Source organism: Penicillium psychrofluorescens, assembly GCF_964197705.1.
Source record: "Penicillium psychrofluorescens genome assembly, chromosome: 5".
In the NCBI taxonomy this organism is placed as follows: domain Eukaryota; kingdom Fungi; phylum Ascomycota; class Eurotiomycetes; order Eurotiales; family Aspergillaceae; genus Penicillium; species Penicillium psychrofluorescens.
Genome location: NC_133443.1, coordinates 973,216 through 1,934,281, shown reverse-complemented (window position 1 = coordinate 1,934,281; position 961,066 = coordinate 973,216). Strand labels below are relative to the sequence as shown.

Sequence of the window (961,066 nt, the reverse complement as noted above, 5' to 3'; positions counted from 1 at the left end):
ACCTGGGATCTTGCGCACCAGCTCAAGTTTAGTACCTGAGCAAGAATTTCTATCTATAATCCACCGTAAATTTTACTGCGCGAAAAGTGAATTAAGTTGACGGAACAGCCAACCTTTTGCAACATTGATATCTCTAATGACATTCTTTCATTGAAAATATTACAGACGCACGTCAGTTTTCCTGTCTCTGGCTCACACGACACCATAGCGGACCTTGCTTTTCGCCAATGCCAACGGTCATAATATCTAGCCGCTCGTCTTTTTCCATTACTTCGAAATTGTAGCATCGAAGTAGAGTTGTAACAATCTTAACAATATTTATCGTCGCAATGTTGCGTCCAATGCACATCCTGTGACCCGCTCCAAAAGGCAATAGATATTGCAATTTGTCTGCGCTGTCAGGAGCTAGCCATCGATCGGGCCAAAATTTGTCATGGTCGGAGCCCCAAATGGCCTGATTGTGGTGCAATGAGTAGTTGGAAATGGACACATTGGCCTAACACACATTAGCAAGTTCCAGGAGATGGATTTTCAAAACAAATCACTTACTCCCTGAGGGATCCGTTCTCCGTCGATAAAAAGTCCAGCGCTATCCATCACAGTCCGTGTCAATGGCATAGTGAAGACTGGCGAGTGACGGAAGTTCTCGCGGATACATGCGGTCATAAACGGTAGCATTTTCTCCAGCCCAAGGAACGAGAACGCGCCCTGATCAATTAACGGTAGGTTTTGACAAATTTCATCTTCTAACCGGCGCCGAACATCGGGGTTGTGAAAAATATGGTAAAAAAACAGAGTCAAGGTGCCTGACGTAGTATGAGAACCAGCAACAAGAAATCCAAACGCTTCCGAGCTGATTTCGATATTTGACAGTTCCTTGCCTGTTTCTGGGTCTTTTGCCTTCTTCAGGTTCGTGAGGAGTGTCTTTCCCGAGGATTCACTCGTCTTCTCTTCCACGCATCGTGCCACTGTTCTGCGAATCTTTTGTCGGCTCTTGATCAACTCGCGTAACCAAGAAAATGGCATATAGTTGCTCAGTATCATCGACCAGGGCAAAATTCCAGGGAGAGAGCCATACAAGCATCCGAGAAGAATATGGTCATTTATAGGGGGAAGATTTTTGGAGTCGTCCTTTTCCTGAGAGTGGAAGTCGACGCTAAAGGCAAGCTCCCCCAGCACGTCATAGCCATAAAAGGCAATGAGATTTTTGAGATCAAATGTTTCCCCCGATGCCACGTATTTATCGAGTTTCTGGCGCAAGTTTTCAACGTGTCGATCAAAGGTCGACTCCATGTCAGTCAAAGAATTAGTAGAAAAACTGTGAGCCATCTGTCTCCGTCTCAAGGAGTGAATCTGGCTTCCATGTAAGAAAATCGCGTATAAAGCACTTGGATCGTCGAATTCTTACTTTTTCATCTCGGTTTCCAAACAAACTTGGGTTGAATGTTGTGAACCCATCAAAAAATTGACTTTTCATCACCGCTTTTCCCGACTTAAAGATTGGGGCGACGGCTTCGGCATTCCAGAAACTGAGCTCGTTTGGGGCGATGCGCACAATAGGTCCGTATTTCTGGTGCAAAGAAAGGATTTTCTCGTCGATACGCAGGGACCAGAATAGAGAGAATTTGTGGAAATCCGTGAAAATTGCTAGAAATGGCCCCGGGTATTTTGCTAATGGATGTAGAAATCGTTGATATATCAGATAGACGAGGAGGAGAAAGGTTCCCACAATCGAAAGGGCAACCGGGTCTGCCAGTAAGCGATGAATAGACATGATGTACTTATACTTGGACTGAGGGAATGGGGCCCGAGAGCAACAGAAGAGCGCAAAATCTTAGGAGGCGTTAAAACTAGGAAGAATGGCGTTTTTAAATACATACTGCATGGTTTGGTAACGAGGCTTTTAAATGTAGTAGTAATACTCCGTCTTCCTAATAAACAATAAGCCCGGAAGCGTTTGAAGTTTCCGTCCGCTACCACGTTCCGTGGCAAGTTCCGAGATTTGGTCAGCCAAATGGCAAGTAATGATTTGAGTTACGTATCGTATCGTTTGTAACATATATTTTTGCATCAAAATAATTTGAAATTTGCTGGAACTCTTGAGGTACACTAGATCCTGATAGAGAGTATACCTTGATAAAATGATATAATGCTATCGAAAATATAGTCTACGCAATCCTATGCAAGTTACAGTCTTAGTATGTTCATATAGTTTATCATCTATAAGAAACCTATGGACATCGCATAGATCCTCTTTTACAACTAGAATATAGGGACCTATGAAAACGACGCTGAAAATGATAGCCTCTAGCGCCAGAAACGGCCTCCTTTCTACCTATAACTCTAGAGAGCGAGCCGCCGCTTAACTGCTCGCTACTTGGTACCGCCCCCTATTCTATACCTAACTAGGACTATTAGTTAGTATCCCCTTGTCCTATTAACGCCGACTTAACAATTGTTTCCCCTATTTCTACTAGTAACTAAAACGACGCTAAAAATGGCTCCCCTCTATATCTAAACCTAGGCCCGCCTCCTTTTTTGTTATGGGGTGGTCCCTAGCGATGAATGAATTAGCTATATAAGTGGAATCGGCGAGATAACAGGCGGTCTGTTATTCTCGTGCAGACCTTTTGGTCTAATGGTCGTTGCGTCCGTTCCCGCATTATCCCTTCTAGGGACCATACCATAACATTTTTGCCTAGCCTAGTCATGCGGCTATAAGATGCTCCGTCCGCTCTCTCCCCTAGGGGTCTTTTAATACCCTTCTCCTTATCCTATACCTACTACCTTAATCGGCTACGATATACTTGATTCCTAGGTCTCCTATCATAGAATCTAAACCTTAGCCTTTATCTCTAAATTCTCCTTATAGCGCCTATATCTATACCTCTAGCTTAGGTTGATAAGTACTAGTTCTAGACTAATCCTATCCTTTGTAAGGAAACTTAAGCTAGACTAAAGTATTTCTATAGTCTTAGATAGCTCCCTCTAAACTTTAAACCTAGAATGCTAATAGGAATCGCTATAGTCGAATAGTACTAGCGGAAGTAGGTTAACCCTTAATAAAATAAAAACCTTATAGTTAGGTACTAATATAGAAATAGATATTATATCTAATCGAACTAGGACTACGTAGACTATCTTCTACTATAAGAGTAAGCGATTTATATAAACTTTTTCGACTAGATATTTAAGATATTATAGAAGAAAGTACTTTAATCGTATAACAAATACTAGCGCTACCTTTATTAATACTTTAAACTATTCGCCTACTATAGTATTAATAACGATATTTATAAGTAGATACGATATATATAGCTACTTCTTCTATTCTAAAGGGGATTAAGCTAACTAGAGTATAGTTTCTTAATAGTATATTCCTAGCTAAGTATAAAATTTCTAGACGAACGAAGGATAAGAATACTCTAGATATAGACGTCTTTTATATAATCTATTAGTATTACTAGGTCTATTTGTAGTTTTTTTATTATAGAAGTATGATTATCTAATTTACTACTATCTAACTCTAGTCTACTATTACCAGGACCTAACCTAGCGTCCTACTCCTATAGAATACCTCTCTACCTAGCGATTCCTCTATAAGTAGGTATAAATAAAAGCTTACTTTTTAGAGTAATCTTCTAAAGTATATTCCCCTAATAGACCTTCTAGACTTAGTCTACTATTAAGATATTAAACTCTTCTACCTATGTGACCCTTAGAGTAAAAGTAACGTTCTCTATACTATTATAGAGTTTTATAACCTAAAAGGTTGACTAGAAGGTACTAATAGGTAATATAACCTTAAATACTATAGTACTTATTCTACTACTAACCCTCCCTACTAGAACTAAATTTTTTATATATAGCGACTATTAATTAGTATATTATCTAATTACTTAGATTATTTCTTTCGCTTTTTAAGATAGAGCAATTATTAATACTACCCTTATACTAGAGCTTATTTAGCGGCTCTAGGTTCTAAATCGTAGTTCCTCCCTCCTACTCTATTAGAAGCCTAAGGTTCTTAATATACCCCTCCTTCGACGTTTTAAGCGTATGATATATAGCTATAAGCTTTATATATTATTACTAATAACTTATGAATTAAGTTAATAAGTACTTAAAGAGTTAGGTTAAGATACTTAATTTAAAGATAATATTAGATATTATAACTTTCGCTATTAGGCTATAAATAAAGTAAATCATAAGTTACTCCTATATATAGTCTCTAAAAATATTATTACTATATCTATAGAGGTATTATCTAACTAGGAGTAGGTAGGGAACTTTACTAGTTAGGAGTAGTAAAGGGTGCTTAGTTAGTTAGGTAACGCAGTATTTAAAAAGTACTACTAGTTATAGTTTATTAGATGTGATCTCTAATATATTATTCTTCTTTAACCGCTTTAGGAGGGTTTATTATATATAGCTAGTAGTATACTTAGGAAGAGAGACCTACTAGCTCCGTCTAAGCTTATTAATATATATAAGCGTGCTATTTACTAATATCTAGAAATCCTAGTACTAAAATAAGAGAAGAGAGAGCTTATAGCGGAGATACGATCTCTAGCTAGTACTATATAGTATACTTAAAAGCCCTTCCTATACCTTTATTAAAGGTATAAAGCTATTAGTAGAGAAATAACTAAACTTTATAAATCCTTAGCGACTAATATATAAGAGATAGCTAGAAAGGATTATTTCTATATTATACTTATACTTGAAATCGACTAATAAATTAAGTAGCTACTTAGCAAATATAAGTTTAAAACTTATTATACTAATAGCTCTAATAATAAAGACTACGAGTTACCTACCCTAAAATACGTTTTTCCTAAATAGGCTTACCTTATAGAGAACTTTTATAGGCCTAAAGTAGAGAATTATAAGGATAATAAGCTACTCGTACGTTATATCTAGGTTACTAAGGATATAGTTACGCTCCTAAGGCTCTATAAGCCTAGTAGGCGAGGTAATCGTATTAATTAGAAATTCGACGATAAGACTAATAAATTATTAGACTAGCTAAAGGAACTCTTACCTCCTATAGAAGATAATATATATCACCTGACCGCCATCTATTATGAAAACTGGCGTCCGATGTGGAATTTACACGTCTATTTTTGACGCTGATAATTTCCCCCTTCCCACCTTATAAACATGGCCAGGATAGCTAGTCTGAATAGCATCGAATTCATCATTCTCCAATGGGACTACTAGGTAGAATTACCAGTGAATACGCTTAAATAAAAAAAATTAAGTACGGAGTTTGAGATGATTTTGTGCAGAAAATCATCGCGGGACGTCGGGGCCACAATTCCATCTGTTGCTCGGATCGCTTGGAGGCAGCATTTAGTAAGTTTCTGTTCAATTGCTGTTCGGAACCGGTTAAGGTGAATTTTTTTCTTTTCGATTTTTTTTCCTTTCTTTGTCCCTATGAGGTTCATCCTGTATAGTAATCTCGCATTGGGTGTGGAGACAAGAACGCTCATGCAGAGGTGGCCTAGGAAATAGCCGACACACCATACCAGTAGTAGGTTGATTCGATCCAGATTCCTGATCTTCAAGGGATTCGATATCTGTTCTATTCTTTCTACATACTATTATTATAGTACTAGGTGTACGGCGAAATCGAGAAATCAGGAAAATCAAAAAGCACACCGCAGAAACCTGACGGGCATTCGTGAAATGGCTTACATGGGCACGTTAAAGCGCACCCTTATTCCCTAATGCTCCCCCCCCTCCTTCTCCCGGGCCTAACTCTTATCCTCTTGTACACAGTTTGATCTTGCCTAGGACCGTGCAGTAATCGCAGAGTCGGAGATAATCAAATCGGGTAAGGTAAATGCACAGGAGATGAATGGAAGGCCCACAGTTGATCAGGTGAACGAGGGCTTCACATGGGCCCTGGGCATACCTACGTACAGCCTAGGTACACAGGTGTGGCTTGAAGCTAAGCTCGAACAAAATCTAGTAGAAGTGGGGTCTGCTGGGTTAGCCTCAAAACCGAGACCTAGACTGCGTGCCCCGTGCGCTGCCGCCTTCGTAAGGTGGCTGCCTATCACCGCGACTAACGTAAACTATGGAAGGAGCTAGTCGCAGTGAGAGGAAGATAAAGAAACCAAAGATGCTGGGTGTTCGGTCGGTTCCCTTTCTCCCACAACAACGCAACCATGTTGAACTCGTCTTCAGCATGTTCGAATGACTACACTTTTGGTCCTGCAGTACTTGGCTGTCGAGATGACTTCGATTTTACTGTTACTTTTGAGCAGACAATACTTTCAATTGCTCCTTCCATCTGCTTCATTATCCTTGCATCTCTGAGAATTCTCCATCTGAGTCGGAAGCGGACTGTGCTGGCTGCACGTCAATTCCAATCATTGAAACTCGTGAGATATTCTTCCCGTTTTACCGGGGCCTCAAAACAGCTAATGGAATCAAGGGGGCAATCACGTTGTACGCAGGACTGCAAATTGCTCTGCTAGTTTTCGCTGCGCAAGCGCCCACCAGCACGCGACCAACCTCCGTTGCCTCTGCTACCCTTGCTGTCTTGGATTCAATTTTGTTTTTCGGCTTGTCCGCGCTCGAGCACGCGAGGTCGCCAAGAGCGTCGATTTTATTCAATAGTTATCTGCTATTGACGCTGCTTTTCAACACGGCCGAATGCCGAACCCTATGGCTTCAATCAACCCATTCGGTGGTCGCGTCGGTATTCACAGCTGGCTTAGGAGTCAAGATTACCATTCTGCTCCTAGAGGCCCAGGGAAAACAACGCTGGATCCCAGACAGCCAGCTCAGCCCCGAAGAAACGAGTGGTATTTTCAGTCTGAGCTTCTTCTACTGGCTGAACTCCCTGGTTGTGGGCGGATACCGCAAGATCCTATCCACTGCAGACCTGTACGTACTTGATGACAGCCTGACAGCAGAAGCGCACGAAAGACCTTTCCAGCAAATCTGGCTGCGACATTCTTCTCATCGCTATCCTCTGCTTCGATCACTCTTTGCTACGCTCAAATGGTCGTTTCTAGCCCCAGTTTTTCCCCGAATCGCTGCAGGTGCTTTTTTTTTTGCCAGCCTTTTTTCATCAACCGCATTGTCAGCTATCTCCAAGTCAATCGCGACGAGCGGTCGCATAACGTGGGATATGGCTTGATCGGGGCCGCTGCGCTCATCTATACGGGAATCACCGTTTCAAATGCACTCTACTGGTATTTGTACAAGCGAGCCTTGAGTATGCTCCGCGCCTGTCTTGTCACGGCGATCTACTCCAGCACAATCTCCCTCTCAGCATATGACCAGGACAACTCTGCTGCTGTGACACTAATGAACTCAGACGTCAATTACATTCAGATGGGATTTGAAAATGTACACGAGTGCTGGGCAAATCTCATTGAAGTTACTATCGCTTGCTGGCTCCTGGAGAGGCAGCTCGGCGTGGCATTTGTGGCTCCTCTTGCAGTTGTTGTTATATGTGCTGCGGCCTCATTTGGCATAGGGAAGTTTACTGGGAAACGCATGGGTTTGGTCATGGAGATGGCCCAACGGCGTGTTGGATTGACAGCAAACGTGATTTGTAACATGACTTCTCTGAAGTTAGCGGGTCTGGCGGACCCAGTTGAAAGTATTATTCAACGCTATCGTGAGGATGAAGTGAATGCCCAAAAGAGGTTTCGACTTCTGACATCCTTCTCTACGGTGATCGCCTTCGCACCACTTCTACTCTCGCCAGTGGTTGCATTCGGCGCTACCGGAGAAGCACTGACCGTTAGCCGAGTCTTCACTTCGCTTGCATACATTCAGTTACTTTGCAATCCTTTGACAAAGCTTTTCCAGATCATCCCTCACATTGTGGCATCAAGGGCCTGTCTGAAGCGCGTCGAAAAATTCTTGTTATCGAATTCGACCGGAGATCGACCGGGTTCCCTCAACCTCCAAGATGCATTCGAATGCGATGTCGATACCACGCGAGAAAAGACTACGCAGGTGACCGATTATTCCTCTGATGCTTCAACCTACAAATCTAAGCAGCTGGGCTGGGAAGCTGGGAAGACTGTGCTTAGAGACATCGAGCTTAACATCCCTCGCTCAAAACTGACAATGATTGTCGGCCCAGTTGCTTCTGGGAAAAGCACACTGTGCAAGGCTTTGCTGGGCGAAGTACCTTTCGCTGATAAATCAGTCAATATTACTCGAGACTCCAGTCGCATTTCCTATTGTGACCAGGATCCGTTCTTGATCGATGGCACGATTCGCCAGAACATCATCGGGTTTGGAGCTGCCAATGAAGCATGGTACCAGAAGATTCTACAGGCAACCGCTCTGGTTGAAGATATCGCAACATTTGCTGATGGGGATAAATCTATGGTTGGCACCAACGGTATCACATTGAGTGGTGGGCAGCGTCAACGGGTGGCACTAGCCAGGGCTCTTTTCTATCGCCCTGAGATTGCCATATTAGATGATATCCTCAAGGGTCTGGACCTGAAGACTGAGGAGCACGTCAGTCGTTGTGTGTTTGGGCCAGATGGACTATTGCAACAAATCGGAGCGACATTGATTCTCTGTACTCATTCTACGCGGCAGCTTCATCTTGCGGATCACATCATCGCCCTTGGTAATCGGACTGTTTTGGAGCAAGGCTCCTTTCAAGAACTGATAGCAAGAGATGGTTATGTGCAAAGCCTAGGGGCTGAAGAGACTCGAAAGCCGCCTACAAAGCCGCCCCAGGGTTCGAATGCAAGTACAAGCCATGCCTCCCCATCTCCAAAGGAGTCAAAAGAAGAAATGGAGAATCAAGCTCGGCAACTGGGGGAGTATGCAGTATACAAGTTCTATTTCTCCCATTTCAAGTCCAGCATTTTCTTGTTGTACGCTCTCTCTGGCTTAATATGTGCATTCCTCTTCAACTTCAACACCGTGTGGCTTGAATTTTGGTCAGTGTCTGTGGAAAATGGAGAACACCGATTCCCGTTTTATCTTGGCATCTACTTCTTGATTCAAGTCGCTTGTCTTATGCTCTTCTTTGTTTTCTTCGGCCTGGGAGGAATAGTGATGACACCCAGCGCAGAACTGCTTTTGCACCTTCGTGCATTGAAAACTCTCATGACAGCCCCGTTAGCATTCTTCACATCTGTGGATATCGGTGTCACCACGAACCATTTCTCACAGGATATCATGCTGGTCGACGAGGATCTGTCAAGATCGCTTTCGAGCACCATCGCCACAGGTTTTGTTGTCCTGGGACAAGCAGCTGTTATTGGGGCTTCGTCGCCGTATGTCGTGATTGGATATCCTGTTTTGGCTGGCCTGCTATACATCATTCAGAAGGTGTATCTACGCACTTCAAGGCAATTGCGATTTCTTGAGATAGAAGCAAAGGCTCCATTATAGTAAATCACCTCCAGTCTTACTCGAGCAGCGATTAAAACACTAACCTCTTACCTTCTACCAGCAAACATTTCCTCGAGACATTGAGTGGGGTAGTGACAATCCGCGCATTTGGCTGGGTGAAGGAGAACATCGCTCTGAACAACCGCCTATTGAATGATTCCCAAAGATCTGCGTACCTTCTTGCCATGATCCAGCAGTGGCTGACCACCGTTCTCAACATGGCAGTTGCAATAATAGCCATTATATTCTCCGCGTTAGCTACGCAGCTTGATATTAGTGGACCAGGTTTCACCGGTGTTGGTCTGGTCAGTATCATGTCTTTCGGATCCATGCTCGCCAACCTTGTCCGGATCTTTACACAGCTTGAACTTGCAACTGGTGCCTTGAGTCGGCTAAAGCATTTCAGCGAAGATGTTCCCAAAGAGAAGGGTGATGGATCAGCCCGCCCGATTCCTCTAGAGTGGCCGTCTCAAGGGAATATCGAGATCTGCAACGTCTCTGCTGCTTTTCAGTGAGTAACGGTCCTCAGTGCAGTGGTGTTAAGAGAGTGCGATGCTAACATAGAAGCTCAGAACTTCTGATAACGCATTGATCAAGGATTCTAGTGGATTAATCAAAGATTTCCAGGCACCCCAGAATCTGGCTTTACGAGGAATCTCATTGTCCATCACATCTGGCGAGAAAATCGCTATCTGCGGCAGGACCGGCAGGTACGTGTGGTGTCTATCCTGGAGAAGGGACATATTTGCGTTGACTAACATGTTTCATGTGGCTCTAATTTAGTGGCAAATCATCCATAGTCCTCTTAATTGGAAGACTCCTCAATCCAACTCCAGAATTAGGTGATATCCTCATCGACAACATCCCCCACACCCAAATCCCACATTCTCTCATCCGTGAACGCATCATCACCCTACCCCAAACACCCTTCTTCCTCGCAGATGGCAGCACGATCAAAGAAAACCTTGAACTCAACCTCCCCCCACCAGCCAGCGAAAGCCAAGAAAAAGAAGTAGAAGCACGCCGTGTCCTCGAAGCAGTAGGTTTGAAAGAGCTAATCGAGGAAAAAGGCGGATTAACCTCCGAGCTGAAAGCTAAATCCCTAAGCAATGGCCAGAAACAACTATTCTGTCTCGCGAGGACGGTTCTTCGCAAGCGCACTCGTGATAGATTACTGGCAGAGACTCACGCCAAGCTTGACCCCCAGTCGGAGGGAGTGGCCCCTGTGACGAACGGCGGTATTCTCATCTTGGATGAATTCAATGCTGGTGTTGATGACAAGACGGATGAGATGATGCAGGCTGTTATTTGTCGTGAGTTCGCGAGGTATACTGTGCTTTGTGTTGCGCATAAATTGGATACGATTATGGATTATGATCGGGTGGTTGTTATGGAGAAAGGAGAGATGATTGAGGTAGGCAACCCTAAGGAATTGTATGGGCAGATGGAGAGCAGGTTTCGTGGTCTTTGGCGTGAAGGTGAATGAACGATGGATGTTGAACCTTGAATTTGAAAATCGTTCCGGGTCGGTTTTGTTCATGGATTGCTGAGGTTTTGAACTGCATACATATTTTACAGGTTGGCTCCATGGTTAGATGTCTTTGAATAGTGGTCCTGTCAAGCTCCGCGGGCTCGCATCTGATCCTGTCCCTATCAAATTTCCCATTTGTATTCAATAAGAACTGCGCAGTTTGGTTGTTGATCTTGGGCTTGTACCAAAAAAAGCTGCTTTTCCACTAGCCATAATTTCCTTCCCCTTCCTCCCATTAACCTCGGTGTTTGTTTTATAATTTTTGCAAGAGGCTGGCATGTCTTCTCAAAACTCATTCAACATGACACTGGGTAACCTTGCGATTGCGCTTATTGGCGGGATTCTTGTCTGGCCTTGTCTTGCGTGGCTAGGTCGAAGGACTTTGTTCATATACGGCTTGAGCGTGGTTTTTGCTGTGCAAGTGGCTATCGGCTTTATTGCCATTCCTCACATGGATAATTCTACGGCATGGGCAACTGGAGTCGTGCTCCTGGTCTTCAACGCGGCTTACTCACTGAGCATTGGACCAGTTGCGTATACAATCGTCCCTGAGATGCCCTCGGCCCGTCTTCGCAGCAAAACGGTCTCGCTTGCACGCAATGCTTATAACGTCTTTAGTATTGTCAACAATATCATCACGAATTATCAAATCAACGAGACTGCGTGGAATTGGAAAGGTAGAACTGGGTTTTTCTGGGCTGGAAGTTGCATGTTATGTTGGCTCTGGGCATACTTTCGATTATCGGAAACAAAGGCACGAACCTTCGCTGAGCTCAACATCCTTTTCGAAGCCGGAGTACCGGCTAGGCAGTTCAAAAGGTCGCGGGTCGATTTAGCTTCTTTCTCAGTTGGCCAACTGAGAGAGAGGAGGTCGAGCAGGGGAGGGCCAAGTCTTTTATGTTGGGGCGACCGGGAGGGAAGGTTACAAGACGATGTATCGGGGCGCTAAACCGGGAACGGCAAAACTAACCACATCCAGTAAATCACAGGTCCCAATATTACAATCCACATCGGCAAGTTATGATTTTGCGGACTCTACCTATCCTACTCCATACACAAATCGCGCAACGAATAGCACGACATCCACGGATGGCGGAGCCGACCACCCGTCGAAGCAAATAATTTGAGGACTATGGACGACGGGAGTTCCAAGTTGAAGAAGGAAAGAAGAAAATAAAGAAGAATCAGGACTATCTACACGTGAGCGTTGGGAGATATTTTCTTCGCTTTCAGACAGGTCTGACAGCACTCCCGCATAGCAACTGTACGTAAATCAAGATACATCATTCGTATAAATGAATGGATGATTGATTGATCGAGGCGACACCCGCAAGCTGGGAAATTACTCATTTGGATCAGCTGAGGATACTAAATGTACTGATAAAGCCCGTATCAGTCTTAGTTTATCGCAGCTAACAGCTACTCAAGATGATTGCCATATTGAGTTTGTGGCGGTTGTGGGGCCGGCTTCAGCGGAGAATATAAATGCCTCGTACAACATCACAGACTTTGTAACCCCCCATTACTCTGTAAAAATCACAGGACGGCAACCAATCTTTTCTTTTCTAAATGTTATCCCTGTCCCTGTTTTAATCATCTTACTTGCAAGCAGTTGCTTTCAGCACGAATATCATGTGGGTTGTCGATAATGTTGGGTAAAGAAACTACTTAAATGCGAATCAAAAAGATCTCTTGGACGAGGCTAAGCAATCCCACCCTGGGGCCATGTCAGCCACTAAGAAGCAAATAGCAGCTGCGGTATTTTCTATATCCTATTGTGTTCAAACCTCTTATCTTCAACAAGACAACACGCTCTCCCAATTACACCTTTATTAGCAATAGAAAAAGAACTTGTCCAATTAGGATCACGGTCCTTGATAAGCAAGATACGAACGCATTCGACGAGATTTTAAGCCTTGCATGTACAAATATTCGATGTGGCCTGAATGTAGAAAATTTTGTCGATATTTTCAATAGAACACTGTTCATCATTACTCCCAAAATATTTCTTTGGCAATTTGTTTGATATTATGGACGCCGAACAGGAAGACGATATCGCCAAAGATGTCTATACGACCTCTACTGGCGGTGGAGTTTATTCGTCCCGCTTGACGCATGCTGTCAGATCTTCACAGCAGGCCCAAAACCCGCCTTCCAAGACAGCCGACATTGAGATGGCTTCTGTTTCTGAAGAGACGGAGGTAGATGAGAGAGATTTTCGCAAAAAGCAGGTGTTTAGTGGATGGACATTGGCATGGTATATATCTAGCATTCTCGGTCAAGGCAATCAGCGGCTCACACCACAAAATAACCATAGGCTTTCTTATCAATCTCTTGGTGTCATCTACGGTGATATTGGTACCAGCCCACTCTATGTGTTCTCCTCGACCTTCTCAGCCGAACCAGGTCGGGAGGACATTCTCGGCGCCGTTTCACTTATTATTTGGGCACTCACTATCATGGTGACCATCAAATACGTTTGCATCGTACTCAATGCTGATGACGAAGGCGAAGGAGGTACTTTTGCTGTATATTCTCTGCTTTCCAGATACGTACGTAGAGTTTACCTACACCCTCTCTCCCTTACGCCATTGAGTCAAATTTACTGACAGACCATAGGCCAGAATTGTCCGATTTGACCCCCGACACGCAAACTTGGTGCCAATGCGGAGGTTCAACACGAATGACCTCCAAAAGCCTAACAGACTGACACGCAATATCATGGAACGAAGCAGATTTCTGAAAGGGATGCTCAAGACAGTCGGAGCTTTTGGGGTATCGCTACTCCTTGCTGGTAAGTATCTTGCCCATAAGCATTTGGCATTAACTGACTTAGTAAGATGGCGTTCTCACTCCAGCCCAGTCAATTCTTGGGGCGATTCAAGGGTAAGTGAGGAGATAGCTCCGAGAATATTCTCCTTTCCTTACGATCAGCTCACAAAACACAGCATTACCGTTATCAATCCTGATATCTCCTCGTCGACGGTTGTTGGAGTTTCATGCGCAATCTTGATTGTAACTTTTCTTATTCAACCTTTTGGGACCAGTAAGATCGCGAGTGCCTTTGCCCCAATTGTGATCGTCTGGTTGCTTTTCAATTTGACATTTGGGATTTACGTATGTCCAAATAACTCGAATAATTTTTGAGTGCTGTTTCTCTGACTTCGTCACCTTCTTCACAGAATCTGGTCATGTACGACGCATTGATTTTGAAGGCTTTCTCTCCGTATTTTGCAGGTTCATTCTTGGTGCGGAATGGGAGAAACGGATGGTTAAGTCTCGGAGGTATCTTGCTTGCCTTCACAGGCGTTGAAACTCTCTTCGCAGATCTTGGAGCCTTCAGCCAGAGGTAGGCTTATTGAATGGCGGAAAGAAAATAGAGTACTTACCAGATTCACAGAGCAGTCCAGATCTCGTGGCTCTTTTTCGTCTACCCATGCCTTCTTATTTCTGTAAGACCATGAAACTTTGGCGGCTGAAAACCGCGATGCAAGGCTAATATGCGTCTTAAAATAGTATATTGGACAAGGGGCTCACATAAGCGTTGTGCCGAGTGCATATGCGAATCCATTCTTCTCCACTGTCCCTCCTGGCATGTTGTACCCCAGCCTTGTAGTGGCAGTTTTGGCATGTATTGTGGCAAGCCAAGCTGTGATCACTGGTTCATTCCAGGTATGAGGGTTTCCACCAGTTTCTTCTAAATATCACTGACCCAATTTTAGCTTCTGTCCCAACTTATGAAATTGTCTTATTTACCCCGGGTCAAAGTATACCATGTGTCCAAAAGATTTCACGGGCAAGTATATATCCCTCTCGCCAACTGGGTTATGATGATTGGAACCATCATTGTAACGGCTGTATACAATAATGTGCGTCTTTACTAAGCCCCAGTTGACATTGCTTTATGAATTAACCATCACATAGACAACTGCTCTTGGTGAAGCTTATGGAACATGTGTCATTCTTGTCTCTTTTCTTACCACGTGCATGGTAGCCGTGGTAGCTCTTATCGTCTGGAGACTCCCGGTATATTTGGTCCTTCCTGTTTTCGTCATATTTGCTCTCTGGGACGGCATGTTCCTCTCCGCCGCCCTGATCAAGGTTCCGCATGGTGCTTGGTTTACGCTTATGGTGGCTATTGCCCTCACCTGCATCTTCAATCTTTGGCGCTACGGGAAAGAAGAGCAGTGGACTGCAGAGGAATCGGACAACGTTCCTCTTTCGAAAACTACTATTTTGCAAAACCGTAACCTTTGCTTGCAGGATGCTTTCGGTGGGTCCACCATTGCTCCAGTCAAAGGTATGGGTATTTTCTTCGACAAGGCAGGCAGCTCAGTTCATACGCCAACGGTGTTCCTCCATTTCCTTCAAAAGTTTAGTGCCGCGCCTGAGTTCTCTGTGTTTCTTCATCTGCGACCTCTATCAATCCCCTCGGTCGCCCCAAATGAGAGATACACTGTGAGTCGCTGTTTCACCGGACCCGGGAAACAGGCGATTCCGAATTGTTTCCGATTGATAGTGAGGCACGGATACACTGATGAGATCATCACGGCAGATCTTGGAAACATGGTTTTTGATTTGATTCGCAGTTATCTGCAGGGTCAGGCCGGCTCTGATGTGGCAAGCGATGAGCCGGAAGAAATGGCCGCCTTATTTCATGCATGGAGAACTCAGATAATCTACATTACAGGCAAGGAGGAGCTGAAGATTTCGTCCACAGCCAACGTTTTTCGTCGAATCATTCTCTGGGTATTTTTGTGGATGCGAGACTCAAGCAGAACAAAGATCCAGCATCTGAATGTTGAGAGCGATCGACTAGTCGAGATTGGGTTTGTCAAGACCATGTGAAAGATAAAGCTCTCAAGAAAGGCAGTAATATGTATATAACTTGTCAGCTAAAGCAGCAATAGACCTTTTACATTCCTTGCCGACTTTTTGATTCAGCGCACTCAGCATTTGGGCCTTTGGGAGGACGAGGAGTAAATACTCTAATTATGTTTCAAGCCCTATAGGAGCGAAAGTTATCTTCTGTCTTGATTTCCTGATTTACGAGCGAGAATTCAGCGATAGGAGCTAAAACATGACCCGCGGTTCCTTTATTTTAATCGGAAGCCTCCTTTCCCTCCTGGCGTGGGGCAATGTTCTCGTCTCTCTTTGGAGCTCCCAGAAGACCTCGCATCAATGATTGACCCGTAGCGACACCAACAATCTCAAGTTCGACTGCAGCGGACATTCTGGCCCACGTTTCCATTGTCATTCGCACGAGAACTAAAGCGGAGGTATCAGTTTGATACGCTTCAATTATTTGGGCTCGAAAATTGGAGGGCAGGTTCTCCAGAAACTCCTTGAAATCCTTCGTAACGTCGGGGGCATTTCCATCGAGAGTGAGCTTCACAATGACGGTTCGTTCATTGGGAGTACCCTTCAATGAAGGCGTCGGATGGCTAGGAGCACTCGATCCTTTTGGCTTTATAGGAAAGGCGATGGTGCCCTTGTTGCCGAAATGAGTGAGCACAGGACTATGCGCCCCCCGAGACTGCTGATCATTTTGAATTGCACCGTAGATCTCGTCAACCGAGGTCATTTTCTTTCCTTTATCTCTCAAGGAAAGAACAGCTGTTCTGAATCTCTGGGAAAATGTGATCTTCTGGCCTCGAGGGTTGGCGGTGCCACTGGGGCCGCATGCCGATAAGACTTGCGATGTGCGTGGAAACTGGCCTCTGACAGCGCCCGAGTAACAGCAGTCGAGTAAACCGAATGCATGCACATGGTCCAAAGAGGGTCCTCTGAACAAAAGATCGTAGACAGACCTCCATCTGACTTTTTGAGCTCCTCCGGCGCCCGCAAACTCAAGTCCATAATCGGCATGGACCATTCCATGTCCGGCATACGCAAAAACGCAAAGTGAAGGACGCGTTGTCCCTGTGAGCTTAGGAGAAAACTTGTCGGCAAATTTGTAGATTTTTGCCTGCAACTCCCACTGAGCGAACTTTTCCTCGCGAGGCATCATGTAGATCTGCGACGGAATACCCATCACATCTTCGAAGGTGTTCCTGAGGATCTCCGCGTCTTTCTTGGCTCCGGTATCGTCACTTTCAAAGTAGAAGATAAAGGCATGTTTGTGTGGATAAGGCACGCCACGATCTGAGATGACTTTATCAAGGTCCCGCTTCAGCGTCGGCAGCTTCACTTTCACGTTTTGAGGAATGCCTGCCATGGTGGAGACTTGCAGAGAGTCAAAATGTTAGAAGTCTTTCTCACATTATCGTTTTGGGTCAAGGCAGATGGCACTAGTAGTTTTTGATAGACGCCTAGTTGGATGCCCCTTCCTATTTAGGAAAAGCACTGTTTGTGTAGTCATGTTAGATGATATAGCCAGGGTTAGCATTTATAAGGGTGTTTGAGTACCTGGTAGAGGAAAGAGGAGTAGAAAGGAAAGAAGAAGAGGAAGAAAAACCAGCAGAAGGCCAAATATATATCACAATAGTAGAGACAAACGACGCAAAAGGATGACGTCGGCAGCAAACCAACTCTCTTAGGCTCTACCGCATGTTTGTCTTCGCTTTCGATTCGTGATGCTACTCCTAGCTTTGGAACTGTCAATCAATCAATCAATCAATCAATACTCTATTAACCTAATGCAGCCTGACTAGTGGCGTAATGGCTATGTAGGCGCTTCCTCCCTCGGAAACAAGAGTAATCCAAACGCCAGCCTGCCCACAGTAGATGAAATACAAAGGAAAACGACGTTTTTCCATACAAAATCGACCCAGAAACCATGCCCGGACGCCCTCAGTAATCAATATTCTCACTGGTTTCCCTTCAGAACCTTCTTGGTTCAACCGCCAACGTCCCCTGCCTGTCCACCCCCGTTTTCTAGTCTGACGGCTCATGATCTCCTGCCTCGCTTCTCAATTGATGGCGGTCGTCAAGTGTTAGGTGTAGTTTTCCAAAGCCTCTCGGCCGGCTTGGGTGTTTCCGTTCCTCCTACCCAGCGTCTTCCCCACCTACTCCCTTGCCAGATCTTCCTGGCGTGTTGTTTCATCGTTTTCTGGGTCTTGTTCAACGTCGACCTGACGAAATTGGCCCAGTAGACCTGTCTGCAGCCTGCATACTTTTCGGCTTTGAATCGCGGAATGTAAAGCAGACCGACAGCCAGACAGGTGGACTAACCAGAAATCCCCAGCCAAGCGCCTATGGATTCTGACTAGACTAGATGTGAAGAAATGCATGGTATTCTATTACTCGCAAGAAAAAGACTTTTGATATGCATATACAAGGGAACTACCTATCGAACTATCCAAAAACGCACAAACGCCTCCCGTCAAACTTCGATATCCTCACATCTTCACTCCTTTGCACCCTTCTCGATCTTGCGCCTCTTCGACCGAAGCTTTGCGGCCTCGTCCGACTGCTTCTTGTTTGAGTACATCATCTTCTCCAACAGCTTGCGCTTCTTGCGGCTCATCATCATCTTCTGCCTCTCGAGCTCTTCCTCCTCCTGGCGCTTCTTAGCGGCCATCTTCTTCGACTGCGAGGACTTCTTCTTGGTTGCTTCGTCCGTGGCGCCGTTCGACGAGAACGGCAGACCCGCTGCTTCGGCTTCCAGCTCCCGCTGGTGCTGCGTCCGAGCGGCCTCATCGTCATCCTCGGATTCCGACGCGGCTTCGTTCTCCTCGAATCCACCGAAGTCTTCATCCTCTTCCTCTGCGTCGCTGGCACTCTCTTCCTCGTCGTCATCAGTGCCAGCAACATCCATACCACTATCGACAGAGTCCTCCTCGGACTCGTCGGCGGGGACCTTCTCCTCCACAGCAGCCTCATCCTCCATCTCTTCATCGCTATCGCCGTCCTCGGCAGCAATCTCTGCCTCACCTTCCTCTTCCTGCGCGGCCAGACTGGCGCGCGGGTCGTAGGCGCCGCGAGCGGCCTTCACCCAGGGGCTCAGGTGAGGCGGAAGTGTGGCGCCTGGAGCATATAGATCTGCGCGCAGAAGCTTGCCATCGTTAAGACAGTCCCACACCCATTGGGGCTGAACGTAGGTCCGGCCGGGGATCCAGGTGCCAGGCTTAACTTTCGGGGTAGCATCGTCTTCTGCGGCAGCAGGAACGGCAGGCAGTGAGCCCTCCGGGAGCTGGGGTCGGTCCACAATCTGGTGAGTGATGCGTGGGTCGGTCTCGTCGTGCGTGAAAGCCCCATCGCCCAGCACAGCGTCCCAGCCAATTCGCTTGCAGCCAAAAGCGCGCAACAGAAACTCGAGGGGCGCCTTGGGTGCCTCCCGGGAAATGTAGAATGTAAACGGTGCGAACATGGAGCCGGTCTCCCCACTGCTCAGATCGGGCTGGGGCAAGGTGTCGGCTTCGGGGGCCGCAGGCTCAAATCGGTCAATGGAATCACTCGTTTCCTCGGTCGATTCGACAGGCTGCTCGTCCTTGGTTTGGTCGAGGCCCGCATTTTTGATCACCTTGTCTACCTTGGCCTGAGTCTCGCGGGAAACTTCCTTGGTCGAATTGCCATTGCTCTGGGCCTTGGGTGCCTCGAGCGCTTTTGGTGTGGCGCCAACCGTCCGACCCTCCAGGGTAAATGCCGCCAACTCGGCTCCGTTCTCGTCGCTGCGAGTGTCGAATTTGGGAGGATACCGCAGGCCAATCGCGGAGTAGAGTCTGTAGTTGACAAAGCCCAGCAGCGTGGTGTAGAACTGTACGAAAGTCGCCATGATGCGATAATCGACGTCCGCATTCACGCGTTGCACAAATCGGTACGGCACCAGCCACATGACGTCCTGGCCCTGGATAGTAGCCTGATAATAAATACCTTTGATCGACAGGAATGATTTCCGCAGCGAATTGGTGGTGATCAGGTAGTGCTGGAACTCGTGACAGAGACGCTGGCACAGCGCAATGGTCTTTGGAGGAACGTGTGTGTCGGAGGGAAGAGTGGCGAACAGAAACAAAAGCGACAGCGCATCATCGAGGTCGCGGAGGGCGTCGACAAAGGTCGGGTAGCGTTCTTTGATGACATGGTCCAAGGTGAGCTTCGGCGCATGGTTCTTCTCCAAGCGCGCGGCATCGCTGACTTCTCCCCGTCCAAGGGAGCGGGCGATCTTTTTGGCGAGGGCCTTTTGGTCGCGGAACTTGTTGAGCAGCGGCTCATGCAACAGGTACTGGATGTCTTTGGTGTAGTAGAAAGTCGTGTTCGGGGTGGATGTCTTGGAGGCCTTCTTCTTACTCCGAGGCTCACGGGGGTAAATTCCTAAACCAATCGCAAAAACCCGTCAGCGCAGCCCATCTGAATAAGTCGTCGAGTGAACTTACCCTTGAAGATGCATAGTCGGCGGAAATCCGGCAGCGAGATCTGAAGTTTCCGCACGGCCTGGGTGCGGGTGATGTAGTTTTTGGCCTGGCCAGAGGTACCTGGAGGGAATTAGCGACCGTGAATTAAATGCTGGTAAATTCGAAACGCATACCCTTCTTCTTGATCTTGGCCATGGTGGAAGTGATTGTTGATAAGAAGAAGAAAAAATCCTCGGCCATCTTTTTTTTTTTGGTCGCAAAAGTGGGTCCGTGCACCAAGGCGGCGTGGAGTGTCAGTAAGTCAGGTGTTTGGTTTGGGACAGGTACAACACAGCCAGAACAACCACCATGTCCGTGGACCGGCGCAAGATCGCCGTGTTCAGCGCGGCCTTTGTGCTGCGTCTGGTTCTGATCTGCTTGTTTCCTTCGCTGCCTGATCTGTTGACGGGTCGAGTCGAGGTGTCCACCCCCGTCAACAGCTTCAAGAGACGTGGGTTCTTCCCGAACCCGCGGTAGTGACGAGCGATGCTAACAGACAATTAGTCCAAGAGGGCTTGTTTCTCTATACGCGAAATGTCTCGCCGTATGACGGTGGCGTTTTCCACCAGGTCAGTGCATTCCTGATGGACTTCCACCAAGCACTCACTCACACACTCGCCTAGGCCCCTCTCCTGTTGCCGCTCTTCGCCCTCCTACCAGAAGCACAGTTCCACCCTCTGCCCACTGCCATATTCTACATATTCGTCGATCTGGTCAATGCCCAAGCGTTGGCCACCATCTCGGAATCCGGCCAGTCCGTCAAGTCACGACTACATTCGGCAATTCGGAAGCATATTCGATGGGATGGAGTGTCGGTGGCAGCATGGTGCGTGCGAATCGGCTTCCAGGCAGAATAATGCATCGCTGACTCGAGTATATTAGGTTCCTGTTTAATCCCTTCACCATTGCAACCTGCCTAGCCCGGTCCACGAGCGTGTTCACCGCGTCGGGCATTTTGTTCGCCGTCTCCAATGCCGTTTCTGGGAATACGGTGAACTCAATGCTAGCTCTAGGGTTTGCATCCTACCTGTCTCTGTATCCGGCTTTGCTATTTGTCCCATTGGTCCTGCTCTGCTTTGATCAACGCGCACAGGGACAATCACAGGTTCCGAATGTCGCCTTGTTTGTGATCCAACACGGCGCTATGCTGGTGGGCAGCGTGTCAGCACTGCTTGGTCTCTCCTACTTGATCACCGGCAATTTCTGGGAATTCATGTCCGCCACCTATGGCTTCCACCTTTTAGTGCCAGACCTGACCCCCAACTCGGGTCTGTGGTGGTACTTTTTCATCGAGATGTTCGATTCCTTCCGCGAGTTCTTCCTCGGGGTCTTCTGGCTTCACCTCGCCAGCTATGTCGGTGGTCTCACCACGCGGCTTAGACGACAGCCTCTGTTTGTCATCACCTCGCTCCTTGGTGTCTTTGCCATCTTCAAGCCGTACCCGAGCATTTCAGATGCGTCCTTGTTCCTTGCTCTGCTACCTCTTTACCGACATTTATTCCCCCGTGAGTAACCTGTCCATGTTAGTCTATAGTGTGCAAACTGACCACCAGCAGTGATGCGGTATACCTTCTTCGCCATCTCCGCAATCCTATACTCGAGTCTCCTGGGCCCCGCCTTCTACCACCTGTGGATCTACGCAGGATCCGGCAACGCCAACTTTTTCTACGCCATCACCCTCGTGTGGAGTCTGGGGTTGTCTATTCTGCTCGCAGACGCGGTGTTTGCCGCGATTCGCGACGAGTGGGAGCAGGAGCATCCCGAATCGCAAGGCCAGGAGGTGAAACAAGTGTAATGTATATTATGTAGTAGTCCATCGCACCATTCACTGCATTAAAAGAGGTATGGAGGGATAAGAAATATCAACATTTGAAGCCATCACTCCTTCAATCTCTTGGACAGGATCAAATAGTCTGCCTCCTTGATCGTCCCGTTCCGCAACTTGCGCGGTTGAGGCGAGTACTCATCAACTTCGTATCCGAGCCGGTCATAAAACCGACAAGCCGTATCGTTCGACTTGAAAACCGTCAACATAGCCTTCTCTACCCCAACCGCGCGCCCGATCTGCTCCATGCGCTCCATCAGCTCCCTCCCGAGCCCACGTCCTCGCGCTGCGGGCGACAAGTGGATCTCGTAGCAGTAAACAACCTCTTTCCCGTCTTCGTACGTGACCATAAATGACAGGAATCCCAGTATCGGGGCGTCTTTGGAAGTTGCAGATGGTTGATCATTATCAAAATCGTTGTCATTGCTATTCGAGGATGCCGTTGTGTTTGTCCCGTTTCCTCTCACAATCATAAACTTCATATCGGGAAGCTGCATCTCCTGCCGCTTCTTGCTGCGGGACCAACCCATATTGGACGCGGCATAGTCCGCGCCGGAAGTCTGCTCGACCAGGTCGAGACACGCTTCTAGATTGCGTCTCGAGATGCTCGCGGCCGAGTACACCTCCGAGGGCGATGATGGACGCGTCCCATTTGATGCTGCCGCTGTGGTGGTGGATGGTTCGACGTAGTGCCTGATGAACTCCTCGATGGTGAGGGCGTTGGTGCGTTCAACTAGCGGCAGGCCTGAAAGGATTGTTGGTGGTATTCAAAAATGATATTCAAGATAAGGTTGACTTTAACTTACTCTTCTCCCTGCTCGGCCGGACGCGTCGCGAGGGCCGCTTGGCCGTGAGCTTGGTTACTTTGTCTGGTGTTGGGGACGGCATCTGTGTCTAGAGGGTCGATTGGAGAGGAAAGCGGAGTTTTCGAATGTTATTATTATGGCGGGCCGTCGTAAAGTGGCGTTGAAGTTCGTGGAAGTGGAATTCCACCCTTTTGGGTTGCCCTTGTCAGCCTCCCGCCCCCAGAAACATAGAAAGTATAGTTATCTATGTTACTCATCGCTCTCTGCTTAGAGCTGCATCCGCCACATTAGTTACGATTTTAGTTGGTAATTTAAGATTGAAAGAATGGAAGAAAGGAAATAAGACACTCACGACACCTAACGAACGGTCTATCGGAGAAAATATATACTTTCATGTCATGGCAAGAAGCATTTGTAATATCCGCGTCGAACTGGTGACAACTCATACAGGCTGCAAGAGAATATAAAGTACCTAAATATGTACCTAGGCAGTGGTCCAGTCGCACAGAAATGAATTGTAATAATGAAGACCACCGCCGTGTGCAAGAATATCTGTGATCCCTTGCCTGAGGTGTCGACCTTTGTTTAGTCCCTTGACCCTCTTCCCTTCTTCCACTTGGCACGAACTTCAGGAAGAAAATTCTACGCGAAGGACCATTGCTTCCGTCACAACACCATCCAGGGGATTTTTGATCCCACCGTCTGTTGTGAAGTAAGCTACCTGGCCAGTGTGTCCCTTTCCACGCCCCCATGATCCTGCAGTGGGACCGATTAAGTCCAAGTTCAGCGGATCTCCGGCCACATTGACTGTTGTGCCGGTAGATAAGGTGATGCTTTCAATTGTGTTCTGCCGGTGCGTTGTCACGTAGGCAATGCCGGCCTCCTCATCGATAATCAGATCATCTCCCCACATCCAACGCTTTGTCACATCCACAGGATCCCCAATTGGGCCCAAGGTAGCGCTATCCACACGAATGCGACCGAAAATTGCTTGTGCAGTTGTAGTAAAGTACACATGTCCGTCCTTGCTGTTAAATTTGAGTCCATTCACACCGGGAACGTCGTGCTTTTCAGGGTCTTGACTGTGTGCCAGCATGCCGTGCTTCAGCCACACGTGAGCGGAAGGGGCGGATCCGTCTTCTGGAATATCAACCCTCCAAATAAGATCTGCCCAGGAATCTGCGCAAAGGATGACAGAGGAAGAGAGGACACAGGCTCCATTCAGGATTTTGGCCTCGGGTGGAAATTTGAGCACAGCGATGGGCTTAGGCATAGAAGCTGTTGTGAAGGTGCTCATGTCAAGTCTCCAGAGGGCGTTGGTACTGTCTCCAGATCTTGTTATCGTGGAAATATAAAAGATATCGTGACCAAGTTCCACTATTCCCATTGGGCAGGCATCGAACGTATGCAGCAGCAGCGGCTTAGTGAAGCCGGAGTCAGGACATGGGAGATAGTAAAGATGCTTCTGGTTCATGACCGTGATGAGCATAGACCCATCATGACGAACTACGAGGTTCTCAAGGAAATAATTGGGTGGAAACTGTGCCACGGCTGTCACTTTGGCTTTAGCCATCATCACATATAGCAGTCTGTACACGGCAGATTTGGTAGTCAGATATAGTTATTTTCGAAGGAGCAGACCGAACGAGTTTTATACCAGATGCCTGGACTAGTCAGTTAACTAGTTACCCACTACGGACTACCAAATACTAAAATTCGACGTCATGGCTTATGTCTAGCAACAACTCGTGCGGTATTTATTTTCTTCCGCAATAACCGACCCACCACCTCTCTCACTACAGCGGCCCCGGCGGGAGGTGGAAGCTACATCATCGCACAGAGCGTCTTGTGGCAAAAAATTGGGTTCCATAGTTAGCACCTCGTAACGAAATCGATTCTAACGGGATACAAAGCAATTACGAATAGTTAGCAAGCGAGGCACAGATAGTTGTCAGATTAATGTTTTAATGTTTAACAACCGTTACTTATACAATAAGCCTAACACTCCGTGGATTTTCAAAGCCCCAATTTTAGTTTTCTGCCATCGCTTTTTTCTTTTCTTTTTTTTTGCCGGGGTTCTGTGTTGAATGGTCGCTTTAAATTGAATAGCTAACTAGACGTGAGATTAGTCTGACGACTGATAAGAAGAAGGACTCACCGAAACGCGGGATGGCGGTGGCCTAAGAGAGCTTCATTTTCCTCTGTAAGCCTATGATCCCTGTCTCCTCTCTCGCGCTTTGCGTTTTCCCACCGGCAATACATAATGCCACAAGACACAGTGACAATGCATAGTCCCAGAGCACCGATGCAGATGCAGTGGCCAAGTATGAACTTTGGCCTAAGAAGCCATTAATCCCATTTGAACATGGTATGAAGAATGGCACAACTTACGCATCCTGGGTTAGGTAGGCAAACGTAGCGATGAATACAGCAAAGTTGGCAATAGTAACTTGTATACCGATTCCTGTCGCGCGTACATAATGCGGAGCGAGGTTATTTGAAAGCCAACCTTGGACCCTACACATTGTCAGGTAAATATACGATTCAAGGGTGGGAAAACTGACATTGGAGTTCCAGGATAGACGCCGGTTGCAATGAAGAAGGCCCCACCGTACTTCACAGCAGGATTCTTAGCAGCTAGTAGCATGATGTAGCCAACGATAGCAACACTGCAGCCCACCAGCATGAAAGGCCCACGAGCCTTTATTTTGTCGGACCAAGCCGAAGTGATTAGAATAGCAACAAAGGCGCATATATTTGGAGGTACTGCTTATATGCGTTAACTATGTGTTCAGCAGTATACTTAGACGACATGCCTGTGAGCAATTGGGCCGTCGTTGACGAATAACCCAATTCATTAATAATAGTAGGGAGAAAGAGGGCAAAGCTCTATAAAGACTATCAGTACGCTCCAGACAAATACCGACGATGGCAAGACCAACATAGATTGGTATGAGCAAGAAGAACCATGCCAAAGAGCAAATGATGGTGTTGGGGCTCTTCGATGCTATCCGAACCCAATGCCAGTTAAAGTGTTCGTCCCCGGCATCATCCTCGGCTATAGCGCCGTGTGCGCCAAGCTTCATGCGGCGGCAGGCAATTGTTCGTTCAACTTGGCTTAGAAACTTTGCTTGACCAGGTGTGTGCGGAAGAAAGAACAATGATAGGACCCCCAAGCAGACTGTTATAGCTCCTTCGATGAAAAATATCCACGGCCAGCCTGTGATGACAGAGTTAATGATACCCTTGAAGACCGATCAAAAAAACCAATACCATTGTAACTGGCTTGCCTGATTTTGGAAAGCCCTGTAGCTAGCAATCCGCCGAATGCTACTGCGAGCGGTGCTGCACAGGCAAACATGCCAATTCGGTAAAGAAGTTGATGCCGTCTGTAGAACAAGGCTAGATACACCAGCATGCCCCCAACGAGGCCGCCTTCGCACATACCCAGGAACATGCGGCTGGCGATAAGGCCACCATAGGATTGGACAAAGCCGGTGAAAGTACATACCAAGCCCTATCAGAAGGTTAGCCCCGAATTAAAAGGAATGAAATATCAGGGACTCACCCAGCTAGTAATCAAGAAAGCAAGATAGTATCCAGCTTTGAAGTGTTTGATAACCCAATTTGATGGGATGTCGACCAGGATATATGGAATGTAAAATACGAGCAAAACGACGTTAAACCTGGTTCCATTTAATTCGAGGTCTGAAGCAAGACCAGCAATTTTCGCATTGCCGATATTTGCTCTATCAAGGGAACCAAAGAACCTCAGATAAATGTCAGACAGACTATACGCACAACCCTCCGGGGGTTTACGCATGGAGAATTGTTACCACATGAAGAATAACCAGGGAATAATGTGCAAGTCAAATTTCCTCGTGATGCGTTTCTCGTCGGTAGGATCGATTTCAGAATGGGTGTGGTTTGCGGCAGATGCTTCAATATGCTCTACTTGGTTGGTCTTGATGGAGGAATCGTCTGGTATCGACATCTCGTTCATGGTTTTTTGGCAAATGAATAATGCGTAATTAGAAACACAAGATTGATGACGGGATGAGAACTTGTTTATGTCCGCGTATTTTGAGGCCGGATTAAAAGACAAGGAGGAGTGAGGCCTAGGGAATTGACTCTTTTTCTTTTTTACAACCCAGTGTTTCCCCACGGGGTAGCTAGCTAGTGTCTTGATTCTCTATGCATGCTTCTAGAGTGGACTAGATCCGCAAACTGTGGGTATACAATGCGAATGTAGTCTGTGCGTTAACTGCACGCGATGCGCGCGGCCCGAGCGGGGAATAAAGCCGCCCGGGCCGCGCGGTACGCTTGAGTGTGGTAGTTACGCCATTCGAGATGTTATCGAGTTGCAGTGCACTTGGAGCTATAGAACGGAGTGTCTATGGATACAAATAACTGCATCTCACAGTTAGTGAGCAGTCTAGTAGATTCAAATTGCCAAATATGCCTTCGAAAGTAGCCCTCATCTCCGCTTCTTCGGCTGGACTTGGTGCCATCATCGTCAAAGCCCTTGCGAAGGACTATCGAGTTGTTGTCAATTATTTTTCCCATCCAGACAAGGCAGAGGCAGTCGTACGAGAATGTATGGCCGCGTTGCCGGAGACCTCGTCTTCGACAGAACCACGGTTCCATACCATACAAGCCGATGTTTCAAAAAGATCAGACGTCCAAAAGCTTGTCGAAGAAACCTTTCAAGTGATGGGAAGACTAGACGTTGTGATTAGCAACGCGGGCTGGACCAAAATCGTCAATTTCTACGATCTCGAGCAAAATATCGACGAAGCAGACTGAGACAAATGTTTCGCAGTCAATGTTAAGGCACACCTGTGGTTACTTCACGCATCCAAGCGTTACATGGACATGAATGAAGACGGAGGCACCTTCGTTTCGATCGCCAGTCTTGCAGGAGTTATTCCTTCCGGCAGTTCAATTCCTTACTCTGTGACGAAAGCTGCGCAAATTCATTTACTAAAGTGTCTGGCTGCTGTATGCGGACCAAAGATTCAATGCAATTCTGTCAGTCCGGGATTGATGATGACTGAATGGGGACAACAGTTTTCAGAGGCGACTGTGAATGCTGTAACTGAGAAAGGTGCTCTGAAAAGGTTGACCACCGCCGAGGACGTCGCAGATCTCATCAAAACCATGATTTTGAGCAAAAGCCTTACTGGGCAAAATATTGTCATAGACTGTGGAGTATCTCTGTAATTAATTATAAAGTATGCTCGAGTCCTAATCACGAACAATTTATTTTGCTTTTCTCTTTTTGAAAAAAAAAAAAAAAAAAAAAAAAAAAAAAAAAAACCAACAACAACAACAACATTCAGAGCCGCACGAAACAAACGGATTCAATAGAAGCAGGTTATGTTATTCCACCCACCTTAAGAGAGCCAAGTCGGAGCATACATGACGGTAATAAGCCACAAATTCTGAAAAACACCTCCATGAGATACTCTATTCGACGCTAGGCGCTTCCGGCACCTTGACATCAAATCCTCGCAAGATGATACTGACATAGCTATAAAACCCGACATAGTGAACGACAGCCGTGGCAGCGTCCTTGCCAATCAATCTGACTGCATTTTCCCACGTTTCCTGTGCCATTGGCCCAGAACCAGAGGCAAGCTCATATGCCACGTCAAAAACGGCCTTCCCATCCTCTGTTAACGTCTCTGGCTTCTTGCCATTCAAAATGTCCAGATACTCGTTCTCAGTCAATCCGTATTTCTGCCCCAGGTCTTTGTGAGCAACTAGTTCATATGCCGCATCAAATCTGGCTCCAACCACAATAGTTGCAATCTCGCGATTGAGATCACTTAGCCCAGGAAGCTGACGCAGAGCTTTGGCCATTCCTAAGAAATGATGACCAACTGCAGGGGTATGCAATTGGACAGCAAATGGACCCACAAAGCGACCATCGTCCAAGATGTACGGAGTTTTGCTAATCAAGTATTAGAAAAGTAGAACATGTGGGGGCAGTAACAGGGGTAGCCTACGGCTTGCCATAACGGCTGGTCGTGTAGTCAAGAAAGACATCGTACAAAGCTTTAGATTCGGATCCAAGCTCTGAAGGATGCAGGAGCCCTAGCCTGTTCATTTTGAATTAAATCGTGGGCTTTGACTTGTAAATCTGCTTAAAGTGTGATTGTGCTGAATAGAATGTGAGTGGTTCTTGGAGCGAGCATGAAAAAGGACAGCACTAGGAGGCTTATTATATATCTCTATAGAATCGCGACTTCAATTTTGCATCAAACCGAGTCAAGGGGGTGGCAATGCTCCCCAAACCAAACCTTACTATGTGAGCAATCAATTTTCCCCGGGAATTGCCGCGCGGCCCGCATCACCCGCTAATATTATGAGCCAGGTATCCTTTCATCAATGGGCTTAGATTTGTGGTGTCATCATGGCGGATCCTAACACTCTATTCTTTTTATTTTCATTCAAAGATTCTGTTGCCCCCTTTCTCATAGACCTAGCGGTGCTTCAACTGACATCCAATCAAGATCCTCCATGCCCCAACTAGTAATATCGAATGGGAGTTCCGGAAACGTGAGGTCCGTAGGGGACAGCGAAAAATCATCCTGCATGTTGACACATGCTTCTTCGGGCTCTTCGACGGCTGACAGATATGCTATCTGCGTTTGCTTTCTTTGCTTCGAAGCCGTAATTAAAGCCCTTAGAGTAGAAAGTGCTTGTGCTTTCTTCTCCCCAGGGTAGCGATCATGGATCAGGTTGATTGTTTTCATGGCATATCGCAGGTCGGCGAGACTGTCCAAAGAGTCCATTGAAATTAAAACGCAACAGAATTGGAAGAGCGTGCCGAGCATGTTCCACCACGGCCTCTCTTTATGTAAAAGCTGACTAGCAGCTCTTACGGCTGCTCTGCCTATCAGAACCACTTGCTGGCATTGCTCTTTTGTGATTCTGTGATTGCCGACATGAATCCGTCGATAAAGGCAAAAACACACATCTGCAGCGATCAGCTTTAGGAACGGGTGACCCCCTGCCGTTTTTGCTATGATATCTAGCGACTGCTTAGAGCGCTCCTGGTCTTCGTCGGAGACCTCTTTTACTGGTAACAGGCAACTGAGCCGACACAGGATCGCAGCCCCGCTTGTATCTGAGGATGAAAAGGGGAATTTTCTTGTGACCCCGTGCAGGACCACAGGACTTCGACCAAGCTCATGAGACACTAGGCGATTCCCAGAACAAATGATCCAAAACATGCACGATATAGCATCATTGTCCCATTGGTTGGCCGGGTCGTGATATTTTCCGACATTTGACTCATAGTCCTTGTGAAGTCCAAGTGATTCGGCCATGTGCATCGCAGTGCAATTCAAGAGCCAAGTGACATGAGGGGTAGTTGTAGCACGCAGATAGAGGCCACGCAAGACTATGGCCGCCAAAACTTCGACACGAGGTTCGGACAAGATTACCGGATCATTCAATATATTTTCTGCATGTTGAATGATGTCGGCTTCTTGCCGAATGTTAATGGCATTATCGAGCACAGAAGCTAGACCAATAACTCCACCGATCAATGCTTCAAATGGCAGGCCTTGGTCATGGCCAAGCCAATGTTTCTCACAGCGTGCGAGAAGGATATGTAGATCAAGAAACCCGCAAGCTGGGAAGTCACTGAGAAAAAAAGATCTCAGTTGCTTCTGCGTTGCTTCCAAAGTAATCAAGGAACAGATGGCCCCTTTAACTTTGCAGGGGGCCATTTCTCTGACCTCTAAGTTCCAAGCAAATGGTTGGAGTCGTGGAAGGACTTGGGCTTGAAATTGTAGACCCAGGAATCTTGGAAATGCTTCTGCGGAGTGGCGCCCCAGATATCTAGAGGATGATACCACCAGGAGTCCATTGTCACTCTCCGTGACTTGTTCCGCCTGGCCCAGACGTTCGGTGTCAGAGGACGTGGTCAGTCTCGTCGGCTGTCCACCAACACCAGGACTATCCATGCTTAGACCATGGGATAAGGGTGGATGTGGTTTCGGACGTTTTCTATTAGAATCCTGCCTGTATCTGCATTCATATCCATATCCTGTGCAGGCACTGCATGGGAGAGCTCCATCGCATTTTCGCTTACGCGTTGAGCAAGGTACGCATGCCCTCCGCGAGCGCACTCGCTTGGAGCCATTAGTTGATAGACTCATGTCAATCTCGGACAAGGTGAAAGTATGGTCCCTGATGATGTTGGAGGATGAAATGGAGATGGTGGTCGGTATGTCAGTGAGATAACGGCGAGAGAATACTTGACCAAATCAAGTGGATTCCATTGGACTCGGGTCCTTGCGGGGTGGGTGGGTCCAAAGGAATGCGGCCTTCCACTCAGACGGGTGAGTAGAACTACGCATAAATATTGGCCGGGATATTTACAAAGCGTTCAATATGCATACAAGGCAGCGATTTGAATAACAGGTTAGATCTACTGATAGAACAGGAAGTACCAGACACTGTAAAGATCCGGGTCATTATCATCCTGCGCAGTCTACTCACACCCGCTATCTTGAATTATGTTTAATATAGGGAACGCCTGCTCGAAACGCTTAATTCATTGCTGAACCAACGTAATTGACGGGTGTTATTTCAGTCGGCCTAACATTACTATGTTGTTGATGGAATAATATGTATAGCCTGCTTCAAGGACGACTGCGAAATAGTCTCCCCCCCCCGGACCATTTTAATCACTCTTCCTAAGCTTAACAGCATGCTCCTCAGCGCGTCTCTCAGCTTCAGCAGCTCCCAATTCACCAAAGAGGTCAACCCCCCAGCGGAAAGGGTAGTTGTAGCGTTCATTCCTGTCCAACTTGTTGATGGCCTCAAACTCAGCGTCGGGAATGACGAAATCTATAGCAGGCATTAGTACCGCAAAAACTGACACATTAATTTCACAAATACCTTGGAAGTTACTCTCAATGCGCGAAGACGTGACGCTCTTCGGCAGCACCGCCGAGCCTCGCTGGACGGCCCACGAGATCAGCACCTGCGCAGGGTCCTTGTTCAGCTTCTTGGCAATATCCACCACTAGTGGGTCGTCGACGACACTAAGCAGTATTGAACATCAGTGATCGATTCTTCGGTGAAGGGTGGCTATGACAGCTCACCGTGGTAGATTGTAAATGTTGTTTCCGAGCGGGCTATATGCCACGGGGAGGATGTTCTGCAAGATGATCCAGTCAGTAAGCAAAATCCAGCGATTTGACTGTAGATATGTACGTTTTTCTTGAGGAAGTCGACCAGTACGGGCTGAAGCAAGTACGGATGTGCCTCGATCTGGTTAACCGCAGGCGGGATCTTGGCGGTCTTGAGCAAATTCTGGGTCGCCTCGGCGGTGAAATTGCTGATTCCGATACTTCGAATCTTGCCAGCATGTACCAGCTTCTCAAAAATCGCCCAGGTGTCGGCGATATTGGTCTTGCCCAGGCGGAATCGCTGAGTAGCCGGGTCTATCGGGGTGAGGGTGTCGTTGGTGTGTTCAAAAGCCACCGGCCAGTGAATCTACACATGGCAAAGGTTAACCAAGTGGCATCAAATATTTAAAGGCGATCATACCAGATACAGATCCAAATAATCAGTCTGTAAATCCGTGAGGGTCTTGTTGAGGGCTTCCTCAACGTGGTCCGGGTGGTGGTGAGTGTTCCACAGCTTGCTGGTGATCTATATGTCCGAAGTTAGACCTGATATTTTTTTTAAGAGCTGTGCTTTCCCCACAAATATCTGATCGCGTGGCACCCCCGACTTCTTCCACCCATTCCCGACTTCGTTCTCATTGAGGTAACACGCAGCCGCGTCGATGTGACGGTACCCCAAGCGGAGGGCAGTCTCAACCGCATTCTCGACTTCGTGCGGCTTCGAGAGCTGTCATTGAAGAATAATAGTTGAGTTTTTCATTTCGCTACCCTAGGAAGAGAAGCTTACCCAGGTCCCGAGACCGACGGCGGGGATCTCGTGTCCGGAGTTAAGCTTAAAAGTGCGTCCGAGAGACATCGTCAATAGTATAGTGGTTTGATAAATTCACAAAATTACAAGGAGGGTATATGTTGGTAAAAGGAAATGTCAGTTGCTTTGTTGTTGTCTTCTACCCCTCCCCCTCCTTCTTGATGATCAGACCAGGGCCCTAGTAAGGTAATCTTGCGCCATACTCGAATCAGAAAAGTGAGTGATACTAGCCCCAAATTACACAATTGACAGACCCCCCAGCGGAGTATCCAGTTCTGCAGTTACGTATAAGAAGCATCACTTTCCTCCATATTACTGCGCATGATCAGATATTGATCAAATAGATATACACGGTTCTACGGCTGTTTCTAGTGTTGTGGTTTCTTCTTTTTTTTTTGGAAGGATGTCGTGCTCGTTCGAGTTGCCTTATCACAGCCCACAAAGACTCTCCCAACAAAATAACTGTCGTATGATCTCTAAATTTCAAAAAGTCTGAAAAGTGTCCGGTCGGATGAACAAAACTTATGATCGGCGACTTCTTTGGGCGATCACTTGGTAATCGTGCCGTCATGATCCACTATCCGCATCATCCGGCAACAAGGAAGTATATAATCCCCTCATCCCGCTCAGTGGATGTTGCCAAGATCTAGACCTTTCTGCTTCCAAAATGGCTCCCACAATGAAGCAATGGATTGTGCAAAACAAAGAGAACGGCTTTGATGGCCTCGCCTTTCAACAGAGTGCTCCTATCCCCAAAGTCGGGGACAATGAGGTGCTTGTCAAGTTGGAAGCCGCGTCGCTAAATTACCGCGACTTGATCATTCCGAAGGTATGCGACTCCCCGTAAATGGTATGACGCATCGCCCAGGACTGACGGCTCCGTCGCATAGGGCATGTATCCCTTCCCTATCGATTTACCTGTCGTCCCCGGTTCCGATGGCGCCGGCGTAGTGACCGAAGTCGGCTCCAAGGTTACCGAGTTCCAGAAAGGCGACAAGGTGGCCACGCTCTTCAACCAGGGCCACCAGTATGGTGATATTGATTCCCCAGCCACGAAAACCGGCCTCGGTGGTATGATCGACGGCACACTGCGCGAGTATGGAGTATTCAACGAACTGGGCCTTGTCAAGGCCCCTGCGAACCTCAATGCAATCGAAAACAGTACCCTTACCTGCGCGGCTTTGACCAGCTGGAATGCATTGTATGGTCTCAAGCCGCTGAAGCCGGGCCAGGTTGTGCTGGTGCAGGGGACTGGCGGTGTGAGCATGTTCGGTTTGCAAGTATGTCAAAAACTTTTTGACCGGACCGAATGATACTAACTGTCATTTTCAAAGTTCGCCAAAGCTGCCGGTGCGACCGTGATTGCCACCACTTCGTCCGCGCAAAAAGCCGAGAAGCTGAAGAAGCTCGGCGCCGACCATGTCATTAACTACAAGACCGATTCGAACTGGGGCGAGACGGCACGCAAACTGACCCCCGGCGGAGTTGGGGTGGACCACATTATCGAGGTTGGTGGCACCGGCACACTCCAGCAGAGTTTCAAGTGCATCAAGTACGAGGGTGTGATTAGTATCATCGGATTCCTCGGTGGTGTCGACCCCAAGGGCCAGCCCAGTATCCTAGACACCCTGAGTAACATTTGTACTGTTCGCGGTGTCTACGTGGGCAGCAAGGCTCTAATGAGAGATATGGTGCGGGCGATTGAGGCCAATGACATCCATCCGGTGGTGGATGAAAAGGTCTTCAGTCTGGACAAGGCCAAGGAGGCCTATGAGTACATGGTCAGTAAATCTTTGCCTCTTTGTGAAGCGTACTAACACAGCCGAACAGTGGGCTCAAAATCACATGGGCAAGTTGACGGTCAAGATCGCTTAATTGGACGTGCAGAAAAGACTTCCCCTTGGGGCACGGAGAGGCAACGGCTTCCTTGGTGTTTGGTCTAAGTAAACTGTAAACGTCAGATTGGTCAAAAGAAGGGGAAAGCGAAAATTAGAAGCAAATTTCGGGATTATGATTTTTGATTGAATTTCCTCGTGGAGAGTTGAGAGTTTTGTAGTAATAAACAAATCAACATCTTATCGTGGACGTAGACCGAGCGAGTTGTTCCCCGCCACCGAGATAAGTTCATCATGCATCATCCGGAGGCAAAACCAGCCACGCGAACACCGTCCAACGCCTGGCTAAATAATCGTGGCATGTTGTACATTTAGTCACATCAACTAGTTAATTACCCCTCATGCAGGTCAACACTAGAAATACCTCGACCCTGCCCATCCGGGCGCCTGGCCATCTCCAGAAACTACCCCAGGCGGTCTTTCCTCGCCCGGCCCAAATGAGTCTGTTTGCACGAGTGACCTGCTACCCACCGCTGGGGCAACTAACCTGCGTCCAGCGGGTGCAGAAGGCACTGCGATCTGAAGAGGATGATTCGGTGAGCTCATGTAGTTCTTCTGATGATAAGAGCAAGCTAACAACACCTGCACAGCTCCACTTCACAGTCGTTATTGAATCCAGCAACGCATTTCCGGCGCAGTCCTGGGAAGCACAGATTTGGCACAATATCACCAGTACCGAATGGACTGCTCTGCCGCTCAAAAAGCGCGATTCATCATCTGCGCCTCTGCTGACCGGCAATGAATCCGAATACAGCTACTATCGATATGTATTCTCCGACGAGTTCAGACTTCCCGCTACAGGAGGACATGGTCAATTCACTGTGCGGTTCCGGACCAGCCCTGACACAGAATGGCAGTGGGCCAATCAGCAGCACCCCGTGAGTGATGGGGAGGTGGTATTCACTCCTCGGAATCTGCAACCTGTACAGGGCCCCTCAACCAAGGTAGCCTCTACTGAGTCAACGACTAATCCGAATGCCAAAGAAGAACTTGGTAAGTATATCGACAATCTTTCGTCCGATGTGCAGGTCGAGTCCCGTGCCAGTGAAGCTCCCGGATCCACCCTCTGGGCTCTCTCTGGGGACGCGGATCCGGCCAGAGAAGGAACCTCGGGTGTCAAGCTGGTGCCTCTGGGAACTCCGTCGTCTCTCCTCAAGTATTTTGCCCTGGTGCGGGTATGGAGTCCGTGGTTGGGGCCCCGGCATGGTAAAGGTAAATTTCGACTTACTGAAGATGCACTACTGTGTTCGTTTCTCCGAAAAGATGGATTTCACCTGGTTCTGCTTGCAGTATCGGGTGTTAGCGATGTTCTGACTCTTCTCCAATCCACGGATGATGGCGGGATAATGATCAAAGCAAGAAGCGAGAATACAGGGGCTTCCAAATTTCAAGTCCTCGTTGCTGCTGCCGAGAACTTTGAGGTGGCCATGTCTGCCGTGATGTACGAAGCAAGAAAAATTGTGAAACCATTCACTGAAGCTGCAAATGATTCTCCTACAGCTGCCAAAGAGTCGTCTCCTATCTCAACCCCCGGAGACGATGATATGGTGCTTGTCGAAAAAGACCCGAAAATGCAGTGGCTCACTGAATGGTTTGATGGTCTGACTTATTGCACCTGGAATGGACTGGGACAAAAGTTGACCGAAGAAAAGATCTTGCAGGCCTTGGAAGATTTGAAAGCGCACGGGATCAAGGTCGTCAATCTAATCATTGACGATAACTGGCAGGCTGTGGACAACGAAGGAGAGTCACAGTTCAAGAGGCGCTGGCAACAGTTTGAAGCAAATCCGAAGGGCTTTCCTCGGGGAATGAAGGAGACTGTGGAGGCCATTCGCCGGAATAATCCAAGCATTGAACACGTTGCTGTTTGGCATTCTCTCCTAGGATACTGGGGAGGTATATCGCCAGACGGTGATCTCGCCCGGCGGTATAAAACTAAAGAGGTGAAGGTCAAAGATCCCGCCGCTGGGGGCCCCATTGCACAGAATATCAGTGACGGCAAGATCTTGGCCATTGATCCGGATGACGTTCAACAATTCTATGACGAGTTCTACACCTACCTCACCTCTGTGGGCGTCGACTCAGTCAAGACAGACTCGCAATTCTTCATTGATCTTCTCGAAGACCCCGAAGACCGCAAAAGGTTCATGACATCCTACCAGGATGCTTGGTCGATCTCAGCCCTAAAATATTTTGGCAACCGATCCATCTCATGCATGTCATTGATTCCCCAGATTATATTTCATTCTCAATTGCCCAACAACAGGCCAGCAATCCCACTACGAAACTCGGACGACTTCTTCCCAGAGGTCCCAGCATCCCATCCGTGGCATCTCTTTTGCAATGCACACAATGCTCTACTCACACGTTACTTGAATGCGTTGCCCGACTGGGACATGTTCCAGACCAGCCACCCGTACGCCTCGTTCCATGCTGCGGCACGATGCGTCTCCGGAGGACCAGTTTATATCACCGACGAGCCCGGCAAACACGACCTCGACATTCTCAACCAAATGACTGCGCCTACTGTCCAAGGAAACAGCGTGATTCTGCGACCCAGCGTTGTCGGCCGCACCATTGACATCTACCACGACTATAACGAAGGCCATGTACTGCGGGTCGGGTGCTACACCGGTTGGGCCAAAACCGGTAGCGGGATCCTAGGTCTCTTTAACATCCAGTCCGCGGAGGCGTCATGCATGGTTTCCCTCATGGATTTTCCGGGAATCCATGAGGATTCCGATGGGCATTATGTCGTGCGCGCACACAGCAGCGGCAAAATCACAGGGCGGATGCGACCCCTCGCCCGGGATTCTTTGGTTTCTGTCGTTCTATCGCAAAAGGGCTGGGAAATCCTGACTGCGTACCCGACTCGATCGTTTACAATGAGAGGAAGTCAGGGATGCAATGCCTCTGGTAGTAGTTTGACCCATGTGGCAGTTCTGGGGCTGTTAGGCAAGATGACCGGCGCCGCGGCCTTGGTGACTTCAGAAATTTCAGTGGTGGAGAATGGCCGGTTGCGATTTGATATCACCTTGAAGGCGCTGGGCACCCTTGGCATTTATTTCTCGGATCTGCAGGACCGGAGCATTGCGCGCAATTTTATGGTCATGATCTCCGGAAAGGCCGTTCCAAGGAAGACGGTGTGGAAGGAGGGTGGCGAGGATGCCAATGTGCTGGCCGTTGATGTGTTGGCTGCATGGAAGGCTCTGCGCCTGGACAGCGGATGGAGTAACGAGGTAGTTGTGCAAGCTTTTGTAGGTTGACAGTCAGATAGAAGAAAGGTAGTTCACTTTTCGTTTTCGCCTACAAGCTACTTTCTTTTCTTTGCCGTATTTGGAATGTATAGTTGATTCGCATTATCGATATTCCGGCCTCGGTCCTTATCGTCCCTGATTGTCGCGAAATGATATTTTGAATTCGGTTCAATCACTCAATCTTCACAACCCTCCTTCTCCTCCCTAATCCAATCCCCAGTCCAATGCGACCGCAGTCGGCGTCGCTCTCTCGAGCGGTTTGCTGCAATCCCCGACTTCTCCCACGGACAGCATGCGGCAGGCGCAGCGTGGCGGCGATCGCGACGACACTTCCGCTACGGAGTGAGCGTCGTCGACCAACATTATCTCGCCGGGCTTCTGGAACTCAGCAAAGATGGATGACACTGGGGTGGATCCAGCGCATGAAAGACGGAGAGGACGAATGGGCCGAGCATGCGCGGCAGATCAAGGCCGGCCAGAGGAAAAGCTTTGTGCAGCACTTGGAGGACCGGGGGTTGATTCATGATGTTGTTGGGTATGCACTTTATGTCCTTGATGAAATTTGTACCGAATTATTGCTGACCAGTGTGGGTTGATTGCAGAGAGCGCGACCTGTTACATCGCCTTTTTACGGAGAAAAGAGTCGGGATGTACGTGGGAATTGACCCAACTGCCCCCTCCATGCACGTCGGGCACATGCTACCTTTCATGGTGCTGGCATGGGGTTATGTCTGGGGTCTACCGGTGACATTTTTGGTACGTTTCTTTCTGGGAGTTATGCAGAGGAGTAGCTAATCCATCACAGCTCGGCGGCGCTACATCTCGGGTTGGCGATCCCACGGGCCGGCTAAAGGGACGCGATCAGGTCCATTCGTCAATCCGCAAGGCAAATATGGCCAGCATGCATATGCAGTTGAAAAAGCTCGGTGCAAGCATCGAGCAATATGGGAGGCGACACGGACACGAGCGGGAGATGATCTGGAGACGAGCGTTGGTGAATAATAATGTGTGGTGGAACAAAATGCCGTTTATTGAACTGCTTCGCGACCTGGGAGCTTATATGCGACTAGGCCCCATGCTAGGCAGAGATACGTGAGTCTTGGGCGGCTTTCCAGATACGAGTTCAAATTGCTAACAATGTGTCAACAGTGTCAAAACCCGCCTGAATTCTGGTGACGGCATGTCTTTTGCTGAGTTTTCGTACCCGTTGCTCCAGGCTTGGGACTGGTGGCATCTGTTCAAGAAGGGTGTTCAAGTGCAAGTGGGAGGATCGGATCAATACGGGAATATTCTGTTCGGCATGGACGCTGTCAAGTCGATCAGTCGGAACACGGCAGATGAGCAAAGCCGGCGGGAGCTGGAAGATGAGCTGGACAGGCCAATTGGATTTACGACGCCCTTGTTGACGGCGCCATCTGGCGAGAAGTTTGGCAAGTCGGCCGGTAATGCGATTTGGCTTGACAAGGACATGACCTCGACCTTTGAGCTCTACCAGGTATGGTTCCTTCGTGTTCACCTATGCCCTAGACTAACATCTTTCCAGTTCTTTGTGCGAACCCCCGACGACACTGTCGAGCATTATCTGAAGCTGTTTACTTTCATTCCATTGCCCGAGATTGCCTCGATTATGGAGGAGCAGAACAAGGATCCCTCCAAACGAGTTGCCCAGCACACGCTGGCCTCGGAGTTTGTCGAATTGATCCACGGCAAGGCCGAGGCCGACGCCGTGGCGATGCAACACCGCCAGCTGTTCCGTCCACGCTCTTCTACCGACACCCCGACACCTCTTACCCTGAACCAAAAGTCCAACGACGACAAGTCCCGGAAGCCCCCGCTCTTCCCGGACGATATCACTCCCCAGTCGGGCAATCGCTACGCGCCCCAGACGAACTTTGCCAACATGCCCGGCGGTAACAGGGTTGTCCTCCCCGAGTCCCTGGTATACAACACTACCTTCAACAAGGTGCTGTGGTCTGCGGGCCTTGTGTCATCCAAGGGTGAAGGCCACCGAGCTATCGCTAATAACGGAGCGTATGTTGGCAGTCTTCCCTGCAACACCGGCCCGATGAGAGATAACCTCACATTCGCTCCGATCAAACCCTGGTTCGCGGACCAGACCAAGGACTACGTCATTGAAGGTAATCTCTTGTTCCTGAAGTTGGGCAAATGGAAGTTCAAGATCGTGGAGGTGGTGAGTGACGAGGAGTTTCGGCGGCGCGACTTGACCTGTCCGGGTTGGGGGGAGGAAGGGCCGGAGAAGCAGGAGGAAAATGAACGGAAGGAATGAGTGATCATTTCTTCCGAATGCATCTCCTCTACTGTAAAAATATGTACTTCTAGATCTACCCAATATACCTCCACATTCTGTATACATTACCCGTCCCGTGACCACTAAACGCGAACGCGAGCGCGCTTTGCTTATCGCCCGCCTATCACTTCCTCATCCTGGTCTCGCTGCTGTTTCTCCCTTCTGTTCTCTTTCCCCCGTCAACCAACACTACCAAATCAATACCACCATGTTGTGATTTCCGTTTTATTTGTCAACTTCCATCCCAATTGAGCTCCATTCAATCTGCCCCCCATGGCGAAAGGACCCCCCGCCTCGTCTCCCACCGCGACGCCCCCAACAGGCCCACTCAAGAAAGCGACATCGAGCACCCAGAACATGAAGGCTCAAAAATCCATTCTGGGGTTCTTCCAGAAATCCTCTCCGGCGACGCCCTCAACCGATCGTCCGCGCGAACCCGCGTCTTCGCCTGCTCAGCGGGCTTCGGAGCAGCGTGGCACTGGTAGCGCGGTCAAGCGCACGCCGAAGGACCAGAAGAGGAGTTTCTCGAGTTTTGCAAAGGATTTGACGCCTGTGCCGAGTAGTGATTTGCCGATACCGGAGGAGGATGAGGGGAATGGCACGGTATGTTTTGTGTTTCTGTTTAGTTTTCGATGATGGCCACTCAAGCTCATACAATTGCTTGCGCGACAGACTGGTCTTGATGGAGTACAGAATGCCACAGTATCTCCTTCGCGTCGGGTATGCTCCCCACTCACCTGGTTTTGTCTCGGTCAATGAATACTCATGCCTTTCTTCCCCAGAACAAGAAGCAAGTCAGCTACAAGGAGTCCGATTCGGAGGGCGAAGATAACGACGAGGTGATCTTCCGCCCGAACAGAAACAACAGCGTTCGCGGCCGCGCTTCCAAGAGAAGAAAGACGTCTCCGGACAGTGAGGATGAGTTTCAGGAAGGCGCAGAGGAGGCAGGGTATTCTGATGACGGTATATGCATTACTGCCATCCGCTATGCTTTTCACTAACAGGATTTAGAAATGGACGATTTCATTGTTGCCGACGAGTCCGATGAAGACACTGCTCCAGCAAAGAAGCGCAAGCGACCCTCGGCTCCTCCCTCGTCGGCGCGTAAGCCATCTCAGAAGTCGTCATCTCTGCCACCACCCCCAGTTTTTGATGAAGACCTTGATCTCGATCTTCCTGAAGGTGCCTCTGCCACTGCCACGAAATGGGCATTTGACCCCGAGAACACCGAGCCTCGCAAAGAGAGAGTTGCTGCAACCCCAAAAACGCCTTCTAGTCAACGCAAGCAAAAGGCTCACGTTAAGGAGCCCGAAGACCGATACCCATGGCTCGCCAATATTAAAGACATCGATGGCAACCGCCCTGGGACTGCCGAGTACGACCCTCGGACCATCTATATCCCTCCACTGGCCTGGTCCAAGTTCTCGCCATTCGAAAAGCAGTACTGGGAGATCAAGCAGAAGTTTTGGGACACGGTGGTGTTCTTCAAAAAGGGCAAGTTTTATGAGCTCTACGAGAACGACGCTACCATTGGCCACCAGCTTTTCGACCTGAAGCTCACAGACAGGGTCAACATGCGCATGGTCGGTGTCCCTGAGATGAGCTTGGATCACTGGGCCAACCAGTTTGTTGCCAAGGGCTTCAAAATTGCCCGCGTGGACCAATCCGAGTCTGCATTGGGCAAGGAAATGCGCGAGCGAGACGGCAAGAAAGGAAAGGAGGACAAAATCATCAAGCGGGAGCTAGCGTGCGTCCTGACATCTGGCACTCTGGTTGAAGGGTCGATGCTCCAAGATGATATGTCGACATACTGTGTTGCGATCAAGGAGGCTATTGTGGATGACTGTCCTGCTTTTGGACTGGCCTTTGTCGATACGGCAACTGGCCAGTTCTTCCTGTCTGAATTTGTTGATGATGCGGACATGACCAAGTTTGAGACATTTGTCGCGCAGACTCGCCCGCAAGAATTGTTGCTTGAGAAGTCTTGTGTTTCTCATAAAGTGCTGCGCATTTTGAAGAACAATACCGGCCCGACGACCATCTGGAACTACTTAAAGCCCGGAAAAGAGTTTTGGGAGGGGGATATCACATTGAGGGAGCTCGATGCCAGCGAGTACTTTGTATCCCAGGACGACGACAATATCACTGCTTGGCCCGAAACTCTTCGCCAAGCTCGGGAAAAGGAGTTGCTCATGTCCGCCTTCGGCGCCCTCATTCAGTATCTGCGCGTCCTCAAGATTGAGCGTGATCTGATCACAATTGGCAATTTCACATGGTACAACCCTATCAAGAAGGCTTCTAGCCTGGTCCTTGATGGCCAGACCCTGATCAACATGGAAATCTTTGCAAATTCGTTTGATGGGAGTACTGAAGGCACTCTGTTCCAGCTGCTGAATCGCTGCATCACCCCGTTTGGAAAGCGCATGTTCAAGCAGTGGGTGTGCCACCCCTTGATGGATGCGAAGAGGATCAATGCTCGGTTGGATGCTGTTGATGCATTGAATGCCGACAGGAGTGTTCGAGACCAGTTTTCATCGCAGCTGACCAAGATGCCGGATCTGGAGCGGCTCATCTCGCGTATCCATGCCGGGCACTGCAAAGCACAAGACTTCGTGCGTGTGCTCGAGGGCTTTGAACAGATAGACTACACCATGGGTCTTCTCAAGGACAGCGGTGCTGGTGAAGGAATTATTGGAGAATTGACTGCCTCGATGCCAGACCTGTCATCGCCTCTGGGATACTGGAAGACTGCATTCGATCGCTCGAAGGCAAAGGAGAACGGAATCCTAGTTCCAGAGCCTGGAGTTGAGGAGGATTTCGACAACTCCCAGGAGCGCATTGAACAGCTGCACCGGGATCTGGACAATTTGCTCAAGAAAGCACGCCGTGACTTGGGCTCCAGTGCCATCTGCTACCGTGATAACGGCAAGGAGATTTATCAGTTGGAGGTACCCATCAAGGTGAAAAATATCCCCAAGGACTGGAACCAGATGTCGGCGACTAAGCAGGTGAAACGATACTACTTCCCCGAGCTCCGAAGCCTTATTCGCAAGTTGCAGGAGACCCAGGAGACTCACGGCCAGATCGTCAAGGAGGTCGCTGGGCGCTTCCATGCTCGCTTTGATGAGAACTATGGTATATGGCTTGCTGCTGTCAGAATCATCTCGCAGCTTGACTGCATGATCAGTCTAGCTAAGGCCTCGGCGTCCTTGGGCCAGCCCAGCTGCCGGCCTGTCTTTGTGGAGAATGAGCGTAGCGTGCTGGAGTTCGAGGAGCTGCGTCATCCATGTTTTCTGTCGTCCGGAGGAGACGACTTCATCCCCAATGATGTGCAACTTGGAGGCACCCGACCCAACATCGACTTGCTAACGGGAGCCAACGCTGCCGGAAAGTCTACCGTCCTTCGAATGGTCTGTTTTCCTTCTTTTGATAATATATGAGCCCTCACTAACTGCCACCCACAGACCTGTGTTGCCGTGATAATGGCCCAGATCGGCTGCTATCTCCCCTGCCAGTCCGCTCGCCTGACCCCAGTAGACAGAATCATGTCGCGCTTGGGTGCAAACGACAACATCTTCGCCGCGCAATCTACCTTCTTCGTCGAACTCTCTGAGACAAAGAAGATCCTCTCCGAAGCAACACCCCGCTCACTCGTCATCCTCGACGAGCTCGGACGCGGAACAAGCTCATACGACGGCATCGCCGTCGCTCAGGCCGTACTACATCACATCGCGACGCACATCGGTGCCCTGGGCTTCTTCGCAACTCACTACCACTCCCTCGCGGCAGAGTTCGAGGGACATCCCGAGATCGCGCCCAAACGCATGGCCATCTACGTCGACGAAGAAGAGCGCCGTGTTACGTTCCTCTACAAACTGGAGAACGGTGTTGCAGAGGGCAGTTTCGGTATGCACTGCGCGTCGATGTGTGGTATCCCCAACAAAGTCATTGAATGTGCGGAGACGGCTGCTAAGCAGTGGGAGCACACCAGCCGTCTTAAGGAGAGTCTGGAGCGCCGCAAGGGTGGTGGATATGTTGGTTTGGGGTGGTGGAGTGATGTTGCTTGGGCGTTGAGAGAGTCGGCTGCTGATGCTGATCCTAATGCTGGGCACGTCTCCGATCGTGGACTTGAGGTTCTATGCAGAGCTATTGAGGCGCTTTGAGCCGTGTTTTTCTTTTCGGACGTGTTTTCTTTCGGTTGTGATCTTGCGGTGTTGATGTCTCGGGCATCTATACTCGGCCTCTTGGGGTAATTCATCATTTGTTTCCTTTGTTTCTTTTTCATGCTCCAGTGGTGTATGGCGATCTAGCTGTACCATTGATCATTTCCTGTCCCAGCCATTCCATACCTAATCTCTTACAGAAAATCCTACAATATATATATATATATCCATATCTACCTGTACCACTCCGCCCTTGTTCAAGGACAGGAGAGAAGTGGCGCGTGCTACGAAATAGAAACATACCCTGCTAAAAAAAACCTGAACCTGAATGATCTACTAGATTGTAGAAAAAGCAAGATAATCGCAAGGTAGCTCACCCTACCACGACCATCGTAAACAAAAAGCCCCATTTGAAAGATCCCAATGGAAAAAACACCCCAGATGATCAGAGACATTCGATGAAAAAGATAACACCTATGACTCCCTCCACAAAATAAAGCCCTAGTATCCCAGATATCCACGAACGAACTCCCAATTTTCCAAGGAAAGCAGCAAAGGCTATGGCTGGAAGGGATGGCTAGGAAGAAGCCAGCTTAGATTTCGACTCCGCTAAACAGCTCCTCGTTGTCTGGGTAGTTGAAGACAGATTCGCCATACCCCGAAGTAGAACCCAGCTGAGTCAGGGCAGCTTCTGCGGCATCGATAAAGCTGCCAGTGGTGTGCTCGGCATTGATGCTGTCACCGACCTCCGACTCGGAAGACTTGACATTGGACTGAGCAGTCTTCACCTGCTTGCCTTTCTTGCCACGAGCGGCCTTTGCCACCGGTTCGTATTCGCTATCAAAGTCAACCTTGCGGCGACGGCCCTTGGGGGTAGGTTTCGAAGGAGTGGCCTCCTCGTCGTCGGTAGTAACCTCTTCTTCCTTCACAGAAGTCTTGGCCTTGCGACTGCCAGATGCCTTGGTCGCCGGCTTCGAAGGACTGGCGCCCTCATTGTCGGTAGTAACCTCGCCTTTCTTTGAAGGAGTGTTGGGTTTGCCCTTGCGAGGTTTGAGCAGATCAGCAGGAATTTCAATGCCGAGGCCATCGACGAACTCAGCAAACTTGTCTTCGAACTTGCGGCGGGCCAAGTTGTAGCACACGCGGGAACTGTTGGGGTTCTTGAAGCCACCGAGCTGATAAAGAAGCTCATGGTTGGGCTATCATATGTTCTATGTTAGTATGTAGATCTTGGGAACCAGAACTCTCAGTACGCGAATATTACATACCTTGCAATTGTCGGTGGCGCAGGCCATGCCGATCAGGAGGACTCTGGCCTCTGCACTGGTAAGGCCAAAGGGAAGATCAGGCTTCTTGGAAGTGGCATCTCCCTTGGCCGGAGTCGACAGCTTCACGGGAGTCGACATTTTTGTAAAGGATAAGAAAGGATGCGAGGCCTGAAGTGAGGGTAGTGATATGTCAGTACCCATATGCTGAGGTCAAGAGGCAAACTTACTGGTTATGAGTTTTGCGTACGACAGAAAGTGGGTGTGCTGGATGGAGTAGGAGGTCAGCTTCACTCGGCTCTTGGAAGTGATGAATCAAGCGTGAGGTGAAAGGATTGTTTACCAGTCAAATAAAAAAGTTGGTGTGATGGAAGGTGAAGGAAGGAGGTGTGAGAAGGAGGAAGTTGCTAGAACTACTCGAGACACCTGCTTGATACAAGAAAAGAGAATCGGGGTTTGCCGCAATACTCGCTCAGCAGGGCAAACTTGGAAATTGAAGACAGCGGGCAGCCTGCAGAACGAAGGGAATACATATGGAAGATATAAATAAATACAAAGGCAGAACTGCGAACACCACCTATATATATACAATGATAATATGATGACATTATTAGTTAGATTTTAGCTGACGGACGCGGACTGCTCATGATGCGCCGACGAATGTGCGGCCACAACTCAGGATAAAACACCGAAGACTGCCTCCCCGGCTGACTTTTCTCGGCAGCGAAGAACTGCGTGGGCGATCGCCCTGCCCACCATGGCCGTGGAGCCGGACAGAGGTTTCGAAAAGCAACAGGCCGGATCGGATCGTGGTCTGGGATGAGGTCCCCAACCCGGACTGATGTCTGTCGTGGAATGGTGTTGAATCTCATCGTGTTGATATACAAGATAGCCGTAGGCGGTAGGTCCTTAGCGTAGTGGATTGCTGTTTCCCGGGTCTTGCGTGCAAACGCAGGCAAAGCCAGGTGGATGAAGTTGACGTAGGGTGCTGAGGTGTACGCAACGAACAGCATGGGTAATGTACCGCCCACGATGACTGTGTATTCTTAGCATGCGTAGATCAATTGTCCATGGATGGATGGAAATATTACCTGCTGGCGTGGTATACCAGGGATAATCTGACTCCTGGCAAGCCGGGGCCACGATTAAACAGGCTGCTCCGAAGAGGAGGATCGTGGTGACGCGAAGCACTCCGAGGAACATGGCCCGGCCGGTCCCTCCATAGTAGACCAATAGTCTCTCGGGTTGTCCTGCGCAAAAAGAGTCAGCACGCCAATCTACCGTTAGAGAAATTGAGCATACCTTTTCTGACCGCTGCTGCTCTTGAAGGCGCAGATGATGGGCCGGAATCTTTGGACTTGAGAGACATCTGGTCAGGTCTCTGGGAAGCGCGAGTGTGAGTGGTCTTGAACCGGATCGCGAGCCGGCTGCACAGATTCCTCTGGGCACATCTTGGAATTGAGGCCCGCAACTGCGGATGGAGTAGGATCTGGAGTCGCATCACGGTTGTACAAGGAAGTTGTTGTCGGGATAAAGATTGCGCCGACAGAATGTGGTGACCGCCTTTCGCCCACATCACCGCTTTCCGTCCCTTTGTCTGACATAGCTGGCCCGTCTGCAACATCCATGTGTGTCGCAGTGTTTTGAGAGTGTCTCTTTCCTGGACGCTATGTCTGTGGCTTATCATGGCCTTTGCCGCCATTTATTCCTACTCGGCCTGAGCCTGTTGATGCTCCTGCTTCCCGGCGAGGCCTACGAGAGCATCTCCGACGAGACACTACGCAGCCTGCCCCGGCCGGGGAATGACTTCGACATCAACGATGGCGCCCTCCTGTCCCCAATTTTGATTCCTCGTGTTCCTGGCACCCCCGGTTCCACCGCAGTCCTCAATCACTTTGTCGATTTCTTTCAGACGACGTTGCCTGAATGGAAGATCGAGTTCCAGAACTCGACCTCGACGACACCCATGTCCAATGGAAAAAATGTGCCATTCGTCAACTTCATTGCCTCACGTGATCCACCAGGAGCTTCGCCTGGCGACGTGGAGTATGTAACATTTGTGGCGCACTACGACAGCAAGCTGGAGCCGGAGGGATTTATTGGCGCCATCGACAGCGCGGCGCCATGCGCGATTATCATGCACATGATGCGCAGCATCGATATAGCGCTAGGAAATAAGTGGGATGCGATGCAGAAAACGAAGACTTCGTCATTGGACCGGAAATGGGGCATCCAGGTAATCTTTCTTGATGGCGAGGAGGCCTTCGAGAGTTGGACCGCCGATGACTCCTTGTATGGCGCTCGCTCTCTGGCGGAGCAGTGGGAAACTCAGATGCACCCAGCCATGTCCGATTTCAGGACCCCGCTATCCGCCATCTCCCTTTTTGTGCTTCTGGACTTGCTAGGTTCGCAGGGCCCGTCGATCCTGTCCTACTACCAGACTACGCACTGGGCCTATAAGCACTTGGCCTCACTGGAGCAGCGCCTCTGCTCTCTAGACATGTTTAAGTCATCCCCTGGCGCGCCCTGGTTCCCTGATGCTGCTAAAGATGAGCATGAACTTAAGACGTTTGGCGGTATCCAGGATGATCACCTTCCTTTCCTGGCTCGAGGCGTGGAGATTCTTCATCTGATTGACTTTACACCCACGCGGAGAACAGGGTTCCAGCCGGTCTGGCATACGATTGATGATGATGGAGAACATCTGGATATAAACACTGTGGAGGACTGGAGCATGCTCATGACTGCCTTCGCCGCCGAGTGGATGGATCTTGAAGGGTATTTCGACACCATTGATGGACCAGCACGGAGAGACGAGGCTCTAGCCAACGCAGAGGCGACTCGCTTGGCCAAAAAGGATGAATTGTAAGCGCTCGCTTCCGTTTGTCATTCGTTCGCGTGATCCTTGACCTTTGGATGGTCATTTTGGAAGCTTTATACCCAATCATGTTTTATTTAGCATATATGGCATCTCAACTATTCATGTTCAAGTTATTTTGGATCATAGCCCTTGCTAATAAGCTCTCATGTACAGTCTATGAATGGATGGGATCCTCAGCGCGAAAGAACAAGCCGCCCAACAATATAATGTTTCGCCCAATACCTTGGGGTTGTTAGAACAGATTCCCTAGCATGTACCCGGTCATCGTCACCAAGCCCCAGGTCGGCTGAAGCACGGCTCGCAAAATTGCCGGACCGGGACACACTCCCCTCCAGCCCCAAACAAGGCCGAACGCTACCGCACCCGCCATGAATCGCCCATCAATATCACTCACTGTCGCGGTGGGAAGTCTCCATTGCTCCGCCAGGGTCGGTTTCGTCTGCAGCTTTCCTTTCTCTGGAGATTGACCAGGCTTCGCGCTCAAATACGTGATCAACGACGGCCCAATGCCAAACAGGATAATCAAAGCCAACGAAGGGTCAAAGCGAGACGGGTCAGTCAGGAAGGCAAAGAACCTGAGCACCTTGGCCGGATCTGCCATTCCGGAAATCAACAGGCCCGTGCCAAATTCCAATCCTGTCACAAAGGAGAAGATCGTCTTGGATTCTGGTGATCGATGGAGCATCCGCGGGACGATCGCAAAGTTTGTGATACTTGCCAACAGCACCGCGGCTGCCATGAGAACCAGCTCCGACGATGAGGGGTAAATCGGGGTGTAGCATGGCGTCGCACCGCATGAAGGGATATTCGCACCTCCCGAGGCGAAGTTGGCCGTGAACAAGGCCGCCGTGAAGAACACAGCCGTGGCGATCAGCGAGCGCGGGGACAGACGTGACAGTCCACAGAGCATGTGGCCCGACGTGCAACCTCGGCCATTCTATGATTTGGACATGTCAGTCCTGCAGTTAACGTGACGAGACGGGTAGCACTCGTTACCTTCGTTCCCCAGCCTAGGAGGAATCCCGCACCCAGGGTGGCTGCAGCCGAGGCCAACGACTGTGGCGCAGGAGGATAGCTAGGGATCAATGAGGGCGCTAAAAGGAATAACGGACCGATACTAGAGACCAGCCCCGCGATGATGGGAACATTGTCCCGACTGGGGTTGAAAACGCATCCCGACAGCAGGGAGGAGATGCCAAAAACGGCGCCGTTGTGCAGGAGCAGACCAGATGAGCCCTGAAAGAGCAGCAGGGCGCCAAGCGAGGTGTGAATTGGAGTGAACATTTCCCGGTCTCTTGGTTGTGCGCAATCGAGTTCTTCTCTGATGTCATGAATGCATCGTGGACGCTGTGTTCGTGGTGGTTTGTTTTAGGGTCGATGTTCAAGTGACCAATATCGGAAGAGACAATCTAGGATTTGATAGGCAAAGATAGGACCACATTAATTGAGGACATGGCAAACGTCAAAAAAGGAGTCTCGGCAGGATCTGTTTAAAGTTAGTTGGTTGCTTTCCGCATTCGGGGACCCCCAGGAAATGGTCCCCGAAACTCTCCCCGGCGAGTGGATTATCATTCCGCGATCGACCGTTTCTATAGTTCCAAGTTCTTTGCTCGGGGTCCCTGCATCGGCAGCCTTGTCCGTTGCCAAGAATGGCCAATGAGAGTAATGGCGAAGTATATAGTCATGGGCTGATCCCAGTATGAGGCTCAACCTGTCGTCACGCCAGGAAGTATACTATGCTGTCCACGTGCACCATGCATCCTCTCACTCTCTCTTCCCTCCCCATCCACCCCTCGGTCTTCCTGGACTTCTCTTCGTTCTATCCGAGCAAATCCCCTCGCTGCCCCCCGATTGAATCAGTATGGGGAATATCTCCAGTATCCCCGGCCACGACTGTCTCCTCCAGGCAGTCGGCCACAACGCAGACCTAGTAGCCTTTCGCGGCGATCCATTCTTCCAATTCCATGCTCTGCCACTCTACAACCTGAATCTGCCCGTGGCTCCTGCCGTGATCACATACCCGAAAACGACTGACCAGGTCGCTGGGATTGTGCAATGCGCAGCGGATCACAACTACGAGGTCCAAGCCTACAGCGGTGGTCACAGCTATGGTAACTATGGTACGATAATACAGTTCAAATACTCGTCTTGACTCTGATGCAATGTACTATTACAGGCCTGGGTGGATCCGACGGCGCGCTCGTAGTGGACCTGAAGCACTTCCAGCAGTTCTCCATCAACAACGATACCCACGTCGCGACAATTGGTGCCGGTACACTCCTGGGCGATGTCCAGACGCGTCTCCACGGCGCAGGAGGCCGTGCAATGGCCCATGGCGCTTGTCCCCAGGTAGGCTCCGGCGGTCACTTCACCATCGGCGGACTCGGCGCCATGTCTCGGGAATGGGGCACCGCCCTCGACCATGTCGTGGAGGCGGAAGTGGTGCTGGCCAACGCGAGCATTGTCTGGGCCTCGGACACGCAGCACCAAGATGTCTTTTTCGCTATCAAGGGTGCAGCCGCCAGTTTCGGGATCGTCACCCAATTCAAAGTTCGCACGCACCCCGAGCCCACCGAGGCCGTTCAGTATGCATTCACCTTCAGCCTAGGTACCACCGCTGCCAAGGCCAGTCTCTTCAAGGACTGGCAGAGTCTGATCTCGCAAGACAATCTAACCCGCAAGTTCTCGAGTGAGCTCGTCCTCTTCGAGGGAGGCGTCCTGGTGTCTGGCACGTTCTTCGGATCTCAAGACGAGTGGAACGCCTTCGAGCTGGAGAAGCACTTCCCCATCAGCAACTCGGGGAGTGTGGTGCATCTGACAAACTGGTTAGGTATGCTGAGCAGCAAGGCAGAGAAGCTCATCTTACAGATCGGAGGCGGCATTCCACAGTCGTTCTATGCCAAGTCGATGTCTTTCACACCGGACACGCTCATCCCTGACGACGGTGTGGATGCCATGTTCCACTACATAGACACGACCTCCAAGGGAACCATTGCGTGGTTCGTCATCTTCGATCTGGAGGGGGGTGCGACGAATGATGTCGCAGTGAATGCCACCGCGTACGCCCATCGAGAAACCATCATGTGGATGCAGTCCTATGCGATCAACTTTTACCAGCCCGTTCCAGAGACAACCAAAAGCTTTCTCAATGGCCTGAGCGACACCATCTCTTCTGCCCGCCCCGGAACTTTCTTCGGGGCGTATCCGGGGTATGTGGACCCATACATGGCAAACCCTCAGCGCGCTTACTGGGGCACGAATCTGGACCGACTGCAGCAGATCAAAACGGCCATTGACCCACACAATATTTTCCACAACCCGCAGAGTGTTCTGGCGATTTCGAAGTAGCGTCATGGCCCTATGCGTATTCATTGTTAACCGACACGGTCGTGCAGTGGAGAGATGTGCTATGAGTTTGTAAGATTAGGACTCCAGATGACGGGAGATGACCGGTGCAGTGATGGGTGTATTTCTGTTTCTTTGTTAGATATTGGATACCCAGTAGCATTTATGTGAGAATTCAACGTCAGCGGTTATTTACTCCATGTTCCCTCTGTTGTTGATGTCAATGACTAAGCTCTGCCTCGCTCGAGCTGTTTCTTCGACGCTCGACGTTCTCCTCTCCTTCCAGCTCAGGTTTGATCCCTTTTCTCTTTGACTGATAATTGCCCTAACCGAGTACTCCAGAATGAAGCGCAGCTGGAGCTCAGAAAGCAACGAAGCAAGCGGCGCAACAGAAACCGATCGACGTGAGCCTGTCCTTTCGAGTTTAAAAGTATCCGTATCTCCTCCACCAAGAAGATCTACAGTAAACCAGCACATTCATAAAGAGCCATCCCCAGACCCCAATGCTTCCAACACGCCCGCACCCAGTCTAGCTGCCATTGAAGCTGGTCAGTTCGAAACCAACAACCACCTAGCCATCATCTCCAACCAACTCAGCCAGTACACACGTCCACTGTCAAGTCTACCGACAACGCCCCGACTTCCGATCGACCAGTGGATCGATCTATACCGACGCAACGAAGACGCGCAGGGCCACCACTTCGTGATCCACCAGCACGACCACCCTATCGCGGGCCCCCATTATGATCTCCGTCTTCAATTCTCAGAGACCAGCTCTGTCAGCTGGTCCATTATGTACGGCCTGCCGGGGGACCCGAATAGCCAGCAGTTGAATCGGAATGCAACCGAGACTCGCGTTCATTGTCTATGGGTTGGTGGTGGATATTGTTATCTTGTGCTATCTTTATTGCTGACCATATTGCCGTCCCAGAACCATCTAATTGAAACGGCATCGTCGGCAACTGGCAGCATGATCATCTGGGACACGGGCGAATACGAGATTCTGCCCTACAACATGGATCAAGCCGAACCGGAAACCGACGACTCTCGGACCGACACTTCAGACGACCGCATCTCCGAACCGGTTCCCGAGAGTGTGAAGCTCCATGAAGCATTCCACAACGTGCGTATATATCTATAACCTATATGAGCAAAGCGGAGCAAGTCTGCTGACGCGGCCACCCCGCCGCTCTCTAGCGCAAAATCCGCCTCCGGTTACACGGGACGAGGCTACCGACTGGGTATACGATTGCTCTACGCATGGACAAAAGCACCGACTTCGTGAGACCGATTCGCGGTAGGCCGAAACGGCGTCGGCGCCCTTTAGTCCAAAAGCGACCCAGACGGGCGGCTCAGGGACAATCGACATCTAGCTCGGAATCCCCGCCGCCATCCGAGGACAAGCTTTCTTCGCTGTCGCCGAGCCTGCACGATGAGAGGGTCCACTCGGACAACAATAGCACCGATCTACAGATCCAGAGAAATAATGCGTACCCGGGGTCGTTTAATACAATTGGCTCGATTCACCAGCGGCGGTGGTATCTCAGTCTGGACCGATTCAATTCGGGGTTCGAACCACGCGTCCGGACCAAAGAGAAAAAATGGACGCGACGGCCATCGGATAACAATCAGGAAGGACCACGGCTGTTGGGGTTTGAACCGTTCTACGTGGGCGGGCCGGAGACTGAGCGGAGTCTGGTGACGGGACGCCTAGCAGCGGAAGTGCTCGAGGACGAGGCCGTCGAGGACTTTGTCCATCGGCGGGGGTGGAGGGCGGTCTTGAATTGAGGTGGATTGGTTAGTGGCTATCTCGTCGGAGGCTATGTCGCGCACGTCCCATCATGTGCCGGCAGCATCTACCTACTGCTATCTAGTCCAAGCGGGTTGCGCCGCCCGTGGCGTAGCTAGAGAGTGATCGGTTCGTGCAGGAGGCGTGAGCGTCTTGACTCCACTGCTTCCCGCCAGGATTTCTCTCGAAAAAAGAGTCTCCGCCAACCATGTCCCGTTCTCGGGCTGATAAGTGAGTCACCCGTATACCTTGACCGCTATGGAGTTTCCGTCCAGACCGACGGTGGCCGTAGATCTAGCGCCTGTTCCGCGTATTATGATCTAATCCTAATCCTATGAATAATTCTGACTCAGAAAACCCGTAGTTTTCGTTCACTAGGAGAATTATGGAGTCAAGCTTCCCCGCTTGGATGTCACCTTGACTGGAGGGTCGTGAGAATCTTTCAAAATCCGGTCCTTCTTTTTTTCCCTTCTTCTTCCACCCTTCCTCGCATGAACTACCATCCCCCCGTAGGGAGAGCTATGGAGAATGCTTGATCCGCAGGTGACGTCTTTCGCGACAAGCGGGCTGGCCGTGTTTCTGGCCGGTCTGATCTGCATTCCTGCTATCAAGAGTATCACCGGCCGAGTCGCGCGCAAAGCGGCCCGGGAAGATGAGCAGTCGTTGGCAAAGGTCGCCTATCGGGATGAAGACGGCGAAGCAACCGAGGAATCGCTGCGGGCCTTTTCCGATACGTGGCAGCGAATCTTGATCACCCTGGCCTCCATCTCCGGACTACTCGTCACTCTGGCGTTGGCCGTTCTGACGACGTTGAATTACAGTATTGATTATACGTCGCTCGTATGGCTACAATTCGGGGTCTGGGTATGTTTTCAGTTCAGTCCATTTGTCTCTTGGGAAACATAGGTCTCATCATAGTCTAGGTCTTTCTCTCAATTCAAACGGTCGTCTTTTTCACGGAGCCGCGGCCAACACGCCGATTTGACCATGCCGTCTACGCCCTTTGGGGCAGTTTCATCGCCGCCGCACTTCCCGGTGCGCAGATTGCCCTGGCTTCGTACGATGGCAAAGCCCTTCCTCAAGGCCGCGCCTGGGTGGTTCTGCTGATCGTACAAATTGCCTGCGCACTCTTCCGAGGCTTGTTCTGCGCGATGCTGCCGCGCCGACCAGACGTGTATTTTGAGGGCCAGGTAGTGGACCAGCAATTCACCGTGTCCATACTCAGCCGAATCTCATTTTCCTGGGCCGGTACTCTTCTCCAGTATGCGGTCAAACACCGGACCCTGGATATCGACAGTGTTCCGAAGCTGCCCTTACCAGTGCGTGCACACAGCCTGCGAGCCAACTTCGAGCGGGCCCTGGGATCGCGAAAGATTTGGAAAGCGATTATATTCGCTCACTCCAGGTCCCTTATTCTGCAGATGTTGTTGACTCTGGCCGCCTGCTTGCTGAGTTTCGGTCCCCAGGTCGCGTTGTATAAAATCTTGAACTCGATGGAAGCTCGCGGAACCGAGTCGTGGGTGGCCCTCCAAGCTTGGCTCTGGGTCATTGCCTTGGGAGGCCTGATGCTGGTTTCTTCCACCATTGACGCATGGATGTTCTGGGTGATTTGCCACCGGATTGGTCTTCCCATCTACGAGGAACTCTCCGCCACGATCTTTGCCAAAGCGATGCGAAGGAAAGACGCGAAGCATACGAAGAAAGCTAAAGATGCGGATAAGAAGCCTGATGCTTCATCCAAGGCACTTCTGGACGAGCAGGAAGACGAAGACGACGAAGAGGCCGTGAAGAAAAACAGACAGAGCGTCATCAACCTGGTTGCTGTGGACGCTAGGCGGATTGCGGACTTTGCGACCTTCAACTACCTCCTCCCGCTTGCAATCATCAAGGTGATTCTGGGTTGTGGTTTCTTGGTTAATATTCTCGGATGGCGCAGCACTATGGCCGGTCTGAGTGTCTCAGTTCTCGTCATGCCGTTGAACATCTATGCCGCCAAGAAGTTTACCAATGCCCAGGACCGACTGATGAAGGCCCGGGATCAAAAAATGGCCGTCGTGACAGAGGTACTTCAGGGGATCCGGCAGATCAAGTTCTCTGCTCTAGAGGAGCAGTGGCAGAGTCGCATTGGGGAAGTGCGTGAGACGGAGCTGGCGGCCTTGTGGACCTCCTTCCTCTATGATATTGGCCTGATCTCAATTTGGATCCTCGGGCCGGTTGGGTTGTCGGCGGTGTCTCTCACGGTGTATGCTCTGATCAATGGTGGCCTGGAGGCGTCAGTCGCCTTTACGGCCATGTCAATCTTTGGTTCCCTGGAGCTATCGTTGGCTATTATCCCAGAACTGACGGCAGATGGTCTGGAAGCCAAGGTCAGCGCAGATCGCATTGACAAATACATGAAGACGCCTGATAAAGTCGTCAACACGGTCCCCGCTGAGAACATCGCCTTCGAGAATGCCTCGGTGGCATGGCCCGCAGATCAAACAGAGGGCGAGGAAGTGGATGACGACCGGTTTGCACTTCGCAGTTTGGACGTGTCTTTCCCCATGAAGGGCCTCAGTGTCGTGTCGGGTCGAACCGGATCTGGAAAAAGCCTGCTACTTTCATGCCTTCTGGGGGAATGCGAAATTCTCGAAGGAACTGTCAAAGTCCCCGTTCCCCCTCCTATCAGTGACCGTTTCGATCACCTGGCAACCTCCGCCAACTGGATCATTGATTCCGCCATCGCCTACGTCGCCCAGATTCCGTGGATTGAAAATGCAACGATCAAAGATAATATCCTGTTCGGGCTGCCGTTCGATCCAGAGCGCTATCAGAAGGTGCTATTCGCATGTGCCCTGCAAAAAGATTTCGATATGCTTCCCGATGGCGAGCTGACGGATATCGGCGCCAATGGCGTCAACCTGAGCGGTGGCCAGCGGTGGCGCGTATCATTTGCCCGTGCATTGTATTCTCGCGCGGGCATTCTCATCATGGATGATATTTTCAGCGCCTTAGATGCCCACACGGGCCGTCATGTCTTTGAGCAGGCTCTTACTGGAGAACTTGGTCAGAACCGCACTCGAATTTTGGTCACGCACCATGTCGCTCTGTGTCTTCCTCGTACGGACTACTCGGTCCTTCTGGAGAACGGATGTGTGAAGTATGCGGGTACGATCGATGAGCTGACCAAGTCAAATCACCTGGAAGAAATCCTGCGAGAAGATAAGGTCGCGGAAGAGGGAGACCATGGTGCCGGTGAGGGCGATGAGATTCTCAATGACGAAGAAACCACGCTTCAAAAAGTCATCTCGAATACCTCTCGTCAGCATCCAAGTACGGTAACGAACGGTGCGACTGCTGCTGAGCCCACGAGCACTAAAATCCCCAAGAAATTCGTGGAAGAGGAGAAGCGGGAGATTGGCAGGGTCAAGATAGCCGTATACGCGGCTTATTTGTCCAATAGTGGCCATTGGAGTTACTGGCTACTGGCAACTGTGATCTATCTCTTCAATTCGGTACTCATGGTCGGACGAGTAAGTATAGAATGGCCCCACTGGAAAAAAACCTCATATCTAATTATTCATTCCAACAGGCGTGGTGGGTCAATGTCTGGACCAGTTCTTCATCCAGCACAAAGGCGCATCCGGAGCAGTTCTCTGCTCTCCTGCAGCACTCGATGAATGGAACGAGAACGACACGTGAAGATGACGATCTCGCCATGTATCTGAGCGTCTATGTCGGCATTTCAGTGCTTGCCTGTGTGCTTGGGACAGCAAGATACTATTTCATTCTCAACGCCGCTGTCAAGGGATCGAGGAACCTGTTCAATGGGCTGATCTTCGCCGTGCTTCGCGCTCCGCTCCGATGGCTGGATACCGTTCCCCTGGGACGAATTCTCAACCGATTCACTGCGGACTTCCACATGATCGACTCCCGTCTCGGATACGATATAGGATTCACGATTACCAAGGTCCTGGAGGTGCTCGGGGTTCTGGTTGCCGGCATGTTTGTCTCGCCCGTAGTGATCATCTTTGCCCTGGCTCTGCTTTTGGTCTCCCTCAAGCTGGCTCTGACCTATTTGGCGGGCGCTCGAGAGATAAAGCGTATCGAGTCAATCGCCAAGAGCCCCGTGTTTGAGCAATTCGGGTCCAGTCTGGCCGGCTTGGTGACCATCCGCGCCTTCAGCAAGAGTGATACCTACATTGGCATTATCTACACCAAAATCAATGGCCACGCCCGGGCCTGGTGGCACATGTGGCTGTTCAACCGCTGGCTTGGCTTCCGCATGAACGTCATCGGTGCCGTCTTCGCAACTTTCACCGCAGCCCTGGTCGTCTACGTGCCCGGTATCACAGCCTCTCTGGCAGGATTCGCTCTTAGCTTTGCCCTGCAGTACAACGCTGCCATCTCCATGGCGCTGCGCCAATATGCTAACACCGAACTGGATATGAACGCTACCGAGCGCGTTATCGAGTACTCCTCCATTGAGCTTGAGAACCAGGGCGGTGCCGACGCGCCCGCCGCCTGGCCTACGGAAGGACGGCTGGAGGTGACCGACTTGGTGGTTGGGTATGCGCCAGACCTGCCTCCCGTCCTGAATGGACTGTCTTTCACCGTCGAGCAGAACCAGCGAGTCGGTGTGGTCGGCCGGACAGGTGCGGGCAAGTCGTCATTGACTCTGGCCCTGTTCCGCTTCCTTGAAGCGCGCGGAGGCCAAATCCTGATTGATGGACTCGACGTGTCCAAGATCAAGCTTCATGATCTGCGCAGCCGGTTGGCCATCATCCCACAGGACCCGGTTCTGTTCTCTGGAACGGTGCGCTCGAACTTGGACCCCTTCGGCGAGTATAGCGACCAAGATCTGTTCGATGCATTGGCACGCGTGCACTTGATATCTTCTACCTCTGACGACGACCTAACTCTGACATCGCGCACTGCCACGCCACGACACCCAGGCAGCACCGGCGCAACGACCCCAGACACAGCGATCGCAACCGCCAACGCCAACGCCAACATCTTTACCTCTCTCGGCGCCACGATCTCCGAAGGCGGCCTCAATCTCTCGCAGGGACAGCGTCAGCTCCTGTGTCTGGCCCGGGCTATCGTCGCGCGCCCAAAGATCATGGTGCTGGACGAAGCCACCTCCGCCGTAGACATGGAAACCGACGCCCTGATCCAGACGTCTATCCGCGCGGAGTTCGGACGCAACGCCACCACGCTGCTGGTCATCGCGCACCGATTGAGCACGATTGCGGATTTCGATCGGATTCTTGTCCTGGATGCCGGCAAGGCGGTTGAGTTTGGCTCTCCGAAGGAATTGATGGAGATTCCAAGCGGCGTGTTTAAGAATCTGGTGGAAAACAGTGGGGAGAAGGATGTGTTGACAAATATGATTTTCGGTTGAAAAAGAAGAAAAGTCCAGGTTTGTTGGGTTTGATTATTTTGTTTATGTATAGAGTCAGATTTGCGTCCAGATTGAAGATTGAACATATCGATGGATAAAAAAATAAAGTCATTGTTGCATTTCCTGCAGAATAATTGCCTCCAAGGTTGCGTGTCATCAAAGCCCGTCGAATAGTCGGCGAGCCTCTCCACCACCCATTATTCCGACCATTATATAAATATTAAATAAACACCGCCAAGTCTCAATGGGGTCAGAGATGCCTTCATCGCGTCCGTTAAATTAACAAGGTGGTTGTGCCGAACGCCTCGATCACCCTCCCTCCATCTCGAGTCGGGCAGCCCTTGAGCTCTCCGAAGAAAGAGAGCCACCCGCCTCAGAGAGGAGAGATATCATATAGAACACACTAGGCTTTCATCATCTGAAGAATGGTCAGATGGGTCCACGAATGGCTGTTAGACCGGTGTTAGGGGGCTCACTTGTATAAAACTTGGAAGGATGAAGAAGAAAAGAAAAAAAACGAAACTAGCGGAGCAGACATAAGCTGGGCGCTAGTTTCCATTGGGCTGGCGGTGGAGGAGGGATTCTGCCGCTTTATTTGATATCGAGGAAAGCGTCTCTCTTCCTCGCAGCACACCATTGCAACACTGGATAATGCTCCTGCAAACTGTGTCAGCGCGCGCAGTGCGGCTGCGCTCGATTTATGTCGAGCTGTCCCATTTCGCCCAGCGCCACGCGGCGTGGTCAGCGCCGCGTCGTCTTGCGCCAATAGCTGCCCCGAGACAATTCCGCAGCCAGGCTTATCTGCGGGAGCGGGCTACTCCAGAACTGCCGGCGTTTTTGAAGACATACAAAGAAGCAGGTTGGTGTTTGCACGCTGGTCGTCTCAACGAGACCCCGCTGACCCAGATCTTATGTATAGTGGAATTCCCGCCGGCCACTTATGACTTCGAGACCTTCTTCGCAAACGCCGAGCCCAACACCCAAGTCGTGCTGCATGGCTACCTAGGCTCTCTGTCGGCAATTTCCAAGTCACTGTCGTTCGCGACGCTGGTCGATCCGACAATGGAACACCGTATCCAACTGGTAGCTCTTAAGAACGCGATCGAGAAACTCAAAGCAGTTAATAAACACAGCCCTGTGGCCGTGCGCGGCACGGTACAAAGGAAGAAAAGCAAGGCATCTGACTCGGTCCCGAAATCTTCTAAAGATATATGGGAGCTTGTGCTAGAGGATATTCATGTGTTGAACGACTTCCCGAAAGAAATCGTCATGAAACCTGAGACGGTATTCCCGCCCGAGCAGCGGTATCTGCAGCTGCGCTCGGATGCGGAATTACGTGAAGCGCTGATGTTTCGAGCAAAGGTGCATAATGTGTGCAAGGTGGAATTGGAGGGGCACTGTCGGCCGGCATTTGTCGAGATCGAGACTCCGCTGCTGTTCAAGTCAACGCCGGAGGGGGCACGGGAATTCCTCGTCCCGACGCGCAGACCAGGGCTAGCCTATGCCTTGCCCCAAAGTCCGCAGCAATACAAGCAGATTCTCATGGCGAGTGGCTTGCCGAGGTACTATCAGTTTGCGCGCTGCTTCCGCGATGAGGATCTGAGGGCTGATCGGCAGCCGGAGTTCACTCAGGTAAAACTAGCATAAAAGGGATTTCTGTATGCAACTTGCTGACTGGATATTGTCTAGCTTGATCTGGAAATGTCTTTTGCAACAGGCGACGATGTGATGCGCACCGTCGAGGGCATCATCCGCCGCCTCTGGTCGTCTCTAATGAAAGACCCAGCACCTGAGGGCCCATTCCGGCGCCTCTCCTACCATGATGCCATGGCTCGGTACGGCTCAGACAAGCCAGATACCAGGTACGGCATGGAGATCATCCGACTCGACCATCTACTACCAGTCGACCTGGTAAACAAAATCTCACCACTCCACGACCCCATCGTAGAAGCCTTCAAACTGGAAGCCAACGACAACGACCCCACCGAAACAAGCAAATTAATCTCCCAGTTCCTCGACTCCCCCGCCGGAGCACCCTTCAATGCCAACCCAGACGGCGCCCCAGGTGTATTCGTGTACAACGGCAAGGCACCGCTCTGCGGCCTGCAGCCATTTGGCTTCGAGGCCGCCGAGCAGGCCGAAGAACTCCTCGATCCAGATCACGGCGACCTAATTATTCTCCAAGCACGACCACGCGCCCCATTCACGGCGGGCTCGACTCCAATCGGCGACCTGCGCCGCGCGCTACACGCGTCCGCCGTGTCAACGGGCTTCAAGCCCGCCCCCACGGGATTCGACTTCCTCTGGGTCGTCGACTTCCCTCTCTTCTCGCCGTCCTCGGACTCGGAGCCCGGTCAGGGTGGCGCAGCGGGCATCACCTCCACGCATCACCCCTTCACAGCGCCCAAGACACCCATGGACGTCGACCTGCTCCTCACAAACCCCACGCAAGCTGTCGCAGACCACTACGACCTCGTCGTGAACGGCGTCGAGCTCGGCGGCGGTAGTCGGCGTATCCACGACGCTGCCGTGCAGGAGTTCATCCTGCGTGATATCCTCCAGATGAGGCCTGAGCGCCTCGAGGATTTTTCGCACCTGCTTGATGCCCTCCGCGCCGGCTGTCCGCCGCATGCTGGGTTGGCGCTAGGCTTTGACCGCCTTGTCGCTGTTATGCTGGGCAAGGAGTCTGTGAGAGATGTTATCGCCTTCCCGAAGACGGGGAAGGGTGGCGACGATGCCATGGTCCGCGCACCGAGTCCGATGACTGAGGAGGCGTTGGAGACGTATCATCTGCGGCTGAGAGAGTAGAGAATATCTCGACATATTTTTTGTACATATAGATCTGGATACCCAGTTTTTATCTCCCTTTCGACGAATGTATACTACTTCTGTATAGTGATGGTGAAATGAGTCGTAAGTCTACAATATTGAAAAGTAGAAAGTATAGATGCTCGATCTGTATGCGATTGCTGTTATACAAAGACGTAAAACGCCCTCCTGAACCCTGTATAAGACACCAAAGAAATGGAAACGTAAAGAGAGATGGGGGATGAAGCCAGTGCTATAGCCTGAGATGGGACCTATGGCGCAGACTGAATGTAAAGAAAATCAGAGATATCATACATCTGACTCGCACTTTCATGCCGTGGATAAGACACTAGTGCGGTTCGACGAGGTGGAAGAGCGGGGATTGGTGCGAGACGAAGCCGGAGTCTGCTGCGAGGAATCACCCTCCTCGTCATAGTACAGATACTCGTCCTCATCCTCATCGTCCGGCTGTCCGAAGATCTTCTGCCAGACGCCGTCCCACAAACCCTTCTTGGTGACTAGGCCACCGACCAGAAGAATAGGCAGCTGCCAGATACTCGCCCAGAATAAGCCACGGGCAGTGCCCTGTGCACCCTGGTGCTGCCAGAAGCGGTACGCTTCACGGACGAGCCAGCCGTTGGCGACACTGCTTCCAACCAAGAACCCGTGGCCGACGACGTTGAACCACCACAGCCCAATGGAAATTGGGAACATCAGAATGGAATAGCGGAGAGCAACCCGGGCGTTATGGGCGGGGTTCGTCCAGCACAACATCTTATACCCAGCAGCCTTGTATTCCTCACGGATGGTGTGCGAGAGAGCGTTGAAATGCGGAAATTGCCAGGCAAACAGAACACCGCCGAGGAGCCACCCGCCGATGCTTTCTTGGCTAAAGAGCATATCTCGCCAGTTATCGTGGCCCGTAGTCGCGGTCTGGCCCTCTGCAGCGAGCCATCCCATCATCGGCGGGATGGCACCGACAACGGCGCCGACCCAGGTGTTGATGACGTGGATGCGCTTCAGCGGCGTGTAAACGAACGCATACAGACAGATATTTGTTGCGGAGAGCGCGGTGACTGTCGGGTTTGTACCAATGTATAGGAATGAAAGGCCAGTGATCGCGGTGCCAATGGCAAAAAGCACGGCCGCGCGCCGCGAGACCAGCCCGCGGACCAAAGGGCGATTGCGAGTGCGCGACATCAGAGCGTCGTACTTGGGTTCAAGGATCATGTTCAGTGTGTTTGCACTGCATGAGGATAGGAATGTGCCCGCCGTAAGGTAGATGAAGGTCAGGGTCGAAGTCGAGAGAGTGGGCAGTGGGGTCATGGCCGGGTCGAGTGTGAGCAAGGAAGAGATTGGATACATTCCATATGCGGAGGTTGTAGTGAGGAGGATCAGAAAGGATAATCGAGGTTTTGTCAGGGCGAGAAAGGCCGCCAATTTGCGGCGGATGGAGGTGGTGGGCAGGGCAGACGAGAAAGCAGACAATTGCGCCGACGCATCGGGAGGGATCACGGGCTCTGCCTGACCCGTCTCTGGTATTTGTTCCTTCAGACGCTTTCTCCGTCGATGTGGCAGCTCGTTCTCGACGGATTCTGTAGCCATTGACCGCGCTGGGGCTGTCTCGGTCGAACTCGGGTCTGTCGAGTTCTGACTCGCGGCGGCGGTGGGGGTTTTTGTGGCATTGGTAGATGCTAATGAGGATAGCACACTGCTATTGCTCTCTGAGGAATCATGTAGGCGATTAGGTGAGAAATATGTCTTGTGGAGGGTCGAAGGGGGGTCATTGGCGATGCCTGTCCGCCGGTGCGAGGACGACCAGAACTGGCGCAGAGCAGAGTGCGGCATGGATCTGCGCACCAGACATTGCGAGCACAATATGGCCTCTCGAGGCAGCCCCTGCGTGAGGATGGGCGACCGCAGAAGCAGCATGGCGGCGGGGAGTTGGCGTGCTGGAAAAAGAAGAAAAGAACAAACAAGAGGAGGAAACAAAAAGCGAAGATCAAATTCCCCGGCGCGGATCGCAGACCAAAGCCGCAGTTTGGACCGTCAACAACAACGACTATTAACTCTCCCCTCTTTCAACCCACACCCCCTCAACAAGATCCAAGATGGACGTCCTCCAGAAAGTCATCGATCCGCTGCAGCCCTATCTGCGCCCCGTCGTGTCCTACATTCCCGAACCCGTGCACGATGCCGTCATCTCCTTGATCGGGTCGCCCTGCCACAGCGCGCTGCTGCTTGATCTGGATGTGACAAAGGACCCGGCCTGCACGTCGCTGGCGATCTCCAAGGCCCTTGGAATTGCTATTGTCGGCGCTAGCGCGATCGTCAAAGTCCCTCAAACCCTGAAGCTGATCAACTCGCGCTCGTCAGCCGGCGTGTCGTTCGTCTCGTACGCGCTGGAGACGGCCAGCCTGCTCATCACGCTGTCGTATGGCGTGCGCAACAACTTCCCCTTCAGCACCTATGGGGAATCGGCCTTCATCGCCATCCAAGATGTCGCCGTCGGGGTCCTGGTCTTGACATTTGCCGGCCGCTCCGCTGCGGCAGCCACCTTCGTTGCCGTGGTCGCGGCGAGCGTGTACGCGCTGCTGTTCGACCAGACCCTGGTCGACGCGCAGACTATGGCGTATCTGCAGGCCGGTGCGGGTGCGCTGGGTGTCGCGAGCAAAGCGCCTCAAATTCTTACCATCTGGCGCGAGGGAGGAACCGGACAGCTGAGCGCGTTCGCGGTACGTTGATTTGTTTCGCCCGATGGTTAGACGTGTCGCATCTAATTGCTTTTTGGTTAGGTCTTCAACTACCTCTTCGGGTCTCTTTCCCGCATCTTCACCACGATCCAGGAGGTTGACGACAAGCTCATCCTCTACGGATTCGTCGCCGGTTTTACTCTGAACGTCATTCTCGCCGGGCAGATGGTGTACTATTGGAACTCACCAGCGCCGAAGAAGAAGTCGGTCCGCAAGTCGGCAGACAGACAAACCATGGCCCAAAGCACCGGCGTGTCTCCTTCGCCCCAGGGCAAGGGGCCGACCACGCGACGACGGGGTTAGATTCTGTGCTGTTATTTCCTTTATACTGGAGATTTCCTTTTGGTTTTTGGTTTGCTTAGTTTGATAACGCTTTCTTTTAATATGCAATTAATCTTGAATTCTCATGAAATGTGCGTGTAGATGTCACATCAGTAGAATTGATGTCCCCTGTATACAATCCATTGACCATTGCCGGAAGATTATGGCATGCGTCCGGTCGTCATATACCTCAGGATCTCATCGAGTGGCACCACCGGCTCCAGCGCATGCGCATGATGTGTGGCGATATCAAATTCCAGGCCCCCAGAAGCCTTGCGATGAACACCCACAATGTCCATCTCCTCGTCCTCAGCCTCGGCCTCGTCTTCTTCTTCGTCTTCTTCCTCCTCCTCTTCCCCCTCGGAGCCTTCATCATCCTCCAATTGTCTCTTCAGCCCCGTAACAACATTCTGCACCCCGGCCTCGCGCTCTTCAAGCGTGAAATTCCCACCCCAATTCCTCCGGCGCGCTTCCTCATTCGCCTCCAGAGGCGCCCACTCCCACAGCTCCGCGAGTTGGGTCTCGCTAAGTGGTTTGGGTGCAGTCGAGTTCTGGTCTGCATGCAAAGCAGAGTCTGGATCGTGGGTACCTGCGACACGCCCGCGCGACAGCCAGTCCTCAACGCGTGGGTCGAGTTTTGTGCGCAGGAGCTGTTCGAGCGTGCTGGACTGTGTCCGGCCAGGGTACTCGGGCCCTGGGTAGGCGACTAGTGCGGAAAGGAGGTCGCCGTGCTCGGAGAGTTGTTCGGAGACGCCGAGGAGGTTGTTAGAGATAATACTAGCTTGGGACTGGAGGGAGGACCTGTTTTGGGGCGGGCGGTTGTTAGACTTGTCTTAAGGGTGGACGGTGGGCTATTCTCGAGTTCTTCTCGGTCTTGTGCAAGGCTTGTTCACTCACCACGGAGGAAGGGGATCACTTTGGTTCAGGCTGGCGATTAGGGATCCGAGGGAGCGTGTCAGCTGCACGAGGCGTTGGCGAGATTGCTCGAGGACTTTGATCTGGTCCTGGGTGAGGGCAGACATTGTGGAGGTGTGGAGGAATTGGAGGTTGCGCGGATGAGGTGTGGAGGTGAGAGAGATGGGCTGATAAGATATGTGGACTAGATCTATGACCGCACCGCTATCGGATTATTCCATTGCCCTTCGTCAACGCCCATGTCGCTGCACCTGTATCGTCAAGAATTCGCTCTGGTTTATGGAAATCTATTGATTTGACATCTATGATGAGTTGACCAGAAAGATGTACGTGATCTTCCTTGTCCCCGAGGTGGTATCCAAAGGTGTATTGATGGCAACCAGAAATGGTCCGATACAAACTACGTCCGGTTCAAATCACAGGCCATCTCTTAAGACGGATTGGTCCCTCGACAGCAATGGGTGGGAATTATGAGTAGGGGGAAATTGTAAGCTATCGTGAGTTCGGACAACAAGCTTAGATAACTTAACCGTCCAAGACAATGCAGTCAGTTCCCTTAGTATACCCATCAGGAGGTGAAATACAAATCTGAGGCTTATCTGCCCATCGCTCCGCTATGCTTCTAGAACCAATTTTCCTGCCACCGTTGGCATCGGCTGATACGGCAAATACGCTCGTCGCGAATACAAGCTCAGTACCAGCTTCCAGCCCATCGATCTTGTTGCGCTCCAAAACTGGAATCACAGTTCTGGGGTAAGACAAATTCGTGTTGGAATCTGCCTGAAGGGCGTTGGAACTTCCTTGTGGCAGCAACGTCGCAATTGTTAGCGAAGCAACCGATACGCCGCTGCAGCCAGCGGCCGAGAGTATCAGGGTGGAATCTTCGGATCTGAGAATACCTTCGGATGTTCCGAGCTCTACGTCAGTATCAAGATCATTGATAAAAGGAATCTTGGTGCCGTCTTTGGTGCAACGTGACGGCGATGCGAACCCGCCTTCGGTCGTATGTAGAGTCTGCAACGAAGACTTCACGCGGATACGGTGAACGCGAACATGCCAGTCTGGCCATCTATCCGTCGGCGGAACAAGAGTCGTCTCGATCTCGATCTGCCTATCTCCCCAGGGACACCAACGTACCCTTGCAACGGTAACTGAAGTCTGATCCAAATTGGCGTGTAGACTAGCTTGGGGAAATGTAGCTTGTGAGCATTTCCATTTCACTGCCCAGGTCTCAGCGCCATCACGACTCAAGGCCAGCATGCAGTCTGGAGCAATTTGCTGAATCAATGAGCCAGTAGGAACAGAAAAGGTGAATGCCGAAGAGTACTCGAACTTGGAATATTTGGCCTGCGTTGCCTTTATAGGCCAGCCGACAAACTGGGCTGGTGACAGAATGAAGTGATGATTACCCTCCGGGTGATTGCTGACAATTTGCCTAGGGGCAGGGACAAGGCTGGGCCTAAATAATGGCGGATAAGGCTGTTCTAGAGCAGTCCAGAATTCGTCGTCTTGACTCAAAGATAGAGCAATAAGTGTTTTCATGCACCAGTAAGGTGACTGTGGAGAGTTATAGTCCTCACACATAAACATATTTCTGTACAAAAGTCAGAAGGCGTTCGAAAGATAAAGATTCTCAGATAGATGTAGGCATACGGGTACTTCCAGCCTATGTTTAGGGTACCATCGGCATAGAAAATGTCATCCGAGTTCTTTGCCCACCAACGGAGGTGGCGCAATAAGAAACCCTTGATACTACCGGCATCTGCCAGCGGGAATGGCATGTCCGGAACCTTTGCCACAGCTAGGGCCGCAAAGAACCCGCCACAGGCGAATCGGTATGCAAGAGATCGACCGAACGGTATTGCCGAGCCTGAACTCACTCATGGTCAGTAAGGATAATTGGTCGTCTGTGGCTCTGATATATCCGTACCGTCTGCGTCAAAGTATTTCCAAATCGAAGCCCCAAATTCCCTCGCTTGCTGCTGATATTTGGCGACCCGCTGAGGATCAATATCACTGGCGAATTTGATATACAAAAGTTGACTGAATTGAATTGCAAAGCTTCCAGAGTAATAGTCCGCGGGACGTCCGGGGCCTATCGCATCTCTTCGGCCTGTCTTTTCGTACGCCGCGTCTTGCTGCATTTCTTGTTCGGTGCTCAGCCACCGACCATCACCAGACCAGCCATCCTCAAGATAAAACGAGTCCAAAATAGCAAAATCAGAGTCCATAGTGCTGGCAAGCTCTTGGGCTGGTACGCCACAAACACGGATGAGAGCAAGATTCGACATGATTCGAAACCACCGCCAGTTGTTATCGGGCATTGGTTTGTTGTTCATACCACGGAGCCAGGCCTCTATATTGCGCCTTGTCCGCTCCTCCTGGTTGTGGTAAAGGTGGTCCGGGGCAGATATCAAGGCAAAAGATATTATCTCGGCCTCTACCATGCGCTGACCTAGTTCGCTGATCTCGCCCCAGTAGTCTTCATGGTCTGGATCCGTACCTGTGCGCAAGCCTTCGATCCAAGGTTCGATTATTTCCCTGGAATGGGTCGATAAAGGTGTCCCCGAGAGAATGGCACCAATTGTCCAGAGCGGACGGGCAAACCCTTCCAATTGAGCAGCCAAGTCATCAAAATGTGCACCTGTCCCAACGGGGAGGCGAATTTTGGCATTACCAGGAGAGAAGTATGCTTGCAAGGGCTCGAGTATGGAAATAGCTGCCAACTCCAGGTCATTCCTTGTTTGTAGGGGATTATCAGAGAACCCTCTGAGTGGAGGCATTTCTCAATGATGTGTTCGTAGAGTTCGTAAATGAAACCGATTAACTTCGAGTCCCAGTTGCGAAGAAGAGATGATGATGAAGGCTTGCAATTCTATTTTTCAAAGGAGCGAAATTTCTTTCATCGAGGTGCATGTCTGGGTCTAGAAAATGCGATTACAGCCGCGTTTTGGTGGCCCCAATTCATCCGCCGCCCGAGAAAGAGCGCTCGGGCGGCGGGTGAATTGCCGGCCTTGCAGTCCGCGGGTTCGCTAGGAGATGAGACCACCCATTAAGCGACCGCCTATTAAGTTAAAGAACAGAATAAATTCGCCGGAGTATTAACAGTAGATATTTAATCTGACTAGCAATCTAAAGACACCTATGCTCATTCAATTACTAGGTTTCTATGGATGTGAATCTCCGCTGCATAGAGCAGCTTGCAGTAGGAAGCACCAGATGCGCTCATATCAGGATAAGAAAAAAGAAAGAAAAGAAAAGAAGATAATAAATATACTCGTAACCAGGGCATCAACAATTATCCTTGACACTCATCTCGTACAGCCCCGCTTCGCACGTGGCGGAGGTGTGCCATGTACAACATCCCAGATCCTTGTAGTATCAAGCCGAGTATAACAGTAGCTGGCAGAAACCAATTGTGATTAGAAGCCAGGTAAGGAGTTGGCTCTGTTATCAGCAAGTTCATTCCAGGCCACTTTTACTTTGCTTCGATCCAGGTAGTATCGCTCGACAGCATCTAAGCCTCCCACGCCGCGGAACGACAAGCCAACCCATGATATATTGCAGGAATGGTCTAGGTCCGCTTGCCAGAAATATGGAACACTGGACGGAAGATAGCATTGCACAATGGCATCATACGCATCAACCTCTTTGGCATTTCCATCGTTAGCATGGATTCGTTACAGGTTTATTTACTTCGGCTTACCCCACAATCCCCCTCCCCCCACACTTGGATTGCCATCAGGTGATCGCTTCGGGGCTCGGAAGAAAGAAGTAGGCCTTCGGTTAAATTGCACCGGTTGAATTTGCCCGGCCTATTTAGCCCGCTTGTTCGCCCACCCGAAGCAAGCTGCACCTTCAGAGGCATGCAACACTGCTTAGCCAACGAGATGGAGTCGGAACCTAATCCGGCCCACCTGGAGGACCGACCTGCCTGTGTAGCATGTCGCAAGCGCAAGCTCCGGTGCTCACGTAACGTTCCGCAATGCAGCCATTGCCGAAGAACCGGTATGCTTGGCTTGGATCTTCTGAGTAGGGCGTATCTGCTGACCGAAGGGCCTGGCCGGATTACGTCTAGGAACCACCTGCACCTATGACGGCGATCGTGAGAAGCCTGGCATCAAGACAGGTGCAGTCGAGGCTTTGAGGCGACGAGTTGGTGAGTTTTAGCCTTGTTCATTTACTAAACAGAAAGGGCGTTGAAGTGTTGATTCGAGGGAAAATAGAGACCCTTGAGGATGCTGTTTTCCTACAGGGTAAAGCGGGAACCAATGAAACTAGGTCTGGTACAGATGACCCAAATTCTTTGGCCTCTGCGCTATGTGAAGGGCTAGGATTACTTCTTGGAAAACTACAGTCCAGCACCCCACAGAAAAGATCGTGGACCGAAACAGTTGACGAACTCCTTGAGGAGGATGTGAATTACGAGGATGAACGATTATCGCAGCCCTTGCCTTTGTCTACATCATCGAAAAAACGCAGACGAGGAAATGAAAGAAGAGTCATCGAACCAGATGACCTTCCAGGTCCTTCGTCCACACTACCACCGCCAAAGGTCATGGAGGCTGTTGTTGATCTCTTCTTTGATCTAGTGCAGCCATGGGTTCCAATCTTCCACGAGAAGAGATTCAGAAGGCGACTGGAGAATTCAGACGATAGGCCTGCCTTAGAAATTGTTCTTCACGCAATGGTTGTTGCATTGCTCAAGCATGTATACCCGCAAGAGCTCATAGCGGATCTAGGTGACATAGAGAAGATCTGCGAGCGATCTCGGAAGATTGTTGTCTTGACCGCTATGGATAATTTATATGTTGAGAATTTGCAGGCACTTATTATTATTTGCTTTGAAGACGTGCGTGAGCCCGGCTCCGTTCCTGGGGGACCAGGAAGTTAACTTTGTATAGATCGGGTCCGGTAGGGTTTCACGTGCATGGCCCATTGTTGGTTCGTTAACCAGAACGGTTGAATATCTACAATTGAGTGTCGAATCAGAAGACTATGATAAAGGTCCGGTCCTGCAGCCTCGTCCGTCTCTCCCCCAAGCCAAAGGCTGGGTTGAGGAAGAAGAAAGGCGACGGGTGTTTTGGACCATTTTTAACCTAGACAGGTGAGCCTACATCCCCATGTATTACTTGTGTATAGAATATTAACAGACAACAGATTTTGTTCAGTCACGACTGGGTACGCTTCTTCTTTCAGAGCAGCCCTGCGCAAAAACTAACTGCCTTCGGTAGATGGAACACTAGCTTAACATCGAACGATGTCCACCGGCGCCTTCCCGCCGATGGAGGCTTATGGCATAACGAAGAAGCAGTCACCACGCCATTCTTTGGCATCTGGGACCGGTCGGCAGGAAAGATCGGAAGGCTCATTGCCTTTCTCCCCACAGACTACAATGCTCCCGAACCTTCGAACAACGGATTCTCTTCAACGCAAGGAAACAATCATATTCCAACGACATCCGACGAAAAGGTTGACATGTCAACAGTTGGTGCATTTGCTTACCGTGTTGAAGCCACGGAGTCGCTGAGTAGGGTAACGACTTTTTTTCTACAGCAAAAGATCAATTATCGCGACCGACAGGAAATGGGTAGCTGGCTCATGCGGTTCAAGGAGTTGGATTTACGCCTCGTTAGGTAGGTACACGAATCCCCTCATCCCGATATTGTTTCTCACAGAAAAAACAATAGTTGGAAAATGTTCTTGCCCCAAAAATGGAAAGAGGCAAACATATCTCGTCAGCCGGCTGTGGTGACGATGGATCCGAACCTGACGTTGGCACACATCACCCATAATACATCTATGATTCTCCTTCACCAGCGAATTGCCTATCCTCCCTTGGAATGGCTGGAAGTGGTGAAACTCCCAATCTTGTCCAGTGCAGAAACATGCGAAACAGCTGCCAGTGAGACGGCCAACATCACCCAGAAATTCCTGGACAACTCACACCCGCGGAGTATTGTGGATAATCAGTTCGCCTTTTGCGTTTTTGTCAGCGCAAGAGTTCTTCTAGGTTTGTTTATTCTTTTCCCGTTTCTGCCTTCCACTTGTAGAAGTGCACTAACATACCATTCTCATCTGCAGTGCACTGGCGTTACTACAAAACACAAGAGCTTCCTGCCGATTATGAAACGCTCATGAAATTCCTCGACATCATGTCAACTCGATGGTCAAGTCAGAATCGGGAGTCAACTACCAGCCGCAAAAACTCGGCAGCCAAATATTTCAGTCAACTTAATGACATATACGACAAATGTCAAAACGATATAACATTCAAACTGGATGTCTTGGGATATTCAAATGAAATTGAATGGACTGGGCCACCTCTGAGCCAACAGAGATATATAAACCAAACATCTGCGCCTCACATCGAGGCCCCAAATAGTGCATCCCATGATCCAGCAATACGTTTACCTTCTCCTGGACAAGGCATTCAGCATTCTGCAAACAAGACACCTTACGGTGGTGACGCTTCAACGGATGGCTTCTTTAACCACTCCCAATTCATTAGCGGCCGAAGACCAGATATACTGAATCCAGTAGACGTCGATCCTGGGCAGCATCATCAAATGGCATTAAACTCTGTTCCTGCCCAGTTGAGCTACAACACAGGGAGTCCAGACGAATTGACCGCGGTCACGTCAATTTTGCTAGATCAGCAGTACTCGGAGATGGACCGAATTATTAGTCTAAACAACGCATATTTTGCGTCTGATGTTGCTTATATTCAGTAAGCCTCATAAAAGATGATTTTTCTCTAATTTGACACAACTGATGTAGACCGTTCAATATTCTATCTAGACAGAATCTATGCTAGGCCCATTCTCAACAACTGATTCCCAAATTCCAAAAGATAATAGTCCGCGTATACTAGCCCGTGATCACTGTAATGATCATGACTCTGGGAATTGTGATTTGCCGTTGCATTCTTCAAAATGGAGTCAAACCGTTGTCCGTTCACCACGTCTTCGACGGTAATAATGTTTTCGTTTTGTGGATCCCCAGCCAACTGCGCTCGTTCCCTTGAAAGAGATAATTCTATTGTATCAGACACTATCCTCATCGCGGCCAGCTGATATTGCTCTGCTAGGGCCGTGTCCCCGAGCACCGCCAGTGACTGCGAAAGAAGCATCATACCGTTGGCGGCAATAACACCAGCAGAAGAATCTCGCAAAGGCATGCTTTCATCCTCAATTGGGGCATCAAAGTCCCACAAAGGTACGTACCGACCGATTTTCTTCTGGCAATCAAGCTCACCACCAACAGCGGGCTGCTCTACGCAGAGGGGTGCAGTCTCAAGTCTCCACAGGAAATAGTCTGCTAGACCACATGCTGCGGCAAGAAAGTCTTTATCCTTGGTCCAGTTGTACGTTTTGGCGTAGCCAAAAATTGCCCATGCCTGGCCGCGCGCCCAAGTCGAGTCGGCTCGATATCCCTGGGCTGTGCGGTGCTGCTTAATGCCCCCGGAGTGGGGATCGAAGTTGACAACATGGAAAGTGGAATATAATGGGTTCTTGTAGCTCCTATCGTTGCCCACAGGGGTAGGCTCTGGTCTCAGCAGTGATTTTAGGAGAGTACGCGCGTGTGTGGTGGCAATCTCTGCGAGGCTGGAGTCTGCGAGATGCTTGGATGCGTAATATAGCAAATCCAGATTCATCATGCTGTCGATAATAACCAGACAATCATCTGTCATGCTTGCAATTAAGACATCCGTTTGTCGCAGGATATTCCAGCTGCGGATGACCCCGACCTGAGGCACGTACCGACTAGCTAGGCTGCGAGCAGCAGTCAGAACAGCATGCAGGCTATCCTCATTGCTGGTCAACTCCCAATCTTTCTGGAGAGAGGGCTGGATGATGAACCCCATATCATGGGTATCTGTGCGCGACATCATGGCTTTAACTGGGCCAGTCCAGCTGCAGCAGAGCTCGGCTAGTTGGTGTCGCAGGGACGAGCTCGACACAGGTACTCTTGTACCCTCATGGCCGAGGTATGGGAAGACTTGAGGATATCTCACTGCCCGTTCCCTCAACAGGTACAGAATTCCCGGGAAGAAGCCGCATGTCCAAAAGTCAGCGTCCCGCAGGAAGTACTTTCCTGCACTGTCGCCATGCTGCGGCACAAATTCGGGATAGACTGTCGGTGGAACCTAAAATGGAAGGAAGATGTTAGAATTGAACCACATTGACTCCACAGCCATAGTCATGAGCATCCATACATTATTCTCTAGCGCCTCGACCGCCACCCTTAGCATTTTAGCTAGGATGTTTTCGGAGAACAGCTCGAGCAGTGTTCGCTGCATTTTCCGCCACTCATCTGCCGGGACCGATGCCAGGGGCATCATGTCTGAGGACTGGGAATCTGGGACAGTTATATCACTCTGAGGAGATTTGCACCCTCCCTCCTCTGATCCGGCTCGGGAAACTTCCGTGGTTGAGGAAGTATCGTTGGAAATCATGGGGGAGGAAGAACCAAGAGCCGGTCTATTTTCCGTTTTGTTTTTGGTACTTGTGCATCGATTGACTGTTAAATAAATAACTGCCACCACTGACAGAAATAGAGCTCTCCACTATCTCCCATTTATTCCTGATAGGGCGCCAAGCAGCCCTCCATTCCAGCGGACGGCGGGCGAGTGAGCGCGGAGCGAGATCGCCCGCCGGCCGACTTGGTGGCCGGTCTCGCACTATCCCGCCGAATTCTGGTCTGTGGCTGAATTTAACCGACATGGGGAAACAACCTCACGCTGGGATTCAATCGACCGTTCCCCGTCCGTGCGGGATGAGCGCCAGAAAATTTCGCGGTCTAAGAGTCGCTGCTAGACTGCATCGTATCAACCGTGAGAGGCGTGACAAGCCATTGGCATCCCCGGACTCGCAATATTCCGGGGTAGTCGCACTATAAGACCGACAGGCTGAACCTTACCTCTCTTGATCTGAACGTGGCTCCACGCGTGCTTCACTCTCTCATACGATTCTAGCTACAATGCTCACAGACTCTGAAAACTTCGAAGGGCTTGCGCTGAAAGATGTTGTTCCCAATGACCGCAAGCCCTTTTGGAAGGACGGCACCCTTCTCAAGCTGAACACTTTGCTGTTGTGTGCTCTACTCTCCCAGGTCGCCGCTGGCTACGACGGTAGCATGCTGAACGGCATGCAGTCGCTTCCTCAGTGGCAGAAATATTTCGGTGAACCGACGGGTACTCGCCTTGGAGCGATGACCTTTGGCCCGACTGGAGGAACGCTCATCTCGGTTCTGGTCTCCTCACAACTCTGTGAAAGGTTTGGCCGTCGCTATCCCATCTGCGGGGGAGCTACCACTGTTATCATCGGCTCCATTCTTCAAACAGCCGCTGTCAACTACGGTATGTTTGTCGCTTCTCGCTTCGTCATCGGCTTTGGACTGGGCATTGTAGCCACTGCGGCACCACCCCTGCTCTCCGAATGTGCTTACCCAACACATCGTGGTATTCTTGTCTCGTTCTATTTGTGCACATGGTCACTGGGTTCTTTGATTGCGGCCTGGGTTACCTATGGCACCTTCCAGATGACGGACTCGTCCTGGAGCTGGCGCATCCCCAGTATCCTGCAGTCTCTCTTCTCCTTCATCCAAGTCGTCCTGAGTCTGTTCGCCCCGGAGTCTCCGAGATGGCTCATCTACCAGGGACGCCGGCAGGAAGCGTTGGATGTCCTCACCAAATATCATGGGTACGGCGACCCGAATTCACGTCTTGTGCGGTTCGAAATGGCAGAGATCACAGCGACTTTGGAGGTCGAGAAGGCGCAGAAGCTCTCTCACTGGAAAGAGTGACTGGCCACGCCAGGCAACCGTCACCGTCTCTTCTTAGCTCTCTATATCCCAGCCATGCTCCAGTGGGCCGGCAACGGACTCACCTCTTACTATCTGTCCAAGGTGCTCGATACGATCAACGTCACCAACCCCAAGATCCAACTGGTCATCAACGCATGTTTATCCGTCTGGAGCTTTCTGTCAGCCACTGTTTTCGCGACTCTAGTGGATCGTGCTGGTCGACGACGCCTGTTCCTTGGGGGCATGGGAGGCATGGGAATTGCCTACATTCTGTGGACGATTTGCTCAGCAATCAACGAAGAACGAGACTTCAAGGATAGGGGCTTCGCTGCTGCAGTCCTCTTGATGATCTTCATCTTCAATGCGTGCTACCACATGTTCTCTCCCGTCTCGCCAACCTATATTATGGAAGTCGTCCAGTATTCGCTGCGCGCCAAGGCATCGATGTTGTACCAATTGTCTGGCGGTTTGGCCGGCCTTTATAACAGTTTTGCCAATCCCGTCGCCATGGATGCGATCTCATGGCGATACTACATTGTCTGGTGTTGTGTTATTGGTGTCCACTTAACTATAATATACTTCTTCTTCCCGGAGACTAAAGGGAAAGGTCTGGAGGAGGTGGCTGAAATCTTCGATGGGCCTGATGCGCTGGCTGGTGTCAATGCCATGAAGAGCATGGGTCTGGATGTCAACGCAGACAAGGCGGTTGCAATTGGTTTCGGGCAGGAGGCTGGGTTGGTTGCGGTGAAGACTGAAACAGCTCACGTTGAGCGTATCTAGAATCTACTAGATCGCGCTCGCGCCCCAACGCGTTAATTTTGTCATTTTAACTACCCACCATGCCTCTATTCGCAGAATTCTATTAGTCAGGATGACAATACCGAGCTCACAATAAATGACTACTAAAATAGCGAATTCTCCCTATTTGCGAAGCTACGCGCGTATTTGACACACCCAAGCAAGGTCCTCAGGACTACCCCAGATCAAGTGTAAGCATAGCCCGTGCGGGTGAATCTAATGTAAATGTTTCGGAAACCAGCCATACGTCAAAACGCTGCATATTGAAGTGGTTTTGAGGCTAAAAAGCGAGATCTCTTCGAGAATATGAGAAGCTTTGTTGGCGAGATTGGTCTGCTAAACCACCCGACACCACACAACTGTAGTCAGCAAGACTCACCAGCACGATACCCATTTTCATCCTCACCTCACTGCTTTATGATTCGCCGACCACTCATTGTCACTTCATCCCCCGCCTCCCGTGCTGATAGGCCATCTGTTGGTGGCTGAACCCCGCTGAAGCTCGCTCACACCAACCGTAGACCACACCGGTCATCAAGGGCCCCACCCCCGCGTTGGGTCCCGCTGGGGTTCTGGGGAAGCTTATGGACGCTCCTACCCGGATTGCTGGCTCTCGTCAACACCAGGGAGTCCCCAAGGCCTAAGCGTTTTCTCAGGGACCGCTGCCTGTCTCCACGCCTGGAAATTGTGCTGTTCTCGTCCCGGCACGGCCACCTTTTACCGCTCCACGCTTGCTAAACCCTGACAACAAAATCCCGCTGCAACCAGGCTCGAGAAAGCTCGCAAGCATGGCCTGCAAGGCCTGTCGTACGCGCAAGATCAAGTGCGATCGAACGCGGCCAGTCTGTCAGAATTGCCGACAGCGGTCGAGCAACTGCACCTACGCCGGCGAGCGGCGCACTCGGCGCTGGACCGAGGCCGGCATGCCCTCCACCGACTCACCGTCCACGGTCCGCCGTCGCCAGCCAGCAGAGACCCGGTCACTGTTGCGTGCGGACCAGCCGGCGACATTACCGCAGATGCAGATTCCCGGCCCCAACCCATCCTGCTGGCGGCCGATGGACCCGGACCCGATGGAGATAGAGCCGGTCAACATGGCAGGCGGCATTCTCTCGCCGAGGCTGTCGTACGAATCGGGACAGATGCTCGAGACGCCTACCAGCTCCGGAGCCAGCCAGCAGTACGACAACCTGCTCGAGAAGATCCTCGACGGCGACGACATGGAGTGCCTCAAGGACCGCAACCCGGCTCTTTGGGTGCGTGCCAGCGACGGCGAAGAGTACACAGGCCCGTCGTCGGGCATCTCCACCGTCTCCGATCTGGGCCTCAACTGGGTGCGCGACAACGTGGCCGAGTCCGATGTCCTCTGTGAGACCATCCAGGACATCCGCAACGGAATCCTCAGCCACATCCGCCAGCCCAAGTGTATCCCCCAGGACCTGCCCCTGGCACTGCTGACGCCGTCTAGCGTCAGCGCCAGCACTAGAGACATTGCCCAGGAACTCCCCGCCGCGCAGGCCATGGTTTATGTGGAAGCGTATTTCTCGACCGTCCAGGTCATATTCCCGGTCCTCGACCGCGATACCTTCCTCACCCAGCTGGCGGCAGTGCGAGCAGGTCAGTCTCCAGCCTCCACCTGTTCATGGAAAGCTTTATATAGTGCTGTGCTGGCATCCGGCTGCCGTGCCACGCTTTCCGAGGAGACCGCCGAGGCGTTCAAGACATCAGGGCGGGAGGCCTGGGGCTACTTTCAGAATGCCTTGTCGTTCGAGTCCCGCATCCTGCACGGCGCTACCGACCTCATGGCTATACAGGCCGTAGCCGTCATGACCATTTTCGCCCAAGGGCTGTCGAGCCCGCAGCGGCTCGAATACACGCTCTCTTCGATAGCCTCGCGGCTTGCGCAGAGCCTCGCCCTCAACCGCCATCCGCCACCCGAGTGGGATCTTACTGAGAGCGAGAAGCGCGAGAGAAACAGAGTATTTTGGGTCATATACTGCCTGGATAAGATGATTGGTCTGCGGTGCGGCCGGCCGTGCGTCATCTACGACGAGGAAGTGAGCGCCTGTTTCCCACGCGACGTCGGCATCATCCAACGGGGAATGGACACCCCTAGGGCACCGGCAGGAAGTCCCCCCTTTGATTTCTTCCTGTGTTTCACCAAGCTCTCGCGCATCGGTGGCAAAGTCTCGCGCATGCTGTACTCGGCAACGGCGCTGTACACGCCCTCCTCTCAGCTTGTCCTGAGTCTCAACGGCCTGCTGAGGGACCTGCAGGCTTGGGTGCATTCGATACCGGATGACATTCGGCCTGGCAAACACCTAAACCGGATGCCGGACGCGCATGGGCTGTCCCGAGACCAGATTGTCGTCCTACATGCATCGTACTACTACGTACTGTGCGCGATCTATCGACGCTTTACGCCCATATTCACCCAAGACCATAACAGCCTGGAGCACCTCATCGACTCAAAGTCGCACGTGTCGCATATAGAGGCCGCCAGGTGTATAGCGTTGCTCACAAAACACCTTGATTTTGAGAGTTTCAGTCCTGCATGGTATGTTTTCCACTCTTCGTCCACAATCTACACTCGGTCGAACCACACGTTGGCGTGTCAAACCTCTCTGACCTCCAGTATCCTATGCTGGTGCCAACTTACTTTGTGTATCGGAGCTTTTCGTTGACCCAAGTTGTCTTCCGCATGTATTTCTGATCCGCTCTAACTATATGTGCTTTGGTAGGCTCGTTTTCTACTATCCATTTACTGCCCTCACCACCATCTTCATCAACATTGTATCAAACCCACCAAGCAAGTCGACGCAGAGCGATATTGCCCTAATGGAGACTGTGGTTGGATTTTTTGGGCGTCTCGAATACATAACATCTGGAGAAACAGCTTTCACCAAGACGGCTGAGTTTGTTCGACAGGCACGGAGGGTAACAGACATGCAGAATAACGCTCGGAGCTGCGCTAGCCAGAGGCTCCCAAATCCACCCGCTTCTAATCATACCGCGACAACAGCATCCGCACCGCGGCAAGGCCACCCAGGTACAGGGAACGATACGCTAGAGACACCAGACGCGATCAACCGTGATGCCGTCGCCACCCACGAGCAGCCTATAGACCCCGTCAGCACCACGGTTGAAGGGCTTGGGACCCTGCCTCCACAGGCGGATGCAGAGACCCCAGTCGGGCTCCGTATGGGGCCGGCCAGTGTGGACTTCGACATTGGGGGTTCCCAGCAGGGCCAGGCTCTCTACGCAGATCTAGTTAGCCTCTTGGCGCCACCTTCTAATGACGAAGCATCACATATTAACTGGCTGGGAGATTGGGTTTCTGTGGGTTAGATGGACGCAACTATTGAACAAGCAAGCGGCTGACACGGGATTCATTTTCTGATCACAGAATTGTTGCAGAAGGAATTCAGGGCTTTGGTTTCAGGCGATGTATATTTTTTTTTATCGCGCGCAACGACATCGGAAAGGATTTCTGCCACAGCATAAGCTGTATATGTATATATCTTCTTCAACATATACTGCTATCATAGGCAGAATAAGAATGTGAAGGGGAAAACTGCGTGACCAACTACAGCCAGTAAATAGAGCGCGCGAAGAGGCTCTCAAAACCAATTCTCATATATATTTCTTCAATATTGCCCACCACTTCAAAACACACACACACACACACACGCCATACTTCGCTATAGATCCTGCTCTGATTTCATCACGTCTGCTCAGCCTGAGCCCACCGCCAAGGAGCCCGAACCCGGCCCAATGAGGAGGCGCGCTGAAGCCGAAGCCGAACCCGGGACCCAGCCAGCACTTCATGTAATCTGGACCAACTACGGGCTAATCAAATCAGTACACAAGTGTGGATACATAGCAGAAGTCATCCCGTAAAATGTTCCGCGCATGCGACGCTATTCATGTGCAGAATGCGGGGAAGAATAGGCTGGGCTTGACCATGGGTAAAGGCGTCATGCTACAAGCTCTGTTGGCCGTGGCAAGTTGCACCGACCAGAGGCGATATTTTGCTTAAAGGAGGGCAAATTAGAAAGCATGAGGAGAAGAAAACAAACAACAGTCGTGGCACAGCCATGTTGATTGGATCTTTACATGCTTGATAAATCCGGCAACGCTCGTGGCCCAATCTCGCGTCGCTTCTTCAGGACACGCTCGTCCTCGCCCCTGCTGATGGCCTGGATCAACTCCTCTGCGTCAAAGTCGGTGCCGATGGGATTCTCGGCAAACGCTTTACTCATCATGAAGGCATTTGCGTCGTCCACCGTGTCGAAATTGTCCACCTGCGTCTCGAGCATGTTGCCGTCCGGGTCCTTGTAGTAGATGCTGGTGGTAGGGCCGTGGTTGACGCACCAGACCGGGGCGATGTTACGAGCTTTCCGGTGGCGGTAGGACGCTAGCAGGTCGGATAGGGAGTTGAAGGTGAAGGCAATGTGCTCCAGGCCGCAGCTCGTAGGCTTCTTAGGCTCTGTGGAGGGTATCCCGATGAGAGCTATACGGTGGTGCTCGTCGTCATACCGAATGAACGAGATCACCTCATTGCCGTAGGTGACAGTACCGCCGAGAAAGGTGGTGTAGAAATCCACCATGCGCTCCAGGTTGGCGGTGCGTAGAACAACATGTGCCAGTGAAGCCGGGCTCAGCACCTTGGCACTGGGCTCGTCAAAGTCCGCAACGGCCGACGGAGACATGTTTGGACTCGCTGAGTAGATCGTATGTTTCTTGGGGGTTCAAAAGCTTGAATGGTATCTGTTTTCATGCGGACTTGTGTGCTCGATGGTGGTAGTCACTTAATATAGTCAGTCCACGCTTTCCTAGAGAAGCTGACGTGGTGACGCAACCTACGCGTTCCCCCCGAAGCCGACAGCCGACCCCGAGTATGAAGCGTCCCGGTTGGATCGCTCCAGGAATCAATAGGATTGTAGGCTGACTGATGACTCACGGCTTGCATTCCCCTTGGCAGGGCATGCTACAATCCTTTCCCCACACCGGCCGCTAATACATATCTCGGGCGCGCATGGCGATTATCTCAACTTACTGCTTTCACATACAGAACATACCCTCTTCCACTCTCCTGGAACCCGGTTACCAAAGCAAACATGAGTTACGTTACGGAGAACACGAAATGGATGTCCGATCAGATTACTGGTGACACCAAAGATCTTATCGCAAGGTTTTATGAGCTCGCAGACTCAAAGCAGTCAGACGTCGGCCAGATCATGGCGACTGAGATCTTTTCCGAAGACGCCCTACTATTCTCACCCAGTGGGACGTTCAAAGGCTCCACGGGTACCAAACGATTCCACTGTCATTCCCCCGGTTCATAATACGTAACTAATCGTTTACCGTAGAAATATCCAAGAGCCGAGAAAATTCTTGGGGTAAAGTGACAGCAAGGAAACACACTCTCTCCAAGGTTTTTGCAGGCCATGGAGACACTGAAGAGCTGGTCCTTTTCGGGTCTGTGCGAATGAATTTCTCCGAGGCAGAGAGCAAGGACGCTGCATTTGTGGCCCACGTGAAGCTCGGATCTTCTGGTTCCTCTGCGGCCCAGCCTCGCATAAGTAGCATGGAAGTGTATCCGGTGAGTTTGTCCTGCTGAGGCATGCCTCGTTAGGGTCACAAGTAGGCCACCGCTCACTGCCTCAACAACAGATTACGCGTCCTAGTTCTGCGTAGAGAATCGATTGTCCGTGCAAGCGAAGATGCCTCACTGGGGAGGATCTGATGTGTGCTATAGGGGCTTGTGAAGATGTGGAAAATCGAAGAAGCTAGATATGTTAGGTGATAAATCTATTACGTCTATATGCTTTTTCTATCATGTCGAGGGACGACACATACTCGCATTGTGTTCACCTCCCCGCCCAGGGTGCAGCTAAGTGTGGCCTTGAGCCGTTGGGCGATCCAACTGCATCTATATTGGGCGATGGATAGACAATCATGCTTTCTCTCAGCCACTCAAGGCTCCACAATAGGACCAGACAATAGCCCCAAAGCCTTCTGTTACAGCTTACTTGAAGGCTTTTCCAGCTTCTCGACCTGCGCGAATTGATGAAAGTAGTCGAGACTCTGAGGGTTCAGAAGCGTCCCGCTCGATCGAACAGGTTGGCCGGACACGATCTGTTTGACGGGTAGTTCGACCTTCTTTTGGTTTACCGTGATCTGTATTTGGTGTAAGCGAGTCCGAGTTTCCATATAACAAGTCTCTTGTCAAAGAATGCGGGACACTGTAAAGCCAGGGAAAAGCGCATTCAAAGCGGCACTTACTGGCAACTCGGGCACCTCAAAGATGTACTTGGGTACATGTCTTTTGCTGAGCTCTTTTGCTATCGCGGCTTTAATGTCATTCACCAGGTTTTTGTCCAAGATCTGGCCATTCCGCATGAGTACGAAAAGCATGACACTCTCGTCAAGGTCGGTAGGTCTTCTCTGTCCAACGCACAGGCTATCGGTGATTCGGTCCGAGAAATGTGCATCGATCACCGAATAGATTTCCGAGCTTCCGAACCGTACGCCAGATGGGTTGAGAACACCGTCCGCTCGGCCCATGAAGTGGATATTGCGAGTTTTTGGATAGACAATACAAAAGTCTCCCTGCGTCCAGACATGGTCGAACCGCGCGAAGTATGATGAGTGGTATCGAGATCCCGGGGGAGCGACACTGGCAGAACTGGAATCGGCCGAGTCGCCCCAGAAGAAGCACGGCATGTTAACGAATGCGGCTGTGGCAACAAGCTCACCAGGCGTTCCGAGGGGCACAGGTGCCCCTATGCCGCCGGAAATACTGGCGTCATATATGGCGATCGGCACCCCGAGTGACGGACCTTGAGTGCCGCCCACGAATACGGGGCTGAGCGGGTTGCCGGTCCCGAAGCACCCTGCCTGTATGACTTTGTCAGATGAATGGAAAACAAGAGACAGCAAAGGGGCGATGCAATCATTCACGCACAATATCAGTACCTCCCGACATGTTGATGAGCTGTACACGCGGGGGAAAGGCAACGTCGTAAACCCATTCGAACAAACGGTCTGCTAGCGGCATCCCTGTACTAGTGATAATCTGCAGACTATCGAGGTTGACAATGTCTCGCGGCGCGATGAGATTCGTGGCAAGCTCGCTAAACCAGCGCGGACTAGTTCCAAACTTGGTGACGCGCTGCTCGCCGAGTATCTCAACAAGCACCTTCAAATCGGGCCACATCGGAGATCCGTCGTACAAGACCAGCCGAGCACCCATGAGCAATCCAGCCACTTGAAGCACATACATTATCCAGCTGGTCGTGGTGAATTGCAGAGCAACAGTGTCAGCGGATGTGCGGTGGTTCAACCGCTCCTCCTTGGTGACGTTTAGGATCACGCCTCCGACGGTGTGTACAATTGCCTTTGGGATGCCTGTAGTCCCCGAGGAGTAGCATATCAGAAAAGGTGCGTGGAATGGAATGCGGGCAAAAGGTGGCGCTTTTTGCTCGTGGGCGGCGGCTGATGAGTCTACGATTGATGACCATGTGTCGACTCCAGCAATGCCGGACACATCCAAAGGCTGCTCAAACCGGGGGACAGCAATGAGCTTTGCAAAATTAGAGCACTGTTTCAGACCATCAACAGTGCCGGCCATTTTGTCTCGAAGGTCCCAGGTCCGGCCGTTATACACAGCTGCGTCGTCGAAGAAGACAAACTATGATCGGGAGGGTCAGCCTCTTCTCCACAGTCCAAAGTTGCAAGGGGGGCACACAAAGGGGAGCTTGCCTTGGGGTTGATCTGGACAGCTCTTTGTAAGATTCCGCTAAGTCCCATGTCGGTAGACGAGCTCGCAAAGACTGCACCAAGCCATGTTGTAGCCAAGAACACAAGCAAGGTGCTGTACGAGTTGGCGCCGATGACGACGATGCGGTCTCCCTCGTGCACACCACGCGCAGCGAGTGCTGCAGCTAAACAAGAGGAATCGCGACGCAGCTCACCCCACGACACGTTGCGTTTCTCTTTGTTTCCCTCTCGTATCGCTGTGATGGCAATCTTATCGTCCTCTTTACCGCTGACTCCGTCATGGTCCTGTGCATCAGAGGCGCCGCGAGAGTAGAGTATGTTCTCAGCCCAGTTCAGACGCACGCCTGAGAACCAACGAGGCACGCTATCGATCGGCGCGGCTTCATCGACCACGCTGGAGTAAAAGCCCGAGTGGATAATGTTGGCCCAGTCGAACAGCTGGGCGTAGAAGGCAGAGCGATTACGTGTGGAATACTCGTAGAACTCGGTGAAAGTCTGAAAATGCATTAGAGTGTACCATTCAGCCATAAGCCGGACGCCAAAATTGTAGCTTTACCTCTAGCTGGGTGCCATTTCGTGTATTGACAACCTGCATGAACTTGTACATTTCTGTACTCTGGATGTTTTCATGCTCCCAGAGCTTGCGGGGCATCACATGGTCTCCCATTTTCCGAACACTTGGTGAGACAGAAGGTACTCCCAGAGAATACTATATGATGTCCTGGGTGAACTATTGCTTGGCTTACAAGTGTTGCCGCCATTTTCGCGAGTGTCTCTGATCCTCGGGTAACTTGTCAAGATACCTAATTGGGTGGAAGGTAGCAGGGTAGCCGAGGAGGCTGAGGATGCAAAATCGAGCCCGAACCCGTCTGTTCGCAGCCCGAGACCGCATAAAACCCCCTAATTGAGGCCGGGTTCGGCTTGGAAATTTAACTCCAGAGAAGGGCGGGCCCTTTCCGAACTAGGTATAGCCGTGGATAGCCATCGATACCCCAGGATGCTAATTTGTTCTAGCTGCTTGGTGGGGTTACAGGCGTTAAAATTCTCCCTCGCATTGACACTTCCCCCCCACTCGTGTTGCCGAAACGCCTGTTAAAGGATGTAGTTGTTGTGGACGTAAGAGCTTAAAGGAGAGTAGAGTAGCTACACGCCCTAGTTGTAACGACCTATAAGTCTGACCGAGCGCGGACTGTGCCATCTATCAAGTCAGTCTCCCCTTCACTCAAAATCTAGCCAGATGCACATTGACCAGCTTTTCCGTCAAGTCACTTCAACGTTCAACGTACGACGACCCAAAACGGCACGATGATTAGTCTGTTGTTCACTTTGTTTCTTCTGCTAGCAGCATCTGTCTTGCTATTCCTTAAGCTAGCCAAGGTTGGCTCTAGGCCTGCTGGATACCCACCTGGCCCACCGACGGTGCCTCTGCTAGGCAACTTGCATCTTGTGCGCAGAAAATCAACGTTGAGGTGTCTGATTCTGATAGATTCACCTAGATGCCAGTCTCTAAACCGCACCTTCAATTGCAGCAGTGGGCTAAGGAATATGGGTAACACTCTCCTCTCTTCTCTGAACAGAACCATTTCTCACCATACTGGCAGACCCATCTATTCGCTAATTCTGGGCACGAAAACCATGGTCGTATTGTCCTCCGACACCACAGTTAAGGAGTTGTTGGACAAGAGGAGCGGCAACTACTCGGACCGTCCGGACATGTTCATTGGACAAAGAATTGCCAGTGGAAATCTCCGACTGGTCGTCATGGTTAGCTCTCTACTGGGCCCAAATTGAACGCAGGACGATTTTGACTTGAGGACAGAGATACGGCGATAGCTGGCGTATGATTCACCGCATGATTCATAACTTTCTCAACATCAAGGCTGCTGTAACCTATGTCCCTTACCAAGACCTAGAGAACAAGTTCCTCCTGGAAGGAATCTTGGATACCCCAGACGACTTGCTTCGCCACATCCGAAGATTTACATACTCTCTCTCCACCCAGATGATCTATGGTTATCGCTGCGTCAATAACAGAGACCCGAATCTCTTGCAGCTATTTGAGGTATGATGAGCTAAGGGCTACTCGTTAGGAGCTGCTCCTTCTGTAAGACTGCGACTGATTCTCTCCAGAGCTTTGAAAAGTGGGGTGAGCTAGCGGGGAGCTCCAGCGCTCAGCTGGCGGATCTCTATCCATTCATGCAAAAGCTGCCAGACTTCTTGGCCCCAAACGTGAGTTATGCCAAAAGACTATTCGCGATCGAGAAGAAGAACTATGTCGGCCAATGGATGAAGTCAAAACAAGCGTTGGATAGCGGCAAAGGCCTGGTACGTGCATGCTCGTGACGCTCAAGGAGTTAATCCAATACGAGGTAAAACTGACTGTAACCGCCAGCCTTGTTTTTGTAATGATATCTACCGAGCTCAAACAAAAGAAGGCTTCGATGACGACTTGGCAGGCTACATCAGCGGCTCATTGTTGGAGGCAGGATCAGATACGACAGCATCCACTTTGTATGGCTTCATCCAAGCGATCCTCCTTTGGCCCGAAGTGCAACGCAAGGCTCAGGAAGAGATCGATCGTGTGGTTGGTCCTGACAGATTTCCGACAATGGATGACTATGAAAACCTGCCGTACATCCGCTGCTGTATTAAGGAAAGTCTGCGATGGATGCCTACGGTTATTCTTGGCGTGCCGCATGCTGCACTTAAGGAAGACAACTACATGGGCTACACAATTCCCCAGGGAGCAACAGTGGTGAACAATGTCTGGTAGGTAATCTTCATTCTGATAAATTTGAAACCGAAAAGGTGCATCCAAAAGGTTTGGGTTTAACGTCAATTGCAAAAGGGCTATCCACATGGACACTGATCGATCCCACGAACCCCGAGTCTTCAAACCAGAACGTTTCACAGGCGATTATACTACCCTCTATCAATCTGCGGTTGGTGACACGAAGAAAAGGGACAACTTTGTTTTTGGAGCTGGCCGCCGCATGTGCCAGGGGATCCATATTGCCGAAAGATCTCTCTTTTTGGGCATTTCGCGCCTCATGTGGTCTTTTACTTTCTCCCCGGCCAAAGATGAGCAAAATCAGCCATTCAAATACGACGTGGAAGACCTCGTCGGGGGTATCACGGTACAGCCAAATGAGTATCCGGTCCATATCGAGCCTCGATCTACGGGTAAGGTAAAGATTATCAGAGAGAGCGTGGCAGAGTGTAAGAAGCTTCTGGATCCGCAAACACTTCAGTGGAAGAGTGTGCCCGATGGAATGGCGTTCAGCACTTGGATGCCAGAGAACATTGCGGCTTAGAGACTCCAGTGCTCTGATATTTTTCTCAACTGCCACAATGGTTCCGGAACTACTTTTCTTTTTTGGCCACGCAGCTTCATGGGCCACGCATGGACTAGTCAATGGAGCTACCTCCTAACTTTATGGGGATTCTCTGTGGTCACAAGAGAGCGCATTCGTTCCATGTCGCTGCTTCACCAGTGGAACTGACTAGTCGAAACTACAAACAAAATAGGTAAGGGTCAACAACATTGGAATGCGACAGATTCCGGGGTATAAGGTTACTCAAGACCAACAGAGGTCTAGTTATCTGTAGCTCTAAGTAGCCACAGCTGTGAAATATCATTGCAATTGTCTCTTTTTGTGCTGAATGAAGGTTTATAACCGAAGTTTTCAAATACATTAATGCCGCGCCTCTATTTCCTATCTACAAACAATAGAAGACTACGGAATAGAATACCACTCCGACCCCTGCGCCGGTGGGGGGGGAAGTCAACTGGAAAACTTTGGGTGATGAAGCTTAACGGCGGAGGTGATTAGCTAGCGGAGGGGGTTGAGGGGCTAGCCATCGTACAAGGAGCTTAGGGGAGGTCACAGAGATAACAGAAATCAGACGGAGAGGAAGTGAGAGAAGTGAGTTGGAAGGGATAAACGTCTCTGTGACGAGGCCTAACCACCGCAGTTGCTGCTTTTCATCTTCCAGCTCGCAGAGTAAGATGTGGACGGGGCACGCGCAATGCTAGACGACGGGCTATACGCGAAGATCCCCAAGCCGACATTGTGCTCCCGCAGAATGTCATGCGGATGGGGGCCGGAGACGTCACGGTGCGACCCTATCTCTTCAGCCTATAAATCAGCTCCTTTAGGATCCTTAGAGCAGAATCGCTTAGATAGAATATATGAGTGTAACCTAATCATAAAAGGCTTAGGTGATTCTAATGTTATTGAGGGACAAAGAATGTAGGACATCGCGATCTTGTACAGCACGTGGGTGGCTATCTCATACGCATCTGTGTGAACGAAATGGACAAAAGGGATGGACATCAAGCCGCGACTCATGCGATGACCCCGAGCTACTAGAGCTACTGGTATAATTAATTAAGTAAGGAGAAGTATAAACCCCAACTTATATAAGCCATCTATGTAAACACTAGTTATAAATAGTTAGCACTGGGAAAGGAATCTCTCCTCACCACCTACACCAAGGCATTTGTCTACATTATGGCAGACTACTTACGTGACGGGATAGCTTGTATCACAGGTGCCGCCTCCGGTAAGTTGACTTCACCTCACCCTACCTGTGTCTTTTATTTTGACGACGGTCCAGGTATCGGAAGAGCGACATCTCTAGCATTTGCTCGAGATGGATGTCGCAAGCTGGTCCTGGGAGACCTGTCCTCTGCCGGCCTTAAGGAAACACGGGATATGATACTGCGGAGTTATCCTGCGGCAGAAGTTGTGACCTCTGTGGTGGACGTGTCCAACGTAGAACAGGTTGAAAGTTTCCATGCGACGGCGGTGGGGAAATTTGGTCGAATCGACTTTACAGCTAATGTCGCTGGCTATGGACACCTCCCAGCCCCATCTGTCGAGCTGAAACTCAGTGAGATCAAGAAGTCTTTTGCTGTCAACCTGAAAGGAGTACGACTTAATCCCACTTATACGATTTGCGGGTCTCCACTGACTTGGGCATAGGTCTTTCATTGCGAACAAGCACAACTCCGTCAGATGCTCAAACAATCTCCATTGGAAGGATTCGAGAGTCGAGGCAGCATCGTGAATGTGGCCAGCCTTTGTGCCACGATTTCAATGCCGGGAATGGCAGGGTACTCTGCCACCAAGGGTGCCACACTGGGCCTGACCCGGGGCGATGCTCTCGACTACGGCCCGCACCAGATCAGGATCAACTGTGTTGCTCCAGGAAATATCATCACACCAATGCTATCAGGCGTCATGGGCGAGGAGCACATGACCAAGATGGCAGGTATCACCCCTCTGAGGCGCCTGGGGCGGCCGGATGACATCGCCAACGCAGTCGTTTGGCTCAGCTCGCCTATGGCTTGCTATCTCACAGGTGTAAACCTGCCTGTGGACGGTGGATTAGCACTGAGCACTGGTCCATTTTAATTACAGCATGCCCGGTATCGCGCATGTTATAATATATTTTCTTTAGCACCTACTGTAGGAACACAGTCCTTGAAGAATTCAACAGGCACATCTGCCATTGTTTGGGTTATCCAGGCAGCTACCATGCTCGCAGCTACCAAGGCCAACGCGCAATTATACTGGCAGATGTGTCCGATGCAGAGTGACTCGACCATGATGAGCCCACAAGCGTCAGTCCGCGACCAAACCCCAATATGCAAGTAGTTCCTGCGCCGGCACTAGCGTCAGGGTAGCCGAACAAGCGTTGCGGGGAATCTCCACCAATGACGTGGGCCCTCTAGACCGGGCTCGGGCTCGGGCTCGGCCTCGCTCCGGTTACTATCCGAACTTGTGGACCGACATCTCCACAACAATTCAAACCTCATACCCCATACCCCACATTGATTTTCTTCGGGATGCTCTGTAGCCCCCCAAAAAGGGCAGAATGGATTCATTTCCAAAGTAAGCTAGACCTAGACGATATGATACAGGAGCGCGCCCCCATCCACTGGTAAACTAATGCCGGTCACAGCCGTGGCGAGACTTCCAGAGAGAAAGATGACACCATTGGCCACTTCGGCAGGATCGATGAGCCTGTTCATGGGTGCATTGCGCGCCGCCCCCTGGACCCACTCATCTGGCATCTCACCTCTCAGCATGGGCGTATCCACAAAGCCTGGGCAGATGCTGTTGATTCTGACGCCTTGTTCAGCATACTGGCGAGCGTCGACGCGCGTCATGCTAATTATGCTGTGCTTAGTGGCAGTTTAGGCGGCAATACCAGGCATCACAGACAGACCAGCCATAGATGACGTGTTGACAATTGACCCCCGCGGAGCATGTTTCATGCCCGACAGAGATATTGGTTCTTGCTGCAGCATCACCTTGACCTCGTGCTTTTGGCATAGGAAAGTCTGCGCTTGTCGTTAGCAAAGTCTAGTATACAAGAGCTTTAAATTCTAGAACAGACGACGGGCCTGATGCTTGGAAGAACAAGGTAGCACAAGGGCGCAAGACACGGCCACTTACTCCTATTGCGTTGACATTGGTCATACGCTCAAATGCGTCGGCATCCATCTCATGCGTGAGGCAAGCTCCCGTAACCATGCCTGCATTGTTGCAGGCAAAGTCGATCCCTCCAAATCGGCGAACGCATTCATCAACCATGGCCATCACCGACTGTTCATGGGAAATATCGGACACGAAGGTCACAACTTCGGCGTCGCCAGCGGCCTCTTTGACCGCGGATTCCGTCTTGTTGAGACCAGTCGCAGAAATGTCCGCAAGGAAAAGCTTCTTGCAACCATTGCTTGCAAATTTGATTGCGATTTGCTGCCCGATGCCTAACGCCGGCAATTGTTAGCCCATCTTCAGTGAGATTGTCTAAAAGCTTGTACCTGATCCGCTGCCAGTGATCAGAGCCACTCCTTGCGCCAAAAGAGGGTCCATGATGCTGTGTTTGGTAAAGATTTGGGTTAGTGTTGCTGAGGGGGAAGAAAGGCTACCGGCTTCGCAACTAGTAGAATGGTTGACGGGTTCTGTAATTTACTTGTAATCACTGAAATATCCAAGATAAGCACGTGGAGCTTGAAGATATTGGAGGGTCTGAAACACCAGTCAGGCAAGTTTGTGTCTTTTTAAGGCGAATTGGTGGAAATCTCTGTTCCGTGGTGTTTGGCGTCTGCCACCCACCTGCTCTCCCTCGGGCGGCTGGGGAAGACGCAGACCCCCAGGTTCCAAACCCACAAATCCACGCAACTAATGGGAAAAGGATGATCGCCACACGGACGGCGCGACGTTCCCCACGGTTGGCGCATCACGTGTTTTATATTACGAAGTGGCTAAGTCTAAGCTTGTTGGCAGTTGGGTTGTGATGCCCGAGTTCAGGGTTGGAACTGCGCTCGGTTCGGCCTCGGAACATTTGAAGTCTTTTCTGGGGATGAAATGACTTGTACGGTCTGGAAATCAAGATACACATAAGAGGGACCACATGCACCAGGAAGTTTTCGAAATTCTCAATTTGACCTGCTGCTACCAAGCCCAACTCCTTGCTTATCCGCCATGGCCGCTCCCAAATTGACCCATGTTTTCAACGTATCTGTCATGTTACCCCTCCCATCAGACATGAAGCCTGGCAATGAACATGCTTCCCTGACAGTCCTTAATGGTGTGGTCTCATTTTCATATCAGAGGTAGAACTGGTTGATACTGATCAGTCCGCAGGAGAGAGTGGCTACGTCGAAACTGCCGATGGGTCTACCAGGCTCGAAATAACGTCCATCTCCGACTGGCTTGATTTGCCTGCGAACAAGAAGACCGCAACAGTCGATGCAAGAATGAGCTCCAAGGGTCCTGGAGATCTGAACCTAGATATGCACTATCTAGGCAAATTCACACTCTCGGATGGAACAAGCAAAGTATTTGGAGGAACTCCGGGAAGCAGCTTCGACTTCAATGAAGAGTACCTCTATGTCGCACCCAGGATCTGGAGCCGAAGCAGTCAGTTTGGATGGGTGAATGATGCAGTGTTCCTTTCAGTCGGGAAGGCAAAATGTCTCGAGACTGGCAATCACGCTGAACTCACCTATAAGATTTTCAAGGTCGGCTAGTCTGTGTAGATAGTGCAATTCGACTCTCATGAGCGTGATGGGACAGGCCCATACATTATGGGAATATTGAAACCATCGGTGGAAACGTTGCCCGAAGCAGGTGGATACTGCCATATCAACTACCATAAGTTATCTTTACTTGGGTATTAGGATATAGTTTTCTCGGCATATGAGATAACATATCTTGATTCCCAGTACCTTAGATGATTGTTTTATAACGCTGCTATCAAATGCATTATGATTTCATCATTTTACAGAAAAATATAAGTCTATCATCCTGAAGAAATTTTTTTTTTTTAAAAAAACACCGGTAGACTAGTAACGCTATCTAGACTATCAAATTTCAATATGCTATTTCAAATAGATATTATTGTTGTGATAAAGCGCGTTTCGCCAAGACCGGTTGATCAAGCGTGATGTTGGCCATTTACCCCAATGCCTGGCACAAACCGGAAGTCCAAGGTAATACGTAGAACCCAGGGAGCAACCCTTCCATCCGCGCCCGCCGCCCCACATACAACTGTACGCAGACCTCTCATCTCCTACTGCACTACTGTGGGGTAAGCTATCGGCCTCGGGCCCGGGTTTGTTGACTATTGAACCCGAGCACAGAACCGTCTTCCGCGCAAGCAGGGCCGCGGTACGCACTCCTGTTGTATCTTTTACTCTATGCCATACTGGATGGTGTGTTCATATCGTAGACCAATGAAAGTACCCGATATACCCGTCTGCAGGCAGACACCCCTCATTACAAGATGAGTGTGTTAGTAAGAAAGCGACAGGGTCTGTGTAGGACCCTGCTGGAGGGTATAATGACCTGATCACAGCCTTGTCAGACACAAAGCTCGGCCTGACAGCGTGTGAATGCATACGTATATCCATATGTGCTCCACGTCATTTTCCCAGGAAAATATTTTTATCAGCCGACTGCATTCCTCGATAGTCAACTCGCAAGCCAATTTGACGTTCCGTTTAAAATTTCTATCATGGGTGCCCAGGCAGAGACAATAAATGGCGTCGCGCAGGCACTGCCCAGCGGCACTGTCCTGATCACTGGCGGTGGGCCTGTCGGCCTGTTGCTTGCACGCATCCTGTCTTTCTATGGTGTCAAGTCAGTACTGTTTGAGCGCAATACGACAACGACTAAGTGGCCAAAGATGGATCTCACGAATGCGCGGTCCATGGAAATCTTCCGCAAAATAGGCCTGGCCGACAGCCTGCGAAAACAAGGCGTACCAGCTGACATTGACCAGAATGTACTCATCTCCACCGGCTTGTCAGCAGCTAAGGTACTCACTCAGTGGGAACTACCCGGCGTGGACAAGTTCCGGGAGCGAATTTTGAAGACCAACGATGGCACTCAGCCTCAAGAACCGTGGCAAAGAATCTCACAGGCAATCTTCGAGAGGTGGTTAAAGGCGATCTGTGACGAAGACCCCTTGATTGATCTACACTACGGCTTTAAAGTAGAGTCAGTGGAAGAAAACAGTGACTCCGTAAAGACGACTGTAACGAATGTCGCTACTGGCGCCCAGACGGTATGGAGCTCGGACTATGTGGCGGGCTGCGACGGCGCTTCTAGCAAAGTCCGCACTTCTCTGTCCATCCCTATAGATGGAGGCCCAATGTAAGACCTCTTGGGCTCTACCGAAACAGAGCTAATAGATCAATATAGTCCCTCATGTGCACTGCTCGTGCATTTCAAGTCCCGCGACCTCACTCGCCTACATAAACAGGGAAGATTTTGGCACATCTTCCTTCTCGGGGAATCCGGGGGATTTGAAGCTGCCATTATATCTCAAGACGAGGAGGATACCTGGACCACGCACCTATTTCTGCCTCTGGATGCAGAGCCCGAGAAAATTGACTCGTATGATGCCGTCTACAGGGTCCTCGGCGGCCTGTACGGGCCATATAACATCGAGATCGACGAGATACTTGTACGCTCAACCTGGAGGCCTAATATTGCCGTAGCTCGTACCTGGATCGGGCCCAAGGGGAGAGTGTTTCTCGCCGGCGACTCTGCACATCAAAACATCCCCACGGGGGGTTACGGAATGAACATGGGCATCGGAGACGCCTTCGATCTCGGCTGGAAACTCGCTTCGGTCATTAATTGCCAAGGCGGCACTGGTCTGCTGAAGTCGTACGAGTTGGAGCGCAGGCCCGTTGCGCTTCGAAACGTGGAGCACTCTGGCGTTCATTTCAACGTCCACGGCGGGCTCAAAGATCTGCTAAGCGGTGGTGACCCTCGCCGCGTCGACGGTGATGACGAGGACGCCCTTGCTCTCCGTAAGGAGATCCACGAATATTACCAGCTCCACGACGGAGAGAACAAAGACTTTGGTATTGAAATGGGCTATCGATACGGCTCGCCCATCGTCATTCGCCGAGAGGACGATGGCGTTGAGCCTGAGTTCAACCCCCACAAGTATACGCCCACGACGTGGCCGGGAAGTCGAGCACCGCACCTTTACCTGACCAACGGTACAAGCATCTTCGACATGTTTGGCAAATACTGGGCACTACTAGTTTTCACCAACCAGGAAGTGGGACAAACCCATTTCGTCACTGCTGCCAGAGCGCTAGGACTGGGTCTCCGCCAGGTCGATCTCTCAGGCGAGGAGGAGGCAAAGAGACTGTATGAACGGAACCTAGTTCTGGTAAGGCCAGATCACCATGTAGCTTGGAGAGCAATGGAAATGGCGTCGTTGGCGGTCGCGAAAGGTGTCTTAGAAGTCATCACAGGGCGCCTCGACTCGTCACTAGAACCGTCGACCAACCAGGCCAGCGAGACGGCAAAGCCAAAGGATGCGTTCACGTCTACTGTTGGAATCGATGCTCAGGTCAATAGTTTTGATTTGGAAAAAATGGCCGAGTTTCAACAATAGATTAGAGCAACATTGGCCTTTGTGTTTTTAGTAGCTTACAGTTGCCGACTTCAGGCGATCACCAATATATTGCCGAGAACGCCACTCTTTCTTATTTCCTAGTCTTTTTTTAGCTACAACAATTAGACATCAGGTGTCTATGCCTGTGATAGACGGGTTTCAAATGCTGCGGCAAGACTTGGGGCATGCCAAAGCTCGCTGTTATTAAGACACGAGACGGCAAAGAAAGGGTAAAGCATGCGATCATAGTATCTATGGTGATAATTCAAACGAGATCCTGTTTCTCGTCGATCCAATCTTGTCAATGCGCACCTGAACAACGTCTCCATCTTTCAACCACGCAGGAGGCTTCATAAAAGCCGCCACACCGCTGGGCGTCCCTGTCATGATAACGGTGCCTTTGCGAAGCGTGGTGCCGCGGCTCAAATGCTGGAGAATGGCGGGAATATCGAAGATGAGGTCATCAAGCTTTGTCGACTGCCTCTTCTCCCCATTGACGAAGCACTCCATTTGTAGCTTTGTCACGTCCGAGATGACGCTGGTTGATGTGATGACTGGGCCAATCGGTGCGAATTTGTCAAAAGACTTGGCACTGCCGTGCTGATTCCCCGATCGCTCCGGCATTTGCCAGTAGCGGGATGATACATCGTTCCCCGCCGTATAACCCAGTATGTAGCTAGCAAAATCCGCATCGGCCGTGATATTTTTGCAGTCTTTGCCGAGAACGAGGCATAGTTCAGCCTGGTTGGTTAAGTGTCAGCTCAAATGTACATCGTCGAGGATAGAAGGGGTCCGCTTGTGACAGGCGGCACTTGCCTCGTAGTCCATGGAGACGCAGGCAGGATTGATAGGTATGTCCTCAAATGGACCTGCAAGTGCGTCTTATAGAAATAACGTCAATAATATACCTTATCCATAATGGCGTTTGCATCTACCTGGAGGTTTCGTGAAGACGACTGGGTAGTCCCCATAGCTCATCTATTGGATTGGTCAGTATTTACTCTCCCCGAAAGTGGGCAAAGATACGCCCACATACATTTGCCTCCTCGGCATGCTGCTTGTAATTAAGACCAATGCACATGAAAATTGGCGTGCGCGGTAGTGGACAAAGAACCTGTCGCCCGAAGCCTCAGTCGCCGAAGGAAACAACGATTTAGTCCAGGGGGCCCGTCCGTAGTATCATACCTCTGCGACGTTGCGCTGCTCCTCTGTCAAGGCAAAGTCATCGTCCCAAGGATGCTCTCCTCTAAAGATTGGAACCACGCGGCCAGTAAGGCTTTCTATGGTGTGGTTGGAAGACTCGCCTGCTTCGCCGAAATAGACGCTTCCCTTCTCGTCACGGAAGCGAAAGATGCTTGAGAAGGGTGCCATGGCGGGATGACGTCGGGCGCCTACTCTTCCGAAGTTGCAATTATGCTAGCTCAGACTTCTCCTGCGTCAGATGGAATGAAAACAGCCTGGGAATCGAAAGGCTATAGACGTAGGGTAGTGTGAAGAAAATTCCGTGAAGGTGTGAGTTGGAGCGCTGAGACGCGGGGATGAATAGGCTACTTTGTGAACCAAGCACAAACACCATCTTTCACTAATTATTCTCATGACTTGCCTGCATCAGTTAGCTGTGAAAGAGCGCCCCGAGCGCCACCATGACACAACCCCACAGCTCTCTCGGGCTCGGGCCCGGGCTCGTCAAGCAACGGCGAAGAACTAACAAGGGCCGGGATCATCGTTTGGCAGCCAATGGAAGGGCCGAATTCAATCCCTGCTCTATCAACAGAGAGACAGCCTACGACAAGTGCGGTACTTCACGCAGACAAACCGCTTGAGCGTCGAGCTTAATCTATTCTTTCCTTCTTTTTTTTTTATTTTTTGCATAGTACATTGGCTATCAGCTTATCGAGAAACCACACCTATGGCGGTTTGGCTGGCGGAGTTTGGCGGACTTCGCGCCACAGTGGGGTGGCACTTGCGGAGTTGTTCCACTGGCATGCCAGAGCTAAACGCGAAGCTCCAGCTGGTTATTCTGCTGCACCAAACTAGCCACAACGATGGAGAGCCCCGGTATGTCGACATCGAAGCAGAAAAACTGTAACAACTGTGTTCAGGCGAAAAGACGATGCGACAGACGCATGCCAGTATGCTCGCTGTGCGCGAAGAAGAATATCCGTTGCACCTATGCCAAGACCAAAGTGGCTAGCCAACCGGACAGGCATGACTTTGGCGTATCATTCGGAAGCCCCTCCGGCTCTCTCTTCGGCTCCGACCTGTCGCTTCACGTAGGCTCCATGGGGAACCTGCCCACTGGTTCTATGCCGAACCCTGCGGTTGAATGCATATCCGAATCTATCCTGGATGCTCCTGGTGGCGGCGATATCCCCATGGGCGATCTTATAGGCTGGGTAGGCAATCGCAGCTCGTCCCACCCAGACCAGTGGCTTGTTCCGATGGATGAGAGTGTCTTCATCGAGCGCTCTAGCACCCCGGTGGATGAAGAAATTGTGAGGGGATACGAAAAGATGGCGTCCTTTTGTGTAAGTCGGATTTAGCTGCCCCTCCCAGATCAAGTTGCTCTAATCGTGCGATCAAGGCTAACACCTTCCAGAGCCATATTGAACCATGGCATCTGTATGATCCCAATACGCCCCTACACTACGTCACCAGCCGCTTCAAAGGCTTCACGACGGATATGGCAACCCAGAACGCCACCCCTTTCTTGCATCGGTATCTCTATCTAGATAACACGCCGCAGTGTATCGTGTCATGCTTCTCTACCAGCGTGCTCTACACGAATCGCACGCCGGCGAACACAGCCATGATGATGAGGACGCTTCAAGGAAACGTGCGCGAGCTCATCGACGCCGAGGCCCGTCGTATCATATCAACCCCCACCGAGAAGCTTGCGCGTGTGCAGGCACTGTTCTTGTATCAGATTATTCGTCTCTATGATGGGGACGTTGCTCTGCGCGCGCAGGGAGAGAAAGACTTGCCTCTTCTGCAGGCATGGCTTCGTGAGCTTTGCAACTTGCGAGAGAACTTGGGGGACTTGGCACAGTTGGAGTATAGCGGAGCAAGAAAGCATCCGCCCCAGGAATGGAAAGTGCGTACTTTCTCTCCACCCATTACGGCATAGATATTTGCTGATTAGCTTGGTGGCTACCAGAGATGGATATTCGCCGAGTCTTTGCGCAGGACTGTTGTCATGGCGTATTCGGTCATCACTCTGTACGAAGTAATGAAGGACCCGGAACGCAAAGGTTACAATATTCTGCTTGTATGCTTTTACTATGGGCTAACTGGATGTAGGGGACTTTGGACCTTGGGCTTACATTCATCGCTGGACACTTGCCCGTTCTCTATGGGAAGCCCAGTCTTCCTTCGAGTTTCATCGCAGGTGGAAGGAAAATCCGCAATTTATCATCGCCAACTACTCGTTCGAGTGTTTTCTTGAGCATGGAAGAGGCGATGATGTAGACGACTTTGCGGAGATCCTTTTGAGCGCGTTAGTTGGCTAAAAGCCCCCGCGTTGAGCAATGCTAAACGGCCACAACAGATACATGGGAGTAGATGCGACAAAGAATTTCATCTCCACACAGGCGACCCCAAACAAGGTTACACACTGAACTCCGCAAGTCGTAGGCGGACTATGACATGTCCGCGCAAGTAATTGTCCGCTGCAGATTGCGAGCGGCAAAACCTGCACCTATAAATCGCAGCATATGCAACCCTTGTTTTGCTATTAAAGAATTACCCAACAGCGGCGCTTTTTACAATTCACAACAATATAATCTCCGCACGAGATCCCACCAGAATGCAATCACGCCCCTCTGTGCTGCGGCCACTGGGCAAGAACGGGCCCATGGTGTCGCGAATTGGATATGGTACCATGGGAATAGGATTTCCCTGTTCTCGAACAACGGATCCCATCCCAGACCCGCAACGTCTTGCCATACTCGATCGCGCATACGAATTGGGATGCACTTTCTGGGACAGCAGCGACATATATGTAAGATCGGAATAGTGGCTGCTGAATACAAAACCATAAGACAAATTCGCTAACCAGAATCATCAATGGCAGGGCGACTCCGAGGTCATCATTGGCAAGTGGCTGGCCTTGAATCCCGAGAAGCGCAAAGACATATTCCTCGCTACTAAGTTCGGCGGAATCCAAAGGCCAGATGGGTTTGGGTTTCGTGGCGACGCGGCTTATGTGGCGATTGCCTGTGAACAGAGCCTCAAAAGACTTGGGGTAGAGACAATTGATCTCTGGTACCCCCACCGGCTCGATGGGTCGACTCCTGTCGAGCACATTGTGTCTGAGATGGTTAAATTGAAAGAGTGAGTCTTACTATTATCCCAAAAAAGTTTTCGACAATCGTTAGCGGACAGCAGTTGATACTCTTCTCCAGACAAGGCAAGATTCGCCACATAGGGCTATCTGAAGTCTCATCAGCAACTCTGCGGCGAGCCCATGCCATCCATCCTATTGCCTGTGTGCAGATGGAGTACAGCGCATTCAGCACCGAAATCGAGTCTTCAGAGCACAAGCTCTTGGCGACCTGCCGCGAACTCGGTGTAGCCATTGTCGCGTACTCCCCTCTGTCTCGTGGCTTGCTAGGTGGAGGTGTGCAAGGCCCTGACGACTTTGAGGATGGAGACGTGCGTAGGTTCTACCCGCGCTACTCGAGGGAGAACTTTCCCAAAAACATGGAATTGGTCAAGGCCATCACAGCACTTGCTACCAATAAAAACGTGACTGTGGGCCAGGTCGCACTAGCCTGGCTACTGGGCCAGGGAGATGACATCTTTCCGATTCCCGGGTGGGTGATGCTTTCCGCTTCTGTCTTTTACTGCACACTATTAACCGCGCGGACAGAACGATCACCCTCAATTACCTCGAGGATAATTTCAATGCCATACACATCGAACTTACCCCAGAGGAATCGCAGAATATCCGCGACTTGGTGGAGAAGGCTTCCGTGTTTGGAGAGAGATATCCGATGGAACACGCATTAGCCTTGTTTGCTGATACACCACTTCCTGAGGACTGGAAGGAAGTGGAGCAGGATTCGGCTATAGCGGGCCAGACGATCGGCCGGATAATCCTTGACCAGAAGTGATGTCCCCAAATTCGGCTCTATGGGCACTGAGGATCCAGTCTGGTAATTGCAACAGCTTCTGTTTATATTTCCAGTTTCTTCGTTCATTTCGCAGGCTACAAAGCTCCAATAGGTACACAGCTATATTTGCCTAATTTAAATAGTCCATTATTAACAGACCATATAGATACCTGATCTGGCACGTCCACTGGATGATCGTTGTTAGCATCGCAGTAAAGCCGAAATTTCCATTGTGTGAAGAAAATTAGGCTGCCGTTAGGTGCTAGGATAACACGGAGGCGTTTCCCTGCGCTTTTGTTGTTATAGAAGTTCTATATGTGACTCTCAGCATGGTTTCGAGAACATATCACAGTCTGATTAAGCGCGTGCTTGATCTGTAGTTGGGTTTTACACCCAACCCCTTTGGTTGTAAACCAGACGTTCAAAATGGCTCAAACGCTTCCTGACAAATCGCATGAAAATAGAGAAACCTCGAATTCTAACTAACTGACATGAATACAATTTATTAATGACCTCCTTCCACTGCTTTACTTCCTCTAGTGGCGCACTATTACTTTGACAGAATCCTCGAAAACGGCGGCAATACCCAACATCTTGCCATCATACCCACTTCCACCAAGAAAAGTAACTCCGAATGGCAGCTTTACTCCCTCCTCTTCGTTATCCACCCACCCAGCATTGACACTAACACCGCACAGATCAACAACGTTGCCTGCATGTGTGAACGTGCCAAGCTTGGAATTCAAAGCCAGTGGGTTATCCAACATGTCCTTGATTGTAGGATGGCATGGTACGCTTGGTACAACCAGAACATCAATTCCGCTTTCCAGGGTGTCGAAAGTCTTCCGTGCTTGCGCGGTATATTGGATTTGAGCGGCCTGATCCTGGAATACTTGCCAGGCTTTGAGCTCGGAAGAAAGCGTGGACTGAAAGATAGCCTTGGTGGTGGGATGCAGAGTATCGATATTCTTAACGAAGAACTCGTGGCCCATGGAGGCAAGACGTTCATGCACAAGGGATGCATCATAAAGCAGGTCGCCGGCTTTGGCGAATGGGGTGTAATCGATGTCGACTAATCTGCCACCACACGATTGTAACTGCTGAATACTCGCTTGGAAGAGGTCTTGGTATGCTTTGGAACAAGTTTCCAGGAGAGGACGCGGAGGAACACCGAATGTAAAGCCCCCTTCCTTTGGTCCCCGGAAATCTACCGTCCAAGTTGATAAGCTTTTTGGCGGTTTGGCATATGGGTCTAAGGGATCATGTTGGTCGATTATATACCAGACCTCTCGTGCCTCGGCTATAGAAGGTGCCAAGATGGTGATTGTATCAAGGCTTTTGCATGCAGGCACCAAGCCTCGAGCGGAGATGGTGCCTTTGGTCGGCTTGAAGCCGACGATGCCATTTAAGGCCGCAGGGACACGAGTACTTCCTGCCGTGTCGGTTCCAATAGCGAATGAGACTAGTCCCGCCGCGACAGCGACGCCTGATCCCGACGAGGAGCCACCGGAAATATGCTTTTTGCTGTAGACACTATGAGGGATGCCGTACGGTGACCGGCATCCGGATAGACCGGTTGCAAGCTGGTCCAAGTTAACTTTGCCAATGTACAACGCCCCAGCGTCAAGCAAATGTTGAATAGATGGCGCTGTGGAAGTGGCAGTGTACGCGAAGCTCTCGCATGCGACAGTTGTGACTATGCCTGTCACATTGATACTGTCTTTCACCGCAAATGGTATTCCAAAAAGAGGAGGGAGTGGCTTTCCGGCGAATTTTGCAGAGAGTGCTTTGGCTTCCGCGACGACGTCCTTCCGCGATTGTTTGGATATCCAAACGGCAGGATCGACCGTTTCGTACTTCTCGATCCGATCAAAAACAGACTGGACAACCATTACTGGATCCGCAAGGCCACATTTGTACTGCCGTTGTAGCTCAGCAATTGAGGGAAGGGCTGCGGCCGAAACCGAAGTGGCACTAGGTGGGTTTAGCTCGCAGATATCCTCCGCCTGGGCAATCAAGTCCGAGCTATGGCCAATGTATCCAAAGAGGCCATCTTGGCTGCAAATGATATCTAGGGACGTGGTCACCATCTGTTGGTCGAAACCACCAGTGCAGTCCGATAGGATACAGCATTCGTATCCCCTATCATTGCATTCTCGCAAAGTTGTCGTCACACAGCACCTTTTCCTCATTGTCAGTCAATTTGCACGACACATAACCATACTTCCTTTCCTAGGAATCTCACTCAGTTGTAACGCCTGCGAATATCAGATGCGTGATGCCCCTGGCCAAAAGAATTCGGTGAAATCCGGTGTTCCAAAAACTCCCTTTCCCGGGTTTGTCGATGATAGGCTCTCCAGGGTGCGGCTTCAGATCGTCAATTACATCGTGGCCCCACTCGTTCCTCACCAAAAGTCTTCCCATCGGGCCTTGATCGCCGATGCCCATCGTATGGTGGCCATGCGGTGCACTGATCTGTCTCAGCCTCTTTGCTGCAGGCAAATCTGAAAGATCTGGGCGATGGCCTTCTCTGGTATGTACAACCTGCATTCCAATGGAGCGGGCGACATCCAGCACTTTCTGAACGGTTGGTACAATCTTGCGGACAGAGGAGAAGATCTCAGGATTTCCGCATTGGATAGAGCCAAACCCATTTGGATCTAAAAAGTCCCGTTGCATGTCAATAATGACCAACGCAGTGGTTGCCAGGGGGAAGTTGAAGGAGTAGGGTCGAGCATGAGGGAGAGAAAGCTTGGTAGTTGGTGCCATTCTGGTTGCGTAGTTCCACAGGTGCTTATTCCTGGATGGTGGTAAGAAAGCAGAATAACCAACGACGGGGAAAATCACAGAACACCGCAAAGGATATACAATGAGAAAAGTGGCGCACCCCACAAAACGAGAAATCTCGCCACTATAGCCGCCTACCCGGTTGGATATATACTCACGGCATGTAAAGATAAGACAATCATTTGTCATTATCTTAAAACAAGCTTAATGGACAGCTTGATAGATGACATAAAATCTCTAAACCATTTACGTTTTTCTAATTTGGCTAGTACCTTAGTGACCTACTTGAAATAGCTAGAAGGGTGTAAAGATAAGGAACATCTACTACCGCGCAACGATTGTTACTATTTGTACAACATTGTAAAATGATGGCAATATATGTTTTGTTAACATCATCTCAAGAAAAATTGTCTAACTATGAGTTCTTATATCTCTAACTCTAGCATATATAAGCTCGCCAAGGGTAGATTGACTTCCAGAAGTTATGGTGAAGCTAATTTTAGGTGAAATTCTAAAAGTAGTATATATAGTAGATTTAGACTTGATAAGTTGAAAGGGAGATGATAGCAATAATACACAGATTAGAATTAACAGCGAAATGGAAGAACCATTAAAGAAATTTAGGTGGGAAGATGAAGCTTCGGATTAACGGTTTACTGATTGATAGTCTAACTGACAGTCAGTCAGCGCTTAAGATAGGTCATTTAGGTAACTAATCCTATGGACCTTACTAAAAGTCATGAGTCAATCTGGCTATTTGGTATAGAATGGCCCCAAATACCAAGCAAAGAGATAACATCTGTCTAAAGATAAGATAACGGCCGGCGATGTCTAGATAAGAACTTTTTCCGAATTTGGCAAGCATTTCCGATATCGGTCCAACCGTCTTGAAAGGCTATTTTGCTATTTGGTGGGTCCCATGGGGTTAATAGGGACCGGGAGGACAAGGCTAGTGGTGTTCAAAAGATGCAGCGGTAAAAACTTGGGCGGAATTAAACGTCAATTCTTATACGTAGGAGTCAAATCATGGTCTAATCATTTTTTTTGCAACATAGAAGAAAGAAAAAGAAACCATAGTGCATCCCAAACGAAAACTTTCTAAACAGAGCTAGTCTCTGCAGTTTCTTCCGAGATGGATTTCGTCCCAAACTTCTCGTCTTGCGGCGGTGCCAGCCCATTGTTGTAGACCAAGACGCCGTCCACAACTTGGACTTCGTCGTAGATAGTGGACTGCACGAGCGTCTCGGTCGCCGGCCAGAAATAGCTCAAAGTGCAATAGATGATAAATCCACTGCTAAATCCCCACATAAAGCTAATGTCATAGATGTGATCGATTGTGCCAACCGAAAGGCTTGGTGTCACGGCATGAACCATGCCAGGGAGGTTGGGGGCAATGGAAATAAGAAAGGCAACGGCTGCGCGCCAATTGCATCCGCCCTCATACCTATAGATGCCATGACGCCGATACAGGGATGGGATGTCAATGTGCCGCTTCTTGACAATCCAGAAATCGGCTCCGATAATGGCGCAGATCGGTGCCAGGAAGATGGCCAACGAGGACATAAATGTCAACAGGGAAGCAGCTGACGAGATGATCTTCCAGGGAACCATGACCCAGCCTCCGATGACAGTTGTGATGATGGCGCCACGGCGGATATTGATATATTTAGGGAAAAGGGTTGTCTGCGGAATTCAGATCAGCGGGAGATTACGTGCTAAAGTTGGAAGATTCGAATACTCACCATGTCATTGGAGCAAGAAATAACATTGGCCGAGATGTTCGTTCCAATCTGTGCCACGACCCAGCAGAGACCAACGAAAAAGGCGCCACAACGGCCACTTGGCCCATCCCATTGCGCAGATAATGCGACGGGATCCCAGATATAAGTACCATAGAGAACCTTGCCAGCGCTGGCCGTAATGATCCCAAATATACCAATCAAGGATGCGACGAAAGGCATAAAGAGCGCTTGCCAATACACTCCGTTGGATTTCTTCAGGTAACGAGTAAAATCGGGAATGTTGGTTCCCATTGTAATCCTGCCCAACAAAAGGTGTCAGCGCTCGGCGAACCAAACCTCAGGTGGGGGAAGTGAGAGATCGAGAAACGTACCATGATCCAGTAATGCTCGACATGGACGAGAGAATCAACCAGTTTTTGGTTGACCCTGTAACGGTAGCTTTCTGGTTCCAAATGTCACCGGCACCGCCAGCCTGAACACACAGGGCGATGACCACCGCGACCGAAGTAACCATAACGATGACCGCCTTGAATACGAAGAACCAGCGGAGCTTGTGTGGCGGGATAAGCAGACAGGGAAATTGGAGGCTCCAAAACAGAACGTGAGAGCACATTTGCTGCGACGTGATGCCCACTGACGCAGGAATCGTGTTCGGGATGTTCAGATAGGAGGGCCAGATAGCGCGAATGATTTGCGTCATAGCAGTTGATCCGGTGTATGTTTGGATAGCTAGGGGGAGTATAAGTCGAGTCTTCGGAGATGGAAAGTATACGACCAAACATCACGTACCATGCCAAAACAGCGCAGTGATCATTCGAATGACGACTGCTACTCGTGAGAGGTAGAACCCGAAGGAAGCACGCGAAGCCACAGCGAAATTAACGTGGAGATGGGCGCCAATCGCTCCGTTGAGCACAAGGGGAATGATGACCATGGAATAGCCAATGATGAGACAGTAGAGCGCTTCCCTCCTAAGACAACTATGAGCATCAAGAAAGGAAAACGAGGTAGAGGACATTCAGACTGACCATGTGAGCCCCACCGCGATAATAGAGGCAGCACCCTCCCAGCCCTGGGCGTTGAGGGCATCGCTGAACCAGAAACCCAGAACGGTCCATGTTGACCAGATGCGTCGGTCAATAGGAGTCACATCGGAGTCGACGTTAGACCAGGTGCCTTCGTCGGTAAAGGTTGTCGTCTGCTTTGGCAGCACCCAGCCAGAGGGGGACTTCTTCTGCTTGACATGTTCTTTGACTCGCTCAGCACGACGGTGCAGGTACGTTGTGACTGAAGCCGTTCCCGTAGTAAATGCCATGATGCCCTGACTTCAAACCAAAAAAATGTGGAGATAGGTAATAGAGTGTACCCCAGAAACGTGCCAGCCATGCAGGGGCCGGAGTTCGTTCTATAGATATGTCGGACATGATTCATGCCAGTAGAAGCCGCGATAACAAATAGGCAAAGATATTGACTCGTTGATAAACCATATCCTGCTGATAGCGGATGGCTGTCTTATCTCACTGCGATAATTCCGAGAGAAAGGATGCCCTAGTTTGGCTGCGAATTATGATAGGCTTCCGGCGAACTGGTTGGTCCAGAATGATAGGGTACCCACCCGCTTTGATGGGGCTTTTCGGGAACAAAAAAGCCGTCCTCTATCTACCCTATTTCTGACCTATTAAACGTAGCAGGAAACGATCGGAAAGGAGAAAAAAGTAAAGCCACTAAGAACACTAAAGTTAGTTCAACTTCCGCTTAAATGCTAAAATATGGCTTCACAACGGGGAAGCCGAGGCGTAGGTCTCAAATCGATCCCGAAGCAATGGCTGCTCGGCCGGCAAATTGTCATTCCCAGGGTGGAAAAACCTGCTCGTCATTTCGTGGGAGTCCAGCGAGCTAACTGTGTGAGAGCTGCACATAATAGACACTGACGCGACGGACTTAGGAGCGACGGATGTAGGAACAACGGTGGGGGTGACTACCTGGTTTCCAGTTTCCCAGTCTTGTCTACCCGTGGCACCATAATATACATCACCCAACTACAAAATGGCAACCAAGACCTGAACTGGATTTTAGACTCCAGTTTCTTTCCTCTCATATCCAGAAATAGCTTTCCCCAGATCTAGACAGCACAGTTCAGTGGACCTTTTAGTTTCTTGGCAGTGCGTACCGAAACGTCTATCAATGCCACAAACCGCCAATCATGGCTGTATACCAGACACGGAGTTGCTCTAGGATAAAAATAGAGCATATTGTCGGTGACTGATGCAGGCACACCGTTTCTGTTTCAATGTGGTGTTTGAGCGAGCGGGGGACGATAAATAGATGGGCTATCCCCAGCGCATGCTCTGTAGTTTGAGCGTTTACTTTATGCTGAGCCCTGTTATGTACTTCTTCGTTTATTCCTATCAAAGGAAGCCAAATTATCAACACTATTTTCATATAGCGCTCAAGTCCCAGAGCAGCAAACTCCACGAGATGAAGGACTTCATGAAAATGACAACGCCGTCGAGAAGCGGTGAGAAAACATGATTGCTCCCCTCCAGTGCATTAATACCCAATTTAAAGACGTCAGTACTCAAACACGTTGCACACACTCGATATCACTGATACCCGCCTTGGGGCTTTTCCGGCTGCACCCCGTACGGGGCGGTCTCCGGCTGAGCGTAAGCCCCAGGTGTCTCTGTGATCTCCTGCGAGAACCCTTTTTTCTGCTGCGGCTGCTGATAGTGCTCATAGTATTCTGAGTATCCGACAGCCTGAGCCTGACCATTGCTGTCGACAAACCCTAATCCGCTCGTTCCATAACCCGGGCCCTGGGCCTGCTGCTCGCCCCAGCCGCCCTGTGCATAAACGGGCGTGCTGATGCTGGTATCGTTCCAGCGGTCGTACAGGTGATTGGACATTCGCTTGCCTCTAACGCGCTTGCGGCGCCAACGGATGAAGCAGAAACAGCATCCGGCCAGGGAAGCTACGAGAACCAAGAATCCCACGATCGGAACGGCGATCACTAATGGTAGGTTCACACTCGAAGAGTTGGGAGTGGGGGTACTGAGAGACAGGCTGGAGGGGAGCAGGACCTTGGAAAAAATCCGAGTTGGTGCAATATTAAAGGCATTTCCTGAGACACTAGGGAAGTGGCAGTTGTACCGGGTGGCTTCGAGGACTATAAAGAGAGAGGTTCAGTGAGTGGACTTTTTGTCGGATATTAACATGGTTTGGAACCCTTACAGTTTGCCAGGTACTTCTGGTTCGTCGTCAGATTGTAGCATTGTTCACAGGTGTTGATGACATTGTCCGCGAATGCAGTCGAGCCGCACCAGGAGTTGAAGTTCAAGGGGCCTGGATTTTCAAGGCCGGTTTCCACTGCCGAGCTAATATCCTGGCACCCGACATAGCACGGCGACGAGACGTTGGAGATGCTCTCGGGGTAACCGAAGACGCATGACGTAAAAGCATAGCGTAGGTTATCTGGTACCAACCAAGAGGTATTAGAGATGTTCGTCTTGAGGTGTTTAATCACTTACAGAGTCCCCAGTTGACGTCCGACTCGCCAGCCTCCTGGTCGAAATAAGTGCTCTTCAGCTGGCAGTCGACACAGGCCTCGAAGGTTTCCCCAGTGGTCGAGTCACCGTACATGGAGTCCAAACACACGATCCCGGCGCCCGTTGTGTTGCTGGTGGTTTTATCGCAGATACTCGCGCAGGGCGAGCCACTGGTAGTTCTCAACCCATGCGCTGCAGGGAGCGGGTTGCTGAGCCAGATACCAGCCAGGGCGATGGCCAGCGCCCTGGTTGAAATTCCTGGCATAGTAAGACCGGAGCGAGCAGAACTGGAGAGAGGGAGCCGCTCTGCCTGCGACCGCTGAGGTAGATTAATTAATTCGAGAGCTGGAGCGCCGGCCAGAGGACGATCACCGGATGGGAGAAGCAGCGCAAGACAGAGATGGGGAGGAAAAGCTTCTTTTTTCAGTGCCCGCCAACTTTGCGGCAGATGTGACGAGCGAGCGGAGACGGAGCTCACCCATCACAGGAAAAGTCGGCATGGCTTGGGAACCTGCCCGCTGCGGGAGACTGCAGGCGAGGACACATCCTGGACGAATCACGGAGGACGTTGCAGCGTAGGCGTTGCCAATCGGCGCCTAAACTGAGTGGCACGGCGGAGGAGGGGTGATGAGGCGTGCAATTGGCAGATGGCGGTGGTGACTGGTGTGACAGACCTTGCAGCACTAGCGGTTCTGAACATGAACATCATTGCCGGCTATGGAAATACAGGTCTATTATGTAAGAGGGAGAGAGTATGAAGGAATAACGATGAAATTGAATAAAACAAAATAAAGTCTTGGTCTGGGGGAATAAGAAACAGTATAGACATAAGAAAGTATAGACAAATTAATGGTCGAGCCCTAATCCTACCCGTACAGCTCATCGTAAGACGGCACCATCCCCTGCTGCGCCACCGGCTCAGGCTCCCGTTGCCTTGGACGGGTGCTCTGCTTTCGATCCGGGCGCAAAGACTGTGCCGCAATGTATCCAAACCGAGGCGTCTGCGGCGGCATAGACGGCGCCGATACAGATGAAGCTGCGGTGTAGCTCGTATGCCTGGAACTAGCCGTGACCGATGCAACAGTAGACGGCTCGGTTTGGCAGCTCTGGAGGCTGCATCGCCGCATACGCGAGGTTACTGACAAAGGAGGGGACCTGGATAGATGGGACGCGTAGCTGTCGCGGTCTCCGCGAGCGGATGAATATTCGTGGTCTCTGATCGGTGAATCGAGGGTATCACGTTCCTCGTCCTCATCCTCTTCTCCGTCTTCTTCAGAACAGGACTCTTCATCGAAATCTGTATTCTCATGGGTAGAGCTCATTTCGTGTCCACTCAAGCCAAGACCCAGGCCGCGGAAGGGTGGCTTGTGGGCATCCCGAAGGCGCTGCCGCACTCTTTCATCGAAATGTCCCGTCGGTATGGCAGAGTCCCCATGGCGAGGAAACCCACTTGGCTCAGACGACGGCCCAGGTTCTGAAGCATGCCGCCGAGGGGCAGTGGTCTGGTTGTTGGAAGGAAGGTCATCTGGTGAAGAGTTGGCGGCGAAGCCAGCGGGCTGGTTCCACTCATTCCAGGATCCCCCGATAGGATAGCTAATAGCAACGTCACCCCATCGTGAATGTAATTCAGACGATAGTCTGCGCTTTCTTTTGATCTTTTTGAAGAAGGCTGCCATTTTATGGAACAGGTTGGTCATCGAAAGGGCTTGGACAGAATGGTAGACACGTCAAATAAATTTAGAGACAGTTTCTGTCCGCAGGCGGCGCTCATGACAATAGTATCACAAGTTTCTCCTTGGGTTGGACGGAGTCAATAAGCAGCGAGATTGAAAAAGGGATGCGAGAGATCGCCTGCACAGGCTGAAGTTATGTCAACAGGACAGATGGCCATCGACGCGCCAACTGACCAACCGCATATCTGTGGGAAGACCAAGAGGAGAGAAGATCCGAGGGAAATGCGGCTGCGCCAGGTTAGTGTTGGTATCCAACATTTGCCTGTCTAGAGGTGTGAGATTACCAAGACTCGGCAAGACGCCTGGTACGTTGGATCAACCCCTCTGGCGGAGACCTTAATTTTGAGGGGCCAAAAGAACTCACCACAGTCGCGACAAATGGACGAGTCAAGGAGCTGGGCGGACCGCCGGGCTTGGGAGGTGCAATGTTGGAGCGCATTTGCAAGCAAGAGGGGGAGAGCGAGTGGATGTGAAGGGCCCCTCAGATCAGACCCCTGTTCTTCTCGGAATACAGGAAAGATTGTTACGAAATGCGGCGCAGTCAAATTTTGCTTGACAGATCTGACGCGAGCCAGGGATTGTTGTACGCTGGTCGTACATCGGATGCACGGCGTCGTCCGTCGACTTGGCATGGCGCTTGTTTGGGCGATCGCTGCTCATCAATGGATGCGCCGGAGCTAAGCAGTGGTCTAGAGTCCGGTGACTCTTTCCAGGCAAGGTGGATGCAACAGCAGCTCAGATGAATGACAGGGTAGAGGGCCGGGGCCCAGTCTCGTGCTGAGAAGCTCCTTCAGAGGATCCGTCCTCTAACGAGAAGAAAGAGAAAAACTGACAAGGATGAAAAGAGGGGTTCGGTGGAGACTAGGAGATGCACAAAGAGACTGTCGCACCCATCCATGTCCGCCATCCCGATCCCTGCAGCGAGGGTGGGCAGACCCTCCGGGGGGAGCTCAGCGAGGGACATTGACCAGCTGAGCCCATAAGAGAACCACATAGCTTCATCCTGTCCGATCCTCTCTGTTTTGTGTCAATCGAAGCCTCGAGGGCAAAAAAGCTGAGATCTTGGAAACAACAAGGTTGATCGGCCCGCCCGTGGGGAGCGGCTGGACACGCCATTCATGAGCGCTGATAGGCGCCGGGGCGACCCGAAAAGGAAGCTCCAGCAGCCACCGACGGAAACAGCACAGACCATTAGGAGACGGCTCGGTGACGATGCAGGTCCGCACACTGTCACAATGTTCGCGTAGAGAGAATTCGAGATTTGAGCAAAAGGTTACAAGCTAGAGACGCATTTGGCCCTCATTCCAGATTCCACGGTGTGTTACGGGCAGGTTTACTAGTTGTTGATTCTGCATTAGCAGCGTGTTTCCGAATTGATGATAAGGCTTGAATATGACGATTTACTAGACGATCCAAGCAAAGTGGAAAACTCAGCTTCCACTTTGTATACAGTCGGATTTGAATGCCTCTCTCATTTAATTCAAGGGCAGTAATAACGCCAAATAATGCCGAAAATCCAAAACGCCGCGCAATGATCGCCTAAAAAAAACCCAAGCAAAACCCGAGAACAACACAAAAGAAATTATTCATAAAGATCATCCGCATCCGGGACCATCGCTGTAGTCACGGGCTTCAACAGAGAAAGCCTCTTCCGGTCCGTCGCAACCTGCGGCGAAGTTTTTCTCCTGATCGGCAGCACATGGCGCGGGCCGGTGGTACTGTCTGGGGAGTCACCAACAACACTTGAGCGTAGACTTCGGCGATCATCCTCGATATTCTTTTTATAGGTCGTCGTTGGAAGATCGCGGCCGCCTCCACGACCCTCGAGAGACTCCAAGGTTGAGTTCCGCCATAAACGAGAACTGCGAGAGGTATTCACAGACTGGCTGCAGGAAGTGGCAGGGGCGAGCTGCTCGAGATATCGTCCGTGGGTGGGAATGTATTTAAATCGGGTAGACTGTTGTTGCTGATCTTGCTGCTGGAACTGAGTCACATTCTCGATCGCCTCAGCTGTATAGTCCTGCTGGATCGGTTTATATGCAAATTCCGTTTTTTCCGGCTCCGTTGACTGAGATTGTCGCCCGATCTGTGAGTCCCTTCTCAGGTGTTTCGGCCGTGAGGCGAGACGGACAGACAGTCGACCTGGTCTCAAGGCCCCGAGGGCCAGCGAGGTGCGTCGAGATGAAGAAGTCGGATGGGTAGAGGATGCTATGGTTTGTGACCTCTTGCCATCTTGGTGGTCACTATTTATAATTTCTTGGTCATATAAACGATGATCGGGGACGAAGCCCGGTCCGTAGGACGGCGGTTCACGCAGATCTCGATTAGGGTTATCGTATTGATTCCATGATCCATCGGTAGGAACGGAGATATCCACATCACCCCATCGAGGATGCAGAGGTTTAGGGTCCTCAGACTTTCGAAGGAAGGGAAGAGGGGCGCTGACGATTCCGGCCATGTTTGAGGTAGATGGGTGGCTTTTGAGTGAAAGTGACTGACTGGCCTCCAGCGAGGAAAAGCAGACAAAATCCAAATGGTTGCTGAGGAAGTACGGGAAGAAAATAAGGCCGCCCAGATATATGTGGCTATGATGGCAGCACGGGTCGGCCAGCCTTCCGCTTGACCAGGATCAACAAGGCACCGTGGCTTCTAGACCGGCCGCAGATCATCCGATCCTCCCGTCGTCTAAGGATTCAGTGGGGCTTCTGCATGGAGAGGTCATCCAACATTCACACGGGACTCGGCGGTGGATTGGACACCGGCGCAGCCACAACGGACCGGGGTGTGCGGTGAAAGCGGGGGGATCCTTCAGCCAATGTCTTGAAGAGAAACCCGGCGAATAAAACGTGAAGGTAAAGATGCAGGCAGGCAGAAAAGACGAAACAGGAGAAAGAATGAATGAATCCTCCGCTAAACTACCAGTGAAGGAGTTGAAACAAGCGGTTCCTGTAGCGGGAGTATAGAAATGTCAAGCCAAACAAGAGGATCCAGCAGCGGGAAAGGATCGAAAGATATAGCCTCTGACCCCGCGACATGAAACAACTTCATTTGTAGAGCTGCGGATAATCTCAAGACGGGTGGTAGACGTTTGTAAGAGGGCGCTATGGATCTCCAATAGGATCGTGCATTGCCGCTGAGAGCGTGCGACAAGATCGGCACGGACCAGGGGTTTTGGCAGGGGACCAGTGACGTTTGTTCCTTAATTAGTAGCCAAGAGTAAAAATAGCAAGTAAATTAGCCCTTCACCTGCAGCCCTCACGCCCCTGCGTCATGCCGCCGCGGCTGCAGCTAGACCCGCCCGGGCGATATTGACAGCTAATTAGGTTTATTTATAGAACCTTAGGGCTGCGAAAGTAGAGGGGTTAGCTGAGACTGATGACAAGAATGTGTCTAAACAAGAAATGAAAGGACGTATTCCATATTCTAGGAAAGAATGAGTTTCAGTCTAGGTACAAGAACCAAGCAGCGAGTCTGCCGGCAGTGCAGGCCCGCTACGCCATTAAATGCCAAAGTCTAACAACCATACCCCACAGATCGTATAACGTACATAGTGGGAAACATCAAGGCGCAAGGTCCGATGCCATTTCTACCATGTGGCATATCCAACATCACCAACTACCTCGAACGGCAACTAGCGATTGGGAATACCACTCGTGAAGTGGGTTCAAACCGCTGTCCCTCATTTAGACGCGAGGAGGCTGAGGGAACCAGCTAGGAGCGGGTCCACTGGGGATGGGGAAAGGAGGAGGACCAGTAGGGGTTGCGCCAGAAGGGGTAGAGACCGAGCCAGTCGGAGTAGGGAGCTGGCGCTTGTCGAAACCACCGGACGGGATAGGGAAGCTACCAGTCGGAGCAGGGAACTGGCGCTTGTCGAAACCACCGGACGGGATAGCGAAGCTACTAGTGGGAGCAGGGAATTGGCGTTTGTCGAAACCACCGGACGAGATAGCGAAGCTACCAGTGGGAGCAGGGAACTGGCGCTTGTCAAAGCCGCCGAGAGTCGGCTGTCCAAGGGAGGTCTCGGGGAGCCAGCTGGGGACGGAAGAAGTAGGGGCCACCGAGGGCGCGGAGAATGAGGGAATAGGGCCCTGACGCTTGTTGAAGACTGCGGATGAAGTTGGGAGACCGGATGAGATGGAGAATCCACTAGAGGACTCGGAAAACTGGCGCTTATTGAAGGGTCCAGACGGCATGGGGAATCCGCCAGTAGGGGCCGGGAAACCACCCGTCGGGAAGGAGGGCAGGCCAGAAGGAATAGGGCCCTGGGGAGCAGGCAGGGCGAGGGCGCAGCCCATCAAGCCCATGAGAGTGAAGCTGGTGTACTTCATTGTTGGAAGGAGTAGCAGTGTAGTATATTTCGTGAAATGAAAAGAGTGAAAGTATTGGGTAGTATAGATGAGACCACGATCGAATGTTTGACGTATGGATTGGTCTGATTGATATGATACTCCGAGTCAAAAAGAGAGGACGAAGAGCGCGTCTTTATAGGACTGCCAGTCCACCCATCAAACAACCATTGCTGGGCGAATCTGGGTCTTCTGATGAGACTCCACCAGGTACCTACTCCGGGATCGGTCAATGACTTCAATGCATGCCCTTTCAGATTGGCCGTGGATATCGACAGGTCCATCGTGCAGGGACCATCCAGACCAAGGGATCATCGATCTCCACTACACCGCGAGCAAAAGCTGGGCAAGGACCTCATCCTCAGGGACACCGGCGACTTCAGCCTATGGTTGCGGTGTTTTCCGGCTTTCAGTCGAAGAGATTGAGACTGAAACAGGTAAAAAGTGGTTCTTGCTTTTTTACAATAGGTTGAATTAGGTAGGTATCGTCGTTCGCCTAGGGCGCGGGGACTGGTTATGGACTTAGGGTTACCAGAATCAATAGCCGCGACGATCATTGTTCCGTGTATACAAAAAGAGCCGAAGTGGCCTGAGGATCTTCACGATCAGTCAACTTTGCTCGTCGTGCATGCCCGATGTAGCTGAACCCCGGTGTTCTGAGCATTTTGCCTGCGCCAAGAGGAGAGGAGATGGAGATTGCGGCCAAGCCTGGAAATCCTGCATTCCTGGATCGGCCGGGTAAATTCAATAGTTGCACCTCAGCGATGAATAGTCTGCGATCTGAGAGATCTGGCTGAGCTTGTCCTCGTGAGGTCACCCTCTATGCATCATAATCAAATAAGCCCTGGATCGTCTTTCCCCGGGTTCGCCACCAACCAGCTCGAAGGCGTGCGAGCTGATACAGATCGTGTATCAGGGGTGGGCTGGAGTGTCCCACGGGTCCCCCCTGGGATCCTACAAGAGTGGACTCGTGCGGAAAGTCCGGTACGCGGTGGACAAAAGCCCACTGATTGATAAGAACGCGCCCAATAACCTCGTCCTGATCGGCGCCGGGGACCGCCACGGACTCCATTTTCTTCACGCCGTTCGCACGCGGTGAGCAAATTTTCCTTTTTCTGCTTCTCTCTTCTTCTTCTTCTTCTTCTTCTTCTTCTTCTTCTTCTTCTTCGCGCGGTATATGCCGGCGGGTCGTGCGAATTCTTCCATTTCGCTTGTACATATTCCTAAACGACGATATTGGCCATGGAAATGCCGGACGTGGCACTTGCTACTGGAACCCGCGGGCGTTTCACGAGCAGCTCCAGCCACTTGCCGAGAGCGGGTTCCACAGGGTCGTCGTCAGGGCGGCGGGCCCTTGCAGGTGTAGACTCGACCAAGCTGCTTTTTAGTTCCGTGGTTAGTGCTGGTGGTGGATCTCTGACATAATCGATGCGTCCTTCTCCTGGGAGTATTGCCCGATGCTTTTGCCGGCCTATGCCCTACGTAGGAAAGAGACCTGATAGCCAGCGGAGCTTGTGGAAAACTCGATTTAGGAGTGCATCGATATTGTATTTGTAGATGGATCAATCTAGCTGCAAATTTCATGGCATACAGCTTCTACCGGCGACATCGACTGGGTTGCGTCGCCACTGTATGCACACGCGGACGAGCTATATACAAATGATAGGCGAGGCCGCTACAGTTTGAGTAAACCGCAGCAGTCAAACACCAAGGATTTCTAGTACACGAGATTAAATGCAAAGACTCAAGTGGGTTGGGTGTAACGGGGTATCGACAGAAGGAAAAAAGCCCACACGGGTCGTTTCTGTCCGAGTGGCCTGCAATCTCCGTGTCGGAGAAACGATGGCCACATCCGTATCCCAATCGAGCGAGTGACGGAGCAGTTCTAAACAAAATTCTTGGCACAATGAAGTGAAGCCAATATTTCACTGGCGAGGTTTACGCATCGGCGACTCCGGGGAGCTTGGCAGAATCGTCGAGGTCATATTGAGCAAATGGCGGGAGGATGGTGGCATGGTCACAGAGTGGTCACGGATCAAAGACGCATGGCTTTGTTTGGGAGAGTGTCGAAGAACAGTCCCGGTGGTACTTTGGGACGACTGGGCCGAGGATGAAGATCGTCGGGACAGTACAGGACTGCGCGGGCCTTTGCCGTTTCCGAACGACGGCCCACCGTAGGCCGTTGAGTCCCATGTGGCTCGATGGGCCGGCTCGCCAGGTCGCACGGTGTAACGGGGCTCGAAATCGTCGTCCTCGCTGTCGGATCCGACGGCGAATATCCCGCCGCCCATCGACGCCGACGATCGACGGTGGAGGGCCTTCGGTAAGGCGGGCCAAAAGATTGGATCGTTCGGATGCCAGCGCGAAGGCTCTTCCAATGAAACTGTGCTACGGGCCTTTTTCAGCCCATCGGTAGGACGACTGCGTGACTGGCCTCTCGAGCGCCGTGTCCGCTCCAGTTCGTGACTGTACGATCCTCGGCGTCGGGCGCGGATGCGTCCTTGACCGGCACTGCTGTCCTGTGAACGGAGTGAACCTTGAATACGCAGGTCAATCTGACTGGGACTGAAAGCCACGCGGGCCCGCATCTGCTGAATGGCGCTGTCCAATGCAAGTTCAATGGCACAGTGATTCCGAATTCGACTCAGCCGAAGCCAAGTTGCACGTTCTCCACCGAGACAGGCTTGAAGCATGAACTCCGTTGTCGGATTCTCCAGAAGACGCGGGAAATTGGACGATATCAGTTCAGGGTAGATGTTGATGTCACCGATGTATTTCTGTTTCATAATCGATGAAAACTTGGTCAACGAGTTAGGGAAAACTCCGAGTTCTGAAAGGACGGTCATGCGGTGAAGCACTTCGTCCTTGGCAAGATGCGTCATCGTATTGACCCAGCGAGGAATGGCAGAGTGTGCCTCCTCTGCTGGATTCATAGGCCCACCCTCCTTGGGGAGAAATGGCACGATGTGTGGGTTGACTTGAGACACAATAAAATGGTTGACGTTGAACATCTCCGAAAGCCGGGTCATGGGCAAGTCTCCGTCCACGGACCCGTCAATGTACTGCTTGTGGAGGTCATTCCATGGGACCGGCTGGCCTGTCAAGGGATCCTTGGCCATCAATGTGTAAGGTCGAAACACCAACGGCACAGAGCATGACACGGCTCTGGATGAACGGTCAGCAAACATCAACACAGGATACATTAGCGAGACTTACACAGCGGACCAAATCAGCACGTTGGGTGCAGAAATGTAGTTTAGTAGCCTGGGCAGTTCGTATATGCCAGCACTCGACACGCAGATGTTGAGAATTCGACGCGTCCGGTTGTACGCCTCTTGGAAGGTCATGTCGCCCAGCCAGGCCCGCATCGTATTCGCCAGATGGGAGATATCCAAGAACGACCCGACTTTCAAGAATCGTGCCGTCTTCTGGAAGATGTTTTCCTCGCGCCCTTGCTCATTAAAAACTGCCATTTCCCCATGCGCGTAGGTCTCCAAAAGCGCTGGCAATTCGTCATCGGTCCGGGTACAAAAGACAGCGCACACGATACTGCCCGCTGAAGCACCGGAGATAATACGAGGGATCAGATTTGTCTCGTAGAGAGCCTTGAGAACGCCAATATGGTTCATCCCAAAGGTGGCACCCCCGGAAAAGAGGAGCGCACTCCGCCCGAAGGCCTGCCGAGCTGCCAACAGCTGATCCAAGATATACTTCAGCTCCAGCCCATCGCAGCGATTGTGCACCGACAAATCCACCAGGGTCGAGATCGTCTCCAAAGCGGCGGTGATGTAACGGTCGATCAAGTCCTTCGTCCCGATATGGCTATGCCGGTAGAGCGATGCATGACTCATGTTTCCCAAGTCTCGACTCAGCGCCGTGCGCACGAGAAACAGCATCCGGCTCACATCGCAGCTAATGCGAGCCTCCTCCAGCTGTCGCAGCCGTTCCTGGACTTGCCGAGGTTGGTATTCGGCGCACTCGAATGTCTGCTTCCAGGCGTTGTTGTCTTCCAGCACATCCAGTTCTTTGGCACACGAACTCCATTCCTCGTACGAAACGGCCTATAACCCAGAAAAACAAAAAAGGTTAGAAATGGGTGACGTTCCATACTCGACTCGGCCCGCCAGGCGCGAAACTCACATGCTTCATCTTCAGGTAGAGAACTTGTTTGCGATCCTCTACCTCGGCCTTGTGTTGCCGCTGCTCTCGGGAGAGGCCATCACGGTAAGTGTGCAGAGTGTCTCCGGCCCAGGACCATGAATCCCGCACGAGCGACGATACGGCGGGGATGGAGACGGCCTTGCGGAGCGATCGGCGCGGCGGCGCTGGCGGGGCGTCATGGTGCTGGCGCGAATGGATTATTGGAGAGTCGCCCAACACCGACATGACAGACGAGGGCATTGAGAGCGAGCCATGAGCCTGTATTGTAGCGGGTGTGGGATGTGGAAGTGGGAGTGGAAGGAAGGGGCAAAGAAGTGTCGGTCTGCGGGTAAAGACGTCACGAGGTCAACTACTTGATTTATTCATCATCCATCTTCACATGTCCATCAACCACTCTCGCAGCGCGTGTCGCGCTCGCATCTCGACTCCATCTTCTCGCCAGAAATGGCCCGCGCCACTGATCTGCCGGTATTGAAACTGGCTGTGCGCCACGTGTGCCAGCTCGTCTGACCACCGCTGCAGCTTGCGGGCTGACGTAAAGGTGTCCGAATCGCCAAACAGAGCTAGACTGCGGTGCGTGCTCAGCTGGTCGGCTGAACGGGGGCTGGCGATGTGTCTGCCCTGGGCTGATGTCCGGTTCAGCGACAGGGTCGAGAACACCGTCAGCAGCTGGCTGACGGGGGGCAGAAGAGGTGACACAAGGAGGTACGAGATCTGAGTGTTACCCGGGCTGAGGGCCGAGGCATCATCCAGACTGGAAGGGTTGCTGATGTGGAGGGTCTCGATCGAGCGTGTAGCAACCGTCTTTGCCGTTTTGCCAATATCGCCGCTGGGTGATGCTGTCCTTGTATCGGACTGGAATAGATCGATCATGGCATCCGCGGTCGGAACGTGCGAGACGACCAGTGAGCCGTAAGAGTAGCCTCCCAGAATGAGTCGGATACCGGGGGTTGCATCTTGGGGTGGTCTCTCCTTCGGAGCGAAAGCAGAGTGTAGCAGATGCAGATATTGCAACATGAATCCGTAGAAGGACAGATAATCGCGCAATTCGGGCCTGGCGGTCCAGCTGGTCCGCCCTTCGGAGCCACCGGCGCCGCTACACTCAGCGTGGTCAGTGGAAGGGTGATGGCCAGAAGAATAGATGTCCGTACCGGAAGTTGAAGGTGCCCACCACACAGCCCGCGTCCAACAGTTCGCCGCCCACAAAGCTCACAACTGGATCATCGTAGCAGCCTCCCAAAGGTCCGTACGGATGGGCGATGATGGCACCTGTGATGGATGTGGGCGGTTGTTCTATATGTTGCAGGGTGCGCGGGAGGTAGAGGCGGCATTCCAGCTTGCAGCCATCATGAATCGAGGGGATGGTGAAGGAGAAGGTTGGAGATGGCAGATCCATAGCTGTAGATGTCGTGTCTTGTCCCCTCTCTCTCTGTGCTGCTGGGTCAGTCTTTTCCATGCATGGCAAGAGGTGCTGTGGCAGTGGAAATGTGAGTGAGCGTCTTAGTTCCCGCACCAACAAACCTTGAACCAACTGGCCTCGAAAGACAACCATTCCACCAACGCTCGTTCTTTGACCGGTTTATTTCTGGATTGTTTGAGAGATTTATTTTGGTATAATTATTGACGACATGGAATTATGGAATGTCTAAATAGCACACATATCGGCCACTGACCGAGGGAAAGACGAGATATATATTTCGCGATCAACCCGACAAGCTACAAGGCACGAACACTAAACCCAAGGGTAGACATTAGCTTCATATTATCACTCATTCTTTCACTCGGTTTGCTCTTTGCAATTCTTGATTGAGGATCTAGCCAGAAATGCGACGCGCTGAGGGTATCTGTAGTTGTAGTGTTCCAAAAATATATATAATTACAGGCAGGATAACTCAAGATTCCGAGAGAAGCCACGACGGGTCAGGTTCGTCATCTTCAGACCGTGATTCGGTGTGATGAAGTTCTCCATCCTTGAGCAAATCAGCTGGAGGATCAGCTTCATCATCCTCGGACCTCGAATCCGTATGAGGCGGATCACGGTCCTTCAGTAAATCGTCCGGGGAGTCAGGATTGTCGACTCCAAGAGAATCAGGGGTCTCATCAAGTACGGAGTGGCCGTCCCGTTCTTGTCTTGGAGACTCAACTGGCGCATTTTCACGCAGAGGGAGGCCAAAGGCCTTGCGAAGCTTGCTCCGTGCCTGCTGCAGGGCCGTCAGCTCTGCCCCAACGCAGCAGATGACGAGATTCCAGCCTTTCTTCTCGGCAAGATTCATCACATGGTCGACAAATTGCGTGGTTTTAGCTAGATCCCCCAGGACACTGTCAATCAGCTCGTTCCTGGACTTGGCCTTTTCGGCTTCATCCAGTTCAGCGTACATATCTGTCCGCATATAACGACGCATGCTGGTCCGCAAACGTTTCTCAAACCCGGTCACCTCGGTCACGACCTCACTCCAGGCACTGCCCCCTTGCTGCAAGGCCATTATCTCCTTTTCAATATTCTGTGTTTTGGTTTCCAGGCCTGTCCATTCATTGCTGAAATATTCTTCCGCCATGGGGAGCGTGCGGCGTTTGGGTTGCAACGAGTAGAATGGGACGTTGTTCTCGAATCCATTCAATGGTTCGCTGGGAGGGTGGACGAGAAACTCTCGCATCTCTGCTTGGAGGAGCGACAATGACTCTGTGTAGGAAGACAGCTTAGCGTCAACCGAATTATTGATGCTCGAGATCTCGTTGACCATCTGCTTATGCTTGACTTTCATAGCGTACAATCTGGTCTCCAGTTCCTGAATGTCAGTCTCTAGGGTCTGGGCCTCCTCTTGCAGCCGTTTCGAGCGCTGGCTCTCTTCTTCGTCATGGATATCAGAGATGGCTTTTTCCAACCCGTCTTTCTTCTGGTTGAACTCATCAATGTCGTCGAGCGCCCGTTCCGTAGAGAACAGGTGCTGCCTCAGGATGCGCCGTTCGTCCTCTTCCAGCTCCAACAACTTGTCGATGTGGCGAACGATTCCATCCCGGGCAATCTCAAGTGTCGTCTTTGCATGTCCGCGCCGGGTGCCCGATATAGGAGCTGGAGGTATGGACGAGCTCGTTATAGAGGAAGCGGGTGTGAAGGTTCTTTCCTCGGTAGTTTCTGGGGTGGGAGAAGGGGAATCGGGATTAGTCGGATCGGGGGCGAGCAGAGCGCTGGATTGTGCATTAATCAGGCCCTGCAGTCGGCGATGGATGTCGCGCTGTTGGCGTTGGATGCGTTGCAGGGAATCCCCATGGTGTGATGCTTCGGGGTCTGTTATGAGACTTTCTCTTCCAAACAGGCGGGACATCGTGGGCAGGACGCAGAAGTGCAATGTCGAGGAACGTACTCCCTCCGGGCACTCAGACACGACTTAGTGAATGTTGTTGCCGGTGCAGCTGATGCAGGTCAGGCGTCATCGCACGTGACTCGGTGAATCAGTCAGCTGCGGTTGACGTTGTCGCGCGCGCCTGGAAGCTTCTGCTCTTCCAGCTCCTGCTCTCTCCACAACCCATCCATTCGGTCCCATTCCTTTGATCATTCGCTGTCTTTGGGCCATCCTTTTTCTACTACGGGATCTTAACCGCTCCCTGTTCACTTGATCCGTGCTTTGGGCCGACTCGCCGTTTTCCCCCGGAGCTCTCCCCGTTGACGTCGCTTCATCACCCCTGCACCACCGGAGCCGCTCTGTTCCAACCCAACCCAAGAGCTTGTCACACGGGACATCTCCTACAATAACCATGGTCGGAATTGCTTCAGCTGCCGGCCTGGTCGGCTTCCTGTCGGAGCCTGACCCAGAGCTGAAGGTCTTTGCGCTCAAGTCACTAGACGCTCAGGTCGACCTGCTCTGGACTGAAGTGGTGAACGCTGTTCCTGAGATGTAAGTTTGCCCTTCCTGACGGATATGTTGGCCTCGTCGCGTCCTTTGCGTCTGCTTGGATGAGATACCCCTGCTGCCGAGTCCAAGGGACCGTGCTGACGGCATCCATCTAGTGAGGCTCTCTACGAAGATGAATCATTCCCCGAACGTGAACTGGCCGCTCTAGTCGCCTCGAAGGTATATTATCATCTCCAGGAGTACAATGAGAGCATGGTCCTTGCCCTGGGCGCCGGAAAGCTGTTCAAGCTAGATCACGGTGGCGAGTACGAGGAGACGATCATTGGTAAGATGGGCCTCGTCACTTCTAATTGTTTCGGGCCTGTCCAGTCGCTAACTTGATGCAGCCAAATGTGTCGATACTTTTATCTCCCTTTCTGCGGCCCAGCGGCCGGCCGGCGGCGACCAGCCAGCCAACCTGAACACCGCGTTCCCGGCATCGGGTGAGGGCGCCACGAGCACATCAGCCAGCCTTACCTCTCCAATCACACCATTCTCGAAATCCGCCCTGCCCTCCAAGTCATTGTTGTCCCGCCAAGAGGTGCCCGGTATCGACGCTGCACACTCCGGAGGCGATGACGCCAGCGTCCAGCATACGGACACACCCCTTGTGTTGAAGCGTGGCGTCCAGGGCCAGCTGCAGGCAGTGATTGAGAGCCTGTTTGAGGAGTGCTTCCGCCAGAAGCGCTATCGCCAAGTGATTGGGATTGCGGTTGAGGCAAAGAGCTTGGATGTGTTGCGCATGGCCATCATCCGTGCTAGTGAGGACGAGAAGAAGCAGCAGGGTGAATCTCGGCGGAGTGAAGAGCTCTTGGAATATGTCTTGGATATCTGCATGGGTATTGTCCAGGAACGGGGTTTCCGGAATGAGGTTTGTTCACCTACACCCCCTTCTATTGGGGTAACTTGTCCTGACGACCTTCTTTGCAGATTTTGAAACTTATCTTGGAACTGCTGAACGAAATCCCTTCCCCTGACTACTTCTCGATCGCGAAATGTGTTGTCTACCTTAACGAGCACTCGATGGCCTCCGTTATCCTCCGTCAGCTGGTTGAGAAGGGTGATTCTCGGTCTCTGGCTGTCGCCTACCAGATTTCTTTCGACCTGTACGACAATAGCACCCAGGAGTTCCTCCAGAAGGTCCGTCAGGAGATTGCCGAGCTTGTGCCCGAGAACGAGAAGGAGAACAACGAGAATGATGGAGAGCCCACGGAATCCGATCCATTGCTTGAGGACCAAGGGCAATCGTCAAGGCCTTCGGGAGATGGCGACGAGAACCTTTTGGATGACTCGCTTTCTGCCTTTAAGAGTATTCTGGCGATTCTGGATGGCAAGAAATCTATTCAGCTCAACCTGGAGTTCTTGTATCGGAATAACAAGGCCGATATTGCGATTTTGAACAAGATTCGTGACAGCCTGGAGGCTCGCAACTCCATCTTCCACACGGCAGTCACCCTTTCGAATGCTTTCATGCACGCTGGCACCACCCACGATAAGTTCTTCCGCGATAACCTGGAGTGGCTTGGGAAAGCCGTGAACTGGTCCAAGTTCACAGCCACTGCTGCTCTGGGTGTGATCCACCGTGGAAACCTGAGCCAGGGCCAAAAGCTTCTACAGCCATACCTGCCCCGAGAGCACATTGCTGGTGTTGGAGGGTCAGGCTCGGTCTACAGCCAGGGCGGTTCCCTTTACGCGTTCGGTCTCATCTACGCTAACCACGGTGGCATGGCGGTTGATCTGATCCGTGACCACTTCAAGAAGGCCACTGAAGAGGTGGTTCAGCACGGCGGAGCTCTGGGGCTGGGTGTTGCAGGCATGGCAACTGGCGACGAGGGCATCTATGAAGATCTCCGGAACGTGCTCTACACCGATTCGGCTCTGAACGGTGAGGCTGTCGGTCTCGCCATGGGTCTGGTCATGCTGGGCACTGGCAACATGAAAGCGTTGGAGGATATGATCCAGTATGCGCACGAGACGCAGCACGAGAAGATTGTCCGTGGTCTGGCCATGGGTATGGCTTTGATCATGTACGGACGCCAGGAAGCGGCCGACGAACTGATCAATGGTCTGCTCGGTGATCCCGATCCTACCCTCCGCTACGGTGGTATCATGACCATCGCTCTGGCCTACTGCGGCAGTGGCAGCAACAAGGCTGTTCGCAAGCTTCTCCACGTCGCCGTCAGTGATGTCAACGATGATGTCCGCCGGGTTGCAGTGCTGAGCTTGGGCTTCATCCTGTTCCGCAAGTACCAAAGTGTTCCCCGCATGGTCGAGCTGCTCTCGGAGTCTTACAACCCTCACGTCCGGTACGGTGCTGCCATGGCGCTTGGTATCTCCTGCGCCGGAACTGGACTTGACGAGGCCATCGACCTGCTGGAGCCGATGCTGAAGGATTCGACCGACTTTGTCCGGCAAGGTGCCTTGATTTCGCTCGCCATGGTTCTTGTCCAGCAGAACGAGGCCATGAACCCCCGCGTCACCAGCCTCCGTAAGGCCATGATGAAGATGATCGGAGACCGCCACGAAGATGCCATGGCCAAGTTCGGCTGTGCTGTCGCCCTGGGCATTATCGATGCCGGTGGCCGCAACTGCACGATCAGCCTGCAAACACAGACGGGCAACCTCAACATGCCTGGTATTGTTGGCGCCGCCGTATTCGTGCAGTACTGGTACTGGTTCCCGCTCACGCACTTCCTGTCGCTCAGCTTTGCTCCCACCTCTGTGATCGGCGTGGACCAGAAACTCGAGGTCCCGCACTTCAAGTTCCACAGCAATACCCGGCCAAGTCTCTTTGACTATCCCCCTGAGCAACAAGTGAAGGCCGAGGAAGCACCGGAGAAGGTGAAGACCGCTGTTCTCTCGACCACTGCCCAGGCCAAACGCCGCGCGCAACGTCGGGAAAAGCAGGCACGTCGCGAGAGCATGGACATTGACCAGACCCCCACGACACCCAAGGTTTCCGACCAGCTTCCGGAGAAGATGGAGACCGACGAGGGTGCGGCCAAGGATGACGAGGGTAAGGACGAAGAGGGCAAGGATGAAGAGGGCAAGGACGACGAGGGCAAGGACGAAGAGGGCAAGGAGGCCGACAAGGCCGCTGCTGAGAGCCAGAAGAAGAAGGCCGAGCGGGAAAAGGTTGGCTACGAGCTAGACAACCTGTCCAGAGTTCTCCCGGCTCAGCTCAAGTACCTCACTTTCCCGGACCCGCGGTACGAACCGGTCAAGAGGGTATGTTATGTCCCACTCCATCTAGAAAGTTTTATACTAACGATCTCTACAGCCTACCGGTGGAGTTGTGGTTGTGCTGGACAAGCAGCCCGACGAGCCCCGCGAGACGGTCGAACTCAAGGCCAGCAAAGAAACCCGACAGCCCGCACCCCCGGCCGAAACCCTCCAGGACCGTCTGCAGGCCGCCATTGGCACCGCTTCATTGCAGACTCCTCAACGGGCCGCCGCTCGCGCCGCGGTGGCTGCCGAATCCACGCCGGCTGCTGGCGCGGCGGCTGCAGCGGGTGTGTTGACGGCAGTGGATGAGGATGAGGAAGGCGTGGAGGATGCGCCCGTCCCGGACGACTTCACCTACGAGTCGGACGAGGAGTAGAGGATTTTGGGCTGGGATGTATTACTAGATTAATCGGGCCGTTCATGTGTCGGGACTCCGACACGGTATACCGAGCCTTGTGATTGATATGGAACTGTTTCTGCATTACTGTGTCTCAATGTAGAATGTATTCCGACCCCCCTGTACTACTCTAGGTATCATCGCTCCCCCACGCTCTTCACTATCCTGTACACCCCGATGCCCCCCATCTCCAAATCTTCACATGTTTGTACTGACAATACCACTGTACTGTGGTTTCGACCATATCCGCTCGTGTAATATACGTATCCACCGGTAACCCCTCAGCCTCGGCACTTGCCAACGCGATGACGCAGTTGATCCAGCCAATCAATGGCGGTTCAATCAGCTCTGACCGAGGATTATCGCCGGTCCATGTGAAGACGGACATCACCAGCTTCGCCCAGAGTAGAACACACTCCGAAGGAAGTGGTCCCCCTATATCTATCTCTGCTGCCCCGTCTTCCCCGGTGATTTCTTTTCTTTCTCACCTCTCTCGTGACTGTTCTTTCTTATCTCTACCCTATTACCTTCTTTCCTTCCTTCTTAACCCTCCCCACATCCCAGCCATCATGTCGAAGACATTTACCAAAGACGACGTTGCGTCGCATAGCAAGGCGGCTGACGGCCTCTGGATTATCGTCGACGAGGACGTCTACGATGTAACCAAGTTCCAGGACGAACACCCTGGTAAGCACCAAGTTCTCGCCACGCTGCCCTGACGGCGCGTCGCACAATCCATTCCATTACCCGTAGGGGTTGCGCGAGACTCACATGTGCTGACTATGGGTGTGCCAACAGGTGGAAAGAAAAGTACGTCTTTTTGCGCGCGCGGCGCTACCTCCCCACGAAACCCTGTATTGATCTTGTGCACACAGTTCTCCAGCGCGTGGCCGGAAAGGACGCCTCAAAGCAGTTCTGGAAGTACCACAATGAGAGCATTCTGAAGAAGTACAAGGGCCAGCTGCAGATCGGCTCGTTGGACACCAAGAAGGCGGCTGCCCCGGCCCCGGCCGCGGCCCCCAAGAAGGCTGCGCCCAAGCCGGCAGCATCTTCATCTTCAGATGTTACTCCTGCCGCGACGGCGGCACCGCAGGATCCGTTTGGCGAGCTGATTCCCTTTTCCGATCCATCCTGGTATCAAGGTGTAAGTGAACCCGTGGGGGGAAAAACGCGGTTGGGTTGTGTCTGACGGAGACTAATGCGTGTGCGCGACTATTACAGTACGCTTCACCCTATTTCAACGAATCCCATGCCGCCCTCCGCGAAGAGGCCCGCTCATGGGTCGAGAGCGAGATCGAGCCGTATGTCACCGAGTGGGATGAGGCCAAGGAAGTCCCCGCCCACATCTACAAGCAGATGGGTGAACGGGGCTACTTGGCCGGTCTGATGGGCATGAAGTTCCCCCAGCAGCACACTCCGTACCGGGTTGAGTCTGTGGGGCCCGACCGCTGGGATCTGTTCCACGAGATGCTGCTGACCGACGAGCTGTCGCGCGCCGGCAGCGGTGGTCTGGTGTGGAATCTGTTGGGTGGCTTCGGCATTGGCTGCCCGCCGATGGCCAAGTTTGGCAAGAAGGAGCTCGTCGACCGCATCCTGCCTGGAATCCTGGCTGGCGACAAGCGCATCTGTCTTGCCATCACCGAGCCCGATGCCGGCAGTGATGTTGCCAACTTGACCTGTGAGGCCAAACTCAGCGAGGATGGCAAGCATTACATTGTCAACGGCGAGAAGAAGTGGATCACCAACGGTATCTGGGCCGACTACTTCACCACTGCCGTCCGCACTGGCGAGCCCGGCATGAACGGCGTTAGCGTTCTTCTCATCGAGCGTGAGGCTGGCGGCGTCAGCACCCGGCGCATGGACTGCCAGGGTGTCTGGAGCAGCGGCACAACCTATATCACATTTGAGGACGTCAAGGTCCCCGTGGAGAACCTGATCGGCAAGGAGAACCAGGGCTTCAAGGTGATCATGACGAACTTCAACCACGAGCGGATCGGGATCGTGATCCAGTGCGTGCGATTCGCTCGTGTTTGCTACGAAGAATCCGTCAAATACGCACACAAGCGCAAGACCTTCGGCAAGCGTCTGATCGACCACCCCGTCATCCGCATGAAGCTAGCCCACATGGCCCGCCAGATCGAAGCCACCTACAACTGGCTCGAGAACATCATCTTCCAGTGCCAGTGCATGGAGGACACCGAGGCCATGCTCAAGCTTGGCGGCGCCATCGCCGGCCTCAAGGCCCAGGCCACCACCACCTTTGAGTTCTGTGCCCGCGAGGCCTCCCAGATCTTCGGCGGTCTGTCCTACAGCCGCGGTGGCCAGGGCGGCAAGGTCGAGAGACTATACCGTGATGTCCGCGCCTATGCCATCCCCGGTGGCAGTGAGGAGATCATGCTGGATCTGAGCATGCGCCAGAGCTTGCGCGTCCACGGGATGTTTGGCATGAAGCTGTGAGCTGATCTCCCTTGGATGATTTCTGTTCGGTGCATCATATAGACCTTTGCTGGGGCTTCTTGCTTCTTTTCTTAAATTCTTTCGATGCATCCCCATACCTGGGGAGTTTGAGACATATTCTGGCTAGATATCCTGCCTTGTGACGGCATTTTCTTTTTTTTTCATTTGTCATGTACGATATTGTTTTTTGGTGACTTGGATAGAACAATTTGACTATGTTTGTTTAGCACTTTTTTTGGCTCTTGGAGTGGGTATGTATTTTGCAAGATAAAGTATTACCCTCTTCAGTAGACAAGCTTCTGTAGTGCATGGATGTTGAAGGACTTTGTAGGAAGTACATCTTACAAAGTGGACCAAGTTGTCTCGCATAGATAAAGGAACAAGCGGCCATCGTGCGGAATCAGTACGGCGGGTCACGCTGACCTACCACGCAGCCGGGCTCACTTCCACCTCGCGCATTTCACCTCTTCGTGCCGTGCAACTCATTCCCCTAACACACTTTCCTCAGTTGACACACCGCTCTCTCAAGGGTATAATAACCAACATTCCCCCTCGGGAAGTGTGTCCCGGTTTTCCCTATCTCTTTTCAACCCCCGATCTGCGAGACTGGGGCTGCGAGTTTCTCCGTTGGCAGTCGCGGCACTCGGACAGCCCGCAGGTCAGGTCTGCTTCCTGCCACTTCACCTGTCCCCTGGGTGTCTTCATTGCTCCATTCAGCTCGGCTGTCCCCAGCTTGCGCGTTGGACAGTCTACTGGCTAGACTTTGCCTCTCTGTCCACCCGACTTGGGAGAAGGATTCTTTGAGCGAGGTGCGTCGTCGCATCCAAGTCCCCTTCTTATTTGCCTACTTCTGGCCTGTCTTCGATTCTGTTGATGCTAATTTATCCGTCACATCTTAGTGAAGTCTACAGATCAATTGGGCACGCCCGACAATCTACTCTTTAATATCCACCCGAATTATCACCCGATACGATGTCCAATTTTCTCAATCAGGATTTCGGTTCCGAGGACGAGGACGATGATTTTAACCCCATTGCCCACGCCGACTCGGATGCCGAGGAGAAGGAGGCGAAGGTCAGTGATCGCTCCCTGATGGGGTTGGATGAATTGTGTACTGATAGCAGGGGGAGACACAGCCGGCGAAAGAGAAACCTAACGGTGCCGACGATGATGTGAAAGACGAGGGCGATGCGCCAGAGGATGAAGATGATGATGCAAAAGATGCCGCGGAAGATGAGGACGGCGACGATGATGATGACGAAGAGGGGGAAGAAGAGGAAGAAGAAGCCGTTTCGGTGAGTGACCCGTGTGGTACACATATCAAAAAGATTACACCATAGCTGATGGCTGCATTATTCTAGGGCCGACCTCGCAAGCGCAGACGCGGTGGCGTGCACTCGTTCTTCGAAGAAGAGGCCGGTGTGGATGAGGAGGAAGACGAAGCTGAGGAAGAGGAAGATGAACTCGCCGAGCTCGGTCATGAAATGCACCCGGACGACCTCGATGCCCTGCCCGTGGGCGCTGAAACAGACGACCGCCGCCACCGGGAGCTGGATCGCCAGCGTGAGATCGATGCGAGCATGGACGCAGAGAAGCAGGCGCAAATGCTCAAGGAACGCTACGGTCGGAATCGCGCAGCGGCGTCGGACGCTCTCGTGGTCCCTAAACGTTTGCTGCTCCCCAGTGTGGAGGATCCCAGCATCTGGGGTGCCCGCTGTAAACCAGGCAAGGAGCGTGAGGTCGTTTTCTCGATTCAGCGGAGAATTGAGGAGCGCCCCGCTGGCTCTCGGAACCCCATCCGCATTATTTCAGCCTTCGAGCGTGGAAATGTCATGCAAGGCTGGTTTTACTGTGAGGCGCGCCGGCAAGCCGATGTCGTCGAAGGCCTCGAAGCTATTGCCTTCTACTACCCATCTCAAAAGATGACTTTGGTTCCGGTGAAGGAAATGCCGGATCTTCTTCGTGTTCAGAAGTCGGAAGAACTTCTGCCTGGTGGTTGGGTCCGCATTAAGCGCGGCAGATACCAGGGTGATTTGGCACAGATCGAGGAGGTTGAGACGAATGGCCTGAATGTCACCGTGCGAGTCGTTCCCCGACTGGATTATGGCATGAATGAAGATGCCGCAGCGGCCCGCGGCGTCGATGCGAAGCGCAAACGTGGTGCCGCCAATATGGTTCGCCCCCCGCAGCGTCTGTTCAGCGAGGCGGAAGCAAAGAAGAAGCATGCGAAGTACCTATCAGCCACTTCTGGATTGGGTGGAAAGTCCTGGAACTACCTTAACGACAATTACGTTGATGGGTTTCTCATTAAAGATATGAGAGTCAACCATTTGAATTCCAAGAATGTCAACCCTCGGCTGGAGGAGGTGACCATGTTTGCTCGTGGCGGCGAGGATGGTACGGCGAACTTGGATCTGGCCTCGCTGGCCGAGACCTTGAAGAACTCTACCGCCGAAGACTCTTACCAACCAGGGGACCCCGTGGAGGTGTATCGAGGCGAACAGCAGGGCCTGGTTGGTCGCACGGTGTCGACTCGGGGCGATATCGTCTCATTGCAAGTCACCGAAGGTGAACTTACCGGTCAGACCATTGACGCGCCTGTTCGTACTCTCCGCAAACGCTTCCGGGAGGGTGATCACGTCAAGGTGATTGGGGGCAGCCGATACAACAATGAACTGGGCATGGTGGTGCAGGTCAAGGATGATACCGTCACCCTTCTCAGCGACATGAGCATGCAGGAGATCACGGTCTTCAGCAAAGACCTCCGCCTCTCTGCCGAAATGACTACTGATGGACAACTGGGCATATATGATGTTCAGGACTTGGTCCAACTTGAGTGAGTTTTTAGAGCCTGAATTGAGTTCCCCGAGAATTCGCTAATCTTATTACAGCGCCGCCACGGTTGCCTGTGTCATCAAAGTCGACCGCGAGTCTCTGCGAGTCGTGGATCAGAACGGTTCTGTTCGCAATGTCCTTCCCACCCAAATTGCCAACAAGATCGTTCCTCGCCGCGATGCAGTAGCAACTGACCGCAATGGCGCCGAGATCCGAAATGGCGATACCGTCCGCGAGGTTTACGGGGAGCAGAGAAGCGGCGTCATTCGCCATATCCACCGTTCATTCCTCTTCTTGCACAACAAGGCGCAGGCTGAAAATGCCGGTATCACTGTAGTGCGAACAACAAACGTCGTCACCGTGTCGGCGAGAGGCGGCCGGCCTGCCGGACCCGATCTCACAAAGCTGAATCCCGCCCTGAATCAGCAGGCTGGAAGAGGTGGTGGTGGTGGTGCAATGCCACCTCCTCAACGTGGCCGTGACAGGTTGGTCGGAAAGACCGTGACGATTCGGAAAGGTCGTTACAAGGGTCTCATTGGTACTGTGCGGGATGCAGACGACTCATCTGCTCAGGTTGAGCTCTACACATCCAACAAGCCCGTGATTTTAGCCCGGGATATCCTGACTCCCAAAGAGTACGTCAGAATTATTTTGATGTTCATACGTTCTTTTCACTGACCTTTGGCAGCCCCGTTTCCAAACAAACGCTTGATATGGGTCGTGGGAGAGGCTCCCGTGTACCATTCGGTGCATCTGGTGCTCCCCCGGCAAGAGATGGATGGCAGGGTGGTCGGACCCCCATCGCCGCCGCCGATTCTTCAAGAACTCCGGCGTGGGGAGGGTCATCTTCACGTAGTAGGTTGGGTCTGTTCCTATTCACAGATAGAGATGCTAATGAGATTGCAGCACCTGCTTGGGGTGGCATGAGCAGTGCCGCGGCCGGGGCCGGTGGCCGCACTCCGGCATGGAAGGCGGACGGATCACGCACTTCAAACCCCTACGATGGAAGTCGCACGGCCTATGGCGGGCTTGGAAACCGCACTCCCGCATGGAATTCTGGCTCCCGGACCCCATACGATGGAGGATCTGGCTTCGATGCCTTCGCTTCTGGGTCTCGCACTCCTGGCTGGGGTGGTGCTGGTGGTGCCAACGCTGGCAATCGCACCCCTGCTTGGGGCGGACTTTCCAACGGTCGAGACCAGCGAGATTTCGATGACGCTCCTACGCCCGGTGCTAGTTACAATGCACCTACTCCTGGGGGGTACGCACCAACGCCAGGCGCATCCGCCCCGACCCCTGGCGCATGGCCTGACAATGCCCCCACTCCCGGCGGAGCTTTCAGCGCGCCTACCCCCGGCGGTCCCTCCAAGCGAGGCTATGATGCGCCGACGCCTGCTGCATACCCCTTCGATGCACCGACACCGGCGATGGGTGGAGGAGGCATGGCTGCCACGCCTGGAGCAGGCTATGGTGGGGATGATGGTGGACCGCGGTACGATGAGGGCACCCCCAGCCCGTAATTCTCAAATACTTCTTTCCAACTCCTTCGAAGCATTAAAATGGCTGCCGACTACACTTTTTTTTTTGTCTTTATCATTGGCCGCAGGATGGATGGGACGGGATCAGCTTCTCATGTGTATTCTACTTTAAACATCGATGTACTTGACAGAACAGCAACAAATGACAACTTGATTTGGGCTGAAAACATCACCGGGACTCTTGAATTGCGCGATCAATGATCTCAGCTGCCCATAGGCACCGTTCGTCCTGGAAGCGCGGCGCGACGACTTGCACTGCGCAAGGTGCTCCATCTACTTCGTCTGGGTGATCTAGAGCGCAGTCAGAACGAGTCCTTTAGTCCACCAACAACTAGGCACACTTACAATCCGGCTGCACCTCATCTCCTGTTTTTATCTCCTCGGGGTCGAGCTCCTTCGACGCCTTGCCAAAGGGAATGATACAGGCCGGATACTAGATCTTCCGTGAGCAAAGAGGCAAGAACTTCACAGACGAACAACTTACATCAAGCAGGTTCCACAAAACCGTATACGGCGGCCATCCAAAGGTATCATATGCAACAGCCGTGTTCTGCGCCCCAGGTGCCAGAATCACATCCAGTTTCTGCTCAATCCATACTCGGCGCCATTCATCGCTCACTAGCTGTCTGGCCACGTGCAGCGCCTGGATCGTCTGGAACGGCTCCAGGCCTTGCTCAACAGGCCAAGGACCCGAGAACATCGGCGCCGCGAATTTGGCTACCGAGTTCACGAGGGGCTCCCCGCTGGCTCCGATGTGGTCTTCATGTGGACCGTAAGTGAAGTACTGAAATGCCAAACGTGAAGCATATGCAACGGACAGGTATTCGTTGCTAGGGTTTTCAAGGCGAACGATGCGGTGGCCTGCGCGTGCTAGACGCTCGATTGCAAGGTTGAGAGCTCGTTTGATGGGGGGATGGAGCGGGAAATGCTGATCCTCGGCCAATACCCCGATATTCAGACTTCCGTTTTGACCATTCTGGTGCAGATACTGCTTCCACGGCGCTCCGACAGCCGTGCAGTCAAACTCCCACGCGTTTCCGTCTCCGATCACGTTTTGCATCAGCAGCTGCAGATCAGCAATGCTGTGTGCCAATGGTCCTGCGGAAGGCTTGATGCCAGGCATTCCCTTCATTACACCAGATACCTGTCCGCCAAATGGGATGCGATCTACTGTTGGCTTGAACCCGTACACCCCGCAGCATAGAGCAGGGATACGGATTGAGCCCGCGACGTCAGTGCCCACGCCTAGGATCGAACCGCGGAATGCAACCAGTGCGCCCTCGCCACCGCTGGAACCTCCGGCTGTGAGTGAGGTGTTGTGCGGGTTCAAGGTACGACCGAAGATGTTGTTATCTGAGTCTCCCGTCTGGAGGGATTAGGAAAGATTATTGTTAGCCGTGCCGAAGCACGCGGAAGCAAGGACGGGGGTGATACCCGTACATACCATCATGGTCTGCGGGATATTAGTCTTGACATACAAGACGGCTCCCAGCTTGAGCAGCATGCTGACAAGCGCCGAGTCGGACATCGCAGGTACATGCTTCAAGAACGACACGTATCCCACCGTGGCTTGCGTGTCCTGAATACAGAAACTGTCTTTCAGACTAATGGGCAGGCCATGGAGAGGGCCAAGGGGCTGTCCCTCTCTGCGCAGATATTCATCTAAGAATTGAGCTCGTTCTAGAGCCTGCGGGAAGAAAGTCTCCGTCAAGCAGGATGTCTACATACGTACCGACATCAATCAGCATATCGATTCTTGTGCTAGAGCATTGCAGTTTCTACATACCACCTGCTGTGCAATAGCCGTCCGCTTACAAAACGCCGTAGTGACAGCTAGCGAACTAACCTGTCCAGACGCTAATTTCGGGAGCAGCTGGCTGGCGGTATACTTCTCTGTCAAATCCAGCTCGGTCTCAGATAGAAGCCCGCTGCGGCGCGGGAGGTCATACTCCAGTAGCCGGCGCGGAACCTGCGCTAGGAGCTTTTCATCGAGGATCCATTCACTTGGGATCTTCTCGCGGCATTCGCGCTGCTTATGCGCGACGAGATCTCGCCAGTTCATGTTGCTACTGGGTATTGGTGCGTTGGTATTTGCCATTGAGGTTCTGTGTATGAATAGAGGTCTGTTCTCGCGTCCACTTGTGGTCTATATAGGAGAATGAAAAATGGCCGAGGTCAGAATTTCACGATGCCGTATTCTCTATCCGTGTCTTAAGTCCTTCCCCGCACCGCTATCTCTAGCGGCGATGGTTGCGTCTACCTGCCGAATTAGGAAACTCGCTACAATGCCGGTCTCTGGCTTTTATCTAAATCGTATTTAGTGTTTTAGAGGAACATTGTTCTAAATGCCAGGTAGAGGTTGATCCCTCTATCAATTAATCACTTAATCAATCCTCCAATCTGGTTACAAGTCACGTCTAATCCACTAGAAAGCATAAGCCCTCATCTCGCTATTGCTCACCGCGCCACCACGTCTTCTGGCCGAACGCCCGGGAAATTGGTCAAATGGTACGCGTCAATCCAGATCTTCTCCCCCTCGCATGTCATTATTCCAAGGCACACCAACCCGTTCAGCCAGTTGTACGGCCCAGGTCCGGTCTCAATCCGTAAGTGCGAGAAGAATTCGACGTCGTCCTGCGATACTGTCGCCGGTGGAACCATTTCTGGGTTGGCTTCCACATGATTTGCGTACTCTGTGCCTGTACCGGGCCGGTAGAGCCCGTGTGCGCGAATGTAGAGGTAATGGTTGTCTGTTGTGCGGACGGTGTAACGGGCGTCTAGGGTCATGGACTGCGAAGATTAGTATAGGGGAAGCAGAGATAAAAGAGATAGAGAGCCAAGGAAAAGAAGCTCCAAAATAATCAGTGGAAAATAGAAAATTCTAACTGACATGTGTTCCTTTTACCACGGTTGCCCAATCTGCTCCACCTAGCGGAAGCACTTCGCCCTCGATGCCGCGTCCTTTCATGCTGCCGCGGACAATGTTGGCAATACTACGAATGATGCCTGCATTGTGGGGTGCACCGATATTAATCTCCTCTTTGGCAATGTCACATTCAAGCCGGTACAGGAACGAGAGCGAGGGCTGGCGCATGCGCGGACCCTGCGGAAAGAAGTCATTACCTGGAGACGGAGAGGCAGACATGATGACTATGATAATGATGAGATAAGGTAGGAAGATAGTTAAGATATGTGAGAGAATGAAAAACGTCTCTTTTGTATGCGCTCTGGGCGGACTCGAACGATGGATATCTATGAAGCCCGAAGTCTCCGCACTCCCAAACAAGTAGGTCGTCCCACCCCAAGTTTATCTGATCTCGGTATTATAGGCTTTCTGAAAATCAGAATCTGGCCAGGCATCAAACAGGGCAGGTACAAGAGGTAGTATCTGATTAGCGAGGCTGTTTACTTCTAGCAGGCAGAGGCCGGCTAATTTCAGCTTTACTCCAACTTTCTTCTTCCCACCATCATACTCTTTTTTCTCTCCATTTCCTCACCCACCATGCCGTTCGCTCAAGCTCTTCTCAGCGATGACACGATTTCTGTCACAGCTCGCCAGCAAGCTCTGGACCGCATTTTTTCTGACCCAGGTATTCCAGGCTCAACCACAACCTCCTCCTTCTGGCTCCAAGAGCCGCATCCGCGCTTCACCCAGCAGACCCCGACTACGACTACATTGCCCAGCGAAAGCGATATCGTAATCATCGGCTCTGGAATTACGGGCGTCTCTATTGCACGTACGCTACTACAATGCCGTGCTCGGGATTCTTCCACGTCGACACACCCAGCCGTCGTCATGCTCGAGGCTCGCGGCATTTGTAGCGGTGCCACAGGCCGTAATGGCGGCCACATACTCGAAACCGCAGATGAATATGCTGAGCTTGCCAAAGTCTTTGGCGAGGACGCTGCGCGCAAGACATTACGGTTCCGTCTGTCGCACCTGAAAGAGATGCTTCGGGTTGCGGATGAGTTTGGTTTAACGGAGGAGGCGCAGGCTCGCAAGGTGCAATTCCTCAGTGTGTTTTTCGAAGATGACTCGTTCAAAGGGGCACTGGATAGACTGCAAAAGTTTCAAGAAGGTCTCCCTGAAGAGTCAGCGGAGTGGACTGCCTATGAGGCCGATGCTATTCCGAAGGTGAGTCCCGCTCCTATACGATTATCAGCTCATTCTCACCCCACCTCAGGAGTTCGGGCTTTCTCGCTCGCGAGGCGTCATTACTGGTCCAGCTGGCGCTCTGTGGCCATACAAGTTTGTGACAGGCATGTTGTCCCGTCTGCTGGAAGAGCATCCGCAGGATTTCCGCGTCGAAGAACACACAGCCGTGACCGCTATCCACAACACATCTTCAACCAAGGAGCCGCGCTACAAGGTCGAGACTAGCCGGGGCACCATATTTGCCCATCACGTCATTCATTGCACCAACGCACATGTTGGCCACTTGGTCCCAGGCCTGCGTGGACGCATCTTCCCCGTGCGTGGACAGATGTCGGCGCAGACACCCGGTGACCGGTTCCCATGCCAGGCAAAAGAACATTCCTGGCTTTTCAATTACGAGCGTGGCTTCGACTACCTTACCCAGCTTCCAGGTGGCCAGATGATGCTTGGCGGCGGATTCGCGCAGGGTGAGGGCGGCGGGATTGCCGATCTGGGCATCGCAACAGACTCAACCCTAAGCCTGTACATTGACATCCACCTCTCGGGCGCTTTGAGCGCCATCTTCGGCCGCCAGGCCTGGGGCCGTGTGAACGGCGATCCCGTTCAGGCAATGTGGACGGGCAACATGGCTTTCAGCTCAGACGGGTTCCCCTGGGTGGGACGGTTGCCTGCTTCGATGACACGTCGTGGCAGTGGCGGTAGTGACTCCTCCTCTCCCTCTCACAGTAACGGTGCCGAATGGGTGTGTGCAGCTTTTGGTGGCGATGGTATGGTGCAGGCCTGGCTGTGCGGCAAGGCCCTGGCCACCATGCTCCTCGTGCAGGACCGCCGACTTGCCCCAACTGCTGACGTCGATATCTCGTGGTTTCCAGACCAGATGCTTGTTTCTGAAGAAAGAATTGCTGCCGCGGAGTTGCCAGATACTGTGGCTGACAATCGTCGCCAGGCGAATCTGTAGAACGAGGAGGGTTGCGATAGGGTTTCGGCCTGGTCACGCTGTGTAATTTGCTTATTTTCTCTTTGATTATTTTCTTTTGTCTGCCTAACAATAGCGATCCACGTTTTATTAGAGCTCAGACAGAAAGCTGGTACGTTGGCTTGCGTTCCTGTTCTCTTCGTATCTAGCGTATCATGAGATCTAAGACTTCATATCAGGACCTACTATGCATACATTATGATTCTAAATGAATGGAAAAAGACTGAGAACCTTCCGCATATGGCCGTTTTATCTAATTATTTCACCAAAAAAAAAGCAAAACGACGGCATGCAATTATACGTCACGGCTATGTCCAGAGCTGATCAAGAAAAAAAGAAAGGAAAGGAAAAAACAGAACTAAAATCGCACAAGAAAATATCCCTAGGCCAGGCAACTATATTTCTTCCCCCTCGCACAAAGACATCAGAGAAATTCCAGAAGCCAACAAAACGACCCAAGACGTCGGACACGGGTGCAACAACGTCAGTGTCCCAGCGCATGTCCCTGCTCCTCGACCATGCGGTAATACCGCGCCGCCATGGCACGGCGTGCATCCTTGCCGAATATTATCATGGGGATAATAGACATGGTAACGCCCAGACATATGAAGCCACAGGCAATAAACATGTTCTGCAGACCATCATGTTTCATCCACGGGGAGATGGCGAAAGGGATGCCGATACTGGCCGCATTGCGGACGAAGGCCACCCCTGTAAAGGCATCACCGGTGATCTATAGTAGACAATTTTATTAGCAAGGGAGCCCGGCACACACATGGGGTGGTGTATATACATACATCACGATAACTATCAATCACGAGAGTCAACGCGGCATCGCTGATGCTGCCAAGGCCGAAGCCGAACAGTGCGCCACCGACACTGGGATAGATCCAGTGCATACCCTGTAACAAGACCGAGAAGTTAGCGGGGTCGGAGATGTCCGGGCGAAACAAAAATTCCAAAAAAAAATATGCTAGATGCAAATGCAGGTGGTGCTGCGCGCAGTGTAACCTTACCCGAGAAATGGTGGCACCGAACATAATCAAACCGCCTGCCATGGCCACTGCCGGTAGGTGCAGGATGTACAGACGCATTTCCGGCTCATAAAATCCCTTGTTTCGGCGGGAGAAGTACAGAATCGACCAATCTCCCAGGACACCGCCGTAGACGGCGCCGATAAGGTTGCCAATAAATGGACCTAGGCTCATGAATCCGATCTGCTCGGGTGTGAAATGATAGGGTGCCAGCGGGAATACGAGAGACAGGACATTCGCCGTGATGGTCAGCCATATGACACCGGCAGCGTACTGAAGGGCGGCGAACATGACCGGCGGGAAACAGATGAGCACATAGAAGGGGCGATAGTAGTGCGGCCAGATGGGCTCTGGAGTAGCCGTTACCAGGGCGAGGCGCTTGCGCCATGAATTATGAGGAATAGTCAGATCTAGCTCGCGGTGCAGATTATTGGGCTCGACAGGGATGGAGGTCTTAGTATCTGCTTGGGCCTTGGTCCTGAAAGCCTGCTGGTCGAGATCTTTAGCGGTGTCCGACAAATCGTCATCGCTTGATCCGGAGTGCACCTGGCCTGTGAGGACAGGCACGTACTTGGTTTCCTCGTAGGCAACCAGAAATATGACCATGAGAATAGCATTGAAGATCCCCATGGTACGGTACGACCAGCGCCAGCCCTGGGCGGTAGCCTGGACACCCGCCGCCATGGGAGTCAGGAAGCTCTGTTGTGGAATTATCAGCATAAGCACCCAATCTCGGACATGGATACATACACCAATCATAACCATGGTCATGTACAGGCCATTCATGGTGCCTCGGTGGTGGACGAAGAACAGATCGGCAATCTGTGTAACGTTAGCCGGCTGGTATAACCATCAAATCAGGGCTCAGTTACGGTAATCTCCGCGATAGCTTCATTCGTTGCACCGCCCAGGCCTTGTAGGAGATTGGTGACGTACAGCTCTGTTAGGCTGTGCATGTTGGCGGTCCAAAAGGTAGTGACCAGCATCAGCGCCGTCGACACAATGTACACGGGGCGCCGGCCGTATTTTTTCGCGAGAGGAATGAAGAACACGCATCCCATTGCAAGACCGACATAATTCACCGACATGGCTTGGTTGAGTTGAGTATAAGAGACATGGAGGTTGACGACCATCTGCTGCCAGAAAATGGACTGGATGGAGAGCCTGCGAGGGCTGGGGGTTACTAACGAGTCCAAATAGTCTGATATTTAACCTACGCTGTGAAAATGATGGCTGTCATAGCCAGCACAATGGTGAAGTTAACTGTTTTTCGAAGCGTGCTCCAATTCTGTGGCCTAGTATCAGACCTGAACAAGCAGAAACCCACGATGCAACATACTAGGGGTTCATTAGGGTCGCTCGACGGGATTGGGTCGAGCATCACGGTTCGCTGACCATGGAGATCAATTCCATCTTCTAAAGAGACATCAGCCTTCCGTAGTGTCAATCAGGAAGAAAAGAAATACCTCGAATCAACCGAAAAGTGCCCGGGGGCAGATTGGCATCGCCAGCCTCTTCAAAGTTTCGGGCCATGTCTCGCTCGGGGAGAAGAAGATCGTTCTCGCTGGGATTTGCCCGAGATCCTGCCATGCATGCGATGGTGCAACAGTCGATATATAGAATTTTTCCTGTGTCTGGGTTGTAGACACGACCGGCCACATGATAGACGAACGGACTATCTTGCACGCCACCGTACTGGGTACGAAGCGAGATACGCAGATACCGCTCTATCTCGAGGCCAGTGGCGTAGACCTAGACATGCGGAGATAGCCCCTCGCGGATCTGGGGATGACTATCGCTGTCTCCACATGGTGAGCTTTTAGGGCTGGAGTGTGTCGACCTTCCTGAATAGGAATGGAGCGCCGCGACTAGGGGCTTGGGGAGGTCGGGTATGTTGAAGTGTAATGCTCGCCATGGCTCTGCGTTGGTCTTTCGTGTCGAATATACTGTGATTGGAAGGTGGACGCAAAATGGCCATCGCTTGATAACGCCGCAAGTCGAACCCAGTCAGACGGAGCTACGATGCAGATCGACGCTCGGACTGTCGCTCTAGGTGAGCTCGATAGTATCCGCCGCGATACTTGATTGTCCATCTACAACTTCTCCGGAGCAATGAAATGGGCTACTTCTGCTCACGACACTCGAAGGCTATCCGGAGATATGACCAGCAAGCGTGTAGTCAAACTGGATCTCTTTTCTTTGCAGAAAGGTTCTTGAAAGATCCCATTTCACCAACATTCAGCGAAACTAATAATCATTCATTCTACAGACTGTGATATTCCCTCAGTCGCGCGAACAGTAAGCCTGGCATTCTCGTCTGATCCATTGATTCGATGGCTACGCCCCAACGCGCCGCCGTGGAGCCAGCTGGACGGCGAGTCATGGAAATGGCAATATCGTCGGGTTCAGCGAGTGATACTCGAGGGCCAAGTGCTTCGCTCCGCTGGAGCATTCCAAATGGCACGCACGTTTCCACACAAGATCCAGAACGCTCCTTTCCCAGCAGCTGATGGTGCCTCGGCCATAACACCTGAGAAAGTTGTACAGGTCTCTACGTCGGAAGAGCCAGATCCCAGCTTCAGCAATGCAGATGCAGGAGCTGTTGTTTTCCTTTTTCCTCCCAAGGATAGGGTGTCGTGGTCCCTGTCCCTGATATTGCTCTCGTGCAAGCTGTGGCTGCTTGATATGCTGTATCCGGCTCGAGATAGTGGAGCAGACGACAAGGTAGGCCGACCTCTTCCCCTATCGCATCATCCCATACCCTTACCGACTTCTATCCAGCGTCTTGCCAAGCTCCTTGGCGCTCATGAAACCAGCTTGCTCTCTTTGCAAACAAAATACCCACGCCGGCGACTGTGGTACCTCGAGGTCGTCGCTGTGCATCCGGCGCTGCAATCACGCGGCGTTGGCGGGGGCGTGATCAAATGGATTCTCGAGCATATCGAGCACGATTCGGTGTATCTGGAGTGCACGCGGCAGGAGAATATCAAGTTCTATGAGAGTTTCGGGTTTCGGGTAGTGGAAGAGGTGGAGCTGGCGGATGACGAGGCAAAAGTGAAATACTGGGTGATGATTCGCTCGGAGGAAAGGGACGAAGCTCGATAGTAGTAAAAGAGAAAGAGAAGGCCTTCGCACCAAGGATAGTGGCGACGTTGTGCAAAGAGTGAAACATAGACAGCCGAATCGGGTCACAGCAGCCCCATTTCAATTCCCCTTTCTTGGGCTACCTGGTCTACACTAAAATTTGGGTCGTCTCGCCGCCACATCTCCTCCAGTAAACTTAGAATCAACTCATCCTGACGTGTGAGAAGAAGAAAGCTCCGGATTTTCTTCTGCCAGTCAGGTCGGGGACGCAGAACGGTGATTTCTAGCCCGGCAACAAACAGAGGATAATTCTTCGCATTCTGGATGAAGGTGTCCTCTTCCGGACGCTCAGCACATGCCAAACGCAAAGCGTCAAGATTGGCCAGAATCCGCCCTACAAGAATCGTTGCATCCGCAGGACATGCGCCGGGCTGACGCCACGCTGAGACACTCGAGGACTGCTGCTTTCCAGGTAGGCGAGCTTGCTGTCGCAGTGTGAGGATACCTGCCAGTCGGTGTGCTTCCCACAGATAGCATTGCAAGAAGTCTCCAGGATTTCCAGGCCAGTCCCAAAAGCTCTGCTCAGTTGTTTCGATGCCAATGCCCGCGAACAGATCCAGAAGGGAGCGAGGCAGGCCACTCACAGGCTCAACGCCTTCTTTGGGTTCTGCGCGCTGGCAATAGCTCCTCCAAATCCCAATACAGGGAGTCTGGCGCCCGATCACAAAGATCGGAAAGTCCATCACCCCCATGACCTCCAGAAGATGCGTGCGGAACTTGGACCGGGCGGATGGGCGATGCAGGTTCTCAAGCAGGATGTTGTGCATACCTTCCAGATGCATCGTCCATGGAAACCCATGCATCAGCTGGACAATAGAGAGTTTTCTGTCAGAAGCTTATGTTGCTTTTTATCTCCGGAGTACCTGAAACATGGAGTTCGGGGCAAAGGGAGACGGGTGACGTACGCCGACGCTACACAACAGCAGGCCAGCGGCCAGCGTTCCATCCAACAGGGTGGTGCTGCATGCCAGCTCTGACCGAAATGTTCGAAGCGCGGCATCGAAGTACTCGAAGAACCGCGGGGTCAGACTGGGTGCAAGTGAGAGCTGGAAGGCCAGGCAGGTCGTGTATAGTGCGCTGGATTCCCGGCAGAGCTCCGGGAGACGCGGTTGGAGCATGCTCTCCTTTGCAGTTGTTGAGTGAAGAACATTGATGCCCGAGTGCAAGACTGCGCCTGATCAGTCTTCGAATGACCTGAGTTTCCAGGAGTCAGTCACTCACATTCTTTGAACAGGGCCTCATCGCTGCTGCTTGTGTCTTGCCCGGGTGAACTCCCCTGCTCATCGCTGGCGGTCATCACATCTACATATTCTGCCTGTCAATATCAGACGGCAGAGAAAATGAAAACATATAGGAAGGCAACCGACTATCCGAATCCAACTGCCGCGCCCCTGCGGCCCTCCTCCGTTCTCTACTCAGATCTCTCTGTCTACCCTTTTGCCTCTGCGGCACACTCTCCTTAACGGGCTTATCAGCGCCCATAAAATTACCGCGCGAGGCAATCCCCGAGCCCCATCGCAGCCGAACCTCATAGCCCTCGCAGGCGACGCCGCGCTGCTCGCAGTTCCGACACGTCGGACGGGCGTTATCGCAGCGCCGTCGACGGGTCTTGCATGTCCAGCAGCCTTGATGTGAGCGGGTCGACATGCCTGATTGAAGTGAATCCTTGCACGAAGACCGTTGGCAACGCTGCGCGGGAAGTAGAAATGCGGGGAGAGAAGGCAGGTGTGGATCAGCGCTTGGGCAGTGCGCGATAACGGGTCTGACTGCCTGATCGGGGCTGGATGGGAATGATCTTGGACTATAACGCGGCAGGACATGGCATCTGGGATGAGTTGGAGAGATATATTGCATTCCGGACGTCTTATTCGAAAGCTCTTCATTGGATATATTGAAAAAAAAATGTCGTTCCAAAGCCCTAGTTCAACCTGCTGCACCTCCATCCCCGGCCTGGGCACATTGGACGGATTACAATATGAAACCGGTGTGCAGCAATTTTGTGGCATTCCATATGCTCACCTATCAAAGCGTTGGACACGATCAATATTAAAGACGGCATGGAAAGGGGGACATCATGATGGGACTCGATTAGGGTATAGCAGACCTACCCAAGCGAAAAAAATATATCTCTCATTAACAGGACCACAGAAATGACTGCCCAAGCCCTAAAATCGACGGCGACGACAGCGACGACCTAGTCCCTGTCCCACCAGCAGCGCATTTTCCCAATCCACCTTATGTAGATGAACTATCCGCTCTGGTGATGAACATCGTCATTCCCTGCGCCATCAACCCAAATACCACCAACAAAGCACCATTTCCCGTCCTGGTGTATGTCCACGGCGGATCCCTGCTCTATGGCGGCGCCAACCTCCCAATTTTCGATGCAGTCAACCTTGTTTCCCACAGCGTCGCCATCAGCCAACCCATCATAGTCGTCAACTTCAACTACCGCGTCGGCATTGGCGGATTCCTCGCCGGCGACGCTATTGCGCGCGAGCTGGCGCGCGATGGGTTTGCCGGTAGTGGGAACTTCGGATTCACAGATCAGCAGGTTGCGTTCGAGTGGGTGCAGCGGTATATCCCGTTCCTGGGCGGAGACGCCCACAATGTCACGGCGGTGGGCGAGTCCGCTGGTGGTATATCCATCAGTAACCAGCTCCTAGCAGCGAAGCCACCGATCTTCAATCGCGCAGTGTGTATGTCTGGATTATCTGCTGCTATCCCGGCGTGGACGATGAAGCGGCATGATCGGTTCTTCGGGGACGTGTGTCGCCATTTTGACATCGATCCTACAAGCTCAGATGCCCTGGACAGACTCCGCGTTGTACCGCAGCAGGAACTTGCGAATGCAACCCCACTTATTCAGGGCGTGGCCTCTGGCACAGGGAATCCTTGTCTGGATGGATGGTTTTATGGAAATTCGGACCCGCGGGATATCCACGCTCCGCCAGGCTGGCTGGAGGGACTTATGCTGGGTGATACCTACCATGAAGGCGTGATCTTCCACCTCAATTTGCTGGAAGAGGACTATGAGAGTATTCGCCGAATTCTACAAACCTATATCGAGGACGGGGTATACACAGACCGAATACTGGATGACTATGGGATCAACAAGGATCTGTCTCATGAGGAGCTGCTCCTCCGCGTTGAACATATGTGTGGCGATGCCATTTTCAAGATTCCCAATTACGTGCTGGCGCAGACATGTCTGTCCAAAAATGTGCTATATGGTACTACCTTGTTTATGTATCACTTCGACCAGCGATCTCGCATCCCGAATGCGTTCGAGGGAACGGCATACCATGCCCATGAACTGCTCTATTTATTCGGGAATCTAGACAACGCGTTAAACAAAGATGAGTGCCGCATGGCGCGGGAGTTTGCATCCGCATGGATTCGTTTCGTGAACGGACTGGAGCCATGGGATGCTAGCGGAAAGAAGTGGATGGTCTGGGGTCCAAACAGTAGCGTGAAGCTCAAATCAGAAGGAGAAGATGATATAGTAAGAGACTATGCTCGGATGAAGAAGGTCTTGAATCTAGGGAGTGGCGAGATATGGAAGAAATGGCTGGCTGGTGTGGATGCTCTAGTAAATCATCGACAGCATTGGGAAGAATAGATAGATGGATAGAAAGTCACCACGGCCACCACCACTCGGTTCGGATGCATTGGAACAATAAAAGATAACGCTCTCGAGACATAAAAAGTCCCACAACTCCTTGTCTGGTGCTGTATGTCACCAAACCAAATAGCGTAATGCGAAGTGAAATAAAGTGGGATAAAAAAAAACCATATTTAGAAAGTATATCCCGCAAACGGATAACAAAAAGAAGAAAAAAAAAGAAGTGTACATATTACAAGAATCAGTTAACCGGCAAGGCTATCAAGGCGGAACAGCACGAGCCAAGATCCTGATATTGTCCACGAACCCCTTGACGAGCTCTTCGTACTGGTTATTTGGGTTACCTTCCATGGCAAGGTTACCTTGGCGGCGGATTTCGGCAGCAGATGCCTCAATCTCGAGCTCGTGCTCGAAATCATTTTTTGTCGGAGGCTAGAAGCAACAGGTCATGTGGTCAGTGCATGCTTTTGAGTGGCACAGCAATCTGGGTCCTAAACTCACCTCGGCGCGAGCCACCTGTGTCAAATCGACCTGATACGCCAAATGTCGGTAGCTCATGCGATCCTTGTTGCGCTCGCCGCGGCCGCCTTTGGCTGCGTCTGCGATGGTGAGGTTGTGGATGTCGCCCTCGTACTCCATTTCCAAGTTCACACTCACACGCCAGTCCACGTGGGTGCTGGGGCTGTAGACATCGAAATCGGCGACGCGACACTTGATGATCTTGGCAAGAACCTCGCCAGTGCGCTGGTCAGTCGTCACGCGGACTCGGGGTTTATGTCGGGGGTTCAAATTGTGCCGGATCACTGGCGGTAGGTCGGCCGCAGAGACCTCGTAGAATGTGTCTCGCTCCTTTTTATGCGCATATGAGAGTGGAATGCGATTTGGGTTCGTATGCGGTAGGGATTCTTTGACAGCGTCGTTCAGAAAGTTATTCATGGCCCGGTGTTGCTCCTGTAACACGGTTAGTATCCGTCGTAGGTATGCGAATCAGGAACTTACAATGCTCATATTGCTCTCAAAAGATGTTCGGAGCATTGAGTTCTTGCGATTAATAACGCTCTCGGTCAGGATAGGAAGATTCAGCCGCTCTGATCGATCCATGTCCAGAACACGGCCTAACTTCGCCTCAACCTCAATAATCGCGCCCTGGCCCGCGGCGGCCGAGCCCGCGGCGGCCGAGCCCGCGGCGGCCGAGCCCGCGGCGCCAGCGGCCACGTCGTTTCTCAATACCACATGTTCGAAAAGGAAATCGCAGAGACGCTTCGTGACTTCCTCATGTGGAATGAATCCGGTAATGGAAGGCTCCCATGGCCCAAGAGAGCCAACTTCTTTTGAAGCTGCTGGCGGGGGTTGTTGCACCGAGGGCCCATTGGTGTTGGTTGAAGGCGCGATTGACCCTCGACCCATTGACGGAGAGTGTACCGCGGGCCCTGCTACCGATGACGACCGTCTGCGCTCGGTCCAGGAATCCTGATGCGCGCGTCTCGCATGTTTTGGAATGGGTGGCTGCTGGTTTGGGATCATTGGGCATTTGCCTTTGGATCGAACAGATCTCCTAGCATAGATAGGAGGCTCGTTGTACCTCCTCCTCTTCGGTTTGGGTGGTTGTACATCAACGCTTGCGCGGGGAGCCGGCTCGTGGTCTATGTCCATCTTCATCGAGGGTGCGCGCGCCCCAAACGCAGAAGGCGAGCTGTCCACCTGCATCCCTGGCGCAACGGACGCGACATGTGATCCCGGACCTGCCACTGGAGGTGCTTCTCTGGTCTCTGGGGTAGTGGCGACGTTGTTCGTTCGGGAGGTGGGCTTGAAACCCACACTCTCTACCGGTTCTTGCTTCAGCCCCGCAGGGGTAATTTGGGGAGCTGGATCAGATGGTCGAGAACTGAGAGGCGACAAGTGTTTCTGGGTCGCTGGGGACTGAGTTTGTGGTGAATCACGGGATAAGGCATCGTGCGCGGGCCGCGGGCTAGAGAGTGGGTTTCGGGGAGAATCGTGACCGGAGGACGGAGGGCGGGCAGATGACGGCGAACGACGCGACGAGAAGGCAGGCGGTGGGCCAAGAGGCGTACTGGGGACCGAGCGATGCGCAGAAGGAGAGAAATGTTGCGGTGGAAGAGACTGCGGCGCGGCAGACGGTGGGCTGTCGCGAGGCCGGAAGGACTCGCTCGGGGCGCGTGGGTTCGCCGTGACCGTCTGAAGAGAGTGGGAACGCTGCTGCGCAAAATAGGACTGCTGATCGGGATGCTGGGCTCCCGCGCTCATGGGATGTGGCGTGTATGGTGAAGCCAGTGGAGCGGCGGGTTGCGGCGCGTTATACGGTGGCGGCGCACCGAACGAATCTCGCGCTCCTGGCGTATAGGGAGCCGGTGCATATTGGGGGCTCTGGCTGCGATGCGATTGTACCGCAGTGTTCAGAGGCGGTGGTGCGTTGAATTGTTGGTAGGGCGATTTGGTCGGGCCGTAGGGTGAGGATCGATCGGGGGAAACGTGGTGGGCCTGCGGTTGTGCGGGTCGCGCAACATATTCTGAAGGATAGGGCATCGGCTGATGGGCGTGCGCCGGATGCGATGGCTCCGATGGAGGACTCGAGGATCTGGCGGGAGGGTTGGAGGCGCCGCCGGCGTCGCTGTTCATGATGGTGCGCAAATCCATGGCGACGGCATCCAGGGTCGCGACGACCGAGAATTATCGATGCGAAGGAACAATCGAAGGCGACATCCAACCCAGCGGCAGAGTCGAGTTCAGAGCAGAGACAAGGCCGCGGTGAGTGGGGAGGTGATGGAGGACTAAGAGGGAACGGAAGCGAGGGAGAAGGAAGAAGTTCGAGTTCAGGGAGCTGGGCGGATCATCGCCGCTTTGGGTATACAGGCCAAAATAGAGCACCGAGAGAAGTGAGTGAGAGCGAGTCGGGATGGATGTTTGGAGAAGTGAGTGGTCTACTTTTTTCTATCTCGTACGAATTTCTCTCTGTTGGATAGGTAAGAACCTCTGATAGGTCGTCTAGCTCCATTGATTGACTAGGATGGTGCCTTAGAGCTGTCCTTTCTTGGTCTTTGGGGGCGAGAGAGCTGTGGCCCCCATCCCTCTTCGTTCTGGGGACCAAACAGAACATTCGAGCGGCTAACCCTGTTGCTCCTGCCTGATACACCTGTCTTCCTCTTGAGGCCAGAGTGGTATATACCGGGTCATGTGATCTACAATGCTGAGTCATTCCTTCGATCGGAGTCCAACGAACGAGAACTATACCTGCTCTCAAGTAGTGAACTTTATAAAGTGCTAAAAGTAAACTTTGCAATCGAGGCGACGCGATGGTAATCCATCGCATCAATTGCCGAATGTGAAGAACCCTCAAACAGGCCACCTATGCTGACATCACCACCCCGATGCGACTGCACACGGGTGAAACTGGACGCAATTGGAACAGATCATCCTCCTCCGCCTGGGGCCAAAGCTGACCGAGAAGGTGTTGTCGCGTTGTTCCTTTCCACACCAAGACAGACACACCGGCACACCGGCACAGAGGCACAGAGGCACAGAGGCACAGAACCTACTACTCTTGGGTTGTCACTGCTTGATTCGCTGTGCGGCTCAACTTGCCAAGCCTGTCTGTCGTGCCAAGCCTGGCTATCGTGTCCGCTGCTGACGTATGCCCCTGGGGCAGCGGAAACGGTCCCACCGACGCCTGAACTGTTCTCCAACTCCCATTTACCAACCGTCGCGGACCCCTGATTTTCCACGGAAACAAGCCTTGATGTTCCTCGACTACTAGCGCGGGCTCTGTCAAAGGCATTATCAGCGCGACGGACGGGACCCGCGCCATGTCGATTCGCCGCTCTTCCAAATCCGCCGCCGATGCGATTCCCGCGGGCGACATTGAAGCCGGTGGCGGGGACACAACACGATGGAACGGCTTCTCTCAATTTCACCCGTCCAATATCCTCTCGCACTCCCACCCGTCGGACGATTGGCTCGATAATGCGGAAAATACATTTCGGAAACTGACCATCTGGCTCACGCCCAGTTTTCTGCAACAGTATGTCGGGGGCGAGTCCGCGGAGCCGGCCAAGCTGCACGCCATCGCCGCGCTGGATGGCTTGCGCGGATGGGCCTGTCTGCTGGTCTTCAACTTTCATTTCCTCTTCACCTACACCTGGAAGGTCGCCGTCGGGTGGGGATTCGCGGGCGAGAATTTCGGAATCCACCAGCTGCCCTTCCTGCATCTGTTGATCTCGGGCCATATCCAGGTCGCCATTTTCTTCGTCATCTCGGGCTATGTCCTCTCCTACAAACCCCTCAAGACCATCCGCAACCGCCAATTCGATCAGACATTCACCACCCTGGCCTCGTCGACCTTCCGCCGTGGCCTGCGCCTCTACATCCCCTCCTTCGTTGGACTCCTCTGCGTCTTCATCGCGGCCCGCGTCGGTCTCTACAACTACTCCCACGGTGTCATTAAAGAAGGCCACACCATCCTCGGCACCAACGAACAACACCCCTCCGTCTACAGATCCTTCAACAAGCAATTTTGGGACTTCTACAAAACCCTAGCCGCACTCCTGAACCCATTTGATTGGAACCTCTACTACAACTACTACAACCCGCACCTATGGACCATCCCCGTCGAATTCCGCTGCTCCATGGTCCTGTTCGTGACTATCCTTGCGACCTCGCGTTTGGTAGCAAAAATCCGCATGCCGCTGGTCGCGTGCGTGATCTGGTTCTGCATGCGCTACGGCCGCTGGGACGTCGTCCTGTTCTTATTTGGTATGCTCATGGCCGAAATCGATTTGGTCAATGGCACATGGGAACGCCCGAACACGCCGACCGCCGCGGTCGCGGACGACAAGGCGCATTTCCACGTCAGTGCGGGGACCAAGGTGACCATCCGGCTCTCGCGCCGCCGCCTGTGGATCACACTCTTCATTATCGGGCTCTTCATCGGCTCGGTGCCAAATCTCGGGTTCAAATGGACGCCTTTCTACAGTTGGCTGTGGCACCTCACCCCAAAACCCTACCCCGAGCCGCACCGCTTCCCACAAACCATCGGCGCCGTGCTGGTCGTCTTCTCCATCAACAACTGCCCAGACATCCAGACTCTCTTCGTCAACTCGTTCTCCCAATACCTAGGCAAGATCTCCTACGCCTTTTATATTGTCCACGGACCCATTCTCCATTCACTGGGCTACGCCATCATGCCGTCCATTTGGCGCCTTGTCGGCAAGGAAACTGATTTCCAATATTGTATGGGGTTTCTGATCGGATGGTCCATCTGCCTGCCCGTCTCCATCTGGGCGGGTGACCTTTTCTGGCGCGCAGTCGATATTCCCAGCGTGAAGTTTGCGCGCTGGCTTGAGAATCGTGTCATCGTGAAACCAGGCCTATCACCCCCATCTGCTCCTCCGACCTTGAGCACTCCACACATGGCATGAAGTTGTACCTCATGATCAATTGGAGAAGGAAAGAAAAAACCATTCTCGTTTCCCGTCTCACTTGGGTATTTTTGCTACCTGCTGCGCTGCGCGATTCACCGGATATCCCGTTTCGTCTCTTTGCGGTTTCGCGAGTCTTGTCTCCGTTATTTGTGCTGGGTAGACGGCTTTCTCTTGCAATTTTTGTGTATTACCTTGTATATATGGATAGATGGATGTGTGTCGAAGAATATATTCTAGGAGTTTGCTTTGGGACCTTAATCAGGTTTTCGGCTTTCGATATGTGTTTCATTCATTCGTTGACTCGTACCAACAAAAACAGATCGAGAGGAGGGCCTATCGGTTATAACAGCCAACCACAAACAAGCGTAAAAAAGGACGGGTTCTCGCTCGACTCGACACCATGCAGAGACAGACACACCAATACCAGTCATGGGAAGGCCACCAGGAACAATAGCAAGGACAAAGAAGTCGGGACGATGAACGGGGAATGTTCCAAAAGGAATTTGTGCTGGGACAGAGTGATAAATCAAGACATAAGAGAAAACCCATCTAATGCAGGAGAGAGAACACACAAAAGAAAAGATCCTTGAATCCTTAACCGAATCAAAAAAAAGAGAAGAAAATGAATTTTAGCTTTCATAGCGCAACGCCCCAAATGCCTCTCCCGCCGCAAACTCCAAGCCACTCCCGCGGGTGACCCGAGGGGTTCGGCCCACCTTGTGGGGACCAGCTGATATTCGAGACTTCATAGTCACACTGCCAGGCGGCGGCGGGGCCACGGTCAGAAGTCACGGACGGGGCACCGGGTGTGTGGGCGACGGGTGGAGAGAGAGGTGCGGAGTTCTGTTGGTTGATCAGGTCCCAGAGGAGGACGAGGGAGTCATCGCCACCGGAAGCGAGAACGCCACGTCGGTTTGGTGACCACTCGACACAGTTGAGTGCTGCAGAATGGCCCTTGAGCTCGAGGAGGGCTTGGCCCGGTTGTCGTACGTCAAGAACGCGAACGACGCTCGAGTCCTGGGAGAAGGTGGCGAGGAGATGGGCGTCATGTGGAGATGCTGTGATTGACAATTAGCTTCTGTCAGAGGGATTGGAAAAGTCAAAGCTGCGTACCTGCAATCCGCAGCAGTGGCGGAGGCCAGGGCCCGTTGTGTGACGGACCAGATGGGCTGGCGTTGCCGGGGCTCATCGCTATTCAAAAATGAGTATTGTAAATTTCGAAGATGGGAGAGATGACTTACGCTTTTCGTTCTTGTCGGACGGTTCATAGATGATAGTGCTATGTTCGAGGCTTCGCAGATCAAACATACGCACACTACCATCAGCGCCGCAGCTGACGAATACGTCGACGCTATTCGCACAAAAACGCACATCGTAGACTTCCTTGTCGTGGGCGATCAACTGAGTTTTGGCAGTTAATGTAGGGATATCCCAGATGGTGCAGGTGGTGTCAATGCTGGACGTGATAATCAGACTAGGGGAAATCGTATTCCAATCTAAGGATGTGATCGGGGCGGTATGCTCAGGAGATTTCGAATTCGAAAGCAGGGCCAAGGGGGAGAGCTTGGATGGGGGTGTACTTTGCTGGCCCGTAGGACGCGTGATGGTATTCGAGCTCGGGACAGGCTGAGAACTGGGCAGTGACCATAACCGAAGGTGATCCCCAGACGTGGCCAGCAAATCAGTGGACTGTTTCTGGGATGAGGGGGGCTCCCAAAGAATCCGAGTCACCGGGTAAGAGTGCGTTGCCTCAGCGGTCTTCACATAATCCAGTTTGATCTCTCCCGCGGCGGCATCTGGGGTGTCGGGATCTGGCTGAGAGTAGTGTGTGTCTATAATTTGGATCTGGAAGCATATGTTAGTATCATCGAAGCAGCTGGGGGACAAAGAGGCACGAACATAGTTGTGGTTATCTTCTAAGTAGCTCCCCAGGGCCAGTTTGCCACCAAAGGAGCCAGATCCTCCCGCAATGGGCCATTTGCACCAATCCACTGCATATATGGGCCAGGGGGCCAAATAGTTGCTGTTACTTGGCACCTGGGTCTCTCCGTTGTATGGTAACGAGCCAGGACTCATCAGCGAGCCAGCAAACAAATGGTCTGCCGACGGCCGAATATCAGCCAGTCCCAAAGGCGAATACTTGGATCCTTGCGGGGTGTGCGGTGGGAAAGCCCCAGGAGAGGTGGGGAATTTGGAGTCTTCTGGGGCACTGTGTTGTGTGTACAGCGACTGCTCAAAACCCGCCGGGCTGGATCGAGAATGTCCATGAGAGTTGATCATGCTGGAGCGATGGCTTTGTTGTGACTGTTGTTGTTGCTGTGGCAGGGTAGGCAGCACTGATGGGGCAGTGTTGGCAGACACAGCTGGGGGACGATTGAGACCTCCTGGTTGGAGGGCTCCAGGCAGGGCACTGTTGCCGTTGCCTCCACTAGCGCTTGCGTACTGCAACTGCTGCACCGTTATTGAGGGGACCGATGCACTGGCGTCGGGAGTGGTTGGGTATTCATGAGAAGAGGGCTGGCGCGCTAGGCTCGGGTTAATCAGCCCGGTGGATGGGATGTGAAGCTCCTCTGGCTGGCGACCGAACACAGATGAGCGGCGGGGGGAGTCGAAGGGCTGTGCAGGGTTTGACATGGTGCAGCCAGCACTAGATGAGGAGGGCGACGAGTGGGATGGACCGATCTGTTGTCCGCGGGGGAGCTCCACCGATTCCCTGTCGTGGATCGGTGCCAGCGGGTGCGGGAGGGCTCAAGATGGCGGAGGGGAGCGGCGGGCGGGGAGAAAGACGAGCTTCAAAGCAGCTCTGAGCGAAGAGGCAAGGACGTCAGGGACCATACCAGATCCAGAATCAAGGAGGGGAATTCACAATGGCATTCTGCCAGACGGAGGAAGCGTAAACAGGTCAAGGGCCAAGGCACCACTTGGGGGGGGGGAGCATGACCAAGCGCCGGTGCTGACTAACCCTCCTCTCCCACTCGTCGGCTCCCAACTGTACAAGACAACAACAGTTCCCAGTGACCGATCAAGCCGGCCGGGTTTCAAACTATCTTCAATCACCATGGCTTTAATCTACAGGCGCTCACCCTCAGCGCTGCTGCTGCTTCCTCCACCCCCATCCTTTGCTTTCGGCCCGGTGGAGGATGCATTCTCACTCCCGTTGGCCGAGGTCTATGCCAGGCTTGTCCGCATTCTGGATGGCTCCAATCGAATGGCCTCGCTGGATATTGCGCTCGCCATTCCTGATCTGCTTGCCCCAGCGAACAGACCACGGGCCAAGGTCTTTGAGCAGCTCCAGCGCTATCTGACTAGCATCTATACTCTGGTGGGTGCCGTGTGCTCGGCTAAAAACATCGAGCTGGATGCACCCGGTGGCATTGACACCCGTGTGATTTTCGTGGATCACACATCATCCGAGACTGACAGTCCAGAATTTGGACCGGTTCTGGCTCTGAAGAGCCTGGCAACCTCCGAGCGCTCGTGGGACTATGTATTCTACCCAGACATCCCTGCTGGCCGGGTTCTGGCCGTAACTTTTGCCAACCATGCCGAACCCTCGAACAAGAGTTATATGTATAAAAAGATGCACGCTATATACAGCAACACTCACTGGACACTCCCTCCATCTCTGCTGGTGCCCGACAGCCAACAAGCATCCACCCCCCATCATTCTGTGGCGGTGGGCGGCACATTCGACCATCTTCACCTTGGCCACAAGCTTCTGCTGACAGCCACCGCACTGGCATTAGAGCCACCTGAAGAGACGGATCTCAATCCAAGCAGGTCTCTGACCATCGGGGTGACGGGACCTGCATTGCTAGTGAATAAGAAGTATGCCGAGTTTCTCGAGAGTTACAACGAGCGATATGAGAGCACCGCACGTTTCCTGATCGCCATCATGAACTTTCGTTCGATCGAAGAGAACAATGCCTGGATCCGACAAGTGAGCGAACCAGGCTCCAAGGGTCGACATGTTGAGATGACCGGGCAGCCACATCTGTCATTCAAATTTGAGGAGATATCGGATCCGTTTGGGCCTACCATTACCGATGAGAATATCAGCGCGCTGGTCGTGTCCCGAGAGACTCATGCTGGTGGCGCGGCGGTCAATGAGGAGCGGGCAAAGAAGGGGTGGAAGAGCCTGGAGATCTTCGAGGTTGATGTCCTGCAGGCGGGTGAGGCCGCGTCCCCGGATGACTTTGAGTTGAAACTGAGCAGCACCGAGATCCGGCGGCGGCGAATGAATCTGGCCAAGGTTTAGGAGACTGTACACATTATGATGACACCAACAACTCATTATTCGAACATGCAAGTCCGTCACTCGCGGGTGTGACTGTCCCCGCCTAGCCCCTCCATCATGTAGGCCGTAACCCTAACTCACTAGGTTTAACTCTCCAGCTCCAGTCAAACCCACCCACCACCCGTCGTCATCTCCAACACCCAACCAAGACCAACCAATACAACCTGCCCATCTCAACCTGCTGCAGGACTGCGCTGGCTGGCCGCAGACGGACTCGATCATGTGATTCCTGGGCGCTGTCGGCGCCAATGAATTCGCACCGGGTCAGCGCGACGCTGCGCGCTAGGCCGGGGTTTCGGTGATCAGCCCCGGCGCGGTTGGACGTGGTGAGAAGCTGTCCTCGACGCGCCCAGCCCTGCAGGCCCGACTCGTCTGATCTGTACAGGTTGTTTGATTGATTATTAGTGATTGATCGTTTCTTTTTATGCCGCCCCTGACCCCTCTCTTTTTCTCTCTTCTTTGCCCCCAATCTGAATGTCGTTTTTGCTTTTGCTCTGATTTGTTTTTTCCTTCGGTCTGGTTCTCTTCGTTTTCCCCCTTCTCCTCCCATGGTGCTGCTTCTGCCCCAAGCAGCCGACAATTCGGCTGCCCGAATGCGCGCCCATCATGGACCACCAGCCACGGCACATTCATAACCTCCCGGATGAACTCCTGAGCGAGATCCTGTCGTTCCTGCTCGGTTCCGAATCAAAGGCTGTGAATGGCAGCAAACCCCATCCCAATAGTTCCCACGCCATTGAGCCCGGCGAGACCTCCGACCTGGACCGGTTCCGACTCGTATGCAAGCGCTTCATGCGGATTGGATCCCCACGCAAGTTCTCCCGGTTTGTGCTGCGATTCTCTCGAGATGGCTTCCAGCGACTGGAGGATCTGCTGGACATGCAGCTGGCCTGCTATGTAAAAACAATCACGTACATGGTGCGACCCTTTTATCAAGGAAGCGGTACCGGCTCTTCGTGCTTCACTCACACGCCCCCACCCGCAAAATCCGCAGACTAATGCCTGAATACAGGGTGGGCACGCGTGCTGCAATCTCTAGACACCCACATGGCGCCGCTCTCACAAGTACACTCCCGGCGACTGCGAGACCAGAAGGACCTCGTCGAGTCCGGATACGATCTATGGGGGCTCCGGCGGGCACTCCCGGCCTTGGTATCGCTACAGGAAATAAAACTGCTTCGTCTACAAGACGCAGCCCATGATCGTCTCCTCCGTGTCTTCCGCCACCACACCCTCAGAAGAAGCGTGCAGTTCGACTGGGAGCCAGCATGCTCGCGCGCAGTAACAAACCTCGGCATCGCCCTCCTCGACTCCAAATGCAACGCCATCCGCTTCGTAGGGCCCCAAATCAGCCCCGAAGCAACGCTCCGGCTCCTGCGCGCGCCATCAACCACCCTCGCCGCGCTCGGCGGCCGCCTCACCAGCCTTGACATCAACTTCCACTCCACGACCGACATCACCACCACAATGGCCGACCTATCCGGCGTCTTCTACCGGTTCTTCAGTGCAGCCAAGAACCTCATCGCCATCCACCTGGGATTTCCCAACAAAACACCGCTCGATCTAGACCTCGAAGCGCTGTTCCACCATATCCGCTGGAAAACACTCCGCACTCTTAGTCTGCAGGGCTGGCGTCTCGACTCTGACGAGATCATAGCTCTAGCCCGCCGCCACAGACACCAGCTGCGCTCATTCCGCCTCGCAGGAATCTACCTTCGTCAGGGCTGTCGCTGGCGTGATGTTCTCGCCATGCTCCGCGCGGAAATGGAGCAGCTGGACCGCTTGGACCTCCGAGATATCGACTATACCTCCCACTTCGACGCTCTCGCCACCACATCTGGCGTAGAGGTCTTCGATGATCCAGAAGCAGACACAGACGCAGATATCCGACCCGCCCTCCCTGCGCTCCTACCACCGCTCTCATCTCTAACTCTAACGGCGCGCGCCTCGCCGCACTCGGCAGAGTCTCTCCCTGGTCGGGATTTGGCACCGCCACCGACTACCCACACAGTGTACGCACAGCATCGTCGAACCTCCTCGACAGAGATCCTGTCTCTTGAGAAACTGCGCGCCATGTCGGCTGATGACGTCGGTGATGACGGCTGTCATGTCCGGCGCGATCAGTTGGCTCTCTGGGAGGCGTGGGTGCTTTCCACTTCGCAACGCGCCAGCGTACTGCATAATGGGCATCGGTCGTGACGGATTCAGGATCTGTTATTTATACCTACATCTATAGATAGTTTGATACCAGCCCCGGATTGGGATCCATCGAAACAAAGAATTGAATGAGAAGGCCGACGTTTACTTGTGTATATCGGCTACGAGTAGATGGATCATGAGATAGAAAAGACGTCTTGCTCTTTTCTAGTCGAGAGATAAAGTGAGAGCATGAGACTTTTCTGGGGTTTGACAGGAATGATTTATGGCTTTGTATGTCGTACATCTTACATCTTAGCATGGTGCTTTTGTTTATAGCTAGAGATCTTGCTTTCTATGAAGCGTGAATAGAATAAACCAAAGGTGATACCAGATCAAGGACTCATGGACTGAGGTTCATCTCATTTTGATAAATTTGTCCTAATTATATCCAACCATAAAAAAATAGATTTCATCGAAAAACAAAGCTAATATTGGTGTCTCACAATCGTAATTCATATCGGATTAAAATGCATAAGAAACTTTTGTCGCTGTTACCACATGAGGCAATCCACTTAACAAGAGCTCCGATGCAATGAAGCCTTCCGAGAAGCTACAAAAAAGTGACCTATGCGAAACACTGATCCCAATTCCCCCCTTCCCTCGCGAATCTCAATGCGCGGACGAAGTCACCCCGTCGACAGCGGCCAAATCCATCAACAGGGCAGCCGTGCAAGGGGACGACGCGATCGTTGACGAGGACGCGAACATAGGGTTCTTCGTCCGAGGTACCGTCCTCGACATCCTGGGTCTGTTCATCAGAGCACTGCATCATCTCGACGTAAGCACGAGCCCCGAATGGCACGGTCCACGCGGCGGAGTACCCGCCTGCAGCTGCAGCGGATTCAACATGAGAAGTAGGCAAAGGGGCGGTGCCGTTGTACAGGCCCAGCGCGAAGAAGATAGGGATCATGCCGTTGTCATGAGTAAAGTCGGCGTAGAGGGTCGCATTGAGAGGGAAAGTAGCCGCGTCGGGTGCGTCGAGGGTGTGGTTTGTACTTGTGCTATCTTGGACGGCGGATTGTGTGAGACGGGCGATTAGCTCGTTGGCGAATCCGATACCCTGTGCCGGGCCAAGGGAGTTGCCGCCGCCGAAGCCGTAGTACTTGGATAGAGACTGCAGGTAGTTGTACTGGGACCACTCGTGGTCGGTGAAGAGGGCACAGAAGGGGGATTCCTCGCTGGCGTCGGGGGTGCGCGAGACGGTGTCGAATGGGCAGATGTCCATCAAATGAACGACGTCTCTCCCGGAAAGACGAACGCCGGGAAGAGCGCGTCTCAGTCGGCGCTGAATAGGCGGCACGAAGATGCCAATCCAGTGGTCTTCGACCTTTTCGCCTAGTTCGCTGTCCTCAAAGCGCGGGCACGAGCCGTGGTCGAGACTGTTGTTGAAGCCGCTTTCTTCCGGGATCACAACACTGATTTCTGGGGAGGATTGGTGAGGATCCGCATTCTGGTCACTGTCCTTGGCTTTCTGGAATCCCTCGATGAACTTCTCGCCCGACAGCACCACTCGGTCTGAGCCCGATGCACGGATAAAAGGGACTGTCTGCGCAGCCAGCGCCTCATATCGCTGATAGAATTTTACCCCAGAGTCTACCATCTGGTCCTTGCCAAAGGGTGTCAAGTCCTCGCTGATCAGCGAGTAGTTGTAAGACCGCAGAAACGCGTACTTGCCCGTAAATGAGGTTACATTGGCTTGGATGGCAGCGACAAGCTTCGCATACTTGTAGCTTTTAGATTCGGTGGGATACCGCGCGCCATGTCGGGAGAGTACCTGGGCGAATGTGATCTGGCAGCCCGGGGGCACATCGCCCGAGAGACTGGATTCCGAGGCAAGCGAGAAGTAGGGCGAATACATGCCCCAGCGGTGGGAGATGGGCGCAAAGCATTGGTATCCGCCACTACGGGTATTGCATTTGTGCTTGTGCAGGGGAGTGTTGCACACCTCCTGGAAACAGGGAAGTTGGTTGCGCAGGTGACTATACCCGGTCACCAGGTACACGACCGTCAGCAACAGACAGCCAAGGAGCGCCAAAGTGCCCACAATCGTGGACCTCGCTGGCTTCCGGCGCTGTGAGCCAGTGCGTCCACCATTGAGCAACCCCTCCTTCTCCGCGACTGCGCTTTGACCGGAGTCGGATGCCGCCATCGGCTGTTCCCGCATGGAAGGCTCAATGCGTGATTGTGCTAGTTGACCACTGGGAGGCAACCAGGGCGGTCCCACGGATGGCAAGGAACATGTTGGAGAAGGAGAGAAGGGGAGAAGAGAAGGAACCACAGCAGGAAGAGAGGAAGCAACCAAGGTGGTCGCGGGCTAAATGAGATCTGGTGGGTGACCAATCAGAGGGTTGCCCCTGTGGACGTGGACTGGGTCTCAACGGTCGGCCGATGACATGCGGGGACTTGTGGATACTTGATCACTACCGTGTTGTCCGCGGATGAAGAGGTATCTTCAGGTACACACAGGTACCATATACCGTTGTTGATCATAGATAAATGAACGACCATATATATTCAAATATATCCAATCCCCCAGGGACACACAACAAATACACAAAGAGACAATATACTTATACACCCGGCCGAAACAGACAAGGCGCTTTTTGGAATCGCTAATGGAGAACACGATGAGACCCTCTGCCGCAGTCAGGCCAGTGACCGTGTTCCTCTGGGCAGCATGGGAGAATTAAAAAAAAAAATAACACAGACAATAAGAAAAAAAAGAGGTTATTGTCGCCACGCCCCCTGCAGTGGAGGTAGAGTCCCTCCCGTCACGGGCGGCGGCCCAGCAGGTGCAATGCCCCGATGTGTCGGTGGTGCAGGCGAGTATGGCGCTGGACTGCCCGCCCAGCTGCCCGGAGGACGGGTAGGATCGGGGAGATGCGCCGATGACACCGGGCCAGCGGAGCTTTGCTGCGAACTGGATGCAGACCGTGACATGTCTCCTCCGGGTGTCGCTCCTACTTCCATTGGTGCGACGGCAACAGCAGCAGGAGCAGGCGTGGGCGGAGGAGGAGAGACCGGCCGGGCAGACAGTTGGCTCAGGGAACCCGAACGGCTGAGATGGTCGCGAAAGAAGTCTCGCTCGGATCGATAATGATCTCGCTGCCGCATCAGGGCACGAATCTCCTCCGTCTGGCGCCGTATGATCGCGCCACTCTTCTGGATCTCTTCCTCCTGCGCGGTGATGCGCAGCTCAAGCTGCACCTCGTTTCGCTTGCGAGTCCGAAACCGCCTCGAAGCATCGCTGTTGGCCTTGCGCTTCTCCGCCTGGGTGGACGAGCCGGACTTCAAGTCCAGGACGCACGGAATCAGCACCCCGCCGCTGCCCGTAGACTGTGTGTTCTGCGCAGTTAGCCCCAGTCCAACACCTCCTTCGTCAGCGGGCCGCGGGCCAGCCGTTCTGTTCATGGGGTCGGCTGGGCCGTACAGCGGTGCCGTCGAGTAGGCAGCTACGCTGGGAGGGAAGGAGACGGATGCCATGGCGGGAGAAGCGCGCGAGAACGGGCCGGACGTGGAGTGCGGTGTTGTTGGACTCGTTTCCTGGGACGGGCTTGGGCCGGTGCTGGTCCGTCGCGAGTGCAGGGTCGGAGTTGAGTGCAGCGAAGTGGAAACGGGGGGTAATGAGGTGATTGGTCTAAGCATGGAATCCAAGGGTAATGGTGAGGTGGAGGCCAGGCGCCTGGACGGTTCTTGGGAGACCGGGGTCAACGATGACTGGACGACGCTGGATGGACCAGAGCTTCTGGCGGCTCCGCCTACAAACCGAGCCGATGGTGATTCCGGAGTCAGCATGGACTGTGGCTGCGTTCTGGGAGACAATGGCTGCTGCTGCTGGGCGAGAGGATGTACCGGCCGCGCTGAGGGTAAAGAGCCCTGACGCGAACGAGGAGAAGAAGACGGTGCCGGCAATCCCAAAGACTCCCGACGACCTCGAGAGTCAGCCTCGACTGTAGCCTGCTCAGGATGATTCAAGATAGCATGGACGCCAATAGGACGTAGCTGGTTTGAAGACTCCAGCGGCGGTTCAACGGGGCCATATGGATGCCAGGACTGGGGACGAGCGCGCAGAGGCGGCCTTCGTGATGCCCTGCCTACCGGCCCAGCACGCTCGGCATCAGACTGCGGCACATCTTCGGACCGTGAGCCTGGGCGCAGAGGTCTCTGCGACATAGAATCTGGGAGTTCGTCGGCAGGTACCCGCGGGTCAGAGCATGACCAGGCCCCCCTTCTCTCAAGGTCACGTTCTTGAAAGGGAGGACGGTGGTGAGAAAGATATTGATGCGAAGACAGCTTTGGCGAATGTAGCGGGCCGGGATGAGGTGCGGGAAGCACGCTGATGCCCAGAGTCGCCACGGTGAATGGTGGACGACTGCGTGCGTCCTCGTACTTCTCACGATTTCGGCAATTGACAACACTAGTTGCGGCAGTCACCTCTGGGTCTTTCCAAGTAGTTGATTCAGATGATTTTTGTAAATTAGAATAAATAATGACGATGTAATGGACGCTGAGAGGGTCAATCTCCCGTTGTGGGCGAAGGAGTATGTGTAACGATGTGAAGACTAGCAGTAAAGAACAGAAACAAGAAAGAAGAAGAGGACCGGGGACGTAGTAATAAGACTAATTTACATTTTTATTAATATTATTTTTTTTGTCGGGACCGTTGAGATCCAGCGGTGAGAGGAGCGAGGGAGATGGACCCATGATCCATCACCTTGCCTGCTAAGACCCAAAAAGAAAGTCAAGTTGGTCGCTGTTCCGACAGGTTGGAAAGAGGGCAAGCGTTGGGCAGGATCTCCCGGTTAGCGTGTCGGCCCTAGTTAATTTGGTCCTTTTCCCCGGGTGGGAAACAATAATAATATGGGCCATACTAGACCAGCCTCGTTGTTGTTAGTGGAGCACCATTGTTTTTTTTTTTTTTTCGGGCTCTCTCCTCTATCTCTCTCGTGGCCTTGTGTCAAACAAGCTGACGGGGCTAAGTACGGAGTACGGGGCACTGGTCCGGGGAGTGGGCCAGCGCAGGCGAACTACGGGGGGTTAAAAAAGAGAGGGGGGGGGTCAGTGAGCCAACCAGCGATTGGGGACAGGCAAAGCACGAATCAGTCGGACAGGAAGAGCTGCAAGTGCGCCGGATCCGTCACCGCGGCCATGGACAGGGACGGACGGAGTGGAGAACAATGGCAACGAAAAGCTCAAGATTTGGGGGCGAGCACCTTCAGCCCACGACGCTATCCGGAAGGTTCCATAGTCCGGATTCGATAGAATGACGCCAGATAGAACTGATCCATACTGCCTCGGGCCTAGTCGAGCCCCCTGGAGCTGGTCCTGTCAATTTCCGAGAGTTTGGTTTAGTGCCAAGTAGCTCAAATGAACTGGACGATCATGACAGCGAGATAATAAGGGCATTGGTTATGGTTTTGCATGCCGTCAGGGGGCCCGTTGAAGCCGGCCGTTGGAGGAGGAAATCTGGTGGACCTCGCTGTAGATGAACAGAGTGATAGGATATACGTCATCTCACAGGGGCAAGGCTGCTCGTGTCCGTACTGACGACTACCGACACATATACTTACAGCAAGCACTAGTGACAGGCAGCTTCCGCGGAAGGATCCCGGAGGAAGCTAGGACTTAACGATCCCAGGAGGGCTAGGAGTTAACGATCCCAGGAGGGGCCAAATGGGTGCTAGAATCCTCGGGCATGTTCTGTACGTATGACAGTAGCTGTTGATCACAGGCAGATCCTGATGGGGTAGGAGGGGCGCTTAGCAAAATGCGATAGATCGCGAAGGTTTGTTTTGTTTTCAGAGAAGCTCTCAGTAGTGTGTATGTATGTCGCAAAAAAGGCGGCTACGTGCTTTTGACACACGGGCGAATCAGGGGAATGCACCGGGGAAACAATTGCGGTCTGATAGATCCAGCAGACGTGAGTGGCCGGTGGACAATAAGTTTCGGTGGCGCTGTGCTCTCAAACCGCCGTTCCCGCTGCGCCGGAAGAGAGAGGGGGAAGGATGAGGAGAGAACCCCTGTCCTATGCGTGTCATGATGGAAAAGGCCCAAGCAGCTGCTGCGTGGGACACGTGTGTTGACTCTTGAGTTTTTTTGTTTTTTTTTTTTCGTTTTTTTTTCCATCTCTCATCCGCACCGGTCTACTCCCATCTCGTGTTTCCTACCCCTTAGTACCCGCTGCACCCGCCTAGATGGACACCCGCCTGGATAGAACACGGCCTAGAACTTTGACTAGAAAAAAGATCGGATCAAATCTCCGTACCACATCCCAGTCTCACTTGTCGCTCTCACCGTACATCGCCATCTCCGTGCCTGCATCGCCCTGCAGGCCGCTGACGGAGGCAGTGCATCATCGTACGTACATAATCCTCAACCACGAGATCAGTCCTTTGCAATCAGCCCCAGTATGTAAGTGTTGCGTGCCGTCCCTTGCGGGCTGGGCCATGCCGAGTGACGGGGAATAAATGTACAGATATGGGCCGTTTGGTGATCGACGATCCACCCACTCACCCACCAGATGCATCCCGGGATACATGTACATATTCGTCGTCGGATAGACGAATAGGGGCCGATCCGGAAGGCAAAAAAACAAAAAACAACCCGTAGATCTTAGTGTCTATGGGATAAGTGATAGATATAGAGTCAAGATGCAGGTGGATCCATCCACATCACTATGTATAGCTCTTAGCCCTGGAATCGGAACTCGTTCTTGGGCTTCCCCCGGATGCCCACATCAACTCGGTACACTTGCCCACCATACCGGATGGACTGCGGGAACTCCTCATCATCACGGTCATCCTTTGCCGTGGTAATAAACAACTCTGTGCCCACAAAAGTAGGGCAAGTGACGTTGCGCGTCGGCAGGGCGATTTCCCCAATCACCTTCCCGGCCGGCGAAATACGGACCACCTTGCCGCCACCATAGACGGCCGACCAGATACAGTCTTCGACGTCGATGACAAGGCCATCAGGCTCCAGGGGCGCGCCGAAATCAATGTGCACGCGACGATTAGAAATGGCGCCGGTGGCGGCGTCGAAATCAAAGGCGAAGATCTTGGCCGTCAGCGAGTCGGTCAGGTACATGGTGTCATCCTGCGCATTCCAGCCAATCCCGTTGGGGATCGTCACCGGGGCCAGCATGCGATGCAGGCTGAGGTCTGGATCCAGTCTGAACAACACGCCTTCTGGGCCTATGGGTTGGGCTTTGGGGTCATTCATGGCCCCGGCCCAGAACCGGCCGTGGCTGTCGACGGCGCCGTCGTTGAAGCGCATTCTAAGTATAGTGAGTAAAAGATAACTAATCTGAATTCAAACACTCACTTCTCAGCTTTCCCCTGCCCATCTTGTTCGCCCCAGACCTGGCGAACATAGGAGAGTGACCCAGTGGCGCGGTTCAGCCGAGCGAATCCAAACTTGGCCCCTACGACCAGCTGATCCTCGTCAGCGATGTTGGCGGTCACCCTACAAATCAGCAGGAAACAAGTCAGTCAGTGTACAGTGCAAGATGCAGCAAGAAAAAAAACAAAAACCAAAACAAGTAGACAACACACCCGACCGAGGTAGGCGTGTCAATGACCCTCAAGGATTCTGGACCATGGGCCAGATCGAGCCGATAGAGTTTGTGCTCCCAGATGTCAACAAAGCGGAATTCATTGTTAGCCACGTCATGATAGGGACCTTCGAGCAAGGTGCCCGCTATGTCGAGGTAGGGCTAGAGGATTATCGTTATGACATTATTCGTTTTTAGGGGCTGGGACAGGTGTTCCCGCGATCACATACCTCATTGACTGTCCACCGCTGAATGCTAGACATGATGCCGATCAGCTAGCAGAGTGGGACACCGCTATTTTAGGCGGAGTACGGAGTATCCGTTGGTTGGTGTGATCCCCTGAGGAGCTGTGCGTCAAAAACAGGTTGCCTCGGCTAGTCAGGTGAGTCCGGCCGTGGTTAGAGAGTGAGACAGCGACCTCTCGATGTCGAAAAGTCAAAAACTCGACGATCAATGATAGTCTAGGCGGTGGTTTGGGTTAGTGCGGCAGTCCGGCAAGTAAGCGCACAACAGAGTTGTTGAGTGTCAAAGAGGAAAAGGCGGAAAGGACCCCGAACCCCACATTCCACCACAGCTGGGACTGTCAGAAGCTACTATCGGAACTCTCCCCCCTGAATGATTTCGTTCACCAACTACCACAGCCGAAAAATAAATAATAATAATAAAGACTAATAAAAAAAAAACCATTGAAGCCCCTGCAGACACAAAAGTTTCAAAAATCTCACCTGCCAAATCCATGGATGATTTCCGCTCGAATCAACTAACTGCACTGGTAGAACTCCTACTCCTATAGTATCGGTTCTCACCGCTAAACCTCGGAGAAACAATAACTTTGTCCGATTAAGTATGGCTTTTTTCACATGACCAGCTAGCGCTGCATGCATGAAAAATTCGCCCCCCGAGTCCGTCACGGTGTGCTGTGCCTGCATCGCCCCATGTGATGGTCAAAGTGAGGCTGGCCCCCTACGGAAGAGTAGGTAAGAGTACCTACCCTCTTAGCGTCCAGCTAAGGCACTCGTCCCGTGCTGCACGTGTTTTCTCATCGAAACTCAAAAATGATAGGGTAGACATGCATGCATGCACGCCGCAGCCCCTCCCAGCCATTCTTTCCGTCTGACGTGGTGTGGACATGAGACAGTTGGGCATCAATTGTGTCTGGTCCCCCCCCCGGTGCTTATTTACTTATTTTGAACTGTGGCTTAGATTCGGGGCAAAATGACCGCTAGACCAAAAATGCCCTATAGGCAACATTCTTAGTCTATCGTCATTTCCCATCGTGACATGAAACTGTAGATTAATGATCATTGTGTAACAGATCGATAGCCATGTCGTACAGAGTGGCTATACGCTACTAAGCAGCGTGAGATCTCCACCAGCGAGAATCTTCGCCCTAGTTTTCCGATCTTTGTCTCCCTTCTAGCAGAAGAGCGGTGGCGCTCTTCTTCGAGCCAATAAATATGGTGTAAATATACGCAGTAACTCGAGAAGGCGGTCAAATGACAAGATTTTGAGTGGTCTTTCTATCTTGCTACACTTGCAGTCGCTGTCTAAGACGCCTGTGCTAGCTATACACCATCCTGGAGTGTGTATGAGCCAGTTACATACCCTGAGTTGCCACCGTAAACGCCGCCCAAGCCATTCGGTTCTTGTTGAGGAACTCAATAGAAAGTTACGATATACATACTGAGACACTTCGTCCTATGGTCCAGTAATCTATCCTCCCGACCCAGCCACACTCAGTGCGAAAAGAGTCTTCCCAGAGAGAATTTCAAAGCAGCGAATGTGTACTACCATTGGGTGCCGTGGGCTGCTGCAGATGAAGATGATTCTGAAGACGGTAGTGGCGATAACGTTTAGAATACATATAATATAGCGTAAATCCAAGAGAGAGTTCAAGATTCATCATCATTAATATCCAACTTGCTATATCGAGAAATTTTTACAGCTTGGTGCCCATGTTAACGTGAACAGCCTTAATCTGCGAGTAAGCATCCAGACCAGCCTCGCCCAGCTCACGGCCAATACCGCTTTGCTTGACACCGCCGAAGGGGATGCGGAAGTCACTATCATTGCTGCTGTTGATCCAGACCATACCGGCCTCGATCTCCGAAGCGACGCGGTGGGCGCGCTCAATGTCACGGGTGAAGACGGCAGCGCCCAGACCGTACGTGGTATCGTTGGCGCGGGTGACGGCGTCGTCCTCGCTCGTGAAGCTGGCGATCGCGACGAAGGGACCGAACACCTCCTCGCGGTAGATGCGCATGTTGTCCTTGACGTTGGTGAAGATGGTCGGCGCAATGAAGAAGCCGCGCCCGTCGCCGACGTTCTTGTACGGCTCGCCGCCGGAGACCAGCTTCGCGCCCTCGGACTTGCCGCTCTCGATGTACGACAGCACACGGTCGTACTGCGTCTTGGTCACCTGGGGACCCTGGAAGGTGTCGTCGGCGAAGGGGTCGCCGACCTTGCTCGTGGTGGCCACGACCTCCTTGAAGATGTTGACGAACTTGTCATACACGGAGTCGTGGACGAGGATGCGCGAGGTCGCCGTGCACACCTGGCCCTGGTTGTACATGATACCGATGTGGGCCCACTTGGCGGCCTGCTCGAGGTCGGCGTCCTGGAAGACAAGCAGCGGCGACTTGCCGCCGGTCTCGAGGGTGACGTTCTTCATGGTTCCAGCGGCCATCTTCATGATCTCCTTGCCCGTGAGCGTCGAGCCCGTGAAGGCAACCTTGTCGATGCCCGGGTGGGTGACGAGCGCGGAGCCCGCGACGCGGCCGTGGCCGTTGAGGATGTTGATCACACCGGGAGGGAACCCGGCCTCCTTGATCAGGTTCGCCAGGTACAGAATGCTCAGCGGGGTCTGCTCGGCCGGCTTCAGGACAATGGTGTTTCCGCACGCGAGCGCCGGACCCAGCTTCCACGCAGCCATGGCCAGCGGGAAGTTCCAGGGGATGATCTGGCCCACGACACCAATCGGCTGGCGCAGGGTATAGGCGAACTTGGCGGGCGTGGTGCCGATGGTTTGGCCCATCACCTTGTCGGCCCAGCCGGCATAGTACCGGAGGGTGCCGCTGACCTCGCCCAGGTCATCGTTCAGAGAAACAGAGTATGGCTTGCCTAGACTCCTGTCAGCTTGTCCTGCCATTCGATGTGTGGCCATCCATACCGTTATCCCAGGTCTCGATGGTAGCCAGCGTCTCCTTGTGCTGATCGATCAAGTCCGCCAGCTTCATCATCAACATACCACGATCCGTGGCGGGCAGCAACTTCCAGGACGGATCGCGGAGCGCCTTGCGCGCAGCAGCGACAGCAACGTCGACATCCTCGGCGCCGGCGGCATAGACTGAGGTGATCTCGGTCTCGTTTCTGGTGATCAGAGTTAGCGGGGTCCGTACGGTATGTATGACGACATTAGCGAGGTCCAAACGTACGAGGGGTTGATGGAGGCGAACTTCTCGCCGGACTTGGACTTGACGAATTCATTGTTGATGAACAGGCCGATAGGTTGGGTGTAGGAGCGCCCATTCGGGGCAGTCAACTGTACGGAGACGTCGGACATGATGGAGGGGGAGGAGTAGAAATGTCGGGGAGTGCGGTATAGACAAAGAGGTAGTGGCCTTGAGAGGGAGAGAGCAGAGCGGAGGAACATGGGAGGGCAGAAGCGGGGAGTGAAGATATAGCGAAGTTGATAAGTAATAATCGACCCCGTCATAGCTGGCTGTCGGACGACCCGAACCCGTCGCATCGACCTGCTCTTTAGGGCAAGAAGAATGAGCGGCGCTTTTGTTTGGCCCACACATCCGGCCTCGGTCTGAACTGCCACTCTTCTGCACCCCCCACCAACTAACTCTAACTACCGACCGACCTACATACCCTCTACTCGACTACACAATTACCTAACCAGTTCCTAACCAGTTCCGATCCAATTCACTGCGGAATGGCTGATTCCAACATCAATCATGCTACCTCCCTCGAATACTGGAACTCCGTCGCCCCCGACGTCAACGGGATGCTAGGCGGGTTCCCCCAGATCTCGCGCATCGACCTCCGCGGATCATCCAGCTTCCTCGCCAAGATCCGGCGCCTCGTGCCCGCGATCCCTTCCACGGGCGCGCTCCCGCTCGGCGTCGACTGCGGCGCGGGCATCGGACGCGTCACGGAGGGGTTTCTGAGCAACGTGTGTGAAGTCGTGGATGTGGTTGAGCCCGTGGAGAACTTTGCGCGCGTGGTGCGCGAGGGCCCATTGAAGAAAGCTGGGAAGGTGGGCGATGTTTTCGTCGTTGGGTTGGAGAGCTGGGTGCCCGGGAAAGAGTATGACCTGGTCTGGAATCAGTGGTGCCTGGGGCATTTGACTGATGCACAGCTCGTGGCGTATCTGGTTCGGTGTCGGGAGGCGCTGTCGGAGGGCGGGGTGATTGTGATCAAGGAGAATATGTCGACTGCTTCCGATGGCCAGGATGTGTACGATGAGGTGGACAGCAGCGTCACCCGCACCGACGACAAGTTTCGGATGCTGTTCAAGGAGGCTGGGCTGAACTTGATCAAGTCCGAGGAGCAGGCTGGCTTCCCGCCCAGTTTGAAGCTCTTCCCCGTTCGATTCTACGCGCTGCGGCCGGCCACTTGATGGCTAAGGATTCATTGTTTGTGTTTTGTTCTCATTACAGATACCCCCCGTTCATCACGATCCATCGACGCCATATGACAATAGAAATGTTTACTAGAAAGAATCCACTGTGCATTTACTGGCGTTCCGAGTCCTCGCCCGCCAGCTCCAGGATAAACCTCCATTGCGCGGGCGTGACGGACGAAACACTGAGTCGCGATTGTTTGAGCGTCTGGAGATTCTCCAGCGGCTTCCCCGGCTGACCGTGCAATTTCAGGTCGGTCAACGTGACCTGCTTCTTGAACTTGCGGCGAAACTCGACGTGCACGACTACCCATTTGGGAGTGTCCCGCTTCGCCTTGGGGTCGTGGTATGGGTGTTTCGGGTCAAATGCCGATTCTGGGGCGAGGTCAGCACGGGCTCTGATGTCAACGATGGGGGGAGATCGAACCGTCGACGGAATGCTCTCGGACAACCTCCATCATGCCGACCACTCCGGGCACTTTGCAATTGGAGTGGTAGAAGAACGCATAGTCTCCTTCTTTCATCTCGCGCATGAGGTTCCGCGCTGCTGGTGGTCAGATACTATTCACAGTGACATGGGAATATTTCTTACCGACGGGGTTCCGGATTCCTAGTTGAGATCATTAGCAATTGGAGTTTTTGGCGCAGTTGCAGGTGCTCATCAGACATACCATCCCAAGGCTCCGGCTCCTTTGCGTCCGCCAGATCATCAATGGAGAACTTCACATCAACGCCCTTTTCAAACCGCGACTCAGGCTCTGCTTTCATCAACCAGTAGGAACGGCTTGTGTCTTTGGGAGCAGTGCTGGCCACCGGATGCTCCGTCTTGGCTTGCACATCAGCAGCGACGCTGCCCTCAGCGGGGAGACTCTTGCGCGGACGCCCAACTTTCTTAGGTGTCGTAGTCAGAGGCGTAGCACTCTCCACCTCAGCCGGGAGACTCTTGCGCGGACGCCCAACCTTCTTAGGTGCCGTAGTCGTAGGCGCAGCAGCAGCACTACCACTCTTCACTTCAGCGGGGAGACTTTTGCGCGGACGCCCAACCTTCTTAGGTGTCGTAGTCGTTGGCGCGACATCAGCTGCGACACTGCCCGCCTCAGCGGGGAGGCTCTTGCGCGGACGCCCAACCTTCTTAGGTGTCGTAGTCGTAGGCGCAACATCAGCTGCGGCGTTTCCCACCTCAGCCGGGAGACTCTTTCGCGGCCGTCCACGTCCCCTCTTCGGTGTCGTAGTCACGGGCATAGCATCAGCCACGCCACTCTCCACCTCAGCCGGGACACTCTTTCGTGGCCGTCCACGTCCCCTCTTCGGTCCCGGCGACGGCGTGGTCCCCGTATGCGTTGTCTCCGCAATAACCTTGCGCGGCCGCCCACGACCACGCTTGGGCCCATCGGAGTCTTTCTTCGGCGTCGAACTTTCGGGGTTTTTACGTGGTCGGCCGCGTTTGCGTTTCTCGCCGGTCTGCGGTGTCTGTGGCATTGGGATCGATATTAGTTCCTTGGTTGCTGTGGCCGGCACGGGTAGGTGGAGATCGACGAGATCAGAACCGGTGTAACACGGCATCTCTCGGTGAGACAGAAACGCGCTCATGTAGGCACCTACCTGTGCTGTTGTCCCCTCGGCCGCCTTGGAGTCCCGCGCGCGCTTGGCGGGTGCGGGCGCGTCGGTGTCGACGGGTGCTGGGCCCTCGGATTTGCGTTTCGGAGGCATGATGATTGATATCGGGGTGTGGGAGTGGGCAATTGGTTGAGCTAGAGGGTGATTGAATACCGGTGTATCCTGTGTATCTCTGGATGGAGTGTCCAGAGAATGTGTTGACACTGCTGCTCTGGATCAACCACATTTGTTTGTCTGGGGGACCGAGCTTGGGCGTGGATCCATCGGGTCACGTGATGGGCCTTCAGGATCCAGGAACCGTGAATATGATGACTCGGGGAGAGAGGAATTTGTGATTCAGTGAGGGATGGTTTATCTGGTCGTGTAACTCAACTTGGTCGGGATATAAACCGTGGCTGTATCATTATATGCCACGATCCATATACACATGGCCTCATGAACCAGATGTCGATGCCTGGCATATGTCGGACTTCCATTCAGGCAGTACAGCATATCCGCCGATGCCCCACCCCAGCACCAGCGGGTCTACTGAAGAGCAGCCGGGATTTGACCCTTGGCTGCCAGCATTGGTACCTCTGGACGTCCCTCTATTGATCACGTCAGACTCTAGGTTTGCAAGCTGAACAACTAACTCTGCTCCATTCCCGGTCACGAGGGATCGGCTCGGTGCAGAGAATGGAGGATTAATAATTCGACGCCGACACGAACACCGGCAATGGCGCCATCCCGCCAAGTCTCCATTGGTTCGCACTTGTCGGCCGACTTCACACTGCTCAAGGCAGAGTCGGCCGATAGCAGGGGAGAGAGGATGTGTGAAAAAAGGAGAGAGAGCAGGATGACCGAGGGAGTATAGAGGAATCAGAAAATAGACAATCGCGAACGCTACGATCTACGACGGGCCTCCGAGAGAGCGTAGTATAGTTCCCGCGAACTGACCCAGGAGCACACCGAGAACCGGCAGAATGGCATCAGGCACGCTAAACAGCCCACGTCGGGTTATGGACCAATGGCAGGCAGTCTGGCGCGGGCGGTGGGGAATTGCGTGATCAAGCATCAACAGCCGGGGGAGGGAAGATCAAATCGATGATACCGGGTCACTATTTAGAAGAATGCCCCTCCTCCGCTTGCTTCATTCTTCTCTCTCATCCCTGACAATACCCTCCTCCAACCCCTCTTACCTCTCTACACACAATGGCCGCTGAACGTGCTGCTCCGTATGTCAATGTCCATCTATATCCTTACCCTCTACCCCCACTAACCCACGCGCCACAGCCTCCGCCTGGGCTCCGTTGCCCCCAACTTCGATGCCCAGACCTCCAATGGTCCCATCAACTTCCACGAGTTCATTGGCTCCAAGTGGACCATCCTCTTCTCGCACCCGGATGACTTCACCCCGATCTGCACCACCGAGCTGGGCGCCTTCGCCAAGCTGGAGCCCGAGTTCACCGCGCGCGGCGTGCAGCTGATCGGCCTGAGCGCCAACAACGTCGACTCGCACCACGCCTGGATCAAGGACATCGATGAGGTCTCCGGCTCCAGCCTGAAGTTCCCCATCATCTCCGACCCGGAGCGCAAGGTCGCCTACCAGTACGACATGGTCGACTACCAGGATACCACCAACGTCGATGCCAAGGGTATGGCCTTGACCATCCGCTCGGTGTTCGTCATCGACCCCAGCAAGAAGATCCGTCTGATCATGACCTACCCGGCTTCCACTGGCCGCAACACCGCCGAGGTCCTCCGGGTCGTCGATGCTCTCCAGCTCACGGACAAGCACGGCGTCACTTGCCCCATCAACTGGCTGCCCGGTGATGATGTGGTCATCCCTCCCCCCGTGTCCACTGCGGATGCGAAGAAGAAGTTCGGTGAGGTCCGTGAGGTCAAGCCCTACCTCCGGTTCACCAAGTTCCCCCAGTAAGTGATGGAATGGGAGGAAGTGGTTTCTGATGAAGTGATGTGAAAATTAAAAATCCCCTATTTGGGACCGCTTGGCTCAGGCAGATGTTTGATACCATGGTGATTTATAATTAATCGGTGCCTGTTCATCTATATCCATTTCTCTGCCTTGTAGTGTAACTATCCAGTCGTGAGTACGGCTCGCCCCCAACTTGCGACCGCCTTTTTGCTGCCGATCCGCCGTCTCTCTCTTCCCCGTCCTTCTGTCTCTCCACTTCGCTTTTTTGTGGCCTGATTACTCTGATTTCCTCTGTCTGCTGTCTGTCTCTCTCGTTGCACATCTCTTTCTGTAAAGTCGCCCGCAGACCAGAAGGCGTGGAAGCGGTGGGAATCCCGCTTTCTCCTTTTCTCTACTTCTACTTGCCCTCCCAACCTCAGACCAGCCCCCTCGCCTACTCGAGCCTCGAAGACAAACCGGCCAACGGTCCCGATTTAAATTGCATACCCACGGCGCGCAAGATTTCTGCGATCGCACGACCTGAAGTTGGATCGGTTTGCCGTGAGAGCGGTGCGGAAACCGACTCGCCCGCCATGATGTCGCGAAGTCAGTCAAGCCTGGGGTTCCTGGACGTTGCCCGTGAGGAACCCTCGGCCCCAGGGGTGTCTCCCTCCCTCCAGCAGCAGCAGGCGGCCTCTGGACCCATCAATCTGTCAGGGCTGGTGTGCAATGTGCGCCGGACGACAGGCACCGAGCCGCACCCCCTGGTCGGGGCGACCACCACCGTGCTCGGCGACAAGTTATACGTGTTTGGAGGACGGGTGCTTTCGCGCAGTCACCCGAAGTTGACGTCGGATTTGTACGAGCTAGACTTGATCCGGCGACACTGGACGAAAATCGAGCCGGCGGGGGATGTGCCGCAGCCGCGCTACTTTCACAGTGTGTGCGCCCTGGGCGATAATAAGCTCGTTTGCTACGGAGGCATGTCGCCAGCACCAACCACCCCGAAAGACCCCAACAGTCCCACTGAAACTCAGTCCGAGGTCGTGGTCATGACGGATATCCACGTCTTCGATGTGCCCTCGCGGGCGTGGACTCGCGTCCCGGCCCATGATTCGCCCCAGGGTCGATACGCGCATTGTGCCACGATACTCCCGTCCAGCGCTTGCTTCACCTCTGCCAGCGCACCGCTCTCTGCCATTCATAATAATCCTTCCTCTGGCGCTCACCAGGGGTCGATTGGCGTGGACATTGACGGGTTCGGGGGCGCAGAGATGGTGGTGGTCGGCGGGCAAGATAGCTCCAATCATTATATTGAGCAGATCAGCGTGTTCAATCTCCGGAGCCTCAAGTGGACCAACACCAGCTCCTTGGGTCGCAGCTGCGGTGCTTACCGCAGTGTGGTGGCCCCGTTGGTGGGCATGGATGTGTCAGAAGTTGGGTCCGCGGCGCCTGACCGAGATGAACACGAACCGGTCGAGACCTCTGAATCTCCCGGCTGTCCCATGCTGATTTATTCCAACTACAATTTCCTGGATGTTAAACTGGAGCTGCAAGTGCGCCTGCCGGACGGGCGTCTCGTGGAACGCCCGATGCAGAGCCTGGCCTCTCCTCCGGGACTGCGATTCCCCAATGGTGGCATCATCAATGGCCATTTCGTTGTCAGCGGCACCTATCTGACCTCCTCAAAGCAGGAGTACGCCCTCTGGGCACTTGACCTCAAGACGTTGACCTGGGGCCGCATTGATGCTGGAGGATCCGTTTTTGGGAATGGCAGCTGGAACCGTGGAGTTCTCTGGCCACGCCGCAACGGCTTCGTTATCCTCGGACACCGGAAGCGCAGCTTGGTCGACGACTATAACCACCGGCGCATCAATTTCTCCCATGTGTGCATGGTGGAGCTGGAGGCCTTTGGGCTGCACAACAACCCGTGCCGCACGTCTCCTACCTCGGGCTACAAATCTTACAGCTCGCCATCCGTCCCTGCGTCATTGCAGCAGAAGCTGGCACAGTTGACGACGGGTGGACGCCCGTTGTCCAGGGCCTCCGACGAGCTAGGTAAGTTGGCCATGTCTCTGTCCGAGATGGCCGACATGGAGCTGCAGGCTGTGGGTGGAGAGCGCATCCCCGTCAATTCCCGCGTGATGGCTCGGCGATGGGGGCCTTATTTCATCCAGCTTCTGCGGGAGTCGTCGGAAGGGGGCGTCGCCGATGTAGGGACGCTCCGTCCGTCGAATGCCCATCCCAGTCGTAACTCGAGTATCACCATTACCCCGTCGATCGGACATAACAGCAGCTATTCTACTGCGACTACTCTGATCAGCAACTCCGTTCCTCCGAAGTCTCTGCTTGAGAACCTGGAGACTCCCTCAGCACATCTCCTGCCCCCGACCTCTCGACCGCGCGTGCTCTACCTGCCTCACACGGTTTTGACCATCCAGGTCCTCGTTCACTACCTCTATACGTCCTCCCTCCCCCCAGCTAGCTCGTCTCTGTGCACACCGCAGATCCTTTGCTCGCTTCTTCAGCTCGCGCGGCCCTATCAGATCGATGGCCTGTTGGAGGCTATCGTCGAGCGTCTGCACCAAGTACTCGATGGCCGCAACGCAGCTGCCGTGTTCAACGCCGCCGCCATGGCCGCGGGCGGTGGTCGCGGTACCGGCTTCGACAGCGGACTGGGCGGCACTCTTAAAGCCCTGAACGGTGCCAACACCCGCGCCAGCGTGGTACCGGGTACCTTCGAGGGAGACACCTCTCAGAGGAGCGTCCTCCTGGCGTCCGATTCATCCGACACCGAGAACGGCGGACCCTTGCCCGACTCAGCCACCAGCAGCACAGGCGACCTAGCCAATTTCGCGCGCGGCATCCCCTCCCTCCGCATCAACACCGCCATCTCCCAACAGGCACAAGCAACCCGCCAACGCACCGCCCACGACCGCGATGACTCCATCAGCAACGCCAGCACCGCAACGTCCGCCTCCAGCGCTAGCTTCAGCCAGTCCGACTCGGAATTTGTCAGTGGCGACGAAGGCCGCTCGCGTTCTCGCGGACACCACCGCCGACGCACAGATACGGAGATGCGCCGCCCACACCGCGAGATCTGGACTGGGGATCTGAGCAGCGTCATCGGGCTCCAGAAACGAGGCTTGCGCGGGCTGATGGAGGGTCGCCGCTTGCGTGAACGCACGACTAAACCCTCCAGCGCGGGTAGTACGACTGCCGCTTCTTTCCCACTGCCCAACCCAGGGGATTCATATCCTTCTGCTATGCAGGGAGTCGCTGCGTGATGATGATAGATTTGGCGGTTGTTGACGTGGGTAGAACTGGGCGTATGTACATACTCGGCATTTTCTTCGTGGGTTTGCCTTTGGGTCTGTGATGATTTTTTGTTTCTCTGTGCATGCTTTGGGTATGGATACCATATGTTTGCTTGATGTAGATGCTTTTTCTTTTTTCTTTTCTCTTGGTCTCTGGGCATCTAACTGGAGGTTGATTTGATTTTATGGAAACGCGATGAATGAATGAATGCAATGCATGGATATTCTGCCCGTTTCCCTTTTTCTGTAAAGCCATAGATAATTGAGTCAATATTTTGGTTAGAGAGAAAAGCATACATACTGTAAATCCAGTTGCTTATCCATTCATTCCCCGAAAATGTGATCCGATCTTGTTTTCAACTCCGAACATCAAAACTCCTGCCTCAGGCATCCAGTCTAACCGCCCAAACCTCCCAACTCAACTCTTCCTCTTTCAATCATCTCAAGTCAATACCACCTGAGCCACTCAGCCAGACAATGTAACCCGCGCCAATCTACTACATCCATTCCTGAATCCCGATTTTATTTGATTATCATTCTTTGTGCCAAACAAGAGACAGGGCAGGGTCCCAAAAAGAACCAGATCCAGAAAAATGCCTGCCCCCTCGACAGGCCCGAGCCAAGGCAACAGCAACAACAACAACAACAGCGCCCCAACCCGGCGTGTTGTGGACCCAAACTCTTTGCTTGCCCGACGAGGTCCCCGTCTAACTCCGAACCCGCGTCTCCCTACAGGAGCGCAGGATATCCGGCAGACGAAGGAGTATAAAGTTGCTGCGCGGAGGTATGTTTGTGTTCCATGACATGATATCATCATCTTTCCATCTTTTATTCCGTCTCTTTTTGGAGGGGAATTGAATTGATATCAAATATCAAACTGGAAATGATCAATGGCTAACAATGTCCTGCTCTTGTCTCTTGTAGATGGATCTCAACGATTGTGGCACTGCCTATTGTCATGGTCACTTCTTATGTGTTGTATGAGCGATGTGAGTCTGCTTCTTTCTTTCTTTCCTTCCTTCCCTTTCCTTTCCTTTCCTTTGATTCATATGGTCCTATCCTGTCAGTGGTTATCTGCCGATAGCTGACTGCTGACTGCGGGGTGTAGTGTATGGAGATCAGAGTCCGAAGCGGTTGCGTCGGACGGAGAAGGAAGGGGAGAAGCAGCCGGAGACTTCTTCGGTCTCTCCTCCTTCTTCTTCGACTTGAGAGGGAGTGCAGGTGTTTGTTTATTTGGATATGAAAGAGTATCCATCCCCTTGTATACAATATGTAAATAATATCCGACACAAGCGTTGAAATGAACGGTCATCTATTCGAATTTCTCCATTTATCAGATACATACAACAAGATATGCCCACCCCTGAGGTCGGGATCTGTTCCACATCATAAAGACATTGGTTTGCTTTTAGTAATAAGAGGAAACTAAGTAGTGACCAGGTGAGAGAGACTGTGCTGATAGAATATAAATTTAGACCTAATATATGTGCCAGCAGTCTCTAGATTTTATCCATGACCTGCTATAGTGGACTAAATATTATGAAGCATGTCTTCTACAATCAAATATACGAGGGATAGATGCAGTGAAAATGATATTAGACGTGATCCCAACGCTGGGGATCTTCGCCACAGGTTTCGACCCAACCACCCTCTGGAGATGGGGACCAAAGCCCATACAATTAAGCGAACCATCCCACTGGTCCTTGAAGTCTCCCGGCCCCATGGCCAGTAAAGAAGGATTGGAAAAGTAAAAAGGATATCAGACAGACAAAATGATACAAATCAAAGATGAACACCACGCTATGCGGTCCTTTTTTGTGCATGCACCACTGATCACAAACCCGAACGCCATCCATCATCAAACAAATCAAAATATGAATCCCACCCATTGGGAATCCTCCCCCTCACTTCTGATAGTACAGTCAGCTCATTTGGCCTGACGGCCGCCACGTCGCGCAGGCGTCGCACCAGAAGGCCGTCCCTTGGAGGCGCCCTTTGGCACCGGCTTGGGGGACACCGCCTTGGGCTTCTCCTGCTTCTCAGCGCCCGCATCCTGTTTTTTGGTCTTGGTCGGGGTCTTTGCCGGGGTATGAGAGTTGCCCTTGGGCGCCGCGGCCTGACCCGCCTTGAAGGTGACGCGCTGTCGCTTAGGCGAAGTGTCTGACTCTTTATCATCATCGGCGATCGCATCCGCGCCGCGCTTCTTGCCCTTCGTAGTAGGCGTATACGAAAGACCTTCGCTGGAGGGTTTCAAGGTCAGACGGAGACGCTGGATTTTGGGCTTTTCGGTCTCCTCGGTGGCGGAAGGGGTGGTCGGAGCTGTCTTGGTGCCCTTGGCAATGCTCTTGGCCGTGGTGCCCTTGGTAGCCTTGGAAGCGGAAGATCCCTTCGCTGCAGTCGGAACTGGCTCAGTGTGACGACGTCTCTTACGCTTAGGTGCAGAGCCTCCATTCGTAGTAGATGGAGTTGCAGGAGTAGGTTCATCGTGGTCATCCTTCCCCTTTAGTTTATTGTGACGACGCTTTCGCGAGGACGAAATCTTATTGTTCTCGACGGACTCAAGTGGCTTGGGCTTGCGGTTTGAGCCACGGGTCTTCATCTTGGACTTCTCTTCCGCAATGTTCTCCTGTGTGAACTTCGAATCCAAGTCTGCAGGCTTGTTGCGATCGCCCACGCGAGGGGGGTATCCAAAAACTTCATCGGTATCAAACTGGTCCTTTGGCTGAGACCGCAGTCGGCCGGGCAGACTCTCGTCACCATAGTCACGGGGCGAGCGGAAGGGGCTGTGATTGCGAGGCATGATAACGAATTCTTCGCCGCTAGGGTTGACACGACCGGTCTTGACCCATCCGTCAGCCTCAATCACCGGTGAGGATTTCTTGGAGAAGCCCAAAACAGTGCGCTCATGGCTGTTGATGTTGATGTTGACATCCGCGTCAGTCATAACGACATCTTTTTCTTTCGGAGCAGCTTCTCCCACTTCTCCGCCGCTGTCCTTCTTTGCCTGGAGATCCTCGAACTCCTTCCGTCTATCGGCGAGAAATTGCTTTGGATTGTCGGGATAACGGTACTCCGTGCCAAGAGAAAACACGACCAAGTCATACATCTTCCGACCGGCCACAGCAGTGTCAATTTCAAGGCGTCTGAGAGCCGTCTTTGGCTTCAAGCCTCGACCGCGCTTGGGACCTTTCGCAGTAGGTGTATACTCGGGTTTGGTGGAGTTCTTCGTTGGCCGACCGGATATCGTACGGCGAGGCGGCTCCTCGGGCGGAACTTCTCCCTCGGCGGCGAGTGTGGGACCACGGCGGGTCCGGCGTTTCTTCTGCGATTCCAAAGCTTCCATGGCTCTGAGGGTAGGTTTTCGAACGCGCACAGAAGTCCGTGTGTTGGCCGACGAGGCGCTCAGAGACGCCGGGGGATCAGGAGGATCCATCGCTCCATCAAACCCAAATTCAGACATGTAGTCATCGTACGTCCACGGAGAAGCGTCCATAGTGTCAGGGACCTCTTGGTCTGACATTTGGTTCTTTGGGGTTTTAAGAGTAGTCATGCGACGAGTCCGGCGGCTGCCTTGGTTCGTGCTGGGCGTGTCCACAGTCGGAGTAAAAACGTTGGACAAGCGGGATGGCCGTGACTGAAAGCCTCGACGACGTGTCGAAGGCACTTCAGGAGTCGAGGATCGCGAGCTTTCATCGCTGGATGGAGACTCCACGTCGTAGTCGTGCGTGTAATGGTGATCGGGTGAAGACTTAGTCCGAGGGGTCCTGGTGGGCCGGCCATCGCGACGAGCCGAAGCCGCCGGGGTGGAAAGAGAAGAACCGCGGCCACGGCCACGTCCACGGCCACGCCCGCCGCGACCACGACCGCGACCACGAGGGGTTAGATTGCTGTTGCGAGGACTATCTTTCTTCTCCTCGGGGGTGGCAACTCCGTTGACCCGGCCCGGCATAGACTTGCGAGCTCTACCGCGCTTTGGAGTAGCACCAGCGGGATGGTGGTTGGTTTCATTGCTGGCAGGAGCCAAAGTTGATGGAAGCGACTTGCGCTGGGTTTTGTTGTCGGCTGACCGGGGCATGCCCAGCTTGAGCCGTTGTCCCCTCTTGGGGGGCATGGCTCGCGAAAGCGAGGGAAAAAGCAGTTGTATTTTCGTTTTGGACAGACAGAACACAGCTCAAAGTATTCGGTACGTGAGGATTTCACTCGAAAAGGTTCTACTTGGCACGTAGCAGAGTCAGCTGTCTGTTGTGTAGGTGGTGTTGTGGCGGGGGAAGGAAGTAGGGTAAGTAGGGCAAAGCGAGCCACCGAGGGTGCACGCAGCTGCAATAGCAACACAGCAGCACCACACGTCGCCACGCCTCGATCAAGGGCAGAAATAAGACCAAAAACTTACTAGGACTCAGTCCAGAAGATCGATGGTCATGATACACAGCGTGTCCGTGGGGCGCGGAGAAAGAGGAAAAGTAGACGTCAGAGGTCTGCCGCCGGAGCTGCGGAAGGAGGAAGTCGAGGGTTAGGGCAAGGCGAGATACCAGAGAAGAGGGAGTGGCGGGATGAAAGAGTAGCAGAAAAGACGAAATTAGAGCAGGTAGAGAGACCAGAAGAAAGGAAAAGACGAGACTGGGAGCTCTACAGAGAAGAGAGCAACGAAGAAGGTGTCGAAGGTCGGAGGCAGAAAAGAAATTAGGGCTAACTACGGGCCTCGATCGGGGCTTATCAGCGTGTCTTCCGCCTTTATTCTGCACCTCCCCTTCACTTCCAACTCCATTCATTCATCCCCTATTCAATTGATCTCCATTGTTGTGGTTTGTTTCATTCACTATGCATCTATGGCAGACCACTGTTCAATTCTGCCTGCTGGCTTCGGTCGCTGTGCCCGCCGCCGCCGCGTCGGCCTGGGGCTATACTGATGCCACCGTGGCAGTTCAAACCAAGGGCGCCGGTGTGAACGCGGGATTGAAGGAACAGTATGAGCTCACACTGACATTCCGGTGATCGCAAGCTAATCTTTGGTCCTCTGCGACCGCAGGCTATCCGCCTCCAACCCATTATCGAAGCCCATCTCGCTCGCCGGCGCTGATACCCTCCGCGTTATCCTCACCACGCAGGAAGGAAGCTCGGCCAAGCGGCCACACCAGGCCTTCCTTCTGTTGCAGGATACACGGACGGGATTGGATGTTTCTTATCCGTTTACTGTGAAGGATACGGGCAAGGCTCGAGTGGAACTGGTACACATCCCCTCCTCAAGGTCCCGCCGACCAAGAGCTAACGGAAGCTTCCCTAGACCCAAAAAGAGCTCCCCGTTCAATTCCTTCTCGCCTCTGATCCTCTTGATGCCCGCATCGTCATCGGTGGGTTCGGCAGTTCCGAGGCGTACGACAGCTCGGCCTTCAAGTTGACTGTCGAGCGCGACCCCAACATGCCGGTGCCGACCGTCGACACCCCGCGATACGGCAAGCAGCCTGAGATTCACCACATATTCAAGGATGACCCCACAAGCCCGCCGGTTGTCATTACTTTGACTTTTGTGGCCCTGGTCGCAGCGGCTCTTCCGATTCTGGCTGGCCTGGTAAGGTGTCCTTCCACAGCGTTCCAGGGAACTAGCTAATCAGTGTTGATTTCCAGTGGCTCTTCCTCGGTGTCAACGTGAACCATCTCTCCGCCGCATTGAAGTCGGCGCCTCTCCCCCATGCCGTGTTCCTGGGATCCCTGGTCTCTTTCGAAGGGATCTTTTTCCTCTACTATACCTCTTGGAACCTCTTCCAGACACTGCCCGCCGTGGCTGTAGTTGGGGTAGTTGCATTCGTGAGCGGCAGCCGCGCTCTGGGCGAGGTGCAGGGCCGGCGCCTTGCTGGTCTGCGATAAATGCATGTCTTGATGACCCTACACCTCCGCGCAAGCTGCGCAAGGACTTCAAAGTGGCCATCCTCGAGACGGCCCTTGTGCTCTGGTCTTGTATCTTACCTCTGATGATATCCATCTTCAATCCGACACGTCTTCACGAGTCCATTCGTGTTCATTAGACGCAGGCAGTCAACATATAGTATTTGCATGAGAAACTGCCCACTGTAGCCGTACCACGTCCCAATAGCATGCATTCTATCTCATTCAAAATCATGTATTCCAGCTATTTCGATACGCAATCATAGATGGTGGATCTCTGTTGTGATAGGCGCTAATCCACTGCCAAGCCTTCCTCGGCATTTTTCCCGCATCACTACTTCGACCTCCTCTAACTACCAGTCACCATGGGTTCTGCGGCCTCCAAACCTGTCCGGTCCGCGGCCGGTGCTGCTGCACGACGACAATATCCCAAACAACCTGCTCCTTCAACGAGAGGACCTCCGAGCTCTCCGGCCACCGCGCCGAGGGACACCAATGCCGCTCCAACACCAACACCTACCCCTACATCAGCACCAACACCCACCTCCACTCAATCGTCACAGCCATCACAAGCTCCTACATCACAAGGACCAACATATCACTCGAAGGAGCAGCCCTCGAGCGTGAAATCAAGCGGTACGTTTATCCCGTTAGCCCAGAATCGCCACTGTCCTACACTGCACTCCTAGCCACTCAACCCCAAGACTAACCATCAGCTACACAGCAATTGACCTTGACGGTCGCGACCCGGATTTCGCAGCCTCCCTCCGCTCCATCGGCCCCGTCAACCCATCCCCAACCCTATCGCACTCCAGCACCTTCCACCGCCAGGGCACCTCCCAGCAGACCATCTTGCCACAGGGCACCAACCCAGCACTCCTGGTTCTGAAAGCGCGACAACAAATTACCAAAGCGGCAGAAGACGAAGCCGCGCAGATCGGGCTCACGGGCCGTGGTGGTCGCCGGTTTGTGGATGCCTTCACGATCCAGTCGGCGCTGAGGATGCGGGATCAGCAGGGTCTGCCGCAGGGTGAGATTGAGAGATTGTTGCGATTAAGTCCTGGCGTTATGGAAAAGCTGGGCCAGGGTGGGTTGGTGTCGCCTGTTGCGTGATGTGTGGCCGTATATACGGGGGAATGGACGTATACGGACGGCTAGGTGCGCAGGGTGGATGAGTACGATTCCTTTGTATATCATTATGGGACCATCAAATATCTAATCCACATCTCCCACGCAGTCAAGAACCTGGGAATGCAACTGGGGGATAGATATTGAGCCGATATAAAGCGATACCCGTTGCTCGGTTATGCCCCCAGTACCTCCTTCTCTGTGAACAACAGAGGTAACTAGTCGAGTGGGCAGGCAGCCCCTAGGCACTCAAAGGAGCCCTGTTCGATTCCAGGTGAGGCCAGTCTGCAGCTGGCGCTGGGACCGGGTGGACTGCAGACCACTGCTGAAATCAGCGACCCGTTGCACTGCCTACCAACGTGTAAGTCGGGTAGAGGACGCTGTTTCATAGCCTGGCGGCCGGTATAACAGCCAGGTGAACTTTTTTGGCTTCTGATTTGCTATGATCCTTGTTATGTGGAGGTGATGTCTATGCTGTGGTGGTGTTTATGTCGTGATGGTCTATCCTATGGGTCCTTTTTTGGCCTTCTGAAGATCTTGGAGCATAAGACTTATTCCCATGTCGATCCTTCCAGATGGAAAGCGAAGTAAAAGGCATCCTTATGTTTTAAATAGTTTCTCTCACTTATATATGCCGGGCGTGGTGATCGTGGCGCTACTCGGAGGACTCGGGCGCACCGGCTCGCTGGGGCAGCAGCGCAGCGGTCCCGCAAGTTGATTGCGTTCTACAACGAATCTGCGGTCTTTTTTCATTGGGCTTGTTGTCCTACATAGTTCGGTTTAAGCTCCGAGAGAAGAAACTAGAGGTGTACGATCAGAACTCCATGTCGGATCATTGTCTCGCGCCATGTATATGGTTCGCTTCGTCTCGAAATCGGCGTCCCCAAGTAGATGCTTCGATCCTTTCTCGTTCACTAATCGCCCAGACATATTGGAGAAAGATAGCGCAGCTCCTATCCCATCTCATATCCCGTCTCATGTCTACCTTCGTGGATGGCTCATCGGTTCCCTCTCATTCCCTATCATCTATCATCGCCTTCAATTCTCCCAATCATGGTCAGTCACTTAGTACTGGACCCATGCAGGCCTCGACAATAATATCACGCGGGAAATTCGCATAGACCACTCCTTTGATGCAAACTCCAGTATCCAATTTCTATAGAGCTGATCACTCGGTTCGAAGGGTGTGTTGATAACTAAAGGGTGGGTCGGCGCCGACTACCAATCACAGCGCCAGAATACGCGATGACTCCGAATTGAAGATATCGGAGGTGAGAAGGGCTACAAGGGCGACTAGTTAATTGTACCAGAAACCAACATCTACTACCTACGCCATGTATCTCCGGGCCGCACACGTCGAGAAGAGCGTCCAAGTGCTCCAACAACTCATCCACGACAACCCGCTCGGTCTCCTCACGACCGCCATCAAATCCACCGACCACCCATTCATCCAGACGAGCCACATCCCCTTCCTTCTCGATGTGCCTCCCACAAACGAGGAGAACGAAAATGCGTCCAACGGGATCTTGCGCGGGCACATCGCCAGAGCGAACCCGCAAGCCAAAGCGCTGATGGAAGCGCTGGCCGCGGAACAAGCCAGTGGCAAAACCACCCTCGAACTACCAGACGAAGTCCTGGTCTTATTCAACGCTCCGCATCACCACTACGTCACTCCTAAGTTCTATACGGAAACCAAGCCCGCGACCGGCAAGGTCGTCCCGACGTGGAACTACGCCGCCGCGCAGGCCTACGGACGGATCAAGGTCTACTGCGACAGCAAGTCCGAGGAGACGCAGAGCTTCCTCCAGACGCAGATCGAGGATCTCTCGCAGCACGCGGAGGGGTCGATCATGGGCTCGTCCGCGCCGTGGAAGGTGTCCGATGCGCCAGACTCGTATGTCAACCTGCTGAGGAAGAATATTATCGGGATCGAAATTCGCATTGAGCGCCTGCAAGGCAAATTTAAGATGAGCCAGGAGATGGGCGCGGGGGATCGCCAGGGAGTTGTCCAGGGATTTGAGGGATTGGAATCTGACGTGGGTAGAGGGGTGGCGGACATGGTTAGGGAGCGAGGGGAATTGAAGGACTCCCAGAAGGAGTAGGGTAGGACTGGGGGATGCAGGGGTTTGTATATATTGGGCGACGACTATTGTTCTTTCCTCCCCTTTCTCGGAAGTTGATATAGACAGCCTGTTCATCTATGATTCTCATTATGATTCCCATTATTATTATTTTATCAATTTATCCGCCACCTCTAGAGTTGCCCGATGAAGCATGTCGACATCTTTGTCTTCGGTCGTCGGCGTCGAAGTTCGTACCGGCGATATGGGGCACTCTTGGCACTCAGCTGCCAGAACGAGGAACGGATGGGGCGATGTGCCAGACTAGCCCTGGATCGGGGCAGTGTTGACCATGTGTGCGGCTCTGCCCGTCCATTCCTGCGAGTCGGTCTCGTTTCTCTTACCCAATCCATCGTGTTCCTCGTCCCCATCTCCCATCAATTATACTTTGCGCTAGTCCCTACTGCGAGTTACCAGCGAGCATCAAACAATGGTCGGCCATGACAGGCAGCAGGCACAACCGGGCTCAGTCACAACCGGGCTCACTTGTTGCATCCATCCTACAGTCCCTGTCCTATGTACGTCAATCCATAGTCGACGATCCAGTGGGCCACACCCTGGATCAACGTAGACATTACGGTGGGAACTCCGAGGATCCCGGGGTTTAGATTAATTTTATGGGGCCCCTGTTCGATCAAGGTGACCGTTGTCGCGGCCTTTTCGCGCATCACACCCCTCAGGGGCAGTGCACGGGCACTACATCACCAACGGTGGTTAAGCGACGACAGGGGTGATGGGCTTATTACTCACGAAAGGGGTGTTACTCGGCGCAGGGGAGGCTCAGTGGAGACCAACCAAGCATTAAGGTGCAATAAAAATAAACTGCAGGGTCTTTTTCCTCCGACGCATCCGAGTGCCTCTGTTCAGATCGTGTGCAAAGATGCCCGGCTGGGTCTAGTGGGCCGGGCTAGTCTCACATCGTCGCGCTCTCATTGGGGCTATCCCCGGCCTTGTCTAAGAAATTGTTTGACCCGAACACATTCCTCTCCTTCTCCATTCTTGCTCAGTCATTCCCTTCCCTCCCTTTTTCTTCCCTTTCTTCTGGGCTTCCCTTTTGCACCTGGACGTTCCTTTCCTTTCCGTTCCTGTCCGTTCCTGACAGCTCCCGCCGACGCGCCGTTTCCTTCCCATCTCGTTGCACATCAACCCATCCCACCCGGTCGACCATGAGCTGATCTCGCCATGTTGCGTTTTCCCTTCCTCCCACCGGTAACGCCGTTCCTCTTCTCGGCCCTCGTCGTAAGCGGCCTCACCTCCAAGGCCCTGCATCTTGCGCTGCATTTCAACTCCCTACCCTTCCTTTACTTCGTTCTCTTTTCACCGACCCTCGTGCTGCCTGATGTGCTGGTCATTATCTGCGTGCGGTGGCTTCTCCAATACCCATCACCGGAAACCCGATGGCAATGGATATCTACTGCGATTGGGGCATTCTTGTCGTATGTTTACCTCTCCGAAAAAAAAAGTGGAGATATAAAAAAAGCTGACGGTGTTGTTCCAGCCTAGCCACCTGGGGCGCGTGCTCCATTCAGATCGGCTTCTTCATGCAGACAGGCGCCGAAGTCTCCTGGTCTGCCAGCAACTCCTTCATCAGTGATCCCGCGGCCATGAAGATCCTGCTGAGCGGCATCTCGACCGTCTCCGCCGCCGGAACCGTGTTGGGCTTGGTAGCTTGGCTAATCCACTCACAGCTATACCACTGGATTGGGATCGGCCTGCACAGCCTGCGAGAAATGTGTCTGGGCGGCCTGAGGGCGCCGCAGAGACTCCCGGTGGACATTCGTTCGCTTACTGCCAAACCGCACATTCCAGCAGTTGACCCGCGCGCGCTTCGTCGCATCGCGCCTGCCGCCGCCGCGTGTGTTTCGCTTCTGTTTCTGGAGCTCACAAGGCCGTCGGTGCCCTACGACCATCTCTCGGGAGCGCTGCCGGTCACACTTCTGGATGCGTTTCACTCCAAAGCCAATGTGGCCAAGGGCTGTCGTACTCCTTCCCTTCCTTTCCCCCTGTGGGAGGAGGATAGCACGGCGTCATTCCACCATATAGTCAAACCAGAAGAGGGGGAGGAGGGATGGATACGGCCAGCGTGGCTCCCACTGAACCCAGGCCCGGGGTTTAGACGCTTGGACACCAGCCCTGCCGAGCTCCGAGTGGCCGATAACCACTATGCCTATGTTTGTGATGGAGATGAAGGAGGCTACTATTACCCGGAAAAGGACCCGCTCAAGATTTCCAATCTGGACAGCGACATCTTCGAGCCCCTGCAGAAAGCGTTTCAAGATCACCCCGTCGAGATCGAGCATATCATAGTTTTGACCCTGGAGAGTGGACGCAAAGACTTGTTTCCTGTGCAGCAGGGAACTCCGCTATTTGAGGGCCTGCTCGCCTCGCATAAAAAGGCGAACTACGACGAAGCTATCGACCGGCTGGTGGGCGCGACGCCCGTAGCGCAGATGCTGACGGGCGAGTATGCCACGGATAGCAAGGGCAAGCTTGTCGATCTGAGCAACGCCACTTGGCAAGATTCGGCAGCAGAAGGCATGGGTGGGATCAATGTCCGTGGCGCCGTAACGGGCAGCTCCTTGACCTTCAAGAGCTTTCTCAACAGCCACTGTGGTGTCAATCCGTTGCCTGTGGATCTGTTGGAAGAGTCTTTGCTCGAGATCTACCAGCCATGTCTGCCGCAGATCTTGGAATTGTTCAACGAACTCAAGACTCGGGCCAACAAGACCTTGATGACGCCCGAGCCGTTCAGCAATCCCTGGAAGTCTGTGTTCCTGCAGTCCATCACCGATGATTACGACCGCCAGGATATCCTGAACGATCACATTGGATTCAAGCACAAGGTTGTCAAGAAAACGCTGGAGGCAAAGGATGCGAAACACAAGCCCAAAGGCGAGGAGATCAACTACTTTGGGTATGCCGAAACCGAGCTGCGGCCGTATATTCAGGATTTGATCGACGAGGCTGTCCAGAACCACACGCGCCTGTTTCTCTCTCACGTTACCAGCACAACACATCACCCGTGGAGCCCACCGGAAAATTACACTAAAGAGCCCTACGTGGCTGATCAGGGCAACATCAACCATGATCTGATGAACAACTACTTGAATACGGTACGCTTCGTCGATAACTGGATTGGCGATATCCTGGGGATGCTTGATGAGTCAGGCATCGCGAATCAGACCCTGGTCGTCGTGGTTGGTGACCACGGCCAAGCATTCGGCGAGGACGACCGTGACCACACTGGTACCTACAACAATGGCCATGTTAGCAACTTCCGCGTTCCCTTGGTATTCCGTCATCCGCAAATGCCCCGAGTCGACATCGCCGCCAACGCAACCGCCCTCAGCATCCTCCCGACCATCCTGGATCTTCTCATTCAGTCCAAGTCACTCCCTGCCAATGACGCCGCCATTGCTGCTTCCCTGTTGCCCGAATACCAGGGCCAGTCACTTCTACGGCCTTTCCTTTCCTCAATCGAAGAGCCTCCCCATCACCACCCAGATACAGACTATATTCCTGGAGGCACCAGCCCGCATTTCGGCGAAGAGGTCAACATCACGGTCTCAACATCATCCCACATGAAGCGCTCCTCTGATGAGCGCGGGTCCCATCGCAAGGGCCCTTTGAGACGTTCTGCCTGGAACATGGGCATGGTCAATGCCGGCGGCGCCATGATGGCTGTGTCCGCCGCCGACGTCCCCTACCGCCTCATCCTCCCCATGAAGGAAGACTTCGAGTACCGCTTCACCAATGTCGGCGTGGATCCCGGCGAGAAAGATCCCATATCCGCATGGTCTCTTGATGACTTGGTCGAAGATGTCTATGCCAAGCACGGGGAAGATGCAGCCGCATGGATCCAGGACGCCGAGAAAGTCGGGTTCTGGTATATCAACGAGCAGAAACGCATCTGGGGATGGCGCGATGCCTAGAACCTTGCCGTCCAAAAAGAATATCTTGTGAATTTTGCGTGTTTATTGGGTTGCATCGCGGGTCATATCTTCGTCCCATGTCTTACATTATCATGATGGTTTTCATGTCACTCTCATATCCCTTGAGAATTGCGCTGTTTTTTTTTTTTTACTGTGTCTTCATTATTATGCATGGGGGTTTACTGGGTTGCATCTTCGGTTTTGGGGTTCAAATGTCACAGTTATCATGCATCCGAGGGGAATTTGGGTTTGAGATGGAAGAGAGACAGAAAGAGAACAACTGGGGAGATTTCTTGAGGAAATGTCCATTTTGTGTTTCTTGTACATATTTTGGTGGGACTTTGTTGGTTTCTTGATGCGACAACAGGATAGGACGGGTTGTATTCGCGTCTGCGGATATCAGTCTCTCTACTTAATATAATGCATCGATTCTTGCATGTCCTTTGCTTCAGTTATGGAATCGATGAAGCCCCATATTTCCGACTTAAACATAAATGAGACCGTGCTATTAGCAACCACGACAGAGACGTCAGCCAAGACAGGGAGGGATTGGAAATGCATAGTGGGCTTGTGGTGGCAAGTCAGTGGTAAGGTCAATAAAATCTATCTAAAAGAACAGCAAGATTTGCCATACAATCGTTCTCGAAATCGGTTTGTCCAACACACTGAGTGACTCTTTCCTAATCCCACCGCCAAGTCCTTAGCGCAGATCAATCATTTGAGCTGCCCTCCTTAAATTGAGGCACGCCGTAAAATGCACTTTGTACGGTATTGTACAATCCTAGGATGGCTTTTGTACTATACTATACTCGATAAGTATCGAATTCGTTGGAATACCGTGGATGTGGGGACAAGTCCACGAACAATCCGCGAGATTCGATATTCGGAACACCTGCGTGCCCACTCTGACCAATGGAAGCTGGGGCGTTTTTCCGCCCCCGAAATCGATCACGACAATCTACGAAAAAATGGAAAGCCCCCCCCCCATCTTGCAATTCAAGTTGGTATTTTTTTCTCATTGCCAACTCATCAAAAATATGGACACGGCCAATGGCCAAAAGCAAGCGGTGCTGGATTTCCGGAAGGCTTTCAAAGCGGCGCCCTGGATTCCCATATCTCAGATACAGTCTCAATCATTTCATGACAGACCCCTGAAAGGACCGATATTGAGAAGCAAGGTCAAAATTCCATGCCCTGCAAAGGATGAGGAGGCATCATTGCGTTCAAAACTATGGGAGATCTATAGATCCAAAAGTGAAGGTGTTGAGCAGCTTGACCCCCCAGCTCCGTGCTCCGAATACCTAGGAGAATGGATTGGAGTGAGAAAAGATGTGAAAGACAGCAAGGCTCCACAGCCCAATTGGACCGAGTATGAGAAGTTCAAGGAGATCCAGACAAATGCTCCAGGAGATAATGTTCTTTTTCACATCACAGGAGGAGCATGGTTGTAAGTCGACGATGCAATTTATAGCTATTCTTTGGATGATGAACTGACAAAACAAAGCCGGGCAGGTCCTCCTAATTCCAGACCACTGATCAAGCAGCTCTGCGAGCACAGCGGATCCCACGCATTTACTTTTCAATACCGACTTGCCCCTCAATATACTCTTCCGACCATCTTGCTCGATGTGATTGTTGCGTATTTCTACCTCGTTGCACCCCCTGCTGGTTCCTTTCACAGTCCAGTCGATCCCAAAAGGATCATACTGACTGGCGAATCCGGAGGGGCCGTTCTCCATCTTGGTCTGCTCCAATTCCTCCAATCCTTGCGTCGCGCGTCCGGTGGCCGAGAGCCAACTATTCACTTGAATGGTCGAGACATACCGATCACCATGCCCACGGGCTGTGCACTCTTTAGTCCTGCGGCCGACTTGGCTTTGTCGTTACCATCTGTGAAGAAATTCGAGGCCATCGACTGGTTATCCGAAGGCGCACCTTGGATCCAGCGCAAGTTTCCAGCAGATCACATCTGGCCCGCAACCCCCCCGCGAGGGGATTTGCACTGCGATAACTCTGCGCTGTGCCATCCGCTCATCGATCCCGCAACCTGGACAGATTGGGAAGGAATGCCGCCAATGTGGTTCGCGGGCGGCCAGGAAACGTACGGTGACGGGATCAAGTTCCTAGTCCAGAACATTGACGCATCTGGCGTCCCGGTTACTTTTGTGGAGTATGAGTTCATGCCTCACGACTGGGCTGTTGTCATGCCGTTCTTGCCGCAGAGTCTGCACTCCATCAAGTTGTGGGGGGAGGCTTGCAAGAATCTTGGCGATGGGAAAGTCAAACGGGGAGAGTCAAAGGCCTATTTTGTCAAACTTGGGGGGTTGGAAATGGTTCCACGGAGCATCCACGGATTATTGGACATTCCGCGTGACGAGGTATTGGAATGCATGCGTGCAGCTCGGGATAAACTTGCCAAATTTGTCTGGAAGGGACCAGAAGTCGGATATTCAAAGCTTTGAACGAGCTGTGGCCAGTATGTAGATAGGACTTACAATCGCTCATCATTTGAGATCACTTCCGGATTGTTTGGACAACTCTGATTGACAAACTCGATTGATCGTCAAATGGAATGGCATTTCTAATTCGCCTGATAATCCTCAACTGGGTCTTCTCTGGAGGAGACTGGAATACGACGAAGGGGATAAATAGTCTTGTCTTTTCTCTCGTTTCCTCTTCTTCTTTTCCTTCTCCAACTTGGAACTCCCGTCGACTATAGACGGACTGTAGTGTACTTTTGTTTCGTAGCCTTGGTTCGGACCCTACTCTAACAGCGAACCTTCCATAAGTATTCCGGCGAAACTCAATTCGCCTTCACACAAGATGTCTTCACAATCCTTTGCCGAAGCACAAGGCGTAGAGTGGTCCATGCGACTACCCCTCCGGAGCGATCCCGCGACATTCTCGCCGACAGTCCGTCCGACGGGGAACGGCATAAGCAGCGGTAAAGAAAAACGCCACGTTCATCCAGGGGCCGGCCAGCCTCGAAAACAGGGGCAAGAGGGGTCAGGACACGGGCCCATGCTAAAACATGCTAAAGCGATTTTCGCAGTGGCCCAGGCGTGGCCTGTCCTGTTGCATCGATAGGAGATCGGGCTGTCGTGTCGATCAAAAAATCTGCCGGGTCACGCTGGCAGTTCGACCCCACGTCTAGACGGGCCTGGACCCGTTTATCTACTCTGGGGTGTAGTACTCGCTGTTCACAGTGTACGGTAGGCCGAAGGGGTATGGTTCCGGGAGCAGGCATGAGCCGCGCGACCGAGGTACATGGCGAGGAACAGGAATAGCACCATCGGCAGAGATTTCTACAATGAGGGACAGAGAGTCTGCTGATATCGGCTATGCCGGCAGGAAGCAACAGTGAAAGAAGAATCCAGAAAAAATGGGAGGCGCAGTTTATTGCGAATTAAGTGTTCACGAGGCCGGGGAGTGGATCTCGCGGGATCGCCAGAAAGGGTAAGTAGCTTGGGCGGGTCTGGCAGGACTATATTTGGGTCTCCCTGGGACAGATGGACTGTGAGTGATGTGTTGATGAGTTCATCAATGAATGGTCTGTTTTCTTCTCTGTTTCTTCGAGTACATCATCATGAACTCAGTCGTTGTCGTCGTAGACCTAGGAGGCGCTCACAGAGGGCGGTCCGGACCACCTGACCCCAGGTCACCTGCCAAACGGTGGGGCAGATCGGCTTGCCTCAAACAGTAATCCGATCGTCGCTCGTTCCCTGTCGATCTTCAACGATATTTTTTTTGGCGTGCTAGAGCCGGTTCGGGGGGTCGCCGATGGCTACGGGACTACGGTGTAACTGATCGCGAGCCGGTTTACCGCTGGTGCTGTGCACAATGCCTTGTCGCCACGCCTCGCAGCGACCCGTCTTCCCCGGGTCTGGACCACTACCACGGCCCTGGGGTTCTGCCCCATCCGGGTGCGGTGCCAGGTTCTGTCTGTTCACGAGACCTGTCGCAACGTGGGCCGTGCAGCCGGTTTTTTCTGGCCAGACATGGCCAAACAGTATTTAATGGTTCACGATGTCCATGGTTGATGGACTGCCATTGACATTTCCATTTTTATTCTGCCTCACTAATATCCCATCCTAATCACCCTCCTCCTCTGTTTCTCTCACCCGCCTTTAATACTTTATTAATATCCTCCCTCTTCACACAACACAATGTCTGTCTCCATTGAAACCACTGATGTCCCCACCGCCCCCATGGCCCCTCAGCAGCCTGTCCTCCTGGGCCAGCAGGCTCGCATGCCCGAGTTCAGTCTCGCCGGCAAGGTGGTCTGCGTCTCCGGCGCCGGCCGCGGTCTGGGTCTGACCCAGACGGAGGCTCTCCTGGAAGCCGGAGCGAAGGTGTACGCATTGGACCGACTGGAGGAGCCGGTATGTTTTTTCCCCCCTGACTTTCCGGCGACATGCCCACTCACAAACTGAATGCAGGCTGCCGAGTTCGCTCAAATCCAGCAACGCGCCAAGGAGCTGGGCACAGAGTTGCACTACCGTCGCATTGACGTGCGTGACACGGAGCTGCTCAACAACGTTATTGAAGCCATTGCCAACGCCGAGGGCCGCATGGATGGCCTGGTCGCCGCGGCAGGCATCCAGCAGGAAACCCCCGCGCTGGAGTACTCGGCCAAGGACTCCAACACCATGTTCGAGATCAATGTGACCGGCGTGTTTATGACCGCTCAGGCGGTGGCCAAGCAGATGATTCGGTTTGGAAATGGGGGCAGCATCGCTATGATTGCTAGTATGAGCGGCACCGTCGCCAATCGGGTACGTTCCCACCTCCCCTCTTTTGAGCGCTTCAACCCATTTTTCTTTTTTCTTGGGGTTTCATTTCCACCGTGCGGTGGTTGTTTCCCCGCATTTTTGCCTCCTATTGTCCGGGATCCCCTGGTCAGCCCCTACACGGGTGGCTTTGTTTGGCGGGGGTCCGGTCTCGAGCTGGACGGGACTGCGATCCCGTACCCCCGCCTTTTTACCCTTTCCGCGTATCACCCACGTCTTTCTCCGAAACATACTAATTTCAGTCAATAGGGTCTGATCTGTCCCGCCTACAACGCCAGCAAAGCCGCTGTCATCCAGCTAGGCCGCAACCTCGCCGCCGAGTGGGGCCAGTACAACATCCGCGTCAACACTATCTCCCCGGGCTACATCGTCACCGCCATGGTGGAGAACCTGTTCGTCCAGTTCCCAGAGCGCCGCGACCAGTGGCCTAAGGAGAACATGCTCGGCCGTCTGTCGCGTCCGGAGGAGTACCGTGGCGCTGCGGTCTTCCTGCTCAGCGATGCGAGCAGCTTCATGACTGGGAGCGACCTGCGCATGGATGGTGGACATGCCGCTTGGTAAAAAAAAAACAACATTTATAATAATATCTTGCGGTGTGATATACTTCTGTGCTTTTCTCTCATTGCATGGTGTTGTGACTGGGTTTTGGGACAGCGATTTTCTTTCTTTCGGGGTTTTGCGCCTGTTTTCTCTGGGTACGATGTGATCTGATTTGATGATCAGCGAGTGTGTTATGGAAACGACGTGGATTAGACTCTCGGTTTTGTGGGTTACAACAAAATCTATCTTGAATTAATTAATACTATACAAATCCTAATATATCCTCATCCTCATCCTCATCTACTTAATCTGGTCCCACTCGCGCCCACTTTTGACAGATCGGCTCCACAGCAGATCCATCCATCCCCGGATTCACTACTACTAATGTTAGTTACACAGACACGCCCGACAGGGAATTAAATAATACCGCAGGTCCTACTGGATGTATCGTCAAACACACCGCACCATAGCCTCTCCTGACCCCCACGTTCCCAGGATCTTTAACCCACATGACCAGTGTGCCAATGCGCTGATCGGCGGGTAATATCCACAGATATCAGCCGGGGGCACAGACTCCTGTGGCTGGGGGAATGCGGAGGCGGACGAGGGCTTCCAAACAGCTTCTATTGGTCGTGCTGCGCGTCCGTTGATCAAGATGGCTTTTCTTTCACATTTATTGGGGACTGGAGTGGTCGGCTACCTAATCAATGATTCGCTCTTTGGGTACGGACTACCAAAGATGATGCGTAGTTACATTCTTGTACTGGAGTTGGGGAAGAAAAAGCGAACCAGTCCTCAGTCGTAAAGCCGCATTCATTCTTGTCTCTCTCTCGAGTCCCCGAGCAGGCGCTCTGTTGCCCAGAAGAGCAGACAATGTGGTGTCAGCGGCGCTGGGCTGGCTTGTGCGAGGATGGAAGATAAATGAAGTCACCACCCTACCTGCACTGTACCAAACGATCAGAATGGCGAACCCGAACGCTTGAGACTGCCCGGTCTGTGTACCGGACTGAGCGAGATACTCGAGTAGGGGCCCGTGCCGTGCCCCCCGTTACCTAATAACGAAGTGCTCGTACTCCGCGGCGAGTCTCGCGGCCAGAGATCAGTGGTTCTCCGTCCTGGCGGACGGTAGTACATGTACGGTGCTCTGTAGATGGTGGCGGCAGCAGTTGTAGGCAGCTGAAGCGGTTTTCATCATTCCCGTGCAAGAAATCCGGTATCTTGTTCTCGGGACTCCCTATTTCAGCAACTCTGGAACGGGCCAGCCATCCGAGCGGTCGGGATTGGTTACCGCGATCTGTATGATGGATAACCAACAAGCATAACAATCTCGAAAGAGAAAAACAAGAATTTGGAAATAATAATCTGGGAATGTGCTCAGCATGGTATGTCCCACCGAGAGGTGGCACTCCGCGCAGGGAATCTGACCTGATTCCACCGGTGGCAACGCGACCGTAGTACTTTGTTGGTTATCGACCGATGCCTCCTTGGTATGAGAGCGCCACTGCGCTTGGCCTGGGACTTGGCGCCATTGAGCGCATATCGGGGCCCTATCTAGACGGCTGAAAGCGTCTATCTCCGGCGAGTGATGGTGTATCAAAGCGCTGCAGTTAGTCGGCGGAATGTTCTTGGCGATCAGGAGGTTGCGTTATCGGGAGCCATGGCCACGCGGCAAATAAGGTAATGAGGAATAAGGTACCGAGGCATGCAGATACACATCGCAGATATACATTCAGCCCCTTTAGTACTGTTTTGTTCGTGGTGCGTGGTTCCTGCTCAAGTGCCGCCACGATGATCACAATCCGTGCCAATGCCATTGCCGTGTCTCTCGACGCTTAGTCCCGGTTGGTTCAGACTAAGTTGCGCGGCCAGTGCGCGTCTTAGTGCAGTAGCTTAGTTACATGGCGCCAGCCCCCCGTCCCAAGCGGCACGTTCATTCGTCGAGGGCCAATCTTATCTTCGAGCTAGCCCAGTGGACCTCCGTGTTTGGGATAGCGGCAGCAGTCTGGGGTAGTTAATCAAGTGTCAAAGCAACGATGGTGTGCGATGGCGCGCATAGAAGTAGTGTAGTACTGATTGTCTTCCTCCTACTTCTCTTCCTCCTCCTCCTCTTCTGTCTTCTCTCTTCTCTCTTCCCCCCTGCTTTTCTTCTCTTCCCTCACGCACTCACTTACTTTCTCTGCTCCATCTTCTCTCTCCAACGCGGCGTCTCCTGTCATGGACGAGATCCACGGTTCCGAGAACCCCACCACGACCACCGTGGTGGCCGATGGCTCCAAGAACAACAACAAGCCCGACAAGAGTCTCATCTCGGCCTCGTACGATCTGGGCATTGGCGACGAGGATCCCACCGCCGACGAACTCCACGGCCCCAATGCTCTCCGTCGCATCTCCGCGCCCATCCCCTGGGCAGTCTACACGGTCGCCTTTGTCGAGCTGTGCGAACGCTTTTCCTACTATGGCACCCAGGTTTTGTGTATGTTCCATCAAACATCTTGCGCTTGATCTGCCGCTGACCCGAAAACTTCAGACTCCAACTTTGTGAACCACTCCCTCCCGCTGCCCGCTCCCTACGGTCCTCCAGGCTCGATCCATGACTCTGGAGCTGGTGGTGGCACCGCCCAGGGTGTCTCGGGTGCGCTGGGCAAGGGTGTCCAAACCGCCAATGGAATCAACACCTTCAACACCTTCTGGTGCTACTGCGTTCCTCTGCTCAGCGCCTACATTGCCGACGAGTACTGGGGTCGGTACAAGACTATCTGCTGGTCCATCCTGGCGGCCATCATCGGTCATATCATCCTGGTCATTTCGGCCATCCCGCCCGTCATCGTGAATACTCCGGCTTGTTTCGGTGTGTTCATGCTCGGTGTGATCATTATGGGTCTGGGTACGGGTGGTTTCAAGCCCAACATATCGGCTCTGGTCGTGGAACAAATTCCGGCCGTCAATCTCAAGGTGCGCATGCTGCCCTCCGGGGAGCGCGTCATCATCGACCCTACCATCACCCAGAGCCGCATCTACCATTACTTCTACCTGTTTATCAACATCGGTGCCTTGGTGGGACAGGTCGGCATGGCCTACGCCGAGAAGTATGTCGGATTCTGGCTGGCCTACCTGCTGCCAACTCTCATGTTCTGCACTACTCCGTTCGTCATGTGGTGGGGGCGCAATCGCTACCGTCAGTCTCCTCCGACAGGATCGGTGGTGTCCAAGGCCGCTCAGGCACTCTTGTTCGCCCTGCGTGGCCGCTGGCACTGGAACCCCGTCACGATGTGGAAGCGCACCCACGACGGCACGCTGTGGGAGTCGGTCAAGCCGTCCAACATTGAGCCTGGCCTGCGACCCAAATGGATGACCTTTGACGATGCCTGGGTGGACGAGGTGCGCCGTGGATTCGCTGCCTGCGCGGTCTTCTGCTGGTACCCGCTGTACTGGCTGGCATACGGCCAGCTGACGAACAACTTCACGGCTCAGGCCAGTACCATGACGCTGCATGGAGTTCCCAACGATGTGGTCAACAACCTGGATCCCTTTGCCCTGATCATCTTCATCCCCATCTGTGACTCTTTCCTCTACCCGGGTCTGCGCAAGATGGGATTCCGATTCTCGGCCATCAAGAAAATCGCCGTGGGCTTCTGGCTAGCGGCCTTGGCCATGGTCTGGGCGGCCGTGGTGCAGTACTACATCTACAAGACATCGCCCTGTGGCCACGACGCCAACAACTGCTTCACACAGGACGGCCAGGTCAATCCGTCCCCGCTCAACGTGTGGGCGCAGACCGGCTGCTACGTGCTGATCGCCTTCTCGGAGATCTTCGCCTCGATCACCTCCCTCGAGTACGCCTACTCCAAGGCCCCGCGCAACATGCGATCCCTGATCCAGGCCATTGCCCTGTTCACCAACGCCATCTCGGCCGCTATTGCCGAGGCGCTGAACCCGCTGGCCGCGGACCCGCTGCTGGTCTGGAACTACGGCGTGTTCGCCGTGCTGTCCTTTCTCGGGGGCGTCTTCTTCCTCTTCCAGTTCTGGGGACTGGACAAGGAGGAGGACGAGCTCAACAACCTGCCCGAGGGCCACGCTTATGCCGACGAAAAGAGCGTCGAGGGTCTGCTGGTCGCGAGCGAGATTGGTCCCGTCAAGGGCTGAGGGGGCGATGGTCTTTGCGACGTAGTTCACGTTGACATGTTTATGGGTGGTGCATTCGGTATCTTTTTCTATTCCATAGGAATGAATGATGACCACGCTTTTCCTTTTCTTCAAGTACATAAATAGTCACTAGGGTCCCACCGTTCGTCGATCCCGGCTTGCCGTGCTTATTATTATCTTACCTGCAATAGGATCATTCCCACGCCAAGTGGGTTGGGCCCTCCCATCTGCAGAAACCCCAGCCAGTTTCGTATCCACTCAGCTGTCAGCACATCAACGGAGTGAGCATAAAAGACCGTCAGCATTCAGCCCTCGGTGCACTAATCATAGCCATTGGATCTCCGGAAATAATAATACAGGTGCCTGCTGCGCGGTGGTCCGAGGTACCCGAGTACGAGCCCATGGGTGAGAATCAGGGCCAAGTGGATCAGATCAGCCCGGCTACACCGGCTCGTATTGTGGCTGAGGCCAGGGTTGCACGGCAGACAGGAGTCTGGAGAAATAGTCTTGCACATGGGAGAAGTAACAATTCAGTCAAGTTGGTCAAACTACTAAATACTTACAACATCCCGCCCGTCTTAAATTCGGTGTCCTTCTAGGTCGCGATAGTAGGTCTAGGCGTAGGTAGCGCATACGGCCGCCATCTAGAGCGGGTCCAGTCGCGAAACCACGGATATCAGAGCCTCCGTTCCGAAGCCTTTCATCGCCTTGGCTTCCGGATCGTAGCCGAGAGACGGTACCTAGGGCTCAGGCGGGTACGCGCCTCCAGGCGGCAGGGCGCCGTGTGGGCTAGCGGTCGCCCGGAGCACCACCAGGCCGAGGAGCATAACGGTGAATTGGGTCGCCATGTGGGGGCTGCGCGAGGGTGTGTGCTGGTATGCCCCTTGGGGCTGAGGCGATGGGTTCGCCTGACATCATTGCAGGATCGACACGGACTGGTGCCTCGGAGCTCAGCCTAGTTTCCGGAGGCCCCGGTGCATCTTTCTCGCGATCCACCCCTGGAGCCGGCAGGACTTAAGAATTAACCTGCGTCCTGTCTTGTCTGGGCTTGTTCAATTAACGAGCCAATAAACGGGCACATCATTATATTATTATCCCAGGGCCATGAAAACTGCTGCGTGGTTCTCAACGGCACTGCTGTCCGGTATGTTGGGTTCGGTTTTGATTCGGGTTGCGAGTACTCTTCTAACGGCCCTCCCTTGTCTCCCTTTCTTCCTTTCCCGCTTCTGGCACCGTGCTGCGCTGTTTGCTCACCGCTAATTCTCATACCAGGCGCCCTCGCCGCCCCAGCTTCCGATACTGTTGCTGCTGCTGCTCTCGCGCCGGAGATCGCGCGCCGCGCCCTCCCCAATGCCCCCGATGGATACACCCCGACGTCAGTCAGCTGTCCCGGCAGCCGGCCGACAATTCGCAGCGCCGCCAAGCTATCGGCGAATGAAACATCATGGCTAGAAACGCGACGCGGAAAGACACTCTCTGCGATGAAGGATTTCTTCGGCCACGTCCAGGTCGGCAGCTTCGATGTCGGGTCGTACCTCGACAAGATCTCCGGCAACTCGTCCAATCTGCCGAATATTGGCATTGCCGTGTCCGGCGGCGGATATCGCGCCATGTTGAATGGGGCCGGTGCCATCAAGGCGTTTGATAGTCGTACGGAGAATGCGACGACGTCGGGCCATCTGGGGGGGCTGCTGCAGTCTGCCACATATGTGTCGGGTCTGAGTGGTGGGAGTTGGCTGGTTGGCTCGATTTTTATCAATAATTTTACCACGATCTCGGATCTGCAGACTGGTCAGGCCGGTGCTGTGTGGCAGTTGGGGAACTCGGTCTTTGAGGGTCCGGATTCTGGCAGCATTCAGTTGTTGGATACCGCGGGCTACTTCAAGGACCTGGCAGATGCGGTGGAGGCGAAGAAGCACGCTGGGTTTGATACGTCTATCACGGATGTCTGGTATGTAGTGTTGGCTGTTTTGTCGCAAATGAAGCCCGGTGCTGACGAGCTTGCAGGGGCCGCGCGCTCGCCTATCAGATGTTCAATGCCTCTGCCGGAGGCATCGACTATACCTGGTCGTCCATTGGGATGACCCCGGAGTTCCAGAACGCGGAGTATCCCATGCCGCTAGTGGTCGCAGATGGCCGTTACCCCGGCGAGACGGTCGTCGGCGGCAACGCAACCGTCTACGAGTTCAACCCCTGGGAATTCGGCACCTGGGACCCAACGATCTACGCGTTCGTCCCGCTGGAGTTCCTGGGTTCTCGCTTCTCCGGCGGAACCCTGCCAGACAACGAAACCTGCGTGCGCGGCTACGACAACGCAGGCTTCATCATCGGCTCCTCGTCGACGCTCTTCAACGACGTCATCACGGAGCTCAACACGGGCAGCCTTCCCGCTTTCGTGACGGATGTCCTCACAGACGTGTTTCAGAGTGTCGACAAGGCCGACGAGGATATCGCTGTTTACGAGCCGAGCCCGTTTTACGGGTACAACAACGCCACGTCGCCGTACGCGCAGCAAACCGAAATGGACGTGGTCGACGGTGGCGAAGATCTCCAGAATATCCCGCTGCAGCCGCTCATCCAGCCCGACCGGCACGTCGACGTCATCTTCGCGGTCGACTCGTCCGCCGACACGGAGACCGTCTGGCCGAACGGCACCTCGCTCGTGGCCACGTACCAGCGCAGCCTCAACTCCAGCGGCATCGGCAACGGCACGGCCTTCCCCGCCGTGCCGGACCAGAATACCTTTGTGAACCTGGGCCTGAACACCCGGCCCACTTTCTTCGGATGCGACAGCTCCAATCTCACGGGTCCCGCGCCCCTGGTCGTCTACATACCCAACTACCCCTACTCCTACAACTCCAACACCTCCACCTTGCAGATGTCATACGACGACTCCCAGCGCGACGACATCATTTTGAACGGCTACGAGGTCGCCACCATGGCCAACAGCACTCGCGACGGCAACTGGACTGCCTGCGTTGGTTGCGCTATCCTCAGCCGCTCCTTTGAGAGGACGAACACCGCTGTCCCGGATATCTGCACCCAGTGTTTCCAGCGCTATTGCTGGGACGGCACTGTGAACTCCACTCAGCCCGCGCCGTATGAGCCCAGCGCGTCGTTGACGCTGGATAGTGCGGCGGCGACTTTCATGCCGGCTATGCTGGCCACTGCCGTGGCAGCGGGTGTGGCTCTCTTCGCGGTTATGTAAATTATTTAAATTGAGACTTTTGGGATTGGCACGGGGTACGCTGATCGTACTCTATCATGTTTCTGGGGAGTGTTTGATGAATCCGTAGAAGGTTATGATAATGAATCATGTATTTCCAATTTATAGGTCTCTTTGGGGTATTTGCTGGTAGTTCCTTGACAGCAATGATATCTTTCCATCAGCTACTGTGTTGTCTGGAAGATATATATTTCTGATGTTTCCAGTATTCTCCAGGGTTATTCTTGCATATTCAATCTAGAGTGTGGAAGCGAATAATCACGAAAACAATAAATCAACACCACAACTAACTAGTTTATGCCAGTCCTGCAGAGTCCGCTTATAGCTACGGGTCAGGGACCACTGGTTCGTGCCGTTGCCGGGACAACACGGCCACCGCCAAACACGGGACCCGCGGATTGTTTGGAATCCCGGAACCTACTCCGTACATACTATGTAACCGTTGACCAGCCTCACCCGAACACTTCATTTATTATCGACGACTATCGCCATTAATACTCAGTCTCAGCACTGTCTGTCTGCATTGACTACGATTGCAGCTTCTCACCATGACCACGGCGTGCTGCCACTAATTGCGAGCTGCGACAACCACAACAACATCAACAAACACCACCCACCCCGACCGTCCTTGACAACCACCCACCATGGCGCGAGCCGCTGTCATCCCTCCATCCCCTGTGAAACGCGCGCCTCGAGTGTCCAAGGCTACGACGAAAACCACCGCCAATGCAAAGAAAGGAGCTCCGCGCAAGCCGACGACGGCGACACGCGACACTGCCGACCAAGACTCGAGCGACACGGACGATGAACTCGGTCTGATAACTACATCCACCAACACCAAACAAGGCAAGGAAGTTAAGCCTGCGAAACCGCGCGGGCGCCCGCCCGGTCGGCCGGCGACCAAAACGGCCGGGCGGCCCAAGAAAGCTGCTGCTTCCATGCCTGTGCGGGAGGAATCGAGCGATGACGACGATGGAGAGGAGGACGAGCTCGCTCCTGTGCAGGAGGCGCCGAAGAAGCGTGGACGACCGAGGAAGAATCCGCTTCCTGTTGAGAGTGCCGCCAAGGCTCAGACAGCGCCGAGGCCCCGGGGACGGCCGCCGAAGAATGCTGCCGCGACGGCTACGGCTTCGACTGCAGCTACGCGGAAGAAGACCCGGGCTGCTGCTGATGCGGATGCGTCTGCTGATGACGCGCAGCCTAAGCATATTCTCGTGGCGACCAATTCGACTACCATGCGCTCGAATCTCTTGCGGGGGCCCGCGAAGAAGAAGACTGTGACTTTCCAGGACGAGCGTGCCTCCGAAGAGTCTGACCATGAGAACTCCTCTGCTCCTGCCGCTGGGCGAAAAAGGGGTGCTACTGCCACTCGTGCTGCGAAGACGGGTCTTGCGGGCACGCCGGCTCGCAAATCTGCTGCCAGGGGTCGAAAGCCCGTCGCGGCCCGGAAGGGTACCAATACTTCCCATCCATTGACTCCTAAGAAAGCCAAACAGATGTCCAATTTGATGACGGACTATACGAGCACAGACGGCGAAGAAGATGAGCTAAATGCTGCCAAGGATCCGATCAAGAAAGATATCAAGCTGGTCATCCACTCGCCTATCAAGCATGCCTCAGACAATCAGGGCTTGATGTCCCCCGTGCGAAGAGTCAACTTCACCCCGAAGAAAGCCTCCAGTTTTATTGACGAGAATGGCGAACCGAAACAAGCCACCCCGAAACACGGATCAGAATCCACTACCGGCCTCAGTTCGCCGGTGCGGAAGATCAACTTCACGCCTAATCGAATCCACAACCCCGTCCCGGAGAATGGACACCTTGCCCTTCCGCCGGGCAAGTCGATCGACTTCAGTGACTCAATTATGATGTCCAGCCCTGCCCGGCGGCCTCCCGCCTCGCCTTTCCAGTACAGCCTCAAAGATACCCCGAACCGTGGCCATGCTGTTTCCCGTGCTGAGATGGGTCCTCCCCCAACCTTTGATTTTACACCGGGACGTTCCTCACCTCTCAAGATGTCTCCGCGTAAGGGCCACCTGGGAGCTTCGTTCTCGCAGTCATCGTTCAAGGCTAGCACACAAGCGCCTTCGCTTCCGGCTAAGGCGTCATTGCTCCAAAGCCCGGCGAAGAAAGTGCCTTCCCCTTTCAAGGGCTCCATGACCCGCTCCATGTCTCCGGCAAAAATGGCGGCAAAGGACCTTCCACCTCTGGAGGACGATGTCTTCATTGATAAGTCGGATGCTTCGGAAACCCAGCACCGTTTTTTGCCTCCTCAACATATACCCTCGGATGCTCCTACTGTCGACGAGGACTACCAGATGGTTGAAGAAGTTGCCCGCGATATCTTTGGCATCGACCTTCGCTCGGACGGCAAGTCTTCCTCTTCTCCTGCGCAGGAAGATACCGCTACAGTTGAAGAGGAGCTGGGTGATGTAGCACTTGACCATGATGAGAATGACGCTGAGGATGCAGAGGATCTGGAGGATCCTACCACCCAGTCAGAGCATGAATTAGGCCGTCATGTTCAGTATGAGATTGAGGAGGCGGAGACAATCTGCTTTGACAATATGGAGCAGGAACAGGGCCTTTATATGGTTGATGAGGAGGAAGACCTCCCAGAGACAAGTCCTGTCCGTATCTCCAAGAGCCCAGCACCAGTCTCGCGAGAACCGACGAGCGAGGCAGATGCTCAGTCGATTGCCAGTGTACGATCACCATACCAGCAGACACTCGACTTCACTGATGCTGAGGACTCTCCGACTGTTATTCATCACTCTCGCGAGTCTCTTGGGCTGAGGCATGACCAAGACGATGGGGAGCTGGACGACGACTATTGTATCAACAACTCTGTCCGCTATCCTGATGAAGAACACGAGCCCTCTAGCGAAATGGACGCACAGGATGGCGATGAGGTTACGCTGGTGGGGTCAGAAGCAACATGTACCATGGTCTCTCACCCTGTTTCGCCATACGAGATCAACGAGGGCTCCAACTTCACCAGTCCGTTTCAGGGGAGCATCCCCCCTTTGGCCCCGACTCCTCCAGTGGGCGAAGCTACTCCCATGTCCTCTCACAAATCGGATACACCCAACAGCAACAGGAGCGAGTCTAACAATGCGACTCTGAATTTCGGCTCTAACGCCTACAGAGATGTCGAAGACAGCCCTCTGAATGAGACTACCCAAACTGAATTCCCCACGCCAGCGGCACGCATCTCATCGACTAGACCAAGCATTATTGGACAGCGGAAGTCTCTCGGTGTCGACTTAGGGTTCACACCGCTGGCTCAGCAGTTCAACAGCTGGGAATCCGAGACCCCTTCAAAAGCCGGACCAGCGCGACCCCGTCGCCGAGGGGTGTTCTCGCTCGTTGGTCCTCTGGAAAAGGCCACTACTACTGAGGCAACTCCCCAAAAGTCGGAGCGTGTGCCGCGAGCTTCGTTGGCAAATACTCCGTCATTGCTCGGCCAGCTTCCCCTTCAGCCTCGCAGTGATGATAGCTCCATGTCGCCCGAGAAGCCTCGAGAGCAAGTATCTCCTATGAAGGAACACGATATGATGGAGTCGCCATCACTGCACAGTGATATCTTTGAGGATTTGAATTCTCCCGCAATCGAGACTCCCAAGAGTGTGCAGATCCCTTTTCGAAGTGTGATGCCCGCGAGCGAAAATGCCGACGAAGAGGATGATGCCGAGCCAGACAACGACAAGGAGAATAGCCCTGCTCCCGCCCTTCCGCTGGCCACGCCGGTGAGGGCTGCACCCCGCCATATGCAAACCTTTCACACCGTGTCCAAAGTCCCTTTAAAGGGCGAAGGATCAGAATCACCGCTGAAGCTGCCGCGGAAGAGAGGCCGGTCCCTGGAGGGCGGTTCTCCAATTCGGTCTTCGCCACGGTCCCGCAATGCCATCTTTCTCCCGCGCAGTGAAAGTGCGTCTACTCTTTCTCGGCCGCACAAATCAGCTCGCGTTGAGAGAAGCGCTAGTCCTCCGAAGCGCCGCATCAGCACTCCTAGGAGGCCAAGTATGCGACCTCCTTCTATGGGTCCTCCTCGGACTTCCTCTGTCGCTGGCAGTCCTGGGAAGACACCCAGACGCAGCAGCGTCCAACAATTCTCCCTGGAACCACCTCCATTACCGTCGTCCGTGGCAAGCTCCCCTAAGAAAACTCCGCGTCCAAACTTCGGCGCCAGCAAACCCGTTCTCCGGGGCGCCGTCGTGCATGTCGATGTCCACACCACTGAGGGAGAGGATGCATCCGGCATCTTCGTAGAGCTCCTGCAGCAAATGGGGGCTCGGTGTGTCAAGACTTGGACGTGGAACCCGCGATCCAGTATGTCGCCCGTAGATGGAGTCGAGCCCAGCTCCAAGGTGGGAATCACCCACGTTGTCTACAAGGATGGAGGTCTCCGGACGATGGAAAAGGTCAAGTACGCCTCTGGCCTCGTGAAGTGTGTTGGCGTTGGCTGGGTTCTCGAGTAAGTCATCCTTTTGGTCAAATTACATCCAGATAGATCTTCTAACCCAATTCCTCTAGTTGTGAGCGAGAGAGCCAGTGGCTGGATGAGACCCCGTACGCTGTTGACAGCACCATCATCCCACGCGGGGGCGCCAAGCGCCGCAAGAGCATGCAGCCGCGTGCTCTGAGCAACGTGAACGGCACTCTCGTCCGCGTCTCGGAACCCTCAACCCCCTCCGCCAGCGGCCGCCGCTGCGGCGCCGACTGGGGTGCAGTGGAAGGATTCCGCAATCTCACGCCCCCGACTCCCCGACAGGGATCACCATCTACCCCCACTCAGGAATCTTCTGCTGGCGGTGACGATGACGACCACTACCGTGTCCCCGAGACACCGGGGTATAATTTCGCCAACCTCGACGCCATCGGCATGTCGCCCGCAACACCTTACTTCCTCTCCAACCGGGCCAAACTCGTTCAGCAGTCCTGCCCACCGAAGCAGAGCAATCAAGGTCTATTCGCCGGATCCAGCAAGCCATCATCAAATATCTTCCAGATTGAGGAAGACGATGAAGAAGCGCGACGTCAGAAGCGGTTTCAGATGGAGGCTGCGCGACGGAAGAGCCTAGCCTTTAAGCCTCAAGTTGGGAGTCCTCTAGGGAGGTAAACTCTCTATTCTATCTTTAAATTTCTTTTTGTTGGTCTATCGTTGTATTCTACTATTCTTGGGCAAAGCCGCTCTGTACATATGGGGGCTACCATGGGGTTTTATTTTGGATTGGTCAGACTGGATAGGTGGATTGGTTGTTATATTATCTATGTTAGATTTTCGAAGTCAATTCAAGGCATCAAGTTGTCACTGCTTTTTTACTTTCTTTGACTATGTCGCAGATCCTCCAAATCATCCAAATCATCGCTAGTACCCAACTCTGCGCCCAAACAACCACATCAATATCAATCCTGCGCCTCGCGATAGAACGACGCAACAAGGAACGCCAACTCCAGTGCCTGCTTCTCATTCAACCGCGGATCACAGAAAGTAGTATATCTCTCCATCAGACCATCCTCCGTCAACCCAGCCGCACCACCCACACACTCCGTGACCGCTTCACCAGTAAGCTCAAGATGCATCCCACCAAGGAACGACCCCGCCGCGCGATGGATCTCAAGCGCCTGCTTTAGCTCCGACAGAATATCCTCGAAATGGCGCGTTTTGACCCCCGACGGCGTAGACTGCGTATTGCCGTGCATGGGATCGCACTGCCACACGGGGATGTGGCCCGACGCCTGCACGGCGGCGATATGGCCCGGCAGGAACTCTGCGACCTTCGCCGCGCCGTACCGCGAGATGAGCGTGACTTTGCCCACCTCCCTTGCCGGGTTGACCACGTCGAGTAGGGCGACCAGCTCGTTGGATGCCATGCTCGGCCCGATTTTGATACCGATGGGGTTTTGGATCCCGCGGAAGAACTCGACGTGCGCGCCGTCGATCTGTCGTGTGCGGTCCCCGATCCAGAGGAAGTGCGCAGATGTCGCGTAAAACCCCGTTGCAGAGTAGTTTTCGGTCCAGGTTGCTTTCGTCGGGACCGGGTGGCGCAGCTCCCGCGTTAGACACTGTTCGTAGTCCAGCGAGAGGCCCTCGTGGCTCGTGTACACGTCCGCTGTCTCGACGCCGCGGTCGTTGTCGATGCCGACTGTGGCCATGAATCGCAGGGCATCCTTGACAGCGCCCACGATCCGCGAGTATTGTTCTTTGATCGAGGGGGTGCGCACATGGCCGAGGCCCCAGTCCAAGGGTGAGTGCAGATCGGCGAGACCGGATGATAGCGCCGCGCGGAGCCAGTTCAGCGTTGCGGCCGAGTGGAAGTATGCTGAGACGAGGCGGGACGGGTCGGGTCGTCGTGACTCGGCGTCTGCGCTGTATCCGTTGATGTTGTCGCCGCGGAAAGCGGGGAGCTCGACGCCATTGACCATTTCGGTGGGTTTGGAGCGTGGTCTGTGGGATAGGTTAGCTTTATTGGTGTTACTTTGACTTATAGATCTATTTCATACTTCGCGAATTGGCCCGCAATGCGGGCGATACGGATGACGGGCTTGTTGGCGCCTGATGCAATGGTCAGTTCTGTCTGTCCGAGAGAAGTAGACATGGTCTTCCTTACCCCAAATTAAAACCAAGCTCATCTGAAGCAACAGCTTAACCTTGGCCTCGATCATGTCTTGGTTGCAGTAGTCAAATAACTCCGCACAGTCACCTGGAAGTCATTAGGATGGGACATGCTGATTTGTGGTGAAACCCTAGACGTACCGCCTTGAAGCACAAAAGCTTTGCCGAGAGCGACATTGCGCAAGCTCTCTTTGAGCCTGACAATCTGGATATGCCGTTAGGACACTCAACACCAATAAAAACGAGGAAGACATACCTCCTGTGTGGTTACCAGCGGAGGCAACCTCTGCAACTTCGATAATGCCTCTTTCATCCCTTCCGCATCTTCGTAGACCACATCTTGCTTGATGGGCTTGTTCACCCACGCTGCAAAAACCCCATTGTCAGTGAAACTAGCACTGCACTCGAGATGTGACGCATACAGGTAGGACTCCAGTCCGCCATGGTGGGATGACTGCAATAGAAGCCGGCGATGCTAGGGGCTAGCAGTGGCAATGGGACTGGTCGGCCACTTGGCAAGACAGTGCAGCGGAAACAGCACCTAGCAGCTCAAGGAGTATCACTGCGCGAAGGAAAGACTCGAACTCGAGCACGAAGAAAGTTCACTGACGAACAAAAAGACAGCTCGGTCAATGCGCTTATTCACGGGGATGACTCATCTGCTTATGTCAATGATCTTTATCTTATCGGTGACGTTGTGTGTTGTGTTGCTTTGTTTGACTTCCTCCTGTCTTTCAGTCTTTATCCCAACGACCTCTTGAATCGCCAAAATGTCCGATTCCATCCCATCTGCCACCGCCGACCCTGATGCAACAGATCAACCCCTCCCCGCTAACGCGGAGGACCGCAAAGCTGCTGCGGCGCTGAACTCGCTCAACACCAATGAGGTGGGCACTGAAGGAGGCCCCGCTAAGCCGCCTGCGGGGACAGATCAAGAGGCTTTGGGGAAGGCGATGAGTCGATTAGAGATTGCGGCGGGACAGGGTGCCGCGAAGAAAGGCCCGGCTGAAATGCAGAAGAAGGAGACTGTGCCGAAGAAGAACGTCAAGGTTGCGGCGACGGACGTGACTCTTTTGGTGTGTTGTACAAAAGAATGTTACTGGGAAATTGTGCTTACTTGTGGAAATAGGTTGATCAACTTGATTTGAATAAGACCAAGGCGACGGAGTTGCTGAAGGCGCATGATGGGGATGCCGGGAAGGCAATGCTGGCTTTTGTTTCGCCTTCGGTCCGTGTGTGAACGTGTCTTCTGCACCCCAGTCAGACAGATGTTCTGATATTTACGATTAAATGAATTTGATGAATGTACAATGCAAAACCCTATGCGGGTCGTTCTATGCCGACCAACCCTCGACAGGTCTGGTCATTTATGTACTGGATATAGAGTCAATCGTAAGCTCCGCCCCGTGGGGGAGCACAAAAACATAAAACAGTCGTCAATCATTCCTCTTCCTCTTCCTCCTCCACCTCCACCTTCTTCCTCTCAATACCTTTCCCCTCGTGGATTGTCCACAGCACAAACCAGCCCGTCAAAGCCTCGGCCGCAAGGACCCACCACACGGCCCCAACCATGTTATGTTCGAGGCCCCATCCAAGGCCCCAGCCACCCAGAAAAGGGCCGAGGGTACGAGCAGCGCTGGCAATACTCTGCGCCACACCGTGAACCGTCCCTAAAACGGACGGATCCGTGGCGCAGTTGTTGACGAGGATGACGGCTGCGGGCAGTACAAAGGTTCGTGACATGACTTGCAGACCTACGACCACGGCAAAACAGGGCCAGACGACCCAGACGAGGCGAGGGAGAACAACGAGAAAAGGCATGAGGATGTATGACAGCGGTGACAAAGGAAGGAAGACACGGAAGGAGGTAAGTGTGCCCAGTTTGGATTGCACCATCGGGTAGAAGAGGATTTGCAGAGGCAGGCCGATAATACCGATAATGGCGGTCGCCAGCCCGACGCGAGACGATGGAAGGCCCAGGCCACCGCTGAAGTGGAAGAAGCCGGTCCTGGAATTCTCGGGAGCTCGCGGCGTAGGCAAAAACACAAAAGTCATGGCGTTGAAGGCGCTAGTATGGATGGCGAGCAAGAACTGCACCAGAAGCGTGAGCAGAACATTCCGAGTCCAGATCTGTCGGAAGCCAGGGCGTTTATGTTTTCGAGGTGGTTGCGGGGCGCGTGTATGCACTGGGCTGGATGGTCCAGACCATGTTCCCACGCTACCCTCTAGGTACATGGAGTCATCGTCCCCGGATCGGGGTAGAGGGCGGTAGTGCCGCGGGCGTCGTGATAGAGCCTGTACTATTCGCTTACCCAAGGATCGACCCCAGTCTGTTCGGTAGCGTGCAACTTCGTGTGTCTGATATTGCTCGTCAGCTACTATTCCTGTGAATGTTCGGGGAACACTGACCTCGTCGAGTCCGAAAAATACCGCGTTCAGAGACGCAAAGATGAAGATCGCGCTCAGCACATTTGGCAAGGCATACGGCCACCGCTGCATCCACCATACACCATCCTTTCCTCCAAACACGGACCCGGGTCCAAAAATCTGTGGAAAACTGTGAGTGGGATCGGCCAACGAGCCTCCCAGAATAGGACCAATGATCACTCCGATATTAAAGCACATCGGCAGCAACAGGAATGCACGCGATTGGTACCTAGACCCGTCAGCGTGAGATCCATTCAAATTTGAGGCGTACATACTTCTTTTCAACAATGATCTCCGAAATCATGGTCCGCATCACACCCACGTTGCTGTTCAGGGCTCCACCCATCGTCCGAAACACCGCCGCGGACACGAACGAGCGAGAGAAACCAAACCCCAAGCATGAGATACAGGTTCCCATTAACCCGATAAGCAGAACTCTCTTCCGGCCCATCCATTCCGCGTCAGCCAGCCGGCCCCACCAGACAGCAGTCAGGAACTGCGCGGCGGTGAAGCTGCCTTGAAGAATACCCGCCTGTCGTGAAATAGTCGAGTTTGGCAACGAAGGATCAAACGACTTGAGCTGGTAGAACATATACGCCTGCAGCGAGGTCTGCGTCAAGGGCTCCGACAGCCGAGCACATGTTAAGATCATCAGCTGCCCTCTCTTCGGCAGCGACATCCATGTCACCGGCTTGTCCTGCGCAGTATCAGGTCGACCGGGCTCGCTGTCATGGTCGTCGTCTTGCACATCTTCATCCACAGATGGAAATCTTCGATGGCCGGGTTTCAGCAGTGGCGCCGGTGCTCGGCTTCTATTGAAACCTGGGGAGGTACCAGCGAAAACCGCGGTGTTCACACTCTCGCTATCGCTATCCGAGGATGATAGGTCGATGTCGTGTGCGGGCGAATCTAGGTCGTCGGCGTGAACAGGAAGGCGGATTTCGCCTGGACTGTCGGGCTGACGGGGTTGGCCCGCCTCTGTTTGGTGGGGAGAGAGCCCCATCAACGAAATAGTAATGAACCCCGCGGGCGGAAATCAGTCACGCGAGTAGAAGAGGCGCGTAGTATCTTGACCGGAGATGCTTGGCAAGCTGTTTTGGGGAACGGTTATGTACACAGGAGAATTTTGGTCTATCTAGGATGTAAAAGAAAAGTCCAGACCGACATTCCAAACAGGCAAAAGCGAAAAAAAGATCCCATGACGCGATTACCGTCCCCGCGCTACCGATAAAGGGCAAAGGCTTGTTCCGCGTGGAGTGCCGCTTTACCCGAAAAAGGATTTCCTCATCTTGACTTTTCTTTTTTTAATTTAGAACAAAAAATATGAGAATAAAGAATGGAGATATACTAGATACTGAAAAGCAAAAAAGCAATTCGACAAATGCGCCGACCGGGATTCGAACCCGGGCCGCTATCTGACTCATATTTGATGGGAAAATAGCATCGTAACCCCTTGACCATCGGCGCAAATCAGGTGAGCTGTTGTATCTTTTTGTGACATTGATGCATTTCCTCAACTGCGCCAGTCAACCATGGTTGACACTGTTTTTGCCTGATCTATAGTTTTGTAGCGATTGCAGTGGTAGTAGAGCCTCATGCCAATAGCATCGAAACCAGTACATTGTTAGAAACGCCCTTCATGTACTCCAGGATGCAACCGATTCTATAGAAACACAAATGTCCGGGTATACCAAAAAGAATTCCCCACAGAAGAACGATCTATATAAGTTAGGAAAAGAAAACTGCTACGCATTGTGCATCCATGCACCCTCAAACACGGAAATGGAAGCAGCAAGGAAACTAGGCGGCGTGGTAGATGCGGTCCACAGACATGTCATCTCTCTTCGAAAGAGCTTTATCAGACCGGGCAACCGATGCTTGACTGTCATCCTCGGTGTCAATTCCTCGTTCTTCATATTTGTCCCAATCCTCCAAAGGGACAGCATCGACAGCTTCGATGCGGTTGAAATCGTCATAGTCATCTGAGACGTCGACCTGGGTAATAGCTTCTTGGCTCGACCGCTGAGGACCACGATCATGCCGGTTTGCTGCATTGTTGTTCGCGCCTTTGCGACAGGGTGGTCGGATAAAATGCAAGGAACGGGGCAACGAAAATGATGGGCGGGACTGTGAGGTGACAGATTGAGATAGACCATTGCTGTCCTTGTTCGGGTCGTTCGGGCCGCGGGCTCGCCTGCCCCGATTGCTGTTATATTGGAAAGCTTTCAGGTTAAAGATCTTGCGCAGCAGCGGCCACCAGCACATTAGGTTGGCGACATAGATGGCAGTGCTGGCTTCGCGGATATACCAGATCTGGTAGGTGGTGGTGTATGGCGAGGCGAAATTGAAGTACTTGTTAAGGATCGCAGCGACAATGGTGAATAGACCCAGACTCATCACGCACATCAGCACGATCTTCCTGCGGCGCTTGAGCTGTGCCCGGATAAGAAGCGGGATCGGAATGGCGAATATCACGGCATCGGAGGAGATGTTGAAGACGGCTTGTGTGATCGAATAGTGCTGGTATGTTGCGCACTGCATGTTCTTCACCGGCATAGCCCAGTATTGGGAGAATGGTCGGCAGTATATTCCGTAATAGGTGACCATGATCACGAAGAATCCGACAGCCACGTATACCGCGAGGATTTTGATATAGAGGTTTGATCGCAGGTTTTGGGTAATCCTGAAGTAGAGAATCAACATGCATGTCTTCACTCCCCAGGTTGAGAACAGCATGCACTGCTCCAGCCCGATAACGATCTTGCTCCCGAAGATCCGGTCGCGGACTTGCTTCGGGTCAGCCATGACCCTGCTATAGTCCTTCGGATCCATAAGGTTGGTTGCATAATGTGCTGATATCTGTATCAAAACAAGCAGGCTCGTATAGATCATCTGGAGTGAATTTGACCGTTAGTCATTTCTCGAACTTGAAGCACAAAAGAAACACTGAACTCACAAAAGTTGCGGTCATAACATAATCATCCACTTCAAGTATCGTGCCGACGGTTAGCAACCGCTCTCTAGAAAAAATCTGAAGATACATACCGAATAGGTTTTTAATGGACCCATTGGCAATGATCCGTGCTGCCCTTTCCTAGTCGTCAGTCTCTTCTCATGCGCACGATTAAGACTTGAAACATACATGCGCCCAACGTATATCACAATACCAATGCTCCAAAAGACCACAGATTCAACAAAAAGCTGGTGAGGAGTGGGTGATGCGTTCCCCATCCTATCGGATGGAGGGACAACCGCCCTAGAAAAGTGCTCAAGCGGCGAATGAGGCGAAGGATGAACAGATCATAGATTTGGATGCGATCAAGATCTCCGATGACAATGGGCACCGGTGCAGACAAGGAGATTGAAATGGCCATGGCCCGCTCTACCGGCCTCTGCACCAAATCTATGATGTTTGTTTTGGCTTCAATATGACCCACCACCAGGCAATTTTGTCGCCATCGGTGAGCTCGGTTAGAGCCCAATCCATTGGATATTAACGAACTACACATCCAAGCGAAGGCAGGGCGCACAGAGAAATGTCAGTGTCGGGCTGGAGGCCGAGTGACAAGCAAGGAGGAATGTGGATAGAAACGCAAGGGAGACCGACGGAGAAACAGGGATCCAGATCGATGGCCGTTTACTTTGGAATGCAGAAAACATCCCTCCCTTCTTGCGCCGAAACAGCAGCAGGCAGGTGCTTCTCGAGTTCCCTTACTCAGTAGCACATCGTAGGTACACGGGCAAGGTACTCCCGCTTGTCCTGCAAGTTGCCTTAAGCGAAGCGCTTGTCTTTCAAATATGGCTAGTCGGTACCAAGAACGGATTATGCACGATGGGGGAGAGCTCCCGATGATCTGCGCGCCTTCTCGGGAGGCGGGTGTTGACAGTTCAGATTCCTGACAAGGGATATCGCTGATTAGATTTCGACCCATCACGATGATCTACGAGACTAGGTCAGGCCAAGTCCAATAGCCCTGGAAAGATTGTTCCCAACGGCGATCAGAAAATATGATGTTAACCGGTTTGAAGATAGGCTTGGTGATCGCGCCGCCCTACAAGGAGCTGCTAGTCTTCCAGCTGATCCCCCAGCTCCAGCGGAGCTCAAATACCAAATTATCTTTCAGCACCAATCGCGTTTTTTATTCTTCCCTTGCTAACTATCTGCTGACTTTGATCGTTATGTGCGGCAACCGCGCCACATCCCTGAAGGATTCCAGCCAAAATTTTCTCCAAGACATAGGTCTTTCCTTCTCTGCGAAATATCTTTGGTTCGGAAATCCCGTTATTATTATCAGCTTGGATCGCATTCATTCCTGATCTCGCCCTAGCAGTTGATTTCCCCACGGCTATGCAAGATCTGCATACACGGTATCAACTTGTCTCATAGAACAGACAATCTTGAGAGCTTGGCCTACATAAAGTGAGTTTGGGACCGAAGAGGCGAGCACCCCGACCAGAACCGAGATTCACACATTCCACAGCTGTCTGGGGCGCCTAAAAAAGGATGAGAACAATGTTGAAGATTCGGGGTGGCCGTTTTTCAGTTGCAAATAACTGACTGCCCTTGTGAATTAATAAGAGGCAAGGAAATTATGAAATTACTGTGCTTAAAAGCGGAATCGGTGTCTCGGAGTTATGCGATACCGCTTATGTTAGAGACGGCTGCCTCATTGGAATGCTAAGAGTCATTGCTCGTCCTTCATCGAACTTTTTGACTATAATACGGTCCATATGTTTTAATTTCAATTTAGCTTGTGCCGTAAACAGCTCGAGGTCAACTTATTGGCTTCATACCTGATGAAGGTCTACGCAAGAATCCGGCAATACAAGCCACCTTGCTTGAATAGGGATAATATGAACTGGTCTCTCTGTATGCTCTATTGCTCTTGTTTGTAGAGGAGAAACTACTTTATCTGTCCTCAAGGGTCAAGTTATCCCTGTGCATATCCGCTTTGGACACAGACTCGCACAATGATGACTTGTGAGTCGAGGACCTGCTAGTAAATACCCAAAACGGTAAACAGTATCATTTGGAGCAAGTGTATGTGCCATGTGAGCGAGGTTGCAGGATTCCTAGCTGGGTCTTTGATACATGAAAATTCATTAATAGCGAAGTTGGAGCTGATAAGAGTGCCGATGGTTTTGACGGACACTTGACACTTGAAAAAGCCATAAGACCACCCATGAGAACACTTTTAGCCCCTGTTAGCGTTTTTGTACTCCGAATTAGAGAGTAAGTTGGTCTGTGTGATGAAGAGTGAAAAGAGATAGCCGAGGGAAAGGGATAGCAACCTTTTGAGGTTACCAAGGGAGTTCTCCTGCCTTATAGAGATTGGCGGAAGAACCATGAGCCCACTATCGACATGGTACCCCGGTCTCTCTTTCAGAAGGGTGACACTCTTGTCTGTCAACCAGATAGCATCTTCCTAATCGAGCTGATTGTATATAGATGCCAACACATCGGTTGTGGTACTGTGGGTGGCTGCATATTAAGGCTTACTGTATGTGGAAGGGTGCAGTGGGGTACGTACAACAACTACATTGGTAAATGTACTCGGAGCTTCATGTCGATTAACATGAACTAGCGGAATTGAAGATCGTGATGGCCCACGATATATATATTTGGTCGAGTAGGCCAATGAGAACGAAATGGCAAAAGCTTCAATAGTAGAATGAAATCATGCAAATTCAAATTGGAAACAGTATTCAAATAGCAACATAAGCATTTTGTTTCAACCGGGTTGTACTACTTGCCTGACAATGCAGTCCGACCTGTCTGCAATCTAGGGCCACCGCAGACAACCAGTTAGCCAAACAAACATTTGCCAATGATGCAGCAGAGAACCAACAACTTGGAAATAAAGTGGATCAAAAATCGAGGGATACGGATACAAAGCAACATTTAAATGCAGGTCAGATTGTTCGATCGAGGATTGGGCGGTCTGAGTTGGGTCTGGGATCGGATCGCCCGATCGACGCCCGGCTAGCCCTAATCCCGCAGACTAGGTAAATCGCGACAATCCCCCTTGCATGGGATGCGGCCATGTGTCCACAGCGTGGTTTGCCTTTTGCGCAGGCAAGAAGACGCGTTCGACAGCAAACTTAAGTACGTCCGTAGCGATTTGTTGGTTCGCCACGGCTACCGGCAGGTACAGTGTGTAGAGTCAGTCCAAAGTGGGGAGGCGTTCGCGCTGCACAGTCGATCCATCGAATCCACACTATTGCCTTTCTAAACGACATAGCCTGATCCTGGAACCAACAGTTTGTAACTTGGCAGATTCATAGGGCAGCAATAATGAGCCAGTCTGGTTACTGCCTTCCATCCCTTCGGCGACTTGTCTCGGAGTATTTGGGACGCGTGATATGCACGTGGATGCCATATGGTACATCGCCCTCGCATGGAGCATTCCAGGGTTCAGACCCAGATTGGCCGGTCCCCGCGTCTGCCCTGAGTTCTGTTAATTGATGAGTAGTAAGTAGTCTTGGCTAGGTGGGGTGGCGCTGGTTAACCTTTTGTCTCCTTGCCCCAGCCCTGTTCGTATTTTATTTCTGTCTTCTTTCTTGACTTTTATTCTTCTCTTCTTTCTGCATACTCTTCCATTTTATGCCTGGCACAGTTTGATAATTGGCATCATGGCGATGGCTGAGAAGCATTTATCTCAAGATGGGGAGAAAGTGAGCAATGAAGCTGCGATGGATGAGGTGCGACTCGAAGCAGCGTTGGGACACAAACAGGAGCTGGTGAGGAATTTTTCGCTCTGGAGTTTGACCAGCCTGGGGATTGTCATTGCCAAGTATGTTCTTCAGTTCTTCGGTTCTTCACTGTGAGGGTGGATGTACTGACGTGATATAGTTCATGGGCTTCAACTGGAGGAACCATCGTGGCGGCCCTCCAGAACGGTGGCCCAATGGCAGTTCTCTACGGACTCGTTCTTGTCAGTATCTTCTACACGGCTATTTCAGCTTCCCTGGCCGAACTCGCCTCGTCCATGCCCTCCGCTGGAGGCGTGTACTACTGGTCTTCGGTGTTGAGCCGGAATCGCGGCCGTGCAGCAGGATTCTTCACGGGATATCTCAACGCTTGCGCATGGCTCCTATCTGCATCGTCTATGAGCTCCATGCTAGGCAACGAGGCAGTGGCCATGTACCTACTCCGACACACCGAGGTGCGCTGGCGCTCCTGGCAAGTGTTTGTGGTATTTCAAATTGTGAACTGGACCTGCTGTGCGATTGTCTGTTTGGGGAATCGGTTTATCCCATTGATCAACCGTATTGCCCTGACTCTATCCATGTGTGGACTTGTCACGACGGTGGTGGTTCTGGCCGTCATGCCTAAGACACACGCGAGTAATAAGCAGGTGTGGACGACATACTACAATCGGACTGGTGGATGGTCGGACGGGGTCTGCTTCATGACAGGCTTACTGAATGCTGCTTTCGCAGTGGGTGTGCCTGATTGTATCAGCCACTTATCGGAAGAGGGTACGTTATATACTATCTGCTTAACTAAAACGCAGCCTGTTGACACCTTCATCCAGTTCCAAAACCCGAGATCAAAGTGCCTCAAGGAATCATGCTCCAAATGCTAACAGCATTCATCACCTCCTTCGTCTACCTGATCGCCCTCTTCTACTCCATCCAAGACCTCGACGCCGTCTTTAGCAGCACAATAGGCTTCTTCCCCACAGCCGAGATCTACCGACAAGCTACAGGATCCAACACCGGTGCCATCGGGCTAATCGCCGTGTTATTCCTCGCCACATTCCCAACCCTCATCGGCACCTTCGTGACCGGTGGCCGGATGTGGTGGAGTCTAGCCCGTGATAACGCCACCCCCTTCGCATCATATTTCGCCTACGTTGATCCCTCCTTCAACTGCCCCGTGCGTGCGACTGTTGCCATGAGCGCGATGGTCACCTGTCTGGGCTGTATATATGTGGGCAGCGCGACGGCCTTCCAAGCCCTAATTTCCTCATTCATCGTGCTGAGCTCATTATCCTATTTCGGGGCTATCCTCCCGCATGTCCTCTCCGGAAGACGCAATATGGTCCCTGGACCATTCTATATGGGCCGCAGGTTGGGAATGATTGTTAACCTCGTCGCTCTGATGTATATCCTCGTCACGGTCGTGTTCTTCTGCTTCCCGCTCGTGCGACCCACCACGGCCAAGAACATGAACTACACCAGCGTCATCATCGTTGGCTTGATGGCATTGACTGCGCTGTGGTGGTTGCTACAGGCTAGACGCGTGTATCAGGGCCCCAAGTACAGTTTTGAGGCAGCGGAGAGATTGACCGCGTTCCAGGAGGGCAAGGAGGGTCGTCGGGTTATTACAGAATTGGCGGATATGACTACTAATTGATGATTTAGGCCATGTGTGATGATATGATGAGAGAATGACCTGTTGCTTGCTCTCTTGATTCTTTGTTTCGTGTCAATGCTTGCCCTGTGATGTCAAAGTATATGTGTTTGAAATTCTGGATATAGTGTTAGCTTTACTTTCTACTCGCAATCCACAAATGATAAACGAATCTATTTCATTTCCACGTGAAAAAAGATAAAACACAAATCGTCTTCAAGTCATCAAGTCTCGTACAGATAAGAACTTGGAAGGAGGTAGTCCAGAGAGCAGTGAAGAGCTATTGAACGATTCCCGTAGTTAGATGTTCGGTCATAAAGCCCGGAGATTTATAGAGGTCGATAGCAAAAAAATCTCTATAACCCTAAGGGATTCATGACAGCATCTAACACAACGGGAATTCAACAACTCTTAACCACCGCCTTCAAGAAATCCTTTCCTCCTTCTTTTGTAGGTCGTCAACGGGAGCATTTTGTCAAAGTATCCCCCCAAAGTAGAAAAGGATGAAACCTATGGAACAAGTGCCATCGAACTTCATAAGCGAGATTTAATGCTCTGTCCGCCCTCCCACGCATCACCAGCTTCGAGGGTCTGCCACGCCGACACCGTGCCGGCCTCAACACAGATCATGTTCTTGTATGCGTCATCCGGTGCGAAGTCAGCCATGCCCTTGGCCTTCTCGGCCCAAGGATTCCACACTACGACGTCGGTCAAAGCCTCCCGCGTGATCGAGAAAAGCGCCTTGTCATCGGCAGTAGAGACAACAATCGGGACGGTGGGATCAAGAGCCTGGTAGACACGGTCTGTTTCCTGGGTGATCGCCAGCGCGGGGGAGGATTCAGTGTGAGAAGTGGCGCCGCGAGTCTTGTCGACGTAATTCTTGTTTTCGAGGTTCTTGACCCGGACCTTGGAGATGTCCTATTCAAACGACGCAAATGAGCCACTTGCTTGTGTTGAAGCTAGATGTGTGGTTCTACTCACCTCAACATTCAGATACGTATGCATCAAAACCTGGAACTCAAAGTTCTGTTTACCCTCGTTGCGCACCTGAAGCGTCGTCTCCAGCGCGTCCTTGGTAAGAGTGATGCTGTACACGAGACCAAACTCATACGGCCAGGCTTTCCGGAACTCCTCGCTCAGCATGCCATGCGACAATCCGAAATCTAGCTTCACCGAGAGAACCTCCTGGCTTTGGTCCTTGCCTAGTGACTCCGACGACGACTTGCCCAGGAACTCCCAGGTAGAGTTACGGGCGAAGCCATGCTGTGGCAGGGAGGAGGTTGCGTGGTTGGAAGGCGGGGGGCCGAACACCTGGACTGTGCATTAGCAAATGATGGCAAGGAAACAACATAAAAACATACGGGGAACACGAGCGGAATGCCGCCTCGAATCGGCTTGGAGCCGTCTAAATGGGCTTTTTGGCTGAGGAACAGCTGCTCGCCATTGGCGGTCTTCCACGACGTCACGGTGGCGCCGTATAGGTGGATGGTGACGGACTGGCCGGTGGGCAGGGTGGCTTTGACGGTGTTATCTTGGATATCGACGGAAGGCTGAGGCAGGGATGCACCCACGCCGATGGCGGAGGGTTTATGGGAACGATCCATTATTATAATTGCGAGTGTGTGAGAGTGTTGAAGAGGGAAAGGAACACAAGGCGCAGCTGAAGACGATAACTAAGAGCGGAATGATTAAGTCATAGCGGGACGAACACCCCCACTTGGCAACAACAACAAACAACAACAACAAACATTCAATTCTATACCACCTTGAACTACACTATCTCTATCCATGCTGGAAGAACGACGACGTGCCTCCCTGGATACTAACGGCTTCAATTCGCCTGATCTCATCCTCTGTTAACCGCCATCCCAGCGCCTGCATGTCCTGCTCCGCCTGCTCGGGGTCCCGAATGCCCACCAGCGGCACAACGCCCTTGTTAATCGAGTAATTGAGCGCGACCGCCGGCACCGGCACGCGGCGCTCCTCCGCAATGCGCTTTAGCACATTGATCGTCGGCTCCAGCATGTGCATTGGATAGCTGCTAAAGCGCAGGGTGCGCGGCGGCTGATTGGTCTGGGAATACCTGCCCGTCAGCCTGCCCTCCGCCAACGAGGCAAAGCCCTGGAAACAGATCCCGCGCTTGCGACACTCGCGGATCATCCCGCTCGCTTCGGGGAAGCGCCGGATAATCGAGTACTCGCACTGGCACACTGCCAGCGGGACGCCGTTCTTCGCCAGCTCGTCGGCCATTTTGATCATCTCGTGCGTGTCGTAGTTGGCCACGCCCACTGCGCGCGTCATCCCCGCCTCCACGCAGTCGGCCATCCCCTTCGCCACTGTCGAGAACATGGCCGGGTGAATCGGGCCGTGTACGAGATAGATGTCGACGTAGTCGAGGCCCAGACGGGACAGCGAGTCCTTCAGCTTCTTCTTGGGGCCTTTTGACTGCATCAGGGTGTTGGTCAGGTCCGGCATAGACAGCCACTTTGTCTGCACCACGAACGAGTTCCGGCTCATGCCCTGGAACAGACTGCCGCAGATACGCTCGCTCTCACCATCGCCGTACGCCTGCGCGGTGTCGACGAAGGTCAGACCGACGGCTTTCAGCTTCTCCCATGCAGCATGAATACGTGGCAGGTCGCGCGTCGCGTTGTAGCCGAATGTCGCTTTGTCGCCCCATGACCAGGCACCGATGCTCATGTAGGGGATCTGTACGTCTTTGCCGCCGCGGACGCGCAGTGCGATCCGGCTCTGCGAGTCTGGCATTATGTCCGCTGGGAGCACGTAGGGGTCGTCGCTGAGATGTGGGTCAACGGGTTTAGGATGCGGCGAGTGCACGCCTTCTGTCGCGGACATGCCAGATGCGAGTCCGGCTTGCAAGACATATTGAGTCCCTGGGGTGGCCATCTTAATGTTTTGTGTGTGTGTTTATCTTGTCTTTCCGGTAAGAAGCAGCTAGTGTACAGTGGCTGCTCGGTTTGTCGTTGATGTCCTGCACGGCCTAGTACTCACATATGTAGAAGCAGTGAAGATCTCATATATGGAGAAACGCGCAGCGGCGACGTGCTGGCTTTTATCTGCTTCCCTCTTCTCCAGTTAAAGAGGTGGCGCCGTGCGTCATGTCACATCATCGTGACATCCAAAATGGGCCATGCGGCTGCGGATTGCCATCCGAAGTGGTTGCGAGTTTCTGGCCAGATACTTCGGTTTGCCCCAGATGTGGCCATGGCGAGTTCGTCTAAGTGGATGGCCAATGGAGCTCATCTACTTACCATACCTTTATTGCCACGGAGGCGACAGACATTCGCTTCTGGTGATTATGAGTGACATAGTGGATTTACTAAATTTTCGCTAGTTACGAGGAACCATTAGGTCTTCGCAAGAGTTCTCTTCAAAGTAATAAGATGGTGTCTTTTAAGCTAAGCTGGAAGAACCCCCAAAGCGGAACGACAATAAAGAGAAGGTCAAAACCAAGATTTTGCAACAAAACAGTAGCTTCCCGAGAAGAAAATATAGAAGAAACAATGGACATGCAATGGGGTGCTCTTTTGTTACTTTGGCTGCTAAGACATGTAGATGCAAGGCTAGGGGGAATAAGTATGACAGACGGGGTGGATCCAATATGGCAAAATTCACAATAATACAAAAAGTCCGTGCGACTTTCTCTATAAAACTCCAATCGCTATGCTGAATGGTTGTGACGTCGGGATGCCTCGTGGGCTTCGACGCGGATATTGAACAGGAGATCGTCGATTTCGCGGAGGGCAGTAGGGCTAAGAGTGGCTGTTTTCATGTCCTCGAGGAGTTTGCCCAAGGATCGGCTGATGCCGGCATCGCTGCTGTCTGCCTCGATCGAGGGAGGCACCTGTTCATCGGTTTGAGTTGTGGAGTGTGCAATGTTGGGAACTGGCTTGGCCACTGGGGCGTTGGCTGGGCCGTCAGTAGACATTTCCGCCATTGCAATATCCAGATTGAGCGATTGAGGCTCAGTTGATGGTCCAACATCGTTCATCTGAGTATCGGGTTGCTCGTTGAATGAAACAGTAAGATCAATTGGCTCCGCTGGCTTGTCCGGAGACAGGATAGTCTCGGGAACGAGGTCCAGATCAAGCATCTCTTCATGCTGAGGCTCTCCCTGAGCAACAGATTTCCCGAATTGCGTATCGGATTCTTGCAAAGACTCTGACTGAGATGCAATCTGACTTGGCTGAGAACGTCTCCTGCTGGAACGGGTTTCACGAGATGGTGTGCTCTTGGCTGGGCTTTCTTCTGCGACAGAACGAGGAAGTGATTTGCGAACTCGCTTCGATGGTGGCTGTGGGGTTTCTGCTTCTTGAACCGTTTCTTGAGGAGCGGAGTCTTGGGTTGCTTCTTGGACTGGTGGAGTCGGGTCTGGCAATGCGCTTTCAACTTCCTTGAGTTTGGAACTGCGGGTTGGGCGGCGACGCAAGACTGGTGACTCTTTATCTGTTGAGACACGCGGTGTGGTATCGGGGACAGCCAAACTCTGCGACTCTACGGTCTCAGTCTGAGCAGCATCTGGAACGAGCTCTTTCGTGGACACGCGCTGGCTTGATCTGCGCGTTCCCATTCTGCTGGATGGACGAGTCTCCTCCTGGCGCTTTCTTTTCTTGGTAGCAGGTCCCGATTGTTGCTCGGCATGACTGGCGCTGTTTTCCTGTTCAACGACATTTCGAGAGAACTGGTAGTCTTGCTCAAGCTGAGAAGCAATTTGAGTGTCGACATCCTCGCTGGCAGAGTCGACCAAATCATCGGGGACTGCAGCGTCGGGAGCAGCAGCCGTATCTCCAACGAGCTCTTCCGCTTCCTGCCGAGGTTCCTGAGATTTGGACTTGGACGTGCTCTTCCGCCCACTCTTTCTGGACTTAGCAGTTGATGTCGTCTTCTGGGAAGAAAGCTCGGCCGTGTCTCTCGTTGGTGTTTGGACAGTTTCTGTAGTTTTAGATGATTTGACAGGTACCGGCGGTGCAGAATTCGGCTCCATGGGAGTGAATTTGCCGGAGGCAGAGCGCAGGCGTCCTCCAAGGGGCATTTCCGGTTCTTGCAAGGAGACAACTTCCGTATCAGCGGTGGATATTGCTGCGTTATCTTCTGTCATATCAAGCTTGGAGACAGCCGGACTAGACACGGGATCTTGCTCGCCAGATCGAGCCGCAGCGGCTTTCCTGCGCGCAGACCTGCGGCGTGCGCCTCTGGATTTTTTAACTTTGCGGGGACTTGGACTCCCAGAGTGGAGTTCTGGTGGCGAGGATGGGATATCGGTCTCCATGTTCATGTCAACGTCGTGGGTTGTTGCTAAACGAGGGATTTCAGAGCTGGCGGCAGGCGTTGGCTCTCTGGTTCCAGGAGTAGGAGAAGAACCAAGAAAGCCCTCATGTTCGGCAGCCCCCAAAGTAGGCGTCAGTAGTAAGTCATTCGAAGATTCTGGACCAGGCAGACGGCGGAGATGAGTGGGTGTTTGAAGGCCCGATTTGCCAGGGGTGGGTGCTGGTGACGATGAATGGATAGCTTCGATCATCCTGAAAACTTCACGTCGCGTTTGGCGATTGTGGGTGACCGGTGTGCTTTCGATAATTTGCTCCTCGGGAGCTTCAGGCTGTGAGATGGCTGGCTCCAGGCGTTGAGCTGGTAACATCAATGAAGAGTCTTGCGCCCTAATCACAGGGGACGACTTGAGTTCGGCAGTAGGGAGCGGCATGGCACTATCTTGGACACGATAGAGGTCGTTCATCGGTTGATCGTGTCCTTCTCGACACAAGGAGGATAAGCTGCCATCCATCTGTACATCAATAGTCAGTTGGGGCCTGCGAAGAGCCAGTGAAGTATGTAACAGTACCTGAACACCACTTTGCGGTTGCGAAATTGGAGCCTGAAGCCTCCCATTTGCTGTCTGCAAGGCTTCCTGCACCACCGCAGGACAGGCGAGTGATTCTTGCAGACCAAAGGTTGAGCTCCAAAGCTCCGCAAAGCGTTTGACGGTCGACGTATGCGACGACTCCAAGCCCGCACAGATGATGGCTTCAAATCGTTGTAAGGAAGGCAGATCATGAGAAACGCATATCTCCAGGATATGAACGACAACAGTTGAAAGCGTCCGGCACTGTTTTCTCTTATCAGGTGTTATCCAGAAAACGTTTTTGAGGGTACTTACTGCAGTTAGAATTCGACTATTAGCACCTCGATCGATATCAATTTGACATGCTTCATCCTTCAACCAAAGGCACAAGGACGGTTGAAGTGTCTCCAGAACCTTGGAGTGGAAGGATGGAAAGCCCGACGACATAAAGGATGTCAGGGATTCAACGAAGTGGGCCAAATAATCTGTGTCCGAAGCATCAAAGCGTTCATATACCCTGCAGAGCGTTGTCCCAACAAATCCCAGGAGCTTATGGGGGAATAGTGGTTCTTCGCCTGATCCGGAGCTGTCATATTCTCCACCAGTCACCGGGTCTTGGAAGAAAGGGATAGACAATGAATGGCTCAGAAGTGATGACGATGGCATATAAGCGTCACGAGCCGGAAGACTCAGCAGAATGTCGGCCATGGGTTCCACGATCATGGTGGCAAGCAGTTGATCCCCCTTCTCCGTTCGTACCACACGAACGAAGGAATCGAGGAGATGAGACCATTCTTGGAATGCGCTCGAGAAGTGAAGGCCAGAGGAAAGAATAGTGTTGATGTTGTCGTAATCTCGCGAAACAGATCCATCACGTTCACGAGCCGACTCCATGGGGAAAGAGCGCAAAGCGTCAGCCGCTTCCCGCGCAACAGTCTTCCATATCTCCTCGGAGACTTGAAGCTCCCGGGAAAGGGAATCAACCCCGTTAGGTCGGAGTTCTGTGAATTGTCGAAGGAGTTCGAGACGAGACCCTCGCGAAATTCTACCACTGCAAGATGCTTGCACAATAGCAGTCACTAGGTCTTTGTAGAATGGAGTCAATGCGAGTTCCCCAGGATTGCTGATCATTCGGAGGAGGTGCAGAATGGAACTAGAAAGCTTGGAGTCCGGGCCGGTACGACGGTCGTTGGGGGTGTTGGAGATCTGGAAAGTTTCATCGGCCGCTCGCGAAAGAAGCCTCTCGGTGAAAGGGATACTCCCAAGGGAATATATCATCTTTGTTGACAATAGCTGAAATCTTGCGAGGAATTCATCATCTGATTGTTCTCCTGCCGCGTTCAAGGATGGTGGGCCAGCTGTCCAAAGCCGTTGGAGTAGTCCAAGGACGCTGGCAACAGCTTGCATAGACTCACCCGATGGAGTGATTTCCTTGCTCGAGGCGAACGATAGAGCGTTGGCAAGATTGGTCCAAGCCAAGACCACATTTGGAATGCCATCCGAGCCGCCGCTCCAGACAGACGACTTGAATAAATGCTCAAAAACCTTCAGAACCTCGGAGATCCGTGATCTCACCCACTTGCTGTCGATAGAGAGAAGCTCCTCAGGTTGCAACCTCTCGTTGTCAGTGATCCGAGTCTCTGACCAAACCTTGGCCTGCGAACTCCACAACAGATTTGCAATTGCGCAATACGCACAATCATTGAGAGCCGGTACAGATGAAAATGCACCCGACGAGGGAGCAGCCACGTATTCATCCCAAATCCGATCCAGATGACGATACGAGGTCGAAGGGCGGAACGCATAGTAAAGGAGATTGTAATAGCTACTCAGGGCGAGGTTTGTAGGAGATTGCCAGGATTTGTCGGCTTTCCTTCGTTCAAACTGGGTGAGAATCGGTTTCCCCAGCATCTTGAGCAGCGAGAGGCTTGTTGATTCAGAAGGGCCAACAGCAAAGACAAACCGGTTCCAGCCGATAATTGCCTGTGCTTTGATGGCCTGTTCACTGCAATTGAAGCATTTCTGCAGCACAAGAACCCATTCCCGGAATTGATCCCACTTCTCCAGGCTCCATCGCTTGCTCCTGAGAAGGAGGACGATGATGCTCCAGATCTGGGGAACATGCACACCGCTCTCCGTAGAAGCCATCATTCTTGACATGCGCTCGCGAATCTCGGCTCCCAATTTTCGATCATTCTCGAGTGGCCGATCGAAAAGGTCTCGGATGTTCCTCGACAGCACCAGGTCCATGCCCGCTGCAGCTATCTGGAACCCCAAAGATATTGCTTTGAGCCGGATGTCCTTCAAATGATGAAGAAGACCAAAGATCAGGTGCTCGATCCATACCTCGGACTGGGATATGAAGGCGGTTTTCGCTTGAGTGAGAAGGCGCTGGTAGATGCCCAACTGGTAGGAGACAATGGCATTGCCAGGAACCCTCTTGTTGATATCATGCAATTCTGTCAACAGACGGGTGACCCGGCTGTAGTTCATGATCTTCGGCCCGAAGTTCTGTGTGGTCAGAATGTTCATATAATGCGACAAGACCGACTTGGGCACTTTGGCCTCGCGAAGACTGGTGATGCATTGCTCCACCAGAAACATTTTGAAGTCGTCCGAAAGCTGAGTGGATATCTCCGCATGCCAGACAAAGGCTGCCGAGAGCTTCAGGGCCTGGTTGGCAAGATTGGTGTCCATTGGCTTGCCGTTCACAAGGTCCCGGCTAACATCCCGTTGGATGAACTCCGTAATCAGACCGAGCTTATCCGCAATATCTTGTCCCGCCGGCAGTCCTTCATATGTCCGTAACGCCCCGAAGAATTGCATGTATGCATCGAGCCTGGAGCTGAGGGACTCGCTGGCCAGCTGCTGGATGACAGATTCGAGCAGCATGGCAAGCGATTCCGCGGTGAACGTATCGGCATTGGGCGACCACACGGGGATTGGCGATTGGGTTGCCTTGAGGATGGACTTCGCGGGCCGCAACTCGTTGGAGGGGGGTGGGTTCTTATTGGACGAGGGATTGGCAAAGGTCGGTGGTTTGATATACTTGTTCCAGGGCGAGAAGTTGACACGCTTGGAACTGCGACTCGAAGGGGGAGCGCCGGCCGACCCCACAACCGTGAAGGGCGACTCCCCCGGGGTTTGGACGACTATCGAGGAGTCGGTTGGGTTGTCGTCGCCCAAGGACACGAAGCGAGAGGCGGTCCGGGGAGGCGTAGGCGGACGAGCAGGAGAGACCGGGCCCAGGATCTCCACCATGATTTTTGAGGAGATCAAACGAAAGGAAGGAAAAGAGAGAAAAGGCGAGGATCCAAAACCATTGCTGGGAGCGAGGTGTGGAAGTGGGATCCTCGTCCACTGGCGGGTGTTGAACTGAAGTTGCGGAATGGATCAGTCAAGCCAAGGAGGGAGAGAAAAAGGTCCGACGCGCCAACACACGCGCCTTAAAGTGGTCGCGCGACGGCAGCCTGAGGCAGCCACAGTCACTCAGGTTCCGCGTTCTTTGGGAGTCGATGATTGTCCTCCTTTGTTTGATTTCTTCTTTGATTTCCCTGGATTTCCCTTTGAACCTCTATCAACAAATCGAACCTCTTCTTTGTATCTATTCGCGTCCACTATACCTACCCTCCATACGATGGAGGAATCCGGCCCGACCAATCTAGCTCAAGTGGGGTCCTTTCCCCGTTCCAAACGATGATCTTCGTCTTCTCCGTCCTTCTTTGTCCTTCCTGTCAGACCATCCACACAGTCACTCTGCGACAACCGCTCTTTCTGTGCCAGTTTCGCATGCGGTGAGCCCACTATTCCAGTCCACGAGCAGACGCTTCCCTTGGCCCGAGACCTGGCCTGTATCGATCGCGTCATACCCTCCAAGACCTGTCTTCTTTCTTTGAACCGCTCAAAATGCAGACCCGCCAGCTGCAGGGACCGGGTATGGCCTCCCCCTTGACCTGACGAGCGCTGGTTTGCCAAGCCGGTGGCTAACCAACCGCAGAAAAGCTCCAGCAGGTCACGCAGCTGCTGGAGACTCTCAAGAAAGACCTCCGCGACAAGACCCTTTCCCCGGCGCGTCAGTATACCAGATATTTTCTCCGTGACCTGATCATATCCTAATCGTCGGGACAGAGCGCGTTCAAATCCTTCAGCAGCTACGTTCGCACGGCACGAGCCCCGAGAACGCAGACCCGATCTATTGCCAGAATGTACGCCATTAATCCTAGTGATGGTTCTAAATAGCCCTCTGATGATCGTGCAGGGTATCGAGACGTTGATGCGGTACGGACTTGATGGCGAGAACGCCGACACACGGCGCACAGCATTGCGGTGCGTCGCGAATGCGCTCCTGTTAGATGCGAAGATGCGCCAGGTTTTCGTAGACACTGGATACGGTGGGAAGCTTGCGGAGCGTCTGAAGGTATGCAACAATAGATTTCAGGGCTGGGAGGGAGGCTGACTGGTAATGTGGCAGGTCGATAACTCGGAAGATGAAATGGTTGCCAGCAGGATCCTGTTCTTTGCAACCTACGATACCACGATGAACTATGACGACCTGATCAACAAACATTCTCTAGGGGAGAATATCAACTACGTGAGCCAGCTTGTCTAGTCCGAGCCTTGGCGGTTTTGCTAACGAGCGCAGCAATTAAACCGGCACGCCAAGCAGTTCCCTAAATCAGGAAGAACGCCATTGACGCAAATCGACGAACTCGGCCTGATAGATTCCCTCAAGTTGATTTTCAACGTTTCCAAGATCTACCCTGACCTAGCTGTGACCTTCTCTCCCTCCATCCCGCACGTCCTGAAGATCATCAGCCGCGTCGACATCCCGGAGAAGCCCTTGGATGGGCTGGTTGGCTACTTGATCAACTGTCTCTCGGTCCTCGACTTGGAACAGAAGAAGGGCAGCCACTTTGAGAGCAACCCGCTGTTCCCCAAATTCAACACGAACTGCAACGTCGATAAGTTGATCAATATCTTGGATCAGGCTGTGTCGGTCTATGCCCCGGAAGAATTGGAAGTCAAAGTCATCCCCCTCCTGCATTCCCTCATCGTCATCCATGAACAGGCACCCGATGGGCCCCGCAAGTACATGCAGTGGCTGCTTCTGCCGGAAGACAACGACCGAAGCCTGCCCATTGGACAGACCGATACCCTGTCGTCACGACTGTTGAAGCTGTCGACAACCCCCTACCAGAATCTCAAAATTGCCATCTCGGACCTGATGTTTGTGCTGTCCGGAAAGGACGCGGAGAACATGACGAAGCGGATTGGATATGGTTTCGCCGCTGGATTCCTAGCATCCCGCGGAATGGAGATCCCGCAGACAGCCGGGGAAGCCTTTGCGACGAATCCCACAGACGACAATGACTTCAACTCAGCGATCAATCCGGTCACTGGACAGAGGCTCGCCGCCGAACCGCAGGATACTGGCCCGCCGATGACCGAGGAGGAGAAAGAGCGAGAGGCCGAGAGGCTGTTTGTGCTTTTTGAGAGGTATGCTTACTTATTTCATGACCTGATATGGTTGCTGACGACTCGAGCAGGGCGAGAGCGAATGGTCTCATCACGGCCGAGAACCCGGTGGCCCAGGCTGTTCGCGAAGGAAGATTCGAGGAGTTGCCCGATGATACTGACAGTGACTAATGTTTATCTCTGGTCTTTTCAACAAAAGAATTTTTGTATCTTCTTAGTTGGCCTTGTTTTTCGGTTGGTCATAGCGTGCGTGTGTTGATTCTGCGGCAATGCTGCGCCTTTGTCGAAATATATCCATGCAGTCAGTGTATGATTTGGTTACTTTGTATTGGGTACGATTCAACACCGTGTATATTGGGAGCGTGCAGCGTCAGAATATCAAGTTGAAGTTCAATATAATGGCATGGGGATCCGATCAGGGTCATTATCGAGTAATCGCTCAGATATGCGGGACTCGAAGCAGGCTCAGTCAGTTTTTCAGGCTGCTTTCGGGCCCAACCGACGCCTACATCTATTTGCACATATCCTGTTCATTTTCGAGGAGGCAGAGCATACGACTACATGAGCTAAGCAGTGACCCCGAGCACAAGTACATAGAGAAAATAAAAATTTCATATCTTCACGCACGGGCAAGATTTAATCCTCAATACTTCTCCCCCGCTTCAAGGCTGCTCTCAGTGGACTCATGACTATACCGGCCCGCAAAACCCGGCAACAACCTACCCTTCTTATCAATGACAAACAGCCTATCATTGTCGCCCAGGTAGATGGCATCCAGCTCTTCAAGACTGCGCCCCGAGGTCTCTGGGTAGAAGAGCCAGATAACAACCGCGAAGAAGAGATTCAGAGCGAAGAAAATCATGTATGTCCGCCAGCGAATATTCGAGATAGCGATAGGTGTGATCTGCACAATCATATAGTTGAATATCCAATCGCTCGCCGTCGCGAGCGCGGTGCTGTGTGTCCGATGGCGCAGCGGCATGATCTCCGCGGGATATAGCCACGGAACTGGAAGCCAACCGACTGCAAAGATGGCTTCGTAGAGGAAGAAGAAAGCCAAGGAGGCTTTGGCGCGTGTGTCAGTTGGGTTTTGCTGGAGGGCTCCGGCCTGAGAGAAGGTTTGTTAGATGTAGTTCTGATGATGAGTAGGGTTAGAAAATGGAATGGCTTACTATGAGGAAGCAAAAAGCGCAGCCTAGGGCGCCGAGAATAAGTGGCTTTCGGCGACTCATCTTGTCCAGCCACATCAAAGGAATCAAGCTGAAGACCCAGTAAGTGCAGGAGAGACCTGCGGCGATTTGCAGGGAGACTTTCTCACCCATGCCAAGGTCCGTGGTCAAGGTACGCGGGAAGTAGTATACCTGGGCTGATTTAGATAAAAGTGTCTGAAGTGAGTGAATGACTGGGGTATTTTTGAGAACATACCAGGACATTGATCCCCGAAAGTTGTTGCATGGCCTGGACGCCAATGGCTAGCAAGTACCGTCGACGGATTTTGAGAGGTCCGTTGATGAAACATTCCTTGATACTCCATGGGCCGGCGGCATGTTCGAGTTGAAGGGCTTTATCGATCTCTGCCTTGGTAGCCTGCACGGAGGGATCCGAGAGTGGAGTGTTAGTCCCTTTTAGCTGGGCGAGAATATCCAGAGCCTCGTTATTGCGGCCATCTAGGTAGTCACAGTTAGCTCGCCTCATCTACAAGTGTACTCTCGACGGGGTTGACATACGCTTGATCAGCCAACGAGGAGACTCGGGCAAGACAAGCACGAAGGCAACTTGAAAAATGATGAAGATGAGCTGCGACGCGATAGGAGCCCGCCAGACCACCGGACCGGTCGTGTAGGCCATGCCGATGTTGTAATAGGATGCGATCACAATTCCGAGCGCAATCAGACTACCCTCCATCGCGACGAGACGGCCTCGAGACTTGGCCGGGCTGAGCTCACTGACCCATAGTGGCGTCGTTGCGGTGTTAAACCCGTTTCCCCAACCACTGGGATTGTAGCCAGTCAGCGTTTCGCGCAAGTGTAAAATGCGATTGCTCATAGTCCACATACCAAACAATTCGCCCCACGATCATCTGAGCAACGCCGAATGAAGATGCTTGCAGGATGGCGCCTATGGCCATCAATGCAGCACCAACGTATAGACACTTCCGCCGGCCGAGCATATCCCCGAAGATGAAAACCGTCACAGCGCCGCCGAAGCAGCCAATCTCATAGATGGCATTGATGGTGCCCAACAGACTGGACGAGGGATTGCCAAACTGACGCAAGAAATCGGACGACGTGTTGATCCCCTGCTAGCGGTCAGCGTCGCGACATGGAACTCTCAACTATTAGTACTTACACCCAAAACTCCCTGGTCATATCCAAATAAAAGAAATCCAATCGATCCAGCCACACTAATGGCACGCATCAATATGGAGCCTTGGTGGCCAAAGAGATAGCGATGGCGCGGAGCATCCGCATAGTCATGTATGGGGCCGGACGAGGCATCGGCTTCCTCCAGCATGCTCGCGTTGCCCTTGTCAGACATGGTTAGAGAGGGAAAGAGCAATTGTGGTCATTGCCATTGACGCAGGTCTGGGGTAACCATCCTGATATATAAGAAAGTGCCATGACGGAGGGAATGTTGTGGGGAATGTTGGAGCATCTCCACAGAATGCAGCCAGAGGGAGCGGATCGGTATCAAACTCCGCGCTAACACCGCCACTAGACCCAAATCAGCAAACCTCGGCGAGGACGACCCGCCCTTCGAAGCGTTTTGCCGTGGCCCCCGCCACCCCGGGGAGTCAAATCATGTACCCCAGACCCCGGACTCCATTGTTCGGCGACATTTTAACCTCTTCAGTACCCCAGGATGCAGCCGTCTTGCTGCTGTTGACATCATGTCATCCCGAGAACCTGGATGGTCGGTTTCCCGCACTAGTGATCACGCATACTTGCTAACACGCGCCCGTAGTATTCCATGTCGCGAGCGACATCTGAAATGTCAGTGCACGCTGCCTATATCCATAGCACGAGAAACAAGATAGCTAAGCCGAAGGAATATAGGTGACCGCGCTAGTCCGATATGCTCCAGTTGCAAGAGGGCGAGGGCCCGGTTGCGCTGCGAGTATGCATCCAAAACGGTCCAGATCCGAGAGAGCAACTATTCTTCACGCATTGCAAAGCGGTCTATCCGGGCCAAAGAACGGCGGAAGAGTTCAGATTCCACCCCCTCGCTTCTATCGCCGACTAATGGCAAGTGCCGTTCGTATGTGACGATGATGATCAATCTAACTTTGGTCAATGTTTAGCCGCCAGCCCAGGTAGTCTGGTGTCCTCTCCGGTTCAGAACGGCCCCATGAAATACAACCAAAGTGGCCATAATGTATCAAATGATCTTGAGTGCGGCACTGCCACCTCTGCGCATTTTCGTCGGCCGATTCGGCGGGATTCTCTGCTCCTACCAAATGCTACCCGCTACATTTCACCTAATCGCCATCCGAAGAGCCCGGAATGGATGAGACGCCACACTAATGTCGAGCTAGATAGGTCTGCATGGCAGTATTCCGCCCCCATGGGCCCGGATATCACCAGTAGTCCCAGCGACGGCCAAAGCTCGCCGGTCTACAGCACAGCGGCCGTGGTTACGGACCGGCTGGATGCTAAAGTATTTGCGTTTTACGTGAAACAGGCAGGGCCATGGGTACGTCGTGAACCTCGGACAGAATTCACGAATTGAGGCACTGGCGCTAACCGCCTCGGCATTGTAGCTTGACATTGCATCACCAGATCGCCATTTTGGACAAACGGTTCCCAAATTGGCTCTCGTCACACCCGTCTTGTTTTATGCTTGCCTCGCCTATGCTTCGCGCGTTCTGGTACTCATGAAAGAACTAGACCGGTCCGAGGGCGATCGTTACCACGACCAAGCCATCACCACATTGATTCCACTGCTCTCTGCCGAGTCAGCGGTGCTGAAAACCGAGGCTCTTCTCGCAACCGTAGTTATTCTACGAATGTCTGAGCAATTTTACGAAGTCCAAAATGATATGCAATGCCACCTGCTGGGAGCAACATCGCTCTTTGCTGGCAGCAATACATGGTCTCTCGAGCAGCCTTCTTTGGAGGTTGCATCATTCTGGGTCTATATACGCCAGAATATTCGGATGTGTTTCTTGAATGAGCAGCCGTGCCAATTTGACTTGGATGCGTCTGCGCTGAGCATATCATATTCTCCGGCACCGGAAACGGTCTGGGCTAACCGTGTCACATATCTAACGGCACGAATATGTAATGAATGCTGGAAAGATCCAACTGGAACAGGTGTCACAGCCTTCCCGAAGGACTCATGGGACAATTACGACCACTTACAGTCATCTCTCGAAAGATGGAGACAAAGTTTGCCAGACAGCTTCCAGCCATGGTGTCATATTCAAGACGAATTTGAGCCATTTCCGGTCGTTCGATATGTTAGCGTATGGCATGGTAATTTCCCCCAGTTTGTCGTTATTTACGGGGCTGATGACCTTCATTAGCCGTTGCGTGGCAGTATTACTATGTAAGTAAAGTCATGCTTGCACTATATGGTCGAGGTCAGACCGCATGCCCGTCTCTCCTTGAAATGAATCAATACATGGAGGTAGGTTTGCGGGTCCTCCTACGCTCGGAGTCGCCGAAGTTGCTAAATTTCGCAGTCCCAAGTGTTAACCCCTGCTCGTCTGGTCTGTGGCATAACTTTCTGCTGTGATGACGTGGGTGCGGTCATCAACGGCTCACATCTTGCTGCATGGTGCGGGCAGCTCTTCTCCGGCAAGGAAGAACAGAGGCGCCTGTTTAATTTTCTCCAAAACTTTATGCATCAGACCCGGTGGCCGAACGGGGCCTGTTGTGATCGTTTGCAGAGGATTTGGACCGGGCCCAATCAGCCTTGGATTGTAAGGTCGGCACTATAGCCGTTTTTAAAGGTCTATCTATATCGCTGGGCCCCATGACATTTGGATTGCGGAGTCTTGAACCTCTAACCCGTTTGGGGAAGTTCTCGGCGAGGTTGTATCTGGGGAAGGACGGAAAGTTCAACCATGCCCTAACCGGCCTCGGCGAGGTACCTCGTCCGAACAACCATGTCAGGATGGTCATAGGATCAGGAAAACTCGGGCCCCTCCACTACATATTTGCTGATTTAGTAGAGACGATTTCGCTCATGGCCCAGAGGTATCAGGCTCCTTCGACTGTTATCAACGACAACACCCCAGTACTAAGCTTGTGCTCTCCTATTTTGTATACTTAACACGTCAACCAAACATGTTGTCGCTAGGTACGTTCACCACAAAGAGTTCTGGAGGGTCAGAACTAAATGACGTGTAGCTGTTCTGTTCGCGTGCGTACTAGTATTTATCGTACTCTATCTACCGATTCAACATTTTCGTGACGAGAAAGCACTGAGGAGGTTCCCAGCACCCTCAGTACTCGCTTCTTTGACACCGCTATGGCAGATGTATCACAACTGGCGCGGCCAGAAGTTTATCGCTGTCGATGAAGCCCATCGAGCCCTGGGCGAGGTGGTTCGGATTGGGCCGAACACGATATCCTTCTCTTCTATCCAGGCGTACAAGGACATCTACGGACATGGATCCCAAGTGATCAAGGATGTGTTCTATGACAATCAGGCCGGTGGCAACCCATCCATGGCGGATACTTCCAGCCGTGAGCTCCATAGCCGGAAGCGAAAGAACCTAGCGTTCGTCTTTTCGGCAAAGCAGGTCACCGCGATGGAGCCTCGGGTGATGGATGTTGTTGACAAGCTTCTTCGGGCCGTCAAAGCCAAGTCTCAGGGCAGCAAGATTGCCCCCACGGACCGTTTCGACGACGTCGATGGGACCGTGGACATCAGACCGTGGCTGAACATGTTCACATACGACGCGATCAGTAGCATGTTCTTCTCCAAGTCATTCAATTTCCTAGATCGAGGCGATGATGACTGCATGGCCCAGGATGCAAACGGTTGCGTCCAGCAAGTGCACGCAATGGAGACCTTCCACACAGGAGCCCGCCTCAGCGTGCTATTGGGCCACATGTCTGCCTTCTGGTACGACCTGGTTAAAAACCGGATGTTGGGCTGGACTTTTGGAAGCAAGTGCGGAAGAAACTTCACTGGCATGGCGCGCTTTCTGGTTACAGACCGGTTGCAGAATCCGCCTAGCAAGCCCGATCTGTTCTCCAACCTTCCCGTCAAACCCACAGAGAAGAACCCGGAGCCGATGGAGCTGAATGAGCTCATCGCCGAAGCTGCTGTCATGCTGAATGCAGGAAATGACACCACACAGACCTCCCTGGTCAACATATTGTACAGCCTCGCCAGTAATCCCAAGGAACAGGGAAAGCTACGCCAGATTCTGGAAGAAGAGACTCCCACAGAACAACGTCCCATCGTCTCATATGCCCAGCTGCAACACATTCCGTACCTCCAATACTGCATCGACGAGTCATTCCGTGTTTTCGCTCCCGTCGCAACGGGTCTTCCCCGTCGAACAACCCAGCCCGCCATCATCGCTGGCCACCAAATTGCCGCCGGGGTTGGGGTTTCCGCGCCGACCTATACGCTCCATCGGAACGAGAAGCTCTTCAAAGATGCCAGCAGCTGGCATCCAGAGCGCTGGGACCCTGACAACAAGAACTACACGGACGAGGAACGCAAGAACCTCAAGGATTATGTGCAGCCGTTCAGCCAAGGCGCCCGCGCGTGCATTGGACGGAACTTGGCATATATGGAGCTGAGCATCTGTATTGCGGCGCTTGTGCTTGCTTTCGAGTGGGAACTAGCGCCGGGTCAGGGCGGGGTGGAGCGCTTTGAGCGCTTCAACTGCAACCCGGTGAAGCTGATGGTTCGGCCCCGTCCCAGAGATGAAGTGTGGGACTCATATGACTACATTCCCGCTCAATAATGGGGCGTTTAGAGATATGGAATGAACGTTTCGAGGTTGGTAGGTACCACGAGCTTAGGCGGGAGGCTCTGAGTACTGAATTCGCAGCTTTTGTTATAGTTAAAAATTAGTACAGCTTAGTTATGTGATATGAACGTTCATTCTCCTGGGAATCTGTTTGGTAATCAATCGCTATTTTGCTACAATAAGTTGATGTACTTTTAACATGGGCTTCTTTGCTTTTAGGGCCGCCTGTAGCATACCGATATTCACCTACTACCATATTCAACTATGTTTGGAACATACTGGGGCATCATCTTAGGTAATGTGTTCCTGTTGTTTCCGTTGATTTACTTCAGAATCTGCGACACTAAAATGGACGTAGACGTGGAGTGACCCGTCATAAACATTTAGTGGATTTCGCTTACTATGCGTTCTGTATTATAGAAGGGAGAGCTAGATTATACTCAGAATGCCAGACTTATTGTATCTTGCGATTTCGACCACATCGTGGAATTACTAGTGTAATTCGGTGTGGGCCACATCGGCATATTCCTTTAACCACGCCACGACAAACTTGACTTCCTGCTCTTGGGCCTTTTTAACAGGAAGTGGAGGCAATTCACATGTCGTTTCATTTGGGAAGAGGCCATTCTCATCCCAATGATGGACGGCTCCTTCTATCAGGATGCGCGGCTCGTTCAGCGTGCTTGGCGTGTTTAGATACGGGTCGGCGAGCGGCGTCACCGGCCGCCACGGATCTGCCTGTCCACCGATCTGTGCCAGACGTGGGTAGGATATTTTAAAACCACCGTATTTGTTAATCTGCTCCGTCTGGGCTGGTTTCATGATGCCAAAAGCCTCGCGGCAAATGGTGCTCCCATACTCAAGGGTCTGAGTGCGGGAGATCAGGGGCAGTCCGTTTTTGAGCACGTTCGCGCCGACCTGGAGGAAGCCCCATTGAGTGCAGTACTGGTATGGCCATGAACGCCAAGTCTGGGTGATATCATCTAGTTTGTAAAATGTTTCGTTGCGAAGACTGAAGTACTGGCTTTCGGTGTAGCCGGCTTCCAGGATCGGCTGGATCTGAGTGTAGTTCATCCAAGCTGCCCAGTTCAGTAGATGAGGGGCCAGGCTGACAGCCTTCTCTCCGTATCCGCCAGCACTAATCAAATCCTCAGCGGTGGCCTTATGGCTGACATAATGAGGATATTTAATCGTGCTCGAACTGAGATTTGTGCAGTAGTTATGGAAGTCCAGGTCGTTGACTGCCGGATCCCAGTTCCGGTCTTGCCAGTAGGAAATGCCATAGGAGAGCGCGTTCATAAAGTCATCGTCATACTTGAGCCCTTGAAGGTTGAAGAGCGCCTTCAGCTCAGGAACGTAGCTGTGATTATGAAAGATGATGTTATCCATTGCGTGGGTGAGTGTCTGGGTAAGTTCGATGCACGGTTGAGGACCGAACTGCGCAATCGGATCGAGATACTCCCGATAATCCCACTGAGCCTCGGAAACGCCTGAGGAGGAGATGGCACCGAACCATGTGTCTGGATAGAGCTTGCGGAGGAAGGCAACGTAGGCACCCGCATAAGAGCCACCATAAGCGATGTATGGTGCGTTACTGGCAGTTAAGTTGAGATGTTCTAGGCCAGGGAACACGATATTGTTGGCAAAATATGTCGTGTCGGCCAGAGACTGATCCGTGGTCAAGAACCGCAGGTTCTCCACAGACAAATTCGGGACAGGGAAAGACTCTCCATAGTACCGGTGCTCGAGAACGACTCCAAGTCCGTTTGTTGCTTTGGCAAGTTGGTTTATTATACCTGATCAACAGCATTAGAAGTGGCATTGTGATTTTGAAGATGGAGCGCACCCTTCTGCAGATACGGTAATCGGTCGTCACCTGTGTCTTCGCCACCGCAAAGCACTAAGACAGGGCCACCGGGCTTGTAGTAGGTAGCGTCAAACCAGTACCGAATGTTGAAGAAGTCATCCGAATGTGGCTCATAGCGGGTCTCATTGTGGATATGGTCGATTGGTACGGAGAAGTTGTAGGCTGGATACAATTTGACGGGGCTCACATCGCCGCCGGAAGGCGCCTTGCTCAGCTGTTATTCTGGTCAGCACTTGTGGTCGGACCTGCAACACGATCAATCGCTTACAAGGAGCCGCGATTCCAGTTCACCAATGGGCAACGAACGTGCCGCCACATAGCCAGTGACGCTGGCGAGCAAGAGAGATAGGCACTTGAGCTCCATGGCAAAGCTAGACAGCGCGAAAAGTCGGATACGACTGCTGGGGAGGAGCAAGTGACGGCCCAGCCTTTTTATTTTCGAGATTGCGGGGTTCGCTTTGCATAGTTACTTTGTTATCTAGTCTAGTTAACTACAGTAGCCTATCACGCAATTAGTGGATATGCCTACTACTACCCTACCCCACTCTGCAGTTGAGATAATCAAGTCACTAACTAGCGTTTTTGGCTTAGGCACCTTTAGGGTCCAATGCGTTGAATATTGTTAATGACCTACCTAGTCTGGTATTTCGAGGACTCTATACCCCACGGGGATGATGGAATTGTCAGTTGTACTTGGATGGCATCAGAGGAAGGATTTTCCAGTATGGGCGGGGAATTTGAGTACAATCAGGATACCAAGATGTGCGCAAAGAGTAACTATCACGACGCAGCCCCAATTTAGCTAAGGTTTTGGAAAACCCCTGGCGTGTCGCGGTGAATGAATGCCAATACTGAGCGAATGACGTAGGGAGCGGAGGAGCGGGCGGCGACACTTCTTTCGGCAGAAAAAATGTTCGTGGGGCACGACCACTTCCACGTTCCACTCACTCAACAATCATACTCGAGCTTGAACTTTTCTCGTCTGATTAAGCGTTACATACACACCACCGCCAACATGTCGAAGCCATTTGACCCCGAGCAGGCCGAGAACCTGGAGGATGTGCGTCCCCCTGCCCCGGCTCTCCTGCCCGCAGACCCGGTTGACTTGACCGCTAACGCTGACCACTTGTACAGATGGAGAAGCAGTTCGCAGTAAAGGGTTCGTCTTGACTGAGCGCTACGTACTCTCCGATTGAACAGATATATTGACACCCCCGTCTTCGCAGCCGTGGAACACCTGATGACATACTGGTCCATCCTGGAGAAAGTGAAAGGCTCGCAGCTACGCCTGACAAAGATGGACACCGAGATCTACGAGAGCTTCATGGCTGAGTTTCCCGATTTTGATCCCGCCGCCACCATCAACGAGGATCAAATGAAGAGCAAGGCTGGCAAGGAGAAGTGGCGGAACTGGGTCAATCAATTTGAGAAGAAGGTCGAGGATTACAACTTCGGAACCATAATCCGCACTCGTGCCGATGCAGAGTATGATCAGGACACTACGATCTTCGGTGAGTCGGGGATTTTATTTTCAGGTGTGGTCGACTGCGTGAGAAGCGAGAGGCTGACAATGGGGACCAGGTGTTCGCATGCAGTTCTACGCTGTTGAGATCGCACGGTACGTACCAACTCTTGGACACCTTATAAAAAAATCGAAACTAAAAGGGGCTGATTCTAGGAACCGCGCGGGCCTGAACGACTGGGTCTATGAGAAGGCCCAGAAGGCAAGCTCATGATTTCGAAGACAGGCACTTTTGGCTTTTCTAGAAGGCAGCCACATGCAGCCACCCACCAGTCTACACAGCTGACGGCATGTTCATTGTTCTTCTCTGCAGCGCAGGCGCGGACTGGTTCCGAGGCCGCGACTTGGATGTTGGGTGGTGTATAGAAAGGTGTTTCTGATTGATCATAGAATCCATGACGCAGCACAGACTCGGATTTGTCTTGGATGCAGGACAATCATGAGCTGAGCTGGTCAAATACCCAGAAATGAATTATCATTTTCCGTTTCCTTTCATCTTATCTTGTCTTGATCCGAATTTGTATGACGGCACGTGACTGGAGAACAATGGCCGGAGGACAAAGAAACGCCTTCACCATCCCCTTCAATATTACCGAATGTGGAAATCTCTAATGATTGTTCTTCCGGTAATACTAGAAATCGGCTATTATATACTGTGTATAGGGGCATCGAGTCCCGGAATAACTGTTTCACTCCCTCATGCTTCTCTCCATCGCGAGCTGCCATCCGTCTTTAGCATGGTATCTCTACTGCGTACAGAGTTTATCCAAGGTGTTCATTAGCCCTGAAATTGACTGTCTGCAACGATGACTGCAAATTCAAAAAATTCCAACAGTGTTGGTGCTGACCCTATTCCGATGAAGCCGGGCTGGAAATCGCTCTTCGGATTTACGTCGAAAAAGCATTTGCCAACTCTCATCGTTGGCTCTTGCTTCGCCCTCATTGCCAGCTGTGTCACTCCTGCTCTTGCCATCTTTCTAGGCAATGTCTTTGATTCGTTCACGTCCTTCGGCGCCGGACAGAGTAATGCACAAGAACTCCGAGACAGTATCGTCTCAAACTGTTTTGGGATGATCGGGCTGGGAGTCGCTGGTTGGTTCTTAAATGGTGCATATTATGCCCTATTTGTGGCATTTGGGGAACTCCAGGCGTCTGGCATTCGCGATAATGTCTTCATTGAGCTGCTCAAACGGGATGTGGAATGGTTTGAAGCCCAGCAAGAAGGCTCTGGCGCTTTCCTCTCTGGGATCCAAGCGTAAGCTCCGTCGCTGTAAATTGATATTTCAGATTATTCTAACTATATGGCAAGCAATATCCATGATTTGCAAATGGCGACCTCGCAGCCTCTCGGACTTGTTCTCCAGTACTCGTTTCGATCCATCGCATCGCTCGCGCTTGGGCTTTATACCTCATGGAGCCTGTCCCTTGCCACTCTCGCCGGAATTCCCATCTTCTCGTCTATCATCGCCTTTCTCTCCATCAGAATGAAATCCAGTATTCAAGCACAGCAAGTAGAGTTGACACATGCGTCCAAAATAGCCAGCAATGCCATCGCATCTATCGATACCGTCAAGTGCCTCAACGGCCAGTCTCTGGAGTCATGTAATTTTTCCTGGCGTATCGATAGATCCGCCATGCATTACCTGAGACAAGCACGCCTGAATTCACTTCAAATTGCATTCATCCGGTGGATGATGTTCGGCATGTTTGTTCAGGGGTTCTGGTATGGCAGCACGCTCGCTCGTTCCGGCAAGCTTACTTCAGGAGAAGTGCTGAGGACTTTCTGGGCCTGCCTCACTGCCGCACAATCTATTGAGCAAATCTTGCCTCAGATGATCGTCATGGAGAAAGGCAAGGTTGCTAGTGTTGCGCTGAAATCGATCACAAGGTACCATGCGGAGAACAAAATGATCAGCGAGATGAAAGGGAGCATGTATCCTCGCCACTGTGAGGGGGACATCGAGGTCAACAATGTGGGGGTTTCCCATAATACCCATCTTAAATAGTTTTTACTGACCTTGTCTTTCTCAGGTATCCTTTTTCTACCCCTCTGCGCCGGACCAGTGTGTTCTCAAACCATCGACATTCTTCTTCCCCGCCGGAGAAACAACCTTCGTTATTGGAAAGAGCGGCTCCGGGAAAAGCACGTTGAGCCATTTGCTGATGCGCTTTTATCTTCCCACGTCGGGTGAGATTCTGGTCGATGGGAATCCGATTCAATCACTCAGTACGAGTTATATCCGGAACAATGTCACTCTTCTTGAGCAGCGCAGCGTCCTGTTCAACGAGTCTGTGCTTACCAACATTGCATTTGGGCGCCAGGAGCTCGGACCAGTAATCAAGTCGGACGTGAAAAAGGCCATTGACCTAGCTATGCTTCAGGACATCATCGATGGGCTACCCAAGGGAATCGATACCAGTGTCGGTCCCGGAGGGAGTTTTCTGAGCGGTGGACAGCGGCAGCGAGTGGCAGTTGCACGGGCGAAGTTGCGTGACACACCAGTCTTGATCCTGGACGAACCTACGAGCGCCTTGGACTTTACAAACCGCGTGGCAGTGATGAAGGCAATTCGAGAATGGCGCAAGGGTAAGACAACAATCATTATCACACATGATATGTCGCAGATTCTCGAGCAGGATTTCTTGTACATCATGGAGAACGGCACGATAACCCAATCAGGCTACAGGTATGAAGTGGAAAAGATGCAAGGAAGTGAAAAGTATTTCTATTCCACGACGCAGCCTGAACTAGACAAGAAGATCTCCCGGAAAAGTGCGACTATGCCTGATTTCTTCTGGAACAGCTCTTCTTCCGAAGACTCGGAGAGCTCAGAGGATTTCAGCCTCTCTATTCCCCGGCGTGGAACTTTTATCTCTAGGAAATATCTCTCTAATCCACAGGAAATAGCGCTCAAGAGAAAGGCAATCCACTCGCCAAAGCCGGAAAAGGATATTATCCAGGCTCGACCCCAGAGGGTCTCATTCTGGGGTGGGATCCCAGAGAGCCCTTCTGATGGGCCGGGAACATCGCCTGAGGATCGTCTTGAAATGGTTCAGATCAATGATCATGGTCCGCGGGCAGACCGATATCTCCATAACCGCATATCGTATATCTCACGATATCCCACCCAATCCAAACGCGGTAGGGGGTTTCGGCGGAAATCAAAAAGACGGCATGCACGCAAAAAGAATGGGATGACTTCCTTGACACAGATAATGAGCACTATCGGCCCAAGCCTGACTATTCGCGAACGGATCATTCTCTTCTTCGGTTTTGCATCAGCATTAGCCCATGCCAGCGCAACTCCGATATTTTCGTACTGTCTCTCCAAACTATTCAGCACGTTCTATGCCGGCTCGAACAGTGGGCATCTGACCATGACATGGTCACTCGCTGTTCTGGGAGTCTCCTTTGGGGATGGTCTGGCCTCTTTCTTCATGCACTATTTCCTGGAGTTTTGCGGCGAGGCATGGATGGACAAGCTACGGAAAACTGCGTTTCAGCGGATTCTCAACCAGCCACGAGCCTGGTTTGAAACCGAAGATAATGCGTCATCCAAACTCACTGCGTGTCTCGATCAGAATGGTGAGGATATGCGGAACTTGCTTGGCCGTTTTGCTGGATTTGTCATTGTTGCAGCTGCCATCACAGTCATGTCTATCATCTGGAGTCTGATCGTTTGCTGGAAATTGACTCTTGTGGCGCTCTCCTGCGGTCCTATCATCTACGCGATTACCAGAGGATTTGAAGGGACCAATGGTTTGTGGGAGAGACGATGCAATGAAGCCAACAACGTTGTATCCGATGTCTTCACGGAGACATTCTCAGAGATCCGCACTGTGCGATCGCTGACTCTCGAGGGATACTTTCACCGCAAGCAAGTGAAAGCTATCACTCATTGTCTCAGAATTGGACTGAAGCGTGCCATGTACACTGGGATGCTATTCGGAATGGTCGAGTCGACTGTCGTCTTTTCAAGCGGTAAGACACACCAAATTGAACCCAAGCTCTGGCTAATTTACCTTATATAGCATTGATCTTCTACTACGGGGCCGTTCTTGTAAGTCACGAATTCAGTGTGAACGACGTTATGATGGTATTTTCGATGCTTCTTTTCAGCATCGGATATGCCGCGCAGATTCTCTCCTGGAGTTCGTACACCCCAGCATCTCAAACCGAGCGCATTATCACTAACGACATCTAGTTCCTCAAATTAACACATCGCGTGAAACCGCAACGCAACTCCTCCGCCTTTCTAGGCTTCCTGAGGCCGGGTCACACGAGCACATTGGGACTGTTCATGCCTCCAACTTGACCCCAATCCAATTCACCAACGTGAACTTCCGATACCCGTCCAGACCAAACACGCTTGTTCTCAAAAATGTCTCTATAAACATCCATCAGAACTCCTGCACAGCAATTGTGGGACGATCTGGTTCCGGAAAATCAACCATCGCATCACTTTTACTGTCACTTTACGAAGCCCCAGTCGCCAGAGACGGTCGACCTACCGTGACACTCGGAGGCGTGGATTTATTGCGTCTCCACGTCCCGACACTTCGCTCTCAAATCGCAATTGTGTCCCAGCAGCCAACTATCTTTCCGGGGACAATCCACGCTAACATCAGTTATGGCATACCCGAAGACTTCCCCCTAGCCTCGTCACAGAGCGTCCGCGCGGCTGCCCACGCTGCAGGCATTGACGACTTTATCTCCTCACTACCACGCGGTTACTACACCGTTGTTGGCGATGGAGCTATCGGTCTGTCAGGCGGCCAGAAGCAACGTATCGTCATTGCGCGCGCTCTTTTGCGCCAACCCCAAATCCTCATTCTCGACGAAGCGACGTCTAGTTTGGACCCTGCTGGTGCTGAGATTGTGCGCCAGACGGTTAAACAGCTTGTTGCTGCGCGTCGTAGCCTTTCGGTTATTATTATCACACATTCCAAGGAGATGATCGAGATTGCGGATCATGTCATTGTTCTTGACCAGGGGGTTGTCGTTGAGGATGGTCCGTATCGTGCACTTGTGAGTCGGGTAGGAGGGAAGCTGCATACTTTGATGAATGATCCGGAGGAGGCTGGTGGTGATGCTTAGAATACTCTGGAAATGGAGGAGTGTCAAGTAGCGGAGTCGGGGAACTGAATTCTAAACCTCTATTCTTCCGTTGGAATTTACAAGGGGTGGGCTTGTACATTTTTTAATAGAGATAAAACGACCTGGGGGGATATGAGGAAAACATAGTCTGATTGGTAATATTGCACAGTAATAACTAGGGAGGGTCTATCACAGCGTATACTTGAAGCCCACCAATTCCTCGATAACCATGCTCCCCTTCGACGCTCGCCGATTGCAAACAGCAAAGTAAGGAGTCATAATACCAATCACCACAACAGAGACGATATTTGCTCTAAATTTAAATGATCAGCAATGGAGAAAGCTCGTAAGTTCAAGGAAAAGGGAATACTCACGCTATACACGCATACACACCAGGAAGATACTTCGGCGCATCCTGCGAACGAAACACCAGCGAGCCTGCCACACCTCCGATACCACCCATAGTAATTATGCTGGCACTGCAAAAAGTACGCTTCAGCTGGCCTCGGATATTATTCGCCTGGTACGTAAGCACAGCAGGGATATTCGCATTCGACCCCGAGGTAACGAGAAAGACTCCGAAATACTGCACTCCGGGGACAGTGACCCAGCCGAGAATGGCCAGTCCAATGATAGCTTGAATGCTGTTCCAGATAATGAATGGTGCCCGCATGCGATATTTGTCTCCAAGCCATCCTTGGATGAGCATGAAGATTCCGGCGAAGACGTAGGGCGGCGTCGTGAGGAGTTCCGAGGCTTCTATGCTGAAATGTAGCTCCGCGGTTAAGATGATAGGGAGGAAGAACGAAATTGAGTAGGAAACCATTGTGGCGCAACTTGAAAGCGTGTGTGAGCCTTGGGTCAGGATAGGATATGGGATTGACTTACAAGAAAAGAAGCCCGAATCCCCACACCTTTGCGTCCAGCGCTGGCTTGACGTATTCCTTTAGGTTAAAGCGGACTTCTTGCGAGGCGTCATCTCGATCTCGAGAAATGCGAGCAACAACAAAAGCGGTTTCCTCTTTGCTGAGGAATTTCCATGACAGACGATTTTCGTCTGGAAAATTGATCAGCAGCCCAAATCCAATGCATGCTATCAGGCAAGTGAGCAGTCCCTCCATGATAAAGATCCATCTCCATGGTGTGAAGCCGGCTAATCCGCCCATTTGGATGAATCCAAATGCGAGGATTCCGGAAAACGCCGTTCCAGTCACACTGATGAGGTAGAATGCCGAATACCTCTTGTGCATGTCAACTACAAGACGTTAGACACTGTTCTGTTAGACAGGGAGGGGATACGAACAGCGGGAGTACCACATCGAGAGCAAGTATACAGCCCCGGGAAAGAGACCAGCTTCGAGTAAACCGAGCAGTATCCGGAGTGCAATCAAGACTTTCCAGTTTTGCACGAAGCCACAACACTAAATGAGTTAGTAAGATGACGAGGATGGTGCATGGGTCTCCTACCATCATAACAATACCCCACGCCAAAGTGATACCAGACAGAAAGATCCGAGGCCCAATTTTGCGATTCAGTAGAATCAATGGAAACTGGAATATGACATAAGGAACGAAGAAGACGAGAAGGACGATGGTCTATGAAAAACGTCAGATTCGGGTCGCAATGTCCGCAATCTTAACTTCTTACATAGCGAGAGCCAATCTCAATCTGCAATTCAGTCTCCATGCTGATTTTGTTATGTTAGCACGAAAGTAACTCTAATCGGAGTGAAACAGTACCCAGAGATCATAGCATTGCCTAAGTTGGTCCTGTCAACTAGACTCACACACAGCAAGAGGCCCAATGCAGTGATGAGTCGCCGGTCGATCTTGTGGATGATGTGTCGTTGCTCCCTGTGAGAATAACGGCTTTCGGCCGCCGAATACTCTTCCTCGTTCTTTGACGGAGACTCAACATCGCGGTCGGTCTGTTCTGACAATTGTTTATTCATGCTTGACTTGGTAAAGATGGTTTTAGACCAAGCTCTACGCCAGGCTGTCGATTCTTTTATATCTCTTACGTGCTTTGGCCATCCCCCGCATTCGCAATTACTTAATCCCTCGACTCATCCTGCTAATTTGAAGCTACCTCGGACACTGCCGTGGAGTCAGCCCAATGTCGCCTGGATTAAGTTCCACGGTAAGCATTCGCGCTACCAATAGCGTGCGTCTCAGTGGATCCCGGCATCGATCACAGTTACCGCATTGGGCAATCAGCTCGTCGCATTACATAACCCTAGTTCCAGGCTGGTCACTCCGATCACAACATTAAACATTTGAAAGAATCCCTCGATGGTTCTGTGGGTCTGACCGAGGCTGTCGGTAATGACGGATGAAACCAAAAAGCATAAAAGGGCGATCCGGGGCTGTGTCTTTGGGAAGGATTCGACTCACCTATCACAATGGCCGCTCCTCAATCACTGCCTTCTTTCTCCGACAAGGCCGACTTCGAGAACGCTTCTCGCGGACTTGTCGGTGCTTTGAAACCATGCTCCATTAAGAACGCGGCTGGTCGTGAAGTCTGGAATAACGATGACTATGATTTCATGCAGAACACTGAATGTCCTGCGACAGCGAACCCCAAGCTCTGGCGCCAAGGACAGTTATGTTCAATGCAAGGTCTGTTCAAGGTAACCGACGGCATATACCAAGTGCGTGGCTTTGATCTGTCCAACATGACCGTTGTCGAGGGCTCGCGCGGCATCGTCGTCATCGACCCGCTCACGTCAGTTGAATGCGCCACGGCCGCTCTGAAGCTCTATCGCTCTCACCGGGGAGATCGACCAGTCAAAGCCTTGATCTATTCCCATTCACACGCCGACCATTTCGGAGGTGCACTGGGGATCCTCACCGCGAATGCAGACCCCTCGATCCCAATCATCGCCCCGGCCGGGTTCATGGAGGAAGCTACCAGCGAGAACATCTACGCTGGTGATGCCATGCGCCGGCGAGCTGCATATATGTACGGAGCTCGACTGCCTAAGGCTCCGGACGGGCAAATCGGGTGCGGGCTTGGGATGGCCGTCTCCAGTGGAATCACATCGCTCATCGCGCCGAATGTCACCATCTACGAGACGGGAGAGACACGGGTGATCGATGGAGTGCGGATCGAGTTCCAAATGGTTCCGGGGACGGAAGCGCCTGCGGAAATGAATTTCTTCTTCCCGGATCACAGCGCTCTGCTCATTGCCGAGTGTGCCACACATTGCCTACACAATATCATCACCCTGCGTGGCGCACTGGTGCGCGATGCCAAGGCGTGGGCTTCGTACCTTGATGAGACGCTTGTTATGTATGGCGATAGATCAGATGTGCTATTCGCTGGTCACCATTGGCCGACGTGGGGGAAAGAGCAGCTGAAGACCTTCATTGAGGAACAACGCGATCTCTACGCCTACCTTCATGATCAAACCATTCGCATGATGAATCTGGGGATGACGGGGACCGAGATCGCCGAGAAGATTACTCTCCCTCCTTCTCTGGAGTCGGCCTGGCATGGTCGTGGATACTATGGCTCGATTAGCCACAACGTCAAGGGCATTTATCAGCGCTACATGGGCTGGTTCGATGGTGACCCCGCTCATCTGTGGGAGTATCCCACCGCTGAGCTCGGCCAGCGATATGTTGACTGTATGGGCGGTGTTGATGCCGTTGTTCAGAAAGCCGCCAAGTACACAGAAGCCAAGGACCTGCGCTTTGCGGCGACCTTGCTGGGCCATGCCGTTTCCGCACAGCCCACGCACCGAGCAGCAAGGCTCGCACTAGCATCGGTGTTTGATCAGCTTGGATTTGGGTGTGAGAACGCAACATGGCGCAATTTCTATCTTACTGGCGCGATGGACATGCGGTCTTCTAATACTGCGAGTCTCAGTGCGCAACCGAGCTTTGAGATCAGTCCAACTCTATCAACAGAGCAGCTGCTGACGCTTCTGTCTGTTCGGTTGGATGGGCTGCGAGCTGCGAGGGAGTCTTTCGTGATGGACTTGCATCTCACTGATGAGAAGATGTGGTTGCGCTTGATTCTGAACAATGGTGTCCTGACAGTCCGCAAGGCGGTTGAGCAAACCGGCTTTGCTGATGATGCCGCTGGTCTCGTCATGACTCTCAGCAAAGTCGAGTTTGTGGCCGTGCTCAATGGACAGGCCGGTGCCTCTGGAAAGTCCGTTGGCGATGTGGAAATTATGGCTAAGCTGATCGCCTTGACGAAACCAGTGAAGAAAATCGCGAGTTCTTTGTAAATAGTTTACGGTTCATCTGTATTTATTTTTAGAATATAGACGAATCTCAGTCATTCAAATAGCTTCCCCGCTCGTTAATTTGGCTTCAAACGGTCGTGCGCTTCGTAAAACTCGCGCCATGAACTGGGCTTTCCCAATTCCCATGCAATGCCCAATCACTTCCAGGCGTTGGATCGCCCACTCGCGTAAGGCCGATCCCACTGGGGTTATATCTGTCGCCAGGAACAGAGGCCACATCACGATGAAGCCTCCGAGGTAGTCAACTGAGGAGGTCAAGTCGACTCCTGCCTCTCTTGCAGACCCAACCTGTCCCAATGCGTAGGGAACACTTTGTGCAATTTCCATCGGTAAATCGCTGATCGCTTCGTTTGTTGCGTGTGGAATCGGATAATTATTCTTCTGGGCGCGAATATAAATCAACCGATGGAGCAGGATCCGGCCTACTCGACAGAAATTCCAGATATTACACGCCCAGGCGTCCGGATAGATATGATAGGTTTCGTCGAAGAATAGAGATTCTGCGTCGGCTTGGTTTCGGTATCGAGCTGGTGGTCGTTGAGCTCTGTGATAGGCCCATCGCGGCGGTAGATCTCGTCGCCATTGTAGTAGGAGTTGGTCCACAGCTGTGGCCGCTGTTATAGTCTTGATATCATCTTGCGTCTCCGCGTCAGCGACTACTTGGCTAACGCGAGCAAGTAGTTCTACCAGCTCATCGGCCTTGGCGTCGCTGACTGACCGCAGGAACATGGCCTGCGAGGACCATTGGACCAATGGAGCTGGTACGGGAGTGTGCCAGTGAAGGCAGCTAGTGATCTAATTTGTGTCTTGTCAATACCGCAAATCATCGCAGTACGGAGTAAATATTGAACTTACAATCTGCACGCGCAAATGAGTGAACAGGCGCATCCCAACGGTTTTTTGAATCTGCTCGGCTCCCCGCATCTCTACTAAAGCCATAGCTCCCCGAGTATGATGAAGCCATGAGTCCAGGGATTTTCTAACCCTGCATGTCAAAACCTGCGGCTATCAGCATCGAACCAAACAAGGGGGTGGGGATGGGAGGATGCATACCTCAAACATACTCAGAAGCAACACTGCCGCAAGAGTAGCATCGCTTGTTGGATTATCCAACGCGGTACCAGTCAGCCTAAGGGCCTCGACGTACTCTTTATTGGCAGCGGTCATCAACCCCGCAGATTTTCTAATGTTAGACAAACTCGCCAGTCCCACCGCCGCAAGGGCCCCCGAGACAGCCGGACTGACAGCGGCCAGATTGGCCATCTGCGAGACGCTGGGGTGAATAGGGATATCGTAGAGGTCATTCAGCACATAGTAGCGAAAGAAAAAGCAAACCGATTCATCGCGGCTGGATGATTCCACCAGGGGCGACGGGATCAACGGTGGCGATAAAGTACATGCATTATCCACCGTCGGCGTTGCTCTGGAATGTGACTCGTGATTCTCTGCATGAACTCGAGCCCGGACTGCCAGGCTCTCATCACGAAACTGCAGCTGCTGTGGATCGCGGTATCCAGGACAGGAGAATCGGGCCCGTTGACACTGGGCGCAGGTGGGCCGGGCGGTGTCACACTGCTCGTCGGCCTGGGTCAGTGGTGGAATCACGAAGGGCAAAGCATACAGAATATCTCGCTTACTCGGATTCGGCGCGCACGGCAATTCCCGCACCCTTTACTCGACCGGGAACGGTAGGGCATGGGACCGGTGATGAGGTGAGGTGCTGCAGTTGGTTAGTTAGTTGAGTGCTGAGGCGAGAGAGGCACGCAAGGGTAAGTAACGGGCGTTGTGGGGCATGGGGGATGGACCCGAGCACGTCACCGAACGGGAATCGTTGCACGAGGTCGGGTGAGTCCGTCACGTTGTGAGGAGGGAATATGTTGTTACAGTGGTATTTAGGCAGGAATGGATAAATGTTGAAGTTGAAGGAAGTTGTGGGACCTAATGAGCAGAAAGGTTGGTAGAAATATATATTCGGCGTAAGGAGGCAAATCATATTCACGCAACGCAGGCGAAGCTGTCTGTCTGTCTGGAACAACCACACAGCTCGAACAAATTACTAGCTAGCTATTTACAAAATAAGGACGTTCTCGCCAATCCAGCCCATCGCTCCACGCCGAGAGACTCAATTCTTACACGACAGCTTGCGCATGAACTTCTTCACCCCAGCGAGTCGGTCCTTTTTCGGAGCAACATGGCTTCCCTGGTTGTTCTGGCCGCTTTGAGTTGGGGCACTGGTACCCTGATTCGTGTTCTTCTTGGTAGAGTCGCTAGTCGGACCGCCAACGGTGACGGTCAACGACTGGGGGCTCCCGTCGAAGACGGCACCAGAGACATTCGTCGCGTCTGAAGGGGCCACATCGTCATACGGGAACGCATAGCCCTTGCCATCTAGAGCAGTCGCGTGGATGATGCGGGCGTAGTGGTTCGTGATGGAGTTTTGGTAGTAATCGGCAATCACCTCGTCATCGGGTTGGGCAGTGTCGATCAACAGGGTGGACCGATTAAACGCCGCCGCAAGACGCGCCGTGACGGCGTCCTTGGTGGAATCCCCGGAGACGGCGAAGACGCCGGAGCTGTTGCTGAAAATGTCGGCGCTCGCCGGCTGTCCGTAGGTGATGGAGTCGGATGAGAAGGTCAGCGTGTCGCCGGAGACCGTCGCCGTGAGAGTGCCAGCGGACGCCTGCGTGTCGACCGACAGGGTGGCACCGGCGTACTTGGACCACACTTGAGTGACATAGGGCTCCCAGTAGTTGCTGAACAGCTCGCTGTTCAGGGAGATCCCTGTGTTGGGAGAGTTGGCGCGCAGGTTCGCGCCCCCGGTGGTGACCACGAGCTGGTCCCAGCCGGCGCCGTCACTGGCATTTTGCGCCTGCAGAGCGGAGCAGATGGTGGCAAGCCCGTCCGCGGGCAGACCCTCTGCGGTGGTGGTGGTGCCAGAGGTGTTGGTAAGGGACAGCGCAATGGGAAGACACGCGAAGTCCACCATGGTGATGTTGACATAGAGCTGCTCCGTGTTCCAAGTGAATTCACAGAAGTCCCAGTAAAGGTTGTAATTGACATCCGACGTGTTGGACGACGAGGGCTCAACCAGTTCGGGACCCGGATTCAAGTAGAAGGTCAGCTCGGCGTCGCGGATAAACCACAGACGCGCACCCGCTAGATGGGGGATCGTGACGGTCTTGGTGCTGCCATTTGCACCTAGGGGAATGGCACAGTTTGCCGAGAGCGCGGAACTGACCGCCGACGGCGAGGTCGGGTAGTAGGCTGTGACGCCGTCCGACTGCAGTAGGAAAAGCGCATCGTTGTTGTCACTGGCCTGCCCGGTGATGTAGGCATACGCGGTGTCGGAACCGGTGTTGTTCACCAAATCAATGTTAAAAGTGGCCATGTTGAGTGACGATCAGCCGATTGGAAGCTTGTCGCGTGGCTGGCTGTCAGAATATGTATTACCCCTGATGAAACCGTGAAAGAAGTGGGCCCACTCAGACAGAAGCAAGAACAAGAGAGCTGGATGGAGGTCTCTTCTGGAGCTGCCGGACCCATCAATAAATAGGAGCCGGTGCGGCCCCCGCGACCGAGAAGCCGTCGTCGACATAGTTGAGTAGTAGGGCAGGCTGACGAGACCCGGTGATAGAGGGCGGGTGGTATGGAATGTCCCGATTGGACCGATCAAGCCATTTCATTTCGGAGATGTCGATCCTTCAGATGGGAAAAGCGATGGTGCGCCAACCGGGGCCCTGAGGAGTCAATACTGAGCCGGCGCTATCACGATCATGCCGTGGCGCCAGATGATCGGAGTGTCGATCCGGGGCCTTTCAGTCAGCAGCAGAAAGGGATGATCGATGTTGCGCAGTCTGGGCCGTGGTGGCGGTCGAGAGCCCTAAATAACCAAGTGGCACCCCATGATGCTCTTATATCGGGACTTCGCGACTTCTAGCCCGGAGGATTGCAATCCTGGCACTCCAGCCATGATGCCCGCCCGGCCAGGGCAGCCCTTGCTTTGGGGGTTGTATTGGCGCAGAAACTTGCAAACCCGGCTAGACGCAAGTCGCACCTCAGACATGATCGACACGGATTTGCAGCTGCGGACACAAGCAGGCCACGCCAGCGCTGACTTCGCCTCTTAGCTGAGGCGCCCGATTTCCCAATAATAGCAGCCTCGTCCGGATCTCTTGTCCCACTCTCTTTGTTGTTTCCTTGCGGCTTCCTTTCATCTCTACCCATCCTATGTCTCCCATTACATCTCTCTAGGGCTCCCCGGTGCCCGCTCAGCCGCCATGTACCTCCCTGACAAGCGCGATCAGTCGGACAAGTCGTCGGCGCACAAGCCGGTCGCCTCGTCAGCCAACAAGAACACCTCCTTTATCATCGTATGTTTTCCCGATAAATTAAAAAAAAAACCCCGTCTCGCTAACCCGACCGGTCACCCCTAGGGCGCCGTCTGCATCATCTTCGGACTCGCCCTCTGCGTGATCATCTACTTTGGCTCGCGATACCTTCGCCAGCGATACTCAGAGCCCAAATACCTCCCCGGAAAATATCTCAAGAGCAAATGGAGGACATGGACGCCGGGCAGAGCCAGGTATGACCAGGTGTCGAATCGACCGGGTTCTGATGGAGAGCACAACACTTCCTACGGCGGCGCGGGCCCAGAGATGACCATCACTGGTGTCCAACGTGATACGTCGATCCGCTCAGTGATCACGCTGCCGCCCTACTCCCCCAGCCCGAAGCCGACGGAGCAGGTCATCGGCCGGGAGGGCGAGCGGAGCGGCATGGACACGGTGGTCGAATATTCCGAGACTGCAGAGGAGCAAGAGGCTCGCCGGGAAGAGCAGATGGAGTCGCTGTACCAGCTGCGTCTACAGCGACGACAAGAGCTCGCCGATCGAGAGATCCGACGGCGAGACCGGCGAGAAGCGCGTGCTCGCGGCGATACGGACCGTCTGGAACAGCTGGCGGCGGAGTCACGGGCTCGCAGACGCCAGTCTCAGAATGGTAGTAACACCTCAGTCGATGCATCGACCGTTATGGCTGAGCATCAATCGCGTGAGCGGGGGCGGCGAGTGTCGAGCGTCAGCTACGCCGATGTTGGTCATGTCCGCCACGATGGGTCTCGCCTCCGGGCGAACTCGCACGACTCCGATCACCATCCTCTGCTGCAACACACCGATTCATCCAACCCATCCTTGCTGGACCCGCCGAGCGGCGCCTCCCGCGTCATGTCCATTGCATCCTCGATCATGAGTACCTCCACTGCTGTGACGGACGTTGATCCCTTGGCTTTGGGCCCATCCACAACACACGAGTCTAGCCGGCCGTTGTCTCTGGCCGATGAACGAGACCTGGGGACGCTCAACATCCCCCCGCCACCGGACTATGAGTATCTGGAATGGGGCGATGTGCCTGCATACGATAGTCCTGTGACCGAGCGCAGCGCCCTGCCTCGGACCATCAGACGAGTGCCATCCATTCAGGTGGATACTCCGACTCCCCGGGCTGCATCCCCGGCTTCGCCATCGAGCTTCCATTCGGCAGTGGACGAGAGACCGCCATCTCCATTGGAGCTCTCACAGCTTGCTTCATGAGTTACTGACTTTTCCCACGAGCACGAATCACGACTTGATGTATTAGCATGATTTTTTTTTTCTTTCGTTGATATGTAATAGCTGGAGATCAGGCGTTGAGGACCCTCGGCTGAATGGAGTTCTGTTTTGAACAAATTGAAGGAGTGAGAAAGGATGGTTGGCAAGAATCTAGTTCGTATTTGGCACTTCAGTGAGTGGAGGAATGCGCGGCCTCAGGCTCCACACGGTCCTTCCCGTAAACAAACCCATTCCATGCTCTGTTCGTCCTGCCATTCTCCGGTTCTCCCACCACGGTTCACATCTATACACCCATACTCTGTTTTCGTTCTTCTGGATCTCCATAAGAATTGTACTCCTTCTCTAATTCTACTCTTACCCATTTCCTGCTCACTCCATCCGGCCTTGGACCCACGTTGTTGCCGAGACGCGCGCATTGACCAAAACATTCGGGCCAAAACAATTGTCACTCTTCAACACTCCGACGCGAACCTGCATGGCCTCCCATTATTGATCAGCATTCTCCTCCGCTGTTTCTTGCGATATTCTCGATGATGTCGCAAGATAATACCGTCCATTCAGACCTCAGCTTCGCGTCGTACGGCAACTCCTCCATATCCGACTTCGACCCCGAGCACGAAGCCATGGCGTCCACCCGCGAATTGGAATATAGCCCTCGCCTACCCAACATGAAAACAAGACCCGGTCGCTCGCGCGCCCCTCTCCACGACGAAGAACCCGACTACGCCATCAACACGTCCACTCTCGAACGCGCCTTCCCCGAATTCTCTCAGCTCCCGACCTCCGAAGACGACCAAGACACTTTTAATAGTGATCTGTCCATTGAAGTTGGACGAGGCGTCAGCAAGCCAACGCGCCTGGATGATTCTCGTAATTCCTTTATGAGCATTGAAAACAGCGTGCGGTCGTCCTCGCCCGCTATACGGGTCGACTACCCGACGCCGCAGAAGGCCGCTATGCGCTCCACGACGCGACGCGCTGTCAGTGAGAATCTACGCAAGGATGCCCAGCTTCGACGAGCAAGCCAGGCTCAGAAGGAAAACATGGGCTCTCAGGTGTCCAAACCACCGCGTGACCAGCGCCGAACTCTTTCTGAAATGCACGCCAAAGTCCGCGATAGCTACGATGGCTCCTTTCTGGGAGACGAGCGTCCTGCTCCAGTTGCCATCAATACCCGCTCGACGCGCTTTGGTAACCACTACAACTCCCAGGACATTGCGGACGCGGTCGAGCGAGCTTCCCGGGAAGCAATCGCGAAGGAGACACGCAAAGCGTCAAACAGTCCCCGCAAAACAAATGCGAAGACAGCAAACACTGCCAATGGCCTCGGCGACACCGTGACTCGACAGTCTTTCCTGCTCCCTGACCTTCCTAACATCTCCGACCTTGTTTCCGGTGTCTACGAGGATGGGACCCCTGTTTTCTCACGTCAACAGAAAATGCGCTCTACTCGATTTGTACCTTCGCCGCATGATGAGGCGGACGTTTCTCTTCCACGACAGCACGTGCCGCTGGATGCAGTGCCAATTCCAGAGGACGAGAAGGCTTTGTTCGTTTCTCTCAGACTTCTTCAGGATAAGGTTTCTGAGCTCGAGAGGGCCAAAGCAGACGCAGAGAGGAGGTTGGAAGGTTTCCGCCGCGAGAATGCAGCCTTGAGAGGTAACAAACCTAGTCAAGCGGAGAGGTACGAGCCGGAGGAGGGCGACCACCGGAAAGGATCGAAGCGACTGGCAAGCGAGAATCAGAGTGAGTTTTAAATTTTGCCTCCTTAGGCGTTATTGGCTAACCCGTCAGTTACAGAGCTAGAAACAGCCAATCTTGCCCTGCAGAATCAGCTTGACATTGCAGACAGAAAGGCTCAGGTCCAAGAATCTGCCATCAAGCGCCTGAATCACGAAAGAGAGTCCGCCATCTCTCAGCTGGGAGCCGCTTACCTTGAATCTCGCGAATTCAAGGCTGAGAACGAAGATCTCAGACAAGAAAACGCCGAACTCAAGTCCCAACTCTCTCGGTTCTCAAGCCGCGAGCACGATACTGGTGACTCGGATGCTTGCTCCGCGTCAACTGACGCAGAAGACAGTCAATTTTACACCGAGCACGGTGAGGATACGAGCCGCAGTACGAAGGATATGGCATTAAAGAGTTCCCGCTCCAAGAAGCGCCAAGATGATTCTCATGCAAAGGTTTCTGCCCAAGTTGGCAAGGAGATTTCTCGGCTCGAGAAGGAACGTGCCGAAGAGGCTCTTTTCTCTCTGAACATGCCTACCCCCAAGCGCGCGTCGGCTTCCAGAGCAGGGAAGTCCGATGTAAAGAGCAGGAAGCAGCCGAACACCAGCAAGCAACGTGTCAAGCGTGTGATTGTGGAAGATGTGAGCGGACCAGTGGAGGTGACTGAGCGCACCAAGAGCTCATCCGACGGTGACTTGACCCTGCTGAGTGTTATTGACGTGAGTAATCCACCACCTAATCTTGCAAGCATAGCTCAATCATTCATACTACAGGAAAATGAGATTTCACGCCTGCGTAAGACTTTGGAAGAAGAGCGATTGGCCCGCAAGCAACGTCGATCGAGTGCACCAACCGATCTTATTCAGGATGCCATTAACTCCACTCGCCAAAGCATCTTGAAGGCACCTGCACCACGCAAGTCGTCTCTACGAGAGCCTAAGCCTTCGATTCAACGACCCGCATCGGCTGCAGGCGACATCACTGCTGGTTCTAGGGTTACCACAGATGGAGATAGCAGTCTCGTTGTTCCTCTTGCAGACCGACCCCGACGCTATTCTGACCAGTTGCCTCCATCCGCATCTAGTCGCAAGAAGCGCCGTAACGTGGAGGACATGACGTCCGCTTTCATCCTTCCAGATATCACACTCCACCACGCGGATCTGGGCGCCAGTAATCCCTCACAACTAACTGAAGCAGCCCAGAAGGCTTTGGATAACATTGCCCAGCATGATGGGAAAAATTGTATGGTCTGCAAGAACTCCGCCAAGGATGGGACCTGCAACCACGAATCCATCAATATTCCCAAGCCAGTTCCCGTCTCGGAACGCATGCCTAAGCCGTCGCCCTTCAACGAAGAACCTACTCTCCGCCCTTCCCAGTCGCCAGCTGTTGCTATTGCCACCGTCCTCAAAGCATTGGAAGACGAGCTCTCTCATCTAAAGATGCAATTGGCCACATACCAGAGCGCCTACAGCAAGCTCGATGTATCTCTCGGCAAGCGACAGCGCAAGTCGCTCCTTGAGAGGATCGAGAAATTTCTCAAGGATATCGACATGAAATCTGACCAGATTTATTCTCTCTATGACGTCCTGGAAGGCCAAAAGCAGAGCGGGCATCAGATGACCGAGAAGGAGATGGAGATGACTCTCGAGTCGATTGGCATTGATACGACCATGTCCCAGGTCGCGGATGTCACTGGTACGACCGATAAATCAACTCGCCATCTTGGCCAGCTCGACCTGGATGATGACGAGGATGACCTGCCGTGGGAGGGAATCGAGAGCACGGCCGATATGACCGGCCACACTCGCGACTGAGTTGAGAACGTCTATTGGCCTGGAGTTTATTTTTGGGATGTTGTTTTGTAGAGCATTGGCCGCGTTTGGAGCCTTTGGTTTTCGCTCGTCTTTTGTATTCTTCTGCCACATTTTGATTGGAGAACTGTTGGGGCATTGTTTAAGTAAGATTGACTGGTGTTTGTTGTTATTGTTTCTGTCACTTCCCTGGGAATCACGCAGGCAATGAATTTGATCATATTGTCTTTTTGGTAACGGAGTAGCCCGTTCTTGTGGCCATTTTGCCACGAGGTGGTCCCTGTAAAGGCGATGATTGCTCGCCACTGACAGCCGGGGTTTCTGGAGTTGCCATTTGTCAAGACTGGGCGTTGGATTGTGTACTAGCGAATTTAAGACGTTCTTGTAGAATAGCCCAGACGATGATATTTGAGTTGAATTGTCAGAACTCTTTCATATAAACACATTAATGACAAGTAATTCTTCAAGGCAGCTTGTTCTCCACATGCTCTTGGAGTACCACTTGCTCCTTCTGCACCTCAACCTTCTCTGCCACCATCCGTTTCTCATCTTCCCCTTCAAAGAGATAAGTTAATTCCTCCAGCGTAGGCCCCGATGTCTCAACGAAGAAGAAATAGACAATGAGGAAGACGATCAACACCCAAATATCATAGTAGATGTAGAACTTCCAACCGATGTTCTGTAATCCGATCGGGTTGACATAGCTGCCGAAGATGGACGCCACCTGGATGGTGAGCAGCACGAATGCCCACGTCTTCGCGCGCATCTGGAGGGTGACGACCTCGAGTGGGTACGTGACGATCAGGTTCGTCCAGGCAAAGGTGTAGAAGAACTGGAAGACAAAGATACAGGCGATGACCACCCGGCCTGCTGGAAGAGAGCCGTGCTCAAGGTATCTCTGCGCAGCAATCGTCCAAACGATAAATGTGACCACAACACCGCCGGATCCAGTCAGGAAGAAGAATCGACGGCGGAAACGATCGACCATGAGGGCAACCAGGACGGCGACGATGTATTGCCACAGGGTGACCATTCCGTTCATGAGGGTGATTTCATATGAAGTCTTCAAGCCCGTGTCCTTCAAGATTTGGGTCAGGTAGTTCGACACGAGCAAGTTCCCAGAGCTCTGGCTGAAGACGGCAGTGGCAAAGCAGAGGGAAATGCGCTTCAGATTGGGGATAGACGAGAAGAAGTCCTTCCAACTAATGTTGTTTTCGGCTTCCTTGTCGATGGCCTGCTGGATCTCTGCGCATTCGATATTGACCAGCTCTGAGTTGGGGTCGCACTCGCCGTGATATTTGACGAGGATGTTGCGAGCCTCTTCAAAGCGGCCTTTGGCCATCAACCAACGGGGCGACTCGGGGCAGAACCAGACCAGACAGAATTGGTAGGCTGAGGGGAGGATCTGAATCAAAGTAGGCAACCTCCATGACCATTGGCTGGTGATTTTGTTGCAACCAAATGTTGCCCAGGCGCCAATGACATACCCAAGCACGATAGAGGTGTTGTAGAAGGTCGTGACCTGGACACGCTCCTTGGGATGAGACAGCTCAGTCACCAGGACCGGAGCACCCATCTGGATGAGTGAGGAGCCGGCGCCCAACACGAGCTTGCCGCCAATGTACATATTCAGCGAGGTAGCAAAGAACTCAATAATGACTCCAGTAATAATGACAACCGAGCCGAGGGCAGTAGGTAGACGACGACCAAATTTGTCGCCAATCCAGCTTAGAAAGATGAAGGGAATGACACCACCAATGGCGCTGGATGCCCCAAAGAACCCGAGCGTTGACCCCTCCGGGTGTCCGAAACGGTCTTGCCAGGACGAGAGAACCTGCATGCCGTTCGTCATGGACTAGGAATGCTTGTTAATATCCATCAGCAGAAAGGTGGAAGGAGAGTCACTTACACCATCGATACCGAGAGCAGCACTCGCCAGCAATGAGGAGGTGAGGAGAAAGTACAGCAGAATTCCATTCTTCCGGCGCCAGAATGGGGGCATAGACTGCACGTCGATGGACGACACAATGGCCTCGGTGGCATGGGCAGCAGCGGGAGCCATCGTGGAAGAAGTAAGTCGCAACGACTCAAGGGGAAGCTTGTGATGGGATCACCTGGACTCAATCGCTGAGGAAGCGAAGGTGGCGGGAGAACGAAGGTGAGGATGAGGACGGGACCTTGGAAGCCAGGATGAAGACATGCCTTCACTTCTTATAGAATTCTATATCGGCATAAATGGTTGAAAGCGCGCACCTGCTGCTGTCAAAAACTTCCTGTGCGGGGACCTGCTCCCCATGGGGACAAGAATCTCGCGTGGCCGGCCAGAGCCAAAATAAGTTTCCCCGAAAATCGGGGAAACAAAATGTGAAGAATGGGTTGGAATCCACCGGGAAAGAGTTTTTCTTGGCTGTCGTTGCTTCATATTTCGCCGTTCTTCTTGTATTCCTCCGACGCGGCAAACACAAATCTCCGTAGACTGACAAACCTGACGCCTAATTGCCAAGTTGGTTGATAGCAAGAAGCTATAAGTTGTTGAATTCATGTGCTGGAGGTTAAATGGCTTTTTAACTTGTTTGTTAGACAAAGTGGCTTGATCTGAGTCTCCATTGACACTCCAGTATTGAAACTCAAATCATGGCGCCGCCTACACCTCTCCCCGCAGACTTTGAATGGGGATTTGCTACAGCCGCGTATCAGATTGAAGGTGCGGTTGATGAAGACGGCCGCGGCAAATCCATCTGGGATACCTTCTGCCATCTGGAGCCTACCCGGACCAAGGGGGCAAGCGGAGACATCGCGTGCGACCACTATCACCGTTATGAGGAAGACCTCGATTTGCTCTCGCGGTATGGTGGCAAGGCTTACCGATTCTCTATTTCTTGGTCGCGAATTATTCCGCTAGGTGGACGAAATGATCCTGTCAATGAAGCCGGAATCGCATTCTACGACAGGCTCATCGATGCCTTGCTCGCAAGAGGCATTGTGCCATGGGCAACTCTCTATCACTGGGACCTGCCACAGAAACTCCATGACAGATATGGAGGGTGGCTAGATGTGGAGGAATCACAGCTCGATTTTGAGAGATTTGCAAAGATCTGCTATGAGCGGTTCGGTGATCGTGTCAAGAATTGGATTACCCTGAATGAGCCGTGGATTGTGTCCATTTTTGTGAGTTTGACCATTTTCGTCACAAATGCTCCCCACAAACTAATAGCAAGACAAGGGATATGCCACTGGAGGTAATGCACCAGGTCGGAGTAGCATCAACCCGCAATCTTCAGAAGGCAACACTGCCACTGAACCCTGGACCGTGGGAAAAGCCTTGATTATGAGCCATGCCCGTGCTGTTGCTTTGTACAACAAGAAGTTCCGAGGCACCCAAAAAGGCCGAATTGGCATCTCTTTGAATGGCGATTTCTATGAGCCATGGGATAGTGAGGATGAGCGCGACAAAATGGCTGCTGAGCGTCGAATGGAATTCCACATTGGATGGTTTGCCAACCCGATTTGGTACGTTTTAAAATTCGAGGTGATGCGAAAAGATTGGTATTGACATTTCTCCAGCCTGGCACAAGACTATCCGATCTGCATGCGAGAGCAACTTGGTGATCGCCTTCCAGCATTCACCGAGGCCGATTTTGCTCTGCTGCGGGAAGCCAAAATGGACTTCTATGGAATGAACTACTATACCTCCCAGTTTGCTCGTCATCGCGATGAACCGGCATCAGAAACCGATTTCTTGGGGAATCTCATCGAGTTGCAGGAGAATAAGCAGGGTGTTCCCGTTGGCGAGCCCAGTGGTGTTCATTGGCTTCGTTCAACTCCGGACCTTTTCCGGAAGCACCTTACCCGGGTGTATCGGAAGTATGGCTTGCCAATCTATGTCACTGAGAACGGATGTCCTTGCCCCGAAGAAGATAAGATGACTCGTACCGAAGCCGTGGAAGACACATACCGAATTCGATATTTCCAAGACCACCTTGACGCGGTTGGATTGTCTCGAACAGAAGATGGATCTGACATCAAGGGCTATTTTGCATGGTCACTGATGGACAATCTTGGTATGTTTGCTCTTTAGGCGAAATGATGGATTGTACTAACTTTCAACTGCAGAATGGTCCGATGGCTACGGGGTCAGGTTTGGTGTGACTTTTACCGACTACAAGACCCTCGAAAGAACACCCAAGAAATCTGCCCTTCTGTTGAAGGGCATGTTTGAGGATCGAATGAAGCAAAGTGTCTCCCCCGAAACCCACCTGCCTTCCGAAGGTTTTAGAGCGCACATGTAAATGGGACATTGGGGCGTTTTCTTTTCGGAATTATGTTCATCTGGCATGACTATGAAATGAATAATAGTAAATTTGCAGACCGCGAATCGCACTGCTTTAGTTTTATCATTTCCATCCCAGTTGATCCAAGTCCGGTATTAGATGAATTTGAGATCTCCACCCCCATCTCTGCGTCGCTGGCATGGATATAATCATGATAACACCGGTATGAAGTCCGATTGCGGATTTAATTCCTTTTAAATCCGACGAGAGGATTGACACAATTTTCATTGTGATCTTGTCGATATAAGTTCACTAGAATTACCCATAAAGGCAAGTCCGGCCCGAGAATCCCGAAGCACGCTTAGCCCCGCGATCGACCTATTAAGGCGAGATAGCCTGATCTACGACCTTCCATCAACCATAACACTACAGGTTGTCTCAACATGGCTCTACAGAACATCAAATACCTTGTCCAAGAAAAGGGTGGCCAATTAGTGGCCATGAGCGTCCCTAAGCCGACAATAGTCGAACCCACTGAAGTCATGATTCGCCTAAAAGCCGTCGCCATCAATCCAGCCGATTGCAAGATGATTGATCAAGGCCATCGAGTCGCCTCATGGCCTCTTGTGGCTGGCCTTGATGGATCTGGTGTTGTTGAAGCTGTCGGGGACAAAGTAAAGAACTTTGCAATCGGAGACGAAGTAGTCGCTATGTTTGCATCTGGCGACCGTGGTGCATCATTCCAGAATTTTGCCGTGGTACCAGAGATGATGGTTGCGAAAAAGCCATCGACATGGTCTTTTGAGAATGCAGCGACTTTAGGGTGAGTTATTTTATCCACCTTGAGTGAACATTTTGGGTGGAAGGAAGGTGTGAACAGGGCTAACTTCGTGCTCCAAGGGTATGCTACCTCACAGCCATGATGGCTCTTGGGATAGGCCTCAAAACTCGGCTTCCATTTCTCCCAGGCGGGCCAAAGAATGGCTTCACCCCTTCTTCGGTCCTCATTCTCGGTGGTAGCTCTGCGCTTGGCGCCGCTGTTATTCAGCTTCTTCGTCTTGCGGTCCCAGATTGCCTGGTCTTGGCAACCAGTTCGCCCCAACATCACAAGCACCTCACCTCTATTCTGGGTGCAGACGAGGCATTCGACAGAAATTCTACCTCACTGATTACGGAAGTAAAATCAGCGTCTGGATCTCAAGGAGTCGATGCGATCATTGATGCAGTCGGCGCTGGTAGCAGCCAGAGAAACATCTTTGACACATTCAATCCAAGTGGACCCCAAAAATATGCCCAGGTTTGGACCGGTGATGAGGAGATCCAAGTCCCAAGCGGCGTGGATTCAGTAATGTTCAGAGGTCGCGATCTGCTGCACTTACAAGGGGGAAATAATATAATGCTGGCCCTGCAAAAGTTGCTGGAAGACGATAGCTATAAGTTGCCACTCCCAGTTCACATAGTCGGCGACGGCCTGGAGGCACTGCAGAAGGGGTTGGATATGATGCGACAAGGGGTTAGTGGAGAGAAACTGGTGGTTTCTGTATAGATTGTACTCGCACTCGGCACAATTGAGCACGCTTTGTCTCAGGCCGAACTTCTCAAAATTTAGCGGCCATTTCAAATGCCCCGCCCGAATCCTTAAATATTTCCCCGTCGCCCCCCGTAAAGATTCTCCGCAACAACGTAGAATGGCCAAAATTAGCCCAGCCTCGCCTCCACGGCCCCGGCCACCTAGGGCATGCGACAGATGTCGACGGAGGAAGGCTAAGGTCAGTGCAAGGACCCTTGGCCCCTAAAATAAGGAAAACTAACCGTCGGATTACACCGCAGTGTGACTGTCCAGAACCCTCGGCAGTTTGTATCAACTGCCGACTGTCCGGGGAACCTTGTACCTTTAAGTTGCCGTTGGGCAGAAGAGGCCCCAAAGTGAAACGACACAAAGCTAATAACGCCGTCGGCTCAAGGCCTCAACACATCCCGACCACGCCAACATCGCAATTACCAGATGCCAATGCAGCAGCCCAACTTTTATGCGCTCCTGATTCGAGAACTGTGTCCCTAGACGCTTGGGATACCGGATTGAGTGTTCTCGATCCCGCCCTCTCACCAGACACTGTCCACACAGTCCGAACGTCGGTCTCCGAAGCACCGTCTGCACGAACTATCTCTTGCCTGCAACGATGGCACAGCTTAGCAAGAGAGCTATCACTACGGAGCCCATCAGCTCATCTCGAGCGAATGATAAATCGGTGTTTCGATTACTTCTTTGAATATTTATTTCCTTTGATTCCGCTGGTTCATGAACCAAGCCTGCGGGATGGACTGAGCTTCTTCGTCAATCAGGCCAGGGGCCGGAGTTTGCAGGGAAGCAATTTATTGCCCGAAAGCATTCTATATCGTGCGAATAGCCTCAAATATCCGGACCTGTGGCCGGACCATACATTCACACTCATTACAGCGGTGTGCGCGGAGGCAGGATTCCTCCTTCCAAAGGATATTTTCCCTGAAGGGGAGGAAGTCGCAGACATCTTTCTGCAAGCCTCTCGGAACTGCTTGAGCTCTTACCTTGAGGCTGACTTGGAATACCCGAATGCCAACTCCGTGGCCATTCGATACCTTCACTCCAATTGCATGCATGCGGCCGGCAAGCCGAGATTTTCATGGCACATCTTTGGGGAAGCAACCCGATTGGCCCAGGTGATGCAACTGCACGATGAAAAGTCGTTACAGGGCTTATCTCCACTCGAGGCGGAGTTGCGCCGACGCGCGTTTTGGATTGCCTATATCGGGGACAAATCTGCTGCCATACTCAACAATCGCCCCATTACAATCCACAAATTTTCATTCGAGTCGGGTATCACCACGGCATATCCTACTGGAATTGAGGATGAGATCTCAGTTTCTCCGGGGAACTCGGCACCAGATGATACTACGCGAAAGAGTTTCATTGTAGGTTTCAACGCAAACCTACGCCTATGGCAAACTGCATCAGACTTGCTTCTTGAATTGCGACTGCTTGAAAGTCGAAGAGATCCCGGCCTGATTACACGACCGCTTCCAACTGCCGAAGAAAAACATCGAATTGACCACCTCTTTTTACTTTTTGTGACGTCCCTTGATGACTTGCCGCCATATCTACAGCCTGATATGTTTGCGGTGAACGTCCACGAGGATAGCAATCAGCTGGGCAACCCACTGAAGCAGTATATCATCCAGACGGCGAATCTTTATGTGTCGCTACATTGTCTCCGATTGGTCATAGCTCAAAAGCTTGAGGAGTTTAACCACGCTACGCCATTGAATAATGATATTCTGCTACTGCGGAAAACCGAGATCGCTCGTGATATGCTACGTGTTATCCGTGAAGCTCCTTTCTGGTCTTTGCAGGTGAATGGCGAGCCCTGTGTAAGTTAGCTTAATCTGCAACTTCTTTGTTTTTGATGGTTGATTCTGATGATTTTGAAACAGGTGGAGAAAATCCGACTGATTGGTGCCGGTCTACTGGAGATAATCGACCAGTATGAGGCGTCTCCACTGTCGGCTAGAGCTCGCAACGACCTATCGGTCTTACTCGACATTCTAACAAGGCTTGATTCAAAGGCATCGGACACATTACGGAGATCAGTGTGATTTTGGGACTGTATGATTGAGACCAATGTAGAGAATCAACGGAGATTCTTGAAACATTTCTCCAAAAGCTTAGCTCATTGTGCCGCTTTTCATTTTATTTCCCCGAACCAATGGATATTCTCCCGCTTCAAGGCACACGGACCCAGTCAAGGATTCCCCGGAGGAATTCAGGAGTAGAGTGCGGGGATCCCCAAAAATTTAACATTACTGTTGAGATTGATTTGCTTTTGACTTGGGCAGTGTTGCTTGTGTCTACTAGTGTCTAGTATTTCAGGCACACGAGGATCTGGCTTGAGAAACTTATAAATGGCCTCGTAAGACCGCGTCGGATATCTTTATTTTCCAATTGCGATTCCCAATCCTTTCATATTTCTCCATTCGTTCTTCTTTGATTATTGAGAAGAATATACCATGCGAGTTACGCAAACGTCATCTCTCGCCCTGACATGGGCAGCACTGGCAAGTGCTTTGCCCTCAGGCCAAGCCAAAGTGCCATCATGCCGCTTCGCCTCTCAACATACCCAACAGCAGGTCCTTCGAGACCCGAGCAATTTCATCAATGACTTGCTATATTGGGAAGGACAGTTTCACCAGAATAACGTTTCCTACAACACAGCGAATGGTATGTCTTATGATGGCACCAACATTGACTGGGTGACTGGAGAAAGAACCGTGAAGCACCCTTTCAGTGCAGCCAGCAAGGAGGTTAGTTGTAGAGTCTGTAATGGTTCTTGGCTGCTGAAGCTAATGTCTATAACAGTCGCTTCAAGTCATGCTCTATACTCATGCGATTGCGGGCTCAGCAGAGGCTGCCCGGTTCCTGTCTCCTAACAACCCAGCTGCAGCTCCCGAAATGGTGGTCTCAATTATGGAGACTAAGCTGCAGACTTATCTGAGATTCAACGAGACCTACCCTGGTTTCGGTGGATTTTTGCCTTGGTTTACATCTAGCACCCAAGATCTCACTCCTACTTGGGACTGGGTCAATCGCGTGCCTGGTCTTGACAACGGGTAATCGTTATTTTCTGGCCTGTTTTTTATTGTCCACTAACGTTAATATTTCTCAGAGAGCTTCTATGGGCTGTCTACGGCTTTATACAGGCCCTGGAAAACACTAACAACGCCTCCTACAAGGAGCTTGCTAGCAAATGGCAGACCTGGATGGATTATACCAAGACTACTGCGGCGCAGGTATGTGTGATATTTTTTAAAATATGTGAATCATGCATAAAACCACGTACTAAGCGGGATGAACAGATCTTCTACAAAGGAAATGGTCGAGTCTGCTCCGTTATCGACATCAAGAACCAATCTCTTCCCGTCAATGATCCTAACCAGTCATACGACTGTGAAGGAACTGGTCTACTCAATGATCCTTATGAGGGAGAACTGTTCACCTTCTGGCTCAATTTCTTTGGTGGTCTATCAGACGCGGATAAGAAGGCATTGTGGGCGATCAAGCGGCCTCAGTTAGTGAGCGTGGACTACGACATGGGCAATGTCGGTCCCGTTACTGTCCAGAAAGGTCAGTTCTTGCCTATCAGCTTACTTAGATAGTGATTCTGACTCCAAGAAGGATACTGGTTCTCCAGTCACGAAACCTGGAAGGTCATGGAGATGCCCTACTACGACGTTGATATTATTCGGTATTTCAAACCCCAAGGGAACATGCTCTGTCTTGCCATTGAAAGCTAAATATTCCGCTAGACGTGTCTACGAAAACGCCGAACGTGTGCGCACCTGCAACTCTGTGGTCACCAAAGTTCCCGGAATGTTCGCCTCTGTGAACAACTCCACCAACTCTTCGAATGGCCAGGTAATCGGGTACATCTCGAACGCTGGCATTCCATCCATCTCGAACCAAACAGTCCAGGAGCTGGACGTTATCACACCATACAGCGTGTTCCCTACCATCCTGTTTAACAAGGCTGTCGGCTTGGCTTGGTGGAGAAACATGGCCATTGCCAAAAAGGGACAGAGTGAGTGTTTCGCCCCTGCTCTTTGCTTTCACCGAAGAATTTCTGTTCTGACGATATCTGCCTAGATCCCTACGGGAGCACCGAGTCCACTCGTGTGGATGGAACAGGGGCTTCTGCTCTTGTCACCTGGGATAGCAAGATCACGACCGTTAATGCCATCCTCGGAGGCGTGACTGAATGGACTCGTCAGAAGATGAAGAGTGATGGCCTTTATGAGGAGTTCATCAGCATTGCGACGGTTCGTTCGAGACCATACAGTTTGAATCAGTTGGTACTAACTACAATGCACATCTAGAACGAATACTCGAGCGTATTCAAAGATCTCAAAGGAGAGCATGTCAACTTCTGCCTTCCCGAAGAGACTGTGCCTGATGCAGGCTTGGAGGATTTCACTCTTTGCGTTTAGACTGAACTGCCTTGAATTGTTCAGAGTGTACCTACTTATTACCTCTATATTACAAGATATATTTGTTCAAGTTCTTGAATTTGAATGGACTCGCTCGATAAAGTTTGAGCATCATCTTGGATTAACAGGTTGATAGGATAAAAGGAGACCTAAGGCCGTGACCAAATGCAAAAAGACTCCACGCTATGCTTTTTAAGTAGACAAACATATTAGAAATAAGGGTTCTCTGCCCAGAGAGCTAGGAAAAGCCAGAAGCCTGCGTCAGGTCGCGTTTTCACTAGCTACTGTATTTCCCACAGCAGCCATAGCCGCGCTCTCTGTCGACGCTGGCTTCGACCGACCTAACATGGAAGTGGCATCGCGCTGTGCGACCTCTTCCGCGATGGAAACGCCGAGGCCTGCGAAGGCCTCCATCAAGGAGCGTGAGTAGTACTCACGCAGGTCATAACCACCAGCCTGCATGCGAGTATCCTTGCGAATCTTATCCAGATATGCGGAGGGATAGTAATCTTGAAGTGTGTAGTAGTCGTGCTTCTCTGGGACCATGCCGTCGAATGGATCGTAGGGCTTCTCAGGCTCGGGGGCCTTGATCTTACGGAGACCCTTGACGAGTCCAGTATCAGTGGTGCCGGCAGTGTCGGCCGTATTGAGTAGACTGGCGGTACGTTTGACATCTGTGCCGCGTAAAGCAGCTTGTTTTTGGCGGATACGGTCTTCCTCGCTGCGTCGAGCAGACGATTTCTTGAGAAGTACCTTATGGCCCTCACGTGCGATGGCGGCTGCATCGGCCGGCGATCCGGCAGCCAGACGCAAGAGAAAATCGTTTCGTCCGGCCTGCATCTCACGTCGCTCATTCTCATATTCTTCGCGGGCGGCCTGTCGCCGCAGCCGCGCTTCCTCTTGCTCTAGAGTCATCCGTGCCTGGAACGACTGCGACTCCTCGACCTCCAAAGCTTGATTCGTCCGGATTGACTGCACATTGTCCGTCGCATATCTCTTGAGCTTTGCCTCGGTTTTCACCACGTCGATGCCGGAAACTAGGTTGGCTATAATCTCTTCGCGTTGCTCGAGAAAATCGTCATAGGCGCGTTTCGAGTCGAACTCCTCTTCTCGGCGGTTCAACCTGTAAAAGGACAAATGTAAGTCGGGATCCTAACCTCACACAAGACATAAAACCTACACCTGCATCACTCGACGTCGAATATCAACCTCCCTCTCCACCCCAATGTCCTCGAACGTCTGCTGGCGGAACTTGTTTTTGCGCAGGGTTTTCCGGCATCCAGCGACGGGGCAGCTGGATGGGCCAGACGAGAATATCCGATCCACACAGGACTCGCACATCTTGTGGTAGCATTCCGGGTTGATGAGGAATCGCATGTTCGGGTTGAGGTATCGCGAGGACTTGCAGACAGGGCAGACCTCTAGACGCGATCAGGATCAGTATTAACTGAAAAAAGAGCTCAAAGAAACTTACCGTCCTCGTCGCGACGGGCTACGCCACTTGTGGCCGACATGGTGAGTGAGAGACAGATGAGGCGAAGGTGGGAAGAATGACGGAGCTGATAAGAATCACGCACACCGCCTTATCTTTTTTTGCCACCCGCGGACCTGCAACTTTTTCTTGTCAATCACCGCAGTCAGTCACCATGGGGGTTCCTAATCCAAGCCTGGATGCGCTCGAGGAACAGCGTCTCACCCTGGAAGACAACATTTTCAAGCTTCAGAAATCACTCTACCACTGGCGGACTTGGGAAGCAGAGTACGACGGTCTGCGCGATGAAATCGGCAATCTACCCAATGACGCCCTGGCCGAAGATGTGCTTGCGGTTGGCCGCGAATTCGGAGGCACGTTGGTGAATGAGGAGGAAGTGCGCGTCATCCTTGGTGGAAAAGAAGGCATGACGCGGTCTCGCGCACAAGTGGTCGACATTCTCGGCCGCCGGATCGACTATGTCAAGCAGAACATCGGGACCATGGAGAAGCGACTGCGTGCAGCAGAAGATGAGTTGGATGGTCTTGATTCCAACGGTCACGCTCCGACGCAAGGCGAGACCGGGTTCCCCATGTCGGAGATTATGGAGGAGCTGGACGAGGAAGGGCGGGTGATCTCCAGTTCCGTCAATACACCCGGAGACGATGCGCCGCAGCTTTTGGATGCTCTAAAGAAGGCAGGGGTTGAAGATATTCCCGAAGCTGCGGCTGGGAAAACAGGAGCCATCGGTAGTTCGTCAGCTGTGCGAGGGAGTGTCGCGCAAGCGCCGGCTCAACCAGCCGTTGATCCCGAGATTACTACGCAAGGCCAGCAATCTGCACCAGAAGCAAGCGGTGCAAATGTGGATGATCAGGTCGATCTTTCTCGTCCGGTGTCTCTGGTTACTGAAGAGGACCGCAAACAACCACCAGTGGCCGATGTCAGTGAATCCACAGAAGATGCCAAACTCCGCCGCGAGATGTTTCAGTACGGAATTGATGAAGTGGGCGCGATTGTGGCGGAGCTAGAGATGGATGAGGATGCAAGCGATGTATCTGTCGACGAGGATTATGAATATCAAACAGACGAGGACGAGGATGAGGATGAGTTTGGCCGGTCACACCCGGTGCTCTCCGAAGACTACCACCAGCAGATGCGCGAGCTGGAGGCTAAGCTCAACGCCCGGGGAATGTGGAATATGGGCAAGGATTCGCAATCGCTTCCTGCAGATGTCAGAGAGGAAATCGACACACCGGCTATGGAACAGAGCGGGCCAGCAAACGGCAATGTCGATGGCCCTGTCAAAGAAAAGAAGCCCAAGAAGCGCGTTGCGTTCGCCGACGACCTTGATATTGCGCCTGCTCCTAATCCTCCAGTTGCAGGGAAGAGGACACTCCCTCCACAGCCAGATGTCCCGGTGCTCTCGGATTCGATTGTCGAACGAACGGATAACTCGCAGGACACTCGTCCAGCGGCTCCAGAAGCTCCCAAGAAGGTCTCGCGCTTCAAGAGTGCCCGAGACACAGCTCCTGAAAGCGTTGCCACGGACAACATTCCCACCGGGAAACCCTCACACTTTGCTGAATCTCGGGGTACGAGAAAACAAACCAATGCGACTCCTTCATCGGTTCCCCCTCCTCTTTTCCCAGCTACGCCGAAAGAACCAAAACCCTTTTCTACTCCGATCACCGAAACCCCCAACATCCCCTCTGTTCCTCAACCCCCAGAGGGAAAAACTTTGGCCGATAAGCTGGTCGAGCGCGACATCACCCCGGGAACTGCCGCGGCGCCCGAAGGAGAAGAACTAGACGAAGAGATCCACCGCCGCGAGATCGCCACTGAGTTCTACAAAGCACGGAACCGCCTCGTCCACCAGAATGGCGGGTTCGTCAACGATGACGAGCAGGAGATGATCCCCATTGAAGACGAGGACCCACCGAAACGGATCAGCAAGTTTAGAGCTGCCCGGATGAGATAGCATGGCACCAAGGCGCAAATTGGGCTACTTTATACCCAAATACAAACTTGATACCACTTGTTCAACTTACTACCTCCATTCTGTAGGACAGTCACACCATCGTACGATGGAAGAATAGAAAGGAATTCATTTGATCGTGGTGTATTCCGCAGTCAAGAAATGGATCATGCCATTCAGTGGCACGCATCCATCTATCTGAATTCCAAGATTAATCCAAGCAAACCGAGGGCTTCTCTGGCGGCATCCCTGCGTTCCCTGGCCATTCTTTATGCTTGTTCTTCTGATGGTCAGCTACCTGTACTGTGCTCGTCAAGAGTACTTACGGGTATTTGTTGGTCAGCCTAGACTTGTCATAACGTGGTTTGGGATCCAAATTCATGGGAGTGTGGTTTATTTTTGTCCCCCGACATACAATAGTACATATTGAATAGAATTATCGAAAATTTCATTGAGCCACTATGAACCTTAGTATTTGGACAGCCGCTTGTATGCCAGTGGTGAATGATGAATTGCTATTAAAAGGTATCACATTGGAATGCGCAGTGCACGATCATGAACGGTCATAAGAAGCGTTAGGTTGGAGAGAAAAGGTATTCGTCGAGAAAGACCAATGACGTTGAAAAATCACACCCGTAACACTGACTGTCCTGTATGCCACACGCACAATGCTCCCAGGCGTAGACCGAGAATGACAACCGCAAGATGTACGACTAGGGCAAGGATTTGTATCCGGACGTTGTGGGTACGCAAAGTCATCGCTGCGATGACAATAAGAGGATAGAGGATCCACGGGTTGACAGCCAGAGGAGAGCACGGGTGGAGAACCGAGACTACCTTGACGATGAACAGCGAGAGGTGCAGAGTTGAGGATGAAGGCGATTGACCGGGGAAGAAAGAAGTTACAGAGTGCAAAAAAGAGAATCGGCTGGGCGGGGGCGGCAGAAGTTGCTGCTGAGGAAGGGCGTGGATCTCGGTAACTGGTTCTTCGAGAGCGGATGTTCGAGTCGGGGAAATGGGGGGTGATGTTGAGTACCTGGGCCGAATCATTAGGTCTCGATCAGGGCTGAGAGAATGTCCATCTTCCGGTTTTGTGTCTGGTGCCGGGGCTGTGCTGGCTCTGGAGTGATTGCTAGACTCGAACAGCGAGTCGTGCCGGAAATGCACTGGGCTGCGAGGGCTGCGAGGCATTTTCTTGACGGGCGATAGAGCACGCTGGCCCATAGACGGATGTGGGCTACTGACAGGATGGATCCGAGAGGCCGGAGACACATCAGGGCCGGCTGAGCTGGCTCTTTTGTAGAGAAAACGCTCGCTCGTATTGGCTCCCACTTGGATACCGCTCAACACTTCGTCCGCGGATGGCCTTCGGTTGGGATCCACAAAGAGCAATCGTTCAAGGAAAGTGTAAAGTCTCTCTGGAAGATCCGGTCGAATTCCCCGTGCCTTATCAAATCCGTTCCAACGGCTGATCTCTTCTCGGAGTCGGTCCAGGTCTTCCTTTTCCTCGTTGATAAGGTCGGCACTGTCGTATGGAAGATCGGCAAAACACAAAAAGTAGAGGATCATCCCCAGTGAGAAAATGTCTGATTTGAAGCTAAAGTTTCCGAATGGTCCATCTGGATGCTCCCGTCGAAGGACCTCCGGCGCGCAGTACGAGATTGTGCCGGTTGCACCAGTCGATTTTCGTATCGCATCATGACCTTGGACTTCACCGAAGTCGCTCACCAGCACTCGGATTCCGTCACTGGTCTCGTGAAGCAAGCAATTGTTGGGCTTCAAATCTCGATGAATGTACCCGTTTGCGTGAAGATAACGAAGGCCCGAAGTGATGTCGCGGAAGAAAGAATAGATCTCATCCAGCTGGAGAGTACGAGGTCCCGCCAAGGCAATTGGCGGCTCGGGCTCACCCTTGGATCTTCGCCGCAGTCGCTCCTTGAGCTGCTGGGTCGTGGTGGAAGTTTGTACAGAGCCACAAAGGTAGTTGTGCAGGTCTCCAGCATTGCAGTACTGCTGGAGAATGAATGCACACGGCACACTCGGGCCGAAGGTACTGAGCTTGGCGTTTTCCAGCCAAACGTGCCGGTAGGAGACAAGGTTCTGATGTGATAAATGCTGCAGCAACTGGACCTCGCCGAGCACTTTTTCGAGCCATTCATGATCATCGCCGACGGGCACGCGCTTGCAGGCATATTGTCCCAGTGAGACCCCGTCCAACATATGCTTGACTAGTAGCACCACGCCCTTTCCACCGCGTCCTAGAACTTTTTCCTCCACAAAAAACCTCTGAAAGTAGTCCGGGCTAAATGCAGCAGAGGATATTCCTTGCGATGTCGGTGGTGGGCGCTGAGGATGGCCACGGTCGGGTGTCGAACCATCTGGCAGGGCTGGCTGAACGAGGCGACGACGCGGGGAGGGGGGTCTCGAAGAGCTTGCAGAGCTTGGGAGGCTGTTGTTCAGCATGCGGAAGTAGTTGGGGTTAATAAACTCCGCTGGAGGATTGGTGCTCGCGCGGTGAGAGTCCCGCCCTCTGCTGCCCTCGCGCATGGGGCGATGGCAGAGGGGACAGTCTGCCAGCTCCAGGTCACCATTATTGTGGTCAGCTGTGTTTCTCAGGACCAGCTGTTGCGAATCATGGTCAAACACCACCACGGAGTCGTTGTGCCGCCTGTAAATGAGCCGTGATGAGAGCTAGCTCCAGAGCAGTGGAAGGAAGAACGAATACATACAGCACCACATCCATGTTGGATCCCCCGTTGTAGGGAATCATAGACATGTCGTCGTCCGACATTGTCTACAGCAGCATCCCCGCTGGTCTTGGGTTGGACCTGCGTTTGGGGGGGTGAATGACGGAGCCGAACTGCCGCCCCGCATGACATTATGCCGGGCGGTGAAGCGCAGGAACTACAGCCTGACCTACGGGCGTTGTTTACGCAGTGGAATAATGGACAAAGTGATTGCTTTTGTTGCTCATCGGGTATCTAATGAAGTGCCGAGTGCTCTATGGACTCGATAAGTAGTGGCTGTACAGGATATGTACAATCCCGCGCAGGATGCAGAGTCGAAATGCAGGTTCGCAGCAAGGACTAGCGCTCCGCGACGCTGAGGTGCTAGGGGTGAAGTACGTATGACCACTTCTGGAATTGGAGCAACTGGGTCCGGGTGCTCAATCCGCGGTCTCAAGCCTGGCGGGTGTTGGAGGATAGGTCAATCGAGGATGGCCATCCTGTAGTGATCATTTGACCGTTGCGGTCATATTCGTCTGGACTCTTTTTCAATCGTTCTCCTCGCCACTTTCTTCATCGCTGATTTCCAGGTTTGCAATGGAGTCGTTATCGTCGTCGCTCTCTCCAAAACCCTCAAACTCCTGATCACCACCAGGCTGCGAATCGGAAGATTCGGCTTTCTCGTCGGCTGCCTCGGAGGTTGTCTCGTCCAGCTTGCGCTTGCGTCCCATCTCCCCAAGTCGGCCTTCGCGGCCCTCGATCTTACCGCCATCCACGCCAGCTCCCTTCGGAGGAGGCGTGAACCAAGGAATCTTCCCGCGGAGGAAATCATTGATTACCATCTTGGCCACGCCGTCCAGGTCCGGCTCGCCTCCCTTGAGTAGTCGGCCTCCCTTGCGGGCGAGAACGCTCAAAAACTCAATGGCATCATGTTGATCCTTAACACCATATGTCCGCTCCAGGTGACGGGGTTGGACGCGACGAAGTACAGCTGGAATATACTGTTCTGGGTTCTCAACATTCTCAACCCGGCAAACGCCACGAAGAAGAATGTCCTCCTCCGTGTCATTCTGGTTTGGCGGAACGACTCCGGGACAATCGATGAGGTAGATCCGCTTCATCAGGGTGATGTACTGCCACACCTTGGTCTCACCAGGGATAGGAGCCACAGTGCAAACCTTCTTCTTCCGAAGAGTGTTGATGATGGAAGACTTGCCGGTGTTGGGGTATCCGATAAAACCGACGGAAACTTGTTTCCGGTCGGAGTGCAGGGCTGAAAACTGGCGAAGCAGCTGGATGAGAGAACCTTTACCAAAGGAGTTATTGATGTTGGCGTGGAATGCGAGAGTGGGATAATCTTTTGACAGGTGGCGGACCCAAGAAGCCTGATAACAGATTCCACGTTAGCAATCAATCACCAACTAATGTGAAAAGTGCAGAATGTGTGGGATGTTACTAAGAGGCCTGCTATAAAGCCACCAAAGAAGGCAGAAGCAGGACTCAACTCAAAAACAAAGCACGCTTGGTCCTTGAGACAAGTTTTCAAGACGAAAACCAGTCAACCTAGTCTCAGAAAGAGGTTCGGCGCGGACCAGCATCAATCTACCAAAGCTGTAACAGACAGACTCCCATTGAACAAAGCACGACAAGTGTCGCAGGAAGAAGCCTTGACTTAGCAATGGCACGGCCAAGAGGCCGAAGGGGCAAAAATATAGAAATAAAACAAAACAAAGAACTCAAAGAAGCACAGTGATGGACGGGAATAACAAGGGAAAAAGAGACTTACAGCAACACCGGTCGGGACAAGATCACACTTGTTCAGGACAAAGATCAAGTGTTTGTGCGGAGCTTCGTCGTGGATGTATTTTTCAACACTCCGGCAGCGGGTGCCAACGGGGTCACGAGCATCCAGAACGTGAATCACAACATCGGAGGAGTCGATGACTTTGTAAAGTTCATTCCAAATCCGCTTGCTTTGTCCCTTGGAGAATACCGACTCTCGCGCAGTGGTATAAGTGCCGGGGTCCTCGCGAGCAACGTCGTCACCATTGACGATCGCAGTCCCATCCGAGAATGTGCCTTGATCCAACTTCTCGAGATACGAGTCGTGCATCTTGGCGGTCTCGCCAGCAAGGTCTTCCAGAGATGCCACGCCTAGCTTCACTCGCTTTCGCTGAGCCTTGGGACCGAACGTGTCAGTGTAAGGAGCGGTTTCAACTGCCATCTTCGCCTGGTGCTGTTTCAAGCCATTCGTCCCGTCACCATCCCGGATGAGACTCATGGGAAGTTTGTTGGTCTTGAGCAGGACCTGGTATGGGTCCGCCGCGCGCTCTGCTACGGCCTCACGGAACGAAGACAGTGCCTGTTGAGAGATGACTCGGGTGTTGCCGAACCATTTTCGGTTGGGCTCAATGCGAGCAACCGGGGCATCGCGCGACTGGTAAGAGGCAGCCTGGGTGATTTTTCCAGAAGCATTGCGCTGGGCCTTGCCATCCTTGAACATGTTCAAGGTCCTTATCTTCTTTGCATCTCTAGATGATTGTCAGTCCACATTGGTTCCTTGAGCAGCGCTGTTCCTTGGGGTAGGGGGAAAACGTACCTGTAGAAGTTTTCACCTTTGGTCTTCACGTTCCCCATGCCATCATCCAGCTTACCCTGCCGCACCTTCCGGGCGGCCTCTTTCTTTCCGGTACCCATGATTAAGGGTGGTTGTAAAAGTAAAACGGAATTTCGCTGCCGTAACAAAAGTGTGGCAGGTCGGAGATGGAGTGGAAGAGGAAAAGAAAAAAAATGGCGGGCGGAGTATTTCTGCCGCGCACGGGCCACCCGCAAACTCGCTTCGTCGCCCAACTCGCCATCCATTCCTCCTTTCGATCTTCCCGAAAGAACCGGAGTGACCGGGTCCAATTGTCCAACATGTCTCTCCTCCGCAGCGGCCGGGCGGCCACCGTGCAGGTCCGCGGCTTTACGTCCTCCTCCAATCTTCGAGTCGGCCCCGAATCTCCTCACTTTGTCGATGTCCCAAGAGCCATCCAGCCATCTGCCCAGACCAAACCACGCGTCAAGGGTACTCTCCCAGTGCCTCGCGAGATCTTCCCAGCTCGACGGCCAGACAAGAAGACGAAGCAATATATCGATGATGCAACGCAAGTCCCAGCGACCGGGCGCGAAGTGAAGAACAGCAGCGACCCCGAGAAGCAGGAATTCAGACTGAAAATGGCGGCGCTGCGACGAAAGAACCTCCGACAAGGTCTTCGGGAATTGTACCAGCGGAAACGGGTGGCTGATGAAAGGATTACTGCCCGGAGTCAAGCCAGCCAAGCACAACGCGATCGGGTCCTCTACCAGCCCGAGAGAGACGATGAGCGGTTAACGCGGCCGTCCATCGTCCAAGCGATGCTGCATGAAAAGATGGCCGTCCTACCGGATCCCAATCGAGAGGAACGTCTGGCTCAATCGAAAGCGCGCATGGAGTCCAAGCTGGCTGAGAAGGAAATGGAACGCCTGGAGAACTTGCAGCACCTGTACATGAATGCGCGCAAATTCATCACGACAGAGGAGCAGCTCGATGCCGAAATTGCCAAGGTATTCCCTACCGGCTCCAACAAGGCGTGGAGCAATGACCATTCAGAGGGTGAAAGTGTATGGAATTTGGGTAACCCTCGGACTGTGGAGTCAATTGTGAACGAAGGACGGAAGAGTGAGACCCAACGCTGGGATATTCTCCAGGGCAGACTCAAGAAGATTGGAGAGCAGATCACTGGGGGCAAGCTTTGAACGTGATCTTAACATTGTGTACAATACTTTCAGCTGTCATATTTCTTTTGTTTTTATATCATCCAGGGGAAACCTGCTGCATTTTCCAGCTATTTTCCATATCATATTCATCGTTCGTCTTTCCTTCTCGTCAGGTCGACGTAGCGCCTCAATCTACGAAGATTCTACTGTGTACGCGATATCTTCGGCAAAAATATCTCGGTGAGAGTATAGATTCGAGCTGAGAGTATTAGATGCAGCATTAACACAACTAACAAGCAGTATTGGCTAGCCCCCTATTCCGGAAGAATATCCTAATGGGGTCCCAAGACTAGAATCGACGTATAAGTCACCGGCTCGTAAATGTGAATATGCTCGACCCGCAATCCGGAACGCTCACAAAGTGCATTCCACTGCGGCACGCTGCGCTCCTTTCCAGCAGACGCAGCCATCATGGCGATATCAGCCATTGTCGCCCGCCAGTGAGCGCCAGTCCTAGGGAGGACGACTTCGTCGATCAGAATGCGGGAATCGGGGCCCATGGCGGCTGCCACGTTCCGAAGAATCTTTGAAGCATCTTCGTCGCACCAGTCGTGCATGATTCTGCGCATGTAATAGAATTTGGCCCCTATATCTGAGCATTAGCACGAAGTCGGGCTTGAAAGTACAATGCATACCTATAATGGGTTGCTTCTCAAAGAAATCATAAGCTTCAGCTTTCACGCCTTCAATAGGAGGAAGCTTTTTGACTGCCTCTGGCAAATCCTGGAGGACAAGATGGTCTAGGAGGTTGGGATACTTCTTCGCAAGCATCATACATTGGTGTCCGTACCCGCCGCCAACATCCACGAAAAAGGGCTTTGTAAAACCCTCTGCGGGTCCAGAAGAAACTTTTTGAGCTTCCTGGTCAATTAAATCAAACCCGGTGATCCAATCAGCTGATTTCATCGAGGTCATGATCTTCTGCAAAGATGCGAAGAGCTCAGGATGTTGAACGAGCCAGTCGAAGTTAGCGAGCTCAGTATTGAAAGCCTTCTGAAATGGAGTCTTGGTCACACAGGTGATATCTTGGTAGTTTGTTTCGGCCAAGAACGTTGGCAGAACCTGTGCGATGCGACCATGGACGTCGAATCTGATCACTTTAGTATATAATTTGGTGGCATGTGAGGATGAAAATAGGTCTGGCAGGGCTCACATACCCGAAGTGAAGCATGCCATCTCCGACGGGGTCTGCAATGCTGTGAGTGGTTTTGTTGGCTTCGTATTGGTCTTCGCTGATTTCATGTACAATGTTGTTGGAAGCCAAGTAACGAAGAAGTCGCGCTGACGGCAGAAATATAATGTTAGAACTTCGAACACAATACTCAGATCGGTGTTGAATAATCCCACCTAGTAGCTGAGGTGATGCACCAGACGACTTTGCAAGGTCGTTGACACTCATGGAGCCCTGATGCCTGCACAGCGAGCCGAATAGGTTCAGGTCGGCGCCAACGCGGAGGATCGACGGGAGCAAGCTCTATGTCTAGGGTTAGCCTCGTATGGAAAGGGAGCATAGACGACCACCCCACCAAGTTCGCAAGAGAATGCACGACTTCGTTAGTAGAATCAAACTCTGACTGCACCTGTTGGAGAGTCTTGCGGATGTTCAACCGACCGACTTCGTCGGCGGTTTGCATCAAATGTTTGATCTGGGCAACAACGGAGTCCATTTTTGGTTGGATAATAAATTTTTCGACTGATAGACTGAAAGTACTTGGTCTAAATAATAATTCCTGTCAGGCTCGTCAAGTATCCAGCTTTTATACTTGATCGCCCGAATCGACCCTCCGCGGATAGACGGAAAGTCCGCGGCATTCTCGCTTTATCATTGGCCAGTTGTGCTCGCCGACCGCATCCTTCCTTCATCCATCATCCTCACCCAACACAGAGCCGCGAAAGTAATCAGCATAAGGGGAAATGCGCATTGATAAAGATGTCAGGCTGTCGCGACAGCGACCGGTGTCATGCCATTTCTGTCGTTCGAGGAAGCTGCGGTGCAGTCGCCAATTCCCCTGTCCGAACTGCATCAGCCGCGGACTGAGCTGCCAACTGTATGCCTCGTCACCTTTGCAGATCAACAAGCCTCGTGGTGTTGCCAATCAATCAGAAGTTGGCAATGAAGATATTCTATCGCGTGTTCGCAGACTTGAAGACATCGTTATCGGGCAGCGCCAACCGACCGCCGCCGAGAAAACACTTGAGGCTGAATGTCCGCTACAGCCTTCGCCTCATTCCAGAGGCCAGCGCCCCTACATACCGAGGCAAGAGCAACCTTCAACAGCTGATGCCAACTGGCTTGAGAAAGCAATCACTTACCCCACTTCAGCGGTACGTTCTACTCTTTCCTGATGTTCGAGCCTGCTCATTGTAGAAACAGCGCTCCATTCTGGGCCATGAGATCGAGTTTAAAATTTGCTCAATCCAACAAGCTACGAAACTAAATAGTGTCAGTGACACGTCTACGGCACGATGTATTTGGCTTCCACTCCAAGAAGAGTCAGAAAAAGTGGTCGACAAGTACCTCGCTGACATCACATACTTGCACCATGTCGTCCATAGACCTTCAGTCCGAGCACTCGTGAACGAACTTTATGATGACCTCCATCAGAATCAACCAATAAAGACTGGGCAAGTCTCCTTGCTCTTGGCTATACTGGCTAGCACCACGTCTTTTTGGAGTGTGCGCGATATGGACGATTCGCCTTTCTCTAGTGTGGAGCAGGCAAATGAACAGTCTATGTCGTGGGCGGAGGCAGCTTTCGAGACACTGGACTATTCGCGCCATACGGACTGCGAATCTATTGAGGACGTTCAAGCCATGTTAATCTTGCTGTTTGTGGTCTGCAACCGGGTCGGCATACGAGCCCAAGCTCGCCATCTGCTATTTACTGCCATCTCAGTTGCACGAGAGCTATGCTTGCACCGGATCGATCATCCGCATAATTCGGAATTTGCGAATGCTCTTCCTCCTGATTCGGTTAGGGCGGAAATGGGGAGAAGAATATGGTGGTACCTTGTGTCAACCGATTGGTATGCCTGGCTTTGTCCTCGGTTTATGCATGCTGATAAGAGAACAGGCAGCTTTCTCAGTTTGCGGGTTCTCACAAAGGAACGTATAATATCAATCCACGGCATATGATGACAAACAAACCCCGGAATGCCAACGATGAAGACCTGATCGATGGGATAGTTGTTGATCAACCGATTGATCAGCCAACCTCCATGTCTTACTGTCTACACCGAATACGCCTGGGTGAACTATGCCGCGAGATTACTGACAATGTCCCCTTCGCAACATCCAGCACTGGGGGGCCAGCTTTCCAACAAGCACAAGAAATTGACATCAAACTCCGAGCCTTTTCAAATGAAGTCCCGGCTTTCTTTTCTCTGGGTACCGATCTGAGCCAAGTACCCGTGAATGACTTGCGAAGATCGCCCGAAATCGTCAGTCAGCGGTACATACTGAACTCATTACTGCATACCCAGAGGTGTAGATTGCATTTGCCTTTCCTATCACAAAATTCCGCCGACCGCGCCAATACCTACTCAAGGACTGCATGCCTAGACGCAGCCCGCATGGTGATCCGGGCCGAGGCACAATTGAGGAAAGAAAAATTTCCCTTCGTGCTGTCTCGATTAAAGTTTTCCGGTGTCTTGCACTGTATGTGCATGGCCATAGTAGTTCTGTTGTTGGATCTTTGTCTCAACAAAAGCACTCGGCCCGCAGAGGACCAGGAGCGTCGTGGCGAGATTTTCGATGCATTTGGCATTCTTGAAGAAGCCAAGAGCGATTCCCCGTTTGCAAAACATTTACTTGACTCCTTTATGACTATCCTTCGGCGGAATAAAGTGTCGCTGCCAGAAATGGAGAACACCAATACAGATCGCCTCGGTGTCGAAAATTGCGAGTCAGCGTCCAGACCTACCGATGGCTCCGACATGCCGACGGGTCCAAGTTCCATAGACCTCAACGCTGACACTGCTTTGACGGATTCATCGCAACCGTTTTTCGGTGACTTTTGGCAAACATTCGACACGAACATTGACGCGAACACCTTCGATTGGGATACCTTGTTTTCCGAGCTGGAATCTTCATTACTGTCGGCGTGAAAGACAACAGCGAGTCTTGACCCCACCACAACCATTAGCAAACTATCGATGTGAATAGATACACGTCGCCGCCATAGTCTATTTAATCGATTCCTCATCACTCTAGGTATGACAATTGGGATGCATACTTTTTTTTTTTTTTGGATGGATCTAGCTTTACATCTCCTTTTTCTTTCGTTCTCTTTACTCATTATTTGATTATTCTCGCCACCGGCTGCCTCCAATACAACTGTGATCATGGACCGATCCTCCTTGACTCGCCTTTCCAGCTGCCCACTCACGTAATACCTAAGAATACCTGCTACAAGAACTTTCTTGACCTGTCACAAAAGAAAGAAAGAAAACAGGCTGACAGGGACAAGAAATCAAAGTTTAATTTCACGCATTGGATTACGGAACATTCTTGGAAAGAAGAAACCGAAAAAAATTGGCAGCAAAACAATAGATTCTCGTCTCGACTGGGACCACCGGATAACAAGGCAGACCTCTTCTAAGGTCTTCCTGCGAGATGTATGTCATTTTGACAGTTCAAGGTTTTCTCAGCGTCGAGACCCGCTCCGCTCACTTAGTGCGCCGTGAGATCGACATGACATGTCAGGATAAACTTGGCACTGGCGTCGGAGCTAACTATAAGTGGCCGAAATAACCCCAACGGCTGTACCGGTGTGAATTGGAACTGGAGACAATGATGGCATTGGCGCTTTACACATTATTCATCGATTACGGCTAATCACCGACGTTATTTTCGCTCATCACCGAGATCCATTATCCGACTGAACCGATTCGGAGTGCAGCGGAAGACACCGCCTCATCGAACTTGAGATTCCCGAAGCGAAGTCACATATGACATATTAAAATGATGCCTAGTTCTTGAATAAACCGGCGATCGTCCCTGTGTACGTAGTCTACTATCCCTAAATGCTTTGTAATGTCTGGAGATATCTCTACAATACTATTGGAATCTCGCAAGGACGCGAGTCGGCCACTATTTGGAGAGTTCTAGAAGCCTAAGAAGTCTAACAGAGTTCGCAGCCTTATCGCCCCCGTGGTGCGCCGGATCGGCGAAGTGACATGGATCTGCACCTCGACACGCGTCGAGGATCGGGCACTTCCTAAACCACCATCTCCTCCATGGTATCTAGCGCTTGCCTTGAAAACAGACGTAAAATTGATTATGACGTCCCTCGTTGCCAACTTTGTTACTGTCTCACACAGTATTCTATGTTTGGCATTTTGACAACAAATGATAAAAATAATATGTGTATCCAGAGAGTGGTCAGCTCCGGGTCCAACCAGAGGAACAAAAATAGCCGATCATACCGTTGGCGGATTGTCCCTCATGGACCCACTGGCAATAAATTGAACCAGAAGGAACAAGGAACATTCCGGAGTTCCACGATCCGATCCAGTTGTGGTGTGCTCATTACCTCCGCTTTTTTGGAGCCCCAGTCTTGCTTTCATTATGATTTTCGCACAGGTGCACGAAGTAGGCAGTGCGACCCAGAGAATTTCCCGATGGAGTTACAAAACACTCTGACCACTTGGCAGCCACTGCTCAAGAGTTTGACGCAGGGAACATCAGCCTAAGTGGATGCGATCAAACTTTTTTTGAAGGGGCCTAGCCCTCTACCAGCGTCTTCTACCTTTGCAACTCAAGGCATAGGTGATTCTTCGGCATGAGAATTGAGCTATAGACCCCCGAACTATGAGTGTTTACGCTTAGCTGTTTCAGGCACCAAATCTGGAGGTCCTCCACGATTGTACCTCAATTACCCGTATGCCGACCATCCGGCACAGACGAGCGGGAATCAATGAGAAGGCCGTACTGTGCCGACTTACCGTGGAAACCGGCGCCTCCATCCGCTTGACCCGGGTTTCGGTCAGCCTGCGCCTTTCGTAGTCGCACACATGAGGTGGAATCCATGGACGAAGCGCATTTGCCACTGGAAACGCGGTGCCTGCTCAGATGAGGTCCAGCCTGAGTCGAACGGCTTCTATGATAGGCTCTGAGGACCCACCACAGCCCTGTCTCTTTCGAACGGCAGCCATTGACGGTTTTTCGGACAGTGGAGCATCGAGCATGGCCTTTTCTCCACATCTCGCAACAGTAATCTTTTCTTGGAAATGACGTTTGCTCTATTACGATGCTGACCTGTTCGGCTGGTTCGGGCCTGCGATTACTTGCTCTCTGAGGAAGGGACCTGGTCCACTCTACCCACGTACAACGGCATCGAGCCAATGCAATGACACTCGGCCAACAAAATGCCTTTCTATTTTCGATTCGCTTTTGGAAATACCGGATCCTCGTGGCTCAGATGTCCCAGAGCCACACATCCTGATTCGTAACGAAATGACCTGAATCCACTGCTCGTTATAAATATTCCCTCGTTCTCCAAAATATCGCCCCCAATAAATTATTCCCGTGTTGATCTATACTCGGTGGCGGCTAATAAGCTCAAGATCTATCAAGAGCTTTAAAGGGTTGTGTTCATTCGTTTCTTTGACCCCCCCCCCCCATCTTCATTCGCTACTCGATACCATGAAGACCTTCGTCACCCTCGCAGCCTTCGCTGCCGGCACTAATGCCTTGGTTGGTCGCAGCAACTCCTGCTGCTTCCACCTGACGGCTTCTGGCGGTGTCTCAGGCTCGATTGGCCAGCTGAACGATGGCCAGACCCGTGTTGGAGATAACTCTCTGTCGCCAGCTCAGTTCTGCCTCGACTCGTCCAACGGCACTATCACCGATAGCAAGGGCCGTGGATGCGTCATCACCTGTGAGTACTTCACTGATAATTGATCCAAGAAGACGACACTGACAACTTTTTCTAGCCGAAACTACTCAGTTCCAGTGTGATGCAGGTGCTGCTCCCACCCAGGGCTTCTCTATCAACTCCCAGGGCGAGCTGGTGTTCCAAGGCAGTGACAACTTCATTGCTTGTGAAACTGGCGAGAGAAACGGCCGGAACATCTACACCACTGACAGTGCCGATATCACCATGTGCAAGCCTGTGAACCTGCACGCTGACTCTTGCTCGAGCTCTGGTGCTGGCGCTTCTTCGTCTTCCGTGGTCACACCCGTTTACTCGACTATCCCAGTCTCCTCTGCTCCGGCCACTGAGTCTACTCCTGCCGTCTCGCCTTCGGGTTACCCTGGCTCGGTCTCCTCCGTCCCGGCTTCCTCTGTGCCCGTTTCATCGGTTCCGGCCACCGAGTCTACTCCTGCTGCCTCGCCTTCGGGATACCCTGGTTCCGGCTCCTCTGTTCCGGCTTCCTCTGTGTCTGTCCCGGTCACTGAGTCTACTACTACCACTGAGTCTACTGCCACCGAGTCTACCCCTGCCGTCTCGCCTTCGGGATACCCTGGCTCGGTTTCCTCCGTCCCGGCTTCCTCTGTGTCTGTCCCGGTCACTGAGTCTACTGCCACCGAGTCTACTCCTGCCGTCACTCCTTCAGGATACCCTGGCTCGGTCTCCTCCGTCCCGGCTTCCTCTGTGTCTGTCCCGGTCACTGAGTCTACTACTACCACTGAGTCTACTGCCACCGAGTCTACTCCTGCCGTCACTCCTTCAGGATACCCTGGCTCGGTCTCCTCCGTCCCGGCTTCCTCTGTGTCTGTCCCGGTCACTGAGTCTACTACTGTCACTGAGTCTACTGTCACCGAGTCTACTCCTGCCGTCTCGCCTTCGGGATACCCTGGCTCTGGTTCCGGCACCTCTGTTTCGGCCCCGGCCGGCTCGGGTAGCCCTCCTTTGGCTGGCTCGCCCTACACCGTGCTGACCACGGTGACCGTCACTGACTGCAGCTGCTCTGCTACCCCTGGTGTTCCTGCTCCTGGTAGCGGGTCATCTGTCCCTGGCTCGCAGCCCTCCGGTCCCGCCAGCGGCTCCCCGGCCCCGGCTACCACTCCCATTGTTTCGTCTCAGCCGGGTGGCCCTGCTAGCATGTCTGCTTCCTCGCCCAGCGTCTTTACTTCGGTTCCAGTCAGCGCCTCCAGCGTCTACCCTTCGGTTCCCGCTAGCGGCTCCAGCGTCCCTGCTGGCTCGGCCTCGGTTGCTCCCTCTGCCACCGGCTCGTCCAGCGGCAGCTGCCCTACTGATCTGTCGGGCGACTATGAGTTCCCGCACCTGATCATTCCCGTCGACTCTTCTTCGCCCGACACTGCCCCCGGCACCTCGTACAACGGTACCCTGACCTCTTCCATCTCCAGCCTGTTCAACTTCGACATTCCCTCGTCGGATGCCGGCAAGACCTGCAGCCTGGTGTTCCTCTTCCCCGAGAAGCAGGACCTCGAGACCTCGTCTTTCAGCTTCAGCGGTGATGGCCAGATTGACTTCGCTCAGCTCTCGTCGCCCGCGAGCTCTTCCACCTCGTACAGCAACATGCCCTCTGTCTCTCAGGACTTCGGTACGACTACCGTCTCGCCCGGCAACTCCTACGTGATCTCCACCTTCTCGTGCCCGGCTGGCCAGACTGTCGGCTACGAGATGAAGAACGCTGGTTCTACCGACCTCAACTTCTTCGAGGACTACAACCCCTCGCCTCTGGGTCTGTACATCACCGTCTGCTAAATTAGTGCGTCCTTCGTACAATGCGGCTACTGTGGACCATGTCGTTTCATTATCTCTGATTAAATGTCTGATGTCAATATTCATGTGACCAAGTGATCATGTTTTTTCTTCTCTACTGGTTCTGCGCTGAATCTTTGTTGGTGGAACAAATGTTGCGACCAGCAGACCTCATGGACTGGTGAATTGTCCTTTGTATAGCATTGTGTCTGGGTCACTCGTATCCAGAGCAAGACACTCCTTCAACTGCTGTATTATTAGAAATACAAAGTTTTAGTTTTTTTTTAAAAAATTTGTAAAACAATGATTTTACTTTCTATCTAGAACGTCGTATTCTTTTCAATTGCCTTCGTCAAAGTTGCCGCCTTTCTAGCACACACCTCACCAGGGAAACCAAGAAAATGACGATGCAAGAATACCGAGATCTAAGTCAGAATCAAACTGCGGAAACTGAATACGAAGTGTCCTGAACTGCTCTTCTGCCAGTTCGTCTCCGCTATTTTCGACATACCTCAAGATAGCGGGGACAACTAGAGACGCTCGGAAATCATCAACTATCAACTGATCCCACGAGCATGGCATCTTACTTCCCGTTGTGTAAGCATTCATGGAATAAACCTCGAGGACAATTCTCTGGAGAACAGGGAGGGAAGCACCTTCAATTGCAAGACAGAATTTCTGCTGCGCCATACGCCGCAGATCCTCGATGCCCAGAAACATCGCTGAGCGGATCATGCCTAGATGGAAGGCCAGGAGACGGGCGTGGTTGTAGCAGGGCCAGCATGTCAAGTCTGGACCTCCAAGGAAAGTTTGACAGAGGACGTCATGTTCTGCGACAGAGTAATCTCCCGTGTACAGGAAGTTGACGATTCGTCCCATGTGTTTCGGGTGGACGGGGTCTGGGATGTTGAGGACGGGGAGCAGTCCCGTGTTAGCAATGACCGGATCAGATTCCTAGTATTGTCAGCTAGTATTTCACAGGAACTCACTGGGCATCTAAAACTCACCAGATGGGGCTTGCATCTGCGGAATAGATAGGGAGACTGGTAGCACAGCATGTGTGCGTGTACCTCGAAGTTGTCGCTCCAGCGATGTCGTATGACGAGATCTGGAGGAAGCAGGTCATGGACCCTGTGCTTGTGTTAACTTGAATCTGCAAGTAGGTGGCTTACTTACCATTTGTGTGCCGCTTCAATGGCGTCCCGAATCATAGCGCCCTCACCGGGACCCAAGTAGATCCTGTTCGTGTTCTTGTGGGCGTTGCATGGGCCAATAGGTTTTTGTTTGTCACTCATTGTTCAACAAGCCCGATCGGATAGATCTGGTAAACTATCAGCATTCAGAGGTAAATCGGAGGTACATAGAGGGAGGGGACTTGGGCTGGGTGTCCACGACGTGCGAGGCTGTCTAACAGGATCTTATCGAGGGCCATCAGGGCCTTTTTGAATCCTTGATCTACAAAGAAGAGCCATTTCAGATACATCGTGTTTCATTGAGAATAAAACAACAAAGGATTGTCCATAGATGAAAAATGTGAATAATGCCTGGACCTTGACGCCTAACAAAGAACAATATATAAATAGAACGGATGGTATACAAAGAAACAGGTGGTCACGATGAAACAATAATAATCGTCCGATGGCGACCAATCACACCGGGCCAGTGACAGACTTTGGAGTGTTGGGCGCGTGGATCACCCGAGGCTAGACCTGTTCAGACGGTACCGGTACCTGAATTGCCATGCAATTTTGGCAGTGAATCAGGTACCAGTACACATGCCCAACCTTGCTTTCATGGTACACGCGACTCATCTACTCTTTTTTTCTTTTCTTCTTTCATTCTTTCTTTCTCTCTGCAGCACACACATACGCTCTTTCGAACTCATGGAACTTTCCGCCAAGCTGCCCTTCTCCAAGCGCCGACTGCGTCCGCGCATTGTTATCTCGTGTGTATACTCACTCTGCCTGCGTTCCCGACCGAATCGGTCACTGACATGCTTCCAGGTACATCTTCGACTATGTCATTCTTATGTGCGTTGAAACTGATTCTTCAATCGATGCGCCCTGCTAACCCGGAACAGTGCTTGCATCATTGGCTTCTACATCCTCGACTCCATCGAGCCATTCCACCAGCACTTCTCCCTCCGCAACATCTCCCTCCAGTACCCGTACGCCGTGCACGAGCGTGTTCCGATCGCCCTCGCTCTTACCATCTCGGGCGTCTTTCCCCTGGTCCTGATCATTATCTACACCCTCGGGATCGATGGCTTGTTCTCGCACCACAAGCAAGATCCAACTTCTGGGAGAAGAAAGTTGAGAGGCCCGTATCGGTGGAAGGATCGCCTGTGGGAAATGAATTGTGGCATTCTGGGCTTGCTACTGGCGCAGGGACTGGCCTTTGTGGTTACACAGGTGCTCAAGAATGCATGTGGCAAGCCTCGACCCGATCTGATCGCAAGGTGCCAACCGCCCGCCGGAAGCCATGATGAGATCCCGGGCTTGTCAAACTACACGATCTGCACTGGAGACCCTGCACTGATCAAAGATGGATTCCTTTCTTGGCCATCAGGTATGTTCGTCTCCGATGTGTTAATTGTTGAAAAGCTAACATGTGGCCAATGTAGGTCATAGCAGCTGTAAGCGTCTTTGAACAACCACCCTCTTACATTGATACTGACTGATTATTGAACCACAGCATCCTTCGCCGGCCTAGGCTATACAGCACTCTGGTTAGGCGGTAAGCTGCACGTCATGGACAATCGCGGCGAGGTCTGGAAGACCTTGCTGATCATGGTTCCTCTGATCGCGGCAACCCTGATCGCCGTCTCGCGCATCATGGACGCGCGCCATCATCCATTCGACGTGATCACCGGCGGGCTTCTGGGTCTCATCACCGGCTATGTCTCCTATCGCCAGTACTTTCCTCCGATCACCGAGGCCTGGCGCAAGGGACGTGCCTATCCGATCCGCACCTGGGGTACCGACCCCGTCGATCCTCACGGGAATACCAAGATGGGCCACTTCGACGAGAGCGCGGCTGCTCTGCGCAATCTCGACGATGAGCAACTAGGTTCAGTGCAATCTAACACCACGGCGGCACCTTACCTAGGATCCACGAATCCATTCGTTTCCCCTGCCTACCCACGGCGGCCGCACGACCACGATCCCGATGGTAACTGGTCGTCTAGCGAGGATGATGTTAGCAACGTGTATGAAATGCAGCATGGGTATGCGGTAGCACAGAATCCGGGGGCTGTTCGCTCTTCGCCGCAGTATACTGGGTATCCGCCGCAGATGATGCCGACTGGGGGTCTCTCGGCTCCGTCGGTGACGGTCAGTCATCCGGGTCGAGGGCAGCCACTTACAGACCCGGTCTAATGGGTTTCTTTTTTTTTTTTCTGTTTTGCATTGTCTCAGGATGAAACTTGTATCTCTAGCGTCGCATGAAATTAATAACTACATGGCGTTGGTGTTGATTAATCCGAGATTTCCGACCTTTCTTAGGGTTAGATTCGAGGCTGGGAGCGCGCATGGACCACCGACTGTTGGCCCGACAATCATCGTGGCTGCACAACATCGACTAACTATACGTCCATTGCCCAGCCACCCAATCGGTCCCAGCCTCCCCCGCCGTCAGCAAGATGACGATCACAGTATTTCTTCCTCTCTGCCTTTCTTTTCTTCCCTTTTCTTTTCTTTTCTATCCTCACCTCTCCCTCTCCCTCCCCCTTACCTCTCCTCTGTGACCTCGAGGGTTGCAATCGCAACGGCCTTTAATCCACTACGAACCCTGCACCCCATGCCGTCATCCTAAACACCTCGGGTCATTTTGAAATCCATCTTATCTGCGCGCGCATTCCTCGGATCTGATCTGATTTTCTTGACCCCTCCACACCACACCCGCCAAGATGATTGGTAGCGTCTTCTTCATCTTCAACCGCCTGGTGGAGATCACCTTCTTGATCCCCATCATTGGCATGATGGTGCGTCCTCCCCATTTTATTTTTTTTGTATCTCCGACTAACCCGACCGTGAACTGGCAGGCTTGGTTCGTCCACGGCTACCTCCAAGCCAATATGCTGACCCCGCCCTACATCCTGGTCCTATTCATCGTCAGCGTAATCGCTATCTTCTGGGCCTTTGACACGCTCATCCGCTTCTCCACAACCAAGCGCTCCGCCATCTTCGTCGCCTTCTTGGATCTGTGCTTCTTCGGCGCCTTCGTCGCAGGCGTCTACGAGCTGCGCTTCATCGCCAACGCCGACTGCTCCCATTGGGACGGCGGCAGCGCGTGGGTGTCACTGGGCCCATTCGGCGAGTTTGGCTTCCGCTCGAACAACGATCTCTCGCTGCATATAAACAAGACCTGCGCGATGCTGAAGACCTCCTTTGCGTTTGGCATTATGGAAGCGGCTTTCTTCCTGTGGACTGCGTTCATTGCGCTCTTCTTGCATAAGAAGCACCGCGACGAGGTTGTTGTCAAGGAGACTACCGTACGGAGACGCAGTCATTCCAGTCGTCGTGGATCCGGCTCGCGGCATCGGCATCATAGCTCCAGCCGCAGGCCGCACTATGTCGTTTGAGAAGGTGGGAGAGATGGGATTTACGGGATACTTTTTAATGATTGGTTTATGATGGAGACGATTTGACTGGACGTACTCATGAGCGGAACGGACTGCAATGTTCTTGGAGGAATGAACAGATGGATGAATATCTGGTGCGAGATCCAGGGGTGTATCTTCTATATCTTGTTTTCGATAGCAAATAGCCTTCATGTCCAAACAATTCAATTCATGGCTCAAGTCAACTATATCTCCTCTTTCGCCTTCTCGTCATCCTCGACATTCGCTTCTTCTTTCACGCCACCTTCATCACCTCTTGCCATCGGAAAACCATTCTACAGACTGAATGAGAGGGCCTGGCTGCACAATCGCTCTGAATGAGAATGTCTACATGACGGGTAGGTTTCAAGGTGTAAGTCCGACATGACTTGTATAGAGATAGCCCCCATGGAGAGTAAAACTGGTTGATTTATGCGCGTAGGTAAACAATAGCCATGGGAAGACGCAGAATTGAATCGAAGGTTCGCGCGAGCTATAGATTTTAGATGCCTCTCCGGTGCGTGAGCCCAGCTGAAGGCTCCAGGAGCCTTTCGTATGCTCCAAATTTGTTCTGCTTATATTAACGTCACGGTTAGCTGCCAATCACTTTAGCGCTAAATGCTTGGTCGCAACATTGTCGTCAGCGGCGCTTCGGTCTGAGATCTGCCGGTCTCCGCTAAGAGCTAGACACGGGTTTATCAAAGTCATGTTTTCCACTGCTCCCGTCTAAAATCTCTAATTAAACCAAAACGCAAATATTCCTTATCTCGCATTAACTCACAAACAAGCATCCAAATTGTGCCATTCCGACCCCTTTTTGCGTCATCACTACCGCTTCTCCATCGCATCGGGACGTCGGTCTCGTTCCAGATGTGTGGGGGAACACTAAACCATTCCCGGCCCGCGTGGACCCATGTGCTCGCGGCTTGTCGGTTCTGGGGAAAACAGCTGTAATCCGGATGGAGGCAAGGGGCGAAGAAGGCAGCCTCTCACAAACTCAGATGGCCGGTCGCCCAGGCCTGATTGGCACATTCCACGCAGTCCTTCCGGAAATGCTGCAGTGTACCAGCTCCCCGAGTGGAAGACATTTCTTCCTTTGTGAGGAGTAGGGAAGCTTATCATAGTGGAACCAACCATCCGCGACTCTTTATAAGCCCAACACAGACTTGCCTCCTTTCCTCCAAGCATATTATTCTCTATAGCAGCAAGACAAAGAATCCAGGTTTGTCGATCCAGGTGTATGTATCAGACTTCAGGGGCGGATCCTTTTTCCTACAACGTCAGAGGCCTGTGCTTTTCATACTCTGGGCGCCATATTTCTAGTTCATGGCGTGCTCATCACCACCCTTTGCGTGCTGGAGCCGCCCCCTCTCCAACGCGTTGCCTTGTGTACCTGTCCTTTTTATAGCTGAGCCTCCCTGACGTGTACGTTTCTAAGAATCTTTTTTTTTAATTTCTCGTTGTTGTACCTGGCAATCCCATTCCAGCCCTAGCTGACACGGGATCAAGCTCATCGTACACGATCATGCCTAGGTTAAACGGAACCAGGCTCGGAGCTATCCGCGCATACTTTTTCGGCTTCTTTATCTGTACCGCCGGGTTCTTGTTCGGATATGACACAGGTGTCGTGGGTATGGCATTCCTCCGCGGCCGGGTGTATAGTGTCGCGTGCTGATACTGATCAATCGACATACAGGTGGCGTCCTAACGCTAAAGTCCTACATAAAGGATTTCGGCTATACCGATGAAACCACCGTCAGCGCGGTCATGGTCAGTCTACAGAATGCTGGCGCCTTCTTTGCCGCTTTGGGTATCTTCCCCATCTCCGACCGATTCGGGCGCAAGTACACCATCCAAGTCGCCATGTTACTTTTCTGCATTGGTATCGTGCTACAGGTTGTCCCTTCGCACTCGCTCGTCTGCTTCTACATCGGACGTGTCGTAAGTGGAGTTGGTCTTGGTTCAGCTACTGCCGTTGTACCCGCGTACAGCGCCGAGATGGCGCCTAAGGAGATTCGTGGTATGGTTGGCGGTGGCATGCAGGGTCTCTTTGCCATGGGTGTCATGGTCAGCTACTGGATTGACTACGGAGTCGAGGTTGGCTTGCCAGCGATCTCTAGACAGTGGCAGATCCCGGTCGGGCTCCAAATAGTGCCGGCAGCAGTGCTAGGTCTTGGTCTAATACCTATGCCAGAGAGCACGCGCTGGCTGGCTAAGAAGGGACGGCTTGAGGAAGCGTTAACATCCCTACAGTGGATTCGCGCTAGTGAGAGTATGTTTCCTTTACCAATTGATATATAGCAGGACTAACAGAGTGATTCTTTCTAGGCGCCGAAGTGAAAGCGGAATTCAACGAGATCCAAACTGGTCTTGAGGAGGAACTACGGGCCACCGAGGGCGTCAAGAAGCGCGAGCTTCTAGAACCCGCCAACCGCTACCGGATCGCACTTGCTTTCTTCTTGTTTCTGGCTCAGCAATGCACGGGAATGACCTCGCTCGCGTACTTTGGGCCGCAATTCTTCAAGACCCTCGTCGGTAACAACAACAGCCAGTCTCTGCTCATCACGGGTCTCTTTGGTGCCGAGAAGTTCGTCACTTGCACTACCTATCTCCTATTCTTCTCGGAAATGTGGGGGCGCAAGCCGACTCTTTACATTACTGCTTTCATGATGACCGTCTGCTTCGTGATCGTGACCGTTCTCCACGAAACCACCGTTGCCACAACACCCTCAGGCCCAACAAGTGCTGGCAAAGCCACCGTGGCGATGATCTTCGTCACTAATGCCATCTACCAGTTCAGCTGGGGTCCAGTTATATGGCCGTATACTGCCGAGGTAGGTTCCCGTTGATTTTGACCTCCCATTGTGGCAATATTCTAACCATTGACCTTAGATCTTCCCAAGTCGCATCCGTGAGTTCGGAGTCTCAGTCGCAGTGTCCTCGCAATGGCTCTTCAACTTCCTCTTCTCGCTCGTCACCCCGTATATGATCGCATCTATGGGCAGCTACACCTTCGTCTTTTTCGCGGCTTGCGATTTCGTCATGGGCTGGGTCGTGTTTTTCTTTGTGAAGGAGACTAGGGGGAAGAGCTTGGAGGAGATGGAAACACTCTTCCACAGCAACGCTGCTTTCAATGTCGCCCTTGCCAGAGACAAGGGACGGGCATCTGCGGATATCCACCATAATGAGGATGCGGTACCTAGTATTGAGGCTTGAAATGGATTTATAATATTTACACATTTTAGATGGATACCTAGACAGTGCATGTATGGCATCCCTCTGGAAGGGAGATTGATTTGCACGATCTTTTGGAATGACAGTAGCTCAATTTTATAAAAAGAACTTGGAATAAATGTGGTCTCTACACACATGTAAGACGTTATGCTTGAAATCCAGGCCTCTTGCAGACCTGTCTAAGGATATTTGACATGTAGTACAAAGCAATTAACCAACTCATTTGGCTATGTTCTATTCTATTCTTCCCGATCAAAAAATATACACATCCTGAAGTGCATCTTCTCCACTGCTCCATCTCTCAACTGTTTGGGTTGTTTGGGCGGCTTTGCCATGGATCTTAACCTGAGCTAGACGTGGCTTTAGGTGGTCGGCTGGGTAATTGCAGCTCCGCTCCCACCGTACAAAACAAGCAACACGATCACCACGACACCACCGACTGCGATGACCTTGGTCTTCGCGGGGTTGCTGCGCTGGTACTCGCCGACGTGGAGACGAACATCCGTGGCGAGAGACTGCATTTTCTCGGCACCGAGCTTGTAGTACACCAGTCCAGCGAGGGCGATGGAGTAGCCGAAGAACTGCTGGAGAGTGACAGGATCGCGGAAGATGAGCATCGAGGCGCAGACAAGCAAAATGTCTTTGAGGATACCAGCCATGGTCAGAACAACCGCAGATGTCTTGCCAATCTGAAAAGAATTGTCAGTGGTGATGTGATCAAGTAGGATGGTAGATCTTACCAAGAGCACAACGGAAGCATTCAGCAAGAAAGCAACCAGTGCATTCGCAAGGAGGGTTCCCAGTCCGAGGCCGTAGATATCGTTCATGGTCATTCTGGGGAGTTCGGCGAAAATAGTGATAACGCCGTTGGTCACAGCGCATGCGGGCGCATAGTAATATAGCGACACCAGGGGATCCATCTTGAACTCAGCCGAGCTGAGCAAGCGCTGAACCATCACAAGGCGCATGGCCTCGAAGACTATACCAGCGACCTGGACTATAGGACTGTCAGTTTGCGATCAGAAAATGAACTCAATCCGGCACATACTCAGGAATCCAGTCATCTCAAACTGGATCTCGCCGAAGGAGGCGATCACAACACCGACAACAATCAGGCCCACGTTCCCCAGGGTCTTGAGGTTTGCGGGGGCAATGCCGAAGGCCCAAGTAGCCAGCAGGGTTGCCACAGCGTTGGTCGCCTTGAGCATCTGGATAAACGAGACACTCAGGTAGAGGTAGGCCAGGTTACCGCAGATCAGACTCAAGCTGAACATGATACCAATGGGCACAATCGCCTTGCTGTTCCCAAGTCAGTTTTCATCCATTGTGTCTCGGTGTCTTCCCGTCACTCACGCGTAGGTGTTCGGGTTCATCGGGACCTTGTGGCGCGAGTCGAGATAAGGGGTGAAGCGGGCCAGGATCTGGGTCATGATGGTCGCAAAGACCATGTGCCAAGTAGTCAAGAATAGGGCTGGATGATGCAGTCAGTACATTATTGTAATTCGATCCAGCCCCCTAGCGAAGGGGGATGTGGCGAACGGAGGGACTCACGGAAATCTAGTTGAAATACAAGTTAGCGGAGTTCAAACACAGACAGTACGAAGAGTGTGGCACTTACTGAACTTGGCGGAATGCAGAACCCATTTGTTGAACAGGATAACACTCGAGCTCAGTGCGATCCAGAGCCTGGGGGGTTCGAGTCTCAGTATTCGGAGCACTCAGGAAAAGGGGAACGCGCGGTCGCGGTGCCGGTAAGGTATACGCACGCAATGTAGAAAGCCGGGTGCAGGCCACCGTCCGCGGGCTTGGGAGTGGCCTGGGCAGCGGGAGTGCCGCTCTCGAGTTTGCGATCATCCTGGGATGAGCGACCGTTTGCCATTGTGTTCGGGGAGGGTGTGGGTGGTGGAAAAAAGAGGTGGTATGTGTACTGAGGGAAATATTTTCGGCGAGAGTCCAGAGAAAGGAGTGACAACGGTCGGCAGGAAGAGGCGCGTGGTGCCTGGGAGGCCGATAGGGATGATGATAAGGGAAAAAGAAAACTCGGGAAGATGAGTTTCTAGCAGGACGGCGAAGAATGGGTGATTGGGCGGGCTGTGTACACGTAACCGTTTCGCCTCCTGTCGATCATTGCGCGATGGACCCCTTTCGACAGTGCACCCCGATGGGAATGATCAGATCGAGATTGCTCTAGGACCGTACACTATATAAAAACTGGAAAAGAAAGAGAAGAAAAATGAAACAAAATTCAGAGGTCTCTAATTATTCGGTACACGGCGGTGATTATACATCTAGGGTAATAGAGGTACTCATTCTCACCATGAATCTTGAACGCCCCCACCTGATGGTGCACCTGATGAAACCGATCAAGATCAACGTGGCAGAAGGGGATTGTGTAATGAGCGTTGTATTTACTCAGATCCTTGATGAAAGTGTAACAAAGTCATTCTTGGCAATAAGTAGTGTCCTAGTGTCGGATACTACGGAGCTGGCACGCTCTTTTGTATGGATCGGGCGAGGGTAGCTTCTAGTAACAACATATGATAGGTAATCATCTCCGGATAAACTCATTCAATATACAACAATCAATAAAGCAATCAATTCCACTTCTATATGGAGCCGTAATTTCCGGATTCAATTATGAAATCTCATATTACGACATCCATACACCACATGTCCATCGTCTAGATATACACAGCGTTATTCGAACAAGATAGCTGCAAGAGTGTCCCGTCGTAGTCGACTATACTCCTCATAAGGTGGTGGGTTGTTCGCAGCCTGCGAATAAGACGTTTGGTGAAGGTGTGGATGTCATCAATGTGGATGATTTTGAGGGATGAAACCCAACAGGGTTGGAGGTAGCACCGCAGCTGTTTAATCTCACCAGAAAGGAGGCCGCGAACCTGAAAGTGTTGAGGTGCTTTCTAAATTGATTCGCAGCGGCTAGCTCGGCTGCCTGCAGAGTATATACGGCTTCCCCAGTTCATCTCATCATAATATAATAGTTCACCAGATACAGAACTGCTTAAGCAGTCTCAACATGAGCAGCAGTGTTCTTCTCCAACCCCCTCTCCTCTTGACGACGCTCCGCGCCGGACAGACCATTGCGCGGCAGCGACTTCTCCACCTTGACGGGGTCAAAGATGGACTTGGAGCGAATGAAGATCTCGTCGATCTCTTCGAGAGTGCGACCCTTGGTCTCAGGGTAGAACAGGTAAAACGACACAAATGCAACTGCACTAATACAGGCATAGAGAATGTAGTACTTGTATCCAATATTAGCGATAGCAGTTGGTGATGCCTCGGCAATAAGGAAGTTGAACAGCCAGTTTGTGCAGGCACCTATGGCGGCGACCTTGTGGCGGATGGAGAGAGGTGCGATTTCACCCGCATACATAAAAGGCAGCAGGAACAAGCCGACAGGGAAGAAGAACATGGCAACGAAGTAGAAGAAGATGGCGGCCTCTCCAGCGGCCTTGTTGGTGAGGTCGGACATGAGACCGCATAGAGCAGTTTGAGCAACGCACATGCCAGCAGCGCCGGCCATTAGAAGTCTTCGTCGTCCGATCTTGTCGACCAAAATCACGGACAATCCGGCACACAAGAACTGCCAAATTTGGATGCAGCCCGAGAAAATACGAGCTTCGGTAGCGGCATAGCCAAGGTGATCTTCAAAAATCTGGGTCGAGTAGAATGTCACAATGTTGACACCGGTCATCTGAGCCAACAGGGCTACGAAGATAGCCAGGCAAAGACGATGGAACAGTCGCTCGGGACCCATGGTAAATAGCGAGGCGGAGTTCTCTTTCTCCTCGAGATATGTCTCACGGATAACATCCAGCTCCTGGTTCACCAATTCCGAGTCTTCCGGCATATCCTCAAGAGCACTCAAAACTTCGCGAGCATTCTCCATGCGGTCACGCTTGACCAGCCACCTAGGAGACTCGGGCAAGAACATAATAAGGGAGACGACAATGATCGCGAAAAGGGCCTGGAGGGCGATGGGGAAGCGGAAGTTGGCCTGGCTGTCCTTGGCAAAGAAGAGTCCAAACTCGATCCATGTCGCCAGCACGATACCGCCAATGGCAAAGAATCCCTGCATCAGGACCATTCGGCCACGCGCATTCGCACTAGCGCATTCAGACACATACATGGGCGCCGTACCCGTGAATGCACCGACACCCAGACCTAGACAGAAATTATTCAGTTGGTGGCTGCATTATTGGCAGGGTGTGTAGCCAACCTACCGGTGATAATTCGAGCAACGATCAATTGAGGCAGACTGAACGGGGTCGCCTGTAGGATGACACCGACAATGACAACAATGCCAGCCGCGAAAAGCATACGACGTCGTCCTAGGACGTCACCAATGAAGGCACAGGACAGAGCGCCAATCGCGCAACCGATCTCATAGATGGCAACGGTGGTACCTGATAGCAATGAGCATCTCTCTAAATAGTGACAAAGAGTGTCGATGTTACCTTCTATATTGGGGTTTGTCATTTCAGGGAAAACAGACAGGAACGTCGGGAGGGTGACAAGGCCGTTCATCACAGCCTGATCGTAACCCTGGAGCATAAATGCTGTCGCGGCCACAAGACTGACCATGACGCCCAGCGGCTTGCCTCTTAGCCCGAAGTAGCCCATTTTGGCGGTGTCCCGATTGAAGCTTCACGGATTATAGAAGGGAACCAGGCGACGGAACCAAAAGGATGAACAGCCAGCAACCAACAGTGGGTAGAGGTCGAATTATTATACCCACCACCAGTCCTCCGCATGACTGCGATGAATATTTCCCCCCGCTTTTTCTTCGCTTTACATTCCCTCGCACTAGCCCCGGATGGCTGTCCCCACAGAGCAGAAGGTCTGGAGTGACCACGCTTGGATGTGGGGGCCATCCCTGATCACCTTATGCTCAGGCCGCGGCACAACAGAGAGGCTCTGGTGGCCGAAGCGTGACCTAGCGCGACGTCAATGGTTAAGGCAAGCGGCGGTGTCATTGGACAAAAAGCCCGATAGTTCATATACGACAGGCTGATCTGACGTTTTGAGCACCAGGCCTACCAACGACACGGCACGGCAGAGATTTCTTGTTGGTGCTTGCCAAGGGCCAAGACAGCGCCAGCCGAAGCCACAAAGGCTCTCATCCATAGGAGCCGGCCTTGGTAGTCTTGGCTTCATGCAAGAATTATGCGTTGTAGTAGAGATAATAATGACAATCGCAGGCAAATAGAAATCACTGTCAAGTAAACATCATTGTCAAACAGCCTGGGGTTTGCGGGGTGAATTCCGACCATGTACCTGTTTCTTCCGAAATCTGGGGTGATTTGAAGGCTGGTTTTCGTATCCTCGGTTCACACCGATCGACATTAGTTATTGCATTGCACTGAGCACGGACCGTGAAGGAACCACTTTCGGACGTTCGCCGAGCAAGCGGAGCACCCTGAGTTTTCGGGTGCCCCACGGTATCTTCTAGTTTCGGACCGAGTGTAATTACCATAGTCTGAACAGGCATAGTGGTGTGCGGCACTTCTAAACTTACGGTGTTTGTTTCGGGAGACTCCGTCTACTTATCTCGATGAGACATCCCACCGGTCGAGGCCCGAAACAGCCACTTTTCTTATATGAGCGTTGTGAGATGGGCTTCTGTTGTCGGCACATACTCCCTAATGGCTCGACTTCGAGATATTCCCATATCTCCAAGAAGTACAGACCTGTGCCAATATTTGTGGAAAAGTCGAGTCATTGCGGCGCGGTGAAAATGGAAAACGGGTCGGAGGCAGTTCTTGACACGGGGGTCAGCACCGACCCTAAGGCCCTCCCGACAATTAGGAGACGAGATCAACAGCGGGGTGAGGCACCCCCACAGAACGCTTTCGGGAGAGATCGGGCAACATACGCTCTGGAAGCCTCAAAAAGACAGGAATCTGGGGAATTAAAGCTGAAACTGCCGATGAGCGGAGTTGACAAAGGTACCCTAAGAACTATAATGACAGAGGGTGTTAAAAAAACCTAACTAAATTAGCTTAGAAAGGAGTTCCCAGAGTGTAACACGAGTATCGAGATATTTTTATGGAAAGAATGCTAGCGTGGGGTGTCGGTGAAACCAGATTCGGTCATGCCTAGTAATGAGCTCGAATAGTCTCCGTCATTCTCATCTAGTTTACTGACTGAATGAATGATATACGTAAGTCTAATCTAACAGTCCGGAGACATTCGCATTCTTAAGGCTATGGGCACACACTTTCTGGGCAATTAAAGCATTTGAGAAGAATAAAGACACCTCTAGAAGGATGCGGCAAGGATGCGAGGTCACGGCTAGTATGTATTCGTTTCGCTCAAAAGGCTCGCGAAAGCGGAAGTAGTTTTGTGCCAGAGTCCTTTGACAGGTCATGAAAGACTAATCAGAAAGGCTGATCATCTGTAAGCGCTGAAATTTCTAAATCAGGAGTGATGAATGCACTCTGATAATTTATAGGAATATGAACGTAGATTTGGTTCAGAATTAAGTTCTAGAAATCATCAAAGGATAGCACTAAAACCTAAATATTTTCAGCTAGAATTTTTGTCTCAAGCATCCAGCTTCTTGTATCCTATGTCGTTAGAATTTGGGCGGGTCCTGAATCGCATGCATGACCAGATCAGAAAACCCATGAGGGCAGCCAACAGTAACAAAATCAAGACAATATGGTCCCCAATAGTCTTGAGCAACGTGTAATCCCAGTCCGCCCATGATTCACCTTGAGCCTGAGTGAAGAATACCCAGGGATCAGCGCCAGGGCGCATGTCCATGAGAACACGGTGCAACGGGCTCCATCCGGCACTAGTGAAGCCGCGGACTGACCCATCCACAGATAGCAGCGAATGATACTTCTCCCACATTGCCGTGGAGAACCATTGTCCACTACAAAACATTATAGTCACGTATGGGAGCAGATAGTTGAAATTCCAAAGCATGAGGTTCTCAGTGAGAAGGACGAAGTATGGGTGACCAGGCTGCCCACCAATGATGTTGTTACTAAGAGCACCGTGTCCGCCATCGGTAGTGAAACCGGGATATAGGGTTAGGGGATCAAGGTTCGCAGAGCAGCCCTAAAGAACACGAAGCTTTAGTAATGAAATATATCGCTAGCAAATTGAGGACTAGGAACGAGGTAAATAATTAACGAGGTAAATTCTTCTTTTACTCACATTATCCATGTCGATATAGATGCCACCGTAATGACGAAGGACAAAATATTTCATAGCGTCTACCCTCTGAACAGGATATTTGTAGCTCTTGTAAGTGGAGAGAAACCAGGGGAACTCCTTTCTGATGAAGTTTTCAGAGCTTTTCGTTGTCCAAAGCTGTAGCCAAAAATTTAGCTCAAACACGCCATGTCTTTCTTTCTGTCACCCCACGGAGTCAGTCTCACCATATGCTCCCAGCCAGGGTTCAAGTCTAGACACGTTTGATGTACTGGCTGCCAGTCTGCTGGAAGCGAGTCGTCATCGGGATTATTCCAATTATGAAATATTTTATGTATTATCCTCGGTACCGCAGGGCTTTGAATTTCGGAGTTCGCGTGTTTGTAGGTAGCGGAAATTTCGACCTGTGTAATTTGTACACCCGCATGGTCCTTGAAGATGCCAAATAGCTGTGCAAATGCAACTATGCGTGTGGCAAAATGCAGAGTCACAGCAAATCCCCAAAAGCTGAGAATAACCAGCAAAATGACCGGTAGAAGGCGCTTGTGTCCGCACCAGCTTACCATCTTTCAAATTGTTCCCCTCAATTTGTCTGCTGAAACCCTGAATTGTACTAATGATTGTTATATAAACAAGTCATGGTCTTCACCACGCTAAGGGATTTGAAGGTGGTATTTAGATAAGGACCACTCGAGCGACTGGCCGTCGAGGTAGGTTAGGAGGACAGGTTGGGGATAGGGGTGGGAGAGAGTACTCAAATAGTTATACGAACGGGCGCGCTCAGGGCGGTAAGTTAGACCAGGGAATAGTTACTTAGCCAACGGACCAATAATAGGCAGCCGTAGAAACACGCAGAAAATCTTTAACCTAAAATAGACAGAAATTTCTATCCAATAAGGACTGTACGAACACGTCAGGTGACCGCTATAATCATAAGGATAGAGCTCTAGCTGAATTTTTTTGGCTTGCCTGATGATCTGCCGGTCAAGACCCGGCATAGAAAGACGGGTCCCCAGTGGCTCCAGAAGGGCTATTTATAAATGCACAGTTTCAGGGCGCTTGAGTCAGGACCTTTTGCTTAACAGGAGGTTTTTCATGTACATTTAATGATACCTTCATGCTGATGGCCACTAAAGTGACGACAATGAAACCTCATCCTCATCATTTTCATTGATACTCGGTGGGATGAGGCTGTAGTGATGGGATATAAACGGCCTAGCACATTTCTTGCAAGCCCAATAGACTACCAAGAGAGACGAGCAGCCAAGCATAAAAATAGCAAGCCCCACACCGTTTGAGAGCAACCCGGTATAGTTCCGAAAAACATCCCGAACGGCCCAATTTTGCTGTTTACCTAGCATTTCGGTCATTCCGAGAACCTTGTACTGGTCGTTTAATGCAACGACACGGTAATAGACTGTTGATAGATCCGGGGGAAGCTCAATCTCTGTCTCAAACCCATTCTTCTTGACCACTTTGGACGGATCGAATTGCATATCGTCCATGCTTAAACCATTCCATAGCTCAAGCCGCCAGGCGACAACTTCTGTCGCACCATTCCAGCTGACGAATACAGATGACCCACTCACCGCGGCTGAAGGGATGGTATTCGGCCGACCAATCCAACTGCCTTTTGTGACACGGTATGAGACGACTTGTCCAAGTTGAAACCAGTTAGACGGCCCAAAATGAGTATCACACAAGACTCGTCCGTTTTTCGAGAACTCGGTGTAGGCGGCGCAGTGGCCCCATCCCACAAATACATTGCCTGACTCGGATAACACTTGAACATTGCCTTGTGAGGTGGCTCTTACTTCCTCCGGGTGGAAATATGTTGCTCGGAGTCTGGCGACTCGATTCGGTATGTCAAGCTCGAGAGCCATAGCACGACTCTGCGTCGGCCCATCTAGAAACCATTCGGCGGTATTGTCCAGAAGTGTTAAGCTATGGTCATCTTGCCACCGTGCATCATGCTGCCACGCGAAGTCGGTGGCTTTGCCTTCTGAGATATCGGTGAAATCGTTGAACTTTCCACCTAAAGTCCATAGAATTTCTCCACTCTTTCCGTCAATGCCGAGTATGGAATGGGTGTGACGCGAAGAAAGCAAATAGTTTCCAGATTGATCTTTGTCTATACTGTTGACGTGATATGCGTCGTACGCATCATCGTGATCCCAGCCGCTTCCTTTTATAGATTTGAATGAGCTGTTGAAGGGCACATGGTCGGATATGCGCCACTGGAAAAGCAGATTACCCGTCCCAACTTCTATTTCTTGGAAGAGGCAATCGTAAATATATCCGTGCAAGGGCCCTCCGACTGTAGACAGGTCTGTGGGGACGGTGTCGTAGATAGTGATAAGCGCAGTTCCATTTTCGGTGATCCGGAGATCATGCATATTTCCATCGAAGTTTCCGACCGGCTCGATCTCGAATCGGTGAATGTATGATGAATCTAGCTATTGAGAAATTAGTATAAGTTGATTGCGACAACAGGCCTTGCTGGGATAGGGGAGCCCAGAAAGTATTGGGACTGCAGACCATGGACCAAGAGCCTCGACCATGCCAATATGTCAAGTACTTGTCGCCTAGATACTCCTGAACACGGAAATCCTGTGCTCCATCAAAGAAAGGCATCATCCAGACCAGGTTGCCACGCGAATCTAGAATCATGGCAGCGGGATCGTCAACTGCATTTCCATGAGGCGCAATGAAAACGTAGTCGTGGCTGCATTTTGCGTCCCACTGGGCGATTTCGACGTCTGGAGATTTGTATTCAACAGAAACGTATTGACGAGTTGGATAGAACCCGTAGAAACCATAGTCGAACAACGTCAGGTCCACCTGTAGGTGCAGTCGTTGCAGATTAGGGACAACCAGAAATATAACTGTGGTTATGGCGGTAGTTGTTAACAGAAATACGGAAACCAGGGTCAGTCGTTGAGAGCAGCATTGTTTCCACAGCCCGACAAGGCGAGAGGCGGGCATTGCTCCCCCACAAACTGTTCTTCTGTAATCAATGACCGGGAGAGCGGTTCCATAAGATCTTTGATCCTAAAAGGATGCCAGACAGATTAACAGCTGACCTCTTTTCAACAAAGGAGTCCCTTATGACGACTGCTTGCAGAAAACAACTCCACTCTGCCATAGTTGAATGGGTGGGTGAAGGTTTGTTAGGCTAGATCCAAAACAAGCCAATCAGAATCAAGAGAGTTTTCAGCATGCAAAAGTTGTTGACTCCATTGGTGAAAATCATAATAAAGGATTTAACCTAGGTTAAGTTCTGTCCTTTGTTCTGCGAATTAGTTTTGCGTTGTCGACCACGGCTCCATTCGTTTTGGAAGTCTAGTTTTATTCAACAGCAGAAAATCCCAAGTCACTTTTCTGGGTTTCCTGGACCACTAACCCATTTTGAGCCAAACCTGCCATCGACGTCGACCTGCCGACTGCCATTTTTCGCTGCTGGCATGATTGCATGCACTTCCATTGCTGAATTTCGACTCTAGGGTGTTACACAAAAAAACACATGGTGCTTGTCACCTCACCACGCAGGTTTACGCGTTCACAAGTTCATCATCAACTTAGTTGGGCTTCATTCTCATTTGAGTCCAAAAAGAAAAGAAAACATTGTATGCGCCCCAGCTCAAATCACTATCCCCGATGAATAAACGTTCTCAGAACATTGTCAATGCATTCAGCTGTCCCATAATTGATTTGCAACCTTTGCTCGTACGCATCCCAGACGGTGAATAGGGCATACCAAAACGATAAAGGTTCGCGCTGACATCTCTTATAGAGTAGGTCAAACCCCAGAGCAAAATTAGAAGATACTGGGATTTCGTGTCCCACAATCTTTCTGGTTCTCATATCCTTACAGCAGACCAATAGTATACGGGCATGTGTTGGTCCAAATGAGGCGATTATGAAGCGAAGAGACAAATCCATAGATATGTATATTTCAGACATTTACCGCATCAAACCGACTCTAATCAATCGTACCTTCGGGCAGAACGGAAACATAATCCAACGGAGCAAGCTCAGTGCCATCGGGCTGACCAATAATTTTGAGTATATCACCCTTTTGCACGTTGATTCCCCGGAACGTGATCCTTGTCGCTGAATGGCCATCCAAGTATTCTGAAAAATCATGCCCCAGCTTGTCCTGCAAGTCGCCAGTCCAGAACCCAATTGATCCCTCATTGAGAAAAATCTCATACTTGGATCTGCCACCTAGGTGATCGTAATAGTTCACTGCGATATCATAAATGCCAGTGGGAAAACTCAGCTCCTTCTGTGCGGTACCGGGCTCTGTATTTGACTCTGTAACAATGGCTTTTCCACAGGACGCTGCTTCTGCCGGTGTGACAGAGACGGTTTTGTACCCAGACAGGTGCATATCCTCGGCTTCAATCCGCCAAATGTGATTTCCAACGCGATTCTTCCCGTCGGGGATCTTCGATTTTCCAAAATAGAAATTGTTAACAGAGTCTCTCCAAACAAGAGCATGACCAGCTTGATACTGTAATTTAAACGCGGTCTGCTTGAAGCGGTGGTCGTCTATAAGACCTTCCAATTTAGCCCATTCAATTGGAAAGGTCTGTGCATGTGCTGCACCTTCGTAGTGTTCATCATAGAAATGTTGAATAACTGTCTTTCCGGATTTGAGACGGTGGGTGTAAGGGACATGGTGGAACCAGAGGAGCAGGTCGTCAGGTGTCGTTTCAATATTCTCGTAGATGGCAGCAATCTCAGGCGGGTATTGGCCTGCATTTCCAGAGCCGGTGGCCACAGTACGATCCATGCCTATGGAATGGGCGTTTGCGCGAGTCCATTGTCCCCACCCATTACCGTCTTGTGAGCCTGGGCTAGGACCATAGTGAGTGTAGATAATGTCGCAAAGGGTCTGGATTCCAAGATTCCCGCTGTACTTCTCGTACGTGGGCCAGGATTCCATGGAGATTTTAGTGATTGTATCAATGATGGTCTCATTTAGGCCAAATGTAAGACGTGCCCAGTCTTGAATGATGGACACTGAGCTGGCGAGTGGATTCCAGGCAAGGCGGCCGTAAGCGTAGAGGTTAGACATGGAGAGGTGATGTCCAATCCAAGTGCTATCACTGCCAATGTTGAGGACGGCGGTGTAGCCGCTGCGGCTCCAATTCAAACGTTCACCAGAGACAATGTCCCGGATGACAGAGGGCTTGTCGTCGATGCGCATGTCATAGTCGAGAATTTCTCTCCAGAGAGGGGCCATGTAGACGTAATGTGACTGCTGGCCGAGATACTCCTGGGCGACTTGGAACTCGATGGCGCCTTTGGTTTTGCGCAAATTAGCCAACAGTGGAGACGGTGGTTCGCGGACCTGGAAATCAATGGGGCCCCATTTGATTTGCACAATAACATTGTCTTCAAACTGGTCGTCAAGCTCCTTAAAATAATCCACCGCGGCGTTCGCCCTGTCATTGGTCCACACGGATTCATCTAGGTGGTGATTGTACACAAAAGCGCGATACATGACAACACCATCCCCGTACGGCTTCAATGCACGAGCAAACATGTTGGCGCCATCAGCCAGCGTGCGATTGTATGACAAGGGTCCAGGCTGACCCTCAGAGTTGGCCTTAATAGTGTATCCGACCAAATCGGGAACCTTTTCGTACACCTTGGCAGTGATGTCCTTCCACCAGTCGTTCACGGCAGGGTCCAGCGGATCAGAAGTAGGCAGGCCACCAAATTTCTTGGGAGAGTCGAAGTAAAGCGATATCCCGATCCGCACACCCCATGGGCGCATAGTATCCGCAATTCGACGGAGGCCGTCGAGGTTCGTCTTACTGAACAGCTTCGGGTTGGCGTTGACATTATTGACGACGACGGCATTCAGGCGAATAGACGAGAGGAGCCGGGCGAACTGAGCAACACGAGTCATATCCGTAACCACCTCTCCATTCCGAAAGAAAATTGATGGGCCGGCATATCCTCGCTCTATGCTTCCATCCAAATTATCCCATTGATTTACCCATCGGATGGGAGCGCTAGGGTTGCTTGCGGACTTAACATGGTTGAGATTTCCCTGTGCTAGCCGCATGAGATATTCAAAAGCACCGTAGATAGCACCGCGTTCGTTCTCGCCAAGGATGTGAACACAGTCATTTTCGGCATGGGTATTGAGCCAGAATCCATCCTCCTTGAGCTCTGGAATTTCTGGAATCTTCCCACAGGTTGAGGAGAATGCCTCAACTGTACCGATGATAACGGAGGATGATGGCGTGCCGCTCAATTCGCCACTGATCTCGATTTTCTGACCAAGAATGCGTCGCAAACCATCTTGAACTTCCTTTCCGGCCGTATAAACAGGACTAGTCTTGGACTTGTTCAAGACAATGATGTTGGAGATAGCGCGATAGCTGTTGCTGGTTTCCGCGGGGTGCGGGGCATATCGCAGCCAACCGTCAAGCCCAGTTTCAATAGTCATATTGAGAACCTTTCAAATAGCAATAGTCTATCAACAAATAAAAAAATTCTGGTTCTTCTACCCGTCAAGGTAGAGATGCAAGCTTTTAACAGACCTTGGTCGACGCCCAATTTACCCGGCCCAGGCTAAAGTGCTCAGCTGCTTTTATTTATCCTCATTGGACAACTAATCGACCAAAACTGTTGTCGACTAACACTGTTCCAGTAATGTTTCAGCACGGATAGGCAAATGTTGAAATTCTGATAAATAGGATCAATACTTGTTGTTATTCTTACTCCATAGATACTACCAATCTGCCATTAATGTTTCAAAAGCAACACGGAATAGATTCGACTCCAAATTGCGGTCACTATATGAATCAAACTCATCCCAACTTAACTTTGTTTGGCAATGTTCTCTACAGCATCCTCCTCAATTTGAGCATCCTTGAATTCCCAAGCCTTCAGGTCTCTCGCGAACAGAATATCTAACTCTTCATAAGTACGTCCACGCGACTCAGGAAGACGGAAATAAGCCCAAACAATGACAATAAGGGTGAATCCTGAAGCAAGGAACGCTGTCTTGCCTTTCCAGTTGGCTGCGGTGGGGTTGAGTGTATAAGGGGCAACAGTGGAGCTGAAAACATTGGCGACATTGTAGGCATTTCTCGCGAGCGAGATGCTCTTCGAGCGCAGACGGGTGGACGAAATTTCACCAACAACGATGAATGCCAGTGGCCCCAGTGTCAGCTCATAGAAAACATACCACAGAAGATACATCGCGGACTCTCCATAACCTAGACCAGACGTTTGGTGAACGCATGACATGATGCCCAAAATTAACATGGACGTGGCCATGCCAACATACCCCCCGAAGAGGACGGGCCGACGACCGAAGTTACCGGTGATAAACACAGACAGCAGTGTACAAAGGAAGTGAATACCACTTTGTCCAACGCTCATTTTGTAAGCGCTAGCAGTAGGCAAACCAGCCTGTTCGTAGAAGTAGTTGGCGTATGAGGTGATGGCAAAGCCAGAAAGGACTTGGGACGTCCAGACAATGCATCCGATCTCTGTACGCCAAGCGTTGGAGCCGCGGAAACAATCAATAAATGAGGTGCCTTCAGTCATAGCCTTCTCTAGGTTGGTAGTTTCGACCATCAGGGCAATGGACTTCTTGGCGTGGTCAGGATCTTGGGAGGAGGAGAGCCGCTTCATAGATTTTTCGGCCTCCTGAATACGACCCTTTCGGACCAACCACCACGGCGATTCAGGAGCAAATATGAGCACAGGTGTAATGATCACGGGCCACACCCATTGCACGGCCAGAGGGATGCGCCATGCCCATTCGTCGGTACGATGTTCAAGGCTGTCCAGGATCCCAGTAGAGACGAACTGTCCAATACCCCAGCAGAGTACAACATATGTCTCGAGATAAGACCGAAGCACAACAGGGGTCACTTCAGAGGCATAAGCAGGAGCCAAGGTAGTGAATACGCCCCATGCCAATCCACATAAAAGTTCACCAACGAAGAGAACCTGGATACTCTTCGAGAAGAAGGGAATAAAGAGAACCCCAGTCAGAAACGCCAAAGTACCCAGGCAAGTCTTTTTGTGACCCCATTTTTCAGTCAAAAACGCGTTGATATAAATGCCGACAATGTTACCCAACGGGCTGGCAAGACCCAGCGCAGTTTGCCATTTGGGGTCGAGTTGATAGGAGCCGGGGGTGCTGGTTTCATGGCCGAACTGGAGCTGGAAAGCAGGGAAACCGAAGAGAGAACCGATCAGGGCGGTGTCGTACCCGTCCAGGATGACCACCAAGGAGACAACCATCGTCCACAAACACGCCTTTGGGTAGAGTTTAACAGCCTCGACAAAAGTCAATCTGTGCTCTTGAACGGTAGCATCACGAGCATCTTGGGCCAGGCCAATCCAGCCTTCAAGTTCGTGGTCTTGCTCGGGAATTTGACCCTGCTCAACATGGTAAGCCTCCGTCTCCTTGTTTGGGGTGGCGATAGACATCTTGAATATTCTGGACAAGAGTTTGCTGACAAGATGGGGCAGGAGAAAAAGAAAGCCAGTGCCGAAGAAACCAAGGCGCATGGGCCAGTACTTATTAACCATCCGCCGTGTATACAAGAGACGCAACAAAGGCGACTGCATTCCTCCCGAAAGGGCTGGCTAGACCGATATTCACTTTTGCCGGACAGCATAAATTGACCCTTGTGGATAACCATGTGATCAACGGGAGAAGCTTGATCCTGGGAAACCGCATCAATATTAACCGCCTTGGGGAATGGAGAGTGTTTATTGGCGGGATCGGAATTGGAATGCGCGAGTGATACACGCCACTGAGGTTTTAGCCTATGGAAACGGCTGGGGTGTGTCTGCTCAAAGGATCTACAATATGTTCTATGGTGGAGATGGGTTTATTCTACCTACCCCATAACTAATTCATGTTGGTTGGTGTTCTATAATCTTGGTTGCTTATAGGATCATTACTATTTTCAATAAGCCGTCACAAGTTTAGAGTTGCTGAATGTATTCCCACTTAATTATTGTTTGACCGCAGCGCAAGCTTCAAAAAACATCATGGTGGCCAATCACAATGATAGCTGGCCCTACACCTCGCATTACCCCGGATAAATCCCGTAATGTGAATTTGCCCAGAGAAGCGACAAGATGCGTAAGATCCATGAGATATGTTTGGAAATTCTGCGGAATGTAGGAGAAATAGTGCATTTCTGAGCGATTTCTTTTGCCTATATCGCTCTGTATGGGCAGTATGAATGAGTGTCGGCTACAAAATTCGGGTCTGAGCCAAGAGTGGGCTGGGCCAGCCAGGCGGACACCTACTTTGTCCCGAAACTTTCCCCAGCTTTTCCCCAGCCAAATAATTCAATCCCCGCATGGGCCGGCACTTCTAAGCGAATCCGGCTGTTGAATGCCTCCTATCGGCATTTAACCGGGAGCTAGTTTTAGCTTGGAGAATTTCCACCACTAATTTCGATACGAGAGTCCGCAATTTCCGCGCTTAAGTTAAAGGCCACTGCACCAATGACACATGCTCTTTCTCCCAAGATCAGGCAAGTCGTTTTAGTTTTACCCGGGATGATTTCGGAGATGTGATGCCATCTTATGCTAAATGTTTTTTACTGTCATTTTATCGTCCGTAATGAAGGAAATGTATTTTCGAGAGCTTCCGATGAGATGTAATATATGGAATCCACTTCCATTGACTTATCACTGAATAAATTGCATGAAAATCCCCTGAACTAAAGTTCCATCCCTGAACAGCGGCCAAAATGACGCTCTCGATTATTGACAATCTCTTTCTCCTCAATGCGCTGGTTGCTCGAGTTACAGCAGCTTCCGCACCATCGTCTCGTGTGTCTGTCTCCGTCAATCCACACATTCAATTCCAAGAGGTCGATGGATTTGGTGCATCTCAAGCCTTTCAGCGTGCTGAAGACATTTTTGGCGAGTATGGTCTGCCCGCCATTAATCAGACTCTCGTCCTCAACCTTCTCTACGACGAAGATTTCGGTGCGGGCTTCACGATCTTGCGCAATGGGATCGGCTCTAGCAACAGTTCTGAGAGCAACTTCATGAACTCTATCGAGCCTACCAATCCTGGTGTTCCCGGTGCAAAGCCTCATTATACCTGGGATCATTATAACAGTGGTCAATTCCCGCTTGCCCAGCAAGCCTACAAACGTGGTCTCCAGACCCTCTACGCCGATGCCTGGTCTGCCCCGGGCTACATGAAAACCAACGATGACGAGAACAACGGTGGATATCTCTGCGGCGTGACCAATGAGCCTTGTGCTAGCGGCAACTGGATGCAGGCGTATGCCGATTATCTCGTTCAGTATGCACGCTTCTACCAGGAGTCTGGTGTTCGCGTCACTCATCTGGGATTTTTGAACGAGCCCCAGTTTGCAGCGACCTACGCGGGGATGCTCTCCAATGGCACCCAGGCGGCCGATTTTGTTCATGTGCTAGCGAAGACTATAAAGAAATCTGGTCTCGACCTCAAGATCAATTGCTGCGACGGTATCGGCTGGGATGACCAAGAAGCTATGCTGCCTGGTCTTCAGGCTGGTCCGGACCCAGCCATTGATTACATCGACGCGGTGACTGGACATGGCTATGATTCTGCTCCCACCTATCCCCTCAGCACCAACAAGAAAACCTGGTTGACCGAGTGGGCGGATCTTAGCGGTGGCTACACGCCCTTCACCTTCTATGACAATGGTGGTCCCGGGGAGGGCATGACCTGGGCTAATCACATTCAAGTCTCCATGAGAGATGCTGGAACCAGTGCATTCCTATATTGGATTGGTGCCGAAAATTCGACCTCGAACAGTGCTCTAATCAATCTCATCAACAATGAGGTCCAACCCTCGAAGCGGTTCTGGGCTTTCGCGCAATTCAGCAAGTTTGTGCGCCCTGGTGCTCGGCGAATTGAGGCTTATAGCTCAAATGCCAATGTGACTGTCAGCTCGTTCAAGAATTACAACGGGGTTATTGCAACTCAGCTGCTCAACCAGGGCGACGCGGATGTTGAGATCAGCGTACAGATTGGTGGCCTGAAGTCGGGCGTGCCTATCCAGCCTTTCATTACCAACAATGAGTATGACTTGGAGCGTCTGACGCCTATCAAGTCAGCAAAAGATGGCTTTTTCCAAGCTCAGATTCCTGCTTGGTCGATGGTTAGCTTTGTGGCTGTGTGATTGATGGATTTTTACTGTTGGCATGTCTCGTCTACGAGATAGTGTGTATACTAAGTTTTACCTTATGCCAGTAAGATTTAAACTCTAAGAGCCCAATCTGTGCATATTGTGACCACCAAGTCAGAAAGCAGTACATCCCGTTTTGTTGATCAATTTAGCGAAATTGAACTTCGAAAAATATGCAACGGAAACGCATCCGCCAACGCCTTGAAAGCTTTGGCATTTGGATGCAAACGATCCCCCGAATCAAACTCCTTTGCCAATATCGAAGTGTCATCCTTATCTCTCAAGGTTTTGTCAAAATCAATTACTGCATCGAACACTTCAGTCCTGCGCATCCACTCATTAATCCTCTGTCTTGTCACCTCCCGAAGCGGATCCGAATATGGCGAAAACCCCTCCGCCTCTGCATCAATCACGATCTCGCCCTTTCTCCGTCCGAAGGGTGTAATAGTCGCAGCAAAAATTGAAATCCCATGTGCATGCACTCTCGTCGCAATTTGTGTATAAGCGGCAATCAGTCTATCCCCAATGATCTTTTGGCTTTCCTCATTCGCTTCGGCGACACCAATATCATTCACCCCCTCGAAGATGAGAACGTACTGCACACCTGAATGAGAGAGAATATCACGGTCGAGGCGGCTGAGAACATTTGGTCCCAGCCCATCTGCTAGGACTCGGTTTCCGCCGGCTGCTTGGTTCAAAATTGAGATGAAGCCAGTCATTGGATTTGACTGGAGGCGTGGAAAAAGTAGGTCAGGCCAACTAAAATATGCATTTTATGAGCATTGGTATTGATTGCCTTGGCATCGTATGTTTGTAGCACAAAGTCTTACCGGTCGTTGCCATTGGTCGTACTTTGCCTGCCATCCGTTATACTATCTCCTATTATGGCAAATGCGCGCGATTTGCGATCAGCCAAGACTTCGACTCCACTGATATAATACCTAACCCACTCAGTAAGCAATCTCTTGCATAGTCATGATATACAATGGAACCTACCAATGCTCAACTTCCTCAACAGAAGGATCCGTCAGCGTGCTCTCAGACACCTGATTCCCGAGCGCGCAAAACGAAGTCGTCCGACTTCCAGGATGGAGAGTAATTCCGTTTTCATCATCGTGTCCCTTCTCTAGGAACAAACTGACGCTGAGAACAGTATGGGGTGGCAGTGGAAACCCAAAATCGACCGGATCGGACACTGCCTGCGCGCTGACCGGAATCGTTGTTTGTTCTAGCCCGCCATCGAACGTGACTTTCTGTAATGTATGGGATTCGAATTCACTACTTCCTGAAGAATTTTTGCTTGACAGAGCGATGACCGTTTGGGTGATTGTTAGATCATTTGTGCCGAATGCGTTGGAGAAACGCAGACGTAGGTATCTTTCTGTACCAAGTGTGATTTTGAGGGTTTGACGAAGTGTCGTGTTGGGGAAAATTATCCCATCTCGAACCTTTGCAGCTTAGAAATAGTGGGTCAATTTGCTCGTAGATAACTATAATTACTTACGAATGCCTTGGGGGGGAGCTTGTCTGGCTCGGCGAGCATGGGCATTGCGGTCCAGGTATGGACCCAGTACTGAGATTGATCCATTTTTGTGAATTGAATCTATTTGGAATGGTTTGTTCTCAGTTTGAAGCTTGCCAACGATTAATTTATAGCCAGTCAGCAGCTATTCGCGGGTAATCCGGTTGAATGTAAGCCGGATAATTGGCTAGCGTTGTCATTGGGGCGCTGACAAGCTGTCGAGTGCCGTCGACTGCCGCCTTCCAGATTCACATTGTTCCACAGAAGAAGTCAATCTCAAAATCAAACCTAAGATACCTAAAATCGAGCAATGTGTTCCCGAACAGTCCATCTTTCTGTATTCGTTGGAGTTGTCCGCAAGCGTGTCTCAAAACATACAAGTGGTTGACAGATTAGGTTAACCTACATAGCACCATCACATAATTTCTGATATTACTATCCATATTTAAGATCAATACCATTCTGAAAGACAAATTTCACGCGTTTGATCGGGCATTGAGTCGGGGAAACCGGTTAAGCAGGATCTCAAGGAAAGCAGGCTCTGACATTCTCCAGCAGTCGACAGACGAAGTACTTTTCCACGCAAAATTCCTGTCAAAAATTATGGTGACTAGCATAAATCCTCATATAAATACTGCTAGAACCAAGTAGCTATAGGCGAGTCACATGTGGAGAAAGTTGTTGGGTGATATTCTCGGGCCGTGTACGGCGAGGAATCTCATTCTCGCCGCCTGCCGGCCCGTTCCCGGCTCCGCTTTGTCTTTCATCGCTCCGCACTGCATATTTAAGGCGACCGACTCTAATAAGCTACGATAATCACTCCTGTCAAACAGTATAACACAATGGTCTCTCCACCGAATCAACCTTCAAGTGGCGAAGGCGCGACAAAGCAACTATGTTCCTGGATTAATCGTCTATCACTCGATGATGTCCCCGAGCAAGTGAAAACACGGGCCAAATACTTGATATTGGATGGCCTCTGCTGTGCGCTCGTCGGTGCCCACCTTCCGTGGGTGGAGAAAGCCACAAAAGCTGTATTTGCAATGGAGCCAGCTGGTGACTGTCTTGTGTGGGGGTATGACAAGGTAGCCCAAGGATCCAAATGGTTCAGCACCAGTGAACCTAATTAACATCGTTTACAGAAAGTGGGAGCTTTGCCAGCAGCTCTTATAAACAGTACCGAAATCCAATCTTTTGAGATGGACGACTGGCATGCTCTTGCGCCCCTGCATTCCAATTCCATTCTGCTGCCTGCAATATTCGCAGCTGCGAGACAGAGAAAAGCCAATGGCTCGGCCCCACTCGGTGGCAAGTCTTTCTTACTCGCGACTATCACCGGCTATGAAATAGGGCCTCGAGTCGGCTTGTGTCTGTATGGAAGCCACATGCTCACAAGAGGCTGGCACTCAGGCACCACATTCGGACACGCTGCTTCCGCGGGCGCAGTCAGTAAATTACTCGGTCTTGAAAAAGATTCCATCGAGGATGCGCTAGGTATTGCCTGCACACAAGCTTGCGGCCTGATGTCAGCTCAGTTTGGGAGTGACGTGAAGCGCATGCAACATGGATTTGCTTCCCGCAATGGACTCTTTGCTGCTCTGATGGCAGAGGGAGGGTATACAGGCATCAAGAATGTGTTCGAAGAGCCATACGGTGGATACTTGGCAGTGTTTGGGCAGGGTTCCGGCAAGGAACCTCCATATCTAGTCGACGAATTGACCAAAGGGCTCGGCCAAACATGGCAGTCGGATTTTATCCGAGTCAAGTCCCATGCTTCCATGGCGGGAACGCATGGTACCATTGACACAATTGAAGCGCTGCAAAAGAAGTATGGAGACAAACTATCTGACCTCAAAAACATTACAAGCATCGAGATCGAGATGTCTGAGGCGGCTTTCAAGCACGGAGGATGGAAAGCTCACCGGCCTCTTACGGCGCTTGGTGCGCAGATGAGTTGTGCATACGTCGCAGCTGTCCAACTCGTGGATGGGCAGGTCACACCACATGAATTTCACCAAGATCTGCTGGATCGGGACATTATCTGGGAACTGGTGAACAAGACCGAGTGCTTCCATACCCCGCAGCTGGGCGAGAAATATGAGCAACGCGTCACCGTCACGGTTGCAAATGGGGACTCCATCACTGAAACATTGAGAGCTCCCAGAGATGTGGATCCTGGTCTGTCAAATGAGGACATCTTGGACAAATTCAGGCGATACACCTCGGAGGTCATCGATGATCAGAGGAGAGACATGATCGAGAAACTGGTGTTGGGCTTGGAAGATATCGAGGATATCTGTGCATTGGAAGATCTGCTTGCTGGCCCCACCTTGAACCCCATCGCGTAAGTATTTAGGATGAAGTAGTCGGTAGCAAAACAAAACAATTGGGCTTCGCAAACATTGAAGCCTCAGGCATAAAACAACCACGTGATCCTTCCCGTGCCTCTTACATAGGCTCGGCCAATCCAATCCATGCTCCGTCAACACACGCTCACCACCGCAGCTCGGTACACACACGGGCTTCTCCGGTGCTTAAAAGTCTTGACACTCCCCTGGGATGATTCACTTGATCACTCATTCCTCCCGATCATGATCGTGGCTGAAGCGGGGCATTCTTATCGATCGGTGACAAACACACGTCGCGGGCTGTCTCCGAGACCGACTCAAGGCAAGTTGGCATAAACTGCCTTTTTCATATGCACTGTAAATCTGTCACTCTCATTGAGAGCTAACTGGATTGTAGAGGCCAGGTGGACTAGCCCAGTACACGGGTCGTTTCTGATATCAAAATGGAGAACCCGGCTTCTCTTGCCTTCATCCAGAAAAATGTCTGGGATGGGCGAGTACCACTAGAAGTTGTCCTTGCTCCGTCAGAAAGTCGCACATTCGACCAAACAGACCCATATCTTGTATCTTTATGCATTCAATGTTCCGGGCAGAGTGGAACTAATTCCCCGCCAGATATCTTATCCTCGAGTATCTTATCTACCGTCCTTACTGCCCAAACTCCGGGCATTCTTCTCGTCCTCATTAATTGAGCCTCATTCTCAGTCTCATGATGGCTGGTTTGCTTTCGAGGACGTGCCACTCAAATGGCACTATCCCATTGGTCTTTTGTTTGATCTCTACGCCGGAGTCGAGCCCGCCACGAGGACCAGCTCGAGAGACGAAGATTCTCCAGAAAGCGGCTCTTCACTACCCTGGCGTCTGACTGTGCATTTTAGCAACTGGCCCGATGAAGATCTTGTTCGGCTTGATGCCGATGGTATGGTTATGAATGATGCCTTTATCAACAGTGTCAAGGAGGCCGATTTTCTTCGGAATGGTACGGCGAAAGGGATCATGAGTCTCTCTAAGGAAGATTCATCTGGCCTATGGAAGGCTGTTGAAGACGGTGAGACATCAAGTTGCCGCCCATGTGCTATTCGTGCCTGACATTGCTGAAAGTGAATCTCTCCTCGTTTCAACGAATCTCCAACACTCTCCTGCCACCGCCATCACAACCGTTCCGCAACGTACCAATCCGAATCTTCCTGCCGCTACCACCGGATGCCGAATCTGGGTCGCTGAAAGTGGTACAATCTCCGCTTCCCCCATTTATACCTGCCTCGAGTATTCAGTCCAGTCAGTCAATAAGTTCTCGCAGTAGTCCAAGCATGCAGCCTCAGACGGTGGGCACTGTCTTACATACGTTGCTCCCGAATCTTTTTCCAAGTCGAAGAACTCCGGTTCTGGCAAAGCCGGTCTTGCATGGCGCAGTTCTTCCCCTGTCTGCGCCCATTGAGGAGGTTGTGAGAAGCTCCGCTTATGGAGATGGATGGGCCTATCTTGTTGTCCGCATGATGGGATGAGTTCAGCTCTGGTAGGCAAGGCTGTTACCTTATCAACGTAGTGCATAGTAAGACCCAGTTCATGAATACGGAAAGAAATGAAAACCTGCAAGCGATGGGTCCTAGCTCCCGCTCTTGTCTACGCCTGCATCAGATCCTAGAAGAGATAGCACATTCGCGAGGAATGGAACGAAAATTGTAAACTTGGTTATCAATCGCTTAATGACATGACAAAGAACACAGCGCTTCGTCACTCGGGTATCATGGTATGAAAACATAGAATAATGACGGAGCAAAGACCATAATGAGAATTAGTATCTTTTGCTTTACACCGCAACGTATTGGTTCTCGCTGCCAACCAACGTGGAAGCTGCAGCCTCCCAATCGTTAAAATCCGAATCAAGATCCTCAATTATAGTGGATGTACTGTCTCGCTTGTTTTGTTTAGGCTTTGGTCTTAGCTTTCCCTCTTCATCAAACAACAACATCCCGAAGGGGTTTTTTTTTGCCAAGTCAATTGCCGTTATGGGCGACTCTCCGTTTCCGTCATTATTCGTATTTGCTGTACGACTTGGCGGGATGTTGACAGAAAGGTCTGCACCGGCGTCAAGTAGGAGACGAAGTATTGATTCCCGGCCGCGCTCCGCGGCCAAGTGCAGGGCCGTTTTGCCATAGCCGCTCACAGCGTTGATATTCGATCCATTTCGTATCAAAAGACTGACGACAGATGGGCGTAGCATGGGTGCTTTGGCTGCAAGATGAAGGGGGGTTTCCGCTGCAGCAGATGTTGAGAATTCATTTACTGATGCCCCATGGTCCAGAAGAAGCCTCACATACTCTGTTGTCTTGTCAGAAGCATGGTCAGGAGAACCGGTACCCATGTGAACAGTCTGGTGAAGAGGTGTCCAGCCTTGGGTAGATCTTGCGTTGACGTTAAGGCCCTGATCCAGAGCGATCTTTAATATATCAAGTGAATCCGAGTTGGCAGGTGGAGTAATGTGAAGCAACGTCTCCCCTTTGGCAGTTTCGATGTCCGCTTTTGCACCTCTTCCGAGAAGAAACTCAAACATGGTCTTGTTGCCTGAGATAGCAGCACATTGTAGAGGCGTGTACCCCTGAGATGTACGAGCTTCGATATTTGCTCCTTCTTCCAACAGCTTGCAGGCAATTGACACACTTGACGCGTAGCGCGCTTTTTCGTGAAGTAAAGTTTCGCCTTGCCTATTCCAAACATTGATATCCGCCCCACCAATGACCAGCAGATCAAATGCAATCCAATGTCCTTTCCAGGAGGCGTATTGCAAGGCGGTTGGGCCAGAGAGGGAGCGTGCTTCAACATGAGCGCATCTTTGCAGAAGCAGAGAAATCCCTTCGCAATTATCAATATTTGCTGCCAGTTGAAGTGGTGTGAGACCTTCGTTGTTGAGGATGTCAATCGCTGCCCCCTTTTCAAGAAGAAAAAGAATTATACGGGGCCTCCTCCATTCAACTGCTAAATGGAGCGCGGTGTTTCCAGTTTGAGGGTTTTGAAAATTCACATCTGCCTTGTTTTTAACGAGAAGAGGAACTGTAGATTCGTCCGTTGCCGTTCCCACGGCGACATGAAGACTTGTCCAACCTTGGTTGTCGACTATTTGTGTCTCGACGCGTCGAGAACAAAGGATCTTCAGGCATTTCCTGTGGCCATATTGAGTCGCAAGATGTAAGGCAGTTCGACCATCCTCGTTTACCACATTACCGTCTGCGCCGTTCTCAAGCAAAAATTCGACCATCTCGTCGTTTCCTGCACAGGCGGCACAGTGAAGAGGTGTCATCCCCAGAGAGTTATCTCGACAATTGATATTTGCTCCCTGGTCCAGAAGTCTTTTTGACTTTCCTGGGATTCCAAAAAATGCCAAAATGTGAAGGCCGCTCCAATCGCTGGGGTATTTGCCTATCCCGAGCGCTGATGGTGTCCCGCTTTCTCTTTCTAAGGGGATGTCGAGAGGAGGCCGCCTCCAAAGAAGCTTGTTGAGAAAAGTTTTGATTAACACCTGTATTGTCTGCTCTTCTTCGGCCACTTCACGCGCGTGGAGCCCCCAGAAAGTGGCCGCATAATCAAGGAATCCATTTTCAAAGGTGCGAGACGGGATGCAGGTATTTAGATAGCACTCGTCAATAACCTCGTCGGGGCTAATCATGCTGAGGCAAACTTCCGCCATGTCTTTCTGTGCGCCGGGAAAGAAAACCCTAGATGCTGGCCCATCAAGGTACTCTTTTGCTGTTCTGTGAACGAGACGAACTTTTCCTGTCGAGGCGTCGACAGTTAATAGTCCGGCACTCTGCGTTTGGAGCCTCTCCTCGAAGGTCATTGATTCCGACTTGTTAATCAAATCACATTCGGGTATTGCACTCCTCATCTCTGAAATGGAGAGAGGTCTGAATGCGTAAAGTGTCCAATAAATGTAACGAGTAACGCAAGCGCTTTGACTCACAACTTGCTTCATTGCTTCACCGTATGCTTCTCCAAGGCTCTCAGTGAGGTGCCTTAAGGATCTTTCAAGAAGACTGCGATTCGTATATCGCGATAGAAGATCAAGATGAAGCTTCGCAAGAAGAAAACTGGATATGTGGGGTCAGATCTGAGGCTCACTTAGAAACATTTTCTTGTAGCACTTACACTCCATGCGATTTTTTAATCACCGAGTGAACAATGTCCTCTTGCAGATTCAAGTTTGTTGAAGTCTCGCCCAATATGTGACGGAAGCTCCGATCGGTGCGGGTTCGGGAAAGTGTATACAAGCGAATATCTTCTGGCGGAGCAGAGACACACACGTATGCAAAGCTCTCCACTGGTTTGAGATCACTCATTTCTCGGAGTGTGACTAACAATTGAGCCTGCTCAGGAAGCTTTTGTAGGCGACCCAAGAGTCGTTCCTTATCAGACACCATGTCAAGTCCATCAATCACGAAAACGACTTTCGAAAATCGTATGATTTCAGCCCGAATAGCATTCTGATACGCCTTTGGCGAGGCGCTTCCCTTAGCAAGGGACTCAGACTTGTAAAGTAAAGACGTTGCGTATGATAGGCTGCGTTTACGATCCACCAATTGGGCTAGGATGCTTTTCAAGATATCCATTGATGTTTGATTCTTTCCGTTCTCTTCTTGACAGAATACGAACACAGTGGCGACGTCCGTGGAAGTGAAAGTTCTCTGGAGAGAATCAATAATTGCGGAACTAATTGTTAATCAGCTTCTTGTCACGCTCATCCTGATCCACGCTGAAGTGAACTTACGACAAGAAGGTCTTCCCGGCGCCCGCTAGAAAAGTCAGCAAGAATCTCCAAACTCGCCAGAGGTATAACTGGGGCACATACGTGGTCCAATACAGTAGATTGTCCTGATGGAGCCCAGCAACCACTGCTTGTAATTGAGATTTTCAAATATCCACGAGCACGTTCCTTGGTGTCGTCTATTGCAAAGATCTGCGAGAGTGCCGAAATACTTCGATGAGAGTCGACTCGTTAGGCTTAAAGCATCTTCCTCAAATTTGAGATCAACTTTCACGGTTGCTATATGCTACCAGTCAGAAACCAGGTCTCAAATGATTACCAGGCATTGTTCGCTTGCGCACCGGTCTCGATATCTCGATAATTTCTCAGAATCTCTCTGATCTGTCCGTCTAAAGACGAGCGTTCCCTAGTAAATGTGTTAATATAAACACTTGTAACAAATCACCGGTTTGAAGGACTCTCTAACTTTGAGTCTGGCTGCATGGAAAGCAAAAACATGGTCCTGTACTGCTCAAGTCTTGGGATATATGTCTTTTCTAGGAGGTGCTTCCTGAAATAAAACACTCCGACTCCACCTGGTTGAAAGTAGAGTTCGAATGACTTTATGTTCAACTCAAACAATTCGAGAAGTTCGCTGAGCGCCCGAAGGCGATCAAAACCGACGAACCATTTCTCTTCGGCCCAGCTAATCTCATCCTTGATGCGATATAGAAGATCTAGAATGTCGACCAACAATAGCAAAGCCTTGGAAGAAGAGTCATGCGAGTCCCTTCCACCATTCAGACATCGCATAGCCACGCGTGTGCCTCGGGCAACATTGGCGAGGTTCGCGCGAACTGATGCGATGCCCACCATGATTCGGAGAGGTGACGATAGTATCAAAACCCCTCAAGCATCGATTCGATCGCTCAAAAAAAAAAAAAAAAAAAGGGAGCGCTTTAGACAGTTTAAAATTTGACGGTAAAAATAATCAAGGAGTAAGGAACGCTGACGCAGCAAGAAGTGCATTTGACCAACGCACCGCTGTACATAATCCACGGCCCTCGCCCGTCAAAAAAAGCACTGTATTTACGACCAAGTGCAGTATCATCAGTTCAAGTTTCCTTTTCTTCCTATCCTGTGGATTTCAACGCTAGGTAGGCGGCTAAACCAGGACGTACAACAACGCGTTGAAATTCCCCCAAACCAGCGATGGAGGGTTAGTGTAACTTATGGCGCTTCATTCTCCATCACGTATGATATCAAACTCTAGTACGTAGTAGTGGTGGCCTTATGCAGTGTGATCACGATCATGCTGCTTCGTCCCATCACTGTGCCAGTCTCCATGTGTGTCTAAGCGCCCAGGCCCAGCCCTGTGTACTCAAGTGGCCAATAGCAAGTCAGTTCCATAACTAGATCCTTTTTTAGCGCTGACATGAGCGGCGGCAGCCGAAACACTGTATTTGCGATACAATATCAGCCCACTGGGGGTATTTACGGAATATCACGAGAGCAATGCTATTGATCACACGCACCGTCAATATACTCGCCTATGTGCTTACTCGGTCACATGGATAATACGTCGTAAAGAAGGACTGTCTTTACTTTTCTTTTCTTTTTTGGGGCTTAACAGAAGCCAGCTAATGTTACACAGAATTTGTTCCGAAAAAAAGTCAGAATGTTCTTCATATTGCCTAGCAGTTTATCTTCGAACCGTGAGGATCGAATTTAGTGAATTGGTAAAAATCTTTATTCCGCCGAAGATGCATCTAATTCCGGTGCCTCATCCCCTACGAGACACATGCAAAACGTAAAAAGCAAAGGAGAAAAGACGGAAAAAGTGATAGTGCCACATGGAAAAGATATTTATCCTTCCACCAAAGGTGATTCGTAGACTCGTGAGACATGATACAAGAATAGAGACTGGAACCGAATTTCATGCATGGTGCCTGCTTGAATATGGCGGGGTATAGAGCAAAGTAAAATGAAACAAAATGTAGAAGAAAGCAAGAACGATGGATCTTAAATGGCATTACCATTCACGTTCAGGGAGGCGCCGCTCTCGCGACCCCTTCGAAGAGCCTTAGCCAACATGAGCTCCCGCATCCAATCGATGCGTTCGTCCCGCGTCTTGACGGCAAAATGATGTGACTTGCCGTTGGTGAAGATAGATTTGCGGTCGGTACCACTCGCTGCATTGCTTAGAGAAGGGATGAGAGAGAATGAAAATGCAGTGTCTCCATGCGTGTTGTCCTTGCGTTTGAGCACAGTCTTCTTGAATGCAGCAGTCAATTTGGAACTAGACGCAAGTGAAGAGCAAGCCACAGCGTAATCATCGACATCGATATGCTCGAGAGCTTTGGAGTCACGATGAGTGGCACCTTCGTCTTCGTACATCGCAAGCTGAGTGCCCCGAAGGGCAAAATGGTGCTCGTCCCATTCGTGCCGCAAAAGACGGGTTGTTTTGCGCTTCTTCATCCAGCCTTGGTGGATAATGTCGTTAGAGTGTTCTCCTGAAGTATTAAATGGGTTCACACGGCCGTTATTGGCACGAGGCGTACGATCGAGATCCTCAGGTGTCTCAATCGGCCGCAGAACTTGACCTTCGTCAAGACGAGCCAAAGTAGGAATATTGTTCGAGCTATTGTTTCTTCGGTTATTTTCGGCTTTTGTTGACATTGGACGAGCAACTGGATCGGGCATCTCAAACCCATGGTTTCCGAATCTCATATCAGGAGGTACCGATTGAGAGAAATTTCGCTCGACGAGTCCGATTGGAATGGCTGTCAAAGGAACATCCATTTCAGAAAACGGAGTAGATTGTCCATAGTGCGGGTCCTGGCGATAAAACTCTGATGGAGAAAAGGCAGAGACGTATGGATTTTGTGATATCTTCTTCCCCATGGAAGGCGTTACAGTCCGCTGTCCGGGTGAAAGAGTTGAATTTCTCAGAGACTCAACATGAATGCTTGGGATACGGAGTTTGGGAAGATGACGCAGGTTTTCTGCCAAAGTTGCTGGGGACTCGGCCTCCGGAGAAGGAATTGCGTCCCTTGGAGGAGTGGCGGGATCTTGCGCAGGCTGCAGTCGGCTCAGCCGCTGAAAGTTGAGGTAGTTACGCACATTCTCCTGGGGGTCTCGTAGTTGTACATCGTGAAGCTTTTCCTCGGAAAGTTGAACATGACTGTTTCGGTTGGGTCCCAAAGCGTCCGATGATGCAACAATAGAAGGGGTAACATCTGATTTGGGGCTTTTGACAAGGCTGGGGGCAGTGGTAGCATTGCCTGGGTCACCCGTCACGAGAACGGATCCCCCAAGTGACTCTATCGAGAGGCCGAGACGAGACAGTTTTGCTTGCTGTTTCTGCCACTTGCGACATTCTTCGCCCTTGTAACATTTATGAATTCTCGGCAGAAGTTGCTCAATGCCGACTATTGAAACCGAGTCCTCTGGCACAATCGTTTCCTTAGGGCCCCGCTTCCGTTGCCGACCTTGGCGAGGTTGCTTTTTCTCGCTGTTCTTGTCCCCATCAGAGCTTCCGCAACTGCTGCCAACATCAGCCATTGTGGTTTGAGGCGTAGCCTCCCGTGTGATGGGATTCTGCTGAGCGGCCGGTTGAATATCCATAGGTTGGGCCACTACGCTATTTCGTAGATAGCGGATCGAGTTCATTAATTGATGACGCTTGCCAAATGACGATATATCAAGCTCCTTTAGGTCTTCAGACTGGAGTTCCAGGAGAATGGTACCCGAGATATCATTAATGAAGAACTTCTCGACGATATTTTCATCGAAATTCTGCTTTTGCATCCATATCGCAACATCCTCTGGGGTCCAGTTGCTGACACTGATTTCACCTAATGTCGAGGAAGTCTTTCCGACGGACCTGTCCTGGAAGTGATGCGTCTTTCCCTCGGTGGACACCACATTTGCGGGGACCGGAGTGTCTCTCCTGTCTAGCCCTAGCTTGGAAGCCGAGGTATACAATGGTATCGTGGCGCTGTTCGGTGTGTCTTGAAACAGTAAATCGACCTCCAGTGAAGATTTGACGTCAATAGACCCGTTTGACAGACGAAAGAGGTGCGGGCCCATTGGGCCAGCAACCGTGTTCTCTTTTTCATCAATTTGGAAGTGGTAGCCATTGAGTCCATTTGAATCTGGGGTCCTGATGTCGTCTGGCGTCGAAGCGGTAGTCACACTGTCGGATCCCAGCTGTCGAAACTATGTTAGTATTGCAACGAAGGAGGAAAGTAACGGAGAGATGGCCGTACAGAGTGAACGCTCCTCCATGGGGCGTCGTCGGGAAATTCTTCTGGCGAGTCGGAATCAGAATCCGTATCCAGAATCTCCGTTCCGTTTGATAAAGGCCGAGTGCGAGTGGTGCGGGGGACCCTAATAAGCCCGTTGTTCTTCTCAGAGAGGTGTTGAAAAGATAACATGGAGCTCTCGTACATAGCCTGGATATACCGTTAGCCATCATATGCGTGCCGCATCAAATAAGTCCTTTCCTACCATTGTTAATGGCGGGCCGTTTGCCAGATACAGAACTTGGTCTGGGCAGTATATTCAAATATGATAAGCGACTTAAAGAAAGATAATCCTTTGCTGAGGTCTTCGATTTAGGCCAAGACGACGTACTTCAGTCCAGCATGAAGTACGCAGGCAAACTGGGACACAGTGGGGAGAATTTGGGTATGGGATAGACGTTGGACGGGATGTTTCGGATTATATGTATGTACCATTCGAGTCCAGCGTGAGCGAAACCGGGGGACTGCCAAAAAAAGCGACAGCAAAAAGTAAAAAAAAAATAAATCACAGAGGCGATGTCGTTTACTTCGAAGGATGTGACAGATTGTCTCTGCACTTGCATGAGATGACGGGCTACCAGGGTCGTTAGGAAGAACCGAGCCAAGCTACCCAGTCGTGTGCAAAAGAATTATTGGCTAGCAGCTTAAAGTGATTAACGCCCAACCAGCCCCTCCTTCCTCCGATTGGGCATGCGAGATGCAACCCACACGATGCAGAGTCTCTTCGGCGGGACGCTCACGCAAGAGTAGGGTGGTAAAAGGCTACCAGAGGCTGGTAAAAACGACGCTAATGCCGTCAGGGCAGTTTGGCACAGTTTCATAGGCTATGAGGTCTCCATCTTCCCAGCTCCACCGGGCGGTTGAGGTAGCAACGTCCAGTGGTCCGCATCACTCGTCACAACGGCGCTAAGGCAGCTGGCCGGGGACGATCACACACGGGCAAAATTTTTGCAAATTAGTCTTCGGGACGTATTTAATGGTACAATAATAGTAGCAAACAGCTAATAGGGGGTAAAATGTTTCCAAGAATAGAGAGTTCAGAATGATTATGGTCAGATTAGTCGAGTCGTTCTCCATGGATGCCCACCATTAATGCTGATATTTTATCTGTCATGCCTGCATTTCTTACAGAAGGCCGATTGACATCATTAAGATGAAATTTCAGTTTCATGAAAATTTTCAGCTGCGTGGCTCCTCACGTTGTGGCCGATGTCGCTCGGCTCATTTCAAAGTTGACCGACCGCTTCAGGGAAACTGGGCATTCAATGCATCTTTTCTAGAAACACTTCAGAGGTTTTTTTGGCTAACATTGATATCGTTAATGAAATAACTTACCTATATTCATAATGCGTGTTTGCTCAAAAAATGGCACGGCTTCCGCTTGACTATATATTTTCAAACTTAGACATCGAAAAGGCATAACCCAACATGGCGGTGTGGTAATGATATTTACCATGGGCTCGAGGAAATCAGTATATTCCATTGGGTCTCTGGTAGTATACTTTTCCTTTATCTTGTGTGTCTGCTAGTGCACAGATTCCGTAATTCAGATAATTGTCTCTCCCCCGTCTGAAACAAAACTGCATGCATGCATGCATTGCGGAAAATAGTGAACATACGGTGAGTTGTCCAGAGGCCTATTTGAAAGGGATTTATGATGACGAGAAGAAACCTATGGAAGTACCTAATCCTTGAAAATCAAATATTTCAAAACAAGACCCGTGAACTAAACCGGCTTCGATTGTAGGTTGTGTGACGCAGGGCCAGGTATTCGGAAAGAGACTGGCACTAGACACACTCATATTTGCTCTAGAATAGTGTTATTGGCTTGATATCTGGTAATCTGCTAGATATTAGGGCAAGATATTGAACACTGGGGACTTGGCCGGCCCGGCGGATGGTGCACTGTAATCCAAGTAGATTCAATAATGTAATATTCGAGTATGGATGATTCAATGAGATTGGCTTGAGAAAGACTGCATAGAGACAAGGCCCAGAATGTATATTGCCATTGGCAAATAATCCCGATGCAGAAAGCTTATCTTATTGTGCGCTCAACAATGCATACAATCACACCACCGAGAACATCGCAGTAATTCGATAGTGGATAACGGTGATTTGAATGTTGCCGATGTCTCTCGACCTCACAGCATCGACATATCGACAGAGGAAAGTCAATAAAGAGTTTTGAATTCACTCCTTACTACTAATGTATTTGCAAATACTCATCACGATGGACAAGAAGCATATTGGCCAGGGGCGGTTTTCCATAGGACAGATCAGTTTGTGCCGCATAGAACAGGTTGATCAAGCACAATGGATGAAATGTCACTACTGCTTTCCGAGTTCGCGAGCTGAAGAAATCTGATACTAAATTTGGCTTGATTACGTCGAAAGCAATTTCTACATTTGGATCAATAACCTAAAAATACGACTAATTAGTGCGGGTTTATTTTCTGGACTTGCATTTGATGCAATTAGATAGAAGTTATTAATAGCAATTTCGACCTATGTAGGATAAATTAGTGCAAGTTAATTCAACATAACATTGAATATTAGTTTGGTTTGGAGCCGTTAGTATGGCGCTTAAATGTTGCTAATTAAGGGACATAATCCTGCAATGGTCCAAGGGACTTAAGAGGTTCCCCGCCTCTGCACAGACTGCGGCCTGGCACACGATTGGCTGTGAATTCTCTTTCTGCTCAGGCTAGTCCGACTAGCGCACCGGCCCAGTGCCCGAACCGCCGAGGATTTGCCATAGGCTGGCCAATCATAACTTAAAGGTCGAAGCTTGGCATGCAGCGTAGTCACGATGTGACTCCACTTATGTACATCTTATCACCTCCGTCTCCTACTGTGATCAACTGACTCGCCCGAAGCCAAAGGTTCCATCTCCGATTGAGAACGGTCTGATCCTTTACAATTAATGATATTACCCTATTGCAGCAATCGGTCTGTCCCTTGGAAGGCTCGAAGTTTTCTTCCCTAAGGTGCTGATGTCTTTGGTCTTCCTAGGAGTATTCAGTGTTGGCGGAAGAAATTGTTCTTTAGATATGTGGGGCCCGGAGAGTGACTTGAACTATCCAAGGTGCACAGACTCGTGTGATAGGAAAATATGATTAAGCTAGCGAAGGTGACGGAGAGACAGGGAGCCTATCAGCACCTCAGCCGAGCATCTCGTATGCAGGCTGCGACCCATAGACCTCTGGAGCCTGAAGCCATCACACGTACCATCCAGTCCCTGCGCAGCTCTCGATGGTCGAATCCCCATGCGTATGTCGGCCACCGCAAATTCATCCCTGTCTAAAATGTTCCCAAATTTAGTTCATGCTTGGTGTCATTTGTCCTGACTGCAGATCCCCACCTGATGTTCGCATGCTCTTGGCTTGGATCGTCCAATGCTTCCCACCTCAATCAAAAAATAGAAGCATCGGGAGCTACAGGTTAGATCGCAAATTAGTCTTTAAAGCCACCGATTTCCAAATATATCAAGCTGAACCATTCCGCTCCAGATTATTCTATCGTTGTGGCAAGTACTCGATCACTGGTTTTCTTCTGTCTTTGAGAGGCAGTTGGTTCCAACATCAAGTACTCCGTCTTTCCTTCTGGCCCACCCTGCACGGACAGGGACTAATAGCTCCGCTGGCGGTTTTCCAATCATTCAAATTTCCTGTTACTCGCCGTCTGTTGACCAGACCGGTTCCTTTCTCTGCACCATAACTTGACTTTCATTATTCAACGCCTGGAATCTGCGATATAACTATGCCGAAACCAAGACACGGTGCCAATTTGGCGAGGGGAGTTGGAGCGCGGGCCGTCTCCACGCAAGACAAGTCTACAGTCAAGGAAGCAGGCGGGCTACATAAACGTTCACGATCAGGTCAGTGGCTGCGCAACTACCGTCTAACTCCCATTCTTAATTCCCCTTGCAAAATAAGACTTTGCCGTTGACAGTCCAGGTTTAGGTTGCTTTATCTGTCGGTTACGAAGAAAAAAATGCGACGAAGGCCGCCCTGATTGCAAAACATGCATTAATCTAGGGCTCAAGTGCGAATACATGCGGCCTAAGTGGTGGAGCACTCCCGAAGGACGTCTAAAGCAAAAGGAGCAGTTCAAGGAAGTTATCAAAGACCACAAATCATCAGACCGACATATTTCGCTTCATGGTGCGCATTAAATACCCGAGGGACTGTAAAATCTGCTAATTTTATTGCTTATCTAGGTCAGGCAAACCGTGGCTTCTCGCAGAGGTCTCCGTCTCTCTCTGGGGGTTACGACTTCAACTGCGCTGTTTTCACCAAATCCTATGATCCGTCCTCAAACCATATCCAACCGCCCACTCTTCCTGCCGGGTCCTACTCTGCGCAATACGCTCCTTGGGAGGTAGACGTCAGGACCGAGAGCCAAACTTTTGTCAATAATGTTCCTTTTCGACAGGACTCCTCTGTCTCTACATTTAGTGCAATGGGTCCCCCGCAACTGCATACTACTCTCCCGGCTTTCCATGCAGATGATTGGCTGCAAGAAGAGTGCTTCAACCAGACAGAGCCTGTGGAGAATTTAGACCCTTCGCTCATTCAACAGTGCACCGGGCCTCCCTTGTCATATTTGCATACATCCACTGTTCCCGTTGAGGAATACGACAAGCCCCTTCTAGATCATTTCGTTGACAATGTCCTGAGAATGATTTTCCCTATCCTCGAACTTCACCAACGCGGAACCGCACGTGCCAAGGCAATTCTAAATTCGCTCGAGACAAACAAGTCTTATTTGCACTGTTGTCTCAGTGTTTCTGCAATTCATCTCAAAACTAGCGTTGGTCTCAGTGCTGATCAGATTGATCATGACATTATGAGGCATCGCTATGAAGCAATTTCGCAACTTTGCCAGGCGCTGAACCGTGACACTGAACATAATCAGATTCTCGATGCCACTTTGGCGATGATCTTTTTTCATTGTTCAGTCGGAGCACCGGATGACTCTTTACCTGACATTCCGTGGAGCGACCATTTCCAAGCAGTTTCCAACCTTGTGAGCCGGCTGGAACATCCACTCATGGCCCTTTCCGATGACGATACCGGACCTCAGGCGGTTACCGCTTTCAGCATGACGCTCACATCCTGGATCGATATCCTTGGCTCTACAATGCTTGGAAAGAGCCCCCAATTTGCACACGCTTATCGCGATAAACACCTTATTGGCAATTCCTCCGGTTTGAAAGAGTTGATGGGGTGTGACGATCGGATTATGTACCTCATCTCCGAGATCTCTTGCCTGGACTCCTTGAAGGCAGAAGGGCGTATTGATGAGATGGCTGTCTGCCATCATGTCTCTGCCTTGGGTGCGCAACTTGAGCACACAGAGCTCGCCGACCCAAGTCTTCAACATCCTTATTCGCCTGACGGTGCAATCCGGCCAGATTGCCTCACCAAAACCATGAGTTCAATATTTCGCATTGCCGCTCGCATCTATCTTTGCAGTCTGGTGCCAGGGTTTGACCGCCATCAAATCAGCAACACCAACCTTATATCTGCCCTCACCCATGCACTGCAGTATATTCCAGCGGGTCCATATGGATTTGATAGGTCAATTGTCTGGCCGTTACTAATGGCTGGGGCATTTTCTACACAGAATTGTGCCTTTCGCAGTGTCTTAGCCGAGCGAGCTGCTGCACTTGGAGACACCGGTGACTTAGGCAGCTTTGGTCGGATGCACCGTCTTTTGCAGGAAGTTTGGAGACTTTCAGATGATTCCATGCCTGGTACAAGTGATCACGAGGTGTATAGCTCTAATGAGTCAAGTGTGAAGCAAGAGATTTCATTATCACCTGAACTGGGAGGTGCCGGCATGCGATCTATAAGAAAACAAAGTGTTCATTGGCGCGACATTATGCATCGCAATGGCTGGAAGTTTTTATTGATGTGACGGAGGGCTTGACCCTTTTCATTTGACTTGCTATGCATGGCTTTTCTACTCATTCTTTTCTTTTTCTTGGGCGTGACTGTTCATCGTGCTGGAACTACCATATTATTCCATCTAGCGGGTCTGTTGGTTACGTCGTGTTATTTTAGTTTTGCTGTTGCTGCGTTTTACTACAGGCCATACTTTGCCCGAAGAGTGTTGGATGCTAGAGTAATTGTCAAAGAATCCCAGGTTGGAAGAGCTTTTTCATGAGTAAATTGATTCCTGTCTAACACCCTTCCCATATTTATTGGTTTCGCCTTAGCTTCAGATCAATTCTTCCTGGTTTATTCTATTCTAGATGTGATATGGTCCCTTATAGGCACATGATTCTAAGCTGAGGCCTATTTAATATGCGAGCATTTCGGAACAGCTCAGAGTTCCGATGCAAGCTTCAGTAATTTTGTGCTCAAATAAAGCACGCACCTATGCCTAGAGAACTTTATTTTCTAAATCAAAGATCCAAAAAGCTGCATCTCACAGCGAACTGCAAACCACTTCACTGAGCATTGTTTTAACGGAGCCGGCAATGCAACTGGGAGAAGCATTAGGCCAGAACCATTTCAATTCATTAAAGCAGAGCTAGGCTCCCCGAGGGGAATGTCACTACCAATAATTCGTCGGAATGATTTAACAATCGCGAAAATTCAAATCTAGCTGGCGAGACGCCGAACCGAGTACACACGGTTTGAATGGTTTCATGCTCCCGCCTATTGGCTATCGTGTCGGGAACCAAGTTTGTGGCCTCCTACACATACAACCGTCTTTGGCAGCTACCAAAAGCAGTTTCAGAGCACCCATAGGCGTTTTCCAAGGAAGGCCACACTCACTGACAGCATGCTATTTCTTGCATCTCAGCTGGGCGCATCCTGACCTGAATGCGGTCTGATGCCAAATTTATGGGATCTTTTTGCAGGATCCCACCTGATGCCTGGGCAAGCGCCGCTCGTAGGTAGTCGAGATGCGTTCAATATCAACAACGACATTGTCCATAGAGCCCTTTAGCCTGTTGTTTGGTCGTGAATATCTTTGAACCATGCCTGGTTCTCTTTAAGTTTCTCATAGCGCCTGTTTTTACCAATAAAAGTGGTGGACAGTGTCTCGAGTCTTCAGAAGCGGCCATGCCGCAGTATTATTTGGCAAAAGTTGAAATTGGTACGGCGCGAGGCGCCGGCTTTTTAAGGGGGAACCGCGCGCTTTAGACAGAGAGAAGCACTACGGGTGAGTCAGCTTCAATATCTCCTCTAGAAGATGAAACAATCTAATAATTTCCCGCTGTGTCAGGGCCTTTAGTGCAGAATGGGGTTGCAAGGGATGCCTCAGATGGCGCCGGCCAATATAATTTAGTCGCCGATCCTTCTCCTGAATGTAGCCACGCGGTTAAGAAAGAGGATTTATAGCACAGATGGAACCCATCAAACTTCAGAGATCCGTCCCTCACAGGCCATCCCAGAAGGTTTGCGATCTCCAGCCGGTCTGATTCCTCGCCTTCTGCTTTCTCACTATCGAACATTTGAGACCTTGGTGTGGATGAGAATCTCTTCTTAGAACACCTCGGTTACCAGCAGCCTGCACCTTCATTTCTTACAATTTTGCCACCTTTTTTAAGCAAAGGGTAGGCGCTTTCCTGGTCTTTGCTGCAAAGAAGCTAACCAACTCCAGCTTAGCCCAGTCCTTCTGTATCATTACCGTCTGGTACGGTGATACTGGTATATTACCGCTCGTTCTATACATACATTACGGTGTCGCCCGCTCCGCCCACTTCGATAAAGGTCATTCACTGCCCCAACTTGCGGGTCTCCTTATTCGTGCCACGATTAGAAAAATTGATCACTGCTCGCGGATTTATTATCTGAAAGTTGCTGCCCGGGCGGTCTTACTTCCTTCTCGCTTCTTTTTAACCCTTCTCCTCTTTCTATCACTCCTCCATTCCTATATTGTCTGCGCAGCACATCTTGTGTCCACTAGGGTTGCCGTGCATCGACCGTTGAGCAGCACTTCTTATTCTCAGTCGGCCTTCGTTGCACCTCTATTTTCCTGATCCATTATTTATTGGAACCTCGCTATTGTCTTCCATTTTCCTGTCTGGGTCTTATTATTCTCACCTGCACAACATGGCTCCATCCAAGCCTATCCTACCTCCTCTCCAAACACCGAAGTCGATGACGTTTCCTTCTGAGCTTCATGACAGTCCTCTCACGTCTGGGTCGGATCCAATCATCAAACTTGAGGGGGAAAGCGCGCCGGGAAGCGCGACACCCATTACTCCGCCACTTGCCTATACCGAGTTCCTCAAGGCTCTTACGCCTGTCTTTACAAGCCCGACTAGCGCCGGTGCTGAGTTTCCAAAGTTCAAGTTTGAGAAGCGACGCCCATCGCCAATATCAGTTCCTTCAAGCGCCAAGAGCACGATTTGGTCGCCCTTGGATGGTCCAAAAACCACCGGTGCAGCAAGACCACCACCTACACCCGCTGTAGCCAGTCCGCAGTCCGCAAAGCTCCCTAGTGGCTTACGCCGCCTACTCATTCCCCAATCAAGCGTCTATTCGCCAGTCACAGATTCTCCTCATAGCGCACGAACCCTTCGATCTCCATTCTCGCCTTCAGACTGGAAGATACGGTACATCGAGACTCCTAGGAGCGCGGGCGGCAAATCGGTCAGCGTGCGACAGGTTGTGACTAGGACCGTGACATATAAGCGCACGCCATTGGACCCTCCTCCTAAGGGCAAGCGACGGAAGACTAATGAAAGCCGGGATACCAAATCCTCGGATAGCCAATCGCTCTAAGGGTGAAATTTCGTTGTGGTTATTTAGCGTCATAATGATTTTACGTTGGCCTAACGCGTCTCGCAGCATGGTCAAATGGATATCTTTCTATCTGAGGTGAAAATTTCCTTGAGCATAGTCCCTCTTATGTTGTTAGAACAGTCTGCTTTTTTCTTTTTTCTTTTTTACGGTTATGGGGTCTGAATTACGCTTGAGTTTGAGGGCACTCTCTAATCGTGGTCTCGCTTGACCAGGGTATCCTGCAAAGTGACCTGTCTGTGCTGGAAGGAGCATGGAGTTATATGTACTGACGTGGTTCAACGGGTTCGTCCAATATCTATTGTTGTTTTTGTGTCTTCGATTGCTTTTGTGGAGAGGGTTACAAGCTCACTGTTAGTATTTTCTTGTTGTGGCCATCAAGCTTTCACGGTCTATATCCATTTTATGATTCCTTCCTCATAGTGTCAGTAATTATCTTATATTCTGTTTTGTCCTGAAGTCCTCGAACATACCAATCCTCGATAGTTTAACACCACGAAGGTACATATAGAACAGGCCTTACTAAAGCAAAACAGGGTCATGTTTGCTTCGAACAGCCAAGACGTGCTCGTCAACTACTCCGGGTCAAGGGTAGTAGGTCGTCTCGCTATGTATAAGGTGGCACCCAGCGTCCTGGCCATACACCAATACACAAATTGAAGTTGTTATGTGACTTTCGATAAGTTGAAGGGCCTTACGTATATTCAGCTCAGTCCCAGGTTGTCAATTACCTTTCAAGTTACCACAACGTATTAGTCGCATAATGTGGAACTTCCTGGGTATAGATAGACCCCAACAAATTCATGCACAGAGTATCCTTGATCTATACCAATTGAACTAATGCATATGCGTTCATGACTTGGACAGACTAAGTCCAAAAATTGCTATTGGTGTTTCAATGGTCCCCATATTCTTTCCTCTTCGCAGCCCCCAACTGGGCTTGCATGTTGAGGCTTTTGAACGCCCTTACGCGCCGTGTTTAAAAGATTATTAGAACACATAATAAGGGTATTGCGCGCGGCTAGCTTTATGGCGGTCTACCAATGGGTATTCATAGTTGCAATATCGGGTGCCGAGCATTACCCTGGACCAAGATTGGCTTCCCCAACTTTCCAAAAGCAGGCCATGGCGTTGAGGGCTACATGCCGGGCGCCATATAGGCGGCAGACATACCAGAAATGGACACTGGCGCATAAAAAGGGCAACGGCCAGATCTAGGCATCGGCAAAGGCCCCTGTAGGCGAAAGTATCAGCACCGATGGTATGGAACGCCAAAAACATCACGACGAATCGCGACTCCGTTGGCACATGCCACAGGCGCTCGCTCTTTCAGACAAAAATTTAATTGGCAGGGCCCATGCACTGGCGCTTTTGGAACGTAGCTACCGGAATTGATCCGAACTACTGGGTTTGAGGCTCCCTGCCAACAGTTTTCACTGACTCGAAGGATTCGCTTGGGAACCGTGGTACCACAAGAACCTTGAAAATGCGCGGACCACTAACTATTTCGAAATCTGGAATTTTTTGGGGCCGAGCCACCGCCGTCCTTTCTTGCATTTTTGATTCTGGCGTTATGGTCTGAGATACTTCCCGGGGGGCCAGATGGCGGTACATTTGGAGTACGCGAGCCATTTACACGGTAATCTAGGCATGTAATTGACTGCTGTCGTTAAAGAGTATAATTTAATGTAGAAAAAGCTAACTTGATGGTTGGAATCAAATATAAACTCTTCCAGCATGTGAATTGATCAACTTTTCAAGTCAAAGAAGGTCCATGTGGACATGATATGGTATGCTGCAAGAAGTCATACGACCAAAATACCAAATTGTATTACCAGTATTACATTGATACACAGCAAACAGACAAATGCGTCATATGAGACCTACCCCTGCAGTCAGGCCACCAATAACGCGCAACTGCGCTGTCCTGCGGGCATATATTACAGAGTATCATTTCCAACTTCAATGCTAGGTATTACGGAGTTGTAAACAACAGTAGTGAGATCTCACACCCCTCCACCATGAGCTTCCTGCACCCTAAAATCGCAGACTAAGGATGGTTCCACCACGCGGCAGACCTCACAACTGCTCAATTTCCCTCATCACAAGATGTATGAGGCAACCATCAAGCCTTCGCTCTGGGGCCGACTAGAAGGAAAACAAAGCAAGCCCCATGTATACACCTACCCAGTCGGTGGGACCATGGCGTGGGCCCGTCCGTCTTCAATCTCAATTTAAGCGCCGGCACCATCCCTGATACGACCTAGCGTGTGCTGCGACTCAAAAGTCGTGGCTTGATTGGCTGGTATTGGCGGGGCCATCACGGCGGGGGATCAGCTCGTCTGTAAATTCGGCCTCCACCATGCTATTTTTGGGTAATTTCCACCACGGCGGGTTGTTTGGGTCTCATGTGCCTGATGTGCTTCTCATCCCTTCATTCCGGCCAATGCCTGCCCAAATTTCCCGGGTCCTAATCCTCTCACTTTCTGTCGGTACCTATTTCCTGGTTTCCAGCAAATCAGCGTCCTGCACCGTGCCGCGACCTTTCAATAGCTCAACCCAAGTGTAAACTTTGTACCCTTATACGCTCTTATTGGCTTTACTGGCATAGAAGGACTTTTCGTCAAAGTCCTCCCTCAATAGCTTCCTAGCCATGCAGCTTGATCACGGAATCAATGTGCCAAGATCATGCAAGACGAGATAGCGGTCAGGACAGTTGCACTATAGGAGAACTATGCCATTGTGAGGACACCGGTTTTTAGTAGTAAAGTGTGACTCAACGGCAAAAAGTCGGAGGTTGGAATGCTTGTCCATTCCACTGTTTCGGTCCCAGTTCTTCCATATTGTCTACTTTGATAGTACTCTCTAAACATTGCATTGGCTTGTCAATTATAGAAACGCCCGTCAAATTTGCCTTGCTCGAGATCGGAGCTAGTTATTTTTAAAATACTTCTACTCCTGTCATCGGGTCACCTCCAATTACAGTCTACATGGAGACTACAGGTTATAGCTGCAGCGAAACATTGGTATGTTGCAAGGATTTATTTTTCAGCATGAGATTCATGTTCCTGAGCAATAGTCCTACACCTCTCAAACGTGTTCCTTTTTCGGCATGATAGCCCCATAAAATGTGTATATATCCTAGGCCAAAATAATATTATATTCATGTGACACTGCCCAAGGTCACTCAAGGTATACTGGGCGGCAGCAAATTCAGCAACTCGAGGCGCTCATTCGTCACACAGCTAATCTCATATAGAATAGCTCCCAAATATAGATTTGCAAACCCGCGTGATTGCGGGCGGCAAGCTATGTATAATAATAGCAACACTAGTCTGGCACACAGCACCAGCTAAGCTATATATCGCTATATGGATTCCCGCTGACGACTCCATGGCGAGGTCCAAAGTTTCACCCTACCAATAAAATCGCATATTGAGTCCATCGCCCCTCAAGACCGTATGACCACCAAGAACTCTAACGCACCTCTCATGCTCTAATGCACGCTTAGGGACAGCGTATAAGGCTTTCTACGTCAAATATAGCGCCGATTGGTTCGGCGACCTGTGATCAAGCCGGTCCTGGAAACATTGACAGGCAGTTGCCCCGTCTCTTCTACCATCACTTCCCCCTTGTCACATCTAAAATCCACATTTTCTCCTCATTTGACTATTATTAGTACCGGTCTGTAGCCCTCTGGTGATAAATTTAGATTTATTCTACGGAAGCGACATAGGGATTCGTTGTCCACCCCGTCTGGGGCCGCCCCAACTGTACATCAACTCCCCCGCTCCGCTGTATACTCTGCCACAACCAACGAGTCCAAATCACACTTTGATGCTGCTCAATGGCACCCAACACACTTTCGGCCCGCTAGAGCATGGCTCTATTCCTAATTCGTGCTTCACAGCCGTTGTTTTCGCTTTGAAAGTCTGGTTTGCTTTCAGAACATGTCCTTGGGTACGGTACAGTATGATACCATCTCTGCACTCCGCTTCGTCCCTCTCTTTATCATCACGAATACCTCGGAAATGTTCTAAATAAAGATCCTTTTTTTTCCTCATGTTGATCTATCTCTATCCGCGCGGTCTGCTGAAGGACCGGGTCTGGATGACTCGAAGTTGTTCGGGAAGCGCTTCGGCAAACAGAGACTCTGGCATATTGCTACTGCAACCTGTTATCTCTCAGGAGTAGAGGATGAAGTTGTATGTTGATTCCATCTAACCAATTACGAGCTACGCATTCTTGACCGATTGATTTAGCATTCGGCAAAATGAATTATATGCCATTGTTCTTGCCTCTGTGCAGTTGCACAGTTATGAAGAGTCGTAATCGAAAAGGGATCAGATATTCCCCCAACATGGCGATAGCTAGAAGTACATCAACTTCAAAATCCACGTGGTTAGTAATTATCTTGAAAACAGTTGACGCTGTCGATCATATCACGAAACAAGCACGTCTCCGGCCGATATATTTCCTAGCGGACTTGTCTCACATAGTTCAAACACAGTGATTATATATTTCTCCATCAATATATAATTTGCTTCATCGATCGCGATGTCTTTCTCTTCCACACTACATGAGCTCTATCAGTTCTCAACTTGAGAATAAGAAAATAAATGTACCGACAAACCTTGGGATTTAACGTGCTGTTGACATAGTGCAGGGATTGGAGAGAGGGGTAATCCATGCAGTTCATCACCCCGTATCACATCGCGGGCTGACGTTGCCAAAAATAGATCTTCGAGATACCCGGCGAACCCATCGTTCAGGAGAATAGACTCTGTTACCACCAACGACAGTGATATCAAAGCCGGAGGAGCAACAAAGACCCAACGCAGGGATCTCGAAGTGTTTCAAAGAGCGAGTTGTTGAAACAACATGGCAGACTACTCACTACTGCAAGTGCTTGACCATGTGTGTTCTATAATTAGAGGCGGGGCAAGCATGCGATTCATTGACTGATTTCATTGATCGGCTCTGCCCCTGGACTTGATCTCCACGAATCAACGACCATCTCCCATTTTCCCTTCATTCATCCTCCACGAAACACGCAGAGACTGCCCAGCGAGGGCCAAAAGGGCCGAATCCCGTGATCGGCGCGCGCCCTGCCCTCCCTCACCCTGCACCATTCTCGTCCACAACACCGACATCCCCCTCCCTAAACCCATCCTGTCAACCCTAACTAGTCCAAGCCCCGGGTCCATACATCCCCAGTCTTACACTCCGCCCTCAAGCGCCCCCAACGTCTCGAGGTCTCCGCCCCCCCCCCCTTCCCCTTTGGTCCTTCCAGCCTGTTGCTGCACCGCCATGGCTCTCGCACCGCCCACCTTCACGCCGGACAGCGAATTCGCCGACCTGCAGACCCCCCGCGGCCCCAGCAGCGGGAGTCTGTCGGTGTCGGCCTTGGCCCGGTTTGAGTTCGAGGCCGGCAAGGGCAACGAGGGGACCAAGATCCTCATGATCGAGTGGGAGGACGACGACCTGTCCCGTTCCGCGGCTGAAGGGTCATGGCATGTCTCTTGGACCGGGAAGACGACCGTGTTGCCCGCCGATGAGCGGCCAAGTGATAGTGTCCGTCGGGTTTACTTCCTGCTTCCGCCAAATACGACCATGCCTCCTGTCGTGACCCTTTCATATGAGCATCGGTCTACAACAACAGAGACTACCACCACCAGCGTCACGGCCCCGCTATCAAAAACCAAGGATACCTTCCAACTCAACCCGTTACCAGCTATCTTTCCTCCGGAACTCGGGGCAACGGGCCGCTCCGCGGGCAAGAAGGGCGTGCTGCATACAATCTGGGCGAAGAAGCGGTTGCGCGTGCTGGACCACGAGATCCGGGAGGAGTGTCTGAACAATGCCGAGGGAGTTGCGCTGCACATGGCCATTCAAGAGAAGGAATGGATCGAGTCGAATTTCGGAGTCATATCAGGCGCAGTCGACGCCATGGCTAGCAGTCACGAGTCGTCGACGTCGTCCTCTGTTTACCCCATGGGTCCCGCAACGCCCGTGTCGCCAGTCAGTGGACGGAAGCTGAGCGAGAAGCTCAAGGGCTTGAAGCTGCAGACAAGTGAGAAAGACTTGTCCGCGAATGACAGTATGCTGTTCCTTATACACACAATCAATCCGCAACCAATAACTAACCATGCCCAATTCAGGTCCCAACTCAGCACACCTTCTCTCGCCGCAATCCCCGGATGTGGCCGTCTCTTCCTTCAACTCATTCCGCAACGTGAACCGAGCCATGCACTCGATGCCAACCCCAGACACAAACCCCACCCCAACACCAAGCACGCAAATCAATCCCCCGGAGTCGAACCAACTCAAGCCCGCCGTCGCCCATTTCCCACCGGAGTCTCTCCAAGCAGCGCAGCAGAACCCCACCACTGGTGTCCCCGGCTTCGCGGCCCTGGCCCCGATAGTGCGCGAGCCGATGGCGCGCACCTCGAGCGCAGAGTCGGGCGAGGAGCTCTTCGCCAAAGCGCTCAGTCCGCGCTCGCCGGATCTGCCGCGGAGTCCATTCTCATTTGCTTAATTCGGTGGCTGTTCTTTTCTTCAACCTTCCATACCCGATCCTCTTTATTACTTCTATGATTCCCCTCTGTGCGGCGTGACGAATCTTTTCTTGACTCTTTCTACTTTCTTTCTCGAGAAGATTCTTTTTTATCATTGCATCTTCCCCTCATGTCATATCTCGTATTGGAAATGGCCGCCATGGTATCCAATCCAGTGTACATAGACGAAATAAAAACAATCACTTCAACTCTACGGAGTTCCTCTTGCGCATCCACCACCAACCAACCACCTCGTTACACCACCCGAACCTTAAAAAGAAGCTTCGAAGCAAGCAAACAACCACCCCTGTTGTTTCTCCAACTCAATTGCTCTTCTTCCTCTGACTCGCCTGCCGTCCCGGCCGCGCCGAAGACCCCGACGACGAACCCGACGTAGCACCCGTAGCACTTGCGCCATCCGCACCACCTTTCTTGGCCGCAGCAAAAGACTCAGACTCCTGCGCATCCTTGCGATCGGCATACCACTGCCCAGCCTGCAGGGCCAGAATCCCCACAAGAACAAGAGCAAGAATCGTGTTCGACGCAGCAAGAACCTTCAGCGAGTCCTCCCTCCCGAGAATCTGATCCGTCTCTTCGGCGTTTGTGGCCAGATCGGCGCCGTAGCGGCCGGCCGAGGCGAGGCGCAGACCCTTGACGATGTTGGCGATGTAGACGGTCACGCCGCACATGTAGAGCACGAGCGAGGCGCCGTCGAAGAGCATGTTTGATTCGGAGGGGCGGTAGAGCTTCGTGATGAGCCCGGCCAGGCCGAGGAAGATTACGATGTGGAGGATGCGAGGGATGAGTGGGGGGGAGGCGTGGAGGAAACGGAGGTGCGCTTCGAAGTAGTCATAGTGAGAGGCCGGGGTGGGAATTGTTGACCACAGGATTGGGTAGTCGTAGGGGAAGAGGGAGAAGATGATCCCGAGGAAGAAGCAGGTTGCTGGGTGAGTGTCAGTCTGGCTGTTCTGGTTGTCTGTCTCGTGTGCGGTGGGAATGTGGGGTGGAAGGATCAGCTGGGGGACGATGGAGAGAAGGACACATACGGCACAGGATGAGGAAGGTCGCGAACGACGAGGTTTGTCGGGAGGCCATGGTGGGTGGAATGGATGTCCTGGAAGACAGGACTCGAGGGAGAGGCGGGTTGGGAGAGAAGATAAGAATAGGGGGAATGGAAGGATGGAAGGTTGGTTAGGCTTGGCCGCCAAGGCGGGACGATAAAGACGGACCCTTGGAGTGACAGCTCAGGGACACGACACGATAACTATGATAGGAGACGATATGTATGATACAATTCCTATGTGTCAAACGCCCTTGTTAAATCCCCCAGCGCCTCCCGTATATCATCAAATCAATCATCAAAATGGGTATCTTGTTCTCTCCCGGGGCAATCAATGCAAATATACACAATTATCAACTCATTCCACCAAAATTCACCGCTGATAGACCGGCAGCGATTCATCCGCGTGTGCAGTCCCGCCCACCAGCTGGTCATCCTCGTCGAAGGTCGGGGCGCTAGGCCCCGCGGCACTTGCTTCGCCATCTGCGATCTCTTCATCCGGTGCGCTGGCTTCGTGCATGAGTCGCTGGCGTTCCATTTCTCGTTTGTCATCTGATTGCGCCGGGTCGGTCGGCTCAACTGCATTCCCGTTCATGACGACGGTCTGCATCGAGTCGTGTGGCGGCCGTTCTGTATCTGGAGATGGCAGGTGCTGGTAGTCGTGCAGACCGCCGTCATCGGGCAGGACAGGCGCACTCGGCTCATTGGAAGTGGATGGTCCCGCCTCACCAGGGGAACTGGGCAAGAGGGCTTCCTCGTGGCGTCGTACCCGCGTCTTCTCGTCCACAGGTTCTTCGATCTCGGGCGGCGCAACCATCGAATCCATCGGCTGGAATGGTTGCGTGTAGTCTTCCGCATAGTCGTACTCATTCCATTGGCCTTCCTGGGGGAACCCATAGTCATCTTGGAGCCCAGGGTCCGAGTGGTGGGAATTGGGCATCGGACTCGGGTCGATAGACCAACCGTCGCCTTCCCCGGGCGTGGACACCGTCGAGGACGCGACATACTGGGTATGCTGTGCCACGGCCGTGGTAGAATCCGCAGCGGCGGATGGGACGCGTTCCACGCCGGCCTGGCCGCGCTGTGAATCGCGAGTTCCCACGACAACTTCAAAGGCCACCGAGATGACTCCCTTCTCGCGGCGGATTTGATCAGTATCCAAGATATTCCCTGCCCAATTGGCCGTAATGGCGCTGCCGCTCACGTCGGCCGGATTGAGAATCTGTCCGCTGGGCGAGAAAGTGCTGCCGCCGGAGACCATGTTGAAACGCGGGATGAACCGTTCGGGCGATGTAAACTTACCCCGCAAGTCCACAACGACCTCAACGTAATAGCGGAAATTGATCATGCCCCCGGGCACGTGTGTGATAGTTGGAAATGCGTCCTCGGGGACTCGAATGGATGTCTTGATATCTGCAGTCATAGTATGTGGATCGACAATCAAAGGTGCGAACGTCTGTGACAGATCTTTGCGGAATGCACTGCTGGTGCGAGCCGTGCCGAGCGTAAGGCCCCCTAGCCCGGTACGCGAACGAGGATAGCAGTCCTCGTACACCGGCTTCTTCCCGGACGCGGTGGGACCAATGGGAATCGACGGGTGCAGATCAATGCGGCCCTGGCGATACAGAGTGACCATGATACCGTGCGCACTGCGCACTTGTTTGCAATGGTTGATCGTGACCTTGATGGGCAAAGTGTCTCCGGGTAGCACGCCCGCGCGCAAGACTTCGGCCTTTGCTGTAATGGTCCGATCTGACGCAGAAGATGAGCCGTGTCCTTCACTATTTCGTCCACCGGTGCTCGAGGATGAGCAGGGGTCGCTCGGGATCTGAAAGCTCTGGCTGCTGTTGCTTGGCCGACTGGATGAACTGATATTGCTCGGAGATGGGCTTAGCGGTGGGCGAGATTCCACGGAAGCGACGGTGCCATTCACAGGAGTGTCGATGGATGGCGTATTTGGTGCCGCAGTCGTATCGGAGGCCGGCGATTTTTGTTTCGCCTTGGATTTGGAGCGCTTGGACACGGGCTCGAGAGTGACAATGCGAGCTTTGGGCGCGGGAAAGGGTGCGATATCGATATTTTCAAGTAAATTGATTCGTTTTCGGCAGGTAAGAGTAGGGTTTATGGTAGTTGGTCGGGTAAGGGTAGAGGTAATTGCATAGGAAATCGTGCCTCGTTCAAACTAGTTTGATCTTCTTGTCAGCATCTGGTGGGGGAGTTGGCGCACAGGGTCAAACGCACATTTATACTACTGGGCAGTGGGTAAGGAGGAAGCGGCATCTCAAAGCGGAACATGTATTTGCCCTCCTTGAGACGTCCATCGCCGCACAGAACGACTTCGTCCTCGAATAATGTGGCCAGCCCATTTCCCATATATTCAGCGCCTCGTCGGCCACGCCCGGGCCCCAGGAACCCCAGGTCGGGGGTGGCCTCTCCAGCCGGCGTCGCATTCTTGTACACCTTCACACAGCCATGGAGACAGACGACGACATGGGTGATGCGCACCGGCCGCACGGCGACCACGACGACGGTGCCCTTGATGACATCGCCGGGGAAATAGGAGCGCCATGGGTCGTCGAGATCGATGTAGAAATCGGTGATATTACGATTCCGTTGGCCGAGGGGGGAGCGAAACTTGGACAGGAAGGAGTTGCGATTCCGGCTGAGCGGCGAGGACGAGGGATTGGAGGGAGGAGAAGGGTGGGTAGGCATGACACACGGCCACTGCCTACTGCATCCATATAAGATGACCAGGGGCGGGAGGGCGGAGAAAGGAAGGGAGGCGAGACAGGAGACGGTTTTGGCACTGATGTTCAACCGCAGACACGAGTTCGACGGGGACGCGTTGACAGCGGCGGGGGGGTTGGACGATGATCCGGCAGAGGCCTACGTCAGGAACTCCAATCGAGGGACACGGCCGGTCGTGGCACCGTCGGAGAAATCCGTCGATGGCCTATCACGATCTGGTTCCCAACTGCTCGGAATGCAGCCCAGGTATTTTCCTTCGGGGTCCAGACCCAGGTCCAGGCCTCGGTGCGGGTGGAGGGAGATTCGAGCAGAGGGAGTGAGGAATTATGGGTGGTGACCACCGCGCCACATTGTTTCTGGCGAAGTTGGGAACGGCAGAGGAGGAATTAGAGACACCCCCGCCAGGAAGCGGATGCGCTGGGGGCGAAGAAGGCGGCAATAATGAGCGAGGGTCGGAGCAGGGGCGGATGAAGCACAGACTGTGTTCCACAAATAATCCCTGATGGAATGTGGGACTCGGGGGGGGGGGGGGGGGGGGGGAAGAAAGGGTAAGAATAAGAGAGGGAGAGGGAGAGACGGGGGAGATAGAGAGGAGAGACACAGAGAGGGAGAGAATAAGAGAAAGAGAGAGTTCGCGACAAGCGGAGCTCCCGTCAGCCCGGGGAACCCGTGATTCGCGTGTGGTTCAGTCAAGCTTCTCTTGGTCTTCGGCTAACAGACTTGCGGTACTACAGCAGTCCCTCACTACTGTATCTCCCGCAGCCCCCCATCCACGTATTCGTCCCCACAGCACTCCTGCATCACCGCTGTGACCACTTCCCGGTCCCCGCCCGCCAGTTGTCGCAGATAACCCTCGAGGATGTAGATATTGTCCGTCCACTGCTGCGCCTGCTGCTGCAACCCTCCCAGTTCCTGGCGGATCTGCGTAACGCCTTTGTTGCTGCCATTGTTGCGTTGCATCTCGGCAGCCTGGAGGCACCCCACCTCGGCCTCGAGCGCGATCCTAGTGGTTATTAGGCTGTCTCGCCGCGATTCGCGCGTGGCGTGATCCTCAGCATCATCGGGCTCTTCCCGCTCTCGCAGCGCCGTCTCAGCGGCTAGGGCTGCCTGAGCATCGGCGCACGACTTCCGAGTCTTCTCCACCTCCGTCTTCACCCGGCCCACCACCCGCTCCAGCTCAAGCTTTTCATCGCTCCCGAAGATCCAGTACCAGTTGCCGCTGCCGATCTTCTCCACCCGCAGCTTGCCCTCGTCGAGAAGTGCCTGAATGTACTCCTTGACTTGGATGCCATTGATCGATGCCACGGGTGGCAATGTCTTCTCGAGATCTTTGAGTGTATGGCAGGTGCCTGTGGCACGTAAGTGAGTCAGGATGAGATCCAGCTTGGCTTCTTTCGGGATTTTGGGGGGCTTTGGGACGCGTCAGTGTGAGTCTTTGACTGGTGGGAGCCGCGTACCATGATGAGTTGTTTATTGGATTCGATTCAGATGATGGCAAGTGGTCACGGATATTTGTAGAATCACAAGTGCGTCGTTCATTCGTGACTGTAGAGGATGATTGAGCAGGTGTGTGCTGTTGAAACAACAGTCAGGGCAGGTCACTGGACAAGTCACGGTACAGAGCAACTATGCGACCGACCGTGTTGAACTGGTGCTTTCCAGAATAATATCTCGACAGACTGAAGTCTCGGGATACCCATTATATTGTTTACGCGGCTTACATTGGAACTAACTACACTGCGGCCCCTTCTGGCCAATGCAGTTCTATTTCTTGTATGCCCAGCTGGCCATAGATCGCATGGAAGTGTCTGCCAGCCTTCCATCAAACCAAACAATGATGAGTGTCTCTGCCAAGCACTCCCGCAATCTTGGCAACCGCCGCCGAACGGCAATTCCGGAGATTCGAGAGGTCGCATGTGGGGGGCTGCCTCCACGATGCCCGGGAGCACTCGCCCAACAAGGGTCGCCCGCCCGCTGGAGCCAACACACTAAGCAACGCCTTTTTCAGCTTCGCCGTCGGTGGCGGTGTGTATTGAAAGGGGGCGTCAGAGTCTGATGCATTGGTAGCCGCACAAGGAGAGGATATGCTCTCGCTCCTAGACTGTCGACGAAGACGGCCGGGATGGACGTTGGGCGTAAATAGTCTATCGGCAAAGAGGTGGATCGAGTGTCGCATTGCCACAGCTGGAAGAACACTGGGGCAGTTGTGACGGTGTTGGATCGGGATTGACCAGTGCTCCCTGGGATGTATACTGCCAGTAGTCCGCAAACTGTTGAAAAAGGCATCCCATGGAGACCGCCATAGGTGAACGCCATGGTAACCCGTGGGGCTCGGGCTAGATCGAATGAGGAAGTCGGTCATGCGACAAATCATCTTTCTTCGTCATTCCGTTTCAAAGTCGGTAGTCGAGGCCGCACGACTCAGCCTGCGCCGTTTGTGCTTCTTGCGCACGCCCGTCGTTGTGTGTTGAGAACCCGCCCTGGCTGGGTTTGCCGTGGTATTCGATCTCTTCCTCCGTAATGATTTTGCGACGGGTCGAGGCACAGAGTCACTCTCACTACCTGGATGCGAATCTTCATCATCGGACAACTCCTGCCCTTCCACAAGAACCAAGTCCCCTGTCTCGCCGAGAGCTTCTTTCGCCAGTTCCTCAATCAAGACCCCCATCGCAATCAAAGCCGTCTCATCCATAGTCTTGTAGTCACTCTGTCCCTGGTCCTCGGTCGTGAACTCGTAGTGATCTGCGACATAGGCGTGGATCGCTTCTAAGAGATCGGAGCTAGGAAGCGGGCGGTTGGTGGGGAGAGTCTCGTTCGCAAAGTAGGTCGAATCCTTTGCTTCGAAATCCACGGCATGCTCTCTGCGGAGCAGGACCTCTTCGGGACGGAGAGGTCGCCGCTTGTTGAGCGCGTTGTGGGAGGCAGCATTTGTCGCTGCGTGACGTCCGCGATTGCCGAATCGGCCTGTGGTCGTTAGAAAGGTGCTTGCGTTCGCGTGGTGGAGTAAGAGGGTGTACCAGCTACCACATCGTAGAGATTGGTTGAGCGGCGAGTGACGGGTGTGGGCGAAAGCTCGCCTTGTGGCTGGGAGACTTGGGGCGGATCAACCCAGGTGTTCTGGGTCAGTCGGAGGGACCGGCCATGGGACATGCTTGGGAGAGAGAGAGAGGGAGAGAGATGGTAGTCGACGTGGTTTGGATCCATTCCGCTCAGAATGCGCCGGCGAAACATTTGTCCTGTTTGCTTGTTTGTTCTTGACTACCTGCCGTAACTTGCCTTCCTTGCCAGCAACAAATGAATGAATGAATTCCTATCTGCTCAACAGAGCCCTTGGGTCTGTCACTCCATCTGCCTTTCATGTCGCCCAAACTACCCGACTAGTCCACCATCTCGAGCCCGCGCCGGGCATCCGCTTCTCCAGTCGCCCGCTTGGTCCCTCCACACGGCACGAAGATGATGTCGCGCCACTCGATAGAGAGCTCGACCCGGTCGCGGAAGTGTTTGCACATAAGTCGGGGGTGAATAGCCTGGCCATCGATCAATTCGAGGGACGATAGTGCGTGTTGCGCTTCTTCTGCCGCCATGATCGCATTCAGTCTAACCATCCAAACAGTATGATCTCCGGCGGCGCTGACCCCTCGATTCGCTTGTGGGACCTTGAGAGTAGAGGGTCGCAGCTTGAACACATCCATCGATCCTGCGCGTCAGTCAGTAAATCCTCGCATGAGGACGCGCACACCCACGCCATCACCTCGCTCTCCATCTACCCATTCGATCCCGTTCCATCCACCATATTATCCACGTCGCATGATGGCACATTGAAACTATCTGCACTGCAGTCGCCAGCGATAACACCGTTGCATACATTTACGCTCGACTGCACACCGTACTCGCACTCCTTCTCGGCTCAGCCTGCGTCGACACTGCTCGTTGCGGTAGCCACATCGGACCCGACGGTGCGGCTGGTGGATTTACGCTCCGGACTATCGACGCATGGCTTGCCAGGACACACCGCTGCTGTGCTCTCAGTATCGTGGGCCCCTCATCGGCCGTACCTGCTGGCATCGGCCTCGGCCGATAATCGCGTGATCATATTTGATGTGCGTCGCGGAGGCCACAATTCCGCAATTGCGACTCTGGACATGGACGACCCGGTGGGTTTGATTAATCCTGGAGCAGGAAGCGTGTCAGCATCATCAGAGAGCCGATCAGCATTCTCTCGGCATGGTCGTGCCCACAACGGAGCCGTGACTGGTGTGCGCTGGACATCAAATGGCAGCCATATCATCACTACTGGGCAGGATTCTCGAATCCGGGTGTGGGATGCAGCTACCGGCGCAAACACTCTCGTGCACTTTGGGCCGCGAGTGCGAAATACAGCATCCTCGCATTTGGCGGAGCGCGTGCCGCTAATCATCCCGAAGAGGTTCATGAACTCGGGCCAAGAAACGTTACTTTGGCCGAATTTCCACGAACAGGATGACCGTGGGGAGATTTTTATGTTTGAACTCCGCGAGGGGACCTTCGTGAAGCGTCTCCGCGTACCGGGTCTCTCGACGGGACCGCAAGCATCCCGTGGTCGGTCAACGGCACTGAGTGCGGCCCGCATCAATGACCTTGTCTGGCGCGGTAATGGGGCTTCTGGTGAAGGCCTAGAACTGTTCTCCGCACACGGTGACGGAACTATTCGGACTTGGGTGTCTCGAGAGCCGGATGGAGAGCCGGATGAGGCCGAGGAGGCTGCTCAGGCCGACCGGAAGAGAAAACACGATGTGTTGGAGGAAATTTACCAGGGTTTTATTGGAGCTGATCCCCGGCTATATACTTGATGGTCGATTTGGTTGTCTGAAATACGACTAGTTCTTCATTGTATCTGGTCGCTTTTTATTTTCATGAAACTCCATACATATCATCCATTCTTCCGACCATATCGCTGAAATCCTGCTTGCCAGGTGAGACAAGGCACATCAAAAGAGACGGCATATAGAGAAATCACTGGTTTCTTCCAATATTTTCATCAATCTTGTCCACAGAATCCGACTCCTCCTTCGTATACCGGTCAAAAGCACTCCGATTCAGGTTCTCATGCTTCATAGCACGACCATCGCCTTTAGCAGAGGGGTCATTCGTGCCCATTTAGGTACGCTTCGATTCCACATCTGCCGGCAGAGAGTCGCCTGTCCCCGTAATGACTTCCCCAGTCGTGCCGGCGTCCCGCGTCGAGCGCGGCATGTCAGTGGTGTTGTCGCCTGCGAAGGCCGTGCTTGGCTCCGCCACGCCCTCATTGTCGTACATGAAGTGCTCGGCGCGCTGGTCTGGGCGCGGCACGGAGGGGATGGTGCGCTGTTGACCGGCATCGTTGGGGACAGTGGTTCCCGTGGGCGCCATCTCGGAGAGGGTGCCGCCTTGGTGAGGATCTTGCTTCTGGGAGGCCATTGCGTCTGTTTTGCGTGATTTCTGGGTTTTGAATGTGGAAATTATTTCGATCAAGCCGTTTGGTATACTCGGTCGGGGTTTTCAGAGATAAGTGTAGGACTAGCCTTCCAAAGTCGTTTGGGATTTAAATCAGTGGGCGATCTTAAATTTTAGTTTCAAAATCCGTGATGAAATCATATTTTCAAAATTCTGCCTGCTTCCTGTTCTGATGCCACTTCGCGGTCTGGATATGATGTTAGGATGATATCATGGGAAGTTGTGCCTTGGTTGGAGTGTTGCGCGGGTTAACCATATTCCTGGAGCAATTGCTATATTTAGTAGAGAATCAGGCTCAGGTAGATAATAGCTCTAGAACGGAAGTGTTGGAAATTTTTGCGTTAATGCTGTGGTTGATGTTTGATCACAAATAACGCAATGAATCGAGAACAAGTTGAAAAGGACAAACTCCGGAACGTGTTGATTACTGGAAGAGAAGCCATGACGAACAAAGAGAAGCTGCGAAGGCAGAGCGGGCTTGCGAATGTTGGAATAAAATGATTCGGCAGATAAGACAGGGCACGGAGGTCTAATTGAGACTTCATGAGAACAAGGTGCTGGACGATACAACTACAATGTCTAGGATCTAGAGTGTAATCTACAACAGGAGAGGATGATGAAGAAACACAAAACCATAAAAGGTAATACTGGTGATGCATGCATTCAAACGGGCAACAATCAACATTAATTGCGAAGATAATTGAACTTGGAGTACAGAAATGAAGACAAATTCAGAATGAAGCGAAAGAAGAATGGGAGATATCCCGAAGAGTGGTACACCATGGTCAGGACCACACTCCAATTTTCAAGCCAAATACCACATCTACAGGACAAAGGCAAGAACACCCATCACAGCAGCGGCAACGGAAACAAGGCCGCCAGAGAGACGAGCACCGTCACCGGTGAACATCTGGGCGCGAACAGAAGGAGAGGCAGAGGCCGCTGCGCTAAACTCGGGAGAGACACCAGTAGGGATCGCCATGCTCGTAGCAGGGGTTGACGAACCCATGACCTTGCTAGAGGACACGGGAACGTCAACAGGGATCATGGAGTAGACGACGCTCTTGGTCACCGGGCGGTGGGACTTGTGATCATAGCTGTAGACAGGGACCATAGAGGATGGAGCCGGAACAGCCACAGTCTCCATCGAGGGGTACATGGCAGGGTTGGAAACCACCTTCACTTCTGTAACAGTGGACTGCTGGGGGACAGCGGCCATGGGGATAGCACTGGTCTCAACGATCATGGTGGTAGCGGGCCGCTGCTCGTAAACAGTGGCAGTTTTCTCGACCTGTTGGTAGTGGGTCTTGGTGACGGTGTGAACGACTTCATGTACCGACGGAGCGCACTCCGGGGTCTGGTCCACCTCCTCGGCGGGTGGTTTGCTCTGGCTCATCAAAGTGGGAGGAGCCTCAGCAGATGGAGGAGCCTCAGCAGTGGGAGGAGCCTCAGCAGTGGGAGGAGCCTCAGCAGTGGGAGGAGCCTCAGCAGTGGGAGGAGCTTCAGCAGATGGAGGTTCGACTGCGGGAGCCTCGAGACCGGAGGGTGGGAAGTCGACGGGCTTCACGGGGATAGGATACACCTCTGGAGAAGGGTGAACGTGAGTCACATCAGCGTTGATGGCGTGGTTGTCCTCGTGGTTCTCATTGACACCAGTGTGAGTATCGACCGTGATGGGGGCAGAGAAGCTCTGGCCGCCGTCATCGCCAGACGGACCACCTTCAACGGTGGCGCCACCATCTGCGCCGTTCTGACCAGCGTTCTGTCCTTCGTTCTGGCCCTCATTTTGCTCGCCTGAGGACGCGCGGCTGCTGTCTGGAGCGTAGGCACGGCGGTGACCCGAGCCGGTGCGGAAGGGAGTGATACCACCAGCGGGAATCGTCTCACCAAACTGATCCTGGGCGGGAGCCTCGGCCGGTGGAGCCTCAAAAACTGGAGGAGCATTTACCTCAGAACCAGGGAAGGCAGGTCCACTAAACGGACCCGGGAGAGGGTACACATGCTTGTCCTTGACGCTGATGCCGTGGTTGTCCTCCCAGTGCTCATTGACACCAGTGTGAGTATTGACTGTGATGGGGGCAGAGAAGCTCTGGCCGCCGTCATCGCCAGACGGACCACCCAGAGCGGTACCACCCTCCTGAGGACCCCACTCCTCTGGATCCCAATGACGCTTGTAGGGGAAGCCCCATTCAGGCAAGGGATGGCTATCGATCGCCTCGATGTTGATGGAGTCGTCGTTGCTGTCCCACTCCTCAGGGTACCAGTCGCGCTTGTAAGGGAAGCCCCACTCAGGCTGGGCCGGAGGGTAGACGTCCTTGTGCTTTACATGGATGGAGTGGTCGTCCTTATTCCATTCATTGACGTCGCTGTAAGTATCAACAGTCGCTGGAGAACCGGCACTGATGCCGCCATCATTTCCAGAGGGACCACCCAGCACAGTATCTCCATTCTTAGGACCCCAGTGGCGCTTGCCGAACGCGTTGAAAGGAGGAGCAGCAGGGCCAGCAAAAGGAGGCGGCCCGGGTGGAAGGAAAGGCGGCGGGTGAATATCCGTGTTCTTCACCTTGATCGAATGGTCGTCCTTGTCGAAATCATTGATATCGGTATGGAAGTTGCCAGTAATGGGCATATCGAAGCTCTGGCCTTCGTCATCGCCAGAGGGGCCCCCCATGGCAGTGCCTCCCGAAGGCCAGTGGCGCTTCTTCAAAGGACCCAGGCCAGGGACCACGGGGCCAAGGCCTTCAGTGACTTCGGGCAGAAAAGGCACTCCGACATCATCAGGCACGCCAAGTTCGCCAGCCTAGTATTACAGTTAGCTAGCATTCCCGGCCTCCCACTGCGCGAGTTCTACTTACAATACCGTCGAACTGAGCCTGGGCTGCTGCTGCGAGCAGCGCCAGAGGAATCCCACCAACAAACAGACCCTTCATAGTTGGAAATGTTAAGCCGAAGATTATTTGAAAATAATATGTATGATGTTGCCCGTGATTAGTTGAATGAGTGACTTGAAATGAATCTTCACGGGAGCAGACGAAAGAATGGCACAATCAGTTGAAGATGCTCCCTGTAAGCTGGAACAACACTCAGGCGCGAGGCTTCTGGAGGTCTGTAGACCTTTAGTAGTTGTGTTGCATTCATGATCATCGACGTTGCTCGCCCATCGGAATGCCGGTCCACAAACAGACGATGGGTCTCCCGGCCGGGTAAGCAGGCTATGCACTGCGTGGGAATGTCACGGAGAATGAAAACCAGCATCGAGATGCTAAATTGTCCCATTTCGGTTGTTGATAGTGGGGAAGAATCCGGGTGTGGCTCCTGGAGAGTTCGTGGTACCACATTCTTCAGTCTCGAGAGGGATAGGTCCCGCGGAGACCGGACTCACAGACCTTTCCATCCAACCAGGAGCCGAGGGACAATGTGTACCTGTGCACCAACGTCAATCCAGATCTTGGGCTATGACGAAATGTTTTGGGTCACTGCACCGTCTCCAAACAAATGAAGAATCGACAGTGGACCCTGGCCGTGGTCGATGACCACACGAGCCGGTAGAATCGAAGCCGGTGAAACACCCGGACAACGGATCGTGCTGATCATGATGATCATGATGGCATCCTCCATGATCTTCGTCGATGGCTAGGGAACCGAGTGTCTACTGGACGGGGGAGTAAGTCGAGCAACACCGTCGTGGAAGGGTCCAGGATTCTGAATAAACAGTAACAATTTGTTTCATTGAAATACCCTATCGTCCTAAACTGATCCGACGTGTTCTGTTGATGTCGCTACGTCGGCCATGTCCGTCAGCAAGCAATAAACAAGCTGAGGACAGGAGAATGTATCCCATTTTCGACATTCCTCCCCCATCGCCCTCACTGAAGAGGACCCAACGGGAGACAAACTTCCTACAAGGAATATTAATCTCCAGAACCGATCAACTCCCGAAAGAGTCGAAGGCAACACATCGCCGTGGATTTGTCAAAGGAGACAGGACGATGGTCGTGGCAGGTTCTGTTGCTTTTTTTCGATGAAGAAAGAAAAAGAGACAAAAACAATTTTTTTGCGGCTTTTGTAGGTCACGGGAACCGTGGATCATGTGATCGGAACAATCCTGTTCCGGGATCGGTGCTACCAGCACGAAGAAAACAACGACGCAAAGATGTACAACAGACAAAAGTCACGGTTCTCATTCAAATAAAAAATAACATAGCACTGTGCCAAAGTCTCCATCCATCCAATAGAATAGATCAAGGAATCGCAACAACAATCTGTCAGAATCTCAGCTTCGCCCTGGCTCCAAACCCCCCGATGGCAAGGACTTACCGATCAGTCCAAGGCGGCCTTTTCGGCACTGTCTTTCCAGGCTCCACCGCCCACAGCTGCGGTAATGCCCAGCGCGACCGCGATCATGCTTCCGACAGTCACCACTGCCACGACTCCCTTGAGCGCCATACGCTGTCTGTTGCTTAATGATTGCATCCATGATCGCGGCTGATTCTCCTCCTCCCACAACTTAGATCGCCGAGGGCTTTCATTTCTCAGTGCCGAGTACGGCCCTGCATTCTCGATGTCCCTCAAGTGACTCGAATTCTGGTTCTGGTTCTTGGTTTCGAAGGTGAGCTGTTCGTATGATATCGTCGGCGTTCCATGCCGATAGAAGGGCGAGTATGGCTTGGCGCCGATGGACGGATCGAAGTCCTGGCTGCGACCTTCGCTGATAGAGGGAGTTGACTGGATCGAGCCCGGCGGCGAGTGGCACCTCGGCGTCTCTGGATGTTTCTCGTCGTTGCTCTTGATTGACGCGGCGGTCACCTGAGCGCCAATCACTCCGAGTCCATGCAAACTCATGGCCTGTCTGTTTCAAAAGACCCGAGAAATAGATCGTCTGAAGCTCAGCCGCTTGGCCTTTGACGGGGGCGGCGGGCTCAGCGGGCTGTTGTTCTCTTTGGGAGGTGTTGCAGTGATGGCTTCGGCGGGGATGACCAGTGTTGGGCAACCGCCATACATAAACAATGCGGTGTCAACCTGGAATGCGCTCCAAGACCAAGCGGATCGGGACAATCTCATCACTCCGGACCGTCGAATAAAAGAATGAATGGATGGATGAAGTAGAGTACACCCGTGCAACTCGAGGAGGTAATGTAGACCGAAGGCGGCTTATTCCTGATGGCAGGCTTCTCCTTCTCAGCAGACCCCTCGATGCTCAAACTTATTTGGATTGCGTATGAAATCAAGATCTACCTTGCCCGGTGCCTGCCCCCTAACGAATTCTTTTGTTGAGGATGCAAGGTCGCGGTTGGCTGCTATTTGTTTTTCATCCCTAGATTGGTCGCTCGTTCCACCCCCCCGCGGCATTCCTGCCTCGTCCTGTGCCAGGGAGCTTTTTTCCCCTGCAGCTATTGCAGCACGGTCACTGGTAGAATGCATGCCTCCGGTCGATCATCGTGGTGGCTTTGCGTCATCCCTTCCATAGGCTGCTGACCTGGCTGTACCCTTCCGTCCCACCCACAGTGGTTTAGAACCCGCTAGGGTCGGAACACAACATATACTATGTACAGTAGTGTACCACGGTTGATCACACTGCGCAGAATTTGGTTGCTGGATGGGTTTATCGACTTCTCAACCGTAGCCCACACCACGTGGTGGTCGTCTTCGTTTACAAGCAGCGAGAATAGATCTATCATAATCACAAAACATATTCGCATTTTTAACCAAGTATCTATTTTGGGTTGGGGGGTTTGCGGAAAATCGGTGTCTCTTGTACTACACATGGCTAACTGCAGGACGATCTGTGCTATGATCGACAGCTAACGCATCTCTACCCTATAACTGCGAGGTTACCCTCAATAATATGTGTACACATCCTGCATTAATAAATGTGTATTTGATATTAGATAAAATTAGATCTTCGCAATTCTTAAATTATTGGTACGTATTGTGTGATGTGGTGCGAATTAAATGTCCGTGGTTGGGATGTTACCCACCACGATGAAATATATATTTCAGCCTTGGGTCCATCCAGTTGACCACAGTTGAATTCTGGTACTAAATATCAGAACCTTTTTTTTTATCTACTGTCTATTTATTTACACGAAAGTTCATGATATACTATTGTCCATCTACTGTAAATAGACCCACGTTAGTGATGGCGGTGGTCAATCTGATCCTCGACCGGCGAATCTTCAATGTTTGAAATACTGCTGTAAATACTAATACTCGTCGACTCAATGCGCGTCCTCGACCTATCTTATTCTTCACAGCTAAAATGATTATTTTTGTAGTCATGTGGAGGGAAGGAGCTCTGACGAGGCTTTGGTGGACATGTTCTATACATCATACAACTCAACCTAATAAGAAAACAGCCAGATCAGGTCATGGGATCTATGAAGAAAATTGACCCCTTGGTACTTCCCATGGATGAATGCTCGCGCGGCACGCCCGGCCGTGCAGAATGTGCTAAGTAGCTGATCCATTCCGGGTAGTTTGTCAGCCAACCATTTAACCACAATCTAGGAGGCGAGGAGGGTAATTTTACGTTCAAGTTGAACTACATCACCCTCGATTTCTTTGGTCGTTAAGTCAGGAGTCGTTTTGTGGTTCGCTCTCCCGCCATTGTAACAATCCCATGTATATGTACCTCCGGCTTCGTCAACCAGTTTGATAGCCGCAGCCGAGATCTTACCCACTTGGTTACATCGGTCTGGATGGCGAAGAGTGTTTGGCGAGGCGCTTCGACAATATTTGGAACTCTACTGTTCCGCCAATGCCGATGGAGTAAATTCGAGCTGCACAGTTGATAAGACAGCATCTGCGAATCTAAGGCCAATGCCTCGGTTCACTACCTACATTTTTTACTCGGTATCTGTTAAATCTGAGCGAGAAAGAACATAACATAGATTATAATTCAAAGAGGAAACTCGAATATTCTGGGGTAGCTCATAGATACTCCGAGCATCTCATCGACGCTGTTAGTCTGTATTGAGTGTTAAATTAGATAAAATGGACACATTGACCACTCATAATTTCACTCACTAGATCTAATAGCTCCCCAGCAATCCCTGAAATGGAGGAATCGACTTCGTTAGGCTGAATTTGAGGCATAATCATCGCTTGATCCATGAACATCGCACTGGAGAGCGCTGTGGATTGGGGTAACAGTGACGCCGGGGTATTGTCTGTCCGGCACAATTTAGCTGTTGGATAATGTACCTCCAAACATTCGGATACAGAGTATATACATGGAGAGGGAGCAAAAAGCACGCACAATATACTTACCTGTTGGTGGACTCCCATAAGCCCAAGAAGCACTGGAAGAATCGTTGGCCTCAAATGGAATACCACGAGATTGTAGCTCTCGAAGCTTTTCCAATACCACTTCCACTGCTTGTGTTGCTTTTCGAGCTTCGGCAGATAACTCTGATGATCCCCGCATACGAATATCATATGATTTCTGCAGGGCCTGAGATATTCGAGTGACGAGGTCCTTAGAAAGAGAGATTTTCTTAAAATCGGATGATGAAAGATCATAGTTCAGCTCTAAACAGAGCAAAGTCGTCGCGAGGAGGAACTCTGTTTTGATCAGTGACAACAGTTTCCATCGCTCGTGATAGAGACGGCCCCCTGGCTGGATTTCTTGATCCAGAATGCAGTGATAATCGAGAATATGAAGGGAGGCTTCAATGCAGGTCTCTCTTGAGTAGGCATACCGTCTATCAGTACGCGCTGGAGCTAGATATCTGTAATGCAACACACATCTCGCCTTTTCAAGTATGATGACTTGTTGCATGCGGCGCAATATAAGATCTGGCTCATCCATGAGGGACTGTCTCAGGGGCCGCTCACGCAACTTCTCCGGGACGGACTTATATGTTTCATGAAGCAGGTCATCCAAATGCATCACCTCTGCATAAGACGGCCTGCGAATCGATGTGGCAAAGTCGGTGATAATACCAAACATGGAAACGAGTTTATTCTTGGTTATCAAATGTTGGACCGGGGTGTCAAAAGAGTTCGAGCGTGAGGGTGGTAACTCTGTGGTGTCTTCATCAAAGTCTTCGTCCAGTAGGTTTTGTGGAAGAGCAGTGTCTGATTGAAATTCTCGAAGCAATCGTGGAAGCCCGACCCGAGAAGAAGCTAAGGTATCCATATCAGTGATGAGCGTCCACATTCTGCGTCGCATTTCGCCTTCAAAAACAGAGATATGAGGAAAGTGGCGTGCATCGCGGTGGTAACCCATGCGCTGGGCCAACCGAACAATGACGCTGAAGAGTATAATGAGGTCCATCTGAGTGCTTTCCGTTTGGAGAAACTGGACGTTTAGGTAAAAGCACAGAGTTTCGATGGTATCTGGAGGGCAGTCCTGGTATTTTCCAAGCACCAAGCACTGTATTATCTTCTCCCCGAATGCTTGAATTAGTGACTCGTTGTTTGGCATTGCAGAGTCACTGTAGCGTTGATAAAGAAGACTGACGGCCAATAAGCCAAACAACTTTCCAACCCACATAATATGAGTCTCCAGAGGGCGTTCCCAAAACCTCTCATACTGATTGATTAAATTAGTTCTTATTTGCAACAAAATTAGCAAGGAGTAACTTGCATCTCTCAGGAACTTCGGTCCATGAATCACTAGTTTGAGTTTCAGTTTTCTTCTTCATCGACAAGCCAGGAAAACATACGTCGAATAGCCTTTCTAGAAAGGTACTGAGCAATAAGCCTATCACATATTTCCCGTTCAGGCAACATTTTTAATATTTCTTGTCGGGTTGCGGATTGGGTACCAGCGAACAGAAGCTCCGGAGCGGCACCTCCAGGCGAAGACTGAGTCTGGCTGCGGTTATAATCTTCCTTCACGGAGCTTTTAAGCTCTGAAATCTAGAAGAAATTAGATTTAGCTAGCTCTCTGTCAAAAACGAAATGATTCAACAATATGTCGAGGACGAAACCTACTCCATCCAAAATTGCCGTCCAATGCGTATCATCTACATATGTTGTTTTGCTGCCTTGTAGTGAAATATGGCCAAATGAGTCAGATGACCGATTTGGCTCTGAGGTTTGAACACGGGGATGTGATTTGATTTGAGGTGTCGGTGTCGGTATCGGTATCGGTTGGCCTGCAACGCTCTCGTCTTGGTTAATGCCACCGGAACCAGAGTTGGGAGAGTTCTTGGCACTATTTTCCATGAGCGAGGTGACTAGTTGTTCCAGCTGGGCAATTCGACTAGAAATTGTTGGAGATGAATGGGTATTTTGCTCTCGGCTGATGGCTCTGGGGCCCCGATGATGAGGAGATTGATAAGTGCAAGAGAGCGACAGCCCCCGATGCATACAAGTTCCGCAAGGTTTAGCACGGTCACATTTCAACCTATTAAAATTTAGCCATACCGCTAGACCCAAGAATTAATATGCGCCTCGTACTTTCTTTTTCTGCACAGGTTGCAAGAGAGTTGGGGTTTATCTCGTCGTCGACTCGGAGGTAGGGGGTTGTGTGAGGTATTCGACTGCTGCTCGGTCATTATGAATGGTAGAATGACATCAATCAATTAGATCTGAGCAAGCAGTGAATGATGGCTGCTATTTAAGTCCTTGAAAATCTCACAAGAGGCTCGGGATGGAGCTGTCCGAGTCTCCGATGATGCCAATAAAACAGCGTTACCTATTGCTGGCGGGGCAATATATCTGGCTGTTGATTGGTTTGTTTGCTTTAGGCTCAAAATTCAGGCAACCGCGAGTTGCAGTTTATTGGGGCTCCTCCGACCCTCCGACCGTCCGCTCCTCCTCAAACAAAACCACAGCTCCTAGGTATCACTTGCCTAGCATAGTGTGACTGGTTTCAACACTAGACTGCTAACACCATGCTTCTCTGTATTTCCTAGCCCCTGATCACTGTTCAAAAGCTCCGAATTCATCAGGTTAGCGTACATGTTCCGATGGGCGCCGGGATGTACCCGGATCTCCTTCTTGCTGCTGGGCATGGTTCGTGCATGGATTTGGCAACAAATAAGCTACACGCGATGTGGAACCTGGTCCATTAAACATTCGGCGTACCTCAGTGGCAAGATAATATCATCATCAAAGCCGATCTGGCTTGCATCCTTATCAGCCGTCAATATTCCATCTGTGAAGCGGGTTGAGACTGATAGTTACCCACTCTGTGCCTCAACTAGCCAATATCCGTCGCTGTCCGCCACAACCTTCCCGATTTCGAATAGCTTCTCCACAAAGGTCAACACACGGTCCTCGCGCGCAAGATCCCCGCGTTTTGTCCACAGCTATTATCCTCCTCTTCAACATCATTATTGGCAGAATGCCCTCACCTAGCCCCTTTGCGTTTACTTGCGGAATCATACTTTCGACATCGAGGTCGGGCTGTTATGGGGAAGTGGATGGGAGGTCCCTGCGACTAATATTGAATCTCTCACCATCTTTCTGCCGTCGCTAACGGGTGGAGCTGCCTAAGAAGGTTAGTGAATGGAGCGACTCTGTAAGTGAGATAAGACAATGCACCGATAAAGCAATTCTGCTCACAGCTATATTAACTCCCCCTCCGCCCCGTTTCCCCCTTTCCGAACAACTCCACAAGGTCATTATAATTGCCCCCATTACAACACACACGTCCCATACCTTCTCTTCTCCATCAGATTGGTAGCGCAGCGCCACGTTCATTCTCCTTAGATGGCGGTTTTCTCTCAGTGTCCACTACGGCTACACTCGCACGCTTATACTATATCTTTGTCCCAACCTCTCCGCAGAGCCAGTAGAAGAAATACTCGGGTCTCTAAGCGTATCCGTTGAGCTACTTCACCTGTAGTGGCAAGACAAATATACTATGTCAATCGAAGTCGCCCCGCTGGCCAGGGCCGACATTCCAGGCGCCGTAGAGTGTGTGCAGAAAGCGTTCGCCGACGATCCTTATTTTCGATGGGCCTTCGATGATCCATCCAAGGTACGATATACCATCAGAAAGCGACATTCTCAGGCCTTCGTGCTGCTTGGGCCAAAGAAACAGTAATAATGAACTTCACAGTTCAACCTCCATCGCAATGCTGCGTCTCTTGCGGCCCACTTCCACTATGGCATCAACTGCAGCTGCCCCATTTTTGTTGCCAAAGTCACACTAACAACGAGCGACCACAAAACCGACCGCGAGATCCATCTACCGCCGGGAAGCATCGTCGGAGTTGGCTGGTGGTACTCGCCCAAGGTGGTCTCCATGCCTCAGAGCTGGTCTGTTTGGGTGCAGGAATGGCTTCTCTCGTTTCGCCAGCTTAAGAACAACATCCTTTTCCTCGGCCGGGGTGGTCTGAATGTCCAGCGCTACTGGATCTGGAAGCAGGTACAGCAGGATGCGCAGAATTTGCTCTGGCAGGATCCACGTGGATACTATTTCTGCAATGTAGTGGGGGTAACATCTGAAGCCCGCGGAATGGGAGTCGGGAAGAAACTGATGAAGTGTGTCATGGAGAAGGCGGATAGAGAAGGGATGCCCTGCTATCTTGAGAGCTCCAAGGGATATCCCAACGTCGGCATCTACGAGAAGATGGGATTTCAACTTGTCAAGGAGATTGAATGTGCAGATGGCCCGGACGCATGCAAGGTAAGTATGCTGTTTGTAGATTGATCCTTGTGGCTGACCTGGAAATTAGCTGTACTGCATGATCCGAACTCCCGGATCTAAATATTGACTGCCCTAATTGGGCTATGATGTTATGACAATCGTATGGCTAACCTTTTTCAATGCAATTGGATAATTTACTTAATCAAATAAAACTATTCTGTCTGGCCTTCAAGTTATACCAAGGTACGATGCCCTCGTGGAATAAAATTGTACAGAAATGTCAACATTTCTTGGAGATGTAAAATTCCTGGCTCGTATTCCTGGACGATGGCTTCTTATTGTGAAGATGAAAGCTAATTATCAAGTCAAATGTTTCAAGTCAAGCTACAGGCTACAACAAACAAGTGGTTGGGCAGAGCGGAAAATGCCGGCTTGGCTGAGATTGGTAAAATAAGACTAGTTCGAAACGGAATATTGTGTTGAAGACCAATGTCGCAGTCGATAGTAGTGCATTTCGAATAATCTCGAGACAGATAATCAATGCGAAGAAAATGCTACCACACCACTAATAGGCATACACATTACCCTGCAGTAACGCCTCAGGACGACCGTTAGGCAGCACCGATGCAAGACAGCGTGGCCAATCAGCAGCGACACTACTATCAACAAGCTTTCCACTGCGAAACAACACTATATCGAGAGGGGTTCGTGTTTGCGTCAGCTTTGCTATTTTGGGGTTATCCACTGTGCACAAATTCATAATCCCAGTGCCGCAATCCTCTCAATGGATTACGGGGAATGGTAGATATCTGTGATGACCCACCACCACGATTTCGTGATCTGCTAGACAACTGCAGCCGAAGAAAGTGGTCAAATCAGCGCAGGCTGTGTCCGTCGGTCCGCTGATCCGACCACGCAGGCGCCGGGGGTTCCGCGTGGAAGCTCTGAGGAAGAGAATCGGAGGTATCGCAAACCGGCCTCCCCTGCTTATTTATGTTCTTTTTCTTTCCTTCACTCTAGAACTCTCACTCCCCACCTTCGCTTACCCACACCGAACCCGCTCTGCGATCCTCTGCCATGCACTGACCCTAGTTCACATCCATTCTGTCCATCCACCACACTCGTTTGTGACACTCGTTCACAGCCCTCAAAATGGGTGGACTCACCACCTCGGCCATTATCGTCATCGTTCTGGTCGGCTGCCTGGCCGTCACGGCTCTGGGCGCCACGTTGTTCCGCCAGTACAATCCAGCCGAGGCCGAGACTCCATACTCTCCACAGCATGAACAACTCAGGTACATGCAGACGGTCCGAATCCGAAACCATGCCTATCTGAAACGGGAATCCGTGGACGCAGCAAAAGACCTGGAGTCGCGATGTACGCACAACTGCTTTTGCCGCAAGAGGTAAAGATTGCTGACAAGCTAATTAGTTACCCCAGATGAGGCATCGGGCTACTACCAGCCACAATACGAGCAGCAGTATCACCAAGCCGAGTGATTCCCACCGTGCAGTGCTTTCATGCGATCTGAGGAAAAGAAAACAACGGACATCATGACGGATACTTTGCAGGGACATGTTGTTATCCTAGGAAATTTACGAGCGGCAGTCAGGAGGGGGCTGGTGTTAGGGAATATGGCGTTTGCTTCAGGTTCAACGAAGCTGTGTGGTGCTTTCGGCAGTCATCCATTGGGGCTTACGATCAGGTTCGCTCTCTTTGTTTTTTTAGCGGAATCTTGTGCATGGTATCTGCGAATGGATGGTATGGCATCATAAGCCCCGGTTTGTTCATTCTGTTTCCTGCCAAGCATAGATGATGGTCGGCCCTCTTGTTCATTTCAATTGATCTCTTAATCGCAGCGACTCTATCAGCTCGACGCCTTGTTCTATGGCATTAATCTGCTCCATTTGGTTGATCCAAGCTTTTCACCCAGATCTTTTGGATATATCCTATCGTCCTGCTAATCTTGTACCTGCCCATATATGTCGTGCGTATCTGTGTGCACCCACGGCATATCCTGCATCAACGCGTGCTCGTCTCGTCGAGAGGTCAGGTCTTCCAGACCACCCCAATCGCATTGATCTCTGCCAGTCAGGATCGCAAATCTATAATATGTTCAAGCCTGACCTTGCAGTCTTTGTTCTGCGCTGAATTGACACCGATATATGGCTTAGGTCGCTCGTCTCCAGCACCTGTGTCTACAAATGCAATGGGCAGAGTCAAAATGTGTGCTCTGCTATGCCACTAACATGACATTGGACTAGACTTTCTACTACGCCATACCTGCTCCCGACCAGGTGTTCACGACATGATCCTGTGCGGGGGAGGCATTTAGACCTGGCGCTTTCACCGCCCATGGTACTTACGTCAGTCGCAGCTGGCTGTTCTGGTTTTGGGCTTGGGATCGTATGATAATGCTTCGCCATGCTCACCATCAGCAACACGCTATGCCGCCCGGGCAGGGGGGGGGGCACAAGGGGAGGGGGGCAGTGAATAGATGTGATTCGAAAGACGTGTCTCTCTTTACATGGGTGCGTTGATAATCCTTGACCTTTAGGGCGTGGGGGCGTTGTCACCGGATTCGGCTGTGGAGTCCGGGACGATCCTGGGTTCCCCTGGCTTCGCTGTCTTTTCCACGGGCCTTCTTCCTCGGCCTTCCATTATTTACCCACAGTCGTCATTGTGGGATTGGAGCACGGACGGAGAGAACCACCGTCACAGACAAGAAAGAGGCGACCGAGTGGGAAAGAAGCTTAAAACAGGTTTACAGATTCATATCCACCGTGGAACCTGTTCGGCCAGGATCGCAAGGCTGAGGCTGTAAATGGTGCCACCCGCATGTCTCAAACTCTGGGGCGCATTGGATTCCAGGGTTGGCGAACATCACATGGGGCCGTGCTGGCAGGCCGAGTGAACGGAAAATGGCCCCGACCAGAGTAATTAATGATGATGCCTGAGCTCGCATTGCATGCCGAGACGGGGCCCGGGCAGGGAGCCCCCAAACCAAGTTTAACTGGCCCGCCACCCCTCCGCCTAAGCCAGATCTGTAAACATGGATACGGGAGCCAAGACTCTAGGTGTTTAGTTCCTTGTTAGCTAACTAACTATTTATTTGGGCACCTGCCTCCACGGTGCGCCTCTTGCCCCAGTTCCTGGTCATTTTCGCTGCAACAACCTCGGACTATTCTCCCGCTACTCATGGTTTCCACCGGGAGCTCTCCCAGCAATGCGAGCTACGACAGCGACACCAGCGATGAGCGGTAGGCATCTCACAGTAAATAGAAAGAAAGCAGACCAGGACCAGGACTGATCACCGCACACAGGCCCAGTTCACAACCCGCGCGCACCAAAATCCACGCGACATTCCAGATCGCGCGCCCGCCTCCGAAATCTTACCAGCGCCTGCTGAGGACGCCAAAACTACTGCTTCAGATCCAACAGCTGGCTCCAAAACACCGCCCCGTGCCTGTGCTAGAGATCTACGAGGCGCAATATCGCAAATCGAAATTGACCCGCGACTTTGCCCAGCGGCCGAAACTAGCCAAGGGGGATATCTATGTAGCACTCGGGGAACCCTATATCACGGCTCACGCGAGGAAGCAGTCGACAAGCTCTGGGACTCCAGAAGATGACGACCGCCAAGCCCAGGAAAAAGATATTATCGCGGTAATGTGCGATGCGACATCCACGGTCTATTTCCGTGATACGCGGTGCACCTGGCAAGCCAGCACGGGGACGGCAGGCGCAGAGCAGAGCGCGCCATGTTATCGATTTGCGATGAGCGATGAAAATGGGAACGAACCAGAGCATTCCAATTGGATCATGCAGTGGGAGAAACGAACATCGAGTCATGGAAGCGCTGCTGCGGACAAGGATCAGTTTATGCTGTTTATTATCGACCGCAAGACACACCGTAGGAGTCGTGTAGCGACGATGGATCGCGGTGGAGTGGAAGTTAAGATTCTCAAGGGTGCCATCTTGGAGCATCTGCAGAAATCCATGGATTTGACGAGCCCAGTTCCCGGTCCTTCCCAGAATCATCCTTACGGGATCCTAGAGAGCTGGCTGTATACCCACATACTCACGCTCGGAGTATGGGTGGCTTCCCACGAGGGATGGCTGGGCTGATCAGGGAAAGGATGAATGATAACAGCGAAATATGTTAAATACCCATGAAACTGTCGAATATCTGTAAATGTTGTTGGATTTCTTCGTCCGTCTTGTCTCTTTGTGCTGCAAAACTAGTATCTCGCAATCCCTTCCTCCAAGGCCTTGATCTGTAGGGCCAGTAGTCGTGAATAGTATCTGCACAAGGCAAAGTTTCCACCCATAAACCAGAAGCCGGGGTGGCCACTGCGTCTCCAAATAGTGCGCATTTCACCCTCCTGGTCCAACCCCCAGACGTCACCCACGCGGTCAGCGACCTCGTCGCCAAAAATGGAGCGCGCCTGCGTTCTCATATTCTGATACCCCGTAGCTAAAACAATCTCGTCGGCTTCCAACTCCGAACCATCCGCAAATCTAAGACCATTCGGAAGGATTTCGCTGATTTCCTGGCCTTGTTTGACCTTGATTTTCCCATCCACAATCAACTGACTAGCACCCACATCGATATAGTATCCGCCTCCACGTTGATAATACTTGATCATGAGTCCTGCATTCATTGGGCCTCTGTCGACCTTGAACCCGGCCTTTTCAAGCCCCTCGATGGTCTTTGCGTCATTTTGGGCCTGCACAGCAGCCACTTTCATCTGTTGCACTTTGAAGAGCGCAGGCGGGATGCTCCACAAGAAGATATCTGAGTCCTCCGTGGGGGGACCGCCTTCTTCATATAGACCCTTGAGACCAATATTGACGATCGAGTCAGAGGAAACAACGCAGGTTGTGCTCCGCTGTACCATCGTGACTTCCCACCCTTTCTCGTAGTAATCCTGCGCAATGTCGTGTGCCGAGTTACAGGATCCAATCACAACGGCCTTTTTGCCCTTGGAGTTTGGATCTGCGCCATCGAACTCGGAGCTGTGACAGATGCGAGATCCCTTGAAACACTCCATTCCCTTGAAAGATGGCGCGTTCTTCTTGCCTGAGTGTCCTGTCGCTTGGATGACATGGTGTGGATGCAGAGTGCGAGTGTCAACACTCCCGTCCTCCTTCCTGCGCTCAACGACCACCGTCCACTGTTTCCTGGACTCATCCCACGAGGAGGACTTTATCTCAGTGCGAGTCCAGACATTCAACTCCAACAGCTTGGCATATGATTCGAAGAATTCAGCCAGTTTGTCTTTTGGAGTGAAGATGGGCCACGTGGAGGGGAATGGAAGGTAGGGCATGTGGTCGAACCACACAGGATCGTGGAGAACGAGCTGGTGGTATCGTCGACGCCAGCTGTCTCCAATTCGGTCTTCTTGGTCAATAATAAGCGTGTCCACGTCAAGCATCTTCAGCCGGGCAGCAGCAGTGAGACCACCTTGACCGGCTCCTGTATACTTGGTTAGGATGGACGTTCTTTTTGGTAGATGGCCAAAGTCACATACCAACAATTACTACTGTAGGCTCCTTCTCTTCAAAGTTTATATCCGCCGTCCGTCGGTCCTGCCAGTTTTTTCTGCCTTGCTGCTCCCCATGCTTCACACCCACTGGTCGACGGCGGTTTACTGCCTCTTCATGACCCTTGAGCTCGGCTAGGGAAGTGAAGACATTGAAAATCTTCCATTTACTGTCGTCCTGGGCTAGCCGGATGACTCCATTTCCACGTCCGACGTTCGTCTCAATAGTGATAAAGAACTCGATTCCATGAACCTCGCCAAAGGCATCAATAGGACCAGCATGTGGTGCTTTCATAGCAGAGGATCGGTCGATTTCGAGCTTGGCCAAAGATACCTCGCCTACATAGGCAGCTATTCCTTTCGGCCCCGTGATGGTATGGAAATCCCATGAGATACAGAGGTGATCGCGCCAGTAACTGTTCTCAAGAAACAGGTCCGAGAGCCTTTGTCTGTCTTTCTTGGCCAGAGCATCGTTGAGGCGGTCAACGATGTCGCTTGCAATCTGGTCTGGGTTCTCTGGGGGTGTTGAGCATGATGAAGGAAACTTGCCGAGAGGGATGTTGACTGAGCCAGGCTCGACTCGCTCTTGAGAGGGGAGCTGGAGCTGGGAATCCGCAACGAGAGTCATGGTGATAGCGAGGAGGGAGAGTCAGGAAACTTGAGATCGAATTAGGCGGGGAAGCGTATTTGTTTTTTAGGAACGAGGGGAAGAATCGCCAACGGTTCATATTTTGTACCACGCGAACCCCGCATCGGGGACAAACAGTGGCGTTCGTCTTCTGCGGGTCAGATCTACGAGAGTTGATCTTGCCGGAGGCTAGCCAAAGGATCACCTTGTGTACAGAAGAAGACAGAAACATGTCATCTCTACTCGACGAATAAATTGTACAAGACAACAGCTATGTCTTAATGACATGCGGAGTCTAGCGGCCGATCCTTGGCATCACTCGGACCCTGGGCCGGAATATTGTATAGATTCTTCGGGTTTAGGCTAAGAAATAGTTAAAACGCACAAATAGCTTTTGAATTGAACTAATAACCAACTGACTGTATAGTCGACTATACCCAAAAGCAAGAGTCTCTTGCCCAGTTTAACATCAATGATCACTTGTTGCACCGGAAGCATGATCTCCGGTCGGACCAGGATCTAGCCAATTGTCAGCCTCTACAGAAAGCTTCAGAGAGATTCTCCACATCGTTAAAGCATCATTGGTCTAGTGGTAGAATTCGTCGTTGCCATCGACGAGGCCCGTGTTCGATTCACGGATGATGCACTCTCTTTTTGCAAAATCTTCCTATTATTCGGGAAGCGTAACCCTCGGTATGCCGTGTGCACGGCCAAACCAATTTTGTTTTGGGATATCCGTCCTGCATAGTCCGTATTTCGTCGAGCCCGCCTACACTACTGGACCGTGTCTCTTTCGCAGTCATCGAACTTTCGTTGCCCCACGCTAACACTGAACCACATCGGGCGGCGCTGCCACATTTCTATGGTTGCACTAAATGCCGATGTGGAGCAACAGAGTGTCCATGTAGAGGCTTTCATCGATCGATCCCTCCTTTCGTGAGCTACCACGGTATTGCATACCCCTGAGTTCCTCACGGAATTGACTTTCCCATCCTGCGCGTTTGGGCCAATGGCAGAGAATCGCCAGCGTGGAAGCTCAAATGTCCGGAAAAATGAGCAAGTTAGGCGCTAAGCCGGCATTATTGAAAGGTCTAGACCGAAGGCTGTTCTTCATGCGTCCAGGCCCTGCTCGAATGCCTAGAGCGCTAATGCCGACTATAGGGTCTAAAGGATGCAGTCCTCCACACTGACTCAATCAGAGTCGATGGGGGCCAAATGTGGAAAAGCCGCTGCCGGCCCTCACTGCGACCTTTTATTGAAAAATTGTCCCCTCGTCTTGGCAAGGCTAAAATAGCACACCGGAGGATGCTTATTCGCCCCAGATCCACTCAGCTGGCCCTCCTGCGTCTCTTGGGTGGCGGGGCCTTGATTATCTGTCTTGTCTCCTATTATTCACCACACCCGTCGCCTGATGCCACTGTTCTCACAGTGACCATATTGATGTGAGATTAAAATGCTGGAGCCAATATTCATCGCGTGAATCTCGCACCTGGTCTGCATCCACCATGAATCGTTCAAGGCGCCAGTTGCTGCTTTGGCTGCTGGCGGCGTCTTTCTTACTAGGTTATCTCTACTTTCCCAGCGAGGACCCATCGGATGACAGCGACGACCTTTACGAATTGTCGACTTTCACAGGACCTGATGGACAAGAGAGATTTATCAACCCGACAAAAGATGAATTCAACCCCGACTATCTGTGGAGGAAGCTACCTGTGCGCAACCCCGTCGAGTCCATAGAGACACTCCCGACCGGAAACCCCAAGAGGATGCCACGAGTTCAAGCAAAAGCGTCCAAGTTTTCAAGAGTCACGTCGTGGTTTCACAGAGACAGGCGCGATGCAGTTAAGGAGGCATTCACGAGATGCTGGAAGGCTTACCACGATTTGGCTTGGACAACAGATGAGCTGTCCCCTATCAGCGGTCTTGGTGTGAACACGATGGGCGGTTGGGGCGCAACACTCGTGGACATTCTCGACACATTGTGGATAATGGACATGCACAGGGAATTTGACGAAGCAGTGGCTGCGGTCTCACAAATCAGTTTCGAAGACACCCCAGCGCCCGAAATCAATACCTTTGATATCAATGTTCGCCATCTTGGTGGTCTTTTGGGAGCTTATGATCTCAGCGGTGACCGAAGATTACTCAAAAAGGCCATAGAGGTCGGCGACATGCTCTATGCCGCATTCGATACCCCTAACAGGATGCCCATTACGCACTGGGACTTCCACCGCGCTGCGCGTCAGGATGAGCAACTGGCAGAGGAAACTGCTCTGGCTTCGGAGTTGAGTTCTTTTACGCTGGAATTCACAAGACTATCCCAGATTACCAGGGACTCAAAATACTTCGACGCCGCTAATCGAATCATGGTGAGATTTGATCAACAACAAGACATGTCCCAGCTCCCTGGCATGTGGCCCGGTATTGTCAATGCCAGAGAGGAGCGTCTCTCCAGCGGCAACGTCTTCACACTAGGAGCAGAGGCAGATACTCTCTATGAGTATCTACCCAAGGCGTACGCGCTACTCGGCGGCCAGGTGCCAATGTATCGGAGTATGTACGAAAAATCAATGCGCGCGGCAGCTGGGCACACCTTTTTTCGACCAATGAATCCAGACGAGAAGGACATCTTGGTCTCTGGCACAGTACACGTCCTGTCGACCGAGAATGGGAATCCGCGTACACATATGGAATCCCTGGCACACCATCGAACTTGTTCTGCTGCTGGGACATTCGCTTTTGGCAGCGCGCTCTTTAACATCCCTGTTCACATGAAGATTGCGCATAAGCTACTTGATGGCTGCATCTGGACCTCGCAAAGCATGCCGTTGGGTATCATGCCCGAGCTGTTTGAGACTATCCCATGTGCGTCGCAAATCAAATGTCCGTGGAACGAACGGCATTGGAAGCAAGAAGTATGGAAGAAAGCAAACAAGGATAGGGTCCCAGATTTTGACACCGATTCATTCATTAAGCAACACCATCTGCCGAAAGGGTTTATCAGCATTCCCGACCCTCACTACAACCTGCGACCGGAAGTCATCGAAAGCATGTTTCTGATGTATCGCATTACTGGTCGCGCAGATCTTCTCGACACTGCATGGGATATGTTTGAGTCTATCCAGAACAGCACTCAGACGCAGAATGCCAATGCTGCTCTTGCCGATGTCACGGCTCAAGACGGCATCCCACCACAGGTCGACTCGATGCAGAGTTTCTGGATGGCACAGACGCTCAAATACTTCTATCTCATGTTCAGCTCTCACGACGTCATCAGTCTTGATAAATATGTTTTCAACACCGAGGGACATCCACTCAAACGTCCAGTATAATCGGACTTTGCGAATGTGCTCCTTCATAATGAGTTGCTAGTTGCATGCGTTCTTTTTTTGGCGAACCACGAAACTCTACGTTTGTAATACTACTGGGTGTAAATAGTTTATCGGAGTCAAGGCCAGCATATACATGGATCATGAATGTTCATTCTGTTTGGGACACTTACATTGAGATTCAGTAGTAGCTGGATATTCTATCCGGGCTCGCCTGGTGAATTTCAGAGTTATTTTCGTCCCTACCTCTTTGAGTATTTGAACTTTCGATGTTAATTTTGTAGTTGTTGTAGCAAATTCCCTGTGATAAATCTGATTATTCATCTTCTCCTATTTCCAGATGTTTGTATAAGTAGTCCGCAAAACCCCGGTCCACCTCGGGGAATTTGCTTAATAACGATCGGCAAATCATGAAATCACCGAGCAATGGCTTGAATACACAACAAAACTTCCTCCCAGCCTCTTGATCAGCACGAAAATGGACGACAGTTGCAGCCCGTCATCTATCCCACGCAAGCGCCGACGTCCGGCCTTGTCCTGCGAGCAGTGCCGTCGACGCAAAGTGCGTTGCGACCGTGGAATGCCTTGCGGGCCATGTTCGAAGACTCGCGACGCTTCTGCATGCTCTTATGTCTATGAAGGAAAAATTGCTTTGGAATCACGAATGAAAACACCTGTATCAAATGAGAATGAGTCCACATCCCGGCGGCTTTCAAGCACCCAGGGACCCTCCACTGGACCCGATACTCCCCTGGATGGATCCCGGATGACACAGCTGGAGCGAAGTATTCAGCTACTTCAAGAGCGAGTCCAGGGCCTCGAAAATAAGAACCAGAGTGGAAACGGTCTCGGTCGTCTATTCCCAGCAGACGGCAAGAAAGATGGAGCTCAAGATATTACTGACCTTCATGATCGTATCACACGGTTGGAGCGGCAACTAGACAACAAGACTAAACCATCCGAAACGCTAATTCCTTCCTTGACTCCATATCTCAAAATCTGCGGTGACAGGTCAAAGAGAACAAAGACCTTTGGAACTACACATTGGGCGCAAGCGTTCCAACGCGTATGTCATCCCCGCATTCCACAAAAGGCTTTGAGTCGCTTAACTACAAGATGCAGCTCTATCAAGTACGCCAAGTACGTTTACTGTCCCGTAGTTCAGAATCCAATCCCAGCGAAATTGGGAAAAGTCTCAAGACCGTGCGGCCGCTCAGGCAAACCATCAAAAATTGGCAAGCACCACGGCTTCAGGACCCAGCTCCGGACTTGTTGCGTGACTTGCCTGCGAGAGAAATATGCGATCAACTTGTACACCACTATATGCGGACCCTCGGATTGGTTTATCGTGTGCTACATGTCCCTTCTTTTTATCAAGACTATGATCACTTTTGGGAACAACCGCACTTGGCCTCGACTGCCTTCCTCCTCAAGCTTCTCCTGATGCTTGCCATTGGATCTATCTTTCACTGCGAAGCAGGACCATGTAACTCGCTCGGTCTACCAATTCGTCGCTGGGTATATGCAACACATTGGTGGCTGACAGGACCGACGGAGAAGGACGCAGCAAATCTGGAAGGCTTACAGGTCCACTGTTTGTTACATCTCTGTCGACAAACACATGCTATAGGAAAAGAAAGCAACTGGACATCCGCAGGCTCACTTCTGCGACTGGCTATCAACCAAGGGCTCCACCGCGACCCCAAGCATTTCCCGTCGTTATCGGCCTTTGATGGCGAGATGAGACGACGCGTATGGGGCACCGTCCTGGAGTTGAATTTGCAGCTTTCACTTGATGCAGCGATGCCACCACTACTAACGAAAGATGACTACGACACCGAGCTGCCATCAAACCTAGACGATCAAGACTTTGACAAGACAACACTTACTCTACCAGCTACAAGACCTATCGACAACTACACGCACTCGTCTGTGCAGATTCTCCTTCTGCGATCGTTCACCACCCGTCTGCAAATTGCGAGGAATATCAATCAATGCAACATCGAGCAGTCATACGAAACCTCTATTGCTCTTGATACAGAGTTGAACACATCCTGCAAGGAAATGACAGTCCTATTCCATAAATATCTCGCCCACGCCCCGAGCCACAGACTTGGTCCAACTCCCTTTCATCATCGACTCTTGGACACAGTGCTGCGGAGATTTCTGCTGAATCTCCACCGGCCATTCACGCTCCAAGCTCTTGAAGACCCGCGGTTCTACCTGTCTCGAAAGCTGAGTCTTGAGTCTGCAATGGCGACAGCTTCATACACCGAATTTCCGGATAGCCCACAAAACGAGTGGCAACAAGATTTTTATCGTCTCAGCCTTTCTGGTGCTGGCCTTTTCAAGCTCCATCTGTGTTTGGATGTCATTGTTGTCATTGGCCTGGAAGTTATCACTCAAATGGCGGAGGAGCTTTCCCGAAAGCCTGCCGACTCTGCCGTGTTACATCCAAACGCAGTGGACCAGATGGCCCAATCCGCTCGCGCTCCGCTAATACAAGCACTCCAACTTATTCTCGAGCAGCTTCATCAGGGACTTGCTGCTGGCATTCCAAGCATGAAGCGATATTGTCTTCTGGTCGGCATCCTTGCGCAAATTCGTACCATGCATGGCGGCGAGCTCGCTGTGCAAACGAAGATCCGTGAAGCCTTTTTGGAGTGCCTGGAGGAATGTCGCAGGTCACTTCAACAGTATATTTCGGATAGCTCTCGTCCACCTTCATTGGATGGTAACCTGCGGGATATACCTCAGGGAGTGAACGTGTGGACCCCCGAGAGTGGAATGGCGTCGAACATTGGCTCGGAATTCATGGTATATTGCTATTTCATTACGGAGTTTCACTATTTTTTCTTCTAGCTAATTCTTTTCAGGGCCCGGAACTTGCTTTTGATTCGCTGGGCTTTTGGGATCTCTCTCCATTCGTGGACATCGAGGGTTTATTTCCTTCAGAGCTGTTAGAGAATCAGGATAAAGGCGCGGGCGAATGGACCAGTCAATGACGAATAGGCTCGCATGTCATTTCCCCCAAATATTAGCTATTCGTTTGGAAATCGTGGGATACTTTCTAGTTAATCTGGCTCCTCTTCTCGATTGTGGGAAGTAGTGACATTCTCAGCCAATGGAGCTAGAGTGTACCGCTTCGTCTGATGGATGTTCTGGGCTGGGCCATCATTCGTCATTCCTCTAACTTTGCGCGGTGTCGCCGACTTTGCGAAAATGCACACTCAAGAACGGCAAAAGAGACAGCAGCTGGGAGGGCAAGCCGAAGAAGACGATATCATGAGTATCATCATCAATGACACAGAGAAGATGAAAACTCAGGATCCCAGTCTTGCGACTGATTCGTGCGAACTACGCGCAAACTACTTGGCGAAGCAGCCACGCTGGTCACTGGTGGCGGAGGTACAGTAGCCACGGCGCCCACGACGTCAATGTGGAATCTCGGGCGGAACCCTGCCATCTACAAGCAACCGACGGAGCAACTACGGACCACTTTCACACACTATGAGGGCATTGGCTCGCAGGCGATTGCGGCGCAATTACCGTTAATTAACGCAGTTCTCAACGAGTCCATGCGTCTCAATCCGGTGCTACCAGGACCCATGTGGCGGCGAACAGGCAATCCAATCCCTGTCGCCGGGTACGCCGTGCCGCCGGGCGGAGCGGAGTTAAGCGTGATGCGGCTATCCGTTTACCAACACCCCGACTCGTTCCATAGGTCCAAGGAATTTGTGGCCGCACGTTGAGATGGAGGACCCAGGCGACAACCTGGATGCTTTCCGGCCATTCGGGGGGGACGCCTCTCGGCCATTCGGGGTTGGACCGCGCACGTGCATCGGCCGGTACATCGCGATGGTAGAGATGCGCTTGACCCTTTGCGCGGCTGTTGTGGATATCTGAGAAAAAGTAAGACAAGCCGGAGTATGTAGGTTTGTAGCGAGCTCCGTGGATGATGACGGTCCGGGAGCGTGGCGCTTGCAGAGAAGAGCTATGACCCTTGAATACGGTTGATCGGCAGGCCAGGATCGCTTCGAGAATTATTCGGGGGACATTCCTGGGGCTTTGTCATGGGTTAAGCTTCCCATGTCCGGGACCCTGGAGTTCCACGGGTGCTCGAAAGACAAAAAACGCCAGAGAGAGAGAGAGTTCGGCCGAGACGCGTCCACCGACCGTACTTTCGACATGCCAGCGGATAGTGCGAGCAGAAGCAAAAAACCCCCTCAGACCGAAAGAGAGCAGCTCAGAAAGACTCCCGGACGCACGGGGGCTCCTCTGGTTGCAGTCTTCGCCGAAGGAACCGCCGTCACGGCCACATGGGAGATCGATCCGATGGGGCGTGGCCGGTGGAGAACGCTTAGTTGGATGAGGGCACACGTGCGCCGAGAGCCTACAGTGAGTCGTCCAGCAGGCACTCCCCTGTTATAGGCCGTTACTATCAACGCCATTGTGCTCAGCTGCCCCTCGGTTCCTGTCAATATAAGTGTCATCGTCAAAACATGCCATTGCCCCTCCCGGCCGATCGCCTGTCTGGGATCACAGCGGTTCAAATGTGCTCCCGCCGGTCCTTGAATCATAGACATTCAAGGCCATGAGCCCGTATCCCGACGAAATCGAGGAGTGGCTCGACTCTCCCCGCCGCCAGAGCGCCGTGTCCACGTCGACCGGGGACTCGGCGTCCACCAGCATTCTCTTTTCGAGTCCCGCCACCTCTCCTGGCTCCCGGTCGCGCAAGCAGTCCTGGCAGCTGTACGACGACGTTGTCCGACTGGAGTTGAACCCGTCGGTGACCATGTAGGTTGTTCGGTCGCACGTTTCAAGAGAGGCACTCGCTGATCGGTTGTAGCTCTTTCAACAAGAACGGGCAGCTCTTCAAACTCCGATACGCGTTTATCGATGTTTGCAAAGACACCACCGGGTCACTGAAATGCTTGGAGCTAGGAGGAGGCGTGGGCCAGCAATCGCCCTTTGTGCATGCCTGTACGGTGCCCCCTCCCGAAGAAAAGTCGTCGCGTCTGGGTTAACGTTGCTTGCCTCCATCTAGTCCACAATACAAAACTACCCGTACCACATCTCGAGCATCCGAAGATGCCCAATGAGCCGCCGATGCGAGTGAGCTTTCTCGAGCAACAGACCGTCCAAGCGGCCCATACGCTGTTCATGACCCAGTTGTCATATACTTTTGAATCATGGGAGGGTAGGCATTCCACCTCGAAAATGATACCTTTGCGATCGCTCACCCCCTACAGACTGCGTCCAATTCCAAGAACTACTCCTCGGATCCAAACTGATGCTCATTGCGGGGATCGCAGAGGCCAAATCCAAGGGCCGCGGGGAGGAATGCATCAGCCAAAATATCCGGATCCTGCGCGGGCACAATAATAAACGGGTCATGCTGTTCTTCGCAAACTCCCAACGAAGGGAGCTGAAGCGATATGTCTCGATTCCGCGTACGTGTCCCCTCCCAAATCCTTTCCGCGCCCTCTATTTACAAGCTTCTAGTTAATTGTATCGAGCATGTGAAGCCCGCCAAAAAGGCCGGCCGCCCGGTGGTGGTGGATCTGAACCCGAACTTTGACCTTCTAGAGCAGATGCGCATTCTGCAAATTCAATTTCTGGATGACCAGGGTGAGTAATTTTCCCTCTTGGCAAGTGATGGCTCGCGCTTATTCTTTCCCAGACAGCAAGCACTTTTGCCAGCTGCTGTCGCCTGACCTGGCGATTGGATGATTGGCGGTGGATTTTTGTCACGATATGGATTGCATGGTGGAGTTTATCTTTTTGTGTTTTCGGAAGGTTCTAGGCATACCAGGGTACGCCGTATTCAATAATGTATAGTGAATGGATTCTTGTCTGCCAATCCTCCCGGGCGGCGAAAGCACGACGTGGACTCGGCCTCGGTGACACTTCGGGGTGCCCCACAGGCGTGCTCGGATTGCCACCGGTGATTGGCGGGGGGTGGCAAGTGGGCAGCCGCATTAGCCTCTGCCTGGTGATTGGATGGGCACCTGTACCAGCAGCTATTGATCTCGGGGGGGATTCATAATTCTTGAAACCCCCTCTCTGGTCCCTTGCTGCTTGATAAGATCCGGATCGTGGACCCGCCAGAATGCGCCCGGTTGTCCTAGACACTCTCTGATCATTCTCTTCACTATGGGCAAGTTCCACGCCCGGTTGTATCAAACCGACCGTGCGCGGGACTTTGATCATGAACAGGTATGCGGCATCGGTGATCGGAATGGGAGCTATGCTGACCCCGGTAGGATCGATATGTTCGCATGCGCCAGATCTACGAGACCATTGACCGGCAGGGCTATCAATGGATTGTCGTGGTGGTCGCGGGTCTGGGGTTCTTCCTAGATGGTTACACAGTGAGTGAACATCAGGGAACTTAAACTAGACCACGGTCGCTGATAGCTGGTGGCAGCTCTTTGCGAGTAACATGGCCCTCCCCATGGTCGCCTACGTCTACTGGAAAGAGGAAACTTCCTCCGTGAGATTGACCTGGATCAACATCGCGACCCTCGCGGGAACCCTCTTTGGCCAAGTGCTGTTCGGGTTTCTGGCCGACAAGTACGGGCGCAAGAAGATGTACGGAGTGGAACTGGTGTTGCTTATCACCGCCACCGTAGGGGTGGTCATGTCCTCCACCGGGTACAATGGCAGCATGGATGTCTATACATGGCTGATCTGGTGGAGGGTTCTGGTCGGTATCGGAGTCGGTGCGGACTATCCTCTCAGTGCGATCATCACATCCGAGTATGCGGCCCCCTTGCACCATTCTATGGCGATTCTAATAAACTCCACAGGTTCGCTCCCACCAAACACCGCGCGCGGATGATGGCTACGGTCTTTTTCATGCAACCCCTAGGACAGATCGCAGGGAACCTGGTCTCCCTGGTTGTCATTGCGGCCACCCGTAGCAACGGCGACGCCGATATTGCTCGGAGCGTCGACAGCATGTGGCGTTGGGTGCTTGGGATTGGTGTGATTCCCGGCGCCATCGCCACGCTTTTCCGATTTGCCATTCCCGAGAGTCCCCGGTATCTTCTCGACATTGAGGATGATCCAGTCACGGCCGAATTCGACGCAACGACGCTGTTCAGTGACCCGCCCATGAGCCCTGGCGTGGAATCTGCCAGTTGGGAAACAGGTAGCCACATCCAGCTTCCAGTGACAACATGTTCAGTGGGGAGCCCGTCCTTTAACGACGATGACAATGCTCATGAGTATGGGCGTCCACCACCAGCAACCCTCAATTCGCACTGGCGCCTCGCCTGGTCAGATATCAGGCGGTATTTCTGGGTCGAGGGAAACTGGCGCAGTCTGGCAGGCACATCGATTGCCTGGCTTCTGCTCGATTTTGGGTTTTATGGAATCGGTCTCTCCAGTCCCCAGTTTCTGGCCAAAACGTGGGGCGCCCTTCGGATCAACAGCGAGTCCCCGTACTGGATGACGGATGACACTCCCGGTGCCAACATCTACCAGATGTTTTTGGATACTTCAGTCCGCGGCTTGGTCATCCTCAACATCGGCAGCTTTGTCGGGGGTCTTCTGTTGATTCTCGTCGTGAACCGCCTGGATCGCGTGGCATTGCAGAAGTACATGTTCCTTGCTCTGGCAGCCTTGTTCATAGCCCTTGGCTCTCTGTTTATTACATTGTACCAAGGACCGCCTGCCGTGATAGCGCTCTATATCATCGGACAGGCGCTATTCAACCTGGGTATGTTCATTTTCCAACGACTCCAAGGGACCAGCTAACATTCTCAGGCCCCAACGCAACAACCTACATGATCCCCGCCGAGATCTTTCCTACCCGTTACCGCGCGACCTGCCACGGTATCAGCGCTGGCGCCGGCAAACTGGGCTCCATCCTCGTCCAAGTCTTCTCGGCGTATTACCGCTTTGGCACCGGTGCCGGGCCCGAACAGACTCGTCGTCACGGCTGGATTCTCATCGTCTTCAGCGCGTGTATGATTATCGGTGCGGCTGTCACGCACTTTTTGATCCCGCCAATCCAGCACAGAGGCAGTCGAGCCAAGATCTGGGGCGGACAGCCCGAGACATTGGAGACCCTCGCGCTCGGGCGAATGGGGCGGCAGAGTCGTGACGCGGCTGTTCGCAAGCGCTCGACGCGTGGTCGAGCATTTTCAATGAGCAGGTAGCCTTCTTGCTTCATTCTTTTCTTACCTTTCTTTCGAATTGGGTTATGTTCATGGGGGTTTGGGGGTTCGGACTGGTTCCCCGCCGGGGTAAAATTATTAAATGATTTGACTGAATCTGTATATAAAAACTGGCTGGTGACCAAGGTTGACGATATAAATAACAAGCAATAGATACCCTTTTTCTCTTTTGGATTCAATCCCGGTGTTTGCGAAGAGTGAAATTATTGTCGTCGCGGGCTGCTTCTCAATGTGGATCCTTCGGAGGTAGCGCCCGGATTTAAGCTGAGAGCTGGAAATGAAGACATTGTGTTCCTGGAAGACAAAACCCCCGGTTTAGCCCTTGTCGCTTTATTGGTCCTATCTTTTGCTTCTCTTTCATCGCCATCTGACAGCTCCTGATCAATATGCCTACCCTAGCAGGGAAACCAGTCAGCCAGAATGGACTCGGTCTCATGCGTGAGTCTCTCTCTACATAGTTCATCTGCATATAATCTAACATGTGCCCAGGCCTCACGTGGAGAGACGACATTACCCCAGACGAGCAAGCCTTCAAGGTCCTGAAGGCTGCTCTCGCGGCGGGGGTGAATGTCTGGAATGGTGCCGACTTCTATGGCACGCCGGACAACAACTCCCTGCATCTGATGAACCGCTATTTCACTGCATATCCCGAAGATGCGGAAAGAGTGGTTCTGACCATCAAGAGTGGCATTGTGGATATGCGAACCTTCACCATGGACTGCTCGCCAGCCGCAGTCCGAGACTTCGTGGACCGAGCCAATGCCATTCTCGACGGCACGAAGAAGATCGATCTCTTTGGCTGTGGACGAGTTGATAAGAACGTACCCATTGAAGAAACAGTCGGTGCACTGGCAGCATTGGTCCAAGAGGGAAAAATCGGGGGCATCCAATTGAGCGAAGTAAGCGCTGCTACCATCCGTCGCGCGGCCCAAGTCGCCAAGATCGACATGGTCGAAGCCGAGATCAGTCTGTGGGCGACGGACGTGTTTGAGAACGGCGTCGCCGTGACGTGCGCCGAGTTGCACATCGCAATGGTGGCGCACACGCCTTTAGGCGCTGGGATGCTCACGGGCCAGATCAAGAGTCTGGACGATATGCCGGCGAACGACTACCACCGCTTCTTTCCGCGCTTCCAGCCCGGGAACTTTGACACCAACCTGAAACTGGTGGAGAAGCTGACACAGCTTGCAGAGAAGAAACAGTGCACTCCTGCGCAGCTGGCGCTCTGCTGGATCAAGGCCCAGAGCTCTCGGCCCGGGATGCCGGTTATCATCCCCGTCTCCGGGGCCCGGGCGGAGATACGGGTTACTGAAAATGCGATACATGTCGACTTGTCGAGTGCTGATCTGGAGGATATCAAAGCTATTTTGGATAGCTTCCCGGTGGTAGGAAATAGATACCCAGCTGCAGCTGCTAAGCTTACAGAGTATTGAGAAGAGCATTTGCATAGCGAATGTAAGATGTCTACTTTACAGTGGACCATATGAGTAGACAATACAAAATCAGTCTCAATCATGTGCTTCTACCGATATTGATCTCAGCTTATCTGAATTTGTAATGCGGTGTGCTTTCTATAGTTTTTGTGGAGACATTGAAGGTTGAGTAGCGGGCGACTGACTCATTTTGACTACCCCTCGCCCGTATTTTCTTCCTCTTCTTTAAAAGGGGTTATACGGATCTATCTCTCTTTTTTCACCATTTTCCATCGATATATCGAAGGTTTTTTTTGTACAAACGAGAATATGATGAGCTCGAGATCACAAGTGACTTTGATTCCCTGGGACCCTGAATCTACCACTCATCTGCAGCGCCTAGTAGAGCAGCGAGTGCAGTGTACATGGGATCAAGAAAAGGTTGCAACTAGCTGGCGAGAGAGCCAGATCAAGGGTAACAAATGCTTGTATTGAATTGTGAGCTTGCCTTCGTTGATGCAAGAAATTTCAAAAAATTGCACAAAGAGCCATAAACCTTAGCTGGTTCGAGTTATAGGCTAATATTTTAGCAAACAGACTATTTCTCCCGATGATGCAGAGGCAGATGAGAAGACAAAACTTCACATTAGCATGTACCCAAAGGTGCGTATAAAAGATGTAGATACAAGCGGCTACTGATGTATTGCTACCAGGAAGCCCAGATGCTCCAAGACACCGCTGCCTATATAAATGGTGTAGCCCGGGCCGCATCAAAGAGAGACTTCATTCCCGTTGGCCATATCGCTCTAGACGAAGGAAACCCGGACGCCAAAGACATCGAGCTAGACCTCCCATCGAAAGGGGTATTCTGGATCAAGGCCTTCTTTGTTACACATGCATTACAGAGCAAGGGCATTGGGCGAGCTGCGCTAGATGAAGTCGAGGCTATGGCCGTCAAAGAACCCCTGGGGGCTAAGATTTTGATGCTAGATACGGTCCAACAGGACGACCAAAGGAGAAAATAATTTGCAGACCTTTTTTACGGGGGCATGCCGAAGGTAGGATCATTGGAATGGGTTGTCTTTGGGAAAATCGTTGACAGTTTGCAGGTTACCAACCAGGAATGGTACGCTAGGCGGGGCTACCGACTAGCTAAGACTGTGCAGAACTACTATCAAGTGCCAGACAAGAGAGGCAACATTTGGGATACGAAGACTGTTTTTATGAGAAAGGACATTGCGTAACTTGCTCAAATATTCTTCGGACTTAGAACCGAAAATTTGGAGGTGTTTCACGTAAACAACGTCTCTCCTTAAGTTTTTATTGCATTGCAATTGGCTTCGCTCTTTGCCATCCACTCGAGCCTCACTCAAGCCGAGAAACGCTGAGAAACACATTCAATTGAAATTTTCCTCCCTGGTATGTCGCATCCTGCTCTCGAACTATAGCGTCTCGACTGTTCCTGAGGGCACGGCATGTCTAAGACTTATCTGCAAGAAAAATCCAGATAACCCCACTAAACCAAGCAGCAATAAAAATTGCAGTCAAGATCCCGGCACCTGCTCGATCGGCTGTCGTTATTGGTGGCAGCCGGCTGGGATCATGCCTGATTGCATTTTTACCTGCATTCACGTTGCCCTTACTCGTGCCACCGGTCGACGATGTCAAGGGCCCTTTTGTGCGCCTCTGAGAGTCAAAAGGGATCAAGTTGATAGTGAAAATGTTGCTGGCACTCATCATCGGCTCCAATCCTTGCCGGGGATCAAGTTTCTTCTGATACCAGCTGCAGCCACAGAGATTTGGTGTAGTGGGCCCCGTACAGGATGCTGCAGCTCCCTCGGCTGTTGCCTGAAGTTTCAGCATGATTTTGTCGTATATCTGTGGAACCAAAACAGCAGTCCATCCTAGCCACAGAGAGCTAGGGCCTTTAAACAAAATACTATTGCTGTCAAAGCATTCTGTCGGATAAGGATCACAGCTGACCTCCTCTAGTATATATCCGTTTTTGGCTAGAAAGAACGTATCTAGGGTCTTATTTGCGAGCCCGTAGACGATGTTAAGCCAGCGTTCTTGATCAGCCCCCGTAGTCTACGGTCAATTAGTTATAGTTGATATTAAAACAGGGGATAGGGCAGATACACACCTGGGCATACATATAAGCTGCCCCCAACAGGTAGGAGGCATAATTGTATGTCCACGGGGTCCGGCCGGGAAAATGGCAGTCATCTGTTCCTACGGTCACCGTGTCCCACACCTCGAAAGTTCCGTTAACAACCAAATGACCGACAGACCAATCCCAGATCTTCTGAGCCCAATCAGCATATTCTGTGTTATTTGTATACCGGTAGAGGCGCGCAGATAGTTGAAATAAACCTCCATTGGAGATGCCGTTCTTGTCATTAAACCCGGACTGTTCTGAAAACTTTTGCCAGTGCACGCCACCACCACAGGTAGTCTCATCCCACCCCGTGTTTCTGGGAGAGGGAGCAGCGGTCTGGTCGTTAAAAACGCCCTGGGCGAGGCTGAGCCATGAGTATTGCCCGGTTTCGGGGAAGTTCAACTCTGCAGCTGTCATGGCAGCGCAACCCCAGAAAAACTGATCGTCGTTTCCCTTTGAACTAGTCAGCAGAGCAAGATGGCCAAGTTGTTGAAATCTCTTACAATCCACTCTGTCCAGTTGGCGGGCATGTAGTCGCCAGGCTCACCCTGAAATTCGAGCCCAACCTTTGTCACGTCATTGTACGTAGTGTCGTTGGTGAAATACCAGTAGTTGATAGTTGACAAGAACAGGACAGCACCCTCATACCATTTATCCGGAATATCTCCTGGGATATTCCCGGACATGTTACCTTGGTAGTATGACATGGCCCCCCACATCGCTGTGGATGCAGCATCTTTGATAGATTCTGTTGTTTAAGCGAAGCAACAGTCAATAAAATAAGAATAACGAAGTCGTAACTGGGGAAACCTCAATCAAAATGGGGTCAGAGAAGAGCAAAGCACACTTACGCTCGTTATTAATGTCCATCTCAATCGCGCGCATTCCCGGAACAAGGCATAGCGTCGTCCATAACGCTGCCAAGGCTTGTAGCGTTCGCATAGCGGCTCAAAAGGGCATGAAGCGACAGCACTGCAGCGACATCTTGGAGCCAGGTAATATTCATATATAAACGCCGAGAAGCCCCTGGATCTCCGCACTTGCTGAAATGTTACTACTTGTTGGGGGCCTTGCAGCGATCCAAGGCTGTGTTCACTGGCTGGCCTGAATTCCGCACTGCCGCTGTGATAACAGGCAACGACATTATTTATTTATAGCGAAAGCATTTAATTGTCGTAGTTCCAACAGCGTTCCCGCTTCCTGACATTATTTGTCTGAAGATCTTCTTGAACTTCGAAAAGACCCACTTGTCCTTGAGGGAATTTTCGCTGGCCCCGGTAAGGTTGTTACAATTACAAACCGCTAAACAGCTAGAACCGTACGAGAATCTGGTTAATATCAAATATTTAGAACAAAGCGGGGTTCCAACACAAGATAAGGCAGATCCAGTGCGCCGGTAAAAGCAAGCTTCGCAAGGCGCTCGGCTAATTTACCTACTCTTGGCATTTTATCACATGAGGCAATTTATCACATGAGGCAACCAATTGTATTTTCGTTCACACTCCTTTCTGCTTGACTAGAAGTTTCAATAGAGCCAAACTGCAAATTGGACATCAACTAGTGAGGAAATTTTTCACGGATTCTCGCCACACTGCAGCCCGTTTATAGAAGTGGAACTCTGGGGCATTCCCTTCCTTTAACCCCTCGATTGCTTCCGCAAGGACCTTGCCAAGGCCTTCGTCCTTGATCTCTGGCAGTGTATATGTTAATGTTTTGAACGAAAACAGTAGCGCACGAGTCTGCGGTAGTCGGTGCAGCATCTGTCTTTCGCAACGGACACGGGTCTAACATACATTTTGTTAGCAATGAAAGACCAGTTGCAACAATCCCTGGGAGACCTTACGCTGCTGATATCAATCTCCACCTGAGGAATCTCTTCGCCTTCATAAAGATGATTACCACTAGGAGTGAAAAGCGCATCCGTAGTCGAAATGGCCCACTAAAGACTGTCAACCATATCCCATGTCAGAATACATAATCAGGCAACTACCCACATTGGCGCGTCTGACAAACTTTCCAGTTGGCAACCTTGCAAAATACCGATCCATGCTTTTTTCCAGCTTTTCTTTGTACTGAGGAACAGGCTTGTGGATGTCTCTCAACTTGAGATTCAACTTTTTGAATGTGTTAAATCCGTTTGGGAAGCATGTCACAAACCCCTTCAAGGCGTACCCATCTCCGTCGTCTGAAGGTAACAAGAATAGAAAGTCATCTTCGACAAGCCCTCCCATTCTTTCAAGGCTTTCTAGCGGCTTCTCCGCAGGAGATAAGGAGAGTCTCTCGTCTGTCACCAGGTTGTAAAGGAAACCTTCCTTGTTATCTGTGTGCTGCAATACAAACATCCGAGGAAACCGTGTAGGAAGAAAAGTTCCCAGAAGCCAGCAGTAGAACTCATCGACAGCGGACTTGACACTGTCTTCGGCAGCCAGGACAGTGTCAGTATGCTTCTTCATGATCCTTCGTCGTAGGTGAATTCGATCCAAGTAATTTTTGTCCATTTCAATAAGGTCACTAACAGTAGCTTCCTCGATACCTAATGAATCTGAGTTTTTGTCTTGTAAATTCTGGCAAGGCGCGTACTCATCGTAAGGTTGTATTTAGGCTTAAATGGCCTTATCTTCACAGGCTCCTTTTGTTGCCACTCAAAGTCGGGAAGAGGTTCAACCGGGGGGTAGGCTTTCGGTTCGGCATTGATGTTCGAATTCGTGGGAGAAACGCGAGGCGAGGATTTGAGACCTTTGAGCAGCGTGACCGTCCAATAGATAAGACTCGAAATAAGACTCAGCCAAAGCAACGTGGCCCAGCCTGACCACTGAGGGAGGGTAATTGGAGTCATGGGTTCTTTTCCAAACTCTTGACTGCTGAAATGGTGGTTTATGGGTACTGCTGAAACCAATGTCTGTCGGACCTTCCCAGCTTTTACCAACAGTGGTTCTGACTGCAGTATGCCAAAGCGGTGACAGTCCGCGGAGCAAACAAGACGTGATGTGCTTGCTTATATCCTATCATTAGGCTTGTCAGATAGCGCTCCACATCAATGGGAGGGCGAGAACGTCCTCTCCCATTAACATCGCTGGTATAATGACTCATTCAACACACCTAGTAGAGTAGCATACCTCGGATACTTATCTGACTTGCCCATTCTGTTATCATTTGCTATTTCTGCTCAAGTGATGCGTAATTGAGATAAGGAATGCCGAGGTTACCCCGCATAAGCCTATCCGGGGGGGGTGCTCATTTAACCTACCCCTTTCGGCAAGTAGGTTTCGGTCTAACTTTCCCTTTAACTAATAGAATGTGATTTTAAGGTTTGTAGAAAGCCAATTATTACATCCTCACTACTTTAATTGCACACATATTATTATAGTCAGTCAAATCATTTTCCTTCTAATCGCCCCGGATCTTCTATCCTTGAATGGAGTAGTCAGTGTGCGGGGTTAAACCTAGTCTTTGTACACTATCGTAGATGATTCTTTCCATCGCTTAATGCTCTCCTTTCGAAATATTCTTAGCTTGCGATAGCCAGTATAAAAGTTTGGGATATGCCGTTGAGCATGCTCATTAAAGCTTTACATCTCCCAAAATTTGTTGGCGATGTACAAATTTTCTCATGATCGTCAAATATATCTATCTATCTCTTTGGCAAAAATGTCGAATGAATTGTCTCACAATGGGGATGGAATTGAGAGTAAAGGTTTGAGCCTTGAAATGGATAATTATTGGTGACCCCAGCTGATCCTTCTCTTCAGCCACACAAGGACAAGAAAGTCGTCCGTTACCAAAAGGACCATAGCTTAAGTAACCGTACTAATGTGGAAAAAATAGATCTAGACGAGACTCAAGGGCAAGGAATAATAAAAGCAGCTGATCTAGAACTTCTCGGACTCGCCCAGTTGACAGAACGAAACCTCGGAACATTCCAGATCATATGTGGCGGATGGAATATTTGCAACAGCTGGGCGGGCATTGCCGGTACACTTGCTATTGGTATTACCCAAGGAGGCACCGTTCTTCTATTATATGGTATTGTTATCACTTTGATCGGGGCTGGATGCGGTGGAGCCACCTTAGCCGAGCTCGCCAGCGTCTATCCCACAGCAGGAGGCCAATACCATTGGACTTCCGTCTTGAGCCCGAAGAAATATAGCCGTATTCTGGTAAGAGAGTCTCAATCAGCGCAACTGCCCCTTTTACTGATACTGTATCTCAGAGCTACTGTTGTGGTGCCATCAATATCTTTAGCTGGATTTCGATCAGCGCTGGTGTCACGATTCTTCCGGCCCAGTTTCTCATCTCCATGGCGATCTATAACAATTCAGGATACCAGCCTCAAACATTGCACTATTTTCTCATATTTCAGGCAACAAACATTATTGCCATGTTGTACAATATCTTTGCCCTTCGGAGAACTACTTGGGTCCATGATCTTGGCTGTGAGTTTTGCCAAAATAAATGTCCGATACTATGCTAACGGCATAAGTTGCCATATCAATATCCTCTTTTGTTGTGATCTTCATCACCTGTCTGGCTCGTTCACCGCTTCAGCAATCTTCCGAGTTTGTATGGACAACATTGACTAATAAATCTGGGTGGTCATCAAATGGAGTCGCGTTTCTGACAGGCCTGATCAACCCCAACTATATTTTCTGTGGAATCGACGGTGCTATCCACCTGGCAGAGGAATGCAGCAATGCTATCACAGCTGTTCCATATGCACTGATGAGTACACTTGCAATCGGATTTGTAACAGCATTTGCTTTTCTTGTCGCCATGTTGTACAGCATGACCGAGAGCGGAACAAAGAAATAAGCTTCAGGGCTACGTAGCCGCCCTGATCCTCTTCAGCTGAGAACCGCTGGTTTGCACAAGAATCTGAAGCATCACCATTTCTAACTCTATTTTGCTTCGATTTAAATTGGATATCGACTTTCAAATCAACAGAGAAGATGTAATTTGTTTGGCTCGGGAATCTCTGACAAGACACTCTCATCTAGGTCTCACAGGCTTATTGACAACTCTATTCAGTCGTTCCCGAGTCAAGATAAAACGGTGATTGGCGGAGATGGACCGAGTCCTTTATTGATATCTCGATCCGGCCATTGCCAACCCCCGACCAATACGAACCCCTGTCTTTGTTTCTGTGATGGCCTTAAAGAAATAGCCATGCCTCGCAAAAGCCAACTCGCAGTGGCCTTTCTGTCTTTTTTCCCTTCCAGCACTCAAAAGGCCAGTAGCCCTCCTTCAGACCAAACAACCACCTCAAATTTGCTTTCTATGCTATTGCCGACGATATCTTCACCAATGGATAAAGTATTTGCATCACGCAGTTATCGGCCCGTTCCCAAGACAGACGCCGACAGCGACGTTGACGACAGCAACGCAACCCTGACACCCCGTCCTCGCCGTCGTTCCGTGCAGCAGTTCCTTAAACGCAATTTGGCCGCGATCACCATCACCGGGCTTCTTCTGATGATCATCTTGATGCTCGTTATTGCCATTATTGCAGCTATCACCGTTGAGCCCTTGCGCCAGATCCTCGTTCTGAAATGGTTCGCTGGTCCCGTAGACCAAACTGGCCAACGCCAGTGTCTACCCGCCGCACCACGGACTCTGCTCTCCTGCGGCAATTCAACCGCTGAAGCCGAGGCCCTGGGCTGCACATACGACCCCTTGTCGGCATGCTGGTTGCATCGGGACTGTCCACACGATTACTCGGATGTCTTTTCGCATTTTAACGACGGCAAGCCGTTTATTTACTACTACGACGAGGCGGCCACCCGCCAGATGAAAGACTATAATGAGGTCGGCCACAACGCAAACGGCTTCTACTGGACTTCAGTACGCGAGCACCTCGTGCATTGTCTGTATCTGCTGAGACGGGGCCATGATGTCCACATGCGCGGCGATCGCCTCGACTCAATGCTCGCGGATATCGACCATGTGGATCACTGTACGAATTTCCTGGCCAATTGGCTGCGCAGACCGGATCCGGCCCTCGAGCATCTGGGTACACAGGGGAAAACGGACTGTTTCATGTCTTGCAGCTGAAGGGCGGACCAACTATGAGTAGCAGGTAGGAAAGTCGGAGGGGACAAATAAGGCAAAAAGAAATTGGTGGAGACTTTTCATCACATCATCCACTCGTGATTATTATTTCATGTTATATGTACTTTTCGCAGGAACCCGTCCATAATCTACTTTGTTGCCTGGATCTAGATCAACGCCATTTCATTCTGGGAATACAGGAATAGCATCATCAACTTCCGTTTCCTCCGCTCTTCCTGATCCCAGATCCCCAAGTCTTTCTCTTCTTGTTTTTCTCCCGAGTCCGTCTGACCCCTAGACCGTCTTCACTTTATCATAATAGTGTTCCAAGCTCAATTATGTCTCGTACTTTCTCAACTACTTCGCGATATTTGAAAAAGCTGAAGTGGTCTCTCAATGGCACTACTGAACCCGTTGACTGGGCCATCAAAATGTTGAGGCAGCAATTGATAAGACTCCTGGTTCGAAAAATGTGGACGCTGATGGAAAGAAAGGAGTCCGGTATGCTGTGGGTTGACGCACATCAGGTCCCCGGACACTCAAGTTGGATGACGAAATTTGCTCTGAATATTGTTCAGGCAGCAATGACGACAGGATGCGGGAGTGCTTTACAACTTTTGTGGTCTGTATGTAGGCATAGAGTCGATAGGGAGCCCTCGTGACAGGTGCAGAGACTTGTTTCATCTTCTGCACCTATATCCGGAAGTGCTCGATAAGGGTGATCGGGAGCTTTTTAGTGCGGAGATCTTTGCTGTAGCGAAGTCTGACCTTGACATCTCATGGCGAATCTTCCTTGAATGTCTCCGAGTTATTCGTTTTGGCCTTGTCTATATTGTGGTGGGGGGTATTGACTAGACAAGAACCGCAAATGTGAGTAGAGTCTTTAGTACGTTGGTCGACCGATTCAAGGATCTATCTGCTCTAGAAGCTTTAGAGCAAAAGAAGATCAAGGTGATCATCACATCGACGAGACCAGACGGATGAGCGGACATTGCCTTTAGTAGTTCCTCACAAGATAGAGAGGCTACAGATACCCATTTACTTCTTCGGATTCCGCGGGTGGCTGAACGAAGCCGACGTGAGTTTGTTCATCTGCCTAGTAGGAAGGAGATCTTAGCCGCGCGGCGAAGGCCTCTAGCGCACAGTGAAGCAAGCCAAACAGTGTGCGCCGCTCAAGTCCGGGTAATCCGAGTGGTGTCATTCTATCTATCACGAAAAGGGGTCTATGCCATTCTCTGCAATGGATAGCTATAGGAAAGAATCAGATAGTAGGAGCGAGTTTGATATCTTCGAGCAGCCTTCAAAGCAGAAGGAAGAAGCAGAACAGAAAAAGGTATGCAGGAGGGTATTATCGGAAGGATATTATAAACATGACGCACTCTTCACTCAATATGTACGGTAGATATGTTCAAACACAGTTGGCCAGCTTCAGAGTAACTCGAAGAGGCTAGAGATGTCCAGTGGAATAGTTGTGGTTTTTGAGACAGTAGGGAATTCGAATACGCTCGCGGCTGGCACGACGTGAAGGACTTCGAGGGCCACGGTGAGGCTGGGAACATCACTAGGAAACAGAGCAGATCCGTTACCCTGCAATGTTTTGTCAGAAAATCTCAGTGGGCCACAAGGGAGGGCGAAGGGAGAGTAAAGGGGCAAGTGTTAAGATGGGAAGACACTTGGATCCATTAATACATACATGTTGAATATTGAAGCTGAGAGCTTTGCTGAAGAATTTAGCAATAGAAGACAAGGCAGAGGCGGTAAAGGCCAGGGGGCCTTCACCCACAGCTCCCAAACCGTCCACGCCATTCAGTCCCTGCAGAGGCAGATTGGCATAGCTCATACCACCCATAGACGAATCCTCGCTCATGGGCATGGTAAGGAGAGACATAGATCCGGAGAAAGAGCCATCGAAGAACGAGTTAATCATGGCAGGGCCCTCGAAATCGGATCGATCAACCGCGATTTTCAGCACGTATTGAGTCAATGTCTCAGGCTGAGCATCCATGGATCGCTTGGACACGGAATTTGAGGGGCCGTACAGATTGTTGACCACGGAGGTCACATGCTGCTGCAGCTGGGTGGAGGACATAGTCCAGTCCGGAAGCTCTGGGTAAGTATAGCCAAAGGAGCGGGTGGAGACAACCTCACGGCTGGTCCACATTTGGGAGCCTCCTGGCTTGTAGAAGGGCTTCAGAACGTAATCTTCAGTGTAGGTCATGCCCTTGGCGCTACCCCATAGGGGAGAGCCGAGTTTGAACGAGTTCTCAAACATTCGCTTGTTAGGGTGAGTAGCCTGCCACATGGCGATGAGGCGATCGACGTTGGCATGGTGGAGCATGAAGATAGGATCAAAGGCCGACCAACCCAGGTTAGTCATATGACCCATGGGGCTGCTGCCTCCAACGTCGACGTGAATGTTGTTGTGAGGGCTCTCGAAGTTGTATCCTCCCTGGCTGTCGGTGACCATTTCAGCATAGGAACCAGCCCTAGTGAAGACATTGTACTGGGAGTCGTTAGCGGATGGCTTTGCAGCGTCGTGATATATACAGGATACTAACGACAGCGCTCTTGAGGTAGGAGGCATCCCTGGCCAGATTGGCGTCAACAGTGCTGGTTCGAGACACGGCCTTGCTATTCGTGGTGCTCGGGCAACGCATGGTGTGGGGATACTGGGCGATGCTGCCAGTAAAGTAAGAGTACTTGAAGGGCCAGTTCTGGAACTGGTAGTTCTGAAGAGGGTTATGGATCGTCTTCTGGCCGGTGGGGGTGTTAACGGTGATCTGGGTTTCGGAGAGCACCTCAGGGATTTGGGGGCTGACGGCCCAGTCCCAGAAGGGAATGCGCAGCGACTGCGCGGCATTGACGTATTTGGCCTTCTGGGAGCCGGTGTACTGGTTGGCGATTGTCTTGGCGTGACGGATGACCTCTTGCTATATAGTCATAATGTCAATATCGGGACCCATGCATTCTTTGGCCTTGGTGTGACTTGGAGCTCTTGACGTACCTCAAACAGCGCCACGTAGGGTCGGTGCCACGAGCCAAAGAGGACCTCCTGTTCGTGTGAACGGGTTAGCTAATAGATGGAATTGCAAACAATTATGAATATCGTACGTTATGAGGGCAGTAGCCAGTGATGGCGGCGCCCTTGACATTTCCGACGCCGTTCCATGATTCAAAGGGAAGACCATGGATACCTATAAAGCACGGGTCAATATGGGATCCGCAGTGTAGTTGTCGTCTGGAAAGTTTTTACCCAGGACTTGGAACCAGGAGTTTTCCTGATCCTCAGGCACAGCCTGGAAAGCTGAGATGGCCTGGATGTAGAGATCCCTAACATACATAGCGATTAAGCAAGGTTTGGGGACAATACCACTTTCAAGTGACATACCAGGGCGCTCCACCCGTCTTCTGCAGATCGGCAATGTGTAGTCGCGAAGGTCGCTCGCCAGTTTGAGTATTCACGGCTGACATCACGCCAGTGACGGGAACCGGGGCCGAAGAAATGGCCTGCTGGGCGACGGCCGTCCACGACAGGCCACAGAGGAGGAGGAGGGTGTTCAAGCGACCCATTTTCTATTGGGGGTTGTCTCAAAACCTAATTCAATTCGAAGGAGCGCAATAGTTATTAAATGCACATAACAAAATGGGAAGGGTTTTGAACAAGAGTGAAAAAAAAATTGCTCCGGGGGAGTTGATTTACCCTAGATAACGCACATTTTTAACGAGCTAGTGGTGGTCTGAGACACGGCGGTTAAAGCAATTTTAGACGAAGGCTCACCCAACTCCAACAGTTGCTTATTGACTTATTCCCCATTGGCCCCTGAAACGTAGTTGCGGGGGAAATTTTTAGCGTTAAGGGTATTCTCCGTAACAGTTGGCGCCGTAACTCACCTGTTTCGGTAATAACATCTATGATAAATAACTAGTCGCCACATCTTATGTATAAGAAGGGCAAGGTTTAGTCTTTTGATACTTTTGATTTACTACTACCCGGAATACTAAGTCTTTACTATTTGTCAGGATCAGAATGACGACCTTGTATATAATTGAAGTTGTTAGATGGATGTGGCTTCGTCAGCCGTACGTGCAGCTTAGTTTTAGAGCCACACGTGACGACCTCGCTAGGCTTGATGTCGGAGTGAAGGCTGCCGCCCCGCCCGAGGTCTGAGGTAAAGAGACACAAGATGTTGATAGTCACGAGAAGGTATATGTGTCTGGGTGCTAGGAGCACTTTGCCCAAGCAAACTGTCGGAGTGGAATTCCCACTAGTAATTTACTAATGGATCCATCTTCCGCATCCTGATCACCTGATCTTCCAGGGAAACCAGGCGTCCAGCGCAGTTTCCACATTTCGGCAGTTTTTCCCGCTTTCTGCCCATATAAAATCTAGCATCATAGCTAGACAGAATATCATGGATTTCATCATTGTCAGAATCAGACTACCTGGTAGAATTACCAGTGAAACTGCTTATTTTGCGTTTTCACACAAACATTCAAGTCAGCCTCGCCGCTGATTAGGCCAATCCAGGCCTGAAATCTGATCGTATTTGCAGATGCCAAGGGTCTGTGGGTTCATGAACATCGAGGTGAACCAATAATGTTGTCCCCTCATCCGTCCGCACCAGTCCAATTAGCGCGGTCTCAGTTGGTGTATTTTTCTAACCAATAGTAAGCACTACTAAAATTTATGAGCTCTCAGTGGATAGATAGGCTCCACATATCTACTAAGTCATCAACGCGTTGTTTTCTAAGCGCGTCAATGACAATTGGGCTCATAATCCCTCTCCCTACTTCTATCAATCAACTAGCAAATTTGGTCTACTAAATCATGGCAAAATGTAATTGCCTAATTGCTCTAGCCTAGAGTTCTACTAATCTCTTCAATTATCTCTATTATTTGGCACTAAGCGCAAGCCTAATGAAATCATTGCTGGATTACTCTCCTAAGAGGTACTCTATGCTCGACTTCTGTCTTTATCTCTACTAAGCGGAAGCGGCCTGTAGCAATCTCTATAAATGCTACTATCTCGCGTACGCCTTTTGGGATTGAAGCTAAGAAGATCGGAATCCCTATTGCTATTGATGACTACAGCCATTATATGAGCGGGGTTGATATAGCAAATTGATATAGGTCTTCTTATGAGATCCATCGTGAGGGTGATCACAATTGGTTTCCCCTTCTTTACTTCTTTCTTGACGCTATAATTATTAATGCTTTTAGAATTTGATATGTCTATAAGTAGTAGTAGTGAAGCGCTAAATTGCCTAGTCAGCTAGGCTTTCGTGAGAAGCTCTATAGGGAACTCTTTGTCTTTGTGGAAGTAAAAGATGCAGACCTACTAAAGCCACATCTAGGGCTAAATCACTAGCAAATCCAACTAAATAGGCGACAAGCTTGTGTATGGTGTCAGTATAAGAGAAATAAGGGTGAAATAAAGGGTCTACAAGCAGCACTATCTAAATCTGGGTGCGCACACTGTGGTAATATAGCGCTATGTTTGGTAAGTCGATGTTGGGATGAATTTCATAGTTCGAATTAATTATTAATAATTATACTAATACGTCTAATTACTAGAATTTGACGCGATTAACTAATAAGAACGCGTCATTACTGCACTAATTGTATGACGCTAAAAAAACCACGCTAATTGGACTGGTGCGGACGGACGAGGGGATAGTGAAATTCTGGCCTATTATGGGATAGTTTTTACCGCTTTTGCCATTTTCCCTGATAGCTTGAACAATCCTGCATCCAAATAACCGTAACATGTCTCCAAACAACGACACAATTTCTCTTCTAATTTTCCTTTTCTCCATCTCTCCCCTGATGCACTGACCTCCTTCTGAGAATGTCGTGCTATCAGACGCTGGCCCTTTTATTCAAGGGAAAAGACGCGTTAGTAGACCACTGGAGATTCGATTGCCAATTGTCGAAAATTGACAGATACTGAAGAGGATACACCGTAAACACTGTAGACTATTAAAAACAATAACTTAATATTACCCGAGGGCATTTGTAAAAGAGACGGTTGATTTCTAGCAGTTAATGGGTAGACCCAATTAATATAGCTATCACAATTGATCATAAAAGGAATTGATACGAAGAAGAGAAAGGCAAGAGAAAGGCAAGAGAAAGGCAAGAGAAAGGCAAGAAGTAGATGCTGTAGCATAGAAGGGTCAAAATAACAAGAAACAATCAAGGCTAGCTAAGTATGGAATAGCCCTCAACAGAAAAAGACTTCCATATCACTGACCAGGTACTCAAGGACGCGAGATGAGCAATGAGGCCAAAGCAGGTCCGTTACAAAAATTTCACCGACTCAAAAATCCAGAAAATCACAGGCCACCTCCAGAGCAAACTGGAATCCCGCTTTGAGATTCTTGTTGGGTATATCCACTTCGGCCCGAGCAGCATATTTCAAATCAGGATTAACCACCATCATCTCACTTTGAAGAAAATTGAAAGCATTTCCAAACGCAGACTTACACCCAGCAATTCCCAAGGGGGCAACGTTAGCACATAAGGATTTGGCATTCTTTTGACCAAAGTGTAAGAGGTACCCGGTGCTTAGGCCACCACCTATATAGCCAGAATTGGAACTAAAACAAAGTTAGCATTAATACATCAGCAGGGAGCTTAGATGATATTTACCAGTCCTCCACAAGATGTCCACAAGCATACTCCAAGGACGTATCATTCAATGGAGGCAGTTGTGCGTTCTGGACACAGGATTTCTTTGTTTTCAGAACTTGCGTTGTCAAGCTAGACTTGTTCAATGCACCCCATCCAAGACTGGGTGTTATTCTTGTATTAATTGTCCCAGGACAGACAGCAAGCATAGAAAATTTGCCTGCTTCCTGTCCATTCTTGTTGAGAATATCCATCCATCCTGCATTGCTCCCCGATAAAGTTGAAAAGCTATCTTCCATCTCGCTTACAATGTAATTGAAAGCATTCTCAATAGCGGTCTTGCACCCATTAACGTTCCCTGGAGCAGATTCGTTGCACGAGGAAAGGCCGTTATTTGGGGTAAAGCTAAAAGAATAGTAGCCATTTGTACTCTTCATTGTGGTATTGGTGCAACTAACAAAGTTAGTATAAATAATTCAACGGGCGGCTTAGATTATGCTTACCCGTTCTCCACAAGAGCTGCACAAGCACTCTCTATGCTGCTATCGTCCAATGAAGGCTGGCCAGGACAGACGGCTCTACTGCTATTAAAAGAGGCCCACGCAAGGCTGGACTTGTTGATCTGACCCCATCCAACGTTCGAGCTGCTGTTGCTTGTAGTTGGTGAAGTCCAAGGCTCCGCAGCTTGGTCCAAAATAGCCTTCATGGAGTCTGCATAGGTCATGTTATTGATCGTGTTATTGTCAGACGATGTTGCCTCCCAGAGCATGATGCCACCAAAAGTTCCCGGATAGAGCGTCATGTACTGATTGACTAAGGGCTCAACTTGGTCAGGTGTAAGATAATAGCCAGAATAGGCTGCATCCTCGCTTGCAGGCAGACCAATAAACAAGCGGGCATCCGGGTTGCTGCTTGCCAGAATGACATCAACCCAATCATCATAGTTGAAACCAGTCGCGTTTTCTGCGTAATTGATTGCAGCACAGCTTGCTGTGTTGTAAAACTGGACCCAGATGTAATCAAACATTCCCTTGTTGATTGTAACCTTCAACTGAGGGTCTGGAATTGAGCACTGAGGTGCAGCCGAGAGATAGAACTGACGATCTGGGACCGTGGCATAAAGAGTCTTGAGTCGATTTATCATCATCGCATATCCTGAGAAAGCACCAATGATTTAGCCCATTCTTCTGTATTATCCAATCTCCATGGAATAGGAAGGGTGAATATGAAGGTGCATACCAAAGTTTCCATTGTGTTCAATGTCAAAGTCAAACCCATCCACAACAGCATCACCAAATGGACGAGGACCATCAGTCTGGGTCCATTCATCGGTCACTGGGCCAAAGGTGCCCCAGATAAAATCGGCAAAGTCAAGGGCAGACTGATCACTGGTGATCTCCTGATTTGCTGGATATGCACCTCCAAGGGAGAGAAAGACTTTCTTTCCGGCAATCTGGCAAACAGGAATATCTTCTGCAATCTGCGGACAGTCAGAGAGCAACTGCGTCATGGTGCCATTGATGGTGTACGTTGCAGAGCCACATTGGTTTCCAAAATTGGTTCCTGGAAACCCATTGCCCTGGTCCGGGAACACATTGAGGAAGGCAAGGTTGATGATATCTAGAGATGTTTCCTCACAAAAGTGACTCAAGCGTTGCTGATTAGCACCTTGTCCCTACTCAACATTAGCTTAGATTGTGATAAGGGAGAACAAATCATACATAGTACACTCCAACATTGGTTAACGGCTGAGGGCTAAGGACAGTTGATGCTACCAGAGCCGCTGCCATGTTATTGATAGCCCGATTTCGAAAAGAATGAATAAATGGCCAAGGCCAAGGCAATTATAAATACTCTCAACCAAACGAAATCTAAATGAATGTGAGACCGGACACCAATGTCCGAGTCAATTGACGAAAGGTCGCAAACGTTTGAAGAGGGGGGGGGAACGAACTAGAGAAAACTTTTCAGGACAAGACACCATCTATATGAGATCGAAACGGAGCCTGGCCCGGGATATCCGAAAATAACTATGTACTACTGGATTAGTTCGTGTCGGGCTTGTTCTCCTAGCGCTAAGGATTCGCGCATAGTGTAGTCAAGAGTTTGGGTATCCAAAAAGTTATAGTGCTGAAATTTCTCCACCACCCAGAGAGACAATGCTAACACAGGTAATCACCCATCACGTTTCCATTGCTTTTGGAATATCATCATGTAATTTCGTAGGTGACTTAGCACAGTATTAGATCAATCTACTTGGATTAGGTGGGGATTTCGTGTCAAAACTGTTCACTTCCATCTGCCAGCTGATCTAGACCCTCTTACATGATCTGACCTTCATTATTGGTTGAGAATTTAAATCACAGATACCCGAGATTCAGCCATTCCAATTGAACTTATTGCAATAGGAAATTGTGCCTGTGGCGTTCTCGGCTATACAGGTCCTAATCAGTTAGCCACAGCTCGTCTAACTACACATCGATACGATCCTTTCAACTTCCATCGTTGTATTGGGAACATTCCCTGATCTCGCCACTCAATAAAATCCCCACATTGATACTTGCGAAGAATGCAACGAGAAACGGATCTCTGCGCAATTTTGATTAGTCTAGGGTTTCTAGTTTAAATTGACACTACGATGCTCAATCTAGGTACGGCACTGTTGTATAAAGCGCTCGCTTTGTATACTCTCGAGTCTGCTAAGCGACAGGTTCATAAGTTGACGCGGACCTGCCTTATTCAGGTTATAGCTCCGAAGGACAGTGCTACTGTGTGGCGGAAAAAATATTTCCATTCGTGCCAGCTGCAACTTGAGTGAAACCTATTCTCTTGGCATTACAAGGCTGTTCAATCTCACACAGCAAATTTGCTGTGCCTCTGTATGAGTGTCTCCTAATCTCCGGCAATCTCTTATTAGAGTGTATTTTTAGTTGACTACAGTGGGAGGACATTGAAATAAATCAGCGCTAGCATGGCTTGGCGCGCTAGTGTAAAATAAAGAAAATAACAATTAAAGAAACACGCAATTGCACACAGAATTACCGAGTATTTAAAGTACAGTGGCATTGCTAAAGTCTGATTTAGCAATGACTTCTATTTCAAGATCTTCCAAGTAGCCTCGTACAAGCCTAGGTGTATGTAGTGGCGAGTTATCATGCATGGATGCATCTCTAGGCTGTAGAAAACGCGGAAGAATATAGGAATAAAGCTCATATATTCTTCTAGCGGTCATACCACCACGACGAGCCTCCGAGTCGCCAAATAAAGGGAATAGGCGGGTACGGTTGTCAAAAGAGAAGCCTGTCCAAAACATTTGGGATATTCCCTTGCCGGTATGGACCTCTTTCACGTTATGAAAGAGGAGCTATTTACGAGGCAAATGAAACGCCCATGCGGGTCGTGACCTAACACTACGCTCAACTATACACTCATCTGACCATTTACCCTGCATCCAGGCTTGGAGAATAAGGCGCCAAACAACTGAAGTCAGTTAACTCCACCTAATCGATTGGCTAGGGTCATGAGTTGCTTCGGTGAGCAGGTGCAAATAATTCTCGCCGCAGACTTGGAGGGGTCGAGGGTATTAGGGAAATATGTGGACCTCGGATGCTGTTAAAGAATATGATGAGATTTGGCTAATCCCTATAGACCAACACCCTCCTCTTCCTCCAGCGGTGCGTCTGTTCATTTTGTTCATTTGGGAATTTGTGGTATTTTAATTCATATTTTTTATTTCTATTTTCTTCTTTCTCGTGGAAGCGCTCAACTGGTCGCTGGTCTCTCCACTAAACAAAACAGCCAGGAGGCCAACAGACGGCCAACAGAGGACCCCACAGGGGGACAAATACAGGGACAAAAGGAGGGGCAAATAGACGAGCCAATAGAGGAGCCGACAGGCGCAAAAGAGGCGCAAAAAAAGCGCAAACAGACAGAATGGAATTTCCTCTGAATAGAGAGGTAGAGTAAGCACTACCAAATATCCACTTTTCCCACCCACACGGTGAACTCCGCACATTTTCCTAATACCCCAAGGACCCCTAAGTCTTCAAGGAGAGTTTTTTTAATTGAAATTATAGACTCAGGCAACAACTGCCGAGCCCCCACTTTTGATATATCCCAACCTAGGCTCTATCCAGAGCATCCTCCCTTCCCCCTTTAGTTTAGCGCCCTATAAGTGATTAGAGTAGCGTAGCCCAATAGGAATGCGGTGTGCTTCCCAACTCACGGGATCTCAGATGTAAGAAGAAGCGAGGGTTGCATTGTAAAAGACTAATGGAGCAACAATTAAATACAGACGGAGTAGTCATATGACTACACGTGAGCCGTAAGAGCTCTACAAGGAGGTCACATCTAGAGTATTCTTCTGCTTCGTTTGTTAGGGGAGCTTATGCTTGGCTACGAATATACCCTTAGGAAACTATTCTCTTATTAGTCTATCGCCCATAAGAACAAAGGAAGTACTCATGCTATCGTATCTATTTATAGACATCGTCATTAACGCGGGGATAGGCGAATAGCTCGAAGTATTAATAAAGGTGGTGTTAGTATTCGTCATCCGACTAAAGCACTTTATCTTGTGACGTTGTGAACATCTAGTCGAAAATGTTCATATAGATTGCTTGATCCTCTAAAAGAAGGTAGTCTGTTAGTCCTCGTTCGACTTAATGCAATACCTATTCTCGTATGTTATTTCCTAATCAGGCTATTTCTAATTATATACTCACTTTCGCTAGTAGCGTTCGATAGTAGCAATACCTAACAGCATCTTTGTCTTCTGGTCTGGCGGGAGCCATCCCAGACTGCGTAAATGTTCTAGTCTAGCTCGAGTCTCGTTTTAGACGACGCGATCGGTCTAGTATTGGTGCCCATCAGCCGGAGCGGATCCAGTATGCTTTGCCTATTCGGGAAATTGGCTCCGCGGAGAGCCGCCCGAATTCGGCTCGACCAAAAAAGCACGTTAACATGACTCCCATGTTAAACCGCGAGACCCCCAGATCCCTTCGATTCCATCCCCCACTTCTACAACATCCAAAATGCCTCCCAAGCGTGTCGCCGTTGTGACCTGCAGCACGCGCAGCCCGCGCCTAAACCCGACCATCACGCACTATGTGTATGACGTCTTGTCCGCGGATCCGATGATCCCAACCTCTCCAGCTACAAGTCAAGAAGAGGACAACATCGACACAGACCCTAGGCATCTCACGTTCGAGATCCTCGATCTAGCACAGCAGGGACTGCCACTCTACGACGAAAACATCATTCCCGCCGGCCTACCAGCGGCGGATCCCACGCCACACTATGAAAAGGCGCATACTCGCGCATGGTCTACTGTCGTGCGCGGGTTTGATGCGTTTATTTTCGTGACGCCCCAGTATAACTGGAGCATTCCGGCCAGTCTGAAGAATGCACTCGACTATCTTTTTCATGAGTGGAAGGGGAAACCCGCTGCGATTGTCTCGTACGGGGGCCATGGTGGTGGGAAGGCGGCAGATCATTTGAAGGGTGTGTTGAATGGCCTGCGCATGAAAGTTGTCAGCACGGTGCTTGCGTTACCGGTGAAATATACGGGGTTGCCCATTGGGGGAGCTGAGGAGGAGAGGGTTCCGCTAGATGAGAGAGATGTGACCGGGTGGAAGGAGGCGGGCATTGAGGCGATGATGCGGAATTTGGGAATGGAGCTGGTGTGCGAATTGGATAAGGAGTAATCAATATCAAGGCATTCAAATTTTGGTATCTATCGAGAAAGAATCCCGTGGTATATGCATATGCAAGGAAACAACCAAAGCAATCAAGCAGAAAAAAAAAACATTATTTTTAGTCCTCCATTAGAATATCCTCGCGTGTAATTCCACTGCGATCACACATTGCTCGGAAGATTCCATCCGTCTGATCCCACAGCGCAACCGGTGTGTCCATCTCCGCGATCTGGCCCTGGTCCATGACACAGATACGGTCGTAGTGGATGATCGTGCGCAGGCGGTGCGCAATGCACAACAACGTCTTGCCGTGGAATCCTTGTGCCATCGTGCGCTGGATCTTCTGGTCGGTCTCGAAGTCAACGGAGGAGGTTGCCTCGTCGCAGACGATAATCCGAGCCTGTCGAACCAGTGCTCGTGCGAGCGCCATCAGCTGCCGCTGACCAAGAGAAAAGTTGAGCCCTTCCTCGTCAACGGGACTCTCCAGCGTGAGCTTGTTATGCTGCTGTGGTTTTAAGTCACTGCCCGTGGTTGGCGTGACGGTGCCACTGGCAGGGCCGCTCGGCAGTCCCTCTGCACCAGGCTCTACCGAGTCCTGGCCGATCAGGTAAGCCTGACGCAGCGCAGTCCACAGTTCCAAGTCCCCGTGCTCATTGAACGGGTCCAAGTTCGAGCGGATCGTGCCGCGGAACAGCGCCGGGTCCTGAGGGATGATGGCCAGCCGAGAACGGAGGTCATTGAGGCCAACAGTAGCGATATCAGTCCCATCGATCTTGATGGTACCCCCGGACAGCTCCGTCAGACGGAACAGCGCAGACATGATACTCGACTTGCCGGCGCCCGTTCGTCCCACAATTCCGATACGCTCGCCACCCTGCACATCCACGGTGAGCCCCTTAAGGACAAGCGGGAGGCCCGCGCGGTACCGCATATGTACGTTGTCGAATGTAATGCGACCCTTCTCAGGCCAACTCTCGGCGACGGGGGCGAGTTGCAAGGGCGCCTCTTCTTCCAACTGGGTTCCATAGTAATGAACGCGCTCGGTAGCGTTCATGTCGTTCTCTACCTCGGCAAGCTGGCGGACAGTGAATTGCAGCATCTGCGCAATGGAAAGAATGTACGAGAGTACCAGTCCAGAGATGCTAGGGGAGACATTGAATCGAGAGGTGACGACCAAAACACCCGTCACAAAGACGAGCGAGGTCGCCACGGCATCTAGCCGCACGCTAAGCCAGCGCTGGTTGGAAAAGGTCAGGAAATACGCCCCGTTCATCACGTCGATCGAATCACGGATACTGCGCCGGAACTGGTGCTCCACTCCATAAGCTCGAATGCACGCGGTACCAGTGATAGCTTCACCGAATCGTGCATAGACCATCGAGCGCAAAACTGCCTCGTGTCGCTTCATCTCGCGGGCAGAGGCTCGGTAGTAGTTGGAGGCCAGAAGGAATAGGATGAACAGTGGAGCAAGAGCAATGACAAACTAGAGAAAGTCAGCGATTCGGCCCAGAAAGCACAGGATGAGATACTTACGTAGTGGAAGAAGACAATGATCAGAACCATGACGGAAATGATCATGGTCATGGTCAATGCGTAGATACGCATGGCATCCGAAAGCTCATTGTCCATCACCTGAATATCCTTCGAGAAGCGGTTGGTGATCCGTCCGAGCGGCGTGGTGTCAAAGAAAGACATAGGCGCTCGAAGCACACGAGTCATTGCGCGATGTAGCATTGTTCTGCTGGCGTTTGTTCCGCATGTGGTCATATAGGTCGAGAAGACGAACATGAGGACGACGACACTGCCTCCCAGACCAGCATAGATGCCAACGTATTGGCCGGTCGACAGGCTCGGGTACTTGTCGGATGTCCAGTAGGAGAGCCACAGACTGGTCCAAATGTTGGCAACGTTGGCCATCGCCAGCAGGAGCATCACCACGAGAGCGTTGAAGAGGCTTCCAGAGGCTTTGATGTATGCCTTCCACACATCGAACCCAACCGAAGCTGTGGCCTTTTCTTCTTGCTGCATCAATGCGGCGGATGGCTTTCCGGGCGCAACCGCTGTCTTCTCGTCCGCTGTCTTCTCGTCCGCCTTCTTCTCGTCGGGCACCTCTTCCGCAATCTCTTCTGTCTTCTCGCTCGCGTCCTCCTGTCCCGTCGTGGACATGAGCCGCTGGAAAACTTCATTGTCCCGCATCAGGTTATCGTAGGTATCAACCGCCTGGATGCGACCTTCGTCCATGACAATAACCCGATCACATCGGTTGAGGACATGGAGCTGATGAGTTGCCAGAATCCGACATCGGTCTTTCAGAAGGCCACAAATAGCTTTGTCCATGATATGGCGCCCGACATGTGCATCGACCGCCGACAAAGGATCGTCCAAGAGCACGAATTCAGCATTAAAGTAAATAGCACGAGCAATGTTCAGACGTTGCTTCTGGCCACCCGATACCGTAATTCCACGCTCGCCAATCTCGGTCTGGTCGCCATGGGGGAGGATATCAAGATCCGGACCCAAGGCGCAGGCATCAATCACTTTGTTGTACCAGTCTTCGTCATACTCTTTTCCAAACAAAATGTTCTTCTGAACGGTGGTATTCTGGATCCAGGCATACTGCGGACAGAATGCCCGCGTTGTGCTTAGGCGAACAGAGCCATCCGTCACTCGCATATCGCCAGCCAGAGCTGAGAGCAGAGAGCTCTTGCCGCAGCCGACCGTGCCAATCACTGCAATCAGCTCATGGCGTCCCACCTCGAGGGTCAGGTCATTCAGCTTAAATGGTTCGACGGGAGTGTCATCGGCGGTGTTGTCGTCGTTCTTAGACGCTAGTACCGCTTGCGCCGCCTTGTCGGCTTTCTTATTCCCGGTCTTGCTTTCCTCATTTTCCGTGGGCAAGCGTTCCCAGGTGAACGATGCATGCTCCATTTCAATAGCATTCTCCATCTTCTCATCCTTTTCGATGTCCTCCCTCTGCTCCTCGGCAAGAAGAAATTCCTGGATTCGGTTGAGAGCAGTCCATGCATCCGTAACCTGACCAATCACCATCGGCAGCATGTTGAGTGGCATTCGGAGCGAGTTGAACAAGGCCAGAGACGAGAAGATCGGGGCCGGGTTCAGGTCATGTTTCGACAGAGCATAAGTGATGAAGGACAGCATCGAGGCGAAGGTGGGAATAGCCAGCGACACGCACAGAATACCGTTTCGGACGGCTAGCAAGGTCTGGATGGATCGAATCTCCCGCTTGCGAATTGCCTTGAGGCGACTCAAGAAGCTACTTTCCCAGCCGAAGTATTTGACGAATCGCACCGCTTGCAGGATTTCTTGCGTCAATGAAACCCGTTGGTCGGTGATCTTGTTAATGTTCCTCCGGCGTTTCACCAAGAATCGCACCGCGTAGGTCAAGAAGGGTACTCCGAAGACCAGCAGGCCATATCCGGCCAGACAACTGTACCCGATATTAACCAAGAGTAGAATCAGAGTCACGATGATGGTAATGGGTGCCGTCCAGATCATATGGAACATGCCGAAGGCCAAGTTGATTCGGTCGACGTCGATACTCATCAGCGCTACGATCCGGCCATTGTTCCATCCTCGGCCATCGCCTGCCACGCCCTGAGCTGCTGCGGCGGCGGGGGCAGCCTTAGGATCTTTTTTCTCCTTTCCGTCTGACTTCAAAAGGGCTTCCTTGGTCGCTTCCAATTTTTTGATTTCTTCATCCGTCGCCTGGCCTCCTGCCTTAGCCCGGCCCGACAGTCTCATGGCCTTGTTGAAGACCTGTGAAATCAGGACCGCTCGAGTCTGCCCGCCAACCATCTGGCCCCGGTAGATAAACTGGTTCGTACACATACTCTGACATGCTTGCATGAGTGTTATACCAACAGTAAACCCCATCCCACGCCCAATATTCGGAGCAGGGAGGCCTTTTTCCTTAGCATTCCAAGCCTCTGTGGCAAATGCGATCAGGTAGCGAGTCATATAGGGCGCAAAGACTAGGAGGAGCGAGCTGAAGAACTGGCAGATGCCGCCCAGCAGAAACTCGAATTTGAAAGTATCGAACAGCGCCCACGCTAGCGCACGTTTTTTCCCACTCTTCATTCGCTTCTCCAGCGCAGCATCTAGCCGTTCCGACAACACATCGACGGCCCGGTTGGGATTCACCGTCCAGATATCCTGCAGCTCGAGTGGTCGCAGATAACCCACCTACATCCCATCAGTCAGTAAGGAAATTTTTCCGACCAGTTTCTCGCATCACGAACCTGCATCAAAGGCGACATCCATTGGAAAGAGATGGTGCTAAAGAACGAAGCGCCGTATTCGCGCGACGGCGTGCGCTCTTCCGGCACGGGCGGGGGCTTCTGCCATCGCAGCGGATTCAGTCGGCGGTACCATCTTTTCTTGTGTTCTGTTGGCGGGGGTTGCAAAGTCGAGTCTGCGGCTTTGGCCTCCTCACCATCTGCCGAGGCAGCCGATCTGGACGAGCTGGAGGCCGCTTGCAACTTTTCGGCATCGCCCACCACGACCTGCGTCAGTGGATCTGCTGGCGCAGACATGGTCGCGAGTGTTGTCTGCGGCACAAAAAAAAATTAAATAATGTCCTAGCCGGCGTGGTTCTTATCTATCCATCGCAAAAGAAAAGTGTGGCGACTGAAGAATGAACTGTTCTGAAAACGGAATCCAAATGCTGGGGGAGCCGGCCGCATAAAAATGAGTCAAGCTGTGCCCGGATCGTCCGCTCGCTTGGTCCGAGGCAGAGGAGAGTAGAAAAAACCGAAGCGGACGAGGAGGAAAATTCACGGACAATTGAAAAAGCCGTTCGCTCTTTTATTCAGTGTTCGTTCCAGGCCTCGGCGGGGACGCTAAGCCTTTGCATACATTTATCCTCGGGTGGAGCCAAATGCTACATTAATAATAAAAGGAGCCAAAGAAAAAGAAGCGGTCACATCATGCTACTCCCCGTCCTTGTTCTTCGCTTTCGTTCTCGTTGCTTGGAAATCGTCCCCGCTGACTGGTGGACTCGGCGGTCGGGTCGTGGGCAGTCCGACCTGTCAGTCATCCAGGGAACTAAACTCCTTCAGGGAGAGCGGAATCCTGAACCGAACTTCTTATCTCCGAGCCGGGCGGACGAAGCGGTGGAAGCGAGCTAACGATGCAAAAAAATGCAAAACAAATGAAACATGATTAGGCTGACCGAGCCGAGATCGATCTGAGTAGTGCTATCGACTATCTACTGTTGCTACAATGGACAGGGGCAGACACATCACCATTGATCTAGATTGCTTCGGACATCCACTTCTTTTTTTTTTTTTGGCTGTCATCTAATATAGCAGCTATTCTGTCATCACGTCGTCGCGGAGTACCTCTACGGTGGATACACGCTTGTTCTGTATCCACTCGGCCTTCGCTCATGAGTCGTGGGGCAATCGAATCGATTACCCAATCTGGAGATCTCTAAACATCCACAAGGACTGCGGGTCTTGCTCCCGGCGATACCAACGTGCACTATGCGCTAGTTCTCCAATGCGATCTTGACTTTCTTCTCCGGTGGAGGGATGACCTTATCCTCGGCAGCCCCCTTGAGGCTGGGGAGCTCGGTCACAGCCTGGTGGATGATCTGCAGCGCCTGCTGGATCTCTTCCTCGGTGATCACCAATGGAGGCGCCAGACGGATGATGTTCTGGTGGGTGGGCTTGGCCTGCAAATGAGAGTCAGTCACATGATACCAAGCATTCGGGAGCAATTGTCACATACGAGTAAACCCTTCTCCTTCATCAGCATGCACAGGTCCCAGGCGGAGTGGCCGTTGGCCTTGGACTCGTCAATGACGATGGCGTTGAGCAGGCCCTTGCCGCGCACGGTCTGGATCAGGGGGCTCTTGAGGTCCTCCAGACCCTTCCGGAAAATATGGCCGAGTCGCTCCGCGCGCTCGACCATCTGCTCCTCGCGAACGATCTCGAGGGCGCGGATGGCGACGGCGCAGCCTAGTGGGTTGCCGCCGTAGGTCGAACCGTGGGTGCCCGGCTCGACCGTGAGCATGACGTCCTTGCGGCCCAGCACACATGAGACCGGGTACATGCCGCCGGAGATGGCCTTGCCCAGCAGAACCAAATCGGGTTTGATTCCGCTCCACTCGTGGCACAGCAACTTGCCCGTGCGAGCAATGCCGGTCTGGATCTCGTCGCAGATCAGGAGTACATTGTGTTTATCGCACAGGGCGCGGGCCTCGCGCAAGTAGTCCTCATCCGGCACGACAATTCCCGCCTCGCCTTGGATGGGCTCGACCAAGAAAGCGGCCAGGTTCGATCCGGCCTTCTCAAAGGCTTCGCGCAGCGCGGCCTTATCATTGTAGGTGATGGGCTTGTCAGTGCCCGGAATGTTGCATCCGATGCCAGGCAGGTAGGGACCATAGTTCTCGCGCGACTCCGGATCGGAGGACAGGGAGATGGCGGCGAACTAAATAGGCAAGGAAACAATCAGCTCCATCCCCTGCGGCGGGCGTCTCGCATGCTTACCGTGCGACCGTGGAAGTTGTTCTCGGCACTCAGCACGATGGCCTTGTTCTCCGGGATGCCCTTGGCCTTGTACCCCCACTTGCGGGCGATCTTGATGGCGGTCTCGACGGCCTCGGCGCCCGTGTTCATGGGCATGACCATGTCGAAGCCGAAGAACTTGGTGATAAACTCGGCGAAGCGGGGGAAGACGTCATTGTAGAACGCGCGCGAGCTCAAGGTGACGCGCGAGGCCTGTTCGGTCAGGGCCGCGATCAGCTTGGGGTGACAGTGGCCCTGATTGACTGCGGAGTAGGCGGAGAGGAAGTCCAGGTAGTGGCGGCCCTCGGGGTCCCAGACGGAGGTGCCCTGCGCACGGGCAAAGACGACGGGCAGCGGGTGATAATTGTGAGCGGCATAGTTGTGCTCAGCGTGGATAGCCTCGTCGGTGGACGCGGCGTGGATGGCGAAGGTGGAAGTGCCGTTGGACGCCATGACGCAGTGGATTGCGGGGAGGTATAGGTAGGATGTTAAGGTGGATGGAGATAGTTCGATCGCAGAGATCAGGAGCTGTAACTATATCCTCGAGAGAAGAGATAAATCCAAGACCTCGGAATTGGTTGCAGAGAAGAAGAATTGAAGAAGAATTGACCGCAAAGAATGGCAACCAAGGACGGATTTATTCTCGGGGCCACCACGCCGGCATCCCCTAAGCGCAGGTTTACCCTGCCCGTCTTCCCTTAAGTGCAGGTTTACCCTGTCCTCCTCCACTCCTCTCCTTCCCATTACTCTACAATTTCCTATTATTATTCGCACCCCGGCCCGGGACACGGCCGGTCCAGCGAACGAAAAGTGTGTGTGATCTTCGATTGATGTCATTCTGCATTCGGTAGGTCGTCTGTGGTCGCTGCTGTCAACAAGAGGCATGTCGTCCCCGCCGTCGAGGCGCTACACGCCGCCCTCCCACGCCTCCAACATCTTCCTCTTCCTGCTCGCCTTTCGCCTGTTGAATGCACTCGCCGTCCGGACCTTTTTCCAACCAGATGAATTCTTCCAGTCGCTCGAGCCTGCGTGGCAGATCGCGTTCGGCAAGGACCAAGGGGCCTGGATAACGTGGGTAAGCGCGTCACTGCAACGCAACACCTCGGCGCGCGCAGTCCTCTAATTTGTGTCGCGTCAACAGGAATGGCGACACCAGCTACGATCCTCGCTCCATCCACTCCTTTTCGCCGCCATCTACAAGGCCGCAGACCTGCTCGCGTCTGTCCTGGCGCTGGGCCCCGCACCGCGCGCGGAGCTCCTGATTGTCGCGCCCAAGACAGCGCAGGCCGTGGTGTCGGCAATCGGTGATTTCTACACGTGGAAACTGGCTCGGCGAGTTTACGGGACGGGCTCGCGTGAAGCTTGGACAACGGTACGTGATACGATCGCGCATAGGAAGAAATTTGGATATTAATTATTAGTGGAACAGCTGGCTGTCACCGTCCTCAATCCATGGCAATGGTTCTGCTCCACTCGGACCCTTTCAAATTCTCTTGAAACAACAATCACGATTGTCGCCTTGGATTTGTGGCCATGGCAGTGGTCGGGCACAGGGACCGGTGGTAGCCGTGATAATGAGAGGCAAGAAATCGGCACGGAAAAGGATCGGAGTCTGCTTCGAAGGTATAACGCTCTCTATGATCAAATCATCCTACCATTGTTAACGTTTTTTTTTGGGGCACAGTTTGCGCCAATGTCTGTCATTAGCTGCTCTCGCATGTATACTCCGTCCGACCAACGTGTTGATCTGGGTCACGCTGGCCAGCGTCGCTTGGCTTCGGACCTCTTGGCTCCAACGCAAGATTCTGATTCGTGAAGTTGCTGCTTGCGGGTTAGTTGATATCTTTCCATTTGAAGGGCTTCATCTCACAGACATTGCTTCTTAGGTCGGCACTCGTGGTCGTATCAACATTGGTGGACCGTCTTTTCTACGGAGTCTGGACTTTTCCTCCGCTTCGGTTCCTCTACTTCAACATTGCACAGTCTCTAGCCATCTTCTACGGCCGAAATGACTGGCACTATTATATCTCGCAAGGCTATCCGCTCCTTCTCACTACAGCTCTGCCTTTTGCAATTGTTGGGCTCTATCGCGCCTTCATCGCTCCGGCCCGCGATCTTCAGACGACAATACGTGTCCAGCTGGCGGCAGTGTGTGTTCTGATGCCGGCCGCTCTTTCTCTCATCTCACACAAGGAAGTGCGGTTCATCTACCCACTGCTGCCATCGCTGCACATCCTGGCTGCGCCGCCGTTGGTCCAATTCTTTTTACCGGCCATACGCTCACAGTCCTCGCGAGCATACACCCCTCAGAGACTCACCCTTATCTTCCTCGTGCTCGTTAATCTGGTGATCGCGGTATACACGACTATCTTCCACATGTCCGGACCTCTCGATGTCCTCTCATACCTCCGTGGGCAGCACGAAGTTCATTTCCAACAATTGAGTGGAAGAGAAACCACCGCAGAGTCTGGAATCACCGCTGGTTTCTTGATGCCTTGTCACAGCACTCCCTGGCGCTCGCACTTGGTACACCCAACTATTCACGCTTGGGCATTATCATGCGAACCTCCAATCGACTTCAACGAGACCCAAAAGGCCGCCTATCGAGACGAAGCGGATCAGTTCTACGATGATCCAGGTCAGTTCTTGCACCAGAATATGGCCGGCGGCCTACGCTACCTTCCTCGACGACCGAGCTATGGCCCGGGTTCTCGCTCTCTCGGCAACTCGCAATCACAGCATGAATGGCCCGACTACCTCATCTTCTTCGCCCAGCTCGAGTCCACGCTCCGTCCCCTCCTCCGTGGCTCCTCATACGCCGAGTGCTGGCGCACCTGGAATACACACTGGCACGATGACTGGCGTCGCCAAGGCGACATTGTAGTCTGGTGTCTTGACTCGGCCGAACAGGACACCTGGCGCGCCGAGACTCATCGCCGTGTGCAGGAAAGTCGCGAGCGTCAGTTTGATCGTATTGTCGAGGCATTCGAGAAAGAAGCCCGACGTCAGCAAGAACGGAGTTGGAAGGCTCTTGTCTCGTCCTCACCCTCATCCACATTAGCTTCGTGGCGACGTTCGGTGCAGTCGCGCTTTTCCTCGCCCTCCTCTTTTAGATGGCCATGGCGTAAACAATCCCGCAGCGCTGCCCTCTGGAAGAAGTTCCATGGCTTTTCACGGCGTGCGGATTGGATCCCTTCTTGGCCTGAGTGGCTAGGCGGGAAATCGAAGGATAAGAAGAGTCCTTTTGATCGGGATCTGTGGTCTTAACGGGATCTTTTCTTATCTTAGTTCTTTGATCTGTCATTCGAGACCATCGGCCGTGCAAGGCCCCTGGCATCTTCCAATTTGTGTATAAAAAGGTGTATAGAAATTGAGAGGCAACTTACCCCCATGTACCTGTTGTGCACTCTTTCATTGTTTCTCTAGCCACAGTGCCAAGATACGCTATACTATATTAGGATTCAGACCGGGTATATGGGCGTACTATCATTACAAATTGTTACGAAGATAAATTACAGGTGTCGATAAGTCGGAGGCGCTCAGTTTAGCTTTATATCCGTGTGCCAGCAGTATGTTAATCCCATGCGCTAACTTTCATTTGCTGATAGATAGGTAACATTCGCATCTATCATAATATTACCGAGATATATGATCTCGCCGAACTTAAGCGCGTGATCGATTATGAAGTTCATATATAACTTAATGCATCAAGCGATGATGCTCAACCAAGGTAATGGGGGTTTCATGTAATACAACGCATTCTATCCATCTCTTTCAATGCTCCATACTTTGTTCCTCGAAAGTACCAAAAACATCTAAAACATCGGAATATTGGGTCCCTAATCCTTCTTGGTGCTTGAGAGGCCAAGATGTTCACGAATGCTCCTTAACTCCTGCAGTCGGTTCTCCTCGCCCTCCTGCAACAGTCGGAGATGCTCTGCCTTCAGTTGTTTGAATTCATCCTCCAATTTGTGATGCCAAGGGTATAGGACGCAAACTTGGAAGCAAAGGGCTGAGCTTGCGATCACAAAGTTCGTTAAAGAAAACCCGCGAGTTATAAGCATTGTACTCGTCGGTCGCGAAAGCAGAGCCTGGGAAGAAAAATCGGTTGTTCTGGTTGCAGCATACAGAGTTAGTAGAGATTACAAAAAGTCTTATGATCATGATGACAGAATACCTGGGAACCTGGTGGAATAACCCTGGATGAATAGGTCTTGGATCTTGGATCAAAGAATATTTCCTCGGAAACGATGAAGGCACAGATAGCAAGATATTAACTCAATTTTGGGATCTAAAACAGGAGAAATTTCAAGTCGAGGATTACTCGTGAGCTTAGCTAGTCACATGCGCCTAATTCCCGAAAATTCGGTATTTCGTGTCGAAGTAATTGTGGAGGCATTCTAGCCTTCCGGACTATGAAACGAACTGATGTACTGTCGATGAGCTTAAGGATTACTTGTTTGATTGGAGTATATTGCTGACCGATATAATTCACAGCATAGTTTTATTTGCCAAAAGGTAGGTCCAAGGGTTGTTGAAAACCCAGCAGGTGTTATCCTTTCCGTTCAGTTGTTGGATAAACGCAGGGCGGTTCCTACGCCCGTCCGTTCGGTTGACCTGTGGGGCCCCCCCATTCTTCGGCCGAAACGGTCCTTTCTCGGAACCCAGAATCGGCTGTAGCTGTTCAACCATCTATTAGTCCCTTGAATTTCATGGCAGAAGCACAGCCTGGTGAGACTTCAGAATTTTTCACTGGCCAACATTAATGTTTTGCCATCGAATTCTCGCTGCAAGTTGGCAAAATCCCTCTCTCCTTTTTACGACACGACCTCTCCGTTTGAAAGCATATTATAGCACCACTACTCCCCCTTTGGGGCCTTCTATCATGAGCGAAACACGGCTCAGGAGGGTGGCGACTGAGCCCCTGGAGGCAAACTACATTCCAAGCCTTCATCAGGCAACTCAGCAGGTGCTCTGGATTGGATGCTCTGACAGCAATCCCAGGGAATCGAATGTCCTCAGTCTTCTTGGCGACGAGCTACTCGTGCTTAGAAATATTGGCAATATGATCATTGATGGTGACCTGTCCTCTGAGACTGCGATAAAGCATGCCGTCGTTGACCTCCAGGTAAATCACTGATCCCGAACAGCTTCGCATTCGTTCGTATTAACGCTATAAAGGTGAAACACATCGTGATTTGCGGCCATTACGGATGCGGCATTGTGAAAGCAGCCTCGAGAGATGGGTTAAAAGGTCCATGGTTGTGGTAAGTGGGCCTTTCCTACTGAACGAATCCGTGAGGTCACTGTTAACCGGTCATTATAGCAAGCTCAATTCCCTCCATGCAGCACACGAAGAAGATATCAATCAACTCCCAGTGACGGAACGTGATCGCTCTTTTGTCGAGTTGAACATTCTTGATCAATTACATTCGCTACGCAGATTTACCGAAGTGACCGACGCGATTAAGAAGGGCCGCTTGCAAATCCATGGGCTGGTGTATGATACAAAGGCCGAGAAGGCCTATCGGGTGTTGGAAGGACAGCAAAGCTCTCAGGATATGAGCTAGAAGATTCAAAGGAAAACATTCCAAACATTAGCTCCCGTTTGGTTGAGAACCGATGTTTATGGCTTGTATGCCTGGGTGTTTAAGTTGCTGGGGAGCTTAATGTGAATGGCACTTGACAACTGTGGTTTTGATTACTTGGGATTGGGATCCGACGACAGACTATAGATCTTTTTCACATCCTCTAAAAGCCCCTCAAAATCGACCTCGAGGTCTTTGAGTAGGCCGTCGCGCAGATCAAAAACCCACCCATGAACGATCGGGTACTGATGATCTCGGTAGCTTTGCTGGACAGCAGCGGTCTTGATGATATTCCTGCAGGATTCCACCACATTGAGTTCGGTTAATCGATTATATCTCGAGCTTTCATCGGCGATTTCGTCGAGCTCCTTCTCATGTAGACGATAAACGTCGCGAATGTTTCGGAGCCAGGGGTTCAGTAATCCCAAGTCAGCCGGGGTCAACGCCGCTTTGACGCCTCCACAGTTGTAGTGGCCGCACACAATGATGTGCTTGACCTGCAAGTGTCGCACCGCATAATTTATCACAGACATGACGTTCAGGTCGACATTAGGTACTAGATTGGCGATATTGCGGTGAACGAAAACCTCGCCAGCCTCTAGACCCATAATTTCGTTGGCAGGGACACGGCTATCACTACAGCCTATGTATCTGATTACCATCAGCCAAATTCACGTGTGGACATTTTGACGATGAGAATGAAGAGATAGCTATTTTGCTCACAGATATTCAGGTGATTGCCCAGCAGCAAGCTTCTCAAAAAAGGCGGGGTCTGCGCCTTTCTTCGACGAGACCCATTTCTTGTTATTTTTGAAGATGTGTTCGAGCGACTGCTGGCGGTATCGATTCATTTTGGTTTTTGGGGCCCAACTCGTTACGTCGGTAAAGTGGATAGTTTAGCTAGAGTTTGTCAGGAGAGTAGAAGGGGATATTGAGGAGCCGTGCCTACGTAAGCACGCCTCACCCACTACTTCACCGTCCACCGTTTCAGGACAGAGGTGGAAAGTATTTGGGAATGCTGACGTGGGGTAGCCTGGTTGCAGCTGTCTACAGTGGCACCGCAAAAGTCTGTGACCCCCCAAAGTATCGCGCTAATACTCTGCCGGCAATTAGCGTCTGCATACCTCAAAAACTACTACTAATGGGCGGCATGTCCCTTATAAGGAGGCGGTAAATGAAGGTACTTAGGGAGGTCACAGACTTTTGCAGTGCCACTGTAGCTGGGACAGGACAAACACTAGGCCAGCACGATAAACTAAACCGGTACCGTACCGTACAAGCGCTTGGCCGGACATATTATTTTTAGTGCTCCTGAAGTGGTTTAGCGTTTCTTGGCATTGTGGCACGAGAAACCAAGAAAGAGTAGATGGTGACACCAATTTCCGGAAGTACTGTACCATGTGTCAGTAACAGCTGTGGCGGGCAAAAGAAGCTCAGACCTACCAAATGTTGCTAATCCTATTTATGGAAATGCAAAATAAGCATAATCACTAGTAATTCTACTAGGTAGTCAGTGCTGACAATGATGAGAACGATGGTATTCAGTCTAGCTATCATTCTATAATTTATAGGGGGGCAGAAAGTGGGAAAAACTGCCGGTATTCAGAAATTGCACTAGACGCCTAGATTCTAAATGGAATAGATCATGGGAACAAGGGAACCAAGTGCAAGAGGACACTTCCGAAACGGAAGTCTTGACATTGAAGAACTCTAGTTGAAATATACTATACCAACAACAGGTGGGGTTTAGACGCGCGGGTAACAGCACTAGATCCCTTATTACGTATTTGGATTTTCCTATTGCTCACTCCTTCGGAGGCTTCTCTCACTACTATCAACAGTAGGATCCTCCCACCGTCTACAAAACGTTCAATACCTATGGGTAAGAGGTATTTTGAATGACTTCAGACATTGACTCTCCCAAATCTATTCACTAGCAAAAAAAACTTTGGTCAAAAGTGCAGTTCAGACCCATGGACCCCGTGTCTATGCAGTTGAGATCGATGTTTTCATAGAAACTATACGACGTTAGCTTAGAATCTGCCTTTATTACAATCAACCAAAGAGTTACACACCATCCTGTCGGGTTGCAGTAAGTGATTGGCATGGGCGCATTGTGATCGTTATCCCAATAATCGGTATTCAGGCTGAACTTATCGATGCAGCTATCTAGATACCGAATCAGAGAATCAGTTTATGATAGGAAATGAAAAGTGGATTTCATAGCCTTCAGAAACATACCAACATTGCCATCTGCCTCAGACAATTCGCCACTACATGTTTGATAGCCATTGTCGATTGCTAGGATGTTGCCCCAACTCCCAGAGCCTTCGAAGATGGCTTCACCCACAGTGCCCGAGAGTTCAAGACATGCTAAAGCTGAAGATGAGAGGCTCAAAGCGATAGCAGCTACGGCCAACGCTTTTGAACTAAAGGCAAGCATGTTGATGAGCTTGGAGAAAGCAGGACGTAGGCTTTGGGTTTAAGAACCTGAAAAAGATAGGATTACGTTGGGAGCGGGAATGCGATGCCTTTTATGTAAATTGGTCCCCAACTCTGAGTGATAAGAATAGATACTATTAGTTAGGCAATATGCGGAATCCTACAAGATTATTTAGGCCTCTAAAAGCCACTTCGGCCCCTTGACATGGGTGTCCTACTCACGCTAGCTTATAATACGGATTAGCACTAATAGCCACGGCTCTCGGCCCCAACAATCTGACTTTCGCCCAAACCCTAGAAATCATAGTGGCATCGCGAACACTAAGAATAAAGACTAGGCTTAGTCCGAACTACAGGGAGCATATGTATGCTTAGCTTAAGTAGTTTTTAGCGACAGCGCAAGAGGTATTTCGGGGGTCACCCCAAGAGCCCTTACGTACTACTACATCGCATAAGCTGTGACCACCAATATTAAATGGTCTCTTTCACTCCGTCAATCTGCAGACCTTGTATACAATAATCCGTCTGTGGCTATTGTTTCTAGATTAACACCCTAGGCTTCTTCTGGCTAACTTCATTATGTACTGTGTTGTATCTCATCCAATTCTCTTATATTATTTATCATTGTGGGGAGACCGCCCCAAATTATTTTGCCTCTTTACATAGCCGGCGACGAATTTTTGTTGGAATCATAGTGGCGCTTTACGAGTGGATAATCTCCGGCCCCATCAGCTGCAAAGGAAGGCGATAGAAGAGATTGTTGGTTTTAGGGGCGAAAATGCGTTTTCTTGGTCTTGATCCTTCGTTTCCACAAGAAAGAGCCAAGTATGAGAATTCTGCACGGTGCAGAGTACATCTGCATAAGCATAAGCTGATCAGGCTAAGAAGAAGCCGTCAATCCCCGTATTTTGTTTGATGACCGAGACACTGCGCCTGTGTATCTATTTGTTCGCTACTATCTAGTTCAGCTCGTTGGTCTGGAGAGAGTCACTTTGAGTGTCAGATAAATTCTAATAGTCGCAACTAGCTACTACTCTGCGTGAAGTGAATGATAGCCGTTTTGACCATTTTTGGAGAAGGAGAAGACTGCTATACTTCTAGCCTTTCGTTATAAGATGGAAAGAGGGATATTAATCTACAAGCTCTTCACCCCGCTCGTGCATGCGTTCATACATGCGATCTGTGCGCAGATTCAGTATGCGTGACAGTACTGCTGCCCTCACACAGCCCAAAACCAGGAAGTGGCCTAATCCCAAACGGCCTCCCCGCATTCCCGATGGCTATCCTACATTGACGAGATCTCATTCTCGATCAACCACGAATAAAACTCGGCGCAGCCTCCCGCCGTCTCCAATACCTGCTTTAGTGAGTCCCAGCTTCCAAAGAGCTCCGGCAAGCTAATCGTGTTGACGATGATGACCCAGTCCGACGGTGGCAGCTTGCATATGCCGTTGTCGACGTAGCAGCGCGGATGCGTCCCGAACGCAATCTTCTTCAGGTCGGCACAGGTCGCTGACTTCGCGCCTGTGCCGTACGGAACGAGGTCGCGTTGTAGGCACAGCATGGTGTTCGTGATCCACGTCTGGCCGCTCTCGGACATTTCAGACCGCACTTTGGCGAAAAGGGCACAATAGTGGAGGCCGTAGCCGATCGGATAGCCATTTGGGCCGCATTGCTCCTGCGCCTCAAGGCAGTTTGAGTAGAATGTGCATGAGTTTGGCCGGGGATTTGAGCAGATTGTGCCGTTTCCGACAGGGGTCCGGCTGGCGAGTCCGTTCTGGGGACTTTCGTAGATGGCTGCCTCGCAAAGCCCGAGTAGCGCGAGGGAATAAAAAATGAGGCTCCTCATATTGCTCAACGAGTTCGGAGCCTGCGCAGAGACTTGAGATGATGTCGTAATTGAGCCGGTGTGCGATGACGCTTGAAGTGAAGAAATGACCTGTTTATCACGCCAGGGTTCGTTCACGGGAGCATGTCCGCTGATGACTGTACTGGTCTCGTATATGTACCTCGACGCGATTTGGACCAACGTAAACAGGGTGGCAAATTCCAGCCTCTCAGATAAATTCTGACGACGTAGAGATGTGCAGTGTAAGGATACAACGTTGGGGCTGGAGAGCCCTTCCCCCCCACATGGATCATTTTGCGGACCCTGAGGAATCAGTATGAGTTATAATTGGTTGTTTTAAAGAATCCGGTTTCATCAGCTTCCACTAGAGTACGGTACCTCAGAAGCATTTCTCTATAATAATCCAATATCTTCATCGCTCTAATGTCTGTGCCCGACCCGCGCCCCGTCTGGTGTAGCAATCGGCTGTGGAAACCCCGCCTTTTTGGCCCCTTGATGATTTGTTCCCTCTCTGGTTACGTACGGTCCTGAATTTGTCAATTTCATCTCTATTGCATTGGATTGCTGGACATCACTATTTCGACAAGCATTTATGGCGGGCGATCACGATCTAATTCCATTGATTAGGAGTCAAAATACCGCGAGATCCTTTCTTGGCTTTGACCCACTTGATAGAACCCACGCTGGTGTCAAAACTTAGCTAGTGTTCTCTCTGAGTTGCTTCAACAATATTAGTATGAGGGTTGAGTGCTTGAAATCACCACTGACAAGCCCTGGTAGGAGGGGCATTGTTCTAAGCGCCTCCAGGAAGCACTAACCCCATAAATGCGATAAGAATCTCATTTTCACTGGCGCACAGAGACATCATGTTGCGGTAAGGATCTGCCCCGCTCCTGTCAGCTTATAATTGACTGGAGTGATATCCGTTGACATTCGTCGCGATTACATGAATTGAGAGTAAATATCGCGAAGCTAGACAAGCCAGACAATTAAGATTCGATCGAAAAGGGCGGTCTCCCATTGTGACAATCTCCTTAGTTCCAGCTCCGTCACTCTGGTCTCGCGCCCTATCATCGCATCAGTTTCCCAAAAAGACCAGCATCTGAGACATCAGCTACTTCGTAATTGCTGATGATGGCGTTACATTTAGTGGCCGCTCGTCGCAGATTACCCAACCAGCGACGTCGTGAAAAGTTCCTGACTCATTCCCGTGAGCCAGGCGTACAGGGGTATTTTTCCGTCTTGTCAGCTATTTAATAGTTCGCATGTGCAACATGTTCAGCAACTTCTCACATCCACGATGTCTCCAATATCGGACTTGAGAACTTACCTTTCTGGGCTATTTGGCAGCTCCACATCCACCAGTGGCTCAGTCAGCGCTCCAACGGCGAGTGTAGATGAACCCCCTAGGCCGCGTTTTCGTACGGATACCGACAGTTCGGACACTCTCGCTCTCCCAGATGGACGAAAACTCGGTTATGCACAATATGGTTTGCGAACAGGGAAGCCTATCTTTTACCTACATGGCCTTCCAGGTTCTCGCCTAGAGGGCGCCGGTTTTGATGAGCTAGGCTTGAAAGTAGGCGCCCGTGTCATTTCTGTGGACAGACCTGGTATAGGCTGGAGCTCACCACATCCCGGTCGAACCCTCCTTGATCATCCAAAGGACTTGGAGCACCTTGCGAAGCATCTTGAGCTGGAAAGTTATAGTGTTATGGTATGAAGAGTGTATTGCTCCTATGAATGTCTGAGACTGTCCGCTGACGCTGCCTGCTGGCGCTGCTGGAAAGGGGATATCAGGAGGTGGACCATATGCACTTGCTTGCGCGGCGGCATTACCTCGCGAAAATCTTAAGTGTGTTTCGATTGTCTGCGGCCTAGGGCCGCCTGACATCGGTATGAGTGGGGCAGATTGGGTACACAAACTTGGATTCCCGCTGGGACTTCGCTATGCCCCCCTTAGTGTTGTCCGGTGGTTTTGGAAATACGAGGGGGCAGGACGCTTAGACCTGACTGACGAGGAACGCCTTGAGCGTATGCTTCAGGCGCCAGTCGCTCATGAGAAAGATAATGACTTTATGAAGTCTGCCTGGCCTCGATTATCTTTGCGATCGTCTCGGGAATCCTTCGGGCAGGGGTTTGAGGGAGTGTGGCAGGATGGCCAGTTGGCGTGTATGAACTTTGGTTTTCGGGTAGAGGATATTCGTCCTGAACTACCTGTGCACCTGTGGTATGGGAAGCTCGATACTTTCGTTCCACTCAATCATGGTAAACAGATAGCTGCACGGTTGGGTGATCGAGCATGTCTCAGAGTGGTGGATGAGACACACGCAAGCATTGTGGTGAACAAGATGGAAGAGATATTAGAAGCTTTGGTCAGGAGCACCTAAGGTGTTGATCAAGCCTATACTATATACTGTACTTTTAGTTCTAAGAGAATCTCATCTCAGTCAAAGCTTAGCATTTGAGCTAATTCAGAAAAGTAAGAGGTGAAGAGTGATGTTCCTAAACGTAGGGGTTCCTAAACGTAGGGGCGATACAGGGACGAAAAGGTATAGAAACGGGTACGATTTGAATAGACTAAAGACATAAGTCCAAGTCGCTATATTGGGATCAGGAGTCTTATGCCAGAAGCTTCCTAGCCGCCTTCATCCTTTTTTGAATGATCCTGCTCCATTTCTGAAAGAATCCAATAAGTCAGCACGGTAGAATTGAGAACTAAAATCTCTAGATGAAAAACATACCTTGGCATTTTCCAAGTCGCCAGCTTCGAGGCTCTCCACAAGTCCGGGGTAGGTTGTGCCGGAATAGCCAGTCCAGATGCCTGGGGCGAAAATAACGTGCTTGAACCAGTTCCGGCCGTCAAGGCCAGGCTGGTACAGGAACGCGCGCTCGAGGCCCTTGTACTTGTCATTTGCGACGCGGATCTGGAAGTGAAGATGGAACTTCTTCCACCATTTATACCATGGAACGTGCTCGCCGAGCCTCTCGGCGAGACCGGCAGTGTACTTGTCGAAGCGCTGGGCGTACTCGTGGAAATTGATAATGGCAAGTTTTAGATATGCAAAGTCGAAGTGCGAACCATCGGGCAGGCTGTCCGCTGCCAGCTCAATTTGGTGTAGGTATGTTTCTAACCCCTTGGCGTAATCAGTGGCGCTAAAGGCGATCAAAGGCGACTCGACAAGTCGTGCTGCTACTAGTGCCCATAGCTTAGTACACGCAATGTGGTAGCTCCAGTCGTGATCACCGAATTTCTCCATCCAGGCAAAACTGTCGTAATTAGAGTGATAGTGATAGACAGGGTCAGTCGCTGCGCGGATAAATCCAAAATCTAGACTGGCGACACCTGCAAAGTCTTGGAACGCGGTGAAATCACTTCCACTACCCATAGTTCCAATCTTTCCATCCCAAACATCGCGCACCGTCTGCCCGGGGACGGTTTGGTTTGGTGACTGCACTAGGCTAGTGGCCTCGTAGATAACCTTGTTTAGGAGAGGCGCGGCGCTAGGATGAAACTCAGTGCCAGCCGCAGCCACATCAACATTCAAGTACGCGACGTTGGCCTTAGAGAGCCAGGGGAGGTTATCTTCAACCCACTCGGTCGAGCCAAGAAGACCGTACTCTTCGCCATCCCAGCTAGCAAAGACGATAGTGCGCAGGGGCTTCCATCCGGTCTTCAGAGCTTCACCGAAGCTGCGCACAACCTCGTTGAGTGCTGCGGAACCACTATTAGGGTCGGCTGCACCTCCAGCAATCCATGCATCACGATGGTTGCCAAGAATGATCACCTCGTCGGGGATATGTCCCTTGACGACACCGATGACATTCCACACGGGAGTCGTCACGTACTCCTGCTGGTTGTCTAGGTTGATGACCACATCTTCCGGAGAAGGGCCAATGTTGTATTCCACACCCTTGTAGCCCAGACCGCCACCTTGCCAGTCCTTGTTGAAGTCCTCTGCTTTAGGCCCATGGCCATTCAGGGCATTTAAGAAGGGCAAGACCTCTTTATATGAGACGGGAAGGGAAGGAATAGACGGGATTGAGTCTTGTGGATCTTGTCGCTCGCACCCAGGTTTGGATGCATACCCAGGTGTAGTTGGGTCACCAGGAAGAGTACCTATAGAGTAGAAGTCAGTGATCTACATCTTCATAAATCAGCGCATGAATACATACTTATGAACTGTGTGCTGCCCCTCTGGATGGCACTAGGGTTCCGTGCAGGTCCATCGGGGTAGGTTTCGTAACCATTCTCCTCGGTGATCTCGCCGTCCTCTTGCGGATCACTATAGATGATCACGCCAACCATGCCGAGCTCCTGTGCTCTCTTCACCTTTAGACCACGCAAGATGGCGCCATATTTGACAATCGCAATCTTGCCTTCTAATGGGATACTAGCGTTCACTAGATCCTCAAAGTCTTTGTACGTGCCAAAGTTGGCATACACGAACTGAGCGGTCACATTGCCAGTAGCTGAATACCCATGGAAAGCGGGCACGGGGTCTGGCAAGGTAGAGGTAGGATCCTCCTCGAGCACGTCTTCTTCCAAGGTAGCCTCGAAGGTCACCTCGAAGGTCACCTCGGTGTTACCGCCGGACTTCTTCAGCAGAGCCAGACGGTTATCGACTGGATAGTTCAGGTAGATGTCATAGGTCGCGAGAGTCGTATCTTCCACGCCAAATTCCTTCCATTTCTCCAACGTCCACAAAGCTTGGCTAAGATTCTTGCCAGCCAGGTGGGGGCCAGCCGTATAGTAAGCGCTCCACTCGCGAACCTTTTCCGCGGACGGAGTGTTCAGGAGGATCTGCTGTAGCTGATCATAGGGGAGTCCGTTGCCTTCTGGCCAGGATGCATGGGGTAGCGGGTGCGCCCAGGGGAGATAGGACCAAATCGAGGGGAACAGGAAGAGGATCACTGCAATAGGCAGCAGTGTACGGAGCAGACGGAGCGCAGGGTGGGGGTATTGACGCCGTTGCCGTGCGACATGGACCTCTATCAGAGGTGTTGTCTCAGAGTACGGCCTGGTTTTCTCCCTCATCTTCGTAGGAGTCGATAGGGACGAAGGAAGTGAGAGGCGACAGCTCTTCTCCGCATCGTAGATCACTAACGTTAACGCGTTAGCGGCTGACAAACAGTGGTTTAGTGATCCTTCAGATCTATAGGCTCATTCTGGTAGGCAATTGTATATTCATTTACTTATGTGGATATATGATCCAAAAGTATCTACAGTTGCAGTAGAAAACAGATTGAAAACACACGAATTATCTCCCCAGCTTGAACCGGCGAATGCTGCTTTCCTCTCGGCAACACCTAAGCGCTCTCACTCTTTACATTCTTCAACATATTGACAGCTAGTTCATAAGTCTCATCTCTGGCCTGGACGAGGACATCGCCCGTCATTTTCTTGTCAAACGCATGGCCGCATCCCTTCATTCTCCGAATAATTACATCCCTGCCATCCGCCTGACCTTCGCTCTTTGCTCTCTCGGCCAACTCCTCTGACTCGAGCGCCGATGCGTCCAACTCCGCCGTCACGATCAGCATCTTGGAGGGATAATTAGATGTATCCGCAAATGCTGGGGAGATTCTCGGATCGCGAGGATCCATCTCTCTTATGTAGGACTCTCGAAAGATCTTAGTCCAGAATGGCGAGCGTGGCTTTCCGCCTGCCACTGGGGCTTCCCTCAGGCTCGGGTCCTGAAAGAGGTCTGTCGCGGGATAGAAAGCGATCAGAGACTGGAATGTTCCGCGGGGAAATAGCGTTGAGGCGGCGGCAAGCGCGAGGGTGCCACCCGACGAAAACCCCGACACGGAAAGCTGCGAGGCCTTGTACTCGTTCGGTCGGCCAAGCACGTATTTGATAGTATCCTCGAGATCATTGAGAGCTGCGGGGAATGGATACTCGGGGGCTAGACGATAGTTGACATCCAGCACCACATAGCCCGCGGCGTCGGCAACCTGCCGGCAGAAATGGTCGTCCATGCCATGGAAAGGAAGCGCGAGGCCGGAACCATACAGATTGACCAGCACTGGGGCGGGTGACGTGCTTTCAGCGCCTTCCACGCTTGGCTTGTAGACATGGGCTGTGATAGTACGATGCTTATCACGCGACGGGACGTCTAGCACAGAGTCAGGTCTGGGCTTTGGCGGCGAGGAAATGAACCTCAGGACGAGGCGCATAAAAGAGACGAGGGCTTTCAAACGCAGATACCGCACGAAGGATAAGAAGCCAGCCATTCTGAAGGTGTTGTTGAAGATGTTGCACAAGATGTTGGGGGCAGCTGATTAATGTATGGAGCGGGGGAAAAAAATAAATGAATCCGTTCGGACAACCGTAGAGAGTTTGCACAGAGTTTGGAAAGACACGTAACCCAGATTAGCGCGTTTGAAGATACGAGGTTCCTCCGCTAGGAAATACGGTCTCGCCCTCGGAAGAATGATAGATGGGCAGGGGAATAGAAAATATGAGTCACGATATGTTCTACCCCATCAAACAAAACTCGGTAACAAGACCAGAAGATGACATTCCATTTCCAACCGCTAAGTACAACCCAAGAGAACATGTACAGAGAAAAAGAGTCAAACAAGAAAGGAAATAGAGACAAAATAAAAACAAGGAGTGAAAGAACAGGCTCAAAGAAGGGGGTTTTCGACAAAAGTGATGCATCGATATCGGCATAATAATGAATCCAGATCGACATGCACAGCATAAATCTCAACGAACCATCCATCTATATGAACATCATCCCATGCGTGACCCAATTCCAAATATGAAAATCATCAATAGTTCAGCGAAGTCCCATAATAGAGAAAAGATGGAAAGATAGGACGTGAACCCAAATCAGCCGTATCGTGCACTGAGACTCGCAAACGCGTCCGGGCTATGCCGACCATTCTGCAACCCGTTGACGTCCACACTCGGCTTGGTCATGTGGATTCGAGGAAATGCCGGGTTTCCCGGTGGGCCGCCAGCAGCAGAGGGGGGAGAGTTCATTCCCATTCCCATTCCCATTGGCGGGGTAACACCTGGTGCGCCCGTGCCCGCTGCCATGCCAATACCGAGTCCCGAGGATTGAGGGTAGGGATTGATGCCTGCTTGGGCAGCGAGACCAGACCCGGTGGGCGCGGTTCCGTTGGCGGCTCCGTTGACGACTCCGTTGAAGGGGTTACGCGATGCCATGAAGGACCCGCCGGTTGGTTGCGGGGAGGGCACGAATGAGCCGGGCTGAGTTTGCGGGGTGGAATTGAGGGAGTTTGTCAGTGGTGGCACCGGGCTGGTGCCATATAACCCATTTACGGGCTGTTGTTGAACCTGGGGCTGTTCGGGGATAGGAGGGATGTTCGATTGGGAGGGGGCGAGGTTGTAGAGAGACAAAATGCTGTTTTTATCCATGCGGCCGGTGCCTTGTGGGACCAGATGCTGCGGCTGCTGGGGTTGGAATTGTGATTGGAACTGTGGCGGGAATTGGTTTGGGTACGGGCCAGCGCTCTGTGGAGTAGTTGGTGCTGTTGCCGATTGGAAAGGATTGTAGGAACCAGTGCTCTGTGCTTGTAGTTGTTGTTGCTGTTGCTGTTGCTGCTGCGGCTGAGGCTGAGACTGGAATGAAGGCTCCGGTCCAAAAGGCGAAGCGCCGAATGGTGAGGTCGAAGACATCACTGGCATCGTGTTTGCATGACGAGGCGGGGGGAATGGGAGAGTCGGCCCTGATGTTGACGTGGCCGATTGAGGCTGCGACTGCGGTTGCAATTGCGACTGCTGGATCGAAGGATTTTGCGGCCCAGCATTGAAGAACGGGTTGGTCTGCTGGGCCCAGGGGCTCGGATAGGACTGATTGGGCGTGCCAGCTTGCGGTTGAGGCGCTGTTTGGAAGAAAGGGTTGAAGGAGTTATCCACTGGCTGCGGAGAGGCAGCGTATGGATTCTGAGGAGAGAATGTCGAGGTCACGTTGTTCGGATATCCACCAGTCGAGTGCGGGAACAACGGCCGGGACATCTGCAGATTCTGGAAAGATGACTCCAACGGCTGCGCAGGTTGGGGCTGCGGAGTTGGCCGATCGAATGGGTTGTACGACGCCGACTGGGGCTGGCTTGGAGGCTGGCTCTGGGTTTGGCTCGCCCCTGCCCGATCGAAGGGGTTGTTGGATGTGTCCAACTTGGGAGGAGGCGCTGGACGTGCGGATGCAGTGTTTGTGATCGAAGCCGGAGTTCTCGCTCCTGATGGCGGATTGCTTCCCTCGCCCAGTCTCACCAGAGTCTCAACCGCCCGGTCCAAATCCTCGTTGAGCCCCCGAAGAACCGTTTCATTCCGTTTGTCATTGTTGAACCCCATCTCACGCAGAGAGGACAATTTCGACTCGAAAGACGCAGTGGTCACATCGGCGACAGGTGCCCCAAGCCTCTGCGTTGGTCTCTGGGGGAACGCGGGTGAGTGGTAGTCGATGTCTGTCTTGCCCTTCTTGCGACGCAGATTGGAGGTCGAGGATGCCGAGCGCAGACCAAAGCCAAAGAATTTGCCGGTCTTTGGTGGTAGCGGAGGAGGCGAGCCTTCGGGAGACGAAGGAGCGTCCATTGGATCCGGGAGCGGCTTGACGAACCTGGCACCGTCACGGCTCGGCGGCCTAGGCTTCCCACTCTCCAATGTTCGATGCTGGTATTTCTGTCGGATGAACCGTTCCATGCACGCGTCGGCCTCGTCAACGTCTGCTGGAATAGACGGCTTGACGTTCCTCGGGTTATAGATCTTGTTCGCGAGTATGTTGCCGTGGGATTTCATATTCTAGATAGGGAACACACACAATCCCGTCAGCTCCTATGTTACCAGATGCAATGCACAAGGAACCGACTCACGTCGACTTGCTCCGACGTCCACGTATCCATGGTCAGCGACTTGACCTTGGAGATGTGCGTGCCCAGTTTGCGGTGCAGCGCGGCGCAGCGCATGCACAGGAAGATGCCCATCTGTCGGGGAAACGGTCAGCGGGGAATATTTCGAATGCTAGCGACCGATGATCACATACGTTCCAGCTCGCCCATCCTAGGAAACGATGTTAGTCTCGGGGGAGGATTGGTGCGTTAGGGGGTTATGGTATGGGACACACCTGGGGTCGCAGCACCGCAGTCGGCACAACGGTCATTGCCAGGGACCACGCGGAGCAGCTCCGCGAGGGCCTTCTCATTGCGCTGCTGTTGGCGCTTGCTGATGCCCGTCCGCATGATGTCGATCGGGCGGAGAAAGAGCTCAGGGCAGGATAGGGGAAAGTGAAGGAGGGAGAGTTCGTTCCGGCTACCCGGGGCGGAGAAATGCTGAGGGGCAAAAGGAGCCCAGTCGGTCGATCAGTTGCAGAGCCTGACGGGCAAGAATGTGTCGATCAGGGATGAGAATCATGGATTTTACGATGATGGCAGACACCTCACAGAACAAGAATCGCAACGAGGAAGACCGATAGCATGGGATTACTGGATTCCTGTCTACATAGTTCCCCGGTCTCTTTCCAGAAAACCCCTGGAATCCGCGTCATCAGGAGATTCTTCTGCTGAATAATCTCCAATGCTACAATTGCATGTCCGGGCAGCAGGTGACTCGCATCCACCATTGCGCTGAGCAGCACCGAAGCGCCGCCCAGAGCCGTCGAGGAGCCTTAAGATGCCCAGGAGTTCCTTCTAGTACGCCAATATGACCTGCCATCCTATGACGGAGAGGAATTGGAGGTTGATTATGCGTTCGTAAATTTTCATGATTTAGTGTAAGGAAGAAAACGAAAGGGGAATCACACCAGAAGAGAAAATTCACGAGTGGGTCACGTGAGGCTGGTCACGTGGGGCCGGGTCCCTGTCTTCCCACTTTCCCATTTTTCTCTTTTGCTTTTCATCCGTCAACTCAACACATCGACAACACAATCCTGCTCGGCCCTGCTGTGCGCTGGATCCATCCTGTGATGTTTAAGGATGCCATTCACACTCGAGTCCCGAGACAGACCATAGACACACCCACACAGCCCGCGTGGTGCCCTTCTCCGTGGCACCCGACGCTTTGCTATTTTATCGTTATCGTTCGTGGGAGATCGAAACCAAACAGTTTTTAGCAGAGCTGCGTCTACTCCACCCTGGTGCTTGCTTTCCGTAGAGCAGCAGGACTTTTTTACGACGGACATTCAGAATAATATCAATGCCATTTCGTTTTCTTTTTTTTTTTTTTTTCGCCTCTCTCTTATCGTTGGGACAGCCGTAGCCATCTCCCTCGGTTCTTCCCTCCTGTAGTGGCCATTCAATTGAATCGATCATGTCATTGGTATGTTCTGCAGCATGTCAGACCGCTGCCCTGAATGGTTCTACGTGGTAAACGAACGGGATGAAGGTCTGTGTGATTCTTCTTCGACAACACCTACTTAGTACCATCCTAGACGTACTTTCGCGCTATCTACAAGAGATAAGACTACGGTTGATAGATGAATTAGTAGATCTTGTCGCCGACTATCCGATGCGGTGATAGATCCCTCCATGACACCGACAATAAATATAGATTCAACCCCACGGACCCAACCCACGCCACACAAGCTCGGCGCAGCCATGGATCACCAAGTATATGCGATGGCAATGCTGATTTATCCACCATGGCAAATATCGTTCCTGTCTTTTTTCTTCATTACTCAGATTCCCGACCTAGAACCCTCCATGAGTCAGCGCCACAACGGAGTGGGCCCATGTGTCGGTCGGGTGTGCCAGTGAGCGTGTTCCTGTTGGTAAAGCCGACCCGCTGCCCGGTGGGACTCTGGTCAGTTCTTGCGATGCCCTCGGAGAATGGACCGGCGGCAAAGAACGGGAAAGAGGTGTCTCTGGGCTGCGCTCGGTCACTCCATGGCAAGAGATAGAAAGAAAATAGAGAGACGATGCAGGAATGAAAGCTGATCACACCAGTCAGTCAATCAGACCAGTGTAGATAGATATCGTCGGTAACCGAGGCCCGCTATCAGTGGTCGTAAGGATTGGATGGGCAAAGCTGGTCGGTACAAGTACTGCGCCTGCCCTCCCCGGGTTCTTCCTTCTTCCATCCCATTCACACTCCCTTGTGTTCTCTTCTTTCCCACCCACACTCCTTCCCGCCTTCACAATGGCTTCCGCTGCTCGTTCTGCTTCTCGTCTCCTTCGCTCGGCTCCGGCCTCCTTCCGCCCGGCGGCTCGCAGTGCCCGGTTCGCTCTTCCCGCGCAGGGTGTCCGTGTCGCGGCCCGTCGTGGATATGCCTCCGAGGCCGGCCCGGAGAAGTCGTCTGGTGGCTCCGGCGCGATCTGGGGTATCGGTCTGGCCGCTGCTGGTGGTGCCGGTCTGTACTTCTACCTGAATGGTGAATCCACGCCCAAGGGTCCCTTCGTCCCCACCCAGGAAGACTACCAGAAGGTGTACGACGAGATCGCCAAGCTTCTGGCCGCGGAGACCGACTATGATGATGGCAGCTATGGCCCGGTAAGCAATGACAATCGTCGCAGCAGACAGGGTGAGAGGCTAACTCTTTGGTTTCCAAACAGGTTCTCGTCCGTCTCGCCTGGCACGCCAGCGGCACCTATGACAAGGAGACTGGCACCGGTGGTAGCAACGGCGCCACCATGCGATTCGCTCCTGAGTCGGATCACGGCGCCAATGCCGGTCTGAAGATCGCCCGCGAGTTCCTCGAGCCCGTCAAGGCCAAGTTCCCCTGGATCACCTACTCGGACCTGTGGACGATGGGCGGTGCGTGCGCCATCCAGGAGCTGGGCGGTCCCCAGATCCCCTGGAGACCCGGCCGTCAGGACAAGGACGTGGCCGCCTGCACGCCGGACGGCCGTCTGCCCGACGCCGCCCAGGGCCAGCGCCACATCCGCGACATCTTCTCGCGCATGGGCTTCGACGATCGCGAAATGGTCGCTCTGATCGGAGCGCACGCCCTGGGCCGCGCCCACACCGATCGATCCGGCTTCGACGGTCCCTGGCAATTCAGCCCAACGTCCTTCAACAATGAGTTCTTCCGTCTCCTCGTTGAGGAGAAGTGGAACAAGAAGAAGTGGAACGGCCCCGTTCAGTTCACCGACAAGTCGACTTCCACCCTGATGATGCTGCCCGCCGACATGGCGCTGGTCAACGACCGCGCTTTCAAGAAGCACGTCGAGCGCTATGCAAAGGACAACGATGCCTTCTTCAAGGAGTTCTCCGATGTCTTTGTCAAGCTGCTCGAGCTGGGCGTGCCCTTCCAGACCGAGGACCGCTTTGTCTTCAAGACTTCCGAGTAGAGGGTTGGTTGAGCGCTGTTTGACTGTTTTTAGATATCCTGAATATTCCTGTCTGTTTGGCAGAGACTGTTAGATTGTTAGGCAAGATGTTAGATGTTAGACTGTATCAATTTCTGGTTTGTCCGTGCTCCTCTACGACGCAGTAACAGGTGTGGTGGACGTCGTTGTTGTGAAGTGTGTAAGAGTGGCGTCTCCGGCCCGCCATTTCTTTCTTCTTTTCACCCGAGACCATTTCCCAACCAACCCCCGCCCTCCCTATTTAACTACCCCAGGAATTCATTCGCTTGGATCCCTGGCCAGGGCGGTTGGGCCTCTGCGCTAGTCTCGTGCTGCATTTGCACTAACCCCGTCGAACACCACTACTACCACCTTGCGACGCCCTTTCGACATTTTCAAGAATGCCCAAATCTACCTCCACCGATGCCGACTACTATGCGATCCTAAACCTGCCCTTCACGGGCTCCTCCGGACCCATCCTCTCGAAGCAGCAGATCAAGCTTGCCTACCACAAAGCCCTGCTCGCGCACCACCCCGACAAAGCGAGCACGGTCGCCCTCGAACCCGGACTCCAAGGATCAACTCCCTACCAAACACCAGGACGAGGACAGGGACAAGGACAAGGAACGGCACCACAGCGAACCTACACCATCGACGAGATTACCACCGCCTACAAAACCCTCTCAGATCCCTTCCTGCGCGCAGACTATGATCGCGTGATACGCTTAGACCGGGCGAAAGTCGCGGAGCGGGAGAAGACAGGCGATGTGTTTCACACGGGGCTGGAGATTGTTGATCTAGAGGACCTGGCGTGTGATGAAGACGGTGCAGGCGCGACAATGTGCTGGTATCGTGGCTGTCGGTGCGGCGATGAGAGGGGGTTCCTGGTTACGGAGGCTGATCTCGAGAGGGAGGCTGAGCATGGTGAGATCGTGCTCGGGTGTCGTGGGTGCAGTCTTTGGCTGAAAGTTCTTTTTGCGGTTGAGGATGGGTGAAAGGGTTGCATTCTTTGATGGATGTTTCCTTCGCTCTGACTCTTATGGTTGGACTCTTGCTCGACCCGATATCACACGGTTTCGGCCTGTCCGGCTGGTGCGGTTCCGCTCGCAGGTTGCGCTGGTTTGTTTTCCGGGCCTTCGCTGCGCTAGGACGAGGAAACATCGCTGGCAAAGTCAACCTTGCACCACTTTCTCTGGACGGTGGTGGAATCAAACCAGGCAACTGATACTTAGGCCATGCATTCGAGTGCTCTTCGGAAGAGAAGTTCCGTCTCAAATGTCTTCCGTCGACACTATGCTTCTTCCACACTGGATATCAATTACGGGGGGTTGCAAGTGTTCAAGCTCAAGGGCTCGATCTCTCTGCTCAGTCAACAACCACCAAACTTAAAGGTCTCAATGGTCTCATCCATAAGCCCATTCGGGACCTTTGTAGATATTCACATGGAATGGATAGATATATAGATATATGTATTATGATAATCATGAACTCCAATGCTTTTGCTTGTTCTGGCCATTTTCGAGCATACACTTGAATATCCAACGGTTGAGATATCGCCAAGATATATATATCGACCTAAAATAACTAATCGAAGATATACAAAAAAAAAACGCCCAAAACTAAAAGGGTTCACTCTATGATAGAATACGTAAATCCACACTGCCGGGGCTATGGTTGATTTGGATGGTGGTTGCTGCTGTCTAGAGGTGGATGACATACACCGCGACAGACACCACAACAACCGCCATTTTCCCTTCGTCATCTCTTCTCACCTTCACCTTCACCTCTCCCCCTCCACCCACCATGCCTCCCATCCAAATTACATCGACAGAGCAATTCAACTCTCTGCTCACGTCCTCCCGTTTCGTTGTCGCCGACTGTAAGTACTGTGCTGGTGCCCCGCGCCAAATCATCTACCCCGCGGCCTTCGCTCTCCCACCAACATGATCTGACCACGGAGCTGACTGACTTCTCGAATCTCTAGTCTATGCAGACTGGTGCGGGCCATGTAAAGCAATCGCTCCGGTGTACGACTCGCTGTCTACGCAGCTCTCGCGCCCGAACCACATCACATTCACCAAGATCAACGGGGATCAGCAGCAAGCGCTCGCCCAGGCATATTTTGTGTCAGCGTATGTAGATCTACGAACATGACGAGAACCCCCCGGGGCTAATCATTACGCATATTCAGATATCCTACCTTCATCGTGTTCGAAAATGGTCGCAAAACCCAGACAGTCCAGGGCGCCGACCCCCGAAAATTGAACGAGGTCATCCAGAAGCTTGCGTCCGAAGCAACCAAGTCGGACAGCGCGTCGGGACAAGCTGGCGAGGGAAGCGGATCGGGCGGCATCTGGCTGGGTGCTGCTGTGCCCAGGGGATACAGCGACATCACCGACCAGATCGACCAGAAGGGACTGGAGCTTCTGAACCGGGACAGCCAACACGGGCTACCAAAAACGCTCTTCGAAGCCTCGAAGCCGTCTGCCCTGGCAGGCAAGGGCAAGGCCGGTGAAAAGGACTGGGTCGAGAGCGACACCGACGAGCAGCTGATGCTCTACATCCCGTTCCAGTCGACGCTGAAAGTGCACACCCTCCATGTGACCTCGTTCCCTCCCTCCGCCGACGACGCCGAAGACCCCGACGAGGTACCGATGCGACCCAGGACCGTCTCACTCTACACGAACCGCTCGCATGTGCTTGGATTCGACGAAGCGGAGGATACCGTTGCCGTGCAGACGATTGAAATCAAGCCCGAGGACTGGGACTCCAAGACCGGGACGGCCAAGCTCGATCTACGGTTTGTCAAGTTCCAGAGCGTGACCACGCTGGTCATGTTCTTTGTCGATGGCGACGGAGACAGCGACAAGCTGCGCGTGGACCGCATTCGCATTATTGGCGAGGCGGGCGAGAAGCGCGCGATGGGCAAGCTGGAGAAGATTGGCGACGAGCCTGGCGAGTAACTGCGAAAAGACGCGAAAGATTTTATCGATACGAGCCAGTTCAACGACCCAGCGAGCATATCCTACTATAACAATAAAGAAAGCCAAGAGCACATTGATTGAATCGAATTGAAGTGTATTGTACGCTAGAAGTAGAAATAAAAGACAAGAGCAGTGCTCGAGTCAGGGTATGTCCGATCCCAAACCAAATGGTCTCATCCTTGAACGATCAGAAAGACCAATAAAGTAAGAACCGGTGTGCAATTCCGTTCGTCTGTGACGCAACTGACACCTGGTTTAACATCACTGAAGAGATGTCCAGGCAACACGGGTGAAATAGTAGTTGCGCCGCCGCACGAAGAAGAAAAGAAAAAAGAAACAACCGAGTTTTGCGGCGAACGAGTTTTATGGTGGGCGAGCCGGAAGAATGGTTATTCCTGCAATTATGTAAGCAGACCAAGCAACATTGAACATTTTTTCTTCGCTTGTTTTTCTTTTTTCGCTAAAACAATTTATGGCTGATGATGAGCTCAATGGATTTCATATGATAGGAAGAGACTGACTCCTTCTGGGAGCGTGATCTCACTTTAACCATATCCTGAGGCCTGTTTGTTTTGTTGTCTTTGTTCAGAATCTGGCGAATATCAATTGATCGGGGTGGACAGTTGAAGCTGTCCACCAAGGGAACAAGCCAAGTCCTCTGGAGCAGAGCATGATGTTCGAAAGAGGATTTAGAGAACATCAAGACTATCATCTTAGTTTTAGTGCCCGTGCTTTGGTTTCGTGAAAATGTTTTCCAGGGCCCTGGAGGACATGCAAAGTGCATAGAATTTCGTTTCCGGCTCCCGGCCGAGCCAACATGACGACCCTAGACTCGCATCCACTGGACTCACTCGTCCTCGTTTGCTCTGACGCAATTATACGATCGCGGCTGAATCCGAATCTTGGATCCCGTGGAGCCAAGATTGTGTATCGTATCAATCAATCTAGGGCCTGTCATCCGCTTTTGGGAGAACAGCGTAAACTGCACCGGATGCTGCCGCTTCCGTCCAAGATGGATCGAAGAGGAAGGTATCTGTCTGACTGTCTGGCTGTCGGACAGTACCGTTACTCCAACCAGCCATGAGCTGGATGCGCAGATGTCATTTTTCTCCACTATACGTTCGTTTCAGCGCATGGATTTCGTCGGCAAGCTCATGCATGTGTACCGTAGGCCTTGCCTACGGTAGGCAAGGCCTACGGACTGAAAGAAGAAATCCGAAACGCATCCGAAGATGAATAGTAGAATGGAGTGATGGGCCGGCTGAAATAATGTACATCTGTACAATGCTGCTGCACATGGAGCTTGGTTAGCCAGGGCCTCTGATCCAAGGTTCTTCATATTGCGTCGGCAAATTCGCAGAAAATCATTTCATCGTTAATCTCGGCATGGTCGTTGAAATGAGAGATCCGCTGTTTGTGGACATCCTCGACACGAGAAATGGGCGCTGCACATTATTCAGACCGGAAGACCAACATGACTCGATCTGTGGACAGTCTCCACCGTTCAGCGGGCCGTAGATTTTTTTCTTCACTGATAGAGCATAGCGGACAGAGAACAGATCAGTACATACCCGACAGATCGAACTAGAATACTGTAATGCAATGCAATAGCTGAAAGTATTGATGGCAAGAAGTGCTGCGGCTGTGATAGGACATGCCGGAATTTCAGTTCAGCTCTGCACTGTGGGCTGTGCACACACGGCGCCACCCAACCTTTGCACAGAACCACGTCGCCATTGGACACGCCGCTCACTTCAGCGCGCAAGCGCTCAGCTCAAGGCGATTAAATCTGTTACGTACTAGCACGGCTCAGTGGTTCTGAGAAGGTTGCGTAACTTTCAAAAAAACTTGGCAATGGCGATAAGCCACGCATCTTCAAGGGCAAATTACAACTATACGGCAGGTCTCCGAAGCGTAAACTGGAGCCCGACGGCGATCGCGATTCGCGATGGCGCAAAAAAGAGCAAATTACTGCGAACGGCATACACGTGCTCAGGCTTGTTTCTTCAGGGACCCTCTCTGGGTTCCTGAATTTGGTAGGTATTCGGTGGATACGGGAACTTATGCACACCACTGTGGACAGTGTATCCACTACGAGCGGAAGATTCGCACACAATGGAGAGAGGTGAGGACCACATGGGCATGGTCTTCGTTATTGAATGGTCATTTGAGCTATCGGGAATACTTCAGTCCCCAGTTTGGGACCACACCGGAACCAAATCCACGAAATCATACAGGACGTAGATCAGATAGCGCTCTGTACGACGGGAATCGCATCATCACCGGTGCCGGGGACCTTGCACGGTTGTTAGTCAACTAGGACTCCAGTCGTACCATAGATCGAGGCTGTGATACGACATCGACGTGCTATCTTATGGAAGATGCCTTGTCCTCTATGGATGCGATAGCGGCGTTTGTGGTCGTTAGTTACCACTTAATTGTTGGGTCATGGTTCGTAGTGCCCGACCTAAACACACCGACAGAGCATGTGCGTACATCAATGGAAACTTGGAAGCGAAGTGCTCGAGCTTGGCCGTACCGTGTGGACAAGGGTGCACCCATTCAGACCCAGAACTCTGACCACGGGTGGTAGTTTATCTCCGCATTTTCGATCGTGCCGAACAGAGAAGACATCGCTCCTTCGATCGGCTCATCCTTCACCCGCCCGGGCTAGGGCACACGGAAAAAGTCTCATTCGCTGCAGATTGGCGGTCGCAGGATTTGGGGCAGGAGAGCTAGCCACTAGTCAATTAATTTAACTTACAGGGTGGGTGCATCCAGAAAATTCCATCATTGGGCGAACGGTGAGACCTTTTTTGGAACTTCTACCTCTTTCGGGAACACGGTGGCTGGGGGATAAGCAGCAGATCTTGCCCGAAGCTTCCATATCCCACGTTCCGACAGCAGCGATAGCTCAGGATGCTAGTTGGCAACAGCTAGCTAGCTTCGTGGTGGCGTGGAGTGTCCACGGCGACCAGCCCCAAGGTCCTTCTTGGAAGAGCAGGTCCCAAGCGATAACAAACTAGCACGGCCGATCAAAAGCGAAAAAAAACTGGAGATTGGCAACCCCGTCCGGGAATAGCGTCGGGATAACCAGCCAGTGGGCGCGCCCCAAGGTCCGTTTCGGTGCTTTTGCCAGGCACGGTGAACTGTGGTTCAGAGATCTCGAGTCCGGAGAAACCGGCTGGATTTCTTCCGTTAGCCCGCACGTGTGCTGCAACCCTAAGTTGTATTGAGATCGACTGTGTGCATGGGCGCCGGGCTTGGGGGCGTGCGCTTGCTCGCCCATGGATACTTTACGCGGGCGGTCTTTTCCCTGGGCTGTGTAGCCGAGTCAGTTCTCTCTCCTCCCCGCACCGTTTGGTGCGTATCGCTTAGTCGCTTAGGTATGGGCTTAGCTGTAAATTAGGCAAAATGCCAGCAACCCCAGCCACATGCTTTCTCTGTTCCGAGGTCCTGGGGGTTCCGGATGGATGGAAAATGACGAATGATTACTGTGGCCACCCTGCATCAAAGGACCGTTTGGTGCCCTGTGCGTTGCCTCTAATTTCGCCGCTGGGCTTTCTTTCACTCTTACGATAGGACGCTGCGCACTGTGTACACCGTGTCCCCGATTGTGTTTATCTCTGACGGGACCGCTCCAAGTCCGACATGAGACAACCAACACAAGACATTCACTCTACAGCAGTAAGACAAGCCACTCGCTACATCAGCGAGATGCTACACTACCACCGTATACATGAATCAGAAACGCCGTCTGTAGCAGAAGTTGGTTATCGCCTCAAACAGACCCAAAGCCTAATTGGCTACCGGGCCTCACCGTGGTCTCTCCACCACCTTCTCGTTCCAGTATGGTTTGAGAATCCGGAAGACGCCACACCGAGGCGCGTAGAAAAACCTTAGAAAAACAAGCAAGTGCACCACGAAGACACAAAAAAGTATCGGCTCCGCCTAGCAGGGGGGCGAGACAACATCGTGCGCAAAATACATCCGGGCGTCTGGCGTTTGACTGGCGCGGGCGTGAGAATCATGGGTCTCGAATCCTCCAACGCCCGGGCTTCACAGGCCGGATGGACAGTGCAGTTCTCAGCGGGTGGACCAGGGCCCCGGCACACTAGTGCCAAATCGCGTAGTTTTCCTGTGTGTGTGTATCCCATCCAGAGACTCAAGGCGGGTACGGTGAGCATCCAGGCACTGTTTCAGAATCCGTCTGCCAAAACGTCGCGCGGACGGGTCCGCCGCCGCACAGACTTAATTCCTGAACTACGTGCGGGCCAGAAACTAAAAAATCCCACCGGGTCGGGTTTTCTCCACATGGACCATGGATTGGAGGCCGTACATTAGTTTCTTGGGGAAATTGAATGATCTGCGCATTATCAGAGTCAAGCTGTCGATGGTCGGGATTAGCTTCTCCTATGGGCGTAATTGACCGGCATTGAATGATTCTAGCTTCCGGCGTGAGTTTACTTGTACTGTACTTTTGTTTCCGGCGGGGTTCAAAAAAAAAAAAAAAAAAAGAGACAAGCGGTATGGATCCGACAACCGTGCATATTCGACCGTCGCTGTCCGTCTGGTTCAGATTGAATTGACGAGGACAGCAGGCCTTGGCCGCCTCCCGTAATACTGTAATGCGATTGATCCGTGAAGCTAGCCTCATTATTCGTCCCGGGGAAGCTGCGCTGCTCCACCTGGCCACATTTTTGGATTTGCGAACCTGTCTGATCTAGTTGACGCCTCCGTAGTACCATGTGAAGTCTCATGAGGCAAAAAAATAACAATAATTGAAAAACTACCGAATTGAACCAACCCCTGCTATGGTAAGTTGTGGTGGCGAACGAACACTATTCCCAGCAAGCTCGAACACTATTTGCCTGTAAATCCTGCAAATCCCTCGACGGGGGACCCACCTTCTTTGACGTGGGAATATCACTCACTCTGACTAGTCCAGAATCCGCAATCCCTGGCGTGCAGTGCGGCGTGTACCGTGCTTGTTGGAGGGAGGTAAGCTTTTAGGCAATGCATGGGAGATGTCAACCGGTCCGGCTTTTTTTTTTGGGAAGACCCTTGCAGCAGCCTCTACAGAATGTGGTGCATAGCTTCTTTGTACATGTATAATTTGACTACTTGTGAAGAGTCGACAGGTCAACTTTCCCAAAGGTCCTCGTCACTCGGGAGCAAGCATGATGATCGCCAACGGTTTCTCGCATTTCTGGGTCAATGCTGATTGTGTGATTTGTCGAGTGAAATGAGCATCGTCGCGCCCTCCCGTTGCTGCCGTTTACAGTCGCACGGTCTTTTCCTACCTGCTAGTTATAGTAGTAGACTATTCCTGGCAACAGCTCGAATGAATGAATCCATGGGCGACGAGCCCCATTTGCGCTGATCCACTACTCAGGCACGGGGACCGCTTGAATGGCTGGTGGCGAGCAATAATCTTAAACCACTCGGGCTCTCCACCGAGTTACATTCAGTCTAGAGCAGTCGGTGTAGATTACAATCTCGCCTTCCCACAGCTTCTTCTGCAGTTGTTCGTAATCTCTTCTGCGGTTCGTGGTCCGTCCCGTGTATGAAGTCATTCTGAACCGTTCAATTGGTGTTTCTATTTTTTCTTCCCCGTCCGGATCTCGGCTACGGTGAACGGTGAAGGGACGAAAGGCTCTGAATTCATTCATTCAATAGAATAATACCTCAAAAAATCGATCCTCCGTCTGTGCATCAACGGTGGCGGCGGCAAGGATTCGGGAGGGTCGTTGGCATAGAGCAATAGCGCAAACCCGAGCACATGGATCAAATTTGGGAAAGTTCCTTCAGTGCCATCATCGTCGAACAATTGATTCTGGAGCTATCCCTAGCTGAATAGGCAACGACGCAGGTTTACACACTAGGTTCTCGAACCACATATGACAGCCTTCCATGCATGTCCTTTTTCTCCTCCCTTCCAACCACAAGGATTATCGTCACTATTCCCGGGATGGAAAACAGTGACCTTGAGGACTTGTGGAGACCTATGGGTCCTCGCCAACGATGATCCGACACTGTTTCCAATTTCCAGTGATATTGTCATTGGCTGGGGAAGAGTGGAAGGCCCGCCCGAGCCGCGAGCTAACCTCAAAAAAGCAAGGAAGTGGATCTAGCGCTATGTTTAGAGGCCAATCGAGCGCAGTGGATGTCCGCGACGGGCCTAATGAAGGAATGATGAAATCCACTGAATTTCGAGGGCAGGTCTGGACTCGAACACTGGAAAAAAAGGAAAATTTGATCAATGGTAGGTTATGTGCCACAGCCGAGCAGGGACCCAAACCTTGCGTGCTCGCGCGGGTGTGCAGGTGGCTGTGTGTTGTGTGTGCTGGGAGCCTGTCTGCTGGCCTGGTTGGTGTGATGTCCTGACGATGGATCACAGACATGATGCGTTTTTCCCCCGGATCTGCTCTACTGATCACATCACCGCGCAAATGGGACAAGTGGGATTCGCGACCTGGCTGAGAGGCGTTGCCCAATAGCGACAGTGCCTTGCCAGTGCGATGACATGGGGGGTGCAGCAGGTCTGCCTCGGCGGCTGCAGGTTGCATGGACATCACCGATTTGGGGCCACGAACAAAGAGAAGTAGGTACTGTATGTAATCTGGAGCCTTGCCTCTAACGGATGCGCCCGCGACCAATCAGGAAGTGGGCGGCCTGTGCTCATTTCCAGGCGGTTCCTGCAGTAGGCCGCGTAACTGGACCAGTGGGCAGGGCTTCAATGCGAAGGATGGCCTGACCATCCGTCGATGGAAGACCTGAATAATGGGACTGAGGACAAGAGAGAACAGTCAACTGGATCCATGTGGCGAACCAGCAGATCCTCGGCCTAGGTGTTGCCCTCGTAGCTGGGATCATATGAAATTGTACTAGTGGAGGCGACTGCCGACTGTTTCACGATCGCGAGTGTGTGTGTATGTGTGGGTGAGTGAGTGAGTGAGTGTGTGTACTGATCTGCGTATGGAGATACCACACCATACAGATAGGGAATGGATGGACCAGGCGGGATTATCGTGGGGCCAAGCGAGGGCTGCTGCGCCCACGGGCAACGGCCATTGGCCCCCGAGATAAGACCTCGTGCGTCGCCCTCCGACATCTCTCACATTTGGATGTACTCACCTACAGTAAGTGAGGTGAGGGTGAGGTTCGGACATACTCATCAAGACGCTGGTCGACCGACCATTCCACCCATTTCATCACTATCACATTTTGACTTTCGTTCTCGTCTGATTATCTCTCCGCACTACCAATACTCGTGCGGACTCCACCGTCTAACCCCTTTGAGCCACTGGCCGAGTGGATTCATTGTTGGCCCGATACAGGATGGGTACGCCGCCCTGATTGGAGCCGTGCTGGATGCGCCCCACGGCCCTCCGCTTCCTACGGGAACTGAGCCCTCGCCCTCATCATAATCATACCCAATCCCGCCCCGGACTAAATTACCATACGGCGGGTACCACAGATAATAATAAATCAATAAATCAATAATTCAATCAAATAAATCAAATCCAAAAAATAATAATAAAAGTGTCCTCCGTCCTAGTGGGGCCAACACTAAGACCCGGCAGTGGGAAGCAGCAACAGGCAGATCACCTCTTTTATCCACCCCGTCACCCTCTGCACTGGGTTATGCCTCTCTTTTTCACACCAGATTGCCCATCTTGGCCCTGTCTCTCTTTTTTCCCCGTTTTTCTTTTCTCTATCAACTACTAGTATTTTCGGTTTGACTTTTTTGGGTTTCGGGGTTCCTTCGACTGATTATTTTGGATCCGTCTCGTCCTTTCTTTTTCCTCACTTGTCTGTCTCTCGGTTCCGGAGGTGAACCTGTCCTTCATTTACTCCAAGTGCCCTCGTCCACCGGTCTATCGATCTATCGATCTATCTAATTGTCCTTCTTGCTTGGCTTGTCCATTCCACTCATTCTGTTCAACTACACACTCATTCTCTGTCGCCTGGAGAACCTATCTGTTCACTCAGGCGCCTTGAAACCCAGTCCGTTGCTTGTGCGACAGGATTGAAAGAAGAAAAAAATCCCTAATACCAGGTGAGTCTTGGTCCTCTTCAACATATCGCGTCGCATGCGCAAAAGACTGACTCCGTGGCTAGAAATGGAAACAACATACATGGCTCCGGCCCCAGTGCATGGCCAGCCTTCATTCGCCTACTACGACTCTTCTCAGCCTAGACAACCAGGTGCCTTCACCAGTCAACCGTCCGACATGCCGTACTACGGACAGATGCCGCCCCAGCAGCAGCAACCGCAGCGTGGTCCAGAGCAGCAGCAGCCGATCTACTCGGCGCAGCCGGTGATGAACATGCACCAGATGGCCACGACGAATGCTTTCCGGGGCGCGGCGATGAGCATGACTCCCATTGCTTCACCGCAACCGTCGCAGATGAAGCCCGCCATAATCATCCAGCAGGGCTCGCCCGCGCTGATGCCGCTGGACACCCGCTTCATCAACCACGACCTGTACGGGTTCCCAACTACGCCGCCTCTCTCTTCTTCTGGGAGTACCATCAGCAGTCCCCCGTCGGCCAACTGTACATTGCACACGCCGACCGCCGACGGCTTCTTCTCCTTTGAGAGGGTGGAAGGCGTCAAGGAAGGCTGTGAGACCGATGTGCACACCGAGATCTTGGCGCACCCGGAATGGGCGCGTTCCGACTCTCCTCCGATGACACCTGGTAAGTCATGCGCAATTGATGGAGGATAAAGGAGAGGAAAGAAATGGAAAGCAAGGGGACTGACTGACTTTTAAAAAAAAACAGTGTTCATCCACCCGCCCTCTCTTACCGCCAGTCACATATCGTCGGATCTCTTATCCGCCAACTCGTGCCCTTCTCTCTCTCCTTCGCCTTCCCCCGTTCCCAGTGACTTCCTGACCCAGACCCAATCGCTCTCTGGCGAGTCTTCTGCCGGTGGCGCTGACTTCTGTGACCCGCGCCAACTCACCGTTGAGCCTTCCGTCAATGTTGCCGCCCAGGACCTCCCACCTCTGCCGACCCTCTCATGTGAGGAGGAATACCCGCGCGCAGTCGTGGGCAGTCCCTCCGTGACCCTGCCGGTCAATAAGAATCCGTCTCCAACTTTCACAAGTTCGTCCACCGAGGACCCGCTGAGCTCGCTGCCGACTTTTGACAGCTTCTCGGATCTGGACTCCGATGACGAGTATGTGAACCGCTTGGTCGACTTCCACCCCGGCGGCAACGCCGTCTACCTGGGTGACAAGCGCCAGCGGGTTGGCCCCTACATGGCGGAAGATGATGGGTTCCTCAGCGAGCACGACCTGGACGACGTGGAGGAAGAGGGATACCACGTCCCCTCTGTTCCCTCCTTTGAGTGGCCCGAGTCTGTTCGTCCCCAGGCCGCCGAGAGCGAGGACTCCGACGTGGAGGAAACGCAGATCAAGAAGCGCTCCAACCGCAAGTCGTCGCGCAAGAACTCCGCTGTCGAGGACGACGAGGATGTCCAGAAGTCGATTTCGTCGCCTGACAGTGACTGCGGATCGCGCGAGGGCTCCGAGTCCGCACCCGTGTCGGTTAACCGCCGCGGCCGCAAGCAGTCTCTGACAGACGACCCGTCCAAGACGTTCGTGTGCACTCTCTGCTCGCGCCGGTTCCGTCGCCAGGAACACCTCAAGCGCCACTACCGCTCGCTCCACACGGAGGACAAGCCCTTCGAGTGCCACGAGTGCGGCAAGAAGTTCTCCCGCAGCGACAACCTTGCGCAGCATGCTCGGACCCACGGCGGCGGTTCGATCGTCATGGGCGTCTTGGATGCCAATGATGTCGCCGCCTCGTTCGACGAACAGCAAGAGACCGGTGCACTGGGCTCCGTCATGTACGAGGCCTCACAGTCGAGCTCCGAGGAGACACCCGCCGTGGACCGCCGGCCCGCGAAGAAGCGCAAGCGTGAGACAGCGGCCTAATCGCCGTCGTCTTGTTTCGGCGCGTTCACGATTTCTTATGAGACCAGGAAGCACCCTACTGCATATATAATACTACACACACTCTCTTTGTCGCCGTCTTCCTCCTCGGACGACCGCGGCCGTGAGTCTTGATTGGGTTTGGCGTCCGGGCATTTTACACTGGTGGTTGCCGGGGAACACATCAGGGGTCATCGGTGTCTCGGCAGCTTTGTTCTTAGCGAACGGGGACACTTATATACCCTTTTTGGCCTCGATTTGCCTGGGTCTTCGGAGAGAGACATGGGGCGTTTTTTTTCCCTCCATGAAGGAGAGAAAAAAAAAACAAAAGAAGGGAATATAGAGCGAACGATGTGGCATCTGTTCTACCCTTGGTACCGTTGACAGGTCGCCAAGGTGGTTTTTCTTTTCCTTTGTCTTGTGTCTTTTGCTTTTTTTTCTTTCCTCTGACCAGCACAATCGGCATGGGCACTCTTATGTGTCGAGCTCACTTCGGCTTTGATTTGGTTTTCCTTCTTCGTGTACCCCCTCTTTTCTGATTTCTTTTCTGATCCTTTCGTTTATCCTTTTTCTGTCTTATTTCATGTAATATGCTTTTTGGCCTTTTCTTTTTTTTGTCTTGTGCTGGTCACATTCCTGTATAAGTTATTTGACCACTCCCCTTCCATACCCCTTTTTGTACTGTTCTTGTCTACCCGTTTTGTGTTGGTCTGATCTCACATCTAGCGCAGATGTTGAATTCGCATGCACTCTATTTCAGCATGATCTGGTTCTGGTAAACTTTGTTCTTTGTAGACTGTATGTGTAGACTGTATGTAGTAAGTAGTTGCTCGGAGGTCCGGAATTCTGAGTGCTTATCGATAAGAACTGCCCTCCGCAATTGGCGAAAAAGTTGTTGCTTCATCGATAGCACAGAACACGGGCAAGGTACACACACCATGCCGCCCTCCCCTCCAGACCGGGGACTAAATGTCATCGCTCTGATCTCCGGCGGCAAAGACTCGCTCTACTCCCTGCTACACTGTATCCGTAACGGCCACCGAGTTGTGGCGTTGGCGAATCTGTACCCAGAGCCCAAGAAGAGTCCAGATTCCCAACATGCTAGTGAGACCAAAGAACAGGCGACAGCCAAAGAGCACGACGAAGAAGAAGAAGAAGAAGAAGAAGAAGAAGAAGAAGAAGAGACGGAAGATATCGACAGCTTCATGTACCAAACAATCGGCCACAGCGTCATCCCGCTCTACGAACCCGCCCTGGGCATCCCCCTCTATCGGGCCCCAATCACAGGCGATGCGGTCGACACCGCTAGAATATACCGACATGACGCAGCAGATCAAGCAGCCGAGACAAGCAGCCTTCAAGATCAAGGAGAAGATGAGACAGAATCACTTGTGCCCCTCCTCCGGCGCATCAAGGAAGCCCACCCAGAGGCCAACGCCGTCTCAGCCGGCGCCATCCTCTCGACGTACCAGCGCACGCGTATTGAAAATGTCGCTGCCCGTCTTGGTCTGGTGCCCCTGGCGTGGCTGTGGATGTATCCTTCTCTGCCGCCGCCGACGGAACGCGGGACAGATTCCATGGCCGTGGTCGAAGCGGGCTTGTTGGAAGACATGGCTGCTTGTGGATGTGAAGCGCGCATTATCAAGGTTGCGTCAGGCGGACTGGACGATGGGTTTCTGTGGGGAGATGTCTCAGGGGAACGTCCGCTGCGCAGGCGCATCGTTAAGGCAATGAGGCGCTTTGCGGCACCTGAGGATCTTCGTGGCGCTGTTCTTGGTGAAGGGGGGGAATATGAGACACTAGCACTCGATGGGCCTGGTTTTCTATGGAAACAGAGGATTGATATTGTCTCCAGAGAGACTCGGACGGCGGAAGGTGGCGTGGCTTTTATGAGTTTGAAGGGCGCGCGCTGTGTGCCTAAAGATGCGGAACACGAGGGAGCATTCTCTCCGCAAGACGTGAGAAGACCGGCTTTGTTGGATGCGCCATTTGCTTCTATTGCCTCGGAAGATCTGTCGTCTCCACCGCTATCATCACTATCAGGCTCTACTACAGAGACCACTGTGACAACAGCGTGGTCTGGCTGCGAGCCCGTTCATCGGCAGACTGGCACGACCTGGACAATTTCGAATCTGATTGCGCCCGAGGCTGGTACCGGCGCTGGGGAACAGATGAAGGGCATCGCCGATAAGATCCAGCAGGAATTGAAGGCATCTCATGCCCGATCCACAGACGATATCGTATTTACTACTGTGCTCCTCCGCTCCATGTCCGACTTCGCCTCCATGAATAGTGTCTACGTGTCGCTGTTCAAGAAACCGAACCCCCCAGCACGGGTCACTGTAGCCTGCGGAGACCGACTGCCAGCAAACGTCAAGGTGATGGTCTCTCTTGTTGTGGACCTGGGTGCGCGGGACCATCGGCAAGGCCTTCATGTCCAGTCACGGTCATACTGGGCGCCGGCGAATATCGGACCCTATTCGCAAGCCATGTCCGTTCCAGTGCAAGAAGAAGGCAGGTTGGTTTACATTGCTGGCCAAATACCGCTAGACCCTGCTTCTATGGAGCTGGTACCGCCAGAACAGACTGAGGGTTACCGTCTACGAACCGTGTTGGCTCTCCAGCACCTCTGGAGGATCGGAGAAGCCATGCAGGTAGTCTGGTGGACGGGCGCTGTAGCCTTCCTGGCGGGCAGTGAGCACTCTGATGCCCGCGCTCAAGTGGCTTGGCGTCTATGGGAAAAGATGCATGCTCGACCAGTAGATCCTGAGGATGCGGATGAGGAGGACGAGGGACCGCAGCTGGATATTTGGGATATCAAGTACGGTCGCCGGGCAGAGGAGCTGGCTCCTCCCGATTCTTCTTGGGTCTTGCCAAAATTCAGCATCCTCAAGGCCGACTCGGCCACATCTGTCCCGCCATTCCTAGCCGTCCAGGTCGATGAGCTGCCCCGAGAAAGCGATATCGAATGGCACGGACTGGGCAGCCGGTGCCGACAAGCCCAGCTGACAACACAAACTACAGGCTCTACATTTATTACTGAGAGCGGCACTTACTCCGTGATCGAGATTGAATCGGTATCGGCTTTGGACATGGCCAAGACGCAGTGCCCGACGCTGGTGCAGGCGACGCTGTATACCACACAGAACATCTCTGCTGGGTCCTGGCCGGGCCAGATCGTTCCATGTCGGTCTGTCTGGGGCCGAGGAGGAAGGAGATTGGCTGCGGGAGTTGTCTTACATCGGGAGAAATCAGATAGCATAGATTACATGCAATGATGTGATGGGCAAATGGCAAAATTCCTTCCGCGTTCAGGCAAGACAACAACACATCACCTTCTACACCACCACTGTTTTCCCCGGACACACTGCGCCGACCCCCCCGAATAATTATAGTTCCTCCAATCCCCCCGAAAATAACTCCCTCCTTCTCTTTCTCTCCCTCTTCCACTCAACATGACGCACCCCTCGACCTGAGGCCTTAAATGGCGCCATGACACCTCCGCGGGGCCAGGAGGAAACCGGAGCTCCTCCGCGCAGCAGCACGCCTGCCACGAGCTCCGAAGGCATCGCCATTGACAATCTGCGATGCTTCACACGCTCCCCCCATCCCTATCACCTGAAGAGCAGCGCCAGCGCCCGCCGCCACGGTTCGAGCACCCCACCCTCCGACCAGGGCGACCTTCTCCGGCCTCCCTCCTACTACTCCAGCAAGTCATCGCGGACGCCGAGCGACAGCGGCACCGAGGCCGACGATGAAAGCACGGGACTCCTGCGCGGTCTGCCCGCTCCGCCGCTACGGCCCCGGAAAGGCTTGCGGGTGGGCACAAATGGCAATGTCGTCGTGGATACCGATCCCTGGATGCCCTCGCTGCATCCCTGGCCGCCGCTACTGGTGCGGACCTTTCCCCGGAAGAGCTCGCGGTGGAGCTCTGATACAGAGGCCGAGGGGCGGATGGCGGAGAAGCGTCAGGTGCTGAGCCGGAAGAGACGAGTCGAGGTCCTCAGGCGGTTGTTGGAGACGGCGCTCTTGCTTTCTGTTGGAGGAGTGGCTTTGCTGCAGAGAGATGCGCGGGCGCTGGCTTGGGCGTGGAGGAAAGGTAAGAATCATCTCGAAGGCTTGGATGTATGGGCATCGCTAACTGCGTTTTGCCTTTTCACAGAGCTCGCAGCCCATGGGCTTCTGGTTACTGGGCTGTATGCCGCTTATCCCTTCACGATCGGAGCTGCAACAAGCGGCCGGAGATGGCGCCTGTGGCCCAAGAACCGGCCTTTCATTTCTATACCCTCGAGTTTTGACCCGGCACCTCTATTATATCCGGTTCTCATCCCGATCTTCGTCTCGTTGTCTCTGACACAACACCGCCCTGCCCTGACCATGCCCAACATCATCCTCAGTCTCTCCTCTCTACCTCCGTCGGTTGTCCCACTACACCACTGGGCCCATGGCTTCAGTATATCGCATTGGGTGGTCACTTTGATACCCATCATCATCTCCGAACATACGTTTTTCGATTCTACACTACCAAAGCCACTTTCATTACGCGGGTTCGATGCGGAGGCATTGACCCTTCTTTTTCCTTTACATCAAGCGTTGATACCCACGTTAGACTTCTTGTTGACCACCAGCCTTCTTCCCGCCGAGCTGCAGCTGCTGACCGTGGCGCTGGCCAACCTGTACTTGTTTGCCGCCTCACCACAGGCGCAGATTCTCAAAGCCTTGTTGTGGCTGGGTGGGATGTGTATATTTATTTCGTGTCGCCATTTACTGCATTGGGAGGTTGCTCTCGCGCGCATCCCGAGTTGGAAGTTCCGTCGCCCGCCAAACCGTTCACAATCGCCCCGCAAATTCTTGAATATGATGGATCATCGGATTTGTGAGACGTTGAGCAGAGTTTGTATCTCGGATGAACCTATGTCGGACAGCGATGAGCCGAATACATTCCGAAACTCGCGCAGGACGAAGACTATACCTCCAATCCGTGACCCCGAGCTCCTATCCGCCGAACCTAGGACTGCCACGGGCGATATCTCCATGATGAAAGTCCTTGAGCAAGATATACATAATGTCCAGCGACGACGACATTCAATCGCCACGTTCGACGAGGTGGTTCGTGAGCAACGAGTCCGCACCACGCCCGGTGGCCGGCGGAAGAAATCCATGGAGCCGGAGCTCGCCTCGTTCCTCTCGCTCAATGCAGCCCAAGCGCAGGTCCGGAAATGGCTGTACGCTTTGTGTGTTTATGTGGCCTCTGTGCTGATTATTCTCGGTCCGATCCGAAAGTACGTGGCTGAGTACGCTCTGCATGGCCAAGATCCGTTTGGGTGGGCGCTGGGGTATCTATTCGGCAATCTGTCTGGGTTCCGATTCTGGGTGCTCATGCTGAATTTTGAATATTGGATTCAGCTGGCCCCTCGCGTGGATGCGGATGCCTCGTGCTGGCTTGGCCGGGTCGAGCATCTTCGTCAGGCTACCGTCGGCGCTGCCAGCTCTCGCCTCCTGATCAGTGGGTATTGTGCTGTGGTGCTGTTGACTGGCTTGGCTGTGGTCTTCCAGCTCAGCTCGGTCGCCGAAGTCGACACGCGGCGCAAGTTATTCCACGGCATGATGGTGCTGATGTTCCTCCCCACGGTCTTTGTGGATCCGACATTCTGCGCCATGGCGTTGGCCCTGGTCCTGGCCGTCTTCCTCCTGCTCGACCTCTTCCGGGCATCCCAGCTGCCTCCCATCTCCCGCCCTTTAACATATTTTTTGGCTCCCTATGTCGACGGTCGCGACCACCGCGGGCCAGTGATTGTGTCGCACATATTCTTGCTCATTGGGTGCTCGATCCCACTCTGGCTGTCTCTCGCCGACCTTCCCCGGATTGGTTCAACCCCCTGGGCCGGCTGGGACGTGCCGTCCCGCGACGTCAGCATGGTCAGCGGTGTGATCTGCGTCGGCATGGGTGACGCAGCCGCGTCTCTTATCGGGCGGCGCTTCGGCCGGCTCAAGTGGTTCTGGGGCGGAGGCAAGTCGCTCGAAGGTAGTGTCGCTTTCGTGGTCGCTGTCACCTGTGGGCTGGTGGCCGTTCGTGCCTGGCTTCTGCTCGGCCGGTGGCCTGTGTCTGGAATAGCAGATGAACACTCTGGGGTGTCCTTGAGATCCTTCTGGCTGGCGACGGTTGGCCGGGCCGTCCTGGCCGCTGGGGGAACCAGTGCCACGGAGGCGATCCTGACTGGGTGCAACGACAACGTTGTGGTGCCGGTGGTGCTATGGCTGCTCGTCCGAGGGCTTGGTGTTTAATGTATAGAAATGTCCCATCCCAGATGTATGTAGCAGCTTACATAGTCAACAATCTTAGATAAGCACCCGATACCGGCTGATCCCTTATCTGCCTATCGATAACGCTTTCCCTTTCTCCCTCTTTGGTACTCATTCCACTTATCTCCCTCTCCTCCTCTGTGACTCCTTTCTCTCCCTTCATCCTTTCCAGCCTCCTTTTCTCTTCCTCTTGCTCTTCCTCTTTTCCTTTCTCCTCTATTCTTTTCCCATCCCCCGTCTTTTCTATCCCCTTATCTCCACACTGTCACCGCCCTCCTGACCGCCCCCGATCATTCCCGTCCATCACTCGTTATCGTGGGTCCAGGTCACACCCCCCAGCCCAGCTGCCGCCTGCGTCCCTTGGGTCCAGCTGCCCGCCCGCTTCAGCATCACATCATCCTCGACACCTATTAGAGCCAAGCTCGGCTCTCCCGGTTGCCTCCCCAATACTCCAGTTCCCTCCTAGTATACTTCAACCATCTATCTACTTTACAACAATATCATCCACTTTACACCGCCCTCTATCGCCCTCACCCCCTCACCCCCTCACCCCCAACTGTTTTGGTACCTGCCTATCATCCAGCTCCTGTCTGCGAGCTCCAGTGATCTGCCGCGACCTCGACATCAAAACACCTACCCGAGTCCGCCGGTCTCGTTCCCCGGCATCTGGCCCCTTCTAGCCCCCTCTCACCCTCGTTTGTCCAGCGGTTCCTCGACCTTCCTGGCTTCCCGGCTGCTGGCAGCGTCATCCATCGACTGGGCTCCCCTGATGGGCCTCCACCGATCGTCATCTCTGTTGCCGCCGTTGAGGTAGTTGTGGTCGACGGGGCGTGGTTGATTCTCAACTTCTCCCCAAGACTCAAAGTTAGGACCCAGAAGTTAGTGGCGTCGCCGCCCGATTACAAACATGGCATCTCAACACTCGCGGAAGTCACGCGAGTCGACTCGCCCCGAAATGTCGATCGGCCGCTATACACGGCTCGACGAGATCGGGCGAGGGAGCTTTGCTACCGTCTACCAGGGTGTGCATACGGTGAGTCACTTTCCCTTCCCCGCGTTTATTTGATGAGATGCTGATCAGGTCTTCGTTGTCTTGCTAGAAATCCCGCACCTACGTAGCCATCAAGTCAGTCAACCTATCAAAGCTCAACAAGAAGTTGAAGGACAACCTCTCCTCCGAGATCGATATCCTGAAGGGCCTCCATCATCCGCATATCGTGGCGCTCATCGACTGCCATGAGTCCACATCTCATATCCATCTGGTCATGGAGTACTGTGCTTTGGGGGACTTGTCACTCTTCATTAAACGACGAGAGACCCTCGCCAACCATCGATACACGCGGGACATGATTGCCAAATACCCGAATCCTCGCGGGGGAGCGCTGAATGAAGTTGTCGTGCGACACTTCCTAAAGCAACTTTCAAGTGCGCTGCATTTTCTCCGAGACCGCAACCTTATCCACCGAGACATCAAACCGCAAAACCTACTGCTCTGCCCGTCCCCTTCATCTTATCGGTCAGGTGTGGCCCAGGTGATTCCTTATAAGGGCAGTCACGATTCGTATGAACCCATAACCGGACTTGAGTCACTACCGATGCTCAAGATTGCGGACTTTGGGTTCGCTCGGTCCCTTCCGGCTACCTCGCTGGCAGAGACCCTTTGTGGCTCTCCACTTTACATGGCACCCGAGATCCTTCGGTATGAGAAATATGATGCCAAGGCAGACCTGTGGTCGGTTGGCACCGTGCTCTATGAGATGGTGGTCGGCCGGCCTCCCTTCCGTGCCACTAACCACGTGGAACTGCTCCGGAGGATCGAGAAAGGAGAGGACCGAATCCGATTTCCGGAAGACAATCCTGCTTCGGATGACATTAAGAAGCTGATACGCGGCCTTCTGAAGCGGAATCCAGTGGAACGCTTGAATTTCCCTGACTTCTTCAACAGCAATGTTATCAAAGATGGGATTCCTGGTCTGGTGCCAGATGACCTCCCACGGAGGCCCTCTGCCGATTTCGATGATGCCAGACCGACTCCGGTCGACGTGAACACGGCCAAGAACTCTCCATACGCCGAGGAACCGGAAGAGACGCCCACATCCCCTGCCAAGCGACCGCCATCGACGCGTCAGAAATCAGGGACGCCACCGACTGCTACGACTATGCGTCGATTTGGCAGTAGTGATCGGCCTCCCGCTGGTACCATCAAAGGACAGGAAACCACTCCACGTCGACCCGGTCCAGTCAGCCATGTTACTGCACCTGGTCGCCAGGAACTTGTGGGCCGTCAAGTTGCCACAGCTGCGATGGAGCGCCACAGATCTCAGAACACGTACACGGACACTACACGGACAGAAGAATCCTTAGATCCTGCCCAGACAGAACGAGAGCAGGCTGCCCAAGACGTGGCTTTTGAGCGAGACTACGTGGTTGTGGAGAAACGTGCTGTCGAAGTGAATGCATTTGCAGATGAGTTGGCACATAGCCCCCGTATCCAAGGCGGTTTTGGTCGCCCGGGACAGACCGGCACTGTATCTCGGCGCGCGACTACGCAGGGCCTCCCCACAACCACATCGGTCTCTCCGCATGCAAATGCTACCAAGGCCATCCAAGTTGTGTCGAATCGTGCCCGAGCAGATTCAACACATCAACGTCAACACTCTTACGAGCGACGGTATGGCCAGAGCCCCACGTCGGCCACATCGGCCATCTCGAAAGCACTCAACATGGCCAGTGGTCGCCTTTTCGGAATGGGGTTTTCTCCGCCACTGGCCATCACCAAAGGTGGCCGGTCACCCCCGCTGGCCTACAACCCATTCCCTGCCTATCCAGCTGCCCAGGCTAGCCTCATGATTATGGGCGACGGTGCGAAGACCAACGTGGCGGTCGACGAAGACTGCAAGTCAGTTCAAGTCATTGAAGAATGTGCTACGCGCAGCGATGTCGTCTATGGATTCGCCGAGGTGAAGTATAAGCAGCTCATTCCATTGGCACCTTCGGCGCCCTCCGACCCTTCTGCAAGACCCCCAGTCTCTGGTGCCGAGACCGATTCTATCGACCCCACTGACGACGGGTTGACTGCGGATGCCATTGTCACACTCTCCGAAGAGGCTTTGGTACTATACGTGAAGGCTCTGTCCCTGTTGGCCAAGTCCATGGACATTGCCGGTGCCTGGTGGTCGCGCAAGAATCGTGAAGAGACATATGGGGACTCCCCCTCGAACAGAGGAGAGATCAGTGCGCTCGCGGGAGCCCGCATTAACAATGTCGTGCAGTGGGTGCGGGCTCGGTTCAATGAGGTCTTGGAGAAGGCCGAGTTTGTACGCCTGAAACTGATCGAAGGGCAAAAGCGTTTGCCTTCGGAACACCCCAGCCATCCAGATAACCAGCCCATCGCCTCGAGTGCTGGCTCAAGCACTTCCATCGATGTGGTATTGAGCCCTGGCGTTACAGCCGAAAAGCTGATGTACGACCGTGCCTTGGAGATGAGTCGGGCTGCGGCAATCAATGAGCTGACTGGCGAGGATCTCGCCGGATGTGAGATTGCCTATGTCACCGCCATACGCATGCTAGAAGCTGTGCTAGAGGATGACGGGTCGCGAACTGACCGGCAAGAGGCCACATCGGCTGGGGAGAAGATCGTGCTGGACGATATGCAGGCGGAGGATCGGCAGGTGGTACTGAGGTGTAAGTTTTCTTGACATTCTGCAGTTGAGCGCAAGATACTGATGTGATGTTAATAGTGGTGTCGAGCATGCGCGGTCGCCTCGCCTCTCTCCGCAAGAAACTGGCATTGCTCTCCAAGCGAACCTCGGCGCCCACGCCGACGACGAGCAGCACAGCCCGGATTCCGTCCTCAAACTCGGTACCTGTTTCACTTGCGACCGGTGCCACGCCGCCTCGGTGAATGCCCAACTCTAGCGCCACGGGTATAGCCTATCTGATGATGCTTGCCCTCTACTATTATTGGTCTCTACTTGAGATACTAATCTGCTCATTTATATTCCCGTTGGTTCATTTTTGTCCAGCTATTCTGTGCCATATATCCCACTACATGAGGAGAGGGGAGTTTTTGTCTTTGTTTTTTGTTTGCGCGGGATTGATTTGGAACTGGCGTTTGACCTGGATTCATGGTATACAGAATGGCCCCTTTTTTCTTGGTTGCGTCGGAATCAGCAAGGTCAGGGCGTTTGGGGTGGTCCATGAGGATTGGAATTTTGTCAATTGCACCGACAATGCAGATACTGAGATTTATTCTTGTATATAGATAATGAGAGGAAACTTGATTTCTTCAGTCTGTCTTCAATCTGGGCCTGTCTTAGTAGCGACGATTGGCAGGTCTGGTCTAGAACCTCCATTGAATGTTATCAAGTTGGTGTCATGCCCTGTCATCGCCCGAGCACAACCGTGGAAGGCAATGATCTCTGTCCCAGTCTTCTATGGAAGCCCATTCATCATCCGCGTCTAAAGACGCAGACAGTCGTAGGCCCCTCAAACTTGCTGGTGCATAGTCTTGCAAGGAATGAGCCCCGAGGGGCTCAGCAGTCGTCTGCCATGAAGGAAGGGCATGGGCTGGGAAAGCTTGCGTGAGGTGAAAAGGAAAAAGGAAGGAGGAAGAATGAAATGTGGGTTTTCTGCTCCGACGGACTCCGCTCACCGCCTCCCATTTGGTCTTTTCTGCGTCTTTTCCCTATTGTTCTCCAACCCGTGAATCGGGCGCCTTACATTGTTGATTTTCCGTCGAATCCGAGTCCAATCCATTCGGGGAGATTCTTTCTGTCCCGTCCTTTCGTTTGTGTCCTCTCCCAAGGTCACGTGGAGTGGAATGCGCCGCCTTTCACCGCGGGCACTGCTGCAATCAGCAAGGCCACCGCTTCTGCCCGCCTCCAGACCACTACCACCGTCGCCCCTCCCCCTCTTTCCTTCCTTTCCTTCCCAGGCTGCAGCACTTGCGTCAACCTCATCTCGACTACCTCGTCCTCGCCGTTCCCCCCTCCGTTCTTCCATCTCCCAAACTCCCAAACGCTACTGTTCTTACCGCAGAATGTGTGGCTCTCGGCGCGGCGACGTGTCGGGTTCGACCAATGTCCAGGGCCGCGAGGTCCTGCCCACCAATGTCAAGCCTCTGCACTACGACTTGACTCTCGAGCCCAACTTTGACAAGTTCAACTATGAAGGAACGGTCGTTATTGAGTATGACGCCTCCCATGTTCGGCAAGAAAGAAGCTCTGACATAGCTGCAACCGCATAGTCTCCAGGTGAACGAGGATACGAATTTTGTTTCCCTCAACTCCAACGAAATCGAAATCCACAGCGCCGTTGTTTCCTCCAAGGGTGCGGTGGTCGATTCCAAGCCGGAAATTTCCTACAACGGAGATGTTCAGGTCGCTACGATCAAGTTCGGCAACGCCATTGCGGCCGGGTCCGATGCGCAGCTGAAATTGACCTTCACCGGCATCCTGAATGACAACATGGCGGGCTTTTACCGGTCGTCGTTCAAGGATAAGAACGGCGAGAAGAAGTATATTGCCTCAACCCAGATGGAGCCCACGGATGCCCGCAGAGCATTCCCGTGCTTTGACGAGCCTGCCCTCAAGGCCAAGTTCACCATTACCCTGATTGCCGACAAGAGCATGGCCTGTCTGAGTAACATGGACGTTGCCTCGGAGACCGAGGTCCAGGGTGGGAAGAAGGCTGTCAAGTTCAGCACCTCGCCGCTGATGTCGACCTATCTCGTTGCCTTCATTGTCGGACACCTCAACTACATTGAGAACAACAGCTTCCGTGTTCCTATCCGTGTCTACGCCACCCCGGATCAAGATATTGAGCACGGCCGCTTTTCGTTGGATCTTGCTGCCAAAACCCTGGCATTCTACGAAAAGGCCTTTGACAGCGAGTTCCCACTGCCGAAGATGGATATGGTTGCGGTGCCGGACTTTAGCGCCGGTGCAATGGAGAACTGGGGTCTGATCACCTACCGTATCGTTGATGTGCTGCTGGACGAGAAGGCCAGCAGTGCTTCGCGCAAGGAGCGTATCGCTGAAACTGTCCAGCATGAGCTAGCCCACCAGTGGTTCGGTAACCTCGTGACTATGGACTTCTGGGACGGTCTGTGGCTCAACGAGGGTTTCGCTACGTGGATGTCGTGGTACTCGTGCAATGTCTTCTACCCGGAGTGGAAGGTCTGGCAGAGCTATGTTATCGACAACTTGCAGGGTGCCCTCTCTCTAGACTCGCTGCGTAGCAGTCACCCGATTGAGGTCCCTGTCAAGCGAGCCGATGAGATCAACCAGATTTTTGATGCCATCTCCTACTCCAAGGGTTCCTCTGTCCTACGCATGATCTCCAAATACCTCGGAGAGGATGTTTTCTTGCAGGGAGTGCGAAACTACATCAAGAAGCATGCCTACGGTAACACCGAGACTGGTGACCTGTGGGCTGCGCTGGCTGATGCTAGCGGCAAACCCGTTAGGAAGGTTATGGAGATCTGGACTAAGAACGTTGGTTTCCCGGTCGTTAGTGTCACGGAGAACCCTGATGCGTCTTCTATCCACCTGAAGCAAAACCGGTTTTTGCGGACGGGCGACGTGCGTCCTGAGGAAGACACCACTCTCTACCCTGTGATGCTCGGCCTACGCACTCGATCGGGTCTCGATGAGGATACTATGCTGACAGAGCGTGAGCGTGAATTCAAGGTTCCTGACTTGGACTTCTTTAAGCTTAATGCTGATCACTCCGGCCTCTACCGCACCTCGTACACCCCCGAACGCCTCAAGCAGCTAGGCAAGGCGGCTAAGGACGGCCTACTGACTGTCGAAGACCGCGCCGGCATGATTGCGGACGCAGGTGCTTTAGCTACTTCTGGTTACCAGCACACCTCTGGTCTGCTGTCGCTGCTCCAAAGCCTAGACACCGAATCGGAGTTTGTGGTTTGGAACGAGATCTTGACTCGCATTGGCTCCCTACGCAGTGCCTGGCTCTTCGAGAGCCAGGAGACGAAGGATGCCCTTACGGCTTTCCAGCGCAAGCTGGTCAGCGCCAAGGCCCACGAGCTGGGCTGGGAGTTCTCCGACAAGGACGGCCACATCCTGCAGCAGTTCAAGGCCCTCATGTTCGGCTCTGCTGGTTCAGCCGAGGACCCGACCGTCGTCCAGGCAGCCAAGGACATGTTCGCCCGCTTCGCAGACGGCGACCTCTCCGCCATCCATCCCAACATCCGCGGCAGCGTCTTCACCATCGTGCTGAAGAACGGCAGCGCCAAGGAGTACGACGTCGTTCTCGACCGATTCCGCCACGCCGCTACCTCAGACGAGAAGACCACTGCCCTGCGCTGCCTCGGTGCCGCCGAGGACCCGGCCCTCATCAAGCGCACCCTCGACCTCGCCACTGGCGACGAGGTCAAGAACCAGGATATCTACATGCCCCTTGGCGGTCTGCGCAGCCACCCCGCTGGCATCGAGGCCCGCTGGACCTGGCTTAAGGAGAATTGGGACGGTATCTACAAGCGTCTGCCTCCGTCCCTCGGCATGCTGGGCATGGTTATCCAATTGTCTACGTCGAGTTTCTGCACCGAGGCACAGCTCAAGGACGTTCAGCAATTCTTCGATGCCAAGGATAGAAAGGTGGGTTTATTCCGTTTGGGTTTATTTTCGTGGTATCGTCTTGCTAACTTGGACTTTTTTGATTGCAGGGCTACGACCGTGCCGTTGAGCAAAGCTACGACGCTATCCGCGTTAAGGCCTCCTGGCTCCAGCGCGACCGCGATGATGTGGACCAGTGGTTGCGCGGGAACCGGTATCTTGGGAGCAAGCTGTGATTGATTGACTTCTTTGGGTCTTGCCAGTAGTTAGGTGATGGCGGGTTTGGGCTGGTTCGGTGCGGCGGTTACGTGTTTTTCTCTGTTACTCTATAGCTCGCCCCTCCATACTTAGCATAAATGGATCATCACACACAGTTCTGTGATATGAGATGCAAATTTGTAGCCTGCTGCATTGCATATAGGTGACTTGTAAATTGTTTTGTGCTGAGGCGGGTGCGGTCGATGTGACATCGAGTGATATATATTTTCCATAGACTCCCACTAGCTCCAGGGTTTATCAGGTACGATCGGGCTTCATTGCCTCTTCCCCTCATTTCCTACCGCGAAAAACAGCCATTCGAGTGATCGGGCTTCCGAAGTTCCAGTCGCAGAAGCCGCGGGTGAGACTCACCCGCATGCATGGACATGCCTACTTTAGCAGGTTGAGCGCGTGGCTATAGTGGAAAAGTGCGTAGATAATGCTATTGTCTCCACACGCCGCGAGTTTCCCCTGCCAAATCTGTACTGCCACGGCCGGGGGTCCCCCGATCTCCGTCACTGCGCGGGGGGCAAGGTTGCCGCTCAACGTCAGGTTTTCTGTGCCTGCGAGTCGTTCATCTTTAACCCTGTGTTTGCTTTTTCTGTTCCGAAGTCCACAAATAGAGATGAAGACACTACCATCCCATCTATACTCTTCCCCTCGAGATCAGCAGCCCGACGTGCTTGGATGAGCTCTGAATGACGCTGTCGCTTGAAAGTGGCTCTTCGGTAAGCTCCGATGGTCCTGACTTCTATATATCTATGCGTTCTTATCTCGACCTGCCCTCCCCCCCTTCTTATATACGTCCTGTTGCAGATTGATGCAGTCGCTTCTGCAATGTGAATTCTTAATCCATGTGTCGAATTCGACTGACTCGGGCTGTCTCTTAGTTTGTGTTGTGTTGTGAACAGCTCTCCCTAGTTGGTTCCCGGGCGTGTTACTTGAGATTCGCCACTCCAGCTCTGGACCTCCCATCACCCACGAAAGGCACTGGGGTCACCGTCTGCTTTTGAAATCCGAGTATTTAATTATCGCTACCGTCCATCATGGCGGACACGGACCCTCTGGCGGCTGGTCATGACGACTATTGCCGCGGCTACTCCGCCGACGTGGACACCATTCGGGAGCAGGAGTATCCATTGCTAAACGGTATGATGACCCTCCTGACTAGGCAGGAATTCCTATTGACTTTTCTTAACAGAAACCACCTATCTCGACCATGCCGGAACAACACTATATGCCAAGTCTCTCATCGAGTCCTACTCGCGTGACATGACATCCAATCTACTGGGCAACCCCCATTCCATATCTCTATCCTCACAGCTATCAACGCAGCGAACGGACGACATTCGACTCCGCATGCTCCGCTTCTTCAATGCCGACCCAGAAGAGTTCGACATGGTCTTCGTGGCGAACGCAACGGCAGCTGTCAAATTGGTCGCCGACTCGCTCCGGGACTCTGACCACGGCGGCTTCTGGTATGGCTACCATGTCGACGCCCATACCAGTATCGTGGGAGTACGTGAACTGGCCGACCTAGGCCACCAGTGCTTCCAGAGTGATGCAGATGTCGAGAAATGGATCTCGGAGCTGTCGGCTGATCAGACCAAGGCGCCTAAACTGTTCGCATACCCAGCCCAGTCGAACATGAATGGTCGACGCCTGCCTCTATGCTGGGGCAAGAAGGTTCGCGCTGCGGCCAACGACGGCCCAGGAAATGTATATACATTGCTTGATGCTGCCTCGCTCGTGTCGACCGCCCCGCTCGACTTGGGAACGGCTGCACCAGATTTCACAGCTCTCAGCTTCTACAAGATTTTTGGATTCCCCGACCTGGGCGCATTGATAGTTCGCAAAAGTGCGGCACGGGCATTCGAGCGCCGAAGGTTCTTCGGAGGCGGCACTGTCGACATGGTCATTGCATCGGGTGCGCAGTGGCATGCTAAAAAAGAAGCGTCCATCCATGAACGGCTCGAAGATGGCACGCTTCCTTTCCACAGCATCATTGCTTTGGACTCTGCGCTCAAGACCCATACGGAACTGTATGGTTCGATGACAAATATCTCGGCGCATACTGGATTCCTTGCGAAGCAGCTCAATGATCGACTTTGCTCACTGAGGCACTGCAATGACACGAAGGTGTGTCATGTGTACCAGCCCGCCTCGGCATATGGCGATCCTATCACCCAGGGCCCAATTATTGCCTTTAATATGCGGAACAGTCGCGGCGAGTGGATTGGCAAGACGGAGGTCGAGAAACTCGCCCTGGTGCAAAATATCCAAATACGTACGGGGACGGTCTGCAACCCTGGAGGAACCGCTTTGTGTCTTGGGTGGACTGGCCCTGAATTACGTCAAAATTATTCTTCAGGAGTGCGCTGTGGTGATAACAATGATGTCCTCAACGGCCGGCCAACAGGCATTCTGCGTGTCAGCCTGGGTGCAATGACCAGCATGAAGGATCTCGACTCGCTGATGGCCTTCATCGAAGAATTCTATGTGGAAAAAATACCTCCTCTTGTGACACTAGATCCTCCATTGGGCGGGAATGGTTTTCCGGCGTCTCACTTTTATGTTGAGAGCCTCATGGTGTACCCGATTAAGAGCTGTGGTGCATTCAAGATTCCAGACGGAAAACGCTGGGAAGTCAAAAAGGAGGGACTCGCATGGGATCGAGAATGGTGTCTTATCCACCAAGGCACCGGTGCTGCTTTGAGCCAGAAAAAATACCCGCGCATGGCGTTGGTCCGTCCGCACCTTGATCTCGACCGCGGCGTCCTTAGCATCACTTGTGGCACTATAGCTGCTGACCAAGTGAGCCTGGATATCTCTCTGGGTTGGGAAGATACAAGCCTCGTGTCAACGTCCATGTGCACGAGCTCCACCAAGAAATCGACCACGGTGTGCGGCGACCAAATACCTCTACATGCCTACTCTTCACCAGTAGTTTCAGCCTTTTTCTCAGACTTCCTCGGCGTCCCCTGCACGCTCGCAAGGTTCTCCTCACAAACCGCAAACCGGTACTCACGACCACCACGCATTCCCGCTTGGAGGAACCGATTCCGCAAATTCGTCATGCCCGGCTCCTTCCCACCGGACCTACCACCTCCAGTGCGCGACCAAGGCCCGCCACTCCAACTGGCGAATGAAATGCCCATCCTGGTCGTCTCACGATCCTCCGTCAACCGCCTCAACGAGACCATCAAGGCCAATACCCGGCACGGCGCAGGCGTCAGCAAGGCCGTTGCTGCAGACGTGTTCCGCGGCAACATCGTCGTCGCGGAACGGCTTGCTCAGCTTGGTGATACCGAGCAGCCTTATTCCGAGGACCACTGGTCCCAATTCCATATTGGGCCGGAGCAGCTTCGCTTTGATGCTCTTGGCGCATGCGAGCGCTGCCAGATGGTTTGTATCGATCAATTTACCGGCGTTCGTCGTAGCGAACCCTTGTCTACGCTTGCGAAGACGCGGAGTATCAATGGGAGAATCTCGTTTGGGCGGTATGCTGCGCTTTCGGAAGAGGAAATGGAGGCGTTTGAGTCTGAAGCACCGGACCGCCGGACGGTCATGGTGGGGGACTTGGTGGTGCCGACGTATGATGACCATTGAAGCCCTGGTCTATGATTGTATGTGTATTGGACACGATCTGCATTTTGTACCATCACGGCTGGTTAGATTTTTTTTGTTAGTACCAAGAGTCAGGATTATGGATTGGTAGTAATGCATATATTTGCACATATGAAAACGCCTGGTTTTCTCATTTTTTGCCATGTACATAGAGTGATGAGAAGGAGAATGCAGAACGGGGAGATGTGCCCCTGAGTTGTATAGTACAGATGAGAAACGATAGCCGAATAAAACGAAAACTCCCATGCCGAACCCCTTGAATGATTCATACAGCACTTTCGGCGCGCATAGTCCGGTCGAATCCGGAGACAATCGCAGCGAAACGGCGCGTTTGACCCGGAAGAAAAAGAGTACAAAGACCTCATTGGGGGTTTCCTGTTTACCGCTTGGGCCACTGCTTCCAGCCACGGCCATGTCCTCTCTGTAACACAAGTCAGCTCCGATCCAGCGTCATCAACAGGTATAATAATACTGACCTGCCTCCACAACCGAATCATCTCCGGCATCTCTGTCATTGCCTTCCGGCGCTCTTCCAATCTCGACTCCATTGTCCGCTCCCACTTGTGTCCCTTGACCTTTTGTCCAATACCCGTACCCTTGATGCGCAAGCCACGCTCTGCAAGCCGGGTTGCCTTGAACTCATTTGACTTGCGTCCAGGGGGCAACAATTCCTCCACCTTGTACTTGGCGGCCAATTTCACCAGGTCTGCTTGTTGTCGCAGACCAAATCGCGGTGGAATCCATTTCCCCGTCCGGTTGTCCTTCCGTGGCAGGAAAGGATTGGGTGCCTCTTTGCTGTTGTATAGGAGGGCCATGGAGGGAGAGTAGACAGTGGGGTCTGGCTTGTGGGTGCCCTTTGCATCACGATTTGGCGTGTATGGTGACGGAAGGGTTGTCTCGGCCGGGGCGTCGGTCTCTGGGGGGGTTGGACGCGGTGCGACAGCCGCGGAGTATATTTGCGGAGGGTAGCGAGCGAGGAAGTTGCGCAGGCGGATGGGGAGCGAGCCCACCAGAGACGACGGGGACGACATGGTGGAGGACAAGCAGGCGAAAGAAGCACGATGGAACAAGCAGCGACAAGAGCAAGCACAAGAGTAAAAGTTGGAGGCCGCGGCGCTAAACCGGTTGTGGCTCTGCTGCCTCAGGCACCAAGACTTCCCAAGCGCGGCCTTTTCTTCTTCTGGGCTTCAGCCCCAAATCCCCATTTCTTCCACTCACCCGCCATTCTTACCCCAACCTCTTTCTGTCTTCATTGTACGGTTTTTGTTTCCTGATATACCCGCTGCGCTGTAATATTCGACTGCGCGCGACTCTTGTACCCCTGCCACCATGGCGGACTACCACTTTGGCGGTTCCGAGGAGGAGAATGCCGAGCTGAGGAAGCTCGAGGTTGAGCTGGTATGGCGCGCGCACATCTATCCCCAACTGGTCCATAATGCTGACCTGTTTGTCACCTAGGTCGACGATCCAGATAACTTTGAGACGTGGGAGAAACTCGTGCGCGCCGCCGAGTCTCTGGAGGGAGGCATCAATCGCAACTCCAACCCCCAAGCCATCACCACCGCGCGCAATTCCTTCGATCGATTTTTGGCCAAATTCCCTTTGCTATTTGGATACTGGAAGAAATATGCCGACCTGGAGTTCTCTATTACGGGCACGGAAGCCGCAGAGATGGTACGTGTCCTGCGATCAGTCCTGCGATCAGCCCTGCAGATCTCCCGATCGCCTCGTGCTCATTTGGATGTCGCTGACCGTTTTCCTCTTTTAGGTCTACGAAAGAGGTGTCGCCAGCATTTCCCCGTCTGTTGACCTCTGGACCAACTACTGCTCCTTCAAAGCGGAGACCTCACACGACGCCGACATTATTCGAGAGTAAGTAGTATTGCAGACCGGGGTTTCTCCCCTTTCCCTATAACCGTTACCAACGCAGCCCTCGAAAGCTCTTGTGGTTCCGATCATACTTGATGTTTGGATGCTTTCCATCGATGATGGGTGAGACTCCGTCGCCTTACCACCCGGATTCATGTGGAGTTTACTTCTCACCCTTGGCTCATTCAGGCTGCTTCCCTTCTCTCTTCATGACAAAAAAGACCGTTTCCTTCTTGCCCGGACCACACATGGACCAGTTTCGTTCGAAAGCATCTGATCCTGCGAGTGCATTTCCCATAGCTTGATCACCTTGCTCGTTGATTGTTTGGACTCGTACACACCGACAGAGTTAACTACTCATGTTTGCCATCCTTGCCATCCTCCCTTTCCCCCTCTAGCACTTCCCATTCCCTTCCACACCTCCAGTTTTGTGGCATCATGCTGACTTCCTAACCTTCATAGACTCTTTGAGCGAGGTGCGAATAGCGTCGGGCTTGACTTTCTCGCACATCCCTTCTGGGATAAGTATATCGAGTTCGAGGAACGTCTGGAGGCCCAGGACAAAATCTTTGCCATCCTGGGCCGGGTCATCCATATCCCCATGCACCAGTACGCGCGGTACTTTGAACGTTATCGTCAACTCGCTCAAACTCGGCCCTTGGCCGAACTGGCACCCGCTGAAACCATGTCACAATTCCGTTCAGAAATCGAGGCTGCGTCATCACAAGTACCTCCCGGTGCGAAGGCTGAAGCGGAAATCGATCGTGATCTTCGGCTACGCGTTGACAACTACCACTTGGAAGTGTTCTCCAAGACACAAGCCGAGACGACCAAGCGCTGGACATATGAATCCGAGATCAAACGGCCATATTTCCATGTGACAGAGCTGGACGAGAGCCAATTGACGAACTGGAACAAGTACCTTGACTTTGAGGAAACCGAGGGCTCGTATCTTCGTACCCAGTTTTTGTATGAACGGTGCCTGGTGACTTGCGCGCACTATGACGAATTCTGGATGCGGTATGCCCGGTGGATGTCTGGCCAGGCCGACAAGGAAGAAGAAGTCCGGATCATCTACCAGCGTGGCAGCTGTCTCTTCGTGCCAATTGCCAACCCCACCATCCGACTGCACTATGCTTACTTCGAGGAGATGTCGGGCCGATTTGATGTGGCCAAGGATATTCACAGTGCTATCCTCATGACCATTCCCAACCACGTGGAGACGATCATTTCCCTGGCGAACATGTCCCGGCGTCATGGCGGTCTTGATGCAGCCATCGAGGTCTATAAGACCCACTTGGACTCACCAGAATGTAATATGTCGACGAAGGCAGCCCTCGTTGCCGAATGGGCCCGACTCTTGTGGAAAATCAAAGGCTCGCCCGAAGATGCCCGCCAAGTCTTCCACAGTAATCAGCAGTACTACCTCGACAGTCATCCGTTTTGGGCTAGCTATCTCATGTTCGAGATTGAGCAGCCCACGAGTGAAGCAAGCGAATCGGTTCAATATGAACGCATCAAGCAGGTCGTCACTGACATACGGTCTAAAAGCACTCTCACAGTTGACGTTGTGAAGGCGCTGGTGCAGATCTACATGGCCTACCTCCTTGAACGGGGAACAAAGGACACGGCCAAGGAATACATGACACTGGACCGCGAAGTGCATGGCCCTACTTCCGTGTCTCTTGCTCGGACTGGTGGTTTTGTTGCGGCGCCCACCGCACCTTTCGATGGTCAACCAGTCGTGGCCCCTCCCGCGCCGCCTGTTCCTGACGCAGCTGCTGCCGAGGCATATGCATACTATCAGCAGAGTCCTGTGAACGGCGGTCCTGCTGTTTGAACTTCAAACCAAACTCTGCTCCTCAAGCCATCGGGGGGGTTTTTTTGGACATGGTATTTACGAATGGCTCCGTTCTAGGAGCCTTGGCTTTCTTCCCTTGCGGTTTCGTTTCTCTGTCTTCTTTTCGTCCGTGTTTTATTGTTTCCCGATCTACTACTGGGGTGGGTGAGTTGTTTTTATGTAGCACCATTTTCCACACATGCCTATACTAGGGCATTGTTTTTGCGGGTTGTTAACGATTTCGATGTACCGTAAAGCTGGTCATCCTGGTTTCTCGGGTGAGAGCCTAGTGTCTAGTCTGCGATCTGTGACTAGGCGTGGCCTGCTGTTCCTTGGAGCGAGGTTGGGTCCTTAAGGGTCCGTTGTATTCTAATTGCTCGTCGTCGATATCAAATGAACTTACAGAAACGCTTGTTTTACCAATTTGTAGTGCTGGGAATTACAAGATTCATGCCATAATTACAATTATTCCTTAACAGAAGTACAACTCACTGGCCAAAACGCGTGTTAGGGCCCTCGTTCCGACATACAAAGTCATATAGTCACGTGAGCACATATCTTTGTCACCCATGAATCTCTTGCATCTCTTCGCGTTTGCATCACGTTGCATCACGACGGGAACCATGGCGTCCAACGGTTCTAACGCATCGTCTCATCCCCCTCCACCGTATCCCACTCAACGCCCGGCCACTCCTCCACCTCCACCACCAGAAGAGTCCACTGCACCTCCACCTCCTCCAGAAGCGGCCGCTCCGCCACCACCCCCGGATGATCCCCTTCCTCCGCCGCCTGTGGAACAAAAGAAAAAGAAGGCTGGATGGGGCGCCAAACGTCCGGCTGCAACTCCACTGAGTGTTGAGGAGCTCATCAGGAAGAAGAAGGAGACAGATGCAGCGGCTGCAAAGGTATGCTTAACGCGCCTGTTAATATTCTAAGACCCCTGTGTGGACGATGAGTAACTAATGTTTACTTTCGTTTGAATAGCCAAAGTTCTTGTCCAAAGCTCAGCGAGAGAAGCTGGCGTTGGAGAAACGAGCCAAGGAAGTCGAGGCAGACCGGCAAGCTAAAGCGCTCGCGAACGGCGCCCGGGACAATGGGGTGGTGCCAGAGCCATCGTCGAGGGAGTCAAATGATACAAGAAATGGCAACAGAGATGCCGGCGGCAGGAATGTCCCGACCGGACCACGAGCTATGCGTGGAGAGACATCGGCAGGTCCAGGCGCCACGCGGAGTTCAAATGGGCAATCGACACGCAACCAAGATATGGCCCCGCCGCCACCGCCAAAGGCAATGTCATTTGGACCGAAAGATTCCAAGGGCAAGGGCGAAAAACGTCTTGCAGAAGAGGACCAGGCAGCGGCAGAAGCGGCATTGGTCAAGCAACGGTACATGGGAGCCGACCAGACCTCGAACTTCTCGGCCAAGAAAAAACGGAAGCGCACTACGGACCGCAAATTTAATTTTGAGTGGAATATCGAAGAGGATACCAGCGGCGATTATAATCCGCTATATCAAACCCGCCATGAAGCCAACTTCTTTGGCCGTGGCCGACTGGCGGGCTTCGGAGACGACGTCTCAGACGACGTAGCGCGCAAGTATGCGGAAGCATTGGAGAGCCGCGATCATGAGGCGGGTGGCATGCGCGCCAAGGAGATCATGGAGATGGAGCGACGACGGCGTGAGGAGAGCACGCGCAGTCAGATCGACAAGCACTGGAGTGAGAAGCGACTGGACCACATGCGCGAGCGGGACTGGCGTATTTTCAAGGAAGATTTCAACATCGCCACCAGAGGTGGCAGCGTGCCAAATCCAATGCGATCCTGGGAAGAGAGCCAACTGCCCAAGCGATTGTTGGAACTCATTGACCGCGTCGGATACAAAGAACCTACGTCAATTCAACGTGCGGCGATCCCAATCGCCATGCAAAATCGCGATCTCATCGGTGTGGCAGTCACAGGTTCCGGTAAGACTGCGGCCTTCCTGCTCCCGCTTCTGGTCTACATTTCGGAGTTGCCGCGGATCGACGAGTTTGAGTGGCGCAAGAACGATGGCCCATATGCTATTGTACTGGCTCCTACCCGTGAACTGGCGCAGCAGATTGAGATTGAAGCCAAGAAATTCACGCAGCCGCTCGGGTTCAACGTTGTCAGCATTGTTGGTGGTCACTCGTTGGAAGAGCAGTCATTTAGCCTTCGTGATGGCGCCGAAATCATTATTGCTACCCCCGGTCGGCTGGTCGACTGCATTGAACGACGCATGCTGGTGCTCAGCCAATGTTGCTACGTCATTATGGATGAAGCAGACCGAATGATTGACATGGGTTTCGAAGAGCCTGTAAACAAGATCCTTGACGCTCTTCCTGTAACAAACGAGAAGCCCGATACTGAAGAAGCGGAAGATTCCCGCGCCATGAGCCAGCACCTTAGCGGACGCGGACGCGGAGGCGAACGTTATCGCCAAACCATGATGTACACGGCCACCATGCCTACGGCGGTCGAGCGGATTGCGCGGAAGTACCTTCGCCGTCCCGCAATCATTAGTATCGGCAGCGCCGGCGAGGCCGTCGACACCATCGAACAGCGTGTAGAGCTGATTTCCGGTGAAGACAAGCGCAAGAAACGGCTCGCCGATATCCTGGCGTCCGGCCAGTTCCGGCCTCCGATTATTGTCTTCGTCAACATCAAGCGAAACTGCGACGCCATTGCTCGCGAAATCAAACATATGGGATTTTCATCGGTCACTTTGCATGGTTCCAAAACCCAGGACCAGCGTGAAGCCGCCCTCGCATCCGTCCGCAGCGGTGGCACGGATGTTTTGGTGGCTACTGATCTGGCTGGACGAGGTATTGATGTCCCCGATGTATCCTTAGTCGTCAACTTCAACATGGCCACCTCTATCGAGAGCTACACTCACCGTATCGGTCGTACCGGTCGTGCCGGCAAGAGTGGTGTCGCTATCACGTTCCTGGGCAGTGAGGATTCCGATGTGATGTATGTTTTCCACCTCTCCCCTACTCATCTTGATATATCCGCTAATGCCCTGGAAACAGGTATGACCTCAAGCAAATGCTCATTAAATCCCCCATATCGCGCGTACCGGAGGAGTTGCGCAAGCACGAAGCTGCGCAGTCCAAGCCGTCGCGCGGACCGGGGGCCAAGAAGATCGAGGAGAGCTCTGGCTTTGGTGGAAAAGGAGGATGGACCTAGCCATTTTGATTTCTTCTGTATGATTTGAATGTACACTACCATTGTCTTATGGCGATACCTTACTACCCTGTCTATGGCTCGAGCTAGGGAAGTATTCCACGTAGAACATGCTTTCTTTGCACTGGTCGCGGGGACCTCTGGAACGCGTGTCAAAGGAATAACAGCACATCTGCAGCCTTAGCCCAAAGCAGAGAGGCGTCCGAGCCTGCCGAGATTACAGCGTACAACTTCACCAATCATTTTGCTGGTTGGCGGCGGGCTAACCAACAGAGCCGCACTCGCGCTCCCCTCGGTACCGGTTTCTGATTTGTCGGATGTCCAAGTTGTCTCATACGACAAGGCTACCAGCCCCTTTTACAGGTCGGTTTGTGGCCCCGCACACCGTAGACAAGCCTTTGAGTGGACTTTTCATTTAAAACCATGCTTGGCCCCGTTTTCTCTTGGTGGCCGCTGTCATCATTCCATATTCGAAGTTCCCCGGGAGATTCAAGGCAAACTGGAACATGCGAATTCGCACGGCCTTGGCTGCCGCAGTTTTGGCGGGCACAGTCTCGGCCATTAACCTCAACATCCACAATGAGCGTAAGTTTGATTCTACTTCCAAACCCCGCTCGATTGATCCTTAACTTTGCTAGAATCCATTAAAAATGCCGCTGCCACGGCCGCCTTCAACACCATGGCTAATTATACCGGTAACCAAACGGGACAAATTCCGGGCTATATTAAAGGTAGCTGGTGGGAAGGCGGTGCCCTGTTCCAGACGATGATCCAGTACTGGTACTTCACTGGTGACACCTCAAATAACGCCGCTGTCAGCCAGAGCATGTATTGGCAGCGTGGGAGCGGCGACGATTTTATGCCGGCCAACTGGAGCACATCCCTCACAAACTCAGATCAGATGGTGTGGGGCCTAGCTGCTATGACCGCTGCCGAACTTGGCTATCCTCAGGAATCTTCAATGCCTTCATGGGTCAGCCTGGCTGAGGGGGTATTCGACACCCAAACTAGACGATGGGACAACCAAGCCTGCAATGGCGGCTTGCGAGATGCGGTTCAGTCATTCGATAATGGCTATGATACAAAAACGGCCATGGCTAACGGTGGACTTTTTCAACTGGCTGCGCGTCTGGCTCGGTTTAAGAACAATGACCATTACTATATTGGCTGGGCCGAGAAAGTTTGGGATTGGAGCGAGCAGGTCTCGCTTGTCGACCCGAAGAGTTGGAAGATAGCGGACATGATATCCACGTTGGATGATTGTAAATCAATCAGTGAGCCCCAGTGGACCTACAGCTATGGCCTATATCTCGGAGGAGCTGCGTACATGTACAACGTGGTCAGTTGGTTTATTCCCTACTCTGCTTCAAATACAGAACTCGATAAACGCACTTGGACGGGACAAATGCTAACAAAGACACAGACTGGTAAACAAACATGGAAAACAGGTCTTGATGGTCTTTTGCAAACCACTTTTGACACCTTCTTCCCAACGGCCCATGGAGGAAATATCATGTCCGAGACTGCCTGTGAATCAGAGGACCTCTGCAGTTCCTCAGAAGAGATATATAAGGGACTCCTCGCCTCTGACCTCCTCTTCGTGAGCATTCTCGCGCCATATACCGCTAAAAACATCACCTCGCGCCTGCGGGGATCTGCTGTTGCGGCAGCGAAATCATGCACCGGTGGCAATAGCAGAACCCTTTGTGGCCAACGCTGGTACTCTTCAAAGTGGAATGGAACTGCGACTATGGGAGATCAGATGAGCGCTGTCAATATCTTTACGGCAAACCTGGCCTCCTACGTACATGTTAACGCGCCGAGCCCGATTTCTCTGAACGCGACCCAATCAGCCTCGAGCAACATTGCAAACACCACCAAGTCGAATGGTGCCGTCGCCCTCGTACATGGCATTATGAGCATCTTGCCCCTTATCGTGGCAGGTATTATTACCACTCCTCAAGGGGTTGTCTAGATTAGGCGATATTGAGGTTACCTCCACTGTTGTATGAATAATAAGATGGAACTATAACCAATTGTTTCTCCTCGAGCGGAGTGTAAAAGCTCCTCATAATTTATATGCTTTTACATATGACAAACGTAGAAATACAAGCCGAGTTCTGGTAAGAGCGCGCCCACCAAAGACTTGAACAGACTCATCTGCAATCTCTTGGGCTGACCTCGTCGCAAGCATCTTGAGAAGCCCAATTGGGTCACCGAGTTTGCTTTTTTCTGGTTCCGGTGACTGCTGCATTTGATGCGTGATGGTCTCTAGGTATGCCTATTTAGCTTCACAATGAGCAATCATCTTGTCCCGCCTGGTCATATATGTCAAATATCCTACAGAAATATGAGAGTTGTCAGATATACTCCATCCGCCCGGGATGGCGCTTGCCCAAAGAGGCAAAGCGGGCCGCGGTCGCTCCTTCCCCCAGCCCAGCCAATCCCGAGATGGCAGGAGTCATGCCGAGGTCTTCGTTCCTTCCTCACAACGCGCCGAGCTCGAAGGACCCCGACCGCAGCTGTCGTTAGATTTGATAGCTCTTGATTCATCGCACTTCCTCTCTCACCATTCTCACTCACCCTTTCAAACGCCATGTCCAAGCTTTCCCAGCCCTTGAAGGCACTCATCAACTCTCCCCACGCCAGACCCGACACCATCCCGGCGCCGGCACAGATCAAATCCGTATACGAGAAAATAGCCCGCGATGCATCGTCCAAAGACATTGCCCTCTCAACATGGCTGAGCCTTACGGTAGGCGCAGGTCTGATACCTTTTTTCATGTTCCCGCTAACTTAACACCCTAGACCGCGGCGACCATGACCATGAACTCGCCCGAGTCATTGCTCCAGCTTCATGGAATAGTGTCTCGCCTGCATGCCTCCGAACGCGTCTATGCAGCAGAGCTTATGAGAGAAGTCGGTGTCAAATGCATTGGCTTCAATGGTGTATGTGCAATTCACGCTCGCAAACCAAGACGATTTTGTTAACGAGATCCCAGATCCCTCGAAGCATCAATTGCCTCAATGCGTTCTACGCAGGCCTTCCATCTGATGTAAAGGAGAACTTATCAACAGTTCCCACTCGGTTAGTCTGAGACCTATTCAGTTGGACAGATGAAGTTTCAAATTAACCACTAAAAACAGATCTTTGACTCCGGATAACGTATCGGGTGCCCTTGACAGGGGTCAGGGCCTTTGGAAATCAATTTATGCGCCTTTGGATGAAAAACTCAGAAAAAATCTTGCCCAGTACCACCCAGACTTGGCCGTGTATATCATTGAATGTGGCTACGGATCTCTGTTTTCTGACAACCCTTCTACTCCTAAACCGGCACAGGTTGGGAGAGTTCTAACTTCGATTGTTGCAGTTTCCTGTCTGCGGGCCCAAACTGGGACTGGGCCCCAGGTTGTCAGCCATGTATTTGGGTTGCGAAAGGCCTTCCAGGATCAGAACGCCCAATTGGAGAAGGATGAATACATCAAGGGTGCGCAGTGGCTAGCTACTGATGAGGGAAGTATCTGGATGCTGGAAATTGTGGATTCCATTGTCCAGGTTCTTGGGGAAGGCAAGGGAACGACATTTGCCCCTGGGCTTGGAAGGCAATCAAAGTTGTAACTAATGGAATATGGGTTGGTTAACTTACCATGCTATGTAGAGTATTAGAGGATTCATGACTGTCATTCCCAAGTTGGATTAATCCATTGGAAAAAGGCACAATATAAGTATCTTGACACTATGATATCTAGGCTACCCGCCTACAAATAAATCTACATTGAGACTCGTTCTTACAAGCCCCCACGCTAAGTCGGCGCTCACAATGCAATGAAGTGGAAAATTTCCGGATTCAAAGCTTCGCCATACCGGCCTTCTGTTCCTCTTTGACCTTCTCTTTCAGAACTCTTCTCAGTATTTTCCCAGCTGCACTCTTCGGGATTTCATCGATGAAGCGAATTCCGCCCCTCAGTTTCTTGTGGTTTGAGACCTTCGAATTCAGCCAGGTGATGATTTCCTGAGCCGAGTCATCAGAGCGTTCTATGCCCGGTCGCAGCACAACATAAGCGCGAGGGACCTCGGTGTGCTCCTTTTCAAAATTGACACCAATAACAGCCGCGTCATTGACATTTGGATGGCCGAATAGCAGGCCCTCAAGCTCTGTCGATAGTGTCAGATGCCGGTCGACGAAAAGGGTTTCCGGAAACTAACCTGCAGGTGCTACTTGGAACCCCTTGTACTTAATGAGCTCTTTCACTCGATCGGTGATGTAGAAACTGTGATTTGTATCTTGATATCCGATGTCACCAGTTTTGAAATATCCATCCGAGGTGAAGGAATCCTTTGTAGCCGCCGAATTGTTCCAGTAGCCTTTGAAGACGTTGGGCCCTTTGAGACAGAGTTCGCCATTCTGGCCAGCGGGTACCTCTTCACCATCGGGAGAAACATATTTCGCGGTCAAATTTGGCATCATCTTCCCAACGCTTCCGCAACTGGCATACCAGTCCTCCCAAGGCTGCATATGGGTGATGGGGCTGGTCTCACTCAGGCCATAGGCTTGGTTGATCTTGACATTGGTACGCTTATAAACGGCGTCAACAAGCTCGCGTGTCAATGGTGCAGCACCGGAAGTGATCATACGTAAAGAGCTGAGGTCGTAATTCTCAACTATTGGATGGTTCGCGAGGTGGACCAGGACGGGTGGCGCGACATATACAAATGTCACCCTATGCTGCTGCACTATCTTGAGGAAGGATTCCAAATCAAAGCGTTCCATTGCAATCATCTCAATACCCCGGTATAAAGGTTGATGTATAAGAGTGGTGAGCCCTGAAAAACGAAAAAAAAGCATTAGATATGACCAAAACGTATCCAACTTTTGCTTCTGCTTAACTCACCATAGATATGGTAGAATGGGAGCAAACCGATGAATTTGTCATTTTGCCACGAATAGCTCTTCCCGATCGATGAGGCGAGCATCAGGATATTGGAGACAATGTTGGAATGCGTCAACATTACACCTTTCGGGAGTCCAGTCGTGCCAGAGGAATAAACCAAGAATGCAAGATCTTTATCGGGATTCAGACGTGTTCTTTTCATACTCGGGGCAGCTTTGATTTGATCGAAATGCTTGAATTGCCCGCCCGGGTCTCGATCATCTCCAAGCAGCATGATGCGATCCAAGGGAATGTTAACCTTCTTGGCTGCAGCCGTGACGACAGGTAAAAGCGACCGGAATGTTGCAATTGCCTTGGTACCATTGTCCTTCAACTGGAAAGAAAGCTCATCGACAGAATAGGCAGGGTTTGACGGTGAGACAGTTCCACCCGCAAAAAAAGTCCCGTATATTAGGACAGGCATATCGATACTATTGGGCGTGAAAAGAGTGAGAATGTCGCCTTTTTGCCAGCTCCATGTTGACCGCAAGCCCTCCCCAAAGGCAGAAGCCGCATTTTGCAGACTTTCGAAGCTATAGTGCCGGTGGGTAACTGCATCGCGATAGATCACTGGGGAAGATTAGCACAGGGCAGACAGATGATCATTCTCAAACAAACCTCTATCATCTGGGAATGGATCGTCCCGCTTCTCTTCGAACATCAATCCCCAAAGGTCTACCGCGGGGATGTTGATGGCCGGAAAGGAAGATACTGTCGGCATGCTGTCGGATGAATGCAAACAATGACGCAGCCCCTCGGTTTACTCTCCTGCTACAAGGAATAGATAGGTGTGACCTTGAGAGCTGCGTTCATATGTTTGACTAATTGACAGCTATAGCCCTGTTAAAGAAACCCGAGGCAACGGAACAGAGCTTGTTAGCTTCTCAGAACGAAAAGGGCCGAGGAGAAGAGAGGGGAATGGTCACCTGACTCGTAGAACATTGAATAAGAAGTGATCGGCCGGATTTCCGGATCGGGAAATTTATGCCAGCATGCAAAATGCTGTTTCTTAGTCGAATTCGCCTTCTCGTCCGGGGTTTCTTTTAAAGTGGGAAATGGGTGGCAGAAATGCATTCAATTGCAGCGATCAGGTGACCCAATGAAATACATTGACATTACTGCCCTGGGCTAGTAGATGACGACCCTACTTTGGCTGACATGATACATTGAAAGCTTGATGCATACCGCAAAACAAATTGAAACACAATCACCTGAGCTCCGGGAAAGAACGGAGGAAATGAGCTTCACAGTGATACCCATCTGGGACTTTGTCCAAATAGAGCTGATGATACTCCTCCGCATCCCACCAAGGTCCAGCCTCTACAATCAGGGTATGCACAGTATCCTTGAACCATTGTTTGCTGACCTTTTCTGTCACTTCCTGTGCTATTTCTCGTTGTGTATAGTTGTGGTAGAATATGGCAGAGCGGTAATTGGTTCCTTCATTGCGACCCTGTTTGTTGAGCGAGGTAGCATCGTGGATTCGATAGAAGAATTCCACGAGCGATCGGTATGAGACAGTGGCCGGATCAAAAACCACTTTCAGGGCCTCCGCATCTAAATATGTCTTTGTTGGCACTTATTTCATCGCTTTGGGGAAGCTTAGAAGAACGCACGTCCAGTCGTGCCAGTGCAAACTCCTTCATATGTTGGGTCCGCTGTCTGGCCGCCGGTGTATCCAACTCGTGCATCTTTCACTCCATTTCCATTTCCGAAATGGGTTCTGTACAGATGTTCGATTCCCCAGAAGCAACCGGCGGCGAACGTGGCTACTTCATCCTTTGTGTCGTTTGTTGTTTGCGCCATTGCGTCAGGTTTTTGATGAATACCTTTGAATAACCACGTATGGTGAATGATATGTAACTTATAGGAGATGGTCTCAGCTATTGAGATGAGGGGCTTATTGAAGATGGCCCGAGGGAAAAGATAGACTAATTTGTCAGGGTGCTCTCCACTTCTCCATTAGTTAATGATTATCAGAGGATTGACTAACTATAATTCATTTATACAAAAATTTCCAGGTATTTTGTGTTAGTTTTTGTTTTTTCTATCAAATTATATTCTCGGTGCGATTTAACAGCGAGCATTTAACAGATGCGGATAATTTTGAGCTGCCGCAGAAGCTGAATAATTCAACATAAGGGATAACATTTCACGACGAGAATAAAAATATAAACGGATCCATGGATGTCAACAGCCACGCATACTCAAGTTGAGCGAGAGAATCTTGAACAAACCACATATCGATAAGCGGAGTGTACCTGATTATTATCAAGATGGAAATTAGTGGCAAGCCCAGTATTGATGTATATGAAAATGTTCCTTTGTTGAGGGACCGCACGAGACTATGACTACTCTAGTTAGAGGAACATTCGGCGGTCTATCATGCGGCGCAGTCACCGATTTGTTTGGTTGTCAAACTTAATCTTATTTATCACAGCATGCTTCTGAACTGCATCGTCGACGCGATCTCCAAATTGTGCAGGTTTGGGATACTTCATATGTGTGACCTGTTCATGTGGGTAGAGTCGACCGCGATGTTATCTTGGGCAGCGGTTCCATAATTTGTGAGTTTCGCTCGCCATGCCAAGGTGTTCGCTCAAAGTGGCGATCATCTCCTCTGCTGTTGTGTTTGCAAAGATCTCTTGGAGAATGTGCTGATCAGGACGAATCAGGAGGCCTCTCTTTGAGAACTCGGTAGCAAGCGATGGTTGTCTTATCACCTCAAAGTCTGTCCCCAGACGCCATACATTGAGACGAGAATTGATGCCAGCGCAATGTTTTTGAAAATGCGATATCCGCTGGTTTGACTCATTCTCAGGCTGTCCGAGAATTAAGGTCCATGAATCCGGAGAGCACAGGTCCAACGTGCTCCATTGGAGAGCGTTCCGTTCCCCTGCACTTAGCTCTGTCAAATAGGAGACATCAACCGGTTCTTTAGGTATCGGTAGATATGCAACTGCTGTTGGAAAAGAAATCCAAGCATGAGGCAAACGAGCCCCTCGGATAAACTTCGGATGATAACGAGAGGCGTGCGAAGGTGGATGCTTAGACCCGTAGACATAGCCGATATGAAGCTCCAACTATATATTCCAAGTAAGTTATCCGCGATAAACATTTTGGAAACGTTGTGAGGTAAAGAGAAAATAGCTTACGTTGTCAAAATGTTCTCTTTGTCTTTCGATCCCCTCATCAACTTTGGTTCGTTGAGCAGGATCGACTAGTGCTGCCATCATATTTTTGCGCGCTTGCGAAACATCGTCAATTTCAGCCGTTTTCAAGCTTTGCAGAAGAGCAAATATTTGTTGTCCATTCTTGACGCTTTGCCTTGAGTAGACGTCTGCGACGCCACGTCGCTCTGATGTATAAGTTGAGAAAATGGTTGGATTGGCAACGCCACGGTGAACGAAAGCAATCTTATATGCCAAGTTATGAACATCCGCAAGGCCACAATTTAGTCCCAGTCCACCGGTGGGTGGAAATGAGTGTGCTGCATCTCCAGCACTAGGTGTGAGAGCGCAAAATTAGTGTGGGCTCAGGTACAAATGAATAAAAACTCACAGAAAGACATTTCCCTTTTGGAACGTGGTTGCAATCTGCCGTCGAAATACCCAGGGCCGAAAACTTAGGATATCAAATGGAATATCCTGGCCGATGGCAGCACGGATCTTCGCACGGCACATTTCCTCGGTCCAAGACTCAAGAGGCTGTTGTGCAATATCGATTTGACTTATGTGTACCTGATCGCCATCTAGGTCATACCCGATGATAAAACCTGCCGCAATCGGATCCATGATCCAGAAAAGCATACCAACAAGGTCGCGCACTACTGGCCGCAAATTTGCGTTGAAATGAATTGTCATCATCGTCTGCTCGGAGTCTTCTCCCTCGGAGGGAATATCGAGCAATTCCCGTACTTTGCTTTTTCGTCCGTCGCAGGCTACTAGATGACGACATTTTATCTTGTGCCGATGTCCAGTTAAGCGGTCTTCGACTGTTGCAATGACTTCATCCCCGGTCTAGAAGCATCCGCGGTCAATGAATATGTCCCATCCGAGTACATCGTATATGATAGATACCTGGTGAACAGCGTGAATGCTAAAGCCTTTCTTTAAGGTAATGTTCGCATCTTCGGCGATTAGATTGGTGAATTCCTGCTCCAGGGTTGGCTGAGGAATATTGTGAATCATCTAAGAACCAATCAGTATCATCACGCTAGGGTATTATGTTTATCCAAAGAGCTATCCCTACCTCTGGAGTGTCATCAAGGACACCAGGATCCATGCGCTCGTACGGTAGTCTACCGATGGCATCGCCGCTTAGATTGGTGAGAAAATTGACCCAGCATCCATCGGCTCGCGAAGTGCCTAGTGTGCGAATACGGTTTGCACCAAGTCCGTATTGGCGCAATATCTCTAGAGACCGTGGGTTTATAGCGTGGGCCTTGGGTGCTGCCAATCGTTGGGGATAACGTTCTACGACGAGCGATTGAACTATAACAGTCGACTTGTCAGTTCTGGAATGTCTTCACAGATCGTCGAAATGTCTCCAGCGGATCTCTTCGTGGGGATTTTACCTCCCAGTCGGGACAATAAAAGAGCTTGCAGAAGCCCAACAGGACCCCCGCCCACAATTAGGACAGGGACTGACTCCGGCAATTGAACGTTAGAAGCCGGACAAGTGGTTGATGCGAAATCCCTTGAAGGTGCCATGTTCGTCGAATTGACTTTGAATAGTAAGCCTCCGACTCAGCTCCTACACATGAACACCAGTAATGAATCTCGGATCCGCGTTTGTTTCGACCCCTCACGCCCGAGAGGATCTTAGCTAAGCGACTCTAGGGGATCATTCCTTCGTGACCCGCACATCCTTTATGGGTAATCGCGCCGTCGATTTTAGTGTTTTCAGGCCCGGGATGTGGGGGTAAGATGCGCCCGGATGGGCAACCGCGAGGGGCCAATCTAATTGGACTGTCGATCATACCCGTCTAGGCCATTGAGTTCCGATACATAGTACGGACAATTACTAGCGGATAGACCATTGTACGGCACAGCCTTAGACCTTTGCATGAGCCTGGCCAGTTTCCATTGGCCAGCAGGACGAGACGAAAATTGGAGACTAGATAGAGCGGCACAGAATTAACACAGGGCTTCGTAGTGGTCACCGGAATCTCCGAAGTTGTGCTGACTTATGAGCCAAGGGCAATCAGGGCATAGGAGTAGTACAGGAGTTTGAAGTCCTCCCTTTCCCCTCTCTTCCATGTCGCTCTTTTCACCTCTGCCCTCTACTCCAGATACTCTTCATGGCGCAAAGACCAAAGCAGGAAGCCCAGGACGATGTGGCGATGGATTTTCGTGCCGCGCCTGGCACGGAGATTCTTTTTGACGACAGCAACAGGCATGATGCTCTTGCAAATAAGCTGCATCAACTAGAGCACCGAACCAAGGGCGATTCGCGAGTGCTGCTGGTTCCTCAACCCTCGACCGATGATCCTAACGATCCTCTGCGCTGGTCGACCATGAAAAAGTCATTGACCTTTTTCAATGGCTGCTGGTATGCATTCATGGGCGGAATTACAGGCCCAATCATGGCAGCTGGTTAGTTTTCTGCTCAAGGGCATTCCAATCAAATGAGCCAATTCTGACTGTTTTGCAGGCATGATTCAGCTGTCCAAAACCTTTGACATGACGCTACAACAATTGAGCTACGCGAACGGGGCCTGTTTAATCAACCAAGGAATTTGGAACTGTGTTTGGATGCCATTCGCCGTTAAATACGGCCGTCGTCCAGTCTACCTATTTTCTGCCTTGCTGATGGGAATCGCATGTATCTGGCTGGCTGTTGCATCAACCGAGACCTACACCATCTTCATCGTGGGTCGTGCATTCTTGGGCGCCTTCGAAGCCCCAATCGAGTCCATCGTGCCTTCGACGATTGCTGATATTTTTTTCCTACACAATCGTGGGGAATTTGTCGCCATATACGGCCTGGCTGTTTTGGGTGGAAACGAGCTTGGTCCGATGTTTTCGGGGTTCATCGTGCAAGCTCTGGGCATGAATTGGGCTTTCTGGATCGTGGCTATGTTCATTGGAGCAAACCTCGTCTGCATGTTCTTCTTCATGCCGGAGACCAAATTCGTCGGACACCGCCCATCTCTCCACCTCTCTCCGAGCCATGACGGTCATGTTTCGCCTGAACCAAAGGATAAGGTTCAAATTGAAGAAAGTCCAAGTCAATCTTCTAAGAAGACGTTTCTGGAAGAACTCAAATTCTGGAATCATGGTGACCCAAATGTTAACTTGCTGCACATCTTCCTACGTCCATTTGTCCTGCTGGCCTTCCCTCCAGTCGTCTGGTCATGTTTCGTCTACGGCCTGGCTCTCAGTTGGAACGTCATTTTGGGTGCTACAGTAGCTCAGCTGTTTGCGCCTCCTCCATACCTTTTCAATTCGGATGACCAAGGACTTTTCTTCTTATCTCCATTCGTTGGTTCTCTGGTTGGTGTTTTTCTGTCTGGTCCTGGAGGCGACTGGATTGCGAATTTCTTCACCAAGCGCAATAATGGTATCCGGGAGCCAGAAATGCGGCTCCCAACATGCTTCGTTGCTGCGTTCTTTACGTTCTTTGGTGCACTCTGGTTCGGACTTTCTTACGAACACCAAATGCACTGGGCAATGCCGGTCGTCGGGGCCGGCATCCTTAGTGTTGGAAGTCAAATGGGTACGACCATCGGCATGAATTATGCACTGGACTGCCACCAAGAGGTATGCAATTTTTTACCCCACTTTAACATGTGTTGGTTGTTGGCGCTTTCTAACTTGGTTGCCAGCTCTCTGTGGAGATTATGATCACCATTGCCGCGCTCAAGAGCGCTATCGCTTGGATTTGGACGTGGGTGATCAACGACTTCATTGTCTCTTGTGGCGTTCTAAGCGTGTTTATGACCGTGGCTACAATCAATGTGGCCATCTACCTGACGTGTATTCCTTTCTACCTGAAAGGGAAGGAGATCAGACTATGGCTGCATCGTAAGAACTTTTTTGAGGCCACCGGCCTTTCCTAGTTACTTTATGCGGAACATAATAAATACTACTCAGCCAGTAATAATTTGAGCGCTTGAGAGGCAGGGAACAATCTTTGCCAGATTTCCTAACAATTCCGGGTGGATCTAGTTTGAAGATCCTTGTCATGCTAGCGTCTAGTAGGCTCGATAGAGTTCGCCCTTCATCCACTACTGCCGTTATGGGTGGGTTGATCTGGCCAGATCAATTTAGGCACCATCTACATGGGGCAAGGGGTACGGAGGGCGGAAGGGGGTTTGGCTGAAGCGACCACTATCCGGCCCACCCGCCCGTGTGGGGGGGTATGTTCCGGTGGGGTGTGTTCCGGTGTAAAGATTCAAATGGACCCCAAACTCAATTTGTTTACAGTGGCGTTGGATTGGGTGGGTCCTGGGTGTTAAGAGATTCCTAGAATGATACACGATCACGTCGTTTACCAATTACATCCGATCGACAAGCTTGACTCAGGAAGTCCGTTTTACACATCGTACTATGCGGGATTTTCTCGTTGGATTTTCCTTTCCTCCGAATCTCCATTTCATGCCGGTACGCCCGAGGCTGCCAAGTAGTTGTCCCAACAGTGGCGCCGCGAAACCATCGTGGCCAGACAAGGGTGTTGTAACAACGCCACCCTTACGAGTCGCAATGGAAGAGTCAACCTTGAGTACCCTGGCCATGATGATTCTGAATACGCCAGGGGTCTCTATGAGCGATGGGAGAAAAGGACCCCAAGTTCATGAGACAAACTGGGACGCGCAGATCAGGACGGCGAATTTACGATTTGGCATGGTGTGAGGAAACAGAAAATACAATTTGATCACTTATTGTTATTACACTCTTGGTTTGAGCCAGATCATCCGGAAAAGGATCAGCACGAATCGATCATTTTTAGTTGGGATAGTGATAACATCCCTGTGTAGCCTATCCCTCTGTGGACGCGTGTGCGCTCGGTTCGGATTGTACTAACGGTATGTGATCCTTGTCCATCGGAACCAATCTATGTGCATATCTCGATCATGGTCGAAAGTCTAGAACAACTTAACGTTTATTCCAAATTTTTTCAAATAGCATCTATTGGTCAGAACGAGCCCGAGCAGGGGGAAGCGATCGCTTGGTCTGTAGTGTATGTGCAAGGGCACTGTATCCTTCGGTAATTTGGTCTATTTTACCCCTAACTAGAGGTTACGATATCCTAGATCAAGATTAGCTTCTATTATTGCACATTTGATATAGTGCTCTATGTAACATTGGTCAGTGATCCATGTTACGTGTTGGACATGGTTTGCGCCACCGTTCATGCATCATGATTTGCTACAACCCCTGGTTGAGCAGCAAAGTTTGCCATTGATGTAAACTGGTATACCGCGAGACTCTTTTGGGTCTCGGAGTTTGCTGGATCAAACTCTATCTCGCCTGCGCCTTGTGAGCGCCTTGTGAATGCTACCGGACAACTGAAAACCCCATATCTCTGCTTCTACTCGGTTTTCTATCACCTTCAACTTTCAATGGACCTGTGCACAACAAGTTAAGTCTCCAGAATGTCGAGCCAAGCCCCCTCGGTTATCCTGGCAGTATCTTGGGCAGAGACTGGTGTCGGATTGATCTTTTTTACGCTACGATTGATCAGCAATTGGAAGTTTGTCCGTCGCTTTCGATGGGATTTCGCAATTGCCAGTTTGACAGTGGTATGTATCTTTCCAAAGATATTCCCAAATAAACACTGACTCATGATCGACGAAATGTTCAGGCTACTGAGACTACTGCTCAAATTTTTCTCCAGCTATCCGTCAATGCTGGTATGGGCCAACATGTTACTGATCTTGCAACCCCTCACCTCGTCACGGCGTTGAAATGGGGATGGGTTTTCCAACTTTTGGCGATTGCAGCTTCGATGCTTGGAAAGCTCGCTATTTTAGCATTCCTCGTCCAAATCCGTGGCCTAAATACGAAGAAGCCGTGGCTACTGATTATTATGGGCGTCCTCATTGCTGCGGTGAACATAACTGTTCTTGGTACAATCCTAGGCCAATGTCAACCAATGGCGAAGTTATGGGACGACGGGATTGAGGGCACCTGCAACCCCGGTCGCCTGTTGAACCAGAACTATTCATTTTTCCAAGCCAGTTAGTCCTGCACACCTCGCTGTCTCACCGGACTACCCCTTTGTGGTTTATGGCGACTAAAAATCCCGTGCTCTAGGTTTTAACACATTCGCCGATGCGTTTTTAGCATCGTACCCAATTCACCTTTTCTGGAAGCTCCAGATGAAGTCACGGATAAAAATTGCCTTGTCTATTCTGATGGGTTTAGGGTGGATGTAAGTGCTCATATCAATCAGTTCAGTCGTTGCATCTAGGCCACTACTGACCCTAAAACAGAGCGGCCGCTTGTTCTGCCGTGAAATGCTATGAACTCAAGGCTTTGACTGAGACCACAGATATTACCTGTATGTGATTAGCTTCTCATTGCTTTTTTTGTCGCTTGCTGACATCAACCGAAATAGATGCACAAACATCTCTTCTCATCTGGGCATCAACCGAGGCCTGGATTGTCATTGTTGTGGGGTGCGTTCCTCCGATTCGGCCCCTAATGGAGCGTATACTGCAACACCTTGGTTTCACGTCCAAAAAACCCTCAAAATCATACCATCTCCAGAGCCCAGGTGGGTACGCGGCATTTGGAACAAACCAGTCTAATGCTGGTCATTCACACTTTCGAGGGAACAAGGCATTCGGTCGCGGCGACGATATGACCTGGATGGAAATGACAGTGGCAGGGGATCGAAATGGAAGCAAGGACCAAATTGTTACGGAAGATAACGAAGTTGTGATTACAACTAATATTGAGACTCGGTTCGAAGATGTTGAAGGCCAACATGCTCGGTCATCCACTGGGAGCCATTCCGCTGATGACCTTACTCGAAAGCAAAGTCCTGACTCTCGCAAGGTTGTGTGATTTCCCACAAAAATCATGATTTTTCTAATGAATTTATATTGCCTATTTTTGAGCGAAGTACATACTTAATGTCACGTATTATCTATCTTCGTGGTTCAATCTGCATGGACAGATGTACATGTAGATAGTAAATATTGGTATAAACAGATCTCTTGACTAAATAGTACCCTGCATTTCGGCATGCTGATGAAGCTGATAGGAATTTATTTCTCAGGACTGACCTGCCACTGCAGGAGCCGTAGAGGCCATACCCTCAATCTTGGTAAACGGAGCGGCAAAGCCGTAAGTCTTATACCCCTGTGAGTAGTCCCTGCCTTCTTCACGATCTGCCGCGCATACTATCAGCTACACCCTTTGTCATGAAAAGCAAGGAAAGACAACTCACCGTGTTCTGGAGGAAAAAATTCCATGCGGTGCTTGTAGTATCTTTCTCTCAGATCCAGGCCATCCTTTTTCCCATGGAATGTCGCATAGAGACTAGAGCGACTCTTTTCCGTCTTGTTTTCAGCTGACCGATGGGCAAGATGCGATCCAAAAATTAGCATATCGCCGGCCGCCAGCGGGATCGATGTCCATTCATGTGCATTTTCCCACTCTGATTTAATACGACCGCCAGTCTCAAATTCCACCTGCATGCGGTGAGACCCTGGTACCACTTGGAGACACCCATTCTCCGGAGTAGCGGGATCAATAGCCACGTTGGCAGTAACATGTTCAATCCGACCAATATGGTCATAAGCAGGAGCATCTAGATGCGCCTTGAAGCCGTTGCCATTCGGCTGCTTGTAATTGATTTTATCTTTGAAAAGAAGCATATCCTTTTCAACCTTTAATTTTCACACATAAATTAGGAAGAATGAGATCGCTCACATCACCAGATACTGCTTTGAGGATCGCAGCGAGCTGTTCGCCGCAGACGAGGGCCTTGAATTGCGGGTGGTAGTCGACGAATCTCTCCGTTCGCATGAGCTGGCGTTCGCCATTGATGTTGATTTCATCGTACGGCATCCACTTCCCCTTTTCTCGAGGCCAGGATTTGACTTCTTCCGCCCATTGCTTCAGGGCAACTGGTTCAATAAGACGATGTTCGTGAACGCGAAGCAGAAGGTAGCCCTTCTCGTGATAAGAGGCAATTTGTTCTGGAGTGAGGAAACCCATTTTCAGGTTGTGTAAATGCTAAGAGTATAAATTGTCAATGCTCGAGAGTAGTTGAAAAGGCCATTGACCCGATTTAAATGTTTCTAGGGCACAGACAGGCTCGGGCATTTGCGCTGGGACTTGGATGAATTGAACTTCGATCTGCGGTCTCCAACTGCCGTCCCTACTTGTCATGAAACCCCACCATTCCGCCTTGTGTCCCCTTCGGTAGCCAAGAACGTTAATCCTGCACGGCGTCACGGCCGAGGGCTGAACTGGTCTTCTTGCCGACACCGACGAATGAAGGGGACAGAATGCAAATCATTGACGCGACCTGCCGTGTCTCCACATCATGGCACGGGCCAACGCACTTCGCACCGACAGGGCGGTTGCAAATCGGGCCGCCTAAGACGCACGTACCGTACAGTCAGTCAACATGAGCCGACTCTTATTGGGAGATCAGTGGAGACGGGCTTCTTGCCTTATGCTTCTCCGACATCTTGCTAGTTTTCGTGGGCTTTTTGTTGGTTCTCTCCTAGAAAACATATGGCCACAAACAAAGATAAATACATCGAAAGCGTCCAAGAAAGAAACTATCCGAGCACATCGCAAATTAGAGGACACACGGAATCAAAATGAATCTCAAAATGGCCATTCCCCTGACCACCGAACATCTGGCATCTGTGAAGGAGCACACGCAAGCGACAATCACCTCGCTCTTCGCCTTCTTGACTGCTCAAGGCCAAGGAGACTATCTCGGCGAGAAAGTTACCCAACTAGAACATTCTCTGCAATGTGCTCATCTGGCGGCTCAATCGCCAGAATATGGCTCGGATCCCGAGGTCATCCTCGCCGCTCTTCTCCATGACGTCGGCCGATTCATTCCAGCCGCAGAGAAAATGGGCAAGATGATCACGCCAGATGGCCAATATATCGGTCAAAAAAGTCATGAGATTCTCGGCGAGTCGTATCTACGTCAGATCGGGTTCAGCGAGAAGATTTGCCTGCTAGTTGGGGCGCATGTCATGGCCAAAAGGTATCTGGTTGCAACGGACCAGAGCTACTATGATGGACTGAGTGAGACGAGTAAACGAACACTCAAGTTCCAGGTATGTCCCGGAACATTCTATATCCATAAAAAAAGGGTTGCCAGTTAATGCTCGACAGGGTGGGGGGTTTACGTCCGAAGAAGTCCTCGAGGCGCAGAAGGATCCATTGCTCGAGGCAAAGCTTGCCGTGAGACGCTGGGATGATCAAGCGAAGGTTCCAAACATTGTTGTTCCTCCTTTGGAAGCTTATGAGGAAATGGCATATGACTGCCTACTCGGTGAGCGCTATAGCTTCCAACACGCAAAAGGCAATATTAACACAAAGAAGATTCTCGGTCCAAGTTCACTCTTCATTCAAAGGAGTATTCTCTCCCTACCAGACCAACGGTCGTGATCTGCGTCGATGGATTTGATCCGGAGTATTTGAATTCAGGGATCCAGAGAGGCGTCCTACCAAGCTTCAAGAAATTTGTTGACAACGGATTTGAGGCTACTGCCAAAAGCTGCATGCCCTCGTTCACGAATCCAAACAACGTGTCTATTATCACTGGAGCGCCCCCCTCAGTTCATGGAATCGCCGGCAACTTTTTCTTGGACCGAGACACAGGAAAGGAAACCATGATCACAGATGATACGTTGCTCCGAGGCTCGACCTTGCTAGAGCAAATGCACAAGCGAGGTGTACGAATAGCAGCAGTGACGGCCAAGGATAAATTGCGAAAGATCCTTGCACATGGCATCAAAGGCGCCGTTTGTTTCTCTGCACAGCAAGCAGCAGACTGCACAATGGATGAAAACGGGATCGAAAATGTTGAAAAGTGGATTGGACGCCCAGCTCCTAGCCAATACTCCGGGGACTTGTCCTTGTTTGTGCTAGACGCTGGAATCAAATTGCTCGAGGAAGGGCGATCGGATTTTTTGTACCTCACTCTCTCGGATTACGTTCAACACAAACACGCGCCAGGCGAGAAAGAAGCCGACGACTTCATGAAATCGATAGACGACCGCTTGGCAAAATTGGCCAGACTGGCACCAGTTGTCGGTGTGACTGGCGATCATGGAATGAGTCGGAAGTCGGACGCTGAAGGAGAGCCAAATGTGCTGTTTCTCGAGGACGCCCTCAATGCCCACTTCGGCCCTGCTGCATCCAGAGTGATCTGTCCCATTACAGATCCGTTTGTTAGGCATCATGGTGCCCTGGGCTCGTTTGTACGCGTATATTTGAAGGATACAACCCAGGTCGACGCAATGATTTCGGTTTGCAGGGAATTTCCGGAAGTCGAAATCGCCCTCAGCGGCGAGGACGCAGCGAAGGAATATGAAATGCCCTTGGATCGCGAAGGGGACATTGTGGTTATTTCTACACCCAACACCGTGATTGGCAGCCGTGAGTCGGACCATGACCTCTCGTCGGTGAGAGATCATCCATTGCGATCACACGGAGGCTTGAGCGAGCAAAACATCCCAGTCATACTGTCAACACCGGTAACTAATTGCAAAGCCGCACTGGAGAAGAGCTGGAGAAATTATGACATCTTCGACCTTGCGCTCAATTGGTCGTCGTGAGCTTCTTCTATTGTTGCGCCGTCGGACGGGTAGGAGGACCCATCGATGTATTATAATGAAGCCACCAATCATCCAAGTCCGGAAATTGCGTTTGAAAATCAAAGTTTGCCATGTTTTCCATCCAACCTACGTCGTACAAAGCCTGGTGCTCAAGTCGAGGTGTGGCGTGAAGCCTTTGGTCATGGGCCACATGAATGGGGCTGTCTTGACACCGACTCAAAAGTCTGCCAAGGCCTTCGGCAATCACGCCGAGTAGATGTTGTTGGTGCATATAGTGAGTAATCTCGCGAAGGGTAGACACGGTTTCCGTAACGAGAGATAGGATTTTGGCCGTGTCAATTCGTATGGCCGACGCATACCTCGTCGCCACTTTGAGCAGAAAAACAACGGCAAAGGCGATCATGGTGTCGAAATATAGTGGAAGCCCGTTCAAGAAAGACTGGAACTCAGTGTCTGACACGATGACCCGGAGGATGGACATGGCGGATAAGACGCCAGCATTGGCGATTTCTTCCAATTCAGGCCCCAGATGCTGTGCAGTATTTCCCGTTGTGGGTGCTCCCCGGAATGCATGGGAGCAGAGGTAGAGCTTTGCAAAGTGAAAATGAAACCCGACACCTTTCTGAGGATAATTTCCGACATTATCATTGGCTCTAAATGTTTCATTCCAGTCGGCGAACCATGTGTCCAAGGCAATCGAGTATCGACGGAGCTGGGGTAGCGTTTGTGAAGGGACTGGGGTATCAACATCGACACCAAAAGTATCGAATACCTGTCCCAAGAGAGACCATTCTTTGACTTGACTGATCAGTCTTGCGTCGTCTTCAGTTGCATTTTCGCTCTCAAGAAGGCGACTAGCGGAGTCGATGATAAAGCCTTCTCGGGACATCGGCGGTCGTCCGTAGGCTATTGAAAAGTGATGGTCGCACACGTATACCAAGTAATATAATCGGGCCTGCAAATATCCTTCACGATCTCCCTTGAGTGCTTTGTAAATCCCGCTGTGCAGGTTAATGTCTGACGCCAGTCGCACGGCTACAGAAGTCAGTTTTGTGTGTTCCTTTTGCCATTTAGGGCTGCACTTACCATTTCCGATCAACGCCCATGAGAGTTCATGCAACCAAAATGCACCAATACATAAGCCCCGTACATCTTCTTCGTTGGCATTCCGGGCAAATGTCTGTAATGCAACGAGGTTTTTGTATTCGTCATAACACACATTGAACAGATGTCCGAAAGACTGGGAGTGTAGTGCTCCAACAGTACACACCGCTGCTGTCAGCAACGGTGAGGCAAGCCGCACCGAGTCCAAGTTGGTATGGTCTCCCAGAATCCGATACAGGAAATGATCCAGTCGGAGCTGGTAAGATTCAAACAGACAAAGTGCCTGATGCAACGTAAGAATCCCCGTCGAGACCAAGTCTGGGCGTCGTGGAAAGGGGACATGATTGGGCTGAGCTGCTCTTCCAGTCTCGGAGACACACGAAGCAGGGATCGATGCCGGGCCTCCTCGGGGATCCATCACTACTTCCCAAGTAGTTCGCGGAGGATCACGAGCGTACGATTGTGCCACCGGGCCCAAATGGGATGATCCCGGATTTGGCGGCGCAGCTGGCGGACTGATGGAGCTCAATTCGCTTTCACGAACTTGTAATTCAGGCATGTCGATTTTGGTCGCTACCTGGCCCATGGCATCTTCCAGCCATCGCAGCTTTTGGACTATTGCCCCTTTCCATCTACATAGAACCAATGAGTATGTCATTTTGAGGATGGCCAGAACACTTACGTTGCATCCTCCTCCAGTATAGTCTGAAGACTTCTGTTGACAGTACAAGGAAGACCTCGTTTCTTGCACCGCGAACAGGGCGACTCGCCATCGCGCATGTGGCATTTGACCTGGTATAGATCAGCGACTGCCTCAGGCACCAACAGAAAAAGGACAAGACACACCTTCTGCTTGCGACAAGCCACACATGCGGTGATCTTGCGCGTTATGTCGGGCAGTTTCCGGTCGCCGAAGGATTCGCGCAGGGCATTCACTCCGGTCGGGGATGGCAGCGGCACATCCATTGTCTGTGCCCCCGAAACAGCCCCTATTTCTCGTTTTTAGGTGTCCAGACCAGCTAAACCAACCGCGATTCCGGTAATTCGTGTGAGCTATTGTCTCGACGTTGCAGGAAGCAGAAGTCCTCGCGGGCTTCGTGCCGGTGATAAACGGGCGATCGTTCCTGGCGCACGGGAAGCGACCGACGCACGTGGTGGGGCTGGAAGGATATCAGTGGAGAAGAGTCGTGGGTGGGTTCTCCGCCCACACGCCCGTGGCAGCGTCAACGGCGTTCATTGCATCTTGGGATTCTATCATGGCGCTCGTGCAATTCAATCCATCTACCGCGACGACGGCATTGATGCCGGGTCGAGGGCCAATGGACCAGCTCGGGGAGTCGGTTTCGTCATCCTCATGAAGTATATAACACCAATGTGCAGTGTGTGACTTGGGACAATGTTCAAGATGCTGAACAGAGCAGTCTCCAATCAATTGCCATTATACCCCGGAAGTTTTGGTCCAATATGACCTCTCTAGGAGCCAAGTTGCGGTTTCTCGTCACCGCAGGGGTTGGATTCTTCGCAGACGGCTATCTTAATCTGACCATTGGCCTTGGTAAGTGGTATTCTGATCTATAAACAGAGATCTATAAACAGAGCATTACTGAGCCATTGCAGTGGTACCGATCCTGGGCTACCTCTACTTCGAAGACAATCAAGGCCAAGTGCCGGCGGTCCAAAGCGATGTGATCAAGGGAAGCTTGAGCTTGGGCATGGTTGTCGGCCAGCTTCTGTTCGGCGTCCTGAGTGATCTTTGGGGCCGCCACACTATCTACGGCAAGGAGCTGATATTGACGATGTTTGGAACGTTAATGGTGATTCTCCTCCCATGGAAGAACATGTCTGCCTCGGGTGTCACAACATGGATTTCGGTCTTCCGCGTGGTGACTGGAATTGGGATAGGTGCAGGTCAGAATTTCTCTACGTGGTTCTTGATTGTAAATTAATATGTTTCAGACTACCCACTATCTTCTTCCCTGTCTGCAGAAAAGTCCCCATTCGCCTCTCGTGCTGTGCAAGTCTTGACAGTCTTCTCAAACATCGGCCTCGGCAATATCGCAGCTAGCATTGTCTTCTTGATCCTTCTCAAGGCCTTCCAAGGTGCAATAGCATCTGATCAGAACAATCTGGAATGGATCTGGCGGTTGCTGCTAGGCATAGGAATTGTGCCCGCTGCGCTCACTCTTTATGCACGGTTGACAATTTCGGAAACAGAGCCCTATAAGCAATGTCAGCCACCTTCCCAAGATTTCAGCCAACGCATATTAACTCTAATACAGATGTTTGCAATGACCCGGCTGGCCACAGTCGTGGCTGGAAGGAGCAGTGGGCCGACTTCCGCGAGTACTTCGGAGAATGGAGACATTCCAAGGTTCTTTTTGCGACTGCTGCTTCCTGGTTTCTCTTGTATGCACCGAACCAATTCTCAAAACCGCGCGACCTTTGACTGACATCTTCAGTGACATTGCCTACTACGGAATTAATCTCAATCAAAGCATTATCCTAGCAAGAATCAATTATGCTGAAGGCGCAACGCCTTGGGACACACTATACAAAACAGCTGTCGGCAACATCATCGTTCAGGCTGCGGTAGGCAAACACCTGGCCTTACTTCCTTTCAGTCCTAATTACAAATACAGGGATTCTTGCCTGGGTTTTATGTCGGAATCTTTCTCCCGGATCGCATTGGGCGCACACGCCAGCAGCTGTATAGTTGCTTCGCAGTCTGTATTCTGTACGCTATTTGGGCCGGGATTAGTTCTCCCAGTGCACACACTTCTACCGCAGGCCTGATGGTCATTTTTGCAATCTCTCAGTTCCTGCTAACCGTGGGCCCTAACTGCACAACTTTTCTAATTCCTGCTGAAGTCTTCCCAACACGCGTTCGTGGAACTGCGCATGGTATCTCTGCCGCAGCAGGAAAGTGCGGTGCGATCCTCACTGCATTTGCCTTTGGAACAGTGGAAGATGCAATCAGCCTGCAGGGGGTCTTGGGCTTGTTTTCTGGAACGATGCTCCTGGCTGGTTTGGTGACATTGATGATTCCCGAGGCCAAAGGGCAAACTTTGGAGGGCATTGAAAAGGATGAATTATATGCACCAAGAAGACCTGCTGATTCAGGATCATCGACTGCCACTAGCCTGACCAATGTTGCTGCCTATGAAGCCGGTCACGGGTCACTTGTCAAAGATATTTGAGGCACTTTGAAGTAGATATTATTGCCGGGCCAATATTGTTTCAAATTTTCATTAGCTGGGAATTTCAATCTTTACATATACTCCACTCCAGCTCATTATCGCAGATGACACAGGATGGTTTTGAGAAAAGGATATCAGAGTTGAGTATATTTTATTGGCAATACAACTCAACGATATTCTAATAGAAACATCAATAAGTTCATTTCAAGGGGTCCTCTGGCTGTTATAAAGTCTCTTTTTGACTCGATAATCACAAGCACGGGCTGGGGTCTCGCACGCTTACAAGACTGCTTGTCCCAGTCGGACGAGGTTAGCATTAGACAGTCTTTCCCTGTCAAACCCCTGCACTACCTGATTCAGTACTGCTTTCGAGAGCTCTTCTCGGTCTATAGTCGGGAACACTTGCCCAAAGACATTAATAACACGAAAAAGGGTACGCAGAGTGGCCCTCGACCACGTTGTCGAATTTGTCACTATCCCGGGCTGAGCAATGCAGACCTCAACTCCCTCATATTCCGCGGGAAATTTGAGAACCATGAGCTCTGTTTCGCACTAGCGACAATGTTAGCACGCCACAAAAACACCCGATATCTCTCCGATACCTCAAGTACAATGGTTTACAAAAATAAGGGGTACTCACACGCATGACTTGATAGTCGCCTTTAAAAGCCGGTCTTTGTGTCGGATCTCGGGGTGTCCCCTCGGCGCTGAAGTAAAGAAAACGAAAGGGTCGAGCGGGTCCAGCCTCGTACATGGCCTTAAATCCTGCCATAGTGCAATCTTGACATACGCGTTTAACTTCGGCAGAGTTAAAGCTGCCCGTTCTGAAAGGCGTTACCGCGACAGTCCTGAAACCTCATCCAAGACCAACGTTAGCAAAATATTTCTCCAATAAAAAAGACACGACTTATGCGCACCATATGCATGCATCAGCCCCAGCAAACTCGGCTCTTACGTGGTCTGGATACTCCTCATAGTCACTAATGACAACGCTCTTCAGCTTGGATGAATCGATGTCGTCTTCGACCTGGACGGGCTTCCGGGCAAGTGCGATAACCTGGGTTATCTGGCTGATCTGCAGACTCTGACGGATGACCTCTGTGCCCACCAGACCAGTAGCTCCAGCCACAATGAGTTTCATCTTGGTTTGGGTACCGACGTATGTTTGGGTGTGGGATTCATCGGCTCCTGATCCTTAGGCAGCCAGCGTTGAGCTGATGTCTAAATGGTAGTGCGGTCGCGCGACTGTTATACATTTCAAGGGCGCTCGGGCCAACGGGTTTCGCGGCCAATATTGTTAGGCAATGCGTTCTTTCACACAATGGAATCATATCGTTATCTCACAATCATTTCGCATGCTGCGAACCCCGAAATCCGGCGGAAGCGGAGCGAATGAATCCCGAAGCTTAGATATATCTAGCTGGTGACCAGAGAAATATATATATTTATGAGAAGACACGACTGAGAACACTAGAATCGAGTAAAACATTTTTGATTGGGTGAAACCTTAATAGAGCGAAAAGCTACAGAAACTGCTATGCTGGTAAGAGGGAGGGGCCTTTCTGGGACAACAGTATGAAAAAACGGAATACATGAGAAGCAATAGATCAAATATCCAAAGTTCACTGCCAAGGCTTGACGCATGAATGGAAAAGATAAAAATAGTAGCAACCGAAAACAGACTCGGCTTTGCCTGGCGCACCTGGCTGCATCCCTTGATTGCGTAGCAAACAAGTTTTTGGGCTGAAAGGTCTGCGTTGATGGGAACTCCGTCGATGCCAAGAACAAGGAAATTATGATCCTCATCTATCTCCTAATCACAGGTTAGGGGGTTGGGGATGGCTATCTGATCTCCTCATTCTAGGGTTTCGAAAGGGGCTGTCTGAAGCCGGATTATAATATTGAAATCAAGACAAGCTCGGGGCTTACTGTATCCGGAAGGACCCAGAACATATGCATCGGAGGAGCTCAGTCAGAGACGACCGTTTAACTGCATAATTGTGATGTGGCTGGTATTCAACGTGGCGCATGGCGAAGGGCCTGTACGTTCCCACCGGTGGTTTTCCCCCCTGTCAGTTATTTTCGGGGCAGGGCTGCACAGGATGCAGTGACCAGAGTGGTCGTGGCGGCAACGGATGTTGACGCTAGACCTGCACGGCATTTGGAAGACTCGCGATAATTGCGTTTCAAACTGAGGCGTCCAGCAGATCACCACGCCTGCTGGACGATCACTGCCCTTTTTGTTAGCATCCTTGAGCTCTTTGAATCCCCCTTGACAGGTTCCCAAAACTGGGTTTGAGCTCTTATCTTTGGGGGAAAGCTCAAGAAACATAGGGAAATAGTTCTTTTTTGTTGTCTCAAGTCAGTCAGGTCGATTGTCTCTTGGTTCAAAAAAGGCCACCATCACGGTTCAACTAGTCGTAGATCATTGCGGGGCGGGTTAGGGCAAGAGCTAATTACCTGAAACGTCATGTAGACATTGCACTTCACGGGCAGCACACTGGAGACGAACGATCGACCACAGCCTCATAAGGATCAACATGCTAAGCCACTCTGAGATAAGGTTGCTGGAATTCCGCAGCTCGGACCACGGCGTGCCTTGCATGCTACAGCGCTAGCGCAGTCAAACATTGCTCCCCCAAGCGAGGTCGGAATGTCCGCGCACTCCCAGTGACCAACACGCGTGGGAAAAACAACTTTATCTTCTGAAACACGGGGGTCTATATGGCGTTTCGTGGGTTTTGCAGGCCCGGTCGGAGTCCGCACCTTCACAGACACGCGCTGCATGCATACCTCGGGAAAGGGACACGGAACGGCCCCTGTTCAAGGGTCTAGAGCACCCTGAGGGCAAGTTGGGGGCTCCCTATTCTGTCAATTGCGGAAGAGAATCGCTTTTCTTGTCGACAACGGGAAGAAGTCCATAGTTTTGAGGCTCGTTTCAAACGCAGATCTATAGCATCCGGTGGCGCTCTCAAGCTACATAAGGCCTGTCTAATCAACAACGCCTTGGTTTTTGAGGCTTGTTCCACTTGCATCGATGAAACACCAGCAGCTGCAGGATCCAGCTTCTTGTGATCAGTCTCGTGAATGGCACCGGATTGGACAATCCACGTGCCCCCTTCCCGGGCCAAAAAAACAGTCGAGTCGGTCTGAAACAAGGCGGAGGAGATCTTCCTCTGCCTTGTGGTGGAGGTCATAGCATTCCTGGCAGCTGCACTAACAAGCAGCGGTGCAGAGTGACTCGTCAACCCGGAAAAAAGAGGACGTGGTCGGTATGGACTTGATCCTGCGAGATTCTCCGAGATCAGGTCCTGCCTTCTTTGTCACTATTCTGAATCGCGGTGGCTGTAGATCGGTAGGGCAGCCACCTCGAGAAAGGAACAGCGAGAAACATGGAGGCGCAGGCAAGACACGCGTGGCCTGAAGAATGTTATTCGCAAGCCTCTCCGCGCTAATTTCCGAGTTTACAATCGGAGCGTAGGGCCAGTGCGCGTGGATCTCCATGCGATCGACCACGTTGGTTGGTGTTTCAAGCTGCCTGTTGGCGAGACCCTAGGCCCCTTGAGTCAAACCCACGCGAGCGTGCCCTCGGAGGCATGCAACGCGCACTTGCTGCTTTTGGGGATCGGCAATCTAGATTTGACTGGTGATGACGTCCCCCCTGTCCAGGTTGATCAACGGGCAACGGATGCCTTTGTTTTGATGCCTCCCTTCGGCGGCGCGCTCCAGAGCTTGTACAAAATCGGATTCTTACACTTCATCCCTTTACTGAGGCTTCGGCGTAGATGCTGAATGGGGCATATCCCGCCCTGAAACATGTGGTCCGCCATGTGCCCGGGCATATCCCTTTGGAATGTCTTACTCGGCCACGGAGGACGATCGTGGCGGGCCTCCACCGTGGACCCTTGTGTATCGTATCGTGTACCTGCCTAGCTCCATGCAGGGGGAAAAAGCCAATCACAGCCAGCCTGTCGCCTGTTTTGCATTGGTGGAGAACCGGGTATGTGCTTCGTCACTGGTTTGCTTTCGGGTTAGTGTCCATCCAAAGGAATTTTCAAGCCATGGGGGTTCACGCGGATCGCCGTAGAGAGCTTTTAAGGCCCATGGCAAGTGGACCCCATTGTCGTAGGCTAAAGACGTACTATGTGAAGATCCTTCCTTCATTCCTCTGTTTTGGAAGGCCCGTCTCAATTCTCCCATGTGGGACATGATGCAAACCCCCAGACCCCCTGCTCGCGTGTGCAGCTGCATGTTTTCTCGGAGCATAGCCTCGCCGTTTCAGGAGCATATAAAGCCTCGGTGCTGCCGGGCTCTAGCATCGTATATCTCACTCCATGTGCTCCATTGCAAGCTCCCTTCTTCACCCTACTTCGTGCGTCTCGTCAGAAACCAGGCTAGCGTCTTATCAAAGAGCTTGGACACTTGTTCCACCTGCTTCTCTACCTCTTGGGCTGTCAAGCCAACCAGCGGGGCTTTATATCAAGCATCAGGCAAAGGCCTCAATCATGTCTCTCCCAGAACCGAAGCCCGCCGCAAGGTATGTCTCAACGAAACGAAGCAATTCGCAAACATAGCTAATGATGTGAAATTTTATCAGTCGTCGCAGCGGAGCCACCACCATCTTAACACAAGGAAATGTCAGCCAAATACCAAGAAGCAGCTACAGCGCCGTGGAACGATTCATGCGAGCCCCTACCTCGGAAGGTCCATATTTTGCTGGGGCACGGATGCAAGAGAGATCCACACATCTCACAGTGCTGTCAACCCACCTCAATGCAGTGGATGATATTATAAAAGCAAAAAGCTAGATCAATCCGAGGAAAGAAAGGGAGAATGGGTTTGTCATGTGTCTATGTAAAAATGTCTATCATGTATATTAGGAGTCAACAGGAGGGTCTAGATACCAAAATACAGCCGATTAAAGAAAAAGGCAGCCACTCGATCACAGTATCTCCGAAATATACGTCGCCACCTCCTCATATTTGGTGCTGGGGAACTCATGCCCAGCCTCGTAGAACTTGAAGACCGCGTTTCCACCCAAGGCAGCCGTGGCATCCGGCACAAGCTCATCCCTGATGATGATTGCATCATTGATGCCACACAGAATGTGGACCTTGTGAGCAGGTTGGCCGTCTGTAGTGGCGCTGTTCTTCACGGTCAGGTAATTCCCAAGGCGCGTCCATGTATTCCGCTGACGCTGGGCCAGAATCGGGCCGTGCCGCATACTGGACATGAATGCGTGAACAAAGCCGGCGTGGTTGTTCACCTGCCATGCTACCGCCGCGGGCACATTGATATTCGGGTACTCTCGCGACAGAATCTGCACAGCGGCAGCACTTTGCGACGGAAGCTCCTCGGTCAGGGCGTCCGCGGCATTCAACTTTTCGCTCTTCGGCTTCGGAGACACCAAAGGACCAGCCCGCAGGCGACGGGCGACCATAAGGCTCAGCAGCCTCTCGGGCATCAGACCACGCGAGTAAAGAAGGTGTGACTTGAAACTAATCTGGGAATCTCGAACGAGTCCAGAGGGAGCCAGAAGGACCAGCGACGACAGCAGCTGAGGAAAGAACGACGCGAAAGCCGTAGCAATGCCACCACCCAGAGAATACCCGACCAGACAGAACTTGCCGGACTCCGCACCCGTCCAGGCGAGTGGTGACGAACTCAGAGCAAGTAGGATTTGCGTGGAGAAGAGGCGTTCGTCCTGAGGTAGATCAGCCGGGCAATCCGAGTACCCTCTTCCAAACCTAGACGAGGTCTGTTAGCCAAGCGGACTCCGATGCGATCGTCTCCAGGGTCATAGTCCACCTACAGGTCGAAGAGCATCACCCGGCAACCTCGGTCCACCAGCGCATGGGCTAAGCCGCCAAGCGCGATACAGGGCGTGGTAATGCCATGCACCAACAAAACTTTCGGGCCATCCTCGGGACCCCATTCATACACTCTGACCGAGCCGTACGGGCTCAAGACGTCGCGCGCCCCGGGCAAGGCATCTTTCGGGAGAGGGAGTTTGCGGTTCTCCGCGTCGGATAGCGATGGAAGGAGGGATGCGCGCGGCGAGAGAAGAACCGCCTCCCGGTGTTCGGTTGGCGAAAAGAGAGAGCGGATCAGCAGGCCGAGGGTGAAGGAGGCGCCCGTCGCGGCGAGCAGGGGAAGTCGGGACCGTGGGTTGGCCAGGGAATCGGACAGGAAATCCACGGTTTGGCTGTACAGGGCCATGGCTCCTCTATGGATAATGATTATACACCTTGTCAAAACGAATGGGTGGAAGAAAGAGAGGAATCCCCTGAGGTTGGCAACGGGTGAGTTACTTGGGGTTGCCGTGGAGCCGAGGCCAATCGCTGACGCCATGTGCCTGATAAGATAACGAACATGGATAGTGAATTCGTGTTGATATTTATTTACTTCCCGTGACTCTATACGCAAGGCATGCGAACACTATGAATGCTGTCTAAAGAATTGACTGCGTGCCGGGTCTGGAGGGGGCATCGACACTTCAGTCCACCCGACATCTCGTTCAATCGAGATCGTGGTGTGATCGCTTGGGGCCATACGAGACCCCCTCCCAAACGTGTTCGTGAGAACAATCTCTTCCTCATCTTGGGGCCGGAAGGCCTTGCTGGAAGAGTGATGGTAAGACAAGCCGCTTTTGTAAGATAGGCCCGTGGAGTGCCCGTGCCCGTCACTTTCGAGCCAGTTCGGGAATACCCGGCGGATCAGGGGCCGCAGCGTGGGGAGACAAGCACAGATAATCCCAATGCAGGGTTCGACACTGGACCAGATGAAGGCGTCGGATTGGTTCCATGTTAGGTCGTTATTCGCGTACATATGGGTCAGGAAGTAGATTCGGATCACACCCGCCACGCACGCACTAAATATCAATCGCAAAAGGGAGTCGTCAGCAATCCAGAAGAAGCTAAAGGCGAAGAATGTAGTAGAACGAAGAGTGCGCTTACAAGCCAGCCAGAAGGAAGATTCCAAGTACAGTCAGCTTTCGGTTCATGGGCATTTGAAGCTGCAGTACCATTGACATGGGACAGATCAGGATAAGGAAGTCCGTGAAAACGCTCAGCGCCGCATTGGAAATGAAGAAGGCGTAGACGTTGATGCATCTCCCCTCGTAAGTGGGGTTTGTATATTGTTTCCAGAAATAGTCGTAAGGCCGACACTGAAAACCCGCGGTGACGATGATCGCGACACACCAGCCAAGCACTAGGAACGATATTCCATAAAGCACTCGCCGGAACCAGGTGATGGGGAAGATGCGATAGTAGAGAAGGATAACAGACATTTTGACGGCTGGGACGACGCTGCCATAGAAAAATTCATAGAGCCAGAGGAGCTGTTGGAGGTGAAGAGAGTTATCGCGTATTAGCCACCCGTTATGTCGGATTGTTTCTTGAGTACTCATTCCGGGCGTCGATCACTCACTTCGGTGACAGTGCCAACGTTCACACCGGGTGCCCAGACATGTTTGCCGACCCCGTTTTTGACCACTAAGATAGGCGTCAGTTTCCAGTTCGTTGCATCTTTGGTGTTCGCCCGGTCGTCCCAATCAACCCATAAAGGATGAGAGAAATTGGCCGGAGTTGCCTTACCAATTACACCCATGATCCCATTGCCGTACGCAAAAACCTGGGTTAGATTTTAGCTTAAGGGTTGGTTTCTCGCAAACGACTCAATCATTACCAATGCCACTGCCAGCATCCAGTCATCCCACCAAAGATTCGCTTTCGATAGGGATCTGGAGATGAACCGCACAATCACGGCAATCGTCGCCAGGGCGAGCAGAGCCATATCAGCGCCTATGACTTGGGGACCGACGTTCTCGGAGAGATCTATGCCCGCAGGCGGTCCGGAAGCCATGCCGGAGAAATGCAAGTTAGGAATTCAAACCACACATGCTAGCCGCAGAAAACCAGAGGAAGAGGACGGGGTGAATTGGTGTGGGTGGGGGCTGTCACTTGTATTTGTAGGCCAAACTTCGAGTTTCAACGTTCCCAGGGGCCTGGAATCCCAAATCAATAAACCGCTAAGGGACCCACGATCCTTTGGCGGAAAGCGAAGCTGTCTGCCGGAAAGACAGTTTGGGCTAGGTCCAATTAGGAAAGACGTTCACAACTGACACACGCCATCTTATTCTCGAGTCTCCACCAACAACCCCCGGTCAATGTGACTGATTAACCGGGAATTAGTTCTGTCACATTTACATAGGGGCAATTGAGATAGTTCAGAGTGTAGACATTTCGTGACCCCGGTTTTAGAACCTAATGCTGCGCGCTCGGCACTGGTGTTTAGCAGAATTCTCGTTCTCGATATTTGACTTTTGGTGATCAACGAATCAGCAGGCTCCCGGAATACTGTAAAGGGTTAGGTCGGTAGTTAAGTTCGGCGAAGGAATACGCTCTGGCCCCCAAGTGTCAACGAAAAGCTTTTCGTTCCTCAAAACCCAAGGGTGATATCGCGGCCTTCCTACTTTTGCCAGGTGGGCGGTCGAGTGTTTTCTTTCGGAGAGGCGAGAATGGTTCCTTTCTAGGATGAGTGGACAAATGCTGATGTTGTGCGGAGTAATGTTCCAGAATTACGGCCCTTCGGACACCCCCTTAAAGAAAACCTTAAAAAAAGCGGGCCTGTCAAAAATGAAATTACCGGACATCCCCACGGATGATGCTCCCATGTCTGACTCCGGTTTGAAATTGAAATTGTATCGATGTACGGAGTAGTCAACGAGACGATCGCTAAATAATGCCTTGTCAAATGCCTGGTCAAACTACATGGCCCCAGCAATTAGCCTAAACCTATCTTGGTTAGTTACCCCTGTCACTTTGTGAGAAAGGAAGGACTGGACCGTTACTGGATCGTTGTCCGAGACCGTTGTGACTATCGTTAGACCCCATAGCGGATTATGGTTGCTACGGCCGGTGAGGATTTGAAAAATCTGTCAAGAATTGGATGCATCATACGCCTCTTTTCAACGCCTCTATTTCCTCTTGAGCTAGTGCTTATTAGTTATTGCGCTCCCTAGATTTTTGGACATTCCCAGATTTATTCTAATCAGAGATTGGTTTATTCGTGTATTGCATTTCCATTTAGGGTAATCGTGCTGGCGCTCTTTGACACAGTCGCCTAAATTATCTGCGGAACAGGTCACTCCCCTATGCTAGGCGTGCGGCAAACGGTAGCTGATGTGCTGCCGAGGCTGCCCGGGAGGCCACTGCGGGGTTATATCCAAGCACATTCAAACACAGATTGTAGTCTTAAATTCAAAGACAATGACATCGTAGCACTTTTATAGTTTAACATGAGCTACATGTGCGGCGTAACTCGGTCTCACGTTAGTTTAGATGCCATCTACATGCCCTCGCTAGATAGAATTGTGGCGTCGCTATGTATGTACTCTGCCAAGAGAAGTAGGATTCGTCGAGTCAAGTGCGACGAAGAAAAACCTTTGTGCCATCGCTGCTCGTCCACCGGAAAATGCGATTATTTGGCTTTGTCTCTTGCAAGCCAACGTGTTGAATTGTCCCCTTCTCTTTGTCTCACGGTCCCGATGAAAAGCGAAGCTTTGAGTACTATTTCTTCAGGGCAGGCCCCTCCATTGCGGGGGTTGTGAGACGTGAGTTTCTGGAAAGCCGTTGTGCTGCAGATATGCCGATCTGTGCCCGCGGCATGGGATGCCGTGGTAGCCACCAGCCTATTTTATAAAGCGCCACAGAGATCTTGGATACGGCCCCTTCTGGAAAGATGTGCCTCAGGCTACAGATACCCATCCGTTTCTTCGACAGGCCATGGCATGTTACGCGAGTTCTTTGAGTGCCGTCTGGATGCTGATCCTGCGGGGCACGATGGATATCTAGGTCGCCCTGATCAGCTGTACCCTTTTTATCTGCATCGAGACGTTGCAAGGCCAAGGCCATGGAATTGTATAAGCAGGGTGTAAAGATGCTGCAGGATATACCCCGGCACTCCCAGCAGCCAGAAAATCGTCCGTCGCATTCGGCATTTTTGGAGCAGTTCATCGCGCTTTATATCCGGCTGGGTGCTGTTGCAAATGTCACGGCCAGCGTTCCATTCGATCTATCAGTTCCGATGCAAGATAATGAGTCGGAGGGGTGCTATTCCTTATATGCTGCACAAAATTCGCTTACCTGGCTACTCGCTCAGTGTCTAGTCTACGAAAGTGCCGTAGCCAAACATGTTCGAGAATTGGGCACTTCCAGACAGAACAGACATTCACTTCCTAGCGGCGCAACTTAGAACCAAAGCTCACGCAGTGGAGGCGGAGCTGCACTTGGCTCCAAACCTAAACTCGGGCGCGCTGTCCACACTTATCATGATGTACCACGCCATCTATATAATCTTTCGACATCTCTGCGCCATCATGAAACCATCATATGACCAGTACAGAGAGGCAACCTCATTTCACTTTCGAGATCGGTGTGGAATATCGCTGCTGCTCACGGCAATAAAATGTAGAGAACCCTCCATCCGGCACCAAGCCTCTCACTCCTCCAAAAGTGTCCTTCCATCCACGGCTTCTCCATGGTCAGTAACGATCCGCACTCGTCGCCAAACCCATCGTGATAGAGGAAAGCCTAGACTGCGACTCAATCAACACGAAAATTATCGACGAAGAAACGCGACGTCTGCAATACGTTACCGTGTTCAACCAAAAACCCGCGCAGTATAGTCTAATCATTGCTAGGAGAAAACCTGTCGATTCAACCGACCACGCTGGATCGAACTTGGTGGAGGGACGGGTCACGCTGCAAATGGGATGAATTGATTAGGGCTTTGTTTCTCTAATCCTTGTCGTGTATTAGTTCAGGGTCGCGCCCGGCACGTGTCGTGATTTAAACATCGACTACTGCGATGGAACGGCCGTGTCGCATTGGGCAACTTATCCTCGATCTCGCTTCCAGCCATGAGAGCATTGGCTAGGACGGAGGCTGAGTTGGTGCTTGAGACTCCAAAGGAGACAAATGCATTTGCCAATGTGTCTACAGCGACGGATTGCCACACATCTGGCGAATTCAATCGCTGTTTGAATTTATCCAGAACTCCCGGTCATCCCTGTGTTGAATAGAGGGAGCGTGCTGTCAGCTGTGACTAGAGCTGGCACAAAACTACATACCAAATAGTTAGTTTCGATATGACGTGAGACATGAGATGACTGGCATTTAGGGCTATGTACATGATGCCCAACATGATTCATGTTCTTCACTCGAACCCCACAAGTGGGACACCCGCTAGACAAGCCCCGCCGCTCATCCTTCATCTTCCATTCAACCGTTAGTGCTTCAGGTTAATACTGTGTTCTTCAATCATACCCAAGGTACATGCAGGGAGTTCTCCTACAGCATATCCTGGATGTTGCAAGCTACTTGTGCAGCATTTCTTTTTGTAACAATTAAAGCGTCATCTCCGCTCCCAGACTCTCGCCATCTAGTCTTGCCATGGCCCTCCAACCGTGTTCCTGACATGCTGGTTTGGTGTTTAGCATGGGGAGCGCCACGAGGTACGAAGCGGTCTCTTGGCATCTAATTGGCGTTATGTGATTGAAGGAAATTCTTCCATTCTGGTCTCGATGGCAGCCACCATCACAAATGAGGGGCTCGTTTTCGATCCGAAACGCCTTTTCCCGGGGGAGGCGTGAAGGGCAATTTTCCACCTACATCATCTAAATCTGTCAACATGCTCCTTTCAACCGAAATATACTGCTCTGGCACAATATTTCAGGGAGATCGACAGGAGACTAAGCGCTAAAACGTTTCGATCCGCAGCCGAACGATTCTAAAGAAAAGACAACACTTCCCCAAGAGACAAAACTGGACCGGAGGACTCTCCGTTAGTATAAAAGTTGAAACTACAAGGGCCCTGTCTATCCGCTCCATTTCTAGTCTTGAAGATGGCGATCCATCAACGACGATCTTTCCCATCCTCATCGCGGCCCCAAGTCCACTGCGAAATTGATGCACGACACTGGTGCTTCTCTACTCTCGAAACACTGCCCTTTTGTTCAGTCATTCCTTGTCATCCAAGCCAATTTCGCGACGGCCTTGCGGACCGCAGCACCGTTCATGGCGTAGTGCCTGTTTCCGGCCTGGCAAAGCAAGATGGTAATGAAGGAGATGGGTATATAAAGGCGACATATCCTCTCCTACAACCTTCATTTTTTCAACATTGCAGGCCAGAAAGCAGACTCGATATTTCAACTTCACTCTTTTCAATACCTTCCAAAGATGTATGAACGCGCGTTCCTTTTCTCCGCCATAATGGCGGCCGCTCGCGCTCAGCAGGCTGGTACGCTGACGACTGAGACTCACCCCTCTCTGACGTGGGAGAAGTGCGCATCTGGTGGTAGCTGCACTGAGCAGTCTGGATATGTAGTCGTTGACGCCAATTGGCGCTGGGTTCACGACATCAACAGCTCGACGAATTGCTATACCGGTAACACGGTAAGCGCCCCCGCTTATTTTTTTCTGTCATTTTTAACAAAAGAATCAGTGGGATGCAACTCTCTGCCCAGACGACACTACCTGTGCCGCGAACTGCGCTCTGGATGGCGCCGACTACTCCGGTACCTATGGCGTGACGACCGACGGCAGCGCCCTGACCTTGGGTTTTGTCACCGGCTCGAATGTTGGCTCGCGTCTCTATCTGATGGAGGACGACAGCACCTATCAGATTTTCCAACTTTTGAACCAGGAGTTCACGTTTGACGTGGATGTTTCGAACCTCCCGTGCGGCCTTAACGGTGCTTTGTACTTTGTCTCCATGGATGCCGACGGTGGCATGTCCGAGTATAGCGGCAACAAGGCTGGAGCCAAATACGGCACAGGCTACTGTGACTCGCAATGCCCTCGGGATCTGAAATTTATCAATGGCCAGGTAATTCTAAGTAGCTAGTACTCACGCAAATGCTGATAATTGAACACAGGCCAACGTGGACGGTTGGGAGCCCTCCAGCAACGACGCAAACACCGGTATCGGCGGCCACGGCTCATGCTGTGCGGAGATGGACGTGTGGGAGGCCAACAGCATTTCCACCGCTCTGACTCCTCACCCTTGCGATACCGCCAGCCAGACTATGTGTGATGCCGACAGCTGCGGCGGAACATACTCGACTAGCCGCTATGGAGGTACCTGCGACCCTGACGGATGTGACTTCAACCCTTACCGCATGGGCAACACGAGCTTTTACGGACCCGGCGAGATTGTCGACACAAACTCCAAGATGACGGTAGTGACGCAGTTTATCACCAGCGACGGCACGGACACCGGCACCCTCAGCGAGATCAATCGTATCTACGTGCAGAATGGAGTGGTCATCGCCAACTCGAACTCGGACGTCAGCGGCGTGAGCGGTAACTCGATTACTTCGGACTTCTGCACGGCCCAGAAGACGGCGTTTGGTGACGAGGATATCTTTTCGCAACACGGCGGCATGTCCGGTATGAGCACGGCTCTGTCCGGAGGCATGGTGCTCGTCATGAGCCTGTGGGATGATTACTATGCCGATATGCTCTGGCTCGACAGCGACTATCCCACCAACGCGACGGCCACCGACCCCGGCGTTGCTCGTGGTACTTGCTCGACCAGCTCTGGTGACCCGGCCACGGTCGAGTCGCAGTCTGGGTCGGCCAATGTGGTCTTTTCCAACATCAAGGTTGGTCCGATCGGGTCGACCTACTCGTCGTAGGACAGTTTTATTTCAAATGTTGTTGTGGTTGTTGTGGTTGTGGTTGTGGTTGTGGTTGTGGTTGTATGTAGCTTTAGTTGTGTTTGGTTCGGGAATGAATTGACTTTCCAAAGCGGAGCACCGGAAAATCCTCGGCCCGTAGAAAAATCACTGGACTTTCGGTTGTACTAGTTGCTTGATGGAGACAATACTCCTGTAGCAGCCATGTTTGACACGGTCTGCACTCTGCCGCTCTCGGCAGACCTGTTCACCCAGTCCATTCACCCCCAAGAACCCGTGGTCTCGGTTGGGCTGGCGTCGGGCCATGTCCAGACCTTCCGCTTACCTCTGGAGGATGGAGACAGCGAGGACGGAGCTTCGAACTCGTCCGCACGCAATGGCAAGGGACACATCGATACCATGTGGCGAACGAGGCGACACAAGGGCAGCTGCCGGTGCTTAGGGTTCGGCGTGGACGGCCAGGCGCTGTACTCGGCGGGCACGGACGGGCTCGTGAAAGCGGCCAATGTAGAGACGGGCCAGGTGGAGAACAAGATTGTCATTCCTTTGGGGAAAAATGGGTAAGAGATCTTTGATGTGTATTTTATTTTGGGGCTGACTTGAACGCGGTACAGCTCTGTCGACGCTCCTACGGTCATCCACGCGCTATCTCCTCAGACGCTCTTGCTCGCCACGGACTCGAGCGCACTGCATCTCTACGATCTGCGCATTCCCTACTCAAAGGTCTCAGCTCGGCCCGAGCAGTCGCACCACCCGCATGATGATTACATCTCGTCTCTGACTCCGCTACCAGCCTCTGAGACGAGTACTTCGGGCTTCAGCAAGCAATGGGTGACAACCGGCGGGACGACCCTGGCGGTGACCGATCTACGACGAGGCGTCCTGGTGCGCAGCGAGAACCAAGAAGAAGAATTGATCAGCTCGGCATATATCAGCGGGCTACCGTCCACTGGAACGAGCCGCGGCCAAAAATTGATCGTGGGGGGCTCCAGCGGTGTGATGACGCTCTGGGAAAAGGGCGCATGGGATGACCAGGATGAGCGAGTCTACGTGCACCGTGACGCTGACGGCGGCGAGTCCATTGAGACGCTGTCCGTCACCCCGGACTTTTTGGGCAAGGGGAAGCTCGTGGCCGCTGGTCTAGGCAACGGGCTGGTGAAGTTTGTGCGCATTGGGTCCAACAAAGTGGTTTCGGAGGTCATGCACGACGAAACCGAGGGTGTCGTTGGCTTGGGATTTGACGTCGAAGGACGCATGGTCTCGGGTGGCGGGCAAGTGGTCAAGGTCTGGCATGAGGCGGTTGGCAGCGCCGGTGAATCGGCAGGCGAGAAGCACATGCTTGGCAGTGCCAGTGACGACAGCGAGGCCGAGTCCGCAGATAGCGATCGAGACGAGCGGCAGGGCGACAAGAATCGGAAGAAGCGCAAGCGGGTCAAGGGCAAGGACCGCAGCGCTAACCAACAGGTCATGGCCTTTCACGACATGGACTGAATGCACATTCGGATATCCCGTCTACAGAAAAAGTGATGTGTGGCATACAGCGTGGTGTTGGGGTGGAAAAACAGCAATTGATGATCAACAATCCAACGGATCTAATCACAGCCGACTCGGCAGTTCATACCTTCATACCCGGCTTATTAAAGCTTACCAAATCCTTAGTTAGGTATCGACGGGGGATTTCCGCGATGGGTGTAACAACATCGAACACATTGTAGAAAGGAGACGCGAGGCAAGGGATGAGATGACTCGGAAAATATCGTTACGAACACGATGTAGGAATTAGGGCTGAAGATTCTCCTCTAGAATGGCACCCCACGAGTGCACGCCCCACGTCGAGCATGACTTCATCCCGAAAGATTCATGGCCGGTGGGGTGTGGGGAACAAGATATAAAACCTATCCATCGGCAGTTCCGTCCTCTTTCTTCACCCCCCCATCCACCATGGACGCCTTCGAGTACAACTCCAACCCTGGCCGCGTCATCTTCGGCAGCGGCACGCTCCAAAAACTGCCCGATGAGATCGCCCGGCTGCAACTCAAAGCACCGCTGGTGCTGTCCACACCACAGCAGATCAGCCAGGCCGAGAGCGTCAAGGCCGTACTCAAGGGCCAAGTCGCGGGAATCTTCACCGAGGCGACCATGCACACCCCGACCCATATCACGGACAAGGCCCTCGAGTACGCCCAGGCGCAGGGCGCCGACTCGGTCATCTCCATTGGCGGTGGTAGCACTATTGGCTTGGGCAAAGCGATCAGTATCCGCACGGGCTTGCCGCATATCTCTATTCCAACGACCTATGCTGGTAGCGAGATGACCCCGATTCTGGGGGAGACTGCCGACGGCTTGAAGAAGACTCGCTCCGACCCAAAGATCTTGCCGGGGACGGTCATTTACGATGTCGACTTGACCATGACCCTGCCGCCGGCGATGAGTGCCACTAGCGGTATCAACGCCATCGCGCACGCCGGTAATTATTCTCATTCGGTCTTTCGATTAGTCCGTCAAACTAATGATTCCTATAGTTGAGGCGCTCTACGCCCGGAACACCAACCCGATCATCAACATGATGGCCATTGAGGGCACGCGGGCGCTGGCCTCCTCCCTCCCCGAGATTGTCGAAAACCCATCCTCCCAGTCCGCACGTTCCAAGGCCCTATACGGCGCCTGGCTATGTGGAACCTGCCTGGGCAGCGTGGGCATGTCCATCCATCACAAACTGTGCCACACGCTCGGCGGCAGCTTCAACCTCCCCCACGCGGAGACACACACCGCCGTCCTGCCGCATGCTATCTCCTACAATGCACCCAACATCCCGGAAGCCATGAAGCAACTGGCTGATGCACTTCCCGATAGCAATGGCGATGCCATCCACGGGCTGAATGTCCTTCTGACCAAGGTCAAGGTCAAGCGCGGGTTGAATGACTTTGGGATGAAAGAGGAGGACGTTGATAAGGCGGCTGATATTGCTGTTTCAAATCCGTACTGGAATCCCCGCGCCATTGAGCGGGCACCTATTCGTGAGTTGATCCGGCGGGTCTGGGCCGGTGAGCCGGCGCGGGCAGATCTGTAAATATCAGTAGAATCTTTTACTGGATGAATTCATTATACTCTATTTGTCTTGAAAAGACGACTTTGTAAATGCCTTGAGAGTTATATCTCTAACCTGATAACTAAGGGCTTGTTGTATTGAAATCACGGATTTGACGGGCCCGATGTGGGGTCTTTTCCAAGAATCTTTTTTTTTCCTCTTCTGCCCCTCCATCACCAAACAACAGTTCACACGATGGGCACCGACATGGAGGCAGCGCCCGTGCTGTCGACTCCTGACTCGCGCATCCTCGAAGAAACCGATCCCGTGGCTCCCCGGGAAGTGTCCCGGTTGTCGGACGACGAGCTCGCCATCACCTACGACATCGAGCGCACGCTGAAAGAAATCCGCCAGGCGCGGTACAAGCGCATCGCTCTCCAGTTCCCCGACGAAATGCTCCCGGATGCTCCGCGAGTATTCCAATTGCTCAGCCGCGGCCTGAATCGCGAAGAACTCACCACGACGAATGGCAGCCAGACCCCGAGTCAAACTGCTGATGGCGCCGACACGAACCTGCCTCAATCCATGTCACAGCTTCAGGTTGACGAGAAGGAAGAGAAATGGACTCCTCGCCTGTACATTCTGGCGGACACCTCCTACGGGACCTGCTGCGTGGACGAGGTGGCGGCGGAGCATGTGGACGCGGACGTGGTGGTGCATTATGGGAGATCGTGTCTGTCGCCAACGGCCCGACTGCCCGTGATCTACGTCTTTACGCACAAAGCGCTGTCCATCGACCCCGTGGTGCAGGCCTTCAAAGCAACTTATCCCGATCCAACGGCCAAAGTTGTCATCGCCGCCGACGTGACTTACACCGACCATGTTCCCGCCGTCCACACCCGCCTCGTGGAGGACGGATACAGCAACCTGTTCGCGACAGAAGTCGTTCACGAGCCCTCCTCCGCCATCCCCAATCGCACCGTCCCCGACTCTGTCCGAGACGCACCAGAGACACTATCCGAGTGGCAGCTTTTCCACATCTCCGACCCGCCAACCACCCTCCTTTTGACCCTTGCCTCTCGCGTATCCGCGATCCATATCTACCCTACGGATACGCCCAGCAGCGACACAGTAAAACCCTTGCCCGCATCCACGGCCATGGCCTTACGACGTCGATACGCCATCATCACCTCCCTGACGACGGTCCCCATCTGGGGCATTTTGATCAATACCCTCAGCGTGAAGAATTATTTGCATATTGTGGACCATGTGAAGGAGCGGATTGCCGCAGCCGGCAAGAAGAGTTATATGTTCGTGGTGGGCAAGCTCAATGCGGCCAAGGTCGCCAATTTCAGCGAGATCGGTGGCTGGGTGGTCATTGGCTGCTGGGAGAGCTCGTTGGTGGATTCCAAGGATTTCTGGAAGCCGGTGATCACCCCGTTTGAGCTGGAATTGGCGTTGACGGGGGACGCGGAGCGCGTGTGGACGGGAGCGTGGCAGAGTGATTTCCAGGCTGTCCTCGATCAGCCCCGACAGGAGAAATCGGCAGCCGCCAACAATTCAGACGAGGACGACCTGTCGGAATCCGAATCCGCGCCGCCGGAGTTTGATTTGCGCACCGGGCGATACGTCTCGCATTCCCGTCCGATGCGGGATCCCGGGGCTGTCCGGATCGATGGATCATCTGGACCGTCCGCTGCTCGGGCCTTGGCTCGTCGGACCAGAGGCGATCTGACCATGATCGGCGGCGCCGTGTCGCCGGGGGCTGAATTCTTACGATCCCAGCGGACGTGGAAGGGGCTGGGCAGCGATTTTGACATCCGATATGACGAGGAGGATGACAGCACACTGGTCCAGGAAGGGCGCAAGGGCATCGCTAGGGGGTACACGGTGGGCGAGTCCGAGCGGCACTAACTGATCACGAAACATGGAAGAACAAGTATAGTTAGCCCTCATATTAACCGCTGCACGTAAGAAACCAATCAATAATCCGTATAGTAGAATCGTCCTACTGTCACATGACTGGGGGGCTCCCTTCCTGATCCATCTCTCATCCGTCCTGGGCTGGTCGATTCCTCTTTCTCGGTGTCTGACTCTCTTCTTACTCTTTCCTCCATTCCTCCCTCCCGCTAGGACCATTCTCCCTTCCGGTGCCTCCGTGTCTCCCTCCGTGCCGCCCGACCCTTGCGATCACACCGTCTTATCGACGATCGACTCGCTACGTTTGATGGCCTTGCATGGTGGCTTGTCCTGGGTGAATGATCTCCCATCGACACCTTCTCCCCCTCGTCCTACCATGTGCTGTGCCTCTATCTTCGCCCGCGACCGCGCGCCACCTCGATTCTCCGTCTGAGCGACGGCGTGTGTCCTCCGTCCGTCACGCGGATATAGGTGATGAGCCGCCCGGATCTCACCACCATGACACACGCAGTTACCGACGAACCACCAGCGCCGCAGCAGGAGCTGGTGGAAGCCGCACTCCAGCACTCAGTCGTCCCCGACGAGCGGCCTCTTTCAACCTTCGAGCGAGTGATCACAACCCATGCGCCCATTCTGGAATCGCTCCTCCTCCAGATCCCCACCGACACCCTCATCAAACTCTACCACACCTCCCATTACCTGCGGTCATTCCTCCGATCATACCCGACCGCATGGAAGTCCCTCTCCTTTCGTCTACTCTTCCCATCGGGTACCCTCCCAACGGCCCGGATTATCGTGCCGGGGCTGCCCGAGCCCATTACGCATCGCCAGTCGCGTCCCTACGCGCTTGACCAATTGTTAATGAACATCGTGATACCCTTCAGCGGATGCTTGAAGAGCCTAACTTTGGACAACACAGCAGTGTCGGGACAGATTCTGATCTCGACCGTGTTGCATTCTCGCCGGGAGACATTGGAGCACCTCTCCGTCCGGGGATGCAAGAATGTTTCCCTCAAATACCACGTCATCCCATACCTCACCATGTTCGGGCTGCAGTATGATGTGGATATGGAAAAGAACATCGGGACCTCTCCCTCAACAAAGCGACTGGCCCTCAAGAGTCTCTATGCATACCGATGTCGTCATCACCGCCGCAGGCCGTATCTATCGTCTTCTCTCGTACGCAAGGATTCCGACTCGGAGCCGACGCACGAGCTGGTCAACCTCTGCCACAAGCTAGGGATCTGGACTGACACTGCCTGGTGCACCACCCCCGCCGGCAGGTGCTTCCGCAGGCGCGGCTACGTGTCGATGAGAGTCCCGCAAGGATCACCGGAAGTATGGGTGGTCTTTGATCGACTTTGGAGATCGAAAAACTGGATTGGATCCATCGATTCGCGGGCTGGTGGGACCCGGGTGCGTGATGGCAAGCTGTGGGAAAACTGCGACACTGGAAATTACGGTGAACCATTGGGGACAGGTGAAGGATCTGACCTGGGCGAGGGCAAGCTGACGCCGACACATCTGCGCCGCAGCCACACCCAATTTGTCGAAAACGTTCGCTGTGACCACTGCTTCGAACCCGTCTCCGAACGATGTGAACAATGCAGTATCTTGATGCATTGCGTCGGTTGCCGCAAGACTCTTTGTGCCAGCTGCGCCTACGAGCGGCCATATCTACACCGTGGGAATTCGTCTACTCTCACTGAGAGTACCACTGGGAGTAACACCGACTCCTTATGGTGGGCTCCTGGGGCGTCCCATTCTCCCAGTTCGATGCAGGACCCCGTCTCCAACCAGATAGACAATAACAACAATAACAACAATGCATTCCATCCGGCACACATGGCCCTCCATCCAGCACTCAAGTTTCACTGGTGCTGCACGGAACCCATCTTTTCGGGGGGAGGCGGTATCAGCATCGGAACCCCAAGTCGGGACGTGGATCAGGTGCGGGCTGCGCCCCTTCCTCGAAATCAAGGGTGGGAGGATCTTGAGTACACTGTCAGCGAATGGAGCAAGACATTCCCAAAGTACGCCTATGGAGACCCCGGCAAACCCGATTATTCCCTCGAAACTGGCCACCTGGCGATGATGAAATGGTTGCTTGGCCCTCCTAATCGCCAGGTCTCTCCGTGTCCACGCAATTTATGCCAAGAGTGCTACGACTCACCACAGTGGAAAGTGCACTGCAAGAGCTGCTCAAAACCTCTTTGCATTGAGCACGATCTTCGCGGTCTTCGCTTACGGATCTGCGGCTACCGTGACCTAGCATTCGAAAAAATGACCATTCAAAATCGCTCCGCGGCGAACCCCCCATCCTTATCTATCATTGGCATGCGAACGGACCAAATGCCAAGCTATGACCTACCTTTCCGCACTCAACGGCTCCTCGACTCCGCCACCAGCAGCTTTACTGAAGATCCTCACGTCGACGGTCTGCTGGACGAAGCAGGGCCCGAGTCCAACAGTGGTGAGCATCCGACCTATCCAGGCCTTCCCCCACGCCATCAGTCTCGCTCCTATTCCGCTCCGACCTCTACGCATTCTGGTTCTTCTTCTCCATCCTCGGATGGGTTTGACTCGCCCTTCGAAGTTCCAAAATGGCAAGGCTGCCAGTCCTTTTTTTGCCCTCAATACCGGGCCGTTGGGGATCAGCGCCAGAGATGCCCCAGCTACCTGCGTGAATGCAAGAACTGCGCCGTATTCGTCTGTCAGGACTGCGTCCACGCCAATCCGCCATGCAAATGCACCTACTGCGAGGAGAACTACCTGTGCCCGAACTGCACTAAAGTCCGTGCTCGCGATGGCCTGTGCCGCCGGCGCGAAGAGGAGAAAGCGCGGCGAGAGCACAAGTGGAAGCAAGACATGCAGATTCTAGAGGGCATCTTGGAGCTGAAGGTGGCGAACGAAGTCGCCGAATTCGCAGGCCAATTTTTCGAGCTTATTGACGAGCGCGCCAACGACAGCGTTGCGATCACTCCAACCACTCCCATTTACGACGACGCACCCCATTCCGAACCGTTACCCTTACCTGCCAATATTCCTCCTCACACGGTCGATGTTAGTAGCAATCCTGAGGCTTCCTTGTTCCCCGGGCCCAACTATCTCGGCTCTCTTTATGGCTCGGAGTAGCCTACCCCCATCTCCGACTCTTTTGGTTTCTGCTCGGTTGTCATTTAGCGATACCTCCATACCACGGCGTCCTCGGATCTTCTTTTTTTATCTTGTTTCATATCTTTTAGCCCTTTATCTTATCCTTACCCCATGTGATTGTATTCTCAGGGACGATTTGCCCCATCGGCGCGAATTATCGTGGTGTTTCCAGATAGGCGTTGCAACATGGACAGTGGCACATGGAATGATTACGTTCTCTTTTTTTTTTTCAAACTTTTTCATTCATTCCATCTCCAGTGGGACTGACGCTGCAGATGGCAAATTGCCATTCAGTCTGGATGGGATTCTCAGACTTGACGACATGGCTGGTCAATAGACGCAGTCTAGTTTGATAGTCCTTTTCTTTTTCTTGTATTTCATGCCGGGCTGGATTCCCTGGCGTGTGATGATTTGAGGACCGCATTCATACCAGGGCAGCTGAACTAGCTGTTGCTCCTGGGTTCCTGTCAGACAATGGTTGATATATGTCCTGTGAATAGTCAGATGTCTCCATCTTGTCCATTCTAATGAAGTGTCCAGATTACTGTGGTCTCTTGCGTGGATCAATCTCAATAGTTCTCATCCGTCTCTGCAAATAAATAGCGTATATCAGCACCATACATTGGGTTGGTTTTTTTTTTTTTTTTTTTGGAGGCGTACAAGAGGTTATGTCTGCCATGTTAGATTCTAACAGAGTTAACGGTGCGGACTAGTAAACAGTGATTATTCAAGCTAAAATGATTCCCATTGCATTCTCTTTAAGCAAAGCACGCCGATATGACAGGAGGCAAAAATAAAAGATAAAAGAAAAGCTTCATGACATGCTCGTTGCCGCCTCGCCCCACGCCAAAAGCAGAATAATTTTACCGCTTCCGCGGACCAGGACGGGGTTTGGTCTCGTCGGGACCAACGGGGTGCAGCATGACCTTGTTGACCATCTGCTGGTTATTGGCCGAGTAGCCCTTGCTCCATTCGTAGCTGACGGCATAGGCGAAGATATTTCCATTGCGGTTGAAGGCCGTGGTCGGGATGGGCCCGCCGACAGCCGGGTAGCCCTTGAGGCGATGCTTAGCGTCCTTATCCCAGAAGTGGAAGGTGCCGTCGCTGCCCGCGGTGCTGAAGGTACCATGCACCGGATGGAAGTTGATCGAGTTCACGGAGTAGATATTCGTGGCGTCGCGGGAATTGGGCGGGGTTTCGCGGTGGCACTTGAAAGAGAAGTTCGAGGCGGAATCCTTCTCCTCGACGTACTGGATTGCGCAGCGGCCCTCGATGCTGCCAACGGCAAACCCGGATGCATCCGCGAAGCAGCTGACGACCCGCGTCTGCCACTTGAGCGGGGACTGCATGGTCTTGTAGAACTTGGTCGGGTTGTCCAGGTTGATGATGTTGATGTACCGGTCCGCCGTGCCGACTACCAGCAGCTTGTTCTTCACGTCCATCGTGTAAACGCGCTCCTGGCACTCGAGCTGCGCGATGGGCGTCTGTTGTCGTAGGTCCCAGTATTTCACCGTCTTGTCCCATGACCCCGTGATCAGCAACGGCGACCCGCCCACCGACGGGTTGGGGATCATATGGCAGCTTCGGATGGGTGCATCGTGCGCCGCCACCTGCACTGGGGTTGTTGCGCCCGCGCCGAGATCCAGCAATCGTGCTGCCTTGTCGGCGCCAGCTCCGACCACCTTGGTTCCGTCCTGCAGCAAAGAAAAAGGGAAGTTAGCATGCAACAAAGCATATGCAATGAAAAGCAAGCTTACCGGAGACCAGCAGCAGTTCAAGACGGGAGCTTCATGCTCAAACAGCGCTTTTCCTTCACTTTGGCCCTGCTCGTTGATCTCGTAGATGCGGACCTTCTTGTCCCACGAAGCGACGGCCAGGTGCTCGCTAGCCGGCGAAAATCGAATATCGGAAATGCTGTCTTCCGGGGGTGAGTTGAGAGTGACGTCCTTGGAGATGTCGCCAGTGGTGTTTGTCTGACCCGCGGACGTCGACGCGCCGACGGAGCCGAAGAGCGACATCTGGACGGGCGCGAAGAAAGTGTGTTGACCGGGGAGGGAGGTGGACAACGGCAGGCGGTAGCTAAAAAGAGGGGTATATCATCCAGTAAAGAAGGAAGGTGACCCGTCGGGAGAATTGGGGGCACTGGAGAGCAGCAAAGAAAGAGTCGCGAATGTTTTTGGCCTGCGCGATTCTGGGAAGGTTTGGTTTGGCGCTGGGATGCTGCTGTAGTTGCCTCAGGCATAAAAGATGGTCACCGCCTTCTATAATGGTGATCGGGATGGGGGACATGTACCCTAAGTACAACGGTTTTATTTTCTTCGGTTAATCTTTATCTTTGGATGTTATTATGATTGTTATCACTATGGGTAATAATGTGCAATTTGTGATATCAGAATTTGGAGGCTTTGGTGAAACTGAAGGGTGTCTAAGGGGTGTGTTGAATGAACACTATTGTAGATCTATGTCCTTGGGAAGAATTATATCGGCTTACCCAAAACTCAATTTCGAAGGGAAACTTTGACAGGCAATGCCAAAGTGTGAGCACTAAGGCCCTCCCTGATGCCAAGATCCCAGTCCGAGTGTAGAACGTTGATATTGTATCTCCAAAACAGAGTGGCAATGATCAGCTGCATTTCGAAGAGTGCGATATTCCTTCCAATGCAGGAACGGCCTCCTTGGGTAAATGCAAGATATCCTCTCTGCATGCTGGTGCTGTCTGAATGAATCCAGCGCTCTGGAATGAATTCTTCGGGATTTTCCCCAAATACAGCTGGGTCACGATGGATCGTACGAGTAGAGACTGACGCCGTTGTTCCCTCCTCCAGCCATTCACCCGACACGAAAAGCCCGCCTTTGGGGATGACGCGCGGTAAGCCGGCCTCGAGGGACGGACGGAGTCGTAGACTCTCATCGATACAAGCCCTGAGATAGGGTAGGTCCTTGATAGCTTCATATGTCGGCACGTCCTCCTTATTTTCTTGCAATGCTCCCTCAAGTTCTTCGTAGAGCTTATTCGCAGCGCCCGGGTAACGAGCCAGAAAATAAACAGTATTTGTCAATGCAATTTCCGTGTTTTCGGTGGCTCCGATGAGATTAACTGATTCGCTCAGGATCTCACCAAACTCCAAACAGAGTGCATTCGAATCTTTGTCCCATAGCAACGTGGAGACAAGGTCATTGAGTGGGCTTTCATTTGCTTTGATGCGCTCAACGTCCGCCGCAAGTCGTTTTCGAAGAATATGAATGGTGATATCGCGAACCTGCCCTCCAAGCTTCCATCCCTGATGCCACCAAGTCAAAGTTTTGACCCATTTCATGGATTCGGAAGCCCAGCCAGCCATCACCACGGCATAGGCGGACTGGACCAATCCCTGATAAAGATCCGCTTCATATCTCTCTCCTGTGATAGTCTCGGCGGGAGCAACAAGTGTATCGTGCTCCAAAAATTTTGTGTTTTGACTGAAAAGAGCTGTGCAATTTGAATCGTAGAGGATGGCGAGGTTGACGAACTTCATGTCCAGAACCTGAGGCTTCTCGGAACCAGCTAAACGATGATCGATGTACTTTATCATGCCCTCCAAATGCGATTGCATTATATCTTCCAGCTCCACCACACTTTTCTGTGCAAATGTCTGGGCAAATCTCCGGCGCTTGGTGCTGTGGATGGCCCGATCTCGAGAGTCAGAAACGTTCAGGTGCGTCGAGTTAAATGAATCGTAGAAGGTGTCCTTGGTTGCGGGGGATCCGTGTCCATAGATGTCCTTGATCGCTTGAGTAGTCGCAAAGCTGACATGATTTGGACCGACACGCACAATATCGCCGTATTGTTTGTGGGCACGGTGGATATTAATGGTGCGAGTATGCCGATACTGATGAACAACAGCCCACGCATTGGTAAAGCCTGCGAGTCCCACGCTAGGGAAGCGACGTAGATTTTTCGGATCTTGAAGATAAACGAACAATGGATACAAAATTGAGGCCACCAGGCAAAAGACTGCGATGAGCTCGCAAAAGTTGAGAACGTACATTATATTGGCGGGCACAGTAGTATCATTCACAGTGGAAATGAGTAGGAACCTCTCGACTTTTATCTTATAAGTGCTGACCATGAAATAGGATGCCTTGGCGCACCAAAGCCTTCCCGGGTGTCTCCATTATCCACGTAAGTGGCCAGATGATCTCGGTGACCACTCGGCGGGCGCTCAGTGTTGATCGCAAATGCCGCAATTTTCACTCGCCGAAAAAATACCGTATTAGGCAAGGGCTCAACAATTGTCTTCTCTATCATTGGTATGTTGCTATTTCGATATCTTAGACCACCACTGCTTCAGGACCGTAAAATTGGTCGCGTAAACCGAGAAAGCCCTTGGTTGGCTCTGCAAATAGACCGGATAATGTCTGCCACTTCTTGACCTGCTCTTTCCGTTTCATTGCTCACCTCTCGCTCACTGAGTAAATCTGAGCACACCTCTGAGCAGACTGACTGCTCAACTAAGCTGCCTGATCCACTCACTGATCGCCCTGATTTGAGGATGAGCGGCCAGAGTAAGTCCACCCCAATACATCGCAACACGCTAGCCGTCATCCACAGGCAACCTTGCCCTGTGCATTAAGTCCCAAGTCCAAGCGCTTTTTCGAAGGATTATCAAGCCCATTGCTCCTCAGTAAATGCAGTATCAGCTGTCCTCGAAGAGGAGGATCAATCTGACTCTATTGAGTACTTTTAAGGTTAGGTCCAAACTATATGAACGCGGCTTCCCGGCGAATTGTTAGCGGAAATTAAGGAAAGTATTTTAGAACAATCAGATATCATTGTAATGAGAGCTCGGATTCAACTTTTGAGAATATTTACGATGAGGAATCTCTCAAGACTAAGAGATTGGAGTACAGGAAAGCGCGGGTTCAACCACTCCAGGAGCCGCATACGACTTCTTTATCTCTTCAAACTATCTTTTCCCTACCTCCGCACGAAGATTGGCCGGAAACAAAACGTTAATATAGTATGCTTTCCAATGGAATCGACTCAGAACTCCCATTGTTGCAACCAGTTTACCATCAAAGGTGCCGAGATCGGTCCTAGTGATCTCATCATAGCGCTCGCTTCTTGTGCTCGCCGGACATCCAGCACCACTGAAAGCGTCGAGCTTTTATCCAGCAGCGCGCGGTAGAAGCCCAGCAGCTTGAGCGCTGGTTTTTCACGTACCTCGGCACTGGTAGGGTTCTGGATGTGTTCGAGTTTGCGTACCCAGGCGGCCAATTCGACTGGCTCCACCGCGTACTTCTTTTGGATGGCCGGAATCAGCGAAGACCACGGCACCGTCGACGGATTCGTCAGATGAAAGACGGCGCAAAGGTTCCCGGATATATTTTCGTGTCGTGTGTTGACAATCTCACCCATGATCGACGAGAGTGTGTCCTACATATCGCACAATCAGCATGGCTTTATTGATATTAATAGTCAGAAGTGGAAGATCCTAAGTCCTTACCACGGGGATCCAGTCAACTTCCATAGCTCCTAGGCGATTGGGGACTTGACCCAGCGCCTTTGACGTCGCGATGATGGACGGAAGCCATTCGTGCTGATTCCATTGCCCACTTGCGGTAGTCGGGCCTGCAATTTGTCCCACACGGTATATCGTTGTAGCGATGCGGCACCGTCGTGAGGCTTCCAAACAGATGCGCTCTGCAATATATTTAGATTCGCCGTATCCTTGTGGGAGAACCACTGCGCAATCTTCTATCGGGACTTCTGGGACCGATGGCGCCATGTCCGCAGTCCAAGCACCGACGGTACTGATGGAGGAAACAAAGTGGAGATGGGCGTTATGCTGGCTTTGGAGGCTGAAGTCAATGAACCGTCGAACGCCGCAAATGTGATCATGTTCGAAGGAGTCGACCAAGTGGTTGAAGTCAACTTTCCAGGCGTTGTGGACGATAGTGTCCACCGATTCCAGCAACTCTTGATATTTAGCCTCATCTAGACCGAAGCACGCTTCTCCGAAAGAGACTTCGAGGAATTCCAGCTTGTTATTCCAGTCTTCTTCCTCCACATGTAGGCCTTTCTCTTCAAAGCTTTGCTTCTGCCGCGATTCGGCGTCCGATCGTCGATTCAAGCAGTAAACTTTCGAGGCAAACGGGCTACAAAGAAAATTGAAGAGTAGGTATGTACCTAGTGAGCCCGTTGATCCAGTGAGAATCATGGTGGAGTGCGCCTCCTTGTTGCTCTGAAGGAAGTGCTCGTCTCGCAGGGGAAGATCGGCCGTGTACTTTTCCACAAGCCGCTGTATCTTCTCTCCTCGAGGGATGCCTGTCTGCTGCACGTTGTCTTCTAAAATAGCACGAACGACCCTCGATAACTGCTCCACGGTTGGGTTGACATAGATCGTCTGCGGAGTCATAAGCTCTGCTTGTACATCGGGTCGACGTAGGTGAATGCCCTCTTGTATCACCCTAGAGGCCTGGATAGTCAGAAGAGAGTCAAGCCCAGTGCTATAAAAATCCTGGTCAATCGAAACATCTGCTTTTCCGAGAATATGAGCCATGGTTTGGCGAACGTATCTGCGTACGCTGGCTTCGTCTAGGGTGTCAGGGAGGTAGTACTTCAACTCCTCCTCTGGACCAGCAGAGTAAATTGCGTTAATCTCTTTCTCGTAATCCCGGAGTACAGCTCGCCGCTGCGTTGTGCCCTTCGGAGTCCTCTTGAAAGGTTTCGTCTTTGAGGCAAGCCCGATCTTGCTTTTCATCACTCGTCCATGCGCGACGGCGGTCATATTTGCCGCTTGCACGGCTGGCCAGATCTCATCGATGAACCTCTTGGTTTCCTCCTTTGGCACGTCGAAGGTTGGCTCTATTAACAAGCTAGCCTGGAATCGGAATTCTCCAATGACTACCGCTTTCGAGACAAGCGGGTGTCCCTCCATGATAGTCTCCATCGTGACGGGGTTAAACTTCTCACCGTTGCTCAGAACGATGACGTCGTCTCCCCGGCTATAAAACTTCCAGAGACTTGGAATCGTGGGGTGTTGGGTGAAAATATCATTGGTTCGATAAACATCGATGTTGGGGAAGGTGTGGAAGATACCGTGGAAATCCCGAGACACCTGTCGCCGTAATACCATTTCGTATAAGTCATTTCCCGTGGCCTGCATCTCCGGTCCATATTCTGGGTGCCATTCGAAGTAATTCCAGTTACCTGGATCTTCTGGAACCATCGCTGGTATCCAGCCGGTCTCACTTGATCCGATCACGGACACTACATGCGTATACTTCCGTAGACGATCACCAGTCTCTGGCGCCATAGGAGCGCCCCCAAAGTAGACAGTTCGCAGCTCAGTTAGACAGGCAAGTGCCTCGTCGGAATGGCTGAGGTCTTCTAGCAGAGATGGCGGGTATATTGCCGTCGTCGGGCGACCCTTTCGCATCAGCTCGACCAAGAAGTCCACGGAGGGTGGCTTTTCAGGACCAATCAAAGCAGACGTCCCATGGAAGATAGATAACACCAACGGCACGAGTCCCATGATATGGAAGAATGGCGTCGTGGTTAACACAAGATCATGTTGGCCTAAGCGAGTAGGTACATTAGGCTGGCGACCTGGGGGCCATTGAAGCCGAGTGACCGCATCTATGGTACCGAAAAAGCCGTTTGTGAGATAGACCGGCTTAGGCATACCTATAGGAGGTCAAGCTTTAATGATAAACTGGCTGAAAGATGTGAGGGGCATACCGGTCGTTCCAGAGCTGTGGATGATACACGTCGTGTCACCGCTAGCCTCGGCGAATGATTTTGGGGATGGATAGGAGCGAAGCCCACTCTCATCACTGAGCATGGCCTTCATGGTGGGAACTTCAAATACATCGACTCCTGGAGATAGATTCTTGGTTCCCAGAACCCGGCTAAGTTGCCCTTCGCTGCAAAAGAACTTGGTACATTCCGTTGCCTTCAGGAGATGCGCATGAACTTCGTCAGAATTCCTCGTAGACGGAAAGAACGGCTAAATTTTCATCAGCAAAGTAGTTTAAAGCCCTTTCATAGTCTCCGTTACCTGAAAACCAAGCTTCTGGCATGCGAGAAGAAAGAAGCAATAGCGCACGTCGTTTTTCCCCATATACGCCAACGTCTCGCGGGAGCGCGCGGGCCCAATCGTGCTCTCCATCCACCCGCATAGCATGTTCACAGCCCGAGATACATCTTTGATTGACAGAGTCTGGAATCCATCGGATAGCTCTGCTCCCCGCGCGATGACTGCAAACCGTCTCTCAGCGTCTGTTTCGGCGACATCATCGACGACTTTTGAGAGTAGCCTTTTGCCTGCGTGCTCCATGGTGTTGTTGTGGGAAGGACTGCTGGTATAGAAAAAGATTGATGATTATAGAGAGATTGTACCGTCACACAAAGAAGGGAAGGCGCAAGAGGACCAATTTATAGTCCGTGCATCGGTATAGTGCCGAGAAACCCTACCTATGATCGTGGATGTCAGATCGAGACAGGCTGTGGTTAAACACTCGAGAGACTATTTGGCGCGATTCTACTTGATATGACTCCGATGGGCTAGGTATCACGCCCTTTTTGTAATAGACTCGTCAGGAGAGGCCCATCATTGATGCCTCGGAATCATAGGCGTCATGTGAAACAAACCGAAGCCCCTCAAGATTTCAAATCTAGACCTAATGGCTGGTCACCATTAGTAAACAATCGATTCGAGCGCATCTACCCGTAGATCACCGAGCACCGTTTGCCATTATAGGAAGAGCACGATATGAGAACCACTGGCTCTCTTCAGCCCCACTTTGGCTTTATTGGTCTCGCCCAATCATCGTCGAGTTTGGCGCGCTGATGCAGCATGCAGACCCACCGGGCAACCCTAAACCTCGAAACGTTTCCGGTATATGGTTAGTCTGGCCCGGCTAAACGGCCATGGCAGGGTTTCGCGGTATTAATCATGATGTTGACTAAGGCTATACAGTCTTGATGTCATCTTTTTATACTTTCTTTGAGCCACGTTTGCCAGTGCTTGTTATCTGCCTAATATTGGAAGGAATGACAAATGTAGCTGGTAACGCCGAGGTGACCGGCGGTTCGATGGATGCTCGTAGGAGAAGTGATAGAACCGGCGGGCGTGGGCGGCCGCGGAGTCGAGAAATGAGGGATGACACATGCAATGATATCGCCGACTCGGCGAAACGGCGCCACAGCAAGTTCCCGCCCGATTCGCCGGTCGGCGCAGCATAGTTGTTGTGATAGGAAATGATAAATGACCCATCAAATGATGTCGCTGGTTCGGCTAAACGGCTGCCCACCTTTTCGGATAGAGTATTCAACTAGATGAACTTACGTCCCCGCGGAGAAGTCCACACTTCGAGAATATCATGACTCTGGCGTCGCCCGGAACTTGTCCGTTTCTCGTTGTGATATAATCAATTGTTATCTTGTGTCTGTATTGAGCGTTAGGATTGGATGTTATATACTCAGGGATAGAGCACAAAATAACAAATATATAAAGACAGTCATCCACTTATCTCAAGCTCGTGTTTTGAAGCATATACGGGAAAAACAAGACTACACAGGAAGGATACGTTATCCTTCGATAATACTTACCCACATTATGGCCTTACATGACCAGCATCCTTCTCTTAATGATGTATTGCATAATACGGCTCCTCACCCTTATACTTTCAACTCTTTTACGGCCCATTTGTCTCGGAGGCATTGCCTTGAAATCCTTGAGTTCATCCTGGAGGCTAGGTGCTATAGGGATAGCTATGAAACTACTCCCTTAGCCGATGAATCGCTTATATCTTCTAATCGGCCCAAATCATGGATATTGCTTGAGCTCTGGCAACAGCTTCTGTCAACATATATCATCCCGGGATCACCACGAGAACTCAATCTGAGAAGCAACATACGATGTGGCTTGCTAGGACACCATAATCCAGAGAAACCTCCTGCTCCTACAGCACTTGATGCGGCCGAAAAGGAAATGCATGAGCTACTGTCACACTCCATTTTCCCGTCCTTCTTGAATGACTCAATATCGAATATCACAACTGGCCCAGACAGTCTACAGACGAATGTGACAGATAGTGTCAGCCCGACTGTGCTATCTCTATATAACAGCCAGGAGAAAACTAGCTCAGGGTTCAATCTAGATACCATGTGTGCAAATGACAAGGAGAGCTGCATTCATGTGAGGGAGCCTGAGGCTAGGTTCAGCAAGAGCAGCAAACCCCTTCTGCTTGGTTGTTTTTCGAAATCGTGGACATGCGCTTGGCACCAAAAACTGAAGAAAAAATGAGCAACTGGTGAATTTTGGTATAATTGCTTTGGTGTACACTGTTAGTGAGACGACTTTTGACATATAACGGTTGTTGCCACTTTTAAACAAGGCGAATGGTAGCGAACTGTCTGACAGTACTATTTGCCTCTCTTTGTCTGAGTTACTATGCCCGGATTCACTGTTCTCGGTACCACTCATTACACCGCCTCGATGTCCTTCCCGTTCTACTTTTGGATAAAATTCGAGATGCTCAGATTTCTGGAGATATCGTAACTGTGCCAAAGCTAAGACTCATAGCTTCCTCTCATTTTCCTTTTTGAAAACTCTGTAACTCATATAGACATCTATAATACACTGAATTCATTTCTCGATGGTAAGATAGGCTCTTAGGAGCTGCGCACTGGACCAACCACTGTGATAGCCCACTAAGCTGGTCTTCATTCTAACTTGAAGCCCTGTGGTGTAAAGGAGTCACTCAACGATCAAGTGCGTGCCTAGACCGACCGCGGTGATCTTATCTATCCAAGTGTCGATATTTCCAATGCTTTTTTCTTCCATAGTCTCATATCGGAGAAACAAAAAAGGAACGAATCAAATTTAAGGAGAAGAACGAAAGAAACCCTCGTCCATCACCTATCGATGGCTTCTATCGTCTGAAGGTGGTATAGATAAGATATAGTGTAAACGTTGCGAGCGGCCTAGACCGCCCGATAGACAGTCAGCACAGAAATATATCCTAACGCATACCGAGGATACTACGGGACTCCCTCCTGAGTCTAAGTGTCCGGCTCAATGATCGATCAAGAACCTCGAAACTTATCCAAAGTACAGCTACTGGAAAATTTGAATCCCGACCCCAAGAAATCTTTTTTACCGCTCTTATTATCGACAAAGACTTTTATTGCTTATAATCCGGAATTCGACAGTAGTTGGCAAATCTACTCGAATAGAGATCTATAGGGTTCAGGCAATTCTCCGAACGACTCCTCGCTGCGAAATCCATTCACGGCTGGCGCCTGGCGGTCGCTGTACAAGGCCTCTACCACTAAATCAGCCTCCAAGTGTTTCAACCGGGGGAGTCGATTCTTGAACTGCTGAAGTTCACCTTGGCCGACTTTAGCGCGATCCAAAAATTTAACTTTCTCAAGACTAGGAAAGCGGGCCTACATGGCATTTTCATCAGCATAAAGACAGGAACGGTGTGAGAGCAATTATAAAAACCCACGGTGATCAAGTCAAACAGCACCTGACATTCTCCTTGAAAAACAAAGTAACACTCCGCATGACCGTCAAATCGAGGGTCGATATAGAGAGTGGTCAGCAGCGGGGCATGAAAAATAGGAACCTCCACTCTGAGGGTTGCCAACAGGTCATGCCACACCAAGGTATTATTAGCTTTAGTGTGTTAATTTTCATTAGCGAACATGTATCCCTATGATACACCTATGCGCATAGGAAATACGCTTTCATGAGCTAGGGGTGATACAGGTCATATAGTATATCCCAGGGGCTCTAATGATCCCTAACGAAATCTTTTGTACTTTTTATCCAGTACAGTATCGCTCAGCATTGGGTCGGGGTAGATTCACACACTCTCTCTATAATAGCTAGGCTTTAAAAACCATGCCTAATCCGTCCGACTCCACAAAGCCATTTTTATAGTACAGTCTCCGCCCAGCCTCGTCCGCTAGCAAGGATATGTAGGGCTTGCCGTCTGAAGGAGCTTCTTTGTGGATTTTCTGTAGTAGGGTCTTCAAAGTCACATCTCCGAGGCCCTTCCTCTGGTGGTCTGGATGGACAGCCATGTCGGCGATATGGAAATACCAGCCACCGTCTCCAATAATCCTACCCATACCGACTGGCTGTGGATCTCCATTTGGCACGTTGAACGTGATGTAGCAGCCGAACCAGCTTCCCGAGGGGATGGCAACCGCCTGTGACGGTGTCTTAGGAGAAAGCCCAGCCGCGGACCGAAGGTCTAGATATTGAGGGACTGGTGGGTAGCCAGTGTGAAGAGTATATCCGGAAGGAAGGTCCGAGACTTGACTAGATCCCATTTTGAGAGAAAAATCAAGTGAAGATCGTAGAAAGTAAAGCGTCTAGGAAAACGGTCGAGATGACGGCAGCGTGCGTGATGAAAGGAGCAAAGTAAGCAGCGTTTTCCTATTTCGCTAGACTTCTCAATTTGAGTTATTTGCACAGAACATTCCATGAGATTCCATATCATATATGGCCCAGACAACATTTTCCAACTTGTTTCCAATTTTGACAGTGGGGTTTCAGGGGAAGTAACTAAATTAAGACTAGTGTATTTCAGCGAGGTTGGAAGACAATCTATGAGTGGATGCGGGGGAATCCGTTTTCGAATGCAACAGTAAAACTCTCGTAGTTGAGACGTTTTGTTTCTCCTTGCTTTCTGTTGTGCTTTATAACCCCACACAATGGAGTAACAAGCAGATCACATTGTCCACATACCACTCGGCGAAAATTTACCGCATCGGGAGATTTTCGCCAACTTGTCGATCAGCACTAGTGTAGATGCAAGTCGCGGAATAATAATCCAAGACGAATCGGTTTCTTGGCCTTGTTGGGCAATTCCTCAATAATCGTTAAATAGTCGAATTTCCACTTGGATAGGAAGAAATATATACTCTCTCAAGTCTAGGTGCAAGGCCAAGAAGCAACCCGAATTTGGCTTTCGCAATGCCTCTTTTCATCTATAATCCCCTAAGCCTTTTCGACGACCGAATTTCCAAGTCAAATACTGCACATCATGAGCTTTGGCGCTCAGTTCAGTTCCACAGCTTTGCGCTGGAGCTCGACGACCTGGTCATGTTGTCTCTGCTTGCAATTTTTGTCTCCTTGTGGACAAGCCATGGTACTCTCTGGCCGAGAACTCAAAAGGGACATCACCTCTACTTCGTCTCTCCTCAATTGCAAGAAGAGATTTTTCTAAACATCGGCCGCGGACCGAAGGAAGTTATTACTCGACAGATCAACGACCGCATGACTGAGCTTGGGAAGAGTATCATCGTTTTTTGGGGCTCTCAAAGTGGCAGGGGGGAGCGCCTGGCCAACAACTTTGTCCGAGAGTGCACCACACGCTTCAATTTGCCCGCAATTTCAGCCAGTTTGGACCTTTTTGATTACGATCAGCTTGCAGAGCTAAGCGAAGGACGATTAGTTGGATTTATACTTGCAACCTATGGGGAAGGTGATCCGACAGACAACGCCTCTGGCCTATACGAATACCTTCGAAGAATCGAAAAGAATCAGACCCTACCGCTGTCGCATCTTGAATATTTCTGCTTCGGCCTGGGAAATTCCAAGTACCAGTTTTATAATCGGTTTGTCGATCTCGTCGATGAGACGCTCACTCATTGCGGTGCCCAGCGAATTGCACCCGTTGGCAAGATCGATGAGGCTAAACAATCTGAAGACAACTGGCTAAACTGGAAGGATCAAACGATGGCGACCCTGGCAGAGCGCTTTGATTCTGCAGAGTGCGTTGACCAAAAATGGCCAGTCTTCGATTTGGTAAACCTGAACGACGGTTGGCCTAGCAGAACGGTTCTGAGCCACGTTGCAGAGACATCAACAGCGACGACGAACTCGAAAAAGCAGCAGAATCTCGTGCGAGTGAGTCGGTCAGTCCAGTTGTCTGGCTCAGGATGTTCCCAGAAGACGCAAGATGCCATCCGAACCTATTTGCATATTGAGCTAGACACAAGGATAAGCAACCAGAAAATCGGATATGAGACTGGCGACCACGTTGCGATATGGCCTGTCAATCCAAACAGTGAAGTGGCTCTGCTTGCGAGCGTCTTTGGATGGGACAAAAAGTCCTTGAAGACTACCCTTGACATTAGACCTCGTAATCCAACCACGAGTGGAAACGACGCCATTCCCATACCGACACCTACCACACGAGAAGCTATACTACAGTACCAGCTCGATATCTGTGGCCCAGTGAGCTCAGAAGTTTTGGATTTGCTTGCTACGCACAGCCCGAGCGCCGATGTCACATCGTACCTTGACCGCTGCCGATTTGACCCCGAAAGCCGCTTAGACATCTCCACCCAACATCTTACATGCGGTCAGCTCATGAAATGTGCAGCTCCTGGGGTAACATGGACTGAAGATGTCTTTTCCGCTTTGCTTTCGATATTGCCCAAACTCCGCCCTCGATATTTCTCCATTGCATCTTCGCCCCTGGTGGACCCAGAGTGCATCGCTATCACCGCTGGACTGGTCGAAACACCCACCTCACAAGCTGATCGGCCGTTTGTTGGCTTGACGACGGGATATTTGTATGCTTTGCACGGACAAAAAAATCAAATCAACAATATCAACAGACTACGATCTCAATACAACTTCGATGGACCAAGAAATATTCTAAACGGCTATAAGTTGTTCGCACACGTACAAAAGTCGAAGTTCAGGCTTCCAGCCAAGACGGAGACACCGATCCTCATGATTGCGGCTGGAAGTGGCATTGCGCCATTCAGAGGATTTGTCCAAGAACGTATGGCCCTTTCAAGACGGGGAGAGTCGGTTGGCAGGATGATACTTTTCTATGGATCCCGATCGAAGGAGGACTGTCTTTACTCAGATGTATGGTCCGAGGCCGAGAACATGGGGATTATGGAGACGCATTTCGTTTTCTCGGCTCAAATGGTTGATGGGAGAAAGATTTATGTGCAGCACAAGCTGCTTGAACATGCAGAAATCGCGAGGGAAGTGATTGGAAATGGCAATGGGTCGATCTATATTTGTGGTAGTGCTGATATGGCCAATGCCGTGAAGACTAGCCTTCGGATATTGCTTTGCGACAGCGAGGATATCGAGCAGTTGAAAGGATCCAAACGGCTTCAGGAGGATATTTGGTAGGGATTTGCTATACTATGTTCTTGTCATTTCCAATATTACGCAAATGCATGTCTTCCTTATTCATGGCTTTTTTTCGACATGTGCAGGGACGATGAGTACTGTCCGAATAGGTTGTTCTTGTAGATATTCGAATACAGTATCACAGAACCTCTCCTCCCGATCCGAGAATACTGCACTGCGGAAGCCTCTGTGGCGTGGAAAATTGACTCGAGTTATCAAGGAGGGACAATCCCTCAGAGCGGGGGGAGTATTGTGGTAAAACGATTCGAAGCCCATTTGGCCACACCATACAGGTCAAAAAAAGGTGAATCGAATAGACACGGGAACTGTACCCAAGTGATCGGCAAATCTTGGGATCAGACCTACTCTACTTTTAGTGCCGGAGATTTCCTTGTCAATGACTACTTACCTTATTAGGAATAATTTCGGCGATTCGAGTGGGTTCTCCCCCACCATTTTGTACCATAAAACATATCAGAGCGGGGAATGATGATGGAACGTTAATAAGGAAACACTTCAGTCATCAAGAATTGCATAGTGTAGTGGGAGAATCAGCGGCGGTACTCGAGCATTGAGAATGTGCAGCAAAACAATGTGAGCCCCGAACACTCAATGTGAAACCGCCATGGCTAATCCACCCTGAAGGTACAAATTCTGCCCAACCCTTCCAGGAATCAAGCATATGCGATTTGGAGTAGCGAAGTCGTAATTTCAGAGTTCGGGAGAAACCCCTAAGCACTCCATCCAAGGTCCTTTTGATTTCGCCCATGTTTCCTCCAAGCGTGTGCAGTCGACTTGACTGGGCCACTTCGTATTATGACTAAATTCAGTCAAGAAATTGAGCAAACGTTGTTGCTCATCCCGACCAGAAAGAAATCGGCCACACCATGCCATTAGATGGCTACCGTTGAGGTTGGTACCTACATTGGTCATGTTCGACATACAGAGTCCACATAGTAGGCGAGTCGGGGTAACAATTGCGGTCTGGTAGGTTGAAAGATATGGTTAGAGTGTAGAGCAGTGGGGAGACGGCAGGTATCAAACCCTTTATGAACTAACGTACTTCAATGTACCGGTGCATATCGTGCACACTCTTACTCGCCCAGTCATCGGGGAAATATACTGCCAACATGACTTTTGCTGCATAGTAGAACTGCCAAGCAACCACTTTGTTCCGTCAGAATACTGGAACAGCGCTAAGCAAGAACGATGAGGGAAAGCACTCACCATGCCATGGAGCAAAGTAGCGAATATCCGGAAACGGCTCATTATCATTCTCACGGATGCACCAAGGTCGGAAAGAAGAAGGTAAGTGCGCTCTCCATTTACCAATGAGATCCTTCAGACTCTTCGAATCAGCTGTAGGGTGCTGTCGCACACGGTCCCAACATAGTGAGCCAACTCTGACTAGAAGAAAAGTCATACGATTCGTCCACACTCCATCCGTCGGCGCGGGAACTGTCATGTCTTCGTCACAGAGACTGAGGTGAGTCAAGTCAAATGGACATGGCTGCTCTTGGAGAAACGAAATGCGAATGCTCTCTCGCAGATAGGTCCAGAAGCACGAGGTCGAAAGGTTGGATTCCACAGGCGACCAGTCCGTACCATCCAAAAAGAGGGATGCAGCACCCTGCAGGTGGCGCTGGGTGTCGCTGCTGAGCTCCAAGAATTGTTCCGACATTCGTAGGATGACAACGGTAGCTAGCAGGGCCCCATTGGAGGAGTTTGCTTTTTCTGACGAAAGTGAAGGAATCATTAAACTCACGACACGATCACTGTAGTATTGTTCGACTTCTTTCTCGACCAGGCCTAACAAATACATAAGATGAGAAGCACAAGCAAGACAGGCGGCGAGCAGCAGTGGATCACCGAGAGCAAGCTGGGGTACGTATGAATGAAAGAACCCTCCCGGAGATCCAATGTCAATCTATACGGCATTAGTCGAGTGGTTGTTATGGACGTTTTGCTATCCATACCCAGTGTCCGGCGCGCTCCGTATAGAAAGCGAAAACCTTGCAGTCAATTTCTTCGGTCAAGGTTCGTACAGAGTCTCCGGACGTTTGATAGGACGTTGCTGTGTTCGGGGAGACATGTTCAATTGGGTGTGATAAGTCAATGGAGGTGCTCGACCCGTTGATATCATAACCGGAATCGCTCGGAGCTGCACCAACGGGCGCAAACCCAAGAGGAGAAAGGATGAATGAAGGAGGTATGGATGGTTTTGGTGTCAGTGCGATACCGTCCATCGGTAGTGACGACGATGAAAACCGACGAGTATCCTCGGCGGACGGGACAGGACTCACCACCGAGGATTGATGTGGAAAGCCGCTCGGTAATGTCCTCGCTGGGCCAGCCCTAACAAGAGAAGGGGCATGTGTGGTGTCGCTGGCGCCAGAAACAGCCCCTGGATCGTTGTCGTTTGCTGGAGGCGTTCGCGCAGATTCTACCTCTCGTTGCCGCACATTTGTTGTTGCCAATGACGACGAGTAGCGACTCTGCCGAAACCGAAGACGTTTTGAAGCATACTCGCAAACCGTCGGGTATTTGAGATTTCGGCAACTGTTGCAAGTGGGTGTACCCCTATCACACTTCACGTGTCTTTCCTGGCATCGTAGACATCCAGGGGCCCGTTTGCGGGTGGGCATGGTGGTTCGAATGTATCGCCAAGTAACAGGGAGCGTCAGTTCCTTTCTTTTTGGTCTTTTGAGGAGGGATTCATGGCCCGGGGAACACATTCATGGCCTAGGGAACGATGCTTAGTGATCCAGTTCTTAGATCTTTATTTTCCGCCTTCCCCGCGTTCTAGAAGACATGATCCCTGTCCTTCCCAAAACTATGTATAAACTTGGCGTTCTTGCTTTGCGAATAGCCAAGTCTCGACCTTTCCATCCTACGGAGAGGCAGAATTAGCCACGATGAACCTACGCACAACTTTATCTTATGCTTTCGCTGGGGAAAAAACGGCCAAAGCGGGGTTTCAGTTTCCGGCAGTCAGGACCCCGTGCACCCCAGTGGGTTTGTATGCCACGCCTTTCCTTTTGTGGCGAATTTTCGCCGACGGAGTCGAATGTCTCTCGTAGGCGAGGTTTTCTCGAGATTTATTTAAACTACTGGGAGTTCCCCGGATTTGTTGCGAAGATAATTTGATAAGCTCGCCTTTCATCACTGTCTACAAAGACCCTTTCTGGAATGGAAAAAATCATGGAAAACGGCGTCAGGTCTACGGAGGAGCGATCGATTTCTTCCGCGAAGAAATCCGACGAGGCCAGTGCAGAACATATCGACAGCCCCCAGCTCACTAATGTACCGGATGCCACCAAGGAATCAGAGCTCCTAGAGGTGATCAAAATCGAACATCGCCAGGACGTTCTAAACTTCGTTCATGAACTCGAGGCGGAGATACAGCGAAGTGAAGAGGCCAATGGCTCTCGTCGGCGCTCGGATACATTCCAGTTATCATTCAAGAATCCCAAGTACTTCACCTGGGTAATGGCTGCCTTCGCATCTATGGGAGGGCTACTGTTCGGTCTGGATCAATCACTCATCAGCGGCGCAAATCTCTTTATGCCAACCGCTCTGGGATTATCCGTGCAACAGGTAGGACTCGTCAATAGTTCGATGCCTCTCGGCGCGGTGGCTGGTGCTTTCCTGCTCATTCCTGCCAATGAATATCTCGGTCGTCGACGAGCGATCATTCTGGCCACCATTCTGTATACTATCGGGGCGGCTCTGGAAGCTGGCGCTATCAGTTACCCTATGATGATCGTGGGCCGTTTGATTCTTGGCTTTGGCGTCGGCATCGAGACAGGTACGGTGCCGGTGTATGTGGCAGAATGTGTGGAGCGTCAATTCCGGGGAAACCTGGTTTCACTTTACCAATTCAATATTGCGCTGGGAGAAGTCTTCGGTTACGTCGTAGCCGCGATCTTCCTAAAAGTGGAAGGGAATTGGCGGTATATGCTTGGCTCATCCATTGTGTTCTCGACTCTGATGCTCATTGGGTATGTACTCGATCAATGCGAAGAGACAATCTATCAGACTAAAATATCACAGCATGCTTCTTCTAACCGAAAGCCCCCGTTACCTGCTGCATCAGTCTCGACTCATCGATGCCTACCGCGTCTGGAAGCGCATTCGCGGTGTCGAATCCTTCGACTCGCAAGCCGAATTCTACTTGATGAAAATAACAGCTGACGCTGAAGGGCGCGAGTTGCGAGCTAAACGTGCGACTGTGAAATTTGTCTGGTTCGATTTCATCACGTAAGTGTCCCAACCACCACCCATACCGGGCATGGCTGATTGTGAAAGTGTCCCTCGCTGCCGTCGCGCTATCGTTTATGCGAATATTATGATTCTATTGGGCCAATTCGTCGGCATAAATGGCCTTATGTACTACATGGGTATCCTGATGCAGCAGATCGGGCTCAATCCCGCGAACAGCACGTACATGTCCATGGTTGGCGGCGGCTCTCTACTCATCGGTACCATTCCCGCGATCTTCAACATGGAGCGCTTCGGCCGTCGCTTCTGGGCCATCACCATGCTTCCTGGCTGCTTCGTCGGCCTCGTTCTGATCGGCTGCAGCTATCTATTCAATGTCAACACGAACGTCCAAGCGGCAGAAGGGTTATACTTATGCGGCCTGATTATATACATGCTCTGCTATGGATCCTACGCCTGTCTCACCTGGGTTATCCCATCTGACGTGTATCCGACGTACCTTCGCAGCTACGGCATGGCGACGTCGGATGCAATGGTATTCCTGGGCTCGTTCATAATTACTTATAATTTCAGCGCCATGCAAGACGCGATGACTAAAACCGGGCTCACCCTGGGTTTCTTCGGCGGGATCAGTGTTCTGGGCTGGTTTTACCAGGTCCTGTTCATGCCGGAGGTCAAGGACATGACGCTCGAGGAAGTTGGAGTGGTATTCTCCAAGCCTACGGGGCAGCTTGTGAAGGAGAATCTGACTAACAGTATCCGAACCACGTCTCTCCTGTTACATGGTCAATTCCGAGAAGCGGTTTTGGGACCACAACGATCAGAAAGCCAACAGGACAAAGCGTCAGGGGTACCTCGCTTTCTGTGAAACGATCCCGTCAGTTGAGACGATATCTCCAAATGACAGTCCCCCGGGGAAACCCCCACTGTACATCAATCCTCGGTCTCCATTACATAATGACGATGTAATGATGGTAATAAGAATACGCGCTAGTACCACTAATGCCGATCTGGGTGGAGCGAAACAATAGTAAGAATGCGGGGTGCAGCGTTAGGATTGGGTGATGTCAACATGCTCGTGTGATCCGGGGGAGCCGACCGAAGGGGGACAATGAGGGTATATTTCTCAGGGTCGAGAACCAGAGAGCGTGGGTGATGATTAATTCGGAAAGCCATCATTCGTAGAAATGAAAGGGGATGATAATAATATAATACGCAGAGGCCGTAGAGGTATGTCCGGCCAGAAGTAACTATGCAGCGCCGCCCAACATGACATCCTTGACTTCCCCCGCCAGTATCACTGGTCACCTGCCAGTCACCTGCTCTCTCCCCCCTCTTCTCGCACACATCTCTCCCTTCCTTCCGCTTCTTCTTCTTCTTCCTCATTCATCATCATCACCATCCCACTCTATCCATCTGGTGAGCTCCTTCTCCCACCCCATCTCCAATCATCATCTCCCTTCCCTTCTAACATCCCTCTTCCCCTTCCCAGTCTCATCTACATCTACTGTTCACCCATCATGTCTGTGCCTCTCACCAAGGTCGACTCTGCCATCGCTGGCTTGTCCATAGACGACAAAGCCCCCAAACCCTCTGAGAAAGAAGTCAAGAAGACGCATAAGCGCACCCCATCCAAATCAGGCGAAGTCTGGAACATCAACGACCTGGGTAAGTCTCCATCACCCCCTTCCATCCATCCTTCCTTTCATCATCGCTCATCATCGCTCTTTATCCAGAGGAGCAAAAGATCGAGCTGTCACTCCCAATTGAGACACAAAAGACTGGGTGGTAAGTCATTGGCCTGTCGTGTTCACATCATATATCATCTGACTCCCCCCGCCAGGAAACTCAACACCTCACCAAATACCGTCGAGGACCGGGATATCCTCAAACTGCACCTCGTCAACCCGCCAGTCAAGAAGATTGACTTGCACTTCCCCCTAGGCCTGGAGGTCACTGCCCGGAATTTGAAGGGTGTCACAATCAAGGACGCATTAGACGCCATCCACAAACAATTCAAGAAGAAGGTAAGCGGACTTGCTGATCATCCAAAACAAGGCTGACCTCTCCAGGCGGACGACGAGCTGGAGAAGCCCTACCTCGCTGGCTTCGAGTGGGACAAGGAGGAGTCCTGGACACGGCTAATTGTGCACCAGAAGAAAGAAAACTCGGGGGCACAACCCAGCAGTAAGAAGTCCAAAAAGAAGAATAAGGAAGAGGCATAGATCGATGCGACCGCAGCGATTCCGGTGCCATCGCACCGCGCCCTATCCTGTCTTCTCGCGGGGTTTCCCCGATGATGCCCGGATCTGATTAGGGAGTCCACCCAACAACTCCCCATTCACATGAAATGGTCTTTTTTTGCGACTGCTGCTTTTATTCTTCCCCTCTCTATCCCTCCACGGCTCGGGGTCCCGGTCGGCTGCTCTGCGTTCATTGTTGTTCTCTTCTCTTCTGCTTTTGGGATCTAGAAGCAAGAATAAAGAGGTCGCGGGTGAATTGATTTGTACTTTGTTTTCTTTGATCTCTTTCTGTCGTTTCAGTGACCCGACTGGCTCGAGGAAACCTGCGCTCCTTCGCGGAGTCTCTCTGTATGTATCTGCCATGGGTCGATCTGGGTTCGGCGGGCCTATCCCCCGGACTGTTCATTCTTTATCGCCCAGTGGTGATCACAACAATCCACTAATTTTCCATGGGGAATTGGTTCGGCACGTCGACCGTAGTTGGCACCGAGTAGACTTGACGTTGGCGATGGATGCGCCAAGAATAGATCTGTATCCACACCGGCCCACAACCCGCTCGCTAGTCGGTCAGGATGCACTAGTCGAGGAGCGTGTTTTCTTCGAATATTCCAATCTTCTTCTGGAGAAAGCGGTGGCTGCTGATCTTGCAAAAAAGAGTGGATTTTTGTAGCCTTTTCTCAGTGGATGCTTGTCTGTCTCTCCGCCGTGAAGATTCGACATGGAAGCTCCCGCACACACAACAGCGTAAATATACACCCCACACCGCTACTACGTTTTGTAATAATGAATTCATTCAGACACTGCTCCTGTAAGAACTAAATGAAGGCCTCTTTCACACTTGGCCGATTCAAGGAAGTATTACTATGTCGCTCTTTATCCCACCATGTCCACCCTATCTCCATGAGATGATAGTAGCAAGAGAAGAAGCAGTTAAATAAGGTGAACCGGTCACTAGCGATTTCTGGTAACATGCACGGGACTAGATGTAACAATGGGTATTCCTGAAGTTTTGCGGTTCAATGCGAGACCCCAATAGTCATTCTTCTAATTAAGTGAGATCGTCCGTGTGTGTGTCCATCCAGACAATTTTTCTGTGAGCGTCGAGGGAGCCCTTCTGTTTACCTAGCTCCGTCCGGGAGCAACCTTGCAAAGGTTTTGTCTAGGTACCATGCTGGCAGACACACTTCAAGTATAAAAATTGTAAGATAGGGCTATTTCAAGTAGTGCTCGGTAGGTCTCTAGAATTGAGCCTCGTTCGATCCAATGTCTCCCACAGTCACTGCCAATCCTCACTTAGATAAACGATTTGCAATCTGTTTCACAGGGCAGACACGCGTAGAATAGATGGTTGTAGCCTTGACAGTGTGGATTATTGCATAACGCTGCTAAAACCTATAGCCTCGGGCTTGGTGAGAGTACCATTTTTTTTTTGAAGGCATCGATTGTGCTAATTCCGCCGTCACTCATGGCAATTAACTTCTAGTAATTACTATCTATTAAGAGTTCAATCAAGTGTTAAATAACTCTGTCCTGATGTACAACGTTCTCAAGATTTAGCCGTCATGCACTCCGAGTACACTAAAATATCTATCCACGGTATGTGTCATCGGGCCGGCCAACTCCACTTTTGGTCATGCGCGCTCACTTTTTTCTTTTTCCTCTTCTCTTCAGTTGAAAGGTCAGACGACCTCATAACTCCTGCCGTGACTATCCTATATACATGTCCTCTTTTATAGGGTGTGTTCCCGTCGCGCAGAGTTTTCGCACAACCACAAACACCCCGCCACCACCGAAATGGCCGCAGATCATCCACCCCGGGACGACCCTGGTCTCTCCAATGACAACGCCCGGATACCAGTCCCGACACCCTATACCGACCAGGACCCAGATCATCCAGACCTACCCCTGCCTGTAGAACATCCAGACAACGACAACACCCATGACGAAGACGAGGCCCAGGCCGCAGCTTCACGACCCCGCCATGCCTGGCAAGCTCGAAGTCGGAACCTCTGGCTCCGATACAAAGGCATGGTCCTTGTGCTCCTGGCTCAGATGTTTGGGGCCTCGATGAATGTCATGACGCAGGTGCTGGAGATCCATAGCTCTATGCATCCATTTCAGGTACGTGTGTAGCTTTTTTTTTTTTTTTTAAACAATAGTGATTGCTCATTTTCTGCATCTATAGGTCCTCTTTGCCCGCATGTCTATCACGGCGGTAGCAAGCTACGCGTATATGTTCTATATGCGCATCCCGCATCCGCTGGGCACCCGAGACGTGCTGGGCTGGCTGCTCCTGCGCGCCGTCTGCGGGTTCACGGGTGTGTACGGCCTGTACTACTCCGTGCAGTACCTGCCCCTGTCCGAGGCGACGGTGATTACCTTCCTAGCGCCCATCATGACCTGCTACGCATGCTCGTGGAAGATCCCCGGGGAGACATTCTCGCGGCGGCAGCAGCTGGCAGCGGTGGTCTCGCTCGCGGGAGTGGTCTTGATCGCACGCCCGTTCAGCAAGCGCTCGTCATCAGGCGACAGCGAGAACCCGGACGCGGCGGACTCGTACCACCATATTCTGGCGACGGCGGTTGCCTCGGTAGGCGTGATTGGCGCGGCGGGTGCCTACACTTCGATCCGCCTGATCGGAAAACGGGCACACCCGCTGGTGTCGGTGACCTATTTCTCGACGGTGACGACGGTGATCTCGCTGGTCGCGATGGCATTCGTCCCGGGGATCCCGTTTCGGTTCCCCAGCACCAAGACGGAGTGGGGACTGCTGGGCGGGCTGGGGGTGTGTGGGTTCCTGCTGCAGTTTCTGTTGACAGCGGGACTGGCGTATGTACCGCCAGCCTCGGTGGCTCCCAAGGCCGGGCAGGGGGCACGGGCTACGTCGATGGTGTACACGCAGATGCTGTTCGCGCTGTTCTACGACAAGGTGGTCTGGGGCACCACGCCCAAGCCGATCAGCATCGTCGGGTCTGGCTTAATTCTGTGCTGCGCAGTCTATGTGGCCGTGGCGCAGGAGCCTCGTGCAAAATCATCAGTCGATCGCGCCGATCCGCGGGAGGAGGGGTTGTTCAAGGACGCCGCTGACGAGGAATGTGCCGGCCCTTGAGCGGATAGTGAGCGAACATTGAGTGTGGCCAATAACAGCCCCGGATTATGAGACAGTATGTACAGTAGTAGGTACAGTAGTGAGTGCCTAGCTCCGACTATATCCAGTCTAGCCCTAGCGGAGCACTCTGCTCCTCTAGCAAATGTCGTCATAGCGTTGCAGTCCGCGCCGACAACTCCCGATCAGCTTCACCGGATAAGGGATTTTCACATTTGCCTCGCCCCATATAACATGTCCACTTTCCCCCCCGCATTTATCCCGGGGTAATTATCTAGGACTGGGGATGGGATTGACATTGACATCTACCTCATTCGACTGCCATTGCTTCACTTTATCATTGCTTATTTGAGCTTATCCTGAGACTCTGTTTTTTTTTTTTCCCATACACAATTTTCCATACACAATGCGCCACTTCGACGCCTGGGTCGTTCGCGACCCCTACTCCATCTACCACTACTATCCCACCGGCCGCCGCTGGCAAGATGCCGTCCGCGCCCTGATCCAAGAACGCCAGATCTGCGCCCCCGCCATCGAATCCCACGACGACGCCCCGATCGACCTAGCCGGCCCCATGGCCGCACAGGGATCCAGCAACCTACTCCAGCGCATGCCCCCCGAGATCCGCCAGATGATCTGGGGTTACGTCTTCGGCGACGGCGCGGTGCATCTCGTGCAACTCAAGGGCAAGATCCGGCACGTGCGGTGCGAGCACGCCACGCCCTCCATCACACAGCATCGCCACTGCTGCCCGCGCACCCCGGCCCGCTGGCGCGAGTACTCCGGCCGCGAGTCCGGCCACTCCGACGGCCTCCTCTACCCCCACACCCACGAGCAACTGCCCTCGTCCCTCTCAGACAGCGGCGCCGCCCTCCTGCGCACCTGCCGCGCCATCTACGCCGAGACCGCCGACCAGCTCTACACCAACGCCGTCTTCGACGTCGACGACCTGCACACCTTCGTCGCCTTCGCCCGCGCCGTGGGGCCGCGCCGGCTGCGCGGCATCCGCCGCCTAACGGTGCAGTGGACGCCCGTCTGGAAACCGCTCGCGGGAGAGTGCCACGCCCGCTCGATCTACGCACACACGCACTCGGACGCGCTGTGGACGCAGTTCTGGGCGCGCGTCGCCTCCCTGCCCAACCTGCGCGAGCTGCGGCTCTCGCTGGACCTGGGCCGGTTCACGGGGACGATCTCCGGCGGCGGTGCGGTCGTGGTAGCCGGCCAGCGGCTGCCGCTTGCGGTGGCGGAGCCGTGGCTCGTGCCGCTGCTCAGCGTGCGAGGGCTGCAGCAGTTTGATCTGGCGGTGACGGCGCGCTGTGATCCTGCTGCGAAGGGGCTCATCGAGCCGGATTTGTGTCGCGATGCCGTGGATCTGAGGGATCAGTTGCGCGCGGTGCTTTGTTCAAAGCCTGGCCAGGCTGTTCCACTTGTCAAGGGGCTGGGGGTGCCGGACATGTGCGCGCTGGATGATTTGAGGACGCAGACGCCGAGGAGGGCGAGGCCGAGGTTGGCGATTATGGCGGCCGCCTGAGATTTTTTTTCGTTCTTTTGTTTGGTGTTTTGTTGTTCGTGATACCCACTCCTGCTGCTCATTTTCATGAGAAAGAAGATAGAAAGACAAGACAAGAGAGGATAGACTGATTAGAAATACATTATATCTTGATCCTCAACTGTGACTTTCTAAGTTTACTTTCAAATTGTATAAGTTTTATGGTAGTGCACAGAAGATATACGGTCTATTGCATCGTTTTCTGCATAATAATAAGGTGGCATTGAACCCGAGATGAACTGTCGAGAGCCCGCACAGTCTATATCCGTAATGAAACCCAATAAATATCCCAGCCAAGTAGAAAAGCGTTTCCACAAATTCTCTTGAGAGCCGGTCCCAGCGCATGTCCACAGTCGCGACTTTTGTGTCAATCAATCAACAATACAAAACAGAAATGAAGAAGGGAATAGGACGACAAAGATGAAATGAGAGAAGAAAGCAGAAGAGGCGGGAAGGAGACGGGACTTCAATTTGAGATGGAGCATTAGGGAAAAGAGGATGGGATCAGAGCAGCGAGACGAAAACACCGGTGCGCCAGACATAGGAAAGAGAAAAACCAGTCCTAGCAATGTTGACGGAAGTAAAACAAGATCAGAATGCAAGTGACAGAAAGGAAAACAATATGCAGGATCAGATTGTGTTATCTACTGCGACGTAGAGACTCCGGTGCCACCAGTGCGGCCGCGGAGTTCTTCTTCGAAGCCGTTGGGCTCAGAGTCTCCGTCATCTTCGTCCATCGGCGAGTGAGGGTGACTCACGGGTTCCTGAAGCGATTGGCGGCTGCGCATCATCTGCTAAATCGTTAGATATGACATGCCAAGAAAAAATTTTGGAGAAAAAAGAAAACATACCCATGTTCGCACGCCCCCAATCAAACCCAGGCTGTACCCCGTCGCGAAGTCCTCGTTCCGCGGGGAGCCCATCGGGCTATCTGGACGGTTGAGGGTTTCCACGCGCGAGAGATGAGACTTGCTGCCGCCCGTGGGACTAGTGAGAGGACCACGGCCATTGCCAAAGTCCATGCTAGTGCGTGCACTGGGCGCGGGGCTGCCGGGCCGGCTGTTCTGCCAGATCTGACGCAATTCGCGGCCCAGTTCCTGGCCGGTCGTGGTCCAGTTGGTGCGGATGTTGTCGCGAATCTCTGTCACATGGCGTTTGATCTCGAGCTCGTTCTTCTTCAGCCACGAGACGTTCAGTTCTTGACGGGATGCACCGCGCTTGAACTGGCGGGAGATGTACTGGTCATAGTCTCGGACGATGCTGGTGTACGTTAGACAAGTTGGAGGGCAGTAGAAACGCAAAAAACATACCGAGTGATGATGCCTGTGGTGCTGACTCCCTCCGTTCTCTGGGTCACCAGGAACTTGCCCTGGGCCTTGATAGGCTCGTAGATATCATCACCCTCAGCTGCCTCGTAGGGCAGGTCATCGTGCGCGACGTAGTCGATCTTGTGCTCGGACAGGAATTCCGGCGTCACAACCCAGGGGCAGTTGGGAATCACCTCATCCACCCATTTGCAATGCCGGAGGGTCTCGGCACGCTCTGCACCGCTGAGAACGGTCAGACCCTTGCGCATGTGTGTCTCCCCGTCGCCCGTGACACCGACAATGAGGAAAACATCTGGGAAAGCCTTCTTCGCCTGTTCCAATTGTCTCATATGACTAGAAACCATCCAGTTAGCATCGCCGGCAACCACAATTTTCGCATCCGATAAGAGAAAAAAAAGGCTTACCCCAGATGAAACAGATCAAACACTCCATCCGCGTACACCCGGACCGGCCGACCCGTTGGCGGCGGGTTGGTATGGTATCCCACAGGGTCCTGCAGTCCGCCACGCAGCGGCGGTGCGATGGCCTCCTGCTCAGGCATCTTGATGTGCAGCCCGGGCCGAGCTCTCGGCTGGCTCTCAATGTCACTGCTGGCCACGGTGGTCTCTGACGGCTCGCCGGGGTCTTCCTTGTGAATCTGGGCGTCGCCGTTGGGCATCACAGTCGAAGCAGAGTGGAGACTCGCGTCGCCAGAGCTCTTGCGGGCACGTTTCGATGGCTGCACCGCGTCCCCCGTCGTCGAGGATTGCTGTTTCTTGTGTTTGGTCCCCATGGTCGTCGGAGGGGGAACATTGCCTGGGCCGGTGGAATCCTCACCACCTTCTTCCCCGGACGCGTCGCGCGAGGAGGGTTGCAGCTCGGTCGCCGATGAATGAGACTTTCCCTGGGCGGGCGTGTGTTGTGAGCCGCTGCGCTTGCGCTTGGCGGAGGGAGACGGAGGAGACGGCATGGCTGGACGGTGGGCGCACCGAGAGGAGGGGTTCAAAATAAGATGGAAAGATTGGCCCGGGGGTCACAAGATGGGGGGATTCCTCCGGGGTAGGAGGAAAGGAACGATAACAGGAAAAGGAGAGAGACGGCCTTGGAAAATAATATGACGAGTGTCAGGAATCAATAAGTGGGTATTCCCGGGTTAGATTGCGGGTAATTTTCACTCCGGGGCCCAGCGCTTGGGAGGGTTAGTTACATTACAGGGGGCCAGATTGTGGGTGGGTGTGTTTTCCTCTCTGCAAATTGCACTTGTTTGCATCCCTCAGTCGACACGTGCTCTACACTCCCATCCCTCCCAGCTCCACGGCGGAAAATCCACTTCTACCATCCCCCATGAGGCGGGCCAATTGTACCGGGCGTGTCGTGGAAGGAGAGTGGGTGGTTCGTCAATAGCGGGCATTTTCTGCGGTATCTCGTGTGTTGTGACGGCATAAAAGAAGAAAGATAAGAAAACACATGATGCCCTCTCTGCTCCCGGCGCAGTGCTCTTCAACTACCCCCATGGATGGACATTCCCGACTCTTCCCTCCACCGCAGCCTCCGTCCTTCCCCCCCTTCTCACACTCGAACAGTAATCCCACATCTCCTCGAAGCAAAAGAAAAGAAAAAGAAAAAGGGCATGGTTCGTAGAATCAGGGTAGCGGGGGTCGTTGACGGAAAAAAAAAATAATAAAAACACCAAACAGATAGAAACAAAAAATCAGCTACGTAGACTTCTTGTCGGCGTCAGCGGTGGAGGCGGGAGATTCCGATATTTGAGCAGCAGATGCTCCATCCTGCTTCCCCTGAGGCCCCGGGGTCTCCTCGCGCTCGTTCCGGGTCGCATCGGGGGTCTCGTGGTGCACTTGATTCGCCAAGTCCTGGTCTTCCTCGGTCTGGTCAAACAGCTCCTCCTCGTTCTGGTCCGGGACAACTTCGGTGCCGTCGCCCAGCAAGATGATCCGACCGGAGCGGACACTGAACCCACGCGGACGCTCCATCTCCAGATCATACTCCTCCGGGTTGTCTTCGAATTGGTTGCGGATGCCCGGACCGCGGAATTCGGCTGCTCAAGTGTGGACGGTCAGCACGAAGTGTGACTTTCGGCCTCGGCTTCCTCGTGAGACTTGCCGTACTCGGGAGGAGCGCAAGGCCCGTCCCCGTTTGCAACCCGCTCGGCGACTTGCTTATACCACTCCTCCTTGCTCTTGCCATTCAGCAGGCCGATGATGGTCATGGTCATGTTGTCACAACCGACACCACCAGTCTCGCTGTTGGAAGCCAGGCAGTTATCCATCATGTTCTCACAGATTCGGTAGAGGTCCTGCTTGGCCGCAATGCCTCTTCGGACGAATTCGACCACCGCTTGGGAAGACTGGCAATCCCAGATGCCTAGTAGTATTTTAGTTTTAGTAGTTCCGGGAGAATGTAGACAAATCGCGTACCGTCGCAAGCAATCACCAGGAACTCATCGTCGTCAGTCAGGTCGTGGACAGTCACGTCGGGGAATGCAGTCACAATCTGCTGCTCGGGAGACAGCTCAGGACTCTTCTTGAATTCGAAGTCACCGAGTGCACGAGACAGTGCCAGGTTGCCATTGACACGACCGAAGTCAACAAATCCACCCGCGGCACTGATACGAGCTTTCTCGCCTAGAATAATCCTTCAGCAAAACACTCTTGTGTTTTCCAAGAAACAACACACCTTCATTCTGAGGTTTGTGGTCAAAGGACAGGGGCTTTGCGCGGCCCTTGACTCCCAGAACTGACCGCGAATCACCCGCATTTGCCTGTCATATGTCAGCCATCCCAACCTCGAGCTGTTCCGACAGGGCAACGACGTACCACCCAGATCTTGTGTTTGGAGATGACGCCGACTGATGCTGTGCAACCCGACACCTCCTCTTCATACTTGGGATCTGTATCGCGAAGCTGGTCAGGACTGCTTTCTTTCCCTCTGCCCCATCTAGCATCAACACACCTTCTAAGATCGCCCGGTCGGTAGCCAGGAAACCATCTTTCAGAGCCTGTTCAATATCACCCTTGGCGAACGCGTCCTGTTTGGCGACAATCTTGTGGACATTTTCTCCTGCAAATAACGCGACTTTGTCTCCACCGTGGCCGTCATACACTCCAAAGAAGGCGAGACGATTGTCCGGGTCCGTCGGTTTGCCATCGCTGTCGTCTGAATACTTTGCGTGCATGTCCAGAATGGCGGCATGGGCATCCTCCATGCTGATGCGCCAGCCTTGCATCGCGGAGACACCATATACGCAGCACTCATCTCCACCCTCGGCCGATGTCTAGCAGAAAACCACGACTGTCAGCGTCGTTCAGAATATCACAGTAGCAGACTTGATGAGCAAAGCCAGCCCATGTGCCGACTCGAGGTCGCCTTGGAGCACCCCCTTCCCCCTCCGGGCAGGACAGCAGATGCATGCGGGGCAGCCAGTAGCACCCCAGCAAAAACAAATTCAGTGCAGCCAACTCCCACCAGGGACTCTCCACCATGGCAAGCGTCCACACTGAGCAGGGATTTAGGGGGGTTGGGTGGTGGACAGCGAGCGCCAGCAAACAGCCGACGTCAGGATGGCAGCAGTGTGGGGGAATGAAGGGAATTTTTGCCCACTGACCTTTTCAACTACGGGCTCTGACAAAGTCTGACCCATTGTGACAAACGAGATCGAGGTATGATTCTGGGGGGAATCGAGAGTAAAGCACCGGGTGAATGCGGTGGAGGAAGCGGAAGAGGTGAGGAGGAGAGAAGAGTTAAGAGGGTCAGGTGAGGTGAGGGCACACTTTCAGCGCGTAGGCTGGTTCCCGCGATAAAGGCCGGAATCGGGAGTGGGGACACAATGACCAGAGCAGGATCGGTGGGGAGGCCGGTAAAGAACCGTGAGGTGAGTGAGGATGAAGACACGAAGGAGGCAATGAGGACGAAGAAGGAGGTAGAGAAGGAAGAAGAGGCACAAGAACACCAATGTGGGATGTCCTATCGCTATCAGTGCAGCAGGCAGAGATTTCTGTAATGGAATTACGGGAGTCTGACCGTGGACGGTCACGTGCCCGGTTACTACAAAGAACCGATGTGGGCGACAAAGTATAAAAAGAAGAACAAGGAGTAGTGCCCGAAGCAGATATTATTAGAAGAAATCATTCATTCCAGCGACAAAGAGAAGAACAAGAAGTCTCCGATCTATCTCACCCGGATACGGCGCACTGGCAATCCCCCAAGGCACACTCCAAGGGAAAAGTCTTCCGACCCGAATACAACTAGTGTCACATTAAGAGAGTAAAGCCGACAAGAAAGGAAAAAGGATGGATATCATGTTCGCAATGCCCCCAAACGCCAAGCAATTAGAAACCAAAGATAGTTGGATTATTACACAAATGCAAGCTCGCCGCTGCTGGCAATCGGCAGGCCCTGGCTGCTGAGATTCTTCAGGGCGGGTGGTGGTTCCAGCGACATTCCCCAGTCCTGTTTCTTGCCCTTCTGAGGGCTAGCCTTGCGGGAAAGGTGCTCCTCGAGATCGGAGACCATCGAAGAGCTCTGGGGCATGGCGGACGCTCCTCCACCCGAGGGCTGCGGGGGCTTTTCATAGTTCCCAGATGCCAAGCGGCGGGCACTGCTCAGACTATTATCACTCCAGAATCGAGGAAGTGGAGAAATGACGCCGCGGTAGTCGTGTGCCAGGCTGAGCTGGCTGCGACTCATTTCGGCGCCCTCGGCAAGGGGGTGTAGATTGGATGGAGGCTGTAGATTCTGGTACTGAGAGAAGCGGTTGTCTTCGCCGCCGTATTCGGAGGCCGACAGGGCCATCGAGACGGGCCGATCTTGGATAGATTGTCGGTATTCATCGGAGAAGGTCGACACAGAGACGGTGTCTGCCCGATTGCGCAGACTGCGTGCTCGCTCGAGGGCGCGCAGCCCGGAGGAGGCGCGGCGGTCAAGCTGGCCAGAGAACAACGGGTTGGTCGAGTTTCGGTGCTTGGCACGACTGTGCACAAAGGCTTCCAGGGAGTCTGCTTCGGAGGTGGGCGAGTCGTCGCGCTCCACGGTTCGCAACGTCATCCGCTTCGTAGGGTCTGGGATGCTGGATGCCATGCTGTGTCTGGTCCGCGCATTTGGGGGTCGAGGAAACAGGGGTGTAATGTTATTCAGGCTATTCTCATCGTTGGGGAAGGAGGCTTTGGCGTTTTGCCAGGATAGCTGCACCACACCATGTCCTGGAGGTCCAAATCCACCGGCACCATGACCGGCCCCGCTGAGTCGCACCGGCAATCCAGAGGCAACAGATGAGATTCCACTAGACCGCTTGGAATATCGCTTCGAACGCGTTGATTGAACAGATTCGCGCTTCAGAGCTCGTGGTTGAATCGTTTTCAAGGGTTCGCGTCGGCTGGAGCGGCGACGGCGCACGGGAGAAGGGTTGTTGAAAGAAAGGCGCTGAGCCTGCTTCTTAGGAGGAGACTTGGGGGGAGAGTTACTGGCCGGTTTCTTCTCTCCCTCTGCGGTTGAGTCTCTCAGCGGAACGAAGGTACCTCTGGCAGGAGAACGGGGTGGCGGACTTGGTTGTGGTTGCGGAATCGGGGCCTGCTCTTTCCCGAATGATTCCATGTTCCACGCTGGCCCAAGCTCGAGTTTAGGCAGATCGGAAGCAGGGATGGTTGAGCGCAACCAGCCATATGAAGTGTCTTCCTCAGAAGGCTCTTCATGGAAAGCTGTATCTGGATGAGCTAGCGGTGCATCCGGGCGTGCGGGCCGCGGTGGAGGAGAACCTTTTGGGTTCGGGAGCTCTTCTTCCACAGAAGTTGACTTTCTTCGGCGACGCAAGCAAAAAAAGAGAACCACAAGACTCAACACTGCAACGATGGGGATCACAACGGAGATCGCGATAATCCCCGCTTTCCTGTGAGAGGGACTGACGGATGATGAAAATGGACTGGAAGGATCTTCAGGATCATGATGATCCGATGCTTTGACAATATTAAGTTCAAAGGTCCGCGTGTTCTCGGTGGATCCTTGATGCGCAGTTAGGGGAATGGTCCATTTCTGAGGCTGCATGTCCGCCGGAACGTGTCCGTGGAGCGTCTTGTTGCCGGAGTCGTAGGTAAGCCACGATGAGAGTTGCTGGTTCAGACCGACATCAAGCTGCACGGAGTTGTCGGTGACGATCGACTGGTTGAACACAAACGTAAAGTCCTCGCCAATGGTGGCTTCGCAGCCTTGAATCGTGTCAAGGAACAGCTCGAGGAATTCGAGCCGAAGCATGAACTTCGCCTGGTCTTGGTAGGTATCCGTTACTGTGATGGTGATATTCTGGTTCACAGCATCATCGGACGGTGTGCCATTGAACGAGATTGTGGCCTTGTCCAATGTTAACCAGTCGGGCAAGTCAGCATCAACGGACGTCACATCTTTGCTCGATGTTTGAGATCCATCAAGCGAAAGAAGATCTCGATAACTGGGACTGCTGAATTTCTGGCCCCTGGTGAGATTGAAGGTCTGGGTGGTCTCGTTGAACGCCAAAATGTGCGGGCCGATCACGATTTCAAATGTTACATTGACTGCGCTGTAACCAGCTACGTCCGATGCGATAAGCTGGAATGTGAAGGGATCTGAGCTCGAACCTGGAAAAGACGGGCTATTCCCAGAGAATTTCAGTGCTGCAGCGTCGAAGTCGATCCAGGACGGCAGTGGCGTATTATTAGGTGAAGTCCCGTAATAAATTGTGGAGGGGTGCGTGTTCTGGAAAGTGTCCTTGTCGAAAGGAATGGTAAAATCATGCCCAGGTTGTATGAACAGAGTCGACGGGTAGGAAACAGGACCCACGGCCTGCAACTGCGTGATAAGCGGCTTTCCCAAAGTTGGTCCTCGATCCGTCGTGACTATCAGGGTGACATCCATGCTATCAGAATCCGATCCGTCTGATCCCACGAGCTGGAACTTCTTGGGGCCAGTGTCCTCAGAAGACGGAGTGCCTGAAAGCGTCCGGCTGCTGCTATCCACTTCAAGCCATGATGGTGCATTTTTGAGCGAATATTTCGTGTCTGCGTCGGTGTTGGCAAACGTGCTTGATGCGAAAACAAATTGAAAGTGCTGGTCGACTCGCGCGACTGGAGGCAGCTGTGCATTGACCGGGTAGTTGGCAGATATAGAAGCTGCGTCAACCGCAGACAGCAGCGCCAAAGCAATGGACAGAAAGAAAAGCGCCATCGTTGGTTGAGAGGACCGGATGACGTCCCGCACACCGGTAGGGTTGATGAAGAGACAGCGTGATGAGGCGCAGACGAATTACCAAACTGCACGCCAGACAACTTCAATCAGAGGGTGAGAGAGACAAGAAAGGATGGAAGGAGACAGAAGGTAAAGATTAAGCTCTGTAGACTCCTCGAAGGGTAATCCTCCCTGGCACTCGGCGTGCCCAGGGGGGCCGGCGACAAGGAGATATTCAAGGTGTGCCCTTTGAAAAAAGCCATACCTGGATATGTGCGACGTCAAAGTATGTAGCAGAGTGACAGCCGAGAATGGGCCCTGCCCCGGTAGGGCTCGTGGATCGAAGGTCTAGCAAGGGATACTCCTGTGGCAGCCAAGGAGCACTGAAATGCCCAACCACCACCATGATCTCTGACCCCCTCCAAAACTTGAGCAGGCAAGGAACACGGCAAAGGTGAAGAGGAAAATGGCCCGAAAATGGGCTTGGCCTTAACCGGCATGTTCCCCATCGAGATCGAGGACCATTCGGATGCCAGTGCGCCCAGGGGCGTAGTAGTCAGGGATCACCTCGCGCTCCTCGAATCCACAGCGGACATACAATGCCCGGGCGGGCTCCCTAGCCTGGTCCACCCAGAGCTGGATGCTCTGGCAGCCCTCCTTCCGCAGTCGCTGTTGAATGTAGGACATGAGCTGCAGCCCGATACCTTGTCGGCGATAGGTCGGCACAACGCACACCTTGTGCAGCAGAGCTACCCCCTTCTGCCGCACATAGACGGCATAGGCAATAATCTCCGAGCCTCCGTCCGTCGCGTAGAGCACTCGCGTGTTGGGCTTCTTTCTCCACAAGTCTTCGCCGAAGCCGAATGCCTCATTGGTGGGGAATGTCTTTTTCTCGACGCGTGCGATCTGAGACAGAATATCCAGAGCTTCGTTCCTCTTCAAGGAATGGATGTCCGAGATGATCAGGTTGGGCATTCCGGGCAGTACCTGGATCGTGTAGGGTTGAGAAGGACAAAAAAAAAAGAAACTCATCAACCAGTGACAATGCCTGCCGCTCCCCCACATCAACTCAACTTCAACATCAACATCAACAATCCACCACCATCAGGCCATGCCCTCCCAAGCTGATGACAAGCGCCAGGCCGCGCGCGAGGTCATCGACATTCTTCACGAGATCTCCACGCTCCTCGTAAGTAGCATGCCATGCGGCGTGACATGCAAGCGCGGGGCTGACACCGTCATTCATGCGCAGAATACCAACCTCGACCGCACGGAGCTGTCGCTCTGCGTGTCTCTGATCGAGAATGGCGTCAATCCCGACGCCCTGGCGGTTAGTAGCTCGTCATCCTCGTTGTATCACCTCTAACTGGTCACTCCAGACGGTGATCAAGGATCTGCGGAAGGAAGCTTCCAAGCGGGGTGTCTCGAATGCACCCGCCATGGCGGAGTAATTGGGAGGTTTCTTTTGCTCGCGCGAGGTATTGGGTTAGAAATCCTGGTGTGTTTCTGGTTCCTGGTTTCAGGCGTTGCGAGGTCGAAGTGGCCGATAGATACCCTTTGCTTTTTTTCACTTTTATTTTTTACAAATACAGTAATGTCTACGGATTGAAGATAGTAGACTTGGAATCGGATAGATGCTGGCTACTTCTACTCGGTATCATAATCTCAACAAAACAGGCAATAGACAGGGGGGGCATCTCAGGCTAACAAAGGTGAAGTAGGGATAGAGGAGCAATTTGGGGGGTACAAGGTGGTTGATCGCGATCACTTCGAAGACTCGTCCGGTTTGCTGTCCTTGGAAGAACCCATGTCGCCCGACATAGCCTCCTCTGTAGCTTTCTTGATTTGCTCGCTCTCCGAGACCGTGGTCGGCTCCTTGGGTTTCGTGTCCTTCTCATCATCACTATCGCCCAAGCTGAACGGGTCATTTTCGGCGACTGGGGACGGGTCCACTTGAGACAGAGGCTGCCACTTGCTCGTCTTGTTGCTCGTTGAAGACTGCCGCTTAGCGGCAGTGTCAATCTCAATCGGCGGACCCTCCTGGAAAGACACTTTGCGTCGGTCTGGCGATGGGGAAGACGCTTTCTGGAAACTGAAGTTGGCTCCGGGACGCGGTGGGCGCGTGGGAGGAGCTGGGACGGTGTTAGCGGGACATGGAAAAACAATCAGCCAATGCTTACCCTCTGAGTCTCTCAGCTCAAGCGCCGAAAAGTCATCACCCAGCACCTGCGGATCTGCGTCATAACGTTCGCGATCTCCACTGCGACGGCTCATGTCACCACTGCGCCGTGGGGGGCCATATGTCTGGGGCGGCGCAGAGTAGCCGTCATCCTCCTCGTCCACATCCTCCCCATCAATTCTCTTCTTCAAATTCGCAACCCACGAGTTGACCTTGGTCTGTGTCTCCAGGAAGCCTTTCTTGATGTTGTCACGGATCACGGGCAGGTCATCTACCGTCACCATCTATCAGCTCTGCGTGATCTTGAAAAGGGTGCGCATTGCGCCATACCATCAAAAAAGCTGTAGTCTCTCTCGTCATCCTCCTCGCTACCTCTGGGACGCTGATACCGTGGGTCACTCTCCCACCCTGGACGCGGCCCGCCGCGGGAGGAGTTGTAGTGCTCGGCGAGTTGGCGCGCATACCGTTCATCCGCTTCCACTTGTCTCCAGTCGGTGGTGGTGGGGGGCTGAGAGGGACGGGGCGGCTTTGGGGGAGGGACCATATCCTCTTGGGCCGTGGGATCGGTCATACCTAAGGTGAGACGGTTAGCGCCATAGCTGTTGCATGTAACCAAGTCGCCACAAACCCAGAAGAGCGTTGAAGGCCCGTTCGACATTCCAATTGCTTGCCACCAGCACGGCCTTGACCACAGCACCATCGAGAGACGGGAAAGCTTCCTTGAGGGTGAGCTCCGACTGTTCGCGCGGGCTCAAGGGCCGAGGGGGTTTTGGTGGGGGAGCCGGGGCAGTTTCGGGGTCAGACTGCTGGATAGATCCTGTCGCTGTAGATATTGTTCCACTCTCCTGGGGCTCCTCATCGTCGAAGTTCAGCGGGCGCGCAGTTGTCGGCGACTCGGCGCGAGGGCTGTTGGTGCTGAGCGCCGTGATGGCCTTGTTAGGCGTGGACGGCTGACGAGAAGTAAGCCACCATGGCTCCAGGCGGGGGTCGGGGGGTTCTGCAACATACAGTCTTTTCGTCCTCTGACATCTTGTCGCTGAATCCAAGGCAAAGCACCGGGGAGTGAGAGTGATGGAAGAAGGAGAGAAACACCAACAGGCAGCAGGAACGATCATCACGAGGGCCAAAAGCTCCAATCAGTGACGTGGGGTGCACGTGATGAGCCACTTGCCTGTTCGGGATAGGAAGGAGCAACTTTCTCTTCGCCGTTCTTTCTGATGCCCACAGACAGCATGATCGCACAATGGCCTCGGAGCTGGATCTGTCCTCCTCCTTTATCCCGGCACTGTACAAGCCAGCTGCATTGCTGCCAATTGCCCGCCACAAGCAAAGCTTGCAGTATCTGGTCGAGACCTACCCAGTCACCATAGTAGTGGGACAGACGGGCAGTGGGAAAACCACCCAGCTGCCCCAGTACCTCGACCAGGCCGGATGGTGTCAAGATGGGAAAGCCATTGCAGTAACTCAGGTAAGTCGGGTCTCCGAAGATGAGAGACGGCGGGCTAATACCAACGAATTCAGCCTCGCCGGGTGGCTGCCACGACCGTCGCAAAGCGAGTGGCAGAGGAGATGCGTTGCAAGGTTGGCGAAGAGGTGGGATACTCCATCCGCTTTGAAGACCTGACCTCTGCGACAACCCGCATTAAATTCTTGACGGATGGAATGTTACTGCGAGAGGCTCTGGTGGATCCTCTACTGTCGCGTTATTCTGTGATCATGGTGGATGAGGCTCATGAGAGGTCTCTGAGCACCGATGTTCTCCTGGGGATCCTGAAGAAAATCCGTAAGAAGCGGCCCGAGCTTCGGATTATTGTCAGTAGCGCGACTTTGCAGGCCGAAGACTTTCTGCGCTTCTTTACCGACGATGAGTACAGGCCCGATGCAGAGCCAGCTGATCTGGGTGGAAGTGCTGGCAGGATCATTAGTCTAGAAGGCAGGATGTATCCGGTCGACATGCTATTCCTTGAGTCGCCTGCGGAAGATTACGTCAAACGAGCCATCAACACAGTCTTCGACATACATTCTCAAGAGGCAGAAGGGGACATCTTGGTCTTCTTGACGGGTCGAGAAGAGATCGATACTGCAATTCAGGCGATATCGGAGCGTGCTGCCACTCTCCACCCAAAGGTTCCTGCATTGCTTCCCTTGCCTCTCTACGCCGGCCTTTCGACGGATCAGCAGATGTATGTCTTTGAACCAACACCGGATAATACGCGGAAGGTCATCGTTTCAACCAACATCGCGGAGGCCTCAGTCACCATTGACGGGATTGTATACGTGATTGACTGCGGCTTCGCGAAACTAAGGGCTTACAACCCTAGTACGGGCATCGAAACGTTGACAGCTGTGCCCATCTCGAAAGCTTCCGCCACTCAGCGATCTGGGCGGGCTGGAAGAACGAAGCCGGGCAAATGCTTTCGCCTCTATACTCAGCAGGCATACGAACAGCTGCCCGAAGCCACAGTCCCTGAGATCCAACGGTCAAACCTGGCCCCTGTCATCATGCAGTTGAAAGCCCTGGGCATCGACAACATTGTCCGCTTTGACTTTTTGACTTCTCCTCCCGCGGAACTTGTGATTCGAGCTTTTGAGCTTCTTTTCTCCCTCGGTGCGGTGGATGATTACGCCAAACTTACCAAGCCGCTCGGCATGCGGATGGCAGAACTCGCAGTGGATCCCATGATGGGCAAAGTTTTGCTCGCTGCACCATCGTTTGGCTGCTTAAGTGAAATTCTTTCGATAGCTGCCATGGTCAGTCTCCAAGGGACGGTGTGGGTACAGCATGAGGGCGACAAGCGGTCCGCTGAAAGCAATCGGCGCAAATTCGCAGTCGAGGAAGGCGACCATTTGACCTACCTCAATGTCTACCAAGCGTTCGTCACCAAGGGAAAAAAGGACTCCAAGTGGTGTCGTGACAACCTTCTCAACTATCAATCGCTGCAGCGTGCTGTGAGCATCCGGGGACAGCTGAAACGGTACCTGGAGCGGTTTGGTATCCAGGTCGATGAAACGCTGTCCACACACCGAGCCGTTGATCCAAGCAAGCAACCTGAGCAGATCCAGCGGTGCCTAACAACGGGCTATTTTGCCCATGCCGCTAAGATGCAACCGGATGGGACCTTTAAGACCGTCAGCGGAGGACTCACTCTCCATGCTCACCCTACCTCGTTGATGTTTGTAAGTGCTTCTCCCTCACATTGGTCCTGCTTTGGCTGACTGTTATCATCAGAACCGCAAGGCAGACTGGGTCATCTTCCACGAGATCATGCAGACTGGTGATAAGACATACATTCGGGACGTCACGAAGATCGAGAAGAGTTACCTGCTGGAATATGCACCTGAGTATTACCGAGTGACTTGACCGGTGGAAACTATCTGAGCACAAACATGGAAATCCTGCATTCACCTCATCGAACGACATTCTAGATTCTCGCAGCCTTTGAGTATTCCACAATCCTTCCAATTATCCTGGCATTAAGACTAGGGGCTCAGCCTGTGACTCTTAAAGTGACGAGTCAGAGGCGAGATCGCTCTGAATCGGCACTCTGCCTTCAAATCGCCGAGAGATCAGATCTGTGCGGGGCAACACGCAACCTCTGGGGTCTTAAGCAGGATATTGAGGTATTTTGGAGCCAGTTCGATGCTTGTGTTGAAAATGTCAACTATGAGAATTCACCTTCAGAGCTAGTTCTGTCTTTGGCACCTTTCGGCTTATAGGTGTATTCTATGCACATTTGGTTGACAAAAACCCAACATAAAACACTCCGAAGATCTACGGGAATCCACAAAGTCACTTGTCTTTGTCCAAGGGACACTGATGCTTCCGGCACTAGGCTGGGGGGATCGACTCGGTTAGCTAGCATTGCATATCCATCTTCAGCTGAATTAGGTGACCGAGACCAAGATGAGCTGTTTATTCATGAAACATAGTACGCTTTACCGCTTCACCACCGTAGCGATGCAATCACGAACAATGACCATGATCTATATCATTGTTCTAGAAGATCGATATCATGTAGTTGGTTTTAAGCTGTCAACAAACGAGGTCACGGGAAGCGGGCGATCATCTGCGGGGCCATCGATCGTCAACATCTTCGACTCTCCAACCAGACGAATTATTATGTCGGGCCACCACCACCATGACCACGGCCATGGCGGCCACTGCCATGATGAAGATGGCCACGACCATTCCAATGACATCACCCCCGCCGTCCAGTCTCTTCTCTACTCCCAGATCGACTTTGATTCCATTAACACACTCAACGGTACGTCCGACAGCATCTGATCCTTCGACCGTATATTGACTGGGAGACAAAGAGGCCACCCCCAAGGCTGGCGCCGCCATTGTGAAGAAAACTTGGTCCGAGAGATTGAACGACGAGCCCGAACTCGAGAGCGACGCGGACGAACAGCTACTCATGTACATCCCGTGCGTTGTCCCAGATGCCCCTCATTCGCAACATGTGCATATCTAATCCAACAACTACCAGATTCACCGGCCAAGTCAAAGTCCACTCGCTCCTCTTCTACACCGCGCCCACACCCTCCGCGCCGAAAACACTCAAGCTCTTCAAGAACCGCGACGACCTGGACTTTTCAACGGCCTCCGAGCTCACCCCGACCCAAACCATTGAAATGCCACAGCCGGTTCCCGGCGCGGACGTCTTCGAGCTGCCTCTCAACCGCGCGCACTGGAACACGACCACGTCCATCACGATCTTTGTCGAGGATAATTGGAGCGCCGGGGAAGAGGACGTCACGAGGGTGGGCTACATTGGGTTCAAAGGCCAGTTTATGGCGTTGAATCGCGAACCCGTGAGCTTTCTGTACGAAGCTGCTGCTAATCCGAATGACCATGTGGCCATTCCTGGTGTCAGTGGTGTTGGGAGCAGGATTCTCTGAGAGAAGCACAGGATCCTCGGATGGAGAGGACATGCCAAGATAATCAAACGAGAGCAAAAGATGACTCCAATTGTATTAATGAAGCCTAGCGCATGAATGAATGAATGGATGAACAACAGCGATCAATTCCACAAGCCACCAACGCCGAACAATGCTCTGCTATGTATAAAAGTGTAGATGTAATGTCCAACCCCGAATCATGCTGCCAAAGGCGCCGCAGCGGCGCGGGCCTTGGCTCTGGCTTTGGCCCTTTCGCCTGCTGTCGGCTCCTCCTCGTGCACCTGTCCAGGAGGCAATTCGCCCGTCGGAGCCTCGGGCATTTTCACCGGCGGCGCAACCTGGCTCTGCAGTGCCTCCAATTCATCCTCGACCTCGTCTTCGTCTTGGTTCGACAAATGGCCCGCTAGCATCTGGCTCACCTCCTGAGAGAGCAAACCCCCATTTAGTCAGTCAAGCTGTTCGGTAAATGAACCCAGTGTAGTATCTTTCTTACCTCTTGATAAGCACGCGCCTCTTCCGTCTCTCCCATCAGTCGCTCTACACTCTCGATCCCACCGATCTCCTTGTTAATCGCCCGCAAGACCTGATTACCCTGCTGCAAGCCGTATAGCACATCCTTCTGCACGAGTGCAAACTCGACATCGCCGGCTAGCTGCTCTAGCTGCGCGAGCTGGCTGTCTGTTTTGGCGAGCAGTGACTCCTGGTATTTCTTGCGCCGCAGGGCTAGCAGGGCCCGGCGCCGGTCATTGCGCGCCAGGCATTCCTTGGCGATTTCGGTCTCGCGCTGGGTCAGGGAGGCGATGCGTCGCTGATACTGGTGGACTTTATCGCGCTTGTTCTTGATTTCGAGGATTGCTCTGTTGGATGATGATCAATAGAGTGTTCAGGGTGTATTTTCGTGTGAGAACTCATTCACCGGTCCTGGTCCGAGATCTTGGGCGAACTGCTGGTGTTTCCCATGGCGCATGATGTTGTTGTGAAGAGGAAGAGAGAAGGAGCGAGCGAATGACGGTGGGGGAATGGGTAAATGCAATACGCGGGTATCGTTACCATTCCGTATCTCCGCCTTCAACTTCTTTTTTTTTTTCCTTTTCCTTATCAACACCCCAACCAGACCACTAGAGATGCCGGCCAGGAACCGAGGGAGACCAAGCCTGAGCCAGGGCTTGGACCGCGAGGTAAGACCATTTTCTGACATCTTAGGCGCTTACACTAACACTCCACCGACAGGTCTACCAGGTGGTTCGCAAGATCATCGACGACCAGCCCGAGACCGGCCGCGTTCGTCTCTCGGTACCAGCGATCTACGATTCAATCAAACGGTCCAATTCCAGCCTGAACCGCAAACCCAAGAAGCTACTAGAGGACAGCGTCGAGCGGGTGCTGGAGGTTCTCAAGAGCGATGGTCTCGAAGACGATGAGGAAGACTCGATGGAAGGCGATTTTGAAGGGCTCGAGGACCCTCCGGCGACCACAGAGACCAATGGCCTGAACCGGAGCATCGTTGGCATGTGGTCGACAACCTCGAAAACGGAGCCGTCCCAGAAAACCACAGATCCCAATGGCAATGCCCCGACCCCGAAACCGTCCTCTTCTTCCAAACGGAGACAGCAAGGAGGCGAATCGGTATCTAAACGGCGGAAAGCCGACGCTGCCGTTGATCGATCACCGCCCACCCACGTCAGTCTTGCGGACCTGGGCGGACTCGACGATGTGGTTCAGGAATTGGGGGATATGGTTATCTTGCCCATGACCCGGCCGCAGGTCTACCTATCGTCCAATGTGCAGCCCCCGCGCGGCGTGTTGCTGCATGGCCCGCCAGGATGCGGAAAGACCATGATCGCGAATGCGTTTGCGGCCGAACTGGGTGTGCCGTTCATCTCGATTTCCGCGCCGTCAATTGTGTCCGGGATGTCGGGTGAATCCGAGAAGGCTCTGCGCGAGCACTTTGACGAGGCCAAGCGAATTGCACCCTGCCTCATCTTTATTGACGAAATTGACGCGATTACACCCAAGCGGGAGAGCGCGCAGAGAGAGATGGAGAAGAGAATTGTGGCCCAACTCCTGACCTGCATGGATGAGCTCGCCCTGGACAAAACGGACGGGAAGCCTGTGATCGTTCTCGCTGCCACCAACCGCCCAGACAGTCTCGATGCAGCGCTGCGTCGGGGTGGTCGGTTCGACAAGGAAATCAACATGACCGTGCCGTCAGAGCCGGTTCGAGAGCAGATCCTGCGAGCACTGACACGCAAACTGCGCATGGCGGATGATTTGGACTTCAAGACTCTCGCTAAGCGAACACCGGGGTTCGTCGGTGCCGATCTGAACGACCTGGTGTCAACTGCAGGCTCGGCGGCCATAAAGAGGTATCTGGAGATCCTCAAGTCCAACAGCGGTGAGGAGATGGAGATTGAAGGCGCGGATGAACTCAGCTTGAAAGTTCGGGAGCTGCGTCGTCTCATCACGCACGCCAAGGAGACTCCCATCGGCGAAGAGACCGAGACTGTCCTGGTTTCCAATGCCGACTTCTTCACCGCGCTTCCCAAGATTCAGCCATCCTCTAAGCGAGAAGGCTTTGCCACCATCCCAGATACCACCTGGGCCGACATCGGTGCCCTGGGCGGCGTTCGCGACGAGCTGTCCACCGCCATTGTCGAGCCCATCATGAATCCCGATATCTACGCCAGCGTCGGTATCACTGCTCCCACCGGTGTGCTCCTCTGGGGTCCACCAGGTTGCGGTAAAACGCTACTGGCCAAGGCCGTTGCGAACGAGTCCCGCGCCAACTTCATCAGCGTCAAGGGACCAGAGCTGCTGAACAAGTTCGTCGGAGAGTCCGAGCGTGCTGTGCGGCAGGTCTTTGTGCGCGCCCGCTCTTCAGTTCCCTGTGTCATCTTCTTTGACGAGCTGGACGCTCTCGTCCCGCGCCGAGATGACACTCTCTCCGAAGCGTCTGCCCGCGTCGTCAATACTCTTCTCACAGAGCTCGACGGTCTGGGAAGCAGCCGTCAAGGTATCTATGTGATCGCAGCCACCAACCGGCCTGATATCATCGACCCGGCCATGCTCCGGCCCGGTCGTCTTGAGACTCTCTTATTCGTGAATCTCCCCAGCCCGCTCGAGCGCGCCGATATCCTTCAGACCCTTGTGCGCAAGCTGCCCATCGAGTTCAGCGATGAACTCAGGAGTATTGCGGAAGAGTGCGAGGGGTTCAGTGGTGCAGACCTGGGTAGTCTGCTTCGACGTGCTGGGTACTCGGCTATCAAACGTCGGGATACCATCAAGTTGGAGGACTTTAAGGCTGCGAAGGCCTTTGTTCGGCCGAGCGTGACGGATATGAAGAAGTATGAGAAGCTACGACGGGATTGGAGTGGCGGCGTCGTTTGAAACGGCGTCCTTGGTGCATTTTTGAGCCGATACTACGTATCTTTCTAATGACCGTACATAAATAGATGATACCTTGGGACTGGATTTTCAGGTTTGGTAGAAGCTAGAGGCAGCAATAGCGGGATGTTCAATTCAACTTTTATTTTGGACGGGACTATACAAAGAATCATATTATGCACAGAGACAAAAGAAACACGATACAAACGCCGTGAAAGATACCATGCAACACAAAGGCATTCAACCCCCTACATCCACAAGCGACAAGTGCCGTCCGCTCCGGCACTGACACACCAGGCCTCGCGCGGGTGCCAGTCGATATCCAGGACACCCAACTCGCCAGTGATCTTGTGGCCCTTGAGGACCTTGAGCGGGACGATACTAGCATTGCTGAGCATATCGCCCGTGACACTACCATGGAAGATCTGCAGCGAGCCATCGTCACTCGCATCAGCGAACAAGGGGTACCGGCCACCGGGATGGAACTTGACGGCGCGGATAGCCTTGCGGTGATACCGCAGGGTCTTGTAGGGGCGCGGTGAGAGGTCGAGATCATGCCAGAGGAGACGACGGTCGTAGGAGCCGACGATGATGTTGTCGCCGCCCGAGGCACTGGCAGAGGTCGGGTGTATATCGAACGAAGAAATCCAGCGCGCGCCGGGCTGCAGGATCTTGACCAGCAGCTGGCGGGAGAGATCGTACGCGCGGATGGAGCGCTGATTGGCCACGAAGAGGATTGGCTTGGACGGATGGAAGTGCGCGGTTTGCGGGGCGCCGCCACCCTTCAGGCGTCGGCGGAAGGGGAATTGCGTGATGTGCTTGGAGAGCGTGTGGATGGAGATTGCGACGGAAGCGGGAGTTGACGAGCCCGGGCAGATGGTGACGAAGTAGTCGCCGCGTCGGTGCCAAGAGAGAGACTTGACGACGTATCGGAGAGGAATCACCACGCAGATTCCGGCCTCCGTGAGTGCGGACGATGGGCGTATCCATTGCGGTGGCGTGCTCTTCTTGTTTGCTTCTGCGGCGCTGGGGGCAGGGTTCGAGGCGGCATAGCCCCAGCCTGCGTCGAGGATCTCCAGACTGGCCTTTTCGATCTCTGGTTCGGCAATTGGGGGCACTGCGAGGTAGATATCGTCGCCCACGGCGGCAGCGAGAATGACCGCATCTTTACCAGGGCGCCAACGAACCACATTGACCGCTTCCTCGTCGCTCAGGTTTGCACTCCAGAGCTGACGGCCAGTAAGGAGTTCCCATACACGCACAGTGCCGTCGTCACCACCAGTAGCAAGCCAAATGCCCAGCGGATCCACGGCGAGAGAGCGCACACGGCCCTTGTGGCCCCGGAACACCGTCGCACAGGTCGTGGGGAAGGGCTTGAGCTCTTCAGGGCTGGGAAGTTTGGGCAGAAGACTCTCGGGGTCGATGTTCAGCTTGCTGCGGCGAACCCTCGGCGCAAGGTAAAGATCCAGACAGCGCTCAAACTTCTCCTTGATAAAGTTCTCGTATCCGGGAACCCTCCGCAGCGAGCCAAAGTCGTTGGCCAAAAAGTCCTTCTCACGGTCCTCCGGGTCAGTTTGCTCCCACTCTTTGCGCTCCTTCTTGTCGGGCAGATACTCGGCAGGCGGGTGGTAGCTCTCCTCGTAGCCAGGCGGAGGCAGTTTAGGAGCCGGAACATGCATGATGTGATCCGGGCGTTCGACTTCATCAGCCCACAGATCGTAGTTGATCACGTCTTCATCCGTCTCTTCCCTCTCCTCTGGCGGCCTGTAAGGCAGGATGCGGCCCTCCCGAATGGCCTTGACGATCTTCATCACGCGCTTGGCCTCGTGCTTGGACGGCACAAATCGCCGCTTCGGCTCCGGAGCTGCGCTGAGAGGCATGATCTCCTGTTGGCTGGTGAACCATTCCACGGTGGGCTCATACGGATCGTAGCCTTCAGCGGGGATCTCGTTCATTTGGACCTTCTTCAACAGCTCCAATTCGTCTTGGCTGAGCTGCAGCGGCTTTCCAGTCGCGGGATCAGTAAGACCGGTCCAGCCCTTGGGGATTTCGATGCTTTCCAGCAATGCGTCCAGAGCCTCGCCCTTGGCGGGCCGCATGATCTTCTTGCCGTTGATATCATAGCCAATGTGAGGATACATGTCGTAGAAAGTCAGCGGGATGTCGCCAATGGTGTTGGCATTCTCCTCGGCCTCAGAGTAGTCTGAATTGTCGTCCGGGTTGATTTCGTCATAGAGGAAGCGGTCGTTGCCATTGGCATCCTTGACAACCCGAACATTAGGCTGGTCCCGGTCGACCTGCGAGACCACGGTAGGCTTCGTTTCGGCCTGTTCACCGTCCGAAGGAATTTCGTCGCTGTCCAATGCGTCTTCATCATCCTCCTCGTCGCTGAAATCGTAGATCAGCTCGATTTCAGACTCGCTGTCATCCTGCTCGCTGTCCGACAAGTCGTTGGCATTGTCCGAGAGGGCACCGTCAAGATTGTCGTGGTTCAATTCATCGCCCGAGAATACACCAGCTTCCTCCTCCACATCTCTCGTGACGGCCTTGCGCTTCTTGGAGGCCTTGGCAGCGTTCATGGTGCCGATTGAGCTGAGTCGAGCATTTCTGTTGTTCCCGTAATTTTTTTTTCTTTCTCTGGTCCGACCACCCACGTGACTCACCGCCCCGCCTTATCGTCTATCAGCAATTGTCAGCGTCAAAATCTCCTTCTTCCTCGAGTCAGATTGCTTTGAATGTACGTTCCATGTGGGAGGCATCTTGTGTGAATCTCGACAGCCATGCCCCTGGAAATGGAGGAAACTACCTCATTATCCCAGTCCATCCCCAACAAAAAACATGCGGCCTGTGACGAGTGCAGTATGTACTGGTTTGTAGTGTACATTGGCTGGAAAGTAGCTAATTACAAGCGACACAAACAGGGAAACGAAAGCTGAAATGCTCCGGAGAAGCAACCGGATGCTCCCGCTGCATCAAGCAGGGGCTTGGATGCCACTACTCTATACAGAAGCAAATGGGTCGCCCCCCAAAGAAACGGGCGCGAAGCGACGAGGAAGGCGTCGAGCCTCCCGTCGGAAATCTTCCTGGACATGAAATATGGCCCAGCCCAGAAGATCCCCGGCCCTCGCCTTGGGCTATGGTCCCAGACCCGACAGGCGCAACGGATATACCACATCTCTGCCCGCAGTTCTTTTGGCATCATCACAACGAGCAATCGCAGGCAACGTCGGATTTATCCTCTGGTCAGGAAGACCAGAATCACACATGGCACCCAGATCGCTTACTGAATGCCAATCTTCCCGTCTTTCCGTCTTCCAGCCCATGGCCGGACTTCTCGACCGTGACCGAGGCCACAGGCATGCCATTCTCGCCACTGCCAACCTTCCCAAACGGGCAAACTCCCACATCTCTCTCCCCTCTAACCCCTACTTCTTCATCCGACTCATCCGGCCCAGAGTGTACCTGTTTATCGTACCTGTACCTCTGCCTCAGCCACATTTCCTCGCTCGCTTCCTTCCCCGTCAATTCACATAACCTCTGCTCCCTCTACATCGCCGTCAGAACCGCACAACACGTCATCCGCTGCGAGAGCTGTCCCAAAAATTTTGCCACGGGCGTGCAGAATATCATGTTCACCGGCACCCTGCTGACCGTCGTCGCGGATGCCTGGCTGCGCGTGTTCAAGGCCAACGCTGCGGAAATCGGCATGCAAGCCGTGTCGCCTTCATTCGCCTCTCGCGTGCTCCAGAGCGCAGATCCCGCAAAGGGCTGGGAAAACTGGCTCCGGCAGGTCGTTCGCCAGGCCGTCATAGGCGGTCATATGGACCCAGACGCTAAGCCCCCGTGCTCCAATCAGCCAGATCTACTGTCTGTCATTCGGGAGATTGAAGATCGTCAACGTCGCTGGCATCACCCCGGGCACCAGCACTGGCCACCGCACTCAATTCCGCTTGGTAGGCCCCATCTCGATCCGAATGACCCGGAGAACTCCTGTGATGAAAAAGAGCTCTTGTGTTTGCGGGTGGTTGGGAATGCTAGACATGTCATCGCGAGCTTTGGCTTCGAGCCTCATGAGTATCCTGAGGGGGTGGAACCTTGCACTTTTATTTCATGAATAAAGAATATATGAATCGCATTAGTTGGGCACCAGGGAGGGAGTCAGGGAGAAATATTACATAACTATAATGAAATACAGAATAGAGGTGTATCTTCCCATTTTATTGACCTGTTTCATTAAAATTTTGTACGTGGAAACCCGCCAGACACGCTATTTTTAAGTACATCAATGTTCAAGTTCGGAGGAAACGACACTAAGCAAGCCCACCGTCCATCAAATGCCAGCAATCCTTGTAAATATGACGCCGAGCAACGTGAATGCAAATAGGAAAGGGAAATCAGAGAAAATCAGAGGCGTGGAGATCACTCGTCCTCGTCATCGTCCACCACGTAGCGCTTCTTCCGCGCTGGAGGCGTCCCCTCCTTTGGTGCTTCGACATCAGGTGTCCGCTTTTCAGATCGCTTAGGCGCAGCCTTTGTCGGCGCCGGAACTTCGTCGTCTGCCTCGCCCTCGGCATCCATGTCGTCGTCTTCCAGCACCTCTTCCTCGTCATCATCGCCGTCCTCCTCAATGTCCTCGTCGCTCCCAACCAGGAACCCGTCATCTTCGTCGTACTCATCCTCCCTAGTTCGTGGACCGCGCCCGTAGTCGTCGTCGTCGTCCGAGTAGATCTCACCATGGCGGTTGGTGCGGCGTGGCTTCTTGGCACGAGGGCGCGTGGTAAGCATGCCATCGCCAGCTTCGAGGTGGCCGATGCTGAGGCCGGATGGCACAGAGCGCGCGCCACCGCGACGACCACGGTCTGCCTCGCGGTCCGCAAGTTGCTGCCGGCGACGTTCCGCTTTCATCGCATCTCTCTCTGCCTGTTCCGCGCGCCGCTGAGCCAGTTCAGGATCTTCCTTGACATCGATCAGAGGCACCGAGCCATCAGCAGTCTGCTTCTTGCCACGGGCTGCAATAGCGAGCGATTCCTGGAGCTTCTGGACAGCATCATCTGTCTCCAGGGCAGTTGGAAGAACAGTCAGACCATGTGTGACGTGCGAGGTTAGTCGAAAAACCGATGCCGTTTCCACCGCCGCTCCGAGGTAAACGTGAGAGTCCAGCTTCGTGTCATACTCGCCGGATTTGGTGAGGGGTGCAAGGGGTTTGGAAGCGATGCGGTATTGCTCAAGTGGTGAAGATGCCAGCTGAAGCGTCACGGAGCCATCCTCCCATCGGATCATGCGCGCATTTGATTGCAGCAGGGACTCGTCGTCGGGGTCTTCCCGCCAGCAAAGAGATGTCGCAGCGGTCGAATAGGGCGGCGCGACGTAGGTCTCTGGGCTGAACTCTTCGTTCTCGACTGATAGAAATTCTGGAATGCGCATCGTGTAGACCTGGCCATCGTTGGTCACTGGCACCGGTGGCCGTGCAAGACCCACGTCCATAATGTTGACAGTTCCGAAATCCTCGTCCCCGGCCTCATCCATGCGGTCATTGCGGCGGTCGGAACGGCCCTCATCGTCACCCGAGTCCAGTTGCTCATCGTCTAAGCCGCGATCATTGCTAAGAGGCTGGTCAGTATTGTGCGCGTCCAGCCGAGAGAAGTTGCGCTCCCATACTCGAGATTGTCCAGTCCGCCGTCCTCTCCGTCCGAGCCAAAAAGATCGGCGTCGTCATCCTCGTCCATCTGGTCCAGGGGGTTGTTTTCGGCATCGCTTTCTGGGGGAGTCTGTCGGCCATTGGGCGCGGCACCGCGGCCAGGGCGTCGAACCGCATCCTCATCAGAGGACGACATTATGTGTGGAGCGATGAGAGTGAGGAAGAGGTTGAGGGGGGAGGGAGGGGAGGGAAGGAAGAAGGGAGAGAGGGAGAATATAAGTGGAGGAGTCGAAAGAGAATATAACAATGAGATCGAGAGTGAATCACGGAGTGAATGAGTGAATGAATCAATAGGTGAACGAGATTCCGCGCGGAAAAAAGGATAATCCACCCGGGGCCACCACAGCTTATCCGATTGGGCCAGACCAGCAAACAATCACAATCAGGAGGTGTTCTTCTATCGCGGGTGCTTCTTCCTCTTCCTCCTTGCTCCTCGCGTCTTCTCTCTACATCTACCCTTCTTGGTTCACAATGGCGAACTTCCTGCAGAGCGTGTAAGTGTGATGCGGCTGTATTTCCCGGCTCACTCTCCTTTTGGGCCCTATTTCCCCCTCACTCCATGCTGGTCGCCCGCAACGGCAAACACAAGTAACCCTGTTTCGGGCACTGCACTCCTCTTTCTCCCACTTTTGCCCCTTTTTTTCCTATCTTTTGGTTTCTTCTATTCTCTTTCCTGTGCTAACCTACTCTCAACAGTCGCCAAGGGTTTGGCAGAGGAGGAAACAATAGGAACCCCCCAAAGTCCCCCTCCCCCGGTTCTTCAGGTCCCCATACTCCCCAGGGTGGCTCCATATCGAACTCCCCCTCGCTGTCCAACAGCCTGGCCGTCGACAACCTTGGGGCCAACGATCCTGATGGGCCCAAGTACTTCTTTCAGGAGAAGTATGCCCCGCTCAATGTGCGGGGCAACTTCTTGACGTTGTGTGCTTGTCCGAAGAATGTGGAGCTGGGCGAGTGGCTGGCTCACCAGAGTAGGCAGCGTGGAACCCCCTTCATCTCAATCCTCGCTGACGGTCTCCCCAACTAGTTGTCGAACAATACCGTCTGCTCCATGGCATGCTTCAGGTCATCCAGGAGACCAATGCTGTCACCGGTGTTCCCATTTGCAATGAAACCACTTGTCCGACGATGTCTGCTGGGCGGTATGTACCAAATTGACCTATATTCCAAGGCAGGGAGCTAACAGCTTATAGGCTGACCTACACCTGGCTGGTGGACGGCCGAGCGGCCAAGATCTCGGCCCCGAAATTCATCAACCGCGTTGAGAAGTGGATCGTCAGCAAGATCCACGACCCGGTCATGTTCCCCACCGAGAATGTGGCCGGCGCGCCCGATACTTCTGCGGTCAAGGAGGTTGCCGTTATGGCGGGTGCGCCGCCGCCCTCGGCAGATGCCAACCCGGCAGGAACGAATGGCAACCCGGACGACTGGATCGGCAAGTCGAGCGGCTTCCCGCAGACATTCTACAAGGACTGCCAGGGCATCATGAAGCAGATGTTCCGCTGCTACGCGCATCTGTACCATGCGCACTGGCTGAACCCCTTCTGGCACATCAACAAGCACGACATCCTCAACATGTGCTTTGTCCACTTCGTGACTGTCGCCAAGTACTACCAGCTTGTCACCGACAAGGAGATGGAGCCGATGCAGCCCTTGATTGACCTGTTCATCAAGCAGCAGCGCATTCCCCCGGAGGCACTCAACGGCGGCCACTGGGCCCAGCAGTCCTCCACCTAAGCTCCACCGGTCTGGAGCGTTTATTACCATTGATGATCATGACATGTTCAGTCACCTGGCGTTGGTCTTATGTTCGTGATCCCTGCTTGTCATTCTTTTCCGTCAGGAAATCCCAAAAAAAAACATGGTCGAAACTGCCGATGATGCGCGACCACAGATCCGGGGCCTGGAGCATTTAGCATGCGGTGTGACTATTTTCTTTATTTCTGCTCTCCTTTCGTGATAATCTTAGCATTTTTTGTGCCTTCGGTGGTCATGGTTGCATGTCTTCCGCATTACATCCTCTGGCAGGTGCAGTCGGCACGTATGCCGCATGAGTTCGAGAATTTCAATGCATAGATTGAGTCTTTACCTGGTAGAGTGTTGTATGTAGTCTATCTCTGTTGGTTGAATCACAGCACAGCAGATGCTATAGTCCCTCTTTTGAATGATTATCGTTTATATCGTGAAGTACATGTATTATCCAAGTAGGGACAGGCGTATGACCCAACGAAGCAAATAATTAGACGGTCATAAGAATCAATCTTCGGTCCTGTCCCCTGGAAAATAGGTACCTTGACTCGAGCATGTATAGGGAGAACCCATGTTCCTGGCGAGCCTAGGATCTACGTATCTTCCAAAGTACGCTGAAGGCATACTGGATCCTGGCTAATGATATACGCCTTTCCCCCAGCTGCGGTACTCGGTCCGGTGCAGACACAGTGTGATATGGCGCGACTTGGGTGGTGTTCACGGTCCGTGGATTGGTCCAGCTAGGGCCGTCCTTTTGCTTTTTGCTTTGGGGTCGGTCGATTCGACTTTGTCTGTGAATCATCTGTTAACTCACTCGGCCTTACTCCGACACCCCGAAATATTAGACTAAGCTTGGAGGAATCCATTTGACTGAATGCATCTTCTCGGATCAGCGTGTAGTACTGCACTGCAGTACTATGTAGACGGCAACATCGCCGCGGGGCATTGACTTCGAATCAATCAAAGATGCACCCCATTCTCCCCCTCCCGATCCTGCTCAGGCGCATGATCCCCATTCGTAACGACTCCATTGCCTGCCAAACGCTGCTGCTCCGCACCACCATCACCATCACCATCCTCCCTCTCCTTCACCTCAGTCTCAACCCACACCTGGCCCCTCCTCTCCACCTCCGTTTTCAGCAGCGCGATCCTTACATTCATAGAAGCAACCACAACCTCATTCTCAGCGACATAGCCCGCCAGTTCCTCTTTCTCTTCCTCCGGGTCCTGCGTCTCGGCTAGGAAGGCGCGCAGCTCGGCGTTGGAGCGGTGCAGGTGCGCCATGGAGTTGCGTAGCTCGGAGACTTTGGCGTAGAGGGCTGAGAGGGGGAGCTCTTCTAATGCTGCAGCGAAGGCGGAGGGGGAGATGGGGATGGATTGTGTTGCCATTTTTGGGGGGGTTATATAGAACCAAGGATGGTATGAGGAGGTGAAAGTAGTGCGTGGGAGCTCAGCTGTTTGGTGGCTGAAGTTATCGCTATCGTCACGTGGTTCTTTTGTTCCACCAGAGGAGAGGGCTTGTAGACGGCAATTTTGGAATGTGTGGTTTTGATAGAAAAAGATTTCTTACTTGGTTGGATGATTATTCTGGTTGTTCAATTTCTATGGGTTGTGTTATATGGCTTGTTCTGCTGTGTAGATGCCAATATATATCTTGTGTGGATACCAGATGGCAGATATCAACAGTACCTGAATGTAGTCCTGAATATTGTTTCAGAAATATCATAACTATATATGTATTTTATATATATACTACGCAGTGTACATAAATGTCAATCCTTTGTAACCCACTTCGCCCTCAAGACCACCGAGACAAAGCGTCGAAGTGACCGGGGAGTCGTCGATTCGAACAAAGAACCGGAGGTGCCTTAACCAATGAAATCATGTAATTTAAGAACACCACAATAGATCTCAAACAAACCCCCCGAGCATCTCAGTCTAGCGGAGAGACCCTCCCAAAGACTGATTGTTGAGCCTGTGACAGCTCCCCATTGTGAACAAGACAAAGACCCACATCCTATTTTAAGCCTCCTCATTCTTTGTATCTTCGAACTCTCGAAAGTCATTGTGTACATGATAACCACGGTACCTGTCATTTCTGTAACATGCAGATAGCCGTGTTGACAGGGGGGTTTTCAAAGAATGAGGCTGTATCTAGTTTCATGATCCTGGCTTAGGGCTAGCTCGACGAATAGTTCGAAGCCGACGTAGACTTGACCGGGGGGTTTCTTTGACCTTGTCTCTTCAAGGATCTTAAAGACTTTCACAAACGTCAAGATTATTTTTGGGTTTCTCCGTCTGATTTTACCATGGATGTTGGATGAATGTCTTGTAGTGAATTCCTCGCAGCTTTATGGCGGTTTGTATAAATTGAGATCAGTTCTTCCTGGGTTCCTTTTCTAGTATGCGCATTCAGCAAGATCCGCTTAAGCCAAGGGCTTCATGGTATACTGTCTCCTGGGAGCAATCGATCCAGATATCGACAGAAGCCATGCAGCCTGCAGTATCCACAGTCAGTAACCCGCCCCAAACCTTTCCCTATTCAGGAGTGCTAATGACCATTGAAAACAGGCTACACCCGAGGCAGGCGAGCCCGCCATCAACTGGGACACGGAGGTCAAGGACCTCGACAGTCCTCGATCCCGCAGCGACCACAGCCGTAGCCGCAGCTCAAGCCCGGATGACCAGAGGACGCAGCTACGTCGCTTTGTCAGTCATCCGTGGGGAGTGATCGACTACTACTTATACCTCACGGCGATCGAGCGCGGCCGCGACGGGGAGACCCGGCTTAACGAGACCCGGCTGCTGGCAGCGGATGGATTCCAGCGTCTCAGCTTCGACGACCTCAGCGATGCCGAGGACACCTTTGCCCGCGCGCCGGCGGGCACGAATCCCACGATCTTCTTCGTGAGTCTGCCCGTGCCAAGCTATGGAAACGAGTTCTTGTGCCGACACCTGCTGCTAGGGTTCGATCTGCAGCGACACCATCTACTGGGATACTTGTTCAAGAACGCGCCTGACCCGACCGACCTCTGGAAAGTGTGGGAGCAGGGCAAGCGCGTGATCGACCTTCACGTCTTGCGGTTCATCGATATGCTCGAGTACGCCGCCGAGCAGCGGCCGCAGATCTTCCGGGGCGGGCTGCTGCGGCATTTCCGCGAGACGCAGTGTGGATTCCCTGCGGGACTGGACCTGGTCGTCGCCATCCAGTTTGCGCAGTTTCTGAATGATTTTGCCGATCTGCTCTGGCATGAGAGTGCAGATCAGTTTCGGGCGGAGTACAAGCCGCTTGAGAATGAGCTGCGCCGGTTGCTTCAGCGGGCGTCGTGCGAGGCGTGGTTTGGTTCGCGGAAGGGCTGGACGGCGAGGCAGTACCGCCGACACAAGATGCAGGAGTTTGTGGCGTCGGAGTTGTTCTTTGGGGATGAGATGAGTGCTGGGGATCATGCCAGCCAGAGTTCGGTGGCCGCCACAGCAGGCAGTGCAATTGTCGCAGCTCCGGCCTGTGGGCGAGCATCGTCGCGAATGAGCATTACGCTGATGGTGGTTGCGGTGATGATGCTGATTCTGGGGGTTGACTTATTCCAGGTGTCTGATTGGCAGTGGGTTGGTTGGCTGCATGGCGTCGGGAAGTCAACGTGCTTGCAGATCCTGGGACTATCGGATTAGTTACTTCGTCCTAGCCATGGTTCCATCGTGAGTTTCGAGCATGATGTGTCTACCACAATACATATCCTACGAACACCCCCTTATACCCCTGTTCGATCTCCCAGTCCGATTAACTATGTCCCAATCAACCCATAGGATGCACACCGCCACATCTCTCGCCAATGGCAGGCTCGATTATGCAGTCCGTAGTGGCGCAGCTAGTCCACCGGGTCCACTTGGTGCGGCGCTGGTCCCGCTTGGCAGCATCATAGCGGAAACCATACTCGGTACCTCGACAATGCGCCAAGTCGCAGTGCGCCGCCGGGTACCGATTCCTGCCCCGTTCAGCCTTATCGATCTGTGATCTTCTTGCTTCCCCTTCCTCGGATCGATTCTCTCTTCCTCTTCCATCTCCTCCCCTTTCCAACCTCTCCCCCTTCCCGCCGATCGGCTTCCCTCGACCTGAATTGTTTTGGTCCCGCCCATTGTTTACTTTCCAGTCTTTTGCCTATTCCTCCCCTTTTCCGGCCCACCATCCGTGAGTCGCGTCAGGCCTCGCTACCATGGCTGACTTTGCCCACCAACCCACGGTCACCGGTACGTGCTGACCTCCTCCCACACGCCAAACAAAGCTGATCGCATTTTTCCCCCATGATAGGGACCGCGCCCAATGGCGACGGATCCGGCCGCATTGCCCTCATCTCGGGTCCGCTGATTAACCTGAAGAACATGCACCTCGAGAACTCCCCGCTGTGGCATGGCAGCGTGTTGATCGTCACCAAGCCGCACCTGGAGCAGCCGCAGCTGCTGCTGCGCCAGGTGGGCCCCGTGTCTGCGGAGACCCACGCCGAGAGCACCCAGGCGACCCAGGTCCAGGGCCTGAAGCTCTACGAAGACCCCAACAAGGCCTTCTGGCGGTTCAGTCTGGCAGTGCCCGTGGAGACGTACGAGGCGCGCTGGGAGTACGATATCCCCGGGCTGTACAATGAGTCTGGGGACGCGATCAAGACGCCCTGGCGCTTTGTGGTTCCGGCAGCCGAGCAGTCCATGCGCATGATGTTCCACTCGTGCAATGGCTTCTCCGTCGGCACCGACATGAACGCCTGGGTTGGGCCGAATCTGTGGAACGACGTGATGCGCGTCCACGGCGAAAAGCCCTTCCACGTCATGATCGGTGGCGGTGATCAGATCTACAACGACAACATCCGAACGGATGGGCCCCTGAAGGAGTGGACGGCCATCGCTAACCCGCACAAGAGACGCACCCATGACTTTGATGAAAAGCTGCGCGCCGCCTGTGACGAGTTCTACTACGGCAACTACGTGCGCTGGTACAATACCGAGCCCTTCCGCACGGCCAATGGACAGATTCCCCAAGTCAACATCTGGGATGATCATGACATTATTGACGGGTTCGGCTCTTATACCGACCATTTCATGAAGTGTTCCATCTTCCGCGGCATTGGTGGCGTCGCGTTCAAGTACTACTGCTTGTTCCAGCACCACATCGCTCCCCCCAGGTCGACCTTCACCACGGACGCCCCGGAGACCATGCACGCCGTGAATGGAACCTCGGGCACCGACCCCCGCCAACTGGAGAACACCTACGTCCTCGAAAACCAGCAAGAGGACGATTCTTGGATTCTCGGCAAGCGGCCGGGCCCCTATGTCGAAGAGGTCAGCCGCAGTCTCTACATGCGCTTCGGTAAGCGCATCGCCTTTTGTGGTCTGGATGCTCGCACAGAGCGCACCCGCCACCAGGTGAACTACCCGGACACGTACGATGCGCTTTTCGGTCGACTGGAGAGCGAAGTGGCGGCCGCCAAGGGCGACATCAAGCATCTGGTGGTCTTGTTGGGTGTCCCGATTGCGTACCCGCGCCTGGCATGGTTGGAGAATGTCCTGTCCTCTCCCGTCATTGCGCCGATCCGCCTGCTGAACAAACGCTTCGGCGTGGCGGGTGGCCTGTTCAACGAGTTTGACGGCCAGGTCGACCTGCTGGACGATCTGGACGACCACTACACGGCTCGCCAGCACAAGCGTGAGCGCAAGATGCTCCTCCAGCGTCTGCAGTCATTCGCGAGATCTCACTCCATTCGCGTCACCATCCTGAGTGGTGATGTCCACCTTGCGGCCATCGGTCGGTTCTACTCGAACCCCAAGCTGAACGTGTCGGGCGAGAATGACCACCGTTTCATTGTCAATGTCGTCAGCAGCGCCATCACCAACAAGCCGCCGCCCAAGGCCGTCGCCAACCTGCTAGGCCGGAGAAACAAGATTCACCACTTGGATAGCGAAACGGACGAGACCCTGATGCCGTTCTTCGACAAGCAGCCCGGCGGCATCGAGAAGAGCGCCTCGTGGAACAAGGTGACCATGCCGTCGCGTAACTTTGCATGCCTGACCGAGTGCGTCGCCCCGGCCGGCGATAGCACAGTCGAGCCGGTATCTTCCAAGCTCGAACGCCTTCCCAAGGACGGCCACGCGCCGCTGCACAAAGGTGAGCAGGGCGCCGGCACGACGCACCGGGCCGCCGACGGGTTCAGCAGCAGCGACATGTACGGTGGATTGGACATCTCCATTCGCGTCGAGATTGACCCGCAGAACCGCCAGGCCGCCACCGAGGGCTATGGATTCAGCGGTAAGTTTTGGAATGAATGACCTAGGGATTAGTTTGACGTAATTGCTGACACTTTCGCGCAGTTCCTCCTTTGATGGCGACTCAGGGGGCGCCCAAGTCGTCCCGGAACAGCCTCCGCACGCGCTCGCGCCCATCCAGCGCTGACGGTCGCCCTTCGACGGCCCACTAATTTCAACCCTCTAACGCAATGTTTGTTTTTTGTCTTTAATTTATAATGATTTGGATATTGTTGGAATGGTGGTTTTTTACTCCGTACTTGGTTACTCTATGAGATGAATGCGTTTGTTTGGCTCTATGTTCCCCACTGTTTTATCTTTTTGGCACTATCAGCCCGCCCCAGTAGTAATCTTCAATCATCATTGGATGCAATACGATCAAGGAGTGCAGGTCCAATGCGGAGACACTCTTTTCCCCCTCGTCTTTTGCGTTTCCCGCATCCAGTTGCTTCATTCGGCCTAGAGTTGTGTGTCTTATCATCCTTTCGCGGATGCTTTGAGCTACCCCAGATCGGTAACTACTCCTCTTCTCGCTGATCGGGTTCCGTGTGTGCCCGTTTTAGCTAACTCTGGGGGGATACCGAAGTGGCTGTTTGGACCGAGCTAACTAACCATGATCACTTTAGGGCTCATCACTCATCCTCAAACTAGTAGACGTTCTTCTGCTGTTCCGAATCGGTGCATTACTTCCTTCTCGGTGCCAAGATCAAGGTTTGGGGATTCGGGATGTAAAGGTCTCCTCGGATTTATCTGCCATTTCGGCGCCTCAAGAGATAACAGGGTCGACCTCCGCAGGATGGCCTCCAAGTGGCGTGCCCTGTGCGACCAGTAGGAACCGCAGCAGCTGAGCTTCTCCGCAGGGAAAAGAAACCAGCCTACATGGATCGGAGCGTACATATCAGGGCAGGGTTGTCCTGGTATCCCCTGCATTCTTGCAGAACATGACGCTGTTACCTTTTTTCGTCTCTTCTGTTGAATCAAGACCACCTGCAGCACAATGGTCCTCGAGACAGTCGCCGAGAAGATCACCCCATCACCAGAACCAGCACCAGCACCAGGCGCAGGCCATGACCATGAGTCCGGCTCCATCGCCTCCGTGCACGAGCGCGAGGAGCTCGACCGGCTGGGCTACAAGGAGGAAATGCACCGCAATCGGTCCATGTTCACGTTGCTCTTCCAGTCGCTCGCCATAGCAGCAATTCCCTACGGCGAGGGTAGCGCTCTCCTCAGCGCCATCTACGGCGGCGGACCCCTCTCCATCTTCGTCGGCTGGATCGTCGTCTGCGTACTGGACGAGTGCGTTGCAGTCTCCCTCGCCGAACTGGCATCCCGATATCCCACGTCTGCAGGACCATACTACTGGTCTTTCCAGCTGTCGACAACAAAATCCAAAACCCTGGTCTCCTTCATCAATGCCTGGGTCTGGCTGATCGGGAACTGGACCATCACGCTGTCCGTCAACTTCGGCTTCGCCTCCCTCGTCTCGGGCACGATCTCCATGTACCACCCAACCTGGAGCGCCAACAGCTGGCAGCTCCTTCTGATTTTCTACGGCATCACCCTGGTCTCGTTCTTCATCTGCGCCTTCGGCAACCGCTACCTCCCGCAGGTGGACATCGCCTGCGCAACCTGGACCGCGCTGACCATCCTCATCATCCTAATCGCCGTCTCCGCCAAAGCAGACGTCGGCCGCCACAGCGCCTCCTGGGCGCTCTCGCACTACGACAAGAGCTTCTCCGGCTGGGGCAACTTCACCTTCTTCATCGGCCTCCTCCCGCCCGCATACGTCTTCTCCGCCATCGGCATGATCTCCTCCATGGCAGAAGAATGCTCCCACCCGTCCGTCAAAGTGCCCCGTGCCATATCCCTCTGTATCGTCATCGGCGGCATCGCAGGCCTCTTCTTCATTATCCCCTTGTGCGTCACCCTCCCGCCATTGAAGGAGATCATCCACTCCCCCGCCGGCCAAGCCCTACCCTACATCCTGCACCGGGTCATGGGCACGCCGGGCGGCGGACTCGGACTCATCTTCATGGTCCTGGTAATCACGCTCTTCTGCTCGATCAGCATCACCGTCGCAGCCTCGCGCGCAACATGGGCCAGCGCCCGCGACGACGCCATCCCGCTCGCGAGACTATGGGCGCACGTCGACAAGCGGCTCGGCGTACCGCTCTGGTCTCTTGCTCTGTTAACTCTCATCCAGATGCTGCTGGGTCTGATCAATCTCGGCAGCACGAGTGCCTTCACGGCATTCGTCTCTGTCGGCGTCATCGCGTTGGCTGTTGCATACGCTATCCCCATCTCGCTGAGCCTGTGGCACCGTCGCCGCGAGGTGAACCGTGCCCCCTGGACGTGTGGACCCGTTGCCGGGCCCATTGTTAATGTCCTCGCGCTGGCGTGGATTGCCTTTGAGCTAGTGCTGTTCAGTATGCCCACTGCGCTGCCGGTCACGTCTGTGACGATGAATTATGCCTCCGTGGTGTTTGTCGGTTTTATGGCTATATCGGCGGTGTGGTATATCGTGTATGCGAGGAAATGCAAGTTTTTTTCTTATTGGTTCTATTGTCCATCGTCATGGCATGTCGCTGACTCGTCGTTCGTTGCAGGGTATAAGGGTCCTCCCGAATCCGATGCTCTGGGGGATGAACTGTGAATGTGCGTAGTATAGAAGCTATCGTGTTTACTCTACATGTGCCATCGGAACGTTGCAAATCTCTCTTTCATTCGTTAGAATACAATCAGCAGCACTCATCCACCTCGGGGAATGGAATCACTCTGCATCGACAGACCCTCCATCGGCCTCATCACCATTCTCCCCATATCCCAGCCGTCGTCGCGGAATTTCCTCATTGGGAAGGGGACGCGGCGCAGACGCCACCGCAGGCGGTACAGACACATCACTCGGCCTACGACGCCTGACAAGCTGATAGCCGCGATCCAGCTCAATTTCCACCGCCTCCCGCACTTTCAGCGCACTAACAGCCGGCCAAACCCCGCGCTCGCCCTTCCTTATCCACTCCGCGATACGCTGGCTTGTCGGGTCCCGGAAGAGGGATATCAAATCGCGCCACGACAGATCCGGGACGAGCGTCAAGTTCGGGCCGGGGATGGCCTCGTCGATGAGGAGGCGACTGATCGAGGCGGGGAGGAGGGTCAGGTAATCGAGTTGGCGGAGCCGGTGGCGCACTTCCGACAGGATCAGCTGCGTGCAGGAGCGGGTGAGGTGTGTTATGCCTGTTTGGTCGCGGTCGAAGGGGATGAGGGAGGGCCGGGCTTGCGAGACGATGAAGTGGTTTACGTTGAAGAGCTCGGCTATTCGGGAGAGCGGCGATTCGCCGTCCTTGTAGTGGACGTGTCGCCAGGGTTGGAAGATTGCGTCGTGGGTGTGTGGCCAGGGCACTATTGAGCCTGTTTCGTCTTTGCAGTAGATCGTAACGGGGGAGTCGGTGAGTGAGGAGGAGGATGCGTTGGAGGCGACGGCGGCGGACCAGATCAACTGCAATCAGCGTTAGAGAATCCGCGAGAAAAATAGCACAGAGAGAATACGCACCACATTCGGCGCAGTCAGGTAGTTGAGCAGATTCGGCAAGCCGTTCTTGCCTGTCGTCGCAACCGTGATATTGAGAATGCGTTTCGACCGGGCATACGCTTCTTCGAAAGTCAGGTCGCCCACATGAGCGCGGACACAGTCTTCCAGCGCATCGTCATCAAACAGATGACCCTTCTGAACGAAATGGTTCATCCCACGCAGAATCGCCCGCAGCCACGCCTCTGTCGTGGCCGTCCCATCCGTCTTGGATTTCCGCCGACAATGGAAAGCCGACAGATCCAGACTGTCCCCATCAAGAAGCGCCAGCAATTCATCTTCGGGATGAATGCCCACCAGCGCCGCGATGATCGCCCCCGTCGCCGTCCCCGTCACAATCCTCGGCAAGAGACCCTGCAGATGCAATGCCCGGACCACACCGAGGTGACACAGCGCGAACGCCGACCCGCCCTGCAGGAGCAAGGTCGTGCGCCCAAAGGCCTGGCGGGTATCATGGAGCAGCTCCAGCTTCGCCTGCGAGGTGAAGCCGGCCGGCGCGTGCGCGGGCATGGGCTGCAGCGCGGCGACATACTGGATCGACAGCGCGACCTGGGTGATGTAGTCGTCGATCAACAGCTTGGTGCCGGCAAAGGCGTGGGTGAAGAGTTTGGCGGAGGTGATGTTGCCCAGGTTGCGCACGAGACCCGAGCGGAGCAGGTTGGCGAGCGTGAAGATGTCTTCTTCCTCGCGGGCGTTCATCAATGCCTCGAGCCGGCCGAGGATGAGGCGGTAGTCGTAGTGTCGGCTGACGGGATTCTGGCGCCTGTGATGGGAACGGTGTGAGTGAGTCTTGTCTGTTCTATAGTTATGGATGGGCATCATCACTCACCATAAGTCCTTGCTGAGGAGCTCGTCGAGCTCAAAGGCTGCCTCTTCCCATTCCTCGTAGGTCTCGGCGGTCGCGAGGACGTGCCCGAGCCGGGCGCGGGGAGACTTGGATGCCCACCACGAGAGCAATTTGTCTCTCCAGTACTGGGCGACATCCAGCACCAGACTGAACACGGCCACCACGATTTTCCACAGACCGAGCCACCACTCCATGGTTGTGGTGGTGGTGGAAGGGAAGAAGTGGGTGATCACATGTTTGCTGATAGCTCTACGTCAGACATGACCAAATCAGCCCTAAGCTCAAACTACATGGTACACAAGTGTAACCACCACGGAGTTTCAACATCCACATTGATCGGTCATGGTGTGTCTACCGCTACTGTCGAATCCACTGCGCTTTCCGAGGACCGCCTGACGTGATCGTGAATGGCCCTTCGGTTCTTCCGCAGGGACTATGTATAGTACCGTGGACGATATCAGCCTTCATCTGTAGCTCTAACTACTCAACTACATATGGTTTAACCAACAGGCGAACACCCTGACCCGTAGCTCGGTGCAGACTCTTGCCCCTAGGCCGTCTCGATTGTGACACGCGCCAGGCCTTGGAGCGAAAAGAGTGCATTCCGACACAAAACAAGGTCAGTCGGGCGATGGTTGCGGCATCTACATGAGACATTACAACAACAAAAATGAAGTTCAGAATCGTTTTTGGCATTTCGCGTTGCTGCCCTATATGCAAGTAGGCGAAATTAAAGAAAGCTCTCCAGACACCCGACACTACCCAAGGCGCCATTCTTTACGCCTCGATAATGTTGCCCCGCTCCGACACGTACAGACCGTCCAGGAACTATATTGGTCAGTTTGTTTTGTCAAGACAAGAACACGGCGGGAGTCTCTTACCTTCCGGATATCCTTGTTCCGGACACGGCAGATCTGCTGAATGTCGGCGGCGCTCTGCGACACACCCTCGAGGGAGTTGCCGGACAGCTGCAGCTCGTCCTTGACGTTGGGCGAGGTGATGATCTCGACACCGGGCTGGGCCGTCACGCGGCGCACGTACTTCTCGCCGAGGAAGTTGCGGATCTCAAGCTCCGCGACACCGGTCTCGGAGTTCTTCTCGATGTTGACGTTGATGGGAAAGTGAGCGTACACGTAGCGCATCTTGTACAGGAAGCCGCGGGTGACACCGATGATCAGGTTGTTGATGATCGTGCGGACGGTGCGCAGGGTAGCGACGCCCTTGCGGATACCGTGGTGCAGCTCGATCGAGATAATGTTCTTCTCGGGGCGGTTGAAGGTGACGGCCAGGTGGGACAGGTCCTTGACCAGCTTGCCGCGGGGGCCCTCGACGGTCACGATCCGCGAACGAATGTGAAGCTTCACTGTAGGGAGAGAAAAAAAAGATCGAATCAGCCCGGTCCTTCAATTTTGGCACAGCAGATAATTGTGTGGCCACACAATATTCCACGCGAAGTCTTTCTGTTTCTTCCATCATGCAATTCCCAGAGACATTCGTTGCAACCGGACACTTCAAGATTTCAAGGGCCGCATTGAATGTGCGACCCAACCCACACACAACCGGTCTGTTCCTCCTCTTGCTGCTGCGAAAAAAACACACAAAACTCACCATCGTCAGGGATGGGCAGCCGTTCCTCGGAGTGAATGTACCGCATATTGGCTGACTGGGTGCGTTGGGCGGGAGAGGGTGGTCGATGGTCGAAAAGATCAAAAATCGGGAAGAGCGAATGGTGTGGATCGACTGGCGTCACGGGACTTCGCTTACTGAGATATTTTAGGGTTGTCGGGTCATGTGATGGATATCCCGATATTCACCGCCGGGCAGAATCCATCGCCATAGACTGTGGGTGGGACATAGTAACTTATAATAGTATACAATACAATCATTCATGGACGACCGATTCTCTACGCTGCTGCCCGTTTGACCTCCCGAATCCACTTCCCTCCCAGCATCTGCAGCTTCGAGGCCAGCTCGTCGCTCTCGTCCATTGCGCCAATATCATCCCCTCCCCCAATACTCATCCCGTTCACCATCACATTCGGCACCGTTCTCCGCCCGGTAGTCTGCCCCAGCAGGTCCTGGAGATCCTTGCCGATCCGGTGGCCGTCGAGTTCGACCACATACGGTCTCGGGGTGATGTCGTATTTGTCGAGCAGGATCGACTTGGCCTTCTTGCTGTACGGACAGTACGATTTGGAGAAGATGATCACTATGTCTCCCGTCAGCAAAGAGTCCATCAATCGTAGTTAGAGGTGGGAGAGTAAATACCAGGTGCCTGCTTCAGAATCGTATCCAGCTCCTCCTTCGCAGCAGCCGCGGCCTTTTGCTCCTCCGACTGCGCGGACGTGTCCTCGCTCCCATCACTTCCGCGGTTCTTCGAGACCTGGATCTTCGTCCGTCCCGCAATGGAGATCTCTTCCATATCTTCACCCTTCCCCGTACTCCCCTGAGCAAGAGGCACAGCGTCCTTCTTCACTTCCGCGTCGAGGCCGTCGTCAGGACGGTGCATCGGCGCGCTTTCGGCCTTTATTTGAGCCTGTCGCGCGGCCTCCTGTGCCTTCATGGCCGAGAGCGTGGATTGGTAAAATGTTTGGTTCTGGACCTTGCGTGCATCGCCCTGTGGAGGCAACGCAAATCGCATTGATTAGACGGTGAGCCGAATACGTCGGGGAGGGCAGTTACCCACCGAGTAGTAGAATATCAGGAAGATCACCGCGGCCACGGTGACCAGGAGCAGGCGGAGGCGCCGTTGGGAGAACATCGTGGTGGATGGAACTCGGGAGAATAATCAAGACCCCGGAAAATGCGACGAAGCTTCACTCAGTCTGATCATTTGAGCTGGGAAATGGCCGGAAGATAAGCAGTTAACGGATCGTAGACGTGATTCCAGGGGTCCAAGGGCGAGGCGGATTGATGGCTGGTGAGTTATGTAGGCAGTACAGGGTGGGGATGATGTTGGATTAGGGGCACGAGATGATAGTTTACTGAGGTTCTAGATTACAGCGGACTATTTATCGTCCCTGATAATAACTATCCGATGTGGTGTAGTGGTAACATCACCGTCTCTCACACGGTAGCCCGGGGTTCAATTCCCCGCATCGGAAATTGTTTTTTTTTGGGTAGTTTTAGGTCGGGTGATATCGAGAATAATGTGAAGTAAATTCATGAATGTTCGCCAAATTTTTAGATAAATCAACCAGCCTCGTGCGATACTTGTGCCGGACTGCGCGATAGGTAAGTTGGGATGTTTTGCTCCATACTTTCTCTTACATCTTCATTCAGATGGCGGACGACAGACAGATTTCCCACTAAAATAAAAATTAGGCATAATTCTCTGATCATCGTAAAAAGACGATATTTGCGCCAGCCACCCCGATATGCTCCGTAGGAGAGAGAATATGGATTAGATGTTCTCATATGAACAAACTCCTCTAATGACCAGTCCCAGCAGGGTACCCGAAACTGTACTTCTAGGCAGAGGCAAAATTGCAAGTAACAAATAAATAGCAGGGGTATTTGGCTAAATCACACGTTTTGGTGTATCCACAGACAGGCATTAGACAGATAGACAAGATTATGTATATGTAAGATAGGATGAAAAAGGAAAGGTCAGTTCAGATCAAACCGCGGGTCCAGCAGCGGTACTGTCCGTCAAACGAAGGTGTTATGTGATATAAGTCGAATCGGATCAGGTAGAAATGGCCAGTCCATGGCGCGCGGAATTCTGCGCATTCTGCTTGCGTTTGCCTTGCACAATGATTGTCCAGTCTTCCCACTCCTTGGCGATCTCCGTCAGCACGCTGCCCATCACGCCGGCAGAGGCCATCAGACCGTGGCCCTCGCCCTCAAGAATGCGGACCTCGCAGCGTCGCATCGTCTTGCCCAGCCATTGGACATTTTCCACCGGTACGCGGGTATCTTTGCTGCCATGCTGGATCACCACCGACCGCGTGATGTCGACGTAGCGGAAACCAATTGTCTGCCGACGCTCGAGACAGATCAGCAGATCAACGGCCGGGTTGGCATTCGTGGTAGCCAGCTCCCAGATTCGATGGGTGAGCCGCGTATCGTAATCACGCTGGCGCTCGAGTTCCTCCGTGGGAGACTTGGCTCGAGAGGCAAGAGTGGCATCGCTTTTCCGCGTTCCGTTTTGGATGGAGGTATTGGGCATTCCCGGCGTTGGAGGAAGCTCTTTCTCTTTCATTTCTGGCGTTGCATGGGTCTCGACAGGGAGGGTTCCATTAGATTTCGTGGGCCCAGAATTTGCGGCGGGAATGTCTTTGGCAGAAGGCTTGCGTTTGGCTTTTCGAGGAGACTTGGGAAGGCTGGTGGTGATGCTGGCACTCGTGGCGCTCATGAAGCTGGTGTTGGCAACCTTCAGAAGGGACGTTGGCAGAGCCCGAAGGATGCGCTGAGAATAAGGAACCGCATTGTTGGGCGCGGGTTCTTTCTGAGAGCCGATGCTGGACAGCTGCGATGGGGGAATCCACGGAGCCAGGAGATGGATGCGGCCGCGAATATGTTGCGGGATTCGGAGCGCCGTTGCGAGAGCGTAGATTGCCCCAGCGGAATGGGCCAGAATGGAGAACTTGGTCACTCGGAGGTAATTGCAAACGATCGCGACATCATCTGGTACAAATTAGCAGGGGTCCAGTGAGGAAGGAGAGAAGATGCATACCGGGCCAGCTGAGAGGGCTGGTCGACTCATCAATTCGGTGCGCGTCACTTTCGCCCACACCGGGGCGATCCAAGCTGACCAGTCTGAGGTTGAGGGTTCGGGCTAATTCATCATAAAAGGCCATGAGATACCGGGTCAGGCCCATGCCGAGGCAGCACAGCACAACATGGCCCTTGGGGTCTCCCACTTCGGAGAAGGCAATGGTGCGGCCGGTAGTCGGGTGGATCACCTTTTGGGTCAGCTTCGGGGAGAGGATGTACTCATCCACGGCGTAGTCGATCGAATCCGCACTAGACGGCCGCTCGTGACCGATTGAGGAACGACGACCAGGGGACACGGGGTTGGATGGTGCTCGTCGGTGGTGTTTGGTAGGCGTTCCGGGCTCGATCGAACGCCGATATCGACCATTCGCATGCTCGTATTTGTCAAATGAGGATTTGGACACTTGTGGAGAGAAATTCGTTGGCTTAGATGCCAGTGGTACTCCATTTCGGTTGGAAGAAGATCGGCTCTTGCCGGTCATGACAGACGGAGACGGAGCACTGTCGTTAAACGGAGATCGGCCGTCCTTAGGCTCATTCGGAGTTGCGCGACCCGAGTCGGCCTCACTAGGGGTCCGTGGAAGAAGCTTCGCCTGTTTAAGGAGGGTCACCTTTGTCGTTGTTTTGGGTGCTTTGCCTGGACTGTCGTCCGCTTCTAGCTCGGACTTGATTTGCTGTTGCTGCTCTTTCAATTCCTGGATCCTGCGTGTTACCTGTTCGGCATCATTGCTTGATCCAGGAAGGCCATTTTCTGCATCCGAATCCTTGCTGGTAGTGGACGAATATCGACTGTGGCGGGCGGACCGACGCTTCCTGGTGCTTGAAGAAGGGCTATGCCGGTGTCGCAGCGACGAGTCCCGATTGGGGATGATTCTGCCACTGCCGATCCCCCCGGGATTGTTTCCAAGGTCCGGGGTAGTCTGGAGGGACTGCTCCTGGGTTGGTGGAGTACTCGTAGCTAGCTCGGCCAACTCCTCATTTGGCTCTTCTTTCACACCACTCGGGCGCTCCTCCTCGGCTACATCGGCCATGGAACGCAAAGAGCGCACGCTGGCTCGACTGCGTGGGGTATTATGGCGAAGGCTATCGGTGTGGCTGCTCGTGGTGCGCAAGCGATCCACCTGTGATTCCTTCTCGCTCGTGAACTCCCGCGAGGGCTTCTTCATCAAACCAAAGTGACCCCTGAGACTCTTCGATCGCCCGAAAGAGCCACTGGATGCAACGCTTGGTGCGGTTGAGAGACGCGGACCGGGCTCTGTGGTAATCGTTCCGAATACGGAATCTTCCGGGGCGGCTCTGACGGAGCTGTAGGAGTCTCTCGACGCCGGACGAGCAGGAGATGAAGGAGACGATTTGAATGGTCTGAATCTTGGCGACCTAGGTGACTTGGGAGATTTGGGAGACGGGGGTGCTCTGGCCATGCGAATGACCGGCGACAGGGCAGCATCATCGGGATGTAGAAACGAACCAACCTCGCCCGGTTTGTAGGCCCCGTGATTCATACCAAAGCCATGGTCGGAATGAGGATTGGAGAAACACGGCGCAGTCTGTGGCACTTCGGGTAGTCCAGGATCGGAATCCGTGTCGATTCGAGGCACGGTGTCGAAATGAGTCTTCAGGGGAACGGAGATGGTAGAGAGAGACGTGATGAGAGAGTTCATGACCTCCGGCGACGTCGGGTCGGTGGTCGTGTGGCCTGGCGCATGTGGGCGCGCCGACTGGGATTTGCGATTGCGCCGGCGACTTAGCAGCGCGGACTCAGCCGGCGCATTTTGGGCGGGAGGGTCGAAATGCATGGCGTTCGATAGCCAAGGTGCGACAACGGACAAGCAAGTCCAAACGCAAATTCTTAGCAAGTATCAGGGAGACCGCGCATGATCTGCTGCAGTCGGAGCGCAATCGGAGCGATATTTGACAGGGGCCCTTGCGAAACCCCTTACAGGGTTGACGTCTGTCGGAGATAGAGAGAAAAAAACAAGAGATAAGAGAGTGCGAGCCGTGGAGGCGATGGAAAAGGAGATAGAGAGAGAGAAAAGAGACGGTAGCCAAAGGAAAAAAGAGAGAAAAAGGAGAGAGGATAGGAGAAATAGCAAGATAGGGAGGGGTGAGTGTCGATCGAAGGGGAAAAAAAAGGACGAGGCCAGGGTCATCGGGATCGCGGTTGTGCTCCACACTGGAGGAACCGCCTCCACGCTTGGATTGGACCGGTGCCGCGGGTACTTATCCTCTGGGTCAGAAATTTAATCGACTCTACTTGATACAGGAACCGCTGGTCGAGGCTCTTCTAGCGCACACCAACACTAATCCTGACTATGGATTAATTGCAGGAGGCATGTCGGGCGGAATAAAGCGATCCATTGAATCTTTATCATTACATTTGAATGATGGTTTGTTTTGTTTTTGCTTTTCCGAGCAGTTGAACTGAGTAGAGTTTAGAACTGGCTCTGACCCATCATGTGATGGGTCACGAACCCTAGGGGGGTAAATACTGAGCACTCAGTCCTACAGAAGCTGTGGATCCGGTCTACTCCTGCTCGTGGAGAAGGCTATTTATCCTCTCAGGGTTTCCTCGTGAATATCCTAATGTCAACTAGCTATAGTATGTAGGTTCAAGCAGGAATATAGCCTCAAGATATAATCGATTGTGGCACAGCAATTTTTAAAATCCGAGATATATATCTCAATCCGGAACTCTGTTATTTCATCTATTGACGGTAAAGGTGTTATAACTAAGCTTCTAAAAACGTTCGTCCATTCGCTCCCGTCACATCGGCTGACCAGTAACTCTCGTCTAAGATGAGATTTGTAACGTGGTGCTATGAGGTTGTCGGCAGTTTGGATACCTGTGATATCAGGTCCACGACGGCATCCCTAAAGCTTGTGTACTTGAGCCCCAGTTCGCGAGCCGTAAGCTCACTATCTATTCCATGAGATTCGTCGATGGCCTGATCCTCGCGCTGGACTTTCCCCTTGGCCCAATCAAACTCCTCTTCCATGACCTTGGCCGCAAGGTCGTACGAGAATCTCTCCGGAGACCCCGGGATAAAACGCTTGCCTCCGGCGTTCGGCCGCACCAACGCTTCCACATGCGCCAGTGCTAAGTCTCGAACGTCGATCCAGAATGGCACGCGCGCTGTCGACAGTGGCTGTCCCTGGGCGACCTTCCACAACATCACATTCGTCTCATTGAGCTTGTCCGTGCTGGCGACAGGGTGTACCACGGGTCCAAAGGTCATGGACGGACACAGCGCGACAATATCGAACGCGGGCTTTCGGTCGCGCTGGAAATCCCATGCGGCTTTCTCGGCGAATTTCTTGGCCCCGCGATAGGCGATATGAGCCGGTGTCGTTGGAGCTACAGCCTCCTCGTATGTCAGCGGGTTCCAGTCTTCGCCCGTGAAAGTGAAGTATGGTGGCGCTTTCCGGTTGACGTCCATGACGGATGCGAAAGATGAAGTGAGCACGACTCGTCGGACGTTGCTTGTCGCTGATGCCTCAAGAACGGCCTTGACGCCATTGATAGCGGGGATGATGAGCTCTTCTTCGTTGTTTTTGGTATCATACGTTAACGGCTACAGGCGCAAACCGTCAGTGTTCCATTCTCAAGTATACCGGTGGGAGTGCTTCACTCACACTCGCAACATGGATCACCGCATCAATATCCTTGACAGCCTCGTCCAGACGGCCAGGATTCTCAAACCCGTCAATTTCGACGAAATCAAGCAAGGATGCAAAATGTGGCCGGGCCTGAATCATCGCATCACCTTTCGCAAGTGACCGAGTGGCGCCGCGGACTTTGATGCCCCGGCTAAGGAGCTGATCGACCACATGAGCACCGATGAATCCGGTGGCTCCAGTGACAAGGACGTACTTTCTGCAGACTACTGTGAGCTATTGTAAAGATGGGACAAGGTAAACATACGGAGGTTGAGACATGGCGACAGAACGAGGTGGATAGAGAAGCAGAAAGTCGTCACGCTGGTCGGTTTGCTTGGTTGGTGTGGTGGCTTTGGTCGAGCTTCCCGGAACCCAGCTTTTGGGGTACGCGACTCTAAATTAAGACATCCGACTATGGTATGCGAGATGGGGGATTCTAGCGACGGGTTAAGGTACTTGCTCTCGGTTCCTAATCTCGCCAGTAGCGATTGGGCCGTTGCCAGAGTAGTGGATCCATGAAAGCCGAGCCGACCCCAAGCTCCATACGCCTGAGGCTCATCCAGTGCTTTCTTGCGGTACAGGGAGTGAGATAAGTTGCCAAACGACGGTGTCTTTAATAGGAGTACTCGAAAGCATTCAAGGGTATATGGGGAGAAACGCACGGAATTTCTTGACAACCGTACCCAATTTAACAGACAAACATATTCTATTCTGTCTCTTCGCAGCATTTTCTCACATTCATCCCCGATTGTATCAAGTTTTCATTTATATTTCTCACACTCTCGTTCTCAAACCAACTCAGTTACATTGCCCTGCCCAGCCTTGATGGCCCTATCAACCGACGTCTCGTAGGTAGCAAATTCCCTAGTCGGGACGTGAAGCTCAAACATCTCGTCGAGCTCGACATACGACCTGTTCTTGGTCTCGGGGATGACAAACCACATAATGACGACAAAGACCAACGAGGTGGAGCCGTAGAAGAAAAAGGTACCCGCAACCCCGAAGTTGGGGGATGAAAGCATAAGCGGAGTGCAGTATGTGGTGATGAGCGATAAGAGGGCGAAAGCCAGGGCGCCCATATTGGCGGTCTTCGCGCGGAGGATAGCGGTGGAGCAGTCGGCAAGGAAGGCGAAGCCGAGAGGACCTGCTGAGGAAGAGTAGGCGGCAACCCAGATGCATCTGCAGAGAGGTTAGTCATTGTCAGCGAGGTAGTTATGATATGCTCCAGCTTACGACACGGCAATCGTGGCGGCACCGGTAGCGTTCGTCTGCTGCAGGGTCTGAACACCACCGATTATGAACAAGAGGGGGACCATGAACGCGCCCAAGTAGACGAGCAATGGGCGACGGCCGATCCGGTCAGTGGTGTAGAAGCTGGTGGCGACGAAGCCGACGAGGACACAGTTCAAGATGATGGTAGCAACAAAGGGCTTCTTAAGACCGGCCTGCTGGAAGAAGTACGAAGTGTAGGAGAAAAGGACTGGCGCCCCGTCCCAGAGCTGGTTGTTGAATGGCACGAGAGAAACGATGGTTCGACGCTGGAGGCCAGATGTCAGAGATGAAATTTGTGACAGTAATCATCGTCGCCTGCACTCACAAGGTTGGTACCGCGGAAGCAGTCCCAAACGGAGACGCCCTTCTGGTCGTTGGCTAGGACTTTGCCATCCTCGATCTCCTTGATGATGATCGAGTACTCGTGCTCGATATCGTAGTTAGGGACACTGCCGTAGATTTGCTTCATGATCTTTTTGGCCTTTTCATGGTTGCCCCTTTGCGCGTGGAAGCGAGGGGTCTCGGGGATGAGGATGAGGACAATGATAGCGAGACCCACGAAGGGCCACATTGAGTAGACGGCGTGACGCCACTTGTCGCTGGGCATTTCGGACACGATCTGAAGGGCTATGGCAGCACCAAATGAACCAATAGCCCACTGGCAGAGGTAAGTAAAGAAAGAGTAGGAATCAAGTGTTTCCGGTGTCACTCACGAAGAGCTGGTAGAAGCCCAGAGCTGCACCACGAGCCCGCGTGGGCGCGATTTCAGAGATGTAGGTGGTGGCAGTCATCTGGTTGCAGCCGACAGAGAAGCCCTAAGATGTGTCAGTTGAGAGGGCTTGTGGTCTGTGGCTGAATCTGTTCTCACGTTGAGGACTTTGGCCGCGAGCCACTGCGTCCAATTGGTAGCAAAGACCTCGATGAGGGCGGCGATGACCATGAATACTTGAACGGCCCACAGAGCAGGCTTGCGGCCGAAGCGGTCGACGGGCCAATTGCCCACCAGAAGGACGACGACGAGAGCGCCAGCGTACACGCCTGGACATGTTAGGAAAATCTAGTCAGGTTCACACCACGTAGGAAGACTTACCGCCCCAGGCGGCAACGTGCTGCGCGTTGAGCGCATACTCGCCCGTTTGGGCATCTTTGGAGCCCATCTGCTTGATGAAGCCGTCGAGGGCAACGATGTTGCCGGGCATCTTGTACTGGTACCCGTCACCCATGGCGCAGATCCCGCACGCAAACGAGATGGCCATGGCGCGCCAGAAATACTTGACCGTCTGGAAGAAGGTCAACTCGGCATATCTCGATACTTCGTGCGAATTGTCGGTGACGAAATTGACGGCTTTCGCATCGGTAATGGCATTGGCATCACCGGCTTCCACGTGGGAGGCATTGGGGTAGTCAAAGCCGGCCTTGACTTCGGCAGCGGGTTGAATTGTGGTTGACATGTTGGAGGAGAATGTATACACACGCGTGATGGTGGTTATAATCCAATGGATGAAGTTGTCTTATGGTCAGCGCCAAACGGGGTTCATGACCTCGACCAGCTTGACCAGAATGGCGTTCAAATGAATCTCGTTCAGAATGCGTTGGGAGTGGAGTAATGTACTCCGTTTTCGCGGCGACGGGTCGACATACATACATGCAGTAGTGCTATGTATGGGGAAGCGACGGACCCCATGGGGAAGATGCGACCTGAGGCTGTGGGGGGTGAAAACGTGGACGCTTATCTTCCCCTTCCGGACGCAGTTTAAGGACCACGCTAAACTTTAGTGCTGCCGGCTCGCCGATTGGTCCGTTATCCACTGCTCGTCGCGCCCAATCTAGTAGATAGCCGACTGGTTTCACGACACAGATGCATCTGGTCCTCAGCTCTCTGTTGTTGTAACCAGTACATAGCCGATGGGTATAAGCATTCATCTGATCTCGCAATTATAATTTATCTTATCGTTCAACTCGTCAGTCCCGTTCGTAGGTGCATTCTACTATCCACCCGCACTCGATCTCTTCACTTCATCGTCGCTCTCCGCTGTGTATCACCAGAATGCCGTCTTTCTCGGAAATTCCCATTGTCATTCGCCTCTCCGATGAGGAGCGGGATTCGGGCGTAATGTCCGATCACCACCTATACGACGCCGTCGAGGCCTTCTTTGACGACGGATTCGTCGTGCTGGAGAACGCGGTGCGCAATGACATGATCGATAACTTGAACGAACGAATGCTCCAGGATACGGAGAAGCTCATGGCCGGCGAAGGCTTGTCCCACTTCGCGTGAGTCCCCATCCATCATGAGAGGACTGGGCAACTAACGAGCTATAGTCCTCTGAATAACAAAGTGGCCGAGAAGGGGGCCAAGGCGGGCGGAAATCTCTCCCAAGTGCCGCCTCTGGAGAAGGGTGAGTTCTATTATCTCTTTCACAGCTGCACGTATACCTCCAGCCAATTGTGAACAACACTAAACGTCGTGTAGAATGGCTCCATCCCGAAATCTTCGCCAACAAACACGCCGCCCAACTCATCTCTTGCATCCTCGGCCCTAAGCCCGAGGTTCACTTCCTCCGCTCAAACACCCTCTTGAACAATAACGACCGCCAGCGTGTCCACTCGGACATGCGGTTTGAGCACCCAACTCACCCCTTTGCCATTACCCAGAATGTGTGCCTGTGCGACTGCGGCCCCGAGAATGGGACGACCGAACTATGGCTCGGCACACAGAACACCGGCGTGGAGATCCGGCCTCAGCTCGGCGAGCCATTCATCGAAGAGACAGTCGTAGAAGCGAGGAGGAAGATCCGGCCGCCGATTTACCCCCGGGTCAAGAGGGGTTCGATCATGGTGCGAGATCTGCGATTGTGGTGAGTGCTTTGAAGCCCCCAATGCTGCCTTCCCGATACATCTACTTGGATCAACTTTTCGAGCTGTCGCTGATCTTCTCAGGCACGCCGGGATGCCCAATCCCACCGACAACGTCCGCATCCTCCTCACGATCAACTACTATGCCGCTTGGTTCAAAAACGGCGCGCTCATCACCTTCCCGGAATCGCTCCGGTCCCACGTCGCCGCCTTGGATGAGTACGCGGGTATCAAGTTTGCCGCAACCTACGAGCCCGACGTCGGATTCAACTACCTCAACAGCAAGTTTAGCAACAACTTCAGCTCGGTCCTCCGCCCCGACGTCTGGGAGAAGATTGCGCATGTCAAGACCGCCAAAGGGTACTAGAGGGACCAATGGAAAATGGGAAGCGACAAATTGTCGAGGTAGAATAAAGTAAATAAAGTAAAATTCACTGAATATTAATGAATCATTGCGGTCCAAGGTTGTTTGTTTTGATGAAAAGTCATAGTGGCTCACCGCCCACCCCGGCCGGCAGTATGTCTGGCCGCATCGCCAACAGCTTCATTCACTCTTTGATCTTGTAGCGGTAGCCTTGGTTTTTCGATTACGGCCAGACTCTTCTTGGCTCTCACACCGCCTCATTGCTTCATTACCAGCCCTCCAATTCGCCCTCAAATCCGCCCCAACGACTAGACATGCGGTGACCGTGCTGCCGAACATTCACGGTCCGCAATGGACGCCTACCCCGAAGACTATGTCAACCACAACCTCCCTTTCGTCCTCCTTTCCGGACTGGAGGCGAGCTCTGAGGATGACGCTACAGCCTCTGCAAAATACCCCCTCCTCTCCGAGAAGGGCCCAGAGATCTTCTCTGAACTCCCCCCGGTGAGCGGGGCCGTTGCGGAGGAATTGCGGAGCGTGCTGCTCACAGAAGATGGCTCTCGCATGCCCTGGAAGTCCAGACCCAGCTTAGATGAAAATAACTCATCCACTGCAGGGATAGGCTTCAAGATCAAAAGTACTGGCCGGGTAGGTTCCGGTCCCAACGATTCTCTGTGTATACCTCCCTATTAACGTTCTATTAGTCCTACAAGCTTCCCCCACGAAAAGCCAATCCGCCGCTACGCTCCCCTTCCGTGAACTCTCTCGTCGATTCCGACTCCGTTGTGTTGCACTCGCCCATATCACCATTGACTCCAGGCTCTCCGACATTTCCAGATGGTCTACTCACTCCGCTCTGGGTCACTAAACATCAGGACCTGGTTCCTGCAGCTGTCATCAATTTCTTTCCCTTCTCTTTGGACCGGAATATGAATACGCTCCGCGACAATCAATTGAAGATCGAGATTAATGACCTGAAGCAGGCGTGGACATCCTCCGGCTTCAAGACTCGGTTTCTCGTGGTGTTGATATCCGAAGATGGCGATGGAGGGCATACTTGGGAGATTGACGATCGGGTCGCAGGAATTCGCAAAGCGACGAATCTCGATCCCAAGTCAGTTTTCGTCATCCCGCCTGACGCGACGGCGTCAGAATTAAAGGACTTTACGAAATCATTGTTCTCGCTTTTGCAGCCCTCTGTAGTGGAATATTATCGGGATCTGTCAAAGCATGCCCGGCGCAAGCGCAACAGAAGCAGCATCCCTCCTCCGACGGCACCACCCACCAGCGGCACTTCTCAGACCCTGTCGCTCCATGGGTGGAACGTCCGTTATGAATTCAAACTAGGAATATTTGCCGAGTTCCGTCAGGAAATGGATGCAGCGTGTCGGAATTATGAGTCTGCCTACGAGACCCTGTTTGGACAGGAGGTTTTTGAGAATATCGCTGGCTGGGATCCTAGATTCAGTGACGCACGCCTCCTGTCTGATGCTCTGGCCATTCGAATTATTCGTTGTTTACTTTGGGCAGGTCAGACGACTGCCGCTGCACGGTTCTGGGTCGATCACAGAGTTCGCACCAAGGATATCATCAACCGAAGGGGTAAAGGCAGCAGGAATTACGGATGGGAAGCATGGGAGGCGCGGTGGTCGATGGTTATGGCTCAGCTCATCCGCCGAGCGGAAATACCGTCTCTCTCCTCCGGGGAACTTGAATCCATATACCTTTTGCCTGAGAAAGCAATCCCCACAGGGGAACGAGTCAATTCCTGGGAGCACTTGCACCACGAGGGCTATTGGCTATGCCGGTCGGCAAAGCACACAAAGCTGCGAAGAACTCTTGCGGAACAAATTCCAAGCGAGGATCGAATGCCTCCAGGACAGTCTCCTGCCTCGCAGATTGCCAACAAGTCATACCTTTATGACACATATCTGGCTCCCGAGACTCATGCCGAATCACCTCTGTCTGGGAACACTGGCTTTGACCATTCTAGCCTGATTCTAGACACCTTGAAGTCTGCACTCGAAGAGTTCTCAAAACGCCAACAAACTCGTCATGTTGAGAGCCTCGCCCTCGAGATTGCAGAAGAGTACATGCGTGTTGGCTCTTGGACGGAGGCATACGGTATCCTTCAACCATTGTGGCCAACTCTGAGCTGGCGCCACTCTGGTTGGTGGCAGCTGATGGACAGTTTCGGATCGGCCTTGAGGGAATGTGCCCTCCGAGCACAGAAAAGCGAGACAGTGCTGCAGGTGGATTGGGAACTGCTTCATAATGGTAAGTCATGTCATAACTAGTTTGCAGTCAATTCTGACAAACCGGCGCTACAGTGTTTCAACCGAAACCTGCTTGGCAATATGACATCCATCAGAGCCTCGAAAGTCTCCCTGCAGAAAAACCGAAACCATCCCTCGTCCTTCGAGCAGAGGACGTCATGCCGAGCTGTAAGCTAACCCTTCTGAGGATCGATATTCTCGTTGCTGACTTTGATCGTCTGTGTAGTGACCGCGTCATTGGTCTTTGAAAAAGCCGAGGGCAACGTTGGGGAACCTCTGCATGTTCAACTCATTATTTCATCGCGTGCTCAAAAATCTTCCGCCCCAATTAAACTCACAGAGGTGAAAGTCGTCTTTGAGGGCTGCTTGCGGCCACTGAAGATTCAATCGGACCAGAATCAAAATGCCGACACTACGAGCCCGTGTTGCCTGACTTCTCTCCAATTACGAGAACCGCGCACGTCTGTCGATCCAGCCGTTCAATCACCGACCGGTGTCTTGGCCACCTTACTTGGGACATCGGATCTCACGATTGGCCCTTCCCAGACCAAAGCGTTCAATCTCACTTGCATCCCCCGCGAGGCTGGTGAAGCCCGGGTGGCTTCGATAACCATGTTGATCGAGGAGGAAAAGTTTGATCTCGCCTATGTTATCACATGCGAGGAACAATACAAATCCGTCTGGTGGCAAGAGACCAAAAAGGGAATAAGCCACAGAAGGGTGGGCAAAGACCGGGACACTGGCAAATGCAAGGTTATGCCAAAGCCTCCCAAGATCCGCATCACAACCCCCAATCTCAAACAAAACTATTACACCAATGAACGGGTGGCTCTGGATATAGAGCTACAGAATGAAGAAGAGGAAGCAGCAGATGTCACGACTGAGATTCGACTTTTTGGTCCTCCAGAATCGTCGGCCAAGATTCTGTGGCTCAACGCAGAGGACAACTTTGACATCCATGAATCAGGGACCAGCACTCCAGCCGAAGGTCCAACCCATTTCTTGAAGCAGCAAGTCGGAGTAATCGAGCGATCCTCTGATAAGCACATCACTGTCGTTGTGGATGACACCCAGGATATTGCGAATTATCAATTGGAAATTTCCGCCATTTACAATCTGATGTCTGATGTCCAAACCCCTATATCGAAGACTATCACCGTTGATCTGTCATTCACCCGGCCATTCGAGGCCAACTATGACTTTCTGCCTTGTGTTCACTCGCAACCATGGCCGAATTTCTTCGCAGTTAGTGACGACTTGCTTGGTGAAGCTTCGGCCTCGGTCCCGGGAGGCTTACAGCAGAGATGGTGTCTCAATTCCAAAGTTGTTTCCTTTGCCCTGGAGCCAATCGTCATTGATCAAATGTCTGTGGCTCTTCTCGGAGTCGGCGGCGGTGCTGTGTGCAATATCGAGCCAGAGACATTGGTCAGCCCCGCCACCTCGCAGCTCGCGCCGGAAGAAATGCGAGAGTCCAACTTTTGCCTTGACATTCAGAAGCTCACCCTCGGTGACCGCCGGCCTTCTACGCTCAATCTTGCACTAGAAATCCGATGGCATCGGCAAGGGTCCGACAACGAAAGCGCCGTATCGACCTCCATCCTTGAGATCCCGCGGTTCGTCGTTCCCATGGGAGAGCCCAGGGTGCTCGCCTCCTCATCCGCCTCGGAGACCATGCCCGGCCTGATTCATCTGGAGTACACGCTGGAGAACCCATCCACGCACTTCCTCACCTTCAATCTCATGATGGAGGCTAGCGAACAGTTTGCCTTTAGCGGGCCTAAGACCACCGTCGTCCAGCTTGTGCCGCTGAGTCGGCATACGATCCGGTACAATCTGCTGGCTGCCAAACGCGGCTTGTGGATCCAGCCACAGCTGGTGGTGGTTGACGGCTATTTCAACAAGACCCTTCGTGTTCTTTCCACGGGGGAGATGCGCTCGGATAAGAAGGGCATTCTGGTGTGGGTCGATGCTGATGATTAGTTAGGCCGTGGAATTGTATATTCGGTAGCGATATCCATCTCAGTTTATATATTCAACTAGCAATTTCCGTATCTCTATACGTGCAGTCTTTCGAAAAACCAGCCCTTTCTGCCAATAATCCTATACTTCGTCGCCGTGCAGGGGTAGTCACGTGCCAGCCTTATCAAGACCCGTTCCCAAAGCGGCCTAGCGTCGATCCGCCCTCCAGCAGCTGTTGCCGCGAGCGACTGACCGAACTTCGTCACATCTTCCTCTCGCTGGCTGGCCCTGGCTGCACTCTTAGTTCGCGGTTCGCTCGCTTTAGCATTCTCCCCTAGCGTCTCATGCCCAAATTCCCCCCATCTCTCACTCTGCCTCCCACCCGATTCACCTCCGACGAGTCCCCCAGATTCCCTCCACGCGCCAACCGACGTGTCTGACCCCGACCTTGCTGCCCACCAGCGACCATGGCGACGCAGGCGGCATTGATTGCAGATACCATCATGGGCATGAAGCGGGCCCTCCGCAGAGAGCACGACGGTAAGTGAAGAAGCTGGGGTTTTTTTTTGCTGCTTCCAGGTCCGAGTTCTGATTGTCCAGTGGTTACAGACATCCCCCCCGATGACCCCATCGCTCAGCCGACGAACCGCGGAAACAAATTGCGGGCAAACGCGAAGTATGTCAGTGAAGGAGCAATGGGCTACATCCACGGCGAGGATTTGTACAAAGAGGTGCGTGCGATTGACTTGTCCCCTCTCATTGCGGGCTTTTCACGTTCCCGGAACCCGTCCGCTGTGGCGATTTTGTCGACAAGTGAAACAAAGCTTACACCCGAACTTTTTTTGCTTCGTTTGAATAGAAAATTGAACATGCCGGCTACACGCGTTATATTCTCCAGCGAAATCCAATACGCTACGATTCTGAAGGTGAAGAGCTGGAAGAGGATGACGAAGATTCCGAGGCCGATGCAGCGGCCGCTGAAGAAAACCCATTCTCGGGAATTGCGCTTGAGAGTCAGTGGTCTCCTTCTATCAATTGTAGGTAATACTGACTCGTGCTTGTTTTCTAGGCCTGCTCTGTCCCCTGAAACACCCCTCCGAGCTCCCCACCCACCCCTCGCTCTCCCACCCGTACACCTCCCAGGCTCTCGAGCAAATGGCAATGGGTGTCGAAGCCAAGCTCCGCGAGGAACGTGCCTTGCTCTGGCGTGCCAGAAACCTACACCAACAATTCCTTGGTGATGGTGGCTGGATGCCGTGTGGTGTGATCGAAACTCCCGAAGACCGATGGATTTTTGAGCCGAGAATTGTCGATGGACAACAAAGTGCATCGGGCAGCGGATATGGCTTGGGCGGGCCCGACACACCTCTGACCTCTGGAGAAAATAATATACCGCAAGACGGAGCGACGTCGGCCACGGCGTCTGTCCAGGAAGCGCAACAGGAGCCTGCGGATGCGGATGTGGAGATGGCAGAAGTTCCGGCACCCTCTGAGGATACGCGTGCGAACAATGGCAATTTGGAACAAATAAAGGAGCCCAAGGCGGAGGAGGCAGATGCCACTGTCAAGGATCTTCCACAGCATACCGAGGCTGCATCTGGTTCAGCACATGAGGACTCAGCGAGTGGCCTCGCTGACCAGCACACAACTGCAAACTTCGGTGGGAACCCGGACGAAATGAAAGTGACCAAGTATAGCGATAACGCAGATGCGGAGGCTGCCAGTGGACACGCGCAGGATGAAACCGAGCAAGACGCAGAAATGCACGACGGATCATCACCGGAGCCACCGCGTCGTATGACAACGCGCGCGCAGGCCAACGCAGCAAACCCACAAGCCGAAGATGGCCAGTCTCCTTTCTCGTCAGCCGACACGACTGGCTCCCTGCCAACACCACATCCCCTCTACCTCATCCCGGACAATGTCCGCCCAGACGCTAACTTCGGTCTACCAGCCACCGAGGCGGAAGAAACACGACGTCTGCTCTGGTCCTACATCCAGAAACAGGAAGAGACAGTTCGCGGATTCGAGCACATGCTCGAGTCACTTCTGCGTGCCTGTCACATGAAGTCCGATGTACTGGAATGGTCCAAGGCAGAAGGTCATATCGGAGAGATGAGCGACGGCGAAGACTGGTACGATCGCGAGAAATGGGGGCTGGGCGAGGGCGAGGATCTCAAGAAGGGCACGGATGAGGACGATGTCGAGACCGTGGATGACAGTCGCACAACCGCGAAGCGCAGCCGCCAGCGACGCGCGTGATCTCATTGTCCCACTTCTCTTTGTTGAAGATGACCTGCCTCCCTCATTCCGATGTACCTTTTTTCCATTTCCTCCTGTCTTGATGTGGTATCATTAGCGCGGTGTTGGTGGTGTTTTCTTTTTTCCTTCTTATACTGTCTTCTTGGTCTTGCATTGACTGCTCTCTTGCTGGTCGGTGGCGTCTCAATACCCTCGCAGGATCGGAAATAACTGTTCACTCTACTAGAATGGTTCTTGTATTGTTCTGCTCTTATCTGTTACAATTGTATAGATGAATCTACTTGAATTGGATTACATTTCTGAATGTTCTAGGGCTATTTATAAAACAGTGAGGCCACCGCTTCGCAATCCGCAGATCGAAATAATTATCACATGAAAAATTCCCAGTGGCGGTGTATACTGACTGTAATGTATAGAGTTCATCTAGTAGTCTATTGGAAAGCTTCCAGAGCTTCGTCGTTCCATCTTTTTTTCTCGTCAGTTCCGCCGCAGAAGTAAAAAAAAAAGGGTCGGGGAGAAACTAGGATTATAGCTTACGATAGGTACTTGCCAGTCAATGAGTTCGGGGCATCAATCACCAATCTGGCAATGACATGGCCGGGCTGTTCGGGTTTTAGCAATCCTCCATCCTTGTGGGCCGTAGTGAATATTGCATGGAATTGAGGGTCCAGAGTGGTCGCGTGGTCTTCACGGATCTCTCGCTGCATTTCTGTGTCGACCAAGCCCGGCTGAATCGACACGGACGTCACGTCGGGCTCTTCCTCCCCAAGAGTTAGAGCTAGGTGGTTCACGGCCGCCTTGCTCGCGCCATATAGACCCCATCCCCTGTATGCCGAGACGGAAGCCCCAGACGAAGTGAAGACGATCCTGCCCTTGGAATCGCGAAGCGCAGGCAGTCCAGCTTTAACCTGTAGCAATAGATGCGTTAAAACAAACATTGACCAACAGCACCTCTCCTCAATGCCACCCCCACCCCCTCCTTTGCGGGCATCAATGGAATACGTATGATCAACTTACAAAAGCCACCGCGCTGATGAAATTGGTCTCAAATCCCTGCGTCCATTGTTCCGGATCCGCCTCAGCGACCTTGCCCACTTGGCCTAGCACGCCGTGGTTGAGAACCAATCCATCCACTCGCCCGAAGGACTTCAAGGCCAGATCGACGGCCTTCTGGCTCAGAGAGAAATCTGCAAGATCGCCATTCAGCACCTCGACTTGCTTGGCGTATTGGTCTTTCAGCTTCTGGAGAGGCTCGACGCTACGGGCGATCACAACCACGTTGTGGGATTGAGGCGCGGCGAGGAGAAACTTCGAGATTGCGAGACCGATACCTGAGCCGTGCGGAGGGACTGTTTAGCTTCTAAGGGCCTAGATCGAGATATTGACATGAGCGATGGTGGATTGAACTGATTTCCTACCTCTCGAGGCACCGGTGACGATGAAAGTCTTGGGTGACATGTTAACTGGTTTGAGAAACTACTACCTAGACCACAGGCCCTCCGAGTCTGTAGTGATAGAAAGAAGAGGTTGCGAAATGCGGGCTCAAAAACATAAAGAAACAGCGGGGAAAGTGAGCGTAGAAAGTTGTAGAAGTGGTAGAATATGTTTGTGGAAAACAAAGAGAAGAAGGCGGGCGTGGATCGAGCTAGCTCGCTAGATCCTCCCACTCCTTCGAGAACACTGCCTCTCGTACTCCGTTCTTCGTAGAACATTCTATCTTTCATACCGGTGTTATATCGGGTTAGCGCGTCAGGTGGTTAGGGTTAGAAAGAGTATCACCGTGAAGGCAAAAACTGTATTTGTGCATTCCACACCACCGAAAGCGGCGCTTATTTCATACGGACGAGCGACGCAGACATCTATATCAAGTGGATTTTGACAGAGAAGCGAGCGGCACACCCTTAGAGTTATTGTCGATTTGCCTACGACGTACGGATCGGGAGTTCTAGCCCTAGCGTTCGAGGAATCCGTGTCCCCGCTCCGGGACGTGGCTTAGGAGGGGCTACTTGGCATCACTGCATCCGACAAGATACGCGCCTAGCGGGTGAAGCCGTGATGAATCGAACGGCAGAGGAGGTTGCGGCTGAGAATCCAGATATGACGGTTGAGGGCGGGGGGTACGGCGATAGTCTGTTCTATCCATCTGATGGCGGTGTTATTGTGTTAGACGGCAACACCGCAAGCGCGCATCGAGAGGAACTGACGCACTTTGATTTCGATGATCCTCAACGTGGTAGGCTGATGCTGCAGCTGGGAGGGAAAAAGTATGAAACGGTGGCAGAATACGATTCGAACATAAACGAGGATGGGACAACCCGGAGGTAAAGAAAGCATGCTCCCCATCTCGATGCTTGAGTGAGAACGGAGTAAGCGATGATTCTTGGAACTCTGTGCCTATATACAGTGCCCTTATCACGTTAGTTTAAATTTGTTTATCTCATGTGGTTATCTCATTTTTATTCAATGGCGTCCGAGGTACCCATTTTTGGTCCCCGATTTACCGTCACCTAGCGTTGTGGTGTAATGCAAAGCATAGCCTCCAATGAAGGCCTTACTTCAATTGAGAAAGCGATGTCTAATCTACAGGAGTCTATCTCTAGCCACAGGTAGGAAGTACATAGACAGTCGCACTGGGTGAACAGATCATGATCTATTTTGAGTCGCATAAGGGAATATAATAAAGGGCCTCTACTTGAGCCCTCATCGTTCACCAGCAATGGCTACCGTCTACAGCTCCAGTATCGTTGAGAATTCGGATGCATCCGTGTGCGGGATATATGTCCTCTGGGTCTGCGGGCCTGGTTTCGGATCAGATCAGCTTCTTCGGCGACCTAGTCGCTCTTATATCTCAGTCTCGCTGCAGATTGTCATGCACGGATTGTGGATGTTGAAAGTCCCAGGTAATCCCGCTATACACCGTTTACTGCTTCTTGCCGCCCTTCTTCTTGGCCTGCTCACGCTCACGCTTGGCGTAGATCTCAGCAGTGAAGGGGCTGGGAAGTTATTGTCAGCGGTCCATGATTCAAGTGACAGAGAGGCATAAACTTACTCCTCCCACTTGAGCGCGAACCAGTACAAGACGAAAACCTGAGCCGTCAAGAGAAGACCGGCCACCTTGCCCTTGTACAGAGCAACGCCCAGGAAGTTCAAGGTGCTGCCCCAGTACATGGGTGAGCCGGTCACATTGAAAGGAAACCCGGTGACGGGAGCGTCCATCAGGATGCCGAAGTAGTCACCCAGGTAGGTACCGGTCACACCGAGAGCCCACATGCTGGACAGAACGAGGATGGAGCCAGCAGCGAACAGGCCGGCGCCAATGATGGGCTGGTGCATGGGGGCATAGAAGGGCTGGTCGTCGAGAGCAACTTGGTAGAAATGATCGCGCACGATACCTAGGGAGAAAATGGTGAAGGCGAGGACGTAACAGCCATTGTATTCACCCCCGAAGATGCGAGTCATGAAATGATTGCGGTACTCTGCAGCAAGCATTAGTATACAGAGACACTAGTGGACGTTCCCGTGGTGTTTTCGTGCTGCGAACACCTCGGGTAAGGCAGACGAACCGGCGCGGGCGACGATGCTAGAGAGAACGATTGGTTAGCTATCTGTTCCAATGTCCTGATGCCGAGACAGATCACACGTACTTCCAGAAAATGGGGTTGAACGCAATGCTCGCCGCAGACCCTGGCACTCGGTCAGTTATTTATTATATGACGATATGCCGGTGTGGGCTGTGGGGGACAAAGGACGACGTACAGAGCAGAGGCTTCGAGGACAAATCGACGAAATCGGAGAGACTGGCCATGATGTCTTGGGCCCGAGAGCAGGGTGTAGGTAGCGAGTGAAGAGAAACCGGAAAGAGAGAGGGGAATTGTTGAATCAACAACTCACCTGGCTTAAGTAAACAAAATGACGTTCGTTCAGTCACGGGATCCGTATCTTCGCTGGCAGCTCGAGCTCACGGTGGACCTTCAACACACACTCTCTCGACATTCCTCGGTCTGTTTTGTTCTCCTCCTCCTCACACACCCTCCGTGGCCAATATCCCTCCCAACCCGAAGTTCTGCGCATTTCCCACGAGCATGCTACGCGCAGCTCCGTACCTTGCATGAACCGCTTCGCCTGACCGCCATGGGCCGTGCAGCACTCCTGCAGGACTGGGGAGAATGGCCCTCAAACACCGAGATCTTGTTATAGCTGGTATTGGCGGGTTCGTCGCGTGGGGTCTGGTGGTCCGCTGGCTGCCGATTCTTCGATATCTGGGATATGCCCTGACGCTGGGCGCTGTGCTTTCTTCCGTGTCGCTGCTCGGCCTAGTCATTGTGACTGCGCGAAAACAAAACGACAACGACAAAAACACCAAAAATGTTGCCGTGGCATTCATCACTCCTCAAAACTGGCGAAGAGATGTGCTTCAGGTCCGCCAAAGTGCCCAGTACAAACCCCGGCCACTCTATCCACAGTCGTTTGTCGTGTCTGAAGGGATCGATGAACTTTTGTCTTTTGTAACAAGGGATTTTGTTTCTTCATGGTACCACAACATTACCCCAAGCCCGGTATTTGCGAACGAGGTCGACCAAGTAGTGCGGGTTGCACTGGAGAACTTTCGAGATAGGTTGTTTGCTGAGGATATGATCTCGCTGATAGTATCACGAGTTTTTCCTATCGTGACTGCACACCTGAAAGACTTTGACATTGCCGAACGAGCAGTTCGAGGGCAGAAACTGAACCGAAATGTGACGGAATCCGAGGAGCTGGATCTGGCGATCGCCAACAAGTATCGCGATGGCCGCCTACATGCTGCGGTTGGTCTGTCATTCTCAGATCGAAAGGTTGTTCAGCAAGAATACTTGCGGAAAATAGCTGTTGCGCTTCTTCCGCAGTTATTTCCGGAGAACGTCCTCAAAAGTCGGATAGTGTCTGTTTTGATTCGTGAAATCATATCATGCGGAATCCTCTTTCCAATTATGACACTTTTGTCTGATCCAGATACCTGGAACCAACTGATGGAGGCTTATGGACGCACCACTCTGCAAGATCGGAAGACAGTGCGTAAGCTCCGAGCAGCCTTGGACGAGCATGCGTCGCCTTTACCCAAATCCAAACGGGGACAACCGTTTCCACGCCTCGGACCACGTGATTCAGAACGAGAATTTGAGCGATTTGTTCGGGCTATTAGACGTTCTAACAACTTATCGGATGCGCGCCGGTTCCGTGCCCTCGTTGCTAGCCAGCTAAAACAGGAAAGCATGATCGAGGGACAGGACCCGGTCTATCTGAAACGCCTTGAAACTGGGAAGAGAGTCCTCGATCAGAAAGTGTCCAAGCTGTCCATGCCTGGCGAAACATCTCGAGCTCATCCTGCCACGGCGGATGTCTATCATGACTCCAAGTCTGCTAAACAGGAATCCTCTTTGGTTGATGTGATGCACCACGCATCCGGCTTGTCATACTTCATGGAATTTATGGACCGCCAGCGATTGATGTCGCTGGTCCAATTTTGGATTGTGGTTGATGGGATTCGGAATCCACTGGAGGACGACTTCGGCGATGAAACGCCTTCAACCTCTATTAACTGGACGACGGCTGACAGGAACGACCTGGCGCTGATAAGCGAGACTTATCTCTCACAGCCGGAACTCAAGGTCTCGGAGGACTCTCGTCGAGCCGTCAAAGCTTTCTTGGGTGCTGGGAAACGTGCGACACCGGAACAGTACCGCACAGCGCGGACTGTTGTATTGACCACTCAGTCAAGTGTTCTGGAAGAGCTACAGAACATCTACTACCCAAAATTCAAGCAATCTGACTTGTACTGGAAATACCTGGCATCCGATGAAGTTTCGGCCACGGCCTCGCAGGCGCCCCCGTCTCAACCATCAGTTGTGTTTGAAGCGCCTGAAAGACGGCCTTTACCTCCTCTTATGGAGCGGACAACCTCCCAGCCGAGCCACAAACCTTCCAGGGACCTTCGGCGAGCCGCTGTCTCGTCCAGTGACGTGCGGAGTATGGGGAAGTTGTTCAATGATGATGGTGAATCACCCAGACAGTCCGTTGACTCGGAGCGGGCTTTGCCTCTGTTCGACGATGATTTGGACGCCGATCATCTTGCCATGTCAACTCAGAGTCTAGACAAGGACTCTCAAGACGGCGACAATGATGCAACCCACAACGAGGTTTTGCAATCGATGGAGGCCGCACTCAACGATATCATCACTAACGAGCCCCAAAACGGCAATGATGCTGCCACCTCTTCTTTATTCGGCCCTGAACACCCTCTGCCTTCTCCTCGAAGCTCATCAGATATCCCGAGAGCAGATAATCGCATAAATGAGAGACTGAAGCCCAGCATTGCATCTTTGGGTCTGGTCGGACATGCATCGCGGCTTGGTGTATTCGACGACGACCTTTTTCCCGACCAACAAAAATTCCTTGAAGATGAATACGAAGAACCAGATGGTATGGAAGGCAAAGACCCAGCAGATGAGGTTCACGAAGCTGAGCCGGGAGACCTGGGTCTCACGGAAGCGGTCGAAGGGCTTACCATTGACATCGAAAAGCTTGCAGCTCAAGATTCCGTGGTGGACGCATTGATGCGGAAGGCTGAGTTGACAAACAACACCGCGGAACTAAGAATATTACATAAATCCAAGGCCAGCATCAAGCGGGAAATGCACCGGAAGGAGATGCAACGACAACAGTACATTGTCCAAGAAAGCGACAATAGCTTGTACGGCCGCTCGACCGTCCGGATCAAATCCATTGTCGTGGGCAAGGAGGAAGATGGTCGCGAGTTTGCAATGTGTATGTGCAACTCTGTTTTTACGCACTGTACTCCAGCTAATACATTGTTTAGACGTCGTTGAAGTCCAACGAAATGCTGGCGAGCAGATACCTGCCGCTTCTTGGGCTGTTGCCCGTCGGTACAGTGAATTCCACGAGCTCCACCAGAAGCTGCGCATGTCATACCCTTCCGTCCGTGACCTAGAGTTCCCGCGTCGGCGGGTTGTCTTGAAACTTCAAAAAGAATTTCTTCAAAAGAGGCGACTAGCCCTAGAGGCATATTTGCAGAAGCTTCTGCTCCTCCCAAAAGTATGCCGTAGCCGTGACTTGCGCGCATTCTTATCCCAGAGAGCCATTCTACCGCGCAATGAGTCTTCAGCGCGCAGCAGTAGCGAGGGAGAGACGAAGGATCTCGTGACGCGTATCTACAACTCCGTTGCAGATGGAATGGACGATTTCCTGGGCAATTTTGGTGTCCTAGACCAGCTTTCTACAGCTGGCCAGAACTTGATCACAGCCGCGACACATCAAGCCTCCAGCAGCGGTAGCATGGCATCGGATCCGGCCCTTGCCACAGAAGACGCCGTCACCGCTGCCGAGGCCGAAGCCGAGCTCAATGCTTTCGAAGACCGCGAACTCGAGCCATTTATTAAACCAATCTGCGATCTGTTCCTTGAAGCCTTTGAGCTAAACCGCGGCAACAATTGGCTACGTGGCCGTGCCGTCGTAGTGGTATTACACCAGCTACTCGGCGGCACGATTGAACGCAAGGTCCGCGAAGGTGCCCGCTCCTTTATCCAGGACGACTCTCTTCTGCGATACATTGCCCTCGCTCGGGACACTCTGTGGCCTGGCGGTGTCCTCCGCAAACCGCCCGTTCGCTCCGTCTCTGACCGGCTCAAAAGCCGCACCGAAGCTACCGTTGTCTTGGCCACTCTCATCCCCGACCTGGCCGGCAACGTCGTCGGCCGTGCAAATGCCCAGGCAGCCGCGCGTCGTATCTTTGCGACTTTGAACAATCAATCTCTCAATTCCCATCTTGCGTTTACGATTCTCGATGAAATTCTCCTGGTGCTCTTTGGTGGTCGTGATCCGGCGCGGTCACGGTGAATAGTAATTGATTTCCTTATGTGCATATTTCCTAGGCCCTCTGCAGCGGGTGGCAGTCGTCCGAGTATATATTTATGGATGCTGGGTTTCTGTTTATGAATAATGGTATGTATTGTCTATGTGTAACGGTTAATGGAAAGCTCGATTTATTGTGGCCGAGAGTTTAAGGCTCTTCTGTAAATTCTGCTTTACATATTCTGTTCATAGTAGAGTGCACTTCCACATAAGGAACTTGCGACAAGTCAGTCGGAAGCGATGATTATCCCCCACACATATTTAAATTGCTGGCTGGAATGGTCATGCCCAACGCTCTTTCTTATGTTGGGCCCAACAATTTATACCTACTCACGATTGGATCACGTGTGTAAGAAAGTTGCATTGCCGTGAGTCAACGTCCGCCGAGGCTGAGTATATATATAGAAGGGCGTGAAAGTTTCCTTATAAAGCCTTTCTGTAGCCTCATAACATCAGATAATTGCTCTTTGACAATGTCTATTGGCGGTTGTTTCTGCGGAAAGATCCGGGTTGAGTATAGCGGTGAACCCATGACGACGGTTGGTATATCTCCGTCTCCGAGGAATTGATTGTCCATTGATCTAACCCTATCCAACTTTCTGCCAGGCACTATGCCACTGTCTCGATTGCCGTAAACTGACCGGCGGTCTCTACACCTACAATTTTGTCGTCAAGAGCACTGACCTGAAAATCACCGGAAACCCAAAAGAAGTGCCAAAAATGTCGGATAGCGGAAATCACATCAAGAACTATTTCTGCTCAGATTGTGGTACAGTACTGCTATGACTGCGTTTGGAAAGGCACTTTCTGACGAACCCCCCAGGCACGCCGCTTTACGGGCTGAAACTGAATTCCAGCGGAGCTCCTGACGAGATCATTATCGTTCGCGCGGGAATATTCGATGATATTGAAATTCTGAATGAGCAAAAGCCCTCGGCGGAAATATATACCAACGGACGGGTAAGGTGGATTAGTCCTCTCGAAGGGACTGATCAATTTATTGGCATGCCACCAAGCATAGTCTAATGATCGAGCTTCAAAGGGTAAAGCTAGGTTAGGTACGCCTCAGATAGCCATGGTGAGAGCAGACTTATGTTAAGATCCTACACGATGCTATTCGTCAATACAACTTGAAAGTATGCATCGGCCAAGCCTAGGTGAATTGGAGAGGATCAGTTGCCCTGTAAATCATACAAAGGTAGTTTCAGACGTAGGCAATCACGGCGGGACTAATATATTGATTTTGGGCTACACCGGGTGGTAAGTAACTACCCCATGTCTGTTTGAAGCCAAGACTTTGCAATTCCCGTGCTTCAAAATAGATACATGTATATTCTCACTGAGAAAGGAACTCACATCGATTGATGTATAAACTGATTACATGAAAGTAAATGTATCTCCGCCCTTCTCCCGCAGCATATTGGGCACCCTCACCGTCCCCACGACACGCTCCAGCTTCAGAACATCCCATTTAGAAAACAAAGCCCGGACACCACCACTCTCAGCAACCTCTACTACAGCAGCAGGGTCCAGACCCAGAAACCCCACAATCTCACCATAGAACGCCGGGTTCTCGGGCAGACCGTACATGATGATGCGCCGCACCCCGCGGATTTGGTAGCGACGGAAGTGGTGTGCGCGCTCGCTGTATAGCAGCACGGAATGCCGGCCCGACATGAAGTGGCTGCGGGCTCGCGACACTTCGCGGGACTCGGTGTACTCGGAGATAGCGCCGAAAGAGACATTGGTGGTTTGGTTTGAGGATGCGAAGTGGTTGCGGATGCGGACAAAGTCCAGGTACGAGGGGATGAAGATCATCGTTCCGTTACTGCTGTTGCTGCGTCCGCCGGCGAGGTTCTTGACCAGCGAGGACAGTACGGTGGTGGTGAAATGCTTGAACCGCGCGTCGGGGTCTTTAGCTGGGGATAGGCTGTCGATGCGCGAGAATGTCTGCTTGACTGAGACCGGTAGCGGCAGCTCAGTGATGGCGCCGGCATAGCTTGGGGTGATCTTGACACGACCCGTGGCGTTTTGCATCTGCGATGAGAACAGCGAGTTGATCTCTGGTGTGATGAATGACGCCGTCACAATGGTCTGTCGCACATTCCGGGCTTGGTTGTCCAGATACCAGTTGCGCACGCGGCTGAAATCACAACCGTGCGCTTCTTTAGGCTGCAGATTGAGATGTTGGAATATGTAGTCGACATGATCCCAGTTCTGCATGAGCAGGGCATCCGCGTGGTCGACCATCACCACCTCAATTGAAGACAGGAAGTCATGGTCTCGTTTCTTGGCGCTGTAAGATGTATTAGTGTTGGCTTTATTAACGTCAGAAGAACCACATACTCAGCCTGATCCATGATTGTCCGTAGTCCAAGTGGACTTGCCAGGATGATATCCGAATTGTAGAACTGGGCAAAGTACTTGACTGTCTTTCGGGTGAACTTCAGTCCTAGCCGGAACATATCATCGTTGTTGCCGCCAAAAAGCTCTCGGAAATCGTCGCTCTTGTGCTCCCACGTTGAGTCCTCTGACGCTGAGAAGGTGTCCATGAAACGCTTTTTGTTCTCCTGCTGCTCAGACTGGTAGATCCGAGTGATGGCGTTGACAACCCTCACGCATGCCTGACGCGTAGGCAGGATATAAAGAATCTTCGGGCGCGTGAATCCCTGATCACGACAGTCGATTTCGGTATCTGGGTCCTTGGCTAGACGAGAGTTGTTCTTGAGCACCTGATCACGGGTCTTCAGGAGATGGTTGACGGCGTGGAGGGCCATAATATCCTGCATGGCACCCGCATGGGATGTTGTGCGCGCCCCGAAAAGGACGTCTTGATAGTCAAATACATAGGGTGCTAGGTGCTGCGCAGAGCCGGTGATGGTGGGAATGACCTCTGCGGCACGAGCCTTGAGTTTGTTCTTGAGCTAAAGGGAAATGTCAGGACTGGCATATTAATCTCTGTGCATGTGTCCCTACCTTAATATGGGCTGTACTCTTCAGGCCTGCCAGTAGTGATACGTCCTTGGCATCTCCCGTGTCGGGGACTGTATTCATCAGCCGTAGTGCTCCCGGCAATTCTTTCTTAGTCGAAGTCCATTTGTTCGATTTGATCGCCTCAATCTTCTTGGGCAAATCAGATCCATCAGGGAGGCTGAAATGTCTCTCAAAAGGGCTGTTTTCGTCGCCCTCGCCGTCGACTTCCTGGAGATCCTCTTCGTCGTCAGATGGTGCCTGCGCTTGCAAGTCGTCCCCCTCGTCAGGCACTTCTTCTTGCACTGGTTGCTGTTCGGCAGCGACTTTCCTCTTCTTCCGCGCTGGTTCTTGGGACTCGGAGTTGGTGGTGTTCAGCAGCTGCAGCAGTTCGTTGTACGGGCGTTCGGTATTTTCGTCGTCTTCTTCATTCTCGCTGCTTGAAGATCCCTCGTCCATCATGGCATCCTCCGGTACCTCGTTGTCAGACTGCTGGCTCGCATCGTCGGACGACTCTGATCTGGAATGAGGTCAGCCACAGTTCGCGCAGTGTCGTGCAGATAATCCAACTCACTCAATATCATTGAGACGAGAGGACTCAAAGCCATTGCGACCAGGCAGTCTCCCACCGCGACCACGGCCACGGCCACGACCACCGCGACCTCGACTTTGACCTCGACTTTGGCCTCGACCTCGGCCTCGACCTCGAAACATCGTCAATGGTTCAAGGGTGTAGCTCGTGATTGGGAAGCTGAGCAGGTACAGAAGGTAAAAAAGTGTTCGGGCGGCTTATCTTATCTTAGCGCGAAAATTCCCACACAAAGAAAGAAGCCGGAACAATCAGAGGGCCGAACCGATCAGTCTCCCCTCCAAGAAAATTGCCCTCCAACATTCAACGGCCAGTTCCCCCCGTATCTCACCCAACATGGCCGAAGACTCCTTCCTGCACCTTGCTCGCCCTCTGGGTCCCGTCAGCGTGGGCACCGCCCCGACCACCGCCCCTCTCAATGTGGTCATCCAGCCCCAGGTAGGACAGACCTTGCGACAGATCTTTACCCATTGTTCATGCTGACACCCATGTAGGCCATCTTTGCGATCCTGGACCACTCGCTTCGCCGCAACGCCGACCAGGAACGGGTGATCGGGACGCTGCTGGGCACACGATCCGAGGATGGAGGTGAGGTCGAAGTGCGCTCCGCGTTTGCCGTGGGCCACTCCGAGGCCGAGGACCAGGTCGAGGTGGACATGGAATATCACAAGCAGATGCTGGCGCTGCACCTGAAGGCAAACCCGCGCGAGGTGCTGGTCGGCTGGTACGCCACCGCGTCCGAGCTGAACACTTTCTCCGCCTTGATCCAGAACTTCTACAGCAGCCAGGGCGACGGCACATGGCCGCACCCGGCTGTGCACCTGACGGTCTCGACGGAGCCCGGCAAGGACCTCGAGACTCGTGCTTATATCTCTGCTCCCGTTGGCGTCACTGCGGAGCGTGCTGCCGACAGCGCTGCGTTTATTCCCGTTCCCTATGAGCTGCGCTACGGCGAGGCCGATAAGAGTGGTCTGGAGGCCATTGCCAATGCCAAGGACATCGAGGAGCGCTCCGTCCCGGTCCCCACGGACATTGATGTTCTGGAGCGTGCCGTTGAGGAGGTTCTGGCGATGATTGACCGAGTCTCGCGATATGTCGAGTCCGTCATTGACGAAGAGACCCCCGCGTCGACCGCGATGGGTCAGTTCCTGCTGAACACCCTGGCTCTGGCGCCCAAGGTCGAGCCCGCCGATGTTGAACGGGACTTGTATGTGATTCCATTTTTCTTGGTGTTGAATCTTTCTAACAGTTCGGCAGCAACAACCACATCCAGGATGTCCTGGTCGTCTCCTACCTGGCCAACACCATCCGCACACAGATGGAGCTGTCCACCCGGCTCGCATCCGCCCAGCTCACTCTGGGCACCGGCGAGGCTGGCTCTGGCCCGACCGGTGAGCAAGGCAACCGCGGGCGCGGTGGTAAGGGTCGTGGTGGCGGCCACGGCGGCCACGGTGGCCACCAGCGTCAGGACCGCGGGCAGCAGGCCGAGGAGGCCCGCGCATAGGAAGAATGAATGATGCATTATGTGATTTATTCCTGTGGATTCCCTTCCGTTGACGTTTCTTATGTCATTTGCTTTCTTTTTACGTCTGGGTTATCTCTTTTCTTCTCCCCCTTATATCAACTCCCCCTGCTTGCTTTCTCAGGCAGGAAAACACACACAACCTCTCCACATGTTCTTCTTCTCGGGTTGCTTGCTTCCACGCCCAAGCAACCCATGTTGGTCCAGTTGAGACCATTAAAAAAAGAATGGCGTCTTGGAGTCAATCTGACTTAGTTCAGATAGATGGAGTGCAGCAGGCAGAGTGAGGAAGATCGTGGAGCCGGTCTGGTTTCACGAAGCGAGTCGCATCTTATTCTGGGCGCGGCGTTTTCAGTCATGAGGAAATGGACATACCTCGTTCTAGAACTTGACTTGCATCGTGTGTACATGAGTAATGCGCAGATGATCTGTAGTTTGAATTCCCATATTGACTGTTTGTGTCTCCAATTGAAGCCTGCTATGCAATCCCAGATCAATAAAAAGCAGCCGCCCAGCGCCGATAGGTATCATAAAAAAAACAACGCCGAGCCCCAATCTAACGGGCAGTCGTGATCCCCATAGGAAAGTAAAGCGCAGAACCACCCAAAACGAACTGAAAAAGAAAGACAGAACTTCAAGGAAGAGTCTTCCTCTTCTTCGGAACCGACTCCTCAGTGGCATCTGAGCCCCTCCGCGCAGCAGCAGCCCTCTTCCCCTTCCCTTTCCCCTTCTTCCCCGATCCCTCCGCACCAGCACCAGCAGGGGCATCCAGATCCTCCGCCGCCGCCGCCGTATCAGCGCCTTTCTTACCAGCCGCCCCCTTAGCAACCTGGTCATCATTCTGATCAAACGCCTTCCGTGCCTCCTTCAACTCGCGCTCCATCCGCAGCAGCTCCTGCACACGACCAAGCTTGTTGGGATCGCGGCGCAATGCGAACCGGAAATCGTCAACTTTGATCTTCTGTCGGCGCGCGTGGTGCGCAGCCTGCGCCGCGCCGTGGCAGACTTCGAGGATGAAGTCTGTGACTATTTCGTCGAGCACGCGGACTGTCTCGGGGAGGGGCTCTGTTGGGTAGGATGGGTGGGGGCTGGGGTCGCCGTAGGCGAGGAGGAGGAGGCGTACTATATTGGTTCGGTTTAGTTATCTCAATGGAATAGTCTTTCTTTTTGGGATGTGATGCTGTGGGGAATGGTATTCCGCGACGGATAGAGAGAGAGAGACATACGCTCAGAAGAAAAGTTCATCTGGCCCTTGTGCCTGGCGGCACGAGCACGAGGCTCCGCCATCTTGCCGGATGTCTTGGGATCTTTCTTTTTCCTAGACCTAGACGAAGTAAAGGCAGCAGTATCGAGCTCGTCGTTCTTGGCCTTGGGCGTGTAGGCAGGGGCGTATCCGGCACGGAGCAGGGCTAGTTCTTGAGTAGTATACAGCCAGGGATTCACAGACTGGCTGGCAACATGTCCCGAAGATGGAGAGGAGGTGATAATGGACGCAGGCGGTCGGTTGGTGCTCAATGGCCGGCGAAGGGCCGGGTGGCCCGTGCATCTGGAGGCGGACATGGTTGGCAGAATCCGGTTCTTGAAGACAGCAGGTGTCGTGTTTCTACTTTCGGCGCTTTAGCTTGCTTCTCACTGGATTGAGGAGACAACTTGAAACTCACGATGGTAAGTTTAGCTCTGTGGGTGATATGGGGAGACTACAGTCTTCAGACTGGAGATGTCTCTGCAAAGAGCAGCAACCAGGAGGGGCATCCAAACCAGACCAGACTCAAGATCGCGCTGACCTCACTGCTTGATCATTAGTCGGCGCTTTTCAACTTCCAGTCGCTGCTGCTGGTATTCCTGCTCATAATTTGCACCAGCACCTATGCGCACTCGATCATGCCAGGGATAATGGACCGGAACCAGAATGGGTAAGGACATGAGCTGCAGCCCTGCTCGAGGACAATGATGAACTGACAGCGGGCTTTGTAGGGTCTTTGGGATATTCTGGAAATGTGCACGCGTGGGGGAACGACTCAGTCCATATGTCAGCATATGCTGCGTCCTGATGGCAGTAAGTTGTTGTTCAGTCCAGTCAGTGTTATCTCAATGACTGACAGTGGTAACTGTAACTTCAGGTCTCGATCTTCTTCGGTGGTTAGACTTGACTGGTGGATGGGAATGAGGGTTCCAACTGAGACTCCGGTGATTATGACAACTTCACTTCAAGATGGGGTAGGATTTAAGCAAGGCGTCTAAGCTGGTTCAAAGCGCGCAAGAAAAATAAATTCATGATGATTCGATGTTATAATACAGAAAAGTAATCGCACACTCCAACCCAGCCTCCCAATGCAACCGAAGCCAGAAAGAAATGCTCCATGACAGCCAACCGACAAGAAACAAAACGGGGTATATAATCTCTCACATCTTGGGCTTCAGCTTTTCTTTTGCTTCCAACCGCTTCAGACCGCTGCTGATGAGCAGGTCGTCGTCCGGTCCCTCGTTGACTTCAGTAGATTCAGACGGTTGCGCAGATGCGGCAGTCTCGTCCATGGCGTCCATCGCATCCCAAAGACTGTCCGGGTCGCGGACCCAGCGCAGGCTCTTGATGGTATACTGGTCAATCGCGAATCCGTGCCTCTCCATCTCCTTGATGGCACGAGTGGTCTCCGGGATTTGCTGGGCATTCGCATAGCCGTTGATGATCGTGTTCCAGGTCACGTCGTTGGCCTTGACGCCATACTTGGACATCATATCCCTGACCTTCTCTGCGGCTTGAGGTTGCCGATTGAAAGTGAATGCGGTCAGAAGGATGGTCCAGGTCTGCATGCTGGGTCTGGCATGCACAATGGCTCGGCCAGTAGGCGAAGGAGGAGGTGGATTGAGCATATCTTCAACGAGGCGTACGCACGAGCGCAGTGCGCCGCGATGCCGCCGCAGAGCAATGAGAAATTCGTTATAGGTGTGGTCGGTTTCGGCGAGAGGGGCGATAGTCTCGTGGCCTTCCGCCACGAGCTGGCGGAATTGAAAGTAGATCTGGTGTACCTTCGAGATGTGTCGTTGGCAGCGGAAATATGTTGCGATCATAATATACAAAGCCATCAGGGAGGGCGGGGTGTTGGCACCTCCCTCTGGAGGCTGATAGTGAGAGGGAATAATGAGGAGATCTTTCAAGGGTGTGATGTCGTGTAAGCGGTTGTACATCTCAAGCATAGAGTAAAAGACGCGAGAGCGATCGGAATCGGCATCCATATTCTTGGCCGTGAAGATGTAGTGGGCATGCAGGATTTTGCTTGCGATATAAGGGTTCTCTCGGATGGCGTCTTCTCGGCTCTCGATTTCATGAATGAGCAGTTCAACATGGGCCCGGTCCCCACGCGCAACTCCCTCAGTGAGCAGAGTCAGGTATGTGTAGGAATCAAATTTGTGGCCGTGGTCTTTCATGAACTGAAGCATGTCGGACCCCAGTTGGCGATTTCCAGCCTTGAAGGCATTGGCAAGGACCACATTCATCATATCCCGGTCAGGCTCGACCCCCATCTCTAAGAGTCGTGGCAAGATTCGAAAATTGCGGCCCCCTTCCCCATCCACAACCGTATCCAACGTTAAAAGTTTGCAGCAGTGCCGCATGACTGATGTGGAGTTCAAGTTGAAATTGGTGTGCTTTGTTTTTGTTGTAACGTTTTCGAATGCCTCCAACGCCCGATCCACGTCGCCCAGCTCCGTATATCGAAACATAAAGCCAAGGGCCGTTTCTGGAGTGAGAGGAATGGATCTTTCTTTCGTTAACTGGAAAGCCGCGTTGAGGGCTTGCCGGTTGGCCCGCCGGATATATAATCGCACACCCTTTTGCTGAACGCAGAGAATTGGCCAGTGGTTCGGGTCGAGGCAGGACTGAAGAAGAGACCGGTAGGTCTGTTCATCCTTATGCCAAGTCTTCAGCCGTTCGTAGTGGAACCTGTCAAGATAGAGAAAACAATCGGCCACCATGGGGAAATCAGGCTTGGGTTGGCACTCGGTGGTGGCTTGCAGAAATTCCAATGCGAGCTCCGGTTCGTTCTGCAATAGCCAGAAAGCGAGCCGTTTCCAGTGGGCGGCCATTTCAGCGCGAGGCAGTGTGGCCCATGTCTCCCGGAAGGTTCCTTCACGAAGTTTATCCAGAAGATCTTGGCCATCCTCCTCCAACTGCGGCAGGAGATCCTGTACCACATCGCGTTGGTAATACTTCGCTATGTAGAGCTCGCGGTAGGAGGAATTCCACTGGCTGAGTGTAACCTGTCGCTGGTATATGCAGTTCAATCGCATCTTGATTGCCAGTTGTGTCGATTTCTGGTCCAATTTTCTATTGTTCGATATTATCGCCCCGTTGAGACGATTTGCGGTAGAAGAAACCACGGAGGGGTCGTGGCATAGGCCTTCGGCTTCGGCGATCTTGGATACGTCCTCTTCAGACAAAAGTCTTCGTAAAGCATTGCGCGCGTGGCGACGTTGAGTTGGACGATTGGAGAGGTCAGAGACAGGGTCATGTTGCAGCACTGAAGATGGTGGGGGGATTGGTTCGTCCAGGGCATGGTCCCTGATCATAGATTCGAGATCGGGTGCCGCATCGTGGACTTGACATGTCGCCTTGGGCGGGTTCGCTGGATACCAGCGGCCAGGCCTCCGGCACCGCAGCGATAGCCCGGTCAAGCGGGACCGAAAATGGTGCTGACACAATGACATTCAGACACTTGCGACCGCATGCATTGCCGACAAAAGCAACCAAGGGCGACTGAGAAAAAGGAGAAGGAGGTTGTTGCTGCCGACGGGTGAGTTTGGGAGAGAAGAAAAGTTGATGAGGGAAGGGAAAAGTGTGGCTGGAGAGGTGGCGCAACCCGGCCTTATCGTTTTCTTTTCTTCAACCTTGAACTTACTTACACTTACACCTCCTACCTCCTACTCCAACACCATGTCCTCCAACCACGCTTCACTGGACGCGGCATCCACAGACCGCAAATCTCGCCTCGCAAAGCTAGCGGCGCTGAAGCGGAAACAGCCAGAACCAGAGTCGTTGAGCGAAGCTCGTGCCGGTGATGAAGAGGCCGGCGACGCCGCACCCGATGTGACAACCTCCTACCTCTCTGGCCGAAACTATGACGCGGAGAGCCGCGGGCCAAAACTTGGATTTGAACAGGGCCCGCAAAGTGGGAAGGTGACGGTGGAAACGCAAGCCGCTGAGATCGCCCAAGCGACGGCGGAACAGGCGCAGAAGAACGAAGAGGCCGAGCAGCCCATTGATCTGTTCAAGCTGCAACCGAAGAAACCAAACTGGGACTTGCGGCGGGATCTGGATGAGAAGCTCAAGACCCTCGACGCGAGGACGCAAAACGCCATTGCCCGATTGGTACGACAACGGATAGAGAATGCGCAGCGCGCAGCCAAGGAACGAGGAGGGCAGTCCAATGGGGACCAAGGAGAGGAACTTGGCATTGAGGGTGACGCTCTCGTGGAGGGAATTCATCTCCGCGAGCGGGAGGAAACGAGAGACGAGGAGATGATATGAAGTGATACCCTATGGCGTCGGAGACAAGACTCCTTTTTATGTTTTCATATACTTCTCTTTCCCTGTCTTTTTTTCTTTCGGAAAGCTTGGGCCTGCAATTGGGTCAAGTGTGCTTTTGCAGACAAAAAAAGGCGTTCAGGAATGGTTTCTCATGCATTTGGATGTACCGATATGATATTAATACACAACGTTCTAATTAAACCCAATGGAACAGAACAAGAAAGTAAAGCCCAGCCTAGAGCTATCGTCCCAGATTCATGGTCTGGGTCAACGCAAGACGCTTGCTGTAAGGGCTCATACTTCGCTCCCGGGGAGGTTGGCCAGGTCGTCCCCTGGGTTCTTGTTTCGGCCCTCCTGAGACCGGTGGATTTGCTCGATCTCGATAGGACCGTCTTTCAGGTTGCTCCCGAGTAGTATTGGGAGTCATCGACCGTCGTTCCTTCGCAATCTGACTCTTGTCCGCACTCTGGCTGCGGGATCGGCGTCTTCGTGAACCGTGGCGACCTGATTCGCGATGCCGCCCACGCTGTTCGGGGCTGCTCTCTCGACGCCTCCGTCTGATATTCCGATCCTCTGCCCACTCCCGCGATCGTGAGCGATGCCGCGCACCGGAAGAGTAAGATGAATCAGAATAGTCGTTTGAAGCATCACTGTATCGCCTTTTCCGGGACTTTGAAGGCGCAGGGGAGACTTGGCTAGTCCGACGAGCGCTGCCATCTGCGTCTCGTCCTTGACGTGCTGGTGATGCTGAGCGAGAACGGGTCGTGGATATTGTCGAGACTGAGTTCGCCGAGTGCGACGATACAGACCTCGTTCTTTTCGAGTATGGCTCTGCGCTGCCGTCTCCATCCAGGCTTCTCTTCCGGCCGCGCTCCTCCTCCCGTTTTGCGAGCAACTCATCTGCCACGCCGTTTCTGTATCTTGGATTCAGCGCATATTCCCAAGTAGCACGCGCAATACTTACGTCCGTTGGAGATCATTGGGGGTCTCGTTGGAGAGTTTAGGCATCAACTTCGGGTTCTGCAACTGCTGGGTCCGCGATGGTCGCGCCATGTAGGGGCGCTCCTGCGCTGTCACGGTGCATTCATAGCTGTAATGGCGTGCCCATTGGTCAGCCCAGGAATAGCTCGAACAAAGTGGGAAAGGTGGGACATATCTCGTTTCAGGCACTTCTGACACAGGGTGTTTGGCGAGGCCCTGCTGGGACCCTTGTTGCCAGGGACGTTTCTATAGCGATTCATGGGGATCATCAAGTCTGTCGACCAGTTCGGGAAACTGAGAGGGAAATAAGAGAGCAAACCATGCGCCATTCTGGGCCACCAAAGCGGCGAGCGGCGGCAGAATTGAGACCCACGAACTGAACTTCCAAAGAATCTCCGTTGTTTCCTTGCCATTGTCCGCCTCGACGTGTTTCGCTGTCTGGAGATCGTGTACCCGGTACCTGTCCTAGCTACTGGCCCGGTCCTCCCCTTCGTCCTTCCATTGTTCGTTCCACGACTGCATCTCCCTGACCATGCACCTGCTCTGACATTCTGTGAGACCCGTCTTGTCACATTTGATTTCTCCTGCACCAGTATCACTCTCCTTCCTGCTCTGATTTCAATTTTCAATTTCTCACTCTCACTCTCAACAGCTTTCCCTATGGCGAATTCCCGCTTTTTGAGAAATGTCGTCTTTCTTTCTGGGATTGAGTGAAGCGGGATTCTTCAGCAACTTACCCTCGATTCAAACTTCGGCGCCGACTCCTTCCAACCCGGAGACTTATTGAATCCAGCTGTGTCGTGATTTTTCGTTGCTCTTATCCGTTCTGCGGGGTGTAGCTTGATATGGCTTCGGAGAGTCCGCCGGGGAGGGAAAATCGCCTCTCTTTTGCAAATGTTCGTTTGGGGATCAATTTCGGGCTTGAATGATGGCTAATTTTCGTTCTTTAGATCGCCGCTATGGACGCGCCTCCTCACATCCGACCCATCTCGGCATCAGATGACAATGAAAATCTCCGATCATCCGATGCATCGCCAAGTCCCCTTCCACACGAGTCAAGTGCAGCAGTGCCTGCCCCACACTCCGTCGATGACCTGGGGAAAGCGGTAGAAGGGATCGATCTATCACTAAAGACAGGGCTTGAAGGCCGAGAACTCTTGCTGGACGGCCATGGTCACAGTTTGCTCAAGCGAGAGAATTCCTTCGAGGATGATCGCACTCATCTCTCAAACTCGTCTACCAAAATGACCAATTTCGATTCCAAGAGCCTGGCCTCAGTGACCACTTTTGCAATGGACGAGAAAGATTCTGTGCGTCCCGACGACAGTGCCAGTGTCCAAGCTATTGACGAAGAGGAGTCGTTTTCGGGTCCTGCCTCCGGCGCCCCGAATTCAGTAACAGGATCGGAGGCTGGTGGGCGTGCATTTCGCGACTTCCGCGATGGCAGCCTTCTGCGACCGCGCGGAGTTCTACCAGTGCCTGGTCCTCTCTTCAACGGCACTAACCAACAACACACTGGCACTAATCCCCCGGATTCTGTTTCGAACAATTTCGTGATTCCCCCTGAAAGCCTGCAAGATGGTCCAAACCTGCATGGTTTCCCTCTTGAGGCGGATGAAAAACTTTTGGAGGCCATGAAGTCTCCCAAAGACCGGCTACTGATCCTTCAACTGGAGGAAAAGATCCGCTACTTCGTCAGAGAATCCGAGTAAGTATAATAACAACAAGTGCCCCACACTTTTCCACGGCTAATTCGAGTCTAGCGAGCAATCCTTGGAGCTACCTCCTTCGAATGCATTTGGGCGACTGCTTGCACATAAATTGGGAGATTATTACCATCTGACCCATTTTGTGGACAACAATGTTACGTCGGTTCGGCTCCATCGAACGCCATTCTGTCGACTGTAAGCTGTGACTCGTCTCCTTTTCTTTTTCTTGACAACTGACCTTGCTAGTCCTGCGCCTTTGTCCGCCGTACATGCCTCCGGCAGTACCACCCCACCCCCGAGCATCCCAGCTATGAAGATCATGCGTCGAACGGACGGAGAGCGGCCCTCCACCGAAGGAAGCGTCGCGACGAGCTCATCCATTCCCTCCAAAGCCACATCAGAGGCTGGGGACAGCGGCCAAGATGGGGACCGCACGGGCTCATCGGCAGATGCGACGCCCGCCAAGGACCGGTTGACCCTCACACGAGAGGAGCGTGAGGCCAAATACCAGGAGGTGCGCGAACGCATCTTTCGCGATTTCCCGGACAGTGCCAAGTCAGACACTGCTAGCGGCGATTCAAACCCGAACATGTCACGCTCTAGCTCCACGAATGGGCGGAAGAAGACCCAGAGACAGCGAACACCCTACGATGACAGTTTCGAAGCGCGGTCGCAGTTCAACGCTTACTATCCGGGAACGCCTTATAACAATGGGCCAGCGCCATACAATTCTGGCGTGAATGAAGGTTCATATCCCAACCAAGTCCCGTACTTGGTTGGACCGGGGGTATCACCTCCAGCAGGTGGGCATCACATACCTCCCAGTCAGAACAACGGCATGTATCCGGGTCAGATGGCCATGAGCAACATGCCGCAATATCCAGTGGCCATGTCGCCACAGATGGCCTCCAATGGCTCGTGGCAAGGAGGGAACATCCCGCAGCAGACGCCATACTCTGGGTATGCGTCGGCTAATCAGTCACCGGGCATGATGAGCCAGCAGCCATCCAGCAAATTGTCACCAGCGATGACCAACTACGCCGTTCCCAATCCTTCACACTATCCTCAGGGTCCTAATTGGCCCACATCACCTTATCCTGGAAACTACCAGCAATCCCTCAACCAACGGAATCAACCCCCCGTCCACTGGCCCAACTATTCTCCCTCACAGTCAATGCCTTCCAATGTGGGAGCCTATCCTTACGCCCAATATCCCGGACAACATCTCAACCCTTCCCTCCAGAACCAATCTGGTCCTCACGCGATGCCGGCTGGTTTCGCCAGATCCCAGTCCCACTTTAACCCCCAGACACGGTCTTTCGTTCCAGGCGGCGTCCCTGGCGGGGCTCCACTGGGTCGCCATCCAAACCAAGGCGCACAGCACACCATGCAGCCGTATGGTAGCATGCACCCCGGCTTTCAGGCCCAGTGGACTGGATACCCCGACACTGCCCAGGGTCGCAACCTCGACCATACACCTTCGAACCGTGGCCCTGCGTCGGCCCCTCGAAACTCGATCGCCAAATGGGGCACCCCATCTCATCTCCCTCCGAAACCGCCGCCATCCCAAGTGACTTCTGACTTCGACTTGAAGCGAACCGGCCCGGCCTCGGTCCCCGGCCCATCTTATCCCAGCAATGGGATTCCTGGCGCGGATAACGGACCCTTCGTGGTCTCCGGAGGGGCGAGTATGTCGAAGTCTAATTAAGTCTGTGTGTGCGCTTGATATCTGCGTATATGGTGTGGTACGTGGTCGACGTGGTTATTCTATTGAGGTGTACATTCGGGAACACTGCATGGCGATCTGCACGCTGGGAAGCGTAGATCGTCTCTTAACAATGGATCCATTTTTTACCCTCGTGTATGTTTCTCCAGTCACCGTAGTTGTACAAGGAGTTGGAAGGGTTGAAGAGGTATTGCGATCTTTTATACACAAGGCTATGTCACATAAGAATCAAGCGCAGCCAAAAGACAAGATGCCATCGCAGGAAACAACAGGAACGCCGTTGAACAGGCAATAGTAAAGAGAGAAAAGTACCGCCTTCCAAAGCAGCATCTTCGTCCTCCATCAAATCCAAAGAAAAAAGAGACCATATGGTATACACCGATGGACCAACACAATCATCGAGATCAATCCATTCACCGTTCCACTTCATTCCCTCGCCCATGCTCCTTCTTAATACTCAACTCCTTAATCGCATCCTCCAACTCCTCCACCCCATCCTTCCGGAACCGCGTCACTTTGCCCACATTCAACATAGTCAATTGATTCGGCGTCTGCAGGCCCTTCTCCCGCTGCCTTGCCACCGCCCTTGCCGTCATGGCAAACCGCACATCCTTCGGTCCGTCCACAAGCTCCAGGATCGCACTCTCAGCCTGATCCACCGGCTTCGGATCCCGCGGGCTCTTGTCGCCCCTGGGCTTCTTGTAAAATTCGAATTGATTGCGCGGCTCGATGCGCAGAACGCGCGTGTATCCGCCTGGCCGGGTGGCGTAGCGTTCGCGTAACTCGCCGAAGAGTTTGGGGACGATTTGATGTGGTTTCTAAAGGAGTCAGAGCCATGTCAGTCAATTGCGATGGAGAGAGTTCGGGACGCAGATAGGGGAGGAGAGACATACGTAGAAAATCTCCAGTGCTCGTCTCCGGCTCGCTTCTGTGTTCTTCTTGCCCAGCGTGATCAACTTGTCTGCTAAGCGTTGTGTCTCTTTCGCCTTGGCCCATGTCGTTGTGATAGATTCGTTCTCGAATAACGAGGTCACCAAGTTGCGCAGCAGAGCCTGTCGGTGCGACGACTTGCGGCTGAGATGCCGGTATTTCCCTGCGCCGCCGGCCATTGTGGGTGTGGGTTGTGGTGGGTGTGTTGAATTGAATTGAAGACGGAGAGAAAAGAGTGAATGTCCGGGAGAGCGAGAAAAGCCAATCGGAGACCTTCCACCGCCCGCCGACTTCAAGAACTCTTCTTTGCGACAACACACCTACCTCGACTCTTTTCTCTCGACTCCGCTAAAAATGGGCTTTTTCGCTGGCTTTGTATATCGTCCTTATTTTCCCTTTCACCACCAAAACTAAAACTAATGTCCCCCAGTTCAGCGGCTTCGCCCTCACCACCTCCGTCCTCTACCTCACCGTGCAAGTGCACCGCTCCACGCGTCTGGAGCAGCGCAGGGCCATTCGCGAACAAGTCGACCAAATAAACTGGCTCGCCTCGTCTGCAGGCGCCTATGACCGACGCTTTGCCCCGAAAGAAAAAGACCTCCGAGATATTGAGGAACGGCGGCGAACAGCGGCCCAGCAGCAGCCGACAATGAAAGAGGTTCTCAAACATCGGTGGAATCAGGAGGTTGAGATCCTGGCAAGGAAGGCACATGAGAGTCGCTGGGAGGATGTGAGGGAAACCGCTGTTGAAGGGTGGAGGGCTGCTCTGCGGTTGGTGAAGAAAGAATAAATAAGAATCCTGTCTTTTTTGGGGAGCTTTTGATTCCCTTCAGCGAGAGCCTTTCGGTTGATGCATTGTTACATCTCTTTGTACTTGGGCTTGGGAGCAGTGGTGTTTTGGATACCCTTATGAAATTAAGATGCTTTATTTCTCTCGATAGTTTACATGCATTCGCAAAAGAGGCTCGTCCGGCGATGGAATGTTTTGCAGCGTCCAGCGCATGATCGTAACGGCGTAATAGTGGAGAGTTCAATCGAGTTTGGCCCGGATAAAATGCAATGCGCCACCCAATGATATGCCCATGGCAGGCAAGAAAATTTGGCATATAGTTGGGGTGGAATGTTCACTCCGCGTCGGACGCCGCCGACGATGCCGCCGTAGCAACACTCTCAGAGTCACTCCAGATATCTTTGCTCTCGCGCTCCACGGTGCGCATGGCCTGAGCCACCTCCTCCAGTTTGGCCACCACATCCAAGACGCCCTGATTGACGCGATCAAAGTAACGATCATTAGCTTCTCGCCGTCGACGCGCCAGCAGAATATCTTTCTCCGTCTCTTCATCCAACGTATGATGCGACACACCATCAAAAGGAGCCCTGCTCTCCGTGGCATCACGGCTTTGTCCTCTCACAGACGCCCGACTGCGCGACGTACTCCTCCCGGGAGCACTCCCCTCCTCTTTCGCACTGTGACTAGGGCCGGCGACCTCATCGTCCGCCTCACTGCGGGCCCACGCCTGGGCGAGTTTGAGCTGCTTCATTCGCAGGTCTTCCAGCGCTTGTGCGTGCTTCTCGCCGTAGACGTTCTCGGTCGTCACGGCGCTGAGGTCCACCTCCGACAGCGCGGTCTGCATCTCCTGCCACACGGTGTCGGAGCCATCGACGTCAATTTTGGAGGGCCTCCGCCTAGCAAATGGTGACAGCAAGCCGCGATTATCTAGTATCTCTGCTTCGCCTGGTGTGCGTTTGCGCTGCCGGGGTGGTGGTTGGCTGCCGGCGGGAGTGCCTCGCGAGGATGCCGCTGGCGGCACGGGGAGAGAAATATTAGATGCATTGCGGGAGGGCGGGCCCTGGAATAGAGCTGGAGGAGGCTGTCGCTGAGAGTCACGTGGTTTTCGCGACTGATCATTCATCATCAAAAGGGATAGATGCTCACCACTTCGATCAGGTCGCCCGCTGTCGACGGCGTTGATGCGAGTACACATCACGTGTACTATCGTTATCGGTTATCGTGCTCTGAGCTCATCCGCAATGCGCTGACATAACCAGAGTCCCGTGACTCGCTTAGGGCACACAACACGGGAGCCGCCGCCTCAGACGGAACCAAGGCAAATCCAGGACTGCCTCCCCTTCGACTTTTCGACTCTCCACGACAACACCAGCCTTCGGCGACAGCAACCCTCTTCCCAGGTACGTTTCCATTCGCTCGAGATCTTCTACACGACCATTCGAATACACAGAAGAACTGGTCATCCCATCTCCATCTGCACGCACACACAAAAAAACCCAGATCCCTCAAACCCGACCTTCCATCCATCGACAACCCATCTCGACTTGACCACCATCACCACCTCCACACACAATCCAATATTCCAAGACTAACACGTTTCCTGTCTCCCAGTTGACCGTCGATCACATCATCCTCCAACATGGGTAAAGGCAAGCCCCGTGGTTTGAACGCTGCGCGCAAGCTCCAGGCCAACCGCAAGGAGCAGCGCTGGGCCGATCTGCACTTCAAGAAGCGCCTCCTCGGTACCGCCTTCAAGTCATCTCCCTTCGGTGGTGCCTCGCACGCCAAGGGCATCGTCCTCGAGAAGGTCGGTGTTGAGGCCAAGCAGCCCAACTCCGCCATTCGGAAGTGTGTCAAGGTCCAGCTGATCAAGAACGGCAAGAAGGTCGCTGCTTTCGGTGCGTTTACTGTTCCTTTTTTCCCCCACTCGGTGTTGTCTTGATACTGGGTCGAAAGAGAGAGAAAAAAATGCTAACAACTCCCGCCACAGTCCCCAATGACGGTTGCCTGAACTTCATCGACGAGAACGACGAGGTCCTCCTGGCCGGTTTCGGTCGTAAGGGTAAGGCCAAGGGCGATATTCCCGGTGTCCGTTTCAAGGTCGTCAAGGTCTCCGGTGTCAGTCTGCTCGCCCTGTGGAAGGAGAAGAAGGAGAAGCCCCGCTCTTAAACGAAATGCCGCGGACGGGAAAGGAAGAAAAAGGTGCCGGACAGAAAGCCCGCCTCATCAGCGCCTTGATTTCATGAGAACTCTTTATTTTTGGAAATATGACACACCGGCGGGCTTTATTTGTCTGGAAAACGTGATGGGGATGCGACTGTGCGAACTACCACGATTTTTTTGATACTCCAGAAAAGAAATAAGAGATGGCGCTATGATGTTCATTTATTCCCTGGGCTCTATTCAAGCCCCGAAGTATGCGTAGATACGGCTGAAAAGGCACACACGAACTTTGGTAGTTGGTCATATTGCATCTATATCTATCCCACCCCAAGTCGTCCTTATAGGAAATGTCCCCCTTCCTAGAGTAAAGACGCCCGCATGTCGATCGTCGCGCATCATCATTTCTCGGGTATCGTTGCTGCACTTTTTGGTCTCAGGCTGCCCTTCGGACAGCCACCGGCACTACTTCGCTCAAAAGCTGATATCCTCCATGCGGTAATGGTCCGAGACAATCCGGTAGAGATACGACGGCGCATGACCACCTCTGTAGAAAGATATTGGTTAGCTACTGCATCCACACAGATATTCAAAAGCAACACGTACAGGTTCGTAATGTAGAGATCGACCAGCTCGGCAGGGACATAGTCATATAACGGATTCTGGACTTCAATTTTGTCGACCAAGTCACCGTCTTCGTATGAGAGGACCTTGCTTGCGTCGCCGTACTCGATGAGCGAGTCGAAATCGAATGGATAAACAGGGCTGAGCTTGTAGACACCGCTCACGACCACAACGGGGGTCTGGTGCACCTTGGCGGCGCGAGCAATGACGCGGGTGCCGGCTGCGGCTATGAGACCGCCGTTGGCGAGTACAGAGTGAGTGCCGAGGATGACCTTGTTCACTCGGGACATGAGAGCAAAGACGGCAGAGTCTGGGATGAGAATGACGGTGATGCCGAGGGCGATCAGCGGCTTCTGGAAGGACTCCACGCTCATCAGCTCGTCTTCGCTGCTAGCGGTGCCACTGACAGTAGCATGGGTGGCCTCATGGTTGTTGGGGAAAGATTCCGCGTGGATAACGGTGAACTTGCGCTTGGCGGCGGCCTTGAGGAGAAATTTTTGCACCGTAGTGGACGATGTATGTGTGAGGATAATCTCGTTGGAGTGGATGTGATCCAAAGCATAAGCAGCGATCTGGTCGTCGACTTGGCCCAATTCGTCAATGATCTCATTGATGCCCTCCAGCACCTCTGCCCGCACATCTTTGCTGCCTTGGCCTGGTCCCCGACCACCAGGTGATGCAGAGCCTGGCGTGCTTGGAAGCGATGCCTCTGGCTCTGGGTGGGAGAGCAGACTGAACATCGAAGTCAGAGGGGGCCGGGATGAAGACCGGTCGCCGTCTGGCCGCATCGAAGGCGAGTCTCTGTCCAGAGGGAATGATGTGTCTGTGCTACATTAGTCCCTGTTTGTGTGAAACAATGACATCAAAGGATTGGCTCACCATCCAGTGCGCGTGGTGTCTGAGGCTGGCTCTCCGATCCGGCCTCGCTGAGGGCGAATTCAGCATCCCGATCATCCTCCGCCTCGTCACGAATCAATCCCAGAACTCGGCGCACGATATTTCCCACCACCATCTCGCGGGCCTGCGCTGCCACTAGGCGTCTTCCCACGCTCTGCACTCGCTCGATGAGCTTGACTGGGTCTGAAGTCCGACATGCTGAGATCACCCGCAAGAGCAGGTAGGCGGTTGCTGTAGCGCATGACCGGGAATGACGGATCTGTCGTCGCTTGAGCAGCCTAAGTAGAATGTTAGCGGACTTGTTTCGCTGGTGCCAATTGGCAGCCGCGGGGAGCGCACGAAATGAGGTTCTCGATCGATGTGTCAATCGGGTTGGTCTTGAGCGACTTGAGGAACGAGGCCAGGCCCGGCGTCAGGGCCAGCGACGTTGAGGGCATCTGGAAGAGAGTCGCCGTCTGCTGAGACTGGGAATTGGAGGAGCAGGAGGGAGTTATGAGAAGTGAAGGAAGCCAAAAGGGAAGGGAACAATGCGAGTCATTATTTTCTGCCGCTTGACCTGCTTCCGCTTCCCCACGCGTGTGCATCCTTTGGCTCCTTTTCGTCTCCTCTAGTCTCTCTCCCTCCCCCTCTCGCTCTCTCTTTGCGCTACCCTTTCACTCCAGGTCTCGGATCCCTGCTGTTCCGTCTGCCTCCCCCCATCGCCATACCCCGCGGCAGACCCCCTCCGGCCTGTTCGCGCTCTCCGTTGTTCCGAGGCTCGGAGAGACCCCAACCTCATCCTCCTCGTCTTACTTGGACGCCTTGCGACTCGATTTGTACCCCCTCTTCCCCCTCACGCAGACTTGACCCTCGATGGACTGTCTCAGGGGCTTTTGATGATTCGTTGCCCTCGCTCGTTCCACCTTTAGACCTCAGCGCCCTCTGATAGGCCCTGTTGGAAGATGAACTCGCTGAACATCCTGTCCTCGCGAGTCATCGGCCAGTCCTCCAGTGCCACGCGGCCACGATCACAGTCCCAGGGCGAGATCTGGCGTCCGGATAACTTGGCGAAACACCGGTCGTATAGCGAGAATAACTTCCGGTCCCTCACCCCCGAACAGGGTTACGATGGCGCCGAATCGCCCGCGGAGGAAGAAGATCAGGAGAAGGAGACAACACATACATTAGACGAGAAAACACCATTATTGCACAGCAACCAGGATGCCGCTACACTTGCGGTCAGAAGCCCTTGGCGGCTGATCACCAAGCGCATCGTTGATGCGATTACCGAGACGATCCGGTTCATTCTGTCTACTCTCGCTGCCCCTGGCGTATATGTCGCTCAATTCTTCCGCGACGATGAAGGGCGTTACTCGCTACTTGCCCCAATTAGGAAAGTACGGAGATCCCGTACCGGCCCAGCGAACCTGTCAGAAAAGGGGATAGAAGGTCGGCATCGCAGTGGCTCAACCCGCAAGCTGAAGCCCCAAACATCCCGCGACTCTATTGCATCAAGCACATCTGAGTCCGAAACAGACCGACAGAGTCTGAAACCTTTGACCAGCAGCAAAAATGGGTCTCCCAAGTCGAATGCTCAGGACCCAGATCAACCTTCAGAAGAGGGTACACCGCGCCGGTCCATACGAATCAAGCTCCATAACGAAGAATCTCTCAAACGGCAGAGACAACGGCGGAACCATAGCGCTGATATGGGCCCGCCCATGCCCGAGGGTGTCACACGAATCCAGGGAGCCGTCAACCTGGACAGCTTGAAATCCCCCACTTCTCCCTCTGTCCATCGCATCACTAAATACCCCCACTCCCCAACACCGCCACGGCCACTCCTCCCGCCACGACTCCCTTCATATACTCCTGCCCCGCGCAATGCCAAGATCCCGCAGAAGACCTTGGTGCTGGACCTCGACGAGACGCTCATCCACTCCCTCGCCAAGGGCGGCCGCATGTCCAGCGGCCATATGGTCGAGGTCAAGCTGTCGATGCCCATGACCACGGCGCTGTCTCCCGGCGGGCCACAGACCACGCTGGGACCGCAGCATCCGATTCTGTACTATGTGCACAAGCGGCCCCACTGCGATGACTTCCTGCGCAAGATCTGCAAGTGGTACAAGCTCGTGGTCTTCACGGCCAGTGTCCAGGAATACGCCGACCCGGTGATCGACTGGCTCGAGCAGGAGCGCAAGTACTTCCAGGCCCGCTACTACCGGCAGCATTGTACATTCCGCAACGGCGCGTACATCAAGGACCTGAGCTCTGTCGAGCCGGATCTGAGCAAGGTGATGATCTTGGACAACAGCCCGATGAGCTACATCTTCCACGAGGGTATGCTATCTTTTCTTTCTATAATCTTGCTTTCGTTTTCTGACTTCTTGGTTACTACCCCCAGACAACGCCATCCCCATCGAAGGCTGGATCAACGACCCAACCGACAACGGTCTGCTCCATCTGATTCCCATGCTGGAGTCCCTGCAGTACGTCACGGATGTCCGCGCACTGCTAGCACTGCGCCGAGGCGAGGCCGAGACATAAGTCGATATTGCATGTGACAGTAGCGTTCAACCAAGTGGAGAGTGTCCTTTTGTTCGTGTAGAAACGCGTGCAGCCCTCCTCGCTATGTGCATGTCCTCGAGTCTTGATGGAAAGAGGACCTGGATAACAATGGCCGGAGCAATTCGTCGTATATCCATAATGACACCCGGAGTTTTGTTAGTTTTTTTTTAACCTCTTTTGCTTCTTTCTTGCGCTAGTACTCTGTTGGTAGGATGGGATGGGGGGGGCTGTTCGTACATAGCCATAGTCATTGCATTCTGGCTTTTATATTATCTTTTCTTGAAACTTTATAGTGTAATGTGTCTGTGCTCAATACTTTGCTTTTGTGGTGGTGGTGTTGTTATATATTTCTGCGTAGAGATATACTTGAGCCACCATCAGATGAAAACGCCATTTGTCCCCTTGGCAATCCAGATATAGGAAAACAACTAGCAACCAAGAATGAATGTTTAGACGGGAGGATATCTAGATGCCACATGCCACGCACTACACGGTATCATACACTGCAAGTACGACTGGTTGATTCAATGGCCCCAAAGCCCACTCAACCTCTTAACATCGATCAACACGGCACAAAACACTACCAATCGAGGGGGGAAAAAAAGCGAAACCGAAGAATATCGATTTCGCTGACGAGTTGCATTTGACTCAACCAAAAAGGTACAGGTACTCAGCCCCCACGGATGATACAGAGACAATCATAGCCTATATACACAATCGAACGCCGGGACAGGGAGAGACGAGGAAAGCAGGCAGGGTGAAAAAAAGCGAACAACAGGGAGAAAAACATAAAGCCCAAAAAACAAAACGATAGGCGTGCCTTGCTTCTCTTTGTTTCGATCACGCCCAGGAAGACGAGATGGTCAGATCGTGTGGTTGCAACGGAACGGCCGAAAAAGGAAAGAGTGGATGGCTGGGGAATGGGAGATGCCGCTACATGGTGCGGTGGGGTTTGAACGAGAGAAAAAGGCGTGGTGAGAAGAGTGCGTTGGGGAAGATGGATAGGAGAGCGGGGATCGAGGCGCAGAACGAGATGGCCTGGTTGGTCTTGTGACCTCTAGGCAAAAGGAAATTTTCCCAGAATGCTGTTTACAGGAGAATGAGAAAAGCCAGAATGCGAAGTGGCGAGGGAATGAAAATCTGCATTGCATTGCACAAGGGTGAGGCTGCGGGTTGTTGCTCTCTATTCCTGTCCAAAACCAAGCGTCTCTTCCACTGCGATAGTCAATTTGTGCTCCAGGGTATCATGCGTCTTGTACGGAGGAAGATCAAGACGGTTGAAGCTGATAGCCAAGTGTTAGCTGGATGTGTTTTCAAGACCTGGGTAATAAGAAACGTACCATGTGTGCGACTTAGGCAACGCAGCAGGGTCGCCAGACTTCTCAACCGTGAATCGTCGAGGTCCGTCAGAGCCCTGGAGATCCTTGAATCCGTTGACGGGGATACGCGACGTTCCGGTGGTGAACTGGAGAAGACGCGACTTCTGCTCGGCGTCCCAGGTGCGGACGATCTTCCAGAAATTCTGAATCACCTCGTCCTGCTCCTGGTAGCCACGGTAGTCGGTGTGCTTCTTCCAGTCGTCCACGTCGATATCGGCAATACCGCCGATGAGCAGCTCCAGCTCGCGCTCGTCGAAGACGTTGACCAGATCCGCGGGGATCAGCTCGTTGAAACCAGACATGAACGCGTTGAACTGCTCCTCGACCCGCTTCATAATCTTCCACTCCGTAACCAACCTAGACCTGGGTCAGTGGACAGTCAAGGCAGATATGCTAGACAAACTTACTCAATGTACTGCGCCTTGTTCTCGTTACTGACGGGGATGTCCCGGCCATTGGGTATCAAATCAATAGTGCGACGCTCGCCAAACTTCTCATCATCCACCGAAAAGGTGAGTTCCACAATCCCTTCGATGTCATTATCCAGAGTCCAGGCCAAATTCCGGTGCAGATCCTCATCCACGCCTTCCATGTCCTGGAGAGTGACCTTCTTCCGCAGCATCATCTTGTAGAAGGCTCCGATGAAGAATGAGTCCAGGAAGCGGCGATGGAAGATGGCCAGACCAACCACTCGGCCAATGAACTTGAAGTAGTTGAGATGCTCCGGGTTGACGCCGGAGTGAGGATTAATCTGCAGGGTATAATTATCGTGGGCGGAGTATTCGAAGAGACAGTAGAAGGGATTGAACATTTCGTGGGAAAGGAGGAAGAAGAATTCACTGTTCACCTCGTTAGTACACCCTCCCTCGTACCGTTATTCTGTTGGCAATGACATACCGAGAAAGACCACCGTAATCCAGACCGTCTTCCCCGTCGAATTTGATCATCAGCCGCTTCTTGAGATCCGAAGCGCTCTGCCGCATGATTTCGGCATAAGAGTCCTCGAAGATGTTGTTGCGGCGGACCTTGACGTGGCACTGCCCAGTCAAGATGCGGAGCGCAGGCTGGGATCGGAAGTAGATCAGCTTGCGTCGGAAGTCACGCTTGTACTGCGGAACACCCTGGTCGAGTGACGAGGGCAGTCGGGGATCGTCCCACGTGGTCGTCTTCGTATTGTGATCCACGAAATACACCCGAGCGGTGTTGGTCAGACGCATCTCCCACCCACTGGGCAACGGACCCAGTTGCGACACAGGCTGTTGCTGAATCGTGGTATTGTTCCCACCAGTGGCTTGACCCTGCGCAAACATACGGATGTATTGCTGCCGGCGCGGATCAACCCAGGTCGTGGTCCGGGTATTGTGGTCGACAAAGTAAGGGCGGCCTTCTGGTGTGTTCCGCTGTTCCCATCCTGGAGGAAGCTCTCCAGTGCCAGCAGTGGTAGCACCCGTCGCCATCATTGAAACCGCGTTAGCGGCTGACGACCCTGCCGGTGGAGGTGGAGTTTGCGTCGCATCTGGTGGATTCGGAGAATTCGAGCCAGTCCGATCCTCAGGAAGCATTCGGCTCTCATGGGCCCGACGTTCGCGCTGCATGGTGGCCTCATTCTGCGAGCGTTGAGCCTGCGCATTATAGTTGGCCGACGGCCGCTGCCAGGTCGTGGTCCTTGTGTTATGGTCCACATAGTACGTCCGTCCCAGGTTATCCTCCCGGCGCTCCCACCCAGCGGGCAGCCGACCTTGACTATCTTCAAAGGAGCTGGCATTCGTGCGAGCGGCGGCGGCACCGGTTACAGCAGCAGCGGCACCAGTCGCTCCGGCACTAATGGCACTAATGGGGGGTGGGGCGGTTGTAGGCGTCCGTTGGTTCAGCGACGAGCTCGACGCAGCGGCAGTCGACATGTCGACTTGACTGATGCCTGGCGGTGCCTGGGAGGCCGGGGCGGCAATTTGCGGGACGAGGCCACTGGAAGTTGACGATTGAGCTTGCTGACGGTGGAGGCCATTCGGCTGACTGGGATGCGGGGTACTGAGGTTTGTCGACAGATTGATGATTAGTTTGCCGTGCACGACGAGGTTATCGCTCGACTTTTTCAGGTCCCGAGTGAGCATCTCTGCAAGTGGGCGGGCGGGCACAAGAGCCCTCGAGGTCAGCCTGGGCTAGTCATGACGGATTTTGGATCCCGGTACATACCATCACCACCCATTTGAAGATCGATCACATCTCCGATGCGCACGTTGATGACACCAAGGAAGCCTTGATCCTTCTTCTTGAACTTTTTCTGGTCGAAAATCTGGATCGCGAGGATGCTATCTTCGTTGACCTTCCTGTGACATCGTTGGTGGTTAACGCGCGTCCCCCCCTGGATAAAACGGCAACACATACAGATCAAAGGGTTCATTCCAGTATGGATTGAGCGTCTTCTTGATCACCGATGTCGTGTGTGTTTGCTCTCCAGCGATGGTGGCCACGGCGAACGGATCAGGGAATCCTAAATTGGCGGTTAGGCGGGTGTGTGCAACAGCAACAACGGAAGGAAAGAACATACGGAAGACATCACGCTTGTAGAGACCGTCTGCCGCGATAACTGTCGAGAATACGTTAGTTGCCGGCCTTAAAAGCACCCCGCAGCCTCCCGCTGCCCTGCAGACTCAAAGGGCGATCTTACTCGTGACCCGGAGATTCGGCTGGCTGCAATTCAAAGAAAAGGGATTAGCACAGGGGTCAAGATGTTGAAAAGGGAGAAGGAGAGCGTACGCTGGCAAGTTGGACGCCATTATGCCCTGCGGTGATTCACAGCCGGTGCGAAAGGCTGATCAATCAAGCCTAAGCAGAACAGCGCGGCGCGCACATCCGCTGACGGGGATGATGGAAAATACCAAAGGGGAGGTCGCCAGTCCAGCAGAGAGTCCCGATAGAAAAAGAATGGAATCGGGGGAGGTGTGTGTGGGTGTAGAGGAGGGGGGGGGGGGGGAAGAGTGATGATGAGTCGAGATAGGATGAAGAGGAGGCGAGGAGGGAGGAGGAGTGGAAAGGCTCAGGTAATGCTGTAAGGCTAGGTGGGTACTGCCCACGTACCCGTTGTATGTGTTCACTATGGGCGAGGTACTTTGACTTTACTTCAAACTACGGAGGGGGCTGAGCAGGCCATGCCTGGCCCAGCGGCCCAAAAGGCCCTGAACGATCTTACTGCGCCCTGTTTCTAGTTGCTTGTTTCGTGAGGCTTTTCCACAGGCGTACGTAATCCGTAAGATCGAGCGGGCGGGTTGGCCGGTGGAAGTGGCGAGAGCGATAAGAATAAACCTAGTCAAGTTGTTGCTCGAACTAAGTGAACTAGTCACTAGGACTTGCTGACGCTTTGACTAGTCATACTGGTTTTTACATCGTGCTTTTTTCTTGCTTTGGCCCGAGATACAACCTTCTTTTGAGGTTTTTTGGCTTCCTTTTTGCTCGTTCTCGTGCTCGTTCTCGTATTATACACAAAAGTCCATACCGCAACTCCAAAGCCACATCCGGAGGAAATGAGACGGGATAGATCCATCTGGAAACAAGCATCCAGCAAACGTTTTTAGTACGGGGCGTAGCCGCGGCCGCGGCCCCGGTAGCCACCACGATAGCCGCCGCGAGGGAACGAGCCACGACCCCGGCCGCCGCGGAAGCCACCCCGGCCCCGGCCACGGTTCATGCCGGGCAGATTCGTGCGCTTGGGGACGACCTGTAAAATAAATGAGATGTGAGCGCCGGCAAAGACCACTATGAAGATGCGGGAAACGGACCTTCAGATTGCGACCGCGGAAGACGCTCTCGTTGAGAACCAGCGCCTGGGCCACTAGACTCGGCTCTGCGAATTCCACGTAGGCATAGCTGTGACGCCACATAGTTAACACATCAAGTTCCTTGCAGGCGGGACTCGGAGCAGAGCATTGGACATACCCCTTGGGCTGGCCGCTGAACTTGTCCAGCAGAATCGTCACGCGGTTGATCGAGCCACAGCTCTGAAAGTGCGCCTGGATCTCCTCGGGCGAGGCGGCGTAGTCCACATTGCCGACAAATACACTCCGGGCATCGATCTCTTCTTTATTTTCTGCCAGATTCTCCGACTGCTGGTCGAGCGTTTGCTGCATCTCGCGCAATTTGGCAGCCTCAGATTCCATCTCGGCCACCCGTCTCTTCATCGCGGCAATGTCCTCCTGGACGGAACGAGAGCATGTTAGCAGAGGCGCGCGCAACTTTTTTTGGTCCAGAGAGTGGGAGGAGGGAGGGGCATCGCAGCGGATGATTCTGCTTCGGCGCATCGCTGGCCACACGCACCTCGTCATCTCCACCGGCTTCCTGCGGGGGAAGCTGCTCGTCCTTCATCTCCGTCTGTTCGGAAGCCATGGTGACAGCGTGATAAATTAAATCGATTGAGAGGTTGGGTATCACGTCGTCGCAATTGGGTGGATGGGTGAGGGGGAGCAATCAGAGCTCTCGTTCCGTTCCGCGCAGAGATTAGATTGGCGGGCAGAGACACGAGAAATACACCGCTAGCAAAGATGACAAAAATTCGAATGTAGATGGTCGGTCGTCTGCAACGGGCAGCAGGGAATGAGAGTTGGAGACGGACGAGTGATTGGAGGTGCAGGAAATGGGAGGCTTGCTCTTTCGGGACTAGTGCGATCACCTGGGCGAGGGAGGAATGAACATGGAGTATACCACCACGACGGGCAAGAGTGAGTATCGCAGAATTGATCGGGCTGTAACTAGTTCATTTGCTTTCCATTCTGGCCTTTGTTCATCTATGTAAGGAGGCAGCAGCAGCCGACCAGGACTTCAAGGTATCATCATGACGGGAGTTGGATTGAGAGAAAAACCAGCAGAACACGGAATTCAAGGAGACTATATACAGGTCGGAAAGAAGGAGAGGATTGGGACAGGGTGGTTGTCTATCTATCAATCACGACGCCGGGGCGGGATTCTTGCGGAAGGAGACCTTCTCCACGGATACGTTCTCGACTCCATTGGCGTCGGTCTTGAGCTGATAGACGTACAGAACGAGGACATCGCCTTGAATCTATTGCAGTTTGACAGGGTTAGCACTTGCGAGAAAACAATGCCTCAACAACCAAAGGCCAACTCACATCCATCAGGCAGAAACTCGGAGTGGGCTCCTCGCCCTCGGGCCAGAACCCGGAGCTCATGGCCCCCGTTGCACTGCCAGGATTGATGAAGAACCGGCCTTCCATTTCAAACGCCTCGAACCGGTGCGTGCCACCCCAGAGCAGGATATCCACGTCCATCTGGCGCGCGGCGATCAGGAGCGCATCCGCGTCCCCGGGCGGGATGATGGTGTGACCATGGGTGAAGCCGATACGCAGACTGCCGTGTGTGACGATCTTGGAGAGAGGGAGGTTGGGGGAGTCGACATCGTAGTCGCCCTTGACCATCTGCAGGTCTGGGGCGACCTGGCGGAGGAACTCATAGGTCTCGCGGTCGGTCAGGTTGCCCAGACAGAGGATCTGGCCGATCTTGCCGGGGGTTAAGAGTTTTTGGAACTGTAATCAACGGGGTTAATGGGAGTCAGTGGTGGAAGACGCCCACGACAACACGCACCTTTGCTGGTAGGTCCTACGGGCGGAGGAGAGTTAGCGGCTGGAGTGCTGAGAGGGACGATAGGACTCACAGGAGCCCGGTCGGGGATGAACAGGTCACCGATGACCAGGACCAGACGGGCGGTCATAATGAAAGGTGGAGACGATGGTGCTCATTCCAGGTGATCGATGGTGATGCTGCTTCACTGGCACTCGCGGGGAAGCACGAAGGCCATTACGTCAGCAGCCCTAACAGACCATCCGAATGTAGTAAGTTCAAGGCACGCTTCGTTGCATTGGCTCGTCAGGCCGAAGGATATTAATTTGGGCGAGAACTTCGGTCTGGAGATCCCAGTCCAGGGCATGATGCATCCGATCCATGCGTTTCCTATCTATGCGGAGGTCGCCGTCGGTGGGAGGAGAATCAGCGGTAGGATGGTGCATACAGCGCAATCCCCAGACTGCCTGGGGGTTCAATGGGTGAGATCGGAGGTGATCGAGAGTCATTCTTTGTCTAGGAGCACCGGGGGAGTAAATTGAGCTTGTTGGGAGTAGGGGTTGGTGGATATAGAGATGCCCATGTCTAGACGTTGGGGCCAGAGCCTCGAATAGTAATGAATGGAGGCCATATCCACGAAGCAAAAAGAAAGGGATAGCAGACTGAAAATGGGAATATCCCAGCTCCATCATATCAGAATCACAGCTACCGCGTAGAGACATGTCCTGGCAGTTGTATACCCTCGCCCGCAGCCGGGCGGAACCTCCCGATGACCAGAGCACAATTGTTGGGGATGGAGACAGCTCGCTTCAAAAGGAACACCATCCCCAGTTCGTTTCTTCTTCACAATCCCTCCATTATTCCATTGACCACCCTACTCCGGCCACTATACGATAGTATAGTACTGCACTAGTCCCCTACCCCCGGTCACGTACTTCGGCGGCGATCCCCGAACCCTGCTCTCTCCTTTCCCGAGGGAATCCGCGATCACCACTCAGCTGCCCCGCGGTCGGAGCGCCGCGAATCGGAAAAGCTGGCTCCTCCCAGAACGACGCAACGCCTGAGCCTGATCTCCAGACACCTGGACCAGCGCCTGCCGTTGCCTGAGCTTAACACTCCTTTCTCGACCGAGAGAGATTCCCTGCCTTCCGACGACCTCGATTATAAACCCATCGACCTCTCCAACTTTCCTCCCACTCCCACATTCCCCAACATGTCTGCCCAAGCCCCTCATAACACCCTGCTCATCCCGGGCCCCATCGAGTTCGACGATGCCGTGCTGCAGTCTATGGCCCACTATGCGTGAGTCGACCCTGACTGCCTTCCCCCCATGGCATGCCCTTGCTAACCACCGTTCTTCTTCCTAGCGAGAGCCATGTCGCTCCCGGCTTCGTCAAGGTCTTCGGTGAGGCCATCACCCTCGTGCGCAAGCTGTTCCAGTCGACCGACCCCGCCGCACAGCCGTTCGTCATCGCCGGCAGCGGCACCCTGGGCTGGGATCTGGTGTCCGCCAACCTGATCGAGAGAGGCGATAACGCATTGGTGCTCAACTCCGGCTACTTCGGCGATTCGTTCAGTAACTGCCTGGAAACATACGGTGCGCAAGTGACGCAGCTCAAGTCGGTGATTGGCGAGCGACACTCCCTCGAACAGGTCGAGCAGGCCCTGAAGGCGAAGCCGTACAAGGTCATCACCATCACCCACGTCGACACCTCGACCGGCGTGCTGAGCGACGTCAAGGGCGTGGCGCAGCTCGTCCGCCGGGTCAGCCCCGAGACTCTGGTGGTGGTTGACGGCGTGTGCAGCGTGGGCTCGGAGGAGATCGCTTTCGACGAGTGGGATCTGGACGCTGTGGTCACGGCCAGCCAGAAGGCCATCGGCTGCCCGCCCGGTCTGAGCATCGTGATGTGCTCCGGCCGCGCGATCCAGCGTGCCCAGTCGCGCAAGACCCCATCGGGCTCGTACTACGCCTCGATTGCCAACTGGCTGCCCATCATGAAGAATTACGAGGCCTTCAAGCCCTCCTACTTCGCCACCCCGCCCACCCAGCTCGTCCACGCCCTGCACACCACTCTCAGCCAGATCACTGCCCGCCCCATGTCCGAGCGCTTCGCTGTGCACGCCCGCGAGTCGGACCGCGTCAAGGCCGCCATCGCCGAGTTGGGTCTCAAGCAGCTGGCGCCCAACCCGGACGCCCAGGCCCACGGCATGACTGCCATGTACCTGCCCGAGGGTCTCACCCCGCCGGATGTGCTGCCTGGTCTGCTGAAGCGCGGGGTGATCTTCGCAGCCGGCCTGCACAAGGAGATTGCCACCAAGTACATCCGCTTCGGCCACATGGGTGTCAGTGTGACTGACCCCAACCGCAAGGATGTTGACAACGCGCTGGCGGCGCTGAAGGAGGCTCTCGCCGAGGCTAAGCAGGCGAAGGGCTTGTAAGGAGTGTACATTGTGGACTGATGTGGCCCCGCACCCGAAATGTATTCTAGATGTGATCCTGATAGAAGGACGTCTACGGAATGAATCATTGACTATAGACTATAGCTCGTAAAGTCTTCATGTGTATACCACACCTTCCCTCTTAACGTAGCTTTAACCCAACCCTCGCAGCGCAGGATGAGCGAACCGATGCCAAGCACACAGCTTCGCCGGGAAATACCCAAGGAAGGCAGGACGTTCTTGCCGGAAGAAACTTCCCCATAGTCCTCCACCCAGAAGACAGAGAAAGATTGAAAAATCCCATAGAGGGCCCGAGGATGCCAAGCCGATGCTGGAATATCTCCCATTGGCCAATCGAGGGACCTACAAAGGGGATATGGCAACGAGGAATGCTCCCCCAGACTTCAGCGGGAATGCAGGAACCCGAACCCCTTTGCGCCCCGACACACCCAAAAATGCAGCCAATGTTTGTTTCATCGCAAGAGAATTGCCCTCCATTCCGGTTTCCCCAGCAGTAGTGCAGATCAGATCTCCCCGCCACATTGAGCCATTATGCTTATCTCAAGTGGGCGTCTGTTTGCAACTAACCACTCCTGGTTCATTAAGGGGGTGCAGGCGAGCCATTTCCGATTCCGGTGAATTAGCAGGGGGTTCAAGAACCATTGGAACAAAGTCTATTATGCATGGCTTTCTCTCAGCTGATAGCACACAGTGCCCCGCCACTTTTATACTTCTGGTTGCGGCAATCCGGGGCGGCACCCACTCTCAAATAGGAAATTTGTATACTCCGCTCTCTTCTGACTATGGAATGGAATGTCTTGGTCGAGACGTAAGAAGCATATATTTGAACTGTTTGTATCCATTGACTCTGGTTTTTTTTCATCTTCTCTAATCATCTTCCATACCGTCACATTTCACCTTATCTCATCTCATCCTCCTCACATTCTATTCTCTAATCGATTGATACCCACTCCTGCCCGAAACTAAAACCCTCACAATGCGCTACGCAACCGCTATCTCTGTCCTCATCGCCGCCTCGGCCAGTCTGGCCTTGGCTGATGATAGCTCGAAGTGCGCTGCGCAGAAGTAGGTCTAGCCTAACACACCGGTTTTACCTAGCTCTTGTCTAACCAGAAAACACTTCCAACCTACAGGGTCGTCGACCAATGCGTGACGGACATGAAATTCCAGCTCGAGAACTGCGACACCGGGGACTGGGACTGCTCGTGCCAACACAGCACGGATGTCGTGGAGTGAGTGCTTCTCCACCTCATATACAGACGCAACCCCGAGAGAAACCACACTAATACCACCAAACAAAGCTGCTACAACAACTGCCCCGAAGACTCGGCGCGTCTAGGCGCGCAACAGATCCGTCAACAGAACTGCGCCAACGCGCGGGCCTACGCGCCCAAGACGACCGACACCGGCAGCAGCATGGGTGCATCGTCAACGGCGATGGAGAGCATGAGCGGCATGGCCAGCTCGAGCGCCGCACGCTCCACCTCCACGGGACAGGTCAACAGCTCTGACGAGTCGACCGCTAATACCGAGCAGACTGATTCGTCGTCAGATGAGAAGCCGTCGAAGAGCCTGACTGGGCTGTCTGCTAGTTCTAGTTCGTCGCAGGGTGCGGCGGTCTCCAACCGTGTGGCGGAGACGGGGATGTGGCTTGCTTTCCTGGGGATGGGACTTGGTGTTGCCCTGTAGGGGGACTTGAAGGGTCTTTGGTTGGTGTTGGTGTTGTTTTTGCATAATGCCCTGTCCTTTTAATGTATACAGGATAGTCTAATTTGTCATTGTTCGCTGCAGTGGAAAGGATATGTTAATATGATATGGATATGATTGCTCAGATTATCTTCAATGAGTAAATGTATATCATCCCCAAGTCAGACAGACCGCGCCTCAATTCTGCTTGCTGCTCTTGCTAATGCGAGACCCCTTATCCTTCGACCTATCATCCTTCTCATCTTTATCCTGATGCTTCCGCTTCTTGTTTATCGGCGTATCATCCGGGAGAGACTGATTTGCCTTCTCAACCTTCGCACGTGCCTTTAGAAAGGGTTCTGGATCTTGGTTCTGGTAAAAGCCCGAGAAGGCGACGTTGCGCAGCACAAATGCGACTTTCTCGATATCATTGTGAGAAACCTTTTTCTCGCTTTCACCATCTCCTTTTTGGTCGGAGGTATCCATGCTGCGGTTCAATCTCGCGTGAAGTTCCCACGAGGCGTTCCACAGCTGTCGATATTCGCTCACGTTGTATTTGACGTTCAGATCTCCGCTCGGCCGTTCGTACCTTGATAGCTTTTTCTTTGGTTTTATTTCCGGGCTTGCACCGCCGCTGTTGATCAGAGGTTGGGGGTTTCGCGCATCCTCAGGTTCAGGGAAATCTTTTAGGCATAGCCAGAGATACACGTCGTCGCTGTAGAATGGTACTTGGTGCGAGACATCGCCTGCAGCCGTGCAGATGGACAGGATCAACGATGCCGTGGCAGGGCCAACGCCACGCAGTGGCTTAGTGAGTGCGTCCAAACTAGGTCGTGGGAATGCCTCATCTGGGTAGAGCGTGGGGTCTGCAGTAGGGAGCGCAGAAAGTGCTGTGGCAGTGGATTCCCGCACGAGGTTGGCCGGGTTGGCTTTGAGGTATCCCATGAGAGCGGGACGGAACACGCCGTGTTTCCTGGTGAATGGTTAGCTAATTGACTAAATAATCAAGAGATGTCAACATACATCTTCCACTCCATAATAGAGAACAAGTCGTCTTTACTCAAATACCCATTCTTCTCGTTCCCATCATCACCCCTCTTCCTCTCCGCGACCTTCTTGGGAAGCCCCTCGTACCGCAACTGGTCCAATTCCAGATATTTGTCCGTCTCGGTCTGGATGGACCGCTGCTCAGAGGCATTCAAATCCGCTTTCTGAATTAGAGCTGCACCCGTGGCGGTGGCAGACGCAGAACCTGCACGCTTCTTCAACTTGGCCGACGATCCTTTTGCCGGCTTGGGCTGCAGCTTGACCATCATCTTGCGCCGATATACCTGCTCCGCAGTGGTGGCATAGCAGGCGAGCAAGCGGCGGAAGGTGGGAAGAGTGATCCGGTCAGGGTGGAAGGTTTTGTCGTAGGATGGGTCTTCATCTTCATCCTCGTCTCCGCCGAGGGGGATGGAGTCGTCTACTTGCTTCTCTGATTCTAGCTTAGGGGCATCGGCTACCACATCTGTGTCGACAGCCATTTTGAGGTTGGCAACAGCTGAGCTTTGGTTGACATGGACCTTGTCGCGAGAATCGCGATGAAATGCGATCAGACCCCAGAGATGATACGCGCTGTCTTTTATTTTTTGACGGCGAAAGATAAGTGAGTAGAACGACGAGGGTAGTTCTTCCGACACAGCCGTATCAGAGGTTGAACAATGGCTCGGAGCGAAGTGGTGGAGCAATTGGAAGTGGTCGAAGCAAGAGAGGAAGCTCAAATTCCATTGTTGTCGCTGATGAGCCGTGTAATATTACCGGGGATAATTAGGAAGAATACGTAAATTATACATCCTCTGGCTGCTCTCTTTCCTTCTCTACAATACACACTCTACTCGCACTTCAGACATACACGCTTCAGGTCCATGGAATAACCATGGAAAGGCTTCATTAAACAACTACCAGGTACAGGCACATCATCAAAAGAATCAGAGTCATCATCCATCATCGTCAGCCATCATCAAGATGACACGATCCAGACCGAAACATAAAAGCAGACCGTCCGTTTTCTCGCCAATAAAAAATAAGAAAACAGAAGCCACACACGGAATGAGGCACAAGAATGAGAAGAGAAGAGAGTCTTGGAGCAAAACAAGAAGTGAAGTTTTTTGGAGATGGGAGTTGGAATTACCGGCCAGATGGGGCAGGTTTGTGGCCGCGCTTGGATTTGGGGTTCTCGTCGGAATGGACGAAGCTGACGTGCTTGTCTTCCTTGTCGGAGTCATCAAATGCAGGCATCATTGACGAAATGTTCTTCTTGGATCTGCTTCGCTTCAAGGGTTTGGACAATTTTGGCGGCGCAGACGGAGCAGGACTCGCCAGTGATGGACCGGGCTTGGCTTCGGTGGTCGCGGTGGACGGAGTGGCCGTGCGCTCATCGCCCTCCACCTCGATGTGACCGATATCTTGGTCGTTGTCGCCTGCCTCGGAGGAGCTGGGCCCATCGGAGTCCGAGGCTGCTCCAAAATCATCCTCGTCATCACTCACCAAGCTCGGAGCTTGATTTGACTCTAAAGTGTTTGGACTGAGGTTTGCCGGGTGGCCTATATGATCTGCTTCTCGAGGCTGAATCATTTGAGGGGTGTCTGATAAGATCTCTGAGAGGTATGAAGCCTGCTGGTGATGTGACAGCCGAGACGGTGTTGATTCTTCCAAGGATTGCGCGTCGTGAGGATTTCGGTTGAGTCCCTTGTGACCTTCCGAGCGCTCCGATGCGGCTTGCGCAGTGGGCATGCGCATTGGCTGTCGACCAGCGCTTGCTCCGAGTTGAGATGTCTCCAAACCGGAGTCAGATGGTCGCCCAGAATCGTCCGTATCCATATCATCCTCGCTGTCGGAAACACCACCGAGGTAAACAGGTGTCTTGGCATCTGCCACCAGTTGATCCATATCCACACCGACACCGCGGTCCCGCATCAAGGCTGACAAGTGAGGAGTCGCGGGAGAGGCGAGAAATGAAGGGTTGACAGAAATCTTAGTGGGTTCGGTTTGTCGGCGCTGCTCGCGAACCGACGGTCTTGTCGCGGGTGGCGTTGCAACAGCGGCGGCTGCGTTCACGTCAGACAGTCGCTGAGGAGTGACTGCGTCCTTGGCGGGAGTGGCGAGGGAAGTCGAAGGCGAAGGCAGGGGAGTAGATCGAATCAGCGGATGGACATATCCTGGAGCCACCGGAGCGCTAATGGATTCACTTCGGCCGCCGATGACGGTACCAGCCTCATCCACCTCGACCGGTTCACCCGAGGCCATCGCGGCGGCGTCATGACTGGCAAAGTTGCGGTTGTGTGCGATACGACAGTGGTTGATGAATCCTTGCGTGCTGGAGAAGTTGTCCCGTCGACAATCCAAACAGATTAACTTGACGAGCACACCGTCCGATTTGCGCCGGATCAGCATTGGACCCGCCTTCTCCTTGATCAGTGGGTAGCCACTGGGCAGTGATTGCAGCTTTGTACCAGTTGAACCCCGTTGGGGACGGGTCTTGCTCGCCAGCGAGCCCATGTCCACCGGGTTGCCGCGCGTTGACCGACCCTCGACCAGCGGAAAGCCGTTGCCAGCGACCGAGGAGAGTCCCGGGTCGGCCTCGCCTCCATCGAAGCGAGGGTCAGGCAGCAACCAGCGCGCATAGTGGCGCGAATATGGTCCCTCGGTGACCCCCCATGGCGCTGGGGATATCGGCGCTGATCCTTTTCCAGGCACCAACACCGATGCACCCACGCCAGAGCTGACAGTCGACGACATGCCAGTGGCACGCGACCCGGGGTAGGGGATCTCAGAGCAGCGTCGCAGTTGTTCCAGTGCGACCTGACACTTGGCGATCTCCTGGTCGATGAGGCGCAGTTCGTTGTGCTTCAGCAGCACCTCCAAGCTCAGCTGGGCCGTGATGGTATCGCGCAGCTGGTTCACATCTGGGGGCCCCGTGGCGGCGACCTGCGCCGGCGGATGCGCCGATGCGACCGGTGTGGATGGAGCAACGGGCGCCGATGCGAGCGGTTTCGAGACGACGGGCTGCGACACCGGCGCTGGAGGGAGATTGTTGGCGACCGGTGGTTGTGTGCGTGGTCTGGTCGGGGCGGGCGCGTCGCTGGCCGCGTCAGAGTCGGATCGCTTGCGCTTCAGCCGGGGTAGCGACAGGCCGTTGACCCCAGGCATGGAGCAGTTGGAGGAGGGTGTGGCGAGCATCGTGACCTCTTCCGCCATCACCTTGTTCCCTCCTATTGCAGAGGACCAGGGAAGCAAACGAAACATGCCATGCGAGAGTGCGCCGGAGCCGGGCGGGAACGGCAGTGGTGGAGAACGAGCGATCGGAGGGAAGTTAAAGGGGCGCTGCGAAGAATTCCATGCGCTCAAAGGAAGGATAAGAAGAGTATTACGTGGTAATAATGGGTGGGAGGGAATGGACGTGGAACTGGCTGGACCGTCCGACCGTGAGAAAAAAAGTGGAGTGGTTGGGGAGTTGGGTGTGTGAGGTAGATGGGAGTAGGGAGCGACCGGAAAGGGAAGAACCAGCTGGAAGGGAGTTGTTATGATTACAGGATAAAGGGAGACAGAGTGGCGAGGCTATTAGTAAGGGGGGTCTGGGGAGGAGCCAGGGATGAATAATCAAAAATAGGGGAAGGGAAGGGAAGAGAGAAGGAAGAGAGAAGGAAGAGGAAAGAAGCGCAGAGAAGAGAAGAGAAGAGGGAGATAATCAGAAGGACAGAAGTCGGGAAAAGAGAAGAGAGAGAGAGAGAGAGAGAGAGAGGAAGAGGAAGGAAGAAAGGGGGACAATGGGCGAGGAACAGGCAGCCAGAGCAGAGAGTGGAGCATCACATCATTCTCGCTGTATCCAAACACGTCACCACTACTGGTTCCACTCAGGATCGATCTGGTTATCTATCGATTCATGATTCTGGGTGAGGCTCTGTCCCCCTTACGCAGGTCAGCCCGTACCCTAACTCTTTCGGGACTCTCACGATAGACCTCCAGTGGTCGGACTTTCCGATTCTGGCCTCTGGCGCTCAGACCACGCCCTGTCGATCTGGGATCTCCGGGCGAATCAGCGAAACGCGACACAACATCGTGATAATGCGGAGAATCTGGGGAAGGATAACCCGTGCGGCCACGGCAGATGGTCGCGGGTCTGATGGGCAGCATATAAACATGCTGGAAGTCTCGCAGACCCGTCTGCCAACATCCTGACACAGTCGCCCAATCATGCGGACCGCAGCTCTAGCCCTCCTGCTCGCCCTGTTGGGTACTCAGCCCGCAGCGTTTGCCGCGCCGCACCAACACCCGTCGTATGTGGACTGGCGCACCTTTCGAGCCAACGGCGTTAACCTAGGCGGCTGGCTGGAGCAAGAGTCCACCATTGACACGGCCTGGTGGGCAGAGTACTCCGGCGGCGCATCAGACGAATGGGGTCTCTGTGCGCACCTAGGCGCCCAGTGCGGTCCCGTCCTAGAAGAGCGATACGCGACTTTTATCACGACAGCGGATATTGACAAGCTCGCCCGTGCCGGCGTGCAGATGCTGCGCATCCCCACCACCTACGCTGCATGGATTAAGCTACCCGGCTCGCAGCTGCACTCCGGCAGACAGCAGGAATACCTCCGGCAGATTGCGGACTATGCCATCGAGCAGCACGCCATGCACATCGTCGTGGACATCCACTCTCTGCCCGGTGGGACCAACGGGCTGGACATCGGCGAAGCAACGGGCCACTGGGGGTGGTGGTGGAACGAGACAGCGCTGGACTGGTCGCTTCGCGCCGTCGACGCACTGATCGACTTCGTGCAGAGCTCGCCCCACCCAACGGCGTACACGATCGAGCCCATCAACGAACCTGCCGATAACCACAACTTCTCGGCCTTTGGAACCCCCGCCGCCCTGTCGGACCATGGCGCCGTCTGGCTGCTCCGGTACATCCACGCCGTGCTCGACCGCGCCGCGACCGCGGCCCCCGGCCTGCCCGTGATGTTCCAGGGCAGCTTCAAGCATGAGGAGTACTGGTCGCCGCATTTCGAGCGGGATGCGAATCTCGTCTTTGACCTACACCACTACTACTGGCAATACGACAACTCGACATCGGCCAATCTGCCGGAGTTTCTGTGCGCCGATGCCCGCGTGAGTGCGGGCGATGGCAAGTTCCCGACGTTTGTGGGCGAGTGGGCGATGGAGGCTGGCGCGGCTAACTCGCTGGCGCTGCGTGGAAGGAACCTGCATGCGGGTCTGTCGGCTTTTGACCAGTTCACGCGAGGGAGTAGTTACTGGACGGCCAAGTTCTGGAGTAATGCCACCGTCGTGGGTCAGGGTGATAAGCAGGACTATTGGAACTACGAGGAGTTTATTGATACGGGATACCTGGATGGGAGGGTTGTAGAGCCGAGTTATTGCTCGGAGTGATTGGTGAAATTCAATTGATCGTACGGTGCCCTAGTGATATACACTGGAGAAGAAACCGTAGACGCACAACCAGTCCGCCCGTCCGTCCAATGAAAGCGATAAACCTGAGAATATACGCTTGGCATTTTTGTTTTCTGGCATATTTAGCATGGGAGCATCTGGTTAGATACAATCCATCCCGTAGTGGAAAGATCCAGCAAAATGCACATGGTGGAAGGGAGCTCGTCGCATGTGAGAGCTGCCGACAAGGGCACAAGACAGCATTCCAACATGAGAGCCTTAAAATCAGCCCGGAGAAGAGAAAAAGAAAGCTCGCAGAGCATCGCAGAGATCGTCATCCATTGTACAGGACAGGGAAGAATGTATTGAGAAATCAAAAGTCAAACAAGAGGGAAAAGACTCCTTCAAGATAAACGCCATGGAGGGAGACAGAAGAGAGAGAAAGATGCAATGCCACCACACTCAACATCAATCGGACTCTCCATTGCGAATCCGCAAAATGAAGTTAACAACAACGGCCGCCAAGAGGGCCAGGGCCAGAATAGTCGGTCCAAAGCGGTCATCGATTCCGCTCTGTCCACGGCGGCGGATACTCTGTGCGCGCCAGTGGAAGGTGATGAGTGCATAGATCATGGCCGCCATGGCGATGACGGTGAAGAGGGCGGCGGAGATGCGGCCAATGCGATCACCAAAGTTGAGCAGCCCGACGGCGAGGCCGCCCAGGATGACGGTGAAGTTGAGCCATGAGAGGAAGGTGCGCTCGTTGGCAAAGAAGACTTTCGGCTCGACGCGGGTGGGGAGAGCGATTCGCTTGCCTTGTGATGGGGTTAGCTAGTTGGTATCTGGGTGGGTTGGGTTGCATTGGGAGTTGGATTCAATTGCAGTGCGGCGATGCAGTGGTGGACTGGAAGTGAGGGGAACATACCAGGAGCTGTCTGGAGGAGTGGCTGGCTCGACATCGTCGGGGAGAGAGGGGAGGGGGAGCCGTGGAATTGAGGACGGAAGGTGAGGCAAAGGTAAGGCAACGCCAGCAGTAATGTCGAAGTGCGTGAGAGTGTGAGATTGAAAAGAGAAGAGAAAAGAAGCTGAAGCTGCCTCAGGCCCCGCAAAAGCTTGGTGCATGTCTGCCGCTGCGCACCGCCCACGGGACCCGCGGTGCTCAATGATTCGCTGGTATGCAGAAAATCGGGTACCCGAAACCCGAGACTTGCCGAAGTTTAACGGAAGCAACTACCGTTCCCCAAATAGAGTTAGGCTATATGGCCAGGCCTGCTAGTAAAAGATAAAGAACTTGGAAGTCGTCATGCTACTAGCTATATACTATGGACGTCTGAATCCAGTGAATCCACGTATAGACCATGTGCCAAGGAATGTCTCGAAATCAATGGAAATTTTGTTGTGGGAATTCTCCGTGAGGAGCTTGTATATTGACCATGAATGTACTTAGGTCCGTTAAATACGTCTAATGGCTCTCAAAAACTAAAGAGACCAAACCAAGAACATACAACAGCCCTTGTTTTGTTTTCTCTCTTTTCTCTCCTGCAGGAAATAGTGAGATAGCCTCATCGCTTGAATACGAGTCGTCCCTTCGTCTTTCCTCGCAGAACTGTCTCTGGGACAGAAGTAATCCGAGGCTCTTCGTATTATTAGAAGCACCATGAAATGCCGTCACTAGACCGGCGCAGCGCAGCCGAACGACGTCGCAGCAGCCGTCTGGAAAGCCGCTTGGATCGACAGTGCGGAGCCGTAGATACCTATTCGCGTTTCCCACTTTGGTCAGCATACAAGCCGCTTTGTGCGCCAGATAGCCAAGGATGGTTATACGCCACTTACCCAGACCAGCCGTAGCAAGCGCCGCCAGCGAAAGCAAAAGGTTGGCAAACTTGAATAGCACCATGCACATCCCCCCGCTGAAGAGTCCCCTCTTCCACCGGCTCCAGGACGTCCAGGTGTCAGCATATGCAGAGAGCCCGTCCCGTGCGTAGACGTCCCCGCCGGTTTCGCCATGTAGGCGGACCAGGTAGATGAAGGTGAACCCCGTGGGGAACGAGTACGTGAACTGCACGTTGGCCACTGCAGCGATCATGCTAGACAGGGTCTGCACTTGCGGGATAGCCGCCGCGATGATGAACCCCAGTGCCCAAAAGCCGACGACCATGACGGACCACAGGATGCGGCCCCTGGTAGACAGCAGCCGTGGCCCGTTGAACGTGTCCTCGACGAGGTTGACGTACATGACCTTGAGGCCGATGTTGCCGTACAGCCCGCCCGCGATGACGGACGAGATCAGTGAGATGATGTTGCCGATGTCCTGCCACGCCTTGTGGCTGACGCCTTGGTACGCGACGGGAAGGGTGAACTGGCCCCGGAAGGAGTAGACATAGAGGCCATAGAAGAAGTAGAGGCAGAAGATGAGCAGCTGGGCGCACGCGAAGGCCTTGAGGAAGTCCATGGGCCGGCGCATCTCGGCGATGATCTGCGCGAAGATGGTTGCACCGCCATACGCATACGCGATTTGCATCACACCGCTGATGCGCTCGTAGAAAGGGAACGTCGCGACCAATTGCGTGACTACGGGTGCTTCCGAAATTCCATAGGCGGCCTTAGCGGAGGCGTAGTTGGGAGGGGAGTGTGCCACGAAGCCGACGGAGAGGAAGAGGACTAGGAGGTTAAGGAAGATGGCCATGCTGGATAGCCAGCTGTACCGCTTGAGAGTTCTGATTTGGCAGATCACGATGCCTCTATAATAGTTTCACCATCCTCAATTCAGCTTCTAAGCGCTATAAAAGGCGATGGGAAGGAAGGGAGAGTAGTGAGGTGCGGGTATTACTTACACGAGAATCCAAATCACAATCGCAACCACGAAGCACAGCTTGCCATTCACTAGTTGGTACAACGACTGCGCGTTGCCGAGCGATGTGGTGCCGACATTGACGACCATGTGTAGCCAGATGAGGAAGGTCAAGAATATACGGAGCCATGGGCCCACGATGCGGTCAGCGATGTGGCTGTAGCTCTTGATAGGGAAGCGGTCGCTGTCGAGTTTGACGTAAAGCCACCAGACCATGAGGCCGCCGTAAAATGCCATTAGGCCCATGAAGATGTACAGCAGGGCACCGGCCACGTACCCGTTCTGGCGGAAAGCATAGGGAGCATTGAACGGGCCTAGGATGTCTGTCGTGCTGAGGAAGAACGCGGACGGCCAGCTCGCGAGTCGCATGGCGCGCCAGGCATTGACGTGCGCTGTCTCATCCTCTTCGAGACCTTCAATCTGTAAATCATCCTCCCTGCTCGAGATAGGATCGGATTCCTGAAAGGCTTGTCCGGCTAGAAGTTGCAGCTTGTCGGCGACAGAGTATTTGCTAACCCTTTCCAGTTAGCCAATTGCACGGAGCAGCTACAGATCACGAGGGATATGGGATAGATCAACCTACCTCTTGAGATCTTGCGCTCTCTCACTGTCCCGCTGCTTTGAGGCATAGTAGACATAGTCAACCAGAGTCGGCTTCTTTCTCTTGGCCGTTTGCACCACGGCCACGTTTTGGCCGATTTCCCTCTCGAGTTTCTCCATGCCGTCTGGAAGAGTCTATGTTTGATCCCAAATCCTAGACCTAGGAGTGACTGAGCAAAGATTCCCGAGCCTAGAGTCCTGCCGCATCTTTCTCCTATATATCCTTATCATGGCCCCAGGATCAAGCATCTTTTTCAACCACGGCAAGTCCGTCCACGCAACAGCTAAATACCTGCCTAAATAAGTAATTTGTAATCACGTCTGTATCGCGCGAATGGCGTATGCCGTTGCCCGTCCGTGCGTTGCCCGCCACATTGATCCGGATGCCGGAAGGCTTTGAGGCACCGCAAGAAGTATGCCAAGGCAACAAAAAGCTTAGTCCGGTCGCTCCGTTAACTATTATTAGGCATAACGTACATGTATTCTAATGCACTCGTAATTCTACTACCAGCGAGCTTGATCTTAAACAATGGAATGTCTTACATGGTTCTAACTATCCAAATTACCCCTCTTTTACTATGTGAGCTAACTATGTTGATGATAGGCTAGTTACTAGTGGCGAAATCAAAGATGGTTGAAGGAGCGTCCCCGCACCGAGAATCAAGATTTGCTTGCCGTAGAAGAAAGGTAGAGATCTTTACTCCTGGGACATAGGAGCGAGCGCTTCGGCGTTTACGTGAGAATCGAAATTCGTTATGAATCAACTACTATTGTCCCAATTTGGGGCAGCTCTGGGTCTAAAACGGCAGGTGCTATGGATAAGCTTCAATCAGCAAGCTAGTAGAATTAGTGTCAAATTGACGGTGGCGGGAGATAACACCCCGGAAAACCACAGACGATTTAACCGAGTGAATACGTCAGCCCTTGAGAGACATAGATACGGCGCTGAGTTTTCCCTATGTTGTTGATATAATTGAGCATGAATCTATATAACTCAGAAATCGGACGCCCTATTTTCCCATGTACTAGGGGATGGTATGAACGTGCACTTCTTAGTTTTGATAGGCCAGTATGTCCACCACTTTTTGGAGTGATATTGGTTCGCTCAGAATTCTACTTCAGGTTTCTTTCGCTATATCTGTGAGCTTTGAATCTTTTAGATATCAAAGCCTACAACGCTTTCATAGAGCTATATACAGAAGGGCAACAGTAGGTATGCGTAGACTACTCAGGACTGAACACGCAAAATAATGCCACTGCTAGAGAATTAAGTTTTACATACAAGAAGCCGAGGGTATTAAAACGCCCAGTCAAATATTTTTTGGCTCGGGCTCATGACCATTAGTGCACTTCTTACACGACAGTTGGTCACGATCATCGCTCAATAGCCTTCCGTATTCCAGCATCAGCCGCCACCAGACCAATTGCATGTCTTCACCGCGAAGGACCTTGCGCGACCACTCGTAGCTATTTTGAGCAACCTTCCCACCCAGAGTTTGTCCCTCCCGCTCTTGGGTCAGGTAACGAACGATTTCAGGGAAATCTCCAAGGTCCATGCTGAGCGGAATGTAATGCACCCACGGAATCAGCCAGTCATCGTGCCACTCCTGGTAAAGTGTCTGTTTCAAAACGGCTGATTTGGATCTTAGAAGGCGGTAGAAGCGTCCACTAAGTCCATTTCCGTCGAGGTCGAGATTATACTGTGCTTTGTAGCTCGCGGCGAGGGCGTCTCTTTCGTCAGCTTTGATATCCAATTCTTTCTCTTGTTCCCTGCATGCACTATCCTCACATTGAATGGCGGCAGAGATCCGCACATGGGTGGAATTGGAAATAGCTGCAATGGTGGAGTTGATGGGCACCCACAAAGAGTTTTGCCCACTCTGTTGCTGGGTGTGATTCAGCAAGGTAATAGGATGGTCTTTGTCCATCAACATTAGAGCCAAACGCTGCCGTTGGAAAGACCGCCAGTTCTCGTTCGTGGAGAGACCCCCGGTATTCGAACCGGTCCAATAAACAACATTCTCTTTTTGCTCCCAATCCATATCCTCTTTTTCATGGTACTCGCCCGTTTGCAGTTTAGCAGCGTAAAAGGGACTTGGGTACAGCAAATCATTGAAGCAGGACGCTTTAGCCTGAGAGAAAATCGGGACAAGTGCGTGCGTCATTGACATTGAGCTCGGGTGACGAAGACCAGCGTGGATGTTATGAAGCTCGGGGAATTGACAAACATCCTTGCTCAATGTCAAGTTGGAGAGAAAACCCATTTCGGTCAAGGCGGGAGAGCGGGTAGCCTCCTGGTAAAAGTCCCGTGCTGGAGTGTCGGGGGAACAAGATAGCAACATTGCATCCCAGGTGTCCTGCTTGCTAATGTCCAGGAAGTCGACGTGTTGAGCGAGATCGGAATTTTTCCCAGGTAGCAGGGTGCCTTGACGGGGCCTCCGAGCGGCTTCTAGGGCATGAGACAATATGTCGTGGGGCACGACAACTTTGGGTTCATCCATTGTATTGATCGCAAGGGTCATATCACGTAGTGTCTCGAGGATTTTTGGGTCGAACCAATAGCTGATCGTTGATGCCATCCAATGTGCGGACCTGATCGAGGCGGGGATGTCGCCTTCGACAACCTGAAACCGTAAGATAGAGCCTTGGCTAGCACTGATTGCATTGTCGACTCGAGCTCGAATATCAGATGGAGCTACGCCCCACAAGGGCTCTATGGCTGCCATCATGGTGTCAAACTCGTCCGTTAGTAGGAATTCGTGGTCCTGCGCTGTTCGAAACCACTTGTCAAAATGCGGAGGAGGCTGCCGTCCGTATCGGCGTTGGTACTCTGCGCAAGACGCATCCAGTGTTTGAGATTGCTTCTCGACCATGGTGTGAAACTGGATTTCAGCTTGCATAGAAAGGTGGCGAATAGGATGCATAGACGGATCTAGATCATCGCATGGTAGAGACGGTTCCAGACACCATAATGCAGAAAGGCCGGTGAGGATAGGCAGCATCGGGATGATCATGAGGGCGAAAGTCTTTTGCCGTGTTGCTGAGGCAGGGAGATAGGTTATCCCCAAGGCCAAGGACGTGACCGAAATCAGAAGCAAGATTAGATAGTCTTGGGCTGTAACGGCCACAAGGCTTTGAATCGCAGTTATGGAGTATGGTTCGATCGTGGTGGTTGCGAGCGTATAACCGCACGATACCTTCGAGAGGCGTAAAATGATGTCAGCTAAACATGACCTTGCGTTGTCGAGGAGAAGATATAACAAACCAGATAAAAAGTGGCTGCCAGTCCTGCAGAAATGCAGGAAGCGTGCAGTATCATCGACCACGTTAACGTGGAGGATGGGGGAAAGACCACCAGGACCCCGACGAGGATGCAAAATACTCGGAAAGCAATGGTCTCAAGCATTTCCGCCGATGGTAGCCCTTCGCTATATTCCATGCATGTAGCCAGCAAGAAAAAGCTCGATGATCTTGCCACAACATAAAAAACGAACATCAGGACCAAGGGGCCATTTACCGATCTTAACATATAGAAAAGGGAACATGTTCCCAGCAAACCAAGAAATAATGATTGTACAGAACGTCTGCGTTGTGATTTGGGTGTCAATCCTCCTTTGGAAACCCCGGGTTTCGGTAAACCATCCAGTCGTAGATCCCGATAGGACAGCGCAAGGAACGTGGATACCACTGTCAGTGGCTATAAGAAGTTAGCCAGCAGCCAGCAAATGGTCAATGAGGAAAAATACTATACCATCACTGGTGTGATATCGTAATACACCGGCACCACGCGCGTGGCCGCAACGAAAAGCGAAATGCTCCATACCATCCAATCGAAATCGGGTCTGGGTGCCGGCAATGAGGGCGCATCGTCCGACTCAGTTGCCCGCAACTTAGCTATGTAGCGTCGGAATCTGAGCCCAAAACACAAAAGCACCCAGCATAAGCACTCGGTACGAATATCAGGGGTCCATTCTAATTTTTTGGTCGAGTAATCGGTTATGATCGCAGAGACGGCGATGGCGAAGAAGGTGGTGCTAGCATCCATGGCTTTGATTTAACAGTTAGTGATCTTGAGACCGTTGGTAGCGCATTATATAGTTGTAGACCGGCATAGATATAGGCCTTACCTGTTTGTCTGTGTCTTATGAATCTATAACTCGTGGCATTCCGGTAATTCTTCCTTTGTAGGGACACCACGCCGGCTGTTGGAGAGAGGATAAAAGAATGGCAAAACTGATAAGTAATAGCGTTTACTGCCAAAAAAAAAAAAGGTTGAAAGAAGATCAACCTATGATACTGGACTGAGAAAACGGAGACTGTACATGATTTGGAAAGAAAAAGGGAATTGTTTGGAGGGGGTAGGGCAGCAGATTATCAGCTTGGACGAAGGCCCCGCCAGCGCGGGTTTATAATATAGGCACATGCACTAAAGGGCCGTTGGAATAAGGAGATAGAGCCAGTAATTATTGGTATAAAATGGCGTTATGTATGCCTCATTAGTGGTCAATGGTGTGTCCAGAATCTCGCGAAAATAGGCGTCCCGCTGGAGTTGCGCATCTAACCCCCTAGGGTTTAACCGACTGGTGACCAAGCACGTCGGCGCTCACACGAAACTCCCCAGGCTCACGTTACGGTTACCGTATTGGCCAAGAGCTAGGGCTTGTTCCTACGCCCATCGTATCCGACTATATAATATATTATACTATCAAAATCGGACTTGATTAGATCTGTCTTCTTCAAAACATTTGAAATGATTTATGGCGGGGGGCCTAAGCTTTAGGGGTGTGAGCGCGAAGAAACTCAAATAAGCAATTTGATTGACGGAGTGACCTATCACCTGCCGAGAGGCTTTTGTCTCAGATGGCCTGAGCAAGCTGACTCGCTTGATGCATTTAGCTATTCGCAATTCTACACTGGTTATTTAGGTGAAGGAAACAAGCAGTAGAAAGACGAAAAAAAAGAAGAGTATACATGCAGCAATAGTGAGTGCGTACAGCACGCCGGGAAAGACCCTGCGCAAAGTGCACCAGCTTCAGAAGTTTCCGACGTCACCGACAATGCCTTAAATGTTCTAGAAAAGTTTGCGATTAGGCAGCGCAAGAAGATGTGTTTCTATTGGTATAGACTTTTGAGGCAGAATATTGATGTTACGGGGAACGCCAATGCTTCGGTTTGCTTCGTAAATTATTGGCGGTGGAGAGGGAATAGATTCAGTAAGCCACCATGCTAATCACCCCAATTAAATGTATCAAGATGGACCCTTGTCAAGTCAGCCTTGTGAATAAAGCAACCTTGAATCCCGAAACATGATTTTATGTTTCCTAGTATATCTAGGCACACTATGTCGATAGAATCTTCAGCGGTGGAGTGTCCGCCAACAAAGCCATACCCCTTTAATTAACATCAGCAATTATGATTCATTGATTTTCATTCGTGGATGTAAACATACCCTTCGGGATAACGACCACCAGAAGTTGAGGCACTATCCACAACAGCCCGTATTTCGGCGACTTCATCGTCTGTAAGACTTATGTTGACAGCCTTGGCATTGAGGCAGATATTTTCCGGGTTCGTACTCCCGGGTATGGGCAGAATGTCCTCTCCCTGATGAAGAAGCCAGGCTAGGACAAGAGTGCTTACGGACACTCCATGCCGTGTGGCCATCTTATGGAAGAAGTCAACCAATTCTAAATTCTTGGGGAAATTATCCTTAGAAAACCGAGGTAGTCCGCGTCGGACATCGTCTGGGTGCAAATCGTTCGGGGATCGCAATTGGCCACCAAGGAAGCCCCGTCCCAAAGGCGAATATGCGACTATTGCCACACCAAGCTTCCGACAGGTGGATAGTAGGTTGATATCCGGGTCTTCGATGTCTAGGCTAAAAGGGCTGTATTCGACTTGGACTGCAGAGATGCGGTGGACAGCGTTCCTGCTGGGGTCAATATGTGTTTTGTTCCAATTCATGCAAAAAAACCATGGAGCTGGTTAAGTATCAGACCCATAGTGAGTTGGGGGTGCTTACGCCCTTCGCAATGTTTGTGCTGAGCACTCAGACAAACCGAGATACCTGATTTTGCCTTCATCCTTCAGTTGTGCCATGGCTCGCACCGTTTCCTCGATAGGAGTCACCCCGTCCATCCGGTGACAGTAGTATAGATCTATATGACCAACACCGAGGGCCTGAAGACTTCGGTCGCACGCTTCACGCACATACTTGGCATCATTGCGCACCTCCCCTGTCGGGGTAACGGCAAATTTGGATGCGAGAAAAATTTGGTCTCTTTTGCCAGTACACTGGAACCATCGACCGATGAGTGCTTCGTTGTCCTCATAGCAGTCTGCTGTGTCCCAATGACGGATACCTTTGTCAAAGACCGCATCCAAAACACCCAGCCTTTCAGCATCCGTTGGCCGAGGATGGTACATTGTTGAAAGGCCCATAGCACCATATCCGATCGCAGTTACCAAAGGGCCGTCGCGACCTAATCGTCGAGTTGGTAGAGAATCCATGGCACAGGTGCAATTTCAAGTATAATTTCAAAGTCACAGATTTCATAAGTTTATATGTAAATAGAAAAGTGATACGATATTTATCTCATGTTACGAATTAGCGGTGTGAGTTCAAGGGTCACTATGACACTGTGATGCATGAAGAGCTCAGAAATGATGGCTATGTACATGAGGAAGTACTTAAACAGCGGTGTGGTTGATTTATGGAGACACTATCAGGCACGAAGGTATCTCGCGTTGGGATCTATTTCAAGTCACTCGGGGAACGACGGCTATGCACCCGAGGAAGTGCAATGTCCACATTGTCTGAAGATTGAGTCTCCAAAAAGCGGGCTAGAATATCCAGCATCCCCTGTCGACGGGCTTCCTGCAGCCAAATAGAAAGAGCTACCTCGTGAACAGGCTCGCCCACCTCACTCTCAATGTAGCTTCTGAGCTGGGAAGCAGGGAAGACAGTCTCACCCGATTCGTGGACATACGAAACCGTTCCTGGCGGTGACGATGGTGGGTTCAAAACGACGTGTAAAATATCGGCCGCCACGGTTTCGACGCGTATCAAGTCCACAAACCCTGGGCAATAATTTAGATCTGGAACGGAATACATTAACCGGCACCATTGCAAGACTGCGTTGGTAAGGTCTGTTGCCGGAGCGTTGGCTCCGACAATACTTGAAGCGCGGTAGATAGTCACAGGGAGTTGATACTTCTTGTGCACTCGTTCCAGAGTCCCCTCACTGACCCATTTGCATGCCAAATAGCCATTTGAAATCCCTTCATGGGAGGTAGGAGGGGGGAAACTCGCCAAGGATGACTCTTCCAACACGGCTCCGTCCGTAAAATGTGCTAGCGCGGCAGTAGATACAAAATGTATGGGCACGCCATGGCTTACGGCTAGCGCCGCGATTTCTCGCGTAGATTGGACGTTCGTCTCGTGGAGTAGACGGTAATCTTTGGCAAACGAGACATCGGCTCCGCAATGGATGACGGCCCGACATGATCGCATGACTTCTTCGGCAGCCTCAGGTGATAAACCAAGCCTTGAATGAGAGAGATCTCCAAGATGCGCTGTTATCTTCTTGTTGGAAGTTAACCTAGAGGGATTGCGCACAGCCAAGCAATGGATTCGATCGACTCGATTGTCTGATGTTAATTGGCGCAGCAATTCATTTCCAAGAAAGCCCGTAGCGCCAGTCAGTGCAATTGCCGGACGGTGCTGAGTGTCACCGTTGAAGGTGGGCAGTCCCTCAAGACTGGGCGCAAGGGCTGTTTCGGCTACCCAGTCAATGAGTGTATTTTGACATAGCGTCTTTCCAGAGCCGTTGAAATGAATATGCTCGGCTATCTCTTCGAGGGCTTTGTTATGGAATAGATCAGAGGCAGCAAAGCTCAATCCTTGCGTCTTGGCCGCTCCAGAAAAGGTCATGGCGGTGATTGAGTCTCCACCTAGTTGAAAGAATCCATCGTCGGCTCCAATATCGTCCGGGTTCAATCGAAGTACCTCAGCCCAAAGAGCTTGTATTTTGCGGCCCATAGCGCTGGTAACAGGGCGTTTTGGACCGCGCTTGCCCGGTCGATAATCCTGAAGCTGCTCACGGGACAACCCGGCGGCTGCTTTCTGAAATTGTGGTCGATCAATCTTTCCGGAAAGTGTAACGAGTATTTCGGCTATAGGAATGAAAGTTGATGGTATCATGAATTCTGGAATGAATTGTCGCAAGGTTTGCTGAACATGGTCCAAGTCCTGTTGCCAAGCTCCATCAGGCGAAAGAATGATATCTCCAAGCGTAGTATTATCACCCGCCGGGCCAGGCATCCGAACAAAAGCCACCAGTTTCTTGCCGTCAGCCAAGTCGACCACGTCAGCAACAACCTCGAAGGCACTGGAAAAGGCATTTTGGACGTGGTATTCAACTTCTCCAAGTTCAATTCGTTGTCCATTAAGCTTAATTTGCTTGTCCTTGCGTCCAACGTATAGCAGTGAGCCCTCGGCAGTATATTGAACCAGATCCCCGGTCTTGTAGATCCGACTTTGAGGAGCGGCCTGTCTGAGATCTTGTCGTATCTCCATTAGCCAGGAGGGAGGCTTGATGAAAGTTGCGATAGTGCGTTCCATGTCATCCAGATAGCCGCGTCCCACGGTAGGCCCTTCAATGTAAAGTTCACCGACAGCACCTATGGGCATCAAACGTTCATGGTCATCTGGATCGACGACCCAACAAACGGTACCGACACCCACGCCAATGTCGCGGGGATCTATATTCTCATGGATATTGTCTTGCACCGTCGAAAGCACACAGCACTCAGCTGGGCCATAGATGTTCAATAGCCGCACATATGGGGCCCAGGTACGTACAACCGCTGCTGACAAGGGCTCGCCACCTAGAACAACCGTCCGTAGGCTAGGCATTTGTTCAGGACGAAAGCGCCGGAGCAGGGAGGGTGTGAGGTCCGCCCAGTTCACGTTGTATTTGGATATTGCATCCTCCAGAGCGCCTTTGCGTTCTGACTCCGATGGTACACATAAGCAAGCTCCGGATACTAAGCTGAGAAGAATGTCCGACACACTAACATCAAAGCTGTAGGAGGCAAATTGCAAGGCGCGTACATCTTCGCCCATGGGAATCCTTTCCAAGTAGGCCTTGATACTAGTAGCAAAAGCGCCATGCTCAATCACCACACCTTTGGGGGTTCCAGTTGATCCAGAGGTGAAAACACCATACAAAGCGTGATGAGATGCCACGGTACCAAGGGAAGCGCCCTTTGGACCGTCTTCACTTAGAATTGGACTTTCATCTTCTAACGCAATGACGGCGGTAGCTAGCTTAACCGAAGTGCTGACCAGCTCAGACGAAGTGATAATACAAGTCGCTTTCATCTGACGACAAATGGTGCGTAGCCGATGGAGAGGAAGAGAGGGATCAAGCAGAGCAAAAGCAGCTCCCGCTTCCAAGGTAGCAAGAACAGCCAAAGATGTCCATTTTGACTTGTTGAAGAGCAAAGGGACGAATGTATCCGGCCCGACCCCAATGTAACGAAGACGTTGAGCAACTCTGGTCGCCATTTTTTGCAATTCTCCTCGGCGGAACATACCATCCCAGGCACAGACAGCCACACCCTCCGGGTTCATAGCACAGTTTCGTGCAATTAGTTCAGGAATAAGCACAGGAGTTGTTTCAGGGACAACAGTGTTCCGTTCATAAAGTTCAACCTTATCCTCTGGGCATAAGCCAAGCAGTTGTTGCACCTGCGATCGGTGATGTTTGGAAACAATTGTCTTCAGGATATGAACGAGTTGTCGCATCAAACGATGCATTTGATGAAAGGGAATAACATTGTCATCAAATACTGCTTGCAATCGCACACCATCCGGCCGCAAGTCACAGACCCAGGTCAATGCGTAAGTGCCGAAAGTGGCATGATTGGCCAAGCTTTTTTGCTGGTTCGTCACATCAATCATTCTGGTATATTCATGCTGAGGAGGGGCCTGGATAACGAGTAGATTGTTGAATTGACAAGCTGTAGCAGCATCACCACCTAATTGGCGAATTCGATACAGTCCACGTTGCTCGAACGGTGTCATATGACGCTCTTCTAGCTCTAGACGATCCAACGTAGCATCAACAGACTCAACTGGGTTGAGGCGAATGCGTCGGGGCACGGTGGCGATAGTTGGACCGGACATGGTGTCAATTCCGGGCAATGAAGCTCGGCGTCCCGTATAGGTAACTCCAAAAGTTAGGTCATATGAAGAGACATATCGAGATAAGAGGAGAGCCCAAGCAAGTTCGACAGCCGCAGTCTGAGTAGACTCAAGCCAATGGAAATCCGCAATTTCCTCAGTAGTCTCAATTAAAGAACGGCCGGTCGGTACATAGGAATCGTGAGGAAGCTGAGGAAAACGGCAAGGCTGAGCTCCATCAAGGAAATTGGACCAGTATTTTTCGGACGCCAGGGATTGTCCATACTGATTGGCACATGATGTGAAGTGGGAGAAAAGTCGCGGGGTTATGGTCTGTCCCGCATAAGCTGCTTCAATTTCATGTAGGATTTGATTTAAAGACCAGTCGTCGTACAAAGCATGGTGAATCGTCACAACGAAAAAAGGCTCTTCCGTACCCAACTCATGGACAAGAGCTAGACGTAAAAAAGGGTCCCCAGGGATAATGGGGGACCGCATGTCTCGCTGGAGATATTGGTCAAGTCCTTCTGCGCGCACCAAGGGGGCGGCTGCTTTGACGACGACTTGGAGAGATCCCTGAGTAGCACTCTGAATAACTCGGGTACGAAGGATCGTATGAGCCAGGACGACGGTCTTCACTGCTGATTCCAATTGAGTTGGTTCTGTGCCTGTTGCTAAGCGATATACATAGCGCGCCACATAAGCGTTTGGATTGCTCATGGACAAAGCCACGAGGGCCTCTTGGGCACTGGTACATGGATAAACATCTTCGATTTGCTCTATCTGGATGTGACATTGATCCAGTATGTTGTTTTGGAGCTGCGTCGAGTCATAGAGCCTTGGGAGCAGAGAAAAGGGAGATATTTTTGGAATGGGGAGTTTGATATTCTCCTGGTCGGCTCCAGCAGTTGGGAATACAACTGGTTGTAGAACAGTGACGGTCATCGTGCACAGGCGATTCGGACGGAAGCAGAGACAACTGAAACGACGGGCAGAAAAATGGGCACGTCAAATGAAAGGATTGAACAGGTAGTATTACAGCCCCGTCGCGAATAGTCGACTTCCCAGTCTTTATCTTGACCCCTTTAATGGCCACATCAGGCTTGGATGGCCAACAAACCTAGATACGGGCCGATCTGAAAATGATCAGCCTAGGTCATCCCGAAGAATTCTGTCCCTTCCTGTCGTCATATTCGTTCTACATTGTTTCAGTTGATCGATCACTTATGCGATTACGTGGAATTGAACATTCCAAGCCAAATTATGCAATTTGCTCCATACCGATGGTTCACAACAAAAATGGCGGATTATTAAAGAAATCTCCGATTGGAATTGACATTGAACTAATTCGGGAACATTGTTGAACAGGCGCTCCTACAGTAGTTGTACCACCCAAATATACTCCTCAGGAATCGTGACGATCTCGACGATTCGCAGCCCCGCTTGCTTCACCATAGCATGGATTTTCTCTTCACTGAACATCCGGAACGGTGTGTTCACTTCCTGCTTTGACAGCACTTTCCGATTTCCCTCGCTGTCAACCTTGATAACCGCGACTTCGCGTCGATCCAAGTAAACAGAATTTCCTGCACTCGGCTCCAGCGCGGTCTCCTGATAGTAGATACCAGGAAATTGTTTACTGGGCATCTCAGGGGTTTGGGTTTCCCCAGGTAGGCAGATCGGAACATCCGTGTTCACAAATGTAGACACGAAAGATATAGCCGCACGTCCTGTGCCGGGACGAAGGAGCTGAGCGACCTCACGGAGAAATTGCTCTGGTTGGCCGTCCTCATGGAAGTGACTGATGCTCCCAAAAGCAATGGTGATCAGGTCCACCTTCTGCTTTGGGATAATGGCTGCCAGCGATGTTCTCATATCCAGAGCAGATCCCACTACCCAAGATGTGGTCATTGCAGCTTCAGAGGTGGGAGGTAGTAGATTCTGAGCTCGATTGATCATGTCTTCGGCGATATCCAGACCGATAAAATGGATTTTTCGATCATTCTCGTCTTGTGTGCGACTGGTCAATCCCTGGATGATGCGACCACTACCAGTACAAACATCCAGTACCAGGAGCGGGCTGTTTGATGGCGTTTGGTCGCGGACGATCTGCAGCTGATTCGCATAGACTGCGTTGTCCTGAGACGTAGAAAAGAAATCTTTCCAGTAGACATCGTAAAACTCGGCCATGTAAGGCGACGTGTACATGGCGCCAGCTTTCTGTTCTTCTGCCTTAGAAATAGTCATTATTTCTGGGAAATGTATTTTGCCGGATCGATGGAAGGCAGGATTGTCAAAATTGAAGGGTTGGGAGTTCGGGGATAGAGGGGAATCGTGTGCCGTTGAATTGATGTATAACACCACACACTGCATTTTTGAATTGGCTCCTGCATACATCGAGGGCGACTGGGTGGCATTCTTTCTGAACAACGACTCAAAGAAGAGAACGTGGTCGAGCGGGACTCGGTCCGAGGACGCAAGGACTCAAATGTCAAACCCACTGGTGTAGTTCCATCCGTGGTACATGTACTGACCTACCTACCTAGAGATTTAGGTACCCACCAGCAAACGTAAAAGGTAGCTCCACATGGATGTGAGCGGCTAGCCTGAAGAATTGCTACCGAATCGAAAAAGCAAAGCCCTAGATCGTGATGCAAGGGATGATGCCCCACAAAGATATCTGCGGATCGCCTAGATCCAGGCACGTATTCTCGGGTATGCCCGACCCTCCATCTTTCCCAGGTGATACGTGTGCGTGCATTTTTTGGCTACCCTGACTACTGCGCCCTTTGGTCTTTCCCGCAGGAGCAGCAACCCTTCCTTTCTGAACATTTCTGCGTCCGAAAGCGCTCTAGGCCGACGCGAACCTCTCGTCGTCATGGTAGCTTCCGCAGAATTGTTCTAACATGCCAGTGCGTAGTTGTAGAAGGCGCATGCTTTACTAGAAGAAGTGTTCAGAACGCTGCGCAGGCCAGAAGATGATTAATTTCTTGTCTTCATGTCCTGGCATTTCCTACAATCTACACCTCTCTGCTGCTGGAAAACATGCATAATATCCTGGAGGCTCGAGTTCCAGGTGAAATATTTACTGAATGGCCCCTGATTCTGTGCCTTTCCTGGGCAGCCACTCTATATTCCTACACCAGTGAAAGTATTGTCGAGTTCGCTGTGTACATCTCTAGCAAGGGTGATGTTCGAGGCGAAATCCAATCCATCCATCTTTCCCTAAGCCGGGAAAAGCCCATTGGTGACCTGCTGCGAGAACTTCGACAGCAGCTACAAAGCCCGTGTAGGGAGGCGAAATCATTTTTACCTGAGCCCAGTAACTGGGCAGGCAGGACTATTTTGACTATTTCTACCGACAAGGCAAAGGACCATGACCCGGTTTCTCGATTGGAAGCCCCTCCATCCGTCAAGCTCCAATGCATTCCTGACAACAAGGACGTTCGTGTCTCTATGAATTGCGATCGGTCTTGCATATCGCCATGGCAAGCTCAGTGTATGGTGGACTACTTTGTTCACATAACGCATGAGATGAATGGAAATCGATTGGAACGAGCGCTTTCATCCGTGATGACACTGCCAATTGCACACGAATCTGTCCTAAAGCAGTGGAATAAAAATCCATTGTTAGAGGCAAATACTTGCGTCCATCATTTGGTAGAGGAACAGATGTTGCTCAGGCCCGACGCTTTTGCGATTGCAGCCTGGGACGCAAATTTGACCTACCATGAACTTGACATCGAGTCGAGCAGCTTGGCGATTCGGCTGAGGCGTTTCGGTATTGGGCCAAATCACATTGTTCCCCTTCTCTTCGAAAGATCTGGATGGACTGTAGTGGCTTTGTTGGCCATTCTGCGAGCGGACGCCGCTTTTGTTCTCCTGGAAACTTCGTTCCCAGACAATCGCTTGCAGCAGATGATTGCTGATACCAAAGCCACTGTTGGGCTATGCTCTGCTAAGCAGTCGGAAAGAATGGGCAGCATGCTGCCGGATGTGCTTATCGTGCCATCATGCTCGAGTGAAACAATTACGACAATTCTGAATTCTGAAAAATCACTGCCAGCGACAAGTCCTCAAGATCTTGCTTATGTTGCGTTCACCTCTGGGTCCACTGGACGGCCTAAAGGCGCGATGATCGATCACAATGCTTTCTGCGCAAGTTCTCGAACCTTTGGTCGTCTGTTTCAAGTGACTTCTGAGATTCGCATGTTTCAGGGATCGTCATATGCGTTCGACGCCAGCATCATGGAGATTCTGAACCCTCTCATATATGGAGGGTGCGTCTGTGTGCCCTCTGAGATTGAGAAACGGCGAGATCCAGCGGCTGCCATGGAGGACCTTCAGGCTAACATGGCCATGATGACACCATCTGTCCTCAGATTGCTGGATCCATTGAAGCGGCCAACGTTCCTGAAGACTATCATGGTTGGCGGCGAGCGAGTCGCGCAACAAGATCTCCTAGCCTGGGGCGATCGAGTTCATCTCGGCATGGGATATGGCCCTGCGGAGTGTGCGGTCTTCACCATGGGCCGGCCCAGCATGGCCCCGGATTCCGACCCGACAAATCTCGGTACGCCGCCCCCAGAATGCCGGTGTTGGGTGATAGATCAAACAGATCCTTGCCGGCTCGCACCATTGGGGGCTTCGGGGGAACTGGTGATTGAAGGGCCAATCACTGGGCGAGGATATGTGGCCCGCCCTGACCTCACGGCACGAAGCTTCAGCAAAAAGGCACCCACTTGGAGACTTCCTTTTGGCCCTTCAACTCATGGCTATTACTGGACTGGAGACATTGTCCGCTGGCAGTCAGATGGATCGCTGCAGATTGTTGGTCGCAAAGATGACCAGGTCAAGCTGCATGGTCAGCGCATTGAGCTGAGTGAAATCGAGCGGACTTTCTCCAAATGTGTTCCTGCCGGCTATGACATTGTTGTAGATGTTGTTTCTCCGGCAGATCATCAATCTACAGTTCTGGCGGTTTTCGTTCATGGGCCTGAATGGGCAGCAGTTGACAAATCTCCTGGCAGTGAGCCAGCGGCCTGGCTGGTCGACCGGCCGCTCCCCTCGGTATTTCAACAGGTATGCCAGAATGCCGTATCATATCTCAAACAGCACTTGCCTCAATTTATGATCCCGACGCTCTGGCTTCCATTGGCCCAGCCCCCTCCTCTGACCACAAATGGCAAAACGGACAGGAGGCAGCTGCGCGATCGAACTGCAAAGCTTTCACTGGGAGAACGAACAGCATACGCCCTCGCAGCATCTTCAACCCCTAGTCAAGGAAACGTATTGACTGAGTGCGCATACGGTACCCAATTGCTCAAGCTGGTGGCCGCCGTACTTGGTGGCCTGCCTGAACATGTTGACCTGAACATCGGTTTCCTTGCTCACGGTGGAGACTCCTTGGCAGCAATGAAAGTCTGTACTTTGGCACGCAAAGAAAATCTGCAGATAGATCCACTTGATATCCTACAGGCTAGCTCGTTGTCAAAGGTGTCCGTCACCCCGGCTAGCTGCGAATCAATGGTTTCACTAACCCCTTCTCCGCCGCCATCGGTAAGCCTGGGGAGGTTTTCCAACCTACCCGAAGGCGAAGTGCAAGATGTTCGACCAGCAACTGAGCTGCAAGAGTTCTTTATGGATCTACCTTACGAATTCATTCGATATCACCTGCGTGGTCCGCTTGATTACGGTCGAATTACAAAGGCATGTGTGGCATTAGTGGAGCGGCATGGAATACTTCGCACCGTTCTGGACAGAGAGAAAGACCAGGGAAGACTTTTTCAAATCACCTTTCGTCATTGCAATATTTCCCTGGATTTGCACCATTGCGATGAAGATGGGTCAGTGGAGAGCACAGCGGATTTCCTTGTCCATCAGGAATGCTCAGGAAAACCGCCCCAGTTAAATCCAGGTGAATGGGGAGCACGGTTCACCCTGGTCACTAGCCCTCACAATCATCAACATGTGTTAGTCCTACGACTCGCCCATACTCACTATGACGGGGTGTCGGTCGATGCCCTGTGGGATGATCTCGCCAGCCTTTATGAGCAGCCGTCCCCGCCCAGAGCAGCTCCGTCATTTTCTCAGTACCTTTCGTATTGTGAGAAGCAAGTGTCTTCAGCTGCCATTGATTACTGGCAACAGGCGTTACAGGGCTCATCTATGACCTATGTGACCGGTAAAGAACTGCCTTCCACCCCCAGTCGCCTGGTTGAAGCCAGTCGTACAATTTTGTCAGTGGAACCACCTCGTGGGATATCTCTGGCGACAGTTGTGAAGACGGGGTGGGCCCTAGCTCTAAGCCAACACCTCGTGAAAGATGACATCGTCTTTGGACAAGTGGTCAGTGGCCGGTCGGTAGGACTCCCAGGTGTAGAGGGGGTGATCGGGCCATGTATGAACACGCTTCCCGTTCGTGTGAAACTAAGAGATGTTTCCATGCCGGCAATCGAGCTACTCCAGCAAGTTCAAACGCAACATTTTGAATCGCTTAGATTTGAGAGCATGGATTTTTCTGTCGTTCGTGATAAATGTACAGATTGGTCTGGAGAAACCCAGTTCGGATCCTTGGTACTGCACCAAAACATGCTGCCTAAGCTACATGTTCATCTTGGCGAGGCGGTTGGGACGCGAACCGACTTCTATCCAGAGAACTCGACGAATGAGTTTATCATTTACTCTATCCCGGGCCCCGGAAATTCCCTAGAAATACGTCTCGCTACGTCTTGGGAGGTGCTCGACCAAACTACCGCCGAGGTGCTGGTTGCAAGCATTTGCAGATGGATTGAGAGCCTCGCAAAAAGTCCAGATTGCTTCTTAGAAGCGATGATGACATAGCCATGTAGTTATCTAGAAGTCCATGATGGTCAGAAAGGACGTAATCACTCATAGAGAATGAATATTGAATCATCAAAGCAAGGCTTTTTAGATGAAAGCAAGGGAGATGCTTTAAAACATTCTAGTCAATTCTGGTCAATAAGTGTCTGACGAAGCGTTTGCATTCCATAACCTGAAATCAAAAGGAGATGCTCCGAACATTCTATTCAATTCTGGTCAATAATATCTGACACGGGGTCGATTGCATTCCGTAGTCGGGTGCAACCGTGGTTGCACCAGGTACATAATTGCCCCACATCTACTGATCTACGGCTTCTATTAAATACGATCTACAATGACGCATCGGCCCGTCCTGGCATCAGATATTTTATCCGAAGCATGCTTCAGCTGACGTCTGCACTATTTAGGCCATTGCTATGAACATATCCCCCCGTCGCCCCCTCCTTCGCCTTTCATTCTTTATTAATGCTTTCTTCCCCGACATGCATACATCCCAAGTTCTACCTCACAAGGGCCTCAATTGAGCTGCTCCGTTAGGTCTTTTCATGATGTCTATTACATGTTACACGGCCGAGTCCAGACCAGGTCTTTGGCAGGCTCTGCAGGATGCTGAGAATCCCCTGAACCTCGCATGGCCCGTTTTTTTGGACCAAAACTTTACGTTCAAAAAATACGTCCCAAAGCTTCTAGAGATACAAGGTCTTTCTCGCTTTCAATTTGCGGTTGTTGAAAAGAGCGCAGAAGGAAAGGAAGTCGTCATCGGATGTGGAAGATCAGTTCCTTTCTTCTCACCCGAGCTACATACGCATCTCCAGCTTAGAGGAGGACAACGGTCCTCATTTTCCCAGGAGGAGATTGAAGCCGCAATTTCCAGTGCTCTGCCCAATGGAGGCTATGATACAATTTTGGCGCGTGGGATTGAGCAAGCTTCACGGCGCCAACAGCAATCAAACCTTCGGTTAAATTCATCACGGTCTTTGCCGCGGCCGTCTTCTTCTCGGTCTTCTCCGTCCGAGGCATTCATGTCATCTTCTTCGACATCATCGTCGCCAATCACCTCGCCCTCTTCGTTCTCTTCTTTCTCTTCAAATAACAGTCTAACTGCCGAGCAACTGAGAGAATCCTCCAGTACATGGCTTAACACAGAAAAGCCTAACGCTCTCTGTGCTTTATCCGTCACGGTGCACCCGGAAAAGAGATCTCAGGGCTTTGCGGAGATGATCATCGAGAAAATGAAACAAGCCGCTCGGGAAGCGGAGTTGTCTGTTTTGGTTGTCCCATTGCGTCCCACGTGCAAGCAGAAGTTCCCCATGTTGAGTATGTCAGAGTATATCTCTTGGAAAGTTCCAAATTCTGGAGAAAAAGAAAACGGAATCGATTATCCATTCGATCCGTGGCTCCGGAAACATGTTCGCTTAGGTGGCAGGGTGATTAAGATAGCTCCACGAAGTATGGTTGTGACCGGTACTATCCAAGAATGGCAGGAATGGACTAGCGTCAATTTGGGCTTCGACGAAAACAAGGATGGAGCGATGATAACCTTTCCAGGTGGTCTTGTGCCCCTGGAGTATCAGATGAAGGAAGATCAATGCATCTATACTGAGCCAAACGTGTGGCTCTACCACAACCTTGGATAACTGCAATAGAACAATATTTTCCCACAATGCTTGGTACAATATTGCACTCATGTCCCTTCCATGTTTGTTTACAGAACAGCTCCTGCTCGGCCAGTTTTTGAGTCTACGCCTTGTACGCTCTGGTCGTTTGACCATTCTATTTGTAGATCGTCAAGGTGTCGCTCTCCGTAGATTATTTTTCAACCTTGGAAGATCTTCTCTGACTCGCTCCTTCTATTTCTTCTCCCAGCAACCCGTTTTATTTTTTCATTTGTCTCTGAAAATTTTGTTTTTTAGAGCAATGCATATCGGATATGCTTCAAAAATCCGATCTTTCGAACCTGGAGCACATGTTAATAACCGACGCCCAGATGCCTAAGGCCTCAATCCCTCGACGGCATCTCTCTGATCAAGCATTGTTGAAATCGAGAGAGATGATATTGAGATTAGGTAGTTTCAAAACCCCTTTTATAGAGAGGTACCTTATACCTTCCATAATTACGACTATCTGTCATATCAAACGTAGTATAAAGCGGCTCCCTAGAGAGTTACAGTGGTGTCCTGAAACTAGTTACCTGCTTAGGCGGTAGGTAGAGGGTTTCAGACCTTTGGAACACCACCGTACATGGAGATACTGTGTCACAGCGGGATCTTGTACGCGTTCTATAGAATAGAGTTCCCTGGAAGCCTATATAAAACCACTTCCGGAACCCATAGAAAATTACGTAATTTCCCTTGAACATTTGAGCATCTAGAAGCATCCTTATGGTCCACTTTCCATCTATCATCTTTTATTATATCTCAACAGGGGGGGAATGCTCCCCATCAGTCTTCTCTGGTTTCTTGTTTGACCCAGATCCTGAAAGCCAGAGAGTTGACACAGCTGTGATGGCGGGCAAAATCCCAAGGGACAATACCATGGTGTCCCAGCCATAGCGACTATCAACAAAGCCCCCAAGTATTGGACCGACAGTAAATCCGGTGTAAACGGCCATTTGCTGGATGCTGAAAGTCTGCGCTGTCGCACCTTTCTCCCCAAAGATGCCGGGAGTCTTTTCTGCCATCTCCTCGGCCACCTTCTGCATCTCCACCAGAAGGCACGGGGAACTGCAGTTGTTGAACGCCCCAAACAGAGATAGTAGTGCGAAAAAAAGAATTTTTTGTTGCATGGTATTCTCGTGAACAAATCTCATGCAAATCAAAGAAGGGGTTAGAAGAGTGAACCCCGAGGCTGCGACGATACGGGTCCCGAATCGATCAGAAAGATAACCTAAATAGTTAATATAACGAAGTTCTCATTATTGAAAGGAGAATCGCATACCACAAAGAGGTTGGAACAGAACTGTTACAGCAATTGGAAGAAACGTGAGCCCAGCGCCGAAAGTATTCCAATGGAATGTATCTTCCACGAAGACTGGGAGTACCTAGAAGTTCAAAAAATAAAAATAAGCAAAACCACCTATCATAATAGTGCACTGTAAGCAGTTTGAACGTACAGAATCTAAAGCCGTATTTAGAAGGGACTGTAGAATCACCGCCCATGTAGCAATAAGGATTCGTGGCTGCTGCAGAAGCTTCCATATGACAGTTACCTTGCTCGACTTCTTTTCAGAAGCCTCTCTGTCCCGACTTAAGTATTGAGCTTCATTGTTGCTCTCGCGGCTCTCTGAGAATAACCATTTAGCCGCAGTTTTCTTTTCGACGATCAATAATCGCAGTATAAGATCAATAGCCACGAGGCCAAAGGCCACCCCGCAGAATGAGTAATAGCCGGTATTATGGTAAATAACTCCACCCAACATGGGACCCAGTGTAAATCCCAGCGTGAAGGCAATGTCCACATAGCCAAGTACTTGGCCAAGACTATTTCTTGGGACAGTGTCGCTCACAATGGTAAACGCAGATAGACTGACCATAACGTTCGCAGCACCTTGTAGAATCCTCGTCCCTATATACCAAGAGATAGAGGAAGCAGCGGTAAACAAGGCCATAGATGCCAATAGAAAGAGAAGACCAACGAGAAACAACTTCTGCCGAGTCTTTGCCGCATCTAACAGATAGCCAAAGACAGGAGCAAAGCAAAAAGCAGATACAGCTTCGGAAATTAGAACAAAACTAGTCCAGCGTTCACCTGTTTATGAGATTGCGTCAGCTGTGAGTGAAAATATCGCAGAAAGGCAAAGAAATTGTTCAAATTAGACAACTTACGATCTTGAAAAGATACCCCAGCTCGAGTAACCAAAACACTTGGCATAATGGGAACAATCTTTCGTAGATAACGTAAGATTAGAAGGTTAATTTAGGCCTCAACGAGTATCAATTTTACAGTACCATCGCGTAGAGAAAAACATCCTATCGTAAGAATAAAGCTATTAGCATACTTCGACTGGAAAATTGGCAAAGGTTTGCCCGACGCACAGTAAACAGCGATAACGAGACCGTCAAAACAATGAACAATCGAGATGAACGCGTCTCTAACAAGTAAGGGCGCCGTCTGCTGGTCGGCTCGCACCATGATTTAATTGGGCCCATCATGATCGACTGTAAGGACGTGTTTGGACAGAATCGGGCATAAAGATACAGGGAGGACACCTGTGGTGAGGAGCAGGAAACATGCGACAGTAACTGCGGTTGAACATAGTGCAGTGTAGACTATGTAAATCTGGTCTGTCCATTCCTCGCCTTGGATCGGTATGCGACATCTCAAAATATGTCAATAGGCCAGCTTATTGGTCAGCGTGTGGAATGTAGATGAGACACGGGTTTTCGCTGTGAGCCGAAAGGAATATTACTTCTCAGGAAGATCAGGATGAGGCTGCGGGACTTCAGGTGGCAGACGAGCCTACCTTTCCTTGTACGTCGGCATTGTGAATAAGTTCGTGACCCTGCTTCATCTGTAATGCCACTCGTGATGCGCGATTATGACAACTTAGGCTATATGACTTTTGTCTTCAATTTTCAGAATAGACAAGCTCTGATCTTTTTTAACTTTGCTTGTTCTTTATCATATTCATCCTCGAGACCGGTATACTCTCCTTTTCGCTTGGGCGCGGAAATGATGTCACCATATTAATGAAGGCTGCCCAAGTCTAGTGTTCCAACTGAAGGTCACAGGACTAGTGCATTCTATTACCTCGTTGTGTGCTTTCCATGGTTATATTTAAGTGCGACATGGACCAGAATTTCGTCACGGAACCACACGGCACGCGGTTGCTTGAACGAAAGGTACTTAAGCACATGGATGTGTTACAGTGAGTAAAAATAACATGGTTTTATTTTCAACTACACGGCCCTCAAATAATCTTAAAGTGGTTTTTCACCTGCAAATCCAGATGCCCGAAGGTCTTTCATTCTCCAAAACTTCCCAATATTGCTGCTCCTAATAACGACTCAGACTCTGACACTCATAAAAAACACAAAGATCCTTTTTTTGAAAGGATTTTTGAGCGCCATCATTCTCAGCCTTCCGATAGAAAAGACTCACATAGTAGTGAGGAAAGCATCGAGTCGACACCCAAGACCTATGAGGACTATCTGAAGAAGGATGAAGAAGAGCTTGAAGAGTACTACAAGAATGATAAAGAGCTGGAAGCTAAAGGGAAACGTGCGGACAATTAACGTGATTATTACAAGTTCTTCAGTGCTAAAGCAGTCAAAAGATGTTTAGTGACTAGCGTGGGAAGGATTGAATTATTTTGTTCCTTGTGATAGCTAAAAAATTTCTTGCATTCCAAAAATTCAAACTGTAGACGTTTCACAGGCATAGTATGCTGATTGAGCGTGTTGAAAACCCATTCTGAGCCTAATATTATAAAGTCGTATGGGGATAATCTTTCCTAAGATATAAAATATATTTTCGTATTTGTTCGTCTTGCAGATCAATGGGGTGGAGTTATAGTTTGTGAGCTTCTTCGATCTGATTGGATCTGTAGCTTAGCTTCTTTGGGAAGCTTTGGAAACTAAGGGGGTTTTTTTTTCACGGTCATTCGCTTTTGTCAATTTTGAAATAGGCCAGAAAGGTTTAACTCTTGATTGCTGCCTCTGTGGCCTTTTGCAGTCTCTTTCCGAGGTCCTGGTCGACACGGGAAAACAGTGCTGAAAAGGTAGGTCAGCCAAGTAATCTCGAAGAGGTCGAGATCTAGGTATTACTAACCATACACATCATTCCGCAACTTAGCAGACTCAACCCCTTTGAGAGAAGCAGCGATATTGCCAATGGTTCGATCTTGGTGTCCAGAATCTCGACCGATGACTTCCCATAAAGCCGCAGGCTGAACAAAATCGTCATCTGTGATGTGGCTTGTGTAAGTTATGACTTCCCCAACCCACTTCTCATGCTCTGTGTGAAGGCTGATTGACTTTGGGCTTATTCCTTTCATCTCAGGGTAGAACTTGGTTGGTTGCAAAGAGGAGTTGACATAGTTCGGATCACCACCATAATTAGAATCGAATCGCATCTTGCCATCTCTTTCGAAAGGACAGTAAACCTGTACCTTAGCGGCATTCGTGGGCAGCATCTGGTAATTAACACCCAAACGATATCGAGCTGCCTCAGGGTAGGCAAATAGTCGTGCTTGAAGGACTAAGACGCAAATGAGCCTGCTGTTGGCAAGACAATATGTGAAAAAAGGCTAAAATACCTGGATCAGCCGATCCTGCAAACCCTGGGACCATGGTCGATGGTGAGAAAGCCGCCTGCTCAATGTCCGCAAAATAGTTGCCAGGCTAATGACTCTTAGTATCGGCAAACATAGTATTGTATCCACCTAAGTCACACTCACATTGCGGTTCAGCGTCATCTGGCCGATCTGTCTAAGTGGGAAGTCTTTATGCGGCCAGACTTTGGTCATGTCGAAGATGTTCCATCTAAAGTTGACTGCCTCAGATGGGTCCATGACCTGGACGTAAACGTTCCACTTAGGGTAGTCTCCTCTTTCAATAGCCTCAAACATATCCTGAATCATGTAGTCTGGATTCTCGCCTGCAATTTTAGTGGCCTCCTCTCGGGTGAAATTTTTGATCCCTTGTTGCGTTTTAATGTGAATCTTGATGTATTTAAAGGAGCCGTCCTACTAAGGTAAGCAACAGAGAAACTTAAAAAAAGATCTACTAGACCTCTCACCTCTTTTGTGAATTTATATGTGTGTCCACTGTAGGAGTTCAAGAATCGCACGGATTGGGGAGTTCCACGATCACTAAAAAGATGCAGGAGTTCATGGATTCCTTCTGGATTACCCACATGGAAACTAGAATTTGCTTTGTTAGTTATCAATAAATTTTTGAACCTTGAAATAGGCCACGTACTCCCAGAACTAATTAAGTTATTAGCAGTTCAAAATATACTTTGCATTTCTCGCACCTACCATGTTTGGGTCAGGAAGATGGCTCTTTGGATGTCTCTTGTGAGAGCGATTCATGGAAGGGAATTTGATGGGATCTCGAATGAAGAAAACCGGCTAAAATAAAATGAGACAAAAGATTACGTCTTTTCGTTCTTGGCTTTCACCCACCGTGTTGTTAAAAACCCAGTCTAGGTTACCTTCGTCGGTGTATAGCTTCATGGCCCATCCGTGGACATCTCGAGATGTATCGGCAGAGCCTGCCTCTGGACCGACAGTAGAAACACGCATCAAAAATGGAGTCTTCTTGCCAGCTTTGTTGAGAAAGCTAGCGGAGGTGATATCTGAGCAGTCTGAAGTTGCTTCAAACTCTCCGTAGCCGCTAATATAAAGAGAGAAATGAGTTCGTCCACTGGTTAATGCGGTATATTGTTTTAGCTTACCCAACAGCCTTGGCATGAACAACACTAAACGATAAATATAATCAGCTCAGTCTCTGCTACGAAATAGGTATAGCATTGATCATACCGCTCTGGGATTCTTTCGTGGGAGAAATGCGCCAGAGTTTCAATAAGCTGTGTGTCCTGTAGGAGTCCAAGCCCAGCGCCCTCCCGATTTCGCATCAAAACAGCAGTGCTGCTACTTGCGAAGGGACATCCTTCATGGAGTCAGTTTAGCTATCCTGAATATGATGGTCTGAACTCACCTTCGGCGAGAGTGTAGTATCGTTGATCGGACATGTTGGAAACAATAATGTATCATTAATGGATATAATTTGAACCTGACTACGAGCGATCTGTTCATTTATATTATGGTGTATTGTTGGCATTCATTCACAGTGCATGTCTGCGTTCTCCATAGTCAATTACATCATAACAGACGCTCCATAGAGACCGACCCGTTGTAGCTGGTTTAACTGACATAAAGGTAAATTCCACGTCATAAATGCAGTTATACACGATGATCGGCCAATTATCGTCGTACGATTGTTGATGCTTTTCGAAAATGCAGATCGGTTACCGAGGGTATTGTAGTCGAAGCATCATGCGAAGAGGCTCTTCCGCATCCGACCGCCTTTTTATCTTTCTTCAAACATTTAACCTTCGGAATGATCTCACCACCGCGTAAATAACTATTTGGCATAGAGAAACGAAATGGAAAAGCATAGACAAGATGTGGATCTTGGTCTATCCTCATGAATCCAGATTGCCGTATAACGCAATTGGGCCAGTGCGGTTATTGACTCGTGTATGCTCCACAAGTACAGTACATTTGATCGTAGATATGTTGATAATTACTCCCAGATCTAGTGATAGGCCTAGCCGATAGACTTGAGCTCGCATATTGGAATAAAGCACGTGCAGTAAAAAATAATTACCAGTGTAGTACAGAAGTAGATTAATCCTAAATAGGTTAATCAAATACCCGAGGAAAGATGGAGACGGACCCAATCTTCGGCTCCCCAGCACGGATGCGGGAATTGGTCAAAAAAAGACGATTCGAACGAATCTGACCAGCGCAAACCTGACATTTTCCGAACCATTTGATGTAGATTATTGAGGCACCCTTGTATCTTCAACGAACTCGTCATCAAGTTTTGTTTGTTTGTTTATTTTCTCTTTCCTATGAATACAAATGACTATAGTAGTCATCAGCAAGTACTAGAAGCCTTTTTCGGACATTGAAATAAAATTAAATAAATCAATTCAGCAAAAAATAAAAAAAAACGAAAAACTAAAAAAATTTCCCTACCTACCAACTTTTGAAGCTATTTACAAATACCCCCCACGTCTATCGATCGTATAAAGTGGCTGGCCGTCGTCTCCATTGACCCATTCAAGCTCTGCCTCTCTTCTCTGATTTTCCTGCTCCCTAATTCGGTCTTGGCGAGCCTCTCAGCACTGAGGTGGGGACGCCCTTGGCAGGCTTCGGCCGTCCGGCGGGCGCTTAACGATCAACTTAGAACTGGTACGGACAAGGGGAATCTGAACAGCCTCTCAAGCCGGTCCTATCCGATCAAGATGCAAGATGCGCAAGATCTTGCGAATAACAAAAGGACACAATTAATCAAACAAACCCCTCCAAACTTAGTGAATCAATCATCAACATCGCGCGGGTCATGCGTGTTCCAGTACTCTTCGTACTCCTCCTGGGTTTGACCAGACACCGCATCGTAGTGAGTAAGCGGAGCCAAAGGAATTCCAAGCTGCTCGAACTTATCAAGACGCTTTCTTGTAATTTCCCTCTTCTTATTGACGCTGTAAATCTTGATTCGATGGGCGGAGGATGTAACGTGAAGGCCCCAGTTCCATGCCGCGCGAATATTTAGAGGTTGCGTATTGAGAGAGTTGTCCCAGCATCGACAAACAATTTCAATCCAACCCTCAACCTCACAAGGAAGATCATACTCCCACGTACGCCACGCCCACTTGCCCTTTTTGGACAAATTTCCAGGCGGCACCTCGTACCAAGTGAAACCTCCGTCTGCAGATAACTCAACTCTTTCGGGCCATCGGCCTCCACCGGAGTAAGCCCAGCCCTTGCATCGGATCTTCCCTACATGCACAATGGCTTGCTTGGTCCATGGAGACATGATAGCGGAGCTCACCGGCATCTCTTGGATTTGAATGCCGTCTGTCGGGCGCTGGTTGTACTTGCCCACTTGCTGGTTGAAATAGAGATATTCTCTGCTCTGGACTGGGGCAAGGGACGGATTCTTGATCGCCTTGATGCGGTAGAGCCATTTGACGCTCCGAGCTCCAATATATCCGAAAACGAGGACTCGTAAAGGATATCCATGGATCTTGGGTAGAGGCTCGCCATTCATTTCCCACGCGAGCATGACCTCATTAGCTTTGACTTTAGACCATGGTACGCTGACCACGTAATTGCAGACCTCAAGATCCTTGACATAGGTATCGACACCATAGAGCTCGAGATGCTTGGCTGGGCTGATGAGGCCGCCGCAATCCTTGATGACCTTCTTCAAGCTGATACCCACATAGCGCGCTGTGCCGATAGCACCTTCAGCCCACGGTGCTTGCGGAACCTCATCACCCTGTCCACCATACAGTGCAATCTGCTCAATTCGGCGAGTTCCTGAGCACTGGATAGTGACAGTCTTCTCCATCCGGGGAAACTTGCTCGCATCCATGAGATCGTTCAATGTGTAACGCTGCGGATGCTGTACCAGCCCATCCAAGGTCAAGTCCCATTTGTCCTTTTCTATGATAGGGATGCCTCCATGATTCCGCACAAAATGGAGCGGATTTGGCGTGATCACTTTAGAGGTAACTAGTCGCTTGGGGGGCTCTCCATTGTAAGGGAATTGCAGAAGGTGCAGCATGTCTGAATGCTTCTCACGAAGAACTGTGCGCCAGGAGTCATCCGCAACAGAGGTGAGCTCCCCGCCAAGCGCAGCGTGCCATGCTTTGAAGTCATCACCGGGAAGAACAGGGTTGGTTCCTGGTATTGGACCGAAATTGAAATCGGGGCAAGGTGGGAAGGTCTGAGATGTGAGAATTTTGTGTGCCTTCTCCTTTTTCTCGGGATAGTTTTCCCACTCCACATATCTATTACACACAAACGGTAAGCTCTGTACTTCCTCAAATTCCGATATTATGCCATGGGAAACAATACCCTTTCCATCCTTGCCGCTCTCGCGCAAATAGCTTGGTACGATTGCCGACCGAGCGAATAGCCTCCTCGTCCTGCATCAACTTCGCAGGCCGCGGTGGATACAAGTGAAGAGTCTCACTTCCAGTTTGATCAAGGATAGGCAGCTTATGGCCTTCCATCCCCTGTTCTATCTTCCACTCATCGGGGCGGTTGGTTGTATCCAAGCCAGCTTCGATTTCCATTGTGGACACAGGTTGACGTCGACTTCGAAGAGCAATATCCATGGATGAGAGGAAGAAAAGCCAAAAAGTGCATTCGAGAGCTACTAGGTTTTGGCTTTTGTATTAAATTCCCAAGGAGGTGTTTTTGACCCTTTAATGGACAATTGAGTTCAGGCGCGCCTTTTTGTTGACGCGAACATTCTACCCCAGAATTAGTTTTTGTTGCGCTAGAGGAAGGGAGAATTCCGACAATTGACTTTCAGCCAAAGAATTCCCTGGGTTCAGTGGCTCTTTTGCCGATTTGGGAGTTTTTTTGCCCCTAATGATCTCAGATCAACATGCCAGTAGTGGTTGATCCCTTCATTTCCAGTGACCCTGGGAAATTTTTCCTGGAACTCAATTTCCCGGAAGTACTAAGAACAAAGAATAGTAACAGGCCAAGCTGGAATCTAGGGTGACTTGCAATTAGTTGCGAAAGATTCTGGGCCTATCCATTCCAACTTCAAGTCTGTTGTAAGGAGTACTGAGACAGTAAGGAGTACTGGGAGAGCGGTGGCCCCGAAGGGCGAGTATTGTTCACCTCTCCACCAAACTATGGCCTTCGAATTTCGGCGCCCGTCCACACCCAAATTATCAATTTAATTGATCGCATGTAAGTACACGAGGACGAGCAAGGTCAAGAACTTGTACATGGGGCTATTGTTCAATCGCCTTATCAGTAGGGATTTATACTCGCAAACCGCTTTGTCACATAAGTTATCCTTAGCTACTTAATTAAATGTGTATATCACATATTCCTTAGTTTCGCAGCAAGGCGAAAGCATACACTAAGATTTGTCTCGCTCCAAATATCATCTTCCGTCTGCTTTGGTCCTACTAATCAGAACGAGTAAAAGCCCAGAGCGGCGAGAGAATGAGCAATGTCCAACTGCCACACGAGGACTGAATCAAAAATGTAGCATTGGAAATTTAGGATACAGGAACTCTCAGTACAGTCAGATTCGAAAACAGACCGACGTTCGTACACACGCTTCTAGTGGTTGTAGCCGGCTCCTCGTTGCCAGGAGGTGGAGTTGTTTTGCGAATTGTAGCTTGTCGACATCGCTGACGCGCCCACAGGGCCATCGTAAGCTTGGGGCGAGGTCAGAGAACCCTGGGACCGGTCGTAGCTAGAAGAGAAGAGCGGCATAGATGGGTCGACAGGCGACATGGGAGGCTGACGAGCATAGTCGGGATGGACGCCGGCGTCGTTTGCACTAGATATAGAGGCGCGATCATCCTCAAACGGGTTGTGCTGCTGGTAATCTCCCTTCGACCTGTTACGAGCACTCTCACCCAGGGCATCCAACTCGGCGTTTCGATTGGTCTGCGGCTTGATGAAGGATCCGCGGTCATCCCACGTCGGCTGAAAACGCGTGTCTGGGTTCTTCGAGAATAGAGCATAGCCAGCCGCAATTAGAACAAGGATTAGGAGAACTAGGGCGAAAACTGCGTTGTACACGAAGAAGATGACACCCATGATACCAGTCGCCATACCTGGCGGGTTGAATACATCTGAGAAGACTAGAATGAAAATCGCGTTGAGGAAGTTGACTGCAGCAATTATGATGTTGAAGACGTTGGTTTTCTTGTCCATCCATGGGCGTAGGATGGAGACACCGATTAGCATCGCTGCTTCAAGAATGACAAGAGCCACAGATTGTACGATAGGGGCAGATTGGCTAAGACCAATAAACATTCCCTTAGCGAGAATATAAGCGAGGACTAGCACAATAAAATAGTATGCTGTCGCACGGTATTGCACGTAGAGGAAGCCCCACTTATTCACGTAGGTAGGGTCGGAGTATAGGATGTAGGCCGGGTTCTTGTGAAGGATTATTGAGCGTCTCGCCAATCGAATCACCTTCTGGGATGCCCAAATAAGCACGATAAACAAGGATAGAAACGTTACCGCCGCTAGGACAACCTCAGCGGGCGAGTCTCGCTGAGTAAACTCCCACATGCAAAGAACGCACATTGGGGGGAAGCCAATTAGACATAGTCGGAATAGGATACCACGAAGGACCACCTTCCAGCTATTCCTAAAGTCTCGGAATTTGCCACTTTGCATTTTGCCGTGTCTTGCGAGTAGCTCGCAGATCCCCTTGAAGGAAATAACGATGATCATAACGAGTAGGACGAAGACGAAAAGGAAGATAAGACCAGTTAGGAAGATATTGGTCTTTTCGATGTTTGCCCTGAATCCAACACGGCCAATACCCCGTACGACCACAAGTTTTTGGGTGCCTGGTGATTCCCTCTTGACGAAATAGGTCGTAGCTCTCTTTAGGAACTTCACCACAGGCTCCGATAATGACTTCACCGTGGGCTCTATTGTCGTGTCAAAGAGGCCACGCTTGCGGCGTTTAAGAACTTCAACTGATGTGGTCGAAAGCTCTGATAGTAGACTTGCAGGGGTTCCACTAGTTGATCGTTGATACCAGGTGCAAATCGTTTCGAGGAAGCCCACATGTATGATTCCTATGCTCCATTGGAAGTTCTGAGTCCATGATTCCACAATTGGAGGCATATGGACTGAAATCATGCCTATCATTGCCTGCCCTTGCATGAACCCGAAAAGGGAGAGGACATTAGCTGCAACGTGAGTCGCAGTGTTGGAATGTCCTAGCCCGGACGTAATGGCAGACGCTGCTAAGCCTAGACCAGAAATGACAGCAGTAACCCAACCGACTGCTTCCTGGTAGACAGTTTTGCCGTTGGAGAGATTAGCCTGCACACACGCAATCTTCTCCTTGGTCTCTTTATTGTAAAGGACGACCTGAACGGACGCATCGAGATCAGGAACGGTGTATGCGATAGTAGGAATGCCTTGGACTGTTGACTCCGGGACGGGGATATGAATGACAGGCGGCTTGATTACACCAACGCGCATCGGGCACAAATCCACATGCTGGCTCATGAAGCTGCAGAGGTCGATAGTCTTCTGCAGCGCCTGGTAGCCATAGGCAGTAAGCGTGAGTTCGGCCAGGATGAAATCGTGGACTGCGGAGTACCCCTTGAAATTCAACTCCAAGCTGTGATTTCCGGGATAGAACATGACTTTGAAGTAGGTTGCCGTGAATTTGCTGCTCTCCATACAGACGCTAAGCGCGTCGGACTCGACGTAGTAGACCGCTGACGCCAGCGGCGCCAGGCCGGCGACGAAGGAGAGAATTGATGTCAACCGCATGGTGACGGAGTGACCAAGAGTTAACTTGCGATTCAGCGATGGGAGGGACGTGGAAGGAAAGGGAGGAAAGAGGAGCGAAGAATATGACCGCCTGATTGAGTAGCACCCGCCCCCCCAGATCGGGCCCTAAACCGCATTCGTCGGTTTACGCCTTTCCTATTCGAATTATCCCCTATTCTACAATTATCATTCTATCAACTAACCCCGCGAGATTTGCTTCCTTGGTGGTCGAATTAATGTGAGAAGCGAAGTCGACATCGGAGCGCGGTTTTATCTCTATATTATAATTCAACAGCCAGACGAAGAGACAGTCGAGAAAGGCAAGGGTGGTGTTGTCATTGAAGAATCCAGATTCAACAACAACCACTGGGAATCTCTCAATCGAAGCCTCCTCTGCCGACCGATTCAAATTTTTGACTGTATTCAGTAGTAAAGCAAGCATCAAAAGGGATTTTTCACGTCAAATGCATCTGGATTTTATAGCCGTACGTCGAAAAAGATGTCCACCTCTCCAAAGATCAATCCACTGATTTACTAGACCAGGGTTGGACCTGTCAAGGTCTACAAAGCGACCGAGAAAATTATTGAACCACACAATGCCACACTTCAAAGTGGATCTCCAGGTTCTGTATCGGTTTCACTCTCACCCAGATACCTTGAGCACTCTGTCCCCGAAGCGGCCCAGCCAAACACATCGAACATAATACCGACCGTGACATCGCTCAATACAGCAAGCCCATCTTCCACATTCGACTCTCCCGACCTTCCACTGCCTAACGAATCCAGGAGCATTCATGTCCTTATTGCGGATTATAACTATACTGATCACAAGGATATCCCCCCTTGGTATGTGATTATCTCGTTCATTGTGTACCATTAATCTCTTCATTGTCCCTGGCTGTATAGATATCCCGATGCCTTTCATGGACGCCTCCTGTCTACTAGCTAGATCCGCCAATATGAAAGAGAACAAGGGCCCAGCCCCCTCCCGTATCCTGGCTGTCACGGGGATCGCTTCGGCCTCAATGCAGTAGCCCTTGGCACCGACTGTAGGGATCAACGACTAACATCTTTTATTGAATTTTGAGTAAACTTTATAGTCCAGCCACTTTCCCTTCACGAGCTCAAAAAGACAATCATGAACCTTGCGTAGTGGTTGGGAATACTGTCTAGCGTTTTAGAGGCGATGGATGATCCTTTTACCATTTCCGTCAACCCAGACAAACACTGCGGGGTAAACAACTAAGAGTGATTCTTTACGTCAGTGCCCTGGCAGAACCGCTTGATCCAAGGACGCCCTAACCTATATCTGCGGTTCGACCCCCTCATCTTGCCGTGGCCCCACTTAAGACTGCGGCATTGCGTTTTTCCCGAGGAACCTAGGTCGGCAAGCTGGAAAGAACACATTATCACATGGACAAACCCCTGTTTGCTTATTCAAAGCTTCAATAATAAAAAGATCGGGAGATCCCCACCTTCATTCTTGTTTGTTGCTCCAACAACTTCCCTTTTGACCCTAAATACCATGGCAGCGGCTACCCCAGACATCCCAGCTGGCTGGCTCGGAAACCTCAGCGCTTCGCAAGAGGAAAAGCTACGACAGTTTTGGAGGATCTTGATGCAATCATGGGACCCAAGCATCCCTGCGATAAGCCGTGAATCAAACGGGAATACGACGGGGCGTCGACGGTTTTTCTCCCTGAGTCGACACACCGAACCTACCGAGGAGGAACTCTCTGCAATCCCTGAAAACCTGCTGAAGACGCTAAAAAGCCTGGATGCAAATGCAACCGAGATTAAAGCTGTGGGGTCGCTTCTGTCCAAGCTGCCGGGCGACGATCTCCGAGCTGCCTACCTGACAATCCTCAAACAAGACCATCCCGACGCGCTGTGCCTCCGATTCCTACGCGCAGAAAAGTGGAATGTTCCCAAAGCGTGGATCAAATTTGTCCGGGCTTTGAATTGGCGGGTTAACGAATACAAGGTGGACACTGAGGTATTGCTCAAGGGCGAAGAGCATAACCTGGCGAAGTCACGACAAGCAGAGAGCTCGGCCGAGAAAAAGGATGGCGAGGGCTTTATGCTGCAACTCCAGACTGGCAAGGGCCATTACTATGGTGCCGACAAATGGAACCGTCCCATTTGTATTATTCGAGTGCGCTTGCATAACCCGAATGAGCAGACACAAAAGGGGTTGAACGACTACATCATCCAGTGCTGTGAGACGGCTCGGTTGCTTATGGTTCCTCCAGCAGACGCAATGGTAAGTAATTACAGCATCTTTCCGGAGAAAATATAGCTAATTCCTACGGATAACCAGTCCATTGTTTTCGATCTCACTTCATTCAGTCTTTCGAATTGGGTAATTTAGCATCGTATATTGATAATTATACCTTCCACCAGCTGACCTAGACATATTCAGGACTTCCCCCCTGTCAAGTTCATCATCGACTGCTTCCAAGAGAATTATCCCGAGTCCCTCGGTGCGATGATTTTCTACAACGCGCCGTGGATCTTCTCCGGTTTGTCTAGCATCTTTCCGAAATAATTCCTATGGCTGATCATGAATCCAGGCTTCTGGAAAATTATTCACGGCATTCTCGACCCAGTCGTTGCATCCAAAGTGCATTTCATCAGCGGCGCGAAGAATCTCGAGCAACTTCTCCCCAAGGAGCACATTATCAAGGAACTTGGTGGTCAAGAGGATTGGGAATATGAATACATTGAACCTGAGCCACAGGAAAATGACAAACTGAAGGATACCGACACGCGAAATGAAATACTTGCACGAAGAAACAAACTTGGACGTGAACTTTTCGGCCTCACCGCAGAGTCGATCTCAACACCTGAGGCTGAAGGGTTGAAGGATCGCCGAGATGAGGTGATCCAGAAGTTGAGTGAGAATTATTGGGAGCTTGACCCTTTTGTACGCTCTCGTACTGTCCTGGATCGAACCGGCGTTATCAAACCTGGGGGAAAGATTGAATTTTACCCTGAAGAAGCTCAGACCCAGACCCAGACCCAGACCCAGACCGAGGTTGAGGCTGAAAAACCGAGTGTTATGACAGATCATGTGGAGGAGACACAGTCGACGGCAGTGGCTGCTTGAAGGTTGTTTTAGAATTTTTACTACAATATCCATGGTTTCCTTGTTTTCTGAGATTTGATTAGATCTAAGGATCTACTGCAGCTTAGCCTTTATCACAGCCCAGCTTTCCAAGTTCCAGCAATAGAAAGAAGTCAATAAAACAGTGGGTAGGCATCGATTATCGTCCTGCAAATTTGAATCTGGGTCCATTAAGACTTTTGACTATATACTTGCCAAAAACATTCTCTCTAGGCATTCTCCATATGTAGAATTCTCTCTTCATCCTTTGCTTCCAGATTAAGCCGATTTTCTGCCGCTGCAACGTGAATCTCGTGCTTTTGCATCCGGATCAATTCATCCTCCGGGATATTCATCAAGACCTTCGGTCCGGAGAATAGGAGATCAATCTGCTCCAGAGTTTTTCCTTTTGTCTATCATAATAAAATGTAAGAATCAAGAATATTCAGAGCTCGGGGGAATCAAACTTGCCTCTGGATAAAAAAAGTAGATCAACGGGATAAAGCCCGCATTCAAAACCGCAAAGATAATATAGGTCTTATACCCAATATTTGAAATTGCAGGCGGAGTAATCTCCGCCACGATGAACGTAAACAGCCATGTTGCTGAAGTCGAAAGTGAAGCCGATTGTGAGCGCGTCACCAAAGGTGCGTATTCTGCAGTTAGTAGCCATGGCCCGGGGATCCAGCCTACTCCGAAGCAGAAGTCATAGAAGAACAGCGCAACTGTGGCCACGATTCCTGGGGCGAAAGCCACAACGGAGGTTGTGCCTGCCAAAATGCACATCCCCATGCACATTCCGATTAGTCCTCCTAGAAGAAGAGGTCGGCGTCCTGTTCGGTCGATAATGAAAATTGGAATGAGGGTCGAAAGGTAGTAAAACAAGCTCAAGAAACCTGACATCAAGCTCGATAAGCGGGGGCTAAATCCAACACTCTTAATAAATATGTATGGGGCATAGTATCTAGCCTGCGTTAGAGTAATCTTCCGAGATTTCAAAATCCACCTACGTGATCAGATTAATCCCGGTCAGCTGCTGCATAATCATGGAGCCCACGCCTAGCATTGTTCTGTGAAAAATGCGTTGTTCGCCATTGGAAAAGACCGTCCGGATGGGCCTAAGGGACCAGACGTAAGCTTTCTGTGCGTGGAGATTGTTAGAATTGCAAAATACTTACCCTTTATTTCCCATTCGCTCCTGAGATAGCCTCTCCTGGGCGATGGCAGTGGCGATCTCCAGTCTCTCTCTTTCAGCTGTCTCAACACCTTCGTGCTCGTATAAACGCATGAGAACTTCCATGGCCTCCTCGGTTCGATCGTGGGAGAGAAGCCACCGAGGTGTCTCGGGGAGAAAGGTTATCAGGGCAATAGTCGACAAAGCGAAGACAATCTGAAGAGCAATTGGGAATCGCCACTGCATACCACTGTCCACAAAGCCGAATCCATAGTCGACCCAGTATGCTACTGCCACTGAACGTGCGGGATTAGCAAAAACCAAGACAAAAATGTAAGTGGAACCTACCACCGCCCTGGTTTTTTCCGCCGGTTAGTAATGAACTCCTAAAATCAAATAAGAGGAATACATACCACGTTAGTTGAAAGCTCTGTCGTGATGAACTTCCCCCTGGTCTTCGCCTGGGCAAGTTCCGCATGCCACACTGGAATCGTGGACGTTATAATCCCATTCCCAATACCCGTAATAATTCTTCCAACCTGATATCCAGGTTAGAATACTAATCATTAACCCTATACGTGGGAATACTCACCATGAGTTGAGGAATGTGAAAAGCTGAGCACTGAATGATAGTGCCGACAGCAAGGACAAAAGCACCAACGACAACAGTCCGTTTGCGACCCAGTCTCTCGCCAATAAACATAGTCAACAAAGACCCGGCCCAACAGCCGATATTGTAAATGGCTACCACAAGACCCTGGAGCGTTGAACTACCATTGCTGGTTGTGGTGTTGATGGTGGGGAATTGCTTGGTAAAGGCTGGACCGGTAATGACACCGCCCATTACTCCTTGCTCTATGAGCTAGTTAGAGCTGAGTAGTCAACAACGCGACAGATGGCAGACTGACCGTATCCGAAGAGTACAAATGCGACTGAGCAGGTCAGACTGATCAAACGCGAGAGGCGTGGACCCTTCAAACTGGAACTCCCTGTCATCAACATCATGATTCTGATATAGACAAGGCTGGAATGTTGACTAGGCCGAACAAAACTGAGGGCATCTCGATACTTTTAATATTTTGGCGCAGTTCGTGTCCACTTCCCAGCTCCCCACGGGGTACAAGGTGGAGAAAAGCTTGGAAATGTATCTCCCGCTATTAAGCTCTCGTATTAGACCTGTTATATACTAGTCTCCGCTCGGTTCGGCACTCTGGTTCCAAAAGGATTTGTCTGCGTGGGGGAAAACAAGGCTCGGTGCAGTCCTTCCATATTTGGTTTAGTCAACGTGGGGATGAATCGAGTAAATGCAGAGATAGATCGTTCTTCTTCTGCGTGAGGGGTCAATATGTAAGATCTGACCATAAAATGAGGGTCATAAACGAACAAGTTCACCTATAGTTGCCTTCGCGGTCGCATGCATATATGTGCTTGCAGAATCCTTACTGTAAGGGTATTGGTTGACGGACATAAATCGGGGGAAGTTTCAAGGACATGCATAGAAGACAAGCAGGGCTATCCGTGATAGGGCGCTGCAAACTGCAGCAGCAACCAACATATAGACATTCCTTCGACAATTTTTTTTTGTGACCGCCTAACGAAGGCGATGTTCCATTATTTTCCCGAGATCCGCGGAAGAGGATATCCAGTGTGCACGACCATTTTGGTAGCATATTTACTAGATGGTTCGGGGACAGGGCTGATCGAGAATAGTCGGTGAAGAATAGGAATTTGCAAGAACCAAATCATTCGTTAATGAATCAGTAAGAATCACCGGTTCATTCGGAGACTGATTCTCCGGTATTTAGTACTAAGTGCTCTAATAACTTGCTTTATAGAATCATTTCCGTTCCAAGAGTGGGGTTATTTTGAACTTGTTTTAGCTTCATTATCCCCGCGATCATTCGTCGTAGCTCTATGTTGAGGTCACTTTTGTGTGTCCAAGATGGCGTGCTTGAGAATATGGATGACCCCGCCAATCTGGGTAACTAACATCATCCGAGTCCGTAGTCAGTCAGCCTCGGCCCTGGCGATCTTTTCATGCGGGGAAATTTTTATCCAAGACGCCATCTCTCTTCATGGATCCCGAAGTCCGAATACGCAAGCGCATCCCGAAATCCTGCAAGCGCTGCCATCGGCGCAAACAGCGCTGCGTCGGGGTTCCGACATGTACGAACTGTGAATCCGCAAATCAACCATGCTCACGAGCCGAGACCGCTCCGTCATGGCACCATGGCATGTCCAAAGGTGCCCTGGTTCATAGGATTGAGACCCTTGAGGCTCAAATTGCCGCCGTTCTGAATCAAACACCAGAATCAACGACCGCTCAATCCTCGGGCGCAAGGGAAACCACAGTGTCTCACCATCCAACTGCGCAAAAAGGTCAACTAGGTGGAGTAGTTCGCTTTTTGACCTTTGGTCATGAAACAGATGGAGAGACAGCCTATCTCGGTCCATCGTCGGGTCTCTCCATTGCAGAGAATCTCGGTCAAATAGTTCACAGCACGGTCGGAGCAAAACTATTGCCCGTCAACTCCAGCGACCAAAAATCAGAGCCATGGTGGGAGAGCACAGAGCGAGAGAACGTTGCACCTCCTGATGACGCCGTGGGCTCACAGATTCTCGACGCATACTTCAATAACATGCATTTACGTCTTCCTTTCTTGGACCGCACAGAGATCCTGGATTTACATGCGAAGAGACATCAACCGCCTGGCTCAACACCTCAAGGTCAATTTGAGAAGTTTAAGCTTTTCATGGTCTATGCAATTGGGGCAACTATCTCTCAGATGACTGAGACGTACAACTCAACAGCCCCCAAAGTTTACCTGGTCACAGCCCTACAATTCGATCCAGCTCATAGAGAGTCACTCTCGATTGCAAGCATCGAAGCAATGATGCTTTTGGTCTTATATAATCTTCGATCAACCTCCAATTCCAGTGTGTGGTACATGATTGGCTTAGCTATGAGAATTTGTGTCGATTTTGGATTCCATCGTGAAGCCCGCTACCGCAATCTGAAGCCACATGAGGCAGAGATGAGACGCCGTCTCTTTTGGAGTGTATATTTGACTGAAAGATACACTGCTTGGGCACTCGGTCGACCATTTAGTATTGCAGAAGAAGAGATCGACACCGTGCCTCCGCATAACCTGGATGATTCAATCAACAATGATGACATGATAATACAGATACTCAGCAACAATGCGAGCATACATGTTCAGTCACATAAACCTACTATTGGGAGGTTTATTGCTTCGATCCAACTGCATCGCATTGTCTCCCAAATTCATACCCGTATATACCGCGTCGACAAACCCGTTTCGCAAGTCTTGCCAGAAGTTGCTCCTTTGATGGCCTCGTTGCAGGATTACAAGCAATCTTTACCTTCTCTCGACCTCGAAGAGAAGGACTTTGTGCACATGCACTGGAATAACTCTCTCCGAATACTCATTCAACCATTTCTGAATATTCTGCAACCACAAGATAAGCTCATTGACACTTGTCTCTCAGCCTCGGGTCAAATGTGTCAATTCTTCAAGAGACTCCAACAGAGAGACTCTTCGGGGTTTTCCTTTCTCCTTGTCAACTCCGTGTTCATGGCCGGTCTTACCATGTGGTGAGTACCTAGTTTGTTCGCTTGTATAAAGTCTCATTCTTAAAAAATTCACAGCTTTTGTCTTTTCCGGTCACCATGTCTTTGGACAACCACGGTGTCAAACGACTTACGCGCTTGTTCGTCTGCACTCTTTGTGATGGCAGAGCGCAACCCAAAGTTAAAGAAACATCGTGATGGTCTCGAAACTATCATCAATCGAGCGATGGAATTTGTTGAAGAGTCTGCAAATACAAGACGCGCAAGTCAAGTTCTTCCAGCTCAGGGCCATTCAACGGGTGAACAATCTATGCATCACACTTCGCCTCATGATTCTCTCGGGTCACAAGCCCAGCAATTTGTCCCAGATAACCTGGATGGTACGACTACGGAGCTATTTGATATGCATACGCAGGGTCTATTTCCAGGATTCCAAGACTTTCCTATGCAATTCAATGATGGACTTACAGCAGTGAATCCCAACGTGCTGCATCCATTCCAGGGGATCTTTACCGAGGACTTTTGGACAGGCGATACATTGAATCTCCCTATGCTGGAGGGATTTAACTGGCAATTTTAATAAATCACATTAAATAACAATTTATTCGTATTTTATCCATGTTAAGTACATAGTGGATCATTCTGATTGAGAAATGATTGGAACCAATCTGCAATAAAGCTATAGAATGTATATGCCACCCCATTCCTGTGGCTTACTGATGGCAAGGAGCAAGGTCATCCATAATTCCCAAGTCTTCACGACGGGACTTGCTTTCGGGATCAAAATAAGGTACCTCTCCAACCCCAACAGCGCGGTTGCCACTGCGTGTGCCGAAGCCGTCGTGGTCACCCGTTGCAGTGTGGAAAACACTTCTGTTGTCCCAAATTGCTATACGTTCTTCAGTATCTTATATTGACTAACAAATAAGAATATAGCACTTACCAATGTCATTGGGCTGGTTCCACTTGAGACGGACTTGGAGATCATGACCATAGGTGATCAGGTCGTGGAACCACTGCAACATACTTGCACTCTCTTTGCGGTTCAGGCCATTAATTACAGAAGGAAATGAGCCTATTCCAACAATAACTTAAACGTCTTGTTTCATGAAAGCAGAAGAATACTGACCAACGGAAAAAATCGACTTCCAGCCTGTAATCGGATTCGTCCTCACGACCTACGCAAGGATTAGAACTCCAAAGTCATATCCAAAATAAGAGGGGAAGGAAGGTCTTACCGGATGCACAGCAAAAAGGTCTGACCCGACATTTTTCGGCGAGCCTCTCTCCTTAGTATACATCGCAAACTTGCCGGACTCGGCCATACGTCGGAACCCCTCCCCATCATAGACAGCACTAAGAGTCTCCAGGAATTTCTGATAGGGCTTGCTGATGCGGTCATAGATCTCATATCCAGAAGCCCAAAGAGTGTCGCCACCGGTCTCAGGGAGCCTGGTCAGACGCAAAGAAGAGAAGTCCGCAGGAGCGGGCTCAAACGAAATATCGTTGTGCCACACAGCGGCCATCTTAGTGTAGTTTGTGTTCTTATAGAGTTTCTTACGACCCTCGGAGTCAATTGTGCTGATTGCGGGATCTGGGTCTCCGAACTCGCGCGCGTCGTTTGTCACTGGGTGAATGTGTAGCCCGTGGTCGGAAGGACGGCCGGTGAGCTGACCCATGCGGATGATGAGCTCTTTTTGGAGGTCGTTGGTGAGATTGTCCTGGGCGCGGAAGAAAACGACGCCTCGTTCGGCGACTTTCAGAGGCTTAGCATTTGTGAAAATCAAGATTGAATGGAATCATACATACTCATGATTGCCAGGTCGCGGATGCGCTCATCCGCATTTGAAGCGTGCAGGATATCATCCACAATGTTGCACGAGTCTTTGGTGAACTCGTTGCCGATAACAGGAGTAACAAGAACTGGTTTAAACTGATCCAGAGATCCCGATGAATTAAGGCGAGTAGTCGGCTGCATGGTGACGGTTGTTGAAGTGGTCGGTTGGGTCCGAACTTGTGCGAAGCGTTGCTGGAAGAGACGGCTGGATATTTCTTGCAGTTTTATGGTTTTCCAAGAAATTATGTTGCAATAAATGTTTCCAGTTGCGAATATATGCGTCTTGTAAATAGATCGCTCTAGAGACACATTTTTCCTCCATATATGGAGGGATATTGGGTTCATCGGCGATAGGAAGCGTTTAGATCTGTTTACAGTGAGGCTTAACGCCGATGCGCCGAAATGTAGGCCACGCTTCTGCGGGGACAATTACAAGGCCAGCCAACCAGATTTCCCCGTGGGTCTGTTCTCGAACCCTGATGCACTCATTACCCCACAGGATACAGGATAGCTCACTGTTGACAGCTGCCTTGGCAGCCGAGGAGGAGGATTGCAATAGAGGGGCGTGATATTTCACCATCGTGCAGCTCAACTCTTTACTGAGATTCGTAGATAATGCATCTAAGCGTGACCCTTCTTTCATTCGGTTTTACATCTGAATCGAAAAGTTGATCGTGGAGAGAGTTATGCCGAATCTGCCGGTTTTCACATACACCTATTGAGATGGAAGGACCTCCTCGGGGCACATATCAGAGAAAGTAGATAAATAACAAACAAAAAATAGTCCTTCTTTCTATATCTGTCTAGAAGCCATACTCTATCCTTCTTGTTCAGACACAATTGACCCAAAATGGTCTACAAAAGTCGGAGACAATAAATATTGATACAGGCTTAGCGTACAACAGACTCAGCCAGATGGAAAGAAGAAAAGAGTGGGTATCGGCACAAAGGTCAAGGATGAGGGTCTCGGCGAGTAGTTTTCGTCCGAACTTTTGGCATTGTTGTCGTTGCACTTGTCTCTGTGACGGCTTACTCGGCGCGCATTTTGCGGAAGAAATCCATGACGCCCGTGAAGACGACGAGCAGGATACCACCACCGGGGCCAAGACGCAGGACCTTGGGGATGAAGCCCTTGTACAGGGCGCCGAAGCCCTCCTCCTTCATGACTACGCCGAGAGCGGGCCACGCCCAGTTATACTTGGGCACCTGGCCGGCGACCTTGGTTGTGTTCTGAATGCGGGACTTGACGACGTCCATCGGGGTGTTGAGCATCGTACCAGCAATACCACCAACGGTACCGGCAATCAGATCGTTGCGGGTCTGCTGGCTCTTGTTGCCGGGCTCAGGCGGGGGCAGCTGCGCGCGGACCTGGAAGATACAGCCGAAGTAACCCGCGTTCCACAGGATGTGGCGCCACAGCGTCGACTCGAGGCCGTTGTACATGGCCAGAGGGCCCTCGGTCTGCACGATCTTCTTGACCACATCAAGCATGCCGTTGTACTTGCCCGCCGATGCCTTGTCCTGCAGGCGAATCTTCACCAGCTCGAACGGCACCACCACGAAAGCCTCCGTTGCTCCAGCGGTCGCGCCGGTCAGCGTGGCCAGACCCTGCGTCTGCTTCTCCACGCCAAACAGGCCGCGGTAGAAGGTGCCCCAGCTGTCATTAGCGGCGAACTTGGTCGCACGCTTGGGCGCTTCCATCAGAATGGGCGCCGAGATACCACGGTATAGACGGGAGAATCTGTGGGGTTGGTGGTCAGATATCGGATTAATAGTGTTCTTCCGGAACGACGTACCCCTCGTTCTTCACAATCTTGCGGAAGCAGTCGAGCATGCCGGTGTAGTGGTCCTGGCCCGGAATCGGAACGCCGGACTGGAGCTGACTGTAGGGCATTATTAGCACACGTGCGCTGGGGATGCACCATCGACCCCACTTACACTCTTGTCTTGACCACATCCAGTGGGTACCTGCATATCGCACATTGTTAGTCCATTCCAATTGAGTGTTCGCATAACAAGGTAGAGTGGCGTGGAAGCGTACATGACCAGAATCTGTTCGTGCGGAGAGACAACGTATTAGTCAAGGCACAATCTCACGCACGCAGCCCGACTTGATCGACGCCATCGGACCGTAACCCGGGGACCGAGAAGAACTTACCTCCGACACACCAGCCACCGCACCGGCGGCGAATTGGTAGATGAAGGGCAGGGGTGGCTGCTGGTTGGACGACATGATGGGCAACCGGGGGACCTGATGACCTGGGGGTTGTTGGGGGTTAGTTTGAGGCAAATTTCAAGATTTCAGCCAGACTAGAGGATAGAATTCTTACCTAACAGACCCAGAACGAGGGATGGGGGAATTGGGAGAAGAAGGAACGAGGGAAGAAGTGAAGTCGGCAGATATCGGTGATGAACTCCGATTGCGTTTACCCGTGTGCTGACTAACTATCCCCCGGGTTTGTGTGGGGTTTGTTTTCTTACTTGCTCTACAACAACAACATCCCCAGACCACCAACGCCAATCCCCAGCATTCCAGGAGATAGCCGGTTGCACCCATTCGTTGCTTGCTCCTTGGCCACCGTAGTCGCCGCCGTCGCCGCCTTCGCCGTGCAGCTCGAGCCGCAAACATACCCGGAAGGACAACAACCTCCGCCCCCGGTGGCCGCACAGCTAAACCAACCCTTCGCGCATCGTCCTCCACCTTCATGGTTCCCTGCTGCTGTCGTGACAGGCACTACAATTGTCCTGCCATCAGTGGTGAGCGTCGTCGAAGATGTCGTAGGACATGACGTGGTATCGCAATCTCGACCGGTCTGGCAGCACCCGCCATGGTAGACGGCCGAGCAAGCATAGAACCCAGTCGGGCAGAATCCCTCTCCCGTAGTGGCGGTTGAGAGGCTTGTAGGACGGGCCGGTGGGACCAGACTTTCGGTTGTCGTGGTGCTGCTCGTGTGAGATGAAGACGTAGAGCTCGTATGGGACGAAGACGACGACGAAGACGAAGACGAAGACGTAGAGCTCGACGTACTTTGCGGCTCGGTCGTATACGTTCTGGTGGATACCATCACGGTCGAGTGGACAGTCACGGTGATGACGGAGACGTAGGCGCCTGGATTGTAGCATTCAGCAAAGACATACTGACGAACCTAAAAAAGATTTCGGTACTTACATCCTCCCGGGACACACTCGTAGCCAGGAATGCAGCATCCACCACCCAGCCCTTCGGAGCACGTCGTGTATCCGGACTGGCATGATCCAATCTGTCCAGAGCATGTCTGCCCACTGGGGCAGCAGCCCATATCTCCCGACCCCGTATCTTGGACTGACACACAGGTCTCTCCGGCACCGCAGCAGCGATTTGGCCGGCCGATGGACGTGCAGCCGTAGGTACCCGTCGGGCACTTGAAGTCCCGGGCGTGCAATGGATTGTCCAGATCCGATGGCAAAGATGGGGGTTGGAGAGGGAATGACCGCTCCAGAAACACTTCCGGCGTCTCGTCATCCATGGTCTCGTCGCTGGTCTCTCGCTCTGATATCCCCTGGACATTATCGAGAAATTGCCAGTAATCCAGGAAGAATTTCTCCCCCTCGTCAGTGCTCATCTTTCGCACGCCTTGCGCGGGCGTCTCCGCCAGTCGGGAAATTATCTCGGCATTGCGATGCAGTATCTGCTCAGCATCGGTTGACAATGTGATATCATCGATTGATTCGGATACAGAGGTATTCCCTTCTCTCTGGGCCTGGCAGGTTGCCAGGAGAAAAGTGAGGGCTGGTAGGAGCAGCATATAGACACCGTCTGGACGGGTTTGGGAACCCCGTCAGACTCTCAGATTGCAGGTTGTAAGAGATGAAAAGAATTTTCCTGTGGGCAGTCAGTTTTCTGTTATGTCATGCCTACAAACAAAGCTGGGTGGCAAAGGTGTTATACAAGATCTTGTTGAGACTAAGCCGCGGTGGCTGGAGATATATTTCGAATGCGGTGGTGGGATGGGTGAGGTCTGTGGTGGGGTATGACCAGACAGGATGATCAAACGTATAAAGACGATAGTTTTTTTGTCTTGTCCAAAAGTAGAAAACAAGATTGTCAGTCCAGACAAAGAAAATCCGGTCTGTTGGGTTGAGTGGGTGGTGCGCAGGAAATGCGATGGCTGGGGATCGGAAGTAATAGCCCTACTACTATACTACCACGCTCCAATTAATTCATTGAAAATTCGCTGATGGACCTGCTATGCTATTGTATCTCATTAAAAAAACACATTATACTGGCATTAGCTGCAGACCACTAAGGGGCCGGGTATCGACAAAAATAAACACGCCATATGCACTGCAAGCGGTATACTGCAAGTCCAGGTGAATGAGATCGTGGAACAACACCCCAATGCCAAAGTCTCTCTCTCATACACATCATGCAATTTGAAACCCCTGGTATTTAAACAAGAGACGAGAAGCCTAGAAGGATCCAGTCTCAGCCTGCTCCTACTCAGGCTGGTCGGAAGATGGCGACGCTTCGTTCTTGCGGCCGGGAGAACCTTCAGATGCGGTTTCTGCTTCTCCCGAGCTGGTTCCCTCCTCCTGGCCTTCCGATTTCTGTTCTGCCTGGGCGGCAGCTTCGGCAGCCTCCATCTTGGCATTGATGCCCTGCTGCCTCTCCCAGACTTCCTTGCGAATGCGGTCATCCTTTGCTTTGCGCAGTCGTTCCGCCTCTTCGACGCCGCCGCTCTTCTTCAGCTTGCCCTCTTGGACGAAATTCCCGAGTTCCTTCTGGAAGAGACCGATTCGCCGATTCTCGAGTTCCTTCTTCCGGGCCTTTTCTGCTCGCTCGATAGCCTCCACCCGGCTCTCATGATTAGGCTGCAAGGCGCGGACCTCGCCGAGGACGCCGTCTTTGGCTTTCATGGGGTCAATTGTCGGATCGATCCCCAGAGTTCGGGAGGCGGAACGTGCGGCGGGGGTGCCGGCGCCGCCATTGACGTTGCTCTGCGCCTGCTCTTTGGTGGCCTGCTCCACCAATGCAAATGTTTGGGCTGCTTTCTCGAGGTCGTCCTGCAAGTCGGCGGCAAGGTCCTCTTGCATGGTAAGCTGGTCACGTTCCTCACAGACCATTTGCAGTTCCTTCTCCCAGATCTTGGTCCAGATGGGCTTCTCGCGGCTCAGGAAATCTTGCATCTTCTTGATCTCCTTCATGACATTGCTCACATCTCGGCTGACACCTTCCAATTGCCTGGGCAAGGGCCGCACGCCTCTTGTGACTACATCCTTGCGGAGATCCTCCACCAGGTCTTGGAGATCATCCACACGAGCGACAAGCCGCTCCGATTCCTTGGCGAGCTCCTTTTTGCCTGTATTGACACGGGCTCGACCGGCATCACCTTCGAACGTCGGGATAGCAGCCTCCTCGGCAGAATTCTTGACCTTGCTTGCCTTGGCCCGCACGGAACTCATTGAGCTCGTAATGTCAGATGTGAAATTGGAATAAGTCTGCCGCAAGACAGCAAGATCGCGACGAAGGCTCTGAAGTTCTGCAACCTGACTGCCGCTTCCTGCGATTGGAGCTGTTCGCCTGTCACCGAGAGCGGGAGGAGCGGTGACCGAGACCGGGGGCGCGACCGACAAGCGAGCCATTTCTTTCGCCGCTTCAAGCTGCCGGTCCGAGACGCGTTGAATGACGGTCCCTTGCCCGGCAAGAGCCTCTTTGACGCCCTCAAACAGGAGCCGCACGCTGCCAAAGCCGTCGTCGAAATGTTTCTTGACCTCGTCCAGGGTGTCAACATTTAGAACGAGGACCGAGCGGTCTTTGACATCGCTCAAGTCTTCTAGCTCATGTCGAATTCCCGAAATCGGATCTTGGACGTAGATCTCAGGCAAGTCTGCCCCGTTGTTGTGTGTGTTCCATGCGAATTTCTCAATGAAAGCCAACTGCAGCCGCCCAATAGTGAGCTCTGCAGCGCCTTCTGGAATGACATACTTTTTGATTTTGCTCTTGTACTGCAAGAAGAGAGTCAACTCCTTTCCAGGAGAGGGCTGCTCGGCCACGAATTGAGAGACTGGCGGAGGTGTAGAAATTTTCGTAGATAGCTCGAGGCGGTCTGGCTTCGGCGTTTCTGGCTCTGGCACCGCTTCAACAACTGGAGCCTTGGGTTTTCCTGACTCGGCGTCCCCAAGGGGTGCCGGTGCCGCGGGTGGCTGTGGAAAGCCTAGCTGTGGCGTCTCAACGGTAGTATCCTCAGAGCTATCCTTCTCTGATGCAGTAGATTGATCACCCGAGAGTTCCTGGGCTGCTGATGCTTCTTGCTGTGTGACCGAGGGGGGCTCGGTTGCAGTCTTGCTCTGCTCTTCTACTACTGGATCTGGGATACTCGCAGCCGCCTGTGCCGCTCCACTCTTGGAAGCAATGGAAGACTGTTGTCTCGTATGCGCATATGATCCCCGCAGGCGGACTGCGTTCAAAGACTCGCGAACATCCCGGCCACGGTTCGGAATAGGGGAATTCTGGGTCGGGAGAACCGGGACACCGTTGGTGGAGGGACCCAGGTGCTTCTGGATTTGATATGCAGAGAAGCGACGAGACGCACGTCGCTCCAGCTCTCCACTTCTTTGTAAAGCACCAAGGGCATCGTCCTGTTTCGGCTGTGGGGGAGGCGCCGGGAAGCCTGCGGGTGTATTGGGAGTAGCCACCGCGCCGCGAGGAGTAAGAGCCGCGTCAACAATGTCCATCGGAGAGCTTTGTGTGAGCAGTTGTTGGGTCTCCCGCCGCGATGCCTCCCGTTCAGAAAAGCTCCCTCTCCCACCATCGGCTGATACGGGCGCTGGTGAAGGCACGGGTGAAGCTCGAGACATAGCCTGCTGGTCGTCCAAAGATCCACTACTGCCATATCGCTTAGCCGACCGTCTTGGTGACTGCGCAGCCGCAGGCGGCATAACGGAGGCGGCTGTTTCATCGTACAGTTGTCCCATGCTGGGTTGCCCGTCCAAGTTTCCGGCACTGGCGTGTCGTCCCGGCACGGGTCTGCCCTCCTCGCGCTGTTGTCGTGACCGTAGCCGTGCCTGTTTCTTCTTCAACCCTTGCAGTAGATTGACAATTATGTCGCGAATCCGGGGGAGGTAACGATCGAGGCTCTGCGGCGATGCATCTTGGCTGAGGGTGTCTTCCAGGATCGTCCGTAGGAGGTCTGGCACGGGGCCCAGATCCGAGGTATCGACGCTGATAGCATTGAAGGCCCGACAGGCCAGGTTGAATTCATACCCCAGACGCACATATACATCGGACACGTCGTTCTCCGACGCTTGTTTCCGAGACCATTGCGTCAGAGTCTCCAGGAGTTGTTTCGTGGCTACCAAGAGATGGGTTACGCTCTTTTCGATTTGGGAGATCTGTTTATCGGGCTGTGGGCGCGCACACACACAACGTCAGCAACCTTATTTCAAGACAGTGAAATACACCGGAGACACGTACTGCATTCTTGCTGGACCCTGGTCGGGCCGAGGCCGATGAGCTGCGGCCAGACTGGGAGGCCATCGTAGGGTCGCTGCCCGACAGCGGGTACTGGGGGGGAGGGCTCTGAGGAGGATCCCCAGGGTAGTGTCGCTGAGACCTCGAGCCCGACGGCGACTGCATGTGCTCTGCGCGGGCGATGGAACGAACAACAATAATCAATGGTTGGGGATGCAGGAGGGAGAACAACAACGAGAAAGTGTCAGCTGACTAGTGTCCGATACGCGGCACGTAAAAGTTACCCGCCGTTGGGCGTTAGCACGCTTGGGAAGGCCATGGATCGGACCGCGGCAAAGGGAAGTCAATTGTCGATGACGAATGGATGGGTGATGGCTGATTTGTTGGGATAAATCGTCGAATCATGCATGCGTCTTGCGTCGTGCGTCTGCGTTGGTGTGAATTATTGCGCGAGTCTATGGAACAGGCTGTCGAGTCATGTTCATGTTACATTGGGAGGGCCCAACAAGCTACCTATTATTGGAAAATAGCAGTCGAGAGGATAGAATATGATATTTGATTTCCTGGGACAAAAGTACTCCCATCCTCATCGTAATCAGAGACGGTCCAGGTATACATACGACTCGGTGGTGCTATAGTGGGTCATGCCATAGCTGACAGCGGCAAGGTCCAACAGCATAGGGGAGCCCCCGAAGCAACCAACGCAATAACCACCTAGGATGACCAACTTATTATTGACAATAGTAGTCGCAGCACTGCGAAAGTTTGAAAGAGAATCAACTATCTGCTCGATTCTTATTATTGATCACTGGGCACTTGAGGTGGCACAATATAATACCAGTGACCATACCCGTACATGCATCCCCGTGACTTTTCCCAAACAGGCCTAAGTCCATCACCCATCCATCGACTTTCTTCATCCCTCGATCACCCTCGACTGCCCTGCCCTTTCTGCACTTCCCCCCTTTCTGTCCCTCTCCTTCCCCACCCCCCTCATTGACTGGACCTGTGGCTGTTCTCTCTCTGTGTGTGGTGGCTGCTTCCCCCTCTCATTGTCCTGTCCCTGTCCTGTTTGTGCAGGCGGTGTGTTGTGGATTCGTTCCTCGTCCTCGCGGCTTTCCGCCGTGCGAAGTTCCACGACACCAGCCTGCCCTGACTGACCTTTTGAGTCAATCAATGGCTTCCACCATCAACTCCATGCCTGCTGCAAACAGCGCGTCGGGCAATGCCGCCAATCCTGCGGCACAGAACTCGGGTCGTCCGTCGCTGAGACCCAGCGCCAGCACCAAGGGGTCTGACGGTCGACGACAATCAGGTAGCCCTGCGGACGGTGGAACTAGGTACGCTGCAATTCTCCACCCACCCGATCGCTTCTCTCCTTTCTGTCCGAGGGCTCGGACGAAACATCGCTTTTCCTCTCGTGGTTTCTCTCCTTTCACCCTCCTGGGGTGTGAAAGACCCGTGCACGTGCCTCGAGCTGGCAAGCTTTGTTGCAGTCCAGCATAGAATTGTGTGCCATTGAGGACCAATGGAATGCCTCGGATCTGAGGACCACTGTCCTTCTGCTGTATTTCCTACACAGCCGTCTTCTGACCGTCACTGACTCAAGCACTTGCTTCTTCATAGGCGCAGCAACTCCCACAAGGCTTGGACCCAAGGGACCAACCCCATTACCCAGCGTGCTTCATACGCATCGTCGAACGGAAACATGGCCCACCAGAGGCAGACGGGTTCCCCTCGATCGGGCCAGAAGGAATCGAACACCCCGGACAGCCATGCTCATGACCGTCTTGTCTTCCTCTTTGCTAGCTTTATCGTAAGCTTGTCACATTCTGATGACCGTACTCCACGATCAAAGCTGATTGTGTTTTAGGGTCTGAATACCACTATTACCACCAAGACAGGAGACAAATTTACCGGCATCTTCTCCTCTTCGACTCTCGAGACCAGCGATTCTTCTTTCCTGCTGAAGATGGTTCAGCGCGCCTCCCAAGAGAATCAAGCCAAAGCCAACGGTGTGAGCGAAGTCACAAGTCCATACCTGGGAACCGGGCCCGACCACAGCATGGCATTTGATATCAAGGATGTTGCGGACATCGCCGTGCCCAATGTGGTCCCGGCAGAGGTTTCGGCAAAGGAACCAAACGGTAAGACTAGTCCACGTCAGCTAATACCACATATGTGCTGACCGCTCTCTTCCCGCAGGCGCGTCGGCTGGGTTCAAGACCGATGCTGATATCTCTGGGAACCTGGCGATGCGAGAGCGAACTTTGAAGCGCTGGGAGCCCGCTGAGCACGAGGTCGATATGTCACTCGAGAGCACCACAACGTCGGGCTGGGACCAATTCGAGACAAACGAGAGACTGTTTGGGGCCAAGTCCAACTACGACGAGCACCTGTACACGACTCGCATTGACCGCTCGGATCCGGCCTTCAAGCAGAGGCAGGCTGAGGCGGCTCGCATTGCTCGCGAGATTGAAGGTACTGATGTAGACAATGTCCATATGCGCGAGGAGCGAGGTTTGGTGGCGCCAGACACCGGCGATCAAGATGAAGAGGACAAATACAGCGGTGTTCGTCGGGAAGACAAGATTTTCCCGCCTCTTCTCTCCGGCCAACCTAACAAATACACCCCTCCTGGGCGCCGAGGACCTGGTGGCCCGCCTGCAGCCGCCAGACAACCTACGCCTTCCAAGGAGGCCGTGCCGGAACAGAAGCAACCCCAGGCGGCACAAGGTGTCAAGGCCTCCGCTGATGCTGACCAGAAGTCTGCCAAGCGGGCCGTGCCTGAGAATGCCACTGCTAATGTCGAGGCTGAGGTATTGGACCACTTCCGTCAGTTTGCGAACAGTGAGAAGTTGAAGATGCAGGAGCGCCGTCGCAACCAAGCATCATATGATCGGACGATCAAGCTGAATGAGTTGATGAAGTTCTCAAAGAACTTTAAGCTTTCTACTCCAGTGCCGAAGGACTTGGTGCCGATCCTGGCGAAGGACCCCCACAAACAAGAGGTGATCATTCAACGCGCTCAACAGTCACTTGATGACACACCCACACCGAAAGCTAACGCTGTTGCTTCTGAACAAAAGCCACAGGCTCGTGGTCCCACTGGCACAATGCCTCCTGCGGCACCTTCCGATCGTCAAACCTTTTCGCGCGGCCGTCAGGGCAACCTCCCCACAGGTCCGCTTGCTGGCCCGGGAGGACGATTCCCACAGCAAGCGATCCAGCCTGGCCGCCCTGGCACAGGTATGCTTGGCCACCGCCTGCAGGACAATCTCCAACAACGAAAGGGGGCCGGTATGGGCCCTGTTCCCACTCCTCTGCCCATTCAGGATGCTCGTGGTCCTCCCACTGGCCCAGCCAGCGACCAACCCAAGGTAACGAGCCCGGTGAAGGCTCAGACCCCGACTTCTGCCGCGGCGTCCAAGTTCAACGTTCGCGCTATGGAATTCAAACCCAATCCCGCTGCGAGTACTTTCACACCTGGTGGCGCCCCCTCTGCCAGCGCTGCTGGTTCTGCGGCTAGCCCCCGACCATTCTCGCGCAACCGGTCTGTATCTCGTGCTACCACCCCGTCTGCCTTCTTTGGTGCGAGGAAGCCGCAGCCTATTTCGGAGCGGCCGTCCATTGATGATCAGTTCAATCCCGTCAAGCGCATGAAGAAAGAGAGTGCTGAGCAGTCTGACAAGCCTTATACATTCAATGGCGGAATCCCACCGCCTTATAAAACCCTTCCCACCTGGGATGTTTCCGAGGGCAAGGAGGAGACAACCTATGATCAGATGTTTAAGCAGCCAGTCGGCGCTTCTTCGGTCTCGCCACAGGGTCGATCCGCATCCAACAACCCTCATATGCCGCAGCAACACCAGATGCCATTCCAGTACCAGCAACAAAACCCGGGAATGCCTCCTTCTTCTGGCCCTCCCAATGGCCCGCATCATCTCCATCCTCAGGGCCCTCACGGCTCTGGTCCCTCTCACATGGATGATCACCACCGCATGCAGTTGTCTGCATCGTCTTCGCAAGTCTTCCCTTCTCCACGGATACAGCAAGGCTACCCTTCTCCCATGGCTCCTCACGCTCAGCTAGCTTTCGGGCAGCCGATGCCGCAATTCTATGGCGGACCTCAGCCCAACCACATGAGACAATATCAAGGTGTGCCCCAGTTCATGAATCCACAGGCCCCTATGGGGGCACCTATGATGGTCCAGCAACCTTCCAATGGTCCGTACATGGGCGTCCCGCAGAACATGTCTCCGTACAACCCCCAGATGCAAATGTACTCGCCTTCGCCAGGCCATGCCTACCCACAGCATGCTCCCCCTCCTCAGCCGCCTAGCGGCTATCCAAGCCCCAGCCGCGGTGCTCCCATGATGATGCATCAGAACTCGCAATCGGGACAACCCCCGCAGCCCATGATGTTCATGCCACCTGGTCAGCAGCAAGGACACAGTGAGTTACCCCAGCTACCTTTTGTAAATGACCGATGCTAACCTATCCCAGTGCCGCCCGGTCGCGGCGGTTATCCACAGCAGCAGCCTCATTACTCCTCAAGCCCGCACCAGTCTCATCATTACCCTCCCAACCAGCATCGGACGCCAAGCAACAATTTCAATCAGATGCCGCAAATGCCTCCGCAGATGTCCAATACCCCTGCACCTTCGGGGACGGGCTCTCATTCCGCTGAGGCTGGAGACGAAGGGAAATGAAATCCGCGACGGCCGATACCCTCGCGGGGCGCCTGTGTCAAACATCAAGCTTCTACACTCTTCATGCATTCTTCCTCTCTTGAATCGCTGTGTGCTTTAGAATGTGTGCTCAGCTTGACTCGTCTCCCTCATTAGGGTGCAGTTACCACATTTATGACATGCACAGTGAACGGTATGTGACGAATCCGTACTGTCGATAGCCCCGGTTCTGACGATCGTGCTGTCAGGTTGGACAAGTGAGCCCAGTTGTCGTATTTATCACAACCCAACTGGATGACTCGAAACCATGGTCACCCTCTCATGCGTTTTCCAGCCTGTCATCCACTGTGCAGCAACGACTTGCAGCAACTCAGAGAATTTATTCTACAACAGATATTTATTTCTTTTCTTTCCGGTCTTTGCTTTTTTTTCTTTTTGCTCCTCCCTCTTCGGTGGGTGATGCTGAGGGCTTCTGTGTTGCACCCACTAGGCTCACATGTTGCCAGTGGTACGGATTGAAGTTTTTCGTGGGGATGGATTACGCATGGAGCAGGATATGTGCAGTGGTCATCGTGATGACAACTGGATGTGATTTGTGGTGGTTCGTGGAAGTGGACGGGGTGGCCAAGCAGGGAGTTGCGTGTGGATCAGTGGATGTGGTTGCTAGCATTCTCAAGGAGTGCCAATAACACGATTATACTGTAATCGAAGATATTCCTATAACTACCTCTTATGACAACGGTCCAATCTATAAATACAACTCCAACAATCAAACAAAAACACCATCCCCCGGCGGCAGTGATCAGCTTGAAAATACCTATTCCCAATATCGATTAGCCACCACTTCATCAACTCATGAATCAAGACTCGGACAAAGGGGAAAAGCATCTCCTCAGGTCTTTTCAGTTTTATAGTTTGTCGTCATCCAAAGCCCCCGACACCACAAACCCATTCTCATTCACCGCGGTGCTTTACAGCCCGAGTCCCAACCGAGTCCAGCTTCCTTCCCTCAACAAACGAAACCCAGAGCAAGAAACAACACCACCGAATCTTCAAATCCACCCAACAAGCCAGACCCAACAGTGTTCCAACCCCGACTCTCCTTTCCTCTCACTCCTCCTCCTCGACCACTCTTCGCGCAGTTGGATATAGAGCAATGCCCACACACTGTTCGCCGCAGCCATTGGTTCCTACCCGTCCTCATGGAAGCAAAGCGGACACAGGAACCCCAGATCGCGGCGCCTGCCAACATTCACGAATGAGTGCTGGGTTTCATATGCACACGATATTTGCTCCCAAGGTCGAGGATAGCACTGCTCTCGCAGTGCTGCCCTCCCTGTAAGAACAGGACGCCGTATATCAAGCGGCATAGACCTTCGATTGCCTTTTCAGAGCCGTGCACCTGCGTCTGCGAAGAGTGGGAAGAGGAGGAGCGAGATTCCCGGGAAGTAAGAGTCGGGAATCCGAGAGAGAGGTGGATTGGCTGTAGGAGCTGTGGAGGATTTGTTCGACTCGTTTGGTAGTGTGGAGGTGTTTCAGAGCATTGAAGATGGTTCTTGAGAGTGTTGTGGAAGATGGGTGCTCGGGTGGTCGAGGAGCCAGTACCTTCGGCTTGGGGAGCGAGAACAGGTCGCGCGCGGGTCGTGGACTGGCGCGGTCTGACCTTTTACCAGGATCACATCATTGGAGAGCTGCCAGGGTATTGCGAGGGTGGTGGAGAATGGGGAACAGAGAACGGGACGTACCTTTACATCGGTTGTTGTTGAGTTGTTGGAAGAAGAGAGAGAGAGAGAGAGAGAGAGAGAGTCTAGACTACTGGCCTCAGGCACTTATCAGGCGCAAACCCGATAAGGCGGGGCAAAAGGAGAGCGACATCAACACTTGTTTTGTTCTGTTTTTTGCCACGACAATGGATTTCCTCAAGTCGGCCGTCGCCTCGGCCATAGCCAAGGGCAGCTCGCTTCCCTTCTCCATTGGCGACCGAGTCGACATTGGCGATTCCATCTGGACCCTGCATAATGCCACCAAGCGGGTACTTTCTTTCCCTAACTACAGATCCTGGCCCGCAAACACACCAAATGCTGACCTGTCTGTTCCCTCTAGGACGATGGCTCCGCATGCAGCGTCTTCACCTTCGATATCGCGGCCAACAAGTCGCGTCTTCCCCTGGCCAAGAACGCAGTGCGCAAGTCGCGGACTTTGCGCCACCCCGGTGTGATCAAGGTTCTGGATACGATCGAGGTAAACATGAAGCGAGGATACTGAAAAGGCAGAGTGCTTACGCGGAAATAGACCGAATCCAACCTCTACATTGTGACCGAGCGTGTGGCGCCCCTGTCCTGGTCTGTCAAGCGGAGGAGTATCAGCGAGGAGACGGCGAAATGGGGGCTTTACACCGTGGCCGTGAGTGAGCCCCCGGACGCATTGCTATGCACGCGCTAATTTCGGAACAGTCTACTCTCAAGTTTATCAACGACGATGCCTCCTCCGTCCACGGTGCCGTGCGCGCTTCGTCGGTCTTCTCAAGCGAAAGTGGCGAATGGAAGCTGGGTGGATTTGACATCTTGAGTTCCATGAAGGAAGACGAGGCCATTATATATGTCAGTTGCGCCTCATTGGTATCCTAAGGAAAGGGCATGGCCGTTATGGTACTCCCCATGCTGACTCTTTTAGACGTACGGAAGTATTGTCCCCGATGCAGCACGATACACGCCCCCAGAGGTCGTCAAAGGAGGCTGGGATGTTATCAAACGCAACCCATTAGCATCGATCGATGCCTATGGGCTGGGCGTACTGATCTTCGAAGTCTTTAATGGCCACTTCGCGGGTGCAGAGCAGGTGGGCAAGACGACCAATATCCCTCCGAGCATGCAACAAAGCTACAAGCGTCTCTGTACGGCCAACCCGAAGCTGCGGCTTAGTCCTGCACACTTCGTGGAGCAGGGCAAGAAACATGGCGGTTTCTTTCAGACGCCCCTGATCCGGTTGACGGAGGACATGGAGAGCCTCGGTCTGAAGAGTGACGCTGAACGAGAGGAATTCATCAAGTATGTTTTCTTTGCCTTGCCCCACTTTACTCTGTTGCTAAATCTTCATCTGCAGTGAACTCGACGGTCTTTCGGAAGATTTCCCCGAAGACTTCTTCAAAATGAAGGTGCTCCCCGAATTGCTCAAGTCGGTTGAATTCGGCGGCGGCGGGCCCAAGGTTCTTGGGGCTACTCTGAAGATCGGGTCCAAACTCTCACCGGACGAGTTCAATGCCAAGTTGACGCCTGTCGTGGTGCGCCTATTTGGAAATCCGGATCGAGCCCTGCGTGTTTGTCTGTTGGACAACTTGCCCCTAATGATTGATAATCTGCCCCAGAAAGTTGTTAATGACAAGATCTTTCCACAAATGGTGAGCCCTTTTCGGTTAACGAGCATTCTGGCCTTTCTGACCCTGTCTAGACTTCCGGCTTCACCGACGTTGCGCCCGTCGTTCGAGAGCAAACCGTCAAGGCTGTCTTGGCCGTCATCAACAAGCTCAGTGATCGGATTGTTAACGGCGAACTGCTCAAATACCTGGCACGCACCGCCAATGACGAACAACCTGGCATCCGTACCAACACAACTATCTGCCTCGGCCGAATTGCCAAGAATCTGAGCGACGGTGTAAGCACATACCTTTCCGGCATGGACATCGGACACTAACTCTGGCGTGTAGACTCGGTCGAAGGTGCTTGTTGCGGCCTTCACAAGGTCTCTTAGAGATCCCTTTGTGCATGCCCGAAATGCCGGACTGCTCGCTTTGTCCGCCACGATTGATGTGTTCTCTGAAGATGATTGTGCGGGCAAGGTTCTACCAGCTCTTTGCCCGACATTATTGGACAAGGAGAAGTAAGTGAATACTGTTTGTATGCTACTTCCACAACTGCTTATAACTGTATAGAATGATTCGAGACCAGGGGAACAAGACACTGGATCTGTATCTCCAACGGATACGGAAATTTGGCAGCACCATGGCGGACACGGCATTGCCAGCTTCTGCGCCAGCAGAGGGCAACAAGACAGAAGCACGCATCGGCACATCGAACGACAAATCATGGGCCGGATGGGCTATTTCATCCTTCACGAACAAGATCACAACGGCGAATGGAGAGATCCAGCCCACAGAGAACGGCAACAAACTTGCGAAGGCAGAGGCGGCGCGGCCCGCATCTGTTCCCCCGGTCATATCTTCACCCTCGGCCTCATTGGAACTTCCAAGACAGACGCTTCGGCCTGCAGCACAACCACTTGGCCGATCCATGTCAGATCGACCTGTTCCGGTAGTGCAAGAGGAAGCAGAGGAGGAAGCAGAGGAGGAAGCAGATGACGTTTTCGACGCCTGGGGCGCGATGGACGACGACGATGACGAGAAGGACGAAGATACGTTTACCGCTGCGGTGTCCACTCCAAAACCTACTTCTCCCGAGCCCACCGCAACCACCAAACCGGCCGCAGTCCCGTACGATGACGGCGGCGAACCCGATTTTGCCGGCTGGCTGGCGGCAAAGTCCAAGGCCAAAGCGAAGCCACTGCCTCCCAAGGGTCTCAACAAGGCTTCATCCACTAATACCGTGGCTCGGACTGCGACTGTGAGCACCACCAAACCGCGCGTGGCTGCGCCGGCTAAAAAGATTGATACTACGCCCAAGGATGCGATGGATGATGATTGGGGCGATGCCTGGGACTGAGGGTGTGATTCTTTTATGTTTATAGACATTGTTCCATCCTCTCCCGGACTGTGTAAATATATACCCAGTGGTGTTAGCTTGTGCGCAAAAGAAACCTACAATAATAGTCCTTTCATATATACATCCTTTCTTGGTAGATCTGCTTATCTTATCGACCGGTACCAACAGTCTATTTCTTCCTCCACCTACTGAACTGACTTTCTCTCCACCACGGTCCCAGGCAGTTTTCAGCGAGTCCCGCCTCGGAGACAGACTTCTCCTTGTCCGACATTTGCTGTTTTGGCCCGTGAGATAACTCCGACCGTGTTGGTTCCGCCAAGCCACCGTGCGCTCCCGGGCTTGCGGAAATCTTGCTGCCTCCCGAACGGCGAGCACAGCGTTATCTTATCACCGCAACATGCGCCGACACTGAGATCGGTATTTTCCCCCCAGGCCGCGACATTCTCTCCTGCCACACACCCTGTGGCTGTCTCTCGAAATGGACCAAGAGGAGGCCCCGCCACCTTACTCGGCAGTCGACCCATTACTGGCCCAGGCCAACAACAATCGCCGCAATGCCAACTCTCCGCAAGGCCCGATCCCCGGCAGTGTGCCTCGGACGGAGTATGCCAGCAGCAGCTCCCGCATTCCTGCGCAGCCCACCAACCTCGGGGCTTCGCCCGACCCACCTGCACAATTCACCTCCGCCGTGGCCTACTTCGAGGGGCGGCCTCCAACGCTCTTGGACGACAGCCGAGGCATTCTCCACCACCATATGACCATCTATCCGCGGAGCCAGGCCAAGGATTTTCCCAGACGGCCTCGCTGTTGGGCTGCGCGAGTGGACGAGGTCACCCAGCAGGACTGGGACACCTTTCTCCGCCACCTGTTCCCGCCGCAGCTAGGACTAGCAGCCTCGTCGCAACATCTGCCACGGCAGTTGAGGGCCGAGATCCAGCGAGACCGCAAGGACCGGCCGCAGGAGACGGACGATGAACGGCGGGCTAGAATTGCGGCTGTGATTGCCGAGTGGAACCAATGCTTTTTTGAACCTCGTGCGACTTGCCTCTTCTTTGTGTACGTCGCCGAACCGGACGCTGCGCCTGCATCGGCTCTTTGCCCGAAATGTTATCCCGCTACAACCAAGGTGAATCAGTCGGCCCAGCCCCAAGGTGCCGCTGGATCTCCGGGGATTTCTTCGCCGGGACAATCAAATCCTGTGTCACCAACGTCAGGGCAATATACGCCGTCACCGGCAAACCCATGGCCTGGCCAGCCCGTTCCTCCTTTTGCATATCCCGGCGGCCCTGGTATGCCTTTTGGTCCACCATTTGCTGCACCGCCGTTTGCTGGCGCTGGTGCTCCGCCGGCCAACCAGCCGCCCGGATACTTCCCGCACCAGCCACCGTATGGGAGTGCCCCACCATGGGGATGGAATCACTGGGGCTACCCACAGCCTCAGTATCAGAATCCAGGAGCTTCCAAAAGTGGTGCTTTTGGATGGATCTCTTCACTTGCATCACAAGCACAAAAGTACGGGGAGCGATTCAGCGAGCAGGCGCAGCAATATGGCGATCAAATCAGTGCTCAAGCACAGCATTATTCTCGACAAGTCGAGGACCAAGCTTTGGCACATGGTCGATGGCTCGAGGAGCAGGCAAGATTTCGTGAACAAAAGCGGGCTTTCCCACACGGTGGCTACAATGGAAGACCTCCGTGGGGGCAGTATCCCCAGGAAGCACATGGCATCCCGATGATGCCTATCAACAACCCAAGCCCCCAAAACGAAGTGACTTCGGAAAACCGGAACCAGAACGTCCAGCCTCCACCAGAACCCGAAGCCCCTGCAGCCGAACTCTCACGTCGAGGGTCCGTCAGCTCCACTTCATCCGAATCCTCTCTCAGCTCAATCGACTCTCTCTCAACAACATCCGACCTCAACGCCTCAGACCTTACCACAGTCCGAGCACAACTCCAAGCACTGGACGACCGACATGACCGCACCCTATACGACGCCGCCGTGGACCTCCGGCGGCAGCTTTCCGTCCTCCAGGAATCCCGCCACGAAGCCCGGGTTTCACCCCGAAGAGGCTGGCTACATGGGCGGCGCCATCAACATCCTCACCACAATCATCACCACCAACAAAACCCCCACGACTGGGGACGCTGGGAATCACCCGAGCAGCAACAGCGGAATTCCACCGAACGCCGCGCCATGAAAGAGGAAATGCGGGCTACTAGGAAGGCATTCAAAGACGTATTTCGTCGCGCGCGCGATGAGCAGCGCGAGCAGAAACGCTCTCGGCGGAGACAGCATGGGCGGCATCGCTCTGGTGATGGTGATCAGCCGAAACCACAGGATCAGCCATTGGACCGGCGCTTGGAGAGTCTCGCGCTGGATGGGTCTACTGAGTCTGGCGCGACGTCGACTCCGTCGGAGTCTGCTCTCCAAACTCAGAAACCATTGCCCACTGCTCCGCCTGCGCAGTCTGTCCCTGGGACTCAGTCAAGCGGTCCTTCTTCTTCTCGTTCTCAAATCCGGTCCCAGGATTCTCGGTCTGACAGTGTGGCTGATAAGAAAGGGAAGTCGAATGAGGCATCGGCCCGGCTGAAGGAGATGCTGAAGCCGCGCAAGAAGCAGCAGCAGCAGCAGCAGCAGCAACAACAACAACAACAACAACAAAGTACTGCCTCCCGTTCCGCTTCTACGGATGTTGATGACGCCGATGCGAATAAGAAACCTGTCAAAAAGGATCCTAGCACTCAATGAGATGCGCGGATCGTGGTATTTTGATTTTAATAATTGGAAGCTGGCTTTCCTACCGTTCAAGCTGCTGGCGTCACAATGAACCCTTGATGGATTCTGAATGGTGTTTTCTTCTCGTTATTATGTCTAGATTCATATTTTTGGGCTGATAGCAATCTCCATTGCATAACCACCACTGTCCCATGGTTTAGACCACCAATGTCGAAGGTAGAGATGTGTGTATGTATCCAACTTTTGTAGAGATTTCTCGTTTTATAGAAGGAAGGAGGAGGATTATAAATCTACACCATATCCCCCCTGCTGCACAGACAAGATCCAAGAACCCCGTTCAAAGTGCAGAAACGAATCACGACTGCGCCTGTGCCTCGTTCTTCTCCACCAAATCCCCAACCCCAAGCCCGCGCCCAACCTTGACCCGGATCATCTTCTCCGCATCCTTCTTCCCCAGCTCCCCAACCTCGTCGCCTTCATCCTGATCATCCTCCTCCTCTTCCTCCTCGGCATTCTCGCCCTTCTTCTTCTTCTCCGCCTTCGCGCGCTCCCGGTCCTTCTTCTCAATCGCCTTCCAGTCCAGCCACTGGTCTTGTAGATTCAGATGCATTGCATACGCGTCCTCCCCGTCTGCGTAGTACTTGCTCTCGATCTTCTCAACTTCGAAACCCAGCGTGTCTCGGTACAGGCGTAGTGCGGCGGTGTTGGACATGCGTACGTGCAGGGAGACGTAGTGCGCGCGGTGGGATTCGGACATTGCTCGTTCTGTGTGGGGGTTTGCGGGTCAGTCTTGTTGTGTTCCAAATTGCACATACCACCGCCGTTGTGTCCCAATTGATAGAAAACAGAGTAGGACTATAACACCACTGGAAAAGAAAGCAAGGAAAGAAAAGAGGAAGCACATACGACTCATTCGCATCAACCGCTCCGCAATCCCCAACCTCCGATGTGTCCGCATAACACTCAGACTCGTAATGTGCCCATGCTGCACGCCATCCGAGGGCTCCTCCTCCATCTTGGCCAGAACATACCCCACGACCTTGGGGTATTGGCCCGAGACATCGCCCGCGGCGCCCGGGCCGCCCGCGGTCGCGGTCTTGTAGCCGCCGCGCGGGCGCACGACGGCGACGAAGCTCAGCTGCGGCCAGGTGAGCGCATGGTAGAGGTAATATTTCAGGAAGTAGTTCTCGGGCAGGTTGGTGATGTTGCAGGTTTGGATGGCGGGGAGGAGGTCGATGTAGGAGGGGTAGGAGGAGAGGGGGACGATGTCGACCATTTTTGCTTTTCCGTCTCCCTGTTCGAAGGAGGGGGGGTTGGAATTGAGGAATTGAGTGGTGAGGGTTGAAGAAGCGCTGAGGTGCGATGTGCCTGACTCCCGCGGTTCATCTGTGCCTCGCGCTAGCCGGCTTGGGGATTGAGGTCACGTGCTGATAAGATGAAAGTGGCGGATGACTAATCTGCAACCGTCTCCCCTTCTGTTGGCCGCGGATCCAGTGCCTTGTAACTTAGTTTTATCAAGTAGGAGTGTACAATAATAACAATAGGTAGAAAGGCTCAGTGTTGTTGTTAATTGGATACGATAGAACGAAATCACGAATCCCAAGCGCCGTCATGCCGAAAAAAAAATAAGTCACAATATTATGTTCATCTAGGTCGTCTCATTTAAAACACACTCATCAGAAGCTGTACAGTTGCAACCACCACCAGCATGGACGTAATGCTGGCGACAGACACTCCTTGCGAAGCAGCAGATTTCATGCCGCAGCATTTGCGGTTATAGGTGACGTTGTTCATCTCGGCCGCGACTTCAAACACCGAGCCGTTGAAGTTACCATAGTTGTAGTAGTCCACCAGAAGGAAATTGGGCGGGCGGTTCCAATCCTCTGCGAAATGGGTTAGATGAAGTCATGTCGAAAAGGAATGAGGGAAAACTTACTGGTACAGTTCTCGGCCATCCAGCCCAGACTGCCGAATCCCGAGACGGCATTGGTCTCATCCATGTCGGCAAGATTGGGAATGAGCATGCTCAGACCGCCAAAGTTGAGCTCGAGGTTGAGATTGTGATTCGCCATGTACATGCGCTTCTCTGCATCCTCATGCGAAAGACCCGGGGGTCGCTGTTCCGTGCAGGGGAAGTTGCGGTTCGTCGGCGAAAAGGGCGTCTCCCACATCTGCGAGAACTCATCCATGAGCCACGGGTACTCCTTCGGCTTGGCTCCGTAGTCTAAGAAAAACACCGCGCGTTTGCCCGTGATGATCATCTCACTCAATGTCGGCCAGTCATCCAGACCCATGGGGATCTGAGGCGGAGTATAGATGTAGTTTTTCAGAGGCGAGGCCTCGATCACTTCGGTGATGTTGCCGGGAAGCACGTAATCGAAATTGCCCATGAGGAACGTGACTACATCGTAGGGGTTCTGGCTCAACCACATACCGACTGTTTCGAGATAGGCCGCCAGTGTGCCGACGTTGAGCAGGTCACAGTTGGTGTGGCAGAGATACATCGTGCCATTCTGCAGGTGGACTTGGAATTGCACTAAGGGGGGTTAACAAAATCGTCCATAGCTTATCTAGAACAAACTTACACATGCGGATGCCGTCGTCCAACTGCGATGTCACATCGTACATCTGATTAGCAGCCGCGTTGCCCTGACGCACGAACGGGCTGTTGTGCGCGGTGACCATGGTGATGTTGGAATACTTGCGATTACAGAACTCCGGGTAGTCGTTGCAGGGCCGGGTATTTTGCACTGGGGACGCCGACGGCGAGGACGACGCCGTCGCAGTAGCATTGGCCGTGCCATTGCCAAGAGTGGTTGTGCCGTGGCCGCCTACCAGGACGGTCACCCCGTCGGAGGTCTGAGTGACTACAGTGGCATTACCCGTAGCCGCGGTGGCGGTAGCATCTCCAGATAAGACGATGGAAGTGTCGTTGCTGACCATGATGGTCGACCCGTAGGTGATGTACTCCCCGGAGGGCACGGGAACGGAGGTCGGGGTCATCGTCACAACGCTGCCGTCCGAAGTAAACACCGACTCTGAGGAGGTGGTGGTGGTAGTGTCGTCGGCAGCCATGGCGACCCCCGCGAGGAGGGCCAGCACTAGTAATGGCAGTCGCATGGTGCCTGGGAGGAAGCGAGGGAGAGAAGCAGTCGCACGAGGAGGAAACACTGTCTGGTCTGCTGCCTGCGTTTTCTTGTTCGGCAACATGTTAGGCGTTAGGTAAGCGAATTCCGGGAGTTTGCCACGGTGGGGAGCCATTGGCCAATGAGCGAAGGGGTCAGGCACGGGGATGGCACAGGAACTGGCCTGGGATGCCCAAGGATAGCCAAAAATAGACCGGTAGAGACACCGAACCGAGCGTGTCGGGTACCTATCGCTACAACCAGAGCATCTGTCTCTCCTGTCCGACCAGTCGTAAGCAAACCCTCCAAGCCTCGTCCTGCAGGACTTATCACCGCCATGATGCTCCAGTGGGGCTCTCCTGCTAGTCTGCCGCAGCCACTGACGATCCTCACCTCTAGACGCGGATCCTTAACCGCTCTCATTCACCTGTCCGGGTCCGATCGCCGCCGATTTCACCATGCCAAACCGTCAACTAGGTAAGTCTCCTTGCTAATCACTCCATCCAGCCCTCCACCCATTCAACCAACGGAAAAAACAACACCAGTCCACGCGGGTCCGCTCCCAACTTTTCGTGGGTGCCTAACGTCATCCCGCTCGAGACCCTTGGGCACTCCCGGCTATCTTGTTTTTTCCTCTTTCATTCTCTTCTGACCATCCTCCACGTCCATCCTTCATCACCAACCATCATGGCCAACCCCAACGGGACCGATACTCCCGTGGCCAATGGCTCCAAACGCTCTCTCCCCTTCTTCCGCAGGTCATCCCCGGACCGGCCCATTGCTCGCCGGCGCGATGCCACTGTCCACTGGCACCGCGGCGTCCGGTCCTTCTTGTACCTAGTAGCCTGGGTCTTCCTGGTGCTGGTCGTGATTGCCAACATCGCCGACAAGCCTGTCCTCCGCAACACCTATTTCCTCTACCTCGACCTCTCCAACATCATCCCCGTCTCCGTGCCCAATGCCGTCCTGATCAATTCCATCGCCCGTACGATCGGGTTGCACGATTTCTACCAGGTCGGCTTGTGGAACTTCTGTGAGGGTTACGATAATGAGGGCATCACGCATTGCTCGAAGCCGCAGACGCTCTACTCGTTTAATCCGGTTAATATCTTGCTCAGTGAGCTGTTGGCCGGCGCAACAAGTATGTTTACTCGCCCTGCAAAGCTACCCGCAGAGAGACTAACGCAGCTATCTAGTTGCCCTGCCATCGAACATCTCCAAACCATTGCACCTGGCAAAGATCGCCTCCCAGTGGATGTTCGGCCTATTCCTCGCTGCGGCGGTGTTTACTTTTGTCATGATCTTCGTCAGCCCGCTGGCCGTCTCGTCGCGGCCTCCGCAGACCGTCAAAACCTGGGCCAAGGCCATGGAGGCCAATGGTGCGCCCATGGGCCCCCCGCCTCATCGCCGCCGCAGCTTCGTCCTCCTCCGTTCGCTGCCCTTCCTCATCCTGAGCTTTTTCACCGCCCTCTTCACGATCGTCGCCTCCGCCGTGGCGACAGTCATGTGGATCATCTTCGCCAACGTCTTTGCGAACGCAGACCCCAGTCTCAACATCAAGGCGCACGTCGGCACCCAGATGTTCGTGTTCATGTGGGTTGCCTCGGCGTTCAACTTCGTTGCCTTTATCGTGCAGTTCGGTTCCTGCTGCGCATCCTGTTGCGGCGGCCACAAGGCCCGGAAGCAGCTCAAGGCTCAGGGCGTGAATCTGCGCGAGAAGGGCTCTCCCTATCGTGAACCCAAGGAGCACTCCGAGCCCCACACTCCGGACCATCCTGAAACCGAAGGACCGTCTCGTGCCCCGGCCGACACGGAACCTCATGCCCTCTCTCCCTAATTGGATGGTGGGGTTGACCGTGTGCTATATCATCTTTCCTTGTTGGACAATTACATTTCAGCAGATACAAATTATGTGTGACGACCTCTCATCTTGCGCGTATAGAGCTTTGTGGTTTCACCTGTGATACATTCATCTTATAACTGGTAGATAGGAGGGCGGCGTTTTGGGGTTTCATTTGTTTTTGTTTCTCGTCATGGCTGCGGATTATCCGGTTGAGAAGCTGATGCAGATGTCTACGGCGTTGATGCGTGCCGTGCTCTGTACATACACATAGGATGATGTTTCGCGCCCTGTGACTTGCTCTTTCCATTTTAGTGCTCACCCCTCGCTCCCTGGGTAGAATTGAGCAGTCTATTCAATAAATCTTAATGGAAACTCCCTTTTTGCCTTCGATTCTTTCTGTCTGGTGCTGGCTCAGTCCTATGACTATTGTACACTGCCAATATCAGGTATACATTTTCGCGTGCCCTGCTATAAGCCTTACTGCTAGTGAATACGCCAAATCGGGACTAGTCCATATGTAAGATAGCTTGCCTCTCTGCATCCTAGTTCTTAGCATAATTATAATCAGCAATACATAGTTAGTTCTCCTGACCTGATCCAGTAGTAATTTTGTTTCCAACCCTTGAATAACGATAGACGAGTTTGAATGGTCACGAGGTATTCTAGATCCCTAGGATGAGACCAGTCCCATCACTTAATAGTATCTACTCGTACTCATAGGTGGTGCCGATCGATATTAATAAGATGAACTCTAATTTCGCTAGAACAGTAGTCTATTCAATCGGCTAGGTAGTGCAATTGAAGTTGACTATAGCCCGCCGTCTAGGGTTCGGATACTCGTCTTACTCAGAGGCTTCGTGGTACTTGTGGGAGCACGCTACGAAATCATCACAAAGTCCTTCTCCGTCAAAGACTAGCTACACTTATCCCAAACAGTTGTTTTGTTATAGCAAGATAAGATTCAATAATACTATGGTCAAGCTCAAGACAAAATTACATAAATAGAACAAAACATTCAAAAGCGAAAACGATATCCTTGATTTCAATCTTGATCAATATCCTTTGAACCGCTGGACACACCCTCACTAACGCTCCGTCTGCTCACTGAGGGTGTGAGTTGAAGTTTATCGAGCGCTGATAATAGGCCATCTGGATGCAGCTCGATCTCATCAACACCGAAGGACTTGGTGGTCGGCGTGGCAGACTTGAATTTTGAAGCTGGCAGCAGTGTGATCTGGGAATCCTGGCCTCCTCCTTTCTTTTTTGGAGTAGGGCCTGCAGATTTCCGACGGCGGGTTGGCTTGTAACCGAGATAGCTTCTTAAAGCGGGAAGAGGTAGGTTTTCCTTAGCATTTGTCGTCAATCTACCTGTTTTGCCGTATGGATTGGATCGAACGAAGTGTGTCCATTTCTCCAAACTTCTCAACAGAGTTTCCTTGTCGACATCAAGCAGCTCTCGGTGAAAGACCATGCACTTTTGACAACCCTCTTTCAGCTTATACTGCTTGTTGGAGAACTCTTTCAGCAATAGTTGTTCCACCTGATAGGGGTGAGGGATTTTTTCCGTCGTCGCGATCACTTTCAGCGTGCCGTAACAGTTTTTGTGAACTTTGATGCGAGACTCAGGGGCCTTCTTGGTAAAGCCAACTTTGAATTTCCCCGGTAGGTTAGAAAAACATAGAATGTAGATATACCCGTTGTCGTCAGAGCTGCGCGTAACACCTCGCTCCAAAAAAAGCGTGACCTCTTTGGCCACTTCATCTTCTTTAAGGGTGAGTGTGCGGCGTATAGCCGCAATTGAAATCGATGATTGACTAGAAAGGGTTGAAACACCCTCTTCCGCCTCGGATGCGTTTTTCTCTCCGTCGGATTCACACGACCAGAACACGCTCCCGTCTCCGTCTTCTTCACTTTCTTCCTTGGTAATTGTATCACCAGTCTCAGAGCCATAGTATTCCGCCAACTTGGAAATTATGGAAGTCCTGCTTGCATTGAACTCATCCATCCACTGTTCTAAGGCTTGAGAGTTGTGCTTCTGGTGGTTTGGGCAAATGTGGAAAATGGCGAGCGCCTGGAAGACCTCAAACTGGGGAGATTCCCGAGTGCATCCGCCAGAAGGTATAGTGAGGATGTCACGATGATGCTCAATGAGTGATCTAGCAAGACTGGATTTTTTCGGGCTGATAGGGCGCGTGCATGGGCTTTTTTTATTCCTCACAAGGTATGCGCATTTTAAAGAAGGAGGGTCGCCATGGGTCCAGTCTACCAGCTCTGCCAAAGTGCAAACGATTGACACGGAAGGCATCCTATTCAAAAAATACCGTTTCACCCGGATAGAGGGTTTCTTCCCTTCAAAACAAGATTGAATAAAATAGATATATTATGAATAGAAGCCCCTCTTGTGAGGGACAAAAGCCATTCACGAGCCTGTGGAGGTGTTGAGATTCGGGATAACTGTTCGGACTCCTGGGATATTTGCTCGGTTTTAAATCAGTGGCCCCCCAAATCCAGGGGCTGTGCATTTAGGAAACAGCACCCCTCATCAAACAACGCCGCTTCATGCACGGTATAAGGAGGGAAATGGGCTCATAATGTCCGCGTGAACGACTTTGCAGGGGTTTGGGACAGGGGATATCAAGCTATACTGTAGATAGTGACATTCCCGTGTGGCAGTTGCATGGGAAATGTGGGGATTACGGGATCGCGAGGTCTCTGATTCGTGTATCAAAAGCTAGCTAAGATGAGCGCTTGTACGGTAGAAATGGCGATGGAGGAAGGTGCATGCAGTGGTTCGGCGTTTAGACATGGGTTCTCAGCCGCTATTGCAAAGGTACGTTTCAGGCACTCGGGGGCCAAGCCACGCTGAAAAATTCCACTTGTTCAAATTCTGTATAGGAGATGAGATGGAGCATGACTCGAGTGCTATTCTAGTTCTAGCATATATTACCCCGTCATCTTTTGGCTCGAGGTTGCCCGGGATCATAATAACGAAGTTTTTCTACTTCGTACTAGGAGTGAAGTTTCACAATGCTTTGTGCCAATCTTAATCGAGCGATAGCAAATGCCAACAGAAGTGATCAAAGGAGTGAAAAAGCAGCAGATATCCCAATAGCAGTAACAAATTGTAAAGAACAGAATAACTACTTGTCAAGGTAGAAACCTGTCAGTCAGGTGAAGAAGAAGACTTCTCGAAACGGCACCCAAAAGGTACAGTATGATCTTAGGGCTCCTTAGCAATAACCATTATATTAGACGCCTTGTCTATTACTATTAATTATTCTAACACAATGTACAGTATCTTTGCGAAGATATATAAAGAGCGTACGTAGCATATTTAATGAAGGAGGCTGTATGTATTGGACAGTTAGAATATGACGTCCAAATCAACAGAGGACGAAAGGATATACTCTTGCTACAAACTGGCCAGAGTATAGTCGTGCTCGAAATCGCCTTGACCAGTATACACTGAGAAACTCTTTGAAATCAAATTGCATCCAACGTAACAAACTCGATTATATATGAGCGATGTACATGATTTTCTAAGCGCGTCCTTTGGGGATTCGCTGCTGTTGACTCCGCCACTATATCCCACTATATCTTCGAAGGAGAATCATTCGAATCCTCCGTGTGCACCATCTGACTTTTTGCCGCAATGATCATCTCCTCAAGCTTTCTCTCGGCTAGATTGCGGCTATGTGTGAAAAGCTCTACTAAGAAATTAGGGCTTATACTCTCCTTGATCACAATGCATTAGGGACGGCCCTAGATAAGCGACCGAAGAGTAAGGAATCGCTCGCATCGAGAATGATAGGAATCTCACCTCATGCTATTTCTATGGTAGTTGATACTTATCAAGGGTTTCGGGTAAGATATATCTAGTAGCAACCTGATTCCTAATTAGCTGAAGGTGTCTACGATGAGTTCCCCGAACATACTGATTTCTATAGATAGGCTAATTTAGCATCCTCTTTTTTCTTCTCCTTTCTTTTAATGTCTTCTAAGTTCGGCTATCTGACAGACATCGTCTCTTACTCCTATAGAAAGCTCGTAGCTTACGCTTATCTTTGGCTTTCTCCTATTCGGCTCTTAGCGGTGCCTATGTTTCCGCGATAAGAGCCTAGAGCGCATTATTCTAATTTAGGAGCAATTCTTCCTATGCTTTGTCTATCGTAGTAGTCTACCAAATTTCGTTCGCTTAGAAACATTAGTCCTTAAGTTAGTCGAGTGACTCTTCTCCCACTCTGAGTACTTACATCTTAAGGGTTTCCACGTGCTGTTTAGAGAAAAGAGGGGATTAAATGGGTAGAGGGCATAGGCCGATCATAGAACCCCCGCCTTCTAGCTTAAATCTTGCGGCTCGTCTAGGCTACCGCCTGTTGGGGAGACATGTCTATCTTGTTGGTTCTATGCCTTCCGCTGATTGGCTAGAGGGGGATTCCGACGATCCGAGTCGCTATCGCCTAGAGAGCCTTGCAGGTTCGTAGCTTTATGACGGGGGTTTCCGTAGATTTTCTTGATTTCTACGTTGACGTTATGGTCTATGTTGGAGGCAAGAATTGCGTTATGCTTTGCGTAGGCTGGAAGCCTCCCTCCAAATTTCTTGTAAGATGAGACGGTGAATAGAACCGACCTAATTCTATGTGTTGAACGTACAAAGTGAGTCCAAAAACAAAAACATATAACTCGTAGAGGGGATGCATGCTGGGCACCCGGAGGGGGAAAGTTGAAGCCATGAGAAGGAGAACTGAAGTCGTCCAGAAGATCATCAAGTTACCCGGCACTAGGCAGCTCCCCACATGGTTTGCAGATCCACTATACAATTCATAGAATTCCACCAATGTTTTACGCTTGGTATAATTTTCCGTTGGGGTACGTATAGTACATAGCGCATTTTTATTTCGCTCTCAATTAACACAGCCAGCTCAATAAATGATCCGCGCTAACGCCTTGGCAAGGAAAGAGTTTCTCGGTGTATATTGGTCAAGGCGGTTTCGAGCACGACTGTAGCCGGCCTCAAATCCAGATCCGGACAGTCCATGGGATTAGCATAAAACACTCCCCCAAGGCTTTCAATAACCCTACAACGCTCTTCCATACTAAACGCGTTCTTAATTCTCCCGACGCCCTTCCAATTGGCCTCCCTTCTCGTAGTGCTTAAAACCCAAATCCCTCCCTTCTCATCGCCATCACTACCCGCCCACCCCACGATAACAACCTTTTCATCGGGATCGGGACCCAAAGGATCGATGAAATGTCTCCTCACATACTCATCTTCGCTACTCCACCACATAGCACCCAGCTTGCGCATCTCTTCACAGTGCCTATCCTCTAGCGCCGCATCCTCAGAGCTGTTAGCCGGAGTGAACCGGTCTAGATGGAGGAAATCGAGTTCGACACCGTCACATTCGTCGAGTATATAAATCCCCCCAGAGCTGGGCCAGCCGCGGACCGTGGCTCCAGACTGGATACCAAAGGCAGTACGGGGCTCGGAGGTCGAGGGCGGTGTTATGCAGGGAATGTGTTCTTGTGAATCTTCTGGGTCCGCGGGGGTTCTTGATAGGAAACTGGGGAGATCCATGGATATAAAGAGCCAGTTTGCGAGAAAGAGAGAGGCGATGATAGAGAATATTATGGAGATGATCATTCTGTACTTACTTATAGGAGGCCGAAGAGAGGAAGTTGCCAGAGGCGGGGTGACGAGGGGGAGGGCGCAGAATGTATAGTTAGGTGTAGGGCTGCTAGATAACCAGCCGCCACTTTTGCTTAGCAATTACAATAATGGCTTCCCTTGGGCATATTCGAGGCCACATTTGACAGTTATTTCAGATCCATAATAATCCAGGGGCAACCGCACAGCTACTATAGCTGGCTCGATGATCGGCTTACCGGCACACTCGCTTATCTGATGTTACCATTATATATCGCCGTCTCGGTAGGCTCACCGAACTAAACAAGTATTTTTATACATGGCCCCCGGAAATTTCGGGCCACATCTAACTGGGTGCCGAGCGCGCCGATCGCGCAAGACGATCGGACAAGGCTAGCAGGCTCGTGTGGCTCGCTTGCCAGGGTCCACAGATTGCCCACGTTTGTAGCCCTTGTGTCAATGGCGACGTGACTATAACGGACGTATTAGGCGCAAATGCTAGTCCGAAATGTCGCCGGTATATCAAGCCCCGTTTCCCGGCCCAGGGTTAAACCAACAAAGAGTCGATCGTACCAAATCTATTATAGTGCGGCGCAGTTGCATGCTTTAGTGTTTTCTTTGCCTAATTTCCTATAGATGAGTCGATGAGCAGTCCGGCTCTAACGTTGAGATACCGCGTCTTGGAAGTTCAAACCGTCTCTCATACAAAAAAATCTTAACCAAACTATGAAAAAAAAGAAAAAAAAAAAAGGAAATTTCGGCCTGTCTGCCTAGTCTGAAGGATCATATGTACCTTGGTAAAAAGAGGCCAAGGCAAACATTACTAGCTGGTAGCTGCGAACATCAAAGGAAGAGACTCTTATTCACCCCTCGCAATACAGCCAGTCAGCCCAAAAAGAAAGATAAACATCACCTTTTTTTCGTAGCAACCCCGATCCACAAGCTCTCCACGTTAAAACATCGTTATTCGGTGGTACAGGACGTTCGGCTCAGTCTTCACGCCTCATCTCCTCCTCGAGAAGACGGCAAATCTCCTCATCGGACAGGTTGACCTTAGCACCGCCATAAATATCATTCGTAGCAACATCGGTATCCTTGGGGTAAGCATTAGCCTGGGTGAAGATGGGGGAAGCCTCCGTGGCATTGGGACCAGGCTGGGAAGAACTGTTGACAAACCGGGTGAGATCAGTCGCATTGATGACCGTGGCATTGGGAGCCGCGGGGCAATTGGCGGTTTTGGAAGAAGGGCTCTTGGAGGAATTAGCGAGGGTGGCAATGGCCGCATCGTCAGACGACCAGAAGGGGCTGCCGAGTTCCTTGCGAATCGCATTCTGGGTACCATGGAGGGCTTGCTGAGTGCTGATGTCCGTGTCGTCGTCGTTGAGTGCGGCGACGGCGTTCTTCGGTTCAGCCGTCTTCTTCTTCATGTTCGTTTCGCGAGTGATCGTCTCCGAGGTGGACTCCTGCTGCTGTAACCACTTGAAGTCCTTTTTTCTGAACGACCGGCGGAATTCGGTAATCTCGTTAACAGGGGCCGTGGCTGGGGCCGAAGCCGGGGATTGGGTCATCAAAGCACTCACGGGACTCTCGTTAGAGTCGCTGGTCAAGTCGACGAGAACAGTGGCTTGGGGGGTCACGGGAGTAGCGGGTGCGGGAGCCGGGGCCTGCTGGACGCGGCCAGTCTGGGGAATACCGGACAGAGACGAAGATATGGTGGCTCCATTCGAAACGGGGGCGGCAAACGTCTGCAAGGTAGGAGGGCTCTCAGCAGTCGGAGAAGCTTGAGTCGAGGACACCGAAATCGTGGCGGGAAGCTGCGCACTGCCCATCCGGCGCAAGGGTTGATGGTCACCCGGCAGAGACTCGGGGGTGATCTGGCGGACATGGTTGAGCAGACGGTGGAAGTCGGTAAGTAGTTCATTGAATTTCAGCCCCAGATCCTCGTACTGCTTCTTGGATTGCTCTAGTTCTTCGTTCTTCTCTCTGAGCTTGCGCTGAGTGGTCGAAAGAGTGCGCCGAGCGGTAGCAAGCTTTCCCTCAAGAATCTTGTGCGCAGGCTGCCCAGTGCCTTCATCGAGTGCCATCAATTTCTGTAGAGTTTTCTTGTACATATCACGCTCCGATGTGATTTCGCTCAGGCGGCGACTGAGGTTCATGAGGTGACCGTGCAGATTTCCCGGATTGACTGTAATGACCTTGGGGTGTTGAGCGGGAGCTGAAGGAAAGTATCCAGTGTTCGTGTACGGCGTAGCATGATTGACCTTCAGACCTGCGCGGTGGATCACCTCGTTGGTGTTGTGGTTCGTGATGTCCTGCTGGCCAACGGCAAACTTGTTTTTGGCCTTGCAGCTCGCAGGGGCAGTAGGGTAGGGAAAGCTCTGCAGCGCATGGGACGAAACATTGCTGACGGGGGGATTAAACGCATTGTTGGGCATAGTCGCAAGCTGCGAAGTCTGGCCCCGGAGAGGAGTGGTCGGGAGGCTGTTGTTGCAAGCGTTGGGATTGGCAGTCGCGTCATGACCAAAAGCAGCGGGATCGCCAGAGCCACCGTCAAGGGCCGCAGGTTCGCAGAAGAGAGCATCGATGTTGTTGAGGCTAGGGGAAACATTCACGGTCTGCTGCTGGTCGACTTCGATGTGCTGCTTCTTCAGGGCAGAAGGGGTCGAGTCAGCAGAAAAGGCGTCGTCGCTGTTACGCTTCTTGGGGCCCTGAAAGCCATCAAAGGCCCAGTCGGTATCCTCAAGGGCCCCAAAGTCAATGGCAACGTCGAATTCGAAGTTGGGATCAAAGGTGTTGACCTGCTGGCCAGCCTGAAGATTTGACAGCTGCTGCGATCCGGGGGAGAGTGTAAGCCCCAGATCAGTAGCGGGGTTGCCAGAAAGCTGAAACTGAGAAAACTCACGAGCATCCATGTTTGCATCCAGGAGAAAGAAAGGGAAGCAGGGAAACGAGGATCCAGGAGTGGTGGAAGGGTGGGAGGAAGAGCTAGGAGAGAAGACTCGACAAAGGCATGGAGCTCAGTAGAGCTAGACGGTTGGGGAGGGCATGGCAGTGAATACCAGTGCTATTGTTGTTATTGTCGGCGTTCATATGGATAAGGCCATTCACCGTTTCCCCTATTGACACAGCCCTATTGAGGGAGTGCAGTGAATGACCATCGTCACGACGACTCATCGTGTTTATCATCTTTTGTTTTTCTGCCGGCACTTTTGTTTTTCTCCGCCTCACACTTTCCCTCTTCCATCCCACCGCCTTTCTTCCCCTATCACGTGCCATTCCACCGCCTCTATCACGATGGCAGAAAGCGCGCCCGCTTCCTTCCTCTTTCTCCAGGACTTGAAGACTGACAGCTCCCCTCTCGAGTCTGACTGTGCTGTTGCTTCCTCCAGCGCTGACAGTGACGAGCTTCGTCCGAATATCTCTCGTCCTGTACCTCTTCTCAGCACTCGGTCCAAAATGAGCGTTATCCTCTGCACTGGTAAGTCAAACTTGATAGCCATACCGTCCCCCCCACATTCCTTGGAGGCGAAGGCTAATGGCTGTTGCGCACTGCAGCGGGGTATGATCATACCATTCGGTAAGCAGACTACCCAAATGTTTTCCACGCGCTGCAAGAGAAGCTCCTGCGTCTCTTGGAGAGATCAGAACTGGCGCTGACCTTGTTTCCCGTTCGATCAGCTTCTGGGAGGCCCTGTCCGGTATCTGCTCGCGTACTATCCAGCACCCGGACTCCCAGGTCAACCGTCTTTGCATCACCCCTGACAAGCGCTACCTGGCCGCCGCCGGTCATAACAATGTCAAGCTGTATGATATCAAATCCACCAACCCCAACCCTGTGATGACCTTCGACGGTCACACCAACAATATCACTGGAGTTGCCTTCCACTGCGAGGGCAAGTGGATGGTCACCAGCTCCGAGGATGGTACTGTCAAGGTCTGGGATACTCGCACCGGCAGTCTCCAGCGCAACTACGTCCATCGGGCTGCGGTCAACGATGTGGTCATCCATCCCAACCAGGGCGAGCTCATTAGCGGTGACCGTGCCGGTATGGTCCGTGTCTGGGACCTCGGCGAAAGTGTCTGCACCCACCAGCTGATCCCGGAGGACGACACGTCTGTGCACTCTGTGAGCGTGGCCAGTGATGGATCTCTGCTCTGCGCGGGAAACAAGAAGGTATGATTTCTCCTATGTTATAATCCAGATGGGCTGACAATTGTTTGCAGGGCAATGTCTACATCTGGCGTATGGTTCAGACCGAGGAGGCCACTCGCATTATTCCCATCTGCACTTTCCAGGCCCACAAGGACTACCTGACTCGCGTCCTCCTGTCTCCCGATGTTAAGCACCTAGCGACCTGCTCCGCTGACCACACTGCCAAGGTCTGGAACCTCGACCCCGAGTATGGCCCTGCCAAGACTGCCATCGCGGATTGGGAGACGAAGAAGGCCCAGGGTGCCACGGCGGAGAACAACGGGTCTGATGCTGCGTCGACCGTGTCCAAGCCCGAAAACCAGCCTCGCGACCTCCTGCGCATCTTCGACACCCCGATCCAGGACCGTGATCTGCTCCGCATTAGTAATGACACCATTCCTCGCGAGGAATCGCCGCAGGCGACCTTCACTGCTCAGCCGGACGGTCCGCCCATGGATCCCGCCAACGGTACTCTGTTCCTCGAGACCACCCTGGCGAACCACCAGCGCTGGGTCTGGGACTGCGCTTTCTCGGCGGACTCTGCGTACCTTGTCACAGTGTCGAGCGATCACTACGCCCGTCTGTGGGAGCTCAGCTCCGGCCAGATTATCCGCCAGTACAGCGGTCACCACCGTGGTGCAGTCTGCGTCGCGTTGAACGACTACTCCGAGCCTCGCTAAGGGCCCATTCAATCCTCGGTTTTTTGGCGTTTCTGTGTCATGGATATCTCTAGCCCAGCGTACTTTTGTTTCTTTTTCGATTCCTTGCACATATCATTCAAGCATGGCGTTTGGAGAGGTTGCTTGATCTTTCAAAGCGGGATTTCGGATTTTCTGTCACGGAGTCTTTTCTACGGACTTTCAAATAGGGCTTCTAGATAGAAGCAGCGAGATACCTATCATCTGAATGATGATTTTACTTTGACTACGACTTCACTCTGTATTCAGCTAGTGTAGACCGTAGGTCTTGAAAACTACTAGGTAGCCTCGCCTTAATTCCCACCAGACTTGATCCTTGTACCCATTTCATGGTACTCTTCTCTATGCTCACGTCTACCAACTATTCGGCCCTGGTCGATGCCAGTAGGAGCTAACACTTCACTTGCAAAACCAATATGAATCATATGACATCGAATGAAAATTAAATCTCAACGCATCAGAAAATAGCTGTGTCCACAGCGTAACCAAGTACAAGAAATAGAGAGAAAGAGAAAACGCGCAGTATTTCCAAGTCTCGCTTTTAGAACACAAACAAAGAAACGAGCTCTCCAGATTGTTTAGCTCACAGCGAACCAAGTCACGCTAACCACGACATCCAGCCCGCGCGCCTCTGCACCGGGATACTTGAAAGTCCACATGCCGTCACGGTTGACATCCCAGAATGCGCCAGAGGCAGAGTGCATGCCGCGCTTGCCGGCGTTGCTGAGCGCGCCATCCGCCGCGGCGGTCTTGTCAATCACACCCTGCTGCACAATGGTGCTGTTCACAGTGAAGCGGTAAGGAGCTGGAGCAGATGCGTCGGAGGGGGCGGTCGCGGTGATGAGGGCTTTGAGGACGGTGTTCTATGGATAGTGGCCTTTGTGTTAGACGGCTTTATAATAGCTGGGTTGCGGGACGGCGACATACGATGATCTTCGAGTTCCAGTCGGCGACATTGACGTGGTCGTATCCCTGGGCACCGTTCAGCGTGGCATCACAGGCCTAGATTAGAGGATTGTGGTTTAGCGGAGTTGATCGCAGAGGGAAATACCAGGTCCAGTCGGGACGAAAGACCTACCTGGGTGGTGATTTTGGTAAGGTCCGCGATCGGGATGGGCTAGAGCAGGGAACATGCATGTTAGTGGACAAGATATTCTTTGGTTTGGCATCTTGGATTCACACGCAGAAAATCGAGCGATCGGAGGGGCAGTCATACCGACGACGCGGGAGAGGTGGCCTCGACAGCCATTGTGGTGATATCTTGGGTCAGAAGCAAGCTTGAAGTAGGATTCAAAGGTCAGCACCGCGCATAGAAGAATTGAGACAGCCGCGCCCGGGAGTATCCTAGTGATAGACCAGGATACAAGCGGCAGGATACGCGCTGATTGCGGGGAGAATGTGTTTGTTGGTGAATGAGGCACAAGGTGCCAATCAGAGAGAGTTTGAGGCAGGTCAGAGTCTCTTACCGCTGGTGATCTCTGTCGGTGAATCGGAGGAGAGTAGCGGGGAGAGTGGGAGGCGTGGCTTGTTGTGGTTGAAACCCGCATCATCACAGCGGGCGTCGCGGGCGTCGATTGGGATTAGCGTGGACGTTATTACTAATGCACTCTATACCGGGGGCAATAAAGTGGGCAACCAATTTACTATGATCTTCTTACTAAATTGTGGTTCTGGCTGTGAGCATTATTACTGACTCTGTACGCAGATTGGTCGATTAATTCACAATATATAACTAACCAATTCACAGAACTAGACCAAACTGAATGTACATCTTGCGCATCTACATGACCCATATATGAATCTCACCGGCATTAAACAGCATTGGGCTCCTTCAACGTCAACGTTCCTGGCTGCTCCAGCATAATCAATGGCCCTGCGACCACACTGTCTTCAGTCGGGGCATCAGGCTGATCCGCAATTGCTGCAATAATAATACTCGTCGAGTCAAACTGCCTCGGAATAGTCGAGGTATTGTCCACCGGGTTGAACGGCACGCTAATGACATCCACACCATGGTAAAACACAGCATAGTATTTCTGCGACCGTTCAAATGAGGGTTGATTGGTTGCATCAGAAAACACAAACTGGATCTTTGACCCCGGACGACCAGTGGTTGAATTTTTGCTGAATGCCATCTGCGGCAGGTTCTGGCGCGGACTGGGATACACCGGGTTCTGGGCCGGACAGCTGCCGGGCAGGACAAAGGCATTGGTGGAGTCCAAGATCTGGTTGGCGTATGGGTAGATGGTGTCGGCGGGACCGGAGAAGGGACTGACGTTCCATACGTCGATCAGTGACCAGACATTGTGGCGGGTTTCCACCTCGGCAATTGCCACCAGGGCAGACTTGGACATGTCGATTTTGGCTTCGCGGACCAGGCCAGTCAGGAAGGCCATGCTAGAGACTTCGATATACACCTGCAGCGCCAGGAAGATTTCGGTGCTGTTGCCCATGCCGAAGTCATACCGGCAGGGTCCTGGCTTCAGGGAGTAGTCTGAGATTTGGTCTTGAAAGATGCGAACATGGCCGGCCTCGTTGTCGCGCAGTTCGGTGATGCGCTGGTAAGTGGAGTTTGGAAGCCCCAGCTTAACAAAGTCGGCAGTAGAGAAGGTCTCCACGGCTTCTTGGTAGAAGGAATAGATGATCCATTCGGCGCTCAGCAGGTTTTGAAAAAGGAGATCATCCGACTGCGGTGCACCATGCTTGGTTGCTGGGATGACTCTGGTGTACTCGGGGTTTAGAGGTGTCTTCTTCCCACCATAGTTGACGAAGAGAGGCGACTCTCCAGGTACTGCGTCCTTGCCTGGGTTTGAGGCTGGAAGAGCAAGTGAGGGAAGAATAAGTGCTAAACTGGCAATGATGGATGTAGAAAGATGCATGTTGATACCGAAGTAAGAAAGATAAAAGGAATTGAACTGAGTGGGAGGGAAAAAACTTGAGATTTTTGAACTCTTATATATTTCGCAATATAGGCAGCACTTTTCGGCCTTACTTCAGAAGAATCCTCGCACCGCGAGCCTTCGAGGCTATACATTTACCGCAACGATCTGAACCGTGGGTTGATTTGTTAAGCCTCTTTGTGCTAAACTGCTTTTGGCTGATTCTGCGAGCTGATATCAACACGCTAGCCTTATCTAGCCTAGTGCAATCTCAAGCTCCAGGGGCCGCCTGAGAACGGAAGGATTTGCGGCTCGCGCAATGCTCTAAATGTGGAAATTGCAATGGAAAATTATGGAATGCCGGATGTACGACGTGGAAATTTCGTCATGGGAGGATTTCGTTCATATTGAGATAGAAATACAGCGATCCAAAGATCTATGACATACATTAATAAAATAATCAGTAGCCAGACTCGTTTATGGTCTGGGCATATTCTCCCGCCGACTCATCTCGAATCCATGCGTGTCTGCAATCCAAGCCATGATTTTCTCCAGCCACAGGGCCTCCGCCGAGTTAGGGACCAGATTCCGATACGCTACATTGAGCGGGAATAGGAGCATAAACGCCCCGGAGCTGCGCCGAAGGTCATGGAGTTGGTAATCTGCCATCCTGCAAATCTCAAGAGTGGTGTCCATTCTACTTCCCTGCGTCGGAAGGAGAGGATCGCTCATAAGTGGCGCAAAAGAAGGTTCCATGCTTATTTTGAACAACTCACACATACTTTGCAGAATCAACAGCAATGCATCGTAAAAGCTCAGCTCGGTGGCACGGAGAGGATCATGGAACCAAATGACTGTCTGGAATGGACTGGGAGGTAGTTGCTTAGAACCCGGGGAGTCGGCATTGTTTGGAACCGTGAGATATGTTGCATCTGGGAATTCATCCTGCCAGGCCCATCGCCAGTCGTAGAGGGCATCCATCGTGGATAATATTTTTGTGCAGAGTTCCGCTGTGAATCGTGCGTGACCGGGTGTCGTTGGGTCCAAGGCCCGATCACAATCCTCCAGAATACCGGGGATATCACATAGAATATCAATGAGGCGATCTGTCGGCGTCTTTGCATCTAGGCCTTTCTCGGCCCATGGGATTGTTTTCCATGCTGGATCTTCCAGAAAACAACGTTTGCGATCAACAAGATGCCCAATAGACTATGAAACAATTAGAAAAACGACTTCCAGAGTCGCGTGATTGGATCTTACTATGCTTGTTCTGACAGTGGGGAGCAATGAAAACGCAACGCCAGATTGGTGACGATGCGGGCCTCTCAATGCTATCTGTCCAGAATATTAAAATCTGCTGGGAACCTAAAATGTATGAGTGGCACCTACAAGCCGCGACAAGCCCTTGTAATGCTGCAGCCAAGCCCAGGGTTGTGTAAAGGTAACCAATTCATAAATCCCAAGACAGACGACCGCGACGATTACCTCCGACTCTAAGACTTGGTCGGAATCCTGTAGCTGTCCGCGCAGACTTCGCAGAGCCTTCGAGTACGAGTCTGCGCCCTTGCGCAAGAGATCTGGATGGCCATGGACCTTTCCAAAGTAAGAAGTCGCCAAAGCACGTACTGAAGCCATGGGAAGACCTCCCGGATCCTCGGGATGGCGGAAAAGCACCGATATCCATGACGCCGAGTACGACGACGAGTCATCCTCATGCCAACTGAAAAGTCTGTGGATGAGGTGAGATGTGAAAATACTATCCTCATCCCAGGGAGGATTGGTCATCAACGGGGCTTGGACTTCGCGACCCGGCTCCCCGGGGCTGTCACCATCTGCGTTGGCAATCAACCTTGTTTTCTTCACAGGCCCCTTCGTTGGGGGTTCATTGCGAGTCAAGCGAGCTGTTAAATCCACAAACTCGTGATACCTGACATAGCCCTCGCATTCGAAGCCAGACTTTCTGCAGCGTTCGCAACCCGGCCTCCCTTCATCTGCAATGGGTCAGTCGTTGCGCCAAGGTGAAGAGCGTTGAATATTGACGCACCGCATTTGACTTTGCGCCGCCGACAGGTTCGACAGCCCTTGCTTCGGCCACCGATGCCCACCATTATTAAAACATATCAAGCAGATGTGACAGTGAGTGACGAGAGAACTTGGGGTCGGAATCTCGGTCACAGCAAAGTGGGTCCGGCTGCCTAAAATGGTCTTAGAATGGTTGGCGGAATTGGACAGCGGTCGGTAGATTGAGTTTGGCGTGTGTGGCGACGCTTGCTGTACAACAATGCCAATCAATGCATTACATGCTTTTGTTTCCTACTCTATGAATATATGAAATGGGCCTTAAAGAGGGGGTCACTGCGCTAGCATCTCCGACTCGGTGCCCCGCTCAGCCCGTCCGGCATGCCGAGGTGGACATCACCATAAAATGGCTTCCCGGAAGATTACTCGCCCAGGATAGAGTCCGGTCAAACGGCTTCACTTATCATGTCTTAACACCGCGGTGGAAGGACAATTCTGATCGCGACCCTTAAGTTCAACCTTAGGGATAGACACCACTGGCTCAGTAAATGAAGAAGTAATCTGGTTGTGAAAGGGAGTTGCTCCAGTGAAAAGCGAATCCTCTATATCACGCGGAAACTGCGCGTGGAATGTTAAATGCACCAATAGGCCTGATATCATTGTAATATATTCTAAACCGAGTCAAATTGTGGCGATTGCTTTGAATTTCCTATTACATCCCGCCGATCTCAGAAACAGTTACGTCCAGGAAGTTTGAGCCACCCCACCTCCACCCTGATGACTTATATAATATCTCTTTTCCAAAAGTACCTAACCAATGGTAATGAATGTGGGGGGCACTGCGGTGTTACACAGTATGGCGGCAAATACTTGCAAGAGATAATGACGCGCGGTGGGTCAACTCCACCCTCAAGGCGGAATGATTTCGGCTATTGAGCCGCTACGACTTCAATCGCCGAATGCGAGGAAAAATTATAGAGAACTCTAGCAAGTCAAGCTTTTTGAGCCCCTTTTCGGTACTCATTTGCCTCAAAGTGGTAGTGGGCAGTCCACACCTATTGCCGACGTGGAGGGAATGATGCAATGTCGCTCCCTGACCGATTAGGATCGTCAGAGCTCGGGCAGAGTCCGACTATATTCTGACTCCTGTGCTATGGGTATTTAAATGGCGTGGTTGTAGATTCTGGATTTTGAAAACCCCATCTGTTACTCGGAAGACAACTGCCAACTCGAACGATCTTTCCATTCCTCCATCATGATTCTATGGCCTCTCGTGACATTGGCCAGTGTGGTCACCAGTCACGTTGTCCGTGAAGGTAACACCTGCACTCTGTATCCTGAGGCTCTCAGACACAACGGCACGGGCATCGACGATTCGCCATCCATCCACCGAGCATTTAAGCTGTGCGGCAAGGGTGGCAATGTCATCTTCACCGATAACACCTTCCACATCAACTCAGCCCTGAATACCACCAATTTGGCCAACTGTGACGTTTCTGTTCGTGGAGAGCTTCGCTTCTCGGATGACATTGCCTACTGGCGCAACAACTCTTACTCGGTTGTCTTGCAGGACCAAGTGACCGCCTGGTTATTCGGAGGCAAAGACGTCAATGTGCATTTTGATGGCGGTTGGTACAATGGCCAGGGACAGGCTTGGTACACAGAAAACCGCAACACTAGCAACCAGCCCGGCAGACCTATCAGCATGACCTTCTACAACTCGACCAACCTCTTTGTCGATGGTCTGACTATTATCCAGCCGCAGTTCTGGGCAACATTTGTCTGGCAAAGCCAGAATGTCTCTCTTACAAACCTCGTTGTCAATGCTACTAGCAATGACCAATGGGGCACTATGAACACGGACGGTTATGACTCGTGGAACAGTGATACGTTGCTCGTTGAAAACGCATATATCACCAATGGCGATGACTGCGTGGCAGCCAAGGGAAATACAACGAATCTCCTCGTCCGAAACGTCACCTGCAACCATAGCACTGGCATGACCATTGGTTCTGTTGGACAAAATCCTAAGAAGCCAGACTATGTTCAAAACGTCACGTTCGAAGACGTTCGATGCTTGGGCTGTACCGATGGAGCCTACATCAAGACCTGGCAGGGAACCTATACTTCGAGCTCTTCGAATTTGAATGGCGACTCTGGCGGTGGTGGACACGGCCTCATCAAGAACATCACCTTCCGTGACTTCGAGATGACCAATGTGGCACTACCAATCCAGCTTTCTCAGTGCATCTACACCGAGTCTACCAGCAAGTCCTGCAACACATCCAAGATGCAGATCGAAGATGTGACCTGGGCTAATATCAAGGGCACATCGCGATACAATGTTGCTGCCTCCATCTACTGCTCCGATCTGCACCCTTGCCCCAACATCAACTTCGAAAACATTGATATCCGCTCCGTCAACAGCACCTTGGGCCTGCCGATGTACAACACGACACTGCAGCATGAGGTTTATCAGTGCAAGAACGTTATTGGCCAAAAGAGCTCTGGGATTCCCTGCAATCATGTTGCTCCGGACAACTACCCTCAGAGTCCGCTTGGCAATATTCATTAAGCCGAGGAATGGAGAAGTCTGGTCTCTCAGCATGAATCGTCTGCTTAACTGCTTAGATTTACTTGTTATTGGTCATAGAAAGGGGCTACATGGAGTATATAAAATAGATCGTGGTTTCTTCATGTATTCTGAGCTTATAGAACAATTGATACAATCTCAAGGGGCCGAATGACAACGTTAAATATAACTAGGGTAAAGTGTGGCAACGGGACAACCCACAACGTTCTTGTCTCGAATCCTGGAGGATACGAGTGACGGTTATCTGATACGCGTCGGGGTCTTTTTTTCCCTGGTGGTCACAAGCTCCGGGGTATTGAGGCTTGGTTTGGTGTGGGGGATGCCACCTACCACCTGCCTAAAGGAGCGCAGGCCTCGGACGCGGCGTATCCGAGATGTGCTGCATTGCTGCTTGGCTCCATGCGGTATGTAGTGGGCTGTGGATGCCGAGCCACACGGGTCGGCTACGGGCAAAAGGGGGGCCCCTTCTTGGCGTACATCGCCGGCTTGTGCACCAGTTATTGCCGATAAAATTGAAAGCAAGTGACTGAAGAGGTGCTGGAATAATGCCAATGCATGGATTTATAAGGGTTATAAATCGTGCCCAGCTTTTTCCAGTCCAAGTTACTGGTCCAAGAAGACAACTAGACCTGCATGGCTTTACACCGTGCAAGGAGTTCCCCCTCGGAGAACGCGGAATTGGTCCGTGCCTTGAAATCGTCATCCACCAAAGCCAACAACTGAGGCGGATCACGCGGTCGAAGTAATAATCGCCCCTCACCGGTTCACTGTTTTCTTGGGTAGCCACATAACCAACAACACGAAGATGGGGGGCGTAGGCATCATGCAATAATGGGTGGAGTTCCAAATCTGCTGCGTCCCCGCATGCAGAGACCCAGACGCCGGACGAGAAAACGAGTTGGAGACTGGTTGAAAACCGGGGAAAGCTTCCCAATTATACTTTTCGTGGCGCCACGCAACGCAAATGGCGCTGTCTGGGCGTGGCAGATCGTGGGATTCTTATATGCCGTGCGAGTTGTGTGCAGACGACGGAGCCAAACCCCGGGGCATACAGCCGACTATTGCTAAATCCCCGGGGGGTACTCCGCACACTATTCGCCGCAGTGGAGCCGCTGAACTCTGCACGGGGTTTACGTCCGCGAATGGAAGGACCCAATTGCACTGTAAGGTACCTCCTATGTTTGGATCCCCAACAAATCTTGACCTGTTCGGGAATGGCCTATGGAGTAACTCCGGGGTAGCCGGGGGGAGAGGCCTCCCCAGATCGCAGACAAAATAAAATATAAATCCCCCCGGGGGACGGGATGATCTCACTACACCCCAGATTTCACCTCTACACGGGCAGGCAGTTTAATTCAACCCATACCTCACCATGTCGGACGACAGCATCAATGAGAAGCAAGACCCTTCCACGACGGAGATGCTCCGTCGCATCCAAACGGGCGAGAGTGTACTGCTTCCCATCCCGCGCGATGCGTTTGAGAAGCTCTACCTGAGTCCCAAGACGCCTACAGCGGGAAATCTAGCCCGCACCTTCGGTAACCCGACTCCCATCTGCTTGATGGGTTTCTTGCTGGCCGCGACCCCGGCCTCGATGGCTGTGATGGGCTGGCGAGGCTCTGGCGGCAATGGTGGTGCCATCTTGTAGGCTATATCCATGAGTTGAGGGATTGGAAGGTCGCCGCTAACGCAAGATGGTAGACCTGTTTATATTTTCTTCGGAGGGATGGTGCAGGTCATTGGCGCCGTCGGAGAGTGGATTCTTGGGAATACTTTCTCGTCCGCTCTCTTCTTTACATATGGCACCTTCTGGATTGTCCAAGGAACCACACTCATACCTGATTTCGGCACCGGCACCCAATACTCGCCCACCGGCAATGATCTGGAGGGTATGAAGACAGCCGAATATAGCGCCACAATCGGTTCGTGACACGCCTACTCTTTCTATGCGTTCTTGACTAATTTCGCTAGGCCTCTACTACGTTATTCTCTCCGTTGTCACCTTCGTCTACCTCATCTGCTCAATCCGCACCAACGCTGCTCTTTTCCTTGCCCTGTTCCTACTCGTCATCGCATTCGCTCTGTATGCAGGCATGTACTTCCAGATTGCGCTCGGAAATGCTGCGCAAGCAGCGACATTGCAGAAGGTATGTTATTGCGCTCTACTTCCTTTGGCTTTATCGGTATTATGTGCTAAGATACTTCACCCATAGTGTGCCGGAGCATTCAACTTTGCACTTTGCCTACCGATCTGGCATATCTTCGTAGCCCAAATTCTCGAGGCTGTCGACTTCCCAATCTCACTGCCGGTCGGTGACCTAAGTACCTTTGTGCTTGGCAAGAGTCAGAAGGCGAAGAAACGCGAGATTGAGGGTGGGAGGTGATTTAATTCTGCTTATCGGAAAACAATGAACTATTTGAAATGGTTAGCAGCTCAGAATATACGCCCTGCTAGTTGTTATGTCATGCTCAACTCAGCTGCTCTTTTTATGCTAGGACTTTCTACTAATCCACAAATCTGCGAATGTCTTGGTTTCATCGTAATATACGCGAGCCCATTCATGCATGGGGGTTTCCTGTGTCCTTCGGCTACCCTTCCCTTCGAGAACCCAACAGCAGTGTTCCGGGCTTGGGCTTTTGAGCAGGGAAAAGCCCAGATCCATGTTGATCCGTGCTGGTTCTGCATGAAGGCGGCGATCCTATCTTCAGTGCCACGATTGATTAAATCAGCCTTGGTGATGATTCCAACAGTATGCTCTCCCTCCTTGTCAAAAGATCGAGCTTGTCGAATTGTTGGTTGGGTTTCGGTGTCGCTACTTGCTGTAAAACGGCACGAATAATGGTGTGAGACTCCTGGAAATAGTGGTTCACGAGGCTGCGGACAAGTTCAACAGATTCGTCGTCTTCAGAACCTCCAATCAGCCCTGGCAGATCGACGATGGGAAGACGAAGCCAGTAATTCGACCCGCAACATTTTCGCCACAGAAGCTGGTGCGATATCATTGTCCGAATAGCTCTTGAGACCCAGTCGCTTGGATACATGCTCAACGTACCCCGTCGTGCGTCAGCACTGCAGATGTTGTCAACTTGCCTTGCAAAACATCAGATTAGTCTTGTTCTTGTTCTCAGTCTTATTGTTTGGCTACTAGATGGAATGCAGCATGAAGTCTTTTCTTCATTCGAGTTTGTATGTAGCGATCAACATATGCCTGCTCTACAAGCTGGGGTGAGGGCCACCCGCCTGTCTGCACTAATAATCTCTTAAGGGAGATTGCCTCGGTTCCAGCAATCCACGACACGGACAGGACGTACAAGCCATTTGAACCACCCAGAAATTGGCGCTCATTCAAAGGATCCTCCCGTAATCCAACGGACCATCATATCCTGTGCAACATCAGGCCGATTTTGAGGAAGCTGTCAAAGTATTAGTTATCATCAACCATATCATTAATTTCCAGCATAAGCAACTGGAGGGGACGTACGAAATGACCCGCATCATTAACAGTCACAATCGCAAACCGGGACGGAATCTTAGCACCATCCTTGGTGAAAATGCTGACTTCTTTCATTGTCCCAACAGTCTCAATGCTCCCCGTTGCTGCAACGGCCGCAGACCACGGACGCAGCGCCTTGGAGGTAAATTCAACCTGGCCTTTCCAGCGCAGCGAATCCGCCCATCGCAAATTTCCGGCTGTGTTACAGGCAAGATCGAGGTTACCTTGATACGCCATGTAATGCACCTGATTGTCGAGTAAATAGGCGACATGGTCGGACGCGGAGGCCATCAAATCCGAGGAGGTCTCAAATGCGTGAGAAACGGCCTCAGAAGTGACCAGATATTTCTTGATTTGTTTCGGGGGAGATAGCGCTTCCCAAATGACTGGGCTGTTGAGGTACTTCTCGATGCGTGCAGCTTCGATGTAGCACAAGTTATCGATTTCACAAGGCGCCGTGACTGTTGCCTACCTGTCAGCTCGACGCGACACTACTCATGATACTGGGGTTGTTGACTTACTATCGTATCGGTTACGTCCGCCGCCATAAGACTCATCGTCGTACCACCGGATAACACCATCCCAGCAGACAGAAAGTGCAGCATTGCATATGGCGGGATCGGGATTGCGCTCACAGATCTCGGCAACCTCCTGGCATCGAGGCATATTGGCAGCCATGATGTCACATCTCGTGCTGTTGAAGATGGGCTCAGCCACGCCCGGGTTGGTCGTGCACAGTGTTTCCCAGTAGCCGAAAGCCGAGTATTTCGGCGACATGTAGCCATTGCCTACTAGGCACGACTTTAGGGGTACCTGAGGCTGGTAGAGATAGCGCTTGTTCTGGCGCACGATTTCGCTGCCGAGATACGGGACGTATTTGCCCTGAGATAGATTAGTACCACGTGGTATGCATAGACTACAGGGGAAAGCGAGCTCGTACTGCAAACGATTCGCCACTAAGGTGGAACGGGACATTCTGCTTGTCAGGGAAAACCTCCGTGATGAAAAGCTGCAGGAACCTATGCATATCTTCGGCAGCTTCCTGTGAGTTATGCGGGATATCGTATCCCTCATCGGTATAAGAAAAGCCAACATCGACAGGCTGGTCCACAAAGAGCAGCGACGTATTCTGCGACCAGCCGTAGGGATTGTAGTAGGTGCCATTACCATGCTCATTAATCAAACACGGACCGACCTCCTCAAACAGACCGATCATACTCGAGCCGCCCGGCCCACCAGTCATCCAGAGAGTCAATGGGTCGTTGGCGGGATCATTCCGGCTCTCGAAGTACCAGAAAAAGAGATGATGAGGGCCAACATCGAGCCAGCCAGTGTATTGTGCTGAGCCGGCGGCGCAGATGGATTCATTCTGCTGCCTGATGCGGATGGAGTGATCTGGCGAATGAGTGCTCCTGTAGACGCGGAAGTCGTCAGACGACTGAGGCTCGGCGCGCAGCACCTCCTGGGAGAAGGCAGTGCTGAGGCCAAAGAGTGCGGCGCAGTAGAGGAGCAGCATTGTTACTCTCGTCGTTTTCGTCGAAAGCTGAGAAATTCGCAACAGGTGATGTTGACGAAGTTGTAGCCTCGCCAGCTGATATGGCGCTAACAATCCCCGCCCTAGTCCATTCGGAGTACTTTTCGGAGTCCGAAGGTTAGTCGATTGGTCTTGACTGCATTGATAAGTGACAAATTTGCTCCACCATAGGTCTAGATCTAGGTAACGGATGCACAGTGATTTATTTCCATTGCAAGCTGTCGCCCATCAATAGTAATCGTTGGATTGTTGCTATGCAGCTACGGTTTGCTGCCAACTTCGCTTTCCGCCGACCGATAGTATCGACAGCATCATTTTCGCAGGAAGATATATGACATGTCAAGAGGCTTTCTCTCCCCCGAGGACAGTTTAACTGTGGTGATAAATGGAGCTGCCTAAATTCCGAAGTAATAAAATACATGCAGCCTAGCTGTATACCGGCACATCCGCCATCCTGATCCGGGAAGCAGAATACAATCATCTCCTTCCTTTCCAAAGGGCCTTCACATCCTTCTTGACCCCCTTGAATAGGCCCTTGACCTCCGCCTTAAGTGCTTTTCGGTCTTCTTTAGGCCACTCCCCATTCTGCTTCGCGGCCCTGATCTCCCGGGCATGGCTTGTGAGTAGGGTCGAGATGTTCTCTACCGTGCACTTGGTGCACTTCCCCTCATCGGAGAGATCATTCAATGCCGATGACAAGGCAGATATGATCTCTTTTGCCTCTGGCTTTTGTAATTCGCGATCGAGAAGCGGAGACTGGCTTGGTCCGTGAGCCGAGCAGGGCGCCTTCGGGCTTGTACTAATCGGTCAGTTATTAGCTGGTCCGGATAAGACAGAAAGATCAAAGGCTCACTGCTCTCGCTCTTGTGTTTCAACCTTCTCGCGCTCGACTGAGTCGATGGAGATGTAGGAAGGGGCCTTGGAGCCGTCGGTCTTGATCTGTGTCATTATCTCGGTTTCGAAAATTGGAGAGTGGCTGGATAGGATATTCTGCGAATGACAGTGTCTGAGGCAAGTGCTTGTGATTTAGTTGGTCCGCAATATGTGGTTGTGCTCCCTGGTATTTATATCTCGCAGCCCGTATAGATCAAGACAAGTCCGATAAGCCCGAGTACTGTTCGCCCGAACCGAGCGCAATGGGAGCCTAGTTGGGGGGCCTAGTTGGGGGGATCATTGCTAAGTTAAGCGACTCCGAGCGAAATGTCCGACCGAGCTCGGGGTTTCTTCTACTCTCCATACTCGCCTCCGAGTCGGACAGGATGCCAACGACGCAGTTCGGGCCGGGGGCCAGTAATAATCGTATGTTGGATGTTGACATTTCCTCCACTTCGTAGTTAATAGTTAGATAATCCTAATGATTCAACAATTTATCCATCTTAACCCAACTATTTCGGTTGATTATGCTAAAATTAATAGAAGACGCCCTTGGAGATTTGATTCAACTGCAAGACGCGACTACTAGGGCAAGAGAGATCCGCCACCAATGAGACTATCGCAGACACCGCATATCAAGTACATTGTCTTTCCTCTCTTGATTCCCATATCCTAAGCATTGAATCTAGCGCCATTTCAACTAGCAGCGACTAACTAGCCAGATCGAGAACTGACTTTCCATCCTGAAAGTTAACGTACCTAGCCGCATTATGCTTGGAGTCTTGTTCCTTGCAGCAATCTTGAAAGCCTTTCTGTTGGCATTCGTGACGTCACAGTATCCGGTCAAACGGCAGGTTCCCCCCTATACTTGACGCAACAGGATTTCCGTACTGGTTTAACTTTGCAGGAGCACTCTGACGCCGAAGCAGCAATGACTCTCGCAATAATAGCGATAATTGAGAATCGCGTCTTTCGGATAACATAGGAGGAACTGGGCTCCCGATCCCTGGATCCGCCACCTCGATGTGGTAGCGATCCACAGCGCCCAGGCGGCGCTTTAACCTTCGGTCACGCGAGCCAAGAACATGATTGCCTGCGGTCTGTTTTTCCTTTCTTTTCACCTCCTGTGTGACCTCTGGTGGTGACACCATAATAACATATACGCCAGGATCTACTTAACCCAAGGTCTCTCCCCCATATTGAGCCAAATCAACAAATCAACAAACAATCATCCATCCCTCCGCAAACACCATGGGGCCAACCACCTTGGCGCCTAGAGATACCGTGGTTCGGATCTCGAAGCTGCTGGTGCTGTCTTATGTGGTCGATTGGGTGTTTATTATGTACATCTATCTTTGATATATACAATGCAAGCCCAAATATTAATCTGAATGAATAACTAGTGGCACCGCGCTCATCGGCTATGGCTTTTCCAAACTCACCCCCAACCATCACCCCTTCTCCCTCACCGACCCGAGTATCTCCTACCCCTACACCGAACATGAAACCGTCACCATGAGCACCCTGGTCCTCGCCGCCGTCGTCGCGCCCGCGGTCATAATCCTGATCGTGTCGCTAGTCTTCGCACCCGGTTCCGCGACGGCCGGTGCGCGGCCCTCCAAGTTGCAGATCCTGCGGCGCAAGCTGTGGGAGTGGAATGTCGGGTGGATGGGGCTGGGGGTTGCGCTGGCAGGCGTCTTCCTGGCCACGGAGGGACTGAAGGATCTGATCGGAAAGCCGCGCCCGGACTTCCTGGCGCGCTGTAACCCGGACCTGGCCAAGGTGGCGGAATTTGCGGTCGGTGGGCTGGGCCAGCATCTGCCGGGCGCGCCGAATATTGTCTCGTGGGAGATTTGTCGGACGAAGACTCCCTTGGTCCGCGTGGATGGTTTCTCCAGCTTCCCGAGCGGACATTCATCATGTAAGTGTGATGAACCTGTTGGAGCGGAAAGCGGCTAGCTAACTTCGAATGGCAGTTTCGTTCGCGGGATTGACGTATCTGACCCTGTGGTTCTGCGCCAAGTTCTCCATTGGGTTCCCTTATTTGACGCCCGTGCCCGTGGAAGAGGAGGAAAGCGATGAGCTCTCCTCGGTACGCAGACGTGGCGCCGCGCCTCCGGTCGTCTTCATGCTGGTCGCGTTTGTGCCACTCGCCACGGCTTGCTTCATCGCTTCCTCGCGGTGGTTCAACTATCGACATCACGGGTTCGATATCCTATTTGGCTCGGCGATGGGCCTCGTGTTCGCCTGGATCGGCTTCCGGATGTACCACATGCCGATTCGTCGCGGAGCCGGCTGGGCCTGGGCTGCACGCAGTCGTGGACGGGCTTTCTTCCGAGGCTTTGGTGTCCCGAGCTCCTTGGGTAGTGACAACTGGTCCAGCATGCGCGCTGCCCGGAGAGAAGACCTAGAGGAAGACATTGATTTGGAGAGTGCGTCGGTCCCGCCGAATGGCCGCCATTCCAAGGCCAGCGGGAGCTCCGCTCATGGAGCGATTGGCCAGGCGCTGTAGGCTTGACGTGAGCCACGAGCACGGTACGGTGTATGGCCGTTGAGGGCGTGCTGTGATAATCGCATAATTGTATAGGTCGGTGTATAACAAATTCGTGTATATCATCATTTAGACGGCATATCATCGTATCGTAAAGAGGCGCTCATCGTCAGAAGACGGTTTTCTATCCATCAGCGCCATCCGCCCACTCTCCCTTCATCCCACCGCGCCTTGGCCTCCTTGCGAGCCGCCAATTTCGCAGCCTCCGCACGCACGCGCCGCACCCAATCCGCAATCTCCTTCTCCGACGCCCGACCCTGATGGTCCTCGTCAAGGAAACTCTCCTCCACAGCCCGACACACGGCCTCCTGTTCCGCAATCGCAGCGCTGAGGCGCTGGTACAATGCCTTGGGTGACCACGGCGCCAAGGCAGCGTCCATCTCGGTCTGCTTCTTGCGCCAGGAAACCTCGAGCGACTGGTGTGTGAGGAGCATGGTTTCGGTGGACGCGCGCAGGTCGGCTAGATGGTTCTGCATTTCTAGGACGCGGGTTGCCAGGTCTTTGTTGACTGTGATGAGGGATTCGAGGTTATGCTGGCGGGAGGTGGACGAGGGGTGGTGGTTTGATAGTGCAGAAATCAGGTTGGGGTCTTTGAGGATCGTTTGTAGGTCGAGTGTTCTGTTTGGGAGTTAGAGAGATCCAGTAGCGACAGAGTGCGGGGGGGCATACGATTTGTCCTGTACGATCTCGGGGAGCCAGCCCTCCTCGATTGTTGGCGGTTCGGGCAGTGTAGACCCCGCATATGATGCTGGCGGTGCACCGCCAGGCTGGGTTTCCGTGTAATAGCTTGGTTGACTCTGCGGTGCGGCTGCCAGGGACGACTGGTTCTGGGGGGTCCCTCCTCGGCTGGCTTCATGGCTGCTGGGTTTGGGCGGTGGCAGAGGAGGCGTGTCGGGATTGATGACTGTATTCATTATCTGTGGGTTGGAGTAGTATGGGGATGGCGATTGCGACATGGTGGAATACTCGTGGGTGATGTGGAAGAAGAGAAGCGGGAGCTGAGCTAAAGGCGGGGACAAGCCCGAGCTTGGCATCTACGGCAAGTACAGCAAATATTGAGAATTGTTTGAGAATTGTTTGAATATATTATTCTGGGGTATTTGGCTGTGTAAAATAATTCTCCTAGATGCAGCATAGGGGTATTCTCGTCCCAACTCATGTCGCATAAGGTGTATAGCTGGGGCATCTCATCCCCGACACGATGACGGGTAAGGTGTGCTAAAGCGTTATAACCCCCGCGTCCATGAAGCTGGGATATTCCAAGCTGATAGCGCGAGCATAACACCGCGGTAGCATCATTGGTGATCTGTGGGGAGTCTTGCAAACAGTCAAGACAGGACATGGAATATCCCTGCGTTTCACTCCATCCTCCTCCGCAGATCCCGTTCCTGCGTCTCAATATTGGTTCCTGCAATGGCATCCATCACCAGCTCCCGCAGTTGATTCTGTGTCGCCTCACTGTGGAAATCATCCCGAGCCGCCAGCTCATCTATCCTCCGCTTGAACTCCGGATCCACCTCCGTCTCGCCCGCGCTGGCCTCCTGCTCCGACATTGTCCCGATATTCACTTGCAGGTTGTCCGGCACTGGCGGCGGCGGGTGCAAGGGATCCAATGGTGGGACCAAAGTAGACTCCGCGGGAGGCGCGCCGGCAGCCTGTCGAAGGTAGATGGCGACCTGAGGGAATTCGTCCTCGGCCTCCATTTTCTCATACGCGGTCAGGCCCTCGTCGTTCTTCTTGTTATAGTCCACTCCAAGCTCCTCCACTAGACACTTGGCGATTTTGATTTTTTCGGTCACGAAGAGACAGGTCTCGCCATCTTCATCGAGGAGATTGACGTCGACATGGAATTCGTTCACCAGGGCGCGGAGGAGATCGATGTGGCCGTAGGACGCGGCGGCGTGGAGCAGGGAGTAGCCGTGCTCGTCCTGACACGATGCGACAGAGGGATTGGAGCGCAGGTGCTCGAGAAGCACCGCGGGCTGATCGCAGGCGAGGAGGTACGGATTGGGTTGGGCCATGGCTGGATGTGGGTTGGAAGAAGAAGAAAAGAAAAAAAGAAGGCGGGGAGCGATAACCAGCGATAAGGCTGTGCGCACCTTTCCTTTTCTGCTCCCCGCCGAGTGACACATTCTTGCGGATGAGCTGTTGACTCACGCCGACTCATAAATACAGGACAAGAGAAGCATTCAAGTACTGTGATCTTCCGGTCGCTCTCTCTTTTGCACTTCTACCCCACTCGATCAGCCCTCTGGGAGCCGCAATCATGGCGGAACAGGACCCCTCGCAGATCGCACATCTGGTCAAGACCCTGGAGGATTGCCGGAGTATGAACAAGGGCGCCAAGAAGAGTAGTTTCAACTGCAAAAAGTCGACCTTCGCCGTCGCCGGCACCAACGCAACGGTCGATTCCTGGAAATTCATGGATTGGGACTACAAGCGCTCCGATCTGCCGGTCTATGCCCGCGGCCTATTCACCACCAAAAGGAAAGACGGGACCCGCGAAATTGCAGTGCGCGGATACGACAAATTTTTCAACATTGACGAGACGAACAGCACACGCTGGCGGAATATCGAGAAGAACACCCGCGGACCCTATGAGCTCAGCGTGAAGGAGAACGGGTGCATTATCTTCATTTCCGGATTGGAGGACGACAAGCTGCTGGTGTGCAGCAAACATTCGACCGGTGTCCGTGAAGACGTCAGTCTCAGCCATGCCCAGGCCGGTGAGCGTTGGGTAGAGCGGCATGTGGCCTCGGTGGGCCGCTCCGTCAAGGATCTGGCAAGAACGCTGCGCGAATTGAACATCACAGCGGTTGGCGAGCTCTGTGACGACACATTTGAGGAGCACGTTCTGGCCTATGACGAGGAAGCATCTGGTATCTACTTACACGGTCTCAATTACAATCTCCCCGAATTCGCAACGATGTCGGGGGAGAAGGTGCATCAGTTTGCAGATGCATGGGGGTTCAAGAAAGCCAAATTTGAGGTCTTTGATGATATCGCTCGCGTGCAGAGCTTCCTCGAGGGCTGTGCGGAAACAGGGACGTGGGACGGACGGGAGACGGAAGGCTTCGTGATCCGATGCCAGCTGAGCGAAGACGGCACCGGCCCATATCGGGACTGGTTCTTCAAGTACAAGTTCGAGGAGCCCTACCTCATGTACCGGCAGTGGCGCGAATGCACCAAGGCCGTCATCGCGGGTCGACTTCCCAAAATCAAGAAGCACGAGGCTATCACCGAAGAATACCTACAGTATGCGCGGAGGAGGTTTGTCAAAGAACCTCACCTTGCAAAGGCCTATGTCCAAAACCACGGCATCATTTCCTTGCGAGAGGGTTTCCTCCAGGAGCGAGGACTGAAGGGATCTGAGATCATTGCCTTGGAAGCCCAAAGGGAGATATCGAGTAGAGAAATCAACCGCAACGTTATTCTTGCCCCAATTGCAACGCTGGGATGCGGCAAGACGACCGTGGCTCTCGCTCTTGCGCGGCTTTTTGAATGGGGCCATGTCCAAAACGACAACATCCCCAAGGGAAAGGGCAAGCCCAAGAAGTTTGCCTTTGAAGTTAGTAACAGCCTGTCGGAACACGCGGCCGTCATTGCAGACCGAAACAACCACCAGAAGCGCGAGCGCAAGCAACTCATGCAGGATATCTACCCGGTTCTCCCGGATGCACAGTTCATCGCACTGCATTACGTCCATGAACCCCGGAGCGAGCTGCTTCCGCGTATCAAAGAAATCACCCGGTCTCGCATCCTCGAGCGCGGCGACAACCACCAGACCATCCGAGCAGCCAGCGTCACTCAGGGTGAGATCATCGGAATCATGGACGGATTCCTGAATCGCTTCGAAGCCATCGATCCCTACAACCAACCCGACGAAAGCTTCGACCAGATCATCGATCTGGATGTATGCGCCTCCTCACGCGCGAATCTCGAGACGGTGGTAGTGGCCTTGCACGAAAAGTACCCCGGTCTTGTCCCCAACATACCCACCGGCGCCGAAATGGACTCTGCCATTGAGAGCTCCCTGCGCGACTACCACGTCAAGGAGGATCTAAGCTACAGCTACAAGTGGCAAAAAGACAAGACCAAGAAGAACAACAACAACAACAACAACAACAACAACAACACCACCACCAACCAGCCCGAAGCCACTCTTCCTACCGACCCCGCCACCACGGCACAACTTGTCAAAAAGCAGCTGGCCAAAGAAACCGAATATTTCTCCGTCGGTGTGCCCTCCCGCGACATCACCTCTCTCCTCGAATCTCTTTTCCCCCCATCCACGCCCGCACACACAGCACGTCTATACAACCAGCTCCTGAATTCGCGCCGCATCCAGCCAACCTTCCACGTCACGCTCATCCACCGCAGCGCGAAGAAAGAGCACCCGCAGACGTGGGACGCCTACGTCGATCGAGCCCAGCATGCACAGCAGGCCGCAGAGACGGAGACAGACCCTCAGCAGAGACAGACTGCGCGCGTTCGTCTCGAGCGTCTCATCTGGGACGACCGCGTCATGGCCTTCATCGTGCGTTTGCTCCCGGCGCCCGATGCCGAGGATGCGCAGTGGCCCTGCGTCAACGTCGTGCCGCATATCACGGTCGGGACGGCCGGGGCGCACATCAAGCCGAAGGAGAGCAATGATTTGCTGGCGAGGTGGTTGGAGGTTGGATCTGGGGGGGAGACGGGGATTTTTGAGGCCGAGGTGAAGGGGGTCAAGGTTGTTGAGGGGGCTTTTGGGGCTGTCATGAGTCGGAAATGATGTCTTTTTGTTTCCCTTTTGCTTCTTGTCTGGGAGGAGAGATGGTGGGTGGTGAGGGAGGGTATGACCAAGGCTCGATGTCATGTCTGGTTACTTGCTCATGTTTATGACTTGATGAGGATGTCTCTGGCTCGCTAGCACAGATGGCTTTAAACAAAACAAATCGAATAATGATAGCTACTGCATGCCACGATTGCGCTAGACTGTATGCTATTACATATACAAGGAAATTAAAGGTTGGTGGAGTATTAGGGGATCTTGCAAGTCTGTCCAAGGGGAGCAAAGAAGAGGGAGAGAGAGAGAGAGAGAGAAGACATCCAAACACACACGCAACCAACTCAACCAGTCACCCAAGCCGAGACGCGCGACGCACCAAAGCGGCCCACGTACTGCAGACCGGTGCTGCCCATGGGGAAATAGCTGACCGCATACCAGACGAGGGCGACGAGCTGGAAGATGCAGGAGATGAGGGTGAGGAGGAGGTTTTGCAACTGGACAGACACGGACAAGTCAGCAAGGGTATTCTTTCTTTCTGAGATCTCGGAGGGATGATCAAGCAAGTGAGCACGCCAGGGACAGTGCGACGTGCGACGATGATTTGGAAGAGACAACGACAAAGAGTGGAAACAGAGTCCAACGTTTTTGTCATCTCCCCGAATCGGAAGTCACACAGAGACAGAGGGCCGAGACGAGAGGACAGGGTGATATTCGCGGCGGATAGAGGGTCCGGTGTGTTACGTCGCACGACACGGCAAGAGGAAAGGATGCAAGATCCCATCTCCCACCGCTAGAGCGACCAAACATCGCCGCGCAACATCCGCACACACAGCACAGGAAGGGAGGGCAGGGAATGGTGCACAAAAAGACGTAATCCAACAAAAGACTCACCCCGACGGCAAAGTAGAGCGTTAGCGCAATAGATCCGAAATACGCGGCCGTGAAAGGCAACCGTGGTCCCGAGACCAGATGCTTAGCGTAAGTCCACGGTCCCATGAGGACGGCCCATGATATCAAGAACAAGAGTGAGCCGACAGACCACCTAAGTCAAGGACGCGTGCGTTAGCCATAGAGAACGGAGGTGAGGGTTTAGGGTTTCTTGGCAACTGAGGCGCAGGTAGAGGTTGGGGGAAGAGGGCGACGAATCGAGAGGCCCGGATAAAGGCACGGTGTTCGCACATGGCCCTCGCCACGGCCCGCTGATGGCCAGGATCATCCTGATATGGACTCTAACTGGCTGCTCAGGCAGCTGCGATGGCTGAGACTGGGGCGTAGAGGGGGGGGAAGGAGGGCAGCTGAAAATGGAAAGATGCCGACGAAGAGCAACTTACAGGATCGCGAATTTGCGGGGCTTGATGGCCAAAGCAGGGAACAGGAAGAAGCAGATCAGGAAGCAGACGGCAGCTCCTAGGTTGCATGCCGCGAAAATGAGCATCCGATCCCACCGACTCACTAGAGTGGGGAGGGTTCTGTTAGTTCTGAAATTGATATCATGTTTCCCCTTGTCTGGTCATGTCCACGTATCTACACGCAAGATTATGGATCCTCCCGGCGCAGGAACTGCGAGCGTCGTCACCTGGATCAGGACAGGCAGACGTGAACAGACAGGGTGATCGAGGTCAGGAGCCACACATGGGAGACGACTTACAAGCAAAGAAGCCCTCTTCTTCCTCTCGACGGGTGGCCGCGGGAAGCGGTGCTCCGGGGCCTTCATTGTGAGTGGGCAGTTGGACGTAACCTTCTTCCCCAAAAGGATTCCAAGACTGGAGGCGGGAGAAGAACGGGGTGGTCGATGAAGCGTTGGTATTGACGGGCAGATCCGGGTCTCTCCGTGACCAACCCAGCGCGTTGACGGAGTCCCGAAAGGAGTTAGTTGCCATGATAGAGATGAGGGTGTCGATCAAGGACTCGTCATATCCCAATTGGAAGGACGTGCACGGCTGCAGGCAAGATGGGAAGCGGAGGCCCGTGGTGTCCCCAAACGTCTGCAGGGACTATGTATATGGAGTGCAGATGATCTTCGCCGGGTGGTGGCTGATCGTAGGAGGGTGGGGACCGGTAAAGGTGCAGATGACGCCGAACGCGGATTCGGCTTCCAAATAGGCCTTGAGCGCGCCGGTGACTCGTGTCGAGTTTCTATTTATTTGCGGAAACACCCTACGGCCACAGGAAGACACCCGGGGCGACTAGTGGAGCTGACGAGTCGTTCCAGGCAAAAGCGGACGGAATGATCCACCCGAGGAGGATCCAATCTGATGTCCGGGAGCAAAGCCGGACGAGGAGAATAAACCCGGGCTGTGCGACTGTCGCAAGGGCCGATGTACCGGCTGGACGTTGAACCTTGAGCGCGCCGCACGATCCGAGAAAAGGGTGGGCAAGAGGTAAAGGGTGCTCGGCGGGGGGGATTGATTGGACGTGGAAGCGCTGCACTAGTCAGAGAGAATGAGGAATGACGAGATGGCGTGGAGCTACCGATGCGGGCAAACCGATCGGCGTGGGAAACTGTTGCAGGTCCGATCAACTGTCAGATGATGCGGGATGTCTTGGAGCGGGATGGGGGTCAGTTAGGGTGAGCGAGTGGGCAAGGGAGATCGGTCGGACCGAGCCTAGGCCGGGGGGGTGTACGTGTATGGTGATCGAGGGGAGTAGGAAAGATGGGGGCAGTGCTAAGACCAGACATACCAGGCAGAACAAGGCAATGCAGTCCGGAGAGTGCAAGTGTTGAGTTGACCCTGGCGCAACTCGGGCAATCGCGCTAACCCCAACGGAGCGGGTAACGTGACCTCCCGGGTGCCCTTGGTTTCTCGCATGAGTCGCGCCGTTTCCGCTGATATTATGTCTGATTCTCTCTCGGAATGCGCTAAATTTACTATCCATGGTCCGGACGGGACTAGTTCGCGATAGTATACAGTAGTCCTCCCCCCCATATCATGTCGATCTCCCTAGTCCGTGGCCGGTGCAGACCCTGTGGCGATCCTGGATGGTGGTGGATGAATCCAATAAATAACATCCTCCCGCTGCAGAAGCTGGGATCTGCCCCCTCCCCCCACCCGGCGGCAGCGGGCTTCACCACGTATCGGAAGAACTCCAGCCTGTCTCTACCCGAACCCTGTACGACGCCAAATTGTCCGATGGGTCGAGAGAGGGGTGCCGTCTTGGGGTAGCATCGCTTGCCTGTGAGCGCGATCTAGGACCATGATTCCGCCAACGTCTCCCCTCAGGATGTGTAGAGGATGTATAACTTTTGCACCTACCGTGGATACGTATACGCCGAACCTAGACGGACCGGCACGATCGATCGATGACTACATCTGGCAAGGCAAAGCCGTCGTGTCTCCGCCACATACCAGCGCCTCTATCATGGCAGCCTAGCACGGACCGCCGAGGAGGGTGAGATCCCAAGAGTCCAAGCTCCTGACGGTCGATCACGGCCCCGATGGACGATCGCCACCGCTGCACGACATGCTCGCGATCAGTGTTATCGCAGAGAATATTATTATTTATTTCGGTAGGGGAGAAATCGTGTCCATAGTCACCCTCCCAGTATCGCCATCTGATACATTCTTGCCATGAGTCACAGGTGACAAACAAGGTCATGGACCTCCATCCAGGCTGTATCACCCTTCCCTCCTTGGTTCTTTTGCGCTGTAGTGGTTTTGCTAGTCGGGACTTGCCACCCTCCTTTATCCAACACTTCCCCCCCCCCCTCCATGATAGTTAGAAAACCGGTAAGCCTCGTCGATTCCCGCCGATCGACGGGCTGCATGACCCGATGCTGTAATAATCAAATGAGAGGTGCAGGAGAGCGAGTTCATAAAGTCTCCATCCCCTCGTTGCGGCGGTGCCAACGGCAAACTCTTTGTTGCGTTGTCACTGCATATACTTCACCGTTGTCTATGCTTCGCAAAGGATTCCGAGTCGTCGATCGTCCAAACGGTATTCCCATGAACAATCATCATCAGGTACGGTACATTGTTCTTGGACCTGCATCGATAGTCCCTGCCACGTGTAGTTTTGTTGGCTGCGACTCCTGAGGCTGATGGAATGGACGGATACAGACCCCAGTGCGAAACATCTCCAAAGAGACAGAGTCTCACCGCCCACCCTCACTCCACCGCTGCTTCCCTCTGGCCCTTTCCCCCACGTTTTCTCCCTCTCCCTTTCTCGCTCTTCCTTCTCCACGCTCTGTCTCTTCCTTTCCTCCAATCCAATCTCGTCCGGGTCGATAAGGGCACCCGAAAGAGAGCGAGCCTGAGGCTGAGTCCTGTCCTCTGCCGCCGCCTCTTCCTCTCATCCTCGCTCAGTCCTCTTGGACTCTTCTGACTCCTCCAAACAATCTTACCCGCCACGTTTACCGCCCCTTTGTCTATCCCATCCTCCTCTTTTCTCGGCAACGCTCAGTTCCCCGGCGCTTCCGCAGACTTTTGATTACTGCGCTTCATTGGCCTCGTTGATTCGATCTGCGGATTAATCCCGGACGCTTGTCCTCCGGTACTTCCAACTCATCCACCCCCACTTGGTTTCCCCAAACCAAAGAGGTTTTTTTTTTCCCCTCCCCCACCTATTGGCGACGAGAACGGCTTCGCCGTCATCACTCCATCTTTCAGTGCATAGAAGGTATCTCATCCAACTTCTCTTTTCGGTCGGCGCAGTTGCCTAGCATTGCCTTCTGCAAGGCCCGGGGGGTCGGTGCGCTCGGCGAGGCCGACATGCCTCGTGTCGCCCAATTCTTGATGACGGAGTCAGCTAACATTCCCCCTGAACTCAGGTCGTGATATCTTCTTTATCTACACTTTCCTTGCGACAGAGCGACAGTCGACCAGCACACCTCGACTGCTCCCGCAACCTTTCCGCACTCAACACACTTTCCATTTAACCGGGCGATGGCAGAAGCGAGTCTATTCATCAAACACGAAACCCTCGATCACACCAGACCATTCATGATGTCGCACTCCGGTTATGGCAACCAATTCGGGACCCCCAACGATGGGGTGGACCCCTCCGATTTGACGATGCAGCAGGGTGGCTTCATGTCCTACCCGTTTGGCTCCCAGCAGAACATGTCGTCCAGCTTCAACTTTGGAAACTCCGGCATCGATACCGATGAACTGCTGGACTTGGAGATCAGTGGACAGAACGGTGTCCAGCGCGGAGATAACATAAATTATCTCCAGGATCAATCGGGCGGGGGCATTGCCATGAGCCACCAAAGTCAAATGTCGCACATGTACTCGAACACCCCCGACAATGCGCCGCTGGCCAGCCCGTTCGTTCACAACAGCTTCAACTATGACCAGTTCCGGCAGATGAACGTGCCCAACCTTCAGCACGCCAGCTCCTTTGACCAGAATTACTTGAACGCCAAGTCGCGGCCGGGCCTGCAGTCCATGGACCGTGCCTCGTCGGATACCCGCAGCCCCATGACGCCGAAGACACCCGCTATGGGGTCGCTGACCTTGGGCACGCCAGAATCTGGCAGCTATCCTTCCCAGCCAATCCGGACCGGTCTGTCGCACCGTCACCAGAAGAGCCTGTCCAACCAATGGGATGGGACACCCGGCAGCGCCCATTCGTATGTCGATTCGCCCATCTCCTCTCCCGGTCACCAGTCACACCCAGGTATCTCAGAGATTCTCAAGTCGGGAAAGCATGCCTCCTTGCCGGCCAAGGTCGACCTCCCTGGATCTCCCCAGGATCTCGAGTCACAAGAGGCCAAGCGCCGACGGCGCCGTGCGTCTCACAATCTGGTCGAACGACGACGCCGTGACAACATCAATGAGCGCATCCAAGATCTCTCCCACCTGGTGCCGCAACATCGATTGGAGGATGACAAGGTCCGCAAGCAGCTTGTGAACAACAACGCTCTTTCCGTCGCCGGTGCCGGTGGAAACGCCGCCACTTCCCTTCTTGCAGGAGGCAATGGCCGCCGCGCCACCCCAGGAAATATCACCATGGGCTTGCCGATTGAAGAGAAGGAGAAGGGCCCTAACAAGGGTGACATCCTGAACGGCGCGGTTAGCTGGATGCGCGATCTGATGTGGGTGCTGCATGTCAAATTTCAGCAAGAAGCCGAACTCGCTGAGTTGATCGGTAGCCTGGGCGGGTCATGGCCGTTCGAGCAGACAGAAGAGGAGAAGCGCATGCGCAGCGAGATTCTGGATGCATTGGAGAATAACGACCCTAGCTCCTTCAGCTACACCCGCGGCCCCGGCAGTGGTCTGCACGTGCCAAAGCACACGAATATGGCCGGCGATCCGCTCAACGGCGCCAACGACGAGATGACGCCGCCAAGTCTGAGCCCATCCTTCCACAGCGGCGCCAGCAGCGCCAACGGTGTTCCCGGTCAGCCGCAGTACTGGAACAGCGCTGGCCACGCGGCGATGAGCTTCAAGGAAGAGGATGAGTATGCGATGGAGATGAACTGAACCTAAGTCGTTGGTCATTTGATTTTCAAATCTACGACGATCTACGACTGCATTGCGGGATGACTTGTTGCATACATGGCGTCACAACGGAAGGACTCGAACGGTCGGCGCACTGGGAGGGAGAGATCCCAGACCCCACGGGGTATCTTCTTGTTCTTTTTTTTTATTTTTTTGTGTTTTTGGTTGCATTGGTATTGTGTTTGTGCTCTTGTGGTATTTTTGTCTATCATCCCAGGTGGCTGTTCTCGGCCCCTTCTGCTTTTTTCGGGGTTCCTTGTTCTTATTATTTCGGATCGACTTTTTCTATGGATCATATCGATACCCTGTTTTCCTTTTCTTCGTGGTTTCTGCATGCTCTTTTCTCTCTATTATGGTTTGACAAGATCTTTTTGATATTTCTTCTGCTATTCTCTTTCTACTACTAAGTTGAGACTTTCCCCTTAATACACTTGCGTGTTCTTACTTCAATCTCCATTCCTTTCTTCTGTTTTTCTCTTTCATTTTCTTTCTGGGCAGTTCTGCGCTGTGTTTCTTGTCCAGCGGTAGTGCAAGTATAGCAACGAATAGGCACTGCTCTTTTTTCATACCTACCTAGGCAATCCACCTATTATCCCCAAATAGAAATCAAGGACAAACCTCCACCCCCTTCCAATCCCAGCACCTCCCTCTGCCACCTTCAAAATCAGCTGATACCCCAATCAAAACATCCAACAACCGTTCCGCCGCATCCTGCGGCTCAAGCATCTCCCGCGTCCCCCAATACTCTCTCGTAAAATCCGTGCGCACCGTACCAGGATGCAGCGCAACCGCCAAAGCCCGATCCCTACTCTGCGCCCGTAAGTACAAATCGAATGTTTTCGTCAATTGAAATACAGCCGCTTTGCTAGCGCGGTAAGAGTACCACCCGCCGCTGGCATTGTCGGTTATAGAGCCCACGCGCGCGGCAAGGGTGGCGTATATAGAATACGCAGGGAGTGATAGAGATGTGCTGTTGTTGTTGTCATCAGATTGAGGTAAAGTAGGGAATGGTCGAGTAGATTTCGTTGGTAAGAATGGCGCAAGGTGTTTCATGAGCAGCATGGGGCCCAGAGTATTCACCTGGAAACTGTGCATGAAGCTCGCAGCGTCGATCTGGGATGGAGATTTCTCGACATGAAGAATACCGGGCAGGGTCAGTGCGAGGCGGAGTGGTGTTTTCGGGTACATTTGGTGCAGGTGGGAGGCCATTGCCGAGATGGTGGATTCGTCTGTAGGTACGATCGAGTGAGACCATGGATGGATTGTTTCTGTTTATGGATATAGATGTGTGGCAAGGCCAAGGTTGGGGAGGTGTGGTTAGTGGGTAGGAGGATGGGCACGGTATACCTGTAACATCTACCTCCAGCACAGACAATCTCTTCTCCGCGCTGCGCGGAATGTTCTTTCCAGACAAGAGCTTGTCGTGTACTCCATCTTTGTCTCGGCGCACTGTCGCGACGACGGGGAGTGGAGTCTTCGCGAGGAGCTGCTGCGCAAAGGCGAATCCTAATCCCCTTGAGGCGGGCGTGACTAGGGCAAAGCCATGAGATGGATGGATCATTGAGAAGTTTGAGAGGGGAGGGAGGTTTGATTGAGATTCGAAATAGTTGTGTTGAGATACATGTTTCTCGTCCCTTGTTTGGTTGTTGTCGTTGCTGGCTGTGTTATCACTGACGTCATGAGCTATCTATACTCCTTCCATGCAAATTTGTTTCTCACATTGTCTTCGTTAATAACAATGGCAAGACCGCAGTTCTATTGCGGCTTTGAAGCTTAGCACTCGCTCGGTATTTAGAGCACCACGAATCTACCGGCAGGATAAAGTGATCTGAGCAAGCCTTGCAGATCCCCCTGATTTGCACAGAGCCCAACCCCGGCATGATGTTAAAGAGGTTGCAGTGGGGGCGATGTATGGGAGCGATCTTGAAGGAGCAAAGGCAACGGATAGACAAAGCTAGCGTTTTGATTTTGGTCGCTCCTGGGGCCGCTCCTCCAGCTCCAGGATATCGTCCCTGTCATAGCCCTGGAGAACTCGAGTCATTGATTTGGCCACTGTTGGAACCTCGTCTCTATCCATAGGGGTCAATGCATAGGGGATCATAATTATCCAATTGATTTTTTGAGTCCAATAATAGCAATGGGGCTGCGTATCCTAATCTTTACATCAGACTTGTCTGTCTATGCGCGAGTTAGATTGATATCCAAGATTAACTTGTAACGACGCCAATGAAGATCATGTGAAGCACTGCTGGGAATTGTATGCCCTGGCAGTCGAGACGGCGAGTGTGGGCATAGTAACCCGTATCACTTTCATGTGCAGCAGTACATGGCTTCACCTTCCTCATCTCCTTCTCTAGCCTTGTTGTTTGCGTAAAAATGTATATCTCCTTCAAGACTTGGCGGTCGACAGAATTTCCAAGTAACTATCAAAGGTAGCACAATATGTATTTAGTACTATTGCCTCATACGCTATGAAGAGACGTGCGATAGATTTTAGAAGACGTTCCGAAAGTTGACCGAATGTTTAGTGAATGAATACTCTGTATTCAATAGTCGATTGAGAGGTTGTTATTGTGCGGAGAGAATCTTCCAGACCTCGCCACTCAATAACGCGTCAGTGAGAATCAGCCTTTGATGCCCTCTGGATCCGCACTCCGAAGCCGATATACCCACTAACTATTGATCCTATACGGAGTATCTCGTTCTCTCCACACCCCCAATGCATGGATACATATCATAACAGGTGTGTCTATAATCATCTCCAGCTGCGGAGCCAATAAACAACAACGGCATGAAGCTTGTGCCGCTGGTGCCGATCTATACAATAGGTGATGAAATTAAAGAAATTATGATTCTCTAACTATCCTAGTTACTACGTGGACCGGATTCTAATAGTCCAACCAAGCCGAGGCGGATAATATTGCATCCACCAAAAGGGTGAAATTCCACATTTCGTTGTTTTGAACCGTTTTACCTCGGTTATCCACAAAATCCTTCAATCCACCAACTCCTGGAAATCTTGAAGGCAACATGGTTATCCAATAACCAGTGTATGGAGTAAATATGGAGCGTCGGAAACCCGAGTTCTGCGAAGCCAACAGTGGATTCATTTCACTAAGACTCGCTTACTTGCTTCTCATAACTAATTGTGAGCGCTTCCGATGATGACACTTGCATATCGCGTGCGCTATGTCAAAGTAGTGAACCAACAATTGCAACGTATCTCCACAATTACAGCTGTCGATCAGTATCGGATGGCGCGGGATCCATGACTCGAAACCGCGCCGCATCTCAATTTCATGCATGATCACGTAGTAGTATACACCCAAGTAAGCAGGAAGACGCGCCAAGCAGGGGCTATGGAACGCTGAGAAAATTCCAAAGCTTCGCTTACGCCACCGGCAAGCCAAGGTTGAGATCGTTTCGGGTTGATGCAGAAGAAGCATAATCGAACGACAAGGCTAATACAAAGCTACCTGAGGTAGTTCCACGTGAGGGAACTTTGACCGTCCCCCATACCCCAGAGAACTGACTCCGACCTCGTGGCAAAATCGTAAAATAATGGCGTTTATCATTACTGGGCTTGGAAGGGGCCTTCGGGGGACAATCGTACGTGACACAGAAATACTTGTCCTTTGGCGGCGACTCGCGGATGCTTCTCCTGAAGGAATGCGTAGTTGATTGTTGGTTAGCGGGGCCAAGCACATCTTGTGGCGTATGATCTACTCTTGTTCTTTTCTTGGCCCCTTTTAGTGACATAAATTCTAAATGAAGTTAGCGGCTTTGTATTGTAAATAGACCCCCCATATGTGGCGGGGAGGGGGCGAGAGACGTCAGTAGCCGATCGCACTCAAGAGTGTCTACAAACATTATTCCTCCTAGAGGATTTTACCTTGTAGAATCAGATTGCCCTATTTTGGTTGAGAATTTTGATATACATTTCTTTGAACAAGGTTGGGATTGCGATGAACGGGTACCTGACAATGCTACGCAACCTAATTTCAGTTCCCTGTCACTTTGGGGGCGATCTCCTGTACATATCCAACTGCAACTCCTACTTGAACCCCCACCCACCTCCCACCCTCGATGTGTTGGAACCCCATTTTACTTGTTTTGGTATGGGTCTGCTCATATATACACGAGGAATGTTGCATAGGACCTAGCAGTAGTGCATACACACGAAACAGATCATTATAGCAACCTCTGAGCCCCATATTTTTAGCGTCATTCTTTGCTATTAGGGGCCATGAGTATGGGCAGATTGCTAGCTGATTGGGGGATGAGGCTCCATATTGATAATTGGGATGTAGTGTCACGCAGTAATGTCTCCAGTTCCAGGTGAGGTGATCAATAGCCCCCGCAACTGACTCAGGGGAAGGAACACCCCCTGGTCCAGACCGTTGGTGGAGAGTTCAAGTTAGGCTACTCCGAGATTGATTGCATCTGAGAGGCAAATTTATAAATAATATCAAGGCTCCGCTCCCGCGATCTCAGTCACAATTTTGTTTTCTTTCAAATCTGCAGACTTCCGAGCTCTGGCTAGTTTAGGAAGCCAACTTTTCATGTCTGATTATTCTATTCTCTCTTCTCAACAGGGCCAGTGGTCCTATTCTATTCTACTATGCGATCTACTCTTTTGGCGGTGAGCCTCCTGGGTAAATTTCCGTGTCCCTGTATTTGGAAATAATAGCCTTGTCTAATCCCACGATAGCTCTTTCTGCCGTGGATGCCAAGTTTATTGCTGGCAGAACGCAAGAACATTCCGATGAATCAGATACCGATTACGCCTACTTCGTGAAGCGAAATTCATCTTTCCCAGACTGGAAAAAAACCTGCAAAGGAAACCAATATAAAAACCAAGCTAATTGGAAAAGCCTGCGTATGGATTATTGGCTGCATACTATGTAAGTAAACAGCCTATCTATCCCTAAAAGGCTTGCGTCTCTTTGCTGATACCAGTCGACAAATAGGGCTGATTCCATCTGGGAAGGAACATCTGCCTTCGATGCTGCGAATGACCCCAAAAACTTGAACTTTCCTCAAGGAATTATGAATCAAATCACGGGCGATTATGATCAATCTCAATGCGTGCTGTGCGTTTTCTGGATCATGCCCCTAACTCATCTCGAGTCAGGCTAATCAGTTTTGAAAAAGGGGCGATTGTAATTTCGGTTTTCCGACTGGCGCACCCTGCACCACAGGAGTCTACAATTCATTCTATATGTTCGTTTTATGGGGTGTCCAGAACTTCGAGCGCTGGATAGAAAACCTCGCGGGAACTATTACTGCAACATGTGAGGATGTTACGAACGATGCGGGCATGTTGGTGGATACTTTTAGCGATAGCACGTCACCAGCTTCACATGTGAGTAGGCTCTTGGCCTAAAGTTTTTGAATACTAATGAGAAACCATTCAGAACAGAGCATCGGAGTCATTGAGTATACTCATCGGCATCTTTGGAGGGGCTGCTGCTATTTTTGGCCTCTTCCCTGAAGGAGAAGCAGCGGCAGAAGGAGTCGAGGCTGGAACGGCAGACGGAGCAGCAGAAGGTGGAGGAGCAGAGATGTCAGGTGGATTGGGATCTGAGAGCGGTTCTGAGAGTGGTTCTGAGAGTGGTTCTGAGAGTGGTTCTGAGAGTGGTTCTGAGAGTGGTTCTGAGAGCGGTTCTGAAAGTGGTTCTGAAAGTGGTTCTGAAAGTGGTTCTGAGAGTGGTTCTGAAAGTGGCTCTGAAAGTGGCTCTGAAAGTGGTTCCGAAAGTGGTTCCGAGAGTGGCTCTGACAGCAGCGGATCTGACAGCGGAAACACACCAATTGTAAAAGGGGGACACATTGCTGCTGGATTGGGTGTCCTTTCGGGTGCTGCTGTTGTCGCCAACGGTATTATTGGTCAAATGGCCAAGGCCTCCCCAGAGTCAGTTTGCTCCCATTCTTCTGAGATCTCAAACCTCTGATGCTAACCAGACTCTTAGTATTGGTGAGAAGTTAGGTGACAGGACAGATATTATCCAGGCCAGAATTACAGAAACAAAAACGGCTCTTGTTAAAGAGATCCGGGACTTCGGAAAAGTGATTCTCGAGCAACCCGTGGATGAAACCCAAGTCGGATATTCATACAGCGACCACGTGAACAGCGGACCTTACGTTCTCAAAGGCGGCCACTTTGCCAATGAGTTCCAGCCGGGCTTGCATGTGAACTTCGGACAATCTTTACAAGGTACCCTGCTTAGTGGTGCTATCGCGTGGATCTGGCGAGAAGAGCAAGTGTACATCGTGAAGAATAGCTATCCGATCGACGGCACTGCTAATAACGATGCGAACCTCGACGCCGACCTTTCGAACCGGACCTGCGACAACAACGGCACCTGCTACACTTACCTCAAGAACACGGGTATGGGGAACTATGCGGCCCAAGCATTCCAATCCGTTCCCGGCTTCGACAAACTAAGTCAGTTTGGGATTGATCCTCTCCAATATGCGCAGGCCGCGGTAGCTGCACAGAGTGCAGGCGGCTATTTTGCAAACTTCACGATCCCACAAGCCCTTCCATTCTTCAAGAACTATAAGCCACCGAGAAATATGTTCAATAATCTCCTTGTTTGCTCTTTGGATTTCTTCCACGACAGCTGGAAGAACGACTACGGTGGAAGTGATCCCTCAAGGGAAGGTTGGGACTATAACGTGAGCGTCCCTTATCTCATTATATTCCTAGATGATGGCCAACTGACTCGATGTGTAGGCATATTTCCGATATTATGTCTCCATGTATTGCCCCAAATTGACGGTCAATGGCAAGCCTTGGCCTTTACCAGACCTTACGACCTCTTCTAATAGCGATAGCCAGTTAGGTACTGGATCCGGTGAGGATGGGGGAGGAGTCCCATCAGAGTGAGCTATCCAGAGCCTGTACTGCCAACCCGGTGCTATCATGAATGTATGTCACGTTGTATACGAGCTTATTCAATACCCACTTATTCGTCCCCCTGTTACCCCCAACTATGGGTCTGCTCAAGCGCCGAGCACTACGTATTGAACTCGTTGAAATGGTCAAGGGTTTTCAACTTTCTTACATGTAATGTACTAGCACTACGGTCCCTGCAAATGGCTTATACAAACTACGATTCAATTCTATTAGCTACATATCAGCATTGGTGTTTCCCCTCCAGACAACAAACGAGGTTGCTCCTACTTCCTAGTTACCCATTATAGGCTGATCAGTCTCCATTAGAGAATATAGGATATTGTAATTCGTGACACGGTTACAATCGTAATAATCATGCAAAATTTCAGTTTAAAGAATGTTACGCTTCAACAGCATGCCGTCCTAATAAGCTCCGACTCAAGAGAACGAAGAGTGTGCGCCTAGTCAGTTGTCAACGGGCCCTTCTAGGCGCTTCTGAGCAAGAATACCCCGACTGAAGAGTTTGACGTATGCTGTCAACACAATCATATCAGACTCAGGCTCTTAATACAGTGCACAGAGACGAATATACCTTCTGGAGGTGGGCCAGCTGGCTCACTCACCGAGACTTTCGGATATCTAATGGCGGTGGCCGGGATCGATATCTTCCTTATAATGAGAGGATGCTCATGGGTTATCGAGTATTGTCAGACTTACATTGTGAGATTCAAGATCCGCACATACCAATGCGGCGGTCCTCTCGATATGTTCCAATTGACTTCGTAAATTCGACGTGTACGATGAGATCCAGAAAGGTGGCAGGCGGTATTTTGAAAGAAATTGCTTCCAGCTGTACCACTGTATCGACGATGATGGAATGGTATAATTGTTGTTTGCCAGCCAAGTTATCAGCTCCATGTGGGCATATGCTAAGAACAGCCCACGATTGGCACAGTCAGGGTCTTGCCTTGAAGCATTCATCAGCCTCCCATCCGACTCCGCGCGAGCGGAGTACTCGCGCAGAAATCTCCGGATGGTTTTTCTGTCGAGCCGATTATGGTGCAGATTTTTTTCGATGGCTAGTACAGTCGTGCCGAACTTGGCCAGGAGTTCAACCACCGTGCCATCTTCTTTAGACATTTTGCACCGCGTTTTGCTTTGTGTGTAGGCTTAAATAGTCTTTAACACCGATGAGGTGCTGAAAAAAAAGACGAAGGCTAGGATAAAGATAATCTTTTTGGGGTACGCGGGTTGGACAAAGCATATTATAAGTCTACCAACGTACATTCTACTACGACAAGCAGGTGATCCGCCATCAGAGTTCATGAGGAACCAAGGATCCCGGCAACGTAACCAATAATAACCCATTTATCAAGGATGAATCGAGAGAAGCTATTGTCCCGAAAATACTTGGCAATAACAAGTAGCAGCTAGCCAGTTAGATTAAGTTAATGCCTGGCTTTTTCGGGATGCAAAACAAGAAGTCGTGACGTGACCAATAGTTAAGCGACTAAACACATCGCTCATCGCCCAACCTGCCATCTGCAAGCTCTCTTCTCCTCATTTTATTGCAAGGTATGTGAGTGTTCACTGTCTTGTGTTGCCTAAGAGGTCTTCTAGCAAATTCTCAGGCTCCAGACTATGCACTCCCACACTCACGCTGTCGCCAGATTGTTCTCCGGGGATTCAGGGTCGGGAGAGCATCAAGTGATGAACAACACGTAACGCACTCAAGAAGGCAGACGCAAAGTGGCATCGCGGGTACAAACCCTGGTCTTTGATTCTTTGCAACAAATTAATCCGGAGCTCTTCGATTGAATAATGTTACTGGGCAGCCGCTACCGTGGTTGAGACCCTGATTTGATTGGTTTGCGGGGTTGCCTAGACCAGCCTCTAAATCATTATCTCTCAGTGCGCTGTTTCGCAACGTCATGTTAATTATTTGTTCGGTTTTCATAAGTTGTCGCCTGCTATGTAACTCTGTGTTGAGGAAATATGTGACACGGAGTCAGACAACATGTCAACATACAGCGGCCATGAGGCCTATATAGATCCTTCTGAGAAAAATCGAAATCGAAGGTAAGACATCAAAAGGCGAAGGTTTCAATCCTCTGACACGAATCTAGTCGCTGGTGGTTGGCATCAGTAGGCTTCCCCGTCATGGCGGTATGGTAAATTGCATTTTCTTTCCACGCAAATTTCCAACTTGAAATCTAGGGAACTTTAGGTGCCATGGCAATCATGTTCAACATTTGCGCGATAGCACAGGGATGGCAGCAGGTTCTTGATGTCAACCACCTAATTGTTAAGCCGCCATCACCACCCTGGCAGGTCTCCTTTGCTCCATGCTGGGGATTCCCCCCTTTGTTTAAGCAGGGGCTAAATCACTCACAGGCACGTTGCACTCAAAGCAGTGTCGTTGGCTCTGGCTTCCACCGCATATTTACTTTACTTGCTCTCGATGACTTTCCAGTACAACCCACAAAAAGGATTTGCTATACCAATACTGGGCTGGCTCGTCTCAGCAACGATTCTGTTCAGCCTTATAGGTGTTGAGGCTCAGCGATACCAAAAAGCCCGAACAGAGCAGTCAATAGAGTACACAGAAAACTTTTTCGCAGGTATTCTGGCTGCAGGCCTCTACTGCTTGATTGCAATTCTATTAGCAACTTATGTGGCCTGCGCAAGTTCACTCAAGCTCAGTCTCAAAGACAGGCGAATAATTGAGTGTACAAGTATCATCTATCGGGTCATCGCTTTTGCCATCACTCTTATTGGAGGTGCTGGGATATACAGCACTGTTGAAGGCTGGTCTTTGATAGATGCTCTATACTTCACAGACACCACCGTTCTTACCATTGGCATCGGAAATTTCTCTCCTCAAACTCATCTGGGGCGCTCATTGCTGTTTCCATATGCCACCGCCGGGATAATCAATCTGGGATTTGTCATCTCGAGCGTGGCATCATTCACGGACCAAATGAGAGATCTAAAACTGAGGTATCAAGTTAATGAAGCACGGCGTATTTTGCGCGGCCAGGGCGACTCAGAGCGAACAACGAACCGGATTTCTACAAACGGGGAGAAATTGCAAAGCTCATTTCCAATCCCGTCAAAATATCCAAAAAAGAATGAAATGCTAAAGCTGCACGAAATCAAGGCAGACTTTTATCGAAAAAGTCGCTGGAAAGAATTGATATTCTTCGCAGTGTCATGGCTCATATTGTGGCTAATCAGTGCCGAAATCTTCCGTCAATCCGAGAAACATAAAGAGTGGACTTACTTCATAGCGCTCTACTTCACGTACACATCCCTCACGACAATCGGATTCGGTGACTATTTTCCGACAAGCAACTTTGGAACGGTCTTTTTCGTCTTCTGGTCCTTGATTGCTCTTCCAATTCTAACAAACCTTGTCACAGCCATGGGTGGGGTTCTCAGTAGGTTGCTGTCAGTTTGCTCTGGCTATTTATGGAAAAATGTGCTTCGTAAAGGGCACACGCAGCACCATCATTCGCGCCACCATTCGCACCACCATTCGAAGTACGCTTCGAACTATCCTTCGCGCGAAGGTGGCTCTCTGGTGTTGGAACGGCCGCACAGGAATGTACCTGATAGCCCCTCTTCGCATCTAGAAGGACAAGGTCATGCAAACACAATGAAGGATCATTCTCGAGATCTACCTTCGGTTGGACCTAGGTGGCAATCAGTGCAGGCAGCCAGCACTGAAGCGAGGTTGACCACGCAATACAGGTTACGCCTGGCAGAAGAGATGGATACACTCCTGTCTACGCTAAGGGGTGAGTATTTTGAGAACTGGGAAGAGCTTTGTTGTACCTGGGCCAGAGTCATACCTCTGCTCCATGCCGGCAAGAACGTTGCTAGTGCTCCAAATGAGCCCATGCCCTTCTCCATGTCCGAAAAATCCGATCATGTGGCGATGATGAAGTTTATGGACCCCAAAAAAGCATTGTCAGAGAGAAACGCTGAAATTTCATGGATATTGGAGTTGTTGGTGGAAAAGCTTTGTTCGGATTTAAGGGAAGAGTTATCCGAGGCCACATGAACAAATACTATTCTCCGTCATTTGAGCGTGATCAAGGGCGATTCACATCTAGCCTCTCTATGTGTGTATATAGACGCACTATTTTAAATAAACAGCACTAGGAATTTTCTATCTCACCGTAATTTCAGGACTCACCACCGCAGGTTTTGAGGAATAGGGATTCCTCTCCTCTCAGCCGTACTTGGTTAATTTCAGACGCACGCTTGACCATGAGCCTTCTGTATAATAGCAGATCACGGATTTTACCGGAAGTCTAGTTCAATGTTGCACAATACAAATAACAAGAGCATTGGCTGTGGGACCAGACCTCAAAGTGGTAATTCCAGATCATATGCAGGACCTTGTAGTCATTGCATCCCGCTCATCTACCCGTCTAGCGTCTAGTTAGCTCACCTATATACAATTCTAATTACCACTGCAACACCTCCCTCCGCACACCCCCCGAATCCCACTGGGGCGGATGACTAAAAAAAAGCTGTGCGCTGCACTGGGCAACATCAAACATCGGCAGAACATGCGACAGCCGCGCTGCGGAAGGAACATCCGCACAACTCGCCACAACGCCCAGCCCTTCCTCTTCAATCTCGATCCATTTCTCCGCTATAGCAGCCACGACAACGCTGTTCCAAATCCCTTCCTGAACAGCGGCTGCCCGAAGTACGCATATGGCGCGCCGTCTGATGTGTGGGTCACGACACCGCGTGGCGACATTGAACATGACACCAACGATGCCAAGGTCTAGCGAAAATGTTGTCGGCGATGACGGGGGCATCCCCGATGATGAAGATGAAGACAGAAAAGAGGACGCTGAGGAGTGGGAATATTCATTGATCGACTCTCCCAGGGCCACCATCTGCTCGAAGACTGAATTGTACCTGTCCCACCGAATCTGGTCGTCTGGTTCGGCTTCGCCCGTGGTCTGGGTGACATCTAGCGCAATGAAGGAGTCTATTTGACGGAGCTGGAGTTGTGCGGCGCCGCGGCGCTCGCAGTCCGTGAGGGAGGCGCTGTGCTTGTGCAAGAAGGCGTTTAGCGCGCCGGACCAGCGCCTCAGTAGGGAGAGCGAAATGTCGCGCAAAGCGACAGCTGATAGGCTAGCAACATTGATTTGTTTGGCTTGTTTATATTTGCCTTGCAGCTCCGTGCTGCGCTGCCGGTGGTAGTGCGTATAGATCTCGAGCATCTCACGCGCTTCGGCCAGCGAGTGAAACACGATGGGTCGATCCAGGTTAATGACCGACTCAGGCCATAGGTTGGAATGCGTTATACTATCTGGGTTTACGGATTGTCGCACAGTCAGTTCAAAATATATTTCCAGGATGGAGGAGGTTATATCTTGAAGGGTCGAATATCTGGAGGGGTATGCGTACCACCATGGCCTGCATATCAAGACGTGTAAACAGCCCGCATAAGACGTCTGTCGGGATATACGACGTGCGCCCTAGATTCGAGACCCCAGATATGCTGGCACTGGACGTGTTTGCTCGGAGCTCACTGAGGATTTTCAGCCCACTGGTGATATGCGTGATCGCCGAGCCGTAATGGCCGCGCATGGCCTACAGCTTAGCTAGCATACATAGTTTGGCAGAAAATATGGAACACAGACACATACATACCTCGAAACAAGTAAATAGAATACATGAGATCAAGCATACGTCCATGGGCTGTGAGCTGTTGGGCGCGGGCATTAGACAGCGTATGGCGCGCAAGTACTGGCGCAGAGCGAAGGAGCTATGGACGGCTAGCGCACCGGAGCGGAAGGGGTTGCCTACGTTGAGCTCGAAGTGCTGGTGCAATGAACCTAAGGCGACTGTAAGATGGCGAATAGCTGGCTCATGATGAGTGGATTGTAGCAGGAGACGTTCCCAGAAGGCACACTTGAAGTCGCCGGCTAATTGCGGGGCGGTCTTCGCCAGGAAGAATGAGAACGAGTGACGCTCTTGGTCACAGGTAAACAAGTTATACGAATGGACACTAGACGGCTGAGCGATGAGTGCTCTTGCAATTGCCTTTGGTCGTGAAGCCGTCGAGGTCGACGAGGGCGAAGTGGCTGGCTCCCCAGACCCTTCGCACATGCGGCCGGTTGATGTGCACCGCAGACAGGCCGGGCGTTCCTCGTCGCACTTAACACGTCGTTCTATCTATATCAGTGAGTAGCCCTTCTCGATATAAAAAGGTGTCTCTCACTCCTAGATCGGGTCAGCATGGATTTTCTCAAGGGTGCGGAAAACTGACTTGCAGGCTAAGCAACCAGTGCGCGTCTTGGGCCGATAGGCCCGTTTCCGGTCTTCCGGAGCAACTCGAGGCATTATCCCAGCAATTTATGGTGGGCCAGGAGTAATATCAATGAGATCAGAGGAAATGTGGCTGCCTCTGCAGGAGTTTCACCGCTTTTGATATTGAAATATTAATTCCACCGCCCTCCCGGCCGCAGTGACTACGGATGTCTCAAGCAATCAGAGCCGCCAAAGCTAGCGGCAGTATACCAGTGGCGTTATCATGAAATTTCTGAAGAGGAAACATCGATTAATGCTTCCCCCATTTGATAACGAAGCTAGCCTGCCTGATAAAGGCTGAGCCGCTGATTTTCATATCCACACATTCATTGGCAGGTTGTCACCAGCTGTCAAAAAAAACGGATCCTGAACATTCGCGTTCCCGGTAGAATACATATCAAGATATTTGATGACGGTCTAACTAAAACAAGATAGTATGATGAGGTCGTTAGCGCTCGGGAACGAGGCTATTCACGAGACCAAGATCGGTAAAGTCGGTTTTCCGGTCAACTCAATGCTTTTACAATTCTGTTGCTCGCTACCAATTTATGTGTTATCTCTATCATCAATTCTATTGGAAGTAGTTGAAATCACAGCCAACTTGTGGGAAGAATTGGGCCACGAGGAGTTTTAAATATTCCTATTTCTGGTCGTTATATATCTACTCTTTCAAACCAACTTATTGGAATGTCCAACAGAGTCAAAGTATCAACATACCCCAAAACCCCATTTCGTTTGCGGGTTTATGTCGGGATTCAACTAAGAAAAGGAAAGTTCAAAGACAGAGGCTTTCAATACCCTGCTTAAATGGCAATTCCCTATAGTAATCAGCAGAGATCGCCTCCAGAACCGTGCAAGACATACCGTGTCGTTCCCTAGCATACTTGCCTTGGTGTATATTCCCAAATTCTTGCGTTGCCTACGGCTAGGCATTTCACAATCCCTGCCCGGCATTGTCCGACCAGGGTGCACCGCGTTGAGCATCACGAGCGCCAGCAACATAGGTAGCGAGTCGAGGACATACTGATACGCCTCGTGGCGAGGGATTGTGCTGTTAAGGCCTTGTGAATACTCGCATAGACGAAATATAATGCGGATCTGTCTTATTAGCTAGTTTCCACTGTCATGAGGGTCCGTATTTACCGTGATCAAGGCAAGACAAGCGTAGAGCACGTATAGTTGGAGCAAGGCCTTTTTCGCGTCCGGACGCCGCTGACGTTGGATCTTCAGGTGGAAGACGATTGCGCAGGCGACAAAAATAAGGACGAAGAGCTGCTGAAATCCCACACCGGCCATGTAGGTATGCAGGCCCGTCATCATCTTATGATATGTGATGTGGTTGCCGACCGCCTGTACTGCTCCGCAGACTTGAACAATGAATGCGCTATCTCGACATTAGCATGAAACAAGATATCTGACAGACGAAGCTTTACATTATGTCTAGAATGACGAAAAATAGGCCAAACCGCCACGGCCGCACACGCAAGACGCGCGCGTCATCAGTGAAGTTCCACACCATCCGCCCCACGACCATGTAGACAAATGCGTTGGTCCACAAAGGCGCGACGAGCATCAGGACAAACCACAGGGCGTAGTAACTGTAGTTAGCCGGGTTGAGGATGCTCAGCACACGGAAGACATAAGTACATGTCTGGATCAACCCGGACATGACGATCACCCAGCAATAGAATTTACGGTGTAGGATCGCCTGCGCGAGGTGTGCGAGTGTCGTCAGACCAAAGAGCACGGTAAACAAGTATGCGGCAGCGATTGACGGACAAAAATCCCAACTTGTGTCAGGGGTCGTCAGGGCTGCTCCGTATCAGCTATCCTGCTTGTTTACAACTGGAACCATGGACTACAATACCTTTGCACTGTGCCATGGTGGTGACGGTGGTGATGGTGTGGTGGGATGGGAGTTGAGAAATAATGAAAAGGAATGGTAACGATGGTCAATCTAAAGGGATAATTTGATTTAAATATCATTTCATGTCTATCTCGCCGCCTGGTGGAAACGTTCAGTCGGCGTCCATACGAGGCTGGCCCACATAGAGTTGCGCAGCGGCTATTATTGGCTGGCTGGCTCTGGCTCGTATGGACACACCAATCATATCGCGATACTATTTTATTCGCAAGTCTCATTCACCCGACCGACCGCCGAAATACACAACGGTGCCGGTAGGTCGATCTGTTGTTCGCTATACAAAATGTAACGAGGATGACTGAATCTTTCGTGCACGCGGAATTCGCATAGAAGTAGCGTTCAGGGTTCTGCCATCAATTTGAAAATTGAAGGTCGTATGTTCTCACGATACACCAACAATACCTAGTTGGTGTGTCCCATTCCCCTCGCACGTAGGCATGCTTATGTTCCGGATATTTCGCCATTCGGCTTTATAAGCTGAAACGTTGTAAGAGGGCGTGACCATTCGAAGTCAGGTCCAGCTGCAAGGTTTGTGCGTCGGCAATGTCGGAATCTGTCACTGAAGTGTTCCACCTCCCAGTCCTAGATACTGAGGTCAGCATAAATTCCTAGCCGGCCATTGGGGCTTTATAAATCACTGACGCGAATTGGAAGCCACTGAATTCCAGTCAAATTAGGTTGGTCTTCTTATCGACTTGTATTGTTTATTGTTTGTTGGACTCACTCGATGGAGCTTGGTTTCCCTCTCAGCGGTCCAGAATACTCCGAATTACTATCAACCCAGCTTGCATCACTAGTCGATGAGGCAAATTCAAAATTCGAAGGCCAAAGCCCCGAAGCCAGATTGAGTGGATTCGAGGAGTTATATTTACTAATCGCAATGACGGCAAATATACTCTCAAGACTTCGTGTTATGTTGGTTTTATAATCGGAGCAAGTGACAGTCGTCGGCTTTATGTGCCCTTGCCTATAAGATGTATATTCGAGTCGCGTAGTTCCGTTGTGGTATCTAGCTTATTAGCCAGGTAAACCCATGATACTAGTACAGGAATACTCACGATCCGGCGCATTTATAAGTGTTGCCGAGTGGAAGATTCGTATATCTAATGGACGATCGAAAGACGACTTGCTTTGGGCCACCGTAGGGCGAGGATTAATACACCGCAGAAATAGAATCCGAGTCAACGCGGCCGGTCTCGATCTATCTGGTTTGGCGATGATGAGACGATGTTATTCAGGCTATCTATCATGTCTGTATTTATCTCTTCCCCTTCACGCCTGGAAAGTTAGTCATGTTCGTTGAGAAATAAGGGCACTAGCACTCTCAGCACATCCCAAAGTTGGAACCGGCCAGGGATTCGGCCCGTCCCGCCTCACGGCTCTCTTCCGAGCTGGTCCACTTGCCTAGGTTATCTCTCAGTGGGGGGTTTCGACTGCTGTCTTCTGCTGCGGCACAGGTTTAGCCTCTACAAATATCTCCGTCTAGAATTGCTGCTCGTCCGCCGAGCACCGAATGATCCCATTCTCAGCAGCCCTGCGAGTCCGCGCAAACTCCGTTTCAAGGATGTCCGTCATTGTGCTGTGGGGATCTGCGCAGACTGGTTTCTTTCGACATTTACTCTATTCGCCTCTTTTCGAACTTATAATGGGTATTTGTTTATAATCGAGGCTTCTATCTAGCCTCAGCTTATTATACGTAGGATGGTTAAGGTGTCTCAAGATAAGGTTCGGAAGGAATGTGTGGCTCGGTGGTAGAATCTACCTCTCTACCCTTTTCATGCACTCAACTCACTTAAATACAGATTCGATCATAGTCATCTGTGTGCTAAAATGAGGAGGTGATTTCTGGGCTTATCGCATTTGTCCAAGTGGCTGCGGAGAATGAGTGCTACTGAACGCCCCGTTACTGAACGCCCCGTTATCTGCTGATAGGAGGGGCCTCGTCGACGCCTTTGATAGGACAAATACCGTCATCAGCTTTAACTTAAACTGCTGAAGTTACATGGCGACAGAGGGATTTCTAGGCTAGTTGCAGTGCGAAATCACGCCATTATCGCCCCGATAAACAACAACAGGGCAAATAAGGGAGGCCCTTGCTGGTCGGCAATTGAATGTTATTTAAAGGCAGGTTCATCCCTTTCGGTCGATCCTTTTTATTTTTCGGGCGCTGGATTTATTTCCCACTAGCCTTCCCCTCCCGAAAAATGGTATACGCAACAGAGACCAAGGAGGTTGAACCAAGTCCTCGGCTTTTGAGCGATGGGAACAACAAGCAAGCTCCGTCCGACACTGACGTTGGAAATGGCGATTCTACCGCTAAAGCAGGGCAGCTGGACTTTGAACAATATACTCGTGGAGGGCTGGGCCGGCATTTGGGTGTATTCTCGACGACCTTTCTGATGTATGTTCCCAGGTGATCCTCGTCAGCTTCAACTTACTTATTTCACCATGAAAATAGCGTGGGTCGAATTATTGGCACCGGTATATTTTCGACGCCGTCTTCTGTGACTAGCAGTGTCGGCAGCGTAGGAGCTGCAATGCTGCTGTGGGTATTAGGTCTTCTCTTGGCTGGTGCTGGCCTTGGTGTCTGGCTTGAATTTGGGTGTATGATACCGCGCAGTGGAGGAGAAAAGGTATACCTGGAAGCTGTCTACCAGCGACCGAAATTATTGATTACCGTGGTTTTTGCTACCCAGGCCATTGCCCTAGGATTTACAGGTGAGTGGCGCAAACATAAACAGCCATGAACTAAACTTGGCTGACTAGATGGCTAGCCTCGGGGTGCGTCGTATTTGCCTCCTATGTGGTTGTGGCAGCTGGGAGAGAGGCATCAGAGTGGGAGGAGCGAGGAGTTGCCATCGCAGTGATTGTGTTCATAACACTGATGCATACATTTTTCCCCAAATGGGGCGTCCGGGGCATGAATGTTCTTGGAGTGTTCAAGATCGTCCTTCTACTTTTCATTGTCATCACTGGTTGGGTGGTGCTGAGCGGGCGTGTGTCCAGTATACCAGATCCATATGTCAGCTTCCATAACTCCTTTGCCGGATCTGCAACATCCAGCAATCTTTATGCGATTGCGTTGTTCAAAGTCTTGAACTCATATACGGGGTAAGTGAGCTGCTCCTTGTGTGAACTCGCCCTTGACTGATGGAATGTGTGCAATTTAGGTGGTCAAACGCGGCCTATGTCCTTAATGAAGTTCGCAATCCTGTCCGGACCCTAAAGATTGCCGGCCCCGTCGGCCTTTCTATCTGTGGAGTCCTCTATCTACTCGCGAATGTAGCTTACTATGCCGCGGCAACCCCAGAAGAGATCGCCAACAGCGGGGTTACCGTGGCTGGATTTTTCATGGGAAAAGTTTTTGGCTCTGCGGCCGAGCGCGCGTTAAGGTAAGAATCTCGAAACAGTGCACGAACGAGTCTAATAGATCATTGTTACAAACAGCGCCTTGGTTGCTATATCCAGTTTTGGAAATGTAATGACCGTGACTTTTGCACAAGCCCGAATCAACCAGGAACTTGCAAAAGAAGGGGTTATTCCACTTCCCAAGTTCTGGGCTTCTAGCTGGCCATTCGGATCACCGTCGTCTGGTCTGCTGTTGCATTTTATTCCATCTTTCATTGTCATCGTGGCGATTCCATTTGGCGACGCATACGATTTCATCCTGGATCTGGAAGGGTATCCAGCCAGTGTCATCAACTTCTTGGTTGTCGTGGGACTTTTCTATCTTCGATGGAAATCTCCGAATGTCCATCGGCCCTTTCGTGTTTGGTGGCCTGTTGCATTCTTCTTTATGGTTGGCCAAGCTTTCCAGCTGGTGGCGCCGTTCGTCAGACCACCGGGAGGGAAAGGAGATACGTCTCTTCCCTACTGGCTGTCATCTGTTGTCGGGATTGTGATTCTGCTTCTGGGAGTGCTGTACTGGTTCGTCTGGCAGAAGGTGCTCCCCACAGTTGGAAGATATCGCCTTTCTCCAGAGTGTGAGGAGCTTTCAGATGGCACAACGGTTGTGACCTACAAAAAGGTTAAATAGCACGAGAGCGAGTTGAATCATAAGAACGATAGGACGACATTTACGAGCGACGATAGGTCACAGCTTTGTGTTTCGACCTAAACCTAGCCAAAAGAGAATATAAAACAAAGAAACCAAACTCTACTGCTAACCATAGTAGGATTAAGACGTCTAGAACTTGAGGCAGGGCCAAAGGATAGAATGGTAAAAAAGCGTCAAAAAGGTGTTGCAGATAAACATTTTCGGCGTCCAATTACCGTCAACTAGGATTGAAGTGTAATAAAGGAAGCAACTGCCAATCAATTCTTTTGTTCAAGTTGCGCACAAAACGAAATTTTAAACGACTATAGGTCAACTCTTGCCCTCCAAATCAGTGAAAAAGTCTCGTCCAAAATCAGAGCTACTATCGTTGAACCGTAGCTTCTTGTTGATCCCCTGGATCTTCTTCATATCATCCGGGCTGAGCTTAAAGTCCGCTTCCAGATTGGATTTGATTCGCGAGGGCGTCTTGGACTTGGGCAGCACCGAGTGGCCCAGCGTGACCCCCCAGGCTAGAAGGGTTATTTAGCAAAGACCAACATGAAATGGTAAAGAGGACAGCACGTACCGAGGGCAACCTGCGGCGCAGACTTGTTGTATTTCTTGCCTATCTCCGCCAGCACAGGCTCATCGATTAGCTTGCCAGCATCGCCTTTGCCAGTGTAGATGGCGTTCTGGTTCCCGAATGGAGAGTAGTGCGTGACATGGATTCCCTTGGCCTGATGCCATGCTGTGAAATCATGTTGTTGCAGCCACGGATGACACTCCATCTGATGGGCAGCTGGTACGACCGAGGTGTTCTGCACCAGCCGCTCCATTTCGGCTTTGGAGAAGTTTGACACACCGATAGCCTTAGTCTTGCCAGTTTTCAGCAGTTTCTCCATGGCCTTGTAGGTCTGCAAGTAGTGTTCAGTGTGATGTTAAAGCTATAAAAAAGAACCGGACCTACATCGATATAGTCGATATTCTCCATGATAAATTTCCCATCCTGTTTCGGGAATAGATCCTCACCACGCTTCCAGGCGACGGGCCAATGCATCAAGTACAGGTCAACGTAGTCCATGCCCAGATCATCCAGAGACATCTGCAAGGCCCCGGCCACGTCGTCCGGATGGTGCTTGTTGTTCCAGAGTTTTGTCGTCACAAAGATCTCTTTGCGCGGCACGCCGCTTTTCTTGATAGCCTGGCCCACGGCCTTTTCGGTGCAGTAGCTATTTTGGCCATAGTTAGTACGTTTCCAATGCAATTGTTATTGTTGCTGCTTACACCCGCGCAGTATCTATGTGTCTGTAGCCTGCCTTGATTGCCTCTACCACTGCATCTTCCTGGGCGTGCTCATCCTGCCAGGTGCCGAATCCGATGGAGGGAATCTCGGCTCCGGTGTTGAGCTTGCATTTGGTGGGCATTTTGACAGTAGATTTTTGGATTGTTGTCGGTGGCAGGCTTCCATTCTGCGATAAAATTAATTGGATATATATATGAGAGTTCGGACGTCATGTTGACGCCGATACATTTTGCTGTTCTTTGTGTCCAATGCCATTGGAGTAGCTATGAGGGCGAATGACGTTTAAATGATGAACCAGGAAAGTTTCCAAGGTCCGGGGTGAACCAAAAAGTGCTTTGATGGTTATAACATCCATTTTTGTCTCTGCTATCAGCAGAAGATCGTCTTCTGCTTAGATAGTTCCCTAAATCGTGTTTGCTTCCCAGACAAACTGCGCCGCTAGTCTCTTCCGCCTGCCGTAGCCTCCGTTTATATTCCGAGCTCCACCCACAATTTTTTCTTTCGCTTCCTCGCCAGGAGCTTTTCCTTTTTTTTCGACTTGCATCTGTGACAAAGGTTCATCCTAAGTCATAGTCACTTTTTCCACTAACCACAGAGGTAAGCTTGCCGTCTCTTTGAGTCCATCCCTTCAATCTTCGAGGGAAAAAATTCCTGGTATCACTGTCCGAATGCCCGCGAAGGAATTTTTTTGAAAACCCTCGACAATTACACTGATCTGTTGTTTTTGCCTTCCTCTATTCACTCTCAATGGCTTGGAACCCCGCTGATTCGAATCTATTCAGGAAACTCGAACAATCAATGCTAGCTGTTCGTCCTCATGACTGCTCCTGTTCTCAAGTAAAAGGTATGCCATCTTTTTTGCTCAACTCGCATCCACCCATCCCCCTTTGTATGATGACATCAAAGACATGTAAAGGCATTCCTCAATCTTAATCACCATGTGGAATCTGTCATACTATCAAGTTTCAGCCTTGTCTGACAAAACCCTCATTTTCTCACTGCTTCCACTGGCTACTCTTGTCATGAATCATTACTGATAAGCTGCTGGTTTAGGTACATCTTGCAATCACTGCTCCTCTCCTGCCCTCTTGCCTAGCATGAAGATATTTTGAACGAACGGGCGGACAGATCGTGTCTCCCATCGTACATCCAAAACATACAGAGCGTACAAACTCTGTGGGTGTATCGACGGGAGATTACTTGTTGAGAACTCGTCACCTGAGCCTTTGCCCCTTGTCGCATATTATCCGCCATCGCCGATGAAAGTGTGATCATGTAGCTGACAAGGAACTGTTAGGTAATTCTTGCTCTCGTCGTCTTGTCCCTCAGTCCCACAACCATGGTCCAATCTATTATGATGAATGTGTTATTCACACTGTTTGACCTGGGTACTCTGTACCTGGGAATGAACATTTACACAAAAATCTGATTTAATGAGGTGAGTGAACCATTTACCTTTTCCCCACAGTATCATGCTAATGAGACTCAATAGCCTGACTTAGTTGCCATGTTTTGATTTCATGACGTGAACATGCATCGTGCTTGAATGCCATTGCTAACTCGATGTGATACAAAGCATAGGACCCGGCTTCCCCTTGTAGATAGGATCCAACTCCCGATATTGTGAGTCTCCCATCTGTTTCCATCCCCTCGACCCCCTTTGCCTGATGAACCCATATATTCGCTGTGTTCTTTCTGAACTACATCTTGAAGATAAAAAATATATTCACCTTGGAGAACTGATCCTTTTGTTACTCTTGCCATATCACATCACCGACTTTGTTTGATGTTCTGATGCTAATACAGATAGCAGGTCCCGCAGGTTATTTTAGCATCAATGAAACACTACTACTGTTTTGGTTTCTATCATTCCACTAGCTATCCATAGAGCTGTCGTAGTTTCCAGCCTTCTACTCCACAAACTGGCCATGCCTCTTATGCCACCCCTCCAGACTATCTCCCGAGTCATTGTAGAGCTCATGCACACTCTTCTTCCCCTCCGGCCACCGCACCCACGCCGGCTTCGACCCGCCCATGACACACACCATCTCCTTCGGGGCGGGCAGCTCGGTATCAATGGCGGACGCAAACGGGTGGATCAGTTCGGGCCAGTGGTGATCCCACAGCCACAGCATGGTGCTGCAGTTGGAACAGAAGTTCCGCTCAGAGGAGCAGTGCTCTTCATTTGGTGTGCCGCGGTCTTTGATGCCGTTGTATTTCCTGGGTCTGTTTAGTTCTTGTGCCTCGGCGGAAGGGAAGGAAGGGATAGGAGGTGCCGTATGTACTTGATGAGGTCTTTGCCCGTGATGATCTTCAGGCTGTCGGCGAGGCCGCCTAGGTTCACGCTGCCGCTGTATCCGCCTACTTTGCGACAGATGCTGCATGCACAGAGCTGGTAGGGCACTGGGGTTTGGGACTGGAGGGTGAATGTTACGCCGCCGCATTGGCAGCTGCCGTCGAGTTTCCTGGTCGGTTTGGTTAGAGTGGGTGACGGAATGGGTAAACCGAGCTTACATTGGCATGGCTTAAGATGGGCTTGGAAGAATGGAGGTAGAAAAGAAAGTAGGAGTTGTGAAGTGGAAGCAGTCGGACGGACGTCATGGACCACCTATATATACCTCGACTGGAGACTACTCTACCAAAGCAAACATTCCACATCCTATGAACAGGCCGAACTGCCCTTCCCCTCAAGCACCAATACATCATCGCTCGACTGGTGCATCGTGGTTGGCTGACGGCGTGTTTGTCTCGTTTGCTCTGTTTGCTTGTCGGCTCCGTCTTTCCGACCCTTCGCGGCTCTCTTCTTCTTGTGCTGCTGGACGAACCTCCAAGCAACCGATTTTGATTCGAGATGAGCTTTGGTGCTCCCGGAGGCGGAGCGACCAATATCAAGCCCACTCCGTGAGTCTTGTCGGTCGCATAACTTTGCTAGTGATACTAATTCTCATCCGGTACAGGCCCGAACGCGGTAGCTTTCCTCTCGACCACGAAGGTAAGGGAGTCCTCTCAGTCCGAACGAAGCCGATATAAACGAGAAACGAGCAGCGCTAAGAGTCCGTCTCAATTGACAGGAGAATGCAAGCACATCATCGCGGGCTACCTGAAATGCATCAAATCCAACAAAGGCACCAATGACGAGGCGTGCCGCAAATTGGCTAAGGACTATCTTGCCTGCCGCATGGACAAGTATGTGGACTTTTCCCTGTGGCACTAAATAGCAATTCGCTGACCTGGATTGCGACCGGTAGGAACTTGATGGCCCCGGACGATTTCAAGAACCTCGGTCTGGAGTTTGACAAGAACGGGACCGAGTCGACAGGGAAAAAGGACTGAGGTTTGTACGATAGTAAACGACAAGCTCTAGGCGTTTTACATAACTATACATTATATTCCAATCTAAGATCCATCTTATTGAAGGTATCCAGTGTACTCCGTAACTAAAGGTTTAGACCCTACGCCGGGGGAATCTCTCCGCCCGACTCAACCTCGCACCTCCAACTCTTTTTCTTAACGCAATAATATGCCCCCATGTCGTCCATCGCCCGGCCACCAGACCCGTGCTTGGTGGCCATCATCCTGATTGTGCGCTCGCGCACTGGCCCTCGTCTGGTCTTTCACTACCCCCCGAACCCGCTGAGCGAGAATCGCCTGAAAACCACGACCAAGGGCGGCCGGCGCATCTCCCGCGCGCGCCGCAGACAGGGAGCCAAGGGCACCGACTCCAGCTCGAGCGATGACAGCAGCGTCAGCTCCGACGAGGATGAGGAGGAGAGAGAAAGCCATCCGGGTGGGAGCTCTATGCAGGGCGGGCGGCGGGCGAGCAACTTCGGTCTGGACGACCACGCGTCCGTCACGGTGTCGCCCGCGGGCGTGGAACCGCAGCGCCCCGGGTCTCTAGGGTCTGGTCGGGGCTCTTCGATGCGGAAACGCACCGGCGCAAGCTCCGACCAGGAAGAGGATCCGGGGGCGGCATCGGATCGGCCAGATGAGGGGCCTGGAGGCTCGTCGCGGCGGCCCTGGGAGTCTCTCTTGGGGCTTCCGGGGAACGTGTGGGAGAAGCTTCTCAGCCCGTCTCGGTCATGGCATAAACGGCGGTTCGAGATCGGAATCAATGACCTGGCCCTGATGGGGTGGCCGGTCTTCGTGCGCGAGGATGGTTCCTGGCGGAAACAGAAACGGAAGAAGAAAAAGAAGTCCTCCGCTGAATGGGACGGCGGCGAACTGGGCCATAATGAGGATACTGAGGGAGTCCCCGGCGTAGAGAAGGGCATCGCTTCTCCAGCTTTGGGAGCCACTACTGGCCCCGGCGCGGATTTGCCCGCTGCATCCTCAGAGGCCAAGCGCACCCCGTCTACCAGCAAGGTGGCGAAGCCACCAGAGGGCGCTGTCGACTCAGAGGACAAGGACTCCATGACAATGTTCAATGTGGTGTTTGTCATGGATCCTCCGCTGCTGGAGTACTCCATGCGCGTCAAGGAAATCTACGAAAACATCATCAAGAAATTTGCCAAAGCTTTGAAATGGGAGCAAGCTCGCACTGATTATGTGTGGAAGGAATCACAACACATCTTACAAGTGAGGCGAAAAGCCCGGGAGACAAGTAAGCCTTTGCCTTGGAGTTGGTATTACATGAGCTGACGGTCCTCTTAGAAACATCTGTCAACAGTCTCTATTCTGATCTCATCACTCAGTCTTCGTTGGCTCGGGCTATATACACCGTCTATAGCAGTATCGCAGCCTCCAAGATTGCGTCTGTCTCGCTGAGCCCCGATGTCTCCATCTCGCTACAGATCCCGCCTCTGACCTCCACGCCATATCTCGCTGGCCCAACAGACCAAGCATATCCGGGGCTCTGGCTGACCACCGCAGACAACGTAACGCCCATTGATGACCCGGGTGCGGCGGATGGGAGCAGTGCACCGCACCAGGTCCTGGCCAAGCACTTTGCTCTGCTCTTTCTGGACAACGAAGCGGCCATTATCAAGGATGTTGAAACTTCTGGCGGTGCAATGGCTCCTGCACTGGTCCACTACATCCGTTGCTCCAAGCCGACCAAGTCATTTGCCCAAATCTCCGCGTCCTCGGGGATTTCGCTCGCCACTATTCAGATGCTGGCCAGTCATCTTGTCTACTGGCGACGCGCTCGCGCCATCCCTCCTATCCATCAGCGAGACACATACATCGTATCCCCGAATTGCGACTTGAGCAAGCTCGAGGCCGCCACTGTCGCTTACCAAGCGGCCTTTCCGACACTTCCCACCCTACCAAAGATGCTGGCCATGCTCAGCGGAACGCCTCGGCCCTACAGTACCCTCATTCCCAGCAAGGACCACAAAGAAGCCTACTTTGCCATTCTCGCGTGGCTCCTCCGCGGCGGATGGGTGACGCAGCTGCGAACCTTTGCCTGGATCAAGGTCTCACCCGAGATCAAACGAGCAGTCGAGAGCGCCATCCGCAAAGAAGAAGTGGACCGATACCTCGCCAAAAGCACCGCGAACTCGCTCTCCACAACGGACGGCCAAGATGACGCTTACTCGGACGATGACGCCAACTCCTCCTCTTCTTCCTCTCTCGCAAGCCACGGCAGCGGAGACAACACGCCCATGCCCGGCCGATACGATGCGCGCGCCCAGCTCCGCACGTCGCACAAACTACTCGATCGATCAACCGCGCTCCGTCTCTCCTCCCTGATCTTATCCCCACACCGCGCATCCCCGCTCGAGTCGCGCTGGCTGGACGAAATCGTGTCCAGATTCCCCGACCAGCCCGGCGGCCCCGCAGAGGTACTTATGAGTATCAGTCCGGAACTCGCACCCAAGGATCTTCAGACTTTACTGAAGATGTACTGGCCCACTTTTCTCAAGTACTTGAATGGGTATGATGCTCTGGAGAAGATCCCTGTGCGTGAGAACCTGAAGCGCAAACTTGTATGGCAGGTTCTCTTGCGCTTGGGGCTGAGTGGCACGTCCGGGCCTGGTGAGCTTGACGCGAGGGAGCAGGTGCTTATCAGTTTTCGACACTGGTAGGGTTGGGATATTTTAGGAAATTAATATGGTATTTGGTGTCTTATGGGTTTCTTGTGTATAGCCACGGCGGTGTTGATTCAAATTTATTCAATCTATTTTTCACATCTTATACATGTAGTACGACACCTGAGGCATTGTTCGGACATCTTCCAGAGTCGCCAAGGTAATAAACGTTCCCGCCGTGGTAATGGACTTACATCCACTACTCCCTTCCGACGGATTCCGTTGCCCTCAACCCTAACCAGCACTACCGAACCTTGGCCGTGTATTGACTTAGAAACATCTCCAAGAACTTGGTTGTAGGCAGGGAATAGAATACAACCTGCCCGAAGGCGAGTGGGATATATTCGGCCCCAATACTAAATCAGTGCATGTGCAGGACTGTCCACCACATTCTTTGTCGCACAAATATTATGATGTGAGGCGCCGTGGTTCTTCGGAGGTATTACCAATACATACCTCCCCTCCGGTTGCCAGGTACCCGAGGATTTCCATCACCGGTAGGTTTCTCCGAAAACGCAACGGTCCCCACGGGTGGCTTGTGAAGATTAGCTGCAGCAATGTTTCAGGCCAATACGAGTAGGGAGAGCTGACAGGTGGTGAGAGGTGCCGTCTCGAAAGAATAATCAACGGTATCAATATCAGTTGTCGACTTTCCTTGGACTTGATCTGTAGAGGTTCAAGCATGTTCTCACCCGTACGGGCCGTTAGGCTGTTAGGTAAGAAAATCGGACACGCACAAATACCAATTTCCGCCCCTCTTCTAGCCAGTGAGCATGGGTGGTATATTGGTTACTCTACTGGGCAAGTCACAAGTACGATACACCTGACAGCTGACCGCTCAACAGCCCTAAATGTCTTAACTATGGGAGGCTCAATTGCACTGCAGCAAGCCATTGGCCCTCCCGAATGGTCCGATGCGGATTGATGCCAGATGAGAGAGAGCTTCAACCGAGGCTGGCGGGAAAGCACAGGGTCATCTTTGCGAGACAAGTAACGGCCCTATGTAACAGTGCACTATTTCCAGAAATATGCCCCGAATGGGGTCTAGTCTAGGCTGGAAATTGGCTCAAGGATGACTGCTGGGTGTTGCTCACACAGGGAATGCTCGCGAATCAAATCGTCGGAATAGTAGGAGTAGTAATAGTAGTGAAAACAATCCTATGATGTATTCCTGTGGACTATTATTACTGGGGCTTGTATTAATGGTTTATTCCATGGCCCAGCGGGGGTCTGTATAGGCCCTATTGTAGGCTCGTCCCACACGGGCGTCCGGCACTGATTCCACACATCCCGTTAGTTACTCCATAGCAAAAAAAAAACCTCGCTTCATTTCTTTTTCTCTTCTTCGACTGTGAAAACCAAAAGTGCCCAATTCCCAGGCCCTCAGTAAGTCCTTGTTGTTTGTGGATTCCCAGCTGGCATTTCTTCCAGGGTGAGTGAGTGGATGGACCACAATAATAATAATTTTGTCCTGAACTTTCTCACTCTTCCCTCTTCCTCGGTCTCTCTCTTCCTTTCTTCACCAACCAACTTCCCTCTCTTTCCCTCCCTCTCTTTCCTTCCCTCCGCCTTTCGGTCTTCCCACCCATCCCCCACTGTGCCGTGGGTTGTTTCTTTCTTGCTCTCATTCCTCCCTGCCACCCGATCCTGTGCTGAACTGCCTCCCTCCCAGCCCGCGTTCCGCTTTCCCACTCGCCGTGAGCGTATTTTGGCCCAGTCGATCGCGCTTGATTATCCGTCATTCCTCCCACACCTGCCAGGTCAACGCTGCCTCAGTGTCCTTGCCTGACACTTCTCGATCGCCCTTGACCGTGGAGAGTGCCTTGCGACCCGACCCTCACGTCCGAAACAAACTCTTGACCCTCGCTCCGGCACCACGTGAAAGTCGCGCTCAGCTACGCAGGCGGCTTCCGACAAGGGATCAACTTTCGCGTCAGGAGCACGGCTGCAACTCAATAACACCGGGTGTTGCCTCGAACACTTGGCTGCTGCCCCTCCACCCCGTCCGACGATCAAGAGCAGAGCTGTTGTGATTGTCCTGAGCGAACGAGCGCGGCATTACACAAGGGGAGAATTCCTGTGCATCCGACTTGCAACAAGCGAGTCGATTGTACGAGCCCGTCACTCCTTTCACCCCGAGGTTTCGTTCCCGACGTGAACAGGGCGGTGCCCTTCAACCTTGGTGGAAGCAAGAAGTTATTTGGTGCTTGAAACCACTTCAACCCCTCCATCTCCTCCTGACGCTCCGTGTGGTCTACTTCCACAGTCGTCTAGACAACCACTTGTCCTCCCTACGAACCCGACGGTTTTTATCGATGCGACTCGCGTTTTAGCCGATCTCCCTACAAATACAACCGCGCCGAGTATAACTCTCTCGCAACGCCGTCCGCCCTTCCGGGGTTCTTTCCTCTCGTTCCGTCCTGAAAACAGGCCCTCCTCATACACCGCCCCAGAGTGGGAGTGATTTGGAAAAAAATAAAACGGGGAGTTGCAGCTTGGTGGGCTTGAAAGAAGGGGAAGCCGATTCTTTCTTCTCTATTCCGCCAGTGTCGGAGCCATCTCGCCCCAAGTCAGCACACACTGAGATCTTCCAAGGTCATCAAACGAGATAGCTGTTCTTAGACAGACCTCTCTTTGACCTCGCGGATTCACTTTTTTTTTTTTTACTGCATTTCGATCAGAACCCCACAATGAGTTCCCAATCCGAGATGCCTACATTTTCATACGCCCAAGCCGCCAAGGGCCTTGCTCCAGTACCGACCAAGGCGGCAGTCGCGGAGTCGGACAAGGTCGACTCTAAATCCGAGGATCAGAGCATTACTCCTGTGACTACGGATGCTTCGTCTACGACTTCGGAACCTTCAGTACCACGAGATATTGAGAAGGAGACGACAGATGTTGCCAACGATACTGAGTTCACGACAGTCACCAGCAAGCAGTCTGTGGCTAAGGCTAAAGCAGCCAACTCCAGGACATCGTCTCCAAGCGCGAGCACCGCCGCAAATGGAACACATCGGAAGAAGGACGATGCCTCGAATGTCCCCAACGGCACTCCAGAAGCTACGTCCAGCAAGAAATCTCAATCCGATAAACAGGCAGAGAAGTCGGAGAACGGAGGAGCAGAGGGCTCCAAAGACACATCTGAGGATTCCGAGAGCAGCGCACCTCCAAAGGAACTCAAGGCTGCTCCCATCCCTACAGTGAACATCTGGCAGCAGAGGAAGGAGGCCCAAGATGCCAGGACCAAGGCCACGCCGCCTGTCCCTGCTGCAAAGGCTGGTTCCACGAAGTCTGCTACTGCAGAGGATAGCCAGCAAGATTCGGCCAAGGCTAACCCGAAGAAGAAAGCTGATGGTGCGTCAGATGGCGCCAAGGACCGGAAAAAGGCAGATGGCAAATCGCGCGATGATGGATCTGCGATGCCTCCGGTAGCAGACGCTACATTATGGCCCACCCCACAGGTCGCGCTCGGCGAAGAGAAGAAGAAGGCCCAAGAGAAGACCGACAAGTCTGAGCAGACCAACAAAAGCCCTGTGATGCGGACGCATGGCAAGGAGAAGTGGACTCCTGTCCCATACGTGCCTACCGCTGTTTTCAATACTCCTCTTCCCTCAGCTTCTGGTCGCAGAGGAGGAGGCCCTAAAGCTTCTCGAGGTGGACGAGAAGGTGGTCGCGGTGGGTCTCACGCCGCTGGCGAGAAGGCCACCGCTGGACAAGGCGCTGCAGGGTCCGCGCCGAAGCAGACTTCTGGCGGAGAGCGAGGGAGACTCGAGTCCTCCACTGGTCGCGCAGCATCCCTTCCTGCACAGTCGCGTCGATCCACGAGCACCGATGTTGTTCTGACAGGAGGCAAGGCCTCACAGCCCACGGATAAGAGTCGTGGAGCCCGTGGTGGAGAGGATGCAAACACTGCAACCGGCAAGCAAGTAAATGGCGGCGAGAACGTGTCGCGCCCCCAGCGCGAAGGCAAGCCTTTCGCACGAAACCAGGCAAGCGGCGACCGCAACGCGAGAGGCACCCACCTGGCTGTGGACTCTCAGGCTGCGGCTCGCGCCAATGAACGCCGCCTCGAAAACGGCTCCAAGTCGGCCGACTTCTACCGGGAATCTGGGCTCGACTACAACCGAGAACGTGGCGACTCCCGCGCTGAGCGCGGGGGTCGTGGCTCCAACCGTGGTCGTGGCGGCTATCCAGCCTTTGGTGGCCAGAACGCTCAGTTTGCTAATGCGGCGGCCATGCCCAACAATTCCTTTGCTACACCCAAGGCTTTTGGCTTCAACGAGCGCCAGCGATCACAACAGGGTCTTTCCAATGGCACACAACAACAGGGCAACCGGATGCCCTTGCGATCACCGTCGCTGCCGACCACCCCAGGCATGTACGGTGTTTTCCCCTTCGATGTCAACGCCATGTACGGCTATCAACCGGTGAACTCGGGGGCAATGAGTCCCATGCCCTATCAGCAGCAGTACATGGAGCCCTTCTCGCTCATGAATATGCTCTCGATGCAACTGGAGTATTACTTCTCAGTTGACAACATGTGCAAGGACATGTTCCTTCGCCGACACATGGATGGCCAGGGCTTTGTTCCGTTGGGTGTGATTGCCAGCTTTAAGCGGGTCAAGTCTCTAACCGAGGACTTTGAACTTCTTCGAGTCGTCTCCCGCCAACTCCGAAGTGTTGAGCACCAGGCCGGTGACGATGGTGTTGACCGGTTACGCCCGAGAGAGAGGTGGGCCCAGTGGATTCTTCCTGTTGACCAGCGTGATCCCTCCGCCCAGCATGAAGGCGCGCCGCCTGCGAAGCAAATCGGAAAGACCGATGAGAATGTCCCATTCAACTACCATGCCGACGGCGTTCCCAACGGCTATGGAGGCCCGCGCCAATTCGTTCCCAACGGCACCGCCTCCCGAGGTCCCAAGACCTCCCTGTCTACCGCGGCCCCGGAGTTCATGCCGTCAGGGCCACCCTCCGCCCACAATGAAATTGCCAATGTAGGAACCCCCATGGATCCGTCTTTCTTTCAAGATTGCGACTCTGCCCTGTCAACCCCTTTTGATACCCTGGACGACTCATTTATTGACGCTTTTGTTTCAGCGCGCGGACTAGACTCGCATACAGACCGCCCTTCCTCGCCTCCCCTCGGAACGACGGTAGACTCGACAGGGTATGCTCAACCTTATTTACTGTTTCTTGGGACCGTAGTCCATGGCTGATAATCTGTTATAGTTTGGATGCGCAAGACAGGCCTCGGCGACTTGCTAGTTCTATCCCTGACTTGACTGACATACCCTCGAAAAACAAATCACACCCGCCGTCCGAGTTGAGGCCGGACCACCAGTCTAAGAATGCTCGCAAATCTTCCGTCAAGGGGGGTCAGAAATTCCGGAAACCTCAGCCACGGAAGGCCGAGGAGAAAGCTTCTGACATGGGTCCTCCCTACCGTTCCTGGGCACGATATCTGGCACGAAGTTTCGATTTGCAATTGTACAATGATTTTAGGCGTTTAGCCCTTGATGAACTTCTCACACGACACGCTGACTACGGGTTTACCGCCCTTTTGTCCTTCTACCAATCCTGTCTCCTGAGCCAGCAGTCAATCAATGAGCAAGTGGTCCAGGATATGGCTCACCTGGCCCGAAGTGACGGCACTGGCCGGATTGCAGAGCCTATGCTGTCGACTGTGCTTGTGGCCATCAACAGTGATCGAATGACTCCAGGGAATCGCAGCCTGACTGGCTACTACTTCAATGTCCAGTTGGGCTACGGGGACTGGCAAAAGTGACTACGTTGATCTCTTTTTCTTTTTCTCCTTTCCATTCGAACTTGTTTTTTTTTTTCTCTCCTCTCTCCGCAACAGGGTTCTTTCTTCCGTTTTGTCTACCAATCATGAATCAGCATCCGAAGTTCTTTTTGCATGCATCTTCGCCGAATTTTCATCTTCTCCGTTCCTCTAGAGTGCTAAGGGGGTCATTTCATTGCAACCAGACGGGTCGGGTTACCATGTGCAGCCTCTGAGTTGTCATCTCCCGTTGAATACTGTTTTTTTCTCTCTCTGAGTTCTTGTTTGTTATCTTCTCTTTGCTTCTGTCATGTGAAGTTTTTACAAAAACATTCCGGAGTCTGGGCATGATTCACTGGCAGTGTCTTTTCCTCCCCTTTCCTGTTCCATGCCTGCCTCTTCTTCGGCGGGCCGGGCCAACAAAATTGCTTTTCTTCCTGATCATAGAGCCACTTGTTTACTTTTCTCTTCTTCTTTGATGTTTCTTTTTTTGCTGCTTCTCTCCACAGCCGCGTTGATGATGATCCTGGTCTTTTTGTTCATTCTGGGATCCTTAGCGAGTCATCATCATCGGGATGGAATCGCCGGCTGCCCTCGAGCAAAGCAACTGGTCAGATTAAAAACGAAAAGTCTTGTATGAGGTCACCCCTGTTCTACTGTATGTCCATTGATCGCCGTGATGAAGAAAAAAGAAATTCCCTCTGTTATGGCATTGTTCTTCTGGGCTTGTCTGTACTGTATTGTGTGCTTTCACTCGTGTATCATCTGTATGCACTAGGATTACTCCGAGTCTTTGATAGAAGTAATGTACAAGGCATTCATTTCTCTACGTTATACTTCCCGCTCGGCAAAGACCGTCTGAGTGGGTGCCTCAGGCAGCAACACCTCGGCGTAGTCAATCATCCGATGCTGGCCACTCCAAACGTCCAGACAGCTTTGCCGCCACCCTTCTCCCGCGGTATTCGGCTGCTCTCTTTCTCTCCTTCCTATCTCTCCTTGAATACCTTCTCTCATCTCTCTCCTCATTCCGAACAATATGGAGAGTGCATCCCGACAGGCCCCGAGGCTACTACGGGCCACTCGTGTCTCCAGCCTGCCTCATCAGCACCGCCTGCCACGGTCCACCACAACCAGTGCAGCTGGCCTGGCCCGAACCCAACGAAGAGCTGTGTCGAATTCTTCTCGGAATCTCGCTCCCGAGTCACTCTTCAGCAACTTCGCGGCCGCTGGCGCGAGCAGCGGCCAGCAACCGGGGCCCACCACCTACTTCACAAACCGAACCTCGCTCCCCGCGAACACCGTCATCCGATTCGTTCCTCAGCAGACAGCATGGATTGTCGAGCGCATGGGAAAGTTCCACCGGATTTTGGAGCCCGGTCTGGCGATTCTGGTTCCATTCCTTGACCGCATCGCCTATGTGAGGAGCTTGAAGGAGTCGGCCATCGAGATCCCCAGCCAGAATGCAATTACGGCGGACAATGTGACGCTCGAGCTGGACGGAGTGCTATATACGCGTGTCTTTGATGCGTACAAAGCGAGGTAGACATCTCCACGGGATATTTTCGAGTTCAATGCTAACCTGTCTGTGATGGATTGCAGCTACGGTGTCGAAGATGCAGAATACGCCATCTCCCAGTTGGCGCAGACGACCATGCGATCGGAGATCGGCCAGTTGACTCTCGACCACGTTTTGAAGGAGCGCGCAACCCTCAACACCAACATCACACAGGCGATCAACGAGGCTGCCCAGGACTGGGGTGTTGTCTGCCTGCGCTACGAGATCCGGGATATCCACGCCCCGGAAGGAGTTGTCGCGGCCATGCACCGTCAAGTGACCGCCGAGCGGTCGAAGCGCGCCGAGATTCTGGACTCTGAGGGTCAGCGCCAGAGCGCCATCAACATTGCCGAGGGTCGCAAGCAGTCAGTGATCTTGGCCTCGGAGGCCCTGCGTGCGGAGCAGATCAACCGGGCCTCAGGTGAGGCTGAGGCGATTCAGCTCAAGGCTAACGCCACCGCTCGAGGCATTGAGGCCGTCGCTCGGTCGATCGAGGAGGGCAGGGAGAATGCCCACAGTGCCGTCAGCCTGAGTGTCGCCGAGAAGTACGTCGATGCCTTCTCCAATCTGGCGCGCGAGGGCACCGCCGTGGTCGTGCCAGGCAATGTCGGCGATCTGGGCGGCATGATTGCCAACGCCATGGCTGTCTACGGCAAGGTCAGCGAGACCCAGGCCAAAAACATGGCCGCGAAGGCCATCGGCGTGCCGGAGCCTGAACAACACACCCGCACGAGCAGGAAACCGGACGAGTTTGAGGACTCCGGCAGCGAAGCCACGCTGAACGAGGAGCCTCAGTCACAGGACGGTGTCGCGCAACATGTGCTGGACGGATTCGACGCAGCCAGCCAACGCAAGCGGTGATTGTCTGCTAAAAGGAGACCCAAAAAAGAGAAAATCCCCCATGAATTCGATGAACCCCCTTTTTCTCGACTGTATTGTACCGCTCTCTCTCCTTCCCTCTGGCGTACGAGGATCTTCCAATGTACACTTTTTTCATTTTTTTCATTCTTTTTAATTCTCTCCATCTCCTGTTTGTATTGCAACCAGCATTCTCCAGAGTCCTAAATCAGGCTTCTCTATATATTGCCATATACAGTAGTCAATAATGTAGTTCATCACTAAGAAGTGTAAACGCGGGAGCTCGGACCGCCTATGGAGATCGCGACTTTTCTGGAACGGGCGCGCTCTTTCACCCTTCCTCATCACCCCCAACGCCTGCGCTGCGGTCGCGACTCTCATTCAACCGTTGTGTGTCTAGAGGATCCTGGGGTTCTTCTCTACGCCTTTCTCGCTCCTCGATCAGTGTGTTCGGCGCTCCCTCCATCCCTCTCTTTCTCCGATGCCCGACAAACAGATACGCAAATCCCAGCTCTCATCGCACCCACTCACAGCCCCGACTCCCTCGATTGCGTCGACCCGTGCTCCCCTCAGCAGCTGAGAGCGCTACACTGCATCGATCCTAGACAGAAATCGGAGGACGTCGCCGATCGCGGATACGATTCAACGAGCAGCGGCGACTGCCCTCGCGCTGCGCGATGCATATCATCAAGCCAGTTTGGCTTACACACGGAGGTATGGGGCTCGATTGCACTCGCTTCCCTTGCTGGGGTGGCGGCTGGGACATTGTTCGACCAGCCCACCTACACCGGCGATGGTCGCAAGCAGAAAGGTCTTGGTTCTGGATGGGTTTGGGCTAACGGTGCTTTGTCTCTCTGGCTTAGGTGAACGGAAGGATTTCGAGGTTTACAGTTGTGATGTTTCGCCAGATGGGAAGAGACTGGTCACAGCAGCAGGAGGTGAGCACGAATTCTTATCTCTGCGTTGGCATGGTGGATATCGAGTCACGTTGAATGCGAATACTGACATTGTTTCTTGTCGTTGCGGCTTAGATGGCTACGTACGCATCTGGTCCACCGAGGCCATCTACAATACGGGCAATGCGGACTTCGCCAGCAAGCCGAAGCAACTTGCGTCTATGAGCAACCACTCCGGCACCATTCACACGGTGCGCTTCTCCCCGAATGGGAAATATCTCGCATCGGGGGCGGATGATAAGATTGTCTGTGTCTACATGCTGGATTCTAATCCACCAACACACTCGACATTCGGTAGGTTTCTAGGGCTGTGCGGATGAACCAAGCCCAAGCGCTGATAGGATATGCAGGCACGGATGAAGCACCGCCGGTCGAGAACTGGCGCACGATTAGGCGATTGATTGGCCACGACAATGACGTTCAGGATCTGGGATGGTCATACGACTCATCAATATTGGTGTCCGTTGGGCTCGATTCAAAGGTGGTGGTGTGGTCCGGGCATACATTTGAGAAGCTCAAGACGATATCAGTCCACCAGAGTCACGTCAAGGGTATCACCTTTGATCCTGCAAATAAGTACTTTGCCACGGCAAGCGACGACCGAACAGTCCGCATCTTTCGATTCACCTCGCCTGCGCCCAACTCGACCGCGCACGACCAGATGAATAACTTTGTTCTGGAGCACACCATTTCCACTCCGTTCTCCAATTCTCCTCTCACTGCCTACTTCCGTCGATGCTCGTGGTCGCCTGATGGGATGCACATCGCTGCTGCGAACGCAGTCAACGGGCCTGTCAGTTCGGTCGCCATTATCAACCGCGGTTCTTGGGATGGCGATATCAACCTCATTGGCCATGAAGCGCCGGTTGAAGTCTGCTCGTTCTCTCCGCGGCTTTATCTCACTGAGCCACCCAAGAAAAACCAGGTCGATAGTCAGGGACATTCGACACAACCTCATATCACCGTCATTGCATGTGCCGGTGGGGACAAGTCGTTGAGTATTTGGATTACAAGCAATGCTCGCCCGATGGTGGTGGCACAGGAACTGGCCGCCAAGTCCCTCTCTGATCTGGCCTGGAGCCCGGATGGGTCATGTCTCTTCGCCACTGCACTGGACGGCACGATTTTGGCCGTCCGCTTCGAAGAAGGCGAGCTGGGGTATGCCACGGAGTTTGAAGAAAATGAAAGGTCCCTGTCCAAGTTTGGAACAAACCGAAAAGGAGCTGGTATCACGGAAACGACAGATGGGTTACTCCTAGAGGAGAAAAGCAAGGCCGGCGAGATCAAGGACGTAGAGGGACGAATGGGAGCACTGATGGGTGACGGCCCTGCCGCGGCAGAACCCAAGGTCAACGGAGGCGTGTCGAACGGCGGGACTCCTGCTCGAGGCCCTTCGCCTACACCCGACGCTGCGAAGACGCAGGCAAACGGGGCAGCATCGACTCCTGGCACTGAGTCCGAGAAACCGAAACCCGATCCCCACCAGGCCAAGCTGGAGAAACTCAAACAACGTCCGACATTCACCAAAGAAGGCAAGAAGCGCATTGCACCCCTGTTGGTCTCAAGCTCAGGAGCTGGCGAGTCATCTCTGCCTCAGGCTCGTCTGATGGCCTCGGTTGCCAGTCAGGTCAAAGCCGACACTCCGACATCTCTCGTCGATCTTTCAAAGCCCTTTGATGGTCTTCCCAAGGGCGGATTGACGGCATTGCTTCTTGGAAACAAGCGCAAGCTGGCTCAAATTGAAGGCGAGGAAGGAGAAAATCAAGTAGAGAAACGGATCGCCCTGACCAGCCAGAACGGCGCCACTCCGATCCTTGCCAACACTCCCGATGGCCTCCTTCCGGCCCAACAACAACCTGGCGCGACAGGGCAACAGCCTACTCCGGAATTCATTCGCCCTGCCGTGACCAATCCATGCATGTCCGTTAGCCAGCTTCGGCTGGCGGTCCCCAAGATTCGCAGTCATATCCTGCGTGCACTTGACGCTAACGGCAAACCGACCGAACCGCCCGTTCCCGCCGGGGACACGAGTAGCAAGTCAAGAGTTGACGTGGTGTTCGAAGCTCGGAACCCCTCGCCAGCGAGTCTGACTGGCCGAGCAGTGGACCGAGAGCCGGTGCGTCTTACGCTTTCCCGTGGGGAGCAGCCACTGTGGCAGGACTTTCTGCCCCGAACCGTGCTTCTTGTGACCGGGAATCAGACGTTTTGGGCAGCTGCATGCGAGGATGGATCAATTTATCTCTGGACCCCCGCTGGTCGTCGCCTGGTGAGTGCCTTGGTCTTGGAGGCCCAGCCTGTAATGCTGGAGAGCAACGGTCCGTGGATTCTGTGCATCTCCGCAGTGGGAATGTGCTATGTCTGGAACGTGAAACATCTATCATCCCCGCACCCCCCGGTCTCCTTGCAGCCCGTCCTGGACGCTGCCATACACACACTCGGCGCCCATCCCACCGCCGCGCCGGCTTTGACCGATGCGCGCATCAACTCCGAGGGCCGCATCGTCGTTTCCTTGTCGAACGGCGAGGGCTACTCCTACTCCCCATCCATGTACTCGTGGCAGCGAATCTCCGAAACCTGGTGGGCCGCCGGCAGCCAGTACTGGAACACAACAGACACGCCGGTCAGCAACCTGAAGTCCACGGACGCGTCGCAAGATACCAAAGACGCCAAGGCGGCCGTCTCGGCCGGCATCATCCCCTTCCTGGAGCGCAACACCACGAACGAGACCCTGCTCCGCGGCCGGGCATACTTCCTCCAACGACTCATTAAAGTCTTGCTCTCGCGCGAGGGCTATGAGACCTTCGAAGCGAGTGTCTCCATTGCACATCTTGAGAACCGCCTCGCTGCAGCCCTGTCTCTGGGCGCTAAGGAGGAGTTCCGCTTATACCTATCGATGTATGCGAAGCGCATTGGTGCTGAAGGGCTAAAATTGAAGGTGGAGGAGCTCTTAAAGGGTCTAATGGGTGGCTTGTTCGAGGACGAAGATCCCAACGCCGTTGTCTCCAGACTTCAAGCCAATGAGCGCGAGGGCCGCAGTTGGCGCGAGGGATCGGAGGACTTGTGCGGTTGGCCGAGAGAGGTGTTGTTGAAGGAAGTCATCCTTGCACTCGGTATGCTACTTGCTTGTCTTGCCTATCTTTTGCGGTTTTGTTTCATTTCTTACTGACTGGTTTCTTTTTTTAGGAAAACACCGCGACCTCCAGCGTGTGACTGTCCCCTACGCTAAGCTACTAGACCTAGTCGACAGCACAGAGCAGGGTGATGTCATGGACCTTTAATTCACTGTTTCCCTTTTTGTCTTGGTTGGCGTTCTCATATCTGGACTTTTGGGGGGCTAATCCGGATACTCGATACATACTCTGCATTGCTTATTTCTATACTCTTACTGGAAACGGGAAGGAGACGCGATATGATTCACTTTTTTTTCGGTTGGTTGTATTTGTAGTATAGGTTGTTGGTTGGCTCCAGCAGACTTGACTTAGACATCAAAATCTGGACAACCATCGTACAGCAGTAGCACAAGCAGCTAGGCGTGGAGCTTCGCTTTGCTTAGCGGTTCATCATCACTGAATAACTGAATACAAAATTGCTCGCGCAGCTTTTTATAGCTTGAAGGCCCGACTATTTCCTACTGGCGAATCTGCCCGATATTCCTGCCGCGTCGATTCGGAGTAGCTCCGCACTGATCTTCCCCACCCCCACACAAGTGGACAGAATCATCGGCGCAAATATCGGCCGGACTATGCTATACTAAGACACAATTCGATAACCATGTTACGGAACAGAAAACCCCAGGCTTGCCGACTACAAAACCTCTCACCGGATTAGTTCTCTGCCTCGCAGCCATCAAGGCCGTTCAAGGGACTACTAACACCTCATCTCTTTGCCGCAAACATGTCTAAAGAGCACTGCCTTTATTACACCACTCCATGTGAAACCTTCCCAGGCAGTCTGCCACTTGGCAACGGCCGTCTTGCAGCCAACGTCATCTCCTCGCCCTCACACGAGACCTTCGTCCTCAACGAAGTCACTTTCTGGTCTGGCGCACCACACACTGCAGGATCTGGCCTGGCTCGAGTCGCTGACCCCAAGGCCGAGCTACGGCAGACACAGCGCTGTTTGCTAGGAGGCGACTATGCGGAAGGGAAGAGAAGATCGGAGAAATATCTTGAGAGTACAGAGCAGAATTTCGGTACCAACTTGATCGTGGGGAGGCTCAACGTTATTGTGAATGGTGGTGTTGATAGCCAAGGCGTGACCGGCTTTCAGAGAGAGCTGCGACTCGACGAGGCTCTGGCGGAGGTGCAGTATGATCAAAACGGACATCCAGTCCGGAGAAGGAGCTTTATGAGCTATCCTCATCAGGTGCTTGTGGTGAGCTTCGAGAGCGACCATCCAGAGGGCCTTGATCTCGAGGTCAGTTTTCAGGGCGACAGTAAAGCTTTTGCGGCGAGGAGTAAGAATGGGAGGCTCGAATTCGATACACAGGCGCTCGAGACCGTACACAGTGACGGAGCTTGTGGCGTCATGGGTCACGGCATTGTTAGTGTCCGCTCCGACAGCCAAGAAGTCGAAAGCAGAGAAGGCAAGGTTGTTGTACGGGGGAAGAAGAGTGCCACGGTTTTTCTCGCCTTCACAACAAACTATCAACAGAGCGACGATGGTTGGAGAGAGCGAGCGTCTTGGCAGATCGAGGAGGCCGCGAAACTGCCTGTTGCAGATCTCCTCGCAGCACACCTAGCGGACTATCAGCCCCTCTACAATCGGATGAGCATCACCCTCGGGCCCAGTTCAGGCTCGGACAATGCGAGACTGCCCACCGACCAGCGCCGGCAGAACTTCGAGCCGTCCAAATATGCAGACCTAGGCATGTTCGCGCTCTACTTCCATTACGCACGCTACCTCACCATCGCCGGTACACGCGCCACCTCTCCCTTACCAATGAACTTGCAGGGTCTGTGGAATGACGGAATAGCATGTCAGATGGGGTGGAGCTGCGACTACCATCTTGATATCAACACCCAGATGAACTTCTTTCCCGTGCTCCCCAGCGCGCTGCCAGATCTCATGCAGCCCCTCATCTCCTATCTCAATCAACTCGTCGCTGCCGGCAAAGATGCTGCCCGCGCCTGCTACGGCTGTGATGGCTGGGTTGCCCATGTCTTCAGTAACGTGTGGGGGTTCGCTGATCCGGGCTGGGAGATATCGTACGGCCTCAACGTGACGGGAGGGCTGTGGATGGCGACTCACCTCATAGAGATGTACGAATATACCCTGGATGAGACACTCTTGTCCGAAACTGTCTACCCGATCTTGAAAGGCGCGGCAGAGTTCTTCCTGGAGTACATGATCGAGGACCCGGAAACGGGTTGGCTACTCACGGGTCCGGCTGTCAGTCCCGAGAACAGCTTCTTCGTGGTCGGTAAAGAGGGTAACAAGGAAGAACATTCAGTCTGCCTCTCGCCGACCTTGGATGTCGAGCTTCTGCGCGACCTCTTTGACTTCTGTGTGCACGCCACGAAACGCCTCAACGCAGACTCCGCCTTCGCTCTCCGAGTCCAGACCGCGCGGGCAAAGCTGCCACCGTTCCAGATCGGCAAGCACGGGCAGCTACAAGAGTGGCTGCACGACTTCGAAGAGGCGCAGCCATATCACCGCCATCTCTCGCACACCATGGGGCTCTGCCGGCCGGCGCAGGTATCTAAGCGGCACACCCCGCGTCTGGCCGAGGCGGTTAGCGCGACACTCGAGCGGAGGCAGGATCGCGACGATCTCGAGGACATCGAGTTCACAGCAGCCCTATTTGGTCTGAACTATGCGCGCCTGGGCGAGGCGGAGAAGGCAAATGCGCAGATCGGCCACCTGGTCGGTGAGCTAAGCTTTGACAACCTGCTCAGCTACAGCAAGCCTGGCGTCGCGGGCGCGGAGAATGACATCTTCGTCGTGGATGGGAATTTTGGTGGTGCAGCGGTTATTGCAGAGATGCTGGTGCGCTCGCTGATGCCAGAGTTAGGGGGTCCGGTGGAGGTCGACTTGCTTCCGGCACTGCCTAAGACGTGGTCGGAAGGGACGGTGAAAGGCATGCGGCTTAGAGGTAATCTGGAGCTTGACATGGAGTGGTCTGGTGGAAAGCTGGACAGTGCGAGTTTCAAGTCTTTCTCGCATGGGTCTATGACGGTGTACTACCGTGGGCGGTCCCTCGAGATACCATATAAGGTGAACGGCGTTATCGAGTTAGGGCCTAATCTGCAGGTTAATTAGATAGATGTCGGTTCTGTGTTCTCCTTAGATGGTGGATTCTATATTCATAGCTACTAATTGTCTGATTACTATTATAATCTTTGCTGTATTCTTTCCACGCGCCTCTACGAAATTTTATTCTATACTTCCGTAGGATATAGTCTCTATATATAATCCATCATTGAAGGGAAGACTTTCCTTCTCCGGGCAGCTTTCAATAAATCATGTCTCTAAACCGCTTTCTCTTTCTTGTTAATTTCGCCCAATGATTGCCCTTCGTAAATCAGGTATAGTTTGGATGGACATCGGCTTCTATTGATACTTACTACCTTGAGCTGGGAAAAACATTGCTAGGGCAAGCCATTCACGTGGGCGGTGAACTACAACGGGCAGAAAACTCAGCTTCGAAGTTGGTGACCCTTTCGCCATACATCATCGATTCCACTCCTTCACTCTTTTATCTTCTCCTCAATTGACCTTGCCCACCTTCCTGTGTGGGCGCCATCATCACGTCTCTCATATCTGCTCCCTTCTTCCTCCTTCGCATCGTCGATCGATCTGCAGCTGGTCCTGCTTTTGCCGCGCGCCATCCCTGCCGCCTCCGCCTTCCCTCTTCCCCCCACCTCCCACTTCTCTCCTGTCGCTTCTACTCCAGCAAAAAGAAGAAAATGCCTCCCAAGAAGGCCCCAGTCCAAGAAAAGGTCCTCCTGGGCCGTCCCGGAAACAGCTTGAAGAGTGGTATCGTATGTGAGCATGGATCCCCACTATTTTTTTTCCTTTCCTTTTTTTCACAGCACAGTCCACTTTTTAATTCCACACAAACTATTTAAAGCTCCCCCTGTCCCCCTTTCCATCCTTTCCTCATCCTTCGTTTTTTCTCCTACAATGGTCTGACCATGACTCCAGGTTGGTCTTGCCAACGTCGGCAAATCGACACTCTTCCAAGCCATCACTAAGTCCTCCCTGGGTAACCCGGCCAACTTCCCTTATGCCACCATCGACCCAGAAGAGGCCCGTGTCATCGTGCCCGATGAGCGGTTCGACTGGCTCTGCCAGCAATACAAGCCCAAGTCCCAGGTTCCTGCCAACTTGACCGTGTACGATATCGCCGGTCTGACCCGTGGCGCCTCCACAGGTGCGGGTTTGGGTAACGCCTTCTTGTCGCACATTCGTGCCGTCGACGCCATCTTTCAGGTGGTTCGCTGCTTCGACGATGCCGAGATTATCCACGTTGAGGGTGACGTCAACCCCACTCGGGATCTGAACATCATCAGCGAAGAGCTCCGTATCAAGGATATCGAGTTCGTCGAGAAGGCCCTCGATGCCTTGAACAAGCAGACGCGCCGTGGTGGCCAGTCGCTTGAGATGAAGAAGCTGAAGGAGGAGGAGGCTACTGTTGCCAAGGTCCTGCAGTACCTGCAGGATGGTAACGACATCCGTAAGGGTAACTGGGGCCCCAAGGAGGTACGTTTCTTACCATCTTTCTTTTTTTCTGCTGCATGCACTCCTTTTCATGATGAATAAGAGCTTTGCTCGAAATATAACCCAGCTCTTCGAATGCCCTCATTTAAAAACTCACGCGAGGGCATATTGAGATCACGTCCACAACTGAATTACTCTTGTTTCTGCCATTTTGACAACCACACATCTTTTGCTTGATCGGTTTTACTGACGAAAAATGCCGTTCAGGTCGAGGTCATCAACCCTCTGTTCCTCCTCACGGCTAAGCCGGTTGTCTACCTGGTCAACCTGAGCGAGAAGGACTACATCCGCCAGAAGAACAAGTACCTCCCCAAGGTCAAGGAGTGGATTGACGCCAACTCTGCCGGCGACCCGTTGCTGCCCGTCTCGGCGCAATTCGAGGAACGCCTGACTCTGCTTGGTGAGGAAGCCGCCGCCGAGGAGGAGTGCAAGAAGCTGGGCACCAAGTCCGGACTGCCCCGTATCATCACCACCATGCGCACGGCTTTGAACCTGGCCAGCTTTTTCACCACCGGCGCGGATGAGGTCCGACAATGGACCATCCGCAAGGGCATCAAGGCGCCCGCTGCTGCCGGTGTCATCCACACTGATTTCGAGAAGACCTTCATCCAGGTCATCGTGTACAACTACTCTGTCCTGAAGGAGCTTGGCGACGAAGCGGCCGTCAAGGCGGCTGGTAAGGTCATGACCAAGGGCAAGGAGTACATTGTCGAGGATGGAGATATCTTGCTCATCAAGGCTGGTGCTGCCAAGCACTAGATGGTATATTTACAATTAAAAACATACACCGTCTGTCCAAATCTATCGAAAAATGTAGTTTATCCTGTACCTGTAGCTCCCTGCAGTAGTAAACTGTAGCCCCCAGTACTCTGTCCGTGAGCGCTCCTTGCACGTGACCGTGCTCCCCGCGCATCCCACTTCCTCCAGCTCCAGCTCTCTTGATTCCAACTACAACACACACCATGTTCAAGAAAGAGTGAGTCCCTGACCTCGTCCCTGAAAACCGGCTGCAGTGGTTGTATTCTCCATATCAGCAAAAAAACAATGGCCTGTCTAGCAATGTCCTTCCACACAGAAGACACAGCTTTTCTCCGCACAGACAAAGAGAGCAACACATCTGTTCACCAAGACAAGACCCCCAAGTCCACAAACAATAGCTAATGTAACATTCTTCAGGATACCCCCGAGCAACCGCTCAAAGGTCAAGTCCTCCGTGGCGCGCGGCCTGCGCCAGCGGCTCCTAGAGACATACCCAGGATTCGAGCCGTACATTGAAGAAATTCTCCCGAAAAAAGCCTCGCTGGAAGTCGTGAAACTGTACATCTTTCCCCCCTTCCCTTTCTCCTCTACCTACCTAGCATCCTAACAAAAAACCAATCTAACAACCCAACCCAAAACAGACCCGAGCGCGCAACCCTCTACACGATAGACTCGACCCCCCTCTTCTTCCAGCCCTTCGACGGCCCGCCCATCCCACACCTCAAACTCGTGCACAAATTCCCCTCCGCGATCCCGACCTTGCAGATCGACCGCGGTGCCATTCGCTTCGTGCTCTCCGGCGCTACGCTCATGGCTCCCGGGCTGACGTCCCCCGGCGGGAGACTGCCTGATGCAGAGCATGCCATTGAGGCGGGGCAGGTTGTTGGCATTAAGGCTGAGGGGAAGGAAGAGGTGTGTCTGGTTGGCGTGCTGAAGGCTGGCACGGAGGACATCAAGAGTAAAGGGAAAGGAGTTGTTATGGACGAGGGGCATTATTTGGGGGATGGACTTTGGAATATCCATTTAGACTGATTAAATTAGCAATATGAAATATGGGTTATGCTTGGTTTCTACATACGTAGGTCTTATGGGTTGTGCATATACATACCATCGGAGCGATGATAAATGAATTGGGATGGATGTACCGCTTGATGAGAAAGAATATTCGCCAAGAAACACGACTTATATACAAGGTTGTGACCAAAAGGGGGGGAAAAAACCTCGCCTGATTTCACCCGACTCGATGAGCGGCTGGATATGGGTATTCATCCCCCACGTCGCCGTCCTGCCCACCAGGCAGTTCCGAGGCCGACGAGGTCGGCGAGAGGGAAGGCGACCACGAGGGCGTCCTAATCGGAAGACTCAGTCCCAAACCTTTGACACTAGCCGCGGAACCAGTGCGAGATCCATTCAAAGTAGGGCGGGAGGTAGTCGAGCGCAAGCCGACGCGGGAGATAGCGCGCTGGAGCATTTCACCCGAGGAATCAAGAGCGATTAAGAACCGAGCCAGCTCGGCGCAGAGCTCCCAGTCGTTCTTTTGCGAGGCGAGCCCGATCAGGCGGACGACGTATTCTTCAATTCGGCTATCGTGGCCGTTCTCTTCTTCGTCTTCGAAAGCTTGTAGGACTAGCAAGTATCCGACGGCCGTCTTGAGCGAGTCGAGTCGCAGGGCTTGCTCGAAGAGGTCTTTTGGTGGTGGGAGGTAGCTGAATAGCGTGCGCCAGGACCGGAGTTCTGTTTTCCGGGTGCATTGGACGACGATGTCGAGGTAGTCCTTTGGCGGGAGAGATGCTTGCAGGAAGCCGATGACGGTAGGAAGTAATGGCCCTTCTCTTACGACAGATTCGCCGGTCTTGTTTGCTTGGCTCTCGTTGTCAACTTCGTCGTCGAGAACGTGATGTAGCAAAATCTCCAAGCCGTGGGCGAAATATGACAGGTGTGAGAAGTGTCGGCAGAGAGAGAGCGCCGCAGGTGTGCCGAGGTTCATCAAGCCGTATTGGAGGAAATATGGAAGGAAAAGAGTTGTCTAAGATAGAGTAAGCATTTTGGAATCATGGCATCGGTGAAAGGACGTACTCGGATGGCAAATTTCAGAACGGCGAAGGACATATCCCGTCTCTGCATCATTTCGGACTCGATACCCAGAACAATGCCTTTACTTAGCAGTACGGAGAGGGGGTAAAAGTCCAGAGGAATACTGAGAGGTGCCGGCACCGTCTCTTCTGTCAGGACATCCTGAACATCATTCCAGGTCAAGAGGTCCTTGCCGCGGAACATCCAGAGAGAATCTCGAAGGGATAGACTACCTTGTGATTGTTCCAGCGCCATATCCGCCGATGGACTACCCGGCAGTGATTCGTCGACTGTGGATGAAAAGTTGAACGAAAGCTGGTCGCGCATCAGAATATAATACTCCACATCATGCGAGACGATGCGCATATCGTATTTCAGCTCGCCTTTTTCTGACACAGTCGGCTGCAACAGAACCAGGTTCCCATCGACGAGAAGAAGGACAGATGCGACCTTTACATCTTGAGATGGATCGCCATTACCTGTGAACTTGTTAGGTGCTTCGCAAACTGTAGGACACTAAAGAAAACTGACGCATTTGTTCTTCGGGCAAGACCCAACTGATAGCCCGAACCCGCGTTGGTGCCCGCACAATTCCATTGAAGGCAATCTGTCCAACAGGAACAAGTGTGATCTGCGGCTGCGTCGAGTTGATGACATAGTGGTATAGAACGTTATCGTAGGTATAGACAAGGAGGGAATCTTCCCCCGAAGGTCCAATGAACACCACCGGCGACGGAAGGTACTCAATATGCATGACTGAGTTGTTGCCGAGAGAGGCTTCCCGTGAATAAAGACGTATCTATGCTTTCAATCAGTCCTTGACCACAATCCATGGACACCAAAAAACAAACCTCGTATGATCCGTCGCTCTCGACGGCAGCGATCAAGATATGCCCGTACCAGCACATCCCACCCCGAACGGCGAACGAATTCTCCGCCTTGGCGTCCTCAAAAACCTTCCAGCGGCCACTGTTTACGCTGTAATGTGCAAGCCCGCGTCGACCGGCTATCGCCACATACCGTCCATCCTGAGACACAACACAGGATCGAATAGGCCACTGTGAGTGAAGATAAGCCGGCGGATACTGAGCATGATGCCACAGCGAATCCTTGCCCGAGATGGTCATCAGGTCGGGAAGGTCGTGTCCGCGATAAAGAATTAGTTCAGTGCCCGTTTGCAGCAACCCGCGTGCAAGATTGGCAGACGAGAAGCAGCCAGTCAATGCACTGCGAGCTGTCTCCAGGATCCAAAGACGCCGGTCATTCTGTCCAGACAGAATGATATCCGAGCCTCCGCCAATCCAGCAACCGTTTGAAACGCCCGTGAGCCAATCCTCTGAGTTTGTTGCGGCCAACGACGAATCAACGGAGAAGCTGTTCCCTCCGGGCTTGCCAAATACACTCCATGTCGTCCAGCCGCGCTCGTAGCCTGCAAATAGACAGTATCCATCGGGCGAATAGTTCATGAATGTCAAGGCGCCAGTAGTAGTTGGTGTCGCTGGCAGGTGTAGCTTGTGAGAAAGTGGAACATTGCCCATATAATCTTTGGCCGTGTAGACCAAAATCTCACCATTCGTGCAATTCACCGCCAGCAGAGAAAAGCGCGCATTCACAGCCACTTTAACAGCCTCCTGACCAGCTTCCTTTGGGTCATGGAAACAGTGGCCATGGAACAATTTGTTGGGCGCCTCAGAGTCAGGCTGCGCCTCAGGAGCTCGCTGCACGGCATACGCCTGGCCAGTATTCGTGATCCATATCAGAAGATTCATCGCTCGGTCATAAACCATGTCGACAATCGAAACCTTCTTGGGAACATTGAGGATGCGGCTCAGCAGCTCCGAGGTCGTCTGCGTTCCGCCTGCCTCGGGAGTCCACCGGATGCATTGAATAGCCGACGGCTTCACGGTAGCAACCACGAGTTCCTGATCCAGTGCGAGCGCCTTGACGATTCCAGATTCGATTTTGATTGCCATGCGGAATCGAATGCTGATATCCCCGACGATATTGGCTTCTTCGACGGCTGAAAACCGTGATAATTGCTGGCGCCGGGGCTGTGTGTTTTGGTCGAAATTCTGCTGATAGACTCGTGATGAGGGGTCCGATGCCACCGAGTAGGTGAGGAGGTATCCTTCGGCGGTTTGGATGACCAGGATCGTTGAATCGGGGTGCATGAGAAGTGCCACGTTGGAGCCGTATGTCTTTAGTGAGAACGAGGACCGAGCTATCGCCGCCACAACGGCAGTAGGCTGCGGAGGTCTTCAGTAGCTAACCTGACTGAAAGGGAGAACAGTGTAAACATACCCTTGTTTGCCAAACCGCAATGGAGGTCTCTGTCATGGTGGTGAACGTATGCCCCGAGCGCGAGACGCAGAGGCCTTTGATAGCCTCATCTTCCCACTTGGGGCCGTCCGACGCGGACGAGCTTACAGGTTCGGGTTTGGGTTCGGACTGGGGCTTATGATCATCGCTGATGAGGGATTCGGTATCTCCGTCGGTATCATTGTTTTCTAGTGAGCTCCGCGGTTCCGAGGGAGGGTGGTGTGGGGGTTGCCGTACTCCATCAGCCCAGACAGAGGCGATGGCAGGGCCGTTGATGGCATAGACCCGGGGGACTCCATTGGGCCAGTACATGGCTCAGGTCGCGGGAGATCACTGGAGAGAATGCGCAGGCAATGGATCACATCGAGGCATTTCCAATGGCCATTCGCATCAATGTTGTTGTTGGTTGCTGTAGAAAGACAAGCTGGCCAACGGATGATAGATGGCGTATCACGTGCTGACTGAGCTGCTCCCCGCATTGATTGTCGCCAGCTTTTTTTCTTCTTTTTAATTCCCCTCGTTATTCTTTCACGTTCCTGATATACCCTTATCTTCTGGGATTCCGCTGCCATGGTCAGTGTCTGTAGATCTTTCTTGCATATCCACACTAACAACACCAGTCTCCCACAGAAAGCAAGAAGCGCCTGGCCTTGGCCATTATCGACTTCCTGGGCTCCAGCCTGAAGGACGGCACCCTGACCGCCGACGATGCCGAGTCGATTGAGATCGCCCAGTCCTGTATCGCCGACACCTTCAAGGTGGACCCGACCGACTCGGCCGCCGTGAACGACGCCGTGGGCGGCCAGTCCCTGGCCAACATCTACAGTGTCTACGAGAAGCTGCGGGGCAAGTCCTCGCCTCAATCCGCCGACACCGGGGCACAGTCATCTGAAACTGCCGACCAGACCAAGGCTGGTGCGCCGACTACCGAATCCGACAAGCTCAAGTCCGAGGGTAATGGCGCCATGGCCCGCAAGGAATACAGCCAGGCTATTGAGCTCTACACCAAGGCGCTGGAGATTGCCCCCGCCAACCCGATCTACCTTTCTAACCGGGCCGCGGCGTTCTCGGCCGCGGGACAGCACGAGAAGGCTGCGGACGACGCTGAGCTGGCCACTGCGGTGGATCCCAAGTACTCTAAGGCGTGGAGCCGGCTGGGTCTCGCCCGCTTCGACATGGGCGATTACAATGCCGCCAAGGAGGCCTATGAGAAGGGCATCGGGGCCGAGGGCAATGGTGGCAGCGAGGCCATGAAGCGTGGCCTTGAGACCTCCAAGCGCAAGCTCGAGGAGGCCGGCCGTGCCCCGGAGCCTCCCGCTGAGGATCTGGATACTGCTCCCGGCGCGTCCCGTGGTGCAGGTGGTATGCCTGATCTGTCGTCGCTGGCTAGCATGTTTGGTGGAGGTGCTGGTGGTGGTGGCGGCGGTGGTGCAGGTGGCATGCCCGACCTGGGTTCCATGATGAACAACCCTATGTTTTCCAGCATGGCTCAGAACCTCATGAGCAATCCCGATATGCTCAGCAACCTGATGAGCAACCCTCGCCTCAGACAGATGGCTGAGAACTTTGGCCAGGGAGGTGGCATGCCGGACATGTCCAGTCTGATGAGCGACCCGAGCGTTGCTGAGATGTAAGTTGAAGCTGACACCCCTCAAGAGCCTTGGCTAACGGACTTTTTCAGGGCCCGCAACATGATGGGTGGTGGAGGTGGTGCCGGTGGTGGTGCCGGTGCCGGACGAGGAGAAGGTGGCCAGTAAGCGGGATAACGGAGTGACGGGAAACGAAAACATGTGAATGATTTACTGTCATTGTTATAAAGTCGAGTTTTGAGCAGCGTTCTTTAGAAAGAATTGATTCGCTATAACACCGTGAATTTTCCAATTTCAGTTACCTTCAAGTTATCATGAACAACGCGAATGGCTTGATGGCAGCTAGCTCATGATACTCTCAGAATCAGTTTACTCCAGGCTCAGAGGGACATGGAGATAATAAAAAAAGAAATCTCCTTTCATGTATTTATTTACACAACTCGAGCACGCTCCCAGTCAGCCAAACGGCGATATGATCACAGCCCAAATGCAATCCAACAGACGAGGGGAGAGTGGATATGAAAACAATACAGGAACGCCCGCGAAACACCACACAAGTCCAAGAAATGCCACCAAATCAGCTCAAAGCGCGACTGCCATCCATGTCTATGTAATAATGGTAGAGGGGTCTTTTTTCATTGGGGGTTCGGTCCATAACAGTGTGAGAAAGAGGGTGTGAACAGACAGAACTGGGACGGAACCAAGCATTAATACAGGAAAAGAGAAGGGTTGGTGGACCGGCAAACGTTGGAGGCTTGCGGTCACTGAAAGAAAAAGCCGGCGCCAATTCCGCCTGGCTTGATATGATGATATAGAACAGCCATATTGTACAGTTGAGGTGATGAGAGTCAAGGTGTAAGCGGAGGTAGGGACGAGGCCCACGAGAGGATGTATCGGGGTAAACAGAGAAGTCATTGAGAGGCGAAATGGGTTATCCAACTTAGATGTAGTCGCGAGCGGCCTTCTGCAGCTCAATCAAGCGCCAGCCTCGGGTTTCGGGGTTGCTGACTTCTTCAGGTATCCGAGTCATGCCGATGGCGTAGGTGACCAGTTGCACCTTGTCCTCCATACCTGCGGCAAGTTCGCCGCTCTTGACGTTGCGGTAGACATGAACTTCCTGCGTCCGGCAGGTGATGACGAATACAGGGATCTCGCCAGGTTCCAGCAGGCGAGCATGCGAAACATCAACACCACGGATGTCCAGAATGCGGCCATCCGACTTCAAACCGGCAGTGGTGTATTGTTGAGCGAGAGCTGCGTAGACGTGGTACTGCGCATCGGAGAGCCAGAGCTTGAGTGTCTCAACATCGCCCTTGACATAGGCATCGAGAACCTCCGGGAGCATGTATTCGCGCATCTCGCGGATGAACTCCTCCATCTGGAAGTTCGGGTCGATCTCACGGAACTTTTTAATGACCATGGCAGTCTCATTCTCTGCGAAAAACCCAGCAACCCGGTCGGAGATGCTGCGCGCCGTACTGATAAGAGGGTTCTCCGACTCGTTGTAAACCTCCTTCATGGAGAAGAGTCTCTGCATCATCGGGTTGGAATCGCGGAAGTCACGCCACGATTCCTTCCAGGCAGCATCTTTGTGAAGGGTGACGTTTGTGCCGGCCCTAATGCCACTCAGTTAGGGAATCAAATTCGAAGAGATCATGACTGAAACTTACTCAGGATCTTCCTCCAAGGGCCCCGACTGCCGCTTGCCAGTCTTGGCCTCCAGTTCCTCTCGGCGCTTCCGCTGTTTGCGACGCTCTTCCTTCTCAACCCATCCACCATAGCGGGAGCTGCTCCCATCGTCAAGAGTATCCTTCACGTTCCGGTAGGCTTCAGTCTCTCGCACAGGTCTCGTGGCCCGCTCGATTCCCGAACCGGTGGCGGTGACACCCTTCCGAACGCCCTTAACCACGGGGGTATTCCATGTCCAGGCCGCACTCTTGCCAATTGCTTGACCAGTAGTTTTCAGAGCTGCGGAGGTGCGCGTCTGAGCGGCACCCGAGGCGGCTTCGTAGGCCGCGCGTGCACGCTTAACGTTCTCGTTCTCGCTGAGCTCGTGCGCCGAAGAGGCCAGCGCCTTGGTGGACTCGTTCCACTCCTTGGACGCCTTGAACTCGGTTTGGAGAGTCTCCCGGAACACTTGCCAAGGGGTCTTGTCTCCGTGGGGTGGTGGCGGAGAAGCGTCTTCCTTCTTCTCCTCGCCCTTCTCCTCCTTGGACTGCTCGCCTTCTGACTTGTCCTCCGGTTTTCCGTCCTCGTCCTTCTTTTCTTCTTTTTGCTGCTCCTGGCTTGGCTGCTGCTGCTTCTGTTGCCAGAGAGCAGTTGCGACGTGGAAAGATCGGGTCAAAGGGAGAGCGGCAAATGGAGAAATAAGCTGGGTAGCGGAGAGGGGAGAAGCGGGGAGGGCAGTTCGTCGGCTTGACGAGAAGACCAGAGTCTGCGCTGAGACTGACGAAAACGCCGAGGCTCGAGAAGCCAACTGCTGGGAGGGTGCTCGTAGGGCCGGGGCCCGAGATCGCAATGTCGCCGCCCGCGCCGTGGCAGACATCCTAGTCGGAAGCATGCTCCAAGGGACAGAGAAGAAAGAGAAATAATAAAACAAGGGGAGAAAAAGGGGGGACGCGGGAGTTGTGTCAGAGAGGGTGGACTGGCGGGAAAGAAAGAGAGAAGGCGAAGGCGCTGAGGAAAAAGTCGCGGGTGCCAAGACCCGCGAAAAACTCCCCCGGCTCATTCGTTATTCCTCCACTGAGACTACTATTTCCTTCCATCACAACCCACCATGACCTCCTCTTTCTCAATGGGGGCCTTGACCAAGGCATTGCCGTCCCTATGTCGGCAATGTCAGCCCCGAGCATCGTCCCTACGCACAACGCGACCCTTTTCGTCCTCACTTCGAAGGTCCGCAGGCCCAGAGCAAGCGTCCTCGGAGCCCAATACCAATACCACCGCCGCCCCGACCTCAACCCGCGATTCGTCGTCCTCGCTGGACATCTTGACTCGGATCGCACAAGGGAACATTACTTCGTCTGCGCGTGGACGCCCTGGCAACTTCCGAAGGGCGCAGAGCATGGAAGACGAGATGCTCACCAACCCCTACCCCGACCGCGCACCTCCCCACCACCTGCACGTCTTCACACACAAACACAACACGATCCTCACCTTGACACGGCCGAATGGCAACCCCATGATGTCGATGGGCAGCGGCCAGATTGGATTCCGGAAAGGCGGCCGTTCTGGCTTCGACCCGGCGTACCAATTATGCTCGCATGTCCTGGCCCAGATTCAGGAACGAGGATATCTCTTGGAGATCCAGCGACTGGAGATTATCTACCGGGGATTTGGAAAGGGACGGGATGCCTTCAACAAGGTCATTCTGGGGAATGAGGGACGGAAGATCCGCGGGCTGGTCAGCCGAGTGACGGACTCGACGCGGATCAAGTTTGGTGGTACTCGCAGCCGACGGGTGCGTAGACTGGGTTGATCCGGACCGTAGTGGGCTGCCGCTTATGGCCCCGGGATTCTCTTTATTTTGTACACTAGCTAGCAGACAGATCCATCTACCATTATCCTTGTCATCCCCATACCACCGGAGTGAGTGAATACTTCCCAAAGCGGTATAGCGCCTTCAGCTGGCCATCGATCACGTTCTCGACCTTCTCCCTGTTGCCTTCGATCATCCGGATTACCTACATAGGTAGACAGTGACTTATCCATTGGGCTCCAGCTGTCTCCTGTGTTGTGTCGCGGTTTTCTTCGTCTCATCCCCCTCTGACCTCATCCTGGACCCGGCGATTGCATGCGCCAGAGTCGCCCGCCTCCGCGACTCGTCTTGTGCGAGACGAACGGCTTGATGAGTACCAGAGTTCTTTCGCTGGGCCGTCCAAAACCGTTTGGATGCACCCTCTAAACCCTTTCCTGCGTGCTTTCTTCCGAAGCACTGTTCCGGGCCAGTGTACTCCCGTCGAGAACCATGTAAGTGCTGCTCCCGGACGGATGAACCGGAGACCCGATTAACCACGATCGGGTCCTATAGGTCTTGCTCGTCCCCACGACAGAATGCCTGGCCGGATCGCGTGACCGGGAATCCTCGCTCCTCTACTCAGACCTCGTCGCGTCGGAAGAGTTTCTAGGAAGCCATGTGCTGCGCATCCCAATGCCCCTTGGCCCTCCAACGGGGAAAGAAGAGACCAATGTGCGCGATAACCGGAGCAAGGCGAAGCAGCTGACGACCTTCAATGGGAGAACGGTCATCATCAAAGAGAATTCAGTCTACAGCAATAAAGGTGAGCAGGGGGAAGCCATGGCTGCAAGCTCGGTGATGACGTGCGCTGACCGGCCAATCTCTCTCCAGGCTTCAAGTCATTGACCCAGGCGCTACTGCTGTCCGACGCCCTATATTACACCCCGACGAATGAGTCGCGACCATGGCTCATTTACTATATCTCCCGTCCGTTGATCGGCTCCTACGATCCCGCGAGGATCATCCCCGCGACTGTACCAGGGACCGAAACGAAGAAGACCGGGGCGACAGCTGCCGGCAAGAAGGATGGCGAGCCAAATGGGTCGCCTGCGAAACAAGAGATCAAGTCCTTCCATGAACTGCTATCGAACTTTCCCATGATTGCAAGGCAAATGCAATTGGGCCTGGAAAGACTGTTTCGCGAGTTTAGTATAGAGTTGGGCAAACCGCTGCCCCAACCACCGTCACACTCAAGATCCTCCTCCGCGTCTGGCAGTGAAAGTGAAAACAAGTTATCGCGCACGGAATCCTTGACAGATGAAAGATCCTCCATCCGCAGCCTGTCGGCCCGTGGCCGAGGCCGAGGCCGACGACCAGTCCAGTCAGACGAATACTATGTGGATGATGAAGACCTAATGCGTCGGAGCTTGGAAACTGCTGTCACGGCAGCAATTGACCTCTTTCGCCTGGTAGACAAACAGCAATTGTCATTTCTGGGTGCCACCACAGATCTGACCGGGCCTTTGGTTGAGAGCCTGATTGAGCGCTACGTCGCAGAACAAGTCCATGAACCTTTACTCTTTCCTCGGCTATGTGCCTTCCGACAACCGGAAGACACGGAACTGGACACCCGCATTCGACAAATGGAGAGCATCGATGTCTCTCAGGTTGGCATGACCATGGAAAGCGGGCGGGAGGGAAAGAGCGAGCTAATTCGACGACTCGGGCGAGGAGTGGAAGCATTTCGGAAAATGAACGAGGCAAAATGCCCTCACGATATGCTCAACACTCTCCTGGGGACGGTCAAGGTCATCTCTTTTCCCGGTAGCTATAACCGGGTGGATGGACCCGCGTCTGAAAAGAGTTCACCTCCCGTGACGATCAACGCCGACGTTCTGGTCTCTCTCCTGCTAGTGGTTGTGATCCGGTCTCAAATTCGACACTTGCAAGCGCGTTTGTTGTATATGCAGCATTTTATCTATATCGACGACGTGGACAGTGGTGAAATGGGCTATGCCTTGAGCACATTCGAGGCGGTTTTGATGTACCTTGTCACCGATTCGGCGGGTCTGCGACGTGCCAGTGCCCGAAATAGACGCCTGTGGCAGGCCACCAAAGCAGGCAGGGTTTCAGACATGAAGAGCATTTTGGAACCAGATGAAGATCACCAATCTGCGGACGAGGCTGCTCCTCAGGAGCCCGAGCGAAAATCTGTTCTCTTCCAGACGGATGATTACGATGACCCAGACGACTTGCCCCTGGAGTCGTCATCCGTGTACAGCCAGCCAGCCATTGCGAATGGCGATCTACCACAGGAAGATGGCTCATCTGAAGCACCGCCCTTGTCACATGTGTTCCCGTTCCAGACTTGGAGGGCTGGGTCGCCTTACAAGGATTATCGCCGGCCTGTGAAGAAGGTATCGATGGACGTTCGCAGCTTGTCCGAGTCTTCTGCTGTTTCTTTCTTATCTCGCTCAACAACGATTGGGTCTATGGCAAGTGGGATTGAAGGTGACAACTCCCTTCACACCCTGACAAAGACTCAAGATCCTGCTGGAGATTCAATTCCTATGATGGCGGTGGAGAGCCGTCAGACGGAGGCGTTGAAGTATCTTCTCACTCTGGAGGAATACTATCCGTTGGAAGACATTCTCGATGATACCAACGTAGATGGAACAACACTCCTTAACGCGGCCGTGCAACTAGCTCACACGGAGATCGTCGATGTTCTTCTGGATTTCCTTTTCACCAAGGCAGATGGGAGTCTCGTTGCTTTCTACCTCACCAAGTCAGACGTCCATGGCCGCACAGCTGGACACTACCTCTTCAGTACTCCTTCTCTTTTGCCCAGATTGGGCGGCCTTTTACCTTGGCGACAGCGTGACAAGCATGGACAGACACCGCTCTTTGCTCTCTGTCGGTCCTACGACCATCCGGAATACAAGAACATGGTCAAGGCCGCATTGACAGCGGCCCAACGAGCCCAAGGTGATGGCAAACCTCTTCAGCTTGACGATCATGTGGACTCCAAGGGTAATACTCTGTTGCACATCGTTGGCGATCCGGAGATCACCAACCGCATTTTACAACAGAGCGACTGTGATCCAAACGCCACCAATGACAAGAGGTTCACGCCTTTAATGATGGCGAGTAAGTACGGACGAATTGACCAAGTTCGGATCTTGTTTATGGACCCACGGGTCGACGTTCATATTAAGGAGACCCGTGGACTGACGGCAGTGGAACTGGCAAAAGACGATGAAGTACGAAACCGGGTCGACGATTTGATCCTTCTCTCCCATCCTCCCCCGACATATACAGACTCCTCTGGTCGTGTGACCATGGTCGTGCGGTCATTTTTTGTAGAGGATGCCACAGTGCGCTTCATCCTGAAGTCTGGGGCGCCATTCCCGTCATCTGAATCAGTGGTGTCTCGGCCCGGATCCACGACGTACACCGTCACGACTTGCCGTCGCAGCTTTTCCGACTTTGAAAACCTCGCCAAGTGGTTGGCAGTGGAGCACCCGGCATCCTACGTGCCGTCACTGTCCGATTTCCGCAACCCATTCCAAATACACTCAAAGCCATCGCGATCTGTGCTTCATGATCTTCAGGACAAACTCGACCGTTTCCTCAAGACGCTCTTGACCCATCCGACCTTCTCGACGCATGAAATGCTCTGGGAGTTCTTTCTGGTCCCGGAACTACAGCCTGGGATGATGGCCGATCGGTCTCAGCGCAAGGCCGTGGCGCTCACCGAGACGATCGCCGACGACTATGAGCCCATCACCGTCGAGGGGATGCGAGACACGGAGCAATTCATCACCCACGCCCAGGACATGGTCCGCAGCGTCCACGCGACCTCGCGCAGTCTGATCCGCCGAGGTCATGCGCTGCAAAACGCCGCCGCCGACCTAGCAGACGCCGTGGGCCTCTGCTCGTCCGTTCTCTACACCTTCGAAGAACCCGCCAGTGCACTTCCCGCCTCCCACACGGACGCCTTCTTCCGCTACGCCACGTACCTCTCCACCTCCAGCTCCGACTCCTCGCCTCTCCTGCAGTATCTATCCGCGCTGACCTCCATCGACAACACCACAGCGGCAATCCTCACCTCCCTAGGCCGCCCGCTTTCCCTGATGGCCACCTTCAGCGCCACAAAGCGCAACATAAACCGCTCGCGCACATCTCTACATTCGTCGTCTCAGCCGCGCAAATTCAACCTCAACCTCCCGGGCTTCGAAAAGTCTCGCCAGAAATCCGCGCGGGGCCTCGAGAAGAAAATCCTCGAAGGCGAAGACCAGGCCTTGCGCGTCTCCAAGGAAATCTCATGGAATAAGGACGTCGTGGTCAGTGAGCTGGCAGGGTGGACGTCGTGGCGGGAGAAGGTGGGCCGCGATGCCATCCGGACCTATGTCAACGACACGCTCGTTCGTGAAAAGGAGCGAGGTAAGCGCCTGGAGCGCTGTCTAAGGAGTGTCAGGGAGACGAAGAGGGCGAGTGGGGCATAAATGGAGTCTTGTGTGATATGATAGACCTGGTTGTGATCTTCGTTTCTGTGTACATCTATCTCATGGCGGTTTGGAGTGCTTTGCTGCTTGCTCGTGTGAATACGACTTGGTTACTTGAACCCTACCCGTCCTAGACCCTTTGTATCTCCGAGGTTAGGAGACTAAGCATATCTAGACTGCATCCTCGCATGAATGTACTTGACTCATAGAATTCTTTTTGTTAAACAAATGGGTATTCGTCCTCTCCATACGCCTGAAAAGTAGTGGTGATAAACAAGGACAACACCAATAACCGTCCACCCTTCAGTCTCCCATCTACGCCAACCCTAAGTTCCGGCCCAAAAACGTTCTATTCATACAACGAAACCATCCAAACAGAACCAGTCAACTGCCAAAAGACTGCGACAGAGGCGAAGCAGGATGCACAACCGTAGACCGCCGCGACGACTGTCCCGAGCCGGGACGAGAAGAAGAATCGTTCGAGCCCCGAATATCCCTCGCCGATTCACCTAATCCACCTCCTCGAGAGCCTCCTGCATGAGCTCTGCGCGGGTTCTCGGGCTCGTCGAACATCCATGCGACGGACTGCAACGACCATGGGCTGCCTAGCTCCATCGACGCCTCAGATCGGCGCGAAAGGGTCTGCGAGCTGCGCACGCTGGCTGATGGACGTGTTTTATGCTCCGTTGAGCGCGAGGTACGGGAGCTGCCGGGCTCGCGGCTGAGGGTTGTGGGGATAATGTCTTCTGCCGTTCCTGTGGTTGTGCTCCATAGCTGCGACGAACGTTCAGTCGGAGGCACCGTGGACAACTGCGAGAGTCGCGAGACTGGGCTGGAGGGCTGCTGCTGCACTGAGAGATTCTGCGAGGAGGGCGTGTATCGCTCAGAGGTTGACGTGCTCGGCCGGGCTGTGCCCTCGGTAGACACGCGTTTCGAGGAAGTCTCATTCTTGCTCAGACTAGTCGCTGAGGCATCGAGACTCGTGCGGTAGAGGCGGGATATCGAGTTGCGACGGTCTGTCTCGTCGACGACGAAAGAGAGAGACGGCGAGCGGCTCCGACTAAACATGATAGAGGCGCGCTCGGACTGCTGGTCTTCTTCTTTCATGAGGAAGTCATCAAGCGCCTTGGTCGTATCCTCTGCCAGAGTGAAAGTCGACGGACCGAGAGCATTCAGACTCAACTCTTCCTTTTCGCGCCGGCGACGCTCTCGTCGCGCGCGGCGGAGGTACCACGCCACCAGGAAGATGATGGCCGCGAGAGTGACCACGGTCATGATGGACGCTGCGGCGATGGAGCTCTTGCGGTAGTCTTTTTGTGTGGTCGGTGGTTTGCTGCCCTTGGGGAAGGCCATTTCGGATGGGATCACGATGGCGGCGGGTGTGGATGAGTCCCAGAAGCGTTTGGAGGTTGCGATTGCGCTGGCATTGAGGGACGGCATCGCTTGCGTGTTGGACTTTATGGTAAGGTGTACGTTGGGCATGGGCAAGGATAGATGGCCATCCGTGGGAAGAACTATAAAGGATTGGGATGGAAGGGAGAGGGACTGGGCATCGTCGAGTGAAAAAGGCAGTCGCTACGGTGTGTGGGTTGCCCGAACAACTTCGTATATACTTCGGAAGCGCCATGAGCAAGCAGAGAGTTGTTGTAATCAGTTTCTCATTCACAACGATAATCTGTATGTGTTTATTGTGGTCCATGTTGTTCGGATCGATCTGATGCCGTGTACTGAACAAGGCAGCCATGCTCAGCAGGGAATCAGAACCACCTGCAACTCCAGTCCAGTAGATCTATATAGCACATGGATAACCGAAAGACATGCCAGCCAACACAACGACAGATTCCTCACCTAAACAGGTTTGCTGCTGACTGTATCATTATCCACACCCGTTGACTCTATAGATGGCGTTTTCCCCACATGACTCCGATCGATCGACCTACGTCATCGGCAATCGGGACCAGGATATATATGACGTGCGTGAGACTGGGACTTCGGACCCTTTCCTCTTTACAACTACCAAATTCAATACAATCAATAACTTCAATATGCCTCTCGTCGTCCCCGGTATCAACTCTGCCCCCGACTCCAAGTCCGACTGGGCGAATAAGCTCATGGGCAAGAAACTGAGTGACACGACTAGCGATGTCAACGTTTGTTTACTCTCTGTGCGGTTGGAACGAAGCTATATACTGAGTCTCGATAGTCGTTTGCGAAGAAGGACCTGCCGGAGTCGCACCGAGTGCTAAAGCCGGATGATTTTGCGACGACGGATCACAAGCCGTCGAGGTATGTTCTCCCTTGTGCTGCGGGGACCGTGTCTAACAACTACAGACTCAATGTTCACGTCGGCGAGGATGGGACTGTTCACAACGTGACTTATGGTTAATGATACCAATGTGTAAATAGCGTGAAATGCAACCAATCTATGCTTTCTAACCCCAACTGTCCATCCCCCATTTTTTACTCTGCCTTCCACCGCAGCAGAGTCAGAGAGTGCTTCGGGAACACGTACGGACCCTTTCCATCCCACGTCGACTCCTGGACACTCACCTCCTCCGTGCCCTTCATGTTCGTAGCCATAACATCCCCCGCCGTAACCGTAAAGACCTCTGCACCGCCCACAACGCCTTCGACCACACCCTCAAAGCTCTTCTCGTCATGAATATTCACAACCGCCAGATTCGCATACCCATCCTCGCCCAGCGTCGCACTGACATCCAACCAGGGCGTATCGCGCGCCCCGCGCAGCCAAGCCGGCGAGGTCTCGCCCTCGTACACACCGCACGAAACATGCGCCGCCACCGTCCAGCCGCGCATATACTTCGAGAACAGATACAGCGGCCACCAGGTCGTCTGCTTCGTGATCCCTTCCGTGGTGGTCATCAGCGGGGAGATGACATTGACACTCTGCGCGATGCACGCCATGGCGACGTCGCGGCTCTTGCGCACAAAAACGTTCAGCCAGATGGCCACGGCCAGCGCGTCAGAGAGCGTGTAGCTCTCCTCCGCGCCCTGGCTGCCCTCGGCACGAATGGGGTCCCACACGTTCCATTCGTCGAAGCAGATCGTGGGTCGGAGCTGGTTGGGTGGGACGCCATTCTCGATGCGTGCGAGGTCGATCAGTCCCGAGGTGATTTCGATGGCGCGCTCGGCGGCTAGTGGCGCGGTTGCGTTGGGCAGGTGATCGTTCGAGCAGGTGTACAGGTGGATGCTGTGCATGTCGATCAAGGGCACGGCGCTGGTGGAGAGCGCGGAGTGCGCGGGCAGAAGACACTGCTTGAGCGTGTAGTAGTCCCATGAGGCGGTTCCGTCTTGGCCGCAGAGAATTAGGATGAGACTTGGGTCGAGCAGTTTGAGAGCTGCATGTGGATTGTCAGTGATGATTATACCCGAAGAGAGAAAAGGATAGCTAGATACCCTTCGCCCACTGCATTGCCTTGTGCGCGTAGGCTTCTTTGGTCATCTGCTCGACCTGCCATGGGCCCCATGTCTCATTACCCAGAGCCCAGTATTTGACCTGCAACAGTTAGTTAGCGCTGATAGCTACACGGATTGAGAGATGCGCACGTTGTATGGCTCCTGCCGGCCGTTCTTCCGCCGCAGGTTGGCATAGTACGTGTTGCCGGTGCCATTGCAGTACTCGACCCACGCAAGAGCTGGCCATGTTCAATTAGCTACTATCGCGATTTGGCTCCGAGAAGATCGGAGAAGAAGAGAACAACAAACCCTCGTCCAAAGTGCCCGTCCCGAAGTTGAAGCAGAGGTAAGGCTCCGTACCCAGTACCTCACACCACTTCATAAATTCATCCGTGCCGAACTGATTCGTTTCCGTTCCGAGCCAAGCTAGCTCGGGTCTATTTTTTCCCCTGTCAGTCCCACCATCGCGAAGAGCCTCGGTTAATTAAGGAGGAGCTAAACGTACCTAGAGGGCCGTTGGTCTTTAGGGCCTACGCCATCGAGCCAGTGGTACGTGGCGCAGAAGTTGCCACCGGGGTAGCGCACGACAGGGATGTTCAGATCCTTCAGCGCGTCGAGGACGTCTTTGCGGAATCCGTTCGAGTCGGAGAGCGGATTGCCCGGGTCGTAGATCCCGCCGTAGATGCATCGGCCCATGTGCCTGGCCGTCCTTTTGTTAGGTTTGGATCTGGAGAGTATAATAGTGTGCGCACTCACTCTGTAAAGCCGGCATAGATGTTAGGGTTGATCTTGGAGATGCGCCGGGTCGGATGCACCGAAATGACGGGCGTTTCATGCTCGGCCTGTTTGGTAAAGGTGGTCATGGTGAGTGGAGGAAGCCGCGTGCCCTAAGTGAGTAGCAAGGTATGTCGCGAGCTGTGCTTGTCTTTTTCTCTCTCTCTTTCTTGCTGGGGCTTTAAGTAAACAGCTACTGACTGATCGGACCGAAGAATCGAAACAATTACCCTTCCCACTCACTCTCAAATTAACTATCCGACCCAACCCCCCCATCAAGTGATCGCCTAGCATGTCTCATCGGCTCTCTATCCGGCAATTCTCCTGCGGGGTGCTCGGCCCAGACTTTATCCCGCCACGACCACAAGTGCTGGGATAACGAGACCAAAAAAGGGAACCGAGGCCGCTTCTGGGCTAGCCCTGGGCAAAAAGCAGTGCTTTTGCAGGAGTTGCCGAGGACGGGCTAATTCTCCGTCAATCACGAGGCGTCCCCGAGCCCCGCCGGTGTCGAAGCAGACCAAGCTTCAAGCTTGGACGCTCAAACCCGACAATCTCGAGCTCGGTCCGAATCATGAGGTATGGTGCCGGACACGCGATACGATGGCCTAGCGTGGCTTGCGCGAGGAGTTTTTTATCCTCCAATCCGGGTTCTAACGAGATGCGTCGGCTCTCCGCGCGAGTATTTGTACACAGCGATCACCCACCTCGCCGGGGGATGTCATGTGGAGTTCGTTCCCCGGATTTTATTCATCGTTCTCCATAAGCGCGAAAGATAACTCTCGCCATGCATCTGTCTCCGTCATGGTACCAGGTATGGGATGCTTTGGTTTTTTATTTGGAAGGTTGTCTCAAACTGATCAATGATTTTAGTTCCTAGTCGGCGTCTTCGCCTCACTCGGATCATTCCTCTATGGATGTATGTTCTCTCTTGGGGTCTTGTGTGTCGAGCGCATAATCTAACTCATACAAGATGATTTGGGTGTTATTGCAGAGGTGATTATCTCCGAGTCTTTCGTCGCGAGATTCAATAATCCGAGTTCCACACAAACGTAAGCAAATTACAAGACCCAGACCCTCTGAATGGGAGCTGATGAGCAGGATAGTGGACTGGTCGTTTCGTTGTTCACCGCTGGCGCCTTCTTCGGTGCCGGATTCGCAGGTATCACCGGTGATTACCTGGGACGACGAAGGACCATCTCGCTGGGCTGTTTGATATTTTGTCTGGGAGGTGGTCTGCAGACCGGTGCGCGCAACATCGCATTTCTCTACAGTGGACGATGTCTGGCCGGACTAGGGTATGTATTTGTTCTTTGATTGGGTCTGACAAAAAGTGCTCAGCTCACTGACAGTCCATAATAGGGTCGGTTTCCTGACGATGATGATCCCCCTGTACCAGGCTGAGATCTGCCACCCGAAAATCCGTGGCCGAGTGACGGCGCTGCAACAGTTCATGCTGGGGGTTGGGTCGCTCTGCGCTGGTTGGATCTCGTATGGCACGTACATTAATTTTTCGGGGACCAACGACGCACAGTGGCAATTGCCGTTGGGTATTCAGCTCGTTCCGGCCGTCTTCCTGGGGTTGTTGATCATGTTCTTCCCCGAGGTATGTGTCTGGCGTTTCCCCTCCCCCCCGAGTTCTTGGCTGATGCATAACCCAGTCGCCCCGTTGGCTCATTGACCACAACCGCCCTGCGGATGGGTTGCGGACCCTGGCTAGACTCCATGCCAACGGCAACGAGAATGACCCCTGGGTCCAGGCCGAGTATGCTCAGATCCAGGAGAGCATCACCTATGAGCATGAGCACGAGGCCAAGTCCTATGTCGAGCTGTTCAAGACCCGATCGTCCTTCCGCCGTTTGTTTCTGTGCATGGCCCTTCAAGCTTCTGTGCAGATGACCGGTGTATCTGCTATCCAGTAAGGCACCTTTTGTTTTTCTTGACATAAAAATCCCCGATCTGACATCCAATAGATACTACTCCGTGTCGATCTATGGACAGATCGGAATCAGTAGCCAAGACTCACTGAAGTATCAGGCAATCAACAATATCATTGCCCTGATCGCTCAATTCTTCTGCATAATGCTCATCGATCGCTTCGGTCGACGCTGGTCCCTGATCGGCGGCAACCTGGGCAATTGCGCTACCTTCATCGCCGCCACCGTCCTGTTAGCCAAATTCCCTCCCACGACCCAGAACACCGGCGCGCACTGGGGGTTCATCATCATGACCTGGTTATACAACTTCTCCTTCTCAGCGACCTGCGGTCCCCTGTCCTGGATCATCCCTGCTGAGGTGTTCGACACGCGCACCCGTTCCAAGGGTGTCTCGATCGCGACAATGACCTCGTACGCCTTCAACACCATGATTGGACAGATCACCCCGATTGCGATGAGCCACATCCACTACCGGTTCTATTTCTTGTTCGTCGTCTGCAATTTCACCAACGCCTTGTTCTTCTATGCCTTGCTGCCTGAGACGAAGAAGGTGCCGCTGGAGGAGATGAACTATATGTTCTCCCATGCGCCGTGGATTGTGCCGGGGACTCACAAGGAGAGTTACTTGCCTCATGACTTGGAACGTAAGGTCGAGGAGCAAGAGGTGAAGCAGGATACGGCCCATTATGAGTAGAATGGGGTAGGAGAGGAGGTCAAAATTGATGACTGGAAAGTGGGGAGGAATCTTGGAATGGCCGGTTCTGTTGTAGACTTATCCAGCCACCGGTGACCGGAGAAGATAATTTTTTGGTAAATATCATTTTAATCTGAATCTGAATCGGATCCATATGCTGCTAGTCCAAGAGAGACAGGAGCAGGTTTTGCTGGCTGTTTAGCGTCGGGCTGTTTCGTAGCTGTATCTGCCTTGGCTGTTACGCCCGAGGACTGCTTTTCAGCCTTTGCAGTTGAAGCCGTGTTTTGTGACCCTTTTGACCGAGTTGTTGAAGCAGGTGTCGATGTCCCAGTAGCCTGGGAACCAGCTTGGCTCTGTTTTTGAGGCTCCTGGCCCTTGGAATCATCCCCCGCACTCCCCGCTGCTGATGACTTCCGTCTCTTCCCCGGAATCAAGAGATCCTTTTTGTCCCGTCGTCTCTTACGGCCGGGAATGACCCATTCCTCTTCCTCTGCCGGCGTAACCTCCGAGGAGGTCGGTCCCAGCATTGCCTTCTCGGCTTCTTCGCGCTGACGACGGAAGAGCTCGAGCTGGTCGGCCGTGTCCTTTTTGACAGCGGCTTCCTGTGCGCGCGTGGACTCGAGCACCGAGTCCAGGAACTCGATCTCGTCTTCATCCAGGGAGCGGAATTGATTCTTCAATCGCATCTTCTCCTCAAATTGCTCCTGCTTGGCCACTACCACGCACCCGAGCAACAGCGCCCTCGCATGTCAGCCGAATTCTTTTGGTTCCCCGTGATGACCGGCATCGGCATTTAATTGCGCTCACTCTTGTTCTGTTCCAGCACCTCATAGAGACTTTTGCCGTCATTCTGGTTGCCAATCTCGGCTTTCCGCCTCCGTTCCTCCTCCAACTCCTTCTGTGCGGTGAGCCACTCATCGTCCCGTTCCACTGGCTGCTCGTTCGTGCCGGCCGAGACAAACCCGGATGACATGATGACCAAAGTCTGGGTAAAGTGCTGCAGGCTGTCCCGAGCCCGAGTTTCGGGAGTAACGCGTGGCACTCGGGATAGGGGTGGAGCGTGGAGGATATTATCCGGTCCTCGGGGTGTCTATCTCGGGCTGCAAGGGAATGGGGCCGTGGGAGCAAATCAGGGCCCAGCCTAGGGGAATTTTCTGGAATCAAATGACGCAGGGAGGATGGCGAGAGACGGATGGCGGTGGGACCCGTGGGGGTGGCAGAAATGGGCGGTGGGTGCTATTTAGCCTAAATGGTGATGGAACAGAGCAAGAACATCCATTCCACGGTGTGCATTTCTGGTGTGAGGGAGTGAGGGAGTGACGAATGAATGGAGGCAGAATGGGAGATAAGGCAAGGATGTGCACTACCATGCCATGCAGGGCCCAGTGTTCTTCCAATGAAGACATTCATCTCCTTGACTAAGGTGCTCCACACTGACCCCTCGGTCGACATCATCCCGGCTTGGACCTGCCCACCGTCACTGTCTGGGCTCTTATAAATTCCCCCCTCTGGCCACTTCTTATCCTCCCCATTATTCCCACCCTGCAAGCACACAAAATGTCCAACCACACTCAGTATGTCTCCTGCTCCCCAAGTTCGGGCCAATTGCTCTAACAATGCCTACAGGAAGACTTATACTCTCAACACGGGCGACAAGATCCCCGCCATTGGCCTGGGCACCTGGCAGTCCAAGCCCAATGAGGTCCGGGAGGCTGTCAAGAACGCCCTCCTGAAAGGCTACCGCCACATCGACACCGCTCTGGCATATGGCAATGAGGCCGAGGTCGGTGCCGGAATCCGCGACTCCGGCGTTCCCCGCGACCAGATCTGGCTCACCACCAAGCTCGACAACACCTGGCACCACTGCGTCGAGGAGGGCATTGCCTCATCGCTGAAGGATCTCGGCGTCGACTACGTGGATCTCTACCTGGTTCACTGGCCCAGCTCGACTGACCCCAAGGACAAGAAGAAGCACCTTCCCGACTGGAACTTCATCAAGACCTGGTAAGTCCCTTTTTTGGCTGTGGGAGTGATTCAATGGCTAACTTCCCCTTCCAGGCAAGAGATGCAGAAGCTGCCGGCCACTGGCAAGGTCCGCAACATCGGTGTCTCCAACTTTGGCATCCAGAACCTGGAGAAGCTGCTCAACGACCCCAGCTGCAAGATCGTCCCTGCTGTCAACCAGATCGAATTGCACCCCAACAACCCCTCGCCCAAGCTGGTGGCCTACAATACCTCCAAGGGCATCCACTCGACCGGCTACTCGTGCCTGGGATCGACCAACTCCCCCCTCTACAAGGACCAGACTCTGCTGCAGATTGCAGAGAAGAAGGGCAAGACCCCCCAGCAGGTGCTGCTGGTGTGGGGTCTGCAGAAGGGCTGGAGTGTCATCCCCAAGTCCGTCAGCAAGTCACGCATCGATGCCAACTATGAGATCGATGGCTGGGACTTGACCGCTGACGAGGTCAAGCAGCTGGACAACCTCAAGGATCGGTTCAAGGTCTGTGATGATGCCTGGCTGCCCATCAAGGTGTTCTTTGGAGATGATGAGTAAACAAAGTGCACATTGGAGTACATACCTTAGTGTAATTCTTAAAAGATACCAAAATATATACGGATGAACCAGTCTCCCTCCCCCAGTAGATTCGCCACTTCCCGCGTGACCTCATTACTGCACCGCCACACCGCCATCCACCAGAGATCACGTGCGTGGCGCGCCTGTGCATGAGGCCGGGCCATTGAGCAGTCAAGCCATCTTCTCTTCCATCCTCCGTCATCATCCCGAGTCCCCGGAGTTTTCCATCCCAACTTTCAGTATGGCGCCTTCAGCTGGGCACCTGCTGCTCCCCAAGATCTGGAGGGCAGCCAGGTACGTTGCTTGTCCCTTATCATCCACCGTCCTTATCGGATGGAGTCATCACCGTTATCAGACTGACATCTACTCAGGTTTGCCTATGAGAAGGCCTCGAGGGCCGTCCGAGCCAAAATACCGGAGCCCACCCAGTCTGCTGTCCGATACCAGCCAGCATATGCCCGAGTCAACCGCCACCCCATCCCTCGCGCCGCTGCTATCCGTCAAGCCCGCAGCCGCCCCTTCTCGACCCGTGCTTTCGTCTCTGCAATCCGATCGAGCCTGCAAGCAGACACTGCGGTGTACAGGTCGACCCGCATCGGTGCGAATGTCAGCCGGCTGACCAGCCAAGCGCCTTTCGCCTCAACTCTCCGTCCCAACTTGACAGGCGGCGCTCTTGGCCGCACCGCAGGCGGATATGCCGTCGGCGCAGGCCGATTTGGCGGAGCCCGATACTTCTCCCATGGTCCTGCTGCTCCTGCGCAGGTGATCCAGAATGTGTCTCAGGGCGTGCGTGCGTTCTTCCTGTCTGGCCAAAAGGTCCGGTTCGATGGAGTGGACCCTCGCACCGGCGACAAGCGGTACAAGGCCGTCAGCAGCTTGCAAGACCAGGCAGAGCGACAGATGCTCAATGTTCCGTATTACACCGCTGGTTCGCACATCGACTTCAAGGTTGCTCCCGTTATCACTTCCCTCGACTCCAAGCAGATTATCCCCAGCAGCAACAAGACCCTCAACACGGAGGACTTCATGGACCTTCTATCTGGCGACTTTGCTCGCTCTCTTCAGAACTTTGCGGCGACCATCAACGATCTCAAAAAGCTCTCAAAGCTAGGCGACCTGCCAATCAGTCTACTCAAAAACTCAACCATCCGCGTCCGCTTCCCTGGCTGTGACGCGGACACCGTGGCTCGCCTGTGTGACGAAGTCGGTGTCCACCGCGGTACAATTGTCGAAGACGCAGACTTTGAACTTTGCACTGGCTCCGAGCTGGCACTGCTTTTCCCCTTCGCACCCAGCGTGGCGCCGCCGTCTGGTCCCGAGCCAGCACTGCAGTTTCCCTTTGCACCTAGCGCGGCACGATCGTCTCCCTCCAAGCGTCCCAAGTCTCAGTCACCCGGTGCCCTCGACTGGCAAAGCATGATGTCCCCCGAGCCTCGCACTCCGTCTTCTGGCCACGCCCGTGAATTGGAGGTTAGTTTTGAAGACAACGAGCTGTTTGGCCACAACCCATGGAATTCCTCGCCATCTTCCTTCTCCCGCGTAAGCATTAGTGAATTGGGAGACCGTGCCTACTTTCCTGATTTCTCTCTCGTTGGCACCTCAGAGAGCCCTGAGTCCGAAGGAGAGAGAGTCCAGGGGATCCACCGATTCTTGGAGGAATGCAATCAGGCGGCTCGTGGAGAAGCCACTTTCTCTGAATAGAGACCTGGCTGTTTCTTCCTTTCTTTTCTGTTCTTTCTCTGCATTGCTTTGTTATGGATATGGCCCAGGTAGGCCATCATCCTTGCCCTGATACCACGCCGCTCCTTACCATTTTCTTATCTTTGACTACGATGAATACAAATTGTGTACGTACTGCCATGCAATGCATACTCAGATCGAAAGACCAAAAAGGACCTCAAAGCCGCCTGGGGAATAGACTCGCTCATTGGTAGCTTTCAGCTGAGACGAGAATATGTAAAATTTCGTTTTCCCAACACGAGCCGAGCAAATCTTTGTTCTCGTTTCATTCTTAGCTGCCTGGCCAATCGCTTTCATCAGCGATAAACACTTACTCAGATTGTGGTATAGGCAGGGGAGCAAAGCACTTCGCCCAAAAGAATGGCTTATGCCCAGTTAGGGAATATTATCATGCTTTGGCTGATATACTCGATCACACGTCGAGGCAACATCGTGCTTATGTTTGTATCGCTGCGAGCCCTCCCCTTTGGATCTTCCCTTTCGGTTAGCATCTCCGTTTACACATGTATATTTTTGCTACTTGCTCATGGATACCGGGATCTCAACTTGGTTGTTAAGAAGTTTGTCCTCAAATTGAATTCTCAATACAGGAAATACACTAGCCCTCACCGGCTGTCATGTTCAATCTTTATGTCCAATTTCAGCATTTTGGAGGTCCCTCTACAACTTCTAGCCAAGGGAATGGAGCTGGATCTCGGCAGGTCAGATCATATCGCTCGGAGCTTTTCAGTGTCGTGGAAATTGTATTGCCGTTAAACAGCTCCATCGATGTAGTAGTGTTAGGAGTATATGTCGGCCAGCCATAGATTCGTTCAAGACCATGAGCTGGATCTCGTATGAACGTGCGAAAGATTTGTTGGAAATAGTGGGAGGCTTCGACTGTGATGTTTGTTTCTCGTTCCTCGCTGCCCAGCAACAGGTTGTAAGTTCCCATGAGCATAGGGACATCCGCTGTCCTGTTGTCAGCTGCAGTCGATGCAAATCAGAACTGTTTGTGGTACAAACCTTGATGGTACGCTCCCAACCATGAATAGGGGGTCACTTTTGGAAACACCCCCATGTATCGATAACGCCATACTGGTACATTGTATAGCGACCGGAATCTGTGTTGCATCTTAGCCATCATCGATGCTCTCGAGCGGCGAGACGATTTACCCTGCTTCAAGAGCAACATTACAGTCAAAGACGAGAGCAGTTCCCAGACGAGAGAGGGTTTTATTGACTCCACAGTCCTCTGACCAATTTAACACCGAGTCGAATTCATTATTCATCATCCCCATTAAGGTGGGCTGACGATGGTCAGTAACACTGCCGTGCGGACACAATTCTAGAAGCGTTATTCACTCACAACTTTTGCAAATTCACCCATCCGGCCCCGGTGGATATACTCTGCATCAGAGAAGATCACAACATTGTCCACCATTGGCGTACCTCCCGCAGGGCTCCCAAATAAATTGAACGTCTCGTTCGAGACTGCACGCTGCAACCTTTCGGCGTCGATCCATCGCATGCATTCGAGTTCCTTGGAGCGGTCCCCGGCATTCGCACATCCTACGGAGTTGGCCACTCGAACAAACTCTGAGTCAAAGTCATCTGTGAGTGCTCCAATGATTTGAACAGTGCCGCTCTGCAAAGCCAGTCCAGCAAAGATGGGGTCGTCCGCGTGAGAGTAAACCATCGCGCTCCCGCTATCCGCACCAGCAGACTGGCCACCGAGGATAATCTGATCAGGGTCACCACCGAAGCCAGCGATATTGTCGCGGATCCACTCGAGTGCAACTCTCTGATCTCGCAGTCCAAGGTTTTGGGACTTCAAAGCCGGAGAGTTTGGAAAGCCGAAGATATTCACTCGATAGCTGTGGTTGTCAGCTTTAACTATGTACTCCGTGACAAAACGCAACTCACTTCCAAGTAACAACAATGATATCATTGGTTTCGGCCACCAAGTTGGTTGGGTTGAAGAGAGGCACGCTACCACCCCCTTCGCCAAACGCACCTCCGTATGACCAGACATACACCGGTAGGCGACTAACGGAGGCTTTGCGAATGTTTCTTGGAACAAAAATATTCAGTGTCAGGCAATCTTCTGACTGGCCCGATGTTTCAAGCAGAAGATCGCCCATCACAGTTCTGTAGTGAAACTGATGGCAGACTGGACCGAATTGAGTTGCATCAAGAACATGAGCACGAGACGGCTGGTTGTCCAGTGGTTGGGGAGGTTCGAATCGAAGCGCACCCACAGGGGGATTCGCATACGGAACTCCGAGAAAAGCATCGACTCTGTCATGGACATTCTTGCCACGCACCAGTCCTTGCTGGGTTGATACGAGGAGACCGTCTTGGCAATTCAGCTCTGGGCTTGGATGTGCGACAGTGCCAATCAACAACAGTGATAACGCAAAGAGAAGCTTCATGGTGAATATCAAGGTGAATATAGATAGCAATGGGGCATGCAAGCAGTATTGCAAAGGGTCGGGCTGCATTCCTTTTATATGGCGACTTTGCTCGTTGAATTCCCACCAGCCGCTCCTCATTACGGACAAATAATGTCAAGTCGCCATGACTCGATGATCACCGTCATGCAATATTACGAACTTAACGAATTTCGTCGGACACAATCACAGGTGCCTGGAACATCAATTGAATGATTCCAATCTTCTTGTCCAGATGACGGTCAGCAACAAACATTCTCGAGATTCAATTCGCAGATCCAAGGTCCACCACTTAACTCTAAACCAGAACCGGAAAACGAGCATCCCACCATCGGCCGATCCGACCCAGGGATGACATTTGTGGCAGTGCCCCAAACCCTTTTTATAAGCATTCCCTGAGCCCTCTTGTCGTTTTCCTTATTTGATCCGTTGCATGTATCCACAAATCCTTTTCATAAGCATTTCCCTGAGCCCTCTTGTCGTTTTCTTTATTTGATCCGTTGCATGCGACAAAGGTCCCGCGCACCGCCGCCATGGAACCCCGTACTGCCTTGGGAGATGCGACACCGGACCCAGATTTCCGTGTCCTCACCTTTCGACCACAGAAGGGACGAGTCTCAATGCGCCAATACCGGAAACGCGCGTCACATGGCAAGTCCAAGTCCGGCTGCCTCACTTGCAAGATGAGGCGCGTCAAGGTACGACGCCCTCGGCCATTTTGGCTACATAACATGCGCAAGTACTTACATGGACAATGAAATGACAGTGCGACGAAGCAAAGCCTCACTGCTTGAGATGTGTCCAGAGTCACATCCAATGCGCTTATACCAGAAATGGCTCAACAAATCCGACAGTATCCTACGCCCGGGAGCCTGCTAAACTTCCATGCGCAATGGGAATATGTCCCGGGGTAGCCTCTTTGGATTGTGATAGCGTTACTTCGAATCGCCAACATTCGCCATACGGGATTCCCGATGTTGCTTTGGTTCGCCACTTCCAGCATGCCTTCCCGGACCTGTGCCTGCTCAACGGGGCCGACGTGACGCCGATTCTCGCCCTCGGAGTGTCCCATCCCTTCCTCCTGAACGTCATTATGGCTGTCTCGGCATCACACCTTCGCTGCCACACTGTACACAAACAGCCCAGCCGCATCGCCGAACATTTCCATCAGTCCCTGGCCATTACCAATTTTCAGTCGGCCCTCACTGGGAGCCTGAACCAGGGCCTAGCGGACGCGCTGATCCTCACGTGCATGTTTCTCAGTGTCCTCACCTTTTCAGTCGTCGAGGATGATCAGCCAAGAAATACGTGGCTGTTTCACGACCGCGACCCCGAACGACTTGGTTGGTTCTCGGTCAATCTCGGTCTCAAACCTCTCCTGATAGCCACGGCTGCCTATCGTGAGGAATCAATTTTACAGTCGCTATACAAAGCGTCTGACGATGATCAAAATACGTTTTACGGGGTCGATAAGTCGCTGGACAGAGTACCAGAGCACTGGATGGAGTTTTTTGGACTGAACGATGATCCATCAACGAACGTCTTCCGTGAACCGGCAAGGTTGCTCGCCGAAATTAGGGCCCTTGAGCCAACGCGCAGCAGTTTCTTCCTTTACGTCAATTTCATAGGGGCACTGGACCTTGACTATGCGTTCCGCGACCTGCTCAAGCAAAACGATGTTAGAGCAATCTGGCTACTCGGCTACTGGATGGGCCTGATGTGTCGCTATGAGTACTGGTGGATAAGACTGAGGGCGAGGTCAGAATGGCGTGCGACTTGCATCTGGCTCAGTCGTCGAAATGCCCTCCAAAGATCTGATGGAGAAAGTAATATGTGGCTTAGACTCATGCAAGACCTGGAAACGGCGCCTGCGTGGGGTAAATAGCTTCAATAGTTGGAAGGCCGAAGAAAATATTATCATTAGACTGGGGAGGACCCACAACCGCGCGGTTAATGAATATTATTCATGTCTCTTCACTTATCGTCTCGACTATTCATAAGTCGGGAACAAATCCAACTACATCCCACCGGATAGCCTAGACACCGACTCGCACAGCATTCCGAGTCAGGGACCAGACCATAATCGGTCTACGTCGTACACAGTACCACTATCTCATCCCAGGGTCCAGGGCTCGGCAGGCTCAGGTACGCGAATCCGAGACCCATGGACCCCGAAGATTCCAGATCCAGCGCCGACTGGACTGACCGGACGGATTGGCGATGGCGCCAGGAACAGAACATAAAACAAATGGCCAAATCGAACACAGCAGCAAAATCGGGTATCGGAAGGAACGCTACCTCGGTCATAGTCAACACAGTCGTCAAGGACAGACATGAAAGAAACAAAAATAGAACAAGCCACAATCCCCGGTCCAGTTCCGCTCTCTATACACTTGACTGGACCTTCCATCGTTCCCTCGCATTGCCACCCTCCTAATCCTAATCACCCAAAGAATCCATAATCCATACCTTGTAATACCCAGTCCCAAAGAAAGTAGAAAATAAAATCATCAGATCATCATCATGAAAAAAATGCTCAGCGTCCGGCGCGAAACCAACTCCCTCCCCTGCGCACAGCACAACACCGTGGCGCTTCAGATCTAGCCTGGTTCGACCCAGTCGGAATCGCAAAGAAACCCATCAGTCAAAGGCGAAACGCCGGAGCCCCTCCTCCCTCCTCAGTGGAACCACACATTATTGGTACCCCTCTGTCTTAACTTTTGTCTTCCCTCCATCCAGTGTATTACCTCCACGCAGAACAATTTGTGTATGTGTGTCGCATCCACTATACCAGAGTGGCCGCATACCCAATGAACAAAAACTAAGAGTTCCGGCGCTGCTGCACAAGAATATTGCTAAGCCGCTTCCAGCGCTGCGTGGGGGAGGTGGAGCTGGCGCGGCTTAGATTGGCTTTGTCGAGGCTGCGCTTAGGAGAGGTGGTGGAGGAACAGGGCCGGCTGATGGTTGCTTCGTGGTCGGCGAGGACGTCCTCGAGGCGCACGTCTGAGTCGGAGATGCGCGGTTGCGCGTCGTTGGGGTCGAGGATCTCGACGAATTTCGAGGGTGTGTCGCGCATAGTTGTTATTGTGGTTGTGGGGAGTTCGAGTAGAGTAGAGCACAGCAGAGCAAATTCTTTCACCAGCGAAAGAACCTGGAGTAGTGTGAAGCGAGAGACGGATGAAGAGGACAGATCGAGCGAGTGTGAAGTGGCGGAAGAAAGTAAGACGAAGCAAAGAGTGTCGCAGTTAGCGCTATAGTATAAGAAGGGGCAAAAAAGGGAAAAAGAGGGCGGGCTGAAAGAAAAATGGCAGTGGAAACACATCCGATGACCAGGACAAGGCGCACTCTTAGTTCTGGACCGATGGAGACCGGCGATCAGGGGATATTTTCAGGGTCCGTGATAATATTAGATTTCTGTCTAGGATGTATCACAGATCTATTGGAGTACATACTATGTCGAGGTACCAGTCCATAGAGACAACACAGAGAGGGACATAATAATACTCTTATTTTTTTCCCCCTCTCTCTCACACACACAAAACCTCCCCAGAAAATGAGGGCGCAAAACGGAGAGGATCGGCGCAAAACGACGCTGTGGCGCCGGCCGTTCTGGCCATTGAACTCAACCGCAACGGGGTTCGGAAGATCGTGGTGGGTACGGGGTCGTGTGAGTGGTGTCCTCGGATGACGTGATCTACATATTTATTAGAAGCGACATATTACTATTACAGTAGTGAAAAAATAAGACGATATTTCCCATGACATCGGAGGCCAACTGTCGATAATAATGTTGGAACTTAGTAGTTTACTTGTTGTTCGGTCAGATCTACTCCGCCCAACCCTATAAAAAGTAACACATCCGCCCCTCAAACTAAAGAGGGTCGGAGGATCAGCCTATAATAGACAAACGGAGATGCATTCTTCACCACCTACATCTGATAATCGCCACGTCGATCGGAGGGGTAGTTACATATCGATTTAGTCGACGGATCCCTCCGTCCTCCATTATTAGAGTAGTACTATACTCCATTTATTGATTTGCCCCTCATGATGATGCCCATCGACGCTGATGCCAAGGGGGGCCAATATCGCGAATCTACAAGAATGCAATTTGGAACAAACGAAGGGGCAGAAAAGGGCCGGCGGATCGTGGGGGCGCCCCGTTGCAATGGCGTGCATGTTGTAGCTGTGCTTACTGGGTACCAACAACACCTTAAATCGCCACCAAGTTGCTACAGTGCGTCTCGAAACCGGTGCCACCACTTACACTCTTTCTTTGTTTCTCAGACCATAATGCCAGAAACCATTAGTTTATATCGTAAATGGACCCAGGAATATCAATCTTCCTATATCAGTATCAATACAATGACTTACTCTAATTATAATTCGTCACTCAGTCTTATAACTGAATTAGCGATCTAAAGCAACTAGAATTTTCTACGGGAATGCAAACAAGTCAAATACTAGTACCTAAGAGGGCCTCGAAAATCTAGCGAGGTTACTTTCCTCCGCCACTTCCTATGTCCAAGTGACAGCCTAGGGGTTACTCAGGTACTAGACACTACAAATAGTGACTTACATTACCCTGCCCACCTACAGACAATTTATGAACCTATTTATCACACTACTCAGCCTGTTAGCCACAGCTATCTCTACTTTACGCTCTGTCCCACCCCATAGTAGAAGTTAACACACAATAATGTTACTAGACTCCTTAGTGGCATCTTCTGCTTAGGGGGATGACTTACACTCCTTTCAACGTTGATGATACCTACCGATATAAATAGCCTGATCTCTAGGAATGGACTCCCTCGTATGCCCCCACCCCTAGTCACTTTGACCACGAATAAACGCCATCAGTAATCTGCCCTTCACCCGATGCCGAAGATATAGTCGGTGAATGTTCACCCTCGTTGCAACAACATCCGTCCGACCAACTAAGTTCTCATCTAGCGGTTGAACGTTTTCATTGCGTTTCCATTGCGTCGATTAAGACAGAAATGGTTCCGGTTCTTCAGACTATATTCTGGGTTTCGAGAATGAGAATCCAAACATCAAAGGCATCGTTTTCGAAAATGGACAAGGACACTTCAGCAAACACTAAATCACTCATTGCCCAAGAAAGGTTTGCCGGTAACACTACCATCACTACCAAAGGAATGGAAAACAGCACCATGAACCCAAGCTATACCTGCTAAAAGACCAATTTGACAAGCGAACATCAATCAACGGACCTGACGCTCTCTAGCCATTTTTGCCAGGTCGCTCCCAGCTGACCATAACCTCATCCGTCCTCTCGATGCCTGCAGCCCCCCGAAGTATAGTCTCATCGCTGGTATTGTTCTTTTTATGCTGCATAGGGGATTTCTGGTAAGAAATGTCCGTCACGATGGCTGAAATTTCATTGCCAGATTTTGTAAGTCTGCCGTAGTTTCGACCACTGCCATAAAGGGGCAGTTTGTAGGAGGTGTTGCCAGAGGAGCCGCTCTGGCTGTCCTTGCCGTACCTGAGGCGAAGGTATAGGGGACGCAGAACGGGAATTGTTGAGCACATGACAGTGACACAGCTTTCCGTAGCGGACCAGATGAGCATTGGCACTGTATCATCTTCGAACTGGGTTAGCTCCACCGTTGTTGGTGAGGGTTGAGGGAACATACAGATATACTCAGATGCATTTAGGCCTCCCAGAGCGACGGTGCGGACGATGCCACATATTCCAGCGCTGGAGTATTCGCGTCAGATATGTGCGCAAAGGAGTGGGTAGTGGGGGTGTTCAGGCTTACAAGACTCCAAGACTAAGACCACAGGCAACGGTGATCTTCTCTTTGCGCTTCATGTTGAGATCCCAGACAACGAACCACGGAAGAATTGCAAAGGCGAAGTCGGCGGCGACAAACCACGCTAGAAGATGACAGGCTTAGCATGTATGGATCCAATTCGCGGCAGTATAGCGGCACTCACATCCAACAGTGAAGCCAACCTTCGAAAAGTCGAGCCAGCATGTTCCTTTGACAGTTGGATTCCAAGTCTTCTGCACCGGCAAGCACTGTATTACGACAGTGATGCTGGCGAACAGTGTGATGAAAACGGTAGCCGCAAGGAACCCCCAAATGAACCAAATCTGGATCTTATTTCGCACAATTCGAAGAAGGAAGACGCCAACGGCACATTTGCCAACACCGATTACCATAAGACCAGCCACCTGGCTAAACACTTCGTACTTGACAGCTGTGAAGTAGATGGCTGGATCACCGACTTGTGCGTACAGTCGTCCTAGACCATAAACACTCGAAACTGTGACGAAGACAGTGTAAGTGATATGGAGAACCTTCGGCACATTAGTCTTTCCAAAAGCAATATGGAGTTGCGGTTGTTGATCTCACCAGTGCAATAAGAACCAGATAATCGTCAGCGCCAACAGAATTGAGAATCTGTTTTCGCGTATAGAGCCGGAGCGCCACGAAGACAGCAACGATAACGGCCTCCACCCAAAGGACTGCATTGGTCATGGGCCCTAAGCCGCCGTATGCGCTCATGTTGAAAGTAACCACAGTAAATACACGGTTAGAAAAGAAAGATCGTTGGGTGGTGGAGGAAAAGAGAGCCCACCAAGACGAGGATATGCCCCTTGGATGTATTATTATAGAAGGGCTGTGTCCTGTATGTTAAACAATATCAACTTCCGCTGTCGATGCGAACCAAAAGTACACTGGACCGTTCTCTTTGGACATGTCATTTAGAGCCAGGCTGCGACGGACTCGAGTATCCACTTCGTCCTTTCCAGGAAACAAGTCTAGTCCCGCCGGCTTACTTCCCCGAGAGCTGTTCCTGCCGGTTATGGTAAGGATGTACCAGTGATACAAGTGATTTGTGCACTGTCGGCTAACGCATATCGTTGTAATGCAACGTTGGCTGTAGTCTACATACAGCTCCCCAGAGAGTCGTCTAATGGCTATAACGGTCTAACAGATTCAGGCGTGTTTAATAGCAGAATCCCCTCTCTGCCGTGGTCGTCCAGGCTGTTTGGATTAGTCTAGACTCGAGCAACCCCTAGGAAATCAACATCATAGCCTCCCCTTGCCCGAGACAAAGTATGTAAATTGGGGCATTTACCCCGGTGGAGGGGTCAAAGATCCACAAGCGTAGGTAATTCAAGCCACAGCCCCACCACCGGAAACTCTTCTGACAGGAAACGTGCGATGATCATACCAGGGTCTACAGGGGGTTCTTGCACTGATACGAGACATTTCAACCACTGACATTGCACAATTCAGCCTGCGGGTCCTAGCTCTAACGGCCAGGGGTACATCTGCAGCCAAATTCGCTCGCAATATTGGATACACCAACTAACCGGTCACCTTCCCCATTGAGTTCAAAAGAGCACACATCGTCGGCCGTCTTGTTGTGGTGGGTGGCAAATGAAATTGGGAGATCTTTGGATCAGTAAAAACCTGAATTCATGCAGTTCGCACTCAACTCAAAGTAGCCTGCCAGGATGCTTACGCCTCCCCGCTAGCTCCCTTGTTCCTCAGTGTCTAGGCTTGCGGAAGAGTAGCCGAAGTACGGTCTAGTTTCCTAGATAGGGATAACTAGGCACCATTTAGTTTTCGCTCGGGGGTAAACTTCCGGAATCCCAGAACAGCAGTTGCTACATTAACCCCTGTTGACAAGACTCCCTCCCTGTAAAAGCTCTCCACCACTGAGGTCGACAGTGAACTCAACGGCTCGTGAGAATAGACTCCGGTTAAGGTACCGTCCCGAGTACTCACATGTTAACGCTCGTGTCGCCCAACTCGTGGAGCGCGGCTCAGACACGAGCTCTTTTGATTAAGGCTCCCAGGACCAACGTTCTAGGTTTACACTATAAATTGACAGCTCTAGTGGCGCTGACACACCGGCGCCGCTTGGCAGGGTTTAAGTTTTATGGAGGGCTGTGCGCTTTGTATTAGCGAGGGCTCGGCTCTCAAAAGTACCGTTAGCTTCGCCTGGAGACCCTAACAACGTAACCGATTTACCGTTAGTGAAAGGAACCCCTTTGAAAGTCACTGCCCTTGACGTAACCCGTAGCGGAAGCTAGCTTATTTATCGTAGCTCATGCCATTTGTCTGATTGAATACGTTATTTCTCTTCCTCTGAACCTAGGAATTCAAGTTTGGAAATTTCAATATGCCTGCTCAAACCAAAGAAATTATTGCCGCCCTTGATGCTGTTCAGCCCGAGGCCTTTGGCGGCAACGAAGTAGAACGGCTACAAGTACGCGCTGCAGCACGTCGACTGCTTGCCAGGGTGGAAAACCCCTATGAGCGCGCTTGGGGCTTCTGCTTTGAACATCCTGTCGTCTTTGCTGCACTGCAGACAGGCATCGACCTGGACCTGTGGAAATCCTGGACTGGCCTTGGAGGTGGCGAGAAGAATCTCGACGAGCTGGTCAAGTTGACATCTCCTAACATCGATACAAACCTACTGCGTAAGCCTTTATCCTCACACTAGCATGTTTACGGAAGGCTCACTGAGCGTGTATAGGTCGGCTCTTCCGCTTACTGGCAGCTTTCAACGTTGTCGAGGAGACAGCGGAAGACAAATTCAAGCCGACTGCTTTCTCGTACGCTATTGGCGATGAGAGTACCAAGGTCCGCGCCTCTCTTCAAGCTGCGTAAGTATACACCGAGCTACCAGACCTATGTGTCACACTGACATTTTGACCAGAACAAACCAATACATTGCGGCTGGCCGTAACTTGCCAGCCTACCTAGCCAAGATCTCCTACAAGGAACCTACGGATATCACTGTGAACAACCACTCGGACAGTGACCCGGATGGTCTCAATTTCTTTGGACGATTGCAGAAAAGCCCGGATTACTTTGAAGCTTTCACCGGTCATATGGAGGCATGGACAATGTGGAAGTCCCCGTGGACCAAGGTCTACGATACAACCAGACTGCTCGACGGTGCTAAGCTGGACAATGGTTCTGCATTCGTGGTTGATGTCGGTGGAAACACCGGGATCGACATCTCCCATGTGCATGCCAAGCATCCGGATATTCCTGCCGGATCGTTAGTCTTGCAAGACCTTCCAGAAGTGATTGCCAATGCTCAGGTCAATAAAAAGATCACAGCTATGGCCCATGACTTTTTTTTGCCACAGCCTGTGAAAGGTAAGTGGCAACTCAGTTAAGAAAGTCTGGTCTGCCTACTAATACCCAACACTACAGGGAGCCGTGCTTACTTTATGCACGCGGTTCTTCACGATTGGCCAGACGACAAAGCTAAGCAACTGCTAAGAAATACTAGAGATGCAATGGTAAAGGGATACTCCAAGCTCTTCGTCTATGATATTGTTCTTCCGCCCACAGGAGCGAGCATTAGCCAAACCACAATGGACGTGAACATGATGTCGCTACTGTCAGCGTCCGAGAGGACCCAAGATGCGTGGGAGAGGCTGTTGACCGATGCTGGCTTGAAAATTGTCAACTTCTGGCCTGACCCTCAGGAGTATGAGATGATCATTGAAGCTGAGGTCGCGGACGTTTCAAATGGTCACAGCACTTAGGGTTTAGAGACACAGGTACAGAGAGTAGGTGTTACAAGTCAGACTGAGGCAAACGTTAATACATAGTTTGTTCTCAAATCAATAACGGTTATTACTTCAGGGCGTCTCGCCATACTGTATTCTAGACGTATGTGCTCAGTGCAGAGCCGATCGCTACCCGAGGCGGCAGGTTCACCGTCACTAATATTTCCCAAAAGCCTCCTGACGTTTAGATCGGGATAGATCTGGCGTAGGGTCCAGAATTGTTGGTTAGCAAGCGGGTTTGCTAAATGATGGCCTAGGGGGCAGTGGATTGGCTCACTTACCATAGCTAATTTAGGGCAGAACAAATGTGTGTATTTGACAAAGATATTTGGAACCAATGACTTAACCCAGTTAAAGACTTTTAACTTTTAATCTGTTTCACTCGACCAGTGAGATTAGTTCCGAGCTTCGCAGTAGTACAGTAATTTTCGAATCCAGTTATACCTCCCCCTTTTCATGATCCCAAATCAGATAGCGGAAGACCTGCAATCTGATTCTGACTGTCCAGGTATATGGTACCAACGTCATTGTCTTTCCTTACGAGGACCAGAAAATGAGCGAAGTGAAAGAATCATTTGGTGGCTTTTCGAAACCTGTCTCTACCTATGCAGACTACATCGAAGCAAAATTTCATGACAAATACGATCGATATGGCTGGCTTGTAAGAAACAAACATCCCAAATTGCCAGCAAAGAACCTGCCATTGCCTGTTGGTGGAAAGCTCGATCAGAGAATTGAAATGACAACGTAACGGAATTTTCTTTCTGGAACATTATATCGGAGAGAAATGGATTTAAAAGGGTACTCTGGAAAAACTCCCAATATAGATTAATTTATCTTGGCGCTGGGGCCTGGAGAATCAATCGAAGAGTGTAGGTGGTCGCACCAGTTTCGGGATCTACTGTAACTATTGCAGACCTTTCAGCCAGCGTGGTTTTTACTTGGTGGCGGGCGATGGTGAGAAGTCCCACAAGGGATACGGCCGCTGGGGCCGGCAATTATTTGCGCGGTTTAGGTACTGCACCATTCAATCAATGTGTCGTGTTGGTTGGTTAATCGGTGGCTAGTAACTGGTAGTTGAAACAAAATTCCATTTCCATCAAAAACGCCGCGTGAGAGCCGGATATGGTGAGAGAAAATAGTTAAATCGACAACAGCCGCCAGCGCTGGGGTGGCCGTCATCGCCCCGAATCCTTCTGTCTTTTTTTTGCGGATTTCCTCCTCTATCAATTCCCTCGCGCATACTCGTTGGCGCCGGACGCGCACGAGCTCGACGGTCCCGAACCAAGAGTCGACATCGGAGAGAGATGCAAAGATCGCTCAATAGACGGCGCCGTCCAGCTCAATCATCCAGGTCATCCATCGTCTCTGTAAACGCGCGCACGGAAACCGAGGTGCTCCCCATCTTCGCTTCTGTGCCCCATTATTTTAACCCGAGATCCGTCATCTCCACGTTCTCAGCCGAGCCCATCCAGAGAATGTTGTTGCACCTGCGTTGCCACGAGTCAGCATGACTGATTATTGACCGATGTTCCAACCATTGTTCCTCCTGCGAATAGGTACATACCGGATCAATACCAGGCCCAGAGACCCCGTGTTCTTGCCATCGATGAACTCCTCCGTGTCGCGCAGCAGCACGTTCATGTACGAGTCGATGCTCTCCAGCATGCCCTTGTACTCGGTCTGGCCCCATTTCAGGCGAATGACCATCTCGGTACCGACTCTAAAATATGATATTAGTATTTGCTTCAATGGCGATTCGGGCGATGAGAGGAGTCCCCGCTGGGAGGGAGGGAAGATTGAGAGGTTGAGGAGTTGATTGAATCGAAGGGTACTGGACTCGAGTCGAGCCGGACTGGGGGAATTCGTACCTAGCCTGCAAAAACGGCCGAGGGTTGACTGGTTGAAACTGCAGCGATAGAGGTTAGCTATGATTCTCTTGGGATTGCAGAGGCCGGACACCCTGGTCGGGAGTCTGCTGGCTCAGATGGAGAGCGAGGGGGGAAGACATACACTCATTGTAAATGTGTGGGTTGCGGCGATCCGGAGACAGAAAGATCACCAGAAAAATATAAAGAGAAGGACGGGGCGATGAGCTCTCTCTCTCTCTTTTCTCTCCGGGTGTTGAGGATCGCGGAGTTGCTCAAGCGCGAAAATGTGAGCTGGTCCGTCGCGGCCAATCAGGGGGAGAGGGACATCACCGCCTTAACCATACTGCCATATTGATTATGTAATGGACTATAGCAGGGATATTTTGCCATAGTTACAAGAGACTCATGTCTCGTATCTTTTCTCCTTGTCAATTTAATCCGAAATACACCAGAAACAAATTGATAAAGATACATATACCCAAGGCCTACATTTACACCTCAAAGATCTCCCCAGCACCAAGCGCTGGGTCCAAAGATCCCGAGGTTGAGTTTCTTGATATCACGCCGGCAATGGAGAAGGTTGTTCGGGATGCGTTGGCATTTGCTGTCAGCTGTGTTGAGCTTAAGCTCATATTCTGAGAGAAGTGGTACGGCTGGGGATGAATCACAGTATACCAATCAGAGAGTAGCCAGAAATAGTTAAAAACTCAATCCATTGGTGGCTCAGGTAAGCTCCATGCAAGACAAAAAGGAAAGGGATATCAGTCAAAGCAGAGCCCAGAACATACCCCCCGTAGCGCCCACTCCCCTCTCGCATCCCTCACAAAAAAAATTTTAGAAAAAGAAGTATTCACGCCCGGCCGAGATCCCACTTCAGGTCCTTGATGCTCACCTCCTCGCTGGCCTTCTCATCATAGTCATACCACTCTTCCTCCATCAGATCGATGGCACTGAACACAGTCCCGGACTCGACACCCTTGGCCTCCCACTCGCCCTATAGACAACATTCGTTAGTGGACAAAGAGGAGGAAGAGGAAGAGGCAGCTCACATCAGGCTTGAACTCGGTAAACTCCAGGCCGCGGCAGTCCATGTCGATAATCTTTTGGCCCTTGCGCTTGTCTTGCTTCGGTTCGACGGAAAAGGGGCCGGCGATGACGGAGGCGGAGTGGGTTTTCTAGATGACAGCGTTAGAACCACGTTATTTTCAAAGGGGGACAAATCAGGAAAGAAAGCAGGTAGGGTATAGAATGTGTGCGCTCCTGAGTGAGAAAGAAAAGGTGTGCACTCCTTACCGAGCAAAGACGGCACTTCCACACAAAGTTGGCTTCGCCGCGACTTCCAGGAATCTCGTGCTGCTCCTATCAAGCCCACATGCATCAGTAAGTGGCTAGACTTGTAGAGCGGGCACATACATAGCGAGTGAAGCTAACCCAGTTCGGGTGCTCCTCGTGGCAGCCGGTGCATTTGACGCGGAAAGTGTAGAAGTACGGGTTCTCCTCGGTGTCAGTGGGCTTGAGGGCAGTGACGCTGTAAGGATAGAGAGTGAGCTAATCCGGTCTTCAAATAGGAATTGTGATGTGCAGCTATCTTGCCATTGCAAGATAGCTTATTTGATCGGTGCGGGGGAAGAAGAGGTCATTAGGAACTAGGAGAGAGAAAGACGAACCCTTCCAGCTCAGCAGTGAGAATCAGTGAAAGCATTTTGCACGCTGAGAAAAGCAGATCGGTAGTGCTCTCAGTGTGTTTGACGCGAAGGTGGAAAGAAGAAGATTCTCAGTTGCGGTGCGGGGAATGGAAGGGCCGGCCCATGTGACCCGTATCGATAAGAATGTACAACACAACTCCTAGAGCTACAAGGGAGTTCACTATAGGTTACAAATGCTACATGAGCTGGCCTTCATCCAAAGTTTTCTTCAAGCTCCATCTTACTATCACTTGTTAGGACTATGTCATGGTCGTCCTCGCTTAGCCGAATCAGCCCAAGGCCGACAAGATCAGTTCGTTCTACGAGCACAATTTCATCGAGAGTTAATTCATTTGCCTTCATGACTAGAATAACGCCAAAAACATGCACAACCGGGAAAAGAAGCAAAGGGCTATGTACAAGGTCTATAATAACACATCAAACAGGTCATCGATCAAAGCCGGCTCTGCTGCGAGTCCTGGCCCAGGGGCTTGGCCGAGAACGAGTTGAAGTACTCATTCAGTGCATCAACGGTGCCACTGCCTTCCACCAGCTGCACGGTGCAGGCAACGTGGCTGTCAGGCCGGGTGACCACGACACAGCCCTGGTCGGGGTTGAGGCCCAGCTTCTCGTGGGCAGAGAACTTGGCATTGGGGACACGCACATCGGGGATGTCGTCGGCGTAGATGTGGTGGTGGTAATCGCGCAGGACCTGGGGGATGAGCTCGACGTTGATGTCGTTCTTGGCGGCGGCGTAGATGACGGACAGGGTGAAGAGCTTGGAGTGCGGGTTGTGGCGCTCGAAGAATGAGATGTCGGCAATGTCGGACCGGCGGTACATCGAGAGGAAGGAGCGCTCCTTCTCCAGATGCATGGCCAGGTCGGCGATCGCCTTCTTGGTCTTGTCCTGCAGGCCGGCGAAAATGAAAATTCGGAATGCGCCGTTCGCGGGAACCTCCTGCTCCAGCTCGACGAAGTTGGCATCGGCGAGACGGGTCACGGTCGTTGGGGTGAATGCCCGACCGGGAATCAGGCGGGCACCGGGGACGTTGAACAGGGCCGACTTGGCTGGGTGGTTGGCGTCCCAGTTGAAAATGTTGGGCTTGTAAGCAACGCCGTAGCCGCTGGTGAACTCGCAAGACGACTTGAAGGTCTTGACAAAGTCGTCTTCCTCGCCATTCGCGGTGAGGGCGACATTGCTGGCAGAGCCAACCTCACCGGCATTGGGGCGGCGCTTGGAAAACAAAGCCGAGTACTTGGCATCAAAGTCCAGCAGCATCTCGGCAATATCCTTGCGCTCGGTCTCGTAGGTGCTCAGGATCGACTGCTTGGCGAGGCCAGACTCCACGGCGTGGAGCTTCCAGGCCATGTTGAGGGCGTCGTGGAACGCGGTGTTCATACCCTGACCAGCCTTAGGCTTGGGGGGTGTTAGCAAAGGAGATTTCACATTAAGAGGAAGAGACTAACGCTGTGGGTGTGGCAGGCATCGCCTCCCATGAAGACTCGCTGGTCCAGGCTGTACCGCTCCGCGATACCCTGGCCGATGGGGTACACCGAGTACCACTCGACCCGGTCCCACTCAATCCAGTAAGGGCTGAGAATGTTCTTCGCCGACTGCTGGACCTGCTCGGCAGTTGCCGTCTTGCGAGGGTCCCAGTCGGGGTCTGTGGACGAGGCAATTTGAACATAGAGACGAACCATGTTGTCCTCCCGAGGGATGACCATGATCGAGCCAGCGTCGGAGTGGATAGTGCATTTTGTCTGCAGAGATGTTAGACCGCAATTCCAAGTAGGGGAGACTATCTTCTTACCTCGATATCAGGGAAGTTGGTGCGGACAACGCCGTCCATGACACCCCAGACGTAGGCGATGGGGTCCTTGTGGCGGATTTGGATGCCGAGCTGCTCACGGACAAAACTGCGGGCTCCCTCACCACTGAACAGGTACTTGGTGCGCATGACGTCAATCACGTTGGTGTCGAGACACTTGAGGCTCACCTCGACCGGGTACTTCGGGTCGCGGCCGTCGTTGTTGAAGCCGACGATGGTCCACGGCCGCTCAACATGAGTCCCGGCCTTCTCGATCTCGTCCAGGAAGACCCGCTCGATCTTACCCTGGTGGACCAGGGTGGTGAACGGGTAGCGGGTGTCGATGAAGCGCGGGCAGCTGGGCCAGCTTCCTGTGCGGTGGATCCCGCTGCCGTCGCCCTTGGGGTCCCAGAAGGCAACGTCGTACACCTTGGCCGGCTCGTAGGCCATGATGGGCCGTTTCAAGCCCAGGTTGCGCAGCATCTCGGTCGACCGAGGCTGGATGCCATCGGCGCGGCCGGTGGCGGTCGGCACGGGGCGGTTGTCGATATGCTTGACCTTGTAGCCCCAGCGCGACATGCACAGGGACAAGAGCAGACCGACGGGGCCGGCGCCCACGATGACAATGTCATATTTTTCTTGACAATGCACCATGCTGATCGGGATGTAATATTGATCGGCAGTAAAGGATCAGAAAGGTTCCAAAATCTCACCCGCACGGTTGCATCAAAACAGACAGAATGGGAAGCATGAGGGGGCACCAAGGCAGATATATAAGTTGCGGCGTCAAACCGGGGTATTCAGTGACGGCGAACAGTCACGGCAGCTGTAGTCGGGAGCATCGTGGGGAGTAGCGGTGGGTGGGCCAATCAGTGGCGGCAGGGATGATCGCACAGAAGCCCTGTGTGGGGAGGGACCAGCGCTGGCACAAATAGTGGACTAGCGAAGAATGCCGGCATGAAACCCGAAGGTGCTGATGCGCAGGACGGTTAACACTTCGGCAAGTGGAGTGCCACTCACGTGACTAGCCCGCTCGGAATTATGCTTCGATCATTGGTCCTCGAGTATTTCCCGAATCCGAGCTGGGAGTGCCGCAAGGTAGTTGGCGCTCGGAAACCCCGGGGTTAGATGCCTGGTCGCACGCCCTAGGACTCTTGGCCGAGGTATCGGACCTGGAGATGGCAAACAATAATCAGATAGACAATGGATTGGCTTGATCTACAGCAGTAGCTCTGTGTGACATGCAGGAACCATCACCAAAAGCAATGGCATATTATTGGTGGCAGCTATTCAATCCGACAACCCTCATGGCCTGAGGCACCGGGGTGTTTGAATCATCTTCCATCGCCATGATTGTTCCTATTGACACCTGAATAAGGTCATTGTGCCACCCTCTTCCCACCACCTCCCAATACCCCATTCAGATCAATATGGAACACCTCTATTGTCACAACACAGTGAATACCACGATGTCCATATATGCCATGAGCGGATCAAGCTTCCCACGCCATCTTCATTCCCTTTACGATCTAGGATAGTACTCGCTCGGAATCATCCTGCCTGTCCATCATCATGGAACCGATCTATGAGGAAGAACACTCCAACCCCTTCGAGCTCGAGCAGCCCGACTATCTGGACAGCCCAGTCAAGGCCAAGCCTGTCAAGTCCCCTTTGATCTCGCCGGACTTCCACCGGATGAGCGAGAACGCCCAGCGGATTTATCTCATGATGGGTGCAGAGTACGAATCCTTCACACTTCTACCTGGGGAACATTGACGCTGACATCAGACAAGTATCTGCCGAGAGTGTTACAAGGGCAATCCCTATCTGAACTCGGATGGTAGCCCCAGCCTGTCCCCCTCGGGCTCCTCGGGCAATATGACTTCCACTGACTCGCGCTCGAGTGGTGAGCAAAGTTGCTCTGTTGAGTGCTGGCCTTTCCCGATGGATGGTGTCCACAAGGAACTCCTCCCGCAGAAGTTGAGCATCCCAATCAAGGAGGGCCATCAGCGTCACCCGGCTCTTGAGAAGAATGAAGTCGGTAACCCTGTCCGCAGCCGTGTGGCTTCGTTGGACTTCGACCATTCTTTCCGCCAGCAGGCTTCTCCGACCCGTGTTCTGGAGACTATCAAGGAGGTTGTCGCGACGGACAAGGTGGACAGGATTGCAGACGGGCTGCGTGTTCCCGAGACGACTCACAAGAAGCTATTCGGCGAGAAGGGCTGGCTGGAAGACACTGGAAAGCCAAAGGGTCTGCGTCCCATGAAGAGCACGTCCAAGCGGCTGAAGAGTCTGGGAAACAAGATCAAGCAGCAGATCGGCGAACTGGTCAGTTTGTTCTTATCGGAGGTTGGCGCTCACTGCTCATACTTCTCTCTAGGCGGAGGATGTCTCGCGCAGTCACCCGGGATCGTTCAACAGTAACTCCACTACCATCATCCGAAAGACCACAGTCCCCATCTCCCTCGACCTCGGCACTCAGGCCAAGTTGTACTCCGAGCTCGAGTACATGATCTGCTCGGCGGCCAACGCCTTCCTTCTCGAGCAGTACTACGACCGTCGCATCTCCAAGGAATCCATCAAGCGCATCCGGAGCTTCTGGGGCTCGAAGAATCGTCCTCAGGTGACCGAATTCCACTTCGACCAGACCACCCAGCGCGAGCTCATCCTGTACAACATCCGCACCCTCCGGTTCCACGGCGAGTGCGCTGTCAACCCGGTCCTGCTGCATTCGAACCTGCGCAACTGGAAGGCGATTGCCACGGAGATGAGTGTTCGGACTTTTTGTTTGCCGGACAGTGCCATTCGCAAACACCTGCATGATATCCAGCAGCTACTGGAGATGCTGAATGCGACCGTGCCGACTCTGCAGGCGTTTCATCGGATCCAGCTGTTTGCTCATGAGGAGATCATTGAGCGACTGAAGAAGGCTCATTCCCGGCATGCGGTCAGCTTTTCGCTGTGAGGGATGGTATTTACCCCTCGTAGCTTCGATGGTGCCTTTGTAGCTCCTCTCAACTAGTGCAATGTATTCCAAAGTGATTTGACCTCCAGTCTTTGTACGTTCCGTCTCTGTACTCCCTGTCGGGCGACGTCATCGGGTAGCAGGATCACGGGGAGCCCCAATAGTGAAATCCCGCTGCCTCTTCTTCTTTCCTTGTTTCCCTTCCAATCCTTAGTTCCATAACCTCAGTAATCATCCCCGTCACACTCGGCCCGCTCTGCCATTTGAAACACCCACCCTGACGCTGCCGAATTGTTGGTTGCCTGGCCCCGATCGGTGACCGTGGCTCCACCGCAATGCCCGTCTCCATCAGTCCCGTCTAGATCACCAACAATAATAACAACAGCAGCAGCCCCCAGACAACACACAGTCCTACAATAAAAGAGTCCAAGATCGATCGTCTCCGCCATGGCGGGTCCGATCCACACCTATGGCCCGACCTGCCTGCTGGCAGACGAGGCGGGCGAGCTCTCCCAGCTGCACTCCCTGCCCGCACCGCCAGAGGTACGCGCGCACTTCTTCTATGTATCATCGCTTCCGATCGATGATCCGCTAGCTCCCTTGCCCTCAGCAGCGGGTCAAGAGGCTGGCAATGAACGCGCGCCGCCTCAGCCCTTCGCTGCTAGGGACAACATCGCGCTCGAGGCGGCTTGGCAGGAGCTTCGTCAGACAAGAGGTGCTGGCACGCAGAACTCTCGGCCCCAGACCGCACAGGACGCACGCACAGGCATTACTGTGCCTGGGAGGGAGCACGTTCTAGACTCCGGTTTGATAGGGAGTCGAGGGAATTCCGTGAACACGCCAACATCCTTCCCAGAGGGCCAATCTCTAAGAAGTCGACTCGAGCGCGACACGAGCAGTCCAAAATCTCGTGCGGGCGATGACTCGCGGGAACTCAATCTAGGCAGCTTCGCTTCTCAGCGCAAACGGGACCGATCCTCCTCCATGAAGGACTCTAGCCCGGCCAAGAGGAGAAACAGCTCCACGCCAGAGATGGACGAGACCGACGATGGAGAAGAGCCTGGGCCAAGTATTCACGCCACACATTCTCGGGATGCCAGTATCAGTGGCTCGCCGTTCGCAAGGGCGCCCGTTTCCCAACGGAGCCACAGTCCTCTCGGTCGGTCGGTTGAATCGCTCTCATTACAGGACGGGGGCCATGGAGAAATCCCCAGAAGCAGCGCCGCGCCTCAACTCGCTTCAAAGCCCTCGAAGCTGAGAGCAAGCCTTGGCCCAGATGAAATGGATCAAAGTTCGTCGAGAGATGGAACGGAGTCGACGACTCCTCAATCGATGATTCCGGTGGGCGTCTCTCGGCTTCACTTGGTCGAGCTTCCAAACTTGAAAGTATGTTGGCGTTATGTCCATGTGCCTTTTTTTTTTCTTTCTAACGAGTTCACAGATGAAACCCATTTACTGGAGTCCCCTTCACGATATCTCAAGCGTGATTCGCGCTACATGGTTCTACAAGAACACCATGTTGCCCGTGGAGACCGATCTGGCGAACAAGCTCGAAGAAGGATACGAGTACTTGAAGCCATGGACTGAAACATGGCAGGACGAACTGAACAGCTGCATGGAGCACGGTGCTGATGCAGAGATGAAAATCGTACACCGGTTGTTCTCGAAAGATGATTCCATTAGTCGGCCTGGAACCGCCCAAGATCAACAAAGCATTGATTCGGAGGAAGCTGTCCATATGAAACTCAATAATAATCAAGCGGCCGGGGGAACAGCTGCGCATTCGGAAGCCATCAAACCCTACCTCAACTCCAGTGCGATCTATGTGGATGCAAAGAATGCCCAAATCTTGAGACCCAGTTTACTTCCATCCGTCTCAAGGGGACGACGCCCGCTCAGCGCGATTCGGAAAGGTCGACAGATTGGCATCCCAGTAGTTCGCGGGTTCAGTCGCAAACTATGGGACAAGCTGCATCCATCCAAGGCCAACCCCATCGATGTGAGGCACTACATTCGACGCACGCAATCACGAGACCCGGCTGCAGCGCCGGGCCAACAAATCTGCTACGGTTGCCGAATGGAGGAGCTGCGGCCACAACCGACAGATCTCGTCCTCGTCATTCATGGCATCGGGCAAAAGCTCTCTGAACGAATGGAAAGCTATCACTTCACCCACGCGATTAACGCGTTCCGTCGCGAGGTCAACATGGAACTGAACAACGAGCCTGTCTGGCCTCATGTCCGCGAGGATCACGGTGGGATCATGGTTCTCCCGGTGAACTGGCGATCAACGCTCTCCTTGGAAGAAGCCAACATCGACTCTCCTACTTCGGAGGACCTGCCGTCTAATCGGTTCTCCCTCGCGGACATTACGCCGCAAACACTCCCCGCTGTGCGATCTCTCATCAGCGATGTGATGCTTGATATCCCTTACTACCTATCTCACCACAAACCCAAGATGATAATGGCAGTCATTCGAGAAGCGAACCGCGTGTATCGTCTCTGGTGCAAGAATAACCCCAGCTTTGGGGAACATGGCCGCGTGCATCTTGTGGCCCACTCTCTTGGGAGTGTCATGGCGCTCGACATTCTGAGCCAGCAGCCAACACACGTGCCCCAGTTTGATTTTTCCACGACACCATTGCATACCGATATGTTCGAGTTTGATACGAGACATCTCTTCCTCTGTGGAAGCCCTGTCGGGTTTTTCCTTTTGCTGAATAAAGGTACGGCACGCAGACCTGCACTCATCGAGAGATCTTTTCTAACAAGTCCCCCAGCGAGTCTTCTCCCTCGAAAAGGCCGAGACAAACCAGGCAGCGAAGGCGAGGATCGTCTGCGCGGCGTCGCCGGTGAGGCTGACAAGTACGGCTGTCTGGCTGTGGACAACATCTACAACATCATGCACACAACAGACCGTACGTATTACCCAGCCCCCTTCTCAGTCTCCAAGTACATACATGTCCTAACCCCCCACTCCCATCTTAGCAATCGCCTACTGCCTAAACGCAGCGGTAGACACCGATCTCTCGAACAACCTCAAAACAGCCTCAATCCCCAGCGCAACCTCCACATTCTGGCAATCCCTCGGCAGCGTCTTCCGATGGAGTCCCAATTCATCCTCGGCATTTATGCCCTCCCTCCCAACCACTACCGCAGGACCAACCCGTCCGGCAGCAATCGCCAAACTCCCCTCGAACGTCGAGCTCGAAACGCATGACTTCACCCGCGAAGAAATCGCCGAGAAGCGCATGCTTCTGCTCAACGAGAACGGCCAAATTGACTTCTTCCTCTCGGGCGGTGGGGGAGCTCTCAATATCCAGTATCTGAATATGTTGAGCGCGCATAGTAGTTACTGGACGCTGGGGGATTTCGTGAGATTCTTTGTCATTGAGATTGCGAGGAAGCCCGGGAGGGAGGGGACGTTGAGGGCTTTTCGGGCGGAGAAGAAAGTGGGTTGGAAGTATTCTAAGGGATAGCTAGGGGATAGTATGTTTCTAGGACCTCGGGTTTTGTTTGCTTTTGATAGAGGTTTTCTTTTTTTTTTGGTTTATCTCGGACAAAGAATAAAGATGATAGAGTACTGTACAATGCATGGATATGGTTGGAAAATAGGAGATATATATTGGTCCCTATCTAAGAAGTCTAGCAGCTTTAACTTGCCTTTCTAACCCATCTAGTCATTCTAGTGGCAATCACAGCCTGTTAGGCAAGTAGTCAAATCAAGACAAAAGTAAAGAAAAGAAACAAAACAAAACAAAACCCGAACAGACAAATAACAAAAAAGTGGGAACCAGGCCCGAGAGCATCAGTGTATATCATCGCTTGAAGCCAAAATCATAATCCATAAAAACACAGACAGAAAGAAAGAGAGATAAAAGCACGTAAACTAAAGTGAGAGGCGAAAGGCCTACGCCTTCACCCTCACCTCACCAGCATGAACAGGCCCCATAAGGAGCGCCTCGATGATCTCCCCCTTGATAGCAACGCCGCGCCCAGCGCGCAGAACAACCAGCGCATTCGCACTGGCGAGACTACCAACTCGCGAGCTGCGCTGTCCGACGCCCTTGACCCCCGTGCTGGTGGCGTACAGCCTTCCATCGCTGCGGGAAGCCGTGACCACAACGCGGTGGTACTCCGTGCGCTTGGGATCAAGCGGGAAGTGGTGGGTCAGCACGACGGCGACGAGGGGCAGGCCGAGGGACTGGGGGATGGTGGTCTTGGTCACTTTCACGGATTTGGTTTCGTTCGTGTCCGATCCCACACCCATGCCCATAAGTTTGTGCAGGGAGGGCAGCACGAAGAGGTTGAGGGTCACCAGCGCGGAGGCTGGGTTGCCGGGGAGAGAGAAGATGAGCTTCGATTGGCGTTCTTGCTGGGAGGCAACGGAGCCCGATTCGTTCGTGGCTGCTTTGAAAGGCACGGTTGCGAAGGTGGTTGGTTTGCCTGGTTTCATGGATACGCGGCCGAAGTGGATGGTTCCGCCGAGGGTGCGTTCGATCGTGGGCTTGAGGAGATCCAGCTCGCCCATTGATACGCCGCCCGTCGTGACGATGATGTCGACGCTGTCGGAGGCACGCCCGACTCCCCGCAGGGCGTCGCGGAGGGCTTGTTCCAGCTCGCTGGCTGGGGTGTCGCGCGCGATGCCGAGGTCGACTGTCGGGAAGCCCCAGGAGGCCAAGCAGGAGAGCAGGGATGGACGGTTGGAGTCGCGGATCTGGCCGCCAGTCAAAGTGCGGGAGTCGGTGTGCTCGACGAGCTCGTCGCCCGTGCTGAGGACGCCGACGCGGGGCTTGCGGAAGACCTTGACGGATGTGGTGCCCGTCGCGGCCAGGAGGCCAATCTCTCCGCCGACGGAGGTGATCAGATCTCCGCGCGAGAGAATCTTGCTGCCCATGGTGACGTCGCTGCCGGGCTCACGGATGTTTTCACCGGGCTGGATGTCTTCAGCGAGGATTTCCACGGTGGCTTCTTCTTTGCCGTCGGGAGTGGTCGAAGCCAATTCGGTGTCTTCGACCATGACGACGGCATTGGCATTCGGAGGCAGAGGAGCACCCGTGGTGATTCGAGCGATCGTGCCTGGCTGCAACGGCTGCAGGTTCCCGCTATCATTTGCATGAGTGACCGAGACCACGGGGAATATTCCCTTGGTATTTTCGCCCGACGAGGGTGCAATGACGGCGTATCCGTCGACAATGCTGGCACGATACGCGGGGACCTGCTCTGCGGCGTAGACATCCTCTGCGACCACCGAGCCCACCAAGGTGGTGTCTACGGGGGCTGCAACCTCCACTGGGTTCGGGGTGTGCTCGCTGATCTTCTCGAGCGCCTCATCCACCGAAAGCATCGGGTACGGCGATGTGCGGTAACGACGGGTGGGACCAGCCCCCGGGTCGTTTGATTGCGGACGGTCTGCGGGCGACGTGTGCGCCTTGGGGACAACATGTCCATGGTTATGGTTGTGGCCATGGTTGTGATGGTGACGGTGGTTATTACCGTGGGAGTGACTCTTGGTGCTCGGTGCGGTGGCTGCCGCAGCCCTCACACCAGCCTCGGCCTCTAGCTTCTTCATGCCGCCGGCATGTAGGAGCCGCGAATTGGCGCCTGCGGCTTGGATACAGGCGTGCGGCAGAAGCTTGACTACCGCTTCGAGGTTCTCCTTAGCACCCTTAGGGGAGCCCGGCAAGGTGATTACCAGGGACTTGTCACGGACACCGGCGACGGGTCGCGACATCATTGCAACTGCGCATGGTTGATTAGTGACATGGTGGGGGTACAAAGAGCGTGTCGGACTTACAAGGAGTGACCTTGAGCGAGGCATCCAGCATGCCATGACTAGAAATACCATTAGTTCCGTTCGACCAAGCAAACAATTATGCCGTGGAAACATACACCAGACCAGGCGCCGGACGGTGGATCAGTGGTGATACAGCCTAGAGTTGGTCAGCGCGAGTGCCACAAAAAAGGACAGCATTACATGTAGGTACTCACCTCGGGCGTGTTGTCTTTGACCGCGAAGCCCGTGCCGCCGGTAAGCAGGACCAGGTTGACCCAATCCGAGCCGTCGGTCCAGTCGCAGACGGCGCGTTGGATGTCGAGGACGTCGTCGCGGACGATCTTGACGACGGGGGCCTCCCACTTGCCCTCGGCGGCCAGAATCGGGGCCAGGGCATCGACAGTCTTGTCGGAGGCGGGGTTGAGAGCGGCCGTGTCGGACACGACCAGAATCGCAGGTTTGAGTCGAGCATCCATGATGAAGGTTTGTAACAAAGGGACAGACCAGAAATGCGCGATTTTCCAGAGACGTGAATTTCTCGGGAAGGGCACTTTATATATTCCTGTTCCGTTATCCCTGCCCGCGCCCCGACGTCATTGTCCCAGAAGGTTTTCAGTGGCTTGACTAGTCATGTACTGGCTAGCCTCGATCAGACCTGGCCATGTCCGTTCTCTTCCCCCGGACCCCGGGGGCTGGTGGAGCAACGCGGGGATTCTCGGCGAAGTTGAGCCATACAGGAAGCAAAACCACGGGTGCAATTCGGGCTGCCCTAACCTAGTTACTACTGTACATCCAGCCAATCATCACAATTCCGGACTGCTCTACATTCCAGACGCCGCAATGCCAATACATATGAAGAAAAAGTCATGAACACGAAGGTGCCAACGAAACCATCCCCGATCCCTTTCCTCCGACAGAACCACAGCACCGCCCTCGATTCAGCCAGCCAGTTAAGCAGCGCCGAAATCCTGCGCCTTACCGGCCACCAAGAGGCCAACAATCAGACCGAACAGGCCGAGCACTGAACTAAAGATCTCAATGACAAGGATTTTGACGAACCTGCGGCGAGGGGAACGAATGGTCAGTCCAGCACAAAAGGGTCACAGAAACAAAAACCTACAGGCTCGGATCGGCCGCATCGGCCAACGCAGCACCGCTGCCATTAATGCCGACGGAGATACCGCAGATCAGATTGCACATGCCGACGGTGATGCCGCCCCAGAAGAGTGCGTAGCCGGTGTAATAATTGCTTGTAGTGTGGAGGGCGTCTTCTGACACGACATTGAGTTTGGCGGAGAACACGATCGCCATGATCACGCCGTAGATGGCCACAACTTCACAGAAAATAATCGAGATCAGGTTCTTGGTGCGGATGCGCGGTGCTTTGACGCCGCCGCCGACGATGGACGATCCGGTGAGGAAGATACCCCTAGAGTAAGGCAGGATGGTCAGAAAGGAACGGAGGATAGAGGGTGAGAATGGGTTCGCACCATGCGGCTCCTATCACAGAGCACCCGATGCACATGGCAATACCGATGTTGGCCCAGGCGTAAGGGGAAACCTCCTCGAGGAAGCGGCCGACCTAGTATTGTCAGTCTGTGCGTTGTCGCTCGCTTCATGTTGGAACGTACATTAAATGCTTCACCCTCCCCGTGGAAGAGCATGTCTAGAGTCCGGCATTGCCATTAGCTGTCACGAACGAACACGACCGCGTTGGTCGGAAGAGGGAATCTCAACGTACACAGGCCAACCACGACCAAGGCCATGGTGGCGCCACCAGCCGGGTAAGCGAGAACCATGGCGACCTCGAGGAATGACGGAAGATCAAGGAGTGGGAGCGTGGATGATCCAATCCAGAGTGTTTGAGGCAGAGAAAGGTCCAGGTGGTGGCTTCCCGTGCCCGGACCGGATTAACCTGTCCGGGCGGTGGCCTACCTTTCCCCAGACTCAAAAGGCCAACAACTCTCACCACTCCGTTGTTGTCTTGTCTGCTCCGAGCCTGTTTGTTCTCTTTTTTGATCCTTGATCTCGGTCCTGATTGCCTCTACGTATTTTCTTCCGCCATGGCTTCCTCGGGCGTCGGGTCGTACTCGAACCCGCTGAAGAAGTTCAAGTACGTGGTCCCATCTTTAGGAGGGGGCTGAATTGAAAACTGCATACTGATCGTTCTAGGTTGGTGTTTCTGGGCGAACAGAGCGGTAGGTACAATGGGATTCGAGAATTGGAAACCTCTGACCTCTCCTTGCAGTTGGCAAAACTTCGTTGATTACGCGATTCATGTACGACTCGTTCGACAACACATACCAGGCCACCATTGGCATCGATTTTTTGTCCAAGGTAATTGATGGCTATCGAAAACGCGAAATCTGCAATCAGGACTGACGATGGCAGACCATGTACCTGGAAGACCGGACCGTCCGCCTCCAACTCTGGGATACCGCCGGCCAGGAACGCTTCCGCTCGCTAATCCCCTCGTACATCCGCGACTCGAGCGTCGCCGTTGTGGTGTACGATATCTCCAACGCCAAGTCGTTTCAAAACACCCGGAAATGGATCGATGACGTGCGTGGGGAGCGTGGCAACGATGTGATCATCGTGCTGGTGGGCAACAAGACCGATCTGAACGACAAGCGGGAAGTCACCACGGCACAGGGCGAGGAGGAGGCCAAGAAGAACGGTCTGATGTTCATCGAAACTAGCGCCAAGGTTGGACACAACGTCAAGCAATTGTTTCGGAGGATAGCTCAGGCTCTGCCTGGAATGGAGGGCGAGGCGAACCGGGGCGAAAGCACCAGTAGGCCAACTCTTACCGATATTCTATTCTCACATGCTGACTTTTTTTTTCAACTGCAGTGATTGATGTGAACATCAACCCCAAGGAAACGACCAACAACGACGGATGCGCCTGCTAAGAGTTCCAGCGCTGCATTTTCTTATATCGTCCATGAGATCCCACCATGTGTTAAGTTGTACATGCTTTTCTCTTCATTTTTTTTTTCTTTTTGCTCCGATGAACAGCGTGTGTCTAGATCTTTCAGAACTCAATTGCGTTTGATTCCTTGAGAGGATGCTGGGCGTTCTTGATTCCTGTTCAATCCGCGTTATGTATATTCTTTTTCCTTCACTTGACTGACTTCCTTCCTTGCTCGCGGTCCTGGCCCTGCTCGTCTCTCTCTGGTGCATGAATAGCTGTTTTACATTCGACGGATGATGGATCTGCTAGTTGTGTATCCGGGATAGTATATGTGATGAGTGGACATACTGGAGGACATGGGTGATAACCAAGCCTGGAAGAAAAACCTGTAGCTTTAATTGCCAACCCTGGACATCTGTTCCTCCTATATATACAACTGCAAGTGTATTCTGGTTAAAGACACCGGCACAGCTCCGACGGTGCATCGGAATGACTTGCCACGGTGGTCACCCTGTTCAACTGTCACGCTCCCTCGGAGGTTCTCTATAGACGAGGGGGCTGACATCTCTAGAGACCACGAGTGCAGCAGAAGGGATCGGGAGATCCAATGCTGTATGATATCATTAACGACGATCAAAGACAGACACTACATGAGATGTCGGTCTTTACTCTACGCTCACTCATCTTTTTATCCCGGTCGAAGAATCCCCATGAACATCATAGAGGCTCACTAGTAGAAGATCGTTAAAGTATGGGAAGGCATAGCTCCAATTATCGGAACAGTTGCAGCCTAGTTCCAGCTTCTGACCTCATAGTCTAGACCGTCACATCAATTGAACGGCGTCCAGTCTCGGCCGTTCCCACCCACCTCTCGCCAACACGAAGTATCCGACATTTGCGGGGTTGGTGGGTCACCCCGGAGAGAGACTCGCGATGATGGAGGACCGGCATCAACATGCCCCGAATAGTTCCTAGTAAGGAAGATCGGTTGTACTTTGTCTCGGGATAGTGCGCATGCAAGGCGTGCTCGGGCCTCCCAGATGCGACACTATGACGCAGTCTCCCCACGGGGAAGGAAAGCGAGCCGTGCCGAGTCGTTGTTCGAGGCAGGTCTATCGAGCGGGGATGCGAGGTGCTTTTTTGGTACCACTGAAAGCGAAACGCCGAGGGATGAAATGCCGAGATTGAGACTACTACGATAGTACACGATGTGAAATGAAAGAGAGTGAAGAAACATCCGAGAGATTAAATTCGCTAGCGACTATACAGGCATCACACACCCCTGGGATCCTCCTGCCCAAACACAGCAGTCCAGTACTTCTTCACATCCTGGCAAACCGCGGTCTGGTTTTCCCAGCTTTTGAATTTATTTTCCAGCGTACATCCTGTCCACAGAATCTCAGCCCAGAACTCCTTCTCAACGTCTCGCCCGAATTCGTTGATCACGGAATCTGGGATCGTCCAGGCCCGCGTATAGCTCCCGTCATCATTGAATGCAGGGTTGACGGCTTGCTGTGTGAATACCGTTGCCGGGTTGAATTTTGGGAAGTTTGCATGAATGAAAAACGGACGTGGCTGCTTCACTCCATTGTCTCCCGCCGCGCGCCAGATTCCTTTCTGCGTCAATTTGTAGTCTTCGATGGGGTTGAATTGAACCATTGCCGACCCGGCTAGACCTCCCTTGGTGCTGTGGCCTATGGCGCAGATGCGCTCGCTGACTTGATAGAACTCCTCTCCTAGCGCTGTTGCGGCGGCCAGGAATGTCTCTTTGTCGCCTTCTCCAGCGGTTCCCTGGGAGAAGAGTCGATAGTAATGTGTCGGTCCCCAGTAGTTATAGTATGTGCTGAGCAGCAGGGTCTTGAGATGAGTTCTCTTTGATATGAGAACCTCGCCGGACTCGGTTGACTGTCGCTTTTCCATTGCGGGGACCTCCTGTGAGGCGATGTGATAGTACAAGGGCGAGGCAGAAGAAGCCCAGAAATCAGGCCAAGTGAGCATTCCCTTTGAATGAAATGGTTCGCGTTCGAATAATGACTCCGGTTTGGCGAGAGGGAATGCATCCGCGTCCAAGAAAAGGATCTCCTCGAACGAAGAAAAGAGCATTGCGAATGGCTTGAATTGGTATTTCTCAATTGGCCTGGAGCCCGACGATGCGTCGAGGACTTCCGAGAGAATGATGCATTTTGCATTCAGTGAAGGTAACACCTTTTTGCATATATGCTCCTCATATTCATCGTGGTTTGCCAGAAAGACTTCAACGGGAAGTCTTGAGCCGGTGCGACGCAACATCCGCAGCGAAATAACTAGAACTGGTAAATATGAACCTCCGGCGGTGCACACCAGACCCCTCGATCCGGGAACATAAGACAAACTCGGCGGGTTTGCGTTTATGGCATCCACAAAGTCAGAGTGTGCTTTCGTCATCCTCAAGACGTCATGAGTTGGCATCTTCAACATGTCCGGTCGAGGGTCAGGGTCCGAAGTCTTATAGCCAGCTGTCTGGGCATTGCCAATTCGTCGAGGCGGAGGGCACTTGGGCTCATGTTCTTCCAAGAGAGGCTGGAACTGGCGCCAAAACTCCGTATGCCCGGTCAGGTTGTAAGCGGGTGCGTGATGCAGCGATCCAATCGAGAAGGCGTATGGTCCCGATCGCCATGACGACAGGTGCCAGAAAGTGAACAGCAGCAGGGCCGACATCATCAAGATGCGGAATCGGCCTGTAACCCTGGTGAGATACATTATGGCTGAATATCGGCGACAAATACGGCAGTGCATTAACAATCAAGTCATCAGATGAACACAATAGTGTTCGAGACGGTGATTTGTTACACCACCTTGGGTCGAGGATGGTGGACTGCCAAGAACATAGGATGATTGGAGTTTATGAAGACTGCCATAATCCGCCTATATAGGAAGGGGCCGCCCTGAAACTACCCCGGGATTCATGTCCGGATTCAAACATCCGCCTTCGTAACGGGGCACTGCTAATGCATACAAACAAACACCCGACCATATGATTTAATGGCAATAGCAATAGTAATACAGCTGGATTGACCGAAAACAGTCACATGAATTACTATTGCAACTAACGGGGATTTTTCCTCTGCAGATTTGACGTGCTGTCTCAGGGATCACCATGTGGCCGGATGCGGAAGGTGGTGGATGGAATGCAGAGAACATTAATACTAGCCCTCAGGTCGATCTACATACCTTCCACTTTATTATTCCTTTCTATGCCGCGTTCATATTGAATTCAGATCTTTTGGATCGTCAGCCTGCAATCGATCCTTTACATGGCTGTCATAGGAAGTACTGGCACAACTCGGATCCTGGGAATACACATATCGAGGACATGATCAGCGAAAAACGAATGAGCCAAACTGCATGGCAGCGAGTTTATGTGGGCGAACATGACGAGCTAGAAGTTACCCAATGGCGAACCGATCTATTGGAACAAGATCTATTGTATTTTCAGAGGTTTTCGAACCCTAGTCAAATTATTGCTATTATTTTTGTCATAAATGCAGAGATGGAGAGGGATAGAAGGAAATTGGAAAAGAAAAGGAATGCTTTCAGACGTTGGAATGCTGTTGGAATGTTGTGTACACTCGTCGGAATGTATGCCGACAGTGGCTCTAAGGCGGAAGAGATAGACACCGCGAGACTAAGCCTGCAGTTTGAGCATCAACATATCAAGATAGTGGTCAAGCTTGAATATTTAAACTTCTCTAAATCATCGCAAGATGCTACACAGCCTACCGAAACCATCCCCGGTAAGTTGGTAACCGGAGGCAAGGAGCAAGAAACTGTTAGGCGCTCGACAGGCAGAAGAACAAGAAAATTCGAACAGACTTGATCTAATGCTTATTCTATTTCTATTTGTGTTTCATGTTGTTTAGCTCGGAATTTTTATTATCACAACGACAGTATGAATCCATCCCGGAACAATATCATGTCTCGCACCCGAATTGCTGCACCCGGAGGTCGGCATTTGAGTGGTGAAACGGGGCACCATGCTGTATGCTTGCATTCGGAAGCCGACTCCAGCTAGGCTTATTTGTACTTAGTTATTTGTTTCGCGCACCAAATCTATCGAGAGGTAATTACACGGTGCACTTAGATGCGGCTCGTGACTGTTGGGACATTCTATTTCCCAATCTCGCGCCGTCTTGAAAGATGGCTTCCAAAAAGCGAGCTGACAACTGGGTCGATGTAAGTGGTTTTGGTCTATGTTCCAATATTTGAATTCGGGACTTATTCGCATCCTAGGGACTCCGTGGGATCGCAGCCCTAATGGTCGTGACCTATCATGTGTGCTCGTGCTTTGCAAATTGGCTGAATTCACCAGCCATGGATGACAAGGGCACTGTATCACTTTTACAGTATCCATTTTTCCGACTCGTGGTCGCCGGTCGGCCCGCCCTTGCGCTCTTCTTTATAATCACTGGCTACGTGAATTCGTTCAGGGCCCTAAAACAGACTCACGAGGGAGATACGCAGGGGGTTCTCACACATCTATCCCGCAGCACCTTTGGCCGAATTGGCCGGCTAATAGTACCTACGAATGCTGCTATAACTTTATCCTGGGTTGTCTGTCAATTGAATGGGCACCGAATCGCAAGGGTTGTTGATTCAGCTTGGATCCAACGGGTGTCTTGTGCTCCAGGGCCTAGCTTCGGATCGTCTGTCGACAAATTGCTTCGAAACCTAACGTTATACTGGCATAATGGCCAGTCTCCATATGACGGCACCCACTGGACGATCCCGTTCTTTCTGCAGGGCTCAATGAGCGTTTATCTAACGCTGCTCGCAACGACTTTCGCTCGACCACGATATACAAAGGGGATCCTCATTTTCCTTTACCTGTTTTCTTGGGCCGGTGGACAATGTGAGTTTCCGACCAATGAGTACACGTACCGGCACTTACACTACTAAACAGCTCTTGTGGAAACCAATATCTACGCAGGCATGTTCCTGGCCGAGCTGAATGCTGAATTTGGACCTCGTGCCACCTCGGTCATGCCCCGGGCTGTGTCAGCGCTCATCATCGTCTTCGGTTTATTTCTCTGTTCAATTCCGGAGGAAAACACGGACTGGATGCCATGGAGCCGAGCCATTGTCTGGTCGGCGAGCATGGTCGTTCCCGCCGGTGGCGAAATCAATCGCTATGTGGTGTCTGCAGGAATGACCGTGGTCATGTATGGAGCGTTCTTTTCTTCCGACGCGAGACGCATTCTCGCCCACCCTGTGATGAACTACCTGGGCCACATCTCATTCCCAGTGTACCTGCTTCACAACACCCTGATCCGGACGGTGTTGACTTGGATGGTCTACCGGCATGACTTCATGATGCAGGGGTTGCACCCGGTGGATGAAAATGGAAATCCCAGATGGCTTGCACAGGGTGGTTTTGTATCATTTTGGACCTCTATTTTGGCGTTCTATGCTTGTCTGCTCTATTCGGCGCATTTGTGGACGATCCATGTCGACCCTCGCTGTGAGAAAGTGGTGGCTTGGATGTCGAACCGGGTGCTCGGCAACGGTGAGGCGTACGCGCCTACGAAGGAAGGTGTGTTGATTGGATCGCCTGTAGCCAAATAGAAGAGAGCAGAGATCTTTTCATGTACGTTACTTGACAGTAGAAGAAGCATCATACTCGGTTAGGTTTAGTTCACTTATCATCCACGCTTACCAATCTCCAACTGACGTGCTCGCGGCCGGGTCACCTGATCCCCCGCACCGGGTGTTTGCATCCCTGTTTGCACTGATGTCGTGCTCGTGGGCCAATGAGCGAGGGGCCGATCGTGATGAGTATGGGCTACCGGAGCAGAAAAAAACCACTGGACTTTTGGGCGAAGAATCATTGTGCTTCCATCATTGTCATCTTTGGGCTTTTGGGACTGCGAGAACTGCTTGCGCCCGTGAAGCAGCCATTGCGATCCTTTCCCATCCCATCCTGTGCTGAAAGCTTCGCAATAACCCCCCCACCATGGCGTCCGTCTCCAGTGCGGGTGAAGCAGGTAAATACTCCCTGTGCGGGATCGCTGGTGTGCAATTGCTAATTGCCTTACCCTCTTACCAGTGGCGAGAATTGCCTACCTGACGAGCGATCTCGTTCTGTCGGTGCAACCCTCGCTTCATGCCGATTCGCTGTTCTCCAAGTCGCTGAAGGCGTTGAAGACCAACAAGGCCACTGCCATTCGCTCAAGAAGAGCCCCAGAAGTGCAAGCCGTGCGCTCCAATGAAGATCCTCTTTTGTCGGCCTTCCACCCCCTCCAGAACGGCGAGACCGTCTCCGTGGTCACCGGCTCATCGATCCTGATCACCTCCGTTCCTCACCTGTACCGCCTTGCCAACTTCCCCGTTGTCATCCACGTCGCTTTGGAGTCATCACCATTCCCGGACTACTCGGTGATCAGCTCGATCCGCCAGTGCGGCTTTACATTTGTGCATTCGGAGACCGTTCAAGAGGCCCAGGACATCGCCATCACCGCCCATGCCCTGGCTCTGAAGTCCGGAAAGGGTGTGATCCACTTCTTTGATCCGGCCAATTCCGCCAAAGATTCCCCCATCTCGGCAGAGAACGTTGATGTTGTGAAGAAGGTGCTCAACTTCAGTGGAAACGCTGCTTCCCACTCTTCTACCGGCTCCCGGACTTTGTACGCCGACTCTGGTCGTGTGGCCACCGTCTCTTCCGATGGCGAGGAACCTTCGCCTGCTGGCCAGGGTGAGGCATCGACCACTCTGGCAGTGCCCTCTCAAGCCCAAACCCCATCTATCAGCGTCGATAATTCGTCCGTTGGCTCTTCCCGGAGAGATAGCAGTGCAGGAAGTGAAGCTGCTAGCTCGACGGCCACGACGATCGATGGCTCTAGTACTCGGTCAGTCAACGCGGCGGATATATTTGCCTGGGCTTCTCAGATTTGGCGGGCTTTGTACCGGGAAGTTGGACGCAGCTACAATGCCATTGAATACACTGGCCCTGCTGAAGCTAAATCGGCCGTTTTTGTGTTCGGCTCTACCGGTGCCTTCGTTGACGCCCTTTCCAAGGCTGAGGCAAACAGTGAACTCGCAAACATTGGTCTTATAACTGCACGCCTGTACCGCCCGTGGGTTGGAGGACAGATTGCCAACTCCATCCCCACCTCGGTTGAGAAGATTGCCGTTCTGGAGCAGGTCCGCAAGACCACCAAATGGGGCCCGTCTTTCATGGATCTGCTGTCCAGCCTAACTCCTTCGTCCGTTCGCGGTCAGAATCTCAAGGTTGTCGGCTACCGTCTGGGCTTTGTTGAGCCTTCTACCGCTGTCCAGGCTCTTCGTGGCATTCTGCAGAATCTGAGCTCCGACAGCCCCATCCAGAACCTCGAGGTTGGAAGCTCCAATGCCCCTACTGTTCAGAGCGCGCTTGAGCAGCCCCGCATTGAGCATGCGTATTTGAAGATTCTGCACCAGCTTTTCGGCGAGCGCCTCTACATTGCGAACCAGCTTGGATCTAAGAATGCTGGTGTCTCGACGACCATTGCTGCCAGCCCTGAGTATGGCTTTGGTTCGCTGCTGGCTCGCATGGAGCATCGCGAGAGATTCGTCCGGGAGGTTGAGGAGGCGTCCAAGTCCAACACTTTCGCCACTGATATTCCCAAGACTTGGCTGTCCCGCTGGGCTCTGAATGCCCGGGATGCCTCCAAGGCCAACAAGCTGGCTCCTGATGTTATTGCGCGCCTCTCCAACGATGGCTCTAAGCTGTCCCGCCAGCTCCTGGAGTCAAAGAAGCTTTTCTTTGATGAATCCGAGTGGTTGATTGGTTCCGACGCCTGGGCGTATGACCTTGGAAACTCTGGTGTTCATCATGTGCTCGCCTCTGGTGCCAATGTCAACATGTTGGTAATCGACTCGCAGCCCTACTCCGAGCGCACTGCTGCCGATCCCACACGCCGCAAGAAGGACATTGGCCTCTACGCCATGAACTTCGGTAATGCCTACGTTGCCTCTGTTGCGGTGTACAGCTCGTACACTCAGGTTCTCCAGGCCATGGCCGAAGCCGAGCAGTTCAAGGGACCTTCGGTCGTTGTCGCCTATCTTCCTTACCACCAGGAGAACGACTCCGCTCTCACGGTCCTTCAAGAAACCAAGAAGGCTGTCGACCTTGGTTACTGGCCCCTCTACCGCTGGAATCCTGCCAATGAGGAGAAGGACGAGCCAAAGTTTGCTCTTGACTCCGAACGCATCAAGCGCGAGCTGGAGGAGTTCCTCAACCGAGACAACCAGCTCACCCAGCTGATGAACCGCCAACCTAAGTTCTCATCCGTGCTCTCCGAGTCTTACGGTACCGAGGTACGCGCCCTGCAGAAGCGCCAAGCGAAGGATTCCTACGAAAAGCTCTTAGAGGGACTCTTCGGTGCTCCTCTTACTATTCTTTTCGCCTCCGACAATGGCAACGCTGAGAATTTGGCCAAGCGTTTGGGCAACCGCGGCCGCACTCGCGGCCTGAAGACTATGGTCATGGCCATGGATGAGTACCCTGTGGAAGATCTGCCGACTGAGGAGAATGTTGTCTTCATCACTAGTACTGCTGGTCAGGGTGAATTCCCGGTGAACGGGCGTGGTCTTTGGGAGGTCATCAAGAACTCTGCTGATCTCGACCTGTCAACCATTAATTACTCCGTGTTCGGTCTGGGTGATAAGCACTACTGGCCACGCAAGCAAGACAGGATTTACTACAACAAGCCCGCCAAGGATCTTGATGCTAGAATTGCTTTCCTCGGTGGTCGCAAGATTGCAGACATTGGCCTCGGTGATGACCAGGATCCCGATGCTTACCAGACTGGATATGCTGAGTGGGAGCCGCTTGTGTGGAAGGCACTGGGTGTGGACAAGGTTGAAGGTCTGCCAGAGGAGCCTGCGCCGCTCACCAACGAAGACATGAAGATCCAGTCCAACTTCCTGCGTGGTACCATTGCCGAGGGTCTTTTGGACGAGACCACTGGTGCTATCTCCGCCAGTGACCAGCAGCTCACCAAGTTCCACGGCACCTACATGCAGGATGACCGTGATGTTCGTGATGAGCGCAAGGCTCAAGGTCTCGAGCCGGCATACAGCTTCATGATCCGTTGCCGTCTTGCTGGTGGTGTTGCTACCCCTCAACAGTGGCTGCAGATGGATGCCATCGCCAGCTCGCATGGTAACGAGACGATGAAGCTCACGACCCGGCAAACCTTCCAGTTCCATGGTGTCATCAAGCGTAACCTCCGTGGCGCGATGCGTGCTATCAACAAGGCTTTGATGACTACCATCGCTGCCTGTGGTGATGTGAACCGTAACGTCATGTGCAGTTCTCTTCCGGAGCTGTCCTACTTCCACCGTGAGACCTACGCTGTCTCCAAGAAGATCAGTGATCACCTTCTCCCCTCGACCACTGCCTACCATGAGATTTGGCTGAAGGATGAGGACGACAAGAAGGTCCTAGTGGCTGGAGATGCCCTTGTCGACTCCGAGCCCCTCTATGGTCCCACCTATCTTCCTCGGAAGTTCAAGATCACCATTGCCATCCCGCCCCACAACGACACTGATGTCTACGCCCACGACATTGGTTTGATCGCCATCAAGGGTGCCGATGGACATCTGGAAGGATTCAACGTTCTGGCCGGTGGTGGTATGGGCTCTACGCACAACAACAAGAAGACGTACCCCCAGACCGGTCGCATGTTTGGATACTTCCCCGCCGACACGGTTCACATAGCCTGCGAGAAGATCATGCTTGTCCAGCGTGATTTCGGTGACCGGAAGAACCGCAAGCATGCTCGTCTGAAGTACACCATCGACGACATGGGTGTTGATGTCTTCCGCGGCAAGGTCGAAGAGCTCCTTCCCGAGGGGATGCGCTTCGCTGAGCCCCGTCCGTTCAAGTTTGCCTCGAACATTGACACCTTCGGATGGCAGAAGGACGAGAAGGGTCTTAACCACTTCACCTTCTTCATCGAGAACGGCCGTATCGAGGATACCGCCGAATTCACCATGCGCGCTGGTCTCCGGGAGGTGGCGGCGCTGGACAAGGGCGAGTTCCGTCTTACTGGTAACCAGCACTTGATCCTGTCCAACATCGCCGACGAGGATCTGCCGGCCGTCAAGGAGGTCATGGCTAAGCACAAGCTGGACAACACCTCCTTCTCCGGCATGCGTTTGTCTTCCTCCGCCTGTGTTGCTTTCCCGACCTGCGGTCTGGCCATGGCCGAGTCCGAGCGCTACCTGCCCGTTCTCATTTCGAAACTTGAGTCGACACTCGAGGAGGTCGGTCTGGCCCGTGAAAGCATTGTCATGCGTATGACCGGTTGCCCCAACGGCTGCGCTCGTCCTTGGTTGGCCGAGGCCGCCTTCGTTGGAAAGGCCTTTGGTGCTTACAACATGTACCTGGGTGGTGGCTACCACGGCCAGCGCCTGAACAAGTTGTATCGCTCCTCGATCAAGGAGGACGAGATCCTTGATATCATGAAGGGTCTTCTCAAGCGCTATGCCCTTGAACGCGACACCGACGGCGAGATTCCTGAGCGTTTCGGTGATTGGTGTATCCGCGCCGGTATCATCAATGAGACTACCGACGGCCAGAACTTCCATGAAGGCGTAAGTCACTCTTCCTAAACCCTTTAAAAATTCAAAACTAACTGTTCTCCTTCACAGGTTGCCGAGGAAGACGAAGAAGACGAGGAATAGAGTATGGAATATCTACTATCTAGCCGGCTCAAGAGCCATTAAAATTTGTTTTTCTTTTTCTGATAATGTCTCATTTGTTTTCATGCCTCTAGACGCGTTGGTCCATGGCGAACGAATTATTACACTCGTGCAAATACTGTTTGTCTCCTTTTGAAATTTGTGTGAACTTTTTGTCTATAGTTTGTGCATGCTTCGTATACTATACGTGGCCACGATTATCTGAGCAATGTAATAAACTTGAAGAAATGAAGGCTCAGTAGCAAGCTCAACTGCACTCAACTATGGGATCGGAGTCTTCAACCCGTACTGCGAAAGTCGCCGTGAAGAAATGCCCTAGTAGGGGGATCTAGCTTATGCAGAGGCGATAATATCCAAGCAGACAGAATACGATCGATCATTTTTACAGTATTGCGTATGCGAAGCTCTTCCTGGTCCTCGCAACGCTCGTCCGGCGGTATCAGATGGAGCTATACGAGACAACAAAGGAGAGCCTTGACTTCAAGCGCGACTTTGGGACACCGTATTCCGACGAGGGTAGGTCTTGCATTTGTGAAATAGTTACCGGAATTATCCAGGAATAACTGGTTGATTCAATTTTAACCTCAGGCCGGAGTTGGTAGTTGGGCTGGCCGTAAATCCGTAATATGAAGCACAAAGGCGGTGAGACAGCCGAATTTCTGCCGCTCAAGAAAAAGACCGACTGATCACTCCGCGACAGAGCAGACCTTCTTCCGTGTCTTGCACAGCCATGGATTCGGACGACGACCCCGTCGTCTCATCTTACGACGTCTTTCTTACAGACTCCGAAGTCTCTCGTTATGTATTTCAATACCTCGACCGCCCCAAAAAGCACCCTTACATCGAGGGGAAGGGCCAGAAGCCCACCGAAATGCGATTGAAGCCCCGGTCCGGCCTCGTGGAGGTCGACATTCCTATTAGCATTCGGCAAAACTACGATATCAACAAAGGAGCACGGTATGGAGAGGCCATGAAGAAGAGCCGTGCCTCTCGTGACGGAGGCGCATACGGAATGGCCGGTGGCTTCAGTTCTGGGAACGCTGCGTCGAGCGGGAGCAGGGTCAAGTCGGAAGGACAGGGGGACATTGAGATTCTGGACAATAAGAAGGTGGTTGACTCTGCGTCGATAATAAAGACCCAGCCACTTGGCGGGCGGATCAAGCCGCCCGAGGAAGGAGATCCGGTCTACATGCTGGCTACATTCAAAGACAGTATGTGCATTCCCTTTTCTCCCAATTTGTGACTGATCATGCTGATTGTCGGACCTAGAAAATCTGCATCTCTCACCCGTCTCCGCAGTTGTGCAATTACATCCCCAGCTTCACCACCAAGATGCGATGGAAGAGATACCCAAGGGCCGAGGCACAAAGACCAAGAAAGACGACGACGAGCGTCCCGCCGAGAGTGAAGCGCGGACAATAGATGTCAAGATCAAGGCCGCAGAAGATGGCGAGCAGACGATGCTTGCAACCAACCTGGACCTGCTCAAGAAAATGCAGGATGAGAAATGGAAATCGTATGAATGGATCGATGCTGAGGTAGGTCTTCTCCTGCTTTTACTCTACCAGAACCCTGTTAACACCACCCGGCTCTAGACGGAGGAAGCTTGGTACACATATGAAAACTACATGACACACCAGCAACCCGAGGATTTGCCACAACTTGAATCGGCGATCCAGGGCGAGGAATACCTAGATGCGATGAGTGCGCCACGAATTGATCCTGCACACCCTGAGATGACTGGCTGGGCCATGAAACAAAATCGACAAAAGCAGAAAGATGGAGTATCCGGGAGTGAAGATGAGGCCGGGTGATTCTTGAGGCCCCAGGAAACATTATATCCTTGATCTGATGTCGATTCACGCTTGAACCCATTGCCTATGACACACCATACTGTACACAATAACTATTATTATTGAACCTGATTTCCAGGTAAATCCATCGAGATTGCCACTGTAGTATGATCCACCAATCACGGCACGCCAAAAATTAACCTGCACGTGACTCTTGCCTCAGGCCGCGAGTTTTTTTCTCCCGCGACTCGCTCCGAGATCTTCCCCTTGTCGATTGTCTCTTCACTTCACCTTTCCTTTCCTTCCCTTTCCTTTCTTTTCCTTTTCATTTTTGCTTCGGTGGACGGCTGCCAGATGTCTGCTGGTTTGACTGACTGAAAGTCGTCTGCAGCCAGGGGAATAAAGGCATTGTATCGGTCGTGTGCCATCCCTTATCGAAGTTTCGTTTTGAGCCCATCTTGCATCTTCGTCGATTACCACCGCGCTCGGCCTTGTTTACTCTGTTAATCGTTTCTTCCTCGATCGGCTCTTTCATTTTCTTTCATCGATTCCATATCCTCGACCGCTGCCATGTTATCACGCATCGCTCGCCGGAAGAACGCGCTCTTCCATCTGCGCAAGGCCCATGCCCAACGTACATTGACTTTTCCCACATCACTACGGTTACAGTCGCATTCGACATGGCAAAGTCCGGTTGTCCCTACGCCGGCTACCTCAACACAGGAACGCCCGCGTCGACCGTCCTTCCAATCCAGTCGCAATCTCGCTACGGCAACCGACCAGTCAGCCATCGGTCAAGCCTCGATTGACAGCCATCCTTTCTCCTCCCCATCCGACTACGACAAAATCAAGCAATGGGCTGATACAATGTTGCAAATGCCTACCGATGAATTTGATCCCTCCTCTCTGATCATCTTGGACGACTATCTACAGACTCGACCGAAGACCGTGAGGAAAATACAGGGCATCGGAGGTGACCAAAGGGAGATGATAGCCAACATGGATGTCTCGTTGAAGGTTGGCCGGTTCGATCGAGCTGCTGCTCTGATCGCCCGTGTGCGTCACTACTTTCCGTTGGGTTCCCCGGAGTATCTCGCTCTTCACAACCGCTATATGAACGCGATGGTGTCGCACATGATTGTCACTCGGCAGCAGCAGATGATTCTGCAGTTGCAAAGATGGTTCGAGATCGAGATGCCCAATGAAGGCGTGCGCCCTGATGCGACGACTTACTCCATTATGATTCGGATGGCCTTGCGCATGTTGTACGGATCCAAGCGTGATAGAACGGTGCGGCGGTACTGGCAGCTAGCCAAGAAAGCGGGTATCGATGAGGAGGATATCGCCGGGATGGAAATTCTCTCGGACCTGGAGTTCGGCGAATTATTCGAGGTATGTCAATCTTTCATCGTTTGTGTGAATCTGGACAGTTTGTTGATTTCGCCACCTAATAGATATGCCCTTCCGAGTTTCCGCATTTCCACAATGGCGAGGTCGAGCACCCAGCCGACGTTGCTGAAGTTTTAGCGACCGAGCAAAAGGGCTTGGGATTGAAGTCCCTGAAGGAGTCTCTCTCATCGTTTTCCAACACATCTTTGTCTGCAATAGAACTTGAAGAGAGGCAGCGCCAGCTTGAGGCTGATACTATCAAGACAGCCTTGAGTCGCTGGCGCAAAGAGTTTGAGGACAGGCAGAAGACCGGCCTGGACGTGAGCGCACGCGGCAAAAGGCTGGGCACATTGATGCATCAGTGGCAATCCAATCTCGCATCGAGGATCAAAGAGGAGCTCAAGATGATCGACAAGGCCGAAATGACAAAAGTCCCGGCGAATAAAGAAGAAAAAGAACGTCAAGACTATGGTGTCTATATGCGGTGCTTGGATCCCGATCAATTGGCAGCGCTGACTATCCTCTCCGTTATTTCTGTGTTCACCGGAACAGGCATTCATGCCGGAGTCAAGCTCTCCTCGATCGCTTCGAACATTGGACAAGAGGTAAATGCCGAGGTGATTGCCGAGACGATTCTCAAGAAACATGCGACTCAAAGCCCTCGGCGCAAGCAAGCAATGAAGCAGCTCCTTTCCCGCCGCAAGCAAAGGGAGGGCGGAATGCGCTGGAAGACATTGGTGCATGGACTGCAAGTTGAAGATGCCACCATCACTTGGCCTTCGGCCGTGACCGTTCGAGTCGGGGCAGCCTTGTTCAGCATGCTCCATGAGGTTGCCAAAGTTCCTGTTCCAACTGAAGACACACAGACCTTCGGGAAGCAGGTCATCCTGCATCCTGCTTTCCAACATTCCTACCAGATCACATGGGGAAGACGCCAGGGTCTGATCCATATGAACAATGATGTTGTCAGTATGCTCACAAGGGAGCCGACAGCGGATTTGCTGGGTCGCCAGCTCCCCATGCTGTGCAAGCCCAAACCATGGACAGGTCAAAAAGAAGGAGGATATTTCCTCTACGAAAATAACATTGTACGATCGACTCCGGGCGAAACTCTGCAACCCGCCTACGTCAGAGCCGCGTTGGAAAATAATGGAATGGCAGAGATCCGAGCCGCCTTGGATGTTCTTGGCAGCACTGGGTGGGCGATCAACACAGAAGTCTTCGACGTTATGCTTGAGGCTTGGAACTCTGGCGAAGCAGTAGGCAAGCTGGCTCCCATTGAGCCTGACTTGCCGATTCCGCCCAAGCCGGATCCCAGCGCAGGCTACGAAGCCGAGAAGAAATGGGATGCTCAAATGCGTATCCTTGAGAATAAAAGATCCGGGTATCACTCAGTCCGATGCTTCCAGAATTTCCAACTGGAGATCGCACGTTCCTATCGCGACGAGACTTTCTATCTTCCACACAATCTGGATTTCCGGGGACGCGCTTATCCGTTGCCTCCTTACCTCAACCAGATGGGAGCCGATAACTCCCGGGCGTTGCTTCTTTTCAGCGAAGCCAAGCCGCTCAGAGCAAGCGGTCTACGATGGTTGAAGATTCAGGTTGCAAACTTAGCTGGATTCGACAAGGCCAGTCTGTCGGAGCGTGAGCAATTCACCATGGACCACTTGGAGGATGTGCTGGACTCGGCCAACAACGGCTTGAATGGCAAAAAATGGTGGCTCAAGGCTGAAGATCCCTGGCAATGTCTGGCATCTTGCATCGAACTGCGCAACGCACTACGCCATCCCGACCCTACCGAATACCCCTCACGTCTCCCAATTCACCAGGATGGTTCATGCAACGGACTTCAGCACTACGCTGCTCTAGGCGGTGATATCGTTGGCGCTCAACAAGTCAACCTCGAACCTAGCGACCGGCCCTCTGATGTTTACACCGGTGTTTCCGAATTTGTAAAAGCGGAAGTCACTCGGGAGGCAGCCGAAGGTCTCCCGATTGCACAACTGCTCGACGGAAAAATCACTCGAAAAGTCGTCAAGCAGACAGTCATGACCAACGTCTATGGTGTGACTTTTATGGGCGCCATGAAACAAGTTCGCCGGCAACTCATCGATCACTACCCTGACATGTCGACTCAAGAGCACAAGGATGGCTCGCTATATATTGCGCGGAAGATTTTCAACGCTCTAGGGTCGATGTTCAACGGGGCCCATGAGATCCAATATTGGCTTGGCGATTGTGCTGCGCGCGCCACAGTGTCCTTGACCCCTGAGCAGATTGATGAACTCATGAGGGAGGCAATGAGCCCGACGGGGGACAATGAAAAGAGAGCCTCTCTTGACCCCACCAAAAAGTTCCGATCCACCGTCGTCTGGACAACCCCGTTAGGCCTGCCCGTGGTCCAGCCTTACCGCACTCGGAAGACCAGGCGCATCAAGAACACGTTGCAAGACATCAACATCATTGACGACTTCTCCGATGATGTCGTGCACAAGCGCAAGCAGCTGCAAGCGTTTCCGCCCAATTATATTCACTCTCTGGACGCCACTCATATGATCCTCTCCGCCAACGCATGCAAGAAGGCTGGTCTCACATTCTCCGCTGTGCACGATTCCTTCTGGACACACGCCAGCGATGTCGATGACATGAACATCCTTTTGCGAGACGCTTTCGTCCGCTTGCACTCCGACGATGTGGTCGGTCGGCTAGCGGCAGAGTTCGACGTGCGGTACGGCAAGAACCTCTATCTGGCGCGGATCGACGTCAACAAGCGGGTTGGTTCCGCTGTGCGCCGGCACCGACTGAACGCGCCAAAGCGCCAGAGTCAGTTGACTGAACTGTTTGACGAGTACCGACGACAGACGCTGCTCCGGTCGGAAGACCCAGAGCAGCAGGCCGAAGGCCGCGCCATGGTGACACCTGCCAGTATTTTCGAGGCAATGGGCGGCTCAGATAAAGATCTTATTATGTCCTCCTCGCTCGGTCAGAGCGCCGTCGGCCACGTCCCGGAGGATATCGATACCACCGGGTTTGATTCGCCCACGCCGTCTTCTCTGATGGACCCTGAGGACCTCAATCTTTCCACTGCGGAGGATCGAATAGAGCTGATGTCAAACCCCCATGTAAACGTGGACGCGGACGCGGACGGTGCGGATCAGGAAGCTCCGAAGCCGAAGAGGAAGCAAAGGAATGTCTACACGTGGATGTGGCTGCCGCTGAAATTTGCGCCGGTCCCTGCCAAAGGAGCTTGGGACTTGAGCCGCATTCGTGACAGCAAGTACTTCTTTTCGTGAAGCTTGTCTCTGCGGTGAAGTATTGCATCATGGCGTTTGTCTGCGACGGTGATTCCCACCTCTTTTACTGTACATCTTTTGTGTGTTTGGGTCTCCCTGGTTGCATTTGCATTTGTATACTATCTCTGGATGACTTCCCAGGGGCAAAAAGAAGCGAAAAAGTCATTATGCATATATATCGGCGATGTACGAATAATAATACCAGCTAGTCTCCCTGATCATTATTTTCCCCTTGGTTGTAGGTAGTTGGATGTTCAGTCTTGCCGGGCCAGATTTAGGCAAAAACGCCAGAACAGCCGGCCGGCGGGTTAGACTGAAGGCCCCTCCTCCCCGCCCGCCCGCATGGCCACCGGCTCCATGCTTTCTGCTGGTGATGACCATGATTATTAGACTAAATACGATTATGGACTATTATTCTATGGTGATCAAACAGGAGCCTCGCCCCCCATTCTTCGCAAGATCTTCGTTCGTTGCCTCGGTAGGAGAAGCCTGTGGACTCCTCCGTACAAATCGGAATATCGGCACTCCAGAACGGGCACAGGGTCCAATCGATGCTAGTTAGTACACTTATTGTCCGTCAGCCCAACCCGGGCCCTCCCCCATCTAGCCGGGAACGACCAGGGGGGTCACGGCCGAGTGAGAAGGTAGTATCGTTCGCTTACCCCAGTCTCGTCTGGTCTAGTCGCCCAGTCCTTTGTCTCTACGCCTAAACCAACCCCGTAAAAACAGAAATCTCATCTGGGGTCGGCAATAAGCGAAGGCATTTCTGCAGTCCCAGTCGCAACGGGCCACTAGTACATCCCATCTCACGTTCTTCTTTCATCCATCCATCCGTCCATCTGTCAATTCCGATTCTTCTTCGTCTTCTTCTTTTGTTCTTCCCCAGACCCCCGAGAGAGAACAGTGTGTCCACCCCATCCATACCGTATGGTATTGTACCCACGTGCCTCTTCCCCGCCCTTTTTCCTCTCCAGATTCCTTTGCGTCTTCCAATCCTCGGCAGATCGCAAGAAACAGTTCCGCCACCACCTCGACTGCTGGACGGATTCGATTCAAGAAATTCAAACCACTGTGCCGCCCACCGTTTCTCGGTTTTCCGGTCCCTCTCGGCACTGCGACTAGGTCATGTGCTCCGACTGAAACGTGTCGCGCCTTGACTTGCGACTCCTTCATACAACTGACGACACCCCTGTGAGATTTGGCATCAGGAGAGGCGGGCCTCTGCACATCCAACTGGGTTCCACCTCTATGTCGCTATAGATCCGATCCGGCCTCCTCGGTTGAAGCATGTCGACAACCTCCCTGCAATCCTTCGCCAATTCCTACTCGCCTTTCTCGTCCCGAACGCAGCCTGGTCGGATGTCCCAGTCGCAGACCCCCGGCTTAGACACGCTCGCGGAGGGGTCGCAGTATGCGCTAAAGCAGCTGCAGTTGGCACGAGAAGCAGGCAACAACCATTCGATCGACTCCGCCAGCAAGTCAAATGGTCACCGACCGCCACCACATCTCCGCCAGAACCACTCCTACGACGAGAGCTACGGTATTGACTCCAAGACCCCCTCCAGCCAGCGAGATCATCTGGTCGACCCCCGCTCTAGCATCCGCAAGAATTCATCTGCTGGTCCCGTGCGGCGGCGCATCAGCCGAGCCTGTGATCAGTGTAACCAACTCCGGACCAAGTGTGATGGGCAGCAGCCGTGTGCGCATTGCATTGGTATTGTTTGCCTCGAAAACTTCTCGTGTTTGGGTTGTACTAACGGCTGTCCAGAATTCGCACTCTCCTGTGAGTACGCGCGCGAGCGCAAAAAGCGTGGCAAGGCCTCGAAAAAGGAACTAGCAGCGGCTGTCACAGTTGCTTCCGGAACTGGCGATCCAGACGTGAAGAACAGAGGATCCCCGGCGCAGGAACATTCGCCCAGTGCACAGCCTGCCCACGAGACAAACGGGCAATTCGACCCGGCCTTTGACGCTTCCCGGAACACGCAGTCTCATATTCCCAACTCGGATGTCCCCAACATGACCGGAATGCAACATAACTCGCACTCGGCTCAGCAGCACCCCCAGCAGCATATGAACTCGAATATGGAGGGTCTCCATTTGAACAACTACGGGGGGCTGCCAGACTCAAACCGGCCTTCAATGTCCGTGCCTGACCTGCGCTCCCTGCAGATGATGCACAATTCCAATGGGACCTCTCGGTCCCCGGCCTCCATGCTGCATTCACAGGGTTTCGGGTCCGGGTACAATGACAACGCATACTCTTTAATGAACCCACAGGACGCTAATCCCACCTCCATCAACCACTTCCGCCTCGGCAGTTCGTCAGAGAACCCATCCGCTCCGTTTATGGGGCTTTCACCGCCGGCGCAGTCGCCCAACTGGCTACCTCTTCCATCCCCTTCCCCGGCAAACTTCCCGTCTTTCAGCATGCCCCCTTTCTCCAGTACCCTGAGATACCCCGTCTTACAACCGGTCCTCCCCCACATCGCGTCCATCATCCCGCAATCTCTCGCCTGTGACCTTTTGGATGTCTACTTCGCCAGCTCTTCTTCATCTCACCTTCACCCGTTGTCGCCATATGTGGTTGGTTATGTCTTCCGCAAGCAGACGTTCCTCCACCCGACAAAGCCAAGACAGTGCAGTCCAGGTCTGCTCGCCAGCATGCTTTGGGTCGGAGCTCAAACGAGCGAGGCTGCGTTCTTGACATCCCCTCCGTCTGCTCGGGGGCGAGTCTGCCAAAAATTGCTCGAGTTGACAATTGGCTTGCTTCGACCTCTGATTCATGGGCCCGCCACTGGGGAGGCATCACCAAACTATGCGGCGAATATGGTCATCAACGGCGTGGCACTTGGAGGCTTTGGTGTATCTATGGACCAATTAGGCGCCCAGAGTAGTGCAACAGGTGCTGTGGATGATGTCGCCACATACGTTCACCTGGCTACCGTCGTCTCGGCCAGCGAGTACAAAGCGGCCAGTATGCGCTGGTGGACTTCCGCCTGGTCGCTTGCGCGGGAGCTCAAGTTGGGTCGTGAGTTGCCGCCGAACACGACACCACGCCAGGATGGTGAAATGGAGGGTGAATCCGAAATGGGTATGAACGGCAACAAACGACAAGCGTCTTCGTTGCTCACCTCTATGGGCGGTGGTAATTCTTCCGTCAATCTGACGGAGGAGGAACGCGAAGAGCGTCGCCGCATCTGGTGGCTGTTATTCGCGATGGATCGCCATCTGGCCCTCTGCTACAATCGGCCTTTGACGCTGCTGGACAAGGAGTGTGAAGGTCTTCTGCAACCTATGAACGATGACCTGTGGCAGGCGGGCGACTTCTCGGCTGCCAACTACCGCCGTGCGGGTCCGTCCTTCGAATGTGCTGGTCACAGCATGTTTGGGTATTTCTTGCCACTCATGACCATCCTGGGTGAGATAGTGGATTTGCAACACGCGCGGAACCATCCACGGTTTGGTCTGCATTTCCGCAACAGTGGCGAGTTGGAGAGTCAAGCGATGGAGATCACGCGCCAGCTCGATGTATATGCCCAAAGCTTGAAGGAGTTCGAGGCTCGGTACACAAACTCTCTCACGCTCGGCTCAGGAGAAAATGACGCCAACATGGAAGGGTCCCATCTCAACCACGTCAGTCCCTCCGGTCGCTCAAGCAGTACCGTCGGATCGCATGTTAGCGAATCCATCGTCCACACGAAGATGGTGGTCGCCTACGGAACCCACATCATGCACGTGCTCCACATCCTACTGGCCGGTAAATGGGATCCGATCAACTTGCTCGACGACAACGACCTTTGGATCTCGTCCGAATCCTTCATCACGGCCATGGGCCATGCAGTGAGCTCCGCCGAAGCGGCAGGCGATATCCTAGAATACGACCCAGATCTCAGTTTCATGCCATTCTTCTTCGGCATATATCTCCTGCAGGGCAGTTTCCTCTTACTCTTGACCGCGGACAAGTTGCAAGGAGACGCGAGTCAAAGTGTGGTCCGGGCTTGTGAGACGATTGTTCGGGCACATGAGGCGTGTGTCGTGACTCTGAACACTGAATATCAGGTAAGAAATTCATATCAGGGATTCCATGTTTCGAATTCTAATTCGTTTTGCAGAGAACATTCCGGAAAGTGATGCGCTCCGCCTTGGCTCAGGTCCGCGGCCGTGTGCCGGAGGACTTTGGCGAGCAGCAGCAACGCAGGCGCGAAGTTCTGGCTCTCTACCGCTGGAGCGGAGACGGCAGCGGCCTCGCCCTGTGAAAGCATCGACAACCACACAAATATCTTTCATACCTTACGATAAAACAAAATTCAACGGCTGGATACCGGGTTTTGCCGTGGTCGGGGAGTTTCACGGGCCCATCACTTGTTGAGGGCGTGGATATTTATCTTGCAATCTTGTCTATATTTTGTTCCATGTGGTCCCTTGGTGGGCCATATGATTTCTTGTTGTATACTATTTCTCTGGTGACGTTGGACATACCCCCCAGGAGCAGGAAGGCGTGCAAATATGCATATTTCGATATCGTGATCTCTTTATAATCTCTGTAAGGGGACATCCAGAAAGACGGCCTCCTCTCTTTGTCTCAACCATTCTACTCTCTCCAATCCACCGTGCAGGCCGGCGAGCCATACAATGACACAGTGGATAGATACTCTTACAACGGGCAATTGTCTATACTCCACCCAGCCCCACATCCACCATTAATGATCCACCCAAGCTCACTCTTCTTGTCTCTTCCACTTACCTCGACAACCCAGCTTTTGGCCTCAGCTCTCATCCTCACCCTCTCACCATGAAGCCCGTAATTGCCGTGCCGGCCGTGATAGGCCTGCTCTACCGCGTCTGGGTCCGCAAGTCGCTCACCCCGTTGGGCGTCGTCTTCGCAGCGTTCACGGCCACCGCCCACGCCGCACACCCCTGGTTCGCACCATTTGTGCTCATGGGCGTGTTCTACTTCGGAGGAACGAAGGCGACAAAGGTATTGTGGTGGTCCTCGCAGAATGTCATTGAATGTTGCTGATCTGAGCTCTGATTCGACAGGTGAAGCACGATGTCAAAGCGCGACTGACTCTCTCGGCCACCGGCGCGGAGGGTGGAGAGAGCCCTCGCAATCACCTCCAGGTGCTGGCCAACTCGCTCGTCGGGTCGGTATTGAGCGTGGCGCATACGGTGGTTCTGGCAAAAACGGTCGGGGATGCGGGGGATTGTTTCTCGCTCGGTCAGCGCGCGGCGGACGTTTTGATGGTTGGGATCGTCGCGTACGTCCATTTCTTTACTCCTCCCCATTTGTGTCGTGTGCTCACAGGTCATGACATATGTAGAAACTACGCCGCGGTCGCCGCAGACACCTTCTCCTCCGAACTAGGCATCCTCGCCAAATCCAAGCCCCGCCTCATCACCTCCCTCACCCTCCGGCAAGTTCCTCCCGGTACGAATGGCGGTGTTACTGCCGTGGGACTCGCAGCTGGTCTGCTAGGCTCGTTTTCGGTTGCTGCTACATCTGCTCTCGTACTTCCCTTCTGTGCGGGCACCACGATCAAAGACCGAGCGTGTTGGACTGCGGCGATGACGGCGTGTGGGCTGCTGGGTAGTTTGTTGGACAGTGTGCTTGGCGGACTTCTGCAAGCTAGCGTTGTGGATAAGAGGAGTGGGAAGGTTGTTGAAGGGAGTGGAGGCCGAAAGGTAAGTTCCCTGATCAGGATATGCATGAGAAATGAACCTAATGATTCATCTATAGGTCCTCGTCCACCCTGCCTCAATAAGACCAGGCGGCCCATTGGACGGTGCAGCTTATTCTGTTCAAGCAACAGGCAACACACACCTGCGCAACACCGAAGCCATTGCAAATGCAGCTACACTACGCGGCAGTCGCATCACACATACGTCGGTTGGGACGCTGCCCGGACGGGCCCATGAGGAGAACAATGAGAGCCGCCGTATTGAGGTCGGCCGGGATTGGCTGGATAACAATGGGGTGAACATGCTTATGGCTGCGACGATGAGTTTCGGGGCCATGGGCGTTGCGCAGTGGGTTTGGGGGGTGGACGTTCGGGAGCTCTTATAGATCAATATAGGCTTTGCGGTGAATTGCAAAAGCTTCCAAACAAACTCCAGTCAAGGCGAGAGAAACTCTGCGATTCCGCAAAGAGTAAAGGCCGCACCGGTTTCTTTTGTCAGGCCGGGAATCGCATTATTGAGAGCAACCACTCAGGCGAGCAAATCAAATTTACTCCCTGATACCAGCCGATCCATCCTTCAACAATTCCATCTCTCTACGCAGCGGTGCAGACATCGAAAGCAAAAACCAGAACGGCGAAACGCCCATACATGTTGCATCAGACATTGGTAATATCGCAATTGTCCAGCTGTTCCTAGAAAGGGGTGTCAGCCCTAATATGATCACCAAAGAAGGCGACACACCCCTACACAGTGCTACGCATGCCATTTATTATCATCTTTTTGGGTGGCACAGGCAACCACCGATGCGGCATTTGAGCTCCTCCTAAAAAACGGTGCCAGCCCGAATGCGAAGAACAAAAATGGAGATACTCCGCTACATCGGACGGCACAAACGAATTTTCAGACACCAACCTTGAGTTTATTAGACCACGGGGCCAACGTTGAGGTCACAAACAACGAACGACAACATGACTCCGCTACACATATCTGCCAAAGGAGACTCTAAAGAAATTGTCAATGTGCTTTTAGACCGGGGTTGTGTTGTTGATCCAGTCAACAACAAGGGATAAACACCACTACACCTCGCAGCCACTGTGGTAGGCCAGGGCTTGTGGCTATCATGCTTTTACACAATCACGCAAAAGTCGACGTCACTGATCAATCTGGCTACACACCATTGTTTTGGGCTGCATATAATAGTCAAGTGGCCCTGGTTAATATGTTCTTGGACAGGGTGCCAACCCGAACCCTCCAAGCTTTGGATCATAACAATTACCTTCAGTAGCAGCTGAGAGTGGCCATGATGCGTATCTGAAGACTTTGATTGGGCAGGCGTTATGAGCCTAGTCTCGCAAGGCGCTCGCTCGAGCTTTACAGAATAACGCACGTTCGGACACTCTGGGCGTTCTAGTGGAAGCTGAGGGAGAATGATGCCTGGCAGAACTCGGCGGTTTGGATCAATAGCAAAAATACCTCACCAGCACTATGCATACAGAGGCGGAACACGCTGAGCACAAAAGAAATTACTTCCAGATAAGCAACGGGGCCATCCATAGAGCCACGCACGGCGTCGCGACGAACACACTCATGAGATCCCTACCAGAAAAAAAAAACAGTCTGAAATCTAAGAGAGGCGGGCAGAAAAGGCAAGAAAGGCAAAAAATTATGACCAGACTGGGGCTCGATCCCAGGACCTTATCGGTGTTAACGATACGTGATAACCAACTACACCATCCGGCCGATTATGTCTTGCTTTCAAGAGAAAGAGCTAACTATCATATTGCAAATGGATGGTAATCACGATATTTTTTCCCGAGTTCATCATGGCTCATGCTTTCTTCGAGCTCATCTTGGCAGTACAAGCCACAGAGCTAGTTAGAAAATGCGTGCACAGAAAGGTAGCCAAGTACCCTTGGCTGATTAGAGTACTTGTTCATGAAAGCCGGGCTCGCAGTTCACCGGGGGAGCAGTGGGACAGGAACATTGAAGACCAGCACAGCAACCAGCAAGAATGGACGCTCATACATTCTTATTTTGCAAATATAGGAGGACTATATTACGACGGAGAGAGCACTCGCTTCCCCTTGACTACGTCACAATATGCCCAGGAGTCTCATCTATACTCTCTGCCTAAAGTCGAGAAAGAGGACATTATAGACAAGGCAAAACAGGATTTTTTCGCTAAGGGGCTTGCCATATTACAGATATCGCAACTAGTACTTTCGCTAATAGTTCGAACCACTCGACGTCTTCCTTTCTCCCAGTTAGAGACGCTCACACTTGGCCTCGCTACTTGTGGGGTGGGCACTTATGCTACCTATTAGTACAAACCTCAAGCTGTAGGAGTTCCGATTGTGGTGACAAAACAAGAAACATTTGAGACACCCAGGTTTAGGAAAACCTACGATAGTTTCTGGGAGGTTCTTGCAAACCGAGAAAGCTCTTCAGACGCCAGCGTCATCTACCGTATCAACAACGACAACATTCCTCAAAGGACGTCGCAGACAACGCATATGGTGATTCCAGTTTTAGCTATTATATCAGCGGCATTCGGATGCTTTCATCTCATAGCATGGGACTTCCAATTCCCCACAGGTGTCGAACAGCTTTTGTAGAGGATAGCAACCGCCTTATCGATTACAGTCCCAGTGATCGGCCTAGCCACAATTCCTCTAGCGCAAATCGTTCTCCAGGCAGGCAGTCCGCGCGATTTCATGCGCAACTATTTCTATCTACTGCGAGAGTTATCATAGTACTATGATGACAAGAATCAGGTTCTCTAGGCTAGCAGGAAATTAGAGGAAATTTACAGCAACTTAGAAATGAACGACGACAACGTACAGCAACACTACAAAGATATTTTTAGGGATCAAGACCGAATAATCGATTTCATTGAAAAAAGAGAGCCACTCGAGGACAGGAATTCGCTTGAATTGCCAAAAGAGTTTCTACTCCAGTTCAGGTTGCTTGCGGACCGGATTAAAGGAGAAGGGCCGAAGAACCTTGTTGACAGCGCAAAGACCAACGTATTCCCGCAGAAGAGTCTCCTTCCGAAGGAATTCAACTAGTTCATTCTATACGCTACAACCTTAGTCTACTATCTATCGCGACTCACTATCATGGCATTAGCGCTCTCGAGCCTTCGGTCAATGCCAGATGATGTGTATGTAACGACGTGGACAAGAAACCTCCCGGCTGTCCAGTAGTCTATTACTGACACAGCTTACATACCCTCCATGTATTATACTTGTATAATGTAAAGCCGAAAGGCACCTACAGTGTGGCTAGATTGCCATACTTGCCAAAGACGCACGCACTTTTTCTTTTCGGTCTGTGTGCAAATACACTTTCTAGACTCAATGTTACTCTAGCCTATCATACAGCAAACTATTTTATATGAGCGATCTCTAAAACTTAAGGAGAAAGATATTTAGCGCTCAGCTTGAGGAATTGTTTGGCAATTATCAATATATAGGAGAAATATATCCTTCGCGAATAATCCAGGGAGGGTGAAAAAGACGGGCATCACGTAAGGGAAGTGCTTAAGAGAGTGATGGTGGGATGAAAGGGTCATAATGGGGACGTGGGAAGGTAGCCTTAGCCAGCCCGCCCAAAATGAAGGCCACTAAGTTATTTGACTAAGCTTTTCTAATTTCATGGCGGTTTCATTTTCTTTTTTAATCCACTATCAGAACCTATGCGGGCCAAACTCCTCTCCGTCCCTTTCTTTTTCGCTGCCAGTGGATCGCGGGGTCTCCAATTTCTTGCAGTGCTGTTTTCAATGATCCTCTAATCCCCTTTCTTATCAGCCTTCAATGTAAGAAATTCAAGAAACGCATCCAATATTTGAGACTTCACATTGAACTGGATACATTGTCATCTGGCCGTTCCAGTATTGTGATGAATGAACTAGGTCCAGCGATTGGTCCAGCTTCTTGTATCAGCGTTGAGGTACGCGATTATCTACTGGGATTGAGGAGTTTGTATGATTGTCGAACCAGATTCCATCGCCAAGTCCAAACTCTTCTCGGGCAGCGTCGATTTTGCATAGCTCTGAGATTATATCCCGGACATAGTCTTCAACGGCGATTCGCTTGTAGGTCTCGACACCTTGTTCACTGCTATAATGCTCTCATAATCTACTGTCCAGAATACTGATATTCCCAAGGCTAAGCAGCTCTGCGTGTCCCTTAAGCCTATAAGATCTCAGACATCTCGAATATCAGATCTCTCATGGCAGAATGTGTAGTTTAATAGAATCGCTGAATCTTCACTTGAGCTCAGCTCCTCGGCTTCTGGACGCATGTAGGCATATGGACACATGGCACGAGCGAGGTGGGTTGGCATCATACCTATTCTAATTCGCTCCGAACGGTGTGGGGATTCTGACGACGGCTAGATTGGGGGAAGGAGATTGCAAAATCAATGTCTGGTCGAGGGCAGAACGGCGGATATCGTCCGCCACGGAAAACGAAGTCGTGGAACGATGATAATGGCGAAAATGATTGTTGTCGCCACCGGGCTTGCTAAACGCAGTAGACGTCGCCAATTCAATTTTGCCTTTTCTGCGTCTCCAGAAGAATTTAGGGCCGCTGGCCTTTGATCAGCATTATCCAAGGCGTGACAAACTTCCTGCATCGTGAGAAATCCGTCTCCAACCCAGCATCTCCTGATGATATCCCCCAAGAACACACTATTCGTATTTGGAAGTTTCTCAGCAGTTGGCCACGCCTTAAATGTCTTGGACTCTGGATCGTCATCTAGATCGGTCTCCATTTCGGGTAAAACGTAGAATTCGTATCGGCTTCCGGAGGTGACCTCGTACATCATCGAGCCGAAGCGAGCAATGTCGAACTTGACTGAAATGAAGTCTTCAGATACGAAGTTGGCCATGTCCTCGTCGTTCGAAACAATGACAGACTCGGTGAAATCGCACATCTGAAGAGAAAGATTCTCCTCGAGTAGGAAATTTCGTGTCGCGATGTCGGCAACCAATACCCGCCGCTCGTGCACTCGACGGATGATGTGCGCGGCTTCCTGGAGCCATTGTAATCGTCGAATGTTGTCCACGCTATCACTATGAGCGCGCATATAGCCACTGAGTGACCCCTGGCGTAGATATGGCATTTGAATCTCGGTGTCGGAGACCTGACATGGCTGTATTACGCCTGGGACATGCCCAAGATGGCAATATACAAGTCCCTCATGTTTTAGGGACTCTATGTTCTGCTCAATCATTTGCTCCCAGCCGATGATTGTTGTCTCGGACGCGTCCTCGGGCACAGTCCAAATATTGGCGGTTTTCACTGCAATATTTCCGAAGCGCATCACGCGTCCAGCTCGGCCAAGACCGATCAGCTCGGGACCATCATTGTTGTTCATGGTTGATGAACTCAGCGAAGGCAGCTCGCTTGTGGGTGGTGTCTCGTCTTTACAAGGATTTTTGCACAAGGCCCATGAGCTCCTAGCGGTCATGTGCTGCACGTGACGTAGAGGCCTAGTCACCAGCGGCTTTGCGTTCCTCCTGGCGGTTTTTGCTTTCTCATCATAGTACGTTCTGGTCTAGAAAAAGCCTTTGCTTTGACTATCAATGTTCTCTATCTTGCTATCCTTAGGTGTGAAGCTCTACGTTCACTCATTTGTTCATTTTAGCCGGAAGTCAAGCCCGCAATGTACCATGTCGTGCCAATGAAAATATTACGACGACGAAATATGCAATCTGCACTAGCGCGATGCAGTGACCTCGCTCGTCCGAGCCCCTCTCCCCACGACACTAATACCCTCGACCTTTCTTTATTCGTACTGCGCTTGGCCAGGTTATTATCAAAGTTCATATCGAAGTCAACAGACTGAGGCGCTACTAAACAAGAATCGTCGCATTGGGAAGGAAAATCTGAAGAAATTCTCGAGCTTTAAGCGCAACGATTCAGACACGATGTGTTGGCGCGTTTTCCCTACTCCGACCCGCTACGTTAAGTGCGCCCATACTGTCAACGTGCCAAGAACGGAGGAAGTCATACCCTGCGGAAAGGAGGATTGTCCAGGAATCGAGAACTCCTCCCAGGGTAAACGGACTGATCGGATCAATAAATGTCCAGATTGTGTGGCTAGGGAGAGGCAAGGAGTTCCTACGATTATGAAGTCGGGCAGGTTTGTTAATTCACCTCTCAAAACACGAACCAAAACACGAACAATATGAAATTAAACTTAAACGTCGGTAGATGACTCCAGAAAAGTGCAAAACCAGCTTCACCAATTTGCACTCTCTCGTTATTGCTGGGCTCCGCTGCTAAGACTCTAGCTTGAAAAATGAGTGCTGTTTAGTGGGGTATTTTATGTACTCTTTTTCCGGCTGTAATTTACCATTACGATACGTGAAGTCAGGAACTGTGGCAAACCACAACGCAATAGACTGTATGGAATTTGGAACCTCCTGAAACTTAATGGAACATTCCATTAGCACTACAGGGCCATATAAATTCTGCTTTCTCCAAGGACCTAAGATATTAGAAAATAGAGGGAGGAATGAAAATGGAAATCATTGACACATGCTATACATGAAATCGTATGAAAGAAACCCGCCCTGATGCGTGTCCTAGGGTAAGTAAACTGCCATCAATCGCAGAACAGGTTGGTCGAGATTCAGGAGGAAGCCATAGTACTTTTCTGCCGTTCAGGTTTATCCACTCTCCTTGCTCAATGAAGATCGCCAGATTCCTATTACTCGAATCAGAAGGATGATTTTCGTGCCTGGACTGAACATCGAGGGTGCCTAAGTCGGTGGTTATATATGAACCATCTTGAGAAAACTCGAGTTTGTTGACAATTCCCTCAGTGCTCAAAGTATCTTGCAGGGAGCCCGTCGCCGTGTCCCAGAGCCGCACTGTCTGATCAGCAGAGCCGGACGCCAGCAGCCGGCGGTCGGGCGAGAAGGCCACTGACCAAACCGAGCTTGAAAGGCCTTCAAGAATCTGCAGCAGGCTGCCCGTTGTCGTGTCCCAAAGCCGCACTATGCTATCGCTAGAGCCGGACGCCAGTAGCTAGCCGTCTGGCGAAAAGGCCACTGACTGAACCGAGCTAGAATGGCCTTCGAGAGTCTGCTACGGGCCGCCTGTCGCCGTATCCCAAAGCCGCACTGTTCTGATCAGCAGAGCCAGACGCTAGCAGCCGGCCGTTGGGCGAGACGGCTACTAACCGAACAGGGCCAGAATGGCCTTCGAGAGTCTGCTGCAGGCCACCCGTCGCCGTATCCCAGAACCGCACTGTGTGATCACTAGAGCCGGACGCCAGCATCTGGCCGTCAGACGAGAAGGCCACCGACAGAACCGAGCTTGAATGTCCCTATCCTATCTACTATAAAGCGCTCTAGCAGATTTTTCGCGATGCTCTTTAAGAGATGAATCTTTACTTAGAAATCGGCCTAGGTTTATAGGGACTAAGAACACTTAAGGCTACCTTAATACTAAATCTTAGAGAATTACTAACTATTTACTAACTATAGAGAAAGGTTTCCTATAGGAGAGGCTCGATTCTAGATTATCCTGATTACAAGAAACAATCGATGTCTAAATGAACATAGAAGCAGACTATGTCTAATCATCATAGCTTAAGGAATTTGACATAGTATTCGAGATATGTTTAGCGCTTCTTACACGCTACGATACGCTAGAGCCTATTCTGAATAGCATTTGGATAGACCTTTTTAGTGTCTCGAGGCCACTATTAGCTAACTTACACTTTGACTCGCAATCTTAAGAAAGTATTATAAGTTCTTTGCTATATTGTTTGAGACCGTGGTTCCCTACTAGGTATATTGTGGACACATTATTTTATTTCTCGCTGTTTGCATAGGGTGCACTTGGTATTAGGGCCGGGGTTGCGTAGATTGCCGGACTGCGAACGGTGGCACGAGGAAAAAGAAAGATCGAGGGGAATGGATGTTTGAAAACGTCTAAAGACCAAGGATGTCGCCTTGCACCTTCTTAGATCCGGGGCCGTTATGAATTCTTGCCGTCATCGTAAAGGGATAAAGTATCACTGTGTTTGTCTCCTTGAGAACGGCACACGTAGCCGATTGACCTCTGTCCTCCCTTCGTTCTATGGATCTAAGAAGAGAGCGAAACGCACAGAACGGAGTAACATGGAGCCACAGCCCCCTTGTCTCCGAGTCCGCATGACGCTATTACTATAGGAGTGAACCCCTGTTCGCCCATTCATCTCGCCCCGTTTGCTAATCGATCGTGAAGAGGACGTGTTACGCAAACGCAAAGGCCCACTAGGTGATGGCAGGCGAAGCGGTTTACGGGTAGCCTCTTAGACCATTAGCAACCGTGTTCGGCTAAGAGACTTTGATACGGTTCAAAAAGGCGAATCAGTCAAGACTAGCCAAGGTAGGCAAGGTGTACACCAGTCGTAATCACTCACCTATCGTCTTCCTTAGCATTCATCCTCAGCCTAAGGCGGACTCGAAGCCACAATGCCGGAGCATAAGCTAAGTGCAACTTGATGCGCGGACAACTAGATATCAGAGATTCGATGACCGAATAGAAGGCTGGCCTAAGAGGTGACGGAGATGCAGCTCGGCATTCCGGACTAAGAGCAGAAATGCCTCATCTAAAGCGCGCAGCGGTGAGATCACAGAGGAAACTAGTGCAGGACGAGGGATCTCGATGGACCAGTCGATTCGAGCTAGGAGGGCGAGGGGGAAAGGGGGGTGGCGGAGCTCGGCGATATGGATCAATAGCATAAATGCCTCACCAACAGAAGGAGCGTAGGGGGGCGGGAAGAAGGACGGGCAGAAGGGCGAAAAACAGCAAGAAATTAAAGCGGCGATGGGGAGGACTTTATAGAACACGCACGGGAAGCTTAAGCAGCACGGGGACGCTTAACCCAAATAGGAACGCTAAACTGTTTCCCGTAATTCACCGGAAGTGCAGGATACGTGATAACCAACTACACCATCCGGCCGATTATGTCTTTGCTTTAGGGACTCGCCTCTGTCAAAGAAGTATCATCCGCGACGAGAATAACGTCCCCTTGTCAACGGGCAGATGGTCGAGCACTAGCCAAAGGTGAGGCTTAATGATCATCCAAACAATGTTTTGTGGACCTATAGGCAGACGCACTAATGGGATCCCTATGGAGGACGCGCGACGAGAATTGAGCACCACGGCCACCAAGCTCCGGATCAGGTAGGTGAGGGCCAGGAGGCCCAGAAATTGCAGGATCATGACGACGTGGAATGGACGTTAGCCGTAGAATGGGAATCTTTACGCGTGATCGACAAATGGCTGTGGAGGGTTGGGATCTGCAGCAAAAAAGCGGGTAGCTGTTAAAAGAATGACTGATGTAAATATTCCAGGCGTCTGACAAGGGATATATCTCGTCTTACGCCTCAGCCCCCTCCAATACCGCTTTAGGCCCCTCACACGGCAGCCAGATGCATCATTGGGTTATCCTCGAGTGCAATATCTCATGACTATCATTGAAGTCTTCTATTCGCAGAATAGAATGTGACCGGAGCTCTCCTTATTGTGCACTAAAAGACTAGCGACTAAAGTATCTACTTCTCTTTAGTAATCTTATCGTTAATTTAATATTTTGAGATTTTCACATACGAATAAGCAATCCAATTGATTCTAAAAAAGACCATATAGCAAGTATTTTAATTATCTTTTTTTTTCTCAACGCGTTGCATGAAAAGCGCGCTTGATCTCGATCATCCGGTTCAGCACTCGCTGGCGGTTTCCTAAACCGCTTGAGATAAACCATTCCCGATCGGCAAGGAGACTCATCACATCTAGCCCCAAAGCTTGCCAATCGACCGAAGAACCATCTTTCCTGAGTTCATCTAGCTCGAAGACTAAATCTTCGTTGCATCGGCTCTGCCAAAACCAATCAGGCAAAGTCCACTGAAATGCTAAGAGCATATTGCAAGTATTTTCAACATCAGAACTTGTATAGTTGACAGGGCAGACATGCTCGGCAACCATAATAGCAACATCTAATGGCACGCAGCCGAATTGGGAATATAGATGTATGGCTTTGAGAGGCCGCTTGGCTCTGAGAGGCCGCTTGTGAGGCCGCTTGAGATGCTTTTTGGGGCTAAGAGCTGTTTCAATAACTTTCGGCGAGCTTGCTAGTTGGTTAGGACATTTTGCGCGGTTAATCACTTGTTCAACTTCGGGCACCACCAGCGGATTTTGGAATATATCGCAGCCATATGGAAGCTCCAATGGCACGGACCAGTCAATCGGAGAGTCGTTTATTCTCCATAATTCGTTATGATCCCAGTGCTTTCGGCAAGCTCGAATAAATCTCTCGAGCTTAGTCTCAATAGGCGCAGTTTCTTTCTCGAAAACCTTGTCTAAGAGCACCCAGCAGTGAGCATGCACGAGGTATCCAATTTGACTATTGTTCAATCTGCGCGACTGTCTTCCGATTTTTGCAACTTTGAAAGAAGTGAAGGAGGGATTTTTGTAATTAGGGCGTTTTTTGCTTCCACCGATTCGTGCTATATGTGGATCATGTGGCACAGTTTGTACAAGCGAAATCCACGGCATTATATTAATGCCTGTAAGCCGGTACTTCGTTTTAGGTCCCTTGATGACTGCGAAAGTTAAGGTAAATTTATATATGTCTTTAAGTTCCTAGGAGGAAAGACTCACTAGCTCGACAAGCGCATGACCACAGCGGTTGGAACTTATGGAAATATGCCCTTTCTACCTCGTCGGCTGGGACCATCACATGCTCTAGCTGGGTTTTTCTGTGATTATTCCATTGATCCTCCCTAAATACCAAGCCAGGGTGAGATAAGTCTACCGCTGTCTGACTTTGTGGGCCTGGAACGGTGACTCCGCATAGGAGACATGCTCCCTGGTAAATGTTACTGTCATCGGCGCGCACCATGCTGTTGGTGATGCTATATGATCAAACCTAGGCTAGCACTGGAGGCTTTCGAATATTGGAAGATATTTGTTTTAGGAAGTGTTGATGGTCAAAAAAGCTTTCTGCTGTAGAAAAATAATGGGTGCCATCTTGAGCTGATGTCATAATTAATGGTCGACTCACTTGATCAGATCGTTGCAAGAGCACATAAGGTAATGAGCCCTTGGTAGATTTAAAGTTGGACTCTGTGGACTATAGGATTATATCGCCTCCCACGTCTCGAGGAAGTGAAGATTGCCTAGTCCTCGATCTGCGTACGTAGCGGCGGCCAAAAAAAAAAGAACTCTTTTCTAGGTCTACAGGTGAGATTCTAGCAAATAGATCTCTAATATTATTACTATCCACCCAGTACTCGATCAAAATCAATGATAGGTTAAAATTGTTCGAGGTTTTCGAATCAGAAAAACGTGACCACAGTAGAATAAAGAAATGAGAAAGGAAAAATCAGTGACTACAGGTTGAAGGTCATATGGCAATTCTTGGCGCCGGTGAGGTGGCATCCTGGCCAATAAAGCTCACAGTGGTTGTCCAGCCCGTATTCATAGTCAAAAACAATGATCAATGATCGGATAAACTTGGCACCCAACAGCAGACGTAGAGACTTGGCGGCAAGTATTCGGATTTCCTGCGCACAAATGGCTGGCCCACTCATCCATCTGATCCAATAGCCAGCCTACAAAACTTTGTTGCTATTTCTGGAGAGCTGTGCGTCCGTCAACTGTCTGCACCTAGTGGTATCACTACCGAGTGATTGAGCTGTGCTTACTAGTCGTTCTATGGCCTAAGACAGAAAGCGAAACGCGTAGGTAGAACCAACACCGAAGCAGAAGACCCATCACCCTAGTGAGCACAACACATTCGCTACAGAAGTGAACCCTATTTATCTAACTGATCCTGATTGCCAATCGATTGTGAAGCAAAGAAGACCTTAGTCCCCGGGTGCACTTGGTGACGGGGCCGGGGCTGCGTAGATTGCCTGACTATAAAAGGTAGCACGAAGAAAATAATACATCGAGGGGAGTAGATGTTCACAAACTGTCCAAGGTCGAAGGTCTAAGGATGTCGCCTTGTACCTTCTAATATCTGGAGGCCGTTCTAGTCTCAACATACACATCATGGATTCTCGGCGTCAACGTTAAAGGATGAAGTATTGGTGAGGCCTTAGGGTCATTAAGGAAGAACATAGCGCCATTGTCGACTAGACTAGGCACCCATCGGTCGATACGGATCGCGGTCGAAATAGTCCTACAGTTCAAAAAAGCGAATCAGAGAAGACCACACCTAAGGTAGGCAAGGCATGCATACATCAAGCCGTTGTCATTCACCCATCATCTTCTCTAGCATTCACCCTCAGCCTAAGGCAGACTCGAAGCCAATGCCAGAGCGTAAGCTAAGTACAACTTGATGCACAGACAATAGGATGCCGAATATTCGATGACCAAGGGTTGGCCTATGAGGTAAAGGAGATGTATCTCGGCGTTCCGGACCAAAGGCACAAATGCCTCGTCTCAAAAGTGTAGCGGTGAGATCACGGAGGAAACAGGTGCAGGACGAAGGATCGCAGCAGACCAGTCGATTCGAGCTACGAGGGAGAGGGGGGGAAGGGGGTGGCGGAGGTTAGCGATATGGATCAATAGCATAAATGCCTCACCAACTGGAGGAAATAAGGGGCGGAAAGAAGGGCGAAAACAGCAAGAAATTGAAGCGGCGATGGGGAGGACTTTATAGAACACGCACGGAAAGCTTAAGCAGCAAAGGGACGCTTAACCCAAACAGGAACGCTAAACTGTTTCCCGTAATTCACTGTCACTGCAGGATACGTCGCTAGGGCATCATCATTAGTAGGTTGTATAGGCGCGTCTATAGGCGTCTCATTAGATCACAGACATCCTAGATTTTGTAGACCTTCACAATCATATCCTATGCTTCTGATCTAGGCCTTCCACTAGGACTGATTCGTGAACTTCACGCTACTCCGTGCGGAGAGAACGTCTTCGTATTCCATGTTTTAAGGTATATATAATCGCTTAGTAGAATCCTAATCCGCAGGGGATCTCTTCCGATTCAGGGGTAACGAGGTCATCAACCCTCTAGAGACAGGTGTGAATAGCTCTAAGAATGATATAAAGTGGTCTCCATGGCGAATCCGGGCTCATAACTGTCAAAAATGGACAGCACGATTACCCATAATGGGAATGCAATACACGAATCAATAAATCTCTGATTAGAATAAATCTGGGAATGCCTAACAATTTAGGGGGCGAACTAACTAATAAAGACTGATACAATACTAGAAAGAAAGAGGGATGGCGATTAGGCGTCCAATTCTTGACACTTTATATTCTAGTGCTTATTGACGGTAAATCGTGCGCTGAGAACGGCGTCGAACCCAAACTTTCGCCCTCGGATAGGCAAGATTTGCACGTTATGCGGTGGTACACAGAACGAGCAGCCAATATGATAAAACCAAGCAAGTTAGGAGGGGTCTGTTTATCTAGTGATCAATGATCTGCTTGGGTAAAAAAAAGGATATTAGACGGTTACAGCCTTGTACAGATCCACAACCTAAAAATAGCCCGCCGTAAGCAGAAACTGTTGAACACGAGGCGTCCTATGGCAGTCGATAGCGGCCCACGAAACATTAGCGTCCCACGTAAGCAGGTGAATAGGAGGGGCCCGTCGATGCGATTTTCCCATACGCCTTGAATTCTACTAGATCATTCCCTCTCTGTCTCTGTGCACTGCTGCAAAACCTCTGCATCTATCGACACTAAACCAATTTTCTTTTTTCAAAGATGATGCGGAAAAAAGAAGCTTATATCATCATCACACCTATCCCCTCGAGCGTTCCCCGTCAACTGGCCATTGACATCCTACATAGCCATAGTGAGATTATCACCCTCAACCCGCTGGTGCTCTCACACCATCCGGTGATGGCCCCGCGGAATGCCTCCGCGGACGAGTATTACTCTACGTGGTACGAGATTACTGAACGAGTTCAATATGTTCCCGGCTTAGGGATGATGGGTTCGGGTAAGATCCGCTTCAAGGGCTGCTTCCATAATGTCTCCTGGGGGCTACAAACGCATATGTACGCTCCTATGGGAATCGACCTTCGAAGCAAATGGCGTGTCGCGGGCAACCAACCCGATGAGCTACCTGAATCACGGAAACTCCGTTTAGATGGCGCCCCGGAGAATGGACTTTATCTCCGCGAGGATATCGAAATCGAGTGCAATCTCACACTAATGTCATTTGTCAAAAACCAGTTGAAGGTCTCCTCAAAGGTGCTAGTAGATCGCCTGATTAAGAAGGCCGAGCTTCTCGACGCAGGCGTGTTACAAGCTATGATGGAACACGGGAAACTTAAGACCTTCAATCCGGCCGATCAGTCAAGTACAATACCATTGCAATCGCCGTCGCAGTCGTCTCGGATGTCAATGTCGCCGACTGGGCCCACGCGATGGGGGTCGATATCTTCAAGGTCGCAAACGAACTTCTCTTTTTCACTGCCGCAGTGCGGGCAAGAACGCCAGAAAAGTATGGCTGTGGAATTACCGTCTGATTGTTACCATTCCCAGCCACTAAATGGATCAGAGAAGTATAATGAATTGTCGGGTATGGCCAGCAGTCGATATCTCAAATTTGAAAGTTTGTCTAGCTCACACGCGCTCTCAGATACATCACTTGAACCCGGTAAGGGGTACCCCGTCGAACTGTCCGCGATCAAAGGGAGTTCAGAAGAGCATAGCGACACGGATGTTGTTCATGAGATGTTTTGAGCCATATTACAAATGCAAAGTCATTTTGTATGACTACTATGTACGCGAAAGATTTACACACTGGTAATATCCACAAGGGGATAAAAAAACATCGCTCAGCATGCCACCCAATGATACAAAGCAAACCTAATGCAACAACCCACGCTAAAGAGATCAAGCCGCCATGGTGAGAACGTACCTAAAACCAAAAGTTAGCCATATTCCACAATCCTAACTCCTTCCAATGGGAATACTTACGAGGTAATACTGTCCATGCGCTCAGTCGTCAACTTTAAACAAATCGTAGACAATTCTCTTGCAACCCTAGGCTCCTCCTCCTGCAGCTTGCTCCACTTCTCCGCAGAGAGGCATTAAGCCACACAATCTCGCTCTGCCTTAACGGTCGCCGTCCGGGGGGTATCACTGAAAAACGGCAGTTCGCCCGCACGGACGACCCGCAACGACGAGCTCGAAGTACCAGCCCGACGGGAGATCGTACTCAGCGCGTAGCATGCTGGACTCGAGCAGGTAGAGCGCGCGTGGGACGTCGCCTTCGTGGTATAGCACTATCGAAGTGGGATAGAATTCGCACGAGAAGTAGGAGCCGACGGGGGAACTAGAAATTTTCTATTTAGGAGGAAAGGCCTTAGAAGCATCGCGTAATTCACCGTCACCGCGGGATACGTGATAATAAACTACACCATCCGGCCGATTATGTCCTGTTCCAGAGTGTTTATTCTTATTTTCCAAATATCTTTTGAATAGCATCATCAACCTCTGTTTCTTCTGCTCCTCCTGATCCCAGAATCCAGGTCTCTCCCTTGTTGTTTTTCTCCTAAGTCCGTCTGACCCCTAGAACGTCTCTACTTTATCATAGTACGTTCTAGTCTAGGTGTTAGGGAACAGACTGAATTGTAGCAATTAATAGTATGTCCTATGCACAAGAAGGATTCATTAAGGAAGGAAAAGAAGGAAAGGAAAAAGGGGGAAACATAAATAGGAAAACATGGCGGAACAAAGGTGGTCAGTAGTCACAAAGCTTCAGCTGAGTATAACAATATCAGGACTTCGTACGAAGGTCCCATAACAGATGCTATCCCATAAGCATAGGTCCCTAGAATGAAGCTAACAACGCTAAATATCGCACAGTCCTAAGCAGCCGGTAGTAAAAGCTTGCTAGAGAACATCGGGAGACATTCTAAACGAGTGGATGCAGCACTCTCCCTAGGAAAACACACCCGGTAGCTATATGATCGATTATCGTAGAAAGAAGCGAGCGTACTAGCCCAACTCCGGACTATCATAGCCAGACTCAATGGATATCTCTATCGAATCAACGTCGTAGAGACAGATCAATGTGCATATAGACAAGCAAGAGAGACCGCGGAGCACTTCCTCTTTCGATATCGGAAGTAGACTATATACCAGACGGAAATGCTACAATGTACCGACACCTGCTAGGGAAACATATCCTTTTTTCTAGGAGGGAAATGGCCTTCTGATGATCAGAAGCAAGCCTCAGTACGGTTTGCAATCGCCATAGGCGGGCTTGACGCCACTTAACCTTCCCGACGAACAGAGATAAAATACTTCCCTTAAACTAAAAAACTAACACCCACCACCTTGTGCCAGAGACGGTAGACGCGCTTCAACTGCTGAGGATAGGTTGTTGAACACTTGAAGAAGCACCTTCAGACCAGTCTACTCACTAAATACTAACCCACAAGGACCAGCTATAATATTGACAGCTGAGATGACATACTGAAGGAATCCCCTATGGCAATCTAGGGCCCACAAAGTCAGCGCACCCGGAGGCGCAGAGGCGGACGTGGTGGATTACGGTGAGTCAACTGCGTGACTATGTATTCGTGATCATTGTTGCTAACCTATTCGCCAGATATTCGTGGCTTACCTATCATCAAAACTTCATCTTGCAGTATGCTTGTCATTCCTATTTCAATCGCTGTCTTCCACTGACGGTCTGAACGTAGCCACCTGTCGTCACTTTGGATGATCCACGAATCACGACCCCTTATCCCCAATTTGATGTGGACTTAGAGGTATCCTGCGAGTCTCTAATTCCATAATTTTCAAGATATGCTAACGTGTCTCAAGCCTTGGGAATTCCTGATGCAAACACAGAAGAATCTCTTCGCATCAAATCAAATGATCAACAACATCGAGCGTATGGATGGGGGGGCACACCCAGATCGCAGCGACCAAATCAAGAAGCTAGATTTTCAGATTTCCCTTTTGATGACTGATGACTGAATCTTCGAAAAGAAACCTACGTAACAAACTGAGGGCCTCTCAGCGCTCGAACTCGACTTCACCGTTTCAGAGCGTTCATGAACATTCCGCTTTTCCTGGATAAACACTGTCATCTCCCCTCCATAAACAACAACGGCATCTCCAACTCCACGCCTTCGCCAACATGGGTGGCGGATAGTGAATCTTCATTCCCATTCACCGAACAGGAATCCTCCAACATCTGCCTCAAGGCATCTTTGGTGGTTTCAAGGGCCTTTCGCAATTTGTCATACTTAGATACCCAGGGACAGTCTTACGAGGGAGGTCCTCTGACAGGACGGTCGATGCCATTGTCTGGGGAATCTCCGCGCAGATATCCCCATACCATTCTGTTCTTCGTTGCTGTGCAAGTCAGAGCTGCTATGCTCTTATGATGCTCCTTCATAAAGTGCGCGCGTGTCTAGCGACGGATCTTCTGGCAACCTGCTATCATCTTCTTAATAAACCCGAGCCTGCACCCGAGGCCTCTGATGCGGAGCGTTTGACTGAGGAACTTCGGCATGGGGTGGAATTTCTTGGAGTGTCGATGAAATCAGACATTTTTTTCGAGGGCGTTGGAGGCATGGGACATAAGATTGAGCATGCGTATCTGGCTACATTTCCACAAGCTGCCGAGTTTTGAAGCAAATATTGCTTCTGATTGTCCATGACCAAGTCAAGAAGGATGTTCCAACCTACTTTCTTCAATCACGGCCCCATAAAGTACATTCTGAATTGTGTCAGGTCTATTTATCTGAATAAATGCTTGTTTACTGGTGTCAACGGGTCCTGGCCCGTTAGCACGCGCTGAACATTCTCCATCGAAAGTCTCTCGAATCCAATCTCAGTCTCAACAGCGCCTCCAGCCGTGTGTGCAGTCAATCTAGAAGACAAATACGATTAGCATCCCATCATAAAACATCTGGAAGACACATACGTGACGTTTTTCATCTTTGCCAGCTCCTTGTTCACATGAGGCTCGTTTTCATGAACGTCCAAACCAACAGCAGACAAGTGTCCCGACTTCAAAGCATCCACCAACGCGGCTTCATCAACCAGTGTCCCGCGGGCAATATTGACGAATTTGGATCCCTTCTTGAATTTGGCCAGGGTCTCCTTGGTGATAAGCTTGGATCCGCCAAATGGAGTTGCCAATACAGTACAGTCTGCGACCGCGAGTAATTCATCCAAGGTTTGACAGAAAGAGGCATCGATGGCCTTTTCTTGCTCGACTGATTTGCGACACAGATCTTGGTAGTAGATCTTCATTCCGAAACATGCATATGCCTTGCGGGCGATGGTGCTAATTCTTGTCAGACAATTCTTGGATAGGCTCGGATATACTTACTAGCCAATGTTTCCAAGACCGATGATACCCAAATTTTGTGTCTGCGGGTTGTGCGCAGTTGCTGCGGTGCCACGATGCGCCTCGAGAAAGAGGTTTGGATCGCTGGAACGAGCACCATCCATGGACCATTGCATGTTGCGGAAGACGGAGATGATGTTGAAGATAGCCTAAGTTCCAGCCATATGAGCCAAGGGAGAGGATAATTGATGATTGGAAAATATACCATGTCAGCGACAGCTTCGCTCGATGCCTGTGCTCCATTACAGTAGACAATTCCTGGATTCGGTCAATGTTGCAGTCCCGACTATGCATTAAATGAAACAGTCTTACCATGCTCTGCGAGAATATCAACATCCATCCAGTCGTGGCCCGCACCGGCGCTGGCAAAGACCGTCACAGTCGACGGGAGCAGCGGAATCAACTCGGAATCCCAGCGCCCCATTTCGCCTCCGGTGTTCCACCACGGCCGGAAAATGCCCTGGAAATCACCCCATTTTTTCTCCTTCAATGCTTTGCAGAATGCATCGCGCTGCCGCTCCTCCAGCGAGGGGCGAATCACCGTAAATTTGTCGGAGAGTTGGGCAAAGAGCTCCTTGTTATGCTGGACCGGGTCTCCGAGGTGGAGAACAATAGGCTTTTCGGACCCCATTGAATCGTATGATCAGTATTATCTGAGTAACCGCACAGCAGGGGAAACGCGCTTACATTAGTATGTCCAGAACCCGGAAAGAACCCGATTTTGTAGCAGCATCCATTTTTTCCCGCACCATGGCGCCGACTGCAACGAGGAGCGCCTGCCGCAGTTGGACTAGTGGCACCTGCAAGTGTCGGAAGCTTTTCACATTTTGGAGATCTATCGCTTGAATCCCGAAATGGCAATGAGCCGAACCTAGAACAGGCGTGGATCGTGGGGTTTCTCCGGGTTTGCCCCGGAGACCTGCCGAGCCGGATGGACCCCATGTCTCGTATCAACGCCGATACCGAGTGTGCTGACCCTGGCGTATCTCCCTCAAATTCACCATGTTCTATCAGTGGGAACAGCATCCTAATCTAGATCGGCGTCATCGGCCGCGCACGCGGAATGGCTGTCTAACTTGCCGGTAAGTGTAAACCTCTCGTGCGGAGTGCGGGAGCTAAAGACGAGTAGGAAGCGCAAGGTGCGATGTGATGAGAAACTACCGGATTGTGGGCACTGCAGCCGGTTGCGACTCGACTGTGCATGGGAACAGGATCATGCAGGGCTCAGGCTCGGCGTGAGAACGAAGAAAATGCGTCAGCGGTTGCAGCAGCAGCCTCAAAATGTCCAACCTGAGCAGGACGGCGTAGAAGAGACGGCGTGTTCCGTCACCGACGCCACTGTTCATGAAGAGTCTCTTGCTGGCGATGACCCGAGCTTCAATCGGATGTTCAACTATGCGAGTTTCATGTGGGACGACGATTCCTCCAACTTGTCTCCGAGCTGGGATCTACTCAATCTCTCTGCTTCGGAAGATCTGGTTCTTTGGTCAGATTTTTCATTGGCAGGGACGACCGCTCTCACCTTTCAGTACTCAAGCCCCACCACAAACGACGCAACTCTGATAGACCGACAACCAAACACCAGCCTGCCCTCTCCAATGGGATCTAATCGACTAGCGATCGGCTGGAGCGAAGCCCAGTTAGCGGAGTATTTCGCTCATTCAGCAGCACCACCCATCCTAGCTACAGTTGAGACAAGTGCCCGTTGGTGCTGGATGCGCAAACAACTGGTATCAATGACGTCCACTTCTCGTATGGTCAAATCCGGTGTTATCGCCTTTGTCGCTCTGGAGTTAGAGTCCGCAGGGTCCTTGGAGAAGTCAACCTACACGCAATACTATCTGTCCGCGAAGCAGGGACTAGAAGAGTGTTTAAGGGATATCAGCCATGATCGCAGGATAATTTTGTCGCAACTACGACATATCCTGGCTGTTCTTTTCTTATTGTCCTACATCGATCTTCTTACAAAAGACGTCTCCAAAGCGCATGCCAATCTGCGGGAGGGCTTCAATACTTTGCAGATGGTGGAAATTGAGAATTTGTGTATTACAGGTGAGAGAAAAGTGAGCGAAAGCCGATCTAATTTTTCTGACGATTTTGCAATAGAAAAACGCCTTCTTTCTTGGCTACGACTACTGGATGCAAGAGCCGTGAGCGCCGGTGGTGAAGGACTATTCCTTACGGATGAGGACAGCGCAATCAACACAGACCTTCGATCACCAGACAGCTCTATCGGAGAAGTCGAATCGGGGCTAGAAGATGCGGAAGCAGCACTGGAAGATTTCGTGATGCGGCCTGCATACTTCTTCTTCCAGAAAGTGCAGCTTTTCATGGGCCGGGTCTCCAAGATTGATCCCTGGCATCGTCAACGCGGGACAGTCGAAGATGAAACTGAAGTGATGGTTATTGCAGCATCCATTACTCGCGACATCAAATCACTTTGGCAACAGCGGCCACCATTGATGGATCATGCTGTTGCTGGGAGGCTTTCAACCCTTCTATCGCCTGGGTTGGCGGAGACTATTACTCGGACTATGAGGGTATACCACGCAAACTACCATGCAAGCTTCATTCATCTGCATCGCGTAGCATATAAAAGTGAGTATATCACGTCCCGCACGTCAAAGCAAATAATTTCATGCTAATTAACTACAGATCTTCCACGAACAGCGGATGTAATCAAAGCCATGGATGAGATTCGCCAGGTAACCCGACTTGTTCTAGAAAGTCCGTGCCCTTCCTCGCCTCCAGACATCTCAACAATAGCTACTCCAAGTGGCTCCACAGGATCGATGCATTCACTTCCCGTCAACATGCTGTGGCCACTTCTGATGCTAGGCGTCGAGACAGAAGATACCGACCAGCGAACCTGGGTGCTATCATGTATCAAGGGGATGGAGAATGTTGCTTCCAACGCTGGTATCACTCATGACGTGCTTCAAGAGGTGATACGAAGACAGGATGAAACTAAACAGCGGGTCGATATCAGGAAAGTGATGCATGAGATCTTTGATCGTGCCTTTGCTATCGTGTAAAATAACATTTTGATAATTCAATGCAGTCTATGAATGTATGATCCTACTCAAAGTCCGTTTTCGATCTTCTCTGCTCCCTTGACCTGCTTCTTAACCCATGTCCGCTTCTCCTCGTCCACAAACTTCGGATACGGTCTTCGGCACCATGAACTCTCCTCCGGATAGCCTAGGTATTTGGCAACGACCCATTTCGTCCCGTTGATGCCTCCTTTGGCAAATCCCCACTCGGCGACAGCAACTTGAAGTTGCAGCTGCTCCGCTTCTGCGGTGTTTCCAGCGTTATACAAGTTAAATAGCTTCACGCACGTCTGCAAACGAGATGTTAGGAATCGGACAGACAAGATTCGCTTCTGATTACTGACCTTGGGATAGAGATTCGCCAGTCCAGTAATGGAACCAGCACCACCGACGCTCAGACAGGGAACCAGCCAGTCACTTTGGCCTGCCAATGCAACGAATGCAGGGCTGTCATCTAAAGCCCGACCAAACTTGGCAGCCGATCTAGCGACCGAGGCAATACTTCCGCAGGTCAACTTGACCGCCGCGATATTCGGGTGTTCACCTAGGGTCTCAAGCATCTCAGAAGTCACATTGAGTCCACTGGCAACACCGGGGAAATTGTAAATCATGATAGGAATAGGAGACGCAGACGCAACCTCCTGGAAGAAGCCAATGATGGCCGCCTCATCGAGCGCGAAATGGAAGTACGACGGCACCAGAACGAGCGCATAGTCTGCACCGGCCTCTGCTGCCAGTTTTGTGTCCTCGATGATCGCTTGAGTGCAACCTCCAAAGGTACCGCAAGTAATGGGCAGATTTGGACAACCGAGCTTTTGGGCCGTGGAGCGCGTGAGGCGCAACAGCTTAGACTTTTCGCCCGATGTCAATGTAGCTGCTTCACCGTTTGTACCTGCGATCACGATGCCGTGAAGGTCGCTCCGGACGAGGAATTCAAGGTGACGTTCCTGTACTTCCCAATCGATGGACTGGATGGGATCCGACTTGAACCAAGTCAAGCAGGGGACGTGGATGCCCGGAGGGTACACTTCCTGAACAGATCCCATTTTCAAAAGGTAATTTCAAAGTAAAAGAGAATTGATATCGAGTGGAATGTCCCAAAATTTGGGGTTCACGAAGCCATACTTTAATGGCGTTGTCCATTGTCCTCAGCGATCGGCTTTCCCTAAAAGGAAAACAGCCGACGAACTCTTTAACTCGCATTCGCGGGGAACCCCCGAACGGCCACCGGGGGGCCGGGGAAATATGCGAAGACTAGTTAGGGCCTACTTAAGTCTCGCGATTGTCGCTTCCACTAAGCATATGCCAACGCACCATGGCGCTCCAAGGACAAGCACTATGCGTCTTGATGACCGTCACCTGCGGTCTGTCGTATCTACTCTATGGATACGACCAGGGTTTCATGTCGGGTGTCTTGTATGAACTCTCCACTCCTCCGATTGATTTAATTTCTAACGCAGATGTAGACTCGTTGATGACTATCTCAAAACTATGGATCATCCGTCCTCATTCATGCAGGGCCTGCTCTCCAGTCTGTACACGCTGGGATGCTTCTTCGGTAGTATCGGGAGCATGTTCTTCAGTGAGCGACTCGGTCGCAAAAATCCCATTTTGATAGGCACTTCCTTCATTCTGATGGGTGCTACCATCCAGACTGCTTCCTACTCTCGTGCCCAATTCCTTGTTGGCAGAATTGTCGCCGGACTGGGAACGGGTCTCAACACGTCGTTGATTCCAGTATGGCAGGCTGAGACGCTGCCAGCTCGGAAACGAGAGAAATTCGGTGCTTTGCAATACGTGCTGGTCTGCACGGGAGCTTCCATCAGCTACTGGATGAGCTATGCGCTGTCATACTCTAATAATCAGCCATTCGAGTGGCGGTTTGCTGTTGCTATCCAGTGTGTCTTCGGTATTCTTCTCCTGTTCGCTGGTAAGTAATTGCTCCAATTCCTTCACTTCGTTGACCTCGCTAATGGAATGGCAGTTCCCTGCATGCCAGAGTCCCCTCGCTGGCTATTCATTCATAACCGGCCCGATGAAGCTCTAGCTATCATAATGAGAATGCACGGAACAAGTAACACCGACGATGAGGAAGTGCAAACCGAACTCAAGATGATCAACCAGGCCATTGAGGCGGAGGAGCGCAATGGCGCGAATAAATGGATTCATCTTTTCAAGAACGAAAAAGGAACCCAGAATCTGCGCCGGGTCATGTTGGGCTGGTGGTACGTGCCTATTCCCTTTTTGTCATCTTTTTTGGCGTCTAGTTCTAACCTTCTGATACAGGCTTATGTTCATGGTTATGTGGTCTGGCGTTTGCAGCATCGGCTACTATATTTCCTATCTCTTTGAAACTTCCGTCGGCCTTAGTCATAACCTTTCATTGCTACTCTCTGGCTTCAATGGGCTGTGGTACCTCGTCTCAGCGTTGATCCCCTTCGTCATTATCAACCGCATTGGCAAGCGCTGGTGTCTCATGATCGGAGCATTTGGCATGGGCTGCTGCTTTCTCACCATGTCCTTGACCATCCGCTCCGGTACCTATGGTGCATCCATTGTCTGCGTGATCGCCTTTTTCCTATACTACACTTTCTTCGCCTTGGGTTTCCTCGCCGTGCCATGGCTATACAATGCCGAGATTCTCCCACTCCATCTACGTTCGCGAGGAAATGCCATCACTACCTCGTCGAACTGGCTTTGGAACTTTGTGACTGTTATGATCACACCATCCGTGATGAGCCAGCAGGGCTGGAAGGGATACTTGATCTTTACGGTCTTCAATTTCTGCTTCATTCCGTTCATCTACTTCTTCTACCCTGAGACTACGGGTAGGCGACTGGAAGAAATCGATGCCATCTTTTATAAGACCAGTCCGATTGTTGCAGGTACCGAGTGGGCAAAGAAGGGCATGTTTGAAACTGATCATCTGGATCGGATGGTAGGCAACATTGAGAGTGCAAAGGCTGAAACAAGTTATGTTGAGGACCTTTCTACGGCTTAGCTACATTGTGTTTGATGGAGGCTGCCACTTGAGCTTCGAACAAAGGGAATTTGATATTTCTGTCCATGACCTTATCCACTTGTACATTCTCCCTCTCAAATCCATATCTTCTCGAAAACTGAAATCCCTTCCCGTGGAGATCTTATTGATTGCTAGGATCAATTAGCATTCGAACCTTTGGACCCACCGAGAAAACATTTACGAGGGAATCACCTGGACGGATTATCCACAAGGATTATTCATCCGGTTCCACGCCGACTAGTTTGCTCGTTGGAATGGATTATATTACTAGATAATGATTATCCAATCACAGCCCGGGTTCCATAACTCAGTTGGTTAGAGTGTGATGCTAATAACGTCAAAGTCGAGGGTTCGACCCCCTCTGGAACCACGTCTCTTTTTATTTTTATTTTCATTTTTGCCTTAGGCTTTCCAATCCTCGTCTGTCGTCTTAGGCCTGAGCCACTGAAGCATGTTCAACGAATCCAAGCATTGGTATTTTCTAAATAATATTGATTGCTATACAGTAAATGATCCAGTGCCTATAACACCTATGCAAAATGATTATCAAGAAAGTACGCAGATGATTGATCAGTATATAGATCAACACTATCAAACGGGACTACTAGGTCCGTTATGTAGGTAACTATCGGTTACGTGGTATTTAAACCACGCTAGAATCATTAATAATTAGGTATATTATGTGTATATATGGAAACTTTACCCAGTATTAATTTCTTTCTCCCCGCAATTTTGGAGCTACTTAAACTCTTTGAGGCTTGTAAATTCAGGAGTGGCTATCACTGATCAGACAACACACAGGATCCTTGTCTAAAAGCCCTTCGCACTGTGTGCTCACCGAGATAAGCTTCCTGAGGCTCCAGCGAGAAGGTAATTGTGGTGCAGAGTGTCCTTGGGAGTCTGTTGAAGGTGACGATGACAAACCAGAGAGACAAGGAAATGTATTTGTGATAACGAGCCTCGGCAACCGTTGACAAGATGGACATGAACAGACTGTGGCTGACTTTCTCTCAACAAGTCAAGACACTGCTTGGGGCCCAGGGTCACTCCTTGATACCGAGCGCGAGGGTTGGGCACTCGTGTCAGGAGTGCTGCAGAGCTGGAAAGCGCAAGAAGGGAAGCGAGAATGACAGGCGTGGCAGCTACGGATGACTGAATGACAAGCAGCCCCGGATGATTGATAACCCGGCAGACGAAAGAGAGGTGCGAATGCTCTCAAGAAAATAGTCCAACTGGCAAGAAGGGGCAAGGGGAACTACAATGGATATCTACGTGGGCTGGGAATCTTGGAAGACGAAAACGGAGATATATATAATTTCTCGCACACCATCATGTACCTACTTACCACTCTAGCGGCCACTGACAACTTTGACATATCGCCGTATGGGGATGACAACAGATTATAATGGAATGTCAAGATGGGAAATGACGGTATAGACTAGGAATATTGCCTATAGTGCATTTTTGGTCTAGCGGTTATTTTGCCCCAATTCTGAGCGACAGTTATGAGCCCGGATCGCTATTGTACGGGTGGCATTGTAGGTCAGATGTTCGAGCCCGAGAGCCAGCAAACAAGGTCGGAGGGATAGCCCAATTTGGCATCGCCTATATTATGACCGGCGGCATGATGGGACAGATTATGAACGAGACCAGACATTAAGAGCAGCCCCGTGCACTTCCCACATGTGATAAGTCTCAGGAACCTCCCTTCATAGCTATTCAGGGTGCTCCCTGAAGGGGTGTGTCAAGATGGGAAATGACGGTATAGACTAGGAATATTGCCTATAGTGCATTTTTGGTCTAGCGGTTATTTTGCCCCAATTCTGAGCGACATGGAACTCTTTCTCTCTCTCAAGTGCATTGATGAAATATTCTAGCAAGTGCAACTAAAATACACTAAGTGCTGCGTGTTGTACGTGTGCAGTGGGGCCTCTGCAATTGACGTACTGTCAACAAAATCCATCATTGCACGTGCCCGCGTATAATGATCGCGACTGGTCATACTACAATCATATGCGTACTACTACTACAGTGATGATCCATAAATTTTAGCACACCACCCGCTACACCGCCCGGATTAACCCCATATTCCCTACCATACCCAGCTAACTAATAGAGAGGAGCACCTAGAGTAGCTCTGAGAGACTATGCCTAATAGGATCCAGGCAGTCATTGCTTCAGATGGGTTGTATACTCCATGTTATTGTGTGTAAATAGCCGTATTTATGGTAATCTATCAATATTATGGAGGTTTCTGGACGGCAGAATATTATGTAACTGGGGGGTTTGGTGTTAAAATTTATGGGACCTGGCCGTATGTTGACATGAACCCCATGAACGAGCGACCTGCTACCTAGTAGAAGGCTCAGAAATATTCAGTCACTATATAAGCAGACATTCGCTCAAGGCGTAATGAAGACGAAGTTTACTAAGTGATAAATACAGAAAACGCAGACACGATCAAGTGAATATAAGGTTCCTGGGAAGGACAAAAAAAAAGTGGTTCCAGAGGGGGTCGACCTCGACTCAAAACTTTATCTGAATGGAACCCAACTATGACTACATACTGCTACTATTTTGATATGAATGCCACGGATAAGCAACACACTACTAGTAGCAGGCTGGTACGAGGCTCAGAAATATTCAATCAATATATAAACAGTCATTCACTCCGGTGCATCTCAGAATACAGAAAAACAAGCGAGGGAGAAGCTTATTGAGTAATAGTACAGAGAATGAAGACGCGATTCAAGTGTACATGAGTGTTCTAGGAAGGACAAAAAAAGAAGTGGTTCCAGAGGGGGTCGAACCCTCGACTTTGACGTTATTAGCATCACACTCTAACCAACTGAGTTATGGAACCGATCAACTGGTTTATCGCCGGCTCTTTTGACATCATTAGCCAACTAAACAATTCTTTAGAAGAAAAGAAACGTTACAGATTGGATTTCTTGTGAGGTTATTCGAGTTTGCTATCACGTGCCATCACGTGCTGCTCATGTCTATTTACCGGCCTTGGGTTTTGAAGTTCGAACGGAACATCGTTTTTGGACTGATTCTGGCAAGAATCAGTGTGTGTTTTGTTCCCACTGAAGCGCTCCCATCTCGATACCATTTTGCCCCCGTATCGCTATCCTTCCGGGATATCATACTTCATCTAACCAACAGGTGTCTACCCTGACAAGTATTCTTTACAGATAGGCTTATCAAATTAGTAATTTCTTTGCAACTATGTGAATTATATGAATCCTTATCCGCCTAGGTGCAGAGTATTTTTGCATAGTGTCAATCCGATTAATAGAAAGGCCCAGCCTAATCCGACAACTTGGCCTAGATAGTAGCGGCTTAATAATTATAAAATACCAATTATCGGGAAGTACTTGGGTTCCATAACTCAGTTGGTTAGAGTGTGATGCTAATAACGTCAAAGTCGAGGGTTCGACCCCCTCTGGAACCACTTCTTTTTTTTTTTTTTTTTTTTTATAAACCTTTTTTTTTGACCCCATGGAAAACCTAAAAAAACCTCCCCAGCTCTCTATTCTGACTCCCATATCTATATCCTTTTGAAACCACCCGTCGTTAGCAGTACCAATATTGCAGTATCACCGATAGTCCCCGGTCAGTCCGATGACGATCTCATGCTTCGCGACGTACTTCACAGTTCGTTGCTCACCTTAATAAAACCTACAACAAGGGCGACGTGTTAATGAGCTGCTTTATTAGACTAGGTAGTGTAATTTGCCGTGTACTATTAATTAATCTACCGACTCCCCCATGTCAACTGCATTAGTAATGGCACTTGGGGAGGAGCGATCCTTGGTCCATAGTAAACAATGCCCGTAAACAGCAGGCAATCTATTTAGTGGGATGCCTCTCTATAATCGGCACACGACATTCCTCCTAGTAGACTAATATCGCTAGGTACCTAGGGGCACAATATAGGTTGTATCTGTCTAACTTATCACACGTCTAAACGTCTAATGTCTCGGCAAAACGAGCTACCAGGGTACGCTGATTATCCCCAGTCGGTATTTGCACGTCCTCTGATTACCAGACTTTGCTACCCTTCTTAATAGTCAATAGTGAATGAAACAACATATAAGAGGTACGTCGATTAGTCGTGAGTGTGCCCAGGCACACGCTTCCCAGCTAGGCCAAAAAGACGATTATGATTACGACGAAGTTCTCTAACTTCGCCATGCCTGGGTCCACTATATATAGTAGTATCGCGCACTGTCAGACCGTAGCTCTGACATCAGTCAACCAGGCTGCATTAGGATGGTCATAGACTGTGAGGGCAGCTGTATGGTAACTTTATACTGCGATTATATGCCTGATATTTAAGGCTTATGTGCCGCCTCACCGCTGCGCACTGATCGTATGTATGAACGCGTAGATGAGCGGGGTAAGGAGCTTGTATATAAATACCTCGCTGGCAACTATGTTTCAGGGGCCAGCGATCAGTCTTGGAATTATGCTGGGTCGCCCAAAGCTTTCCTGCGAGCCTCTGTTGCACGAATCCGCAAAACCAACCAACGCAGGGTATCGTGAGACTACCCTGACACTATACCACATATCCATCCGCATAGCCTGACCATGTTGGTGGGTATGAGATTATTTTTTGCTAAAGCGTCTCGGCGCCCACGAAGCGGCATCTAGCTGGTTACTGGCCCTAGGACAGGTTAGAGGTCCACTATAAAAAAACTATAAAAAAAACATGTGGTTCCAGAGGGGGTCGAACCCTCGACTTTGACGTTATTAGCATCACACTCTAACCAACTGAGTTATGGAACCAGCAGCTGGTTTGTCGCTCGCTCGAGCGACACTATCAGCCATGTGGAACAATCTACACACAAAGTCAGACTAGTACCCGTACCGATGTGCCTATGACCTTCCTAATAGCCTGGTTGACTGATCGGTGAACCTCTTATATGTTGATATATTCATTGTTGTAGCCCTGATAACTGTATTGAGCTGAGAAATTACGGGATAAATCTGATGTCAAGGATAACACTATAATAAAGTTTGTGTCGGGTCCATCAGTAGACGTCTGACAGTGACGCTTTCAAAGTACTTGACCTCGACGCGCCCCGACCCGGTTACCCCCTTTATTTTAACTGTATTCTTATCGTTTCGAAGAATCGCTGTGGCCAGCTCTTTATAATACTTAATACTGTCTTCCTGTTCCCGCTCGTTCTAATACTCGCGTATAAAACCACGTTACGTAGTATACATGATCTTCCCTTGGAGTTCCCTTAAATAATCTCTGGGAGCATCTTCAGATCGCTTAGGAGGGATGAAAGAAGAACAGCAGACCCTATAGGTACGCTCTATAGCGAGTATACATCTCCCGGATTCGGTCGAAAGAAAGCAAACGTGTTCATCTCGGGGTAAGAAGTCTCACCCGTCCTCAGCCCTCTCACCCTAGTCTCTAGAATTCTCACCTATATCATCTACACTTGCCCTAACGCAAAATATAATACCGCTTTAAGTTGCGGGCGCATTCAGAATTAGTCACCAATAGTATATGACTTAAGTATGGCTGAGCGGACGGGAAGCCCTGGTCTCCGTACCCTGTGTTCGCATGTACTAAGATTTTATACAAATCCGAATTAAATATACAGAAGGTTCGGCAGTGGCATCTAGCTAATACCCGCCATCCATGGCCGAGGGCCTTCGAAGTGCGAAAGGGGTGAAGGGACATCTAAATGTGTCTGATATAATACTATCAGGCGGACGAAATATACATCCACCCTACACTACGTGATGCTTTAGTGGGATATGGATATGAAGGAGAAATTTCGTAATATTCTTGCTAGATGCTTTATATCTGACTTACCGATTGTCACTTCTCATAAGCATGTCTCATCTCACCTATTTTTCTTATGACGGAGTGGGAGAGCGAAATCGCCAGCGGGTTCGGTTTAACTAGGCTATCGGAGTCAGTGACCGTATTGAGTGTGCGGGTTAAAGTTAAATTACGTCTCCATTCTAAGCATTGCTTTAGTATTCTTAACAATTTTTACTTTAGACTGGCTCTGCACAGAACTTCTACTTTGCTTATAAACCTATCACATAGATATCAAGAGTAGAAGTATTAAAATTCAGAATCAAGTAAAAAAGGGTATGGTAGTCAAAAAGTAGAGGTAGAAATGAAAATTAGTTATTACATGTTGCGCCTTGAAATTATTCATAACCCGAGAAACTAAGTCATGAGACATTTTCCACCGATTCAGAGCCATAGAAACGGGGAAGAAGCATCGAAATTGGAGTAGTTGGTGGTGAATTGTTATTGCGAAAACATTCAAGCAGCGCGGGACTCGGTGGAGTTATTTCACGACGAACTGGCCACGCGGAAAGGTTAGCTCGCGGCGCGAGTCCTTCTTGCTTGCTGCCAACAACCTGGCAGAACACCTATATTTCGATGTTAGGAATATTATAATCGTGGTTTGTTTCTTGGAGTGGTTGCTTACCCAGCCGTCTTCAAAGACTCGAGTAAGCACAACATGCTGTCCCTCCCGAAGCCTCACTTGGCTATCGTTCCGAGGTTGGAAATCCATATCCACACGGTGAACATTCCTCCTGAATAACTCGACACTTTTCAATGCCTGCAGATTCGGCTGAGCGCCATAGACATTACCCTGTTGTTTCTCTGATCTGGTCGAATTTGTTGAAGCCCTGCTGACCGAGCATGAAGTGGCATCCGTTACACTTGAACATTCTCTTTTGCCCCTCCCAGAAGAAACGTCTCTTAACTTGACCCGATGCAGTGAAAGTTGTTCTGCTGTCAAAACAGCTGGTGAAGGTGATCGGACTTGCCGGTATGGGGAATAAACGGTGTGTGTAGAGTTTGTGCTGATGGCGCTCTGAGAGGGACACCGCTCTAAACTGTCATAGGTGGTTGTCGACCCCGTTTCGCTATAATGAGACTCTGATACAAAGGAACGGATGCTCTCGTTATCATCATCCCTTCGCTTGAACTTGTCGGAGATGATATCATAGAAGGCCATGCCTTTGAACAAGATGGGTGATATTTGCCTTTTCAGACTTTCGAAGTGACGATCAACATGGCAATGATCCATAACATCACGAGCCCCATTTGCACTAGCAGTTGACCAAGTATTGAAAGAGTATGCAATGGAGCCGCTTTTGCATCGCTTGACCATACTGCTAATGGTGTCGATGGATGTAGAACTTCCCCTTTTAATGCCTGAAAGGGCACTTCTGAGCCGATCGACGTATGTGGGTGATTGGTCGAACTGAGATTTAGGCTCATGGTTGTATCTTAGAAGAATTTCCTGTTTTCTCTTCTTCTGTTTATGTAGCCAAAAAATGATGCAAATTGCCATGAAGAATGTAACTAGCATGACACTTGTCGTGGCGTAAAGAGATGAATGATCTGATCTCGTTGTTTGAGCTGATATCGGAGACATGATGGATGTTCTGTATGGAGAAGCCGTTTGCTGTATAGCCGTGGGAATGGAATCTGGGTGAGTGGGCATGTTGGTTTGAGTCTCTCGAGTGGGATCAAGAGTTGCCGTCACTTGCTGATCTGTGGGTTGTGGAAGGCCATAGGTGTCGGAATGAACTGGAACTTGAGGTGAGTTTGTCGCCATGGCTTCTTTGATGTTTGTAGTTGGATACGAAGGACTGTTATCGGACGACTGGGATAATCCAGTCCGTTCGTCGTATTCCATTGGGTGATAGAGGCCATTGTCAAGCTGGCCGATTTTGGGGTTTGCGTGGTAGAGAGCATCGTTGGGGGGGATTTGTGCATTCATCCCTGCGATTTCCCAGTTATCTGGACTCTCTAGTGTTTCGGCTTCAATCATGCTTGCGGGCTGGGCTGTAGACACACAGCTGGTGCTTAAGACTTGGAGAAAAGGGGATAGGGAAAGACAGTAGACTCAACATGAAGGATAAACATCTGCATTATTGTGACGAGCCTCCTGTGAATACTACTATATAACAGATAAGCTTGCTTGTTTACAACTTTAAGAATGCTGCTCCATGCTAGATCAGCCCAGGGGGGAGACTAGATGAAATTGGTATATGGTGCGTAATTTTTCCGGCAGGAATGTGAGTTTTCCCACACCATTAGTCTTTGTTGTTTGTTTGTTTATAGTCAATATGTAACCCCAACATATTTTTTAGGTGGACTCTTTTACGAAGTCGGAGCTAATGATCTTCCATAGGAAAGTCATCTACTGCGCACGTTCGCTTTTCTGGAGTGACTAGACTCCTTTGAGCTACATCACTAAGTAAACACTCCAAGCTTTTCCTCATTACCCTTCAATGTTAATAACTTATTAAAGTGTTCACTCACATTTTAGGGGTTGCTTGCTTGTTGCTTCAGAATGGAAATCTAGAGCCAAGGCTAAGTTACTAGCACAAATTTCTTACCAGAACATATAGAATTAGTTGCTCTCATGAGACGTAATGACTATGAATAATTTTACTATAGTATTCAGTACTATTCCAACCGTTCCCCGCGAGCATGGCTCTTTCCAAATTTCCCTCATCTTCCTGCCTTGGTGCTACCACTGACTCCATCGAGAGCCTGATATATATACCTGGCCCCCTATCGCAGAGCGAAGCCTCAAGTCCCATGTCCTCATGTAATACCTCTTTCTTTTATACGATATTATGAGGACATGTAATCTTCAATTTTCCACGTCTTTTTCCTTCTTTAGTGTCTAAGTCTCCTTGTCGGATACGGCCTCTGTTACTGAGCGCCATCAGGTTTTCCTAAAGTATGAAGTTTTTTCATTGCCATCTGATAGTTATATGTTATCTTTCATAGGTTGTAGGAACTTTATTGTTTTTTTTTACAGCATGTTAACACACTTGAGTTGCTCAACTAGTTACTTAGATTCATGGGAGTAGCTTCTTGACCTATCACACCCTTGTTAAAATAAATTATCCATAGGTCAAAATTCAAATATGGCTCTAGCGTTTCGTTTACATACTATTTACCAGTAAACCGATGTGAGCGTCAACTTTTCGAATGAAAACAACACAATATGTAGTTTCTAAGGAATCAAGGGGTTTCTCTTCCCATTTTGGAGGATAACGAAATGAAAACTCAATAGTTTGCTCATAGGCGGCCATGTGCGAATACGTTTCTTGGATGTACAGGCCATGTTGGCAACTGCATCCCGAATTCCGATCTTTCGAAAGCTCATTAATGTGACTGTGTTGCTAGGACAAGATGATAGCATCGTTACTCTCCGTTTCCCCCTTGTAGCCTAGCGTGGTTGCTTTTCGTATGATTCCCCTGGGACCCCCTTACTGGAGCAATCACCATGAGGGGATAACTGAATTTGTAACTGGCTCCCACAATACCGGCTAACATAGCCGCGATGAACTGCGGAATGTTGACTCCACATGGGCTATCAAGTTGATTTCAGTCATTTCCAACCAATAATAAAAGCAAACTCAGTAATTCTTAGCCCAACGTAGGTTCTAAATTGAATAGCCCTGGATTATGACCTAAGAGCAACAACCCTCGTATCATCGGCGACCCATTGTGATAGAATGAAGGGTTAACACCATGACATCTTCACAATGAAACGGACGAAGAGCCAGTCGTCCTTTTTGATGCGCATAAACATGTAGGAGTACATTGAGTGCGTAAAAGCTTTGTAAGTCTCGGTGGAATTTACTATTTGCCGACTTGATGTTATACTATAAAACTTGGGTAGCTACGGATTAGTTCTCATTGCTCACTTATCTGGTTAATTGTCTTTCCAATGAAATCTGAGGCGTGTGTTAAAATATGTGACGTAGGATTCTACTCTTTCCTGCACATAAATGTTAAAAAAAATGGCCGAGGAGAAATACCAAGGTGTTTGATGGAAATGCTGGATTTCCCGTATAATCAATAATAACAACATAAGTTATTTCTTTAGGATCTCTGTTAGGTGCAATCACAGTTAGTAGTCCGAGCCCTACCGGCCCCAATAGTGCATTGCTCTCTACGGTATCAAGGACTAGAAACCCCACCCATTATGATAAACCATCTTAAGCATTGGCACCCCACACCAAACAACTAGAATCAGCTCAATTGAAAGAAAGCATGCGTTATCGGCTTGTTCAAGTCGTGGACAACGACAACCAATACGCAAAGGGCACATGTTCCCGTGCTGGTTTTTCGTTGCTGAAACCAATCAGTAAATCAATAGTTCATTTGCCCGATGTCACTTGCTTTAGATACACCCGAAAGAATTACTCTGAGAACCCAAAGTAGTCCCTGTAGTGCTCGTGTTGAACCAGAGCACGTGAGAATGGTAGAATCAATGATGACAAAAGAAAAAGGCGTTGTTGTGTTGACATTCCTAACATCACTACAGTGATAGATCCAAACCCCTTTATTCATTTCCACTAAAATTGATTTATCAACATTGTGCTTTGAGAGTACTCTGGTCTGTAAGTGAGACCTACCTAGATAAATAGGTGTTAATAAGAAGGGTACTCCAAGCGAATTCCTGGGTGATGTAACTGTATGCTCCAGTGGGTGGGCTTAATCGTGGGTGGTGCATTGCGGCCTGAATGTCTTGGCTGTAATTCCATCGCTAGAAGTAGTCTTGTTTTGGCCAAGATTATCGGAAGGAACGTTCCTTGCATATTAGAATCTCCACTTTATTCAGTATCCACACTCTCGGCTCATGTGGTATGCAATAGAGGGAGCTTAGATGACCGAAGCCGATGCATCGTTCGAAGTTCAACATGATGCCAACCCAGCGCGAAACAAAGAGACAAGATCCATGTCAAACAAACGGCTGGAAAACTGACAGTCAATATAGTACCTTCATGCAATACAAGCCTAACTGATAGGTCTCAAGTCAATGTTGTAGAGAAACTTTTCGGTCCTGGATCCAAATATGTGGTGGCATGAAATGCCTATCGGCCTGTCATGCCGAACATGCCCTAGTCCTATTAATCTAAACACCTGCTGCCCCTAGCAACCCAATTACTGGGGTTTGGCGCAGTTGGGAAACCAGAGGCGACTTAGCTAGCATACCCTATCATGGTAGGGTGCATTGAGCCCACTCGGCTCGCAAAAAAAGGTATATAAGTTAGGCTAATGACCATTCATACTTGCTCTCACAATACAAACTATCCAAACAAAAAACATTCTCCTTTTTTTCTTGAACGTGAATCACCAAACAAACACAACCAACACTGAAACCACCACCCAGAAACATCTGGACTACCACCGATTCAAAATGAAGTTCTCGATCTCCGCTGCTCTTGTCTCTTTATTCCTGTCTACCTCGGTCTCCGCTGCCCCCTTCGAATATGAAGTTTACGTAAATACCGTGACGGTTCAGCTTGCCAACTCCGAGCCTGGTACCAATGCCGATATCACCGTTCCCTCTGACGGTCTCAAACGTCCTATCCAAGGCCTGTGGGGTCACTCAGAAATCTCCCAGAGCGGTCGTGTCTATGCCACGAGCGCCCAGCTCATACAGTTTCGGCCGAATACTGTCTGCACCATCTCCAACGAAGAGGGCCTAAGTTGGACGCTAAACGCAAGACACGATTGGAAACAGCTTGGCTGGACCTCGATAGATTTGTGCGCCGGGTACTTAGCATGCTCGGATACCAGAATTTGGTTATAATGGGCTGGTTGAGGATTGTCTGAAATTTTTTTTTGTTCACATTTTTAAGGCATGGCTGCCATATGTCAATCTACCGCTGTTAATATTAATATTATAAAAAGAGCTTTTAATTGACTTCAACATCTCAATTAATCTCTGCCACTCTGAAATATCATCAGACAACAAAAGTAGATGGGACGCAAAAGTTAGGGTAGAAATTAATGACTGTTACATGCTGATACATTTTCTACTGTCCTTAATTGTTTGAAACAAAATTGCGTGTTGAATTGATAAATGATAACAATCTGGGAAGTTGATATATATTTCAAGATCAAGAGCTGCCTTTGTCCACTGGAATGCAAGTGATAAACATCTACCTAATGGAATCATAGAAAAGCAATAACTCTTGCTTCAGGAAACTATGATAAATCAAGATTGTACATAGGAAACAAGAAAACACCCCAGTCCCCAGTTTCTCCTTAGCACATAACCCGTTGTCAATCAATCTCTTTACGCTTTCCTCCACCACTCAGTTCATCTCCATAGAATGTTTCCTTAGGGAGCCTCTTGAACAGGCTCATTGATCGTGGACGCGGCACCTGCGGATCTGGATGACATCGAACAGTAAACCGACTCTGCTTGATTCGAGGTCCACTAGTCTGGATCCAGTCCAGACCATCAGGAGAGGAGCTCGCGATGTAGTCATTTGCTTTGGATATGCGAGTGCGAGGAAGATCTTCAGTGTCGGGAACAATCCACACGATTGGTTTGGCTGGGCGTTCTTCCTTTTTCCCCGATGGGTGCTGGGTCTCTGTCTCTGACTGGGGTTTCGACCGAATAACCAAGTCGAAGGGAGCGGGATCCCGCTTGCGTTTCACCGGTGCAGATTCCTTGCAACGAGTGTGTTGTTCCTTTTTCTTTCCCCTCTTCTGTCCATTTTCGTTTGCGTCTGCCAGCAACTGGAGGCGAGCTCGTTGTTCGCGTGCTATTGCAGAACGACATTCCTTCAGCCAGTACTCTACATCAGGAGCATCTTCAAGCTCGAGACCGGCAGGGCAACAGGTCTGAGTAACCATAAATTCCTGGTAGGCGTGGCTGTATCTCTTACGTAGGAACTGGATACGGCCCAGATAGTAGTGGCATCTTGCCACGGACCCTTCGCCGTCCTCCAGTTCCTGGGCCCTTTTGAGAACATTTCGCGCTTCGACCAGCGCACAGTCGTAGTCCTTTGCTTTGATGATGTAGAAGATCGAGCAAAGGGCTAGCGAGATACGGAGGCCATGCATTCTTGTAATAAGACGGTCAGGATCAGGGATGGTAGGTGCCTTTAGTGGCAGGACCATGTTCATGACTTCGACTTTGCTTTGGAATCGCTCGTGAATCTTCTGTTTGAATTCTTGGTCTTCGTGCGCGGACACAGGTGTCGATTCCCAGTGTTCGAGGTCCCAAAGCGAAGGGTCTTCGTCGTACCGCGGACTCTTGGCGCCAGTCTCTGGCAGGTCATCGGCGTGGTCTGGGTCGAGGGCATCGTCGTTGTCCTGCCATATTGGCTGGGAAGGAGAGCAAATATCCCGTCGCATCGGGTCAAGTTGAGTGGTTGCTTCGATGGATAATGATGGGTATGTTGTGTGGTGGAGAGAGAGAGAGAGAGAGAGAGAGAGAATGTGATTAGAAGGTAAAATTTGGGTATGAACCAGGTGTGACGTCTGCCTTATCGATTCAAGTGTTGAAACTTCCCGTTTCGGAAGGCATCTATATCGTCAGGAAGTATAGCACGCGCCAGTCGGTGGGTTTCTCCATCCATTCGATAGACAAAGAGCATGTTAGTTATATCATTGTTCGATGGTGTTTCTTTTTCTTCTCGTTTCGTTTCGTTTTTCTTTCTTTGTTTGTACCGGTCAGATCGAGATCCCCACCACGATCTTTCGGGCGGGTTTCTACGGCAGTTGGAGATGAAACCAGATGTATGAAAGAGTATTGGATTGTCTAGCTATTCTATCTCAGCAAAAGAAAAAAAAAGAGTCAAGACTGCAATCTATCGGTCACGGGCAATACACGGGCGGACTAGAATCAAGATCGAACTACTGAATCCCTGCAAAGACGTTAGAAAATCAAACTGGTCGTCAAACTCCTACTATTTCTCTTCATCAGGTATGGGAAAAACTGTAGTAGAATCAGCAAAAGCCATTTCATCGATCGATCGAGCCGGAGAGCATGCGGGTTCTCGCACATTGAAACTGGTTGTCTCCATGGAGTGGTCAGGCGAGGTCTGCGAGACGTCAGAGGAAACTAGACAGAGTGAGCTTCTGCTGTCAGCCGATCCAAGCAGGGGACGAATGGATGCCTTGGAAGAGACACTGTGCCCATCCACAGCCTCTTCGCGAGTGAAATCTTCGATCGCTTTCCGCTGGTAGTGGCGAGTCTTGGTGTGATACCCCGGGGTGCACAGCGCGCGGGCGAGCGACCAGTAGGCCTCGGTGAATTCTTTCAGGGTCAGTAGATTCCGTCCACGGACGAAATGCGCCATGCCGGTGAAGTGGCGGGTGTGTGCGCTGTCGAAGAGGTAGTGCCGCGAGAGCATCTGGAGGACCACGTCCACGCGCTTGTTGGATTCTTCGCATCGTCCCAGAGTGTGTAGGACGGCGGCTACAAAGATGCGGCAGCGGATCTCTTCGACCGGGGGCAGGAATGGATCGGTGCAGATCGTACGCGAGACAATGTCCATCGCGAATCCGGGGTATCCGTCTTGCCATTGTTGTTCTGCTTCTGCGAGGGGTCCCGACTCGTTGTCGGAGGAGAGCCAGATGTCCGCGATCCAGGTGTCTGTGCTTGCTTGGATACTTGTCTGAATGTCAAGTGGCAGCGAGGTAGACATGTGGGTCCGGGATTGCAGATGTGCCACCAGGAGATCATACTCGGCAAGTTGTGCCTGAAGCGAGGTGATCGTCTCGGCTGCTTCGGAGAGATCCTGTTGAAGTGTCGCTCTCTCATTAGAGAGGCGATTGGTCATCGACCGGAGGCGGGCGACATCGGAGTCTTTCTTGCATCCGCGCATGCGGCGGATAAGGTTCGACAACATGATGTGATCTGATTATCAAGGAAGCGGCGGACCAAGGGTTATTTATGCCGCAGCGACGACTCCGACGAAAGACCCGGTTCCACGACGCGGGCCAGCTCTCAAAGAAACGCGACCGAGCGACAATGTCTTGGTCCGGTTTCATCATCGACTCACTCTCGAACACCCGGCTTGTGTTGGGGATCGTCATGGATCGGTCGATTGTGGGGCCAAACCGTGCAAACAGAAAGGAACAAAACCACGCATCCCGTCAAACAGGACAAACAGCGCTATGACCGCCATCTGGGGCTCCATCCAGCCCGGGGCTCTCCACATCTTCATTGTCTGGCCGCGTAGAACGCCAGCACGAGTGGGAACGGCGCGACGTCAGACGGCATGCACGGGATGGAGTAGCATCGCGCAGTCCAATCTGATCGAAGTAAATCCGCGCCGGCCTGGCCCTAGACTTGCGGGGCTGTTTGCAATTAGGATGACGGAGGGGTGATCTCGCTTTGGGGGGGGCGCGCAGGTATAATAAACTTGATTGCCCTGGGGTTTCTGACTTTCTCGTCAGACACCCGTGTAGTCTTTGCTGTGGTTTCACTGGCTCCCTAGTTCCTCCCCCCCCCCCAATTGCGCCATTCTTCTAGACCAGTTCTACAGAGACTCGGTCTTTCTGCACAACACAAGGTACCCCTTGCTGCCTGAACAATTGTTCTTGCTTTCGTTTGGTCGGTCTTCTCTTTCCACTTGCCCGCATCACATTTCTAGCAATCAAGATGTCACCGTCGGCCGTTCGCACCGAGGATGCTGTCGAGATCGTGGATATCCACCAGAGCGACATGGATTTCTCTCTCGCGGATGAGATCTACAGTCAAATTGATCCTCCCGCGGGGACTCCGCGCTCGTTTCCCACTCTACTACTATACGACGCCAAGGGGCTGAAGCTGTTCGAGAAGATCACGTACCTGGACGAGTACTACCTGACCAACACGGAGATCGAGGTGTTGACCGCCAACGCGAAGCGCATCGTCGAACGGATTCCGAAGAATGCCCAGGTCGTGGAGCTTGGTAGTGGGTCTGTTGTTCTTGCTCTGCATCCGCAGCCTGGATTATGCGTCGTAGAGCGTCGATGCCCTCGCAGACTTTCTGACACTTTTTCTCTAGAAATCTGCGCAAGGTCGAGATCTTGCTCCGGGAGTGCGAGCGCACGAAGAAGCCGGTGGACTACTATGCGTTGGATCTCTCTCTGGATGAACTGAAGCGGACCTTTTCCGAGATCAACCCAGAGGGGTTCGCGTATGTGGGACTGCATGGTCTTCATGGCACGTACGACGATGGCCTCGTCTGGCTGCAGAATGCAGAGAATCGGACGAGGCCGACCGTGGTATTGTCCATTGGATCCTCCATCGGTAACTTTAGCCGCTCCACTGCCCCGGAATTCCTCGCTGGTTTTGCGAAATCGTTGAGTCCGGGGGACCTGATGATCATTGGCCTGGACGCCTGCCAGGACCCGGACCGGGTGTTCAAGGCGTACAATGACTCCGAGGGCGTCACGCATCAATTCTATGAGAATGGGCTGGTCCACGCGAATCGCGTTCTGGGGTTCGACGCGTTCAAGGCCGACGAGTGGGAGATTGTCACGGCGTACGATGTGCCTGGCGGGCGACACCACGCGTACTACTCGCCCAAGGTGGACGTAGTGATCAATGGCCGGGCCATTGGGAAAGGCGAGAAGCTGCACTTTGAAGAGTCAGTCAAGTACAATCGCCAGCAACGGGATGTTTTATGGCGCGAGGCTGCGTTAATTGCTCAGGCCGAGTTTGGCAATGACGCCGACACTTACCGTGCGTGTTTACGTCATCGTCTCTGCTCTCCATATGTCCCGATCACATACACTTGCTCTCCACTGACTCACTCTTCACTCACTTGCACACACTCCCTCTCCCTCTCTCTCTCTCTTCCCTCCCTCCCTCCTCCCTCTCTCCCTCTCTCCCTCTCCCATCATGCTCACCGCGTCCCTGCTAGATCTCCATCTGCTGTCGCCTTCTGCCCATCCGCTTCCCACCGATCCTGCCCAATATGCCGGCCATCCCGTTCCGCAGTCCAAGGACTTCCAGACTCTCTGGACCACCTGGGATATCATCACCAAGACCATGATCCCTCGTGAGGAGCTCTGGTCCAAGCCCATCGAGCTCCGCAACTCGCTGATTTTCTATCTGGGTCATCTTCCCACCTTTTGTGGTTTGTCCTGACAAATTGAAGATCCCCGCATCTCCACACTAACCGCACTAGATATTCATCTCACACGAGTGCTTGGAGACAAGCCGACGGAACCCAGCTCGTACCGCCAGATCTTTGAACGCGGCATTGACCCCGATGTCAATGACCCCAAGCAGTGCCATTCCCACAGCGAGGCGCCTGACGAGTGGCCGCCGCTGGACGAGATCCTAGATTACCAAGAACGCGTCCGCAGCCGCGTCCGGGCACTGATCAACGGGGGACCCATCACAGACCGGAGTCTTGCGGAAGCGCTCTGGATTAGTCTCGAGCATGAAGCGATGCACCTGGAGACCTTCTTGTACATGCTGCTCCAGAGCGACAAAGTGCTGCCTCCTGTCGGCGTGGAACGACCTGACTTCGCGCACCTAGCCCAGCAAGCAAAGACCAACGCAAAACCGAATGAGTGGTTCACTATTCCGGAGCAGCGATTGGCTATTGGCCTGGACGACTCGAATGAGAACGTACTGCCCCGGAGCTCTTTCGGCTGGGATAATGAAAAGCCTCAGAGGACAGTGGCGGTGCACTCTTTCGAGGCTCAAGCCCGCCCGATCACCAACGGCGAATACGCAAAGTACTTGCAGATTAATCAGATTCAAACACGGCCAGCCTCCTGGACCCAAATTTCCCAGAATGGTGGCCTCTCACAGAACGGCAACGGTTCAGCCACGGACGAATCCTTGGATAAATATGCCATTCGGACTGTGTTTGGCCCCGTCCCCTTGAGGCTTGCCGAGGATTGGCCGTTGATGGCTTCCTATGATGAGCTGGCCGGCTATGCCGAATGGACCAAGTGTCGCATCCCTACTCTCGATGAGGTCAAGAGCATTTATCAGCATTCTGCCCAGCTTAACGGCCGAGATTCTCATCCCACGAGGTTTGTCTAGCCCACTCCTGTTCGAGACGAGAGAGAATAACTAATCGGATTGGCAGCAACGGAACCAACGGGTTGTCCACAAACGGTCACAAGCCGCCATCTCGGAGCGGGCTGCCCGTATTCTTGAACCTCGACGGTTGCAACGTTGGGTTCCGCCACTGGCACCCGACCCCAGTTACCGCACAGGGCGACCGACTCGCCGGCCAGGGTGAACTAGGCGGCGTCTGGGAATGGACGAGTTCGCCGTTGTCGCCGCACGAGGGATTCAAGCCCATGGAGATCTACCCGGGCTATACTTGTAAGTGATCCCTCAACCCTTACAGTCTTGTCTGCTTGCTCACTTTTTTTTTTTCCAGCGGATTTCTTTGATGGAAAGCATCATGTTGTCCTTGGCGGGTCTTGGGCCACTTATCCGCGGATTGCAGGCCGGACAACCTTTGTCAATTGGTACCAGCACAACTACTTATACGCCTGGGCTGGCGCACGGCTGGTGAGGGACCTGTGAAGCGTTCTTCCCCCTAAGGGAGGTTAAATAGGAAACGAACAGATAAACGATGTCATTGTTGCGATAAGATAAAATCAGATAAACTGATAAGAGCCGGTGTCGTAGTTGCCCCTCATCGTGTCTCTTCTCCAACACTTCCCGGTTCAACACCACCCATCACATCATGTCTCTCGAAACCATCACGACCATCTCCCCCGCCACAAATGCCCCGATCCTCACTCGCACGGGCATCTCATCTGATGACCTGACTCGCATCCCCGAGACCGCCCAGGCCGCCTTTCGATCGTTCTCGCAGTCCACCACCCTGGAGCAGAGACAGCAGATCGTGTCGCGGGCATTGGCGATCCTAGAGAAGAAGAAGGATGAGCTCGCTCGCGAAGTCTCCGAGCAGATGGGCCGGCCTATTGCGTATACCGGCGTGGAAATCGCAACGGCCATCAAGCGCAGCCACTACCTGAACCGCATTAGTACGTCGGTGCTTGGTGAGGAAGGCGTTGTCCCAGGCGAGGAAGAAAAGGGCTTTCGACGGTATATCAAACGCCAGCCGGTGGGTGTGGCGCTGATCATCTTTGCATGGAACGTGAGTTTGTTTGTTTCTTTTTCGCTTTCTATCACTTCAAGACCCCAACTAAGGTCATCGTTTTCCTAGTACCCCTACCTCATTCTGGTCAACAGCTTGATCCCTGCGATCCTGGCAGGAAATGCGGTCATCCTGAAACCCTCTCCCCAGACCCCGACCATCGTTGAGCAGGTCGCCTCGGCCTTCTACGAGGCCGGTCTTCCCAAAGATGTGATCCAGTACTTCCACTGCGGGTCCCTGACCCTCATTGAGACATTGGTCCGCTCTCCGCTAGTGAACCACATCTGCTTCACCGGCTCGGTGGCCGGTGGTCTGGCCGTGCAGAAAGCAGCCGCCGACCGGATTGTGAACGTGGGTCTTGAGCTGGGCGGCAAGGACCCAGCGTACGTGCGGGACGATGTGGATGTGGCCTGGGCAGCGGAGGAGATTGTCGACGGCGCGATCTTCAACAGCGGACAGAGCTGCTGCGCACTCGAGCGCGTGTACGTTCACGAGAAGGTCTACGATGGCTTCGTGGCGGAGGTCAAGAACGTGCTGAGCAAGTATCGCGTCGGCGAGCCCTCTGATCCCAAGACTCAGATCGGGCCTGTTATCTCCAAGCGCGCAAGGGAGATGATCCTGGCGCACGTTGCGGATGCAGTCAAGAAGGGCGCAAAGGATGAGACACCTGCTAACGAGACGTTTGAGAACTTTCCCCCCAATGGAAACTATGTCAAGCCTACTCTGCTCACGGGTGTGAACCATGACATGCTCGTTATGACGGAGGAGACATTTGGCCCGGTCATTCCTGTCATGAAGGTATCGGGCGATGACGAGGCTATTCGGCTGATGAATGATAGCGAGTTCGGTCTGACAGCTAGTCTTTGGACGAAGGATATTGCTACGGCGGAGAAGCTGATGGAGCGGGTCGAGGCGGGGACTGTGTTTGTCAACCGCGCTGACTATCCTGCTCCGGTGAGTTTTGGTATCCTTCCAATCTAAACTATTCTAACATTTTATTCGATAGGACCTGGCTTGGACCGGCTGGAAGAACTCGGGCCGAGGCGTGACTCTCAGCCGATTTGGGTTCGAGCAGTTCGTGAAGCTGAAGAGCCACCACATCAAAGACTACCCGAAATAGATCGTGGGATTGTGAGTTGTTATGAGATCTTGAATATATGTAGGGCATAATGAGGGATTTATCTAAGCTCAATGTGTATCAAATCATCCACATCATGGTATCTTTTTTGTGTATATATTTGCTCTTCCACCCTGGCTTATGGGTCTATCTCTGAGCTCTAAGGAACTTGAATTCCTCGGCATAGCAGTACTAAACAACCCCGATAATACACGAACTCACCTTCTTATGTTCTAGTCCCGAACCATCCAGTCACTGAGGAAACCAACATAAATGTAAACCATGTCAATCAAGCTTATCTCTAGCTCAACGAGTGGAATGGAAGTTAGCAGCCCGCCTAGGGCGGCCCGTGGAAGTTTCGATGAGCATCAAGAATGCAAGCCAAGTCAAGCATCTGTTAGTTATTACGGCGGTGTTACTTCATGATACACGATATGCGCCAACCTCAAGCCTTACGTTGCGAGGACTCCACCGCATGCCGGTCGTCCAGTCACGGGTCCCTTGAGAGAATAGATGTTTCGTGACAGGTACCGAGATCGGAAAAACGGGAGTTGGCCTAAAATCAATGCTCAAAACCTGTAAATGGTCTTGTTTCCACCATGGATCGAGCGATGGTCCTAAGTTGACCAGTCATCTTCCTTGTGAATTACTAGTTTAGACGTCTGGGGCTTAGTTAGGGCCCGGCCTCCATTCACCCACCAAAAATATAATAATAGCATCTGTTTAGAAAGAGAAGCAGAATAATAATCCCAACACACAACAAACCCACCTTCCCTCTAATGTATGTATCTCTATCTCCTTTGTCTGGAATGCGTACTAAAAACCGGTACCTGCAGCTGAACAGGGTGGGAGCGCGCCAAGTCCCTCGGAGCATTACTCTGACGCAAGGGATGAACCACCAAAATAACAACCAACAAAAACCCACCCGGGATGCGGACGCAAGGGCGTTTTCTGCTTCCTGCTGTCTCGTATTTTCGGTTATATTCATGTGGCGTTTTGCCGTGTGCAGGAAGCTGGGTTGCACAAAGGAAGGAACGAAGAAGCGAGGGAATGGAGCTCAGCCGCATCCTGGGCCGGACTGGACTGGTCTAGGTTGGGGATTGAGAATTGGACCGGGGGGGGGGAGGGGCTGTGTTCATGCCATGTGTCGAGGAATTTGAGTACATTAGCTTTCTGGCAAGCACATATGCTGCAATCTGAGAGCTTTATTGTTTTGTTTTTTCATGCGTGTACAGTGTATCGTGACTCTCCCCAAAACAGTAGGGAAATGGTACAGCTCATTCCAGAATGAGTATTACATACTGTGTATAGTAAGTAGTCTTCCATGATCACCCCTGTCAGTGACGAATCCATGATCGATCCATGCAGGGCGCAGGTCCGGTGATGAGGATCGACCGCGCGTTCATCATTGAGATTACAGTAATGCGCCAGCCGAATTACGAAACAGGCAATCCCCGGTCACGACAAAGAAAGGAAGAATGGGCACACAGGCCAACCTGAGTTTAATTGTAAGAAGCTATCGACATTGACAGGAGGAGGCAGCAGTCCCAGTCAGGCACCGTGCCAGGCCCTCGGGGTATGTTCATGCGCATACCCGATCCAGCAGACGGGCGTGTTTTTCAATCTGCACTGGGGAAACACTAGCCCAAAACCTTAAAATCGCGCCGAGTTCCGAGTCTGCACTGTCCAAGGGACGGCGAAGAATGCGCGATGGAGATCTTTCAGCAGCACGCGAGGCCGAAATCTCGCGTTTCTCCTTTTTGCCCCTTTGAGGCAGAGGCCGTTTGTCTGCTCTCCACTCTCTTACTCTCTTGTCTCCACTGATGTCCTTTGAGTGCAGTCGGCCTATGCTTTCCCTGCAGGGCACAGGCCTATGACGACTTGCTCGCCACTTGCTGCCTGTAACAATAGGCGGCGTATTGTTCCGGAGTTTCGGCAGATGATGCGGTACCTGGAAGGGGAGAAACAACTAACAGAGAACTTTGGGCTGCCAGGGGAACAAGCGTGGCCAGGGCAGCGAGCGAGACACTGGAATGTGTCACACACATACACTAGTCCCCAGGAAAGGGAGACCAGCGGCCAGGACTTGCCGTGATCTTGCCGGGCCTATTATCGTTCCATGCCACAGGATGGGCAATCCCGTTGATCGGAGGATCCATCGGTCCCTGACAAGGCCGGGATCAGCATGGATTTGCATACTGCAGATGGAGCGGCTGCCCCGTATGTAACTTACTTCGTACGCTTATTATATATGTACCCCGGCCGGTATCCTCTTTTGTTTCTCTCACCGACGCCTCAATGTCATAGCGCATCTGCAGTGTTTCCGTTCTTTCCGTTTCTTTTTTAGGCGTTATCGTCCCCAGTCCCTCGTTTGATCCTCCTGTCTCTCGTTGTTATAGCATTTGTTTCACCACCGGAGCATTGCTTTTCGTTGTTGCTTTTCATTGTTCCAAGATACCCAGATACCTCGACTTGCATCAGCATCGTTTCATCGCTTCATAAACGTCGAAGAATCCCCTGTGTGCCGTCTTCCACAGATCGAAGCCGGGAAAAAAAAACTTCAAGAATGGAGTGTTTTCGTCAGATCATCCGGTGCATCAAGTCACCATTCACACCCAAGCCGAGGGTGCTTGAAATCGTGAGTTGACTGCCGTGTTCCATTTTGAGGAATCGATGCTGATGGTAATGCATGCAGGGCCCTCCCACCAACTTCAGAAAGGAAGAGTTGCCTGCCTTCTTCTCCGATGCCGAGTCAGTCTTATCGCCCACGCATAAACTCCTTGAGCGACCGAGTCTGACCAATCTGCCACAGCACCCTGACGTCTCGAGTCAGCCGCGAGCCGACCCCGGAGGAGCCGGAGAAGAGTGGCACTGTCGAGACCGTCGAGTGTCCGCTCTCAGCGAAGGAGAAAATTCAACAACACGTCCGAAGGATGAGCATCATGCTGTCACCGCCAGCGTCCGAGAGTGCATGAAGCCGTCTCGTTGGTCTTGGCCGAATTAGAGTGGCAGCCGTGGAATATAGGAAGTCCGCGAGACCGGCTGATCGTGCCGGAGTCATGTCTGGTTAATATGGTAGCCACCCTACTAGGGCTTCCTCAGTTTGCTTTGGATAATCACACCAAAAATGTTGGAACTTCGTTATAGCGTGTTTTTTTGCCTTTGGGGTCGTTGCTTGCCGCGGGCACTTCTTCCGAGGGAATATGTTCGCCTTTCCTGTTAGATACAGAGGCTCTTTGCCGAGATGGCGCCGGCAGCTCATCGAGGTCATCGAATAACATTTGCATTCTCGACTTTGGCACGTTCTCTGCCGGTCTCTGACCAGGACGAACAATTGATTGTCTTTTAGGTTTCGGAGAGGATGCGGTCGGCTTTTCGGTTGATCTAGTTTTTTCTGTAGACACGCTGCTAGAAGACACTTGGCCGGACTGATTGCCGGCCTGCCGTCTCACCGGTGCAGGAGCAGTAGTAACCTCAAGGTCAAGATCATCATCCGACGCCGTCTCCTCATCAACGTCCATTCGCTGGACCTCTGCAGCCGTCGACGGTGAAGGAGGTTCATCACCACTACTAGCCTTCGCCTGACTGCTGGTAGAAGCAGCCGCTTGTCCGTACCCTGCAGCTGCTCTGGTAGCAGACTTTATAGTCTGCACGCCGGCCAGCGAGCGCGCCTTTCTCGGGCTAGTCAACAGGTCATGGAGATGAGTCCCAGCCCACATCTTCTCATCTTCTGTATCCTCGTGCTCGTCGGCATTCCCTCCTAACACTGGCCCCAGCCCAGCCTTCTGACGTGCTGCGAGCTCCTCGGCTTCATGCTTTCGTTGGACATTCTTTGGTATCGCTGTTCGGCCATCCGTCGGCCTGTCCAGTTCCCCAAAATTTGCCGCGTTCCGAGCCTTGGCTTCCTTCGTCCGCCGAACGTATTCCGCGTAATGTAAGTGTTGGGTGAATGTCTGGGCGACGGCATAGAATTCATCTTCGACCATAATCCAAGCGTCATCTTTGTCTAGGCCTTCGATCAAGAATCTGCATTTCTCGTTAGCGGCTGGTCTGAAATCGGACGGGCATGCGGCGCTGCGAACGCACTCTTCGGACGGGCATCGCTTGATCGGAGACGTAGGCGGGGTTTGAGCTGCGGGAGAGAATGGCATCAGCACATGACGAGTAAAAGTCCCTGGTTCACCCTACAGGATCTAAGAAAGTTCCTTTTGTCAGGCGTAGACGGAGGGTTCTGGGGAGTCTGATCATGATCCGGAGCCACCTCCGCTTTGATGCGCTTCCGCGGCGTCGATTCTTGCTTCACCCGACCAGTGTCATTCTGGCCGATCAGCCAAGGCAGCGTCCTTGGCATGCTGCGGTCACATCAGACGGAGTTACTAGAGGGGGTGGCTGCGACCAAGTTACGGGAAGGAAGAAAGATGGGCGTTCGCGTCGCAGTCGAGCGATAAGATAAGCACGAGGGGTACGCCGAGGTTTCTGAATGTAGGTCGCGTCACTGGTCTAGAAATCCCAGTTCACCAGTGACACGATCTGTTGTCATGGTTTCTGGCCGGCTACGCTGACCTACGTTCTCGGAGAGTGTATATTCGTTTAGCCCGTTAGAACTGAAAGCCCAGACGACTGTGACAGCTCATGAAAGCTTGCCAACGGATCAGACTGGCCCCAACTGAACACCCATCCGGCTCGCTCAGCACGTGTAGCTGCTCCTTAGATACTTGATGATGTACAAGAAAAGGTCTTGATTCGGTGGATTCAGCAGGTGAAGGAGGTGTCATCCATTCCTACAGCAACTCAAATCACGCCAAGCGCAAACCAGCTCTCAGCTATTGCACTTTCCACAGCAGTCTATCTGTTAGATTGAAAGATCATTAACGTAGTAAGGGTGAAGAACACATGCAATCGGCCGCGATATGATCTTTGATATTACACTAAAAGTCCTTATCCACGAATTGCTGAGTGCATGCCCAGAAATGACGGCAATATGAATACATCGATATCAAGTATTTTACCGACACAGTTTGTGATATAACCTATTACTCCTGATCTGGTCATACCCATTATTGCGGCCAGGCAAGCATGACTTCACAATAATATTCTTTTTTGAAATTCTCCGATATCGTGGGGGCTAACTTACCAGCATCCTTTCCGGCTCCGGCGTCACTGAGATCAATAGCTCAAGTAAGATAATCCTGCTAGTCCATTGATATTCGGCAAATCGAGTTCGGCCGATATCATATATCATATCCAGGATGAGTTGCACACACCAATTTATTTTCAAAGGCTTCTATTCTTACATTCTTGGTGCCCCATCTGAAGAACAACGGTGCAGCTGACAGATTGTTTACTTCCGGGGTTTTGTTTAGGGAGTTGTTAGAAACACACCCTTCAGAACTAAAAACACACCCTTCAGAACTAAAAACACACCCTTCAGAACTAAAAACACACCCCCTCCACTATATACGCTAGCCCTTTTAATTTGGCGCGTAAATAATTACTACTATGATACATCCTATTATTACTAGCAATCACATGATTTTTAAACCCTACCTCCCAGCCACGAGCCGAGTTCCATTGCGCAACATCATCAGTACAGACAACCAATCGCGCAGAAAGAACGTATGAGTGGGTCAATGACGGAGCCGAAGAGAGTAAAGCGTGCCATATCGACCATGTCGACCACGAGTGAGCCAAGACCTGTAATGAGGTGAAATAAACAGGGCGCAGTATATTGTTGACACTCTGGCTTAGAATAAAATTGATATTTGACAACAGAACCCTTCAAAAATGATACCCTGCGAGCCAGTCACATGACTCTCCTACACGTGACCACATCCCCGCGCTCATGCGGCTCTCTTCCGGTGCCGGGACTTTTGACTTCATCACCGCTCTCACCTCACCACCCCTGGTTCATCCTGACATTTCTCACGATGGCCACACAGTCCTACTATGAGCTCTACCGTGGGAGCAGGTAAGATTCCCACATGAGCTGCCCAACCAGGAAAAGATGACCGAGAAACTGAAATGAACCGCCTCCACCTAGTCTCGGCCTGTCTCTGACCGACACACTGGACGACCTCATCAACGAAGGTCGCATCGAGCCCCAGCTCGCCATGAAGATCCTCTCCACTTTTGACCGGGTTGTCACTGAGGTGCTGGCGGATAAAGTCCGCGCTCGGCTTACCTTCAAGGTGAGTCACTTCCGTCTCTGCTGCTGGTCTTTATGTCTGGTTTGAATGAAACTGACTGTTTGGTAACTAGGGCCACCTTGATACATACCGATTCTGCGACGACGTCTGGACGTTCCTCATCAAGGATGTGACCTTCAAGCTGGATAATCAGCAAGCCGTGCAAGCAGATAAAGTGAAGATTGTGAGCTGCAACAGCAAGCGGCCTGGAGAGGTATAATTGGGGGTCCTTTTTTCTCGAGCAAAACTATCGGCGTTATCATTCTTCGGATGGTTGCATGGCGTTCTTTTCTATCAGGGGTCTCCTTCAATTTTGAACCCGCCGCAGACCGTGGCGTTTGAGGGCATTTCAAATCGTGTGTTTCTCTGCAAATTTTCTGGTTACAACAGCAATACCCAATATTGAGGATCATATACGTCTTGAGTACTGTAGGTAGTGTGGGTTACGAATATGGGGATCGTTCGAACCCCCACCTTTACGCGCAAAGAAGATAAAACGGAAGTCCTAACATTCGAGAGGTCTGGAATTCTTGCAGCAGCACTCTCTGTAGTATCCTGTCAGTTCTAAAAAACGCAAGTTGAAAGGAGGGATGCTCCCCGTTGAACAAAACAAGAAAATCATGTCCATTGGATCTCTCCTTGAATTCTGGGCAAGTTTATACCTAACACGAATTCTCTACAGATGCAGATCCTCTGAGAATGAGGGAGTTTCCACATCTGTGTCTATCGGGGATGAGGTTTATGGTGTATTTCGGGCCCGCTATGGAACATGTACCGAGGATGGATGCAAAGCAGGCCGCGCGTGGTGGGTTGCCCCAGATGTGCGGGAGCAACACCCGAGGGCTACTTTGACCCCTCTTGGACGGCTCTTATGTGCGGAGCTGAGTTCGAGCATTTCTGAGCCACACCTTGTGAACATTGGATCAGCCTGGATCTCTTTCTATCTACCATACCATCCAAGATGAACTTTTATCCACCCCCCGAAGTGATCACAGCAGGGATCTACTACAACATCCCTTCTTCGCTTCGGCGCCAGGAATCTACCGAGTGGGCCCAAGGATTTCCACACAAGTTGGAGGGTGTCTTTCTCGAGGGACCAGTAGTCAACCAACAAGGCGATGTTTTTGTTGTCGACATACCATTCGGTCGCATTCTGAAGATCGACTCGAACAAGAATGCCGAGACGTGCGCGGAGTGGGACGGCGAGCCCAATGGCCTGGCAATAATGCATGATGGAAGAATCATCGTGGCAGATTATAAAGAAGTGAGTAGGTTCTAAAGATGGCGAGTTTCACACATTGTTGACTTGACGCAGGGACTGCTTTTATTTGACCCCGCCGATAATAGCGTCGTTCCGTACTTGACTCGACGCAATCTTGAGCGATTCAAAGGGGTCAATGACCTGATTGTTGACTCTCAAGGCAACATCTACTTTACAGATCAAGGTAGGACCGGGATGACCGATCCAACTGGAAAGGTTTACCGATATACCGTGGATAAGAAGCTGGACTGTCTTGTGGACAATGGTCCATCTCCCAATGGACTTGTACTGTCAGTGGATGAGAAGACGTTGTATGTGGCTATGACTCGGGCCAATCAGGTCTGGCAGCTTCCGCTCCATGAGGATGGCACAACAACCAAAGTTGGGGTGTTCTTCCAGGGCTTTGGATCCGTCGGGCCAGATGGCTTAACCATCGACCAGCAGGGAAACTTGTTTGTCTGTGTACCAGGACTGGGAAGAGTATTTGTTGTTGACAAGTATGGAATTCCCTTGAAAAGCATCCAAAGTCCTGTTCCGAACGCATTCATCACCAACTGCACATTTGGCGGACAGGACAACCAAGAATTGTTTATGACTGACAGCGTCAATGGGGCAATTCTCAAGGTGGATTGGCACTGTCCGGGCGCGCGGTCATTTATCCCCAATTCTAGATAATTCTATTTCGGAATATTCCTGTTCGAGATGTTCCAATGCCAGATGCTCCTGAGCAGGCTGAGCCCAATCAAGTCGGTACTCAAACTATTCGGCTCCTTCCACCGCCTTAGAAACAGTAGCAGTGTTCATTTGCCCGACGTAGCTTGCCTTAAGTACAGCCGCTAGCCCGACAGCGAGAATGGTGCGCAGCACCCAGATGTGTCTGTACACGGAGAGATCAGCGGGCTCTCCATGATGCAGATCGCCCCCAGGATGAATGTAATAGAATGGACAAAACCAGCAAAACAAATAAGGAAACCCCCAGAGTGGATGAAGGTTACATGACAAAGGAAAAACAATAAGAAGAGTCGGATCTCCGCCCCGTTGGTGTGGTCGCGTCCCGATCTCAATTCCGCATCATCAGTCCTATCAGCCCACATCTTCAGCGACGCACCATCACCATGCCAAACTCCCTCGAGATCCATCGCGCCAGCTGCGCCGACTGCATTCGATGCCGTTCCCTTTCCGGCTTCTCTGAGTCAACGAGGCCTTGAGTCACCAAGTTCGCCTGTCGCGACCCCCTCGCGAGGCTTCCCTGAACCACTAAGTCCTCGAATCACCGAGTCTGCCTCGCTTCCCAAACCTCTCCCCGTACAAGCGCATCAAATATATAACATCTATATGCGCCTACTCCTACCGTCGGCTCTTCCGCTCGCGAATTCGTTGCGTCTCAAGGGAACGCGGGGGACCTGGCCCCGTGTGCCTGTATCGTTCACATTTCGTCTTCCACCATAATGATCGGGCATGCCCAGAGGTCTTGGACACGCGCCCCCACAGATCAAGTCCCCCGGTGTTCAAACTAAGAAACGAGTCAGCTGGTTGAACAAATCCATCTACGCGACTCTTGGCGTTATGTGCACCGGTCCTCCACTGTACACCGGTCCTCTACTGTACACTGGTCCTCCACTGTACACTGGTCCTCCACTGTACACTGGTCCTCTACTGTACACTGGTCCTCTACTGTACACTGGTCCTCCACTGTACACTGGTCCTCCACTGTACACTGGTCCTCCACTGTACACCGGTCCTCCACTGTACACCGGTCCTCTACTGTACACTGGTCCTCCACTGTACACTGGTCCTCTACTGTACACTGGTCCTCTACTGTACACTAGTCAGTGAGCCAATCGATCAGCCACTTAGCAAGGTGACTAAATTCAGGAAGACCAAGGTCCAGACCAAGGTCCTCGGCGTTGCCCCAGCCGGTCCTCCACTGTACACTGGTCAGTGAGCCAATCGATCAACCACTTAGCAAGGTGACTGAATTCAGGAAGACCAAGGTCCAGACCAAGGTCCTCGGCGTTGCCCCAGCCGGTCCTCCACTATACACTAGTCAGCAAGGTGACCGAATTCAGGAAGACTAAGGTCCTCGGCGTTGCCCCGGCCTTCTTTCTCCGTAAGCGGTGTCTATCTCGATCTGCTTCCTCTGGTTTTTTCCCAATCTCTCCCACCCGCTGTAGAACTTCACCCCCTAGGAGGGGATTTTTTCTCTCACTATGTGTCTTTGCCTCCCACTTTGTGAAAGCTTGTTTGCTTAAAAGTAGTGGGAATACCTCTCAATGATTAGAAGCAGATGCACTCTTTTACGCACGCGTGGGCAAGATCGGTCTTAACTCATACCTAGCCTCTATCCACCAGGCTGACAGCGCCTAGTGTCCCTACGATGAGGCACCTAAAACAGTCCACCACATCATCATGGGCTGCGCACTATACGACAATATACGAAACCATATCTGGCAAGACGGCAACTTCCCTAGCGACCTAGCAAGCGCATTATCCGACCTCAAACAGGCAGGCAAAGCGGCGCGCTTCCTCCTAGAAACGGGCAGACTACCCTACCTACGACTTCTAGCACCCATCGACCCCCTAGTGGAGGACGAAGAGTAGTAATTCTCTCCTCACGGCGACACCGAGGCGGCCGAAGTGCCTTAAAGATAGTCGTGGAAACGGAGTGCTCGGATGGCACGCAACGTGCTAAGTCCCTACCCTACTAACCACTATATGAAGTCTACGAATCCGGCGTCCGCTAGACACGACGGGCGTATAGAGTGCTGGGGTTGATGGACCGTTATCCTACTACTATCCTAACACTTTGGACATAGCCTAGGGACCCGGCCTTACCCACCGACCCGCACATGGAAATAGGCGCCATACTGGCGAGCTACGGAGGAAGGTAGATCCTTTCTGGCGGGTGCTGTTGTCGAACATTATGCTCATCCTAAGTCAGTGTCAATGATCCACTGCACCCTGGTCAATTCTCCTTATTACAGGTCTCAGCTCACTCGGGGTTGACATGGCACGCTTTAAGCTCTTCGGCTCCGTCATTAACCCACTCCTACGTTCTTTCTGCACGATTGGTTGTCTATACTGACGATATTGCGCAATGAACCTCGGTTCGTGGCTGGCAGGCTACTCTTGTGCGGGGCATTTTCTTATGGTTCAAACCACATCATTTTAAATTGACTATCAATTCTGCCTAACCACTACAGGTAAAACCTCAATCCATCAGCCCGCCTTAACAGCCCTCACCTCCTCATCCTTGGGCAAAATATCCGGCACCGGTCCAACAGGCGTGATACTAAACTGATTGATCTGCTTGTGGGACTTGGTATAGTGCTTCTTGATATGCTCGAAATCCGTCGTCTCACGGAAAGCAGGCACCTCCCAGTAGAGATGGCGCACCCATCTATGGATGGCGGGGAATCCAGAGCGGATATCACGGATGTTGCACTTGAAATGCTGCACGTAGACCGGGTCGAAGCGGATGATGGTCGTGAAGAGGCGAATATCCGCTTCGGTGACGCTGTCACCAAAATAGTAGGGTGCGCCGCCGGAAGAGAGTTTCTTGGCGAGATGCGTTTCGATGCGGTCGAGGGAGGAGAAGAGCGTCGTTACTGCTTTCTCGTATGCCTCTTGCGTGGTTGCGAAGCCGGATTTGTACACCCCGTTGTTGACGTCGTTGTAGATCCATTCATTTGTGGCGTCGATCTCGCTGCGCAGTGCTTTGGGAAACAGGTCGACCTTTTTGTATTGCTCGGGTAGGAGGTCGTCGAATTCGTAGTAAAGCATGCGGATGATCTCAGCGCTCTTTTTTTCTCTCTTCGGTTAACACAGGAATATAGTGGCACATGTCAGGTAGACGTACCTCGTTGCTGACGATCAGCTTGTTTTTCTTGTCATACAGAACCGGAACCGTGAACCGACCCGTATAATCCGGATCATTGGAGAAGTAGATCTCTTGTAGATGAGTGAACTGCGGGTGCAAGGGATCGGGGATGGTGTTCTTGCCGGGCAGTTTCTCGTCAGAAGTGGCGAAGCGCCAGCCTGAGCGCTGAGTTAGCATTTTCGTGCTCTTTGGAACAGACAGAAAAAGACAAACCTTTTTCTCCGAGGTGCCAATGCACTGACGAAAAAGTAATGATATTCTCCAATCCCTTTAGGTTCCGCGTAATCAAGGTCCGGTGAGCTGCAACGTCTTAGTAACACAATCTAGACAGGAGGCATATCTAAGCGATTCCTCACCCCATGGACAAGCATAAGACACATAGAGGTGATAGCGGTCCTTCTCCGGAGGAAATTTGGCACCGGGCTCGCGCGAGATCCAGTTCCGGAAGATGGACTGTTGACGCTTGAACTCGCCGGATTTGTCGCTGGGGTTGACCCAGTCAGTGATCTTTTGGGGATTTCCAGTCTAATTTGTTTTTCAAGGGCATGTCAGAATTAATTTACCATGCATCTTGGTAGTGAAAAGCTCGGCTTACCGCCATTTTTCGAGCTGGACTAGCTAATGAGCCAAGGATGGAGCTTGGTAGAGCTCTAGGATAGTGCCCCGCGCGCAGAACTTGAGTGTAGGGGATATGTTGCAGCGTCTGAGAGCGCAAAATAATGCAGGACATGCAAGGCAGAAGTCAAGTTCTAATACCTTTACCAGTTGAAAAGATATGAGAGGTGCTTGGTTAGTCGCGGGGTGGATGACGTTTGTTACGAGATGCTGACTGATGCGTGACAAAGCAGAAACATTTGGATTGGAAATCTAGACATAATCAAATCATAAATCTACCTACGAGCAGTAGTGGCTGTATGTGTACGGACTGATCACGCTCAGTTGGCGAGCTTGACCATCACGTACGGAATCTCCACATCCTCCTCAGTCTGGTCCTCGGCCGTCACCTCGAAGATGATGTTCTTCTGGTGTTCGGGCACCGGCTTCTTGCTGACGTGCGCGACAAGCTTGCTCATCCTGGGTCTTTGTTAGCTTCCATCAGGTAGATGTAAATGAAAAGAAACTTACGGCAGAGGAAGGCGATCCTTCACCTTCGACGGAGGATAGAAGCTTGCATACAACAAGCTGACGCCAGAGCTGACCATAGTGATGTCCAAGCCCTTCTCAGCGAACCAGTCGAGGAACTCTTGCAGGGGAATATCGTCCACCTCAAACCGATCCCAGAGCCGGTCGATGCTGACCTCACCCTTCTTGCCCATATACTTGCCCTTCGGGCTTGCAATCGGTTCGCTGAAGCCGAAGAATGGAAGAGCAATGTTGATGAAGCCGTTCTTGTACTGTTCAATATCGTCTTTCCCATCAATGATCTTGAAAAACTCCAAGGCAACAAGTCCGGTGACAAGAGCGGTGGCGGTGGCAATAGCCGGGATAATCTTTCCGGCAATAAACTTGGTCTTGTGCCGATCCGCTTGCGGGATCTCGTAGTTGTCGGCACGGAGGTTGCTGGCCGCAGTGATGAAGTCGATGTGGTGGTTGGTGTCATCGTCCTTCTCGAACTCAACGGGCTGCAGACGGAAACCTGCCAGAGACTTCGGGGACGGGAGAGTGGTCACCAGCTTTTGGATCTCATCGCCGTCATTCGAGCCTCCAGCGGGCTGCGCGTTGGGATCAGGCTCGTTCTCGTCGGCCTGAATCCTGACGTTGGAGCTTGGCGTGAACTCGGGAATGATCATATCATCGACAATCTTTCGGTAGTAACCCTTATCCGTGCCAGGGCTCTTGATACCGTAGTTAAAGGCATGAAGATTGGCGCCTGCAATGACAAATCCGAGATGCGTGGGGTTGGAGCTATCAAACTTCAATGGTGTCGGCGCACGCTTGGGTCCAGACCAGAACGGCTGACCAGATGAGGTTTTCGAGTCCCGAGGGAAGTTGTAGAGCAGCTGCTGGATCGCATTGTTGTACTGCGATTCAAACTGCTGCCGGGCCCACACGATGCAGTCATCAAAGGTCAGCGGCTTTTCAGTAACCAAGAAATCTCGCAAGTGTTCCAGAGTCTGCTTCTCATTACCGGCCTGCTTGAGCGTCTGCTCGATATAATCAGGCTGCGAGAGATACAGGTTGACCGCCTCCGGTGGACCGACATAGTATGTCTGGAAGAGGTCCCGCGCCCAGGCAATGGTGTGTTCAATGCGGTTGGGGAAACTCTTCAGAGTACACATAGGGAACGACTTCTCGGGAGGGTCTTGAGAGCTCGAGTAAGACTCGGTGATGAAAGGAAGAACAACCTGGGTGTTGCCCTTGGTGCCAAGCGTGCCACTCTCCAGCAGCGGCTTGCGGAAGAAGACACAGCGGCGATCGACATACGTCCGCGCATCGACGTTGTCCAACGCGTTGGTAACTCCATCCAGTCCGTTCCAGAATTCTTCGTTGAAAATATGCTCGGTGTCAGGACCAACGCGGTCACGGAGAGTCACAATCTTATCGTTCAATTCAGGGTTCATGGCCTTAACGGCAGCAGAGGCACAGTCACTCTTGAGTCTGCCCACATCCTTCGATCGGAAGAGGAATTGCCGGTTCAGATTGCTCTTTTCGATTTGGTCCATATCTGTCACATAGATCTTTCCCTTCGGGCCGGTGCCCAGACCGATCATGGCCCAATTCTTCAGGGTTTCGCAGCCGATAGCACCGGCACCGACCAGGAACTGTTTGACGTTGGCGATCTTGTCCTGGAACTCTTTACCAAAGACTGCAATCTGTCCATCGTAACGAGTTCCAAGGGGCTTGCAGCTTTCTTCGGACCGAGTGGTCGACGAAGGCAGAGACTCCAGAGAATCGAAATACATCCACTGGTGGAGGGGGTTGAATTTTCCGGAGACGGCCTTCAGGACCTCCTGGGCAGCAATACCTCCGAAGAAAGCCGCCAAGGGGTTCAGATCACCCCGAGCCTGGTAGCTCAGCTCCTTGATCAACTTCTCGTCCAGCTCGACCTTCTCTTCTTCCGCCGCAGCAAGATCATTGGCAATCTGGAGGATTTCCTGCGCATCGCTATCATTGTGCGGACGAGGCAGCTGACGATCGTGGGTCTCTGCGAATTTATGAAGAGCCTGGATACCGATATGCAGCTGTTGTGGTCGGTCGAACTTGGCAAAATCAGAAATCATAATCTCGGGCGTCTTGAGCTGCTCCGCGAGGGGCTGGAAATCAATGAACTTGGGCATCTTGACTTGTGTGTAGATACCACCGCCCTGGTACGAGCCCAGGTCCGAAACATCACCAATACTGAAGGTGTATGGACCATTGACAGTGATTTTGCGAGGCGCGCTGCCATTCAAGCCGTCCATACCCTTGACTTCTGTAAAAGTCACAAAATCTCCATCTTCCAACCCGTGCCGAGTCTCGTCCAGCGCGGATACCAGGCCGGTCTCATCAATGTCGGCCACAATTCCACTGACAGGATCCTCGCCTGTAGGATCACCGACAGTGAAGTTCTTGCCGAAGTCATTAAAAATGTAACCAAAAAGGCCAAAGGTATCCGTAATCGTGAGGAAAATCCCATGCTTGTGGCAGAAGTCCGCGATCGCTAGTTGTTCCTTCAATGGTGTCTGCGTCAGTACCACCGCTTGATAGCGCTTCAGCTGCTCCAGATCACCCGCAAGGTCTCCGCCTTCATGGATGGTCACTGGAACGTAGGAGTTCAACTCGGCGACTCGCGGAGCGGTGACGTCGGCGCGGGGTTTGCCGACATCCTGAGGCTGAAGGAAGAACTGCGAGGACAAATCTGAAATAGCGACGGGGGCGGGATCATAAAGTGTAAGGGACTTGACGCCGGCGAGGGCGATATTCTTGGCTAAAGTGACGATCCGTTAGTCTCATTGTATGCTTTGAAATCAACGATCAAGAAGCGCCACTTACCGATTTCCACACCCAGACCCTTCAGACCCACGACCAGGACATTCGAGGATCCCATGCGCTTCATAGCTTCATGGCCAAGGACATATCTAAGATGGAATTGTCAGAGAGTGGAAGCAACAAAGGCCTCCAAAACAACACTCACAGTTGTCGGCTATACAGAGACTCGTCAATTTCCCCATGCTTGATCATCTCCACAGTCTTCTGTGGGTTATCCACCTGCATCTTGTTGAGGTCCTGTGGTCGAGTGTGTTAGTCGCGAGTTCCATCTTCTCCAAGAGGGTGGCTCGACGAACGGTCATGATTTTCTTCTCCGGCCGAGCTGCTGCGTCGTCCGATAGTCTGCGCTTTCCCGGCTTAGACTCTTTACGAACAGCAATATCGGAAGGAATGGTGACAATCAGAGGGTGAAAGCCTTGCTAGGGAGCAAGACTTTCGGCAGTGATAGAACGGGGTACAACTCCCAGCGTACCAGGCACCTTGCTAGAACGAGGAGAGGGAAGTCGAAACCCTAAATTGCAACCGAAGACAGTGTGCCTTTACTGTACAGGACAAAGGGATGGCAAAAGGAGGTTGAAGGAAGGCAAGGGAGAGAAGAAGAAAGAAGAACAAGCCAGCGGCGACGTAAGAGGGACAAGCTCCAGCCTGACTAAGCGCCGCCCCGCGATCCAGTCATCGTTCATCATTCACTTGCTCACTACGCGTCGCGCCAGCTCGATGTGATCGTCCGTGCAGCCACATTTAGTGTGCTGCTGGTCTGATTGTCAGGTAGTGATCGCGTCAAACCAAGCCTCGGGTAGGTCCATCGGCAATCGACTCTCATGTGCCGCTTCGAAATCTTGGGCAGTGGATTACTGTACTGGCAACGTCGGGATCCCCATCTCGAAAGGAGCCAGCTCTCCAGGTTGGTTTGAGCTCGCTGATTCCGTGGCGAAGGTGGTTAACGCAAGCATAGAAACACCCAGCCAGCATGCTCCACGAGATCCTCCTCTCCCTCTTCGGCCAGCCGTCCCCCCTCTTCAATGCGGCAAAGGGCAAAGATGCCGTGGCTCAAGACGATTTTGCCCTTCTCTCACCTCCGGAGAAAGCCCTCCTCGCATCAATTGCCCATCTGAGCCGACTCCACGCGCAGCTCCAAGCGCACACTTCTGCTATTTCCGCATCGCATCCCTCGGTCGTATGTCGCTCCGTCTCTACAACCATTGCCACAGTCCACCTAGGCGAGTTCCAAAAGAAGATCCTGGATGTAGAGAAGGCAATTCTCGCGGAGGATAGCGGATACGTCGGGGGCTACGGGATTGTGCCATTGTCGACCATTGTCGGGGAATTTGCACCATGGACGCGGCGCATGGAATGGCTGTGGGAGGTCGCTCGGTTCATTCAGCCAGAAAACAAGAAAATTGGCTGCAGGGGTGCAGCACTCATCGACAACCTGCGAACTGAATTACAAACGGGATATCTCGATATCAAAGAGATGGCGGTGCAGTTGGTGGCCGCGGCGGAGACGGCGTGGATGAAGCAGCTCTCAATGTGGCTGTTATACGGGAATCTGCCGATGTACGGCAAGGAAGACTTTTTAATACAGGAGGATGTCGATGGCGAGGACGACGAGACGCAGTTCAGCATGCATACCGACTTGATGCCGACATTCGTGCCGCCTCAAACGGCAGCCTCGATTCTATTCATTGGGAAGTCATTGAACCACGTTCGCGCGAAACGGAAGATCTCCACTACCGGTGTGTCGACTGCACCAGTGACTCTGCATCAAGAACACATCGAGCAACTGGCCGGCTTGAAGTCGCCGATTTCGTCTGCAAAACTGTCGGCCGCGGTTGACTGGATTCGTCTTTCTCTGTCTCAGTCGACATTATCGAAGCTCCTCCCGCTTCCCCGGATCCTCGAAACCCTTACTTTGCTCCATGATTTTCTTCTCCTGGGACGCGGCGAGTTTGCAGTCGCTCTGGTGGCGCATGCAGATGCTCGCATGGAAGAAAATCATCGACGACGACCCGCTCCAGGCAGAGAGCTTGAGGGGCTTAGTATCAAAGAAGGAGATGTGGTCACTGCTCTGGCCCAAGTGTGGGCAGAACTAGTTTCATTACAGAATGAAGAAGACCCGGCTGATGAGCAGCTCGACCTTGCGCGGGATCTCCTTCGACTCTCAATCAGTGACCGAAAAAGCGGACGTGCGATGACCCCGTCGCAAGGGCAGAGTTCCGTGGCAGAAATCTCTCGGGTCTCGTTTGGAGATCTACTCTTCCCTACATCTACATACCTAACCGCTCAAGTACGCGCTCCGCTGGATTTGTTTCTCTCCACTTCCGATATTGCCATCTACTCCAAAATCCATTCTTACCTACTGGGCATCCGGCGAGCCCAGATCCGTCTCGGGGATCTATGGAAGCACACTTCATTGCGAAGAAACCATCCTTCTCCATGGGGTCCCCCACGAAGCAACAGTGCTTTTGGCCAAAGCAAACTGAAGATGAGCCGTGAGCGGGATAATGCCCGTATCCGACAGATGCGACCCGTGTGGGCTACGTGCAGCGCCTGTCTGTTTGTCCTATCAGAGATTGGCAGCTTCTTTCAGGGCGAGGTGGTGAACGAGTCCTGGCAACATCTACGTGCGTGGATTGAAGGGGATTCGTCTGCATCACCATCTGGTTCCCGACCCGGAACAGCATCGTCCTCCAAATCTGCGCCGCCGTCCATGGGCCGTCATGATCCCGAAGCACTTACCGTCGCGCACCATCGCCATTTGTCTTCTCTGGTCGAGTCCCTGTTCCTGACCGACGTACCCTTCACCACGGCCCTGCGCGCACTGCTAACCAGCATCGACCGGTTTGTCGCGCTCGCCATCCGCCTGGAGACCATCCAACGCAACATGGACCTGGAGATGGACGAAGGTGTCGTGGACGCACTGGTGGACTACGGACAAGAAGAGCGCGAAGTTTGGCACGAGCTGCGGACTACTCGCACCGCCGCCGAGACCGGGCTCCAGGACCTCGTCGCAAGACTGCAGGATATCGACGATAGCCGCTCGGGGGATGGCCGACGCACCGTGCACCTGTCCGGTCCCGGGCCAGAGTTCTGTCACTATGAGCCGCGCAAGCCGGCAGGCGTGGATCGGTTGCTGATGAAACTGGACTTTGGCCGCGGGCGCCGCGACGTGGGCGGCCTTGAGACGGCAGCAGCGGGGTTTGCATGAAAGAGATTTTTAGCAGCGATATAGGCGTTTCATCCCAAAATGGACGGCCCGGGAGGGTCGATCTAGATGGGTCGCACGGATCATCATTTGCAACCGAGGGGTTCTTTGTCGGAGTCGGCGCTTATTCGGACGGACGATGCGCTCTGTGTTCCAAAAAACCGAACAATCATTGGCAACAATCAAGGCCACGCAATTGACTTTCTTTTTTTTTTTTTTTTTTCCGACGACCCCCACGGCCTGTAGGATGTAAACAGTATCATGTGGGAGCCGATCTCTGGAGCCATACGGTTCATCTTATTCACAGAAATTCCCTTATCTTGCATCCCCAAGTCCAGATGACCCGCGCACGGAGCGCAGGCAATTCTTTCCAGGGCGTTCCAGATCCGCTTCGATTCCTTCGACAATCCCTGTCGCCGGCCGGGGCTGAGCGTGGCACGAGAAGAGGCGTTCGAGGCAAGCACTAGTAGTTAACATTAAGGTGGCTACAGTAGCTTGAGGTACGTGCCTCGATGGTGGATCCGCGTGCCTACAGCACTGAGCCTGGGCCGGAGGGTGGCGGAAGCTTCATTGCAGGGCAAGTGGCAAAATATGGTAGAACTTATGATTGAACAAGACTTGAATTTCGACGATCGAAGCGATAACTTCACTATCATTTGTTTTCCCTGTTTCAGAAAAAAAAGAAACAGGCAATGTGCCTGGCGGGAGGTGCAGAGCTCGGTGGATGAGACAGCGGTGAAGAGCAGAATTGCCTAATCTGGACATCCCGGGAGCTCTCATTCTTTTGCCAAAAATAATCCGGGGACGGGACTGCGGGACCCAGGGATCGTCGGGGCAAGGAAGGACTGGCAGAGTCAACTGACCTGACCCCCCCATCCTTCAGATTTCTTTTTTTTTTTTTTTCCAACTTCTTGGTCGATGGAAGATAGTGGATTACACTACCACTCGCGATGCCGAGACCGTCATTGGATGGAGGCTCCTACCAGGATACCTACCCACCCTCCCGTGATTGGCACTAGGTAAATCTCTGCGGTTCAGGGACAGCTGGTCGTGCATGGTTAGTTCGACTGCTCTATTTAGTTATGCTCTAATTGTCGTGTCTAATTGGATGTCGGAAAGGTGATACAGGGCCTAATTGCATAATCAGGTCGAGGTAACCTGTTGTAGCCAGGGATGTATGTACTACATACAACGGTGGGCCATTCCACAGAACAGGACCCATCGAGCGGATCGCCCGATTTACCGTCTTCGGCCCAGAACAATCACGATGTTGCCCCAAGCTCTTGCCCCAGGTGGCAATGGACCGTGGATTGCTGCGATCTGGGTCTTGAGTCATGGTGAAAGCAGCAGCGGGCGAATCCACCGGGGTCACCTGGCCGATGTGGCCCCCCCTTCCATTGCTGGAACACTATCGTGAGATTTCTGGGAGATTTTCCGGGAAGCTCTCCAGGGAAGTACCGTTCGGTCTGTCCGTCTGGCACATATAAACCCTCTCCCCGCGCGGGGGATGAGAAGGAAAGCAAGTCTTGTCGTGTTTTTATTTTCCTCGTCCCATCATCCATTTGCATCTAGCCCTAATTGCACCTATACATACGACCCTCTCCCCTCTACCACTACCACTATTACCACCACCTTAATACCCAAAAATGTCTTTCTCCCTCCCCCGTGTCATGGCCGCTGTGCGGCCTCGCTTTGCTGGTGCGGCTGTCACTGCGCCGCGAGCTCTCTCTACGCCGTCGGCTCGCCTCTACTCCTCCACCCGGAGCACATACAACCCCCAGGACATCCAGAACGTCTCGCACAGTCCAGACCACATCCAGTCGAAGATGCCACCCAAGAAGTTCCTGCGTAACGCCAACCGCTTCCGCGAGTTCGATATGGAGGACCGCGTGTACGCCATCACCGGTGGCGGCCGTGGATTGGGATTGTCAATGGCCGAGGCCCTGATTGAAGCGGGCGCAAAGGGTGTGTATTCCCAAGGATTCCCGTCTGTAAATCAAAATGGCTAATCAGAAAACCAAACAGTCTACTGCCTGGACCGTCTCGAGTCTCCCCCCGCCGAATTCTTCGCGGCCAAGGAGCGCGCCGCCTCCGAGTACGGCGGCTCGCTGGAGTACATCCGCATCGACGTGCGCAACGTGACGGAAGTCAACGACACCTTTGCGGCGATTGCGGCACAGAACGAGCGCCTGGACGGCTTGATCGCCGCGGCGGGCATCAACCACCTGCAGAGCGCACTGGAGCACTCGCAGCAAGCCCTGGACGACGTGATGAGCATCAACTACAACGGCGTGTTCAACTCGGCCACCGCGGCCGCCCGCCAGATGTTCAACTACCAGCAGAAGGGCTCGATCCTGCTCGTGGCCTCCATGAGCGGCCTCATCGCCAACAAGGGCATGACCTCGCCCGTCTACAACTCCTCCAAGGCTGCCGTCATCCAGCTGTCCCGCTCGCTCGCGATGGAATGGGGCCGCCACGGCATCCGGGTCAACTCGCTCTGCCCGGGCCACATCATCACCCCCATGGTCGAGGATGTCTTCCAGCAGAACCCCGCTGCCCGCGCGACCTGGGAGGCTGAGAACATGCTTGGCCGTCTGGCGATGCCGGAGGAGTTCCGCGGCGCGGCCCTCTTCTCCCTCTCTGACGCCAGCAGCTTCATGACCGGTACCACCATGGTCATCGACGGTGGCCACACCGCGTGGTAAGCGTCTTGGCCTGTCAAGAACAAACCGAAATGCAACGACACGAAAACAAAAAGGTGGCGCCGCGTCTGGAGTTGAAAGAAAGAACGAAGACGCTCTTACTGTACATGTCTACATGCACATACACAAATGAGGCGCCCCCATCGAGAGAGCTCAATGGCCAAGCGCCAAGCACTCGACCTCGTCCCTGGATCTGAAAAGAGAAGCTACGAACACTCTAGGAGGTCGTTCACGGCGCCCATTTTGCCCAGTCTGGGTTCTCCCCCACTGGTACTTCTTCTATATGTACAGGTTCTCTTATTATAGAGTATAGTGAAGATATTCACAATTTTAATGAACAAAATTATTGATCCAAACTTTTCATATAAATGATCTACTAGATGGTAGGCCCTAAGGCACGATCTCTTTTGGCTGCTACATCTCATACTCTACACTGCAAAGGAGTTAGGCAGGAAACTTTGAAACGAAATTTGCGAAATTCAACTCTAATGGCAACTCCGAGATGGTAGTACATCAAAACTGTAAAGGCCACAAACGACATCAGATCATATCAGATAGAGATAATTCTTCTCGCCAGTACTTTGCTCCAGATCCTCTCTCCTCCCCCCACCCATCAGACCATACCGCTCCTCGTCCTCATCATCAGCAGGCCCGCTGCTGACATGATGACTAGCCTCGTACTTCAACTGCAAGATCCGATTCTGCTTCTTCAGAATAATCCGCAAGATAGTAGCCAAGACGGCGACGACGACCATGAAGAACGAACACACCGCCATGCCGGGGATATACCATGGCCCATCGGAGCTCGGGTACAGATGCGTGCCGAGAAGAGGCCCGCACTGGCCGATGACGTTGAGGATGGCGATGCTGGCACCTTTGCCCTCTTTCTCGACACGGTTGTCCATCGTCCAGGTGATGATTAAAGTGATGGCGGAGAAGAAGCCTGACACGGCTGGGTAGACGCAGATGTACCGGATGAAGGTGTGCACGCTTGTGGGCATGTAAGAGTGCAAGGCGCCTGTTAGGGCGATGGCGAGGTAGGATGCTGAGGAGATGAGGGCGTGCATGATGAGGTAGAAGCTGCGGGACTGGGTACGGTCCGAGACGTATGCCGTGATGAGGACTACAATGAAGGCCACCAGGTAGGGTGGCGCGGAGAGTGCTTGCGCTGTGACGGAGGAGTAGCCCATACTGTGGGGGAGAAATCAGTCATTTGTATGTGGAGGCTGTGAACTGGGAGAAGAAGCTTACTGCCTAATTATGGTGGGCAGAAACACCGGCATCGAGCTGAAGGCGACATTACAGCTGAAGAACATGAACTGAAGGCAAGAGTTTAGTCAAGTGTTTCCGCAAATATATCAACCCACTTACGGCGGCGAGGTAAGCCTTGGGATCCGCCAGGGTCTTCCCAACTGCTTGCCAATCAAAAGCTGTTTTAGGGCCCTGGAACTCATCCTTGCTCTCTCCCAGGCGCAACTGAGCCACGACTCTTTGCCTCCGAGTAAGAAAGCGAGCCCGACCGGGCGAGTCTGGGATCAAGTTCCAGGCAAAGACTGCAACGATGACACTGGGGAACCCCTCGATCAAAAACAGGATGCGCCACGGGGAAATAGGGCCATTGCTACTCAGTTTGACAATTAGCCAGGCGAGACTACTCGCGAAGGTGGTAGCCAGCGGCGCCGCAGAAATGAACAGTCCATTGCGGAAAGCCAGTTCTTCTCGGCGATAAAACAAGGAGAGATAGAATGGGACGCCGGGACCAAAAGCTGCCTCAGTGATGCCTAGTAATGCGCGCAGGGCGAATAGCCCGCCGAACGAGGTGACCAGACATTGGAAAGATGCAATCAGTCCCCAGCCACAAACACAAAGGGAGATGTAGATATGCGGTGGGACGACGCGGTACATCAGCGTCATCCATTCAAAGAGAATGTACGTGATGTAGAATGCAGTCAGAACCCATTCATACTGCGACGAGGAAAGGTGCAGGTCTTGATCTAGACCAGCGATCTTGGCATTCCCGATATCTGTGTTACGAATACGAGCATTAGCATATCGCAACCCGCAGAACAACATCGGTGAACTCACTAGAGCGATCCAAGAAAGAGAGCAGGTACAGCAGCGCCAGAAAAGGAACCAGCTTCCAATCGAAAAGTCCGACCACCTCCTTCTCCTCCGCGGCGGTGTATTTCGGCGCCGCATTCACGCGGGGCATTTTGTGCTCGCCCGGGTAAGACCCGGAGTCCCCCTGATAATCCACATCTGAGACATGACTACCCGACTCAGCGACATCGAAATTCGTCTGTAGGCGCAGGGGGCCGAGAGGGGTCCTCATCGGCTGGGAGGTTGACGGGTTGGTCTCGTCGGAGCCATTTGAGACGGGGGTGTATCGGGGGTCGGAGGAACTGGAGGATGTGGCCCCTAGAACAGGGGACGGGGGCAGATGGAGAGAGGTCATGTTTGTTCGTCAAGCATGCCGTCTAGGCCTCGCTCTCTTCTTTCCGCGCTCGCGCCGCAAAGAAAAAGCAGAGATAGATTTCCCTATCAGCCGTTCCCCTGATGATTAGCTAAGGTGGCGCTGTGGGGAGCGGGCTAGTATCAGATGGAGAATAGAGTGCAGGCTAACCCCTTCAAGGTAGAGGAAGGGAAGAAAACACAAGAAAGATCGTTGCATCAATGTTCATTTCATTCAGATCAACCAGCTTTGCTATTGTACATTCAAAGAAAAAACTCCTGCGCCAGGGCAACTCCTAGAAACGCAGTCCTGCACCCATGGCAACTCCTAGAAAAACAATCCCCAAGTGAAGTACAAAGCATCAAACGCCAGAGAGTGTGTGGTCGTGTGGATCCCCTTACTCACGCACCGGACGGTAAGAATCGATGAAACGCCGGTTCTTGTGGCCAGCAGCCGCAGAGTAGCCAGCACCAACAGGATGGCCCACGGGAGGGAGAGCACCAGAGAGGTAGCCACCCGAGGGGTAACCACCAGAGGGGTTACCGTTAGGGGCAATGCCGCTAGAAGGAATGCCACCACCAGTAGTCATGCCACCAGAAGTAATGTCGCCAGAGGGATATCCAGTGGACGAGTAGCCACCAGCCGGATGAACGCCAGAGTGCGAGTGCAGTTTCTCAACCTCAAAGGGGCGCTTGCGACCGCCAGACAGCTGCTCGGCGTGGGACTTGCTCACCTCGTAGACCTGGCGCAGCTCAGGCACCAGCGGGTGGTTTCCGTATCCAGCATGGAGCATCTGGGTGAGCAGGTTCTCAGCGGTGTCACGGAGGAAGCGGACAGCCTGGAACTTGTCACGGTTCTTGTTCGCATCAGTGAGGTAGCAGTCCAGCTTGGCAACCTGGTAGACATCGATCATGCGGTTGAAGCAAGCGCTCTGGGTCTTCTGGACATCATTCTGGGCATCCTGCACGGCCAGCTTCACCGAGGGAGAAGAAGAGTCTATTCTGGATTAGCCTCTGTGGAGAAAAAGAAAGCGGGGCAAACGGACCAGCTTTCAGCGACTTCTGGAACACCAGGTACTGATCCAAGACCTCACCAGCCGACTCGTGGGACTCAAGACGGTCGATGCCCACGAAGTGGTCCAGGAAGAAATTGAACAGACCCCAGCAGCCAGGGGCACTGAGCTTCTTCTCCTCACCGCCGCAGCGGCTGTAGAGTGCCAGCAGGGCCTTGTCATAGATGGAGAGCTGAGCAATGTCCTCGGAGCCCGCCGCCGCCTCCTTGCGGCGGGCGAGCAGCTTGGCCTGGCACTCCAGAGCCTGGAAGATCAGGAAGCCCTTGTTGGGGTCATCAAAGATCTTGCGCAGAGCAGGGGTGGGCTGCTGGTCCTGGCTGCTGTACGCACTCAGCAGGAACAGGACCTGGGTATCAGAGGGAGAGTAATCATATTCCTCGTCCATGGCTAGGAGAGTGGGTGGGTTGTCAGTTGAGAAGTATACTGGTGTTGACAGGGGCATTTACCTTAATAGAAGCAAGGTCTGTTTTCGGTTTGGAGAAATAAGAATAGACGAAGAGGTTGTGGAGGGAGCGTTCGGTGCAGTTGAGTAGTTGTGCGGTGGAAGAAGAAAGAGAAGGAGGGCAGTGAATGAGAACAACAGAACAGAAATAAGCGAACGGCAAGTCCCGTAGGCGCCAGTCATTCACCAAAAGGCATATCAATTAGTCAGAGAGCGTAGAATAACGATTCAAATTAGTTCCTCTCTTTGTAGAGTCTCTCCACCTCATCTATCAATACCGCTGGCTCACTACCATCCGGCGCACAATCCGTCCACTCAGAGTCATGTATACACCACACCTTTTCATCTAGGCGCACTGTACAACTGAGCCGAACCCCCAGCTCCTGACCCCGTAGTGCACTCTGTCGCAACAAAGCAATCCCACTGACTGGGGGGTTCCCATCTGGGTCGTCGTTCTGCTGGCTGGCACACTGGTTCAGAGCATCAAAGTCGATCCCATGCTCCAAGGCACACTGATGGACAAGCTCCCGCTCTGGTATGTGCTCATAGTCACTGATCAGGCAGTTTGCAAACCCCAATGATCGAATAATGGGCGTCCGAGGATACGTCGTCGGCAGGAGGGAGGCGTCGGCAGTCGCAGGGAAAGGCAGGTTCGCAGCACAGAGCATGAGCATATCACCAATACACTCTGGTGGGCCATGCATGCACTCAATATCTGAGGATTTTTCAGAGACCCTAATGCAAGGCCGTCAGGACCAGATCTGTCAAGTTTTTCAGGTGTCATACTCACGTTGCAATCATCGACAGCCGGAAATCCACCTTGTCGCTGATCTTTTCCATGGCTGGCACGACCAGTTCTTGCAGACACACTTGGGCATCGGGGCATTTGCTCATGATATGAGCCTCTAGGGGAATCTTCTTGGTCTGCTCCTCCACCGCCGGAGAGTGCGTCAGGGGGCTCTGCTGTGGGACATTGCTGATGATGTGATCGTCGATCCCGGTCTGTATCGCAGCAGCAGGAGCAGGAGGAGCAGGAGGAGGGTGTCTAATCTCTGTAACTTGAGGCCCTAGCACCTTCTCTAGGGCACTGGTGGAGGTGCAGCGGGTCGAGTCGCATTCTTCAGCTCCGGGCCGGATCAGCAGATAGTAGCCGTAGAGGAAGCACACGACACAGAAGAGACGACGCAGGAACGTTGCCCTTCCCGGCCGCAACCGCACCCCCTCGACCGGCTCCTTGGTGTGGACAGGCAGCTTCTCCATGGTGGTTGACGGAGCTACGGGGATGGTGGTGGGATCTGGGGCGAGTTGACTAATCGGGTTAACCGCGTCAACTGACTAGCTAGTGAACCCGTAGTTAACCGTGGACACTAGGGCGTGAGTGCCCGGGCTGCCAAGCTATGTATAACTTAACTAGGTCCAGAAGCAGAAGTCCCTCCGACCTCGGAGATCCTACATCCTACGATCATAATTGGCCCCGTTGGACTCGTGGAGGCCCATCCTAGCGGATCAAATTGAGCTGCCCGGGAACTCCACTAAGCGACCTGGGGGGGCTGATTATTGTGGCTGTCGAGGACCGCTCGAGAACGAGTTCGTTGCTGGCCGCCCGATGCCCAGGTAGGGTTACATGGATGCCGCTGAAACAGCTCTCCTTCACGTCGCATCTGCCCGGTCGCATCTTCGCCATAATTTACCCGTCTCTACCAGCCACACCCGACCCTCTCGCTCTCCCCTATAAATAGTTATTTGAATCACGCGAGACCCTCGACGGAGTATTCCCTTCCCCCGCTCTGTTGTTTCTTAGCCGCGTCACCTATGAAATGTGTGGCATGGCGCTTCTCTTATAAACATAGCAAGCATTCCACCCGCATCGACGTCACTGGGGAAGAGAGGTGCCACTGGAAGGGCCTCAATTTTCACTTTTTCCTCTCTCCGCCTCTCCTCTCCCCTCCCCCCTCCTCCCTAGCCAGCCCCAATCTCAACACATCATGGCGTCGGTCAACTCCATCTCCTCGGACAAGGACGAGGAACGCGACGCGATGCAGGATGATCTGATCGACGACGACGAGGATGTCGGGCCGGAGCTGGACGCGTCCCAGAAAGAATATCTCGCGCACCACGAGCGGCTCGACGACATGCTGACTCCGCTGATGCTGGAGGAAGGCCGTCTCTACAAACTAGCCCGTCGCTTCTCCACCACCTATCGCCAGCTAGCCTTGACCTCGGACCAGCAGTTCCTACCAACCCCCGTGACCCAGCTGCCCACCGGCCGGGAATCCGGTCGCTACCTGGCGCTCGACGTGGGGGGGAGTAATCTCCGTGTGGCGTTTATCGAGTTGCTGGGCGAGGCGGCCGAGTCCGAGGTGCGCTCGACCGATGCCTCGGAGAGGTCACAGGACACCATTCGCAAGGCCCAGCGCCAGCGCGTGAAGCGTACGCTGGAGCGAGCATGGCCGATCCAGGAGCATCTGAAGATGGACAAGGCAGAGGATCTGTTTGCGTGGATTGGCGATTGCATCGCGGAGGTTGTGGCGGAGAGCCTCTCCTCTGACGCTACCAAAAAGGACATCCCCGAAGAGTTGGACTTGGGGATTACCTTTAGTTTCCCCATATTGTGAGTGGTCCCAGAAATTGTTTTTTTTTTTTGGAAAAGTGCTCATGCCATTTCTAGGCAAGAATCGTTGGCAGAGGCGACATTGATGCCAATGGGGAAAGGCTTCGCGATCACGTCGAATCTCAATCTGCACAAGATCCTGCTGAATGGTTACGAGAAGCACACCCGGCGACCAGACGACGACGACGAACCTTCGAAAAAGCGACGGAAGTTGTTTGCTCTGCCCAAACTCAAGATCGCAGCCATCACCAACGACACTGTCGCAACACTCGCCTCCCTCGCCTATGCGGTCAAATCTCTGCCCAACAGCCGCGTGGCCATGGGTATTATTGTGGGTACGGGCTGCAACGCCACGATCCCGATGAAGCTCGACGCGCTGCACGAGGACAAGGCCAAGAGCGTGAATGCCATGAAGCCGGATGCCGTGGAGACGATCGTGAATACCGAATGGACCATCTCCGGCGCGGCCCCGCCGCTCAAAGAGCTCGGAGTGACCACGAAATGGGACACTGAACTCGACAAGGCCTGCTCACGCCCAGGCTTCCAGCCCTTCGAGTACATGACGGGCGGGCGGTACATTGGCGAACTCATCCGCCTCATCCTTTTCGATTATCTTACTACGATCGCAGGACTGTCGAAACGCATCCTACCGGCCAGCCTCGTCCAAGAATACGCCCTAACCACCACCTACATCTCCGACACCGTGGCCCGTGCTCGATCCGACCAAGATCTCGCCAAGGTGCTGAACCAGTCTCTCCCCCCTCCAGAGTCCAGCGACTGGCGCTGGGACGCTCTCGCCGCCGGCGCATTCCGCAAAATCGCGCGCACCGTGCAGCGCCGATCTGCGGGCTTGATCGCCGCTGCCGTGGTCGGCCTGCTCGCCTGCGCGCGCGAGATCGAGCTGAAAGAAGATAGCAACGTCAACACCCCGCTGAATGCCGCCTCGCCGCTGAGCAATGGCGATCCTCACACTCATGACCATACCCCTGCGCCCGTTGCTGCGGCTGCCAGTCTCGCTGCATCCTCCACCACTACCAACCGTAACAATGTTCACGGACATGTTGTCCCCGTCTTAGAACCCACCCCGGCTGACTGGCAATCTGGTCCAGAGGAGCTGGTTGTTGCGTACACGGGCGGTATCATCCAGCATTACCCGCACTTTAAAGAAATGTGTCAACAACACATCGACCGCCTCATCATGCGCACCGGCCCGCAACAAGGAGGCAAATCCGTGTTTCTGCGCGAAGCCTCCGATGGCGGTGTCATTGGAGCTGGTGTTTTGGCGGGCATGGTTGACCGCAACTAAATCTGGCTTTTTCTTACGACTTTTACGGGCGTTTTTTTTTTCAATTGTGTTTTTGTTTCTCGTGGTGACCTATGGTAGCTGCCGCTCATACTTGGAACATCTCTTTCCGATCTTATGCGCGCCCCGAACCGGGTACATCGTAGAAATGGGACATCATGGGAGACATCAGGGTTGGTTGATCTTTGCGGCGAATTCTCTTGGGTGCTCAGAGCATGGATGGCAAGCATTTCACAGGCATGTTTACTAGGTAACGACTAGTTAAAGTACGACATATCAACGCATACCCTCCCAGGCCAAGATCTTCGTTCGCTACCGCACTCTAGCTCGCTCGCTACCCTGGAGAGGAGATGCGTGATGATCATGCAACTCTACTCATACATCCCTACGTAGCCAGTTTCCAAGGCCAAGACGTCTATCAGGCACAACATCGTAACGGCTTGCGCAACACTACTGGTGCGGAATGCTTGATCCCCGCCCGCATGCGGAATGTCTGGGGATATGACGCGCGTAAGTACATAATCCCGTGCTGATCATCTTTTCTCTTCCCCAGATTTAGGTGGTTTCTTGGCTTGATATTGATATATACTTGGCAGTGGATGAATTGTAAGGGAGACTGATCTTGGTATGAGTGTTGCGTCTCATTTATATTGGCTCCTGAAACTAGTGCAGGCCCTCTTCTCGTCTTCTTTCAGTAGGGCCTACAGGCCACGGGGTAGTCACACACCCTAGTGCTAATGGCACACCTAGGGGAGGAGTGCAAACATCCCCTCCCATGGCCCCTTTAGATCACTCGAAACATATTATTTCGCACCCCCCGCTTCATAGCTACCGGCTTTCCGTCTTCATATTCGATTCCAGAGGCACCGCCTTCGCCGGACATTTGCTCGAGACGTTCACGGAGCTCGGCGTCGGCTTGGGATACGGTTTTTGCTTTGGATTGTTGCTTGTCCTCGCTCGTTGAGGGTGCTTCTGTTTTGTTTGAGGTACTGGTTTCTGAGTTTGCACTATGCTCTGGGTTCGATGGATCTTCAATCGTTGTCAGTAACGAATATATATATTTTAGCTGGCTCACAACGAGAATTCTTCAACGGACCTCGAGTAGATTCCGAGAGCCTAGAGGACGCCGAGGATAGAAGCCGAGCTGGGCCAAAGATATATGACTGAGGAAGTAACACTTTGCTGCCCATCGAATTCATTTTTATGGTCGTCGATGGGATCTTGTGTCATGAACTTGCGTTGACGTAACCCCCCACCCAAGTGGCTGATAGGTGTCACAACGGAGTCTGTAGTCAAAAGGATTGAGTCGATAGTAGATTGCGAACGTGGATCCAATCACTAAGAAGGTTTTTATAGACCTACCCTAGTCGCTGAATTGATATGTTCTTGAATTGGACTGGGGAGATCCAATCACTCCTAACAAGACGGGATACTACACGGTCACGTGCCATATCATTGAGTGAATAAACTACATATGATATCTAGGAATTTAGTCGGCTGCTTTGGATTGTTGCTTGTCCTCGCTCTTTCAGAGTGTTTCTGTTTTGTTTGAATTATTATTTATTGGGCTCGTTGGGCCTTTATTCCCCATTAGCAATGTGATAAATTTTAGTCGATTTTTCTACGATGAAAATCCTTGACGCACCTGGGGTGGATTTTTAAAGTCTAGAGGGAGTTGAGGATAGAAAACAAGGAATTGCATACTTATAAGACCGTGAAAACAATACCCTGCTGTTCATAAAATCCATTTAATGATCTTCGATGGCATCTTGTGTTATGAACTCGCGTTGACGCTACGTGGCGGCCAGATTTAGGCTTAGAGATAGCGGATTTGGGAAGATTTGGTAAGATTAGGCGTTATTTTTGGATAAAAATCAGATCCTGTGACTGATTCGAACCAATGAGTTAAGTGGGAGGAAAGGTCGGAAACTTTTGTAAATCGTAAATTGATGAATTTTTCGTTGTAATAGTGGCAAAATGAATTCGGAAATACTGTGGTAAAGGGGCGTAAAAGCGCGGGATTTCAATTAATCCGCGGGTTGTTAATCTGGAGAATTACTGATATCGCGTTTGTTGTTCTGCAACCAGCCCCGCCGACCCTAAATTCGTGGCTTGTTTTCCACCGCGCATCACACACGAACTTCTTCTTGGACTTGTAGACGATATCCTTAGGCCTTTGCCTTTTCTTCTTTGGTTACATCACTCGGGAATCTGGCCTCGCCCGGGTGTTTGTAGACGAGTTTTTGATACCACCAACCTTTGACAACAACGGAACGCCAGGTGATTGTTGACAGTCCATGATCAGCCACAACCTTCTTGAACTTCGCTGGACTGTACAGATTATCACGAAGACCGCTGCTTTGTCGTTTCCCTTGAAATAACAAGGATGGATGATGCAGCGCGTCTTGTATCTCGGTGTTTTGGTTTGCTTCTCTCCAACTTGGACATCAGTTTTTTTGACTTGCTTGGTTTCACCATGTAGGCTACTTATCCCGAGCACCACGAAAAGGTTCAAGTCTCGCTCGGGGCCCGCCGTACATTCGAAACCTGTACGGACAGGGGTTGATCATTGATTGTAAAAAAAAACAAAAAAAAAAACAAACAGACAACATACACAAGCGACCTGCACGCTTGGGGGCCCGAGATGTCTAGACTGGACTCATCATGAGTACCAAAGCCAGCCTGCCGCTGTGCCAGACTCGCCGCTGTGCCAGTCTCGAGCTGATCTCCCATAGTGGAGATGGATCACGGATCTCCCATAGTGGAGACGGATCACGTCGAGTTCTCACCGGCACTCGCAACATGGTCGGCATTCACAGCCTCACTCATCACGAGTATCAAAGCCAGCCTGCCGCTGTGCCAGACTCGCCGCTGTGCCAGTCTCGAGCTGATCTCCCATAGTGGAGATGGATCACGGATCTCCCATAGTGGAGACGGATCACGTCGAGTTCTCACCGGCATTCGCAGCGTCATCGGCCTTCGCAGCTTTTTTGGCCTTTTTGCGCGCGGCATCGGCGCACTTACGGCAAAGAGGCAAGCACAGTTCCTCGTCCATAGTGAACTTTTTGGCCACTGCACTCTCTTTCCTGTTGCATACGCCGCAGAAGACCTCGATGCTATCAAGGCGGTCCTTTTCCACCTGCGCCTTAGCCTCGCTCAAGCGCTGTATCTGCGGTGTCCGGCGCTTCTTATACCGGAGGAGGTACTTAGAGCAAGCGAGGCAAATATCCTCGCCGTTGCCATCCTTAAGCCAGAACTTGCTAACACCGAGCTCTCCCTCCTTACCCTCACAGGTAAAGCAGGTACGAGCAGGCATCTGCTGAAGCCTGTCTAACTCTTCCGAGGAGAAGTTGCTCAGCGGATCGGGATGTTCTTTGCCAGGGTTGCGACATGTGTATGCATAGCACAACTCGCAGCGAAATCCACCGCCATTTGTCCAATGAAGAGGCCTGCCGTATTTTTTAATACAGAGAAACTCCGTCATCGGACAATCACCGTTATGGCACCGGGCATCGGCATTGCGGGCCGCATCTCGCTCTTCCTGGCGAATCTTGGTGCCCAGGTCTCGCAGCTTGCCGAAATCGTACCAGTGCTGGGCGCATACCGCGCACATGAACAAGTCAGCGTCCCGGACATGGTGCATGTCCCGTGCGTTGGGGTTCTGGACATCCCCACAGTGATCGCAGCTCCGTTCGATGCCGGCCTTGTTATCGGCAGCAAAAGTTCCCTCCACATTGCGGTTGTAGATCCACTTTGCGTCAGGCAACTTGTATCTGTCACGGCGCTGTCGATAGCAGGATTCGCAAAGAAAGCCAGCTAGAGCATCCAAGGGGTCAGCGAGGAAGCGACGTTTCACGGCCACATCGAAACGACCCAAAGTCCCTTGCTTGCGACGGCGAACAATATCCGCTCGTCGCGCAACACGGTGGCTACAGGCAGGATTGCAGCACGTCGACTCTCCACGCAACCCCGTACCGCAGACTCCCTGCTTCAAGGACCAGACCATGTTCAGTCCGTTCCACCCTGGCGAGAATAGCCAGTCAGGCCGGACGTCCTTAGCTAGGTCAAATGTGGCCTGAGGGCAGAACCGACACGGCGGCCCATCCGCCTTCCAGGTATCTAGGAGGATCATAAACAGACCCTCCAAGAGCTGAGCCGCCATGGTGTCCTGTCCGGGAGAGAACACGGCAAGCAACTTGAAGAAGTTGCCAGTTGCCGAAGGCGAACTGGCCCGCTTATAGTGGGAGTTGGACTTGTCCCGCTTTCTGATGCAAGCAGCATGCCCGATGTAGCACCGCTTACCAACTGCACTACTATACCCAGTGTAGACATCGCATTCGGCATTGTCCTGGCCGGAGAAACGTCCTGTAACCAGGTCACAATACACACCCATGCGTGTATCCTTTGAGTGCACAGTCTTAAGGGCATGCAGATCCTTCAGGGTCCACTCCTCTTTCTCAAAGAGCACCCGGACCTCGGGCAGGATGGTTGGAAGCAGACGCTTCAGTAAGTTGTCGCATGACGTCCGCTGAAGGATGCCATAAAATGACCACACGATCGGGAGGTCCTTCTTGAAGTCATCTAACGGCATGCTGCTAAGCTTAGCCTGCAGTACTTCAATGATCTCTCTCAAGGCCCGGTGGAAGATGTCATCCCGGAAGGGATCAAGGTTGGCGCTCACACTTCCGGAAGAAGTGCTTCCCACGCTCCTGCGCTCACCCCCAGAGGGGCTTACCACGCCAGAGATGATTCCAGTGCTAGCACTCACACCTTCAGAAGAGGTGATTCCCACGCCGGCACTCACATCCCCACCAGAAGTGTCTTCACCCATGTCCTCCGGATCATGGTAGTCGTCAGCATCTGGGTCATCCCGAGGATCATACTCATCCTCAGGAAAGTCGAGCTCCTCAAGGCAAGGAGCGGTTTCATCGTCATCTTCCTCAATCCCACCCCCAAGGCCAGCAGAAGGCTGCGCACCACCATCCAGTGGAATCAGAGGAGCAATCCTGGCCGCATGGATAGCGGCCATTGGGGTAACGAAGCCTTCATTCCCAGACACTTTCTGGTCAACGGCAACGAGTTCATCATCACGAGCATGAGACTCGGACGAAAGCCCAGGATTCTCTTCCGTACCTCCCACTGTGAAGGGGTTCTCCTGGCGCGAAGATGGCCAGTATGAGAGCTGCCCAAATGGCCCGTGGGTTGGATCGAAGGTGGGAGGGACCGGCGGGGTATCGACGATATCGTCGGCCGGCGTAAGAACTGGAGTATCACCAGCCTTTGAAAAGAAGCTGGTGATCTTTGCACTCGCTCCCTTCGAGGTCTGCAGCTTCTTATTAGCAGACTTCTTGGACACAGAGTTGGTTCGTTGCGGCCTCTTTCCACCTCCAGGCCGCCCACCACGACCACCACCGCTCGCAGAACGCGAATTGGGGGGACCCTGCGATCCCCAAGGCAACATTTTCAAGTCTTCAGTCGATATTCAATCGACAAACACGAAAAATCGAAAAAAAGGTACGCGTCTTGGATCTCGATGGTTGGTGATCTGATGAGGAAGGAGGGTAGTGCGTCGACACTGTTCACGCTGGCACCCAACCAAATTTCAGCGCCATATCTCTTGCACTACATGCGAAATGGCACGGGCTAACTGATTCATTTTTAGGATATGATATTATGACTAGAGATGGAAAAGTTCTTGTCATTTCGAGATAGACCAAATGCGGTTTTATAGAACGCCCTTAAAAAGGAAGGTCGTTGAAGATTACTTCCTGCCTTGCATACGCTCCCCGGCAACATCTACAAATGCAACCATTCTTCAGAACATCGAGTACATAAGAATCCATTTATGACATTCAATGTCTTGCGAGATAATTTATCCTGCGGGTCAGAGGTTGCGCAGCATGAGAAGCATCTCGCGATTTCCATCTGATCCGCAAGAAAGTCATGAGAGAAGACGCCAAAAGTTGGGGCTCTGAGGCAATCGAAGCTGGCCCTGGCTCTTGGTCTTGGTCTCTGGAAAACTCCCATAGAACACATTTTGGACAAAAGATAGCTTTTACATGAACCAGAAGAATATGAAGACCCATGAAACTAACACCGAAATACCCTGGGTGGCTGCCGCGACCGATATGAGGAAGTATGTACAGAATAATCCCATGTAATGGCATGCGTGAAAGACCAACCCTAGTTCGCCGACAGTGTTTCTCCTGAGTGGTCACCAGCCTTTGGGGTAAGGACGCTTTCTTTCCTAGGGACTTCCTAAGCAAGCGTTTGGGGCCTCGATGATTAGTGAACTGATGAGGGTTGATGGCAGCCGGAATTTGGACGCTTATCGCTTGTCATGCTGGCGCTTAACCAAATTTTCAACGCCGTAGCGTAGTAAGAAAATCATGAGAGAGGACACCAAAAGTTCAATCTCGCGCCCCAACTTCAACGCCTGATTCTCGCGTCCAGAATCATTTGGACGCGACTTCAAAAGGCGAGCATACTTAGTCCATATACAGGTCACTCTCAGAGATTTTGCCGACTTTTGTTCTACACTACATATAAAAGATCAGACCGTGTGTGAAGCATTTCGTGTCTTCCATCAGGTCGTCGTAAGACGTTGGGAGCGGGACGAGCTGATTAGTGCGGAGACGAGCCGTTGATATCTGAACGTGTCCCCTAACCAATCGGAAGCGTATGATCTATAAGGACGTGATCGGCAGGGACGTTGGGGGTCTGGGGTAGTTGAAAAGCAATAGACTCGTAGACTTTTTTTTGATCCTCACCTTCTACTTCTCTTCTCTTCTCTCCCCCATCCCATCACACCCTATCCCACCATCCATCTACACTACATCTGCCATCTATCCATCGCATCATGGCGCCCCTCCCCTCCCCCCCCCCCCCCCCCCCCCTAGCAGGCCGAGTCTGCTGGAATTGCGGTAGCAAGAGCCATCTCAAGGCTCAATGCCCCTAATTGGGCCAACGCGTTGCCCCCCCCGGCCTCCCTCCCCTCCCTCCCGCCCAGCCTACCATCGTATGTACTAAACTTCATTTATTCCTCGTTCTGCCTGCTCATGCTATGATAGCACAATTTCACCTTCAACATCGCGGCAGGCATGACCACCATGGCCCCCGCGCGCCCGACCCCACCCTCCCCGCCGCCACCACAAGAAGACCAAGAAGGACAAGGCCGAGGACAAGGACAAGGACCTGACAAGGACAAGACCAAAGAGGACAAGGCCAGGGCCCAGGACCTGTGATGATCATGTTCTTTTATTATACAATGAATGTTTTTCTGGGTCCCAATGGTATTCTTCCACGTATTTACCCACGCTTGCCTTTATAATTTGTTGAGGTTCCTAATGGGAGAGAGCGGGAAAAGTATGCTAGGCAGAGGGCCAAGTAGACTATAAATCAATACGGGTTGATGGCAACTGAAGGCAAACAGATCAGGGAAAGATACCGGAGTGTGGCAGGCATCTCTTTCCTAGTTGCTTTGCCGTTTTGAGAAGGCGCGATTACTGCTATGCGACACGGTCACGTGCCATCAAATTGGGTGAATATATTGAATATGATATGTAGGAATTCGGCCTGGAATTTTCAAGGCCGGTGCAGTGGTCTAACGGTAAGATGATTCGTTGTGGCTTTCTAGCTAAACTTATCCCGAATTGGTCCCGGTTCGATTCCGGGCTGCGCCACATCTTCTTTTTTTGGTGTCGTTTTACTCGACCTCTCTCCTATTTTCCTATTTCTTCAATCGGTAGAAATTTCATATTTCCGTTAAGTTCACTCAGACCTAATTTGCTGCGTTGAATTGTCGATGATCATATCAACCGCCACCTCTGCTCGGCAATATGTGAATGAATATTATTGTATAATACTTCGCCTCCACTCTCACTCACTACGTAGTGCCTTACTGATAGTCTTTTCATCTACAAGATAAAAACTTCTACTAAAAATCTAATAACCGAGAGCTACTACTTGTTGGATATAGCGGCCGATCCAGTCAAGGTGGTAGGTATCCGTCCAAGATGATGCAGTGCTCTCGAGAACTAATAGAGACCAAATTTGACCATATATATATATATATACAAAGCCGTAAGTAAGTAAGCCTGCCACATATTATTGAAGACATTCGATTTAACTGTTATCCCTTTCAATGACCAGGTAGACAAAACACCGATGGAAGGACTGGTTATTAGAATCTAGAGTTCCTGTTAAAGCGGTTGAATCATCCTAGAAGAATCAAATGGAAATATGCCTTGATCGGCAAAAGCGTCTATAATGACCTGAGGTTTCAACACTTCCTCACAAACGGGAGGGAACCCCTCGATAAAGTCTGATTTCTCATCAGCGGTATCACTGGGTGTAGTATAGCTATAGTAGAGTTCTCGCTTCTAATAATGCTTATAATGTTAAAAAGCCTTGTCGTCGAAAGGTTACATAAGATGACCAATAATCGGTAGAAAGCAGAATAGGACAATTAGGTGTTACTCGCAAAATTAGAGAAATTTGAAATTCCAACATTGAGGCTACCCCCTAAAGAGTGAAAGCCGAGGCTGATCGTCTGCGACGCGATCTTTGGTCTAGCGATGAAAAAGTTAGATTCATTCCCAACTAGCCTTCTTAGTGATTCGACCATTCGGCGAAAGGTTAAAGGCAGCATCGGGAGAGAGCCCTTCAACCTAAAACCATTACTCGAGAAAATATTCGCCTTAAGAAACGATATATGGATCCGCTACCTACCCGTTAGCGGCGAGACATTCGATCGTGGTTACCCATTCAATATAGGTTCTATCCGTGTGAAAAGCAGGTCGCTCAAAGAACATAGTGATGACCATATAAGGTCTCATTCATTCACCGGTTCGGAAGGTAGTTGCGTTGAAATTACATATGTTTTCTAAAGAAACCCAGCTAACTAATGCCCCTAAATAATCAAACTACTATTGTAAGGTATTTAGATCTAATGACTTGAGGTGTTTTCCCTTGAATAGTTGTACTTTAGACGGCTTCAAGGCATCTAGGAGGCTTTTGATAAAGCGATCAACCCAAGCCTTTCTAATAGTAGTGGTGTTGCTCTGGTCGAGATTCAGAATTTGGTTCGCGCTTGTCGTGATTTGAGTTGCTGTTCACCTAATGAATCCACCGAATCAAAACATTTTCTTGTGCATCATCAAGTGTATGAGCAGCAGCTACACGACTCGAGCGAGCCGGATGGCTGTTCAGTCGGTGCCGCAATTGGCCATCAGGGGTGTCAGTCAAACTCTCGTTCCAACGGGGCGATTTTTGGCTCCTCTAATGACCGTGCATGGCCAGAGATTTTGGAGACGCGCCCTTCGGTTGAACTGTGGCCCTCAGGCATGGTGGTGGTATAGGAAAGATGGAGATCGTGAAAACAAGAAACAATCACAGGGCGCATCTCCGGCTATGCGGAGACAACCGATGATCGTCGTCTTCGCCCCTTTACCTTTTTCCCCCAAATGTTTTTATTTCTTTAAGAAATGTGATTGATCCTTTTGAAGAAGCATAAACTACTTGATCTATGGTTTCTCGTTTTTCTTCCGACCCGACCCCGGGGGGGTAAATAAATATACTGAGCGACCCAACCTTTAATTAAGTCTTGCTTGATATGTTTGACCGGCCCATGTATTAAATAAATAAACGCGGATAACTAGGGTGTATTTGCCACTAAAGCCACTCAATAGAAGGAAGGAGTCCTAACATTTGTAGCAGGGCAGGCAGGCTGTCTGTCAGTGCCTGCCTGAGTTGCTTCTCCAACTTCAAAAAAAAAGTAATGTGGCGCAGCCCGGAATCGAACCGGGACCAATTCGGGATAAGTTTAGCTAGAAAGCCACAACGAATCATCTTACCGTTAGACCACTGCACCGGCCTTGAAAATTCCAGGCCGAATTCCTACATATCATATTCAATATACTCACTCAATTAGATGACACGTGACTGTATAGTATCACGATTTTATTGGGAGCTGTGGCAAGCCCACCTGCCAGGCCCTATTGCAATAGCGTACACTAGGCATAGCGTATTCAATATAGAAAATCCGCATAATGTTGGTTTATGGCGGGTTATCTAACCCAGTCCAGGGCGCTGGCCTCACTCACCGACCCGAAATGAACTCGGGAGCCATGTTAGCGAGCTGCGCATGGATGCGAGACGGAAGAAAAGACAGGGACAAAGTATAATAAGACTCTCTATCTCTCTCTCTCTCTCTCTCTCTCTCTGGTAGTCTAACCTTGCTGGATCTAATCTTTTTCTTGTCGATAATCAACAACGCACCATTATTCCGCACATTCTCCTCTCCTCTCGCTTGCTTATAAAGAGACAGAGCAATTGACAAAGCAACAACATTATTTCGGAAATGATCTTGGGATCGGTTTGTATATAAGAAAAGGACCCGACCCAGGAATTTCAGACGCCTCAAAAGAGGGATGGAGATCATGGGATGACGGGAGTACTCTTTTGAGGTTGCTTTCTTGATTTTCGAGGACAGATCCCCCGATTCTCATGACACGTATCGCGGCGATAAGACTGTACTTTGCGCATTTCATAGGTCGTTATTTTGATATATCAACTGCCTGTAAATCATTAGGAGCTTTGATATGATTCTAACCAGTCTTCCCAAAGTTGTTCCATAGTCACGTGATTTTCTGTTTCCCTTGACAATGAAAGGACGAGCTCCTTCTTTACATTTACTTCGTCATACTGTTTTCGCCTGGCTTATTCTATTCTTCACGGCCACAAGTTCTCCCAACCCTGACCGAACATCCCTGGTTCTGCTGCTCGGTCTGCTTGTACCGACCAGACGAGTCAAATTGCAACCAACCTACTCCACTCTAATATGGAGTTGAAATGTCAAGAACGCTGGCTTTTTCCCTACGTGAAGCAGCAAGATTTGTTAGCGAAGGGAAGGGATTGAGATCTGCGAAATGGTTTATTCGGCTACCCTATACCCGCAGCATCATGGTTTTGAACGGCCGCTTGAAGAAATACCGCGACAGTTTGAACTCCTTGGTTCCACAGGAGAAGCGCGGCAGACGTAGCGGGACACGAATGCGACCCACGCGAGCCAGTCGGGCAGCTCTCGAGGGAGGTGACACATTGATCGGCACGACAAGCTCAGGTGATATGAGAGATTGCCCAGAAAAAGAGCAAAAGGAAGCGAACAAAGTGAGCTGTACTTAGTAAGTGATCTCACAAAAGGGATGTCTTATCTATCGGCAGTGGGCGCTGACATCTCAGACACCCATCGCAGCACAAGTCCTTTAGGTGAGAAGGATGGTTTTCTTCGGACACGAAATTCTTTTCCGTCATGGACACAGACAGGGAAACCAGAGTGGCAGGATATCTTGTTTCAGCTCGGATATTACCATGTGCAGCCTCTTCCGGACTCGATTGGAGATAGCAGCGAGCATGTGTCGGATCTCGGAGGAAGTTGATGATGCTACCTGGTAGAGTTCGTGTGCACACTGGCATGCCGAGTTTTCTACTGGCAGAACAAACAGGAGGACCAGCCCTCGGTGAAGAGAGTAGACTATCCACTAAGACAATGTATTCCCTTAATTTCTCAGGGAGCTGTTGATGGTATGAATAATAAATACAGAAGTTCTGCCCATACAATTTGCCAGAATCCCATTCCGCCAGTGTTTCTCCTGAGCTGGGAAATCTGCGCTGGTAACAATATGCGCACCCTGAACTCCCTTGCTCAACAAGACCTCGGCATTCAGGGAAACTACACTTCCCTTCCAGCACAACTTGAATGAACCATGTTTCTGGTTCACGTCATTTTGAAATCGGAGGTACAGATGACCAGTCTTTAGGACAAGGTCGGCTGCAAAGCCCTGGAATGACGCCAAGTGAGGCATATCAACGCATGATCGAATCGGACCGAGCTTTCTTCAAGTATCTTTCTAAAATGGGTGTCTTGCAACCTGGTTTGCACCCATGTTCGGCAATGCTGTGGTGTCGCCTGCTCACAGAATTGTGGCATTGACCATGATCATCCTTGTGGCTGCGAGTCGGATACAGCCAGCGATGATAATGCAGTCAATGTGCTCACACCAAAAGCTTCAGTCGATGTGAGTGATGATAGCCTACTGTACCTCCTCAGAGTAAGGATTATCGGCATTGTGGAGCGTGGCCAGATCCATGTCCTGAATCCGCGGCCCACCATTCGCGAATTCCGTCCATCTGTTCCTGGCAGCAGCCATGAGATCTTCTTTGGGTTCAGCGTCATTATTCACATCGACTGGAGGTACAGCAGGCTATGAAGCGTGTTGATCCGTTGTTTTAGGTCTTTGAGATGCTCAAGGCAAGTCCTCACCACGAGGCCTCGCAGTGCTCGGTCCGCAACGCATGCTCCAATCGGACCGAGCACTTGCCTTGAGCATCTCAAAGATCTAAAGAGCTGACCCGTCGCGGTGTCCTGTCGCGAAGAGAACACGGTAGGAAACTTGAAGAAGTTGCCTGTTTTCCCCGGAAGCTCTATGGCAGCGCGCGGCCCTCTTCGATGCTTAGGGACAGCGTCCTCAATCGGAGTTGGCATGCCAGCCGCGACGTTGATGGTGAAGTTGAACTACCATAGCATGAGCAGGCAGAACAAGGAATAAATGGATTTCAGTACATACGATGGGAGGGGCGGGAGGGCGGGGGGGGACGCCATGATGCGATCGATGGTATGGGACGAGATGGGATGTAGTGTAGATGGATGGTGGGATGGGAAGCGATTTAATGGTAGGAGAGAAGAGAAGTGATGGCGGAACGTGAGTATCAAAAGAACTCCACGAGTCGGTTGCTCTTAAGCTACCCCAGTCCCTCAAAGTCAAGTGCCTTGCTTGCGACTGCGAATAACATCCGCTCGTTGCGCAACACGGTGGGTACAGGCAGGGTTGTAGCATGTTGACTCTCCACGCAATCCCGTACCGAAGACTCCCTGCTTTAAGGACCAAACCATATTCAGTCCGTTCCACCCTGGCGAGAATAACCAGCCAGGCCGGATGTCCTTGGCTAGGTCAAATGTGGCCTAAGGGCAGAACCGACACGGCGGCCCGTCCGCCTTCCAGGTATTCAGGAGGATCATAAACGAAGCCTCCAAGAGCTGACCCGCCGCGGTGTTCTGTCGTGGAGAGAACAGACCCGCTTGTAGTGGGAGTTGGACTTGTCCCGCCTTCTGATGCAAGCAGCTACGGCGTTTGCCCAGCTTCTCTTCGTCCTGGGTGGGAAGGGGAGCAACGTGTCGGCTCAACTGAGGGCATTGGGCATTCTGGTGGCCCGTCGCTCCGCACTTCCAGCAGGTACGCTCTTCCTGCAAGGGGGCCATGATGGTATCGACAATGTAATGTAGCCACCCGCCAGGTATCTGGGGGCCATCTGGGGGCATTGAGCCTTCTGGTGGCCCTTCGCGCCACACTTCCAGCAGGTTTGGACATGGTTGCTGAGAGTAGTTTTCTTCGTTAGCCTTGGCTTTCTTTCTGAAAACCTCAGCATTCTTGCTGAGAATACTAACCTTATGTTGCTCGCATGCCCGCTGTAGTATCGCTTACCCACTGCGCTGCTATACCCAGTGTAGACATCGCCTTCGGTATTGTT

The 961,066-nt window shown here is 52.0% G+C and overlaps 349 protein-coding genes and 10 non-coding genes across 359 annotated transcripts; 180 read left to right on the top strand and 179 right to left on the bottom strand.

Moving 5' to 3' along the window:
* Nucleotides 1-6,176: 6,176 nt before the first annotated feature.
* On the top strand, nucleotides 6,177-10,879 carry PFLUO_LOCUS7995 (uncharacterized protein; the record flags this gene model as incomplete). Its single annotated transcript, XM_073785686.1, has 6 exons — nucleotides 6,177-6,392; nucleotides 6,446-6,900; nucleotides 7,104-9,275; nucleotides 9,455-9,904; nucleotides 9,966-10,103; nucleotides 10,177-10,879. 6 exons carry the CDS (start codon nucleotides 6,177-6,179, stop codon nucleotides 10,877-10,879), a joined length of 4,134 nt encoding a protein of 1,377 aa, XP_073642017.1.
* Nucleotides 10,880-14,998: 4,119 nt separating this feature from the next.
* Nucleotides 14,999-15,772, top strand: PFLUO_LOCUS7994 (uncharacterized protein; the record flags this gene model as incomplete). The annotated part of the gene is made up of 1 exon (XM_073785685.1): nucleotides 14,999-15,772. The coding sequence occupies one exon, from the start codon at nucleotides 14,999-15,001 to the stop codon at nucleotides 15,770-15,772; it is 774 nt and encodes a 257-aa protein (XP_073642016.1).
* Nucleotides 15,773-16,025: 253 nt separating this feature from the next.
* PFLUO_LOCUS7993 (uncharacterized protein) lies at nucleotides 16,026-17,141 on the bottom strand (the record flags this gene model as incomplete). The annotated part of the gene is made up of 1 exon (XM_073785684.1): nucleotides 16,026-17,141. One exon carries the CDS (start codon nucleotides 17,139-17,141, stop codon nucleotides 16,026-16,028), a length of 1,116 nt encoding a protein of 371 aa, XP_073642015.1.
* A 1,131-nt stretch (nucleotides 17,142-18,272) lies between these two features.
* PFLUO_LOCUS7992 (mRNA-binding ribosome synthesis protein nop7) lies at nucleotides 18,273-20,412 on the bottom strand (the record flags this gene model as incomplete). Its single annotated transcript, XM_073785683.1, has 3 exons — nucleotides 18,273-20,176; nucleotides 20,239-20,337; nucleotides 20,391-20,412. 3 exons carry the CDS (start codon nucleotides 20,410-20,412, stop codon nucleotides 18,273-18,275), a joined length of 2,025 nt encoding a protein of 674 aa, XP_073642014.1.
* Nucleotides 20,413-20,565: 153 nt separating this feature from the next.
* PFLUO_LOCUS7991 (uncharacterized protein) lies at nucleotides 20,566-22,051 on the top strand (the record flags this gene model as incomplete). The annotated part of the gene is made up of 5 exons (XM_073785682.1): nucleotides 20,566-20,707; nucleotides 20,761-20,825; nucleotides 20,880-21,082; nucleotides 21,139-21,761; nucleotides 21,813-22,051. 5 exons carry the CDS (start codon nucleotides 20,566-20,568, stop codon nucleotides 22,049-22,051), a joined length of 1,272 nt encoding a protein of 423 aa, XP_073642013.1.
* Nucleotides 22,052-22,134: 83 nt separating this feature from the next.
* PFLUO_LOCUS7990 (N alpha-acetyl-transferase) lies at nucleotides 22,135-22,969 on the bottom strand (the record flags this gene model as incomplete). The annotated part of the gene is made up of 2 exons (XM_073785681.1): nucleotides 22,135-22,826; nucleotides 22,888-22,969. The coding sequence occupies 2 exons, from the start codon at nucleotides 22,967-22,969 to the stop codon at nucleotides 22,135-22,137; spliced, it is 774 nt and encodes a 257-aa protein (XP_073642012.1).
* A 546-nt stretch (nucleotides 22,970-23,515) lies between these two features.
* Nucleotides 23,516-24,184, bottom strand: PFLUO_LOCUS7989 (uncharacterized protein; the record flags this gene model as incomplete). Its single annotated transcript, XM_073785680.1, has 1 exon — nucleotides 23,516-24,184. The coding sequence occupies one exon, from the start codon at nucleotides 24,182-24,184 to the stop codon at nucleotides 23,516-23,518; it is 669 nt and encodes a 222-aa protein (XP_073642011.1).
* A 3,161-nt stretch (nucleotides 24,185-27,345) lies between these two features.
* PFLUO_LOCUS7988 (uncharacterized protein) lies at nucleotides 27,346-27,693 on the top strand (the record flags this gene model as incomplete). Its single annotated transcript, XM_073785679.1, has 1 exon — nucleotides 27,346-27,693. The coding sequence occupies one exon, from the start codon at nucleotides 27,346-27,348 to the stop codon at nucleotides 27,691-27,693; it is 348 nt and encodes a 115-aa protein (XP_073642010.1).
* Nucleotides 27,694-28,356: 663 nt separating this feature from the next.
* Nucleotides 28,357-29,687, bottom strand: PFLUO_LOCUS7987 (uncharacterized protein; the record flags this gene model as incomplete). Its single annotated transcript, XM_073785678.1, has 2 exons — nucleotides 28,357-28,843; nucleotides 29,395-29,687. 2 exons carry the CDS (start codon nucleotides 29,685-29,687, stop codon nucleotides 28,357-28,359), a joined length of 780 nt encoding a protein of 259 aa, XP_073642009.1.
* Nucleotides 29,688-31,588: 1,901 nt separating this feature from the next.
* PFLUO_LOCUS7986 (uncharacterized protein) lies at nucleotides 31,589-32,895 on the bottom strand (the record flags this gene model as incomplete). Its single annotated transcript, XM_073785676.1, has 7 exons — nucleotides 31,589-31,755; nucleotides 31,807-31,952; nucleotides 32,013-32,068; nucleotides 32,125-32,406; nucleotides 32,461-32,565; nucleotides 32,620-32,766; nucleotides 32,827-32,895. 7 exons carry the CDS (start codon nucleotides 32,893-32,895, stop codon nucleotides 31,589-31,591), a joined length of 972 nt encoding a protein of 323 aa, XP_073642008.1.
* Nucleotides 32,896-33,514: 619 nt separating this feature from the next.
* PFLUO_LOCUS7985 (uncharacterized protein) lies at nucleotides 33,515-40,286 on the top strand (the record flags this gene model as incomplete). The annotated part of the gene is made up of 11 exons (XM_073785675.1): nucleotides 33,515-33,676; nucleotides 33,738-34,127; nucleotides 34,182-34,628; nucleotides 35,090-35,278; nucleotides 35,333-37,999; nucleotides 38,220-38,341; nucleotides 38,394-38,534; nucleotides 38,602-38,755; nucleotides 38,805-39,091; nucleotides 39,149-39,494; nucleotides 39,543-40,286. The coding sequence occupies 11 exons, from the start codon at nucleotides 33,515-33,517 to the stop codon at nucleotides 40,284-40,286; spliced, it is 5,649 nt and encodes a 1,882-aa protein (XP_073642007.1).
* A 294-nt stretch (nucleotides 40,287-40,580) lies between these two features.
* PFLUO_LOCUS7984 (DNA mismatch repair protein msh6) lies at nucleotides 40,581-44,470 on the top strand (the record flags this gene model as incomplete). Its single annotated transcript, XM_073785674.1, has 5 exons — nucleotides 40,581-40,910; nucleotides 40,980-41,027; nucleotides 41,090-41,270; nucleotides 41,319-43,717; nucleotides 43,772-44,470. The coding sequence occupies 5 exons, from the start codon at nucleotides 40,581-40,583 to the stop codon at nucleotides 44,468-44,470; spliced, it is 3,657 nt and encodes a 1,218-aa protein (XP_073642006.1).
* A 593-nt stretch (nucleotides 44,471-45,063) lies between these two features.
* Nucleotides 45,064-45,876, bottom strand: PFLUO_LOCUS7983 (uncharacterized protein; the record flags this gene model as incomplete). Its single annotated transcript, XM_073785673.1, has 2 exons — nucleotides 45,064-45,669; nucleotides 45,739-45,876. 2 exons carry the CDS (start codon nucleotides 45,874-45,876, stop codon nucleotides 45,064-45,066), a joined length of 744 nt encoding a protein of 247 aa, XP_073642005.1.
* Nucleotides 45,877-46,349: 473 nt separating this feature from the next.
* On the bottom strand, nucleotides 46,350-47,104 carry PFLUO_LOCUS7982 (uncharacterized protein; the record flags this gene model as incomplete). The annotated part of the gene is made up of 3 exons (XM_073785672.1): nucleotides 46,350-46,771; nucleotides 46,827-46,985; nucleotides 47,038-47,104. 3 exons carry the CDS (start codon nucleotides 47,102-47,104, stop codon nucleotides 46,350-46,352), a joined length of 648 nt encoding a protein of 215 aa, XP_073642004.1.
* A 300-nt stretch (nucleotides 47,105-47,404) lies between these two features.
* PFLUO_LOCUS7981 (uncharacterized protein) lies at nucleotides 47,405-48,604 on the top strand (the record flags this gene model as incomplete). The annotated part of the gene is made up of 1 exon (XM_073785671.1): nucleotides 47,405-48,604. One exon carries the CDS (start codon nucleotides 47,405-47,407, stop codon nucleotides 48,602-48,604), a length of 1,200 nt encoding a protein of 399 aa, XP_073642003.1.
* A 244-nt stretch (nucleotides 48,605-48,848) lies between these two features.
* On the bottom strand, nucleotides 48,849-49,900 carry PFLUO_LOCUS7980 (uncharacterized protein; the record flags this gene model as incomplete). Its single annotated transcript, XM_073785670.1, has 2 exons — nucleotides 48,849-49,553; nucleotides 49,613-49,900. The coding sequence occupies 2 exons, from the start codon at nucleotides 49,898-49,900 to the stop codon at nucleotides 48,849-48,851; spliced, it is 993 nt and encodes a 330-aa protein (XP_073642002.1).
* Nucleotides 49,901-50,477: 577 nt separating this feature from the next.
* Nucleotides 50,478-51,964, top strand: PFLUO_LOCUS7979 (uncharacterized protein; the record flags this gene model as incomplete). Its single annotated transcript, XM_073785669.1, has 2 exons — nucleotides 50,478-50,736; nucleotides 50,793-51,964. The coding sequence occupies 2 exons, from the start codon at nucleotides 50,478-50,480 to the stop codon at nucleotides 51,962-51,964; spliced, it is 1,431 nt and encodes a 476-aa protein (XP_073642001.1).
* A 340-nt stretch (nucleotides 51,965-52,304) lies between these two features.
* Nucleotides 52,305-53,749, top strand: PFLUO_LOCUS7978 (uncharacterized protein; the record flags this gene model as incomplete). The annotated part of the gene is made up of 3 exons (XM_073785668.1): nucleotides 52,305-52,832; nucleotides 52,893-53,084; nucleotides 53,159-53,749. 3 exons carry the CDS (start codon nucleotides 52,305-52,307, stop codon nucleotides 53,747-53,749), a joined length of 1,311 nt encoding a protein of 436 aa, XP_073642000.1.
* A 529-nt stretch (nucleotides 53,750-54,278) lies between these two features.
* PFLUO_LOCUS7977 (uncharacterized protein) lies at nucleotides 54,279-59,133 on the top strand (the record flags this gene model as incomplete). The annotated part of the gene is made up of 3 exons (XM_073785667.1): nucleotides 54,279-54,614; nucleotides 54,674-57,262; nucleotides 57,322-59,133. 3 exons carry the CDS (start codon nucleotides 54,279-54,281, stop codon nucleotides 59,131-59,133), a joined length of 4,737 nt encoding a protein of 1,578 aa, XP_073641999.1.
* Nucleotides 59,134-59,784: 651 nt separating this feature from the next.
* Nucleotides 59,785-61,941, top strand: PFLUO_LOCUS7976 (aspartate--tRNA ligase msd1; the record flags this gene model as incomplete). Its single annotated transcript, XM_073785664.1, has 3 exons — nucleotides 59,785-59,992; nucleotides 60,053-60,765; nucleotides 60,823-61,941. The coding sequence occupies 3 exons, from the start codon at nucleotides 59,785-59,787 to the stop codon at nucleotides 61,939-61,941; spliced, it is 2,040 nt and encodes a 679-aa protein (XP_073641998.1).
* Nucleotides 61,942-62,271: 330 nt separating this feature from the next.
* On the bottom strand, nucleotides 62,272-63,873 carry PFLUO_LOCUS7975 (mitochondrial; the record flags this gene model as incomplete). Its single annotated transcript, XM_073785663.1, has 1 exon — nucleotides 62,272-63,873. One exon carries the CDS (start codon nucleotides 63,871-63,873, stop codon nucleotides 62,272-62,274), a length of 1,602 nt encoding a protein of 533 aa, XP_073641997.1.
* A 179-nt stretch (nucleotides 63,874-64,052) lies between these two features.
* PFLUO_LOCUS7974 (uncharacterized protein) lies at nucleotides 64,053-64,997 on the top strand (the record flags this gene model as incomplete). Its single annotated transcript, XM_073785662.1, has 2 exons — nucleotides 64,053-64,676; nucleotides 64,737-64,997. The coding sequence occupies 2 exons, from the start codon at nucleotides 64,053-64,055 to the stop codon at nucleotides 64,995-64,997; spliced, it is 885 nt and encodes a 294-aa protein (XP_073641996.1).
* Nucleotides 64,998-65,176: 179 nt separating this feature from the next.
* PFLUO_LOCUS7973 (mediator of RNA polymerase II transcription subunit 8) lies at nucleotides 65,177-66,037 on the bottom strand (the record flags this gene model as incomplete). Its single annotated transcript, XM_073785661.1, has 2 exons — nucleotides 65,177-65,816; nucleotides 65,913-66,037. 2 exons carry the CDS (start codon nucleotides 66,035-66,037, stop codon nucleotides 65,177-65,179), a joined length of 765 nt encoding a protein of 254 aa, XP_073641995.1.
* A 6,701-nt stretch (nucleotides 66,038-72,738) lies between these two features.
* PFLUO_LOCUS7972 (uncharacterized protein) lies at nucleotides 72,739-74,271 on the bottom strand (the record flags this gene model as incomplete). The annotated part of the gene is made up of 2 exons (XM_073785660.1): nucleotides 72,739-74,079; nucleotides 74,149-74,271. 2 exons carry the CDS (start codon nucleotides 74,269-74,271, stop codon nucleotides 72,739-72,741), a joined length of 1,464 nt encoding a protein of 487 aa, XP_073641994.1.
* A 641-nt stretch (nucleotides 74,272-74,912) lies between these two features.
* Nucleotides 74,913-75,737, top strand: PFLUO_LOCUS7971 (uncharacterized protein; the record flags this gene model as incomplete). The annotated part of the gene is made up of 1 exon (XM_073785659.1): nucleotides 74,913-75,737. The coding sequence occupies one exon, from the start codon at nucleotides 74,913-74,915 to the stop codon at nucleotides 75,735-75,737; it is 825 nt and encodes a 274-aa protein (XP_073641993.1).
* Nucleotides 75,738-75,791: 54 nt separating this feature from the next.
* Nucleotides 75,792-76,517, top strand: PFLUO_LOCUS7970 (uncharacterized protein; the record flags this gene model as incomplete). The annotated part of the gene is made up of 1 exon (XM_073785658.1): nucleotides 75,792-76,517. The coding sequence occupies one exon, from the start codon at nucleotides 75,792-75,794 to the stop codon at nucleotides 76,515-76,517; it is 726 nt and encodes a 241-aa protein (XP_073641992.1).
* An 806-nt stretch (nucleotides 76,518-77,323) lies between these two features.
* On the top strand, nucleotides 77,324-79,883 carry PFLUO_LOCUS7969 (uncharacterized protein; the record flags this gene model as incomplete). The annotated part of the gene is made up of 2 exons (XM_073785657.1): nucleotides 77,324-79,038; nucleotides 79,277-79,883. 2 exons carry the CDS (start codon nucleotides 77,324-77,326, stop codon nucleotides 79,881-79,883), a joined length of 2,322 nt encoding a protein of 773 aa, XP_073641991.1.
* A 764-nt stretch (nucleotides 79,884-80,647) lies between these two features.
* PFLUO_LOCUS7968 (uncharacterized protein) lies at nucleotides 80,648-81,247 on the bottom strand (the record flags this gene model as incomplete). Its single annotated transcript, XM_073785656.1, has 1 exon — nucleotides 80,648-81,247. The coding sequence occupies one exon, from the start codon at nucleotides 81,245-81,247 to the stop codon at nucleotides 80,648-80,650; it is 600 nt and encodes a 199-aa protein (XP_073641990.1).
* Nucleotides 81,248-81,655: 408 nt separating this feature from the next.
* PFLUO_LOCUS7967 (uncharacterized protein) lies at nucleotides 81,656-82,235 on the top strand (the record flags this gene model as incomplete). Its single annotated transcript, XM_073785655.1, has 3 exons — nucleotides 81,656-81,845; nucleotides 81,908-82,140; nucleotides 82,212-82,235. 3 exons carry the CDS (start codon nucleotides 81,656-81,658, stop codon nucleotides 82,233-82,235), a joined length of 447 nt encoding a protein of 148 aa, XP_073641989.1.
* Nucleotides 82,236-82,559: 324 nt separating this feature from the next.
* On the bottom strand, nucleotides 82,560-84,987 carry PFLUO_LOCUS7966 (uncharacterized protein; the record flags this gene model as incomplete). The annotated part of the gene is made up of 5 exons (XM_073785653.1): nucleotides 82,560-82,718; nucleotides 82,824-83,438; nucleotides 83,506-84,231; nucleotides 84,303-84,815; nucleotides 84,877-84,987. The coding sequence occupies 5 exons, from the start codon at nucleotides 84,985-84,987 to the stop codon at nucleotides 82,560-82,562; spliced, it is 2,124 nt and encodes a 707-aa protein (XP_073641988.1).
* Nucleotides 84,988-85,955: 968 nt separating this feature from the next.
* Nucleotides 85,956-87,634, top strand: PFLUO_LOCUS7965 (uncharacterized protein; the record flags this gene model as incomplete). Its single annotated transcript, XM_073785652.1, has 5 exons — nucleotides 85,956-86,084; nucleotides 86,140-86,382; nucleotides 86,451-86,645; nucleotides 86,713-87,089; nucleotides 87,169-87,634. 5 exons carry the CDS (start codon nucleotides 85,956-85,958, stop codon nucleotides 87,632-87,634), a joined length of 1,410 nt encoding a protein of 469 aa, XP_073641987.1.
* A 1,200-nt stretch (nucleotides 87,635-88,834) lies between these two features.
* Nucleotides 88,835-89,740, top strand: PFLUO_LOCUS7964 (uncharacterized protein; the record flags this gene model as incomplete). Its single annotated transcript, XM_073785651.1, has 3 exons — nucleotides 88,835-88,886; nucleotides 88,941-89,254; nucleotides 89,309-89,740. The coding sequence occupies 3 exons, from the start codon at nucleotides 88,835-88,837 to the stop codon at nucleotides 89,738-89,740; spliced, it is 798 nt and encodes a 265-aa protein (XP_073641986.1).
* Nucleotides 89,741-90,231: 491 nt separating this feature from the next.
* PFLUO_LOCUS7963 (uncharacterized protein) lies at nucleotides 90,232-91,207 on the bottom strand (the record flags this gene model as incomplete). The annotated part of the gene is made up of 4 exons (XM_073785650.1): nucleotides 90,232-90,499; nucleotides 90,554-90,672; nucleotides 90,788-91,101; nucleotides 91,156-91,207. 4 exons carry the CDS (start codon nucleotides 91,205-91,207, stop codon nucleotides 90,232-90,234), a joined length of 753 nt encoding a protein of 250 aa, XP_073641985.1.
* Nucleotides 91,208-93,353: 2,146 nt separating this feature from the next.
* On the top strand, nucleotides 93,354-95,258 carry PFLUO_LOCUS7962 (uncharacterized protein; the record flags this gene model as incomplete). The annotated part of the gene is made up of 2 exons (XM_073785649.1): nucleotides 93,354-93,994; nucleotides 94,043-95,258. 2 exons carry the CDS (start codon nucleotides 93,354-93,356, stop codon nucleotides 95,256-95,258), a joined length of 1,857 nt encoding a protein of 618 aa, XP_073641984.1.
* A 252-nt stretch (nucleotides 95,259-95,510) lies between these two features.
* On the bottom strand, nucleotides 95,511-96,629 carry PFLUO_LOCUS7961 (uncharacterized protein; the record flags this gene model as incomplete). The annotated part of the gene is made up of 2 exons (XM_073785648.1): nucleotides 95,511-95,999; nucleotides 96,444-96,629. The coding sequence occupies 2 exons, from the start codon at nucleotides 96,627-96,629 to the stop codon at nucleotides 95,511-95,513; spliced, it is 675 nt and encodes a 224-aa protein (XP_073641983.1).
* A 674-nt stretch (nucleotides 96,630-97,303) lies between these two features.
* PFLUO_LOCUS7960 (uncharacterized protein) lies at nucleotides 97,304-98,385 on the top strand (the record flags this gene model as incomplete). Its single annotated transcript, XM_073785647.1, has 2 exons — nucleotides 97,304-97,786; nucleotides 97,843-98,385. The coding sequence occupies 2 exons, from the start codon at nucleotides 97,304-97,306 to the stop codon at nucleotides 98,383-98,385; spliced, it is 1,026 nt and encodes a 341-aa protein (XP_073641982.1).
* Nucleotides 98,386-99,063: 678 nt separating this feature from the next.
* PFLUO_LOCUS7959 (uncharacterized protein) lies at nucleotides 99,064-100,372 on the top strand (the record flags this gene model as incomplete). The annotated part of the gene is made up of 4 exons (XM_073785646.1): nucleotides 99,064-99,133; nucleotides 99,299-99,590; nucleotides 99,662-100,072; nucleotides 100,129-100,372. 4 exons carry the CDS (start codon nucleotides 99,064-99,066, stop codon nucleotides 100,370-100,372), a joined length of 1,017 nt encoding a protein of 338 aa, XP_073641981.1.
* A 536-nt stretch (nucleotides 100,373-100,908) lies between these two features.
* Nucleotides 100,909-102,594, bottom strand: PFLUO_LOCUS7958 (uncharacterized protein; the record flags this gene model as incomplete). The annotated part of the gene is made up of 2 exons (XM_073785645.1): nucleotides 100,909-102,514; nucleotides 102,587-102,594. The coding sequence occupies 2 exons, from the start codon at nucleotides 102,592-102,594 to the stop codon at nucleotides 100,909-100,911; spliced, it is 1,614 nt and encodes a 537-aa protein (XP_073641980.1).
* Nucleotides 102,595-104,257: 1,663 nt separating this feature from the next.
* On the bottom strand, nucleotides 104,258-106,216 carry PFLUO_LOCUS7957 (uncharacterized protein; the record flags this gene model as incomplete). Its single annotated transcript, XM_073785644.1, has 5 exons — nucleotides 104,258-104,842; nucleotides 104,902-105,199; nucleotides 105,273-105,630; nucleotides 105,691-105,872; nucleotides 105,930-106,216. 5 exons carry the CDS (start codon nucleotides 106,214-106,216, stop codon nucleotides 104,258-104,260), a joined length of 1,710 nt encoding a protein of 569 aa, XP_073641979.1.
* A 1,288-nt stretch (nucleotides 106,217-107,504) lies between these two features.
* PFLUO_LOCUS7956 (uncharacterized protein) lies at nucleotides 107,505-108,711 on the bottom strand (the record flags this gene model as incomplete). Its single annotated transcript, XM_073785642.1, has 3 exons — nucleotides 107,505-108,067; nucleotides 108,133-108,372; nucleotides 108,429-108,711. 3 exons carry the CDS (start codon nucleotides 108,709-108,711, stop codon nucleotides 107,505-107,507), a joined length of 1,086 nt encoding a protein of 361 aa, XP_073641978.1.
* Nucleotides 108,712-109,312: 601 nt separating this feature from the next.
* On the bottom strand, nucleotides 109,313-110,122 carry PFLUO_LOCUS7955 (uncharacterized protein; the record flags this gene model as incomplete). Its single annotated transcript, XM_073785641.1, has 1 exon — nucleotides 109,313-110,122. One exon carries the CDS (start codon nucleotides 110,120-110,122, stop codon nucleotides 109,313-109,315), a length of 810 nt encoding a protein of 269 aa, XP_073641977.1.
* Nucleotides 110,123-111,761: 1,639 nt separating this feature from the next.
* PFLUO_LOCUS7954 (uncharacterized protein) lies at nucleotides 111,762-112,637 on the bottom strand (the record flags this gene model as incomplete). Its single annotated transcript, XM_073785640.1, has 1 exon — nucleotides 111,762-112,637. The coding sequence occupies one exon, from the start codon at nucleotides 112,635-112,637 to the stop codon at nucleotides 111,762-111,764; it is 876 nt and encodes a 291-aa protein (XP_073641976.1).
* Nucleotides 112,638-113,862: 1,225 nt separating this feature from the next.
* Nucleotides 113,863-114,507, bottom strand: PFLUO_LOCUS7953 (uncharacterized protein; the record flags this gene model as incomplete). The annotated part of the gene is made up of 1 exon (XM_073785639.1): nucleotides 113,863-114,507. The coding sequence occupies one exon, from the start codon at nucleotides 114,505-114,507 to the stop codon at nucleotides 113,863-113,865; it is 645 nt and encodes a 214-aa protein (XP_073641975.1).
* A 1,943-nt stretch (nucleotides 114,508-116,450) lies between these two features.
* On the bottom strand, nucleotides 116,451-118,926 carry PFLUO_LOCUS7952 (Lipase 5; the record flags this gene model as incomplete). Its single annotated transcript, XM_073785638.1, has 3 exons — nucleotides 116,451-117,690; nucleotides 117,742-118,586; nucleotides 118,666-118,926. 3 exons carry the CDS (start codon nucleotides 118,924-118,926, stop codon nucleotides 116,451-116,453), a joined length of 2,346 nt encoding a protein of 781 aa, XP_073641974.1.
* Nucleotides 118,927-119,061: 135 nt separating this feature from the next.
* On the bottom strand, nucleotides 119,062-120,082 carry PFLUO_LOCUS7951 (uncharacterized protein; the record flags this gene model as incomplete). Its single annotated transcript, XM_073785637.1, has 2 exons — nucleotides 119,062-119,782; nucleotides 119,838-120,082. 2 exons carry the CDS (start codon nucleotides 120,080-120,082, stop codon nucleotides 119,062-119,064), a joined length of 966 nt encoding a protein of 321 aa, XP_073641973.1.
* A 496-nt stretch (nucleotides 120,083-120,578) lies between these two features.
* Nucleotides 120,579-122,009, bottom strand: PFLUO_LOCUS7950 (uncharacterized protein; the record flags this gene model as incomplete). The annotated part of the gene is made up of 1 exon (XM_073785636.1): nucleotides 120,579-122,009. One exon carries the CDS (start codon nucleotides 122,007-122,009, stop codon nucleotides 120,579-120,581), a length of 1,431 nt encoding a protein of 476 aa, XP_073641972.1.
* A 430-nt stretch (nucleotides 122,010-122,439) lies between these two features.
* PFLUO_LOCUS7949 (proteasome regulatory particle base subunit) lies at nucleotides 122,440-126,177 on the top strand (the record flags this gene model as incomplete). Its single annotated transcript, XM_073785635.1, has 5 exons — nucleotides 122,440-122,579; nucleotides 122,693-122,862; nucleotides 122,924-123,447; nucleotides 123,507-125,804; nucleotides 125,857-126,177. The coding sequence occupies 5 exons, from the start codon at nucleotides 122,440-122,442 to the stop codon at nucleotides 126,175-126,177; spliced, it is 3,453 nt and encodes a 1,150-aa protein (XP_073641971.1).
* A 590-nt stretch (nucleotides 126,178-126,767) lies between these two features.
* PFLUO_LOCUS7948 (uncharacterized protein) lies at nucleotides 126,768-128,655 on the top strand (the record flags this gene model as incomplete). The annotated part of the gene is made up of 4 exons (XM_073785634.1): nucleotides 126,768-126,885; nucleotides 126,997-127,008; nucleotides 127,074-127,342; nucleotides 127,420-128,655. 4 exons carry the CDS (start codon nucleotides 126,768-126,770, stop codon nucleotides 128,653-128,655), a joined length of 1,635 nt encoding a protein of 544 aa, XP_073641970.1.
* Nucleotides 128,656-129,627: 972 nt separating this feature from the next.
* PFLUO_LOCUS7947 (transcription elongation factor spt5) lies at nucleotides 129,628-133,010 on the top strand (the record flags this gene model as incomplete). Its single annotated transcript, XM_073785633.1, has 6 exons — nucleotides 129,628-129,729; nucleotides 129,780-129,950; nucleotides 130,017-131,491; nucleotides 131,547-132,125; nucleotides 132,179-132,345; nucleotides 132,397-133,010. The coding sequence occupies 6 exons, from the start codon at nucleotides 129,628-129,630 to the stop codon at nucleotides 133,008-133,010; spliced, it is 3,108 nt and encodes a 1,035-aa protein (XP_073641969.1).
* Nucleotides 133,011-133,197: 187 nt separating this feature from the next.
* Nucleotides 133,198-135,126, bottom strand: PFLUO_LOCUS7946 (uncharacterized protein; the record flags this gene model as incomplete). Its single annotated transcript, XM_073785631.1, has 5 exons — nucleotides 133,198-133,319; nucleotides 133,374-133,461; nucleotides 133,513-134,394; nucleotides 134,473-134,748; nucleotides 134,815-135,126. The coding sequence occupies 5 exons, from the start codon at nucleotides 135,124-135,126 to the stop codon at nucleotides 133,198-133,200; spliced, it is 1,680 nt and encodes a 559-aa protein (XP_073641968.1).
* Nucleotides 135,127-135,485: 359 nt separating this feature from the next.
* PFLUO_LOCUS7945 (uncharacterized protein) lies at nucleotides 135,486-136,173 on the bottom strand (the record flags this gene model as incomplete). Its single annotated transcript, XM_073785630.1, has 2 exons — nucleotides 135,486-135,818; nucleotides 135,934-136,173. 2 exons carry the CDS (start codon nucleotides 136,171-136,173, stop codon nucleotides 135,486-135,488), a joined length of 573 nt encoding a protein of 190 aa, XP_073641967.1.
* Nucleotides 136,174-136,530: 357 nt separating this feature from the next.
* PFLUO_LOCUS7944 (uncharacterized protein) lies at nucleotides 136,531-138,142 on the top strand (the record flags this gene model as incomplete). Its single annotated transcript, XM_073785629.1, has 2 exons — nucleotides 136,531-137,163; nucleotides 137,192-138,142. The coding sequence occupies 2 exons, from the start codon at nucleotides 136,531-136,533 to the stop codon at nucleotides 138,140-138,142; spliced, it is 1,584 nt and encodes a 527-aa protein (XP_073641966.1).
* Nucleotides 138,143-138,644: 502 nt separating this feature from the next.
* PFLUO_LOCUS7943 (uncharacterized protein) lies at nucleotides 138,645-140,784 on the bottom strand (the record flags this gene model as incomplete). The annotated part of the gene is made up of 8 exons (XM_073785628.1): nucleotides 138,645-138,893; nucleotides 138,958-139,062; nucleotides 139,177-139,893; nucleotides 139,945-140,016; nucleotides 140,067-140,358; nucleotides 140,412-140,482; nucleotides 140,534-140,610; nucleotides 140,661-140,784. 8 exons carry the CDS (start codon nucleotides 140,782-140,784, stop codon nucleotides 138,645-138,647), a joined length of 1,707 nt encoding a protein of 568 aa, XP_073641965.1.
* Nucleotides 140,785-141,651: 867 nt separating this feature from the next.
* Nucleotides 141,652-142,299, top strand: PFLUO_LOCUS7942 (uncharacterized protein; the record flags this gene model as incomplete). Its single annotated transcript, XM_073785627.1, has 2 exons — nucleotides 141,652-141,918; nucleotides 141,976-142,299. 2 exons carry the CDS (start codon nucleotides 141,652-141,654, stop codon nucleotides 142,297-142,299), a joined length of 591 nt encoding a protein of 196 aa, XP_073641964.1.
* Nucleotides 142,300-142,382: 83 nt separating this feature from the next.
* Nucleotides 142,383-143,456, bottom strand: PFLUO_LOCUS7941 (uncharacterized protein; the record flags this gene model as incomplete). Its single annotated transcript, XM_073785626.1, has 2 exons — nucleotides 142,383-143,144; nucleotides 143,244-143,456. 2 exons carry the CDS (start codon nucleotides 143,454-143,456, stop codon nucleotides 142,383-142,385), a joined length of 975 nt encoding a protein of 324 aa, XP_073641963.1.
* Nucleotides 143,457-144,601: 1,145 nt separating this feature from the next.
* On the top strand, nucleotides 144,602-145,960 carry PFLUO_LOCUS7940 (uncharacterized protein; the record flags this gene model as incomplete). Its single annotated transcript, XM_073785625.1, has 1 exon — nucleotides 144,602-145,960. The coding sequence occupies one exon, from the start codon at nucleotides 144,602-144,604 to the stop codon at nucleotides 145,958-145,960; it is 1,359 nt and encodes a 452-aa protein (XP_073641962.1).
* A 264-nt stretch (nucleotides 145,961-146,224) lies between these two features.
* Nucleotides 146,225-148,618, bottom strand: PFLUO_LOCUS7939 (mRNA-capping enzyme subunit beta; the record flags this gene model as incomplete). Its single annotated transcript, XM_073785624.1, has 3 exons — nucleotides 146,225-146,395; nucleotides 146,465-146,914; nucleotides 146,963-148,618. The coding sequence occupies 3 exons, from the start codon at nucleotides 148,616-148,618 to the stop codon at nucleotides 146,225-146,227; spliced, it is 2,277 nt and encodes a 758-aa protein (XP_073641961.1).
* Nucleotides 148,619-149,784: 1,166 nt separating this feature from the next.
* PFLUO_LOCUS7938 (uncharacterized protein) lies at nucleotides 149,785-151,395 on the top strand (the record flags this gene model as incomplete). The annotated part of the gene is made up of 1 exon (XM_073785623.1): nucleotides 149,785-151,395. The coding sequence occupies one exon, from the start codon at nucleotides 149,785-149,787 to the stop codon at nucleotides 151,393-151,395; it is 1,611 nt and encodes a 536-aa protein (XP_073641960.1).
* Nucleotides 151,396-152,034: 639 nt separating this feature from the next.
* On the bottom strand, nucleotides 152,035-154,032 carry PFLUO_LOCUS7937 (uncharacterized protein; the record flags this gene model as incomplete). Its single annotated transcript, XM_073785622.1, has 4 exons — nucleotides 152,035-152,456; nucleotides 152,512-152,589; nucleotides 152,640-153,243; nucleotides 153,298-154,032. The coding sequence occupies 4 exons, from the start codon at nucleotides 154,030-154,032 to the stop codon at nucleotides 152,035-152,037; spliced, it is 1,839 nt and encodes a 612-aa protein (XP_073641959.1).
* A 424-nt stretch (nucleotides 154,033-154,456) lies between these two features.
* Nucleotides 154,457-155,656, top strand: PFLUO_LOCUS7936 (uncharacterized protein; the record flags this gene model as incomplete). The annotated part of the gene is made up of 1 exon (XM_073785620.1): nucleotides 154,457-155,656. One exon carries the CDS (start codon nucleotides 154,457-154,459, stop codon nucleotides 155,654-155,656), a length of 1,200 nt encoding a protein of 399 aa, XP_073641958.1.
* Nucleotides 155,657-156,301: 645 nt separating this feature from the next.
* PFLUO_LOCUS7935 (uncharacterized protein) lies at nucleotides 156,302-157,894 on the top strand (the record flags this gene model as incomplete). The annotated part of the gene is made up of 2 exons (XM_073785619.1): nucleotides 156,302-156,638; nucleotides 156,708-157,894. 2 exons carry the CDS (start codon nucleotides 156,302-156,304, stop codon nucleotides 157,892-157,894), a joined length of 1,524 nt encoding a protein of 507 aa, XP_073641957.1.
* Nucleotides 157,895-158,459: 565 nt separating this feature from the next.
* Nucleotides 158,460-160,058, bottom strand: PFLUO_LOCUS7934 (uncharacterized protein; the record flags this gene model as incomplete). The annotated part of the gene is made up of 1 exon (XM_073785618.1): nucleotides 158,460-160,058. One exon carries the CDS (start codon nucleotides 160,056-160,058, stop codon nucleotides 158,460-158,462), a length of 1,599 nt encoding a protein of 532 aa, XP_073641956.1.
* Nucleotides 160,059-160,621: 563 nt separating this feature from the next.
* On the bottom strand, nucleotides 160,622-161,689 carry PFLUO_LOCUS7933 (uncharacterized protein; the record flags this gene model as incomplete). The annotated part of the gene is made up of 1 exon (XM_073785617.1): nucleotides 160,622-161,689. The coding sequence occupies one exon, from the start codon at nucleotides 161,687-161,689 to the stop codon at nucleotides 160,622-160,624; it is 1,068 nt and encodes a 355-aa protein (XP_073641955.1).
* Nucleotides 161,690-164,581: 2,892 nt separating this feature from the next.
* On the bottom strand, nucleotides 164,582-165,709 carry PFLUO_LOCUS7932 (rRNA-processing protein cgr1; the record flags this gene model as incomplete). Its single annotated transcript, XM_073785616.1, has 4 exons — nucleotides 164,582-165,170; nucleotides 165,218-165,358; nucleotides 165,448-165,608; nucleotides 165,677-165,709. 4 exons carry the CDS (start codon nucleotides 165,707-165,709, stop codon nucleotides 164,582-164,584), a joined length of 924 nt encoding a protein of 307 aa, XP_073641954.1.
* A 1,676-nt stretch (nucleotides 165,710-167,385) lies between these two features.
* On the bottom strand, nucleotides 167,386-169,008 carry PFLUO_LOCUS7931 (mitochondrial aldehyde dehydrogenase; the record flags this gene model as incomplete). Its single annotated transcript, XM_073785615.1, has 3 exons — nucleotides 167,386-168,566; nucleotides 168,616-168,815; nucleotides 168,881-169,008. 3 exons carry the CDS (start codon nucleotides 169,006-169,008, stop codon nucleotides 167,386-167,388), a joined length of 1,509 nt encoding a protein of 502 aa, XP_073641953.1.
* Nucleotides 169,009-169,386: 378 nt separating this feature from the next.
* PFLUO_LOCUS7930 (uncharacterized protein) lies at nucleotides 169,387-170,073 on the top strand (the record flags this gene model as incomplete). Its single annotated transcript, XM_073785614.1, has 1 exon — nucleotides 169,387-170,073. The coding sequence occupies one exon, from the start codon at nucleotides 169,387-169,389 to the stop codon at nucleotides 170,071-170,073; it is 687 nt and encodes a 228-aa protein (XP_073641952.1).
* Nucleotides 170,074-170,188: 115 nt separating this feature from the next.
* On the bottom strand, nucleotides 170,189-171,786 carry PFLUO_LOCUS7929 (uncharacterized protein; the record flags this gene model as incomplete). Its single annotated transcript, XM_073785613.1, has 4 exons — nucleotides 170,189-170,451; nucleotides 170,504-170,620; nucleotides 170,669-170,686; nucleotides 170,748-171,786. The coding sequence occupies 4 exons, from the start codon at nucleotides 171,784-171,786 to the stop codon at nucleotides 170,189-170,191; spliced, it is 1,437 nt and encodes a 478-aa protein (XP_073641951.1).
* A 1,098-nt stretch (nucleotides 171,787-172,884) lies between these two features.
* PFLUO_LOCUS7928 (uncharacterized protein) lies at nucleotides 172,885-176,874 on the top strand (the record flags this gene model as incomplete). Its single annotated transcript, XM_073785612.1, has 3 exons — nucleotides 172,885-172,907; nucleotides 172,966-173,607; nucleotides 173,955-176,874. 3 exons carry the CDS (start codon nucleotides 172,885-172,887, stop codon nucleotides 176,872-176,874), a joined length of 3,585 nt encoding a protein of 1,194 aa, XP_073641950.1.
* Nucleotides 176,875-178,831: 1,957 nt separating this feature from the next.
* On the bottom strand, nucleotides 178,832-181,015 carry PFLUO_LOCUS7927 (uncharacterized protein; the record flags this gene model as incomplete). Its single annotated transcript, XM_073785611.1, has 1 exon — nucleotides 178,832-181,015. The coding sequence occupies one exon, from the start codon at nucleotides 181,013-181,015 to the stop codon at nucleotides 178,832-178,834; it is 2,184 nt and encodes a 727-aa protein (XP_073641949.1).
* A 707-nt stretch (nucleotides 181,016-181,722) lies between these two features.
* PFLUO_LOCUS7926 (uncharacterized protein) lies at nucleotides 181,723-182,766 on the top strand (the record flags this gene model as incomplete). Its single annotated transcript, XM_073785609.1, has 4 exons — nucleotides 181,723-181,868; nucleotides 181,931-182,129; nucleotides 182,186-182,470; nucleotides 182,527-182,766. The coding sequence occupies 4 exons, from the start codon at nucleotides 181,723-181,725 to the stop codon at nucleotides 182,764-182,766; spliced, it is 870 nt and encodes a 289-aa protein (XP_073641948.1).
* Nucleotides 182,767-183,149: 383 nt separating this feature from the next.
* Nucleotides 183,150-183,897, top strand: PFLUO_LOCUS7925 (uncharacterized protein; the record flags this gene model as incomplete). Its single annotated transcript, XM_073785608.1, has 2 exons — nucleotides 183,150-183,420; nucleotides 183,509-183,897. The coding sequence occupies 2 exons, from the start codon at nucleotides 183,150-183,152 to the stop codon at nucleotides 183,895-183,897; spliced, it is 660 nt and encodes a 219-aa protein (XP_073641947.1).
* Nucleotides 183,898-185,246: 1,349 nt separating this feature from the next.
* On the top strand, nucleotides 185,247-186,014 carry PFLUO_LOCUS7924 (uncharacterized protein; the record flags this gene model as incomplete). Its single annotated transcript, XM_073785607.1, has 1 exon — nucleotides 185,247-186,014. One exon carries the CDS (start codon nucleotides 185,247-185,249, stop codon nucleotides 186,012-186,014), a length of 768 nt encoding a protein of 255 aa, XP_073641946.1.
* A 1,200-nt stretch (nucleotides 186,015-187,214) lies between these two features.
* PFLUO_LOCUS7923 (uncharacterized protein) lies at nucleotides 187,215-189,964 on the top strand (the record flags this gene model as incomplete). Its single annotated transcript, XM_073785606.1, has 2 exons — nucleotides 187,215-187,468; nucleotides 187,531-189,964. The coding sequence occupies 2 exons, from the start codon at nucleotides 187,215-187,217 to the stop codon at nucleotides 189,962-189,964; spliced, it is 2,688 nt and encodes an 895-aa protein (XP_073641945.1).
* Nucleotides 189,965-191,796: 1,832 nt separating this feature from the next.
* PFLUO_LOCUS7922 (uncharacterized protein) lies at nucleotides 191,797-192,426 on the top strand (the record flags this gene model as incomplete). The annotated part of the gene is made up of 1 exon (XM_073785605.1): nucleotides 191,797-192,426. One exon carries the CDS (start codon nucleotides 191,797-191,799, stop codon nucleotides 192,424-192,426), a length of 630 nt encoding a protein of 209 aa, XP_073641944.1.
* Nucleotides 192,427-194,130: 1,704 nt separating this feature from the next.
* On the top strand, nucleotides 194,131-195,315 carry PFLUO_LOCUS7921 (uncharacterized protein; the record flags this gene model as incomplete). The annotated part of the gene is made up of 3 exons (XM_073785604.1): nucleotides 194,131-194,346; nucleotides 194,404-194,739; nucleotides 195,004-195,315. The coding sequence occupies 3 exons, from the start codon at nucleotides 194,131-194,133 to the stop codon at nucleotides 195,313-195,315; spliced, it is 864 nt and encodes a 287-aa protein (XP_073641943.1).
* Nucleotides 195,316-197,508: 2,193 nt separating this feature from the next.
* PFLUO_LOCUS7920 (uncharacterized protein) lies at nucleotides 197,509-199,437 on the top strand (the record flags this gene model as incomplete). The annotated part of the gene is made up of 2 exons (XM_073785603.1): nucleotides 197,509-197,767; nucleotides 197,822-199,437. The coding sequence occupies 2 exons, from the start codon at nucleotides 197,509-197,511 to the stop codon at nucleotides 199,435-199,437; spliced, it is 1,875 nt and encodes a 624-aa protein (XP_073641942.1).
* A 1,104-nt stretch (nucleotides 199,438-200,541) lies between these two features.
* Nucleotides 200,542-202,645, top strand: PFLUO_LOCUS7919 (Lysophospholipase 1; the record flags this gene model as incomplete). Its single annotated transcript, XM_073785602.1, has 3 exons — nucleotides 200,542-200,581; nucleotides 200,710-201,388; nucleotides 201,445-202,645. The coding sequence occupies 3 exons, from the start codon at nucleotides 200,542-200,544 to the stop codon at nucleotides 202,643-202,645; spliced, it is 1,920 nt and encodes a 639-aa protein (XP_073641941.1).
* Nucleotides 202,646-203,307: 662 nt separating this feature from the next.
* On the top strand, nucleotides 203,308-207,785 carry PFLUO_LOCUS7918 (uncharacterized protein; the record flags this gene model as incomplete). The annotated part of the gene is made up of 2 exons (XM_073785601.1): nucleotides 203,308-207,140; nucleotides 207,200-207,785. 2 exons carry the CDS (start codon nucleotides 203,308-203,310, stop codon nucleotides 207,783-207,785), a joined length of 4,419 nt encoding a protein of 1,472 aa, XP_073641940.1.
* Nucleotides 207,786-208,072: 287 nt separating this feature from the next.
* PFLUO_LOCUS7917 (Aromatic/aminoadipate aminotransferase 1) lies at nucleotides 208,073-209,726 on the bottom strand (the record flags this gene model as incomplete). The annotated part of the gene is made up of 6 exons (XM_073785600.1): nucleotides 208,073-209,114; nucleotides 209,171-209,222; nucleotides 209,278-209,370; nucleotides 209,424-209,487; nucleotides 209,539-209,648; nucleotides 209,705-209,726. 6 exons carry the CDS (start codon nucleotides 209,724-209,726, stop codon nucleotides 208,073-208,075), a joined length of 1,383 nt encoding a protein of 460 aa, XP_073641939.1.
* Nucleotides 209,727-210,052: 326 nt separating this feature from the next.
* On the top strand, nucleotides 210,053-210,522 carry PFLUO_LOCUS7916 (uncharacterized protein; the record flags this gene model as incomplete). Its single annotated transcript, XM_073785598.1, has 2 exons — nucleotides 210,053-210,358; nucleotides 210,412-210,522. 2 exons carry the CDS (start codon nucleotides 210,053-210,055, stop codon nucleotides 210,520-210,522), a joined length of 417 nt encoding a protein of 138 aa, XP_073641938.1.
* A 200-nt stretch (nucleotides 210,523-210,722) lies between these two features.
* PFLUO_LOCUS7915 (uncharacterized protein) lies at nucleotides 210,723-212,712 on the bottom strand (the record flags this gene model as incomplete). Its single annotated transcript, XM_073785597.1, has 3 exons — nucleotides 210,723-211,640; nucleotides 211,692-211,938; nucleotides 211,985-212,712. 3 exons carry the CDS (start codon nucleotides 212,710-212,712, stop codon nucleotides 210,723-210,725), a joined length of 1,893 nt encoding a protein of 630 aa, XP_073641937.1.
* A 379-nt stretch (nucleotides 212,713-213,091) lies between these two features.
* PFLUO_LOCUS7914 lies at nucleotides 213,092-213,176 on the bottom strand. Its single transcript has one exon. It is a non-coding gene; the product is annotated as a tRNA-Gly (tRNA).
* Nucleotides 213,177-213,509: 333 nt separating this feature from the next.
* Nucleotides 213,510-214,541, bottom strand: PFLUO_LOCUS7913 (uncharacterized protein; the record flags this gene model as incomplete). Its single annotated transcript, XM_073785596.1, has 1 exon — nucleotides 213,510-214,541. The coding sequence occupies one exon, from the start codon at nucleotides 214,539-214,541 to the stop codon at nucleotides 213,510-213,512; it is 1,032 nt and encodes a 343-aa protein (XP_073641936.1).
* A 3,801-nt stretch (nucleotides 214,542-218,342) lies between these two features.
* Nucleotides 218,343-220,071, top strand: PFLUO_LOCUS7912 (uncharacterized protein; the record flags this gene model as incomplete). The annotated part of the gene is made up of 3 exons (XM_073785595.1): nucleotides 218,343-218,503; nucleotides 218,563-219,191; nucleotides 219,248-220,071. 3 exons carry the CDS (start codon nucleotides 218,343-218,345, stop codon nucleotides 220,069-220,071), a joined length of 1,614 nt encoding a protein of 537 aa, XP_073641935.1.
* A 531-nt stretch (nucleotides 220,072-220,602) lies between these two features.
* Nucleotides 220,603-221,672, bottom strand: PFLUO_LOCUS7911 (uncharacterized protein; the record flags this gene model as incomplete). The annotated part of the gene is made up of 3 exons (XM_073785594.1): nucleotides 220,603-220,986; nucleotides 221,050-221,379; nucleotides 221,430-221,672. The coding sequence occupies 3 exons, from the start codon at nucleotides 221,670-221,672 to the stop codon at nucleotides 220,603-220,605; spliced, it is 957 nt and encodes a 318-aa protein (XP_073641934.1).
* A 178-nt stretch (nucleotides 221,673-221,850) lies between these two features.
* On the bottom strand, nucleotides 221,851-222,975 carry PFLUO_LOCUS7910 (uncharacterized protein; the record flags this gene model as incomplete). Its single annotated transcript, XM_073785593.1, has 1 exon — nucleotides 221,851-222,975. One exon carries the CDS (start codon nucleotides 222,973-222,975, stop codon nucleotides 221,851-221,853), a length of 1,125 nt encoding a protein of 374 aa, XP_073641933.1.
* Nucleotides 222,976-223,750: 775 nt separating this feature from the next.
* PFLUO_LOCUS7909 (uncharacterized protein) lies at nucleotides 223,751-229,186 on the bottom strand (the record flags this gene model as incomplete). Its single annotated transcript, XM_073785592.1, has 3 exons — nucleotides 223,751-225,868; nucleotides 225,926-226,189; nucleotides 226,241-229,186. The coding sequence occupies 3 exons, from the start codon at nucleotides 229,184-229,186 to the stop codon at nucleotides 223,751-223,753; spliced, it is 5,328 nt and encodes a 1,775-aa protein (XP_073641932.1).
* Nucleotides 229,187-229,831: 645 nt separating this feature from the next.
* Nucleotides 229,832-231,571, top strand: PFLUO_LOCUS7908 (uncharacterized protein; the record flags this gene model as incomplete). The annotated part of the gene is made up of 7 exons (XM_073785591.1): nucleotides 229,832-229,859; nucleotides 229,923-229,997; nucleotides 230,054-230,130; nucleotides 230,184-230,342; nucleotides 230,397-230,516; nucleotides 230,568-231,421; nucleotides 231,472-231,571. 7 exons carry the CDS (start codon nucleotides 229,832-229,834, stop codon nucleotides 231,569-231,571), a joined length of 1,413 nt encoding a protein of 470 aa, XP_073641931.1.
* A 472-nt stretch (nucleotides 231,572-232,043) lies between these two features.
* Nucleotides 232,044-233,938, bottom strand: PFLUO_LOCUS7907 (uncharacterized protein; the record flags this gene model as incomplete). Its single annotated transcript, XM_073785590.1, has 6 exons — nucleotides 232,044-232,508; nucleotides 232,573-232,761; nucleotides 232,826-233,067; nucleotides 233,128-233,393; nucleotides 233,458-233,699; nucleotides 233,750-233,938. The coding sequence occupies 6 exons, from the start codon at nucleotides 233,936-233,938 to the stop codon at nucleotides 232,044-232,046; spliced, it is 1,593 nt and encodes a 530-aa protein (XP_073641930.1).
* Nucleotides 233,939-236,882: 2,944 nt separating this feature from the next.
* On the top strand, nucleotides 236,883-238,331 carry PFLUO_LOCUS7906 (uncharacterized protein; the record flags this gene model as incomplete). Its single annotated transcript, XM_073785589.1, has 1 exon — nucleotides 236,883-238,331. One exon carries the CDS (start codon nucleotides 236,883-236,885, stop codon nucleotides 238,329-238,331), a length of 1,449 nt encoding a protein of 482 aa, XP_073641929.1.
* Nucleotides 238,332-238,829: 498 nt separating this feature from the next.
* Nucleotides 238,830-240,568, bottom strand: PFLUO_LOCUS7905 (uncharacterized protein; the record flags this gene model as incomplete). The annotated part of the gene is made up of 3 exons (XM_073785587.1): nucleotides 238,830-240,133; nucleotides 240,184-240,418; nucleotides 240,473-240,568. The coding sequence occupies 3 exons, from the start codon at nucleotides 240,566-240,568 to the stop codon at nucleotides 238,830-238,832; spliced, it is 1,635 nt and encodes a 544-aa protein (XP_073641928.1).
* A 651-nt stretch (nucleotides 240,569-241,219) lies between these two features.
* On the top strand, nucleotides 241,220-241,940 carry PFLUO_LOCUS7904 (uncharacterized protein; the record flags this gene model as incomplete). Its single annotated transcript, XM_073785586.1, has 5 exons — nucleotides 241,220-241,264; nucleotides 241,339-241,363; nucleotides 241,431-241,715; nucleotides 241,786-241,822; nucleotides 241,883-241,940. 5 exons carry the CDS (start codon nucleotides 241,220-241,222, stop codon nucleotides 241,938-241,940), a joined length of 450 nt encoding a protein of 149 aa, XP_073641927.1.
* Nucleotides 241,941-242,583: 643 nt separating this feature from the next.
* PFLUO_LOCUS7903 (ATP-dependent permease) lies at nucleotides 242,584-246,824 on the top strand (the record flags this gene model as incomplete). Its single annotated transcript, XM_073785585.1, has 5 exons — nucleotides 242,584-242,981; nucleotides 243,036-243,699; nucleotides 243,758-245,708; nucleotides 245,759-245,878; nucleotides 245,932-246,824. 5 exons carry the CDS (start codon nucleotides 242,584-242,586, stop codon nucleotides 246,822-246,824), a joined length of 4,026 nt encoding a protein of 1,341 aa, XP_073641926.1.
* A 189-nt stretch (nucleotides 246,825-247,013) lies between these two features.
* Nucleotides 247,014-248,074, bottom strand: PFLUO_LOCUS7902 (uncharacterized protein; the record flags this gene model as incomplete). The annotated part of the gene is made up of 3 exons (XM_073785584.1): nucleotides 247,014-247,137; nucleotides 247,199-247,588; nucleotides 247,713-248,074. The coding sequence occupies 3 exons, from the start codon at nucleotides 248,072-248,074 to the stop codon at nucleotides 247,014-247,016; spliced, it is 876 nt and encodes a 291-aa protein (XP_073641925.1).
* Nucleotides 248,075-249,226: 1,152 nt separating this feature from the next.
* PFLUO_LOCUS7901 (uncharacterized protein) lies at nucleotides 249,227-251,062 on the top strand (the record flags this gene model as incomplete). Its single annotated transcript, XM_073785583.1, has 1 exon — nucleotides 249,227-251,062. The coding sequence occupies one exon, from the start codon at nucleotides 249,227-249,229 to the stop codon at nucleotides 251,060-251,062; it is 1,836 nt and encodes a 611-aa protein (XP_073641924.1).
* Nucleotides 251,063-251,116: 54 nt separating this feature from the next.
* Nucleotides 251,117-252,343, bottom strand: PFLUO_LOCUS7900 (uncharacterized protein; the record flags this gene model as incomplete). The annotated part of the gene is made up of 3 exons (XM_073785582.1): nucleotides 251,117-251,875; nucleotides 251,936-252,079; nucleotides 252,134-252,343. The coding sequence occupies 3 exons, from the start codon at nucleotides 252,341-252,343 to the stop codon at nucleotides 251,117-251,119; spliced, it is 1,113 nt and encodes a 370-aa protein (XP_073641923.1).
* An 859-nt stretch (nucleotides 252,344-253,202) lies between these two features.
* Nucleotides 253,203-254,468, bottom strand: PFLUO_LOCUS7899 (uncharacterized protein; the record flags this gene model as incomplete). Its single annotated transcript, XM_073785581.1, has 1 exon — nucleotides 253,203-254,468. The coding sequence occupies one exon, from the start codon at nucleotides 254,466-254,468 to the stop codon at nucleotides 253,203-253,205; it is 1,266 nt and encodes a 421-aa protein (XP_073641922.1).
* An 889-nt stretch (nucleotides 254,469-255,357) lies between these two features.
* PFLUO_LOCUS7898 (uncharacterized protein) lies at nucleotides 255,358-256,668 on the top strand (the record flags this gene model as incomplete). Its single annotated transcript, XM_073785580.1, has 2 exons — nucleotides 255,358-255,450; nucleotides 255,514-256,668. 2 exons carry the CDS (start codon nucleotides 255,358-255,360, stop codon nucleotides 256,666-256,668), a joined length of 1,248 nt encoding a protein of 415 aa, XP_073641921.1.
* Nucleotides 256,669-257,219: 551 nt separating this feature from the next.
* PFLUO_LOCUS7897 (uncharacterized protein) lies at nucleotides 257,220-260,231 on the top strand (the record flags this gene model as incomplete). The annotated part of the gene is made up of 3 exons (XM_073785579.1): nucleotides 257,220-258,432; nucleotides 258,487-259,133; nucleotides 259,188-260,231. 3 exons carry the CDS (start codon nucleotides 257,220-257,222, stop codon nucleotides 260,229-260,231), a joined length of 2,904 nt encoding a protein of 967 aa, XP_073641920.1.
* A 460-nt stretch (nucleotides 260,232-260,691) lies between these two features.
* Nucleotides 260,692-262,290, bottom strand: PFLUO_LOCUS7896 (uncharacterized protein; the record flags this gene model as incomplete). Its single annotated transcript, XM_073785578.1, has 2 exons — nucleotides 260,692-262,083; nucleotides 262,138-262,290. 2 exons carry the CDS (start codon nucleotides 262,288-262,290, stop codon nucleotides 260,692-260,694), a joined length of 1,545 nt encoding a protein of 514 aa, XP_073641919.1.
* A 572-nt stretch (nucleotides 262,291-262,862) lies between these two features.
* On the top strand, nucleotides 262,863-264,517 carry PFLUO_LOCUS7895 (uncharacterized protein; the record flags this gene model as incomplete). The annotated part of the gene is made up of 4 exons (XM_073785576.1): nucleotides 262,863-263,396; nucleotides 263,443-263,738; nucleotides 263,793-264,289; nucleotides 264,342-264,517. The coding sequence occupies 4 exons, from the start codon at nucleotides 262,863-262,865 to the stop codon at nucleotides 264,515-264,517; spliced, it is 1,503 nt and encodes a 500-aa protein (XP_073641918.1).
* A 425-nt stretch (nucleotides 264,518-264,942) lies between these two features.
* On the top strand, nucleotides 264,943-266,045 carry PFLUO_LOCUS7894 (uncharacterized protein; the record flags this gene model as incomplete). Its single annotated transcript, XM_073785575.1, has 2 exons — nucleotides 264,943-265,322; nucleotides 265,400-266,045. The coding sequence occupies 2 exons, from the start codon at nucleotides 264,943-264,945 to the stop codon at nucleotides 266,043-266,045; spliced, it is 1,026 nt and encodes a 341-aa protein (XP_073641917.1).
* A 1,085-nt stretch (nucleotides 266,046-267,130) lies between these two features.
* On the top strand, nucleotides 267,131-268,129 carry PFLUO_LOCUS7893 (uncharacterized protein; the record flags this gene model as incomplete). The annotated part of the gene is made up of 2 exons (XM_073785574.1): nucleotides 267,131-267,904; nucleotides 267,968-268,129. 2 exons carry the CDS (start codon nucleotides 267,131-267,133, stop codon nucleotides 268,127-268,129), a joined length of 936 nt encoding a protein of 311 aa, XP_073641916.1.
* A 411-nt stretch (nucleotides 268,130-268,540) lies between these two features.
* On the top strand, nucleotides 268,541-270,514 carry PFLUO_LOCUS7892 (uncharacterized protein; the record flags this gene model as incomplete). Its single annotated transcript, XM_073785573.1, has 8 exons — nucleotides 268,541-268,834; nucleotides 268,890-269,140; nucleotides 269,197-269,320; nucleotides 269,387-269,654; nucleotides 269,706-269,775; nucleotides 269,837-270,108; nucleotides 270,174-270,346; nucleotides 270,404-270,514. The coding sequence occupies 8 exons, from the start codon at nucleotides 268,541-268,543 to the stop codon at nucleotides 270,512-270,514; spliced, it is 1,563 nt and encodes a 520-aa protein (XP_073641915.1).
* A 261-nt stretch (nucleotides 270,515-270,775) lies between these two features.
* On the bottom strand, nucleotides 270,776-272,028 carry PFLUO_LOCUS7891 (TFIIH/NER complex subunit; the record flags this gene model as incomplete). The annotated part of the gene is made up of 3 exons (XM_073785572.1): nucleotides 270,776-271,637; nucleotides 271,695-271,935; nucleotides 271,989-272,028. The coding sequence occupies 3 exons, from the start codon at nucleotides 272,026-272,028 to the stop codon at nucleotides 270,776-270,778; spliced, it is 1,143 nt and encodes a 380-aa protein (XP_073641914.1).
* A 132-nt stretch (nucleotides 272,029-272,160) lies between these two features.
* On the top strand, nucleotides 272,161-273,963 carry PFLUO_LOCUS7890 (uncharacterized protein; the record flags this gene model as incomplete). Its single annotated transcript, XM_073785571.1, has 1 exon — nucleotides 272,161-273,963. The coding sequence occupies one exon, from the start codon at nucleotides 272,161-272,163 to the stop codon at nucleotides 273,961-273,963; it is 1,803 nt and encodes a 600-aa protein (XP_073641913.1).
* Nucleotides 273,964-274,587: 624 nt separating this feature from the next.
* PFLUO_LOCUS7889 (putative serine/threonine-protein kinase iks1) lies at nucleotides 274,588-276,751 on the bottom strand (the record flags this gene model as incomplete). The annotated part of the gene is made up of 2 exons (XM_073785570.1): nucleotides 274,588-276,628; nucleotides 276,690-276,751. 2 exons carry the CDS (start codon nucleotides 276,749-276,751, stop codon nucleotides 274,588-274,590), a joined length of 2,103 nt encoding a protein of 700 aa, XP_073641912.1.
* A 483-nt stretch (nucleotides 276,752-277,234) lies between these two features.
* PFLUO_LOCUS7888 (GTPase required for pre-60S ribosomal subunit nuclear export and maturation) lies at nucleotides 277,235-279,383 on the bottom strand (the record flags this gene model as incomplete). Its single annotated transcript, XM_073785569.1, has 3 exons — nucleotides 277,235-278,071; nucleotides 278,473-279,217; nucleotides 279,286-279,383. 3 exons carry the CDS (start codon nucleotides 279,381-279,383, stop codon nucleotides 277,235-277,237), a joined length of 1,680 nt encoding a protein of 559 aa, XP_073641911.1.
* Nucleotides 279,384-279,602: 219 nt separating this feature from the next.
* Nucleotides 279,603-280,463, top strand: PFLUO_LOCUS7887 (uncharacterized protein; the record flags this gene model as incomplete). The annotated part of the gene is made up of 1 exon (XM_073785568.1): nucleotides 279,603-280,463. The coding sequence occupies one exon, from the start codon at nucleotides 279,603-279,605 to the stop codon at nucleotides 280,461-280,463; it is 861 nt and encodes a 286-aa protein (XP_073641910.1).
* A 293-nt stretch (nucleotides 280,464-280,756) lies between these two features.
* PFLUO_LOCUS7886 (uncharacterized protein) lies at nucleotides 280,757-282,151 on the bottom strand (the record flags this gene model as incomplete). Its single annotated transcript, XM_073785567.1, has 5 exons — nucleotides 280,757-281,070; nucleotides 281,120-281,574; nucleotides 281,642-281,765; nucleotides 281,832-281,958; nucleotides 282,011-282,151. 5 exons carry the CDS (start codon nucleotides 282,149-282,151, stop codon nucleotides 280,757-280,759), a joined length of 1,161 nt encoding a protein of 386 aa, XP_073641909.1.
* Nucleotides 282,152-287,130: 4,979 nt separating this feature from the next.
* On the top strand, nucleotides 287,131-289,159 carry PFLUO_LOCUS7885 (uncharacterized protein; the record flags this gene model as incomplete). The annotated part of the gene is made up of 2 exons (XM_073785565.1): nucleotides 287,131-287,365; nucleotides 287,421-289,159. 2 exons carry the CDS (start codon nucleotides 287,131-287,133, stop codon nucleotides 289,157-289,159), a joined length of 1,974 nt encoding a protein of 657 aa, XP_073641908.1.
* A 782-nt stretch (nucleotides 289,160-289,941) lies between these two features.
* On the bottom strand, nucleotides 289,942-290,451 carry PFLUO_LOCUS7884 (uncharacterized protein; the record flags this gene model as incomplete). The annotated part of the gene is made up of 3 exons (XM_073785564.1): nucleotides 289,942-290,055; nucleotides 290,164-290,287; nucleotides 290,333-290,451. 3 exons carry the CDS (start codon nucleotides 290,449-290,451, stop codon nucleotides 289,942-289,944), a joined length of 357 nt encoding a protein of 118 aa, XP_073641907.1.
* A 588-nt stretch (nucleotides 290,452-291,039) lies between these two features.
* Nucleotides 291,040-292,533, top strand: PFLUO_LOCUS7883 (uncharacterized protein; the record flags this gene model as incomplete). Its single annotated transcript, XM_073785563.1, has 5 exons — nucleotides 291,040-291,101; nucleotides 291,160-291,186; nucleotides 291,237-291,724; nucleotides 291,780-291,791; nucleotides 291,851-292,533. 5 exons carry the CDS (start codon nucleotides 291,040-291,042, stop codon nucleotides 292,531-292,533), a joined length of 1,272 nt encoding a protein of 423 aa, XP_073641906.1.
* A 530-nt stretch (nucleotides 292,534-293,063) lies between these two features.
* Nucleotides 293,064-293,738, top strand: PFLUO_LOCUS7882 (uncharacterized protein; the record flags this gene model as incomplete). Its single annotated transcript, XM_073785562.1, has 2 exons — nucleotides 293,064-293,138; nucleotides 293,199-293,738. The coding sequence occupies 2 exons, from the start codon at nucleotides 293,064-293,066 to the stop codon at nucleotides 293,736-293,738; spliced, it is 615 nt and encodes a 204-aa protein (XP_073641905.1).
* A 1,543-nt stretch (nucleotides 293,739-295,281) lies between these two features.
* On the top strand, nucleotides 295,282-296,972 carry PFLUO_LOCUS7881 (uncharacterized protein; the record flags this gene model as incomplete). Its single annotated transcript, XM_073785561.1, has 4 exons — nucleotides 295,282-295,387; nucleotides 295,453-296,028; nucleotides 296,085-296,590; nucleotides 296,649-296,972. 4 exons carry the CDS (start codon nucleotides 295,282-295,284, stop codon nucleotides 296,970-296,972), a joined length of 1,512 nt encoding a protein of 503 aa, XP_073641904.1.
* Nucleotides 296,973-297,352: 380 nt separating this feature from the next.
* On the bottom strand, nucleotides 297,353-298,869 carry PFLUO_LOCUS7880 (uncharacterized protein; the record flags this gene model as incomplete). The annotated part of the gene is made up of 7 exons (XM_073785560.1): nucleotides 297,353-297,679; nucleotides 297,731-297,987; nucleotides 298,039-298,289; nucleotides 298,344-298,461; nucleotides 298,542-298,547; nucleotides 298,609-298,676; nucleotides 298,757-298,869. The coding sequence occupies 7 exons, from the start codon at nucleotides 298,867-298,869 to the stop codon at nucleotides 297,353-297,355; spliced, it is 1,140 nt and encodes a 379-aa protein (XP_073641903.1).
* Nucleotides 298,870-300,012: 1,143 nt separating this feature from the next.
* Nucleotides 300,013-301,634, bottom strand: PFLUO_LOCUS7879 (uncharacterized protein; the record flags this gene model as incomplete). The annotated part of the gene is made up of 3 exons (XM_073785559.1): nucleotides 300,013-301,175; nucleotides 301,235-301,417; nucleotides 301,469-301,634. The coding sequence occupies 3 exons, from the start codon at nucleotides 301,632-301,634 to the stop codon at nucleotides 300,013-300,015; spliced, it is 1,512 nt and encodes a 503-aa protein (XP_073641902.1).
* Nucleotides 301,635-305,480: 3,846 nt separating this feature from the next.
* PFLUO_LOCUS7878 (uncharacterized protein) lies at nucleotides 305,481-305,680 on the bottom strand (the record flags this gene model as incomplete). Its single annotated transcript, XM_073785558.1, has 1 exon — nucleotides 305,481-305,680. A coding segment is annotated over one exon (200 nt), but the record flags the coding sequence as incomplete, so codon positions are not given.
* Nucleotides 305,681-308,157: 2,477 nt separating this feature from the next.
* PFLUO_LOCUS7877 (uncharacterized protein) lies at nucleotides 308,158-310,644 on the bottom strand (the record flags this gene model as incomplete). The annotated part of the gene is made up of 1 exon (XM_073785557.1): nucleotides 308,158-310,644. The coding sequence occupies one exon, from the start codon at nucleotides 310,642-310,644 to the stop codon at nucleotides 308,158-308,160; it is 2,487 nt and encodes an 828-aa protein (XP_073641900.1).
* Nucleotides 310,645-311,018: 374 nt separating this feature from the next.
* Nucleotides 311,019-312,647, bottom strand: PFLUO_LOCUS7876 (uncharacterized protein; the record flags this gene model as incomplete). Its single annotated transcript, XM_073785556.1, has 1 exon — nucleotides 311,019-312,647. The coding sequence occupies one exon, from the start codon at nucleotides 312,645-312,647 to the stop codon at nucleotides 311,019-311,021; it is 1,629 nt and encodes a 542-aa protein (XP_073641899.1).
* A 1,283-nt stretch (nucleotides 312,648-313,930) lies between these two features.
* Nucleotides 313,931-315,361, top strand: PFLUO_LOCUS7875 (uncharacterized protein; the record flags this gene model as incomplete). The annotated part of the gene is made up of 1 exon (XM_073785553.1): nucleotides 313,931-315,361. The coding sequence occupies one exon, from the start codon at nucleotides 313,931-313,933 to the stop codon at nucleotides 315,359-315,361; it is 1,431 nt and encodes a 476-aa protein (XP_073641898.1).
* A 149-nt stretch (nucleotides 315,362-315,510) lies between these two features.
* On the bottom strand, nucleotides 315,511-316,086 carry PFLUO_LOCUS7874 (uncharacterized protein; the record flags this gene model as incomplete). The annotated part of the gene is made up of 1 exon (XM_073785552.1): nucleotides 315,511-316,086. The coding sequence occupies one exon, from the start codon at nucleotides 316,084-316,086 to the stop codon at nucleotides 315,511-315,513; it is 576 nt and encodes a 191-aa protein (XP_073641897.1).
* Nucleotides 316,087-317,731: 1,645 nt separating this feature from the next.
* On the top strand, nucleotides 317,732-319,237 carry PFLUO_LOCUS7873 (uncharacterized protein; the record flags this gene model as incomplete). The annotated part of the gene is made up of 2 exons (XM_073785551.1): nucleotides 317,732-317,974; nucleotides 318,032-319,237. 2 exons carry the CDS (start codon nucleotides 317,732-317,734, stop codon nucleotides 319,235-319,237), a joined length of 1,449 nt encoding a protein of 482 aa, XP_073641896.1.
* A 443-nt stretch (nucleotides 319,238-319,680) lies between these two features.
* Nucleotides 319,681-320,742, top strand: PFLUO_LOCUS7872 (Autophagy protein 5; the record flags this gene model as incomplete). The annotated part of the gene is made up of 3 exons (XM_073785550.1): nucleotides 319,681-319,800; nucleotides 319,853-320,285; nucleotides 320,339-320,742. 3 exons carry the CDS (start codon nucleotides 319,681-319,683, stop codon nucleotides 320,740-320,742), a joined length of 957 nt encoding a protein of 318 aa, XP_073641895.1.
* Nucleotides 320,743-321,047: 305 nt separating this feature from the next.
* PFLUO_LOCUS7871 (uncharacterized protein) lies at nucleotides 321,048-322,535 on the bottom strand (the record flags this gene model as incomplete). The annotated part of the gene is made up of 1 exon (XM_073785549.1): nucleotides 321,048-322,535. The coding sequence occupies one exon, from the start codon at nucleotides 322,533-322,535 to the stop codon at nucleotides 321,048-321,050; it is 1,488 nt and encodes a 495-aa protein (XP_073641894.1).
* Nucleotides 322,536-325,997: 3,462 nt separating this feature from the next.
* Nucleotides 325,998-328,067, bottom strand: PFLUO_LOCUS7870 (uncharacterized protein; the record flags this gene model as incomplete). Its single annotated transcript, XM_073785548.1, has 1 exon — nucleotides 325,998-328,067. One exon carries the CDS (start codon nucleotides 328,065-328,067, stop codon nucleotides 325,998-326,000), a length of 2,070 nt encoding a protein of 689 aa, XP_073641893.1.
* An 8,290-nt stretch (nucleotides 328,068-336,357) lies between these two features.
* Nucleotides 336,358-337,032, top strand: PFLUO_LOCUS7869 (uncharacterized protein; the record flags this gene model as incomplete). Its single annotated transcript, XM_073785547.1, has 1 exon — nucleotides 336,358-337,032. One exon carries the CDS (start codon nucleotides 336,358-336,360, stop codon nucleotides 337,030-337,032), a length of 675 nt encoding a protein of 224 aa, XP_073641892.1.
* A 5,328-nt stretch (nucleotides 337,033-342,360) lies between these two features.
* PFLUO_LOCUS7868 (uncharacterized protein) lies at nucleotides 342,361-343,588 on the top strand (the record flags this gene model as incomplete). Its single annotated transcript, XM_073785546.1, has 2 exons — nucleotides 342,361-343,150; nucleotides 343,212-343,588. 2 exons carry the CDS (start codon nucleotides 342,361-342,363, stop codon nucleotides 343,586-343,588), a joined length of 1,167 nt encoding a protein of 388 aa, XP_073641891.1.
* A 342-nt stretch (nucleotides 343,589-343,930) lies between these two features.
* Nucleotides 343,931-344,702, bottom strand: PFLUO_LOCUS7867 (Protein csh3; the record flags this gene model as incomplete). Its single annotated transcript, XM_073785545.1, has 2 exons — nucleotides 343,931-344,550; nucleotides 344,654-344,702. 2 exons carry the CDS (start codon nucleotides 344,700-344,702, stop codon nucleotides 343,931-343,933), a joined length of 669 nt encoding a protein of 222 aa, XP_073641890.1.
* A 338-nt stretch (nucleotides 344,703-345,040) lies between these two features.
* On the bottom strand, nucleotides 345,041-347,379 carry PFLUO_LOCUS7866 (ph-response sensor protein; the record flags this gene model as incomplete). The annotated part of the gene is made up of 2 exons (XM_073785544.1): nucleotides 345,041-346,849; nucleotides 346,909-347,379. 2 exons carry the CDS (start codon nucleotides 347,377-347,379, stop codon nucleotides 345,041-345,043), a joined length of 2,280 nt encoding a protein of 759 aa, XP_073641889.1.
* A 780-nt stretch (nucleotides 347,380-348,159) lies between these two features.
* On the bottom strand, nucleotides 348,160-348,875 carry PFLUO_LOCUS7865 (Meiotic nuclear division protein 1; the record flags this gene model as incomplete). The annotated part of the gene is made up of 2 exons (XM_073785542.1): nucleotides 348,160-348,825; nucleotides 348,873-348,875. 2 exons carry the CDS (start codon nucleotides 348,873-348,875, stop codon nucleotides 348,160-348,162), a joined length of 669 nt encoding a protein of 222 aa, XP_073641888.1.
* A 923-nt stretch (nucleotides 348,876-349,798) lies between these two features.
* PFLUO_LOCUS7864 (uncharacterized protein) lies at nucleotides 349,799-350,565 on the bottom strand (the record flags this gene model as incomplete). Its single annotated transcript, XM_073785541.1, has 2 exons — nucleotides 349,799-350,379; nucleotides 350,433-350,565. 2 exons carry the CDS (start codon nucleotides 350,563-350,565, stop codon nucleotides 349,799-349,801), a joined length of 714 nt encoding a protein of 237 aa, XP_073641887.1.
* A 464-nt stretch (nucleotides 350,566-351,029) lies between these two features.
* On the top strand, nucleotides 351,030-352,244 carry PFLUO_LOCUS7863 (uncharacterized protein; the record flags this gene model as incomplete). Its single annotated transcript, XM_073785540.1, has 1 exon — nucleotides 351,030-352,244. One exon carries the CDS (start codon nucleotides 351,030-351,032, stop codon nucleotides 352,242-352,244), a length of 1,215 nt encoding a protein of 404 aa, XP_073641886.1.
* A 307-nt stretch (nucleotides 352,245-352,551) lies between these two features.
* On the bottom strand, nucleotides 352,552-352,851 carry PFLUO_LOCUS7862 (uncharacterized protein; the record flags this gene model as incomplete). The annotated part of the gene is made up of 1 exon (XM_073785539.1): nucleotides 352,552-352,851. The coding sequence occupies one exon, from the start codon at nucleotides 352,849-352,851 to the stop codon at nucleotides 352,552-352,554; it is 300 nt and encodes a 99-aa protein (XP_073641885.1).
* Nucleotides 352,852-353,710: 859 nt separating this feature from the next.
* PFLUO_LOCUS7861 (uncharacterized protein) lies at nucleotides 353,711-355,817 on the bottom strand (the record flags this gene model as incomplete). Its single annotated transcript, XM_073785538.1, has 2 exons — nucleotides 353,711-355,687; nucleotides 355,743-355,817. The coding sequence occupies 2 exons, from the start codon at nucleotides 355,815-355,817 to the stop codon at nucleotides 353,711-353,713; spliced, it is 2,052 nt and encodes a 683-aa protein (XP_073641884.1).
* Nucleotides 355,818-357,207: 1,390 nt separating this feature from the next.
* On the bottom strand, nucleotides 357,208-357,729 carry PFLUO_LOCUS7860 (uncharacterized protein; the record flags this gene model as incomplete). The annotated part of the gene is made up of 1 exon (XM_073785537.1): nucleotides 357,208-357,729. One exon carries the CDS (start codon nucleotides 357,727-357,729, stop codon nucleotides 357,208-357,210), a length of 522 nt encoding a protein of 173 aa, XP_073641883.1.
* Nucleotides 357,730-363,706: 5,977 nt separating this feature from the next.
* PFLUO_LOCUS7859 (uncharacterized protein) lies at nucleotides 363,707-364,562 on the top strand (the record flags this gene model as incomplete). Its single annotated transcript, XM_073785536.1, has 3 exons — nucleotides 363,707-363,823; nucleotides 363,905-364,474; nucleotides 364,524-364,562. 3 exons carry the CDS (start codon nucleotides 363,707-363,709, stop codon nucleotides 364,560-364,562), a joined length of 726 nt encoding a protein of 241 aa, XP_073641882.1.
* Nucleotides 364,563-365,587: 1,025 nt separating this feature from the next.
* On the top strand, nucleotides 365,588-365,935 carry PFLUO_LOCUS7858 (uncharacterized protein; the record flags this gene model as incomplete). Its single annotated transcript, XM_073785535.1, has 2 exons — nucleotides 365,588-365,813; nucleotides 365,868-365,935. The coding sequence occupies 2 exons, from the start codon at nucleotides 365,588-365,590 to the stop codon at nucleotides 365,933-365,935; spliced, it is 294 nt and encodes a 97-aa protein (XP_073641881.1).
* Nucleotides 365,936-367,634: 1,699 nt separating this feature from the next.
* PFLUO_LOCUS7857 (uncharacterized protein) lies at nucleotides 367,635-368,564 on the top strand (the record flags this gene model as incomplete). Its single annotated transcript, XM_073785534.1, has 2 exons — nucleotides 367,635-367,696; nucleotides 367,760-368,564. The coding sequence occupies 2 exons, from the start codon at nucleotides 367,635-367,637 to the stop codon at nucleotides 368,562-368,564; spliced, it is 867 nt and encodes a 288-aa protein (XP_073641880.1).
* A 113-nt stretch (nucleotides 368,565-368,677) lies between these two features.
* On the bottom strand, nucleotides 368,678-370,610 carry PFLUO_LOCUS7856 (uncharacterized protein; the record flags this gene model as incomplete). Its single annotated transcript, XM_073785533.1, has 2 exons — nucleotides 368,678-369,915; nucleotides 369,971-370,610. The coding sequence occupies 2 exons, from the start codon at nucleotides 370,608-370,610 to the stop codon at nucleotides 368,678-368,680; spliced, it is 1,878 nt and encodes a 625-aa protein (XP_073641879.1).
* A 575-nt stretch (nucleotides 370,611-371,185) lies between these two features.
* On the top strand, nucleotides 371,186-371,256 carry PFLUO_LOCUS7855. The gene has a single exon. It is a non-coding gene; the product is annotated as a tRNA-Gly (tRNA).
* An 859-nt stretch (nucleotides 371,257-372,115) lies between these two features.
* PFLUO_LOCUS7854 (uncharacterized protein) lies at nucleotides 372,116-373,942 on the top strand (the record flags this gene model as incomplete). Its single annotated transcript, XM_073785531.1, has 1 exon — nucleotides 372,116-373,942. One exon carries the CDS (start codon nucleotides 372,116-372,118, stop codon nucleotides 373,940-373,942), a length of 1,827 nt encoding a protein of 608 aa, XP_073641878.1.
* A 4,591-nt stretch (nucleotides 373,943-378,533) lies between these two features.
* PFLUO_LOCUS7853 (uncharacterized protein) lies at nucleotides 378,534-379,672 on the top strand (the record flags this gene model as incomplete). Its single annotated transcript, XM_073785530.1, has 6 exons — nucleotides 378,534-378,736; nucleotides 378,789-378,922; nucleotides 378,987-379,139; nucleotides 379,192-379,392; nucleotides 379,445-379,570; nucleotides 379,623-379,672. 6 exons carry the CDS (start codon nucleotides 378,534-378,536, stop codon nucleotides 379,670-379,672), a joined length of 867 nt encoding a protein of 288 aa, XP_073641877.1.
* Nucleotides 379,673-380,095: 423 nt separating this feature from the next.
* On the top strand, nucleotides 380,096-382,107 carry PFLUO_LOCUS7852 (uncharacterized protein; the record flags this gene model as incomplete). Its single annotated transcript, XM_073785529.1, has 5 exons — nucleotides 380,096-380,158; nucleotides 380,206-380,313; nucleotides 380,343-380,701; nucleotides 380,752-381,665; nucleotides 381,713-382,107. 5 exons carry the CDS (start codon nucleotides 380,096-380,098, stop codon nucleotides 382,105-382,107), a joined length of 1,839 nt encoding a protein of 612 aa, XP_073641876.1.
* A 404-nt stretch (nucleotides 382,108-382,511) lies between these two features.
* Nucleotides 382,512-384,562, top strand: PFLUO_LOCUS7851 (uncharacterized protein; the record flags this gene model as incomplete). Its single annotated transcript, XM_073785528.1, has 4 exons — nucleotides 382,512-382,563; nucleotides 382,615-383,510; nucleotides 384,135-384,200; nucleotides 384,251-384,562. The coding sequence occupies 4 exons, from the start codon at nucleotides 382,512-382,514 to the stop codon at nucleotides 384,560-384,562; spliced, it is 1,326 nt and encodes a 441-aa protein (XP_073641875.1).
* A 454-nt stretch (nucleotides 384,563-385,016) lies between these two features.
* On the bottom strand, nucleotides 385,017-386,381 carry PFLUO_LOCUS7850 (uncharacterized protein; the record flags this gene model as incomplete). The annotated part of the gene is made up of 3 exons (XM_073785527.1): nucleotides 385,017-385,625; nucleotides 385,681-386,148; nucleotides 386,199-386,381. 3 exons carry the CDS (start codon nucleotides 386,379-386,381, stop codon nucleotides 385,017-385,019), a joined length of 1,260 nt encoding a protein of 419 aa, XP_073641874.1.
* An 867-nt stretch (nucleotides 386,382-387,248) lies between these two features.
* On the bottom strand, nucleotides 387,249-388,279 carry PFLUO_LOCUS7849 (uncharacterized protein; the record flags this gene model as incomplete). The annotated part of the gene is made up of 4 exons (XM_073785526.1): nucleotides 387,249-387,479; nucleotides 387,539-387,634; nucleotides 387,690-388,228; nucleotides 388,276-388,279. The coding sequence occupies 4 exons, from the start codon at nucleotides 388,277-388,279 to the stop codon at nucleotides 387,249-387,251; spliced, it is 870 nt and encodes a 289-aa protein (XP_073641873.1).
* Nucleotides 388,280-390,996: 2,717 nt separating this feature from the next.
* On the top strand, nucleotides 390,997-391,743 carry PFLUO_LOCUS7848 (uncharacterized protein; the record flags this gene model as incomplete). The annotated part of the gene is made up of 1 exon (XM_073785525.1): nucleotides 390,997-391,743. One exon carries the CDS (start codon nucleotides 390,997-390,999, stop codon nucleotides 391,741-391,743), a length of 747 nt encoding a protein of 248 aa, XP_073641872.1.
* A 1,425-nt stretch (nucleotides 391,744-393,168) lies between these two features.
* PFLUO_LOCUS7847 (uncharacterized protein) lies at nucleotides 393,169-395,310 on the bottom strand (the record flags this gene model as incomplete). The annotated part of the gene is made up of 7 exons (XM_073785524.1): nucleotides 393,169-393,327; nucleotides 393,434-394,243; nucleotides 394,299-394,670; nucleotides 394,745-394,792; nucleotides 394,852-394,934; nucleotides 394,994-395,070; nucleotides 395,129-395,310. The coding sequence occupies 7 exons, from the start codon at nucleotides 395,308-395,310 to the stop codon at nucleotides 393,169-393,171; spliced, it is 1,731 nt and encodes a 576-aa protein (XP_073641871.1).
* A 3,078-nt stretch (nucleotides 395,311-398,388) lies between these two features.
* PFLUO_LOCUS7846 (Chitinase 2) lies at nucleotides 398,389-399,881 on the bottom strand (the record flags this gene model as incomplete). Its single annotated transcript, XM_073785523.1, has 3 exons — nucleotides 398,389-398,776; nucleotides 398,875-399,526; nucleotides 399,611-399,881. The coding sequence occupies 3 exons, from the start codon at nucleotides 399,879-399,881 to the stop codon at nucleotides 398,389-398,391; spliced, it is 1,311 nt and encodes a 436-aa protein (XP_073641870.1).
* A 3,523-nt stretch (nucleotides 399,882-403,404) lies between these two features.
* Nucleotides 403,405-404,076, top strand: PFLUO_LOCUS7845 (uncharacterized protein; the record flags this gene model as incomplete). Its single annotated transcript, XM_073785522.1, has 1 exon — nucleotides 403,405-404,076. One exon carries the CDS (start codon nucleotides 403,405-403,407, stop codon nucleotides 404,074-404,076), a length of 672 nt encoding a protein of 223 aa, XP_073641869.1.
* A 109-nt stretch (nucleotides 404,077-404,185) lies between these two features.
* Nucleotides 404,186-408,620, bottom strand: PFLUO_LOCUS7844 (ATP-binding cassette transporter yor1; the record flags this gene model as incomplete). Its single annotated transcript, XM_073785520.1, has 3 exons — nucleotides 404,186-405,550; nucleotides 405,601-408,270; nucleotides 408,327-408,620. The coding sequence occupies 3 exons, from the start codon at nucleotides 408,618-408,620 to the stop codon at nucleotides 404,186-404,188; spliced, it is 4,329 nt and encodes a 1,442-aa protein (XP_073641868.1).
* A 956-nt stretch (nucleotides 408,621-409,576) lies between these two features.
* Nucleotides 409,577-411,050, bottom strand: PFLUO_LOCUS7843 (ornithine aminotransferase; the record flags this gene model as incomplete). The annotated part of the gene is made up of 3 exons (XM_073785519.1): nucleotides 409,577-409,762; nucleotides 409,819-410,520; nucleotides 410,580-411,050. 3 exons carry the CDS (start codon nucleotides 411,048-411,050, stop codon nucleotides 409,577-409,579), a joined length of 1,359 nt encoding a protein of 452 aa, XP_073641867.1.
* A 430-nt stretch (nucleotides 411,051-411,480) lies between these two features.
* PFLUO_LOCUS7842 (glycosylphosphatidylinositol anchor biosynthesis) lies at nucleotides 411,481-413,864 on the top strand (the record flags this gene model as incomplete). The annotated part of the gene is made up of 5 exons (XM_073785518.1): nucleotides 411,481-411,672; nucleotides 411,739-411,969; nucleotides 412,027-412,220; nucleotides 412,282-412,428; nucleotides 412,484-413,864. 5 exons carry the CDS (start codon nucleotides 411,481-411,483, stop codon nucleotides 413,862-413,864), a joined length of 2,145 nt encoding a protein of 714 aa, XP_073641866.1.
* A 1,975-nt stretch (nucleotides 413,865-415,839) lies between these two features.
* Nucleotides 415,840-416,167, top strand: PFLUO_LOCUS7841 (uncharacterized protein; the record flags this gene model as incomplete). Its single annotated transcript, XM_073785517.1, has 2 exons — nucleotides 415,840-415,843; nucleotides 415,947-416,167. 2 exons carry the CDS (start codon nucleotides 415,840-415,842, stop codon nucleotides 416,165-416,167), a joined length of 225 nt encoding a protein of 74 aa, XP_073641865.1.
* Nucleotides 416,168-416,298: 131 nt separating this feature from the next.
* PFLUO_LOCUS7840 (uncharacterized protein) lies at nucleotides 416,299-416,793 on the bottom strand (the record flags this gene model as incomplete). Its single annotated transcript, XM_073785516.1, has 1 exon — nucleotides 416,299-416,793. One exon carries the CDS (start codon nucleotides 416,791-416,793, stop codon nucleotides 416,299-416,301), a length of 495 nt encoding a protein of 164 aa, XP_073641864.1.
* Nucleotides 416,794-419,912: 3,119 nt separating this feature from the next.
* Nucleotides 419,913-420,476, bottom strand: PFLUO_LOCUS7839 (uncharacterized protein; the record flags this gene model as incomplete). Its single annotated transcript, XM_073785515.1, has 1 exon — nucleotides 419,913-420,476. The coding sequence occupies one exon, from the start codon at nucleotides 420,474-420,476 to the stop codon at nucleotides 419,913-419,915; it is 564 nt and encodes a 187-aa protein (XP_073641863.1).
* A 2,622-nt stretch (nucleotides 420,477-423,098) lies between these two features.
* On the bottom strand, nucleotides 423,099-426,713 carry PFLUO_LOCUS7838 (uncharacterized protein; the record flags this gene model as incomplete). Its single annotated transcript, XM_073785514.1, has 4 exons — nucleotides 423,099-423,155; nucleotides 423,221-424,596; nucleotides 424,653-425,579; nucleotides 425,801-426,713. 4 exons carry the CDS (start codon nucleotides 426,711-426,713, stop codon nucleotides 423,099-423,101), a joined length of 3,273 nt encoding a protein of 1,090 aa, XP_073641862.1.
* A 604-nt stretch (nucleotides 426,714-427,317) lies between these two features.
* On the bottom strand, nucleotides 427,318-429,689 carry PFLUO_LOCUS7837 (Protein gts1; the record flags this gene model as incomplete). Its single annotated transcript, XM_073785513.1, has 4 exons — nucleotides 427,318-429,252; nucleotides 429,324-429,434; nucleotides 429,494-429,510; nucleotides 429,575-429,689. 4 exons carry the CDS (start codon nucleotides 429,687-429,689, stop codon nucleotides 427,318-427,320), a joined length of 2,178 nt encoding a protein of 725 aa, XP_073641861.1.
* A 1,894-nt stretch (nucleotides 429,690-431,583) lies between these two features.
* Nucleotides 431,584-432,734, top strand: PFLUO_LOCUS7836 (heme peroxidase; the record flags this gene model as incomplete). Its single annotated transcript, XM_073785512.1, has 2 exons — nucleotides 431,584-431,934; nucleotides 431,997-432,734. The coding sequence occupies 2 exons, from the start codon at nucleotides 431,584-431,586 to the stop codon at nucleotides 432,732-432,734; spliced, it is 1,089 nt and encodes a 362-aa protein (XP_073641860.1).
* A 398-nt stretch (nucleotides 432,735-433,132) lies between these two features.
* Nucleotides 433,133-433,726, top strand: PFLUO_LOCUS7835 (Diphthamide biosynthesis protein 4; the record flags this gene model as incomplete). Its single annotated transcript, XM_073785511.1, has 1 exon — nucleotides 433,133-433,726. The coding sequence occupies one exon, from the start codon at nucleotides 433,133-433,135 to the stop codon at nucleotides 433,724-433,726; it is 594 nt and encodes a 197-aa protein (XP_073641859.1).
* Nucleotides 433,727-434,534: 808 nt separating this feature from the next.
* On the top strand, nucleotides 434,535-435,694 carry PFLUO_LOCUS7834 (Thioredoxin-like protein 1; the record flags this gene model as incomplete). Its single annotated transcript, XM_073785509.1, has 3 exons — nucleotides 434,535-434,610; nucleotides 434,716-434,863; nucleotides 434,923-435,694. 3 exons carry the CDS (start codon nucleotides 434,535-434,537, stop codon nucleotides 435,692-435,694), a joined length of 996 nt encoding a protein of 331 aa, XP_073641858.1.
* Nucleotides 435,695-443,856: 8,162 nt separating this feature from the next.
* PFLUO_LOCUS7833 (uncharacterized protein) lies at nucleotides 443,857-445,665 on the top strand (the record flags this gene model as incomplete). The annotated part of the gene is made up of 2 exons (XM_073785508.1): nucleotides 443,857-444,421; nucleotides 444,506-445,665. 2 exons carry the CDS (start codon nucleotides 443,857-443,859, stop codon nucleotides 445,663-445,665), a joined length of 1,725 nt encoding a protein of 574 aa, XP_073641857.1.
* A 935-nt stretch (nucleotides 445,666-446,600) lies between these two features.
* Nucleotides 446,601-448,940, top strand: PFLUO_LOCUS7832 (uncharacterized protein; the record flags this gene model as incomplete). The annotated part of the gene is made up of 1 exon (XM_073785507.1): nucleotides 446,601-448,940. The coding sequence occupies one exon, from the start codon at nucleotides 446,601-446,603 to the stop codon at nucleotides 448,938-448,940; it is 2,340 nt and encodes a 779-aa protein (XP_073641856.1).
* Nucleotides 448,941-449,154: 214 nt separating this feature from the next.
* On the top strand, nucleotides 449,155-451,947 carry PFLUO_LOCUS7831 (uncharacterized protein; the record flags this gene model as incomplete). Its single annotated transcript, XM_073785506.1, has 2 exons — nucleotides 449,155-449,761; nucleotides 449,825-451,947. The coding sequence occupies 2 exons, from the start codon at nucleotides 449,155-449,157 to the stop codon at nucleotides 451,945-451,947; spliced, it is 2,730 nt and encodes a 909-aa protein (XP_073641855.1).
* Nucleotides 451,948-452,872: 925 nt separating this feature from the next.
* On the top strand, nucleotides 452,873-455,869 carry PFLUO_LOCUS7830 (Serine/threonine-protein kinase; the record flags this gene model as incomplete). The annotated part of the gene is made up of 3 exons (XM_073785505.1): nucleotides 452,873-452,998; nucleotides 453,066-455,649; nucleotides 455,706-455,869. The coding sequence occupies 3 exons, from the start codon at nucleotides 452,873-452,875 to the stop codon at nucleotides 455,867-455,869; spliced, it is 2,874 nt and encodes a 957-aa protein (XP_073641854.1).
* A 1,137-nt stretch (nucleotides 455,870-457,006) lies between these two features.
* Nucleotides 457,007-459,778, top strand: PFLUO_LOCUS7829 (Aminopeptidase 2 mitochondrial; the record flags this gene model as incomplete). Its single annotated transcript, XM_073785504.1, has 3 exons — nucleotides 457,007-457,155; nucleotides 457,214-459,584; nucleotides 459,653-459,778. 3 exons carry the CDS (start codon nucleotides 457,007-457,009, stop codon nucleotides 459,776-459,778), a joined length of 2,646 nt encoding a protein of 881 aa, XP_073641853.1.
* A 1,068-nt stretch (nucleotides 459,779-460,846) lies between these two features.
* PFLUO_LOCUS7828 (uncharacterized protein) lies at nucleotides 460,847-463,409 on the top strand (the record flags this gene model as incomplete). The annotated part of the gene is made up of 2 exons (XM_073785503.1): nucleotides 460,847-460,949; nucleotides 461,002-463,409. The coding sequence occupies 2 exons, from the start codon at nucleotides 460,847-460,849 to the stop codon at nucleotides 463,407-463,409; spliced, it is 2,511 nt and encodes an 836-aa protein (XP_073641852.1).
* Nucleotides 463,410-463,806: 397 nt separating this feature from the next.
* Nucleotides 463,807-464,458, bottom strand: PFLUO_LOCUS7827 (uncharacterized protein; the record flags this gene model as incomplete). Its single annotated transcript, XM_073785502.1, has 2 exons — nucleotides 463,807-463,848; nucleotides 463,904-464,458. 2 exons carry the CDS (start codon nucleotides 464,456-464,458, stop codon nucleotides 463,807-463,809), a joined length of 597 nt encoding a protein of 198 aa, XP_073641851.1.
* A 298-nt stretch (nucleotides 464,459-464,756) lies between these two features.
* PFLUO_LOCUS7826 (uncharacterized protein) lies at nucleotides 464,757-467,136 on the top strand (the record flags this gene model as incomplete). Its single annotated transcript, XM_073785501.1, has 4 exons — nucleotides 464,757-464,825; nucleotides 464,886-465,101; nucleotides 465,196-465,299; nucleotides 465,759-467,136. 4 exons carry the CDS (start codon nucleotides 464,757-464,759, stop codon nucleotides 467,134-467,136), a joined length of 1,767 nt encoding a protein of 588 aa, XP_073641850.1.
* Nucleotides 467,137-467,759: 623 nt separating this feature from the next.
* On the top strand, nucleotides 467,760-470,342 carry PFLUO_LOCUS7825 (mRNA splicing protein prp28; the record flags this gene model as incomplete). The annotated part of the gene is made up of 3 exons (XM_073785500.1): nucleotides 467,760-468,041; nucleotides 468,121-470,126; nucleotides 470,186-470,342. The coding sequence occupies 3 exons, from the start codon at nucleotides 467,760-467,762 to the stop codon at nucleotides 470,340-470,342; spliced, it is 2,445 nt and encodes an 814-aa protein (XP_073641849.1).
* A 503-nt stretch (nucleotides 470,343-470,845) lies between these two features.
* Nucleotides 470,846-472,314, top strand: PFLUO_LOCUS7824 (uncharacterized protein; the record flags this gene model as incomplete). Its single annotated transcript, XM_073785498.1, has 2 exons — nucleotides 470,846-470,924; nucleotides 470,978-472,314. 2 exons carry the CDS (start codon nucleotides 470,846-470,848, stop codon nucleotides 472,312-472,314), a joined length of 1,416 nt encoding a protein of 471 aa, XP_073641848.1.
* Nucleotides 472,315-472,935: 621 nt separating this feature from the next.
* On the top strand, nucleotides 472,936-473,958 carry PFLUO_LOCUS7823 (uncharacterized protein; the record flags this gene model as incomplete). The annotated part of the gene is made up of 4 exons (XM_073785497.1): nucleotides 472,936-473,094; nucleotides 473,148-473,288; nucleotides 473,342-473,427; nucleotides 473,487-473,958. 4 exons carry the CDS (start codon nucleotides 472,936-472,938, stop codon nucleotides 473,956-473,958), a joined length of 858 nt encoding a protein of 285 aa, XP_073641847.1.
* Nucleotides 473,959-474,187: 229 nt separating this feature from the next.
* PFLUO_LOCUS7822 (uncharacterized protein) lies at nucleotides 474,188-475,992 on the bottom strand (the record flags this gene model as incomplete). The annotated part of the gene is made up of 4 exons (XM_073785496.1): nucleotides 474,188-474,495; nucleotides 474,547-475,164; nucleotides 475,233-475,841; nucleotides 475,890-475,992. The coding sequence occupies 4 exons, from the start codon at nucleotides 475,990-475,992 to the stop codon at nucleotides 474,188-474,190; spliced, it is 1,638 nt and encodes a 545-aa protein (XP_073641846.1).
* A 486-nt stretch (nucleotides 475,993-476,478) lies between these two features.
* Nucleotides 476,479-477,077, bottom strand: PFLUO_LOCUS7821 (Peptide methionine sulfoxide reductase; the record flags this gene model as incomplete). The annotated part of the gene is made up of 2 exons (XM_073785495.1): nucleotides 476,479-476,828; nucleotides 476,888-477,077. 2 exons carry the CDS (start codon nucleotides 477,075-477,077, stop codon nucleotides 476,479-476,481), a joined length of 540 nt encoding a protein of 179 aa, XP_073641845.1.
* Nucleotides 477,078-480,573: 3,496 nt separating this feature from the next.
* Nucleotides 480,574-482,334, top strand: PFLUO_LOCUS7820 (uncharacterized protein; the record flags this gene model as incomplete). Its single annotated transcript, XM_073785494.1, has 3 exons — nucleotides 480,574-480,868; nucleotides 480,927-482,035; nucleotides 482,101-482,334. The coding sequence occupies 3 exons, from the start codon at nucleotides 480,574-480,576 to the stop codon at nucleotides 482,332-482,334; spliced, it is 1,638 nt and encodes a 545-aa protein (XP_073641844.1).
* A 3,163-nt stretch (nucleotides 482,335-485,497) lies between these two features.
* PFLUO_LOCUS7819 (uncharacterized protein) lies at nucleotides 485,498-486,445 on the bottom strand (the record flags this gene model as incomplete). The annotated part of the gene is made up of 3 exons (XM_073785493.1): nucleotides 485,498-485,613; nucleotides 485,673-486,114; nucleotides 486,158-486,445. 3 exons carry the CDS (start codon nucleotides 486,443-486,445, stop codon nucleotides 485,498-485,500), a joined length of 846 nt encoding a protein of 281 aa, XP_073641843.1.
* A 626-nt stretch (nucleotides 486,446-487,071) lies between these two features.
* Nucleotides 487,072-489,005, top strand: PFLUO_LOCUS7818 (uncharacterized protein; the record flags this gene model as incomplete). Its single annotated transcript, XM_073785492.1, has 4 exons — nucleotides 487,072-487,533; nucleotides 487,592-487,751; nucleotides 487,802-488,882; nucleotides 488,975-489,005. The coding sequence occupies 4 exons, from the start codon at nucleotides 487,072-487,074 to the stop codon at nucleotides 489,003-489,005; spliced, it is 1,734 nt and encodes a 577-aa protein (XP_073641842.1).
* Nucleotides 489,006-489,046: 41 nt separating this feature from the next.
* PFLUO_LOCUS7817 (uncharacterized protein) lies at nucleotides 489,047-491,109 on the bottom strand (the record flags this gene model as incomplete). Its single annotated transcript, XM_073785491.1, has 4 exons — nucleotides 489,047-490,074; nucleotides 490,126-490,775; nucleotides 490,826-490,935; nucleotides 490,990-491,109. 4 exons carry the CDS (start codon nucleotides 491,107-491,109, stop codon nucleotides 489,047-489,049), a joined length of 1,908 nt encoding a protein of 635 aa, XP_073641841.1.
* A 406-nt stretch (nucleotides 491,110-491,515) lies between these two features.
* Nucleotides 491,516-492,589, top strand: PFLUO_LOCUS7816 (uncharacterized protein; the record flags this gene model as incomplete). The annotated part of the gene is made up of 5 exons (XM_073785490.1): nucleotides 491,516-491,522; nucleotides 491,621-491,698; nucleotides 491,761-492,051; nucleotides 492,130-492,372; nucleotides 492,423-492,589. The coding sequence occupies 5 exons, from the start codon at nucleotides 491,516-491,518 to the stop codon at nucleotides 492,587-492,589; spliced, it is 786 nt and encodes a 261-aa protein (XP_073641840.1).
* Nucleotides 492,590-494,247: 1,658 nt separating this feature from the next.
* PFLUO_LOCUS7815 (uncharacterized protein) lies at nucleotides 494,248-494,481 on the bottom strand (the record flags this gene model as incomplete). The annotated part of the gene is made up of 1 exon (XM_073785489.1): nucleotides 494,248-494,481. The coding sequence occupies one exon, from the start codon at nucleotides 494,479-494,481 to the stop codon at nucleotides 494,248-494,250; it is 234 nt and encodes a 77-aa protein (XP_073641839.1).
* Nucleotides 494,482-498,282: 3,801 nt separating this feature from the next.
* On the bottom strand, nucleotides 498,283-499,559 carry PFLUO_LOCUS7814 (uncharacterized protein; the record flags this gene model as incomplete). The annotated part of the gene is made up of 2 exons (XM_073785487.1): nucleotides 498,283-499,087; nucleotides 499,153-499,559. 2 exons carry the CDS (start codon nucleotides 499,557-499,559, stop codon nucleotides 498,283-498,285), a joined length of 1,212 nt encoding a protein of 403 aa, XP_073641838.1.
* A 219-nt stretch (nucleotides 499,560-499,778) lies between these two features.
* On the bottom strand, nucleotides 499,779-501,206 carry PFLUO_LOCUS7813 (uncharacterized protein; the record flags this gene model as incomplete). The annotated part of the gene is made up of 4 exons (XM_073785486.1): nucleotides 499,779-500,211; nucleotides 500,297-500,682; nucleotides 500,772-500,975; nucleotides 501,030-501,206. The coding sequence occupies 4 exons, from the start codon at nucleotides 501,204-501,206 to the stop codon at nucleotides 499,779-499,781; spliced, it is 1,200 nt and encodes a 399-aa protein (XP_073641837.1).
* Nucleotides 501,207-505,615: 4,409 nt separating this feature from the next.
* On the top strand, nucleotides 505,616-507,042 carry PFLUO_LOCUS7812 (uncharacterized protein; the record flags this gene model as incomplete). Its single annotated transcript, XM_073785485.1, has 3 exons — nucleotides 505,616-505,798; nucleotides 505,848-506,231; nucleotides 506,281-507,042. 3 exons carry the CDS (start codon nucleotides 505,616-505,618, stop codon nucleotides 507,040-507,042), a joined length of 1,329 nt encoding a protein of 442 aa, XP_073641836.1.
* A 204-nt stretch (nucleotides 507,043-507,246) lies between these two features.
* Nucleotides 507,247-508,533, top strand: PFLUO_LOCUS7811 (WD repeat-containing protein jip5; the record flags this gene model as incomplete). Its single annotated transcript, XM_073785484.1, has 2 exons — nucleotides 507,247-507,602; nucleotides 507,657-508,533. The coding sequence occupies 2 exons, from the start codon at nucleotides 507,247-507,249 to the stop codon at nucleotides 508,531-508,533; spliced, it is 1,233 nt and encodes a 410-aa protein (XP_073641835.1).
* Nucleotides 508,534-508,983: 450 nt separating this feature from the next.
* PFLUO_LOCUS7810 (uncharacterized protein) lies at nucleotides 508,984-510,112 on the top strand (the record flags this gene model as incomplete). Its single annotated transcript, XM_073785483.1, has 2 exons — nucleotides 508,984-509,509; nucleotides 509,565-510,112. The coding sequence occupies 2 exons, from the start codon at nucleotides 508,984-508,986 to the stop codon at nucleotides 510,110-510,112; spliced, it is 1,074 nt and encodes a 357-aa protein (XP_073641834.1).
* A 213-nt stretch (nucleotides 510,113-510,325) lies between these two features.
* On the top strand, nucleotides 510,326-511,984 carry PFLUO_LOCUS7809 (Diphthamide biosynthesis protein 2; the record flags this gene model as incomplete). Its single annotated transcript, XM_073785482.1, has 1 exon — nucleotides 510,326-511,984. One exon carries the CDS (start codon nucleotides 510,326-510,328, stop codon nucleotides 511,982-511,984), a length of 1,659 nt encoding a protein of 552 aa, XP_073641833.1.
* Nucleotides 511,985-512,488: 504 nt separating this feature from the next.
* Nucleotides 512,489-515,125, top strand: PFLUO_LOCUS7808 (uncharacterized protein; the record flags this gene model as incomplete). The annotated part of the gene is made up of 1 exon (XM_073785481.1): nucleotides 512,489-515,125. One exon carries the CDS (start codon nucleotides 512,489-512,491, stop codon nucleotides 515,123-515,125), a length of 2,637 nt encoding a protein of 878 aa, XP_073641832.1.
* Nucleotides 515,126-516,009: 884 nt separating this feature from the next.
* PFLUO_LOCUS7807 (RNA export factor gle2) lies at nucleotides 516,010-517,164 on the bottom strand (the record flags this gene model as incomplete). Its single annotated transcript, XM_073785480.1, has 2 exons — nucleotides 516,010-516,840; nucleotides 516,904-517,164. 2 exons carry the CDS (start codon nucleotides 517,162-517,164, stop codon nucleotides 516,010-516,012), a joined length of 1,092 nt encoding a protein of 363 aa, XP_073641831.1.
* Nucleotides 517,165-517,644: 480 nt separating this feature from the next.
* PFLUO_LOCUS7806 (uncharacterized protein) lies at nucleotides 517,645-519,174 on the bottom strand (the record flags this gene model as incomplete). Its single annotated transcript, XM_073785479.1, has 1 exon — nucleotides 517,645-519,174. One exon carries the CDS (start codon nucleotides 519,172-519,174, stop codon nucleotides 517,645-517,647), a length of 1,530 nt encoding a protein of 509 aa, XP_073641830.1.
* A 995-nt stretch (nucleotides 519,175-520,169) lies between these two features.
* PFLUO_LOCUS7805 (putative NRPS-like protein biosynthetic cluster) lies at nucleotides 520,170-523,467 on the bottom strand (the record flags this gene model as incomplete). Its single annotated transcript, XM_073785478.1, has 4 exons — nucleotides 520,170-520,562; nucleotides 520,633-522,815; nucleotides 522,870-523,137; nucleotides 523,189-523,467. The coding sequence occupies 4 exons, from the start codon at nucleotides 523,465-523,467 to the stop codon at nucleotides 520,170-520,172; spliced, it is 3,123 nt and encodes a 1,040-aa protein (XP_073641829.1).
* A 4,656-nt stretch (nucleotides 523,468-528,123) lies between these two features.
* PFLUO_LOCUS7804 (uncharacterized protein) lies at nucleotides 528,124-530,310 on the top strand (the record flags this gene model as incomplete). Its single annotated transcript, XM_073785476.1, has 1 exon — nucleotides 528,124-530,310. One exon carries the CDS (start codon nucleotides 528,124-528,126, stop codon nucleotides 530,308-530,310), a length of 2,187 nt encoding a protein of 728 aa, XP_073641828.1.
* A 3,201-nt stretch (nucleotides 530,311-533,511) lies between these two features.
* Nucleotides 533,512-535,399, top strand: PFLUO_LOCUS7803 (fructose symporter; the record flags this gene model as incomplete). Its single annotated transcript, XM_073785475.1, has 3 exons — nucleotides 533,512-534,311; nucleotides 534,364-534,570; nucleotides 534,619-535,399. The coding sequence occupies 3 exons, from the start codon at nucleotides 533,512-533,514 to the stop codon at nucleotides 535,397-535,399; spliced, it is 1,788 nt and encodes a 595-aa protein (XP_073641827.1).
* A 652-nt stretch (nucleotides 535,400-536,051) lies between these two features.
* PFLUO_LOCUS7802 (uncharacterized protein) lies at nucleotides 536,052-536,756 on the top strand (the record flags this gene model as incomplete). Its single annotated transcript, XM_073785474.1, has 4 exons — nucleotides 536,052-536,199; nucleotides 536,268-536,319; nucleotides 536,375-536,558; nucleotides 536,604-536,756. 4 exons carry the CDS (start codon nucleotides 536,052-536,054, stop codon nucleotides 536,754-536,756), a joined length of 537 nt encoding a protein of 178 aa, XP_073641826.1.
* Nucleotides 536,757-538,568: 1,812 nt separating this feature from the next.
* PFLUO_LOCUS7801 (uncharacterized protein) lies at nucleotides 538,569-539,883 on the top strand (the record flags this gene model as incomplete). Its single annotated transcript, XM_073785473.1, has 2 exons — nucleotides 538,569-538,895; nucleotides 538,960-539,883. The coding sequence occupies 2 exons, from the start codon at nucleotides 538,569-538,571 to the stop codon at nucleotides 539,881-539,883; spliced, it is 1,251 nt and encodes a 416-aa protein (XP_073641825.1).
* A 403-nt stretch (nucleotides 539,884-540,286) lies between these two features.
* Nucleotides 540,287-541,411, top strand: PFLUO_LOCUS7800 (uncharacterized protein; the record flags this gene model as incomplete). The annotated part of the gene is made up of 1 exon (XM_073785472.1): nucleotides 540,287-541,411. One exon carries the CDS (start codon nucleotides 540,287-540,289, stop codon nucleotides 541,409-541,411), a length of 1,125 nt encoding a protein of 374 aa, XP_073641824.1.
* A 662-nt stretch (nucleotides 541,412-542,073) lies between these two features.
* On the bottom strand, nucleotides 542,074-543,706 carry PFLUO_LOCUS7799 (choline-phosphate cytidylyltransferase; the record flags this gene model as incomplete). The annotated part of the gene is made up of 4 exons (XM_073785471.1): nucleotides 542,074-542,220; nucleotides 542,281-542,689; nucleotides 542,740-543,090; nucleotides 543,162-543,706. The coding sequence occupies 4 exons, from the start codon at nucleotides 543,704-543,706 to the stop codon at nucleotides 542,074-542,076; spliced, it is 1,452 nt and encodes a 483-aa protein (XP_073641823.1).
* A 745-nt stretch (nucleotides 543,707-544,451) lies between these two features.
* PFLUO_LOCUS7798 (Protein phosphatase 2C 2) lies at nucleotides 544,452-545,980 on the bottom strand (the record flags this gene model as incomplete). Its single annotated transcript, XM_073785470.1, has 6 exons — nucleotides 544,452-544,792; nucleotides 544,828-545,118; nucleotides 545,172-545,378; nucleotides 545,431-545,515; nucleotides 545,571-545,644; nucleotides 545,707-545,980. The coding sequence occupies 6 exons, from the start codon at nucleotides 545,978-545,980 to the stop codon at nucleotides 544,452-544,454; spliced, it is 1,272 nt and encodes a 423-aa protein (XP_073641822.1).
* Nucleotides 545,981-547,107: 1,127 nt separating this feature from the next.
* On the bottom strand, nucleotides 547,108-549,942 carry PFLUO_LOCUS7797 (polarity establishment/cellular polarization; the record flags this gene model as incomplete). The annotated part of the gene is made up of 1 exon (XM_073785469.1): nucleotides 547,108-549,942. One exon carries the CDS (start codon nucleotides 549,940-549,942, stop codon nucleotides 547,108-547,110), a length of 2,835 nt encoding a protein of 944 aa, XP_073641821.1.
* A 489-nt stretch (nucleotides 549,943-550,431) lies between these two features.
* PFLUO_LOCUS7796 (uncharacterized protein) lies at nucleotides 550,432-550,917 on the bottom strand (the record flags this gene model as incomplete). The annotated part of the gene is made up of 1 exon (XM_073785468.1): nucleotides 550,432-550,917. One exon carries the CDS (start codon nucleotides 550,915-550,917, stop codon nucleotides 550,432-550,434), a length of 486 nt encoding a protein of 161 aa, XP_073641820.1.
* A 136-nt stretch (nucleotides 550,918-551,053) lies between these two features.
* Nucleotides 551,054-551,393, top strand: PFLUO_LOCUS7795 (uncharacterized protein; the record flags this gene model as incomplete). The annotated part of the gene is made up of 3 exons (XM_073785467.1): nucleotides 551,054-551,131; nucleotides 551,195-551,272; nucleotides 551,322-551,393. The coding sequence occupies 3 exons, from the start codon at nucleotides 551,054-551,056 to the stop codon at nucleotides 551,391-551,393; spliced, it is 228 nt and encodes a 75-aa protein (XP_073641819.1).
* A 313-nt stretch (nucleotides 551,394-551,706) lies between these two features.
* PFLUO_LOCUS7794 (ubiquitin-binding protein cue5) lies at nucleotides 551,707-553,150 on the bottom strand (the record flags this gene model as incomplete). Its single annotated transcript, XM_073785465.1, has 5 exons — nucleotides 551,707-552,074; nucleotides 552,123-552,392; nucleotides 552,452-552,694; nucleotides 552,750-553,071; nucleotides 553,130-553,150. 5 exons carry the CDS (start codon nucleotides 553,148-553,150, stop codon nucleotides 551,707-551,709), a joined length of 1,224 nt encoding a protein of 407 aa, XP_073641818.1.
* Nucleotides 553,151-553,364: 214 nt separating this feature from the next.
* PFLUO_LOCUS7793 (uncharacterized protein) lies at nucleotides 553,365-555,482 on the top strand (the record flags this gene model as incomplete). The annotated part of the gene is made up of 3 exons (XM_073785464.1): nucleotides 553,365-553,589; nucleotides 553,643-555,298; nucleotides 555,351-555,482. The coding sequence occupies 3 exons, from the start codon at nucleotides 553,365-553,367 to the stop codon at nucleotides 555,480-555,482; spliced, it is 2,013 nt and encodes a 670-aa protein (XP_073641817.1).
* A 759-nt stretch (nucleotides 555,483-556,241) lies between these two features.
* On the top strand, nucleotides 556,242-557,023 carry PFLUO_LOCUS7792 (uncharacterized protein; the record flags this gene model as incomplete). Its single annotated transcript, XM_073785463.1, has 3 exons — nucleotides 556,242-556,386; nucleotides 556,439-556,550; nucleotides 556,612-557,023. The coding sequence occupies 3 exons, from the start codon at nucleotides 556,242-556,244 to the stop codon at nucleotides 557,021-557,023; spliced, it is 669 nt and encodes a 222-aa protein (XP_073641816.1).
* Nucleotides 557,024-557,220: 197 nt separating this feature from the next.
* On the bottom strand, nucleotides 557,221-557,983 carry PFLUO_LOCUS7791 (Vacuolar protein sorting-associated protein 20; the record flags this gene model as incomplete). The annotated part of the gene is made up of 3 exons (XM_073785462.1): nucleotides 557,221-557,445; nucleotides 557,517-557,880; nucleotides 557,940-557,983. The coding sequence occupies 3 exons, from the start codon at nucleotides 557,981-557,983 to the stop codon at nucleotides 557,221-557,223; spliced, it is 633 nt and encodes a 210-aa protein (XP_073641815.1).
* Nucleotides 557,984-558,147: 164 nt separating this feature from the next.
* PFLUO_LOCUS7790 (Ribosome bioproteinsis ATPase rix7) lies at nucleotides 558,148-560,410 on the top strand (the record flags this gene model as incomplete). Its single annotated transcript, XM_073785461.1, has 2 exons — nucleotides 558,148-558,201; nucleotides 558,254-560,410. 2 exons carry the CDS (start codon nucleotides 558,148-558,150, stop codon nucleotides 560,408-560,410), a joined length of 2,211 nt encoding a protein of 736 aa, XP_073641814.1.
* Nucleotides 560,411-560,655: 245 nt separating this feature from the next.
* Nucleotides 560,656-562,986, bottom strand: PFLUO_LOCUS7789 (Ribosome bioproteinsis protein erb1; the record flags this gene model as incomplete). Its single annotated transcript, XM_073785460.1, has 1 exon — nucleotides 560,656-562,986. The coding sequence occupies one exon, from the start codon at nucleotides 562,984-562,986 to the stop codon at nucleotides 560,656-560,658; it is 2,331 nt and encodes a 776-aa protein (XP_073641813.1).
* A 434-nt stretch (nucleotides 562,987-563,420) lies between these two features.
* PFLUO_LOCUS7788 (uncharacterized protein) lies at nucleotides 563,421-564,521 on the top strand (the record flags this gene model as incomplete). The annotated part of the gene is made up of 1 exon (XM_073785459.1): nucleotides 563,421-564,521. The coding sequence occupies one exon, from the start codon at nucleotides 563,421-563,423 to the stop codon at nucleotides 564,519-564,521; it is 1,101 nt and encodes a 366-aa protein (XP_073641812.1).
* A 305-nt stretch (nucleotides 564,522-564,826) lies between these two features.
* On the bottom strand, nucleotides 564,827-566,241 carry PFLUO_LOCUS7787 (uncharacterized protein; the record flags this gene model as incomplete). The annotated part of the gene is made up of 2 exons (XM_073785458.1): nucleotides 564,827-566,009; nucleotides 566,066-566,241. 2 exons carry the CDS (start codon nucleotides 566,239-566,241, stop codon nucleotides 564,827-564,829), a joined length of 1,359 nt encoding a protein of 452 aa, XP_073641811.1.
* A 335-nt stretch (nucleotides 566,242-566,576) lies between these two features.
* Nucleotides 566,577-567,842, top strand: PFLUO_LOCUS7786 (uncharacterized protein; the record flags this gene model as incomplete). The annotated part of the gene is made up of 4 exons (XM_073785457.1): nucleotides 566,577-566,599; nucleotides 566,802-567,076; nucleotides 567,133-567,247; nucleotides 567,299-567,842. The coding sequence occupies 4 exons, from the start codon at nucleotides 566,577-566,579 to the stop codon at nucleotides 567,840-567,842; spliced, it is 957 nt and encodes a 318-aa protein (XP_073641810.1).
* Nucleotides 567,843-568,814: 972 nt separating this feature from the next.
* Nucleotides 568,815-569,243, bottom strand: PFLUO_LOCUS7785 (uncharacterized protein; the record flags this gene model as incomplete). Its single annotated transcript, XM_073785456.1, has 1 exon — nucleotides 568,815-569,243. The coding sequence occupies one exon, from the start codon at nucleotides 569,241-569,243 to the stop codon at nucleotides 568,815-568,817; it is 429 nt and encodes a 142-aa protein (XP_073641809.1).
* A 1,102-nt stretch (nucleotides 569,244-570,345) lies between these two features.
* On the top strand, nucleotides 570,346-571,523 carry PFLUO_LOCUS7784 (uncharacterized protein; the record flags this gene model as incomplete). The annotated part of the gene is made up of 2 exons (XM_073785454.1): nucleotides 570,346-570,366; nucleotides 570,426-571,523. The coding sequence occupies 2 exons, from the start codon at nucleotides 570,346-570,348 to the stop codon at nucleotides 571,521-571,523; spliced, it is 1,119 nt and encodes a 372-aa protein (XP_073641808.1).
* A 542-nt stretch (nucleotides 571,524-572,065) lies between these two features.
* PFLUO_LOCUS7783 (uncharacterized protein) lies at nucleotides 572,066-574,312 on the top strand (the record flags this gene model as incomplete). Its single annotated transcript, XM_073785453.1, has 3 exons — nucleotides 572,066-572,099; nucleotides 572,161-574,143; nucleotides 574,206-574,312. The coding sequence occupies 3 exons, from the start codon at nucleotides 572,066-572,068 to the stop codon at nucleotides 574,310-574,312; spliced, it is 2,124 nt and encodes a 707-aa protein (XP_073641807.1).
* An 824-nt stretch (nucleotides 574,313-575,136) lies between these two features.
* Nucleotides 575,137-576,792, top strand: PFLUO_LOCUS7782 (uncharacterized protein; the record flags this gene model as incomplete). The annotated part of the gene is made up of 1 exon (XM_073785452.1): nucleotides 575,137-576,792. One exon carries the CDS (start codon nucleotides 575,137-575,139, stop codon nucleotides 576,790-576,792), a length of 1,656 nt encoding a protein of 551 aa, XP_073641806.1.
* Nucleotides 576,793-576,909: 117 nt separating this feature from the next.
* Nucleotides 576,910-578,766, bottom strand: PFLUO_LOCUS7781 (triacylglycerol lipase; the record flags this gene model as incomplete). Its single annotated transcript, XM_073785451.1, has 3 exons — nucleotides 576,910-577,635; nucleotides 577,690-578,488; nucleotides 578,555-578,766. The coding sequence occupies 3 exons, from the start codon at nucleotides 578,764-578,766 to the stop codon at nucleotides 576,910-576,912; spliced, it is 1,737 nt and encodes a 578-aa protein (XP_073641805.1).
* A 583-nt stretch (nucleotides 578,767-579,349) lies between these two features.
* On the bottom strand, nucleotides 579,350-580,226 carry PFLUO_LOCUS7780 (60S ribosomal protein L9B; the record flags this gene model as incomplete). The annotated part of the gene is made up of 3 exons (XM_073785450.1): nucleotides 579,350-579,400; nucleotides 579,454-579,935; nucleotides 580,181-580,226. 3 exons carry the CDS (start codon nucleotides 580,224-580,226, stop codon nucleotides 579,350-579,352), a joined length of 579 nt encoding a protein of 192 aa, XP_073641804.1.
* A 250-nt stretch (nucleotides 580,227-580,476) lies between these two features.
* Nucleotides 580,477-581,333, bottom strand: PFLUO_LOCUS7779 (uncharacterized protein; the record flags this gene model as incomplete). The annotated part of the gene is made up of 3 exons (XM_073785449.1): nucleotides 580,477-580,781; nucleotides 580,841-581,189; nucleotides 581,259-581,333. The coding sequence occupies 3 exons, from the start codon at nucleotides 581,331-581,333 to the stop codon at nucleotides 580,477-580,479; spliced, it is 729 nt and encodes a 242-aa protein (XP_073641803.1).
* A 272-nt stretch (nucleotides 581,334-581,605) lies between these two features.
* Nucleotides 581,606-581,676, top strand: PFLUO_LOCUS7778. Its single transcript has one exon. It is a non-coding gene; the product is annotated as a tRNA-Glu (tRNA).
* Nucleotides 581,677-582,260: 584 nt separating this feature from the next.
* On the bottom strand, nucleotides 582,261-585,087 carry PFLUO_LOCUS7777 (uncharacterized protein; the record flags this gene model as incomplete). The annotated part of the gene is made up of 2 exons (XM_073785448.1): nucleotides 582,261-583,201; nucleotides 583,251-585,087. 2 exons carry the CDS (start codon nucleotides 585,085-585,087, stop codon nucleotides 582,261-582,263), a joined length of 2,778 nt encoding a protein of 925 aa, XP_073641802.1.
* A 1,020-nt stretch (nucleotides 585,088-586,107) lies between these two features.
* Nucleotides 586,108-589,671, bottom strand: PFLUO_LOCUS7776 (uncharacterized protein; the record flags this gene model as incomplete). Its single annotated transcript, XM_073785447.1, has 9 exons — nucleotides 586,108-586,863; nucleotides 586,925-587,165; nucleotides 587,214-587,342; nucleotides 587,747-588,127; nucleotides 588,182-588,486; nucleotides 588,546-588,878; nucleotides 588,934-589,035; nucleotides 589,089-589,258; nucleotides 589,311-589,671. The coding sequence occupies 9 exons, from the start codon at nucleotides 589,669-589,671 to the stop codon at nucleotides 586,108-586,110; spliced, it is 2,778 nt and encodes a 925-aa protein (XP_073641801.1).
* A 596-nt stretch (nucleotides 589,672-590,267) lies between these two features.
* On the top strand, nucleotides 590,268-591,443 carry PFLUO_LOCUS7775 (uncharacterized protein; the record flags this gene model as incomplete). Its single annotated transcript, XM_073785446.1, has 4 exons — nucleotides 590,268-590,494; nucleotides 590,543-590,619; nucleotides 590,694-591,078; nucleotides 591,161-591,443. 4 exons carry the CDS (start codon nucleotides 590,268-590,270, stop codon nucleotides 591,441-591,443), a joined length of 972 nt encoding a protein of 323 aa, XP_073641800.1.
* Nucleotides 591,444-591,791: 348 nt separating this feature from the next.
* Nucleotides 591,792-595,696, top strand: PFLUO_LOCUS7774 (uncharacterized protein; the record flags this gene model as incomplete). Its single annotated transcript, XM_073785445.1, has 4 exons — nucleotides 591,792-592,088; nucleotides 592,145-593,717; nucleotides 593,771-593,884; nucleotides 593,943-595,696. The coding sequence occupies 4 exons, from the start codon at nucleotides 591,792-591,794 to the stop codon at nucleotides 595,694-595,696; spliced, it is 3,738 nt and encodes a 1,245-aa protein (XP_073641799.1).
* Nucleotides 595,697-596,142: 446 nt separating this feature from the next.
* Nucleotides 596,143-597,937, top strand: PFLUO_LOCUS7773 (uncharacterized protein; the record flags this gene model as incomplete). The annotated part of the gene is made up of 4 exons (XM_073785442.1): nucleotides 596,143-596,215; nucleotides 596,285-596,406; nucleotides 596,535-596,688; nucleotides 596,745-597,937. 4 exons carry the CDS (start codon nucleotides 596,143-596,145, stop codon nucleotides 597,935-597,937), a joined length of 1,542 nt encoding a protein of 513 aa, XP_073641798.1.
* Nucleotides 597,938-598,470: 533 nt separating this feature from the next.
* PFLUO_LOCUS7772 (uncharacterized protein) lies at nucleotides 598,471-599,395 on the bottom strand (the record flags this gene model as incomplete). The annotated part of the gene is made up of 3 exons (XM_073785441.1): nucleotides 598,471-598,845; nucleotides 598,955-599,286; nucleotides 599,356-599,395. 3 exons carry the CDS (start codon nucleotides 599,393-599,395, stop codon nucleotides 598,471-598,473), a joined length of 747 nt encoding a protein of 248 aa, XP_073641797.1.
* Nucleotides 599,396-600,857: 1,462 nt separating this feature from the next.
* PFLUO_LOCUS7771 (Phosphatidyl-N-methylethanolamine N-methyltransferase) lies at nucleotides 600,858-601,742 on the bottom strand (the record flags this gene model as incomplete). Its single annotated transcript, XM_073785440.1, has 5 exons — nucleotides 600,858-600,930; nucleotides 600,987-601,413; nucleotides 601,501-601,517; nucleotides 601,582-601,621; nucleotides 601,694-601,742. The coding sequence occupies 5 exons, from the start codon at nucleotides 601,740-601,742 to the stop codon at nucleotides 600,858-600,860; spliced, it is 606 nt and encodes a 201-aa protein (XP_073641796.1).
* Nucleotides 601,743-602,103: 361 nt separating this feature from the next.
* On the top strand, nucleotides 602,104-605,827 carry PFLUO_LOCUS7770 (tRNA (guanine-N(7)-)-methyltransferase (tRNA(m7G46)-methyltransferase); the record flags this gene model as incomplete). Its single annotated transcript, XM_073785439.1, has 2 exons — nucleotides 602,104-604,738; nucleotides 604,791-605,827. The coding sequence occupies 2 exons, from the start codon at nucleotides 602,104-602,106 to the stop codon at nucleotides 605,825-605,827; spliced, it is 3,672 nt and encodes a 1,223-aa protein (XP_073641795.1).
* A 1,392-nt stretch (nucleotides 605,828-607,219) lies between these two features.
* On the bottom strand, nucleotides 607,220-609,420 carry PFLUO_LOCUS7769 (rRNA-binding ribosome biosynthesis protein utp25; the record flags this gene model as incomplete). Its single annotated transcript, XM_073785438.1, has 4 exons — nucleotides 607,220-608,138; nucleotides 608,189-608,766; nucleotides 608,819-609,327; nucleotides 609,387-609,420. 4 exons carry the CDS (start codon nucleotides 609,418-609,420, stop codon nucleotides 607,220-607,222), a joined length of 2,040 nt encoding a protein of 679 aa, XP_073641794.1.
* A 317-nt stretch (nucleotides 609,421-609,737) lies between these two features.
* On the top strand, nucleotides 609,738-610,905 carry PFLUO_LOCUS7768 (uncharacterized protein; the record flags this gene model as incomplete). Its single annotated transcript, XM_073785437.1, has 3 exons — nucleotides 609,738-609,839; nucleotides 609,896-610,608; nucleotides 610,659-610,905. The coding sequence occupies 3 exons, from the start codon at nucleotides 609,738-609,740 to the stop codon at nucleotides 610,903-610,905; spliced, it is 1,062 nt and encodes a 353-aa protein (XP_073641793.1).
* A 652-nt stretch (nucleotides 610,906-611,557) lies between these two features.
* Nucleotides 611,558-612,483, bottom strand: PFLUO_LOCUS7767 (uncharacterized protein; the record flags this gene model as incomplete). Its single annotated transcript, XM_073785436.1, has 2 exons — nucleotides 611,558-612,045; nucleotides 612,150-612,483. 2 exons carry the CDS (start codon nucleotides 612,481-612,483, stop codon nucleotides 611,558-611,560), a joined length of 822 nt encoding a protein of 273 aa, XP_073641792.1.
* An 843-nt stretch (nucleotides 612,484-613,326) lies between these two features.
* On the bottom strand, nucleotides 613,327-615,489 carry PFLUO_LOCUS7766 (uncharacterized protein; the record flags this gene model as incomplete). Its single annotated transcript, XM_073785435.1, has 1 exon — nucleotides 613,327-615,489. The coding sequence occupies one exon, from the start codon at nucleotides 615,487-615,489 to the stop codon at nucleotides 613,327-613,329; it is 2,163 nt and encodes a 720-aa protein (XP_073641791.1).
* A 364-nt stretch (nucleotides 615,490-615,853) lies between these two features.
* PFLUO_LOCUS7765 (uncharacterized protein) lies at nucleotides 615,854-616,447 on the top strand (the record flags this gene model as incomplete). Its single annotated transcript, XM_073785434.1, has 1 exon — nucleotides 615,854-616,447. One exon carries the CDS (start codon nucleotides 615,854-615,856, stop codon nucleotides 616,445-616,447), a length of 594 nt encoding a protein of 197 aa, XP_073641790.1.
* A 241-nt stretch (nucleotides 616,448-616,688) lies between these two features.
* On the bottom strand, nucleotides 616,689-617,500 carry PFLUO_LOCUS7764 (uncharacterized protein; the record flags this gene model as incomplete). Its single annotated transcript, XM_073785433.1, has 2 exons — nucleotides 616,689-617,361; nucleotides 617,412-617,500. 2 exons carry the CDS (start codon nucleotides 617,498-617,500, stop codon nucleotides 616,689-616,691), a joined length of 762 nt encoding a protein of 253 aa, XP_073641789.1.
* Nucleotides 617,501-618,322: 822 nt separating this feature from the next.
* PFLUO_LOCUS7763 (uncharacterized protein) lies at nucleotides 618,323-620,845 on the top strand (the record flags this gene model as incomplete). The annotated part of the gene is made up of 4 exons (XM_073785431.1): nucleotides 618,323-618,328; nucleotides 618,379-619,136; nucleotides 619,192-619,332; nucleotides 619,384-620,845. 4 exons carry the CDS (start codon nucleotides 618,323-618,325, stop codon nucleotides 620,843-620,845), a joined length of 2,367 nt encoding a protein of 788 aa, XP_073641788.1.
* Nucleotides 620,846-621,276: 431 nt separating this feature from the next.
* PFLUO_LOCUS7762 (mitochondrial) lies at nucleotides 621,277-621,972 on the bottom strand (the record flags this gene model as incomplete). Its single annotated transcript, XM_073785430.1, has 2 exons — nucleotides 621,277-621,681; nucleotides 621,757-621,972. 2 exons carry the CDS (start codon nucleotides 621,970-621,972, stop codon nucleotides 621,277-621,279), a joined length of 621 nt encoding a protein of 206 aa, XP_073641787.1.
* A 175-nt stretch (nucleotides 621,973-622,147) lies between these two features.
* PFLUO_LOCUS7761 (uncharacterized protein) lies at nucleotides 622,148-622,583 on the top strand (the record flags this gene model as incomplete). The annotated part of the gene is made up of 2 exons (XM_073785429.1): nucleotides 622,148-622,168; nucleotides 622,224-622,583. 2 exons carry the CDS (start codon nucleotides 622,148-622,150, stop codon nucleotides 622,581-622,583), a joined length of 381 nt encoding a protein of 126 aa, XP_073641786.1.
* Nucleotides 622,584-622,917: 334 nt separating this feature from the next.
* PFLUO_LOCUS7760 (uncharacterized protein) lies at nucleotides 622,918-623,706 on the bottom strand (the record flags this gene model as incomplete). Its single annotated transcript, XM_073785428.1, has 1 exon — nucleotides 622,918-623,706. The coding sequence occupies one exon, from the start codon at nucleotides 623,704-623,706 to the stop codon at nucleotides 622,918-622,920; it is 789 nt and encodes a 262-aa protein (XP_073641785.1).
* Nucleotides 623,707-624,222: 516 nt separating this feature from the next.
* PFLUO_LOCUS7759 (ribosomal protein S23) lies at nucleotides 624,223-624,752 on the top strand (the record flags this gene model as incomplete). The annotated part of the gene is made up of 2 exons (XM_073785427.1): nucleotides 624,223-624,481; nucleotides 624,574-624,752. 2 exons carry the CDS (start codon nucleotides 624,223-624,225, stop codon nucleotides 624,750-624,752), a joined length of 438 nt encoding a protein of 145 aa, XP_073641784.1.
* A 465-nt stretch (nucleotides 624,753-625,217) lies between these two features.
* Nucleotides 625,218-626,701, bottom strand: PFLUO_LOCUS7758 (GCD complex subunit gcd7; the record flags this gene model as incomplete). Its single annotated transcript, XM_073785426.1, has 4 exons — nucleotides 625,218-625,290; nucleotides 625,350-626,190; nucleotides 626,247-626,542; nucleotides 626,604-626,701. The coding sequence occupies 4 exons, from the start codon at nucleotides 626,699-626,701 to the stop codon at nucleotides 625,218-625,220; spliced, it is 1,308 nt and encodes a 435-aa protein (XP_073641783.1).
* Nucleotides 626,702-627,205: 504 nt separating this feature from the next.
* On the top strand, nucleotides 627,206-628,790 carry PFLUO_LOCUS7757 (Nuclear envelope morphology protein 1; the record flags this gene model as incomplete). The annotated part of the gene is made up of 2 exons (XM_073785425.1): nucleotides 627,206-628,583; nucleotides 628,648-628,790. The coding sequence occupies 2 exons, from the start codon at nucleotides 627,206-627,208 to the stop codon at nucleotides 628,788-628,790; spliced, it is 1,521 nt and encodes a 506-aa protein (XP_073641782.1).
* A 1,204-nt stretch (nucleotides 628,791-629,994) lies between these two features.
* On the bottom strand, nucleotides 629,995-632,967 carry PFLUO_LOCUS7756 (uncharacterized protein; the record flags this gene model as incomplete). Its single annotated transcript, XM_073785424.1, has 9 exons — nucleotides 629,995-630,094; nucleotides 630,152-630,547; nucleotides 630,598-631,029; nucleotides 631,088-632,303; nucleotides 632,384-632,517; nucleotides 632,576-632,681; nucleotides 632,739-632,777; nucleotides 632,859-632,881; nucleotides 632,948-632,967. 9 exons carry the CDS (start codon nucleotides 632,965-632,967, stop codon nucleotides 629,995-629,997), a joined length of 2,466 nt encoding a protein of 821 aa, XP_073641781.1.
* Nucleotides 632,968-633,758: 791 nt separating this feature from the next.
* On the bottom strand, nucleotides 633,759-634,570 carry PFLUO_LOCUS7755 (uncharacterized protein; the record flags this gene model as incomplete). The annotated part of the gene is made up of 4 exons (XM_073785423.1): nucleotides 633,759-633,905; nucleotides 633,967-634,054; nucleotides 634,124-634,380; nucleotides 634,502-634,570. 4 exons carry the CDS (start codon nucleotides 634,568-634,570, stop codon nucleotides 633,759-633,761), a joined length of 561 nt encoding a protein of 186 aa, XP_073641780.1.
* A 556-nt stretch (nucleotides 634,571-635,126) lies between these two features.
* On the bottom strand, nucleotides 635,127-635,909 carry PFLUO_LOCUS7754 (Vacuolar protein sorting-associated protein 29; the record flags this gene model as incomplete). The annotated part of the gene is made up of 4 exons (XM_073785422.1): nucleotides 635,127-635,243; nucleotides 635,311-635,724; nucleotides 635,783-635,797; nucleotides 635,853-635,909. The coding sequence occupies 4 exons, from the start codon at nucleotides 635,907-635,909 to the stop codon at nucleotides 635,127-635,129; spliced, it is 603 nt and encodes a 200-aa protein (XP_073641779.1).
* Nucleotides 635,910-636,971: 1,062 nt separating this feature from the next.
* PFLUO_LOCUS7753 (putative secondary metabolism biosynthetic enzyme) lies at nucleotides 636,972-638,197 on the top strand (the record flags this gene model as incomplete). The annotated part of the gene is made up of 2 exons (XM_073785420.1): nucleotides 636,972-637,060; nucleotides 637,126-638,197. The coding sequence occupies 2 exons, from the start codon at nucleotides 636,972-636,974 to the stop codon at nucleotides 638,195-638,197; spliced, it is 1,161 nt and encodes a 386-aa protein (XP_073641778.1).
* Nucleotides 638,198-639,194: 997 nt separating this feature from the next.
* PFLUO_LOCUS7752 (uncharacterized protein) lies at nucleotides 639,195-639,907 on the top strand (the record flags this gene model as incomplete). Its single annotated transcript, XM_073785419.1, has 3 exons — nucleotides 639,195-639,283; nucleotides 639,352-639,450; nucleotides 639,520-639,907. 3 exons carry the CDS (start codon nucleotides 639,195-639,197, stop codon nucleotides 639,905-639,907), a joined length of 576 nt encoding a protein of 191 aa, XP_073641777.1.
* A 195-nt stretch (nucleotides 639,908-640,102) lies between these two features.
* PFLUO_LOCUS7751 (uncharacterized protein) lies at nucleotides 640,103-641,430 on the bottom strand (the record flags this gene model as incomplete). Its single annotated transcript, XM_073785418.1, has 2 exons — nucleotides 640,103-640,877; nucleotides 640,928-641,430. The coding sequence occupies 2 exons, from the start codon at nucleotides 641,428-641,430 to the stop codon at nucleotides 640,103-640,105; spliced, it is 1,278 nt and encodes a 425-aa protein (XP_073641776.1).
* Nucleotides 641,431-642,073: 643 nt separating this feature from the next.
* Nucleotides 642,074-644,095, bottom strand: PFLUO_LOCUS7750 (uncharacterized protein; the record flags this gene model as incomplete). Its single annotated transcript, XM_073785417.1, has 1 exon — nucleotides 642,074-644,095. The coding sequence occupies one exon, from the start codon at nucleotides 644,093-644,095 to the stop codon at nucleotides 642,074-642,076; it is 2,022 nt and encodes a 673-aa protein (XP_073641775.1).
* A 1,044-nt stretch (nucleotides 644,096-645,139) lies between these two features.
* On the top strand, nucleotides 645,140-646,327 carry PFLUO_LOCUS7749 (uncharacterized protein; the record flags this gene model as incomplete). Its single annotated transcript, XM_073785416.1, has 1 exon — nucleotides 645,140-646,327. The coding sequence occupies one exon, from the start codon at nucleotides 645,140-645,142 to the stop codon at nucleotides 646,325-646,327; it is 1,188 nt and encodes a 395-aa protein (XP_073641774.1).
* A 468-nt stretch (nucleotides 646,328-646,795) lies between these two features.
* PFLUO_LOCUS7748 (GTPase regulator Nrf1) lies at nucleotides 646,796-647,286 on the bottom strand (the record flags this gene model as incomplete). Its single annotated transcript, XM_073785415.1, has 2 exons — nucleotides 646,796-647,142; nucleotides 647,253-647,286. The coding sequence occupies 2 exons, from the start codon at nucleotides 647,284-647,286 to the stop codon at nucleotides 646,796-646,798; spliced, it is 381 nt and encodes a 126-aa protein (XP_073641773.1).
* A 712-nt stretch (nucleotides 647,287-647,998) lies between these two features.
* PFLUO_LOCUS7747 (uncharacterized protein) lies at nucleotides 647,999-649,898 on the bottom strand (the record flags this gene model as incomplete). The annotated part of the gene is made up of 4 exons (XM_073785414.1): nucleotides 647,999-648,081; nucleotides 648,161-649,068; nucleotides 649,162-649,689; nucleotides 649,762-649,898. 4 exons carry the CDS (start codon nucleotides 649,896-649,898, stop codon nucleotides 647,999-648,001), a joined length of 1,656 nt encoding a protein of 551 aa, XP_073641772.1.
* A 1,190-nt stretch (nucleotides 649,899-651,088) lies between these two features.
* On the bottom strand, nucleotides 651,089-652,651 carry PFLUO_LOCUS7746 (uncharacterized protein; the record flags this gene model as incomplete). Its single annotated transcript, XM_073785413.1, has 1 exon — nucleotides 651,089-652,651. One exon carries the CDS (start codon nucleotides 652,649-652,651, stop codon nucleotides 651,089-651,091), a length of 1,563 nt encoding a protein of 520 aa, XP_073641771.1.
* Nucleotides 652,652-655,117: 2,466 nt separating this feature from the next.
* PFLUO_LOCUS7745 (uncharacterized protein) lies at nucleotides 655,118-656,204 on the bottom strand (the record flags this gene model as incomplete). The annotated part of the gene is made up of 3 exons (XM_073785412.1): nucleotides 655,118-655,169; nucleotides 655,228-655,707; nucleotides 655,846-656,204. 3 exons carry the CDS (start codon nucleotides 656,202-656,204, stop codon nucleotides 655,118-655,120), a joined length of 891 nt encoding a protein of 296 aa, XP_073641770.1.
* A 328-nt stretch (nucleotides 656,205-656,532) lies between these two features.
* PFLUO_LOCUS7744 (putative NRPS-like protein biosynthetic cluster) lies at nucleotides 656,533-659,970 on the bottom strand (the record flags this gene model as incomplete). The annotated part of the gene is made up of 1 exon (XM_073785411.1): nucleotides 656,533-659,970. The coding sequence occupies one exon, from the start codon at nucleotides 659,968-659,970 to the stop codon at nucleotides 656,533-656,535; it is 3,438 nt and encodes a 1,145-aa protein (XP_073641769.1).
* A 1,371-nt stretch (nucleotides 659,971-661,341) lies between these two features.
* PFLUO_LOCUS7743 (uncharacterized protein) lies at nucleotides 661,342-662,214 on the bottom strand (the record flags this gene model as incomplete). The annotated part of the gene is made up of 1 exon (XM_073785409.1): nucleotides 661,342-662,214. One exon carries the CDS (start codon nucleotides 662,212-662,214, stop codon nucleotides 661,342-661,344), a length of 873 nt encoding a protein of 290 aa, XP_073641768.1.
* Nucleotides 662,215-663,639: 1,425 nt separating this feature from the next.
* PFLUO_LOCUS7742 (NRPS) lies at nucleotides 663,640-666,810 on the top strand (the record flags this gene model as incomplete). Its single annotated transcript, XM_073785408.1, has 1 exon — nucleotides 663,640-666,810. One exon carries the CDS (start codon nucleotides 663,640-663,642, stop codon nucleotides 666,808-666,810), a length of 3,171 nt encoding a protein of 1,056 aa, XP_073641767.1.
* A 4,787-nt stretch (nucleotides 666,811-671,597) lies between these two features.
* On the top strand, nucleotides 671,598-672,044 carry PFLUO_LOCUS7741 (uncharacterized protein; the record flags this gene model as incomplete). The annotated part of the gene is made up of 2 exons (XM_073785407.1): nucleotides 671,598-671,677; nucleotides 671,918-672,044. 2 exons carry the CDS (start codon nucleotides 671,598-671,600, stop codon nucleotides 672,042-672,044), a joined length of 207 nt encoding a protein of 68 aa, XP_073641766.1.
* A 403-nt stretch (nucleotides 672,045-672,447) lies between these two features.
* Nucleotides 672,448-673,792, bottom strand: PFLUO_LOCUS7740 (catalase A; the record flags this gene model as incomplete). The annotated part of the gene is made up of 7 exons (XM_073785406.1): nucleotides 672,448-672,521; nucleotides 672,580-673,008; nucleotides 673,067-673,151; nucleotides 673,208-673,495; nucleotides 673,549-673,672; nucleotides 673,731-673,738; nucleotides 673,790-673,792. The coding sequence occupies 7 exons, from the start codon at nucleotides 673,790-673,792 to the stop codon at nucleotides 672,448-672,450; spliced, it is 1,011 nt and encodes a 336-aa protein (XP_073641765.1).
* Nucleotides 673,793-675,860: 2,068 nt separating this feature from the next.
* Nucleotides 675,861-677,625, bottom strand: PFLUO_LOCUS7739 (uncharacterized protein; the record flags this gene model as incomplete). The annotated part of the gene is made up of 2 exons (XM_073785405.1): nucleotides 675,861-677,337; nucleotides 677,405-677,625. The coding sequence occupies 2 exons, from the start codon at nucleotides 677,623-677,625 to the stop codon at nucleotides 675,861-675,863; spliced, it is 1,698 nt and encodes a 565-aa protein (XP_073641764.1).
* A 1,012-nt stretch (nucleotides 677,626-678,637) lies between these two features.
* On the bottom strand, nucleotides 678,638-680,833 carry PFLUO_LOCUS7738 (Putative flavin carrier protein 3; the record flags this gene model as incomplete). The annotated part of the gene is made up of 1 exon (XM_073785404.1): nucleotides 678,638-680,833. One exon carries the CDS (start codon nucleotides 680,831-680,833, stop codon nucleotides 678,638-678,640), a length of 2,196 nt encoding a protein of 731 aa, XP_073641763.1.
* Nucleotides 680,834-682,358: 1,525 nt separating this feature from the next.
* PFLUO_LOCUS7737 (phosphatidylinositol transfer protein csr1) lies at nucleotides 682,359-683,942 on the top strand (the record flags this gene model as incomplete). The annotated part of the gene is made up of 4 exons (XM_073785403.1): nucleotides 682,359-683,096; nucleotides 683,154-683,195; nucleotides 683,256-683,355; nucleotides 683,407-683,942. 4 exons carry the CDS (start codon nucleotides 682,359-682,361, stop codon nucleotides 683,940-683,942), a joined length of 1,416 nt encoding a protein of 471 aa, XP_073641762.1.
* Nucleotides 683,943-684,945: 1,003 nt separating this feature from the next.
* Nucleotides 684,946-685,708, bottom strand: PFLUO_LOCUS7736 (uncharacterized protein; the record flags this gene model as incomplete). The annotated part of the gene is made up of 5 exons (XM_073785402.1): nucleotides 684,946-685,009; nucleotides 685,118-685,409; nucleotides 685,462-685,468; nucleotides 685,527-685,652; nucleotides 685,706-685,708. 5 exons carry the CDS (start codon nucleotides 685,706-685,708, stop codon nucleotides 684,946-684,948), a joined length of 492 nt encoding a protein of 163 aa, XP_073641761.1.
* Nucleotides 685,709-687,188: 1,480 nt separating this feature from the next.
* On the top strand, nucleotides 687,189-688,733 carry PFLUO_LOCUS7735 (uncharacterized protein; the record flags this gene model as incomplete). The annotated part of the gene is made up of 1 exon (XM_073785401.1): nucleotides 687,189-688,733. One exon carries the CDS (start codon nucleotides 687,189-687,191, stop codon nucleotides 688,731-688,733), a length of 1,545 nt encoding a protein of 514 aa, XP_073641760.1.
* Nucleotides 688,734-689,418: 685 nt separating this feature from the next.
* Nucleotides 689,419-690,683, bottom strand: PFLUO_LOCUS7734 (uncharacterized protein; the record flags this gene model as incomplete). The annotated part of the gene is made up of 5 exons (XM_073785400.1): nucleotides 689,419-689,594; nucleotides 689,649-689,780; nucleotides 689,835-689,883; nucleotides 689,944-690,461; nucleotides 690,515-690,683. The coding sequence occupies 5 exons, from the start codon at nucleotides 690,681-690,683 to the stop codon at nucleotides 689,419-689,421; spliced, it is 1,044 nt and encodes a 347-aa protein (XP_073641759.1).
* Nucleotides 690,684-691,571: 888 nt separating this feature from the next.
* Nucleotides 691,572-692,775, bottom strand: PFLUO_LOCUS7733 (uncharacterized protein; the record flags this gene model as incomplete). The annotated part of the gene is made up of 5 exons (XM_073785398.1): nucleotides 691,572-692,283; nucleotides 692,339-692,425; nucleotides 692,481-692,510; nucleotides 692,584-692,594; nucleotides 692,701-692,775. The coding sequence occupies 5 exons, from the start codon at nucleotides 692,773-692,775 to the stop codon at nucleotides 691,572-691,574; spliced, it is 915 nt and encodes a 304-aa protein (XP_073641758.1).
* A 518-nt stretch (nucleotides 692,776-693,293) lies between these two features.
* On the bottom strand, nucleotides 693,294-694,327 carry PFLUO_LOCUS7732 (uncharacterized protein; the record flags this gene model as incomplete). The annotated part of the gene is made up of 3 exons (XM_073785397.1): nucleotides 693,294-693,593; nucleotides 693,712-693,824; nucleotides 693,874-694,327. The coding sequence occupies 3 exons, from the start codon at nucleotides 694,325-694,327 to the stop codon at nucleotides 693,294-693,296; spliced, it is 867 nt and encodes a 288-aa protein (XP_073641757.1).
* A 691-nt stretch (nucleotides 694,328-695,018) lies between these two features.
* On the bottom strand, nucleotides 695,019-698,157 carry PFLUO_LOCUS7731 (Bud site selection protein 6; the record flags this gene model as incomplete). Its single annotated transcript, XM_073785396.1, has 2 exons — nucleotides 695,019-697,925; nucleotides 697,996-698,157. The coding sequence occupies 2 exons, from the start codon at nucleotides 698,155-698,157 to the stop codon at nucleotides 695,019-695,021; spliced, it is 3,069 nt and encodes a 1,022-aa protein (XP_073641756.1).
* Nucleotides 698,158-699,168: 1,011 nt separating this feature from the next.
* Nucleotides 699,169-702,704, top strand: PFLUO_LOCUS7730 (poly(A)-binding protein binding protein; the record flags this gene model as incomplete). The annotated part of the gene is made up of 5 exons (XM_073785395.1): nucleotides 699,169-699,332; nucleotides 699,619-699,808; nucleotides 699,866-700,139; nucleotides 700,198-702,447; nucleotides 702,499-702,704. The coding sequence occupies 5 exons, from the start codon at nucleotides 699,169-699,171 to the stop codon at nucleotides 702,702-702,704; spliced, it is 3,084 nt and encodes a 1,027-aa protein (XP_073641755.1).
* A 1,888-nt stretch (nucleotides 702,705-704,592) lies between these two features.
* On the top strand, nucleotides 704,593-707,398 carry PFLUO_LOCUS7729 (Nuclear aminoacylation-dependent tRNA export pathway component; the record flags this gene model as incomplete). Its single annotated transcript, XM_073785394.1, has 9 exons — nucleotides 704,593-704,715; nucleotides 704,787-704,924; nucleotides 704,976-705,086; nucleotides 705,137-705,283; nucleotides 705,357-705,730; nucleotides 705,786-706,080; nucleotides 706,131-706,334; nucleotides 706,387-706,559; nucleotides 706,612-707,398. 9 exons carry the CDS (start codon nucleotides 704,593-704,595, stop codon nucleotides 707,396-707,398), a joined length of 2,352 nt encoding a protein of 783 aa, XP_073641754.1.
* A 478-nt stretch (nucleotides 707,399-707,876) lies between these two features.
* On the top strand, nucleotides 707,877-710,147 carry PFLUO_LOCUS7728 (uncharacterized protein; the record flags this gene model as incomplete). The annotated part of the gene is made up of 1 exon (XM_073785393.1): nucleotides 707,877-710,147. The coding sequence occupies one exon, from the start codon at nucleotides 707,877-707,879 to the stop codon at nucleotides 710,145-710,147; it is 2,271 nt and encodes a 756-aa protein (XP_073641753.1).
* A 343-nt stretch (nucleotides 710,148-710,490) lies between these two features.
* PFLUO_LOCUS7727 (N-terminal acetyltransferase A complex catalytic subunit ard1) lies at nucleotides 710,491-711,411 on the bottom strand (the record flags this gene model as incomplete). Its single annotated transcript, XM_073785392.1, has 2 exons — nucleotides 710,491-710,900; nucleotides 711,042-711,411. The coding sequence occupies 2 exons, from the start codon at nucleotides 711,409-711,411 to the stop codon at nucleotides 710,491-710,493; spliced, it is 780 nt and encodes a 259-aa protein (XP_073641752.1).
* Nucleotides 711,412-711,797: 386 nt separating this feature from the next.
* PFLUO_LOCUS7726 (uncharacterized protein) lies at nucleotides 711,798-713,255 on the bottom strand (the record flags this gene model as incomplete). Its single annotated transcript, XM_073785391.1, has 3 exons — nucleotides 711,798-712,018; nucleotides 712,072-712,671; nucleotides 712,721-713,255. 3 exons carry the CDS (start codon nucleotides 713,253-713,255, stop codon nucleotides 711,798-711,800), a joined length of 1,356 nt encoding a protein of 451 aa, XP_073641751.1.
* Nucleotides 713,256-713,947: 692 nt separating this feature from the next.
* Nucleotides 713,948-715,097, top strand: PFLUO_LOCUS7725 (uncharacterized protein; the record flags this gene model as incomplete). The annotated part of the gene is made up of 2 exons (XM_073785390.1): nucleotides 713,948-714,401; nucleotides 714,457-715,097. 2 exons carry the CDS (start codon nucleotides 713,948-713,950, stop codon nucleotides 715,095-715,097), a joined length of 1,095 nt encoding a protein of 364 aa, XP_073641750.1.
* A 1,048-nt stretch (nucleotides 715,098-716,145) lies between these two features.
* Nucleotides 716,146-717,108, bottom strand: PFLUO_LOCUS7724 (uncharacterized protein; the record flags this gene model as incomplete). The annotated part of the gene is made up of 1 exon (XM_073785389.1): nucleotides 716,146-717,108. The coding sequence occupies one exon, from the start codon at nucleotides 717,106-717,108 to the stop codon at nucleotides 716,146-716,148; it is 963 nt and encodes a 320-aa protein (XP_073641749.1).
* A 4,631-nt stretch (nucleotides 717,109-721,739) lies between these two features.
* Nucleotides 721,740-723,662, bottom strand: PFLUO_LOCUS7723 (uncharacterized protein; the record flags this gene model as incomplete). Its single annotated transcript, XM_073785387.1, has 1 exon — nucleotides 721,740-723,662. The coding sequence occupies one exon, from the start codon at nucleotides 723,660-723,662 to the stop codon at nucleotides 721,740-721,742; it is 1,923 nt and encodes a 640-aa protein (XP_073641748.1).
* A 382-nt stretch (nucleotides 723,663-724,044) lies between these two features.
* PFLUO_LOCUS7722 (TOR complex subunit lst8) lies at nucleotides 724,045-725,622 on the top strand (the record flags this gene model as incomplete). Its single annotated transcript, XM_073785386.1, has 4 exons — nucleotides 724,045-724,228; nucleotides 724,306-724,327; nucleotides 724,429-724,924; nucleotides 724,975-725,622. 4 exons carry the CDS (start codon nucleotides 724,045-724,047, stop codon nucleotides 725,620-725,622), a joined length of 1,350 nt encoding a protein of 449 aa, XP_073641747.1.
* Nucleotides 725,623-726,218: 596 nt separating this feature from the next.
* On the bottom strand, nucleotides 726,219-726,889 carry PFLUO_LOCUS7721 (uncharacterized protein; the record flags this gene model as incomplete). Its single annotated transcript, XM_073785385.1, has 4 exons — nucleotides 726,219-726,503; nucleotides 726,568-726,642; nucleotides 726,719-726,757; nucleotides 726,857-726,889. 4 exons carry the CDS (start codon nucleotides 726,887-726,889, stop codon nucleotides 726,219-726,221), a joined length of 432 nt encoding a protein of 143 aa, XP_073641746.1.
* A 562-nt stretch (nucleotides 726,890-727,451) lies between these two features.
* Nucleotides 727,452-728,519, bottom strand: PFLUO_LOCUS7720 (uncharacterized protein; the record flags this gene model as incomplete). Its single annotated transcript, XM_073785384.1, has 1 exon — nucleotides 727,452-728,519. The coding sequence occupies one exon, from the start codon at nucleotides 728,517-728,519 to the stop codon at nucleotides 727,452-727,454; it is 1,068 nt and encodes a 355-aa protein (XP_073641745.1).
* Nucleotides 728,520-728,996: 477 nt separating this feature from the next.
* On the bottom strand, nucleotides 728,997-730,627 carry PFLUO_LOCUS7719 (uncharacterized protein; the record flags this gene model as incomplete). Its single annotated transcript, XM_073785383.1, has 4 exons — nucleotides 728,997-729,728; nucleotides 729,780-729,854; nucleotides 729,909-730,510; nucleotides 730,564-730,627. 4 exons carry the CDS (start codon nucleotides 730,625-730,627, stop codon nucleotides 728,997-728,999), a joined length of 1,473 nt encoding a protein of 490 aa, XP_073641744.1.
* Nucleotides 730,628-731,793: 1,166 nt separating this feature from the next.
* PFLUO_LOCUS7718 (uncharacterized protein) lies at nucleotides 731,794-733,113 on the top strand (the record flags this gene model as incomplete). The annotated part of the gene is made up of 1 exon (XM_073785382.1): nucleotides 731,794-733,113. One exon carries the CDS (start codon nucleotides 731,794-731,796, stop codon nucleotides 733,111-733,113), a length of 1,320 nt encoding a protein of 439 aa, XP_073641743.1.
* Nucleotides 733,114-734,503: 1,390 nt separating this feature from the next.
* On the top strand, nucleotides 734,504-735,515 carry PFLUO_LOCUS7717 (uncharacterized protein; the record flags this gene model as incomplete). Its single annotated transcript, XM_073785381.1, has 4 exons — nucleotides 734,504-734,775; nucleotides 734,833-735,053; nucleotides 735,103-735,278; nucleotides 735,345-735,515. The coding sequence occupies 4 exons, from the start codon at nucleotides 734,504-734,506 to the stop codon at nucleotides 735,513-735,515; spliced, it is 840 nt and encodes a 279-aa protein (XP_073641742.1).
* Nucleotides 735,516-736,473: 958 nt separating this feature from the next.
* PFLUO_LOCUS7716 (uncharacterized protein) lies at nucleotides 736,474-738,141 on the bottom strand (the record flags this gene model as incomplete). Its single annotated transcript, XM_073785380.1, has 4 exons — nucleotides 736,474-736,545; nucleotides 736,614-737,086; nucleotides 737,147-737,507; nucleotides 737,566-738,141. 4 exons carry the CDS (start codon nucleotides 738,139-738,141, stop codon nucleotides 736,474-736,476), a joined length of 1,482 nt encoding a protein of 493 aa, XP_073641741.1.
* A 495-nt stretch (nucleotides 738,142-738,636) lies between these two features.
* On the bottom strand, nucleotides 738,637-739,107 carry PFLUO_LOCUS7715 (uncharacterized protein; the record flags this gene model as incomplete). Its single annotated transcript, XM_073785379.1, has 2 exons — nucleotides 738,637-738,958; nucleotides 739,013-739,107. 2 exons carry the CDS (start codon nucleotides 739,105-739,107, stop codon nucleotides 738,637-738,639), a joined length of 417 nt encoding a protein of 138 aa, XP_073641740.1.
* A 1,176-nt stretch (nucleotides 739,108-740,283) lies between these two features.
* Nucleotides 740,284-741,544, top strand: PFLUO_LOCUS7714 (uncharacterized protein; the record flags this gene model as incomplete). Its single annotated transcript, XM_073785378.1, has 3 exons — nucleotides 740,284-740,375; nucleotides 740,436-740,953; nucleotides 741,009-741,544. The coding sequence occupies 3 exons, from the start codon at nucleotides 740,284-740,286 to the stop codon at nucleotides 741,542-741,544; spliced, it is 1,146 nt and encodes a 381-aa protein (XP_073641739.1).
* Nucleotides 741,545-741,714: 170 nt separating this feature from the next.
* On the bottom strand, nucleotides 741,715-742,539 carry PFLUO_LOCUS7713 (uncharacterized protein; the record flags this gene model as incomplete). Its single annotated transcript, XM_073785376.1, has 2 exons — nucleotides 741,715-742,201; nucleotides 742,253-742,539. The coding sequence occupies 2 exons, from the start codon at nucleotides 742,537-742,539 to the stop codon at nucleotides 741,715-741,717; spliced, it is 774 nt and encodes a 257-aa protein (XP_073641738.1).
* A 402-nt stretch (nucleotides 742,540-742,941) lies between these two features.
* On the bottom strand, nucleotides 742,942-743,604 carry PFLUO_LOCUS7712 (uncharacterized protein; the record flags this gene model as incomplete). Its single annotated transcript, XM_073785375.1, has 1 exon — nucleotides 742,942-743,604. One exon carries the CDS (start codon nucleotides 743,602-743,604, stop codon nucleotides 742,942-742,944), a length of 663 nt encoding a protein of 220 aa, XP_073641737.1.
* Nucleotides 743,605-743,849: 245 nt separating this feature from the next.
* PFLUO_LOCUS7711 (tRNA ligase) lies at nucleotides 743,850-746,354 on the top strand (the record flags this gene model as incomplete). Its single annotated transcript, XM_073785374.1, has 1 exon — nucleotides 743,850-746,354. One exon carries the CDS (start codon nucleotides 743,850-743,852, stop codon nucleotides 746,352-746,354), a length of 2,505 nt encoding a protein of 834 aa, XP_073641736.1.
* Nucleotides 746,355-746,692: 338 nt separating this feature from the next.
* Nucleotides 746,693-748,231, bottom strand: PFLUO_LOCUS7710 (protein transport protein sft2; the record flags this gene model as incomplete). The annotated part of the gene is made up of 4 exons (XM_073785373.1): nucleotides 746,693-746,845; nucleotides 747,243-747,393; nucleotides 747,683-747,803; nucleotides 748,000-748,231. 4 exons carry the CDS (start codon nucleotides 748,229-748,231, stop codon nucleotides 746,693-746,695), a joined length of 657 nt encoding a protein of 218 aa, XP_073641735.1.
* A 3,060-nt stretch (nucleotides 748,232-751,291) lies between these two features.
* On the top strand, nucleotides 751,292-752,776 carry PFLUO_LOCUS7709 (uncharacterized protein; the record flags this gene model as incomplete). The annotated part of the gene is made up of 1 exon (XM_073785372.1): nucleotides 751,292-752,776. One exon carries the CDS (start codon nucleotides 751,292-751,294, stop codon nucleotides 752,774-752,776), a length of 1,485 nt encoding a protein of 494 aa, XP_073641734.1.
* Nucleotides 752,777-753,400: 624 nt separating this feature from the next.
* Nucleotides 753,401-754,003, bottom strand: PFLUO_LOCUS7708 (uncharacterized protein; the record flags this gene model as incomplete). Its single annotated transcript, XM_073785371.1, has 1 exon — nucleotides 753,401-754,003. The coding sequence occupies one exon, from the start codon at nucleotides 754,001-754,003 to the stop codon at nucleotides 753,401-753,403; it is 603 nt and encodes a 200-aa protein (XP_073641733.1).
* A 4,012-nt stretch (nucleotides 754,004-758,015) lies between these two features.
* On the top strand, nucleotides 758,016-759,622 carry PFLUO_LOCUS7707 (uncharacterized protein; the record flags this gene model as incomplete). Its single annotated transcript, XM_073785370.1, has 3 exons — nucleotides 758,016-758,159; nucleotides 758,212-758,705; nucleotides 758,764-759,622. The coding sequence occupies 3 exons, from the start codon at nucleotides 758,016-758,018 to the stop codon at nucleotides 759,620-759,622; spliced, it is 1,497 nt and encodes a 498-aa protein (XP_073641732.1).
* Nucleotides 759,623-764,167: 4,545 nt separating this feature from the next.
* PFLUO_LOCUS7706 (uncharacterized protein) lies at nucleotides 764,168-765,833 on the bottom strand (the record flags this gene model as incomplete). Its single annotated transcript, XM_073785369.1, has 3 exons — nucleotides 764,168-764,998; nucleotides 765,129-765,314; nucleotides 765,414-765,833. 3 exons carry the CDS (start codon nucleotides 765,831-765,833, stop codon nucleotides 764,168-764,170), a joined length of 1,437 nt encoding a protein of 478 aa, XP_073641731.1.
* Nucleotides 765,834-770,878: 5,045 nt separating this feature from the next.
* PFLUO_LOCUS7705 (uncharacterized protein) lies at nucleotides 770,879-771,994 on the top strand (the record flags this gene model as incomplete). Its single annotated transcript, XM_073785368.1, has 3 exons — nucleotides 770,879-771,069; nucleotides 771,129-771,350; nucleotides 771,427-771,994. The coding sequence occupies 3 exons, from the start codon at nucleotides 770,879-770,881 to the stop codon at nucleotides 771,992-771,994; spliced, it is 981 nt and encodes a 326-aa protein (XP_073641730.1).
* Nucleotides 771,995-772,324: 330 nt separating this feature from the next.
* PFLUO_LOCUS7704 (uncharacterized protein) lies at nucleotides 772,325-773,418 on the bottom strand (the record flags this gene model as incomplete). The annotated part of the gene is made up of 4 exons (XM_073785367.1): nucleotides 772,325-772,524; nucleotides 772,581-772,908; nucleotides 772,962-773,223; nucleotides 773,279-773,418. The coding sequence occupies 4 exons, from the start codon at nucleotides 773,416-773,418 to the stop codon at nucleotides 772,325-772,327; spliced, it is 930 nt and encodes a 309-aa protein (XP_073641729.1).
* A 1,789-nt stretch (nucleotides 773,419-775,207) lies between these two features.
* On the bottom strand, nucleotides 775,208-775,819 carry PFLUO_LOCUS7703 (uncharacterized protein; the record flags this gene model as incomplete). The annotated part of the gene is made up of 3 exons (XM_073785365.1): nucleotides 775,208-775,517; nucleotides 775,583-775,762; nucleotides 775,812-775,819. 3 exons carry the CDS (start codon nucleotides 775,817-775,819, stop codon nucleotides 775,208-775,210), a joined length of 498 nt encoding a protein of 165 aa, XP_073641728.1.
* Nucleotides 775,820-776,148: 329 nt separating this feature from the next.
* Nucleotides 776,149-776,630, top strand: PFLUO_LOCUS7702 (Cytochrome c oxidase assembly protein cox19; the record flags this gene model as incomplete). Its single annotated transcript, XM_073785364.1, has 4 exons — nucleotides 776,149-776,198; nucleotides 776,255-776,289; nucleotides 776,369-776,483; nucleotides 776,546-776,630. The coding sequence occupies 4 exons, from the start codon at nucleotides 776,149-776,151 to the stop codon at nucleotides 776,628-776,630; spliced, it is 285 nt and encodes a 94-aa protein (XP_073641727.1).
* A 195-nt stretch (nucleotides 776,631-776,825) lies between these two features.
* PFLUO_LOCUS7701 (Nitrogen permease regulator 3) lies at nucleotides 776,826-779,323 on the top strand (the record flags this gene model as incomplete). The annotated part of the gene is made up of 2 exons (XM_073785363.1): nucleotides 776,826-777,897; nucleotides 777,948-779,323. The coding sequence occupies 2 exons, from the start codon at nucleotides 776,826-776,828 to the stop codon at nucleotides 779,321-779,323; spliced, it is 2,448 nt and encodes an 815-aa protein (XP_073641726.1).
* Nucleotides 779,324-782,016: 2,693 nt separating this feature from the next.
* Nucleotides 782,017-785,111, top strand: PFLUO_LOCUS7700 (uncharacterized protein; the record flags this gene model as incomplete). The annotated part of the gene is made up of 2 exons (XM_073785362.1): nucleotides 782,017-784,493; nucleotides 784,556-785,111. The coding sequence occupies 2 exons, from the start codon at nucleotides 782,017-782,019 to the stop codon at nucleotides 785,109-785,111; spliced, it is 3,033 nt and encodes a 1,010-aa protein (XP_073641725.1).
* Nucleotides 785,112-786,144: 1,033 nt separating this feature from the next.
* PFLUO_LOCUS7699 (Synaptotagmin-like protein 2) lies at nucleotides 786,145-787,524 on the top strand (the record flags this gene model as incomplete). Its single annotated transcript, XM_073785361.1, has 2 exons — nucleotides 786,145-786,647; nucleotides 786,708-787,524. The coding sequence occupies 2 exons, from the start codon at nucleotides 786,145-786,147 to the stop codon at nucleotides 787,522-787,524; spliced, it is 1,320 nt and encodes a 439-aa protein (XP_073641724.1).
* A 674-nt stretch (nucleotides 787,525-788,198) lies between these two features.
* Nucleotides 788,199-791,755, top strand: PFLUO_LOCUS7698 (HIR complex subunit; the record flags this gene model as incomplete). Its single annotated transcript, XM_073785360.1, has 5 exons — nucleotides 788,199-788,235; nucleotides 788,385-788,459; nucleotides 788,553-788,771; nucleotides 788,828-791,587; nucleotides 791,661-791,755. The coding sequence occupies 5 exons, from the start codon at nucleotides 788,199-788,201 to the stop codon at nucleotides 791,753-791,755; spliced, it is 3,186 nt and encodes a 1,061-aa protein (XP_073641723.1).
* A 616-nt stretch (nucleotides 791,756-792,371) lies between these two features.
* On the top strand, nucleotides 792,372-794,738 carry PFLUO_LOCUS7697 (uncharacterized protein; the record flags this gene model as incomplete). Its single annotated transcript, XM_073785359.1, has 1 exon — nucleotides 792,372-794,738. One exon carries the CDS (start codon nucleotides 792,372-792,374, stop codon nucleotides 794,736-794,738), a length of 2,367 nt encoding a protein of 788 aa, XP_073641722.1.
* Nucleotides 794,739-795,385: 647 nt separating this feature from the next.
* PFLUO_LOCUS7696 (Obg-like ATPase) lies at nucleotides 795,386-796,958 on the top strand (the record flags this gene model as incomplete). Its single annotated transcript, XM_073785358.1, has 3 exons — nucleotides 795,386-795,460; nucleotides 795,624-796,181; nucleotides 796,407-796,958. The coding sequence occupies 3 exons, from the start codon at nucleotides 795,386-795,388 to the stop codon at nucleotides 796,956-796,958; spliced, it is 1,185 nt and encodes a 394-aa protein (XP_073641721.1).
* Nucleotides 796,959-797,161: 203 nt separating this feature from the next.
* On the top strand, nucleotides 797,162-797,990 carry PFLUO_LOCUS7695 (translation machinery-associated protein 20; the record flags this gene model as incomplete). Its single annotated transcript, XM_073785357.1, has 3 exons — nucleotides 797,162-797,175; nucleotides 797,376-797,516; nucleotides 797,600-797,990. The coding sequence occupies 3 exons, from the start codon at nucleotides 797,162-797,164 to the stop codon at nucleotides 797,988-797,990; spliced, it is 546 nt and encodes a 181-aa protein (XP_073641720.1).
* A 199-nt stretch (nucleotides 797,991-798,189) lies between these two features.
* On the bottom strand, nucleotides 798,190-801,662 carry PFLUO_LOCUS7694 (WD40 repeat protein; the record flags this gene model as incomplete). Its single annotated transcript, XM_073785356.1, has 5 exons — nucleotides 798,190-798,984; nucleotides 799,035-799,510; nucleotides 799,563-799,830; nucleotides 799,883-801,277; nucleotides 801,333-801,662. 5 exons carry the CDS (start codon nucleotides 801,660-801,662, stop codon nucleotides 798,190-798,192), a joined length of 3,264 nt encoding a protein of 1,087 aa, XP_073641719.1.
* Nucleotides 801,663-801,920: 258 nt separating this feature from the next.
* Nucleotides 801,921-803,107, top strand: PFLUO_LOCUS7693 (Small glutamine-rich tetratricopeptide repeat-containing protein 2; the record flags this gene model as incomplete). Its single annotated transcript, XM_073785354.1, has 3 exons — nucleotides 801,921-801,923; nucleotides 801,971-802,980; nucleotides 803,032-803,107. 3 exons carry the CDS (start codon nucleotides 801,921-801,923, stop codon nucleotides 803,105-803,107), a joined length of 1,089 nt encoding a protein of 362 aa, XP_073641718.1.
* A 772-nt stretch (nucleotides 803,108-803,879) lies between these two features.
* Nucleotides 803,880-805,484, bottom strand: PFLUO_LOCUS7692 (protein translocase subunit; the record flags this gene model as incomplete). Its single annotated transcript, XM_073785353.1, has 2 exons — nucleotides 803,880-804,555; nucleotides 804,610-805,484. 2 exons carry the CDS (start codon nucleotides 805,482-805,484, stop codon nucleotides 803,880-803,882), a joined length of 1,551 nt encoding a protein of 516 aa, XP_073641717.1.
* A 231-nt stretch (nucleotides 805,485-805,715) lies between these two features.
* On the top strand, nucleotides 805,716-810,904 carry PFLUO_LOCUS7691 (uncharacterized protein; the record flags this gene model as incomplete). Its single annotated transcript, XM_073785352.1, has 5 exons — nucleotides 805,716-806,399; nucleotides 806,549-806,630; nucleotides 806,661-806,908; nucleotides 806,970-807,219; nucleotides 807,288-810,904. 5 exons carry the CDS (start codon nucleotides 805,716-805,718, stop codon nucleotides 810,902-810,904), a joined length of 4,881 nt encoding a protein of 1,626 aa, XP_073641716.1.
* A 384-nt stretch (nucleotides 810,905-811,288) lies between these two features.
* PFLUO_LOCUS7690 (uncharacterized protein) lies at nucleotides 811,289-812,386 on the bottom strand (the record flags this gene model as incomplete). The annotated part of the gene is made up of 1 exon (XM_073785351.1): nucleotides 811,289-812,386. One exon carries the CDS (start codon nucleotides 812,384-812,386, stop codon nucleotides 811,289-811,291), a length of 1,098 nt encoding a protein of 365 aa, XP_073641715.1.
* A 563-nt stretch (nucleotides 812,387-812,949) lies between these two features.
* On the top strand, nucleotides 812,950-813,290 carry PFLUO_LOCUS7689 (uncharacterized protein; the record flags this gene model as incomplete). The annotated part of the gene is made up of 3 exons (XM_073785350.1): nucleotides 812,950-813,054; nucleotides 813,108-813,190; nucleotides 813,236-813,290. The coding sequence occupies 3 exons, from the start codon at nucleotides 812,950-812,952 to the stop codon at nucleotides 813,288-813,290; spliced, it is 243 nt and encodes an 80-aa protein (XP_073641714.1).
* Nucleotides 813,291-813,364: 74 nt separating this feature from the next.
* Nucleotides 813,365-815,184, bottom strand: PFLUO_LOCUS7688 (uncharacterized protein; the record flags this gene model as incomplete). Its single annotated transcript, XM_073785349.1, has 6 exons — nucleotides 813,365-814,263; nucleotides 814,322-814,421; nucleotides 814,472-814,560; nucleotides 814,631-814,758; nucleotides 814,827-815,021; nucleotides 815,078-815,184. The coding sequence occupies 6 exons, from the start codon at nucleotides 815,182-815,184 to the stop codon at nucleotides 813,365-813,367; spliced, it is 1,518 nt and encodes a 505-aa protein (XP_073641713.1).
* A 695-nt stretch (nucleotides 815,185-815,879) lies between these two features.
* On the top strand, nucleotides 815,880-817,723 carry PFLUO_LOCUS7687 (uncharacterized protein; the record flags this gene model as incomplete). The annotated part of the gene is made up of 6 exons (XM_073785348.1): nucleotides 815,880-815,906; nucleotides 815,966-816,011; nucleotides 816,183-816,390; nucleotides 816,455-816,698; nucleotides 816,754-817,010; nucleotides 817,066-817,723. 6 exons carry the CDS (start codon nucleotides 815,880-815,882, stop codon nucleotides 817,721-817,723), a joined length of 1,440 nt encoding a protein of 479 aa, XP_073641712.1.
* Nucleotides 817,724-817,851: 128 nt separating this feature from the next.
* PFLUO_LOCUS7686 (uncharacterized protein) lies at nucleotides 817,852-818,696 on the bottom strand (the record flags this gene model as incomplete). The annotated part of the gene is made up of 2 exons (XM_073785347.1): nucleotides 817,852-818,438; nucleotides 818,531-818,696. The coding sequence occupies 2 exons, from the start codon at nucleotides 818,694-818,696 to the stop codon at nucleotides 817,852-817,854; spliced, it is 753 nt and encodes a 250-aa protein (XP_073641711.1).
* A 584-nt stretch (nucleotides 818,697-819,280) lies between these two features.
* On the top strand, nucleotides 819,281-820,277 carry PFLUO_LOCUS7685 (uncharacterized protein; the record flags this gene model as incomplete). Its single annotated transcript, XM_073785346.1, has 3 exons — nucleotides 819,281-819,297; nucleotides 819,350-819,727; nucleotides 819,782-820,277. 3 exons carry the CDS (start codon nucleotides 819,281-819,283, stop codon nucleotides 820,275-820,277), a joined length of 891 nt encoding a protein of 296 aa, XP_073641710.1.
* Nucleotides 820,278-820,539: 262 nt separating this feature from the next.
* PFLUO_LOCUS7684 (uncharacterized protein) lies at nucleotides 820,540-821,999 on the top strand (the record flags this gene model as incomplete). The annotated part of the gene is made up of 2 exons (XM_073785345.1): nucleotides 820,540-820,592; nucleotides 820,670-821,999. 2 exons carry the CDS (start codon nucleotides 820,540-820,542, stop codon nucleotides 821,997-821,999), a joined length of 1,383 nt encoding a protein of 460 aa, XP_073641709.1.
* A 1,375-nt stretch (nucleotides 822,000-823,374) lies between these two features.
* PFLUO_LOCUS7683 (uncharacterized protein) lies at nucleotides 823,375-824,452 on the bottom strand (the record flags this gene model as incomplete). Its single annotated transcript, XM_073785343.1, has 2 exons — nucleotides 823,375-823,894; nucleotides 823,944-824,452. 2 exons carry the CDS (start codon nucleotides 824,450-824,452, stop codon nucleotides 823,375-823,377), a joined length of 1,029 nt encoding a protein of 342 aa, XP_073641708.1.
* A 551-nt stretch (nucleotides 824,453-825,003) lies between these two features.
* Nucleotides 825,004-826,355, top strand: PFLUO_LOCUS7682 (uncharacterized protein; the record flags this gene model as incomplete). The annotated part of the gene is made up of 2 exons (XM_073785342.1): nucleotides 825,004-825,168; nucleotides 825,237-826,355. 2 exons carry the CDS (start codon nucleotides 825,004-825,006, stop codon nucleotides 826,353-826,355), a joined length of 1,284 nt encoding a protein of 427 aa, XP_073641707.1.
* A 936-nt stretch (nucleotides 826,356-827,291) lies between these two features.
* PFLUO_LOCUS7681 (uncharacterized protein) lies at nucleotides 827,292-827,546 on the bottom strand (the record flags this gene model as incomplete). The annotated part of the gene is made up of 1 exon (XM_073785341.1): nucleotides 827,292-827,546. The coding sequence occupies one exon, from the start codon at nucleotides 827,544-827,546 to the stop codon at nucleotides 827,292-827,294; it is 255 nt and encodes an 84-aa protein (XP_073641706.1).
* A 2,168-nt stretch (nucleotides 827,547-829,714) lies between these two features.
* On the bottom strand, nucleotides 829,715-831,006 carry PFLUO_LOCUS7680 (uncharacterized protein; the record flags this gene model as incomplete). The annotated part of the gene is made up of 5 exons (XM_073785340.1): nucleotides 829,715-830,067; nucleotides 830,128-830,192; nucleotides 830,254-830,371; nucleotides 830,432-830,798; nucleotides 830,854-831,006. The coding sequence occupies 5 exons, from the start codon at nucleotides 831,004-831,006 to the stop codon at nucleotides 829,715-829,717; spliced, it is 1,056 nt and encodes a 351-aa protein (XP_073641705.1).
* Nucleotides 831,007-832,636: 1,630 nt separating this feature from the next.
* Nucleotides 832,637-834,020, top strand: PFLUO_LOCUS7679 (uncharacterized protein; the record flags this gene model as incomplete). Its single annotated transcript, XM_073785339.1, has 4 exons — nucleotides 832,637-832,937; nucleotides 832,994-833,123; nucleotides 833,177-833,625; nucleotides 833,683-834,020. 4 exons carry the CDS (start codon nucleotides 832,637-832,639, stop codon nucleotides 834,018-834,020), a joined length of 1,218 nt encoding a protein of 405 aa, XP_073641704.1.
* Nucleotides 834,021-835,467: 1,447 nt separating this feature from the next.
* Nucleotides 835,468-836,063, bottom strand: PFLUO_LOCUS7678 (uncharacterized protein; the record flags this gene model as incomplete). Its single annotated transcript, XM_073785338.1, has 4 exons — nucleotides 835,468-835,534; nucleotides 835,612-835,767; nucleotides 835,916-835,953; nucleotides 836,058-836,063. The coding sequence occupies 4 exons, from the start codon at nucleotides 836,061-836,063 to the stop codon at nucleotides 835,468-835,470; spliced, it is 267 nt and encodes an 88-aa protein (XP_073641703.1).
* Nucleotides 836,064-836,765: 702 nt separating this feature from the next.
* PFLUO_LOCUS7677 (uncharacterized protein) lies at nucleotides 836,766-837,617 on the bottom strand (the record flags this gene model as incomplete). Its single annotated transcript, XM_073785337.1, has 5 exons — nucleotides 836,766-836,909; nucleotides 836,965-837,090; nucleotides 837,209-837,274; nucleotides 837,329-837,443; nucleotides 837,583-837,617. The coding sequence occupies 5 exons, from the start codon at nucleotides 837,615-837,617 to the stop codon at nucleotides 836,766-836,768; spliced, it is 486 nt and encodes a 161-aa protein (XP_073641702.1).
* Nucleotides 837,618-838,054: 437 nt separating this feature from the next.
* PFLUO_LOCUS7676 (uncharacterized protein) lies at nucleotides 838,055-840,062 on the bottom strand (the record flags this gene model as incomplete). Its single annotated transcript, XM_073785336.1, has 3 exons — nucleotides 838,055-839,017; nucleotides 839,068-839,361; nucleotides 839,412-840,062. The coding sequence occupies 3 exons, from the start codon at nucleotides 840,060-840,062 to the stop codon at nucleotides 838,055-838,057; spliced, it is 1,908 nt and encodes a 635-aa protein (XP_073641701.1).
* Nucleotides 840,063-840,980: 918 nt separating this feature from the next.
* On the top strand, nucleotides 840,981-842,373 carry PFLUO_LOCUS7675 (uncharacterized protein; the record flags this gene model as incomplete). Its single annotated transcript, XM_073785335.1, has 3 exons — nucleotides 840,981-841,147; nucleotides 841,202-841,736; nucleotides 841,789-842,373. The coding sequence occupies 3 exons, from the start codon at nucleotides 840,981-840,983 to the stop codon at nucleotides 842,371-842,373; spliced, it is 1,287 nt and encodes a 428-aa protein (XP_073641700.1).
* A 447-nt stretch (nucleotides 842,374-842,820) lies between these two features.
* On the top strand, nucleotides 842,821-845,852 carry PFLUO_LOCUS7674 (uncharacterized protein; the record flags this gene model as incomplete). Its single annotated transcript, XM_073785334.1, has 4 exons — nucleotides 842,821-843,759; nucleotides 843,815-845,099; nucleotides 845,154-845,291; nucleotides 845,362-845,852. 4 exons carry the CDS (start codon nucleotides 842,821-842,823, stop codon nucleotides 845,850-845,852), a joined length of 2,853 nt encoding a protein of 950 aa, XP_073641699.1.
* Nucleotides 845,853-846,283: 431 nt separating this feature from the next.
* PFLUO_LOCUS7673 (uncharacterized protein) lies at nucleotides 846,284-848,625 on the bottom strand (the record flags this gene model as incomplete). The annotated part of the gene is made up of 4 exons (XM_073785331.1): nucleotides 846,284-848,115; nucleotides 848,171-848,208; nucleotides 848,266-848,306; nucleotides 848,365-848,625. 4 exons carry the CDS (start codon nucleotides 848,623-848,625, stop codon nucleotides 846,284-846,286), a joined length of 2,172 nt encoding a protein of 723 aa, XP_073641698.1.
* A 474-nt stretch (nucleotides 848,626-849,099) lies between these two features.
* PFLUO_LOCUS7672 (V-type proton ATPase subunit c'') lies at nucleotides 849,100-849,948 on the bottom strand (the record flags this gene model as incomplete). Its single annotated transcript, XM_073785330.1, has 5 exons — nucleotides 849,100-849,208; nucleotides 849,270-849,578; nucleotides 849,640-849,731; nucleotides 849,781-849,815; nucleotides 849,891-849,948. The coding sequence occupies 5 exons, from the start codon at nucleotides 849,946-849,948 to the stop codon at nucleotides 849,100-849,102; spliced, it is 603 nt and encodes a 200-aa protein (XP_073641697.1).
* Nucleotides 849,949-850,212: 264 nt separating this feature from the next.
* PFLUO_LOCUS7671 (GTPase Ryh1) lies at nucleotides 850,213-851,061 on the top strand (the record flags this gene model as incomplete). The annotated part of the gene is made up of 5 exons (XM_073785329.1): nucleotides 850,213-850,262; nucleotides 850,322-850,347; nucleotides 850,398-850,486; nucleotides 850,541-850,943; nucleotides 851,003-851,061. The coding sequence occupies 5 exons, from the start codon at nucleotides 850,213-850,215 to the stop codon at nucleotides 851,059-851,061; spliced, it is 627 nt and encodes a 208-aa protein (XP_073641696.1).
* Nucleotides 851,062-852,335: 1,274 nt separating this feature from the next.
* PFLUO_LOCUS7670 (mannosyltransferase) lies at nucleotides 852,336-853,802 on the bottom strand (the record flags this gene model as incomplete). Its single annotated transcript, XM_073785328.1, has 1 exon — nucleotides 852,336-853,802. One exon carries the CDS (start codon nucleotides 853,800-853,802, stop codon nucleotides 852,336-852,338), a length of 1,467 nt encoding a protein of 488 aa, XP_073641695.1.
* A 2,229-nt stretch (nucleotides 853,803-856,031) lies between these two features.
* Nucleotides 856,032-856,664, top strand: PFLUO_LOCUS7669 (uncharacterized protein; the record flags this gene model as incomplete). Its single annotated transcript, XM_073785327.1, has 1 exon — nucleotides 856,032-856,664. The coding sequence occupies one exon, from the start codon at nucleotides 856,032-856,034 to the stop codon at nucleotides 856,662-856,664; it is 633 nt and encodes a 210-aa protein (XP_073641694.1).
* Nucleotides 856,665-857,052: 388 nt separating this feature from the next.
* On the top strand, nucleotides 857,053-861,767 carry PFLUO_LOCUS7668 (Sulfite reductase [NADPH] subunit beta; the record flags this gene model as incomplete). The annotated part of the gene is made up of 3 exons (XM_073785326.1): nucleotides 857,053-857,083; nucleotides 857,146-861,677; nucleotides 861,735-861,767. The coding sequence occupies 3 exons, from the start codon at nucleotides 857,053-857,055 to the stop codon at nucleotides 861,765-861,767; spliced, it is 4,596 nt and encodes a 1,531-aa protein (XP_073641693.1).
* A 748-nt stretch (nucleotides 861,768-862,515) lies between these two features.
* PFLUO_LOCUS7667 (uncharacterized protein) lies at nucleotides 862,516-863,599 on the top strand (the record flags this gene model as incomplete). Its single annotated transcript, XM_073785325.1, has 3 exons — nucleotides 862,516-862,996; nucleotides 863,055-863,323; nucleotides 863,381-863,599. 3 exons carry the CDS (start codon nucleotides 862,516-862,518, stop codon nucleotides 863,597-863,599), a joined length of 969 nt encoding a protein of 322 aa, XP_073641692.1.
* Nucleotides 863,600-864,148: 549 nt separating this feature from the next.
* PFLUO_LOCUS7666 (DNA-directed RNA polymerase) lies at nucleotides 864,149-868,263 on the top strand (the record flags this gene model as incomplete). The annotated part of the gene is made up of 2 exons (XM_073785324.1): nucleotides 864,149-864,970; nucleotides 865,033-868,263. 2 exons carry the CDS (start codon nucleotides 864,149-864,151, stop codon nucleotides 868,261-868,263), a joined length of 4,053 nt encoding a protein of 1,350 aa, XP_073641691.1.
* A 1,287-nt stretch (nucleotides 868,264-869,550) lies between these two features.
* On the top strand, nucleotides 869,551-872,519 carry PFLUO_LOCUS7665 (uncharacterized protein; the record flags this gene model as incomplete). The annotated part of the gene is made up of 3 exons (XM_073785323.1): nucleotides 869,551-869,977; nucleotides 870,032-872,322; nucleotides 872,376-872,519. The coding sequence occupies 3 exons, from the start codon at nucleotides 869,551-869,553 to the stop codon at nucleotides 872,517-872,519; spliced, it is 2,862 nt and encodes a 953-aa protein (XP_073641690.1).
* Nucleotides 872,520-873,055: 536 nt separating this feature from the next.
* Nucleotides 873,056-874,327, top strand: PFLUO_LOCUS7664 (uncharacterized protein; the record flags this gene model as incomplete). The annotated part of the gene is made up of 4 exons (XM_073785322.1): nucleotides 873,056-873,241; nucleotides 873,304-873,521; nucleotides 873,585-873,945; nucleotides 874,001-874,327. 4 exons carry the CDS (start codon nucleotides 873,056-873,058, stop codon nucleotides 874,325-874,327), a joined length of 1,092 nt encoding a protein of 363 aa, XP_073641689.1.
* A 1,281-nt stretch (nucleotides 874,328-875,608) lies between these two features.
* PFLUO_LOCUS7663 lies at nucleotides 875,609-875,682 on the bottom strand. The gene has a single exon. It is a non-coding gene; the product is annotated as a tRNA-Val (tRNA).
* Nucleotides 875,683-878,525: 2,843 nt separating this feature from the next.
* On the bottom strand, nucleotides 878,526-879,069 carry PFLUO_LOCUS7662 (uncharacterized protein; the record flags this gene model as incomplete). The annotated part of the gene is made up of 2 exons (XM_073785320.1): nucleotides 878,526-878,574; nucleotides 878,633-879,069. 2 exons carry the CDS (start codon nucleotides 879,067-879,069, stop codon nucleotides 878,526-878,528), a joined length of 486 nt encoding a protein of 161 aa, XP_073641688.1.
* A 12,620-nt stretch (nucleotides 879,070-891,689) lies between these two features.
* On the bottom strand, nucleotides 891,690-892,936 carry PFLUO_LOCUS7661 (uncharacterized protein; the record flags this gene model as incomplete). The annotated part of the gene is made up of 5 exons (XM_073785319.1): nucleotides 891,690-891,822; nucleotides 891,877-892,242; nucleotides 892,288-892,454; nucleotides 892,511-892,563; nucleotides 892,618-892,936. 5 exons carry the CDS (start codon nucleotides 892,934-892,936, stop codon nucleotides 891,690-891,692), a joined length of 1,038 nt encoding a protein of 345 aa, XP_073641687.1.
* Nucleotides 892,937-894,041: 1,105 nt separating this feature from the next.
* On the top strand, nucleotides 894,042-895,340 carry PFLUO_LOCUS7660 (uncharacterized protein; the record flags this gene model as incomplete). Its single annotated transcript, XM_073785318.1, has 3 exons — nucleotides 894,042-894,357; nucleotides 894,412-894,903; nucleotides 894,961-895,340. The coding sequence occupies 3 exons, from the start codon at nucleotides 894,042-894,044 to the stop codon at nucleotides 895,338-895,340; spliced, it is 1,188 nt and encodes a 395-aa protein (XP_073641686.1).
* Nucleotides 895,341-895,387: 47 nt separating this feature from the next.
* PFLUO_LOCUS7659 (uncharacterized protein) lies at nucleotides 895,388-896,404 on the bottom strand (the record flags this gene model as incomplete). Its single annotated transcript, XM_073785317.1, has 2 exons — nucleotides 895,388-895,648; nucleotides 895,703-896,404. The coding sequence occupies 2 exons, from the start codon at nucleotides 896,402-896,404 to the stop codon at nucleotides 895,388-895,390; spliced, it is 963 nt and encodes a 320-aa protein (XP_073641685.1).
* A 269-nt stretch (nucleotides 896,405-896,673) lies between these two features.
* Nucleotides 896,674-898,359, top strand: PFLUO_LOCUS7658 (uncharacterized protein; the record flags this gene model as incomplete). Its single annotated transcript, XM_073785316.1, has 4 exons — nucleotides 896,674-896,774; nucleotides 896,825-897,288; nucleotides 897,343-897,583; nucleotides 897,645-898,359. 4 exons carry the CDS (start codon nucleotides 896,674-896,676, stop codon nucleotides 898,357-898,359), a joined length of 1,521 nt encoding a protein of 506 aa, XP_073641684.1.
* A 317-nt stretch (nucleotides 898,360-898,676) lies between these two features.
* Nucleotides 898,677-898,750, top strand: PFLUO_LOCUS7657. The gene has a single exon. It is a non-coding gene; the product is annotated as a tRNA-Ile (tRNA).
* A 2,419-nt stretch (nucleotides 898,751-901,169) lies between these two features.
* Nucleotides 901,170-901,243, bottom strand: PFLUO_LOCUS7656. Its single transcript has one exon. It is a non-coding gene; the product is annotated as a tRNA-Ile (tRNA).
* A 520-nt stretch (nucleotides 901,244-901,763) lies between these two features.
* On the top strand, nucleotides 901,764-901,837 carry PFLUO_LOCUS7655. The gene has a single exon. It is a non-coding gene; the product is annotated as a tRNA-Ile (tRNA).
* A 1,263-nt stretch (nucleotides 901,838-903,100) lies between these two features.
* PFLUO_LOCUS7654 lies at nucleotides 903,101-903,174 on the bottom strand. Its single transcript has one exon. It is a non-coding gene; the product is annotated as a tRNA-Ile (tRNA).
* A 7,306-nt stretch (nucleotides 903,175-910,480) lies between these two features.
* PFLUO_LOCUS7653 (uncharacterized protein) lies at nucleotides 910,481-911,563 on the bottom strand (the record flags this gene model as incomplete). The annotated part of the gene is made up of 1 exon (XM_073785315.1): nucleotides 910,481-911,563. One exon carries the CDS (start codon nucleotides 911,561-911,563, stop codon nucleotides 910,481-910,483), a length of 1,083 nt encoding a protein of 360 aa, XP_073641683.1.
* Nucleotides 911,564-912,117: 554 nt separating this feature from the next.
* Nucleotides 912,118-913,062, bottom strand: PFLUO_LOCUS7652 (uncharacterized protein; the record flags this gene model as incomplete). Its single annotated transcript, XM_073785314.1, has 1 exon — nucleotides 912,118-913,062. The coding sequence occupies one exon, from the start codon at nucleotides 913,060-913,062 to the stop codon at nucleotides 912,118-912,120; it is 945 nt and encodes a 314-aa protein (XP_073641682.1).
* Nucleotides 913,063-913,817: 755 nt separating this feature from the next.
* Nucleotides 913,818-916,700, top strand: PFLUO_LOCUS7651 (uncharacterized protein; the record flags this gene model as incomplete). The annotated part of the gene is made up of 6 exons (XM_073785313.1): nucleotides 913,818-914,116; nucleotides 914,206-914,885; nucleotides 915,067-915,282; nucleotides 915,334-916,195; nucleotides 916,252-916,493; nucleotides 916,552-916,700. The coding sequence occupies 6 exons, from the start codon at nucleotides 913,818-913,820 to the stop codon at nucleotides 916,698-916,700; spliced, it is 2,448 nt and encodes an 815-aa protein (XP_073641681.1).
* Nucleotides 916,701-916,863: 163 nt separating this feature from the next.
* PFLUO_LOCUS7650 (uncharacterized protein) lies at nucleotides 916,864-918,400 on the top strand (the record flags this gene model as incomplete). Its single annotated transcript, XM_073785312.1, has 3 exons — nucleotides 916,864-917,280; nucleotides 917,350-918,234; nucleotides 918,287-918,400. 3 exons carry the CDS (start codon nucleotides 916,864-916,866, stop codon nucleotides 918,398-918,400), a joined length of 1,416 nt encoding a protein of 471 aa, XP_073641680.1.
* A 2,563-nt stretch (nucleotides 918,401-920,963) lies between these two features.
* On the top strand, nucleotides 920,964-921,372 carry PFLUO_LOCUS7649 (uncharacterized protein; the record flags this gene model as incomplete). The annotated part of the gene is made up of 3 exons (XM_073785311.1): nucleotides 920,964-921,035; nucleotides 921,093-921,148; nucleotides 921,210-921,372. 3 exons carry the CDS (start codon nucleotides 920,964-920,966, stop codon nucleotides 921,370-921,372), a joined length of 291 nt encoding a protein of 96 aa, XP_073641679.1.
* A 141-nt stretch (nucleotides 921,373-921,513) lies between these two features.
* On the bottom strand, nucleotides 921,514-922,748 carry PFLUO_LOCUS7648 (uncharacterized protein; the record flags this gene model as incomplete). The annotated part of the gene is made up of 3 exons (XM_073785309.1): nucleotides 921,514-922,423; nucleotides 922,484-922,529; nucleotides 922,586-922,748. The coding sequence occupies 3 exons, from the start codon at nucleotides 922,746-922,748 to the stop codon at nucleotides 921,514-921,516; spliced, it is 1,119 nt and encodes a 372-aa protein (XP_073641678.1).
* A 1,576-nt stretch (nucleotides 922,749-924,324) lies between these two features.
* On the top strand, nucleotides 924,325-924,802 carry PFLUO_LOCUS7647 (Transcription initiation factor IIA subunit 2; the record flags this gene model as incomplete). The annotated part of the gene is made up of 3 exons (XM_073785308.1): nucleotides 924,325-924,365; nucleotides 924,438-924,585; nucleotides 924,656-924,802. The coding sequence occupies 3 exons, from the start codon at nucleotides 924,325-924,327 to the stop codon at nucleotides 924,800-924,802; spliced, it is 336 nt and encodes a 111-aa protein (XP_073641677.1).
* A 4,260-nt stretch (nucleotides 924,803-929,062) lies between these two features.
* On the bottom strand, nucleotides 929,063-930,324 carry PFLUO_LOCUS7646 (S-glutathionyl-(chloro)hydroquinone reductase; the record flags this gene model as incomplete). Its single annotated transcript, XM_073785307.1, has 5 exons — nucleotides 929,063-929,644; nucleotides 929,703-929,881; nucleotides 929,937-930,023; nucleotides 930,080-930,248; nucleotides 930,319-930,324. 5 exons carry the CDS (start codon nucleotides 930,322-930,324, stop codon nucleotides 929,063-929,065), a joined length of 1,023 nt encoding a protein of 340 aa, XP_073641676.1.
* Nucleotides 930,325-930,658: 334 nt separating this feature from the next.
* PFLUO_LOCUS7645 (E1 ubiquitin-activating protein) lies at nucleotides 930,659-933,994 on the bottom strand (the record flags this gene model as incomplete). Its single annotated transcript, XM_073785306.1, has 5 exons — nucleotides 930,659-930,797; nucleotides 930,849-933,630; nucleotides 933,696-933,781; nucleotides 933,838-933,929; nucleotides 933,989-933,994. 5 exons carry the CDS (start codon nucleotides 933,992-933,994, stop codon nucleotides 930,659-930,661), a joined length of 3,105 nt encoding a protein of 1,034 aa, XP_073641675.1.
* A 668-nt stretch (nucleotides 933,995-934,662) lies between these two features.
* On the top strand, nucleotides 934,663-936,900 carry PFLUO_LOCUS7644 (uncharacterized protein; the record flags this gene model as incomplete). Its single annotated transcript, XM_073785305.1, has 1 exon — nucleotides 934,663-936,900. The coding sequence occupies one exon, from the start codon at nucleotides 934,663-934,665 to the stop codon at nucleotides 936,898-936,900; it is 2,238 nt and encodes a 745-aa protein (XP_073641674.1).
* A 1,667-nt stretch (nucleotides 936,901-938,567) lies between these two features.
* On the top strand, nucleotides 938,568-939,602 carry PFLUO_LOCUS7643 (uncharacterized protein; the record flags this gene model as incomplete). Its single annotated transcript, XM_073785304.1, has 2 exons — nucleotides 938,568-938,862; nucleotides 938,923-939,602. The coding sequence occupies 2 exons, from the start codon at nucleotides 938,568-938,570 to the stop codon at nucleotides 939,600-939,602; spliced, it is 975 nt and encodes a 324-aa protein (XP_073641673.1).
* A 542-nt stretch (nucleotides 939,603-940,144) lies between these two features.
* On the bottom strand, nucleotides 940,145-944,825 carry PFLUO_LOCUS7642 (uncharacterized protein; the record flags this gene model as incomplete). The annotated part of the gene is made up of 8 exons (XM_073785303.1): nucleotides 940,145-940,790; nucleotides 940,851-940,918; nucleotides 940,971-941,623; nucleotides 941,685-942,017; nucleotides 942,457-943,047; nucleotides 943,097-943,510; nucleotides 943,855-944,300; nucleotides 944,356-944,825. The coding sequence occupies 8 exons, from the start codon at nucleotides 944,823-944,825 to the stop codon at nucleotides 940,145-940,147; spliced, it is 3,621 nt and encodes a 1,206-aa protein (XP_073641672.1).
* Nucleotides 944,826-945,550: 725 nt separating this feature from the next.
* Nucleotides 945,551-947,482, top strand: PFLUO_LOCUS7641 (uncharacterized protein; the record flags this gene model as incomplete). Its single annotated transcript, XM_073785302.1, has 2 exons — nucleotides 945,551-946,176; nucleotides 946,234-947,482. 2 exons carry the CDS (start codon nucleotides 945,551-945,553, stop codon nucleotides 947,480-947,482), a joined length of 1,875 nt encoding a protein of 624 aa, XP_073641671.1.
* A 2,935-nt stretch (nucleotides 947,483-950,417) lies between these two features.
* PFLUO_LOCUS7640 (uncharacterized protein) lies at nucleotides 950,418-952,940 on the bottom strand (the record flags this gene model as incomplete). The annotated part of the gene is made up of 1 exon (XM_073785301.1): nucleotides 950,418-952,940. One exon carries the CDS (start codon nucleotides 952,938-952,940, stop codon nucleotides 950,418-950,420), a length of 2,523 nt encoding a protein of 840 aa, XP_073641670.1.
* Nucleotides 952,941-955,071: 2,131 nt separating this feature from the next.
* Nucleotides 955,072-955,161, top strand: PFLUO_LOCUS7639. Its single transcript has one exon. It is a non-coding gene; the product is annotated as a tRNA-His (tRNA).
* Nucleotides 955,162-957,260: 2,099 nt separating this feature from the next.
* Nucleotides 957,261-957,350, bottom strand: PFLUO_LOCUS7638. Its single transcript has one exon. It is a non-coding gene; the product is annotated as a tRNA-His (tRNA).
* Nucleotides 957,351-960,500: 3,150 nt separating this feature from the next.
* Nucleotides 960,501-960,797, bottom strand: PFLUO_LOCUS7637 (uncharacterized protein; the record flags this gene model as incomplete). The annotated part of the gene is made up of 1 exon (XM_073785300.1): nucleotides 960,501-960,797. The coding sequence occupies one exon, from the start codon at nucleotides 960,795-960,797 to the stop codon at nucleotides 960,501-960,503; it is 297 nt and encodes a 98-aa protein (XP_073641669.1).
* Nucleotides 960,798-961,066: the final 269 nt, after the last annotated feature.